We start from the raw sequence: 1,153,433 nt of genomic DNA on the forward strand, positions 1-1,153,433 counted from the left end.
GAGAAATAATTTAAAAAATGAATTTGATACACTCTGTTAGGATTCATCGACCAAGACTGACAATGCCACACAAGTAGTCTCAGCCTTGTGTCTTGCAAAGATAATATGCTCCAAAGTGTTAATTTTTTCCAGCATCTCCTCCTATCAGGGGCACATGGGCAAAGGATTCATGACACTTTGTAAATGAGAATGCCAGGTATTAAAAATATTCATAATCAGAAGGGATCACCCCTCTCAACTAAGGTGTTACTGAGAAATATTGGCAAGGCCTCTTTTTTGCCCATTCGCAGTGTCAAGTTGACAGCCTACGATAAGCTTGTTTTATTTGGTTTCATTATAGCACTTTATATTGTCAGGTAAAAGTTTATTTTAAAACTTTTGATTGCAATACAGAAGATTAGGCTTTTTTGAGAATGGCTGCTCTAGAAGCAGTTTATATCAGGAAAACACGCTGTGATAACTTTGGAACGTCTTTTAGTAAAGCTGGGGAAACAAAGAGCGTCGCAAATAAAGACTTTGTAAGTTCAACCCGTGCGTAGGAAGCCATAAATGGGGTCCCCTCTTTTCAGTGAACTGGGTAAGAAATTAAACTTAGTAGCTGAAGGTTAGTATCTTCTCTCTGATAAAACACAGTGAAACAAAGACTACTCTGTGTTGGAAGTGGCAGAAACTAACTAGAGGTTACACATTTACTATATAACTACATTTTTGTACATTTCTGGGTTTTCATTCTATTTTTTTCTATTGATATTTGTATATTCCTGTACCAAATCACACTGTTAAATTCCTTTATATTATGTTCTGCCTTTAGTAGGTCGAATCCATCATTATTCTCTTAAAAAAAAAAGAAGAAATTGATTTGCTGAGCACTGCTGTTCTTTGTTTCATAGGTATTTGAGAACCTTCTGGTCAACATCTTTACAATGTTGAATCTTCCCACTGAGAAATATGAAAGAGCACTTATGTAGATTTTTAAATACACTTTCAAAAAAATCTTGCACATTTCCTATGTATTCCTAAGCATAAAAAAGTTGAATTAACTGACAAAATGTACACAGCAGGGGGAAAATTTAAGAAAAAACAAAAGAAAAAGAGCTGGCAATGCAAGGCCCATATTCCTGCATGACACCAACCAGCTGAGCAGTTATTTTGCTTTTGGATAGGGCATGCACACTCCGTAATGCCGCAGTCTCCGCCACTCCCTGATGCTTTACCAACTCTGTGGCGATAGGTTATTTATCATTTCACATTGTTTGCATTTTTTCTATATACAAGTCTATTATAATTATTCAAATAACTTGTTTCACCCCGTAAACATTTTAATTTTCCAAGCCCTGCTTGTACCCACGTGGCCTTCTTGATCTGCCTGTTTGATAACTACAACATGGCATTCCAGGTATCTAATCAATCACTGCCAGCGTTGCATGGTGCTGCTTGAGAACCCTTAAGGCGATGAGATCACAAAAGAGTTTATTTTGAAAGAAATATCAGAAAAGGGTTTGAAAACAATAAATATCTGGAAAGCCCCTTACTAATAAAACAAAGGCAGACTCCATTTGAAGCAGTAACACTGTTGACAAGCTCCGAAAGCAAGTGTCTTCCCACACTGCTGTAATTGAGCTAAGATGTGACCTCCAGATTCTCATTAGAACCCATGCAGAAAGAGGCACCTGCCTGTTTGTCTGGATGACAAACGATGCTAAGCTCTACTTAAGTCCTTGCTTATTTAAGTAGTTGAAATTCTGTATTTCTTTTCAAATCCCAGCTGTCAGGAGGACCATTTATCTTCATAAGGACTTAACGAACGCTAATCCCTCACTCCCAGGTCCCTGAAAATTACCTCGAGATCAGCTGCTTATTCTGCTACTTCTAACTTTTCGTGAGGAAGTGTAGACATGCCTTCAGAAGTTTCTTGGCCGAGTTTAGATTTTAGAGGCGAAGGCTTGGTTTTGTTCTTTGCTGGCCTTTTCTACCCCTAGTGCCTGCTAGCTCGGTAATGTACAGCCGTCTATTCAGTTGTTCTGTGGGTTGCACCCTCTCCAATCAAGTCCTGCTGACTCTCTGTTTTCAATACTCTTGACTCATCTGCTTTTTTTTTTCCCCCCTTAAAAATTGCCACTTTCCTGGTGCAAGCTACCACCCTTTCTAGAAAAACGCATTTCCCTGCTACGTCTCTTTGCCTTCTCCAGACCAGTCTACACAGCGACTCCCCATTACCTTCAGGGCAAAGTCCACGGAAATGGACACATCTCTAAAACGCCCCACCTTTCATACTCCATAATGCTGCAGTCCCCACTACTCCCTGATGCTTTACCAACTCTGTGGCAATATGTTATTTATCATTTGACATTGTTTGCAGTTGTTGCATTGTTTGCACCAGCTGGGATCTCCACTGTCTTTCCAGAACCCTTTTTTCTTCCCCCTTCCCTCTCCTGAGGACATCGTGCATGCTCTTTGCTCATCCTGGAATACTCTTACCCCTCACTTTTCTTCATGCCTACTTTTCATCTTAAACCTCCTTCCTTAGCCGGTCCTTTGTATTTGTGGGTACTCTCACAGCATCCCGTAATTTCCCTTTGGAAACAGCGATCACGTTTTAATTTATTTGTCCAATATCTTGTTCTCCACTGAGCTGTAAGGTTCATGGTTCTATTTGTCTTGTTCACAGTTGTAACTCCAACGCTTAGCACAGGGTCCGATACCTGTTTAGTGCTCAAATACATTAAAGAAGCTAAACGTGAAGCTGTGAGGCTCTGTCTAAATAAGAAATATGTATGAGAGGTGACAACGCTGAGCAAATTGGTTATTTGGCACTAGAAAATTGTGCAGTTTTATTATAGAAGTCAAGCAGAAAAATCATAAAGTGCATAAAAATAAAGATAATAAAAATCACTCCAAATCCTCCCTTCAAGATAAATAAAAACTGTAAATGAGTATTTTTCGTATAAACCTTTCTCGTATTTATTTTACACACATATAGATGTAGATATAGGTTGATGATCTGATTTTTTTCACTTAGCATATTATGAAACTATTCCTATACCATTAAATATTCTTTCAAACATCATTTTAATGCCAATGGTTTGTATATTTTATAACTGATGCCTACATTCTGGCCTATTATAGAAATTGTAGATTTCTCCCAGTTTTAATCTTCCTTTTATTTATACCGTCAGCATTTGTTTATTAAATGCCATATCATGGCCATGCCCTTAGCGTTGGAATGGGGAAGTTCAACAGCAGGGTGTTCAAGAGCATGGACTCAGCAACTAGGTTCCAAACTTGGCTCATGACTCTGCCGCGAATCAATTGTGTGACTTTAAACCCGTTAGCTTCCGGGTGCTGTAGTTTCCTCATCTATAAAATGTAACGTAATTTACTCAAACCATTTCAGGCACTCTGTGAATCTCGCTCAAACAGTGTCAACAGACTTTTTTTCCTACTCTCCTTCAACCCTCCCCCCCAATATAATTTATAGTCTGTATTCTGTTGACCCTTAAAGCACAGCACTAATATTTTTACTCTGTTGTTTAAGATTCCCCAGTGTGGAAAAATCTGTAGGTCCCTTAGCTGAGTCCTCAAGGCTCTGCAGCGTGAGCCTTCGTTCCTGCCTGGCTCCTTGCCTGGGCTCTCGCCGGTGCCCTGGCCTGGCGTGCCCTTCCCTCGCTCCACTCACCCGTCCCTGCCGGGAAGGACTCAGCTCGGCCTCCAGGAGTGGGAACGCAGGTTGGTGCGGCCACTGTGGAAGGCAGTGGGGAGTTACCTCGAAAAGTTAAAAATGGAGATGCCTTATGACCCGTGATTCCACTTCTGGGAATATACCCACAGAAACGGAAACACTGATTCAAAAGAATCTATGCTCCCCTATGTTCACTGCAGCGTTATTTACAGTAGCCAGGATCTGGAAGCAGCCCAAGTGCCCATCAGTGGATGAGCGGATAAAAAAGCTGTGGGACATTCACACCATGGAGCACCTGTCCATGAAAAAGAAAGAAATCTTACTGTTTGCAACAGAGTGGATGGGCCTGGAGAGCATTATGCTGAGTGAAATAAGTCAGCCAGCGAAAGATAAGCACCATAGGATTTCACTCACATGGAAAACTAATGAATAAAATAAACTAACAAACAAAACAGAAACAGACTCGTAAACACAGGACAGACTGACAGCTGTCAGAGGGGAGGGGGTAGAAGGCTCTGAGTGAAAAAGGTGAAGGGGGTCAGGGGGAGGCAGAGAGGGTGAGGGGAGTAAGTGGTGATGGAAGGAGACTCGACTTGAGTGGTGCACGCGCACACACACACACACACACACACACACACACACACACACACATACCCCCTTTCTAGGAAGCTCAGTGTCCTTAATTCCTTTCCCTTAAGTTTCTTCCTCCTTTCCCTGCGTGCTTGAAACAATTTCCTTTTCCTTCCCCTTGGTCACTTAGGTTTTTATTTTCAGTTATGGCTTAGTCATTGGTGATTTCCAGGAGTGGGCGTGGAGGGACAGGCACGCCATCTGTCTCCGGTCGCGCTCGGTACCTGCTGCAGAGCCCGGTCTGGTAGCATGCAATGAACACGTGCTACACGCAGCAATGGGTTCCAAAGGGTTTGGGGACTAGGTCCCACTGTAGTTTAGAAGACAATTGACTTTTCCTGCCCACACTGTTTAACTCGTGACTGTGATGAGTATAATGAAAATATATGCAAAGCGCTTTTATTGAATTTAGTTTTGCTTTATACGGAGTTATCTTTTTCGACACTCACTAGTTTTTTCTCAAGTACTCTTGCCCAGTGGATTAAAAAATGGGATTTTGCAAAAGGATTGCCAGCAGCGTTCTTCCTTCCTCCATCTCCATTAGAGCACTTCTCTTGTAAATAGGTGCCGTGGCTATTTCCATGGCTCCCCTCATTTCTCTTCTGCTGTCACATTGGCTGCTGTCTGGCTGCACTCTGCAATATCTACCTGTCAGCACATGGTAAAAGATGAGCGTGGGGACAGATTCATGCTCATGGCGCTTCATTTGTATTGAAGAACGTTAAGCTCACGCAGTTGAAGGGTGGCTGCCCAGGGTTGTCACCCACTATAGAACTGCAAGGTCAGGGAGCAGACAGCAAAGGAAATTGACATGTCTTTTTACCTTAATTCATGCTGCCTTCGTTTCACGAGGCAAAGCCTGGATCGATTTTCCTCAGTCCAGCATCATCATCAGTATCTCAGTCCCGCTGCCTCAGAGTTAAGGAGGAGACCGCCCAGGCTCCGGCGCTGGGCCACCCAACAGTCCTCACTGTGCTACCTGGGAACACGGGGTTCAAGGGGAAAGTGGGAAGAGCCTACCTCAGGCCTTGCTAGGCAGATATCTTTGTCAACTGGATGTTATGGAAAGCAATTTGAAAGTTTTAATTTTTTTATCATGGGAAGTCTGTGGGTTAGCTGTGGCTTTGATCAGGATGACAATGAGCCTTGTTAGCTGCATTCAGGCCGGGGAGCTCCCCTTCAGTTTGGCATCAGACAGCAAAAGCGGGAGGGAGAACGGCTCAGGCTCAGAAGTTGGAAGCTCAGGTCAAGTTCACCAGGCTTTCAGTGGCTCTGCTGCTGAAGTCAAAGGATTAATGCAGAAATCAGGATTTTTCTGAGAACTCAAACATAGAACTCCAGGGAGCTCTGCCTCTTTTTTTTCTTTTAAAGAAAAATCAAAACCTCATTTTTCTGCACAAAGAGAATGAAGAGAGAACACACATATTTTAGAATTCAGGAGTCTGGATTTATTTTCTCTTAATCGTCATAAGCCCTAAAACTTGCTTCTTGCTGCACTTGTTAGTGTCATAAAACATACATAAATTTCTCAGGGCATAAATATTTCTCAAATATTAGCGTATGGACTAACTAATGGTACTGAGTTAAAAATTTTAAAATCAAGCAATCAAGAGAAACAAGGGTTTTGACATTATTGCTTTATAATGAGGGTTTGAAACTAGTAATTTAATCATTAACTGGTTCACGATTGCAAAGCAATCAGAAAGCATAAAGTGCTATGAAAAGACTTTAGAAGTAACACGTGGAGTCAGGCAGTGCTTTTTAAGTACATCATAAAGAAAGCTAATGTACGAAAATGTGGCTTGGAATTTTCCTTTGAATAAAGGAAGAACTTTGGAAACTCTTGAAGTACAGCTTCAATTTAGAGCTTTGTTCTCTGCCTCCTGTCAGCTCCCCACCCAGCCTTGTTATTGAAATTAGTGAGCAGCGGAGGGTGGGGTGGCCTCTGGCAGGTGTGAGAGGCATCTACATTGTGCTACGTCCTGAGCATCTGGAGGCCTTTCCTGCCACACATCCAGGCGATGGCACACAGCTCCTCCCACTGCTGGGCTCGTTCTTTGGATGTGGTTTGCTGATCCTGTTTGGGCATAATTTAGGATTCTTTGCTGGTACCTCTGGTTTGCTTCTGGGTTACCCTGAATATGGTCAACATTCACCCAAGTTTGCTGTGTGCCATCTGCCCCATCACCCTTTGCAGAGCTAATAAAAATGAAGATTCCAGGTCTCCCCACAAGACCCACAAAATCAGGACCTCAGGCAGTGAGACCCAGGAGTCAGCATTAGCAATTTCTTTGGAAAGATTTAAAAAACCCAGGGAAGTAAAAGAATTTATCGAACACCTGTATGTATTCTCCACTACAGCTAACAGACTAAATTTTATCATTTTTGTTGTGAAGTTTTCATAAAGAGCACATTGCAGACACAATGTAAGCTCCTTTTCTTTCTCTCTTCCTTCCCTGCTCCTGCTTAGCTGTAATCACAGTTGGGAATGTGGTGACTATGACTGGAGCCCATGTGTTATAGTGTGTATCACAGTTTCCACGGTGGGAGTTCCTTCTTACCATTTCATGGAAAATTTAAATATTTTTAAAAATCCTGACAAAAAAAATCACTTGAGAAATTAGGAAAATGGGAAAAGAAAATTCTCTTGCAGGAATTAAAGCTTAGTGATCAATAAGGTGATATTACTGGTTGGAAGGATTCAATGCAGGTCAAGTTGAAGGCAGAAAATTCTGACAATTGAGCTGAAGGTTATGTTTGCTGATCCCTCAGGAACCAGGACAGGAGTGTGCAGAAGAAACTTGGTCAGTGTTTCACCAGATAGTCTTTCTTGGGACTCTAGCCATATTTATGAGTGTGTGCTCACGGATCTGTCTGCTGCTAAGGGTGAGTCATTCTTGCAAATGAAAGAAATATTTATGTTTATACACATAGTATACTTTAGACAAATCTTAAGAGTGGTATTCCAAGAAATAACAAGTTTTGGAAGCAGAATCAGTCTTTTAATTGGCAATTTTGGCACTCGATTCTGTGCTTTAACTTTGCCAGGAGATTCAAACATTACATTATTTGAATCCTGCCCAATAATGTTCGTTGACATTTTCCAGTGTTTGAATATTTGTCATAAATTACCGTTCGCTGTAAAGCAGATGAAATATTTTTCTTGGAAACAAAGGAAATTCATTTATGTTTAGCACTGTGTACCCTAACATCTGGGTGGCTGGAGCCAGCTGGAGTTGGATATTTCCCTTCCCCCGGGTCAGTGGGGCTCTACTAATTAATGCTCTAGGAGAGTTAGGCTTTGGTTAACTGGTTTCTCGGGAGGACAGGCTTTATTAAAATAAGAAGACCCCAGTGTTCTGCTGGACTTCAAGTTGGCTTCTAGTCCCTGTCTCTTACTGGAAACCTGAGGGTTTTTTTTCTCCCATATTTACTGGATATTCACTGTTAAAATCAGCTCAAACTTATTGAGGCAAGTCCCACAATGTTGTGGGAGCCCCCTCTATGATTGGGTTCCCCTATGACTCGTCTGCCCTGAGCCTCCAGCAATTCATCAATTACAGTTCAAGGTCTTCTCCTGGAAGGCTGTTCCCCCAGCCACTGCCCTCTGTGAACCTCTCTGCTCTGACAGGCCTTCACCCATTTGTCCCTCCTACCTGGGGGCTGCGGTTTGCTGTGTCCTCCCCTTCCTTACAGATCCAAGAAGAGTTGTTGATTTTTCAGTGTTGTTCAGCTTTTTACTTATTTGTATAAAGTAGTGACTTCTAAGCTCCTTAGGTGGTCAACTGGAAACCCACCCTTCCTAGTCCTCTGCTGGTGGACATTGGTTTTCCATTTTCCACTTTCAGAAATAATGTTGCAAGAGCATCCTCATGTAGGTCTCCTATATTAGACTTAAGTACATATAACTAGAAGTAGTGTCTCTGGCTTATAAAATACTATGTTGTCAACTCTATTAGATTTTACCAAACTGTTTTCACAGGTTGAGCCAAATTCCACTCTTATGAGCAGTGCTTGAGTGCTAGCTTCCATTTTTTCAACAACACCTCATATCATTTGATGTTTATGTGAAATGGTATCTTATTGAGTATAATGGTATCACATTATACTCATTTAACATTATTACATTATACTCATTTAAAAAATTGAAGACATTGAGGTAAAAGAAAGTTTAATAACTTAAAAGTCATAGACCTAGTAGAGATTCTTGCATCATAAAGAAGGAAAAGGTCACAGAAATAAATCCTTCCCTTTTGATAATTTCTCCAAGTTTGACTTTATAGTGGTTTTGTAACAGTGGGGAATTGTAACCCACCTCACCATTCTTTTGACATTGTTTCTGTAAATGCTGACTCTGACTAATATGTAGCTTGTAGATAAACAGCATATTTGTTTAAGAATCCTTGGAACTAACCAGAAGATACAGACTCCGATCTTCAGTCATCTGAGCTCTAGGATAATTGTTGACCTTCAACAGTAAAACCAGGATGACACACATCAGACCATCACTTGACCAGTTTTGAGGTCCTTATCAGAATGGGCTGTGCTGTTCTGCATGTAGAGAACTTTTCAACCTCTTCTCCTTGATCTCTTTGTTCTACTTTCTCTCTCCCTCCTTATAAAAACCTCTGTCTGCACTGAGATGTTGAAATGGGCGTTGAGACAAGAGTCCCTCATCTTCTCAGGTAGCTGACACTTGAATAAACCTCTTTCCTTTTTCACCAGTCCCTGCTTATGATATGGCTTTTATGATGGCAGGCAGCCAAACCTTGGTTTTGGTTACAGTATTCAGCTAATTAAGAAAAGGCAGTTGACCAAAAATAATCCGACTTCTGGAAAATTTCAATTCACAGTAGACTTTTGAGAATATGAAAGTAGTACCATAAGAAAAAAAAGCTGCTGGACTACATAAAAGGGTTGGATAGTACATCTGATTTACTCAAGTTTTGGTACTCAAGTTTTCTCACCTGTAAGGTGAGGGAATGAACCAAATAATTTTATTTCTCATTTTTAAAATGAATTTTTAGGTTTTTCATCCAGTTTGTAAAACAGAAGAACAACTTTGATTAAAGGGCGGGGAGAAGCCCTGCTTAGCCTCCCCCTCTTTCTTCATGCCATTGATTCAATCTCTGTGCAAGCTTCCCAGGGCTCAAGGAAATACAATTTAAAAATTACTGGACAAAATGGTCTCCTAGACCTATTCCCAGTACTAACAGTCAGCAAAAATGCATATAAGTATTCTCAAAGATCATCCCATGTTGTTAAATACAAATATCTCCTCACCTTGTGACTGCTTTTATCTGTCCTCTTGTTATGAAACGAGTCAATTTTGCAGACTTTAAACACTTGACACATTTAACAAAACTGGCAGTGCTGGTATTTGTCCCATTGTTGGTTTTGTATTCACACTGGTAAAGCCTTGGGGCAGATGTTCTAGATTAAGTGACCCATGACAGATGCATTTTCATGCACAAGAAGTCACCCTCAGTATTTAAATATTGGATACCCCTTCTTTACCAAAATGGTTATAGCTAAAATGACTAACCCTGAAATGTAATGCATGGAATTACAGAAGCATGTTTTGTACCATATACTATGGCTGATTTTTAGTCTTTTAGTGCAAACTACAAGTCTTCTCCTCCAAGTCTTTATTAAGAAGGAAAATCAAAATGGATTCAAGGAAACCAATTAGAATACATTTTGCTTTATAGGGCCCAATTTTCCTTCAGCTTATACCATCTTTCCTCGTGAGAATGAATCAGTTTATACTTTACATTGAGAGAGATCTTTTGCATTTTTAATATTTAATTCCCAGCAAAATGCTCCTCAATGCAGTAGAAAGCTTAAAATAATTAGTCCCTTGGATTTGATAAGTATTCATGTGATTAAGCCCACTGATCAAGACGCAAGCACACGTATTTATTAACTGGTATCTGAGGTATTATGGAACAGGAAAGAGTATATGTGGAAGTGATAGAAAAAAAATTAACCTGGGATTTCAGACTAAGCAACATGATGAATAATTTACTGCCTTTGGATTGTTTTATTTATTTATTTTTAAATTCACAAAAGCATAAAAAATTAAGCCACTGAAATATTTCCCTTGGCTAAGGGAAAGAACACAACCAAAGACATTAACATTATATCACTTTTAAGAGAATTGGACCTCAGCTAGAAGAGTTTGAATTTTCTAAAGCAAAGCTCAAGTGTTTATTTAGTGATGATGGTGACTCTCAGACTGGGCAACTATATATAGATTGGTGTTGTATGCATCTTCCTGTGTTTATTGGAAAACAAGAGACAATAAAATGAGAAAGAATAAGAGTTGCTTTCCCCAGAAATTTAGATATTCTCTAATTGGGTCTTTTCAGTGTCAATAGTGACCCTCACACAGGAAAAATAACCAAGGAAAAAGTAAAGAAATGGAGAAAACAATACATTGAACAGAGACGAGACTTACGAAGGAATTAAGGCTGTCACTTCATACAAGGGAAAAAGTAGAGAGAAGACTATTTAGAGGTGAATTTGGGATTCTCAGTTTTAGAGAATCTCTTGAATAAATTTCACCCTCTTGTCTTTGAACAGCTGAAAAAGTTGAATCATTTTATTTCTGCTCTAGGACCTTCCTAGGGTTTATTAAATATATCGTTTTATAATAGAGAAAAAGTTAACAGCATAAACATTAAACAATTGGGGAGTAATTAAAATATTTTATAGCTCAACCATATGCTAAAATGTGCCCATTAAAATTACATTCAAAGAGCTAGCAAGAATTATTTTTTTCAATAATAGTTAATGATATGGGAAATGCTCAGGAGACTACAGAATGGAGTAGGAAATATATTCTCAGTTTTACAAGAAAATGCATATTTATATATAGAAAAAGGACAGGCAAGAAATAAACTACAATTCATTTCTCAATCAGTAAATATAAACATTATGTAAAGAGACAAGCTGTGTCCTATGGCCATTGCTTTGTTCTTTTGTGATAAAATCCCTTACACAATCATTTCTTTCCTTTTTCTTTCCTCCCCTTAATTCTATGCCCCACCACAGTACCTGATATCTAGAAGATTCTTAATTATTTACTGAACATGGCAGTGTATCATGATGAGTTTAAGACACTATAAATTGAGATGAGGAAAATATTATTAATTTCTTGGTTATGTACTGAGTTATCTTAATCAGGGGCTTATGAATTTTGTGTGGACTAGTGCTTACAAGTGCAGGCTCTGGAGTCCAAAGCTTGGGTTTATATGCAGTTCAATACTTAGCTGTTCGGCCTGGGACACATGGCTGAACCTCTGTATTTGGACTCAATTTTTTATGGGCATTATGGAAGCATTGAATGAAATGAGATGATCCTTGTCAAAGTACTTAACATAGTGTGTGGCATATTGTAAATGCTTAACATATGTTGGCAGTGTTTTTATTACTATGAAAACTAAAAATTATAAACTTAGACTAATTTTGGCATGTTAAAATTAAACTAGGCTAGGATAAAGGCTGGGTCACAAAGCACAATGATTTTTAATAAGCAGCTTTAAGGGGCTAGAAGATTATTGTCACAAATATTTTAAGAATTTTGACATATACTCATTAATTTGTTGTTAAGATGAAATTCTATAAAGTAGTATGTACATGTAATCCCACTTATACAAATTTTTCTGTTATCTTTATTTCCCTCTACCCCGCATCCACTCAACCACCACTGATCTGTACAGAGAATTATCTAGAGTGATGTTAACTTTGTTTTTTTTTTTTTGAGTGATGTGATCAAATGATTAATTGCCTTATTCTTGATACTTTCCTGTAATTGTTCAATTTTTATGAATATAACTTTTTGTAAAAACTATAAAGGCATTTTAAAAATCATAGAACAAAAATGAATCTCAACCTATCTTCTGTTACAATATCTATAAATCTAATTTAGTGAAAACAGAATTAACAAGATTTTATTGTATTTGTAACCTACAGGTGAAGGAGTGATACAATTGAATATGTACTCCTATTTTTTCATGATACAGAGTAGTAGAATAAATTTGACAGGGAATTTGTAATTAGGAGAGATGAGACTTTCACACATTTTTAATGCTTCATTTTGCATAAGAAGAGGAATATGCCTTATGTTCTGGAGGGTTTGAGCAAATATGTCCTAATTGCATACAGTTTTACAGGGAGTCTATTACAAAAAGATACATGTGTTGGAAAGAATTATTTGGAATCATTTTTATGCTGTTTCTAACACAATATTTTTTCTAAGAATGAGAAAGAACCACTCATAATTACTGAGTAACATAGGAAATCTCTATATAATAAAATGTCAATTGTTGAGTCCCCTTTACATGAACTCAGAGGTATTAACAGCTCCAGCTACTTGCTGTAGCAGATGCTATTGCTCAGCATCCAGATTCCCCTGCGGGACTGAAACTCTCAGACCCCAGCTTGCCTTCTGCTTCAAAAAGCCATGCCCCTTCCTGGGGGGCAATAAGATGTGTCTTGGGTTCCCTTCCCACTCCTACATGCTCAAAAAGTTGGTGACTTCAATAATACTACGTGACATACTCGTAAACTTATTTCTTGATTTAATGACTTTAAGTAGCATCTGTATACTAATCACTAGAATAACTGAGGAATTTAGTGTAAATATGCTACCTGCCATTCACTTCTGGATTTTTTTTAAGTTATGCTTTCTCTTTAGAACTTCTAATATTACTCTAGAATTATAAATTACATATCTAAACCTCTGGTTTTTTGAACCATTAATTTTAAGCTGTATCTATTTATGGAAAATTAGAAAATTAGCATACCTACACTCTCCGCCACTCCTTTTCACCCCTTCTAGTCAAATATTCCATTGATTTTATACAGTAGATGTATATAAGGATATACACATACACACATACAGGTACATGCACCACATGTATATGCACATATACATATGCATGCATATATATATTTAAGATATATATGTGTGATAGGACTTTGGATCTGTCCATAGGTGAATTATGAAATTAAAACATTGAACATTATGTAATATTTAATGATTATGTAAATTTTATTCACTGCAGCACTACACCAAGACGTCCATAATTAGATCCAGAGAGAAGGAAATATAATGCCATGTCACTAACCTGTGCTATTTGAAGGAGAATGTTCTCAGTGTTAAGATAAATCGATTCTTCCTCACTTACTAAATAACTATTGGGGCCATGATTTTCTTGTAGAGCCCTTTTTAAATCTCCACAATTTTAAAATGCATTTGTTTGAATTTTTATGGAGCCCTTGTGAATATTTTTCACATTTTTGAAGAAATGTGGTTGAATCATGTTTCCTCGGGACTTATAACTTGTTATTATGATCTGACCTGCTTTACTGATATACTGGGCTATCATCTCATTGCACTCCTGGGTTGGTTTCACTATTAGATCCCATTTCTTTTTCTTGGATTTCTTTCCTCACTTTGCTGGAGTATAACTTTAAGTACTATTTCAGAAAGGGTCTTGGAAAATAAGCTTGCTGAGTCCTCACGTGTCTGAAAATGGAATTATTTTGTCCACACATTTGCTTGAGAGGTAGGCCAGTCATAAAATTATAAGTTCAGATCATTTTTCCCCCTCAGACATTTGAGATATGAATTATTCTCTTCTGGAATTCAGTTAATGTTAACTTGATGTCAATCTGATGACTCTTCTTTTTACAATCAGATTCTACCAGCTGCCCCAACTTTTAGAGCTTTCTTTTTAATCTTAAACTTCAAAAATTTCACCCCCAAACACCTAGGTGTGAACTTTCTGTCATTCACCCTACTTAACTTTGGGTGACTTTTCCATCTAAAAATGCATTTCTTTTCTTTCTTTCTTTTTTTTGTAAGGCAGTTTCTCCCTTTTATGGATCATCTCTTTCCTTTAATTTTCTCTGTATTATCTTTATGGAGTGCCTGGCAGACAGATGTTGTGCCTTCTGGATCAAGTTTCTGTGTGCTTTAATTTTTCTCTGTTACATCATTTTGTCTTTTAGCTTTAAATTCCGGCTGATTTATTTTTTGTTATCTTTGGATGTCTAACTTGGTCTTCAGCCATATCCATTCTAAGATTCAATTTCTCTGGTGAATTTTATATTTTGGTAAATACATATAACGTCCAGGAATGCATTCTTGTTTTCAGATTCCTTTTTTTTTTTTTTAATTGCAACTTATGCTTATTTTATGGATGTAATAATCTCTTCTTTATCTTTGGAGATAATTACAAATTGGAATTGAATTAAAATTGGAATAGAAACAAATTATTTCCAATCGTACGTATCAGTTCTGATTCTCCACCATCCTCCTGTTTGCTCATCATGGTCATTCACTTTCCCACATTGGTTTTTATCAAATGTCTGACAAGAAGACTAGGTAAATCTGTGTTGATGCCCAGTGTAGGTTTCCTTTGCTGTTGAATAAGTCTCTTCTTTAAAAGGCCTCTCGCTTGAATAGGAAGGTGTGCTAGATTAAATATGGCTGCAGATTTTGGTACTTCTTCCTTCAAGAGGTGAGGGTCCATGTCTTTGCCCCTGGATTCTGGATAAATCCTGTTACTGCTTTGGTAATAGAATACGGAAGAAGTGATGTGCCAGGTTCTGAGACCAGGCCTTCAAAGATCAGCATCTTCTACTTCCACATCCTGTCTCTTGAAAAAAACTAGTTCTTGGAGTCTAACCACCATGCTGAGAGGAAGCCCAAGCACCTCATGGAGACGAACTGGGGCCCTTGACTGAAAGCTTGGGAAAAACTCTCAGCCAGAGCCAGGCTAAGTGGCCTGCCATGTGAGTGCTTGGGAGTACTCCAGCCCCAGTGGCACTTCCCCACTGATGCCATGTGGGGCACAGGTGAGCTGCTTTCTCATGTCCTGCCCAACTGGCTAATGCAAAAGGAAAACCAATGCTTATTGCTGTTATAATTTGCTAAACTTGGGGGGGTGGGCGTGTTATACAGCATTAGATAATTGAAACAGAGGCTGAGCATGGAATCTATGAAAGGGGGCAGTTCTGTTGATGGAGGAATGTCCTTTTGAGGTATGTGGATAGGGAGCCGCAAAACAAGGTGAAGCTTGAGACATTATACAGAGTGAGTGGAGCCAGACACAGAAGAGTAAATGCTATATAATTCCATTTATGTAAATTTGCAGAACAGACAAAATTAATAGTGAGAGAAATCAGGTCAGCAGTTGCCTGGGTAGAGAATGGAGGGACTGACTGTGAAAACTCATGGGGAAGTCTTGGGGTGATGCAAATGTTCTATATCTTGATTAGGATGGTGGTTACACAAGTATATACCTTTGTCAAAACTCATGAAAATGTTCCCTTAGAACAGATGCATTTTATTGGATGTAAGTCATACCTTTATTAGATTGATTTTTAAAACATGATTAATTTTCCCCCTCACCACATGTGTTTGATGGCTCCATGCTGCTTAAGCTTTTAAATATGTCCAAGTTCTTTTCTCTGGGATTCCAGCCTCTCCCTGATCTGGCAAATTCATTCCTCCATGCCAACTCCTGGTTTATCCCATGTTTGTGTTTACCAGTCTGATCTTTCTGGATCCACAGTCTGAATGATCTTTCTCTTTCTGAGTGATTACAAGTTGCTTGCAGCAGCATCATAGAAGGCATGTTGGTATGCCTTATGCTATAATTTGATGTGCAAATGTTTGTTTCCCTCACTAGACCTAACTTCCTGGAGGCTAGGACATTTCCTTGATCAACATGTAACTCCAACAGTTCTTTGTCTATAGTAAATGCTCAATAGATGTGTGTTGGATTGTCCCAACAATTCAAAAGTATGTGGATATAGGATAAGGCCGATTGCTAATTATTATATTCTGCTTTTGTACAGCAATTGTTTTTCCTAGCCTTTCAAATTAGCTTTGTTTTCATCTTGTCATATGACTTCCTTGTCATATATATCCCCATTCACTCTTCTCAAAAGCTTTATTTTATTGACATTCACCTTTTATTTCTGGAAACTTCTTTTGTAAAACTATGTGTCTCTCTACTATATGCCGGGCTGTTTTATCTCTGAGTCTGCTGGATGTTGGCTATGTTGGGACTTTCTGTGGTTCTTGCCATCTGCCACACATGTTAACACTGAGAAGGCTGGCTCCCTCTGCCTTGTTCCATTAATTATCCCTTCTCCATACACCTGCATGTTCTAGAAATCTGTGAAATCTCTCATCTACAGGCTCCCTCTTTTCTCATTGTCTTTGCTTTTATGGGTTTATATTTAAAAACATTTATATACTAATATTTTAGTGGTATAAAGAGAAGAGATAAACATGATTTAAATCCATTATTTTAAATGGAAAGTTCCAGTATAATATATTAGGTATCCCAATTCTGTACAGTTATATAGTATGTTCCATTACTGTGTTATTTTTGCAAACCACTTATCTCCTTCGGGTTTTTTTTGCTCATCTATAAAATGATTGGGGTGACTGGCCGGGCATGGCTCAGCGGTTGAGCATCGACCTAGGATCCAGGCGATTGGGGTTTGATTCCTGGTCAGGGCACATGCCCAGGCTGTGGGCTCGATCCCCAGTCAGGGGTGTGCAGGAGGCAGCTGATCAATGATGACTCTCTCATCATTGATGTTGCTATCTCTTTCTCTCCCTCTCCCTTCCTCTCTGAAATCAATAAAGATATATTTAAAAAAAAAAAAAAAAAAAAGGTAAAATGATTGGGGTGGACAACATGAACTTTAAAATATTATTTCAGGTTTAACATTCTGGCACACTAAGGTTCTAAGCAGATAAAGACTTCTTTTTCCAACAGTGAGAATTGTTTGTGAACACCTACCATAAGACGCAATTACTGGGGAGAAAAAAGAATGATGATTTTTAAAAAATTTTATTTTTCAATTACAGTTTGCATTCAAAATTACTTTGTATTAGTTGCAGGTGTATAGCATAGAGATTAGACAATCCTGCGCTTTACAAAATGACCCCCTCTCCAATATTTCAAGTGCTCACCTGGCACCATATATAATTATTACAATGTTATTGACTATTTCTTATGCTGTAGTTTATAGCCTCCTGACTATTTTGTAACTACCAATTAGTACATCTTAACTCATTCACCTTTTTCACCCAGCCCCCAACCCTCCTCTCCTCTGACATCCATTAGCCTGTTCTCTGTGTCTACAAGTCTGTAAGAATGTCGTAGATTGAAGTATGCTTACATAGATTCTAGCAATGATCCCTATTAGTTTTTGAATGTAATAAGACATCTTGTCTTTTTACATATAAAATTCTTGTGTTTATTTTGCATAGAGATCTGACCTTCCAAGAAGTTAAAACAGGCTAAGAAACTGAATGTCTCTCATAATCCCATAATGACCCCAGTATGTGCCGTGGCAGCTCTACTGTGCCTGAGTAGCTTTTTTAGAATGATTCATTTACAGGGTACAAAACAGGGTAATTTTAACTGTTGTTCGTTAAAATGTTTTATAAATAAACACAAGTAGAAACACATAAAAACCTATCATCTCGAACAATGCATCCCACGTTATTTATCAGTAATTACATTTACTCACATTTTTGCTCTAAATTACCAAAGACACGTACCACTAAAAATGAAATGGGGAAAATCACGCTCATAAGAGAGGAGCCTTGATCTTGGCAGAGCGAAAGGCAGCTTCTCTTCTGGTGGGTTGTGTTTTTCTGGGAACTTTATATGTGTACTTAAAAATATTAGTTTTTTCAGTTATATTTAATTCAACCTAAGCTCCCATAATTCAGGGATCCAGTGCTGTTACTATTAGAAATGCTATAATTCAGCATAATTAGAGGATGGGGGAAATGGAGGGAAAAGAGCCCTTCATAAAGGAGGGTGGAGGGAGGGCAGTCCCTGTGTAACTACAGAACGAAGTATGTATTACATTTGAAGGGTGAGTTGGGACTCTTTCTGACCTTAAGAAAAGGGAGAAATCAGCAAGAATGCTAACATCCTGGGACCTGGACTTCAAAGTCAGGAAACAGAATGAGAACCAGGGGCACTGTCATTGCTGTGAGAACACCCTGGGGAGAAGAGCTGCTTGCTAAGCAAGTACACCTAACTCACTATTAATATTAATGCTTTGGTTGTACAGAAAGCGGGATCACATTTCGACGCCTTCTAATCCCCACGGGGTGTGCTTTAGTTGCCTTTCATTTTCCATAGAGACTCCCGTTATCAATTTAGTATGTAAACTACCGTGTTGTTGTTCAGGATCCCCCCCCCCTCCCCCCGCAAGAGGTAAAAAGGGAATGTTAGCCAGTTGTCCTTCTGTAAAAAGAGAACCTTAGAAGACAAGGTCTGTTTTCCATTTCCTTCTTCAAAATGACACAACAAAAAACAAATACCACCAAAGTAAAAAGGAACCCATCAAGCACACTCACATATATAATTTACTGATTGTACAGTAGCGATGAAACATTCATTCTGAAAACTCATTTTTGCAACCGGAGTTGCCATGAGAATAAAAATGCTGTAGCAGGCATCTGCGGTTCTTATGAGATGTGGTTTTGAGCCTGGCTAAGTAAACCCAACAACTGTCATCCTCAGTATCGCTTCAACCAGAATCCCTTATTTTTCTCAGATTCCACCCAAGCATAACATGACACATACAGCAAATTAACAGGGTATTCCCTAAATATATCAAATCCTTCATTCTCCTCTTCTCGGGGAGGTCTCACGGGACCCGTGCAGCAATGGTTACCTCCTTTGTTCTCCAAACGCTATAAATGGGAATCTTTCAAACACAATATTGTTTAGTTTTTAGATTCAAAACCCGCAGTTAAATGTTTCTGCTTCAAACCTCAGCAGTCAGGTTCATTATGTGGGTGACTAAGACATGTTCCTGAGGACACATGGGTTTTATTTGTGGAAGTCTTCACGAGATTCACACTCTCAGAAGGAGAGGTGCTTCCTAATGATTATTGAAGAAATCAAGGCAACCCTGCTTTTCCATGATGATACTCTTGATACAGCTGCTTATCAAAGCTTTCCCAAGCATATGGCCACCTTCAGTTGCCCCTACATAAAACAAGAGAATTCAAGACCCATTTATACACAGTTGAACTGAGAGGAGGGGAATGGTGAGGATACCTTAATTGCAAAGGGCAAGCTGAGAGCTCTCCCAATGCTTAGAGATCAATAGCCTTTCCACATAAAATGAAGTGGTCATAATTCTAAGCATCTCCTCAACAGCTTCACTGCATCCTTTATTTCCGCCTTGACTGCACATGCCCTATTGGGTTTCATGGGAGATGATGGCATCATTTCCAAAGGAGCCTTACAAGTCAAGATGGAGGTGACTCAAGGTTTTATAGGAAATCTGCCTTCAAGAGAGATGAAACGATTATGTGGGCCTGTTTCTTCTCCAAATTTATCACTGCCTGGAGAGCTTACTGTATTAATTTTATGCATGAGTGTCTTATTTGTTTCCTATGAGATATAGTGCTAAGCTACTGAAGCAAAATATCATTAGGTCTGGAAACGGATTGGGTCACTAATGCTTTATCCTCAAGGATCATTGGACACAGATTTTGTACAATCTTTCATGTGTTTATTAAGTGATAAATATTAAAGCATATTGATATGAATGTGCAAAGGAGTGACATTTGAAACGTTAGTAAAGTGACATTCCACTTAAAAGCGAGGCACACGTGCACCGGTGTTTGTCACCAGTCCACTCCAGGGTGCCCGTGCGTGTTGGTCTTCTTCTAGGGTTGATTCTGGCATTGGTGGAAAAGATCATCTTGGCCCGATTTCACTTCTTGGGATATTTTCTCATGGGCCTAGGCCTAACACCCCCCTTGCTGCTCCAAGGAAAAGGAAGGAGCAAGGTAGGGTATGAGGGACAGGTGCAGGTGCTTATGGGTGTCTTTGCCTATCTTAACAGTAATTTAAGAAATGGAAGTCATAGGTATATTATATATAATGTATACTATTATCCCTTCATGCAGCAGCTTAATAGCAGATTCAGATTGCAAACCCTGCTGCTTCCAGCTTTAAGACCTTGAGCAGATTAATCAGTGTCTCTGGTTCTCAGTCACTAATCATCACACAAATTTACACTTATCTCCATTTCATTGATGGGCAAGCTCAGGTACAGATAATTTAATAGTTTTCCTGAGTTCACACATTTAATAAATAGTAAAGCTGAGGTTTGAACCCAAGCTGTCAGTTTTCAAATCCATGTGTTTTACATCACATTCTGCTGCTTTCATTTCAAGTTAGCACTTAGAACATTATCTAAGCAAATGCTTAATATATGTGAGAAAGTTAGCTGTTATTAAAAGTTTTGTAGAGCACCATGATAATCCAGTTACTCTGCTAGATGTTGGGAATATAAAAGTGAGCCAAAGCCAACACTGTCACCATGGAGATGATGATTGATTAGCAAAGACTTATACTCAAAAGGAGACAAATACGTGTCTAATTATAAACTATAATGAAGGCGGTAAAGTGAACAGAACTCTATTAGTATATAATAGGGAAATCTGACCTAAACCAAGGAGAAGGGAAAGGTTTCCCCAGAGAATTACTGTTTGAACTGAGGTTGAAAAGTAAGTAGATCATTAACTAGATGAAGTGAATGGGTGGGGGAACGAGTGGTGGTTGAAAGTATGACGTTCCAATCAGAACTGATGACTGTACTGTGTAGTGTCGTGGCTGCAAGAGCTGGAGGCACAAAATGAGTGGGAGAGGTTGGCAGGGAATGGATTTTGTAGGGCTATGTAGGCCGTGGTAGGGAGTTTGGATTTTTCCTCAGTGTAATGGAAAGCCACTCAAAGATTTTAAATGGAGGAGTAAAACACTTGATATGAGAAGATCATTCTGACATTAAAATGTTCACATATCCTAACCCGTTCTCCCTACGGATCCCCCAGAAAGTGTGATCACTCCGAATGGGGTACCATGAGAGACTCAACCCTCTCATCTCTTTCTAACCATCACTTTATCCTAGCTACAAATTCTTTCCTATCTTCCGGTGAACTTTAAGCATATGAATTATAACCTGCTTAATCTAACCTGCATATTGTTATATCTCAACAGTGTCTAGTACAGGTGCTGGTCTTAGATGGTTTCCTTCCTCTTGCCATGTGTGTTTTGTAGGTGTTATTTAAGGTTCTGTGTTTGCTCCATCTCCTTAATTTCTACACTTATTATACTTTGCTACCCCGATCTTTTCCATTGATTCAATGACAATAATCTTAATTCTTTTATCTAGCAAATATTTCTTAACTATTCCTAGTAGATACTAGATTATATGCTGAGTATTTAATGGTGAAGAAAGACTCAGTTTCTGTCTTCATGGAGCTTGGGCTAGGTCTGGAGGTGTTTTCCAAAGGTCCAGACAGACCTGTTTATACTGTGGTCTTCTGGGCCTGAGTTCAGGATCAATACTTGGGAATTACGCAGTGTAATCCTGGCAGATTTACTACGATGATTCCAATTTTAAACTTCAGAGCTTTCTTGGATGTCTCCTTCTCCACGCCCTACTTTCCCATCTCTCTGTACTTACATCATGTCCCGCTCGACACATTTGGCAGAAGCTTGCCCTGCCTGCTCTTCACATTCATCTTCTTTTCATTTCCAGAGCTACCATCCTAGTTAAGATCTGCTCCTTTGTACTTAGATTGTTGCTTTAATACCCTAGCTGAGCTCGTGGCTCTCCAGCCATTATCTTCTCTAGTCCTCATGGCATCTTTGGTGGCAGATGCATCTTCCCAAAGTGCAGTTCTGATATGTCACTCTCCTCATCAGATCTTTCTGTGGCACCCACATTTCCACTAACAGCAGTCCCAACTCTTTAGATTGACACTCCAGACCCAGACTTGCAATCCAGTGTTCTCCCCTTCAGACATCCTATATTTCAGCTACACTGTGTTACTGTTCTCCAAACATGCTTTCTTACTTTTAGGTCTTTTGCTAATTAGGTCTCCATCTGGAATATCTTCCTGAAATATGTCATCTGTCAAATTCCATCTTTCAAGACCCATTCAAAATGCCACCTACTTCATTAAGCCATTCTTGAATTCCTCAACAAATATGTTCTGTCTTTTTAAAATTTTATTTTAGCCAGTCAGCAGACAAATACTGATAAAAGACAGATTGTAAAGAGGTGTTCATTTAGGCTGCTATTCTATTAAACTCTCAAATTCAAAGAATACACTGTACCAGAAGCAATTTTTTATTTTTCATGCATGTACTCATCACATTCTATCTTGTGATCCTATAAATGTTAAGCTCATCCATTCATTCATCTTATGTATATTTTTGGGGCACCTGCTATGATCCAGGCATTCTGCAGGTGAGTGGACAAAAATAGAAAGCTCCCGAGGCCATTAAGCAGGTGCATGTAAGGAGAGACTGTCTCAGTGTTGGCCTGGTGGGAATTTTGAGAGCTGGCAGAATTATTGTTTTGTATGTTAAGCAAGGTGTGTCTGGGTGCTGAAGTGGCTGGAGTTATCAGCACTCAGTTCAAGCTCTTCTCAGGTGGTGCCTCAGTGGAACCCCTAGAAGGTGAGAAGGGAGACCATATTGTTCCTTTGCAGCAGTGTTTTTATCTTTTTCCTTTGTATATGCTGTTCTATTTATTTGTCGATTTGAGAGTAAACCAAAATAAAAATCCATTTTGAATGTTTTCCAAATGATAATTCTTTTCCAGAATGTATCTGATGAGGGTCTTTGGCAGTGTTCTATTTTTGAACAGTCAACTCTCACAAAGATGGGGAGCAGGCTTTGGTACTAAACACCACAGTATATACTCGGCAGTTTTTTTTTGTTACCTACAAAATTACACTAGACCCCTCTGGGACTTTCTAATTTTAGAAGGTGAAGCATCACAATTCTTAGAGCAGTAGAAGGAAGGGGGTCTGGTTGGGTGACCTTAGTGGACTTCACACATATCTTCATGTGGAGATAACCCCCAAAACTACCTTTCTTTTTCAGGGAAAAAAGGACTCTTTTCATTTAGTCGCCATCAAGAGGGATTTTTCCTAAACACTTCTAGCTTTGTGTACCATTTCCTTCTCTTCCCTACAGATCTAGAATGAGTTACCTAGGTGGTGGGTTGATTGGGGTAATTAATTTAATAAAAATCTGTACAAGGCATATTTAGGATGAAGGGAATAAAGCATTAGGCTTCTCATTTGCAAAGACCATTTCCAAGGCCCTTGTTAGACACTTCAATCCAGAGAGTGTTTAAGGTTAGTTGCTACAATAAAATACCTAAAATGCGCTAAAATCCTACAGCTCATATATGGATGGAACACAATAGAGGTTTTCCCACATTCAATAACCTCAAAGACTCCTTTTCTTAACTTTCAATAAAACAAAAATCATGCTAGAAGAAAGAATGAATTATCATTTTTATTTCTGCAGAAGATATTACAAAATTTTAATCCTATGAAATAACAAAGAGTATTCAATGTAAAAATAAAATAAGAAATGAACATTAGAGAGGAATTCCAAGAAATAAATTAATAGAAATATTGTTATCTTGTAGTTTGTGATACCTGTTAGCATGAAATTTTTTAAAAAAGTAATTTCTCTGATTCTAAATAAATATTTACTTTGAACTGAATTTTGTATTTTTTTTTCTTAAAAAAGGTTTTGAAATTGTAGTAATGTCAGTTTCCTCAGAGCCTGGACCCACCCCTAGCTCTCTGCGCTTTCACTTATAGACCAGTGAGAGGTGAAGATCCGAGGTAAGTGTGCCTGCTCTGCAGATCCAGGCTTGCTCTGGATGGGCCACTCCAAGTTTTAGATCAGTGGTTCTCACACTCCAGCATCCATCGGAATCCCTAGACCACCTGCTCCACTGCCCACCTTCCCCAGGGTTTCTGACACAGTAGGTTGGGGTTGGAGCCTGATTTGCATTTCCAACAAGATCCCAGGCGATGCTGAGGCTGCTGCTCTAGGATCCCACTTTGAGAACTACTCTAAATCACTGGTTCTCAACTTAGCACCCAGGAAGTTTTGTTTTTATAAATATTGATGGCTGGGGCAAATCTTTAGTGAGCCTTCTGATTTAACTGGCCTGGGCATGGGGTATTTTATAAGTTCTCCATGTAACTTCAGTATGGAGCCAAGATTGAGAACCAGTGGTCTGGACTGTGGCAGATTCTTAGCCCATTAGGTAGTAGGTCTAAGCTATGCCCTTCAATACAGTCATGTGCTACTTAACGACAGGGATACCTTCCAAAGATGTGCCATTAGGCAGTTTTGTTGTGTGTTGTGCCAACATCACAGAGTGTACTTATACAAACCTAGATGGTATAGCCTACTTCTGTAACTGTATGTGCTACACTTTTACACAACTGGCAGCATCACCACAAACACGTGAGTAATGTGTTGCGCTACTACGTTTTGACAGCTATGATGTCACTAGGCAATAGAGATTTTTCAGCTTCATTAGAATCTTATGGGACCACCATGGTGTGTATTGTCTGTCTGTCTTTGACATACCATTACACCACCTATATAGCTTTTTATATTTTCAAAATATAATGTCAGTGTGCATTTGGAAAATCAACAATGTATATTTTGAAATGAATTTTTTTGAAAAGGTCACGATAGACTTCATTAAGTGGAACACATTCTATAAGAACTCAGCAAATTAACAATCTATCCCAGGCTAGAGTTTGGATTTTGCAGATTTGGGGTTGGTGTGCATATCACATGCAAAATTCACCATGCTCTGGAAATCTGAAAGAGCTTGAAGTTTCTTAATAACATTTTTTTGCATTATAATTTTATCTTCTTAACTAATTTAATGCCCTTTTCTATTTGATCTGGCTTAGTAGCTCTAATAAAATGTATTATGATACCTTATTTAATGCTCAATTTATATTTCTTCTCACCAGAAACAAAATCCCTGATGATGGTTTCCTATAACATAGCTGTTAGCTTCATTCACTAAAAACCAAAAGCATTGTGGCATCTCCAGGTTTCTCTTTGGCAGGGTACTGAAAGAGCTGGCCCTTGATCTTCTAGTGAGCAGTGGCTAGATAATGAAAGTAATATCTTCCTTTGACTCTCTGAGTGCCTCATGTAGGTAATCTTTAACTACATATTACATCTCTAGACTTATTATCATTCCATTTGGAAAAACATGTCACATAGGGCCAAAGAGATCCAGTTATGCTGTGGATTCTGCTTAAATGAATACCTGATGAAGCGATGAACCCATTCTAAAATGAATTTGCTGCTCCCATCAATTCTTTTCGACTCTGTTGCCAGCCTGAAAAATGTATCAAATAATGAAACTTGATAATCTGACCCTGCTAAATGCTGCAAGCAATGTCCCAGGCTGCACATATGGTGAGTCCTTTATTTATTTAATTCCTGATTTTAAAAAACAAGTCAAAAACCCTTGGTAGAGGAATCCCTTTTCCCTCTCCCAGATAATGCATTCGAAAATCTGGCTACGCATGAAACTTAAACAAATTATGTTGGGTTATTTGGACAAACACAGAATTAATTTACATTAAGTGCAGTGTGACACTGTCATTAATTATGACAGTATTACAAGAGAGGCAAAAAATGCCTGATTCTTACAGCTGACTCTACTGCTGGACAGATCATCCAAGGGGTCAAGTGTCAAACAGGGACATTGCCATAATTGACAGTTGAAAGAACACACCTAGTGAGGCTATCTTCTCTTTCATAGCCTTTTGAACTCAATATGAATAGTCTGTGGAGTGGGGGAACCTATTTTGATCCAAAAGTCATTATCAGGGCGGGACATTCATGCCTTTCAGAAGCACAAGTTTTATCCAAGTGCCTCATTTTACCCTGGTGAGTAATTAGCAGGCCTCACAGGAGCATTGAAACTAATTGTTCCAAAAAATGAATTAATGGCTTGTACAGAAGGTCCTAGTCCCTTGCATGGAGAGAGCTAGAAATGCAGCATATATCAATTTTCTTATTAACTTAATTATAATGGAATGATGATGATAGTACCTTGTTTTTGTGGGTCTTCAAAAATTGAAGGCTTAGTTGTGATTTTATTGGTGGCTGGAGATGAGTTAAACAGCCTTTCCGTGTCACTCTTCATTTGCTGCTTTCTCATTCCCACAGGGCAGCTTTCAAATGATAACTACAACTTATAATTAGTTGCCCATGTGACAATGCAATGTTGGCCCTCTAGCAGTAGCAAATGGATTTTTAATTTATTTTTTCTAGATATGATGATGAGTGTTTTCTGACTCCACCCTGTTCTGACAAATAGTGTTTTTTTTCTCTGTGCTAACAGTTTAGGCTTTTGATAATGAATATCTATTGCTTTTGCCTGCCATTTCCCCTTCTGATAACATCACCCTAGTTTTCCTTTGGGGAACCAGCCCTCACCTATTTCAATTCATCTGATTGAGGTGGTGTTCGATCCCTCTCCTAGCCTCTGTGGGCAGATAGATGGACCAAGCAGAGTAGATGAGAGCCCAACATCTGCTTAGATATACTGCTTGGTTCAGTAATGGGCATGTGATCATGAAATCTGGGATTCTTGCTGGAAATTTCAGAAAAGAGAAGTTTGTACGTTTTTTTCTCCTGTTATTGTTAAACAAGTAGGATGTGATTTGAGAGCTCCTTTGGATGACTGTCATTATCTGAGATGATCTTATATGACAAAAGTAGACCTGAGAGATGAAAACGTACAGATGCCTGAAGTTTGAGCACCTGGATCCAGTTGTCCCTGAAGTAGATTCCTGGATTTTTGAATTATGAGTGTCAAAAATTTCTCTTTTTGTTGGATTGAATTGAGTTTCTGTTGCTTGTAACCAAGAATTCTCTTAGACATGTTCTCTGGTCATCGTTGCTAGGATATTAGCAGAGAGGAAAGTGCAGATCGAGTCCCCCCCCCCCCCAATTATATCTGTGTATTGAAGGGTCCAGTGAATTATGTTCCTAGCTGACTTCTCTGCATTATAATCCACATCAATTCTAAGGCTCAGAGTTTCTGAGACAGGAAGGAGCTAAGAGTTCTGCACTTTAAAGAGGAAAAACTTGGGAAGTTGAATGCACTTATGAGAAATTGGGAATGTGGTTACTGCCTTCTGCATCTAAATATGAAAACCCCTGCTTTTATAACAAAGATTTGACCAAAATAAACAAAAGAGAAGCACAGAGTCATTTTTTTGGCAAAGTTTTTAAAAAGCTTATTCTGTAGAATGCTCAGGCTTTTACAGAGGAAAAAGCTGGGCTAGTTGATAAATGCAGGTAAAATATTTGTAAGTAATGATTATTCAGTTTAAACTTGTATTTATTTCAATGTGAAATTAGGTAGAAAGAAATAGCCAGAGGAAAGAGTGTTGTTAACTCCAGGCTATGGTGCCTTCAGGTCATTCTATCTGAGTTTGCTGCTCCCTTTCATTGGTTTGTGTAGACTGTTCCATTCTGTGAAGATTTTTTTGCACAGTTTTAATCACCTGGTTATAGAGGTTTGAAATAACATAAGAGTGGTGGTTTGAACTGAGATAAAGGTAACCTCCTATTGCCTCTTTCCTGCTCTTTGGTGATACATTCTGGGACTCAAAACAGAAGTCAGGGCTTTTAAAAATATATATATCTTTATCAATTTCAGAGAGAGGAAGGGAGAGGGAGAGATAGAAACATCAGTGATGGGAGAGTGATTGATTGGCTGCCTCCTGCATGCCCCCCACTGGGGATCGAGCCCGCAACCTGGGCATGTGCCCTGACCGGGAATCGAACCACAATCTCCTGGATCATAGGTCGATGCTCAACTGCTGAGCCATGCCCGGCCGGGTGAAGTCAGGGCTTTTTGAACAGCCAGTGCCCTGATGTTTTTTTTTTTACCTCAGTTGTTCCCTGGGTCAGCAGGCAACAGCTAAGTGGTCAAATACAAGTAAGGATGAGTGAAGCTAATTAGCTCTGATAGGAATGAAACATACGGTCTTGGCATTGCTAGTATCAGCCCCCACCCCCCAGCACACTGGGTGTAGAGTGACAAGGGAGAAGCTGGCATGTCCAGTCTTTTTTGGCCACAGGTCTCACCAACATAGGTGTCATAATGCATCTGAAAAGGAAGGAGCTGAAACCAAAAACCTCATTCTGCCACTCTTCAGTCGTGCCTCTTAACATATAAGCAATGAATAAATATCATTAAATTAAATTCACTTTTAGTTGGGAGGAATTTAATATTTTTGAAGAAAACTTTTTTCTATATATTTTAAGTATCAGCTCTAGGAGGTAGGTGTTATGCTTTGAACCGTGTCCTCCCCAAAATTCATATGTCGAAGTCATAATACCCAGTATTTCAGAATGTGACGTTATTTGGAGATAGTCTTCAGAGAGATAAATGCGTTACAGTGAGGTAATTAGGAGGCACCTAATCCAGTATGACTGGTGTGCTTTCAAGAAGGGGGAGTTAGGACACAGACACACATAGTGGGAAGATGATCTGAAGAGATATAGTGAGATCACCAACAAGCCAAGAAGCGAGGTCTAGAGTAGATCTTTCCTCCATAGAACTTGGAAGGAACCAATCCTGCTGACACCTTAAGTTTGGACTTTTGTCCTCAGAACCGAGACAATAAATTTCTGTTGTTGAAGCTATGTAGTTTGTGGTACGTCATTCTGGCATATATAGTTGGCTAATACCTGAAGCCCCATGACTCAAGGTACCTCATTTAATCACCTCTTCAAGGTAGTTATTACATTTCCATTTAAAACTCAGAAGCCTTGTCTGTGGACATACAGGTATCTAGTAGAAAAGCCTGGATTATAATCCAGGTGTTTGATTCCAAGTTTAAGTGGGAAGCTAAGGGAAATTTAGAACTTCTTTTAAAAAAAGAAATAAATAAAAATTTTAAAAGGGCATAAACAATAATAATGTTTATAAACACCCATGTAGCCCCTATGCAAATTTAACAAATGTTAACATATTATTATATGTGCTTCAGAGTTTTTCTTAAATAAATCATTACAGATATTTCTCTTATATTTCAGTCATTCTTTCAAGTAAAAATGGCATTTCATGAAAAAAGTGGTAATTCATGTCACAATTCAAACAATTACACAATAGCTCTTCCTCAGGATAACCTGTGCATGTCAATATGCAACACAGTGCGTTATTACACTTACTTATCATTTTCATGATGTTGACTTCTGTTGTCGTAGCAGCCTGAGCTGTCTAAGACATGTATTGAGAGTAATTCTGGAATCTGTTTGATCTGGATATAGCTCCTACTTACCTCTGTTTCTGTTTTATTTCCAGCTCTTATGCATATTTATGTATTTTAAAATGTTCATGGTATTTAATCTATCGGCACTATGTGTGTGAGTAGTCATAGAGAAGGCCGAAGCATTAATTCAAGGCACTATCTTGACTGGGAGACTTTAGGCTATTTCTTTAGGGAGTTATATTAAAAATGTAAGCTCAAATAATAATAGAACAGAGATAGAGGCACTGGATTAATCAGTAGACTGTTTAAGACAGGGACAATTATACATATTGAATTTTTTGCCGCGCTCGCCACAATGTCTTGCGTGTAATAGGTGCTCATTATATATTAAACCCCTGGCATTTGAAGATTTAACATTTGAGGTTTTGAATTTTCCCAAATGACCTCCAGTAGGCCCTGGAATTGTGATGGACCCAGCATGTGCTTCTCAACACAACTTTGTGGTTCTCTGCTCTTGTTAAGTGACCTTTATTGACACCATCATCAATTGCTCACAATTATCATAGAATCTGTTATTTCACAAGGAGAGATTCATTACTTTGTGCTAAGTATTGCCCTCTCCCTGAGGACATCTCTTAACATTTATTTCCATCTGCTATTGTCAGGGAGCAAGCATCTTGTCACTGGCAGTTTAGGCTAGAAGTTTTCAGATCCATGAACCCAAAACTTCTTGAATATCTCTTAAGTGCCAGAGATTCTGCTAAGTACTGTGGTTCTTGCCTTTTAGGAATTCACAGTCCAGTGAAAAAAATGGATAATATGGAATATTAAGATATAATGTAATGAACAATATTAAAATGTATGAACAAAGCTATTCTCTGGTAGCTTAGAGGAGGGGACAATAAACGATTCCAGGAGAAATAAGAAAAATCTTCAAAGAGGAGGCCACATTTGTGTCTAGTGAAAATGGGGGAATTGCTTGTTAGGAAGAGATGGGAATGACTATCCTCAGGATGCTGAAGACCCTACATTCAGATCTGGTGGTTAAAAGATGGGGAAGGAATGGGAATCTGGGAAAAGGGGTAGGAATGTCAAAGACAAAGTTTATTTCTCATTTGTGCTGTCATCCGCACCAACCAGTTAAGAAACATAAGAAAAACCCTGTATTCCATGACACTAGGCACTATTCCTAGCCTGATCAAGACCTTAGGGATTTTATTTATTTTTATAGGATGCCCTTGGTACGGTGAAGTTACTTGCCTAGATGTCTGAAGACTTAGCTTCTAGATCAGTTTCACCATTTATTAATCATATAATTCGTGCAAGCCATTTCACCTCTTGGAGCTTCAGTTTCTCCAATAAAAAACTGAATATAATGCAATAATAATGTCAGCTGCTCTGTCACTACAGTGAGTTCTCAGGTTATAAAGTAGAATATTTGAAAATACATTGAAAATTGCAAAATACGGCTCAAATATAAATTTAAGTATGAAATATTATTCATCAAGTTATTGGGTCAGATTGATGCAGGGACCACCAGGAATTATGTGTCAGTAAAGGGTGAGTGTAAGGCACATAGCTAGTAGAAAGGCATGAGAAATTTCGTGCCCTGAAGATATGTTTTGCCTTGTGTTTGAGCTGCTGCCAGGGAGTGTGCTCATATATTATACTTATATTATCCCAACCCCAGTCCTACTTCTAATCTACTATTTTGCAAATGAGAGCTTGAATATAGCTAGGGATATACACACTCATCTCTAATAATAAAGAAACAATGTAAGGGAATGCCACTTGGCCAGAGGGACATCTCCTTTGTCTACAGACAACTCCTACGGTAGTCATGAGGAAAAGCTATGTGAACCGTTCTTTCTTTAGCATGCACTTGCTAATTCAGCAGAAACTGGGACCCACGGTTATCTTATATTTTGAGGAAAACAGCATTCGTATTTTTGCTTTTTTTTTTTGTACATGGTATAAAATTAGCTAAAGTCTAATAAGCTAAAGCAGTAACCTTGAATTTATTGAAAGTTAAGGAAAATTTAATGCCAAGAGTTCTACATCTGCAACTAAAATGAGTCCCAGTGCACCCCTTCTGCTCATGGATTCTGGGAATGCCAATAAAATACCAGAAGACATGCAATCCTGTGAAAATTGGTTCTTTGGGTATTGTAGCATCTTGACTTAGAAGGGCTTTAACCTTGGCCTCATGCTTCCTGAGGGGCCTGTTGCTGATGCTGCGTAAGTGCGAGAACTATCAAACAGCACTCAGAATTTTTCATCTGAGTAAAATTAAAAATGAAACCTTCAAAGCCCTATTGATTCTAGACATGTTCTGTATGCATTAAATTGAACCTAATGTTCTGAAAAATGAGCATTTCAGCACGTATAGGTAAGAATTATTTGCATGAGAATAAATTACTCACTTTCCTTTTTCCAGCGATATATGTGTTTATCTACATGGGGTAGGTAACATCAACACGTTCTGCTGAATTTCTCTGATATCACTAGAATCAGTTTTCATCAGGACACTTAAGTTTTGCTCAACATCACTCCAGCATGAGCTCTTGGCTTTGCTTCTCTAAAATAACGGTGAACAGATTTAGTGAATATTTTGACCATTGGAAACACTGAGAAAGAACCTTAGCATGAATAGAATACAGAAAAATCGGTGGCCATACAGATGTGTGATCTGCTCACAGTCACATGTATCTTTGTTTGTCTCGTTTCTATGTTATAATTGATATTTTCTCAGCCCAATAGTCCTTACTTATGCAAGCTTAACTGCTTTATGATTTTAACTGTCTTCTACATTCTTAGAGCTATGGAACTTGTATCCCTATTTTGACCTTGGTCTTGAACATCCAACTCATGTATCCGATAAGCTGCTGAGGAGAGCTCCTTAGAAATCTCACCGTCACCTCTAACTCAAAATGCCTACAGTTTGATGTCATATTCTCATAAACCCAATCTATTTCTCTTTTATACTCCAGCTCTCAGTCAGGCTATACTGCTTCCGTCTCTCAACTCTCATTCTCAAGTCCTCATTATTTTATTGCCAAAATTAACTCAAATTGACTTCCTTCTTTTTATCCCTATAAACAGTGCTCTAGGATAGACTCTTGCCATCTCTTATTTGGAACGCAGCTGTCATCTAATCCTGCTTTCCAGCAGAGTGTCACTTTCCCCAGATGCATTTTCACGGTGTATCCAGAACCAGAATCCTCTCTGCAATGTGCACATTTGACTACGTAGCTCCCCCTTTACATTTTCTCAGTGGTTTCCAAGCACCCACAGACTGAAGTTTCACGTATTAACAGGGCTCACAAAATCCTTCCTGACTAGGCTGACACCTGCCTTGGTGTGTGCACCATGGATTTGCTTATAACTCTCCACACCGGCCATGCTGCTTTGCATTGCATGCCGTTATCAGTGGTGTTCCCTGGGCTGCAACCACCCGCTCGTCTCTCTATTTCCAGCTAGTCCTTACTCATCTTTCAAGAATCAGCTGCAGCATTTTTTCCTCTCCAGAAAGACTTTCCTGAAATTCGGTTTGAAATAATTAATCTTCTTTTATGCTCCATCACATCCTTTGCAAACCTCTATATATTGAAATTTTATTAACAGTTTGTTTGTGTCTCTACTTCACTAGGTTATAAAGTTTTTGAGAAAAAGATTATTTTGTATTCATTGTAGTACCCTCAACATGAAGCCCAATGTCTTCCATTCGGTAAATGATTAAAAATGCTCATTAAATCATCTTTGAGTTAAATTGATACATTTAATAGTTTTACATAAGATTTCCTTTCCTTTGCTGAGAGTCTTGAATAATTGGGTAGATTACTGTAGAAACCTTGGAAGAATTCTTAATTTAGATACTCTCTGTGTCACTTACAGGTTGAAAACAGGTTTTAATATTAAGAATTGTGTTTAAAAATGTCCCAAAGGCCCCAGAAATAGACCCACGCCATTATGTCAGTTAATATTTGACAGAGGAGGCAAGAGTATCCAATGGAGTAAAGACAGTCTCTTCAATAAGTGGTGCTGGGAAAACTGGACAGATACATGCAAAAAAATGAAACTAGACCACCAACTTTCACCATACACAAAAATATACTCAAAATGGATAAAAGACTTAAATGTAAGTCACAAAACCCTAAAAGTCCTGGAAGAAAACATAGGCAGTAAAGTCACAGACGTCCCATGTAGTGGAATTTTCACTGATACAACTCCTAGGGCAAGAGAAACAAAGGAAAAAAATAAACATATGGGACTGCATCAAACTAAAAAGCTTCTGCACAGCAAAAGAAAACAGCCTCAAAATACAAAGGAACCCTATGGTCTGGGAAAACATATTTGCCAAGGATGAATCTGATAAGGGGCTAATTTCCAAACTGTACAAAGAACTCATATTACTCAGCAAGAGGAAGACAAACAACCCAATTAAGAAATGGGCAAACGACCTGAATAGACACTTCTCCGAAGAGGACATACGGATGGCCAAGAGACACATGAGAAAATGCTCAATGTTGCTAATCATCAGAGAGATGCAAATTAAAACCACAATGAGGTATCACTTCACACCTGTAAGAATGGCTCCATCAACAAATCAACAAATGACTTGTGCTGGCGAGGGTGTGGAGAAAGGGGAACCCTGGTACACTGCTGGTGGGAATGCAGACTGGTACAACTAATATGGAAAACAGTATGGAGGTTCCTCAAAAAATTAGAAATGGAGCTGCTTTTGACCCAGTGATCCCACTTTTAGGAATATATCCTAAGAATCCTGAAACACTAATCAGAAAGAATACATGCACCCCTATGTTCATAGCAGCACAGTTTACAATAGCTAAGATCTGGAAACAGCCCAAGTGCCCATCAGTAGATGAGTGGACAAAAAAGCTGTGGGACATTTACACCGTGGAATACTACGCAGCTGTAAAGAAGAAGAATCTTGTACCCTTTGGGACAGTATGGATGGACCTGGAGAATATTATGCTAAGCGAAATAACTCAGGCAGAGAAAGACAAACATCACATGATCTCACTTTTATGTGGAATCTAAAGAACTTAATAAACTGATGAACAGAATAGATTCAATGACATGGAAGCATGGATCAGACTGACGAATGTCAGAGGGATGGAGGAGGGTGGGTGGGTGGGGAAGGAGAGATTGACCAAAGAATTTATGTGCATATATGCACAACCCAAGGACATGGACAGTGGTGGGGAGAGGGACTGGGGAGGGGGATGGGACGGGGTGGAATGGGGCTTTGGGGAGAAAAAGGACATCTGTAATATTTTAAACAAAAATAAAAAAACAAAAAAAAAATTAAAACAAACAAAAAATAAATAAAAATGTCCTAAAGGATTTTAACCAAGTTTCAGTTTAAATTTTTAAGAGACTGGCTAAAACTTTCTGGGAACTGGTTTACATGGGTAGGATTATAGGATTGTTGCTATCACATGGAATAATGTGCTATAAATTCATTTTAATTATTAGAAATATACGTACCTTTATGTGTAAATTGTTAATAATTAGTGCCTATCAGATTAAGCAATTCACAATCTCTGACGCCTTTTCAGTTTTGGAATTTTAAGAATTCCTTGCCCCCAAAGAAACCTCAAAATCATGATTATTGCATCTTTATTGTAACTGCCAGGTCAGAACATCATTTGGTCACGTTGGTCCTCTATAGCTGGGAAGACTGGACCCATCATGTGACCATCCACATCACTTTTGAAGAAAGCCCAAACACTTTTTATTAACATGCTCTATTGGTCGTTTTAGTAAATTTCCTTCTAAGTCTAAGAATCTTGAAAGTAAAGAACAGCCGAAGAGCCTAATTTCTTTGAAGAAACAAGAGGTTAACATAAAAACACACAACGTCTTAACTGTCTCTCCTCTCGGCCAAATGTGTCATCCTAAGTGACCCATTAGATATGAGGAGGGGCACACATGGTACAAGTCATTTTAAAGATGTCATTTTGGTAGTCTACAACGATCCATTTGTCTGAGATGGTGTAATATATTTCTTTTAATGCAAATGTTTTTGCTCTACTAACCTTCCACTCATTTGGTGGGTTTTGGCACCAAAATGCTAAGCAGCTGGACCTCTGATTTAAGGAAACTATTATGTACATATTTCTGGAAATAAAGAAACATTTTCTTTTTAGAAAGAAGTGGATTCATGTGACATTAAGGACTTTTTGTTTGTTTGTTTGTCTAGAGAGATTTATCCTCCTACCCCCGATATAAGGACACAAATAAAAATGTTCAGGGGTAAAATTGATTTTGTACCTTGAAGATGACTACAGTACTTATTTAATTTTATTCCTTTATTAATTCACTCATTCAAGAAATATTAGATGAACATCTGCTATGTGTCAGACACACTTATAAGTGCCTCATCAACTTATGGTCTGGTGGAAGAAACAACCAAAGAATAGTTTACTTACGGAGTCTTAAGTTTTCCAAAAAGAGAACTCCAGAGGGCTAGGGGAGAGCATCTTGAGGGACCGGACCCAGTCGGGGTGTAAGGCTGGTGTTACCTAAGAAGCGGCATTTAGGCTGAGAACTGACGAGGGGAAGGAGTGGGGTGGGGAGGTCCAGGTGCTCCAGGCTAAGATCACAGGGCACACAGTCCCTGCCCGGATAGCTGTCTTCCTTGGGAAATACTTCGACAGCCTCTCTCGTCTCCAGTGATCCCGCCCTGGATGTCATGCTTCTTTTTACCTTCTCTATTTCAGATCTGACCTTTCTGAGCTCACTTGCCAGAGAGTTTTGCTTCTCTTTCTAGGCCAGTGTAAGACTTTACTAGAGTGTAAAGGGCGAAGTGATAAATGACAAATTCAGCTAGAACTGATGAAATACTTCAAAAATAGAAACTTTGCTTCACAGCTGGTACCCTACCATTAACCTCTTTTTAGAAACAGTTCCAATGTAGGAGTCCAGTAAATCCTAGATTAATATCTACTATTAAATTCCTAGAAGAGAAAAAATTGTAAGTTTACAGAGATTTTAAACGCCCCCCCCATTTCTTCATAATCCCTGAATTTTAGGTGGGATTTTAGGTTTTTGATATTAATAGTTACGTTATTAATATTAATTATAATTAATTACATCTTTAGGAAATAAAGGGATGTAACTTTTCCAATGAAATCAAATCTCCTTTTTCATAAAGAAAATAAAGAGATGCACAACATAGATGAATTCCACACCAAAAAAAATGTTGAGTGAAAGATGGCAGTTCAAAAGATACATACTGCATGATTCTATTTACATAGAATTTTAAAACACACAAAAAGTGAGTTTTGGTTTTTGGAAGTTTAGCCATTGCCGGTAGGGGGAGATCCTTAGTGGTGGTGAAGGTATTGACTGAAAGGAAGCATATGGGGACTTTTGGGTTACTAGTGGTACATCCTATGTACCCCATGTTCTAAGTATTCTTATAATATGTGTACTCTTATGTATATATAATGTAGGTAAATAAAAAGTTAAAAAAATATGTGCGCTTAAGATGAATTCTTTATGTAAAGGAAGAAAGCAATTGGCCTTGCAAACAGGATTCTGGCAATATCTACAGAGCCATTAAGAAGTGGGCCTTTATGATGATCCAGTTTCTCTGATTCAGCTCAATAGATATAAATCAGGCCTCAAAGTAAATTACGCTGAACCAGATTATTTTGTTCAACCCCAGGCCTGATGACGCCAAGTATACAATTGCTCAAACTAACCAAACAGTTTTGAAACTCTGCACCTCACTGTGTATCAGAGCAGAGGGTTAGAGAACGTCTAGGTTGTATTTCATTGCATGCATGATGCATTGCCAATATACCCTTTTATTTCTCCAGAAGATAAAGAAAACTGTACGATGCTGTAAGCCCACTCTACATACTGTAAATTTATATGTACCAAATAGATTTTATGGTAAACAAAGAATATTTTTCTGAGTTGACATCATTTCAATAGACATATGAGTTTGATGACTAGCCTTCCACTTTCTGTGAGAACAAATCAATGGGATGGAGTATGTGATTACAGATGTATATTCTGGTTTCACTTATGCAAGTGCAAGGAAGGGAAATGTTTCATTCCACACTGCATTGGTGCTATGAAATATCTAAATTCTGGGCACCTCCCCTATTTTTTAAGTCACTTTATGCTTTTCAGGTATATTATTTTACAGCTTTGCTGCTGTAACATTGGCCTCCCTACTCATTGAAGGATAACTGCATTTTTTTTTTTAAAGAGTCAGTCCTAATGTACTAATGATGCTACTCTAAGCTGCTGACTCTGGGGACTTGGTGGCCAGTGGCCTGGCTTCTGATGACAAGCACAGTGTTGGAAGAAAGGGAGGGATCATGGCCTTCTCTGCTCTCATTCATGAGTGGTGCTGGGCCTCTGTACTGCTATTGATGTCCAAAGGGTGCCTTGCCATGTAGAGCTGCTCAATAACTGATGAACGGGAAGGTACATGTGGGTCTCTTAAAGCAAACCAAGCAATTAACTTCAACATTCCTGAGAGCAGAATACTTGCCAGGCTGAGAAACAGGCAACTCTGATGAGAACCTCCTGGAACATTGCTGGGTTCTCTGGAGAACTGAAGGTGACACCCAGCCCAACCAGCAGGACAGGAGCTCACCTTGTGTAAGCACGTGGAGTGGCTTGGAGAACATTCTCCTCTGACTGTGTGCAAGTATCCTCATGCATGTCCGGATACCCAGGGAGGTCACTCTCTGTTCATCTTATAGGAGTAGTGCCCTGAAGGGCCACATCAGATAGGAAACAGGGCAGGTAAATGGCAGATAAGCCTTCTCAGGCAGAAATGATTCTTCAGTTGCAAAAAAAGAAAAAAAAACAAATAAAAATAAAGAAACTCCCAACAGTATGTTTATATTAATATTTTGCACATTTAATAAGAAATGTTTTCTTTTTTTATACAGAAATCTGATTGTCACTGTAATAACTTCAGGTGCCACAGCAGCTTGATTTTAATTCCCCTCTGGGACTCTCCTTTGCTTATCACATTCAGCCTCCCTCGGAAATCAATGGACCACATGAGTCACAAATGACTAGAGATGGGAAATCACATCTATGAACAAGCAGAACTAATGAAATGCCTTACAACAAGGCAAAGGTGGGATAAGAATTACTGTAGACTAAACAAGCCTGCAATTGTCAGGTACAAAAGTGAGAGAAGACGGTACCCATTCCATGGGGATGTAGAAAGTAAGTGATCTTAAGGACACAGCCATCAGCCCACCAGGATGTCTATACTTTTTACATTTCTATAAACATATAGACTGTACTGTTTCCATGTAGATACAAATATATACACATGTGCACCTTAGACACTTTATATTTGTAATTTACAAATCATAAGCCTTATATTTCTTATATTTATACATTCAATATTCTCAAATCTTACCTATAAGATGTTGCTTAGCATTTTTTTTTATTTGGTTGTAAATTGTAACACAAGAAACTTCTTGACAATTGGTTTTGAGTCCAGTCTTGTGAATTTACAGAGCATTTGGCCATCCTCATAATATCATTTTCAAAATTTTGAAAAGAGATTTTTGCTCAAAAATAAATCTCTTGCTTGTTTTTTGATGCTTTAGCAGGGTCTTCACCCTTCCATTCCACACCTGAGCTCAGTTCCAAGTAGGAAGAGTCAATATAATGCAAATATCACTGAAGGATGGCACTACCCAAATTTCTACTGAGATATCCAAATTCCAGGGAGAGATATCACATTTTTTACAAATTGAATGTTTGTGGAAACCATGCATAAAGCAAGTCTATCAGTGACATGTTTCCAACAGCATTTGCTCACTTTGTGTCTCTGTGTCACCTTTTGGTAATTTTTGCAATATTTCAAACTTTAAAAATTATTTGTTATGGTGATCTGTGATAAGTGAGTTTTGATGTTACTATTATAATTGTTTTGGGGTGCCATGAACCTTGTCCATATAAGATGGCAAATTTAATCAATAAATGTTGTATGTGTAGAGACTGCTCCATCGACTGGCCATTCCCCTGTCTATCTTCCTCTCCTCAGGCCTCTGCACTCCTTTAAGCACAATATTGAATTAGGTCAATTAATAATCCTACAGTGACCTCTGAGTGTTCAGATGAAAGGAGCACTCATCTCTTACTTTATACCAAAAGCTAGAAATGATTAAGCTTATTGAGGAAAGCATGTCAAAAATCAAGAAAGATGTTAAGCTAGGTCTCTTACACCAAACTGTTAGCCATGTTGTAAATTGCAATGAAAAAGTGCTTAAAGGAAAATAAAAGTGCTATTCCAGTGAACACATGAATGATAAGAAAGCAAAAAAGCCTTATTGCTGATATGGAGAATGTTTTATTGGTCTGGAGAGAATATCAAACCAGCCACAACATTCCCTTAAACCAAAGCCTAATACAGAGCAAGCCCATAACTCTCTTCTATTCTATAAAGGCTGAGATTGGTGAAGAAGCTGTAGAAGAAAAGTTTGAAGCTAGTAGAGACTGGTTCATGATGTTTAAGGAAAGAAACAATCTATCATGTAAAAGTGCAAGCTGAAGCAGCCAGTGTTGATGTAAAAGCTACTATAATTGTCCAGAAGATCTAGCTAAGATAATTAAGAAAGGTTGCTACATTAAACAACAGATTTTCAATGTAGACAAAACAGCGTTATATTGGAAAAAGATGCCCTCTAGGATTTTCATAGCTGGAGAGGAGAAGCCAATGTCTGGTGTCAAAGCTTCAAAGGACAGGCTGACTCTCTTGTTAGGGGATAATGCAACTTTTGACTTTAAGTTGAAGCCAATGCTCATTTACCATTCTGAAAACCCTAGGACCCTTAAGAGTTTATGCTAAATCTACTCTGCCCGTGCTCTATAAATGCAGCAACAAAACGTGGATGATAACACCTTTGTTTACAACATGGTTTATTAAATATTTGAAACCCACTGTTGAGACTTACTCCCTTCAAACAAGATTTCCTTCAAAATATTACTGCTCATTGACAACGCGCCTTCACCAACAAAAAGATTATGATTCATTGAAAGCTGAAATGATGGTTAGCATTTTTCAGAAGTAAAGTATTTTTAAGAAAGGCACATGTACATTATATTTTTAGACAGTGCTATTGCACACTGAATAGACTACAGTATAGTGTAAACGTAACTTCTGTATGCACCGGGAGACCAAAAAATTAGTGTGACTTGCTTTATTGTGGTACTTCTCTTTATTGTGGTGGTCTAAAGTTGAACCCATACTATCTCCAAGGTCTGCCTATATAGAGAAGAGCTGATGGCACCAAGACAAATAAATGATCCCTTCATTCCTTCACAATATGAAGGTGACTCATCTTTTTTATTTTTTTATTTTATTTATTTTCATTTTTTATTTTTATTTTCTCAAAGCCCTTGGTTTGATTCCAGGAACATGTTTACTGATTTGGATGGATTTCATTAGTAGCAAAATGGGCCAGTTACATGGTCTGACCCATATCAGTAGAAACTTCACCTTATAAACTGAGGGCATTGGCTACTTCCCTCATTCTTTATTACTCTTTTAAAACTCATATTACAAGGTCCATCTCCCAGGAAGCCTTCCCATAGGCTCAGGGTGATGCACTGCCTTTTGCAAAAATTCCTGGTGTACCTGTTTATGCCTAGAGCACAGCATTTCCCTTTGTTACTGTGGAGTTGCCTTGCTTTTGCCTTATCAGAATGTAAGCTCCTTGAGAGCAGGGAAAAAAATGCCCCATTGAGATTTAACCACAGTACTTAGTTTCCTAGCTGGAAAGTTATTTATTAATTGAATAAATTCTTTTTTGGTATACTTTAGTTTACTCTTTTGTATGCTATCTTTAAAAATTCTTTTTAATTAAATTTATTGGGGTGACATTGGTTAATAAAATCATGTAGGTTTCAAGTGTACAATGTCATCTGTATATTGCATTGTGAGTTTACCATCTAAAGTCAAATCTCCTTCTGTCACCATTTATTCTGGATATGAATAAACTCTTTAATTAATGTGGCAGATAAAAGGAAAAGACTGGATTTCTGTGATTGGGTTAGCCACAAGACAACGTGGAGAAGTCCCAAGAAAATTGAGCATTTACTTAATTAACAAAATGCATTTTAAAAAGTCAAGTCTATTTTTCTGAATTAAAAAAGTACTTTATAGTATTATTCTCAGAGTTCCTGGCCCAAAACATTGCTATGATCAACTTGCAGTGGAGGAACCTCATACCAGAGAGCAGATGAACTTTTTTGTAAAAATTGAAAATTCCCTAGAGAATAGTGACTTCTGAAATGGCTACTAAGTCATGAGAAAAGTAGATGGTTGAGGGAAACATTTGCCTAGAAGCTAAATAACCTGTGTGTGTGTGTGAATGGATACCTTTCCTTTGAGATAGTGGCTACTGGAAGCCAAAGAGAGGCCTTTCAACAAGATTAAAGAGATGCTATTAATTGCTATCGATCATAGGTCAACAAATTAAATTGCATCTGCAGCTGCATCTCTGAAAGGTCTAAATGAGAAATACAGTTAATGGGTCTGGCTGACCCAATGTTGTGATTAATTAAAGAGGGAATGAAACCAAAAAAACAAACAAAGGCAAAGAAAAGTGTAATGGGAGCAGGGTGGGCATCTTTGGAGATCTCAAATCAAAAGACTCTCCCAGGACCTAGTTATTCCTTTATGTTCTGGGAGCAAAAATAAGAGAGGTCATAGTGGATGGCTAAATAATCCCTTTTTTTGAATTTCCGGAATCCAGATCAACAACAATATAAAAATAAAATCAAAATTTTATATTCTGAAGGGGCATGAGCTGGAAGATGTGTTGGAAATTTGTAAGCAGTATATATTGCAATATGCCAATAAATTTTATTTTACTATGGTGTGAAATTAATACTTGCACCAATTAGTGAGAAATTCTGTATTCCTGTTATTCCAACCTTCGACTTTCATTTCAAGAATACGATGAACAAAAGTATGACCAGTAAAGAGCTTTGGCTATTCAAATGCCAATTATTCAAACCGAGATGAAAATAGAATTGGCAAATACAAACAGACTGAGCCACCCTGGACACAAGAATAGTTGAGGTTGATCCTAAATACCTGATATTACTAGCATCTCTGGCATAGTCTAAAATGAGATTATGTGCCCCCCCCCCAAAAAAAAAACTATGGGTTCCACTTAACATCAATATTCTTCTAATCATCTGAACTTGAAATGTTAGTTATTTTAATTTTCGAATTCCCATTTGACCTTCCATGAAGTACTGTTGCCCAACAGTCTTTTTGGGTCTCACCACTACAGGATCAGATCCTTATCATTCTTTCCAGAACTCTTCTATTGGCCTCTCACTAGTGTCCTCACCTCTGTATCCCCAGACCCCAACCCACCATTCACTCTGGTATCAGAATTGTTATTTCAAGACACAAATATGGCCATATCACCCTCTTTTTTGGTGTTAATTAATTCACAGGATCAATAAAATCACACTCAATTTTCTCCGTATGATCTTCCAGGGCCTAACAATTGAGTTTTCTTCCTGGACTCATCTCTCACTGCGTCTACACCCCATCTCCAACCTCACACTCACATCATACCTGACTGCTTGTCACACTGCAAATACACTATTTATCTTCTGTAATATAATATTATTCCCTAATTATCTTCCCAACTTGCACCCAATCTATAAAGTCTAAATTCCAGGTTGCCTTAGCCAGGAGATCTCTCTTATGACACCACCAGACCTGATGACAGATAACATAAAATAAGTTCTTTTTATGTTCCAGGGTCTATTCTAAGCTATTTTTAGGGGGTAGTATTGTTTAAGACTTAAAATTCCTTGATAAAAAGCTGGCTTTGCCTCTTTCTACTTGTGTGAGCCTGAGAAAATCATAAAATATCTCTGAATCTCAGTGTACTAGTCTGAAAAATGGAAATGCCAGTTCATAATTTTGTGGTGGTTATTAAGATGGTTGAGCTAATAAATATATATTACTGTCCCATGCAAAGTAGCCAATACAGTGTATGACACACAGAAGGGGCTTAAGAAATGGTAGCCGGACTTTATGTCCAAATTTTTCCCAATCCCTCCCACCTCATATAACTATTTATATGGAAAGTTCTAAAACTCAAACTTAATTCTAAAGGTATACCTTTTAGAAAGAGCCCTTACTCAAAGCCAGATGGTAATGCAGGTACTGGGATTAACTAAATTGAAATTTGGGCTTCAAAGAGCTGAGTTCAAGATTTTTGTAAATTAAAAAGAAAGCGATTGTTTGCTATCCATTCACTCACTTCTCCCACCCATTATCCTTAAAAAAATACCTGGGGAGGCAAGAGGTAATACATGAAACAAGATTAGCCATGAGTTAATTGTTAAAGCTGAGTTATATTAAATTCGGTTCATTATGCTATTCTTAAAAATAAAAGTACAGGATGTACATTGTAGCATATAGAATGTGGTTTACACCAGGAGTTGCTTATGTAGCTTGGTTTGGGGCTTCTTGATAAGAGCTAATAAACAATATTTGACAGAAAAAAATGTTCAACACTAACCTAGAAATTAAGGAAAATTGTGCAACCACATTTATTTATTTATTTATCTGTATCTTACAAAATAGATAGATAACTTGAGTAGGAAGTTAGACCTGGAGACACCCTCAGGTGATTTTCTGGGAGATTGTTTCCTCTAAAAAGTAGACTTTTACTCTCTGGAAGTTTTAAAATCAAAAATATAAATTAGTTTCTATTATCTCTAACTTCCCTTCTACTGTAATGCTTTAATAATCAGAAAATAAAAAAAACATTTCTAAATTGTCCATCTTCCTCCATCACTGTCTAGGTTCTTTAATACATAATATATTTATTTGTTTTCCTGCCTAAACATGTCATCAAATCATAACCACAACTGAACATATTTGGAATATAAAACATAATTTAAGTCTTTAAAATTAAATGAAAGAAATTCTTTTATGTCAATTCATTTAAGTCTTACTCTGTGAAAGGCACGGTGGCACCAAGTGATGTCTTGTTCATCAAAAGAACCATGTGCCTCCTTGATGTATCCGGCTGATCAGGGAGAACCAAGCTCGCACATCAGACAGCACAGTTTGAGGCTCACTGATAAGACTGTCACCCCAATTCAAGGCATAAACCTCTTACAAATGTGGGAGAAATTATGGGTGAGGTTGCTGGCTCAGAGATAGCATTTGTCTTTCAAAATCATGAAGGTTCCTTTTTCAAAAAAAAAGAGTAATAGTCCCAATGTAAACCCTCAAATAACCACAGACCCAGGACTGTCACAGTTTGCAGCTTTCTCTCCTATGTTTTGAAACTTGAATTAGGAATGAACTGTAAACAATCCTTTGCAAGGGACACAGGGAGCAGAGAATTGGACACATGGGAAATTGAAAAGGGAGAGCATGTAATCTTGTTTTCAGAGGATGGTGGTGGAGTGGTGTGAGGATGCATATGTGTGGGGACTCCATGCTGATGTTTTCTTAGTGGCTGGCTTTTTTCTTTCTTCCTCTAAGTGCAGAAGATGATGGCAATTTATAGACTATTGTTCAGTTTTACTCTGTATTTAGGTAGTATATGTTTGTCTCAAAGAGAAGAAAAATAATAGTTTGCTCAGTCCCCAAGGAAAGCTTAGGTGCGTATAAAAAGCAGCACCCTCTGGGTGCTGGTTGTCTGCAAGGGCTCCCGCTCTGGGCTCTTTGTTGCCCCCTGAAGGCCCCCTTCTTGACTGCTGCTTGCCTTGCTCAATGTCTAGGAGGGAGTTTAACATGGAGCTTTAAAAAGAGTCATTTTCCCATCACAAACCCTCCAAAAACAACAAACCCAGGAGTCCGTCAGAATTCACCGCTGTCAGTTGACAGAACTGGATCCTTATTTTGGACTTAGGGGGACTTACACCAAGTGCTGTGTTAGGGGTGCTTTGGATCATGCAAATACCGCTTCCTTTCGTATTTCAGAAAGTTGAAGGAATTTTAGGTTTTGGTAATATAACATGGTTTTGTAAGAAACTATCCCTTCTTTTTAAAGACATGATGACTGCAAGATGTAGGGACGAACTTATATAATGCTTGCTTGGTCTTTGCTTTAAAATTATCAAGGGTAAAAAAGAAAAGAGGAAGCATTATGCAAAATCTTCATAACTGTTAAATCTTGGCAATGGGTAGATGGAGGTTTCTTATACTGTGTTCTTGATTTTTGCGTGTGTTTGAAAGCTTTTGTAACACAGAATTCCTGCTTTGCCGCTTCCTACCCTATGACCTTGGACAAGTTAACTTATTTTTTTTTTAACCCTCACTCGAGGAGTGAGGATATTTTTCCACTGACTTTTTAGCAAGAGTGGGGGAGGGGAGAGAGAGAGAGAAATATCCACATGAGAGAGACACACAGACTGGTTGCCTCCCACACGCACCCAGGCCGGGGACGGGGATCGAACCTGCAACCCAGGGACATGGCCTTGACTGGAGAATCGAACCTGCGACCCTCTGCTGCGCGGGCCGATGCTCTAACCACCGAGCAGGCCCACGCCGGCCAGGGCCAAGGTAGCTTCCTTGGGCTTTGCTTTCCTCAACAGCAAAGCGGAGATCACAAGTGTCCCCCCCCCGGCAGGCGCGCCCTGAGGACTGAGTAAGATGCTCGGGGCTGGTGCACAGCACAGGGCCTGCCACAGGGCGAGTGCTCGATACTCACAGATGATCGTCAGCATCGCGTGTGGACACGGGGCGGGGAATATCTCCCTGTCACTGGCTCTGGCTGCAGGTTAATTCAAGCTTCCTCTCGGGCCCCCAAGTCGGCCTCGCCTCGTAGCATAAAGGATGCAACTGCACGCAGGCAAACGCTCAGGCGAACGCTTGACTCGCCCGGCGTGTGGCTCTGATGGCACGTGCACTCTCAGGCGGCAGGGGTCCCTGAGAGTCGGTCAGCAAACGAGGGCGGCAGCAGGAAGGGAGAGGCTTAGGAAGGGAAATACACCACACACAGTGCTTGCTGGTTAACACACTTTATATTTAACAAAATAATTTTTTAATAATATATTCTTTACACATCAAATATTGTTGCTAGAATCCCCTTTGTACAGTTTAGTGTTTAGGTTTTATTTTTCTCACTAGTTTTTCAGGCACACCATTTTTCAAAGATTTTAGAAACTGAATCTTTTTTTTTTTTTTTTTTTTTTTTTAAACAGGCATCAGCTGACAAACAGGCTGTTGTTGATCCCTTATTTAAGCAGAGCTGTAGTTAAAGCCGAGAACCACCGGTGGAGTGGAGGGGGAATGTAAGGACAGAGGCGACAGTGGGGTGGCGAACAGAGCCTTCAAAGGAAAAACAACAACAGGTGAGGCCACGGCTCTGTTGGTCAGAGTTTGGGAAGAATTTCTCGATGACCTGGGTGGAAGGAAGTTGTCGGTGTTGACGGTGCGTGAGAAATTCTGTCACAGTATAGGTTCAGCTCTCCCTAAGAGGGCAAAAATGTCAGTGCTACAAAGTCTTAAATGAAACAGCTTGTATTGAAACTTTGAGTGGAAAAAAAAAAAATCCAACAACAACACTAAAAAAAAAATCCCTTTTTCTGGCTGGTCACAGCGGCCACTGAGCAGCCTTCATTCTGCAGACACTCTAAGGAGAGTTTCCTGATGGATATTATGCTTCATTCTAGTTAATTCTTACTGCGACTATCACAGTGCCATGACTCTGATGCAAAATTTCTGTACCCTGGCTTCCCAGTGGCACTCTCTGTTTTCTAAAAGAGACCATAGTAACTCCTTAATAATGCATAGGGTACTATGCTACATGGCTCCATTAATGATGTTTTCTGGGTTTTAAACCTTATTCCTGTCATTTATTATTTTTATTATTTCTTTCCAAGAGTGTGGATTTTTGAAGCTGGAAGCAGACAACCTGGGGGCAAAGAAAGCTCTATAATACATCTCTGTCTAGACACAAGCTGAAGTCTGAAATGCCTTTGCTTTGGAGTGCAGGGATAAATCATGCAGAATTGTTCATGAATGATTCATGACCGTCTAGATGACGTATCCGTGGTGGCAACTGAAAGGCACCAGCCTTGCTGCAAACTGGTGCTAAGGGGAGGCGGCTTGCTGTTCTCCCTCGGATGGCGCCGCATGGCTATTTGTATCATAACACGAGCACAGTGTGCGCGAGGAGTGTCAGGTCCAACTCATCACCGCATTAATTTTGGAAATGACAACTCTTTCATGATGGCAGAAGGTGCTTCCAGGGAGGAGAGATGGACAATTTTAAATGAAAATCCAGTTGATGAGACTCAAGAAATATGTGTCTTAAGGGTGGATCTATGGCATAGAAGCACCACTCCCTTTGGAGGATCCTGACCCCTCTCCCTTGGAGCTGCTGATTATGCTTGTCCCAAAGGGCTCAGAGGCTCACCCAAGCTGCAGGCTCAGCCTGAGCTTGCCTGGTATGTCCCCTGGCAGAAGCCACTCTACACTGATTCATCTAGACCAGTGCTTCTCAACCAGGTGATGTTTTGCCCACTCCCTCACCTCCCAGGGACATTTGGAATGCCTGGAGACAATCTGTGGTTACAACTAGGGTGTTGCTCTTGGCATTTAGTGAATAGAGGTCAAGGATGCTGCTAAGCATCCTAAAAATGCACAGGACAGCCCCCCCAGTGATGAATTGTCCGGCCCCAAGTGTCAACAGCACTGAGGCTGAGGAATCCTGTCCTAGGACGCGGCCCTCCTCAGGAGTTGGGGCAAAGCCCGGGTGGGTGGGGGCAGACAAGGAAAGAACCATGATCATGGAGACGACCTTAACGTTTCCTCAAGGACCCTGCCAGATCTGCGCCAGGGTTTTCAAGACAGGAAGGTGGAATAAGCAGCTAACTATGCCACGTGGTTTCAGAACTGCTGGATTTGCACTTGCCTCGAGGTGGCACGGGATACCCTGTGTATCTGAGTTTTTCTGTTACTATACTCGCAGCATTACCAGGGCAACCTTGAGACTCTTCAAAGGTTCACTTTAATTTGTTCAGTATCTAATATATACATTTTAAAAAATGTTCAACGACTGGAATAATATTGTGCAAGACTCACTCTACCCTAAGCTTTAATTGAAATCAGCACTTGAGGTGGAAAGAGTGTCCTGAATCTGTGTCTTAGACATAGGGCTGAGCGGTCGTTACTCTAACATGGCAAACACGGTCCTGAACCATAAGAACTGCCTGTGTGTACCACTGGCTCTTAGCCGAATCTGCCCTCAAAAGCCAGTAGTGTTCAGAAGGATTCAGATTCACAGTGGGGCTGCTCACCCTGGTTCTGGTATGTGTAGTGCCAGCTGACAGTGGGTTTAGAGTGGGTTTAGTTACGGGCTGAACTCAACTTCAGCGCCATGAGAGAGTTTGGTGATTGATGCTACAGCTTTGAATACCTGTCTCTTTTGGATTCTTTCGTCTTGTTCGTGGTGTACTTCCCATATTAGTTTTTGATTGGCAGTTTCAAGGTTTTGCGGATGAAATGTGTGGTTTGTAAGAATGAAACTCGGAGCCCCCGAGCGACGCACCGCGCACCAGGTCCCTGCCTGGCCCAGCAGCGGGTCCTTCTGTGCGCGCTTCTCGTTTCTCAGCCTGCGGGGCATGAGCCACGCGAGGGGAGGGCCTGGCTGCGAGCTTTTGGTCTTCCTGGTGGGCAGGGTCCACACCCCTGACTTTTCTTTACCAAAGCTTGTTTGACACAACTCAAAACTTTCCTGCGTGGCCAGCTCTGGCCCCTTAGACTCTAAGTGGGAAAAAGAAAGACTACAAGAGAAAAATGCCATGGTTGATGGACAGGAGTGTAAACATGAATTAACTCGGCAGACGGCGAGCCGGCAGGCTAGAGGTGACACCAAGGGAAGGAGCCTGTGCGAGGCTCTTTCTTTGTTTTTGTCCCAGAAATCCAGTCATCAAGTCACCATCAAGCGTGGATAATTACAAAAGCGGTTTCGGTAGCCGTATGTTAGATATAATTTTATATAGCAAGGGAGGAAGAGAGAAATTTCCTCTTAGCAAAATAGTCACTTTTGTCAACCCTAAGAGGTTTTGCTGGTGACCCTGTTGTAGCTGGCAGGAGTCTGTGTGTCTGTTTTGTTCTGTTTGAAACGTGTGCAGAGGGGAAGCCATCGCATCCTCTCCTAAGGGCTCGTCATCGGCTGGCAATTTGTTCTACACGATCTGCTTGCCTTGGCACTCGCGTTTTGAACACTGAGCCGGCTTCCACCAGTCCCCGTTGTGACAGTGACAGATGTTACATTCATCCACTTTCACCTCGATGCCAGCCGGAATGATTGTAGTTCCTGCAAAGCAGTTAGGACCTGGAACACACAGATATGTGGGTTAGCTGACTGAATCTGAGAGGCTCCCTTTCTCTCTTCCCTACCCCACCCCAATTAAACAGTCCAACCTCCAAAGCCATGAATGAGTAGGTCAGACTATACTTAACAGTTTATCATTAATGAATTTTCTCAATTAAACAGTCCAGTCTCCAAAGCCATGAACGAGTAGGTCAGACTACACTTAACAGTTTATCATTAAAGAATTATCTAGTCACCTCCTTTAAATAAAAACTTTCCACCCTTGCTATCTTTTGCACACAGCTAGTATTCCCTATGCAATTTGTGATTATAAAAAAAGATCCAGTGCTCAAAAAATATTGTCTGTTACTGAGTACGTGCAGTTTTCTAAAGTAAGGTCCTATGAATTAAACTCTATCTGCTTTATGCTTTCAGGAGCAAAGGCTGCTGAGGTGTCCCCTGAAACTCGAGTAGGGGTTAAGCAAGGTCAACATCAGATGATGGTACCCGCGGCCTGCTCTCTGGCTTCCCGTGGTGGGTATGAGGTGATGAGCTCACTCAGTCTCCAGTCAGCACCTCCCCAAGCCCAGTTCCTGGAATCCCCGGCTTGTTTCTTGATAATAATGAATAATTCATGACCAGATGATTTATTCATGTCCCAAACAAGCTTTGTTAGAAGTTCATTTGATTTTTATAAATGGAGTTCCTTTAATCTGTTGGCTATCTTATTTTCTGCTGTTGTTTTAAAGAATGACCCCAATGGTTGACTTTTGAAAGTCAACTGGAATTTTATTTTACTTTTTCAGATCCAGAACTCTTTACTGAAAATGTCACTCGCTCATCATAGATGGTTGTTTTTAAAATTCACCAATAATCTCAGTTTTTCACTCCTTGTCTTTTGCTCCTTTCTCCGACTTTCCCTTTATTTGTCTTTCTCTCTCTCTCTTTTTTTTTTTCCTAACCCTCCCAATGTACAAATGCCAGTGTTCAGTGTTGGTTATATTATTTCTCAAATTCAAATGGAATAAAAATTGCATCCCAGGGTGCAGTGGATTAGAGTGGGGTGGTGCAAATTGCTGTTTCTTTGAAATCATTTGCTATAAGTTCCTGAAGTGCATATTAGGATAAAGCGAGGGAACACGGAGTTGTGTCTAGTAGTGATTTATTAATCCAGCGCTCCTGGCCACCTGCCATAACCACTACAAAGTAACACAGCCACATACATCAATATCAGTGCCCTACTCTCACTCTCTTACCACTTGATAAGAATTTATGAGACTCTATTTACTATCAAATAAATAAAACAGAGGGGATTTGTAGTTCCACTTCATAACTGTAATCTTGCTCTTATAAAAATGATAACTATTAAGGAACGATGCCTATTTATCAACATAAAACTATCTAATATGTTATCCCTTTAATCACCCATTGTTTTAGACTCCCAGACCTCAGTTGTGCATGCACTTACCAGTGGCGTTTGTGTGCCTGTGCCTTTCCTTCACTCTGGGGGACAAACATCTCGGGCATGTGCCTGGGCTTGGACAACCAGTAAAGGCAGGAGGGATCTACTTGGCCAAGGGCAAGAATTAAACAGCTAGTGCACTGTCTACTTTTACCCTGTAGGGCACTTCTTATGATGCTGTGGTTATAAGTCCCTGGCTATCCTAATCGCTGAGTATTTAAGGATCACTCTATCAATTTCGTTAAGTCCTAGGATTTAGACATCATTTGATACATTCAACTATCTTTGGGACTAGACCTCCCTGGGAAGCTCCTACACCAAATCACGAGTTTGTTCAGTGACTAGCAGCCGAGGGAGTCTTCAGGGAACTTGGCAAGGAAGCATTTCCAGACCTCACCTCTGTCTCCTGTGGCTGTGTTGACAGACCCCTCTCAGCCCAGCCTGTCCCAGATCAGACCTGGCTGGAGCCAAACTAGCTTTAGAAATAGAACTGGTGGTGACCACCACCTGCTTTCCTGGAATCACCTGGAGAAGGCGGTGTCTCTCTCTCCACCCCTCTACGTCTAACCAGTTCTTTTCTCCCCAATTGTATACTTTTAACTTTTCCAGGTGGAGAATAAAAAAAAAATTCTAAACAGTGGTTTCAAAACAAAGAAGTCCCTGAAGTAGGTAGAATATTATTCAGTAAGTGTTCTCCCAGCTTCTGGAGAGAATTCAGAAATTTGTCTGAGGGATGTTGCTGGCTCACAGGGGCAGGTTCATCTCAATCGCACTATAAGAGAAAAAGGCAGGGGTGGGGCTCTTGGTAAAAGCAGATCTCTGACAAGGCATTGTACAGGTCTTGAGGAGTTATTTTACTAGGGTTCTGGTTTTCATATCTTCTCTTTTCTGCCTATGTCGGTGTCATACTATGATCTGTATGTATTCGATCAGCCTCAATACATCATTTTTTCCCGTTTTTGTTTTTTTTTAAATTTATTGTTATTGTTGAAAGTATTACAGATGTCCCCTTTCCCCACTGACTTCCTCCCCCATCTCTCGCCCCCCTCCCCAGGCATCATTTTTAAGAGTCATTTAGAATTTGCTGCGCCCTCAGCCCAGGAAATATTAATTTATGTTGATTGACGGAATGCAAAGAAACATTCTTTGCACTTTGCTAGGACTGACCAGTAAAAGGCACTGCCCGTGAAAAACACGACTTCTCTGCGGTCCACTCAGCAGTCAGAGGTATTTTACAGAATCCAAAAGCCCTGTTTGCACCCATTACAGTGCAAATTTCAGGTGTAACTAAAGCAAGCCTGGAGTTTGCTGTTAATAGTCTGACCTGCTTAAAGGTAATCTAGATCATTGTCAAACAGGACGGTTGGCACGATTTAGAAGCTGTTTTGGCTTTGGTCTGTCCTTCTTGACAGTGGTGGCAGTAAATGCTAATTTTCTTTGAGCACGTGTGTGTCCCACACGGGCTCGTCGCACAGGAAACCTGTCCTCTGGCTCCCTTCCTCCCCCTTTTACTTGGGAGCTGCTTTCCTTCTGTCTTGGTTGAGGTGAAAGAATAAGATGCTTAGAAGAGACAACTTACTAGCAAAAGCGACGTATTTTAATGCAGGAGACCTGGAGCAACTCTGGAGGGGAGCAGGGAAAATGATTAAACTGAAGGCCGGCAAGTAGGACCTCGGAGAAGAGGTTAGAGGGATCAGAATTATTTAATCTAGAAAGAGAAGGCAGGGGAGGGACTCAGTAACTCCCAGGGAATGAAGGCTTATTAGGTGAGACGCGGGGACCAACTGTTCTTTCTTCCTCCTGACGCCTAGCAGAAGAGAAAATGGAGACACATTGGTCGTCAAGGAATTGTAAACTCACACAAACTGCTCGGAGAACTGAGAATGGCGTGTGGCAGTTGCCAGCTGTGTGGGGACCTTCTCTCTTAGAGGCCCTTAAGAACGTAGGACGTCTCATCTGTCAGGTAGGATTTAAATCATTAACTCCTTGAAAACAGGAACTGAATAGCTATCATTTCCTGTGGTCCAGGCCTAATACTACATCGAGCAAACATGAAAAACTTGGGATATGTTTGTTTAACTGGATAATGTAGGATGAACAAACTAGCTATATATTGGAAGCAAAATTATTTTATGAACTTACAGATCAGGCTTTACACATACACATCTATCATCTATCTTTCTATCTATCATCATCTATCTATCATCATCTATCTATCAATCATCTATCTATTATCTATCTATCTATCTATCTATCTATCTATCTATCTATCTATCTATCTATCTATCTATCATCTATCATCTACCTAATTTAATATATCAGGCCTTACCTTAGTAATATAGGTATAGAAATATTTATTAATTAATGGAAACATAGACTGACAATTTCTTGAGCACTTCATTCCAGGAGATTGTCTTATCTAATCTTTCCAATAAACCATATCAGGGCCATATTCTCATCCTCAGGACTCTGAGCCTCATAGATGGAAAATGACTTGTGTGAAATCACATGCCTAGTAAGTGACATCAGTGGAATATATACTCAGATCCCCCTGACTTACAGGATGCCATGGAGAGCATCGCTGGATCCTTTGCCCAGATCCTCAGTTTCTATTCAGAATTGGAAGTCCAGTTGGCTTTAGTATTGAGGATGCATCCTGAGGTAAGAAATTTGATGGCTAGGAAGATGTGGAACTGCTTTTCTATGGATCTTTATCAGATTTACTGGTTTTAGATTGTGTCTCCAGAAAACATAATCTATCTAACAATGGAAAGGCAGTTCCCATGAAGAAGATGCTTGCAGTGTGGGACTTTGGTTTTCCTTTGGGCAGCATTTTCCACTGGTGCTGACAGTAGACCAACCCAGAAGCAGAACGAAAGGAAACTGACTCAGAAGACCTGGTTCAAGTTGTGGTTCTACAATCAATTCTATGATTTAGGCAAACGCTCTGTAACCTGAATACAAATGGGGGCCATATGGTCTAGTCTCAAAAAGGATTCATATTTTTTGAAAATGCAACTCAGTGGGAAATGCAGCTTAAATCTTTCCTGGGAATTGTAGAAAGGGGGGAAGGAAAAGCAGGCTGGGAAGTCTCATACATAAAAAATTTTCCATGAAACATCAATACTTTCCCTGGTATCCTGTATTTCTCGGAGTACTTATTTCACACTCCTATAAAACAAAACCCAGTTTTGAAACATTTTTTCAACAATAGAAATCATTCAAAATAATCTTATAAGGAAGACCAATTTATTAAATACATAGAAGCAGAACTCCTCTGGCAAGGTGGCTGTGGGAGCCTGGAGCACTGTCTTATCAGCATTGCTTTTTCCTATCTTCCCACCTCAACTTCACAAATGTAGCCCATGAGGCATCTACACAGAGTATCTAGTGATCAGAGGAAAGGCATGTGGAATTATTTCCTCCAGCTTCAATAATCTAAGAGACCAGGAGAAAATAGAAGGGAAACGGTCATATTTATGGTTGTAAGAACTGAGCAGATTTACTCATCCGCTAAAATTGTCTATTTTGGTAACCCTTAACATTTTAGAAACTCTACGGAAAAGGGAGTCTATAGCTACTCTAATCACACATCTTATAGGTCCATGCTTGCTCATGATGTTAAACATCACATCAGTTGCATGAAGGAACAAATATGTAACAGGTAATCAGTGCACTGAAGGACAGGATCAGAGAGCTGTAGGAGGTTGTAACAGATGACTTGATCTGAGCTATGAGTAAATGGAAAGATTTGGGGTGTGTGTGTGTGTGTGTGTGTGTGTGCGTGCGTGTGTGTGTGTAGGGCGGGGGGAAATAAGATCCTTTGAGGAAGTTGAAAAGCCAGTGGGGTAAGAATGGTGAGTGCAGTAAGAAGTGGTCAGGAAAACAAGTTTTAGTGGCTTGGAAAATAGTGGTGTGCTGGAGCTGGTAGCTCAAATATTCGGGGGTTCTCTATCCTTTTTGACATTATTTTAGTAGCTTGAAATTGGCCATGGTGGAAGTATTTATGCCACCCAAATCAGCAAGTGCTACAAATTGAGGTTTTAACCACCCTTCCCCTGATCCAAGAGCCAGTTGTTATACATTTATATCACTAAGTTAGGGCTCAAGATCTGGGCCTTGTTGGCTATGTTAAAGTTTCAATCTTTACTCTAAAAACCATGGGAAGCTATTGAAGTATTTTAGGTAGGTTCGTGTGTGTGTGTGTGTGTGTGTGTGTACAATCATAAAGTAAGGGCTTTGGTTCCATGAAATGCACAGTGTCACTATATGATTAGTCCACAGAACACCCAAGGTCAGACTAAACATGACTTGTCTTGATGGGTGCAGGTCCTCTGATATTGCCGATATAGACAAGAGCCCTCACAGGCCCTGGCACTGCGTAGTACTAAAAACACTTTTTTTTTAATCCTTTGCTTGGAGGTATTAAAAGTATCTGCTAAGATGCTGGGGTAATATTAAATTAGTGTCAGCAATTAACACATTGGCTTCAATTAATTGACCAGATTATACCTTATAGAAAGTAAGGTCCTAGGGGAAACAAGGACCAGGAAATGTACAATCTGATCTGAGTGAAAGAGAAGGGCTAGAGGGTGAGGGGTGTAATTTGTAGAACAAAACCTTCCTTGGAGTCCCTAGGGAACAAGGATCATGAGCTATTTGATGGAGATTCTATTGGGCACTTTGGGGAAGAGGAGGGTTCTGCCAGTCAAGCAACAAAACCAATCCTGGATAAAAGGCACAATTTAGAATAAGTTGTATCTAGAGATGATCCAGAATAGCCAAAAGAACCAAGCTTGGATCATAATACAGTTGAGGGTAAGGGCCAAAATAATGCCACAGATTTGACCCAGTGAAAACATATGTTGGGTTCAGATGTAGCAGCTTGCCCCAGCAATATCACCAAGCTCAGGACCTAGGATGCTGCTGCTAGAACCATGGGCACAGCTGCCTCTCTTACCAGCCTTGCTAGAATGAAGACTGTGTGGTCCTATGCTTCTTGGAATTACTAGCTTTCAATTTGAAGTCTGCAGCAAATAGGCCTGGGGACAGAGCCTAGTAAAATACCTGCACCTTAGCTGCAAGGGAGGCTAGAACATGAGCATTTGTCATTTGCACTTCTCTAGAAAGAGATGGACTTTCTTTATATGTAGCTAATTCCCCAATTATAGGAAGGGGGCAATTCATTTCCGATGCTAAGACTGATGGAGAGAGGGGTCAATGTGTCAAACTTTATCTGCTTCAAATTTTTTTTTTTCTGGGGCTGAGCTTCAGTCTTGAATATTTATTCATTCAGAACAAGACTGCTCTAAGCATAAGTGATACAGCTATTAATAAGACAGAGTCTCTGCCTTTAGGGAGTTGACATTCTAGTGGGGTGAATCAGACAAAAATCAATTAAACAGGGCCATTTCAAGTCATTTTGTGCTATGAAGAAAATAAACAAGACAATGTAGTTGAATGCCTAGGTTCAGAGTGGAAAAATTCTTTATAGTTTACAGACCATGTTCACATATGTTTTTTTAATTTTTATTTCTTATTCACCATCATGCTGTAATGTGTTTGCCATGAATCCTATTCCACAAGTGAGGAAAGTAATGCTCAGAGAGATTAAGGGACTTGATAAAGGGCAGAAAACTAAATAGCAGGAGAGCTTACATTTCAGCCCTCCTATTCTGACCCCTGGCTGACTACTTTCCTTGAGGAGACTCTTCCTTTATACGTGCTGTCATTTACTCCAGATGTCGGTCATAATCAAACATCCTCCTGTTCCTGCCTCTCCAGCTTCCTTTTGCCGGAAGCTCACATAAAACCCAGATCCAGTTGACGACACTGAATTCAACGAATACTTTTAAAGAATATCCATGCATGGTCTTTTCCCTCCTCACATGAGCTACTGTTTTCTGTGTTTTACAGGTGAGTCAATGAGACATAGAAATGTCAAGTGACTTTCTCAAAGTCACACAGCTAGTACGTGATTAAGCTGGGGACACACAGCCACTGTTCTATGTTTCATTCCAGAAATCAGTCTTTCCGTGAGTAGGAGCTACTTTTCATTTCATCCAAATTTTAATAGCACTGGGATGGTGTGGGGTGGGTTAGAGGGAAAAGGCTAAGGTATTTCAGTTTCTGGAGAGAGAGAGAGAGAGAGAGAGAGAGAGAGTAGGCAGGCAAAGGGGTGAAGAGGCAAATAGTGAATGGAAAGGGGTAGGCCTGGCTACAAAATTCCCATGCGAGGCAGAGAAGTGGGCCCCTCCAGCAGCTTTATTCAACCTCTTCTCCATAACCACAAAGCAGAATTGCTCCCTAGAAGCACATGTGTCTGAGAAAACAGTGTGAGTCTAGTGATCATCTCGGAAGGCAGGCAGACTGGCACTGAGATCTCTCAGCAGGAGATGCCCTGTCCTTGTTGCTTGTTGACCCAGATCCTCTCTCCCGCCAAGCCTCCTCTTTCTGAGATGAGGAAAGCTGGGCCTGTCACGACCACTTGACACATGCTTCCGAATTATAAATCGGTATGGCATCCCTGAAAATCCTCCTTCTGACAACAGCGTCATATTGCTTAATAGCCCCTGTTTGAGTATCCCAATTTCTGGCCTTGATCTGAAAATTTATTATTGACGCTTGGTGTCTTTTAGAAATTGGTTGTAAATGATCTTTCTGCTGCATAAATGAGGCAGATTCCTATTGTGCAAGACCATAAATGTCCCATATTTATTTGGCAGAATGTCTAAATCATTGCCTCAGCAAACAGTAGGCTTGAAGACCTCAGTCTGGGGTTGAACTGGATTGGATTATCTTCCTCCTTTTATCCGATTTTATTCTCTGCTTCATGAAGTCTGATAGATGTCATTATGCTATGCAAAAGCAAATAAGCTTTCTGATCAGGTGTGCCTACTTCTGACTATTAAAATCTTGGAGAAAATGTTTCTTAAAAAAACAGTAATTAGAGCTGATTACAGTTAAAATGGAACTAAGTGGCTGAAACCTTCCCAGGAACATGTTTCACTGGCCTTGTTAGGCCTGGTCAGAGAGCAGTGACAAGGCTCTGATTGCTGAAGGGAGCTTCTGAGTGGAGAAGGGAGAGCCCCTCTCTTCCTGCTCTCAGGTGCTCACCACAGTGCCACTTTCCAACCATTTTATTAAACCCGAGAACAAAAAGCTTCCTCAGATGAAGGTGGCAAGACTCGGGAAGGATTGTTTTCTCTGAGGCTGCCCTAAAGGTTCCTGTTAATCATTTTATCTGAAAATTCAATATTGCTGAACTCCCACACAAATTTCAGTGTGAGGGCTCCAGAGAGTTTCCTGGCCCTTAAGTATGTAAGATTTATAGCTTAGTGCTCCAATTAAGTAATGCAAGGGCTGGAGCAGAGAGGAAGGACGCGCTCGGGCTGCGCAATAGAGGTAAAGGTTGGCTGCTCTTTTTCTAATTTCAGGCAAATCAGCAGGCTGTGAGAATCTGGCGCCGTTCCCGCTCTGTGCTGGCCGGCCGTCTGTGTCCAGCCTCACCTTCAGAAGGGTGTGTGTGGCCGGCATATGTCTTGGCTTATCGTTGCATCAAACACTTTGTCTGCTTAGTTTTTGCTGCGAATGGCGAAAGTCTCAGCCAAATTTCCAAGCTGAAACAAGACAACCTCCCTTGTTAGAGCTTTTGGTAGTTTTAAAATCACTTTCATATTTCATCTCAGCAATCTTAAAGGTTGGAGGAACTGGCGTTACTATACCCATTTTATAGCTGAGGGCACTGAGTTGCAACGAGAGAGGAGCTGAGGTGATTTATTAGTTACTTATTGAGTAGTTGATTTACTTCTAGGTGAGGAGATTAGGACTCTGACATCCACATTTCAATCCTGATTCTGCCATTTATCGGACATATCTCAATGTTCTCAGACACAAAGCGGGGATAATATTAAAATGATAAGAGTACCTACCTTATGGGAATTTTGAAGGAGCAAATGAATTAACATGTGTAAAACAGTGCCTGTCACATACTTAACACCCAATAATTGTTAGTTGTTGCTATTTATCATTCTGATTATAGTTATTACCTGAGTTACAATCTGTGCTACTTTGGGTAGGTTATCAAGTCCAGGTCCTTGGATTTCTAGTCTAATATTTATTTTGTTAATTTTAAAACATCAGTGAATAAATTAATCTTTGATGTCAACTAATATTTTTTTTTGCAAGGTGAGTGAGCATATAACAGTAAAATTATTTCAATGTGGATTTCTCCTGTGAATAGATACAGTCTCATGGGGAAAGGGTTAAAGGGAGATGCATTGGTCTGAACCAGTTGTTGACTGTAGAAGGATTCATTAGGAAAATGATTTAAAATGGTTTGCTTGGACTACTAATGATAACTGTTTGTGTTTGTTAGACAGAAAGGGCCCAGATATGTTGGGAGAAAGTCTAAGTTAGAGGCTAAAGAGACTGCAAGCTAAATCAAAGAGAAGGTAAGCAAGATATATATCTATATATCAAAATATCTATCTATCTAGAAGGTTTTTGGGGTTTTTTGCAGCATTTTTCTCAGTGCTTAAAAATCTAGGATAAAGTGTGAATGCCTGCCAATAACAGAAACATTGCAAAAATTATGGTGCCCCACCACATGGACTCTACTGTAGCCACTAAAAAAAATGAATTACAACCTCCAGCTGACTTGCAGGGATTTTTGTGAGTTATTGTTGAATAAGAAAGGAATTATGCAGAGAGGTGTAGGTATAATATGATCCTATTTTTATAAAACAAATGTAGACAAGCTCCTGTGTGTATGTTTGTATAGGATTATGTGAGGATGAGGGAGAAATAAAGAAGCACAAATACTGTGTTGTTAATGTGGATTATCTCGCTGGAAGAAAAGGTTTTTGATGGGGAAGGATTTGAGTAGAACAAAACAGCAAGAGAAAAACAGGTGCATTGTGACATTTCATACTTGGTTCTACACATAAAAATAGAGAAAATTCTTATACTGGCATGCATTTCAAAATCAATGTGTGCATTTAATGATGTAATGGTTTTGTTTTTGACCTTAAAATGTGTTATTAAATTGATAATGCATCTGACAATCAGGCATATTTTAAACAGAAAAAATGTAGTGAAAGTCAGAAAGAGGCAGACCAAGCAGAGCCATCAGTTCTCTGGCGTCCTTGACTGTAAAGGTCTAGGGCGGTGCTGTCCTTTGCAGTAGACTCTAACCATGTGTGGCTATGGAGCACCTGAAACGTGGCTAGTCCAAAATGAGGGTGCTGCAAATGTGAAAAATACACATCAGATCTCAAAGGGTTAGTATGCCTTGACCATAAACAAAGCATGTAAAATTGCCCATTGGTACTTTTCATATCAATTACATGTTGGACAAAAATATTTTGGATATATTGGGTAAAATAAAATATGTTCTTAAAATATGTTCTTAATTTCATCTCTTGCTCTGTCCAGGTGGCTCAGTTGGTTGGAGCACTGTCTCGTACACTGAAAGGTCGTGAGTTTGATTCCCAGTCAGGGCACGTACCTAGGTTGTGAGGGTTCGGTCCCCAGATGGGGCACGTAGGAGAGGCAACCGATGGATGTTTCTCTCTCACATTGATGTTTCTCTCTCTCTCTCCCTTCCTTTCTCTAAAAAACATAAATAAATAAACATATCCTTGGGTGAGAATTAAAAAAAATTAATTCCACCTCTTTTTTTTTTTTACTTTTTTAATGGGCTAATTTAGAAAATTTAGAAAATGTCATGGCTCACATGATACTTCTATCAGACAGTACTGGCCTAGAGGAATTAGGAAAGAACAAAGAAGCATTCGGAGTAACCAAGAGGAAACTAAGTTTGACATAATTTGGTAGGAAGAAATACTAAATGCTGTTGAAAAGGGCATATCTTCAGGATAAGGTTTCTCAGAGTGGAGGCCTTTGATCAACATTATCAGCACCACTGGAAACATTTCTGATATGCAAATTTGTCATCCCCATCTGACACCTACTGAATCAGGAATTCTGGGTGTGGGCCCAGCAATCAGTGTTTTAGCAAACCTTCCAGGTGATTATGATGCGGGCTAAGACCTGAGGACCCCTGCTTTCAGATAAGGCAACTTGGATAAAAACTATATCATTAGGAACTAGGAAGAGAGCATAGTAAAGCAATGACTTTAGCATTCTACAAGAGCATAGGCTTTTAGCAGCAGGTCATTCCCGAGGAGGAATTTTGAGCTAGTAAATGGTGGTTAAATGGTTCAATTACTTTCAAGTTTCAGTATCGACCTCTGAGCTGTCATTACAGCGTTTCTTTGATAAGTGTGATTTTTACCCATGAGACAGCTTTGAGAATCAACGGGTCATGTGTGCAACTTGGCATTTGGAACCATTCTGGATGCTTTACTGACCTCACTTTCCAAAAACAAGTTACTTGTCACTGGAATGAAAATAGCACACATTTATATTTTGGATAGAATCGGGTTAGAAAAGATTGCATGGCTCAGTTTTACCCACTTTTCATATAAAAAAATAAACATTTTTTAAGCAACAAATTTTCTACTTCTGACAAATAATTTAGTATCATCTTTGAGAACTGTTTACCTCACTGATGAAAAAAATTACCAACCTATTTTCTTTTCTTAAAATAATATGCTTGATTGAACATAGTACAATAAAATTGACGGCCGCACTCAGGGAGAGGGCCATGGGCCATGAGGTGTGCTGCTCAACAAAGTGGGCATCGCTCCAACCCCCCCATAACACATTCCATCATAGAGATGAAACAGAAAACTTTCCATGTTTATTCTCTATATTCAAAGACACAAATGCTTTGCAACTGGAAAAGAAGATACTGGGCAGATCGTTTTATTATTGGAACATATGACCAAAGCTGCCTTCCTGATATTTCTAGGATTTTCATAATAATATACAAGGTGGGGCAAAAGTACACTTATAGTTGTTCATATGGTAAGTAATTGATAAATAATAAAACAAGAATAGACCCTGTGTTTCGTGTCCTCACAACTGTAAGCTTATTTTTGCCCCACCCTAGATGCTTAGACATGCCACAGTGAATTAAGCAACAAAGTGACATTTTCTTTAATGGTCATCTCACAATGCCTGTAGATCGCTAATAACTATGACATGGAAATGATGACAAAATTAGTAAAAACAGTTCACAAACTATATAATAAGTCTAGACTAGTCAGGAAATGTAATGTTGACTAGATAGTCATATTTCCTTCCTGTGTGGATATGGGAAAAGTAGCTATTGAATATATAAATAACAGTGGGGTAATATGGAAAATAAGGTAAAGCACATATATTAAGGAGATTTAATCTAGATTAGAAATCAGAGAAGAGTGACTTCAGGAAGTGATGGGTGATAATGGGAGGGAGGGGCCAAGAAGCCACACCTGACCAGCTCCTAAGGACAGTAGAAGCTTGGGGCATCGGAGAGCATTTACGATACCGCAGAGCAGAGAGCCAGTGGAAGGGGGACCAAACTAAAAGCAGACATAAGTAGAAGCTGGTGCTTGGTGCTTTTAAAAACCATATTTGGGATTTGGGATTCCATCTAAAGAGCAGTTGAAACCATGACATCACCAGATTTACTTTTTAAACAGATGACACTGGCTTTACTGTAGATGAGGAGATGAGGCAGAGCTGAGGGCTGTGTTGCAGAGGGTTGACCAGTTTAATCAGTTCTTGCATTAGTCCAGGCAAAGAGAATGGCGGGCTGGTCTAGGGCGGTGGCCACGGGAATAGAGGGAAGCGAATGGGTGTGAGCACTATTTAGGAGGTAGAATCAATGTGATTTGGTGGTGGACGGACCGTGTGGAATAAGACCAGGCCCATCACGTTTCTTCTGGTTTCAGCAAGTATATAGGACACTGATAATGCAGCAGGACTTGGGGGAAAGAGAGTGAGGCTAATGCTGAAAATTTTGGATTTATGCACACAGGATCCTCCAGGTAGAGCTGAGTAGGGGAAGAGAATGGACTGAGCCACACAGAGGAATTGGCAGTCCCTGGCAAATGAATGGTGATTGAAGCCGGGGGAGAGCGCAAGGTGTCCCTGGGGCACTGGGTGTAATGCAGGAAGAAAGAAGGCCCAGGGTAGCAGATAGCAGATTTGGAGCCGACTAAGGCAATGCAAAGGAAGTCTCCAAAGAGGAAGGAGAAAAACAGCAGTCCATGGCACGGGAGAAGCAAAGAAAAGGAAGCATTTTTGGCAGGAGTAGTCGCAGTAGTGTCCCATGCAGCTGAGATGGCTTAGAAGATATGGGCTGAGACATTTATTGGTGACCCACAAGAGCAATTTCTGTGGATTAGTGAAGGCAAAAACCAGGCTGGGTGGGGACGAAAAATGGAGAGAATCGAGTCCCTGAGAAAGCGAAAGGGCATCATGGAAATCTGTGTTCTAAGGTGGGAGATGGGAAGCTTCCTATTGTAATAGACAATAGGAAGCTAAAGGAGTTTCTGTCTGACAATTTGTACTGTCTCTGGGAAGGGGGAAGGACGCCGGTCTGCTGAGAGTGAAGGGAGAAATGAAGAAAAGAGAGGGTTGAGGCAGTCATTCAAGAATGAAAACAGCTGGCTGGGGAAGCACAATAAAATTGTTGACTAGGGCGAAGGTCTAGGTGAGGACAGTGACTGCAGGTTGCGGTGGTAACCAATTTGATTGCACGTGTGACCTTTCCCATTGGAGCTCAGCAATAGTATGAGTGTCCAGGCAGATTTTCACCATTTGATAGCAGTGTGACCTTGGGCAAGCCACTTACCCTCTCAATCTCCACTTCCTCCCGTGTAAACTGGAAATGATGAGTGCCCACCTGCTAGGATTGTTGGGATCATTAACAGAGTTAATACACAGGACAGTTATGAAAATAGTCTGCATATAGTATACACTCTGCATGTATCAGCTTTGGGGCTGTGGCAGGCATGGGAGATAGAAGCGAAGGAAGGGAGATATTAACAAGAGTGGTTGACATTGAAGGCAGAGGAGTTAAGCTGGAGAACAAGGGAGGTGAAGCATTGATTTTGGAAATCACTAGATTGTTTTGTATTTACTGAAAGTCCTCCTGGTACGGATTCCTGGCCTAAGATTAGAGTATGCTAGTTTTTTTTTGACAGAATTAGAGTGTTGATAGAAAATGAATAACATTATCTGGTCTCTCTCATTTCAGTTCCTGTTCTATCCTTAGGCTGTGGTACCCAATACATAAGGAATTTACAGTAAAAATATACTGTAGTGTGTGTTGTTTTCTTAACGTTAGCTTGAAGCAGATTCTATGTGTGACACTTCATGTTCTGAATGCCTATGAAATGGAAGAGTTCTTAAAATGAAAAAAAATTATAACAAGCAATATTAAGGGGATCCCCTCCAGTTAAGGCAATTTTATTTAAAGGCTGTAAATTTGCCAACAGTTTATGTTCTTTTCCTTGAGGTCTGCAATGCAATTTAAGCCAGAAAAACAATCATTTTGGCCCAAACTTGAATTGCTGCAGAATAAACAACCTCCAAGACTGAACTTTAAGAGGAACTTTCTGCATCGCTGATGTGCTGAGACACTCAGAGGTGCTATTTTGTTTCTGGGAATACATTTTGTATAGTCATTCAGACTGAAATTTTATATGGTAAAAATATTACATTGAGATCTCTGAAAATAGGAAAATAGTTTCATGCACTAACAAGCAAGTAAATAAAGTACAATTATAGACTAGAGCCTGCCCCCCCCCCCCCCCCCCGGGACTCTAGAAACCTTGAGTTTATTCTTGTCTGTGCAGGTGATTTTTTTCGTGAAACTAGAGGAAACATCTAGAGGTCAGCAGGGTGGAGAGAAAGAGATCAGGGTAATTCATTTGAGGTGCAAATACTGCCACTCTTATCTCGAAGATATTCCCTAATCTGCTGCCTTCCCAGGAATTGTCAGTAGACAAATGTCAATTATTAAGAATAACTTATTTATTCATTTATTCAAAAGCATGTATTGAAGGCTTCCTATGTACCAGAGACTGCGCAAATCACTAGAAATACCGTGATAACAAGACATATTCCCAGCTCTCAATGGGCTCATACTCTAACAGAAATGAGGCAAGTACAAAGTTAGAAACAGGATGTTATAGGGGAATGTAGGAGGTGATCTAATCAAAACTGAGAAAGAAGAAAGCTTGCTGAAACACATGAAGACTGAGTCGATCTTGTGGGGTGAACAGGAACTATTTTGGTGATAGTGGCGGGTGGGAAGTTAGTGGCATGAGCAAAGAAGGGGTCATGGCCCACTGGGAAAAAATGTAAGGAGTTTTATGTAGCTGGAACGTAGGGCCCCAGGAGGAGTATAAGGAGCTGAAGATGGAAGAGCAGGAAGGGCGGCAGCCAGGTTCTGGAAGACCTTGTAAGTTGTACTGAATAGAATAGACTTTACTGTTTGGCACTGGAGGGACACTGAAGGACTTTCAAGTGGCGGAGTGTTGTAATCATAGCTGTGCTTTAGCCAGGTCACTACCGCTGCTGTGTGGGGTGGGAAGGCCCCCAGCCTGGAGGAAGCAACAATAGTAATTGCTCCAGAAAAGAAATGAGAAAGACCCACAAAGAAATAGTGGCAATAGAAATGTGGAAGAGGGGACAAGCTGGGTAATATGAAAGGGAGTAGAGTTGATGTAAGTGGTATGGAAAGAGGAAGGAATCAAAATGATGTCCATATTTCCTGCTTTTGTACTGGGTATCAGGTGGTTTCCTCCATGGGGAGGAGAAATCTAGAATAGTGAGGTTTAGGTGGGAGGTCCACACTGAGTTTTAAATGTCTTTGGCTTGTAACCAGTGGAAAGCTTAAAGTAAGTAGTTAGAACAGTTGAGATCTCAAGGGAGATATCTGAATTGGAGGCATCAGTTTAGAAGTCTTCAGGATATAGATGGTGATTGAATCCACGAGAGTGGCTTCCTAGGAAAAGAAAAAATAAGTAATGCAAAGGTTACGCAGAGGTTACTGTTGATGGAACCCCAAGGGACTAAGGTTTCAATCGTGAGTGGAGGAGTGGACCCCTGGGAAGGGAGTTGTGAATAAGTGGATGCTGAGATGGAGTAGGATGCTGTGATAGACGTCAACGGAGAAGGAGGTTTTGGAAAGGAGTCAAATGCTGGGGGGTGTTGAAGAAAAGAAGAGTTGAACAAGTCCATTGAATTTGGTATCCAGCAGGCAAAAAGCAAAAGCAACTTCCAGGTCATGGTGGGGATGAAGCTTGACTTTAGTGGGTTTAAAGTGATGTGTGGAAAAAAATACGTAAGCTACACATTCAAGAAACCTTATATTCGACTCATAGATACAGAGGACAGACTGATGGTGGCCAGAGGGGAGGGGGTTCGGGGACTGGGTGAAAAAGGCGAAGGGATTGAGAAGTACAGATTGGTAGCTACAAAATAGTCACAGGGATGTAAATTATAGCATATAGTCAATAATATAGTAATAGCTATGTATGGTGCCAGGTGGTTACTGGAAATACCTGGGGGAGCACTTTGTAAAGCACATGATTACCTAACCACTGTGTGATGCACCTGAAACTATTACAAAATAATACTGAATGTAAACTGTGATAGAAAAATAAAAAGAAACCTTGTTGTGAAGAGAAAGTGAGATGTAGGACTAAATGACAAGAGAAGTTACTGGGCTGGAATGTATTCCTTGAACTTCTGAGGCCCTTATTTTAAATTTTAAAATCAGAGAGATGTATGTATCTGCTGAGAGAAAAGAACCCACGATGAAGGGAAAATTGCAGGTTTGGAGAAGAGGAAGTTCTGGATGTTTGCCCAGGGAGAAAGCTCTAGGACTTGCTAACCAAAGTGCCATGACCTCAGGGCCTTGGCATCACCAGGGAGCTTGTTAGAAATAAGCAATGTCGGCCCCACCCAGATTTACTACACCAGAATCTGTCTTGTCAAAAGAAAGAAAGTTCTCCTGTAACAGGATGATCAGGAAGATACAGAGAAAAGGACACATGAGTTTCTTGATGTCAGCAAGGGAGGGGGTTAAAATGACGCTGTCCCATTTTTCTGTGAAGGAATAAAGTGATCTACTGAGAATGAGAGGAGCGTAAGTGCACGTGAGAAAAGAGAGCCAGCTCTTGCACTTGGAGTGGGTGGGCTGAGAGCTTGAGGGAGAGAGACCTGGACTTTACTGTGGTATACAGCGGAGTGGCTGTGTAGACGTCTCCAACAACCTGGGGCTGGCACTGGAGGAGGCACAGTTAGGCTGATGTAGGTTTGGGGCTTTCCTATGCAAGTGGGAGTTGGAAAGAAAGAGGGTGAATTAATGAACCACAGGGTCTAGGTTGAAAAGGGAAATCAATAAAAATCAATAAGCCCTGCTGGGCGTGGCTCAGGGGTTGTGTATCGACCTAGGATCCAGGCGATTGGGGTTCGATTCCTGGTCAGGGCACATGCCCGGGTTGCAAGTTCGAACCCCAGTCAGGGGCGGACAGGAGGCAGCTGATCAGTGACGACTCTCTCATCATTGATGTTTCTTTCTCTCTCTCCCCCTCTGTCTGAAATCAGTAAAGATACATATTTTTAAAAAAATCAATGAGAACTGATAGCTTGGAAGGAGATGGGGGTCAATCATAGTCATTAATAGAAATGAGAAATATTACACTGCCAGCAACAGTGGCTGCTTGTTCAAAAGAAAGCTATTCCTTCTCACTGAAGGCCTCTGTTTTACAAATAACCCATCTAAAACATTCTTTACTCTTCTCCCTTCCCTGTTCAACTATCCAACGCGAGTCTGGGCTGCTCCGGGCAATGAAACTACCCACTCAGATAGCTTCCTCATTATGAAATCTACAGCTTCTCAGTTCTTTAAATGGGAGTAAGAAGACACGCAAAATCTGAGTGATATCACAACGATGTTCTTTGTTACCTTGAATGCCCTTTATTTTTTTTTATAACCATTTGTAAAATGTATACTTGAAGTATGTTATGAATGCTACACTGATCTCCCCCAAAATGTTCTATGTTCTTTCTTTAACTTTCAAACCTCAAGGCATTTTGTTCCTTCCTCTGACATCATTTAAATATATATATCAGCAGTTTTATCCCTTCTAAGAGATTGTAAAATCTTAAATAGCAGGAGCTGTCGTGCTAACTTTTGTTGCAGTGCTGGACAAAAAAAGGAGGTTTTGTAGCTGAATCACAGGTTTCAGGAATGGGGGAGATTGTGTTAGAGAGAGGCTTAACAGAAGAGTATGAAAGGCCTTTTGTACCAAAATTAGATGTTTGGATTTTAACCTAAAATGAGGAGCTGCTGAAAAGTTTCAAGGAGGGAAGTGACATGGTATTAATGTTTCTGAAAGCTCACTCTGTATAGAGTGTGGAAGACTAACCAGAGGTGTGCAAGATGAGAGGCAAGGGTATGAGTTACAAGGCCATTATGATGGTTCATGTGAGAGACAAGAGTCTGAAAGAAGGCCCAACTTTGGTCTGGACAGGAAAATTCTCATTTCGTACATGGTAAGATTTGATGACCTTGGATGCAGGGGATGAGTCAGGGGATGATGCCTATGGCTCGTCCCTGGTTTCTGGATTAGGTGATACAGGTGGTACCATTCACTGAGATGGACAGAGAGAAACAGGTTCAGGGTGGAGGGAAGGAATGGTGATGACATGTAGAAGGTGGGGGGTGATGAGTTCAATTTTAGACATTTAAAAATATTTTACTTATGGTAATAAATGTTGGCTGAATACATTAGCATAAAATGAATGTGAGATTGTGTTTTGAACTTTAAAGAGCCAAGGTTGAAATGGAAAATGTTATTAAAAATATTTACACTTATTTCCCCAAGGTGGAATTTATAAACCACTCCTACTGCCAACACCGTGGTAGGGAAGCAAAGCATCTGGTTGAAACTCCACTGACCTTTAGATACACCCAACTTTTCATACGATGCTCATTTTCATTCCAAATGGCACCACACATCGTTAGGGATTGTCCTTTCTGGAGCATCTGAGCAATAAAGAGGATTTGTGCCACATTTGCATTTCGTATGCAGATTTCCAAGCCAAAATCTTTCAAGCCAAAGAGTTGGTTCCAAACACTGACCTAGGCACTTTTTAAATGTATTGGAGTGGTCCCTTCTCTGCATTAGAAAGTTCTCTGCTTTAGAAATACGTTAGGAAGTCAAGTTCTTGATCCAACTCAGTGTCTGTCTCTGAGCCTCAGCAGGGGCATCGAGGTAGGGCAATAGTAAGGGCATCAAGGATGGTATGCTTGGGCATCAAGAAGGGAGATCCAAGAAATACGCCCTTCAATTCTACTCAGTTCGCAATTTTTATAACATATGGTTAGGCCAACTTCTTCTGTTTGCAGTGACATAACAGTGTTCTCCTCATAGATTCTTTTCATCCATGATTCTTCACTGCTTTTAGAGAGGAAATAATGCCCTAAATAAATGGAGTTGCTATGTGGTGTCACCTTTGCATATCTACCTGAGGTATGGTGCTTAATGGCTTCCCTAAAATGTCCACGTCCTAATCCCTGGAGCCTGTGGATATGTTAACTTTACATGGTCAAAGGGAGTTTGCAGATATGAATGAGTTAAAGAGTTTGAGATGGGGAGATTATCATGGATTATCAGGGGGCCCAATATAATCACAAGAGTCCTAAGAAGGAGGCAGGTGGATAAGAGCCAGTAGGAGGAAATGTGAGGAAGGGCCAAGAGGCTGGCGTGATGAAAGGGGTCGTGAACCAAGCAATGCCAGTGGCCTTTAGAAGCAAGGAAATGCAAGGACATGGATTTTCTCCTGAAACTCCCAGAAGGAATGGAAGGAAGGAAGGAAGGAAGGAAGGAAGGAAGGAAGGAAGGAAGGAAGGAAGGAAGGAAGAAAGGAAAAGAATTCTCTAATGTTCTCAGAATGGTACCATCATCCATTCAATTTGGTTGAATTCCCTGCTCATATTTGAATTTGTAGGCAGCGTTTTTGAGTATTTATATCCTGCAGGGAAAACATGAAAATTTATTTATAAATTGTAAGTCCCGGCTTGTACTGTTCATTTTTCAGAAATCAAAAGTACATCATCTCTGCCAACACGCAGTTCTAAAAGAAATGCCCATGCAGGTCCTAGAGAATATTGACATAACTTTTAAAAAAATTGTGCAACGTTTTAAGCTTGTATATTGCACACCTTGTGCTGTCAGGCAGTGACGGAACACCCATAACACAAGGAGAGACAGTGAGACACTCACGTGGCTCACGGGACTAACGAGAGTCCTGAGTAGTAAGAGTGAATCATTGTTCTGCTAGTTGTACTACTGGCAAAGAGCCCAAGGCAAGAAAACATCCATGAGTCATATGATTTTTGTAGGTTTAATGACAACCCTAGAATTAGGTTGGCATTGCCTCCAAATTGAGAAGACAGTTGAAGAAAGCAAAATTTACATTAACTGGTGCAACTCAGTGTGAAACTGAAATCAATGCAAGAAGCTGGAAGAAGAAATAAAAAATCGCATGCATACAGAAGAGAAAAATCTTGTATTTATGGATTTACCCAACAAGCTCTGCTCAGTGCCTACTGTGTACTACACAGTGTACTTTTTGAGAAGAATGGTTGGCTTCCAACTATTACTACAGGAGAATGGTCATACTAAGCTGAGAACTACAAGGTCTTGGCAAGACTGTTTTCCACTGAAACCCAGGTACTCAGAGAATGAGCATTTACTTACTTGCTTCCCATGAAACCTCTGTACTTTCTGGCACCTGTGACACAAAGCACCGAGAACACGTGAAGGAGTGAGTCCTGTTACTAGAGGAGAGAGCTAGGTAGAATTTTGCTGCGTTTTGCTCTGCGATGTTCTTCAGTGAGAGCTGCTCAGTTAATCTCCTACGCCCCAGTAACTCTCATGTTGAGGCCAGTATTTATCACTGAAAAATTAACTGTGGCATTTATTTTTAAGGAGCACTAGAAACACAGATGTTAACAATCACAGGCCACTTGATGAAAGGGGGTTGGGTATCTCTTATGCTTTCAGCCCTGGTAAAGTTTACCTGGCCCCAGATTGTGATGTAAAAAGGTTTTCCAGCCTACGGCAGGCTATATACATCTATACCTCTGCTTTGTTTTACTCTGGCTTCTAAATACCCTTGCTTTAGTTTATTTATTTATTTATTTAAAAATATGTCTTTACTGATTTCAGAGAGAGGAAGGGAGAGGGAGAGAGAGATAGAAACATCAATGATGAAAGAGAGTCATTGACTGGCTGCCTCCTGCACGCCCCTGACTGGGGATTGAGCGGGCAACCCGGTCATGTACCCAGACTGGGAATCAAGCAGAGATCTACTGGATCCTAGGTCCATGCTCAACCACTGAGCCATGCTGGCAGGGCTAAATACCTTTGCTTTAGTTCTAGGGTTGATTCAAGGATTTGAGGAGGGTGTAAACTCCAAAGTTTGGAATATAACCCAAATGTTCTGTTTGTTTCCCTCGTATTTACTCAAGTCCTTTGCTCATTCAAGGGGAGCTTCAGGTCCTGATTAACAAAATGCCACCAGCTGGAGCTGACCCTCTTCTCCTTAGGGCCCACACAGTGCTCCGTGTCTCTGTTATGGAATCTGGGGTAGAAGAGAGTTTACGTTCAAGTCCATTTTCATGCTGGGCTTTGACAACCACAAAGGCACTCAGCACAGTGTGTAGGAGGAGTTCAGTAGGTGATCGTAGCATTTATTCAGCAGGATTGCTGAAAGTAGGCTTGCCTCTGGGGTTAAAATGAAGGCATCACCTCTTTGGGCATTCCCCCTGTGACACTTGGTTTGGGCAGAGAATTACGTGACCATGACAACACCACCGACACTTATATGGTAGTGACATTCAGTGTTCTCAATGTTTGCTAAAAATGATGTTTATTAAAAGTGGAACTTCGAGGATGGAAGAATGACATTGATTTCAGATATGTGGACATTATAATATAAACCATATGACAAGGTTCCCGAACGATGCATGCAATTTTCTGTTGTTAAAAATCTGATATTTGCAATAATTACTTGGCCTGCCTGTGAACATTACACTTCATTTTTATGAAACTAACAGTCACTGGCAATGAGAACAACTGTCGCATAGAAGTGCAATATTACTCCTACTGTGGCCATTTCTAGAACAAAACAGAGCTTTTTCAGTGCTCCCCACCAGAGCATTATTGAGTGAGGAAGAAAAACAGAATTCAGGAGAATATCGCAGAAGCGAAAAGAGACAGCAAACAAGATCTAGGGAGCATTTGGCTGAAAGAAAATTAACACAATGAACATATGGTAATCAAACTGAAGTTTCGTACATCTTGGCAGCCTTGTGCCAAACGCCACAGCAATTCTTTCTCACTGCTTAGTAAATGGGCTCAGGCGTAAGAGGAAAGGAAAGATTCAACACGAGGAGGAAGCAGAAATCATTCAGGCTCAGCTCACTGGGCTGTATTAGGGGCAGTTAATTTCCTAGATCTATACTGGGGTTGTTACCCCCCTTGTTTATACAAATTACCACCCCCACTGCAAGCATGTTAATATCCACGCAGTGGCACTGGGGTTGCAAATCAAATCCAGAAGTTAACGAGCAGGGAATGGAGGTGGTAGGAGGGTGGGTACAATAGTGTCCTTCAGGAAGGGAATACATTATTTTTTGTGAACGTCCCTCAGTTATTTTTGTTAGATCCAGCATAAAACATTTTAGTCCACTGATGCTGAGTACTTAAATGATTTCATTGATTTCTTTCCTTTTGGGGGTGAGAGGAAGGAAAATCAAGCATTTCTTCAGGTCACATAGTGAGGACCTGTGGGATGTCACGGTTGTCTTTGTGGTTAGGTTCTTAGAACATGCTCACCAAGAATGTTTATGGAATTTCTCAGTTCCCTCGATAGTCTCGCCAAGAGAGTGTCTTTAAATCGTGTTTTAAATTTGATTGAAATCAATAAAACACTTTATAAAATTAACACAGAGATCAACTTATTTTCAGGAGAGACATCAATGCCTTTCCTTAGGTTTCTGCCAGCTCTGAGATTTCAGAAACATCGTCTTAAAAGCACACACACCCATTTGGTTTCATGTAAGATGCTATATATTTTTCAGACTTAGTATTACTGTTGCATATATCTTTTGTGTCTTGAACAAAATGATGACTTGCTTAAAACACACCCCTTACAATGACAATGTGCTACTGTGATACTCGGTTAAGAATAATTTATGACATTAACCCAACAGCAGCAGCAGCCATGGGTCATTCTATGTTTTCTACAACAGCTTGGATAGAAGTGCTGGTCAGTGTGTTGGCAGAGGTATTACTTAAAGGAGAGTGGTTAATAATAACAGTGTTCAAAGTGAGAGTGTACACAGGTCTAGCACATGCCAACGCTCCTGAAGTACCTGGCGGATTGTTTTTCTATTTGACTAATCTTTACAAATACCTTTCAAAAAATAACTCAACTTTCCAGAATGACTTTGAGGAATCATAAAAGCAAAGCAGTAAAATAGTCAAAGTTCTATAGGCATCATTTACTCCTCATGCAGTTACTCTATAATTATTGGAAGACAGATTTAGCAATAAATTCATAGAGATTGGGCATCTTAGGCCCTGCTCTCCAAATTAACCAACATAAAAGACTTTGCAGTTTAAGGAGTATGGAGTATGTGAAAATTCAGGATAACTGGGAAGCAGCGTAGTATAATGAACCCGGGAGGCTGGGTTGAAATCTCATTTTTGCTACTTGCTAGCTGCATGTGCTTGGCCAAGTTACTTAAATCCTATATGCTGTAGCTTTCTTATTTGAAAACAACAATAATACTTACCTCATAGGGTTTGTATAGGGCATAGAATAGTGGCTGATCCATAGCATAATATAAGAGATGGATCCATTTACCTTTTGTAATCTTCTCAGCAAATTAGCAAAAATAGTAATCTCCCCCATTGTATATTAAAAAATTGGAACTCAGAGAGGTTAGGAGACATGCCAGAGGGTCAATTCTAAACCCCATATTCCATTCACCATTATTCAAGCACCTGTTTGTTACCAAATCTTGGCTCGAGATGCTTCCTCCTACCGTGAGGATGGAGTGCAGAACCAGAAAGTATCAAGGGCACCAGTCTTAGGCTGGGATGTCCTGGGAAAGACAGCCCACTGTATGGGGAATTTTCTGGAAGACGACCAGGCCTAAGGAAACTCCAAGTCACAAAGGGGCTGAAGAGAGGGGCTGTGTTGACCAAGTTGGCTACTTGCTAGTGGCCAACTACTATCTTCCTGAAGACTTTACACACCAGATCATCTCATGACATTGGGTTCCAGCTACAGAATGGGTCAGCAACTCTGAGGCTACACCTCTATGTCTGTACAGATGCATGTCCCAGATTATTTGGAATTCTCGGCTTTGGTTGTTCAGGCCTGGAATCCCTTCCTTGTCCCCCTTGACAAGCACAAAGAAAGGGACTTGGAATCAGAAGCTAGGAGTTCAAGCTTCTGTTCCGAGTCTTTTCAGCCTTGTGACCGTTATATATCTTAAGTCCTTACCCTTGGACAGGGATAGCAATATCATGCCTGTATTTTTATACTTATAGGGTTGCAGGATTGCCAACTAAAATAAAAAATGAGAAATTATTCCTGTAATTTGCAGAGCACTATGGTATACTTCTCATTTCCATAGTTGTGATATTGACAAATAACCACACTTCTGGGCGCACCGTAAAGACTTTAGGTTTTCCCCTTACCCAGCAACCCAGTGAAAGTGAAGCCATTTGGCAGATCTGGCCAAAAGCCAGGACTTCTTAATGCCCAGGAGGAACCACTTAGCACTTTAGCATCAGCCAAACTGGTTTGGCTTGGAGAGGGCCCCCGGACACTGTTCAGAATTCCCTTGTTGGTTCAATTAAACTGAGAGACCTTGCCAACCATTTTCATTTCTCTCTCTGCTTTTTTTTTTTTTTTTTTTTAATTTCTCTTGCTTTCTTTGGTCAGCATATTCAGCTAGAGGGTAACCAAGCTTATTTAAAGGTGAACACTCCCTAGAAAACTGAGAGGCCTCGAAAATGAATGGAAGCCTGGGTAGGTTGCAAGTGATGTTTGAACACACCTGAATGAAATCTTTCCTAGTCAAGCTTTTTAAGAATTCTGGAGGAAAGGTAGGGGAGCATATTTGAACAGGAGGGGTCTTTAGTATTCTAATTTGGAAGTCAACTTTTTCTATTAACCTAAAAGAGCTGCTGTCACCAGGTTGCTGTTGCTACTGAATCTCTGCCAGAAAAGACCAATGCAAAGTGAGTACTACATTCTTTCAGGAGCAGGTCATTTTATGAACACGGTTTAGAAGTGTCAATGAGAACTAATCAGAAAGTTGCAAAGAAAAGACTGCGATGTGTGTGCTGCAGTGACAACCTAACACTGGGTCCGTGTGTAATAAACGTTTGCTGAGTGAATGAACCTGAAGTTGGCACATCGTTTCTAAATCGTGCACACATTTCAGTAATGGGAAGGTTTATATAAATATGTCTTGGATGAAAGTGCATGAAAATTGTACAGCCATTAGCTGTAATCACCCCTGGGATAAATCCATTCCTGGACTGGGAAAGGCAGAGAGAGGGTGAAGGCTGAAAGATTGGAAAGGGCATAGGAGAGGCACCCTAGGGGGGTAATAAGATGCAGGGAGCTTGTTTTGACTGGTGCCTGCAGAGATTTCTGCTTGCCTAGGGCACCCCTGTCACCTGCGTGGTGGACACTAGCTAAAACTGGGACTCTGTCAGCCCTGGCAGCTCTAACACTAGCCATCTGCATCTTGCATTAAGTGCATGTTCCTGAGCCATGTCAGGGTCAATCGGAGCCAGGCAGCAGCAGGAGAGGTTTTCAGTCACTTCAACTTTGCTCCCACCTCCGTTAGGACCATCAAAGTCTTGTCAGTGGCAGCGACTGCTCAGCGATGCAGCAAGCGTGGAAGATGGAAAAGCAATTGGCAAGGCTGGTCCCCAGACAGGCGTGCCAGCTGCTGGTGTTGGGCACCTGGGAGGGCCTGCAATCCTGGTCGGTTTTGGAGGTGTTTATGTGATTTTCCAACCTGCCTGGAAGCTTGGTGAGATGTGTATAAATGATCAGGTGGAAATTGTCCCCGGTGGTCACAGCTTGTTTTCCCCAAATTTTGCCACACTGTACACAAGAGCAAGAGAAAGGGACTCTGTTAATGATCTACCCGTGAGAGCCACCTGAAACGAGGGGAGGCCGCGGACACCAGGCAGACTGTGATCAGCACTGCATTCACCCTGGGAGCCAACCCTGTCCCGTAATGAATGACCTCTCCCACCTGAGCAGGGAAAACCACCACGCAAACCTTCAGCGGCTGAATCCCCCTTCTGGTAGCTGTTCATTATTATTCTGAATCAGATTTAACACTTTTAACTCAGGAGGAAAAAAAGGAATAAACTGTTTACTGCTCCCCAGAATCTAATGCTATTCTAAAACTCCCCTAGAACATACCGGATTCAACGACGTATTAAAATCTCCACATTATAATCAAATGCATTTACAAAATGCAAAAACAAAAACAAAAACGTGCCACCATAGTGCACTTGCTTGGCGTCAGGCACAGAGCTGCGCACGATACATGCTGATTGTCCCAGTTTTAGAGCTGGGGAACCCAGGGTTTGGCGGGTTGGGGGACTCGCTCGGCGCCCTTGCTCATCTATGACAGAGCAAGGGTGCAAAAGGGGGCCCGCCCTGCCCCAAGCCTCAAGTTCCTCGCCACGTGCACACTGCCACTTTTACCCAGGCATCGCCCAGAAAGTTCTTCCCCAGCTCATCTTTCCTTAAAAATGGCAAGTTTACTCAAACGTTTCTTGGACAAGTGTTGTTCGAGTTGGCTTCTGTGCCAGGGAGCCGCTAAATCAATGCGTCGAGGCCGCGGGTGGCTCTGATGGGGCCGGGGTAAGCAGCGCTCGGCCCGCCGGGGACATTCGTGCGGGTGGCTCGGCCCGCTGTGGAAGCGGCTGAATTACGCCACTCAGAGCAATGCACAGGGAGAAGTCAAAGAAGGGACAGGTTTGGTTTTATTTTCCTGTCGGGGTGGTAGCAAGACTGGAAACAAAAGGCAGGAGATGAAAGGAGTGAAGAAATTATATAAGGAGCCAGCTGGCCTTGCCTGGCGATGACAGAATAGGGGACATGTTGCTCTCTACCCCAGCCCAGGTTCCATCTTATATAACGGCCTACCACTTGGACCCAAGTATTTTCGGAGTTTATACGAAAAACACGCCCTGAATGTTAGTGGCTGAACTCTCAGTCTTTTGTGATTTTATCTCTTCCCAGTATTATCATCTAACTAGTGTGTTCTGAGAAAAACAAAACAAAGCGCGGTGCCACCTGTGATGGGAAAGGAAAAGCTAAATTTAGGGACATTAGGGGTAAAAGAAAGTGAAATACATGGGGGGGTCTTTATTAATTTTTTTTTGTATGTTGTCTAAAGAAAAGCTTTGGTCCCACTCTAGTCGCTGTCTGGTGAAGGAGAGAACAGTTGACACTATTGCTGGTATTTACATCATCATGAAGTCCATCAGAAAGGTGTCCACGTATTAACTGGAAGTGCTTTAAGCATCAGTAAAAAAAGTTAGTTTGCAAGAATAAAAAAACCCACCCCTACTCTCTGGTCTTGTTCTTTAATGTGTTGTTTACAGATGCAAAGCATTTTAGAAGAATAGCTGCCTGTTATCTACCACCCCGTTCTCAGGAAGCAAATTACCGTCCCCGGGATTCCTCTAACTCACTCGAGGTCTGCATTCTCTCATGTAAATCTTGGTGAGAATTTCACGTTCATTAGCACTGAAAACCAAACTCTGGAAATAAATGCCTCCCACTCAAGTACAGATGTTGGTTACACATGAGTGAAAGACACCGACGTTCCGTATATGTCTGCTACACCCAAGGAGAAACATCTTTTCTGGGAAAAGAGCACTTTGTCGTTAGACACTGTAGTTCCCTGGAGGGGCCCTGGAGCCACTCGCCTGTGTCTGGACCTTGATCCAGAATTTGATACCCGAGGACCTTGCCTGAGTGACCTCACTTCTTAGAGCATCAGTGGCCTCAGTTGTGAAATGGGCTGTTCCGCTCATAGATAATTGTGAAGGTTCAGGAGATAATGCACATAAACACTGGAGTAAATGCCTAGCAAAAGTTAAGTATTGTTTTTGGTGGTATAATCTATTCTCTTCTTTCTAACTTTATTTTTTCAACCAAATTTTCCAATACAAAGGGCTTATGTGGTATCATTAGCAAATATAGGCTCTATTCAATGTGAACATTCAATAAACATTAGATCACCCACTATTTCTTATTGGTTTCTCATCAAACAGGTATCAACACTTCCAGGTGTACTCAAGTCCAAGCAGCTTTCTTGAGAAGGATGAATAAATGTGGTCATTTCTAAATTATATACCTCATTCCTTCAGCTAATTTTTCTGATGTTTTAAAGTTTTCTGTGAATTTTACCAATGCAAAACACAAAAACAAACCCCATGCAGCATTACAAAAACACCTAAGATCAAAATTAACCTTTTTACTTTTAAAAACCATTTTAGTGGCGAAATCTAAACTGTTTAATGAAATTGTGTAATACTTTTTTTTTTTCCAATATCACTGATGCTTAAAAGTTGTAATTTATTTTATTTTTAAAAAATATTTTCATTGATTTTTCTTTCTTTTAGAAAGAAAGAAAGAGGGAGAGGGTGAACGAGAGAGAGAGAGAGAGAGAAACATGGATGTGAGAGCAGAACATCGACTGGCTGCCTCCTGCCCTCCCCCACCAGGGACGGAGCCACAACCCGGGCATGTGCCATGACCAGGAATCAAACCAGCAACCTTTTGGTACAAGGGACGATGTCCAACCAAAGGAGCAACACTGGCCAGGGCAAACTTTGTAATTTATTTTAAAGGGAAATAAAACAGTCTTCTTTAGGAAAGATAGCATCTTTGGTAAAATGCTAACTGTGAAAAGTTTATGCAATCTAAGTACAAGTTGCGTATCAAAAAGGAGCAGCACGTCAAGAGCACACAGAACACACGGCCGAGCCCTCAGCCTGGGTTCGCTGCTAAGCAAGGTCAGGTAACTTTGTTATTCCCTCACCAAGTTTGTGGATAGATATTGAAATTTTATGCCCTCAGCTTAATGATTCAGAAGAATAAGTAGTCAGACAGCAGTGGGACTCAAAGGCCCCTTTCGTTCTCACCGATCCTTTTTTCTAATAAGTGCACGGAACACACAGAGGTTTCTGCTACCAGTGACCACTCTACTAACAGGGAACTAGTCACAGCACTCATTCTGCATTTGCATTTTAATTGCGGCGGCATTTTGGAAACAGGAATGAAATTTGGTTGAGGGCTACCAAAATAATTTTATAAACTTTTCTGCGATGGAACGGAGCACGCTTAGGGAACACATAGCTTCTCCTGACGCCAAGGGGGGAATGCCTTGTTGCCCCTCTGAGTTCATTCACATCTCTGCAATGTCAACCAGTGTTTGCTATCATTCTTCGTCAAGCACAGTAGTCTCCGAACAAATCAGATGCAGTGTGGCATCCAAGGAGAGCACCACCACGCTGCCTTTGAAAACATTTAATTGATTGTACAGTTGCTTAATTTTATGAGGAGGCATTGCACCAAGCATCGCTAGATATGAAGCCAGATGTCCATTCACGCAAAGAAGATCTATGGATGCAATTTAAGTGCTCAGTTTAGAAATTAGGAGGGTTTTTCCCCAATGGAAATTTTAATGTGAGTTTTGCAAATAGGTGAGACAGCTAATTCCTCTCTCAGATAACTGCGAACTGAGGCTTTAGATAGAAGTGACCCTGCATTTACTCACTTAACCACATCTAGCACTTTAGTAACTTAAAGTGGACAGAGCAGAATATCAAAATTAAGGTAGCAGGAAGTAAAATATTTTATAAATGTACTTGGGAGAAGGTAGAGAAAACATTCTACTAGGACACCTTTCTTTAAGTATGCTATTACACTAAATTGTATATGCTAATTAGCATATACTTAATTATACTAAAATTATACCAACAATGAATTCTAAGGATCTGTTTGTGTTTTTATATGGAGTATGTCCCCACCCACAGCACTTGAAGCCACAAAGTTATTTCCTTGACACATTTTTGTTGGACTGAGTGAATCAGAGACGTGTAATATGACAGTGTTCATTTAACTTGCCTAAAATAGGCTGAGCATCTCCCTGTCTCTCTACTCATGCAAGAAGCCAACTGTCCTCACCTACAGAGTGTAGGAGGCTGTCTATGGGCGTATCTACCCAAAGTGATCATTTTCCTGAGTGATAACAGCTCCCCAGTATGAGAGCAAATTAATAGTTCATGAAGAGCCATTCAGCAGTTGTCAATGAATAGTGCTCGGTCTGCCTCTCGGTCTCTTGTTTTGTCTCTCACAGCCATGCAGACATTGGGATATATGCTTGGCACATCATTTGTTGCCTGTTTTCACAATCCAGTCTGAGCAAAACCATCCCGTCTCCTACAGCACTCTCGTGAAAAAATGGCCATAAGAATTCACATGCCCCAAAGAGGAGGCTGGAGGAGAAAACTGCCTGGGACATGGTGGTGAGGGGATGAGCTTGGGAGATGACATATATATTGACCCATTGTCCAGTTCAAAATTTTACCCACAGCAAGTCCACCAAAACCAGACCAGTCCCAACCCATTTGGAAGCAATCTGCTTGTCCCTGGTTGCTTTGTTTGGTTTTATGCATGGACTTAATAAGTTCAATAAGAAATCCTTGCAGACTCTTTTGGGAGGAAGTATAAACAAATTTTAAAAAGGCGTGGATCTGTTTTGTATATTTGTTTCATTAATTTTTATTGAGGAGTCTTGACTATAATAAGAAGCATGATTCTGGGTGCCAGGGATCCAAAGACATTATGTCTCAGGCCCTGCCTTCTGATACAGACTGTTGGGGAGGGGTGAGCAGAGAAAAGAGTTAAGGTAGGGCAGGTTTGATCTGAGGGCGGCTACCCAGATTGTGGGATGGAGAGATGGGTGAGGACTTGTCTTTTTAGAAGAATGAAGAATGATTCCTAGATAATGAAAAAGGTGAATAGAAGTTAGGAGTTAGCCTGGTGGAGGGGTGTGTGTGTGTGTGTAGGGTATGAGTTTGTGGAGTGGGGAGAGAGAGGCACTATCATACAGGGAGCTGTCGACAAGGGGAAAAAAGAAATGTATATTTGGAAACTTCCAGTAGTACAGATTTATTTGGGCGGTGGTGGCTCCTGTTGAGAAGGGAGCTAGGGCAGGAGCTCTCAGAATAAGCAGAGGCCAGATCATCAAGCTTTTGGTAAGTCACACTGTGCATCTGGACTTCATGCTGAAAGCATTTGGGGATATTTGAAGCCTTGGGTGAAGAGATCAGATACATCTTTTTGAAAATCCTGTAGAGGCACAGAGGGTAAATGCCTCTGTAGAATAATCAGAACAATGGTAACCATTTTTGTTCTAGAATGTAAAGGAAGCTATACATGTATTTTTTTTTTTTCTATGAAAGGGCTAAAGGACAAATCTTAATTTCTATTTTTTTTTCTTATTTTTACCCACCAATGTTACATGTTTAGCTTCAACTGGATGTCACTAAAGTATCAAATTTTCCAAAGTGGATGAAGCAGGTACCGGCCAGGGAAGCAGCCTCTTAGCTGGCTGAAAAGTTCTTGAACACTAGGAAATAGCCAAGGCCATGAAGTTCAATCCTCATGGTGACCACGGGGAACACAGAAGGAACTGGCCGCTGAAGAACTGAGTTCAAGTCCGACTAAGCTTTTTCTCATCTTAGAATCTGACCTTGAATTGAAACTGCACTATAATTTACATTACACATTAATTGAGTACTGCTATATGCCAGGAAGGACTTATGACTGGTACTTAATAAATGTGTGTTTCACATTTATTATGAAAACGAAATAAAAGAACTCTTTCAGCTTTTATTTGGTAATCCAACAAATATTTACTGATCATTGTGTGTCTATGTGTCTTGCAGCATGATAGCCATTAGGACTCCAAAGTGAACAAGGATAGGTCCTCCTGGGACTCACAGTGCAGTGTGATAATGGATAGATATGCCCAGGAGAACTGCCTAGGGTGAAGCTCAGCCTCAGGTGGAAAGCCCAAGAGACAGAGACAAGGTATGAGCATTCTCTTTTAGAAAAAAAGTATTTGTTACTCACTTTGTAAATCAGAGTCCTGTGTCTTCTCTTTTATCTCAGATGTCCCCAGGTTTAGAATATTGTATGTATGTGCATATGTTTTCATTTTTGCAACTTGTGTTTAAATTTATATCATAATTTCTTTAACTTCTGTTGTAAAATTCCATTTAACTAATTGAGCCCCATGTATCCAGCCTGAGTCAGGCTGCCAGGCAAAGCCCTAATGTTTGAAATCAGGATGACTTACACAAGTTCAAGAATCACCCTTCTGTTTATGTTTCTGAAGCAAAAGCTCACGATTTGTAAGTAATCATAGTGCCACTTGGATTACAGTCTTTGAAGTGTTCGCTAAGTCTGTGTATTATAAACCTGGTGCTTCCTATCAGGAAGCCAAGCTTGGTTCACATTTCAATAGGCCAATGTGGATATGGGAGATTCACCATGCAGTGTGAGAGTCTTGGACCAGCGGAGTAGAGAGGGACATGGAAAATGTAAAAATAAAAAAAAGGTATCTTCAGTATATTTACTGTTTACAAATCAAATGGCAGAATGTAAAGCTCAGTAAAGAATTTGGTTGCTGAAAGGCCAATGATAATTTGAGAAAACATTGTAGGGAACATATTTTATATCTATATCTATATCTATATCTATATCTATATCTATATCTATATCTATATCTATATCTATATCTATATCTATATCTATATCTATATCTATATCATCTATATCTATATCTATCATCTATATCTATCTATATATCATCTATATATATATCTATATCATCTATATCTATATATACATATATATATATATATATATATATATATATCTCACATCCCCAAATCAAGTGTATTGCTTTGTCTTTGATTTATTTATTTTATTTATTGCATTATTTTTATGAATTGAATTTACTGGGATGACTTTGGTTCACAAAAAATACAGGTTTCAAGTGTGCAACTCAATAAAACATCATCTGCACACTGCATCATGCTCCCATCACCCCAAGCAAAGTCTCTTTCTGTCCCCATTTCCCCCAATTTGCCCACCCCCACCCAGCCCCCACCCCCCTTTCCATCTGGCTATCACCACACCATTTTCTGTGTCTATGTGTTTTATATATACATGTTTTTTGGCTAACCCCTTCACCTTTTTTCATCCAGAAAGAAGGTGTTTGTCTTTGATTTAAAAGAAACTTTATTATTTAGCTCAAAGAATATGTTTTCAGCTTGGGAAAAACAAATCTCCCAAACTCATTTTTGAAATACTGCCTCTATTGATTCAATGGAACTTTCCTTTCCTTTATGATTCTATTTGGTCTCTCATTTTAAAGCAGTATTTTCATTAGTTGTGAAATAAACTAAACTAGTCAGGCAGTCCAGGGATTTAGCTTCTTGCCAAGGGCCTCCTTCAAAACAACTAGTGATTATGTGGAATTTCTTCCTGTTTTCACTAATAGGACAGTAGTTACAAGTTACTGCTTGAAAGAAGAAACCATTTGCATTAGTCCTATCACTCAATGAGTATTAATTGGACTTGACTCAGAATTACAGAGTTTAAGTGCTGACGTTGATGATACTAGAGATGGTTTCATGTAACCTTGTTTACAAAGAGAAAAGTCAGACCCCAAGATCAGAGGAACTGGAACCCACGTGTTCTAGATGGACAGTTCTAATTTATTGGAGTGACTTTAGGTCCATCTGGGATCTTGCAGGAATTCTCCATTGCACAACTCCAGGGGGCGCTGTTCACACTGGTATCTGAGTAAATAATGCCCCTTGAGAGTACCCCACCGTTGCTTTCTCATTGGTGGTAATGTATTTCTTTCTGTTCAAGTGGAAAGCGCTTCACAACAGATTCCATGACTCCATCTACATTACAACTTTGGTTTTTAAATGCAGAGATGCTAGGCAATGACCTGGAAACACAATAAATGCAGTCATTTCCTTTGAATCCTAAACTTTGATGGCAGCATATGCAATTAAAATGCATGGCGCCCAGGAGAGCGATGGCCTGAGCCGTCTGCTCCGCAGCAGGACAAGGGCGCATCCGGCCGCTCCACGCAGCCTGCGGCGCGTCCACGGCTCTGCTGGACCATCTGGGCTGCAGCGCTGTCAGTACCGCTGACACTTGCCACACGTCTCAGAGATACACGCTGGGGATCGGGTCGGAGGGTCCAATTTGGCCCTGCGTATGTCCCCTCTGCGAACCTTTTCTGGGGCCTGGCCCTTGATTCCAGCCACCAGGATCTGCAGCTGAAGGGAACCAGGGTGGCGCTAGGGTTCTGGAGCCACCACCCAGAGAGAAAGAGAATTGAACGCGCTCCATCCATTCTCTTGGCGACGAGTCAAGGAAAACAGTTTAGAAATATTTGTTAGAAGAGGGGCTTGGGAAGTCACTTTTACTTGGAAGGTTTATGGCTCAACTCTGCCTGCCGTTATCCATAGATAACCCCAACAATTTAATTTATAGAAGCCAGCGCGAATTGTTCAGCACAAAGTTATAGGCATGCCCGAAAGCCTTCGGCTCTCCACTCGCTGGCGAAAACCAGAAAAACGTCTGTGACTATCAGTAGGCAAATGCCTTAAGTCAGAGAATGTCCTGTGATTTTGTTGGGCTGAACTGACATTTATGTGAATAGAATTAGTAAGTGTGCATTTGAGGGATGGATCCTGTTTGTTATTTGTTTTTTCAATTACACTTATTAAATCCCTTGGCTTTCACTCCCCCCCCCCCCCCCCCCCGCCCTTAGACCTGCAAGGGAATGCGTCACTTTAAATTGTTTTAAGGATGAATGTGGAGGCAGAGAGAATCCAGCATCAGTGGCAGAGCTGGAGGGTAGAGACCTGGGAAGACAGCTCTGAGTCGTGTTGTTTAATATTTGCAGCCTGGTGTAGATAGCAGACCCACTACAGCTGCAGGCTTATTCAGTGATTCATATTTTATCTTAAATATTGCTAGAGCACCTTATAAAGCTAAAGTGCTTTAATACACACGTGTGTATGTGATTACTGCTCAAAACACTCCCATGAGGAAGACTTGTACATTACGGTGTTTCTGGGTTACTAAAGAAACTGGAGCACAGCAAGGTTAAGTGGTTTGTCAGGTAATTGTGAGCAGAGCTGGGGATCAGATTCATGGATGGAGGCAGAATTGGATTCTGCTCATCTGTAGAGGTTGTAGATTTCCTGGATCTCATCTATGAAAAAGAGCCATGTCTTTGGAAACTGGGAGACGGATCAAAAAGTGTTTGGGTTGAGAAGGGAGGGTCATGACAATGAGTGCAAAAGTCAGCCAGCCTACCAGGGCCCACCCCCCAGCACAAGGCCACCAGCACTGGCATCTGTGCCTCCAGCCCAGCCTGGTGGGTTAATGGGGTGGCCTCTGGCTTTTCCTATCCAGCCTCAGGTGGCAAAGATTCAGATGGGAGAAAGTTTTAAGTCTGTGTGCTGCCAGGTGAAATGAGCTCTGTCCATTGCTTCCTACCCCGTCTCCTATTCCCAGTTCACCGAAACCACCAAATAGGTAAAGTTGCCATTGTCAGTTTTTTATGTTCATAAATATACGGCTTAAAAACAAAATATATAACAACACTCAAAAACTTGATTGTTTTGTAAAAGCCTGCAAAATTACTATAGAATTAAAAATGAAGAGATATTAGCCTTTCCCCTTATGTCTTAATCTTGGTACAAACAGAGTGGAAATGAACTTAGAAAATATTTCAACACAGTCATAAAAATGATATTAAACTATTGAAGGGAAAGGAGGGAATTTGCTCTTTCATGTCAGTGAAAAGGCTACTCTAGGAGCTCATGTGCTATCTGTTCCCAGTGTGGCTCCAAGACAGTGAGTTATTTTTTTCATGGCACATTTATCAAAAAAAGCACATCCTTACCTCAGTAATATCCATAGGAGCAAAGCAAGAAATCAGGTTTTATTACCACGTTTTCTATCTAGAACCCGAAATAAAGACGAGGATGCCCCTAATATTGTTACTACCTGTGCTGTGACTTCCAGCTCCTTGTCTCTTCCCTGCTATGTGCCAGGCGGACGTAGGCATCTCACTGTGACCAGAAGTGGATTCTGGGGAATCGCAGAGGAGGGCTTGGTCAGCCTGGCCCATGGTTCCTGTTTCTAAGGCTACCTTTGCATTTTTGATCTCAAGGTCTATAACCCTGCTTTCTGGAATTCCCAGGGAAGTATACTTCTTTTTCTCCCACTCGTCTTACTGAGTCTACAGAGAAATCGCAAGTATTATGGGGTAGCTCTGTTTGGACGAAAGTTGAGACTGTGGATTGCAGAAACGTAAAATGAATGTGAGTGGAAATATTTTAGCACTGCATTTGGAAATGTTACTATAGTTTCCATTTCTACTCATCCTTTAAAATATGATAGCTAAGATAACTTTGGGAACCCAAGCCCCTGGCATTCAGGCCTGTTCTGTTTCAATAAGGAAGCAAGACGCTGGTAGCTCCCATTGACAGTCATGTTCTCGGGTGAGCTCTCCCCCAGACAGTTAGTTACATGAGAAATGGCTTCAGTTGTTGTGTCCTATGAGTCACTTGCAGCTCTGACTCTGCCTTAATGTGAAGCCAACCGCTCTGCAAAGAGCCTACGTTAGAAATGGCTTCCCTCGACACCTGCCTACTGAAAGGTTCACCTTCTCTGAAAAACAGAACCCTTTACTCTCAGGAGAGTCAAGTTTCTGCAGAATAGACCTCATATTCCAATACAGAGAAAATGCAAAATTGCTCCTTTTATTTTCACAGTTTCCCAGTGTGCCAGAACAAACTGCCTGTTCTACTCTACATTTGGAAGAAGGAATGGCATACGAAAGGAAAAGTAACTTGATCTAAAAGGCATCAGTTACTTCCAAGTAATAATTATTTGGCAGCTTTTCTTCACATCCTCAGCAGAAAACTGTCCTGACGAACACGGTCTACACGCAATGGGAATGTACTTGCCTACAGAAAGGCCTCTGCGTAGATGCTGGCAGGGAGGCCTGCTAGCTGCTCTGCCTACTCTCCTTATTGCTTGCACTTTTCATGTTTTCTGTGATCCTAACACAATTCAAGATTTGTGGAGCTGCTGGTTGGAAAGTCTCTGAGGAGGAGCCAGTTTCCTTTTCAATCTTATTGACTCTATGGGAAAGTAGCAGGATCAACGTCACAACACAGCCAAGTTCACTTAAGAATGAAAATGGAAGTGCCCTAGATTTGGAAAACATTAAAATTACTGAGTGGGTGGCATTATTAAATCACCCCTATTGTAGATGTAACTGTATTTTTCATTTCCACTTACTCATCCTAACATGATTACCAATACCACTAAATAAAACACACACAGTTCATATGCAGTTTAAGCAATGGCTTGACTTAGAGGTTTCAAGATCTCCTTTTAATGTGTTTGCCATGCAACTGTTGTTTACATAAAGAGTTTTACTCATGTGTGTGCATAAATCTTAATGTATATCTACCTCATTAACTTGCTGTGGGATGGAAACAGATAGAACCAGGTACTTGTGACACCGATTTATTTTCAGAACTTGTACAATTACGTGTAATTGGCTGAAATTGGTTTCGATCACTAATCTCTCTCTCTCTCCTCTCACTCCCTAAAAGCTCCATCTCCTGATTTCCCCAGTGGCTCCTCTCTTTACTCCCACAGGTAGTTGTGAGTCCAGGAGTCAGGAGTGGGTGGCCAGCTGGGCCTATCTTTCCAGCTTTAGCAGGACTAAGGATGTGTTTATACGAAAGGCCCAGCTGCTGTGGCTCTGGAGCACAGACAAATATTATCTCAGGTGTACTGTAAACAAATGACTAGGTGGGGATCAACAGTTCATATTAGAAAATGAGGACTCTGCCGTCACTCACAGCTGGACTTGACCCCTTCTGCTCCTCCTGTAAACTTTCGCTCCTCTCGGAGTAATTGCTGGTTGTCTTTGTTACCCACTCACGAGGATGCCATGGGCTCAGTGGTGCTGTCACAAAGGCTACATTTTAACTAAGGCAAGGTGAGCTGTGAAGGAGAGAAGGTTTGGCTTGAGCCCCACTTGGCAGAAATTCATTTAAAAAGTACTTTGCAAAGAGAATGGAGACCTAAGAACAGAGTAATTTTATTTTTTTCTCTGCGTGGTAAGTTATTCTCTCAACTACTATAATTCTGATGACTTTGACGTGGTTATTGCTCTTTCAGCTCCTGCTGCTGTGAGATCCAAAGAACCACCGGTTTGGAGGAAGCCTGTGTTTTTACACTTAGGATGCTATTGAATCTACTGAATTATATGACTTTATGATGGAGGCATCTGGAACGGCCAGTCGCTCACCTGATAGAAGATGAAAGATGAAGCCGTCAAATATAAAAGCTTAAGCATGAATCACTTTAACAGATGCACATATATGCTTTGATAATTTCATCAATCTGAGATATAAATTTTAAAAAAACAGAGTAATTGTTCGACTTCCTCGAACATTATGGTGCTGCCCCTGTGTCCAATCAATGCAATAATGAAAATGACTCAGCGCTTTTTCTATGAGCCCAATTTGTAGAAAACCTTTATGATTTAGATATAAAACTGTAATGGAACAAAACCTGGACCTGGCATTGGCTTTTGTACAAGTGCCTTTTTCCTCTCAAGCTTTTTCAAATCACCTTCGTGGTTTCCACTGCCTAAAGATGTAAAAACAAATATGCGGTCTTGTGTATTTGTGAGAAGAAATGGCTTATAAAAATACATTAAATGAGAAAACAGATTTTGGCCATTTAGTTTCTATTGACTTTTTCAAGTTAAAAAAAAATCAGAAAATCCCACAAAACCTGGAACTATTAATAGTAAAGGCAAAGAGCAGCAGTGAAATAATGACACTGTCATGGTGGCTAAGAGTGCCTTTCCCTGCCTGGAGTCAGGGCCCAGTGTGCAAATATCCAGCTCCCTGATCTGCAATTTTGGCCAAGTTAATAAACTTCTCTAAAATTCCATTTCTACATTTTTAACATGGAGAAGATGATATAACCTGCCTAGTGATAAAACACATTTGCTTCCTCTCTAAGAATCTGAAAAGCTGCCTTAGGGCACATAATATGTAACAAGAGCCTTAGGTCAAGAGTGTGGCTTCTGATCCAATCCTAGTTTTCTCATTACTGTATCCAACTTATGATCTTAGGCAAGTTATTGATGCTGTTAACTAATTCTTTCATCTGAGCAATGTTGATAGTGTGTTTTGTTTATATATACCTGATATATTGGGTCAAGCCCTAAGAAATTGCTATTTTTTCCAACTTTATTGAGATACAATTGACATATAACTTCATTTAAGTTTTAAAGTGTACATTTAGTACACTTATATATTGCAAAATTATTACACTGTAGTGTTAGCTAACACTTCCATCACCTCACATAATGACCATATCTTTCTTATATTGAGAATATTGAAGATATTCATTCTTAGCAACTTTCAAGACTATATTACAGAATTATTGACTATATTACCATCCTGTACATTAACTTCCCCAAACTTATTTATCTTATAACTAAAAGTTTGTACCCTCTGAACAACATCTCCCCATTTCTCCCCTTGCCCCTAGCCTCTGGTAACTACCATCTGGTCTCTTCCTGAGTTTGACTTTTTTAGAGACCACATATAAATCATATCATACAGTATTTGTCCTTCCTTGTCTGAATTATTTCACTTAGCATAATGCCCTCAAAGTCAGTCTATGTTGTCACAAATGTCAAGATTTCCTTCTTTCTCATGGCTAAATAATGTTCCATTGTGTATATATACACAACATCTTTATCCATTCATCTGTCGACAGACACTTAGATTGTTTCTAATCTTGGCTCTTTTGAATAATGCTGCAATAAACATGAGAGTGCAGGTATCTGTTAGAGATTCACTTTTCATTTTCTTCGGCTATATACCTATAAGTGGAATTACTGGATCATATGGTAGCTTTGTTTTCAGTTTTTTGAAGAACCTCCATGTTGTTTTTCATAGTGGCTGCACCAGTTCACATTCCCATCAACTGTACATAAGGGTTCCCTTTTTTTTCTACATCTTCACCAGCACTGTCTCTTGTTTATTTTTAATGACAGCCGTTCTAACAGGTATAAGGTGATATCTCATTGTGATTTTGATTTAGACATTGATGTTTTTGTAGGTTAAAATAATCACATATTGGCAATTTCATGGAGTTCAGGCTAAGTGGGATTTTTCAACTCTACAAATTTAAGGAGAGAGACTATCATAGTGATCCTAAACTTAGTTGCAAAAAAATAGAGACTGGAAATGACTCAAAGATGGTGAGGGTTTTAGAGGGTGAAACAAGGGCCAGTGTTCTTTAAGTTCTCTCCTTTTGTTTTTGTCCCCTATTGGTGCATTAAATTCCTAGGTAGTTTTATATGCTTTGTTGTTACTGTTTCTGATTTTTGACGTCACAATCATAGGTTTTCACAGACTGCTTTATTCTGCAGTGATCTAGTTAGCTCTGGCTAAGGATTAATTTCTGGGTTCCACCGGCTAAGATGTCTATAGAGAGAATAGTGTAAATTAAGAATATTGCTCTGTGGTGAAAATTTAAAACAATGGCACACTGAGAAGAGTTGAAAGTACTAAAGACATCACTCTAGAGAAGAAGAAAGCTAAGGAGATACTGCAATTGTCATCAGAAACCCAAATGACTATCGTGTATAAGAGAGATTAGGACTATTCCACTGGGATTTAAGATATTGAAATAGGGCCAATAGATAGACGTTACTGTGAGGCCTGTCTCATATCATCTTTTAAGGATTTCTAAAAGTCAGGAGTCTTCAAAAAAGAAAGAGCTACCTCAAGAGGCTGTGAATTCCTTGTTCATGGAGGATAGCCACTTGGTAGGAACATCATGGAAGGGATTCAAATATTAGATGAATGGCTTTTTCTAAGACTTTTGTGTTTTTTCCAGTAATGAAATTGTATGACTTCATGAATTCTTGACCCTTCTAGAGTTGTTACAGGATCAACCAACAGAGCCAAAAGTCCCATTCTTTGAAAACTGTAAAACATTTTGCCAATGAACTATGAGCTTCAGTTTCCTCTGTGTCACCCAAGGAATTGCTTTAAAATTAATGTTGAGAGTTATAGACCTTGCAATTTATTGTGAATGATAAAAATGAGCTAATGTTTATCATAGTGACTGGGACTTAAGGGTCAACAACAATAAGTAAGTCGGGGTGACTTCTCCCTAAAGTAGAGCAGATACGGAAGACTTCATTTGTGCCATGAAGATAACCAACTAAAACAATGAGGGTGCTCATATTAATTTATTAGTTAATACATATTGGTACTCTAAGAAAAATAAGCCGGCAATATGGTAGACTTAAGCAGAGAGAGGATGGTTAGGAAGGCTACCTTAGATAGACTGATCAGGGAACGCTGTTAAAAGTGACACCACTCACCATCTCTTACCAGCTCGGATGGCAAGATGGAATCAGGCCATATAAGATCTGAGGGATAAACATATCAGGCAGAGGCAATGGCAAGTGCAAAGGCTCTGAGGCAAGACGAAGGAGCTTGACTCATCACAGAAGGACAAGGTGGGGAAGAGTGACCTGAGATGAGGAGTCAGAGGCAATGGCAGGCCACATCAGTGGGGCCTCGTACACTTACGAGTTAAGGACTTTACACTGAACACAGTTAGACGTCACTGGGGAGCTCTAATCAGGGGAGCAAACCGTGATCATGTGGGAGGTGGGTCTTAGTGAGGAAAGAAGGCGATGAGAAAAGGAAGACCAGTAGGAGGAAGCAGAGACCTTCCCCAACCCCTTCTAGCTGCATTTATTATGATGAGTCGAGTCAAGGTAGAATTAAGCTAGGTTTGAGTTCCCATCAGTCTTATGTTTTTTATCTTTATATCAGTACTGATGATTTTTTTTTCTTTTTTCACAGTGGGCTGTGGCTTTGTCATTAATTGCCTCAGATCTCAATTGTGTCATTTATTTTATTCTACCCTAAAGGAACTAAACAATGCCAAATAAATATTGCATGAAGATGGGGAGATGTTGGCAGGAGGATTGATCTCTCTTCATTTTCCTCTTTAACCAAGGCTCTCAATGTTGATGTAACTCTATATATCTGCATAAGACAAAATAGAAATGTAGCCAACTCTCTGAATAAGAAATAGCTATTTCCCAAATTTCTGACTTGCCACCCCCCCAAGATTTCAATTTACATTCAGATATTCTGAGAAAGAGTAGCACTGTCTGCTTTTGAAAATATCAATACTTATCATCTCTCTGTGGCTATATATAAAATATTTGAAGGAAATCAAGTAATACTGAAGCAACAAAATATATTGATATAACTATAGAAAATAAAAATTGTAGCTAATATGTATTACACATTTATATGCTGTACACTAATCAAAGCTCTTTACACATAACTCATTTAGTTCCCATAATAATGGTATGTGGTAGGTAGGTTAGGAATCCCAAACAGGGATTTTCCCTGCAGAAAAACTGACCTAATAGGATGAAATCTTTTTTTTTTTTTTTTTTTAGCTAGTGTAAAAAGAATTTACCAGAAACGAATGAGCTCATTATTAATTTAAAATTTCAAAAATAAAAGCGAGAATGCCTACTCCCCTCCCTGCCCTGCCTTTGTAAATGCAAACCACTCAATAAGGGTGTGGACCACTCTTGTGCTTGGCATTTCTAAAAACCATAAAGTCAGCCAAAGTGCCCTTGGCTCTCCAGCCATCAGCAAAGAAATGAAAAGAAATCTTTTTTGTGTTCTTCTAACTTTTGTTTGAGCCAAGATTGTATCATAACTGTCTATGATATAGTTAGTGTGTTGGTCAAGTGATGTGATTCTTTTAAATAAACACCCTCACTACAGGGTAAGTTAGGGGCGGGCAGGGACCCTGTGCTGCCCCTCATCTTCCTGTCCTTGGTCCTTGACACAGTGCCTGGCACACAGCAGTGTTTACCCAACATTCATGAAATGAATACAAAGTCGGTTCAAATCGGAATGGAGCTAATTTTCATTTTATTTTATTTCTAAAAAAGGTCAGAGAGTCCTTTTGACTTAATCCTTTCATATTTGTATATGAGAAAACTGAGGCTCCGCCTCAGACTAATGGAGGGGAATTCTCAGAACTGGGTTGAGATTTCAGAATTTTACAGAAGGTAGAAACTCTTGGAAAAAGAATTATGAGAACCGGCCCTGGTCAAGTTTAGAAAAAGAAGATCCTGTTCTTCTTAGTAGTAAGGTGACACTATGTGATTGAACTTCAGCATTTAACGACTGAGAGTAACTTGGATGGATAGACCCCGAAAAGCCGAGAGGCTGACAAGAGACAAACCAGGCAAAGGGGGACAAATGTAGCATGAGTTTTATCGCTGTTAGATGACAAAGTATATAGTATGATAATTTGCTTTTTAAAAATTGCTCTATAGGACTGGAAATGACATGGTTCTATGTATTTGAAATTTTGTGTTTTATTTTTGTTCTCCTGCAAGGAATAATCAATGATTTCTTTAAAATAAGCTTATGGCTATATGAAACATGAATTTCTTAATTTTCCTACCCAAATTAACCTTAAATCACTCCATCCACCATGCTTCCCTTTGTAGTTCTAGCTAGCCCCAGGAAGTAACTATTACCAGCAAAAACAGGCAATTTGGCAAAACTTAAATCTTTTTAAGACTTAATAATTTTATATTAATTCCTCTTTGGCATCTCAGATCATTCTCTTTGCATCTTTGAAAAAATGCTCAGTTTCTCAATTTTAAAAAAAAGTGAAATTAGAATTTCTAGAATACTTCTCTTTTCTAATGAGAAATCCTCATTTAAAATGCAAAGAAACAGCAAAATAGAAGCTTGCGAAACCACTGAAAATGTTTGGAACAACTTAGGTGAAATGCAGAACTTTATCAAATCCCCAGACTTTTATTGGCTCTTGGAAAACAAGAAATGGGTAACTCAGCTGAACTTCCCTCAAGAATGTACATGCCCAAAGGCCTCTGTGCATTGATTCCTGTTGTCACAGAGGTCAAACAATTATCAGAAAACGAGTGAAAATGAAATGAGCCGATGGCCTGGGCCAGGGGAATAGAGCCTGGATGTTGACACTGTAGCCTTAGAAGCTGAAGTCACTACTAAATGATAGAATCATTATGAAAATTATTTCTTTTCTGATAAAAGTCAACAGAATATGTTGGCCTGGTTCCCTTCACCTGCAAGTTTATTAACACAGCTTGGTTCGTTAATGCTTATTTCTATATCGATACATTGTCTAACGATTAATCTGAATTATATTACATATACAAACACTTAATGTGGTCTTTGAGTATTAAAAAAGTTAGCTTTGGGATTTTTTTACTCATGTACAAACATTCCTTCTTCCTTCCTTATTGTTCTGTGTATTGTGTTTTCAATATAAATATTTAACATATCAAGATTTAATAAAACCTAAAACAAATATAGCAGTTTGAAAAGTAGCTTCTTCTTTGCTTTTCCTTTTTTTAGAATAGTTTATTGATTTTGAGCGAGAGAGAAAAGGAGAGAAACATGGATGTGAGAGTGCAACACGGAGCTGCTGCTCCTGCACGCCCCCCCGGGGAGGGGCCCTCCGCCTGGGCGCGGGCCATGCCTGCGAATCAAGCCGCCCAAGCAACTGAGCCACCCCGGCCAGGGCGGGAAGTATCTTCTTATTGTATAAAATAGCTATTGTATTCATCTGTGTGCAAACACGTATTTTCATAACTCATACTAATCATTAATAAGCAAGTGGTATGTTTTTAGAAATTTACTCAAATGTATCTTTAAAAGATAAGTTAGAATGACTTATCTGTGGCTTTGGGGGTGCCAGGAAGTGATGCTTTAAGCAAAGGGGCTGATGGTTCCTTGCATTTGGTCAACCCAGGGTCACTGTGGGACACCCACTGCGTCTCGCATTCACACCTTGAGCTGGAGAATGCGCTTTTCTGGGGAAGTGGTTCAACTTTTATTGACACCAGTTGTAGCAAGGAGCCTTTTTATTTGGGAATAACTGTAAAAATAACTTTTATTGCTTTTCATCATTTTAAAAAAACAAATACTCATTGACAAAAAACAAACTCTTAAAAATATGAAAAAGTAAGAGAAAGAAGAAGAAAAGGCAGGAACTGTGGAATTTGTGAAGGTTGGGTTTAAATCCTGGCCTGGCCTCTAACTACTTTTCTTGGTAGAGTCATGCTTTTTGGTAAATGGTATAATAAAACGTCGTAGAGTTTCACAGATTAAATGAGACACTGCGTGTAAATTATCTAGCATGTCTCCCCAAACATGGTAGCTTTAGAATAAATAGGACATATATTGTTATTAATGTTGTTATGTAAAAATAGCCGTGACCTGTTACTCTACCACCAAGTGCTAAACATTTCAACATTTTCATGTATTTCCTCGTGTTCATGTTTTTCTAAGCTTACTTCTCCAGTGTTGTGATCATATTACATGTACAGCTTTTGTATACCTTGTTTTATTAAACATAATATAGCATCATAAAGGGAAAGTGTTTTTTCACATATCAAATTGGCAGTGGTGATAAAAAATCACACTGGAGACTTGGAGCTCTGAGGGCCATCATACATCACCGGCGAGAGCATCAGCTGGGATAACCTTTCTTGAAAGCAATTTAGGAAAAATATTTCAAAAGCATTAAAAATCATCTACGTTTTGACCTGGTAATTTTACTTCTATATAGCCAGTCCCAGGAAATAAGTGAACACATGAACAATGACTATGGTCAAGGTAGTTCACTGAGGACTCATTTATAGCAACAAGAGAATAAAAATTATTACTGTTCACTAAGAAAACTACTAAATAAATTAAACTACATTCAAAAGATGGAATATTATTCAGAGGTTAAAATTTACAAAGAATAATTGATACAAAAAAGGGATTTTGATATGATGCTACATGGAATGAGCATAATGCATGGTGTAGAACCCCAGTATTGCAGTTTAGTATTTGAAAAACAGGTATGTATGGAGAATAGCCTGGAAAAATATATCTAAATGTTAGTAATGATTATCTCTACCTGTTTGGGATTATATGTGATATTCACTTAAGCATTTAGTTGTTTATTAACTTATTTATATTTCTCAAAGTTTTTACTTTGTGCATGGGCTTATGTAAACATAAAAGGTGAACAGTTGTGTAGGAATATACACATACACACATACATATATACATACACATATATACATATATATCCATCCATATGTACATACACATGCATGTTCTCCTTTTATGTTTACATAAGCCAATGCTTAAAGCAGAAAATTTGAGAAATACAAATCCATTCATTCATCCATCCATCGATGCATGCATACATGCCTACATATGCACACACACACACATGAAGCAGATGCAAACATTACATCTTGAGAATTTTCCCGTGCCATTTAATAGTCTTAACATCTTAGAACTCGGTATTTTTAATAGCTTTGGAGTGTAAAAGTGTTTTATTTTATAGATATACTATAATGTCATTAACCCTTTTTGGTATTTTTGGTATGTAGATAATTGCAATGCACGTCTTTGCACATAAATATCTTGGTTTGCACTTCTATACACTGTCCTTTGTAGTGCAAAGGCAACTTTGGGTCATGCAAGCAAACCTGGGCGCAATAGGTTTGGGTGCAGGCATACACACACCTGGACATGCACACACCTGGACATGCAAACCTGGGGGCTATAGGTTTGGGTGCAGGCATTACACACACCTGGACATGCGCCTTCAGGAGCAGGAGGGAGAAAATGAGACCATTTCTTCAGACAGTGGAAAGAAATGATGTGGCATCCTTGGGAAGGAAGAGAAAGTGTTTTCTAACCGGAGGCCAGGGTATTCTAAGGATGACCTGCTGTTTGAGAGAGATTTAGCCAGATTGCTGCTCTGGCCACTTCATGCTTTTGCTTTGTTTCTTCTGTTATCTTGAACATTCTTTGGAGATTTCTTTCCCCGACTGGGCTATTATCTACCAAGACACACTTGTGTATAATGGTTTCCATTGTGAGCTAAGAGCTGTGTGCTCACAGCACCACATGTCTGCTTCCACATTTGTGTATTATGTTAAGACTCAACTACTTACTTAAGTGGTCTGCATGCCCTACTCTCTTGCACTCTTCTCAGGGGCAGAGACTATGTCTTACCCATCGTTTTAACTCCAGTACCATGGAGGGGGCTTGGCACATAGAGGGTGCTTCATAAATGTTCTTATTTTGGGACCAGCCATGCACTGGTGAAAAGTGGGGATCCCAAATGCAAGGACAGGATCTGACAGGGGACAGGATTTTGATTCTAGGGACTCACGTGTCCTCGTGTTTCCTCTCTTCCCTTCCCTCCCTAATCATAATGATTATGAAAAAATCAGCATGATTTTTACGTTAAGGCTTTTCTAAAGAACAGAAATTTTGCCAGCAACCTGCAAACCTGCTTTCTGCCACAATCCTCCCTGTAGCTTGTTGCAGTCAAATGTTTTTCCTATAAGCCTGGATTAATGTGCTGCCAGTGAGGAATACTGGCCTTCTAGTAAGATCTAAGACCCTTTTTGCTGAGTGTGTGGCAAATAAAGTGGGAGACTCCTCAGAGCAACTCAAGGGCCTTGTAGAGAAGTAAGTGATCCAATGTGAAGCTAATATTTGTGTTGCAATTTATAAATTAAAAGTGATTTCATCTACATGATTTTAATTTACTGATTGCTAACATTCCTTTGAGTATAAACCTATTCATTCAAGAGCAAAATCCTTGGGTAGGCAAAAGGGGATAGGGCATAGTGCCCTTTGTCTCATTTAATCATTGCAATAACCCTAAGAAGCAGAAATTGTTTTTATTTCTATTGTATATATCAGGAAAGTGGGGCTTAGAGAGGTTGCTAACTTACCCAAGATCCCAGAGCTCACTGTTGTCAGAGTTGGGATCCAGCATAAGTCTACCTGCCTACGATGCTCTGAGCAACTACATTCCTCTGCCTCCTGTTGGTAAGAAATATTATTTTGGTTGCAGCTGAGTTGATTTTATGTACATCATAATTTCTTATGATTCTACATTAAGAAATTATTTCATAATTTCTTTCTCAGCTTCTTTTCTTAATTTCAAGAACCTGTTTCTCCGGCAGCAAAATTCTGCTTAATGATAAGTTATACATAATCTACATAAACTAAAGGTACTAATGCACTCTTAAGATGAAAAGAAATAAATCTTAGGAACCTGAAGTTCTGATGAAACTCTTCAGCATATTAGCTTTCCATAAATCAGTGATGAAACTTCCTGTTTTGGCATCTCCTGACTTCAGGTGTCCTGGTAGAGCCCGAACCCCCAGAAACAGGTAATTCTCAAGGAGCCTCACGGCGGCTCCTCTCAAGCTGTGCTGTGAATGACTGAGAGCTGATAGTGCAGATGGTGAGGCAGGGGATGTGTTGGTAGGCAGAGCAGCATTACACCTAATCTTTCATGAGCTAACTCCTGGGGTGGTGCAATGAGAGGAGTAACATGCTGCTAACTGTTTTAACAGCCAGCTCCACTGGAAAGGAGAACCCTGGTTTGTAGTATTTGCCCGTGTCTATGGTATAAATGGCCCCACCGTGACTAATTTCAGGCTATCAATGTGAGGTCACCAAATGTGGGTTAGGAAGAGATGAGAGCGTTTGACTCTCAAGAGGGACTCCGTTGCTTCTTTCTGACTTTAACAGCAGGGAATCCCTTTTGTTACTGCTCAGAGGAGTTGTTTTTTGGTTCATAACTTGGTCGTTTTCTCTACGGGTTATTTGATTTCACTAGAATGTAAGTTCCATTCTCTGTGGGGGCAGAGATTTTTGTCAGTTTTGTATTCTGCTTTAGCGCCAATGTCTAGATCAGTGTCTGGTGTATAGCAGGTGCTCAATAAAAGTGTGTTCATTGGGGAAAAAAATAATGTGCGAACCAGCTCTAACACACCATCATATAAAAAATGTTTTTTTTAAAATTTTTTCTATATCTCTAAGTAGACATTCTCACTCATTCCTTTGGGTGCCAAGTACTCTCTGAAGCAGCCTAAAGTGCAGTCGTCTAAAAAGGTAGGAAGAACACTGTATAAAAAATTCCAGAGAATATTGGTCTGCTTCTGATTCAGCCCAGGATTAGCCATGTGACTTATTTTCTTTGGATCCGAAGCTGGGAAATGAAGCAGCGGGCCCTTAAGGCTCTGGAGAGTGTGCAGAAGCAGGGATGCGGCGGCCCGCGGGATGCCAGTCAGCCCTCGCCTCCGTAGGGGTGGAGAAAATCTCCTTGTAAGACTGTGTGCTACATTGTGCTTTTGGGTTTCGGATAAAAATGTGGTCTTTCCTCAGCAGCTTGCCCATGCTGTTCTCTATCACTCTGGCCTTTGAGGTTTCTCAAAGAAACCAGCAGGAATATTGGAGGCTGTTCACATAGAATGTTCCCTAGGAGGCTGTCTCTAATGAAAAGGAGCGTGCGATCACACCAAGATCACTTCTCCTTCTGAGGGGAGGCAGAGCTGAAGTCTTAACCTTTAATTGTATGGCTTTTCCATCTGTTGCCAACCCTTTAACATTATATTAACAAAAGATAGACTGGGGGGGGGGCAGGGAGGGACTTAATGCTCTTTATGATCCATTTTAATGTTTTTTATCTCTCTTTAAAAAAGTAAATTTGCCATTAGAATTAAAACTGCATTTTGTCCCTTTAAATACAGCCCTAGATGATGTATGTAACTGCCCTGGCAGCAAGTCAAGTCTACGCAAAGTCCAAATTGAATCTTCCTTCTGACTACAGCTGTGTGTGATATTTTATGCAATTTTTTTATGCTGGTCATAAACGAGGTGGAAACTGTGATTATGCCAATTTTGGAATAACACATCTCCACCGAAAAAGCCACTGCTGGTTTTCAGACATGTGCACGTATTGACAGGATCCAGTCCTTCTTTTCCCATCACTAGATCTTGTGCTGTTGACCTAATAAAAGGTTCCTGGGGAAAAGTGCTAGAGGCATTTAATAACCAATTGCTGCAGAACAGCGGACTGCAAAAAATTATCATGAGTTCTTCTTACAACACTGGCAAAACGTAGCCCCATAGCTACTGGATATTCTGAAGTGGGGGTGGGGGTGGGATTTAGCTGTAAAAATGATACCATTCCATTATGTTTGTAGACTGATTGGTCATCTATCTATCTGTCTTTCATCTGTCTATCTAGACAAAGACCAAAATGAACAGAAAGGAAGGCTTAAAAATACAGAATTTGCCCTGATATTCTGATATCATATTTCACTGGGTTACATTAAATGGTGCCAAGGAAGATGAAGAAAAGTAGTGCCTAAAGGTCAGAAATTGAGGCTTTTCTGTTTCTCTTGTCTGCACTGGGCACAATACAGATGCTTTCTGTATATATCCGGTATCAATACAGAGATCATCTTTAAACTATTTAATATGGAAGGCTTGAGAGGGAAAAGTGAAAATGTTAAGTAAATTACTACAGAAAAAATTAAACCTTTGATATGAACCTTAACAACTGTTTATCCAAATTAACATGGCACTGCATTTAGAGCTGTGAAGATGAAGCCATTAGCATGAGTGTGTGTGTATGGGCTGAACCATCAATCAGTTCTCACTGATAAATAGAACCCAGAGCCAGAGATATTTGCTTGGCCAACCCCCTGCTCTCATCCTGCAGACCACTTCTGGCAGAGTGGCAGCCTGTCAAATTGCTGACTGAACTGAGTATGCCATGTGACAGGCAGACAGCACTGTGGCTGCCAGTAATCATATTAGGGGCAGATTTCATACATCTGAGAATTTGTCTTTAATGTTTTCTGGAAGGTTTTAACCAGAGACTGGATGACTTCTTGCTCTAGGGGTGCTGAAGATGATACTATTTTATTGGATAAAGGGTTCTTTCATTGTAAATGTTCTCCCAAACTTGGTCCTTTATTCCATGGAAAAAAGAGACCTGGCTCAGTAGGACCATCATTAGCAACATTTATTTGGTAGTGAGTAGCTCTTCTATATGTTGACTGTTTGAATGAATGAGTGAATGAATGAATGAATGACAGATCTTTCCAGATATCATATTGAACTCTATTCCACTTGTATCCTACTTCTGAGGAGCATCAATAGTGAGAATCTTCTCTGCTACATTGTGAGTGTTCATGTGTAATTCTCACACTGAAGATGAAATATCAGGTAATGAGGACCTTCTTTCCTCTGATATTGACCTACTGGAAAGATGAATCATATTTTGTAATTTTCAGAAACATTACTCAAGACTGCTATTTTGGCATCTCAGACATCATTTAATAATCAGTTCTCAAACACATTAGCCTGGCTTGCATATTGTTGGGTGTTCCTGATTGGGAAGGCTGATTGAATTTCAAGATGAAGGAAGCAAAGCTTGAAGGGCAGGTTAAAGGTCTAGTGTGAGTAATGATTGGGGAACCACTGCTGGTTCTCCTTGACCTTAAAGGAATCGCTAGTCTGACTGAAATGACATTCATTTCTAAAATGTTACCGTCAGTGCTAGGGCAGTTCTAAGGCTTCCCTTGTTGTAGCTGTGCAATGATATTTTTTATCTAACTGATCTTAATGACCAAGAAGCAAGCTTCCTTTTCCAATAGTTTTGCTTCCTTTGTCCACTCATTATAGTTGAATTACTACTACAGTGGCTAACACTCAACCTTGAAAATCACTAGAGTTTCAGTGGATTCTGTAGGGAGTCAGTCTTGAAAACCACTGATGTTTCAGGAGGAACTTCCTAGCATATATTTCACTTAGACACTGTAGTTTATGTGATCATTTTATTTCTATCTATAATTCGTCACGCCAACCTTAATACATAAAGTCATAAATGATTTGGTTTCCAGTTACATTCACATTACACATGCTTCTTTTGGTCTATCACTGTTGTATGGGTGAACTACTCCCTTTGACAGCAGCCCTTTTGGTGTATGGGAAGACACTCCAACCAACTGAGCCACCTGGCCAAGGCACAGTCTCCGTTTAAATAGAGGAGGAAATTGAAGGACAGGATGTGGAGGTAAAGCTAGAAATAAGGTAGTATTCTTGGGAGACTTTCTAGAACTAACAGAAAGTAGCTCCAAAAAGAGGAATCAGATAACATGTGAATGAATTAAATAGTTAATTCATAATACCTAAGGTGTAAGGGGAATGAATTATAATTTCTAAGTATTTCACCAGAGCAACAGAAGGCCCAGAAGTACAAACATAATTGATCAGCACAATCTCTGATAGTCAATTCAGCTTATATCTGGTTCCCATTAATGAGTTAATAGGATTCAGAAGTTTCCAGAATAAGTATTGCATGGCTTTTCGATTTTGAAAAGAGACAAAATAAAATTATAATGAAGCTTGAAATGTAATAGAGATTCAATTAAAAAGTAAGGCCCGTTAAAATTGAGCCAGGTGCCTTCTGCACCAAAACTGTGTATATTTTATAATCCTCAAGTTACATATGGGATCTCATTTTAATAGTTCACAGTTACATAAGGTATAAAGTACATTTTGCTGACAGCTTTATTTTAAAAAGATAACAGTTGGCTTCCCTTTTAATATGGCCATCTGATCACATGCATTAGTTTACTTTCTTTCAAGAGGCCATCCTTAAGTTGATCATAAAGTGATTGATTTAAAAATGTATAAATCTACAATCATGAAGAGAATCGGAGGGGAGCCATCATCAGTAGAAGTTTCGAGATTTGGAAAAGCGAGCTATCAAGTGGAGAGGAGAAAGCCGTTGCTGAAATTATGCAATAAGGTGTTATGACCAAGCAGAGGGTCACTATACCTTCCAGGACCCCAAAGCAATTCAGTGCTCTGGTCCACCAGGTAAAGTAGAGGAGACAGTGAGGAAAGGGATCACAATGATGACAAGGTTGTGATTGCAGCAACAACTTCAAATCAGTTTTATTCCCCTTACCACCCCTCCAGCACCCCCATCCAAATCAGCAACATCCAGAGGTTAAGACATTTACCTCCCAGGCAACTTCAATATCAACAGCAAGCATTTTGTTTTTTTTTAAGTAGTAAAATTTCTCTTTAAAGAAATAGAAAAAAAAACATACCCCACTGTCTTGGAGGTAAATGGGCAGCGTTTTAAGAACCAGTGGCTGGCAGATAGTAGTGCTATTAGTACGGAAGAGCACAATATTCAAATTTGGTTAAGTAGGAATCTTTCAACAAAATGAATGCCCTGTCACCATTGAGTCAGTGCTTCGCATTTCGTATGAACGGGCAACGACTGAACACACCTTGGAAAATTCACTGTCTTCATTCAGGGCAAGTCGTTTATTGGTAAGGTAATCTCTAGAAACGCTAGAGGGGAAGTGGGGACGAGAGAATAGGGAGAGAAGGCGGCCAACAGAAGCCTGTGCGCAACTGGGGCTCGATCTCACCGGGGGACTCGGGGGCACTGAGTCCACAAACTGATTCTAACAGGAGGTGGAGATCCTGCGAGGTGCTGTTCACGGGAAATGAAAGAGGCAGACCAGGAGGGAGGGAAGAAGGGAGGGAGGAAAGAAAGAAAAATCACAGAGAAAACAGTACTTTTTCAGGGAACGGTTAGAACTTCCCAAATAAGACCATATTAAATTCTCAAGTAATGTTGAGAAAAAAAAAAAATTCCTCAGTAAAAAAACACCCAGTATATTATATAAAAAGTAAAATCAAAAAACTTGAAAGATATCCTTAAAGTTAAAAATGATCATAAGTTTAAAAAAAAGAATCCATGGAAGTATTAGAAGAAAAGTCAAAGAATTTTATGACAAAAGGGGAATGGGAAATTTCACATTAAAACAAACATATACTAGTTATATATGAAGGGGAATGTGATATTGTAAACTACTTGGTTTAGTGAAAAAAATTATGTTGTTAGTTATAACTTTACTCTATAGTTTCCTCGTTTGGAATCATTCTATGAACAGAGTTTGATTGACAGACTAAATATTACCCACTTTGACCATGTAAAAGTACCGATGGCGGTTATGGGAAATAGAAAGGAAAAGGTGGGGGTGAAAGAAAGGAGAAATGTTACATCTTTATTTTCCAAATTGGGGGATTCAGAGGCCATTTCTATTCTTTTGAAATAAGATGTAAGTAACTATATTATTCAAAAAGGAAGTAACTGAAGCTCTTACATTAATTAGCGTTTTAAGCCAATAACAGCATTTTAAAAAATATCTTAAGATTTTGCTTACATTACGTTAAAAATGTGACAAACAGCTGCCGAATCTCTGCGTCTCATTCCCCAGAAGCAGGCTACGTGCCCTCTAGTGGAAGCTTGAGCCACGTCAGGCTCGTGACTGTCTTCAGGGCAATGCACTGAGAAGTGTGTTATCAGACTCACCCGTTACAGATGATGTTATGCTTAACTTTCAGAGCAAATATTTTTTGGCAGAATCACATCCATGGATAAGAGAGAGAGCGATGATTTTAGGGTGCCAGCATGGAACATTGGCACAAACCCTGAACTGTGGCCCAGGATTAGAAATCAGAGGTACAAGGGCAAAGACCCGGTTCCGTCTCTGATGTGCCAAGAGACACGGGCAACTCCATGAATTTTGCTCTGGTAAATTCCTCCATATCTCTGATTAGAAAGCATTATTCCTGTTTATAAATATGAAGGTCAAATATAGCAGCACATATGATAATGATTACTAATGATTATTAATCTTTATTTCTATGATCACTATTCTCATTCAATAATTTGTGGATTTCCACATTGTTTAGCACAGAATTAAGGACTTCAAATAAAGTACAAATGGAAATTAGACTCTGTTTGATTATGTTGGGTACCTGATGGCATTTGTCTTTTTATATCTATGAGAGACTCTCCCAACAATGTTAAAATATCTATGGAATGACTACAGAGTCATTAAGGCCTTCAGATACACAGATTCAGTTTATCAATATTTTCATTTACATTTAATTATGGCAGAAGCCTAAATTTAAAAATATGCTTCTGCTTGAGTACTTGTTCTTTCGAAGAAACATATTGATCTTGACCTCGTTTTATAGAATCAATTTTAGATTTTGTGATCACAAAATAGCACATTTTTCTTGTAGAGCTTTTTATAAAAATTAGAAGAGAAAATTCCTAGTAATTTCAACTACTCAGTTTTAACTTGTTAATATGTTAAAAGTATTTCTACTCTTCTCTCTCGCACTTAGATATGCATTAAAAAAACATTTGGATAATATAGTTTTATATTTTGTTTCCACAAAATATTGTATCATAAGTCTTAAGTCTTCTTCATGTCATTATATATGCTCCAAAAATATTCTTATTAGCATAATATTCAACTAAATGGAAAATCAATACATTTTAAACTTTACTGTTGTGGCATTTAGGTTATTTGTAAAGAAATTAAATTTGTTATACTTAATTTTTATTTTTTTCCCAAACAAAAATCATTTTATATTATTTAAAGTGCAAGGGTAACGTTTGGTATGTCCATGGAAAAATAGCCTTCTGAAAGACTAAAGATTTTAAAGATTTCCATGAGGTAATATTTTCTAAATTCTTTATTAAACGGTCTTTTATGAGACCTTGCTATTGTTGTTAGAATTAATCATATGTGTAATATTTCCATATATGTTATTGAGCAACAGAGTCAGATAGTTAGGTATGAAAATAAGTTCATCTCCTTCCTGGCACTCCTGCCCCCACATCCACTATCTGTAAGAGGTTTGGAGATTTTAAAAGTCTCCTAAGTCTAATGTCATATCTTGGAGATTTGATCACTTAATATAATCTTACTGGAATATGGGTCCTTAGGAACATTCTTTGTTCCTTTCTCTGCTCGCCCTCTCCCAATTCTTATGCTTTGCCCTCCTCTGTTTTTTTTTTCTTTCTTTCTTTTAGTGATTGGAAATGACACTGAATTCAGTTCAGTGACAGAACATGATCTACAAAAGAGGGTAATTTTATAAAACAGTTAAAATTTTCTCACTGACATTTCCTATTGTAACTCACAATGCCAATTAATTTCTTAATTCATCAGCAATGTAACAGAAGAAAAGGCTTTGAAAACACTGTGCTTTGTGTAGATGTCTTTTAATTATGGCTAATTAAATACTGCGGAAGGACCTGATTATACCTTTGAGTATGTCTTAGTCTGAAAAAAAGGAAAGGGGGGTGGGGGGGAGAAAAACAACAAGCTGTAGTCATGAATACATTGAATAAAAGCTGAATTAAACAACTCTTTATAAAAAAACAAAACACAAAAACTGACAAAAAAGGAACAAATGATAGAGCAGCACTGGGGGGCATTGTTACATATGTGCCCAGATTCTCCGCGGAGGCTCACGTAGCCCTGCTTGTTTTGGTTATTAGGCAGGATCTCAAGTAAACCCAAGCAGAAGTCACACTGCTTCTGAAAACCGAAGAGCGGAGCCAGCGGGTAAACAGTTTTAGGGCAAACTGATGTAATGCTCCCCGAAGTCAGGAAGGGATTTTTCCAGATGGCCACCGTGCTTATGGCCGGGGGAACTGCGGCGGCCAGAACAGGAAACGGGAACATGACTCTCTCCAATTAAATCCACACTGTCCTTGAGAGAAGAAATTTCACTGAGCGTGTCCAAGGGGATGGGGGCAGACAAGAAATAGCATTCAAGTTCATCAAGACATCTTTAATTTAACTCATGATGATATCTTTTTCACTGTTCAGGCCAGTCACATTTATTTTGGGATTTTAAGCAAGCAAGGCGATGAGCTAACTGATGTTCTGGAAATTCACAGCTCAAAATTGGGCTCGTCTCTCCTCTTTCATTCTGGACCGTTGGGTGAATTACTTAATCTCTCTCTGATTGTTTCCTCCCGTGTAAAATGGGAATCGCATCCCCAGGCTGCCCAATACGCTTGTTGGGAAGATAAAATAATGAATGTTATGAGGCACTTTGCAGTCATGAAACACTGAATTGTATTTCCCAGGACTTGGGGGACTAACCAATGACTCCAGTTCATGCTGGGAACACATCACGGTTCTCTCCTAGGGAAGATGACACTATTTATAATGGGGTAAGGTTTCTAGTTTTGTTCAGGCCCTGCCCCCTGAACAATTTCTTTGGGAGCAATTCAATTCATCTTAATTAAAGAATAACTTACTGGCCTGTGTACAATTAGCTTGGCCGGAAGCTGACTTTTGCTGGGCAATCTGGCTGAACTTAATAAGTTTTAGCTCCCCCAAACATCTGATAATTAATGCTGCTGTTACCCACCTTATCACAAACAAGCAATCAGAGGAGATCCCAAATACTTATATATGGAGAACATCCCACCCTTGCAGCTCTTTTGGTTCATTCAATGGGTCACAGGTACCTAGTTTGAACATGAGTCTCCAACCCAACTATCTCTTATTTTTCTCTTTGCCTTGAACGTCTTGATTTCTCTCTTCTCTTAAGGAAACAAAAGCAAAAGCACCTAAAGCGATTCAAAACGAACATGGAATAACCTTTGTAACTTCTCATTTTGAAATGTGAATTTTTGATTGTTTGTTTAGTATTTCAATCATCTACTCAACTGGTCCTTTCTGTACACAGACCCAGCTACAATTTGGATAATGTGGGAAATCTCAGCTGTTTTTAAGATTAACCTGATCTATTTTGTTTACCACTGTACAATGTGAGTGGTTTCTTGTAGTCCGATCCTGCTCCTCCCTGCAGGATCATCTACACACAGGTAGGAGAGTTTCCAGGGAGTACAGGTGTGCTGCTGATCATGGAGCCAACAGTTTAGTACTTGCCACATGCAAGTAGAGAGAACAAATCACGAGGACAGGAAAGTTATAACAAAAAGCAATATACTCATTCCTTATTTGTCCCATCCCTCAACTCTGCTCCTTAGAGGCAAAAGCTTTCATTATTTCTGGTTTCACTTTAGTTTTTCTCTAATTCAGTCTGCAGTAGAATTACCTAAATTGCTCATTAAGAATGCAGATTCCTGAGATTTATTGTAGCCTTGCTTAACAGAATCACTGCTATTGTGGCTGAGAATCCATTAAAAAAAAAAAAAAAAGTGCAGGAAAGTCTAATGCCTTCCAAAGTTTGAGGACAATTAGCCTAATAAATCTTGGGCCACATTATGACTTTCACAGGCTCCAGGCACTCTTTCCTTTGTGGGTCTCCATCTCCATAAAAAATATTTAAAATTATATTTGACTACTGCATTGGCATATAGATGAATATATTAATATTATATATTAAATGTTTTCCTTCAACCTCACTTCTTCTGAATGGGAGGAAAAAATAAATAAAACATTTTCATGGGCCCATAGAATTACTGTGGGCTTTAGGCACAGGGCCTCCTGTTTCTCTTACAACCCAGAAAGAACTGAGGACTAATCAGCTCAGAAATTTGGTAATCTAGCCTTTTAACAATTTAGGCCCTAAACACTTCATATCTTCAACATACCATCATATTAAAACATACTGGAGTTCAGAGGTTACAATTTGTATGAAGATAATCTACAGGTTGTCCTTGTGCTTGAAGCTGGATGCCTACATATGAAGACAGGCAGGCAGCTTTCAATTGACTTCTGAATACTGGCAAATGCAAAAGTGGGGAGATACTGGGTCTTGCTTTGCTCAAGTATTACCATGCGGTTTAGGTGACACACTAACACGTCTCTGACAACTGCCTACGAATACACATCTATGAAATATTAGGCTATAGGAACAGCAGCTCGTAGGGCTCACTGGTAGAGCCTGGCAATTGGGAACAGGAGAATGGGAGGGAAAAAATGGGAATATGAAAAACAGTGTAGATGACAAGGATGATCATTATATGAAGCAGGAAGAGCCCTCACAAGAACTATGAGGGGGCACATAAGAAAGACCAGCTTAGTGTTATACAAAAATAGAGGGAGCCATAGCTGATAAAAAACCACAATGATAATTTTAGATCACTAAGAAACCAGGTATCATTTTAGAGTCTCAAAAAAGCAACTACCAGCAAACAATGCTCGAAAATGGTTATTACTCTGAATATTTACACTTACACTTGCCATTTACAAAGGGCTTACATAATAGTGGCTAATATTTATTGAGAACTTGCCAATATTTCAAGTTCAGTAATGCATACTGAAGTTGAGGCTAGATAAGAAGGAAACAGCATGAAAAATACTGCAGAAGAAGTGTCAGTATGGAATCGCTTTGGTTATTGATTGTTTTGTAATAAATCACCCCAAAACTTAGCCATTTGAAACAATCATGGTTTTACTGGCTCCAATCTCGCCGTCTCAGTGGACTCGCCCGCGCAGTTCCTCTCATCGGGCTGGTGGCCGCTCATGTGGCTGCAGCTGAGTGGGGAGCTGGGCTTAGCTGGAACCTGGAATAGGGGGACTTCTCTTTCTCTTTCTGTAACCTCAGGGCCCCTCCCTCTCTAAGTGGCCTTTCCATGCAGCCTTTCTGGCAGGGTCTCAAGAGAGCAATGGAAGCAACAAGTGACCTTTTTAAGGCTTAGGCTTAGGGCTGATGCATCCTTTTAGTTCAAGAAGATTCTAGGGGGAGGGTACAGAGAGTCTGTGAATTGTGAGACCTGTTTTTCCCTGGGGCCACCAGTATACCAGAGGCCATGAGGGTTGGGAGAACACCTTTCCCACACCTCGGGTTTCTTTCCCGATGGAGACGACAGTGAGTGAATTACTATGGTACTGGGCCGATGGGGTGGCTTATCTGATTGTTAAATTTGTGAAAAATAACCAAAGAGTTTTGACTCTTGGGATTGAGTTTTTTTGTTTTGTTTTGTTTTAAAAATATATCCTTATTGATTTCAGAGAGAGGAAAGGAGAGGGAGAGAGAGAGAGAGACATCAATGATGAGTCATTGATCGAGCCCGCAACCCGGGCATGTGCCCTGACCGGGAATCGAACCCCAATCGCCTGGATCCTAGGTCGATGCTGAACCACTGAGCCACGCCCGGCCGGGCTGAGTTTTTTTTCTATAGGAGGAGTCCAGCATTGTTGGTAGAAAAGTGTGTATTATTTTGGGGTCCAGTGTTAGCTACTGGCTAATAAACCTGAAACAATGCCCTCCAACTTGGTCTCTTTGAGTTACCAAAATGATATTTGGCTTCCATCTGCTACTGTGTTATTTTATTTCTCAGTTCAGGGAAGAGAGATGCTATTTATAGGTTCCCTCAGGGATTACAACAACCTGAGTAGGTTACAAATAAAGAGATTCGCGCAGGGACTAAAAGAAAAGAGATAAAGAGTAAGCGATGAATACATATACCCAACTGATCCAACTGACCTATATCACCCAACTGACGAGTAATAGGTAAATAGAAGCTGTTAGGTGAGACTTGTGGGGAAGTTCTTCAGAAGATGGTAATAAGGGTAGGGACCTGAAAGCAGATTCAGACACAAGGTACTCATTTTCCCTTCTTTCCTACCTGGAATGCAGATATAATGCTTGGAGCTGCAGTGGTCATATTGTGACCATGAGGTAAACTTGAAGGTGAAACCCAAGCACTAAGAAAGGAAAAGCAATAAAGACAGGAGGCTGGGACCTTGATGATACGATCGAGTCCCTGTACTAGCCCTCGATTATCTGCTTCCTGACTTCGTTGTCATGAAAAAATAAAATACCCTATTTCGTTTAAGCCCCTGTTTTTTGTTTTGTTTTTTATATCTCTCTTACTTTGCAGTTGAACATGGGTCCTGACTGGCCAGTTTATTAGGACAGACAAATACAAATTTGCAGTTGATCTCTTTTCCAAGAAAAGTGATGCCCCTTGGTGAAATAGTTATTCAAAATCACATGGGGAAATTTTAAAAATATGTGCCTATGTTAGAGATTTCTTGTGTAAGATACACTCTTCCTTCAGAGCATCAGCACTTGTGCTTACCTCTGCCTGATGAGCTCTTCTCATGAATATTCATGTGGCACACACCTTCCCTTCCCTGGGGTTTCTGCTCAAATGTCTGAAGTCAGGTCTTTTGCACTCATCCTCTGTATAATAATAGCCCCCATTGCTCTTCATAACCTTACTCTGTTTACTCCCTACTCTTGACATTTTTTACTTTGCTATTGTTCATTGCTGTCCTCAGTGCTTACAGCAGTCTTTCACTTGGTAGTTGCTCAATGAATATTTGTTAAACAATTGAATTAATCACTAATGAACACTGGACTGTGAAAGATTTCTGAGAAAACTCCCAACAAAGCAATGCATGTATGAAAAATTATGACTCATCGCTCAGTTCAGGTTGAGAACTTCAAACATATTCTTGGGCTTCAGAGTAGCCCTGTGCCTGTTAAAATAATATGTCTGTGACAATTGTTTACTGTAACAGGTAGTATTCAAGCTAGAAGCCAATTTTTCAAACTTTGCGGATTTCCTCCTTTCAGTTTTATCTGAAAGAAATAGAATGGTGAGCTCTAAGCCTCAAAAGGCACATGAAAGAATTCATAAATCACCCTTATGTTGACTTGGCCACACAGTCCTTAGTTTTTTTTGAGTTGATATACCCTATACCTCATAGTAATAAAATAAACACAAAGCAATGTTTTACATTCATGAAAAATATATCTGCAGATATATATATAATGTACATATATGAATATGTGCACTTATGTACATACAATATATGACTGGTGTATATATATAAGGGGTGAGCAAAAGTAGGTTTACAGTTGTAATATAATAATTAATAAATGACACAAGAATAATCTCTGTTTAGTGTACTCAGAACTGTAAACCTACTTTTGCTTACCCTTGTATATACACAAACATATGCATATACTATATATACATATATATAAATACACATACACATATACACACACAAATATATATATGCACACACACATATATATATACACACACACACAGACAATTTTTTTCATTTTTCAATATCAGGAACATATTGAAAGTTTCACTCACTAATTTTTATATATTCTCATATTCATATAGCTCATCTCCAAAATTTAATAAAATCAGCTTGTGTTATAAGGTAGCCAGGTATAAATATTAAGACAAAGAAGTACTGAGGATTCAAATAGTTCTGGAGATAAACCTTGAGGGGGTCCTGGCTCTCCTTGGGTAGGAAGTGCTGGAAATGAGGGCCTTCAGATAACAGGCCTCTGATGCTCCACCGTATGTGGGGACCATGCAGTTTGTTTCTTTGCTCTGGTGGAACTTAGGGACAGAGATGCCCGGGGTCCACGGTGGTTGCTGGGAAGCAGCTGCCCAGAGTTTGCTTTTCCCAGCATTTCCCAGGCATCGAGGTATAGCCTCAAGTTCTTTTCATAGGGATATGGGCAGAGGTGATGGAAGCCCCCTCCAGGCCAGGCCCATGAGCATAGCCTAGGTGATCCTCTACGCTCTTTTTCCTGGTTGACTGGCTGGGTTTTCATGTGCAGTGTGACCGTGGGGCACATGCATTGAAGAAGGCGGAACCTCTCTCCCCACCTATCCATTGGGCGAAGCCACACAGATGTCAGCTTGTCGGTGTGCTAGCACCCAGCGCGGCCTCAGGTGGTGCACCTATGCTACAGCTTTAACAGAGGCTGTGAAGTTACAGCCATTAGAGAAAGCTGGCTGAGCAGAGCGCCGTTCTCAAACTTCAGGCTCTTTATAGAGAAAAGTTGTTTAAGAACACAAATCTCTAGGCCTCACTCCCAGATTCTGATTCATTAGGTCTGGGATGGGGCCCAGAAACAGGCATTTTCATCACCATTCTAGGTGATTTAGATGCACATTTAGAGGAATACTGATAAAGTGAGTGGATTTGCAGAAATGGCAGCTCAGAGTCTGGGGTTGGAAATGGACAGCAGGTTATGTCCTGAGCCAAAGTGTGGGCTGCATGAACTAAACGTCAGTAAGTGGGAAACTGTTAGAGAAAAGTTCCCTGTGCAGCAATGAGCACTAAAACTCTCACACCCATGGCCCTGCCATATTTCAAAGAAGATAAAGGCTCAAATACAGGGTTGCAAAAATGAGGTGAAGGAAAAAAGAAGCAGTTGACACGAAGAGAGCCAGGAGGGGATAGTTTCCGTGTCAACACTTGCAAACAAGCCCCTGTAAGTTGGCATAATTCAATTAAAATAGACCACTTAAGGGAAGTGATGGTTTTGAGATAACACTACTATCAACACCCATTTGCCTATCACAGAAGAACAACGTGTGAAAAGGCGAGAGCTTAAAATCAATGTTTTTTTTTTACCTTTCCAATACACTATCAAATAAAAATGTTACAGGCTTAAATCCAAAGACTATTCTTGGATTGGATCGTTTCCAGGGCTCTAAATTTAACCAGCTGGGATTCTGTAAGTACCAGCCAATTCAACTTTCTGAAAGGTAGAATTTGCTTTTTAATGGGAAATCTACATTTCACTTTAACATGGAACAGACCATCATTTCCCCTCAAAGAAATATGGTCTTTTGGTTCTGTATAAGTCTCACAATTAAAAGAAAGATTGTAGCAAGAAGTGAAAGGACCAAAATATACACATCAACGCATGTAATGCTAGGGACCATGAAAAATATACCTCTATTCCTGGTGAGTTACAGGCCATATCATAAATACTGTAGGCATTATCACCACCCAGTTTTTATGGAGACCCAGGTATCTGGTGAGAAGAGTATCAGAAAGAAGTGAACTTTTAGAATAAGTAGTAGATAAAATTAAACTTTGTTTAAATTAAAACATCCCTTAAAATCATTGACAATTTGATGGGTCAGCCACAGCTTTAAGCAATCATGTACAACTACAGAGGATTTCCCTCTAACTGTCCTTCCTCTGGAAAATCAGGTACGCTAACTAACAACATCTTTGCTCTGTACTAGTGAAATCAAACCCCAAGTGGGCAACGCATGGTGGTGAACATGTTCTTAGAAATAGCAAATCAATTAGGGGTCCATCAATGCTCTGAAAGCTGGTGCTCCTGTAGATTGATGGTCTGGAGACCTAAGCATAACTGGTATTTCTAAATATACAGTCCAGCACACAGGCGTCATGGTCTGCGAGAGGATGCCTGATATTCTGAGTAAATTTAGAGCCAAGTCATGGAGAGGAAGAGGTGACATAAGCTTGCTTGCAACTCTTCTATTGTATTTTTCTTTTAAAAAATGTGGGATAACCAGTTCACAGACTACCTGATCTGACTTGTTGGCCTTTTTGAAATATTATATCCTGTGATTTACATGTTTTGAAGCTGGTCATGAGGATTTCAGAAGGAGATCATGCTGCTTTTCAAGCTTCTATCCCTTCTGTGTAAAATGATATAATTTGAGTGTGAATGTTTTAGGTGCTCTTGTGTTCCTTTAGGAAAAATGGTCATGGTGTTTTCAAGGTTACCAAATCCTCTGACCAAGGTGATTTGTTTGACATTTACAATAGCCCCATGCTGGAGATGGTGGAAACATATTGGTTGGACTGTACTGGTTCTCACTGACAGATGAGGAAACTGAAATAACAGGAGATTAAGCCATCCTTGCTGAAACATCGCACCACCAAACTAGCGGGACACTGGTCAGTCATCCGAGGAAAACTGAAGTTGGAAAGGGACCTCTGATTTATTATTACCTTAGCAAGTTACAGGGAAATGAAATCATTCAAATTAAGACATGTCTGTTGAGAAGTTACCCCGGCATTTCAGGTGAAACAAATACAGGAAAGCATCATCCCTGCTGCCAAGAAGCTCGCAGTTCTCTAAGGGGAACCCTACGGGGCTGGCTCAGCGCAGAGAGTGGCGGGCAGGGAGGCAGCAGTGAGGGGGCAGCAAAGGATGGGGAGCGGGGACTGGCTCAGCAGCCTTAGGAATTTAATTTCTGCAACTCTTGGTGACTTGACCGTGGGAGGAGATCGCTGACAGACTCTCCCCTCACCCACTTTAGTCAGGCTCCTATGGACTCTCTTGCCAGCTAGGCCTGGATGTTTGGACTTTTGTGTCTGTCTTTGCAGAGCCCAAATTTAGCACAGATTTGCTAAGCCAGGTCAGTGAGAATCCCCCACCCTCTACATCTGATTAAATTCCTCATTCCCCAACACCCCCTAGGTGATATTTGATCACTAGGGTCCGCCTTCAGCAAAAATCCTATTAAGCCTGTTTAGCCAGAAACACCTCATTTATAGTAATTTTCCATTCCCTGACACCCCCACCCCCTTGGTGGAAACCCCCACTTGTCCATGTTGTTTTCAGATTTGATGGCAGTTCTATACTGAGGTTTTCCCCCCTTATTGCAATAATTTCTGAATAAAATCTGTTCTTATCACTGTAATTACTATCAGGCTCTGGTTTTTCTTTAAAAAAGCATAATTAGAATATTTTCCAATACAGATAAACATAATGTCAGATTAATGTAAAATAGAGTAAAACACAACAAACACCATTAAATTTGTCATACACATTAAGGTGCGAAATCCTTAGTGGTTTTATGACAATTCTAGATAAATCAGAGCATTTAAAAGTACCAGCTAAAGACTATGATATGTTAGAAGATAGTTCAGAACAGTCAAAGGCATTAGAAGTCTAAGAATTGTTCTAGGTGGAAACTTGAATGGGTAAATGAGAGCAGCGGTGGATTTGTAACTTTTCCAGAAAGTTTGTCTACTTGAAGGGTGCCCTTGAAAGGGAAAGCAAGAAGAAAACACCCAAGACACCAAATTAGAAACTTAAAAAAAAAAGTACCCAGTGCTATAAAAAACACACATAGTTGTATAACATTTCAAGGATGAATTTTAAGCACATTCAAGTCTTGAGGCAGCAACACCTGCCTAATTCGGATAAACTTTAATTTCTGATTTGACTTGAAGAACCTCTGAGAGCCAGGGGTAAACAGAGCTGATCGGAAGAGACTTTGAGGCTCAAAGAGGAGCTGAGAGATTTTCCTCGAAAATGGAGGAGATTGTCACAAATGGGAGGGGCTCTGAACAGGTTGAAGGTCAAATTCATTCTTGATCCTCAACTGAGAAACTCTTCAGCACCATGCGGAGTGGGGTTTTGTTGCTTGGTTTGCTGCTAGAAAGCTTTTGGCAAAATGCATCTGTCTTAAGTCATTCTGCTCACTCTACAGGGGAAAGCAGTTTGCTTTGGTAAAAAAAAAAAAAAAAATCTAAATTAGAATAATTGAGAAGTACTTTACTTCATGTCTATGAGAATGAATTATAATATTTTATTACACCTAGGGCTGGATAAGCAATTTACAGTATTCCCTGTTCATATGGGAATGAGGCTATGCTAAATAAGACTACTACCGTTTCATCATGTACTGATGAGGAAATGGAAGCTGCATTTAGCATAAAATATAATAACTGTAGCAAAGCAGAGTCTACTTCTCTGCTGATTTCCTTTTGAACTTTAGAAAATTAGGAAGAAAATGATAGAATTTGGCTGTATGTTAGTTCCTTGGCTTATTAGGAGACGGTGGTATTAGACTGATTCATTGTGGAGACTGAATGAAAGAAACAAGAAATAACTTCACCCCAGAAACATTTCCGGGTAGAGTATGAGATGTACCTCGCTCGCTTGTTTTTCTGCCCAACCTCTCCTTGGTCAGCAGCCTCTTTGTCATCTCTACAACCATCCTATCCAGTCTATGAGGTCCAGGTGACGCTCCCACATCCGCCTCTAGTAGTTTAGATGGGCAGGTGACTAAGGTCTGACCTCAGAATACTGATTTCTGGTTTCAGAGGTGGATGCATAGCTAACGCTGAACCAAACAGATCCTCCTTGAAAATTTTGTCAAAGCTTTTAGAGAGATATTCCCTGTTTTCACTGTAGTTGCTAGGTTGGTAGCGTATAAAACTGTCAGTGCTGCCTTTACCACAACAATTGATGAGGGTGGGAAGCAAGCCTAAGAATGAAGGGAATGGATCATTCAGTAAGTGCCAAAGTACTGAAAGGCAAAGAGACAGGAAACCTTAAGATACTTCCGGGCCTGTGAGCTTAGTCTCGCATAAAACTATACCTGTTCTTAGATTTTTTTCAGTTATATGTGTAATAGTTTTCCTTCAGATTTTGTTAACACAAGGCTAGGTTTTCTTGTTTGCACAAAGACGGCTGCCTAACCAAATACTAATATATGGGTTAATATGAATAATTCTTATTGAACTAGCCATTTAACCCTGCCTCTCAGAAGCCATAAAGTTATTCCTCGAGATATTCTTCTGAGATGGCAAGGTATTGTTACGAGTTTTCTTAGAGAGGGATAGTATAATCTCACCTAAGCCCCTGTAATTTCAGAAAGTTTAACAGATACCTATATGCAGGTGTATTCTACATAGGAATATAAGTTATGATAAATTTTAATATTGTTCTGAATTATTTGTCTCTCTCTCCTTGTAAAACAATTCTATTTCCCTACCCAGCGGACACAGGTTGGGCCAGGTGACTTGCTTTGGCCAATGAACCTTGAATGGGAGTGATGAGCCCCATGTGTCAACAGAACCTGTAGGAGCCACCACACTGTCAGCTCGGGTTGTTCTGTGTGTTTCACACACACAGTACTCTATGGGATGACACTGTCGACTCAGTGGGTCTTTGGATGCATTGCTGTTCTAAGTCAGCTGCTCTGTCACCATCGCATTTTCCTTCCTCTGCCGGGAAAAGTAAAGGTACCAGACAGGGGCTGCTCCTTCAGCCCAGAGTCCAGAATGAAGAAATTATGAGGAGCAGAGTCACAGCCAGCTCACCTCCAACAGGTAATGTAAACAAGGAATAACAGCTCATTGTAAGCTCCTGAGATTGGGGGTGTGTTTGTTACATCAGCAAAGCCTAATAAACACTGACTGATACATCAGGCATAGCAAAACCAAACATTAAGAAAACATGATTATTAACAGTTAATGATTCATAGTAGCAATGGATTCATAAAACCTTCTTTAAATTACAGGTTTCTTTGCTGCATTTATAATATTCAATTTACCAAAAAAAAATAATTTACACGAGATAAAGAAACACATTCATTGCAAAGCCCTCCCCAGGCCTGGATGTAATATAACTCCATTATCTTCCCTGGTTATCTCTCCTGGGCTCTGGTTGTTTTGTGTGTCTCACACATACAGTACTCTGTGGGGTCACATTGTGGATTTGGTAGATCTTTTGATGCATTGTTGTCCCAAGCTGACAGCTCCTCAGCTGCTCTGCCAACAAATGTCACAGAGAAGGCACTTGTCACAGCAGCACCTCCTTTGTAATAGCCTTTTGTGGTCATGCTGATGGGCTGTGGAGTTCTTTGAACAGCTGTTCCCTATTGTCACAAATCGCACTGAGTGCTGTGCGTCCCTGATAGCAGCCCCTACCTCTGGGGAGAGTTCTCACATGCCCTCTTGCTTCCAAGAGGCTTTGTGCTGCTTAGTGGGTCGCCACATGTCACATCGCACATCCCAGAACCATACACAGAAAATCACTCTTTGACTTCTCCCCTCTTTGATTTGTTCACCATGTGCAGTTCTCTGAGATCAGCTGTCACCATGCTCACTTTTATCTCTCTGATATTATATTCCAGAGGCCCTACGGTATTGTAAGCTGTGCTTTTTTACCCTTTATTTATATCTTTGTCCAAACAGAGATGTGTCAAATAAAAACACAATAATGCCCTCCTTATCAGTTGCCATGTTTCTAGAAATTTCAGCTATTTTAAGGTTGAAATGCAGGAGGAAAGGGGAAGAAGAAAGCTTATTATGTGCCTATTCTTGGGCTAGAAACTGTAGTGACTCAAAAGCAGATATTTCCCCTATTTTGTATATGTGAGAATAAAACTAAGAAGGTTAAATAACGTGACCAAGGTACTATAAGTCATGGAGCTGGGATTCAATTATTTTCAACTGGCACAAAATTTTCTTTTCTTTTCTTCTGTTTCTTAGAAGTAAGTGAAAAACTTCTCAAAGCATGAAGGGAAACCATGATTTGGAGAAAGGTATTTAAGCTTCCTAGTTAATGACAGAGTTGAGAAAAATTTCCTCTAAGGTATCAACATTCTATGGATCTAAAATGGTTGCCCCAAAGCCCATTACTTTATTGGAGAAAAGCAGAGTGGTTTCTTCCATTCATTGTCCTCCCTTACCAACTTTTTGGCTCTGACATTCATTCTTTCCTTGGTGTTTCCCTGATGGAAAAGGTGTATTTTCTTCAATTCAAGTTTAACCTGTTATTTATGCTGTGCATCCTAAATCTCTCTACCCAGGCAGGACAAAATCCCAACATCATCCCTTTTGTGTTCTAAATATTTAACTTCTCTCTCCTTATTGTGTCTTTACTGTTACATATAGCACACATAAGACCCTCCCAATAAAAAAGATGCCCGCCCCAATCCACAGCCACTTCACTTGCCCTGCTTTTGTAGCTTAGCTTTTATATTTTTTTAAATTGAGGGAAAATTCAAATAACATAAAATTCATCATTTTAACCATTTCATTGTATTTGTAAGCTTGTGCAACTATCACCATAATCTAATTACAGAACATTTTCATGACCCCCGCCCCGCAAAAAAACCTCCATACCTATTAAACAGTCCCTCTCCCTTTCCCCTCCCATCCTTCCCCAGCATCTGGAATCTCTAATCAGCCTTTTGACCCTATGGATTTACTTATTCTGGAAATTTCATAGAAATGGAATGATACAGCATGTGGCCTGTTGTGTTTGACTCCTTTCACTTAGCATAACGTTTCCAAGACCCATTTTTGTTGTAGCTATAAAGTAGCTTTTTAAAGCTTGTTGTCTCTTGCCCTGGCCAGGTAGCTCATCTGGCCAGAGCATTGTTCCCATATACCAGGGTTCCAGGCTCGATCCCTGGTCAGGGCACATAAGAAGCAACCAATGAACGCATAAATAAGTGGAACAACAAATTGATATCTGTCTGCCTATCTCTCTCTCTCTTGCCTTCCCTTCCTCTCTCTCTCTCTCTCAAATCAATTTAAAAATTTTTTTAAAAAGAGTCATTTCTGAAGTTCATTGTTTAAAATAATAATAATAATACAATTTGCCTCTGAAAACTTCACTCAGCTATTTGTGGCAGAGATTGGCTGGATAATGGCTATGTCTTCTCCTCAGATACACAGCTAAACTCTTTCCAGTCCCCTCTCATAATCCCAATCCCCTTGCATTCAATGGCTAGTTTTTTTCAAAAGAATGTGACTGAAGGTGATATTTTACTTCTGGGTTTAAGTGCTTAAGAGTAGGTATGCTTTCTTCAGTCTTTCCCTTCCTCCATATAGTGCTGGGCATGGCCAAGGTGACCTTGAAGGCACATGCTGAATATGTAAATCCCCAAATGACTGTACAGAGCAAGTCACCATCCATCCACATCTTCCCCAACTGGCTAAGAAATAAACTTTATGGTGTTAAGCCCCTGAGATTTGGGAAGTTGAACTATAAGTTATAACTAGATTACTTACCCTGATTGATGGATGTGTTGTCTCACAGAAAGATCAAATTCAACATGCCCCAAACCACATTTGTAAACGTCCCTTTCTCTCCAGTACCCCTTATCTTAGTGACTGGTTCTGAGTTGGGAAAACACAATCTTTTCTCCTGTGTTTCTCCTTTACTCCCACACTACTACCATATTCACACTCTTGACACCAGATTTGTGGAGGTTTCCCCCCCACCAAACAATTCTCTGGGACACCAGCTGGTGTCCTACAATGGAACTCAATTCTGACACTGTCTACCTGGAGATGGTGTCAGATCGCAGCCTGTGGTGGCAGTAGGGCTCTCAGCCCTACCTTCCTCATCAATAGCTAATTTCCACTCCATGACATAGAACTATATAAATACCAGAGTTGCAAAGGTGCTGTTCTGATCAGCTTTATGAAGCTTCTAGATGAACAAGATAGTCCCCGTGGGGCACAGAAAGAATTAAGGGAAGGTGGCAACCTGTCGCAGATCAATTTTCAATCCCCGGGCTCCTAAGATTTCTTGTAGGAACGTACTATAACAAATAGTGATAACTCATGTGCAGTGATGCTAAGCACTAAGCGGTAAATGGGCAATTGCAGGGCTGCAGGCTCTAACTCCTGCTTTGCCATTGATTCCTGCACGTACCTCACTAAGCCACTCCACTTAACCTTGCTGAGGCTCAGGGTCTTATCTGTGAAAAATGATGATGTCTGTGACATTCCTCATCAGATTGTTGTGACAAATAAGCAATTAAAATAGGCTCTGAGTATATAATTACAGCTTAATATAGCCATGGTTATTTTCTGTTCACACACAAAAAGCGTCTACACACATATATTACACTGCCTGGGAAGAAAAAAGACTTCTTAGAATTATTCTCAGATGAAACGATCAGATATAGAGGTCAGGGTCTATGCGAACTATACCCTTCGTAATTTATTTCTATGAACAAGCTCCCTAGTATTTCTTTCTTTGTAATTTACTTAGTCATTCATTCGACAGTGTTGACCCTGCTGGGTAGAAAAAGATGAAAGAGACATGGTTCTGTCCTTCAGGGGAAGAAACACGGGGACAGTTACAATCCTAACCTCTGTGTGGGTGAGATACACATGAGGTAGTGCTGGCGCACAGGAAGACGAAGCACCTTTCCTCTGTGAAAGAGGCAAATGCGTGAGTTTCAGCCCAACACCAAGTTTTTCAGTAAGATTCTTTCTTTTTTTTTCTTGTACTTTTAATCCTCACACAAGGATATGTTTATTGATTTTTAGAGAAAGGAAAGGAGAGAGAAAGAAAGAGAGAGAGAGAGAAACATTGATGTGAGAAATATTAATTGGTTACCTCTTGTACACACCACCCCTGGGGATCGAACCCACAGCCTAGGTATGCGCCCTGACCAGGGATCAAACCTGTAACCTTTTGGTGTATGGGATGGTGCTCCAACCAACTGAGTCACCTGGCCAGGGCAAGATTCTCCTTCTTTCCCCCTCTCTAACAGGCACTGAGCTCTGTGACTTTCATACATCATTTTTCATGTCGTATGGCTTACCCAATGAAGAAAATACTTTTATTAGCCTCATTTTCACGAGAAAAAATAGACTCAAAGAAGTTATACAACTTGCCTAATGTCACACAGCTAATGAGTGGCAGAGCTAGATGTCAAATCGAGGCTTCTTCCTTTATAGCTGTACACTATTTCTTCCCCAACAAGCTGGGTTTGACATACAGAGTTTTAAAGGTAGGAAATGTTTGTTCTTAATGTCTCATCTTCAAGCAGCCCCTTAATAATGTTCATGATGATATATCTTTCTGTTTATAAACATATAGATAATCCAGGAAAAGTGCTGCATAAAAGTATGAAATGTTTGGCAATGATATTACCCTGATGCCAAGAATTTGTGAGAACATGTAACTTGCAAAGACCAAACTTACTTGTGAAGGAACAGAACACCAATGTTATCATGTTGTATCATTCTTTATACCATGTCTTAGAAAGGTTTTTCAAAGGACCTTAAGCATGTTAGAAATAAATCATACTTTTGGGCTGTAAAAACATCACTGATTTCTACCTGATGCTATATCTTATGAAAGATTCCATGTAAAGGCCTAATTGAAGTTTTTGCTCCCACTGACTAAGCTGACAGGACACAATTTACCATTGTTCTGTAGCAGGAGCACAGCTCAGTGAGGTGCTGAGGCCTGGGATGGTAAACTGAGCTGCCCAGTGTCACACAGTCAGCTAGCGGTCAATCTCAGGGAAGAGTTCAGACCACCTGAATCCCTCACTAGCATCCTGTGCTGGGTTGAGTAGTGTCTCTCCAGAATTCACATCCACCCAGAACCTTGGAATGTGACCTTATTTGGAAATAAGGTCTTTGCAGATGTAATTTAAGATGAGGTCATACCGGATTAGAGTGGGCCCTAATCCAATGATCAGTATCTTCATAAGAACTGAAAACAGACACAGGGGAGAAGGCTATGGAGGCGGAAATTGAAGGGATGTGTCTGTGGAGCCAAGGAACACCAACAATTGCCTGTAACTACCAGAAGCTAGAAAAGACAAGGGGGAATTCTTCCTGGAGTCTCTGGAGGTAGCATGGCCTTGCCAAACACCTTGAGTTCAGACTTCCAGTCCCCGGAACTATGAAAGAATAAATTTCTGTTGTTTTAAGCCACCCAGTATGTGGCTGCTTGTCATGGCAGGACAAAGAAACAAACACAATCTCTTCCGCTTACTCAAGGCTCATCTTGGGCATCCTTCTTCTAGATAAAGACCCCAAAGTGCACTGCCGCAGCCAGTGAGTCACAAGTCCCACCCTCAGAAACGAAGGACAGCATTTTAATCTGTAAACTGAGCAGCTCTTTCACTCACACCTGACAAACACACTTAGTGCTGTTTTTGTTCCAATTAGCTGTAAGTCACCTTAAATCTCATCATGGGAAGCAGTGATCTATTTAAAGTGAATGTAAATGTTTTGCCGCTTGCTTTTTTATCAAACAGGAATAATATGTGGAGAAATTACTTCCTAGGTATCCTGGGTCTTGAAATCTATCTAGAATTGCTTGAACAGCATGGAGTATTGGGGGTCATATAAGAGAAATATTGACATCTGAGCACTATCTTCCCACAGATTTGACTAGCACATCGCAATTTTAATAATCCCCACCCCATTTTTTTGTTATTGTCAGATAGATCATTCCAATTTTTACCATGCTCATTGAAGTTGAAAGTCTAACAGGAAAAAAAAAAAAAGGTTGATTCATTAACTCAGGTTACTGTGTAATGGTTTCTCAGAGTGTAAACTCATCTCCAGCTCCCCATCGATTTGCCTTCTTGGACATTGTAGCTATTATAGCCCGTTACTCTGCATTCAATCTCCAGCCACACAGGAGTAAGGCAGGGTTGAAAGCTCGGGCTCTGAGACCAGAAATGCCATTTTAGACTGGAGCACTTAGGTTCTGTTTACAGGACACATAAACAACCAGTCAATTAGAACATCACATTTCAACCCCCCTGGCTCTTATAATGGGTGACGAAGAGAGAAGTATATTGATTTCAAGAGCACTGCTGTGCACTGCTGCCTGTGAACAAAGGAGAGAGAAGGAAGGGGTAGATGCTTTGCTCTCAGGGGTGGGCTGAGAGGCTGAACACAAGTACTTTTAGTGCAAGTGGTCCTTTGAGACTTCTACTCGCCCCTGGAATGGGCAAGTACTCAGAATCCAGGGAGATGGGTTTTAGGGAGAAATAGGGGGCGGGGGGGGGAATCAAACTGGCCATCAGGTAGACTAAAATCAATGTTGAATGAATATTTTTATGTTATCTGATTTTCCTACCAGTTTGGAACAACAGGCAGACATAGTTAATGCTCCTGTGTTAGAGATTACGGAGAGAGAGAAAGAGAAAATTGTCCTTAAGCTGGTGCAGGGCTCAGTGAGAGGGATGGCCCCCATCCTCAGTAAGGAGTGGTGAGGAAAGAGAATTGAGCTCTATGTTTTAGGAGGAAGTTTATCTGCTTTACTTCTCCTTTGCAGTCCTTTATTTACCTTTATTAGAACTTTAAAAGATCTACTACATATGGGGTGTTGAATGGTGTTGATGAGTGTGAAGAGTGTGAAGGCCTAAGGCCAACCTGCACTTAGTTCCTTAACGTTATGAGCTCCATGGACTGCCCTTCAGGTCTTCTCCCTCCCTTGACTATTCACGTTAGCTACTCTGCCATGTTTTGCATGTCATTGTAACTTTTCTTATATTTTCCCCAAGGTTTCCATTGTCAGTATCCCAGACTGTGCTATTATTTGCCCCTTTGGAATATGTGCTATAAACTAAGTTTATAGCGCATGGTTTGCTCTTAGCCATGTCCTGCTCCCCCATTTGGTGGGTTGCCTTTCTTGTATTGACCATTTCTTTACTAAGCACTCATTTTAAAAGTTATACTAGGCATTGGTATCTGGGAAGAATTTTATCTTGCACAAACATGGTAATGAGGATTTGTATTCCTTTTAGTTTCAAGAATTCAATAAGATCTTCTTGATGCCTTTCAAAGAAGGTAAACTTGATAGCAGCGGTGCCATTGGATTTCAGGATCAGAATTCAAGTCAATCTTTTTGATATTCGCAATAGAGTTTGTTTAATATCAGGACTATATAGTTTGTTAAGATTTAAAAGCCAGCATCTCAAGGTATGTCAGCTATCAAACTATTATTTGTGATGATATTCAAATATGCCATTGTATCAGGCATCTGCTGCTGCATAACAAACCACCCCAAGGCTTAGTGGCTTCAAAGAGCAATGATTTATTATTTCTTGTGCTCTGTGGGTTGACTGGGCAATGGGCCTCTCCTGAGCTCGAGCGCAAGGCTTCAGGCAGCTGTCAGCTCAGATGGTGCTGGAGGCTCTAAAAATAGCCTCATTCACAAGTCTGGGATCCTGGTGCTGGCTGTCAGCTGGACTCTCTCTACATAGCCTCTCAGTAGACTAGCTGGCTTCCTCACAGGACGTCAGGAGTGTTTCGAGGAGATCAAAACAGAAGCGGCAAGGTCTCAGACGGTGTAGCCTTAGAAGTGTCACGGCATCATTTCTGCTGCGTCCTCTGGGCCAAAGCAATTCCTAAGGTCAACTCAGATGGAAGGGGTAGAGAGAGAGACTCCACCTGTGTCTAGTGGCAGGATGGGAGTCACAGTGGAATGGGATGTGCACGGAGGGAAGGCACTGGGGTTGTTGCTGTGCGCCCGTTGTCATTTTCTAAGCTGGTTCTTTCTTCGGGAGCTTGCACCTCTCTCTGCCCTGTAGTCTTTTTCCCTTGTGGCCAAGTTCCCTGTGTGTGGTTGTCAGAGTGAGTAAGTCACTTCATCCTTCTGTGGCAAAGACTGATAGTTGTCCTTCAAAATCCATTCTTTTCTTCCTCATCAGAAATAAATTCCCTGTTTCTTTGTTTTTTCAGCTGGGCACATAAACCTCTGGATCTCCAACCCCAAGAAATGCCACACCAGCCCCGAACTGATTTCTTCTAGGTTCCCTGAATGTCAAAGAGAAATGCATTTCTCTAGGTTGCCTGAGTACTGTTCCTGGGGTTTCTCTAATAGCCACAGACGCACCTTAACGCTGACATCTCTCCCTGTGTTTTATAACTAGAGAGCCATCAAAATGTACTGAACTTATCAGCAAGTTGTTTATTCCCCTTATGATCTCACACAGGGATGGAAACTTAATTATGCTCTTCCTTGCCTTTAGTCAACTGTAACTTTAAACCATCACCAAAATCAGTGACTTTTGAATTTTTCTAGTTTTTTTTTTTTTTTAACTCAAGTTATCTGTCTCTTTTATTAACATAGAAAATAGAGTGCTAGTCGTTATTTTTAAAAATACCAAAATGTGGAAACTAATAAAATTTAATTGGATCTAATGTTCCTACTGTTGGCTCTACTTTAATGTAATAAAAATTTAAGGACAGCCAATTTCTTGAGAAAGTAAACCCTTTAATAGGTTTTATACTTTTGATTACTTCTTTTTGGTGGTTGCAAAAAGAAATGATATGATAAACACAGCGACTGTAACAAAAAATAAAACTTTTATAGATAACATAAAGTAAAATATAATATTGTCGGTACACTGTGAATATACCAGTAAAAGGTGGTAGAAAGGAAAGTTTGCTCCATCAGTTTTAAATGACATGATATGATAAGAACAAGGTGAAGTTGAGATGAACTCACCCATGTGCACAATTTACAAAGGGAGTAACCTGCTCCATGACTAAGGGCTCCTCTAGAAGATCAAGGATATTAGAGAGCGTCCCATAGTGGGTCCCAGTGGGGACGCAACGTTGCAGAAGAGGCTTTTGTGGAAATAGCTATTTTGCCTGAGCCCTCACACCTCAGTTTGGAAGATCAATATGGGGTGGGTACTAGTTCCTGACTTTGAGCCTAATGACGGGGCCTAACTGAGAGCTCTGGAATGTTTCCTGCATTTGTTGGGGGTGGGGGAGGGGACTATAGATCACTGATGCCTGACTTCCAGCAGGGAAAACTAAGGTGGCTTAGAGATTAGAAACTGAGAAATAATGACGGCAAGTGAATGGCTGGCCTACTCCTTTTGTGACAGAACAGGGAAAGAGCCATTACCTGGAGATATCTGTCAAAGGAAGAGGGCCTTGAGCACTTTCTACTGTACAGCTGTGGATGACATAAGAAGTGAGCCCATGTGGAGTTGTCTAGGCAAAGAGACCTCAGTGGAAACAAAAGTTTTGGAATGGGGGGAAAGCACACAGGGGTAGGACCACACCTTCTTACCCATTCCTGACTTCCAGGCTGAAGGTAGACAAGTGGAGATTTGACATTAAATCAGGTTTAGAATTTTGATTAATATCTCAGACTAGATATTGTAATCAATGAGCTGAGACTGTTTGTCTCTTTAAGTGCTCAACACCCTGCCTTGAGTTTTCACCTAAGAGTGGAGAAAGGTAACGTCCGCCAAAGAAGTTTAAAAAAAAAGTGAGAGTCAAAAATAAAGTTGCATTTGTTCATAATCTCTGTTAGCCTTGATCAATAAACTAAATACATGGAGAACATTTTCTGAACAAAAGTGACATTTTAAAATAGCTGTTTCCTAAACCTCCCAACAAAGAAAAACCCAGGACCAGATGGTGACACTGAATAATTCTACCAAACATACAAAAAAGAACTAACACAGTCCTTCTCAAACTCGTCCAAAATACTGAAGAGGTGGGAACAATGCCAAACTCATTTTGTGAGGCCAGCACTACCCTGATACCAAAGCTAGACAGAGGCACCACAGTGAGAAAACTACAGACCAGTGTTCCCAATAAATAGACATTCGAACTACAGGAAAAAATTCTTAACAGAACACTAGCACAATAAAGAGGTCATAGGTCATGGTCAAGTGTGGTTTATCCCTGGGATGCAAGAATGGTTCGACATATAAAAATCAATTAATGTGATACAGCATATTAACAGAATAGAAGATAAAAATCACATGATTATCTCAATAGATGCAGAAAAAGTGTTGGACAAAATTCAATATCCTTTCCTGATCAAATAAAACTCTCAACAAACTAGGAATAGAAGGTAATTACCTCAATGTATTAAAGACCATGTATAAAAAGCCCACAGCTAGCATCATACTTAACAGTAAAGGCTAAAGCTTTTCCTCTAAGATCAGGGACAAGGCAAGGATGCCCACTCTCTCACTGTATGTTCTGTGCAACATAGAATTGGAAATCCTCCCCAGAGCAATTCATCAAGAAGAGCAAAAGGCATCCAAAGCAAAAAGTAACAAGTAAAACTGTCTCTGTTTGCAGACAACATGAGCATGTATACATATATATATAAAACTCTAAAGATCTCATTAAAAAATTATTAGAACTAATAAATTCAATAAAGTGGAAGGATACAACATCAACATAAAAATTCATTCATGCACTAACATCAAACTACCTTAAAAGGAAATTTAGGAAAACAGTCTCATTTACAATAGTACCAAAAAGAATAAACTTAACTATGGAGATGAAAGATTTGTATACTAAAAACTATGCAACATTGATGAAAGAAATTAAACAAGACACAAACAAATGTGAAGACTGCCCGCCCCCCCAACCATGCTCATGGGTTAGAAGATGTAACGTTGTTAAACTGTTTGTACTACTGAAAGCAATCTTTATATATATATATAGAGAGAGAGAGAGATAGATTCAGTGCAATCCTTATCAAAACCCAAAGGACATTTTTAAGAGAATTTTTTATTGACTTTCATAGAAAGAGGAAGGGAGAGGGAGAGAGAGAAACATGGATGTGAGAACAAAACATCAATCAACTGCCCCCTACACACCCCCTACCAGGGGTTGCACCCACAACCCAGGCATCTGCCCTGACCAGGAATCCAACAGGCAATCTTTTGGTGTATGGGATGATGCCCAACCAACTGAGCTACACCAGCCAGGGCCAAAGGACATTTTTTATAGAAATAGGAAAAAAAATTCTAAAATTCATCTGTAACTACAAAAGAGCATAAATAGCCAAATCAATCTTGAGGAAAAAAGAGCAAAGCTGGAGCATAACACTTCCTGATTTCAAACTATATTACAAAGGTACAGTAATCCAAACAGTATGAATTGGTATAAAGACAGAAATACAGAGCAGTGAAACAGCACAGAGATCCCAGGAATAAATCCATGCATGAACAGTCAATCTTAAGGGTGCCAAGAATACACAAAGGGAATAGGATAGTCTCTTCAACAAATGGTGTTGAGAACATTTAATATCCACATGCAATGAATTTGGACCATCATCTTACACTATTCACAAAAATCAACTCAAATTGGATTAAAGACTTACATATAGGACCCCAAAATGTAAACCTCCTATATAAAAACAGGAGAAGAGTTTCATGACATTTATCTTGGCAACATGACACCAAAAGAATAGGCAATGAAAAACAAATAAATAAGAGAGACTACATCAAACTAAAAAGCTTCTGCACAGAAAGAAAAAAAATCAACAGAGTGAAAAGCCAATTTGTGGAATGGAAGAAAATATTTGTAAATCATATATCTAATAAGAGGTTAACATCCAAACTATATAAAGAACTTCAACAACTCAATAGTAAAAAATTAATAATCTGATTTAAAAATGCCCTAAGGACTTGAATAGATATTTTTCCAAAGAAGATGTACAAATATCCAGTGAGTTACGTAAAAAGTTCAGTGTCACTAATCATAAGGGAAAGCAAGTCAAAACTGCAATGAGATATCACCTCACACCTGTCAGAATGGCTATAATAAAATAAAAGACAAGAGTTGGCAAGGATATGGAAAAAATGGAACCTTTGCACACTGTTGGTGGAGATGCAAAACGGTATAACGTCTATGGGAAACAATATAAAGTTTCCTCAAAAATTAAAAATAGAACTACCATTTAATCCAGCAATCCTACCTCTGCATGTTCATCCAGACAAATAAAATCAGGATCTCAGAGAACTATTAACATTCCTATGTTCATTGCAGCACTATTTACAATAGTCAAGATGTGGAAACAGCTTGGCTATTATTATATATTCCATATATAATATTATATATTATATAATATATATTATATAAAATATATATTATAATATATTATAATTATATATATTATGATATATATCTTATAATATCATAATATATATATAAAATGGAATACTGTTCAGCCTTTAAAAAGAAGGAAATTCTTCAATATTCAATAACATAGATTAACCTTGAGGACATAAGATAAATGAAATAAACTAGCCATGGGGAGATAAATACTGTATGATGTACCTGAAATAGTCAAATTCATAGAGTCAAAGCTGAGTTGGTGGTTGCTAGGGGCTGGAGGCATGGGGAAATGAGAAGTTACTGATCAAGGGTCAAAGTTTCAGTCAGGCAAGATGAAAAGACCCTAGCAATCCGTTGTGTAACATGGTCTCTATAGTCAACAATAATGTAGTCACATTAAAAAATTTGTGGAGAGTTGATTGCATATTATGTGTTCTAATCACAATAAAATAAAATAATAAAATAAAATATAAAACATGTATAAGAAAAGTGAAAAAGCCAGCCAATAAAAACCCTAAAATAAATCACTGCTGGGAAATAGCCTAAATAGTTTCTTTAATATCACAAAGGTATTATCTAAGAATGAATGAAACTCAAGGAAAGATGAGGCCTTGCATTGTATACTCAGCATAACCCAGGGATTAAAAGCCAACCTGCCCAGGTACAAAGCCTGCCACACCATTTATTAGTTGTGTGATTTTAGGTAAGACACTTAATTTTGAGATCCAAGATGGTGGTGGACTGGGTGAAAACTACACTGACACTCTCCCAGGACTAATCTGATTTACAATTAAAACATAGAAAAACAATCCTGAAAACCAACTGCAGACGAGCTGGAGAGCAACCTCATAACCAAGGAGGAGAAGGGGAGACCTCACAGAGACTGGGAGGAAGTACGGACGCAAGAGGGCTGGTTGGGCTCCCACAGGCAGCAGCTGAAGGGCCAGAGGGATATCTCAGCTGTGGGGATTCCCACCGAGGACTCTGGGGCCTAAACCCCAGGCTGGGCTCCTCAGCCAAGAGCACCAGAACTGAAAAGGGTGCCCACATAACATCTGGCTGTGAAAAGCAGCTGGGTTTCTGTCTGCCAGGGAGAGGCAGCTGGAACTGCAGGCCCCTCTTACAGAGCCAATGCACAAAGTTTCGTGTGCAGCCACTCACCTTGGGCTCCAGCGGAGGGGGAGTGGAGTGGACTGGAGCTGTGTGGGGAGAATCTGGGGAGAGTGATTCCCCCAGGCTGTGGAGGACATCTTTCTTGGGAGGCAAATTTTTGGCTTTTGCCTGAAGGGGAAAGCAATTGCCCCACCCTGCTGGAGAGCCTCTCACCCTGCCCAGAGGAGTTTCTACAGCCTGAGGCTTGTTAAGAGACTGATAACAACCAGCTGCCCCACCCTGTGGAGCTTCTACAGCCAGAGGCTCATTAAGAGAATCAGATTAATCAGTCTGCAGACTGAGGCAGACCTCAGGGTGCTTTGAGTCTTTGCCTGAGCTGTTTTGGGACCCGGGCCTTAGAAAAGCAGACTTTGGTGTGCATCTTGGTCCTGTCCAAATGTACCCAGCCCCAGCAGTGGAGACCTCAAGCCTGGGGCTGTTGATAGCCCCAAATAGGGTATTCAGGGCCAGTCACAAACGGCATCTGACAGCCTGTACCAGAGACCCTACCAAAAGACTGAGGGTTCTAGCAGATCTACCTAACACTTAAAAACAAATCCAAAAAAGCCAAAATGGGAGACCAAAAAACAAGCCTCAAATGAAAGAACAAGAGAAGTCTCCAGAAAAAGAGCTAAATGAAATGGAGATAAGCAATCTTTCAGATATAGAGTTCAGAATACTGATTGTAAGGATGCTCAACAGCATGAAAAAAGTTACAGAAACTATGAAAAATGACCAGTCAGAAATGAGTAATGACATAGCAGAAATAAATAATACATTAGAAGGAATAAGCAGCAGATTAGAGGAAGCTGAGGATTGGATCAGTGAATTAGAAGACAGGGTAGAAAAAATCACTCAATCAGAGACCCAAAAACAAAAATCAATTAAAAAACAGGAGGATACTCTAAGGGAGCTGTGGGATAGTATAAAATGTAACAATGTTGGTATTATACGAGTGCCAGAGGAGGTTGAAAGTAAGCAGGGGTTAGAGAACCTTTTCGATAAAATAATGGCAGAAAACTTCCCTAACCTGGTCAAGGAAAAAGACACACAAGTTCAGGAGGCACAGAGAGTCCCAAGCAAAAAGAATCCAAAGAGGCCCAGGCCCAGACACATCATAATTAAAATGTCAAGAATCCAAGACAAAGAGAGAATCTTAAAGGAAGCTAGAAAAAAGCAATCTGTTACCTACAAAGAAGCCCCCATAAGGCTGTCATCTGACTTCTCATCGAAAACTCTACAAGCCAGAAGGGAATGTCATGAAGTATTCAAGGTAATGCAAAACAAGGATCTGAAACCAAGACTACTCTATCCAGCAAGATTATCAATCAAGATAGATGGTGAAATAAAGAGCTTCCCAGGCAAAAAAAGGTTAAAAGACTTTATCACTACAAAACCAGCATTACAGGAAATGTTAAAGGGACTGCTATAATTAGAAGTAGAAATAAAGAGAATGAGAAGCATAGCTATAAAGAAACAAAATGGCAGTAGATAAGTATCTTTCAATAATAACCTTAAATGTAAAATGGATTAAATGCCCCAATAAAAATATATAGGGTGGCCGAATGGATAAGAAAACATGACCCAAATATATGCTGTCTACAAGAGACCCATCTCAGAACAAAAGACTCACACAGGATGAGAGTGAAGGGATGGAAAAAAATTTTCTATGCAAATGGAAATTAAAAAAAGCTGGGGTAGCAATACTCATATCGGACAAAATAGACTTCAAAACGAAGACCATAATGGGAGACAAGAAAGGTCATTACATAATACTAAAGGGATCAATCCAACAAGAGGATATAACCTAGATAAACATATATGCACCCAATATAGGAGCACTTAAATTTATAAAAAAGCTTCTAGAGGACTTTAAGGGAGAGATAGACAGCAATACGGTCATACTAGGAGACTTTATCACCCCACTGACTTCACTGGATAGGTCTTCCAGACAAAAAATCAACAAGGAAACAGTGACCCTAAATGACACACTAGATCAGATGGATTAATTGACATTTACAGAATATTCTACCCCAAAACTGCAGAATATACATTCTTCTCAAGTGCACACAGGACATTCTCAAAGATAGACCACGTTAGGACACAAAACAAGTCTCTACAAGTTCAAGAAGATTGAAATCATATCAAGCATCTTCTTGGACCACAGTGGCATGAAATTAGAAATCAACTATAATAAAAATACTAAAAGACATTTAAACAGATGGAGGCTGAAAAGCATGTTTTTAAACAATGGATGGGTTACCAAAGAGATCAAGAAAGAAATAAAAACCTTCCTGGAAAGAAGTGAAAATGAACACACAACAACCCCAAATTTATGGGACACAATGAAAGCTGTTCTGAGAGGGAAGTTCATAGTACTACAAGCCTACCTCAAAAAAACAAAAAAAAAAACTTCTAATAGAATCTCTAACCCTACAACAGAAACTTAGAAAGAGAACAAGAAAATCCTAGAGTAAGTACAAGGAAAGAAATAATAAAAATCAGAGCAGAAATAAATGACATAGAGACTAAAAAACAATACAAAAGATCAATGAAACCAAGAGCTGGCTCTTTGAAAAGATAAACAAGATTGATTAACCTATAGCCAGACTCATCAAGAAACAAAGAGAGGACCCAAGTAAACAAAATCGGAGACGAATGAGGTGAAATAACAACTGACCCAACAGAAATACAAAGGATTGTAAGAATACTATGAACAACTATATGCCACCAAGCTGGACAACCTGGATGAAATGGATGAATTCCTAAAATAATACAGCCTTTCAAAACTCAAAAAGGAATAGTCAGAAAGTCTAAATAGGCTGATAACCGGTGATGAAGTTGAAGCAGTAATCGAAGGGCTCCAAGCACACAAAAGCCCTGGCCCAGATGGCTTCACAGGGGAGTTTTACCAAACATTCAAAGAAGAATTAACACCTATCCTGCTCAAACTATTTAAAAAAATCCAAGAGGAAGGAACACTTCCAAATTCTTTTTATGAGGCCAGCATTAGCCTGATTCCAAAACCAGATAAAGACACTACAAAGAAAGAGAATTACAGGCTGATATCCCTGATGAACATAGATGCTAAAATCCTCAACAAAATATTAGCAAGCTGGATCCATCAATATATTAAGAAGATCATACACCATGACTAAGTGGGATTTATTCCAGGAATGCAAGGCTGGTACAATATTCACAAATCAATAAACATGATACATCACATAAACAAATTGAAAGACAAAAATCACATGATCATATCAATAGATGCAGAAAAAGCATTTGATAAAATCCAACACCCATTTTTGATAAAAACTCTCAGCAATGTGAGGATAGAGGGATCATACCAGAACATAATAACGGCCATATATGACCAACCTACAGCCAACATCATACTCAATGGGCAAAAACTAAAACCATTTCCCCTAAGAACAAGAACAAGACAGGGGTGTCCACTTTCACCACTCTTATTCAACACAGTACTGGAAGTCCTAGCCACAGTGATCAGACAAGAAGAAAACATAAAAGGCATCCAAACTGGAAATGAGGAAACAAAACTGTCATTATTTGCAGATGACATGATATTGCACATAGAAAATCCTAAAGACTCCACCAAAAAACTAGATTTAATAAATGAATTCAGCAAGGTAGCAGGATACAAAATTAACACCCAGAAATCGATGGCATTTTTATACACCAAGAATGAATTCTCAGAAACAGAAATTAAAAAAAACAATCTCATTTACCATTGCAACTAAAAAAATAAGATACCTAGGAATAAACTTAACCAAAGATGTAAAAAACCTTTACTCGGAAAACTACGTGACACTGAAAAAAGACGTAGAGGAAGATATAAACAAATGGAAAAATATACCATGTTCATGGATTGGAAGAATTAACATCATTAAAATGTCCATACTACCCAAAACAATCTATACAGCCCAAGTGCCCCTCAGTAGATGATGGATGAAAAAGCTGTGGCCCATTTTCACCACGGAGTACTACGCAGCTGTAAAGAGGAAGGTTCTTTTATCCTTTGGCACAGCATGGAGGGAACTACAAAGTATTATACTAAGTGAAACAAGCCAGTCAGAGAAAGACAAGTACCATAAGACCTCACTCATATGTGGAATATAATAAATAAAGTAAACTGATGAACAAAGTGGATCCAGAGACATAGAAGCATAGAACAAACTGAGGGATCTCAGAGAGAAGGTGGGGAGGGGGGTGTGGGTGGGGAAAGATTAATCAAAGAATTTATATGTTTATAAGCATAACCCATGGACATAGACATTGGTATGGGGAAACCCTGGGGGTGGAATGGATGTGGGGTGGAGGGGATCAGTGGGGATAAAAAGGGGACATATGTAATATTCTCAACAATGAGATAAAGAAACTTTAAAAAAAAAAACCACTTAATATTTTTAAGCCCTTGTGTCCTCAGCTGTAAAATGGGGAAAAATAACCATAGTTGCCTCATTAGCATCTTGTGAGGATTAAATGAGCTCATTCATAAAGAATTAAGTGCTCTGCACAAGTTAGCTGTTGTTTATGTTACAGTCCCAGGGGCAGTCGTGAAACAAAGCAGAACTGACCCCTTTCCTGAGGTTGTGGCCAAAGGAGCAAAGGATATATATCTTATATCAAGGGGGGCATTGCTAATCTCCTCCCAGAGATCTGTGCCAGAGAAACACATCTCTACTAGAGTTGAAACAGAAGTGACCTCTGCACAGCTCTCAAAGCTTGCCTGCTATGTGGATGCATGGCTATGGATTCCAGGAACTCACTGGGTTGAAGGAGAAAATGGCACGGCCCCTTCTATTCCTTGGGTATTTTCCAACATTGCTACAGGGTGATAAGAGCTCGGTTCACAGCCTCATTAGGGAGTGGAGTGTTTGCACAAGTGCATTTTCTGATAATTGAGATTTATCTCTTTTCTCCTTGCATATATATATATGTATTTCTGATGCTTCAGTTCTTTTGAAGGGCTGGTATTAGTTGGAGGTGTCATACAGCTTTAGCAGATGGAAGAGAAATTAACATTGGCAACCTTTCTCTTTTTTCTTTTTGTCTTTTTAGAACTTCTTATTTTATCATAAAATAAAACCACAGTCTGTCTGGGTATTGAGGTCTCAAAGGGGCTTAGACACTTAAGGAACATTAATCAATGCCCTTGGACATGGACAGAACACCTTGGTTCCAGCTATATAACCAATTGACAAAATAAATGTTTGAAGTTCAGCTTTCCTCACTGAGTTTCCACACTGTTAATAAGTAGATAAATATAAAAGTACTTCAGCAGCTCAAAAGGAAACAGAAAAAGAGAGCATGAGAATGGCAGGGGGAAATGTGATTTTCCTTTCCAAGTCTGCTGAATAAATATAATTATGGAGGTAAGGAAGCCAGCTTAGGTTTTAATCACTGTGTCCCACCACCTAACAATTTCCCATTCAGCACCTGCTTTCATAAGGCTCTCGAGTTGGGTGGCACTAGCTTACCAGGTAACCACAAGTCATTTCTTTAGTTTTAAGCCTGTGGTGCAGCAGAGCATGAGAGGTGGGACAAATTAGATGCACTATGTCTAAAAAATACCAATCAAAAACCTTTTTTCATTAGTATTTAGCATTAGACACCATGATCGGTAACCTAATGAGTATTTTTACAATCACTATGCTGTAGGGAAACCATGATTTTGACCAGAATGTCAATATGTGGTAATTTTCACACTGGATGTTAAAAACTGTAAGCCAGCCGCTGGAATGTGCATGATTTTGTCCTGAATATATGTCATTGAAAATATTGATTTAAATGATACAGTATGTGCTTTTTGTACCAAACTTCTCTGCATACTGGCTGCAGTATATTTCCTTAAATTTACAAAGATATTAACTATCAAGCAGAAGATTGCTTTCTGTGAGTGTGAGAATTATTATCACACTATGAAAAAATAAAGCATGGGAAAAAAAGAGATCTCTCTTGAGAAAAAAAAAAAAAGAGAAAGAAATAAGAACATGCACATTTAACTGCTCTGTTTTATTTTCATGCATTCTGTTTTCAACAATATTCTGGCTGGTTTAGATGCGAGATGACAGACTGATTTTCCTGGGCTGGGGGTTTCAGCAGGTCAGGTTCAACTTCTTGCTTTGCCAATATCCATGTGACCTTGAGCAAGTCATTTAGCTTCTTTTGCAATCAGTTACTGCTCAGCAACAGGGACTCTTCTAATGGTCAGCAATCACAGTCACTTTTTGTTTACCTGCGTTCTGTTTTTAAGTTTTTCTGAACTAACAGTAAAAAAAAATTAGGAAATTTCACTTAAAAAACAGATTTCTGGCTTCCATTAAAAAATTGTTAAGCTTAATACCAGTCTCACATTCCTACATGACAACTGAACAAAGCAGAATGGTGATTCATTCAACATTGCTTTCTTCCATTTGTCTCAGTCTCCACCACTCCCTATTCTCTTCCCAAAACTGGGACTAAATGTTCATTCCACTCAACTATGCTTATTGTCAATTTTCTCACAGTATGGCTATATTTTTCAGTATCTGTATCTCTATCTGAGTTTCAAAAAATATATATTTCTTTTTAAAATAAAGATCTTTTTGATTTGAATATGCTAATACAGAAGAGTCCATGTTGAAAGAATACAACCCCTACTTCACTTATTTAGGTTCTTACCTGCCTCTCTAGGCATTCAAATTTTTCATACCTGATCCATTTGGGCATAAAATGCTACAATTCTACAACTTCATGTAGATACTTCTCAACAGATGTCTTCTTTTTAATATTCCATTGATGTACACCAAAGGGAGAATTCTTTGGGGTCTAAGAGCCAGAAGAGAGCTTTTACACATGCAATGGAAAGCTTTCAATAGAAGGGTTCTGGGGGCCTGGTAGTTAACTTGCCGAACAGTTGTAAGCAATTTGCATGAATTCGGGGGCTTTGGTGAGGCAACTGTGTGCTAAAGAGCATGGTTTTCCCAAACCAGATTTTCATTTATCCCTGTATCCTTTCATTTCCACAATAAACAAAATGAATTTCTGTCCTGTTTGGCACTGCATTGAAGTATTTTGTTTGTTTGTTTGTTTGTTTTTTGCAATAATAGAGACCCAAGAAGGGTGGGAAGCAGCAGAGGCAAGCCTGAGATAAGTGACACCTCTTACCCTTTCTATATAATAGACACAATAAATTGCCAGCATTTAGGTGCCAGGTGCTATGCAAAGCATTTTGCATATGTTATCTCATTTTACCCTCATAATTACTTTATGAGGAATGTATTTATTTACCAATTCACACGAGGAGTCTAAGATGCTGGGCAGTTAAATGGCTGGTTCAAGGTCACACAAGTAGCATTGGAAAATTAGTCTCTCTATTGCCACAGGCTTTGCTCAAAATCATTTCACTGTCTTGTACAATGGCTTTGACAAAGAACGAGGAGGAAACAAAATAAGTGCTTACTTATGCAATAATAGATATTACTTTTCCCCCTCAAATGTTGTAATATTTTTCTACAAACATGCATTTTTTCTTCCTAGAACTCATATTTGACAACACATTTAATTCTCACAACAGACTCAGGACGTAGGAAGGGCAGGTCTTATTAACTTTCCTTTGCAGGTGAGAAAATCAAGTCCTGTGGAGATGAAGGGACTCGCTCAAGGTCATTCTTCTAATGGGGTTGAATTACAGTCTTCATTTGCCACATTCTCATCACTTCTCAGCCTGCCATGCTGCCTCCCTTCTTTTAGGCTAGGTGGTTGATAACGCTCTCAGTATGTATGCAAGAGGCTCTTCTCTTACAAAGTGAGGAAACATGATCTGCCTTCCATGTACACAGCAAGAAATTTTCTTCTTTCTCTTTTTTAATTTTAGTGTTGCAGTATGGATAATAACAAAACAAAAACATTAGTGGAATTTGGGTTATACTGATAACAGCAATCCGTTCATTTTAAACCCACAGTAATCCATTCTTTCTAAATCCATCTCTCATGGATAAAATTTTTAGACTGGCATGACATCTTTGAGAGGTGTCTGTAATGATTAGGTTCTTTCTTCACAATTTCAGTGAACCTGTTTGTAATTGATCAGCTCACTCAGACATGTGCTAATGAGATCAAGATAACCATTTAGCTTTGCTCACGTCCATACATACAAATTGCTCCTGGTCTTGACCACATTTCCCAAAGGTCATAGAAAGCTAAGAAAAGGGGTCTAATTTATTGATACCACCAAAATTGTAAAATTTATTGCTTTCCTTCCCAAACTCAAGACAGCAGAAACCTATGCGTAAGCTAGGGAGATATATAGATGTATAGATATATAGATATATAGACATATAGATATATAGATATATATGAATATTCACTGAGGAGGTAGCACAAAAGTGCAATGTTTTCTCAAATTGTTCCATGAAATGCTAATAGATGTTCTGAACAAATAAGGAGATTGACATCACCACGGTGATATGGAACATCAGACTGTTACAGATAGGACTGGTGTTCTAGGTCTCTTCAATCTATTGCCTGGTTTGAGGTCATGTACTGCATCAGGATCCCTTGTATGGGAAGGTGGTTTTCACTCATCAAGTCTGAGTTGAACATGCATGACCATAATATGTTTTGTATCAACATTTTCTTGGTCTTAGATTATCTATGATGTATTTGTTACTTTTACTGGCAAACACCTATAGCTGTGCTGCATGTACACACAGACATTTTATAGCAACTATTTCTAACTTCTTCCTGATTCTGTACTATAGTGGAAATGACATGTTTTTGACATTTAGGAAATATTACTTTTTTCCCCTGAGAATAGCACTCCTATTTTCCTTGGGAAAATACTGCCTGTCCCCTCACTACCATGTGATTCTAGTGGTATTGTCTCCATTTCCACCTTCAGAAGTAGGAATGTGGCTCCAGCATGGCCAACTAGCAATCACACTCTTCTGAACAGGGGTATTTGTTCAGGGACCTGTTTATTTTCAACTCAGGCCAATCTGAGTCACACCAAATATGGCAGATACAAGATCTATCCATCCCCCTATCTTCCACTAGATATAGGCGTATGAGGAATAAAGCCTGAACATTCTGAAAGCATCTTGTCACCATGAAGATCAATTTAGTCCCCACTGAGTTTCTATGAATAACCTTAGTCTTCTATTTAAATTACACATAATCAAATACCCATAAGATGCAAAGTAAGGAGTCTGCAAGCTCTGTGGGGAGTCATGATTTAGGCTTCAAAACTCTTCTTCTTCCAACAAGTTTCCAGAAATATAATACAACTGATACCATTGTAGTTAGCTAGTTATTAATAACAAGAAAGGAGCAAAGGGAAGGCCTTACATTATAATGGAAGGCTTGTCATTTGGGCAGCTTCACCAGGAAGCTGCAACTTTGCACTCCCCAGGGAACCACCAGCCTATTACTTGAAAAACACTGGGAGAGAGATACAACAAACGGAAGATAGACACATGCCCAGTAAAGTTGGGGTGACATAGGAAAGGTACTTGTCTGTCAGTCACATCCGGGAACAGAAATCATTGGCCAGAATGGGCGTGGCCACTGTAAGCACATGGAAATTTGGGAATACATAATCCCCCAAACAAAGGATTTTGCTTTCTTGTTGCGCTTGACTCTTGGCTTGTGGGGTTCTCTCATTCCTGTTTCCTTGCATTTGCCCCTATGGACCACAGCTATGCAGACCCCACATGCAATGGACTAATGGACTGTAGCAGGGAAACACAAGCTAAGCTAGCTTGATGCTGGACTGGGCCCAGTTCCAATGTGGAAAGGAAACTCTGATTTTAGCTCTGCTGAAGCCCCAGCTACACTTCTATGACAGGACTAAGGGAAATGGGACTTTGGAAACCCAGGGTGTAAGTTCACAAAAATAAAGCTTTCTACTATATCTCATTCTCCTGTGTGAGTCTCAGAAAATTCCTTTTCTCAGGATATTGCAAAAACTTCACCCCCACTAGCAAGGGTGGGGGGGACAAACCCCTCTTCTCTCCTGTAACAGTTAGAACATGACCAACCTGGATATTGCCATCCTCCTCATGTTGGAAAGATTACTGAGATATTTTTGCAAACAACAAAAATTACTGCCAAGTTAAGATAGCTTTTAAAAATCCTTGTGTGGAAAAATAAGAGGATACATTTAACTAAAATATGACCTTAAGCCTGATTTTTAGCATAATCTTCCCATGACATGATCACCTTTCTCAACTGGGGGCTATAAACTGAAGTTCTGTTACTTCAGCTTACTCTTTGAGAAGCAAATATTTTCCTTTTCCCACAGGGAGTCTTTGAAAAATACTTTAGGCATTTGCTATTGAAGTCCCTGAAACAACATTGGAAGTCAATGTTTTCAACTTCTGAGAACTAAAAGAACAAGTCACAGATGCTATGGTTTGGAATTAGATTATTCTTTACCTGCTGGTGTTTTAAGTGACATTATAGATGATTGAAGTAGCTAGGACTGTCAGAGGAATAGAGAGAGAAGATGACTGAGAAATATCAAGTGGCGTGAGAGGGAAAGAAGAAAACAAAGAAACACAGAGGTTCTCAAATAAACTTTTCTACCTGCACCTTCTTAATTTCCTTGGCTCTAATCTTTAGCGTATTTCTATTATTTTCCTAAATACTCTCCTATCAGATTTTTGTTTCTAACTGTGGCAGAAGAGAGCAGGAAGTAGTACAAAAATCTCTTTGACCTGCCAATTCCTAACACTCCATCAATCCTCTATGTAACCAGATACTAATAAAAAACTATTAAATATTTATCAAATTATAAGTACATGAAATATTTTCAGCTGTGTTCAAACTAGTGGACATAACAGTTCGAAGATTCTGTAGGGGAAAAAGCATGAGAACCAATAGACTGCCCCGCATTGCAATTAATTCTTACAATTGAGTCTCTCTAATGTGGCCAAAGTGACTTACAATTCTGTTTACTTTTTTCCCCTAGGCACTCTTTAGCAGATTTTTCTTTGAGCATATTATAACGGCAATTAATTGCTTCTTTACTTGATTTCTTGCCAAGATTTCCCTTAAGGCTGGGAGTTGCTTGAAGACAGGGACTAATCTTAGTCACCATTGTATTTCTAGAAGTTAGCACAATGTCTGGCAAATGGTGGGTACTCAATAAATATGTGTTGACTAAGTGATGAAGGGCAATAAATACTTGCTAAACTGAATTGAGCACAACTGTGTTGATATTTTAATTTTATTGTGCTGTTGAATGTATTAATCATGACAATTACAAAACATGCCACTAGAAAGACATAGATGCTAAAAAGGGACTCTCAGCAGCTATTTTTCAACACTCTACTAAAAAATTTTGGGGATTTTTGTATCCCAAGAAGTAATTTGAAATAGATTTTCATTTTTTTGTTTGTTTGTTTTTCAAAGTTGACCCAGGACATGGAGTTTTCCAAACATTTTAACATGCTAGACATCCTAGTCTTCTTGGGTAAATGTTGCCATTAACATTCTAACTACACATGTTTACTTGTAGGTTCACAAGGGCTTGCAAAATCAAAAATAAACTTAAGAATCATTTGATTGGCACTCAACATCAAGCGGCATATAAAAACAAATTAAATTATATAAAATACTTGTCATAAAAATGTACGAGCATTTCTGTTAAATAAAAACAAACCAACAAACACCTTTGGGATAACACAGAGTATGTATTTATTTAAAGACATTAGTCCCCTGAGGGTGAGCAGAGCTGGTTTCTAGTCCTAGCTCTTTCTGTTGTAGTCTTCTGAATAATTCACCTTCACCTTCCAACCTTAGGATTTCTTCAAGTACAAAATAAGAGACTTATATCAAATCACTTCCAAGGTCTCCTTCAGTTTAAATTCTATTCTCCTATGATTTCCAATTTTATCTAGAAAGTAATTTGGGGGGGAAATTCATTTATAGAGTCTGAGGTATAGCCCTCTTCTTTGAACTATATCTATTCTGTAACGAGTCCATGCCTGTATCCATATTATCATGATGATGTTTTGCATATATTAATAGTTCATTTGGAGACTCACATGTAACATCATTTTCCCTTTGCCTTTTTTTAAAGTCAAACCCTGTTTAAAGGTTGGCTGTAATTTCCTAGATGCTTGAAGAATGCTGAGACATAGGGAAAATCAGTTCCATTTCTATTCTTTACAACCATGCTATAAAGAAAAATAATCATATCATGAGTATTCATTTGTGCAGCCAATATTCTTTCTTAGGCTTTTCTTCAACGGGAATGAAATAAAGTTTACATTTTGCTTAAGTGTAGGAAATTTTAAATAGCTGAAATGAGTGCAGAGCAGTTCTGGAAAATTTATGATTTTGTCCTAATGCCTTTCAAGGTGATGTTTTACTTCTAGCTATCCCTAAGGGAACATAGAGACCTCCAATGCTATACAGATTTTCTTTTCATCTTCTCAAGTCCAATACACCCACGATCCTTGAAAGAGCTCTTACTGAGGAAGTATAAATCTGAAGCAGACCCGCTTCTCATGTCAGGATTGAGTTGACTGCATGGACTACATTGGAGCTAACTGGTTGTTTCTGACTGTTTGACAGAGTTATTAGCACAATATGTATGGAATGTTCTCTTAGATTTATTATACTTTGTGTATCTTTCATCATTGGTTGAATTCAGTAGTAAAATGCAATTATTTGATGCTCTCTAATAGTCATAATAACAGAAGTTTAAAAAATGATTATTTTTGTTCTGAAAATATTTATTAAAGTTTTATTTATTTAAAATATTTAAACCAAGATCTGAGTGTCTTTCGATCAAAAGAATATAAAATTTTGGTAATATTTTTTAAATAAAAAATATTGATTACCTTTAATGAAGATTCAATGGATAATGTTAATTTTTAAAAAGTTTGTATCTTCTGCCCTGGCTGGCGTGGCTTAGTTGGTTGGAGCATTCTCCCATACACCGAAAGGTGGCAGGTCTGATTCCTGGTTAGGGCATATAACTGGGTTGTGGGTTCTACCCCTGGCTGGGGTGTATGTGGGAGGCAACCAAGTGATGTTTCTCTCTCTCAAATCAATAAAAAATATAAAATAAAATAAAGGTCATATCTTCAACATTTGAGAAGGGGTTTGTAAGTCACCCAAAAGTCCAAAAGTTTTGTTCTTAAGTCAGCAATCATGTGCTATGTTTGGCATTTTGTCAAATGAACCAATTTCCTTCTGAGTCTTGCCTCCCCTTCTACTGCAAATTCTTGTTCTCAGTATTTGTCATTAAACCGAGTGATAAAATTAACCACTTTAAAGTCTTTATATTTTATTACTTTTGTCCTTGCAATATAAATTTCTTTCCCTGCTGATCTACAGAAAATCTCTTTTAAAATTCTAGTAGTCAGCTAAATCTTTTAAGGTGGCAAATTAGAAATGTTTTAATGTACTGAGCTGAAAAGCACAATTAGAAAATCCATTATTAAATGTCTTATTTCTATTTTATGGTAAATAATAACCATAGCACTATGGAAAGGACAAAGTCTTTGGAATCAGAAAAAAAACAATACCCAACTTTATGCTGCCTATAGGTAAAAAACTTCAAATATACAAACACAAATAGATAAAAGTAGGGTGGTGGAACAAGATAGAGCATGCTAACACTAAAGGAAGCTAGATTAGCTATATTGATTACTGAGCAAAGAATACAAAGGCATAAAGAATATCATTTAATAATCATAAAGCAGTCAATTTATGAAGAAGTCACAATAAATCCTAAATATCGACACACATAAGTTTCAATGTGTATAAAACAAAGGTGATAGAAGTGCTAGAAGAAGTGAACAAATCCATGTATAGTCTGAGGTTTCAATACCCCTCTCTCAATGATTGTAGGCAGATTATCAGTAAGAATATGAAAGATTTGAACAACCCTATCAATCAACTTGGCTTAATTAACAATTATATGATGCCATACTCAGAAACAGCAATATTGATACACATCATATAGTTACATATAGAATATTTACCAAGATATAAGATATTCTTGGCCATAAAACAAGTCTCAGTAAATATAAAATAATTTGAGTAATAAAAGTACGTTCTTCCATTCCTGTGGAATTAAATCAGAAATTAACAATAAGTAGATAGATACCTGGGAAATATATGATATTTTCAAATTGAAATTAACACATTCTAAATAACTCATGGTTCAAGGAAAAAGTCAAAAAGGTAATTGGAAATTATTTTATGTTTAATGAATATGTAAACACAATATATCAAAATTGGAAGGTGATGCTTCTGTTGAACTTAGGGTATTTATAGAAACACCTGTATTAAAAAAGGAGGTAGGTCTCAAATTGAGTCTGCTAAATCTTACCTCTAGAAACTAAAAAAAGATCAAGTTAAACCTAAAGTAGGCAGAAGAAAGAAAACAATAAGGATTGGAGGGATATCAATAAAACAGAAAACAGTAATTGCTAAAGAAAATCAATAATTCCAGAAGTTGTTTGAATAAATAAATTGATAAATCTTTAGCCAGACTAATGAGGAGAAATATGGAAGGAAAATTGACCAGCATCAGGAAAGAGAAAGATGAAATAGCTACAGAATTTGAAGATATTAAATGGATACTAAGGAAATATTAACAATGCTAACTCGGAGTACAATAACACATATACCACAGTTATTAAATAAATTTGTTTTAAAAAAAGTTTCCATAGAGAAACCTGCAGCTCAGATAACTTCATAGGTTATTGGTGAATCCTGCCAAACACATAAGGTAAAATTAATACTAATTCTATACATTATTCCAGAAAACTAGAAAAAAAATAAAGAATATATTTTTTTAACTCATTCTAATTGGTTAGCAATATCTTGATACCCAAACCCAACAAAGATATTGCAAAGAAAGAAAGCTAGTGACCAATATGCCTCGCAAACTTAAATTGGAAGACTCAATATTGTTAAAAAAATTAAACACAATTTTAGCAAATGAAATTCAGCAGTATATAAAAAAGGACAGCACTTCATGTCCAAATGTAGTTTACTCTAGGAATGGCTTAATATTTGAAAATCAATCAATATGAATCATATATTTTAAAACTATGAAAGAAAAATCACATGATACCAAAAAGCCTTTAACAAAAACCAGTATCCATTACTGATAAAATCTCCTTGCAAAGTAATAATAGAAGGGAACTTTCTCAGCCTGATATGGGCATCTATGAAAAACTTGCAGGTAAAATTCTATTTAATTGGGAAAGACTAAATTATTTTCCTTTTATATCTGAACAACACAAGGATCTGTGGTTTTAGCACTTGTATTCAACATTGTATGAAATGTTCTAGCAAACGCAATAAGATAAGAAAAACTAAAAAGCATCCAAATTGGTAAGAAAGAAATGGACTGCCTTTATTTACAGGTAACATGATCATCTCTTTAGAAAGTCAAACGGAATCTACCAAAAAGCAACTATATCTAATAACTGAGTTTTGCAATGTTCCAGGATCCAAGATCAGTATAAAAATACCAATTTTATTTCTATATGCTGGCAGCAAATAGAGTTTTTAAAATGTATGCTAATTAAGTAGCATTTAAAAGAAAATACTCTGGAATAAAACTGACCATAGATGTGAAAGTTTTGAGTTTTGTACACTGAAAACTACGAGACAGTGCTGAGAGAAATTAATGAAGGGGCACTGTCTAGTATACTTCAGATGATATTGCATAGGTGGCTGATTACTTCACTCAGCTCAGGGACTGGACCATTGCCTTTGCTGGGAGTTAAAACAGAATCCAATTAAGGTGTGTTTTTTAGTCATCAACCTGCAGGAATTCTGGCTTGAAAGGCCCCCATGCTCTCCTCTGTCCTGCAGCTTTTCTATGTTGCTTTTCTTTGTCATCTATCTCCATTCTTTTTAAAAAATTTATTTTTATTTAGGTATAACTGGTATATAATCTTACATTGATTAGTTTCCTGTGTGCAATATAGTGATTCAACATTTTAATATCTCACAGTGTGATCACCCCACTAATTCTAGCAATCACCTGTCACCCTGTAAACATCGCAATACTGTTGACAATCCTCCCTCCCCTTTTACCCATCCTCTCCACCCCCTCACTTCTGGTAACCATCCCTTTGGTCTCTGTTGTTTTTTTCAGTCTGTTTTTGTTTTGTTTGTTCATTTTTAGGTTCCACATATAAGTGAAACCATATGGTATTTGTCTTTCTCTGCTTGACTCATTTCACTAAAGAAATAATCAAATCAGTCCCTGGTGCTGTATGTGTTCCCCCTATTAGAAGTCACAACACAGAAAAAGATGTGGATACAACACTGCCGACTATTTTGTTATTTAACGACACCGGAAATTAACTGAGCTTAGCCTTCCAGGAGGCAGGTGTGTTGCTTTATGGACATTTCTGCGGAACACATAAAAGTGAGGGTGAGAGGGAGGGAGGACTCAGGGGTGGCTATGTACGTTGACAAACAGCAGCATTTAAGGCCGATGAGTCATCACCTTGTACAAATGAAGCTCATGGAAGCAACATAAGTGCGCATGCAGGAGCTTCCCATTTCCCTTTTCTCAATTGAGGGGTATCCAACCATAAATATGTTTCAAAAGAGGTTTAACATTTCTGACAGATTGATCTAAAGCAGTTCAGAGCTGCATTAAATATCCAAGGTGTTACTGCCAAGCACTTCATTCCTCAGCCACAGCCATCCCTGGAGAGTTCCCCAATCACTGTGTGCCAGAGAAGACATCGGTTAGCAAGGTCCCTTTGTCCCTGTTTTATGCCATATTTTTTACTTCATTTACAGCTGCACAATTTGGTTTCTAGAATTTAATATTATCCCTTGCAATCAATTGTTCTCCTTCTTCCCATGATCAAGTCACATTTTCTGAATTTGTCTCATGTCTTCATATTAAGTTCAGTTGATTTCACCAAACCCTGACAAATCACATATTCAATGTTTATGGCTTCCTTAAATCTTAAAAGTGCAATCCCTGTTTTTAGATAAAACCTATCATTAAGGATAACACTGGCTAAAGCATGACATTAATCTTGCACCACAGTGACCTATACGTTACATTAAGTGGTTAAGTCAGTTTTTAAGAAACAGAAGCTTTCTGGGTCCATGACAAGATCATGAAGCAATAAAAGATCAAGCTGGACTTGGTTACCCCTGGCAATCAGCCTGTCTTTTCTAAATCACCCCAATACACTTTCCATCAGCATATGCACCACTAATCTTATTGGTAAACTAAAATTAGGAAATAAATCTAATTAGCACTCCTCTTCCCATTGCACAATGTCTCTCCGTTTGATAGCTCCTTTCTATCAAATACAAGACTGGTACTTTTCAAGAGAGAATTTACAGTAAGTCAAAGAATCAAATTCCTGATTTAATTTTAGCTCTTCCAAAATAACAGTATGGGTGTTTGTTCATTTATTCATTCAAATCATATATTTACACCTACAATGTATTGTAGATTGTGAGGATACAACAGTGAACAAAACAGACAGAAGTCCTTTCCCACATAGAGTTTATACTTGTGGACAGAGGGGAGACAAGCAACTAAATGTGTAAAAATCTATATTATTCAGGTAGCAGTAGGTGTGATGGAGAATGAAAAAGCAGGGAACGGGAATGGAAAGTGGTAGTTTTGGGGGTTACCTCATAGTTCGCAGAACCATGTGTGGATCAGAGCCCAGTGGCTGAGGTCTTAGGCTTCTGGTGCAGTCTGAGATAAGTAGGAAAAAATTAGTCCTAAGTGTCTCAAGTCCAACAGTGAGGGTGAGGCCATGAATGTTGGCTGAGGAGGTGCTAAGATCTCTTTAGGAACACCCCGAGTTCTCAGTCCTTTCTTTACCAATGGCATGGGAAGTAGAGGACCAAGAGGTTCCATCTTATCTGTAAGAAAAGGAGTCTGGGAATTTGTGTCTCGGGATGAGTCTCTTAGGGATTCTTGCTCTGGACCTCTGAAACTTCTGAGGAAGATGAACTAGTACCTTGCTTGAGGCCCTCCAAGCTCATCTTGCTCAAATTATTTTGTAGACACTTAAATTCAAAAAAGGTCAAGGCACATTATTTACAGTACAACTCTGCTTGGCTTTTGTCTGACTGTACAAGGTTTACATTATTTGGTGGGGGTGAAAGGTGGTGGATGGTGGGGTACGGTTTGCTCTGGACCTCTATCTCTGGAAAGCCTGTGCTGCTCCATGGTGATGCTGACGTGAGGTGCATTGAGGACAACTTCCTCATGTGTCTACATCAGCAAGGAGGTTTGGATGCAGCGAAACTCTGATACTTGATCAGATACTTCATCGTCAGCAGTGACCCCTTAGTCTCTGGGTCCTCTGAGAGTTATGTGGATGTCCTCTGAGAGCAACTGAAGAAGAGCTTGGGGGTTATTATAGATGGATGGCTCCACACTTCTGAGACCAAGCAGTCGGTCTCTCCTAGGGCCAATGACTTAAGCCTACCTTAGAGAGATGAGATGATTTCTCGGAGGTCACGAATCTTGGGGCAACTGAATGCCTTGGCTTCCCAGTCAGACCTCACCCCACTTAATTACTACTAGAATCCAATCCAGCTCCCAAGAAACCTGTTCATGATACCAGTTGCCCTGTTACTGCCATCTTTGGTTCACAGAGGTGTTTTATTAGAGATAGCTATACAGTCCTAAAAGTCAGCAACATTATACAAAAACATAATTGAAGATAGGCTCAAGAGTAAGAGAGTAGGTGAGGTTAAGATTAGAAACACATGGTCACTTCTAGGAGATACAGTCAACACTTTGCCGAGCTACTAGTTTTGAGCCAGATTATCTTGAAGTTATATGAATATTTAGGAAAAAGATAGTATTACTCTTCCCCTGGTCTCTCAGGTGCCCTGTGGGCTGAGACACTGAACATTAAAATACTACATGGCACTTGAAGGAGTGAGAGCAAGGAGTGGGAGTAAGTGGGTGCTTTGAGGGAGGACTGGACTCGACATTCCAAAGATTTCTGTAGAGAAAATATAGTTCCTAAGCTTTTCCTATATGTGAGGGGGAACAGCGAAAAAGTGCACATTTTTGCATGTGTTGGCCTTCCTTTATTTTCTGAAGGACTGGGTAGTCCTGATAAATTAAAATGAGACTCGATTAGCAGGAAATGAATATGGCATTAATTTTCATTGTGTCAACATTGTACAACAATGTTTTGGAAACCTAATTTGCTGATGAATTAAGAAGGAATCCTGTTGGTTTAAGACAGCATAAATATCAATATTTCCTTTCATATTTTGGAGGAATATCTATGAAAGCAATAGGAAATTATTGTTTGTGGCTCATTAAAATAGCTATTTATAATTACTCTGCTTTGACATCTACTCTGTATGAATATGATAATTCTGACCTTCAGTTGTGGAGTCAGTGAAATGCAGACTTTGAAACTGCCTTTCATAGGATGTGCTTTCATCACAAACTGTTTTCAGGGGCAAATGTATATGTTGCCAGAAAATTTTTCATCTTCAGTGTGTTTGTTTTCAATGTCTTTGTTTCACATGTTACTAATTATCTACCTCAGAGGAAGTGAGAAAATATCAACTTAAGGTGAGATACTTGCATCCAATATTCAAATTTAAAAGGCTGATTCTGCAAAATAGCTTCATGAAAATATAGATGGAGATACTTAGGTGAATATTTTAGCAATTGTCCTCATAGGTGCATAAAATGGGCAATGAGGTTTGTCCAAATGCTTTATAAGAAATTTGAAGTTAAGGTGTTGAAAGTCAAATGGTAGGATTATTAGTTGGTTAATTAATTTAGAGAGTACAAATTACAACCAGGAATTATAATACAATTTCTAATAAGTGACACGTCATTGATTATTTAATGGAATTATAAAAATAGTGAGAAAATTTACATAATCTTTTAAAGGTATTTTCTATTTTCTCTTTTAAATCATAATTTTAAATCACATGGATAATGCGTGTCTGTTGTAGGAAATGTAGACAATATGGGCTAGTAAAGAGTAGAAAGTAAAAATCACCCATTAGCCTACTGTTCAGAGTTAAGTACCATTAACATTTTGAAGTATTTTCTTCCAGTCTTTTTCTATGCATATGATATATATTCTTTTTATATTTATTTATTAATTAAATGTTTTTATTGATTTCAGAGAGAGGAAGGGAGAGAAACATCAATGATGAGTCATTGATCGGCTACCTCCTGCACGCCCCCTACTGGGGATGGAGCCTGCAGCCCTGGCATGTGCCCTGACTGGGAATTGAACTGTGACCTGCTGGTTCATAGTTCAATGCTCAACCACTGAGCTATGCCGGCCTGGATGATATATATATTTCTTTTTAAACAAAAAATGCCTTCTGGCCTACTAGCTTATTTTAATAATATACTCTGAATAGGCATTTTTTTGTGGAGGTTGTTTTTAACTTTTTTCTATAATACTATTTGTAGTATTCTCTTAGTGGTCAGTTTATGTAGATATTATATAGTTTTTCTAAAATAGCACCTTATTGTTGACTGTTCAGGTATTAGGTTTTCTAAATTTTTGTTATTATACACAACTTTGTAATAAATATCTCTATAATACACATCTTTATATACTTACTGATTATTTCTTTTTGATCTATTTCTAGTAGTGACATTGCTGGATCAAAGGTCTGCACACTTTTTTTGCCCTTCAGAGAGGATACATCAGTTTATATTCTCACCCACCGTACATGAGATTGCCTGCTGTGTTTTACCTTTCCGAATTAGACACTGTCTTCTTTTACTTTATGAAGAAATTTATGGATAAAATAATGTTACCTAGTCTGAATTTTAGTTTTTCTTTTTAATTCTTTATTTATTTTATGTTTAGGAAGACCATTCCCATCCTGAGAATAAGTTAATGTTCACATTATTTAAAAACATTTTTTTATAATTTTATTTTTTAGATTTAGATTTTTAATCCAACTGAAATTTATTTTTGTATAATGGGTTAGACAAATGTAATTTCACTTTACAAAATGATTAACATTTTTAAATTTTATTGGATTTATTGGGGTGACATTGGTTAATAAATTTATATAGGTTTCAGGTGTACAATTTTACAATCCATTGTCTGTATATTGTATTGTGTGTTCACCACCCCAAGTCAAGTCTCCCTCCATCACCGTCTTTACTCTCATCTACCTCCCCCACTCCTCTTCCTCTCTGACAATCGACTGCTGTCTGTGTCTGTAAGTTTGGTTTTTTAATCCCTTCACCTTTTCACCCAACCCTTCAATCCCCCCACCCCTCTTACAGCTGTTAGTCTATTCTCTATATATGAGTCTGTTTCTATTTTGTTTGTTAGTTTATTTTGGTCTTTAGATTCCACATATAAGTGAAATCATATGGAACTTGTTTTTCTCTGACTGGCTTATTTCACTGAGCATAATGCTCTCCAGGTCCATCCATGCTATCGCAAAGGGTAAGATTTTCTCTTTTTTTACATCCAAGTAGTACTCTGTGGTGTAAATGTACCTCAGCTTTTTTATCCACTCATCTCCTGATGGGCACTTGGATTGCTTTCAAATCTTGGCTATTGTAAATAACGCTGCAATTAACATAGGGGAGCATATATTCTTTTGAATTAGTGTCTTAGGGTTTCTTCATCTATATTCCCAGAGCTGGAATCACTGGTAAACCTTTATAATGTATTTTTAGAATAATACTTCCTGTCATCAGATACTTGGATGTCACTTTAATTGTGTACAAAACTGTAATACAAATATTGATATTTTCTAATTTTCTATTCTATAAATGGAATTATTTTTGTTCTACTATCACATTAAATTATTTTACCTTTATATATTATTTTAACATATCTGGTAGATTGAATTTTCCAGTCTTTTCAAGTGCATTTCTTTTAATGTACTTAAATTTTCCAATTTTTGTCAACTAACAAAAAAAATTACATCACTTTAAAAAATGTGATAGGATTTCCATTTATCACGAGGAAGATAACAACCTATCAAATTTGAGTTTTCACATTTAGAAATCTTATATGTCCTCTTTGTTATTATTTTAAAATAGATTTTTGTAAGGGTTTGTAATTTTTAAATGGTATATATATGTCCACCAAACATTAATATTTATTTTATTTATTTTTCTTTCAAAAGTAGCCAGCTGCCTGTTGATGATAAGTAGATTTCTATAATACAGTGTTGAACAAAGTTCATAAATATATTATGAGATGAAAAAGTAAAATGAAGGTAAATGGAAGCCAAAATATTATGTGCAATAAACTATTTGATGAAGTATTTAAAGAAATTAGTTCTTTTTGACTATCAATCTACAGCTCATTTAAACATTTAAATCTATAGTAATTCCTAAAAATTTTCTGATCATTTTTCATTAATCAGAAAACTGGAAGTACAACATAGAAAATGAGTAGCATGGGTCATCTGTCGTTTCACACATCTGTAAATAGAAGTGTTATTTCTGAGATAAAAGATACATGCACTTCTATTTTGACATATATTGTCACATTTCCTTCCGTGGGGGAATGCACCAGCAACATGAAAGATTGCTTGCCTGTTTTATTAAATTTTGCCAATCTGTAAGTAAAAACAATTGTATCAAATTTTTATTTTTATTTTTTTGAAGTGGTTTGAGTATTTTTTTAAACATATTTTAGGAATTTTTTTGTTTCATTTTTTGTGTAATGACTTTTAAAGTTCTTTGCCCATTTTAAAAATAGAGTTTCCTTATCAATTTCTAAGAGCTCTTTATAGATGAGAGAGATTAATCCTTTGGGATATAGATTAATTTTTTTCACCCAGTTTTTAATTTGTTTACAGTGGTATTCTGTTTTGTTTTGCTATGTGGAGATTTTTGTCTGTTTGTTTTTAAAATCTAGCCACTTCAAGATTATAAAACTAATGACCCAGGTTTTCTTCTTGGTCTGTTTTGGAAAATAGTTTATATTTAATTCTGGGTTGAATTGATTTTGTTATAAATTATGAGATAAGGTAGGAATTTTAAATTATTTTTCAGACAACTATCCCATGTGTCTGTTACAAATTATCCTTCTGCTCTTGATTTAAAATACTACTTTATCTGTTATATGCCACATTTTCCCATTGTTAGGTCTGTGTGTGAACTATTATATTCTATTGATATCTCTGTACCATGTATCAGCACTACAATTTTATTTTAATTACATATACATATGCATGTACATATACAAAAAGATCTGTACGTTCATTTTGTGTCCTATCTTACCAAATTCTCTTTATAGTAGTTTTAATGTATTTTCTTGCTTTTTTCAAGTATACAATCATATCATTTGCCAATATAACAGGTTTTTCTTCAATTTTTTTCCTCTGATTCTTTTTTATCCTAATTACATTAGCTAGTTCATATCTACTATGTGTCTGAAATTTTAAATAGTGGGCATCATTGTCTTATTCCTGATTTTATTGAGAACGCATTCAGTGTTTACCTTAAACCTTGTTCTATCTTTTGGGCCTAAGGTAGATATAATTTGCCATGTAAAAATTATCTACTTACTCTTATCTGATGAAGAGTTTTTGTCAATAGTTTTTGCTGATTTATGTCTAATGTCTTTATGTATCTATAGCAATAATATTATGATATTTCTCTTCGATTTACTAGTAGAATAAAATCTATCAAGACAGTTCCTAATTTTGAACTATTTTTATAAACTCCACTTGGTCAGGATAAATAATTATTTCAACCCACTGTTAGATTCTGTTTGTTAACACAAATATACACTCCCTTTATCACAATCTCTGAGACTCAATATTTTTTCACAACTTTGATACCAAATCTCAGTTGGGATGGAAACCTTAACCAAGATGATGGGAGACTCCGTATTTATTCAGTCCTTATAGTATGATTGTCATACATTTTGCTATAGAACTGTCCATGTGATTGACTGAAGAATGCTGTACTGAAACATTGGTGGCATATTATACAATATATGAACTTCATTTCCTCTGTAAAATCCACACCCCAAGGGCTTTAGATCAGGGATTTAGTACTTTAATAATTTTTTAATACTAATAAAAAATAAGGTTACCCTCTATTCTCTTTTCCTTAGTGTGTAATCTTTGGTTGGTATCAATATTATACTCCAGAAAAAAAAAAGAAAAAAAAAAGACATGGAAAATTTTGTTCTGTCTCCTCTGGAAGAGTTTAAATGTCATTATATTTATCTTTTCTTTAAAGGATTGATGTAACCATTTAAATTATAAAATAAAATAGTTTATTGAAAATTCATTCAATATAAAGGCCCATGAAATAAAAAGCCAAAGTTCTCTGCTTCTACCTTCTCACTTGTGATCTTTAATTAATCTTCTGATCACTGTAAAAATTTGGCATGTATTCTTCCAGAGCTTTCTCAATGCCACACATAAAAATAACAAAAAGGGGCTTAAAAAATAAAAATCAGCCCTGCCCGGTGTGGGTTGGCTGGTTGGAGCATCATCACGTACACACAGAGGTGGCTGGTTTGATTCTGGTCGGGGCACACACCCAGGTTGCGGGTCCAATTCCCTGTGGGGGCGCTTGTAGGGACAACCGATCAATGTTTCTCTCACATCATGTTTCTCTCTCTCCCTTCCTCTCTCTAAAATCAATTTAAAAATTAAAAAATTAAAAAATATATAAATTAATCTATTAGTGAGGTGTTTCATGCATTTGAAATATTTGTATTTTGTTTGTGAGCTCTGTTTGTATACATTTCTGTAGTTTTTATTAACATCAATTTGTAAGGATTCAAAGTTTTAAAGAAATTATCTCGTCTCCCCTCCTTTTACCTTCTCATTTCTACTCCTTGCAAGTATCGTTAATGTTCTATTGTGTATCCATTTAGCTCTTTTCCTATGTACATACAAATTTAATATTTCTTTGAAGTTATATATTAGTTTACAATAAAATATTTTAAAATATGTATTCCTTAAATTATTATATTATGCATAAAATAATGCATAGTCCACTATATACTGCTTGCTTATTTTACACAGCAGTAAAAAATGTCAGTAAGGCCTTTTTAAAGGTTGAAATGTATTTCACTACCCATTGAAAGGCTATTACATTCTCTCTCACCTTTCACTCCTAAAATGCAGTGAAAACTGAGCATGTGAATGTGGGACAAAGTACAAGACACGGAACTGCTGCTTTGCCCCCAAATTACATGAAAATGGTGATGGAAAGAACCGTCTTAAAAGTTGTTCTAACATTCTCAGGCCTTAATACTTTTGCCAACTTGAGGTATCACCCATCTCAAATATTATCATTACAATAGTGGTATCTTTTTAATTTCTATCTTCTTGATCCCTTGTGAGTTTAAGCAAATTGTCATATATTTACTAGACATTTGGTTTTCTTCTGTGAATTTCCTTTGTATGCCTTTTGCTCATTTCCTTCCTCCCTGTGGAACTGTTTTTCTCTTATTTCAAGGGGTTCCTCGTGTATTAGGGATACTAGCAATTACCTGTGTCGAGCCTTTTCTCCCAAGTACCTCTAGGGGCTTTGGATGCTTCTGAAGTCCCCTCTCCCCTATCGGTGCTCTGCCCATCCCGCTATTGTCTTCTTTCCATTTGCCCTTTTGGCTGGTCTGTTTCCTGCCTTATTTGTTTCACTCATAAACTAGAAGAGCATAAGGGATATGGAATTAAATATTTGAACAGGGCTTATGACAACTTTAGTTTAGTTAGAAAGGATATGAAAATGCCTCACTTAGTGTGTATGGAGGATTTTGTGGGTGTTTCCTGTCTATCCCAATTTTTCATAAAGTGACTTTTCCTTCAGAACCATGAATAATGACTGAATATATATTCCAGTGAAAATGTAGAACTCACTGACATACTGGCTGATGAAATGTAAAAACATGCAGCTTGTAGTTTGGGTGCTCTCATGATCATATATTTCAGTAGTCAAAGGCATGATCAGTTACCAAATATCTGAAATGTTTATAGGATACTCCAGTGTAGAACATTTTCTTCAAGCAGATGCTATGCTAACCTATTTTTCTTTTTATGCTATAAAAACAAACAAAAAACACATGAAGAGTATTCATTAATTCACATGGAAAGGATTGGGGTGGAAAGATAGGTCAAAGTAATACCATCTTGGGGAAAGAAAACCAGTCTGGAAATGTCTTATGTTTCAGGAGGCGTTTGGATTACTAGCTCTTGCAGATGTACAAAGGAGGGAGATGCAAGTGCTTGATAATACTCTTAAAAACAATACATTCTCATGTTCCTATGTTAATCCCCCGAATACTCCCCAGATAAATAATCCCTCTCCTCTTGTCCCTCTTGGTTTGTGTGTGCCCAGCCATTCAAATCTTTCCTTAATGTTTCTATTTTATTCAGAGTAAATGAAGAATCTTTATTTGGTGCTAAAGTAACTTTAATGGACTATGTTTTATGGCTTGGATATGTTCATTGATAACCATTGAAAACTTTGCTTGAGGTAATTATTGAAACAAGGAAATTAAAGTTTTTCCTTTCTTTTTTTTTTTAAACACCCTATGAGAAAAACTTTACAAGTATATGTATTTAAATTTATTCATAAGAATTACATTATGTAGAGTAAAGATGAGCTATCATTGTTTATCTAGGGAACATATTACCTTGTACTTTATAATATTGTAAAAATCCTTGTATCTAAAGATAATTGTTACATTTTCATTGGTGACTACTTTTTCCTGAAAAACTACACATCATTAAACTTCTTTGCTTTGTTTGTTCTTAAATAATCTGAGAAGAAAGACTTTGATATTTGCTGAATACTGTGTTTTAATATTACGTGTGGTAGGTTCTATCGCTCTAAACTTTCATTTTGTATCTTTAATGCCTCTTGCTCTTTGCAAATTGTAATTCAGGAAGGCAGAAAAATGTAGTATGCAAAAGGAAAGTATTTGCCAGCCAAGATAATCAGCATTTATGCAAACTGAAATTTTTTAATATTTATGAAGATTTAAAAATGTATAAAATGTTACAGGACTGTTTACTAATTAAGATCTAGTGCATCTAGCTTGATTCTACAGGGTAGATTTTTAATCTTGTTTTTTTTTTAATATAAGAAAATAGTAGCATACTTTTAAAACAGTTTACATTATAATGGCCAAATTTATCTTGTCATATAGAATAAGACAGGGTTATCGTGTGTTGGAAATTTAGGAAAGTGTCCTAGTTATATTTTGTATAGTACACATCTATTTCCCTTCACTTTTTCTTTACATGGGCGATCTGTTGTTGTTTTCTGGGCTAGACTTCCAATGAGGGCTGAGGGCAAGCAAGACTTGGGCTCAGTCTGTTGTCTCACTAAAATGCTGGCAACCCTGGTGACCATAAGGATTCTCTAGTGGGCCTTAATATGCTCTTCTTGGTAATGATTATACCATACTTTGGGGCACAAGTGACTAATTACTAGAATTTAATAATAAAAAAAAGATATCATAATGTTATAGTACAATAAGACTGTTTCTACTAACTCTAATTAAGGTCCATTTCCCTAATTTAAAAAGGAAAAACGTTTGCTTGGAAATGGCAAAAGAGAACAGAAGTGGTCATTTTGTTGTGCTTCATGAACAAAAATTTGGAAAACTTTACTAATATACCTTGTTCTATCAACAGGATTACTAATGAATTAATTAATTGAACAAAGAGGGTTTCATTTGAAAACAAATTCCTACTCTGGCACATGTTAGAGCAAAATAGGATAATCTTGGTGACATCAGTTATTAAGTGACTAGCTTGTAGTGGCTGCATTAACATCTGACATTGAGATTCACTCTGGGCATATCATAGGCTTTGGTGTGGGGTGGCTGGGCTGATGTGGCAGATTCACACATAAAACCTCTATTTTGAATACATGATCTCATATGCTTTAATTCTGTGAATATCCTGAGGATGTCCAGACAAGAGATTTTAACTGTGAGCATAATTTCGCATACCCTACATGTAAAAACAAAGCCGACCAAGGCCACTTAAGGAGGAGAGGATCCTTAAGGACCTATTTAGACAGTTGCTTCTAGAAAAAAACACACCAGTGTTCAGTCAAAGACGTGTCAATCCTAATTTTAAAGATTGATTAGGTAGCTGATTTTTTCTTCCTTCTGTCCTTGGAGAAAATGAAAAATAACAGGTCCTCTTCCACTTTAGACTAACCATTCATATGCTTTATGACAGTTAGGTTTCCCTTGAGCTTTCTCTTTTCCAGGACAAATTATGCTAACTCCTTCAGCCTGTCCTCATAGGTCCTATTTTTCAACCATTAAATCATCTCATGGTTCTTCCTGTACCTTTTCCAGTTTCTTCAAAATCCTTTTTAAATATATAAAGTCTTAAATTTTACATCTTTGCCTATATTATATAGATTAGAACTTCAGGATAATATTGATTTCCACATTCTAAGTCAGAGAGATGGCCACTGTGACAGGCCAGTTGGGCGATAGGGAAAAGAAAAAGAGAAGCCAGGTGAGCAGTTTAATAGTCAACTTATTAGATTTATATGATCAGGAAGAGTAAAAACTGTGTCTGGAAAAATGTCATAGGATTCTTCATAAGTCCTTTGGGAAGATACTAAAACATAAAATTATGATTAAAAATAATCAGAGCTGCTTTTGAATTTTCTTTAACTAAATAACCTGATACCCCTCTTTACCAATTATACTTCTTCAAAGTAAAAGACAAGTATGTGAGCTAACATTATGCCCAATTCAGGCCCCCCCCCAAAAAAGACCAAACAACGTGTAATAGAGGAAGATGAGTGCTGCTAGCTCAAGAGAGGGCACAGGGATTCGGCACTACAGTGACCTCAGCCTAATTAAGAGCTAGAATTACTTTTTCAAGCAGATGTTAATGCCAAGAGGGGGCATCCGGGGAGTGTTACCAAGCAGAGCTTTATGTTTTGATAGTACATGACCAGTAGGAAGAGCACGATACTGGCTCTGCTGACATGCTCTTCTGGGGTTATGGCCTTGCATCGTCTACTCTGCAGCGTTGCCTTGATTTGGGGTGATTAGCATACTGCTTTCATTTCTGCCTCTCCATTGATGAGGGCTACCCCGAAATCCGTGATCTTATAAACCAAAACCCCCTCTATAACAATTACTATGAGAGCAAGACTCCATTGTGATAAAGACCTAGAATAAAAGCCTTAAACTTTCTAGTCTTTTCTTACGTCAACTTAAGTGCATTAATAATTGAATCCTGTATTTCTTTAACTTTAAACCTAAAGTCTTATCTATGCCCCAAGCAAAATACCTGGCGTTTTTCCTCTCTCGTCTGGGTTATGCACTATGAAACAAGGCAAACTGCTTCATAGCACCCACGAGAGAGAAGAAATTCAGTCACTACGAGAAGATGGTACTTCTTCTTTCCGACCTCCTCCTTGTAAATCAACAATAAGTTACAGGCGTCACAACAAAGTCAGCGCATAGGAGCTGCAGTTCCCCAGACTGAAAGCTTCACGATTCACCCATTGCTGGCTTATTTTCACCCTAGGGTGGGATAAAGCTATAAACTGGCCATGCCCACATTGAAAAACCAGAGGTGGGTCTCAGAGGGCTCTTGCGGCGAATGGTGTGCAGTGGTGAAACGCCTGTGTTTGGCACTAACCCCTCTTGGAAAGCTAAGGCAGCGTGGTCTTACCATTTTTGCAGACAGGACAACATTGTTCTGGTTCATAGACTGGGTTGACACACTCAGGAACTGCGCAGTCTGCTACAACACAGTGAACTTCATTGCTGGGCTCACAGCGACACCATTCACATGGAGAGGGCTAGGAACAAATCTAAAATTAGCCCCTTTTCTCCTATAACTTAAGGCTTGCACATTCATATGCTGTCAGAAGACAAAACATTCGTGTTTATATTGGCTTTACTGCATTAACTCCGTTACCACGTGCGTGATCATTCTTTCCCAATGGACGGCAACCTGGCCGTCCAAGCCACCGCAGGTTGCCATGTGCCGCTCAGGTTGCCATGAGCAAGAGGGCACTCGTGTGCGACTCTCCCTGTCTATGTTCCTGCTTTCCAAAGAAATTTTTGGACAACGAAAATGTCACCTCCCGGTTTGGTTTTCAGATGTGCTGATTGCTCTGCCTGCCTCTGGTCAAGAGGAATGACTGGAACATGTGAAATACGTTTTTGCCATTTGTCATTTTTTTCCCTAAGAAAATTACTGAGAAGCCAGAAAGTGGTAAATGGACATTCTTACCCTCTTTATGAACTCTTTTCTTTCCAGCTAACCTAGACTTTAAATGGCATTTTTTTCCCCCAATGTGAATTTTAGAGGAGATTGCATTTGGGATCCAAACATCCAGGTTCTGCCTCTTGAAAATTTAGTGAATACCTTGCATCTTGCTTACTTGCTTTTATGAATGAACTAAACTCCACCAACTTAAAAAGCCACTCTAGACTTAAAAAGCTTCTCTTTATGAGTCAAAGACTCTAAAAATAGAACCAAAGTGATTAGAGGAAAAAAGAAATTGAATGTAAATTGTAATTAAAAAAGGAAAAAAAAATCAGCAATTTTTGTCTTCAAAGTACTTACCGACCAAGAGGGAGTTTGGGATTTTGTTTCCTTTTAGGAACTGCCTATATGTCAAACAATCTCAAGCAGTGGCCCCCTCTGGGATTTTTTTCATTAAACAGAGGTTTAGGATTCTGGATGACATCTCGATGGTGTTAGAAGTCATGCAGGTCTGTACTTCTCAAATCAAACCATTTGTTTCCAGAAAATTCTGCCTCCAACCCTAGGCCACAGTGCCACAGGCCCTCCTTTCCAGACTGTGTTAGTTAAAGCCCTCTGCCTTTGTCTCGTTGGCTACTGTCCATAGTCAGTCAGCTCTTATTTCTTCTTGAACCTGACAATTTGGGTAGTATCATTGCTCCTGGACTCAGGTAGTCTGTGGGGGTGGAAATCTTTCAACTAATTATTTTGTGCTTTCTGCTTGAAGAATGGTAACCTAGCTTTCAATGAATTATTTTACTTTCAAATTTAGTAGGAACAAGGAAAGTAGCCACAGAATCTGTGGGAAAGTATTGCTGTTTCTTAGCATGGTTAATAAGTTTGTTGAAGGTATTGCTAGACACTTTACCATGTGGTGAGTTGTGTTAAGTATTTCAGGAGAACTTATTGGATTGTCCCAAGAGCTGGGATTTCCTGAAACTCCTCTACTGAATGATCTCAGTCCATGGAGGAAAAGCTTTGATATCACAGCACACTCTTTGATGGAGGAAATGTTTAATGAGGAAACAGTGTGAGAGATGGAAATTCTTGCTGCTATACTGCTCCATTATGATATCTTACATTCCCAAGCAAAATTGTCAGATGTCCCCTTTCCTCGACTGACTGCAAAGCAGTGGTTTTGCAGTTTTGCACGGCCTTCTGAAAGTACAGCAAGGACTTGGCCTGCATTTCCTGCTAATATGAGAGAAAAAGGAGCCGCTATGATCATTGCTTCCATACCCTGCCCTTCCACAGCTGTGATCGTTTCTTCTTGCTGAAGAAGGGGCTGATCTGTGCAACAGCAATGGACTGATTCTGGCATTAAAAATCCCAAAGACCCTCTAAATGTTCCCATGCAAAATGTTTACCTCAAAGTAACCGCGGTCTTTGAGAAAGATTTGTTGGACTCTTGGATTCCCAGCACAGACTGATGATGAACACCACTCCAATTCAAATGATAGCCAGAATCCCTGTTCTGTGCACTCCCCTCTGAGTAGTTTATTTTTCAGTGATTTGTACACTTCTTCATGCTGACCAGAGCCTCGGTAATAACCATTAGTGACTAAATAATTGATTTATAGAGGATAGATAGTTCCTGCTAAGAAGGAGATTTCACTCACTAGGGTAGTAAGTGCATGAAGAGATGATTACGGAGCCACAGAGCTTTTTGACTTTCTGCAAATGTGAGTTAGTAGACAACTGTAGTAGGCTGGTGCGGGGTTGTCACGAGGCTCACGTCCTTGGAGCTCGGCATCTTCAAGCCTTGGAGCCTGGTAGCTACACTTGTGTGTACCTGGGAAAAGCACTGGCAGATACTGGACTGGCAAAGCCTCTGGGGCATCTGCCTGAAGTCAGTGGAGGCTGGATGTGTGTGGACTAGAACCCTGAGAAACACTCTGAGTAAGAGCTAAGGCTGCAAGGCTTCCTGGTAGGAGTATGCCTGGTTTTTAATTCTTAAAATATTTTTTATGCCTGGTTTTTGAAGGGATTTTGAATAATCAGAAACATTAATTAGAAAAATTAAAATGCTACCTTAGCCATTGGCAGTTACTAAATTTTTTCCTGACATGGTTTTATTCATATGCCACATTCATAAGTCCCTTCCTGGGCCAGAACCTCTTGTGTGAAACATGCCATTTCCTCTTTTCTTTTCATTCAACTTTTTTTTCAAATGATGTCTCTGTTTCAGTCCATTTCTTCTCGTTTTCAGCCTCCTTGAGCCCCTCTCCTCCCCCTCTTACAGTCCATCAAGTCTAACCCATTGGCCTCCCTCTACAGCCCCTGACTCTCGCCACCCTCCTTCATGAACTCAGCCATTCAGACTCCACTGTTTCCTTGCCCAGCTTAGCTATCTTCGCTGCTCTGATCTCCTCCGCTCTTCTGGAAACACGATGCTCAAACATCGAGAAGTTTTCTAGGAGTGAGCCGTGAGCTACTTCGACTTTGAGTTCAGACTTTAACAATCCTTCCACCAAACAGCGTAAAACTCTGAAAAGTCTGCTGCTTTGAATAAATCTTTACATCTCGAGCACTGAGCTGGTTACAGATTTCCCTTTATCAGACTCTTCAACATGAACACTATAGATTAAATCTGAAAATGTCCCTGTAAAACCAAAGATTAAACAATAAAGTTACCCTTAGCGGAACAGAGGACATGGAAATAAGTACTAGGGAGAAAATTACTCTCACTAGCTTTTTGCAAAGGAACGTGTGAGTTATGTCTAGTGCCTGGCTTCCACAGCGAGAGATTTGGTGAGATGATTAAATAACACCATCCTAAAATTTCATACCAGGAAAATCTTTTTCTAAGAAATGTCAAAGAATATTTTACTTCTATGAAAGGTTGGGAACATAAAGTAATATTCACTATATATCTGTATACATACACACATACACCTTTATATAAATCTTAATTGAAATTAGGTTTGGAGGTCAAATTAATCTGTTACTGAATGTATTCGATGACCTCAGTACGTCCGTTATGAATCCCTATACCTCCAGCTTAGTGTTTTGAATCTCCAATGCGGGACCCTGTTTTAGTAGAAGCCTTGCATTTTATCTGTAGTTCCTGCTATCACTGAATACATTTGCATGGCAAATCCAAACATTGTCCCAGCTGCCCCCAAATTTCAAAGGGCTCTTCTGAGATTAGATAAATAGGTAGATAGATAGCCCAAGATTTTTTCTTAAATATTGGTTTAGGTGACTAGAATAGGAATCTTCCTCCCTTGTATGAGAATGGAAACATGGCAATGTATATTGTTTTCAAAATGGTTAACTTGTAAAAACCCTTTAGCTGAGCCCTGGCCCAGTGGCTTAGTTAGTAGGAGCATCGGCCCCTACATCAAAGGCTACTGGTTCGATCCCTGGTTGGGGAACAATGTTTCTCTCTTGCATTTTATGTTCCCCTCTCTCTCTCTCACTCTCCCTTCTTCTCTCTCTAAAAATTAATAAAAACTTATCATTGAGTGAGGATTAAAAAATAATTTATAAAAATAAAAACCTTGAAGTTGAATTCCCAATGTCCCTGTCTGTGATTTTTGAAGATTCTTGGAGAATTGAAGGAGAGGTATCAGAATCCTGGAAAAAATAGAAGGTTCCATTATGTTTTAAGAGGGAAAACATAGAATGAGAACCAGTAACTTAATTACTGGAATAACTAACTCCTGAAAAATTATCAAATATGTTCTTTGTGAGAATTTGGAAGCTAACACAGGATTATTGGAACATGTTATTCTAGACTGGTTACACAGACTTCTCCTAGAGTTTATAGAAAATGCCCTTTTATTTTGTATTTTGTATCCATACGTGAGGAAAGCCTGGATGTTTGGTCCAAATACCTCGTGGCATCATTGTTTATGTGGTAACTGTTACTGGCATTGTTCATCCAGTGCCCAGAGGGTATAGTAATAGTCTATAAGATTTGTTATACGAATTCAAGCCTCAAAGTGACAAGGATCATAGTAGTATTCATTTTACTATTTTAATTTGGTGAAGTTCAAAATAATGAGATTCATACAAGTTGAAGAACTCTAAATTAGAAAATAATGTTTCAATTGGTTGGCTTTGTTTGTCTGGTTTTGGTATCATGGTTAAAAGTAAGTTCCCTGTAACCATGGTGCTTGAGTTCTAGTCTAGATGCTTTACTTACTAGGTGGGAATCTTGGGAAAATTACATAACCTTTATGTGCCTTAGTTTCTTCATCTATAAAATGGGAATAACAGTATTACCAACTTCACAGAGTTATTGTGAAATACATAAAATATGTAAAATATTATAATCACCACCATCATCATCATTATTGCATTTTTAGTGATGGCTTTCTGAAAAAATTCAAAAAGTATATATACAATTGGAAGCATAAGACTGTTTAAAAGAATATTTAGGTTACATCTCTTGTTCAAAGTGTAATCTGATTGCAGAGATGTGATAAGTTTCATAGAACTTGCTTGGTCAGGGGTGTGTGTGAATTAATAGAATTAATATCAGAAACACATTAAAAATTAGTAGAAGCCTCTAGATAAAGAGTGATTGTGACCATTAAAAGTCACTCAGCAAGCCCCGCAGGTGTGGCTCAGCGGTTGAGCATAGACCTATGATCCAGGAGATCAGGATTTGCTTCCCAGTCAGGGCACATGGCCAGGTTGTGGGCTCGATCCCCAGTAGGGGGTGTCCAGGAGGCAGCTGATCAATGACTCTCATCATTGATGTTTCTATCTCTCTCGCCTTCTCCCTTCCTCTCTCTGAAATCAATAAAGACTTAAAAAAAAAAGTCACTCAGCAAAAGAAAAGCAACAAATTCATTTTATTTTCCTGAAGTCTCATCATTTAGACATCAACCCAAATGCCCTCCTCTTTCCAGGGAGGTCTGCCCTGACTCTCCCTCCATTGTCTCCTTTCATCAAGTTGTCCATTCAGAGCTCTAAGCGGTTCATGAAGACATCTTATGAATTTATTTATACTTTATGTATTCTTATCTGCTTTCCCTATAGACTATACGCTCCTTATACAGTATATTATTGTTCATTGCTATATTCTCAGCACTAAGAAGACATCCTAGCACATGATAGATACTCAATAAATGGTTGTTAACATATGCATAGTCATTTATGCATTATTTATACTTTCTTACTTGTTAAGCCATACCTCAGGGCAGCTCCATCTGTGTTCAAGGGCACTTTAGGGGGGAAGGTTTTTGACTATGAGTCAGAAAATAACTATTGGAGTTTCAATATTATGGCAATAAACATAAACTCACTCTCTAAGGGAATTTGAAATTCATGATATCTATTGTGTGGATCACAAGGTAAGTCAATCTTCAAGCACTCCATTCACTAGACTAGCAGATGATTGCAGACTTTTATTGCACTAGAAAATACCATGATGACTGAATTTAGGACAAGAATACATGCGGAGGAATTGCTAGAGGGTCTGAAAAACAGCTAGTCCCATGTTATAATGTGTGTCAAGTTTAATGGCTGCTTATTGAACAAAATTATTTTAGTATATTATAATATATATATATATATTTAGGAGAAAGCTCTGATTTTAGACAAGTCCACCTTCCCAAAGGACAGGTTAGTGTACAAAGCCTATCAAAACATATTCTGAATATTCTGAGAACCAACTTGATTTCTAGGAAGACCTCTGTGAATATTGTTGAAGGGAAGAATAGCTAAATGGACAGGATATATTCTAAGTGCCAAGTTGTAGCACACTAATGGCATCAACGACTTTCCTTCTGACCATGTGATTCTAGATTTTGGATACCATATGCTCTATGTCTTTGATAATTGTCAAAAATCATCAAAAAGAAGATAGCTCTGATTGCTTTGGCAAAAACCTCCCATTAAACAACTATTTAAAATCTGATCTCTACCAAGGAAAAGATACCGCTTTAAGAAGCACTCTTCTTTTAGAGATAATTTATGGCATAAATTTCATCACTTTCTGAAACAAATCTCATTACTTTCAAACTGTATGAGAAATTTGGAAGACACTATTTCAAAGTTGCTGATGCCTGTCAGGAATCTCACTGTTCACTTCATTAAAACATATATCAAATTATTGAGTACAAGGATATTTAGCATCCACCACCATTGTCGTAGACAGAATTTGCATGCGGCTGGTATCATCTAATAATCAATGGATCCAATGGGTTTTACCCCAAATTCACTATCCTGTGAAACAAGAGCCATCCCGTTACTGAAGAAAATGCTCCTCAGTGTCCTATGCTAATGGGATCGTAGTGACCTATTCAGTGATCTGCCCTATTGATTGGAGTATATTTGAAATACTGAGGTCTCAAGTCTTATCAAATTATAAACACAGAGCTGGAACTTCCCTAAGCATTTTAATCCTGTTGAAGCAAATAAAAAAATCAGATGCATGCTTTTTTTTATAACCACCACAGCTGGTCAGCAAATGTGTATGCTGGTTATCGTATGAGTAACAAGTTAAACAGTAGCTGTTCTGGCTTTTTTCTGAGAAGCTGGGTCTTTTGATAATACAATCTGGAATATTATTTCTAGGTGTTTGTCAAAAACTACTTCATCTTTGTTAAAAATACAAACATTTCAGCCAAGTGATTGTAAAAGGTGCACATAGCTTAGCCTATGTAGATGTGATAAACCAGGTAGGTAATAAACCAAAATTCAGGAATAAATTATAAATTTTTAAAATCATTTATTCCACATATTTATTAGTTGTATATTATATATATGAGAATGTATATAAGGTAAACCAAGTGGAACTTCATATCTAGCTTGCCCTCAGTAAATGACAATCTAAAAGACAATAGTGACAATCTAGATATCTATAAAAATAAGTTTTAAAACAAATAGTTTTTTAATAAAAATAACTGATGCTGCTATTATAATGGAAGACTGGATTATTGGAACTAATCTTTATATATTTATTTTCAGTTACTCTAAGCTAATGTAAAACTCAAGAATACTGCAGAACAGTTGATAAAATGCCCAACATAAAATTATTAATTATGAAGTACAAAAAAGTCCCCTCATTCTTGAAAATTCTTCATTATAGTTGCAACACAACACTGACATTATATTAATGGCTTATATTTTCCCCCTAAAAGTATTTTTTCCTGAAAAAAAATAATTAAATAGACTTTGGCTTCTGTTTTATGGGCAGGCAACTCTACAATTCTATTCTGATAAGCTGGTGGTCTATGGAACCATTTTTTCCCCCCTGAATGTTTTCAAAGAGTCTCATGACAATAAAATGCAGCTTTTTCTGAAATATGAAGAATAGCGTACAGAAAAAACACACAAAACATAGATAAGGAGAACGTAAACAAAACTATCTTTCTTTAGTTACAATCGCAGATGTATTTTTTTTTAGGTAGGAAAGTACACTTACCAAGAAAATATCAGTTTGTATTGAAATGTGCTTTCAGCCTCTAAGATCTTAGGAAAACCCAATGGAATAGACAAAGGCTGAAGGATTCGAGATAAAGATTTGCAGAAAGCATCCCACCTATGCTTGCGAAATAGCCAAGAAAAGCCCTTCCCTGATAAGCTGGATTGGCAGGTGACTTTGGTACCGAAAGGCCCTTGGCAGTGGACTGCGTATTTCAGTAGAGCCTGTGTGTCTCCGTGCCGGGGACGCTCTGCCTATCACCCATCGATGCAGAAGAGAAACAGTGAGCAACAGCACAACTGCAAAGCGTTACTTTAGACACTGAAAAGGCCAGATTATTGGTATCGCTGAAAAAGCTGATAATCTATAATAGCACTAGGCAAGGCCGCGCGTGGGCGGGGAGGTACATCACCACTAGGCTTCCACCCCCTGGAGGAATCTAGGAGACCAGGCAGGCCTGTGCCACGGGGGACGTTAAAAGGAGGTGATGACGGAAAAGGGAGAGGGCCAAAGCTCAGCCTGTGCCCGACACGGTGACGCTGGATTGAGGGCTTTTCACTGTCCAGGAGGGACAGCGGCTATAGGCCTGGCCCCAGCAAGTCCGTTTGTACTGGGAGCGCCAATCAGAGTATTACCTAAGGAGCCTCTCTTTGCCACTGTCTCAGTGTTTCTCTGGGCAAAAAATTTCTAAAAGTTGAAATCTCTTCTTCATTTTTCTACTTGCTGCTAATGTTCTCTTATATATTAAAAGAAGGAGTAATTAAAAATTAATAAAATAAAGGGCTTTATAACTGCTAACATTACAATATATTAATTTTCAACTTTAAGTCCCAGCAGCAATTTTCTACTAAATTTTAGACTCCATTATTCGATGCTTACTTAACTCACAGATTATCTCATTCCACAAAAACATATTGAGATGGCTTATGGGCAATAAGATGAAAGTATATTTTAATTTAAAAAATCTCCACTGAGTAATTTCTTGATAAACCTTTGGATTTTTTTTTTTTTTTTTTATGTGAAAGGTACAGCAGACTCAGTCACAGTTTTGAAACTGTGTATAAAGCCTATTGGTGCTATTGCCCAGTAGAATTTGGCTGTATGGAATAAATGCATTTGGAGCTCAAGTCCTGCCATTGAGCATTGGTTTTGCCTTGGACAGATTCCTTAAAACACTTGAACAAGGGTTTTTCATTTGTAAGATGGAGGTAATAACAGCCTAATATTAACAGGGCTCTAATTTTCTCACTTGATTCTCCTAAGACAAAAAGGAACCTTGAAACCATGTGAACTTGTAAACTATGTAGCATTTGTTAAATGACTATTATCTTCATCATAGCTTTCAGCTTGACCAGTGTTTCTTTCCTTTATTTCCCTTCGTATGTTATCAGTAGCCACGTATTTCTCAAGGGAGTTGTATATTTATCATGAATTATTTTTATTAAATGATGGCGTAATCATTTTCATTTTGAATTATGTGAAGTATTGAATTGGTAAACAATATATTGCTTAGAGTTTTGAAAACAATCTGGGTTTCATCTCTGAAATATAGCAGTGTTTGCCCTCAGATCATGGTGAGATTGAGAATGACATTGGGCAAAATTTTAGATAGTTAATTAGATTCTTATTTACAAAGATAAAGCTTCAATCTTTAATCAGATTTGTACAAAAAACAGATTTTTTAAAAAGGGTAACTTGAACTCACATTTTTTTGGAGTCTTGATTTAAGTACCTCCTAGTTTCAATGTGAATGTCCTAGAGTCTCATTAGCAAAAAGAAAATTCTCTGTGATTCTTTATTCTCCCTAATGAAGCTTTCTAAATCTCAGCAGCCAAAGGTTTGCTACTTTACCAGGATTTTATTTTTCATCTTGAGAAAAAAAACTAAAGTTAGACTGAACAATTTAATTTTTTCCCTCTCATATTTAGGAAAGGGAAATAAAACTAATATACAGTAAAAATAAGTGCAGTTTCAGAGAGCTGTGGCTCTTCTCTCACTATAAAGAAAAATGACAATTTGGTAAGGGCAGTTTTTACAGTTTTTACAGCTGACTGTGGAATTTCTAAGTCTGCAAAAACTGATCATCAAGGTCCGTGTTTGTTGTTTACATTTGTATTTCACTGATGTAGAAATTGATTTTAAAAAACAAGCTAAATTTGCAAAAATATTCCTAGTCAATTCTCACTGCATTCAGAATGTGGGTTTTGTTTGTTTTAATGGATGGGAATGTGCTTGTTTAGATGCATATTTCTTTATGGCCATGGAAGTTTTTAAAATGAGACAAATTGAGCCCTGCAAAATGTGGGGCAGGGAAAGAATTTTCCTCATGTTAGCAATGTACTACATTTCACCAGAAAGATAAGGGACTTGATGTGAAATATTTGAGTTAGAACTGAGCACACGTTTCAGAATATAGGGCATGAATATGCTGAACTGGAAAGCAGGCCATTTCTACCTCGTCTTGCAGGGTCCACGGTGAACGTGTGAAGGCGAGTCGGGTGCAATGGAGAAAGCACAAGAGTTAGAGTAAGAAGCCCTTCCTTCTCATTTATAAAATGAGAATAAAAATGTCTAAGCACTAACTCATTCCATGAGGGAACACTGGTGCAAAATGCTTCATAGAGTTGTCAAGAATTACTTGTTTTCATCTGGTTGTGTCCCTTCCCTTATACAAGCCCTTAGGTGACTCTCCGCTCAGTCCAGGCTTCGGCCCCAGCTCCACTGACATTATGAGCTGGCCCCAAGCTCCCTTCCCACTCTTATCTCACACTTTTTGTCTCCTCTATAGCCTCTGTGTTCTGGCCACTGGTGTTAATTCACTTTTCTCTGTACGTGCTTTGGATTTACTTTCGCAAAATGTCCTATTTTGCACTGAAATTCCCACTCTTAAGATACCTTCCTTCAGAATGAATTACTCCTTTCTTCATAGGAGTTCCTAGAGCAGTCATTACAGGACACCTGTTATGAGTGGCATCTGTATTACTCCTCTGATAGACTAGGAGCACCTGGAGGGTCAGATTTATGTCATATATTTTGGTACACGCCCACAATACCACAACACCTACCACTTCTCCACATGTAAGAGATATTTAATAAAATGAGATACAATAAAATTGAACTATGGATTATACAAGATGACTTGAAAAGATGTAATAATGGACTGAATAAGTAAGCAGACAGTATATATATTTTCACTTACTGATAAAAAATAAAATCTACAGCATTAAATTAAAAATACCTACTTGACCTGTCACACAATCAGAAGAGAGCCCATGGGATACTAAAATTATGAAAATTTTATTACCTTTGTTTATTTCATCAGAGGATTCTCAGTAAGGGGAAGTTATTAAATTATTCTACATAATAATTTATATATTTAGGAAATTATAAATATAATAATATATATGTATATTATATGTAAATTATTATATATCCATGCAAAGTATTACACATCCAAGAGCAAAGCTGTACTCCTTGGAGACAAGCATGTGAAGAGATATGACTAAGCATGTCTACTGTTAAGTATGTATATAACAAATTTAAGTAAATCTCGATGCCTTTTAAATTTACATGTTTGAAAAGAGATCCTTGAGACCACCCACAAGTGAAGCAGGTCCTACATTTATCAACACCCAAAGATTTTATAACCTTCAAGAATGGAGGTTAGAAAGATTTGATGAGAGAACAATTTGAAGGAAGTGGAAAGGGAAGAAAAATAATTTGATTATAGATCAGAAGTTGGCAAACTTTTTCTATAGAGGGCCAGGTAGTGTTTTGATCCATGGGGGTCCTATGGTCTATGGAGCAAATACCAAATACCACATGCTAGCCTAAAGACACCATAGACATAAATGAATCAGCATCATTGTTTTCCAATAAAACTCTATTTATCAAAACAGATGGTGAGCTGGATTTGGCTAATGGATTATACTGTGCTGAGCCCTGTCTTAGCTTTTTAATTATATGTGACTGGCATCATTGTTACATCATTTTAAATAAGTAATTTTCCAATTAAATTGTTTTATGCAACAAAAATTAATAAATTACCACAAATAATTATTAAGTGCAATTTTGGGAACTTAAAAAAACCCCAGACAATAGAAGATGAGCTGAGACATAAAGACTTTTTATCATTAGCTGCCCATCTTGAATCAATATGCAAAATATTTCTTAAACTGTGTTTCATTGAACTGTTATTAACTTTAAGATGTTAATAGAAGTTCTGAGAAAAAAGTGTTTTACTGTTACATAAATTTGTGAAATACTGGATTAAATTCAGTTTAATAGTAATAATAGTAAAAATGTCCCATAGCCTTTATGAATCTCTTCTTGTGTGCCAAGTGTTTACTATTATCTCTGTTTTAAAGATGTGTACCCTATGACACACTGAAGTAAAGTAGCGTGCGCCTTGGTCAGTTGGCTGGTAAGTGGTAGAGCCCACTCTAAATGCCAGTTTTTCATCACACTGTTGAGATTTAGCTGTTGAACTGCACATACTCACTCTCAGAGAAACCTTTTGAAAATGTTCAAGCACTGTCAGTACACAAATGTGCTCTGCACATTTCCAGTGGATGGTAAATGAATCACCATTTCTCAAATTTACTTGACCGTGACAAAAAAATCAAAAACCTTACTAAGAATCTCACGGGTGCTAGTGTTCCCTAGAAGACAGTCTGAAAAAGATTACATGATGGCTGCAATTTCCAAATCCAGCTGATCATTAGAAAAATCTGGGAAACTTTAGAAAAATACAAATAGACATCATTTAAATTGTAATTAAAAAGGGAGAGATCAAAGCATGTGAGATTTGCAGTTTTCCTGCCTTAGATGACAGTGAGGGATGTGCCTTTGTTCTACTGCCAGGTAACTGAGACTTGCATACCCCCCGATCCTGCACTCTCCATTCTTGCCACGAAGTGAGGTCAGAGGCTGCAGAGTGAAAAAAATCAAGAATGCAGTCCTCAGTTCCTAAGATCACCAAATGTGAGGCAATGCAGCTCCTTCCAAATGTATAGCTAATTTAGTTCCTTTGTTACTTCCCCGCATAGTCTCTGTGAAAATAAATAGGTAGTGTTTAATCTAAGATACTTGTTTTATTTTGGCCTGTGTTGCCTGTTTAATTACAGAATTTGTCATTTTTAGACAAACGACCCCCTTTTTATCAGAGCCTTTGCTAACTTAGAGTACGTTTTGCAAAAGGAGACTGCGTCCGACTGATTTTAGATATGCCAACATTGTATTGTTCTCGTGTACTTTAACTCTGGGTTGTCATGGTGATGGGCCTGCTATCACATTTCTATAGACAATTGGCTGAAATAAATCTTTGCATCCAACATATTTATTAGAAAGGAAGATGCAAATAAGCAGCATTTTCCTGCTTCACCTACGGATAGTAAAATGTAGAAAAAAGACCACAGGAAAGCAAGGTATTAGTGTCACCTTTGCCAGAAATGAGCTATGTCACCGTGGTGTTTCACTAAGTTCCTGTTGGCCTTGTTTTATCACCTGTAAAATAAGGGAGTTACACAAAATAATTTCAAAGTTCTTTGCCAGATCTCTAATTCTAGAGTCAGCTCTTAAAAGTAGGAAGGACTTAGACTATGAAAAACAGACCATAATACTTGCCTTTTATAAATAGAATTTATATAAGCTCAGACACTAGAAATCCAATCCTATGCCAAGAAGTAACAATGGTAGTCAAAGGTCAGTATTAAAACAAAATGATTTCAAAGTCCCATCCAAGTAAGAATTAATTTTAAAAAGCAAACCTTTAAGCAGTTAGAATTTAGTTAGAAATCAATATGTAATACTATACTTTTCAAATTCCCAATACTACTTATGCTTTATAAGACATATATGATGGCATTATAGTATCATATCCATCCCATAGCTAGAAAGATTAAAATTATTTAAGTTTTGTTTATGGTCACATGATATCATAGTAAGGAAAAAAATGAGTTGTATTCAGTCGGCTTTCATCCACCTTAGAAAACTTTATACAGCCATAAAATATCATCTGAAATCTTTTTCAGGAGATAAATGATTTTTCTTGTCACTTTAGTACTTCATTCACGCTTTTCATGGTGTCATTTAGTCCTGGCAAAGGTGGTTTTATTGTGATGTGCTCTGTGGCAGGCTAGCAGCAAGGAATCGACAATGGAGGTGTGTGTGTTAGACTGAAATTACTGATGTTAATCAGTAGCGATGATAGAAGCACAAAGTACAGGCTCTAAAATAAGTCAGTTCCCAATTAACAATGGCTATTGTTTGAGATCACCTGGATAAGCAACATCACTGGTCACTGGAAATCACCTCTTAATTATGTTTCAAGCTCTTCCTCGAAAGCTTGGCAAGTACAACTAAAAAATAAACCAGTAAATTTTCCTGTGCTGTCCTTTATAGAACACTGCCTGATGTATAAATTAAGCTGCAAGAAAATAAGATAAAACAAAAAACACAGGGTGAATGAGGAGAAGTAGAAACACAGGGTTCTCATAATCTTAAAGTAAGATTTTCATGGAGTAAGAACATTCCAGCTCCCTCAAATTTACACACACACACACACACACGCTTCAATGCATGTATATGGCAATCTCAATTTAGATTATATAGATTAATCTACAAAATTTGTATAAAATACGTAGACCTAATTTATGAAATAATATATAAAAAATTAGGAAAAAATGATGCTTGTCCATATCATACCATTGACCAATTACGTATTTTGGAGACGAAAGCCACAATTAAAATTAGGTAAATTTCTAAAATATCCGAAACCTTGTGCAATTGGAGCTAAGGTTTGGAAGGGGGACTACCCGGTCACTCCCTTTTCGGTTTCATCTCCTCTCTCCCACCTTTGGAGAGTCGGTGAGGGATGGGCAGCCCTGTCTGTAACCGGCTGATGGCTGACCTCAAGTCTGAGCGAGTCACTGACGGCGACAAGCCCCGCAAATCTCAGATGTGGCTGCAAATCAAGCACCAGTTGCCCATGTGCACAGGGCGCAGGAAGCCCGCTCACAAATCTTCCCAGTCAGTCTTATCACACGGTCACCATCCTGAGCGGCAGCACCTTGCAAACGGCGGACGGCAACGCACACGGGCGGGCGATGGTGAAAGGCTGTCCCTGCACACAGCTAACCAACGGGCTGGCTGGCCATCGGTTCTCCTAAGACGTGAAGCAAGACACCATTTCTAACTCGCAACAGACTATTTCACGCCTGCAGGATTATCTTGGAAGCCACTTATATTTACTCCCTCAGTTTAAAAAGTCTTAACTGAAGAAAATCATTCCCGATGATTACGAGAGTTTTTGAAAAAATAAGTTGTTGTAAAAAATCCGATCTACTTCCTAGACTTAGTGTAGTTTTATAGAACTAAAAAATGCCAAGTGAGCAGAATATAAAATTAATGAAGGAGACAAGTAGCTTTCTAGATTTAAGTTTTAATAAAATGGACTTCTAATCTTTGATATTGGTCAGGGATTACACATATTAAGTAGAAGTTCCCTAGCTATTTACAAAGAATATTCCCATTGAGAATATTCACCCTGGGGCTGAGCTCCAGGTGAGCAACAGTCATCACGGACTAAAATTACTTAATCTGTGCTATTCTGTAGAAATGTGAAAGAAGCCATCCCTGAATTTAACCAAAGGCCGTTTTAATATTAAAAATCACAACATGGTCTGCAGAACGCAGGCTATTTTGCAGAGTCAGCAACTGTAGAACGTCTTCTCTGTCTCCCAACATAGATCCTAAACAACTGTTATTGTATAAAATTATGATAATTTTGAGGACTTTCTTTAGATGGAATCTTAAAACTGTCCCTGGTAACTCCGTTAGCCACTTGTCCAGAACTTCTAACCCCCTCTTGAAAAAAGATATTTAAAAATCTCACCCATATACTCAAGATCCACCCATTTCTTTATTAGAATGAAGACAACCTTCTGTGCCCTTTTCCTAGTGCAAGCATAGTAGCTTCTGGGCCTTTCACGGAAACTGGTGCAACGTCGGGGGTGGGGGTGGGATGGGGGTGCAGTGAACTGTGCTGCTGCGAGGTGTTAACTATTAATCCCCCCAAGTGAGGTTTCCTTACAGCCCCACGTCCCCCGGTTCTTTCACATATCTGGTTCTTAGCTCCCAGAACGTATTGCCTTCCATTCTTCCATCCCATTAAAACTTAAAAAGACTTCAAACAAATTTCTCAAACCTCAATTCAAAAATCCTTTCTGCTCAAATACTTTTACGGATTTAATGTTACCAGAGTGGACACAAGTGGCGGGGCACAGAGTAATGAGGAAGCTGGAGAAGGTCTTCCCACGGGGCACCCGCTGCAGGCAGGCCCCTCTAAACCTTAGCTGGCATCTGCAGCTTCTGTGGGCCTGATGATTTGGCAAAATGCTTCGAGTGATTAACTGTCTGCCCTCTCTGCCTCTTTCCTCAAGATTTAAACAGTAAATGCAAAATTCAAGGCAAATAGATACAGAGGTATAGGACCATGGAGCAGTCGGAGGAATTTCAGAGGGAAGGAGGGGGTGGGGAGTGGGGTGTGGATATGAATCAGATAACTTAGATGCATATACGCTTGACCTGTGGACACAGACAATAGTGTGGAGAAGGCCTGGGGGTGGGGATGGATGTGGGTGGAGGGATCAATGGGGGGGGGGGCATCTGTAATACTTTCAACAATAAAGATAAATTTAAAAAACACACAAAAAACTAGGTAGCCTATCAGCATGAAAATATGTTTACTTTTTTTTTTTTTAAAGTGACAACATACACAAAAAATGTGTGGAATGAGAAAACAATCACACTGAAAAAAAATAAAAATAAAAACTCAAAACCTGATCTGTGTCTTTGGCCCACAGTGCGTCGAGGACAAAGGTCAGTGCCTGGGGAGAGAGGGAGATTGTGGGCAAACCCCACTTCCAAGCTGGGGAAGGTGGGTGTCAACTTGAGAAAATCACTTTACAGTGAGACAGGCTCTATAAAAGCTGAACTATCTCTTCCAGCTGCATGTGGTATAACCTTCAGTGTCTGACCTAAAACTAAATCAGTACAAGTTTTAAAGTATAAAAAAAATCCAAAAAGGCTAATTCTAGCTGAGTGAGAGTTATAAAAATACTGAGCAAAATAAGAAACTATTTCTCCCTTTGGGAAACTCAGCATAAGATAGTTAAGACAAAGCTGACAAAGCCTACATTTCCAATCAACACTTTGGTAGAAAATGCTATTGTAATTTATTATTTATGCTCCTTATTTCTTCAAAAGTAGAACCAGTGCCTTTCGCCTGGGTACACATAAAAGAAAGATGAGAGAACCTACTATACAGTGACCTTTATCTTAATACAATATTACTAGGACACTGGAAAATTTAGAGTTTTCAGAAAGAGTAGAGATGAATCCATTTTCAAAGCTTGCATTAGTCATGTTGAAAAAAAAAATTCAACCTTTATACATAACGTTATTCTTCCTATCAGGTGACACTTGTGGCTCAATTTACATTTCAGTTTGGTGATCAGAGAAGACTGAAGGAGGGACATATGTTTTGCAACTGGATGGAGTGAGGCAGCGGGACCGAAACACCGGTGGTCATTATGTCACTGGGAGGGAGACAGAACCCAAGATGAGCCCTGGTTAGAAAGACACAGGGAGACAAGTAGAAAGTCACAGGATGGGAGCAGGTGCTCTGCCAACAAGGTGCGTCATCCTTAGGGGCACAAAAAGTAGTGTTTATCTGAACTTTGAGTGCTCCTTTTAACTAATTAAAACAAAGAGATCAACATATAAACAGAAAGAAACTAAGGCATCTTAAGGAAACTCTAATTAAATTCTTATCCGATGGGCTCAATTACACTCCGACTCACTTTATTCACCAAAAATGTATTGAATGCCTATTAGGCGGTGCACATAGTGCTGGGGTTGGGAGCAGAGGAGAGAAAAGAAAATACTGTCCCCTAGCTTACAGGGGTCACCGCCTAGTGGGAGAGAGGTGGTGTGAAATTATGTCGTTGCAGTGCGATAGAGGCAGCAGAGGTGGTGAAGAGCTGAGGTTCTGCAGCCAGGCTGCTTGGGTGTGAACCCCAGTTCATCAGCTCTAGAGCTATTTGAGGTTGGGCAAGCTACTTACACTTTGATGCTAAACTTTTATCTGTGAAGCAATGCTCAAAAAGGGTATAATCCTCATGCTGATGTTATGAAATGAAATGCATTTTAATACCCATAAAGGTCTTTCCAGTGCCTGGCTCTGATTACTGTTCTTGTTTCAGTGGTGTGCACAGCATGTTGTGAGATGATAGAGGAGAAGAGTTAGATCCAGCCCAGGATACTGCAGTGGGGCGATCAGAGGGGGCTTTCCAGTAGAGATGAGATTTGAAAGGAGTTTTGAAGTAGTCTAGTAGGATTTATACAAGTGTGTGATGGGAAGTCACTGAGAATGAGAGGTACTTGGAGAGGTCGATGAGTAGAATCTAGACTGTACTACGAAATTTAGATTTTTATCTTAAACACTGTCCTGAATGCTTGTGCCCTGCGGCATGCTGGTCATCTCCTTTGTTTTCTGCAACAGCCTCACCCCCATTAATTTATCTTCACCTCTATTCAATTCTATATTTGGCTACAAGGTAATCTTGTTTAAAAAAACACATTTAACTAGGCCATCTCCATGCACAACAACCTGTATTTTCTTCCTGGAATTCTTTAGACTGAATCTAAATATTTTGGCCCAGTATTCAAGTTCCTCTCTCCACTGTCCAAAACACATATACAGATCTACTTGTCTCATTATAATAGGATTTTCATAGGATCCAGCTTCTTGTTATCCCACCCCCTCCTCTCTCTGCAGATTGCATTCTTCCCAGTCTCTGATTGTGCCCAAGCAGTTTCCTCTTTGGAACTTTAATCTCCCCAGATCAATTTTAACTGCTTCTTTAATAACAGGCTCAATTTGGACCATCCTGAAGAAAAAGAAAGTTTGTTGACCAAACTTCACAGCATACTGATAAGCTTCTGACACCACATTTTTGGTGCTGAGCTTCACAGTACCATATTTTAGTCTGCTTCCCCCTGTCCCCACCCCATCTCTCTCTGCATTGTCTATGCTTTTCTAGTGAGTGGGGATTCTGTCTTCTAGATATCTTATGTTCCAATGTAAGTACATCTACAGTATCCTATATACTAAACAGTCCAATAAATGCTTGTTAGATGGATATATTATATGTAAACATATCTCATAAAATAACTTCCTTAATAACATGCCAAGATTATTATGCGAAAGTTCCATACGTGTTTAAAAATTAGTTACTTGTTTCTTGGAAGCTGAATGAAAGAAAATCAAGATGCCAGGTTATGGCTGACATTTGCTTGGGTGTATATACTTCATTCACATAGATAAGTAGAACATTTTAAAAAAGGTATTGGAATTTTTTTCAATTGAATCACTTTTAACGTTGGTCTTCCATTATAAAATGTAGGTGAAGACACAGAGGATTTACAACTTAGAGAAAATCCTTGGACATTAGAGTTTAGAGGAATGGGAACACTATTTATTAAATATCTATGGTGTACCAGTCATCACAAGGCTGCTAACTTTGCATAAATTATCTCATTAAATCTTTCCCATATCTCCTCCCAAGAGACGTAATTATTATGATGGTCATTTTTCAGCCTTCATGCTCAAAAACAGTTTAAGGACTCTTTCCAAAGTCTTGCATCTAAGTAATAAATTTGGGATTTGAATCCAGGCCTAGCTGGCTTTTCAGCCAAAGCGCTTTGAGAGGTTATGCAACTTTATTGTCAGAATGGCAGTATTTAGAAAAGGTAAAATAACTTGACAATTTTGGATAAGTAACAAACTTTCTTGGTCTCAGCTCCTCATTCTTAACAATTTGCCCTAGATAATATCTAAATTGTTGTGGAAAAGTGGCATCTTTTTTTTTTTAAAAAAAATCATATTTAAAGATCTCATGGCATAGAGAGTCAGGTAGAAAAGTTGTGCATATCAGTGAGTTATAGAATGACTATAGCAGGACCATACAGGGGTGGGAAAGAGTAGGTTAATAATAATAAATAATAAATAAATAATATTACAAGAATAAACTATTTTGTATACTCACAACTAGAAACCAACTTTTGCCAATGTATCTAATATTTTAGAGACCATAAAGTAATTAATAAATGTACTATAAACTATTATATGATGTCAATAATGGTAACTTGATGAGACTCTCGGGCTTCTTCTCAATATTGTACCACAAAGCATTATAATACATGAAAGAGAAAAGTCTAGAATAACATTATGTGTAAGATAGTTGAATGTGATAATTATCTTTAAAATTCCCCTCAGGAATCTAGGTAGAATGATTGGGTATATTGGAACTGATTTGTACCCATAACCTGGATTGGACTGAATGGAATGAAATGCTAATATACAGAACGCTCTGATTGCTATCAGTTAAAACTTTTTCCCCCACAAACGGACTTCTACCATTTGACTCTTGTGGAGGAGTTTGGTCAGTGCTAAAGACTGAACATTCTTCTCAACAATCACAGTCACTCTGAAAACTAGCTGTATCTTCTTCTTTGCCTATAAGGTTCTGAGCACTTTCTCACTGAACTTGGTTAGATGAAATTAAAATCTTTTATATCAAGCCATCAGTATGACAGACACTCCAAGGCACAAAGTGCCATTACATTTAAGGAGGGTAATTTGACATATTAATTTATACCCTCAGGGCTCCGATATGACTTGTAAGAACCCTTAATTAAAACTAGCCATTGGAGAAAAGAGACTCTAAAAAGAGATAAAAATGAGCTCCAAGTTACTTGAAAATATGATATAAGCATAAAGGAAAGGCCAAGAAATATCATGAAGGCTGAGATATTAGTCTTTTTTTTTTTCTTTTTTTTACTACTTTTTACAATGGACTATGATAAAATTTCAGTCCACTCTGGGGTCCTATAAGTAAAAAAAAAAAAAAAAAATGAAAAAAAATCTAATGATCAGAGAACAGAATGGGGACCATGCTCTACAAGAAGTAGGTCCAATGCACATTCTTAATATGCAGACCACAGCTCAGAATTGTGTCTATAGCACTTGCATTTCCACACACTGAACAGATAGTTCTAGGCTATGGTTAAATGGCTCCAAATACAGGCTAATAAGCCACACACACACACAAATCTCCTAAAATTTAAACATTAACTTAATAGACACATAGCTTCCAATTAAAAGTGTTTCCATCAGAAAATATATTTTGTAATAATGCAGAAGAGACCTTAAGGGCAACAACAACAAAAAGATGTCAGCATGCCATAAATAATTCTGAAAGAGAAGATTAGTGTGAAACTCTTTAGGTGTTGCTCAACAAGCCAATTAGCTATTTGTTGACTACAGTGGTACATATTGGATTATTGTTGTAAATTAAAGGGAGATTTTAAAATGTTTTTCCAGCTTTAATTTTAATGTAATAATTTACTATGTATGTGATGTGAAAAGTTAGTATTTGATAAGTATGGATGGTAGCTCATACCTTAAATTCCTCCAAGATTTTGTAATTTTTCCCATGATATTCACAAAAGTTTTTCACTTCTTTGCATTCAGGACAGCATCCATTGTGTTCCACTTTAGTACACTTCGGGTGAATTTTAGGGCATTCTGGCTGGTCGCAAACAGGTCCATCCAGAGCACAGACACATGGGCAGTTGGAATGCCCTGGGAAAAACCGTTCGCCCAACTTGTATACAAAGCCGCTGTCATCCACACAGCCTTTCCCGCGATAGTCATCAAAGATCAGATTGTCATTACTGGAGGTCTGGTCACCTTCATCAGCAGGATAGTCTTCATGACTGATGGCAGCAGAGGTGACCAATCCAGGGATGACCAACAGAAGTATGCAAGCTTCATGAATATGAAGAGCCATCCCCCTCCTCAAAGGCTTCTGGATGTGCTCCTAATACTGAGTATACTCAGCTCCTTCCATGGGGAGGGGTAGGCTGAAAATAAATATTTTTAAGAAACAATTTGACATATGTAAAGAAAATATGGATTTATTTAAGCCTATGCTCTTAACCTGTTTATTTGGGATCTGTTTGGAAGATAGACCTCATATAGACCAAGTTCATGCAACCTTCTACACTTTACTATGAAGTCTGGAGAGTTGATCCTTGACAATTTTTATGGAGCTATTTCACATAGGAACCTCCAGCTTGAATTTACCTTCTGATTTTCAAAGGTCTGTCTGGATTTGCCTACACTATAAGAAATGACTTTACTGAACCCCAAAGGGTGATTTTTACCAGTGGTTACTTACAAATAACTCAGAATAATTGAATTCACATTTTCTATTATTCTTTAAACTGTTCCAGTTGGTGATAGAATGTATATGTGTTATAATCATCTGTACAAACACTCAAGAGATTAGTGAGAAAATTTCTGCTTCCAAGAGAAAGGGAAAGAATCAACAACTGAATGTAAATTATAACTGGAATGGAGCTAGGATAAAGGCCTCTCTGCTTCTTTATGTCCCAAATTGGAGAAAAACTGGTCTCAATATAGGTTCCTTGTTTCAGTCATCGTAAATCTGGATTTTGAAACATAGCTAAGAAGGAAAACAGCATGACTAGTCTACAGTGAACAAAATTTAAAACAATAAATGATACAAGAGAACTCCCTGTATGTGAAAGAACCTGTTAAAAATAAATGAATTTATATTATTGTCCACACCTTTATTTTACTCAGAGAGTAAGCTCCTAGTGGACAGGAAAAATATATCAGAGCATTTCTTACAGCAACTTGAATCTAGATTCATGTAATACTATTTAAATGAATTACTTCAGTATATAATAAAATATGTAATAAATATCATTCAACAGTCTTAAAAACATAACCCTCTTTTGACATGCCCGAGATGCTTTGCACAAAAATGCCACAGTAAAACTATTTATTGGTTTCATAGAATAGTAATGAGGTGTTGCCATTCAAAGAAAACATGCCTTATTAGTTTGGTGACATTGACTCTTGGAAATTTCACTTAGTATTAGAGCTTGTGTGGAGTGTTGCCCACTAGCAACACTCATTTAAATGTTTAGAGTGAGTAATTCATATGTAGACTCTGGGGAAACTGACTTTTAGGAGTAATAGATAAAGTGAAGTGTTGTCAAATAGTCCATTTGTCTATTTAAATGCTTTTGGCTTTATGCCAAATATCACTAAAATTGTACACAGGACACTTTTAGATCATTAATAAATACTATCTATTGGTTTATTTTCAGATTATAATAAGAGCAATGATAAACCATCTCTTTTCAGTCTAACATACAGATGATACTTTTAAATAAGGTAAAGATGGCATTAGGAAACTTCATGAACTATAATATTTGCATTTGAAGTTAGATATGCAAATTCTAGTAATAGTGAAATAGACGGTAGTATGTTCATACCCTCCCTTGAAGGGAAAACTGCTTTGATGTTAGAATTCCTTTTGGGGAGCTAATGATAAATGAGGTGAATTTCTTTTGAAATATGTCAAAAATAATGAGTCATGACAGAACAAAAAATATGCAAACCTGTAATTCTACTTGAGAATCTGGAAGCTCCCTTTGACAAAGCATTTTTTTCCCTCTTAAATTACTACAAAGGCTACAAACATTACAGAAGCTTCTGAAAAAGGATATATATATTTCACTAATTAAGGCATGCATTTTATACAGCTCTCACATATTTAGAAAGTTTATTTTGGAAGAAGAAAAATCTATTGTGCTCTCTTAAGGTATTCCAGCAATACCTGTCAATACATGCAAAATAAGCCACATAAAATACCCATATCATTCTGCTTCAAAAAGACATAGACAGAAATGATCTCTATGCAAGCTACAGGTAGGCATTAAAGTCACATTATGGTAAATGTAAACTTAAAGGTAAAAGGGGTGTAATATCCACTTTATATAAACATTACATATGCTTGTATTATATGAAATACCTTTTAAAATCTGCATGAAGAAAACATGGTTTTCTTTTTAATATAACAAAGTTCTTAAGCTATTTAAAAAAAAAATCCCCTTCATAACTGAGCTGCTCTAGTGCAGCTTAAGACACTAATTAAGAGGAAAAAAAAACATTAGAGAAAGCCAATAAAATGTTTATCTGAGGATTTTTAATAAGTAAGCAAACACCGCTGAATGGAAGATCACTTTCCAGCTAAACTTTCCCCCCCACTCCCCACATTGCTACGTGTCATTTAAAACGACTGCATCTATTTCTTTGAGAAAACCAGGATAACTCATGTCATAAGATGCACTTACCTAATCCCTCTGGAGGTTAATGGTGGTGATGGGGGTCATAGACCGATATGAACTAAAAGATCAGGTATGTTTTAGGAAAGCAGTTCCTCTTTAATTATCCAAAGAATGCATTTTCAGGCTTGAATTAAAGGCAATCCATTCTCTCTACCTCTCATTTCAAACCACAGTCAAGAAGCAGTCTCCCGCCCTTCCAGAGAGAAATACAGCAGACACACATAAGAAATACGCTTTGGACCTGTCTTCAGAATTCAAAGCAAGAAGCAAGGCTGGTCTTGTAGAAATCCAGACCCCAGGAGCAGAATCATGTTGAACTTATTTTTAGCATTTCCTCAGATCCTTCTATGAAATTTCCCGGCTGATTACGCCTGCTCCACACATGAGTTCACTTACACAGTGTTTGCCACGGCCGCGGAGGTGATTTGGCTAGGCTCTGTGGATCACCAACAGCAACAGCATGCTGTAGCTCAAAGCCCGCTCCGCCAGCAGCACCGTCAGCATCATCCACCATGTGTTGCTCGGATCCCCTCTCACACACCAGAAAAGGCTAACTGTGGACGCGAAGGAAAGGAGCAACTTTAGCTGGGCTTCTGCATCACTGAGAGCAGTTTGCAGACTGCTGATTCGGAGCCCGTTCCGCCGGCGGCCGGGGATTCCTCAGCACCGCGGACAGCGCCGACTGGCTCCCGCGCCCGCCGGGTCCGAGCCGCGAGCTGCCGCTGTGGCCGGGCTGGGGCTCTCCAAGCAGCCGCGCTTTATACGGCTGGTGCGGGCGCGGGGCGCGGGCGCGGGGCGCGGGGCGCGGGGCGCGGGGCGGGGGCGGGGAGGGCGCTTGACGTGCCAGATACTTATTTGCATTGAAATTACAATAAAAAATAAACGCACTGCAATGACACTTAATGCATTCTTGGATGGGCTGCAGAGATGAAAGTTGGTGGAGAGCCTTGCGTTTAGATGTAAGCCAGCTGCAGTCTCTGATTATTAGTAATAGATAAGGCGTAGTCGTTGTCAAAGAATCTGTAATAAGGAGTGCTCCCAATTCTCACTGACTCTTTGGGTGAAGAAACGCTTTCCTCGCACTACGTGGTTAAACTCCAGGTCTTCCTGCAGCTTGAATCTGATTTTTTAAAAAGTAGCCTGGTGCTCCTGCAATTTGCTCTCTAACATTCAAAATCAATCTCCTGTAATTCATCTAGTCTGTCATTAGGCGTCATTGTAAAGCTGCTTCTTCCAAACCCCTAGCAAAAATGCTCTGTCTCTAAAATCTTAGCAAAATAAGAAGAAGAAGAAGAAGAAAAAAGACCCAGGCACAAATAAATGAACAGAAAGTTTTGTTTTTGCTTTTTATTGATAACAGTATGAGCATTAAAAAATATGTTCAAAGCATGTTTTAAAGAAAATTGTAAATGTTACCTGCTGGCATACTTAACCAAGCATTTACTGGTTTGGGACTATATGAGGCATTTTCAAACCTTAAAGGGAATGCCCTCTGCAGTGGGATATGCTGACCGTCAGGACCATATGCGGACAGTGCCGTCAGAGCCTCCGGAAAACAGATTCTCTCCATCATGAGAAAACACGACTGTGTGAGCTTCATTCTCATGCCCCACTAATTTGTGAATCTGCCCTGATTGAAGATCCAGCAAATGAATAACCCCACTGCCACTCGCCTGAGCTAATACTCGACCTAGAGAGAGAAAGGGAGAGAGGGAGAGAGGGAGAGAGAAAGAGGGGGATATCAAAGTTTGATTTCAAGCAGTTTATGACCAATGGAATATATAGGTTTTTTTATTAAAATTTTTTAATGTTGCCGTAACAGCAAGGTGTCCCCCTTCCCCTGCCCCTTTGCTTACCTCCACCCACCCTCTCCTCCCCCTCCCTTGGCCTTCACCACACTACTGTCTGTGTCCACGGAGTATGCACATACGCTCTTTAGGTGATCCCTTCACCTTCTTTATCCAGACACCCCCAACCCCCTCCCCGTGGGCACCGGCCAGTCTGTCCCATGTGTCCATGCTTCTGGTTCCATTTTGTTTGTTTATTTTATTCATTAGATTCCACATATTAGTGAGATCAACATATAATTTTGTTTTCATTTTAATTCAACAGACTCATTTTATGCTAGATATCAGTCATTGAATATTAACTAACTCCTGTGTGTATAGAAAATAATTCTGGTCAAAATTAAGACATATGGATGATTAAACTATAAAAATTTAAAATGAGAAAGTAAAACCTAATGTTTTACCTACTTTATATGCAGAGGTCATCAAATGCTCTGATAGTTTCCTTAAATTTGGGATTAATAAATAATTTTGAGGACATGAGTCTGAAAGCACTAAGCAACACAGCTTTCCTTTTTAAGTGAGTTATTTGTGAAAAATTGTTAAAAAAACATAGGCTTCAAATGTACCCATGGGAAAGATAAGCACAAATATAGTGTATAATTTATTTATGTTTAAAAATTTGTATTATACTTAAACTTTTTTATTATAGTTATACTAAATTGTTACTTAAGACTATAATAATACATTTATTCTTTAAAAACTGTGACACTGAACAAATTTCTTTGGAAGTGAAGTGAAAATACCTCCATTTCAAAATGACTCTGGTTATTTTACTCTAATTTAAAATTCAAAATTCTGTTAAAGTTTTTGTTACATAAGAGAACTAAATGCAACACAAAGTATACTCATTATTTTCATACCATATATTTTTGAGTGAATATTTCTGTTACAGGGCAAAACATATCAGCATTCCAATTCTAAGTAATACTTTTATCTTTAAAAGTTCAGTAGCAAACTATCAGAAAATTTGGAGGTAAGTAAAAGCAATAGATTATGCTTACGTAAGTTCAGTATGTGGGGTAAATAAATATAATATTAATACTATTGATGGTAATATCTAATAAAACTTAAAAGGCATATAGTATCATTTTAGCCACAATATTTAAAATTCATGAAACTCAATATGCTAGATACTAGATTTAATTACATGACATGGATAATTTCATATAATCCCTATAATAATCTAATAATAAAAATCCAATAGTAACTCCATTATACAGGTGAAAAAAGAGAGTTTTGGAAAAACTAAGAAACTTGCTTAGGATGAAACCCTATGTATGGAGGGAGCTAGCATTTAATAACGAGCACTTGGAATTATGTTTTCCACATCCAGGTAGCATTGTTATCAATGATGCTTTCTTGACACATTTTAAGCAGGTGATATAGTGTGAAAATAGAAGTTGTCTATTCCATCATGAAAATTCTATAAGATATCACCATAAGAGTAACAGTGAAATATTTAATCACAAATTATACTGAAAATTGTCATGGATATCTCTAAAACAGAGAAAAGTTATAAAAAGGAAGCTAACCATGATAAATATAGCTTATTTGCAAACCTTTATAACTACTGGGCTTCTTCATCTAGAACAAAGCCTGACACAGCAAAGATCCTTAGGATGGATTAAAGTGTCCAAAGCAGCAGATGTGAATATTTATTATAAACCCTCTTCTACAAAGTCTTTGCTGACAGAGGCATTGCATATGGATTTCACTTCCTCCCTCTACAGGCAACTGCTGCTTGTGACTTTTCTAAGAATAAAACAAATAACTTTTTTCTTTGTAGTCTTCATATAACAGCCAGGAAGGGGGTAAATATTATTTACTCTTTTTGAAACTAAACAGAATCAAAGCCCATAAAGAGAAATGAAAGAATTAGTATTAAATCATTATCTTTTGTTCAAGTCAAATCTGTAAAAATTATAATTAGAAATAATTATAAAGGTTCTTGGTGATTTCCAAAAGTTTGTTTAATAAAATGAAGGAAATGATAAATTTGAAATTTAATGATAGGACTATATAATTCAGCAGCACAGTGCCTCAGGTGTTTTTAAAAAACATTGTCTTTGCTAGGACAGACTTGAGTCAGCAAGTTTATGGTAATGTTTTTCAGGTTTACTTGAACTAGGGGTATAAATTTACAATCATGTTTAATTTTATTAAAAGTATAATGGATTAAGGTGAAGATGGCTCCGAACTTAAGGTGTAAGAAGAACCAAAACTAACCTCCTCCCACGAACACAACAGATAACCTACATATAAAACTATTTCTTCTGAGGAACTGAGGACTGACTGAACAGCTTCTGCATAATAAATGAGAGAGAAACCGCATAGAGAAGGGTAGGAGAGATGGAAGTATGGTAATCATTGAAAGTTCACTCATGATTGTAGTAGGGAGAAATATTACTGAGGGGCCCTTGCAGACAGACTCCCCTGTGGTCGAAGCACTTTAGCTACCCTGCAAGTCCTCCACAGCATGCCCTGGCTATCTTGGCCAATGCTCGTTGAAGCCCTAGCCTGCTGGTCCACCATAGTTCCCCAGGAGCCACATACACCCACTTATGCTCCAGCTGGCCTGACAAATACCACCCAACACACACAGTCTGCTAAAAGGTTGTTCCTACTCAAGTCCATGTTTTCAAGATTGAAAGAGATAGTTGTTTCATCTAATACATAGAAACAAACATAGAGAGTAAAAACAAAACAAAAAGACAAAGCAATATATTCCAAATAAAAGAACAGGGAAAAAACAACCCAGAATAAAAATCCCTAATGAAATGGAGAAAACTAATTTGTCTGATAAAGAATTCAAAGTAATAGTATTAAGGCTGCTCACCAAATTTGGGACAAGAAAAGAGCAACTCAGTGAGAACACCAGCAAAGAGAATGTGTAATACAAAACCAATGAGAGCTAAAGAATACAAAGACTGAAATTTAAAAATATGTATCACTAGAGGGAATCAACAGCAGGTAAATAATACAGAAGAATGGATTAGTGACCTGGAAGACAGAATAGCGGAAATCACCCAATCAGAAAAATGAAAAGAAAAAAATAATATAAAAGAATGAGGGTAGTTTAAGGGACCTTAATGGCTGAAAACTTTCCTAAACTGGGGAAGGAAGCACACACAGAGGAAGCACAGAGACCAAACAAGATGAACCCAAAGAGACACACACCAAGACATATTGTAATTAAAGTGGCAAAATTAAAGAGAGAATCGTGAAGGCAGCAAAGCTATAGTAATTAAAATAGTACGGAGTCAGCACAAATAAACAGACACATAGATCGATGGAACAGAATAGAAAACCTAAAAATAAACCCTCACTTATAAGGTCAATTAATCTATGACAAGAGGTAAGAACATACAATAAAAAAATGACTGTTTTCAATAAATGGTATTGAAAGGACAGAACATACAAATTCAAATAAATCTGGACCTCTTTCTTACACCACATACAAAAATAAACTAAAAGTGGATTAAAGGCTTAAATGCAACACCTGAAACCATGACTCTCCTAGAAGAATATATAGGCAGTAAGCTTTGATATCCATCTCAGCAATATTTTATTGAATATGTCTCCTTGTGCATGAGCAACTAAAGCAAAAATAAACAAATGGGCTACATGAAAATGAAAAGCTTTTGTGCAGTAAAAGAAACCATCAATGAAATGAAAAGTCACCCTACTGATTGGAAGAATATATTTGCAAATGACATATCTGATAAGGAATTAATACCCGAAATACAGGTTGGGGCAAAATAGGTTTACAGTTGTGAGTACACAAAACACAACATTTATTCTTGTATTATTATTTATCAATTATTGTATTATTTTCCATAGGAACAACTGTAAACCTACGTTTGCCCCACCCTATATATAAAGAACTCAAGCAACTCAACATCAAAAAAATATCCAATTAAAAAATGGGCAGAGGCCCTGGTTGGTGTGGCTCAGTTGGTTGGAGTGTCATCCCATACACTGAAAGGTCACAGGTTCAATTCCTCAATTCTAGATCAGGGCACATACCCAGGTTGTGGGTTCAATCCCTTGTCTGGGTGCATAGGGGAGGCAACCAACCGATGTTTCTCTCTCACATTGATTTCTCTCTCTTTTTTCTTATTTCTCTAAAATTAATTAAAAATAACAGCAACATATTCTCAGGTGGAGATTCCTTGACAGCCATTTCTTCAAAGGAGATATACTGATAGAGACACATGAAAAGATGTTCAACATTACTAATCATCAAGGAAATCAAATCAAAATCACAATGAAATATCACCTCACACCTCTTAGAACGGCTGTTATCAAAAAGTCAACAAACACATGTTGGAGAGGATACATAGGAAGGGGAACCCTCATGCACTGCTGATGGGATTGCGAACTGGTGCAGCCACTATAGAAAACAGTACGGAGGCACCTCAAGGAATAAAATATTATACAATGCAACAATTCCACTTCTGGGTATTTATTGAAAAAAAGAGAAAGAAAACATTAATTTGAAGATATATGCACCTCTATGTTAACTGCAGCATTATTTACAGTAGCCAAGATATGGAAGCAACCCAGGTGTCTATCAATATATGAATAAAGAAGATGTGGTATATATAATGGAATATTATTCAGCAATAAAAAAGAATATAATCTTGCCATTTGCGATAACATAAATGGACCGAGAGGATATTGTGCTAAATGAAAGAAGTCAAACAGAGAAAGACAAATACCATGTGACTTTACTTATATGTGAAAACCAAAAAACAAAATAAACTAAACAAAAGCAAAAGGAAACAAGAAACAAACAAACAAAAAATACTTTTTTTCACCATTTCCCTCTGACACTGAATAGTGGACCTAGTGTCTTAGCATTTACTCACCCAAACACACACTTACGTGAACCCCATGTTCATCAAATGATTTGCCATTATTTGTTGAATATATTTTTCATTTCCCCGACTTTGGATTGTTACTCCTATTATTCATTTTGGAATATTTTCCTTAGTTGTCTCCATGGTTCCTGACCAGATCATCCTAATAAAAGTCCGCCTATTTACTAAATTCCAGTTCAAAATGACTTTTTTCACTAAGTCAGCATAAGGCATCCCACATGGTCTTCTTTCGAATTTTTTATTTTTGCATTTTATTCATACCATTCACATGATTATAAGATGCCATAAGTAATAGTTAGCTACATGTTTGTCTCACACCTTCTTAAATTTGTAATTACTCAGGAATAGGGGCTATGTCATACCTTTGCCTTCCCCCCAGCTTAGCACACTGGCTGTTGTAGTCAATGCTCAATGGAAATAGTAACAGTTTTCACAACTATCTTTTTTACTGCTTATAATTTGCCAAGTACTGTCCCAAGCCCTTTATACATGTTGTCTCATTTTTTCCCCTACAACATCCTTATGGGGTAGTTATATACCTGCACTATCCATTATAGCAGCCATGACTCACATGTGGCTATTGAGAACTTAAAATGCAGCTAGTGCAAACTGAAATGTGCTATAATTGTAAAATGCCTGCCAGATTTCAAAGACTTGATAGGAAAAAATTCACTAATAATTTTTATATTGATTACATATGTGATACCATTTTGGATATGTTATATTAAATACTACATTTAAAAAATTAATTTCCCTGTGTGTTTTTTTAAAGTAGCTAGTAGAAATTTAAAATTATATACACTGTTCACATTACATTTTAGTTGGGCAATGCTAGCACATATCTGGCTTCACGAGGAGCAACGAGAGGCTTCTAGAGATAAAAGCAACTTCTCCAAGGCCACACGGCTCGTAGGTAGTGGAGTCTGAATTTGAGGCCTGTATGATTCCAAAAAGTCATGCTCTTATCCTCCACGACATACTTTAATACCTCCAGATGAATTGTTATTGATTGGCTCAGTTTTCTCCCTCCCACTGTGATTAAGCTGCCCTTACTAAAATACAGTATGAGTCAGAGTAAACATCTCCTGGGTGTGTGGCTCCAGGTCCCAGCTGAACCTCTGCTTCTCTTAGGAATACTTTAAAATTAATTTCTACTTAAGTACAAGAAATATTTCAAAAATTTCACTTCTGTGGTTACCCTAATAGCACTCACTGACTCTTAGAGTCTTACTGTGCAATTAGCTTTCTGGGAATACACAAATTATTCATGAAAAAAAAGTAGTTCTTGTTTGGTTAAAAGATTTCAACTTAATTTGTTTTGTGTTAAAGATTCCTTCAGAATTAAAAAGGGACAAAATTAAATTGTTAGGTTCATAAAGTAAAATTTAATTATCTAAGACAGAGATATTGGGACCCCAGTTGTCAATATGACAGTTCATAGTCCCTGATATTCAAAATAAAAATTATGAGATGAATGAAACCTTTTAATGAAGTAAACTGGTGGTCAAGTTTTTAGAAGAGAATGGTTGAGCAGCACATCCCATGATAGTGTATTCATTGGACAAAATAATGTCATTTTTCAATGGAACATTTAGAGAAGGAAAACAGTGACTGCAGATTATGAAATTTGCTAAATCATGTTCACAGGAATCTTTGAGGGTTTTGTTGTTGTTGTTGTTATTGGAGGAATAATCCATAATGCTGGTTAATGTATCAAGAGTTAGAAGTTGAGCTTCCTTGGAAAACTTCTTAATTGACCTAGTAACATTTACCCAATGAACCATCGGTTGCCATCACTGCCAACCAAGGCAACTATGGATACATACATTGTTTATGCCAAAGATGAACAGAGTCCTGTTTAATCAGACTCATTAAATGCTGTACCCAATGAAATGATAAACTTATTGTTTAGAAAATTAATTTAGAAGACATACTTTTCTTATTTCTCTATGTCTATACACTTATATATTAACATATATATTAACAAAAAGGTCACAAAATTCACTGACACATTAGCTCATGTTACAAAAATAGAATTTTCCAGCAATATTATGAATCAATACTTGACTAAAACTTATGCTGCTTTCTACTATTTATACCATCAGGAATAGCATCATTTTGGTTTAAATGGAATTATTATAAGAAATAGGAGCAGACTCAAAACTTTAAGCTTATTCTAAATAGTGAAAATGTGAATGAAATAGATCTAATGTTCCTCATAAAAATAACTTTAGTGATTTCTTATGATTATGAATTCTTTGATTAAATTTTAAGCAACACATTCCCTACAAAACAAAAACACCAATTTTACATTTCATTCAAATTAGTCTCAGAGGACAGGCCATAGGAAAATTTTTATCACAAATATACAAGAATGAAGTCTAGAACACTGTGTGCCATATATGAAATAACATATCAAAGAGCAAAAGAGAATCTTTGATCAATAAGGAAATGATTTTTATAAACATCAGAAGCAATTCTCTCAATCAATATAGATAGGCAGAAATGCTTCTCAGCATTTATTACCTGTGGAGAGCACTATTGATCAATTGTATTGATTTTTAGAATGCGTGTGGAGAAGGCTCTGTTGTTTCTTTAAAAGATGCCCCAAAATGAAAAGTATCAAGAAACTATTTAAGTTTTGAGGATTTGCATTAATGGCTCAACCTAAGTCATTACTTAGAATTTCAAAAACACCATTGAAACAAATGTGAAATTTGATTTAGTTTATTTTGCATCCTATTGCTGATCAATACATTTCAGAAAAAGAAATACATTACTTGGGAATTTAACTTGCTTAATTGTTTAAGTGCTATAACAATTTATAAATTTTTTCAGTATTTTTACTATGTATAGACTTGCCAAAGGGTCTTAACTTTTCTATTTTAGGTAGTACAGCCTGAACAAAGATTAATTGGCGTCAAAATATAAAGATAGGTTAAAAAATAAATGCATTTCAAATTTCTCTGGGTAGAAACTCACGTCATAAACATGACAGTAGAGAGAGCGTCAATATCTTAATTTAAGATGAGACAAGCAGATATGTTTACTTTACTTAGAAATTAGATACTATGTTCAATGGATACAACAAACAGGTTGAAGACAAAACCTACTATTACTTAAACTTGATATAGAATGTTATTTACTGAGTTATCCACAGAGTATGTTTTATTGTTTGCCCTAAACAAACAGTCTTAAACAAATACAATAATTATTTTTGTCTTTCACATGAAATCCACTCTTGTTTATTTTTAGGAAGGCAGTTCTTTGATAATGCAGAAATTCCTAAAATTTAGCAGGTAAATAAATCCAGAAAGTGTCTTTCCTTGCTAGGAACATAACTCTCGGTCTTACCATATGTAGTTTTAAAAACATTTTCCTCCTATTAGGAGAACATGCATGAATATTTTCTTAAGCAGGTGCTTTCCTACACAAGCAGACTTCTGAATATTACAGAAATTCCTTGTGAGGTGCACAGAAAGTCCTAAAAATGTTCTAATTATTGAGTCTATTTAGAATATCAAAAACCACCTGCTTTCATTAAGAAATCCTTGTAGACAAGTTTCCTAACTTGGTCCTCACCTATGCAGCTGAGCAGTGTTGAAATCATGTTTACTCGGGGGCCCCATGCACCTGCAGCTTGGCAGGCATTTCAGAAAAGCTTTGGCTGATGTCAGGGAACATAGTTTCACCTCAGCTATGGGGATCGGACGAGCTATGGGAAAGTGCGCTTCGTGGGCTGTGATAGCTGCTTCCACATTATTCATGAGCAGAGAAAGCCCTAAAGGCCTGTATTTTATACCATAATTTTTATTAAAACTTTAATTTTTTAGCCCTATTATAAAGTAATAAAACCACCTGTAGCATTTCTCATTTTTCACTATTTAAACCATAACATTTACTACATTTTAAGACTCGAAGCCTTAGAATGCTAATATTTTCGGAGGTTTTCTCTTCATGAACAGCCGTGTCGACGCTGACTTCATTGCAGGGTCAGCCCCTTCCTGAGTGTGGAGTTTCGTCAGTGGGGAGGAAAATGGTGCCAGCTTTTGTGAGTTAATGCTGAGGTGGTGAGTTATTATAATTGTACCCTTGTTTTTAGAACTTCATTCTTTCCCACTGCAGGGCAACATAGTCCACTGGATAAAGGTGGTTAAATAATAAATCAGCACCACCACACCATTAATAGCTATAGTATTTTATACCATAATTATAGTAAAAAAGATGTAAATATGCGAGGAAAGAATTAGAGCCAAGGTAATACCAACCACCCACCCAAAGAGGGAAAGAATGGCTGGAATGTCAAGTGTGAGAGTCATGTATGAGTCTGGAGTAGCTAAATAAGTTAGTTCAAAGATATTATTATCTGCTGATGTTTAGAATATCATCAAATTCTCTGAAATTATAGAGAGATTAGCCTAAATTACAGATCTTTTGTAATTCATTACCTGAGGAAATACAAAGACCTAACAATTGATATTTTACCTTCAAAATTATTTCAAGTGGTTGATAAAAGATAAAACTATTCATTTCCATTTATTGAGTATCTACTTTTTCCTGAATATTTTCTATTATATTATATCATCCTTTCAACCACATGTGAAGAAAACATTATTTTCATTTTATAAATGCGATATTGAATCAGAGAAGTTAAGTAACTTCTTCAAGATAACAAGAATGCCAACCCAAGATTGTTTCTAAACCCTTTCTACTCTATAGCTTGGGGAGAAAGGAAAGTAGTTATTCCAGAAGGCTAAGCTAATATGGCTGTTACATGAGGTGCTGAATACATTTATATTAATTCATAATTCTGTGAAGTCATCTTTATGGAAATCTAAGGTAATATTCTAGTATATTGTATTCTGATAACCTGGCTTTGAACCTCACAGAAAATGTAATTAGTTTGTTCTTTACTCAGTTTCCCTCCATCACACTTTCTTGCTCTTACCCTCTAATCTGACATTCCACTCGTATCAAATGTACATTTTCTAAAAGCTAAGAGACAATTTGAGTTTAAGGGCACTGATGATTGCTTGGGGTTAAAATGAGACACAAATGGTTTAGATATGCACGAGACATAAAAATGGCAAAGTTGACATTTCAATTGATTTTTTTAAAAAACAAGAGTTTTAATTGACCTGAGTAAATGAAATATTAGGACATTTTTCAGTTAGTTGTAAGAGAAAGAAAATCAACTCAAAATGGCAAAGAGAAAAAATAGTTTAAGAATATATATTTAGAACCCAGAAATACACATAGACTGAAATCAGAACTAGCTGGACCAAGAAGTAGGAAGGATGTTATAAGACCACCATATCTCTTTCCCTCAGTTCTGCTTTCCACAGTGTGAATTCACCCTCAGACAGTGTCTCTCTACATGGTGGTCATCACAGGTTCGGGTTCGTAGCTGCCCAAATTCAGCGTCTATGGAGAGATGACCTCTATTGCCCAGCAGTTTTATATTGGGTAAAAATTGTCCCTCATTCGCTAGCTTGGATCATGTGCTTATCCCTGAACCAATTACTAGGGTTGGCATGTGGGAGGGTGTGATGGACCAGGCCAGGGCTGAGTGCCCACTGCAACCACTGAGAGTACACAGCGACCCAAAGGGAGATCAAGACGCATTCATCTCGGTGGGTGCCAATTCCAGTATCATTAGGGAGCTTCGCGGTATAAGCCAACCCATTCACATTGGCTTTCCTTAAAAGACAGGAAATAAGACGTGCGGACAGAGATGCGGAGAAAAGGTAATTCTTGTCCACCGCTAGTGGGAATGTAAATTGGTTTGCTCACTACGGAAAACAGTAGTGAGGTTCCTCAAAAAATTTCAAATAGAACTACCGTGTGATCCAGCAATTCCACTTCTGGGTAGCTGATCAAAGGAAATGAAAACACTAACTCAAAAAAACATCTGTACCCCCATGTTTTTGTGGCATTATTTACAATAGCCAAGACCTGGGAGCAACCGAAGTGTCCATAGACAGATGAACGGGTAAACATGTGGCACAGGGTATACAACGGGGTTATCCAGCCATAAAAAGAATGAAACCCTGCCATTCACAGTAACATGGATGGGCCTTGAGGATTTTATGCTAAGTAAGATAAGTCAGAGAAAAACAAACAGAGTTTGATCTCACTTATATGTAAAATCTTAAAACAACAACGACAGAATATAGATAGGAGAACAGATAGGGGATTGCCACACGCAGGGCTTGGGGAAGATGACTAAAGGTGTTCAGATGTAAATCTCTATTATAAATGTAATAAACTCCGGGGATGTAATGCACAACACGGCGACTATAGTTAATGATACTATACTGTATATTGAAACGTTGCTAAGAGAATAATCCTTTTTTTTTTTAATTCTCACCCGAGGATATGCTTTTCATTGATTTTAGAGAGGGAGCGAGAGAGGGAGAAACATCGATGTGAGAGAGAAACACTGATGTAAGAAAGAAAGATCAATCTGTTGCCTCCCTGTCCAGGGACTGAACAGCAGCTTGGGCACGTGCTCTGACTGGGAATCACACTGGCAACCTTTCGGTATACGGGAACACACTCCAAAGAACTGAGCCACACTGGCCAGGGCGAGAACAAATCTTAAATCACTACACGCACAAAACCTGTAACCACATGAGGTGATAAATGCTTACTAAGATGTTATGGTAATCATTTTGCAATATATACACATATCAAATCAATATGCTGTACAGCTTAAACTAATACAATGTTAAATGTCAATTAAATCTCAATAAAGCAGGGGAGAAAGTAAATTTACCTAGATAAATAAAATAGAAATTCCTCTATCAGAGAAAATGTTTTGGTCTGAAATCTCCGCACTTCACTGTATGCTTACAGCCTGTGTAAGCGCAGGTCATGGTTCTGTGATCTTTAATGTGACCAAGCGTCTTCTATAGATCTTAAGAGCTCCCACGAGCCACGATGTCCGAAGCCACAGACACCTAATCAAGTACCTTCCTTGGCTGCCTGGCCGCCCCCTGGGGAATGTCTGGGCTTTGCTCTGCCCTTGCTGCATGCCTGCTTTCTCCTGGAGCACCCTCATCTGTGCCACCGGTGTCGTATGCGGGCTGTCCCTTTTGACATGAGGTCGGCGCCTCAGGTTTGGACCCTGGTTTTGACCCTGACGGGCTCCCACTGGAACTGTGCTTCTCGTCACGTTCCCTTTAGCTCCACACTTTCCATCCATTAGACACTAGCCGTGACCACGGCTCTCCTCTCGGACCCATGTGTGTGTTCCCCGGCCACCACCTGCCTCTCCATCTCATCGAGAGGGGATGGAGGTGCTCTCCTGTCACTAACTGGCTGGTGTTGGATTTTAACTGCCCCTTCAAGTTATATTTTTAGTGGTATTTAACTCAGCATTCAGAACATGACTGTTTTTAACCAATTCATGCTCAGCGTGAGGCTGGGATAAACTGGGAGCTGGGTGGTGCAGAAGAACAGTCCGCTGTTTGGCTATCCAGGAAGCCAAGTCTAATTTTAGCCAGGAGAGAAATTGAAATCATTATAATTAGATGAGCACTAGAGCCCACGAGCGGGAAGGACTCCTTTTTTAAAGCGTACCCATTCATTTAGCATCAATTCACAACTGGCAGCTCATCCCGCATGCTCTGCCACTGGGCCTGCTGCGGAGCTAGAGTAAAACGCTTCGGGAGGAGCGCAGGCAACGTGGAAGAAGGCGATGCCGGGGTGTGATACGGACACTGCCGCGACTTGAATATCCAGGGAAATGCACGAAATATAAACTGTGTATGAGTTCGTGGGGAGGAAGACACATTGCTTCATCTATCTCATTTGTGGCACAGAATGAGATGGTGGATTTGGAGTGACTGCGAGGTGCCCCGCACACGGTGGGCTCCGGCACGAACGCTGGGTGACGGCCATTCCCGAGCTTAGCCCCAAGGTTAATATGAAGTGCACTCCCCCAAAATAGGCTGTCGTTTCGCAGTGGCTTCAAGATTCTGCGTAAGTTCTGCTTCCACCCCGACGAATGCCCTGACCGAAAAATGTCAGCGATCGGATGGCCCGAGGTCTCTTGAAAAACAGATGAGAAAATATGACTGGCAGCTGAGTCCCCTGCCTGTGCAAAGGACTAAGAGGTAGTTTTGTAAGATTTAGGAAAAAAAAAAAAAAGATTCTGAAATGAGCTTGGGAATTTCCAGGGGAGAATGAAAGCAAGGATGCTTCTTCGAACGGGAGCCTGTTACTGTCGACGGCGGCATCTCGGTTCAGCTTGTTCTTTTACCTAAACGCTCGCGTTGCTGTCATCTCTCGGGTTTGTCACGCCCGCGGCCCTGACAGGACAGACATTCCCCTGGAGAACCTGTCGGGGAGGCCGGCGGATTTCCTCCATCGCCTGCCGTTTGCTGCTCTTTAGTGTCAGCCCGTCGGGACGCCTAAGAGGAAGGCCCTGCTTCGGCGCCTGTCGCTGAGGCCGGGGCGCCGCGCACGCGGAACTGGCCTTTGGAACCACACTCGCCTGCTGGAAACGCCATTGGCACCGGATACCATGCGGCTGGATTGTATGTATATTGGTGGAACTGGCTCTTTTGAAAAACTTTTTTTTTTTCCTGGTGTGAATCTCCTTTGCATTGTTTTGCAATGTGTATTGGATGTCCCTCTACCACGATCATGTGACACCTGGATTGAAGTGAAGATAAATATTTTTGGCTTGACTTGTCCTGATTATAGTCTCTTCCTGTGGGGTCTATACGCATCTGCATTCATCTTAAGCTTGTCTTCTCTAAGGAGGAACGGCCCTCTTGGTTTCAAAAGGTGACTGATGTAAGTGATTTCATGTGGATATGCTGGAAGGTCTTTATTACAGATGGTTTTCCTGACGCCCTATTTGTAGGGCACTGAGCTTTTGCGTTCTCTCTCCTTATCTGGTTCTTCTGTGGCATGTGTTTAGGGGAGGCCTGGGGAGCAGTCTATTAACATAAGGGCTGTTCTCATACAAGAATGTGGCGAACTGTGTAACAAATACAGTCTGACTTCTAAAACCAGTCTATGTCGTACTTTCCTGTGGTCACATTGGGAGGACGCAGATCCCCAAGGCAACTGCAGAATTCCCTCCTTGGAATGCCTCCAGAGCACAGCAACCCCATGCTTTTCTCTTCAACTCACTGAAGTGTATTTTAGTTTTTAAAATTAAAAAGTTGCCCATCATCACTGTAATAATGCAAATAAACAAAAGTGTCAAAAATAAAAATGATCACCCCCCCCACACACACCACACACTATACACACCACAAACGTTTCCTTAGCTCTTCCTTAACTTCCCCTTGATGAGCCTAATTTCAATCATTTGTTTTACATAACTGCATAGTTTTCATCTCCTCATAAATATATATATATATGCAAAAAATATCGTGGCTTTAAGTTTTTAGAGGAATGTGAATCTCATATATATTCTTTAACTGGTTCTTTTCCCTTGAACAATATGCCATGGACATGGACAAGGCTTACCATGAAATAAATAAACCATGACCTATACGGCTCCTCACTTGTATGGGCCCCTTCTAGGGCCCTGGCAGAGGACTTGGAAATTTTTTTATTCATAATTCTCTTGTGTGTGTGTGTTTTCCTTAAAGAGGGCTCCTGACTTTTTATGTGGCAGGCTCCACAAAGTCTGTATCTATTCCTGAGCTTGGACATATTTCTAGGCCAGTAGATCTGGAATATGTACCTCATTTTTGTTTTGGCATTCTCACAAATGTGAATCTCCAACAGGAAAGAACTGCCAAATACACAAAGAAATATATATACAAGGATCACTGTAGCAATTTTAAGATATTAAATATATGGAAACAACCTGACTTTTCATTGCTTGGGAGAAGTCACAATTACGGTCCAAGCACACTTTGGAAGATAGTATGTGCTTTTGCATTTTCTAACTGATGGTAAATTGTTGGTTACTAAGGATAAATTTGATTTTTTGAAGACATCAAAAGATATGCAGAGTCTGGTGGAAAGGAGAGAAGCCACTGGAACAGCATTACCTTCAGTTAAAAATTAGAATGTGACTACAAAGCCATGGAATTATTTTATTTGGCCCAGTTCTTCCTTCAACAGGCATGCACATTAAGAACCTGGTTTGGCCTGGTTCCAAGAGGTCACAGGTTCGATTGCCAGACAGGCCACATGCCTGGGTTGTGAACTTGATCTCCAGTAGGGGGCGTGCAGGAGGCAGCCAATAGATGTTTCTCTCTCACTGATGTTTCTATTTCTCTCTCCCTCTCCCTTCCTCTCACTCTAAAATAAATACAATCATATTTTTTTTTAAAAAAGAACCTGCTTTGTTTCAGATATATTGATGGATAAAACAGGTCCCTATTTTTAAAAGTGGAAATAACATTTGCATGATAATCCCAGCTTAATGCAGAGTGTCAGACAGCAGGCACTCAATGAATATTTGTTGAAAGAGTAAGCAGTGAATCAATAAAATGCCATAATAGTATGATGTATCTGGCATCATAAGAGCTCAGAGAGGGAAAGGTATTAATTGCTTAAAGGTGTCAGACAATGTTTGCTTCACAGAGAAATGTGAGATTTGAGCTTAATCTTTAATGATAAAAAATCAGGTTGAAGAGATACTAGAGTGAACAGAGAACATTTGGGGTAGAAGGAAGCAGTATATAAAAAGAAATGGACATGTGAAGGAATTTGACTTGTTTGGGGAAGTTAAGTTAATTGGGAAGTTAGGCGGCTGCCCAAGGCAGGTCAACCTCCCAATTTTATACTCTTATACTGTGTTCTTATGTCCATTCCTCAGTGGTCCCTGTTAGAACAAAATTTCCCTATTGGATGAACTTCATTATTCCTTTTTAGCTGACTTTTCTCTCTATAGACTGCAATGTTCTTTAAAAAAACAACAACAATACTCATGCCTTTTCCCTTTATGGAGTATTTTATGAGGTGGTTAGTACCGAATGGGTATACAGCCTAAGAGTCAAATTGAAACATTAATAGAAAATCAGGATCATGAAAGAGGGAACCCACAAATGGCGACCAGCCAATTCAACACAGTGTCTTCATTACTGAACTTCAAGTTTGATCTGCGCTTGCTGGTAGCTGAGTCAAAAATAAGTTCATAATTTTAATAAAAAGATATCACTCAAAATAAAAATATTCTTTCTTGAGTCTTTTCATAAAGAATAAGGTGTTAAGCTCATGGATTCTAGAGTTGGGATGCTCTGGGAGTAGTTACTTAAGCTCTCTGTGCCTCAGTTTCCTCGTAGATCAAAGGGAGACTATGCATGGCTTAAATGAGATACTAGTAAGTAAGATTTGCATAGTGTTGAGTATGTGGTGGGAACTGATCTAAGTGCTTTATGCACATTAAGTCATTTAGTCATCATAATAACCCCAAGGTGGGGGCCGTTATCTTCTGCCCCATTTTACAAATGAGGCACCGAGAAGTTGCATTGAGTCCCTCAAGAGCATATCATAGCAAGTGATCGAGCCAGAATCTAACGAGGTGGCCTGGCCCTAGAGCCAGGCTCCGAGCTCCTGGCTATGCTGCCGTCTGAAGCAATAAAAGCCAGTGTCTGGCACACTGTGAGTGCTTTATATCTAACGAATATTAGTGTTGAGATAGAGGAAAAAGAGCATTTTCAATACTATTTAAAGGCAAACCCAGTCACGGATTTTCTGCGGCTGTCTCCTGTTGTCTATGTTTAAAGTATAGTATTGAAATGGAACTTGGTGGCAGAGTTCCGCAAAAGGCAAATCTAACGTGTTCCCAGTATGAGGACTTCAGGAATTCCCGCTTGACCCAGGAATGGCATGTACAACACACAGGAGAGCGACTCAACTGTGGGTGCTTTCGTCGCACACTCCTAACTAGGACTTCTTTCAGCTCGTCTCCTGCGTGGCTCACCGGAGAAGCAGCCATATGTTTTGGAAACCAGGTCAGCAGATGGCACGTCTGGGGACCTATTGCGTAAATGGAAGGAATCTGAAAAAAGTTTTCCTGCCTGGAAAACATGTTCTGCCATTGGCGTGTAAGTATCTCCCTTCCACCTGGAGAGGGGTGCAAGATGCCTAAGACATTTATACATGAGCGGGGCAGGGAGGCGGGATGCAGAGAGAGCGGTCGTGAGGAGAAAAGTGAGCTAAATCTTCCTCCTTTGCATGACATATGGCACCACTCCGAAACCCAGCGCAGTCTCCTGAGTGGCAGTCACACCGGAGTCACAGAGGCATAATTAGAAGCTCATTCATTCACATTAACTGTCCCATTCAACTTCCATAGCTTGGGGTGTTACAGGATCATCTCTAGAGAAAAAAAAATGAGTGCTAACAAGTGTCGGTATTATTTAAGTAGAAAGGACAATTCCATACATAAAATGACAATTATTGTGTGTGTGGGGGGGGATAGTAACAAATAATAGTTGTGTCCAACATCAAGGGGAGGCAAAATCTATTCTATTCTAATAATGCTTTAAATTTTGTTCCATCCTAAAAGCGATAATGTTATTGAGAAGTTCTGGACCGTGCATCCTAAATATGTATTAATTACCTGGATGATAGGAAAAATACGTCAGTGACAACAGGCTGATGCGCAAGGTTGTTTTATCAACCGAGACTTATAGAGGGTCTCCGTGTACATGAACTGTTACAACAGCGTCCCCTCTCATCTCCCAGCATCTTCTCTATCTGAACAAGCAGCCACACAATCGAGTGAGTTTTAAGGAATCTAAATCTCGCTTGATGGGTCACAGAATCTCCCTGGCATTGACTTCTCCATCACCTCCCCACCCCCTTCCGCCTCGGGGCCTTGGCAAGTTACTTTCTCTCTGGCTGGAAGGTCCTTCCTTCCAAGCACTTCCTTTTCCTCATGAAATGAGTTTCCTTCAGGCACTATTCTGAATGTCCCTCCTTTTTGTGAGCCACCCCTGATCTCTCAGACTAAATTAGGACCCCTTATTAAATGCCCCCAGAGTACCTCTACCTCTTTCCAGACCATGCAACATACAGTTACTTAAATAATTCTTTGTGAGAATCTTACCTAACGCAGGTCTTCCCCTCTAGATTATAAGTTCAGAGAAGGTTGGGAGCATGTCTGTTTGGCTCACCTCCCTATTGCCTGGGACAGGCACTGTGCATTGGGCTCGGTTGGTTCTCACTGGACAGGAGCGTGGGGAAAGGGCGCTGAGGCCGGGTGGGGTTCCAGCATGGGCAAAGGCACAGAGGTGGATCCACGGCAAGACTCCAGGTTGGTAGCATTCGGTGCCTCTCATGAAAGGCCTTAGCAACAATCATGCTCGGAGGGGCAAAGGGCCAGACAAGAGGATCTCCTGGGATACTTCCTACTGTATGATTTTCTGTATCGGGCCCATCTTTTCACAACTCTCAGAGGGAAAAAAGCCTAGTCTCTTGCTGCACATTGAACAATTATTTGGAGACACAAAGGGACATGAAGGCAATGAATGCTCTTCATTTTGCAAAAGAGGCTCAGATTCAATGTGGAAACTTTCGGTGAGCACAGACCAATGTCATTTGCTTGATGGATACTCAGTAACTGAGCTATTGTTGCTGGGAGAGGATGGTGCCATCTCTAAGAATCTCTCCACCGCTATTATCTTTTCAAGCACACCCTCCTCCATGAGAGTGTTTAAGTCTGAAGGCTATTACCTGCAATCACAAAATCTGCCGCACAGAGCAGCACCTGTCACGAGTTATAAAGGTATTTGTTACACTAATGTTGAGTCACTGGATAGGGAGCCACAAAAATCTAAGGGTAGCCCTGAAAAAATGCAGGTTCTATTTTGCAACAAATATGTTATGGTTTAGAGATGCTGAGCATTTCTTCACAGTGAAGGTAATGTTAACTCATGGATTATGCATCTTCGTGCAATTGCAACGCAATTCAGTTCTTAGTCAATTGTGCAGCAGGTTAGAGCGGTTCCTGATTAATCAGATTTCTTTGAGGATCTAATCTTTCTGTTTATTAGCATCATTCATGTGAATGAGCCATACATTTTTATACATTTTATTTATACGTTTTATTTTCTGTTCACCACATGGCATTGATTCTGGTGACGAGGGACACTCGATGATTCTGTTGTTGCAAAGAAGCTGGCTAACAAATCACTGTGATATTTACTTTTCTTTTCTCAAATCTACAGGGAAATACATTTCTAGATCACTTAACCTTTTGCCCAAGGAAGGAAATCCAAGTCAGTTCTGATTTAATATTACTCTGAGGATGCAAAGCGAGGTCTGGTTTTCAAAGCAAAGCTGAGGGTTAAGGCAACAATCCAGGTAATAGAGGCAGACCTGCTTGTCCTCACCTGAATTAAATAATTGTTCCAGCCCTTAGAATATTTGTGTAGACATCTAATAAAGCTTATTTTGTTTGTTTGCTTTGTTTAGCTTGGATAAAGTAGCAAATTGTCTACTGCTTTGCATCGGGGTTCTCCAAGGCCAGAAAATCTATAATCAACCATGTCCCACCGGGGACAGCACAGATGCGAACGCTCTCCCTCACCTGAAGACCCCTAACGTAGCTTCGCCCATAGACCGGCCGCTCTCAACATCCCAACGTGTGCAGAATGCATGCATGATTTTGTAGATGGTTCTGATTTCTACATCGCATTATGATGTTCACCAAATACACTGTAAATGTGATGTGCCAGCTCTCTATTCAAATAATGAAATCTCTCGGGCATTCAGAAAATATTTTACCTAAAATGAAAAATGCTGGCAGAAGAGAGGCAACCGTCTTGGGAACTGAGCCTCCCGGTCCCTCACAGTCTCTGCAGGAAGGACTTGCCCACATGAAAAAGCAGCGTTGCTCTTTCAAACTTGGAACAATTTTCCCCAAAGTAAAGTTCCTTTGGATTTCGCTAAGTTACCAGAGATTTGTTTTCAGGCAGGAACTGTTGGAAATTTAGCTTTGGCATGCATTTTCTTAATAGTAACTGGAAATTGAGAACTGTTTAGAAATGGCATATGTCTTGTACGCATACTCATTTGAACTACCCTCTGAATACATTTGGCATGGTCTTTAAAACATACTACGATCATCAATTCTTTGAAAGGTATTGCTTCTTAGGACTGTTGTCACTAAGCATACCAAGAGTCTTGAAAAACAACAACAGTGACCTCCGCTTTATCTTGCACAGAGAAAGAGGCTTTTACAGACTCCAGAATCCCCCTAGGATCTGGGGGAAGATCGGGTGGTTATCCACACGCAGCGGATTCAGTAGCAAAGGGCCCCCCCCCCGCCCTTCTTCACTGAAACTGCCTCGATCAACCCTCCGGAGAGTAGGGCCACTTACACTAATGCAGGCGTGGCCACAGTGCCTGACTTCCCATAGCAGAAAACATCCCCTGGAAATGGGGACGAACAGTGGTGGCCGTGTCCAACCCAGGGCCGTGGCCTGATATACTCGGTGGTGCTCATTTCCATGCTGGGGTTTCAAGTCACAGCTGTCGGGAAAAAAGGTGCTGTGCATCCCGAGAGCCTCGGAGCCACCTTATTTTGAAGGCATGCTCTGTTCTAACTTCTTAATACACTGATTTATCTCTAAATTAGAAATAAATTAAATAATTATGCTCCAGTAAACTATCTCTGGAAACTGACTCTAACAGGGTCTTTACTTTTTTTATTAAAAAATATATAATAAAGGAACCGAGGGTCCCATTCTGAGGCTCGATTTCTGCGTATTAAAACTCCCACTCGTTATTAACAGTTCTTGAACAATAAAGCCGAAGCAATCACACAGGACTATATAAAATATAATTTCACTAGAGTTCAATAGAAGCGCTTCTGAAAATGGTGTTTGGCATTTTCTTGAAGATTGCCAGTAACTAGGAAAGCTTTTCAAACACACTAACATTTTGCAAAGTCTGAAAATTCATGTGATGCTCCCTGGGTAAAAAGATCTCTCATTTCTATCCCACGAATGCCAGTGGTGGAATCCGCACTATTTTAAAGGTCATCACTATAGGATTAGGACTCATGGATCTGCCTTAAGGCAAAATGTCCCCTGATTTTTGTTGGATAATGACATAGATCTAGCCCCGGTTGCCACCGCCTCCCTATCTTGCTCTATCCTTGCTTTCCTCTTTGCTGACAAAATGTTTACTAAGTTGGCCATTTTTTCCTTCATTCAGTCCTCCATATAACATCATGGTTTGTGGTGGGCCAGGTACTGTGGAGATGCAGTGTCCATAACGCACTCTCTGCCCTCCTGGAACTGAGTCTGGCCCATTCGTACCCTGGCTCCTGGATGTCTGGGTTCACCTCAGCTGTATATATGGTTCAGGGCAATTTATGTGTTGTTTCTGAAAAGACCCCCAGAAACAGAAGGATTTTGAAGGGTAATTCTTCTCTATCTCTGACGTTAAACCTTTGCAAATACTTAGGACTGTGATAGAGGAAGGACATGCCCACCTGGCAAGTGAAATTACATATTCAGTCCTGAGGGTCAATGTTATTACACTCAGATTTCACATTAAAGCTAATTGGGAAAGAGCAGACCTAACAGGGCCCTAAGCCACTATGGTATCCTAGCTTTCTTCTGGAGCTAGTCCAGGGGGACCTTTCCTCACCTGTATCTCTAATTCTAACACACTTGAGGAAAGTTCGGTGCCCTCAGATTTCTCAGTCTTCCTATAGAACATCGGGACCAGCTCTGGGATGAACCTTAAATCACAGGGATGGGGCAACTCTCGCAGGTCAAGTTTATTCAGATACCCAACTCTGTGAGTGGCCTTTTCAAGTACAGAAGGAAGAAACTGGGCTTGGGAACCATACCACCCAAAGGTTAATAACAGCTCTGACATTTATAAGCTTTGCAACTTAGTTCTCAAACTTCCCCTTCTATAAAATTGGAGAAAATAATGCATTGAAAGTTAGAGATTAAATAAAATATTTTATAAGTAAAGTGTATAGCATGTCTTATAACTAATCACTTAGTATCCCCCCATCTCCTTTTCTCTCCCTGTATTACTTTGCCTGGCTGCAGAGCTGGGTGGATAGGAAAGTCATGAGAACTAGCTTGGCAGGTACTTGTAAAACACACACAAAGAAGCCGATTTTGGTGCAATAATATATGTAATAGGATGCATCAGTCTTCAAAGGGAATGCACCATTTGGGGGCTGATTCACAAGAGGCTATCTGGTGTCAATCTAACCCAGAGTTCAGCAACCTGCAGCAGGTATGCCAGACGGTGGTGTGATGAGCCAAGGTGCTGGGCACGTTGCCATTCCCCAGGTGGAAAAAGTCCAGACTAACTGCCAGTCTGAGCCTGGCAGAATGGGTCGTGCGTTTTTACTAACTGTCGCTGCTTTTTCTATCATACAACTGTCCTCATAGAGCAAGGGAAAACCTTGCCAAGTAGAAGCTGGAACTTGCTTGCTAGACCTGGGACCGAGGGCACAATTTCCCTGGAACTCATTCAGCCATTTCATCCCTACACTCTCCTAGTCACAGGATTTTGTGATGTGTTCGGTGGGGCATTGCTAGTGTTCTATCTGGATACGTTCTCCTCTTTCCTTCCTAACAGAGCTCTTATTTTGTTCAAGTGTCTGCCCTGAGGGTAGTCCTTAAGGAAAGCTCCAGGGATGGCCCCTGATTTGTCCAACTGAATCGAGGTAGTTAATTATGAGAAGCCTGGCTCTTTCCTGCTAAAAATGAACAAGAAAGCATTTAACAAGGCTGCATGTTACTGGCAGCCTTTCCAAATTTATGAGGGAACTGGGCTTAGGATGAAGCCAATAGAGCAGAAACACAGAAAGAAATTAAATAGCATGGCTGATGCTATCATGGAGACAAAGGAGAGACCCACTCTGACTCATATCAGACTTCAGAATATGTAAACCTATGCACTCTTTTACTGTTTAAACCAGGTTGGGTGGCTGCTACTACTAGTTGAAGACAAATTATCCCTGACTGATTGACCTGTTGTATCAGTTTCTTATTGTACATTACCACAAGCTTGGTGGCTTAAAACACATAAATTGACTATTTTACAGTTCTAGAGACCAGAAGTCTGAAATGGGTCAGTACAGCTACATTCTTTCTGGAGGCACGTGGGAAGAAATAATGTTCTTGCTTTCCCAGTTCCTAGTGGCTGCTCGCATTCCCTGGCTTATGGCTCCTCTTCACTCCTACCTCAACTTCTCTCATCACATTTCCTTATCTGATTCTCTTTCTCCAGAACCTTTATGATTATATTGGGCCCACTGGATAAATCTATGATAATCCCCCATCTTATGATCCCTGATTTAATCACATCTGCATAAAATCTCTTTTGTCCCATAAGGTAATATGTCCTCAGATTCTGGGGATTAAGATGGGATATCTTTAGGGGGCCATTATTCTGCTTGCCAAATGTGCTTAACATATCCACATGGCTATATCCCTAACGTGGTTCTTCGTGGTCTCCCACCCCTAAGCATCACTAATATCAAGTTTTATACTTTTTAAAATTTGTGATTTAGTCATGTCATTTAATCTACATTTATAGAACACCACATGCTACACACTGTGCTAAGCATCTCATTTACAAAGGTGAACGTGTCCTTGCCCCTCTCTAAAAGGGAAAGGTAGACCAGCAGTCAAGTGATCTTAGAGTGTTCTGTGCTGTAGTGGAAGCCATGTGAACAGAGAAGAGCCCTCACTCCAATTTCCACGTTAGGCTATTTGGTTATAATAAGGTCTTTTAAATCACAGATATAGATTATAATGTCACTACAGCACAAGATTATCATCAGGAAAACTATAGTCTTAAGCTAATCAATTTCCAATCTGGTCCTATTATTTTGAATTATGTTTCTTAGATTTCTACTGGTCAGGTTTCTATCGGTCAAGCAGATAATGCCTGAGAAGTCTGAGAGATGTGGTCTGGATGATTTTGGACAACATATTTAAAAGCTAATTCACTTCATAATCTATTTATCCAAACAATGTTTGCTGAGTTACTAAGTTACGAGAAATATATTGCATCCCAGAGGCAATTCAAAGGTGCTTAAGATGTGCATGGTCTGCCATACTCTAATTAGAGACAGGACAGGTACACAAATAACTAAAATACATTCGATATGTCTTAGAATATTTAATTAGCCATGAATCACGCCATTATCAGCTTCTATTCTGTTTTTTCAGCATTTCCTTTTTTTAAAAAATTTTTTTATTCCTTCCTCTTTGTTATTTAAAAATTTGAAAACACTGAAGGTCAAAGGAAAGCAAAAATCACCCATAATGCAGCTGCTTGACAACAGCAGATCTCACCGGATCTGAGGCACACAGATTGTAACACGCATTGCTATTTTATGTGCCACTAGAAAGAAAGAAACACTTCCAGTTAAGTTGACACACTATCAATTTTTAAATGATTCCCAATTGTAGAGATGCTAACTTGTGAAATTAGGAAAATCTTCCCCCTCCATATCTCTCGTTTCAGAGGTAACCACTGTGCATAGTTCAATACCAACTGCAGACGTGTGAAAGAAGCCCACAGGGTGTATGATGTTGTATAATTCCCAGTTTTCCATGGTTCAGAGTCTACATGCCTAAAATTAATAAATATATTGATAGGCAACAAAGCACACTAGAGTTACTTTTTCCTTTTTTTTACTGTTTCCACAACTTAACCATGCACATCTGCAACATTTCAGGAAGGGTGCTGTAGAGCGGTGTTTTTGCTTGTGTGCATTGTGTGTGCAGTGTACACAGCATGTGCAGTGTGTGCATCATGTGTGCACTGTTGCAGTGTGTGGTGAGCAGCGAATGCAGTGTTATATGTAGTGTGCAGTGTGTGGTGTGCAGTGTGTGCAGTGTACACAGCACGTGCAGTGTGGGCAATATGTGCGCGTTGCTGCAGTGTGTGCATGCAGTATGGGTAGTGTGTGCGGTGTGCAATGTGCAGTGCGCAGGGTGTGCAGTGAGTGCAGTGTATGTGTGGTGTGTGCAGTGGGCGGCGTGTATAGTTTATGTGATGTGTGCGGTGTGTGGAGTGCAGTGTGCATGTGTATGTGTGTTAGTGGGGGACTATCTATGTGCCCGTGTGCATTCATGTGTTGGTGGGGAGCCTACACAGTGTTAGAGGTGACATGTCATGGAAGGCTGTCTTCTGCTCTCCAGCACTAGAGGGAGAATATGAAACACAAGGTAAATAAATAAATAAATACAATAGAAAAACCTCTGCCTTATGTTGTAAACTGTTTTTTGACAACTCTTCCCTAACAAGTTTCTGGAAAACCTAAAATAACTTTGAGATACTTCAACTTTTACATTTTCTAATAATCCCACATATTTTCTCGGAAACCCCAACCCTTTATATTTCCTGGAAAACCACTGAAATTAAAGTTCAGTTTCAAAGTTAGTTGAGGCCTAGAAAAGTGAGTGCTAGAGAAAGGGGGTAAACGAGGCTGCTGTCCTGACCTTCGGCACGCACCGGCTGAAGGGGCCAGCTCTCTGGAGAGAAGCCCTGTTCTGTCCAGGACACCATGCTTATCTCAGGGCCTTTTGATATTAAATATCTTCAGCACAGTGCGCCCTTCCACAATATCCTAAGGACTTGGCATCCGGCGGTCCCTAACAGGGCCCTATCATGCAGACCTCACTCCAGGTGCCAGGAAGCGCACACACCCCAAGTGAGACACAGTGTCCTCTCCGAGGAGGGAACTTAGGTTTATTGAGGGCTCACTAAGAACCACACGTTGAGCTAAATGGTTTTGTTTGTGGTGCTTTATTTAATCGAATGAGGTATGCATCTACTTGGATTTAACTTGGGTGCGGAAATCAAATGTTCTATTTCATATAATGATTAGCTGAGTAAATTACTCCAGCGCAGCTCTGTTTGGGATCCCTGATTATTCAACACATTTGCTTTTGGGGCTGCAGGTGCAGGCTGCCTCTCCAGCTTTTTTGTATATTTTGAGAAATTGAGAGATTTTGATGTTCTGCTTGGTTCCATTGATACAAGCGTTTGTGATACCAAATATTTTAGAGAAAGTTTTTCAGGCAACAGGAGCTAGAAAAATAAGCCATAAGGGGTTTAAATGTGGGCAGACACTTATTTTATATCTGCTAAGTAGCTAGAGGTTAGTGTTCCACGCTGGTAGCCCCTCACATTTCCTGTCCTGTTTAATGTATACTCAGATATATTTCATTGTACGGATTAATTTTAACATCTGCCAAATAGGTTTTGGACAAATTTGCTTGCTTGGGAATTAGATCTGAAGAAAATCATTCCAGATATTTTTAGAGTCATTTGCAGATTCCCTTCCTGGCTTATGACTCTCTCCGCCAAACAGACACTTTTGGATGGTCATTTAAAATAATTAGCATAAAGGCAGTGTTTAGAAGTTGCCCATAAGACAAAATCCAAATGGATTACAGTTCCAGGTAGGTCCTTTGCAAGCTGGCCTCAAACTATCTGTAGCCCCATTTCCAGCCACTGCTTCTTACTGACTTTGCAGTGTTTGTGTTAGCATTTTATCCTACTATATTTGAAGTTTACTTATTTTGGGCTCTCCCTAGACTGAGAAATTCAAGGGTAAAAGCCATATCTACCTTATTTGCATCCATAACCCTGGAACATGGCCAGTTTGGGGCACATGGTGGGTGTTCAAAGCATTATTTGCTAAATGAAGTAACAAGTTCCCATTATTTCAATTATAACTATGATTTATGAAACTATTCCTATGATAAAGTGAAATCTGAACTACTTCTAGTTCCTACATTATTGCCATGAGATTTTGAAAAAAGCTGTGCATCAAAAGTAAATTACTCACTTTCATGACCTCTGCCTCTTTATGAAAGAAGTGAAAGAAGCCCCCTCCCTTAAAGTTTGCACTCCCATAAGCAAAGTTCTCTCTCTCTCTGTCTCTCTCTGTCTCTGTCTCTCTCTGCCTCTCTGTCTCTGTCTCTTCCTGTCGCTCTCTGTCTATCTCTCCCTTTCTCCATCTGTCTCTCTGTCTCTGTCTGTCTCTCTTTGGATGAACTTCCCAAACTTCTAAATTAGAAAGTACGGGCCACTGTTCTGGGGAAGTGGAGGCTATGCTCTGACATTTCTGTACTCTACGCATTGGTCATGAACAAGGTGAACATTTCATATCACAGACTGCCTGTATAATAATTTACTTCTATTTTAAAAATGAATAATTTCTTAACTTTTATCCCACACAAATATATTATATTTGATATTGATCTGAGAAGATGAGCCACATCACAAGCTTTAAACATACAATGTGTGGCTCTTTTAATCAGTTTCATCACTTTATAGCCACGTTTCATGTAATCAATAGTATCAGGGGAGGAAAATGTAATCCTACACTTTGGCTTTGGCATGTAGCACCTCCCTATCATCTTCATAATATCTGTTGGTGGTGAGAAAGTGACATTTTATAAAAGGTGTTATCAAATCACCCACAAAGATTCCTCAGCATTATTAGTTTATTCTAAAAGCAATTTTTTGAAGCAATTATTTGTCTTTATTAAGAAAATGTCAATCTGGAGGAGTATTTAAACTCACCAGGATTTCATAAATACAAAAAACAGAATTTTACTACGTTCTTTGATATACTCTGATTGTCTCACAGACTTGGAGTTCCTTAAGACATCCATCCTGATTTTCTTCCTCTTGCATATAGCTTAGTGATTCCAGAGCATTAGTAAATGTAGGTAGCACCATTTGCTGGTATGAATATCTGAATATTTCAACTTAAATATAAAATTTATTTCTAATCTTAAAAAACAGTAAGATGAGTAATAGAACCTCATAACACTTATTTTTGGGGTCAGTACAGTAATAACAGGAAGGGATGTGGTTTTCTACTATAGGTTGGCCAAAAAAATATTTCCCTTACTCCTTTTGTCTAGGACTTATGTCATTATAAGACACTACAAATAGAATGACATGTTCTTATGCCCTAAATTGGGACCAAGTCTGAAATCCATGTAATCCTCTCTGGACAAATGAATGAACAACACAGAGAAAGGACTGTCAGAAGCCTTCACACCCACCTTTCACCTTCAACAAAAACCTGCTTTTTTTTTTTCCTGTTTGAAACAATTCCCAAGATATGTTTCAAATGACATTAAATAGAAAAGTTACTTGTTTTTAACTTTTTTCCTTCAAGCATTCATGGTACCCTTGATTACATGCAGTTTGATTTTTTGTTTTTGTTTTAGGAAAGGAAGTCTGATTTTTGTTTAATTTTGAAACTTAAATGATAGAGACAAATTAATTATACTGTTAGGATGCTTCAAGGAAAGCTGAGATCACTACTTGTCCCATTTGGCCATGAAAATGAAAATATAACATGAAAAGAAAATATAACACACTACAGGCTATTTATACAATCTCTATTATAGAGACGAAGCATAACACAGCATGGAATTTAGGTCCTCAATGAATTTTGTATATGATTCTCTAAACTTCAAACCCAGTATGTGAAGAATCACTAATTCCTGCACTGACTGCTGATGAAAACTGCTACATGGTATTTCAATTTCATTCAAAATAGGAGAGACCTAATAGAAGAGACCTATGAGACCATGGCAGATTTTAGTTAGGAGATGACAAGGGAAGGTCTAATAATAAACTAAACACAAGATACCCACAAGATACACACATATATCAGAATCTTCTAATATTTACAGGAAAATAAGTTCACATAAGCCAATGACATGAATTACAATGTTTTCAGGTTTGACTGCCTTTACAGACAACCTCTAGCACAGAGCCTGGCATGGAAGCCCGAGGGCTAATGTCAACACACACTTGTTAAATAATTGAGTAGGCTGTTGTTATGTAGGAAGAACAAATTTTCCCCACAGAGTACAGCTATCAGTACAATCTCGTTAAAGAATACTCTCAGGGGTATCTCACATTTTGGAGCCCTCAATCAGGTATAGTGAATTACCCCAGTAGCAGTCCGCCTTCATCTGTGAACCTGAGATGACTCAACTAGAGTCCCTTCGGAGCTCTTTAATGACCTGGAACAACTGTGGTGGATGGGCACCAAAATCCTGGAAGTTAAACATTCAGCTGCAAATAGGCCTGAGAGTATCAAGGGGTTTGGGACTTGAATGGAAGCCTCCATTGAAATGTGACTTTATTTATTCATCCCCACACCATAGCCCTATTATTACAGTGTGTTCTAACGCATGTTCTTGAGAAATGCAGAGGGTTAGAGTTTCTAGTAAAACTGAACCCTTAAATAGAGATCAATGCACGTTAGGGGAGCAATGCAACTGTGTAACATGAAGCACAGCAATCGAGGTGAGGGGCATGTTGCAGACTGGGGTTCAGGCCTGGATGGGAGTAGTCAAATAGAAATAGCCTAAAAGTCCTGTCATGACTTCTTTTTCTAAAAACCACTCTACTTACTGAAAAATGGAAAGTACCCTACCATTTTTTCCCATAATTTCAGTCAATTTGGAGAGGTTTTATGAAAGAATTTTTAAAAGAGCCACTGGTAAAGATACACACAATTAATCTGAAAACTAGGAAGAAAAAACTAGAGGGGAGGCATTGTAGACATTACAGAAAGGTACTGTATTATCAAGAAGTAGGTTCTAGGCATTAATGTCAAGAGGTGCAGATATAAAGACCAAGGGAAGTGTTATGACTTGCCAACCACCAGGTCATTTTTGGCCTTTGACAAAGAATTTCAATACGCAGGTGAGGGTGTCAATGCATTTAAAAAATTTTCTAAAGAGTAAAATGGATTGGGAGAGTGGGAAAAACATCCAGAGGTGAGAGATTAATGAGACCAGAGGAGAAATAATTGAGAGAGTATCATCTCAGAGGCGGCAAAAATAGTAGTAACATCAATGTTACCGATAGAGAGGTTGAACTTGGAATGGAGTTGTTTCTTCACCTAAAATAGCATAAGTGAACATTTAGATGTTTGGAAGAAAAATTGAGGGAGTTCACAACCTCACGATTTATATTTTACTGATTTTTTAAAAAAGATTATATCATCTGTTAAGAAGCAGGAGCCAACAGGGAGCATATGTCTTAGAAAAAAAATAAAATAAGTTCTTATAGATAATGAGAAGAAGACTTAACTAAGGGTCAGTCTTGTTGAACAGTAAATAGGTCATCATCTCTCTCAGTGGAAAGGGGGGCAGAATTATTCTGTATCATCTACTCTGCACCAGTGTTTCTTCTCATGTAGCTTTCATAAAAATCTCATGACATGATTATCTTCTTTTTATGGATGAGAAAACTGAAGTTTTAGACATCCCTCATCTAGTAAATGGTGGAACAGGATTCTGGTCTATGTTAGACCAACAAAACTGTTCTTTTCTTTCCATACAGTTGTTAAGTTCAGACATTTGTTGGGATGACACAGGGTTGGAGGTTGACAAGAGGTGTGGCCGAAGGTAAAGAAAAACATCAAGATTCACGATCATGGAGTTCTGTTGTAGAAGACAAAGTAAATCCAAAACCAGAGAAGATGAGGGCTTCTGGTAAAATTTCTGACAAGGAACAGACTAAGAAGAGCAGGGGTGATGGAGAATTGGAAAGCTAAGGTATTATAGACAGAGATGGAAATTTCAGAATCTCTAAGAGGTATAAGGGTTTTTAGCTAACAACAGAAGTTCATTGTAAGGTCATATAAATTGGTTTCAAAAGTGACTTGAGTTTTGTCACAGGAATACAGGAAATCAAAGCAAATCTTGAGATTTACTCATATAATGATCTATACATGCACTAATAGATATTCATATATACACATATATATATACTAGATACATATGTGCTAGGTATATACATGAAACACACACTGACATTCTGTATTAGGTTGGATAAGTTTTCTCTGAGGAAATATTTAAATATATCTGGTCTTGGTAATACTTTGAAAAAGTACAGTATACCAATCTCTCACTCAGTAGTGGGAAAGTGTTTTAGTGGAAGAGCTAAATACTTGCTATCCAACCATAGTCACAAGTTCAGTAATTCACAGGAAACACAAAGTAGAAATCTTTTAAAGACATCTGACAAATATAGTTGTTCTGGTGACCAGCCTGTAGCATTTTTCCTAGATGTCCATTTATAGAATTCTTTTTTATTTTCAGTTGTAAGGATAAAAGTTATGGGTGTTTTATCAAGGCTACTTAGAATTTGATAATAGAATATATCAGACTGTCACTTTTAGAAAGAAACAGACCTTGAAGAGAGTGAAGTACTAGTTTTATATGACAGAGCAAAGATGTCATCTTTCCCTACAATCCATTATTTTTGAATTTCATTTTTCAGAGAAGGGAAAATTAATATATTTCAAAACATAAAATATAAGAAATGGTCATCAGTCAACTGCATGCTTTTAATGGAAATACCATGAAAAATTATAATTTTAATCTATTTTTGAGAATGAAATGTTGTTTTTTTAATTTACTCACTTCTTAACACTACTGCATATTATATAAGGAATACTCCTGAAGCATGGATTTTCCTCTATTTAAAATTCTTAAGGCTACATTTCTTATATCTTGCTTTACACTTGCTGTTCACATCATTGATAAAGTGGTGCTTTATGCTTCAGCTGTGAGATTACATTTGGACTGTGACTTCCAGCCAGCCAAGGTGGCAGTCATTCATTGAAGGCCGTGGTTAGCAGGAGGATCTGGTCCTGCGTATCTTACCATGTGACAGTTCCCTGAGTCACTTAACAGGAAAAGGAAAGCAATCCTGATATGAAGAGTTAAAGTAAGTGCTGATATTCAAGTTCAAATTCATATTTGCTCTTTAAACTCACTATGTCCAAATTGAACTCATGATCTTCTGCTACAAAATCCTGCTTCCTCTTGTATTTCCTATCTCTTGTTAAGAGCAGAGGCATCCTTTCTGTCACTCAGGCTTGAAACCTCCGTTATCATCTCTCTCCCTTACCCTCTAGCAGCCACTTTCCTCAGTCCTTTGGAAGGAAACTTTCGAATGTGTCTTCTCCCCTTCGCTCTCTTCTTGATTGCTCATTTACACATTTCTTCCTTCTGGACTGTTGAATATCTTTCTAATCGCTTTTGCAGTCTACATTCCATTTCATAAGATATACTGACATCAGAATAATGTTCTTAAAATTATAAATTTGAATAACCTACTCCTCTTCTCATAAACCATATATAGCTCATGTCTGCCCAGAGAGAAAAAATAGAATAAATATACTTGTCTGACATTCAAGGTTTCCTATAATTGTCTCTGATCTACCTTCCAAAATACTTGCCATGAATCCTTCCTCCAAAATGTTCCCATATTTTAGCTGATTTGCCCTACTGGTTAATCTTAGAAAATACTCTGTACCTTAAGTTTAATCAGAATGCCATTCTCATCATACCCAATAGAATGTATTCCTAAATCTCTGTTCAAATGATGTTTTCTATGTGAAGCTTTTGATAAATTCACACTTTCAAACATCCAACCATATTTTTGTAAGTATGGTTAAGATACCAAAAATAAATAACACTTATGCCTATCCTCAAGAAATGAAATGCCTACAGGAGAAAAAAATATTAAAACCAAGAAAAATACAAAATAACATAAATCGTTATTAATTCTTACCTATAATAAAAGTATTAACAAAGTACAATGGGAACACAGAGAAGCATCTATCTATTCAGAGGGTTAAGGAACATTTTATAGAGTCAGTGTGATTTGAGCTATTTCTACAAGTAGAACAAAGAAAAAACATTCCACACGAAGGAAACAGTATCCCAAAGCAGTAAACAGTTGATCTATTCAACAAATATTTATGTAGAGTCTACTATATGTCAGACCTTACTAATTGCTGGGGATATTATAGAGGGAGGAACTGAGAAGAGCAGGAAGAACTATGTAACGTGTTTTAGTTAAACAAAAAGATAATGGTTGCTCTCTAGTCATATGAGGGTATGACAGTAGAAAAATCTACTAAGATTTTTGGGTTTCTTGATTGGAAAGAATGGTAAGCCCATTGATCAAATCAGGAAATACCAGGGAAGGAATATATTTGGATCATTTTTCAACCTATTAAGATTTAATTATATGCAAGATGTCCGTGTGATGAATGGAAACATGGGTCTATAAGACTCATCAACATTTAAATAATATTTAAAGGCATGGGAATGGTTTATTTTTTTAAGAGAAGATGTACATTGAAACTAGAGGAGGTGTCTGAGAAACTAAGAGAAAAGACTGCCTAAAGATACAGGGAGTGGTCGGCAGCTTTAGCTCATGAAGAGCTGTCATGGGAATGCTCAGATTCAGCTATTGAGAGGCCCCTTGGTTTGGTCTTTGGGGGCACAGGCACAGAGGGTGATGGGGGAGGCAGACTGAGTGGGTTGAGAGGTGAAAGGGAAATGAGAAGGTGGAGGGAGTAAGTAGAGGTTTCCAGCTCGAGATGCTTTAGAACTAAAAGTAAAGTAAAGTATCTTCAGGGAAAGAGATTAAAGCTAAGGGAGTGAAGAAAAACATGGGTCTGAGTGCAAAGAGGAAGCAAGGAATGGAATTAAGAGTCTTGGCAGGAAGCGTGGCCTAGGGCGCAGGAGAACAAACTAGGAGGGACGGCACTTCAGGTGAATTTAGAGGTAGAAATGAAGAAGGTTGGTGGAGTCCAATGGTTCCAACTTCATGCGTGTACATAAATGATTCCCACTGGTTATGGCATTTTGTATTTCGTTTAAAGCAAGCATCCCATTCTACTCTGAATCACGGCTATTTGTGTTGTAGCTTCCTTGTAAAAGCACAAGCTGCTAAAGATCAGGTCTTGTGTCTAGTTTTCTCATGGTTCCTTCATGCACTTAGGACAGTGCTTGGTAAATTGCAATTTAGGGGGAACTGATATAGTATATTTTTGTAGCTATCTCATTAAATAATAATGGTTAGACATGTATTCATTATGTAGTCTTTTATTGACTATCCACAGTGAAGAGGCAACCATGGGCATAGCACTAGACTATGAGGCTGGAAAAGGGGAAAGATTGTTAGGGCTCTGCATTCAGGGGAAAAATGGTGAAAATGGGATATCAAGTAGATCCACCCGTGCAGTACAACCAGTGAGACAAAGTTATGTTGATATATTTGATTACCCTTGTGTATGCTCCATCTTGATAGATTGTATTACTGTTCAAAGGAGTTGCTACCTCTCCCTGAGGAAGGATTACACCTCCCTACTCACTGAATTCAAGCTGCCGTGACACTGCCCTTTTGGCTCTTCCATGTGGGGAAAGCAAACCCCCAGATTCTGATGAACTCAGGAATGGCTGTATAACTGGCTTTGATCAATGAAGTGTGGAGGTGATGTGTTTTGACAATTTCGTTTTTCCTCCTCTGCCATGAGATGGACAATATCACAGGTTAGTGGCTACTCATCACCCTGTGCCTAGTGCTGGAGATGACATGGAGCAGAACCTCTGCCCCTGCCATGGACCTTACATGACTGAGTAATAAAACCCTGTTCCAGGAGGTTGCTGAAATTTTGGGATTGTTTGTTACCATGGCAAATGATCCAGACTGATGCATTCTCCTCCCCAGACCCTCTCCCTGAGAAGTCGTCGGAGATGCCTGGAATCACGAAGATAAGGGGCCTAGTGCCTGGCACCCATTCAGTCTAGCTGCAGAGAAGATGTGCACAAATGGAACGATTTAAAAACAATAGAATGTAATTATCTTTAAGTAGAATATAATAGAATGGATTTGTGAGAGCTGTGTGTGGAGATTGGAAGCAGGTGGGCACATCTGGAGTTGAATTTTAGAAGACAAAGGGCAGGAGCAAAAGGGAAGAATGCAGATGGTTTCTCAGATATGTAGAAATTCATGTTCAGAATATTCAGAGCCTCCCAAATTCTCTAATTTTGGAAGTTCAATCATCTCTACTAAAATAATCTTTCAAATTATTTCTCTGCTTAAACTGAACAAAAATACTAAGATTAGATTAAGGGGCAATGTTATAGTTGGACCAGAAATTCGCACTGAGTGTGACTCCATAATAATGAACTTAATAACAGAGGCAAAAACATAAATGAGCGTGTGTATGTGTGTGCATGTACATGCATATGTGGGTGTAGAGCCTGAGAATCCTACTTTACTTGATACCTATATTTCTAAATGATGTTATTATTGGTGTCTCAAACACTTGAGCAATAATTGCAAGGTTTCAGCAAACCAAGAAAGCACACATCACAGATGAAGGGTTTTAATTTACTGATCAATATGGCATGGTTGGCAGCTTCTGACTAGGACAAGGCAAAAGACAATTTTAAATTGTAAGGACTGCATTGTACTAAAGTGGTGTCATTCAGTTTGAAAAACTTTGGCCCTAGGAGCCTAGTTTAAGCATGTAACACCATAGTGGTGAACTTTTAGGATAATAGATTTGCATCTACCTCAGAATATCCTGTAAATGGTGATATAAATTTTGTTTAACAATATAATAAAGCAGCTACAGAACCTTGCTTCTGTGAAAATGTTAAGCTTCCAAAACTTGTTGTAAATTATTTTAGAATTTGTTTATAAAGAGGATGTTGGTGGAAAACTATAGAACACCCAACTTTTCAATTTGTCTGCTATGGTTAAAATGACATGAAAAAACCCTGGAGTGAGTTTATTTTTAGAGAGTTTTTCTGTCTGTAGCAGTTTAAGAGTTACACAAACATGCTCGAATGTCTAAAATATTTGTTTCTCTTTTCCAAAAAATTATTCCATTATTAAATCTATTAAAGTATCAAGCCATATTGTTTTTTAACAATTTATAATCCATTTGATAAGGACCACCATTAAGGGGAAATAAGGGGTGCCCTCAACATCACACATCATCTCATCTCAAGATAAATATTCTTTGTGCCCCGTCCTGAGGAATGACACTACCGCTATGATTTTTGGCTGGAAGAAGGTAACAGGGTCAAACTGCATAGCAAGTTCTGTTTGAGAAATTGCCTTGAGAGGAGAACTTTGTGCTTGTTTCAGAGCACAGCACCTGAGACCTATCTACATTTCCACAGTGCTCATTAGAAGCCAATTGTAGACTAAGTACTCTCTCTCAAAGGGACTTTAAACAAGTCAGAGCTTATTAGCAAGGAGTCCTCGGTGGCCAGACGAGCCTCCTGCAGATTATGCAGACCAAGCCTTCTTCCTTTAAGTCTGGTTTTAATAATTTCTCTCAAAAAATTTTCTTAATTGCAGCAAATTGATGCTACATTTTGCTTAATACATTTAATTAACTCTTTAATGATATATAGGGCATTGGGATACATTCTGTGGCTCTGATCACTTATTCTCTAGAAAATTCTCTTGAATTTAACTTAGGCCTTATGAGCCTCTGATATTTTCTCTATTAAAAATGTAAATAGAACCCTGGAGCAACTAATTTGAGAGTTAATAGTTCATCCGCAATTGATGTAGAAATACAGGATAGGCACGGCCATGAGAATTAAATGCTCTCTGAAAGGCCAAAGCATTAAATTTTTTTCCCAGTTGTTAAAAAACATTCTCTCTTGTGCTCGAAAATTGTATTAACTCTTCAGCGTCACTGAAATGTCTTTTTTGTTGTTGTTTTGTCAAAAAAGTAATGATTCCCCAAATGCCCAACATGATTTTAGGAAAGTAGCTTATTTGCCTCACATAGAAAGGATATAAAGTCTGGAGTTGGGAAGACCTGAGTTTTATCCATGACCTGTCACTCACCAGCTGTGTGAACTTGGAAAATTAACTTCTCTCAGATTATTTTTTCTATATAAAATAGGGATAGAAATGGTATTTCATAGAGTTGTTGTGAGGATTATAAAATTTGATAAATATGAAACAGAGCTATTCCTGACCCACAGTAAACTCTCAGCACATGTAAGCTTGTATTACTGTGACAATTGTTGCTATTATTATTATTTTAGTTTAAGTATTTTTAAAATTTTATTTTAGTGTTGAAAGTATTACAGATGTCCCCTTTTTCCCCACAATGATCCCCTCCACCCCACCCCCACCCCACCCCCAGGCTTTCCCCATACCAATGTCTGTGTCCATGGGTTATGCTTATAAACCTATAAGTTCTCTGATAAATCTCTCCCCCCCACCCCCCCTTCCCTCTGAGATCCCTCAGTCTGTTCCATGCTTCTGTGTTTCTAGATCTATTTTGTTCATCAGTTTATTTTGTTTATTACATTCCACATATGAGTGAGATCATGTGGTACTTGTCTTTCTCTGATTGGTTGCTATTATTTATAAAACAGGAAAAATAAAAGTATCTCATAAGTAGTACCTAGCAGGTGCCTTTAGTAAGCATTTAATAATTGATCCTTCCTTTCCCCTATACCTCTGTGAAGCTGTGAAAAGAATCAGGCATCCCACACAAGGGAAAGCAGCAGCAAATAGTTATCCACAGGCTCCTTTGTTGTAAGATCATAGATTCCAAAGTAGTGGGCAAAAATTATTGTAGTCATACAAAATGACAATATGCCTGGCAAGGGGAAACTGAAAATACCCAGCACAGAGTCAAATGATCAGCCTGACAAGTTAGAAATACATCCTTCCTCCTGTTACATCTTTCCCAAGTCCAATCATTATTAGAGTCTGTGGACTCTTCATGATGAAATAAAGTCGCCAGAGCTCAGAAAGCCACAACCACCAGAGCTCCTACCCTGGAGCCATAGTGAGTAGATTCCCTGCTCACAGGGGTCGTTTGAACAACAGCGATGACAGTGACTAGGTCTGTGATCTCAGGGTAGGTCCTACAGGTTCTGTTTTTGGCAGTGTGATAGACCAAATGTCCAGATAACCCCTTCCGGTACAAAACATATAACAATATTGTATAGACTATTTAAAAATATATATTTTAAAAAGCACTGCTTGGCTTGCAAAGGAGAGTGGGATATAGTTTTAAAAAAACCCTCAAGAACAAAAGTTCTGAAATACAGAAGATCATTAAAACTACACAGCAATAAAAAGAAGGAACTACAGATACCACAGCAATGGTAGATTCGAAAACATTATTCTGAACAAAAGAAGACATACACAAAAGAACACACAGTGTCTGACTCCATTTACATGAAGTTCAAGAGCAAGCAAACTAGTGCAAGACAGGTAAGTGAGAACAGTGCTTCCCTTAGCAGGAGTGGAGGGGTATGGGCTGGAAATGGGCACCAGGGAATTCTCTGGTGGGGTGGAATTGTTTTATATCTTGAACTGGTTATGGTTACCTGGATGTGAGCATATATAAAAAATTATCAAGATGTATATTTAAATTTTTATTTTACTGTATGTAATTATACCTCAATAAAAATAATGAGAGGAAAAAACTAAAGCTAGAGTTTGCGGTAGAGATCTATCTGCTCATTCCTGGTGACTTAGTAGCACTTGTTCTTTAATAGACAAAGTGCCTGGGGGAAAAACAAAAACAAACAAACAAGAAAAACAAGCTTGGCTCAAGCAAGGTGAGCTGTCAAGTCAGAGACTCATTTAAAACTGAGATTCCCAAATGGTGACACCAAGGCCAGCACATATGACTGCAAACACCGCGAACCGCACAACCCAGGCTGTGCTCTTCGCATGGGCTCGGAGTGACGTGGCCCACAGGCACCATGCAGGGCAGTTCTGGGAAATACCAGCACCAAGTGACTGAGAAGAAGCCTGCACTTCACAAGGATACAGCAAGGGCTGTGCATGTCCCAGGAATGGCTCTTGGTAAAGAAGAAAATATTTTTCTTTTAAATCCCCTGAAAATTGCTAATGATAAACTCACACTCCTATGACTCTAGGCCCCAAATTCACATTAAGCGTGTGACCAGAAAACTCCTGAACTCAAGTATTTGAAGCAGTTTTCCTGGGAAAGTAGCATCTACAGACACCTGGGAAAGTAGCTAGACCCTCCTCAGTGGAATCTTTTAAATCCAATCCTCAAAGACTTTCTGTGAAACAGCAGTCACCCTAAAGAAAATCACGGAGTAAGTCCGGTAACAAGCCACATGAGGGAGAGTTAGCTAAACAACAGACCCACAAAGATTGCAGATAAAGATAATATCAAAAAGAATACAAAATAAGCATGTTGAATATATTTAAGAAAATAAAAGACAGCATCTAAATATGATAAAGAAACAAGAGACAGTGCAAATGGCTAGGCCTATTTTAAAAAGAACCAAAAAGAATTTTCATAAATAAAAAGGTGAACAATTGAAATTAGAAACTCAGTAGGTGGGAAAAGGAACAGATTAGACACAGCTGAAAGGAGACTGAATAAATTAGTAGACAGATCAAAAGAATTTAAGCAGAGTGCAGGGCAGAGAGACAAACAGGTGGGAATGTACAAGTGAGGTAGTAAGAAAAGAACAGAGTGGACAAGGGTAACATATTTCTCCCTGGCATTTCAGTAAGAGAACAGAGAGGATGGGGAGACGGCAATCCAAAAGGAAAGCACAATTTTCTAGAATTGATGAAAAGCATGAATCCTAAGAATAATAAATTCATACTAGGTACTGTATGAACTTAGTAGTTCCAAAAGTAGAGAAAAAGAAAACTTAAAGATGAATTTTAAAACATTGCATTTTTAAAAATAACTGTTCTGGCCCTGGCCGGGGGTCAGTTGGTTGGAGTGCAGTCCCCCGCACCACGAAGCTGGGGTTTGATGCCGGTCAGGGCGCCTATCTCGGGTGCAGTTTTGACTCCCAGTCAGGGTGCATAGGGGAGGAAACAAATGGATGTTTGTCACATCGATGTTTCTCTCTCTCTCTCTCCGTCCTCTCTCACTAAATATCAATAAAATTATATCCTTGGGGGAGGATTTTAAAGTAAATGAATAATAAAATAAAATAATTGTTCTGCTCTCTGATAAACACTAAGTGCCTTTTACAGAAAGGTTAATAGATTACGGGAGTCCTAGATATTTACATACTTTCTTCCACTTTATGTGTTTTGGGAGCCTGTGTGTGCAGTCCTACTTTTTGACTCTGCTCAAAATGGACAGGGGATGTGTGTATTGGATATGTTTACTCCAGGGGGAAATGTATATCTTTTTCTATTAACGTGAACAGCAAGAGACTGACATCAATGGAATGATTGTTTTCTCCATTTCCAGATGTAAATTTTGCACTAATATAATTCAATCACAGCTAAGAGACATGTTGCCATGCTTAAAACATAAATATAATAGAAGCAGATTAGAAATTACTGGCTTTTCTATATTTTATATGATAATAACTACAATCACAGGTTATCACTAATCATATAAATAATATCTTGATTTTCATGTGGCTAAAGGGGAATTGAGATTCAGGGAGAGTTTAAATACCTTAGAATTCTAAGGGAGGTGTTGTGTCTTTATCTAATTGCATCTTTCATTCCCAGGCGATTCAACTCTGCCTATTAGCATTTGATCCTTGACTGACTGGGTGTTTTGTTATCTAAGAAAAGCAGGGCTTAATTTGTAAAAAGAGTATCTGATCTCTGGACCTCTGTTTGAAGAAAAGAATGAATTTACTAAGACCTCCATCTAGGTTGGACTGCCCACATCTCTTGCAGATAGATTTTGGAACTGGAACATTCTATAATTTAAATCCTAAATTGTAGGTTTGAAAATGTGATTTTAAAAAAAGTCCTTATTCTTCGAGCACGGTAGTTAGGCTTAGGAAATTTATTATACTGATCTCTATTCACAGTGTTATCATAGGATTTAGAAAATGAAATCAAGAGTTTATTTCCCACCCCCCCCTCAGTTTCATGTGTAATTACTAGTAAATTTAAGAAATGTCGAATTAATCAGCTTGATTTTTAGCCTTTTGGTAAAGACACCTCCCTTCTCTTTTGTTGCAGTTTTCTAGGGTTTAGTGTGAATTTTATGCAACAAGGAAACATCGATGGTTGGATCAAATCAATATTTAGCTTAAGCCCCATTTGTAACAGGAAATGTAAAAGAATTCTACAGGACTCCTCAAATAAAGAACCTAGGACGTCTTACATTTGCCACAACCTGAACGAACCCACAGGACACTATGCTAAGTGAAATAAACCAGACCAAAAAAGACAAGTACTACACGATGCCACTCATATGAGGAAAGTAAAAGTGAGAGCCGTGGGGCAGAGAGCAGCGTGGTGGCCCCAGGTGCGGGGGAGGGAAGGGGGCCCCGGTCAGTTTCCCTGCGCAAGGCGAGTGCGGGGAGAGACCCACTGCACGCTCAGAGCCTCTAGCTAACGATACTGCACTGGATTCTTAGCAATGCGCTAAGGTGGTGAATCTGACGATAAGCGTTCTAACAGTAATAATAATAATGAGGCGGGAAAGGAAAAGCAGCAGCAGTAAGAGTAGCACGAAGGGGGACAGGAAGCATTTGCAGGTAACGGGTATATTCACAGCACAGGTTCCGGCGATGGTTTCACTGGTGGACACTTATCTTCAAACGCATCAAGTTGTGTTAGTTAAATATTTACAGCTTCCTGTATGCCAATCATAAAAAATGAAAATAAAAAAGAGGAAAGATATGAGTAGAAAAGGGCAGTGACTCACATATTAAATGTATTAAAGGATTTGTAAGGAAAGAAAAGAGGAGTGGAGGGTCTTCACTCCTCCGTTCAGTTCTAAAATCATCCAAAAGCTATTTATCACAAGGGTGGTGGAACAGTAACCATTTGCATCTTTAAAGGTTTTCTCTAAAAGTTATGAGGAAATAATTGAAAGAAAATTCAATGACAAGATAAAATATATATTAGAGTTAATTATCTCGAAGGCAGCATAAAATCTAAGGGAACAAACAGTTCACAGAGCCAGCGGTAAAAGGGCAAATTATAAATAAAAAGGCAGAAACAAAGCACATGGATTTACCGGGATTTGAAAAGTATACCTTAAAATGCCAATCTCAAAAAATAAAATGAAATGAATACTTAAGAGCAATATCTAAAGAAGAGGAGAGGAGAAAAAAGTATTAGATAACACTAAGTGACAAGAATATGAACTCAGAGGGAATCAGATAAAAAAGCAGCATTAATTTTCTTGTGTGACAATTGTTACAACTCAGGTCTGAGCATCAGGATGGATCTAAAGATTGAAGAGTCACAAGAATGACAAAGGCTCTTTAAGGATGAGGCTATGAAAGCATTTGTCATTCTCACGTACATTACTTAATCAAGTGAACCAAAACGTGACTTGTCTTTCAAATACCGGATGATAAAATATTGGGTCTCTAAGTCACAAATCACTAAAATTAAAACTTTGAAAATGGTGACATCTCTGAGGACCCAATTAGAATATCTAGGACACTTGATTAACAGAAAAACACTAACCAATATACCACTTAAAAACTTTGTATTGCTTTTTGTAAACAAAATACATGTTAATTTTAGAAAATTAGAAAACAAAAAACACACAAATAAAATTATCTTATGTCCCTGCCGATATTTCAGCTCTATATATGTATATAAATCATACTATGTATGTAGAAATATAACATGAAGGTATATAATTGATAGGTAACTGAACTATGGATATAATTTGATAGGAGTGATAGAAGCGATCCTGCAACGCTATTGGAACTCATGCATGTATGTGTACACATGTGTATATAGGCAAACACCAACCTTTTTCTTTCTTTTTTGTAATTTCACATATGCTTTGTGCCATTCATTTTCCCTCTCGGCTCTTAAATGAAATATTATGTGAATCTCAGAGCTTTTCTGGTCAATGTTAGATGACAATACAGCCTATTCCTGTCTATTAATCACATATCTCCATTCCTAGACAGTATGAAAAATCCCAGTCTGATTCAATTAATGCTCTTCCCCTCATCCAGCTCTGACTTACAAGAGGCTGGATGCTTATAGAGGAGGAGGAGTGTCTGGCTCAATCTATTTCTTTTCTTACTCCAGTTCTTGTATTAGCAGATGTTTTGGGGTAACTCCAGATTGACCTCAGAGGTAGATATCTTTCTTTCTTGGGTTCCCTTTGGAGAATTCTTAGAAATCCCCTGCTAATGTCAGAAGGTCTGTCTATTACAGATCCACTGACCTGACGTTTACTCCTGCTGGCTGTCAACAACTTCTTCCGTTAGGCTCTGGGCTCCCAACAGTTCGTGACTTAATTGGGGTTACATGGCTTCCACGAGAGCCTCTTAGCTAGAATCTTTCTTAAGATGAATCTGAGCCTTGCAGGGAGACAACACCTACACCAAGGGAAATATGCACCACTGCATCTCTGTTTAGGGGAGTGGGGCTCACTCCCAACCCAGCCAACTGCATATAGTTTCTCAGTGTCAGATTTCCCCAGGGGAGAGTCAGACAGTTCTCATCTCTCTCACATGGCAAAATAAATATCTACTCAGGGTGGTTCTCTTGTAACCTGCTTAATAGGCTTTAGTAGAGAGGAAAATTCTAGAACTAAAAAAATGTAATACCTGGACTATAAATTAACTTGATGGGCTTAACAGCAGAATGGGGATAACAGCGGAAAGATAGAGGAGATGTGAAGAGAAAACAACACAAACTATTCAATCTGAAGAACAAAGATAAAGAAAAGGTGCCCCAAAAAATAATATCAGAGTTTCAGGGACCCGTGGGACAATACCAGAGGGTCAGAGTCTAAGAAGAGAGGAAAAAGAGAAAGGAGAAGGAAAAAGTATTTGAGAAAATAATGTTTAAAATTTTCCCAAATTTATTGGAAGATACAAGTTACAGAATCCAGAAAACTAGTAAGCGCCAAGTGGGATAAAGAGGAAGAAAACTTCACTTAGGCAGAGTACAGTCAAACTATTGACACCCAAAGGTAGAGAGAGAAACCCTGAAAGTTGCCAAGGAAAAAAAATGATAAATTCCATGTAGGGAAATAATGATTACCACAAAGTTTTTAGAGGAAAACAAGGAGACCGTCATGTTTTGGGGATAGGCAAAGTTCTCTTAGACAATAATCATAAGTGAAAACACTGACAAGCTAGACCTGCTAAGAAATGAAGAAACAAACCAAAGACTCTCTGACAAGGGCCTGGTTTTCAGACTATAAAACACCCCCGTGACCTAACAATGAGACGGAAGCCAATGAGAAACAGACGTTTCACAAAGAAATACATTCATGTGCTCACTGAGCATGTGAAAAGACATAGAAAGTGCTTATCATTATTAATCATAAAGTAAATGCAAGTTAAAGTCCCAATGAGCTGCCACACACGCCCATCAGAATCGCCAAAACTAAAAAGACCAACATTAAATATCGACATCTCCTGAAACTTTCACACATTGCTTGTGAGGGTATCAAATGATATAAACAAACTGGAAGAAGATATGGCTTATAAACTAAACACGTACATACCTTATGGCCCAGAAATTCTACTTTTATGCCACTTACTTCAATATAATAAAATATATGCTCACAGAAAGTGTTTTGTGAGAATGTCCACAACTTTATTCATAATGGCCAAGAGTTAGCAGTAGCCTAGGTGTCCATCAATAGCAGAATGATAAACAGACTGCGATATATTCATAAAACAGACTCAGAAACAAAAAGAAATAAACTACTGATACATGAAATAGCACGAAGTAAGCTCAAAAACATTATGCTGAGTAAAAAAGCTTACACAAAAGGGTGCACACTGTATGATGCCATTTCTATGAAATTCTGTGTTAGGCACAATGAATCTACGGATTTTCCACACACCTACTCATGTTTACTGCAAATGACAACAATTTTACCTCTTCCTTTCCAATTCTTTCACACGCTGTTTATTTTTCATGTCAGGAAACAGTAGGAGAACCCAGAAATTCTGGGCATTTGCCAGTGTGTCCTCAGGTTTGACCTACAGGAAGCCTGTTCCCATGTAGACGGCAGACACAATACGAAGTTCTAAGGGGCCTGGAGGCAGGTGAAAAAGCGTCTGACGGGATGTAGAAGACCTGTCCGATACTGTCAGCTTTCCCCTAAATGATGTCTGTACAGTTGTAAGGGAAACAGTTTACTCTTGAATGAGTGTCATTAATTACATAAACCTACTTTGCCCACCCTGTATGTTGCCATTGCAAGTTCCTTGCTTAGGGCCCAGAACTTCCCCCTGGAATGATTCTCCACAGCTCTTGGCTCTGCCCTCTGGGGTCCTGATTCTTCCTTCTGAGACATCCTTTTTCCAGAGAGAGTCGTGTATGTTTGCAGCTGAGTAGTTCTCAGCCTGCTCCACAGAAATAAAAGTTTGGGGTTCAAATTCCTCTTTTCATTGTGTACTGTGTCAGTCCCCTCCAGTTCAAGATATTAACTTTCCTTCGAGTTGCTAATATATCAATTTATAAACTCACCTACTAGACAAAATCTTCACTCACAAAGGTTTGAGATGAAACCCTTCCACCCAGGGCTCGCTGTGACAATACTTCTAGAACAGTACCTGTAGAAGCACTGTGGTCCAGCCGAGAGGTCTTAAAGCACATCCTTAACATTCTTAGAGGCTTTTTTTGTTTAAATGAGAAGGTATGTGAGGCTCTAGCTTAAATCTTGCTGAGGTTTTAACAAAGAATCTTACAGTACCACTTGGATTCCCCCGAGGCAATGTTTCACTGGCAATGCCCAGGATTTGTTCTTTGCTTTGAAGCTATCTTTTATTTGAGGGTTATTTTGCTGAATGTAAAGACTATTCTGGGCTTTTACATTTCCTTCAAATTCTACTAAAAAGTAGAACAGTTCATTCTTTTAGTTTGTTCATCTATATCTGTCTCATCACTCATTTTATTACAGGAGGTGAGAAGCCAGGTAGTGTGTTCAACACTGTGCCCAGAAGGCTCCTCAGCTTGATCATTTAGTTTATTAGGTACATTTCCTATTTTTCATGTCATTAAGGCCAACAGTATTGCTACACTTTCCACAGCTACATAACCAGGGTCCCTTTTCTTTCAGCTCCAATAACAGTTTCCTTGTTTTGTTTTGAGCCTTCACCAACAGCCTCCACAGGCTGCTGGCCACCTCCAAATCCAATGCCACATGTTTGGTTTTATTATGACAGCAACCCTCTCTCAAGTAACAAATTCTGTTTCAGTTACTTATTGCCACATGAAAAATAAACATAAAATGTTGTATGTAATTCATCTGCAAGAACAGCATCATGCATATAGAAATGGCTTGTATTTAATTCCCATGTTACAAGCCATACATGAACGGTAATTTGCATGACACTTTAGATAAGATCATGTGAAAAAAAAGATTTAACTTTTTTCTTGACCTCCATTATCTTTTAAAAATAAGGGAAACATTAAACTTGAAAAATATTGACCTTACTTCTGGATAATATTAAAGAAAGGCATAGAATCAAGTGGATTAAAGTAGATTTTCAAAAGAACCAAAGTTCTTATTATAGTAGTAAAAATAATAACTTCTTCAAGTAATTTATATATATGAAAAAACAAGAAATGCTACATCCAAACTAAGTCTTTTGATTTTTTTTTTAAAGCTTTAAAAGCAGAATAAAGTTGAAGCTCCCATAATACTAGGAAAGCCAGTTTTTATTTCAAATACTTCAAAGTGATGACATTCTGATTTTTAAAAGTTAAACAATTGAGAAGGCTTTGACTTTATTAAGTGTTATCTCCTCTACACAGGAAAGTCAGGTTTCGAGAGGTCATTCAAATGAACAGCATCTACACATATCTCCTTTTTTTCAATACATACTGATACTCTCTTGAATATAGAAGAGTATTTTCAATAAATGATACTTGATAAATGTGCTTTTACTGAAAATATATGGGTAAGGGAAAAGAAAAGTTCTATGGTGGAAATGGAGATCCACAATTGTTAAGGTAAGGAGATAAAAAGCCCATTTGTTCTTCACAAGTCATTTGCATAGGATGGAGCTTGAGACTCAGGACAGCATTCTGAATACTCTCACCTCATATCATCGCTGGGTTCTATCTCATTGTTTGTTCTACCTTATTTAAGCTCTGTAAGCCAGAGAGTCAATTTTATTAATTATGCTCAGTAAAATTATTTACTATATTGGGAGTTAGTTATGTCAGTTATGGCTCATTTGAAATTTGGAAGTTAATTTAGAGGGCATTCTGGAGTAGAAACTAAATTAACTTAATAGCAAGAACTTTTAATTATGTTTTAAATTTAATATCCCATTATATCTAAGTTTATCTGGTTGGTTTAAATGTGTGTCAGTTCCATAACCTACAAAGAACAATAGTATAATTACTGACATATAACACTTATATTAAACATTATCTACAAAATCAATATAAAAAATCAGTTGTTTTTCTATACCCTTACAAATCTATCTGAAAAAGAAAGTTATCACATGTTTATAAATTAGAAGTAATAATATTGTTAAAATGTCCATACTACCCAAAGCCATCAATAGATTCAATACAATCCCTATCAAAATTCCAGTGGCATTTTTTCACAGAAATAGAAAAAAAAATCTTAAAGTTCATACGAAACCACAAAATCCTGAAGAACCAAAGCAATCCTGATAAAGAAGAACAAAGCTGGGGACATCACATATCCTGATTTCAAAGCTTATTACAAAGCTATAGTTTTCAAAAGTGTGGTACTGGCATAAAAACTGACACATAGACCAATGGAATAGAAATAAACCCATACACATATGATCAACTGACATTTGACAAGAGATTGAAGAATACTTAATAGGCAAAGGATAGTCTCTTCAAACAATTGTGTTGGGAAAACTGGATATTCACATGAAAAGAATGAAATGAACTCCTATCTTATACTGCTCACAAAAATTAACTCAAAATAGATTAAAGACTTAAAGAGCAAAACTGTAAAATTAATAAAAGAAAAGGGTAAAAGCACCTTGACATGAGTATTGGCAATATTTTTTTTGGACATGACACCTAAATGTAAGCAACAAAAGCAAAAAATCAGTGAGTGGGACTAGATCAAACAAAAAAGCATCTGCACAGCAAAGAATCAGCAAAATAAAAAGGCAACCTACAGACTGGAGTGGGAGAATATCTGAAAATAATCTACTTGATAAGGAGTTAATATAACTTAATAGCAAAAAATAACCCCCAAAAGACATCCAAATGGCCAACATATACACAAAGAGATGTTCAGCATCATCAGTTATCACAGAAATGAAAATCAAAACCACAGCGGGCTACCACCTCACACCTCTTAGAATGGTTGTTAAAGATCAAGAGACACTGAAGCATGCAACTGACTGACCTATTTCAGAGGGAAGGTAGGGGAAGAGATTAACCAATGAACTTACATACACATACATGCATAGCCCATGGACAGACATTAGTGTGGGGAGGGCCTGGGGTGGGGGCAGGAGCAGGGAGGAGGGGGCGAATGTGGAAGAAAAAAGGGGACATCTGTAATACTTTCAACAATAAAGATAAATTTGAAAAAACATTGTAGAATGCAAAAAAATAAAATAAAAGACAATGAGTCTTTGGGAGGCTGTGGAGATAAGGGAAGCCTTGGGCACTGTCAGTGGGAATGTAAATTGATACATATGGAAAACAGTAGTTTGCTCAAAAAATTAAAAACAGAACTACCATATGATCCAGTAATCTTACTTCTAAGTATATATCCAAAGGAAATAAAATCTCTATCTGAAAAAGAAAACTGCATCTCCATGTTCATTGCAATATTATTTGTAATTGCCAAGACATGGAAACAACTTAAGTGTCCATTGATGGATAAAAAAAGATATCAGTCACACACACACACACACACACACACACACACACACACACACACAGAGGAATATTATTCAGTCATGCAAAGAAGGAAATCCTTCTTTCGGTGACAATATAAATGGAACTTAAGGGCATTATAGTAAGTAAAATAAGTAAGGCTTAGAAAAATGTTGTATATTCTCATTTACATGTGAAACCTAAAAACAGCCAAAATGTAGTTTGTACTAGAGAGTTAAATATTGGTTTCCAAGGTGTGATGTGGGGAAGTGGGGGAAGTGGGGGATCATAGTCAGAGGATACAAACTTGCAGCTGTAAGATGAATACATTCTGGGGATCTAATGTATAGCATGGTGACTATAATTAACAGAACTGTATTACATGCTTGAAAATTGTTAAGAGAGTAGGTCTTAAATTTCATCACCAGCAAAAACATGGTAATTATGTGAGTGGATGGAGGTGTGAATTAATCCTATTGTGGTAATCACTTCATAATGTATACATATATCATATCTTCATATTGTACACATTAACCTTATATATGTTATATCAATAATATCTCAATAAAGCTGAAAACAAGGTATATTTGATGAAGTTTTTATTTACAAAAACATGTACAATCAAGTCATGATTTGTAGTTTTGTTATGCATTTTATACTTTGGCTTTTAAATTTAAATTTTTTTATTAGTCCCAAATGGCCCAATACAATCAACCTTAAAATAATATGCTTTACCAAAGTCACTCATGCTTATGAAATAGTGCCTAGAGTTCACAACACTGTATGTGGTACTTAAAATTGTGCCAACAAGGTAGATCTCATATTAACTGTTTTTAACACAAAAAAAAATAATAAATGAAGAGGGTGGGGGGAAACTTTTGGAGGTAATGGATATGTTTATGGCATATGTTGTGGTGATGTTTTCCTAGATGTATACTTATCTCCAAACTTATCAAGTTATATACATTAAATATATACATTTTTTGTATGACAATCATACCTCAAAGTTGTTAAAAAAAAAAAAGACAAGGTGGTGACACAGTTAGTGTCAGTTCCTAAAATAAAAAACTATATTGAGAAATTTATTTTGCAGGAATGATAGATAAGTTAGATGCAGGCAAGAACCAACAAGCATGTTTCACTGTTATCCTACAGCTGATAAGTGTACTTTGTTTGGCTCAAATAGAGATGTTAAAGTCCTGAGGTCTCTTGCAACAAATTTCCTATCAGACATTTCTTAGAATAGCTTGACTGTCTTGAAGAGATATTAAATAGTGAGGTAAACTTAAATTACAATGTCAGTTTGATTTAATCAATAGAAGATCCATCTAGTCTGTCTTATTTTACAACACATTTAAAATTATTCTTGGTAATTTTTTTACTGTCATATTTTTATTACAGACCAACAGATATTTGAGTAAATAAATGAATTAATATATTCCTTTATAATACAAATAACTGGGATTTGACTGTTTGTTTTTTTGTGGTACAGAAGTAGCAGTCTTTCTTTGTTATATTGCCAAAAAAGACAACTCAGTCCCCTCTTAGCTGCCAACTGAATCTTCAGGCAATTGCTTAATAAAGAATGTAATCAACCTCTGAATAGTACCTTACTAAATTCAACCTGCTTTGAGCAGAAGCAATCATCATAGCATCTTTTGATTGGATATTTATTGATTTCTTAGCTTTTACTTATAACTTCTGGTTGCTATGGACACATACCCATAAAATGGCAAAAATGTTCTTTGTTGGCAAAAACATAATTTATGCACATCAGAAAAATAAAACCAATACCAAGCAGTACTAATAAAGCACTGGATTGGATATTATAATGTGTCAAAATATATGGTCCAGACAAGTAGTGTATTTAATAGTTGTCCAAGGAAATTATTAACAACTTTTCTTTTATGGCAGTATTACATACTGGGACTGGGGGCATAGGAGGATTGTAAGTATTGGGGTTTCTAACAATTATAGACACAGTTCAAAAATTCACTTTATTTCTACCAAACCATTTTAGAAGCCCTTTAAAAAGAGAAAAAGCTGATAGAATTGAGGTATTCCTTTCATTCTTTCCCTGTTCATTGTCCTTGAGAAGTTAAGTTTGTAATAAAGATGGAAAACAACGGAAGGAAAGAGAACCAAAAGATGGAAGGACCCATCTAATCTCTTAACCATGGAAATCTTAGTGGAGGATTTTTCTTCTCCTTGGAGGTTGCAGGAAATAGATGTATTATGGGTCCAAGTGGTTTCAAGTAATTTTAGAGATATTTCTCAACTCTGTTGCCTCCCTTTTCAGAGTGCACAAGCTGAAATAAACTGCTTACAAACAGAATAATGTAACTTTGGGTTTCACCTAGATATATTTTTTTAAGTGGATGGTATCTTTATAATATCAAATAAATATCTGGGTACCCTATTTGCACCAATTTAGATAAAAATCTCACTATCTCTAGTCCTAGTTTTGTTCTTTAAAAAAAAAATAGCTTTTTAATTTCAAGAAGAAATCCAAGTTCTTAGCTTGAAATAAAAGTATGTTAAGGTCTCAAATAATTCTTTAATCACCTAGTTTTACTCCCTTGTTTTCAAGTAGAAATGTTTAGAATTCAACTTAAAAGAATAAAAGAAAAGAAAAAACCCTGGATTATAGTATTTATTGATTTTCATAGTGTAAAACACTTCCACCATGGCCAAAAGTCAAGCTACCAGTGTAACATCAATGAATGCAGTATTCAGAAGAGATGCACATAGTTGACTCATGAGACTGTCAGGACCAGTACTGGATTATTCTCTATAGCTATGCATTTCTTTGTTAAAATACCCATAGGAGATTTGTTTTGTCTTGTTTTCCCTGGAATATCAGAATGGTAGAGCTACTTTTAGAGGAGCCAGACAACACTGTCTCCTAAAGGTTCTCCTAAGTTAATTTGAAATGTAATAAGACTTGACCATCCCTATGGTGTGGCTGTTCTCCTGCAATGTGAATCAGAAATGGCAAGCCATGTGCCTGTTATCTGCACAGAAAATAATAATACATAGTTTGGGAGCTCCTCAAAGTCATATATATATTTTTTACTTCCTTATCGAAAGATTAAAAAATCGTGTCCAAGGTGGGTCACTAGCTTACTCAGGGTTAAGATTTTAGAAATGGATATCTTAATAAGTTGATGAGTTCAGTATCTTCGTAATAAGTTTCCTAAACATTCCTTTTGCTTTGCTTTAAGTGATATATATTTGTTTACCCATTTGAAGTAAGAAAGCTTTACTATAAAAGAAAAAACATTGGTTTAGACACAAGAATAACCCTAGCAACCCTCAAGGATCTGCATAGATTAGATCAATATCATGATTTCTTAGGTGTACCAATGGGGCCCAATGCTATGACTTTCTTTCAGAAGTGAGAACTAGGGTCATGAACTCCAGGCAGGCGTCTGCAGTGCCTCAATTTCTGTCTCTTTAAACTTGTCTGTATTCAGTTATATTGAAAGAAATTAGGTAGCCTAGGAGATTCACTCAGAGGTAGAGAAGAAATACTATGTCCCATAGTACTTGCTGTTGGCAAATTGATATCCAACATTGGTCCTTTCAGGTTATTTATAAACATTTCCTTTTACCTTTAGTCTTACTGGTAACTATTACAGTATATTTCTTTAAGTGAAGTATTACAGTAAAAGGTTAAAGAGTGAGAAGACCAGAATGGCAGCCAGGGAGGTCTGACATGCAGAGCACAATGGGGATAATTTCTAGAACATGAGATCCTAGGTACAAGATAAATAGACAGGCAACAAGAGTATTGATCAGTCTACGTAATCTAAAGAAATCATGTATGCATGATCAAGAGGCTGAACTTGGCTGTATCAATAAAAAAATCAAACCACTTGGTCTGAGTTATGAAACCTGAGTCACTTCTCAGATCTAGGGCCTACTGACTGAAGGAAAGGAATGATCCCACTGAAGAAAGAGATTGAGGTCATGAAGCAGGTATTTAGTGATCATCATCTGTCCTTCTCTCAAAGGACCCATGGCCACTTCCTCAGGTGGCATTAGGAAAGGAAAACATCTAGACAATTTGAGGACCATTGACATTGATACTCAGACTATGACATCACATCATGACTCTCTTATTAGAGTTGTTGGAGCACATGAGCAGATAGAGGTAGGTAACTAAGGGAATCCTACTCCAGTTCTAGGTCACAGTTTGTCCACAAGCCCATTGGGTGGTCATTTCCCTGATTATTGAATGTATAATTAGAATGGACTCACGTGGTAGTTGACAGAATCCCACATTGGTTCCTTGGCCTCTGGTGTAACAGCCATCATCATGGGGAGGATTTGCAGAGATTAGTGCCACTCTTAAAGATTTAGAGGGATGAAATGAGGTAGTTCTCATAATACTCCAATTTAATTAACCAGTCTGGTCCCTATAGAAACCAGACAGATCTTGATGAATTACAGTAGACTACTGCAACTGCAAACAAATATTTGTCCTAATGCATCATGAATTCAGATGTAGTATCCCTGATGGAGAAGAGCAACACCGCTTCATGTACCTGGCATGCAACCATTGTATTTTCTTCCATCCCCATCAGGAAGGAGTATCAGAAGCTGACTAGATGGGCAATATTACTACTCATGGTCTTGGCCCAAGGCTATATTAATTAATTCTTCTGCCCTTGTCATAATATAGTCTGAAGAGATCTGAACTACTTGGACACACTTGGTCTACTTATGACTCATTTAGTTTGTCTAATTGAGAAAACAAGTGGCGAGAATGTTAGAGGCCTTGGTAAAACACAAACATTCCAGAGAATGGGAGATAAATCCTGTGAATATTTAGGAGTCTGCCACATTAATGAAGTTTTTAGAGATCCATTGGTCTGGGGTATGGCAGGGCATCCATCCAAAAATAAAGGAGAAATTATTGCATCTCATAATTTCCACCACAAAGAGGAAAACATAATGCCTGGTAAGCCACTTGGAGCTCGAGACACAGCATATTTTATGCTTCTAAAAACTACTTCAACCGACTTGCTGAGTGACATGAAAAGCTGACAGCTTGTTGTGGGTTGTAGAGCAAGAAAGGGCTTTGTAGAAGGTCCATAAAATTGGACTTAGGGCAAGCCCGTATAGGAGAATCATGCCATAGAAAGCTAGGTTTCTGAAGCAACATGATGCCATCTACCTCAAAGAACTATATACAACTCAAGAAACAACTGCTGACATACTTGTGTCCCTGTTAGAAACAGCCACAGACTATGGGACATCAAATCACCAGGTGGCTCGAACTGCCCATCACAATCTGGTTTCTGTCATAACCACTAAATCATAAGACTGGATGTGCCCAGCAGCAGTATGTAATAAGATGGAAATGACACATCTGGGATTAGTGATCAGTGGGATCAGAAGACACAAGTAAACACAAGTAAGTTGCATGTGTGGCCCAGACCACCAGCTGCTGAGAGTGTTGGCTCCTTATGACCCACAGCTGGGTCCAGTGCCAGGCATAGCCCTCGGCTAAAAGAAACTGTCTTGCCCAAGAGTTTGCCCCCACCCTATGGCTAGTCAGCACAGAATGACTGATTGAGGCAGGGGTCAAAGGCCCCTTGCTTTGATTCAGGACAACTCAGAAGGGCCATGTCAGCTCCAGAGCTTCTTGCAGGTTTGACTGACACATCTTTGCCAGTGCACTACAGCTTCTCCCTCTGTTCCTCATTCTCTGTGTTCCCAAGGGCCCTTTCCAATAAACCTTCATCTCAGAGTATTTCTTGGGGAACCTGACATAAGACAGTGCCCTTTCATTTTCTCATTTATCTTCCATTCTATTCCCACGGAGCTAAAAGATCTAGTTGCATTTGTCCCATAAACTTTTCATTTTAAATTGTCTCCTTTCTGCCCTCTTTAATGTATCTTCTCTTCCTTTGCTCTCTAATGGCCCCAACATACCTGGGCTTTCAAGTTGACATCTCGCTGATGTCGTAGGTGTAAAGTTGAGACCTTGCTAAAAGCAGTCTTTTATAGTCTTGTGATATCTCACCAGGTTAGGATACCATTGCAGGGCAGTGTTGCATTGATTTCTATACTCCAGGGATAGTACTTAGAAGAAAATCCTATCCAAAGAGGGGACTTGAGCATGAACTAACAAGACAAAAGTGGCACAATCTGAAACTTCCTTTTCGATCTTTTTCCTTCCATGTACAGCAGGTAAACTGTTTGTCTATTCTAGAAACCTTTTTATTTCTCCCCTCACCATCCAGATCTAAGATTTTAGAAACTGTACAAAGTAATATGTACAGGGTGGGGCAAAAGTAGATTTGCAGTTATGAGTATGCAAAACACAGAGTTTATTCTTGTTTTGTCATTTACTATTATTTTCCATATGAACGACTGTAAACCCACTTTTGCCCTCCACTGTACAAGCATCCACTAGCCTCAATTTGTGTTTTTTTTTTACCCTTTTGTGTCGCTGCCTTTTTAGCACAGAAAATACTGCTATTTGTTTTTATCTCATCTATTCAGTTGTTTGACTTAAGTAGAATAAATGAATATTGAAGGTTAAACTGATTTGCTAAAAATAAAGAGAAGCTAATGAAGACCAGTTAGAAATATACATTAACTATAATAATGATTCTCTTAAGGATTGACACCAGAGGGCTGGAAATGATTTCAGAGTTTTTTGAACTTTGTTTCCTGCTCTGTTGGCCCCATCATGTCTCACTCTGCACCCCCATGGGGTCGATTTGAGGGGAAGCGGTCCTCTGCTTCAAAGGCAGCTTTGTTCTTGGAGCAGCCCTGCCTCTCAGTGTGGAGTGAGAAACCTCTATTTCTGCACCAGAAAACTGCTATTGTTCTTTTTGTCATAGAGATGTGACGCTACAATGATACACCTCTAACCATCTTGGTGTTATGCAGATAAGAACGCTGAGGCACAAAGAAGCTAAATCACTGGGCTAGGAAAGTAATTTAGCTTCTCTGTGCCCCAGCGTTATCTACACAATGGAGATTTACGGCTACTTTCCTGAATAGTCGCTTCAAGTTTAATGCACACACAGTACATAGGAAAAGATATATAAGATGCTTTTGCCTAGTAGGTGCTTGGAACTCAGTAAGTAGTCAATGAACGTTAACATTTACTATTGTTACGATTGTATGAACTGAAGCTTTCATAAAGTAAAAAGCTATAGAAGAAAAAAACAAATCAAAGTAGAACTGAACAATTATGACACCATCAAAAAAAGAGATTGAAAATTCCAATGAATTTTCAGACACTTAGTGCATGAATTTTGAACTTCTGAATTTTATGAAATAGATTTAAATATGTAACTTGTGGTATCAGATTTAAATACATGTGCCCAACTGAACTGCCCAAATGTGTAATTTTCAGTTGTCAGTAAGTTCATGCAAGAGAATTGTGGTAGCTTGGGTTTCCAAACTACACTGGGGTCTAACATAATGTCCTTCTACCAAGATTTCCTCAGGGATCCTATATATATTATCAATTACCTCGTGCTCATTGACTATGATACAACATGAATTTAGAATGAAACCTAATTTAATCTAGACAAATAGCTTCCCTTTATCTTTTATTTATAAGCCTTCTCCTACCATAGAGTCTCCAGGAACATACAAACAGATGACACTGAATTAACTGGCTGTCAGATCCTTCCTTCCATGATCTATAACCCATCCTGCTGATGCTCTAGTATCAATCAGATAAGTGACTGATTAACCAGATGGGCCTTTTGCAAAGTTCCCTGCAGGCCAAAAAATTCCAGACTTTTCAATCAGGAAGGTAAAATCAATTTCAGAGAAATGAACATTTGGGGGAAAAAAGAGTCTATCCCATATCTTATGATCTTACTCTCAAGGAAATGCAAGCTTACCTAATAGCAAATCTTTGAAGGCCCCATGACTCATGAGAATAAAGAAAAAATAATTTCTTTGATATCTAGAATCTGTACTCTATATGTCCATATAGATAAGTTCATAGTTTGAACTGCATTTTAAAAAGTATATGATGACTATGGAGCTATTCAAACAATTAAGACAGTTAAAATATCATATTATTTTAGTCCAAATGTAGCCTTGAGTGAGTATATTCAACAAATACTCATTGAATTCCCACTTTGTGCCAGACACCAGATAGTAATGAGCACAGTGTGCCAAGGTCTGTGCTCTGGACCTTAGAGTATTATCTCACTTAACCTTCACATTTCTTAAAGAAAATCAATTTTTTATCCCTGAAAAACTAAGGCACAGAGAGATTAAGTAAATTGGCCAAAGTCTCTCTCCCTAGATGATAGAACCTCAACTCAAACCTTTTCCATCTTTCAACAAAAACTGTCTACTTAATTTTATTCTTAACTGTGTCCTCTTTTGACATGTAACTGGAATAACTAGTTGTTTAGTTAAATTGACTCAGAGCACTGATATCCACCAAATATTGCATTTTGTTGTTCGGAAATAGGAGTGTATGTTCGAATTTCACCCTTTGCTTCTGAGGTGGCTCCATTTCAGTTATCCTGCACTAATATCAAACCATTAAAAACTTTAAAACAAAAACTATCCAAATGAGTATCATTTCCTCAAACATATACTTTGAAAGAAATATTAAGCGGAGGTGAAAGGTGAGAAGGTCCTTAAAGATGAATATCATCGCTTTTGTGCATTCTTTGAACAAACTAGTGACATTTAAGATTGCTAAATTAACATTTTAATTTTCTGAAGCAACTCAATGATTCTAAAGGTAAAGTCCTACTATTTTCTTTTTTGCACAAACCTCACTGTTTCTGATGTAAATGTATACTGTGCATTCATTAATTAAAGGTTACTCTCTAACAGATTCTTCTCTAATTTACCAAAGATCAGGCATTTTAATCATTAGGACAAGAATGTTATTTAGTAAATTTAAAAAATACTTATGGATCAAAGACCCCCAAAAATTCAGGCTTGGGAAATTATTCCTACACAGTTTCCTTACAGATATTTAATGTCCCTTACCTTTCTTATAAAATCGGGGGTAAAACACAAACACATGGGTAAGTAAATATTTGATCTTTCCTAGCACTTGCATCTTATAATTGTGATGGGTTTTTAAATGTTAAGGAAATAATAATTTGCCATCAGTGGGGATGGGAGAATTTTGTTTATTAGTTTAGTGTGATTCAATTTGTGAAAATGTGCTTCATTGATCTCTGCAAAAGAACTTTAATTGGATATGAATATCACAATCTATTTGCCACACAAATAAGCCCCAGTTGCTGCACTTCATTAAGTACCACACCTGCTATTTAACTTTCCATGGGGAGAAAAATCCTTGATTTAACATATTTAAGGGTGGCCACGTGGGAGCTCAAAAAAAGCAGCAGCTTGAACTCCTTATTTCTCTCCTCATCGAAGTCGTTAAAGTGTGCCCCAGTTCCCTGCTTGAGATAAATATGACCCAATATTTGATCTGGAAGTCCCCTTATCATTTTACATAGATATAGGTTCTTTTTTGAGATACAAGTGTAACCATTTAAATAATACTATTTTTAAAACATCTCACAGATAAATGAGGAGAGTGCGTTGTTTAATAACAGTGCCCACCGAGGTTGCGAGATCACCCTTCAAAAGCAATCTGAAACTCAGCGGGGTGGGCGGCGGCGGAGGGCACAGGAGAAAGAACAGGTTTTTTACATTGGGATAAAAACCATGGGACGGACACTAAATAAACAACGTCAACAGCTGCCCTCAACGGGACAGAGACACTTCAACAAATAATCAAGACACGGCGGGTGAGGGAAGGCAACAAAGCACACAGTAAATTCCTTTGGATGAAAGAGCTAAAGATAATGGAATGCGTGCCCAAGAAAGGCTCCCCAGCTTTTAGTTATTTGAAAAATAAATTCTTCCATCAGTCAGCGACTGGGTTTGCAGGGGCCTCTGTGCGTAAGTTTGAAACAGCCTGGAGCCATGGCCTTGGCCCCCGCTTGGATCAGGCAGTGTTGCCATGAGGTCGTCTGGGTCCGGGCTGTGGCTTCACACTGTGGTTGTGAGCACAGTCAGGTTGCTCTCGGGCATGGCTGATTACCAAGCCATCCTTTTCCCTGGAGAAGTCACTATCACTGTGTAATTTTAAGTTTTACAAATATCGGCTGACACTTTTCTGATGGTAGATGAAGTGTAAGGGTCACTGCTTTTACTAGAATTTAATTACATTTGAAATGTTAACTAAAATTTAGAATTTAAACTTTCTAGAGCCAGCTATTCCTCTCTCTAAAATAGATTCCAACTTTTTATAAAACTATAGAAAATGTAATTTATTTTTGGAAATATACTTTGGTATCAAATTTTCTGTGATTTTTTTTCTTTTCCATAAGGTGAGGCATTTCTGCATACAAATTAGAAACATGAGATTTAGCTTTCCTCCATTCCAGCTCATCGAGACAATTTTGTCTCTAAAAACAAATTGATTTATTTCAACAACCATGGGTACCATTTTCTTATGAGACTTCAAGATCTGGAAGAAGAAGGGATGGGAGTTACATGAGTAAATTAGATGTCATTAACCCTTGGGATGGCCTCTAAAAAGTCACACCTGGTTTTCACCTCAGTGAGTCCGACAAATAAGATCAGATTTTGGGGAGGGAATGTCAATATATTTGAATTTCTTAAAAAAAATACCCTAAGCAATTCTAATGTGCAGCATGGGTTGAGAATCATTGGAAGAGTTGCAAGAGGCAAACCAAAACCAAAAAATTATAAATCAATGTGGTAACAGAATTGACAGAGATATATATGAGACAGAAAAGTGGGGAAGAAAACATACAAAATTCTTTCTCTAACTCAGGACAGCTGGGTTTGGAAGACAGCAGCAGAAGGTTGCTAGATCTTTGCTTATATAACTCTATATAGGCTCATTTGCTTCAAAAGAACAGGTGTTAGTTTTCAAACTTAAAAGCCAGCAGTATATTAGGGAGGTTAAAATAACAATAATGTATGCACAAAGTATTATAGAAGCACGGAAGAAATAAAAAGCTAATTCAGGTTGGAACCAAAGAGGGTTTTCTCAAGGAAGCACACGTTTAACCTTAAGGACAAGTGGAGTTATTTAGGCCCCTTACCTATTAATCAATTTGAAAACTCTTTTGAATTTTCTTACCAATAAAATATTATGTACATCAACATAGGGAGATCTTTTGTAGCATTTATTTAATATCTAATAATATTCCAGTTTAATAAACAAACAACTATATTCTAACAAAGGAAATTGTGTTTCAGATGTATTATTGGAATCTATGTTTGTATTTCTGTAAATCAAAAAAAAACAACTAAAATAATTAGGATGTTATAATTTATGACATTTACATTTCTAATATGCAGTGGTTTTAGGTAAATTAAAACAATTTGAGCAATATGTCAGTTTAACCTACTGAAGAGGGTGGAACCAAGGTCACCACCTTTGACTGCGTAGGTTTGAGCAGCCATACTTGGTATCCCTTGGTAGAATTGTACCAAGAATAATTATATGCAAATATAAACATTAACATCAACAAAGTATGCTTACATATCCTCTACCCAAAAGTCAACTAATGTCACTAGTGATCAAAATGGCTGAATCCATGCACACTTTTTGGTAGAATGAATGATCCTGTGCACAGGGCCTTGCCTGACTACTTCAGCCTGCATTGACCTAGAGTTCTCCTGCGTGCATATTGTGTCTACTATAAACCAGCACTAATTAGGCTAATCTAAAGCATTCATGATTGTTTCTACCGGTATTAGTTTTATCTCCCTGTCTGATTTCCTTGAGATAAGGGACTGTATATCCTATGTGTTAGTTTTTTAGGAAGTATTTGACTGGCTTGACTATAAAACTTGTGTAAAGCCGGAGATTTCAAGTTTATTTTTATAGGGTGTTCACCATTGTATGTGACCTGGCAGCACTAGGAAAAGAGAAAGGAACATGACCTTCTGAGAAGTATAAGCCTACTTATAACAATGAGTATGTCTATTCACAACTTTGGGGAATTTCTCCTCCTTGGCTACATGAAGACAGTTATCTTTCCTTTGCTTTATTAAACCCCATATGTGAAAATTTGTCAGTCACACTCTTGTCACACAAACGATTTTTGATGAAAATATTCTAATTATTCTTTCTCTAACAGCCATTACCTCACTCTTTACTCCTGGTAGAAATACTGAAATACAAGCTAGATGAAATACTATTTGCTGTAGTACTTTCATTGTATTCTAACCTATTCACGACATATTTATTTACTAACATACTAACAGGCTTATGTGATTCTATGAGAGGATTATGGCCTTTTAAACAAATATTTATGTTTGCCAACCCAGATACTTAAAATTTTCTTTCTTCATTAATTAATGCCTAAATTAATTTAACAATGTTTATTGAGCAACAGCTAAGTACCAGGCTATGTCCTATGGGCTTGTAAGAGTATGGTAGATATGAAAGGAATGTAGACAGACAAAAAGGCAACTAAATTGTATGATGTGAGCTCTGTGAAGAAAGGCTAGTCTGTCATGGGAGCAGACAAAAGCCTTTAATCCAGGTTGAGAGCACACGGAGTTCTGGCAGGAAGTAACTACTCTTTAAAATGAGCAGGACTGGCCTGGCCTGTGTGGTTCAGTGGTAGAGCACTAACCGATGAACCAGAGGTCACTGATTGATTCCCGGCCAACACACTTGCCCGGGTTGCGGGCTCCATCCCCAGTGGGAGGGGTGCAGGAGGCAGCTGACTGATGATTCTCTCTCATCATTGATATTTCTATCTCTCTCCCTTCCTTTCTCTGAAATACATAAAAACATATTTTTAAAAAATAAATAAAATGAGCAGGACTGGGCCAGGTAAAGGTAGAAGTAGAATAAAAATTTTCAGGTCAAAGGACCCAAAGAAAAGATCATGGTGATGAGAAATGAGGAAAATAGTCACCATGGCTGGACAGAGAGGGGATGTGGGGTTTGGAGTTGGATGAAACAGCAGAGATGAGGCTGGAGGGTCTGGCAGGGGCTGGATCACAGAGGGTCTTTAAAGCAGTGTTAACTCTGGAAGATCAAAATACACAGACCAACCTCCCCTGGGCTTGGCTTCCTGTGTGTAATTTCAAGGCACTAGACAAATATTTTAAGGAGTATGGCAATAGGGAATATTCTATGTTACAGGTAAAGATATCTTTTTAAAAAGTTTATTTTGAAAAATGGTTTACAAAACTAAGTTTCACTGTCTATTTACCTTTACCGTATTCTAGTTTCAGAGGTATATTAACAGCAGTGTATTGAAGGTGAAACCTTCCATCTATTCCATAATACTAACGAGCATCTACTCGATTGTGGGCACTGTGTTAGATATTCTAGTGTTAACAAAGATGGGAAGAAAGAAGAAAGCTGACTTTTCCTTCAAGGGCATATTGAGATTACAAGAAACAAAAACATAGATCCTCATAAAAATCTCCATTTCCCTCACTGTTTCTGTCACTCAGCCTTGGCCACTAAATCAACTTGTACTATTTCCTATTTCCACCTACTTTTCCACGTACAGTCCTCCATTAATTCCTATTACTATTCTTCTGTAATGGCTCCCTCTGCCTCAGTCATTTCCTTGGTTTGGGATTTTATCACTTCCCTTTGAACGGTGCAATGTTTCATTCACTTCGCCTGCTCCACTCTCCTAGGCTCCACAGTCCAAAACACATTATAGTCTCTCTAAAACCCTGATTTCACGCTTTCACTACTCTCTTTAAACACTTGCCCTGATTTTCTTAGTTCATAGGTATAAAATCCAAATAGTCTAGCCTAACATTAAGGAAACCTTCAGAATCTAAAAACCCAACCTTTGCGATCTTTTCTCTACTTTGAAGCATAACTGGGAGAAAGTGGAAAAGGGATTGCTCGTGAACAAATGATCAAGGCTGGCATTGTTTCCAAAGTGTGTTTAAGGCCACGTGTCCACTTACAGGTTCCTAGCAACATAATGAGAGTGCTTTAGAAGAAGCAATGCAAAAAGCCAGATTTTGATACAAAGAGAGCTGAAAAGCGGTGCATTTTTTGGTTGCACATAATGGACCTAGCTCTTCCCCCCAGGCTTGCTCCCCTGCAGGTTAGGTTCTGACCTATGTCAGGAGCCCTCTGCTAGAGCCAAATGGGTATTCTGAGGGCTTTGAAGGCAAGACGCCTGTTCTTACCACTGCCCACCCCACCTGCAGACTTTAAAAGAACATCCTGTTACAGTAGGTCTGGTTTATATTCTGGGCTGCTATGGAGCCTGTTAAAGAGTCTACATCCCTCATCAAGTGCAATTTCTGGGAGAGTCAGTGAGATTATTTCGGGACAGGGTGGGAAAGTGAATGAAACTTCCATTACTGCCTAAGTTAAAAGTCTTGATCTCTAACATTTGCTGAGTTTCCTGTTCCTGTGAGTAGAATAATGATTCTTCCAAGGATGGCATATCAGTCATAACTGGCACAGGAGTACCCATTCCCAGGTGCCATGTTCTTGCATGCAACAGATGTTTCCAGACTTGTGGCAAGTGGTAGTGACCTGTCAGATGCTGATGAATCCTGGGTTCTGATAATGTCTTACATTCTAAATACCTTCTACAAGAAACACATGCTTAGCAATTAAGAAATATACCAAATTATGTGAATCAATCCTCCTCCTTTACAAATTCTTTTTCTCCAACGGAACTCTGATTTTGTCCAGATACCTGAGGCTGTTTGCTTCAGGGGAAATAAAGGTTGGTTACTCTAAGCCAATTGTGGTAATTCCATTTTCTTGACAGTGATTGGTTTGGACAAGGACATGTGATGTAATTCTGACTATGAGCCGTAAGAGGAAATCTGCTGGGGAGAGTGACTGGAAAAGTCCTCTCCTTTGAAAAGGGGACACAGACAGACATTAGTCACTTTTCCCCCCTGCCTATGGCTGCATGTAATGCCGGGAAACAGAGCGGTACCAGAAAAACAAAGCCAACAGAATTACAGAGAATGAGAATCTTGACATTGTAAAACTGATTAATTTATTCTGGAACTTCTCTTCCTCTGGTCTACTTGTTTTTTGAATTATTTAGCTCCTTGTTGTTTACATCACTTTTAGAAGTAACTGTTGGGATATTTGCAGTCCAAAGAATCTCACGCGTTCTAGAAACTTCCTAATGTAGGTTTGGGAAGCTTAAGTGACGGACAGGCATCCCTCAACAGGCAGGACGAGCTCAGAGCTCTGCTCACTTCGTTTGGGAGACCCACCACGCAGTTCACGCCATAATGCTTCCGTTCCTGGACTCGGATCCTCTTTGATACCATAACACAGACTGTTTCCAGTGGAGCATGTGCCCCAAGTACATCCTATGCTGATGTTGATGAGTTGTGCTCTGTGGCAGTAAAGTGCACTGGAAAGAACACTGGGCTGGAAGTCAGGAAACTTGGACTCTCGTCGTTACGTGAACATGAAGCTTCACTGTGACCTTGGTTAGAAAATGGAGCATTTTCTCTAGGATGTGGTTTTCTCAACCACTAAGTCAGGACTCTACACCCTATTATCTCTAATGGGGTCCTGGATCCAATTTTCTAGTGCAAACTTACCTACAGTTTGCAGCCAGGAACCAGGAGCAGGCACTACAACCTGGGGGGTTCCTGACAAAGGAAGGCACATTATACACTTTCTGTGTCTCATTATGTATCCATGCCTATGGCATAATGCTTTGTTATTAATCCAATAATGAGAGCTTTTTTATAAACTGATTTGGATCACAGTGCTCTTTGCACAGGGTCTGGTAATATCAGACCTACTGACCATTTGGCAAAGTGCTGAATACAGCAGGTTGAAGCATGAAGGTAGGAATGTGGGAATAGCCAAGATGTGGGCAATAAATATATCAGCTGCTTTTGAAGCTACTGGACAAGGGTCAGCATATAAGGATTTATATCCTGTGACCCTAATAGAATCTTGAGACAAAATATCCGAGTTAAAAATTAAAGAAAACCATGTCTATCTATTTAAGATTGAGGAATCTATAAATCTGGCTTAGAGTTACAGAAGTTAATGGAGGAAGCATTTTCCCAAAAAACCCAAAACTCACCAAATACATTTCATTCATATCTCAGGGCCTATAGAGGTCGGGGAGGGAGGGGACATTTCTTCAGTTACTAACTGCAACTTTCATTACCGGTCCCTGTTAGAAGAGCCCCAAGTAAGGTTCTAGCATCAAAGCAGGCAAGAGTAACTGCCCGTGACTGAGCAGTAGCATGGTAAGGAAATGAAAATTTGAATCCACAGTCAGCTGCCTGCTGATGAGGTTAAGAGCGTCCCTTGTTCAGGAGCCCACGCATGAGCCAGGATGTTCTCCCATCCCACTGAAAGTGTGTTTTATGTTATCTCTCACATAGGCTGCCTTCTTTGATAGGATTACTGCTGTGTTGCTTTTCTGGAGTTCTGCTTTATCACAACATTGTACGATAGGCTGCTTACAAAGGCACTCATTAAGGCACTTGGGATTCATAAGCTGGAAAGAAAACCTTCTTTAAAAAGAAAGGTCAGAAGGGAACATGGTCACCAAGGTGACCAAGGCTAGTATAATAAAGAAGCTGGTTATACAGGGGACTAAAAAATCAGTACAATCTTCTCTTCCATTATTAATGCTCCACGGACAAAACAGGCTGGTGCCGATAAATGACAAGATACTTCCAACCTCATTTCATTTCCCACTGTCACTGGATTAGAAGCCAGAGGTCTGGACTGCCTTGAAATGTACATTTCCATTTTAAACTACATCTGAATGGCCCAAGCCAATAAGAGAGATATTTATGCATGATTTGGTACAAAGAAAAAATAATGTATTCACCTCAAGGTAGCCACGTCGTCTCCCTAGATGACCTCATATTTGCGATGAAATCACTCATGGTTTTAGTTCTATTTAAAGGGAAACAGAACACTTTTATTTTTTCTTTCAAACTGAAGTTATGGCAACTGGACCAACGATAGGAAGTAACAGTCTCTAAATCAGTTTAATGTGTTTAATAATAAATAGCACCTATACAGATATTCAACAGCAGGTAGTGTTCTTCAGATATGTTGGTAACAGATGTAAAAAAATAGTCGGTGTAGGACTGTATTCTTTTGTGCCTGTATAAAAAAAGGCCACTCAAGACAGTGCAGCTAATATCCTACCTCCTGACTGCTCCGCTCTTAACATCTCCTGCCCATTTACTGATGCTTCCCTCTCCGAGCTGTTAATTCCTTTCCTGCTACTGAAAATCAGTGGGGGAAAAAATAGATAAAACTGGGAATGGTGACTGGGAGGTGACAGGCTTAGGGAGCCTCCACCCAGGCAATTCTTCCATTAAAACCCTCTCACAATGTTCCAGTCCCTTCTTTTTATTCTTTCTACATAAATGAATTACCTCTGAAAACAGTTCTCATCATGACACTCTTCTGCTTAAAGGTTACTTTTTTCTAGGTGTTCAAGATTTTTTGTCCTGTGAACCCATCCAATCTAACTACTGTTTCCTGACTTTTCCTAACCCATCACGCATGCGCACTGTCTGGCTCAGTCAATGCGTCTCTGGGTCTCCTGACCACTTCTTGCTCATGCCTGAATTACACTGTTTTGCTTTACTGGAATCTCCTCCCTTCCTACCCTCCACTTATCCTAAAGGCAGACATCCTTCCAAATTCAACAATATATTCAAGAAGATATTATGTAATTTGCTCATGGTTTCTCTAGTAAGTGGTGGAGCTAGGATTCAAAACCCAGAGAGAGAGACAGAGAGAGAGAGAGGGACAGACTGTTTAAGTGCTATGCTCCTGTTAAAAGTATTAAAACTAAAATTCAAAGTGGAACTTTAGGACTTTATGTTTTAGAATTTGGAGACAATAAAGTGAGCACTTAGTGTAAATTTTAGGGTTCCTGAAACTTTAAAAGTTGTACATAAATAAGCATAACATTAGTGCTAACTGTCCTCCATAAGTTTTAACATTATGCAACTATAATCATAATTACATAAATGGAACTAGCTTAAGAAGAAAAAATATTTTAAATGTGTGAAAATGTTACTAATGGGATAGTAATAATTCAATCCCTAAGAAAGCATAATCCAAGGCAAAATAGAATTATGCATTCATTTTCAAAAGAAGTAAGATAAATTGACCAATGTTTGCTAGTTTTTGAATTAGCCATAGAGTACACAGTAACAATAGAATGTTAGGCTCTAAACTACAAAAAAAGTCATAATAAATAAAAAGCTATCAGGCCTACATACACAAATAATGCCTCAAGTACACAAGTCAATAATGCCACTATGGAGTAGATTTAACTGTAATAATTATGAGTGCATAGCAGTATTTGAATTAACAATAATCTCTTTAAATTACTTAAAAATTACTATAGGAAGCTTAATAACGATACGGGCCATTGTCTAATAATACAGAAAAGCAAAAAAAACACACACAAAAAACACAAAGAAACAAAATAAAAGAAACAAATCTTGATAATATATAAAGAAGTATTTTAAAAGTTTAAAAAAGAAAACCAAAACCATTAAATGTCATGTTGCCCTTCTTGCCCGTGGTCATCAGCCTGAATGAAAAACTCATATTTGATTGCTCATTTCAAAAATTTTATTCTGCAAATAAACAAAAAAGTACCTGGAAAAGAATCATGGGTGGAGAAATTGAAAAGGATCATGTGAAATGAGAGAAAAAGTTAAATTTAATTTTGAAAGATCTTTAGTGAATCGTTGGGAATTATTTGGCAGGTGATAAAAGAAAGATTTAGCAAAAGTTGCCTTAAAACTAAATAACAAGTGATTTTAAATTTGCAACGGCCCTTTCAAGAATGTACACATTACTATTAGTTGGACTAACAAGTGTAGATTGCAACTTTTACAAATATTAGTGGTGATTTAAATTTCCTTAAAGGTGGCACTTAGGTAGACAGATCATAAATTAAGTTTCATTAAAGTAAATGCTCGGTTTGACTTACCTGGTTTTAAAAAATACATATTTTGTTTACTTGAAACAATTTTAACTAGAGTTTGTTCATTTAAAATGATGTAGTAAGATATGTGCAGGTAGTTTTACTTATTTTTTTATTCTGTAGTCATTTTTTTAACATATGTGATTGTTTTGGGAGGTTATACTTTGTTAAAAGAAGGAGTTGCTTCCATTTTCCACCTCCCTTCCACAGTAAGAACCTGACTTGAATGCCTGGTCAGCAGGATCTCTCCCACAGAAATGAACTTAGGTCACCTGCCTCAAAGAGAGGAATGGAAAGTCCATACAGAAAAAGGAACTAATTATAGTCCACTGTATTACAGTTTTTGGTTAGAATAACTGAATGACACTTCTAAAATAATATGTCTAAATCACTCATATTCCAAGGATAGATTGCTATTCAAGTAAAAGAATAAACCAATACCTTCAGCTCCATATACATAAAGTGATACAACATCATTAGTGTAGGAAATCAAACTTCTAGAAAGCAGTGCAGCTCAGCAGGCTGGAACACACGGAGAGAGGCCACTATCTAGGGTCCATTCATGAGCACCTGCAGAAGGATTCGTCTGATCTGGAGTGTCCTAAGCCTATGCTAAACACAGATGATACCAAGAGCCCTATGCAAAGGGCTAAACGTCAGGCCCAGGTACACCTTAGAGATATGACCAAATTTACCCAGGATGAAAATTATTCTCTCTATAGCCATTTGGATTAAAATTATTAAAAGGATATAATGAGATACCTTTCCCTCTGCATGAAACCAAAGCACACATTATTGCAGCAGGTGAACTTACCAAGTGGTGTTCAAGTGCATAAAAGAAGAGATAATACATTTCTCAAAATTACTAACTCACCCTGGGAGGGTATTTCTTTTGTTTTTAATTTGAGAGCCTCTGACACATAATTTTCAGTTTGGGTTTAAGAGATTTATCATAACTGGTAAAAAAATATGATTCACATCATTAAACATGATCATTTTCATCATAAAGGAAATGATTCACACACTAAAACCCATACAAAATATATTTTTTTCTTTGAATAATTCAACTTATTAGTATGGAAATACTTTTATCCTGGAAGGTTTACAATTCTTCATTTTTAAATGCACACAGTATTAATCTCTTCTATGTAATAACATTTTTTTTTCCATTTTTTCTAATTAAAAGGAAAAGTGTGGTGGACAAGAGAGTAGGATTCACATTGTTTTAAAACATGCTATGTAGAGTGAGAAAGTTAGTTGTGCATTTTGACCACAAAAGAGTGAGGATATTATTTCTTGGATGACATCACATTTTAAAGTTACCTAATTAAAGGGAAGCTTTAAAAAGATAAATTACTGAATATGGCCAAGAAAATGGTTTGAGAATATGTAACAGATTGGTCACCCTGGTCTGATCTCATGCACCTTCTTTCCCAATTAAGGAGAGATTGGGATGGGAGAGCACTCAGAATTTCTTAAGGATTGTTTAGTATGGGTAAGATGCAAAAAATATACTTAAGAAATGCTAGTTAGGAAAAAAAAGGTGTTTCATTAGAGTAAGGAATAAGTTTAGAATTAAAATATATTCCTCATTGCAAGGGTCTGAGCAGAAAATTTGTTGTACAGTCAAGCATGCATTGATTAGTTATCACTCAGATTCATCAGCCATAAAATGCCCTGCCCGCTTTCTTTCCCTGGGGGTCAACTGCATGACTTGTCAGAAAGCAATGATGAAAGCAGGGCTCTGATCCCAAAATGGAGTGAAGTGGTGGACTTGGGCACGGTCTCCCATGCACATATCTAACTCTTCTACTGGGCCAGGGGGCTGCCTCTTCTACCCTCCACCTCGCCGTAGTCGATGGGCCTGATTTCACCAAACCCTGTGCCGACAGCACTGTGACCATGACTAGGCCCACCGCCCACACAGGAATATGGGCACGACCATTACTCTGAAATAAACCAAGCATTCTCCGTTACATGTTAATGCTGGTTGTGTGCTCAGGAGTTTTGTTGAGTTAGATATTGGTTAGTGCTGGTTGCGTGCTCAGGGGTTTTGTAGAGTTAGATGTGTAGTTTGGCACCCGACAAGCACCTTGGGAAATGCAGTAAGATCCGACACAAGCATTACCATGTCTTGTTTGGTAAACTCTCTTTCTTTGGGGCAGGGGGAAGGACATGTACAGGTATAAAGTAGGCTGTTTATAGCCTGGTAAGGATGGAATACATATAGCCCCAAATCAGGTCTTCAGTGGAGTCTCTGTGACTAAACCCATGACTTGCTGTTGACTCCGGCTGAGTATTAACCATAGTCAAGATTGAGAGATGGCAAATCATGGACTCAAGTGGACAGGTGCTCACTGCTATGACTAGAACTAAGTCCTCTCAGAACTTTAGTTGGCATGTCAGTTGAAACACTTTAAGCTAATATTCATGAGATTGTTACTTTTTAATTTTCTCACACACTGATTTTTCAAGCGCATGAACCAAATCTACTTCCAAAATACAATTTTCTATTGGTCCTGATACATTCATTGATATGCACTAATGAGAACGCGTTTGATTGTAATGATTAGACAGGAAATCAATATTTTAAGATACTAAGACAAAAAATTCTACTTAAAGTAGACGATTAGATAAAAAGTACTGCAGTCTCAGAAAGCCCACATCCAATTGTGCTCTGATCAAACAGTGCCGGCAAGAAGACACCAGTCTCAGAGGATTGATTCCTTTTAAGGAGATTTAACCTCTTTGGATTAATTTAACTGTGGAACATCACCCTTTTAAAATGTGAATATATCAGATACAATAATAAACCTGAGAACTGTCAGCATATGGTTTGTTTCAGGCTACCATTCCTATAATGGGACATAGAGAGAAGTCACTAATAAGTCTTATAGAGAGAAAAGATAAAAGAAACAAATGGTGGAGAGTTGAGTTATTTTTAGTTTTAGATGCTCTAAGTGTATCTATGGATAGAGCTCAGCAACTGTTCAAAGTCAATATTTTGACGAGTACAATCAATAGAAAGAGGTTTGGGAGGTAACAGCAGACCATGGCAGGTGCTGGCGTTGCTAAATATGTAAGGAGAAAAGACAAGTAAGACAACTAAACTTCGGTTTTTGTGGCTATAATCATATTTAGGTCATTATATACCAAAATGAATACGTGATTTAAAACATCCTTTCCAAAGGACTTTATTAATCAGTAAGTTTGGCTTTCTAGCCTTAATTCTAGGTAATTCAGTAATTCTAAAATAATTAGAACACACAATTGTTCAAAAAAGTTATATTTCAATTTAAGAAGCAAGGAAGATGCGGTTCGAGGTGACCCACCAGTCACCTACTACAGGGAGCATTAACACTTCCATGGGCCTATTAACCCTTCTAATAATTCTAAGGAATCATGTCAAGGAACATTAGAACACATTACCATCATTATTTCTAAAAATTGCCTATTAGTCCTTTTATGGTATTATTTGAGGCTTTACATAGATTTTATTTCATTTTTTAAATACACCTTTATTGATTTCAGAGAGAGGAAGGGAGAGGGAGAGAGAGAGAAACATCAATGATGAGAGTCACTGATCGGCTGCCTCCTGCACGCCCCCGACTGGGGATCGAGCCCGCAACCCAGGCCTGTGCCCAGATTGGGAATCGAACCACAATCTCCTGGATCCTAGGTCGATGCTCAACCTCTGAGCCACACCTGGCAGGGCAAGGCTTTACATGGGTTTTAAAGAAATAAATTTATAAGCATTGACATAAACATTTGAAATCACTGGAGATTCTTCGACACAGGCTAACTTGGTGATGAGGTTGGACTAGTTGTTGCAAGAGCCAACAGGCTTTCTTATCCAATTATGTTTAACCTAATAAGTGTTTGACTGGATTTTTAACTTTCCGCGTCTGTTCTTTTCAACACAGCACTAACCAAATCCCTTCAAAGAGGAAAGCCCTTTAGCTGCTGCTCCCTTACATGAATTAGTACCATGCGCACCTCCAAATAAACATGCACTTAAAAATTCAGCTTTCTTGAGGCATAGCTGACGAAATTGTGCACTGTGAAAGTGCATTGTGGTTGATTTGATCTGTATACATTGAAGGGATTTCCCCCTCTAGTGAATTAGCACGTTCATCCCTCATATCTTTCTCCCACGTGTGTGTGTATGTGTGTGTGCATGTGTGTGCATGTGTGTATGCATGTGTGCATGCGTGTGTGCATGTGTGTGTGCATGTATGTGTGCGCGCATGAATGTGGTCATCTCCTTACTGAAAGTCTCCTCACTGGAGAGCTCTCAAATCAGTAGGCTGCATTCTGATTACTCATTGTTTTTATAACAACATTATAATAAATGCTTCCATTGTGCTTTATTTAATAAATGACTAATTTCATTGCTCCCCTTTATGCATTAGTAATTTTTTAGTTTACGATGTTAATTTCTTAAGTGTTACATTTTTTCAGGTTAAATTCAGAATGCTGTTGTACAAATAGGCAGCACTGGAATGGTCACAGGTGAGAAAGAAATTGGCTAAACATCTTTATCCTCACTGCCACAGTGGAGTCTGTGTACTTAAAGCAATTTGTCCATTAAGTGGAAACTATGAGAGCAGCAAAAATCCTGCCAACATCAGCAGAATGTATCAGTTTGGAAGGCAACCTTTCTCTCAGTTTTGGCTAACGTGTCAAGCCTCTTTATAAGAAGCTAATTGTACACATTTTAAAAGTGGCTGAGAATGTTATCTCTAGAGTTTATTCTGCTCTGCAAGTTAGTATATCTTCCTTGGTTTTCTCATCTGTAAAATGGAAATAATGAAAGCACCAAACTTATAAGTTTTGGGGGCAATTAAAGGAGTTCAAATATGTAATGCATTAAGCATTTAAAGGAGTGAAAATATGTAACGTGTTACGTAGTGCTAATTTGTAGCAGGCATATATATACTTAGCACCCTAATAAGTATTTGTTATTTGTGTTGTTGTTGCTATTGTTATTAAACCATAAATTAGCAAGAAGTAACCAAAGTCCTTACACTTTCAAGAAAACTGCTTCACACATATAATTATGATAATAACTCAACAAAAAAACTGATACAGGCAAGACTAACAAATTATCTAGTCAGGAAAGCAGAATAAAAATCAATGTACTGACAGACGACCGGTGTGCACTGGAATTCTTAATAATTCTCATAATTCTCCTTTCTATAGGGTTATGCTTGTGCTAGGCTGCAGCTTTTCCCCCATATACAAATATCTTAGAGTGCTGGTAGCTGTCATCCGTACATCTCCTACTGAGTCAGCATCAGATTTCGATGGTGGCTCCTGTCAATTTTTCACCTGAACCTGCTGTGATCCTTTTGTCTTCGCTCAATGAATCTGTCAGTCCAAAGTAAAGGCTTGTTCAACCTAGTTAGAGAATCCATGATGTTACCATACATAATATACCAAGTCGAAGTGGCTCATAATGTCTCACAGAGCGTTTGGGTGTGGATGTGATGAGACTCGAATTTTGGTTTCAGCTCTGCCACTAATTATCCTTCAGATCTTAGGCTAGTCATTAAATTAGCCTCAGATGTCGCCTTCATTCAAGGAGGGGATAGACTACCAGATTTCTGGGATCCTTTTCAGCTCTAAAATTTGGATTCTAAGTTTTTATTAAGCAAAAGAAAGCTAATGCTATTCCTTACCCTGCCTGTACCATGTTTTAAAAAGCAAATTGATAAATATGAATTATGATTTAAAAATGCACACAGACAGAAATGGTTCAGTACGACATAAAATTTTCAAAGGAAAGCAAGAATATTCAGTATGTTTATGAAATATTGTCAACATTATAGCACTGTGTGTTAAGATCACAAATTTCCTTATTTTATCTGAATTCATTTTCACTGGTTTCCTTTGAAGTGAGGTAGATACTATTAGAATCTTGTTTTTAGTAAAAACTCTTCAAAGTTCAACAGTTAGACTTGTTAAGCTCAAATACTGCTGTTTATGGTTTGTTTTTGTTTTGTTTTGTCTCCTAATATTTATTTTAATAAGGTTTTGATATACTGTTTGAATTATTGTTTTCTTTCTACTCATTACAAGTGACAACTTCCCAACAACCTTCCAAATTTATGAACTTCTGCCCATGCTAATTATTAAAATAAATATAAATAAGAAATTTAAAACACTTGACATCATAAGGCACCTATTTATATTCAAAAGTTTTAAAAACATATTTAGTTATTTTTTTCTCTTAATAAAAACAAAGCGCAAAAATCTCTCTCTCTCTCTCTTTTTTTTTAATCTCTATTATTAGCTTTGGAAAAATCTCCTAACTTCATACTTCTCAGAGTCTCAGTTGTTGATAATAATACAGTTTGGCTGGCTCCCAACACGGAAGACAATCTAGTGATTGGTTCTAGACAGACAAAAAAGTTAAAGAGCCTTGGAATTACTTCTCCTCTTCAAGTTCATAAGTTAAGATGTTCAGTGTTACATTTTTGCACTTCACTTGTTTACTCATTCAGGTTCTTACTGTGTATTGGGCGCTATTAAATCAGAGGAAACAGTAGAGCAAGGTTTCTGCACCCATGGAATTTACACTTTGCTGGAGGGGATAGCCAATAAACATGATTATTATCATGGCAAGTCCTACAAAAGAAATAAAATGGTGACGTGACGGCAAACAGCTCTGGCGAGGAGCTGCTTTAGGTAAGATGGAGACGTTTGACCCAAGACCTATGGGGTAAGTCACAGGACTAATCAACGGGTAAGCATTCCAGGCAGATAGGAAAGCAAAGGACAAGTTCTAGGATGTCCCAGATCAGAAAGACAGCTAATGTTGTTGAAAGAGGGAGGCTGATTGGAGATAAAGGTAGAACATGGGGTCAGGTGCCACAGCACAAAGGCTCGTGTGTGTCATTTTGGGACCTTGGTTTTATAACAAGTGTAATATGTTGTAAGCAGAGAGTGAAAGAATCCTCAGATTGGGATCCGGAAAGATAGCTCATATCCCAAGACACTGCTTCCATTCTATCAACCAGCAAGCTTAATACCTCAGTTCTTACAAAAGTAAAAAACACCCATGAAGGACTTCATTTTTTATTTTTTAAATATGTCTGTATTGTGGTTGAAAAGAAGGCCATGAACTGTAAACTACCTGAACAAAGGCTCTGCAAGTGGACTAACGGAGCAGTTGTTAAGGTGCAGCCAATGTTCAGTAACACTATCATTTCAAGTCTAATTTGCCAATTGAATATTTATGCAGGTAAGTACGCTCCATGGGAACGTTACTCAGGTCAACACATTTCTGGATGCATGATATTATACCTGGTACTCTGAGGTCCCTCAAGTAAATATGACAGAGTTCTCATCTTGAAGAAGTTTCAAGTCCAGTATGAGGAGAAAGCTATGACAATAAACATCGACAGTACTGGCCCTGAACATCAAAAGACATTTTGTTTCTCTTTTCTAAGTTCTATCTCTGGCACTAATTTATCATAGGATCTCAATCAGGAAATGACATTTGCCCCTAAACAAACATATCAGGATAAGCTTCTTCACCAAATGTGAATGTTGAAGAGTGGATAAGAGATCCCCTCACGATTCAGAGGGCAGTATCTGGACTTCTGGCTTCAGCTGAAGTGCCTGAGGTAGATTCTTCTCACTAACTCTCTTTATTGCAATTACTTTCTCCTGAATGAAAACCTTTTGAAGTATCTGGGGAAAATCTCCTCTGATAACTACGTGACATATGTTTTAGCACCCCTCTCCCTCTGACAAATAGATCAAAGTCATAAAGTGTATGCAATGTAATTCTTATGTCACTGCAATTTGCAGTTTGGTGTACAGTGAGTTGAAAAAGTTCTGCAAACTCAAATGTATATTGAATTTACTGCAGTAAATAAAAATGCATGATTAAGAAAATATAGACATTTAACGAATTGATAGTAATGTAATTTATTTAAGCAACACACATACACACATGGTAGTGCAAAAACACATAATTCTACGTTCACTAATCCCAGCCAGTTATAACCATGCAAAGAACAGACACATATCTAAAGATCAGAAGGAAATACCTAAAACATAAACCAATTACCCATATCTGGGTGGTGGAATTTGACTGCATGATTTCTTTTCTTCTTTATAAAAATGAGATTAATGCTATGATATTTTATAATAAAAATGTTTTTAAATGTCATTTCTCTTCAGGAAGACAAGCCCTTCTATAATGACATGCTAGTTTACTTAGGATTTTCATGTATAGCTAGAAACCTATGTATTTTACTCTCTGTATATTGCATGGATACCCTAGACACATAAATGTCCACCCTTAGAATTTAAGTTTAAAGTGGAGCTTTAAAAATTTCCAATTTATTCTCAGAAGAAATCTTAATCTGACATATCACCATTAAATGCAATTTTAGGGAATGGTTCTATCATTTCAATGACAGGACACCAAATTTTAGGCACTATGGCAATCAGAGTAGTTGATTTGTTGAATCACAAATTTCATTTAAAGCAATTGGTAACATTTACACATAGCACTCTCTTGCTTTTTCCTTCTAATTCCTAAGGAACCGAGTCTGATTTCTCCTAAAAGACAATAACTTCTCGAATCAGAAACTGTGTCACGTATTTGTAGGTCACCAAGACAGTGCTTTCAGCCATTTTAGTCATATAGTAGCTTTGTTCACCTAATGTACTTTATCCAACAATAGAAAGATATTTCTCCCTCACTTCCTTCATAAACATGTACAGAAAGATGGGTAATTAGACTCGGTAGGAGAGATCAAAATAAATTAAATTTTTTTATGGCTTGTGCACTATAAAAAATGACCAGAAAGATTCAAGTGATTGATGAGTAACTGGTCCCAATAGGTACATTAATACCTTGATGATAATGACTGTAGTATAAACCAGGCAGTCATCCCTGGTCTATGACAGGCAAACCTGACTATAAATACTTTCAAAACTCAAGAAGTCTTTTCAGAATGGCCCATCAGCAGGCAAGGAAACAATTATAATACCTCTTTGGCTTTTGGTTTGATCTAAGATTCAGTAGAGGCTATAAGAAGATTGGGTCACATAATTATTTCCCTATAGAGAAGGAAGATGTAATTTATCATTTAATCTATCCCAGATTACAAATACATTCTTTTCCATTATTTGCTTAATAGATATTCAACTAAAATTAGTCAGAGCTAATTTGCATCTTGTGCAAAGGAGAAGCAATCTATCTGAGTCTTCTATTGACTGTTCAGTGATTAAATAGATTTTCTCTAAAAATAAAATCTATTGGACCAGGGACTCTAAACACTTCCATGCAAATCACTGAATTTCCCTAAGAGTCGCATTCTTCTGCAGGCACCATATTCGAGATTCAGCTGGGTTAACATGCGTTACAGGCAGAGCACACAAAATAGCTGTGCTTTTGTCTAATCGTGATTTCTTTTCTGCACTTCCCTGCTTTCGTTCCTAGAGATTATCTGTTCTTGTTCATTACAAAGGCACAGTCAAGGCCTTTCACATATTTCATGATGTAATTAAGAGTTTGGTTAAGAGTATTTCCTGATCATTCACTTATTCACCAAATATTTGCCAAGTCCTTAATATGCACCAAGCACAGGACAAGATGGACTGAGTCTTGGCATCCAAGCAACTTAGATTCTAGGTGAAGGGAAAGCAAACATGCAAATAAATGAGGGACAACATGATTTTAGATGGTCGCAATGTTAGGGAAAGAGCAGGACAATGGTTGGTCAGGGATGGGTCCTGAGGAAGGGCTTAGCTGGGACAATCAGAAAAGGCCTCTCTGAGAGGTGACACTACAATGAGAATACAAAAGAGAAGAAGGAGCTATAAAAAGCCGCTAGGACTTGCACAAAAGTTAACTCAAAATAGATCACAGACCTAACTGTAAAATGAGAAAGTGTAAAATTTCTATAATATAAGGTAGGAGACAATCGAGATGACTTTGAGTTTGGTGATGACATTTTAGATACAACATCAAAAGCACTTATACCTGAAAGAAAAAAACTGATAGGCTGGACTTTATTAAAACGAAAACCTTCTGCTCTGTGAATGGCATTTTAAGGGAATGAACAGAGAGAAAATATTTGTAAAACAGATATCAGAAAAAGAACTTTTATCTAAAATATACAAAGAACTCGGAAAAGTCAACAGCAAGAGCATAAGAACCAGATTTTTAAAATGGACAAAAGATCTACACAGACATTCAAAGAAGATATACAGATGGCAAATAAACATATGAAAAAACACTCACTGTCATATGTCATCGGGGTGTTGTAAACAAACAAAAATGAGGCACTACTACACCCCTATTCAAATTTCTAAAATTCATAACACTGACAACAGCTAATGCTGGTGAGGATGGGAGCAATGCTGGTGGAGCTGCAGAAGGGTACAGACACTTTCGGGAATATTTTGGCAGTTTCTTACTAAACTAACCCTACTCTTACCATACGAACCAGCAACCATTTTCATTGGTATATCCAAATGAGTTGAAAATTAATGTTTACATGAAATCCTGCACACAGGTGTTTATAGCACCTTTATTCATAATTTCCAAAACAAGCAGACAGATGTCCTTCAGTGGGTGTATGGATATACAAACTGCTGTACAATCAGACAATGAAATGTTATTCAGCAATAAAAAGTGAACTATCAAACCATGAAAACATATGGAGAAACCTTAAATGCATATTACTAAGTGAAAGAAGCTAATTTGAAAAGCCATATACTGTATGATTCCACTTATGTGACATTCTAGAAGAGTTAAAACTATGGCGATAGTAAAAAGATCAGTGGTTACTAAGGATTCAGGAGGAGGGAAGGAGAGATGTAGGTGGATCACAGGGGAATTTTAGAGCAATGAAGGGATTCTATATAATATTGTAATGACAAATACATGACATCATCCATCTGTCAAAAAAAAGCATGGAACTGTACAACAGTAGAATGAATCCTAATGCAAACTATAGACTTTAGTTAATAATAAGGAATCAATAGCTGTTCATTAATTATAACATATATACTATGGTGATGCACTAGGTTAATAACAGGAGGAATTGTGTAAGGGAGTATGGGGTGTGGGGGAAGAGTGGAGGGAGAGAGAGTATATGAGAACTCTCTGCACTTTCTTCTCTCTTTCTCTTTTATTTTTGCAGCAAAGGAACTACTAAAGGTTTATTTAAGGAAGTGGTGCCAACCTGGTAGCAAAGGCTCCCTGATGGCTTCTGGGAGGCAGACTATATAGGGGAAAATCATTTTTATGGTTACTACTAGAGATGGAGTTGTCGACTCTACTGATTGGTTGAGTCTGCTCAATATTTTGTAAACCCAATACTGCTCTAAAAATAAAGGAAAGGGAAAGTCATTAGAAGATCCGTGGGCAGGGGCAGGGCAGGGGCAGGGCAGGGGCAGGGCATCGTAGGCAAAAGGATTAGCAAGCACAGAAGGAATTCACACGGCATGTGCAAGCCAGTACTGCTGGAAGGCAGAGGAGAGAGGGGGCGATGGGTCCATGAGGTAGACCCTGTCATGAAAGCTCGCAGAAGCAATGAAGACATTTTTAATTCGTTCAAGATGCAATGGAAAACCATTCTGGGGTTTATATGAGATATTTGATCCGATTTCCCCCCAATCCATCTGGCTATTAGGGGAAACAGATTTCAGGGATATGGGTAGGACTACAGTCAGGGAGAGGGTTCAAGCAGAGAGAACCATTAGGAGGGAGTTTTATTATCATCATAATTAGCTAGTTTATTAATATTAATATTAGGAAAGGAGCAAAGGGGAAGTCACACATCATAAGCATGGTCATCTGGGCAGCTTCACCAGGAAACTACAGCTTCACACCCCAAGCAATTGCAGCATTGTCTCTCCAAGGGGATTAACACCCCTCCCTCCCACCCCAAACCAGCCCCTGGATGGTGCTGGGGGAGCAGGGGGGATGGGTGCATAGGCAATGAAGTCCAGGTGACATGGAGAAGGTGTTTGCCTGTCCGTCTGGCCCGGGGAACAAAGATCACTGGCTAGGAGGGTGGAGCCAATGCAAGCATGGGAAATCTTGAAGGGTTAATTGGTTAAACTCCTGGTTATAATCTCCAAAGACTTCTCTCTCTCTTGCCTCACTCCTGCTCCCTTACTCTCTCTTGCTCTCTGCCTGTGTACTAGCCTGTGTACTAGCCTGTGTACGAGCCTGCCATGTGGCATTAAGCAGCCCGATGGCTCATGCGCTGGACTGCGGCTGGGAACACAAGCTAACCTGGCCAAATGTTGGAATGAACTGTATTTTACTACAGAGCAGAGACTCTGGGCAGTGGCCTTAAATCTAGCTCTGCTAAAGATATGGCTGGATTTTTTCCATGGCAGGACAGAGGAAAATGTGACACTGGAAACCCAGGGGTTTAATTCCACGAAAATAAAAATCACTCATCGTTCTGTGAACGTCTCAGAATATTCCTTTCCTTGCTGTTGCAAGGAAAGAATTCTACTTTCACTGGCAACAGGTGGGGACACAGAGAGGACCCCACCAATAACAGTTTCAAGAGTCTGGACAGCCACACATTTTTGCAGTTCAAATGTCATGCAACTCAGTTTCCTGTTTCTAATTCTGATAGGTACTACTTCCTGCTTAATTTTTAGTATAAACTCAATAATGCTGATAAATTGTATATAGAAATATTACTGTTACTACTTTAATTATATCCAAGGTGTCAGTGAACTAAATATTCCCCAAGTATGCACAAGTAGAAATCAAATATGTTAAAACACAATTGGTTATAAAATGACCAATTTTGGAAGCTGTAGGCACAACCATTTGTTCTCTTTTTAATTGAACACTGCTTATTTTCACATGCCTTTCTATTTGCATTATACAAGTTAAAAATCATCTGGAGAAGTCATCCTGAGGGAATGTAGCTCAAAATTTCCAAATTAACTCTTTTTCCAGGCAAGTGCTGAGCAGTTGTCCATATGCTGATGTTAAGCCTGAAAGATCTTGGATTACCCTTGGTTTGTGGCTGTGCAGTTGTAATGCAATTCTGATATATTCCTTAGCTGCTAATGTCTCAACACCTGAGTCCTTGAAGTATAACGGCCAAGGTTATTTTGTAATGTGATGCAATAAAGTAAAAACAGGATCTTCCATGTATGCAAAACTGCCCTGAAATTGTGAGACTGATACAAAAACAAATGCTTCTAACAAGCGCTTGGAACATAAGTGATTTCATTACTATATACCCACACATTTACACAAATTTAAGGATATGCAGAATTTATTGCAAACCTTGCAAACAATACAAAGCAGGTAAAGACATAAATAATCAGTAATTAAGAATTCACTGGAGAGGACACACAGGGGGACTGTGCTGAGTCAAGGAGCTGAAACGCAAATGTGAACTTTATGCATGTGCGGAGCCACTGCACCTGCGCCCTCGATGAAACATTCAACAAACAAGCAGGATTTAGCATCAAACCCTGCTGACTCACAGCAGCAACTCAGACAGGATTACTGCAAAGGAAGATTATTTATACAGGGCAGTCCTACACCCTGTCATCTGATACTTATTAACTGCACTTAATGCCGTTATTTGTTAGAATCAAATGCTTTTGGAGCTATAGGGGATCCTGGGATCACAGAGTTAACCTTGACTCCATTTTGCAGATAAGGAGACTGAGAGTAAAGGGGGAAAAAGAGCTATTTTGACATGATGTAGGGTTAAAATTTTGGTTAATTCAACAAAGCTCTTTCAAAATGTCATCATTCTAAGAAAAGTTTTAATGACTAGATGGTATATAGCACAGAGCCATGGAAAGTTAATTTCAGTCTGTTTGGGCTGCTGTTTGCTCATCACTGAAACGGGAATGTCACGGGAGGTCATCAAAAGATGTGACTGCTGTTGATCTGCAAGCTGGACCCTGACAACTGAGGCTCCCCACTCCCTCCTCGTACTTAGAATGTGTGCTCAGCTTGTGTTTCCTGCTCCCAGAAACTGCTCCAAGGATTCAGTCTTGAGATAGAAATGTCGGGTGGAGACCACCTGGACTGGGTGTGTAACAGAACCCAGGTGAGGCCTCCTGTGTGCGTGGCTGACCCAGTTAGGATCTCTACAAAAACTTTTAGGATTCTGCAAGTGGGCACAGAAAACTAGTCACTTGAGGTCATTCAAGACAAGCCTCATAAGTAACTTTCATGTCATAAAATACTACCTCATGTTAAAGCAACAATAACAGTAATAAGTGGTAATGGAAGGATATACTAGTTTATTACACACATTACAATCTATTTTTGTCCTATTTAATAGCAGCAGAAGATTAAGTGATTATTCCCCCAGGCTAACAAGTGTCAAAACCTGCGTTTAACTTAGGTTTTCTACTGCAGATCCAGTGTTCTTGGCACTATCATTCCACACTGCTTTTTAGAAATAGATGTGGTCCTGAAATTTACAAAGAATTTAATTTTTTAATAGACTTTGACTACAAAATGGGAAACACATTCCTCTTGAGAATATTTTTTATGAGCTAGGCATAATAGAATTTTACTTACAGAGTAGAAATTTTTACAATCATCCAAGTAAATGAAAAATGATAATATTTAAAACATTGAATCATTTAAGATTATTGTTATTTAGATGTAATTCCTCAGAATTTAAAGGGAAACAATAAGCAAACTAAAAGCACTATGCTACTTTTTCAGTGTTTTACTCCTAAAAATTTAGCAGGCAGTCATAAATATCCCTTTGGCTACTTAGTCCTTACTTTTTATCAATTTGTTCTGTCTTTCAGGAATGACTAGTTTAACCTTGAGCTGAAAACCATATACAGACAGAAATACTGGAATACGTCAGAGGCAGTGAGTCAAACAAACCAAGCGAGAACATTAGAGGAATACATTTGTTGGATACAGAACAGCCCATGAGATGACACTGTTCTTGAAATATCTGATGGAGAAACCACAAAATTCAGTAATACGCATCCTTAGGCACAATTTGCAAAATGAATTTGTTGATTAATAATTTTGTACATTAATTTTTACATATATAGGGTTTTGTTTCGTTTTGTTTTTTGTTTTTTTCATATATAGGGTTTTGACGCAATAAATAAACCACAATTTTTGTCAATGGTATTTATCAGTAGTGTGTGTGTGTTTCGTGCCACTGGGCCGGCTGAACTCCTGGGGACCCGGAGAAGAGCGACATCCACAACTCCCTGTCCTCAGCAGCCCCGCTCGGCTCCTCTAGGTTTGTGGTCGTCTTCTCCTTCTATTTTTCTCAGCATTAAGGTCTTTCTCAAAGAATCCTGCCTTCTCACAAGGTGCCGGAAGCGGGACAGTTTTGTCACTTCTGCCTTCGGCAGTGTCCAAGCTTAACTGCGAACATGAGCATGTGCATGACCTCGGCCTTGATGTCTAGTGACATGCCTCTGCTCTTGGTGCTCTTCCCGAATTCTTCCATCACCTCTCTTCTGAGCCTCAGCCTTCTCTTGACTTCTTGGCTACAGTCCCCATTTGAACTGACGATTGAACCAAGATAAGCAAATTGTTTAACAATTTCGATATCTTCATTATCTCTGCTCAGGTTGCGTATTTCTTCTTGTCGTGGTTAGTACTTAGTCCTTATGGTCCCTAAGGTTTTCAGGATAAATTCATTTTTTAAGCCATGGAAAGAAAAGTTAAAGTTAAAAGAATTCTAAGTTCTTCTAGTGTTTGGTATCTTTTACTTATTATTTTTTTAACTTCTGAAACTGACCCAGTTTTACAGATGTAAGCCTTACGTCAAGTTCTCCAGGGTCTCCATAAATCTCACTATATGAGGGCCCTTCCCTGACCATCTTATCTCAAGTATCACTGTCTTCTCCACCACTTCTATCCTCTGACCCTTCTTTAATTTTCTTCATAGTATTAATTACTTCTACACCTTAGATAAGTAGTTGTTCATCTGTATATCATCTTATCCTTCCAAAACTTAAATCCAATGAGGATTCTTTAAGTTTGCCTGTTCATTGCAATGTCAAGTGTTTAAAATAGTGCCTGACACATAGTAGGTACTCAATATTTTCGGAGCCAATGACATTTTCTCTAACTTCCTAGTTCTGGCCCGATTGTTAGACTCATATTGTACCTTTTCATATCTTTTTATCTCGGTATCTTTTTTGCTATGATCTGAATAAATTCCTCAGTGCTTACTTAAATCTGGTCTAGCACCTATTCTGTTTATTTTTTTATTATGACTACAAATTTTATTTCTATAATTTTTTATAGAGCTTTTTTTATCAGCCTGTTCTTGTTTAATATCTTATGTTTTTGTTGGCCACCTTCTTTAATAATAAATTTTTAACATGGATGAGACTGACGAATCTCAGAGGGGAGGAGGGGGGTGGGGGGGAGAGATTAAGTAAAGAATTTGCATGCATATATGCATAACCCAAGGATACAGTGGTGTGGTGAGGGGGTGGAAGGGGTAGAAGGGGTTAATGGGGAGAAAAAGGGGCATCTGTAATATTGTGAACAATAAATAAATAAATAAATAAATAAATAAATTTTAAAAAATATTTTGGAATTTTGGTTTTTAGATTCATTTTGAATATGACTCCCTCACCCACCCTTTCTCGTTGTCTCTCTGCTTCTTTCTGGTTCAAGTTGTTTTGCAGTTGCCCGGTCCTCTGAGTCCTCTGTAAGCTAGGTCTTTAAATGTGATTGTGGAACAACTGACCTGAGGTAATATTGCCTTTTACTGATGCTGCATTACTTCAGTTCTGGTTTGCAGAATGATCCTTAGTCCAGTGCTTGGCATAAAGCTATAGTTGCAGTCAGTGTGTTGATATTGGTTGGAGTAGGGGTGTCGCAAATCATAAACATACTGCATTCTCTTGACCAAAGTGTAATAACTATATATGTTGTGGGACTGATATTTAAAGTTATACTCTAATAAAACATAGTTTCTTATTGGTTTTCATTCAGTAATCAAACATTTACTGAGCATCTACTATCGGGCAGATATTTGGTAAACCCGAAGAATCCATTTATACATATGACAGTTATATCCCTCAAGAGACCATGTATGAGAGAGCCACACAAGCTCCATGTATAAAAACAGAAAATAAAACCCAAACTACTGGGCCTCAGAAGACTCTAATCCAAATCTTAATTTTTTTGGGGGGGCGGGGAACATGAAGAAATATATTATTTCAGTTATACTTAACACATGGCTCTTCTGAAATACATGACAATATTCTTAACAGAGAGTTTACTTGTGAAGATGTAGGGAGGCCAGGACTGAAAGCAACAAAGTAGGAAGCAAGTTGTACATATCAGTGTGTAGCCTTTAGAAATGACCTAGGAACACGTGGTTGACGTGACTTCCTTGGGAATTTCTAAAGCACATAAAATGACTACTGAACATTAAAAGAACTAAAATGCAATGGGAACATATACTGGAAACCTGTCTATACATGTAATGTCTTAAATGACCATACGAATTCTACGCTGCAAACACATCCACTTGATTATGAATCATTCAAAACTTTGAAGTATTCTGGGGGTATTTTAACACGTCAGGTAAATTAAAGAAATTTCTTCTGCTTAGGGGTCTAATCCAATAAAAAATTACAAACGTCAAATATTATATAATACTGATATGAATTTCTCATTTAAAAACTAAAAAATGTTTGCTTGAAGTTGACCTGAAATATCCTTATATTTTATCAGTAGATGTTCAGATGCTGCCTTACTTACACATAGAGCTTGTGTTCAGTATAATCTATAAAACAAAAAGGACAAGCTCTTTATGTGTGAGAAATATGTTTTTCTTAAATCCCAAACAGTTAAAAAAAAAAAAAAGAATGCTCAGACGATGGCTCAAGTTTCTCTCTAAAGACTTCAGCCAATATATTATTATGTATTTTTGACTATATAAAGGAAAAATGCTCAATGGCTTCTATTTTCTTTAATTCCTCTTTTAAACATAAAAACCTTAAAAATATAAAAATGTATCATTAAGCTACATTAGGCCATGGAAAAGGCGGTGCCCAAGGCATTTTAGTGGAAGATAACTGAATTATCTTTGGAAGAGATATTGGTGGAGAAAGGCAAGGTAATCAGGAAACTGTAGGGTATACGTAGAACAAGTGTGTTGAGGATATGGTAGGTATTAAAAGCATCTACAAAAATCTACACTGATCTTAAATCGATCATTTTGGAAAGTTGCTGTAGAGTCAAAATAATATCCTTGTGCAGTAATTTCACAATTATGGAACAGCATGCAGGAGTAGAGGTTTATAGGTGGAATGTGAGGAACATGAATAATTTATACTTAGAATGCAGATTTAGACAACAGTAGTTTAAGGACATTGAAACACAAAAATTAACCAGGGGTGCCATGACACTGAAAGATGTCTAGGCATAGTTTAAGGTTTGCAAAGAGAGTTAAGAAAGTTTAGTTAGAAAGATATATTTGTAATAGAGTCTTTTTTTTATTTTTTAGAAGAGGCAGAGAAAATAAGGCTACAGAAATTTCTAAGCATAGCTTCTTGTTTAGAGTACAAAGAATAAGAAACATATGCTGAATATGGAAATTGATTAAAGTGTAATAATAGAAATTAGCTAGATTAGTCAGCAGGAAAGCTCATTATGATAAAAATAGAATTTCAATGTTATTATTTATTGGAAACCAATAGAGTACTGGTAGTCATAATGAACTTCAAAATAGCAATTTTTCTAAAAATTAATTTTTAATTGCATTCTGAAAAGTTTTAGTAGTATAAAAGTTCACTTGTAGCAATTGGTTATTCTACCAATATTTTAACCTATAATCAGGTACTACATGTTGTCTCCTATTTTGTCAAAGAAGGTGAAGAGTAATTTAAAAATCATATGCATAGTCACTTTGTCTTTATTTTCAAAATTTCAGCTTATCATTGAAGAAGTCACATGCTGAGTGAGCTGAAAATTCTATTAATTTGTTACACACTAGTAAGTAAGCCTTAAATCCCAATGTCAATTAAATCTGTTTATAATTGCATTGGCAGCTGATGACTATAGGACATGTCTCCAATTTTTATATGGATTCTGACCCATGGAATTATATATAAAATTTCAATTATTTTAAAGATATTCAATTTAAATGTTTATTTCAATATTTATTTTTTTTTAGAATATGAAGGCTTGTTAAAAATTTCTTATTACATATAAAATGATTGAGTAGATTCCCAAGAAAGCTATTATACTAGGAGTTCATGGGATGCACAATGCATTGTGATTAAAATTATACTTATGAATTTATAAATGAATGTAAAAGTTCTAAATTTGAACTTCAGAAACTCAACTGGTAATTACATTACAATTTTAGTTATTTCTATCTGATATGTGACTTGGGAGCAAAACCTAACCCAGGCCCTATGGTGACTGTGAAGATTTGAGAATTTCTTCATTCTTATTTACACACTGCCTAGAGGCAGTCAGTATGCTGGAAATCTGAATGCAATTGTGAGTCTGATGAGAAAACCTTCAGGAAAAGGCTAAGGGAGCGGGAACATACTCTGCGCTATTTACTGGTGTCAATCCAAACTCCACATGGCTCAATACTTTATGACACAATTTAAAATATCTTTTTAATTTAAATTATCAAAAAATTATTTATATGGACTTAATTTAAATTATCAGGAAAGACTGATTGTATGTGATTGGCAATCACTTGAAGCTAAATATAAACAATTAAATATAAAGTCTCAAAAAGGAAGTGATAGGTATGCATATATTTATATGTAGTTAAATTAGACACCTGTGACATATAAACTACAGACGGAAATTAATGGTTTAGAATATATTATCACCTTTTATGTGGTTATCTGCATACCAAGGATATCATAGAAAGATGATTTGTTATAGTCATCAATATAAGAAACTAATTAATTAGTAATTCACATTAACATAATGGACATATGCTTCATAAAACATTAGGCCAGTTACTGTAGATGAATTTTAGGAACCCTTACTCCAAGGAGACAAGTTTATTAAAAAATAAACTATATAGCCTGGCAAGGCGTGGCTCAGTGGTTGAGCATCGACCTAGGATCCAGGCGATAGGGGTTCGATTCCCAGTCAGGGCCCATGCCTGGGTTGCGGGCTCGATCCCCAGTCGGGGCGTGCAGGAGGCAGCCGATCAATGACTCTCATCATTGTTTCTCTCTCTCTCTCCCTCTCCCTTCCTCTCTCTGAAATCAATAACGACATGTTTTAAAAAATAAACAAGTAAACTATACTTTGAGGTTATTTTGTAAATAAATATGGAAAATTTGTCATAATCAAGTTCTTTTTGTTAATATCTTAAGTTCATCTCAAGGGACTACTGAAAAAGATGGTGAGCACCTAATAGCAGGATTTCTGCCTTGATACCACTTAGAATAATGCTGCTTCTGGTTCTGTTTCTACAGTCAAATTGATTAAAACTCATTAATCACTATAAAGAGAGAAATCTTTCCAGGTGTTGAACCAGGTCTCAGGCTCTCTCCAGCCTCCTCAGTCTTTGAACACTTGGTTATCACTCCTATAAACCTGGACGATGCCTCAGGAGCTTCGAGAAGATTTTATTATGCTTGCTTTTCATTATGTCCCTAAACATTTATCTTTCCAATTATTGATTTCCCAAGCTCTAAGCTTAAGAGAATTCAGCTTTTCAAATCAGCAAGTCATTCCTGAGGTGAGATTTCTTTTATAAAAAGGCTGAAACAATCCGTGTGCTGCCACATCTACCCAAATGATAGTTAATAGGTTACATTTAGCATCCAAGCAGAAGACACCAAATATGTGCAGACAGAAGTCACCACACGTTTTGCAAGCTTTCTTTTACTGCAAAAAATTTAAGTATATGAATTATGGTGACTTTGTGAAATGTGGATTTTGCATTATTTTGCACAGTAGGGCTTTAATATATTTTTTATAATGTTAACCAGTTCATGAGGTTTTTTTTTTCATTTTCTTATAGCCCATGAACAAGGAGATTCTATTACTCAAAAACATAGGAAAAGGCATTCTTTCTTTCTTGACTATTTTTCAAAACAAAATATTTTGGTAGATTCAGTGAACATAGTTAAGAGGTTTCCTACTCACCAGGAATAAAGAATTAGAGAAGCAAAATTCAAAATCATTAGATGTAAATCTCTGAAGGAGAAAATAGAACCACCCTCTAAAGCTCTCTTTTCTTGACACAGGGGAGTTGCAATTTGCTAGGCTAATCTTAGCCTTTATATGTTTTTGACAAGCAGAATTTTAATGAGCCCACCCCTGCTTTTGCATGAATTTTCCTTTGGTGTTGAGAGTCCAGCCTGTGACATGGCATCTTCTAGAGACTTGGGGGATAATCGAGTGCCTGGCCACTCCCAGTATATTGTCTTTAGAATGGAAGAAAGTTACAAGATAATCTGTGAAGGTTGGGAGTAGGGTCTATGACCTTAGAAGAAGGGGAAGCTAACACGTTGAAATAAGAATTATACCTCTGACCTTCAATTCATAAAGCCCACATTTTTTAATAGGCCGAGCAATCTAGTCCAGGAAACAGGGGATCATAGCCACGGGAGGTCGGTTTGGTTTTCCTAATTTTGAGTAATTCGTTTCCTTGCTCTAGGCAAGAGAAAGTTAAGCCATACCAGAAAATTGATTACCTGTATCTTCAATTTTTTTAGGACATGAAATTCTGGAAATTTCAGTCAGAAATCTGTTTCAATGCTACTCACCAATTCTAATCATTAGCATGTTTCTTTTATACACCTTATATCTCTCTTAGGACAGTTTAAGTACGTGTCCTGGCCCCATGCTTCTGGAAGATGAAAGGCAGTTAGCATGCCCTGTAAAATAATCAACCTTAAGATTATCAAACTCTTCTCCTCCCCCTTCTCTTCCAGTTTAAGTAATATTTAAAAAAAAAAAAAAAAAGTTTTATTATTGAAAAATAAGTAATACTTTTACAAACCTGTCCTATATCAATTTATTTTTTAAATTACTTGATTTTACTTCTTAGGGCCGTCTTAAATTTATAGAACAGCTTTAGAACTCTCTGCACTTCTAAGAAAGTATAGAGAGTTCCCATCATCAATTTGTTTTTATTCAACTACATAGTAAAAACTTACTCTTGAAAATGTTGTCACTAAAGAATTTATGTTAAGTCACACAATAAAGCCATATATACTGATACTGTGTATAAATGTTACGACAGCATAAAAGAAGCTAGAAAAATGGGATGGTCACCTTCAAATAATAGTGCATAACTAAATTGGACTAGCTGACAATATTAAAGTCATAAAGACACAGTAAAACATCAGAAGAACTCTAATGGCTTCACTAAGTTTTCAGAAAGATGTAATTATCCATCTCTATGTACAGCTGAAGGAAAATAAATTATCTATACCTCCTCTTATACATATTTCATAGGAAGAGTTGGGATGTAGATAAAATTTCTGATCTACCTTTGAATATTAAAACAGATATTGGGAGGAAAAGGTTGCCAAATAAAAGCAGTCCATCAGGATATGGATTTTTCATGATTAGGGGCTCTTTCAGCATACATTTACATCTAATTATGTACGTGCTGTAGGATGTATGCCTCTCTCATATAAAATAAATGCTTAATAGAATTTGTATAAATTCTAGATCTGTATTATACATTTTTGATGATGACTGATTTGCATTATAATCTCAGATGATTTTTATCTGGCATACCTGGCCAATGGCATCTAGAAGTCATTACCTAAGACAGATTGTACAGGTAAATGTTTTAAATCCTTAGAGAATTTGCAGGCGAAATAAAAAGGGAAACTTCGCATCTCTCACTTTAAGGCCTCTAGTTCGTCTTTCCTTTCGGAGACACCTTACCCTTCCTAAGCATTGCTTTGGTGGTGGTGTGTATGAGACATGGAATCTGTGCAGTTGGAACAGAAATCAGGTAGTTTTTCAGGTATTCAACCTGGAAGCCAAATATTCACTCATCAGGCTTTCTTATCTATCGCAGTAAGCCAGATACTGAAAAGCCTGAGGGATATAATGATAAATAGGTCAGGGATGTGACTAAATACAAATGAAATGACAAAGCCAAATACAACTGAGCATTTGAATTATTTGGCTTTGGAAGTTTTCCATGGAATTAATTTGTGGGAAATCAGAAACAATACCTCTGTCTTCTGAGGGCAGTTCTGTGCTGCTTTCAGACCCTGGACTGGGTGATAAGGTAAAGGCCCTCCAAATGTCAGGGCCGAAGGAGCATTGAGGGGTGAGAGAAAGGAGCTGAATATTAGTCCCTCAGTGATCATGTGAGTTTGGGAAGACACTAACTGATTTCTGTGGTTCAGTTTTCTCACCTTTCTTTAATTACTCCTACCTAATGAACAAAATGAACTAACAAGCAAAAGAGAGAGACAGACTTATAGGTAGAGAACAAGTCGACATCTGTTGGAGGTGTGGGGGTTGAGGGGCTGGGTTCAGGGTGTGGAGGGACTGAGAAGAAAAAGAAAAAAACCCATTGACACAGGAAAAAATAAAGAGCTATAGGAATGGTCTTTTTCTAAAATAAATAAATAATTAAAATGTTTATGAGCCTCATGAGTTAAGTTTTTGTAAGTCAAGCACATAAGGTTATGAATTTGTGGAAAGAGGAAACTGAACACATGAAATCCTAAACGACTCAAGTAGTCTAATATTTAATTTAATTCATACAATATTCAGTTAATAGTGCCTTATTAGTAACAGTGATAGTGTTAATTTAACAAAATATCTTCAGTATGTATTAAATTAACTTTTCTAATTAAAATGCAATTACAGTTTTACCATCTGAACTTGGCACTGTAACTGATAGAACACATTAACACCGGCAAATCAAAATTTTATACCATTTAAAAGGTAACACTAGGGTAGTTTATAATAATAAAAAATAATTCACAAGATGATCCTGGGTATGAAAATAATTTCTGAATAAAAGACAGTTCAATTTCAAGGGATTGACAAGATGAGAGGGGAGAATTCCATAGAAATTAGACAGCATGAAGTGAAACCAGTAAAAGAGTGGTAACTTAAGAAGATGGACTTTTAGACATAAAGTATCTTATATCATATCTGACCAGATTATATTGCCCTACCATTGACAACTTGAACTTCAGGTAACATTTAAAAAGCTAGAAGTAGTATATTTCAGTTGCTAACCTATATGGAAATATTGCATTTTTATAAAATAAAAACAAATTATGCAATTGACTAAATTGAAAGTTGTTAATGCAATAAGAAATCTTGATGTTAGTGACAATCTAAATTAGAAGAGATTTCTGCAGTATAAGATCTTTTTCACCATTTTAATGTTTGTTTTAGAATTAGATATAATGCTCTAATCTCTAAGTCTATAGCAACAAGCTTGTAGATTTAGGAAAATGATACTACTATAGTTTCTAACTGGGAAAAACAGCAATTAAAACTACTATAACTATTAATTTTAATCTTTTTATATACAAAATCTACCATATTAAATTTATTTTCTTCTCCATGTTCTTTCAAAAACATACTTTTACATTATTTTTTTTTTTTATCCTGGGTTACTTTTTATAAGGAAAATTAGATAAAGTAAAGAAAAAATTACTCCCAGGAAGGAAAGTATAAAGTCATAGAAACAGAATTATATTATGCAAACTATTATTTGATTAGGTAAGTAACAAAAGATGAATCAACAAAATGTTAGTCCCCAGGTTATTACTGCATTTTACAATGATGTAAGAGATAAGTGCAATTTGCAATTTAATTTTTCCCCATTTTCCAGGAAGACTCTATGTGTTAAATATTTTAGTAAATTTACTATTAACATTTTAAATGAAATTCAGAGTTGTTTTCAGAAATCTAGTAATGCAGTATGAAAACATCTCAGAAATACCATTTTACAAAGACATTCTCCATGGGAGTAGATCATTAATGATTACATGATGCTATTTACCTTATAAATAAAATATTAACAGCAATTAATGGGTTAAAACCCATGGTTTTCAAATGTTTGATAGCCAGTTCATCAAACACTATTAACTAAAAAAATGCTCTTGAGAAGTACATCCTTCCTGACATCAGAACAGAGCCTAAATCCAGAGCATAAAGAGAAGACTGAAAATCTGTTTGCAAAGTGATGAAATTGTGTTTCGCAGTTGCTACATTAATGCTGGTCACATGAGGACTCACAATATTCTAACTCTTGATTCTCATGAAAACATATTCTGGTTCTTAAAATAAAGTTCTCCCTGTCCTTTCATGATGAGGTCCAAGGATCAAGGGTGTACATTATGAATGTGGAAAGAAGGAGTCTCTGTGAGCAGAGTGAAGTCCAGTAATAAAATGGGAAATGCATGTAAAGGAGCTAAAATGGAAATCATGCCATTTTTCTAAAAAAGGTGGCATGAATTCTGTCACTCTCAGCTTTGCCATAAGCCTTCTGGTTAATTCTCATTCCACAGTCACTTTTAGGATGCAGAATATGTTCAGGGGACTCATTTGAATCCAGAGGACGCCTAAGGCCTCAGGATCTGAAAATCCCTATTCCATGATCATCACCTTATTTGGTAAGTCATGATGATAAATGCTTAGGCAATCAAAATATAGGAGGTGAATTAAAAAATTACATCTTTGAAGACTTTATTAATATTTAGCTTCCTTTTCACTAGTAATTCTTTATAATCACCTACAATATTAATATAATTTTCATTGTATTAAACTTGAACAGCTTAAATTGAATCTATCACCATGATTGGCACACAGGAAATAAGTGCTCACTAGATGTAGCTGTAATTATTACTGAGCTTCGATTACAAGTACTAATTGATCTGAGTTTGCTAGTAGGGCACCTGATGGGAATTACTTACTCAATAATATGGTCTAGAAGACGGCTGGGCTCTATTTATCAAAGTCATGATGAAATAAGTATATTTACACTCCTACCATATTCCTTTGAGATGTGCATTTTTTTCTTCAGAATAACAAACGACTGTATCCCACTTCACTCTACACACTGCACTGCTAAGTCCTTAAAATTAGTTCAAAATAAAAGTGCTGAAAAGTAGACAAATAACAATTCCAATTACACTAGTGGTTGTAAAATACGGTGATAGATTTGGGTATATACTGTGCCGCTGTGATAGCTACAATATACAGACAACAAATAAACAGTTTAATTGAACTGCTAGAAATGAGAGTTGGTGCTATGATCAAAAGAAAACTAAGCAAAACTGAAATGGTTTAAACATTGCAATTTGTTTTACTTTGCCAATGGGCATGAATATGAAGGACAAGTACATTCTTAGTACTGGTTAAAAACCTGGTGACCACAGACCACTCCTCTGTCCCACCAGCGGTAAGACATTCGGTGGCGTAAGAAGGGAGGTAGACACACCTTTTTCAATTCCATTCATATTTCAACATATATGTATTGAATCCTTTCTATACAGGGCACGAGGGAGGGCTCTTTAGAGTTTCAGGTATTTGATGCAAGACATTTGAATCCTCAAAGGACAGCTACAGTTCAGAATTTATTTGAGAAAGCTAGGGTGCAATATCTATTTGAAGAATATTTGTTTGAAAAAGGTATAGTTATTTGGAAACAATATTTTTAAATCAGAGAAATGTTAAGTTTGGGCTTTCATTTAATAAAATCAATGTCCATTTTATTGTAGTTGTAGAATATTTTTTGTGTCAAATGTGCTGTTGAACGCCTGCTATGTGTAAAAGTACTTCACACATTTTGGCAATTATAACTCTGCCACTGTGTTCACATCCTTATGTATAGGACTGAGGATTTGTGGCAAGAAGCTAGAGATGAGGAGCTAATTATCTAGATGACTTTCATAATCTCGTTGAAATTATCACCCACTTTTCTGTACTCCCAGTCTGCAGATAAGAGCTCTAAGGCTCAGAGAGCTGAAGGGAATTTCCGTGATAAACAGAATGCAATTGTGTAAGCGTGGATGTGGGCTGTGAAGCCAAGTCCTCGGTCTCTCTCCGACCCTCTGATATGCTTTCTGTGGCAGTCCAACCGGACACCTTGGATGAAACAGGCACCCCCGCCTCAAACGCCCAGGTTTTCTTAATTTTTTTTTTTTACATCTATCAATCAATTACCTGATCTATTTATTTTTACAGAGTTAGGGCACATATACAGATTAATAAATTAATGCAGATTGAGAAACTACTGTAAAGCAAACACCTGAGCATTGCCAGACCCCCCCCCCCCCCCCGTGCTCCCTCCTTGTGCCGTTTCCTGTCCCCGACCCTGGCTCTCCCTCCTGGGAGCAGCCCCTGGATGACACTTATGGTCATCGCTTTCTTGTCTTGCTGTGGAGTTCTGTCAAGTATGTATCTTTAAATAATATAGAATAGTTTTGCCTGATGTTGAACTTTTTGCATAATGAATCATAGATTATGTATTCTTCTTGCTTGATTGATTTCCCTCGACATTAGGGTTTGCTGTGCGCTCACTTTCATCATTACATGCATTCCACTGCACGAATATATTACATTTTAGTTTTCCATTCTGCTGTTGACTGATGCTTGGGTTGTTTTCTTAGTTCTCTCCTTAACTAATGACCTTGGCCTCTTATAACATCTATTCAGAAGAGAAAAATGAAGCCCTTCAGAATTTAGTGATGCCATTTGTATCTGAGATGACCTTCTAAAATTACCAGAGAAGAAAAAGCAGGATTTAGTCCCAAAATGTCATTGAATGCACATTAAATTTTATTTATTTCATATAGGACAATAATTATATTTACAGAAGTTTAAGAGGAACTACTGTTCACATCTTCATTTAGCACTTTGAGAATAGATCAATCAAATGTAATATAATAAGAAATAACCCCTTCCCCCAATTCAGAGGTCACTGATGATGAATGCATCTCTCTAATTTAGGCTTCTTAATATAGTTTAAGATCTGAAATATTCTCAAAAATTCTGTAATTATCAGTTCCATGACTAACTGGACTTTCCACAGCCACTGAAAACTCTAAATTAAATTCACCACCAATACTGCAGCTATCAAAAGAGAATATTAAGCAGAAAAAAATGAAAATAATAAAAGTGAACTTAATTTAAATTCTGATGAAATAGTGAAATATTCCATAGCAGTTTAGAATACAGTTAAGGTAAAGATATTACAATCTGAGACAACTCTAGATTAAAATTCTAAATTTGACTTTCCTTATTTCCAAAAAAGAGAATAAATAGCATCTACCATATGTTTACTTTTCCCCTACAGCTTCTTTCTTAGCTATGACTGCGAGAACAAGAAAGTATATTTAAAAATTCATGTAACAGAAAATAGATGTTACTGCAGGCAACTATACTCTAAGGCTGGTCTTATGTGATATTATATGCTCTTTCTATTCATATAAAACTGTGTCAGTTTAATTTTCAAAATATACTACTAATGCAGAAAAACTAATCACATGATATGTCTAAGTTATATAATAATAAACAGATATTAAAACTATTTGAATAAAGCTATATATACTGTCTTCTTTTTTTCCCCCACAAAATAAATTATTTAAAATTTTATTCTCAGTCATTGAAAAAACAAAAAGCATGTTGAGCTAACTTTTAGTTTAGCAAGCAAAGTACATGAGCACATTCTTATACGCTCTGATAAAAGAAAAGAAACAGGTAATAGTCCCTGGTGAAAGCTGACGATGGGTTTAGAAATAAGCAATGCCTCTGCAAGTGCAGAATGTGCTTTACTTTGTCAAGTTTCTCTTTGCCCCTTTCTCCCTCCTCACTAGCTCTCTCCTTCCCTTTGGGGCTCAGTATTTCAGTAATATGTCCTGTCTACATGTTGTCCCCATGTACTTTTTCTTTATTTTAATGGAAGAAATCATAATTAAATAAGAGCAATAGTCTTATTTTAATAGACATTTCAAAACTGTAAATGAAAGAATACTATGACTTTTGGTATTCATGGGTACATGTTATATAATATTTATAAAGTTAAAATCATGAATATTGTTTATTTGCCCACACTCTTTTCTAAGCTGATACTATTTTTGTCTTATTTCTAAATCATGGGTTTCCACAATTCATTCTGAAGTTTAATAAAGAATGACTTTATATCTTAGATACGAAGAAATCATGTTCTAACAAAGTGTTAGATTTAAACATAGCCACTTGTAAAGCTAAATTTTACATTTTTAAAATTGATTTCAGAGAGAGGACAGGAGAGGGAGAGATAGAAACATCAATGATAAGAGTCACTGATTGGCTGCCTTCTGCATGCCCCCTACTGGGGATCCAGCTGGCAACCGGGCATGTGCCCTGACCTGGAATTGAACTGTGACCTCCTGGTTCATAGGTCGATGTTCAACCAGTGAACCATGCCAGCGCAACAATTTTTACATTTTTAGTATCTATTCCAGGTTGATTTGTACACTTTTTATTCTAGGTTAGATTATATGTGAAATACATTTATCAATATATAACGCAAACTATATTAAGTCCTGGCCTAATACTGTCCTCATTTCCATTGTTTCCATTGACCACAGCTCTAGGACATTGTTGGCTGTTCCAACTCAGACTAGAACCAATGAGGTAGGACATTAAAAATTATTACAGCCTGGCCGGGTGTGGCTCAGCGGTTGAGCGTTGACCTAGGATCCAGGAGATTGGGGTTTGATTCCCAGTCAGGGCACATGCCAGGGTTGTGAGCTCACAGCCGATCAATGACGCTCTCATCATTGATGTTTCTATCCCTCTCTATCCCTCTCCCTTCCTCTCTCTGAAATCAATAAAGATATATTTTTTAAAAAAAGAATTATTACAGACAACACTGAAGACTGAGATAGGCTAAGGTCAGCTGGACCTAGTCAGTCAAGAAGACACTAGAACCCTGTGATTATACTTCCCACTAAGGCCTTTTGGATGAGCAGTCTCTCTCAATCACTATTTCTCCTCGAAGGGCACTGATACCCAAGACGACGGAGAGATGGTTGAGTCTGCTTGACCCATCTTACTTTCAAAATATTCTTTGTAAAACTTGACCCAAACAATTGCTAAATCTGCTACTTCTGAAATATGCCCCTGTTGAATGCCTTCCCATTCAACATCTCCACAATGGTGGCCTCTGCCTTGGATATCAGACACCAAGTTAGAACTGGACTGTATTTTCCAGCCTCTATATGGATCCAGTCTCAGAATTTTTGTTCCTAATCTACATTTCATGCCTTCTGTACCAGCATGTGCATAGAGGTGTATTTTAATTCCCTGCTGGGTGCAAAGTGGTGAATTTATAGATGTACAATTATTTATGAACTAATTTTTAAGCTATCATAATATCTCTCCCTGAGATAAATTGTTGTTTTCAACACTTAAACATTTAATGTAATAAATATTTAACACCACTGACATATTTATTTACACCTCGTGCTGCAAAGAGAATTTGAGGCATAGTCAGCCAGAACTGCACACTGATGTTACTTGACTAATGGTGAAAATTACTATATTCTTCAGATATTCTAGAGCTCAGTATGTTTGTGGGCTAACACAGGGTTAGGGACACCTCTTTTCTCTTGTCACATTTTTTTTGGTCTATTAGTTTCTCATTTTGGTTAATTTAGAAATTATCCAGCTGATATAAATATTATCCAGAATCAGGTAGTAATAGTGTCAAACAATATAATTTAATACATGAAATACTCTAATCACTGTGGATTCATTGTTGTAGAATAATTGCAATGGAAAGGCGATTGCATATTAAATCTTCATTGTCATTGTCTCACATGCTGAAAATGTAGAGAATTATTTTGATTTAGCTATCTATATTTTGCTGCATCTTCTCCAGTATACTAGGTGTTCACTTGGTTTTCTACATTCATCATGTATAACATTGGAAGATAGGAGTAAATTCAATATAAGGTTAAATGAGGAAAAAGTGGAATAGTCCATCACTGTGCTGAAATTAGCTGATCCTGTTATGAGAAGGAAATGCATTGATTAACACCATAATAACTCTGTAGCAGAGCAGAAGGTTATACAGATTACAGCTCTTTCATTCTTCTACATGTTCAATGTTGACTCCCACTTTCACTATGTAAATACTTTCTAGTGGCATTGTCACCTCTTGTATCTGATTCCACCAAACTATGAACTAAGCAATAAACCATTCTTTTTGTTTTTAAGATTCTAAATTATCAAGGGTTTCTAACAGAATATTTGCTTAATTTTTATGCTGTAATTTTCTTAAATTGTTGTATTCTAATAAAGAGACTCAATTCAAAACTTGTCTCTGGATTTATATCTGTGGACAAAGGTGCTTCAGAATAAAGACACTTGAAAATGTTTGTACCCTTCTTTAGATAAAAATTGACAAGACAATAAGAACTCATACTCATTTATTCTTTATCATATTGTTTGCTTTTTTATGGGTTATGATCATTTCTTCTCTTCTCTACCATAAGATTCTACAATATTCCAGGAAGCGGCCTTTCAATCACTTGCCAACCCTTCTCTCAAACTCAGAGCGAGAAGTGATTTTCCTATGTGCTCATCGTGACATCCTTTATAGACGGTAGCATCTTTAGTTCTATGCTGAAATTACCCACTTTCTGGTGTTTCTCCCAGTAGAATGCAAGATCCTTGAGGGCAAACACTATGTCTTGCTTCTGGTTGTATCCTCCATGCCTAAAATAGTTACTGATAAATGATTTGTTTTAAAAATGGGGGGAAAAATGTTCCATGGCAGGAACAATATAACATAGTTCTTTGTAGCCTTCATTCTACCAGGAAATTCCCCCCTGTAGTTTATATAATACTTAATAAATATGAGTGTACTGATTGTTCTTCCCCTAATTCAACATCATGCGAAAGTCAATGTCTGGCCTGAATGACTTAGACTTTCCTTTTCCTTTATTTCTTTTGTCTAATTAAGCTGAAAATTGTGAGCTTGTTCATGGAGGCAAGTGTTAGTGAAAGTCACATCAGGTGCTGGTGAATTTATCAGTTTAGTTGTGGGACTCTGAAGTTAATCTTAACCTTGATGAGTTTTAACTTGCTCAGCTGTTAAAGGTGGATAGTAATTCTTTGACTTTCTGAATGCAAATTAAATAATATGATTGTAAGGGTGTTTGAAAAGAATAAACAATTCTAGGGAACAGTGGCTGTCCAACTTCGGTGATCATCAGAATTACTTTGATATTATTGTAAAACTCTGATGGCTGAGCCCTGCACCTAGACTTTCTAATTCAGAGATTTTGAGATTTGAGATTTGCATTTCTCACAAGTTGCCGGGTACTGCTGATGCCGCCAATGCAAGGGCCACACTTTGAGAACCACCGATATAGGGAATAGTTATTATATAATGATTTAAAAGTTTGTTTGCTCCTATATTGATATTATAATCCTTTAATATTCAAAAATTCTAGTTATTCTACTGTCCTAGATGAATATAATCTTTACTATCTTAATACTTAGTAGTTTGAAAACTTACTTATAAAAAATGAGGTAATATATTTCCTACCGATACATTTTAACATATCAAAATGACAAATTATTTGATCAGCTGTGATATAATACTATCAAAATGAAAAAAAATGCTTTCAAGAAAATTTTTCAATGGTATGCACATAGAATTATCATTTAAATCCATGGGTCATAAACTATGTTCAACTTGCAGAAAGGATAACAAACTTGAATAACAATTAACTCACAGTTGTACTAAGTGCTTAAGAAATGCAGGTTGGGATAATGAATTTAAACAATTTGATACATTAATCTACTTGGCCCACTCTACTAATTGTAATGCATGCTTGCAGCATACCAAGTGACAGAATCGGTGAAGGATTATTTCTTTTCCAGGGCATATTCAATATTCAATTATTTTCTTGTTAATAATTTATCCAGCATAATAGAGAAAACACTGTAAATAATCATCTGTCTCCAGAAGCAGCTTTTATATTTACAAACAGACACAGTGCAGAATCTCAGCAAAAGGCATGTAGAGAGAGAAAAGACTTTCCAGGTTAACTGCTTAAATAAAGGAATCTGCCAGACTTTCATCTCTAGACCAGTTGCCATTCTTAGTTCCTGATCTGGACAAGACCATGGCCGTCCAAGACTGACCTGTAAGGGGGGACACAGTAAGGTGGAGAAAGAAGAGGTTTTGGGGTGTGTAAATACATGCATGCACACAGCCATACATGGTTTCCACGAGAAAACAATTTCATTAGTAACACAGACTGTTAGCTACTCTTGGCAAAGTGGGAATTCTCAAAACGGCTGCCACACATGGCAGAAAGGAGAGAGCCTTAGAGAGAAGCCACGGCGCCTGTCAGCATCAGCCAGCACAAGAAGAGGAAGACACACCATGTCACTGAGAAAAATGGGACTGTGCAGAGTCACCACGTTTGTCTCTGGGAGGTGGGTGAGTGCATACTGCAGTCCTGGCTGGGAAAGGAGCTTAAGCAAGAATGGCAGGAGATAAAATATATGTAGTGTTTGGGAATAATAAAATACAATATTAATGTCATTGGCTTTTATTTATTCATTTCTATTGTGTTTTGAAAAGTATTCTAGGGCTATTTGGCAGCAAATGTTGAAACAGTTCCTTATACTGACTTCAGCTTATTAATTTTGACACTATTGAGGCAGCAAATTACTCAGATCATGGTTTATAGTAAATAAGTTAAACAGAAGACGCAGAATCTCTAAAACTTCCCTAATTACTATTTGACCACAAATTAATTAAAATAATTATCAGGAGGAAGGCAGAATTTAACAGGTTTTACGCATGAAGTTTATATGATTTTAATTGCTCAATTGAAAATAATTAATAATTTATGTTCAAACCTCTTTCTAAAATGACTTTATTGGATTTATTTACATTTCTTGGGTTAATTGTCTAGACTGGTGCATTGTTGTACCTGTGAAGTGTCCTTAGGATTTTAACCATCTTTGCATTATTTTTATTCATGCTTTAATGCCAGTCTAGCTATTGCCTGATATCAATAAAAGATAAGTGTAAAGCCTAAGATACACAAAAGCATGAAGTAAAATTCTCAATGACCTGACCATTGAAACTTTAAGAAACCAAGCACACTTTAAAACTCTCAATGACCTGACCATTGAAATTTTAAGGAACCAATCACACTTTAAAATACAGGGAATCAGACTTGGCCAGCAAGCACCTTATCTTTTCTCAAAGATGAAACTGCCATCTGAATAATTCTTGAATTTCATGTTTTTGCTCTCTTGTTTTTCAACTAAGTGCTGAAAATATGACCTTGCGTGATTGTACTAATGTGTTTACCAGGGTAAGATTTGGAGAGAACTGTGCAAGTCCTTTAAATGGCCTGTGTATCACCTTGCTGCTCTGGGCGCAGCAGTCAAGTCTCAGAGAGCAGCGAAGGGTCACTATTGGAAATAAGGCCTTAATGAAAGTTGCTTGTCTTCTAGGCTTGACACTTGAAAAAGAAACGGTTGCATAATACTTTTTGTGTTTGAGGTTAATGCCATTTGTTTTGCTTGTCGTCTTCCTGTGACTTTAAGTTGTTCTTACTAGTTCTTACTAACCGGTCAGAGCCTTTTCCCTACTCCTTCCATCCGGGCTTCGCCATGTGACCTGCTTGGCCAAGGCCAACAGAATGCCCTCAGACTTGACACAGCAGAGGCTTCAAAAAGTGCTTGTGCAGTTTTTACTTTTCTCTTGAACTTACACCATTGTCATAAGAAAAATCCTAGGCAAACCCTTCATAAGATGAGAGGCCACAAGGGCAGAGCTGAGCATCCCAGCTGAGACCAGCCGGCTCCTGTCAACACACCAGCAAATTGTGCACAAGTGAACGACAGCTGAGAGCCACTGAGTCTTGCGAGAAATAATAAACAGTTCACGTTTGAGCCAATAAATTTAGATTGGTTTGCTATGCAGTGATTTGCAAATCAAATCCTTTTCAGATTCTGTCTCCAGCCCATATTATCTAAGGACTGAAGTCGCCCTGTTGTTGGCTTTCTTCCACAAGTAGTCAGTCAGACTCCTTGATTCAAGATGACTACCTCGCTAGGGAAAAAAAGCATATAATTTCTAGATTGTCAAGGGTCAAAATGTAAGGCCAGATATTATCAACTTAACTGTAATTGCTTCTGAGTATCTACATAAGCTCTTAGTTGGTAAATTTGATTTCAATAATGTAGTCAGTTTAAATTATTAGAACAAAACTAACATCTCACACTTACCCTCACTGTTTTTTCTGAATCAGATATTCTATTATAAGCATGCATTAGTCAATTATTGTTTGATGGTCTCTCCACCCTTATTATGACAGCTGCCATTAGAACGCAAGCCCCATGAGGCCAGGGTTCACTCCACTGTTTCACTGCTGCATGTTCTGTGACATGTGACATTGTGCTTTATAAATATTTGTTAAATGAATGAATGTTTGTAATATTCATTTATTTATTTCCAACAAGTAAATACTTAAAAACAAAATTTCCTAGTATTAGAGAATAAACCTTAAGACTAAAGCTGTTCTTTCTAGCCAACAAATGAAAGCAAACGGAGCTCTGTTCTCAGGGTAATTACTTGTACAGCCTCTCCTCTCCAAATCCCTAGTTTTGTAATCACTTCCTCTGACTTAGCTGTCAAGCTTTTCATATGATGTATTATTTATTGGTTAGGAAATTGCAGCTTTGTTATAAAATCAAATTGCATTTGATAAATGATAACATTTTAGACATACCAAAATTAAAGTACTTATACATATCGAAGTCATAGACCCCAATGACAATGACTTATCTTTCGTGTGAATAACTAATATGTGCTAATAAAGTATATCTTTATGGGGCATTCACTGTTTTGTTTTAACTTTCCAGAAATTGATTCATTTTTAAAAAATACTTTAGTAATTTAGCAAGTTGACTAGTGAAAAAAAAAGCTAAAATATGGCTGTGGGGAGACAGCCTGATGTCAGGCCAAGGAACGCTGCTAAGAAATCAGAAGCCTTTAGATAACTCAAAATTATGTTGTATGGATGGCGTTTCACTGCTCCTGGGGAGAAGATCGGAATCCTTAGCATGACATTCAAGTTTCTCCATGATCTGGGGGCGAAGCAACTGCAGCCCCACTGTACCGATAAGTTCTGGACACAATGAAATTCTATTGATTTCAATTCACTCCATCTTCTCCGCAGGCAAAACTGCTCCCCAGCCTTTGAAACCCTTTGCAGATGCCTCCTCCTTTGGGCAGCCTTGCTCCGTGCCCCAGCGCTGGCCACAGGCAATTGTTATGCATACAGCTATGTCACCCACCAAATACTTACTTATCTAGGGGCAGGAGTCATCTCTTACACATATTTATATCTCCTGTACAGTATGAAAATAACCTTGGCATTAATAAATATTTCAAGAATTATAATTTGGAATACATAATTTATTATAATAGAAATATCTGTTCAATAGGGAGATTCTACAGAATATTGTATATTCTACACAGGATACTTAAACTTGTTATTTTTAAATATTACCAAAATTACTTTTATAGCTTTGAATTTTGCTATTGAAAAACTGCCTCTTAAATTAAATTAATAAAACATTCCATTGCACTCGTTTGCATTTTATTGTTCTGAAGCAAAGCCTGGGCCTAACTTTTTTTGTCTTTTAAAAAAATCCTTTTTTGATCTATGCCCATTTTTCCCTATTGGGTTTCATTTACATATTATGCGTATTCAGTCATAAGTTTAAAAAGTGAACCTACTATAATAAAATATTGCAGAGTGCCCACGTGAGAGAACTGCTATTGTAGGAAAATAAATCTCATAATAATGTAGTATTCATTATTCGAATGGGTACTTCAGTGAATACTTCCATTTCAGCTTTTTGCTAATGACCTGTATGCCACAAGCCTTTCTGAGTTTTCATCTTTTTAGTTAAGGCTAAACATAGATTACCTCCCAATAAGATGACGTCCCCCCCAGGAAGATCTGAATGAGCAAAAATAGTTCACAACAATGAGGATCTTTTAAAATGCAAATGTTTGTGATTATCAAGAGATTCTGTAACATATTCTGTTTAAAAAGAAAAAACATTTGTCATTATCCATCAACACTAAGTGAATGTCTTTTTGTGAAGAAAATAGTTCTCAGCAAATGACTAAAAGTTTAATAATAAGATTCTGAACATCCATTTGGCCCAAATAAAGGGCATTTCACCTTGGTTGTACCCTGGAAGTACCTGGGGAGTTTTCAGAAACATAACCCAAGGCCCCATCTCCAAAGACTGTCATTTAACTGATTATGGAAGGTGTCTAGTGTGTGCTTTACAGAAGCTCCAGGCAGCTCCAAAGTGCAGTGAGTTAATCCCAGGGCAGGTGCCTCCTGAGGTGAATCTCTTGGAAATATAGCTTTTAGCCGGGTTAGTCACAGGACTTCACTGAAAATGGATGCTGCTGACACTTTCTATAATTATATTAATAGTAGTTGAGGATTCCACATGGTAAGTAAGCAACTATGTCATGATGTGTACAACAGAAGAAAATGTGTTTATTTCAAACAAAAGTCATCTACTTGGTTCTGTGATTTTTCATAGACTGAATGATAAAATTTTTCTTCTGGGATAAAAATGTCAGATTATAATTTGACTGAAAAGGGTTAACAAGTTTGTGTGGAAGGCAAGGTTCTTTTGGGCTCAAAATAGGTCATCTTTCCACATCATGCTAATAAATACCAAGTGTCTTAGTTAATGCTTCTGTGGCATAATATGATAAACCCAGTGGCTTATAAACAACAGAAATTTACTTCGTGTGGTCCTGGAGGCTGGGAGCTGCAAGACCGATGCACGGGGAGATTCAGTGTCTGATGAAGACCTGCTTCCTGCTTCCTAGACCTGTCTTCTCACTGCAACCTCACACGACACGAGAAGGGAGAGAGCTCTCAGGGTCTCTTTATAAGGACACTAACGGAGCGTCTGTAAAGTGACCACTACAACTTCCATAATCAGTTAAATGACAGTCTTTGGAGATGGGCCTTGGGTTATATTTCTGAAAACTCCCCAGCTACTTCCTGAGGGCTCCGCTCTCATGACCTAATCATCTCTAAAAGGCTAATCAACTTTAATACCATCACATTAGGGACTAGAATTTTATCATATGAATTTGGGGGGGGGACATAAACATTCAGTTTATTGCATCAAGAAAACAATTCTAAATACATATTAATTTTTTAGATATTTGACAATCAAAGCTATTAGCTATGAGAGATGGATTTCACATTCAGTATCTCTGAATATCACACTGGATAGCAAAAGACACAAACATATATTTTGATTTAAAATGAATATTCACATATTTTCCAATTCTTTTAGCATATATCTTACATATATTGCAACTGGCACTTTACTAATTCTAAAAGAATTCTTAAATAGTGGTGGCTGAATGTTTAATCAAACTAACATTCTAAAAAATATAATCATGGTACTATACTCATCAAAAACAAGGCTATGGCATTTTAGATAAAACACTAAAGGCACAACCCATGAAAAAAATAATTGATAAGTTGGACATCATTAAAATGAAAAACTTCTGCTTTATAAAAGACAATGTCAAGAGAATGAGAAGACAGCCACAGATTGCGAGAAACTACGTGCAAAACACAGATGGGACAAAGGACTGTTATCCAAAATATACAAAGAATTCAAACTCAGCTATAAGAAAACAAACAATCTGAATTTTAAAAAAGGGTCAAAGACTTTAACAGACTCCTTACCAAAGAAGATACACAGATGGCAGGAAGTCATATGAAAAATTCTCCATTGCTGGTGTTATCAAGGAAATGCAAATTAAAGGAAGATACCACTACACACCTATTAGAATGGCCCAAATAAGGAAGACTGACAACGCCACGTGCTGGTGAGTAGGGGGAGCAGCAGGAACTCTCAAGTCTATGCCTGTGGAAATACTAAACGATACAGCTACTTTGGAAGATATGTCAGTGGCTTCTTAAAAACCAACAAACTCTTACCATACAATCCAGCAATCACGCTCTCTGGTATTCGCCCAAAGGAGGAAAACATACATCTACACAAAAATCTGCACACAGTTGTTAAGAGCAGCTTTATTTAAAATTGCCTAACTTGGAAGCAACCACGATGTCCTTTGGTAGGTGCACGGATTAATAAATGGGTACACCCATTTATTAGTAAATAGAATATTATTTATCACTAAAATGAAATGAGCTATCAAGCCATGAAAAGAAATGCAGGAAACTTAAAAGCATATTGCTAAGTGAAAGAAGCCAATCTGAAAAGGCTTCATGTTTTATGATTCCAAACTATATGACATTCTGGGAAAGGGAAAACTATAGAAACAATAAAAATAAATTAATAAAATAAAATAAAACAGCTGGTGTTGCCTAGTGTTGTGGTTGGGAAAGAGTAACGAACAGGCAGAGCACATAGTGCCAAGAGTGAACCCCCAGGTGAACTATGGACTTTGGGTGAGTATGATGTGTTAATGTAGGTTCATCACCCACATCAAACGTAGCCCTTGGTGGGCGATGATGGCAAGGAGGAGAGCTAGGCATGTGTGGGAGAAGTGGGCATGTGGAGATACCTGCACCTTCTTTGCAATTTTTCCATGAACCTAAAACAGCCCTAAAAACAAACCCCCGAAACATAAGATAAATGTACACTAATAAGCATGTAACTGAAATGCTAAAGTGAAAATTATAAAGATAGGATAAATATTTTTCTTACTTTCTTTATCACTCCTCAGCTATCTAAAGAGTTCTAAAGCCAGTCTGGGATGTACATAGGCTCTGGAATGCAAAAATATTTTTTTATGCCTTTCTTGAGGGATAAATGGCGAGGAATTAGGAGCTAAAGAAATATATTCAAAAGGAACAGATATCTATTCTTTAGCAGTTTCTCTCTTTAATAAAGAAAGTTAATAGATAAGCCATTATCAATATCCATGACATACAGTGAGGCATCTTACTTTAACCACTGTGTGAGCTACATTTAAAAATGAATATTGCTAAAGTCTGATACAGATGTACCTTTGTCTTTATCTTGAGTAAGAAAAATAGGCTCAAAGGTAAAATCGCCGGGGAAAAGATAGACAAATGCCAAGTGTGAGAAAGAGAATGGAGAGGGAAAATCCTCATAGATTAGACACTCAAGGAAGAAATGAGACAAGCTACAAAGAAAACACCATTCTGTAAATCTGTGTTTAAAAATAGTTTGGCTCTGCTCAAAATATTTGAAACATTATGAAAAGAAAAATAAATGAAAACTCGTTGTGGGAGTTGAAAACTTTTTGTAGGATGAGGCAATAAAACATAGAATTGCATCTGCCTATAAACTGTAGTTAATAAAGCACTAAACAGCTAAAGAATGTGAACTTGATGGGTATTTCCGATGGGGGAATTCTAAAATGCAGACAGTGTTTTAGCCGGGATGCGGTTGAATGTGTTTGATATCCAACTGGAATTATCTAAAGCAAAATAAAAGAATACGTTGGCTCCTATAATTAAACCACTGGGATTGGGCAGAAGCTCCAAAAGTCCTGATCACATGACCACCCTGTGGTATGGAAATGGTGTCATTCTGTTTCAACCATATGGAAAAAGAATGTGGTAAGTGTATTCCCCCAGAAGACTAATAAAATAAACAAATAGCTAAAAAATAAAATATGTCTGCCACATGACACACATCTTTGTACCATGTTCATTTTATTTTGCTTTTAAGTTAAAAAAAAAAACTTAATTAATTGATTAATTAATTAGTCCCTATAAACACTTGTTGAAGGATTATTACTTCCCTGGCACTATCCTAAGCATTTGAGAAACCTAACAGAAGCCTTTGTTTCCTTGGAATTTACAATCTACCATATTTAATTGTAATACATAGTTGAATATTCTAAGTTCCATAATCGTAGTATCAGAGAGGAGTGTTTAAATCTGCTTGGATGTGAGCGGTGTAAATGGGAGTCTGAGAGGGCTTTGAGTGTCATAACATTCAGGTTATATGATGTCTTTCCAGATTGAGAATGCGGATAATTTTATTGCTTAAAAATTTACAAGCTCAAATGCAATTGAAATCAGTCAGACATTAAATGCTTGTATGCATCAAGCAGACAGAACTTAGAAAATCTCCAATATCTGAAACAACTTTTAACCAGTCAAAAAAATCAAGCAAGTTTTAGAAGGCAGTTGGCAGGATGAGAAGCAAAGCTGATTTTTTGGTGAAGGCTCTAAACTATTAGATAAAAGACCATCTGGATCAAGGATTCAAGGCTTTAAAAAAAAAGTGTAAACTTTCTTATTATGAAGTTTAAATAGTTACTGGTAATAAAGCTTAAACTAAACTTCATATGAAATCATATTATAGTTTTCTATTTTTAAATACCTTATTCTTAATCTTATATTCTTTTAAAGTTAATATGTTAATGTACTGAGTGTTTTTATCTACATGTAAAATTTTCTTATAAAATAAGTGATCAGAAATGGATTATCAATACATATAATGATTAAAATATGTTTCTTTGGAGGACGAATCTATCAATACATTTTTCTAAATTATCTTTGTTCATGCCTATTAAGTTTATTAATAAAGTTTATACTCTTTAAGCTTGTATCATCAGTTAGTGGCAACTAAAGGAACAGTTGGCCTAGTATTTCAGATGGGAATAATCATCTGTCATCTTGCCACACAGAATAATTACTTTTAGTGACAGTAAATTCATATAAATTACACTAAACACACAGATAGAGCAAATCTAGCAAAATTTTTTTCTAAGAATTTGGAAAATTTTATGTATGAAATAAAATTCTGTGCTCTGTAACATATACCATTCAGTTCTATTCCAGGCCCTCTATTTCCAATGCCTAAAATAGTAACTGGCACAAGAACAGGCACTCAATACATTATATTGTTTTTTCTAGTCATCATTTTTTATTGGTATTTGTATGAAAGTATAAAAATAGCAAATCTTATATAGCACTTTTTATATACCAAGCAATTGTTCCAAGCCTTTTAAATTTAGTCCTATTAATAGATTATCTTAAATTAGAGATAGTACAGAAAATTTAACATAAGCAAAAAATTATATATATAAGCTGGCAATACCTCCACTTCATAAGTTGTTTCTGTCTTACTTTATAAACGTTTTTATAGTAATGTCCAATATAACTGATCATTAATATTTTTCAGCTTTTCCTAAAGATTAGATTTTAACTAAGGATTTAAAAACCACACCAAATTGAGAATTAAGTATAATGCTGATTATTCTAACATTCCAAATTTAAATACTGATGTAATATAGTAGACTCTTGATATTTTCAAATACCCAAATTTGTGAATACCAAAATTACATAAAATTATCATCATAGAATACGATAAAGCTTAAATTTAAGTTATATCTTTGGATACTTAATTATTTCATAAATAGTTGACCTAAGTAAAATGTGGAGTTATTTTTTTAACAAGCACCATACATTAGATAGTGTTACTTCCCTCCTTTTTTTTCATTACCAAGACTGGTAGTTGGCTTTTTAATTTCCCAAGGCCATTCCTCACAAAACAACAATATTCCTCCAAATCTCAAGACTTCCAACAATGACATTAATTATTCTAGGAGCAGTTCCCCAAAGGAGAGTGTCCATCAGTAAATTCAGTCCACTAAGCCCACTGTCACATGACTCACTCACTCTTGCATACTAGTCTTGAGGACTGTTCCAAACTCATGCCTCAACCAAGTTACAAATGATTGCATGCCAGGCATCTTCCTGACCACCTGTGAAACAGCAAATGTTAAATCTGCATTTATCAAGAATATACAGTATTGCCCGGCGGGGCGGGGCTCAGCTGTTGAGCATCGACCTAGGATCCAGGAGATGGCACGATTCCCGGTCAGGGCACATGCCCGGGTTGAGGGCTCGATCCCCAGTCAGGGGCGTGCAGGAGGCAGCTGATCAATGACTCTCTCATCATTGATGTTTCTATATCTCTCTCCCTCTCCCTTCCTCTCTCTGAAATCAATAAAGGTATATTTTTTAAAAGTATACAGTATTTAATAATAAATCAAACCACATTTAACTAAAAATGTAGTACTGAAAACTTCCTCGGCATCAATGTGTTATTGCGCAAGTAGCTCTTGCTCTCGCCCAGGCTCTTTGTCAAATGAGTGCAGACTAAAGTTCTGACCATCTTGAGGGAAGCTTAGACAAGGTGGGCAGTAGACAGAAAACCAGGTTAAAGGCATCTTGAAGGCAAAACTTAGGTCCCCAGGTCTCCAGTATTTTCCTGTCCAGTTTCCCCAGATTTGGCATGAAGCTAATGTTGAAAACAGTCTTCTCTCCTCGCCTTAGTTTCTATTCCCTAGGACAGTGAGTGATTCTCAAAGTGTGGTTTCAAGAGTTCTGGGGGCCCCAAGAAGGTCCCTTTTCCAACCACAGATCTGGGTGAGACCTGATTTTCTTACTATGCTTCAACCAAAACAATGTATCACAAAAGACTGATTGCAGAAGCAAATATTAGAAGCTGAGTCTCTTAGGCTAGACATCATGAAGGTGAAAATGTAAAACAATGCCAATCTTCTCCTTTTTGTTTGTTTGTTTGTTTATTTTGGGAAATATAGATTTTTGTAAATTTTTTAATGTTAGGGTGGAGTTTATTATAGTTGTTTTAAATAAGTTAATAAATAGCTATTTAAAAATATTCATACATTTAAATTTTTATTTAAAATATAGTATTAAAATATATGATCTAAATAAGCAAAAGGTCTTTAAGATTCTCAATAATTTTTAAGAGTGGTTTTAAGATCAGGAAGTTTGAGAACCGCTGCCCCAGAAGCAGCTTCAAAACCACGTCAGAAGTCAAACAAAACCCCATGAATCAACTCACAGGGAGCCCAGGGCGCTCTTCAGGTGCGCCCAGACATTAACCTCTCTTCTCATGACTCCCTTGTAAAGTAGCTCTGGCCATTCCCATTTGCTGATGAGAAAACCGGGGTACACAGACACTAAATAATTGTAAAACATAACCCAACAAATCAATGGCCTATTCATTTACCATGTGGAAATGTATATAGCCTAGTGGGAGTTAATTCAAGTCTAATAGGTTCCTATATGTATTAAGCACCCTTAAGAATGGTGACATAACCTTTCATAAAATGTGTTTAGGTTTGGAAGAGGTCATTTAAAAACTGACTGATAGGGAACACAATAGTATTGAAAACATTGGCACAATATAGTCAGAGGGGGTCACAGATGCTTTCTAATATGTAGAGCCTTTTCTTTATTTTTACAACTTCTTTTTCTTTTTTCCTTTTTCCTTTGCTTTTCCCCAAGTCAATTAAAATGCAAACAGGTTGGATAAGAGGCAGCGAGACAAGTGGGGCATGCGATGCCACGAAAATATGACGGCCTAATGTATGCAGGGGAAGTAATAGGAATAATTGGAGTTTTGAAGCCTGAGCATTGTGTGCTTTACCTTCTATCTCCCATTAAATCCATGGGTGCCTTGCTCTTTTTTGTACCTAAAATATCAACCTTTCTGAATTTTTAATAACTAAAACTTTGTAACACTTTTATTGAAATATGAGGTTGTATTAAATCTACCACTTGACTCTAACAAATCATTGTTCTTCATCTGAAATAATGGACTTTCACGTCTGATGAAGTTGATATTTGTTAATCCATACCTCTTTATCACAATAACTTCAATCAATGAAATAATAATTTCAAAACTGTATTTAATGTTCTTAAGTTTTCTCAAATGTTAACTGTATTGAAATGTTCAAAACATGTAGTGGTACATAAGCCTGTCTAAATCTTACAATTAACATAAAGTTGCAAAATCAGTTAAGAATTCAATTAATATATTTTTTGAAAGAGAGAAAATACTAAAATTTTTACCGCAAATTTGGGAAGTACATTTGTACTGCAAAGATGTATTGTGTTTTAGAATTTTTTTTTTAATAATCATAGGACTCTTTCAAAACATTTAAATGACAGAACTCAGGTGTCTCCCAAATTATAGTTCCAGCACTTTTTCATTCGCTATAGAATTGTACTGTTTGTGTATTTTGCCATTATCTGAAGTTTTGCACATAAAAAACAGAGCTCTTTATTCCAATCAATATTTATTCCTAACATGCTTCTTTTTTACAGCAGCCCTGTAAATCAGAATCCTGATCATCTCCCACTTGCATTATTTCCTCAGTCTTTTATGTGTTGGTTGATTTTTCCTGCTTTCCAGTTTCCTCCTACCTCCACTGAACCTCCTAAGGCTGTTTAGGAACAGTTTTATCATGTCCCCGTCACAGTCAAGCTTTTCACTCCTTTGTCCTTTGGATCAAGTTCAATCACCTCTGCTAACAATTAAAGATATCACCTGAATATCACCAACCTGTTCTCCTTATTCTACCAAGTTAAACTAAAATTAAGCTGATTTTATCATCCTTAGGCGTCAATTTGCAATTCCAACCTACAAGACTTTACATACAATTGTTTGCATCTGGAATGGCCTTTGTCTAACTTTTTGTAATTGGTACCTATTAGGCCCTTCAAAATTAGCTCATGGACTCAAAATTGCATGAAAGGGGTCAGGTCGTCTTGAGAACTAAACCAGGAAAAGGTCTGAATGGATTAGGATCTAGGCTGATTCATATTGAAGGTGAGATTTAAGACAAAATAAAGTTAGCGGTCAGAACCCTTTGAAACTATTGACAAATTAAATTTATAGTTATGGTTGATAGAGAAGTGGATTGTAGCAGATAGAACAGTGTCACATGGCTCAGGAGGCAAGTGACAATGTTATTGCAGCCACAGAATAGTTAAAAAGGAAGCTGGTTGCTTCGATAGAATTTCACCTTTATTCATTTTTTCTGTGTTGTGTAGTGTGTGTTTTTTTCTTTCAGTAACTCCACTGTCAAATAAAAAACACACAAATCCAGACTCAGTAGGAAGAGACTGTTCCAAAGTCTGGGGAAAGAGATTTCCTCCAAGGCCGGGGAAAGGGACTTGTGCAATAGGGGGACCTTTGTGATCTTAAGAACTGCAAGCTTCTCCAACCCACATGCCCATTAATAAATGAGTAGATTAAAAAGTGGTGGTACATATATACAATGGAATATTACTCAGCCATAGAAAATAATGAAATCTTACCATTGGGGACAGCATGGATGGACCTAGAGGGTGTTATGCTAAGTGAAGTAAGTCAGACAGAGGAAGACATTAGGCTTACTACAGGGGGAAGAGCTAATGTTTCTTCCAAGACATCATTGCTATGGGCATTAATGCCAGTAATGAACCAACTGGGAGCATTGATCATATTGATAACAATATCTGGAATCAAGGGTCAAGGTTCTTTACTATTGTGGTAAAACTAGGTCAGCTAGCTGCAAAGACAGATCTCTTTCTATGGCCCATAATACTCTTTCAAGATGTTGAAGAGAAAGAGAGAAGAGCAGAGAACATCTCCCTGTCACTTATTTCACCAGTGGGTTTGTTGTTGATACAGTACTCCCAGATGATTCAAACAGCTCTTAGGTAATGCACATTTTCAAAATTTCAAATAAATCAGAGCCTTGTGTACGGTTATTTTATAGCTCAGGAGGCAGGGGCGGTGGGGTGTAAAGCAGAAGTGAAATCCCTGTTTCCGATAGGTTGCTGGTAAGTTTCTCTACAGTTAGGCTGGTGAGTTTCTGCTCTTTGGTCTTATTCAGAGTTCCAGGTGTGTCCCCAGGAAAACTGGCATGAACAGGTAAAAGAGCAACAGCCTAAGTTACAGAATGGTCACACAGGACTATATCCAGCATGTAGATCTATTTTGAGTCTGGACACTAGGTAGGAAAGGATCCTCTCAACTAATAAGATTTAAAATTTTACCATAGCTTTTGGAAAAATAAAGATGTGTAAGTATTGTAGCAGCCAGAAAACAGAACAAAAAACAAATGATAATAAAAAAACAAAGCAGCTGGGTTCAAGAAATAGATAACATCATCCTATAACCATAAAAACATTTAAAAAAGTGCTGACTTACAGACCATTTACTATGTGCCAGGCAAGGTTGTGATCACTTGTCTTACTTCTTCCTATCTACAGACTTACAAAGTAGGCATTATTATAATCTCCAATTTATAAAATAAGAAACTGAGGCACAGGAAGATTACCTTGTCTATGGTCACATTACTATTAATCCAGCTAATAAGTGAAAGAGCTGGAATTCAGATTTAGGCTTTTGGGCTCTCTAACCAATATTTTGAAAGGTCCGTTATATAAAATAAAGCCTTGAACAGACTCAGCCCTGAAAGCCCTGAGCATGTTTATAAAGAAAAGCTGGGATCTTCAATAAAAATAAAGCCACCCTTTGGAAGCTGGTATTTGATAAGAGCAACTAGGAACATATAAACTGATCAGCCCCACTAATAAAGGGCTAGAACCCATTCCTTAATGAGAAAATGTGGAAACTTGGAATCAGAAATCACTGTACATCTTCAGTGAAAACATAATCAACTAGAATAAATGAATAACTTTATTCGTAAAGGAGGTACTGGGATGGGAAGAGAAATCAGATAGGTGGGAAGGGGACAAGCAATTCCATGCACCCTTTGCTGCTTTGGTAAGTCCACAGAACAATGTGGTCAGGAAAGGTTTCAGAGCAAGCGTCTGAACTAGGTGGACCCTCTCTGATGTTTACAATCAGAATTCCAGCACTCACTGTGGGCAGAAACAGACAAAATAATGCCCCTTACAAAATTCTTATTTGAAGGTAACATCCTGGCCTGTGGCTACCTCACGCTACAGAATAGATTGAAGAAGCAGAACGACTCTTCCACCCAGACAGGCTGAAGTTCAAACGTCACAGGAGTTAATAAGAACCATCTCAAGGCAAATCAACTTTTTCTGGTAAGACTCTGAAGCAATTAAGGCTTTTTTTTATCAGCAGGCTTAGAAACAAATATATCTCAATTTTGAAGAACAAGGCTAATAAAACTGGTCTAATCCTCAAATGTCACAGGTTAAGAGCCAGCTGCTCGGAATGCTTGGGCACTCGGGGTAACGACACAAGTCCTTCAGGCGGGGCTGAGTTCTCAGGAGGGCTAAGTTTCCCTCTTTAGGACTCTGACATTCTGTTGCTGGAATCAACTTCCATGAGGCTGAGAGCAAACCTTTGGCAACGGTTTCCCTGACTTGACCTTTACAGATTTTCTAAGATTCAGTTTTTTAGGTCAATTTCTCAATGTTCCTTCAAAAGTTATAACATATTTGGCATACTGTGCATACTTTGATGTATTATTTTTATTTGCAGGGATAACATGTTATTAGATGACTGCAGGCTTTGTATCCTCAATTAAAGTAAAAGTGTCTTTTAGGTATGATGTGCTTCCAAAAGTGTTTTTAATATAGCCATCTGATGTGCAACAGATGCTCCTGCATTAACTGTGTAGTTTAAAGAGATATTTTACACTTAAAATATGAAATTTATAAATATCAAGAATAAAAATTACACTTAAAATAAGAGATTTATAAAAACCAAGATAAGAAGATGAGATCATTATGTTTGTCAGAATCTTATGTTTTCTATCCTTCATGTTAATTAAAAAACGAGGCACCCAAAGTAACATGTTATCAATGTACACTGTTCAAAGACCTTTTAGAAATATACCAGAACCAGCAAATTAAATAAAGCACATCATTAAAAATTACCTTCATCATGATATAGTTACCTTCATCATCAATAATAAATCACATATATACAGAAAAATAATGGGTTTTTCATTTACTCTGAGTAAATCTTTTTATTTTGACAACATAAAGGACAATAATTTAAAATTGATACAGCTAAAAATATCAATTTTGAATTTCTGCACAGAATTTACCTGGTAGGGAATTTCAAAAAATAGAACTTTAGGAAGATTTGTTTTTTTAGTACCAAAAGAGAAGGGAGTTCTCTTAGGTCTGTTTGTCAAGATCATATCCTTTAATATTCTTTAAAAGCTTAGCAGGGTAGCAGGAAACCAAACCAAAACAAAACAAAAAACCATCTGTGATGGTTTCTGTGGTGATACAAAGAGACAAATCAAAAAAGCTTTTGTTTCCTTTGCTTTTCTGTTTGAATACGTCTGGGTACTGGTGCTTTGAACACACTTGTGTATCCCAGATGCCGTTCTGTCTCTTGGCCCTTAATGATGGAGACGAGATTAGCTCAGACCTAACTTCTACGCTTTGAGGAAATTACAACGTCCTTTTTAAAACTAGTTCAGGTTTCCACTGGTGCATCCGGCTCCCACTCTCTGCCTCGACAGAATCCTTGTGCTTCGGTCTTTCCCTTTCTGAGTTTCTTCACCTCTGCTCTGATGTTGACCATCGTGAGAATTCATGCCATTGCCATGATTTTTGTTAAACGCTTATCCAAGCCCTTTTGTTAGCTATGAACAGATCTTACCTTACCAAAGGTTTTAATAATATCCTAAGACTGAAGACAAATTGAAATGAACTGTTAGTCATAATTCCCTAGCTTCGTGGCCCTGCTCCTTAACCACCTCCCTTTCCCATCTCTATCTCCCCAGAGAATTGCGCCCTCTCTATGTGTAGGCATATCCTAAAGCAACTGTCAAGTTAACATGGTTTGGTCCTAAGAAAAATTTAAACTTCTTTCTAAATGATGGCTTTTGTTGGTATAAATCAGCCCCCTCCCCCGCTCCCCCCAAAAAGCAAAGGACTTGAATAGACATTTCTCCAAAGAAGACAGTCTAATGACTGACAAAACCTGAATGAAATGTACTTTATCCGTTAGGATGACTAGTATTAAAAATAGAAATAAAATAGCATATGTGGTTAAGGCTAATGAGATATTGAAAATCCGTGCATTTCTGATAGGAATATAAAATTAAAATGGGGCAGTCATTCTGGAAGATGGTACGGCTGCTCCTCAAAAACAATTAAAAATAAAATTATCATATGATCCAGCAATCCCACTTTTGAGTACCTACCCCAAATAATTGAAAGCAGGGTCTTAAAGAGATATTTGTGTACCCACAATCATAGTAGCGTTATTTACAATGGATAAATGTTCAAGAACCCAGCCGTCCCTGGACAGATGAGTGGATAAGCAAAATATGATATGCACACAAAATGGAATATTATTCAGCTTTAAAAGTGAAGGAAATTCTGTTATATGTTATAACATGGATGAAATTTAAGGACATTATGCTAAGTGAAATAAACCAATCACAAAAAGATAAATACTGTATGATTCCACTTACATGAAATACCTAGAGTAGTCAAACTCAGAGAGATAAAAGTAGAATGGTGGTTTCCAGGGGTGAGGGGAGAGAGGAAAGGAGAGTTATTGTTTTGAATATAAGGTTTCAATTTTTCATGATGAAAAAAGCTTTTGAGATGGATGGTGGTGATTGTTGCACAATGTGAGTGTACTTAATATCAATGAATTGTACACTTAAAAAATGATTAAGACAGTAATTTTTATATTATGTGCATTTTATCATAATAAATGATATAAAAAATACTAACAGTTGATGGTGAAATCCAGTTCTATATTTGTTTTAGAAACCTTAGAATTTATTCTGCTTTCACAAAAAACTTGAAAAACTTTGTTTTTGTAAGATTATAATTTTTATAAATTTATATTCTTATGAGATCTTTAAAAAATTTATATCCATGCACCGCATAATGATATTTTGGTAACAACTGACTGCATATCTGATGGTGGCACCGTAAGATATGTACATAGCCTGGGTGTGTGCTAGCCACACCACCTCAGTTTGTGTAACTACTTTATGACACTGGCATGAGGATGAAACCGCCCAAATGATGCATTTCTCAGAACAAGCTGCTCATGACTGTATAAAGAAATACCTAATCAATTCTTTTTCCATCAATTAAATTTTTGTTTCACTTACGATTTAAACTAAAACAATACAAATATTTCATACTTAGAAAACAAAATATTTCAGTGATATAGAAATTTATTTTTATTGAAAAAATTTTAGCTATCATATTGGTCTAGATTTTCACTTATGGAGTTGCTTTGTCATCTACATTTTAAGTAAGTAAGTAAGTCAATTTGCTATCAAATTAGAAATAAAATGGAAGCGAGTTATGCGTTATATTACACATGATTTACACATGAAATCATAGAATATTAAAACCTTGGCTATTTTCAACCAATGACCAGGTAATACTCAATAGCAAATGTGGCCCAAATAGTTTACTAACAAAATAAGTGAAAATAAATGTGATAGTGTTTATTTCATAATATTAATATAATTTTTTAAAATTGTGGTCTTCAATATTTTCATAAACACTTTGTAAACTAATGGGTTGAATCAATAGAAGAACACACACAAAAACAGAGGATTGTCCCATAAACTGGTACGGCCTCATGTAGCTGTTGTATGAATGTAAATAAAAAGTACTAAAGAAGAAACAACAGAAGTAGGGCTCTGATGACACTGAACTCTGAAAAAAAGTTTTGTGAACTATGTTATATGGAGTACCTGGAACGGTTTTATCAATAATGCCAATTATGTTTTATTTGCAATGACAATAGTATTTTAACTTTTTCATTAAAAAATTTAGGAGATTGGGGATTATTCACTATGGGGATTTACTACTTAGTCCATTCATACTGTAGGATGTGTCCAAGAGAATGATGTTTTATTTACATTGAAATTTACTGTAATTTCTAAATAGGGTTAACAGCCTTTTACAGTAATATTAATGTCAAAACATGAATACAAATTCAGTAAGAATTGCTCCCATTTATTTTGTCCGTATACATTGATGTTCGGGTCTATCCATTGATTTCTAAGTTATGATTGAATAGTGATTAATTTAAATATGTGTCAGAATTCTAATACTGTAAAGTCAATTTCTGACCTACGTTATTTTGATAACCCTTATTTGTGCTAGGAGATTCAGTGGGATGCTGTCAGGTTGATTGCCTTAACTTCATCTGAGTAATGTTCCAAAGCTTCATATTGGCAGGTGTACCTGTCTCCTGTTAACTATATATCCCGGGGCCATTTAAGCCTTTAGCGATTATTAATTGCGGCTCTTAGAGTTACACATTACCATATAAAGCTAGTATCAGGTCGTTTTCCCCCAACTTAGGTTTCTCATCACTTATCCTTGGAAGCATATACTCTGAAGTCATTTTTCAATGTAATATGAAGGAAGAAAATTGTAGGCTCTGTGGTTTTGATGGATTATGTTGTGCTTTATGATTCACTGCATTATACTATCCTTCAGCTCTCTCCTACATTATGTTTAGCTGAAACCTAAATTAGTGTCTGGTTTTTAGACTTAAATATTAAATTCAATTAAACTAAGGACTTTACCTACTTCGAATATGATGTGTTTTGTTTTTATTCAACCCCTAATAATGTAATAGGCATTATAAATTGGTTTGGCTTTCCATCTTTCTTCTCCAAAGACTTGCTCTACAATTTCCGAGCATCTTCTGCGTCTGGCTTGCTTTGCAGGGGCCCGTCGGTGGAGACTGGAGCGTTGTGGGGCGGGTGACACTTTAGCACTCTGCCCTTCTGAATCTGGCAATGGTATTTGTCTCTGTTCTGCATTTCCTTAACCATTACACAGTCACCTAGGAACAGAACCTGTGTCCACGACCTTAGGACAGTTTTCCTTTTGATCCTACCTAAGTGGTCTCCAAACCGTCACGAAGCTTGTCTAAGTGTGGTAGAAAAATGGCATCAAGATGTCACATCCTTTCATGCTCAAGTCCTGATGCTGAAGATGATGCGACGTCAAGGTCTCACCAGGAGAAAAGGGTGGAGGGGTGTGAAAGACAAAGGGGAAGGGAGAGTGCCGGGCATGGCATTTTTGGTCCCTTCTGACACAGTCCCTTCCCTCTCTCCTATTGATGTACCTTCCCTGCGTGTACACTGCTGGATTACGATATTCAATGTGGAGTTAAAACTGGGGAAGCAGTGAAAATCTTTCTTTCAGAGCCCAGAAGTATCGCTATTACTAGACATGGGTGATTCGGGCCCTGGTAACCTTTTAGGCTTATTTTGAAAATTTTAATGGTAAAGCAGTTGACATAGCAGAAAGACCCCAAGACACGGATGCTCTTCAGCCTCCGTCCTGGGCAGTTTTGTTAATTTTTCTCTCTCTCTCTCTCTCTGCTATCCTAGAAGTTACTATTAATTTATTTGACTTTCAATAAAATCTTAATGTTGGTGACTTCAAACTCTTAACTGCAGCTTGGAACTCCCCTTCAGAATTCAGACATACACAGCTCCTTTTCTCCTCGGATCTTCATTTGCGCTCCTAAGAACCCCCAGCTCATCAGGTGTGAACGGGAACTGCTGCTTTCTCTCCTGAGTCTGTTTCCAGGCTTCCCCAACCTCCTTCGCCTCGGCGACGGCCCGCACACCGCTGAGTGACCGGGACAAGGCCAGGGCCCGTCCTCACTCATTCCATCCCCTATTTCCACCTAAGTCCATGCCTGTATGCTATCACTTCTACCTCCAATGTTTTTCTACTATAAATTATTCACTTCTCTCTTCCTCCATTGCACGTGTGTCTCTCGTGGCCCCATCAGGGGTCTCTCCTCTTCCCTCCCACCCCCCTCCAGTTCTTTTCTTACACAGTTGGTAGAATAATCTTTCTTTTAAAATGTAAATTTGATTATAATACTTTCCCCTGCTGGAGATCGACCAGGCCTTCATTTGAATGTGGAATACAATTTAACTCTTTAGTGTGGCACTTGTCTATACTTTTATCTTCATCTCTCCATGTTAGCATCCATCACTGGCCACTCTGCTCCTCTTACTCTTCATTTCTGACTCTTCTTAAAACTTGCAGAGTATTTTCTGCCCTCAGGGCCTTCCTACAAGTCACCCATTGGGCCAGGAAGGCTACCAGTTCAGCGGGCCTACTCCTAAGTTATTTCTTTAAGAGGCCATCCCTGTAGGTTCTGCCAGGTTTTCTCTTCTATCCTCTGTCCTTTAACTTCATAGCAATCAAAATATGCTACAGTTAGTTTTGCATCCAGTTGCCTAGTGTCTGCCCGCCACGTTAGACCGTAAGTTTTACGAGGGGCAGGGCACGATCGTTTTATTCATCACTCAGTCCCCAGGGTCTAGCGCAGTGGCTACCACATGGAGGGGCTGTGTAGATAAATAGGCATTGACTAACATATATGGTCATGTATTTCAGTCCTCATAGTAAGTGTGTAGATTTTTCCCCCTGTATCAAATGGATTCCGAAGCAGGGTTAAAGGAGCCTTCTTTGTTAAAATCTAGCAATATGATAAGCATGCAGCCTTGTGGATCTAATATATGGATCTGAAATGATTGTCATTGACTAACTTTGTGACTTTGCAAAAGTAAAAAACATGCCAGGTCATTCTCCACATGTGAAATGAGAATATTTACCTGACCAGCAAACCCTATAGTATATTATAAGGATCACAGATGTATCTTATGCTGGTAAAATACACACAAATTTGAAGAACTATGGCTCTAAGGCTGTTAGATGTGAATTTGAAAATAGTGTGTAGTTTTATTGTGGTCCCTTTCTTCTATCTCATTTCCCCATAGTTTTAGATACCAGATACCTGAAGCTTACTATGACAGTTTGTAAAATAAGAGTGCAGGGTCTCTGAAAGAGAGCGAGGGAGGGGATTTAATGAGTACTCTAGTAATATATATGTGAATATATGTGTATTAGTGCATGTGCTTTGTGACTACTTGTGATCCAGGTACTGGAGATAGATCTGCCTGTAGCTGATTTTCGAGACCTAAGGCATGACTTTTATCTTTAATCAAGTCTGAAGCGGACATTTCATATATCACCACCTAGTGGTGGCCAGCAGAAAAAAGAAAAGCCCCTTCATACTTACAGGTTATATAATAACACACTGCTTTGGAATGTGTCAGCGACAGTCTTAAATATCTTGCCTGCCCAAATTGTGTTTCCCATTTGCTGACTATCGTATCTGAGTATTATATAAAGAGTAACTTTCTTTAGAAACCTCTACAGAATGCCTACCACAATTTTGCTGACACAGCGATACATTTGAATGGTGCATCACTTTATGCACCTCAGTAGTGTCTGAGAAATTTATTATTGAAAATAAAATTACTAAACTAAATGTTCTGATTTTTTACATAGAAATGATACTGAGTATTGAGCATTTCCCCCCAGTAAGATACCACTTGTACTGATACAGCAACACTTGCTCCCTTTGTATATATTTGGTTTTCAGTAAAGCGTCTGAGGTCATGAAACTGAGCACAGTAAAATAACCTTACTATGTATATAAAAGGAGCCACTATTGAGTATCTCCCTCTGGTCAGCAACCCTGCGCACATGTTCTCACGATAGGCCACAGATAGGTATTACGACTGCAACTGCGGAGATTATGGACAGGATCAGAAAAGCTCGGTAACTACTCAAGGTCACAGAGGAAATAAATCACAACAAATCTATTACTGACAGAGAACTTCATTTTCTAACTGAACTGCTCCGCCTGAAACCTTGGCAGTAGTAGTCCTGAGCTTTCCCAAACCAACCCATTGATACCTCCCCCACCCCACACCCCTGCCAGACACGCAGAAGAAAGATTACTTTGGATTGAATGTTAATGAGTTTTAATGAAAGCTCATAGCATTTTAATTACACAAGAATATGTGACTGGCCTAGCAGACTGTTGGGACTTCAGCCAGGTCCCCTTTCTGAAGCCAGTGAAGCATCCATCCCCCAGTTGCTGGGAGTGTTGGCTGCTAAATGTTCATAGGTGATATTTTCTTTTTTTTAAAAATCATCTTTTGCTCAATGTCATATTGCCTGGAAGTGTTTGTGAAATTATAGCTCACTCTCTACCCCCAGGTGGCCCTCTGCAGCCACTCACTGAATGATACAGGGGCACAAAGCCTGGTGATTTTGCCTCTGGGTGGGACAACTCCACAGAGCTCCCCATGTGTCAGGCTGATGCTAGACTTGAACAGAGACGTCATCCAGTACCAGCTGCCTATCTTCATCTCACTACACTTTAAATTGCTCCTAAAGGCAGCCCTTGCATGAGAATTCCTGTCTCAAGGGGTCAAGCTTTTCTAGAGGAATCAGATATATGACAGAAACTTATTGCAGTTTCACTATTTTCTTTTTTTAATGCATTTTGGCAATGGAAGAACAATTTCATGTAGGTACAACCTGGAAAATGGAGTATTTTTACTTACTCATGGGTCCTTGTTAACCAGAGAAATATTACATGAAAAAAATACTTAAGGAAAACAAAACCATCCAAAATGGCATAAAATATTAGAACTGCCTCTTTGGAAAAGTAAAAGAGAAAAGATATAAGGGATTGTACAATGCCACTAAACTATAGCTAAATATACTGTGCAAACAAAATACTATTTTCTCCTTGCTTTTTGCCCCTGCAGATGGCAAAAGCATCTTTAATAGAAGATACAAGTCTCCATTTCTCCTTGTGGAATAACAAGTAGAGTGCTTTCCCAGATGGTAAAGCTATTCAGGAGCAAATTGGTATGAGGTACCCTTAGGAGTCACGAGGAATGCCCAGCGGGTACATGACCACAGAGCTATATGATAACCATTTGCAATTATCTCAGTTGACACAGGAACTCCTTCCTAAAATTGGTTCCCATCATTCTGGTTCAGGCGCCCTGCGTACAACCAAGTCAGCCCCGTAAACCAAGGGGCGGTTGGAAAGTGCTTGTCTCCTAACAGGAGTCTTACGGGGAAGCCAGCAGGGCGTTGCCAAGAGACGTCAGAGGTGGCTGTGCCTGTTTCCCATCAAATCAGGGCAAGTCCCAGGATTCTGTTAGACCACCTCTTTTTCATATGTACCTATCTGTCTGTCTGTCTGTCTATCATTCTACTATTTTATCTCCCTATCTAGAACTACAAAAGATGACCATTTTGAGGATTTATGCTAATATTTTTATTTGAATTGATAATGGAGTCAGCCTGATTTGGCTGATTGGTTTGAGAATAAGAACTGGCCTTTGACTATTTATCATAAATTGATTCACTTAAATCTGCAGCTATAAACTTTTGAAAAAAATGTATTTAAAGCACTTATATAATACACAAAAGGCTGGAGGATAACATCCTTTGTGATCATTTAAATTTATAGGATAATAGTAGGCATCAACTTTGTGTGAACATATATATATTTTTTAATTTTCAGGCATACATGAGGGAACAGAAGCACTCAGCTCTAAAATTTTCAAGCCATTTCTTAGAAAAATTCCAAAGCAAACAGTGCAATATGGTGAGTGAGGAACAGAGGGAATCTGCTCCTCACTCATATTCTCTTTTTTTCTTTAAATCCTCACCTGAGGGTGTGCTTATTGATTTTAGAGGAAGGGGAGGGGGGAGACATAAGAGAGAACACTGATTGTTTGCCTTCCTTAATGCCCCTAGCAGGGATCAAACCTGCAACCTAGGCATGTGTGCTAACAGGAGTTGAACCCCAACCTTCTGGTGTGTGGGACGAAGCCCAACCAGCTGAGCCTCACAGGCCAGGAACCACTTGTGTTCCCTTTTAATTTTTCTTACCTACTCTTTAATCCAAGAAGTGTGCCAGAGAGTGTCTGTACTGAGACAAACACAGAGGAAAGACCTGGAGAAAATCCAGTGACACTAGTTACAGTGCCAATGTTTTGAGAACGACTGGTATCTGACAACATACCTCTATATGCATGAGACAGGGAACGGGAAGGTAACTTTAGGCTATGACAGTCATTTTGAAGATCGAGTAACTCAACTAAAATTCTTAATCATTTTATCATTTCCAACTATATAATCAAAATTTTATAAAAATTGTAAGTGGCATTAACTAGCTTTTAAAGAAGATTGTTGGTAATGCTTATAATTCAAAAGATAAACCATGTTCGCTCAGTTTTTTATAAAAAGAGAAGGGTGCAAGTCTACTTTTAATAGCACATAAGTGGATTTACATGTAAAGGAGTTAACTATGTAATTAAGTTCATTTTTTTTTTTTTTAAAGACCTTCTTTAAAACCTCTCTCTTCCCTGGAGCATTTTCAATCACTCTATCAAAATATCATGGAGGAAAATGTTTTTTTAAAAAAGGTGTTTATGCATTCAACACAGAAAAATTATATTTTGCATTTGCTAGTCTTGTGATAGTCTCCTAGGAACACATTTTACTTTAGTTTTTAAAAATTCGTCAATTTAAGCCCCATGTTTTAAAATGTGCAAAACGCACAGTCTAGTGTAGGATTTTATCCAAAGACAAGGAAGGCTGTTTACATGACTGGCATTTAAAACAGTTAAAAATTCTCAACAACATGACTTGTAGCATGAAAATCATGAGTGTCCTCGAAGAGACGACGACAACCTTAGCTGACATGAAAAATAAGATGCACTCAGTGTTTAATGGCTTTTGTGGGTTTTTTTTTTTAATGTGAACTGCATGTTTTATAAAAATCCTTTTTAGTCTTCTGTTCTCAAAAAACAGCTCTCCCATTATTATTCCACATTAGCTCCATTTGCTGATTTGATGAGTAAAGGCCTGGTGGCCAGATGCAAATTCTGTTTTCTCATGTTAATCTAACAAGCAGAAGAGCTGTGAATCTGTCATTCCCCAGCCAAAAGCTCAGAGGAGTCAGAAAAATCTGTGTGAGAAGTACCATACAAATTTAAGCAAGAGAAGGCAATTATATGAATTGACTTCTGAAAGTAAAAACTTATAGGACTAAAAGAGAAAAAGCCATAATTTTTGTGTAAAAATTTGAGCTCTATCCTGGTCAAGCAATTTTGCTGAGTATAAAATACTACTCATTTTCTCCTAAATTGCACCCAGACTTGCATAACCAGCTAGAACTGAAACACAGAGAGAGCTGAGGACTCCCACATTTGAATCAATGACTATCATGAAATTATTTTACAATTCTGAGATGAATAAAAGACAGGTTACAAAGATAGATGTGGTATTTAAGAAGTATGGAATTAATTGCATTAACAGATTTTCACATTTGGACAGTGGTAACTAACAGGAGTTCACTATTCCTAAAGTTAGTGTTCAGGTCCATAGCAGGTGAACATCAGGCTAAGGAGAGGCTTGGACGCAGAGCTTTCTCACCTCTGAGGACTGAGCAATTACATCCACAAAGAGTTTGCATGTTTATGAACATGAAGAAATAGTCTATGTGGATTAGATAGCAAAGAATGTCTAGTTTTTGAAATATGAAGAAAATAAAATCCAGATGTCTAGTTTAAGGAGCCCCCTTTCATTCTAAAATATGGAATTTCAATTGTTTTCATTGATGACTTGAAGAATCACAGATAATTTAAACAACTGCATCTAGACTTAATTTCCGACACTGCATTATGGCTGTACCCTAACAAAGACCGAGTACAGGGGACACATACTTTGTCATGCAGTGCTTGACAAACAGTACCTGCCTTATAAGTATGTGTTGAATGACTGAATACATAATGTTTCTGAAAGATTGTATGGGACAAAAATAAGTCTCCTTATAGATCCTCATGATACTTTCAAATATAATTAATTAATGTTATATTGGCAGTGTCTCTCAAATTTCAATTGCAAACTTTAATTCTCTGTCTGTAGTGGGCCAGTTGCACATGGTCAGGTTGGAGACTGAGCCATGTGAGAGGCAGATATTCAGGGACAAGTGGAGACACATAAGAAAGGTGTGATCTGTGCAGAGGTCGCAGAGCACACACTGACCTGGTCAGCTCCTCATCACTTGGGCTTCTCATAGTTGTAGGTGCAGTTGCTGGAGTAGACCCTCTGCTTTTAAAGTCATATATATTCTAAAGGTCTCTCCAACCTGAAAATCTCTTAAAGAGAGAAAAATGCACTTGGATAATAAATTAGAGAAGCTCAGGATAGAGGAAATAGCTCACAGTATGACTCTGTACAAAAGTTTGGAAACCAAATCATTCTCATTTTATTTTCTCTCTACATTTTTTCCCTCTGTCCAGGAGACTGGGGAGGCTAAGAAATATGAAGTCACAAGAGTAATCACAAAGAACTAGACAGCTAGCATTTGGCTAGGCAGATTTATCTTAACCTGAGGCTATTTATTATGGCAGACACTGTTTACATGACAGTCCCCACCTCCCTATGCCATGCTGCCTTCTATAGAGGATGGGACACCCTCTTTCCCAGTCCCCTTGCTGGTAGGAAAGACACAGTCATCATATCTGGACAATGAGAAGGAAACTTAAGTTGCTGATATTTTCTGGAAAAGCTCTTGCTTTCTGGTAAAAGTGACAAATATTTGTTGAACAAATGATGGGTGGATGGAGGAGTGCTTGTTTTTCATAACCAGAAGAGGTGATAAAATCAGGTTGCCAGGATTCTATTTTGCCAATTTGCAGCGATTTAAACACTAACACTCGAGTATAAAGCGCTGATGGGCAACTTACACCGTGATGCCTCTCGTCTGCTAAGCAGCTTGATCAAGGTCAAGGAATAACTGAGAGGTATTTAAAACAAGAGAAGATTTTTATGGAATAAAACATAAATATAATGAAACATTTTATGTGTGGGAAGGGGATTGTATATTGCTGAATGCACACGTATTTAAAATATAACTATTTATGGCTATATAGAGTTCTTCCTGAAAGAGTAACTTTGAAATACTTCCATTGGCTCCTCCTTTGAAACTATTGACATTTTGCTCTTCCCACCCCATAAGAAGAACCTCGTTTCGACAACCCGAAGTACCCTAGTCAGCTTAGTGCTCCATCCCTCCGTCTTCCATCTCTTCCACGTGGCCCACATGTTCCAGAGCGCTTGCCTAAGGCTGTGGCAGTGGGAGGAACGGAAACGGCGTGGTTCTAGGTCACTGTCACTCCTCCACGGAACATCTACTGATGCATCTGAAAATCCCTTCATTCCCTGCCATGGACTGAGGACCAGAGTCAACGAAATCACTTAATCGTCGCCACTCCCTGCTGGTCTCGCCCCATAACCTGTTTCCTCTTAACTCTCTCGCCTCCACCCCAGCCCACGGATTATTTATTTAGCTTAGAAGAGGGAAATATCCAAAATAATTAGACTCTCACAAGTTTGTTGTTCTTACTCTCAGAACATGAATTTAAGCTTGAAAGGCGAGAATCTACTGCTCTATCCTCTGGCTTCCCCACGAGCTGCGAGAACCCCTGTGGCGGTGAGAGCTCACCGAGACTGTTCCAGAGTGAAGGCCCCTGTGGCGGGGAGGAGGCCGGGGTTCTGTGATTAATCCCCGACAGTGTCACCCACAGTTTACCCCACGAACGCCATTAAAGGAATGAATCCTTTAATTTTCAGCTCTTATTCATGACTTCGTTAATTTTTATTTTGAAGATAGTGACTATTTTATTTTATGCCTGGTACAACGCTAGGTGGATCAGGATGAGTGCTGAAGAAGGCAAAGGCTGACTTAACAGAATTTACATGTAGTGGGGTGAGAGAGATTGCAAATTAAATAAAGAGGGAAAATATAATTACAGGTTGTGAAAGTGGACGTGAAGGAAGAAACAGAATGAAGAGACAAAGGGGTGATGGTGTGTGTGTTGTGGGCCACCCTGCATGCAATGGTCAGGTCCTCCGTTCCCCGATCCCACGTAGCTCTGCCCCTGCCCCCTCCAGCCCCGCGTCTCTTAGTGCTGGGGTGCCGAGGCACACAGTCAGATCTCCACTAACTTGCTCTCCCTTCATTCTGTGAGTTTCCCTGCTCTGTGAAAACTTCTCAAACCAATCCAGTTCATGGACAGCTCTCCATTCTTTGGAATAAAATAATACATGTGCTTTTTATATATCCGTTTAATATTTAAGGAAATACCTCTTAGCAATTTCTCTAGTTCTGGTCTCCATATGCAGTTAATATTATCATCATTCTGTAAACTCCTCTTATTAGACAGGGATTAGTTCGAGGACCTTTAATACAGGTATATCTGTTTATGCTAGGATGCTTGGTTCTTTTTGTTCTTTTCCTCAAAATTAGTATTCTCATTTCTAAACACAAAGTGCTTCCACTGAGTAACTAAGAAATAAGCTTCTCTACAATAACCAGAAGTTATTAGGTGCATATTATGTGGCAGGAATTGTACTCGCTAATTTACATAAATCATCTCATTTTATGCATATAATAACCTTATAAGAGAGGCAGACCCAAGCTCAGAGGTTACTTCCTTGACCTGCTTGTACATGCTGGATTACAGTGGAATGTGCTCAGAAAGCAGCGTTGCCTCTAAAATGAGCACTTTCTGAAGCATTTTCAACCTCTGCATGTCAATTTTTTTATGTGTAAATCTACCTTAATTGTCAATCAGTATGCCTGTTAATTTTTTGATATTAATAAGCACAACTAATTATTGATGTTAATAAGCAATGTGATCCTAAAAGGTCCAGCGGCCTTTCATTTTATATATATAGTATTATTCTAAATGCTAAAGCAAAAACTAGATTTCTTTTAAAGACTGGAAATCATTAGATCTATTTTGTCATTAAGTTACTTAAATTTTAATGAAGGCTTTCTAATGGAATTAAAATACATTTTGTAGTAGCCTATCTCCCTTAAGAACTCAATGACTAAAATGCAAAAAACTGAAAGCTTTAGGATTTCGGTGATAAAAGTGATTTGTTGAATTATATGGTAATAATCACACATATAAATCCTACTATGAGATCAGTCAGCCATGTGCTGGCCTTTAAAAGAAACCAAAACTGCTGACAGATATCTGCGAGCTATCAGGCAATAAGATTTTTATCAAATTATGCCCTTTTGTTTTTGGCTCTAAAGCTGGTTGCAAATTCACCCTTAAGAAATGTACAGGTAATATTCAACCAATAGCTGGCCTTGTGATACACTGCAGTTCTGGAGAACACTGCAGGGTGGAAAGAGATGCTTACATTTCCTGTGTTATGGAAGGCAAGGAAGCAAGTCCAAACGCTAATCTGTTATCCCAACTCTGTTCACAGAAAACTAGTAAAGATTAGCAATTACAGAGAAAATATTTTGAGGCGAGTGGCTGTTAGCGTCATGCATAAAGCTTGAAAAGGTTTCAAACAACTTTATGTGACATAAATAAGCCTTGGTGGCTTTTATATCAGATAACTCTGATCAGATTATATTTAAATGGTATACCAGGAAGCATGCATTTTGTCATCTAGGGGAAAGAAACAGAGAGAGATAGTTAAAATATGTGAAAGTAAAGTGAGGAGCAAAATATCAGAAAAGCATCCTTCCTTATCTGCGGTCTCAGCTACTTGTAGTCAACTGCAGTCTGAAAATATCAAATGAAAAATTCCAGAAATAAACAATTCAGAAATTTGCAGTTGCGCACAGTCTGGAGCACCATGATGAACTCTCTCACCATGCAGCTTTGCCCAGTCCGGGGCCTGGACCCTCCCTCTGTCCAGTGTATCCATGATGTGTACACTACTCGCCCAGGAGTCACTTAGCAGCTCGCTTGCCTACTATATCGGCTGTCACAGTACCTCATGCGGTGGCATTGCTTGAGTTCAAGTAATCTTTATTTTACTTGCTAATGACACCTTCATAGAACTTTAATTACAGTATATTATAATTGTACTGTTTTATTATTGTTAATCTCTTACTGTGCCTAATTTATGATTAAACTTTATCAGAGGTGAGTATGTATAGGAAATAACAGTTTATATAGGACTCAGTACTATTTGAGGTCTCAGGAATCCCCTGGGGGCCTTGAAACATATCCCCCATAGATAAGGGGGGGTCTACCATACAAACACATTTATTTTAGGTGACATGTGGTTGGAGAACTGGTACTGATATGTCAATTTTTGTTATTGGTCCATATGACATAAGAAATGAAAGTAAGCATTTAAGACTTTGTTCTGCAAATAAATGTATAGTAAATACCACACTAGAATAGGAACGGACCTGGACTATATTGAATTAACGTGACAGTCTTTTTGTTGAAACCCTCAAGTGTTTGAAGAGAGGTACTTCTCCTGTGGTTTAAACATACCTCAGCCACTTGCGATTGCTTCTTTACAATCTCAGATGGCATAATCTATCCATGGAGGGTCAATGAAACTGTTGGGCTTCATGAAAGTACATTTGGGGAAATGACCAGAGGCTCTATCCCTTAGAATAAAAACAAAGTTACACATTGAGAGCTGACACTATTACCTCTGACTGCATGGAGGGAGCAGAAGTGCAGGCAGACTGGAGGGCTGGCCTGTCCCCTCCACCCTGTCTCTGCCTTGCTGAGTGACAAGGCTCAAGTCAATGAAGAATGAACAGAAGTCTGTTAGGGCTTCTGCTTTCTTTATTGAAGGAAAGAAGCTGCTCAAGCCTCCTCTTTGCCCTCTCCTTTGTGACTTGAATAAGCCTAGAGCTGCAGCAGGCACCTTTCAGCTGACTGGGAGCAAACTATGCCACTTTGGCATATTATATTAAATTAAAGTTACATAAGAAAAACCGCGGGCCAGAAGGACACTCTGACCTCCTTTGTCCCTCTGAAAGCAGGAAATAAATCCCCCAGGCGAAAGGTACCGTCCCTGCACCAGAAGGGTGGAGGCCGCCTTAACACCAGAGATGGGAAATTTAGGGCTGGGAAGGCTGCATCGAGAAATCTTTTTATTTCCTCACTTATTTGCTACCCCGAGCCAAAACTCCTTTGTCTTGTCAGTTCTTCACAAATGTATTGTTTCCTTGTCTAAAAGGTATAAAAGCTGCCTGCCCTGGTCACCTCATTGAGTTTCATATTTCTATGGGCTCCTACATGTATGAAGTTAAATTGTTTTCCCGTTGTTAATCTGTTTTATGCCAGTTTAATTATTGGAACAGCCAGAGAACCTAGAAGGGAAGAGGGGGAAAGCCTTCCTCCCCTACACAGCGAGAGAGAAAGGCTGAGAGGCTGGGAGAGGAGCACACCTTCCAACACCGAGCTCTACACCAACACTAGTAACCACTTGTCTCCCAAATGCCAGCTACTGCAGAGAAAGGGCTGCTATTCGTTCACAAGTCTCTCCGTCAGATAGTCTGCTATTTGTCCCGAAGTGGATTTCTTTTTGATAACAGGGCACAGTAATCCCAAGAAGAAAATTTAGGCAACAAATGGAGACAGAAATGGATCTGCATATATGACTAAACCTGAGCTCAGAGAACAGCAATTGGGAAATAATGTAGTAGACGTTTCCATTTTCAAATTGAGAGAAACAGGCAGCAATTCAAACAGGAATGGTCCATCTAGAAACCCCAAACAGTGCTTTGTTTTTGTTTTTCTAAATATGTCTTTATTGATTTCACAGAGAGGGAGGGAGAGGGGGAGAGAGAGAGAGAAACATCAATGATGAGAGAGTCATGGATCGGCTGCCTCCTGCACGCCCCCGACTGGGGATCGAGCCCGCAACCCGGGCATGTGCCCTGACCCAGAATCGGGCCCCGATCACCTGGATCCTAGGTCCACGCTCAACCACTGAGCCACCCCAGCTGGGCCCAAACAGTGTTTTTGAAAGAGAAAGCATAATGAAACTGAAGATTTCCACCAAACAGCACCATTAGAAAAATACCCAAAGGTTAGAGTCATTTACTTCTCCGACAAGTATTTGAAAGTTTACTATATGCAAGCACTTCATTGCTATGATTTTTTATAGAGTTGCTGATAATTTGAGATAGGAGAAGTATACAACCAATGGCCATAGTGCTAAAATAACTTAAATTTTAAAGTATATATTTTATTCATTTTTCAAAATTTTTGTAAGGAAGTTTGGAAAGGATCTGGTCGATGGACTATATCAGTTTATTGTTTACATACAATAAATTGATATAATCCTGGCACCTTAGAAAGAGAAATGTCCCTTAAAATGGCTAAAATGCAAAGAAAATGGGAAAATTCCAGAATCGAATGAAGCACTTGATTCAGTCTTGGTGCCACTATATCAAATTAATACTTAAATATCTTGTAAATCTGCACCCTTATAGCTTACACAATTATGCAGTAGCTGTAAAAAGACTGAAAGTAAAAAAAACCAGCCTTTTTCACCCTTCTCATGAAATACATATGCCTAATGCACTTGCTTGCCATCCTGTGATGCCGGCACTGAGCGGAAGAAAGAACTGCAAGACAGGCTATTATCTGTTCATCTCAGTTGCATAATGCACACATTACTCTACCTGTTAAATAGTCTACCTGTTAATTATCACATCTCTTTTAGATTACACTCTCTGAAAAGGTATAGGCCATATTTGTGAATGTCCAGTATCCTACTAGAATCACCGGTATGTTTACTTTTAAAATGAAGAAACAGATCACCCATATGCTCAAAAATGAGAATAATAAAATAAGTAAACTCCTGATAACTATAGAGCTTATTATCTAGTGTAAAATATGTCTACATTCTTAAGTTTAATTTCCCTCTTCTTTTGTTAGAGTTTTTTTTTTTTATTCCAGCAAAAGGTACAAAAGAGAAAGAGATAAACTGTCAGTTCATTTTACTCCATGATCAATCTAGTGAAAAATATATAGAAGATTAAAGACCACGAAACTTTTCGATAACTTAGGGTTTTAAATCACTGCTACATTTCCTGTACTCAATGGCTTTTTGTGTGTATGAGGAGTGTGTGCTGGTGGCAGGTAGAATTTAAGAGCATGCAGTTGAGATTTTAGGGGCCGTCTAAATGTGCTTCAAGCCCTAGCCGGTTTAGCTCAGTGGTTACAGCATCAGCCTGTGAACTGAAGGATCCCCTGGTTTGATTCCAGCCAAGAGCACGTACCTCAATTGCAGGCTCGATCCCCAGCCCAGGTCGGCGCTCCAGAGGGAGGCAACCAATCAATGTGTCTCTCTCACATCGATGTTCCTCTCTCTCTCCCCACTTTCCACTCCATCAGAAAAACAAAAAAATATATATATCCTCTGGTGAAGATTGAAAATAAATAAGCAAACAAACAAATAAATAAAATAAAATGTACTTCAAGTCCCTGTGCTGCAAGAGGCACAGTGGTGGGAGGAGCTGTTCATCACAGCCTTGACTAGATCGGAACCGTCTTCTAGACATTTCCTATGGTTTATATGCCAACTCAAAAATTAAACCCATCGGCTTGACTCCTGGGGAGTCAAGCCCAGACTAAAATATACAATTCTACATCTTATGAAAGTGACAGTGGCAGAAAATGATAAGACTTTGTTTGGTAAAATTTGAACCTAGGCATGTAAAGAGAGGAAGTGAAAGTGACGGGAGGGAAGCTGAAAAGGCAGGCGGAGCTGGAGCCCTGCTCAGGCCGGGTGCGGCCCTCACCGGGGACGCCCAGAGCGGCGCAGTGTCCCACGCTCCCCGCTGTGTTCACGCCGAGGGCGGGCTCGGGAGCCGGCAGAGCAGGAGAAGAGAAGAAAGGCTGCTTATAAAGCAGGGACCTCCATCAGCCACCCCGGCCTGGGCTCGCCCTGCTGGAGAGAAGCACCCGGCACTTCCTGGCCTGTCGATCAGGGGCCTGCCTGTTGTACCATTTCGTTTAGCCGAGAAGAATGGCTTCCCTCCTGTCTCTGCTCCTTCTGTCATGTTGGGCTGACATGCTTCTGTCAGCTTCGCGTTAAGGAGAGGGATGTGTTATAAGCACATAAATGTAAAATGCAAAACCACATTTCTCATTTTCCATAGGCCCGTGTTACATCCGCTCTCCTTTATTGCTTTTCCTCCTTCCCAGATGTCCGCCGTTAATCTAGATTCTGACTATTGCTAATTTAATGCCTTACAAAGAGTATTTCCGTCATGTTTCATAAGTTATTTCTAAATTTAGTTGGAAAACATAAACTAAGTAAATAAAATTAGCTAGAAGTCTTCTTTACTTGCGGATAGCACAGAATACTTGTATCTTTAATAAAACTGATAACAAAACCAATCAGGGATGACGGAGAACATGGGTTTTTAAATGCAAAATCCATTCAAGGCCAAAAGTGGCCCCAGGTAGTTTTAGCTTGACTTATAGGCAGGCAAAGGTCAAAGGTCATTTTGTATGAGTCTAATATTAGAACTTTCACATTCAGCCTGAGTTATTAATTATTCCAGGAAATTTCTTTAGGTAAAAGAAAAATCTAATTGTAGAACCACCATCAGAGCCTACACTACAAAGCCATCATTCACGATTTGTACCTTATTACAACAATACGTGGCTGGCTGGCTGGCTCCCAAGTATCAGACATCTTTTCTTAGTTTTGTGATTAATTTATAACGTTACCGCGCACGCTGGTTGCCTGAATGCCATGTTGTTCTTACTGAACTAACTGGTCCTCCAGAGGAAGGATGAATGCTCACATCTTAGACAAAATTGGTTGGTAATCAAATTGGACGGACATTACCATCTATTTAAGTTAGTTAACATTTAATTTGGAAATACCTTAACTCTGAGTGCTAGTCCAGGGAGTATAACAGGGCTATATACTAATTGCAAATTCTAGGTAATTTTTATGGTCAGCTGTCCTTTATACTGAGATGCCACAGCCATTACTTCTTCACTCACTGCAGACTGCTCTGTTATCATATGAGAAAAGAGGATTGGAACAAACATTTCCACTCTGCTCTGGACAAATTTCCTGAATAATATGAAATATGCAGAAATGTCAAACCTGTTTTATTCTTCCCTCAATATGTGTACAAAACATTACCTCGGGCGCAGACCGCTGGGTAAATTCCCAATGTCCCCCTAAATTACTCTCCAACTGTAAGCAATGTAGGTACAGTAGGCTCTGGTGCATTTATAATATGCACGCTCACATTAAATAAAGCTGACATTACTTAAATATTTAAAAACCTATGTGCTATAAACAAAGTTAGTTGTATGTACACGTGAATATCTATGAGATACTTGTTAGCAATTTATCTTCAGGCATGGCTCATGAGACTCAGCCTCATTACCTTATAGGCATTCAAAAGAAATGCAGACTTAAAGATCACCTTAAAAGTCACTTTTTCAGTCAACTCTATTCACTCAAGAAATTTCCTGATTTTATTTCTTGTTAGCTAGTTCTAGCTTAGGGATAAAACACATATCCAGATGTTCCTTCTGCACAAGACTGCTGAACCAGGGCTGTATTATTTTTTGTTCAACCACCTGTGTATTAGCATCTGTTTCCAATTTTATATATGCAGTCTTCTACAGTGATTACCATCACTTTCATTATTTTACAAACTACATAATGTAGCAACCTCAAGACTCCTACATTCCAATTTTCTAGATTAGTTTATTATAAAAATATACCACAATGTTTTCAGAAATCTAACATCTCCTGTCTAAAGAAAAATAAATCAGTTAAGCAAGAACTTTTTATTCCAAAAATATCCAAATTACGTCTAACTATATTAGATTTAATAGCATTTTTAAATAAGACTTTTTGGGTAACATAAATTAAATGCGATCATTATAGGAAATTTAGAAAAGGTAGTCAGCTACATTCCCTCTCTGTTTCTTCTTCTATATGTGTGCATATGCAAATATATAAGCTTAAGTATATGTGATATATATTATGATATATATAAGTATATATAATTTATAAAACTGGGATATACACACATATATAGCCTTTTTTTCACTTTTTTTGTTGTTTTTTTAAAATATATCTTTATTGATTTCAGAGAGAGGAAAGGAGAGGGAGAGAGAGGGATAGAAACATCAATGATGAGAGAGTCATTGATTGAGCCCGCAACCCGGGCATGTGCCCTGACCGGGAATCGAACCCCGATCGCCTGGATCCCAGGTCAATGCTCAACCGCTGAGCCACGTTTGGCCGGGCTCCTTTTTTTCACTTAAAATATATTTCAAACACTCTCTACAATTAGGAAATTATTAAGCCATTAAATTTCTGACTATTGTGAAACTTCATTATAATGTTAATTTGACATTAGCAGAAGTATTATCAATACTCAATAAAGCACAATATTAATATTTAGTCATATTATAAACACATCAACTCAAACTGGGAAGCAAATGCAATGACTGTTATAAACAGGGTTTTCTTGTTTGTTGTTGCTGTTCTTATAAAAGGCCTTTGGTATAATTTTTGTTGTGTTCTCAATAATCTGGCTTTCTTAGATCCAAAAACTCTTATTTCTCTTTAAGGAGAGGCTAAGTGAGAAGTTCTGAAATTGAAGAATCAGTGTCCTCATGTTTTAGGTTTTGCAATTCTGATTATAAACTTTATAATATAATTATTATATGTAAACTAAATTATTATATGCAAATACCTCAGGCCAAAGATTGCTCCAAAATCCTTTCTGCTTTAACATAATCTATTTCAGCCTAAAATTAACTTCAACGTAATTCCATAGACATTTATTAGGCAGCCAGAATAAGCCAGGCACAATGACAAAGATGTGGACCAGAAGGGTGAATAAGTATGCCTTTCTCCAGGAATTCAACCCTGCAAGGGAGATGGCAGGTGAAACACAAATTAATGCTACTACAATTTGGTGAGTAATAGAGATCTGTTCGAAGTGCAATAAGAGCATAGATGAGAAAGGAATTTATTCTGCTCCAGGGAATGGAGTTGGGTAGAAGTGAGAGAGTGATATTAGAAAAAGTGCTATTTCAATATAGCATTAAAGAACGAATAAAGATTTTTCCACTCATAAAAAGAGATAAGAATCCACAGAGCAAAGATGAAGACTCCTGACTGTGCTAAAGAAATGGCTGGTAGAACAGTAGCTCCCACGAAGGGTTTTCAAGACAGGATCTGCATGAGCGGGTCAGTCTTTTCAGACAGTTCTAGGGGGAACATTCGGCAGCTCTTTCTCGAGCAAAATAGCGCTAGGTGACAGTCTGCATGCTAAGAAAAAGAAGTAAAAAAAAAAAAATTCAGGGTTTTTGAGCTTAAGCAAAAATAGGGTATAACCTGACCAACAGAAGAACCATAACTTCACATCCCTTGGCAAGAAAGGTGGTTTTAGTATATATATATATATATATATATATATATATATATATATATATATATATATATATATATATAAATAAATATAATACTTACATCCCGAGAGTTGTAACTAGCAGGGTGGTATTGCCAACACTATCCTTAAAATTAGATCTCAATTAATTTTCTAATAAGTGTCCCATATTTATGAGCATTCCTGGAGTTAGGGTTTGGCACTAATTATAAATAAATAAGAAATATTCCAAAAACATAAATTAAAAAAAATAATCTAGCATAGAATTCTAGCCCCAGATATCTGCTAATAAAGTCTAGAACAAAACACTAACTTCAAAGATAGACATATATTTTTTAAAGAACTATTTTTTTAAAACATATGTATAAACACATACACACACACACAGTAAATCCACAAGAGCCTCTCTTGGGAGAGCAAGCCAGCCCTGGAAGCTTTTTTAAAAAAAAAATGACCATTACTGTACTTCCATTGTTACATGAGACACTTGAAAGATTCAGGGGAAGACTGTCTTATTGTGCTCCCAAAGAAACAAGGGAAAAGAAGAATCTTCTTGTTAGCTTACTTTTTAAAAAATCCACAAAATTATAGGGTTATTTCACTTTCTTTGTGCATAGATGGAATAGCCAGTCACTACAATAAACCTTTGAGAGACAACTTAGTAGCCTACTCAGAAAACTACAACTAAGGGGTAGAGTGATCTGACAAGAGGGGCACATCAAGATCTGTTAGGAGAACTCTGTCATTGTCATTTTTACAATTTTCCACAGGTCTATCCTGTAATTTTTCAACCTTGTATTTGTGTTGAAGGACTATCTATAGCAACTGGCCCTGGTAGCAGAAAATACTTATTTGTACATCTGTGCAAAGGTTGATAAAGAGCAGGCTTTTCGTTTTTCCCTTCCTTCTCTTGTCTGCTGGCTAGACGTTGACACCCAGGGTGACCTTTGAGACTGGGTGCTGAAAACGAAAGAGCCCTGGTCACCCTGGGCCACGGCTGCCTGGAGGAGAGCTCTCCTCACCCTGGACTGATGGGAGTGAGAAGTTAGCATTTTTGGACTGATTTTATTTAATCACTTATCATTATACGAATTAATATGTGCAGGTAACAAAAACTGAATTTTTTTCAACATTAATAATTTTTCACTTAGAATATGCAATATTTATTTAAGAACTTAAGTTAACACTTGAGAACCTCAGTTAACACTTGATACACTGGTATCAGTTACAAATCAATATTTTCAAAACTGATTCTTCCACTAGCAATTTATGGACCCACTAAATCTCTGAAATAAGATAAAATCTTTTCACAACATCGGAGTAGAGCTATTGTACTGGTGCATGTTATTAGTGCGGGGAGCCAAAGTTCTCTTTGAAAAGCCAGGCAAAACTGCAGAAACATATGCTCAAATTTAAACATTAAAAGCGTTTAATGGGTGCTTTTCAAAAATCATCTGAAAAGCTCAGGAAAAAGCCCTAGTCACTGATAACGACTAGGATTAATGGCCCTCAATGAACATTTTCACTGTCGTCATCAATCAAAAAATATTTATTGAAATAATTATGATTTCTATTATTTACAAGGGGAATGCAAGTAACTCAGCAAAGTGCAACGAAAGAACAAAGCATATTCTGTAAGGTGGAGAAAAGCGCACTGGCAAAGGAGCCCTTGAACGTTCATTCTAAGCACCTGTCCACAACCTAGCTCAATGCAAAGGAGCCAAGGCTGCTCTTCCAAGGTTTGGCCATTACCATTAAGGTCCAACATAACTAAGGCAGTGGCCCTAAGCAAAAGTGACGAGGCTTAGAGATAAGAATTTTCTTACATTATCTTATTACCTTGAAAGTTGTATTGATCTTGGAAAAATCTCATTGACTCTAGTGTCAAGGGCCAAGGAGCCGCGGAATATTGGGATCCTTGCAGTGCTCTTGGAGATAAAGGCAGAATAGCAATTTTCTCACCCTAGACATCTTTCAGGAAATCCCACACCCGTCCCTACTACTCTGCCCCAGTGCCACACTGTGCGTGCCCGGGATCTCTGATTTCATGATACTGGGACTGGAATTATGATGTTGTCGGGATGGAGGTGGCAGGAGTTTTTCATTTCTAACACCGTGAAGAGGCACATAAAATTACATCACAGGTCCTTTCCTAGTAAGCTGGCTCTTAGAGTTGGCACAGGTAGATTTTCTCAAATGCGTTGGCAGTAAGACCAAAGAGGGTACAGCCACATGGCATGCCATCAAATCCACTGTTTCAAACCATGGGATATAATCACGGGCTTATAGCATGTCACTTCTATTTCACACATCCGGCTGACCTGAAATGAATCAATACTTGTGATATCCTGAAGATGGTCTGAATAGCAAAAATAAAAGGCCTATTAGATGATAACCTTGTTTCCTAAATCAAAGATTTTTATGACCTTCTCTGAATAAAAGTAACATCCCTTTTTATGCATGTATATAACAGAGCAAGGAAAACAAAAGCAACAGAAACATGCTACGCTGTTAAACTTCAAGGGATGCTTTCAGAGAGGGAAGAGCACAGTGACCTTCAAAAGGTTTCAGTGTCTAACTGATTGCTTGAAGGGACAAGCTAATCAGTAGATGAAGCTCTTGTATTTAAGCCAGACACTGGATAGAACTGCAGCACTGGAATTTAAAAATATATATTTAATAACATATCTAGTTATTTATAATATATGAATATATATTTCTCATACACACATATATATGTATATGTTTATATCCCTCTCCCACAGAAGACTTCTTTTTAGTGACAGAAAGCCATTTGAATCGAGATATTTGCTGATTGAACCTCTGAAACAACAATTACATAATGCATGTGAAATCATCTGGCATAAAACATATTATTTATATGGCTTTATCTGAATTCTAGCAAAGTGTAACATTTGTAAATCAAAAGGACACATCTTTGAACTCAGGCAGGAGAGAGAGGTCACTGTCCAGTGAGGACCTACTGCGTGGGCAGACCTCCAAACAGTTCATTTGCATCTTTTTTCATTGCACTGCTGGCAGAAATCATGCCAATTTTTTACCTTTTTATCCCCAAGATGATTAACTTGTTCATCACCAAATTGGTTGGGCTAATAACAATACAATCCAGTCTCTAACCCCTTTAAGGGTATATTCCAGGCAAATGATAACCAATTTAACTCCGCAGGTTCAGACAGAATTAACAAGTCAGTGTAATGAGGCTCCCGGTCATCTTAGAGAACTCTCTAATGTTGCATATATGTCTTTGAGAAGAGAATGTTTAATGCCATACTGTCTGTTAGACAAAAGCAGTTTCTACTCAATAGCTGTCCATCTTCTTATACCCTGGGGAAGGCAGCATTTCTCTCTAAAAAATGAAGAGAATATCAATGGAGCTAATCTCTTCAAAGTGCTCAGAGCTCAAAGCGATTGCCTGCAGTTGTAAAGAGTCCCCACCCTCATTATCTCAACAAAAGAAAAATGACCAAAATGCAAAATACTGCCTGCCTTTGAGACAGAAATTCTCAAAAGTTAAAATAAACATTCACCAACTCACTTCTAAGCTCAACACTTTAAAATTTGATTTACTTCCTTAGAATAAAATTGTGTATATTTATATGTAATATAAATATAATTTGTAGTATATATAATATATATAAATATATATGCACACACATGGCCACACTCATAATATATAAGATTGTGTTTTAGGGTTGTGATATAAAATGAATTTCCTACCATGGGTTGTCCTTGTAATAAATTTCTAAAGTCACTGCTTTAGTTCAAATTTTTTCTGATGTTTTGGTTTTCTCTTTCCTATACAAAGCAATGTTACTCTAGCCTCCCTCAAAATAATTTCCGGGGTAGATTCCCTCTGATTCCCGAGTTCCTTTCTTGTTGCCCTGGGTAGTTAGACCTTCCCCGACTGCCTGGTTCCTTTCTTTTCTCCTGGCCTTCCTTCTCACTTATATTCCCTCCCTCCCTCCCTCCCCCTACCCCCCACACATACATGTACCCAAGGGGAAGCTGACACACCACAGGATATAAAAGTAATCAATCCCCTCTCTAGGGCCTCATTCTGAATTGTGCACATGACCCAGTTCTGGCCCAAAAAACTTGAGGGACGTCTACTCGGGGACTTGAAGAAAAAGCCTGAGAGCCACAGGAAGAGACAGTCTCCCCACTTCCCGGGTTGTCTCGTTGCATTACGATCTGCGGGGATGCCAGGCCACCTCATTGCCAGCACTGATGATGGCAAAACAGGGAGAAAGAGCCTGAGTCCTTGAAAACATCTTAGATTTGCCGAATCAACCAAATCTGAAGTTGGCTTTGTCTGTGGACTTTCTCTTAAGTGAGATAAAAAAGGTTCCCCATTGTCAGTTCCAGTTGGGGTTCCTGATACTTGTCGTCAAAAGCACCTTAACTAATACCATAATCAATAAATATATTAATCCATAAGTAATAATCAAGAACTCTTGGAAAAATACTAATAATTAAATGGAACTTAATTTACCTAGTATTAAAACATATGACAAAGAAACACAATTAATACAGTGCAGAACTGGCAAACTAACTGAAAGAAAAATCAGTGGAGTGAGGTACATAACCTCCCACCAAATCCTAGACCACATGTCAAGTGACTACATGCATATTACATGGCATAGAGTAAAGAGTTACCACAACAGCGCTGTATTTCACCTAAACGCTGCAGGAAATATGTTTGAGATTGCATTTTCTCACATACTAGGTCCCAATCATCAGCAAATTCTGCTGACTGCCTTCAAATACATGATGGCGTTTTTAACAGCTTCTCAGTTGTCAACCATGTCCACTGGCATAAACAGGGTGGGGGATGCAATTGAAGCATTTGCCCCTTTGGGGACAAGTATTTGATCGCTGATATTTAGAATTGCTGAAAGTATAGTGATTATAAAAAGCAGAACTTCTTTACGATGGTATTATTATTGTTTTAAATTCTCTGCAGACAGTGCACCCCAAAAATGAGTCTCTGAAAGCCCACTCTTGGTATGTCACTGCCCTGGTCCAAACTATTTATTTATTTATTTATTTATTTATTTATTTATTTATTTTTAACATGTTTTTATGAATTTCACAGAGAGTAAGGGAGAGGGAGTGAGAGAAACATCAACGATGAAAGAGTCATTGATCGGCTGCCTCTTGCACGCCCCCTACTGGGGATCGAGCCCGAAACCCGGGCATGTGCCATGGCTGGGAATCGAACCCTGACCTCCTGGTTCATGGATAGACACTCAACCACTGAGCAACGCTGGCCGGGTGGTCCAAGCTCTGTAATTCCGGGTCATCATATGAACATCCTCAATGTTCTCTCTGCTTCCACTCTTGCCCTGGATGGAGCGGTGGTCTATATAGTGGTCAACATGCTTTTTAACTTGTTGACTTGGTCTAATGTAAATTACGCTCTGATAATATAGAGAGCACATTACATGCGGAACAGTTCAATTTACAGTGTTCCCAGTTATTACCTTCAGATTCACGTCTACTGCTTCAATTCAGTTTGTAAATAAAATTTTATCTATCTTCATATCACTAAACCCCAGAATTTAGAAAAGTACCTGGAAGAGAGTCTGACACTAAATACTTGTCAACTGAATTAACATAATTTCCACCATTAGACCAGCAAAAGTACAAAAGAGAGAATGATAAAATTCTTGGGTAGAAGGCATGGCCTGAAATGCATATCCATCATTCAGAGATGTGTATCAAACTCATTATTTAAAACTTATACAGAGTATTGATTTTCAGAATACCGATACCACACTATTTCTCCTTTCAAATGTTTTATTTTTTTTTTCTTTTGTAGTGGAGTACAGGGTAAGGGATGTTGTATAAAGAGGATTTTAAACTATTTTTATTTATACTCTTCTTATATTACAAGTGTGAAAAGATACTTCTGAGCTCAATCATATTTGAGTAAATCATATTTGAATATTGCTTGAAATTTAATTTTAGATAAGTATAACTGCAAGTTATCACAAGAGCCAACTGTGCAGGCTCCATCTTCGGCAGTGGCGTGCTACTTGTTCTGGGTTGATTTGCACATCTGTTGAACTGCAATCTCCCTTAAAGGATTATCCTATTTAAAAGTATCAGCTTGGCAGATTAAGGATGATTATCTCTTTAATTTTGTATATACAGTCTTTTAAAAAGAAGACAAATGCTTGGGCTATTTGACTTCAGGCTATGAAGTGTGTGTGTGGACTGCAGATTTTAACCATATTAATTTAAAATCTAATAAATTATTATATGCTATTAGGTTAAAATAACACCTTCCTCTTAATACCATAACTGTACATACCTTAGAAAAACTCAAAGGTTTGATTATGTCTTATTTCTTTATACAAATGCATTTTTCTTGATTAATATATGCATAAAAATGTCATTGTGATATTTCAAAATGATTTAGGCTAAACATGTACATGCAATTTTTATTATATCTGCAAACATACAGGCATAGCAAATTATAAGCATTGAAACATTTTATTGCCTAGCTGCTAGTCATGCAACTTATTTCTCATACTTGGTATATAGGTAAAAATATTTTTGAAATTTTTAATGTGTTGAAAAAATAATTAGGCATTAGCATATTGTTATATGCACATAACTATTGTAAATACATTAGAAAATGTTTATATTGCATTAACACTATATAAAATAAATCTTCATTAAATATGATGGCATTAATTTAGAATTTGCTATTATTTGGACATTTTCTAGATTTAAATTGTTTGTATATAATGATGAATATAAACTTTGTAATGGACTTCCAAGGAGATATTTCATTTATATACTGAAAATATTTCCAAGCACCTTTTGCTCAACTATGTCTATAATGTTAAAAATATGATTCTGTGTAGCACAGCTACATTAGAGAGCTAAACAACAATTAAAACTGCACTTGATTAAAAAATGCTACATAAAATTGAGAAAATAACAACACGAGTGCAACTTTTTTCCTAGGTATCATCCAGGTAATTGCACTTGCAGTATTTGATTGCACCTGCATAATGCTATAATTTGGAAAATTAGCAGTTATTTTCTGCTCTGATTTAACCAGAATGGGTCAGATTCCTACTATCTCATATGGTACTATAAGAAGAGTTTGATCGAGTCATTAACTTATTCATATGTTGGAACTCCTGCTATTTTTGATCAAAACTCCTATTGAAACAGAGACTGAATGTGTTGCTAGGCGTGCAAGAATAAAAGTTTGGTGTTGCTGAACAATACAGCTGTCATTTGTATTTGAGGCTCAATTTTTAAATAATCTTGATTTTTATATCAAATTGTATTTCCTTTCTGAATCAAGAAAAAGTAGACTGTTTTACTTACATTTGACATTTTATTTTCAAGTTTTATATACTATAAAAAGCATTTAAACTTTATTTTACTTTTAATTGAATTTATTGGGGTGACATTGGTTAATAAAATGATATAGGTTTCAGGTTTGCAATTCTATAATACATCATCTGTATATTGTACTGTGTGGTCAACACCCAAGTCAAGTCTTCTTCAATCACCATTTTCCCCCCATACCTTCTTCTACCTTCCTCCCCCCCCGCCCCCCGCCCTCCTTCCCTTCTGGCAATTGCCATGCTTCTATCTCAATTCCTTCACCCTTTTAACCAGTCCCTAAATACCCCTCCCCTCTGACAGCTGTCAGTCTATTCTCTATCTATGAGTCTTTTCTATTTTTTTTGTAGTTTATTTGGTTCATTAGATTCCACACATGAGTGAGATCTTACGGTATTTGTGTCTCTCTGACTGGCCTTTTCACTTAGCATAATGCTCTCTAGGGAGAGACATAATCTGATCTCCTTTAGTTTCCCAGTTCCTTTCTCCACTATCAGAGAGACCCATATTCTACCCCAGAACAAATCAGCTTTGCTTACATAATAGAGCCACTCAAAGTGGGGGTAAATGATGGGATTATAAATGATCGGGCAGGGTCGCCTGGTCATCTTTTTTCCCTTATATTTTGTGGCTTTCTTTCTCAGGAGACTGATGCAGTAGAAAGGACTTGCTTTTAGGAGAAGCAGCTTAGATTGTCTCTGTCATACGCCTTAGATGATAAGAGACGGATTAGCTTGGTCCTTCTATTCTTATTTCAGTTTCTAATCAGGATGGGCCTTAAAATAAATGGCAGAAAGAGAGGCCCTGCAGGTGCCCACATAATCCAGCCCTGATCGCTCTGATAAATTTATACTGAGGTGTAAGGTTGGAGTTCCAGATCCCATCAGAACATACAGGCACTTAGGATAACCCCTTGGGCAAAGGACACATCAGAAACCTGAGAGATGACAGCAGGGATAGCGTCTTCTCCTTCCTTCTTCCAGAGACAACTAACTGACCCCTAGTGATGGGATTCTGTGTCTTAGCTTTAAGTCAAACACTGCCAAGGGGTCATCAATGGGATTATTTCAATAGTCAAAGAAAATAGATCATTTCTCCTAACAGGTCATATGTCATTACAAAACTGAATACTGTTAGTAAAATGAGAGTCAGAATGTCATAAAGTTTACATTCTAGTCTTTGGACTTAGCCTGGCTTTGAGTTCTGACATCGCATTTGATCATAGAGGTGTCACTGTGCTTGGTGTAAACTTTTTGTCCCAGTTTCCTCATCTGTGGAAAGGAGACAAGCTAACAATCTCACTGAACTGAAGATTAAGTAGGTTTTTACATGAGCCAACTTAGATAGTTCAATAGACATTAGTGAAGGGACCAGATCCAGGGTGTGGGCTTAGGTTGCCTGAGAACTGAGGTCATTCCCTTCTGAGCACCCTACTTTGGCAATGTTTTCTCTGTAAAGAGTCAGATGTTAAATATTTTAGGCTTCACAGGCCATATGGTCTCTGTTGCAAATACCCAATTCTGCTGCTGTTGTGTGAAACAGGCTCAGACACTATGCAAATGGTGGGTGTGGCTGTGGGTTGTGTTCCCTTAAAGCTGTATCTGAGCACAGGCCAAGCTGGCCCTTGGGCAGTAGTTGGCAATCCTTGCTCTACCTACTGTCCTTTTGAATTGCAAGGTGTGTTTTTTTTCCACTCTGGTTGGTGGGAACACAAACTATTCCTAGGCTTGGGTAAGCTCTGGGGAATTTTCCTTTTGACTCCTCAAACACTGATTCCTATTCAGATAAAGATGGGATGGGATCTTCTGCAAATTTCCAGAGCGCTCTCTGAGTTGCTCTCTCCCGTCTTGTAGTCTAAGCTACAGATTCTAGCTGCCTCAGTCTCCCTGGGCTGCCCACTCTGTCTCCTCAGCTCTGGGACCTGCTGGGTTTCCCTGTTGTTTCCATCCATCCTGAGCTGAAACCTAGAAACTTCCTCTAAGCAGTATGCTGGGGCTGTCACAGGGCTTGTCTCACTGACTTCCCCTCTCCCAGGTACCACTGTCTCATTGACCAATATTTGATGTCTGAAAAACCACCATTTCATATATTTTGTCTGTGTTTTCTTTGCTTTGTTTTGTTTTTTTATCTAGTAGGGTAATCCAGTCCCTTTTACGTTATCTTGGAAATAGAAACCCTAATAGGTTTTTATTATTTAACATACAAGGAACTGAGGCTTGGAAATGTTTAGAAATGTCACCAAGCCCATTCAGCTAGTAAGCAGTGGGGGAAAAATTCAAAACCAGGGCTTCTCTAATTTCTAAATGAGTATTTTCCCCATTAAGCTATACTGCCTCCATCGGAAAGAATTTACAGTCTGCCTTTTAAACACACAACAATAAATTATAGCCTTTTCTAACCAGAAAACAACAAACCCATACCAATAAATTCAATTTGAACCAATGATTTTGGGATTATCTTACTATATTTTGAAAAATTATGGAGGGATCTTATACTTTTCATATTTTCCAATGGGATCACTCCCCTCCCCCATTTTAGCATTTTTATTGCAGTTTTGCTCGTGGAGAATATTTAGGTTTTTCTCCGAATAGTGGGAAACCTTGACCCTTTTGATGATCTGATACTGATACGCTTTCTACTGAAAGTCCTCATCTGGCTCACACGTCAGCTCCTGCATCGTCTAGGTATGTAACTTTGCAAACGTACTGAAATTGTCTTTGACAGAGGAGGCAAATGCAGGCATCGCTAAACTACATAAACATGAGGAGGTGAGAAATGCATAAGTGTAAGTATAAATTCTCTCAGTTCATTTTTATTACTTTGCGCAATTCCATTTAACATTTTCTGAAATTGTAATAAATTGTTGAATGATAAACCATATGGCATTTGAGTATGCCAAGAGAGATACTGTTTAGATAGCGAATATTTGCAAAAATGTGTATCATTATATTACCAGGAGGCTCTCTATTTAATGAGAAAGGAACACTTATCCTTTTACAAATACATGAGTTATAAATACATACTAATATATGTATATATCTGTAAACACTGATAATCTGTTTGTCACAAGCAATGTATTTGCAAATAAAACATTATGTAAATAATGCTATGCAATATGCAACTCCTCTTTTAAATGTTCAAGAAACAGATTTCTTATAGCAACATAAAAGCTAAACTCTGGATGGTAATTCATACAAGTTTAAATCTTCTGATTTTAGTATATTGTATATGTAATGATATAGACGACCTTACTTCTTAGTTAACCATTTAAATTATTTTTACTATTCCATGAAGGTGAGGTTTGAGCCTTGTTTCTTGAATATTTATCCATCGGTGTTTATGCTTTCACTAGAAAGCTCCTACACCAGCTCCTGACCTTAGGTATCTTATTTGCACATCAATATTTACATGTTTTTCTCATTCCCAAAGTGAATGGAATGACTTTCTAAGATCCCCTCTATCTAGGTTATCACATGGTAGGTGATTATACTAGGGTTTCCACATTCTAGGATATACATTATCCCTTCCAAACACATTAGAATGCTATAAAAAATTATCTCCTTCATGGGAAACCTTAGTTTGGGGAGATTAAATAATTTGCTTAAAGTCTAAAAGATGCCGAAGACCTAAGGCCCTGAATTATAATATATATTCTTTTATTACACCATTCATTTTCAAATATCTTTATCAGAGACACATTTTTCAAATGAGACACTACAAGAAATCACAATTTAAAAAGCCGATAAAGTAGTATTTTTATTGGTACATATTTACTTTTATAAATTCAAAATGAAAATATTTACTTATGAGGTTAAAAATTAATGAGGCAATTTTGGTATACATAAAAATGTGAAGTCAAATGTCATGGACAACAGTTTCAGCCTTTTAGCTATCTTTACCCCAATTTATTTCTATACTGTGTTGAATTTGCAATGACAAGAAATCCCTTATTTATAAAGATAAGTCATTGTATATGGAAGCAGTTCTTTTAAACAGAATACCTCATAATCTCAAGATGCTCTTCAATTACATTGATCCAGAAACATAAAATATAATTCGAATTTTTGTTTATATGATGTTAATTTAGAACATTAAACAACTCACATTCCTGATATTAAATATCTCAGAATGCTATCAGTATTTCCATATGTATTTTATGATATTATGATGACATTACATGCATGTGTTCAATGACTTTTGCTCAGGTCCAAGGACACAGCTGAGGCAACAGACCGGAGTCTGTCTTACAGTAGTTAAGTTGTGACATATAATGTCCTAGGTATATTTAACTGCACAATTTAATTCTGTCCCAGCACTCCAGCCTGGAAACCTGAGCTAGCACAACTTAACTAATGCGAGCCTTCAATAAATGGTTATTATTGTCAATAGTGTCAATATACTTCTGCATTTTTGAAAAATGATTGTATCACATATGCTTGTATTGGCTTGCCGCTGGGAATAAATAAAAGTACGTCAAATAAATGTGCATTTTGAGCTCATAAAGTTCCACCTGATTTTATCCCCAAAGACCAAATATTTTCATGTAACTTTGTTGTACTTTCCTTTCAAATGATCTTTTCCTGAATAAATGCAGGTTAGAAGAGGTCTAGTCATTCCTATCCTTATTTTGATTTTGTTTTGCTCCTGAGTTGCACTCCTTTACTTCATTAAGATGAACATAATTTCTTCGTGATTGCGCTTCGGTTTTTGTTTGCGATTTTCACGTCTCTGTCCCTGCCCTGTCAGGCCTGCGCTTGGTCTCCCTCGTTCCTTCAACTTCTGGTATATTTCAACCTTTTAAAATGACACTTCTACGGAAGCACACATTTCTCATTTTTAAATAAGAAAAAGGCTTATGACATTAATTTGTCAAACAGAATTAAAATGAAATATAGTATGTCTCTTAAAGAGATAATCAAAGGGATGGGAAGGTCAGGTGGAAGCTGGATGCCCTCAGCTTTTCAATGTTTCGAATACGCACCCCTGTGCTCACTGCCGCTCTGCTCACAGCGGCCACGGCATGGAAACAACCGGAGTGCCCTGCGGCAGAGCACTGGGCGAAGAACACCGGTACATCTGTGCTACGGATACCAGTCAGACCAAGAAAAGACGCAACGCTGCCGTGTGCAACAACATGGGTGGGCCTTGAGAAGATGGTGCTAAGCGAAATAAGTCAGAAAAAGCTAAGAACCACATGACTTCACTCACATATGGGATATAAAGCTGAAACTCATCAACACGGACAAGAGTCGGGTGGCGACCAGAGGGCGGGGGCGGGGGGAGAGTCGGGGGAAAGGGGCCAAATACATGGCGAGGAAAGGTGATTGGACTTCGGATACAGACCAGGTGTCAGAACTGTACAGCTGAAGCCTATATAATCTTATTAACCAGTGTCACCCCAGTGAATTTAATTAAAGAAAAGAAAGTATATGCCCTCAAAGTGATGCAGTGGTTTTATTAACAGGGTCCCTGATGTCTACTCTTTTGTCTTTTATGTTTCCTATTGTTCTGCCCTTGATTCTCATGCTTTAATGTTAGTTAATTACCAAGAATGTAACAGTCATGGAGAGAAAAGATAGGTTTGTTGCACCAAGGACTTTAAGATGATATTGACTGGTATGAGAGGTGCTGCATTTATTTATTTGCCCGACTAAACAGAGAGAAGACATTTTGGGCTGTATGACAAAGACAGTAAAATGCCAGTGGCAACATGTTTAATAATGACAGTGAAATATATATCTATTATTCGTCGTACAGAATTTTAAAACACCTTTCACTTATATTATTAGGAAGTAAAGCTAAAAATTTTGAAATTTCAGGGTTCAAAATACAAGGACATAAATACTTAGACTAAATACTTAGACACCAGCTCAAGATAACAAAAAGAGACTTAAGGATGTGGAGAGGTTTATGAGAACCAAATTAAAACTCCTTTAGCACTATGATGTCATGGTGCATTTTGTATATCAAAGGTATACAAACTGAAATTAATAGGCTGTCACATTATACAATGAAATTCTCATAGTTGGGATCTTTTATTCTGTATAGAACTTTAAAAAATTATTTTCGAATCCTAGTGGGCCATAAATGTCTTAATGTCTAAAAAATTTTTAAAGAAGCCACTGCTGTTAATATGATTCATATACTAATCTGTAACAGGATCACAACCTGAAGTTTATTTCAAGAAGGCAAACTCACTGCATTCTAAATTTCAGTTATTTGATGGCAATATCATAAAACCAGCCTCACAAAACACACAATTGTCTCATGTCTCTATAATTACTACAAACTTTCTGGACTACAAGATTAATACGGACTATTTTTAAACGACACATTATATACACTAATTCATCTAAAACAGCTCTCTTGACAGCTTGGTCTATCTACCACAAATTACTATCAAAGATTTTAAAAATATTCAAAACTTAAAAAAGTTTAAAATGTGTCACATTAGCAAAGAAAAGTTATATTGTCCAGTAACAGATACACATTTTTTACTTAGAAAAGGCTATCATTAAAGATAAAGATATAACTGCAATTTCAACCTTCTAAATAGACAACTGGAATCACTGTGTGGTTGTTAATATCAGTTGTTAATCTATTCATCATCAGCAAGGACAAACTTCAGAATGATAATGTTTATATTATTGTATAAAATGCTAAACACAATCAAATAATTGCACAGAGCACATAATTGCAACAATAAGATGAATTATATTTCAAAGAATTTGTAAAATCTAGAGAATCTGGGGTAATTTATCAAATTTTTACACGACCAAGTTATTCCATTAAAAATGTATCAATTTTATGTTGCCAAACTTTTGTCTTTTTTACTCTCAGCCATTTTGCCTTCAGAAAAAACAACTTACTTACCTCGGATGGTGATTCTAAGGGCTATAGGCTCCAAGGTTTTGCATGGCGCTGCTGGGAACTTGTGTTGTATACATTAACACACACTTACCTTCTATTTTTCTTTCTTCACATACAGAATAAATATAATGCTTTCATAATATGACACATGATATAAAATATAATGAAATATAATGTAATATATTCTAATATAATAGTAAGAACAGAGATTTACATAGGAGAAAGCACCAGAGAACTAAAATGGAAACAGAAAATTGTTTCAGAACAATTATTAAAGTTGTCAGACTGGTCACAGATATTAAACAAAATCCTACCTGTTGAATCAAAGTTCACTTCATTGCCAGGACTTGGACCTACATCAATGGACACAATCGGTAAGAGTTTCCGAAAGTCCCACAGTTTTGTGACTCCACAGGAATCGCAGGATGCTATTATGTGGCCCTTTAAAGAATATTAAAAAAAAGAAATGTATATACATATATATAAAAATAGGTAGTAACCCACACACAAAAAAAGATATGTTACGATTTTATTAAAGCCACAAGAATGCACTCCTCTAAACTAAAAGGTATTCATTATACCTTTGTCTTAAACATAAAGTTGTTATAAAATGGTAATTTTAATATATGAAATTCTACAGATTTGGGAATATTATTTTTCAGGAAATCATTCATTTTGATTAATTTTATTGTATTAGAAGATGTACTAAAACAAAAATACACACACCCATGCAATTATCTATGTACATATACACAGCGTATACACAGGGGCAAAAGTAGGTTTACAGTTGTTCGTAGGGAAATAATACAATAATTAATAGATAATAATACAAAAAGTACTTTATTTCTAGTACTCACAACTGTAAACCTGCTTTTGCCGCACCCTGTGTGATATATGTGATCTACACATAAAAACTCTATACGTGAAAACATTGCACTAAGTGGGCATCTTACTTTATATGCCATAATTAGTTACTATTGATAAGTTATGCTCGGGTAAAATAAAAATAAAAACAGAGGTAGGACAACAAATGAACACGAGGAAAGACGAGTTTTTGACCACAGAAGGCAGGATCAGCAGGGCCAGGGGAAACGGGGACAGGGAAGCAGCGCCTATTGCGTTAGACGAAGTTACTAGAACTCTTCGGGGCTCTGGGGTTACATGGGGCAGGACACAGACAGGGTAGCTGGAGGCAGGGGTGAGGCCCAAGGAGGGGCGCAGGGGGTCCAGGGCGAGGGCCCGGGGCGCTGTTCCCCGGCTCGGGCTCCAGGCCTGGCCACGCCCGCGCTGGCCCCTCAGCGGCTTCCTGAGCCCGCTTCAGGCCAGGGGCCAGGGTGCGGCATGAGCGGGGGTCCCTGCTCCAGCGGCCCGTCTGCCCTCACCCGCATCATCCCTTCACTTCCTCTCTGTGCCCACTGCCCAGGGTGAGCCACATCAGGCCTACCAGTGATGCTTAGAAGTCATTGCGCTGTTTTCCATTCAATATACAGCATCTCTTTCAGCTCTGGCTTAATGTTTTAATGTCAAATCAAAAATCATACTCTAGTTTTCTTCCTAAATATCCTAAAATGTTAAAGATAATAATTATTGTATACTTTTCCTTCTTGTCGTTTTTAGCTAGCTCACGTCATTTTTCTCACGTACTCCTTGATTTCTATGCTTTCTGTCAAAAATGTGCTCCTTGTGTTACACTCCAAGTGGACTTTGTTTTTCTCCAAACACACTAGTAACGCAACAAATGTCATTAGTTTTAAAATTCTGTAGCTGTAGTCGCAGGTGAAACAATATAAAACCTTGTCCCCAATTTCATAAATGGGATGTTTAATCTTTTTTATGACTTAAAAGGAACATGGAGGACTTGGACTGTTTTCAAATATGTAAACATGTAAGAATTGTGAAGAATCAGTGAATTTAATTTTCAGAAAAGGGAAGTTCTCAGGATTATCAGGGAATATTAATGTTAGAAATTAGAAAGAAGTCTTTCCAGATATAAGGGCTTTTAAACATCTTTCAGAAGTAAAAACAACAACAACAAAACAATAGGATCTTTCTTCAATTCTGAGAACAGAATACATTTTAATCAGAATTTAATTTAGATGGTTTACTTTAAGGTAGGTTATGGACTTGATAGACTTTACTTGTTTGGATGCTATGAACCAAAGATAATCTTAACATGTACTTTATATCACTGAGTATCAAAATTTGAGGAAATACACTTACAAATATTTCAATCACTTTTGGGATGAAAAGAAGTATTTAAATACTTTTAATATTTTTACATTTAACTTTTACTGCTATCAAATGGCCTATGTGTAACTAATTGTTTTATAATATTAAAATAATAGTCAATCCTTAAGTGTTTTCAAAGAATCAAGTACTGTGCTAAGTGCTTTATTAATAAAATAGTAGATGTTGTTTTAGACAATTTCGAATAATACCATTTAGCCAGATTTTTCCATTTCCCAAGATAGTCAGAAGCCATGGCAAAGTATGCATTAAGTAAAATAAATACAATAAGTTATCAAGTGATAGAAAGAAGTTTGTGTTCAGATTTGATAACCAAGAGATACTTAGTAGTGAAAGAGCTTGGCTGCCCTTCCAGCTGGCGGATGAGCAGATGCGGCACCTATGGCAGTGCCTGGGGCACAGAGGCCTCAGAAAGTACTGGTTAAACCAGCGGAGGGCGGATGCCTCAGTGGCGTTTACCTAGAAGGTCTGCTTCAGCCCAAGTCCTTCCATAGCAGCCTTGAGGTAGATATTCTCACCCTGATGGTTCTGAATCACTTACAAAAAAATGAAGAGATCAGTGATGCAGAGAATATAGAACTAAAAACTGGAGTTTCCTCCAGACCCGATGTCCCTTCTCTTCTCTGTCATGCAAAATGGAAGCCCATCTGCCAGTCAGTCTCCTTCCACGGGCCATTCGCAGACACTAGAACACTGCTAACCCGAACAGCACAGTGCGAGTTTTGAGGGATCTGGAGATGGGAGATGTGGGGAAGGGATTAGCTGATCACAGGAAAAACATATTATTTATCTAAAACTGAGTAGGTAAGAAAAACAGTGGTTAGCTATAGTTAGGTGCTACCCTAAATGAAGAAAGATAGATTTCAAAGAAAATGTTTTTTAGAGATATTTCATTATGTGCAATCATCCCATTTTACAGATGGAGAAAATGAGGTTTAAAGAGGTCAAATGGCTTTTCTAAAATTACCTAGAGAGAATGATTTGGAGGAGCATTCAAGCAGAGGTCTGGCTGACCTCAGAGTCTGAGATTTTAACCAATATATTCCATTCTATTCCTTGAACATATACCATAATATATCACAAATGTTTATACATGTTGATTATATTCCCTGTTAGGATACATTTAAATAGGTCAATAAGTCAGATCAATATTTATCACAAAGATGATTCTTACAATATTATTTATAAGACAAAGCAGTGCAAATGTAAGAAAATAATTCTCGATGGATGCATAAACAGATAAATATATGTGCATATATATACATACATATTTAAAACTGTAATATATAATCACATAACTAAATTATTATTTTAATTATTATAATGGCCTTTTCAAAAATCGTTAATACCAGGGAAAACATACATATGCAGTTCAGTGAAACGAGCAGCGAATAATTGTTTACACTGTCTGAGATACCAAGCACATGCTGAAAAACGTAGCAATAGGAACTAAATCAGAAATGACTATCTTTAGGTAGTAGGATAAATCATTTTTATTTTATTTGCTCCTTTTAGCATTTTAAAAATTCAAATTTAATGGAATTAGCATGTGCTCATTGTTATCAGAAATCATTTTTAATAAATAAATAATGAAATCCAAACATCACACACAATACCTGTCAAGTGATCTAACGTTCATAACTTAAAATTCTACTGTGTAAAATGGGCAAGAAAGAGGGTCCATCAAGCAAATGGCAGAAACATTAAGCCCTAAAACATCAGCTGCTTTCAATATGTGAAGGTAATGACCTGCAACTTGGTATTAAGGTATAACTCTAATAAAACGTTTAGGCTCATTAGGAGAAAAATTAGTATTTCAAACATTTTTAGTATACTGATACATTAGTGTGTCTCTTAGGACAGGCTTGTGCAGTGTTAAGCATGAGCTCATCACACCATTTCCTCGGTACCCTAATGGCACAAATAAGGCAAAGGAATTATGGAATTAGAACGGAAATAGGAGGTAAAAACTTGGGAATGCTCAAGGTCAAGGCTAAAGGAGAAGGGAATATAAAGCCCTGGAAAGGTGTAGAGGAGACTGCTGATGCCAGTACATACTTCTTCCCTATGCCATTGTCAGTATGTTAGGCATGAATAATTTGTATCACCAATCACGCCCCAGGTACATGGAAGCTGAACATCTCAAAAATAATTACTCATCTGCAGCACACAGCACTTCACTACACAGTCACAATAACTTGTTCAAAGTGATTCATATTTGTTATCTTGTTCAATCGTTCCCCTTTATGGTTAGATTATACGGTCCTATTATTCAGATGGGAAAAACAAGACTTGCAATGTTATAAAGCTTGCCCAAAGCCATTTCGTTAGCAAAGCAGAGCCCTGGGATTCAAACCCAGTCAACCTAAATTAAGAGTCCAAGCTCTTCAGCTTAACAAGGAACCCACGAGGCAGGCCTTGAGTCAGATGCTTTGGGGAACGGAAGCCATGAAGCAGCACTTAGGTGCTTCAGGAGAATATTCTGTTATTAAAGCAGAGCCACCGAAAGAGCTAATAGAACTTTAACGAAACATCAACACATATGTATTAGCAAAGGACAAACTGAAAAAGCGGTCATTGTATTCATAAGGCAGAAGAATAATTAGAAACAGATGAAGACGATGTATATCAAGGAAACGGTGTTTACTGAGCTATACTTTGTCCCTGGCTTGGGACTAAGAGCCAGAGATATAATGGATGTAAATCCAAAAGGGGCTTATAGATAATTGTCAACACACAGGGACAGTCAAGCAATTACTACAAAGTTAAATGCTGGAAGTAGGTACAGGGTGGTTCGTATTAAAAACTGAGCACCTGGCTTAAGCCTGTGGGATCAGAGGCTTCTTCTAGGAGCACCGCCCTAGGATACGTCCATCAAGCGAATGCAGCTTTCTGGAAATGATGACGTTTTACATACAGTCAGATTACAAACAGGTATCAGTGAAGAAAGGAAGGAAGGAATCGTTAGCGATAAAATAGCACCATGATGGAGACAGAAGCAGAACTGAACATATTTCACTGTGGGGAATATTGTAAATTTATGATGAAGTTAATGTGTTAAAATTCTAAAGAGTTTTGGAGCTCACACTGAGAAATGTGAATTTTATATGTAATGTAAAACATTCTTATGTGTTTGGAACATAGATATTGATATGTTAAAAAGAATGTTGGAAGGCCAGTCGTCTCGGTGAGTTAAGCAGGTACTGTTGAGTGCAAAACTGTGTCTGTGAGGCCCTGAAAAGCAAGTGAACATTACTTTCCTGAGGTTTTCTAGTTTGCGCCTTAAGTCTAAGCAAGAGTTAGGAACCAGGCAAATTTGTCTGGGCCACTGGAAAACCTATTCCTTCATTCATCAAACAAATACTGACTGGGCCTACTACCTAGTAGTAGGCACTGATTTATGTGGTGAATATATGGGAGGAAACGAAACAGAAGTCACGGCCTCACGGAACTTGTATACTTCTGGGGACTCATACAATAAATTAAGTAAATCAGTGAAATATGTGATATATTAGATGTTAGGAGCCACAGAGCATAAGAAATTGTAGACAAGGACTCCCTGGCAGGAAGAGTGTTGAAATGCAAATAGCTTGACCAGGTAGGGGCTCACTAGGTATAGACCTTTGAGTTAAGAGCAAAAAGATTTGTGGGGAAAAGCTGTGCTAAAGAAGACCGAGCCAGGGAGAGGGAAGGGTTAGATCAAAGGCCCCTGAAACTCAATCTGACTTCAAATCCATAAACAAGAGGAAAGTCAGGGATAAATTCACATGTCAATTAGATGGAAGGTTTTTATTCAAAGCTTTTACATTTAATTTTGGTGCACATTATTACTTGATTTTGGCATAGTGACCTTGGAACTAGCAGAAGTCAAAGGTGAATATCGGAGATGTTAGGAGACAGCAAGGGTGGGGATGTAGCTCATTAGTGAACATGGCCACACAATTAAAAGTCTGAGGAGAGCTTGGAGTTTTATAATTTTTCTTGACACTTTCCATGTTAAACTGGGAAATATCAGATTTAACTAAAACACAACAATAGACTTCCCACCCAGTCTTTAAGCAATTATAATATGACACATGTACACAATTAATGCAGTCACCCAACTGAGTAATTCATACACACATACACGCACACAGGGCACGGATTTTCCTAAAATGATTATAACTGGAAAGGTCTTTGCCTCTGCATATCAACTGATTATCAACTGATTTTCTTCTAAACAACCATCTTTAAATAAAGCATGGATGTTGTAAATATTTATATTTGAAAGAAGTCTGGACTGATGATCTTACATCCTAAAAAACTCTTCAATAATGGGTGATCCAACTTGAGAACTGAAGGACATTCAAGTGATTTTAAGAACCAATGTTTCTAATGATAAACTTCCACTCTTTGATCTGTTTAATCAAGCTGCTATAACCCATCCCTTTTCTAGAATAGCACCTCTCTATCCCTCCACTTAATTTCTTTTTGTTATGGTGAGCTGAACAAAGAAATTTGTACATGATTTTAAAAGATGATGAAATTTCCTTTTTTAAGGACTCTGACAGAATTATTTGTCGTTCATTAGATATTGACCAGGCAAGCATTCCCTGTTAGAGTGGCCTAGTGCCAGGTGATGGAGGGTGGGGAGGGGAGGGAGGAAAGGAAAGATGCAATACAGAGGTGGCTAAGATATGATCTTAGGCCTAAATGAGCTATAGAGTCATCTTGTTCAAAGTAAGAAATGGGTAAGATATGATCCTAGACCTAAATGAGCTATAGAGTCATCTTGTTCAAAGTAATTTGTGAACCTCCTAAGTGAAACGAAATGTACTGTCATGTTACTTTACATTTTAGAAATATTTATATATAAGAATAAGGTAGATGTAAGTGAATCTCCTCTTCAACACACTTGCAAATACACAGAACTCTTCCCAACACCCTTCTTCCCGGGTTGGACCATCATTCTTGTTTGTTAACTTGTAGCCCAGCACACGCCACTCTGCTCTTTCCATTTACTAAATCAAGGAATAGAACATTCTTTCTGGAGTTTGAAGTGAACAGCATGTGATATTGTTGGAGAAGCTTTTGCATTAATTTACATAAAAAAGCTGGAGATCACAGGACCCCCTGAAGAGTAAAAGCTAGCCACAATTGCTACTGCACTTTAAACAGTATACCGGGGATGACAATTTTAATGATACAGGCACTTAAATCCATTCATCTGTTGTCTTTTATCAGGGGAGAAAATTAGTCCTTTCATATCCCTAGAGCGGTGAAGGGGGCAGGACAGGGGATGAAAATTAGAGAAGCACTAACTTAACTAGTCTTCTGGGCATGTCCACATGAGCAGCTGACATGGATACACACAAAATACCCAGTCAAATCTGTTTCTTTCCTGGCTGGAAAAAGTTCTGATTTTTTTTCTATTTACTTACGTCAGTCCCACAAATATTTATAGAGTGCTTACTATGAACAGGGTACAAATGCATATTGCCAGTAATTTCAAAATAATCATTTCTAAAGTGCTTAGCTAAAGCTCTAAATATATATATACCCACATATACATATGTATTTTTACCTCTTCATGGTGAAATAAAATCATCTAGAAAAGATAGCAGCACCACCTTAATGACCGTTCTTAATTGCAGTTCCTTTTCTCTCTGCCCTCCTGCTCTTTACTCATTGCAGAAGATGCTATATGTGGATCCACACAAATTCTGTTAAATCTGTTTTATTTATTGTGATAGCAACCTAAGGTGTTACTCTATTTGGCAGAAGTCTCTTTTAAAGTGGCCAATTATTATTGATTAATACAGTGTTCACTGTTAATAACATTGCTGGGATAACCTGCAATAAATTTATTTTCTTTTAATATGTACATAAGTGCAGTTGCATAAAATCAGAGCAGTCCTATATGCATAAAAATGATAATTTATGCATTGGTTTGTGTCATCATAATGTTTATATTACTAAGGTTTGAGTTTATGATGATAGGCTATATTCGGCTGTAGCCATATTGAAATGATTAGGTAAAATGTTCTCAAATCCATAGTTTGATTTATAAAAATAGATTAGAGGGTTAAGATATATATATATATTTAACTAAAATTCATAGCTTTTTTAAGAACTATTATTTCAGGCTGTGCTTCTGTTTGCACAGAATGTTTCAGAAGCTAGATTTTTTTTCCACTAAAGAAACAATATTTTCTGGAAGATATGAAATTATATCTACAGAATGCCTTTTGGAGAAAGAAAAGTTACAAACTCAAAAAGGCACAGTCTATTTTTAGATATGCAAAACCTAACATAATAGGGATAATTTAACGATTTGGTTTCTTTTGTAATTTTGTATTTGGTTATCAAACCGAAAAACAACTATTTCTAAGAAAAACCTCTACCTGTCCACCTAAGAGAAATTTTGGACACCTTTGTTCAGTTCGAATATCAAGCCCCATCTTTGCGGTCTCAACTTTCTCTAGCTCAGGTGGAGTAACAGATGTCCAAGCAACCAGCATGTAAGTTAGAAACAAAAGGATCTTTTGCTTCCCAACCACCCAAGTACAAGTCAAGGCATATTCCCAATTCTTAAAATAAATGATTATGAAAACAAGAATACTTTAGGAAACATAGAATACGTTTAGGTCTAAACATAGAATACATTTAGGTCTCTGAATGCAATCTGAATATAGCAGCTTACATTTCTTTAGTTAGAAAACTTGAGTTTTTTGGTAACAGCTGTTGAATGAGGGTGGGGTGAGAGGCGGAGCCATGGTTCTGATTGACATGCTGGGCCCTGAGACCACTGTTACACCTACTGCAGGAAATTCCACACCATCTGTGGGGAGATGTAACTCTGAAAACATTTTCCCTGCAGGGCCACTCTGAGTATACAAATTAAACTTCTGAAGGGGAAGGACAGATCCTTCTGCCCTGCCTGCAGTTTTCATGTTAACGAGCAGTCACTCCTTGAAGTACGGATTCGCAGGGTCACATTCACCCAGGAACGTGCAATTAAGTGGGGAAAATTACATTAAAGGGGATAATCAAGTTATCTTGTAATTACGCTTTTGAGTAAATTGGTGTGACAATTCTTTGTGCTCTAATTATGTGACTCAGAGTTAATGGATGGTACATTAGACGTTATATCTACATGTAAAACAACCTCTTATTAAAAAACTTCTTAAATCACATGAAAGTTTAGACTGACTACAGTTAATTATGACTAGAGAAAAATGTGAAATTTTATATTGGTATTATGATCTTATTTAGAACATTTTTTGTCCTCTGAAAACTGTTTAAATGAGACAGTTGTATTGCAAGACCACTTGCTTAAATGGCCAAATGTTCTGAGCAGTGACATTGTTTCTTATAAAAGTAACAAATATATATGTTGAACTATTTTTGGCAGCTCTATGCTCAGAATAAACATAGGAAGTCCGCAAAGTGTATTAAACTTTAAAATAATATTTTAAGATCAATAGTATAAAATAAATTTAATCCTGTCACAGCAAACGTTGTCTTCACTATGTCTTCTTTTAATACCCCTTGAGTCTGACCCGCAGTGACTTTCTGATAGTTCCTAATCAATAACTACTTATTGATTACCTTCTGTGCCAAGAATTGTGCCAATAGCTACGGGGTAAAAAAAAGTTAAGGTATTACTCAGCCAAAAACATCTATTATATTGGCCATAGTGGGGCATTTATTTTTTTAGGAATAAACATTTTTGAAGCCACAGATAATGCTATGGGGTTACTTTAACATGGCCTCAACCATGCCGCATTTTAATCAGTAACAACCTAGGGTAAGAGTTATCTCTTACATGTAAAGTATCTACGTGCTTCCTCTGACCCTAGCGGGCTCCATGTGTCCCGTTGCTCCATCAGGCCACTCTTGTACCACCTCAGGAACTTGGTCTTTGCTGATGCCTCTGTTTGAATTTTTCTTAAGATCATTGCAGGGTTTTCTTAAACATTCTTCTCTCAGGGTCCCTCCCTGACCATTCTATTATAAGCCCCAATTCTCACCTCATTACTCTTTTCTACCCTAGTTTATTCTGGTTAGATAACATTTGTTATTCTTGAGGTTATTCATTTGTTTGTGTGCTTATTGTCTCTGGTTCTTACTAAAATATAAAGTCCATAAGGACAGGACTTCGATTGTTCATCGCTGCACCTTCAATATATAGAGCAGTGCCTGAGACATAGTAGGTGCTCAGTAAAGAGTTGCTTAGTTAAAGCCATACTGAATTTTTCATATATGCCAAAAATAGTCACTCAAAGGCTGTACATATAGAAAAACAAATGATTAGTTTTATAGTTAAAGAGGAATTATCAAGAAATATGACATAATCATTTCACTTCTAATTTTCATGGAACCATCGAGAAAACTACAAATGCTTGAACGCATCTTTATCCACTTGTAGAGTTACCAAAGGTTAAACTTAGGGGCAGGGCGATATAATCTGAAATATACTGTTCTTTGTCATTTACATTGTTACATTTCTAAGAACAAAACAAAGTAGAAATAAAGGGAAAAGATCTCTATCAATTTATTACATTTAAAAGTAATTACGAATTAATTTTTATTTTCTGTTTGTACACATTCTTTTTTTATTTTACTTTTCTTTAATTTTTCTATCAGAAATGATTTTCTTAAGTTCAGGCAAGGTTGTGTCATAAAATATTAGTTTAAGGGTATCGTAGTATAAGATTAATTTAAAAGACATAAAATTGATTTTTACGTACGTAGGAACACTGAAATAATTCAAATACTATATAAAATAAAATAATCATGTTACATGCCTCCTAATATTTTATTCTGTTGTTGTTTCCAGTTTCCTCAAAGAGACAGAACCTGCTTTGGTGTTTTTTACCACATACCTAAAATTTATGACTTATGCATTATCCAGGTGCAATAATGAATAAGAACTGACAGGAAATATCAATATTGGTCCAGCTAAATGGTAGTTGACATCAAGTTGGATTGCTGAAGAAGTAAACAAAATTGAAATTATTTTGGTGTATAAGTACTGCCTGACATCATTTGTCCTTCAGAGGATCAATAGCTGTATGACCTAAATGTTGTTGTTTGTATTGCTTTATATAAAGTGGCCAGAGAGAGATGCTAAGTACTTTCTGTTTGAGATTGAAGAACAAACACAATTCCAAAAAAAATCAGAACTTGAGTTTCCTTTGCTAAAATGGAGTGAGGATAACTTTTCTAGGTAGGTAATTAATTGCAAGTAATAGCTTATCTGTGATTTAAAGAAAAGATAATATGAAATAATTCATTTATGTCCACATACAACCAAATTAGAAAAAGCAATTAACCTATCTCTGATCAAATTTAAAGCTCTTAACTGCCTAATTATTAATGGCATATTCTAAAGGTAAAAATGAAAAAATATTCCTATGGAGGCTGATATCCATTTTTTAGTAGAATTTAGCTCAAGTGTAATGCAATTGCCTCATTTCTTATTTAATATAGTTTTAGAATTCCATTTTCTTATCTCTGTTAAAGAACAAAATAAGCTCTGCAACTTTATGTTTATAAAATTGATATTACATTAAATGAAATAAAATTATGGAAATAAGATATTCATCTTATATATTTGTGTGTTCTTTTGTTTCTACTTATTTGAACACAAATCATTGAAAAACATTAGCTTGACTATAATCATAATAAAAATAACAATAATAATAGGAATGGAAGAAGTAGAAGTGGTAGTAATAGCATTTTCTAATTGCCAGGCACTATGCTAAACACATTACATGTATTATCTAATACTCACTGTCTTTTTATCATTCATTTTTATAGACAACCAGAATGATTTCCTCAAGATTATATATCTTATGAATGGTAAAGCCAGAATCCAAAGGTACTAGGAGGAGACAAGTATAACTGAAGTTGGGCAATTTTCCAGTGCTCCAAAGTCATGGGACACTATGATGCTATACAAGCTTTCTAAGGAGCAACTAATGTATCCTGAGAATTAAATAATTTTAGCTTGAAATTCAGTATCCACAGAATTTAGAAGGTCGGTAAAGGTGAAATAAGATGCGGTCATACAATGCTGTAATGAAATGGTTGTTCTTTCATTTGTTCAGAACTCTGCATTCATTCATCACATTTTTTGAATAGTGAATATATAATTTAAACTACATTATATGCTAAAGATACTGAGTCAAACATTTAAAATACCCTTTCCCTCATTTCTTTTCACTGCATTCCAGTGTAAAGAGATTTTTTAAATAAAATGAACAAACAAAAATCCAAAGACAGTTGTGAATTGTGATCCTCTTGCTTCTGTAGTGCAATAAACAGGGTAACACTGACTAAGATGACAAGATGGAGACAATAACCAGTTAGAATGAAAAAACAAAAAACAAAAAAGAGTTCCATATTTAGCATATTAAAATGATATCTCTTACAGAAATTTTGGCTGAGATGCTAAATAGCAGATCAGAGTGGGATTAATTTTAAAATCATCACATGTAGATTGAATTAAAAGTGACAGATTGAATGAGATGACAGATTGAATAAGAAGAGTCCGCTAGAGAACACGATTTAACTTTGAGTCTCGATACAAGTTAATACTTAGCAGTAAGGTAGTAAAAGAGGATCCAGCACAGTAGTTTGAGAAACAGTGACCAGGACTACTTCTCAGGATTCAAGAAGAATGTTTTAAGTGATTAGGAGAGGAAAGGCTAATAATAATGGAGGAATGATCAATGGAAGCAACGATATGAAAATCCAGAGCAATTTCAGTGGTGGTGTTCACTTGGAGGTCATATATGAATGGCTAAGAAAGTGCTTTTGGAAATTTCTGGAGGAAAAAGATAATACAGAAATAACACTACCACTTGAAATTGAGATTATGGATTAAAAGGTTAAAAATTAATATGTATCTGAACTCAAACAATACATAATAAACAAGGGCAGGTAACATTTAAAGAATCAAAAAGAAATTCTATAAATGATAAATGTAGTAATAGAAATATAAAAACTCAATAGAAAGATTAAGCAGTAAACTAGATTTAACCAATAAAATTTAGTAAATCATAAGACAAACCTGAAGAACTCCATTGAAATGCAACATAAAGAACTAGAGCATAGGAAATACAAAGGAAAGTTAAACTCAGAGCACTGAAAAGTTTCAATGTAAGTTTCAATGTAAAAGGAGAGTCAAAAGGAGAGAGAGACTTGAGGGAACAACAGGCAAGAAACAATAAAGAAATCATGACTGGAGATTCTCCAGCACTGCAGAAAGACAAGGGTGCACACATTGAGGAAGTGTATCACTAAGTTTTAAGAAAGACAAAAATAAGATCAATTCACATGTAGATATTAAGAATAAAATATTAAATATATTAAAATGTATCAGAGAAATATCAGACAGATTACCTACATAGGATCAACTACTAGACTGAGAGCAGACTTTGATTGGTAAAAATAGTTCCAGAAACAATAGAAGAATGAAAATAAAAAGCACAAAGACCAACGTTTCCTGTCTATTCATTCTCAAAAAATAAAAATGAAAACAGTAAAGAAGAAAATGAAGCCTTGAAAGAAGAAGGGAAAATAAATGTCAATCATAGGCAAAAAAATAAAACAAAACATTGGTAGCACTAATAAATACAGTGGTACCTCAGTTTTCAAATGTGATCTGTTCCGGAGACCATTTGAGGTCTGCAACGTTCTAAAACCGAGGGATCCACAGCCCACAGCTGGGCCTCAGGGTCTTGCCCTCAGTGGGGGCCGTGTAGAATGTTCGACTTCCGAGGTGTGTTCGAAAACTGAAGCATTGAATTCCTGGTTTAGGGTGTTCGTAAACAGAAATGTTCATCAACGGAGACGTTCGAAAACCAAGGTACCACTGTATTAACTGTTTGCATGACTAATTTCAAGGTGGGACCAAAGTGCAAAATGAAAATAACATGGAATATGGAAAAGAAAAGTCTAGAAAAGAGTTTTAGTGTTTTAAGTTGTTTGTGCTGTTCTGGGGAGAATAGAAATATGGTTTAACTATACCTATCTTGAATTTATGATGAGATAATTATTAAAAATAGACATGCACAAGAAGGAAAAATCAAGGAAATCTCATAATCAATAGAATACAAAATAAGACTGTAAAAGTGAGTTTAAATATATTAGTAATCACAAGAAATGTAAATGAGTTAAAATCAGCTATTATATGACTTAGATTTTATTGAAAACATGAACTAATACAGTATGTACTGCTTACAAGAGAAATAACTCCAATGAACCTATGAAAAGAAAGGAAATTGAGTGATGATAAAAGATATACCGTATAAATACAATCAAAGTAAATAATTTAAGGCAAAATGTTTTAATTGTGTCAAAGAGGGCAATTACATACATCTAAAAGGAAGCATTCGAAAGGAAGATATGAGTCATAAGCTTATATGCTCTAACAATTTAGTCTCAACGTATATAAAATGGCACCTGAAAATAGAAAATGTGAAAATCTAAAATAATGTGTTTTTTTTAATTGAAAATTGAAAATCCATAATACTGCTGGAAGATTTTAACATCCCCCTCTCATAATGTGAAAGATTAAACAAAACATCAGGTTTCATATGATTTTTCACAATAATAAGTTATAGCAATCTTTATCTTAGTAAAAAACTAGATGCCCCCAAAAAGAACATACATTCTTTCTAAGCCTATACAGGACATTTAAAAAATGCTTATGTACAAAGCAGCAAACAAGTCCTACTAACTCTCTAAAGCTGACATCATAAAGATAATTTTACTGACAAGTACGTAATCTAATATTAAACCAGCAACTTGAAGAGAGCCTCAACGTTCTCATATATATTTCACAGATTGGGAACCAAAAGCAATTTTAAATAAGTCCAAATTGACAGAAAAAATCAAGAGTATATGAAATGAAGAAAAGTGAGATAGCAAGTGACTGAGAGATGGAATGTCAAACTTTTTAAATACAGAAAATTTTGGAGCATTTTATCTGTTTAAATACAGATAAAAATAATCCCATAGAAGGGAAAGAACAAGAAATAACTGAAAATGTAATGAAGAGAGTGAAAGAACAAGCGGTTTAGAGGACAGCCTGGGATATCAAAGTGCCTTAGGAGCCGACACGCTCCTCCCATGGCGACTGGAGCGTCGCACAGAAGCTGCTGGAGGTGGCTGTGTGTTTAGGTGTAGAGTAGAAAGATGTGAGACTTCTTCCCTGATTACTTCTGTTTTCTCATTAAAGAATAAGTTGAGGATGTAAGAGGAGAGTTTGTGGATGAAAGAGAAGCTAGAATATGAGAATATTTAAGAAGAAGGTATAAAAGTAATCTAAATGAACGGAAAAGTAAACACACTAGAGAAATATAGTTTAAATGGTGGGCAACAGTGACTGGCCATTTGTACTTCAGAGTCACAAATTTAAAGTTAATTAAATTAAAAACAGTTTGATTGTATAGTTTCCGCTAGCATTTTTTAATCTGTTCTGGCACAGGCCACAGAATATAGATTTGTGATCCATTTTGGAATCAGAATATCCATATTTTATATAACTAGTTGCAATAAGTGTACATACATCTACATTTAAAAAATCAATAAAACGCTATTTGAATACAACAGGTCAATCGGAAGTGAGAACAGGACTTGAGGTAGGTCTGAAACACCCTTTTTCACAAGTTGGTCAGAACCTTAGAGCTTCTAGAATATCATCAATCTTACACAGTCTTCTAATTTTGTTCAACAATCAATGCGTTGAGACTAAATTTCTAGCTTAAATGTGTAAGATGGAGGCAAATACTCTCAAAAGATGAAATGGTATTTTAATAGAGTTGATTTAAAGTTTGTACCTGACTTCACCAGGCAGGCAGAGTGTAGCCATTCTGACTATGTGACACTTAGGACAGTTGTGAATGTCCCCGGAGAGGTAAGGACACCCGCCTCACCACGCAAGCCCTCTAGGAGAGGACCAGCAAGAGCTACTACAAGGTCTGATGGAATCTCCACCCTGGTCAGACTATCAGTCAGCTTCTTGGAAAACTGAAGACATGGAGACTCTCTCTGATAGGTATCTGCTCATTTGCTTGCTATGTATTTTTACACAGTTTTGTTTCTCTTTTAATTCATTGAATTGTCCATATCTATTAATATTTTTCCAGCATTTAATGTCAACTCTCTTTTTATTCTTCAATTTAGTTTACAAAAAAGCTTTTTAGTAAAAAGCTTTCATAGTTCCTTAAAATGTTTCATTAACATATTACTACAAAAAGAGGTTTTAAATAAATATCTACTTCCATTAGAAATATCAGTAAGAAATAAAGACATCAGAGCCCTAATACTATATAACATAAAAATTAAACTTACATAGCTTTTAGGACCATACATAAATATTGTATATTGTATATTTGTTTCTGTGATTCTTGGTTGCTAGCTAGATAACACTGAATTTTACATTTGTGATTTCTGCTTACAAATCTAAAATTGTAGAATTTTCCTAAAGTTATGTCTACATAAATAGCTGAATGCATTTTTAACTGATATAATTGCACATCCTAAAGGCATCAAACAATTAGTAAGTCTAATACTAAGTAATTCAGATTGCTGCCTGATATATATGTACCTTATAAGCTATGTATTATCACAACTTTGTCTGATAGTTTGCTTGAATGTGAAATGTGTCACAATGCCACATCCTCAAGAAATCCCTAGAAGTCTTTTTGCTCTTTCAGTCACTGCTGCCTCCTAATCTCTTGACAATTCCTCAGCAGATATGTGAAATAAAACAGTTTTCAAATCAATTGACATAGTAAGTGTAAATTTCACTTAGGAGTATCAGTTATCATAATGAAATATTATTTCCTGAATAGTTATTAAATATTTACAGCAAAGAAGAGAGAAATTGATGGCGAAGTTCAGTGAGGCCCTGGTATGTTGACTTGGAACTGCGCTGTAGAAGTCATTTTGGTCTGAACAAGTTGTAACAAAACCAGGTTAGGCGCCTTGATGCTGGAGAGTGAACCTCAGACTGCTCCTTTTGCCTTTGAAATATGTATAATTAATGTATGTCTCCCTTGATTGCTGATTCAATAAATCTCACTTGGCTATTTCCATATTTATTACATTTTACTATTTAAGATGGTAAATGGTGTGTCTTTTTCAGCTATGATAGTGCTTACCAAACTAAAATGCCTAACTTACAAAATATTAGTTTACTTCATTTTAGCTTCCATTTAATTTTCCTAGGGTACATAAAGTTGTAAGCCACTTAATAGATTTTTGGCATAAATATCCAAATTATATGGGTCCATAGTGCTTAAATGGCTTTATAATATGCCAGACATAAAATTTTGCTTGGTATCTAGAACTAATCCATAATATATTGGCTCAATAGAGTCAATCAAATAGGAATTCCTCACTAAGATGCCTTTGTTAGAATGTAATTGTAGTTGAGCTGCTCATTAACATTCCAGGGTTGATAGTGACACTGGCATAATTGCAGGTGGAGCAAACAACCTTCCTTTAGTAGAAACAACTTTTAGTTTGCAGTTTGCCTCTTTCTAAAAGACTAACAGCACAATAGTGACTGAATTTTACTGTGTGTCATTTTGAAATTAGATGTAGAGAATCTATCAGATGTCTTTTTTTAGCTAATTGGAAGAGGGATATGGAATTAAGATTCACACTCTGGCCCAGCTGGCATGGCAAAGCAGTTGAGCATCGACCTAGCATCCAGGAGATCGCAGCTCGATGCCAGGTCGGGGCACATGCCCGGGCTGTGGGCTCCATCCCCAGCAGGGGCCATAAGGGAGGCAGCTCATTAATGACTCTCTCTCATCACTGATGTTTCTATCTCTCTCTCTCCCTCTCCCTTCCTCTGTCTGAAATCAATAAAAATATATTTAAAAAAAAAAAAGATTCACACTTCACTGTGAACTTAGAGACAAATTAAAATGTTAGATATAATTAAATCATAGAGTTTGAAAGGACTTGAGAGGTCATCTATCTTGTCAAATCGCTTTCATCTGAGAAGGAGCAAACTTAAATCACTCTTCCATGATTACTATCTGAACCCTTTTAAGGATAACTCCAATTAGCTCAGCAACACAAAGCAATGTGCTAACAATTTTCATCGTTGGAGAAATTATCCTGATATCTAAAAATCTCAAGCTGCAGAAAAACACTGTTGGTGTGTCCTCAGTTCATATGAAGAAATATGTAAAATCGTTCCATGAGGAATTGGAAAGCTGTCCATTAAAGGCTGCTGTGTTCTAACCGAAAAAGTCCCTGTTTCTTTAACGGTGTTTATTCTTGTGTTTCCTTTCAATCATTTTTGTTATTTTTTTGATTCTGCATTAATATTTACAAGTCTATATCACACTTACTTTCTTGAAGTCCAGATTGGGCAAGAAGCTTTCAAAAATGTGCTTCCGTGGCCTTAAGTTCAATAGGCGAGTTCCTCATCGTTTCTACCACTGTGTACTCTATGTGTCTGTGTTTGACACTTCTGCAACCCTATTCTATCTCTATGTCTTTTCCATTGTCATAATTTAGTCCCAAATTTGTTCTCCTACTCACCCTTTTAACCTCCATTTCCCTCTGGGATTTTCTTTTATTAAAATGAATTTGTATATATAAAGAGTTAAAAAAATTGGGAGAACTCAACTCACCCTAGGAGTAAAGGTGGCATCATTGATAGAATGCATGTGACCATAAAGCGACTGCTCACATTTTCCCTAGGAAGACAAAGCAGAAATAAAGTCAAATAAATCCCATTCAACATTTGTAAAGAAATTGAAGGGTAATTAATTTTATTTGTTTTCAAGCAATGTTTTAGTCCAATAATAAAATTAATACACTGTCATGATGGAAAATATTAGCTTTTGCTATCAGCTCCATTCAGAATCAAACAGGGCCGTGCTAATGAGTGTGCCACCAGGGTTGGTATCCACACTGACATTCTAGTGTCCTTGCTTTTACACCATTGAACTGGTGGTGAACTCTCACCAAATGACTCCATTTTACAATTAGTAGTTTTGACACCGTGGGGTCAAGTAGTGAAGCCCATGGTTTCTACCACTGCTGGAGGTGTGGGGTTCTTGGGGTCCTTTCTTCTTTTTTGTTTTTAGCTATAAGATCATTTTTTAATTTCTGAATTTTCAAATTTTGTCATTAAAATCATTACAAGTATAAAAATGTTATAAAACTTGTACAGTAGTATTTTTAACACAAGATACACATTTGCTTTGTGAAAACCATACTTCACATCTACCCAGTCAGATCATCATTTCTAAACAAAGCTAAAATTAACTACAAACATTTCCATGTTTTAGTTTAAATAATTCCAGGAAAAATGGCCCATATCACATTACAAAGAAGATTTTGATGGGGGAGGGGGACTTTCATTTTTCCACCGATGTTCAAAGGGCACTCTTAACTAGCTGAGGGAAATAATACAAGTTCTGTAGAAGAACCAGAGAAAGATATATCTGGAATATTGTTGGTAGATTCTTGCTATGGTCTGAAATTCAGATTTAATTCAACAATATATTCATTCAACAAGTTTTGTTGTTGAGCAATTAACACACGTCAGGCACAATTCTAGGTGCTTAGGATATGTCAAGAATAAAACAAAGACCCTTGTCCCCGTTGACCTTTCATTCTAGGGGATAAATAGGTACACAGTACGTTAGAAGATACTAGGTATTGTGAAAATAAGGCAAGTCAGGCAGGGTAAGGGGTATCATGAGTTTGGGGATTGAGGGGCAAAGGGCAGAGCTCTCACTCACTGCCTTGTGCTTCCTTAGTCTTCCTCAGTCTAAGGCTGGAAGACCGGCTACAGAAAAGACTACAGAAGAGAGACACTAGACACAGAGGGTCACCAGCACGCCCTTTGCTGTCATCCGACATCCATGCGCTATTTTGGAGTTAGGCAAAGTTAGAAAGGCTTTACTGCTAGGCTCTAATCAGCCCTCACCATTGCATCCAGCAAATTAACTTTCAAATATTTATTTACAGAATTGAGGCATGCTATTAATCCGTTTTCACAGACCGCAAAATTTACCCACATGAATCTAAATTTCATAAAAATATGTTGAAACACCTTGGCACTCTCACAGGATCCCCCTGCCTGTGCCACCCTGGTTCAGTATCTTGATACTGTTATAACATCAATTATGCTGAGAACTTCAATTCATCTAAATTCCTAAAGTGGAAATAAGTACTTACAAAGCCAAAAAGGTGAAGTATAAAATGTTATAATTAGCTTTCATATATTATCATCTTAGGGACTTTTATCGTTCATTTTGTTTGAGAACTAGTATCATACAGTCATAAAACATTATGCTTGTAGAGTGAGTGTTAATATTTTTTAAATATTTAAAGTAGCAAATTTGCTTAAAATAGTTTTTGCATTAATAAAAGTTTTACATCTGGTGCTCTTCTAAATCGCGAGCCCCTAAACTATTTGATTAATTAGTAAGGAAAATGGAGTTTTCTGACGCAAATCCTGAATGCCAAGTTTTAATTCAAAGTAGAATCTCTAAGGCGCTCTTGAAAAGCCCTGGAAATATGGGGAAATAATGGAAACGCTGACGGGCCACATTTGTGCTGCTGTAACAAAACCTGACTGGAAGATAAATGTTTCATGAATTAAGAAAAGTTAAAAAAGCTTTTTCTCTCCAGCTTTGTTCCCAAGATAAAAGTGAATCTGCTCTTTCAGTGGTATGGGGAATATGTGGGTTACTAATATGCTAGTCTGCAAACAGCCTTAATCAAAAGCAATACCCAGACCGGGACACTAAAACTTGGAATAACTTCTTTGATGAAATCTTGTCAGAATTGTTTTCTTTCAAAGGAGTGAAAAAAAATGAAAAAGAGGGAAGAGTCATATAAAAAGAAGTCATGTGACCTAACATGTCATTGCTCCAGCACTTGATTCTGCGAGGGAACCCCTGTGCAATAATGGTATAAGGGTTCCTATCCCTGGCCCTGGAGATAGAAACGTCTGGGACTTAATTCTTAGAACTGCTTCCTAATAGGCACGTAATCTTAAACAAATGTGCTTCACTCCACTGTACTTCAGTTATCTTGTTTAATTCTCAAAACCAACTCAAAGATACCATTACCCGTGCGCAATGGGGTGAGATTTAATCCATGGTTTTGTTTTGAAAGTTAAATGAGATAATGCACGTGAGATGTTGGCAGAGTGCTTAGACAAAATAGGAGCTTGACAAATATTAGCTTCCAACTTGAGACATAAACCATCGGAAATGCGGATGACTTCCAAATCAACATCTCTGCCCTTAGCATCTACCTGCGGCCTTGAAGGAAGGAGCCTTAGAGGCATCAGTGCAGTTCCTCCTGTTTGTCCCTCAGTCATTCCCCAGGTGGCCCTGCCCTGCTTCGTGCCCTGCTCTCCGCTAACCACGTCGCCTTGGGCGCTCGGGCCTCTGTCCTCCGACTGGACTCAGCCAGAGGAAAGCACCAGCAGGGTGTGGAGAGCAGAAAGAGAGAGGGGGCAGGTAAACCCCCCCTTTGTGGGCTGTGATTTTGCCAGTGGCCCTGTCATCTCCCTGATTCCACAGCCAGAGCTCACGCGTGCCCAGCAATGCTCTCCTTCCCCTGGCCCACCAGGCCGAGGGTAGAACTGGCTTCCCACGGTGGCCAGCCCTTGAGTGCTGTGTCCGGGCCCTGAACCCTGTTCACATTTCTATAGACATCCAACTGGAGTGTTCCTCAGGTGTCATCTGTTTCCTGCTGGTGACGTGTCCGATACAGCATGTCACACATAATATGCTAAAGCAGACTCGGACTCACTGCCTCCCAACTGCCGACCTTCATCCTTACTCCGAGTAAATGGCATCACAGGCGTTCAGACAAAAGTCCTAGGCCATCAAACACCTGAGAATCAGAATCCCTCGCCCCTGCCCACCCGGGTCCCGGCTGGGCCGCCTCTGTCGCCCTCCATCATGACCACTCTGGCGCAGGACGCGGTCATATGGAGCACAGTGACAGCTCGAGCACCCTTATCGATCTACGTGCCCTCCTCTCCCCCGCTCCCCATCCATGTCTCTCATGGCCACAAGACTGATCAATGAAACTTAAATTAGATCATGCCAAGCCCCAGCTTACAGACATCCAAACAATTACCGCTGTACTCCAAATAAATTCTGAATTCTTTAAAATTAGGTCCAAAGGCTCTGCACTGTTTGTCTCCTGTCTGGCTACCTGACCTCACCCTTTGCCATTCTCCCTTCTCAGGCACTGTGTGTTCACGAATATGTTCCTGTATCTACACGGTCAGGGCTTTCTGCGCAAACAGTGCTACACCCGAGTGAAGGGGTGATTAATAGCACCCCTAAAGATACAGATATTTGGGGAGATTTAAGGGCATCTCTCCCTGAGGCATTTGTGGGTTTTGTTTACATTCCAGGAGTTTACAAGCCTAGAAGCCTTCCCCTCCTCTTCCCAGAGAGGATTTATTTATATTTCAAAACAAATGATACCTCTCTCTTTCTCTCTGTCTGTCTCTCACCCCCTCTTCTTTCCCTCCCTTCCACTCTCTCTAAAAAAAATCAATGGAAAAAATATCCTCAGGTGGGGATTAACAAAACAAAACAACAAAAATAGTGTACTATGAAAAGCTGACAGATATTGAAATAGTGCATATCAGGAGCCTAATACTCAAGACAAATGTTTAAAAACTCTTAAAAATTAAGCCTACTACAAAATTGTAAAATAATCATAAAATATAAAATCATAAAAAATCATAAAACAAGTAACCAAACATACCACCCTCAAAATCATTAAAGAACTAATGTTCACAAATTTCATTTTAATTTTAATGACTTATTTATTTAACCAATGGATTCAATATTCTTTCGAAAAAATTTAACAGACTTCAATATATAACTTATAGTACAATGCACAAATCCTGGGGACTTAGCTTAATGAATTTTTATCTGTGTAACTGCCACTCACATTAAGATACAGAACATTTCCGTCACTCCAGAATGTTTCTTCATGCCCTTCTCAGGAAAAAGATCCCCACATTTTTTTTTTTTTTTATTAACTATACTTTATTGGAGAAAAGAAATATAGGGACATGGTTGAAAAAAACAAATATCACAGAAGACTATCCAATGAAAAGTTAGCCTCCCGTTGCAAGTCATGCCTAAATGCAACTAATGTAAATAGTGTCTTTTGTTTATTTCTTGGTACAGTCTGTGCACATACATTCACTTTTCTTTACTGACATGTTATCTACCTCAGTTCCCGCATAAATGAAATCATATTACTTGTGAATTTTAGAATGAGAGTCAGTATATCATGCTGGTGGAAAAATGTGATACTGTAGGGACATTATAGTATTTGGAACTCAGCTCATTGGAAAGTTATTGGTAATATTTCTCATTTGTATAAATACTATGCTAAGTACTTTAAATATAGTATGTAACTTTTAATTTCTATCATCTGAAATTGGTAATATATTAAATTCTTATTTAGACTTGGAGAACTTTTTGAAAAGTAATTAGCATAGTGCCTACCCAAGTAAAAGGTATTACTGTTTATAGATTAGTTGGTAGTCTTCTTTTCTATTCCTTGTTCCACTTTTCAATTTTTGTTGGCTACTGGGAATAAAAAATAACCACACTCCCAGGAAAAGCCCCACTGCCCTCTAGCCATGGTAGCAAACACTAGAACTAGTTATAACTTGTCCAATCAATTAGTAACAGTTCCATAGCCCTGCTTACAAGTAAACAACCAGAACTTATTTTAAACCTATATAATTAATCAATGACAAATCACTTAACACTTCTCGAAAAACCAAATAGCATCAGACTCAGAATTTGAAAGTCAGCCAATTGGCCAAAGATTCAATACAGTGAACATGTTTGTAAGCCTGATATTAACCTTCTTCCACTTCTGTAAGAGACGGAAAGCCGGCCTCAACAGCCAGCACAGCTACTCTTCCAACCCGACCCAACCCACGCCTGCCTCTACAACCAACACCATCCAAAGCAAACGCTTCCAAAAACTGAAGAGAAGTCAGCAATCGGCTTTGCTCAATGAGTGCAACTCTGACTAGTGTAACTTCCCCACTTAAGTATGTGATAAATTCAGGGCTTTTTGTCTGTTCCAGATAGCGAGTGGTGGTCTCATCCTTTGACACCACAGAGAGGCTTAAAGACATGCTGGTTTGGGGCTGCTGTGACGGAGTACCACAGCCAGTGTGGCTCAAACAACAAACATTTATCTTCTCACTGTTCTGGAGGCTGAAAGTACAAGATGGAGATGCTGGCAGGGCTGGTTTCACTGGAAGCCTCTCCTCGGCCTGTAAGCCATCTTCTTCCCTCTTCGCAGGGTCCCGGCCGTCCCTCTGGGTATCTGTTCTAATCACTTCTTCTTACAAGGGAACCGGGCAGATTGGGCCAGGGCCCGTCTCGAGGACCTCTGTTAACCTTAACTACCTTTTTATAGACCCTATCTCCAAATACAGTCAGATTCTGAGGGACTGGGGGGTAGGTCTTCAACATATGAATTCGGAGGACACAATTCAGCCCATAATAAAGGGCTGGACAGATCTATATTCCACTACTCACAAAATATCTTAGAGTGCAATAGCCATTAGGGCACTAGTTAGTTGCAAGAGTTAAACTGTGATATTACCTTACAGTGTTTATTGTATTATATAGAGAATTTACATACATTACGTTAATACACCTTGAGCTAAGTGCAATCTCAAAATGAAAAATTTATTTTTATGACATATTTGGGCATGTATTTAAATAGACAGACTAAGAGCGCAGGGTCCGGAGTAATACTGCTTGAATTTGAATTTGGGCTTTGTCTTGTCCTTGGGAACACCATGAGCCTCCATTTTATCACCTGTAAAATAGGAATAATAAGAGTATCTACCTGGTGGCCCTGCGAGATTGGCTCAGTGGATAGGGCACTGCCCCGAGGACTGAAGGGTATGGTTCGATTCTGGCCAAAGGCATGGACCTTGGTTGCAGGCTCATTGTGTTTGGGAGGCAACCAATTGACCTGTCTCTCTCACATCTACGTTCCTCTCTCCCCCGCCCCTCCACTCTCTCTGAAAAGCAATGGAAAAAATATCCTCAGGTGAGGATTTAAAAAAGAGTATCTACATGATGGCATCATTGTGAGGATTCAAGTAATTCGTGGAAAGTACTTAAATTGCTGCCTGGGACATAGCAAGTGCTCAGTAAATATTAATTTTGAGTAATGATATGCAGATCAGATTGCAAGCTCTGCCACAGCAGGGATGACTTCTGTTATCTTTATCACTTCATAACTATAACTGCAGAGATGAGCTGGCTCAAGCGAGGTATTTTACAAATATTTTTGAAGTAGTAAAACACACACACTCCCAGGGTCATTCCTAGGAAAGCTATTAAGCAAGGTTTGTAAGTTTGTCCTTCATCAACTTTCTTTTCTTTACCATGTAAACTCTGCTTTTTCAAGTTAATTCAAGCAAATGTGCTAACCTCTCAGGATTTTTGGTTTTATAAAAGAATCCTCAGGGAGAGAAACTCTAGGAAATGGAGCCCTAATAATTGAATTTCACACCTGCTTGATAGTTTCACAGAATGCAGTTGTGCACGTGCACTGTTTTTCCCTGTGCTCAGCACCCTGGTACTTCCCACCTCAGTAGTCCTGCCAGCACCCACATTGCACTACAGAGGCATGTCCCCCCAAAGTAGTATTCCTGTGCATATTTTTAGAAAGTAATTGTTTATAGTACAGACTTAAAATAACTGCTTATTTTAAAAACTTCTTAAAAATTTTTTAAATAAAACTTATTAAAGAGAATTATACTGTGCAATTGTGTCCTAGGCATTTTTACTTCAAATTTTATAATCAATTAAAAGTACTGGTACAGAAAAGAAAGCAAACCATGCCCAAGGGTGAGCAGAATTAAAGCTTTATACCAGCTGCGAGAAAAACATTCTCCTACTCATTACCTGTAGCTTATTTCTATTATAGATATTACCTTAGTTAGCAATTTTAAATATTAATGTCAAAGAATTTTATGAAGATTCTTTTTTAATTGAACAGGGTCAAATATTTCATATAATAATTTATGTAACACTTATAGTTTACGTAAGTCTTTTAAAAAAAATAACTTTGTAAAACCACAGAAGTTTAACCTAACGGGTTTATATATTGTTAAAGAAAAATATACTCTATTACTGTTGCTGAAATATTCTCACTGGCATGTAAATTGAAAGCATAATCATTAACAAGGCTCCTGTTTTTTATTTTATTTCATATAAATAACTAACCATGTCTGTGAAAGACTGATTGCAGCTTTTAAAATATTTGCTGAATCCACGTGTAATTAAGATGAGTTAAATATGCAAATCAAGCCTAATGAGCTTCATTTATTAATGTTAGTTTGCCTTGCCTCTACAAAATCTCTGCTGTGATTTTTTTCAGCGCATGGCATTTCTGATTTCTTTGTTCTAGGTTGAATCGCTGAAGAAACGAGCTTTTTCCAGGAGAAGGGAAACCTTTCACCTGGGATCTGGGTGCCATTTAGAAAAAAGGTTTTTTAAAAACGATCCCAGTAGCATAAAAACCGACCAAATCGTTATATATATTTTTCCAACCACTTTCATTTAGGTTATATTTAATTAACTCAATTTCATCAAAGCTGTAACCCCACTGGGAATTTCTTTCAGTGAAGACAAGCATTTTGTCACAACATGTCCAACATAGTAATTAAGTAGAATGCAGAGGCTGGGTGGAGTGGGCACCATCTAATGAACCAAAAAGTCCTCTCGAGAGGTGCCTTTCCTTGACAAAACATCTCAGTTCCCCCGCATTAACAAAACAAAACAAACCTCTCTGTGCAAAGCCACCAGCCTCATGTAATTCATGTGGAAGACATTAAGTGAGGCATTTACAAGAAGCATAGTTATTGGAAACAATGCCACGGAAATACAGTGGATAGGTCAGAGGGAAACACAACTATTACAGTTCACAGTCAGTTTCACTAGCTCTTTCCTGATAAGAACAAGAGAGAAACACAAATCACATCTCAGGGGAAACAGATTTTAAATTTCCACAAATCTCTTTGTGTTATCTATTTCACTGTCTCACCAGTGTACCCCATAATTCAAGTTTCCAAAATTCCCAAATTTTTTTACATTATTATTTATTTGATTGCTTGCTTAAGGATTTACTGGTTGCTGTTTTTTTTTTAATTAGAACTTTGTTGCTGAAATTTTTAATTTTTTAAAAATTTATTTTTTTTATTGACCCTTTACAGGTGTACCCCATTCTCCCCCCCCCTTTGCTCACCTCCTCCCAGTCCCCCCCCCCCCCCCGCCTTCACCACACTGCTGTCTGTGACCGTGAGCTCTGCACATATGCTCTTTGGCTAATCTCTTCACCCTCTTTCATCCAGTCCCTCCTACCCCTCCCTTCTGACATCCGTAGGTCTGTTTCTATGCTCCATGACTCTGGTTCTATTTTGCTCATCAGTTTATTTTGCTCATTAGATTTCACGTATAAGTGAGATAATATGGTATTTGTCTTTCTCTGACTGGTTTATATTACTTAGCATAATAATCTCCAGGTCCGTTCATGCTATCGCAAAGGGTAAGAGCTCCTTCTTTTTCATAGCCGTGTAGTATTCCATTGTGCAAGTATACCACAGCTTTTTTACCCACTCAACTACTGATGGGCACTTGGAGAATTTACTGTTATTTTTAATAAAGAATGTTTTTTTCTAGTGGAAAAGAGTTCTTTTTTCAAGGTTTTTTGAAGGAGATATTGAAATCTACAAAATAAATAAATGTACTTCAACTGTGGTACAAATATGAAGAAAACATAACATGGGATTTACCCTTATTTTATCAAGATAAAGTCAGGACTTAGAAAGCATAGCATTTATTCAAAAAGAGAATTTAAGAGGAAAAATGTTATAAGTATAAATTTGCTAACCAGGTAGCTGAAATGGTTCAAAGACAGCCCTAAAGTATCCTAAAGGTAATAACTATAGGAAACAGCTTAATAATTGGCCTAAGTATGAAATGTGAATCGGCTAATAACCAAAACTGAAAAAGAAAATCTTTTCAGTGGCAAAAGAAAGCACGAACAAGGCAAATGATAAAAATGTTTGTATATAATATTGACTATTTCTTGAGAATAAATTCTAAGAATAGAAGTTATCAGAGCAAAAATTATAGATTCCTAATGCTTTTAATACATAATATAAAAATAACCTATTGATCAAATGTATCTATTTTAATTCCACAGTAAGTTTAGTTGAAGACCAGTCTTCTACCTTTGTCCCCAATTAATATCATTTTAAAATTAATGCTGTCACACCCGGATTAAATTTATTTATAAGTTCTTCTATCGTCAAATATACAATCAAAGTTTAAATACTTCAAACAGTACTTTGAAGTCATTTAAGCATTGAAGATTTTATTTATAATACCAAAGAATGACTATAATACTAAAAACAGTAGCCACCTGACCATTCCTCAGGGATTTCACTCCCTAGAGACAACTAAATTGGAACTTCTTTAGTGGTTTTATTTTACATAATCTTAGTATTCACCTCCATGTCTCTGAATGAAATTATAAACTGCTATTAACTGATGCATACATATTAGATGCTATCTCTTGATTTTCTATTTGTTATGGATAATTATTAAACTATCTTAAAACAGCATCCCATCTCCCCTCACCCCATGCTTCTAATATAACATATATAGTCAAATGAACACTCTGTGTTTACATTATTAGGACTATGTTCATAATGATCACTGCATAACTAAAGTAATATATCAAAATTAGGTTTGTTTTCGTATTTTTCCCTCCTTCAAGTTAATAATGGACTCATTTTTTTTAGTTGTCAGATTTCGTTTGGACCTATTGCTAATGTCTCTTGTCATTCTCCAACAACCTCTCCATTCAATTTTCTACAGATTAGATAGATGGATCACTCTGGCAAGGTACTGAGATAGACGCAGGATTAGAGGTGGCCCAGTTGAAGGGTTTGAGAAGATAGGAATACTAATGTATTTCCTACTAAGAAGCAATCATTGCTATTCTGTAACGTGCTTGATTCTGATATTTTAATATACTGCTGGATTTCAGTTTGCAAATATTTTATTATTTTCATATCTATATTCTAAAGTAAAATTGGTCTGCGTTTTTCTTGTATTTTTTTGCCATATTTCAATATAATTGTTATTCCAGTTTCACAAGATGGCCAGAGTATCTTTCTATTTTTTTCATGTCCTGGACTACTTTGAAGAGCATTGGTCTCACCTGTCCCTGGAAGGACGGTGAGAGGACTGACTTATTCATCAACTCATCTGCTCCTAGCACCTGTTTGAGATGTTAGATCAATGTAGCTATTATCAAGTTCTTTCCAGGAACTATTATCAAGCTCTATTCAGGTAATCGACTTCTTTTGTCTTTTGTTTGTTTTAATTTTTAAATTTATAATTGTCTAGAACATTAATTATTGCAACAAATATTAAATGAGTGTTATTCTGCTAGGCACTGGTCTAGTTGCTGTGGTTATGTTGTCAATTTTAGTTCTCATTTGAAATATTTTAAACTATTAATATTAAACATATCAAAGATCTAGTCCTACGCTGGTATTTTCTGTCCTTTATTTTGTGTTTGTGTGTACTATGGGCGTGCATCTTCCAGTGCTACTGGATTTACAGGCCTGCCAATGTGTTCCTCTATCCGTGCAAGACAACTGAAGCTAGGGGGAGAGAACAAATAAAGGCCCAGAGCTCGAGAAACCTCACGTGGAGCCAGAGGGAAGTGGTGAGAAGAGCCTTTCCACGTGGTACAGGTTCCTTGAGGTCTAGTGATTTCAGGCTGAGAGGGTCAGACTTGCCCCCCCTTCTCAATCCTTTCTTTCTTTAACTCGGGCCTCATAAAGATAAGAAAACAAAATTAGTGGCGGAGAACATACACTAAAAAGGTTGAGAGGTGAAGTAAATTTGAGGGTAGGCTGAGAATCCTGTAGGTACTGGGGTGAGGAAGGTGAATTATTTAAGGTTGCCATGAACCACCCGGTGGCCTAAAGCAGCAGCAAGTGATTAGCTCGCAGCCCTGGAGACCAGGAGTCTGAAATCGGGGGGTCCACGGTGGTGGTGCGCTCTGAGGGCTTTGAGGAAGAACCTGTTCCTTGTCACCCTCTTAGCTTATGGTGATGGCTGGCAGCCTTTAACAGTCATTGGTCTGCCACGGACTCTCCCTCTGAGTCTCTGTCTCCTCCTCTTATGAGGACACCAGTCACGTTGAACAAGGACCCCCCCTGCTCCTAGATGACCTCACCTCCCCTAATCGCAGCCGCAAAGAATATTACTATCCAGGACCATTCGCATGTACTGGGGGTCAGGCCTTGAACATATCCTTTTGAGGGACGCAATTCAATAAGCAGAGGGTTTGGTGTTAGTTAAAATTTAGTTAATAAAAAGATTTAAAACACTATGTATCTTGGAGTCTTGGTATGGTTCTACTTCTGGAAGGATCCTAATTTTAATGATGTCTCAGTTTGTGTTTTTTAGTGAGGAGCTGGAGAAGGAGACTGTTGGTTACTCTAAATATATATATATTTATGCCTTTATATTATTTAATTTTATGTACATAAATATGTTCCCCTTTCCCCTTTATGTTATGTTACTTTATAGCTTTGTATTTGAAAGCATCTAAAAGATGATTTCCTAATACAGTAGTTCCCACAGCGTGATCAACAGTCCAGGTGCATCAACATGACCTGGAAACTTGTGTGAAATCTTCTCCAGACCCAGTGAATCAGAACTCTGGGGGCTTGTCCAGTCATCTGTGTTTTCCTGAGCCCTCCCTGGTGAGTCTGGTTTTAGAAATGGGGTGATTCTGCTTAGAGAAACTTGCCGCTGTTAGGGAAAGTAGCTGTTTGGTGAGGGTTGCATTGGTTTTGGCTCCAGTATTTTGGCCGGAAGAACTTGTGTCTTGCAGAGTTTGATTAATAAAGAGCATTAGCATAACAATGTTACTCTGTTATTCATAAATATTTTAAATCTTGTATGTGGTTAGCATTCTTTTAAAGGTTCTGTAGAACTTATTTGAGAAACTTCTGGGGCTAAGATCTCTTACTAAAGTCTGTTGGTGGTTTTAATGCTCCAAAACTCCAGATAAGCCTGTTCCAATAACTGCTTGGCCTCACTTTTGTTTAACATGTATTTTATGTACAAAAATACATAAATGTGCCAGGTGTACTTTACGTCTCAAATATTACGTGATGTCTTTGATTTCTTACACGAGTCTTGTCATAGATATTACCAGCCTTTTAAGAATGAAAAAAACAGAGACACCAAGAGGTTAAGTAAATTGCCACATATACACAGCGAGGTGTGACAAAAAAATAGATTACAAATCCAATTTGACTGCCTGCAAACCCCATCTTTCTTCAACTGCACTACTTTGCTTCAATTTAGAGACCTAAATAACTGCTTGAACTAAGAATTAGTTTGCTTTTCTAAACTCTCTTTTCTCATCTAAAACAGGAACAAAGATCAGGGTCTTGGTTGGGGCTGAAAGAATCAGCACCCTCTCTCCGGTTTCCAGCTCCTAGATTCTAATGAGCCTGAAACCTAACTCCTAAAAGAAGGCAATTAATAAAATAGGCAACAAAAACCTATGATTTACATGAGACCCCATATTATTTTTCATCTAGCTAACAGGAAACTTCTTAGCTACTTTTCCAATTTGCCCCAAGCATTCCTTTTCAACAGGAATTGCCGGATCCTAGGTATTGCCTGAATTTTATTGAGAATTTAAACAGGATGATTAAGTTTTTGCAGTAGTGCTTTCTCTGGAATTCTAGCTTTTTAACTTGTTCATTTAAGAATTGCTCTGAGGAAGAGAACATTATAAGTGTAGTAAAACTTAGCATCTTAAATACCATGAATCCAGAATTAAGGAATTATTTATTTTTTAAAGGTTTTTATTTATTTATTTTAAATATATCTTTATTGATCTCAGAGAGGAAAGGAGAGGGGGAGAGAGAGATAGAATCATCAGTGATGAGAGTCATTGATCTGCCGCCTCCTGCACGCCCCTGACGGGGGATGGAGCCCGCAACCCGGGCATGTGCCCTGATGGGGAATCGAACCGGGTTCTCCGAGATCCCAGGTCAATGCTCAGCCACTGAGCCACGCCCGGCCGGCAAGAACATAAGGAATTATTCAAATAGAAAGATTTCCCTACCAGATTGCAAGCTGATCGTTGCCAAGGGCAGCGATATATAATTTGGTTAATATTTATAGTCCCTCTATGGTGCTCTGCACATCATATGCTGCGTACAGTTCGCTGAGGACCTTAAAGGGGAAGGAAGGCAGTTAACAGAGCCTTCTGATGGCGAGGTGACATGGAGAAAAGTTACACAGTGATTTATTTACTTTTTTCTCAGTGGTTGAAAGATCTAATTTTGAAGTATATTCATGAGGTTTTTTTAACTATTGATTTCTGTCTTGTTATGACTACCTTTACTCTGGACTATGGTTAGATCTGCGTAAGGCCTGTAAGAAACAATGGAAGGGCAAATGTCAGGGGCCCGAAAGATCTGAACACCGATGTCACCCGGGTGAGTGACCGCGCGGGTGCTGCTCCGAGGGTGCGAGCCCCAGGCTGCGGCTGGACGGGAGGCGGGGGAGGGCCCAAGGGCCGAGGGGGCGCGCCTGGCACCTCCCCACCCCCCCCCCCCCACCACCCCGCGCACGCCGACCGCAGGCTGCTCGGCAGCTGTGCCCTGGCACGCAGGGCTCCCGAGCCCCGGAGCCAGGGGAAACCGTGACCGAGTGTCCACGAGGCAGGAGGGCGTGGGCCCGGCTACAGTTTGCCCCTTGGAAGCCACGTCCCGGCGCTTCGGAGGGCGCAGCGGGAGCGCGGGCGCCTGCGGCAGGCGGACTGCGGCCCAGCGCGTGCTCCCTGCGGGCTCAGAGCGCGGGTGCCCGTGTCCCGGGTGGGGCGGCCCAGGCGGGGCAAGGGCAGGAGAGGCGGGGCGGGGGCAGGAGAGGCGGGGCGGGGCCGGGGCAGGAGAGGCGGGGCAGGGACAAGAGAGGCGGGGCAGGGACAGGAGAGGCGGGGTGGGGCCGGGGCAGGAGAGGCGGGGCGGGGGCAGGAGAGGCGGGGTGGGGCCGGGGCAGGAGAGGCGGGGCGGGGGCAGGAGAGGCGGGGTGGGGCCGGGGCAGGAGAGGCGGGGCGGGGCGGGGGCAGGAGAGGCGGGGCAGGGACAGGAGAGGCGGGGCGGGGCAGGGGCAGGAGAGGCGGGGCGGGGCAGGGGCAGGAGAGGCGGGGCGGGGCAGGGGCAGGAGAGGCGGGGCAGGGGCAGCAGAAACCTGCGGTTCTCGCGCACCGGGGTGAGCGGCCGTGGCTGGGCGCGGGCGGTGGGACGGGGCCACCCGGGAAGCTGCGGGGGGGGTTGGGGGGGTGTCTCACATAAAGCCCGTTTCCCAAACTCGGCTCCCCAACCTGGATTCTACTTTTACGCCGGACTGGCCCCCCGGCTGGGGAGAGGTGGAGCCCGGAGTCTGCGGGGCAGACTCGGTCCCACGCACGGGGCAGAGCTAAGCGCGCGCAGAGCAGGGCGGGCGCGGGCGCGGTGGGGAGCCGGCCGAGCGCCCGGGAGGCGGCGGGCGAGCGCGGGGCGCGCAGGTGCCGGGGCCGGGGCCGGGGCCGGGGGCGCTCTAAGCGCGGGGGGCCGGCGCTGTGCCCGACCTGAAACCACGCGGAGCGGCGCTGCGTAGACGCTGAAACCGACACAGAGGCGGCAGGGGCGAGGCCGAGAGCGCCCCCGAAGGCTTCTCGTCCTTGGTCTCAGTCCCTTACGAAGGACAATGCGATCCTGCCTCTGGGCACCCAGACTTTCCGTACCAGAGACTGTGTGACTCATTCTTTTTATTAAACAATTTTTCCCTCGTTGCTCAAATTTTGTTCCTGTTTATTTGTACATGGAAGCAAATGGTATGGATGGGACATACCATCAGATTATAAGACCCCAAACAAATTTCTTCTCGGACTCCCTTAAACGTTACCAGGTCTCTACACTCTAGGGTCTCCTCTTTTCTCACAACACACCCTCATTCGAGGGCCCTCGGATCATGCCCATGCCTTTGTCATGGAGGCAGGACAACCCTTTAGCTTACATTTCCAGCCCAGATCTCTCTAGGTTCAACTTGCTATTGATCATAGAACGAGTTCACGCTCCCATTACACGACTGTATCGTACACTGAATTCATCATCTTCCAGCACACACATCCCCACCTCTAGATATGACCCCTGCTTACTTGGTAAGTTTGCCCCACCAAAAGCAAACTAAGACCTAATTTGCCATTGTGGTAAAATTCCCACAATTGTAGTCCAAGGCACATGCTATTACAAGAACTGGAGAGGCCTAGTAACTCGCTAACACCTTAAAGTAACAGATACAGAGTTTGAACACTTGTTTGCCAGAATCTGAAGCCGTGATCTTTTTTTATAGCACACTCTCTCAACACACACACACGCACACAGGAATAAACTAAGAAGGATTAAAATTAATTGAGCTATCCTAATTTGCACTTTGGGCTAATTTTGTAATTGCATTTAACTTCAGGCATGTCCTTATTTTAGTGATTGATTTTAATTTACAGCAAATTCTCATTTACCAGTACGTTGCTGATATTTTTGGATGAATATTAGTATAAAATCCTTAATCCCCAGATAGTTTCTTTCTGTTATCCAATATAGTGCAGATATAATTCTGCAAGATCAAGAGCTGTGTCTTCAAGTAGTGCAGACTAATTTTAATATTGGGCTAAACAAACTCTAATCAAGATGATAAATATGCCTTAAGAATCATGTAAGATATTCTAAATTCAAATAGAAATGAATATGATTCTTAGATTATCCATACCAGCCTTTTCCATTCATTTAAGGCTGAATATATGTTTTTGTGTGACTGTTTTTAATTTATACTTTCCTATGTAAAATACATATTTAAATACATAAAAATACATCCAAATGTAGATATGTGCTTAACTTATTTTCATAAGCTTTTTATTCCATATAAGGAAATACAACTGAAAGAAATTTTCTTTGACTAATCAGTTGTAATCAAGGCACAGATCTCTACTTAAGAAAATTAACAATTACTTTTGAAAAGTCTAAACTCAAGCACAGTTCTTGAATTTACAATCTGTTTTTCCCTCCGCAGACATCAGAAAGCAGTTTTCCTTAAGCACAATACATAAAGATATACAGAGTTATGATAATGTACATTGAGATAAAAATAAATCATTTTCACTTAGTTATCATCATGTTTGTATTTCCTTGTTTTGGACTTAACGAGAGGGGCTGCATTTGAATTTTTACTCTTGTCGTAAGGATGTGTGCTTTATTTCTCTGCTGAGGATGTGCAGTATCTTTCTGCACACAAAGTACTTCTATTTTATTTTGTAAGAAAGTACTTTTATTGACGTATATAATATGCACACATCAAGTGCTGAGTCATAAATGTTTAAACTGATGAGTTTATGCCACGTGAAAACACATAGATGAACTAATAGGTCCTTTCTGGCACTCAGAAGCCTTCCTCATGCCCCTCCTGATCACGATCTCCCCACAATGTAATTACTATTTTGATTTTTATCTGTACACATGAGGTGTTTTTTTTGGTTCTAAATTTTAAATAAATGGACTTACTACTTATGTACTCTTCTATGTTTAAATTTACGCTTATAAGATTCATCCATGTTTTGTATTCCATTACTTTTCAGTGTTTGATGGTATTCCAATATATGACACTACCCTATTTATTTATAGATTCTACTGTTGATGAACATTATAAGTTATTTTAGGTAATGGCTATTACAAATAATGCTATATGAATATTTTTTTCCCACTTTGCCTACATTCTTGCCAACAGTTGGTATTTTCCATTTTCTTAGTTTTAGGCTTTGTAGTGGTTGTACAGTGGTATGTATCTCATGTTTTTAGTTTGCATTTCATGATGACTAAAGATGTTAAATACTTTTAAACATATTTATTAGCCTCCTGAATATCTTCTATAAATGTCCTCTTCAAATCTCTTAATTTTCTTTTCAATTGGAAATTGTCTTCTTATGATTTATAGGAGTACTTTATTTTTCTGTATGCTAGGTGTTATTTTTTCTTTTCAGATATTCTCTCACACTCTGGTTGTCTTTTCTTTCTAGTGGTGTTCTTAATGAATAGAATTTCTTGATGTTTATAATATCCAATTTATCAATTTATTCTTTTAGTAGTAATATGTTTTGTGGTCTGTTTAATAAATCTTCACCTAGCTAAAAGTCACAGATAATTAGAATATCCTTTTTTATCTTCTAGAAAATGTATTGCCTTACATTTCATTTTAGGTCTATAATTTATCTGAAATTAATTTCTGTGTATTGTATAAGTTTGGAGTAATAATTCATTATTTTCTACACAGATATAAATTTGGTCCTGCACCACTTATGAAAACATCCTTTCTCCCACTGTACCTCAGTGTCACTTATTTTCCCAATTTATTGGGATGTAATCAAACAAACAAAATTGTATATATTTAAGGTATACAATGTTATGGTTTGATATACATATACACTGTAAAACAATTATCAAAAACAAGCTAATTAACACATCCATCAGCTCACAGTTACTTTTTTTGGTGATAATGCTGATATACTCTCTTAGAAAATTTCAAGTATAAATACAGTGTTACTAACCAAAGTCACCATGCTGTACATAGATCCCTAGAAATTATTCATCATATAACTGAAAATGTGTGCCCTTTGACCCTTTGAATTTCCATATGAATTTTAGAATCAGCTTCTCTTTCCATAAAATAAACTGATGGTTTTATTTTATTGCTATTGCACTGAATTTATAAATTGGGAAGGATTCACATCTTTATGATACTGAGTTCTCCCAATGCATGTACATGGCATATTCCTACCTACATTCAGTTATTTTAAAATTTCTTATGATATATTGTAGTTTTTAGTGTATAGGGTAAGCATATCCTTCATTAAGTTCATTGCTAGGTACTTGGGTTTATTTTAATGCTACTTTAAGTGATAGCTGACTTTAAATTTAATTTTATAATTTGTTGCTAGTTTATAGATGAACATTTATTTTTGCATATTGACCTCATATTCAGCAACTTTTGTAAAATGTATAAAGGGCCAATGATTATCATTATAATTTGTAACTTTGCCAAAGAAAAAATCTCACTAACTTTTAAAATCTAATCTAAAGAATTTTAATATTAGTTATAATTTATCTTTGAGACAACTGGTTGAATTTTTAACTAAGTGACTGTGTTTTTGCCTTAAAATATAAGGTATAAATACAAGGATATGATGAGCAAAGGCAGCAACTAGGTTCTTCATCTTACATGTAAAAAGGGAAAACTGAAAATGAGGGAAAGATACCATTCACTTACAAAAAAATCTTAGAGAAGTTTTACAGTCCATTATGGCAATAAAGGGAAGTGACTGACTGACTGGCAGTGTAGTAAGCGCAGTAAACATGGAGACATCTGTCAACTTCTCCCAGCTTCCTGCAGGGGCTCACAGTGGGTCACCGTGGGAAAATCAGAGCCTTAGCTTCCCACGACACTTACGGGGCAGGCGACCTTTGTCGGCCGTCTCCATTACATTTCCTCTCTGCCCTGCGTCCCCGCGATCGTCTCCAGTTCACCTTCCACATCCCTCATATAATTTACGGTATTTTTAATTCTTTGTAGCTTTTCATCCCACGCGGGGGCAAGTTCAGCTGTCCGAGGCTTTGGTCTAACCTGGCTGCATTCCGATTTAACGTGCTGGGCAGAGCCACACTCTTGCAGCGGTGGTAAAAGTTTGCAGGGCCACCTGCCCACAGCCCTGTTCTTTCACGCCTCAGCCGTTCAAGTGAGGGGTTTCATTCGCGCCCTGCCTGCATATTCTTTACTCTCTCCCTGAGATATCACTCTGTTCTCTTGGGCATAGAGTTGAGAGTTATTGGTCATGAAGTTCTTTCCTTCGTTGCCATATGCACCACGTAGGGCAGAGATTACTCCAGGCCTCCTGGATGCGGACCGGTCCTCTCCTGGTTCCCAGCCTTTACTTTCCCTGCCGCTCTCACTCTTGGGCTATTTCTGCAGATTCTGAGTAGGCAGATGAAAGGGAAGCACCAAATGTCTACATTGACTCAGCTACTTTTCCAATTCATTTCATGAATCAAGAAGAAAGAACTTATAAAACCCTGGGCAATGACAGATCAAAAAGAAAACTATAGGACATTCTCAGTTATACTACATGCACAGAAATCCAAAGAATATTAGTAATATGTTAATGTAATAGAACCATAACCAGGTAGGATTTATTTTAGAAAAGCAAGAACAGTTAAATATTAGAAATTCTATTTTAAAAATCACACGATTAGCCCAGCTGGCGTGGCTCAGCGGTTGAGCTTCAACCTAGGATCTAGGCCATCGCGGTTCGATGCCCGGTCAGGGCACATGCCCAGGTTGTGGGCTCCATCCCCAGTCTGGGTGTTCAGGAGGCAGCTGACCAATGAAGACTCTCTCATCATTGATGTTACTAGCTCTCTCTCCCTCTCCCTTCCTCTCTCTGAAATCAATAAAGATATATTTTTTAAAAAATCACATGATTATATTGATATGTTAAAAGATAGAAACTATATTATCAGCTCAATTGATGCTAAAAAGACAGTTGAAAAAACTGAATACTTATTGTCTGATAATTCTGTAGTATTCTCAGAATATAACATTTCCTGATATTGGAATAAAAACAAATGACTTGAACAGACTAAGAATCCTAATAATAGATTCATATATAGTGTATTGTAGTTATTTACTAGGTTATAAATAATATATATTTATTTATAATATATAAATATATTATATATAACTGTCAAAGCAGAAGAGAAATACTTTTAGTTGATAAATGGTCTTTGAACAATTGCTTAAGTACTTGGCAAATAATAAATACAGATCTACCCTATACGATACATCAAATAAATTTCATTTGCTATAAAAACAACAAACCAGAACTTCAGAAAAATATAAGTAAATATTTCTCTGATATCAGAGTAGGGATAGTTTTACTAAATATAAAAATATGGAAGAAAACATTAAGGAAAATATGGATATATTAGTCATACAGAAGAACAAACCATCTATGCACTAAGAACATAAAAATTGAAAGGCAAGTGATAAGCTGGAAAATATTTGCAGAGGGGAAAGAAGTAATAGTCCTAATATATGAAGAATTCTTTTAGATCAATCTGAGAAATAAACCCAATAGGAAAGTATGCAAAGGAAACAAAACAAAACAGGCAATTAAAAAAAACTGCGGACATATATGAAAACTTAACTATATTCACAATCCAATGTTAGAAAGCAATGCTACTGGTACAGTTTAGGGAATTCAACAGAGACGCCCAGTGAGAACACCCTGGGTTTGCTCTGGTTGATATGAAGAATCCAGGACAGCCTGGGCATTTGCCTGCTGGCTGATGTCGAACATCAAAGAGGGACCCACAATCCTGAGAATAAAAACTGACATTTATGTAAGAATGTATACAGAAGTTATAAAATGCTGAAGGGCTTAAAAAAAAAGAAAATAGAAGGACGAATGAGGGCCTGTTTATCACATTCCCTCTGACAGTGCTTCCTCTACCCCTGTCCCTTGGCCTTAAGATTTTAGGTCCATGCTGGGATGAAGGTGAAGGGATGGAATTGCTAGGGGACTGGAGAATTTCTGTTTAAAGTTGCTCTGAGTAAACCACTCTTCTGGCTCATCTTTGGACTTGGCTTTTGCCTGACTCATAGTTTTGGTGGGAGGTCACACAGCCAATAACATCTCCAGGGACACTGTCTGCCAAACATTTCTTGCTTAGTCACAGCTCTGTGGGAAAGGGCTGTGGAAGCAAGATCAGAGGTAGCTCTGATTAAAATTCTAGGACCAGAAAGTGGTAATCTAAATTTATGAGCACGGAATAATTCTGTGATGCTTATAATACAGGCTGCCAATAATAAAACAGTGTGTCAGCCCCGTCCAGGTAGCTCGGTTGGTTAAAGCGTTGTCCTGATACATCAAGGTTGCTCTCAGGGCAGGGATATACAAGAATCAACCAATGAATGCACAGCTAAGCGGGACAGCAAATCAATGTTTCTCTCTCTTGCAAATAAAAAATAATAATTTAAAAAAGGCATGTCAAAGGAAAAATGCAACACTTTCAATGGTCTTAAAGAATTCAACAGCTAAATAATATTAGTATCAAGGAATTTTAATTGCCAGTCATCTTATGTAGGAAATAACCTCATCACACAGAAAATTTGTGGAAGAATAGCAATTTATGTAGCATCAAGAGCAACACTACATGGAATGCAATTAATTAATGTGGAATATATATAAAAGAAGCACATACTACTTAGATATTTAGAAACAGGCTTTATAATTTCTTTTCTCCTAAGTGGCACATCTTCAGAGTACATATAGTGTGACTAAATTCCGATGTAATTTTGACCTTTACTTCCTAGAGCATAAGTATTATTCTTCTGGAAAGAAGTTCATAGTTTAATGGATAAGGTGTCAGGGAGTAAAAAAAATGAGACTGAGCAAGAATACCCTGATTCTTGGGCCTCTGTTATAAATAATGCTCTCATTAAAATTCTGCCTCAGAAGAAAGGCAAGTCCATTAGTCTGGGAGCTAATTTTTACTGGCTCCTTAGATGTATGCATATTAAAAATGCAGCTTTTATAATTGCCAGTCATCAACCACCTAGTCCATGCTGTTCTTGGAGTTTTTAATTATTTACTTCATTTGCATAGACACTCCAATTTATGATCAACCATTTAGTTATCAAGGAACAGTTTAGTGATTTTCCTTTTACATTTTTATTTATCCTCTTTGTATACCTAGGAAAAGCTCTGAGTCAGACCCTGTGCCACAGTGAGTCTTATTTTGAAATAAAAACTACGGCCACCTCCATGAGTTCTGTGTGGAAACCATGGTTACTGATAGAACTTAGGCAAATTAGGGTTTTATTAGAACAAATAAAGGCCCTGCGCCCATTTAAATATGCTCTTTCCGAGAGTTCAGCATAATGATTTGTGTGAAAATATCTAATAGCACAGTGCACAGCAATGGTGCTCATTTTCTGTAATTTCCTTTTGGGCGTGGATCTTTCCAGGAAAATAACAAAGCTGGAATACTGAACAACTAAAATATAGTCACATGTGGTTTACCATTCCAATATTTTCATGGTCTCCTGGCAAAAATCTGTGTCATTGTTTCTGCTTTTGATAATATGATCAGAAGACTCCAGAAATCAAGCGACTAGCTCTAATGTCACAGAAGCCAAGGGAGGCTGTGGGAATAAATTCCAGCCTTGTGCCATGGGGCGCTCTCCCTTACACCGCGGGGGTTCTACACAGACAGAATATTCTCTCATCACTTTTCAAAAAAAAATTGAGAATTAATCTGTAATTTGAATTCTACTTAAAAAAATTACATTATTTTGTAGCTTTGCATCCCCTTCTCCAGGTAAATACTGTCTGGCCCCTGAAGGCTGTTTTATACTATTCCTTTTTCCTACTTACCACTAATATGAGTTTACTTGGGTGGTAATGGTGTAAGAGAATGAGGGGGATGCAGGGCCCCATAAAACAAACAAAAACACCAAAATGGTCTTTATTTAGAAACATTTGCTAGTATAAAAAGGTATTTCAACAAAGTCCTAGCAAGGTCCACCTTGAAGAGACTCTTCTGTATTCAAATCCAAATAGCTTTTTGACTTTTACATCATTCTGATAGCACTGTCATAACTGCTGTGCTTTTCAGAAAGAAATATACACACAGATCTATGTGCACAAAATTTCTCTCTTATCTCTGCTCAAGTTTTAAGTGCATTTTCTAAATTTACCCAATAATAGTGCCTTACATGAATTACCCCTAATTTAGGAAATGTGCACCTTTCTTTTTCCTGTGTACAGGTTTCACAGATGTTTTTGGCTCTGTACCTGCAGCAGAGCTGATCCTCTCTCAAACCTAATCAAATCTGCCTTATAGAATTCAATAAAATCCTCTATTAAACTTATAATTCTATTTGGTGCCACTTAATGTTTGAAACAATGTACATATTTTCTAAAAGAGTGGAATATTGAAAAGACTTCCTTTTCTCCCCTAAGAAACAACTCAATTATTGAACAAAACCATCGCTTTGTCTATCATCTGTGTTCTGCTACCGGCTCTGGCAGCAATAAAAGTGATTGATGTGTAATCACTGGTCTTATTGCTCTTCCTCCCTCTGCACTGTCTGGAGGCTTTCTTCACACAGAGCACTGAAAAGCTAATGCGAAAGGAGCCAAACTGCACCGCCTGGAAGCGGGGGATTGATTACCAGGCCTTCCTCTGCTGCAAGACCTCCCTGCCATTGTGTCCACAGCTCCTGGTGTGCGATCCATGAAACCCCCCGGAGATCACAGTAGGTGAAGGACAATGTTGTAACAAAGGATGACAGTTCTGGAAATAACAAAATCACTCCTTTCCAATGCAGACAAGCTGAGTACCTGAAAATAATTTTTCTGTGAAAACCTGAGATCAAAAAATAATTTTGATTTATTTGCCTTTCAGCTTTTCTATTTCTTATTTCCAATATGAAATCCACCTAAATTTACCCAGTTATCAATACAAGTTTTATCACGTTCCATTTCTATAATATAGAGATTATGTTTCTCCCTTGTGCTATCTTTATTCTGCAGGTTTAAAAATACTTTATTCTGGTTTTTTTTAGGGTATGTGATATTTCAGCAAACAACATATATTTATTGTATTGGAGATTTTTTCTGTAAATATTGCCCTATCATAGGTGGTGAAGGAGAAAAACATAAATAATCCATTGTATTTGTCCACAAAGGATTCAGGCTCAATAAGGAAACCCATGATGCCACCTAAAAAATGATGGGGGGTGGGTATGCAGCAAATAGAGGTGTGAATAAAGATGGATGGGAATGGTTCACTGTAAGTGGGGAGACCAGGGAAAGCATCGTGAAGAAGACAGCATTTTTCTGAGTCTTGGTGCTTGAGGATTTTGATGATGAAGGAGATAACAACATTTTAAAAACAGGGTTAGTGTGAGATGGTGCTTGGCATTTGGGGGCAGTCATAAAACGTTCCTTATGATTATAGTTCAGGTGTATTCTAGGGTTGTGGGGAAGGTGAGCCAGGAAAGGTTGCTGCGGCAAGATTCTGGGATTCTTTAATTTTATGAGGAAGCTTTGAACGTAAGTGACGTGGAATTAGCAAGACTTATGAACAGATCCTAGTTCTAGGAAGACAGAGCTGATGACGCCAGGAAGGGGGATCAGTCAAGTGGACTTCAAGCAGAAGGAGAGTATTTGAAGGGGATTTCATCAGTTCAGCAGATGACGATCTGCACTAGTGAACTAACTGGTAGAAAGAATGAAAAGATGAGGTGAACCAGAGGACATTATATACACAGAGTCCAACGTGACATGATACTTTGAAAGTGGGTGGCAAGGTTTGGAGAGGGAGTGGCTTCAAAGAGAAAGTGAAGTATTATTTGTTTGCTTGACTCGGGCCAGAGTGATATTTCAAAGGCAAAGCAAAGTCCCCTAATTTAACGGAGAAGGATCAGTAACTTGTTATGTCTGGCCTTAAGAAAGTGTTTCATATTTTAACTAGACCCTCAAATATTTCAAGATGCACAAAATTACCTGAGAAAATATTTTCTATTAGTTATATAAACTTAGGTGATCTAACTTGTTAACAAACAGAGCTGTATTATTATCTATGCATTCAAAATATATCACTATGTAGTGACACCTCAAATAGGCATATCATGGAATATTCTGGCACTTTCCAGCCTTTTCTTTATCAATTGTCCCTACCTGATTACAGTCTAGTAAATTTTAATTCCTTTTATTCTTAAATGCTAACAGTTCTCCATGTCATTTGCTTCTGTCCTTTCCTCCTTATAAGTTATTTTTCTTCATTATAAATATTTAGAATGACAAAATTCCCCCCAATTTCATTAGTTCAAAATTATTGATTGTGTACCTACTGTGTTCTAGTTGTTGTTCTAAGTGTTGTGATACAATAATTATAGGTCAGTTTCATGTAACTGACTTATAATAAATTTTAATCAAAATTCCTTTGTAATTTTAGAACTGTTTATTTTTACAGATAATCAGAAGTTGTTGGTTTCACTGTGGTAAATATATTACTGACATAGGCACTCCTCTTGGGGCTCCCCTAATTCGTTCCCATCACTCAGTTATCAAAGTTGTCCATTGCCTGACGTCCAGTGTCTTGAAAACCATTGTTTCTGTCATGTATTCCTTTACGTATCTCACATTTTAATTGTCATAGTTTTACAGTATATTTTATATTTGGAAAGAATTTTCTGACTCTTCTCATATGGACTGTATTTGATATGAGAGATTCATTTCACATTATACCATTCCAACTCTCTGCCCCATCCCCACGCCTCAAAAAAGGAATCCTGTTGCAATTTTGAACAGTTTTTCTGATTTCATAGAAGTATTTGGGGAGATCTGACCTGTTTACAATGTTAAATATTTCAATCTAGGAAAATGATAACCTCTCTTTTAAAAAGTCCTTTTTTGTTCCTCAAGAAAATTTTATAGTTTTATTATTATAAACACTGCTTAATGATTCCACTCCAAGAGTTTTATTGTTTCATTGTAATTGTTAATGGTCCTTTTTGTTTTGTTATGTTTTTCTGTTTGATTTTTGGACATGTAGTAACCTGTCATCTAATTGAATTCCCTTATTATTTACAAAAAAAGCATTTCAATTTATTTTCTTGGGTTTTAGAGGTATACAACCACATTTAACAATATTTTGCATCCTACTTTTCAAAACAAAGAATGGAAACTTAAGCTCTCATCCCTGGCTCTTTACCCCACCCAGTTCTGCCTAGAGTAACTGAGAAGCCAGGGCATATGAACAGGCGAGACCTGGAGGATGCATCACATGTTCTGGGAATGGGGGGGGATCCCCCTTAAGAAGAATCAGTTAAAAGAAGCCTGCAAACTCCCTTGCTGCGGGCATACAGCGGCTATGTGTGGTCTTTGGAAGGCCGCCTGACCCAGTCACTCTCTCAGACTTGGAGGAAGCCCAATGTCACAAGTTCCTGTGACCGACAGAGGGCCCTTACTTATACCCAGATAAAATGAGAATTAGGAAGCTACACTTTCATGCTTTAAGAGAGAACAACCCGCTTGGCAGATAAAGCAGCCTAACTCCAAGAGCAAAAAGATGGTGCCTTCCTTTTTCCCCACCCCTCGCCACGCCGAAAGTATGCCGTGACTCAGAGCCCACGGTGCCCCCACGCGCAGGGAGGCCAAGAGCGAGGAAGCTCGGGCAAAGAAAAATATATACCTAAAGGGTATTAGCCACCTGAGGGATGGCGAGTGAGCCAAAATCCCATAAACATTTCCCCAAAGTAAAGCTGATAAGGATTTGAAGGAAGTCAAAGGCCAGGTATAGCTCAAGATGTTATTTGTAATGATAAGATCAAGGGTAAGAAATAACTTAGAACAGAGAGAAAAAAATACAAGAAAATGAGAATCGTATGGGAAAGAAAAAAAGTGGAGGAGAGATCCAGAGATAAGAGAAGTTAGAGGAAATCTCTGATCTGTGACGTCCCCCATCTACTCCCCACAGGATTTCCATAAATATAGTCATGAGTTTGCCTGTTCTTCCTTTACTTCAATGGGATCTGGAAACAAAAGAAAGATCAGGGCTTGCACACCCCCCCCCCCCCCCCCCCCCCCCGGTGTGTATGTGTGTGCCCCAAGGTGTTTTAATCATCTATATCCTGTGCAAAACCATTCAAGACATTTCGGTTAGCTGGGCATGCATAAAGAATGTAGGATGGTGCTTATTTTGTATATATGGAGTTTATTGTCACATTCTTTTAGTTATTAGAAGACAAATTACACACAAATAGTGAGGAGGTATTCAGAGTCGAAGCTTCCTGTCTTTACTTGCCACTCTGTAATCCATTTAATAGATGAAAATTACTGGACATAAGTATAGTAATTATCTGAACACCAACCAGGAATCATATCATTGAACTGATTATTTTAAATTACTGTAGACAGAATGCACTCCAACTCAACAATAGTGATTCACTTTATAGTTAAACTTTTCAGCTTATTGATTTTTCTCTATGAAAACATGCATCTCATAAATGATTGCATAGTTGTTTTTTCTGCAATATCGCCTCCAAAAGATTTTTTACAATTTTCTGTAGGATAAACCAAGAAATAGTCCCCAGAATAAGTATGGTATGGTTAGAAGGCATTTATTAAGTTGCTTTGTTTATAAGCAAAATATTTAAAAAATTGAAGGCAATATCTTTCATTCACAGCTACAACTGGCACTCAGCCACCCATCTCCTAATTTTGTAATTTTTATGCCTCTGTGTTAGGCAGATGTTTATCCAAATCATTTAAATCTCTGTCTCCTATATTTTAGACACATTTAGTATTAAGAGATATTCCCTGTGTAACAGCATAGATTAAAAGTTAATTAAAAATAAGTTAAAGAAGAAGAAAAGTAATTACCTTTCCATAGGCATTTGTTTCATTTTTGGCAGGTTAAAACTGAGAAAGTGAAATAAAGGCTTGAAAATCAGAAATATTTTTAAAAATCATTGTTTGTTTCTTTATATACTGAGAAGCGCCAAGTTAATTAAGAAGAGTAATCCATTTAGTAACACAGGGTGGCTAATGGATAAAGTATCTCCACTCATTCAGTAGAATTATTTTCAGGAGTGATGTTTTTAAAGTTCTGTACCTAAATTGTCCATCAAAATGGAAATTGCCAATATGTAATTGGAAGTTCTCATAGGATTTCCAGTATAGCAGAAAACAAGAAGAGAGATTTGGGGAGTTTTTCCTGGCACTTTGAAAATATATAAACTCTAGTTGAAAAATAAATGCAATGAGGTGATTTTATATATCTAATTTTATGCTACTGTGATTTAATGGGGGAAAACTGCTAAATGGCTGCAGAATTTAGGTTTCCTCTATATGCTTTGTCACTCTCCTGCTGTGACTACCTCTTTAACCTTTGTAAATCCCTAGAGCTACTTCACACAGGGCTATTGTTAGGGCAAAAGGGATTAGTGTATGCATATTATGGATCTCAGAAAAGTTCCAGATTAGGACAAATAATTTTCTGTCTTCCCCAATAGAACACTGCTAATTGTCATGTATTTATATTCAATTCCTCGTGATAATAAACACTGTAAATAGAATTGCAAAATTACTGCCAATAAAAACCATTTTAATCACCTTAAATTAGCAACAACAAAAAGATCTCTTCGGACTGAAATGATATGTACATAGCTATATGTAAGCAGAGAGGAACACAAATGCATTCTGACTTAGACATAAGCATTCTTTGTAAGGAGTCCAAGGCTACTGTTCATCAAAGCAGGTCATGTCCAGCTAAAAGTTACAGAAATATACTAGATTCTTCAGCTCCCATACCATGGCTTTAGTTAATAGTTAGTTAGTTAATTAATTAATTGATTAATTAATAATAGGGTCCCTTAAACCTCAAAAATATGTTAAGTTTTGCAAAGGAAATATGTTATTTTCATATTTTCTTTTACTCTCTTTAATGATCCATGAAACACTTCAAAATTTTCTGACAGGGATAATTTTATAAATAAACCCTTGAACTAAGACTTCCCTATGGATTTTCTAATTACTAGTCTGTATTGAGCAACAAAGAGATACAGGGTTTGAGAATTAAAAAAAGGGGGAAGGAAAGATAAGCCATTCCATTGTTTTCTTATTAACCTTTGAGTTCCATTTAGCACTTTCAACACAATAAAACATTCAGCTTTATCTCTTGTGGCATGTATTAACACAACCCAAAGTTTGAAAAGGATTTCTGAACTTCACCTAGGTATACAGTGTGGAATGATGGAAAAAAACAAGCTTTGTATTGATAGCCTGAGATTCTCATCTAAGTTTCCTACCCATGTGAGTTGGGTAGAGTTCTATCCCTGGGTTTCTGCTTCATCACTTGTATTGTGATCATTACATGAGCAAACCTGTGGCAGCTTGGGCCTTGACTCCTGATAACTTGTGAGCAATACTGCAATCAGCCCTGGGGTTCGAGGCTGGTGCCCTGGGGCAGTTTTCCAGGAATGAATGATCTAGAAGTAAGCCGGTTATGTTCCAGAGATAAGGTTCCTCCTTTGTGCTTTTCTGCCATGCCCTGGCTCATATAAAGAGAAAGTCAAAGGCGGTGGGACTGCAGAGGTTGAAACACTTCCAGAAGGGTCTGACGTGCAGTATGCACTGAACACAGTCATGCCCGTTCTCATCTGCAACCCATCTTTGCTTTCAAGCAGCATTAATCAGAGATAATTTTGGTCAGTTCTTAATTATAACTAAAGAATATCTAATTTTCACTTTGCTTTGTTGTGGCCTAGTTAAAAAGATTTAACACGAATTGTTGTAAATTCCTCCTGGCATAAATTAAAACTAAATTTAATTTTTGTTCGGATGGAACTAAATTTGAATCCCTGGTTCAAATGGAATAGCTGTCTTCCAGACTTCCTGCAGGATCCCTACCCATGCTTGAATGCTAGGAAATCAGCTAAGTTATGACATTTCCCCTTTTTCTTCCTTTTGTATTTTATTTTATTTTTAATGTGTACAGTACTTTTATTACATACTGCTAGATGGTGGTCTTATATGTGACTGTTTAATTGAAAAAAATAATGCTCCTTAAAGCCTATAGATTTGCTTCCTGTGAACTTGGATTACAGCCCAGATGGTACCTCATCACAGTTGGGAATGAGGGACTTTTTTAGTTCATTCATACTTGTGTGGGGGGGGTGGTTTTGGGGTTTTGTTTTTTGATGGAACTCTGCTGTAAGGAGAGAGGAGGTACAAGAAAACACACACACAAAAAAGCCTTGCATGGAGATTCGGTATCAGCACACACAGGTGAAAACAAAGTATAATTAAAATTGTCAGAGAAGATATTTTAGTTTACTATTCAAAAAATAACACCTCTTCTGAATTGAATTCATGCTCTTGTTACTATAATATATGATGCAAAGACGAAAAACTCCTCAAAACTAAATCTGGAAGGAAGGCACTAGACCTTGACTCCAGATAATTTGTAAGCAGCAGAGCAATCAGCACTGGAGTCTGTGGCTGAAGCGGACAAGTCAGAGTTTACGATTTGAATTACTATATATGGAAATGAATTAGTTGTGCCCCAGGGGCAAGGTGTTTCCTTGACTTGGTAATTCTCTACCACACTCTGAGCTAAATCAGAAAACTACCACAAAGGTCATGAGACTTCTAGAGGGTCCTCTTCTGCTTTGAAGAAGGTCACCTGGTGGTTGACACTGGTCACCAAGCTCCTTGTCCAGTCTAGCAAGTTGGACCAGTTAATTGAATGTAATTAATCAAGCACTTGTGAAGGATTATAGGAGGAACTCGGTAGAGAATGATGCTAATGTTTATATTTTAAGGAGCTTTTTAAGTTGGATTTCTACTCCATGTAAAAATGGTTCCACCAATAAAATGACTCCACAATAATAAAATGATTGAAAAGTATTGTTTCAATTGACATGACTAGAGCTCATGTAGCACATTCGCATGTTGAAAACAGTGTACACGTATGTTTCATCCACTATCAACATGCCATATTATAAATCATGTAGAAAAAAAGGGAAATCTGTTATGCATTAAATACATATGAATATGTTAAAACTAAGTCTGCCTCTTGGGCAAAATGTATCAATTACAGCTAATGATACAGGATAAAAACCCTATGATATGCAGCTGCTTGCAGCTTGAGAACAGACTACCAAGAAAAGGGACAGTAAAGTGCATTAGCCCTTAGGGCTCATCGGCTGAGGAGTGTCATCTGTCAGGCTCTGGAAGGCAGATCCCTCACGGCTATGTGAGAATTCTTGCTGATTCCGCTCAACTGCATCTCTCTGAACTTCCCCATCACGGGTCATCTACTCTCTAGGTGCAAGAGAAGTGCTCTCTTGAGATTTTACACTATTCAACGTACAACTGGAAAGGGCCTAATTGGAATGTTACAGCAGCTATAGTACACATCATTTAGAGAAGCGAAATGAAAGTCAGCGCCCATAAGGGAGGGGAAAACAAGCTTTGAAGAGAATGGGATGAGAGAGAGAACAGCAAATAAAAAGCAAAGGAAGGGGCCACAACGTTAGCCTCTGCGGGGTGCTGGAGCCTCCGCATCTGGCCATTCCATCATCCTCAGATGTGCCTCTGCGACTGACCCTTCCAAGGAGCATTAGCAAAGCTTTTCTTGGCAATTCTTCTCAGTCTTCTTTTTTCTGCCTTAGTTTGATAAATGTCTTTTCTTTTTCAGATATTATTCCTTTGCCATAAAATATTTTCAGAGAGGAAAACACACACACACAATGAGGTGACTAAGAGGCTGGCATATAAAACACTGGCATTAGCAAAATAGTACTGCACAGAGTCCTTGCGAGGGGACCTTCTGGGCGGAGGCCACAGGAGAAGGAATACTAAATGCCAGAGATATTCTCAGAGCTAAATTAAAACACAACAAGCCGTTGTGTCATCAATATTAAAGGGTAAGACACCATGTGATTTTATGTTTCAAAGAGTACAGTCATAACTAGTCCTCGGAGAAGCAAGCAACCCCACTTCTCTGGCATGGCTCACCCTCTGTGCTCTGAGTACTCACAATAGTGCTTTAGAGTAAAAATGAGTAACAGTGTTCTACCAGTGAATGTCACGGTTTGGCTCACACCCTATAATCTCTTTTGTAGGTTAAATTTTTTTTTTTCAAAGCCCATAATAATTTTTTTGGAGAAAGAATTTAGTTGAATAATTTAGAAGAAATGATCTGGTGACAGAGAGGGAGGAAAAAGGGGGGAGGGAGATGTTTAGCAGCACAGACTATCAAACTTGAAGTGAGCAGCAAGAGTTGACAGTGCCTCTTAACATGTTCAGGAAATGACTTTTACAGTAATTGCCTTATTCTAGATAAATAAGTGGGGGCTTTTTACAGATTTATTGTGATTATGAAAATAAAAATTAACCAATTCACTCATAACAGTGTTTGCATGGGGTTTTAACAATTATTATTAAACAAAGCTAGATAGAATGAAAGCAGACAGAAATGAGCAATCCGAAGCAAGATTCTCTTTGAGGTTTAAAATTCACTCATTCATTCACGCATTCATGCGTACATTTACTCAGATACTTATTATGTTTCCACTCGATTAAGTGCCCATCATAAAGGTACAAATGTGAACACAAACACACTCGTTCCCTCTCTCTGAGTAGCTTACAGTATTACGTGAAGAAGACTTTGCAGCTCTATGAATGACCACAACTGTGGAATTTCACATAGTCAGACTTCTGTAAGGAAATGATTTTAGTGCTGAGATCTAAAGGATTGGTAGGTGTTAACTAGGCTAAGAAAGGTAGGAAGATCATTGTAAGAAGAGAGAACTTATGCGAAGGCCCTGCAGAGTATATACCTGTGAGTATGAGGCCTATGGGAAAACGAGTTGGGCTGGGCCGGAGGGATGGAGGGAGAGGGTGATATGAGGTTGGGGAAGGAGGTAGAAGCGAGGTCATCTGAGGTGGTATAGATCATCTTAAAAGGTTTCCATTTTTCCTAACAGCTAAATAAAGCAGTTTATGGTTCTTAGAGCAGAGGGATGGGATTGAGGGAGGTATGACTACACAGATCAGAGCACAGTTTAGAAAAACACTATGGCCACAATATAAAGAAAAGGTGGGCATCAATTAGATGGTGTATGAACAGATTAACCAAGACACTGTCGCTGTAATAACTAAGGAGGTGGCCACACTCTCTGGAACTGAGGAGGAAACAGGCCTGCCTTCAGAGTCATTCTTCATTTTTATTAGAAGATAACACATGTTTTTTGTCTGTAGCCTCATCAGAATCACCTTCAACATCCATATTCCTGCCAAAATCTCTTTAAGGCAACCTAGGTTTTTATCTAACAGGCATCTCAAAATTCTTTAGGTCTCCACCCATTACCTGGTTCCAAAGTCACGTCCACATTTTTAGGTATTTACTACAGCAGCATCCCCTTCTTGCTACTGAAATCTATATTAATTTGCTAGGCTGCCATAACAAAATATCACAGACTAGATGTCTTAAACAAGAGAACTGTATTTTTCTCACAGTTTTGAAAGCTGAAAGTTCAAGACAAGGTGCCATCAGGATCGGTTTCTTTTGAGGCCTCTCTCCCTGGCTGATAAACGGCTTCCCGCCCTCTGTGCCCTCAGCTGGTCTTTCCTGTGTGCTCAGAGAATCACCTTCATCAGAACTACTTGTGACACTTGTTAAAATATGCATTCCTGGGATCTTCAAGACAAGGTCATCAGACGAAAATGAAGAACATGTGTTAGTTGGAATTTCTCAAGCTGAGCCCAGGACTCTTCATTTAAACAAAACTGCATCAGATCTTCTTAAGCACACTGGTGCTAAAAATCAGTTAAACTAGAATTTCTTTCACCTCTGGGTCTTGGTGACTCACACTGCCATTTTGTCCCTGGGGAAGGCAGTCCTTTTGCTCTTACCAAAAGGAACAAAATGCTATAAAGTAATTAGTTATAAGTTCTGAGGATATAGAATGTGAAAAATATGAGCATGGTCACTGTGCTGGTTCCCTTTAGAATAAAGAATTCTACCTGAAATGTATACAAGTAAAATCTAGCTCTTATATATTCTTTTTTTCATCAAATATGTCTCGTGATACAGAACATATAGCTCTTTTATACATTTTTCAAATGATGTTTCTATAAAATGTGTAAGTTAAAGTATGATTTTTTTCATTGCCTTGTAACTTGAGGCATGTTAAACGACTTCTCCTCAGATTTTACCAACAGGGAATAATGGATGAGTTGTTTGTTCCTTTCTTGAAAGCCCTCTACCAAGTTATCCAGGGGTGGTAGTAATTTCAGAGAGCTACAGCAAGCACCTGGTATTGATTGAGAGAAATTGTAGCTTGGTAGCAGAGAGAAATCAGAGTAAATAATGTTTTATAAACTGAAATGACTAATGATGTTTGCAGCATTTCTCAAAATTATTTTATTACTCGAAATTGTAGAGTATTTAGAGCAATTTCTAGAGTTTTGTAGTGATTTATAAATTAAAAATGTATACATATACAAGGATTGTTATTTTCTTGATACTACTTTTCACATGTGAAAGAAATTAGAAAACATCACAAAATCATTGACATGAAATAGAAGACACAGAGAAGACAAGGCAAAACCCTGAGAGTAATGCAACACACCCTCTGCTCAGAAGACAGGACAGCACTGTATCATAATCCTTATTCTACATGGAATTAGGAACAAAACCCAGAGGAGATTGATAGGTGTGTATGTGCAGATGAGCAGTATATACATCTGGGACATTGATTTACTGTAATGACAATAAAGGAATCTAAATGAACATATGTATACGTATGTCTGTGTCACATGGACATACAGTTTTAGTTTTATACATATATAAACTACCTATACTGTATTCTAATTTTCAAGGAGACTTAATAAAAATCTAAATTCTGCCTCTTGTACCATGGGCTACATCAATTACTTAAGTAGCTAGGCTACTGCATTGCTTCTTAGATGACGGAGCCTTCAGGTATGAAGTCAGTCTGCTGTTTAAATGAACACAGACAGAGCTGCAACCAGGTAAGTTAATAGTTCTAACTCCATGGTTTGAACGACCAGGCTCTCCACCCCCCCCCCCCTTCCATTACACTATTTTTCCCTCTGGTTGTCCTTTCAATATCTAATAAGAAAAATAAGTTAGAAAGATACAAAAAAGTAAAGGCACATCAAACTGCTAAAGGAAGCAGCTCATCTATAATCTGCTCCTTAGTCCATTCGGCTGCTATAATAAAATACTACAGACGACAGCTTATAAACTCCAGGAATCTATTTCTCACAGTCTGGAGACTGGAAGTCCAATGTCAGATGGTCAGCGTGGTGAGGTACAGGCCCTCTTCCAGCTTTCGGGCTTCTGTATCCTTGTGCGATGGAAGTGACTGGGGAGCACTGTGGGGTCTCTTTTATAAGAACACTAATCCCATGCATGAGGGTTCCACCCTCAAGACCTAAGCACCTCCCCAAGGCTCCATCTAAATCACACCATCACTTTCGGAAGTTAAGACGTCAACATGAACTGAAGGGGGACACAAACATTCTTTTATGGGGTTAAGGACCCCTATGGAAAAGGATATTGGAAGGTGACCTAGTCCTATCTTCTTGTTAACTGGACATTTGGGTATATAAACTATTGATATTTTCTAGGAAAAAGAGAACTTACCTATAAAATGCACCTCACAGGATGTTCTAGCTAAAGGGAAATTATAGAATCCAGAATCTATGAGGCTCAGCTCCCTGAAAAGTGCAATGTCAGCTATACAAGTGTGGGAGGTATTAAATAGAGGTGTTTCGTAATTTAAATGTTCCACTGCGCGAGGTTACCCCAAGATCCTCACGCAGAGACCTCATCTGCAGTTCTTGGCCAGAAGTATGTGTCTGATATGGAAAGACAGGCTCTGGGGAGCTGTCTTTGGTGCGCCAGACCCCTCTCTCTCCACTTTGAGCTTTTTGACATATCTAGTAGAGCTTCACGCTAGGTAAGATCTCCGATTCTCATAAGCCTAATTAAGAAATTCGCTCTTTTATGTTAACTTACTACCCTCAGGAGATTTTTTTCTATTAACAAGTATAGAATTTAAGACTTTTTTCACCCACTATATTAACAAAGTAAAAATGGGCTACATTTTATCATAACTCTCCTCTAAAAAGGTGACTATGGAAGGTCCTTTTAATACTGAGCGTCTTTATGAACTTGGGTAGATAAATTAGAAAAAGAAACTCAGGAAAGTTATATTGTTTTCCACATCAGAACGAGAAGATCTGGGGATGCTGCAACACAAATCGACAAGTACAAAAATAGGAAGACAGTGTGAAGCTAGTGCTGTATTGCTCTAGTCTGCTAAAATCTTAACAAAGTCTACTAATCATCAGAAAATTATTATTGTTGTAATTATATTATTATATAATTATCAGTATAAATTATTAAGTGTATTTCTTATAAGAACTCAACCAAGGGATAATATTCTTTCCTATGATGAGATATGGAGAAAAAATAGAGAAACTGGGCTTGGCTACAGGAAGAACTATAAAGACTGAAAAATATACAAATAAGAGAAAAGAGGTTTTGGATCTGTTTCTTTTTTACTTCTTTGGGTAATTAAATTATACATTTGAGGCAAGCTTCATTAGGTCTCCGAGGTTTAGAGGACTTCCAGCTGATACGTTTTGACATACTTATATATGTCTGTTTATATTATTTGAATAGAATGGGATTGAATGACACCTCCTATAATTTAGTCTACTTTTTTCATCTAAAACTACTTCAGAAAATATCTTCCTATATGTGAAAATTCTGAAAACATGTAGATCAGAGCAATGATTATAGAAAAGAGAAAACATATACAGGATACAAGCAGTCAGTTTTCAAGAAAAAAATCAAAAAGAAGAAATAACCAGCCTTTGGATATTGAGTGGTGAAGGGGGGGAATAAAAACGCAAGAGGGAGAAATTTAGGACTTTGTAAAATAAACAAAAATAAATAAAACCCATCTTCTCACAGCATTCTCACCCCCCACTCCCACCCCCTGCAAAAGAAATCACCCAATGAAAAACTGTGTTTTTATTCACACTGACAATAAATCACCAGCCTGAGCAAACAAAATTGCAGAAGTACCATCTTTATTTATTAAAAACTGCTATGAAATAAATTAGAAAATAAGAATACAACCCTCCTGTTTTCCGGCTAACCAAAACCCGCTGAAAAAGAAGAAAATTATAACAGGAAACTAAATTACTTTTATCAAGCAAGACTGATGATGAGCTTTTGAGATGCGTAGAAAAAACAAAAAGCTTGAGCCAGAAATGAAAAAACTAAGAGAAAGATAACAGAAAGTTTTTTAAAAGACAAAGATACATGAAAGTGAATTACACAACACTCAAGGAAGAATGGACTCAAATGAGCACATAATAAAGTTCATTGAAAAATAATAGAAAAGCAACAAAGAAAATGAAAATAAACAAGGAAAGATATCAAAACGGTCTGAAGCAAAGTGGTTAAAATGAAAGCTGGGCAAGTGAGATTCAATTTAGTATAATTGGAGTCCCTAGAAAAGGTCATTAAACAATTAAAAAGAACTGCTTTTTAAAGGATAATCCAAGATAACCTTACAGAAATATAAGAAGTTCTGAATCTATATACTGAAAGGCTTACTGCATAACAGAAAATTGATCAGGAATGATCAATTAAAGTGACATCATGGCAAAAACACTAAATTTTACAAATAAAGAAGAATATGTAGACTCCATTATATAGATTGATAATGATGTAAAATAATTAATTGGTATTTGACTTCTAACAAACTACACACAAAATAACGTACCGGTGAAAGAGCATTTTAAAGTAATTCCAGGACAGAAAATTTAAGCAAGGATTTCGCAGCTCCTTCTTCGCTGTCATTCTAGGATCAATGCTATTGTAAAACAGTTGTAAGTGCTCACAGAACCCAACCAAGAGATGAACTGAGAAATTTCAGCAGTAAGGCTGATGGTGAGCTTTGAATGTATTTAATTGCAGATTTAAGACACGAACAAAGAAGAGGTGAAGGGTGGAATCTGCTACATAGTGTGTGCTATATGTTCTACAAAGCAGAAATAACGCAACTGAAAATGAGAGAAGGCAGAAGAAAAAGGGAAGTTATTGTTTTGTAGGCATTAGGTTAGAACTAAAGGCACATCATTCAAAACCACAAACAACAAAGTAACATGTTAAAAAAAGTAATCAGGAAAATAAAGAAATTTTAAAAATAAGTAAAAAATTAGCACATAGAACAAAACAAGTCTTTCCAAAACACCAAAATAAATTTTTTAAAAAGAGTCAAAACCCACTTCATATAGAAAAATAAAGCCAATATAAAATAAAAGGTGGTAATTATTACATAAAATGACAGTCGCAATCAAACCTTTCACACTTATCAATAAATGTGAATGAATGGCTTAACTCATCTGTTAAATGGAAATGATTTTCAATTTGACTGATACAACAAAACCCAAATATATTTAAGACACACACAAATGATTCAGAAAATATAAAGAGATGGGCAAAGTCCTACCGGGCCACACTGATATCAAGCAAAATAAACCTCAGTTCTTTCCAGCTGGTGCCGAGCCATGGGCCCCTCTCAGCACCACAAGGCAGCTGGGGGTGAGGGGGTAGGGAGGGGGGCAAGGCCCACAAGAAGCAAAAATACCAGCTGGACGCCTTGCTGCCAACACTAAGACTGGCCCTGTCGCATACACACAGTCCCCGTGTGTGGGGAGACGGAAAGTTAGACCGTCCTTGAGGCATGGGATGGGGGGCTCTGAGTGTAGGACACACAAAACAACGATTACTGATGCTACCTACAATGCACCCAACAACAAACTGGTCCTCAGCGAGTCCCTGGTAAAGAACCGCATCCTCAGTCTGTGGGCTGATGCTCTAACCAACTGCAAAAACTTCTGCACCCCTATGTTCGTGGCAGCGCCGTTTACAATAGCTGAGACCTGGAAACAGCCCACGTGCCCATCAGTAGCTGAGTGGATAAAAAGCTGTGGCCCGTTTACACCATGGAGCACTATGCGGCTGTGAAGAAGAAGGACCCTTTGGCCTTTGGCACAGCATGGAGGGAACTAGAGATTATTATGCTAAGTGAAACGAGCCAGTCGGAGAAGGTCAAGTACCAAATGGTCTCGCTTATATGTGGAATATAATAAACAATAAACTGATGAACAAAGTGGATCCAGAGACACAGAAGCATGGAACAGACTGAGGGATCTCAGAGGGAAGGCGGGGAGAGGTGGGTGGGGAGAGATTAATCAGGGAACTTGTATGTTTACGGGCATGGCCCATGGACAGGGACACTGGTGTGGGGAGGGCCTGGGGGTGGGATGGATGTGGGGTGGAGGGGATCAGTAGGGTTAAAAGGGGGACATCTGTAATGGTCTCAACAATAAAGAAAAAGAACAACAAAAAAAAGAACCGCATTCTGCCACTGACATCACACCATATGAACAGCAGTATAAGTCCCACTAGACATTGCCCCTGGGCCCCAAGAAGGGATCCAAGCTGGTTCCTAAGGAATAGGAGCTTTTAAACAAAAATGATCAAAGAAAATTCAGAAGAAAGGAAAAAGAATGCCAAAACCTGCAGTCTTCTAGAAGAGCAGTTCCAGGGGGCGAGCTTCTTGCATGTCTCACTCCAAGGCTAGGCCAGTGTTGCCAAGCAGAAAGGTGGCTATGTGCCCGAGGGCAAGGAGCTGGAGTTCCAGCTGAGAGAATCCAGGCTCACAGAGGCAAATAAATCCCCCTTCCTATCTTAGCTCATGTCTGGAGGTGTCTATTCTAAAAAAATAAATGGACAAAAAGAAATAAACTTCAAATTAAGATGCATTAAGTATGGCAAAAATTACTGTTTTAATGTTAGAAAACTCAATTCCCAATAAAGATATAACAATTATGAAAAGCCATGCACCAGAATAATACAGAAAACCTTTTTGTAAGCAAAAACTACAAGAGATGCAAAGACACAGAGAGAGACATTGACCATAGGACATTTTAATACATTAGAATTAGTACAAGATAAATCAACTGGACACAAGGACAGGATATGGAAGTCCTAAAAACCTAATGAATAAGGTAGATATAATATACATATACATATCCTATATATAATATACCCTGATAATAGTGAATGTATCTTCTCAAGCACTCATGGGACAATCATAAAACTTAATCATATAATAAGTCACAAAGATTTTTCATAATTATAAATATTACAATTAAAGTTCTAATAACATAAACACTTAGAAATTATTTAAAAAATTAAAAGGTAATTTTGACTGGAAATAACAAATAAAAAATATTTTGTTAAATAAATCTTGAGTGAATGTGGAAACAGAAAACACAATTCAAGAACATTTAAAAAGAATAAAAATGAATACATGTATATGTGTATCAGAATTTATATATACATATCAGAATCTGTATATATCTGACACAAAGCAGCGATTGAAGGAAATTCTACAACCTTAAATATTACCAATCAAAATAAAAGAAAATATACGTGAAGTAATTAAATTATCTGCTTAAAAACCTAGAAATATAAAAAAGAAACTAAACCTAAAGAAAACACAAGGATGGAAATAATATCACTGTAAGTAGAATTTAATATAGTTCTGACTTTTAGAATGTTAATGTTTTACAGGCTCAAAAAAAAAAAAAGGGGGGGGAATTAAGTAAAACGGAAAAGGAAGGGTGACAAATCCTAAAATTGAACACAAACAGAAACCAATGACCCAACATTTTTCAAATAAATAACGTTAACTAACGGGGAGACAGGAGACATTGTACCCAAATAACTGATGAGCACAGTTGTAGTTGGACTATATGCCTTCAGGCTAAAGACAAAAAGAATTCTAAACAAATGTTAGATGCTCATTAGTAGACTTCCTTTCTTAGAGACCTGGGTGAGCAATACTAAAACTAGGTTCTGTACATATAAGATTGAACATATAAGTAAATATATTGCAGGTAATGGGGGATATTGTCATTGGCAGAAGAGAGTTTTAAGTATGAAAAAGAAAATAGAATGGATTCTGTTATTGATTAGAATTAGAGATATAGCATAAATCCATAGTTTTTAACACAGCTAGTTAGCTGTATAGGTAGATATAGAAGTGTGAGAATATATTCATCTTTATGTGTGTTTCTTTTTTTTTTTTAATCTTTTTTTTTAAACGTATCTTTATTGACTTCAGAGAGAGGAAAGGTGAGGGAGAGAGAGAGATAGAAACATCAATGATGAGAGAGTCATTGATCGGCTGCAGCCCGCAACCAGGGCATGTGCCCTGACCGGGAATCGAACCCTGATCACCTGGATCCTAGGTCAACGCTCAACCGCTGAGCCACGCCCGGCCGGGCTATGTGTGTTTCTAGCTGTGTCTACTGAGAAGATCTAGAAGCAGAGACTCCCCTGCGGCAATGCGAACATGTAGAATCCAGACCTTGACCTCCAATAGCATTCTCCACTACAAGGACCCAGGGCTTCTTAGAGAAATGGCTGATTTCAGTGTTAGGGCAAGGAAAATACAAGAGGGGTCAGAAACATCTTGTGCTAGAAGTGAGAAAAGTACTCAGAGAATTCAAAAGGACACTGTGGCCAAGAATGGAACAGTTTGAGTATTAAAATAATAGCATAAAGGATTACAACAGAATAAAATAGAAATACATTAAGTCATTTTGATATAAATAAAAAATGAGGGAGAAGGGAAAGCTCTTCCTTTCAGTAGGAAAAAAAGACTAATAAATGGAGAAATGATGGAATTAGAATTAGAAATTCACCATGGACAACAGCAATGACAGTAAAGGTGACAATGATCAGTGGATGCTAAAATGAGAAGGTGAAATTCTGAGAAGACACAGGATATTTAATAGTCTCGAAGTAACAAGATATTTATTAAGGTGAAATATTCAGCTCTACAGCAGAAAGACTTAGCAGTCTACCAAAACCAGGTGATCACCAGTAATGAGATAGATCAACATGTGTCTCCTGATACAATTTCCAGAAAAGATTGTCACTTCTGTTAAAGTTGCCTGAGCTGAATCTAATCAAGAGCAAACATTAGACAAACCCAAACTGAGGGACATTCTATACGTCGCTGGCCAAATGTCAACATAAGGAAACACAAAGAAAGACTGAAGACCTATTCCAGATTAAAGAGAGCTAAAGAAACAACCAATGGATTAAGAAGTACTAAACTGGTAGTTAAAAAACAGTCATGGGGTGTAAAGTACAGCATCGGAAATGCAGCCGACAATATTGTCATAACTGTGTACGGTGCCAGGTGGGAACCAGCAGGGGGGTCCCTTTATAAAGTATATGATTGTCTATTTGCTATGCTTGTCCATCGGAAACCGATACAAAATAATGGTCACTGAAACCTTAATTGAAAATATAATTTAAAAAAGAAACAACTGAATGCAACGCATAATCCTCGATTTCCCATTATTGGGGCAGCTGGACAAATTTGAGTAAGGTCTGTAGATCAGATAATTGTATCAGTGCCAATTTACTGACTTGGGTGCTTTTTCTGTGGTTGTTCAAGAGCGTGTCCTTGTTTTCAGATATTACAAAATAAACAATTTATGGGTTAAGAGATCTGACTCTCAAACGTTTTGGAAAAGCATACATGCATGTGTATATTCGGAAAGAGGGAAGGGTAAAGCAAATACGGTAAAACGCAGCACTTCGAGAACCTGGGTAACGTGCATAGTGTATTATTCTCATAATTTCCCAGTAAGACCGCACCTGTGTCTAAACGAATGAATGACTGAGTACATGAACAAATGAATGAACAAATGAAGCTTTTTACATAAACCTTTTGTCACCTCCACTGCTACCACCTTGCTCCAAGCCCACCAAGGTCTTCTGACCAGATTGTTGTCTCTCTTTCTCCCTCGGTCTGTTCTTAACTAGAGAGCCAGGGTAATTCTTGGAAAATATAAATCAGATGATGCCAGTCCTTTACATGTCACTCTGTGGAGGGCCCACGCCCTTTCACACTGTGCTGAAATAACTTCCTTGTATATATATTTAGCCACCAACGTGTAAATGCCTCGAGGGAAAGCTGCAGTGTTTATGCTCGCCTCATTTCCTCTCGCCCACACCTACGCGCCAGCAGAGTGCTGGCACTCTGTAAATGCTTATTTTGTGAAATTAACCTATTTAGCATCAATCGTGGGGAAAGACATGATCGTGCATTTGCTGTGTTTCCACCTATTAAACAAGTTCATTAGTTGTTACATAATAACACCTTAATTTGGTTCATGCTGTTTTGATTAAAAACATTTCACTTTTCCTATCATTGCAGGAAAATGATACAGAGCCTCTGACTTGAATTTCCACTTCCCATCTCCCTCTGCTGCCTGATTTACCTGAAAATGGTTTTGTGGCACAAGAATGTGTTCTTTGTTAACAGGTTCTCAGATCTCTAAACAAGTGGTATCTTTCTGATTCTTCATAGAACGGAAAAGAATGTGTCCTGCATCACGGATATTTCTGTTATGGAAACTTGGATTATGCCAGGAGAGGTAAAGAAAAGAACCATTGACTATTTACCCATCCACAGTCCTTATATCTCAACTTTCTTAAACCAGAAACCATTGTTATCCCCCTAAACGACATTAACATAAAAAGTAAATATAGAATTAGGGGTTTTATTTTATTTTGCTTTTCTAAATTCTTCATTTTCTTATACTCTCAGGACCTGATCTCTACCAAGGGCTTACAACATGTGATTTCCCCCAAATCCAGTGGACCTGTGAATCTAATTGTGCCTTCAGATGACTGTGGCACAATCCCCAGCTTGACTCTAGATGGTAGAAACACAAAGTCCTCTGGCAAACTCCCTGTTTCCCCTAAACTGGCCCAGGCTCCAGCAGCTGTATTGCTGCTTCTCTGCTACAGATACAAGTGGTCATTATATCCCCCCAGTACACTCGTAAGTCTCCAGCTCCCTATTACTCATCCTGCATTTCATGGCCTTGTTTGTGACTATTGACAAGAGATGATTAATCACGAAAGTGGCACCAGATTCACCATTTGTAAAATACGTGCTTACACCAAGAGTGCATTTGGTAGGGGGCCATAAAGAGCTCTATCGCTTCTGAAGATCCTTTGTTTCTGTAAAGCTGAACAAAGTGGGAGCCACAAGGGCAAAGAAGGCTACCCCAGGGTATGGGGCGAGGAAGCATCAATGGCATCAGCTACAGTCCTCTGGCTTTATTTTGGTGGCAGACCCAGTTTATATGTGTCATCTCTGAACACAGAGCTAATCGGTGAACACTTACAGGATTGAATTTACTTGAAAGGTTTAAGTCATTGATAGAAATCTGTGCATTATTTGTATTGATTTCAGATAGACTCAAATGCATAACTATGGCACTAAAACACAGGCACTTCTTTATATAATACATATGAAAGAATACACCAATTAACAATGGTCATTTGGAGGGTCAATACAGAATGGCAAAATAATAAATAAAAATAGATGTGTTCAAATTAGGTCTGTGTTCCTTCAACTTTTCCTTCGGGGTGACTGAGCCATCTGGTTCCTTCTGAAGGCTGGGTTAGGGTGAGAGGCCCACACTTCAATTTGAGGGAGTCTTGTCTGGGGGGCAGTTCCACACTTCCCACGCCCCTGCCCATCTTCTTTCCTCCACACTCCTTTCCTGTGTGTGTGTGTGTGTGTGTGTGTGTGTGTGGTTTCTCTCCTGTAACCACACCTCCTCTCTGTTTTCTCCATGGTCCGAGCTACTGTCGTCTTTCTCGTAGGTGCATTACGATCGCCACACACGGTTTTTCTTCTTCCACCATCGTCCCCCTAACTCTACACTTTAGACTGACAAAGGTGAAGCCATTCCTGCGCTCAAACTCTCCATTATGTTGCAGGACCACCCGGGAAAGCCCACGGTCGTGGAAACAGCTGCGGGGCCACGGAGCCCGCCCCGCCCTTGCAGCCCCCGGGCCCGCCGAGGCCTGCTCCCGGGCGCTCCCCGCGACTCCCCTTTAGGCCTCTGTGCACATCTGTCTTAACTGCAACCGCAGCACCCTCCTTCCCCACCACTCAAAGGCCTTTATTCTTATTTCCCTAATTTCTTTTGCTGTAACATGTATTGTCATTTAAAATACAATTTTCCTTATTTTTTTTATCTGCCTCTACCCACAAAGCTCTCCCCAAAGAAAGGGATTCTTGTTTTTGTTATTTTTCTTTCTTCCTTTTTTTAATTATTGTATCTACAGAACTTAGAATTGTGCCTGCTGCATATTAGGCATTCAATATTTACATGTTGATTAAATTATGTCAAGTAGTAAAGATTTGGAGCTTCTCTCTTTATATATATTTATATATACACACACATATACATATATACACGTATATACATATATACACATATACATATATACACATATGTATACACAGACATATATATACATACATGTATATATACATTTTTTAAAAATAACAAAAGTCATTTCACAGATAATATAGAAACAATTAAATTATTTAGGATCGCAGATCAAATGATTCTAATATCACTGTATAGATATATAGAGGATTCTTATTTAAGAATATTAAATAACATTAACATATTGAAATTTTATAAAATGCACATTAAATTTAAAATCTTGGTTTGATTCACTTAATATAAAATTGCAACAGGACTATCAGGACACATGCAGTATCCACGAAGATGCAGGAGGAGACTAAAGCAGCAAACATATTAAAAATACTAACGGACAACCTACTGCTTAATTCTCCTGAACTGAGAATCCTTTTCAGGCTTTATAGCACATGCCAGGCTATCGCTTTACTTCATGGAACTGATTGATTGTGAAGAGGCAAAGAAGATATTTCCTACACGTCCCACCATCTGCCCACTGACCCTGAGTCCTGTGGCCTCTATGAACTGAGACATTGACAACACTGTGGTTCAAGTTCCATGAGCTGAGGCAAAATAGAAAATACACTGCCTCTGCTCTCTGGTGCTCTAGACTATTCTATTCTATTCTATTCTATTCTATTCTATTCTATTCTATTCTATTCTATTCTATTCTATTCTATTCTATTCTATTCATTCTTTTCATGTTATTCTGTGTTCCTCACAAACTCACCACAATTTTCCTTCAATGAAAATGGCAAAGCCCAGAGAATAACTATAGAAAATATGGCAGAGACATGACTGGTTTGATGTAACCTGAGAACTGAAGTAGAGCAGTTTAGGTACAATAGTGGGCTTGCCTCCCCTGATCTCACACCATCATCCAACCACCAACAGATGCTGCAAATCACAGCAAACAACTGGGAAGAAAGCAGGAAAACTGGAGGGTGATAGCACAACAAATACATATACATTATAATTAGTGAACTAAAAAAAGACAGTCATGAATTGTGCCATTAAGAGAATCACAATAAGTTTCAAGAAGTACAGATTTCTCAAGACAGAAAAAAATAAAATAATATTCAACCTGTTTGAATTTAAAATCAAAAACCATTAGACAAACTAAGTTTAAAACAAATGTCCAAAACTCTGTGTCAAATAACTTAAATGTCAATTTCAAATTACATAAGAATAGTTAATTGTAGCTTGCATATCAAACATATGCTTAATGAATATATAAAACATCTCAAAAGCCTTAATGATTACATATTAAAACATTAAGATGAAGAGTAGGCACACTTCTGGATTGCTCAAGGTAGTACCTAAGTAGCTATGGTCAACATTTGATAAAGTCCTTGTCAATATGATTTAAGTGCTTTTTTAAAATGTAGATTACACCACCTATAAATGTATCTCAAAGAAATTAGTTGACAGGTGTGAAAAAGCACCTGCAAGGACGTTTTTGCAATCTGTTTAGAGCACCAAATATATGAGAAACATCCAAATATCCATTTGTAAGAGACTGTGCAAGCAAACAATGATTCACCTATATAATTAAATATAATGTGTCCACTGATAATGAAAACCGGAATATCTACATAGTAATATATTTGCTAACTACTACTCCCCACCTCCCCCCAAAAAACAGAGACACATTTTAGAAGGTTTGGGGAAAAACCCAAGAACCAAAGGAAACTAACTAGACAATGTCAAACTCCTGCTAGGAAGAGTCTGGTCAGTACCATGCTTTTGGTAAATTTTGGCTCCACAAATACTGCAAATAATTTCCTACCTGATCCTCTGTCTTTGTATTACTCCACCCAAATTCATAGTTCTACATGAACATGTCTATGTGCTATCTTCCTGGAAACCACAAAAACAGACAAACAAACTTAACAAAAACAAGCAAACAAAAAGCCTCAGACCTTTTTAGTCTCACTGCCCACCAAGTTTCATGTGTACATTGTAGGGTTTTCCACCAATGAGGATATTTCTTAGGTGCTTGGTAGTCAGATAAACAACAGATGACCATTTCTTTATATCTTTTACTACAGTTTATAATTTCATTTTGTTATATGACTAAATTTGAAATTTTTGCCTTTAAAAATGTAGAATGCAAAAGTGCCACAGACTGATGTGTCTGATTTTACTTCAGTTTACCTAAAATCCAGGGATCTGTTATATCATGGGGAAAGGAGTGTACACTTGCTAGTTAAAACAAACAAACAAAAGAAACAAGTACATGGAGCATTCATGATTACCCATTAGAAATGCACTTTAATTAATTGTTAATAATTTTCTGCTGTTGGGATCTACAAAACAAGAGGTGGCCTCTCATCTTATGCTGATGAAAACCACCGTAGGATACCAGAGACTCTTGCCAAAAAATGCTGCAGTTAATTTCTAGTTTCATTAATGCTACCTAAAAATTATAATTAACACGTAGTGCTAAAATGGATTCAAAGTGAAGACTATCTTGAAGTATAGCCAAGTAATCACTACTGAAGCATTAATGGGTTGAATGTATAAAAGAATAAATAACAAGTGACAAGATTATTTCACAGTAATTTCTATATGTTGAACTGAAATTAGAGGACTATAAGCAAAATAGATCAAATAAACACTTATAGGGACAGTGGAATTGCAAGTTGATGCAATGAATTAAAGTCACTGGGTTCTCGAAAGTGACAGCAACAGTCAAAACACTGGGTGAAGCAATCTGCAACGGAATTGTTCAATTTCATTATATACCATTTAACCCATCAACCGAAGCAAAGAACTACAAATCAACAGACTTGCCACTAGCATTCTCAGCTACCAATAAACGGAATTTGACTTCCAAATACATACTCCCAGTGTTAACACTGTGATTTAATTATTATTTCTATTTAAAAAGAGAATGCTGAACTTCACAGGTATTAAATATCATGCCTTATTACATACAATCAGGAAGTCACAAAACCTGTATTCAAACTCCATTCTTTCTGATTTCAAAATCTATGCTCTCTACCCCGTACTCAAGGCAGAAAGGGCTGGAGGCAACACACGGGTTTCCTTTAAGTCAATATTCTTACATGATTATCCTCTATCATTTTCATTCAAATAGGCTCAAAAATTTATTTTTGCCAAGAGGCCAGACCTAGGCCCTATCGCATCAAAAAAAGTGATCTCCACGGTTATAAAACTAACTAGTTATGTTTACCCTACATCAGTCTTGACCCTTCCCTGAGAACATACATTATGATAAAGGCGAGGTGGTGAAGCCGAACTAGACTTAGTGGGCTTTATTTTATTTGAGACAGTATCAAATCCAGTATCGTAGACAGATGCTTACAAATGTCTTTTGAGGATCAGTTAGTTAATGAAATGTTAAAATAGAGATGGCACGTAGCAGTAAAGGGAAGCGGACTTTGAGGCGGGAAGGAACAGGGTTGCAATCTCAAGACTGCCACTTACAGCTTTAGATCTTTAAAATAAAAAAGTTATTCAAACATCTCTGAACTTCAGAGATGTGACGGTGAAAATATACAATGTTTTCTATAATATGGTGAACATATTCTCTAACTTGAAATGTTACTTGTGATAATTAAATATAATCATGTGTCTAAAGTGCCTGACAGAATAAATCCGAGCTATTTTTATTACAGCTAGTGTTCAAGAACATTAGAGGAACTACAGTATCTACAGTATCTACATTTAATGCTTTCTAGATGATCATTTATTTTCTAATAATATAAATGTTCTCAAACTGATACAAAGAACCCATTTCATTGGGTAAGCACAGGCGGAAAGTTTTTTAGAAGATTTAGCCCATGTTATTTTTATTTAAATGATAAATTTTTAATCACAGTATTTCCTTTTGGATTGTTCCCTCCAATCCTAAAATCTACTCAATCCATACAATTCAGTATAAAAGACAGGGGTTAGGAATTTTACTTATTTTCATGCCCTCTTCCAACCACAACTTTACATCTTTATTGGATTAAATTGAAATAAACTTCATGAAGTATGAAGTAATTATTTCTAACTCTTATAAACTGAAATAATCTCATAAAATTAACCTATCTGCATGTTTCAGTTAGAAGCACACGGGAAGCAGTAATAAGAGGGACGTTTATATCATTACAGGCCTGTCTCAAGAGGTAAGAAAAGTCTCAAGTGAACAACACAGCATTACGTCTTAAAGAGCTAGAAAAAGAAAACAAAAGCAGCCTGAAGTCAGCAGAAGAAAGGAAATAATAACAATTAGAGCAGAGCTGAATGAACTAGAGAATACTTTATATGATTAGTCATTTAATCCCATCGCATCCTTATGTAATAAGTACTACTATCCTCACTTTACAAGTGAGGAAGTTGAAACACAAAGATTTTAGACAATGAGTGCCAAGGCCACACTGCTCATAAGCGTCAGAATTTGGGTTTGAATTCAGACAGAATGGCTGTGTACTATTACTGTGCTGTAATCTCTGACATAAATACAAGATAACAGGATATAAGCCCAGGATTCTATAGAAACAATTATGTTTGTTTATTTTTCAAACATATTTACTTGTACTACATTATTGAAGCTATTAGTTATTACATAAAGAGACAGAAAATTGGTAAGGCTTGTCTTTTTGTAAAATAAAATAAAATAATAAAATAAAATAAAATATATATATATAATAAAATAAAATATAAAATAAAATAGAGCCTCACTTGTCAAGTTCAATATTTTAAGTATTTTATTTGGAAAAATAGCGAACTCCACGCTGTACAGAGTTTTCTCTGCTGCCTCTTGGGCCATCTGATTCCAAGTGGCAAATATGGAGAGCTTTTTGGAAAAGGTGAAGTAAGACTAAGAATAGAAGTAAACTCAGCAGCTGAAGGGGGAAAAGGTATGTTAGGTGGATAAATAGCAAAGGAAAAGCCTTTTCAAAAAAAAAGTTCTTTGCTTATATTGGTTAATTTCACATAGTTGGGGCAGAAGGTGTTTAATAACTGATGGCAGCTGACACCTATTTAGTGAGGGAGCAGGGAGCTTCCTAGGAGGATTTTTGGAATATGGAGGTCATTGAAACAATATCTCCAAAGCAAGCTGCATCTCAATATGTGGAAAACAGTGTAGTGAGGCTTTCTTCAAATATTGCAATGTACTGTTGCAATTTGGAGCACTTTAAATATTTTTAAGCTGGTTAATTTTATGCAAACTAGTCCTTTGATGGTTATAACATTCAGAATCTTTTGTAATGAATCAGGGGATGACCAAGAAAATGTTTCACAGAATTTCACATTGCATTTCAGCAAAATATTTTGTTTTTAAATGTTGACCTTAAAGATGAGTTATGTTTTTCCCCCACAAAACATGTTATTCCAGTTTGTTGACATTTTTGTGATGACAAACATTTGTCAGCCATGTGCTATAAGCAGATATTTTTGAAAATAATAATACAATTAATCATCCCATCAAAGTAAAGTTAACATTTTAACCAAACAAAAAAAAGGAACCATTTTCAAAAAAAACTTGCTCTACAGAACATTTGTTGGGAAGTGTTTCCTCTGCCAAATCTATGCAAGGGCAATCACCTTTAAAAGCTTCTGAATCAAATTCTTTTAAAAATGTAGGAACAGGATTTTCTACTTTGTTTTAAAATATTTGAAAACAACTTCTGATTGGTTTATAAGACCAACTGATTGACTTCTGAATAAGAGAAATGCCTAGCAACATTTTAACAAAAATGCCTTTGCATAATTGGTGAATAAATTCAACAATCCGGTATCTGATTGATAGCTATAGACCATGATGTTCTTTTTTCCCTTTAGAGTTTTGTATCTTTGCAAAGGACCATTTGTAGCTCTGATAGTTGCTAAATACAGGCAGAGATCTGATTCGTAAAGCATTTATTTATAATGTTAAAACACTATTTTTGAAAATATAATCACATTGAATCATCTTTTTTCCACTGAAATGTCATTTCAACACTTTTAATTCTTCAGTGAGAGCCAACAAAGAACTGGAGGCCATAAAATAACAATACAGGATTGAGGTTGGAGAGTCAGCCTGCTTCCTGACTTTGCTACCTGCCAGTTGGCCAGTCCTAGACAACTCATTTTACTCTTCTAAGCCTTTGTTTTTCCAATTTCTAGTATAGACAATAACGGTAATTCCGGTAAGGGTTAAATAGATGTTATAGGTAGAGGGATGCCACATAGTAGGTGTTAAATAAGTGTTAGTCATAAAATCACTTCTTGGAATAGTGAGCTTTGGCTCAGAAAGCCAAAGCTATAGTTACACTAAGTATATAGCAATTACTACATTATCTTAAAATAATTGATCTTTATGTCTGCTCACTAATAGACTACATGTTCATCGGGGGCAGGGACTCTGTCACAGCCAACAATACAGAAGCCATTATGTGGCCTGCCACAGAGATCTTCAATGGTACCAAACTGAACGTGCCTGAGGAATAAACCTACAGAGAAAGGCACAAGCTCTGCCTCTGCTTCCACACTCTGGCTCACGAATAACGCCGGGCTCCTCCGAGAGTTCCCCAGCCTCCCATCCCGGGAAACCAGCAGGCCTGCGCAGGGTGCTGGCACAGCTATGAAGTGGGCAGTGGGTTCGGCGCCAGGCAGGACTCAAGAGTTTAACATCTTTGGTGAGTTCTTAGTTCCGCTTTATGGAAGCTCACAGTGATCAGTTACTGGATCTATTGGCTAAAGTTAAGTCAGGACAACATCATAAGTTGGACAAGAGCCTGCACTTAGTCTAGGGAGCAAGGCATGACCGCCAGGGCCAGTCCAGGCCATGAACTGCGTCTGACGCATCGCAAGAGACCACGTGTCAGCAACTCTGACAGTTGCCAACCCAGCTCTGAATAGCTCAAAGGTGTATTGGTCATTCTATTCTGTGTTCTACTGTACTGTGAAGCACACCTTTTAAAAATATATATATCAAAAGCCTTAATATTTTCATTGGACTTGTGAATGACTAATAATCTCATTGCATTTATTCTAAAATTGGCTTCCAAATCACTGACATATACTGGGGTTTTCATTTTGCTTTTTGAGAGGGCATTATAACTTTTCATTAGATGTGCTATATTATACACCATATTCTGGCAATATTAAATCTTACATTTCAATTTTAATAAAATAATCTTACTGTTGCATAACTTTGAGGGAAAATACTCTGCATGTAGTCCTGTAAAGCTGAGTAATTTCACGAGTTTCCAAACTGCAAGCTACTTAATAGCCTCTCTTTGGTAATTATAGAGATTTATACCCCTCTCCTCATCTCCCACAATATTCAGAGCTGATCTGTCCGGCTGAGTCAGAGACTGACTTAGAGGTCGGCGCATTCATCATCTTTGACAATAAGCTGTTAGATTAGGTAATGATTTAAGACTAGTATATGTTTGGGAATGGGAGACAGAGGTTTAAAACTAATTTATAGGAATATAAGCCACTGGTCATTTTCATGTTTTATCAGAAATATTTTAGAGGATATCTCAATACTAATTGATCACATTAAGGTAACAAAATGTACTGTTTCTTGCTTTACTAAGAAGAGAAGAAAGTCATTCAACTCCTTTTAGGTTCAGATTTTTACCATAACCTGAAAGTTTATCACTTATCGAAGAATTAACATAATTTTAAAGTTATAAAAAATATTAGCATACTATGGGTTCAGTTAATCTTACAAGTCAGATAACATCATCCACATCAATATATTGTACAGTTTTTATTATTACATAGAAGGAGCGATAGCCATCCTGGTTGCCCTTTTCAATCTCGTAATATTCAACTATGAAAATTAATTTACACTCACTCTTTCATGAACCATTGGGATATTAAACAACTAATAATTCCATATTATATAAACGACATATAACATATATCTTTTTAAAACTATGTATATAAAATGAATTTTTAAAAATCTGGTTACATCAAAGGTTTTCTGTTTTGTATTTTAAACAAATAAGGTACTTCTAAAAGTACCTAATGCAACTTTAGTCAAATGAGTCTGTTTAATTCTAGAGTTGTTTTCATATATTATTTGTAAATTTTTGTATCAATATTTTAATTAACACTTTGCAGTGTCTAATTATTAATAACCTAAAACCCTCTATTATACATGCTAAATCTATATTATGCACACTAAAAATACAATTGCAAAAATAATATTAACCATATAAATTTTAATTTGCAATTAACCCAATTAAAATATATATTTATATTGATTAAAGTAATGTCCCTGGGATTCACAATCTTTCTGTGCACATACATCAATATGCATATGCTTCTGTATGCTAAGGGCCCGTGCGGGGCGAATCCCTCTTTTCTCCTGCTCTGAGAGCTACTGCAGGGGATAAAAGCAGCACAAGAGAGCTCGCAGAATCAGGTAGAAGGTCACCGCCAATAAACAAAGCCGTGCACTTAAGGCAGACTTATGAGAAGCAAATTCTCGTAATAAGGACAGTTGCACTTCCGAGCATTAGTTTTTCACATGAGAGAAAATACATGAGACATGCTTCCTGAGAACATTCAGTTAAAGCACTTTGAGAGACAGGAAAGAAAAACCGGAAATCAGGAGAAAATGAAAATAAAATCTAGGCCAGTGCTAAATGAATATTTTCTCTACCGGTTTTCCTTTACTGATTGCTTTCATGCGCACTTCACATCTAAGTGTTTGGACTAAATGCATCGAAAGCCTTGCCTTTCCATTGATGCTCCATTAGCAGAAGTGAACTCCACTGCATAAGGTCCAAGCTGTTCTGAAACAGGCATCAGGCTGTGGGACTCTGTACCCCCAACAAATCCCCGTGATTTTACTCCTTGACTCCCGCCTCCTCGGAAGTCTAAGGCTCTGCGACATGCGAGGGTGCTGTCCAAGGCACTTGCATCTCTGCCTAAGGGCCCGTTCTCTGCTCGTCCTAAATAAATCTGCCTTAGTGGACTAAACAGAGCCCCTCCCACTGAACGTGGGTCCCTGCTCCCACCCTCTGTATGTCATCACCATGTTCCCTTGTTGACGTCAATCGTATGTTGTACAAGGGAAGACGAATGGGAGAAGTCAAAGTTGCAAATCTTTACTGACCCAGGGGCCAGATACTATGGATATTTCTTTCCTTTTGTACAGTCTCCTGGATTCTTAGCTTTCTTCGTTATCTTCATGAAATGTTGCTAAGGTGAATATGGAGATCCTGTTTTGCATATCTTGGCATTCCTTAAATTACTAAAATCTGTGTTCGGTGAGGTTTTCTATTATCTCCTCCCTTTTGTGCACTTTCAACCCCTTCCTCTCCCGCTACTCTTACCCCAGTCAAACCAACACGCTGCCTTCTGTATGAGCACAGGAGGGGCCTTTATCTGACCCGAGAGCTACGGCCTCTTCTCTTCATCTTCACACACAGACTGTTTGGAAACGCAGTCCCCACATTTCACCTCCATTTCTTCACATCTAAATCTCTCTCAAAGCCACAGTAATCCAAACCGTCGCGTTTTAGCTCTGAAAATCCCACCGCCCAGGAAAACCGCCAGGCCTAGAAAAGCTGGGGGAGTTGTTCCTCCTGCCCTAAATCCCTCCTCTTCCTGTAACCTCCATCCACAGCCACTTTAAATTCTGAGAGTTAAACCTGTTATCTTCAATGCAGTCAAATCCTTTTTATTTTCACAGTCTCCCGGTTCAATTCCCATCCGCCCCAGCCTACTGTACCAGCCTCCTCAGAGCCGATGCCCTCATCCCACTATCAGTCTTTCCGAAAGGCCAGCCCGATGACGCTGGCCTCCAAGGCAGTGTGAAACTGTAGGGGCTCACGGTGCTGCGTGGCTGTCTGCACGCCCTTGCCTCTCATTTCTTTCTCCTTAAGCTCTCTACAAACATTTTATTACCCCCACATATGCCACTGTAGCCTTATCTTCTTGGCTTCCTGGCAGCCACCCTTCTGGAAACTAGCTGCTGTGTTCTACTCACAGGCCAACTCTCAGCCGGAGGAAGCAGCGCCTCCTCTGGAAGCCAGGCACCCCTTCCAAGCAGACGAGGGCTCTTCTTGCTTTCCTGCTGCACCTGGCATGTTCTTCCACTCCAGCACTCACTCGCCATCTCTTCTTTCCCCCTTTCTTGTCTAGTTAAGGAGAGGCACTATGCGTTCCCCAGTCATAGCCGCTGCACCAGCAGAGTTTCTATTTATAAATAACTGAAGTAATGTTTAATGAAGTAATGACATTATTTTTACAGTCCTTACATTTAGGAGGCAGGGTAGATAAGAGCCCCTTGACAGGACCTTGTACATTAAAACTTCATACCATTCTTTTGCCCTACCTGCCCTTGCACAATTACTTTATCAGTCGTACCCATGACCTGAAGGGCGATTAAGATTATTAAAGGGATTATTAAAACTTGGAAAAACTGAAGGGTTTCCTTACCGTCCTTGCATCCCATATAGACAGGGACTTATCTGCAGAAGCTGTGAGAAGGGTGTTGGAGCAAAGAAAGAACTCGATGCTGTTCACGGAATCTGTATGTCCATACAAAGTACATCGGCATCTTTCACTGCAGAGGGAGGAACTAAGAGTTAAAGCTGTAGGAGTCGGCACCTAAGTGTTTCTTTTGCTGCCTAATTGTATAGAACAACGCTAATAAAAGTAAATATCTGAGGTATAAAGTAGTTTTATAAATGGCGAAAGGTACAAGAACAATACTTTTTTAAAAATTCTAAAACTACCTTATATTCTAAGCACTTTATAAATTAGTAGCATGAAATTGACTACATTTAAATTACCTTTCGTTTGTAAAGTCACGTGGTAAAGCCACCTTTACACTGCCTCCCTCATTCCTTATGAAAGGACGGCGTGTCATGAAAGACGACCTAGAAATCGTTCCCATCTGACAAAGGAATATGCTGAGAAAAGAAAACTTCCCACCGATGCGTTAAGACCAGATAAACTTCTCTAAGTCATCCTGTGTGTTTTTTCCGTCTCAGCTTGGGCCGCATGTTAGAATCACCTGAGATACTTTTAGCCCATAAAAGCCTCAAGCCCCAGACATTCTGCTTCAATGGCCTGAGATGGAGCCTGAGTATTAGTGTGAATTAACGTCTCCTGTTGGTGATTATAATTTGCCTGTGGGGATGAGAATCTCAACCAATGGTTTGCAAAGGGTTTTTCCGAGACCAGCAGCAGCAGCAGCATCACCTGGGAACGTATCAAAATGCAAATTCTCGAGACTCGTTGTCTGGGGTTGAGGCCCAGCGACCTGTGTTTTAACAAGCTCGCCAGATAATTCTGACTCAGGCTACAGTTTAAGAACCACTGATCTAAACTATCAGAAATAACTGAAAAGAAAAGATAACTGCAGTTTTGCCTTTTTCCCATTTTATGTAAGGGCTGTTTCTTAATGAAAAGGTGTAGATAGAGCAGTATCACTCTTCGTTGGTAACGTTTGATTGCTTTTAATTAACTTTATCTATAAACCTATTTTAAAAATTGACAAAGAGTGGAAGTAAGGTAACTAATAATACTGTGAACAGATGAGTCGGTATAAGTACATTTAAAATGTGGTAACCAGTTAGTTAAGCTCTGATCAGTAAAATACTTTTTGTCTAAGTTATTGATAACTTTAATTAGATAATTTCTTATGCACTGTATGTCCTTCAGGGGAATTTGTTTTATATTATTATTCTTCAATTTTTGAAATTCTTCCTAAGTTCAGGTTCCTTTTTATCATGACTTATCTTTACACAAAGATAGCCCTTCCCTGCTATCTTTGTATAAGGACAGCTATCTGCTAAAGATTAAAAACAAAAGAAGGGAAGTTGAACTTAAGTTATAACTAGATTCTAACCATATTTATTGTCTCCCACAAAGACATATCACCAAGTATGTTACTGACTTGTTCCCTGAAGTTCATCTCTCTTCCACTTTTTGTATCTTAAAGTATAAACACAGCTGCTGTAAAACCCCTGAATCACAGGCTCTATATTAATTGTAAATGCTCCTGATCCCTGTCTCTTACCACCCTCCACTTGCCTCACCTATGGAAACTGTATCTCCTTTGTCTAACAATAAAAATGTCTTGTTAGGATTTATATTTCTAATCATAATAGGGTAATCAGTACTATACTTCTCCTCTCACCATAGCCAACCATAAAATTATACAAACTGTGTAAGGCAACTACTGCTGGCATCGAACTAAACACAGTGCAGCTTGGTAATCCCTGTTGAAGGAAGAAACTCAAAAGAGCCCCATAGTCTCAGTGTCTGCTTGGAAGCCCTTCCCTGCTATCATGAGCTACAGCAGCAGAACCCGAGTAGAACTAAAGTCGTGCTGAGCCAAAGGGCAGTGAGAACAGTCTGGGTTGCTGACATGCCTGAACCTGCAGTGCAGGGTGCCTGAGACAAGGGAGCTGCGCCGGAAATGGCAGTAGTTTGTGTGGGCATTTACTGTGAATTGTTGGCCAAGGTCTAGAGGGCATTTCTACAGAGTATGATTCCTAAAGGCCTACATGATGTTTCCTGCTCTGTGGGGGAGAACTGAACAGCGATGCCAGAGGCCAGTCACTGATGGAAGACACTGGACTTGAAGGCCAACCAGAGTGGAGAGAGCTTACTGAGCACCTCAGACTGTCAGTTGGGACTGCAGAAAGTTCCATCCTAGAAGTAAGCGTCAAATTCATGAATTAAGTTCAAAACCAAAGTAGTCTTGTCTTACCAAAGAATGAAACCAAGCCTAATGGACAAAAATAATTATCCTAAAATTTACCTGATTGCTAAAACAGAATTCACTACCTTTTATAGAAAGACCACCTAATACAGACTCCCTACAATTTGCCATTAACCACATTCAGCATATAATTTTTAAACAATTACTACTGTAACTGCTCAGAAACTTCATTTCCTTAATCTAACCTTTGCTCCTTTCTTTCCTTTTGATCCAAACTGGCCTCATCTAGCACCCTGACTCACCTGTCTCCTCCCTTACACAACCACTCCCTTAATCATTGAGCTCTCAGGGTAATGAGGTCCTGGTCAGCATCAAATAATCTTAGGAACAAAGCCTTGGGTCCGTGGACCATAGAGACAGAGTTTTAATAAAACTAGAGATAACATCTAGGCCTCAGTTGTGTTTCAGCTCCAGAATGACCCCACTGACCACATCCTTGCAAAACTTGGTGAAGCAACACCATGGCCAACATCAGGACCAGATGCACTGACCAACCCCTACCCTAATGTTGACCAAACAGTAGAGACCATGACCTTGACCATGACCCCTAACTCCCTTAGGCACCATGATTAATGATTTTTCCCCCTATATAACCCATCCCCTAGAAGCCACTGGGGAGCCAGATCTTTAAGCAATAGCTCACCTTTGACTCTGGGTGTGGTGCCATTGCCTCAGCTAATAAACTTCTACTTCCTTTGCTGAAATCTCCTATTGCCGTCTTATTGGGCTTTGATGCACTCAGGTAAATGGACCCCTTTAGTCGGTGCCACTATACATGTGAAGAGGTTGGAAATGTGACCCACATATATTTTTGTGAATAACTGAGTATTTATAGTGATCCTGTTCTTGTGAGGTATGTTTTCCGTACATGCATGGGCCAAGTTACATACATCTTCACAGGTAGATGGAGAATCTTTAATATTTGGAAAAGCTATTCCATTAAGATATATATCTTCTGCTTTCTAAAGGTATGAAATACATAGCTGATGGAGGTGTTTTATGTTTAATTAAAAGGAAATGAAAAGAAAACGTAAAGACAGACAAAATTTCACAAAAATTGAACAAAAAAATGCAAGAGAATGTAAAAGCAACACAGATCATTGCAATAAAAAAGAAAGCCATGTGAACAGCATCAGGAAAATATTAAAGTATGGCTCATATTTCTCACCTCCTATGAGCCATTACTGAAATAAAAGCTCCACCTGTGACAAAATGAAGCAATATACTTTGGAAGTAGTTGATTAGTGGTAACTTATTAAAAGGCTATGTTTATTAAATAGAATAAAACTAAATAGGATTTGTATTATTTTTAATTGAAGCATTTCAACATAGAAAGAATTATACTCTTACCTTAATTTTTTTACATAAAGAATTAGCCATTAAATTAAGTATTCTCCTATTTGCAAAATTTGGTAATATTTTTAAGGCAAATGCAACAGTATTATGAGTATATTTGTCTCATCACAATAAAGAGCTAAGAAATACAAATATACAGAAAATGCATCATCTAAGTAATGTGCGTCCTTACATATTATATACACTATTGGGATAAAAAATGGTGCATATTCACAATTTATATTCCGGCTGTGTCTGTTGTCATTAAAAGCCAATCCAATTATTTGGGAGTGTCCAGTTATGGTGGTGGAGTAGAGGGAGCAATTTCTCAATTATACACTAAAGCTCACGTAGCTTCCCAAATGAAAAGGGAAAGATGGGTCTCCGTATAGCTTAAGGGAAGAAAGGACTGCTCAGGGGGGAAGAAATCGGCTCAGGAGTCGCCGGCTTCAGGTGAGGGGCATTCCAGGCAGACAAGTTACAAGAGCGGGCTTGTGAGAGATTAATTAGCTGCCAGGGGAGGAAGTCCCACTCAGGATTCCTTTGCAAGGTGCAAATGGACTAAAGTGATGGAGCATGACAGCACCGTAAGGAATGGACGTGATTTGTACATTTCCATCAAAAACATAAACACTGAAGCTTGATGCAATTTTCTCTCTGTTGCCCTGTCTGCTGCTTTCCTATCATTTTTGGAGGCAGCAGTTAGTTCACGAGCAATAGCTCATTCCTAACTCACCTTCTGCTTTTCCTTTATTTCCTTTTGTCTCCCCTATTTTCTTTCCCTGCCTCCTTGATTTAATTTATTATTCTAGTAACTGAGTGATGGATATTTTTCTGAACTTTCCACTCAGCCGTAAAACAAAGCTATCTGTTCTTCGAGAGCAGTTACATTTTCATTTAAAATGTGTTTCCCATGCATACATTAACTCGTAAGAGGACACCATTTTAACACAGTTCTCCTCTGTGAGACACTCAACTTTAGAGGTTTTATTTTATTTTATTGGTGTGCTTGTTTCAACGCTATAATATTGAATATGAAATTGTACCTTTAAACTTCAGCCTTGTATGGACTTAGAGATTAACCAAATGTGGTTGATGGAGTTATGGAGCATTTAGAAAAAGGCAGCAGCAACATGTTTTTAAGCAAATATGAAGAAAAGGGCCCAAAATGCCTATCCTGGTTTTGAAAAAGCAAATTGGAATTCACTATCTTATTAACCCTTAGGAAGACCTAGATTTTAAATAGTATTTATATAATTGAACCAACATACGATGATAAAATTTATCATGGGGTTTAACTGAAATAAAAATTCTTTATGAAATACCTAAGTCTACCTAAGTTAAAATAAACATAAGTGAACACTATTTAAATCCTCTTACTGCAATTCATAACATTCGAGTTCAGTGAGGGATCCCTCCCATCCCCGGGTTTGTTTTTAAAGTTTATATATACACGAGTTTTAAATCCAACCAGAATTTTCATCTCAGCAAGGCAAAGTCCTCAGGGGACCCACATTTTGACTTCAAGTAGTTAACAACATGTTAATAACGAGAGCCCTTGGTTTGTTTTATATTACCATGATTAACATAAAATCCTTCACCACGCAACAGTTCTTTTGTTTGTGACCATGGAATTCAGTTGACCATTTAGTGGAGGAAGTGATATTTAAATATAATTCACCGTGGAGTGTGCCACAAGCTCTACCTTGAAGGTCACCATAATCCACGGTGAAACAATAACCTCTGATGTGTTCTGAGTGTCTCTCCCAGGAAGGATCTCGAATAGATCACAGCTCCTGGACAAGGAAAGTTCCTGTCCAAAACCCTAGACAATAAACATACAGTTTGAGCATTACTTCGAAATGGTAATAAAACTCCACAAATGTGAAAGGGCAGATTCCTGGTAAACTCAAATACCTGGGATGCAGCCAGGTTGTTGGGAATAAAAGCAAAAGGTGAATAAATAAAGTAACTGTATTAGGGCTGCCGACTCAGAGCGCCCAGTGGTCACTCAGGCTCGTTAGGCAACTGAATGGTTTTTGCAAAGAGCGTGGGTGCAGAGAGGAGGTAAGAGGCTGCAGCCCTGCACACTGAGGACAGTGAGCGCGTGCCGAAGCTTAGCAGCCGGTGGCCGTAAACTGGGAAATGGAAAAAATAAAATAAAAAGGCCAAACATTGGGGCAACCTGGGGAAAATTAGTTAAGGCAAAAGAAAATACTATTTCTACCACAACAGCTCCCACATTTAACACTGTAGGGTAAGCTGGCACCTGCTGAGTGCTTACTGTTCTAAGTTACAAACGTTAACACCCTGAAGGGCACTTGGCCCTCATTCCTCGCAGACCCCGTACCTGTGAATTGCCTACTGGCTAACAGTCATTGGTCACCCCCGGATCAATACTTTCGCAGACATTGCCAGATGCACGCATGCACAGAATGGCAAAAATTAGTCACTTGATGCACACATTCCCTGCTGAGGTCAAACCAGGTGACGCTCCGCCTTCTTGTTTAAGTCTCATACTATAACAGGTCCTTTGTGCAAGTCTACGTAGTGCCACTGTTTTCACATTTTTATGCTTTTCATGGTGTGTTTGGTGATTTTTCTGTTAAAAAGAGCCTTTAAGTGTAGTGTCATCTAGTGTTCCTAAGAGCAAGGGAGGCCATGATGTGACTTACAGAGAAAATAAGTGTGTTAGATAAGCTTTGCTCACGTGTGAGCTACAGTGCCCTTGGCTGTGAGTTCAAGGTTAATGAATCAACAATATATACGAAACAAGGTGTCTTTAATCAGAAACACAAACAGAACAAGTTTATATATTGATTGATTCATTAATGAACCAGCTTGCAGGAAACTAACACTATGCTTCTCTTAGGAACAATGGTTTACTATTCACAAATTCAGTGTTTGCAGTGACTTCATAGAACTTAACTACCTTCAGTAGTAAGAACCAACTGCACTGATAAATTTTCCAGTTTACAGATAAGAAAACCTAAATATACAGAATCTAAGTAAACTGGCTCAGTATTACACAGGTAGTTAGTGATGGAGGCACCTTTCCCCTCCCAAGCAGCATAATATAATGTCAATTGAGGGCCCTGGGTCATCAGTCATTGATGAAATTACACTCTGCAGGCAGAACAAGGTAACATACATTTCATAGACATTTTCTTTAAGAAATAGTTACTATTTGAAATATTTCAGTGCTTGAGGTGAAACATTATCTAGAAAAGTAATTTCTGTTAGCCTATCCTCCCACAGTGCCAGACATATCAACTTTTATGAATTAGAAACATTTTTAAATTTAGGTAAAATGAATGTTATCTGGTCTGACATAGTGGTACATTGCAGTCAATTTGTACCGGTTCACAAGACAATGGTACCCGTCTCTCCCCAATTCCAAATTTAGTGACTTCACTGGGGCAATCTGAAAATTGTCATGGTGGGAGATTTAGACTGTGGAAACTGACAAGCGCTACACATTAGGGTTTTCTTTTTCCGAGAGTGGGTGTACAAGCACACCACTGCCTGATCCTAAAATCCTTAGTTTATCCAGAATTTATTTACGTTTCCAATTTATTTTAATTACGGGTTTCTTTAAAAATCTCATTTATCATCTGATCACACCTTGCCTGTATTGACAAGCATTTCCTTTGCATCACTTGTTCTACTTAATTTGTGTGTGTGTTTTCTTTATTTTATAATCGACCACATTTGAAATGGAACTGGATTATATCCAGTTCTTAAAAACACAAAATCAAACTATTTCCTTAGTAATTCCCTAACTCTTCCTGTACTTTCAGAGCATAGGTTTGTGCCCGGCCATTCATATCTTCTGGGTAGTTTTGTACCTACCAAACAAATTTAAAATATTATTTTTCCTGAATATTATTATAAATGACAGAAAAGGCTAGAAGTGAGACTGTCACATTGCTGGGCTGACTCACGGTCTGGGTGTCTGAAGTTAATAGACTAAACAAAATGGTTACTTATGCTTTAGATAGAACCTGTGTCTTGTGATGTGGAACCATGAAAGGCAATCCTTCATGGGCCCAGACCTCAGACCCGACTGAGAAAGCTCATCTGCTTCAATCACATGCTGCTGCTGTTTTATGTTCTGCAGTTAGATGAGTTTTTGAAGAACTTTTGATTCTCAAAATTCTGCGATTTGAAACTATCAACCAAACATTTAATGTCTTGTTTTTTACATACAAAACAGATCAACAGGGTTGTTTTGAAATATCTCTCTCGAAAACAAAGCTTTAAACAAAACAGGAAATAAATTAGCTTTAAAGATAATTGCAATCGACTTATTGTTAACTGTAAATTGACCAAGAGATGTAACATTTAATACTTTAAATCCAAGAAAACCACTTCTGAAATCTTCTATTCAATCTTCTTTCTGCAAAATATTTTAATGTAATATGCTCAGAAGTGGCCACATAGGTATGTTTGAATCTTATACCTTTTTTCCTTTCCGTGGCAAGCCCTTGAAAGAGAGTCTAGTCAGAAAACAGATATCAGGATTAGGAAAAAGGGTGATTACAAGAGGCAAGATCTCTAGCCACAGCAGCTGGGCGCGAGGAGAGGAGGGAGCCCAGCAAGCACAGCAGAAAGGAGAGAAAGCAGGGCTGAAGGGAGGGGGAAAACATCCTTGGCTATCCAGGGACTGGACTGTAGGGGGGATTTCAATCTAGGTTTCCCTCGTGCTCAGAGTCCCCGTTCAGAGCTCCGTATCCTGCCCTGCCTGGCGTGGCTCAGCTGCTTGAGCACCCTCACGTGCACCACGAGGTCGCCGGTTTGATTCCCAGGTTGCAGGTTCGGACCCCAGTTGGGGTGCGTATGGGAGGCAACCAATCGATGTTTTTTGCTCACATCAGTGCTTCTCTCCCTCTCCCTTCCTCTCTCAATAAAGATATATTTAAAACAAACAAACAAAAAAAAAACCGCAGCATCTTCTGACCATAAAGAGATGGGAAGCAAAATGGGCCCAGCGCCCATCAGTCACATCACCCGTCTGTTTCCTTCGCAGCGCCCATCACGGGTGACGGCAGCTGGGCTCTGCCCTTGATGCCTCGCCCACCCGCCAGCTCCGCGAGGGCGCCACTACTTCCCAGCACTTAGCCCCCGGTCCAGTCTCCTTCCCTTTGGATTGCATCTTGAAATACTGAATATATTGTTTAAAAATAAACTGACTGAGCCTTATGTGGGTTTCAATTGGCTTAAAAGAGAAAGAACTGTATAATTAACACCAATGATGCAAGAACTAGTTTCCCCCTGAAGAAACTGTAGCAACTGCCAGCATTTTAGGTCTTTTTCTCATCTAAAAGTAGAATCTCCTTAGCTTGAACTTCTGATCTTCATTCACAAGCTTATTCTTAGGAATAAAACCTTCTTAGAGCATTAAATTGATAAACCCTAAGTCCCATCCTTGATGGAATCAATCGTGGTTCCACTTTCCCACTGTATTACTTTAAACTGTGAGTAAAAATGAGCATTTTTAAATGTGTGAATGGGAACAAAAACATGGGTGACGAAAATGTTGGAAAATAAGCCTGTCAGGGGCCCTCAGTTTTGCCACAGCATGCCAGGTGTACGATGTTCCTCGCAACCTGATTATCCCCTGGTCACTGCCATCATCTGCCCAGAGCGACTTGATGATGCAAAACAGTGAAGTGAAAAGCCTTAGCTCCCCGTTGCCTCTCTCTCTCTGCTGTAAACTTCTAACGCCCGTCCGAGTTGGAAAAAGCAAAGTCTATAGTAATACTTCAGATGGAGTAATTTTCAGCATCTAAAGACAAATTGCGCGGAACCGTCCGAGCACCGCACCCGCCTGTCCCTGGAGTGTGGCCGTCGCCCTCTCCTCTTGCTCCTTAATAAATCCTGGAACATCTGAGAGCCCGAGCGAGGGAGCAGGGCCGCTGCGGAGGTGACGCGAAGCCCCCGAGGAAACGGTTCAACGCAGCTTGGCCGCCCTGAGTCAGGACACGTTCCCCTGTGAACGCGGGCCCTGGAAATGGACAGGCTGGGAACGGCAAACGCAACTTAAACACCCATCACGTCTCTCAATCGGCCCAAAGGATGTCCTTCTTCCCAGACCCCAGAGCTTCCTACCCACCAAACAAGAATATAAAATATAGAAAAACATTTTTCAAAAGGACAAAAACGGAAAGAGCAAATAGCTTGGTAATAGCGCTGGGAGAAGAGCTTCCTCATTACTTTCCTCTCTGTCATTTCAGTTAGAGACCCAGTGGCTTTACATCTGCCTTTATTCAGTACCTCTCTATACTGAGTCCAGTAACTGTACATTCCAGATTTTCCTGACCGTCTTGATTTTGTATAATTTTATTATTTCTCAATAAGCATGATACATCAGATATAAATATTTAAATATTTAATTTCTGTGTCTTCGAAATAGTTACATGAATGATACACAAATCAGACTAAACTTGTCAGAATTCAGCCAGTAGGTATTTGTTTTAAAATGTATTTTGGAATGAATTTCTTTATCACCAGTGAGCCTGGTGATGTTACTGTGTGAGGCTGGTCCTCTCTGACAGTATATTCTGTTGAAATATTAATCTGCATTATTTTCTTCATATTTTTCCCCAACCCCTGAGCTGAAGCAGGGAGAGAGTCTTTGTAATTCCTTGCCTCTGGAATGCTGGATGGACAGACAGCAGAAACTGAGTGGAGGCAAAGGGATTTCTCATCTTTTGTAAAACTCTAAACTCAAGCAAGTTACCTCTGAAGGAGAGAAAGCTGCTGGGAAGCTCTTAAAGATGCGGAGAAAGAGTGAGAGGGATTTCCTTGAAGAGGCGAGGGTGTATGGGTGCTGGTCAGGCTCTGTGAGAAGGAATTTTGTGTCACTCGCTGCAGTGCCTGGAGAAGGGGTCGGATCTCAGAGGGACAGGCCACCTGGTTCATGTGAGGGGTTGAGTCCCAGTCCCAAGGCCCACCCTTTGTCCAAGAATACTCTCATATATGACGCCAAAGTAACAGACATCACCGTGAAGCTGGGTCACTGAGTAGTAAGCTGATAACAAATGACTGGTGGTGAGTAAGGGCCTGGGTCATTGGCACGGTTCTGGGGAACCGAGGCACTAAGGATGCCTAAGTTAGAACTCTGTGCTAGACTGATGAGAAAGAGACACAAACCCAAGTTATCTTGGCTTCTAGAAAACAAGGAAATGAAATATTTCTTCCACACCTGATTTGTAAGCAGAGTCTCATGCTCAGCGGTTATAAATATATTCATCACATAATTAAAGTAATTCATAGATGTTATTCATGGCAGGGGGAGAGAGAAGTGAGGAGGGGTGAAATCAGTCTTTTCTATGCTACAACATGAGCACCGCCACGGTCCTCTCGAACCCCAGATCTGCTTTCCCTGACTCCTTCATGCTTCCTGGGGCCTCTCTGGGCTCTTCCTCCAGGCAAACCCACCAACAGTATAGTCCGGTCTGCTCGCCAATTCCCGAAGGGTTTTTGCTGCTGTTTCTAACACATATTTACACTTAGTAGCTTTTCTGCCTCAGGCACTGGTGAGCATCTAGCTAATTTAATAAATTAATCCTAATGCTAATGAAATGAGAAGCATGCATAAGAAGGCTTCCTTTGATCTAACATTCACCCTCCCTTTTCTCTTGGGCCCATTCCACCAGAGAATATTTTTACTAGTTACCTTCTGAATATCATCATAAATATTACATAAAAACCATAATAAAGCTATTTATCGATTCTTCTTCCAAGAGAAGTCACTCTAATTCTAGGAATCTTACTCCATACAAGAAAAAAGAAATAAATAAGACAGAGAGCTGGTAGGGAGATAGATATTTGGTCACAAAGGATCTTGTAATAGCCCTTAAATTGCATGACTAAGTCAGTTGTCTGTGTTTGCATCTCTTCTTGATTATGAAAATAATTGTGCTCCACTGATATCTTTAAATAGAGTATATCCATTTTATCTCCTTTATATTGTGACTGTAATGTGGAGAGCAAAATTTAAAATAGAGGTCGCTTAACAAAGCAGCCATGAATGTGTAGGCAAATCAGTCAGATCTGTCTCAGACTCAGTGAATGAAGCAGACACTTAATAGTAATAATAGTAATTATTTTCTTCCTGCACCTTAGTTTTCTAAACAACTTTCAGGAAATTATTTTCTCTCTTTGAAATGGCTAAGTAATAGCTGGACTGTAAGAGACGACTTCTAAAAGGATCTCATTTTTGATATGTGACAGCGAATAAAACTTTGACCATTCTGTTGATCAGAAAGAATTAACTATCATAGGAATAATTTGGATATTGCAAATTTTAAAGAATATTTTAAGCATCTGTTTTTCTGCCTCCACTTTATTTACTCAGTGACCTCTACCTTTTATATTGAAACTGCCGTTCTCTCTTTTCTTGGTCATTCATTTACCAGTCCATTAAAATATGTCACCTAATGTGTGTTCCTCACCATTATTACAGTGAATTATATATTAGGGCTCACTGCATTTTACTGCTACCATGATGGCTACTCATCCCTCATCCTCATAAAATCACACAAACACTGAGCTAATTAATGTTTAAATAAAACTACCATCTGTAAAAAATACATTAAACCAAGTTTGAAAAAAGACACACATACTTTTCTTTATATTTATAATATCATATTGAACTCGCTTTTCTTAACTTCCACCTGCTGTTTTTGCCTCACAAATTGATTTGTGAGGATCTGAATATATTGTTAGAAAAGTTCTGCAGGATCTTACAGATTATTACAAAGGTATATTATTACCTTGGTCATGTTGATAGTTACCAACCCAAAGATAAGGATCATAAAGAGAATGGCATTTGCATTCCCCACCTACCATGTGCTTTTTATCTCTCACATGTGATGTGTTCAAATCAGGGGCAGAACTTTGTAGTGAGGGCCCGTATACAAAAACAGTAAAATGACCAGATTAAGATATTAAAATGCCAGTTTATTTTATGAGGTTATAAATATTTTCTACCATGTCTTTACATTTTATGACCTCTATTTTATTCCTTGGTAGATGCACATATGACATACCCAATTATTCATGTCAAGAATTTAAAACTAACAGCATTTCAATAAAGAAAGACATATTTTTTTTGGTTCACTATATTTTATCTTTGGATTCAATTTTTTTTTTTTTTTTTTTTTAAACAAAGCCTAGATTTCATGTGAGAAAAAGTTGTTTTCCTATTAGGCATAGATATTTATGGAGTATTTATTCCACTTAAAGTTGGATTTCCCCTGCTTTCTGGTCTGGGATTGGACCTAGACTCAATAAGGATACAATTTCCAGAACAGAAATTGAATATAGCATATGGCTCTAGGGCAGTGCCATTAAAACTATGCTTTAGGGTGCTTAGTTTTGAATGCCTATTTTTCTTAAGAAACCATACTCAGTACATTATTTATATTTATGCAAGTAACCTATTCTCAATATTCCACTGAGACTTCAGCTATTCCACTGAGTCATATAAATATGGCAATATCTTCTGCGCTGTGTGACTGGGCTATTGACCTTGAGGTTTCCTGTTCATAAGAGTGGGTTTAAAAGGACAGGTTGCTGTCAGGCAATTGCTTCCTCACAAAATGCAAAAATAAATAAATATGCTGCCTATATAGTCTGTCCTTTGGGGTCAGGAGCAGCTGTCGCCTGCAGGGTGTCACTCTCTGTAAGCTGTCTCTTCGCTTCATGCTGAGCATACTCTTCTGTTTAAATGAGGCAGTGAAGCAGCTCAGACTCTGCTTGCTCCAGGCCCACACGATCTGCTTGGGCTCGTGCCTGTCACTTCTTAGCTCATTATGTCGCTGTTAGTTTTGCTTGAAGTATTTCATCTATCCTTTGGGTATGGCCACCCTCCTTCGGATAGTCACATAATTGTTTTCTTGTTCAGGTGTCATCCATTTTCATTACATGACTGGTCAGCACGGCTGAAAGTTGATAAGGATGACTCATGTGCCCATTAGACATCTGTATTATAAGGCCAACTTTTATATGACCTTGTTCTATCATCTGTATATGGCATCACTTATGCACAATGGAAATATCAATCAATGTATGTAAGTGTGTCCATAATTCCCAGTGAATCTTTTTTTCAGGCTATATAATTAGCAGTTCATATGTTCAGCTAAATAACTTACACCATTTTTGCATTGGTACTAGTCTGCTTAATTACTGTACACAATAATTCTATGAGCTCCAATGGTCCCTCTGAAAAACAAATATATAAAGCTCTATCTACTATATCAAAATGAAACTAATAGAAAATAATAACTTAGAAAAATCAATATATTGGCCTAATTGCAGTATAAAGAGAAATACAAATTAAGTAATTTGTAACAAAATAATGTGTTTTTCAAAATATAAATGCTCAGGCCCAGGACTAGGAGACAGAGTGCTAGAGCCTGAGGCTCACACCTATGAGATAGAATCATCGTGTTTATGTTGCTATAAATGCAAACTATTAAGGGGTACTGTATTGGAGACTCAAATTCAAGTGGTCTTACTGCCACTGAGGTAGTTTTCTGCAATGGTAAACAACTCTTGGTAAATCTGGTAAAAATTCACAAAGTATTTACATTCCTAAAGGACAGTATATAACTAAAGCTTAGCAATGCTTTGTGTTTATTTGTATCATGAAATTGAGTTCTTGCTAATAAAAAATTTTAAAAAGAATTACCAACAGGATTTCTCTTTCAACTTCGTGAATATACATAGGGGCATTTGGAAGTCATGTAGTGCACAAAAAGTGCTTTAATCGTACAGGACTGCCCTGCTCAGCTAGATGTATGACATGCCTAGCCCCAGCCACATCATGCCAGCAGTGCCCACGAATCACTGAAACAATAAAAACACTTGCTCAATTATCAAAACATCCCTTTGGGCATGGTGCTGCCCACCACCCTGGTGCACCACTGACTTACTGATTACACTGACTTTGCTATTTATTCTTACCAAGCAATGCACTGCCCCAAAACGAAGATGTTGAAACTCACCCAGTGAAGGCTCCAGGAAAGCCAGTTTTGTATTTATTATTGCTCTCCTTTAAGTCCATCTAAACTATAAACTGGATGCAGTTGGGTTTGTGACTCATGCCTGTCCCAGTCCCCTCCAGTAGTTGGAGTGCCAGGAGAGGTTGGCCAAGTAGCATAAGACAGGTGAGCAGGCTGGGAGGCCCAGGAGGCCCAGGATATGAGGAATATATGGAGTCAGATGAAATGGAATGTGAAGATGCCAAACCATAGAAATTGGGGAGAAAGAGGGTTCTGAAAAGAAAGAAGCTAGGAGAACTCTCCACCTGCTGCCAACCCTGTGAGGCACTGCTTTAGCTGTTTCATCATTCAAACTCATCATGAAGAAAATGGGTCATCTGACAAAATTCCACAGCTGTTTTTAAAATTCCATACAGATATCTTTTTTACTGTCTTATCAAACAGATTATCAATGGGTAGATTGTAGGACATGGTCTTTCCCCACACTGTAATTCTAGTATTTTGACTAAAGACATCACCCATATTCAGATACAATAATATTCAAATGTAAATATAAATCGCATTACTAAGTATATTTTTTTAATATAATCTTTAATTTGGGACCATATATATTTTTAATTACCCTTATGACAAAGCAAGAGATAAAGACATAGAAATGTAAATAGGAAAGTGCTCAGTTTAGATCTGACAGTTTTCTAGGAAATGTAAAGATCCACTACAGTTTGGTCGGTGTGGTTCAGTGGTTGAGTATTGACCTATAAACCAAGAGGTCACGGTTTCATTCCCAGTCAGGCACATGCCCAGGTTGCGGGCTCGCTCCCCAGTGGGGGCGTGCAGGAGGCAGCTGATCAATGACTCTCATCATTGATGCTTCTATCTCTCTCACCCTCTCCCTTCCTCTCTCTGAACTCAATAAAAACATTAAAAAAAAAAAAAATCAAACTACATTGAATCATTTTTTAAATAAGGCAAAAAGTCACTTATTAGCCTTTGGAATCAAAGAAAAACTATATGAAATAAACAGCTCTTCTAAAATCCAAGGTGTTTGTTCTTAATTTGCTGACACAATATAAGGCCTAGACAGAGTATTTACTAGACTTGAGGTTTGGGATTATGAACCAATTCTGCCATACATGACTACAGGTCAATCACATATACACTCTACATTTATGTATAATCAGTATAAAGTAAAAAAAAAAAAAAAAATCAGAGCAATTTGAAATTTGTAAAAGTCTGGCTAAATATTAATCAATAACATTAACACCCCTTATCTGCCTATTAATGTGATATGAGTGTGATTATTCCCATCAGGAATGATGTCTGCCAGAAGTCATATCTTACTTGGTCATAGTGGTCCAAGTATGGCTCTTCTTGGCTGTGGTCAGTTAAAAGCACAGGAAAATTAGTTGGGTCATGTGGAATAGCTATTTCTACTAAAAGCATGCTCAAATAAATGTATTAAATAGGAGCTTTAAAAAATAGAGTTAATTTTTTAAAATGAAAAAAAACACATAACTTATCATGTGATAATGCAAATGTGGATATAATGCAATTGGCATTTGCTCTTGCTCCTTGAAAAGTGGGTTGGATAAAGCTCTTATCTTTGGTAGGGTGGCCTAAGAGGATATAGAGAAAAGGGTGAAGAGAGCCAACTCGATATTAGAAAACTCTCTCTGGGGAAATGAGAAGATAAGCAGAGGGTTACTATTTCCTCATTTTCCCCAGGCCCAGTCTACAGAGAATTGGGCCCACAAAACAAGCAGTAACTGGAGAATCATTCTCACTGTTCGAGTAGTTTCGCCCCATTATGGAATCCAGAATCATCCTTGCACTCAGCTCAGATTTGGATCCAGCATTAAACTCCTACAATTGATAGCATTTAAGTTGCAAACACTTTCCCTGGCTATTTCAATAACTGAAATAATAGGACTGCATATTTTACACAATTGAATAATTTGTCTACATTCACAAAAAAACCATATCTGTGTTTCTATAGGAATTATATTATATTTGTATATCAAGTATTGACAATTGAAATCTTTGCTATATTGAGTCTCCTAAACCATAAACAATATGTTTCTCACTTATCAAGTTCTTCTTGGATTTCTTTCTTTAGTATTTTGTAGTTTTAGCATAAATATTTTGTATTTTAAAAATCCGTTCCTAAGTATTTCCATTTTTGGAACTATCATGAATAGGTTTTTAAAAAATATTTTGATAAAATTGTGCATTTTAGTGTATAGAAGAAATAAGATTGTTTTTGTTCATTGACCTTATATTCTTCAACCTTGTTAGACTTTATCCCACCAATTTTAGTATGTGGTGCTTTTATCCAATAAGATTGTTTATAATTTCCATGTGATTTCTTCTTTGACCTTTGAGTTACTTACAATGTGTTTTTAAAATTTCAAAATATTTGGAGATATGCCAGATATCTTTCCATTATTGATTTCTAATTTAATTCAGCTTCGTACAGGAAACACTCTGTGTGATTTAAATCATTTAAAATGTATTGATCTTGTTTTAGGGCCCAACATACAGTCTACCTTGGTGATGTTCCATGTATATTTAAAAAGAATGTATATTCTGCTGTAGTTGGGTGGAGTACCCTATAAACCTCAATTAGGTAAATATGGTTGATAATGTTCACGTTTTCTATATTTTTACTGATTTTCTATCTATTTGTTCAATCAAGTACTTTAACATGATTCTGTGTGGATAACCTTGGTTTATATAAATGGGTTAGAGTACACTTCTGGAAAAGTTTAGGCACTTACCCAATGAATTATCTAGTTGTATCTTATACAATCATCTCAGCTCCCTAGGTTTACAATCCCTTCCTTCTCCCATTTCAGTTGGCTACTTCTTGACAGTGTAAAATGTATGTACGTAAAAGCATCCCCTTCATCCTAGAAAACTTTTTATGATCTGCTCAAAAGAGATCTAGTTCCTCTCTTAAAGCATTAGCAGTCTTCCTTGTTTGTGTATTGTTGTTAACATAATTTATTAGAATTTAAAGACTTTGTGGTTAAAAAATGTGCTAATTTAAAAAAAATATGTGCAGAATTCAATATTTTTCCTTCTCTACAGTGTCAAATATATGCTTAATTGAGAAATTAAGTATCAGTCACGTGTGTGAAACTAGAATTGTCCAGAATTATGATTCTAACCTCAGACAGAAGCCAGAGAACCCAAAGATAGGGATACAAAGAGAGATATATTGGTCTATGAATGAGTATTTAGAGAACTCAATTCAGAAGTAGAAGTCACAACCTAACTTGACTTATCAAATATGTATTTTTTAAAGTCAATTTAATTTATCAGAAAATCGGGGTAAAACTGAAAACATAGCATGAGCCATTAAATACAATACTAGATCCAAAATTTAGCCTCTCCCTCTCCTGTAGGTTGGCGAGCCCCTGAGGTCCAAGTACAGATCCAGTTCAGTTAAAGATGAAGTAGGTAGGCAGTGGCTGTGGCAGGGAAGTTTGAAAGTATCAGTGCATGAGCAGAAATAAGGTCGGGTGAAAGTAGTGAATATCAAGCTGTAATTCTAGCATATGTCAATTACCAAGAATATCATGACCTTGAACAGATGAACTTTAGATGTTCTATTTCCTCCCCCTGGGATTTCCAGAGAGGGTAAGTATGATCAGATCTCAGGATTGATTTTTAAAAATGCATCGTGACATTTTGTTTTGTTACCCTTTCATCTTAAAATAAAGTTTTAAATATTTTTGAGACTTTCTTAGATTTTTTTTGGTAAAAGCTTGGGGCAGAAAAATTGACTAAAAACTATTTTCATTTAACTGGCATTATTAAAAAAGACAAAAGCTTATATTATGTTTTATTAAACTGCTATAGTTATATACACAGTCCAATTTCTTTTTCCCCAATTTCACAAGTTGTAATAAGGCATGGTTTAAAACCCGTTCTATGTCCTAAAGAAATATAAAAACCTGAGCATTTTTAAATTTAAGAATAATATGAAAATAGCTGTTTGAATGCAAGGTTTCTCTCCAACTGTGTGAACTATTTCTCTGAAGCATTCTAACAAATTATTTTGTTTCTTTTGTAGCCACTCTAGTGTTTTATAGGTTTTAAAATAAGGCACTTCATAAAATTTTAATTTCATTCTTTCCCTAAAAAATATTATAGCTTTTTCCATGGATTTCAGTATGCTTCCAAGCTAAGGTTTAAAGATAAACAAATTGTAAAACATGGTCTTTTAAAAGCATCATATTTAAATGTACGTTAAATAAGTATTTCTCTTGGCAATATTCAAGATAGAATCGACTCGCTTATTGTTAAAATAAGTTAATATAAAACATGTCAGAAAAAGCTAAAATAAATAGTGAGAACAATATAATCCAGCTAACTTTATATACTTAACAGTTCTTTGCATATTTCTGTTCCAGAGCTCATAATACTTGCTCATCTTAGGATGCCTCGCCAGCCCCTGGGCTATCCAAATTCTACCCAACCTTCGATGCCCCCCTCTAGTCCTACCTTCTCTAATCACCCCAGAAAAGGTGAGGTCCTTTTCTCTATATTCCCACAAGACTATAGAGCCTATTTTCTTTTCGTGCTTGCTCCCTTGTATTGTTATAGTTTAACACTTTGTGCCCCAGTTGTTTCAGTGAAGAAAGGCAACTCCTTTCCCTCACTCCTCTATGTAGAAAGAGAAGCTGCCGATGAGATTTACCAGCACGCATGACCTGAGGTACAGCAAGTTCACCGTTGTGTAGGTCACTGCTTGTTGGAGGGTCATAACCGTATGTGACTTCATTCTTCCCTTAAGTCTAAGCTCCTGCAGATATGACAGTCTGTCCCGGCCTCGGCAGTCTCTGCCACTTCCCCGCCTGGCTCTCCATTCTCCTGCACAGGTTAGAACTGATGAGTGGAATGATTTCTCCTAATGAGCGTCTCGTTTGGGCGCTCTGACCCTTCATACTCACTCCCTGTTTGCTCACACGCCCTGCAGGGCTGGTGGCATCTGGCCAGAGCCCTGCGCCAGCCCAACTTGCCGATTCTGTCCAACTCACCGGGGCCTTTGCGCACAGGTCCCTGGGGAGTTCTCCTTGGAGAAAGCGATTCACCTCGCAGATTCAGGTTTACGTGAGCCTCTTGCTAAGTAATATAAACTGTCGTCAAAACTGTACAGATCCTATAAAAACTAGGTTTATCTTTGCCAAATAGGTGGCATAGTTTTACAGCCATGTTGGGTAGGGGTGACCTGCACCCCTCTGCCAGAGTGATGGGGAGGGAGAAAGGCCGGGAGGAGAAATTCCTTTCACTGGTCGCAGGAGCGGTAGCAGCCAAGAGAGCATAAAGAGGGAGGGGACTAGCCTGGGGAGTGATCCAGTGGGATAAGCACACAAGTACAGCCCCGGGAGGAGCCAGGAAAGAGATTGGACAGTTTGAAAGAAAACCTGCTCTTTTCTGAACCCAAGAAAATATATGGAGGCTTAGCAAGGACCTCGAAGCAGCCGCTTCTGTCGCCTGCCCGCTCTGTGCCTCTCCGAGGGTGTGCTCTCTCTCTTCACTCTAATAAATCGTGCCACTGCTGCTCAAAACCCCCCTATGCATGTGTCCCGGAAAGTCCTTTCCTGCAGCACCACAGAAGAATACTATTTCCAGGCCACGCTGATGCAGAGCCGCTCTGTCCAGGTCCTCCTCTGGTGACATTTTAAGTGCACTTAAAAGCCCTTTGTGCTCAACGGCAAAACACAAAACAAAAACTGGCTGACATGCATGTGAGGGATTCACTTCTTCACTGGTTCAGTCAACAAATATTTTTCGAGGCTGTCCTCCTATTTCCTGTACTCTCTTCTGAGCAGTAGGACATATCAGTATAATTCTGATAAACCCCTTCTCTCAAAAGCTTTAATTCCTGTGTAGGTGAGATAATAAGCATGTAAATATTTAATATATCCCACTGTGGTGAGTTCAACAAGGAAAAGGAAAAGTAGTGTAAGGCTCTATTTGGGTAGGTAGTCAGGGAAGTCCTCACTAACGAGGTGACCCAAGAGCAGCGATTTAAATGAAATGAGAAGAGCCGTGTGGACATCTGAGGAGGTGATTTCCAGGTGGAGTAAGGTCACTGAGGTTCAGGCTTATTTGAAGGAGCAGCAGAAAGGCCAGTGGCTTCTGGATGGAGGTTAGGGATGCGGATAGTGGTGGCAGATGAGGTCAGGGATGGAGCGGGAGCCATCTCACCTAAGGCCTGAAACCACGTTAATAATCTGAGCACCTTTCTCACCCAATCTGCTTCACCAAAGCTGTGCCTAAGGAATCTCCTCCAAACACCAGGGGCCTGATGGAGCAGAGCCCCCAGTGTCTGACGGTGATAATCACAGTGGAAGATGCTCCCACCAGGGTGATGCCCTGACTGCTTCCCGTGAGCCGAGTGATGGGCTGGATCTGGAGACACAGCTTTGTACAGGAGAGGCAGGGGCTACGGTGGGGCTGTTCTGCTGGACGTGTGGCAACCAGTGGAGCCGGAGAGTTACGGTGAACTCTGCTCTCCAGTCATCCAAGTTTCAAGGACACAAAGAAGGCTTTGATATATTGCACACAATTTTATATACTGGACATATTTGTGTATGTATATACATGTACATATCCGTGCATGTATGTACGTATAAATACTGTCAAACATTTAGTTCCCATAAATCACAGCTGAGACATAGTCCTGTATACAATATTGGTTTGAAACATATGAGAACTCCCGTAATAGTTCTGTAATAAGCAATTAGATTTATTAGTCAGTTGATAATATTCATATAATTGGATTTGACAGAATAGCATCTCAGTTATTTCAATCATGCTCATTCATGTGAACAATGATTAAGTCTCACTCACTCTCCACTGGGAATTGCAGCTGGAACGTGAGGAGAGAGCCATGCCAGTTCCCCAACCCTCCCAGTCCTGAGGGTAATCTCACTCAGGGTAGTTATTCCTTTCACTTCAAACCCTCTTCTATTTTGACGTAATCTGGGCAGGAGCCTACAGTGAGATTTATATCTGTCCCAATGTCACTACAATGATATTACTCTGATTCCTATTCTTAGGAAGCTAAGGTGGCATCTTTATACATTTTTATTCTACATTATGATCTATACACCAGAGGATGAAAACAATACAGCAGCCCCCTTACCTGAGGGGGATGCTCCAAGACCCCCAGTGGATGCCTGAAAGCTGCAGACAGTACTGAACCATATGTACACTATATTTCTCCTATACATACATATATACATACATCTATATGCTTTCACTTAAAAGAAGCACTTCATGGCTTCCCGTTGGCATTTCCAAATTGCCAGCATCACTACTCTGGTGCTTTGGGGCCATTATTAAGTAAAATAAGGATTACTTGAATGCAAGCACTTCTATATCACAACAGGCACCCTAATAACCGGGGGGGCTACTACGTGACTACTGGGCAGGGAGTACACACAGGGTGGATGCCCTGGACAAAGGGGTGATTCACATCTGCCCGCGACGGACCACGATGGGGAGCCGTTTCATCACGCCACTCAGAATGTATGCAAACTAATGACTTGTTTACGTCTGGAATTCTCCATTTAATATTCTTGGGCTGCAGCTGACCACAGGTAACTGAAGCCCTGGAAGGCCAAACCACAAATAAGAGGTACCTACTGTTTGTCAAGTACTTCCTCAACTCCCCTTACTGTCCTGGCACACAATAAATACTGTTTACTAATGACAAATGAGCTAAGTGAATGACAGAATAAAGCTTTGTTGGTGCTCAAGAGAAATACATTTCATTTAAGGAAAGTTGGAAAATACTGATTCAAAACTCATTCTGTTTCTGAGGGTGGAATAAATGGCACCCACAGATTCTTCTGCCACGGAATGTCACAGGCCTTTCAAAGTGTCTTTACAACTATGTTAAATGCAGTTCTAAGGCATAGACCATAAGAGGCGTTATTAGATTTTCAGGATGTTAAGCAGGTCTTTTAATACAGGCACCTAAGTCATAGGTAAAGCGTTACCTAGAGACCAAGGAGAACTGGAACAGTTTGGCATAAAGTGGCATCTGAGACTGTAATGGGTTATTCTTACTATTATTATTATTATTGTTGGAAATCAAACTACCTCAGACCTTGTCTCAATGAAGCATGAACTGGTTCATTCTAAATGTGTTACTTGATCTTCAAAGTAAAATATCAAACCTTCAAGTAACCTTTAAATGATTGATATATTTAGCATTTCCAACTAATTTTACCAATCTTAAGTCTACTAAACAGGATACCATAGTTCTTTCTTTAAAATCGTAAGCAAAAAGTTACAAGCTTAAGCCTTTATTTAAAAAATTATTATCATATGTGCAAAATTTTCAATCGCAGCAACTACCATTTATTATACAGGCTACAGCACTGCTCACAAAATCTTGGAATTATAGAAAACAGTGTAATTTAAAGTAAATGTAAGACAGCAACAAATAAGTTTAAGTTAGGAATTGCATTTTAAACTGTTAGAGTTCCAGATGACTATGTAAAAGTATAGTAAGTAATAACAAAATTGTTAAAATGATACTATTAAAATTTATTTTTACAATTTTTTTATGTTTTACTCTTTCATAGAAAAAAAATTATTTTTATAAATTCCTTTCAGAGCTAAAAAGTGCTTCAAAACTTTGTTGTAAATAAGTCTAAAATACAAAAGCATCTTCCAACTTGTTTTCAATTGTTAACGCATTAGTGAACATGACAAAATTGAAAATGTAATTAAGATACTTGGACAATTGACTTCTAAGAGATGTTCTTTTGTTTTTTTAATATGGTTTTATTGATTTTTAGAGAGGAAGGGATAGGGAAAGAGAGAAACGTGCATGAGAAAGCAACATCCATTGCCTGCCTCCTGCACGCCCCCTACTGGGGATCTAGCAACAATTGAGAAATTATAAATTATACCTTTCTTTAACTAATGGTAAAGAATAAAATAGTATATATTGATTTCTCTTTGTGGAATGGGATAACTTTATGTCTGACATCTAAATCTCTAAGCCCCTCCAACTCTCCCAGGTTTCATAGCAATAATCTTGGACATTTGATCTATATTATTATTTTAATCTCTTTTTATTTCCTTATGAGTACTTAACATTTCCTTGAAATTTAATACCCACACTAATAATTAATATGAATTTACTCCTATTTTATTTTGTTTCTATCACTCACTGTTTCATCCACATTTTTCTTGAATTCTTAATTTTAATTAAATACTGAGTTGGTTGGAACAGTTTCAAATGGCGAAGATGAACCTTGCTGACTCTCTATACTTCTTGGAAATTATCTTTTCTTTCAGTCTGTTCTGGGACAGATTATTCTATTTTAGTGTTCATTAGGTACTACAACAAACTAATGCAGGTGAGAGGCAGCCACACAATACAAGCAGAAAGAAAAAACAAACCCTGGTCATGGAAAAAATACTTGGTATTTCTGTCACTGTAGTTGCACCCTGGTGCATGAAGGATTGGGGCAGGGATGGTTTGGAGAGTACTTTGTATTCATTAATATTAAAGATTCAAAGTACAGAAAATTACTTTCACTACAACCATGGGGAATTTTTTGTAACAAAGTTGCTTAATATTTTATTGTCAGAAAACAACATTTATTAAGTATCCAATGTAAGTTAAAACATGGCAGGGCATTAAAAGGAAATTAAAAGTCATGTGATAGATAAAGTATGTTATTAACTGAGAAAGGCCTATGTAATAGAATTAATTAATATTTTGGAATATTCTTAAATAGAAAATACCAGCTATGTCTAAATAGGGAGTCAACGTATTAAAATCTGAAGGCACTGAAATTCTATCTACACTTCAGTGTTTGCCTTAAAGTCAGTGTAATAGACACTAATTAGATGAAAGATTGTTTCACAATAGAAAACAAAACAAAACACTTGCTCTGAAGAACAATCTTTATTCATTAACAGAGAATCTAAGTTTTTATTGCAAAATATAGTCTTTATATATTGTAGCATTCTAGCTGTAAATGAAAAATTTGTAATAGATGGATAATAAACTCTAAAGAATAGCTTTCATTTGTTTTATAAAATGTGGTGGATTTTTAAGCCATTAATTTATTTAAATTTTTCAAATTAGATGTAATTTGAAATTACTCATACATAAAACAAAAGAATTCAGCTACTGAGAAAAATATATCCATCTCAAATCAGCACATACTTTTGTGTTCTCAATTCATTCCACACATCACAGCCAAACTAAACTTCTGAAGCAATAGCTTTAATCACAGCATTTCTTTGCTTAAATCTTGTTGTTTTTATTTTCATTGCCTTCTGAATATAGAAATAATTATCATTTGTCTCCATCTTCCAGTACAACTCTACAAATAATCCGGCCGGTGTTGCTCAGTGGTTGAGCGCTGACCCGTGAACCTAGAGGGCGGGGTTCAACGTGGTCAGGGCTCACGCCCTGGTTGCGGGCTCCATCCCCAGTAGGGGACGCGCAGGAGGCAGCCGATCAATGACTCTCTCTCATCACTGATGTTTCTCTCTCTCTCCCTCTCCCTTCTTCTCTCTGAAATCAATAAAAACATATTAAAAAACACACACAACTCTACAAATAGGCCATGTACCTATACAACGGGCTCTTCTGTTTCATTTCTCATTCCTTATATTACACTTACGCTGGCACAGCTGAACCTTTCTCCCCATTTTCACTAACTATAAAAATTGTACATAACCCCCAAAGTCCACCCTAAAAGTTATCATTATTAACCCTTTCCCAGCTCCTTTGGTTTATAGCGGGGCATAAAGTACCCTGTTTAACAGAAATTGATATGCACGTCCTGAGTCTCTACATTCCTCGAGGGCCAGTCCGTCACCCGGATACCTCCCACAGTGCTTAGTGCCGGGCCTGTCTCACAATTCTCAGGTTACTTATTAATTCCACCGGCTCGTTAGAATATAAAACTATGCTACAGGAGTGTGATATCAGCAAAATGGAAGAACAGGCAGCTCAAAGGCCTCTCGCTTCACAAAACCCTGAAAAGCAAGCAGGAACTGTCAGAACCAACTTTTCAGAACCCTGTAACAGTCAAAGGGATACAGCAACTGAGCAAACGCTGAATCAAGAAAAAGGCGCCTTAAAAATGACAGGGCGAGGCTGTAGCGTTCCTACGTGCCCCTGTCCAGACCCACCCGGGCTCCCGGGCGGAGGGAGGCGAGCAGGGCAGGCCTTGTAAACACATTACTGTGTTTGTCTGTTCTAACCTGCCTGGGGCTACCCGAAGAACTGGATAGATTAAGCACTTTGACAAAAGGACAAATAATCCAATTTAAAAATGGGGAAAGGTCTTAAATAGGTATTTCTCCAAAAGCTATACCAATGGCCAATAAGCACATGAAAAAGTGATTAATATCATTAGGAAAAATGAAAATCAAAACCCCCCGGAGATACACCTACTAGATGGGCTGTAATAAAAAAGCAAGGACATTGCACGTGACACTGAGCATGTGAAAAGATGGAACCCTCGCCTGTCGTTGGCAGAGACGCACAATAGTGTGGGCGTTGTGGAGACCAGTGTGGCGGTTCCTTAAAACGTTTAACATATGAATGGGGACAGGTATCTGTCTGAGTCCTGCTTTCAATTCCTTTGGATATATATCGAGAAGTGGAATTGCTGGATCACATGGTAATTCTATGTTCTAACATTTTGAGGCACCACCTTGTTTGGGATGTTGAAAAGTTTTGAAATAGATTCTGGTGATGGTTGCACACCTTCTGTACCACTGCAAGTCATGCACTTAAAAACGATTAACACGGCAATGTCATTATATATATTTGTATACCTATATATATATATAACAAAAAAATTACTGTGCATTAATTTCATATTCAACTAATATATGTAATCATTATATAAGCAGATGATGGCAGATATAATTTCTAAGGACTTGCATAATTCAGTTTCACATATATAAATATTCCATAAATCATCAGTATTTTTAAAAAGGGTGTTAAAATATTCATTCGATGTGAAGGCAAAAAAAGTACTTAATTCAATTAGAAATAAGGAGCTTTGCATTAATGATGCAATGGTTATGATGGAAAGGTGTTCTTAATATACTTAGATTTAGAATATCAGCAATCTATTTTCTTCTTAAATGTGTCTAATCTTTGAAAATTTATTAAAACAATGCTTTCAAATAACAAACTAAATGAGCTTTGGGAAAAGATGCTTATTTTAATTGTTAGCTAGATGACTAAGATTATTGTCTGTTGATTACATTTAATTGAAATGAAAAATGAAATGAAACATATATCAATTTGTTAATATAAGTATTATATTCACTGTCATCAAAACAACCTAATTACTTTCTTGGGTATCAAAACAAGTATGGCATTAATATGATTAGTGCAGATAAACTACAGTCACGCTTAATGAAAATTAGGCCAGTTCTGTCAGTGTTACGAGCAAAAGGGGTAATTATATAAACTTAATGGATAAATGTATCATTCGGCACATACATTTCTAAGCATCAAATATGTATGAAAAACGTGCCTGCACATATTATATAAACTGTGTAGATTCATGTATATACTTGGAGGAAGGACATCTATCGAATATTTTCAAGGCCACGATGCACTTTTTTCCGAGGCACTAGGCCTGCAGATCCTGTTAACTGAGAGGTTCCGCGGCCACTTTCATCAGCAGTGCACTGTCAGAAACGCTGAGCATGACCTGACTGTCAACATTTTACAACTGTGCCATTTTTTGTATTGTTCAATAATTATAAGCAGACTGCTTAAATTGTGTAATTTTCTTCTAAATTTTACCCACACTCAGTTCATTAAACTGTGCCCCTTGAGTTCAAAGTTTCAGGCCTTAGGAATTTACTACCTGGCATCTTCTACTGACATCAGATTTTAAGTAAAAAATGTACAAGGCATAGGAATCACTTAGCCATAATCTGCATAAAGAATCATTAAACGCCCTGCCGGTGTGGCTCAGTTGGTGAAACATTGTCCAGCGCACTGAAAGGTCGCTGGTTTGATTCCCAGTCAGGGCACATACCCAGGTTGAGGGTTCAATCCCCCATCGGGTGCGTAGCAGAGGCAACTGATTGATGTTCCTCTCTCTTCCTCTCTCTCTCTCCTCCTTTCTCCCTTCCCCTCCCTCTAAAAATCAATGAAAAACAACTTAAGAATAAAAAAGATTTGTTTAAAAAAAAAAGAATAACTAAAGAGCTCCTATGGCTCCACTCTGGACTAGCGAGGAGGCCCACACTCCTAACTTGCCTCCATGACTGCCCTCCTGCGTCAAAGTGCTTTGCCAGCCTCAGTTCCCACCCCATTTCTCTATATCCTCTATCCTGCTCTCTAACCCACACTCACACCACTCACCACATGGGTAGTTCTTGGTCCTGTTCAAAGACCATGATTTTCCCTCTTTCTGGAGCTTTCTTCCTTCTTTTTTTAAACCGCACCTCAGATGCCACCACTTCCGTGAAGTCTCCCACGCTTACTCAGGGAGCTGTACCGCTGCAGGCCTCCTGTGCCTCATGTCTGTGAGTCATCTGACTCTTCGAGTGAACGGGACTTGTATTTGTTCCCTTCCAGGGAAAGGTAGCTCAACCTAAAAATAGGCCCTAAATATATATGTGCTACATACAAAAGTTAGAATGAAGTTCTGCAATTTGCAAAATACTTTTATATTTATTATTTCATTTGCTTCTCTTAAGGCGATAGATATTACGATTCCCATTTCACAAAACAGATCTAACGTTCATAGGAATCAAGAAATATGTCTAGCCCAGCTGGGCGTGGCTCAGTGGTTGAGCATCGATCTAGGATCCAGGTGATCGGGTTTGATTCCCGGTCAGGGCACATGCCTGGGTTGCGGGCCTGATCCCCAGCCAGGGGCGTGCAGGAGGCAGCCGATCAATGACTCTCTCATCAATGATATTTATATCTCTCTCTCTCCCCCTCTCTCCCTTCCTCTCTCTGAAATCAATAAAGATATATTTAAAAAAAAGGAAAGAAATATGTCCAATGTCAAACATCTAGTAACACTGGATGGGGGCAGGATTTAAATCAAAGACCATCAATTTAAAATTGATAGTTTTATATAAATTAGAGAAGAGAAATGAAATAAAAAGTTTAATTAAATCATTTCCCAAGGACTTAAGATTTGAATTCAGTTCTGAATCTAAGCCTATAAATTTTCTATTCTATCAGCAGAAACCTAATACTACAGGCTTAAAAGAAAGTAGTTGATATTTTGAAATTGTAGATAAATCAGTGGGTTGAGGCCACTGTGTGGACAGCTTCATATAATGTTGGACATCGTAGAAGTAGACTACCTTTAGACATTGAAATCTATTAATAATTGGCTATTAAATAAATCAATCAGATATGCCATAGAAGGAAGTACAACCAGTGTAAACCCCTATTATCATTTAGAGTAATGTTATCTTTCAAGTCCCATAAAATTGGCCTAAATGTAGTATACACAGTGATTACGCACTCTCAGCGTATAATAAAATGTGCAAAAGGCGATAAAACACTATACTTCTATAATATATATTTAACTTAAAACTAAGATGCTAGCTATAATCAACAGAAAGTATGACAATTTACTTTATAATTACTTTACTTTTTAGTAATCATATCAGAGGTTAGAGTAAAATTTACATTTTTGTTCTTTTCACAAAAGCTTAGTTTAAGTATTTTATTGTGTCTTTATATTTTTATGTATTAAAATATACTTTTAAAATTGACTTTAGGATTACAAATAAAGACAATCCCCCCCCCAAATAACTGTGGTGTACCTGAATGTCTAAAAATCTTATAAATCATTCCATCTGTGACTTTAACATGTCTCTCTTTGGTTCTCTCTTTCCTTTAATCTTTTTATTTACCTTTGAGATTGGCTTTGCTGAACTAAAGGAGTTTTATTGGGTAAAACGCAAAGTGAGAGGAAAATCAATTCCCTAGTGAATACTGAAGGGGAGACAAACAGATCTGATGACTGTCATATTTGAGTTCCACATAAAGAAGGTGCTGAGGGGAGACTGTGGCAGACAGAATACTGTCTGAAATAACAACACCAACAACAAAAGGTGTTAGGATCTAGTACATTTTTATGTTCTTGCAGTGGAGAGCAAGAGAGAACAGCTACCTTAGGCATGTGGGATGACGTAACAGGTTCTAATGTAAAGAATCACAAGCATGATGGGGACGACTTGGATTTACAGGCAGAGAAGCTGGACCTGGACCGAGCTAAGCTGCTCAAAGCTGAAGCGGCTAAGAGCCCCCGCTGGTGAACCTGCAGCTCCCGAGCTCCGGGGCCCGCAGGCGGTGAGCAGCTTGGAGCCCCGGGAGCAAAGGATGTCACTGCTCGCGTGTGACGTCCCCTCCCTTCCCTCCTCTCCCCTTAGTGAGCGCGGGGCAGGGGTGGCCACAGCGGGTCACGCACCGCATCAGTCAAGACAAGGTGCCAAGACGGAGAAGCAAAGGTGCTCAGAGACCGCAAAACCGATCCAGCGAGCAGCCAAGAAGCACTTAGCGAAATTCATTCAAACATGGCCCAGGGTCTACGAAAGGCATTATTATTTTTTAATAGCTTTTTTTCTAATTATTAACTAAATAAATGTATATTGTAGAAGACTTGGAAATATGTAAAGATGTGTCAAAGAAAAGAAAGTCACCTGTAATCACATAGCTTAGAAAAAATGATTTGTAACATTTTGGTATAAAGAAAAGTATTACTTTCAGCTATGTTTATATTACTACTTTTTGAAAGGATCATACAGTATATAATGTTGTGTTTCTGCTTTTATACCTAGTCTAATATTGGGGCACTTTCCTTGCTGTAAAATAAAGTTTGGTTATACAGGGGTTGGCAAAAGTAAGTTTCCAGTTAATCATATGGAAAATAACACAATAATAAATAAATAATAATACAGGAAAATTCTGTGTTTTGTGTACTCACAACTGGAAACCTACTTTTGCTCACCTCTGTATCTATCACAAAGTGATACATATTTTATTTTAAAATTTTAACTCTTTAATTCATTGACATTTTTGGTTTACACAGGAAAATTAGGATTTAAACTTAAGGGTTTTTCCCAAACATTCACTCACCGTCTAAGGTCCTATTTTAATAACAGCTTTAGATACATTTTTATGTGCTCAACACATTGTATATTTAATATGTAATAGGTCAAGTTCCACTCTATTGCTTTCCATTATGGAATTCTTTTTTTCATTTTTCTTTCTTTAAAAAAGAATTAAAATTTTTTAATGTATTGATTTGAGAGAGAAAAGAAGGGAGGGAGCGAAGCCCCCGCCTGCTGCTCCACTGCCCTGTGCACTCAGACTGACACTCGCACGGGCCCTGAGGCAGGATCAAGCCCACAACCGTGGCTCTCCCACCAGCCGGGCACCTGGCCAGGCCGGTGTCATTTTCCTCATGGCCCATTTTGTCGGACAATTTTAAAATAATTTTTTTTTATTTTACCCAATTACAAAAAGAGTTCACGGGGTCCAAGCTTCAAGGAAGAGGGGTGAGGGTAGATTCACCTTATTTTATGGGATGTACACGTAAAGTTTCAGCCTTCCTGCAGCATGTGCCAGATACTGCCGAGATCATCATTTCATGGTCCTGCCCACATTCTCTGATGAAAGGTCTCCTTTACTCCTACTAATACGATCATGCATGTTTTCTTTAGTACTTGGTTTGATTGCATCTCAAACATTTTCAGTTTATACGAATGAAGTGTCCTTTGCACGGCTATTTGAAAGCTTAAAGTTGAAGTGTTGCTCAGAATTATGAAGTGAGTTATCGCTGCATGAATTTTGGTATATCCATGGTTCCATTTTTACTCCTCAATGTTTACTGTCTCTTATTTCTTTCAACTTTAATTTATATTCTTCTGTCTTAATTTTCTTTACCCGTGTACACTGGGGTTTAAATATTTTCTGCAAAAAAGTAAGACTATAAATAAACCAAGTTAAGAGTAGATATTCAGCCTGGGTCAAGCACACCGTGGCTTCTTGTTCCTATTTTCTGTGTTTTGTGTACTTACATCTTTTGCTTGTTTATAATTACTTACATTTGAAACTGGAGAAATAGTGGCTATGTTGCTACCTTGATTCTGAGCATTTCTCCACCTTAAAGGAACACGTTACTATTGTGACCATCAATTCATGCACACTCTATGTTTCCACTAATTAGAACAGTTTCTAAATTCAATTTATTATAATTGACATTTCCATTTGAATGTCTATTTTGTGTCATCATAGTGGCCAGATTTTAAATACTACAGGTTTTTGTAAATATAAAGGACAGTAGATTTTATATTTTCTGAAATGTTCAACTTTCTTACTTATTGAGAGTTTACAGGTCATCCCCAAATTATGAATTCTTGAATTTTGAACAGCAGAATTTGAGCTCTATTACCTTGTATGTTTGAATATGGGCACTGTAATTTAAAAATATTAGTTATCAAACTAAAAGTGTTTCTGAGATTAATTAAATCTTAACCAACTTATGCCAAAGGTATTATAAAGAAACTATGTCAAAGGGGACATGAGAAACACCTTATTTCTAAAGCAAAAGAGAGGCATCTTAAAGATATTTTTTAAATGCCTTAAGAAGACACAAAGGCGATTTAGAAGCCACTGACATTATTGGAATGCTCTGAAGACCTTTTGAACAGGAAAGGCCATTTTTAAAGGGCTATGTGACCTGAGTTTATATTAAACTAAAATGATGAAGGGGGAAGGCTTAAAAACGAGTGTGTTCGTGCACATGGAGCCACCCTCTTTTGTCCACGTACATATTAGGACAAAACAACAAGAAACTGTGACCATAAGAGAAAAAGTCACCGACAGTGTGAGTTCTTTTCAAAATCTCATTTTTTACCTTAATTCTTAGAAGAGGAAAGGGAAATAAAGATCATTTGCTAAGATTGTCACAGGCCAAGGGAACTGGAATCCAAATGAGAAGCACCGATGCATGAAGCAGCCATTGCAGGAACCTTTGCTCTGATATAATATGATCAGCTTATTTAATTCTGGGCTAGAATATATTAGGGGTTGATAACAGTGTTAAGATTCAGGCGAATCTTCCTCCCGAGGTAGGAACTCATGAATAAGGAATACGTGTCAGTTCATGTCACCTAACTACAGACATACGCACTGAAAGAAGCTTCAGTTACTTCTGATCCAACATTATATATTTTGTGCCACCTGAATAAAGGCTACATTTTGTTCACACATGTAAGGCTTGTACTCCATGAAGTAGAGTTATACAGCAAAGATTTTCTAAAGAGGCGGAAAGAAAGAAAGAAATCATCACAGTTAACATGAATATTAATCTTAGAAAATAACCTGTACACAGTTTTTGTGTGTCTTTAATTTTGTCAGGCTCACACCTGCTTTTATACACCTGATTATGTAATCAAAGTAATGGGCATGCCCGGCCGGCGTGTTTTAGTGGTTGAGCGTCGACCTATGAACCAGGAGGTCAGGGTTCGATTCCTGGTCGGGGCACATGCCTGGGTTGTGGGGTCGATCCCCAGTCGGGGGCGTGCAGGAGGCAGCCGATCACTGACTCTCTCTCATCATTGATGTTTCTCACTCTCCCTCTCCCTTCCTTTCTCTGAAATCAATAGAAACATCAAAAAAAATAATAATAATGGGCACATGCAGACATGGTAAACAATATTTAGAGTTAAATACTCAGTGAGAATATTCTTTCAATTCTAAAGTTAAAACTTATTTGCTTTAAGAAGAAAGACTGAGTACCAAAGACTTCATAGTGCAAACAAATATATATTTAAAACTAAGAAATGCTGATCATTTTGGCAAAATGCTTTTAATTCATTAGGGAATTCAGTCATCTAGTGTTGGATGAGTAAAAATTAAAAAGAAGTGTTATAGTTGAGTGGTGATCCAGCTCCCAGGAAATAATATATAGATATGAAAAAAAAAGAAGTATATATATGTACTATTTTCATCTATTTTGTTTCCTCTCATCACCTTATTTTGTAATGTTAGTAAACCACCTGAGGAAAATTTCAATCGCTTCTCAGATTTCTTTAGTTCACATGTAGTGTGGCTATGTGAAGATAAAGCCAAACATACCCTGTTGCAGAAGGCAATGGATGAAAAGTTCTATGGAATCATTTATTCAAGCTCAGACACTGCAGGAATCTATCTTTCTAAAGAGAGAGGAGTTGTGGGGGAGCAATTTAACTATTTGCCACCTATGCAACAACTTGAACAGAAATACATATGAGAGAATATAAAAATAAGTTTACTTTGAAAAAGGGTAAAGATTTAAGAACAAATCCTAACTGAAAGTGTGAGATGCAACCTGAGATAACACGACATTAGTGAACTATTAGGGCTGCATAGGGTATTTTAAAAGGTAAACAAAAACAGGAGCTTGCCGTGTGGCAGAAGGACAAGAAGACAAAGAGAACTAGAGCAGAAACATGAATGCTTTATGACACAGAACAAATTATTCACAAATCCTGGGCTGGGTTACCCGGCAAAAGATGAAAGCCTGTGCCTAAGGCCCCAGCAAAGCAGCTGCACCAAACTGGGAGGGGGAAAATGGGAAAGAGAGAAAAAGAGAGAATTTTAAAAACAACTAAATATCCCAAAGTATCAGTAAACAGAATAGCATCTAAGGTAGGACTCAAGGGAAAAACCAAATTTTGATGGGCTTTCATACACTCAATATTTTATTGTTTGTTTTAACTTTTTAGGTTTTAATTATATGTGTGGGGGGTGTTTTTTTGTGTGTGCTTAAGGCCTTAAAAACTCACAAGCTGACCCTAACCAGGAAAAGGAAATAGGAAAGACAGAAACTGAGGTTAGGCCAGTAGGCTTCTTAGAACAGCATAGCCTTCAACTCAAATTTGGGGGGAAATAGGTGGATTATTGGAGAACAGCCCAGAGAGAATTTAATTCTGAGCAGTAGCATGAAAAAAAAAACACAGGGGAAAGTAGAGGTAAGTAAGATACCAGTGAGGGTCAGAATGAAAAATATAATTAGATAAGAATTATGACAATTTACTGGCCAAGAAAAAACAGGCAGAAGTTATTTTAGATAACAATAAAGGGAGGGGGTTTGGCAAGACAAAGGAATTGGAACAGCCACTGTATGCATTAGACTTCAATGCTTGTCATCAGCCAAACATTCCATGTCCCCAGTCTCTTCAATATACTCTGTTTTCTTGCTTAAACTAGCTATCCCATGCGGAAATTCAGTCCCTTTTCCCATGGAGCCTGCAACTTCCTCCACTTAATTTTTCCCCGAATATTTACAACTCACAGTGAATACTAAGCATGTAGGCCCTGTCCTTGAGGTGCATATATAAAATTTATTTTCAAGTTTTGTGCACATCTATGATATATTAATTCATACAAGTACAATGGAAAAGTTAAATTTGTATGGGGTTACTGACACAAATTCTACAGTGGAAAGGCCAGGAGAGGTGAGTGAGAGAACAATTCAGGTTGGTGGATATGTGGACAATATCTAGAATATGGTGACTGGTTTCACTGTGGTGATCCAAATAAACACAGCCGCTGTTAGTCTTATGGTATTAATACCAATGGCCTCTTAAGCGATGATAAACAATCAGACCTGATTTGGGGATAGGGTTCCTAGGTAGAATACGAACATAGATAATAAGAGCCATGATATTTATATAACTAAGAGTTAATTTATTGTTGGATCTATCACTGAAAGCTTCAAGTCTAAGACGTCACAGCCTGCTTAGAAATGAGTAGGAGGGAATGAGAGCAGGGAGCAGAGATGACCACATAGATAATTAACACATATTTATTAGTTAATGTTATTTGTGTAAGAGATTTATAGTTCATAATGAATATTAAGCATGTAGCCAGTACCTTTGGGTACAGAGATATAATTTATTATTACAGTTTTGCATATAGCTATAATATATTAATTCATGTATGTAAAATAGTAAAGTTATATTTATTCTGGAGATGCTGACATTAATATTTTCGAAAAAGTGCTTTTATAAATTTGTCAAAAATCTGGGCAAAGATATTCAAGAAAAAATGTCAAGTACTCACTTTTTTTTGCAGTAGTTATGGCTTTCATATATAAAGATATGTTTTGTGTTTCTAGGCTAAAACACTTCACCTTTTAAAACGTACACTTACATAATCACCATGAATTTCTAACAGCAACTTTAAATTTTAAATTTATGGTTAAGGAATTTTAGTTGGACATGTATTCAGACAATAATACATAAAATAACTATAATTAACTCATTCTACATCTCAAGAATAATTTTTAAATGTCTGCATTACTTAGTTTAAGTAAGAAAAAAACAGTTTTTTAGATCCCTCTGAATCTGCCTGTACACTTAGGAAGCACATAATTTAGGTATGCATTTTACTAGTCAGTAGTAGAAAATTTAAATATAAGCACAGTGGGATACAACACATCTTAGTATAATTACTTCTAATTGTAACTATTGAATAAACATTTCAGATTGCTTCTTGCCAATTCTAAATTTCATCGAATTCTTCCTTACTCAAACAACAACAAAACCCTGACACAATAACCCCAAACCAAACTGAAACAGAAGCATCACAGGCAAGTTCACTCTTCATGTGAAAACTGCACTGAAATACCTTAACTAGGTGGTCTGGGTACCTAATAAAATTTTTATTTCATTTAATTGAAAAGGGGTAGATTACCAGCAGTTGACTAGGTATGCAGTTGGTAAATACTGAGGTCATGAATAATCAATTTCTAAGTAAAAGGGAATTTTTAGTAAATCTGCGGTCAAATCTAGTAAATATTTCAAGAAATTACAGGCCAAATAAAAAGGTGAAATCCTTCTAGAGGTATCGCTTCCTGCAGGACATTCTACGTTGTAAGGACTGACCCATGGATCAATCACTCCATATTCCTTGACTGAAGTCAGTCTCTCATTTTCTACCCAGGGCATGTTAACAGGTTCTGCCCTTATTGATACATGTTAGGATTTTGCACAAACTCATATCAGAGAGTATGAAGTAATATTTAAAATTTCTATGAAAATTTTATTCCCTAGTGGTTTATTGAACAGAACAAATTTACCTTTATTATCTAAGTAGGAAGTACTTTGTATCTAACAACATGATTTCATATGAAAGTAGTTTAATTCCACCTAAAACTTTATTGCTTGCTATTTTTATATCAACTAGTTTATATCTTTTATTTTGATTTGATGCACTTGGACATTCAATTTATTTAAATAACGAATCCAATCTCAGAGTTGTCTTTATATGAAAACATTTCAGTAATTCCAGAACAATGTTTCAGGGCCATGATAACACTTAGTTTTTACTGTTTCAAATAAATGATTTAAAACAAGTTGGGTTTTGGAGTCATAGATAAAGCATAATTAATAAATAAAATACCATTTGATTAGATGATATTTATCATACTGAGATAGTCAAATATTTATGTCACTCTAAAATTAGAGGTGAATATTTAATCTCACTGCATTAATACTAATACATATATACTTCACCATTTTAATATGTACACACATGTACACAAATATATGATTAAACCTTAAATATAAAAATATATTATACATTTTAGTTTTTTACCTCATCTGTACTATACCTATATTTCATTTTAACATATATTAATGAAGAAACAGGATAAACCTTTTTAGTTATTAGCAGTAAGGTAGACTAAGACATTGACCAGATTCTTATGGTGGGGTGGAAAAGGGTGTTGCAACTTTTATATGTTAAAGTGCTTGTTTAATTGGTGGTAATAGAGTAATAATATAACATGTCATAAAATGCCTATATTAAGTCTTATTGGAATATCTATAGCTCCATCAATACCCATCAAAATTATTTCTAATATACAGTTTAGCTGTTTTGTGACATAACTGTACTTTATTTAATGCAAGTTAGATACAAATTATATAACTCATTTATATGAAATAGAATGTGCAGGACTGAATTTTAAAATCTTAATGATATGTAATTCTTTTATTGATCAATCCATGCATACTGAGAATGTTCAGGGCAAATTATCACAGTGGACACTGTTGTTCAAAGCACTTTTCATCCATATGCACAAAGCCATATTGGTTTATAGCTTCCCAATTTTTTAAATTGATTTCCTTAGATTTGCTAGATTGATATTCATATCATCAGGTAATGTTGAGAATTTTCTTTACTCTTTTAAAAAATATTTTAATTGATTTTTATAGAGAGAGGAAGGGGGAGAGAGAGAGAGAAAGATCCATGTGAGAGCAAAACATCGATCGGCTGCCTCCTGCATGCCCCCTCCCAGGGATGGAGCCCGCGGCCCGGGCCTGTGCCCGACGGAGTGAAACTGGCACCTTTTGGGGCATGAGACGACGCCCAACCGACTGAGTCACACCAGCCGGGGCAGGAGCTTCCCGATTTTGTGATCCCAGTAAGACTTGTTAGATGAAATCTAAACTTTGATTTAACACACAGCTTTCTCCCTAATGTAGGTATTTCTCGGATAGTGCTTATGAATTATGCACCGCTTGGGAGGAAAGATGGCAGGAAACAAGTATATGCCGTTTTCTTTGTGCTCATTTTTGTGCTTATCCATAGAGCTACTTTCAATAATACGCAGACATAACTTACAGTCTATACTTCAAGGGGGAGCTATTAACTTCGATAGAAATGAAGACCCAAGGAGATGGAAGAATTGATTTACTCTTCTTAGAACAGGATAAATTGATCATAAGAGGTCAATCTCGGTATTACCATTTCTTTTAATGTAACATAATTATGTTTCAAGAACTGCTTCAGCGGGCATTACAGATACCTCAGGTGTCTTTGCAAGTGTAAGAGGGCAAACTGGGGGGGTCTTTACCAGACAGGTATTAATGTACCAATAATCTATGCCCTTGGGTCTTCGTGCTTCTTACATTATGTTTTAAAACCATTAATATTGTGCAATATGTTCTTCATCTCTAAAGTATCCAACTTTGCAAATGAATCATAAAGGACATGAAATGAATTATTAATGAAATGCTTCCTATTATAAATACTAAACTCCATTTTTATAACTTATCTGGTGCTTTCTTATTATTACTAATTTTATAATAAAAAAAGAAATCTCTTCCATTTTTAGAGTCCAGCTTGGTGCATTATTTACCCAGAAGAAATTTATACTACATATTATTAGGAGACGATAACTCAGCGTTAGGGAATCTTAATATTTCACATTTCTTTTTTCTAAATTTTAGCTGTTCCCATTATCTATAGCTTTCTGTTTGCTTCATCTCAGCTCAGGGCTTATGACTGGGAAATAAATTTTAAATTACAAAGAAAGCAACGCTGATGGGCAGGAAGGGACATTCAAGTAATTTTCAATGGAAAATTACATGTTAGATGAACAATGTGAAGGCATTCCCCCTTCTACAGCTGTTTCTGGAATTCCTGCTGATGAGCCCGGTGGGAAAAGCCTTCTGTAAAGTTTACATTAGTGTCCTAGTATAAAGAGAATAAACCTTTTGCTTTTCAGGTGTCTCAAAACGTAACCGGTGATTTGTTTTCTCATTTTCTCATAACTCACAATATGTCACCAATTCCTATGGGCTTTATCTTCCAAATCTATCCAGAATAAAACAAATTCTTATTACCTTTACTGTTCCCATTGTGCCTCAAGCTTTCGCTGACTTTTTGCCTGGACTGTTGAGATAGCTCCCGGCTTGTCTTCCTGCCTTTACCCTTGGCCCCTTCCCTTTCCCGCCACAGTCTAACCTCGACAGTAACCAGAGTCTGTCTGCTAAGATGTAAAACACTGCGTTGCTTTGCTGTTCAAAGCTCTCCAGTGGCTTCCCACCTCACTGAGAGTTAGGGTCAAAGTCGTTCGCGTGTGGTGTGAGGCGTGTCGCACGGGTGCACCCACGTAACCAGCGGCCTGGCCTCTACCGTTAACTCACCCGGCCGTTCTACTCAGTCGCGCCGGCCTCCTCGCTGTTTCTAGGCCGCGTGAACCCTGCTGCCACCATAGGAAGCTGCCCACCCAGGGGGCTGGGAACGTTCCCCTTGTGGATGCCACCTTGGCTTGTTGCCCCCCCTGCTTCAGGTTAGGCCCATGTCAGCTTTACACTGAGAATTTCCCTGACCATCCTGTTTAAAATCGTACTTCCTTCCAGTGCTCACCATTCCTTTCCGCCTTCCACATTTTTTTCTCTACGTTACCCATCATTCCTAAATACTGTACATATAATTATTATTTTTTTTATGTGGCTTGTTTTCTGATTCCCAACAGAATGCTGTCTACATGAGGGCAGGAGTTGTTGTGGGTTTTTGTTGTTGTTGTTGTTTAATGCTATAGCTTAGTGACTAAAACAATGCACATAACAGAGTAAGTGCTAAATGTGTATATATTGGGTCTATAAATAAAATTAAATTTAAAAAACTTGTTAGGGCAACCACATGGAAGGCACTATTTGTATTCCAACAGCTTGACTGCAATCAGAAAAACTGATTCTCATCAGTAAATATAGTCAATGCTACTATAAAATTGAGATCCTCGGTGCTTTTTATTGTTTAAATGACATAATTATTATTGAATCAGATTTCCACTAATGGAGAAGTAATACATTATAGTTGCATATGTTCTTATAATTTACAGCTACTCTAATAGGCATCCACTTGAACATAAGCCAGTTATTCAACTTACAGGCATTATTACTGGCAAGTACGAATCCACAGCTCCAACAGGACTGTGAGCAAACATCAAGGAAAATGAGAAGGGGAAGGGAAAAAATTACAGGGGTTGTATAGCCATCTATTATCAGCACAGAATGTTTGTTACTGCCCTATCCAAATAACTTTGAGAATATCGCGGGGCTTGTCTTTCTTGCCTTATTAATATGTTTTGAGGGGAAAACATCACCTAAAAACTATTTACCAGGTGCCTATAATGGACTTGGCAGGCTCAAGTGCTATAACAAGGAGACTAGAGCTACAATGTCTTAAATAAAATAAGATTTACTTTCTTAGTGCTAAAGAATCTGGAGAATGTTGAAGGATAGCTGGAGGTGAGGGGTGGGGAGCAGGAGTGGCTTTACTTCAAGCAGGTTGACGACCGCCCTGTCATTTTCCATAAGGGGCTGCTAAGATTACCCTGGTCATTGCCATTGATATTCCATCAGACCACGAGGGGAAAGAATGTAGAAATGGTGAAGGAAGGAGACTTGGCTTGGGGTGGTGAACACACAATACAGTGTACAGGTGCTATATTATAGAACTGTACGCCTGAAACCTATATAATTTTATTAATCAATGACCCCAATAAATTCCATTAAAAATAAAACTTAAAAAAAGAATGTAGAAATGGCATCTATCACCTCAACTAATATTCTATTGTAGAGAACGTAGTGACATAACCACACACCGAAGGGAAGATGAAAACATAGCATTTAGATGGACAGTGAGGTGCCCAACTACCATGAAGGAGAGTGGATTCTGGCGAACAGCTAACAAAATCTGCCACAGTTCGGCCTTTTGCCCACCAAATCTCTGTGCCATCCCTCCTTTCACTTTCAGAGTAGTCACTGATCTACCCATCCCCAACGAGGAGACCACACAAAGTCCCATCGTTTGCTGCGTGGATTTCACAGCCCGTGGTCTCTGCATGGGGCACAATCCGCTCCACCAGGCTCAGAGGTGTCACTCGTGTTCTGGTGACCAACAAAGTGAAAGCCAAGCTTTCTGCTCCTCCACCACCACAAGCACAATGGGAAACAGTGCAGCAAAGACAGAGCGACTGTAGCACAAACTCCCAAAACGGAAAGTAGAAAGATGGGAAACACACGAGAGTCACCAGTCCAAACAGCGACAGAATCCTGGGCCGGCATCATGAGGAACTTGGCCGTTGCACTGAAAAAGCCCTTTGATTGGATCACGCCTCTCCCTAAGGGGAGACCCTCTGTCCATTGTTCTCCGTGGCCTCTAGATTTATTCCACGGCCAAGGCTTTTCTTGTCCATTACCTCTCTGGCCACATCTGATGTGGGTGCTGTGGCCTGTGCCTTCACTGCGGATTGTAAAACACTCCAAGGCCACCCCCTTTGGATGCAAGTTAAGGACCCTGAGGACAGTTTTACAGTTTGAAGAGTCATGAGGATATTAAGGATAGGTTCATGGTTTCATTGTCAATATAATTCTCTCAAAAACTTGGAAGATTTCTGATATATTTGCTTACAGTCAATGCAGAGCAGCAGTGATCACAAATTACCATTCTAAACAAAGTTTTTAAAACTGCTTCCGTTTTCTCTCTCAACTTAATCTTGAGTTCATCTGAAACCATACATTTGGATATGAGGGCAACAGATTTATCTCCCACTGTTGGAGGTGCAGAAGCTGTTGGATTTTACAAAACTCTCTTTTTCCTTCCATCCTTGCTACAACCAACTCAGTTCTTCCCTGTGTAGTATCTCGTTAAAGGCAGTGGGGGCAGCTACACTCAGTAACTTTGGCTCCAATGCCTTCCTCTCAAGCTACAAAGCAGGCACATGGTCTGCCTTCCAAATATCAGAGTGACGGTGTATATAGCTACTCAGCTAAATATCCAGCTACCTTGGAAGAAAAGCTGCCACAAGTCAACCAGAACACCCTACCTGATATTATAAATTTCAGATGCAATGCATATTCTCTGACTGCTTCAAAACTGCTACATTTTAAAACTACCTGTAATCTGACTGAAGGAAGTAATGGAGTCTGAGAATTTTCTAATGTCTGTAATATATCCAGATACTGGTAATTCATTTCATGAATACTTATTGATAATCTTATGATTTAAAGAAATACAAATTATTTTTATAGCCAACTGACATATCTTCTGATTCTCCTATCTTATTTTCATCACGTCATAGATTCATGTAGAATAAGACAATAATTAAATTATAGTTTGAGTACAGGATAACATTTTCTTCTATGTGTGTTGATTTTTTGGTTGTTTATCATTCATGCAAACAAACTGTCATTTGCCAAGCACTCTCTGCTTAGGATACAATAGTGTGGGTGTAAGTGTGGGTGTGTTTTAAGACTGATTTTTAAGGAATATATTTGAAAATTAAGCTAGAAATCAATTATTACAAATTGAAACATGTATATATTTCCACTTTATATAAATGATCATTCAGAAGATTATTGAAGTACTACTGTTAATTATTCATGGAAGTCTTACAGCGTGTGATGCATCCAGACTAAAAGTGCCACAGATATTGCTCTTATTAGCATTTAGCAAAAGTGGATCTTGAACTGGATTTTTTACATTAATTATAATTAATAGCTATCTAATTTTCTGGTGTGGAGCTAATTGGATGGTCCTGGTAGATGATGTCCTATTCAGGAACAGTTGAAGAGCTAGAGCCAGGGGCTCTAGGGAAGGGCAGAGCGTAAAAGAGAAAAATATGTTCTAATTCTTCTTACTTTGGTGAACAGAACAGTCTATCAATATCATTTTTCTTATTAAGAACTATGTGGCATCAAGATAAGAGTATATGACCCAGCACAGAACAGCTTCTACTACTAAAGTCTTACCAAAGCAAATAACCTCTCCCTTTAAGTCACTAAGCTGGTTCCAATAATCCAGGAAATTTTTGAATCAGACACTAGTTTTAGACATATCTACACAGCATTGACTCATGAGTAACAATAAATTACAGTTCAGTGCTTTGATTTAAACTCTGAAAGATGTATCAATAATCAATTTCTCCATTATCTGTCAAAATTTGTCTACTTCAAAATTAGTATAAGTTTTTGGTCTTTAATGATGAAAGTGAGCTCTTGACAGTCATGGGAATTTTGAAATGTAAAGCATTTTGGGCATCAATCAGTAGAAATTTTCATCTGTTATATCTATATCTACTGGGGATCAGCTGGAGGACAGCATTTGGATCAGGGTCATAAAGACAATGTGTCAAGTCAAAGTGTTTGATATCATTCTAAGAAGGGCAGAGTCTTTTGGGAATTCATTTCAAACCATAGCTTGGTTTAAACACTATGATTGAATAAGGCATTCGAAGATATGTTATATTTGAGAATGAGCCACAATCTTCTATTAGGCTCCTCATTTAAGCCAAAGGTGATAAAAATTAAAATTAGATACTAGTATTAAATTTTCAGTTATGTAAGATGATTAAGTCCTAGAGATATATGCTGTACAACATAGCACCTATAGTTAACAATACTGTATTTTATATTTAAAAATTTGCTAAGAGGTTAGATAAAGAGGGCAGGGAAAATTTTCGGAGGTGATAGATATATTTATGGCATAGACTGGTGATGATTTCATGAGTGCAGACTTTCCTCCAAACTCATCAAGTTGTCTACATTAAATATTTACAGCTTTTTGTATGTCAATCATATCTCAGTAAAGTATTTTTTTTTAATTCCATTAATCTATTATAAGAAATATTTATGAAATCTGGTCACATAATTAGAAACATAAAGTTAAGAATTATGTGTGATTGGTTATCCCAGATAACCAAATGGTACCCATTTGAAAATTAAAACATCTCAAATTGTCACTGTTTTAAGTCTAAAATGAATTATTCACAGCCATGTTTCCTCACACAGCATATTCCAACATTATTTACCTGAGTCTTTGTGGTGGATGATGCTCTTCACCCATTAATTACTGCCCTGTATCTGTCATAGTCTAGTTAGGACACAGAATTTGCACCCGTCGTTTTAACAGTAAGGATTTAATACATGCTTTTAAACTATATAAAGTTGTTAACTAGGTAACTAAAAAGAGAAAAAGAAAACATTAAGGTATTATGGGGAAAGCAACTGCAGAAAGGAGCTACTATCTGTAGGAACGAGTGAACAAAGGGAATAGGGTAAATTATTGAAACTTAGAGCGTTGGGAAGGGGGGCCTACAGAGCTGAAACTCAGCCCTCTGGGGGCGGGGGGAGGCACTTTTCTGCTGATATTGGTGTCCTGCAACTCAGAGGAGGGGTCATGCAGAGCTGGAAACTTGGGCCACTGAAAAGAGGGCACCTACTTGCCAAGGCTAATGTCTTTGATGATGCGCCTGTTTGTGCAAGTGTTGGAGAAACTGCCAGCTGGATTCGGCTGCTGTGATGAGAACGGCCTGCTGCTGCTGGGGTGAAGTATTGCTAGACCGATGCTCACTGGAACTGGAAGTCCAGGAGAAGTCCACAGAAAGGAGACAGGAAGGAGCAAGCCCCCTCTTCCTCCGCCAGCCCTGCAGTCTTCTACAAGTGACCCCTATTGCTAAAGCCTAACAGCACGTCAGCTGGCAAAGCAAAAACATGGTTTGCAAATTTCCAATTCCCAGCATCACCAGAACAGATATACAAGGGTGATTTTGGTCTTGAGAAAAAATAGCATAATACCTGGCACACGGCATTCGGAGACAATCAAATTACTCAAAGGACAGAGCACACACTTTCAATGAATCCTCCCAGAAAATCTGCTGACGTTTTGCAAGCACCTTACTTACCCCACTTCTAAATATATCACCCATGAGTCAAGGAAGAATGGAGAAAGTCTTTTCAAGGTTTACACATGACCTCAAAGCAACAGTGTCCACCTTTAAAATGAGTCCATTTTCCTCGTACAAAATAAATTAAATGGCTCAGTGACAACTGTTTACCTAAATTTTTAGGAATCCTTATGACTTATATATTTAGAATCTGGGCACTGTTCAATAATTAAGGTGATCGGAAGTCTGACGGATGATTTATAATACCTTAGCCAGCTGGAGCAATCATGATACTTGAGAGTAGCGCTTTATATCTTATTTGTATACGTAACAGAAAGTAGTAATCATCCAAACATATGAATCACATGTATTTTGACACTAAACGTAACAAGTTTGTTTTTCTCGAGTTAAAAGCAAAATGAAAAAACTTCTACATTCATATGATATTATATAGAACTTTACATATGATAAATTGCATTAATTCTTATAATTTTGAATTGCCAAGAAGCATTTAATTTGGAAACATATTTTATTAAAATTAAGCATAAAGCAAGTAATTATTTCTGCCATAGTTATGTCTATTAAATTGTTAGTTTGATAATACAGAGATAATAACCCTGTGAAAGAAAGAATTAACAACCTAACTCTTTAAAACAAGTATTTGTTTCTGTGTTGCTTAAAACAAACAGCCTTCCAATGAAGCAATTCTAATCTTATTACATAGGCTTGATCCCGACACCTACACTCCAAAAGGACTAATTATATCAACAAAGACTAATGGAGTTAGAAATGGATTTCACAGAGATTTTAAGTAGTTTTCTACAATTTTATCAGTTAACAGTTTTTTAGAAAATGCTTCTCAGTGGTAGCATTGAGGGGGAAAAAACATTACCAATGTATGTTTATCAACGTAGAGGATTAATAATGTTTAAAGTACTTCTTACCTGTTGATATCCCAGACTTTGCTGGTTGTATCCAATGAAGAAGACGCCACAAAATCACCACAGGAATGCCATGTGCAGGACCACACTGCATGTCTGTGTCCTTCAAAGGTCAAGATGCAGTCGCCTTTACACAGGTCCCATAATTTAACTGTAGTGTCACCACTTGATGTAGCCAACATGTTGCCTCTATGTGCAAAAACATAAAAAAGTAACTTGCTAAAAACTCAATTTACAATTAATTTTTTATAGATGTTTGTATTCTGTGAGTGCCTTGTGTGTGTATACATATTGTAATTTTACTTATAATGGCATATCTAAATGCCTAAATCTTATTATCTTAAGTCTACACAATTAGATGCTTCCTTATATTGTTTAGTAATTCAAGTTGATAAAATGGCACACTTTCTAGATTAATTCTATATTCTTCTAGATTCATTCATTAAATCAGTATTTTTTTAGTATGAGTTAGGTTCAGGGAGATGTGTTAGGCTCTGTGGATGATGTAGCCTCACAATGATGAAAGTTTAGACACAGGTGAAGACAATTTCAAAAACATAATACAAACCAGTAGATCAGCATTGCTCGTGTTTGTATTAATTATATTCTCCAGGAGTACAGTCTGGATGATGAAGAAAGAAGTGGCTCAGGAATGAGGGGGTGTTTGAGCTACATCTTGAGAGATGAAAGATTTGAAGTGTTGGGTGGTTGAGGATGAGTCATTGTATTTTCCATTTAGATCATTAGTAGATGTTAAAAAAAAAAAAAAAAAAAAAAGCTGTAACTTTCAAGTGGTGGGCGCACAAGCTAGTTTCAATAACATAAGCAGAAACATCCAGGGGTTGGTTTATTTGTTTTTGGTAAAATACCAACTGTAAGATTTCTGTTCCATCATCATCTTTGCAGTGTCCTGCATTGGATTATCTTGCTACGTGTTCTCTTAGTAACATCACTCACTGAATATAATAGAATGCTTATTGGGTCTCCTTCCTTGTGTTTTTGATGGAGAACTGTGTCTCCTCTCCCTGTTTCTACAGTATCAAGCGTTATGATAAATAAATGTTTGCAGAGTAAATATTTGAATGAATAAATGAATGAAGTTATGCTATAAAATGGCAATATCAAGACAAGTGTTTTGCTTGCTTGCTTTTTTGGGGGGGTAATGAGGAGGGTGCTTATTTTTGTGCTGAAAGATTTAAATGTTTATGTACAGAAGAAAAACAACAACTGTGGAGGGAGAGCTTAATAAAGCTGTTGCAGGAAGAGGTGAATTACAGAGCAAAGTCCTCATTAAAGTTATAAAAGGTTATCTATTTTATTTTTCAAATTAGCAGAGTTAAAAAAATTGCTGTATTACAGGTAGTCCTTTACTCATAGATAGAAATTAAAAACTGTCCTTTGCTTTGTAGCTGTTTTTTATTTTACATGCAGGGTAGAAAAAAAGTAGGTCTACAGTTGTTTGTATGGAAAATAATACAATAGTTAATAAGTAATAATACAAGAATAAACTGTTTAGCATACTGACAACTGTAAACCTACTTTTGCCATACACTGTCTACTTTTATGGTTTTTCATTTTTTATTTTTTTATTGAATTTATTGGGGTGACATTGGTTAATAAAATTACATAAGCCTCAATATTTTTCTGCTAAACATGGGTCTCTAAATTTAGAAAAAAATGTACTATAAAACAATACAATGGAAGATCAATAAAGACCAAAGTGGTTCGTTGAAGACTTATAAAATAAATAAATCTCTGTAAGGCTGGAAAAAAAGTCCCTCAAAATTACAATCTATTAAGCCAGATACTAAAGAGATTTTACAAAAGTATACTGTCATTATCTTTAATTGTTTTGTATCTTATGAACAATCTACAAATAAATCACATCAAATCTGTTTGGGTCAAGCAATTTATACTTTGCAACAGTAAACAATATGTATCAATTATATTTAGAAATACTTCATATATCCTGTAATTGCTTTATTTCATATTTTGCATGTTCTCTATGCAAATTATTGACATTTTCAGACTTTAGCACAGAAATGCAGAAGTATTAAGAGTTTGTTACTGCTGAAAATGACCAGTTTTCAGAATTAAATACAATATAGGTTCCAGATTTACTCTAATTGCCTGTTTTTAAAGAAATGTGCTAAAGTGTTTCAGGAGAGAGCAGTGGAGTAGAAAGACTCAGGCCTCTTGTGCCACAAAACAGGGAGTGGGTAGTGTAGAGGCGAGGAGGCCTCTCTGCCTCCTCGCCCTTCTGTCAGACAACCCAGGTGAGCTCGGCCAGACCACTCAGCACTTACATTTAACGTCTCTGAAATTCACTGTCTTGATTTGAGATAAAGGATAAGCTCTGCTCAATATAACTTAAAGCGCTGTGTTGAAGATCACGTAAGAACTTCTTACAACAGCACATGTAAGTTCTAGGTACTACTCAGATTTAAAATTATTTTTTTTTAAATTATCTTGTGATCTCTGGCTCAGTTTTAATATGGAGTTGATGATATCCATGTTTTCATGAAGAGTGGAACAGAATCATTACTCCCATTAGACTGTAGTCTCACCTACCCCTGCCTGACTACTCAACAGGACTGTCTGTCACAGTGTTCTCACTGAATTTTCTCAGTAGCCTCCTAACTGCTTCTGCCCTAATCCTTCTACAATCTTTTCTTCACTGCAGAAGCTTAAAGGGTTCATGCTGCTCCTCTGCTCAAAACCCGCCAATGGTTCATCTCCCTGAGTAAAAACTAAAGTCCTAATGACAATATAAGGTCCTACATGGCCTTCCTCCCACCTATCTCGCTAGCGCTCTGATCTTTTCTTCCACTCCTCCTGCCCCGCCCCGCCTCTACTCCGGCTACACAGAGCCTCTGTGTTGCTGTTCTTTCTTCCAGGAATGTTCTTTACCAGAAAAGTAATGAACTGGTTCTCTCCCCTTCTTCGGGACTTTACAGAAAGACACATCAGGTAGGCCTCCCGCAAATGCAATTTCTATTCTAGGCTTGTACTGAGTTATTGAACCTAATTATTTTGAGATCTATGCTTTGTTTAATCACAGTTATTCCCAGATTTTGGTAAATGATTCTCAAGTGGAAGTCTCAGTATAACACTTGTCTTTTTCACTTAGCTAAAGAATATTTCCAAGTCTAAATTGCCAAGTGTGGGACGTGCGTTCCTTCCAGAAGAAAGCTGCCCCCCAGCTGTGATGCTGCTGCTTCTCTACCTTCTTCCAACCTCTGATCCGACTCGGTGAAAACCTGGAATTTAGAATTTTCCAATGTACACTACTCTGACTTTCAGGAGTACGTGGTAACCAAAATACACAGGCGTGATGCAAAGTTCAAGTCTTAGGAGGATTGATATGACAAAATATTCAAGGTCAATAAAGGCAGGATACATATTTCATCTCCTGTAGCCAATGATTAAACATAGAATGAATTACTTTCTTAGCGGCTGCTTCTCTGACACTAAGAGTTGTTGCACAAAGCTGCAGTAAGACAGAAGTGCAGCGAAGGGGGCTGCTTTTCACAGGCTTGAGAAAGTTCCAAGTGATCCTGGAACAATATTTTCCAAATAACTATTCTACACTCTGCCTGGAAAGTGCAATTAGAAAAATTTTCCCTGTATGTTTAGGAAGGAGCATTCAATCTTAGGCTCAGATTTTTTTTTTTTTTTTCTATATTCCACATTTGCTAAAGCAACACTGTCTGAAAGCCTTATAATGGACTTAGCAGAATATTTATGTGGTTCCAGAACAAGCAGTGTTTCTGTTCCTGGTATTTTATAAGAAGTTTTTATAATTGGCAGCATTATAATGACAACTGGGATACATTTGAAACTAGCTTGGTAAAAGTAAATTGATGTATCACAGAATTCTAGAATCTCTAGGCTGGAAGAGCACTTGAATTCATCTAATCTAATCATACATCCCTCATTTTGATTCTTTATACTGATACACTGTCATTTCATTGCCCATTTCTCTACTCAGAACTTCTAATAACAAAACCCAGTTCATTTGGTTCTGAGTCGCTCTGTTAGAAAGTCTTCCTTTTGTTGAGGTTATTTTCTTCTTTATAAAACTTCCCCTAATCCTTGGCATCATTCAGAGTTCAAATTATCCCTCTTTTGTTCAGAAGCCTTTAGAGTAGAGGAGGAAAGCCATCATGTCTTAGAAATGACAATCTATTCATGTCCTTTATCACTCCTTTATGCTGCTTCCACTTTAGAGGTTCACAGGACCTAAGCATCTGCACATCCGCTCTACTGTGACTCATAGCTGGTCCATTTCTGTTGAACAGGGCACGTATTTCCATTACTATATTCCAATCTTGTAGCCTGTCTCTTTAAACCTTGGTAATAAACATAAGATCATATGTACTCCCACATATTAAAATATGAGACTCACTTTGCTTAGTTTCCACTCCCTGAGGCATTACCCTCTCTTATTCTTTCACTAATCGCCTCTTGTGTTTCATTTTCAAATTGTTATTTTCCTTCCCACAGCAGACCTGTTATTTCTAATGACCAGCTTGACAGTTAGGTTGAAGTTCTCTTGATAAGATCAGTTTGTTTCAGGACAAACAAAGCTGTTTCTAATATTCTGACCTAAGCTGTATTTCTACCCAGGAACCCAGATGAGCACTTCAGTCTATGAAGCCACTTTTCAGAAATCCAGACTCCATTTGCTTAAATCATGTGTAAAGCAAGCTGCTTACCTTTCCTGTCCCTCCATCCCTGCAAGTGCAGATAAGAGAAAGAGGTAATGGCAACGGCCCATGTATCCCCGAGTCTTCTAATTTCCTGCCATAGATCTCATAATCACTAAAATGCTTTGCTGGTCTTTCTAAGACTGTCATCTGTTCTACCATAAAATCAGTGGAGTGGAGAGAGGAACAATAATCTCAGCAGATTCTCATCACATTTCTAATAAACTCTAGAAAAACAACACAGATTTCACCTGAATTTGCCAAGTCTTCATAGATTAGATATCCATTACCAGGCTGTGCCATTCACCAAGGAATTCACAGAAGTCAGGGTAGGTATTAGTTTATGTTCCAACAATGTGAATTCTACACCTCAAGCTTTACAAGTATAACTAAATCGGATCCCTTATGTGTACTAAAATTAGTACTCAATAGTTTGTTTTTAATATGTTTTTACTGATTTCAGAGAGAGGAAGGGAGAGGGAAAGACAGAAACATCAGTGATGAGAGAGAATCATTGATCCACTGCCTCCTGCAAGCACCCTACTGGGGATCGAGACCACAGGCCAGGCATGTGCCCTGACCAGGAACCAAACTGTGACCTCCAGGTCCATGGGTTGACACTCAACCACCTAGCCACACTGGCCAGGCATCAATATCTCTTAACTGTTCTCGAAATAAGGTAAACTAGAGTATTAGCAGAAGTTAGAGCTCATGTTCTAGCAACATCATTGCCAGTTAAAGGCTCTGTGGCTTGCAGAGCAGTCTTTTTGGAGGTCAGTGTTCTGTCATAAAAGGAAGAAACGACACACTTTTCTACTGCGACTCTTCAGTGCGGATCAAACTAAGGGTGTTTGCTGAAGCATAACGCACAAAGCAGCTGTGGACACTAAGCAGTGAAATTTGTGTGCACTTATAATAATGGCCTTTAAAGCATTGCCACTGCATAGAGCATGCTGCTTTAAATAAATAAATATTTAAAAAATAAGTCAGTCTCTTCAAGGAATATTGCTAGATCAACTGGACATCCACATACCAAAATGAATCCAGACACAGATCTCACAGCCTTCACAAATATTAACTCAAGATGAACTTTCTGAGCTATATGTTCACGGAAAAAAATCCCTCCATCCTGTCCAAAAATGTTGACAAACACTACAACCTTCTAAGTTCAACATACTAAAATTTAACCAAAGGAAAAAATAGACAAGTAAAACAAAATGCTACTAAAACTTCATAAAAAGAGAAACATATTTGAATTATAAATGGTTGATTCAAATTGAAAATAATTCCACATGAAAAATGAGTAAACAGGTAATTAACAAAAGAGAAAATGTAACTTGTCTACACACAAAATAATGGTCAAGGAAATAATGAGAGAAATATAAATAAAAATAAAACAATCTTTTCTGTCTGCCAAAATAACAAATGAGAGTCATTTTAAATTATTATTCTTGATTAAATTGTTTCATTTTTTGTGAAGATATTGAGTTGGAAGGAAAACAATGGAAATGATTTTGAATACACTGCCTACTTTTGAGATTTCTGTTTTACAACAGACTGTTTTCTAATAACTAATTATGCTTTTTTTAGCTTCAACACATTTACTCACTTCCTTGGTGCAAATAAATAATTGGGAAACACAGGAAGATCACTGAAAGAAGAATGCCATTTACTAACACAATGATTCCTCTTTAACATGGTAGTTTTTCCATTTGAATTCACATTTCTGGCCCTGGCCCAGATGGCTGTTGGTCGGAGCCCTGTCCTGTGCATCCAAAGCTTGCGGGTCTGATTCCCGGGCAGGGCACAAACCTAGGCTGTGTGTTTGCTCCCCAGTCTGGGCACCTACGGGAGGCAACCAATGGATGTTTCTCTTTCTCTCTCTCTCCCCCCCCTTTCTCGCTCTAAAATCAATAAAAAACATACCCTCTGTTAAGGATTAAAAAAAAATACATTTCTATATTCAGGGTCTCCCTCAAACAACCTGTGAATATTTAACAATGCCACTGAAGTCATTCATTTAGAAATTTTCTTAAAAGTGTCCCTCTCACTAAACTTGCCAATATTTATAAGGCTTGAAACTGCTCAAGTGGCTTGAAGGATGCCAATTTATGGCTGATGTTGGTCTGCTGAACTTAAACTCAATTATGCTACTTTCAGGAAGACAATTACAAAGAAAATTAATGATCTCAATGCTTTCATATTACAATAATCTCATCGGCATATACCACCTATCACATATAACAGGACTCCAGGACAACTTCTTTTTTCAAATAATAGCGTAGGGATTTTTAATGTTTTTATATTCAGAGGACCTGAAATGCTTTACAGCCATGAAGTTTTACTTCTGGGTACAAAGTCTAAATACTTCACAGACTAGAAGCCTGCCATGAAAAGGTTTCTATGTTATCATTTTTCTCAAACTTTCAGGTTTGGTGGAGTACTTCCCATAAGTAGATGTCAAATGTTCCAAAAACCATTATGTTTTATGAGGCAACATTTTGTTCTCAGCACTACTGTCTGCCCTACCCGGAAAGATATTTAGTGGGGAAAAATATCTATTTCACTGCTCAAGGAAATAACATAACCATAAATATAAGTTTTCCTTGGTAGTTTAACATAATAACTACACGTCTGAATAATTCTTCTGAGGTTTTCTCAGAGTGATAAAATGTGCAGAGTAAATAGTTTACATGGGCGCTTAAGTATCTTTTCTATGGTACATCCTACACAGAGGTGATTTAAGTTGTTGTTTTATATGTAAAGTTAAAATGTTTTATTTATTTTTAGAGGTAATTTTAATTTATATTTTGGATGCAAGTGGTTTCTCTTTGAACAGTGCAATGCCCTGACATGGTAATTAAACTGCAAAATTGTTCAGTAATTGGAAATATTGCTTGGAGATTTTACAGTGAAAATACAGTTAAGGTATGGTCTTCTTTAAACCCCTTACAGTTCTTTATAAATATTTCATGGAACTTTAATTTTAATTAAGAACAAATGTTAAAAGCAGAAATATAGTATATATCATCGAAGGTCATTCATATAAATAGTATTTCAAAGTGGATTTAATTTTGTTCTGTACATGCAGAAATATGTTTTCCTCTTGTAAGAATGAAGAAAGAAAGTATTTCCCTCCAAATCTGCTTTCATAATCTCATCTAGTGAGCATCTCACTAGAATCATTAGGAATAAATAGCCCTACTCTCAGCAATTCTCTCTCTTGCCTGACTCTCAATCGTTGCCTTCCTTTAAACATAAGTTATTTAATTTTTAGATTTTATGGTTTATAGACTATTTGAATACATCTTAAAATGTTTGCCTGAAATGAACTATTTCCCTAATATAGAATTCAGAGCAAACCTTCTCTTTACATAATTTAGATAAATGCCAAAAATAATTTACATATACATATATGCATTCATATATTCATTATTCAATTTATATTTATTGTGTATATGTTAACTAAGAACTGTGAGTAAAAAATTATAAAATGCATACTATACATAATATAAAATAGGCATTAAATACTTATTTATTTGTCTAAATAACTAAGATTAAGATAATTCTCTTGTATAGCCAGTCATCAAAGAATAGCCTCAACTGAGTACAACTTTGAGCTAGTTTTTAATCTAATTTAACTTTTCTTATTATGACAATCACATAACAGCTCTTAAAAGCATGGAGAAATGGCCAAGTTGTGGATACTCCTAACTAAATATCTGAAAGCTCTAACATGTAACTGAGGGACAAATCAATAATATACTAGCAAATGTAATCCCTAAGACAAAATAATAAAATACTTCCATTAATATCTCACAAATAAATATATAATTACAGTACTAAAATTTAAATAATTGCCTTGAAGACATCTAAGTACATGGAAAAGACTTTGTTTAAAAACAGCACTCTCAGCAGGAGCTTTGGCAGAAAATAAAAGCACTGTTAAGTAACTCCCATGGAAAAATATAAAAATCATGGATTATCCTGAGTTTACCTAGTGGAAGAAATAGACAGACACACAAAATGGTAGGGCTCCAAGAAGCACATGACCATTTTCGCAAAGAAGTTTGCATTTCATGGAGCTTAAAATGACTGGAGAATCCCCATACTGTGTTGTTGCTTCAGAGAGACATAGCTCAAGACAAGTCATAGAACCTTGCTTTCAGCTTTGGTATCGATTAACCAGAAAATTTTATATAAGACAGAAAAATGGATGCTTGAAAAGTTCAACATTAAAAGGTAATAGTTGAGTGAAAGGTTTAAAGATTTTAGCTCAGGCACATGCTAATGCTGACAAGCACAGACTTGTGGTGTCTGCCGAGAGGAAACTATGTACAGTGAGAGAGAGCGTGATAGGCTGCTCAGAGCTTCTCGATGCAGCATCCTTTGGGGTTAGAGATGGGACAGGGAAGATGCTATGGTGGACCAAGGGTAGAACAGGCAGAAAAGGCTTATATGTTCTAAGCTTAAAGCATAATGGCAATTCCTAATAAGAAACAGAGCTGGTAGTTCTGCATTTTCTAAACATAGCTGGTAGCTCAAATCCTTATATTTTCTTAGCCGCCCTTAAGAGTCAGAAATGGAAACTGATTTATGTTAAAATACCATTTGGTGATCATGAAATTAGACAAACAGTGATGGGTTGTTTTAATATCTGATACACAGGTTCCTGACAAATTCTCACTTTTGGTTCCACTATTTCCACGAACAAGGTTTTTTTTTCTACTAACATATACGTTCTCCAGACAAGTTACAGTGAACTTGATACGGTTGCTTTATTTATACTGGCTTTTTTTTTTTACATTAATCACTTTCCAGGCAAACCTTTCCCAAATCTCCATCAGCAGATTCAAACTAATTGATTTATTTAAGTTAAAAGCCCTGAGTTTGGTTCCAAAAGGATTTGCTTTAGTCCAGTTGGTGGTGATTGTACTTTAACAAGATAATTCTGTTTATCTAGCAAGAGATTTCACGGAAATTCTCAAATGTGGGATGTACTGTGGTGATATTCTTAAGCCTTAAATAACATCTGAATATTAAAATTTCCCAAAGGAAAAAGAAATTATTTATATGTGCCTTTAAATAAATTCATGCTGCGTTCTTCAAAGTACAGAGTTTAGCAGAGGCTATCTATTCAATTCCATAAATATCAACTAACACCTTTACTGCACTAGCCATCAGAAGTTCAATATAATAGGCCACAACTTTCCCTTCTCTCAAGATCATCCCAATATAGAGAAAAAGCTAGTGATGTACTAAGTAAATGAAGCCTGTCACTTGAGAATATTGGCTCCCTTCTGGGGATTTCAGAGGCTTGGTCCATGATAATAGTAATATGCCTAATTGATCTCTCCAAAAACCGATCAGAAAATTATGGTGGGTTTTGAACATTACTCTAAGGAGCATCATTTTTTCTTTTCTCCATAAATAACATGGTGATAGAGTGGTTGCACTGGAGTGTAACATGATAAAGAGTGTTTGAAAAGAACAGATCAGTCAGGGCTGGACAGCATGGACTTGAGAGGCAGCGAAAAAGTGAGGCAGTTTGCATCATAATCCATCAATGAGATCATGATGTCTTAAAATAGCAAGCAGACCGTTAGCGTGATGACAAATATTTTTCAGTGCCACAGATGTTGGGAAAACAGAAGTAAACATTATTGTTCCTAGTCCTGCTATCCCAGAGTTCTCATTCCAATTAAGAAAACAGGTATTCTTTTTTAAAAAATCTCTTCCTTGATGAATGCTAATAAGAAGGCGATAGGTATAAAAGTGCATCTGGGAAATGTTCCTAATCTTGGAGGATCAGGGAAAGACGCCTTTAAAAGTGACTTTGAAAGCTCAGTGCTATAGACTGCAAGTTTGTATCTCCCCCCCGACCCTCCACCACAAATTCATATGTCAAAACTATAACCTCTAATGCGAATGTATTTGAGATGAGGCCTTTGGGAGTAACTAGATCATGAAGGTGGAGCCCTCTTGATGACATTAGTGCCTTTATCTGAAGAGACACTGGGCACCTTTCTTCTTCTCTGCTTTCCACCTTGAGGATGCAATGAAAAGATGACCACCTGCAAGCCAGGGCAAGAGCCCTCACCACACGCACTCCCCTCTGGCTCCGTAATCTGGGACTCCTCAGCCTCCCGAACGGTAAGAAATAAGTGTTTGTTGTTTGACCCAAACAATCTATGAAAATTAGTTATAGCAGAACCAAACTGACGACACTAGCCCTGAAGACAGATGGAGAGTTAATTGCATAAAGGGCAAAGGAAGGGGAGAATTTGAAGTGTATCCTCAGAATAGAATATGTAAAGGCCCTGAGGTGCTAGGTAAATATCATAACCAGTGTTCTGGAATTTTCTATAATGTCCAAGAGCCTCTAATATGCCGAATAATTGAAAAGACAGCTTCAGCTGAGCCAAGCAAATGTGGGCAGAATTCTCTTGCTAAGCATGTTTTCTCTTCTGTACAAATTATGAAGTTGTTAGAATTAAAATAATTTGTTAAATAAGTTTCTGATGTTTCTTTGAAGTCTGTTAAGTTCAGAGACACACAGTGTAACATCAGAGCATGGACTCCAATACTGAAATTCTGGAGAGGCAGAAAAGTATATGATTCAGACATGAGTTCTAAGGCATATGGCATTATGACAAGAAACAAGGCCAGCCGATAACCATGACGAAGATCAGCTTAGTAAGGGAAAGGGCTATTTAGCTCGGGAAGGGGAAGGGTGGAGGGGAAAAGTAAACATTTTAATCAAATCCAATACTTTGCTATTGATTTCTCTTTGCCAGACATACCTTACAGAATACTTATAATGCTTTTGACATTGAGATATTTGGCTAAAGCTATTGGATGAGTCAAGGTAAGAGCTGGGCCCCTGGTGTAATCTCTTATATTTCACTTATAACTGATTTATTCCTTTCTCCACAAAAATGCTCTCTTATTGATAAAATAAATGAAATTGAGAATCCCAGAGGGAATTTGATGTCCACTCACACAAAATAGGTTTATAAAGTGTGAGAAGCCAAGAAAAAGATTCAACTGTATGACAGCTTGGGTTTCTCCTTTTCAATTTTCTTTTTTTTCCCCCTTGTTTGTTGCAAAGTCAATATTAGTCAGGTTTTTTGTCCTTTTGTGCGTTAGCCAATTAGTTATCCTTGAAGCTTCAAATTACCAAAGCTATGTTCCTAATTTCAAACGAGGGTTTTGTTAGTTAAAATTTTTAATGTCATTTACTACCATTAAAGCTGTATCTGCTTGTAGTTGGAAACTTCCACACAACATCAAATCCATAAAGCTTTTTAAGGCAAACTCTGTACTAGAGTAGTTGGCATTTTCTTATTTGCTTCATTAACTTAGGAAAACTGTCAAAAATATCTTGACAAGCCTTAAAACTGTCTGTTGAATATGTTCAGTAAGGTTTCAGTTCAGGCTGAGATATCACAGCTTCCCAAATGTCTCAAATAATGTCCTGGTTAATACTGAATGTAACTACAGTAGGTCTCATTGAGTTTTGGGTCAATCAAAGACAGAACGTACACAGAGAAAAAGGAATTTATAGTCATAATAAAATAAAACTAGGCCCAGCTGGCCGTGACTCAGCAGTTGAGAGTCAGCCTATGACCCAGGAGATCGAGGTTCAATTCCCGGTCAGGGCACATGCCTGGGTTGTGGGCTTGATTCCCAGTCAGGGGCCTGCAGGAGGCCGCCGATCAATGACTCTCTCATCACTGATGTTTCTATTTCTCTCTCCCTCTCCCTTCCTCTCTCTGAAATCAATAAAGATATAAATAAATAAATAAATAAATAAATAAATAAATAAATAAATAAATAAATAAATAAAATTAGAATAATTCCTGATGAACACACATCAGAACATTTTCTTTAGTGCTAAATATGATGAGAAGGAAAGAAATGTAAGCTATAGGCCTTGGTTCTTGTACATTTGGTTTTAGTCTGGAGTCTGTATTTAGTATTCAGATCCCAAGAATGTTGTTAGCACTTGAAGGACCTCATTGCTCAGAGCCCAGTCCTTTTTGTTTTATTTTTAAGACCCAGAATAAAAAAATAAAAAGTTTCAGAGTTAAATCAGTGTGAGAGCAAGAACTAGGGTCATTCCTTAATTCACTGCAGCCACTCTTCTGAAACCTCTCATTGTGTTCATTAAATACTTCTAGTTGTCAAATGCAATAGACATATTCATTCCATGTTTCATTCACACTTTAGTGGCGTTAACCTTGACATTTAGCCCTCCTTTATGCATCGCTTCTCTCCTAGCTTCCTCCTTTCCAGTCTGTCCTGGCTCATCTCCTACTCTTAAACTCTTTTACTCACTTCTCATATTCTGTTTCAATGAGTTCATCAATTCCTAGTCAGACCCTCCTAAATGTAGGGCTCCTGTATAATTTGTCACTCAAATTGAAACAATTTTTACAGTAAGAAGGGGATGCTATTTATTAATAGTTCTATAAGGGTAATAGGAATAACCTGAGACTTTTCTGGGCAAACCTAGATGCATGGTCATCCCATCCGTATGAAATGATAGAATGCAAAAATATTTTTCATTCTCTACCTCCTCCTGTATCCAAGCCCTTGACCCTGCCACTTTGTAGTCTCAACCCTCTCTCACTCTGGGCTTTGGCCAATAGAATGAGAAGGAAATAAGGTCGTTCCAGTTCAAGTCTAGTCGTCAAGAGAATGTGCACCCTTCTGCTGGTTCTCTTGCACAGATGTTCTTGCTTGTCTTTGCACCTGAGCTCCTCTGAGAACACAGAGCCTAACCTGTGGGAGGGATGTGAGAAGCATGCAGAGCATGTGGGAGATTTTGAAAGCATGCCAGTTGACACCACCAGAAGCTGAGTTCTCCAGCTGACTAGGCCTGAAAACAGATATATGAAAGCCCAGCTGAGATCAGATCTTCCCAGATAAGCCCGATTTTTACTACTAACCCAGAAAATCATGAGTTGAGTAAACAATTCTGATATTAAGCTAAAAATATTTGAGGTGGTTTATTATGCAATGTTATTGTGGCAGTAGATAACTCATACACTAGCTCCGAGCTCTCTCTTGAGACCCATATTCACATACTAAATATCTTTACCTGAATCACCTACAGGCATTCAGAATTCCACAATAAAGTTATAGAATTTCCCACAAATGTTTCCTTTATCTATATATTCCTTAATCTCAGAAATCCAATTTTTCCAAGTTAAAAATCTAGGACCATATTAAATTCTCTCTCCCAATTTCAATAGGAGAGCTATTCCTATGGAGTCTATTTCTTATATATCTTTATAAATCATTGTTTCCTTCTGTCACCAATCACTGGGCCCTGACTGGACCTTCTCAATCAGGGCTCTTGCAAGAGAACTCCTAATGTTCTAATGTACCCACTGAATGTGATACATTAAATATCTCCTATACATCCAAAATTGGAGAATTATAAAAGTGTTCACCCAAATAATTTTATATAGGGTTTAATTCCCTTGAAGAACCCAGGTATAAGGCAGCCTTGCTCATTTTTGAGGGCACCTTGTGATGTTCTACATGGCTTTTCCACCTTGATAAGCCTTGCCATCCTCTAATCAATCCTCCCTAAGTTATGATGTGCTCTAGCCTTTGTCACTGTTTTTCATCTGTGAGTGAATTGTATACAAGAAAAGTGAGATCCTCTCTGACAAGGATATTAACAAAATTTAAAAAATGGTATGTTTATTATATTACTAATACCTTTATATTGCTTACCTCATTATGTATCAGTAATAATACTTAAGTATGAAAACTTGCTGTCTTTATCTCTCTCTCACTGACTGTGCTGAGCATTTGATATTGTCTTTGAAGAGAGTTGAAAATAAATGGAATGGCCATGCCATAAGCTAGTTTGCCCAATGGATGTGGCCCTCAAGTACATTTACATCAAAGCACATGGTGGGCCCAGAATGACAACTCTTGACCTGAGGGCTTGGTGTTGTCTGTCAAGGTGTTGCATCCTCTCAATCAGGATGCTTTTGCATATATTACGATGCCTTTCCAAGATAAGAATTGTGAGCTCTACTGATATTTGTGCCGCAATAAAATTTTCTAAAAACTGTAGTAACTTGCCAAGTAACTGTGGGATTTAATCAGGCCATCAATCAGCAAGGTTAGGTCATACAAGCTAATATTTCTTTGGAGCTTAGATACAGTTGAATGATCTTTGGTTCAACTAGAGGCAAAATATTAGTTCCTCATGACATTTAACAGTTCCTGGAGTCATTATTTTGACAGCATCTGTTTGACCTGGGAAACTTCTTGCCTACAGAAATAGGCTTAGGGCAAAATTTGCTTACATAAAAACTCAAGAATAAAAATGACCTTAAAGGTCAATTTTAATCATCTATTAAAAATAAGTATGGGCCTCTGAGTAAGATGATGACACGGACCCAGGCTTCTAACTTCCCCCACCCAGGGTTTATAAGAATGACCAGGAAAAGATGAAAACAACGAACAGCATGCTCTAAGCCTGAAAACTACAAAACTTGTCATTAAGTGCCAAAGATTTCAAGGAACGTCTGCTAAATATACTGTACACCAAATTGGTTGCAAGAATCACAAAGGCCTTACTTGCAGTTTCCCTTCTATGAAAGAACAGTAGCACTAAGCAGTATTCAGAAAAAGAGCCTGGAAACCCCACTATTACCTCCTTAGAGAAGAGAGGGAAATTCATGAGATGAGTTGTCCCAGTACACAGAGGGTCATAGCAGCAAGGGGTGTTTTTCTGGAACAAGTGTCCAAAATGTAAGCAGAATACCCAGGGGGAGATCCTTCTAGATTTGAATGGGTCACAAAACCTCAGAAGCAGGCCTTACAGTTGGGTAAAGGGTTGAAAGAATTGGAAGGCTCACTAAGCCTTCAGGTTCCTTTCTGAAGGGGTCTATGAAATAAGTGGAAATCAGCACACTTAGACCGGTTTCCAATCACACTATTTCTTCTTCATCTCAGTTTTTCCTAGAACCATAAGATCTTTGAAATGGTGCTAAAAGTCAGGAGAAGGGGACAGTTTCAAAGAATCAGAGGAAATAGCTCCCTTTGAAATCTATTCACCAACAGAGGAAGGAGAGAAAAATTAGAAAACTACTGAGTCATATTTCCAAAAGGGTCAACATGACTCAGCATCAAACAACTTAGCTTGAATGAAGTTACAGTAAGCAGGAAAACATGAGATGGGGAGAGGGGTTATAAAGATGGGATGCAGGATGACCAACCCCACCCACAGAAGGCACTTTAAACTATAAATAATTTTGTTATATGTTGAATATGTACTTTGTTAAGTTGAAAGTACCAGCTATATGTGTGTTCAAATGTTTTCAGCTAATTCAACAAGTACCACTGTGGCTCGCCCATACTGCCTTAGGCAGTTGCAATTTTAAACACTTGTTCTTAATTGTTTGCTACAAATGTTCTAGCAAATAGTCCATTTAGGCAGAACAAGCCCTGACTCAGGTCAAATAGAAACGAGCCCTGCAAGTGGGAATTTCCAAGGGGCTTCCAGAAAGTTCAAATAGTCACATCTCTCTGAGAATGGGCTTTGCAGGGATCTGGAAACCTGTGCTGACTCTACTCCTGATACTGATCTGCACAGCTACCATGACTTCGAGGCAGCTGGTTTACAAGGCTGCTGCAGAGTTGAGGAAGGGGGCTGGGAAAGAGACAAGTTAAAACATGAAAAACTTCACTTCTTACTCATATTCAGCAATTTTTCTGAAATAAATGCTCTTTGGATTGATGCAGGCTGTTGGCTAAGATCTAGAGCTCTGAAAAAGTTGATTTTGGCAATTTTTGAAGGCCTTATTCTGTCAGCCTGGAAGTGCTTCTCCTTATGACTAAAATTTAATCTCTTTAAAATATTATTCAGGGAAGATTTTAAACTTTAGGGGGCTTTTTTGCCAAATGAAAGGCTTCCAGTAGGTTTGGGTTCCTTTGGTAAAGTGAACTCTGCAGTAACAAGTGGTGTGGATGAGTATGTATATATGTGAGTGTATGTGAGCACTACACCCTTATGATGACATGATACCTACCAGGAGTATGAGAGGAAGTGGCCACATTCCTGGTCTAGCATCTTCAATTCTGTTCATTTGAATTAAAGAAGTATTTATTGATTCCCTATAATGTTTCAATTGCTCTGCTGTGTCACGAGAACACAAAGATGAGTAAGACACAGACCCTGCCCTTAACACATTTATAGTATTTCTCAGATATGTTTTTTCTTACTAGGCTAATAGATGTGGAGACAGTATTGGTTTCAGAGCAAACCACATCTGGGCTAGAATCCGCCCAAAAATATCAACAATGCTACTCTTAGCAAGTGGTTGCTCTGAGCTCATGACTGCTAATGATTTACATAGATTTTTCCCATGCAGGCATCATGAAAACCTTACGAGATAGGTTATTCCCATTTTACAATGAGCAACTGAGATGCTCAGAGGTTCCATAAAATGACAGAGCTGCTGCTTTGTCATATCCACACTTGAAAAGAATTCTGACTTTAGAAGTTGCTTCTCATGTATAACCAGAGCCTGTCACTTGCCTAAGGAGGACCCTTGGGCAGTCTCTCCGAGTTTCACTGAGCTATGAGACTATGGAAAATATTTTCCTAACACTTTTCTCTGTAGTGATCATGTATTACTTTTAGAATTAGACAGGAAATATATTTAAAGAAGTACGCTGTTACTTTCCATGCTCAGCCCCTTCCCTTGAAAGTGATAAACTATACTAAGAACAGAAGCACAACATACACCTCTTCAAGAAATATAAAGTAGAATGTTATTATTTAGCAAGTGTATCTAAAAGCTATCTTGGTAAAGATCTACTGAGGGTTTCAGATTATGAAAACATCTACCTCTGAAACTCAGGAAGAAACAGGACATCACAAGCTTTGGGAAATGGTACATCAACCTCTTCATTATGTGTTGAAATCTGAACTCTTGACTTTATGTTTGTAGCAAATAGAAGGGTTATCCATGCTTCTGGTTTGTTTTTTTCTTAAATAATTAAATGATATACTTGCCAAGGAGCTTTCATACTGTGGTTCTGGGCATTATATAAATACATAAATAGGTAGCTTGTACAGGGAAGGGAGAGTATGAGGGACTTGGGAGAGGCCTATTTATTCACAATTCATAAATCCATTTATAAGGGTGATTTATGTTTAACAGGATGCTGTTAGCTCTACTTCTGCCTCAGGTAGTGAACTCAGAGGAAAAATGAATGCACTGTAAAATTGTTTAAACCACTAATCCCAACTTCTTTCATTTCGTAGAGATATCTGGGAAGATACATACTGTTTCACATAATAAGCTGTGGTCACACAGAAAAAAATGCAACTCTAAGTGTCATAAAAATTGACATTATATTTACATTCAAAACCATGCTATTGTCATTGAGCATTTACTTGGTTTGGGTAAAGACCAAATAATACATGATTAAGTTAGTGTAGTATGTTTTTATTGATCTATTAATATTAACCTGGAGACTAATATGTAACTAGTCTAAATGGACCAACAATAATAAAACATGCCTTGGACAATGGAGGTCAATTGCTATATGCCTTAGATTCTTCAAAACCCAGAATCAAATGAAAAAGCTATTTTAAAAAGTATTTTTGGTGTTTCTGGACAAAATGTTTTCCTTCTAAAACATAATCTAAATTATATACATATATATATATAATTGGTATAATTTTTAAAGAAATATCTATGTTTTTATGGGCTATGAACACATAGGTAACATAGTTCTTTTCACAGTAATTATACCTCTTTTTCCATGTTTAACTTGGTAAGAACTGGAGACATGATGTTACCAATGAATGTTTCATGGATAGTATTCTTCTAATGGAGCTTGGAATAATCAAGGCATCACAATGGGCTCTTTCCCTTTTTAGCCCATTGCACTTAAGGCTACCAGTTTTATAGCAATTTTTGAGCTATCTCTAAGTTCTCAAAGTTCCTATGGATGAACAAAAAGAAAATAGTGGGTGACATTTATTGCCCGGAAAAATTACTTGTGCTTTTCATATATCATAGCATTTAGCCTTCACAATCGACCTTCAGAGTAGGTGTCCTTATTACACTCATTTCACAGATGAGAAAACTGACAGGTCTAGCAGAAGTAAAGCCAGGATTCTAACAAGGGAACCTGAAGCTCTGACTACACGTGTTAACTGTTTAGATATCTCCCCCTTGCACTGGAGTGTGCTTCAGGTTCCTTCTTTTTAGCATTGTGCATTTCGCTCTTTTAACGGTGCAAAGCTAGTGCCAATGCATGTCCTCTGCATTGTTCCACTCATTCATCACATTCAGTGGCTAATGGATAACTTTCAACAGCTAGTTCAGTCTACTGAGTAAATGCACAGGGTGCCCCACCCTACCATTGTATGAACACCCTCTACTGGTAAGTATTCAGTAGTAGCCAGTTCCACAGTGATTGAGTTACCCACGTTATTCCTAAAAAGTGTCTCGATTCATAAATCCTACTAAGGTACAGACAAACTTAGATACAAACCTGTAAGCACGCGTTTCTCTTTTGACCCATCTAACTCCACCCAGAGTCTACTTTCACCTACCAGGTCTGCTTAGTTCCCAATTCTACCAAAATTCATGCTTCTTGTCAATTTCAAAACATGCGGCTTAACAACCCCATTTTAAAGTAACTTTCAATATCTATCTGTTAATATAATTTATATTATGGTATCTTCATAATTAGGTCACTTATATATCCCATGCTTTTCAAGTGCAAATTTACTTGATCATTGTAAATTGCCTTTAAACATACAACTGTAATATTTTCTAAATCCCTTTAAAGACTTTTGCATCTATTATTGTGAAATGAGACTACAGCTGTGGTGGGGGTATTACATTTGTTTCATTTACATTTTCTACATTCTTTTAAAAAGTTTTGCACTATATTGTGAAATGCGACTACAGCTGTGGTAGGGGTATTACATTTGTTTAGTTTAGAATTATGTTTATGCTATATTTGTAAAACAAGAACTAAAAATTCCTTTTTATTTTTCTTTTCCCCTGAAAATTCAATAAACCTAAAAATTGAACGATTTTTTTAAAATAAAATTTTTAAAACTCAGCCATATATCTGCTCAAGATGGGAATGCGAGGTAGAAATTCCAAAACTCAGTTTTTCCCAATGTTAATAATTTATTCTGGATTTGTGTTTCATCTTGATTCAATATCAGAATATTTATTTTTACAGAAATCTATTATTTTATGAAAAATTCCAATATATATATTTTTTAGTCTTTGTGTATGTGGCTTTAACTCATTTCAAATTGCTAATGTTTATATTTATGTTTCTCACTTTTATTTTTTGAGAAGTTTTTTGAGGTATCTACTTATTTTATTGTAATTTCTTGTTTTATTATTTTTCCTCTCAAATAAATTTTGGATTAATATATATTTAATATATTTATTCTAATTTATTCATTTATAGCTTTTATTTATTCATTCTTTTGTTTTTTGTACTTCATTGACCATTTGTACTTTTCAATTTGAATTCACAATTCACTTATTTTTATTTTTTGTTTAATAATACAGCATTTAAATCTATGAATTTTACTCTGAATACAGCTTTGGTTACATCTTAAGTTTGATAAATATTGTGGTTGTTATTGTTTACCAACTAGGTAACAACAGTTTATAGTTCCTCTTTGACCAATATTCATTTATTCGCTTTTTAATAATTCATATTTTATTATATTTTATTAATTGATACGTCATTTTCTTTTATTATGACTCTTGTTCACAAATATTAGTTTATGTAATTGCTGTTATGAAGAATTCATTTATGCTAAATTTTTGGTGTGAGATTTATACATTTTTTTAAAAATCTAACAATGAGTGATTTAAAAGAATTTGTATTCTCTCTTTATAAAGTACAAAATCCAACACATATACTATTAAGGACACTTACTAGTTTATTAATCCCTCTAACTCCATTGTAATTTTGTTGATTTGACAGATTAAAAACTGAGAAAGACAATTTGAAATCTTTGATGACCATGGCTTTGTCAGAATCTTCTTGTACATATTTTTAAGATCTCTTATTCTATATAATTTAACATTATATTGTCTAAATCCTTGGTGGATAGTTATCCTATCAGTTTAGTTTTTACCTGCCAGTCTTCTTTTTCCAAAATTAATATTATGATGAGTGTTGTATTTGTTGTTCATGTCCTAAGGATGTCTCGTAGGCCAAGGGAAACAGGACAAGGAAGACTGATTCAGGTCAGTCAAGGTGTACCATAGTCATATCAAGTAGGATTGACCCCCCCAAAGAGAAGTCTGGGTTATGTCATTGTGGCAGAAGAGAAAATGGCTCTAATGTCATAGTAATCAAGAATGCATACAATTGAAAGTTATAGAAAACACTCAACTAGGAGCAATTACAATTCAAAATAAAATAAAGAAAATGTATAATTTTATTTTTCATTGTGAAGAGCAGATGTCAGTATGCAGTGTGTCTACTCTGGGCCTCTTCCAAGAGGGCAGAACCAAGCAGATCGCAAAGATGGGCTCAAGGGAAAGCTGTCATTGCATTCATTAGCTAAAGAAATAACTACAAATTAAAGTATCATATTTGAATCAAATTCATTTTGTTTGATTTTTAAATTATAGAAAAAACATGTAGAGAAATAGAAAAAAATTATATCTTCACAAATAAATTATTTTTTTACTGACTAAATTACTTAAGCCAAAAAAAAGTCAAATGACACAAATATAACTTTTAGAAAGCATGAATTTCGGCAACTTTTAAGACATAAGCATTGTATAAATATATATTATATGCATATATTACATATATTATGTTACATGTATATGGTCTTCAGTGTTGATTTCACACACTAAGCATTATAAAATGAGGTCTGATTTATAAACTCTTTCACAATTGATTTCAGACTGATGGTTGCCAGATGGGAGGGGGGTTAAGGGGGTGGGTGAAAAAGGTGAAGGGATTAAGAAGTACAAATTAGTAGTTAAAAAATAGTCACAGGGATATAAAATACAGCATAGGGAATATAATCAATAATAATGTAATAACTGTATGTTGTCAGGTGGGTACGGGAAATATCAGGGGGATCACTTTGTAAAGTATATAATTGTCTAACCACTATGCTGTACATCTGAAACTAAAACAAAATAATGATGAATGTAAACTGTAATTGAAAAATAAAATAAAATAAAAACAAATTAATCTCCACCCCAAATAAAAAAGAATTTTTACTGTTGTTTTGATAATCATTTATTCCTTTTCATTAATTCTACAAAAGAGGATTTACTATTTAATATCACTCACTTAAAAACACTATGGTTAAATGTATTTTCTCCCAGTATTTATATCTCCTGCACTAGAAAAAAGCAAACAGTATAGCTGCATTTTACGACAATTCTGCCAAAGAAAGTACTGAATGTAAATTCACAATGAGTGAATAATGATGTATTTCACCTCATTTTAATTTCACTAACTGAGTGGGAAAACAGGAAGATCTATTAAAAGAACCCTGTGCTGGTCAAGCACTAATGAGACAATGTCCGAGTCACCGGCTGCCATGGTAACAGGGCATTATGGAAATCTGATGAGTATGCCCAGCAGCTCCGTAAGTGATGGGCTACACTTCTAACTGTGTTGTCTCTGCTGGCAAGATGAGCTTTACGTCCCTAACAGATGAGGGGTGGTGTGGCTCTGTTTCTCTACATACCAGATATGGAATGCACTACATGTTCAAAAGTTAAATTCAAACATCTAGCACTACAGATAAATTAGGCTTTGAAAAATTTTTCAAAAACTAAAAAATTAGTCCACTCTTGTCATTAACTCACTTAGTTTCTTCATTCCTATCTAATTTCATTGACAATCATAAGAAGATAAGAATTTTTTTTATAAAAAGTTTTGTGAAAACATGGAAATAAATCAGTCCGAGTCCTCCTAAGAACACAATTTCCCAATGGAATGGTTTAGAAATTGCACCAGCACTGTGAGTCACCAAGAGTAATAAGACCAGAGAGTGTTAGAAAGAGGCAGGTGCAAGTGTCTACAAATGTTGAGTACAGTGACCAGCAAGAGAAGAGAGTCCGGACAGCGGCAGGAGTTGACTACAAACAACGCTGGACAGAGCTTTAATGTATCTGTGTGTTTAACAATATGTTTCCTTCTGTGCCCTTGGCCTTTGAAGTACAAAAATTCAATGAATTCTGAGAATTACAGAACTCAAAGATCTTGGTTCCACTTTAATATCTGGAGTGTCATTGAATTTTTAACAAAATTGATCACTCCCTTCTGATCCTTTTTGGTAGATAGCTTAATTCTAAAAGAGAAACCTGCATGATAAACTGAGGCAAAGCAAACTATAGCATGCATTACTGAGTAGGAATCATGTGTCTTGTCAGAGCTCGTGAATACAAGAAGCATTAACAACGCTTCTTCTGGGAAGCCCTTTATTCTGTTAAATGCATCAGCATGAGAGTAACTTTTACAAGTACTAAATATCAAAGGCAATCAATCTAAAATCAATATAATGAAAGCCAAAGGAGCATTTATCTACATTTTTCTAAATGCAGTGGGGGTGTGAGGCTGCAGAGAAAAAAAAGTGTCATCAAAACCAGCAAAGCACAAAGTTTCATTTATACAAGGTAAGTCCTAGGGATCTGTTGTACTTTATGCTTAAAAATTTGCTAAGTGGGTAGATCTTATGTTAAGTGTTTTATTGATGATGATGATAATAATAAATGAAGTGGGTGGCAGGAAACCTTTGGAGATGATAGAATATTTATAGCATAGATGTGTTATGATGGTTTCAAGGATGTATACCTGTCTCCAAACTCATCAAGCTGTATACAATAAACATGTACAGTTTTTGTCCACTACTCAGATTTTGTTTTTAAAAAGCCAGGAGAGTGAAGAAACAATAGACAAGTGCAGTCCCTGGAGAGATTAGGCTGGTTGGGGGACTATGTGCACCGACCTGGGATGGAAGCAGCAGTTGGAAAGCCAGTCCGTGTGGCCGGTTCCTGTGAGGAGCACGTTGCCTTTGGGGAGCTCCACTGCCTTCCAGAGGTGGTCCTCACCGCAGGAGACTAGGATGTCTTTGCTGGGGTGCATGACGATGCTGTGCAGGGGGGGAAGAGAGAATTAGGGGGCGATAACAGTGAATGCTTTCACATGGAATAAGTCAGATGGCAGTGGCTGCCCCACATCAGAAAGGCAGGGCGGTTCATAGGGTGCTGGTCTGGAGCTCAGAGGAATCAGACTTTACCTCCTGGATACAGCTCAAAGACTAATCGCTTTCTGACTGCCATCAGTCTAATTAACTTTACTGGATCTCAGATTCCTTGTGTGTCAAATGTGATGGTTGGTTTAGGTAATTGCTCATGTCTAATTTGTTGTGTGTTTTTTTTTTTGAATTTATCTTTATCGTTGAAAGTATTACAGATGTCCCTCTTTTTCCCCCATTGATCCCCTCCACCCTGCATTGACCTCACCCCCAGGCCTTCATCATACCAATGTCTGTGTCCATAGGTTGAAAACAATAATTCTGTTGTTGCTGTTTTAGGAAGAAAAATTTGATGACAATAAAAATTTGGTGTTAGGATAGTTGGAACAGTAGCCATGGTTATTATTAAAAAAATAAAAATTCTTTTCATATTATAGTAATCTTTAATCAGGCATTAATCCAGGAAAAGATCATGAATCATAACCACTATCACAGTCTTTAATAAATACTATAAATGAGACATTAACTCCATGGCCTACTATCTACACAAAGCAAAGGAGCTCAAATTCTGTGCTAATATGCCACTTAAACTGGCTTCAGTCAATGCACAGTACACAAATTACAGTAATGAATTCAGGATGCATAAGGCAATTCCCACTCTATAAAGGCATGGGGGGAAATGAGAAAGAAGTATGTAAAATTAACCATTAATGCATTAAGCAGTATTATTTGAACCGGACTATGGTCGTCGTGGCTATTCAAATACCGGAGCTAAACCATTCCAAAATCAAGAGTCTACAAGGTTAATGCCTGATATTTTATCTATGGCCATGCTCTAATCTTATTTATATAGAGTTTCATCTATGCCTTACAATGTACTGGGAACAAATGTGCCCAATGTTAAGCACCTATTAAAATACCAGCCTAAAGATTAGCAACAAATTGTTCAATTTCAACACTGCCATCTCAAATCTAAGGCATAATGCTTTTGCTTGCCCACATAGTGAAGTGAAGCAATGACTTAAAACACAAATCATACATTCATTTCTCCCATAGTACATTCTCTGAAAGGCCTTGTTCCTTTCTTCTTCAATATAGACTTTAGGAAATTAATTTCCCAAAGAAATAATGGTCTTGGTTTATACCCACATGGGTAGCTCAAGGGCTAACATCAGATTAAAACTTTTCTCATTATGGATCCCTTCCATTAGTACCATTTAACCTCAAAATTTTGAACTGAAAATTCACTTTCTTGCATTAGACCTATACAGTTTTGGAAATCTGCTAGGGTCAACCAGCGCTGCAAACATTCAACTCACAGGCTTGTGGCCACTATGAGCAGGGCCGTTCTCCAGTGAAGCACTGTTTCACTTTTCTCCAGCGCTTCCCTGCTCAAAATAAACACAGTGGAAGGGAAATTTTTCATTTTGCAATTCATCATAATGTTGGTTTGTGATTTTCAGAAGGCCAATTCAGGAAAGGAATTTATTACAGCTCAAACTGGGTAGAGGATACATTTATAGAACTTAATTAGAAGAAAAATATGATGAGAGGTAAAAAATGTCAGGCAGAAATGAATTCTGTATTCAAACACACATAAGAAGGCCGACCAAATCCTTGAAGCTACTGAGTATGATGTATGTTGGCTCGCAGCTTTCCTGGCAGACACATGCACATTCGACTAGATGATAAATTACCCTCTTTAAGTGAAGATAACTAAATCATTGATGTCTTGACGAACTTTGAAAGATAAGTTTCCCAAATGACTTTTGTGAGGGGAGCTATTTGTAGAGTTAAGGAAAAAATATAAATAAACACAAACCCATTGGTGGCTAATCAGCTTGGAAGCGATTTTTCCAGACTCCTCTTTTCTCTTCTGACTTGGGGCCTCCTCCATCCCACCTGCAACTCCTACTTCTACACAGGGACTGATCCACTCTCTCTTGTCTTTGTCCATATATCCTTTCCTAACATGGACCCTTTTTAAAAAATATCTCTTGTTATAAATGTTTTTTTCTAATCGCCTAATCATTCTGCACAAATTTCAGTCTAATGCTGATATTCTGTTCTTCTAAGAATGGATTTTACTTCATTCATGAAATGGCCTTTAAGAGAGCAGAAATATTTCCAGCATATATCAGAAGGAACTTAATGCTTCACAACCATCAGCCAATGAACACTTGCTCTTGATTAGGTCACTTCACGTGGGAGACGATCATGATGGAAACAAACACATGGACCGGAAATATTTCCCAGATACAGATGTTCAGTGTTATTATCAGCTCCACAATGAGGTACCAGTGTCTGAAGCCTTCCTCCTACATCATCAATTAATGGTAATGATATCTAATATTGTCTGAAAACTTAATGTGCACCTGACCTTGTACTAAATGCTTTTAATTTTCACAAGTGGAATGAAAGCTCATGGGGTCAGGGTTGTTTTGTTTGCTATATGGTTGCTGTACACTCCACCCCACTATGCTGGCACATAATAATTCAACAAATGCTTGTCAAATATCTGACTGAGTGATTGACTTTGGTACTATTAGTTTTGTGATTTTATGAGGTTAAGATATGTAAAGTGCTCAAGTTCACATTTTGTAGTGGATAGAGGCTGACTATGAATTCAAGACAGTTTCATTTCCAGGCTCATGGTTTCAGTAACTTCTACTTAGTATCAATTTTTCATAGTTTATCATTTATATTATGATAATTAATAATTATTATTGTAGAGATTGAAGATAGTTATTACCATTCCCAGTAAATACTTAAGTCATTTAGTCATTAATAAACGCCAAGTTAAAGAAGCCACCTAGGAACCATGAGGGTATGTACTGGAACTGGGTGCCACCCCACATAAAGGGATCTTAAAGGAGTCACGGGGCCCTGCCCTTTATAGCTGACATGCTCTGGGGTAGAAGAAGCCAGGGGACAGCCCCCTGGCAGTCCTGTCTACATGAGGCTCTGTGCTGACATACTGTGTTTGGCCCTTGAGAAGGTATTTAATTTGTCATTTTCTGCTAAAATTATGAGCTTTGTATTATACTTCACATTGTCAGAGAGCACTGCCATTTTATTCACCTATTTACAGAGCATGCTACAAATAATAAATGTAGGGGAATATCTAATAAGCATTGATAATTCTCCTAGTATACTGAGGCCCCTCAACTCTTATTATTCTATTTATCTCTGAATCCGTGTTTCAAAGAACCTGAAGAGAAAGAAAAATAACTACCACTCCATGGGAGTTAGTTCTTTATCTTAAAATTGAATACACTAACTCACTTAATGGTCATGACACCCCTGTGAGTTAAGTGTACTGTTATCCTCACTTTGTAGATGGTGGACCTGGGACTAATAGAGGTTAAGTGATCAGTGCAAGGTCATGAAGCCAGCAAGTGGCAGAGCGAGGACTCGAATTTGAGTGGACTGTGCCCAGAGTCCATGTCTCTCTGTAGAGTGAGCTCAGAACCTCAGCTGCCTTTTCCTTTTTAAGATGACACAAGGAGCAAAAGCCAAGCTAAATGTTGTCCTAGTTATGCCCGGGGGATTTAGTGAGATGCATCTTGAAGTTTCTAAAAAAAATGATCTTTTTTTTCTGTTATTTTCTAATGATGTATGAAAGGTTATAACTATTGTCGCTTGTTATTTTCTATTAGTTACGCACTGGCTGGGTTCAGAGTGGTGGAGTGATGGATGAAAGGTGATTGAGAAAGAAGTACTTATGTTCTAAAGCAGAGGCTGGCAAACATTTTCTGTAAAGGGCCAGATAGTGTGGATTATAGAAGTCGACTGTTTATGGGACCCACATTTATGGGTCTCATGGTCTCTGTTGTAACAACTCAAATCTGTCATTGTCACATGAAAGCAGTAATAGCCAAATATAAATGGATGAACAAGGTTGTGTTCCAATACAACCTTATTTACAAAACCAGGTGGTGGGCCAGATTTGGCCTTTGGGCCCTACTTTTCCTACAACCTGTTCCAAAGCACTTGCATGGCATGGAGTAGACTAGTGTTTAAGGGTGTGGGCTCCAGAGTAAGATGTGTTTGAACTCTTACTCCAGTGTTGACTTGTGAGGCATCCTTGGATAAGTGATTTCACCAGCCTTTGCCTCGGGCCCCTCATCTGGAAAATGGGAAGAATATATTATTGATCTCATAGGTTTGTTCTGGTAATTAAATAAGTTTATACATATAAGCGACTTAGAACAGGGTTGGCCACATAGTGAAAGCTCAGCGGACATTATCACAGTACGAGAGACAAGGTCTCCGAGGCCAGCCTGCCTAGACTTGAATATTAGCTTCCCTCTTACGCTCATTAGCTGATTACATCGCACCACTTCTCCATCCGTCTCCTCATTTGTGAAAGGAGGAAATGATAAAACTGATGCACAGGGATGCTGTGAGGGTAAAATAAGTTAATCTACATAGAGTGGTTGGAACACTATCAGAACAAGGTCAGCTCTCCATACAAGTTAGCTGTTATTATTAATCAACACCACTGTACTTAACGGTAACTGGCCCTTCAAATAGTCGACTTCTATAATCCACATGTGCCTCTTTTAGAGATTATGGGCAGTATGTTTAGCACTTAAAATTGGAGATATTTAGAGAGAGATGATGTTCCCATGGGGTTTAGTTAAACCCTGGACATTGCTAGGCTTGATGTGGTGTTAAATCCTCTGACTGAATTGCAGCCCTCATATGTAATACTGCCACACAAGAACATGACGAGGTTTGGTGGGGTTTCCATGACATGGTTTTCAGGAATGCATCCAGAGAAACAGTGGGCAGTGTGTCCGCACTCACTCCACCCCTGCCTTCATGTCTGCAGCTGGCGGGAAGCAGCTGCTGGCACAGAGAGGCCTCTGCCAGGGAGGGCCTGAGCATGCTGAAACGAAGACAGCACGGGCCTCTCCCAGGCTCTGGCCACAAAGAGGTGTCCCTCTTGTCACCACAGAATGACTTACCTTCTCAGAGATGTCTTCCCGAAGTTCTAATTAATAAGAATTTGCTCTTTTTTAATGTCTCCCTGGCACCTGCCCTAAGTGCCACAGAGTCATTTCACTTTAAACTTTGAATATAAGCTTTCTGCTTCCCCTTAACTTACTATTAATTATAATTACAAGATAGAAGACAAAGGCCCTGTCACCTCATTCCCGAGTTAATAAGCTAGTGACTAGGGTGGAAATAGTACAGGAACCATCTTACGGATTCAAAAAAAGAAAATGTGGGTGAGTGCTAGTCCTGCTCTTTAATCAAGTCATGTCCTGATGAAGTATCCATGAAGTGTTTTGTTAAACAATATACCCGGCCTGTTACATAAAATATTATGTTCTAGCGAAGCTTTGCTCTCTTTTGGAATAGGTCACATTCCCTATAATAGACCATCTGATATATACTTCAAAAGCTCTCCTCTCTAATGGAAATTGTTCTTTCCAGTAGTGGCATTACACAAGGATATTTTGCAGAGAATATGTGTAGGTGTATGGAGAACACTATTAATTATCAGTAAAGTCGGTGACATAAGCTCCACTGTTAGGCTTTTCAAAGAGATGAATATTAATCCAAAAAAAAAAAGATTGTCACAAGAAAGACTAATTAGATACCCCCATCTTCACTTTCATTGTGAATGCTTCCTTCACTTCCGTTCACAGGCTCCAATTATTTTCGGCACAGAAGATGCACGGTGGGCTGAAAATATATCAATACCAAAATATGTGCCCCATGAACATTTGGTGACCATTTATCTATTCTGAATGACAGCACACGCTCACGTATTACGCATGCCTATATGCAGCTTACCAGGACAGATACTAGTCTGACTGTTGCTCAGCTAATAATTACACCTTATATTTGGATATGCATCAGGATTTACAGAGCATTCGTCAACATGTAACTTTTTTCCTTCAACAAAAAGAGCCTGCAAAACAGACAGAGGCATCCCTCTCGGGAGGCTTACATATGAATGGAGGATAGCTAACAACAGCATTAAAATAAACAAAATAACCCAGCTATACGAAAAACATAAAGTGACATGACAACGCTGTGGGGAGGAATGTCATATTCAATGAGGTGGTTAGGGGAGTCTTCACTGAAGATGTGACATTCTAGTTGAGATCATAATGGCAAGAAGGAAGGAGCATCTTTAGGACGATTTAAGGACAGGGGGTCAAGCACAGGTGACTGCAGGTACAAAAGTGCTAGTGCTGAAGAGTTGGTGCACTTAGGGGACAGGAGGAAGGCCAAGGTGGCGGCAGAGAGCAGGCGAGGAGAGTTGTTTAAGGATGAGTGAGGAGGAGGAGGGATCTGAAGGCCAGATCTGTGGGGCCTCGGTGGCTGAGCAAAGAAGACAAATTTATCCTAAGATCATTGACTGGTTTTATGTAGGAGACTGTTATGTGATTGATAATCGCTTAAAAGATCTTCCTAGCTGCTGCGTGGAAAGTGAGAAAATGGGAAGAGAGAGAAGAAATTGGGACATTAGCTAGGAGTAAACAGTAGTGAGCTAAGAATAAAGGCATTAGGTCCACTTAACATACAGCTCCTCACTGGGTATGACCGGTGTCGCTTTAGTATATTAACAATCTCACCATTGCCTTTGGGAAGAGTCAACTCACAATTGTTCTCACCAAAAAAGAATATTAAATAACTAAGTGTGCCTTAAAAAGTGGCAAAGCAAAAACGGAATAAAGGTCATGAAACAAATGTGTGCACAAAACTAAATAATTAGAAATCTGTCAAAATAAGGTATCAGGTCTCATTCATTTTTAGAAGCCAGCTAAGAAAACAGGAAAAGATGAAATTTTAATACTTCCCTGGTACTTTAAGTTTAAAACTGTGATATTGTAGATTTTGTTCCAAGTTAAGCAGAGTTTATATTGTCCAGATCTGGAAAACAGCACCTTCCTTTCATTTTCACTGAGTAGGTGAGATATTTTCATCCGTTAGTGGCAGATTTATTAATAATGCCCAGGAGTATAGTCGTGAAGGCTAATGTTCCCTTTTTACTTTTCTGGTCCAATCTGATGTTCTTACAGCCTCACATGTGTAATAAATTTGGAGTGGGCTACCAAATATTTGCTCCTGCCTTCCTACCTGGCTGGCAGTGCTAATCTCAGTTATCCACATGGTAGGAGGCATCCAATACTGGATCCTGTTCTGGTTCTTCTGTGGGGAGAGGCCTCAGGCAGTGTCTTAGATAATAGATATTGTGAATCAAAAGGCCATTTATCAAAAGAGCAAAATCACAGACACACACTATGTAACATCGTCAAAATCATCCATATTACTAATTTACAGACTCAACCCAGATCCTTTTTTTTTTTTAAAAAAAAAAAAAGTCTTTATTGCTTTCAGAGAGAGGAAGGGAGACAGAGAGAGAAAGAAACATCAATGATGAGAGAGTCATTGATCGGGTGCCTCCTGCAGGCCCCCCGACTGGGGACTGAGTCCCCAACCCGGGCACATGCCCTGACTGGGAATCGAACCTCAATCTCCTGGACCATAGGTTGACTCTCAACAGCTGAGCCACGCCGGCCTGGCCAAATCCTTTTTAACAAGGTGTAAATTGGTCTTTCTTGCCCCATGCAAAGGAGCAGTTCCACGCAACTTTCCAAAAATCTATGATCTATTCCCAAATTAGGCAGCACAAATTTGTACTTTTAAACTAAAGTTTTAGTTTAATTCCAAAGATAATCAGTTCTCCAGGAAAAGTCCTCAGGTTGAATAAAGTCAAATTTTTGCTAATAATTAAGTCAACTATTTGTAAATAAGGGTAATACCATTTTTTGTTACCTCTCTATATACTAGTGTAAATGCGTCACTGAAATTTATATTTTCATAGGGAAAAAATTCCTCGAATACACATATAAATGTAGAGGTTTTCTACCAACAACTCAACTGCAAAGTTATTGATGAAAAGCTAACATATATGCAAATATGCAGCCTAATAATCTTTCTAATTGCACCATGGCCTCATCTATACAGCTGGATATCTTCGCTTCACAGGGTAGGGGAAACTTCCAGTACAGTGAGCACATGAGCCAGGCCGTTATCAGTGGGGGACCACTGGCCTTGAGCAAAAGTCATTTAACTTTATTATGTTTCTGTTTCCTCACATTAAAAAAAATGTGATATCATTTATCCTGTATCCTTTACTGCATTCTTATTTTATTTACTAAATTTAAAAAATCTTAGAATAGGATATTCTTAGTTTCAACAATATCACCTTTCAGAAGTTGTTGAACTTTCTAGTATGTGAAAGACCTCCCAAGATACACACATTCAATTAAATGAAACTATAAACTCCAAAGACTGGGCGAGGCAGCCCCACAATTTTGGTAAATGGAATGAGGAAGACCCACCAAGCAGGTTAACTACTTCCAGATTTATGAAAATATCTCCTGGAACCTTCCTGCTACCCTAGCAGCTGAACATTTTATGCTACATCCTTTCATCCAGATTGAACTTCACGTTATGAAATCGCTGCAGTTCTTTAGGGTTTATCGAGTTTGGAAAGTTACATTACACATTTATGTTCTTAAGAAACCCATTTCAATAATAAAGTTTATTTGGTTATTTCATGTTTCAGCAATTTACAAGAATTCTGTTTAGTTACAAATATAGAAATTTTCCATTTCGCATCTCCTTAGTATATCAGTGACACAGAGTAGATGCTATTTTAAGTTGAAGTCAAGCTTCCCCAAGGTAAGAGCTCTATTACGACAATCTCCTTCCAGGAGGATATTTAGAGATATAACCAATATATAATCTAGGAATAACTGGAAGTGTTACTACTCAAGGTACGGAATTAAGGTCAGTTTATATCTTGAAGTATAGTACAGAATTCTGTTCTAAACTCGGCCCAATTTAAGAGACACCAACAAGCCAATGTGATGATTGTGATGATGTTTAACTTCTGACAACTATTTTTGGTACCTATTTGATAAATCAATTAGAAAGCCAAAATTAATTATTAATTCAGCACTTTCTGAAAAGTAAGTTTTGGAATTTAAGAGATGTATATTGAAATTATCACGTTACATAAATCATTTTGAGTCTCTGCTTCTATATTAAAATGTGCTAAGACCGAATGAGTTTACATCATCCTGCCTCATTTGTATCAAAAGCCATATGGTGGGACCGATGGGGCCTAGAAAAGCAAACTAATCCCTGAGTTTGGCATTCACGGCAGGTAGCTGGTGATTTCAGAGAGAAGAAGCTGGAGGGCTACGAGTGAGACCCAGCAAGCTTCCAGGGAACTGGGGAGCTGAAACAGTGGGATGAAGGGGGCAGGAGTAAGAACCGAAGCTGCAAAAACACTCCGGAAAGCTATTTAGAAAAACACGTAGAAGTCAGAGCTGGCAACCAGATGCACTCAGCCAGAATAAATACAACGAGAAGAGTAAGTTTAAGGGGCAGAATATGGTGGCCAAGTGGGCCAAGGTGAAAACCGATAAACACCTAAGACAATGGGACGTAAGGAAACGGGAGAAAGAAATGGATTCCAGCAGTGACCATGAGGAAAGCAAGGAGCAGGGCTGACTGGGCCCTGGTCACTGGCCGGCACCAGGATGCGTCTCCTGCCTTTCATCCCCTGCCCCGGCCTCGCATGGTGAATGCCGCCCAACCTTCCTCCTCCTGCTCCGTGTGGAAAAAGCAGAAATCACGAGGCATGTGCTGCCTCGCTGTCTAATCCCAGCCCTCCACTCCGGGCAAGCAAAGGGCAGGGGCGCGGCCGAGCGCAGCCGGCTCCAGCCTCGGGCCTGCACCCGCTGGCTCGGGCCTGCACCCCGCTGGCTCGGGCCTGCACCCCGCTGGCTCTCCCCGCGCGTCCCAGGCAGAGCGGGAGCTCACGCGTGCACCTGCCCACGCTCACGTCCACCTGGGCTCTGCGGAGCGCAGGCGGAATGAGAGGCACAGGCCACCCCGGCCCTCCCAGGCACACGGCTCAGTCAAGCCCCTCTTATAATAACCCAGGTTACTTTCCCTGTCGCAGCACCTCCCGTCTGCAGCACAGCCCTCCGGAAGTTTCTCAAGGCTTCCCCGACGCCACCGCATGGCTCTGCCTCATCACTCTGCGTTGTGTGTGTGTGTGTGTGTGTGTGTGTGTGTGCTTTAACATGTTGTCCCCAGCAAGCAGAGGGAATGCCCCCGCTGGCTGCAGCGGGTATTGGCCCCTTAACCCCGCTGTTTAAACTGCCCGAGCCTCCCTGCCCGCCTCTGGCTTCAGGTCGCAGGGGCGAGAACCACAGGGGCCTGTGGGTCTGGGCCGCTGGGCCCTGGGCCACCGGGCCCCGGGCCACCGCTTCTCAGTGCGAGGTCATTTCAGCCAGTTCAACACTGTGTTTATTTTATTTTCACTCTGCTTGGGATCTTCCCACCCTCTTATAGGACAGATCAGCTGCTCCCCGCCCTCACCCAGGCCTCTGTCAATGTGCACCGGAGCAACGTTCAGACCATCTGGGGAAAGAAGGGTGTGTGCAGACAGTCACGGGGAATAGTCCTTTGGCTCATCTGCGGGAAACTGAAGCGCTGACAACGCTGAACTCAAAGTCGCAAATGTGTTAATAAAAACCATTCTTATTCTGGAACATTTTTTCCCACAGGAAATTATTTTGTTATAAATAGGTTATTAGTTTGACAAAAATAGATAGGATTTCAGATGTCATGATAAAATATATATACATTTGCTATATATATATATATATATATATATATATATATGCGCTAAAACAATCACGGCAAAAATTTAAGCAATGGAGCTCGAGATAGCAGTTACTCTGCAGGTTCTGTGGTTTATGGACTCTGGACCTGTTACTTGGAAAACATACTTAAGCTTCAGTTGTATAAAGTTTCTATTGTGTAAAATCCAGGTAATATGTGTCTTTAGCTCACATAGGAGATTGAATGAGATAGTTCATAAACAGTGCTTCGTGTAACATCTGATATGCAGTAAAGTTTAACTATTCCAATTATTATTTTAAATAATTTTTGACAGTTCTTTCTCACACAGTTGATACTTAGAGGTAGGCCAAATTACCTTCCAAAGATGTCCAAGCCCAAACCCCTGGAGTCAGAATATGCATCAAGGAGGAAAGGCGTCCTGGAGGGTGAGTCTAATCTAATCACAGGAGCCATTAAAAGCAGGAAAAATAGGTGGAAGTATCCACCTGAGAGACTCAAAGCATGAAAAGCTCCAGTCCACCTTGCCGGCTTTGAAGGTGAAGTGGGGCATGAGTTGTGGAATACAGAGGACCTCTGGAAGATAAGAACTCTCTCCACCCTGAGAGCCAGCAAGGAAATAGGAACCTCAGTCCTACAACCAGCCAGAACTGAACTCTGTCCACCATCTGAATGAGCCTGGAAGCATATTCTGCCTCAGGCACCAGACAAAGAGCCCAGGCCTACTGAGGCTCTGATTTTAGCCCAGGGAGATCCTAAGCAGAGGACTGAACTGAGCCTGCCCAGCTTTCTGACCTACAGAACTGTGAGATGAGAAATGTATGTTGGTTTAAGTCACTAAATTCATGATATTTTGTTATAGCAGCAATGGAAAACTAATAGTCTCACAGTGAGCACTAAAGGAGAATAAATTTAATTCAAAATATGTAGTCTTTTTTGTGGAATACGAGACTATAGTTTCTAATATTTTAAATCTAATATAAAGGAATCTCATGGTATTAGATCAATTGTTTCCAATAAAAAATCCATTAATATCTTATGTATAGTTATGTTATTTTGTGTCAATTCTAGATGAAACGTGTTTTATGCCATGGGCTAATTTTCTTAGTGATATTTTTATCAGTCTTAAACCATACAAAATTATTAAAATTAAGTCCAAAAAATTGTGGATAAAGAAAGGTATATAAAACAAATTACTTGAAATTCCTCCCCAGCGAAATGTTAAAGTTTGGCAGGTAATTTTAGCATGGATAAATACATATACATGTATATAATATTGTTATATAATTTACATATTATTTTAGCCTATACCATAATATATATGTTCTAAATTTTCTTTCCAAACAGCATTCAATTGGTATTATCAGATTATTAGAAAAATAATATGTGACAAGTTCTCTTTTCCTAAAAAATACATCTGAAACTAATTTTTAAAATAACTTTCAACCTTTATAAGAATCACAGCCATGTTTTATTAATATTATGATAGTTGTTATATTTTAACTTGAGAAAAATAATTAAGACACATGAATTTACCTCCCTTAAATCATCTGATTAATCACTATGTTATTCCAAGTGTAGCTTTCTTACTGTGAATATTATATAAAATGATATACTTTCAAATATTATTTTCTTTGACCTAATCATCTTTTACCTGTTAGAAATTTCAAAACATTTTGCTGTAAGTCCTGGCAGGCTTGTTGGAAATCAAAGATGACTAAAATCACTGCTTGTATTCCTTCTGTCAAGCATAGTTTTTCTTTATCAATTAGGATAATTTCCCTGTAATTTTTGTTCTTTCTTTTCGAATTCATCCTTTCCATCAGTTCTTTGAAAATTAATTAAGCTGATACAGAACTCTTACGTTAGAGTCTCCTCTCACCTAACTTTTCCCATCCCTTAATTCAGGTTCATTTGGCCATGCTATTGACTTGTTGGAAATGTCAAGAGAAGTAGGAAATCTTTATGTAAAATGACTGCTCCCTGTTCTGACCCTCTGTTTTCTGACAGTCTGAGGACAGGAGGACAGCAATTAGAAGGCAACTAGCTCCTTGACCTTTAGGTCTTAGCTTTCTTATTTCTAATATCACTGCCACACAACCTGCTGCTCTGAACTATGAACAATCTACAACTTTTACAAATGGCACTAGATAATTAAAATTATTATAATTTTCATATATTATAATGATTATCATTATAAAAGATTATTAAAAGAAAGCCTTTGATAAGTCCTTGCTTTGTGTTTTTTTTTCTTTATAATCCTCACTCGAGGATATGTTTTTATTGATTTTACAGAGAGGGGAAGGGAGGAGGGAGGAGAGAGAGAGAGAAACACCAGTCAGTTGCCTCCTGCATGCACCCCGACTGGGGATTGAACTGGCAACTTGTGCAAGTGCCCTGACTGAGAATTGAATCTGAGACCCTTCAGTGCACCAGAGAATACTCCAACCAACTGAGCCACACCAGCTAGGGCATGGCCTTGTGTCTTTTTAATGTGGAATTTCCTTTAAAGGTTAAAATGTTGGCCTCTTTCCACCCCATCATTCACTCCTGAGAATGCTGGGAAACTTATCTGCATGGCTGTATGTCAACTTTGGAGTCAATACACAGATTTGCAATGCTCAGCTACTTCTAGTTTCTGACTCCTCTGTAGATCAGCCTTGCTGCAGTGAACACATTTTCACCTCTTCTGTGTTGTGCATTGCAAAGACAGGCTCCTTTGTGACAGGCCAACTATTACTCAGCAGACCTGTGCTCCAATATTTGCAAGAGTGGAGTAGTAGAAAGTCCATTGTGGCAACATGTGGAAATATCCCCCTAATTTAGCTTTTTAAAAAAATATATATCTTCATTGATTTCAGAGAGAGGAAGGGAGAAGGAGAGAGAGAAACATAAATGATGATGGAGTCATTGATCGGCTGCCTCCTGGAGGTCCCCAACTGGGGATCAAGCCCACAACCCGGGCATGTGCCCTGCCCGGGAATCAAGACTCAATCTCCTGGATCCCAGGTCCATGCTCAACCACTGAGCCATGCCTGGCTGGGCCTAATCTAGCTTTTATCAGTAAAAATAATAACCAACTTTTATCTCCATCTTTCAGAGTCCAATGTTTGGCTCACAATGAATTCTTGACTTGATCAAGGAGAGAGAGTGCTTATTTATCGACTCTCTGAATTCCAAATCTTGAGAAAAAGACAAGCACTAGCATTTGAAAGACTAAAATAACATGGTTTATAGAATCCTCAGGCATTTTGAATTTGATCCCAGTGGTTTTGGGTGGCTCCTAATATTCCTAATACTTTTAGATTTGCTGTTGGTTATGCAGACTTGTAGATGGCCTGACTAATGTGGGCCAAGAGCATGGATTAGTAACCATGGATTAGTAACCATGGATTAGTAACCATGGATTGTGATTCTCAATGACTAGCTTCATGAAACAATCTCTCAAAAAATACACAACATTAAACTCTAAAATTCAGATTTTTCCTAGAAATTGCTTATAAAAAATAAGCTTTCTTGATATACATAAGAAGCAAGGCTTTTCCTTTCATAATTTTCTTAAGACTTCAAAATAATGTCTCCATACTTTGAACAAATCACCTGGGTTACCTATCTGTACATTGCTTCCTCATTTGTAGAAAATGAATGTTGGGAAATTAAGTATAATTTAAATTAAATTACATAGCAAGCACTTAAGAAAGCACCTGTCACATATTAGGTGCTCAATTAAATGTTGGTTATTATTTTTTCATTATTTCCACACTTATAAACCAATTTGGAAATTTCAAGTTTCTCAGAAAAAAATATATTCCTAATGTTAAACCACATAATTGGGTTTAAAACATCTCTTCAATTTCTTTAATATCCAAATCCTTCAAACTTATGCAACAGTGTTATTCTATATACAGTGTTTAATGTGGAAAGGAAGAAAATTCAGATGGTTACCTCCTCATGTTTTCAGTCTTTAATGCTCACTGAAAATATAGACTCTAATGTAAAGAAGTGACTGATGGACCTTTTCTTCATACTAAACTACTCAAAGGACTAGCTCTATGGATTTCCTTCTAAGTTAGGTTAGAGGCAAAGGCTATATTCAAACCATTGATCAGTATTTTTCCACCTGCATGTAGCACAGGATTGTTGGTTTTCTACCCCTTCCTCTCACAGCAGTGATATATACTACATTTCTCTATCTTTGTCATAGCTAATCATGAGAATTACTGGTTTTATTTATTTATTTTTAATATATCTTTATTGATTTCAGAGAGAGGAAAGGAGAGAGAGAGAGAGAAACATCAATGATGAGAATCATGGATCGGCTGCCTCCTGCACCCCCCCCCACTGGGGATCGAGCCCACAACCCGGGCATGTGCCCTGACCGGGAATCGAACCCCGATCCCCTGGATCCTAGGTCGAAGCTCAACCACTGAGCCACGCCTGGCAGGGCAAGAATTACTGGTCTTAACAGGACAGTGGTCAAGAGTGGTGATGCTATTCTACATAATCATTTCTAATGACCTCCAAGTCACTTAAGAATTTTTTTTTCTAGAAAATCAGTTTTGCCTTTCAGTTTTCTCTGGAAACACACACAAAAAAACTTACATGTTAACATGAAATGTCTACCTATTCAGTGGCAATTCATATGCAGAAGGAGATTAACATACTACACTAACAACTCATTTTTCTTTTCTTTTTTTTAAATATATCTTTATTGATTTCAGAGAGAGGAAGGGAGAAGGAGAGAGAGAGAGACATCAATGATGAGAGAGTCATTGATCGGCTGCAGCCCACAACCCGGGCATGTGCCCTGACCCAGAATCGAACCCTGATCGCCTGGATCCTAGGTTGATGCTTAACCACTGACACGCCTGGCCGGGCCAACTCATTTTTCAATGCACTGATGTTCCACAATATCTAGCTTTACATGATGATAAAATAAATCTTTGGCAACCAATGAAATATACCTAATACACTCATCTCCTATTTTTAACAATTCACTTCTTCATAAACTTATCTAAGTTGCAAGATATATGAAATGAAATAAAATGCTTACATACAGTGTCTATAATTTATTTTGGTAAAAAATATAGATATTTAACTTATTATTATTAAATTGATCATGAGAAAAAGTAAAACATAAAACAAGAAAACAAAAGACAAATAAACACCAAAAACTTCTGAGGCTATTGCCAAGAAAATACATCTACTTTCAAATTATACAAAATATACGTATTATATATATATATATATGTGTGTGTGTGTGTGTGTGTGTGTGTGTGTGTGTATATATATATATATATATATATATATATACCACAATAATAATGTTATTAAGTTCTTAGTCCCTTGCTTGCATTACTAATCTAGTAGATGATTCTCCATATGAAAGAATTGCGTGTCATAAGATTCTAAAACTTTGTAAATTCAGTAAAGAAATAAATTTATAATCTTTAGAATAAAATCATTCAAAATCCAGAATTCTTAATTCAGGTATTATGTGGAATATTATGATGTTTTCATATTTCATTAGCCTTAACAAAAGGGTTACATGATATAGACCTATTTTGCAAAACTATAAACATGAACATAAGCGCTTCATTATAAATTTTAAAATCACTTACTCATAATGTTCCATCCCATTTTTGCCTTTAAAATATTCTCTCTCTCTTCTATTATGAAAAAGTATATCTTAAAAAATGTAGAGATTGAGGGAAGTTTTTTTCTTTTAACTATAACTTAGATTTTGGTTACATAAATTATTGTGCCATTAAGTAAAAGCTCCCAAACAGTAATGTACAGAATTTATTATGGGGTTTGAAGGTCTAATAATGAATGTTTAATTGGACACAATGAACATAGCTATAATTGCAATCTACAAGAAAGAGTATTCTCTGTACTTAAAAAAAGAAGTCTTCAGTTACCAAATAAGCTGCATTATATTTCATTAACTTAAAAATGCAACTCTACTTTAAATCCAAAGAGTAATAAATCCTTAAAAACACATCAACAATTAAGTCAAAACCGCAAGCATGAAAAGAGTAATGCTAAACCATGTAAATTATTATTACAGTTAGGTGATTTTCAGATTTTAAGACTATTTTCATTAAAAAGTGATTATTTCACTCATTACATTAAAGAAGAGATTTCTTCAGAAAAAAAAATGACATTAATCTATCCATCAAGCAAACAGGCAAGCAATTCAGTGGACCAAAGGTCTAAAATGCTCTCGTGCCCCATCAGCTTCCCAACAAGAGTGAGAGCAATCTTGCCAACCTAAGTCTGTCTTCACCTGTCCATTGCTCTTATCCTCTTATTTGCAATTGTCACACTCAAGCAATTTTTATGTGTTTAGTGTGGGGTGGGACAAGACAAAAATCTCTCTCTATCTCTCAGAAATCAATCAGGAAAAAAAAAAAATGGTAGTGGCACAAAAGTGAGAAAGCTCTCTCTCATTGCAGGAATTAATAACAGTGTTACGCCTCGGCAAGTCAGTTGGCAGCAAATGAACGTCACCAGAGCCATAAAGTCTATTTGAGACCTTAGCAAGGGCATGTTTTCCGACTGAGAGACATTTCAGGACCTACTATGTGCTTGGGTCTCAGCACATCTGTATTCATTTGTAATGACTTTATTACAGCTTCTGATCTTAGTTTCCAGTATTCTTCTACTGAACCACTTTACTCTTCCATCTACAAACATGGCCCAGTAATATATACAATGCGCTTTTCAATCTTACTGTTTTGCTTCTGCTGTCACTAAGGCTACTTAGTGACAGAGTGTGCTCCTCCATAAGACGCACACTACTGTACCCCCTTCCCACAGACCACTCCTAGTTCTATCTGAGACAGAGATCCCATCACGAAGATGACCTCTTCCAAGAAGCCTTTCTGCTTTCCTCTAACTGGATTTCCTCTTTCACATTTGCACCTCCAAGGTGCTTATTATAGACATGTATGGGATTTATCTTATTCTGCCTTAAATTGATTAGCTTACGTTCCCAAATTAGTGAACACTGACCAAACCTCTTTATAAAATTATAGGTAAAACTCCAAAGTTGAACAGTCACTGTTTTATTTCTCATTCATTTTTTTAAATGACCTTCCCAAAAGGAAAACCAATGCAAGAGTTTTCATAGACTGAAAAAAAAAAAGTTTCTATTTCAGTTTGATAGCCAGTGTTTCCTGAATAAGCGCCAGCAATTTCGGGCCTCTTGTCTAGTATTCAGCTAACCAACCTGGATAATATCCTCTGGATGGTTTTTGTCTCAGTTGTCAAGGTAATTGCTTCCATTTTTTTCTTCACTGAGTAATAGATATCTACCTAAATATAGTTATTATTCAAGTTTTAGTGATTAAAAAATATAAATTCCTTTTCTATTAAGTTTTCTATCAACAATTTAATCTGCATTTCTAATTTCTAAGTGTAAAGATTATCCAAATTTAAAACAACAAAAATATGCGCTCCTTCCTAAATGGCTGGTTTAGAAACTCTCAGGAACCCCAAGAGTCATTACAACACTGGAATATGGAAAGCTTGCTGAGCATGTGGCTTTCTCTTTATGGATATTGGCAATTTCAATGCTTTTTTCCCTACTTTTTCTGTTTCTCTCTTCCTTTTCATTATAAAAAGAGCCTTCCCCTCCATACCTCCCCTCCTCACCACCTTTCTATAGCTGTTAGCAGGAAGTCACAAATTTCATTTCCAAAAAGATGTCTTAAATGGTAGCTCTTGAGAAAGTGGGTGATTTTCCACTATAGGCCTGTGCTGTAGTATAATCACCCCCTGAATTCTGTGGATGGATGATGCGGTTGGATGCAGGCCACATACTGTACACATCAACTTTACTGCTGTGCAACAATAATGTTACATTCCAGGTTGTGAAATATGTTCCCTTTTAAGGAAACTTGCAGTACATCATAAAAAAAGATCTCATTTTAGAATTGTTGGTTTTGGCTAGATACTATATGTGAGAGAGCTGGCAAACGGTTTTAGAACTTTGCGACTTGATCAGCCTGCTGAGTGCAAGGATCATTTATTCTAAACCATTTTTATGTCTAGATGTTGGTAAGGAAACTCTATGGAGATATTAGACATTTCCTTAGGAATTATTTCTGAATCTAATACTTTTTTTTCTGAGTGGGAAAAAGATCATGAAAAATGTTTCATTATGTATATGTATGAAAAGAATACATTAATAACCATTAAAATTCTACAAGGCAAGTATTTTCTTTTTGAATTAAAGGAGAATAAGAGCAAAAGACCCAACTAATAATTAATAAACTGGTGACCGTTCTCCACGTGGTCTCCGGAAGCTCCGCGGAGCTCAGTATTTGACGTGGGCTGGCAGCTGAAGAACTGTGGCATCCAGAGCAGATTTAACAAGCACCTTACAGCTATCGCTTCTTAAAATGTGTACTTTGCAGGGTCTGGGGATTGGCTCCCCAGTCATTCACATGGCATTTCCCTTTCTTTTCTTCTTCTTACTGTGGATCTTAGAAGCTAAAACACTGTCCTATTCCACCCTGACAGCAACAGTAACCATGCGAGGGCCCTGCTGCTCAGGGAGAAGCAGCTGAAGTTCTGGGGAAGGACAACCCTCCCGCGTGGAAAGGCAGCAACAGGCACGAGGCCTGTGCCCTTTGGCTTTCGCCCTTTGTCTTTCTATTTTCCCACCTGCCATGGATTCGATGCCTGAAAACGTGTTTTATAGCCACGAGGACAAGAGCCACGCACTAAGGATAACAGGCCGGGGAAAGGAAACGGCGTGGGATCGCACAGTGGTTGCTGAGGCGGCCGCCAGCCCCGCACCGCGCGGGATCAGAACGCAAACTCTATGTTCCTGAATGAGCGCGGGTCATCTGGCCTCCTGCCGGCTGGGCGCAGCCTGGCACTCAGCTCGGCGCGTGAAGGCTGCGTGGCTGTGCTGTCAAAGCCTAAAATGTGGAGCTGCTCTAGCAAAGAGGCCAAATGCTGAAGACCCAGGAATTTTAGGCTAAAAAGTTATAAACTTCGGTAATGTGTTGGTGAAACACTTGTTCAAGTTCAAAAATGTGCTATATGCAGACCACGCACTGGCCAACAGGACCCATCAGGGGGTATACACTAGGGGCCCGTTCCATTTTTTAAATGACTAACTTCCACCTGGAGTGGCGGGATCTTCAGGACCCACATTCCCACCGCCTCCCTGCAGGCAGCTCAGCCGCACCGGCAGGTAAGGAAGACGAGGCTGCCCCGGGCCAGGCCGCAGAACAGCCTCGAACCAGCAGCAGCCGATGAAACAGGCTCAGCCTCCAGGCCGCCGTGTCCCTTCTGCAGGGAGCCGCTGCTTCTTCAGGGCCCGGGGACAGAGCTCTTTTCAGAGAAGCACAGACCGCTCACCACCTATCACTGATGGAGGCTGAGCCTACAGAAATTCTTCCAGGGTTGCCGATGGAGGTGTTATTTCCTAGCGCTGTTGTAACCCACTGCCACAAACTCAGTGACTTAAAACCACACAGATATCATCTTATGGTTCTATAGATCAGAAATTTGAATGGGTTTCACTGGGCTAATATCGAGATGTTCCCAGAACTGGCTCTTTCTGGAGCGTCCAGGAGAGATTCCCTTTCCTTGCCTTTTCTAGCTTTCGAGGCCACCTATACGCCTCGGCTCCTGATCCCTCCCTCCACCTTCCAGGCCAGCACTGTAGCACCTTCAGATTTCCCTCTCACACTCACTTTTCATCATTGTGTCTCCTCAGACTTTCCTGCCACCGTCTTTCTTTTAGATGGACCCTTGCAAATTACACTGGACTCACTCAGATGATCCAGAATAATCTCCCCATCTCAAGATCTTAAATCATATCTGCAAAATTCCTTTTGCCACATAAAGTAAAATTCCCCAGTTCTGGTGATTAGGACCTGGATATTATTCTGCCTGTCACTAGTCTTTATTACTTTGAGCAAAAATAAAGATTAGAATACTGGTGATTTAAACATTGTCATGATAACAACCCAATGCCGTTAGCTGCAAATAGCAACATTATACCAGCACTATATGAAAAAGTAGATTTTAAAAATCTATAAAACATGCTGAGAGGTAGAAGTGACTTTTGCATGTTTAAAAGTGACTCTTGCATAAAACATACAATTTGGCATAATTGGTACTCATTTGTGATTCTCATTTAGGAAGAGCATAGAAGCTGTCAGGCTATAAATGATACTTATTTTTACCTGTATTAGAACATAACAAAAATAACTCTTTTTATTCTTCATTTAAGTCCTATGGAGTAAATAGATTCAAATTTTCTCTAGCTTAGCTCCCTAGCACAACACTAAACTATCATTTACAACGGTGCTCCTCCAGATAAATAGGAAAGAACTTTGCATGAGCACACAAATATGTTTCATGGTTCATTCCTATAAGATGGTATTCACAGAGGATGGGAGCCACTAAGAAGGCACAAGGTGACAGAAGAAAGGAATTGATGGTGGCAAGAGCAAGACAAGCTAAAATGAGGAGTCGCTGATAAAAGTATCAGGGAGATCCAGAGGCTGATTCAGAGAAAATAAATACATATTTAGTGGAGTTAATGTCAACCTCTTCATTTCACAGAGAGAAGGCACTGATGGGGAAATAAAAATATTAATATTTAGACAAAGTCTCATAATAAAAACCAGAGTTGCTGGAAGGCATAGAGAAATTCCAGAAAGAGCAGTTGGATAGCTGTTTGCCATCATAAAGGACTAATAAAAAAGTCATTGTGAAGCAATATAGTACCTAATATAAATGCAAAATAATAACAGCAATGTTTTATATTCTCTATTATAATTGTCGAGTTAGATAAAAAAATAAAAATTTAGTAATACTTTTCTAATTTAAACAGACCAAGAATTTCCACTAATCCATATTTCTCATGTTTAGTTAAGAAAATTTTGGAAAATTAATTTTGCCTTTGGCTAATATATTCCTTGGGTGTGCTTCTAAAAAGAAAGAAATTCAAGGAGTAATTATCACACTTCATAGCTTCATTCTCTCAGACATGGAAAAAGGCAAAACACCTTCAGTGTTTAGTTTGCATTTGTTCCTAGACCTAAAACGAGTGCTACTAATTCACTGTATCCACTTAAGTATTTAGATGTTGTTTGTCTCAGATAACTAACAGATAATGTTATCATTTTAGTGACCCAATTTCCACTGGATTTGGTCTCCATAAAAATATCTATTTCTCAAAATACACAAACAGTTATTTTCAAAGCATGTAGTAAAAACTGCCACAGGTTCAATGTTGCACTATTGAAACCACAGAATAAATAATGGAATCTGCCCAATGCCAGCAACACTCCCATCCACCCATTTTCATTCTGCTTCAAATGAGAAATCATAACCTTCTGATAGTAAAAGAAAATGCAAATGGAAAAATTCACCTGGTCGGAGTTGGTATAATCCAAATCGGTCAGTGTTTTTCCGATTAGAATACAAAATACTGACCTGCCAAATTAGTGTATTTCATAAGATATAGAGGTTAAAATTTTAGGGGATCGATCTCCCATTTTAATATGTTTCATTATGCAATCGCAATTCTTAAAAAAAAAGGAAAATACTGCATTGTGCAATAAAATCTTTGGAAAAGTAAGATAAAAAAATGGGATACCTAACTTGAAGAGACCATAATACGTTAACATAGATTCTAAAAAACATGTTTGAGAAGTAAATTTTATAATGCTATTTAGAATGAAAAACAACGGTCTGAGTAGTTCCTGGGGTTCTCTAAGATCCATCCCACTCAAAACAAACAGTTATGAGACAAGCTGGCTGGGTGCGGCTGTGGTGTAACATTATTGGATTATAAAATAGAATGCTATGTCATTTACTTGGATCTTTGTTTTCCATACAGAAAAAAAGCAATTTTCAGACTCTAAATGGAAAAATAAATATGGACACAGGGTGGACACAACATGGCACTAGAATCAGGTAGTTCTGGGTTCAACCCTGGTTCAACACTATGACTTATAAGTTATTTAATATCTCTAAGCCTTTTTTTTGGTATCCAGATAAAATTTCTTTGAGCTTGATTTCCTAAAGCTCTCACTAAATTTTAGTCTATAAAATGAGAGAAATAGAAACTGCCCAAATTACTCTATTGTAAATCTAACAACAACCTATAACCAGGGACCAGGAAAGTCTGGGTTGGAGGTGAGGGCAGGTGTTAGAATGTGCTTTGCAGTGTGAAACAGTACCAGTGAGAAAGCCTAGGACCCAAGGAACCTGGGAAGATAGTGCAGCCTACCCAGCCCTCTGCCCCCTAAATCAGACAGAAAATCTAAACAAACTGTAAAGCCTATCAGTGTTCTTTCCCTGGAAAAACAGTTTCTGAATGCAAACAGAATAGGATGACTTCTTTATATACAAGAATTTTCTACACTAGTTCAGATTCAGTAACTCGTAAGTCTGAATTATTACAAGGGGGAGAAAGTGAAAGTACCTGTGGTAGGTTTATCACCGGCGATGTATACAGAAGTGAGGACCTTTAAGTTGAGAGACCAAAAAAAAAAAAAATCTGTAGTTTTTCTTGTGGCCTATTGGTTTAAATTTCTGAGAAGCAAGCCATGCGGTTAGAAGATCCCACATGGTTAAAGGACATCTGAACAAATCAGGCCCAGGAGCTGCTTACACACTCACACACACACACACCCCTGCCCTCCAATAGTAGGTGTGAAAATCAGGTTATACCAGGGCACAGAGAGCTAGAGAATTTACTTAATACAATTCACATACTCTGCATGTTAGTCTGGTGGATCTCTCACCTTTAGAAAATAAAAACACCAATTGCAATAATAGCAACAACAGAAATGCTAAAACAGAAAGGAAACAGTATTTGAGGTGAGAAAGGACATCTCTGGGGGACAGAGGGGAAGATGATATTATAGGCATTAAAGTGATATTTAGGACACAAGAAGGTACTAAAGATGTAATCTCTAAGAAAAAGAATTAAAATGTCATGAGGAGAAAATACATCAAGATGGAAAAATAAAAATAAGGCAACTCAATAATTCAAAGAGTGAAATTCAGAGAGAACTTGGACCAAAAAGGGTTATTTAAAACGTACATACATCTTTAATGTCAGAATTAAAATCTGTCTCACAGAGAGTTAAAAGCCAAATCTGCAAGTCAGAGCACGGACGGCGGAGCAAAATGATTTCACCCCTTGCTAGTTATATGGTGTGGGGCAAATTTCAAAACCTGTTTATGTCTCTGTTTTCTCATCTATACAACGGGGAAATAATAACAGTATCTTCAATATAAAATTATTAGGAGGATGAAATAAATTAAAAGCCGTGAAGTTTTAAAACGATGAATGTTAGCTATTATTAATAGCAGCTTGATGTGGCATGAGGATGCGAACGCTCCCGGGAGCCAGGGGAGTTCAAGAAAAGGCGGGGGCGCGGTTATCAGGCTCAAGGCGTACAAGTTCTGCAGGAGAAATGTGGAGTTGAAGTAAAATAAAAATCAAAGACACAAATTAAGAAAATTTTCTTGAGCTGCAAATAAGCAAAAAAACAAATATGAAACAACCAAAATTACCACCACAGCAAAGACAACTACAAAAAACTACAAGAACTGCACATGTTGGCTAACAGCACGTATCTAACTCAACAGGAATGTAACAAAGGAATTCTCTCAAAATACTTTTTAAACAAAACAAAGCTAAGCTAAACCAAAAATCTAAAAAATAAAAATAAAAATTGGCAGTTGGCAGGGGAAAATACCAGTTGTAATCAAAGACGAGAAGTCATGCTTCACTTTTCAGCAATAAATTGGAATAAAATGAAGTAACAACTAAGAATTTTGAGCGGAAGGAATTACAAATCAGACACTTATTCTGCCCAATATCACGCACATATAAAGGTCAGAAGAAGACAGTCTAAGCTACTCAGTGTCTCAGAAAACATAACATTTATAATAAACATCTTAGAAAGAAATATTGAAAAATATTTGGCAGCCAACAAAATATGAATCAAAATTAAGAAGGCAGGTTTGGGGAATTTCAAGACAATGAGCCTTGAGAGAAGTAAAAGAGATTACAGTGAGTACTGAATAAAATCAATATAAGATAAAGTCAAGTAATTGCTGTTAATGTGAATCTGAAGTGAAACACAAAAATTAAATTATAATTTTTGAAAATGAGTGTGTACATTTTACAATAAATAAGAATTTACTGATAAAAGAGCAATTCACTAATAACAATCTAAGTCCAATACCTTTTTATAATGAAAAGATGAAATTTAAAACTCGATCATTTTATTTGCTAAAAATACATAGGTCAAATAATGTTCTACAACTGCAAAGGTAACTCCCAGTAGAATTAGAAAGAAGCTATAAGCTTCCCAATTTACTGGAGAAGAAAAAGGTAAGAAAACACTTCAAAAAGCAGAAGTTAGAAGCTAAAGTCAATACTTTGTATGAATGCATAAAAGCAGAAGCCAGTATGAACTTGAGGGATTTAAACAGCTTATTAAGAAAATAAGAATTTACAGACTGGGTTAAAGAAAGCAGACCCAACAAAACTTACATGTATTCTATTTATAAGAAACTCAGTAGGGAAATGTTAAGAAAAAAGAGGTGGTTAAATATTTATCAGAATTCAGAAAGGAATTCCTGTATTTGTTTACTGCTTTATGCCCAAATCCTCACACAGTAGACCAACTTAGGACACATTTAATAATTATTTATATATGAAATAGAAACAAAAACATTATACATATGAAAAGCAAGCAAAATAAAATAAGATTGATAGTACTAATTTTACGAAATTAGCAATTACTTAAGATAAAATTGGTAACGTGAGTCATTTAATATTGATAGAAGATAAAATCCATAATGATGACATAGTCTTAAACATCTATTTATCTGAAGGGCCAGCATCAAACTTATATATATAATTTAAAACTATTTAGGGGACTTTATTATACCTCTCTTAGTCATTAACAGATTAGACAAAAAAAATACGTAAATAATATCTTCAGAAAGTTTCTCACACTTTATACCCTGAAAACAAGGTTACACTTTTTCTCAAGTGACTATGGAAACTAAAATGAGGATTTTTCAAGCCTCCATTCTTAAGAAGGCTGCCAAAAAATCATCCAGGTGCTAATTCATATCTCTGGGGTCCATCACCAAAGGAATTTGTAAACTTTGACGAAATAAAAATGTTTCCTGAAAAAAATATATCACCAAAAATGGAATAAGTAGAAACATAAAAAGGTCAGTTTCTCTTTTCAAAATTAGTTTTTAAAAGTGGCATGTTCATTCGTCCTTTTATTTGTAGATATTAGAAATATGAATTGAACACCTGTGCCAGGAACTGAGAACACAAAGGCAAACAGGAAATAGTCTCCACCTCCCTCCTGAGAAGGCAAACAGACAATAAACAAACAAATGGATATATGATAAAACATTGACTAGTAATTAGCTCCATGTTAGGGCTTAGTGCCAGTGAGTTTTATCAGGGAAGTCTTTCAGACTTCGAAACAAACATTTTTCATGTTATACACTAAATAGACTTTTCCAGAAAACAGAAAGAAATTCAAAACTACCTTATAGATAGTTCAGATACAATTGCACTGTAGGGTCTGATTTAATAAAAACCATGAGCATAAAAAAGCAATTGTATTCAATGTCTCCGTACATCGTAAAACTCAATTTTACAAAGAACTTCACCAGTTATTTTATTCATTAAAAATAACGTTACTAAGACATAAAGCATAACCAGTATTATTTGAAAGCATAAATACACAGAAGAATAAATATACGTATTCACTCATTCATTCATTCATTCATACATGCTCATTTATGCATGAAGGCACTTGTATAAGGAAGAAAAAGTCAGGTTTCTCAAAAAGGGAGCCTAAAGGGATGCTTTTTGGTCCTTGGTACCAGCTAGGTACTAAATAATCCATTCTTGTTTCACTTTTTAAAAAGTCTCATGGGAGTCTACCTGTATAAAATTTCCAAAATTGAAAATTTTTGCCTCAAGGGAATATTTTTAAAAAATCAGATTTATTTAGGTATAACTTATCTATGTACAGTTCAGTGAGTTTTGACAAAATCACACCATCCCACTACAACTGCAATTTTTAAGGTGAGCCAGAACTTCTCAAAATAAATTTTAAATCATTAAATGGAGTCAATTTTTAAAACCTCTGATATTTTTATTCTTTCGCTTACCAAATTTGAAACTATAAATTGCAGGAAGTGTTTCAATCTTTTAAAAATCCAAATTTTGTTTTTTAAACAAATAAATCTCATGACCTTCATTTATATAATTTGAAATTCACAAAAATTAATAACATAAGAAATAATGTGCCAAAGCAAAGAGACAATATATGGTTTATTTTTAAATACTCATCACAGTTTCCTAAAGATCAGATAGTACTTGCCTGGTTACATATAATTAAAGGGCAAAACAATAAATATCTGTTGTGTGAATGAATGAGTGAATGAATGAATGAACGAACGAACCAAATGTTCTCTACTAGGTTAAGCAGCATTAGAACCATTTGGATACCTAATATTACAGATGTCAAGAGACAAAAAACAAAAAACAAATAAAAAACCCTCCTAGTATGTTCTGAGATAAAAATGATAGCCTCTTCTTCCCAGAGCCAATTCTCAGTATGCCCTGCACCCACTCCCTGAAAACAAACACCCTTCTGCTGCTGGGTAATTTTTTGACAGCTGAAAGAATCACTTTTCTCTCAAACTCAGTTCTTCCTTGGAGATTCTCTGGTCGTAACAGCCTACTAGATTTCCTGTCCTCATTTTTGCCCGTCACCCAGAGCTGAGCCTCTTAGCCCCCAGCTGCAGTCAGTCTGTGTCAGCTCAGAGGAAAAGGGCCCCTGGGGCAAGCCCTGGTTTCGGGTGCACAGGCAATTCCGTGCAGCGCTGGCCCTGCGGCCTCGCAGCTCTACCGAAGGGGCACCCCCTCGTTATTGCACACTTGTTCCAGTCACTCGGCCCCTCTTCTCTCCTTCCCCGAGCTTTGCCTTGCGAAAGTGCCAAGGACCCTAGTTCCTTTCGCCCTGTGACCCTTAATGGCCCCCATCCCTGTTCCCATCTCCCCTGAGCTGTGCCGCTGGCTCCTGCTGTTACACCCACGGCACAGCTCTCGTTGACCTTGCCCTAAGCCCGCAGCCTGCCTGCCTCAACTTCTTCCAGAAGCCTATAGTCGAGTCAACCCATGTCACCCAGCCACCCTCGTTTCCAGGGTTGGCCCCTCGCCGCTCAGCTCTCCCCGGGGCCCACCCTCAGCAGTCACATGACAGTCGCAGCTGGTTTTATGTTAGGCTAGTAAAGAAAATGCACAAATTATCAGTGCAGAGTCATCTGGGTTCCCACCACCTGCCTGACTAAACGCCTTCGCTGGGAGGCTGTCCTTCCTCCTAGCAGGCAGTTGGGACATCTGCAGCTTGTGGCTTTTCTGGCTGTCCCCTTTCGCGCTCCACCTCGTGCCCTGACTGCTGGCGGTGACCACAGGAGGGAGGAAAGCTCCCTGCGGGCCCTCCGCGCTGCCCCGCAAGCCCGCCTCTCCCCGGCTGCCATGACCACCTTAGTGCAAAAGGCGCACACGCACACACATGCAGACACACCTGGCACGGAGGGTTTTGTGAGAGTCTAAACCGGAGGCGAAGAAAAAGGAAGGAAGCAAACCCTCGTCAAAGCTAATGGTTACCATGGCATGTTTATTATGGAACCTAATTACTGGTCTTTTAGAAGACATGTACCTTAATTATAGTCATTAGTAGATAAAAGAGATTTTGCATTTCCAAGAGGTATATTGAGTGATAATCTTTAACGTTTACACTATTAAACCAGGAAAGAAATCTTTGTTTAAAAATAAGCAGAACTGTAAACATTGAATATCAGTGCATGTTTTCTTTATTCTTAAAAGTGTGTACATTAACTACTGCCTGCTTTTCATAGCTCATAAAATAAGTAGGAAAACAAGATTTCCAGAATGGTCTAGCTTCAGCCCTACCTCTCCCTTGCCGTCCACATTAGACATAAGCCAGAGAGCTAAATGGTTGCTCCACAATCTTCAAACTAGCCCTTGCTCCACCAGGGCCTAGGCACTGCTGCACCCCACAGGGAGGGGGAAAGGGAAAGGAAGGGGAACAGGGAGGGGTGTGTTCTCAGGGGTCAAGGCAAGATCCTGCTTTAGGAAGGAAAGCACAGTCAGCTCTGTCATGTGCTGCTGAGGGATTATCACCAAAACAGCCTGTTGGTTTGGCAAAGAAGAGCTTGTTCATTGAAACATAAACCAGACAAATTGACCAGATATGAGTCGTCCCTCTGTCAAAAATCAGGCACAAGGTTGAACAGTCAATGGGATACAAGGAGGGAGTATTTTGAAAGACTGAACAAAAACATGAATTGATATGAAAAACAGCTTAATACATCCTTGATCTTTAAAAACATTTCTTCATTAGCATTAGCACTTATGTAAAGAAACATACGTATTCATTTGGAATGACTTTTAAAAAATACCTACAACCTATATGAATGAATTTTATTATTTTTTTAACTTTTTAAAGCCAGACAGGTTGTGTTATATTAATGGACATGTGATTGTTCATGTTCTATTTGTAACACTTCTAGTTATTTTTAAAATTATCTGTCTTAATAACTATATTCTACATTTCTTCTTTGGTTTGTATTTTATATCTATTGATGTGTTCCTGACCACCTTTAGGATGATACAGCAATTATTATTATTATATAAAGAAATAATTGAGCCTGGCAGGTGTGAGGTCACTGGTTCAATTCCCGGTCAGGGCACATGCCCGGGTTGTGGGCTCCATCCCCAGTAAGGGGCATGCAGGAGGCAGCCGATCGATGCTTCTTACTCACCCATGTTTCTGTCTCTTTTTCCCTCCCTCTCTGTCTAAAGTCAATAAAAAATATATATTTAAAAAATAATAATAAATAAATGAATAGTGTTTTAAAATAATAATAATTGAAATATTTACCTCATACATTAAAACATGTCAGTGGGGGCTCCTTGTAAGATTTCTTTCAATAAAGAAAAATACTATTCTAAGGGAATTCTTAAGAAATTGTAGTGAATTTAAATCTAAAATTTTACTGTAGCTAATATTTTCCATCTTTACCATGACTGAACTTGTTATAAGAACTATTAAAAATAGTCAAATAGTCCACTTTGATTTACTCTATGTAAAAAATATTAAATCACTTTAACTGCAAACTCTTATTTAAGTAATGCCTTCTTCTGCCATCTGGTGGCAAAAGCAAAAGGTATATTCATTATTGGTAGCGAGGCTATAAAATGGGTCTCATTGAGCAATCATAAATTTATCTTCCAGACTGCAGGATCATCCTTTACTTCAGAAACTACAACATTTACAGCTTTGTTTTTGTTTTTGTTTTTAATAGGACAGTGCTCTCTGAGGTTGTTTGGAACATTGCTAGCTGCAAGCTGAGCACATTAATAATGCCTCATGCTTACACAGGAACCATCAATTTTATATCAACAACCCAGTTAGACATAAAACCTGATAATAATTCTCCAATTATTTTATATATACAGCAATGTCTAGCATGTCCAATTTTTTTTATTAATGATCAATATATATCAAGAAAGCTTTCAAAGGGATTGATGTTTTATTATATAACCTGGCATTTCTAACTTGTCACACTACCTAGAACCTGGCCTCTACCTGTGCCTTCGGCATTATAACTGTTGTTATAAAAGGGTATTTTAAAATTAAAAGAAATCATTTGAACTATAAGTATGTTTATTTGTATTATAGGTATTTTACTGCATTTTGATACTTGGGTTCTTTCATCATTTAAAAAAATTAGAAGCATTACATGTAACTTTATATCAGAGAATCACAGAATTACAGAGTAGGAAGAGAACTCTCAGACATCGCAAGGTTCATTTATCTACCCAAAAGATGTTTTCTTTAATGTCATTAATAGGTAGTTATCCAACTCTGCTTAGATACTTTCCAAAACAGGAAAACTCCACGGCAGTTACAACAACCCCATAACCAGAGAATCCTAAGAACCTCAAATGTATTTCTTTGTATATTATGCTCATTGGCCTTGGTTAGCTCTGGAGTCCTGCAAAATAAATTCATACTCTGCAATATTTGATGACAGTTGACATGCTCCAACTACCAACACTTTCTCTAGCATAAACATAGCTAGTTCCTTCAACTATTCTTCACAGGTCATAACATCAATTTCTCCACCAACTTGGTCTTTCTTTTTCCTTCCAATTTGAAAATATAGGCAATCAAAATGAATGCAAAGTGACAGAACTCAGATGAATTTTATGGTATGTGAATTATAGTTCAATAAAGTTTAATGAAAATTATTTTGACTAGACTCCAGTTAAGAGACAGAGATTATAACCAAAAGGAAGCTGGTGTGACTGTATTATTAGACAAAGTAGACTTTAAGATAAAAAGCTCAGCACTGCTAGTGATAAAGAATATCACCACATATTCCAAAGAGGTTCAATTGACCTAGAAGATGGAACAGTTCTAGTACGTACTCCAATAACACAGCTTCAGAAACTGACACAACTACAGGGAGAAATCAACAATTCACAACAAAAGTAGGAGACATTTGATATCTCTTAGGAATTGGTACACCAGGCAGACAGTCTGATGGATATGGAAGGACTGAATGATAGAGTTCACAAGTTTGATGTAATGGACACAAAAAACAATACACACTCTTCCAGCACATACGGAACAGTGGTAAAAACTGGCCACCTGCTGGTCTGTAAAGCCAGGCTTAGGATATTTCAAAGAATCTGCATTATATAAAGTATATTATCCAGCCATAGCACAATTTAGTCTAAAAAAATTTAAGAGGTAATTTTATGTTCAAAAGTTTAAAAACACATTTCTAAATTACCTATGGGTTAAAATATAATTCCTAATGGATTTTAGAAAATATTTAGGACTAAAAGGTAATAAAAACACTGTGCATTGAAATTTGTAGGACCCAGCTAAAGCAATGGGAAAAAAATGCCCCAGATTGATCTCTCCTCTCCAGGAGACAACCAAACCAAACCATGGGTGTTCACCTTTAAGGTCTTTCTACGTGTGCTCACATAAGGAACTTGGATTAAAGGGAGGAGCACCGGGCCAGGAAATAGAATTCTGCGTTTCAGTCCCAACTCCATCACTTATTAGCTCTAAGGCCATGAATATGTCTGATAATCTCTTTGAATTTTAGTCTCCTCTACAGTACAATTAGCATTATATTTAATGAAGTACAGGCCATTAGCTACAATGCAGCCAGCTAGTATTTCCAATAAGCACCTCCCACTGTGCTATTCCCTTGCTTCCAAATCTTTCAATGGCCTCTTATTGCTCTAAGAATAAAGATAAAGCTTCTTAGCTTTTCTTAAAAGACTACATGAATTGGCCTCCAGCATCATATATGGTCTTTACACAAGTCATAGTTCCCAAAGCTCTCATTCAGGCAAATCAGTCTCTTCATCTCTTACTCCCACTGAGCCGCACAGGACCTTCACCTCTGTGCTCCACCTTCCAGGAATGCTCTGCAACCTCCACCTCCCCTAACCGCCCTTAGCTTTCCTTAATCAGAGGTGAAGCATCATCTCCTGACCTCCTCCGTAAATTCACCTCATACGTGGTTTTGTAGCACCTTGTGCTTCCTTCCGCTCAACCCAATTTCAACTTTACCTGCGTTTATGTAATTATTTGATTACGTTGAGTCATACAATAGATTTTAAATTGTATGAGGGCAAAGACCACATCTGTTTTGCACTCAAAATCTCTCCCTCGTTCCTAGCTCCGTCCTTGGTCTACAATAGGTAATCAATAAATATTTATAGAGAATAAATTGGAGTTCAGGGCTGCAAAAGAAACCAAAATTGAGAGGTGAAAAAAATTGGAAAAAAGAAAGGCACAGGGATGTGAGCTCAATATTTGACAATGGTTTTCCCCTCAAGGAATTTTCTGATTCGAGGATGCTGAGGGTTAGGCGTTAAGAAGTTAGGGAGAGCCAATGAAAAACAGAACAGGCTTTTAGTAAGTCCTGTGGCGCTAGGAGAAAGGATTAGAGATAGCAACCTAGTGAGCACCTCAGGCTCTCAGTTGGAACCTCTGGAATTATTCAGGGTTTTTCCTCTCTCTCGAGGCTACTTGCAGTCTCTTGGAGGAGACTAAAGCAGTGAACAGTGCCTTATAAAAAAATTCAAAGGAAAATCTGCCTCTCTGCTCCTCTCTCACCTCTGTACCTTCCTTCCCCCTTAGCACACAAGACCATCAAATCTTTGTCATAAGGTATCATCACAATTGTCCATTTATTATTATCTCATTACATTATAGTAGGATCATCTTAAGTTATCAACTCTCTGGAGATGGGGAAGCTACTCTGCCTGGGATCTGTAATAATTCTTTTCCAATATATCATCTTGTCATGCTCCAAGAGACCTATGTAGTTATTATTATAGGTGATTATTTATTGTCATCTGTCTGTTTTTCTTACTTGTAGGGTACCTACTTTTTCTGGAATTATTGGCTTACTCAAATTTTCTGTTATTTACTTGTTTCTACTTATTCAGATATTACACAGCTATATCTACTTTATAGACATATATTTAATACAGAAAAAAGATACCTATGTATTTGTACATGGGAGTAAAATCCATCTGAGATAAAAGACTACCAATTCTTTTGAAATAGCTGCCCAGAATTCTTTCAACTTCTTGTATAGTAATTTCAGTTTCTGTTGTACTAGCTTTTACAAATTTGCAATTCTAAAAACAATTATTCTGAATAGTGGAGAGAAAATGGAAATAGCTATGATTTAAGGGTTTCCTTCTGTTCCTGCATTTTTAGCCCACTTTTTTCTGGAAGTGATAAGTGGTGAAAGAAACGTGTTAAGATGAGAAAGAGAGAAAGAAAGAGATTGAGAGAGAGAGAGAGGCTGAATAATTCACCGAATAACAAGCATACAAATTAAACTCTGAATAATCATAGTTTATATATTTTATTCCTCTTCATACCTTTGCTACTTTTATAAAATCATTAATATTCTTGAGCTTATTCCTCCTAGAGAATCAGATGCTGGTTCTTTTACCCATTATTAAAAGTATTCATCACTGTCCTTGTCTCCAAAATCAAGGTAGGTTCTTGTTTTAACTTTTCTCAAAAGAAACTGTTCTTTTTCACATTATGCCTGAAAAAAAATAATAGTTGGCTATCTCAGAAAATTCCTGAGTTATACAATCAAATCATGATAGGAGATTGAAGTCCAAGCTCATACATATAGAAAGACACAAGTCATTTAGGAGTATTTTTTAGTAGAAATTTTGGTTTCTTAGAAATTTTGTAGTTCAGATGAGGGCTGGTCATAGGCAAATGGCTATGGGGGTTGATGAGTGTCTAAAACCTTTGCCCCTCCCCTTTGGTCTGACTGACCTCTTACTCTCCTGACCTGTGTTTACTCACTACTGGGGAGCCAATCAGGGGTGTGCCAAGACCCAAGTCATTCCTCCCTTATCACCTCTCATCAACAAGTCCATTCCTCAAAACCATTGCAGTATAAAAGCAACTGTATCGGAAGAGGGTAGATATCTCAAACTTTTCCTTACAACATGAGACCAATGCAAACCAAAAAATATGGCCTTTTCTCATGTTCTCTTCGATCGTTATTTGTGTATTGATAACTTGAAAAGCTTAGGTAATTTGCTACACATGACACAATGTTTAAGTAAACGCCTACGTTTTACATGGAATTTACAACAATGTGACTTGGAATTTATAAAATATTTCATTCTGATAAATGAAATAGAGTAAATAAATGAATAAGCAAAATAAAAACTTTCAAGTAAGCTAATTACTGTTCACATTAAACATTTTGTTCCTACAATTACTGTCAGCTCCTCAGTTATTCCCAAGATGAGAATACTTTCATCTCCTCCTAAATTCAGGGACTATGGCTACAAGTAAATGAGTCTGAGATTGGCCATTCGGTGTTCTCAAGGTTCCATTTCAGATTTTGCTCTGTCTCTCAATTCCTATTTTCTCCTTGTATCTCACACCTGGCCTCATTTTCTATACTCTCAGAGATATATCCTTAGTTTTTCTGTCTTATTGGCAAGTAAGAAGGTTGTTTGGATAGTGTGACAAGATTTGCATCTTAATTTGTAGCTTTGAAAAAGACTGTATATCTTGCGTTCTGCAAAACATATATTTGACTATGGAGCTGATATGGCATATGGCTGGACAATCTGTCATTCTTCTAAAATATGGCTTTATACTTTTATCTTTTAGCGCATGATGAAAACAATGGGAATAAATGACAGAATTTATTGACAGTGTTCAGATCTGTATTGCCAAGAAATGCATTATCATCTTGAAGACAGCTGATTCCTAGAATCATAAATTAGAAACTATAAAGTCATTACTTAACAGAAAGAAAAAAAAAAGAAAGAAAAGAAAGGAAAACCAAGCACAGATTCTTTCTTACTCCTCTGTTTTATAGTTCAATATTCTTTTATGGTTGCCTTGACAATAACTGTTTCAAAGTATGCCAGACCAGATCTGAAGACACATATATAAAGACTTATAACTACTGCTTATTTCTTTTAATCCATACACATTCAATTTACCAGAGGGGAAGCTTTGACCCTTTAGACCCTCAATGGGGTATTCTATATTTAGGAAGTTTTGCTCACAAGTCACAGCATCTTAAGTGCCTAATTTAGTATTCACAACAGTTGGCTTTATTGTTTTTATACGACAGATGATAATGGTAGGATATGAAAATTCAAAAAATATACAGTCAGTGGGAAATTAGAATTAGAGATATAATGGTAAAATTCTTGAGGTTCATTGCTTTCTGAATTGACTAAAATGCCTTCTTGTGTTGCAGAACTTGTGGTATTTGGTTGAAATCATAGACAAACATTGGCAGAGCTGACTCTACTGTGCTCTGTGGTAGTGTAGGGCCAGTTCAAGCAAGATTAGCACCATTGCAAATTTGGTATGAGATTTGGAATTGTAGGGATGGAGTACACCTGGAAGGCTAGCTTAGTTCCCCCCTGCAAAAAAAAAAAAAAAAAATCTTTGTAATTTAATTCCAGTTCTAGATAAAGTCTGGAGATGTTATTTAAAACTGCAATACTGCAGGATAAAGTCAATGTGATGACATATAGAAAGAATAAATGGGAAGTACATAAGATATATGAGAGAAGCACAATTCAACAAAATGTAATGATCAAAAAGAACTGGGAGATTAGGTGACCATATAATTGGTATAAGCCAGAACTGCAAAGTCACTGCATAAAAACTAAGGTTGCATTAATAAGAATAATGGCTTTCCAGAAGAAAGAGGTCAATAGTCTCACTATACTTTAGACACATCAAAGCATTCTGTCCACATCATAATTTAAGAGAGCCATAGATGAACAAAAGAGCTTCTAAAAGAGGGTATAACAGAAATAATGTGGGATATGAAGGATATTTTTTCTTTAATTCCATAAAAGTTTAAGTACCCATGGTTGCCTAGAAGATTGAGTCTAGAAAAGGGGTCAGAAAACCATGAGTCATGGGCCATCTTCCTGTTTTAGTAATAAGGTTGTATTGAATCAGCTGTACTCATTTTTTTATACATTGCCAGTGAATGCTTTTGCGCTACAGTATCAGAGTTGAGTAGTTGCATCAGAGACTGTATGGCCACAAGTTTAAAATATTTTCTATTTGGTCCTTTAAGGAAAGGTTTTCTGACTTCTGGTCTAGAAGAAATACAAGCTATATAGATGGTCACCACTAAAGTGTAGAGAAGAGTGGATGCATGTGAAGAAGCTACCATGGGCTGATGATCTGTCTAAAGGCACTATAATTGAGAACCCAGAAATAAAACCTTACATTTATGGTCGTATTTGGTTTTAACAAAGATGTCTTGAAATTTACAAGGGAAAGAATAGTCTTTTCAACAAATGGTATAGACATCCATGTGTAAAAAATATGAATTTTGATCCCTGTGTCATACATAAAAATTAACTAGTAATGGATCACATACCTAATTGCAAGAGTTAAAACTATGAAACTCTTAGAAGAAGACATGGGAGTAAATCTTCAGAATCATGGGTTAATTAGTGATTTCTTAGATTGTAGCAAAAATATAAGTGATTAAAAATGATAAATAGATCTTCATCAAAATTAAAAACTTTTATGCTTCAAAAGACACCACATAATGGGTGAAAGTATTTGCAAGTCATATATCTGATGAGGGGTTTGTATACAAGATGGATGGATGGATATATATGGCACAATTATATATATATATGGCACAATAATAGTTAATTTTAAAAATGGGCAAAGAAATTGAGTAGACATTTTTCCATAGAAGATATAAAAATGGCTAATAAGTACAAAACATTTTTTCTCAAGAGTATTAGTCATTAGGAAAATGCAAATAAAGACTATGATAATATGTGATTTCACATTCATCAGAATATAATCAAAAGACAGGGAGTAACAAGTTATGGTGATGATGGGAGAAATTGGACCACTCGAACATTGCTGGTAGAAATGCAAAATGGTGTAGGCATGTTAGATACAGCTTTCCAGTTTCTCAAAATGCTGAACATAAAAATTACCATATATACCCAGCACCTCTGCTCCTAGGTATCTACCCAAGAGAAATGAAAACAGATGTCCACACAAAGTCCTATACAGGAATGTTCACAGAAGCTTTATTCTCAATAGCCAAAAAGCCAAAGAAGCCCAATTATCCATCAACTAGTAAACAGATATTTTAAAATGTGCCATATGAATATGAATATTACTCCACCATAAAAAGGAATGAAGTACTTATAAATATTACCCATAAATGAACATCAAAACATGCTTCACGAAATAAACCAGACATAAAAGAACTTACATGACTGTGCAAGGGGTTAGCAAAAGTGGGTTTACAGTTGTGAGTACATGAAACACAGTTTATTCTTGTATTATTATTTAGTAATTGTTGTTTTACTTACTTGTATTACAACTGTAAACCTACTTTGCCTACCTGTGTATTTTACATAAAATGTCTAGAATGGGCAAATACACAGAGATAGAGAGCAGTTTTGTTGTTTCCTAGAAGTGGAGGTGAGAACTGAGGTTGACTAATAATAATTATAGGCCTTCTTTGGGGGATGATGGCAATATTCTACAGTTGGATTGTACTGATTGATGGCCGTACAACTGTGAATTTACTAAAATTATTAAATTGTAAAATTAAAGTGAGCAAATTTAATAAAAAAGGAAATTACCACAAAATTTCAGTGAAGTGGTTAAAATGTTGAAAATCCAAAGAAAAATTTCTAATAAACATTCTACCCATGTTTCAGAGGATGTGAATAATGCACTAAGTGTTCTCTTGACATATATCAGGTCCTAGAAAATAGTTATAATTATGTGACAGCTTTTTCTTAAAAATCAGTGTTCACTGCAGAATTTCAAGCATTAGGAATGTGAACAAGAATGAACGAATAGAAATCAGCCCATAATTTTTAATTAAAAAAGTAGTTTATTTTCTGAAGGCAGACATTGCATGAGGCAGGAGTTAATACTAAATGTAAAAAGTTTGAAAGCATAAGGATTTAATGTTCTCTTCTGATGTAAAACAAATGTGTAGAAATGACTAGTACTGTTAATATCCATTTTATGTATTGATTAATTATAATAGAATGTTACAAACTGAGTACTGTGTTATGTCTAACATTAATCTAAGAGTACAAATATATCATGGAGGTCATTTCTTTTCAAAAATTTGCCAATATAAATCTTTAATCATAGCTAAATATAAAATCTTATTACTTGCAATATTTACAAAGTTTATCTCACAAGCATCACATTGGACAGAACCTTCTTCAACTTTTAGAATTAACTTTTAATTATTTAAGATAATATTCTTAAATAAAGCTCACCCCATTTTTTATAATGCATTGGTTTTTATTCTTATTGGTTCAAATTATAACAACAGCACCATTACTTGCTGCTGTTTGGATATTATAGATGAATTTAACAGTGGCCAAATAAAAAGGAAATTAATATTCTAAAGCCAAAATAAATTAATTTTGGATTATCTAAAGATTTAGATGCATGTCATTGAGTAATGTCAGGAAATCAAAGACAGGTTTCTGTTCCAATTCTATGACTACATAGGTGTTATTTGGCTTACACGCATCTAAATCTGTTTCTTCATTTGAAAATTAACAGCATAATTTTATTGTATGTTTCAAAGGGATGCTGTCAGGATTAAATGAGAAAATACTTTAAAAAGTACTAAATAAAATCTACCCATTTAACTTGTGAGATATCAGGTATATTCTCCAAATCATAGTTTGTTCTTTATGCTACTGGCCCAAGTTTATTGCCCCTATCTCAAAAACTGTTCTTGGAGATAAGTATTTTGGAAAGAAAAGTTTAAAAGAAAATGCTATAATCAACATAAGGGAATGGAAAAAGACAAAGCAAATAGCAAAAAGACTAGGAAAAAGAATATTCGGAAAACGAATACTCTATTTTTAGTAACCCTTTCTATTTATAGAGAACCTAGATACATTATTTTAAAATACTGCTTATAAAATTGGGCTGCCATTATGATCTGAGCTACCATTTACATACCCAAACTCCTAATGTGTAATTAGTTAAATCCAATACCTTTTCACTTCTTGAATGAACTCATGGAACAAACTTCCAGAAAGGAAGTTATATTAACTTTTCTGTCACTGTAATTAAAATAATTTTCATTTTGAATTCAGTGAGTTGTTTTAGAATATAAAAAGGAAATTATCAAAGTAATTCCCTGATTTTAAGAGTGTTCTGAATAGGAATAAAATGAACAGTTGAGGATAAAGTTTGAACTTTAATTCAAAACACTCTGGCCTTTTAAATACACCTCAATGGTACACTGAGAAGTCTTTATTATACTTTGTCAAAAGTTGAAAAATTTCTTAAATCTGGATATGACCATAAGGGTTAAGAATTTAATGGATGATGTTTATAAACAAAAGATAGTTAAATTCAAAGTTATTAGTTATTTTTTTAAAAAGTCAACCTAAGCCATTTGAAAAGTAATGCATATTCATAATCCATTGAGAAATGTCTAATTTATTTATGGTCCATCAATAAATAATCTAGGTAGATAAGAGAAACATGAAGGTGTTCAGGTGAGATACTTTATGACTTCTGGGATATTCAAATGGGACCAGAGGGAGAAGAAACTAGCATTTTTAAGAGGCAACATGAACATTACCTTGTCTCTTTATTTCTGATCTTGGAAATAAAATCTTGCTTAATCTATTTAACATGTTTTAGAGAATTCCTTTTTGAATTATCAGTGAGTATAGCGATCATATGTGTAGGTAAACTATAAGTCATATAAATCACAGAAACTTAGAAATTTGAAATCAGTTCTCTGGAAGTATTTTCTAAAGAATATTAAAGCTATTAGACAGAAACAACTAGTGGCTAGCTATTTGAAAGTAAATTGTATGCTCAGGAGACAGATTGATGACTTATTTATTCAGAGTGACTAGAAGGTAGCAAGTATAGACAATTCTTTCAAAAACTTGGACTCCAGATGGGAGGAAGGAATGCTGATGATAGCTGAAGGGTATATATAGAATAAAGATTTGCCTGTTTTGCTGTTGTTTTGTTTTGTTTTGTAAGTTTTGGATGCTGTTCTTCTTGCTTTGATAGAAACAAAAACCTGTTTTTAAATATTGATGGGAAAAATCTAAAGGAGATAAACTCAATAAAAATCTGAGCTAAAGAAGGAAAATTCGCTTGGAGCTCTGGGGGTGTTGGAGGGGCTGGATTCAGACCTCCTGTGAGTGAGGGAAGGAGGTGACTACTTCAGCAGGAGGGAAAGCACCGGCAAGAAGCAGGCCAGGGACGGTGCAGAGCTGGGCAGCCGGACACTGAGGGCCTCCCCTGAGATCTGCGTTTTCACAGAGAAGTGAAGGCATTTAATGAGCAGAGCGGCTGGAGGGGTGTCCTCAGAGACTGGAGGGAGCACAACATTTTTAAAATGGTCGTTTCAGTTGGAAGTGAAACCTAACTGACTTGAACAACTGAGGTTGCCGGAGAGTCTGGAACAAAATTAAGTTGGAAAGCACGGGGATTTTTGGAGCGCTTTCGGGCTGATAAGATAAATTTCTGTATACAGTGCTCACAGTCACACACCGAGGCCGCTCACTGTCGCTCTTCGGCAGACGGCAAAGGGAAGGTTCCCTGAGGTCAAGTGCACCGCACCAAGGTGGGCGCAGGGAACGCGCCCCACAGCAGCCACCGCCCCGCAGTTCCATTGCATGTGCTCTGGGCTATTTCGAAACAATCCCTGCTTCATTTTTTTAAATTGATAACATTTTTAAATGGTATGCCAGAGCATTTGTCTTGGCAAATACCAATATGGTGGTTTGAGAGGGGGAAAATGTGTTTGGCTGGGGAAGGAAGGGATCTTGCCCTGAAATAATTTTGAGGAAAGTTAGCTTCCAGTGTGTTGCAAAATGCTCACAGCCTTTATATGCTAATGAGTGACTTGACTTCAATCTAGGATGACAGAATATGCACAATATTTTTAAAACATGTATTCACAAACACTTATTTTTTTCATTAAATATCTTGTAGGGCTTCTTTTCCATACAAAAAAACTTTGGGAAATGTGACTATAAATATTTTTACACTTTCGCCTAATCCCTTCCATTAAATGATAAGGACTTGTCTTACCATGCTTGACTTACATTGTGAAATAATAGAGTTTAGAAAATCCATATGGATATTACAAAAACATGTGTATTGTTTAAAATATTGAATGCATACTTAAGGATGAACGTGTTTTTCATGTTTAGGATTAAGATGCACACAGTTCTTTTCCCATTCAAGTTCCAGATTTATGCAACTCAGCCCATCACTGAGAGAACACCAGCCTAATCCTTTTATATGGTTTAATGCTCTTATTTTGTGTATCCCTTAAGCTGTTGTCAAATAGTCTTCCATAAAAATTATGATTATCTACTCAGTGGCTGAACCCAATGTACCAGTTTATTCTTCAAATCTGCTTTCTGTGTGTAAACAAACAGATGTATTAAAGATCACTGATAGTGCCTGCTTGCCACTTTTACTGAAAGTGTCTCATGATTCAGGAATGAAGGGTATATAGAAAGGATTTAAGCTGTTTGCAAACTTTGGTTTTTCCCAAAGAGACTTATTTTTCCATTGTAAGCTTAAACACAAACAAACGCACACACATTCAATAAAAGTTTGGATTTGTAAAGAAGCCATGACTCTAAGGACTGCTGTATGAGTTTTGCTGTAAAGGAAACTTGGCAATCAAAGCCACCCTAAGCTTGAGAAGGCTTGTTTAATATTTTAACACTTATTGTCACATCCACCCCACTGAAAACTTATTGCTAAATTAACCACAATTGTAGACCATTTCAAATTGCTTCTAAAAAAATCAGTGATAATTAAACCACCAGGGATTCCTTATATGCTCTTTTCATCTAAAATAGTATTTCTAAATTAGCTGAGTAGCAAAAGATTAAAGCAAAATGCTCAGGCAGCTGCTGGGTGATGAGCTGAAGTGAGACAATAAAGGTCAGAACCGCAGAAGAAAGTTATTTAAGATCCTTGATGTGCAACTGCGACTGATGTGGACCATGACCAAATGTGAAATAGGCAACGGTTACCTCCTCTAACATAGGGAATCTTCATTCTTCTACCTCAGTGCACACACACACAAATACACACCTACACAAATACACACACATGCTAATGCATGCACGATCACATATCCACACACTACTCGTTATGTGTATATTGCATACAGTGAGGTGTTTTTCACCCATAATATAAAACAGAATTATACAAATACCATATATTAAAGAACATTAATATTTGAATAAATTAATAAAAGTACAAGTATAGGCGAGAGAGAAATTAACTAACATTTTAGAAATAACCCACAAAACCTTCAGGGAAAAGATAGTATTAAAATTAGAAAACCAAAAAATACATACAGTTGATTATAATGATCTGAGTTATGGACAACATTTAAGCTGGTGAGAACAGTGCTTTAAAAAATAAATGTTCAGAGAATAGTAAATGATTACCTGGGGTTGAAACCAATATAAAAATATTGAGAGCTGAGAGTTGGCAAGTTGGAAAATATAAGTGAATTATAGAGCTCAAAATATAGCTTGGGGAATTACAGTTGAGTCTTGAATACCAAAAGAAAAAAATGCATCTAGCTTTATAGGCAATGAAAGTCATCAATGGTGTTTAAAAATTAAATTAAAATAACTAAATACATAATTTTTAAGAGTCATTTTGGCCATAAGAGAAGAGTACTGTCTTGAGAAAGAACAAGGGAGTGAGTGGTGCCAGGGATTATATAGTAAGTGCAACAGCAATAATCAAGTTCACAAGTGGACGGAAAGGACAGAACAGATGAGAGAGGCAAGGCTAACAGTCATTTTGGGGAGGGCAGATTTTAATATGAATGGTTAAGAGAGACCTAGAAAAGTAAAGAGTAAAAATAATATCAAGGTTTTCATACAAAATGGATTGGATGATTAAAATGTCACTTTCAAAAACTGGGAACATAAAAGATTCACATTATTTTTAACTTCAAGGCAAAATAGATTAGTATATTTAAGGGTTAAAAGTGGATAGGTAGATAGGATAGGTCCGGTTTTGTAGAAAAAACAACCTATTGGAATTTCAAGCGTCATAAAGTCTACAGATATAGCGGTAACATGAGAAGATCAGGGAAAGTCCTTTTGAAACAACAGGAATCCTTTCACCGTATGAATAAATAAGACTATCACCTAGCGGAACTGGCAAATGCTGAATGCAGTTTACTAAAATGATGCGTGTTTTCAGATGCTAGTGACACAACACATAGAAAGACCAACAAATTTCAGTTCTGCAAAGAGTGTCTCAAACAAAATACCAAGAGTCCCTCCGTGTATTCCTCAGGAGAGACGCCAGAGAATGTCTCGGGTAGACCTCAACATGAGGACGATGCTGATTCCTCGCACTGCGGTTTCACTTATCAAACAAGCAGAGCTACTGCTTAGTAATTCGTACTAATGGATATGCCTATGGGAAAATCCCAATGGGAAACAATATAACTCACTGAAGTCAAATTTATTAAAATGCTTGATAAAACATCAATCTTCACACTGAATGTAAAAAACTAAATTCATCTTATTCGGCAATTAGCCCAAAATGAAATACCATAGCCTACAGAAAGAATGGTTTTATTTCCATCTACAAAGTAATCAAATGAATGAGTGCATTTATTGAAGTAATTTTTAATCTATTTTTAAATTCCATTACATGCACTTTTAAGTGCTCCACTACAATCATAATGATTAAAACGGCCCTTCCAAAGTATCAGCATTCAATTGCTTATCTTTAAGTACACCAATATTTTTCTTTCAGTGACAGAACAAACAAGAAAAATATTCAGACTTCTGTTTTTCAACTATCTTTATAAAGCAAACATGATACTAAAAGAGGAGAGGGAAGGAATTCTATTACTTAGAATTAATACAAAAGAAAAGATTCTACCTATGGAAACTGAGAAATTATTTGAGAGCTATTATGCAAATACTGTATTAATAACAGTGTATTCATCTATAAAAATCAATAAAGCGATACCTGGCATGGTGATCAAGGATTTGATGCAATTTGTAATATAAAGGCAACTTTTTTATACTTTCTTTAGACAGCTTATAGATACAGGTTACATACATGAAAATCCAGAACAAACTGAAAATCAATTAAGTAGCATGGGGCTAATAAATGTAAACCTGTCACACTTCAAATTATTTTTTTTTTTGATAAACTTTAATGTTGCATGCAAGTTTTTTAAAATATTAAAGCAAAGTAAGTTTTGACAGTTACGTCATCCTGGACTGAGTTATGCCACATGCTAAAATCAAATGCAACACCCTCCCGTGAAGAAGCCACACAAGTATACTGTCAATCTGTCACATCTATAAAGCAAGCACACAAGCCTGTCACAATAGCTGAGAGACTGGCTTAGACGTTTCTCTAATTCTTTCAGCATTTATGGATAATCTAATATGTTCTAGGTAATGTATGAAGCAATTTCTGAACAGAGATAAGTCAAATTTATGCAAATAATGATGCCAAGGGCCCCAGCTTTCCAGTCTATTCGGAGGTCCTTCTGTGGAATATAATATACCAGGTAAATCCTCCAGGTGAAAAATTTATGAGAGTCCTGAAGGGACATAGGCTTTATGGATGTCGATGATGAGAATTCACGAGACAATTTTTTTAGTGTTCCATTGTCATCTATCAAGAATTTGGGCCCGGCCAGCATGACTCAGAGATTGAGCATCAGCCTAGGATCCAGGAGACTGGGGTTCGATTCCCAGTCAGGGCACATGCCCGGGTTGTGGGCTCGATCCCCAGCAGGGGGCGTGCAGGAGACAGCTGATCAGTGACTCTCTCATCGATGTTTCTGTCTCTCCCTCTCCCTTCCTCTCTCTCTAAAAATCAATAAAAACATTTTTAAAAAAACAAACAATAAAAGAATTTGGCATAGGTTTTCATATATATATTTTTTCAATATATATTTCTATATATAATATATATATGTTTTCAATATACACATATATATGTATTTCACATGAGATTTGTATAGACATGGTTTTGTGACTTTTCCCCCTTATTTTACAAAGTATTATCACTTTCCTTTCATTTATATAAATATTTATTATTAATGACTACATAAAATTCAATGGTGTAATCTATCATAATTCATTTAACTGTCTTATTTTTGCTTTTAGTTTCTAACTATTATACTTGATATTATAATGGCACATTTGTACTTAAATCTTTGAATATTGAACCAATATATTTCTTACGATAGGTAACTAACAGTTAAACTTCTAGGTCTGTCTTAAGTCTTTCTTAAAGGTGAAATTACCCTGCAGGAATGTAATGATGATTTAATCCAGCAGTGCATACAAGTCCAATTTTCCTATCAACAACACTAGGTTATGATTCTTTCTCATTATTGGTTCATACGATAGTTCAGTCTTTCTCAAGTACTGACATATCTCCTAGGTTATATGAGTATTCTCAAATTTATATGAATTTATATAAGGAGAATCTACAGTCTAAATTCTAATTGCTGTGTTCTTGAGGCAAAGGGTAGGTGATTAAATAAATTTCATTGCAAAACGCAGTATTTCCACACTAAAATGGTTGCATCAACTTGTACTGCTAAAAACAGTATCTGTTTCTTTACAACCTTACTAACATGAGGTTATGCTAAAACTTTAAGATGTTTTCCAATATAAACACGAAATAAATCTATATTTTATTTTGGTAGATGATGGAAAATGACATGTAATCATATTTTTATCCTATGATATAATTTGACTGCTTATAACTCTCAACACTTTCCCAGTGCCCATAGAATAAAGGGCACATGACATACATGGCTGTCCAAAATTCATAGCCTTCCTATCTCCAAGGTCACCTCATCATGTTTCCCTTGAATCCCATGTTATAGTTATGTTATATTTCATTCAGCTCCTCACATAGTCTTCAACCCAAGGCCTAAAAGAAAATAACATACTTAAATAACCTTGAATGAGATGAAAATTCAGTAAATAATAGCTCTTGATTTATTTCTATTTCATATTTCCCATAGCATACAGGAATCATCAATGCTATTATCACTCATCATCATCATCATCATCAATCATCTTTTTCCTGGAAAGAGTGTTGAAACTTCTAATAGTTTTTTTTTAACTTTCTAATTTAGCGATTAGTACTCAATTTGCATATAATAAATATGACATTTCATATTGGTTATATAACTTTCCTTAGATTGTTCACCCAAAAAAGGTAGCAATCAATTTTACTTGTAAATAAGCCTCATCTGTTTCAATACCAATTTACACATTCCCTTTCCATCTGAAATGAATCAGAATTATTTTAACTATCTTAACTATTTCAAATCTCAAATCCCTCACTAAATTTAAATTTATATTATTCCAAATTTTTATACACCATTAGATTAATGCACATTGAGATAATTAAGACCTAAATGAAATCAATTTTAAGGATAAAATTTATTCTGTTGTTGTATATTTCTCATTAATCTACTTTGAACCATGTTATTGGACATATATTAAGCTTTTAGTCCATTATGATTCACAGAGCTTGTCTGTCATATTTTATTTTTGATATACAGTTGGCATAGTAAACTTTCCTCTATCTGAGGCTACATAATGTTTGTGCCATACCAAGCAAAATTCAACATAGTAATCTGTTATAATTTACTTATTTATATTCCAAAATTTAAAAAAATCAACTAATTAACTATAACTTGTTCTAGGATACATAAAATTCTGATTTTTTAAATCATCCAGTTTTTATATGTCCAGCTAAAAATCCATTTAGTTCAGTCATAAATCATTTATTCTTTACAATGTATTACTTTTTATTTCTTTTCATTCTCACTGAAACATTTTATAATTTCCACACACAACCTTTAGATCAAGGCCACTATTCCAACTCTAAAATGAAAATCCCCTTTAGAAAAAAATCACTATCTAAAAGAATTTAATTCTTACTGCAAGAGCATCTACTGGCAAAAAAAAAAAAAAAAAAGTATGGTGTAGTAAGAATTTCACTAAATTTATATTAGCCTTGAATTACCACCAAGCTTCAGTTTCCTCATCTGTAAAATAGACTAATCTACTCTACCTATTTCTTAGTGTTGTGAGGCTTTCAAAAGTTCTATATTACAACCAATATAGAACTTATATTTATAATATTAACCTTTAATTCTACCTAATTTCATTATCTTTTTATTGATGAAATATACGAATATTCTTTGGTATATTTACAATTTCTTTTTGACAAGGATTACAGATTAGCATAATACAAAGAGTTCTTCTAGTGTTAGTGATGTAATCATTTTTGAGTTGTTGCATTTAGAACTACCAAATTCCTCTTAGATGCTTTGTCACCAGGCATCATATCTCACTGTATAAAATGTTTGGTTGCCTTGAGAGCATTTCTCTATGTTCTTAGATGACAGCCTCGCTTTTGAATAAGGCCTCTCCCCATCTCTGCTTTGCCATTCCCAGTATATTTTATTTATTACTCAAATTTGTTTTACATTATCAAAATTAAATCGAAGTACACAGCAGATCCTCTTCCATAAATGAGATTATATGGTAGGTAAGATAAGAGAAAATCTCTTTAGGGCCCCTGTATTAGTGTTCGGCATTCATGTTTTTTGTCAAGATAACCACCATGACATCACAGACAAAGAGAAACTAAACGAAGAGGGATAATTCAGACCAAATTAAGGGAAAGTCAGAAAACATCCTATTTTATTGTCATGTAACAGGAGCGGAGGAAGAACGCCATTATTCACAGTTGCTTTCCTTGTTTCTTTCATTTCTCTCTCTCCACCTCCCTCCCTCCCTCCCTCCTTCCCTCCCAACTTACCATCCTCCCATCCTCTCTCTGTCACTTCCTTACTTCTTTTGTTTGTTAAAAAACAAAAGAAAAACAAAACAACAACCTATAAAGAACTATTATAGCTGAGAGTACTAGGAAAATCAGCTACAAGTAAGAAAATAAATACACAGACTTTGAAATGAGATAGTATTTCATTTTTGGCACATATTACACTAATGTAAATTGAGGTGCTATAATTTAGTAAAGCAGGAAGCTTTCCATCAATTTGACAGTCTTATTAGCCTCTGAGGAGGTGAAACACAGAGGAGGTAGTTATTGTTATGGAAAACATACCTCTGTTAGCTCTTTTTTTCTCTAATTATAAAATTCACCTTGGAATTATTTACCAAAAGGATTTGGGATATTTTAAACTATAATCTAAGTTTTTCTAAATTTTATTATTCTTTGGTATATTTTGACCTTGATACTACAAAAGACAATCACGGGAGGAAAAGCTCTTCAATAAACAAATTCAAGAATGATTTTCCTCATGAGCAAACTGTAAACAGAAAATTGAACACATGATATGATTTCAGAAGTTCTGGAAATTTTACCCAGCTCAGAGCAACCCTCCCCAAATGCCTGAAACTCCAAAATTAAAGAGTTTTCCCCTGAATATAAAAGATCGCTTCCGTAAGGATTTTAATACCTCTGTGGACAGAAGTCATGTTGAGATGTTTCACCATTTGTAAGGTATGAAGGTATGTATTTGTTTCTTCCACTGGAAGGCAGGGACAGGGGAAGAGTTAGAAGGGTGAAAACTCTAGATTCTAGAAATGGGAAGAAGAGAGTTGAAGGCTGTGAGGCACCAAGTTTTTGCTTCTATTTATTTTTTATTTTTATTAAAGTAAGGCAATGTCTTATACTGATTAATGCTATTTATCAAAAGCAAATTGTTTTCTCAATGAGTGACAGGACAAAACATATAAGTCCTCAACAGTTCTCCCCAGGAGGGAGAAGTCTTAAACAAAGACCACCAGATTGCCTTGCCTAAGAAAGAGGCAGTCACCAAAGAAGGAAAGTGTGGACTCCGAGGGTAGAGGGCTTGGGGAATGGAAGAATCAAAGGAAAGACACGGCCAAGAAGGGTCTTTAAGTTTTGCTGAGTATTATAACTTATATACAATATCACTCTCGCTGCTGCTCCCTCAAGAGGGAATTCAGTAGAAGCCTACATTATTTTTCTGGGCTTTTTAGAATGATGATGTCCTAAGATTGTCTTTCAGACAAGAGTAAAAAGGCCTAGTTTAATGTGGATTACAATTAGTTACTTAATGTACATGAGGTATGTACACTAGCAATGTGCACTAGGAGGCAAGGGTTGTAAACAAACTACCCTTTATCATCAAGTGTGTGATTGTTATCTTATGTTTTAGGTTCCACAATTTCCTAACTATAAATGGTTAGGTATTTGTAAGACAATTTCTCTGTGAGAAAAGAACATGTTCATCTTTAGGGAAACTAAATAGAGTTCTCAGCCTTGAGAATATGAGTTAGAAAGGAAAAGAAGTAATAATACATTATCCTGCTTTGCAAAAGTACCAAGAGGTAAATGATTTCTTCCATTTCTGAAATCTAAAGTCAATAGTTATTTTCCAAGATAGTTGAGATTTTCCAAAGAATAAGAAAATAATTTGGGCTAGTTTTGGCAAAGGAGCAGATTTAGGAAGGCCCGATTTGAACCCAACATCAGGTTTCATCTGGCTGAATAAGTATTAGGTTTAGAAATTAGTCAAGGATGGTAGAAGGAAAAGATATAATTGCTTGAGAGGACACTAAATACCAAAGAAGTATATATATGTTATAAAATCAGAGTTTGGAATCAGAAGGATTAAACACAGTTGAAAAGATATTCCTAAGGGTAAGATAATTTGGATGTGGTAGGGTATCATGGGACAAATGTAAAAGAGCCTCAGATCAAAAGTTTGGGTTAGGTGGGAGCTGCCTGGGGAAAGGCCCAGGGCTCGCTGAAGAGCAGCCAAAGCAAGTCCAGATCTAGACACTCTCTCAAAGGGCAGGGGGCTCCTTATTAGCTCCCAGGGTCAGTAACCCAGAGTCACCCCAGGCAAAGTTCCTCAGAGAGGGTGAGTGAAAGAACGAGAGCCAGAATTTCTAGAATGCTGTTTCAGGCATTAAATTAGAATTTGATTTGAATATTCATGGATCTTGGATCTGCACCTTTCTATACAATCACTTTTATGCATTTGGGTTCACTGTATTCTCTGTTTCTTTGAGCAATAGATACTGTTGGTGGCTTATCCAGCACCACCCTTTCCTTCTTGCTGGGGAGAAAAAAACCAAAAAGCCCTCCCCACCCTTTTTTAAAGTATCTATACTTCTATTACATAATCCTTAAGACCCGAGATGTTAACTTTATTTTGCGCTCCAGACAAGGAAACTGACTCAACTAAGCCAATCATGGCAAACCCATTCCTCTTGACAATGAATGATTGATTCAGTTATCCAGGCATAAGGCAGATAATCCAGCCAGGGAATAATTTTTATTTCATTGTTGAAGGAGACATTTCTTCTTCTCTCTCTGCATATTAACAAGTTTACAGTCTGTTGCCTTAATTGTGGATGGCTACCATCTTTTGACCATGAAGAACAAAGCTAGCTGAACAAATCACAGAAGAATGGAAATGAAATCCTGATTGACTAGAAATTTTCTTATGTAAACTAAAATTTTCTTATCGCTTAATCTATTTTAAATCAGGGTTACTATAATTTGTAAACCACGCTAAATGATACAGACCTAAATGTGAAATACGGAGTTGAGGAAAGATTTGTTTTACTTGTATATTATTGCCTTTAACTAGGGAAGAAATGCAAACATATTTAAGAAGTCAATAAAAGACCTCATGGAGAAAGAGAAGGCAGAGATATAACTTTTAAAAAAAGTGATGGACCAAGGTCCTTAAGAAACACTGAATAAGAAAAATGGCACCTCGTCTATTGTGGAAAAATAAGGGACACTGGAAGAGTTGAAGTAGATGGAGACATCTGTGCAGATCTGGTAGTAAGTTGATTACATTTACTCAAGATGATTTTTGTTATTTGGAAAGAAGTAGATGAATTGATGGGGTGAGAGTAAAACAACATATGGTGACTGTGTAATTAGTTATGAAGAGCAGGCAAGTCTTAACATTACTGGAGAGAGAAAAGGGAGATGACTAGGGGGACAAAAAAGGCTTGCTGAGAAACACTGCAGATGTGACACTGGAAACCATTAATTAATATTAATTCTCACCTTTCAGTTTCATAAAACAAAGTTACTCGATAGGTAGAGAGCTAGATTGATGCTCTTGGATCAGTGGGGTCAGAGACCAAGGATAGAGGCAGAGGCTGGTTGAAGTGATGAGCCATGGATTCAGGTAGGGACCAAACAGAAGGCAGGGAAAGGTAAATGTGTTGAGGGAAAAAAGAAAGTGCTTACTAATCAGAATAAGAAAGCTCTTGGCCTAGGATCAGAGGGTTGGGTATTAAAGAATATGACAAAACCTAGGGCACAGCCATTGGATAAAAATATAATTCAGATGTAAGTACTAGGGACTAAGGCGGAGACAATGGGTAACAAAGCATACCGCACACTGCCCTTGGGAAGTGCAGGGTATAAAGATTTTTGCTTCTAATGTAAAAAAATCAAAGATCATTTGACTGTATTGAGTCTATTTTTAAAGTTATTTCTCCGTTAGTCTATTCTCACTGTCAGGATTCCATGCATCACTTCTCAAAATAGTAAATGTCAAAAAAAAAGTCTAGCACTGACGTTCTTATTTTAGCTGTAGCTGATTATATATACTATAAGCTAAAAAATCAGACTCTGATTCAAACGTTAAGAATCCTTGGAAATGACAGCAATCATGCAGGTTGATAATACACATATTTATATAATTCTCATCCAATACCAGGATATTAAAGAGTACGAAACTTCAATATCAAGCAGGGCAACAATCCTCCTATTTATGTAGATTTTCTCACACTCATTTATAACTGGACTGTACGGTTCATATACGGAGTGTTTTGGTATAGCCAGAAAGACCGCAGCCAGCCCCTTCGCCAGGAAATGTATAATCATCCCAGGAGCACAACCAAAATGCCAGATTTCAAGGAGCCTTATGCTTCGCTCTTTGGGAAGATGGCATTTTAGAGTGCAGTGGGACTGGTTGTAGAAAACTTGAAGTGCAATTGAATTAGGTACAGTTGGAGTGCAATTAAATTATGCTTAAAACCTGGCCACTTGCTAGAGAACCATGGGAGTAGTTGCAGGGTAGCACAGTGTTAGGAAAATCGTATTTTAGTAAGAAAAGTAGCACTGACTTCAGGAAATATTTTTCGAATGATATAAATAAAAAAGAAAAACATGGTATAATGCTCTCAGCTCTGAAGCAACAAACTAATCTATGAAGTTCTATTAATTACTTTTGATGTCTTTTTATAATTAAATCAGTTGCTTTTGTTTTGCTCTTTTTCTGAATCTTCCACTACTCCAAACTTACTTGGTTTCCACTATTTTAGATCCATTAAAAGACTTCATTCTGAAATACTTCTGTTTCACTAAGTTTATGTTAATGATGTTATTTGAAACATTGAAAATCATATATGAAAAAATGCTCAGATCCTGAGGGCTATTGAATATTGGAAAGAGAATGAATTTGTTATGAGTTCTCTTTTCCTTGTGGGGTCTTTAGACTTATATACATATATACATATATATAATCTTTAAATTTTATGTATATATAATCTTTAAATTTTATGTTTACAAAAATATTCATAATTCTTCCAGTGTTCTAATTTTTTTTTTTCTTATCTTACTTTTCTGGCAAACTAAGAATTGAGGAAAATGAGAAAAAAAATTTTTTTGTCATTATGCCTCCACAGTTTTCAAATTGTCTCTGTCACGGGGACTGAGAAGGGGTGCCACAGCTTCCACTCTTCATTCTGGTACACCCCAATCTGGTACACTGTTACCAATACCCCGACAGCACTGCCAGAAAAGATACTCTCTTGGTCCCCTTCTTTTTATCAGTGGCTAGCAATTAAAAGTCTACTTGCGCCTGTGTCCTGTTCACATCCTATTTCAAATCAACTAGGAATGTGAGACTTTCGGCTTCTATGGGCATCTTCACTCTAGTGGGAAAACACTGCACCGTCGCTGAAATGTTAAGGTGGTGAAACTCCTGTAGACAGAATTGGCCGTGCAAAATTGACAAATGCATCCCCAAACCTTTCACTAGGTAACTTCTTACGGGCTGACTTTATTCATTCTACCTCCTCCTCAGGTCACTGACGTTTGGATTAGCCCTATGGCTTTCCTGAAAGTGTTCTTGCCGAGGCTACCAACGGCCTTGATGCTGAGCAAACTGGTTCCTTCCCAACCCTTTTCCTCTGACTTGTTTACGATGTCGTTGCCTACTTTCTTCTTGTAACTCTCCCTTTCCTTGGATTTCATGACATCAGCTTCTGGCTTCCCTCTTACCCCTCTGGCATGTTCTTGGTCTCTGTTTCATGGCCTCTTCTTCGCTTGCCTTCTGCCAATGTTTCTGTTCGTCTGGTTGCTGTTCCAGGCATTCCTGCCTCATGCTTCCTTGTCCTGCACAGCTGAGAGGTCGCTGCAGGTCTCTTACCATGAACAGATTAAAGGTATCTAAATCTACCTCCACAATTCAGATCTCTTTTATGAGCCACACCCAGCACATATAGGATTGGTTGCTAGATATTTCTACTTGGATTGGTCATAAACATTACAAATTCAACATATCTAAATGTTATTGTCATCTTCTCAGACATATTCCTTTCTTTGTGCCTTTTGAGTAAATTGTGCCTCTGTCCACCTAGTTGTCCAAACTAGAAATTAGGTTCTTCCCCATACCTTTCATATCCAATCGCTCACACCTATGCATTTTAAATCCTAACGATTTTTCTGTGCTGTATACCATTCTCTATTATGATGGCTACTATCCTAAATTAGAATGTCATTATATTTCCTGGATTAATTCCAGAGCTTTCAAAATAACTTTTCTGTCTTTGCTTTGCTCGTTTCTAATCCATTCTTGGCATTGACATCAGGAAGACTCCGTAAATCTGATTATGTCATCACCCTGCTTAATGACATTCGATCGTCCCCTCTAATCTGTTTTAGAAAGTCTTCCTATTCAGTCCTCACCTCTTTTTCCGGCTTCTGTTCTCGCTGATGTCTTACCTAATGCTCCATGCTCAAGCCATATTGCACTCCACTCAGGTCCCAGGCGACAACTTAATTTGTGGGTGTTGGCACACGTTCTTTCCTTTTTACTAAATACCTTTTCCTTTTTATTGCTTTCTTTTCTATTTTCATTATTCAAGTGGGGGATAAGATCATACTTTTTCAGGTAGCTATCCCTTAGAAGTCAGCCCAAATCCCCCACCCTTGCAAAACTGAGTTAAGGTCTATTTTAATGCAGCCCTTTAAAAACTGCATTTCCCTCATCAGAGCATTTACTACACTATATAGTAATTGCTTATGTGCATATAGCCCCTACTAGTCTATAACTTCATGGAAGGTAGAGATTTGATCTCTTAGCCGTCTTCCTGCCATGCTCATAGTAAATTGCTCAATATATATTGCATTAATCTGATTTCCATTAATTTTAGCTATTCCAATGGAAAAAGTAGGCAAATGTCTATAATATCATATTTAAAAGTTCTCCCTTAAGCTATATGAAAGATTCATAAATCTTTATCTTTCATCTGAATTTTGTACAGTGTCTTTTATTAAATTTCTTTTTAACACACCTATCTGAATCACCAATTTTTGTTTCTCACTCTAAAGAGGAGACCATTCATTATATAACTCTCCAGTGCAGTCATTGTTTGGGTTTGTATTAAATATAGGTTGTTCATGATATGATTACAGAACATATAATGCATGTTCAGACAACTTAAATTATTGGTAAAGCTAAGCCCAACAACATATGAATTAATGGAATGCCTAGAAAATAGTGAAGAGTTGTTTTGTTTCCTGTTTCCCTTCTTAAGTCGAATGGGACAATGACCTACACTTGGCACTCTAACGCAAAGACTGTAAGGGGCGGTAAAAATAGGCCTGGCTGTGTCCACAAAACAACTGGGGATACAGAGATTAAGAAGTCTGGCTCCAGGTGAAAAACCTCTGTGTGACGTTGCAGGGAATTACTAAGGCTCTACCTGGGAGCCCTTGGAGAGGAAAGCTGCTCTCCCCACACCAGACTTGGTATAGTCAGTGGGTTGTGGTCTCTGAATTCAGCTGCAGCCTGGGATTCAGGAACCCCTGTTCGGCCATGTTTCTTACCTATTGGCATCCTTAGCCAGGTATCTGCATTCCTAGTCTCTTTATCTGAACCTCAGCCTGAGGTCTTCTTCAAGCAACTCTGATGAGGCCTCCTTATTGGGTGGAAGGGGAGGGGGCACCGGAGGAGGCGAAGCCTTGAAGACACTTTGCCCCAACTGACTGGGTACACTGTACTTTAACTTTTCCACTCCTAGCCCTTCCCCCTTGCCCTCCAAATTTCTGAATTCTTTAGTTCGGGGCTCCTTCAACAGTGAGATGACACCCCAAGTCTACACTGATCCACCTGACCTTCAACCGTGGGGCAAATGAAACAAAGGGGTTCGCACTTTCTCTGGTTTAGCCTCTTGCTTGTGCCATCACAGTGACGGTTCAAGGCGTCACTCTTCCGTTTGGGTGTATTGCTTTAACCACCTGAACCTGACAGCCCAGCTCTGATCCAGCTCAGCTGAGCTGCTGGCGGAGCTCACTGCACAGGGTTCCCAGCCAATGACTCGGTTTCTTTTTATCGATATATAACTTACATAAATGTACCACTTAAAATGTGTGCAGTTGTTTTTAGTACATTCACAAGGCTGTGAATGTCACCACCAAATACATCAAATTGCAGAAAATCTGCACCACCCGAAAAAGAAACCCACTGTGATGTTAGCAGTCACTCCGGTTCTCCTGTACTGTCCCCCAACCCCGAACACATCCCACGCACTACCACTGCCACCAGCAGCCTGTTTTCGGTACCTGCGAGTTTGCCTGTTCTGGACATTTCACGTAAATGGATCACACAATAGGCGGCCAAGCGTAAAGCCCGCGTGGAAGTGTTTTTCGGAGCCCGGAATACAGAATTCCACACCCAAGGTCCCTGAGGCAGCTGAGACCTAGCGCGGAGGCCACTGGGCTGAGTCCCCAGCACCCTCCAGGCCGAGGTCAGTTCCAGGCACAAGCTACATCCACTCCTGTTTGCCTTGGGCTTGTTCACATTCACTGGACACTGCCCGGCTCCTGCCACCCTCTCCCTCTGACCCTCTGTCCTGACGCTGCCTGGGGAGCACCTTCTTTAAGTTTCTCCCATCTGCGCCACAGCGCCAACTGCAAAAGCCTGAACTCGGGCACCCAGACCTCCAGCGCCTCCACCGGCGGAGCCCCCGGCCTCGGCTGGGTCAGTGGGGCCCCCGGGACCCTCGGGGCTCGGCGTCAGGAGGCCTGTGCTTCTGAGATAAGCCTCTGCGGGAGCGGAGAAAACGCGAGCGTGCCGGCGCCCTCGGGCACAGCGCAGGCCCCCTAGGAAGCTACTCGATAAAGCGACCTGCAGTCTCTGCTGGAGGAGGGGCCCGCCTGCGTGCACGGAGAGGCCGCAGCACCTGCGAAGCGCGCTCGGGGGCGCGGGGCCTGGGCGCTGGAGGCCTGGGCGCTGGGGGCCTGGGCGCTGGGGGCCTGGGCGCTGGAGGCCGGGGCCCTGGAGGCCGGGGCGCTGGAGGCCGGGGCCCTGGAGGCCGGGGCGCTGGAGGCCGGGGCGCTGGAGGCCGGGGCCCTGGAGGCCGGGGCGCTGGAGGCCGGGGCCCTGGAGGCCGGGGCGCGGGAGGCCGGGGCGCTGGAGGCCTGGGCCCTGGAGGCCGGGGCGCTGGAGGCCGGGGCCCTGGAGGCCGGGGCGCTGGAGGCCGGGGCGCTGGAGGCCGGGGCCCTGGAGGCCGGGGCGCTGGAGGCCGGGGCGCTGGAGGCCGGGGCCCTGGAGGCCGGGGCGCGGGAGGCCGGGGCGCTGGAGGCCGGGGCGCTGGAGGCCGGGGCCCTGGAGGCCGGGGCGCGGGAGGCCGGGGCGCTGGAGGCCTGGGCCCTGGAGGCCGGGGCGCTGGAGGCCGGGGCGCTGGAGGCCTGGGCCCTGGAGGCCGGGGCCCTGGAGGCCGGGGCGCTGGAGGCCGGGGCGCTGGAGGCCGGGGCCCTGGAGGCCGGGGCCCTGGAGGCCTGGGCGCGGGGCCTGGGCCCTGGAGGCCGGGGCGCTGGAGGCCGGGGCGCTGGAGGCCGGGGCGCGGGGCCGGGGCGCTGGAGGCCGGGGCGCAGCCCGCAGAGCAAGGCCCGCACCTGAAGCCCCCGCGCGCTCGCGGCTCCCCTGAAATCTGCTTCCTTTCCTCCCTCCAGCCCCTCTACCTGAGCAGAGAGCCCCTGGCGCTGCTGCTCTGCCTTGTTGTTTGTGTGTTTGGTTGGCGCGCTGTTGGCTGGCTGCTTCCCATCTGATCCAAGGGCCGTGGAAGGGGCGCCTGGGAGAGGCAGGGCAGGGGCCCCTCCGGCCACGAGGGCGCAGCCGAGCGTTTCTGACCGTCCCCGGGCTCTCCCAGGCTTCCGCTCTTAAAATATTTGCCCTCCTCATAATGAGTAATCTTTTAGCACTGACATATTAAGATGTGAAAGTTATGAAGAAATGTTTTAGATGGTAATGAGTTTATTAAAATATTGACTATATTAGGTAATGTTTATAATTATTAAATGTTATTTATAATTCTATATTTCATAATTTTACAATTGCCTCTATATTCTTTTGGTAGATGCTGGCTTTTGGGGGAGTAATACAATTTCCTCTCAGCAGTTTCAAATATTTTGCTTATATTCAAGGTAATAACAGCAGAACTGAATTCAGAGAGAGGTCAATCCTAAAAATGAAACAATTTAGTTACATAAATTAAAAAGTTCCTGGAAGTTATTTCATCCCTAGTTCTTCTATTTTGCAGAGAACTTGAAAGCAATATTTGGAATATAGTATATCACCTACTGGGCTGCAAAATGTAAATCTAAGGCTACGTGGTCGCTCACTGTCAATTTACTGCCTGCAGATTATTCTCGTATCCAGTAACTGGCAACTTGAATTTATTCTTTTTTCCTTTCCCTGAATGTGCCCAATGTTACACATACTGATGTAAACACTGCCAAGTGTGAGGCAACAAAGCAAAGTAAAAAGGGGACCATTCCAAGCAGTGATTTGTGCGGTCTCAAAAACTCTGAAAGAAAATACCCCTAACTGGCAAATGGGTGGAGAAATGAGGTAAAGGGGGGAAAGACACCATCGCCAGTATCTTACAATCTGTTACTACCTCCTTGTTAATAAGTCAGCATTTTTCTAAGTCATCATCGTACTGATTGACTTCATGAACTCACAAGATACCTGATAATTATGGAACCCTTAGGAGCAACAGCTCTGCGCCTTTCGAGATCCACTTGAGACCGTGGAGAGAGAATGAATTCACAGCCCTAAGGTTTAGGTTCCGTTGTTACAGATTCCTCTCTATTAGGTGCGTACCACGTGCGATAACAGTGAACATATCTTTACAACATCTTTGAAAGCCCAGCGGCAGTGTTGCCATTGGAACAACTGTCATCTGAATCACCATCAGATCAGCCTGGAATTGTTGACTTGATTACTTTCCAACTCCCCGGCAGAAAATAGAGCCTACAAGAGCAAACCCTTCGCTTCTGCACAGCTCTACCCTATGTCTAGGAAGGTTCCTGAGGCACATTAAGATGAAAAGATAAGAAAAAAGAAAGGCTCCATACTCTTTCACCAAAAAATGGCACTATGTATAATATATTTTCATGTGCAAAATTAAACTTTATATTTGGAGTGTTGACTTACATGTTTAGTGCATCACTTATATTATGTATATATTTCAGAGTAGAAATGATGACGCTATCAGGATTTTTTTCAAAATTAACAAACAAAAATATATTCTTGACATTCCATTATATAAATACTTATGGCTTCCACATTTTTATGCAAAGTGCTATTAATAGAAAACTAGTTTAAAATATTTTCCTTGAATAACTAGATATAAACATTTGTTATAATTTAAAATTTTCACTTTCACTTCTTAATCAAGCTATAATCTATACATTCATAATAACGGAATAAAATATTTTTCTTTTTGAAAGACTAACAGATTTAGTAACTATAAAAACGATAATAAGAAAAACATCAAAAAACAAAACAAACTGCCAATCATACTAAATGTTCTTATGTCATGATATCATTAGAAACATCAAAATTTACTACTTCTCAAACAAAAATCATTTTTAGCATTTCATTGCTATGGCTGTTTTGTGTATTACTTCTCAATACCTTTTAGACGTATCCAGGTTCAGTAATACAAACCTAGAATTAGTTTGGAAATTGTAATTACAGGTTTGCCAAGACTGGATTACAACCTCCAGCAGAAAGCTCAAGTGCCGCCAGCATGACATCACTATCTACTGTTGCTTATAGTGAGTTGCCTTCAAAAAGTCTGCAGGTGAAATCAAAATCTTAACATTACCTAAAGCCTCAACAGTTTAATGCAGCTGAGCATACTCCAGATGATTTCAATCCAACTGGCAGGCTTTCCTTCAATCATCAGGTGAATGGAAAGAAACTAGTCAGTGAGCTGTGAAACCTTGCTTTATTTTATTTCAACAATCCATTTAAGATTTATTTTTGACTGATTGAAGACTAGTCTAGCTCTCATAGTTATTAACAAAAAAATAGATTTTCATGCCCATATAGTTTACAAAGGGAAGTTACACATTATAAACTGTAATTTGTTTAATATGTTCATACATACATTGTTTTACAATGATTATGAAGCTACACCCATTGATATAATTTTAAGAACTTGTTGTGGAAAACAGTGGAATACGAGGGAGCAAATATTCCCTGCTACCATAGGGCTGGCAGTGGATTAGGAAACCTGGCCTCAATCTCTGGGTCAAGGGGAATGAGCAAAGTAAAATGACGAGAATGTATTTTCCTGTCCTAAGCTCAGGGTCTTGCTTGCTTAGAGATGTGCTCCTAAATTTTAAGATTCATAAGGATCTCCCAGGGAGTTTAATACAGACTACGGAATTCTATCTCTGTCTTAACAACTGGGAGAGAACGAAGGATCTGAACTGTTAGCTAGAACTCCGGGGAATCATGATAGGTCACATCCTGATAAACACTAGGTTAGATAAACTCCCAAGGTCCCTCTGTGCTCAGTGAGCCGCAGTCTTTTCTTACCTACGCCTTGGTTTCTTGAATGTACAACTAGAATGATACTTTTGTTTCTTGATTGAAGTCTATCTCCCTTTAAAAGGTAAATCATGGTCCTGGTTCCCTTTCTCCCTAAGACCACACACATCTTTACGCCTCTAGTCAGGTGCAAATAATTCACACCATCTGCAATGGCAATGATGGCATCTATAAGTATCCTGACTTGCCCTAGAGACACCTGCTACCACATTACATCCACACGGAACATTGTCATCTGAATTACTGTCACTTCCTGCAGGACTAAATCCAGAGCAGTGGGAAGTACCTGACTCTGGATCCATCTGTTCCCAGTTTTCTGTCCCTTCCTTACCTAAACTACTGGGACTTCAGCATGCTTAAAACCTAATACTACAAGACACTAATATCCTTTATCTGAATTTACACTCTAATATTTGTTATACTAATATGTATATAACTCATGGACATATATATTAATCCTGCCTGAGAAATATCATGTACGATCATAAACAATCTGGAGGAATGATGAAAAAGTCCAGTGAAATATCAACAGTGTCAAATTGCCTTAATTAAGCATTTATGAGAAAGCAGATACTAACCTAAATGATGCATGTTGGAAAAAATATAACTTTGTGAGTTAGCATAGAATTGGCCAATGAGCTTCAATATAAACAAGTATACAGTGAAATACTTTGAAAAATAATTTGTGAACATAAAATAATGGCTTGTAAACTTTCAATTACTGGCCAAGAAAAGGAACAAGGAATCTCTGTGTATTTTTTCCTGAAATTATTCTGCAGCAAACTAAAGTTAACAAAGCGGTGACCTCCTAGGATTTGCAAACCAAAATAAAGCATTTGCCTCCTTTTTTTGGCCAAGTATAATTAGTTAGGCTTTAGGGTACTGTGTAGTTCCAGGTGCTTCACAAAATACAAAGCAGAGGAAAAGATTAAGAGAACAGCAAATAACGAACCCAAGCAACAGAGGAATTTCAATATAAGAACAGACTAAAACAGAACTTCTGATTTGAAAGATCAGGCATTAAATGACCATGAGAAGAGCTAACGGAATCATGAACAATCTGACAGGAGGGAAAACACCTTCACTATCAAATAGCTATATGCTTAAAGAAAGCTTAAAACACTTAGAAGTTCAATAGAAATTTTTAAGAGAAATAAAATGTGCTATTTACTATAGTTGTTATTACTACAGAAAAAACAAAAACCCACAGAAGGGAGGTAGCAGTGATGAAGAAGAAAAAAGGGAAGAACTGGGGTGAGAAGTGGTAAGTAGAGGTGATATCCTTATGTTACAAACAGGGGAGTCAAAATATTATTCCTAGAGTATATGGACAGGGGATACAAGTATAGGCATATTATTCAAGTTTCAAACATAATAAGGGAATAAAGACAACGATATAATTATATTGGCAGGTTATGGGGAGAAGATATAGGAAGGAGTATAAATATAACCTAGCAAGGAAATCAGTAGAACATGTATGGCACGAGCAAATTAAGAGTGTTGCAATTCTCACGTTTTTCAGAGAATCAAGTAACCAACAAAAGAGCAAAACCTTGAAATATTTGAAAGTGATTGTCTCTAGCTATAGGATTAGAGGTAGGAATGGTGGAGCCAGGGAATTTCTACTTTTTATTATAGGATCATCTCTACTGTTTTGGTTTATATTACCATATGAATATGTTTCTCATAAAATATTTAACAACTGAAATAAGTAAATAAAATTTAAAATGCATTATTGTTAAAAATATCTACTGGTTCTGTAACAGTGGGGAATTGTAACCCACCCCACCACTGTTTTGACACGGTGTCTGTAAATGCTGGCTAAGATGTAGCTTGTAGACAAACAGCATGTTTGTATGAGAATCCTAGGAACTAACTTCAGTAGATACGGACTCTGACCTTCAGTCATCCCAGTTCCAGGAGATGTGCTGACTTTCACCTGTAGAACCAGGATGACTCAGAAACAGGGTGAAGACCAGGGTGATGCACACCAGACCATCACTTGGCCAGTTCAAGATCCTTATCTGTATCCTCAGAGGACAAGGTGACCCAGAAATAAGTGCACGCCACATCACTGCAGGCCCGGACGCTGAGAAAGGGTGCCTCGGCCTAGAGTAGAGCCGGTGAGTAAGAGATCCCTGAATTATCACTAACATAGATGTGCGATCGCATTGCACATCAACTTAGCAGACAAAAAAAGACATCGGGCTGCATCTTTAGCACAAGCTTCTCTCAGAGAGGTAGCAAAAGCAATTCTCTGAAGGAATACATATTCATTCTTAGCCTCAAAAATCCCCACAAATAGTTTTTCAAGGAGGAAGAGCAGCTCATAGTAAAACATAACGAAGCTTGCAAGAAGCCAGGCGCTGTCAAGGAGAGCCAGCAGGAGTAAGAGTTAGCGGAAGCAGAGAAAATAAACATGAAAGCCAGAGGGAAGGCAAACATGTCTAATTAAAGCTTAAAAGCAGCACGGAAGGAAAAATGTAGACAGAAACAGTTTTTGAAGAGACAATGGCAGAGAATTTGCCAGAAGTGATGAAAGACAATCCATGGGTTCAAGAAATCTAATGAACCCCAAAGAAAGCTAAATCAAAAGAAATCCATACTAAAGACAACATTGTGAGAATTCCAAGTATCAAATGTGAAAAGAAGTTTTTAGAGTAGTCAGAGAAAAGATACAGATGATCACAAAGGAGGGCCAGGCAGGCTGAGAGCTGACTGCTCAACAGCAGAGGAGGAAACCAGATGTCATTCTGATATACAATAACAAATTCCATACTCCGCTAAACACATTTTCAGAATAAAAGTAAAAAAAATCAGAGAGCCTACCAACAAACCTTTAGAAAGGGAACTTCTACAGGTAGACTTTAGAAAGAAGGGTACTGATGTCAGGATGGAGCATAAGAGATGTAAGAATAAATTAATTCTTTTACTCAAACATGGGATTTGTGCTTTTTATATGGGGCAGGAACCGTTCCCGGGGCTTGAAGCAAACTCATGAGCACATGGGACAAAATCACTGCATTCAGAACTTACAATTTAGTTGGGAGAAGAGATAGAATGAACAATAAAATAATTTTCTAAAAAGACAATTATGTGGCATGTTAGAAATTGCTAGCTATGTCAAAATTAACAACTAGACGAAAATAAGAGGAAAGGGAGTAAGCATGTGGCGGTATCTGCAATTTGTAGGAGGTTATCAGTGGACGTGGCAAACACACGAGCGAATCTAAGCGTGCTAATTGGATAAAGCAATAGTAATGTGTTGGTGGAATACGATGAAATTGAAATGTACGGCAATGATAATGTCAGAAGGGGTGCAGAGGAAGCTAAAATAGTTTAACATCAAACTTTGAGTACTTTAAGTGCATAATCCATAATCTCTAGAGTAATCCCCCCAAAAAAGCAGTAAATAATCTATAAGTTCCAAACTTCTTAGGAAGAAAATGTAATTGAAAATATTTTTATAATAAAAACGAAGCCAAGAAAGGAAAGTAAAACAAATGTCAAACATGTAAAATAAACAGCGAGTACAAAAGGAGATGGCAGATTTAAACCCAAACACATTAGTAGTACATGAAATGTAAACTGATTTAATGCTCCAATTGAAGAAAAGTATGTTACGGACTAAATTTTAAAACTACAAGTCTAAGATACTTACAAAAGACTTCCAAGACATAATTATACAGGGATATTGTAAAACAGAATGAGAAATGACGTACCATGTAAATATCAAGCCAAAGAGAGCTACTCTAACTATATTAATATCAGACAAAAGAGATATTTTAGGAAAAAGAGCCTTAAAGAGAATAACGTCAACACAGTAGAGGTTAACTCACCTTTACAAAGGGAGCTACAAACCCAAACATGACTGCAATTAATGACATAACTTCTAAATACATGAAGCAGAATTTTAAAATACCTACTGAAGTATTTGGCACATTCCTATAGTAACTATAATTGCATATTTAGGGATTTTATACTGCAATAAACATAACCTTACTGGAAATATTTAATTTTATTTTCTTTCAGTTCTTTTTAATCTGAAATCAGCGTTATGTAAGGTACGCTTGAACGTACTTCTATGTTTAAAGGCAGTGGAGTATGCTCGGGCTCCTGAAGGGAAACCAAACCAGAACGAACAGGATCACTGGACTGAATTCAAGTTCCAGTCATAGGAGTCGGCCTAATGCTCAATCTCTCTGCATCTAAATTCCTTGATTTTTAAAATGATGACTTTTTAGAGCAGTTTTAGGTTTACAACAAAATTGAAAGGACGACACAGATTTCTTATACACCCACTGCCCCACACATGCATAGTCTCTCTGATTGTCAACGTCACTCACCAGAATCTATTTCTTTTTCTTTCTTTCTTTCTTTCTTTTTCTTTCTTTCTTTCTTTCTTTCTTTCTTTCTTTCTTTCTTTCTTTCTTTCTTTCTTTCTTTCTTTCTTTCTTTCTTTCTTCTTTCTTTCTTTCTTTCTTTCTCTTTCTTTCTTTCTTTCTTTCTTTCTTTCTTTCTTTCTTTCTTTCTTTCTTTCTTTCTTTTTCTTTCTTTCTCTCTCTCTCCTTCCTTCCTTCCTTCCTTCCTTCCTTCCTTCCTTCCTTCCTTCCTTCCTTCCTTCCTTTTCTTTCTTTCTTTCTTCTTTCTCTTTCTTTCTTTCTCTTTCTTTCCTCCTTCCTTCCTTCCTTCCTTCCTTCCTTCCTTCCTTCCTTCCTTCCTTCCTTTCTTTCTTTCTTTCCTTCTTTCTTTTTCTTTCTTCTTTCTTTTTTACCAAGAGTAACCTATGTTAGCCAGTCATAAGCACCTAAATCCCAAGGATGACTTAGGGTTGGCTTGGTGGTGCACGTTGTATGGCTTTGCCATGTACCCACCACGGTATCTTGTGTGTTTTCACAGCCCTACACATCCCGTGTTCTGCCTATTCATCTCTCTCCATCCCCAATCCTGGCAACGATTGATTGTTGTTGCTTTTGGCCTCCATAGTTTTGCCCGTTTTGGAATATTATATTGTATGGAATATTATATTATATTATCATACAGTATGTAGTCTTTTCACACTAGCTTCTCTAACTTAGCAATATATATTTAATGTCACAATATTTGATAAGTTGTACTTTCATTTTCATTTAGTTCAAAATATTTTTTAATTTCTCAAGATTTCTTCTTTGACCCATGTGTTTAGAAGTGTATTGCTTAATATCCATGTTTTTTGGGATTTTCAAACTGTCTTTCTGTTATTGATATCCAGTGTAATTCCATTGTGGTCTAAGAGCAGACATCATTCAATTTCTATTCTTTTAAATTTAAGGTGTGTTTTATAACCCAGGATGTGGTCTGTCGTGGTGAATGTTCCATGTGAGCTTGAGAAAAATATGAACTCTGCTGTTGTTGAATAAAATAGTCTATAATGTCAATTATATCCAGTTGATGGTGGTGTTGAGTTCAACATATCCTTACTGATTTTCTGCCTGTTTAATCTGTCAATTTTTTTCTTTTTTATTGACTTTATTGGGTGACATTGGTTAATAAAATTATATAGGTTTCAGGTGTACAATTCTATAACAAAACATCTCTATGTTGTATTGTGAGAGTCTGTCCCTTTTTGATAGAGGGGTATTAACATCTCCAGTTATTATAATGGATTCATATAATTATCCTTGAAGTTCTATTAATTTCTATTCATGTAGTTTGATGCCTTATTTTTAGGTACATACATGTTAAGAATTGAATGTCTTCTTAGAGAACTGACCTCGTTATCATTATGCAATGATAACTTTTTATTCCTTATAACTTTCTTTACTTTGAAGTCTGCTCTGCCTGAAATTAATTTAGCTACTCCTGCTTTCTTTTTATCAGTGTTAGCATGGTATATTTTTCTCCATCCATTTACTTTTCAATATATACGTATCTTTACATTTAAAGTGGGTTTTTTGTAGACATTTTTTTATTTTTAAAATGGAAATAATAATAGAAATATAATGATTAAAAATTAAGCATATACATGTGTAATGTTTAAAATAGTACCCTGTGGATAAGCACTTATATTGATTTTGTTCAGATTTTTACTGTATTCTTATGACTTCCTTATCTTTAATAAACATTACTAAGTTTTCTCCTTAATTTATTGTATTTTCACTACTTTTAATTTTACTATGTTAATTAACGTTATGGGGTATTAAGTCAATGTTTAAATGGCTTCACACTCAGAACCTCTGTTATACACCTAAACTTTTCAACCTTTTTAACCTCACATTATGGTATGGTACACTTTTGAGAAACTTTTAGAATATTTAAAGAGTAGGTACTTCTGTCTCAATTTTTTTTTAATGTTTTCTATTGCCTTAGCAAATGGTGGTTATGATTAAAATGTTGTAAATACATGATAGTAAAATGGGTCCCAAGTGATCGGTCCTTGTTTACACCACAGCCCATTCTTACCTTTAGGTCCTGCCTCTTATTCCGCACTCTTAAGTGTTCAGCCAACAGTTACTCTTTGTTTTGGTTTATTAACTTGCCAACAGCTTTCTCATTCAGGAGGTTAGTAAGCTACTCTTATTACTTTACTTTAAAGAGTCAATGTGTTCTGTGTACAGTCAAAGTCTGTGGCATATTACTCCTGGCTGATATGGGTTTTTCCCCTTGTGCTCATTAATTTCCCTTTTATCATTTCAGTCAGTATGATGAGAGGGACACAAATATTGAAGGCGAGTTCTCAAACCAAAATCTTTTCCAAAGGACTTAAAATTGATTTCTTGAAAAGAAACTTGCCCCTCTCCAAAGGCACTGCCTTAACTAGCCTCTTTTTGGCAGTGGGCTGTTCTTTCAGTTTTTGTTTTTTTGTTGTTTTTTCCCCCCAGGACAGAGCCTTCAGACTTCATAAGACATCAATCTTATTTAATAGCTTTTCTGTTACAGAACCTTCACTCAACTAATATAGCCTCTACCTTAGATTTTATATCCCCGGGATCAAATGCTTAAACCTCAAAACAAAGATTATATTAGTTTACCACTCTTAGCTCTTTTTTTGGGATAAATTAATGGAAATATTTTATAATTATAAATTATCTCATAGCTACAACTCTGATTCAACAATATATTACATTTAATGCTGATTATAAGTTTAATTCTGAGGTAAATACGATGCTGACTTTTCACTCTAAGTAAAGTCATTTTATTAAATCTTAATTATGAATAAGCATAAAATAAATATTGGCTCTCCAAAAGAATTCATAGAAATGTTGCCCTAAAAAGCAACACCTTCCAAATACATTTGAAATTCAAATATATTAATATAAATTCCAATTACATTTAATGTTTTCAGGAATATGCAGATATATCAAATGAGTACACACTGTAACATGGTGTCAAAACAAACTTTTCTATGACTGTTTCAAAATATACTCCCTTAGATAATACATGCCTGGGGTATTCCCCATGTGAATCAATAAGAGATCTGTTTATAGAGAATTCCTGATAAACTTGTGGATAGCTATACCATTAGACTAAAAAACAAATGGCACTTAGCAAATAAAGAATAGAAAAATAAAGCAACAGGCATGCAGTTATTAATTTATCCAACTAACATTTATTCTGCAAATGAAATATTGCTATGCAGAAGACACATTTTAATTCTGAAATGAATGAAAGCAATGTAATCTACATTACAAAATAAGAAGCTATCAAATTACCTTGTCAGAGAATCAGTTGGAGAATCAGTCATAGGGGATAAATTAACCAAACCACCTTTCCCCATTGAGATTACAGCTAAAACAATCAATAATTTGAAATTGGAATTCTTCATTTATCATTTGGCATAAACTAACTAGATCAGTAAATGGTAAATATTCAAGTCAACCAAGAACTGACTTTCCTGTAATGAACAGAATATAACTGGTTATGTTGCAGTAACAAACAATCCCAAAATCACAGTGTTGATCTAAATCAACAAAGGTTTATTTCTTGATGTCCTATGTGTGCATCGAGGCCAATGCTGTCAGAGCAGTCACCTTCTGTTAACAAGGCTAGTTGTCGTGTCAGAGGGAAAATAAACTCCAGAGAATCTTTCACTGCCAGTAAAATCTGAATAGAAGTGCCATATGCTACTTCTGTTCAAAATTCACTGGCTAACCCTATCCTATAGCCCTAACCCCCCAATAAGGGGGCCAAAAGTATACTATCATGTACCCAGAAAATGAAGACTTGGAAATAATTGGTGCATGGCTTTGTAACTGTCATATTTTTCATAGAATAAATGTTTAACTGTGTGAAACTAATAATAATAACAACAGTAAATAATAGTAAACCAATACCAGGATGCAATGATAAAACTTTAAAAGCTTTAAGATCAATGTTTCATGGGACCTTTATGTTGAGATAAGAACCAAGGTTCTGATGTATGTTCCATGCCTTTAATATTTAAAACTCTATTGTGGAGATTCCCAACATCAGACTTTTCTCATCCCAAGAATATTAATTTAAACACTATTTTAAATTTAATTAAACTTAAATTAATTGTATCTCTTTATATGCATTATATTTGAAGGAATGTGAAAAATATTTTACAGTTATATCAGTCATCATCTTTACACGTTTTATTTATCTTCTGGACAACTTTTATCAGTAATCCAGCATGTTATATTAACTCTAATAGCTCTACAAAATATTGAATTATGAAATTCTGAAAAGTAATCTATTTATAGGCGAAGAAATAATAAATAGTGCAATCCAGATGATCTTGTAGTATAAGGCAAAAACAAAACAAAATGCCAGGATATTACTTGAATGCTAAAGTTGATGGGTGATGTTTAGAAAGAGAACAGACTTTCTTAAAACTACAATGGAGAGGATCCCTCAAGAAAGTCCATGAATGATAACCGTAGCTAGGAAGAGACAGAAGCAAAAACTAAATTGTTTTTAAAAGACAGGAAGCAATCCCTAGGAGGAATAGAGATGGAATTAAGCCAAAATGTTATGCTGACACAAACTGAAAATAACTTGTCAGCCTATGTTTACTGGTCATAAGAAGGAAGTCTACACATGAGAATAAGAAATGAGAAGTAAAAAAGTCAGCATCGGTTAAATGTGACCAATGATACAACAGCATGAAAGAATGTTCTAATCATTAAAAAAGTTACTATTAAATAAAATGATCACTTAAAGACTCCACAGAAATAGATAATTATATTAGGAAACAAAGATTATAAACAGCTAAGTATGATATGTAACCACTGACGTGAAAAACGTGTACATGAAGAAAACTGGTAGAGAAAAGAGCAAACGTGAACACATCAGTGCTAAGGTGTAGTATTTTTCTCATACTCTCATGTGTTACTTAACAGTTTGGTTACATCATAATCCCTGTAAAAAGTTACCAGCTATAAAGTTGTTGTTACACTTCACAGAATCTCTATAGAAAAATATTGAATAAGAAAATGGACACCAAGACGTCATCTTGATGACACAGCGAATAAATTGGCAAGAGGTAAAATGCTGGCTATGTTTATAGGGTCTTATATAGTCCCAACTATTAAAAAGATCAACAGAACTTTCAAAGGTCTGTTTACTTCACTTAGATTAACTTACATATCCTCAGAGAAATGTGTTTCTCATTATGGTACTAGATCTCCATTTCTAAAAGTGACCCATTTTTATTCATTGCCTCTCTGAAACATGCTAAAACTGTTGTCTTATTAAAAACTCTGCCTACAGAAATTACAAACTCAAGAATTAGACTTATCATCATTATATTTATTATAATAATCCAAGACACTTCATAAAATGGTCTAAATATTTATGTCACTTTATCAAGGAATCCTTGATTTACCAGCAGAACAAAAAGAGAGTTACTTTTATAAAATAAAAGTGACTAATTAAACTCACTGAAGAAAGCACAACAGAATGGGGGGCAAAAACAACAGGTTTTACATTTTGATTGACCGTGGTTCAAATTCTACCTTAGTAACACTGAGCAAGTTACTTAATTTCTATAAATCTCAATTCCTTCACTGGCATAAGATGGTATTTAAACTTATTTTCTATATTCCACCCTCAAAACATTCCTATAAAGAACCTAGTTCCAGTGCTAGGCTCTTCTAAGCACTGCGTATCTTCCAAATAGCTTAATTCTCACCATGCTATAAAATAGCTACTGTAGCAAAGAGTTAATCAAATTCATCTCCTCTTTTCCTTGAACACAGAGATGGATCATATCGCCCAGTGTCCCCTGAAGTTAAGTGTGGTTATAAGACAGCTCTGGTCCACAGAATGTGGGCAGAAGTAACGTGTACCACTTCCACGTTGGCCCATAAAGACTTTTCATGGGCAATTCTCAAGTATCTTGTCTTAATTGATGGCTGGAAATCAACTTCCAAGGTAACCTTGGAAGCCATGTCTGGGCTTAAAGTTAGTGGTGCCCATGATGGAAGGAGCCAATACCTGCCATAAAGCTGACTTGACACTCAGGAAAGACTTTTGGGGATTCACCTTAGTGAGAAATACACTCGATCATATTTGAAACATCATACGTCTGGGTTTTGTTACAGCCATCAGTATTACTTTAACAAATTTGGGTGCTATTAGTTTTCTTTTAAATTCAGAAAACTGAAGAGCATTGAGTTACTCTTGCCTAATTACACATCTGTTAAATAGTTGAGCTAGGATATTAACCCAAAGAGCCTGACTCTGGATTCTGCATTCATACATTTTGTTAGGTGCTTGATAAATGAACTATTATTATTAATCAAAGAAGACATGCACTCTCAACTTGGTCAACAGTATGTTCTAGCGAATAAACATAGGTTTATGGGGAGGGAGCAAAATCTTAGAAATTACAATGGTTTTTTGATCTCCCAAGGGCTGCAGTACATAAACAGATACAGGTTATATCTGTAAGAGTAATACAATTTTGTGGGATATGTAGAGATTAGGAAAAAATATCTTGAGAGGTAACATGGGAGACTAATGAGGAAAAAAAGGTTGAGACGTCCTGAGACAGAGGATGGAGATTCACAATCTTTATGTTACATGTAACACAAAACAATCACTTTATCTGATTTGATTTAGTTACTACAGAATTTATTGGATTAAGTGCTACTTTTCCAGAGATTTAAAAATCACTTGAACAAATCAATAGCACATTGTCTGACTTATAATGATACTGAACACTGAAGGAAGGCATATTCACACCAAAAAGGCATGTCTAAACCCACATAAAATGAAAGAATGAGAAAGAAGAATCAGTAACATACTGATTTAAAAATATAACCCCTTCATTGCAACTTGGATAAAACCGATGATTTAAATTCAGAAAAGAAACTGACCTTTAAGATCCCTTATAACCCTGAAAATTTGTGATTCCATAAAATCTGTAAAGTTAAAGTTTTATGCTGCAAGAGTATGATTACGATTTTTTAAAAAAACATGTACATATTTAGTAGCATATTTTATACTATTTTATATTAGTTTAAATTTATTTTTTGAAGGAAAAATATTTAACCTACATAGGTAGAATTCATGTTTATTCTACCTATGTTTTAGTTAGTGGCTCAATTAAAAGAAAGCCCCAAGCATCAAGTTTGGGGAAGGGGATGAGTGTTCATTTCATATAGCATCTATTAAGACTGCCTCCCCTCTGCCAAAAAAAAAGAAAAGAAAAGAAAAAAGAAGAGCTGGGGAAATCCTTCAGTTCACCGTCCTCGCTACATCCAGTGCTGCCCCTGTGGTCCAGGCTGCCAACATCTCTCTACCAGACAAAAGCAACGACCTCCGAACACGTCCGTTTCTCCTGTGCTCCCTGTAGCAGGCACTATAATCTGTCCTCCAAAACCCACCCCCTTTCCCTCCCACACAGATTCAGACAGCATTTCCCGGCCTCCCTGCTTTAGGTACAGCCGTGGGACGGCCTCCCTGCTTTAGGTACAGCCGTGGGACGGAGTTCTGGCCGCTGAAAATGACACTGTCTGTGCCGCTTCTCAGGGTCCCTCCGCTCTTTCCCTGGCCACCCTCAGGCAGAAGGAGGTGGCGGACACTCTGGGCTGGGACGCAAAGAGAGCCCCAGAGACACAGCTGAGCACCTCGCTGACTCCTTGGAGCAGGGCCCTTCTCTGCTGAACATTCAGATTCACTTAATTACACGAAAAAGAAAAAAAATGCACACCCGTTATTAGGTTCAGCCACTGTGACTTGAAGGTGTTATTTTTTTTAAAGCCATTTGCCTATCTGACTAATGCATTCCACTTCTATTCTTAACATGTTAGTCAGATTGACAATACTAAAATATAAACCAATTCTTATCATTCCTTTGCTCAGAATCCTCCAACAAAGCTTCCCATACAGCTCACATTACAAAACAAAGACACTAGACAGGTGAAGACCTAGGAGGGAGGGAGATGGGAGGAGGGGGGCAAAAGGGAGCAAGTCTGTAATACTCTCAACAATAAAAAATAAAATTAAAAAAACAAAGGCTTTGGAATGGATCTCAGGACCCTATACGATCAGGCCCATTGCTACTTCTATTTTTGTGCTTTGTTTTTGTTGTTTGCTTGGTTTTGTTTTGATTTTTTATTAGTTCAAGAGTATAGCTTATAGAAAAAAGTTCAAATTCGCTGAAATACAAGAAACACCAGAGTGTCATTAACTGAAGGAAAATGCTAATATTTGTGTACTTTTTTCAACTTATTTTTTCTTCTTTTCTATGATGATAGAAATAAAATGGACATGCTAGATTCAAAATATAATTATTATTTTTGTGATTACAATGATGGCATGTGTTCACCATAGAAAATTTGGAAAATGCAGAAATAAGAAATTTAAGCCTAGAATCTGACTATTCAGATATAATCATTTTAAAATATAGAATTAATATTTCTTTAAGGCCTCAGTTTTTATTTATAATCACAAAAGTAGTAAGTGCTTATTTAAAAATATACATTACAGAGTTATAGAGCATAAACAATTAGGATTCACATTTCAGCCCTATTTTTCCCTAAAACTTGTCAGGGTTTAGCTCCGTAGAGTGTGTTATATATTTCCCCAGAACTCTGCCTATGCATATATACTATTTGAAACATTAATATAAAGCACACATTTCCCAAGATCCAAAGATATAACGTATATTATACACAATTACATAAATAGGCATATACACCGACCTCTAAGTTTCTTACTTAAATAAAATTATAACATACTATTTCACAGCTTGCTTTTTAAATTTGGTCATTTACAATGAGCACATCTTCTCAGTGGCTATAAATCTATCTCATGCTTTCTTTTTCCCCCCCCATTTTAAAAATTAAATGTATTGGGATGGCCCTGGTTAATAAGATTACATAGGGTTCAAGCACACGATTCTATGACACATCATCTGCATATTGCATTGTGTGCTCACTACCCAAAGTCAAATCTTCTTCCATCACCGTAAGTTGACCCTCTTGCCCCTTTATTCCCCCCACCCCCCTTCCCTCTGGTAACCATCATTCTGTTGTCTGTGTCTGTGAGTGTTTGTCTGGGAACCATATGAGCTCACTCATACGTGGGATATAAAACTGAAAGCAACAAATGAACAAACGAGAAAAACCAACCAACCATTGCTACCTGTCTCACCATATCTTCCGCTTCTCCTGCTCTCATTCATTCCTATCCATGCGGCACAGACTTAACTGCCGTGGAGAGAACGTTCTATGTTAGACCCTTCGCATCAGCTCTGCTTGGTAGGGCCCTGCAGCTGACGCTGGCCTGACACTCTCTCACCCCTCCTGCTTTTGCCCAGTTATCTCCTCAGCGAGTGCTTCCCTGATCACCTTATTTAAAATGCTATTCAAGTCCCCAGACTCACCTTACCGAGTCCTGTCACACTCCCTTGATTTACATATTTTTCACCATAGCACTGACCTCTATGTATATTATTTGTTTAACTTTGTTTTAACTTCCAGTTTCTCCTCCAGAATTAATCTCCATGAAGGCAGGTGATTTGTACTGTGTATTTCAGTCACTGCTCAATTTCTAGTGCCCGGAATAAGTGACTGATTGAATGAACCAGTGAATGAAATTGGCTAGAAAACTGACATTTCTACATAATATAAAATCTAATAACTTATTTCCTCTAGGCATGTCTGGCAAACAAATTTTATTTTAAATTTTAGTGTATGTTCATTATGTCCTGAAAAGTTTAGGATAGTGATTTGATAATGCTAAAGTCATATCAAAACAACCATAAAGACCATGATTGATATCAAGACTGAATGCATAAAAATGTCCATAAACTTTTCCAAAGATAAAATTCTATCTTGATTATATGCTCAAAATTAAACTTGCAGAGCAAGGTGTCTAGAGCACGCATACATCGCTAACTACTTTTTGAGAACCCTTAAATTGAAAGGCGTGAATTAGAACATAACAATCTGACCTTTACCTCTGACATTCATGCGCCTTATTTCCCTGTAAAAAGCTCTACCTCTGTCGGATTCATCAGCTCCTCCAGCAGCACTGGATGTCTTAACACGGCCCATATGAGTGCGATCACACTAGAGAAACCAAGTAGCTTCACTACTCATCTGGGCCTGAGCGGTGTCGTGTCGTGTCTGCTTGTCCTCCTTGACATTGGTGCTGCTGCTATTCTAGCTCCTGAAACTTTCAAAGTCAAAGCCAAATGCCAATTAGCAACCAGGGTAGTGTGATGCCCATAAGGGTATTTTTCTAATAGAAACTGACAAGATCTCAACCTATTTTCACGTCACCCGATAGTTGATGGCAATGGCTTTTCAGCAGCTTAAAGTCTTAGCTTTTTCTTTTTAAAGCAAAAATGGGAAGCTCTAACTGTATCCCCACAGCTAAACACATTCAGTAAATGATATTTTGGATAGGAGAGGGTGTATATAGTTATCCTTGCCTACAGTAATTCTAAGACAAGAAAGAAAAGGCAGATCCCACTGTGGGGACTGGATCTTAAACCCTGCTGGAGAACCTCTTCAGTACAGGAGACGTTCCTCAGAGATATCCAGCCCCGGGGGTAAGGGCACTATTTATACCCTGACTGCTGCCAGTACTGATTTAGGGTTGCTCCCAGCAGGCCTTAATGCCCATCATTTCTTGACTGCCACAGGGGTGGGCAAAGTGGACTTCACCAGTGCAAGGAAGCCCCTGGGGATTTTTTTGCCCATGATGTTGGCAGCTGGAGATCAGACTGCTACGCACTGGATGGGTGGGAGAGGGAATGTGGGCAGAGCACTGACCCATTCATTGCAGAGGGTAAAAGTGTTCAAGAAGAGATATCACCTGCCATGATCTCTCTTGGTGAGGGATGAGGGTGGAGGTTCATTTTAGGATAATCAAATTCAGAATTTGGTTGAATCACTGAGGTCAGAGTCTGGGAATGGTAAGAGATTAAATTGGAGACACACAGGAATTGAATAATGAAGGGCAGGGATTTGTGTTTCTTTGTTTTTGTTTGCTTTGTAACTGTTTGTTGACATCTATATCCCCCATGTCTACATACAACACAGTATTATGTTCAATGCATATTTGCTAACTGAATCAATCGACTATTAGATTTTTCTTACTAATTCCCCAACTTTCACATAGTCTCTAATCCTGCTTTTTTCTAATACATCTGACTTACTTCCTTTTGGATGACTGTCATATCTTCTCACTCATCAATTAAATTCAGATTATCTTTTTTTCTCTTGTCTTTGAACTACTCTGCAAATATGCCCTTTATTTTCATTTTACCACTTTCAGTTTTACCTCCTTCACTAGAAGTTGTAGGTAAACCTTTTGCTCTTACATTTAGTCTATTCTTAATGTCAACGTTACCAGTTTCTGTCATCTTTTTTTCTTTAAAATACCTTTGGGTTTCACTCTTTCCTCCCCATTGTTATTGCTATTACTGTAATGCTCGGACTCACCATAGCATGCCTCCTGACCGGTCAATCTGCCTCCATTTACTCTTCTATAAGGTATGGCTATGCTTCCCTTCCTGGGATAATAGTTTTCTTATTAATACTTATGCTAATAACAAACAACAATGGTTACTGGCTTAACACCAGAAATGCACTATATCTATCCCCACTCTGATAGTCCCTACCTCAGTCTCGGGAATTTAGTGTTTTAGAAAAGAAGGTATTAAAGCATTAGCATGTGTGTATGTGTGTGTGTGTGTGTGTGTGTGTGTGTCCCTCTTTCTTTCTCATTATTAAGAAAAATGCCCAGGGGTAAGGCCTGCGTTGTTCTTCTTGTAAACATGTTGATAAAGCGCTTCCTGGTAAATAAACTAATGACTTTAATAGAGTTCTTATCTATAGAATGCTTTTAGCAGGATGTCCCTGGTTTGGTTTATTTATAGTCCATAAAGCTAGAATCTGTGGATTTTTGAAGCAAAGCTCCCTTTAAAATGTCACATAAGCCCTATAACAATCTGGCTATAAAATACAGGTGATTCATAACCTAAAAATCCCTACTGGGTGAGGTGATATGCAAATCTTTCTAGAAACTTCATCTATTACTCTGGTTGGAATGCATATCTGATACCTCAAAGACAGACCTAAGGAGCCTCATAGAATGCCCTAGATTTCTTCCTTTCTGCCCGTTTCTTGTTGCTTGCATCCATAAACAACTGGTAAAATTTGATACTAGGTAAGCTGTCTGATGTCATGCATCTAATTTGACAATCTGATTCTTTGTGCTAATTTAGGCACAATAACATCCATTTTTGCCTCAGATTTTTTAAGAAAATGAGATACAGACAGAAGAGTATGATAGAAAGAGAGCCTGGGTTATAGAACATGGCCTTGATATGCAGACACAGGGCTTCCAAATACCTTACCTTGGAGTTTGGATCTAAATCCCCCTGCAAGACTAAACTGGACAACCACAAGCCATCCACCTGCAGGGGTGGGCTCCTTGCTGGATGAGCGAGAGGAGTCCAGAAAGCTTCTCTGATTATAAAATTAAAAGCTAGAAAGGAGCTTAATTTACCAATTAGATAAGTCACTCTTTGTCCATAAAAGAAGAGAAAGTGAAAAGACCAGGAGCTCTTTTCAAAATCTGATCCAATGGGTGATCTCTTCCCCAAAAAGTCAGCTGTGCTGATTAATTTGAAAATTCCCCACTCCCAGTACAAGACCTGAGAAAAAGCTTGCAGAAGGCATCCTAATGCAGAAAGAATTTAGTTCAAAATGGAGGTTACTTTTATAGCTGATTCTGTCACCAGTTTTTTAGTAGATTAATACTGGATCAGTACCTCGGCCATTGGTTCCATGCCTGGATCCCTACATTTCTCAACCCCTGGCTTTTACTGGAGTCCTTGGTTTATGCTCCCTTCCCTCATTAGTACTGACATGTGTTGAGTTTCCTGGACTGAACTCTATAGACACCTCATGTTTCCTGTTCTGACACTTCTACACGGAGCCCAGTTCATCTGCTTGAATGTTCATGACACATGATTTTGTCCTGACAATCTGAGTCAGTCTGCATGTTACTCACATAGCTCTTTCAGTATTGTCATGTGTTTGAATTCTCTGTCTGTTGATATCCACGGGCTCCATTGTCAGAAACTCCATCTTAATCGTGATCTCTTTTGAACTGACTCCCCTCACTGCCATACTCAGCAGCTGGTAATGATTCTGTCTCAAGTACTAGGTGCCAAAGGCTGCCATAGTTTGGCCCATGCTCTGTGCAAAATCTTATCTACTACTAGCTCCTAACATATGTGGCCTGCACAGGCCCTTGTTTCCTGTCCTGGATGGCCAGGTATAGAATTTTAGAATTGAAGAAATATATAGTACTTAGGGAAATATCTTTAGTAAATCCCTCATTTTGCAAATGAGAAAATGTGGTTCAAAAAATGTACAGTCGCTTGCTCAAACTTGTGCCGATTTAAACTCAGGTTGTCTCATCCTTAGTCCCATGCTTTTCCCAAAAAGAGAGATGCTGTCTCCTAAATAGCAGTTTTTCATTTCTATCCATCATCCACTTGTATATTATTCAAATCTGAGCTCACTCACCACTTCTATAATTACTCCCATTTATCCTGGGTATGTTTTAAATTCTCACCTAGTATGTAGCTATTTTCATAGAATTTAGACTATATTAGTTACTAATTATTTTTGTGTGACTTTTTTTTCTCCTTAGGGCAGAGGGCATTTCCTATACTTATATGGTTATTCCCATTTTGGTTACTAAAATGTCAGTTGTATTTAGAAAGAAAACAGTTTTCTTTTCTAAATAATGTATTTTTTCATTTTATTATATCATTTCCTTTTAAATAAAAGATTGCAGTATGATTATAAGTTAACCACGCATTTAAATGCATAAACACTTTATTAAAAACTTCCAGTTGGTTCTTTAAGTCTTTTTGCTTCTAGGGGAAATGTGTGATTCTTGTAAAATAAATAGTCATTAACATAAATGAATGCATTATGCCCTGATAATCTTACCACTTCAACATGATGCTAATTAGCAATCTTGAAATTACTCAATGATTGGCATACTAGGGTTCACTACTTAACTTGTACTTTTTCATGCTGAGAAAAAAAATACACACTCAGTGTGCCTCAGTGCTGACTAATGAAAACTACAAGAAGTTCAGTACATTCATAATTTGCAATGAATGGTTATTACCAAGATTCATTATTTAAATCATACTTATATGATTAAGTACCTTAACCAAGTACATATTTGTCAATTACATCGATAATTCAAATTATATCTTCTCTTAATGGCCAACACTAAATATAAAATATAAGCACTTCAATTTTCTTCTTAGTTGATTGGCAAAATATACTGCTAAAATTAGAGTTATAATAATAACAACAGGCAACTTGTTATGGGATTACTTGGGTCAGGCCTTATGTACATCTCAAACCCTTCTAACATCCCCATGAGGTAGATCTTTTATCTTTTACAAAATGGAAACTCAGCCCTTCAGAAGTTAGGTAATTTCACAATGCACATCTTGCTTACTGGGCAGAGAGATCAGTTTGTTACTCTGATTTGCTATGTCTGTGTCTGTCTGACTATTTTTCCACATTATAGGAAAAATATCACTTGCTTCCTGGGGCTATTTTGGGGGTTAATAGTAGATAATGGATGTTAAGATATCCAACATGGTGGAAGTATTTAAGTAAAATATTTAGGATATCCTGACCTTCCTTCCCTTTGTCCTATTTATCCTTACAGATCAAAGTGTGGCCCCCAGAGTACTACCTGGAATCAGGTTAGAAAAACAGAATTTAAGGTCTCCAGACATACTGTGTCAGAATCTGCATTTTGTGAAGATTATCAGATGGTTGCTTTGCACGTGGAAGTTCAAAAAGTGCTACTCTATCCAATAGGAGTATGTGGAGAGTGGGAAGAACAGACAGAGCTCTCCATGACCCTTCTATCCAGCCTTACAGAAATAATTAAATAATATTTATCTTTATTAATCTATATTTATTAAATAACACCCCTGTCCTTTCAACTCTAAGCATCTCAGTCACCTCTACCATTAAAAAATAAAGCACAAACTATGAACCAAAGGATGTACAGCCATGGAAAGAAAAACTTCAAAGGCCTAGAATGTGAGAGTGGTGGAATTCAGGGCCGTGTGACTACGTTTCTCTTTGTCCTACTAAAATCAAAGAACATATTTTCACCTGTCAGTACATTTTGATTCTGGCTGTGTTTACCACTCCAGGTTCTACAGATTGCAAACAGAATTTTAGAATTATACTAACGACAAAGTAGTGACAAGACAGCCCCAGGACCTATAAAGTGTGGCGAAATGTGACTTAACTTGTGTAGAGTTAACGTGGAAGATAATTAGAAATAATAGATTAAAGAAAAGAAGTTAAATTGCCCTCAAAAGAAGAACAAACAGAAGGTAAACTAATTTACCCTCAAAACCCAGTTGGTAAGTGATTGTAAACAATGCCAAAACAATAGCAATTTAAGGCCTCAACTTCCCGAGTGGTAACAATTCTTACTCTCCATCCTGATTAAAGAAAACAGCTTTGTCACTCTCTTTCTCCCTCATAACTTTCCTTCGAATTCAACTTTTGCATTTGCTTCTAGATGTAAGCGCATTTCAACTTAGAACTGTTTGATTTGTTTACAGCCTACACTTCTGTATATTGCTCACTGACACCCCAAATTACCTTGTACATCAGCTAATTGACGTGTCAATTCATGATTTGGTGGAGCTACGTATAAACCTACGAACCACGTTCTCTTTGACATACACAGCAGTGTCTTGCCACAGAGCGAATATTTTATTGCATATGAAGTCTTTATATAATTAGAAAAATAAAAGTTTTGTTAACAATAAGTATGTCTCAAAAAATGTAATGCATTTGACATAAAAATGAAATAGAACTAAAAGAGTTGACTTGACTTCAGCAAGTGAAGTGAAATAGAAAGGAGAGAGGATCACATTAGAGAACATGTGGGATATAGAAAATTAAATGTCAAAAAACACAAAACAATGTCCCTGAATGTGACAGCTTTGTCAGAGGCCTTAGGTAGACAGACGGGGAAGTTTTAACCCTTGGCACGTCCTTACTGCCTCCTGCTGGACACAGTCTGCACTTAGCAGTTGGCCTGCGGTCGCCTTCCCTCTGACCCAACCATCTCGTCCACTGCGTGCGTGGAGGGGACGGGTCCCAGTGCCCTCTGTGCTTGGGTCACGCCAAAGCAGAGTACGTTTGTCGGGAGATAACAAGGTCAAAAGCATCTTCCCTGTTTACATAAGAGCAGTGAACTATCTTCATGAAATATCAGCTTCTTCTGCGAGCAACCATGTGTCTTTAGTGATGTGTAGAAATTATTTCAAGTCGATGAAAAGGAAATGAACTCATGAAAGACAGGTAGCGCTGGGAACTTCTGGGTGCCAGGAGAGAGCTAATCTCTTGTGCCTCACAGTCAGGCAGCAGGGGGACAGGGGTTTACATCACTTTCTCCAGGACACACCCAGGGTGCCAGAACCCACCTGTCCCCACGTCAGCAGACATGCTCACGCATTTATAGTACATGGTGTCCAGTGTTTGTCATGAGTTATCTAATTTAATCTGAACTCTAACTTTACAGTGCATTCTCTCTGTTCCACACAAAAAAATAAATACCACACAGTTTTTCCTTACCTCCACTTCCTATCAATCTTTAGGTTGTATCTGTTCTCTCTCACACACATACCTTGAATCTCTCCTCTTCCAGCCATCTCCATTGCCCAGTCTAGGCAACCATCAGCTCACAACAGTCCTGCCCCTCTATGCCCCTCCAAACCAATCTACAAAGGAATCGTAGTGATCGTACCAAAAGGCATACCCCACCACAGGAAAACATCTTTGGAAAGTCTCCTGTACCTTTAAGTAGCTGAAGGACATGTAAGCCATCAGTTCATTGAATAAGGGGTTAAAGTTGCACAGTAGCCCCTCCCCTTACCCCTGGGGGGTATTTTCCAAGACTCCCGGAGGATGCCTGAAACTGCGAGCAGTACTGAACCCTATATAGACTGTGTTTTTTTCCTGCATACTTATGATAAAGCTCAATTCATACACTAGGCACTGCAAGAGATTAACAATACCTGAGAATGAAATGGAATAATTGTAACACTATAGTGTAATAAAAGTTATGTGAATGTGACTTCTCTGTCTCCCTCAAGAGATCGTGGTGAGCTGCACTCACCCTTCTCGTGATGATGTGAGATAATGAAATGCCTATTTGATGAGGTGAAGTGCGGGGAAGGAGACATTATTGGGTAAAATGAGGGTTACTTGAACACAGCCCTGTCTACTGCGACAGTTGATCTGATAACAGAGACGGCCACTAAGTGACCAACAGGCAGATAGCTTGTACGCATGGACACGCTGAAAGAACGGATGATTCACATCCTGGGCAGGCAAAGCGGGAGGGCCCGAGATTTCATCACACTACTCAGAACGGTGCGCAAGTCAAAGCTATGAATGGTTTATTTCTGGAATTTTCCATTTAACATTTTCTGACCACGGTTGACCATGGGTAATTAAAACTGCAATGAGTGAAGCTGTGGATAAGGGGAGGGGGGACTACTGTAGAAGCAACTTTGTTAATTGTTTCCCACTCTGTTCAAACTTGCTTAATGGAGGGTGGGTTCCCTATACCTGGTACTTGGCGAAAAACAGAGCAGATTATCATTACTTTAAGCATGTAAAGTAGTGGTTAGGATCATGTACTCCAGAACCAGACTGCCTACACTGTGTCACTTACAAATTGTCACCTTGGGAATCATTTAAGTGTGCCTCAGTCTTATCCTCTATAAAATGTATAATATTATCAATTCCTACATCCTGGGGTTGTTCTGAAAAGTAAGAGTTAATAGAGGTAAAAGCTCTTAGAACCATGCTTGGCACATAATAGGGACCATATGTCTTAGTCTTGTTACTAGGGAATAGGGCACTCTGTGTAACTTTAAAGTCAATAACACAATTTGATTTAGTACTTATGAATGCCCTGTCCCATGTGATTAATCTAGGCTTCAAATTTTGTTCAACTGTGCAATCTTTTCCTGCCCTTCCCTATCATTGCCAGCTTCTGCTTCTCTCTCCCCTCTCGGATCAAAGGATGAAGGAAACATAAGAAAAGCATGAAAGTTCTTACTTGACTGGACTTACTGGAAGATGGCCCAGCACTCTCTGAACCTGACAGGTTTTTAAAGCCTTCTTCCCCCTTATGGGAGGCTTCTGAGTTCTTGACACCATGAAGGAAAGTTGAGCGCATTGAAACTATTCCACTGCATACTCTGAAGCAAAGAAACAGATTTTCTTCCAGTTTTTTGACCCCACTCAACCCCTGCTTTCTGTATTTCCACCCACCGCTTGGAGAACCTGGCCTCTGCAGTCAGTATCTTCAGTAGGATTCGCCATGTATCCAAGGTCACTCTCTCTTCACATCTACAGCCCTGGGCCTCTTGCTAGCCCAGGAGTTCAGGGAGCACAGCTCTTTCTGTCCCCTATAAAATCCTCTATTTCCTGCATTATAGAACTTGTGATACTTTGCTGTCATTGCTTTTTGCGACCAGTTACTAAAACGAACGATGTTGGATAGAGTACAAGGATAATGTGACTGCTTTTTTACAATTTCCACTTTAAACAAATGTTTCCCTGAAATGGATGAAATTTCAATTAATTTCTATTGCTTTTTCAAGTTACTACATGGTATTAAAATATTAGAAATACCATATCAAGTCTAGCTTCGTCTGGTATTAAAACCAAGATATGTCATCCACTCTAAATCTTTTCTCGTTCAGCTTGGATTGAAATGGCTATTGCAGGAAGTTGTGGTTTATTTCTATCTTGATTTTTGACCCCCTACTGCCTCTTACTCCTCAGTGAGATGGAGAAGTGACGAGGGGTAGACTAAAGCTTCAACAACTGGGACAGTCGAATTACGTCATTGGCATCCTCTGTAGGGGCGGGTCCAAAATCTAGGGTTTATTTTTCCTTCTTTGGGGTACCTGTACCTTCTTCAGCGAGCCCCCACCATTTGTTATTCCTAAGACTGCGATCCCTCCCCATGGAGGTGACTTATAATGTCCCTCAGTACTCTGCTTTCAGCCTCTGTTTGCTGTGGTCCCTATATGCCTTCAGAAGGTCATCTGGGACAAAGCCCTGCTCAGGGCTCCTCCCGGTGTAGCATCCACACCCAGTTGACAGGAACCACCCTGCCTCTGCCCTCAGAAGTGCCCTGCATGACTCGGGCAGTATTTCCTTGCCTTACCATCAGGTAAACAAGGCAGCTAGCTATTCTCTTGCTTTAAGACACTTTTATTTTACTTTTAATTTTTTTACTAAATCATGAACCAGGTTTGATATACCTCCTTTTCCAGGAGACTCGAGTTATTTTCAGAATGGTTTTCTTGGCATTTTATATTGATGTCTCTGTGTGTATTTATGTGTAAATAATACATAAATACACATACATGGGCACAGTGTTGCATTTCTCTAGGAGACACCACTCATACTGCGCTCCACAAAAGTAGTTACACTCTTGAGAATGTTATTTAGATAAACGATGCTGAGAACAGTGTGTCCTGAAATTGTGAAAGTCCTTGCACCTATTATATGAATGTATAAATATGCATTCTTCTGGCATCTGGATATATTTCATATATTCAACTTATCATATTTATTAAAAATCTACGATGTACTAGGCACAATGTTAGATGTAAAAAAATGGTTATATTATGAAAGGTTTTGTAGGCAATGTCTTAGAGTTTGCATTTTATTCCAAAATAAACAAATGAAAACCAACTATGATAGTTGGTCTCCAATATGGTACCCAATGATCTTTGACTACTATTATTTATATCTTGTGTAGACTCCTCCCTCCCACAATGAATCAATGCCGGCTGGCCTACATGACCAATAGAACACAGCAGAGGTGAGCAGGTAAATTCTGAGATTAGGTCATAAAATTCATTGAAGAGTTCTCCCTTGCTTTCTTGAATCGCACACTTTCTTGAATCGCACAATCTGGATAAACTAGCCACCAAGTTGAGAGGACAAGTCTTCATATAACCAACCAGCTTCAGTGAACAAGTCATCACAAACTCAGAGACCTCAGGCCAGAACCATCCATCCAGACCACTCCTGAATTGCGGACTCACAGAAATTGAGGGAAAGAAAATAATTTTGTTTTAAGCAACTAAATTTAGGTATGATTTCCTACCTAACATTAGTTAGTGAATGAACCTGCTAAAGTTGTTTAAATAGGCGGTGAGACAATGCGATATTTAAACAGGAATGCCATAATCAGATTTTCATTTAAGAAAAATCTCTTTGGCTACATTGTGTAGAGACTTCAGAAAGACAATACTGAAGACTATTTCAGGATTTCAGGCAGAATGTGACAGTGCTCCAAATGGGGTAAATATTTAGTATTGTATTAATCTTCATTGCTCCATTTACATCTACTGATATTTTAAAACAAAATATGGATTCTTTCTGGAAAATTTTCAGAATTATAATAAGTGAAAGTTTAAAGTCAATTATTTTAGCCCTCTCAATGAATTCAACATTCCAAGAAACATTATGGGGTTCCTGAATACAAGTAAGTTAGTAAAAGTTTCATTCACTCAACCGTTAACCGTCAAAGCTTTGCCAGGTGAAAGTAGCGTGGGGCACTCTCCTGTCTCCTGACACCGACGTCAGCTCTTCAGCAGCCTGACAGAGAGCCGCGCGAGCGCCCACGCCCGCGACCCTGCCACCGCAGCCCCGCAGCCGCTGTGGAAATCTCGGCTGTGGCCCTGCGCAGTAACCACATCAGCAGCAGTTTCCCAAATGACGCCTCTCCTCCGCCAGGTCTATGGCAGATGCGACGCGATTTGCCAAAGCACAAGAGAGCAAAGTGGAGCTGGTTTCTTTACTTCCCTACAGTCGTCTGTGTTGCGTGCGATGTGGATTCAAGTCACTGTTCTTTATGGCGCATATCTATTTTCCCTGACCACCAGGGCTTATGGCACATATCCTAGGATTTATTTTGCATAAATCCTAGAATTTTTTAAAAAAGAAAACTGGTTTTATTGGTAGCTTGCTCAATGTTTTCCGCAAACGTACAAAACACTCTATGTTTGTTGCCCTCTATTCATGTTTAAGGAACAGTTCTAAGAAGTTACAAATTCTCTTTCAAGGGGCTAGATAAATATTTATTGTGTTAAGGGAGTTAAATGAGACTGGTGGGTGTGAGGGGGAGCGGGTGGGGGTGTCAGGATAAAGAAGGGGGAGGGATAAGCTAAAGAACGTACGGGCCTGCCCCAGGGACACAGGCAGTTACGTGGTGAAGGCCAGGGGAGGGGGCAGGGGGCGAAAAGGGAGAAAAGGAGGCACCTCTACAATAGTGTCAACAATAAAAAAAAATTAATCAAAAAAAAAGTACATTGAGAGGCTAGAGGAACATAAAGCAGAATGTTAAAAGCAGTTTATTTAGATTTTTGCGTGAAAATAAAAAGAACTTTCTTACTAATGTTATAAATGCACAAAGTCCCTAATAATTTTAATGAACTCATACCGGTCAAGCCAGTCTAGGCTGTGCTTCGGCAAATGACTCCAAATATCAGTGGCTTATAACAAACACGAAGGCTTACTTCTCACCCATCATACATGTCCACTTCTGGTCGGCTGCAGCACTGTCATGTCAAATATATCTGTTACCGCGAGAGGGGAAAACAGGCCTGCAGAGTGTGCCGGCTCGTAGAGCTCCTGCCAGGAAGGAACAGCCTCCACTTCTGTTCAGTGACATGTCAGCGACTACAGCACATGGCCCGTGGCCCTGGGCGTCACCCTGCGGGCAGCTCTAATCCTTCCTGAGAAGGGCGAGCGCAGGGGGAGCAAGACCGCAAGACAAAACCTCGGGGTCTGGGTGCCAGCCCTACTGTCGGGCTTCACTTCCCATGAGGAGGTGGTTTATTTAGAGCCGAACTTAAATCACCTTGATGTGTATAAACGAAGGCAACAGCCCCTTACAAGGAAAAGCCAAAAGAAAATTCATTTTGAGGTTTTAATTTTGCCAAATTGCTTTCCCTTATAATTCATTAAAGGACAACATGTTGAGATCTCAGCTTCTGTGTGCTGTAGATTATGATATTTATACATTAGAAACATCCTTATATGATAATGTCAATTTGAAAAGTTAAAAGGACTATACAAAGGTGGGCTATTATTTTTATTACACTGAAACTGATATTGACGCCACTTCTCTTGAACCCAGATGGAGTTTTAGGTTTTCCTAAGTCTCTATTGACTGTAATCCTCTCTACACAGAGAACATCTCTGAAGAGAGGCAAAAAGAAGAGTGATGTGAAGAAATGTCCAAGGAGCCTTTAATAAAAGGAAATAAGGATTTTAAAAATCTATAAAAGAAGGGGAGGAAAGAGGCTTCAGGTAGATATTTGAATTCTTATCAACAGGCAACACTCAGTCACATTCTCTAAGAATGTCTTCATTTTCCATTTGGTGCATGATGCACTAAAAATGCAAAAGAATGAAAATTGTCTCTACCAAGTGAAAGAATCACTGAGAAGTAAATATAAGGTCCAAAATATAAAGCTTTGTGCCATGATTATTCTTTCATTAAGATGTAAGCAACATTCTAGGAAATGTTATGGCCCTAATTACAATAAGATGGAATACACATTTATCTGGAAACTAGCATACTCGAGAAATATGTAATGTTCATTGTAGCAGCGAAAACCAAAAAAGACACAAATATGGCATGTATACTTCTACTTCTTATAAATAATACCTAAATAGTTTAGGCTACACATTTCAAAAGAAGATGGGATGTTTTAAAAGTGAGCTAACATTATTTCCCATTTGTAAACTTGGTTCATATGTAAATTCAGTGAAGAAATACATATATATATACACATATATATATTTCTATAATTTTCAAATAAATGATAAATGAATGAATTACATTTTTAGTAGTCAAAAATTCGAGAAGGTCTATAATAGCAAATCAGATGTTTGCTCTTTATGTCATTACGAGACCCAGAGATGTAGATATTGATGATGTACTGCATTTTATGCATATATACATGTTTCTTCACTGATTTACATATAATAATGCGTTGCCCCAAAGGAAACTGTAATTATTACAGATCATTGTGTTGGGGTCATAGCCTAGTATTGACTCAGATATCTAGAGAGATTTCTAGCAACTTCAATCATCTAGAGTGCCACCATATCTATTGATAAAACACAAAGACTTGCTGTCAAATAAGACTCACAAATAAGACTTACCCAGTGTCAAGCTTTACTAATGATTTTAAGGATGCATATAATCAAATGGTATATACAAAGCAGGGAAATATGCAGAATTACTAACACTAATTCCCAGGCCTTTTTAATCATTCAGGACACGCTGGCCCAGGTTAACAAGTGAAGCCTCAAGGCGTGTGTGTATGGTTATCGGGCTTAACCAAAGGGAGCTAGTTGGGCCTGAAACATTTCCGTTTTATACTAGGAGTGTGCCATAGTGTACATGATGTTTCCAGAGGGCCATGCCACATAAATCCACACAGTCTAGGTTATTTTTCCGTAAGCACCCTAGACACCCTGCTACAGCAGCCCGTAGATAATGACCCTCCCACCAGCACATATCATCAGTGTTTGCCAGGTGGTCTGTCACTAACATATTTCAAGGACACTTCCTTTCCAGGCCTGCTACTAATCATTCCTTTCCCATCTTTACTGTAAATAATACTGATAAAATAAATAACAAATATGAAAGCTGAGAAGCAGAACCTGGCAGTGAGGACGATGCCTTCAATGACTGTGGGGACTCCCAAATTCGTTGGTGAAGAAAAAAGAGGAGCGGGGGGGAGGATGACAGAGGAAACCGGAAAAGAGGGGTGTGGGAGTGCCCAAAAGTCCAACCAAGGGGAAGGACAATGCAGGAGTGGCAGGAAAAGCGATGAAGAAAAATGCAGCGGAGAGGGGGTGCCGACGGTGGCCTGGGGACATCATAAGCTGAGGAGGAGGCGAGAAGCTATGACAGCGCAGTGATGGGAGCCAGGAGCGCCACGGCAGCGAGGCCCAGCAGGCCCAGTGCTGAGGGGACAGGAGGAGGCTGGCAGGAGCGGTAACCGCCAGCATGCACCGACCGCCTACCGCGGGACGGGCACATTACCCTACCCGTCACGGCCACCGAGAGTGTTATTTCACAGATGAAGGTACAGAATCACCTGCCCAAGCTCCTAGGGTAAGAAGGGAGCAAAGTGAGGCTCCAGCTCAGCGGCTTTGGAGCCACTGAACTTGACCGCTGCAGCCTCGTGGGCGTGTGCTGCGGGGCAGGACAGCGGGGGCTGTCCTTCCAGCTGGGACATCTTGGTGTGACAGTAAAGTGTAGAGGAACAGAGTGCATTTGACCAGGCGAGGACTCTGAGTCTCAGACAGAAAACGTGGAGTGATCAGTCCATAGATGGCAACTGAAGCCCTGCAGACAGACAGGATTACTCAAGGACTGCGCCGAGCGGGGAGGCACAGAGCTGCGTCAGGACACGGGCGAAGGAGGCCGGGAGGGCACAGGGACCGGGACAGCGCTGTCACAGAGCTCGAGAGGGAGGAGGCATCACCGGGATGGAGAGGAGCTGTCTGCCAAGAGGCTGAGGAAGGGAGGGAGCCCGCTGCCGGCCGAGGGCAGCTCACTGGTGAAGCCGAGGCGGGCAGGGAAAGGGGAGCGGAGGAGGCCCGGAGAGCAGGAGAACACCGGTCAGTTTTATAAATTTAAAGGGACTCTAGTAATACAAAGACTATATTAAGGGAATGGTAGCTAGAGCTGAACATGCGAAGGGAAGTAATTTTGCTTGTTTTATTTTGTTCATGTTTAATGTTCTTGTTTTTTAAAGGAGACTCTTAATCATGTGAACACTGCTGACAGGAAATAGCCTGAAAGAAGGAGAGGTCAGAGATACAAAGGGAGAGGGGTTAATTAATTTATTAGTGGAGTACGTAAGTTTCCTTTTGCTGATATAGCAAATTACCACAAACCTTGTGGCTTAAAACAAGAGAAATTTATTCTCTTCATATTACCTTCCCGTCTTCTCTAATCAAATCTCTTTCTCCCTCCCTCTTACAAGGACGCTTGTGCAAACATTTAGAAAAGATCCAGCTAATCCAAGATAATCTCTCTATCTCAAAGACCTATTCACAAATCCCTCTTGTCACAAGGGAACATTCACAGGGTCCAGGGATTAGAACCTGGGTGTCTTTGGGGACCATTGTTTAGCCTACCACATGGCGCCAGCTGCATGATGCGCGATAACGCTGGCTTGTCTCGCTCTAAATACGTGACCACAGATGACAAATGGCATTCTCCAACGCTCTGCAACCCCACTACACTACACATTTACTCTGACTCTATCCAAAATGAGTTTCATACCTTCTCCTGTGTCAAGCTCTCACCTCCAGCCCCACTTCCTTTCCACTCACTCTTCACTCTCAAATGATGATCTTGATAAAACAGTTTCAGTCTAAAACTTCCTCACTTTCACCACAAAATTTACCTACCTACATAAAACTGAACTTCTATTAACCCACCCCCTATTTTGTTCTTAAAATGAATGATATACTCCTGTTCTTATCAAACATATCTCCATTTGTGTACTAGCTCCCACCACTGCTCACCTTCTAATGAACTTGGCTCCTGCATCACTAGTTTCTCTCCTATGTTAATCCTAGCACCATAAATATTCTAGAATCTTCCGACTTTATAAAACCCTAATTTAGTCCACATTTCCCTGGAGCTATCATTCTTGTCTCAATTTCCTTTCATAATAAACTTATCGGAAAACTTGTCTGCTGTCTCCATCTCTTCTCTTTTAGCCCCATTATCTCATCACATGACTCTACCATTCAACTAAAATAGCTCTTATAACAAATCCCACCCCCCCAATCAGGCTAACTTTAACAGCTATTTCACTTTTGAATTTTAATAGAGCTCTCAGCTAAACAGTTGGTCATTAGCTTCTTCTTGAACTACTTTGTATTCTTTGCTTCTGTGGCATCCCCTCTTCCTTGGCTTTTCCCTACCTTGCTAGCTATTTCTCAGCCTCCTTTGCCAGTTCTTCTATTATCTAAATACTGAAGTGAGTCAGGCCTATGCCTACAGGTCCCTTCCTATAATTTCTCCCTGGATTATCTTACCTGGCCCATGGCTTTACCACCCATATGCCACAGGATCTCAAATATTAATGACCAGTGGTGACTTCTTTTCTGAACTCCAAATTCACATATCCACTGCTAATTAGGCATCCCCAATTCCAAATCTAATAAGCATCTCAAGTTTAGCATACTCCAAACTTAACTCAGGATTGCAACTTTATCTTAGTTTTCAGATTTGCTATTTATTTTATCATTATTATTTAAAATGGGAAGGGGATAATTAGTAGCAGTCCTGTAGGCCTTCCTTAACTAAGGACATTCCTGGAAAGGACGTTTCCTTGAAATATGTTAGTGACAGACCACCTGGCAAACACTGATGATATGTACTGGTGGGAGGGTCATTATCTACGGGCTGCTGTAGCAGGGTGTCTAGGGTGCTTATGGAAAAATAACCTAGACTGTATGGATTTATGTGGCATGGCCCTCTGGAAACATCATGTACACTATGGCACACTCCTAGTATAAAATGGAAATGTTTCAGGCCCAACTGGCTCCCTTTGGTTAGGTCCGGTAACCATACACACACGCCTTGAGGCTTCACTTATTAATCTGGGTCACTGTGTCCTCACTGATAAAAAATAAAAGCCTGGGAAATTGTACAAATTTATTTTGTACTATATAACTAGAATTTTTGATATTGTTGTAAAGAGAATCATCAATGTTTACTTCTAATTCACATGTCAACATGCATTTTAAGTAAACTATAATAAAATAAAATGCCCATCGTGTGTGTAAGCTTAGAATGTATGCAAATTTTATATTAACCCTTTTTCATTCCTTCTGACCTTGAATATCTTACAGGTCTGATTGGATTATTTACCTATTCTCATGCTCGATGAATTCAGTCATCAGGCACATGCAAACTAAAGCAATCTTTTGTAGGTGCTTAGGGACATCAGTACAGATGGACAGTACGGAACCAGCATACAAATCGATATTTCATAACACGAGCAAAGAGCAGTCTAAAATTTAGCCTGAATTTAGAGTAAAACCAAAATTAAGACATATTGATTAAAGCAATCCAGAACTTACTGTTTAAATATATTTCAAAGACAACTGAGTAAAATAATACGCATAATAACAGAAGTCAGTTAAAGAGAAGTTGAAGTATATTCTAATAAGTTACATATACTGTATGTGAAGTGCTATATCACTTACTGTTAGGAGAAACAATCACTGAAATAACCAAAGAACAATAGCTAATAAGCCAACAATACACATAAAATGGAATAATAAAAATATTCAATCCAAAAGAAGGCAGAGAAAGAGAAAAAGAAATACAAAGACCAAATGAGACAAATAGAAAGCAAGTAGCAAATGGTTAATTAATACTTAATCATGCCAGTAGTCACATTAAATATAGATGAACTCAACGCTCTAATTAAAAGGCAAATATTATCTGATTTGTTAAGAAAGCAAGACCAAATTATTTGCTACCTGCAAGGAACCCACTGGCTTTAAGATGCCATCTTTTCCATGTCTTAGCACAGTGTCCTCCCTTTTTATAAGGACATTAGCCACATTGGTCTAGATCCTACCATGTTAATCTGTGAAATCTGCAAAGATTTAATTTCATTTCCACATGAAGACAGATTCTTAGGTACTGGGGCTTTGGACTTCAGCATATCTTTTTGGAGTGACACAATTTAACCCACAATAGTCCCCGTATTTGTTGAACTCCATCTTGCCAGTGGCCTTTATGCAGCCGTTCTCCCTGGGCAGATCCTTCTCTTTCCACTGATAATTCCTATCAATCTTTCAGATACAAACTCAAGTGACACCTCTTCAACACTTCCCTCACCTTCTTCATTATGTCAAATCCACCTATCACAGGCTCTCGTAGTCATGGAAACATCTCCTTCATAGTACTTGTTAGAGCTGTAATTTTGCATAGTAGAACTATTTAATATATGTATTTTCCCCCCAATAAACTGTTAGCTCCATGAGTATAAGCAATGTGTCTGTTTTGCTTACCATTTTATACCCTTTACTTCACAAAGTACAGAGAACATAGTACATTATCAATAAATATATGTTACATAATGAATGAGCTCATTTTTTATTAAATAAGTTGCTTATTACTGACTTCAAGTAACTCAGGTATTTTTATATTTAATATATATAAAGGATATTTTTATTAGTGCTATATGAGAGAGAAGGCCAGGAGGGCCAGTTAATTAATTAGTATGCAAAACGTTAACAAGGTTTTCACTGTCTTATATTGTACTAAGTTGGATGTGCAAAGTGATCCATTTCCACTTTGCAAATGAAATTAATTTTTTTCTAATGTGTGAATAAATATGAAAGTTATGTATAAAATCAATTCTGGAATGGTCTTCAAAGAAAAGATATATTGTCCCTTATTTTTCTGATTACAGAAAATATTAAAATTAGTCTTGGCTGTGTGTAGGCTCTGATCCAATTTTAATTAAAAACCTTCCACATTCCTTTGCATGCCAAGAAGATAAACCAGAAAAAAGACACAATATCTCATTTCTTTACCATGAGTATGCACATATACAACACACAAGTCCCACATTTTAGTGATAGAACTGATTGATATTTTGAGATTTATTAATAAGCAAATTTGACTTAATTAATATTTAGTGAAATGCCAGCACTGACAGGGTAACCTGAAGCTCTCACAAGCCTCCTTGCCCTCCTGAGCGTCAGTAAGGCAGCCACTGCTGACAACTTTCATCACTGTCCATCCGCTGCTGTCAGTCCGAAGTCGGGATGAATTTGTTTTATGCACTTACACATCCATAAAACTGAAGAAAGAATATATGGTGAGAACAACACAGAAACCTTTTCTAGACATGAAATTCGGATATTTTGAAATTTTATAAGCTAAATGTCAATCCTTATCTAAGTAGAAGATAAGTGAAGTATTTAAGGATCTTTTGTTCAAATTTTAAGAAAAATTTTAAATAAAAACTTTTCCAAAGCTGATCACAACGCACTGCCCTAGTTTCTCAAAACATATCATTTCTGAATATCTACCAAATCATGTATATATGCAAGTAAGATCAGTATATTGGCATAAATAACTAAAATACACTAGATTCTATGGCTGAGAAGATTCGATGTCCACATGTATGGCCTTTCTCCTTGAATTGAAAATAAGATGATACAAGAATAAATTACATTTCAAAGTTAAAAAAAGTAAACAATAATAATTAATTGATTTCAATAAATTACATAGTTAATGGTTTAATTATGTAACTTTTAATGCATACTTTGCATTTAAAATAGTAATTATTATTTAACTCAAATTCGTATTTATATCAGCTCTCGTCTCATTATTAGGTGATTTTCTGCCCATGAAATACTTCATTGTTTTAATTCTATGAGTTTAACCTATTTTCTTATAAAGATAAAAAGCTATATTTCCACCATAATAAAAAATTTATCCATCCTTTAATCAACCAGGTAGTATTTTGTAATATCAATTAAAAGATCACGAATTCAATGAGATATTTAAGCCAGTCTTTTTTTCCACTCTGTGGTCAAATAAACAATACAAATAATTCACTATGAATGTTTTCAAAGCATGATGAAATCAACAATATCACCACCATCAAAATTGTATATTATTAAATGGGTACTGAGGTGAAAAAAAAAAAAAAAGCCATGAAACTTAATTCTTATCCTCTAGGGGGTTAAAATTAAAATATGGTTTGGTAAACAGACAAATTAACAAAGCATAAAAATACTGAGGGTTATCACTTTTTTAAAAATCTTGATCTCCTACCCAGTAATTCCAGTCTTTTATATAGATGTAAATTACCCGACAGACACAATCCCATTTTGTCACAAAGTAGGGCAGACACCTAAAAATACAGAAATGAATTCAAGGCACTGCTTTAAGGACAATTCTGGAAGGACAGAGAGAGATATAAAGTAACTTATTGAAACTGGTTTTTCATTAGAGCTAGTTGGTCTGGGTGCAGGAGGGCTGGCAGGGCGAGAGTCTGGAGGTGTCAGAGGACAGCTCTAACAGACCTCAAGGTGAAGGAAAAGTGGCCTGGATAAGGTAATGACTGTATATTTCACAGTAAGAGAGAGACAAGTACGAAAGAAAACAACATATTTAGTGCATCAAAACTAGAGACAGTGGGGAGGTGGGCAGGAGAAAGAGCAAAAAGACAGGCGAATTCAGTAATTTGACTCGGCAGCTGAGAAATTATGGTTTTACTTTCTGAAAGAGAAAACTGCGAGGGGAACTGATTTGATCCCTGCGGTATTTTGCTGTGTACGTTCAGAAGGTCTTGCTTCCTATACCTTTCCTCAGTATCTGCTCCATAATTTAGCCATGTTTTGTCATATATCCCCACGCCCACATCAGCTAAAGTTAAGTATGGTAAGAGTGAGTGGACGTCTTTCTCAGAAGTAGCTCATCCGAAAGCTTGCCATGAGCATGTAATTTGGCTGGTGTGAAGGCCTCTGCGAAAATGCAGAAGTCTAAGATAATCAGGTTTTTGTCTTGAGAATTTGAACCTATAAGCATAGAAACAGGTTGCCAATTGTTAGCAGGCATCAAAGACAGAAAATCAAGTACCTAAGGCTGAGCAAAGTGGCTCTCATGAGAAGCGTCCAAGATTACTGGTAGCAGAAGAGTTTAATATATAAAACAAGGGTCAGAAACACATAGTTGAGTAGATCACCCATGAAAGGGGGAAAGAACACACAGAAAACAGGCTTGGTTCCTGATGTCCTCTCATAATTCTGGGTTTGGGATTTCCATAAGAGTCTTTGTTTTGCCTCAATAATTGAGCATATTTTTTTTATTGCCAGAAATGATGTTTTATCCTCATAAACAAAGGACAACATGGAAGTCATTTTGTGTTGAAAGGCCTGAGTCTCAGGCCTGATCCTATGTACTGCAGGGAGGTATTGAACGGCCGACGGCAAGCTCCCCTCCCAAGCTGCTCCGTGAATGAGCTCCCCTAGCCAAACAGGTCTCCTTCCCAAAGGAACTAGGGGGTGTCTGCTTACCCCTGAGTGCAGGTTTAACTCCCTGCTAGCATGAAGTCAATCACACAACTCTGTGGGAGTCAAGGGGCACCTGACCCTCAGTACTACAAAGCCTTCCTTCCCCGGCCCCTGCTTGTTGACTCTGTTCTTGAATTCAACCCCGGTGCGGCCCAGAGTGTGAACTGTGCCCCCCCCCCCCTTGGCAGGAGTGTATGTGGTAATCTGCGGAGCTCACCTGTCTCGTGTCTGGTGGGTGTCCTGTATTTGGTCATCCCCATAAGCCTGTTGAAAATCCCTTTCTCACCAACAGGGTGAAAAGGAGGCGACTAAGACATTTGATGTGAGTATGTAACAACCACAGGTGCTTCCTGTGACAGCCCTAACATCCAGGCTCCCATCTCAGGCATCTCATCCTTAGCATCTCGCCTACTTGTAGCAAAACAAGGAAAAAAATTAAAAACAGTCTGTATGTCTCTAAAAAATATCCTTATCACATGTATTTAAAAATTTTAGTCCTAAGTATCATGCAACCATAAAATCAATGGATACTAACTACTACCAGGGTAACTTTAACAATATTTTTATCATAACTAAAATGACAAACACGTAAGTCAGAGGAAATGGGTTCTTCAGCAGTGTCCCAGGAAAAGAATTTCAGGGACACTCACATAGGAGGAGTTTTAAGAGACAGTGGCATGATTTATTAGAGCATAAAGAGCCAGTACACTGGGGGGGGGGGGGGGGGGGCAGAGAGCAGGCAGGCTCTAGGGTAGCCGTGGTGGACTCAGGAGGGGAAGTTACAGAGGCAAAAGGAGAGTCCTCTGCCTCTACTCGCTGCTCCCCTGGTTGCGAGTCTTGTGGGGACCCTGAGAGCTTAGGAGAAAAGAAGGCAAAAAAGTACAAGCCTGAGAGAAGGGAGGGCATGGGAGTGCCCCAAGCAGGGAGCGTGCTGGGTTCTTTGGCAGCTTTCTTTACATTTTCTTGGGTTTGGGACAGAGCAGACTTTCTTTCAAACTGTCCAATTTCTTTCCTGGATTTTCTGGGGGGCCTGTGCCTGTGCCCTCCTGCTATCCAGTCTCTTTCCTGGATTTTCTGGGGGCCTGTGCCCTTCCCCATCAGATCTTTTTTCCAGACTTTCCCAGCTAGCCTCCTGCCCCTTCCATGGTTGCCATTTGGGCTCCTACTGCACATGTTTCATAGTTTTGGTTTGTCATTTGGCTTCTATTGGGCTGCCTTAGTACACGGAATTCCCCTCACAGTTGTCTCCCTCTCCTGTTAATCCGGCAAAAACAATGTCGGTTACTTCCTGGGGGTGGCTGTTCCCTTTGCCCCCTCCTCTTTTGTTAATTATCTGTTTACTCGAATAACTGCAACAACAGTGAATTGTGAAATACAGTTGTGAAAAAGATTTAGAAAGTGAAAGAAAAAAAAAAAGGTTATCCACAGATGCTTTTTAAACGTATTCACAGTTTCCATGCTGTCTGGCAAGTGTGAAAAAAGAAGTTACGGCAAAATTACAATTGTTTTCGTATCGGGACTAGCAGTGCAATTCTATATCAAATTGTAGTCCTTATTTGGCTGGATCTACTTTCTGGAGTACCGTATTTGCAAGACTGAAAAGAATATAAATTTTCAATTATCTTGGATACAGCAATTCAAATTCTGAGAAAAAAAACAAACAAACAAAATTATAAGTAAAAAATGTTTCATCTAAAGGTGAATAGTGTATAGATAATGTGAGGCAACATTGTAAATCTGTTTCCTGTCCCAGAACTCCAGGCTGAGCTTCACTTGCTATTTAGATCTGTGTGAGAAATGGAGGTACCCCCAGCTATCCATTTTCAAGAGCTGCTTTGCACTTGGTGAAGGTGTCCAAGGGGGGTGTCTGATGTGTGCCTGTGAGCAGGGGCCCAGGAGGAAAGGAAGAAAGGGGTACATTCCTCAGCGCAGCCCCTGCCCGGCCTCTCCCAAGCCTGCTGGAGGGGGCCGAGGGAAAGGGCCCGTGCCTGCGATGGGTCGGGCTGCAGGCTTGAGGCGGCTGTTCCCCCCATTCCTCTGTTAGGAACAGCAGGGCTCTGGTGAGATAAAACCAGGAGGAAATATTGCCCATTTACTATCTTTTTGGTTTGCAGCTTTGGGAACCCAAAAGACAGCAACTTATGCAAAAACAGCAACCCCCAGAGTGGCTCTGGGAGCAGTGGATGGACAGCTGGTGGCAGGAGGGAAAAGCAAGAGAGGATTGATAATGGGCGGTGAGACAACAAAGGGACCTGCAGCCTTAACAAGGGAGAGTTTCCACCAGGAAACGAGAGAGACTGTCATTCTGAAGGTATACAGATAAAGGCGATGAGCAGCAAGGTGTGTGAGGCCTGGGCAACTTTAGATTACTGTGTCTTAAAAGAATAATTATAACATTTCATTTGCTCCAAAATCTAATCACAAAAGAATCAAGTATGTTGTCTTACAGAACTGGATAAATTTTCGAATTATAAAATATTACAACTACAAAGTAATAAAAGTTTGTCATTTTGACTGGTAGAGTTATTATTATTGTAATTATTATTAAGTTCTCTATTCAACTGAAATACATATAGTAAATTAAATTTGTTTAAAATTTATAACAATTCCCAGGTAAATATAAATAATATATATTTCTCAATTAATTAATATGACAAACTTTAGAAACATTAAAAAACAGAGCCAGGATAATAAAATAATTAGAAATACATATCTATTTACAAGTGAGGCTTGAAACTATTAAGTAAAAGCTGTTAACATTTTATATAGGATGCACTATAACATATGAGACATTTTTTCATTTTCACAATAATTCAAAACTAGGGGTGGAATGAGTATTTCCTTTAAAGTTATAGGTATTTTTCGACTTCTCTCTTCTTTCCTTATTTTATTCTTTTGTAATAAATTAATTTTATTAGAATATTAATTCAGGCTTATTGCAACATTTCAAAATCTAAGGAAATGTATAAAGTAACTATGGTACTCCCTGGTAGGAACCACATTGACAATTTTCTGCATAATTGTTAAGACCTTTTCTTTATATATATATAAAGTAAATGTGTGTGCTAATCTGTGTATGAACACAGTTTTGTTAAATTATATTACCCTCTTCTGCAGTGTGCTCCCCCCCACACTGAACAATATTGCAAAACATGTCAACATGGGTGCATCTTTTTTCTTCAAAACGCTGTAATATTTCACTACATGGAAGCTGCATAATTTATTTTTTTAGTCACTTTTTAATGAACACATGGATTTCCATTCTATTAGAATATCTAAATCAAGTAACTACATGTTGACATGAACCAGAAAAGTAAAATTAAAATTAGCAGTACCAGCCTCCCTGCTACAGTAACAATATAACCAAAATAAACATGGTGCTAGAGATTTTAAGGGAAAAAAGTCTCAGTCTAAGAAGAGTGAACTGTCAAATGGTAATGTTAAAAAAATGTTTTGGGGGAAAAAAGGGTGAGAGAGATGAGAGAAGTATTTATTCTATTAGGAACAGGTATATTTAACTTTTGATGAGAACTGAGCAGGAAAAAAAGGGAATTCCAGACCAAGGCATAGCATAGTACTAACGGGCTCCCAGAAGGGAAAGGAAAACCACAGAGAAAAATAAAAAGAGACAAAATGACTTAGCAGATTTAGAAATCAATCTTGAACACTTCACCACCTTCTAATAAGCCACTCCTCCCTACAGTCCTTTGACGCTCCACATTACCAGGGTCTATATTTTATATATTAGTTTTCTAACGGAAAAACCCTTATATGTCTAAATCTTTTTAGTCACTTAATAATACCTTATGTGCTACCGATCTATAATAAATATTTTTGGATAAATGGTGATAACATCTGATTAGCAGTTAGTCTAATCAAAACTGGGCTCTAGTCTTGAATCTGTCCTCATTTGCTGCATGATTACTCTTAGGCCTCAGTTTCCCCACCAGTGACATCAATGATGTCCTGGAGATGACAAATGCTCATCTTCAGCTCATGGCTTGTCTAAATGAATGTGCCCTGCTCACAGCTCTATGGAGATGCGACATTCCTGCAGCACCCAGGCCATATCTGAGTTAAATAAGAGTGGAGGGCCTAACTCAAGGCCACCCAAACTTAGAGGTTGTGATGGTTAATTGTTATGTGTCCATTTGATTGGGTCACTGGGTATCTAGATAGTTGGTCTAAACATTATTTTTGGGTGTGTCTGAAAGGGTGTTCCTAGACAAGATTAGCATTTCAATCAGTAGACTCTGAAAAACAGACTGTTGTCCCCAATGTGGGTGGACATCATCTAAATCCACTGAGGGCTGAATAGAAAAAAAAGACAAGAAGAGAGAATCTGCTTATTTCACTGGAGTGCTTGAGCTGGGACATGGCTCTCCCACCCTCAGACTGAGACTTGAGCCATCAGCTCCCCTGGTTCTCAGGCCTCCAAACTCGGACTGAACTGCACCACCGGCTTTCCTGAGTGCCCAGCTTACAGACAGCAGGTGATGGGACTCCTCAGCTCCAGAATCACATGAGCCAACCCCTCATTACATGCATGGAAGCGTGACTAAAGAAAGGAGCCTTCTGGAGGAGACAACAAGCAAGGGGAGGCAGCAGATACACCAGGGGAGAGGGACCACCAGGTCACGAGGAGGGAGGTGGCGAAAGCTACAGCTCCCAAGTGCTGTCTTTGTTACTCTTAAAATCTACAGCCCAGTAATGTGTTTCTTCCCCAGAACAAGGCCGCTTGCTCCGAGACCTGGGAGAAATCTTGCCTCCTTGCAAACCATTAATACCTACGAATATGAAAGGGTTGCGTTGGACCCTGAACCGCTGAGGGGCAGGCTCCACCTTCACAATGGCCACCATAGCCCAGCTCCACTATCCTATATTTTCCTTAGTGTTTTCTTTAAAGTGATTCACTTTTTCACTTATAAATATTCTTTAGCTGTATATTAAACAATATTAGTCAAAGTTTTGTTTTAATATAGCAGTCATATTTTTAGTGAATTAAGGACACAACTATCAAAATGAAGACTGTTCCATATTTCATGTGCCCCCTTAAAATTACTTTATATAATTCTGGGCCTCTTTCCATTTGAAAGTAATCTAAGAATTGATCATGAATGACAGCAGTGGATCATTTTCATGGTTGTTTCCACAATTAAAGACATGTTGTAATAAACGTGGTGGTTCCTAATTTGTTGAGGAGGCTTTAAAAATAATTGGAGAAACAATTCTGACCTCCTTAGGGTTATCATGTGAGAATTACTTATCTTTCTGTCTTGAAATTTTAATTATTTTAATGTCCTGATGGACTTTACTTTGCTGATTTCAGACCCTCTGACATTAACCCCAACATTCCAAAATATTACAAACACATTTTAAAACTAGATGTAACACACAAGAGAGAAGGTTTATATTTGCATGCATAGGGTGAACAAATTAGTGGTCCGCAGTAGTTAGAGAGTTAGCTTGGGAATATTAATGGGTGTATTATCAGCACGTGAAAAAGTCTCTCATTTCCTAGAAAACATATAAGGCATACTAAATATTTTAACTCAAGGAGAAAAACTTTGATTTTGAAAGGGCTAAATATCATTGCAAAATTATCCTTTGAGGAAAAAAAAAAATCACAAATTAAGTTACTTAAAACAAAATAAAATCATCCTCTCCTCAAACTCTACATTAAGAGTAATACAAGAGTTTATGAGAAGCATTAATTTTGTGACATGAAACTAATTACTAGTATTAGTTTTTAAAAAGGGCTTAACAATAATAAAACTACTCTATGCAACACATGATTACCTATTCAACAATCATTTTTCAGATGTATTTTAAGAATTAGGATATGTTTGCCAAATGAAAATTAAGAGTGCCACTTTCAGTTTCTAAATCTAATCGTCCTGGAGGAAGCAGTACACATTCGGGTGCTGCTAAGCAAAGGCTGGCTTTGTCCGGTCACACTCGGAGCAGAGTCACTGCGAGGGCCCGTCAACTGCAGGGAGTGAGAATGACTGCGGGGCACGTGGCCCACGGGAGCCACGGTGAGTGCGGGAGCAGCCCCGAGCTAGCAGGCTGCCGCCCAGAGCCAGGAACCTCCTTTCTCTCCGTCACACCAGGACTGGTGGCGGTTCCCGCTGTCCTATTTTACCATTAAAGAATAGAGAGTTGGGGGAGTTTTTATTTTCTCCATTATTTTTGTTAATAAAAAAGATTCAGCAGATCTATTTGGTGTAACCAAACGTTACAGTTTTTTGTGCTTAATGACAGTGCTCTACATGTGAATATTTTTGAAAGCTTACTTTTAAAAATGAAGAAAGGATTTCTGTGGACGTCTCGTAGCTAAACTAAGATAAATGGTGTTTTTCTTAGAGGCTGCCTTAGAGGAAATACCACAGCCAAAATAACAACGTCCTCTGACAAGAGCAATAATACGAGTTTGCAATTTTTACTCTTCTATCCTGAGGCTCAAACTTTAATGGCCATGTCGCTTCGGTAATGTGCTACTAATACAAATCACAGTTTTTCTAAAGAAAACAAGAACAAGATTAAAGCAAACACAATATTCACATCATGTCTACAAGTTAAGAATGCCACTGGGAAAGATTCCCAACTCCAGTTTAAAAATGTGAAAACAGATCCCCATGCCAAAAATCAGATTTTATTTTAACTTTTTTTCTCTCAGCTAATACCTCTAAACAAGTGAAAATGCAACTCATAAGTATTTTAAATTGTTAAGCTAGAGGCAAAATTTGCATTTTAATATAATAACAAAATTTATGGGCTATCTTCCAAAGAGACTTTTTTTTACATACTATTATATTTCTCACAAAATGTACATTAATAATGCAGTGTGCTACCCAAAGAGCTATACTAAATATTAATTACATGAGAGTGAAATAAAAATATACCACTCTGAAGATTTAATAGAATTCAATCTGCAAATAAAATTGTATTGCCCAACTTTAATTAAGACATTACACACTAATTTTCCTTGGATGCCCACAATCATAATTATTTCATGCATGGATGAGTCCCTGAATTATTTTAATAGAAGTTACTATGTGTTCTTATATCTCAAAGGCCAATAGTATATGGATTTTTTTTTAAAAGCACCCATATCAATACTAAAACATAAAAAATTATATAAATATGGATAAGATATACTCTTTAAAAATAGAATTATTAAGTATTCTCAATTATAAGGAAATGGGAGAAAATATTAAATTTTCCCAAAATAAAAAAAAACAGGTCCCTCTGAAAAACGGAAACCTGATTGAACTCAGGCAGCTTGTCATTTGTTATCAATCTAGTTGACCACTTATGTAGGTTTTTCAATAACAGCTCCTGTTTACCTCTGCTGCCCTGAAGTAATTATTAATAGTGTCCTCTTACACTATCCAGAGCTTGGGGTGAGTCAGGGGCTGGGTGGAGGGAGGCAAAGGTTGAGAACATGGGGGCATCTGTAATATTGTCAACAATACATAAATAAAAACCTTTTGGAATTTAAAGAGGAAAACATCCGTTTCAGTGATAAAGAAGGCCATCCAATGTGTGCTGGGCAGAATCAAATCCCTCTCAAAGATGCCCACATTCTAATTCCAAGGACCTATAAATATGTTACCCTACATGGGAAAAGCAACTTGCAAATATGATTAAATTCAGGGTCTTGAGATGAGGAGATATCCTGAATTATCTGGGTGAGCCTAATGCGGCCACAAGTCTTATAAACACAGGGCTGAAGAGTCAGTGACAGGATGTGATCATGGATCTAGAGGAGGAAACCGCTACGCGATGAGGGGCGATGAGTGAAGGAGTGAAGACAGGTTCTAAAAACAAGGGGAGGAAACAGATTCCCCTTTAGAGCCTCCAGAAGAAACTGACCCTTCCAACACCTTGATTTTAGCAGCCCCCTGAGATTGACTTTAGACTTCTGACTTCCAGAACCAACACAATCTGTGTTGTTTTAAGCTACTAAATTTGAGGTAATTTCTCAACATGGCAATAGAAAACTGATACACTCTGTATACCACAGAGTTTAATTTCCTACTTTCTTCAATTAACGTTAACATCATGGACCTCTTTTAATGCCATTAGAGTCTTTGTACACATTACTTTTATGGCTTGAATAATGGTCCATCAGCTATATTGACAATTATTCTCTTATCCAACTCTGCAATTTTAGACATTTAGGTTGTTGTTAGATTTTATGTAAGAAATGAAACTAATTCATAAAACATTTTCATTAATAAATCCTTATGGGAATGTTTTACTGTTTCTTGTGAAATACTGTCAGAATGTAATTACTGGGTAAAATGGGATGGATGTTGTTATAATCCCTGGTACATACATTATCAAATTGCTTTCCAGAAAAGCTTCAGCAATCTCAATATACCTAAGTGTGTTTGAGAGCGGCTATTTCACTAGGTTTAAAATGATAAAAAGCCTTGATCTCATTTTTAAAATATGTTAGCTAATTTTATATATGAAATGCATCAATTTGAGTTTATTTGCTTACTATCTTTAAAGATGACTTAATGTTTAAATTATTTGAAAAGTATAGATTGTCGAGTGCTATCACATTAACAAAAATTTTATATATTCTTACACAGCTAACTTGAGGCAATGCATAAGAATTTAAGACGATAGTTGATTTAAAAAAAATTATAAGAGCCGGAGTCACAGTACTCAGGAGGGATTAAGAGCTCAGTATAAAATATCTTTTCCTTTTTTTTAATCCATTATAAAAATAATTTATGCACCACTGTCTGCCATGGGCCTGGGAGTCAGGGATGGATAGCCTCTACTATGCTAAGAGCTGAGATTGACCAAAATTAACCACAATTTATCTTCCAAGCCCTCCCCTGAAAGTTGCAAGACTTCAATAGACTTTAGAGTTCCAAATAGTGACATCAGACAGTTTCTGCCAGAGCAATCGCTGTCTAAATGGGGAGACAGATTCCTGGTGTTTCTTGTTCTACCACCTTCCCAGAATCATCCTGGTTCACTCATTATTGAATTCATCCATAATGGAGGTTATGCAACCTCTTGAATTAGTCAATTATATTATTTTATTCTTCATTTCCAAACCCTTTTTAGATAACTAAGCAATTTATATTGTCACAATTATTTCATATTAATTTTTAATATTTAAAATATTAAAAAATTAAATATTTATTTGTATATAGTTTACCCAACTACACATAAGATCCTTAAGAAAAGGAGTCTTATTAAATGCCATGAAAAGAACATACACATGATTAATTAATTTGCCCTATGTATTGTCTTCATACTTCAAATGAAGTCTCCTTATTTAGTATTTGATATGTAGGTAAGCATACCTGCAATTATCAAATTCCTGTTAGACACTGCAAAGATTTTAATTGTCCTGCTAACATTACTGGCTTTCTTTTGCTCTTGAGATGGAAACCCAAATCCTTAATATTGTGTATTTGAAACTACATAGTGTGGCCTCTGCCAGCCACTCTAGCTTCATCTCTCACCCCTTGCCCTCTTGGCTTTATTTCAGTTCCCAGAATAGTCCGTGCTCACTTCACTCTCCACGTGGTCTTTCCGGTCTTTGACAGGGGAATGCATGTGTTTGGGAAATATTAACCCCACCCCCAAACTGTTAACTGCTATTCATGCTTCAGAGCTCAGTTCTATATTTAATCTTGCAATGATTGGTGTCTATCTCCCCACCCAACCCCACCAATTCTGGAAGGTCAGTGAGTAAAGAGACTATTTGGTTTGTTCACCATTAAACCTTAGCACCTACACTAGTGTCTCTGCTACAGGTTTTTAATAAGGTTTATTGTCACTGCAACTTGCAGACTGCAGCAACTGCTAGGGAAAAATAATTTTATATACACACACATTATATATTAATTATAAATCCTGAAAAAGTAACCCAGAGTAATACATATTAACCATAACCATTACGTTGGTGTAATAGTAACACCCTCTTTGAGGAGGAGGGGGAAAGCTGGCACATGTCCTCCAAGAAAACCAAGTTTTCCTGGGCAATTGTGATGTGGATTAATTCAGAGATTATTGTCTATATTTTATTCACCAACAAGTAAACATGAATAACACAAACTAAAATATTTTAAAGATTTCAATTAATTAGCATTATCCTTCAAGTAAAAGTAATTACATTGTCATTGAACTGTCACTGCTTTTTAAAATGACCTTTCAAACAAAAGATGAAATTCAGTGATGAAGGATACGTTTGGATTGAAGTGGCAGTATAACCTCAAGCCTACATTAGGCATTAGGTCTTCAAAATTCATTTTTTTAATCATAAGAAATAAATTAAAATATCTTATTTCCACATATCAAGGCACACAAAATATTGATCCATCTATTTAAAACAGAGAATAAATTGAGATATGATAGAGAAGCCCAATGAGTTTATTTTCATAATCATATTTATTCTAAAGAACGACAAATACTTGAATACAATGATTATCAAATTAAATATTGATCTTAATTAAACTGTATACTTTACAATAATTATCAGAGTGTGTGTGTGTGTGTGTGTGTGTGTGTGTGTGTGTGTATATATATATTTCTTTTCAGTTTTTACCCAACCTGAAGAAAAATTATATTCAGCAAGAAAGCAATCTATAATGTCATTGACAATCAAAGGAAATGCTTATTAACAGCTATGAAGACTCATTTAAAGTCTATGGAGTCATATTCTACAAAAATTATCCAACTTTTTCATAATTAGGTAACCTTTATGCACAACAAATATATATTTAAAATAGAAAGTGGTGTATAATATTACACCAACACAATGATGAATCATCAACCAGAGACCTAGAACCATCATGGACGAAGACCACTTAAATACATACACACATCTATAAGCGCATACATGCTGACCTACATACATGCACACATACCTATGCACATGCATGAATGCATACACAAACAAACAGCAAGGAACAAGTAGTTTTGTTCAATGTTGCTTATACACTGAGTTAAATGCAATTAACAGTACTTCAGTAAAATAAGTGCAATATACACATAATGGATAAAAAATCAACTGTAACATATTATTAAAATAGGAAAAAATCCATCTGCCTCATTCTGAGACAGCATTGTTTACTGTGCTTAACTGTGTATAAAAAGCCCAGCAGGTTGTTTTGTGAATAAAAAATCGCTTCCTAGGAGCCTTGATTAGTCTACTTTGGTTTTTAACACTCACAGTATCATTTGTAGTTACCTCATCCAGAGAGAATCTAAAAATAAAAATAACAACTCCAGACTCCAGACACTGGGATGTTTTAAAAGACAGTTCTATATTTTAAAATTTTGATCATGTGAATATCTTAACTTTGTAGTTACAGAATTTTTAACACAAAATCTGTTTTACCTTTTTCATATTCGTTAAGGCAATACTTCTTTCTAAATGTTTATCAGTGAACCCATTCTATCAGTGAGTCAGTTGGGATATATATTTTTTAAGATTTCTGGGCCCCTACCTTCATACAGCTAAATCAGAATATCTGAGAGAAGGCCTGAGAATATGTACTTTCTAAAGGTTTCTGTAATATTTCATATACTTTAATACTTGAGAACTCCTTTCAAACGTAGCAAAGAGATGTAGCAAAAGAAATATGTAAAATCAATATATATTTAGACATGAGTTATACTGAATAGGGTACAAAACATTTAAAATGTGCTCTTATTGCACAATAGGATGGCTGTTAGCATTGCTTTTCAGACAAAGTAGGCCAACTCTCTCACCCTTTAGCACATTTCTAGAGAGGTGGCAGATCATTATGGGTAAGCACAGAGGCTCTGGAACAAGCTACTTGCATTAGATCTGGTTCTGCCACTCTCCCAACTACTTAACTTTTTACTACCTCAGTTGCTCCAACAGTAAAATAGGATATTTACAATGAACATAGCGTAAGTCAGTAAATGTACAGTGGTTAGAATGGTGCCTGTCCCATGAAGGCTGGCTCATTAAATGCAGGCTCTTCCTGGCATAGAGATAAATAAGACAGATGTGCCTGCTGCTCGTGGCTTGAAGCCAGATAATTTCATCACATACGTAAGAGTGTGATGAGGGCTGTGCAGAAATACATGAAGAAAAGAGCCCAACCCAGGCTGCTGCTTCATTGGAAAGAAAGAGTCAAGTGATGCTAACAGGTGGGGTGACTGAGAAGGGTGCTCTGGGCCCGGGGCGGATCCTGAGCAAATGGAAGTAGTAGCATGTGGGCCAGAGAGGGAGGGGCTCTCGATGAGACTGAAGACATAAGATTTTATACCAGCGGAGTAGAAAAGGCAAACGAACTTCTCCTGGTGAACTGGGGCCTTGTTAACCAGGAAGGAAACCCCCCTCATGACAGAATCACGTTGCATGGGTAACCCTGAGTGTAAGCAACCCTGGGAAATCAATAATTTAAGCTTTCCTCTCTGTAAAGCAGTGAAAGACAAAGGATGAAAGAATTGTGGGTGGATTTTGAGTAGCTAATTCACACAGCATACCACATTTTCATTCTTTAAAAAAAATAAAAGGAGAAATTCCAAGTGAAAGACTCATTCTCCATCTTCATTAATACAATACTAAAACCTCTACTAACTCTTCCCGTCCCTTCCTCCTTCCAAAACAATCAAAGAGGAGCGAGTGAGATTACAGAGATTCTTTCTTTACAAAGATTAGATTATGACAGTAAACTGGTAGCAAGGGGAAATTTGATTTTAAGAGGAGAGTTAGGATTATGAATTTTCTATGGTCATTGTCTTCCTCTGTGCAAAGATTTTTCCAAGAAAGAGACGTCAAGACCCTGATGCTAATGACTGAAAGTACTTTGAAAGTTGCTAAAAGTACCCAACACTTGCATAAATTCATAAAAATTGAAGAGGTAAACTTTTTAGTTTACTTCGAATAATTGTGATTATTGTGATTTTTCTATTTATTGAAAAAATACTTTTAAAAGTTACCCTATACAGAGTCAAATGCACAATAGACTTGTAAAATAACAATATAGTTAATGCTCAGTGAGCACTTACAGTACCTCATTTAACCCCCTGTAAAGTAGGTATTATTACATCCCCCATTTAATAGACAAGGGAACTGGGTGAGAGAGAAATTAAGTAACTTCATCAAGGCCACCTCTCATAAGTGGCTAAACTGATATGTGAATCTTTGATGTATGGCAATGGACCTTGCATCTTTTAAAGAAAGCTTAACATTGTTAGGCTTTTACAATGTTGTTTTAAAAAATGTCTTGTGTATATTTACAAATCCAACCAGTTACATAACATGCTCCATAGTGTACTTGTACTTATTTTATAGAATTAATTTAGTAACATGAATAAAAGATAATATAGAAGTGGACAACATAAACCTCACAAACTCTGTTTAGCCTTGGTAGAAATAAAAAGACACCGTTTAGGCCACCAGAATATTTTAAAGACTTGAAAAGAAAGAGCTCTGTTGTGTCAAGTACGAGGGAATTTCGGTGAAAGGATGAAGGACTTGAGAATAATTACATGTCGGTGATCCGAGGTCTGAAGACAAAGAAAGTCAAGGTTGTCACAGATAAGGTCTGATGCAAATTTAATTTTAAACATCATCTGCCACCTCCTTTGTTTGACATGAACGGTTAAGCAGGCTCAGCCACGTCCTGGAACCCCTTCCTGACCCGACCCAGGGGGAGGCGGATCTGGAGGCGCACTTTCGCAGCTCACAGGGTGTCACCCATCCGCTGCCGCGGCCACTGGCCTGGAGCAGAGCTGGCCCTGCCTCCCCTGCCTCCCCTGGATCTTCCTTCTCAGGCTTTGTGCTTATCTCCAAGAAGGATGCACTGCTTCCCCTGTGGGACACCCAGGCCATCAAGGCCGGGAGTGAGGGCTGCCACGTGCCCCGTCTGCTTCACGTGGATTGCGGCCTCTCCTCGTTTTCTCTGCCTTTTCATTCCTCTTTTTTCCTTCCTGACTGCCTGCCCTGCAGACCTCAAGCTCCAGCAGCAGATGCAAAATCAACACGCTCACAGAGGCTGTTGTAACCAACTTCCATAACTGCGTATGGTCAAATCCTTGCAACAAATTGTGTGCGTGTATGCATGCACTCGCACACGTATGCAACCTTCAGGACCAACTGCAGAAATTATAACTGCAAGGCTATAACTGTTGAGCTTTTCTTTGTTATGTTGATATGAATGAATTTTGTGCATGTGCATGTGTGTGTGTGTATAAAACAAATAATGGTTCTTCCCATTCCCCTATTATCTCACATACAATGTGTGTCAGTTAAATACATACATGTACATATATGACATAATCCCTATTTAAGTTATAAAATACCAAAGGGAGAGTGTGAATCAGCTAAAAGATGATTTTTAAAAAATGGAACTTCATATACCATTTGAGGGGGAAAGAATGAGCATATGTTCAGTTAAAAGACAGGATATTGTGTCATATTTTCACATTAGACAGAAGCATGACTTTACTTGTAGATTAACTATGGCTTAAAAATATGTGTAGAGCTTGTAGGTTGAAAACCATAAACTCTAGTGGCTATAAAATATGTCAACTGGGCCAGGTTGAACGCTTTGCCAGAATTCCCTTCTTTGTATATTTTCACCGAGGGTGGGCCAAAAAAGGTATATTTTCCCACCAAATTTTGAAGACAGAAGTAAAGCAGTAGTCATGCTAGTTGTTAATTCCGGAATGTCAGGGCAGGGCCAACAGGTGCTTTTGTAGGTCATATGCATGGTCATCGACCTGCCTGCTCGTCTCTTTGGCACAAGCAGCAGCCAGGCAAACACCTCTGCCCCCTCCCCTGGCTCCTCCGGTATCTGGGCCAGGCGTGTGTTCAGCTCCGACCCAGGGTGCCAGCTTCTCCTGAAGGACACCCACATCCTTAGGGCTGGGAGCAATGAGAACTGCCACATGGCCAGTCCACCCTTATGGCTTCCAGCTCCTGTCTACATGTTGCATCTTGTCTTTGCTCTCCCTCAGTTTACATCCATCTTCCTTTCCCAGATGCCTTCCCTGAAAACTTCAAGTTCCAGTATCAGATACTTAGAAACAGACTTATAGAGATTACTTAATCAGCCCCACAAATTACATATGGTCACATCTCTGCTACAAATCCTTTAATTCATTACATTTCAGGGACTGTTTATTAGGCTCTTACATTTACTCCCACACTGTTTCAGAAAAAGTATAGAACTTTTAAATTATGCTTTAGTAGACATGAAATATATTAAACTAAAAACTGCCTTTCTCCCTCTTAAGAGTAGAATATAATGAAATTCAGGAACTTCGTTTTCTTTCTTTTTATAGAAAGATCAGTATGAAATGATAGCACTTAAGGTCATAACAGTCTCTGGGCCCTTTTATTAAGAATGCACTCTGATGGTGAGTCCTGAATAACTGGACCAATGTCTCCTTGTAGTCCTGAATAAGTGACTTTGCAGTGAGCTTCTTAATAAGATGAGCTGTGCAAAATCAAATCTATTTTTACTCTAGTTTATTTTGCTGTTCTTGCATTTCCTATCTTCCAGCAGCATTCTGCTTTACTTTTTACTCATAATGGGGCATGATTTCTCATGATCAGTTGAGAAAAAAAGTCACCCACAACTAGTATAATCACTGAGGCAGAATGAATAAATTTAGTCATTACCCCACTACCCTCTCGTTGTGGACCTCCTCTGGAAACACAGACCTGTCCTTCAACTTTGACTCTCCTCCCTTTATATTATCATTACATCTGGATGATCATAATAGCCTCTGATTTTTCCAGCTCTCTCACTTCCAACAAATCGTGCAAGTTGCCACTAGGCAAGGTGCCATGACAGTCACTAATCAAAATGTGATTTTTCTGCTGAAAAATACTTACCTAATATCCTAGTTTTCTGTGATGGACAATCAATGGTTTTCCCCAGTATAAAAATAAAATCTACTTCACAATTTATAAGTGAGCAATGAAGATTTTATAAAAAAAATAAGATAATTCACATTGTGTGCTCAACAATACACACACACATACATCAGTTGTCCTACAGGGTTCATTTGTTCATGTAGGTTCTTTTTACAACCAAAAATATTTTGGCCACTTACTTCTCCCCAATGGCTCCTGTTGTTGTGGCAAGAGGATTGGATCGCTAACCTAAAGCGGGAAAACCAGGGTCCCCAATCCTGTTCATAGCAGCATGTGACCTGAGCTAGGCAAAGCAAACTACTTGCCTGGGGTTTTTCAAATCTGACTTGAGGGAAGAGAATAATGTTCTTTTCTACTTGCGGTCTGTTGTTTTATGAGCCTGGAAGATCTTCAAATAAGTATCTCATGTCTGAGAGAATGAAGAAACAGAGAGAAGCAGAGATGAGACAAGTAACACACATGCCTTAGTGTGTGTGTGTGTGTGTGTGTGTGTGTGTGTGTGTGTGTGTGTGAACACGCTAAGACTGATGTGTGAATTCTTTTCCCATTTTAGCTATGCTGTTTTAATCTAGGTATTACAATGACTTTTTATATAAAAATTAGTGAACTCATTACATTGCTGAAGTTGCAGGTGGTGTATAGCTTAATCAAGGTGTTAATTGGCGGTTCTAAGTGTGGTTTGAGGTTAGTGTGGCAGATGGAGCCCAATGAATATAGAGTTTTGGTATACAAACTATAGATATCTACATCTGTGCTGCATTTTTTCAAATAGACATAGGTGATAAAACACCTGCTACTTAATTAACACCCTTTGTACTCATTCACAAACTTAGATTCTCCTTAAATCTGCTCTGCCAACTGTAAATGTGAAAACTTGGCTTGCTATTCCTGGAGCTTTTTCTTTCCTTTATTTTGCAGAGTTTGAATTGAGAAATGTTCATGACTAGCGAAAGAAGGAGAATGCGCACTATAGCAAATGAGTGAATGGACAGGCAGATGAGCAGACGGGGGAAAGGGCAAAGTTCTGTAATCTTGAGCTGGTAATCCTATGAAAATGAAAACTAGTTAAACTAAAGGAATCTTTTCAGATCGTATACATTCCTGGGAAAGTAATTTTTAATCTCCTGACTCCCCTTTGCTCTCAAGTCCAACATGTCTACCTCTCTTGAGCCAAGCTGCTGTGGCCAGAAGGGAGGAATACATTAGAGGAGGCTACTGAGTCTTCATCCCTGATACTTGGGGCATGGCTGACCTTCAGAGCTTGAAGAGGATCTACAAGGTTCTCTACATGACTGAGGCTGGGAGACTACAAGGAGACTGGTGAGCCGAGATGCTTTCCCTTTGCAGCCTCAACAAGGGACACCCAATTTGCCTGTTGCTAAACCAAAGATCCAAAGGAACAGAGCAGATGAACCATTCACCACCCTAGGGATCGCCACCATATCAGGTACACCCGCACCTCTACCTGAGTCCTAAATAAATGGACAGAGTAATGGCATACTCCTAACAAGGGCTCAAAACAAAGGAGAAGGAATTGATCTCTAGAAAAATAATAGTGGAGTAAACAATAGCAAAGTTTTGTTCTACACCATGGAATATAAAACTTGATCAATCACAGGTCTTGGAGTGCGACATTTCAAAACCGGTACATGCATGGGCCTCTTTCATTTATTTGTTCATCCTTTTTGAGTAGTGTTATAAGCAACTGAGAGTTCACCACACACAATGCAAAAAGTAGGATGTCACCAGTCATTCCTATCTACTTATGTGGTCTCCCCTCATCCAAGTCCTTCTCAGCCCTCTCCCGAGAGAATAACCCTTTTCAGGCCCATATTTGTTACTCCTTTTCATTCTTTTCCATATGGTTTTGCCTCATCTACATTTCTTAATAAAGGCTTATTTTCATTTCAATTGTATTATGTTTAAATTGCTCAGTTTACAGTGTTGGGATTCATGCAAACTGCTGCATACCATTTCTATCAGTCAGGGTCCTCCAGAGAACAGAACCAATAAACATAAGGAGAGATTTTTTTTTTATAGGAATTGGCTCACACAATTATGGAGGCCACGGGGTCCCACGTTCTGTCACCCATAAGCTCGAGTACCAGGAAAGCTGGCGGTGTAACGCAGCCTGAGTACGAAGGCCTGAGAAACAAGGGGTCTGAGGGTGTCAGTCCCATCCAAGTCCAAGGCTGACAAGGTAAGGGGAGGTGTTGGTGTAAGTCCCTGTCTGATTCTGAAGGCCAGAGAACTAGGGGCGCTGACTTCTGAGGGCAGGATACTGATGCTCCAGCTCAAGCAGAGAGACAGATTTGCCCTCTCCCACCTCTTGTTCGATTCAGGCCCCCAATAGATTGGCTGATGTCCACCTCCTTTACCCAGCCCTCTGATTCAATGCTAGTCTCTCACAAGAAGTCCAGAGATAATGTTTTACTAGCTACCTGGGCATCCTTTAGCCCAGTCAAATTGACACATGAAATTAACCACTGTAGTTTCTAACAGTCTATTCCACTATATCCAACCACCCTCATGCTTTGGAAGCATTTGATTTGCTTCCACATTTGCTATTGTGAAGACAGCTGCTCTGAACATCCTTGCGCATGTCGCCAGAGTACACAGGAAAGATTTTCTCCTGGATTTATGGCCCAAATTACTTCATCATTAGGTAACAAAAACTACACTTGGTAAGAAAAACTGCTTTCCAATCATTTGTACCCATTTATATTTAGAGAAGCAATGTGCAAGACCCTGAGGACTCACATCTTGTTAATCGCTTGGTATAATTGAGCTTTTTATTTTTCCCCCAATCAAATGGGTGTAAAATAGGCTCATTATGGTATAGTATGTAATTCTCTGATCACTATGGAGCCCAAAAATTTCTTCATATGTTTACTGGTAAGTTAGATTTCCTCTTCTGTAAAGTGCCATTCATTGACGATTCATGCCCATGTTTAAACTGGATTATTTGTGCTTTTTTATTGAGTTGTAGGATTTATTTATATATACTTGATATTTAATACTTTGTTCACTGTGTGTAACAAAATGCCATCTCTCAGTCTATAATTTATCTTTCAACTTCTTTAAAGTGTCGTTTATAGATCAAGTTACTAATCTCAACATAATCAATTTACCAGTCTTTAATTTTATAGTTGTTTTTGTCTTATTTAAGAAATTCTTACAGTCCTCCTAAGTTTTAAAAGATAATTCACCTTTAAAAGTCTATGAAAGTTTTAAAATTGTAATTGATGTCTATCCCTCGGACTACCGAGAGCTGGTCTTAGTGTATGGAGCAAGCAGAGGTCCATTTTCACCTTCTGCTGTGGATGACCTTTCTGAGTCTCAGTGAGAGAGTGAGTCCCATACAAAAGTGAACTGTTTTTGGAACTAAAATAAAAAAGAGAACAAAAATGTTCAAAAAGATGAACTGAATAATGATCATGATCAAGAACCATATTAATTATCTGGAGTATTGAACAGAAGGAATATCTGAAAGCAAAGAGTCAAGGCACCAATAGATGGATAACATGAGGGGGGAAAATGTGAGGCTCAAGGGTTAAACCTAGAAAAACTAAACTGCAAATAGCTGAATTTCCAGAAAAAAGGAAGAATTGTTGCAGGAAAAGCGATAATTAAACAAGAAAGAAAATTTCACGTTTAAAAAGAATGACGTTTCTAGATTCAGCACCGTCACCTACTCACGTTGTCCCTGCAGCCTCGCAGGGGTAGCCAGTCTGTCACTATTTTCACACTAGCCTCATTGCCTCATTTGTCTTCGCGGTGTTTCCATCACCCACATAACCACTGCCCTGCGTTAATATTCCTTCCCTTCTGCTTTAACTACTTAAAGTTGTTTCTGTTTTCATAAACCACCTATACTGGGGACGCAAGTCAAATCCTCAAGTACCCAGCTTCTGAAATAATAACAGTACAGTTTACAAGTGTGCTTTTTATACCTTCCTCAGTACGGGCTAGGACACACTGTGAAAACAGATCATTAAAAGTAATTCTACAATTGTATGAGTAGCAAAATGATGCCAGATACCCAGGTTGATGACAGCTGGTTAAAATTTTGGAATAAAACAAAGAATATCTACAAGAATAGAGAGAACTACAAGTGATTCAGAGACCTCCAAAAATGTATTTTCCCCATAACCAAGTTTTGGGTAAGTAGTAAAGAAGAGCAGAGCACATGTTTCTAACTTGACCCTAGAAGGCCACGTAAAGCACCATCATCTCTTCAAGAGTCAGCTGAACTGGAGGCAAGATCAGCAATAAACGGCCTATACAGGGTGCAGTCTCTGCCCTCGAGTAGCTCACATTCAAGCAGAGATGTTAGACAATAAACAATAGGCATTCACTTATGAATGAGAATGAGGCACTTCAGGTAAATGATCGAAGAAAATAATACTCAGTGATGGGATAGGAGTGACGAGGGGGGTTGCCATGGTGGTGGTAAAATATTAGGTTGGACGGTCAGGAAAGGCTGCTCGGAGGAGGTGCCATGAGGATGAAACTGAATGATGGCACTGACTCTATGAAAATCCAGGCAGGATATTACTGGCAAAGCAACATCAAGTGCCAAGGCTCAAAGTGGAATAAATCTGGCCTCTGTTGAGAACTACGAAGACATACTTGTTTCTGAATCGGAAACTTATACTTACTAGTTTCTCAAACGTCAAAAAGTACAAAAAAAGTACCAAAAGAAACCCACCCCACTTGAACTTGTACCCAAGTAGCAATAAATTCATTTAAAAAAGGAATATGTAACCATGAACAATATAAATTTCTAGAAAACACTCTTATGATTGATGACAAACATACCCCTGGGTGACTACTTTAGTCTCCTTGCTAAATTACTTGGGCACTTATTATGTCCCATCAGTCATTCCAAGAGCTTTAAATGTACTAACTAATTTAATCCTCACAAGGACCTTATGAGGGAAGTACTATTATTACCATCACCTCCACTTTGAGCTGAAAAACTGAGACACAGGGTTTAACTAACTTGTCCATGATCATGCAGTATAAGTACAGAGTGGGGGGTTGAACTCTGGTTATCTGGATCAACAAAATATCTTCTTGAGCACTACATCAAGATACTGTGGTCAAAGGTGTGGGGACTTGGTTCAGACAGAGCTGGGTTCAGATCCCAGCTCTGCACTCAGCAGTCAGTGTTCCAACACAATGTACAGAAGGAAGTCATGATTTTTATCACAGTAACTGACTACTCCCCCACTGATATTTTTCAGTCTTTCTCTTCAAGGCTCCAAGAAGGAAGCTTCCTCCCAACTTTCCTATTCTGTCACTCCCTAAAGCGTGAGCATCCAGCATTGCCTTAGCCTAAATGTCTTAACTTTTTAAAAGAATGTCAGAGACAGATTCTTAGAGAACAGAGGAGGTATGTTTCAAATAATTTCTGAAGATGCTTTTTAAAATTCAGCTTGCTTCTGGAGTCACACAGGAGATTAATGTGCCTCCTAAATGGGCTTTATTGTTATTCTTCTTTTTCAAATATGATGATAAATAGCCTGCATTGCTCTTCCACCACTGATATTCTCCCTTTAAAGGAAAAAATTACCATAATATAATTTGTTCAAGTACAAGCATCTGTAATTTAGAATACTGATAACCAAAACCCAGAATGCAGATATTTTCCTCTATTTTAACTTCTACAAGGGTTTTCAAATAGTAAAAGAAAATCAAAGATACAGAAAAAGCATTTTCCTTAAATTGGTATAAATATGTTATATCATAGTTTATTTAATTACTAGTTAAGCTTCATGTAATTAATGTAATGAAGCGCCTTTTAATTTTATTAGTTTATTATGTTGTTCAATATGTGCCAAGAAGGAAGGATGCTCATCCACTGGTAATAGACAGACAAATGTCTGAGAGTCATACTTGAGAACATATTTATTGTTACAGAATCTGAATATTGAGACAGTTAAGGTAGAAAAGGGGGTAGATTCACTGATGTTTGCTCTGGAGTGTCTTGGATTATGATTAACACATCTTTTATGATTTTTATGTCAGTTTTTAAATATTAACCAATATGGCTTATATACATTACTATAGCTTTTCCAAGTACCTAACCTACTCCTGGTTAAAAATTTATTACTAGAACAATCTGCTTTTTCATCCACTTAAATTATTTATCAAAGTAGATCAAATAAATGCACATTATCCGTTTAAAAAAAAGAGACTAGTTTAATCACTAGGTAGAAAGCTACCATTTCTTTAGATTTATACAATGGAACAAAAGCACGATATAAAATAGGCACAGCATATAAAAGTAGAATACTAATAAGAAATCCACATAAGCCTAAAGGTGGATGCTTCATGAATATTTCCAAGAGTCCTTGAATATGTTACTTGTCTATCTTTATTTTATCTATTACAACAGAAGCTAGAAGTCATAGTTGAGGCAAAATCATAAAATTTTACCTTCCATTTAGTGACAGCTTAGTGAAAACATTTTATACACATGATAAACCAGTGACTGTTTCATTTTTTAAAGAAAAGTAAGTGGTGGGCTGTGATACAATAGGAAATATATATTTGGTCTTTGGCCCAGTTTGCTGGCACACTGCTCCTAAATCTCCTGGAAATCTCTAGAATGCTGAGTGTCTTTTGCATACTGATGAAGTGACCGGTATCCAGGGCCCCAAGATAGGTGCTGGTCACCAGAAAGACCAAGGAATGATCAGAGGATTGGAACTTTTAGCTCCACACCTGATCTCTGCAGAGGGGAGGGGAGCTGGAGATTGAATTAATCACCAATGACTAATGATTTAATCAATTATGCCTACGTAATGAAGTCTCCATAAAAACCTTGAAATGTAGTTTGGAGAGCTTCTAGGTTTATGAACACATCAGGGCTGTGGGAGGGTGGCAAGCCTGCAAGGGTTTGGACACTCATACCCCTCCCCCCACACCATACCCTGTGCAGCTCTTCCATTTATCCTCCAAAATAAACCACAGTAGCAAGTAAGTAAATCACTTTCCATGAGTTCTGGGAGTTGCTCTAGCAAATTATGAAACCTGAAGAGGGGGTTATAAGAACCCCCTGAGTTTTTAGCCTGTTGGTCAGAACTACAAGTGGCAACATGAGACTTGTGACTGGTATCTGAAGGGTGGGCAGTCTTGTGAGACTGAGCCCTTAACCTTTGGGGCCTGTGCTAACTCTGGGTAGTGTCAGAACTGAATTGAATTGTAGGCCAACCAGCGGTGACCAGAGAGTTTAAAAACTGGTTCCTGTGGAAAAAACAACTTGCATGTTTGGTGTCAGAAGTATTGTGAGTAAAAAGAGTTCAGGTAGGTTTGTAAACATCAGCAGCGTTAGAGACTGAGTTTACATGAGCAATCAATTCACAGAGAAAACAAATTCAGTATTTAACTTTGTGCGGCATCTTTCATGACAGTCTTACACCAGTCAGATACAGACTCTTTAAATAATAAATATTAACACTGAGCTAATGGGAGACATTAAATGGTTTGGTTTGTTTCTTAAGACTATTTTTTCTAGAGCAGCTTTAGGCTCACGCTAAAATTAAGAGGAGTACAGAGATTTCCCATATCTCATCTGCCCCCTCACACGCACAGCCTTCCCATTATCAGCACCACCCCACTAGAGTGGAACATTTGTTGCTGTTGATAAACCTATAATGACACAGCATAATCACCATCATGGCTCACTCTTGGTGTTGTATATTCTATGTATTTAGAGAAATGCATAACGGCATGTATCCATCACTATGGTATCATACAGAGTGTTTTCATTGCCTTAAACATCCTCTGTGGTTATCTGTCCCTCACTCAACTCCCAGCAACCACAATCTTTCAACTGCCCACAGAGTTGCCTTTTCTAGAATGTCATAGAATTGAAGTCATATGGTATGTAGCCCTTTCAGATTGGCTTCTTGCACTGCGCAGTATACATTTAAGGTTCTTCCATGTCTTTCCTTGGCTTGATAGCTCTTTTTCTAGTGCTGAATCATATCCCATCATCTGGATGTTCCACAGTTTATTAACCCACTCACCCTCTGAAGAACATGGCTTCTTCCATGTTTCGACAATTATGACTAAACATCCACGTGTATGTTTCTGTGTGGATATACCAAGATGACGAAGGCAGACACTTTCCAGTTTATCTGGCTATGTGTAGAGGGGGTGGGGATAAATATGCTAACACATATTAGACAAGGAAACCTATGCACCAATAAATGATCTCAAATAATGAAAAATGCCAAGAAGGAAATGTGGTAATAAGCTAGGGAGGGATCAGGCAGTGAGGGCAGGGGGGAGGTAGGGGTCAGGGTAAGGAAGATTATGGAGATTTGATCACTAGAAGAGGGCTCTTTGATAAAATTTCATTTGAGCTCAAATATTAATGATAATAAGGAGCCGAAAGTGTGATGATCTGGAGGAGTGTTCAAGGTAGAGGGAGTGTTAAGGCAGAGGGCAGACAATGGAAACCTAATGGTAGACAGGCTATAGATATATGAATCATTAAACTTCAATCAATAACTAAAGTGGGCACTGCTCTCCATAGGCAAAGTGATTTATCTCTGCTATCTTTTTACAACAAAACATTATTGAATTAATCAAACTAGGGGGTTATAACTTAAAACTTGACAGGTTCTCATGTGGTGAGGGCAGGGAAGTAATTAGGTGTGCACAGGGGAAAGCTGTGTGGCACAAAGTACCCCCAAAAGGGCTGAGGTAGGCTGGCCTTTTAAACCTTTGGCACTCATTGTCACTTGATGGCATTAGAATATTTGTTGTTCCTATAAGTGGAGGCCTCTTCCAGGCTAGATCTAATTAGGGGTGCCTGCAGAATGCAATATTAGGCTTCCATCAAGCACAGTTGTGTTTGAACTGCTTGGCCTTAATTCCCTTCTCTAATGGAGTCCAGATTCCATTCTAAAATTATCTTTTCCCTTTTGGACCCAGCCTGTTCCACAGAGGCTCAGCTACCCGTCAGACTGGGGGCCAGTCCTGACCTGTGCAACACCTGGGAGGCAAAGACACTAAACATGATTTATGTCTACCCAGTTTGAGCTACAATGTCCTAGACAAATTGTTTATGTTGTAGTTTGTGCTTGCTAGACACCCAAGGATCAACTGGGTCCCTTCCTGTTCCCAATGCTTCTGCCTCAGTTAAATTGTAAGAGGTCTCGGTAAATTCCAGGTTGTTTAAATTAGCAAGAGTCTGCTAGTGCAGACAAAGTGCCCTAGCAAAAGCAGATTGACTCAGAATGAACTAGATTCTCAGAGTCTTAATACTTAATGTGCCTGAGTAAAAAATAAAAAATAAATCACCTAGGGAGCTTTTTCAAATGGCACATCTGAAACCCTGATGTGGATTCAGATTCAGTAGCTTGGGCTGAAAGCCAGGAATCTACATGTTTAATAGTTCCAAATCAGATCACATTTTGAGAAAAAGCAAGCAAGATTGTCTTCTAGGTTTCCCCTTCTGCCACACTTTTTGTATGATTACTGCTCTCTCATGTCTGAGGTGACATCCTTTCTGGGTGCCTATAGGCTATACTCACTGCTATGTTTGTTTCTTCCCACTTCTGTGTTAGGGGAGTTAATGGGATGTTTCCATTTAAAAAGCCTCCTGCAGAGTAGCAGATTCCATAGGGAAAGAAAAGTAAATAAGAAATAGTGAACTGTGCCAACACATTAATTTATACTATAATCTGCTTCATTATGCAATTAAATTAGACAGAACAATTTTCTGGAGGATATTTCTTTCCACACAGAGAGAAGCAAGATACTCTCTGGGTGTCTTGAAAAGAGCTCTGAAAATGACAGTCGAGGATATGGGTTTGAATCCTCACTCTGACACTTACTACTTATGTGTCTGAGCACCCACTAACCGGGTTGATCTCAGGTTTCCTCACAGGCAAACTGATTATAGTAGCCCCCCCTTATCTGTTAGGGATACATTCCAAGACCCCCAGGAGTTGCCTGAAACCACGGATAGTACCAAACACTATATTTATTTACTATGTTTTTTCCCCCTATACATACATATATTTTCATGTAAAGGAAGCATTTTACAACTTCTCTTTGGCAAAACTAAATTACCAGCATCACTACTCTTGTGCTTTGGGGTCATTATTAAGTAAAAGAAAGTTTAGTTGAACACAGCACTGTGATATTGTGACAGTGGATCTGATAACCAAGACAGTGACTAATTGATGGACAGAGAGTGTCTATAGCATGGATACTCTGGACAAAGGGATGATTCCCATCCCGGGCAGAACAGAGCAGGGTGGTGTGAGATTTCATCACACTACTTAGAATACCACACAATTTAACTTAGGCATTATTTATTTCTGGAATTTCCCATTTAATATTTTTGGACTGAGGTTGACCATGGGCAACCAAAACTATAAACAGTGAAACCATGGACAAGGGGGAATACTGTAAGTTCATTATTACTGTGATAACTGCACACAGTAACAATCATTTTGTAAACCATATAACACAATATAGTTTATTACCTACAGCTCTATTCTAATTCCATACTCTTTAATGCATAACTGCAGTTATTTACAAAATTTGAACTAATAATTTGTAATGTTAGATAAGAATACAATAAGTCACTTAGCTAAAATTGTAAGATTATTTTATTTGTTAGTAGAGTATCATGTCTACACTTGCAAAAGAAAGTGTTTTTTAAAAACATAGTTTCAATGAGCAAAATCTCCAGAATCCAAATACACTACTTACTCTTAATAACAATTTTGGTTTTTTCATTGGTGGGCTTTTCTTACCTGGCAAATCCCGAGGATTGCAGCTATGTTTATTTTCTGTATTATCTCACTAGAATAACTCCCGTAGAGGTGTTCAATTCATATTTGTAGATTAAGTCTATCAACTTGATCTTGAGGAAATCATTTTATCATTCTGAGACTCTGAGGTGATTCATCAGTAAAATGGTTCTAATAATACCAATGTTGAAGGATGTTTTAAGAATTAATGTAAATTTATAAAAGTACTGAGCATAGTCCTTAGCAATGAGAAGTTCAAAGGAAAGATTGATTCCCTCCCTCACCCTCTACTCTACTGTTGGGTAAAATGTTATAGAATACGCTGCCAATAAGTCCTGTATCGCTGTTTTCAAACATAATTTCAATCATAAACTCCCTTTGTTATAAGTATAAATTACACACTCAGAGTGCAATATTAACAAATCTTCATATATTAATGCCCCAAAATGCCTTATGAAAGCACAATGAAGGAGTTTCATGGGCAAACTAAATGAACAATAAAGCTTTTCAAAACATAAATGTCAGATTTATGTAATGATCTACCTGGGACTATTCCCAGCCTTTGTGATCAAGCAGACAAACAGTCTGCTTACCCTGATTTTGAGAAATGGGCATCCAGTTTCCAAGAATAGTAACAGGGCTGTTGTGAAGGGTACTCACCCTCTGATGCCTCCAGAGGACCGATGACAGAAAGGTCATGATATCTGCAACAGGCCACGCGTCAAAGGGTGACTTGAGAAGAATGTAAAGTAAATCATGTCCATTCTTTCTGCTTCAGATTGACTGGGGCCTATTGATTCCCATCAGTGATTGCCTTCTAGTGCTACACTACTAGATGCAGAGTAAGATGGGAAAAGAAAGGGAGATGCCATGTATCTTAATGAATTTTGCATTGCTCTAAATGAAATTTGTTATAAAAATGCAGATACATGAGAGTCTAATTTAATCAACCCCTTGCAAGGCATTAAAAATTCTAATGAGCCCGGTCGGGAGTGGCTCAGCGGTTGAGGGTCGACCTAGGATCCAAGAGATCGGGATTCGATTCCTGGTCAGGGCACAGGCCCAGGTTGCGGGCTCGATCCCCTGTCGGGGGCATGCAGGAGGCAGCCGATCAATGACTCATCATTGATGTTTTTATCTCTCTCTCCCTCTCCTTTCCTCTCTCTGAAATCAATAAATATATATTTAAAAAAAAAAAAATTCTAACAAATGCTGAGAACTGCATTTTATGTTAGCAAAACATACCTAGCTTTGTATATTCCATAACCCTCACTCTCCCACACCATAGAAATATCTCAGCCAACAAGGTTTCAGTAACTAAGTTGTTTTGGAAACACTATTGACCACACCTTCTATTCAGAATATTCTTTCTTTCTTTATTTATTTATTTATTTATTTAAATATTTTTATTGATTCTTAAGAGAGGAAGGGAGAGGAGGAGAGAAAGAGAAACATCGATGTGAGAGTGCTGCCTCCTGCATGCCCCCCACAGGGGATCAAGCCAGCAACCCTTCGGTGCACAGGACAACCAACTCAGTGAGGGCTAGAAATCTGGATATATATAGTTCATCCTAGTGTTGAACATTTAAAGATGTATCTAGCTTTTAAATCTATAATGAACATACACACAGACACAGAGAGAGACAGACAGACAGACAGACAGACAAAGAGGGTATGTCTTTGCACTTGTGCAAAACTTTGGGGTGAAAATTCAACAGTTAAGAGTCCAAGGTATGTGCATGATTAACTTCACTAAGTACGGTCACGATGTTCTTCAAACAATATGTACTTCCACCGACACTACACTATCAGTCCTATTTACCATATTATCATCAACAATTAAATTATAGCAACAAGTGGGTGCATAAAGTTGGTAACTGAAAGATACTTAGTTTTGAAAGGACAACTTATCCATACTTCCAGTTAGGCAGGTGAGGCAGAGCCGGGGCAGCCACAGGGCCTGGAGATCGAAGCACTCACTAAATATCTGTTAAGAAAATAGACAAGGGATGCCTCCTCAGAGCTTACCAGGGGACCAAAGCTTCACAGCAACAAGGCAAAATTAACTCTAACCTTGATGGCTCTAAGACACTTAGGGAAAAGGAAGAGTTAAAAGAAGGTACAGAGAATCCATAACTGAAAACTTGGATAATCCTCAAGATTCTATAGTCCTCAGGGAAGCGCAATAAACTAGAGTATTGCAAACCCAAACAGCAATGTGTGTGTGTGTGTGTGTGTGTGTGTGTGTGTGTGTGTGTGTGTGTACACACTTGTGATGGTTAATTCTGTGTGTCAACTTGACTCGGTCACAGGGTGCCCAGGTATTTGGTTAAACATCGTATGTGTGAGGATGCTTCTGGAAGAGACTAACATTGAATTGGCAGACTGAGTAAAGCAGATTTCCCACCTCAACATGGGTGGGCCTCATCCAATGTGTTCGCGCCTGAGCAGAATAAAATGCTGCGTAAGGAGGGATTCACTCTCTGCCTGACTGCCTGGGCTGGGACGGAGTATTATCACCATCCTGCCTTGGGTTTTAGACGCGCACTGGAATTTACGCTGCGGGCCCTCCTGCTTCTCAGCCCTCAGGCTTAGGCTGGAAGTACACTATTGCTTTCCATCTCCAGCTTGCAGATCTATGTATCTATCCTATACATATATGTATAGATCTATGTATCTATCCTATCTGGATGGAGAGATGGGGGAAAGAGGGTTAGCTGAGAAACTCTAATAGTTCAGTTTTCCTAATGTTTTATACAAAATCAAATTAAATTGAAAGAAAAAATATAAAGAGAAACAAAACTTAAGGGTGAACTTCTACCCAATAATTTATTTCAATAAGCCTGGTGATAATTTGGAATTATGGTACCTATAGTTGATATTTAGGACAGGAGGTAAAAGAAAAGTATACAATTCTCACTCAGCCCTCCAGAAATATTTGCTTGATAATTGTCCCTCCTTTACTCAGTAAACATCAGGCTATTATTTATATTTTCATATTATTACAAGTAAACTGAGTTTTTAAAATATATATGTTTATCATGTCTTTAAATCCTGAAAAAAATATTTTGTGACTCTTCTTAAAGAACAAATAAACAGATCATAAGTACTCGATAATATAACAAAATGACACTGAAGAGACATAACCTTTCCTAATACACATTTGCTCAATTTTGATGACATAAAGCTAATACTTTCTAAAGGTCAAATTTTCTGAGTCAAAGATTTCATACGCAAAGGCAAAAAGTAGCTAGGTTGTCCACAGAGTTTGTTTTCTCACCAAAGTTTATGTAACATGATGACTCATACCAAAATGTAGCTATATTTCTTCTTTAGAACCCATTACCAAAACATGATTGTGGCCCCCCTGAAAAAAGAGTATGTGCAATTTGAATTTTACTTCATTTGAGATCTTAATTGACTTCAGTCTGAAAATTTTCCTTTGAACAAAAATTACAATATAGAACATAGAAGAAGCAATTCATGAGAGCAGTTCAGATTATTCTTATAACACTTCAATTAAGTCTCAAAAGTCAATTGAGTTCACAGTCTTCAATCATCTGGAATTCTTCCAGGGATCATCAGTGCTGAGTGTTCTGAATTTTACATTCCTGTGAAGCTGGCACCTGGCAGACTTGTCTCTGTGACCAATACCACATTGCTTGATACATTATTAATAAAGATTAATTTGATTACCTCAAAGGCATTTAAAATCACTCAATATATACATAAAATATTGTTATTAATTCTAGTATCTGGACACTATTTGATGAAACTAATTTGCATAATTTGTAGCAATATCTTTTTGTTTATTAAATATAATAGTGGCATTTGTCAAGATTTCAGAGAAACAAAGCTCATGGACTTTAGTTACTACATATAATTAGCCAAAAATGATACTAACGTAAATTAACCTTAGGGGAAAAAAGAGATTCCATCAACTATCAAGATCAAAATAAAAAACTAATTAAAATGCTAACTTCTAGTAAATTTCTAAAATTTAGAAATTACTGCTTGTGTGTTTTTAGTACACATGATTCAGTATACCTTTAATAACTGTATGAAAAAGTTCTTAAACAAGTCTGATATTTGTAGAACTGCAGCTACCACATAAATTAAGAATGGAAAGAAAGTCATTAAAATATATACTCATATATATTACATATGAGGTAGGTAGACTCTAAACTCCATGAGGGCAGACACGTGAAATAACTAACACTGTATCTTCAGTGACTAGCAAAGTGCCTTGATCAAAAATGTAGACAGTAATTATGCACTGAATTAACAAATAAAGATACAAATGAATGAATAAATAAATGAATATCTTTTACAATAAATCAGAGCTGAAGCACCAAACTCTTCTACAGCAAATAAGTCTCTGCTGAATTGCTATCTTCAATTTGGAAAACCTTGGGCAATATCACTTACTAAAGCAGATTCTCATACTGGTGTTATTTCAGTTTGTGCCTGTTTTAAAAAGTCAGGTTTTAATATCTTGAAATGTAATATCTTATATTTGCATTCTGGTCATTTTGTTTTCACAAGTCTCAGCAAAATGTTTTTATAACCTCCAGCCCTTTTATAAACAGGGAAGTGATTGGTTAGCCACTGTTTAGCTGAAGAGATATTGTCTCTACAAGGAAAGAAACTAAGGGGGGTGGGGTGTCAAATAATCAGAGGTTTGCTTATTGACTATGGAATCAGGCTTACGAAAGAGTATCTCATTACAAAGGTCTAAAAGCATTAACTACAAAAGCCAGCTGCATTGTCTTCATAATCGGTGTACGCAATCTGAGTTTACCGCCCCCACCTCCACCCCCACCTCAACCCGGGCCTTTGACTTTCACGAATCTCTCTTTCTTTAGCTTTCAATGCCACGTAATCCACTAGGATTACTGGGTAGATCTTAGAATCCTAAACCATAATTTACCACAATATCCCCAGTGTCAAAATAAATGAGCATCCAAACTAAAAATTTTGTACTCTGTTTGTTTTCCTTTGAAAATGTGTTTAATCCTATTCCTGTGTCAGTATCATCTGAAATTTAAATGAGAGGGAGGGCTCAGATGTAGAGGAGTTCAGTTATATACTCAAAAGTGTGTATGTTCTGCAGTGATGCTAATGTGATCTGAAGAGAAGGGTACAACCAAGCTCTGAATGCACACCTAAAATGCTATTTTAATAAAAGTTAAGTGTCATGTGTCCTAAAAAACACAAAATTTTAAACTAAGTCATATTTTAAGAGACATAAGGATACTACCCAATTATTCAGGGTTTGAATCAGAATATGAAAGCTCTGTGCCATTACCCAAAGCTTACAATATCCTTCTGCTTTCAATCAAGGAGTTATTTCCCGTAGAGAAATGTGCCTGGCCTTTTGCTTGTTAAATTAAAATGCATTATTCTATTTATCTGATATGTTATCAGTTTGATCTTTGAATTTGCTAAAATAAGAAGTAAGACAAAGATGCTGCTGGCAATTCAGCTTTTGTGACTTGGCATCAAATAGCAAAATGATCTGTCTTGAGGAGACACATGGTGAACATTCACTTTCAGTTAGTAATTAACAAAGCACAAAAGCACATTGATGTAGCACACAATGTCGATCGGAGTACATTTTAATATATTATTGATAATAAATGTAATAACTTACAGAATACATTCAACTTTAATAAAAATTGCCATCTAATTTGCACAATAGTGATTTCTGCCATTTACATGCAAGGATTAGCTGATTAATATTTTCTGGGGATATAGTAAAACAAGCCTCAGAATGTTTAAGTTCTAATATTTGCTGTCCTAGTTGGAACTGAAAGTTCAGTGTGTTATTTAAAGTATCAATATAATTAACTCAATGTCTAGAAATACATATTCCTGCTCTAGTATCCTATGCTTTTATAGGTGGTGCAAAGATCTTATGTGGTATAACAAGAAAATTCCAAAACTATTAGCTGCATAGCCGTCTTAAACTTAAATTACCTAAACTTCTGACATTTACCCCCATAAAACATTTTAAAGTAATCCTAGAAAGTGCAAAATGTGCCAAGTTTGATATATGCTAAGAGAAAGGCTGCATTTTTTCCTAAACTAATTGACGATAAAGAGTTACTGTACCTGTCTATCTGTCTTTGTCTAACTTTTTCCAGCTGGATAAATCCAATTATTATTAAGCTTGACAAAAAAAAAAAAAACAATGATATTAATGAAAGTAACCACATCATGTTAAATTTTTCACCACAAACTCCCAATGAGTTGTAACTAATTGCATGACCGTTATGTTGGAGGTAAGAGGAATTCATAGGTGAGAATGTGAATTCTTTTGAGTTTGTTATTCTTATTTTTGATGGGTTATCAGCCTATAATTTGCACACTTCAAAAGTTGAGTTATCCCATATTCTAGATTATGATCTAAAATTTAAGTATGATTTTCCTCCCCTCAGGAAACTAACTCATCTATTATACTTATTTAACAGCACGGTTACATTCATAATCAGCCAAATATTGACTGTTGAAGGTCAAAGAAACCCTCTAAAATCATGGGCTAATTTAGATTAGATAGACAAATAGATAGGTAGATGATAGATAGATAGATAGATAGATAGATAGATAGATAGATAGATAGATAGATAGATAGATAGATAATAGATAGACAGACATACATACATGGATTTGTATTATGATACTAAGTGAATTCCAAGATCATTATAAATCCTCATGTTATTCAGTCATTAAAAAGTACTTTAAAAACATTGAAGAATATATTTCAAAATAGCAGATATATATATATATATATATATATATATATATATATATATATCCAATTAAGGTTTTAAATAGAATGAAAAGTTCAGTTTTGTTCAGTTCAACAAACATCTGTTGATTGTCTCCTGAGTGTTTGGCCCTATACTAGGTCCCAGACATACACCTTCCAAAGCCCTGCTTCAAGGACTGAAGTAATTAGAAATAAATGTAAAATAGTTAATTGCAATAATATTATCGGGAGCCCGAAGTAAACATATGTCAAATTTTCCAAGTAGAAACATCTTTAAAAGTATATTGTGATTTCATAGCAGCACAGTTTACAATAGCTAAGATCTGGAAACAGCCCGAGTGCCCATCAGTAGATGAGTGGATGAAAAAGCTGTGGGACAGTCACACCATGGAGTACTACGCAGCTGTAAAGAGGAAGGATCTCCTACCCTTTGGGACAGTATGGATGGACCTGGAGAATATTATGCTGAGTGAAATAAGCCAGGCAGCGAAAGACAAACATCACATGATCTCGCTTATACGGGGAATCTAAAGAACTTAATAAACTGATGAACAGAATAGATTCAATGACATGGAAGCATAGATGAGACTGACGAATGTCAGAGGGATGGGGGGGGGTAGTAACCAAAGAATTTATATGCATATATGCACAACCCAAGGGCATGGACAACGGTGGGGAGAGGGACTGGGGAGGGGGAAGGAAATGGGGGGGGGAGCGGGTCATTGGGGAGGAAAAGGGACATCTGTAATATTTTAAACAAAAATAAAATTAAATTAAATTTAAAAAAGTATATTGTGATCGTAAGAGCTCGTGAGCACGCACGAGACACACACGACGGAATGGGAATACAGGGAAAGGAAAGAGCATTTCCGATGGTGAAAGCTGCGACTGTCGCTCATAAACCAGCGAGGCCAAGGGCGTCTAGCAGGCCCGCGGTCGGCCGCCGGAGCGGGGCAGAGGGGACAGGGCGACGCTGTCGCAATAAGGACCGTTTCTCTGAGAGCCGACGCGGGTGGGCCCGGGGACAGGGCGACGCTGTCGCAATAAGGACCGTTTCTCTGAGAGCAGACGCGGGTGGGCCCGGGGACAGGGCGATGCTGTCGCAATAAGGACCGTTTCTCTGAGAGCAGACGCGCGTGGGGCCCGGGGACAGGGCGATGCTGTCGCAATAAGGACCGTTTCTCTGAGAGCAGACGCGGGTGGGCCCGGGGACAGGGCGATGCTGTCGCAATAAGGACCGTTTCTCTGAGAGCCGACGCGGGTGGGCCCGGGGACAGGGCGATGCTGTCGCAATAAGGACCGTTTCTCTGAGAGCCGACGCGGGTGGGCCCGGGGACAGGGCGATGCTGTCGCAATAAGGACCGTTTCTCTGAGAGCCGACGCGGGTGGGCCCGGGGACAGGGCGACGCTGTCGCAATAAGGACCGTTTCTCTGAGAGCAGACGCGCGTGGGTCCCAGGGGACTCAGGGCCGGGCCTGAGGGACTGAGTCGCGGGGACGGCGAGGGGCAGGTGCGTGGGCGCGGAGCCGCGGGGGTGCTGCGCCCGGCGTCCACTTAGTGATTGACCGATTGATTGATTGGTTACCTCCTAGGCGGCTGCCAGGAAAGGACACTGGCTAATCTTTAAACGAGAAATGGGTCAATTCGGTACTTTCTCCAAGTAGGGGGAAACGGATTTACGCTGTTTTCCCTAATCAGATAAAAACAGGAAAAATAAACTCGGACAAACCCGGGCCGCGCAGGGCGGAGGGTGTGTCCGCTGCAGTGGGGACGGCGCAGTTTGAAACATTATTAAAATCACGCACACATCCCACGCTTGTCCGTCAGGGGAAGGGCGGGGGCGTCCGCGCCGCTGCTTCAGGGGCAGCGCCAGGCCGGCCGCGTGGTGCCGCCGACGCCCGGACCCCCCGCGCCCCCCGCGCGCTTCGTGGGCGCCACGCGGCCCGACCCCCTCAGAGCGCAGCGTGGGCGCGGCTCCCACCCGCGACCCGGGGCTCAGCGGGGCGGCCCCACGGCGCGGGGGGCGGGGCGCGGGGGGCGGGGCGCGGAGGGCGGGGCGCGGAGGGCGGGCTGCGCGGCATCGTCGGACGCCTCTGCCTTTTCCAAACACGACTTTCATCTCTTGACTGCAGCTTTTACAGAGTTTTAACTTTTTAAGCAAATACTTCGGAATAAATATTAGAATATATAATTACAAATCTTTTATTTAATTTTTTCTAATAGAACGCTAAAATATCAGGCTGAATAAGACATAAAATACAGATGGATGCAATCAGAGGCCCCTTGTAAAGACGTTCATTTCAACATGAGTAAAGCGGCAGGCCTGTGTGTGAATGCCACTCTATAGATTTTATACAGTTACGCTGCACAGTCCAGGGTAAATCCTAGTTTTATTTTTCTATGTCTGGAGTTAGAGGTCCTTTTAAAATTGTTTCATATGTATAAGTCCTAACTTTGTAATGGTAAGAGCTTTTAATTTGCATTACTTTTTAACATAAATCAAATCTCAAACATGAATGAGAGATATGGGTCAAAGAATTTTAACTGGTGATCATTTAAAATGTCAAAGTAGATGTAAAACTACTATAATTGAAAATTCAATTTTATGATATATTGGACTGTCTTCCCTAAATTTGAGCCTCATGACCTTCCTATATTAGAGGCACGGTCTTCCCCTGAAGCACACTGCTAAAAGTTACAACTGATTAACGTTGGCAAAGAACAGAAATTAGAGTTTTGCAGAAGTGTTGCTAGAAGTATGAATAACTAAAAATTTTCAAAACAGGGTATTATTTTTAAAGGCCAGAATTAAACAATCTTTCCTTAACATAAGCAGACAATGAACTAATTTTAAAATGTAATACAGCTTATGTGACAGATCTTAGTGCTTCCTATAGCCTGTAAGGTAAAGATGACCAGACTGTGCTATCTGATTAGGGAAACAGCAAAAAATGTCCTATAGTTATATGTAAAAACTGTTGAAATTTGCATGTTATACCGTCTTTGTAGGAAACCAGCCATTTTCTAGCATGTTTTTCATAGCAAATGCTGTGACCTTTTACATGTTAATGTGTCTTTTTTGACTATCAAGTTGGTTAAAGAACATCAAGTAGGACAGGAATATTATTTCTTTTTAAGTTTCATAATTATGCAGCTCTGAAAAAGAATGGCAGGGAATACTATTCATCCTGAGGCACAGATGACAAAATTTTAAGCCCAAAAAAAACCCACAGCTTCTAATATTCAAGAGAAATTATTCCCAAGGAAAGAGAGGCTGTGGTGGTTTGGGGAAGCAGAGCCTACCCTGGCATAGGAAATGGCCAAAGAAACTTGATTTGCTACAGTTACAGCTACAGTCCCATCTGCTCCAATTTGTGTTATGAAATCTGGAGCGATTTACAAGGTGCAATATTGAGAAGAATTAAGAGTCAACTTTGATAGTTAAAATTTAAATTTAGAAATCTTTTAACTAACTTGAAAAATTAGCCCATTCATTTATCAATAAAATACCGAGAGATTCAGCAAAGTAAATTGTAGACAAAATATTTCAAATATGAGGATATATTTATGAGGGTATATAAAAGTTACATAAAGTCATCATAATACAGAGATATAGCTCTTTGCTCATCTACATTGTAATCTAATTTTCTGCTATATTGAAGAATTTGGGCAATCTACATTAACCAAACAGAACTGAGGGAACTTTAACATGACCATAATCAAGTATTCTAATTCTTTCTTTTTTGTTCACAAAATAGTATTGTTAAATCTAGTAAACAATTTACTATATTTTTCTACAAAACCTAATAAAGAATATTTGAAAAAAATAACTATTGGCAATAAGGTTTTCCATTTCACAGAGGTTGATAGATTATCATTTACATTTGAAATCATTTTTCTAAACCAGTAATTTTCTACTATGTGAGAAATGTGATGTGAGAATTGATTATACTTTCCATTACTTTGAGATTAAATTGTATTTTCTCAAAATGAATCAGAAGTCTTAGTACAATGTCATTATGTTGTGCTTTTGGGTTTTCATGCCAAAAAAAAAAGTCACAAATATATGAGGTGGCTACTGTTTTGCTTAAAAATAATTTGAAAGTTTTCCAACAGTCTAAGTCATTGTTATATTAAATTACTATAGGCCTTCATGGTAATGGTGTATATTCAATTTCCTGTTAATATAAGCATATGAGGATGTGTCTTCTTGACTGATAATAGAAAACATATAAATGTTCTATTAATAAAGGTAAAAAGGAGGAAGTGAACTAAATGAAAGTATTTTAAATTATTCATGCGCCTTTAATATTTAATATATTGCTTGAATAAAAAATAATTTTACAATGAGTAGGTGACAATTTTAAAATCCCACAGGAGCGTAATTTTCCCTACCTATCTAATAATAGGAATACACTAGAAGAACATTAGGTGACTCCCAATTTATATCATTAAAGTACAGTTTTCTTGAGCTTCAGATATATATCCAATTTTCTACTAGTAATCTTCGCTTTCTTGCATTAAACTCATTATCTGTCTTCTCTACCCCTACCATCCAGCCTTCCTTCTGTGCTCCTAATTTTAAGGAATGATACTACCATCCACTCAATGAACCAAGGTGGAAACCAAGACTTCCCCCTCTTCTTCACTGTAAGCATTCACCTACCCACCAAATCCTTCTATATTGGTCTAGGCTCTTCCATCCACAAAGAAGTTACCTTAGTGCAGAATATCTTTCCTCCTCAGTAGAATGTCTGTTACATCTTGTCTCTCTGCCTCCAATATTAATAATTTCTAGCCCTCTTCTTTAAAATATATGTCATCATGTCATTCTTTCGCTAAAAATCCACCAATGATTCTAAGTTACCTATAAAATAAAGTTCAAACCTCTTTTCTATGTGTAGCATACAACATTAACTGTGATTTGGCCTCTCCCTAACACTCTCAGCTCTAACCTTTACCTCTTGTTCGAAACTATTTGATTTCTTGCAGATCTTTTTTACAACTATGTGTTGTTTCAACATAGTCAGTCTCTTGCAGTTCTCTCTACAACCGTACGGTTTTCTACATTTCTAGGTCTTCCTGAAACAGGACCCTTTTCTTTGCTTCTTTCATTACCATCCACTTTCTATCTAACACCCAACTCACCTCCAAGTCCTGGAATAAATTATAAAATAATCAATTCAGAAATCATCCCCTCAGGATGCTTTCTCTGATTAACTCCACCCTCAGCCTCACTTAGGAATTCCTCCCTTGTTCTTTGCATTGATAGTACTTAATATTTAGAATTTTAATTATATTAAGTTGTTAATTTCTTCTCTTATTATGAACTCCTGGAGGTCAAGAACAAAGCCTTTAATGTTTGACTATTTAGAAGCTAGCATGAAATTTAGCAAATAGTGGGCTTTAATAAATGCAGAATCTTAAAGAAGTTTAAACCTCTTAAAAAATATTGAATTTGTTAAAAGTTAGGCAACATAAAATTATTCCTAATATCAGTAATATTCAATCTTCTATAAGATTTTGTCTTTCATATCTTAGGCATCTTCTCTATTAAATGGTAGTACTATAAACAGAATAGATATAAAGATCCTAATTAAAATAAGATAAATACTATTTAAATTATTTAGATAAAAGAACAGAATATTTAGTTTGTTGCTTAAAGAGATGTTTACAGAATAGTTATAGGATATTCTGGTTAGCTAAGTGTTCATGAGAGACAACTTTTGCTAAACATGTCATTTAAAGTGTTCTAAAAGATATTAGGGCCATTTATATAATCACATTATAAATTGATTTAGCACCAATAGTTTAAGTATTTGACAAATCTCATAACTAGGCCACATATTTTTTATCTTCAAAGCAGATTTTTGCTACTTCCCCAGAGTGAAAGTAATGAAAGACCAGCTGGAATGAATCTGAGAGGGTGAAGTGCCCCAAACAATGGGAGGCCATTGGAAGGGTTTAAATTATACTTACCAATTTTTTTCACATAACCATTGCAACATGAACAATTTACTCAGCCACGTATTAGTTATAAGTGTACATACTGAACAAAGCTGAAGGACCGCCTATACTAATAGATTTTAGAATTTACCTGTTACCAATCTACTTCCTTTTTTAAAACTCCACATTTTATAGGTAAAAAATAAAAATACTTGCTATTTGTATATTTCTATTAAGATTTATCATATGTTAGAGTTGTAGGACACCATCAATGTAAAATTCCAGAAGGCAAGGCAATAATCAAACAAAAACCTGAATGTGGGATCAAAGGAATTGTAATTCAAGAAGTACAGATTAAGGCAGGAGCCCAAATAGTGTTACCCCACCCCCACCTAGCAGGAGAGGATCTCAGGGATATTATTTAAAAAAACAAACAAACAAACAAAAAAAAAAACCACAGAGGGAATGAGGTAAATTGTATTAAAAAAGAGTTCATTGCTGCTACATGAGGTAATGTTAGATTTGTACTTCATAGATTGGCTTGAGGTTCAGTCATTAAGCAAAAGGCTAGACTTGTACCTCATTGATTAGTTTGCAATTTGATAATTGGCAAAGTCCAGTTTCATCTGTCCTTACAATCAGGATATTCTAGTTCTTACTGACTTCTTGGAATGTTAGTGGTTTGATCCAGGATAGAAGATAAAGAAAACAAGACGTGCAGGGCAGTTCTTCTGAAACGGCTACTCTGGCTCTATTTTAATATGGTTCCACTTTTGTCATCTTTCACTGCACAATCATATGTCAAGGTATATTTTATTTATTTACTTTTTAAACATATCTTTATTGATTTCAGAGAGAGGGATGGAGAGGGAGAGAGACAGAAACATCAATGATGAGAGAGTCATCATCGATCAGCTGCGTCCTGCACGCCCCCAACTGGGGATCGAGCCCACAACCCGGGCATGTGCCCTGACCCTGAGAATTGAACCCCGATCGCCTGGATCCTAGGTCAATGCTCAACTGCTGAGCCACGCCCCGCCAGGCAAGGTATATTTTAATTTGGAGAAATATAATGTCATTTTCAGTTGACAGCATTAAGGCCACACTAACTTTTTGTAATTCTAATTTTGAAAATAGACTCATCCATGCTCTAGTTGTTCTGCAAAAACAGAATTTAACTATGAAGGTTACCAATTCAAGCACATTTTGTGAACTAGGGTGACCTATAGTCATTCTTACATAGGCAAATTATGTGCAAGACTCACCTTCTTGAACTATAAAATTATTCAGATTTTATACCCTGGAGTGGGTAAAGAATTTTTAATCTTAAAAAATACCTCTCAGATAACCATTAATCTTAGGTTACCCAACACTCAAACTGAATGTTACATTTCATTTTACATACTGACTTTATTAAAAAGATAATTTGGAGATTGAGCAATAGGCCATCTATAAAATTAAATAAATTTTACAATATAGTTAGTGAAATAATATGAGTTTGTATTATAATCTAGGATCCTATGGATTCTAACTTTTTCATCCCTGCATACCCTTAAAGATTTTTAAGGAGCATATATTCAATAGAGAATTTTAGATTTACAGTCATATGACAGGGATACATTCTCAGAAACGTGTAATTAGGTGATTTTGTCACTGTGCAAATGCCATAGAGTGTACTTACACAAACCTAGATGGTATGGAGTACTTCTGCAATTTTATGTGCTATACTTTTATACAACTGGCAGCCTAGTAGGTTAGTTTATAGGAGTATTGCCACAAACAAGTGAGTGTGACTATGTATGCAAGACTGAAATCATATGTTGACTGTTTAAAATGTAAACTTTTATTTCTATTTTATTAGCTAATTGTCTACTAAAAAATTATCTTGAAAGATTTCAAATAACGGAAATTGCTATAGCTAAGAAGCATTTGAGTTGTATGTACTATTTCTTTCTATGTAAACACTAAAAATAGGAATTTGAATATATGATATACTTAAATGCATTCATCACTATATATATCATAATATTAGTTATAGAGATGATTGCTTTAAATACTTTCATAAAAAAACAACAACGGAGTGGGACAGGTAATAAGTGTTTCAAAAGCAGCCCCTTTTAATCTTGCTTGTACTACTTCCTTGTCATGAACAAGACTATAACTCAAACCAGATCTGACAATTTTGTCACCTCTAAAAATTATATAAGGTGAAACTTATGCAAATATAAATGTTTACAAATTAATTTTTTTATTTGACACAGCCTGTATTTTACCTCTCCACGAAGGGAAAACATTGCTTGCTATATTTTAGAAAGAGTGAAATTAAAGGTGAAAAAAACTCACTATAAGCTGCATGGATAAAATTAATATATTTAGCAAGAAATATATGATGAGCCCTGGCCAGTTCTGCTCAGTGGTTAGACCCTCAGGCCACAGACTGAAGGGTCCCGGGTTCGATTCCAGACAAGGGCACGTACCTCAGTTGCAGGCTCGATCTCTGGCTCTGGTTGGGAGTGTACAGGAGGCAACCAATTGATGTCTCTCTCTCCCTTCTACTTTCTTTGGAAAAAATATCCTCGGGGGAGGATAAAAGAAAGAAAGAAAGATATAGTGATATTTGGTTGTCTTCAAACAAGTCTTTATTCTTCTGAAAATCTTCCATCATTCACAAATAAAGTCGTAATGTTTTTATTTTAAGAGTCCTTTAATGGCTATTGTTGTAGAGATCACAGACGGCAGTGGACAGAGTGGGAGCTACACTGACACTCCCCAAGACCAATCTGGATTTACAACTAAAACATAGAAAAACCACCCTGAAAACCAACTGCAGACGAGCTGGAGAGCACCCTCATAACCAAGGAGGAGAAGGGGAGGCCACAGAGAGACTGGTAGGAAGTACGAGAGGGTTGGCTGGGCTCCCACAGGCAGCAGCTGAAGGACCAGAGGGGTATCTCAGCTGTGGGGGTTCCCACCAAGGACTCTGGGGCCTAAACCCCAGGCTGGGCTCCCCAGCCAGGAGCACCAGGACTGAGAAAGGTGCCCACATAACATCTGGCTGTGAAAAGCAGCAGGGTTTCTGTCTGCCAGGGAGAGGTGGCTGGAACTGCAGGCACCCACTTAAAGAGTCAACGCACAATGTTTCATGTGTAGCCACTCACCTTAGGCTCCAGCGGAGGGGGAGTGGAGTGGAGCTGTGTGGGAAGAGTCTGGGGAGAATCATTTCCCCAGATTCTGGAGGACATCTTTCTCGGGAGGCGAATTTTCGGCTTTTGCCTGAGGAGGGAACAATTGCCCCCACCCTGCTGGAGAGCCTCTCGCCCTGCCCAGAGGAGTTTCTACAGCCTGAGGCTTGTTAAGAGACTGATAACCAGCAGCCCCACCACATGGAGCTTCTGAAGCCTGAGGCTCCATTAAGAGAATCAGATTAATCAGTCTGCAGACTGGGGCTGACCTCAGGGTGCTTTGAGTCTTTGCCTGATCTTTGGGACCCCAGGCCTCAGAAAAGCAACTTTGGTCTGCATCGTGTCCAAACGCACCCAGCCCCAGCACTGGAGACCTCAAGCCGAGGGTTGTTGATAGCTCCAAACAGAGTACTCAGGGCCAGTCACAAACTGCCTCTGACACTGGCTTATACCAGAGACCCTCCAAAAAGTCTGAGTGTCCTAGCAGATCTGCCTAACACTTGAAAACAAACCCAAAAAAGTAGCCAAAATGAGGAGACCAAAAAACAAGCCCCAAATGAAAGAACAACAGAAGTCTCCAGAAAAAGAGCTAAATGAAATGGAGATAAGCAATCTCTCAGATACAGAGTTCAGAATATTGATTGTAAGGATGCTCAACAGCATGAAAAAAGATATAGAAACTATGAAAAATGACCAGTCAGAAATGAAGAATGATATGGCACAAATAAAGAATACATTGGAAGGAATAAACAGCAGATTAGAGAAAGCTGAGAATCGGATCAGTGAATTAGAAGTCGGGGTAGAAAAAAATGACTCAATCAGAGACCCAAAAACAAAAAAAAAATTAAAAAACAAGAGGACAGTCCAAGGGAGCTGTGGGACAGCATGAAACATAACAATATTCGTATTATAGGAGTGCCAGAGGAAGTCAAAAGTAAGCAGGGGTTAGAAAACCTGTTTGATGAAATAATGGTAGAAAACTTCCCTAACTAGGTCAAGGGAAAAGTCACACAAATTCAGGAGGCACAGAGAGTCCTAAGCAAGAAGAATCCAAAGAGGAACACGCCCAGACACATCATAATCAAAATGCCAAGAATTCAAGACAAAGAGAGAATCTCAAAGGAAGCTAGAGTAAAGCAATCTGTTACCTACAAAGGAGCCCCCACCCTCATAAGTCTGTCAGCTGACTTCTCATCAGAAATTCTACAGTCCAGAAGGGAATGTCATGAAGTATTCAAGGTACTGCAAAACAAGGATCTGAAACCAAGACTACTCTATCCAGCAAGATTATCAATCAAGATAGATGGTCAAATAAGGAGCTTCCCAGGCAAAAAAAAAAAAAAAAGGCTAAAACACTTTATCACTACAAAACCAGCATTACAGGAAATGTTAAAGGGACTGCTATAATTAGAAGTAGAAATAAAGAGAATGAGAAATATAGGAATAAAGAAACAAAATGGCAGTAGGTAAGTATCTTTCAATAATAACCTTAAATGTAAATGGTTAAACACCCCAATAAAAAGATATAGGGTGGCCGAATGGATAAGAAAACATGACCCAAATACAGGCTGTCTACTAGAGACCCACCTCAGAACAAAAGACTCACACAGGATTAGAGTGAAGGGATGGAAAAAAATGTTCCATGCAAATGGAAATGGAAAGAAAGCTGGGGTGGCAATACTCACATCGGACAAAATAGACATCAAAACGAAGACCATACCAAGAGCAAGAAAGGTCATTACATAGTACTAAAGGGATCAATCCAACAAGAGGATATAACCCTGATAAACATATATGCACCCAATATAGGAGCATCGAAATTTAAAAAAAGACTTCTGAAGGACTTGATGGGAGAGATCGACAGCAATACGGTCATTCTAGGGGACTCTGACACCCCACTCACTGGATAGGTCTTCCAGTCAAAAAATCAACAAGGAAACAGTGACCCTAAATGACACACTAGATCAGATGGATTAACTGACATTTACAGAACATTCTACCCCAAAGCTGAAGAATATACATTCTTCTCAAGTGCACATGGGACATTCTCAAAAACAGACCACATATTAGTACGCAAAACAAGTCTCTACAAGTTCAAGAAGACTAAATTCATATTAAGCATCTTCTTGGACCATAGTGGCATGAAATTAGAAATCAACTAAAATAAAAACACTAAAAGACATTTAAACACATGGAGGCTGAAAAGCATGTTTTTAAACAATGAATGGGTTACCAAAGAGATCAAGAAAGAAATAAAAAACTTCCTGGAAACAAATGAAAATGAACATACAACAACCCCAAATCTATGGGACACAATGAAAGCAGTCCTGAGAGGGAAGTTCATAGCACTACAAGCATACCTCAAAAAACAAGAAAAACTTCTAATAGACTCTCTAACCCTACAACATAAAAACTTAGAAAGAGAAGCCCCGAGTAAGCAGAAGGAAGGAAATAATAAAGATCAGAGCCAAAATAAATGACATAGAGACTGAAAAAAAATACAAAAGATCAATGAAACCAAGAGTAGGTTCTTTGAAAAGATAAACAAGATTGATGAACCCTTAACCAGACTCATCAAGAAACAAAGAGAGGACCCAAATAAACAAAATCAGAAAGGAAAGAGGTGAAATAACAACTGACCCAACAGAAACACAAAGGATTGTAAGAAAATACTATGAACAACTATATGCAACCAAGCTGGACAACCTGGATGAAATGGATGAATTCCTAGAAAAATACAGCCTTCCAAAACTCAATCAGGAAGAGTCAGAAAGTCTAAATAGGCCGATAACTGCTGATGAAGTTGAAGCAGTAATCAAAGGGCCCCCAGCGCACAAAAGCCTTGGCCCAGATGGTTTCACGGGAGTTTTACCAAACATTCAAAGAAGAATTAATACCTATCCTCCTCAAACTATTTTAAAAAATCCAAGGGGAGGAACACTTCCAAACTCTTTTTATGAGGCCAGCATTAGCCTAATTCCAGAACCAGATAAAGACACTACAAAGAAAGAGAATTACAGGCCAATATCCCTGATGAACATAGATGCTAAAATCCTCAACAAAATATTAGCAAATTGGATCCATCAATATATTAAGAAGATCAAACACCACGACCAAGTGGGATTTATTCCAGGGATGCAAGGCTGGTACAATATTCGCAAATCAATAAACGTGATACATCACATAAACAAATTGAAAGACAAAAATCACATGATCATATCAATAAATGCAGAAAAAACATTCGATAAAATCCAACACCCATTTTTGATACAAACTCTCAGCAAAGTGGGAACAGAGGGAATATACCATGCTCATGGACTAGAAGAATTAACGTCATTAAAATGTGCATATTACCCAAAGCAATCTATACATTCAATGCAATCCCTATTAAAATACCAACAGCATATTTCACAGATCTAGAACAAACACTTCGAAAATTTACATGGAACCAAAAATGACGCTGAATAGGCACGGCAATCTTGAAAAAGAAGAACAAAGTTGGAGGGATCACAGTACCACATATCAAGTTATACTACAAAGCCACTGTAATCAAAACAGCCTGGTACTGGCACAAGAACAGACATGTAGATCAGTCGAATAGAACAGAGAACCCAGAAATTGACCCATGCCATCATGGTCAATTAATATTTGACAAAGGAGGCAAGAACATACAATGGAGTAAAGACAATCTCTTCAATAAAAGGTGTTGGGAAAATTAGAGAGGTACATGCAAAAAAATGAAACTAGACCACCAACTTACACCATACACAAAAGTAAACTCAAAATGGATAAAAGACTTAAATGTAAGACATGAAACCATAAAAATCCTAGAGGAAAACATAGGCAGCAAAATCTCAGACATCTCTCATAGCAATATGTTTGCTGATACATCTCCTAGGGCAAGGGAAACTAAAGAGAAAGTAAACAAATGGGACTGCATCAAAATAAGAAGCTTCTGCGCAGCAAAGGAAACCATCAACAAAACGAAAAGGGAGCCCACTGTATGGGAGAACATATTTGCCAATGACACATAGGATAAAGGGTTGATATCCAAAATATATAAGGAACTCATACAACTTAACAAAAGCAAGGCAAACAATCCAATTAAAAAATGGGCAAAGGACCTGAATAGACACTTCTCCAAAGAGGACATACAATTGGCTAAGAGACATATGAAAAAATGCTCATCCTCGCTAATCATCAGAGAGAAGCAAATTAAAACCACAATGAGGTATCACCTCACACCTGTCAGAATGGCTCCATCAACATGTCAAAGAACCACAAGCGCTGGTGAGGGTGTGGAGAAAAGGGCACCCAGTACACTGCTGGTGGGAATGCAGACTGGGGCAGCCACTATGGAAAGCAGTATGGAGGGTCCCCAAAAGATTAAAAATTGACCTGCCATTTGACCCAGTGATCTCACTTCTAGGAATATATCCTAAGGAACCCGAGACACCAATCGCAAAGAACTTATGCACCCCTATGTTCATAGCAGCACAATTCACAATAGCTAAGATCTGGAGACAGCCCAAGTGCCCATCAGTAGCTGAGTGGATAAAAAGCTGTGGGACATTCACACCACGGAGCACTATGCAGCTGTAAAGAGGAAGGGTCTTTTAGCCTTTGGCACAGCATGGAGGGAACTAGAAAGTATTATGCTAAGTGAAATGAGCCAGTCAGAGAAAGACAAATACCACATGATCTCACTTGTATGTGGAATATAATAAACAAAATAAACTGATATAGATCCAGAGACACAGAAACATGGAACAGACTGAGGGATCTCAGAGGGAAGGTGGGGAGGGGGGTGTGGGTTGGGAGAGGTTAATGAAAGAATTTATATGTTTATAAGCATAACCCATGGACACGGACATTGGTATGGGGGATGCCTGGGGGTGGGATGGATGTGGGGAGGAGGGGATCAGTAGGGCTAAAAAGGGGACATCTGTAATATTTTCAACAATAAAGATAAAGAAATAACAACAAAAGGCTATTGTTAATTTAAAAAAAAAACACACACACAGAGTTCCTTTTAGCCACACTGCCTCCAACACACCAAAACACATGCTAGTTCGACTCACTACTACTAAAATATATTTCTTAGCTGCCAATAAATTCTTAAAGCGAAGACATCAGTGAACAATGCTGATGAATGAGTTGCTGAAATAGCTAAGACCCTTCTTCCAAGAATGTATCACCTAGATTTATAATATCTTTTCCCAATCCTCCCTCCAAGGCCTGCCCCACACGTCTGCTATTTTTTTCCTTTGCTCTCTTTGTGATTCTCTTTCTTTCTTGTTTTGAATTCACTGTAACTAATTATTTTCAAAGCTAGATATAGACTGTTTGGGCACTGACAAGTTGGTATGTGTTTAACTCCATCTGGAAAAGAGACTGTTTTTCCCCCTCTCATTCTCCACCCTCAGGAAAATGTATTACTGGCAAAAAAAAAAAATCTGAAATACAGCAGTCAATTTAATATACGTGTCATTATAGCATATTAGTTTTTTTCTTTTAAGCACGCTCTATGTTGCATTTACAGTATTCATACTTGAAACAACAGAAATAAGATATAGAAACAATGGCCTGATTTGCTAAAATGACCGTAGATATCAATTTGCCATTAAATAAAAAATGAAATAACATTCAATAAATGTTAATGTGCCTTTTCTAGTTTTTCATTCAAGTTAGAGTTTCATATAATCTTTTAAAAAATATATAAGTGTTATAATATTTATGGTGTTGCTTCCAGAAACTTACCTTCCAGCTACTTATGTGATTAGTCACTGGTGCCTCAACAGAGAACTTTTCAATAAAAAGGAACATTGTACTTATTGCAGAACAGTGTTCTCTTATACCAAAATGTGAACAGATTGAACCAAAAGAGTAAGTAAGCTAAATTCCTTCTCTTCCACACACACACACACACAAATAATATTTTTAGTGATCATCAGAAATCACCAGTGACCTCCTTCAGCTGGGTTTGCTTCAGTACATTGAGCGACATGCCCACCCATGCACACACAGTGCCCTTTCTAAACCACATTTCTCTAGCACAGAAACAACTTAAAACTGAATATAAAAAACTCCTGTTTTTATAGAACCCTGTTTTCCACTTCTTAGTTTTACCCTAATGTCTAATCCTTGTAACTTCTGACACAGCACAGTTTCAACTGTTTCCCTGCCCCTTTCAGTCCATGACCTCAGGGCCTCATGTTTCAAGACTAAAGTTGTACACTCTGGCATCTTCCAATTAGAGAATGCTTTTGTATACAAAAAGTTTGGGACCAGTTGTTGAAAATAACTATTTTTTTCTCCCTACCACATTTGACTGTTAAAAACTAAATCCTATATGCATTAAAGTAAGATCTACAACCTGTGGTAATGTTAAAAATAATTTAAGTAGGATTCAATATAGGGTGAAAAGTCATCTAACTATAAAGTTGAAACACTTAGAGAAGGTTCTGAATAGTATTAAAGGTACCATGGTCTACAGAGCAGCTGTTCTCTCTTTAAAAGTATTTCAAGAGTGAAGGGTAAGCTTTTATATCGTATATTAAATATAATATATTTAGATTAAAGAAGCCCAAAAGGCAAATTCTGTTAGATCACTTAAATACGAGATTCTCCCCCTTACCCCATAGTGCATATTTCCTAATTAGGGAATGTCTTTGATGACTCATTATGATGTACATGGGAGGGGAGAGGACCCATCTGAATATGGCTTAAGGTAAAAAGAAATTTTTTTGGCTCTTTTAATGAAAGTTCCATTGATAGAGCTAGCCTCAGGTGGAGCTTGATTCACACCTCACATATCACATCTATATCTGAGCCATGCTTCCTTTAGGTATTAGTTCCATCTTTAGCTGGCTTTCATTATTGTAGTAAGGTGGCTCCAAATAATTCTAAGTGTTATGTCTTAGCACCATCAAATCATGAGGAAAAGTGAAAGGCTTCTCTTTTGTGAGCCCCCTCCCCCAACTCTCACCCCGAAGTCCCATAGAGATCCACTAGCTCTAATTGGGCTAGAATAAGATATGATGATTAACTTATCCAATCAAGATCAACTTGGACTTGGGAGTGAGATCAAACAGTACATGGTTGAAAAATGTGATTTGTTAAAGAAGTATTCAGGATCTTTAAATAGCAAGAGGAGAGGAAAGGTTGCCAGGCTTCTGATAACAGATGTTCAATAGAGCAGATGCTATACATTATTACAATAGTTACCATAAATGTAGCAAAGTTGTTTAGGAATTGCAAAGAGCTATAGTTACTCAAAACAGTGGTTGAACTTTTTGAGTCTTTGTCTTTATTTGTAAAACTAGATGATATCCTTGTATTTAAATGTAAAAGCAAACAAAAAAAGTTAACATGAATTAGAAGAAATCTTTTTAAGTAGAACAGGAAGAAATCCATATAGAAAAAATACTTACTTTATTACATAAAGCTTATTGTTCAAATGGCAAAAACAGACAATGATAAGCTGGGAGATATAGTTGCAAAACCTCTACATATAAATAAATGAGTGGCAAGCACTACCTATAAATTTATATGAAAACAGCAAACTAATAAAAAAAAAAGCAAAAATACAAATAGGACTTTCACAGAAGTGTACATCATTGATACACTTGTCAAAAGATGTCGTCTATCTCACTGTGAGCAAAGGAAAAGCAAGTTAAAACAGCAATGAACAACTTTTTCATTCTAAGTGTCAAAAGTTATAAAGAACAGGAACATGAATGTTGGCAAGGAGTTTTAAAAATGCACTCTGTCCTTTGTTGATGGGTTTGTGAATCCCTCTAGGCTTTTGGGAAATAATCTAGCAACATGAACTGCAATTAAATCTTAGATACACTTTCCCGTGGAATTGTATAATGAGATATATAATGATATTCGGATACACAACATCAATCTTCTGATATTTATGTAAAATCATCAGAAGCACAACTGTTCTTTTAATCTTGATATCATATAGGACCACAATGTCAATTAATATTAGGTCACAGATATAAAGTTGTTGATAAGGAGAGCCAGAAAAATAAAAATCAATTACTTTATCTCTAATCTAACAACTTTGACTAACAATATAAACATGGTATTAAAAAGTTGCATGTAAAATTATAGATTTTATCAATTCAAATGCATTCAACTTAATATAGTGAAATCACAAATGCACATGGAAATTGAGCATAAGAAAGAACAGTAAAGAGAAATCATTTCTAAAGGAAAACACAATAAAATTAATCCTTTATCTAGATATCTATATGAAAAGAATATTTTAATAGAGTTCACCTATAAGTTATTTTGCTTTTTCAGCATAAAATATCAAGAAGAGTCCATTTATTCATGATTAAATGCAAATTAATGAGAATTACCACTATTTAGGTAGGTTTTCTTTTTAAAATATTAATGAATTCAAAAGCAAACTATGGATTAGGAATCACTACTGTTATATGACAGATTAGAAAAGATCTTGTTACCAAGAAGTTGAGACCAGAGAGATGCAAGTACTAGCCTCTGGGACCCAGTTTAACCTGTAGGAAGCAGCCAACTGGCTGTCATCACACCTGGAACAGAACCCTGGACTCTGCACTGGCCCTGCTCAGATTTGTAAGAGTTTCCCAAAGAGCCAAAGAATGTTTTCTTAGGGGACAATAGTAATAAAAAATGAATTGGTACTAAAAATTAAACTCAAAATTTGCTCAGACAAAAATGACCTAGAGAAGGTATTGTAGAAGAAAGAAGTACCATGGAAAGCAGCCACCTCAGGAGATACAGTAAGAACAGCCTGCAGACAGCACTCTAAAACTAGCACAACAGAACATTCATTCAGTTGTTTTTTCTTTAATCTTAAAGCAACACTGGTTCTTAAAATTGTATTTACACTGAGTAATATTTAAATTGATTTTGATAATAAAACACACAAGTTACCTAGGCAACTACTGTTAATTTCTCCTGAACTATATTAATAGTACACAATAGTTGTGTATCCTTCAATATTTAAGCTACTTTGAGTGGATTTCTGTTTCTTGGAACCGAAGACCCTTGAATGAAATGAAGATGATTAAAATATGTTTGGTTAAGATTTTAAGCTTATAACGATGCTCTAGTCAGGCAGAGTTTTTAGGCCAACTACATACTTCTAGCCATCCGGGCTTATGTTGTCAGGGAAGATTTCTTTTTTTAATTTGAAAATTCCCTTTCTTTTCCATGAGGAACATATGATGCTGATCTCTTATTGAAATGTACTCTTTATGACATGTATTAATTATGTGTTTGTGATTTTATATAGCTACAGGGAAGAAAGAGAAAAACTGTATCTTGCATTTTTTTTAACTTTGAAAAAATGAGTTTCTAAATAAAACGTAAAAGGAAATTAAAGTGTAATATGAAAAACAGAGGAATCAACTGTGTTGTTTTATGGGCCTCTGATATATGCTCATTATCAGAAGTTCCATTTTATAATGTAAAGAGGATTTGGAAGGGGAAAACCCAAGATTAATAAATGATTAACAACGACAGGCAGCTACTATTTGTGAAAAATGAGTATGGTGCTTGATGACTTTAAACCTCATAAAATGTAGAGGAGCACCCAAAGTAACTGCGCTATATCCATTAACATGTACTAATGAAAATAAACCATAATGTTGATAAGATTTCTGAACAACTCATTTGTTGAACACCTGAATGAGTAAAAATATACAATTATTTTGAAATCCAGCAACTGGAAATTGGCATGACAATTCATAGCCCAATAATGTGTCAACATTTTGTTAAACAGCCTGTGCTTACAGTGAAAGTTACTGGAAAAAATTCATACATAAAACCATTACAAAGAAGCTTCCTTTGGAAGTTGTAATTGATCATTTTCAATGTCAGACCTATGAAAATTTAATCATCAATTGAAATAAGGATGTTATGCATCTTTAATGGATAAGTAGGTAAAAAAAATACAAAAATTTAATAAATGCCCATTAATTTATAAAAATATTAGATTATCATTTTAATGCTTTTAAGCTTATTTTCAAAGTATCAACATAATTAAATTCCCCCCAAAATCCTGTAAACTGTAAGAATTACTGTGGTCTATATGAGAGAATACAAACTCACAGGTAATATCTTGATATTTAAGTTAATGCACCCAATCTGGAATATGGGTGTTACTTGGCTTCCAGCCAGTCTCTTGTCCTCACTCATTTCACAGATAAGCAGGTATAACTCAAGGATTTTAGAGAAACGAGTAGCACAGGGTTGACAGATGACAGTTCATGGGGTATTAGTTTATGGGAAAAGCAAGAAAAGGGCTACAAGGGCTAGGTCCTTTTTCAATGGGAAAGGATGTTAGGACTAATAAGGAGGCGTCCTATGGGAAAAATACGTAATAACCATGGAGATTAACCATACATTGACCTCAGTGTTCAGATGGGAAGGCGAATGCAGAAACCAGTGTGGGCCACTATTTATGCATGTGCATGTCTGTATGATTCTATGAAGACCTGTTGATTACATGTTGAGCTGTGCTACACACCATAAGTTGTCCTCTGGTTCATAACTGACCAAGGGGAAAATAAGCTTGACCTGATACAGTTTATAATGCCTTGAAAAGTATGTGTGGTATACACGTATTAAACATGCACAGGGGAATCCTCGCAAGTAAGAGTGAGGTATTAGTACGAATCCAACCAGTGCGGTTTAACACTGCCTAGCAGCACAAGAACATACTCATGTGTGAGCACAGGTGTTCAGCCCATGATCTCCACCTTGGTGCATGGGATTCCTCCTTCCCGAACACCGTGTTCCGCTCTTACACACCAATGTCTGGTTCTCTTGTCACAGTTACTCGGATGGAGACATGCTCTTGGTGTCCTTGAAATCCTGGCTTTGCCGTCTACCGCCTAACTTGCTATAAGCAATGAGCATAAACAACACCGGTTTGGAAATGGGTGGGCGGACACAGAACATTACGAGAGCAGTCACGGAAAGCACAGCGGGCAGAAGTTTGATTGTAAGTGATCCCAGGAGGGTTGATGGGGAAAAACCCGGGTAAACAAGATTAGGCCGTTTTTCTAAGCAGTTTTACGGTGGAAGGATAGAATAATAGTGTGCTATTTAAACTAGAGAAAATTAATATACTCGCTTAATACTCAAAGTTTCAATTGTTGAAAAAACAATCAAACGTATCCAAACAGGAAGTTGTTTATACCCTTATTTCTCGAACTAAAGTCCAAGAACCAGCAGCACGGCCAGCACCTGAGAGCTGACCAGAAAGGCAGTCTCAGAGCTCAGTTCATTCCTACTGAGCCCAAATCTGACTTTCTAACACAATGCCCAGCTGACAAGCATGCATAGTAAAGTCTGATACACAGTGGTTAAGATTACCCTAAACTTTAAAGTGTTCATAAATTTCACGAATATGTTCAGCTACTTATTCAAAGTCTCTAAAAATGCTTTGGAAATCATCAAAGTTTTTTGTACCACCTAAACAAATGTGCATACAAGTTTGACAAAATTAAGAAAATTAATAATTCTAAAAATAAAAAGAAGAAATCACAGACCACAGACATGAGACTTACAATATATACTTGAAAAGGAGATGGCCAAAACAATTAAAACAACAAGGAAGAGATAGTTTACTATTTCAAGGCAGTTTTATACAAGTACAAAGTAATGGCTGGGCTTTCAGCATTGAGAAATGGTTCCAATTTACCAAATCAGTTATATTTAGAATACAAGCAATAGAGGTCAATTGCATGTACCAAGCATCTACAGAGTATTTATGGCCAGTTTTGGTGAGAGAGTTTTATTTACATTTTCTTTTTAAATAATAGCATCCTATTGAAGAACAGGAATGTTAAAAATTATCACAGAGCAGTAAAAATGATTGTCATAGATTATTATAATTAATCAAGCATTAAAACCTGGCATCTGAGTTGATTAGAATCTGTGTTGATCAGAAAACAGCATCCAACTTTGTCTCCAGAGATTTTGGTCACTCCATTATATTTCTATTTGCATCTAACTTTCCTAATCAGATTTAAGCAGCACTGGCAATGGCTCAAGACAAGCCAGAAGGATGAAAATCGTATCATCAGCAATTAATTAAACGGGGATTGTTTTAAACTGTTTGCCAACTCTGAAAAACAGTTTGATAAGAAAATCAAGTGCTACAGTTGAAAGAATTATTTAGAAAATTAAACAATAAATTCTGATATTGGTTCTCACAACCTATTAAGATAGGACAGCTATACTATTAATTACATGAATTAAATCTGATAACCAAATCAAGAAAGACAAGCCAAATATTTTAAAACTCTAGGAAAGGGCAGTTTCTTAAGCCACAAATGTATCTTTCTACACCAACAGAAAGACCATTTAATTTGGCTTTGAATCAAATTGTTATGCAGATGTTACACAAAAATAATTTAAAATTCTAATTGATTTTTAGTCTACAGAAAGTATACCAGATGTTACACAGCGAGCTTAGGTCATTATTCCATTGTCAAAATTACTGTGAAGAATAGCATTTTACTTATAATAAAATAATAGTTATGAAATTTAAGGTTTTCTGCTCTCAATACTTTTCCTAATTTTTAAAGTAATAGAAAAATCCCCTTCCTCAAATTATGTTTCTTTTTCTTAAATTAAGGACTGAAGAATAAAAGCACTGAAAATAAGAGGGGAAAAAATTATTCTTATCAAAGGATAAAGGTTTTGTTTTATCCTTCTGAATGTTTCTCCTGTTAAAGTTGAAATATCCTTAGAAAAATGAAAATTGCATAACTTTTCAAATACTTCTGATTCAGAGAGGCGTTGACTTCCTCCCCTTGGGTTAATTCCCGCCAGCATTTCCATACAACTGCACCCTTCAATTTGGATAATGCCTCCAACTACCTAGTTGTGTGCAGTTTCTTGGTTTCTTCTTGGTCAATTATCTTCTCCACTTCAGCCACCACTTTGCCATATCTAAGTTTGTCACCACTCAGTCCTTACACTGTTCAATTGGGAAAATTAGCTTTCTGATCACAACTTTCTATGTCCAGTCACCATGAGCTCCTGATTTAAAGCCACTCCTACTCTTCCAGCTGAATCCTTTCTTGATTTCACTTTCTTCCCAGTTCAGTATGAATCCCATAATCATCTAACTCAATTCACCCTCACTGGGACTAGCATTTTCCTCCCCTACTCTATTCTACCAAAACATCTCCATCGTTGCTTAGAACCATCAATATCTGACTGATAAAACATAAGCAAAACCTAAATTCTTAAGTGATAGGAAGTACAAGGAGCAAAGCAAACTATACAACCTACATCAAAGAACTTCAAATAGAGATGGTCAAAGGAGCTACATTTAATAAAGGAACTGAGAATGTGGATTAAGAGGGAGTCTTTTTTTTTTTTTAATTTATCTTTATTGTTGAAAGAATTACAGATGTCCCCTTTTCTTCCCCCTTCTACCCCACCCCCACCCCCCACCCCAGGCCTTCCCCACACCATTGTCTGTGTCCATGGGTTATGCCTTTATGCATATAAGTTCTTTGGTTAACCTGTCCCCGCACCACCCACCTGAGTCTTTTACAATTATTTCTCTTCCTCAGTGCTATTTCAGTTATTTCCATGTCATGCACTAAAATCATAAAAGACTATTTCTGAGGTTTGCTGAAACTTATTCCACTAATACTACTTCGATACCTAAGTAGATTCTCTTCTTCATGCTAAAATTGCTTGAAATGTGTGTGGATTTTTTTTCTTATAAAAGATAGTCTGTATACACATTATTGCTTTTGTTAGTTGAAGTAGTTAGAAACTTTCTAACAGTGGTTTCTAGCTTTATTTTTCTCCAAATAATAAACATTTCACTACTGTTTATAACCTTTCATATCCTAATACTTCATTATGTTCTAAACTCTTTCTGGGATCTACAAACCTAATAAACATTCTTTATTCTATAGAGGTTTCATAACAAAAGGTAAATAAGAGGGTAATTAGAATACACATGATAATGTAATTTCTCACATTTGTGTTTCCTATGTGAACATTGTGTACACAATTCAACATGTACAATATACAAGTAATATATGACCTATATGTGTCTACATTCAGGCTGCAGGGGGCAAGTAATAACAGTTTGCATTTTTACTTTTGAATCTCGCTGGACTTGCATAGTTGATGTTTATGTATGTAGGATTTATGGCCTAATAAAAGAAAAAAATGCAAGAAAATACCTATGTAAATTATAAGCATCTAGCAGAATAGTGTCTTTAAAATACTAATTATCACTCATAAAGTAATATAAGATTAATTCTAAATGTTCCCTTGTTGGTCATTAGCTAGTTTTTAGTGTTCAAATTAACTAAATATATATTTACATATTTATAATGATAAAGTGATTCTCTATGAATCTTTACTCTTATCCCCCACTAGGAAATTATATTTTTAGGTAAAGAAAGCCAATCAAAATTTTACAAGCTTTTGGATATTTTTCAGCATGTTCCACATCTCTCACTCTAAGACTAATAAAAATTAAAATGTGTGCTCTAATTTTACAAATATACTTAGAAAATTTTAAAAAATATAACCAACATTCAAATTGTAACAATTTATTTAGATTAAATATGTACAGTCAGACAAGCAAACATTTTTTTAAATTGGAATATGTTTTTAGTAGGTGATGTAATTTGCATTTATGTCCTGATCTTTCTACTGTAATTTGGTCGCTGAGTAACAAGGACCAACATAAGCCATTATTTTTTTGATCTGTGAGACTTCCATGTCCTCTTGTTTTTCCTTAAAAATTATTGCAGTTACCTGCAGTGATTTAATGCTCCTGGCACTAATTACACTCTTTCTCTGAACCTGCATGACATCACATTGCCATCGCAAAGCAAGACATTTATGTACTTGTTGGCCTTCTAAGTTGAAATGAGAATAAACGCGGCCATTCCATTTGGAAGCTGTGCAGACCATTTAGAGGTGATCTTAGGATGACAGTTATTTTGCTTCAGAAAATAAAGACATAGAAAACTAGCACTGTAATTTTCTTCTTAGTTTTATGAAAGGTTAAAATTGAAAGTCTTGTCTCTTGAATACTCCATTCACTGCTTGTATGGCTAACATGAGTTTCACACACCTGAAGGGAATTGAATAAGGACTATCTCTTAGATAATATTTAGGAATTAATGTCAATATTGTTTATATAATAACGCTACTATAATTATGTTTTTAAAGTTTTTGTTTATTAGAGATACATACTGAAGTATTTATGAGTGAAATTACACAAAGTCAAGGTTTTCTTTAAAAGATTTCAGGAAAGGAGACAAAGGACAAAAATTTTAAATGATGTAAAGCTGATGGTTTTTGAAGCTGAGTAATGGTACATGGAGGTTCACTGCACCATTCTACTTTTATAAGTGTCTGAAATTTTCCGTAATGAAAAAACAAAACTAAAAGAGAAATTCTGAACATTTCCAAATAGCTCAATGAACTAAAAGTATTCCACCTGTCTATGATTTATAACAGAAGCATATTGTCTTACTGATATTCTTAAATAGATATTTAACCTCTTGATGATAAAAATTTAGCTTTTACATTTTTATTAAAATAAGTTACTATACAGCATTATATTAGTTTTAGGTGTACAGCATAGTTATTCAACATTTATATATCTAATGACATGATCACCACAATAAGTCTAGGAACCATGGGCACCACATAAAGGTTACGAAGATAGGGACTGCATTCATCTCTAGATTGCTTTGGATACAACAGACACAGTAAATCTTTATTTCTAAATGGGGCGTGGAGACTGGGTGGAGGGCAGGACCATGGTAGGAACGCTTAGTAAAAAGAATTTAATTTAACAAATATTTTATAAAGTGTGCTAGGCAACAGGGAATGGTATTCTTGTGGGTAAGAAATAATAAAAAGAACTGTGTGACAGTTGAATTTAAGGGTAAGTGCTATGAAGGAAAACAGAGGATAAGAACATAGTAACAGATTAGAAAGATATTTTAAATAGGTTCAAGGAAGTCTCTTCCTGTCCCTTAACATTTCCTTTTTTGAAAAAACAACTGTAATCACATAAATCGTTTAAAAAGTTCACTTAAACATAAAGATACTTGTCATGGTTAGTAGAGGTTATAATTACTTTACAAGAAGTATCTCTCTCCTCTGTTTTCCCTGCCTTTGGAGAATTGGAAAAATAAAGCTATTTAATGAATGTGTGGTTTTAATACCCTTTGGAAATCTAAGTTGCTATTGAAAAAGATATATAATACAGTTATATTCCTTTGTTTATGGAGCTTGAGGAGAGAAAGAAAGAAACCTGAGGCTAATAGAAATAGATTACATCTCACTTATGGAGCATAGATTAAAATAATGAATTTTATTGTGGATCTCTCTTCAGAATTCAAACTAAATATCATTTACTTTTTTCTATTTAAGCAATAGCCTCAGGGCTTTTAAAAAATCATTATCAGAAGATAACCTAATATATCATTGACATAGTTTCTTCCTATCACAGTATCATTGACAAGACATCATGTTAGCAATATCACCTGTTATAGTGTTGAAATGATAAAATAGAAAAGAGCTCCCCAAATGCATTTTTCCCCAATAAAATAGTCCTGGAATGGTCTCTATTTTCTTGCTTTGTTTTATTGAAAGAGAAACAATTTCAAATACTTTCCTGTGATCCAGGAGATTGCGGTTCGATTCCTGGTTAGGGCACATGCCTGGGTTTCGGGCTCGATCCCCAGCAGGGGGCGTGCAGGAGGCGGCCAATCAATGACCTTCTCTCATCATTGATGTTTCTCTCTCTCTCCCTCTCCTTTCCTCTCTCTGAAATCAGTAAAGATATATTTTAAAAAAACACACACAAAAAAACAATGAGCCGAAGAAAATCTGCTGCCATGTACGTGAACTACGCAATGGAGCAGCTGTCCTGAGATACTCACACAAATATAACCAAACAAAACATCAGGGTAGTAGACAATTAGTTATTATGATATTGGCAGTCCCTTCCTTGATGGAAAAAATTATAACACCAAGAAGCAGAACAAGTACAAGTACAATGAGTGTATAGATATTAAACTAAGCCAAAAGGAAATCAAGATACAAGACACCGTCTTGAATAAAGGTGGCTTTGCCAACTAGAGATATAAGAAAAAAAACCTCACACTAATACACACTTGTATGGATAAATGTTCTGAATATTATTTAATCATATAGAAAATAAATCATATCCTACTTCACACCATACAAGATACATTTCAAGTGGTATTTCAATATGGAGTTGAAAGAAGAAATTACAAGAAAGTTGGGTGAATATTCTATCTCAGAATGGGACATAAACTTAGCAAAAATGTAAAAAAAGAATAGACATAATTGACATTTTTCATTTCAGACATTATGATTGTCACCTCCAGAAACTGCATTTGTGTATTTTATATTTTTTCTGTCTCCATTTAAACTTTTAAGTTCTTGACCATATGGAATGCAGTTATAATAAAGGTGTTTTGCTTCCTTTAATGAGCATGGTTTTAGGACTAGTCTATGTTTAGGTGTGAATCTGTAGTTCATTTATTTTAATATTGAGCATTTTGTAAATACACCACATTTTTTATCCATTATTTTTTTGTTGTAAATTTAAATAGCTTCCAATAGATTGTTATTATGCTGTTATAATGACATTTTTGTACAAGTCTTTTGTGGGCATATGTTTTAAATTACTTTGAATACATTCCTAGGAGAAAAGTAGACTCTTCTAAAATAGAAAAAAAAAAAAAAATGACTCTTCTAAATCAGTCCAAAAAAACCCTCCACACATATTGAGATATGAAAAGTGTGTTAAAGCCATGATTAGATTACACACAAAAAAAATAAAAGCCCGAACCACTGCATATGTATATGAAAACATATAAATTGGTTTGATAATGGTGTACTTTATAATAGAAAAAATGAAAAGAACATAAATATCCAACAATAGGGGTAATTACATGTTAGAATGTATTGAAGGAATATCATGCATCCATTAAAAACCAAGCTATCATGCTGTTTAGTATATTTTAATGACATGTAAAATGTCACACATAATTAAGCAAAAGAGGCCACAAATATAAACTACAGGATTCCAAATATACCCACTAAATACATGTAATGCATATTTAGGCATAACTATGATAAAGGACATATGCAAAATATCAATAACAATTATCTTAGATTCTAGATATTTCTTTTTGGTATTTTGGTATTTCTTTTTGGTATTTTCTCATATTTTTATAGTTTCTAATAGAAACGCAGATTACATTTATATTCAGAATAAACCCAATAATGTCCCTTCCTTAAAAATGTATGCAAAATAATCCCCACTTTATTTTTTAAATTTCAAAAAAGGTTTTTTGCATGAACTTTTTAATATATATTACAATCAACCTGTAGTGCTTTTTGGTTCATCAAATGCAAATTCAGTAAGAAGATGCCAAATGTTGCTGGTGCTTACTAATAGAATAGAATGAGAACTGTGTTAGAGCAAGTGTCTTGAAACCCAAAGAAAGTATTCCCAAATTGTTTGTCAGTGAAGATAAATGCTTCTGCCTTTCAGTTTGAAAAGTGTCAGCCTAACCCTAACCACTCAATAAAAGCAAAAATGTATGCTGCAGAAGAATAGGCTGGGAGGAGGGGGAGGTCTAGAGGGAGGTCTTGGAGCACTCTGCTTCATCTGGCCTTCAAAACACACACAACTACATATATACACAGTGTGTATACAGGTTACCCACACCCATATATGAGTTATGTTTTGTGTACATATGAAACATAGGTGATAATCTGACTTATATTCATGCATACATGTTAATTTTCATATTTACTATTATGTACACATACATTAAAGCTATATTCATACACATGGGTATTTATTATATGACACAGAAAAACAAATTTCTAAGAATAATTACTTAAATTCATAGCAGTATACACAGAAATAAATGAGGCAAATAATATTTCTATTCTTGTCCAGTTGCATTAGTTGTATAATTTATGGGAAAATATGAACATATATGCCTTATATGAACTATTAAATATTATTAAAATACAGGGTTAATCTTTGAATAGCTTACCAATTAAATAATTATGAATGATTAGAAGATAGTAGAGTAAGAGTTGTATTATCTGGTTTAAAATACTTAGAAAATAAAATATCGCTTAGTATGAAATATTATTCAAGTTTTAGAAATTCAATTGAGCCAATTAATGTGAAACAGTCAATAAATTGAATTCATTTTCATAATGTAAATTTTCTTGGGTCCTTAAGCCTCTCCCCAAATCAAATTATTTTTTGGAATAAGAATATATAATAATTAAAGTAGAGAATTAAAGAAATAATTCTTATATTTCAGGCTAAAATAATATGACTATAAATGCTTTCTAAGATTATTTGACCCAAGGAAGTATTAAGGAATACTAATTTATATTTTAATTATGATCAAAACAGAAATGAGATGGAGAAACACAACACTGTAACAATTTATAAGATGTTGTTTTGTTCTTCCAATTAAAGGGATCTTCTAAACGTACTCCAAAACTCAAACATAATGCTTATCATTTTAAAGAGCAGAATTTGGAAAATTTATTTTACAAATTGGTATACTTTTAGAGGAAAATAATTTCCTGATATTGATGTTTTCCTAAACAACAACAACATCAAACACAAAACCTGTAGGTATCACTCAGTATTTAGCTATAGCTCATATAAAAATTAAAAAAAATAACTATATACAGATACCAGATACAATGTGAATAGCACACCAGGAGGGAGTTAAGACGGTTCAATTGATGTTAAGATTCCAAATGGGTTCAATGTTCAATAGGCTCCACGATGATGAAGTTTTCATTCTAAGTTTCAATTCATATTGTTTGCGGGGGGAAAAGAAATAAACCCATAAAAATTGAGAACAAAAGAATGAGCCTTGGTGAATAGAGATTTCAAACATTTTTGGGTTAAAAAAGCAGAATTTTTTCTGTATCGAGAAAGAAATTAAGTGGAAAAAACTATGGACTCAATTATAGTTATGTATACAAAATTAAACCTATACACTGTAACATAAATTATATACTTATGGGCAAAAGTAGGTTTACAATTGTGAGTACACAAAACACAGTTCATTCTTGTATTATTTATTAATTAATTATTGTATTATTTGTTATTATTATTAACCTACTTTTGCCCACCTCTGTACACATATATAAATTAAAAAGTTAATACTGGTTATTCTTGTAAAATAAAACAGGTTTCCCACTCCAAAAAGAAATACTTTAAAATACTTTATAGTTTTATTTGAAACATCAAATATGACTCAAATCTCACCTTCCCCTTCAAATGATGAGTTTTCTAAGTATTAATATTTTTTAAAAAATAAATCTTATTTTTCTGTAAATATCCTACATAATATTGGAGTTTCATTCCCACTGAAAATTACCTACTGACAATCTAGAATACCCTTTGACTATGAAGGAGATTAAGACAATGGTTAGCCCATTAAAACTGTGGGTTTGTTAAGAATTAAAATGTCATATAGGTTGCATATATTTTGTTATTTTTTGAAAGTTTACAATCTATAATACCAACCTTGTTTGATATCTATATCATGACTTTTCTTTCATTTGCCTAATCAGACTTATTTTTACATTTTTAAAAAATTTTTTCAAGCCTCTCACCCATATAACTGAATTTATTTCAGCAGTTTTTAAGATAACATTTTGCTGCTTCTAGTTTGACTTTTATTTCTATACCAAGTTTACTTTTGAAAAAGTCTGTATACTGCAGTAAATTTTAAAATGTATATGCTCTTAGCACCCTTATTTTCACAATCTGTTGCATTTTTCCTATATTATTTCCTATATTTCCTGAAGTATTCTTTATGGTATTCTTTTGGGAGTTGTGGCTGATTTCAATTTCATTCAAATAGGTGTCTTATTTTCTGTGTGTATGGTTTTGGGCCGGCTCATTTCTAGTTTTTAAGACTGCTTTTAAAACAGAAAATGAAATAAAAACATTCACTCTACCTTATGTAATCAGAATTTTTTGTACTATTATTGATATTCACAATTTCAGGAAGAGAAATATTTCAGTAGAGAGACAAAAAGGCAGAAGTGTCACTGAAGTTGTTGATCAGAAGTTGCAATATACATGACACATTGACTGTACATGTTTAACTTCTTTCCTTAAAACTCAACTAAAATGACAATAGGAAATAAATAGATTTTTGAAATCCCACGAAGTCATAGAAAACATAAAAGAGCAACAGCCGTGGAGAGAAGATGAAATTTTGGAAACTGCAAAGCATGTGAATGTTGATCACTCTAACAGTCCAGAGAAGGCGGGAAGCAAACAGGTCGCGGAGCAACAGGCACGAGACGCAAGCCAGTTCTCCCTCCCAGGCCCTGAACACACAGGGAAAGCGAGGCACGGAGTAGGGCTGGAAACTGGCCGAGTGCCTGAAACTTTACACCAGCAACAGGCTCCCCATGTCCCTCCCGGCCTATGCAACCTCCCTGGCAGAAAGCAACATGTTTGTGCCCTGAAGACACTGAACCGTGGTGGGTCTGGCCTCCAGGATACCAGTCACAGCTGAAGAAGGGAGACGCTGGCAACAGAGGGATGAACTGAAATTAAATTTTGAATAATGAGACAATTTAGTCAGCTCCCTGTGGACGGTTGTAGGGCCCTGGATGCTGCTTTTCTAGAAAACACAAATCAGCCTGGAGAAAATGTAGATTCCGAACTGTGGAGGGTCCCACCCTTACGACGAGGTCTTTTTTGACAAGCCCCGTACGCATTCTTAAGCTTCAAGACGCTGTAGTGCTAATACTTCAACATTGCGAGGAAAAGTTATTTTTGATCTTGGTATGAAGAATAAAGACATTTTCAGAATGTCAAGTTCTCAAAACTTCCTTCTTTGCTGTCATTCTCATAAACGCAATGTTGGAGGCGGTAAGATTTGCCGACTTAAAATAGACCTCTTCGTCATGGGATTATTTTGAGCCGAAGGCACTGGAAAACAGCAAGGAGAGGCTTTCTCTGAACTCCATTACCCGCCTGAAGACACTCCCAAAGGAACTCCACTGTCATGAACGCCCTCCCTCGAGCTTTATCACAGATCAACTCACCGCAGCAGAGACTAGAAGTCAACACCATGTGCAGACTAACTTTGTCTCAAACTACCAGGCCCCCATCTATCCTTCTAAGGGCCCGTGCGCCTTTCTAAAAATCACCGACTCTCCTCTCCACAGGGGCCGATGCCCCCTCCCCACCCCCACTGAGGCAGTGTGTAAGCTCTCAGACCTCACTGCTTTGGGGGGTTCTTTTTCTTTTTCCCAGTGATGTCCTTGTTCACACAATATTAGAAATGAATAAATCTGCATTCATTTTCTCATGTAAATCTGCCTGTTTTCAGTTTATTTCATAGAGCCAGCTATCAACCCTTGGGGTTTAGAGGGAAAATCTCTTCTCTTCTACAGTGGACAGCTCCAAAAGGAGGGGATAAATCAAGGGAGACAAAACATGGTGTCCAGAAACAGGGAGTTAGGAGAGAGCAGCCAAGGGATTTCCTGGAATGCTGCCTGAAGGAGGCTCTGAGGTGACAGCTGTGCAGCCAGCAGAGGAAGCATGGGGTCCAGCCTGGGGGGAGAGCAGAGGTGCAGGGATGACGTCTGTCTCCAAGAGGAAAGAGACTGCACAGAGAGTATTACTGCTGCTTGGTTTAGCTGAAAACGAAACTTCCACAGCCGTATGATGTAAATACTGAACACTGAATTAATGAAAAATTATATAATTATAAATTGGTAGGCTGAAGAGAAAGTATGTGAGTGAGCGAAGGAAAAAGAAGTGTGTGATGATTTAAGTAAGGTAGGTCTTCCATATTAAAAAATGAATAGCCCTGGCCTGTGTGGCTCAGTTCATTGGGCACTGTCCTGAGCACCAAGAGGTTGCTGGTTCGATTACCGGTCAGGGCACACCAGGGTCCTGCAGGAGGCAGCCAGTTGATGTTCTACTTTCACATCGGCGTTTCTCTTTCTCTCTCCCTCTCAATTCTTCTCTCTCTAAAAATGAATAAAAATATTTTTTTTAAATGAGTAAACAAAGTTTAAAATTTTTAAAATCAATTTTAAATGTAAGTTATATAGAAATGTGGAGGTAAATAACAGGTAAATAGGAAAAAGTGCTTGACTTCAGAGAATGAGAATTTGAAGTAGGGAGATTAGAGCACAGAAATGTTATTTTATTATTTTTATAACTGGAATATTCTTTGTTTATTTCTTTTAAAACAAATACATGTATGGCCTGGCTATTCATAAAATTTATCACAAGTTAAAAAATTAATAATATCTTAAATATTTAAGAAAACACTTTAAAGCCCAGGGGCGACAAAGAAGTGATGTAGAAAATTAGACACTTGAAAATTAGAACATTAATTTCAAATTAATTGGCAATTTGGAAATCAATTTTTTGACAAAGTATTTTTAATTTAATGATGAGCTATTAATAGGCACTAAATTATTAATCATTCTTTGCTTCTCTGCCTCTCCATAATGTTGAAACCATAAAAAATTATATATGTTTTTGGTTTGTTTGTTAGTTTTGAGCATTTCAGAACATATTAAAACTCCATTCACAAACCTCTCTAAAACTTGAACCTTCCATTATAATTGTGGTAGACACAAAAGTGTGCCACCAGATCCCCATTTCAAAAAATGCCCTGCACTGAGGATTGTGAACAGCACAGTGTCCCCAGCTATCGGCTTCTTCGGGGTCCGCCTCCACTGCAGAGGGCCATCTTGCCCAAGGTCACATCCTTCAGGGGCCAGGGAGTGAGAGACACAGGGGGTTAAAGGCAAGATCATCTCAGTCAGATGAGGGGCATGACCCTGCTGGGCTGGCTGAGGTTTTAACTTTTCCCTGGGCCCGATCCTGTTCCCCTTATCCCTCCCTTCTATAGCTACTGACAGGACTACCCCTAGGGGATATCCAACCCAGGGCAAATCATTTTTTGAGGTTCCTGTCTATATGAACAATGTTATTTAAAATATCTTGTCTCAGGTGAAGTACAATGATTTATGGACCAAGATTTAGCATAAAGAATACAGAAGTATTTCTGTTTGTTCACTACCCTTCTTCACAGTGTCCAGGCTTCATCTTTTTCTGTTCAGATTCTGGAACCATCTCTTTGTTCTCTCCTCTCAAATGTGCCGTTTGTGGCTGAATTCCTTCTTCCGGTCACAGGAAAAAGATAGCTATGCTATTATTACTCACGATGCCATCGCCCTTTAGAACTTGTTTATATTGAACATCATAGATACTCTTGGCTCTGCAGCTCTGTGATTCCATTTACTATTTGATGCTCACATTATTGCTCCTGACACGGCATCATCCATCACGGATACTGGCTGCCAGGGACGCTCTAAGGGATGCTGCTCTGCCTCACTGATGTTGACCACAGATGCAGGTCTTACCCAGAGCACATAGGAAAGCATGAACAACAATGTATTTTGTGGTCATGTTAACCTTACCATTTGGAATGGTAACAAATGTAAAGTAACACATTACACATGGAAATAATAAATGCAAAACATATTTTTAAACATGACTCTGTTGAAATCTTTAGGCTATAATCAGTGCAGTTCTACAATATTATATCTTTCTATGTTGACCCTGGCCTTCTGCACACCACCACGAGCAAGGAAGATAGGCAAGGGGCCCATGAGAAGGTCACTCGCGCAAGGACTGTCTGTTCCTGATTAGGCGCAGCTTAGGTCTGATATTACCGTATAAACTGGACAAAAGAAAGGCCAAGTGCCATCGGCTTTATACAGCACCAGTCCCCAAAGCCCCCAAAGGAGATAGGCCCTGCCATTCTGAAGGACTGCCTGAAACATGCTGTCCCTGGAAGCTACGGCCTGGAATACGCACTGCAAGTCAGTAGGTGGACAGGGGAGAGCAGACACACAGATGGACAAGAGTCGACACCCAGATCCCTGAATTGTTCTATGATCAATATGAGTGAGAAGTCATCAAAATCAACATGTCAGAACCACTCTGGCAGCCCAATTCTGGGTGATCCTGTGGAAGAATAGCCAGACCAGTAAGCAGGAGCAATTCACTGACCAGGCCACCTTACTGGAACCTGGATCCTGACTTTGGGGTCCTGAAAACATCCACAGGCACAAGTTCCGGATCTCCTCAAGGCATCTGGTTAAATCCACATACAGGACAGAGGATCAGAGAAGACCACAAAAAAGAAATGAGGACGGGGCACTAGGCCACACATGTTGTCCACCAGATGGCACTGCCCACCCCAGACATTCTCAGATACTAAACAGGGACTTAAAAATATCAAGGAATTCACTCCAAATGGTAGGGCCCTCTGAGTCTCAGGGGAAAAGCAGGGGGCCCGTTTGCCCAAAACTAAGGGTTATACTGGCTACTGATCCTCAATAAATACACCCAAAACTCTATCTAAGTGACTGCTTTCAGACAACCCTGCTGTGACAATCATTTGCTTGGGAAGTTATACAGAATAATCACAAGTTATTAAATGAGTAATAAAAGCAAAACTTGTGGATTTTTTTTTCTTTTTGGTTTTTGGTGGGAAGACTTTGTTTCCAGTAAGTCTATGAGAAAGTTAATGGGAATTAACACAGTATTAGTCTCATAGGGCTGTTAAAACAAAGTGCCACAAAGTGGGTGACTTAAAGGAACAGAAATGTATTCTCTCACAGTTCTGGAGGCTAGACGTCTGAGCGCAAGCTGTAGACAAGGCCAGTTTCTTTTGGGGGCTGTGAAGGACAAACTGCCTTGTGGCTCTGTCCTAGCTTCTGCCGTTTCCCACGGTCCTTGGCCTACCTTGGCTTGTGGCAACGTAACGCCAACTTCTGCCCCCATTTTCACATGCTGTTCTCCGTGTGTGTGTGTGTGTGTGTGTGTGTGTGTGTCTTCTCTTATTATAAGGACACCAGCCATATTGGATCAGGACCACCCTAATCCAGTATGACTTCAATTTGATTACATCTATAAAAACCTTATTTCCAAATATCACATTCACAGGTACCAGAAATTGGGACTTCAACATAGCATTTTGGGGGACACAATTCAACCCCCAACAAATACTATGCTAAAAAAATTCTTGTTTCCATTTTATCTTCTTGCATGGACTCTACAGGAGAATTAAATACAAAGACATTCTGCAATAGTGGAAAGATATTATTCCTAGGAGTAAATGATAAAATTCTTAAACATAGCTCAAGGACAAAATGTTAAGTCAGTAAGGAAATGTAAGGGGGTGAGTTGGCATAAAATTACCACCTTTATAGTCAATATTTCAGAAATGTTTCTAATGAAAAAAAGTGATAGCATATCACAATGCATTAAAAAAATTCATTAATATGAATATCCATTGCACTGAAACTTTTTCCATTTAATGAAAACGCTTCCAAATTATGATCTTGAGAAAACTTTCCCACCTAATATATATGTTTCTCAATGCTTATACTCAAAGGTCAACTCAAAACGGAGCCTTTCTAGCATTCCACTCTACCCCACCGTTTGCTGTAGGTGGTCCCTTACTACGATTATTCTGTTGTTTTATAACTAGGTCACTCCATCTTGAAGACAGGAGCTATCTTTATTTCTGTAATTCCATCATTTGTAATAATGTCTGACACATACTAACAGCTAAATAGATATTCTAGAATCAATGAATTAACAAGTATATAAATTCATGATTGAAAGACATATGAATAATTATAAAGCAATATTTAACCTAGAGTCATTCCTGTCAGAGAAAGTGATAAAGAGGGCCATTTTCTTTAAAAGTAAAAGACAAACAAACAAACAAAAAACATTAACTTCAGTTCATTTGCCAAGAAAAAAAAAAAAAGAAATGTTACAAAGGATCTTAGGCTTCATTTTGTTATCAAACATTAGTAAAATGTATGGGCGCCTAATAAAGGGAAGCAATTATTGGACCTCAGCGGTGAATTGATTATTTTTATTATAACCATTACTTAAATACACACAACGAACTAGGCATAAATTTCTGGAGCTGATGTGAATTTCAGAGTATAATTTCATATGCACAAGAAATGTGGCTTCTTTATCTTTTTCAGGCTTAACTGAATTTCTCCTTTGAGCCTAATTTCTTAGGGCTTCCCATTTTGTATCAATACCGGCAATGAGACGTTAAGAACCTAAATACCTCTGGCTTTATTGGCATCACTAAAACAATTCATTAATAGTTCACAAAAAGTCTCAACGAAAACGTTTGGTTCCTGTCCTGCGGCCTGGTCTGCTTCGGTCGCTCGCTTTCTGCTACCTCTGTTCCGTTCCTGGTAACACGGGAATCGCTTGGCAATCCCTACTCCACGGCAGACGCCGAAACTCGGCGGGGCTGTCTGTCTAGACACACCATGGAGCAATTTCTTTTCTGGGGTCTTGACATATCCCTGGGGCTAAGCTTAGGAAATGGGGGCCAGATATCTTGTATTCTTGGACCCCACAAAATTATCTGGATGTAAAGGGAAAGGGTAGGGCCCTGCTCTTAACTCATTATGTTTCTAACATATTTTAACTATGCCATGAGACTCTCCTACACCCCTAAGAGTCCAAGCTCTCCTAAGTAAGAAAGATTCTCCTGTTTTTTTTCTTTCTACTTTTTCTGTTATATTTTCTCCCCTAGGCAGAAGTACAGAACCAAGCTACTTCAACTTGGATAAAGGCAACAGGAAAAAGGAATTGCTATGGTAAAAAGAGTCAGTTAAAATTTCAGGAATATTTTTTACTCACATTACAGTTGTGTCAGGGGACATAGCAGATGCCCAAGCAAGGCTCAGGAATCATTCCATTTCAGAGCAATGGGACATGAAGCTAGGGGTTAAAGTATAGAGAAATTTTATTTTCACCCCTTGGTAAAAGGAAGTCATCAATGTGATGTTAAAAATAGAGATGTTACATCGTAGGTTTTCCTGTTTTAAAAGAAGAATCTAGTGACTTTGGAAGATAAACTGGAGTTAGAAGAAATTAGTAGGAGGCTATTGAATCCAAGTAATAAATCAGAAATACCTAACCTAATAAAGATAGCATGGTTTTTATAAACTACTTAATAGTTTGAATATTTATGTAGTTCATTTCATGATTACATACAAGTTATCTGTTTTGTAGAAGATAAATCATCTTAGATATGTTATTTTGAATAAAAAGTAAATGTACTCTCAGTGATAAAATTTGAATATGATTATTAAGGGCATTTAAAGACCCTTGATGCTGATAATAAGTGAACTAATATAATTCATCACCTTAAAACAGCTTTAGATCAGCATCTGTGATTAATCTAAAAAAATGTGTAGATTACTTATAATATCAAAATGATTACATTCATCATAGTAAAATAACTTAATGGCATTCTATTCTAGGAATGCATAATAATTAATTATCTGGGTTATTAGAGCAATTAGCATAGGCTTGTATCTACAGTATCATAAATAATTTCAATTTTATAAATTATATTTCACTTTAGACCTATGGAAATTTAAAAAGATAAAAATTGCAAATGATATACTGACATTATGCTAAATATGAACAAACTGATGCTTTAATGAGTAAACTATAAGTATCATAATATTTTTATATTACCTTTACAGTTCCGTGTTTATTGTACTGAGCCTAAACTAAACGTTCACTAAATATTCACTCAGGAAAGAAAGTCAAGCGCACAAAAGGCACCCTGATAACTGAATGCTGTGGGCACTTTTCCTCAGAAACCATGAACCACTCAGTAAACCATAATCTGAGGAAGAGCCCCATGAATTTTGAGGGTCTACTTAGAATGAATTTACTAAGGACCATATAATTTCCAAAATTAGCCCCTTTAAAATCCTACTCTTATAGAGCTCTGCAAAGAAAGTGGCCAGGCCATCCTTCGAACCTTGGGTTTTGTGATACTGCTCAGCCCTGGCTCTCTATGACACTCCCAGGGACGTGCCTGTCATCTCCTCACTGCCTCTTCCTTGCCTTACAGAATCCTGCCTTGTCTAGGCATCGAGCTCTCCATGCAGCAATATGCAGGAATGATTTACAGTCCACGGTTGGAAGAAAGGTTCTCCTTCTCATTCCTCCTGGACATACATTTGCTGCTGCCGTCATAAACATGAAGGGGACCGGGCAGAGTAAAACAGACAGGTGGCGTGACAGAGATCCAGCTACGCGCTTGCTGACCTCAGCACACATTCTGGTGGAGTATAACACTCCCAGGACTGACCCTGAAGCCCCCAGAGGAATATTCCATTCTCCTTTTGCCCTTCTCAGAACCTTAAAGGTCATGTGTTGAAGATGCCAGTGTCACAAAAATAGAAAGATCCTAAATCCCTGAGATTCCCTGAGTCACCACTTGGAGAACAGATGCTCAGGAAAGCTATCCAAATAGGAAAATCTCCACTGAGCAGGTCTGAGTGAGAAATGAACTTTTATTATATAAGTCCCTGAAACTCAAATTGCCTAAGGACATATACAAGAATAGAATATTGGAAGCAGAGATATAAAAGAGGCTTCTGGAGAGCTCATAGGTCCCGGTCCTCAAAGTGAGACATTCGCTGAGCGTAGACAATGAGTTGGGCACAGTGCATGACCTTCTTAGCTTTGTAGCGATGCATAAAGAAGCATGGAGAGTGTATATGCTAAATTCTTTACAAAACAGCAAGGACAAAAAGTCGGGAATTTAGGGAATAAAACTTACCCCTCCACATACACACACACGCACACACTCAATAGAGAGATGTGAGTACACAAGAGAATCAAAGAATAGATACCATTAAACCTGGCATCGCTTTAAAAATAGTTAACTGAAGGCATCACAACCGGCCTCCATTAACCAACCTCAGCAGGTTCTGGAAGAATCTGAGACACCCAGAAAACCCATGCTGATACAACTAGTATAGATGGAAGAGAAGAAAACTGGGGAAAATGGGAATTATCAGTAGCAGGATGGGGCTATTTCGAGTCTCGGTGGGCAACGCAGAGGTAGTCATGCAGACTAGGTATATGCATCGGTAGTCCTTTCAAAGGCAGCGGAGATGAAAAAAACTTCCAGGTCCCACCAAACACAGGACATCCTGGAGAAGACCTCCTATGTTTTGTTCTTCAGGAAGGAATGATATATGATGGGGGTTACTTACTTTTGGAAGATCCTGCAGTGTTTGGTAAAACAGCTCGGGATACCAGGTTGGAGTCAGCCTGGCCTGCACAGCACTGCACTGTTCCCCCTTGGCTTATGCATCCAAGCCCCATCCTTCCTGTACTCACATCCTAGGGCAGCTTCTCCTTTCACCAGAATTGCCAGGACTGCCGATTAAAATGTCCATTTATACAGATAAACTTTATGCCAATGCTCTATCGTTTTCACTGCAGTAATTATATATAAGGAAATTCTCTCAGAGACCAGATAGGTTTAGAGCTCTGAAGCTTGAGTGCAGAGTTCACCTTGTTTTAAGTATCTCCTCTCTCCCATCCACCCCCAATTTTATTTGTTATACTACATACTAAATATTTGGAGTAGAATCAGTAAATTTATATACCACATTGTCTAAAAATGTAGTCTGCTTGTTGCTTATCTTCCTCTTTATGTACATTTCTACATACCATTGACTTTCCAGTGCCATTGAAAATTGTTTCATCATTGCAATAACAGAGTTTAAGTATGATGTTCATAAATTAATAATATGATTCTTGCTGTTTTACCTAATCAAGCTAATATAATCTGCATTTATCTGTAACAAGAATGTGATACTTTATTTCATTTTTCTTCCAAAGAGGAACTATTATACATCTGTGTTTTTCTGGGATTCATAAAGAAAACACAGCTTAGAATCAAAGTATTGTGACTACAAATACTTAAACAAAAACTAAGAGTTTAGAAAACAACAATTTTATATTTCATTATTTATAGATTAATCCCTGTGTTTTACATAACCCTAACCTACTACTTTATATCTATTAATGATGAGACTGGAATGAATATGAGACCCTAAAGGAAATACAATACTGTACTTTTGAAAGGTAAGAAGTATCACCAGAATAACTTAAGCTCAATAGTAGGAAATTTTAAATTCAAAATATAATTTTAGAAAGGCTTTGTTATATCAAGGATAAAATATCCAGAGAAAAACTAATCAGGATACAAGGGCCCTTTCTAAGCAGCAACAATCCTTTCCAATGTGCTTCAGGGTTAAAGAAAAAAATAATAAAATAAAATAAAATAAAATAAAATAAAATAAAATAAAATAAAATAAAATAAAATAATAAAATAAAATAAAATAAAATAAAATAAAATAAATAAAATAAAATAAAATAAAATAAAATAAAATAAAATAAAATAAAATAAAATAAAATAAAATAAAATAAAATAAAAAATAAGTATGCAGTAGGAGAATCTAACATTTATTTTCCTAAATCAAATTTTGCTTTTATAACCAATTTACTTCAAAACACTACTGCCAGAAATGCAGAATTGCAGATCAAGAAGACACTACATGATTTAATTAACTATATATATTTTCCAAATCTGAAAACAATGGTATTTTCTCTCAAACTGGCCTTCAAACCACGTTATCTTTTTCATTGATATTTCAAAAGTGGTGGCATTTGAAATTCATTCCTGCTCAAGAAACCCAGTCCATACCTGAGCTGTCTACCTTTGTTTAGTTGATATAAAAAGTTAATAACATCATCTAAAGAATGTTCTCTCCGGTCATTCTGAATGTAAGTCAACATGTGAATGTGTAAATATCTGAATACCTAATAGGACTGCTTTGTGTGAAAGAGGCAAACTGTTAAAAATAACTTGAGCTTTGAGGTTTCAGCTATGAAGAAAAGAAACAGTGCTATAAGGGAAATAATGTGGATTATTCCCTTGTGGATCTGCAAGCCTCTCTCTGAGGTAGTGACACTTAACATTAACCTTGAGCAATGGGCAGGTATTGGAAAAAAGTTGAGCTTTTTATATTAGTCCTTATACTCACACGTACCTAAACCCAATACACCACTTAGTATTTCTTATATTTTAATAACACAAAGTAATTTTTTCAAGACTTTCATAATTAAAATTAAAACTCTATTATCATCACTGAGTAATTCTTATATGCCAGAATTATTTGAATAGTAATTTAACATCACTAAATGATAAAGCAAATATTTTAATCTTTTGTTTCAATAAAATGAGCAACACATGAGCTTTATATATTAGAAATATATTCAATTATTAGGAATATAAATAACATTACATATTAATTATAGCTAGACAGACATAAGCATATTATATTAAACACCTTCTATATGTTTCTCACTGAATCCACATATGGTTCTGCAAAGTCTATGCACCAGAAATCAAAGACAAGTGTCAGCAGGTACAACCTAGTGGGCAACATGTCTTAAAGATATATTCATAGGTAATGGAGGCCCCATCGCACGCAGGTAACTACTTTGAGGAGGGGAAGACCAAGAGGAGGAGCAGGTGACCAGGTCAGAGGAAGAAGATGGAGGTCACAAAGGGGCAGAAACAAAAGACCAGCATCTGCCTCACACATACCATGCTCCAGGATCATGTCGTCATGTACTATTACGTAGATAATTTCAATTAACCATTACAGCCATCCTGAAAAGCATTTGCTTTGCTTGATCTATCCAGGACATAGCATGCTGTCCAGAGTGCATTGGATAAATAAACGGCTGACAGCTTGAATATCTGTGGCAATTTTCTTTTTATCACACAATGATACATATTACATAAACAGGACCTTCAAAACAAATAACAGAGCAAACACCCAGAAACACCAGTGAGAACACATAGGAATATCCTCCAACTTGGGGATGGGCTGGTTGGCATCGGTTGATTATCAGGTAGGCCTGGCAGAGAGAAGCCTGCGTGGTCAGGTTGGTACCTGTTTAGCATCCATTTCTCTTCTCTCTGGAAACAACACCCAGGCCTTTTTCTTTGGAGCTACCCCTTTCTATCATCAGCCCTGAGAACTGGTATCATCCCCACCTCAAAGGTAAGTCTTGATTGTTTTATGTCAAGACAGCAGTCATTTTCCAAGGTCACAGTTTTCAACTCGGATGGCACTTAATGCAATCAGTCAGTGGAACACAGGCAGGCATCAGCCTAAACCTGCAGGAAAGAGAACTCCCTTTCTCTTCCTCTGAAGGCTATGGAAGGAGTTCCTCTCTACATCCTTGGACAGCCCTATGAAAGAACATGAAGTCTAGAACTATTTCAATCACTTTGCTACCATGAAAGGAGAGCTTGGAGCCTTAGGACAATGCTTATACAAATGACATAACAGTGAAATCAAGTACCTGGTGATATTTTTAAATATATTTTTAAAACAAGCTGGATCTGAAGCTACTCCTACTTCTGATTTTTTCATTTAATTGATCCAATAATTCTGTTTCACTTTTTAACCAACTTACTTTGCATTTTCAGCCATACTCAAAATAAAGTGTCACAACTTGCACTAGTAGCAGATGGGATCTCAGCATGGTCCAGGTGATAAACAGTCTCTAAAATGACCATCAGGAAAGTTACAAAATGAGCCCAAGTGCAGGGAGAGCTGAGATAAGAGCAGGAGGTAAGATGGGGAGAGTTTCAGTCACCATGAGTTTGAGTAACATTGCAGGGAGACCAACCAGGCCATATGTGAAAAAAGCATAGGAGGAATTTAGGTAAGAAGTAATGTATATTCACTTTGAGATCATGAAAATGTAATCTTCATACATTTGGGATACAAGTATCTATTACTGCATCAATGAATAATTTCTTGTCTAGCATTCTTATTGGTTTCAATTAAGCATGAGTACGTAGTAAAGAAAATTCATAGAAGTAGGTTGTAGTTAATTTTGATAAGATAATTTAACCGCACAAATATACTACATTCATAAATACCTAATACAGATATGAAAAAATGCAAGATGTCAATAATGAAGAAATTCAAATTAAACAAATAAGATCTATGTAAAATATAATCGCAACTGTGATATTTATAAAATGATTAAGTTATTATACATTAATGTGTTGATACTAATTGACTCTCTAAACAAGGATGGGACAGTTAACATACAAGGATATTCCAATGTGTTAGCTGCATAAAGCAACTTTATGGGAGGGTGGGCTTTCAATGGCTTTCTGTAAGAAAAACAGTTTCCTAGAGTGGTAATAGTGTTTATCGTCTTTGGTATTTGAGGGATGAATCAAGGGGGAGCAAGTATTATTCTTATAATAAGGAAACAAAAGAATAAAGGTATTTCCATTTTTGAAAAAACAGTCTACTTAATTAAAAGTCATCTCTAAACTTACTAAGTTGCCAAAAGTTGTACATAATTATGTAATATTTAGTGGTTTTTCCTACAATTCAAAACTATCTTTATTGTCATTAACTCCTTCACCCTATCCGAACAAGCACTACTTTATGTTTTAGATAACATATAATATTGTTGACAAATCTATATTGTCAATACCAGTACTCTAGCTATACAACCTTTCAAAATACAAGAGAGGCCAATAAAATACATTTGCATGGTACAGTAAGTCTTGCAGAGTGATATGATCAGAATATAGTATAGCAGAATTGTACTCAATATCTCCAAATAATTGCAAAAGTATAAAAAAAACACCTGTATGTGTGTATAACTATAAAAAGAAATATGTGACATATGTGAAATATGTGTCATAACATTTATGACACATAAATGTTACACATAGTAGTTAGGACATTGTACATTTGACATTGATACCTCCTTTCCATTTCTGTAATGTCACTCTTTAAATCTAAATCTGTATTATATATAATCTAGGTGGATACAGTCCAGGCAAAATTAAAGGTCACAGTTGTCAAGTAGAAAGATCTACTTATGTTTATGCAAAACATTTGCTGCTATAAATAGTAAGATTTCTAAAATGTCGATGATACAAATGATACTTTGAATGCCTGCCAGTGCTTGGATGCTCTTTCTTGAATGAAAATAAGTATCTGTTTGGGCTGTGGAGCAAGCCTGAGAGCAAAAGACTGTGGGAATATGAGCACATTCCTGTCGATGGAAACGTCCAGAGGGCCAGCAAGGGCAAGTCTGAGTCTCAATGAGAGGTGGGCACAGGTCAGAAGGAAAGGCAGGTGTGGTTTGCTCAGAGGCTCTTACACAGACATGCATCTTGAACATCCCCACAGGGGCCATGGGAACATTTAGACAGGATTCAACCTCCCTTGTACCTTGGGGTCTTTATGTACTTTCCATTTCACCCATTTTTCTATGTATTTTCTTACATCTTTACAGAATGTATAATTTTATTACCCCAACAGCACACTTCCTTTTTGTTTTGTTTTTTTGTATTTCCAGTTGCTTTGATTTGGGCTAGCTGTCTTAAATTACTACTTTTTCCAATTTCAACTGGTTCACTATATCTTTTCTTCTTAGTTTCCTTATTTCCGCCTGGTCTTCTTTATCTTTTCTAGAAAATATTTTGTTTATAACGTAGTGAAAGAAAACACCTCTGTCTTCATTTTTACACTAAAAACCATTCTTATTTTTAGTCTTGTTTAACTTTTCTATTTTCTGACTTCTTTTAAGTATTTAATCTACTAATTTCTTTTTTTAAATACCATTCAACTTTGTTTATTAACAATTTTCCTTGACTGGAATTTAAAGATGTTTTGTTTTCATTACCACCTTTTATTTTTTAAACTCTTAAACTTCTAGAATTTACTAATTCACTTGCATTTAAAAATGTCCCTTTATTTCTTGTATTCTTATTTTATGATTTATTTCAAGAGTAGCACTAAAAATCTCAGGAGGCTAGAAGTCTGAACTCAAGCTGGGCGGGAAACTCAGCCTTTGTCTTTGACTGTTGAGGATACAGACAAGCAAGAGTCAGAAACCTAGAAAGTCAGGCAAATAAGTGGCCTCTTTTATACTTGTTGCCAAATGTGAGAGAACTGGGCCTTGAGTGTAGGCCAGAGGTAGCACTAGATGCTCTGAGAGTAGGGTTTATAGCTATCCTATTTGCACAGAGTGTGCTACTTATGGCTATGGCTGTGAGCAGAAAAATTAGATCATAGATATTCACAGAAGTCATTGGACATTCAAGCCAAATTAAATTTAAAAAACAGGGTGATATCAGGTGATGCTTGAATTATAAGTGGATAATACAATTTTAAAAGATAGCTATAAACTATAACTATACACAACATTTTCACTCAATCCATGCACTCATTCCTTCAGCACATACTAGGCACCCTCCTATATGTCAGCAGTTATTCATAATGAGACATGATATATGCCCTCAAGAGTCCTTGTTGAAGGGTTGGAAGACACTGACACATAAATAAATCATTGGAATTCAATAGAACCTGTTTTATGTGCCCCTATATTATGTATATCTTGGTACTTATACATAATACCAGAAAACAGAAAGGAAGTTTGGTTTATAGATGGGATTTCTATAGGTTGCTTGAGTTTTCCAAATAGAAAATGGAGGTAAATGCATTCAAGCCAAAAAAAATATGAGCCAAGATGTGAACAGGTGAAGATATTTCACTGAGTCTAGAACATAGTAGTATAGAGGCAAGGCTGTACAACAGAGCTAGAAAAATAGGTTCAAGATAGATTGGGAAGAGCCAAGTGTGTCTTGAGGGCTCGACATATAATTAAATATTTTAAAGCAAAAATAAGATAAATCATTCTAGAAAGATTACTGTAATGGAAGTAAAAAGGATACCTTTGAGTTGGAGAAACTAGAGGCAGAGAGAGAGCAGTAGGAACTTGTTGGGGAAGCCTAAGTGACAGATGATGGACACTGTCAAAAATGAATGGCTGTACAACTCATTTTGGATGTGGGATACACAGAGTTAAGTGATTGCTAAATGCAATAGTAAGTGATAAGGAGGATTTCAGATGCACAGATCATCTTAGGTGACAATATGCATGATAATTACACCAACAAAATGGGAGGAAGAAGGTGAAGGTGGAGGGGCAAAGATGATGGAAAGAGAGAATTAACTGGCTTTGAGATCTGCTAAGTTTGAGGTGCTCACAGGACATGCACGTTAAAATGTCCCATTTTATGAGGTACTCTGAGTTAATAGTGATCGCTTTGTGATAATGTCAGTAGTTTTAAATTAAAGTTCAGAGCATAAATATCGTTATGTATGTTGGGTGCATAACTCTAATAAAATTTTTATTACTTACTCTTAGATTATAAAACACTATTGATATAAAAATGTAATAATATAAAATGAACATGACAATGTCATCCTAGTCATGGCCATATTAAAAAAAATGCCACAATTGGTTTAAGATCTGAACCTATCAGCACAAGCACTGATGTTTACAACCCATTTACCATATAATTGTGAACAGCAGGGAAAAAATAAATTATGAGATACCATTCCATATGCATCAACTTTGCCATGGATTAAAGATGAGGTCTTGGAGGCACCCCACCAAGTAATGGCAGAAATTGCTAGAACCACTAATTACTAGTACTTCATCAAGTCTTTCTACTTCTAAGTATTTAAAATGAGTTACAAGTACATGTGTGAATATAATGTAGTGTGAAATACTAAATAAACTGTTAATGAGGAAAAGAGGTATATTGGTACTTGTCTTCAACCATCCTCACCTACATTCTGCACGACAAAGGTTAACCTGTGCCGTTAGCATCCACCTCCCCTTCGATTACACAGCAGGTAACACCAGTAAGTAGCTAAGCAACAAGGCGGAGTGCAAGATGGCTTCAATATTTACTGGAATAGTATCACTGCATTGTCATTCCATGGAAATTTGACTTGCCTTAGCATACTAATATACTCCATAAAAAGTTTTATGCAAAAACTGAATGAATTGTTTTTTCAAAAATTAAAGTTATATCCTAAGAGAGACAAACATCACTTCATTTTTACCAACCTTGTTTAATAGGTGGGATTATTATGGTTTGTTGGCACTACAAATAATTGCTATATATAATTTAATATGTCCAACATCTTGTAGGTCACTGTGGTTATTACTATGGATCTAGATAATTAAAATAGAATGAAAAACCATTATAACCCGGAAGGGCAACTATAGGTTTCCCTCTAAATCTATGAAATACTGGAATTGAAAATGCTTTGTGCATCATCTGTGACCAATGAAAAGACCTTTCCATAATTTTAGCTGTAAGTTGACCCAAAAAACAAATCATAACACCTAGAAGATGATAGCTGCTTAACAAACCCAAAAAGTCTGAACAAATTTAAATTAAATCTGAAGACATGCATGCAAGGGCACTGAAGACAATCTGAAATATATTAAAGATCTACTCTCCTAATTAGATGATCTACTTATTCATGGAATACACCCAAAAAGATAAATAGGTTATTAAAATGCATGTTTCCCTTTACTGTAAATTCAAGTACCTCTTCCTTTTGGAGAGTTAATGGCATAAATATTATCATTATTTAAGAAAGCTAACTGAATACATTAGTGCTTTGATAGAAAACTACCAAACCAGCAGACAGTAAATTACAAACAAAACTAACATCTTATATTTCAGAAAATGTTTTAAATTATTCCATCTACTATTGATAAGTAATTATTACAAATATTTTTATCTACACGTAATTATTATCCTCCTCAGGAGAATGTCCTCAAAGATTCAAGAAACTGTAACTTCTTCACCTTCGATAATTCAAAAAAATTAGTAAGACATTAGAAATTTTAAAATTACATAAAATTTAATATTCATTTATTTTATTATTATGTTTTTAAAAAAACATAGCAAAAATACATTTTAATAAATCTGTTTTTCCAGGGAAAGGACATATAATTTATAAGTCCTACACTTAAACAAATATAATTAATTATTTTAACATTTAAGTTTAAAGAAATTATCCTAGGCCATGCTTGTCAGGGGAATAAAAAAGTGATTTGGCCAAATGCATAGACCATAAAGTTGTACATTACTGGCAAAACTGTGTGCCCAACTGTAAAAGCAGAGACTCTTTCCTTAGTATTTTTCTTTAAATAACATATGGCTTATTAATTATTTGATAGTTTCCTTTTGAGTTAACCAGACTTGATACAAATTCTTTCTTTGTAATTTTCAAAACTTCTGAGCCTCATGTGTGTGTGAATGGCTGTGTATGTGTGTGACAGAGAGAGAGAGAGAGAGAGGGAGAGGGAGAGGGAGGGAGGGAATCCAAAAATAATAACTGCTTAACAGAAATACAAAGGTCAAAGACAGTGTCACAGTAGCCAAATCCTGGCATTTGTAGACACTTAGTAGAACATAGTTTATTGTTATTACTGATATTCTTTCATTATCACTGTCATTATTCTTACTGTTACATTAATGAAGTTAAGGAACCTACATACCATAGGAGAAGAGCTTTATTTCTACTGATGGTAAGAGAAACAAAAATAAATATATAAATTCACAGTCATTAAGAAACAAAAACCTTTTTTTAAAATTCCTTAAAGAAACATAATTGAGTCAATAAGCATTATATTAAAGACCTATAAAGTACCAAGCTTCTGTGTGGGTATATGGGATGGGGAAGTGGGTGATTTGGTTTTTAAATTAAGACTTAGAGAATATGAAATTATTTGAGAAACATTAAAACTTTAGGATTGAATTTTATATAATTGCTAGTTAAGGCTTGGTAGTGTAGACCAAGAGTATAAGAAAGAAGTAGGATAAAATCGGCTGGAGAGAAACAAACAAATGCCCCGCAAAATAGCAGTATAAGGAAGCAGAAACTTAGAACAACTGGAAATGAAGACAGGTGTTAAAAAAAAAAAAAAAAGGCCTAGATAAATGAGTTGCCCCAAAATCACAGCTTAATCTTCCTTTGAGGTACATTACTCTAGAAGATTAGTGTTTACACTTTCTGCTAGTGATTTAGCGATTCTTCGGTTTTCTTTTTTTACTGCCCAACTCATAATACCAGAGTCTTCTCTCCTAATGGGCTAACTAGTGAAGGTTATGGCCAGAGAAATTACTTCCTGGGTTGCAGTAACAGTTATCAGGGCAGCTGTCTTTCCAAAGGCTAAAAATAAATTAATCTAAAATCCAGATTTTGTCTCTAAGAGTTACATGTTTCCTTCTTTCTCTTCACATTTTTATTTAATACAAGCTTTTCCTTCACTTAATTGTTGGACTGACCACCAACCTTTCCCATTCTGTCTGTGAAACACACTAGCTGTGCTCACTGCACCGTAACTGCTCAGAGCTCTCAGAGGAAAACCAAGTAGACCAGCACAGGCTACTCTCTCCAGCCAAGGTCCAGGACTACAGAGTCACCAGTAGTCCTGGACCTAAATCTTCTTATAAGCCAGATGTGTTTGCTATTGTAATGTAATTTAAGATTAATCAAGGTGATGAAATATGACTGTGACAAGGAAAATTGCTGTCCATAAAAATTAAATTCATGCCATGGAAAGGTAGGAAGATCATCTGCTGAGTGACTGAAGTTCTTGTTTGGGATGAAAGAATACACAAAATTGAAAATGTAGATGATGCATTACCGGTATAGCTGTGCAAGAAAAATGGTGTGGATTCCAATCAACAGTTATATAAAGAAAAGGCATGGCCTTATATAAAAAGAAGAGCATGGGAATGCAAATGCACTGATAAGTCAAAATAGAATACTAAAGATAAGCCAGTCAGAGAAAAAAAGTATCACATGATCTCACTTAAATGTGGAATCTAATGAACAAAATAAACAAACAAAATAGATCCAGAGACATTGAAGCATAGAACAGATTGATGAATTTCAGAGGGAAGGGGGGAGGGGAAATTAACCAAAGAACTTATATGCGTATATGCACAGCCCATGGATGGACAATAGTGTGGTGAAGGCCTGGGGAGGGGGCGGGAGGGGGAGTGGGAGTGGGGTGGAGGGAGTCAATGGGGGAAAAAAGGGGCACATCTGGAATACTTTCAACAATAAGGATAAATTTTTTAAAAAGAATACTAAAGGTGTGAATGTATCCGTCTTCATGGTTCCCTTTACTAACAGAACTTTTCAATTCATTAACCTACTGGTTTTGATCATAGCAGATAAGATCGTATCTGTCATGCTCTGAAGTAAGGTAATGTAGACAATATTCTTGCTACATGGAAATAATCAAACAGTCAGGGTTTAGGAAGTAGATTACATGTCGTCACCAAGAGCAGAAAAAACTTTGCAAATGAAAAAAGAAATACTCACCACAGGTAAATACCCTATTCTGAGACATCTGTTCTCATTAAGCATAACAGAAGTAATCACATAATGTTTGCCATACGTTTTTGTACAAATCTTACATTTCTTAAAGATTGATGACATAAACTTGGGATTATATGAACAAAGCAAGAAAATAATACTTACCTAAACCATAGACAAAATAATATATCCATGATAATCTACAAACTGACCACTTACTGATATTTTAATGTACCACAGAGCTATATGATAGAATGAATATTTATAGATTCTCCACAGAAACATTTTTTCTCAAAGACTCTGAATAATAGTAAGAATTTTTCAAATTTTAAAATACCTCCTATGAATATAAATACACAGATTCATAAAATAATGTTTTTAAATAAATACCAATAAGTTTTGTCTTTAAACCAATGTGATTATGGTTCACAAAACTACGCTCCTTAAATAAAACTGATGATTTGTTAATGATAATGATATATAGGCAAAATTGTAAATAAAATAAACAAATGAATTGCATAGGTGCTGAGACCCTATCTTTAAAATAAATCCTGCAAACGTCTCTAAAAACGACTTGTGCTTTATTTTAAGCCAGAACTGCAACCTCTACGATAAATTCACACAGTCGAGCATTTAAGTCGGTACTGCCACCAAGAGCCTAACCCAGTTAGTCTTAAGATTCCTGCAGCAGCTATGAGCATATTTCTTCACTGTTATTATAAGCATTCTGGAAACAGGCTAAGGGCAAACTGCTTCAACCATAAATGGCTATAAGAGGACCACAATTTAGACATGACAATAAAGTCTCAAAGGCATTAATAAAACATCAAGAATCCTACCAGCTCACTGGAAGTTCATGAAGTCTAAATATGGTACTCAGCTTGTAGTCAAATTTTGCTGGAGAATCGTTTTTTTTATGTAAATACAGGTTTGGATTTGGTTGCATATCTGCAGGAAATTCTGAATCCTAGAGGAAAAATAAAGCAAGAGCTCCATGTAAAGTAGCCATATCACATTAATATTGTCTCATTTAATATTAAATTACATAAATATTACTACTATATTCCCTCAGGACTTAAACCTTAAGTCCTTCATTTCCTCTTTTAGTTTTGAGAAAATACACAAAAAAGATAAATTTTTAAATAAGGAACATATCTATTAGCATAAGTCTAAACTGAATGCTACATGATAAAAGTTATTTGAAAACATTCCCATACTGAATTACAATACAGTGTTCTCACATCATTCAATCATCGTTTTTCAACAAGTTTCCATTCCCAACAGTAATGTTAGCAAAATCTGGGCTTATTCTTACACTCCATTTGTACTCTACAAATGGTAAACTAAAAATACTTTCATTGAGTAGCAAAATAATACTCTGCTAATTGACAAATTATAATTTTCTTCTTTTAAATCTGAGGACACGGGGCTGACTTAAGAGGTTTCTGTCACAATTATTTTAATCTCACACTCATGAGAATCCATGTGTGCTCTGCATTAGTCAGCTCCCTCCCCACCAAGCAAACTCTAACTAGGGATCAAAGGTCATTTTCAGTCTATGGGAAGGTAGTCTCCCCTCAGTGCTAAGAAGACATGCTATAAATTAATTGGTCATCTCTACAAGATAAGGAAGTACTTGATCCTCTAACATTTAATGCTTTAAAATGGCTTTTAGAGAGGGAGGCATATCATTCATTTGTGCACTCACTCATTTATTCAAAAAATATTTACAAGTGTACTTTATGCAAACATTAGCCTAGGCATAGGGAATGGACCACTGAATCAAGCAGATAAAAAGACTTGTCCTCATGGAGACTGCATTGCAACGGGTTCTTTAATATATCCTCAGAGCTGGAAAAACTTACAAATAAAGCATTTTACTGATTAACAAAGTAATCCATGTGCATACAGAAATTTCATGAATTTCCTAACACTACAAAGAGAAAAATCAAAAGCAAGCTTATTCTCACCATCCAGATGAAACTACTAATAAGACTTTGGTTTAATAATTTATCAGACTCTTTTTCTCAGTTTTTACAAAATTGAGATCCTGCTCTATTATGCCCCCTCCAGTTTTCATTTAGCATCATATCACATTATTACTCTGCTTTGAAAGAATGGTAAATGCCGTATTTTATATAACACGTATTTTTTCCCTTATAATTATCAATGCTATGAACATAGTTTTCTGCCTACAAATCTGCACTTCACTGACTATATCCTTAAAGTACAGTTCTAGAAGTGTAAATAAATAATAATTTGAATAAAATAAATATTTAACAAAAAATATGATACTTCACAGACTGTTCTTCAGAAATGTTATGCAAATTCATGCTCCAGGCAGTCATACAGTACTGTGTGCGATTCACCACATCTGTGCTAACTGTGCACGTGGGCATGTGTGCACACACACACTCCTATTTAAAGTAATCCATTCAATAATTATTTGACTAATACTTATTGTTGAGTGCCTATTTCATGACAGGCACTGGTTTCAGTTCTTACAAAATATCACTGAACGAAACAGACAGAATACCCTCCCTTGTGGAGCTTACATACTGAACAGTGCTCACCAATGGACACAGTAAACGACCTGACCAAAGGGAAGAGAATTACTTTTTATATTATACCTTCTCTTACTGCTTGAAAATTTACCATATCTATGCATTATTTTTACTTAAGTTTTCAAATAAAGTAATGTATGTAAGGAAGTTAGCCCTGCACATATTAAATGCTGTCAATTTGTACCTAGTATTTTCAAAGCATGGTTTAACTAGATATGATGCAGGCAAAAGCCTAGATGTAAATGACAATTCAAAACAAAGCAAGTTTTGTAGGTTTAATGGAGACTACTAAGATATCTTTCTTCTACATTTCCCAGCCTGCCTTGCAGTTAAACTGAGTTAAACTGATGGGATGTGAGTAGAAATGAAATAAGCCACTTCTGGTCCTAACCTTTAAACATCCCAATGTTGTTCACCGTTTCTCTTCTGCCACCACTATGACTTTAAAGAGCTACCAAGTGGCTGCCCATGTCCCTGAGTCACTGAATAGAGGAGAGCCACACAGAGGAGTCACACCACCAAGAAGGAAGCTTAGCTGCAAGAGCACTTGGGATTCGGGGCTTAACTCTTGTAGCAGCTAATACTGTTTGTCCTGACCAGTAGAGTTGGGAAGTGATGATGATTAGTCACTGGGCATTTAAATGAATTTTTAAAGACACAAGGTTAAAAGATGAATGTTTTAAGAGAGACACTGAATTAAGTAACTATGTTAAAACAAATTTGAATCTGGTTTTTCTCTCCTTGTCTTAAATCCCCCAGGGAAGAGGAAATTACCAGAAATAGGAAAGTTTTGTTCAGGCCCCTGTGCCCTCATTATTTCATTCATCGCTCCAGTGGTCCGTTGCCTGCTGACAAACTCCATGCATCACTGCCTAGGAACGACTGACAGCTGACATTATCAGCAAGACCTGATTGAGCTAACTGACATTCACAGTCTGAGTATGAAAATGGAGTAAGGGAAAGCCTTCCTTACTTACTTATGTATTTGTTCAATTTCTTGACCTTTATGTTTGTCTGCATTATTGTGGCCTTAGATTGCCATAAGAATTATGCTTGCAAAATGCTGTTTTCACATGTATTTAAGAATTTTTTATATAATACTCCCAAAGTATCTAGTTACTCTTTAAATTTCTACTCTATATGATTTTATCAAGCAGAGTAGTTTTAATATATTTTAAAGCTATCACTGAGTCATCCTTTGACCTATATCAAACTAGACTAAAGCAAAAAGACTAACAAAATAAAATTTACACTCAGTAAACTATCACTTGGAAATCCTAGTTCATTATATTTTACAGTATATTTCTAGACTAACATGCTTATTTGTTCTATAAACTAATAGAGCAGACACTGAAAATCTGCGTGACTTAAAAACATAGGGAATGACAAGTAGATTTATAACTTCTCTTAGCAGATTTTTAATGCATGTCTTTGTCTCTGGTGCGATTCCATGTTATTGGCTTCCTTAGAGGTATAAATCTACATTTTTGATGACCGAAGTCATCAGAAGACTCAATATTGATTATTCAATAAACATTGTAAAAACTGGTTTATCTATTTGGGAAGAGAAGATAGACTATTTCATTTTATTCTGCTCCCAAATTAATTCCAGATGGATTAGAGTTCCATGGTTTTTAAAAAAGAATATTATGAAAGAACCAGAAAGCACATGAGTAAATATTTATATGATCTTGAAATATGGAAGCCCTTTCTAAGTGTAATATTAGGTAAGAAATTGTGAAGTAAAAAAGTAATATTTGATTAAATATTTTTTAAACTTATAAAATGAAATAAAAGAAAAAATTGCCAGGAAAATGTTGATATGTTAAAGTAATAATATAATTACATATAAAGAGATTTTAAAATAAATAATAAAAAATTAACTCTTCAGAAGAAAAGGTACAGAGATTATAGATGTATAAGTCACCCATTAAGTGGATAGTAAGCACACTATAAAGATACAATCTCGCTCTTAATTAATGAATACAAATAAAAATAACGAGACATGTTATTCATTTGAAAATTGGTAAGCTATATTTTTAAATGAGGAAACTGGTGAGGGGCACTGACACAGGTACCCTCATATACTGCCAGTGGTAATATAAACTGATCTAAACTTTCTATAAATAAATTTGGTCATATGTACCAGTTTAAAGATGATTAAATACCTCTTATCCATAAGTCTATTCCTAAAAATGTGTCCTAAGAAAATATTCAGACCAATTTGCTAGGGTGTGTATATAAGTATTTATATGGACCATTATTTATTATATAGTAAAGTACTTAAAACAGCTAAATTCCAATAAAAACGGCTTAATTGAATTATAGCGCCCCATGCTTCCAGGTAATGAGACACTATTTATCTATTAATTATTATATTCACAAAGAACATTTATGGACGTAGAAATGTATCCACATCCCACAAAGGACACTGTGTGGTGAGCATATATGTAAATGTGCAGCCGGAAGGAAGTGTGTCAGGATACTAATCGTAACTGCCTCTGCATGCTTTTTATTTTAGTTTCTACTCATTTCTGCATCTTCGAGCACAGCTGGGTTGTGTAGCTTTCCACTTCTCTGGAAGCCGTCCTCTGGTGGCTCCCATAGTACCCAGAAGCCCAAACAGATGCTAATCCAACCCCAAGCAGATAAAAGGAGGTCCGGGGGCACTCATACAGTATCTGGTTACTGTTTTTGCACAGCTATTAAAATATAGCTGTTTATTTCCCCAATGGTTTTAAAACAGGTCAGTTCACTATTTGAAGAAACAGTTATAAGATCTTTCTAAATTCTATTTGACACAAAAAATGTAAGCAATTAATTGAAACATGACAGAAGTCAGTGAATTGGACATTTGCCAGTAAAAAACAATCTAGGTTTGCAAAGTAAGGCAATTCTCCACTAGTGGTTTTATTTGAAAATGAGTGTTTTCTAAGCCTTCATTCATTATCCTCACTTAGCAGCATGTAAACTAAAATTAATAGGAGCAGAAATTTCAATGACTTTTGGATTATATCTCTCTCACGATGATTTTCACTTAAACACCTGTGTGAACTCTATGGCGTAGAGACTAACAGTAAGTCTTGCAAAGGTTAAATTTGCCTGAAGATATAGCTGACCAGCTAGAAATTGCTGGATTGATGACTTGTCTAGTTGCACTCCCTAAGTAATATATTCCATAGCTGGTGGGCTTCCAAAATTAAGAAGCATGCGTTTTTGTAATTGAAATTGCAACATTTAGCTCAGCTATCTTGTCCTGAGTTTAATAGTGTTAAATTAATAAGTATAATTTAGTAAAAATTAAGTCATCCAATTTTACATTTATATAAAGCTTGTTATGGAATAATGCAGATATCTAAAAAGTGTCAATTATATACCACATGTAAAATAAGGCTATACAATAAATCCTAACTTTTGTTTAACACTACTGTAACCACATAAATGTGTTGCAAACTCCAAAATATTCAAGTAGAGGGTGAATGAAATGAAGGGACCGTTAAGCACAAAAGCACATGAAAGGTGGGAAAATTGCACCATAATGGCGACACCAGAGACCCTTTCTGCCAGCGTCAGGTGCTGAAGCAGTGCCAGACTGCTTTAGGCGAGAGTCCGTAACGCAGCAGCTTTTGTAGCTGGCGGCCCTGTTTTCAACGGGCTTACTCAATCAGGAATTCCTGCTTTCATCCATTTGAGTTATGGCATTACTCGGGAAAGGTCAGGATTTTCCGATTAGTTTTGTGGAGAAAAAGGATGGATAATCATTGATCTCTCTCCTCAGTGGTTTTACCTGCTTCCATTCCTCAGTGACAATACAAAACCATGTTGTTGCAAGGATAAGTTATTCGCATTAGTAGCTAAGAGAATAGGCCTAATACTAGTACCCTGGCATCTGTTTGCTTGACATGTCCAGAAAGAGTAAAAGCTGTGAACCGTATTTTTTAAATTCCTTTTTCCCTGTGCACTTATGAGTTCTTTTCTTAGCATAGGTTTCCATCATTTTCCACAAAAGGTTGCTGTAGCCTCTAGCATGTCTCCTCGCTTAAGGAATCCCCACCCAATATGACATCACTAAAAGACATATATAATCATGTATCATTCCTCTATGTGCTACCATCAAATGACTCCCTACTGTCCACAGGGTAAAGTTTAAATCCCTGTGAAACAGGGCGCCTATGGGGATGACCCCAGCCTCTCTCTCCAGCTTCATCTTCCACTGCTTCTCTAAACATAAAGCATGTCACATTATCTCCTGTTCAGCCACTCGTTATTAATGAGAACTGTACTTATTACAGAATGTCACAACTGTGTCATTGTATAGTCCTTCTATCCCGCTATGAGCTAGTAGAAGAAAGTATAGCATATATTCACTTTTGTCTCTCCAGCATAGCATCTTGTGCGCGATAGGCACTCTATAAGTGCCTAGTTGCTAAACAAATGGTATTCCCAGAACAGAGTCAATATATTCCTCAGAGGCAGAACTGGTATAAAAATAACTATAATTTATATTGTTGTGCATGGACTTACCTAGGGATTTTATTTCCCTAATTCAATCATGAGGAGGTAAATCCTACATAAGACTGGCAGGAAGCACTATTCAGTTTTGCTCTATAGAATGATAATGAGCGTAAAAGATTTAGTGACTCTAAAAATGCACCTACTGATTTATAAGGACTAAAAGTAACACTATGTAAATATGATTTTTAAGCCATTACACATTTATATTTTACTAAAGCCTTTTGGAAATTCTGATTCAAATTCTACCTTTTGTCTTCTAGTTACGTACACATATACCAAACTTACTACATGTTCATAACAAAATCAAAGATGATGTAGCAATAATTCAAGATAATCTGTGCTTCAATGATTTCAAACATTGGTCTTCTGGTCAAAATTAACTTACTTTGCCAAAGTTTCCTTCATGCCTGTTTGAGTGTCCCTGCAACTTTAGCAGGCACACACAAGGAGTAAAGCACACTATCTTCAGCCAGACAATTTTCAGGAGAGTGAGGAAATGAGGAAGGAGAGTCCCTGATATGGACCCATCACGGCACAATAATTAGGCCTGTTCCAGGAATATAGGCCAATTAACCTCAAGCTCTAGGGAATCCCAGTCCTGCAGACAGAAAATGGCACTTGAATGAGATGGTAGCAAACAACATACACTAATCTACAAAGAGAATTTGGACTCTGGGAAAAGCAAAACCTGGTATAATGCAGACAGAGTATGTGAATGTGAAACCTGAATGCAAGAGAAAACAAATAACAGAGGGTTTAGCAGGTGAGGCCTGAGGGGCTGGAAGGTGAGTGGTAGACGACCAGGAAGGCCAGACAAAACAATTGGACTTTTAGAACAATGGAGGCACTGAAGTTTCTGGGCAAAAAAATTGTGATTTAAAATAATATATCACATTTCAACAAAAATATACTATTTTAAATTACTCAATAGGTGGTACATCCTACATAGACAAAAAAACTGAAGCTTATAAATATTTCTCCTCAAAGCAGAAGAGAGTTTCAGAAATGATGAAGGAGATTATATGAAACAACCCTCCAGCTGAAAACAACCGGAAAATATGGTCAAAACACTTACATTTTTAAACACGTTTGAAAGCATCAGAGAAGTTAACAATGTAGTGGATAGCAATGGGGTCAAGGTCCAAGAGAAGAGAGCACAGGTGGAAGGAGGGAAGCCTGATTCAGATTCATTTTCTCCTGAAGCTTTGGCAGCTGAGAGAGGGGGCTAAGGAATTGAAACAAGGGCTGGAATTAGAGCTCAGGGCCCAGCCAAAGGGTGAGCTCTGGTAAACACGCCAGGCTTGGGCTGAGAATCTGAGAAATATGGGTGAGTAGAAATAGACTTGGCCTTCCAAAGACCAAGCTAAAGTTGGCATCGTCTAAGTCACTATGGGAATAAAGGATCCGCAGTTGATGGTCCTTCCAGCACAGCTGCCTGCAGAACAGCAGCATAAAGCCCCTTTGGAAGAAGAGATCCCTCTTGGGCCTCCACTTAGATTTCTAATTTTTAAAAGAAAATTAGTGCTCAAAAAACAAAAACAAAACAAATAAACAAAAATACATAAAAAATTCAAGACAATGTCACCAAAACCCAAGAGAAATGACGAACATTAGAAACTTGCTCACAGGGAACGGAGAAAATGGAAAAATCAGTCACAGATGCTAACGTGTGAACTGGAAGATGGATCCGAAGGAAACCACCTGGCTGACATAGGAACAGGATATATATAACATAAGGTTATGATAAAAGGGGGAAATATCTCCAAGTTGTAAATTGGAGTCCTAGATAGGAACAGAGAGAAAGTGATGAAGGAACAATATTCTCCCAAACTGATAATAACATCAAGCCACGAATTCAAAAAGCATGACAAATCACACGCAATATAAATAAAAAGGAAGTCATAATCATATCATAACATAATGAATGAAAATTAAAGATAAAGAGACAATCTTCAAAGAAGCCAGAGGGAAATACAGACATATTATATTCAAAGAAGGAACAGCAAGAATTACACCCAACTTCAGAAGGAACAGGGAAGGCAGGTGATGAAACAGCACATCAGACGTGCTGAGAAATATCTGCCATCCTGGAACTGTGTGCTCGGTGAAATTATCTTTCAAAATTGGAAGTAAAATAAAGGCATTTTCAGGTTAAATCAACTGAGAGAATGTTTTCATGTGTAGGCCTACATTTAAAGGATTTTTTAAAAACCTTCTTTAGTTAGAAGGCAATTGATCTCAGGTGGAAACTCCACAATATATGAAGTAATGATTAGAAATGAAGTGGGTAAATATTTGAGCATATCTAAAGCAAATTGACCATATTAACAATAATAATGAAGTCTTATATACAAATGAAGATACGTGACAATAGCAGAATACTAAATATGTAAAGGGGATAAATAAAATTCTAACATCATGGGAGAAGGTGAAAGTGCTAATGTGTATTACCAAACTAATAGAAAGGAAAACTTTGAACAATAATTATAAATTAGTAAAAAAAAAAAAAAAAAAAAAAAAAGAAGAAGTGGGGGAACATAAAGAAGAAAAAAGGAATATAAAACAGTAAGAACAAATAAAAATAAAATCAGATAGTAAAATTTATCCCAATCGATTATCTAATCACACTGAATATAAATAGACTAAATGTTCTATACAAAATAAATAGGCTGTCAAACAGAAAACAAAAGCAAAATTCAAGCATATGCTGTTCAAGATATACAACTAAAATATATGGAAACAAAAATAGTGAAAGAAAAATAAAAAATATTTACCAAGCAAACACCTAAAAGAAATCTGATCTGGCTAGAATAATATAAGAAGCCTTTAATATAAAAGTCTAAAACAAGTAAAAGAAATAAACTACAAGACAAGTGTAGAGAGAACATAATCTTAATATTATTCTATAGACTAAAATACATTTATAGTAAAAACTGAAGGAAATAAATATTTAAGATGTTTAAGTGTTAGACTTTTAGAATGAAATATACACTGCTTTCTTAAAATAATAGATCTAAATTTTATTAACATAAAAAATGAAGCATTTGAATTAATACGACAAAACTGTATTTTCTATTATGGAAAACTATTATCTACATGGTGAATAGAGAAAAAGCAGCAGATGGTATGGCCATGACCTCAGCTGCACCGGAGAGCTGTGGTTACACATCCCCACGCGCCCCTATGAAAAGGTGGAGTGGGGGCTCCTGGCCGTGCAGATCAGGAATCACCCTAAAGTGCTAGGAGCCACGGCAGGGACAGGGAGAGCAAGGGACAAGGGATGCAGCGATAGAAAGAGGAGGAAAGAGGAATCGGTGGAGAAAAAACAGAAACAAACTTTAAGTCCTGTCAGCAATCAACTCACTTAATACAGACTCGCCTCTGCTTCCCTCTGAGATGGTTTTTGGATACAACTTCAAACAGCATACAATCCACGTTTGTGTTTTCCCTGATGGGCTCTCCACTCTCCACGGAGCCAGTCTATGGTCACTGACTCACCGCGCCCACTCCACTGCGAGGCTTAACCAGGACACGAGCGAGGTGAGCTGTCAGTGCCACGCTCGTTGCCTGCTGCCCGAGTCCCGCAAGTACCAGAGTCGGGGGTTTCTGCCCTCTGGCTCCCACAGCAGCCCTGACAGGCAGGTGTCCGCTGGGTGTGCCCCTAAGGATCTCATCCTCCAGAATTCTCCGGATGCCCCACCATCTCTCTCACAGCAACTCCCCATTTCATTAATATTACAAATCATGTAAATAGTCTAATTAAACTAGAAAAGCTAAGGATTCAGATATTGCTTTTGAGTATATCCAGGGCAAGCGCTGAACATTCAGTATGGTAACTGATTATTATAATTTGCTAAATATATACTGTCATCCCAGAAGAGTGGCTTTAGAGGCAGATCTGATTTTTAAATCCCAGCTCTCTCGCTTAATAGCTCTTTATAGTCATACACTCAAAAATCATGTATTATGATGACCCAGTCACTATGATAGTTTGGAGATATAGCAATGAGCAAAAAGTCTCCCTGCTCTCTCAAAGCGTGCAACAAGAGAGACATTAATCAAGAATGGTACTAATAAATGTAGAAATATAAACTGAGAGAATGATCAAAGAAGAAACAAGGGTGTCTAAGTTCTATAAGGTACAGAATCACAAAGAACTGGAAAAACCTTCCTGAGGAAATGATGCCATGCTTATGTCCAAAGGAAACAAGTAAATGGAGTCTTAAAAGTTGTTGATTTGAAAAGATCTCTCCAAAAGAAAATGCAAACTCTAATATTTTATATGGTGTATTTTTTCTTTCCTTTCTTCTTTCCTTTCTATCTTTTTATCTTTTTTTTTTTTTTTTTACTAACTAGACTACCAGTTTATTACAAAGGATATTAAAGGATATGAACAAACTGCCAGATGAAGCGACGTATAGGGCCAGCTCCTGAGCGCAGGAGTTCTGTCCCCACGGAGTTAGAGGCCTGGAACCTGGATGCATTCCAGCTCACCAACCTGAAACATTCTGCGGTGTATTTTTTTTTTTTCCATTACAGTTGACATACAATATTATACTGGTTTTTGGTACACAGAGAATGATTAGACATTTACATACCTTATGAAGTTATCCCCAGAATAAGTCTAGTATCCATATTATCAACTTCTGTTGATAATAACAGAAAAAAAACATTAACTGGAAAATAACTTCTATTAGTCTAGTTAATACCATACCCCATCTTTCAAAGGCAGGTGATTTTAAGTAGGGGTAGGTCACAGGCCCAATCATAACATGTAATGATGCATCAGAGCCCCTGAGAGACGGCCCCAGAAAGCCAACAGCAATGTGAGGCATGATTTAGTGAGCGATGGCGGGGCCAGAACTTCTGACTAGCATGAACCTGAAAATTCAGACTGAACTGAGTCAAAGAACTGAGGCAGACAGAAAGGCAAAGAGAGACAAGGAGACACAAAGAGAGAAACATAACGAGTTGGAGAAAAACAGCAAAACCATGGTAGCCTTGCTTGAACCTTTCAGATCCAGGCATCCCTAAATTCAGCACTGGCATGGGGGAGTCTCAGTTACATCAACCAATGATTTCCCATCTTTTAGGTAAAGCTCTGCCACTTTGAGATGAGTTTTGACTTGAAGTAGTTGGAGGTGAGTTTCTGTCACTAGCAACCGAACGAATCTTAACTGACAAGTGACAGAGGGGCCCAAGCTTTATCCTATGTTAACTAATGAAAGCTACTTGACATACTGCTTCCCCCAAGTGACCAGAGGGACAGCATGAGGAACAGATAAAGTAATAGGCAGGGACGGCATTCTGATATCAGTTCAAAGTAAATCAAGATCCACCAAGCATTTTCCTAACTCAAGCACTCAAATTTCTCTGAACATGTAAAATAAAATACTGGGTATGATTGTGAGATTGGCTTATAGAAGGAAGCTCACTGAAGCAGGAAAGTCAACACCTGTACATGTGAGACATTTATGGGGACACTGAAGTCACCCTTATTTTGCCAGAATTTGTGGTGGAGTGAATTGGGTTTAAGCAAGAACACAAAGCTTAAAAAATATTTTTAAGAAACAATTTAAAAATATAGATTCTTATTAAAAGTAACAATATGAAGGCTTGCTGAGTGGTGTGCCCCTGACTAAATGCTATGCAGACATTTTATTACTTAACTCTAATAAAAGTTATTTAAAGGGGGGGGTATTGTAATCCTAATTTTATAGATGATAAAATTGAAGGTCAGAGAAATTAATTTGCACAAGGTCCCAAAGCTAGTAAGAGACAGGCATGGCGCCATGACTCCAAACTTCATACTTTTCATCAGAATGTTTAAACTATGAGAGCTTTCATTTCTGCATAGTATTAGGTGCTATACTGAGAACGAAGACTGCAAACTAAGAAATGTAAAAGATTTAGCCCAGGGGTGCCACCAGTGATGGGTAATGCAAAGGTTCCCATAGAAGAAAAGGAGCTGAATAGTATTTAAATTGGAATTAAATGGTGTTAGGAAAGAAATAGCATTTCAGATAAAGATTTGCTAGTTGTGGGTAACATGAAGAAATATAATACATAATGCAATACATCAGTTTTTCTGAGCCTCAAATAACATAAGCTGTTTGACTGGATAAGACGTTAAGTCAAGTTGAATGGCATGATAAGAGTAAAATAACTCAATAATACAATTATAATAAAAGCAATTTTGTGTTAAATTATATAGATGGATTATACAGCATCAGAAGTCTACAGCACTACACATTTTTCTCCATGTCCAATGTCTATATTGCTTGACATGTAGGCCTGAAATAAATGTGATTGCTTTCAGAAGAAAGTAATGTTGATCTTTCTGTCATCTCCCTCCCCACCCAAGGCTTCCACTAGCTGCACACATTTCTCCGCACGCCCTCAGGTTTGAAAAACCATAAAAATTGTTTTCGATAGTCCAATTTAGTGCTATTCACATCACACACATCACTGATAAAAAAGCTGCGGCGAATGTGACTGATTTACTGGGCACTGAGTGGCTGATAAATAACAGAGGTTGGATTAAAACTCAGGACTTAGGGCTCTATGTACTTTCAGCTACACCGGACTGTAACGTTGAGAACGACTAAACTAGTCCTCAGACACCTAAGTTTATCAGCACATAGGAACGATCAGATATAAAGGATACCGGGAATAAAAGGCACACCTGCCTTTTCTAAACAGGAGAGAGAGTAATTAAGTGAAAAGTGAGCTGGTTAAAAAACACAAGGTTAAATTACTTGCCCAAGACTACAGAGCTAGCCAATGGTACTAGGATTATAAAGAGAGCATGCGTACACATCTCAAAGACTGCCGTCTCCGTCCTAAATACATTGTATGACCTTGTTATTTGATGGAACATATTAAAATAGATCATTTGATGCAGTCAAGTGAGTTTAGATTTGTTTTCTGTCCTGGACAATTGGTGCAACGTGATATAATTGAGCTCCATGTGAATGAAAAATGCCCAAATAACTAAATGAAATAATCGCTATTCTTCAATACATTTTATCCCATTTGTTTTTCTATGTCAGCATTTGGTTATTTGTTTGATTTAACTACATAGTAAGAGACAAGGCATTTTATTCTCCATTCAGTACTATTTCCCTCAAAATCACTATGTAGAAAATAAGATGCACTATTTCTTAGGTGAATTTTATATTCAGCAAAGGAAATTAAATTTGCACTGTATATTTTAATGATAGCCATTTGCCAGAGCAATCTTTCCTAAACAATCATTATAAAGCAGACAAGATGTTCAGTTTTAACATCTAGAGTTGAGATACCATGAAATATATTCCCATAATTTAATACAGCAATTATCTCTAGAGAGTACCAACATTGTCCTTGCTTTCATTGCTTTGGAGACACAAATCGATAAAGAATCATTTGAAATCCAATCTTTAACTCCATTTATATTAGGGGGGAAAAAGGCTATTCATTGAAGGAGCATAATCTCAAAAGACCCCAATGACTGTGGCCTTTTAAAGTAGGATGTATATATGCCAGTTCTAACCTTTTACTTTATTTTTTAATTAATTTTATTGGGTTGATATTGTTAATAAGATCATATAGGTTTCAAGTGTTCATTTCTATGATACATGATCTGTATGTTCCATTGTGTGCCCTCCACCCAAAGTCAAATCATCTTCTGTCACCATATATTTGCCCCCTTTACCCTTTGCTACTCCCCCACCCCCTTCCCTCTGGTAGCCACCCTACTGTTCTAACCTTTTAAAAAACAGTTCATAGAGAAAATTTATAGAGATGATGGTAGTACAAGTTATAATTTGCGTCCCAGCCAGAGAAGCAAAAAGAGGGATAAAAATAAAACCATTATAGAAACTAGTCAGTAGTGCTAATGTATAATACATATTTTGAGAAGAATTTTGGTCAGTGCAGATGGAAAAAAAATGAACCACTTGCTAGCTATGGGAAAAGAGAGAGGTAGGTTATAACCTCACACCAGACATGCCAAAGTAAATTCCAGATAAATTACAGGTATAAATGAAAAATATAAAGATTAAAAAATTTAGAAGAAAATTTTGGTGGCCTTTATAATATCTTGCTGAAGAATAATTTTTATGGAAATATCAAGAAAATAATCCAATAATGATCCTAGAGGGTACATATACACAATGGAATATTACGTGGCCATGAATAAGAATGAAATCTTACCATGCGTAACAGTATGGATAGACCTAGAGAGTATTACCCTAAGTAAAATAAGTCAGAAAAAGACAAATATCATATGATTTAACTTACATGTAAAATCTAAAGAACAAAATAAACAAACAAAAGTGAAACACACTCATAGCTACAGAGAACAGACTAATGGTTTCCAGAGGGGAGGAAGGTTGGGGGACTGGGCAAAAAGGTGAAGGGATTAAAAAGTATAAATTGGTAGTTACAAATAGTCATAGAGATGTAAGTTACAAAATAGAGAATATAGTCAATAACATTATAATAACTATGTATGGTGCTGGGTGGGCACTAGACTTACCAAGGGGATTTCTTCCTAAATTACAGAAATGTCTAACTACTATGTGGCATACCTGAAACTAATATTGAGTGTCAACTGTAACTGAAATCAAATACAATAAAAAAAAGTGGCCAATTTAAAAGAATAATAGAAAACTCCCAAAATTATTTGCCATGTATATAGAAGCTGGGGTTAGGATCCTTATTTAAACATTTATAAATCACAAAGGTGGAAAATAAATAAAGGATATGTTTATATGTTTCATTATATGAGAACTACAATTGTCCAATAAACATAATAAAATGTTTAATTCACTAATAACCAAAAAATGCTAATTAATAATAATTAGCATTTATATAAATTTTTATTTTTATTTTATAATTTAGAATACAAATTTATATTTTATAATGAAATATTTTTCTTTTGTCCTATTCGCAAATATCCTAAACACATATTGGTGAAAATGTGAGAAAAAAGCACTTCTTCAAATTTTTTTTTAATTAAATCTTTGGGGTGACATTGGTTAATAAGATTACATAGGTTTCAAGAGTACAATTCTATGACATACCCTCTGTATATTGCATTGTGTGCCCACCATCCAAAGTCAAATCTCCTTATGTCACCTTATATTTGACCCATTTACCCTTTACCACCACCCCACCCCACTTCCCTCCAGTAACCACCATACTTTTGTCTGTTTCTATGAGTTTTTGTCTTTCTTGTTTATTTGTTGCTTGTTGCTTTATATCCCACATGAGTGAAACTATATGGTTAGAAGTATAACTGGTATACCTTTTCCTGAGGGAAAATTTGCAACGCATATAAAAATTGTACATATGCTATGATAATGAAGCCAAGGCCTTCATTCTTGCAATTCAAGTCCATTTGCCCCCGTTTTGATTTCAGTAGTGGCACGGCTTGGAGGAACTGTTCCTACATTAGCAGGCAGTCTTGGTTGCTGTCATCCATGGCACCTTGACTTCCAAGGGATAACCCAAGATAGCCCACCAGCAATGTTAACACTGAGCCAACTGGCCTAAAGACGGAAACAACACAACTTATTGATCCCAAGAGTCAAATCCTGAGGTTTCTCTCCTTTCCAAGACTGAGAGCTTAAAGCGTCTCTTTATTTGTGTGAATTTTCTTATTGCCTTCCAATAAATTGTTACAGTTTTACTAAGTTGCCAAAGTTTCTGCTGCTACAACCACAAAACCCTGTTACACAAATAGGTTACTGACTAAAGATATATATGCAGGGATTTGAGTGGCTATTATTTACTATATTAAGGAAAAGGAGATGAAAGCATAAATACCAAAATATGTGTTCTAAATAAATCATGCTACACCCAAATAATGGCGTGCTAGATAATTACTAAAAATGATATTGTGGAACAACACTGAATGGCATGGAAACGGTTCTTACTTCAGAATCCTTCTATGATGAAGATCTGTCCCTTCTCCTTTATCCATTTAATCATGTTTACACTTATTTATATCAGTTTTGACTCATGTCCATATGTTTTATACTTGGAGTTAAAATACAATACCCGGTTATCTTGTTCAAATCGTTACAGCTTTGGTCACTTGTAGCTTCTCCAGGTTAACGCCCGCGTCCTAGGTCTCTGTCACGCTCACATGTTTTTGTCCTTTGCTTCCTGACACTACCACTCATTCCAGTCTCATCATCCAGCCTGAGCATCACCTGCTCCCCAGGGAACCCCGTTTCCTTTCATTGGAGAATGAATGCCAGCACATTTAACACAGTAAAACACCGTATCTGCATATGAAATAAGATTTGGGATTTTTAAAATTCACTAGTTAATTAAGGTCCTGAGAGTCTGTCTAGAATATTAATAGAATAAAGAATGGAATGCTAACAGAATAGTACATATCATGCTTGTGTTACAGAAGTGGAGATCCAGAACTTTTGCTGCAATGAGGTCACATATCAACCACACATTCCCCTTCTGGCTTGAGTATATCCCTTAATCCTGGCAAAAAACACTAGACACATGACTGATATTGAAGGCCACGCATCTTTCTTGTTTTCTAAAACTCTCCAAACTATAAAGGCTCCTCAAGACCCATGACAAAAAAAATAAATGAAACTTAGGAGACAGAATTTTCAGGCTGCCAGAGGTTTCCCTCCTAAGCCCAGAGCCTGGGAGGAAAATAAACCCCTGGACAAGATGTTTAAAATCCCAGATTCTACAAGGACACGCTTGAGAAAAGTGTGAGGTACGGCATCCCTGGAACGGCTCCCACCTGTATGAAACAGAACATCATCCAGCTCACACTGATGCATAAATGTACCAGGTGCTTGTCACATCCTTAGTGTCATTTAGGCTTCAGGAAATCAACACTGTCACAGTTAAAGATGGGTTATTAAATAAAGAATAAAAGAGTACACTTTAAAATGGTATCTAAAAATGCTAACTCCTTCAGTAACTTAGCTATGGAGAAAAGGCCACTCACTCACCTTACTGAGGGTGCTTCAGTGGCGTATTTTAGTACGCCCGCTAACGCAAAGCACTATGGTGTGCATCTTCTCATGCTAGGTCACAGTCAGGCTTTAAAAGTGAGTATGATTAAATGTAGATTGAAATTGTTGTGTCCATAACGGGCAAAATGGCATATTCTTGCACAGAAATTATTTCATTTTCAAAAGCTATTTCATCTACTCCTGTCCCTGCGGATAACAATGATGGGGCCTAAACCCGCTATGAATCAGAGAAGTGTGACAACTGCCCTTGTCACATTCCTTCCCACCCTTTGTTTCCTTCTTCCAAACTCCTTTCTCATGGCTCCTTTAAGGCTCAAAGCATCCACTGCAGAATCCTGACTGGATTTACTTTCCTCTAAAAGAATCCCTTGCTCGATGCCCTGTTCTCTGTATCTCTAAACTAGGTACAAAGGGAAGTTAAGTTTTCCACGGACAGTGCCCTTTGGGTTCCACATCATCTCTGAAAGTCCCATGGTGTTTAAGGCCAGCTCGGAATACGGGGTATGGGCACTGCTGAAATGCTCTCTAAAAATAAAAGGTCTTCGATAATACCTGTTTTCACTAAGGATCCTCCTTATAACAAAGCCAATGAAGCATGACTGTGGAATGAAGGAGAGAGAAAAGTCTTTGGAGGCAGAGTTTTGGAATTTGAGCTTATTTTTACCCCAAATAAATAAAATTTCCTGGCCTTTAGTATCTTTACCTACAAAATGGGAATAACATTTCCTCTTTCAGGATTGTTAAAAGAATCAAAATGAAATAACATATTTAAAGTGTCTGTATTTAATAGTGCTATATCATCATAAAAATACTAGTGGTAACAGCTAACAAGGGAGACAGGAACTGTTATAAACACTTCAAGCTTCACAACCACCAAATGTGGCAGAGACCATTGTTCGCCCCATTTTAAAGGTGGAGACACTAAGGCAGAGAGCCTGCTTACTGGTGTCAAGGCCAGACAGCTGCTAAGTGACCAACCCAGCATCTGAGTGCAGGGACGAACCCTCTCTCCTGAGTCTCTCTTCTTGATCCTGCCAAACTATTCACTAATTTTAAGGTAACCTAACCCTGCATTGAAGTATTTCTTAAATATTCTCTTGTTTATGTCTAATGGTGGGAGTTGAATACGAAAGCAAAGCAAGCTTGGGCCTTTGAATGGGTATTTTCTTCAGCATATCTGATTCTACCCTTGGAGAAAGAAACAGATGCTAACGCCAGACAAACATTCAGATTTTATGTAGCCAGAGTTTTTTTGGCTCAAATGTAGCAGAAAATAAAAGATAATTTTGTTCTGGTCAATGCAATCCAGAGAGAGGAATTATCTATCCCCTCCTCCCCATGAGATAAAGACATTAAACCAACAATAGCCAAAACGTTACTTTTTTGCCTCATGAAATAAGTTAATAAATACAAGCCTCTAGTGTTTGAAGTAACATCATGGTGAAAAAGCACTGGTTAGAAGATAGCCTTCCTCTAATAGATAAGAGCAAGGTCAGGGAGGGGAGGTACACAGAAGTTGGGGCTGTCATCACAGACAGGCTGTTCTTGCTGAAATTATATCTACCTCTGGAGGCCAGGGCTCTGAGGTCATGTACTACCCTTCAGGCCGGTACCAGGATGGAAAAGATGGTACTTAGGCTAAGCTTTGGTCTGGAAGGACAATTAACTCCATGTCAGCCAAAAAGTAAAATGCACAGCCTATAGGAACCTTCTGTCATGGGAACGGAAATTAAAAATGACATAATTGGGAAGTGGCTCCATGACATCTGGTACCATTTCTGATTTTCCTACCAATGTACCAAATAAATAGCACAGTGGTTCTCTGGATGTGTGTGTAAACATAAATGCTTAGAGGTATTGTTTCGTTTTTTAATTGCCTATGGAGAAGCATGATTCCTTTTTCAAAAAAAAAATTCAAGCTAACAAAAAGTTTTGAAAATTAACCCAGATGCCATTCTATACCAAATATTTAATGTTTCTAGAAACTCTATAATAGTATTAGGTTATTAAAAGAATGAGAACCTTATGTAACACAGAATATAATCCAATATGTGATTATACAGAATTACCTTTGGAAACATTTAATTTCTTCAAGAGTAAACTGAGAATACTCACGTGATTCCTATATTCACATCTACATTGCTGTGTAAATTGTAAAATCCCTTCTTGGCCTTTGTCTTTTAAAATAAAAATGTGTGTATGTGCCTTCCAGTTCACAGTAACACATTTTGTGAGCAATAATGCACTTATTTTTGCTTCATATGGCAACCTATTTTCTTCTCTCTTTTTGTCATCTGGAAAACTGGTAATGTCAGTCTCTGAAGAAAAATACGGCATATAAAGTACGAGCACACACTCTAAGGATTATCTGACAGTGCCTTTTGATGGATTATTCCAAACAGTACATATCACTGCTCTTATCCTTCATCATTAGATCAAATGCATCGTTTATCCAGGTTTACTCTCCATGAACACTAAGTTCCAAAAGGAAGCAATGAACATCACTGCCACCTTGACATGCATTATAAACATCAGGGGTGCATATGTCACATGCTAGGCAACAATGCAACTGAGGTACAGTACGAATGAACACTGTAAACCAACGTATATTGCTTTTGCTGTTGTTTAACGTTTGATAAAATAAACGCATCATTTAATTTCATCTTGTATTAACTGAGAAAGCAGTACTGTTCACAGTGCTGACAATAAATGCGACCTGTCATCTGTTCACCTGCTGTAAGAGCAGGAAGAAGACTACATAGAACTAGTTCCACATTGCCCGCTGCGCATGTAAAAGTCCGGCACAGAGTCCAAGTTACTGCAGTGGCTGAAAGAGAATGGGCCCTGACGACGACTCACAGTGACTGCTTATTTTTATTTGACCTCAGTTAATGCTACTAAAATAACCATTTCTATGAGCATATTTAGGAGAAAATGGTAATGGCTAAAACATTTAATAGAGAGGAAAAGAAAAAGATATAATTTCACAACGACTAAAAAAACAAAGTGGGTAATTAAGAAAGGAGACAAAATGATTGGAAGATACTGAATGAGGAAGCCGGAAAGAGGAATTACAACCAAGAATTTTTATGGAGGGGATACCACTCAGAGGGAATAAATGTAATGTGCATATTCACAGAGAGAAGGGACTAGTAAAATAGAGATGAGCGGTATAAGAAATCAAGAAAATCAAATTTTAAGTAAAAGATTTATCAACACCTCTGATTTATCAACACCTCTTTCCAAAACAGGCAGATGAAGCATTGAGAATCAGAATTAAAATAATACTTACCACTTTCTTTAATAAATAAGAATTCCTCTGCATTTACATCATCTTTACTAATTCCTAACCACTTAAAAGTTGAAAAACAGTAAGTTGCAATGTTTTGCCTTGTTAAAAAGAAAAATAAATAGGAAGTAAAAGTCCCTGATTGAAATGATGAAGCAAGTCAATATCTTTTCATATGAAAGCATAAGTAAAAAAAAAAAAAAAAAAAAAAAAGCTTCCAGCATGGCTCAGTGGTTGAGCATCAACCTATGAACCAGGAGGTCACAGTTCAATTCCCAGTCAGGGCACATGCCCAGGTTGCAGGCTCAATGCCCAGTAGGGGGTATGCAGGACGCAGACAGTCAATGACTCTCTCATCATTGATGTTTCTCTCTCTCTCTCCCTTTTCCTTCCTATCTCTGAAATCAATAAAAACATATAAAAATTTTTTTAAGAGTTTCCAAATAATGCATAATATGGTCCCATTACAAAGACAATACCATGGAGCAAAAACAGTCTTTTCAAAACTGGTTTCAGAACAACTGTACATCCACATGCAAAAAAAAAAAGAATGTAGACACAGACGACATTACATCCTTCACAAAAGTTAACACAGCATGGATCACAGACTTAAATGTAAAATGCAAAACTATAAAATTCCTCAACAGTAACATGAAACCCTAGATGACCCTAGGTATGGCAACACCCTTTTAAATATAACACCAAAGACAGGATTCATGGGGGGAAATACTGATAAGCTATATTTCATTGAAATTTAAAAACTTCTGCTTTGCAAAAGACAAGTGAATGAGAGTCACTGACTGGGGAATATTTGCAAACCAAACATCTGATAAACACTTTTCTCCAAAAAGCTCTTAAAACTGAGAAATAAGAAACCAAAAAAAAACTAATTTTTTAATAGACCACACACATTCACAGACCCCTCACAAATGACAAATAAGCAAATGAAAAGATGTTACATTTCATATGTCATCAGGGAAATCCAAATTAAAACATCAGTGAAATATTAAAATAATACCAATTAGAATAGAAAAAATTTAGTACACTGACAACACTAAATGATGGTGAGAGGTGGAGCAACAGGAACTCTTATTCCTTGCTGGAGGAAATGCAATATGGCACAGCAGCTTCCCAAGATATTATGGTAGTTCCTTACAAAACTAAATATAGTCTTACCATGCAATCCAGCAATCATGTTCTTTAGTATCTACTCAAAGGAGCTGAAAACTTATGATAACATAAAAACCAGCACATGAATTTCTATAGCAACTTTATTGATAATTGCCAAAACTTGGAAGCAACCAAGATGTTCTTCAAGAGGTGAATGACTAAACAATCTGTGGTACATCCAGACAATGGAATATTATTCAGCACTAAAAAGAAATGAGCTATCAAGCCATGAAAACACATGGAGGAACCTTAAATGTACATTATTAAGTAAAAAATCCAATCTGGAAAAGTTACACATGATATAACTGCAACTATATGACATTCTGAAAAAGACAAAACTATAGAGACAGTAAAAAAAATCAGTGGTTGCCAGGGGTTGGTGGGGGAAAGGGATGGATGGGTAGAACACAAGGGTATTTTTAGGGCAGTGAAAATACTTGGTATAATACCATAATGATGAATACATAGCATTATACATTTGTCCAACCTATATAATGCACACCACCAGGAATGATCCATAATGTAAACTACGGACTCTGGTGATTGCGATGTCAACATTGATTCACTGACGGTAACAAATGTACCACTCTGCTACGGGATGATGATAATGGCAAAGCTATGAATGTTTTGGTTCCAGGGGTTTGTGGGAAATCTATGCATTTTCCTTTCAATTTCTCTGTAAATCTAAAATAGCTGTAAAAAAGTCTTAGCCCTGGCCAGGAGGCTCAGCTGATTGGACCATCATCCCGTACACCTATAGGTGAGGGTTCCATTCCCAGTTGAGGCACATACCTAGCAAATGTGGAAGTATAGGGAACTTTCTTAACTTAATAAAAAATATTTACCACAGACAACAAATATCATTTCCCATGTTGAAACATCAGAAGCGTTTCCTTTAAAATCAAAAACAATATAAGAATGCTTACTCCAACCACTTCCTTTTAACCACTTTTTAGAGATTTTAGACAATGCATGAAGATAAGAAATATACATAAAATTTTCCAGAATTACAAAAGGAAAATCACAACTATCATTGTTCATAGATGATATCATTCACACAAAAAACAAACAAAAAACTACAAACTATTGAAACTGGGAGTTGAGCAAGGTCACTGAATTTAAGATCAACTTAGAGTGATCAATTTCATACCTACATAAGAACTAACAGAACACGTTTTTTTCATTTGTACGTTCATTCAAATACAAATATTTACGGCATAATTATTATTTGCCAGTCATGTTTTAGGCACTGAGAATGTATCAGTGAATAAAACAGATAGATATCCTGCTCTCATGGAGCTTACATTCTAGTGGGGAAGAGATACAATAAACAAGTTATTAAATACAACACATGTGTAAGAGAAACATATGTAGACATGCAAAGAGAAAAAGCAAAACAGCAAAGAGGCCTAGGAAGGATGTGGGAATGAGAGGCAGCACTAAAATTAAGTGGTGGCTATGCAAGGTATACCTAACAGAAAAAATATGAGTAAATCTTTGAGGGAAGTAAGAGGATGAGCCATTAGGATTATGTGAGGGAAGATAACTCAGGCAGAGGAAGCCTCAAGTACAAATGATTGTAGGCAAGAACATGCTTGGATTGTTCTACAAACAGGTAGGAAGCTACTGTAGCTGCAAATGAGTAAAAGATGTGAGAGTAACCAGGGGAAACGCCAGAGAGGTAAAAATGGGCCTTATCATGTAGGATCTCAAAGGCTAAAATGACTTTGCTTGTAACTCTGAGAAAGATAAGAAGCCACTACAAAGTTTTCAACAGAGAATTGTTATGGACACACTTATGTTTTAAGAGGGTCACTCTTGCCATGTTCAAAGTATCCAGAAGGAAAACAAATACAAGTCAAAGAGACTATTTAGGAGGCTAACGCAATAATGCAAGCTACAGATGACGGGAAAAACAAAAAGGGCACAGCAGTGCTGGTGGTAACAAAAGATGGAAGTGTGGATTTTTTCAAAGATAGAGCCAAAATAATTTATTTATCATATTTGACATGAAATGTTAAGTGAGAAATGACTCAGGAACAACTGCAGTTTTCTTGCTAAGTAACTAGTAGTATGGAGTTTCCATTAATTAAGATGGAGAAAATTGCAGGAGACAGAGTTTTAGTGAGGAATCCATGTCTAAGGAGTAGAGATGGATTGAAATCACCCACTTAGCAAGACAACAAAAAGAGGTCCCAAAACTGAGTTCTACAACATCTCAACATGCACAGTTTGGGGTGATGAGGAGCAAACAGTAAAGAAAATGGAAAATTATGGCATTTATTGGCAATAACAAGGCCTGAAAAATGACCAGAAAGGGAGTGGCTGAGAATGGATGGAGAACAGGATCACAAAAAAGGAAGCTGTCAAGGCACTGAAAGCCCAGCTGTTAGAAGGATCATCCCTGTTGATATTTGAATAAAAAGAATTGTGGAAGAACTAGTTTTCAAGAAAATCACAACGTCATAGGTCTTGATTTTTTTAATTAACCAAAAAAATGACCTGAGAAGAAGTGCCTACAATAAAAAGTTATAATAAGTGGGATAATCCAATGATATGAAATTCAAGGCACGTGTGTTCATCAAAGAGGGCAGAAGAAACTGAAATCAGCAATGAGATGCAAAGGGCACAATTTTTTCACTTTCAGGTCCAAAGCTATGATTGAGTAGAGAGTAGAGAAAACAGCCTGAACAATACTGTACAACATGGTGTGCAAGAGCTGTCTCAGGAGAGCTGACTGTGGCCATCCTTCCCAATGCCACTTTTAGTGAAGTAAGATGGCAGCTCAAATCACTGATGTATTCATAGCACAGAAACGAAAACACAACAAATTAAGGCTTCCCTCCCTCCCAAAGAACTGACTGTTAAGCATTTACTGGAACTCACTGGCTGCAGGAGAAACTATAAGTAGGGAAAAGCTGGATTTCTATTAGCATAGAAGCTGAAGGGAACATTCACTTAAGTTGAAAATATAGAGGATTTTGCTAATCAATACTCTTGAATTCCAGAGAATACAGAGATAAAAGTTTTGGGAGTCAGGAAATGAAATTAGAAGCTAAGTCAGAAAAGGTGATATAAGGAGACTTAGGGAGAATTAGAGTTCTAGAATAAATGATGAACTGGGAGGCCTAGGCTCCTTCTGAAGAGTAAAAAGAACATGGATAAAGTGTCTGGGTATTGAAAAGAGAATTGGGGGAAGACAGACCAGGAACACATGCTGCTCAGAGTCTCCCATTTGGCTCCTGCTGACAAAGGTGTGATGTTTCATACATGGGCAGCTTTACTCTGAGTGTTCGGGCACTCTGCTGTCTACTGCCAATAGTGTCCTGCAAAGGTGTGGTCTTATTCCAAGTTTGAGAGTTCCCTCTCAACTCCTGCTGATGGAGGCATTCAGTTGGACAGAGGGTTGATCTTGCACTGAGTGCTTCCTCTTGATTTCTGTTAAAGGAGGCCTCAAAGTCAACAAAGGACAAGTTATTTATTTTAACTACCTATAAAAATTATTTATAATAGAAAAACTTCTAAGGTACTCAGAATTACATTTAACAAAATCATGGAGATCTATATGGAGAAAAGCATAAAATGTTATTGAAATATACATGTAAAAACTCTAAATATATGGGGAGAGAAACTATGTTATTTCATGCATTGAAACACTCACCAGTTATCTCTAGATTGATCCATAAAACCAAAGTTATTCCAATAAAAGTCATAAGAAATAAGTTCTCTAGAATTTTGGCAAGCCTGTTTTAAAATTTATAGAGAATTCTAGAATAGCTAAAACACTTCTGAAGAACAAGAGTAAGGCTGAGGAAATTTCCTAATATACGTCCAAACTTTATTTAAAACTATAATAATTACAAGTATGATACTGCCTCAGGAATAAACAAACTCAGTGATGGAACATAAAACAAAGTCCAGAAACAAGACCATGTAGACAGAGAAACTAGGTAAATAACAGAGCTGTTACTATAGACCACTGGGGAGAAAAAAGAGCCATATAATAAATTGCCTGAGACAAGTAATTATCTGAAGAAAACCAAGTGAAGTCAGATTCCTACTACATTGCACATTAAAAAATATTCCAATGTGATTAAATATTTAAAATTGGAAAGCAAATTTTATGAAGATATGTCCAGTCCAGATAAGACGGTACAGACTATATCTCCTCCTGCTTTTGCTTTATAAATACCACTCTAAACCCTGGAAATAATGTAAGACACAACCAAAGCAGAACTCTGAAAAGTAGAAATAGGAAGGTAAACTAGATAGTGATGTCAGGATTAAAGAATAGCATACTGGCATAATATTATACCACCCCTACTCGATGGAAGAAAGTGACGCAGGTCTGGTCCCTAACCTGGTAATCAAAGGTAACGTTTCCTAACAATAATCAAATCAAACTAGAAAAAAATTAGACAACAGGAAAATCTCTTAAATACATGAAAATTAAACACCACACTTCTAAATAATCCATGGATCAAAGAGCAATTCTCAAAGAAAATAAAAAATATAGAAATGAATGGAAAATAAAAATACAACATATTAAAAGATGTGGGATGCAGCTAAAGCAGTGCTGAAAGGAAAATTTATAGCACTACATGCTTACATTACCAAAGAGAAAATGTCTTGAATCACTGATCTAAGTTTCTACATCAAGAAAGTGGAAAGAGAACATAAGAAACCCAAAGCTAGAAGAAGAATAAAGGGAATAATAAAGATAAAAGCAGAAATCAATAAAATCATAAACAGAAAATAAATTCAGAAAATCATGAAACAAAAAATAGTTTTTGTTTAAAAGTCTGTAAAACTGATAAAACTCTATACGGCAATACTGACAAAAAGAAAAAGAGAGAAGACACAAATAAATATCAAGAATGGAACAGAGAATATCACTACAGATGCTTTAGTCATTAAAAGTATAATAAAGAATTATTATAAACAATTTCATGCTCATAAATTTAACAATTTAGAAAGGACCAATTTCTCAAAAACCAAAAACTACTGAAACTTAATTAAAATGAAATAATCGGAATAGTTCTATACCCATTAAAAAAATTAAATTGTTAATTAAAAAGCTCCGAAAAAAGAAATCTTCAAGCCCAGATGCTTTCATTGGAGAATTCTACCAAATATTTAAAAACAAATTACCAACTACTCAGCAATAAGAATGAAATATTGATCCATGCAATAGCTTAGATGAATCTCAAGAAATTATGGTGAGTGTGAAAGTCAACCCTCAAAAGTTAAATATCATGATTTCCATTTAAATAGCAATATTGAAATGACAAAATTATGAAGATGTAGAACAGATTAGTGGTTGTCTAAGGTTAGAAAATGGCAGCACAGCGGGGGGAGGCAAGTGGGTATGAGTATAAAAGAGCAACAGCTGGGGTCCTGATGGTGATGGAACTATTCCATACCTTGACTGTATCAACATCAATATCTGGACTGGGATATTATATTTCAGTTTTTCAAGATGCTACCATTGGAGGAAAGCAGATAAAGTGTACAAAAAACCTCTCTTGTTTATCTCGTACAACTGCATGTGAATCAGCAACTACCTCAAGATAAAAAGGTTAGTTTTTAAAAAATTACAGACATTCATGGAACACAGTAAAATTTAAATAAATTCTATAGATTAAATAAGAGTATTGTAAAAATGTTAATCTCTTAATTTAAATAATTATACATTTTGTGTTTATGTAAGAGAATGTCTATGTTTTTAAGAATTACACACTGAAACATTTGACAAAGGGAAAAATAAATAATAAACAAAAATACTAAAAGAAAATACACGAGCAAAGCATTCTGGCCATGGGATAGGATAGGATCTCAAGCAAGTATCAATAAATTTTACCATATAAGAAAATATTGACAAATTTGACTACATTAAAATGAAAAACATTTTTCTGGGTTACTTTTTAAAAAATAAAAATTGTATATATTTTAGTCGTAAAACATGACAAAATGAAGAACTTCTATTCACTAAAAGACACTATAAAAATAGAAAATATAAGTTACCATCTGGGACAAGATATCTACCATTCATATAACTGATAAAAAAGTATCTAAGATGCATTGCAGATAAAAGATCAATAACCTAATGAAAAAATGGGCAACATTTATGAGCTAACATTTCATAGAAGCTAACATATGAGTGGCTTCTAAACAAAGAACATATTTAATTATTAATCAGAAAAATGAAAATTAAGACCCAGTGGGTAACATTTTACTCCTTCGATGGGCAAAAATCAAGAACTCTGGTAATACCAAGTGCTGGAAAGGTGTTAGAGTAATAGAAACTGTGTGGATTTGTAAATATGTTCATTCAACTAACTTGGAAAAGCAACGGACACTATCTGGTAAAATCCTAATGCCCAGTGATCCCGCAGCTCCACTCCTAGATTAGTATACTACAGGACATCTTCCATATGAGCAGCACCTAAAGACGTAGAGGAATATTCACCACATCACTGTTTATTAAACCAAGACTTTGCAAACAACCTGAGTTCACATTAAGAAAGAATAGAAAAGTAAATATTTTGAAATAAACTATAAAGCCACAACAGCAATATGGAACAATCTTAGAAACAAAACACAAAATGAAAAAAGCAAGCAGAAGATTACATATATTATACCTTACTTTCATTTATTTATAGATAATATATATTTAATGTAACATATATTATATTCAAATATATGCATAATATACTTAAATATTACTTGAAAATATTTACTTTTTAAATCATTGTATGTTTAATGCACAAACCCTTAATGTTCCATAAAGCACTATTCTGAAATATAGATAATATAGATATTAATATTGACTGAAGTTCTCAAAATTCTGAGCTTTTATTGTAATCTCATTTTTGTATTTTCTAAATAATCTATGCTTATGCATAATTCAAAATAAATAGAGTTAAAAACCTGAGAATAATTAGCATTTCTCAATTGCTTTTATTCTGATTCACATTTACTTGTTCTCATGTAAGCAGAATATATTTAGTATAATAATATATTTCCATTTATTTGATTTTCTACTCAGAACAGATTTATAAACAAGTTGGCTAATCCTTATGTATTTAACATGGCAGGATTTTATGAATAAACATTTTGATTAATATATCTCCCCAGGGATTTTTAATGAATTATTTCCACTGTTGAAGACATTCAACATTATTATCAAATTATAGGCATTAAAATTCCCATTTGCACATGGTTACAGACTTTTTAATACCTTCCAGATTTCTAAACTCTAAAAAACTACAAAGCTAATTTCCATTTTAGCAAGTTTATGTCTGAGAAATAGAATGATTTAACATCCTAATGTAATATTCACAATTACTGGCAAAATCAACCAGATCTTGGGTTGATACCAGACTCACAGTGATACTTTAGGCAAAATAATAATAATAATAATAACTACATAGCAATACTAGAGAATACTACACAAATTGCAACTAAACTCCTTCTAATAAATGTAAAGTATGACCATGTAAGAGCACTGAACTGCTCAAGTATACCATTATCATAACCAGTGTGGCATGACACATTATGATGTTATACACTTTCTTTCCTCTTCGTATTTTCCTTATATTTAAACTGTAATCTATTTTATATCACCACTGGCAGATGTCATGACAAAGATATTAAATAAGATTTGAATTTTTTCATTAGGTGAATCAAAATATAGAATAGCCCCTAAAGAAGTTGAGAGGTGTGTAAAATTTTTATGAACCTAACAGCACTTTCTAACATAACAGGAAAGCATGCAAACATTAGAACATCAAATTAGTCACCATAATGCTCTAATTTCCATATCTCTGTTTGTATATAATCTGAATTAGGAAAACCACACCTACCGTCACAGAAAGCCATTGCTTAATTATTCAAGCCAAATATTGTATAATAAAATGACCAAAAAAAAGATTAAAAGGAATGAATCTAGAAATCTAATAAACTATTCAGTGTCACCTATATCATATTTCACACAAAAGAATGAAATAGTATTAACAATTAAGTATTATTTATCTTCAGGTAAATAATCTCTTCTATAGAAACACTACCATTTCATAAGTATCAATTCCAAATAGGCAGGATGCTAGATATATTACATATATTATTTCTTTAAGTCATGACAAAAACCCTTTGATGTATACAATACTTTTTCTAGTCTACAGAGTTGGAAGCACAGAAGTTAAGTATTTGTCCAGGTTTGTACAAGTATTAAGTGGTAGACTTGCATTTCAAATACAGTTTTAGGCTTCAAAGTAATTCATACTCTAAAACAGCTTCCACCAAAGTGCACACTACAGTATGTTAGTAGGTGCCATGCCAAAGGAAAAGATTATGATAGTTAACTAATCAGGGGTAAGGTATGGAAGTTCTACATAATACTATGTAGAACAAATAATATTTTTTTGCTCACTGAACAAAAGATATATATATTTGCATATACATGTAATTTCTAAAGCTCTAAAAGAAGATAATTGGAAAAATATATGAAAATGCATTCATAGTTTACGAGAAAGCAGTTATTTTAATAGCTACATTGGTAGTATAAGCTACAAGTTTGAAAAGCCATTCTTAGCACGTATTATTAATAAACACAAAATTAATTGATTAAAATAAATTAACAAATTATTAGCTATTTTAAGGGAGACATCTAAACTTTAGCTAAATTTTTTTTTTAATAAATTCTGAATAACTGTTGCTAAACCAGCCATTGCCTGGGGAAGTAATTTAAAAATTTTCGTATGTATAAGATTTTAAATTGTTCCTTTAATAAGAGTTTTAAATTTTACTTAAACATGAAAATAATATATTTCCCAAAATATAGCAGGTAATGTTTCTTTCATCCTTTAACAACATTTGAATATCTGCAGAGAGGTGGAGGTGGGAGGAAGGAGTGAAGGGGAAAGATGGAGGACATCTGTAATACTCTCAACAGTAAAATAAATTGTAAAAAACTATATTGTATATATTGTGATGTTTATATATCCTTCCCAACATGTCCTCTGTTACTATACATTTGAAGAAGAAATATCTATGTTTCCTTGATAATATCTTTACAATACTTTAAAACATGTTTTCCTGCAGAAATACATAAGGGGTAATAAGAACATAAATCTGTTTTCATGTGGGAGCATAATAATCTAGATAGGATCTTTTCACTTAAAAGAGCATGTTTGCACTCCAACCAAAAAGATATTAAGAATTAAATCAGGCAGTAAAAGGATAGAAGGAACAAATTAGCAGTTCCTTATCTTTCTTAATGCTCTCCCAGTTTCTTGAACTACTTTCAATGGTGGTGCTTTTTCTTTTCCTGCAAAATCACTGAGTACATAGGTCTGGACACCAGGTGAGTGGTAGATATTTAATACATAAAAATTGGAATGTAGAAGAATTGTGATTGTAAGCTTCAAATTTAAATCTTCAAGGAGTCATTAAAACAACAGATTTGAACTGCCGTGGATGCTATATGATTCTTTTTTCCCTTCTACAAAGGAAAATAAATTCTATACATAAATATTACCTTTTAAAACTACTCAAATCTATATGGAATTCTTCCATTCAGCTTCTTTTTAATATATTGACATGTTGAAAGTTTCATATGTATTATCACCATTCAAAGTCCAACTTAAATAGTAATTATTTTCTCCTAACTGTAACTAATGCCACTATAAAAAGTATCCAGTTAATTGTGTAATGGCTCATAGTTCCCTTAGAGTAAAATATATTTCACAGGTAGAAGGAAATTGTTATAATATATAGTTATCTTTACAAAACCTAACCCATTGACTGTTTCAGTAACCTACTGATTAGCTTAGATACAGAAGTAAACTGTTTTACCAGTGTTCACACATATTGTTTACCTTAATTCAAAATAAAATAGTTTAAAACATAAGAATTAACTTTAAAGTATAGTCTCATATTAACTCAACCTTAAAGAAGAGATTTTATAATGTTATAGAAATATATAGAGGAATTAATATAACATATCAGGAATCAGATGGCTAACAGAGTTGAGAATTAAAGATATACAGATATCTAAAGACCAGTTTACAGAGGCATATTTCAGGAAGAAATGTTCAATGCCACACAGAGTAGGCTATTAAAGACAGTCTAGAGGGCTGCTAAAGTAGTCCATGGAGACTAGTTTTAGAAAGCCCCCATAATCTCCACCAGATTCCCTAAACACAACCAAAGTAAACATTTAACTTAAGCAAATTTGTTCTGCAAATGAAACTTCAAGATGAGTTATTTATAGCCTTAGAAACACAGGAAAGCAATAGAAAAGATCAAAACTAAGCATTGTCTTTTTAAAGATAAATAAAAATCAACAAACCTTTAATGACACTAAGAAAAAAAGACTCAAATTTAATCAGAAATGAATGAGAAGATACTACAATTTATAGCACAGAAATACACAAGATCATAAGAGTCTACTATGAACAATTATATGCCAACAAATTAGTAATTTAGAAGAAATGGATAAATTCCAAGAAACATATAACCTCCCAAGACTGAATCAAGAAGAAACAGAAAATCTGAACAGGCTATATAAGGAGAATAAATCAGTACTCAAAAACTTCCCAACACAAAAAGGCCAAGACCAGAAGGTTTCACTAGTGAATTCTACCATACATTTATAGAAGATTAACACCCATCTTTCTAAAAAACTGAAGAGGATGGAACACCCCCAAACTCATTTTACAAGCCCAGTATTACCCTAACACAACAATCAAAATAAAGCACTACAAGAAAACTATGTACCAATACCTCTGATAAATATAAATTCAAAAATTCTCAACAAAATATTAGCAAACTAAATTCAGCAATATACTAAAACGATCATACACCATGATCAAGTGGAATTTATCCCTGGGATGTAAGGATGGTTCAACCTAAGCAAATCAGTAAATGTGATATCACAGTAATAAAAGTCATGTAATCATCTCAATAGATGCAAGAAAAGGATTTGACAGTTTGACATTCTTTCCTGATAAAAACCCTCAACAAACTGGATATTTAAGAAACATACCTCAATATAATAAAGGCCATATTCAAGAAACCCACAGATAACAACATAATAAACAGTGAAATGCTGATAGCTTGTCCTCTAAGATCAGGAACAAGACAAGGGTGCCCATTCATTCCACTCTTATGCAACATGGTACTGGAAGTCCTAGCTAGAGTGATTAGACAAGATAAAGAAATAAAATGCATCTAAATCAGAAAGGAAAAAGTAAAATTGTCCTTATTTTCCAATGTTATGATCTTATATATAGAAAATCCCAAAGATTCAACCAAAAACCTGTTGCAACTTTCAACTAATTCAGTAAAGTTGCAGGATATAAAATCAACATACAAAAATCAGGTGTTTCTATGTACTAACAATAAAATATCTGAAAAAGAAATAAAGAAGGCAATTCCATTCACAGTTGCATCAAAAACAACAAACTACTTAAAATTAAATTTAACCAAGAAGTGAAAAACCTGCACAATGAAAACGAAAAGACGATGAAAGAAAGTGAAGACACAAATAGAAAGATATCCCATGTTCATGGATCAGAAGAATTAATATTGTTAAAATGTCCAAACTGCCAAAAGCTACCTGTGGAGACTGTTTCATGCTGACTACTGCCTGATCTCTGCAGGACCTGCCAGCTGTATCGTGGCCAGAACAGAGATTGCTTCCCTAAAATCCCCTTAGAGACTGTCTAATCCACCCCTCGCTTGTGCCCCTCAGCAAGGTTTGTGCTGGTTCCTGGAACAGGCTGTAGCCCTGCCCTGTAAAGCATGTAAGGCATCTTCCCCTTTCCTGAGTTAGGACATACCCTAGTACCCTTATCTATCCCACCCTCTCCTATATAAACCCTTAATGCCTACCATAAAGCATGGAGGAATATACCTATGTCATCTGGCTATCACCTGAGAAGCAAGTTCCCTTAATTCACACTAAATGTAATGATGGAGTTGTCAACCCTTCTTACTGTCTCTGGGCCCGGTAATACTTTATATAACACCATATATAGATTCAATGCAATCCCTAACAAATTCCAATGACATTTTCACCTGAAAAAAATCCTAAAATCTGTATAGAATCACAAAAGATCCTAAATAGCCTAAGTAATCCCAAGAAAAAAGAACAAAGCTGGAGGCATCACAACCTTGGTTTCAAACTGTACTATAAACCTATAGTAATCAAAAGAGTATAGTAATGACATAAAAATAGAAACAAAGACAAATGGATCAAAATAGAGAGCCCAGAAATAAACTCCCAAATATGCAGTCAACAGGTATTTTACAAGAGAGCCAAGAATACTCTATGATTCAATAAATAGTTTTGGGAAAACTGGATAGCCACATGCAGGAAAATGAAATTGGATCCCTATCTCATGCCATCTATAAAAAATAAACTACAAATGGATTAAAGCCTTAAACAAAGACCTGAAACTATAAAACCCCTGGAGAAAACAGGAAAAAAGCTCCATGACATTGGTCTTATCAATGATATTTTTGGATATGATACCAAAAGCACAAACAACAAAAGGAAAAAATCAACAAGTGGGACACATTAAACAAAACCTTCTGCACAGCAAAAGAATCAACAAAATGAAAGGTGAACTATGAAATGGGAGAAAATATTTGCAAACCATGTATCTGATAAGAGGTAAATATCTGAATACATAAAAAAAAAAACTCATACAGCTCAATAACAACAACAAAAAAAGAACCAATCTAAGTAAAATACTGGCAGAAAAAATGAATAGACATTTTTCAAAAAAAAAAAATGAAGACATACAAATGGCCAACAGATACATGAAAAAATGCTCTGCATGAATATGCAGATCACAACTACGATGAGATATTCACACCTGTTAGAATGGCTATCATCAAGAAAACAAGAGATAAGTATTTGTGAGGATGTAGAGAAAAAGGAACCCTTGTGCACTGTTAGTGGAAATGTAAATTTGTGAAGCCGCTATGGAAACAGTATGGAGGTCTCTCAAAAAATTAAAAATAGGGCTACTATGTGATCCAGTAATCCCACTTCCAGATATATTTCGAAAGGAAATGAAAATCTTGAAGAGATATCTGCACTCTTAAGTTCACTGGAGGATTATTCACAATATCCAAGATATGTAAAGTTTCTTCCAATGGATGAACACATAAACAAGATGTGGTACACACACACACACACACACACACACACACACAGGAATGGAATATTATTCAGCCATGAGAAAGGACAGACTGCTGTTTAAGACAGCACAGATGGGCCTTTAGGGCATTATGCTAAGTAAAGTCAAGTGAGAGAAAGAAGAATACTGTGATATCACTTATATGTGGAATCTAAAAAAAAAAAAAAAGCCAAATTTATAGAAATGGAGAGGAGAGTGGTGGTTATCAAGGGCAGAGGTGTGGGGGAATTGGAGAGATGTTGGTCAAAGTGTATAAATTTGCAGAAAAAGAAAAAAAATTATTAATAAAAATGGTAACTTAGCGAAGGGAGGAAGAATTCACTATATCCTTCACGTTAGTTCTTTTGTAAGGCCTGAATTTTCCTATCATGTTTATTTTAATGCAATATAATATTTTAATGCAATATAATATTTTAATGCAACACCAAAAAGAATATACTATGCAGGAATAGGTAAGGTACTTGTTCTATATTTCAGCAGCTTTTTGTCACATAAAAGGCCAACATTGTATTACTAATGTACAGTCTTATAAGCCATAGCACTTAGGGAGTGAATCAAGAAATCATTTGATTTAGCACCTGAAAGTGAATGTTGATGCCATTAGGTGAAAATGCTCCTGATGAAAATCACCTCATCACACCTAAAATCCTTAAATGCTATTATTTTTTATTGTTCTGAGTGCTCTATTTGCTCCCCAAACTACTAACCTCTATGGAAATAAATAAAAATTACCCAAATAAGAGCAAGCACTACTTACTGACAGCAACAGTCATCCGCCACCACTGCTTGCATTTGGCTGAGACTTAGAGGAAGGCAGGTGGAGGAGTGGGAAAGGGTTATGGTGGCAAAAAGGGAAGGTCCACCTTGATGGGAGGTTGTTGGCATGGGCGGAAGCTGAAAGCAGGCTGACTACAGGAGTGGATCTACCAAAAATACCGTAAGTCCATAAAGTAATAGTGATAATAAAGGAACAGTAAAATACTAATCTGAATATCACACAAAAAGAGTTTACCTTTTTGTAAACTTATCTTTTTGCCTTAGTCTAACCCCAAAGCATTTAGTCTGTATTTTATTCAGATATTATATACAATACTATGTTCTAATGCATGCCATTGAGGGGAAAATGTTACTGATGTTAGCTAAATAAATGATATATTATTTGAATTCATAAAAATTTGTTGTTCTTATAGAATTACTGCTAAAAGATGTTACACTTGTAAATGCATTCATTTTTAAATGAATGCCAGATATTTTAGAACTCAAAGAAAACAACTACTTTAGGGAAAACATTCATTACCTCAGCTAGACTTTCATGCAATTTTCATAACAAGAAACTAAAACCCCTCAGGGGTTTTACCTAACTTTCTTTCTTCCTCATTTTTTACTTCTTTGTCTGACCAGACATTTTTAATACCAATTTTTCTGTAATCATTATAGAAGATTTTAACTATCAACCTTATTGCAAAGTGAAGGCACTCATATATAAGGGGATTCTTAAATGGGACATAATTCTTTCCATCCTACTCGTAAAGAAAAGTTTGAAGTTATACTATAAAAAACTAAAATAAGGAATGATCTGGGAGTTATTTCTTTTGGACAGAGGTAATTTTAAGCAGAAGAGTGAGCAGGTGAGCAGACATGGCCATACTTAAGTTGGGATACATGGCAGAGTGATTCACGGAGCTGTCTCTGCCACTAAGCAGTGTGTGTCCCTCAATTAACTAGTTACCTACCATTTGAGGACATCAATTTTCTACCTCTACACCAAGGGGCTCTAAGTGCATAAGCTGTACACTCCTTTTCCAGTAAAATAATGATAGCCTATGAGTCTGTGGATCTGAAGATCTGAGAGTGAAGTATAAATTAATGGAATCAAAAATAAACAGCATACCTTTGTATTATCTTTCATCCCTGTTTTACATTTGTTTTTTTCCCTGGCTTCACGAAGACGTCTCTGAGTAGGACCTTCTGGTGCATCTTCCTTTTCACAGCCAGAAACAACTACAAGATAACACATTCATTCTTAATATTTATACAGTTTGTCTGTAAGAAATACAACCAAAAATATGAAAGCCAAAGCCCTGACACATTTCTTTTTAAACTAGAAATATTAAAGCCATGCCAAAACGTCATAAGTAAAGTCTCAAATTCATTTCCCAAAAATGCAGGGTGGCATTGTTGCAAAGCTAAAGAAATGGCAGCACTTAAGAGCTGTTCTCCAATTACATTATATCCAAATTCCTGTTATCGTGAGGTTTCATATCCTTATAAACCAAGTCGAAGAGGGTCAAAGGAGAGAATGGTAAGCAATAACAAAATTTCACAAATGGAACTAAATAATAAATAAGAGATTTTTAAAAGAATATTGTATTAATTATTATTCTCTATGCTTCTAGATGTTGAGAAAAACCAAAAGAAAAACATAGGGTAATATTCCAATATAGCTGTAAAATTAGTCTCCAAACTCTTGGACATAAAGAACAGTCCTAATGGAGTCACCTGAGGGAAAAATAAAAGTGATGGGAAATATCTCTTTCCTTTTCATATCTTTCCATATACATATACATATTTAAATATATGTAATTTTGCCCTATATTGCTAAACAGCAAGTTGATGTCAAATACTCATAAATAAAGAACTCAATGTTCTAAACTATAACTCTAGATTTATAATAGAGAAAAGATAATGAACAGAAAAATATCGGGATGGTTTCAATGTCAAGGCTCTCAAAGAATCTAGGCAACGGGACACATGGCTGGCATTTAGTTTCTTCCCTGACCTAATTAATTTTTCCTATTCACTACCTATTCCAGACAAAAGAGAAAATTCTCAAAATAATGCCCACAATAATATAAAAACAGTATGTTGCATAATTTAGTTTTATAGTAAGGTGTTTGAAACACTTCAGACATGTAAGTCAACACATACATAGCAATCAAACCCAGCATATTCATAAACTTTTTGAAATTAAGTAATCTGCACAAAAATGTTTGATCGTATAATATGTAATACTTAGGTGCTTTCTGTGTAGTTTCTTTCAAATATTTGAAAAATATTACTTTTTATAACAAAGAAAAACATAATACAAAACTATCACTTCAAATATCTAGTCGATACTAATTCACTATGTCTCCTAGGAATCTTCCTATTATTCTACATGTCATATAAGGATAAGTATAGAATTAAAAACTTTTTCAGGTAAGAAAGTTGGGTGCTAAAGTATTAATAATATTTTCTCTGGTGGTAGCAATTAAATGGATAACTTTTTAAAAATATTTTATCATTTTAAAATTAGCATCCCACTTGGATTAGTTCAAAACCATGGCCTATTTAAAACTCTGATAACTCTCCTCCAGTGTAGTCTAATATCTGTCTTAATTCCTAAATCTGAATTAAGTAATTAAACTATTTAATTAATTAGTCTTTTCCCCAAGTTCACCTTAAATGACAATGAGTTCACTGTCCCCCAGCTACAGAGTGGATACAATTTTAATCTGAAGAATTCCCACCACCCAAAATAAATGAAGAGCCAGATGACAGAGAGAAAACAGACTGGTAAAGTATTTTAAAAATTAAAGTAATCCCTGGCGGGTGTGGCACACTCAGCTGGTTGGAGCGTCATCCTGTACACCAAAAGGTCATGGATTCCATTCCCGGGAGTCAGGGCGCATACCCAGGTCTTGGGTTTGACCTCTGGTCGGATGCTTATGGGAGGCAACCAATCAGTGCTTCTCATACTGATGTTTTTCTCTCTCTACCTCCCCCTTCCTCTCTGACTAAAATCAATAAAAACATATCCTCAGGTGAGGGTTAAAAATAATTAAACTAAAATGAGCAAAGGAAGAAGAGGGTGTTAAATATAAGAAAATTATTGTGAGGACAGCAGGCTTTATGAGGAACAACCACTTAACCAATAAATCCAACATCTTTTCAAATAACAGTCCCTGGCTAGGTAAGGCCCCAAGTTGATCAGGCCATCAAAGTGATGACAGATACAGAGATCACACAGTAAAATGCTGACACCAGAAGCTTAGGAAAAGGTACTGCAAGTCCCATATCTAAAACCAGAGTGCATGTTTATAAGGAGCACAAAAATTACTCAGTATAGGATTTAAGAAATTAATTTTATTCAGGTAATCAGAATTATTCAACTAAAAGAACCGATTTCTTCATGCTGGATAGGAATGTATTCCCTTTTATCAAAAGCCACTTTAAAACATCACAGATCAAAATATAATTAGAAACTTATCAGCTTAGAAAAACATGTAATGTGTTTATTTTTTAATTATATGGAATACCAGGAGATAACTTCATAAAGAAGTTATCTGTAAACCATTAGTTTATTTTACTAGAGATGTCAAGGGTAAACATAAAATCATAAACTATTTGAGTAGAAGGAGGCATTAGAGATTAACTGATGCAGCCTCAACCAAGTACCCCAAGGTCCTCAACCTTTATGCCTTTTTTATATTGTTTTTCACAATCTTTAGTCATTTAGGGAGCTAAAGTTTCTAAGATTATAATAGTTTCATATTATCCTTTCACATTTATATCTGATTATATAATTTAAAACTATCTACATATAAAACAATTTCTTTATTTAAACACATACATATTCAAATGCAGGAAGCACAAAAATGTGGAAAGTAATCACACCACACAAAGAAAATTATGTAAACAATTTTTGTGCACCCTCCAATCATTTTTCTATACATTATTTAACAGACATGTCCTCATATTATATAAGTATTTTTATTTCTTAACATTATATTAACATAATAACATGAGCATTTTCTTATGCATAATTTTTAAAGACTTTCTAGTATTGTATGATGAACTATATTTAGACATTCACTTGTGATTAAAGGCTAAGTTTGCGTGTATTATTTTATTACTATAGATATTACTGCAATAAACATCCCTTTGCATAGCAGTCTCTTTAGGCATCACTGAACATAACATAAAAGGTTAGGAAAGGAACTACTGAACCAAGTCTAAGAAAAACGTTTCAAATATAACAATGCTACATATTTCTTTTAAGCCTTAATTAGAGAACACAAGGAATAGTCATCTGGAAATAACAGGATGTTATGTTTATTAAGAAAATTCACCATTTCAAAGTCCTTCTAATATTTAGAGTTTCCTATCATTCTTTTTTAAATCAACTTCATTGAGGTATAATTTACATACAACAAAATACATACTTTTAAAGTGCAGAGTTGGAAAAGTTTTATCAGAGATAAGTAGGCATACAACCACCACCAAACTTAAGACATAGAACATTTGCTCCACCCTAAAATTATTTTATCTTTAACATGCCTAATAAACATTACTTATTTTTTATCAGGCATTTTCTTTTATGAAAATTAAGAAGAGGAAAAACTCAATCTTTATATTAACCAGAATTTAGCATTTCTAAATCTCTGTATTCAGTTCTCTGGGTCTGAGTTTCCTACTGGCAGTCTTGTCTTTCAGCCCAAAGAACATCCTTTAGGATTTGCTGTACTTCAAAATGGCTTGCAACAAAATCTCTCAGCTTTCATTTATATTAAAATGTCTGCTTTAGCTCTAATATTTGAAGAAGTTTTATTGTATATAAAATTCTGCATTGAAGTTTTGCCCCATTTTAAAGATGCCATTTCACTGTTCCTAGCTGCCACTGTTTCTCCTGTGCAATCGGCCTTTATTTGTACTATTGTTCTCCTTGATGTAATGTCTTTTCTCTCTAGCTGCTTCCAAGATTCTCTCACTTAAATTTAATTTAAAAGTTTGAATATGATGCACCCAGGCATGATTTTCGTTGTGTTTATAGATTTTTTTTTTATATGTAAGTTGATGTTTTACATCAAGCTTAGAAAATTTTAGGTCATCTTTTATTTAAATATTTTTATGCCCCACTCTCATTCTTTTCTCCTTTGGGGATCTAATTACATATATGTTAAGTAGACACATTCCTTCCATTTTTTTAAATTTCTTCTTTAAAACAGATTTTTTTTTGATCTCTTAAAATTCACTGACATTCCTGTAATCCACAATTTGTTGAAAAGTGTAAATTTTTCATTGTAGTTATTGTATTTTTCAGTACTAGAATTTCTATTTCCTTTTCTGTTTCCATTTATTTGCCAAGATTCCCTATCTCTCCACTACTGATGTCATATTTTCCTATAAATCCTTGATCATATTCAAAATAGCCTCTCTAACATTTTTATTTACTAAATCTAACACCTATGCTGTATCAGTGTAGGTTTCCATTTATTGCTTTTTGTCTTTATCGTTGCTCATATTTTCATGTTTCTTTAACATATCTAGAAAATTTAATTATATGCTGAGAAAGATAGATGAGAGATCATAAAGAATCTGGACAACTGTCTTCCTCTGAAGGGTACTGATTTTTGTTCTAGCACACAGATGAATTTTTTGATCACCTTGAATTTTGAGGCTTAATTTTATGCTTTGTATGGTAGGTAGATCCATGGAAAGCATTAAATATCTCCCAAGGTTCTCTAACTTGGCAAGATTCAAACTCTAAACTCTATTTCTTCTAGGAATTTGGTATAAGCTTTGTTTTCGGTTTTATAGGATGGATACAGGATGCTGAATGTTAATTTGATGTTAACCAGGGTGTTAAACAGGTCTCTCCATCCAGGCGTGATCAGAATTCAAAGTCTCCCATCAATGCTTGACCTCTAGAATCTCTGGTCTCCTCTTACTCCTCCTATAGAATCTTCTCTCTGAAGAAGTCTGAGGTAGTCTTGCATGAGTAGTCCTGCCATCAATTAAGGATTTGTAGTAAACTCCTTCACAAACTGGGCCACTGCGCATTGCAGCTCCCTCTTACCTGGTGCTGTTTCTTACATATTCTAGTTGCTTCCACAGCTTGCCTTTTCAGTTCATGCAGGACTGCCATGCTCTTCTTGACTTCCATCTCCATGAAGCTTATTTGGAAAATTCCCTAGGCACAAAATCATGGTGATGATGGAGCTCAACTTATAAATTTTCCTTCTGTCACTTGCCTTCTGTGACTTGTGCTGTTTTCCAATATCTAAAAGTCGTTGCCTCACATATACAGTCTATTTTTAGAGTCATTTTTGGGGAGAAGACAAGTCTGGTAGCAAACACTCCATCACACCCAAAAATCCTCCCATTATGATTTACTCATATTTTTCTCTAAAATTAACCTATATAGTATCACATCTACAGTTCTTCTCAATTTTTCCTTAACATTTTAATTTGTAGTTACCACACCATTTATTCACTTTCAAGTATCTCTAGAATTTTGAGCTCTGATAAGGTTGTGAATCACCACCCAATATTAAATTATAGTTTTATCACATTTTACTTTCACCTTTAATTTTAGGTCCTTGGTTACTATGCCGTGGCTCCACATTCTTTAATGTTGCTCGAAGTCCAGAAATCTAAAAAATAAAATCCAAAGATATGGGGTTATAAATTAAGTACTCAAAAACAGTTTAAAAATGCAACGTTTAAGTACTGATGGCAAAATATAAAAAATATTAATCTCTCTTGAATTAAGTCCTATGAATTTAAAATTTTTAAACATAAATGACAACAACAAAAGAAACATGTAATATTAAGTTTAAATTAATTCCACAGGCAATTACTAAGTACCTATTATGGGTAAGCATTTGAAACATTTATTTATTTATTTACTAGTTATTTATTTATGTATTTATTTACTTATTTATTTAATCATCCCCCAAGGATATGTTTTCATTGATTTTTTAAGAGAGAAACATCAATGCGAGAGAGAAACATTGATCAGCTGCCTCCTGTACGTGTCCCCACCAGGGACTGAACCACAGCCTAGATATGTGTCCTGACCTGGAATCAACCCGCAACCTTTTGGCGTACAGGACAACGTTCCAACCAACTGAGCCACCCAGTCAGGGCTGAAATGTTTCTTTTACAGAATAGTCTCCTTAATCGAGAATACTCATTGCACACTTTGAATAATAATCATTCAGATCTCTACTTTGAGAGAGGTTTCTCCCCTGTTGAAATTGCTTCACAAGAACTTAATTTATCTTTATGTCAATAAAAGATGAGGTAGGTATTAGATGGGAAGTAAAATATGAAGATACTATTGTTATTCCTAAAACTCTTAGCGAATTTTACACCCACAGAGACTCCTTGTTTTATTAAACATATATTGTAATTAAGAACATTGGTTAGTTCGGTGGCATTCCATTTCCCTGTATTTCCTGAACAATAGGCTTAAATTAAAAAACCAACCTTAAAAGGGTATCTCATCCCTCATTGTCTATGATTATGCCAACACAAAATACTAGCTGTTGAATTATATACAGACATACACATTTTTCTACTTCCACTGAGTAGCAACATTTATTAACAGTAAATAGCAGATAATAAATTGTAATGTTAGATTAGTGCTCATGAAATGCTTGGGGGAAAAGGAGTGAACATTTACATCTATTTTTGGATACCAAATGCATTATAAAAATTTTAAATGCACCTTTTAATTAAAAGTGTAAAATTTACATAAAAGTTGCAAGTACAGTACAGAGAGTTCCTGTATACCTGCACCGTTTCCCTCGTTTATATCATCATTACTGTGGTACATTTGTCACAAGCAATAAACTAATACTGGTACATTATTATTAACAAGAGTCCATATTTTATTCTAATTTCATTAATGTTCCCCTAACATCCTTTTTCCTTTCCAGGACCCCATCCACAATGCTACCTTGCATTCAGTCAGCATGTTTTGAGGACTGGCCAGCTACTATTTTGTAGAATGTCCATAAATTTGGACTTGTCTGATGTTTTCCCAGGTTAGACTGCAGTGATGAGTTTGGGGAGGAAGGCCACTGAGGAGAAGTGCCATTATCAGCACATCACATCAAGGGCACATGCTATCGTGATTAAACACTGATGACGCTAACTTTGATCACCTTTCTGAAGTAGTATTTGCCAGGTTTCTCCGTTGCAGAGATAGTTTTTTTTCCCGTTTTCACTGTACTTTTGGAAGCAAGTCGGTAAGTGTAGCAAACACTTAACAGCTTAGGGGTTAAGCCCCACCACCTCCTTGAGAGAAAAATTATCTGCATATGTTATCTGGAATTCTTCTTTGAGAAGATTTTTTCTTCTCTCTTCTATTCTTTCATCTCCCATTTATTTAAGCATTATGAACATTTGTTTTATATTTTGAGTTATAATCCAAAACTATGTTATTTATTTTCTTGCTCAAAGTGTTCCAAATTTGAACATTGTGAGCTTTCAGGCTGATTTCTATAATAAATCTGATTCCATTCTTGGATGTTTGATGGCGAAGAGCTTTTAAAGCTTACGCCACCCACTTCCCTTTGTGCCCACATCTGGGGAAGCTGATAAGAAAGCCTGGGTGCCCCCTCCTTCAGTGCTGGTGGAAGACTCAAACCATACAAGCCCTCATTGCACATGAGAACTCTCACCTGGCCCAAAATCCTAGCCACAGTAAAAAACCCAAGTCAGTCTCCTTTCCTTGCCCTCTTAGCTATTGCAAACCTGCATGGCAGACATACGCTGTTTTCACCCAAAAATCCAAATATGTAAGTAATAAATGTATTCATGCCCTCTTGGTATGTGTATGGCATCATTAGGCTCAACATCCCAAACAAATATGGTAAGTGGTCCATCTACCTCTGTAGTTGCCCACAACAAATCCCCTGACAAACCCCATTTTCTGTTGGGTATTTCCTTTCTTTCCTTCCTTTCCCCTCCCTTCCCCGCCCTCCCCTTCCTTTCCCCTTTCCTTTCCTTTGTCACCTCACAGTATACTTTCACCCTTTTATATACAAACTAAATCACATTTAAAAAGTTTAAATTCTAATTCTTCTTTATGCATGGTACTTGAGAGTTCTGTATGTTTAAAGAGAAAAATAATGAGCTCCATGTTCATTAAAATAAGGTTTTTAAGGAAGGAATGATTAGGAAGCCAGATAGAAGACACAATATACTTCATACTGTTCTAAGTTCACATCATAAAAGTTTGGTTAGAAGTGAATTCTCAGAGCATAACTACATCAAAACACTGAGACATAATAAAGAAATAAGCATAAAAATGGGTATCTTCCAGGTTGGATCATGGATGAACTTTTCAAATATTTTAATATATTTGCACTTATATTTCAATATATTTTCACAATAAAATCATTCCACAGCTCCATGACATACTGACAGATTCAAGTTAAAAGGCTAGTCCATGGCTGCATGTCCAGGGTGTACCTGATAAGAATGCCTCAGCAGAAAGAAAGAAAAACAAAACAAAAGGACCAGATTGGTAGCAAATCATCCTTTGTATGAAGGGTCCCCAAAAAGGTTCAGCTCATTAAATGGTAACCTCGGCTTGTTCTCCACAGAAGACCTGATAGGTCTGAGACTACATTCTCTGTCCTAATTTGGAGAATATGCTAATTGATCCTAGGGTTAGACTGGTGTAAGGAATATCTAACAGTCATTCTGGCCACTCAGAGCCCTAGATGCAGTGAACTGTGAGTCTCTCATCTTTCACTATATATATATATAATACGTGTATGTATATGTATCAGATGTTACAATCCTTTCTCATAACTAGGATTCTAGCAATGTTTCATAGGCTCCATCAAGCATGTATACCCATTTGGATACTGAACAAAATCTGATGCTGTGAGGAACTATGCACAATACGGAATTCATCCTGAGAATGGCAGCTGCTCTGTCCAGTTTTCATTGAGAGACACAAAACAGATTTAGGAGAGCACCCAAGTGCCTAGTTTTAATTAGTAATGTCCATAGTGTAAACTATGGTGGCAGAAATGGCATCTCCTACTCAAATCTGACTTTCTCAAATCATAGTGACTCTACCATCTTGAACAGAATTGACAGAGGAAAGCTATTTCTAAATCCTAACTGCCCCTTTTTAGATAACAAAAAATAAACTCTTTAAAAATTTTCTTGTATTTTCCAAATTAGATTTTTAAGATAAAAGTAAAAGATATTTATAATTACCCTGTGATAACTGGTGTAAATTAAAACTAACTGGGAAAAGTGGGGATGTAGAGTGACTGATGATATGCGAGAGGACAGGAAGATATCCAATCCAAGGGAACAAAGAAGTATGAAGGGTTCTGTGCCTGAGAAAGAAAAAAAGCATGAGGTCAGATATGAGTGACCTGATTCACCTGTCAAGCTAAAAATCTAAATGGGGCAAGTTGGAAGCAAAGGGCACATAAATCCAGATAGTTCAGGGATACTCCAAGTATAGATTACACTTTCTCCTAGCTTTTCATGGAATCGTCTAGGAAAATTGATATCCCCTTAAAGAGACCTTCATATTTTGCACTGTGCTGGAAAATCATACTACCCGCCATGTGGTATTTGAAAATTGACTACAGGAGGTGTGTCTATGTAGGTAGATGTTAAGCAGTTTCTAAACTGCCCATGGCTTGTATTTGCAGTATAGGGAAATCAGAAGTCTCAACAAGTCTCAAAATCATACATAAAAATGTTAACATTTGAAGCGCTGAACCAGAGAAAGAATGAGAATCGGGACAATGAGGCCTCAGATGTTAGGGGTCTCACAGATGCTGTGGCAGGGAGGCTTTGCATTTAGGAAGGTAAGTTAGTGTCAGAGTCAAGAGAATCACCCAGAACCATGTACCTGAATACCAGGAATATGGCCAAACCAGTGACATCTCACTCGAAAGAAAGTGAAGGCCAAGAGGACAGCATGTAGGCTTTGGGACATGTGGATAGGTAGGAACCCCTTGTACTAGGAATCAGCTGGGAAAAAATGGGGAGAAAAGATGCCATCTGAAGATAGAAAATTGGCACTGAAAGTTACATTTTAGCTAAACAGTCAGTTAATATTACATCCTGTGTCAAACTTGGAGAATGTTGTAACCCAGAAAGATCTGAATAGTCTTTATTAGCAGGCTTTCTTTTGCCTTCAGCAGGAGTAGGGATTCAAGGACAAAATAAGTTGCAGAAAATAAAGATAAAACTCTCTGCATCTGAATGGTAGACTATAAAATCCAACCATGCCCCATACAGAGAGCAATGTTACTTTTTTAAACATGTTTTTATTTTAGATAAATATAAACTATCTGTTTAATAGGTGAGGAAACAGAATTACTTGAATGTTCACATGGCTATTTTGCAGCACAACTTGAACTCACACCTTCCACTCCCGACCCTTAGCTCTTTTAACTAAACCAGTGAAGAGCAATGTGAAATGCCAAGACTGTATGTGGCCTAAATGTGTTCTCAATATGGCCTTTGATCTAACTACAGAAATTCCCCTCATATTAGATACTGGGGGACTGGTGGCCTTTCTGGGAAGATGACTTAGCTCTAGTGACACAGAATATGAGCGGCAGATCCAGTGCTGGACAGGTTGCAGATGCAGAAGTCAATAATCTGGAGGGAGTGTAGGCACTTGCCAGCGTGGATGTCTGGAAGGCCCTGATATCCTTGAATAGTGAAACTCAGTCTGAGAGGTCTGTCAGATGCCAAAGTATATGTGGTCACTTGGGAATTAGGCCAGGTCACTGATAGATTCCTTGTTGGAGAAGGCTAAGACCAAGGGGAAAGGGTAGCAAAGTCTAAGCTGGCCCCATGGCAGGATAAGTAGGAACTACCTGAATCTAGCTCAGAGTAAACCAAGATGTAGAGCTATGGCTCTTACTGGAAGCGGGGGGGGGGGGGGGGGGGGCGGGGGGGGCGCGGGGGGGGAGTGGGTTAGATAAAAAGGAGAAAGGAGATGAATTTCTGAAGGTGTGACATAAAATGCCATAAAAATGTAAATTGTTATTTAAAACATTTTATGCAATATTACTAATAATAAAATTCAAGAATACAAAATTAAAATTCAAGCATAAAGAATCACAAGTGATGTTTTGCATTTTAGTAGCTAAAACATACACTCAAGAAAAGACAAAATGCACTTGATTAAAGCACACCTTAATAAAATAATTCAAGGAAGAATATAACCATTGTGCATGTTTCTGCAGATACTGCAAGTTTGGCTAAAAATGGGAATCACCAGAAAGCAATGAAAAAATGTTAAGCATAGTTTCTGTTCTGTAATTTTAAACAAACGGCTACATATTTTTTATGTAGCCTATAACACTTCTGCTTTATTTTTCTTGAATTCTATACCAGAAGCTCCTCAAAACTGCCCTAAGCCTACGAACATGGAATGAGTAGAAAAGGGTGTCAACAGCAAAGATGACTAAAAATTGAGTCAATAACTAGTTGTGCCAAATATTTATTTGGGGGTAAATTGCACGCAAATTTTGTTCAGTATCTCATATAAGTTTCAAAGCAATATTAAAAGGTAGGTCATTGTGGCTACACCTTATATAGGAATAATCTGAGCTCATAGTGTTTAACTAAGGTACATGTTTACAGCTGTCAAAACAGGGACTTAAACTCAAGTTTGTCTGACCACAATTTTTCCCTAACTGTACTTCAATAATTTCCTTTAAAATTTTGCTTTAATCCAATAATATTTAATGTAATAGAAATTTTTACAGGTTTAAAATGGATAAAATACTTTTTCTGAATGTTTCCAAATGAATCTTTTACAACATGACAATTGGTCAAAACTTTTCAAATTTATTTCTAATTTTGTTATAAAAAATAAATGGATAAAAATCAGTTTGAGGTACCTTTGACAGTCTTTTTACCTGCTCGACAGCTCTGTCCCTTTCCATGGAAGCAAGCATTTTCTGCTTCAGTAAAGTATGGTGCTTCTCAAGTAACACCCTTATAGTTGGTTCATAAGATGCATAATGTAACTTCAACCTATGAAAAGTAAAGGGCATCTTAAAGGGTAATTCAGTTAAATCAGTGACCTCCATTTAACATATAAACATTTTTTTGCATTGGAATTAAAAAAATGAATAACCATTTAAAGGTCAACACATCAGAGCCCAGAAGTTGAAGAAGTATTATATGACCTACAACTTCCCTGCACCTGGGTGGAAGTGGGACAGTCACATTTCTCTGTACGTAAATGCGCACTCAAAAGATCACTGCTATTCACTGAGAGAGAACAAAATTGTGTTCCTTTCATTAATCCAGAAACAATTTTCAAAAAGACAAGGGTTTCAAACAATAGATAATTAAACAGAAAGCATGTCATTCACATCAAAATAAACTAAAGGATGGTCTTGAAGACAAGTTTGATTAACCTCATATTAAGGAAATTAAATATAAAAATATTTTGATATCTCATAGAAAAAATAATTGGCTCAACTTATGATATAAACACCTCTAAGAATTGGTTTTATTTGAAAATTCTTTTAAAATACTTTACTTTTTTTATTGAAGTGTAATTTACATGGAGTAAAATATACAGACCTTAAATGTTATAGCTTAGAGTTTTCATAAATATGCATGCCAGGTAGTCCACATCATTACTAAAATATAAAGCATTTTTAACATCTCAAGAGATTCTAGAACTTCATATATTTGGAGTCATAGAACATGTCCTCTTTTGAAAGTGGCTTCTTTCACTCAGCATGTTTTTCAGATTCTTCCATGTTACTGTGTATATCAGTAATTCATTCCTTTTTATCGTGAGCAGTACTAGTTCATCATATGTATAATCCAAAATGTGTTGCTGCAATATTCTGCTGATGAAGAACTGAGTTGTTTTCAGTTTGAGGCTATTATGAAGTTGCTCTGAACATTCTTATACCAGTCACATATGTTTTTGTTATAGAGCTTCATTTCTCCTAGACAAAATACTTAGGTGTAATTTACACTCCAACTTACCAACATTTGGTAATGATTAATCACTTCAGAGTTTCTCAATTCTGTTATCAATTTTGTCAGTTTTATTATATTTTAAAACAACCCACTTATGAGTTTGATTTTTCTTATGTTTGTCCCTTTGCTAATTTATTGGTAAGAGATCTTATTTTTATTATTTCATTCTTTGTATTTAACTTGTTGTGGGGGTTTTTTGAGCTTCTGAGGTGCAAGTTCAGATCACTGGTTTAAATTTTCCACAGAGCTTTGTGTCATCAATTTTTTAATTTAATTTTTTTAATCAGAGAACATATTTTGCATGACATTAATTATTTGAAATTAATAAACAAACTTATTTTATGGCTCAGCATATGACTTAGTTTGGTTAACATTTCATGTGCACTTAAAAAGTCCAAGGTAAAATTCAAGAAAGGTCAATTATGCTCAATTAATTTGTCTTGTCCTATAGACTTAGAGAATTTTTGCCTATTTTTTCTACTAATTGCTAAAAGAGTAGTGTTAAAATCTCCAATTATAACTGTGGAAATATTTATATTTCCTTTCTGTTTTATCAGGTTTTACTCCATATATTTTGGAATTCACATTAGAATCATGCATGCTATGTTTTCCTGATGAACTGACTCCTCCATCAATTAGAAATTACCTCTTTTGCTCTGATTTTCAGGATGCCCCTGAGGACACTAGCTCTGTCATCCCTCTCTTCAGGCCCTATGGGTTTGCACAGGGGGCCCTCCTTCCCTAGAAAATGCTGCTTCAGGGATCTCTTCACCACAAGGTAAAAGATGTCCTCCTGGACTTACTCCTACCTCCTCTTCTCCTGACTGCCAAGCTAATGGTCTGACAAGGGAAGAAAGACACTATACATCCAAACTGCTCCAAGAATTAATAAGCACATTCTGACAGGAACCAGAAGAGAACCCCAAAGACTGAACTCTGAGGTACTTGACAAAAAGGGCTGTAAACGAGGAATGGATAAACAATAACTCATTGACCTGAACCACTTTCTTAAGACAATGAATTTTACAAGTACTTCAACAAATGAGGTGAACTCACTCCAGGAGTGACTCTTAGAAACTTAGAAAAAGTGATAGCCAACCCTTAGCAAAGTGGAAATGCCGGAGCTGCCCTGGCCGACAGCAGAGGGTAACAGCAGGAGCCTAAACTTACTCGTCTGTGTATGTCAGACACATAGGGTATTGTAGGCACACAATATATGCTTAATAAATGCTGAATAAAGAACTTTACCTGGAACTTTCTGCCATAACCAAGTTGCTTAGCATGAATTAAATAGCTCTTTAATAAATATGCCAACAAATATTAGCAGCTTACCCTTTAAGGTCATTAATTAACTTGTTTTTTTCTTGGACTACTCGCTTGTGATGCATTCGATGAAAGTCACGTTCTTTCTGAGTTTTCAGCAGATCTTCTCTAGCCTTGCTGAAAAATAATAATAACTTTAAACATATTTGCTAATTCCTTTCTAAAAATTTATTTAGTATCAGTTAAAATCTACTATTGAGCTTCAAAAGAAAATTGAAAAACAAAGATTCCATTATGACACTCACTGAAGGATCCCAACCAACATAATTGAGATGGGGGGGAGGGGTGCATAGGCCAAAGCCTGCACTTTCAAAAGTAACATTCATTCACATTTTATTTAAGTAAAGGAAAATGAAAGATATGCTGCCAAATAACTTGTAATCCATCTACTTCAAAAAAGAGTTTGTTTACAAAATTGAAATAGATATAAAACTGAATAATTCCAAATAATTACAAGGAAAAGACTTTACAACATGTAATTCTGAACTTGTTTGAATACATAGTTAAAAGAGAATGTATTGAGTTACTTGGCTCTGATAATTGTGGGGGGAAAGCATATAAGTTCTGAAAAACCAAGATTTTATTCTGGTAATGCATATGAGCAGATCATAGTAGTAAAATAATTGGTAATTTGATGAGAAAGGTCTTCAAATTCAATGTTGTAATACAGAAGCATTCTTCGATTAGATATATCTTCTGGTGTAAATAAAATATATTAATTTTATGCCCAGGCTGTATGTGAAAAATTAATGAAAATATTTCACCCACCCCCATGTTAGTTTCAATGTAAAAATGTAAAATATAATTTTTAATAAAAATGTAGTTATCTAACAGTCTTAGTCAAGTGACAAAGTGCTACTGCACTGAAACTCTTACGTTCTGAAAATAGATAAACTGAATTAGAGTGCTGACATCTCACAAGATGACCGGAATGGAATAAATCTGCTTCTATGTATCACAGTATTTCAAAACTCAGATTCACATCAAATAAATGCATGCAAATGTATTTCTGCTTTAGGAGCTATGTCAGAGTAGTCACTGAGGAGCAGCGACTGAGATGCTGCCAAAGAATGGGAAGAGGTTAGGTTTCCAGGCCCCTGATGGAGCATACCATGATCAGTGAGACTTCTTGCTGCTAGATCAAGTCACATGTGGCCTGTCTATTCTTCAAAGTTTCCTTCTTATTTTCTCCCCTCCCCCTCCTCTTTTTAAGGAGGATGACCTGTACAATTCTTTATTCTACTACCACTGTTGTGGTATTTATCACATGTAAATAAATAATGTGTCACAATGCTCATGGGTTACTCCCACCATCTAACCCTCAGCTTCATTTCCATGCTAACATCTTGAAGGTGCAACAAAATATGCATTAAAATATTTGGCCTTGAAAAATCATCTGAGGAATATGCCAATTAGTAGATGAACAAATAATTTTTTTCCCCAGACTTTAACCTTGTTTGTGTGTGAATGAAGATGGACCAAAAGAGAGAGAACCCCTCTGCCACCACCATGTGGCTAATGAGTAGTGAGTGAAAGAAGAGGAGGAGAGAGTTTAAGTAGAGTGATTGGAAAAACAAAGTGGCTGAGCTGGCATTTAGTTGTGCAAACACAAGAACAACACCTGCATTCTCATTCATTTAGAAAGAAGCACATAAAGTGGCCTATATACTGTCACATAGAAAATACTCAGTAAATGTTGCTGTGATCGTCATCATCATCATATTACTATTACTATTTAGCATAGTAGAAAAGATATATTCAAGACCTCTAACAACTAGGTTTATCTACCTAAAATATGTGGCATGCCAGTAGGTAAATATTCTCTCCTGGGCTAAAAATATCCAAATTCATGATCATTAGTAAAACTATCTTTATAAAGAATTTAAATTTCTATGAACATATATTTTACAACTACTACGACTGCCTTACTTTCAACAGCTTGATAAATTACATAAACGAACTTATGTTTTATTTATCTTATCTGAAATGTAAAGCCATAATAGGTAAAAAAAATACAGGATGGGGCAAAAGTAGGTTTATAGTTATTCGTATGGAAAACAATACAATAATTAGTAAATAATAATAGAAGCATAAACTCTGTTTCACATATTCACAACTGTAAACCTATTTTTGCCCCACCCTGTGTGTAGAAAAATAATGCTGCGAAGTTTCTTTAAGCAGAACCACAAATGCAAAGCACTGCATCAACTCCCTTTTTAAATACACATTAAAGGCCTATTTGTACTCATCCAAGAAAAGAAAGCATGGGAATTGATTGAAGTATTAGACCTTAAAGTTTTTCTGACCATTAAATTGGTTTTCTGGGCCTTGCTTTCTGTTTGCACAAATGAAGTCTACTCAGTAAAACAATTTAAATTCATTTCATGGTGATGCTTTTCCTATTATGACCTTCCTGCTGCCCATCTGCTTAATAAAAGGTAAGAAAAAGTAGTTCTAAAAAATAAAGTTTGAAATATTTATAAGCAATTAATATTTTCAACTATGTAGTATTTTCTCATTATACTAGAAAAGCATGTTTGTGTTAAAAATAAACTTTTATTAAGACAGCAAGCAGACATAGGGATTCTATTTCAAGTATAATGAAGTAAGATTTATTCAGTGAAACATTTCGTTTAGATTTGTATATCATAAAGAACATATTTCTACATGCTTCTTCTCTGAAGGAGATGGCAGAGTGACTATCTAACTTCCCTGTTTCAGGAAACCAGCAGATCAAAATCTATAAAGTATAAAATACTTATACTTTATCAAAGTATAAGATACTCATATTTTTATTATACTATAAAAACATTGTCCCCTAAACTCCACATTTCCACATATGAATGTGATTTAATAGAGTACTCTAAAAAATTATTTTAAGTGAATGCCCCAGTAAAATAATTTTATTAGCCAAATAGTTTTAACTAAGTATTTTGCAGTAACCATTTTATAATAGGTTTATTGGGATATTTTGTTATAATAATTTGGCAAAAGGAAGCATACAAACATTTTCTTGTTTACCTGCACTAATCAAAGTAAGTCTTCATTGTCAAGTACTTTTCACATGTGCAAACTTGAAGCAATGCATTTTCTGATAACACTATATGATTACTAATTATTTCATTGTCTTGACTTGGTTATAAATGAATTAGTTTAACCCACTAAAATTAATACTGGAATCATTTTTGAATAGGCAAAAAGGAATTCAAGCAGATTAGAGGAAAACTTTCATTATATACTTAACCAAAAAAGAAAGGGATATACCAAGGTCCAGAAAAAATACTTCCTTAACTTAACAAGCAATCACCTAAACAATAAAGCATAAAATTTTATGGGCCTTATTATTATCTTCATTTCCACGGTGTTTTTTTCTGAAAGTCATTACATTAAATGGGTATTCGGAAAAGCTGGGTACTCTCTGACTTTTTATAGAAGTGAATTTTCTAAGTAAAATCAGAGGCCCTTAGTAAAACACTTAATTTTTCCTCAAAATTAACTGCAATTTAATTATAATTTAAAATGTATTGGGTATTTGCCATGTGCCAGACATTGTGCCAAACACTAAAATTATTCACTCAACATCACCCCACTTACACACGAGGAAAGTGAGTGAAAATTATATTCTCATATCTAATAAGTGACAGAGCACCACCTATTTGTGTTGTTCTATCCATAACACCTGATCTGATATCAATATCTGTTCTGAACCAAAGTTTGAGCGGGATGAGTAGTGCAGTTTGATAACAGCAGATGTTGGGACCTAACTGCGCCATAAGGAGCTTGTTTGACTTCATTCTAGTGGACTGTACCCAGCTAAGTCAATCTGTAAGCAGGTTACGCAGGACATAATAATGTTCTCCCTGTTGCCACCATGTCCTTCCATCCAGTCTATTTCCCACACAAGAGCCAGCTCCTCAGAACTACCCATTGGCCTCACACTACACTCAGAAGAAAAAAGAAAATTCTTAAAAAGGCCTTTTGAACTTACCCCGTCTCCAGTCACAGCGGTCTCCGTGCTAGTCCCCTAACAAGCCAAGCTGTCCTCACCACAAACTCTCTGTCTTCCTTTTGCCTCTGCCTGGAATGCGCTGCCCACGTTCACACGTGGCCTTCTTTCTCCGTATCTCCAAATGTCTGAGAGGACTTCTCTCCCAGCCTATCTAAAACAGCGCCCCACGGCCCTGGCCCGTGTGCCTCAGTTGGTTGGGCGACGTCCTGGGCACAGATTGAAAGGTGTGATTCGATTCCCAGTCACAGCACATGCCACAGTTCTGGGTTCGCTCTCCAGTGGGGGGCATGTGGGAGGCAGCCTGTCAAGGTTTCGCTCTTGCATTGATGTTTCTCTCCCTCCCTCTCTATTTCTAAAAATCAATAAAAACATATTTTAGCCCAGCAGGGCGTGGCTCAGCGGGTAAGCATCGACCTAGGATCCAGGAGATCACGGTTCAATTCCCGGTCAGGGCACATACCCAGGTTGCGGGCTCGATCCCCAGTCGGGGGGTACAGGAGGAAGCCAATCAGTGACTCTCTCATCATTGATGTTTCTATCTCTCTCTCTCCTTTACTCTCTCTCAAATCAATAAAGATATATTTCAAATATATATATATTTTTTAATAAAAAAATAAAACAGTGCCCCACTTACCTCTGTCCCTTCACTCATGCTATTTTTCTCACAACACCACTACCTGACACACCACCTGGTGTACCTGCCAACACCCATGTGTAGCTAAGGGCTGTCTTATTAGATAGTACAGCCTCCAAGGGTAAACAGGGTGGGGGTAAGAAGAGAAAAAGCAGCCCACCGATGGGGTGGGGGAGGCAGAACAGTTCGCTGTTACAGAAGCTGAAGGAGGACAGGAATGAAAAATAGACTCGGAGAGGTGAAAGCCAGGCTACAGGATGTTAAAGTACAAGTACAATGATATTTTTAGGAGAAAACCACCAAATTGAGAATTTACAATATCTACCTTATGAGAATAAGAAAATGCTAGTGAAGATAGGAAACATCAAACAAACAGGTTCCTAATTAATAAAACTCGAAATAGTTTTTCTGAACCTCAAACTGAGGTAAATATTGTGGAACGTCAACTACGAAATAAAACAAGGTTTATAAAATAGTGTCTTAGCTGTGAAAGATTTTATAACTCTACTGATGCTTTCTAGTCTTTAACCAACAATTTTCTACAAATGTGCGGCAGGTCACTACATTCTAGACATCTGCATTCAAAATAACAACCAATCTACATTTCCATATAAAAGTAGCGTTGTATTCTCCATTTGCAAAAAAAGAATGTCAAACTACTACATATGTCATTCCTCTCCGGGGTTTAGTACATAATATACTTTCACCTTTAATGTAACTATAAATCTTTTTTAATAATACATTTTCCCCGTAAGAACACCTATAAGAAAAATTTCCAGAAGTTATTTCCCAAACTTTTTAAATCAAGGTATAATTGACATAGCAATGTATTAGTTTCAGGTATACAACATAATGATTTGAGATATATACATATATTGCAAAATTATCACAAGTCTAATTAACATCTGTCACCATATATACATACACACTATACACCAAGTTTTAAATTTTGGAATATAAGCTACATTTGTAGCAAGTATAGGGAAGACCTCTGTTCTAAAATTGGCATTGCTTACAATTTCATTTTTAATTATAGCAATTCAAATGATATTTTAGATTGAAATATTTATCCTTTTCATTTCTTCCTTCATGCTTCATCACTGCTGAATTTTTAAAAACGTTAATGTGATGACTAAAAAAAAATCTACTAGGGATCACAGCCTTTAGAGATATTGATAATAATAGCTGACATTTTCAAAGCACTTTGTGATTTACACAGCTCTTTAATATAGATTGTCTCTTTTAATTATCACATCACTCCCTAGGAGTTAATAATATTATGTATAATTACTCCCAGTTTAACAATAAGAAAGCTGAGTTAATAAGTAGCAGAATATTGGAAGCGAGGTATTTGAACTTTAAGTTCAGTATTCTTTCCAAGGCAACTCTCCCCTAGGTAAATGTTAAGCTTATAGCTTTATGATTGCTCTGATTTTTCCAGATATATCATTAAATACTACCAGTATAATCAAGACAATAGATAACATATATGTAACCTTACACTTCTGCATATTAAACATTATTTATTATTAGAAAAGTAACATCTACTCTTATCTTGCTTTAAGAAATAGCCTTAATTCTAAAATGAAAAACTTTAGGGTAAATTCCACAAAGGGAATCCCATGTTTATCACTAGTTCCTATTGGGAATCTAAAACTATATTTTAGTAAACAGTCTATATTTTATAAACATTTGGCAATCTGATATTTTAGTAAACATACACAAGAAACATTTAATTTGAGGGATATCTGTTTTAACCATGTCTTTTTAAAATATTAAGATAATTTCACTGCTATTAGTTTATACGGTGTTGATTATAATAAATATAATACTCAATAAACAACCAATAATCAACAATGATTATTTAATGTCACTGGGGTGAAATTCATTGCACAAAGAGGCTCTATTCAAAAGAAAATCAACAAACTCAAGCACTAATTCAAAGGATTCAGGAACTAAAACAGTATGCCAGGCAGCACTCTGGAAGAAATTGCTGTGTCAAATTCCCAGTGCTTCCATTAGGTGTCTTTACAAAATCACAGTTTCAGGGCCAACAGCACAAATCACTTCTGAGAAATGGAACCGAGGACAGACAGAACGCTGGTTCTAGTAACATATTATTCTGTGGGTCATTATACACTTCTATCTAAAATGTACAGTGCCAAATAGCACATCCATAGATAATATGAAATTTGCATAACTTGCAAAAACATTGCTATAAGTGTATATAATAACCGAATAAACGAAAGTACAAATTATCTTTTATTTACCACCACCTTTTAAAAGGTGCTTTCTTTAAATGTTTCCTTCAGTATGAAATATAAAGTCTTATTTCTTTACAGTAAACTTTTTACAAAGATTATAAAAATATTATGTTCCTACATGGTACGTTTGTTTATCTAATTTTTTTGTTTTAATATGATTATTTAACAAAGAAAGTCCTTCTTTAAAATATGTTTAATAAAAATTAATGAACAACACTTGAACTGTCTCTACTCCATATCTAAGCATTGATTTTCCATCTCACACTGTCTTAGATGAGGAGATGCACACAGGTCAACACATTCACATATTTCTTTGTCAGACTAACACTGTCTATTTAATGAAATTTGTTCACCCAAAATTGTATGTCTTGCATTAATTTTAGAACAAAAGAAAGATGCAGAGAGATTTGGCTTTTGTTAAGTTTCTCCTCTATGTATAAATTCATGCTAGAAAATTACTAAATAACAGTGTCCTTTGGGGACTTTTCAAATACTGAAATTCCTCTATCAGGAATACACTAGCTTCTTCCTTCCTCTCTGCTTTCTATAATTTTATTATTATTTCAGAAATTAGCTTATCCTCACAGGGGAAGATCTGACAAACCATGAAAAGATTATCAAAATACATAAGGAAGCGAGTATTATATAACAAATTAACCATCTCCTACACAAGCCCCTGCATTCCACTCTTGTTGATGAGCTGCAGTTATGAGCATTCTGGTCATATGTTGAATTAATTTGCTAGTGAAGCCTTTCACATTCATTCCAACCAGAACTTAAATATAATTCAGTTCTCCAGAATGAAAACTCTGGTACATTAACCACCATCCACATATTAGCCTCGTTCAACTCTTTTATTTAGTCCAAAATAAACAGAAAGAAAAAAAATCATTTAAAAATTAACATACTCAGCTGCCTGTTTGTACTGCTTCAAGTCTTTCTTCAAATTTTTGTTTTCATTTTCTAAAAGCATATTCTGGGTATAGACATCTGGAACAGAACCAACATCTCTAAGTTCAGTTACTCCCTTCTGTATTAATTCATACCTAGAATAAAATGAAACAAAAGGCTTTACGTTGTTTCTTTCTACTAAATTCACTTAAATAATGTACAATTCAAAAAGTTAAGTCTTAGGAAAGGTTTATAGAAATTAGTTGCAATATTACTTGTATAAATTAAAATGTCAATGTTCATAATACATTTTTAAATAATAATGAATTGATAGGTACTAATATCTTTATAGTATATAAAATATAACTGGACATCTATGTTTCATGCACTAATCTAGACACTGGTGAAACTAACAAAATGGTTCAAGTCTCTGTCTAATGAAGTGTCCATACTAGTGTGGATGGTGGTATGTTCTATATGAAGTAAAATGAAGCAGGACAGAAGGACAGAGGGACCGGAGTGGAGAGGGATGGGGGTGTTGGCGGTACTTTACAAAGGGTGGACAGAAGAAAAAGTAAGACTGACAAAGTGGCATCTGAGCAGAGAACTGAAGGAAATGAGGGACTGAACCATGTGGATATGTGGGAGAGGAGCATTCCTGGTTGATAGAAAAGCACATGAAAAGGCCCTGGGCAATCAAGTGCTTGGCATGTACAATAAAGAGAGGGGGGGAAAAAGAACAGTATATGTCGAGTATCTGAGCTGGAGCCAACTAACTGAACAAGGGAGAGAGTGGTGAGAGATGGGTCGAGGAGACAGCAGGGAGCCAGGGAGAGGAATGGGATTCCACTGACTCATACTGAAGCCACAGGAGAGGTAAGTGCCACGGATCAGATTTATGTTTAAAAGATTCTTCTGGCATCTGTTTAAAGAAACGAACTCTAGAGGAGCAAGAGCAGGGTCAGAGACTACTTCAGAGGCTGCTGAAATAGTCCAGGAGAGAGAATGGATTCTCTACAGGATTCTCTTACAGATCGGCTATCAGGTTGGTTAAAAAGAGAAGTCGAGGATGATTCCAAGGTTTCTGGGTGAGCACAGACAGCGGCTTACTGAGACGGGGACAGTGCAACAGGAACTGTGTGGTTCAAGAAATCAAGGGCTTGTTCCTATTCATGGTAAATGCTGTATGTCTACTGGACAATCAAGTGAGGATGAATATTGGGTACACATGTCCAAAGTTCAGGAAAACTGTCAGGACATGCAATTTAAGTTTGGGAATCATCAGTAAATAGATACTATGTATAGACTCAAGACTGGAGGAGGCCAGCTAGGGAGGGAATTTAAAGGGAGAAGTGAAGAAGTCCTAGGACTGCTTTAAAACTGGGACAAAAAGGAAATGCTACTGAGTAGAGACTGAAAAGCAGAGGAAGCAGGGAAGTAAGAGGAGAATATGAGAGCTGTGGTCAGGAACCAAGTGCGTCAAGTGTTGCAGGAAGAAATGAACGACAGTGACAAACGCTGAGGAGGGTGACTAAGGGGAGTACTGAGCATCGATCGCTGAATTTGGCAAGGTGAAGTCACTGAAAAAAGGTGAGTCATGAAGATGAAAGTGGAACTTGAGCACGTATGAGAGCTGGAAAGGAGGTACCAACAACAAACTCTTCCAAGGACATACGCTATAAAGCAGAGCCAAGAAGTCAAGATGAATCTAGAAACGGATATGGAGTTCAGGGTACTTTTTAATTTCTTCTTTTAATATATGACACATTATTGCACATCTGTCTGCTTATGGGAATGATCTAGCAGAGAGGGGAAAAGTTAACAATGCAGGAAAGAGAGGGGACAACTGCAGGAGCAATGCCCTTGAGCAGGCCAGAGGAGCTAGGATCTAGTAGGGAAGAGGAGGGGTGACCTCAGACAACAGTGTGTATGGTGCGGCCTCTGTGACAGATGAAACAGAATACCCGAGGACAGAGGCAGCATGTGAGCAGAGAGGGAGGCAGGAGCCGTGGCACTTCTGTTTTCTCAGTGACATAAGAAGGAACATCAGAGAAACATTTACAGATTTGTAAATAATTACAATTTTAATCATTATATGTGGAAATTAATAAACCTAAATAAAAACAATCAGCATAAAAAACATTTCAAGTAATAAAGTTATTGGTAAACAAATCTCTATAAAGCTTGCTACAGATGGGCTAAACATTAGTTTTAAAATGCTTATCAGCATTTTCATATTATAAATTTTTACTATTATTATATATTAATAATCATATGTTTTTATGTTACATATGTTATCTGAAATTTAAAAAAACAGCAAGAGAAAGGGTAAGATAATTGAATCAATACTTAGTAATATTTGCCACAATTTCTAAAACAGCAAATAGATAACCATTTAATCATAAATTCACTATTTTATCCACATTTCAGATGTGATTTATACTTATCTCAGAAGAAAAGACATAAGGATTGATTGAAGTATTGGACCATAAAGTTTTTCTGAGCATAAAATTGGTTTTCAGAAACTTGCTTTATTTAATGCAGAAAAAAATCACTAAAAAATTATTTCAATAAGAAAAAAAGTGCTAGAGAGTCCTCTAAATAAATGCTATGTAAATAAATTAGTATGTAGTAAAATAAGTAAAAATCAAACATAACACATATTAAAACATCTATATCTTAGGACATTCGAAAGTTACTTATCAACCAAAATTAATACCATCCATGTAAAAATACCAAAGATGACTTTAAACTCACTAAAACTATTATAATAGTATAAGATAATTAGTCATTTTAAACTACTAACTCTGCAAATTTCTCAGTAAAATCTGCATATTCTTACATAAGAATTTTTGGTTTTGTTTCAGGTGCATCTGTGTGTGTATTTTAAAGAAATATCCTGCTCTTCTTTGTTCCTCCTCCTCAGTCATTTATCCTTAGAATGACTGAAAACTGTCCATATGTATTAGGAACTGGAAATAAAATTTACTACCAATAGAATTTCAAATGAATTACTGCCAATAAATTTACATTAATGGTCTTCATATTCACTATAAAGTCCATAAACTAATTACAATTATGTGGAAATAGAGTAAATACACATATTTCATGGAGAAAGTGCATAGGCTTTCATAACATCTGTGTGTATACCAATAGAGTTTAAGACCCACTGCCCCAAGTGGTGACTACTATGATAGAATTTCAGTGGACGTAGAAATGCTCCAATAAGAGTAAGCATTACTTTCCCTTTGTGATGGCACTCGAGGCACAGAATATAAGACAGAAAAACAGTCATACAGATAATAAGCATCAAGTGAGAATCTTTCCTCTGTGTTCACAGAGAGAGGGGGGAAATATTTTACCAAGAAGACAAATGTGAACTCTAAATCAAAATATTCCTTAAGTTTTCTTGGTCTACAATCAAGCTAAAAAAGCACTTTTATTGACTTTTTATTTCAAGATTCCCTTGTATAATTCCACAATTCAGCATGGTGGTTAGGAGAGGAATTGACTGCCCCTTACTGGCTATGCCTGGCTGCCACTTAACTAAGGCAGATTTCCTAACCTCTCTAAGCCCATTTCCTCATCCACATAAGAGAGATACATATGACAGTGGCTTCCTGCTGTATACAGTTGTTGGGAGAAGTAAACGAGATAAAGCATGGAAACATACTGAAATAACAAATATGACACAAAGTGCAATCCTGAGTGATAAACCTTAGGTTTCATCTTCTTAAATACTTTTAAATCTTTCATATTTAATGAACACTGTATTAATTTTGGTTTAAAAATTTAAGTTATGTTAAATATTCACTTACAACCCTGCCTTCTTAAAAACATAGTACATAAATAATCTCTGTATACATATTTACAATTTTAATATATTGTAGCACAGTAAAAGTTAGCCTGACAGAACAGTCACAACATTCCTGTGTTTAACTTAATCCTGGTTGGGGGAAAAATTCTTACCACATAACACATAACCAGAAGCCAAATCCTAATCTTCTGAAAAATCAGCAATAGGTTTAAATGCTAAAGGAATAAGAACTAGTTGTGTAGGATTCATTGAGAGACAGTAATGTATACACAGCACCACACACACTTCCCACACATACTGGGCAGCATAAGGGATTTTTCAAGTGTAATTTTAGTTCTAGACTCTGGCTTTAAACCTAACCATTCCCAGAAAGTTCTAACTACACTGCTCAATTTGAGTAATTATATATTATGCCAAATTTTATTGGCCAAAAGCATCAATATTTATCTTTTTTGAAAATTACAAGGCCCAGCCGGGCAAGGCTCAGTGGTTGAGCGTCAACCTAGGATCCAGGCGATCGGGGTTCAATTCCCAGTCAGGGCACATGCCCGGGTTGTGGGCTGGATCCCCAGTCAAGGGTGTGCAGGAGGCCGCCAATCAATGACTCATCATTGATGTTTCTATCTCTCTCTCTCCCTCTCCTTTCCTCTCTCTGAAATCAACAGATATATTTAAAAAGAAAAAAGAAAATTACAGGAATATACTACTACATAATTTATAATTTCACCTACAATTAACAAAAATTAAATTAGCAATAAAAAAATCATAAATAATTGCACTATTACCTGTGATGGCATTTTTATCACCACCCAACCTTCAGCAGAGGCCAAATTGGAGATAACCAAGGATTACGTAGGAAATGAAAGAGAAAGAGAGGAAGGGAGAGGTATAGAAAGAGAAACATCAATGTGAGAAACATCAATCATGCCTCCTACACGCCCCCTCCTGGGGATCAAGCCCACAACTCGGACATGTGCTCTGACTGGGAATGGAACCCTGACCTTCTGGTTCAGGGGTCGATGCTCAACCACTGAGATACATTGGCGGGTGACCCCTATATTTAAAATTAGGATTATCCAAAAAACATTATAAACATCTTTATACATCATTATCATTCCCTCTTTCTATAATATGCAATGGCTTTTAAAGATCAAACATTTTCATATCTGATTATTTAATAATATTTTATTAAAGAACAGGACACTGAAAACATGTCTGGTGCCATTACTAACTGCAGCAAAGGAATAAAGACAGCATGCCTGCTGAAGCTTATAACCAGTAAGTTATTACAATGTTCAACTATAACAAGAAAATCTTGTCTTTAGGCATCATTTGAAAATATTCCCACTTACTTCTAAATGAAGGCAAATTTATAGAAAAAGAATCAATCATTTGTGTGAGTAGAGAAAGGCAGGACATTATACTATAAGTAAAACAAACAAAGTAGTACTGTTAGTAGGATTTTTTAATGCAGAAAATAATACCCTAATTATGCAGAAGATATTAGGAAAAGTCTTTCCTAAAATAGCTTTGTATTATATTATATAACTCCAGGAGATATTCCATTATCTTGATTTTTTAAAATCACTTATTTTTTTAATTTCAGAAAGATATTTAATATAAATTTATTTGAAACTGATATCCTGATTATGTGCATTTATGTGTTTGAGTGAGGGTGTTTGTGTGTGTGTGTGTGTGTGTGTGTGTGTGTGTGTGTGTGTGTTGTGGTGTGAGTAGTGGGGATGGAAAAGGTTTCCATCTATTTTATCCATTTTTCATAAATTGAGTGACTTCAGTCTTATAAGTGGGTTAAAAGGGTGCATGTTAAACATTGTCAGCATTTCTAGAGAACTATTTATCTACATCATTGCTTACCATTCAGATTGGAAGCAATCAAAAGTTCTGGTCATTCCCATTTTGATCAGGAAATTGCAGAGAAAGTCTTCTATTACTTCAGGTACTGCGTGCTTTGGAGGAAGAACTGTTTTCTGCTCCTGAAATTTAAATGTACAATTAATTATTTTGAAAACATCAAATCTTTGATTAATGCCACTGAGTCATTCGCTCACTTGTTCATTTTTTTCAACTACTTTTGGTGAGATGGATGCTATGGCCCTCAAAACCTAAAATATTGACTATATGACCCTTCGAGAACAAGTGTGCAAGCACCTAGACTAGGAAAATGGTGGTATTTCAGCAAGTAAGATATGAAACTAAGCCATAAAACTACAATGTCATATGATTCAGGGTATAAAATAAATCAAAGAACGAGGAGATTCTTTAAAAAAATCAACAGTATCATTGTTTTCAGACTGCATTCATTTTCTTCTCTTTGACAAGAACTTCACCTAACTGCTGATCATTGGGTAGACAGACCTAGTTTCACACACAGAAACTCAGCGGTAGACTTTTCCTTCCCACTTCTCCTCGCTACACTGGTGATGGTTACATACCAGGTTACACAGAATGCACAGAATGGTTCCACAGAAATACAGTGAGGAAAAAGAATCTTTGTTGCCCTAAAAATTTCTTTTCAAAAGTACTATATATAAGTTGGCCCTGATGTTAATGACTTGTAGGTGCTGTAACATTCAAAATACTGGTAAGTTGAAGCAAATTTTGGAGTTACAGAAAATTCCTGAAATGACAGGGTTTTAAAATAATTTTCAAAACACTTGAGCAGAATAATTTAGAACCCCTTTTCTAATATTACTTTTAAAAGATATTATATAACAATGTTGATTATATTCAGGATCCTATATAAGACATCATGAGAGATGCTAAAGTAGTATGCTTGCTTTCAAGTCTTTGCACTGCAGTGGAAAATTATATAGAATTGCTAGGTGAGAGCATAATACAGCTGGAGCAAACATTCATGAAACGATAATAAATACTTCCTTAGAATTTTGGGTCAGTAAATTGGAATATGATGTTTTATAGCATCAGAGGGATGATGGTTGAAGGAATCAGGAACACAGGAGGAAAAAACAGAGAGAATATACCTACTTTAGTTCCTTTTTTTTAAAATATATCTTTACTGATTTCAGAGAGAGGAAGGGAGAGGGAGAGAGGGAAACATCAATGATGAGAGAGTCATTGATTGGCTGCCTCCTGCATGCCCCCTACTGGGGATCGAGCCCACAACCCGGGCATATGCCCTGACGGGGAATCGAACCTCAATCTCCTGGATCCTAGGTTGATGCTCAACCACTGAGCCACGCCCAGCCAGGCCCTACTTTAGTTTCTTAAGATGCTTGTGGGCTGTTGTTTATATGTATGTATATTGGTATGTATGGTTACAATACACCTGGTAGATTCATGCTCTCTTTGTTTGTTTTTTAATTTATCTTTATTTTTGAAAGTATTATAGACATCCCCTTTTTCCCCCCTGCATTGATCCCCTCCACTCGGCATCCACCCTGGCACCGCCCCAGGTCTTCTCCACACAATTGTCTGTGTCCACAGGTCACACATATATGCACCCAAGTTCCTTGATTAATCTCTCCCTCCTCGACTCCTCCTCCCTGCCTTGCCTCTGAGATTCCTCCAACTGCTCCATGGTTCTATATCTCTGTACCTATTTTGTTCATCAGTTTATTTTGTTCATTAGATTCATGCCCTCTTAAATGTCTTCTTCCTCTCTTCCTAAATACATCTGATACACATACTAACAATTCTACATAATCTTCCACTGCACTTTGTTTTTTAATCCTCACCTGAGGATATTTTTTCATTGCTTTTCAGAGTGAGGGTGGGGCGGGGGAGACAGAGAGAGAGGGAGACATCGATTGGTTGCCATCATTGTATGTACTTTTAACTGGTCAATTATAATCAGAAAGCATCCCCCACCATACTCTTTAGTGAAATTAGTTCATAAGCCTCACAAGGAAAAACTATCATAACATATTAAGCATTCCCTGTGAGCTAAGTATTTCCATGGGGGAAAAAACAGAGAATGCTTACAAAGCAGATGGTAGAATCTATATACAATATCAAATTCTGTACATGAGTGTTACAAATCCTTGGTTTAATCTCCAGTGATATTAAATAGGCAGAGTTCTGAGGGATAGTGTCATTTATTGCAAAGTCATGCAAGAGTGACCACGATGTGGAAAATGACAAACCATAGAAGAGTAAATATGACTATTTACCTAAAGTGAAGGTTTGATGATAGAGAAATAGAAGTGAAAAGTACATAACAGGTAACAGGGCTGCATTTAGTAAGTGAAGTACTTGAAATGTAAACAGCTTTCAAAACGTCACATAAAAAGTTATCACTGCTATGGTTGTGCTCAAAATTCTCACCAAAATTTGAGTATCTGTAACCTGTTCTTGAACCATCTGAATTGCTTTTGCCAGATCCTCTTCACCTTCTGGGATGCTAAAATTGTCATCTGGTATCTAAATCACAGAGAAAGAGAATTGGAAGGGTTAGCAAGAAAATAAAAACACAGTATTTCATTTCAGGACTGATTTTTCCTCACAAAACAAAGGATCAAAGAAATATATTTTATGTAAGACACCATGTAATTTTGAAGATCTATGAAAAATGAATAAATAACAAGCAGGAAGCTCTGATTTTCTTTTAAACATCACTCACTGTCACTTCTACTAAACTCGGTATTAGCTTATGGGCAACTGCTTTTATCTATAAAGACAAATGTAGACTAACAACTGTGCTGAAAGAAATGTTAGGCCATCTAAATGCCACTATTGTCTCCTCATCCCAGATTTTTCTCCCCCATTACTTTTTCTTAACTACTACCAGCAACTGCAAATCTCTATTAAATAAATAAATAAAACTCACTGGCTAAATGTTAAATCTTGGAAGAATGTAACCAAATCTAATTATGATATTAATGATAGCTAACACTTATTACATGCTTCTTATGTGCTTATCACAGTTTTAAGCCCTTTACAATTATTTAACTCATTCAGTAATTTCATGTGGTAAGTATCAACATTGTCTCCATTATACCAGCAGCAATAAAAAGCTGATATTCTGTGTTTGTCCTGTTTCTTGCTTGCCCAGACCAAAAATTATCAGGCTTGCATCCACACAGTTTCATTCACAGCTTCTGCCTTCTAGGAGAGCCTCTATCCTCCAAGTCTCAGCAGTAAGGATGGGTCCCACTGGAACCGTGAATGAAAGGAAAGGTTTGAGACAATAAGCACATTAGACAGAAGTATAGTTAAGCTGGAAGGAAGTATAGGATCTGCACTCCAGCTAGGTAGTAGAATTTTCACAGCTCAAACTAGTAACTGTTAAGGAATAAATAAATAAATATTTCTCAAGAACAGCCATAATGAATTTACAGAGTACCCAAAATAAACAAATTACCTCTTCATATTCATAATCATCTTCAGATGCTTCAGTTATGGTGACCTCTGAACATCTTGTCAAGTTTAAATCTCAAAATATATGGAATAAAATTATGATATTTAAAATTGATTTGACCTTGAAATACAGTGTTAGATCTAATTATCTCACCAATATGGTGAGATAACACATTTTGAAGTTTACATCAATGAAAGTTATTTAAATCTCCACTTTTTTCTTATATGTATTTCACAATTTTAAAATTAAATTCTCTTCTCAGGAAAGGAAGCCCAATTTTCAAGCAAATATAAACTATACAGTAATCATAATTCAGTAGTTCATAAATTATCAAGAAATAAGCATTAAAATATCAGAAATGATTCTAATAAAAATGCTAACAGCATTGAGACTTTAAAAATTATAAGTTACTCTAATTATAAATGAAAACTTCAACAGTTATTTTGTTGATTGGTAGATTTACTTTTTTCTTCAAATGTACAGGCTTTCTTATGCCAAGTTTAAAAGGTATGAAATTAAACACTTTAATGAACAGTAATTGTTATGAAAATCAAACATGAGATTAGCCTAGTTTTCGTTTTGCTGCTGGTTATAAGAAATTGTCTCTGCTATTCTGTCTTCCAAGAGTTAGCTGAAGGTGTACATAACAACTTATGTTGTTTGTAGCAAGAACTGATAACACAGAGTATTTAATAGAAGTCGGATGCTGTCCTAAGGGTTTTCCATGTATGTATTAACTCATTTCACCCTCAGTCTATCTAGGAGGCTGGGACCATCATTATCTCCACTTTACAGATCAGGACTCAAAGGTATAAGACTGCACAGCTAGGACCTAACAAAGCTGGGGATAAGCCCCAGAAGGTCTGCTTTCACTATGCTATACTACCTCTCCTGTTATTCTGTATGGGTTTTCTGTGCATATAAATACTTGAGGTGTTTGCCAGTTACTTTCCACATAGTTCTACACCTCTAAGGTCAGGTAATACATTCTTGTTACTCAGCCCCATCATAAGAAATAACTCTTTCGTGTTTGCCTTATTATTTGAGGAGATGCTTAAACCTAGTTCAGTTATAACCAACCCTCAGGAACCAGGTACCTGTCAAAGGGCCAGTATTTTATTGTCAAAAGTGAGTGTCTCTCCCAATAATATGATGAAAAGTATTTTAGGCTAAAAAATAACTAAAAGTAGACTAAGCAACTGCAAAAAAAAAGTTGCATATCTGCAGTCCATCCCCTAACCTTCAACTCACCTTATTGAGTACCAGCAGTGAAGTACCTACCTTACTAACATCCTACTTAAAATACTTCCAAATTTGTCCAATGAATGCTCTTTTGTAAAGCCACTCTGATACTTTAGGGTATTTATGATAGAACCTCATTTCTAGGTTCCAGAGTCAGTATTCTTTTTTTTTTTTTTTACTTATTGCTGAATAGCAAACTCCCAAAAATGTTGGGTTTAAAAAACAATAAGCATCCATTATCTCAGTTTCTGTGATCAAGAATTCAGTAGTGGCTTAGCTAGAGAATTCTGATTTAGGGTCACACGTGAGGTCTCAGCAGAGATGGCAGCCAGGGTTGTAGTCACCTGAAGGCTTAACTGAGGCAACAGGTTTGCTTCATGAAGGTTCACTGACACTGTGGGCTGGAGGACTCATCCTCTGCATGTGGGTCTCTCCACAGGCTTCTTAAGCCTCCTCAAGCTGGCTAACTCCAGAAAACGCAAGCTAAGAAACTGGGAGCCACAGGATCTTTCATGAACAGCCTTGGAAGTCACAGATCATCGTTTATTCAACACCCTATCAGCTACACAGGTCACCCTACTCAGTATGAAGGCACCATACAAGAGCATTCACACCAGGAGGTGGGGACAACTGGGCATCATTTTGTAGGCTGGCTAATATACTGCCGTACCGGGCTTCAAGAGTATTAAAGGAGTTGACATATATAAGTCACTTAGAGCAGTGCGCGGCTTACGGTAAAGGCCGTACACAGTGTGTGTTGTTATCTTCCCAGTTCTGGAGGAGTCGAGTACCTGCGGAGAAATCCTCATAGTCTCCACGGCCCAGTTCCCCCTCGTGCTAAGGTAAATGGATGGAGACATTGTAAACCCTCCTCCTTCTACATTTACAGTCATTGACACACTTTCACTTAATGAGAAAACTCCCCGAGTATCAGATACGGAAAGTCAGCCTTCTTTTTCTACTTTTATTGTTTACACCATTACAAATGTCTCCATTTTCTGCCTTTGCCCCCCTCCACCCAGCCCTCAAACTCCTTTCCCTCTGGCCATCACCACACCCTTATGCACACATGCTCTTTGGCTAATCCCTTCACCTTCTTTCATCCAGTCCCCCCTCCTCCCCTCTGACAACTGTCGGTCTGTACCATGTACCCACGCCTCTGTTTCTATTTTGTTGACCAGTTTATTTTGTTCATTATATTCCACATATTACTGAGATCATATGGTGCTTGTCTTTCTCTGGCTGGCTTATTTCACTTAGCATAATAATCTCTAGGTCCATCCATGCTGTCGCAAAAGCTAAGAGTCAGCCTCTTTTTTTATGAAAAAGTATGCTCCCTTCTAAGAGACAATTACTAGAAATCAATTTTGTAAGCAATCACCTGTCATTAAGTCTCCAGAAAAGCAATGCCGTCCTTCATTACTGTTCATACCATAAAAAAATTTCACAGAAAAAGTAAATATTCTATAATGATCTAGATAGACTTGATAACTGTAAATAAACCAACTGCTGACAAGATTATTGGCGGGAAGAAAGGTGAAAGCAAAGGTTGTCAAATACAGCAATAGTAGAGGAAAAAAGCGATTTGTTCTAATAGCTTTGGAAATACTAACACCTGTACATTCTACCCAGAAAATAGTCTACACAATGGATTTTAATCACTAGTCAAGTATTGTTTCCACACAATCAAAGGAGACTAAGAAAAAATAACTACCATTTTGTAAAGCTTGAAAAAGTATTGTCACATGGAACATAACCATATTTATTCTCATAACAATCTTGTGAGATTGAATGGCACAGATATAGCTATCTCCAAATTGAAAAAAGAAGAAACTGAATCAAAGAGATTAATAAATTTGTCCAAAATCACATAGCTATGAGTGACAAAGACAAGTTTCTTGAATATAAATGTCAAGAATTGTTTGCTACACCACACTATTTCTACAGTGACGCAATAGGAATATGCACTTTTTGCCAATATCCCAGGTAATAAACTCTCACCTATTTGTTTTCCAAACTCTTCAGAATTATAGTACCAACAGCTAAATCAAATCATTTAAATAGCTCAAGATGAAGACCTTAGAGGAGGGAGAAGCATGAAAGGTCTGCAGACCCAAAGATTAAATTAACCAAGGGCAAGAGATTGAGACAAAGGTCAGGAAAAGGGCAAATGCTTGAAACAGGAGCTGGTACCCTCCTTGACTGACTTTCATCATCCACAGCATGACTTGAACAGAAAACCTCAGCTGCAACTCAGGAGCAACTCAGTTGAAATGTGATGCTGCCGTGTTGCTGAAGAAATAAATGTACTTTGGCATGTATGTTGGTATGCATCTATCTGGATAGCTGGCTAGCAACACATGGACAGATGCACGGACAAATCCCAAAATGATTTTGTGACAGTTTACAAATATGCATACATTACAAAATATAAAAATAAATGAATATGGAAATTTGAAGAGAAAGGGAAATAGCAGAAATAAGATCAAGGTAAAGATGCAGTACATGCCATAGGTGTCATAATTTTGTTAAACATAAGCCACAGGTTTGACTCTAAGCTTCCCAGTAATCAGGGTAAAAAGGGAAATATAACCAGATACCAATTCAATATCCATTCAGTGAAAACAGGAGTTTCTCAGCAGATATACAGCAATTTCTAGTTTCAAAGCATGAATAAATTATACTCCCAGTTTCTCATGAAGCAGACACTGTGGGTTGAACAGATACCAATCCCCTTGGCCCTCAGGACAGCCAGAAAGACAGTGCGAAGCAGAATCTGACAGAATAATATGTGTGGAAAGCACTACTTTAGAAGCAGAATGGCCAGAGTGGAAGTAGACTATTCATCAGAATTGCCCAAAGGATATAAAACCTTTACTGTGGTTCTACTTTTCCTGGGAAACTTTAGCATCTGTAATCTAATCTCTTAGGTGAGCCTATTCTCCAGGAAATGTCCATAAAATGAAGCTGGTCACAATTATCATGCAGTTATCCTTCCACTGCAGAATAATAAGCTGGCATCTGGCTTAAAATTAGTTTCTTAATGCCAAGCTGACTCCGAGCCCTTACAAAACTCCCTTCCCTTTATCTACCTAGCATTCCTTCAAAGAACATCACCGAACTCCTGTTCTGAAATTCATTGTTTTCCACCATGTTCCTCTCAGACCTGGCACTTATCTTTCTGGCTGTTTGAATTTGACTTGACACTACTGTGCCTGGTTTCCTAGTCTGCTCTTGCAGAGGGGTCTGCGGCTCCCCTTTCCTCCCTGTTCTGCAACCGCAGCTCATAATACCGCCTACTCCCAAGCCAGGCTCTGTGTCCTAGAGTCACAGCCTAGACCCATACCAGGGTCCCACTCCTCCACATCTCCGCTGGCCTGGAAGGAATTTAATAGTACTTGTGAGTTCGCGGAGTATGAATCAGTTCTCTGGTACTAAGTCACCATGGATGAACTAATTGGTACTTTTTGTACTAGCAGAATCTTCACCAGATCCTGACTGTCTAGATCCTATCAGAAAGTAGGCCAATATCCACCCACACTGTATGACCAGGGAGCCCTAAACCCATCACAGTGCTACGGAAGACACAACTGCAAGAAGCCTCAGAGAAGTATTTCAGCTGGTCTAACGGAGAAGAGCTGGAGGTGTCAGGTGGTATGATGCTGTCATAAACAAGGTTCTGCAGCTGGACCACAGCCAGAAAGAAACAATTTTCAGACACAGCAGCACACAAAGTTCCTCACACGCTAGTCTCCTCCACTACTACATTTATAGGTAGTGATCACTGCCAGCAGCAGCATCTTTATAAAGAACTGGAGTGAAGCATACAGCTAATTGTATTTTACATGATTTCCCAAAGCTGCTATAGCCAGAAATTGCTTTGTAATCTTTGCCATCACCACAGAGCCAATGTACACAGAGGCAATCTAAATTCTAGGCTGGATCCTCCATAATCAACATTTTACTTACTAAATTGAAATAAAAGTACTGTAAATAGTAAACATCATGTGAAGTCATGTTCCCTTTCTTAGGAATTCCAGCTTAAATTAAGTTAACTGAATAATGTAAACCAAAGATGGGAAATAAGTAGCAGGTTTGCTGCCACTTCCCCCATTGTTGTTTGCTTCCTGCAGTCTTTCCCACTGAGTCTTCATTAGGCCTCAGAATTCTTATTAACACCACCTACCAGGAAGCCACCACCATTTCAATTGCATTGCCGAGAATGGAAACATGCTGGCCACCCTTGCCCTAGACAGCTACTGCACATCTTCCACCTCAGACAACGGAAAATACGTTTCTTTGGACATATAAGACTCATAGTTCTCAGAGTGGGTAGCAGTGTAAGTTTTCCAATTTGTAAGCCAGTAGACACAAAGATATCGACTCTACATATTGTACCTCTGAAAATATAAAGGTGAAAGGCTAAGATACTTGTAAACAGCCCTGCTATTCCTATTACAGCTCTTACTAGCAGCACCTGTGAGCTTGCTAGCACTAAAGAATCTCAGCCCTGACCTGAACTTACTGAATTAGAAGCTTCATTTAAATACCCTTAGCTTTAATTCATACATTAAAGTCTGCCTGAACTACAGGACACAGAAAAAAACACAATTTCTCTCTCTAAATAGCCTATGACTTTCCTGCATGTAAAATTCAGCACTCTGGGCTTAGCAACATGCCTCTAGGTCTAGATTCTACATTCAGATTGTCTATCGTTTTTGACTACATGTAGTGTGCAACTAAGTACCCATGGGCAAATTCGGTTCTCCAGGGGTACTAAGAAATACACAACTTGAGCACATAATAATTATTAAGGATTTCGCAATATCTCCTTACTTAATACTATAAACATTCCAGAGAAGTAACAAAACAGAGGGAGGGAAATTAAAAACGTTAAAAGAAGAAAATATTTTTTAAATGACAGAAGTCAATATTTATTAAACAAAGTTATCGATGAACATTACACTATTGCAATGAAGGATTGGCTAGGGGTGTCACTTAAAAAGACAAGCATCCATCTCAGATGGATATCAGTTTAACCTGATCACCGTATTTCAGGGTCTGGAATCCTTAATTTCACATTTTCAGAAACAGTTTGCAGCTGCCTCAAAGGACTGGCTTAACTCACTCAATCCTCAGAACCTGCTGTTCAGACATTGCTGTTGGGCCAGACGCCACCTTTCAGTGGCCAGCATATTTATGTCCACTGTCTAAGGAGCCAAAATCTTAGTGTTAGAATACCTAGAAAGATGACAGAATAATCAAAAGCTAGGTAGGGGAGCAGAGAATCGGTGCAAAGGGAAGTGATTATAACACCACTTTGTGGGCCTCACCTTCCTAGTCATGTATTCCATGACTCTTCCTTGAACAAGGTATTTCTCTTGACAGATAGCAAAATATCAGTTAAACATTAGCTTTCTTAGCACAACTCATCCCTGCCTGCATCTCCCAACTGGAATTGGGCATTCCCAAATGTCTACAGCTACACATTAATAGGCAGCCCATCATCACTACAGCAACTGAAAACCTCACCCAAGTTGTATTGATTTCTAATAGAGGATTCATTAACAAAAAACAACCAACCTTCTTTACAAATTCTACAGACACCTACTTGACCCTTTACAGGTCACTTAAAATCTAGCCTTATATTCTACAATGCTGCAAATTCCTTTTTCATGAAGTCTCCAGAGGATTGATGCACTCCATGACCAGATCTCTTAAAGCTCTGGCAATAGCTTTAGAACTACGTCATGTATGTATGTACCTCATCTTTTGGAAGTTTAAAACATAAAAACAATGATATTGTGAAGTGGTTCAGAAGAGAAACAGGTGGCACTACTACAGCTAGGAGTTATAAGGGAGGGGTATCGCAGGGATTAGAAATCTTTTTCCTGAACACATTCTCTAAACTGTTGTAAATCATGCAGGGACTTTATTAATGAAGCCACTCCCTACCCCATGACGGATCCTGGCTATGTTTCTGGTTTGGGGCACATTAATGTGTACATGTTCTTTATGTCTAAACGTTTAAAAGCAAAGAAAAGGCTGATTTCCTGGAGAATTTGAGTAAATATCTTTCAAAGCCTTGCTCAATATTGATATCTTGTTGTCTAGTGTTCTAGGAGCATCTGTTCAGTCATAAATAAAGGAAGTCCAACACTAAATGCAGATTAGAAGTGATATGGTGTACGTGCAAAGTAGAGAACATCAGATTTCTGATTCATTTGTGCATATCATAACTTTTATTTATCCACTGCAAGAGCTCAATTAAATGACCTGAGAGCTAAAGACTTTAAACCCAAGAAAGTCTCACTCCAACAACTATCATAATTGCCTTAAGAAACAATGTCAAATAACATTATACAGTCAACTCTTAATTATGCGTGTTACACGAGCCCAGGGATACAAGGATAATTCGCATTCAGGAGTAATCCCCAAACCTAAGAGTTAAAGTCTCTCCCATGACTAACCCTTACCTGAATGTTGCATTGAATATAGAAAAACTGAGTGGTTAAATGTTTAGCTTTGTTATCCCCTGACTACTCTGGTTGAAACCCAAAATAGTACTCAGTCAAGCAGAGAGAGAAGAAAAGCAAAGGGCCTAAATAATTCACAAACTAGATAATAAAATTCTGAAAAGTTGGAGTTGCTTATATTTGCAAATGTGACTATTAAGAGAAGTCTTTACGACAGGCTTTGGGTCAAGTGCTATGTACTGGCAGTTGTGACTCGGGATTGCCCCTGCCAATTGAGAAAACATGACTTTCATTGCTGAAAGTTGTGCTATCCTGGAGTCCCACCATTTATGGGACTCCAATGTTAGCAAGAAGTTACCTCATTGTGTGTCTCATGTTAACAATTAAACTATGTGTTACAGAAATCATTTTAACGCAGACAAAAATGTTGATGCCTGGTTATCACTCAGTAGCAAGGACAGTGGGTAACTTTATACGTGATGTAGACAGCTCTGAAAGAAATGTTGACTTATTTTTTAATTTAAAAAGAACTATTACTAAAAAAGCTTGACAGTGCTATAAAAACAGAAATATAAAGCTTCACTTAAGATGCTAAAGCACCCACAAATCAGTTTCCAACTCTTCAAACTTATATACTTGGAAAAATCATGCTTGCCTCAAGTAAAATACCATTTATTTTCTTTGATCTCTTTAACGAAGTTGCTGAAAGCTCCCCGGAGCTGGGACAGGTACCGAGCCGGGTCAGGCAGGCGGACCAGCCGCCGGAGCTCACAGCCGGGCCGCGGCCGGGTCAGGCAGGCGGACCAGCCGCCGGAGCTCACAGACGGGCCGTGGCCAGGTCAGGCAGGCGGACCAGCCGCCGGAGCTCACAGACGGGGCGCCGCCGGGTCAGGCAGGTGGACCAGCCGCCGGAGCTCACAGACGGGCCGCCGCCGGGTCAGGCAGGTGGACCAGCCGCCGGAGCTCACAGCCGGGCCGTGGCCGGGTCAGGCAGGTGGACCAGCCGCCGGAGCTCACAGCCGGGCCGCGGCCGGGTCAGGCAGGTGGACCAGCCGCCGGAGCTCACAGCCGGGCCGTGGCCGGGTCAGGCAGGTGGACCAGCCGCCGGAGCTCACAGACGGGGCGCCGCCGGGTCAGGCAGGTGGACCAGCCGCCGGAGCTCACAGCCGGGCCGTGGCCGGGTCAGGCAGGTGGACCAGCCGCCGGAGCTCACAGACGGGGCGCCGCCGGGTCAGGCAGGCGGACCAGCCGCCGGAGCTCACAGACGGCCCGTGGCCGGGTCAGGCAGGTGGACCAGCCGCCGGAGCTCACAGACGGGGCGCCGCCGGGTCAGGCAGGTGGACCAGCCGCCGGAGCTCACAGACGGGCCGTGGCCGGGTCAGGCAGGTGGACCAGCCGCCGGAGCTCACAGACGGGCCGTGGCCGGGTCAGGCAGGTGGACCAGCCGCCGGAGCTCACAGACGGGGCGCCGCCGGGTCAGGCAGGTGGACCAGCCGCCGGAGCTCACAGCCGGGCCGTGGCCGGGTCAGGCAGGTGGACCAGCCGCCGGAGCTCACAGACGGGGCGCCGCCGGGTCAGGCAGGTGGACCAGCCGCCGGAGCTCACAGCCGGGCCGCGGCCGGGTCAGGCAGGCGGACCAGCCGCCGGAGCTCACAGCCGGGCCGTGGCCGGGTCAGGCAGGTGGACCAGCCGCCGGAGCTCACAGCCGGGCCGTGGCCGGGTCAGGCAGGTGGACCAGCCGCCGGAGCTCACAGCCGGGCCGCGGCCGGGTCCCTGAGTCCGGGAACCAGAGCTGGAGTGACTCTAGCGGGACAAACCTAACAAGGCAGATTTTGGAGTTTCCTTGATGCCTTTGAGAATAAAACAGATAACTCATCTCCGTCCTACCTGCCTGAATAGGGATCTTCTTCTCACGAACCCTCCCCCTCTCGGCAGGACAAATCATCTACATGCCTAGAGGAGTGGAGCTGAGAAGGTTTTGGGGTTTGGGTTTTTTTACTATTCACCAGAGAGTGTTTTACTGGTTTTAGAGAGAGGAAGGGAGAGAAAGAGAGAGAGAGATCAATGGAAGAGAGGAACATGGACGGCGGCCTCCCCTACGTGCCCCACCGGGGATGGGAGTTCTAAAGTTTTTCACAAGAAATAAAAGCGAGTGTTCCGAAAGCTCGGGGCTGCTTCAGGAAGACCGCCGCGCCAGAAGGCCGGCTGGGCCGGCGCGCTGGCCACCTTCACACCCCGCTTTGTCCAGAGTTGACTCAGTGGTAGCTACGCCCGGGGTTTGGGGGCAGAGACGCCGCCTTGAGGTCCAACAAGCGCCTCGGCCGGCTCGGCGGCCCCGAGCCTCAAGGGCGCCCCCCAGTGGGGAGCCGGGCTCTCGCCCCTGACACCGTTACAGCGGCCGGCACCGGGGCCGCGCCTACACGGGAAGGATACGCTCCAGGTAGTAGGTGCCCTCGGCGGCCACCGCGTCCGCGGCGTCCCCGGCTGCCGGCACGCCCCCGCCCAGGGCTTCTTCCAGAACCCACAGGGGCGAGATGCGCGTCCCTTCCGGAGCGGCCATCGAGGAGCTTCGGGCCGCGGCCCCGCCGGCCCACCGCGTCCGTAGGAACGACGTCGAAGACGCTCGCCAACGACCCCACGCAGCTCTCGCGAGAGCCCGACACTCCCTCACTCCTCCCACCAGGCCAGCTCCGGGGCGGAAGGGCTGCCCCTGTGATACCAGCGGGAACTCGCTGAGCTTCCCGGGTTACCACGGCAACGTCGTTGCCTAGTTACCCTGAGAGTTCCGACGCCGCTCCTGGAGTGCGCAAGATACGATGCCAAAAACAGCCGGCTTGGATTACACACATTTTCTCATCGAGGCAGCTTGGTTTTCTTTAGGTTTGACGCTAGCATTTGTTTCTCTCTTTACTTTCTTCCCTAAATTGCCTTTCTCTTGGTTCTTACATGCCATCCTCAGTGCCCGGATTTTAGATATGTGGAGAACCCCAATTATCCCCAGGGAAAACTCCAGGAAAAGAAGATTCTCAGTACCTGGGGGGGGGGTAGATACCATCCTCAGACGCTTAGCAATTAAGAAACAGAGTGCTTCGCTTAGTCAAATCCATTCTTGTGTTCCTTTAAAACATCTATCTGGACATCTGTCTTGACTTTGATTTCATACACTAGGTCTTGGAATAGTATTTGGAGTGCTGTTTCTTGCCAAGGTAAAGCCACTTTCATAAGAATTATGAGGCACAAATGGCCCTAATATAATGTATAATAAGTGATATTTGCCCAATCTTAGGCACTCCTTTTGCTATGAGGGAATCTTCCTCAGATTTATATTGCATATATATCAGAAGCAAGCATCTGCTGGGCTCTTTTCCTTGAAGATTCTTTTTTATTCTACATTTCTTGATGAAAAATGATTACCTACCTTAAAGCGTTGTTGCAAGTGGTAAAACAACATAATTAAGAACTCACCACACACATAGTAAACACTAAGAAATGAATGTCATAGTTCTATTGAAGTTCATTGTTTTCTTTTTGTAAATAAGGCTCACAGACATATTTGGAGAATTCATTCCTGGTATATTTTTTAAAAAAAAAAACCTACTCTTTGTCCTTTATGCCTCACATAAAACAAATCCTGAGTGCTCACTAAATGCAAGGAACAATTATAAGAGGCTGCAAATACAAGAAAGGGACTCTGAAATTGGGGGATCCACAGCTTTTACTGAAAGCCTACTCTTTGTTCAAAAGGGAGGCATTACCCCATCCTTCAAGGTTGTTTCCTGTAAACACAAGACTGAGAAATGGCCAGGGTAAGGAGTGGCCCAGCCTTGCACACCCAGCAAGGCATGTAGGAGCATGAGAAACCATGGAGGAGAGTCTCTCTGAATAATGTTTACTTTGATTTTTTTTCTTTTGTTTGTTACAGTGTCTCTTAATTTTTAGATGTAGTATGTCCTGTTCTTCTGATAGGTTTAAATCCTGGCTCTTCTGTGTGACCTTAATTATCTTAAGCTCTGAACCTTATTGTCCTTTTCTCTAAAACTGAGATTTTAATACTCACCTTACTGAAATATAAAGAGTAAATGAAATATGTAAAAAGTACTAATTATTATCATGTCCAGTACATAAAATATTTTCAATAAATAACTTAATAAAATTGACTTAAACCATTAAGTGATATGCTTATTCAAAATTGGCTGTTATATTTATAAGGAATTTACATATATAAGAACATTTGTAAGACAAAATTCAATTTTAGAAATATCCAGTACTACTCAAAAATATATATATTTTAATAAAGTCATAAGAAAGTAAACAAATTATGGCAAGTATCCACTGCTTAAGGTAGAGAAAAGGTGAGAAAGATTGTTGTCAAAAGAGCTAAAAAATAAAATAAAAAGTCTTGTAACTCAAAAATGTATCATTACTGCACTCCTCAAAAAATATTATTTTAACTCTGGAAGTTCGATTCTCTAAGGGTTTCAAATAACCAAAGTTTAAATTCAGAGTTCCCAATTTAATGTCCATTTCATGGAATTTAAATTTAGAAGTCACCCAAGATATTTGTGGCCCAACTACAATTTGAACATGTCACAGGAACCTAAGTAGCAGTGCATTTAAAAATTCAAATTAGGAGTATCTTTAATATTTTATTTTTTAAGCCTTTAAATCTCTACAATGAATGAGTAATATTATTAAAACAATAAAATAAAAGCAATAATCTTAAATATAACTGGAAGCAATAACTGTCTTCAGGTAAACAAAACAAAACCAAAAAAAAACACAAATAACAAGATGTGACTTTTTCTAGTGATTGCTAGCATCTTTAAACTAGTATATCTTTGCAAGAGATTAATTTAAAAATAATCCTTTTCCATTGGAATTTTTGTTTCATTAATTGCTGATTTAATTTTAAAAGTGGTATGAAAGCCTAAGAAAAAATAGAAACTCCAAATCATAATACAGGTTTGAGTTTTAATGCCAACCTCTAGTCCTGCCAGCCTATAACTTTTTCTTTTTAAAAATATTTGACAAACTTCCTCCCTCAAAGTTGAAAAAATGAAAGTGCTTTAACATTTTGATGAATGAACAGCAATATATCTAGTTTACCTTTGAATATATTCCTGAACAAGGTAAATAAAGAAAACCAATGGAGAGAGACAAAATGAAGCAACAGTCACAAGGGACAAAGATTTTATTTCCTCCAAACCTAAATGTTCCATTTTTGTAAAAGTGAAATTATTTTTAAAGCAAAACCAGAAAGTAATCTGACAATGGATTTATTCTTTACATTTGTAGTTTCAAAGCAGAGAGTACTCATATGTAAAAATATAGTAAAGTACTATTCAATTTTCAGAAGTTATGAATGTTCATTTGCTTTCAATAGAGCTCAAGCTATTTCCTGATGCATTTTTTTAAACTAACTACCTTATTTTCTTTTACAACCTCACAGTAAGTGGAAGCCAGTTTTAAAATTTCAGAATTCATGTAAATAGTGGTATTTACTATGGTGGAAATTATCATTTTTCAAACATCTGTATTTTCCTTTCTTTTTTAAGTAACAACTACTTGAAAATCCATGTCTCTGATGCTTTTAACCCATGTATAGTTCAAACACTGTCATTATTCTGACCAAAAGGATCACATGTCCTAACATAAATATTTGCTTCGCTACAGTAATCAGTTCCTAAATTGGCATGTGACCTAAAAGGAGCCAATGACTCTCAGGAGGAATTTGTTGGGAACTCTGGAAAAGGGCCTCTTAGACTCTGTTTCTTGGAACTTAACTTCTGGAGTTGCCATAGCTACCTTGCAAGTATGAAGAAAATGTTTTTCCAAGAATTGAATGAACACAGAGGACCTGAGTAAAAGAAAAAAAAAAACCTCAGTCCAGATAATATCACTTGAACTTCTAGTGCATACCTGTGTGAGTATGTGTGTGTGTGTGTGTGTGTTTCCTTGCTCTGTCATCTGACAGGGCCTAGAAGCAACAATACTCCCATAGCAATGAGCACACCTAATACCCATATCTTGGTTTCTAATACCATTTGCCAATAAAAGGTATGGCCATTGAGAAAAGTACCAAATCTAGGGCTGAGCTAAGAATGTACAAGATGAGCATGGAGAATCTTATAGTTCCAGACAGTGAAAAAAAAAAAAAAAAAGCCCCCCCCAAAAACTCACAAATATGGGGAAATATAAAACAGACACAAGAGCCAACTGAAAGAGCTCCCCAAAATGTACAAAGCTAAAATATGTCCGAGCAAAATTAATAAAGTAGCACTAGAGGGTAACCAAAAACCATAAAACCATAAAATAAGTATCTATGAGTCCATAGTGATATAAATAAATGGTGAGATAAGCACATAAACAGAGGAGAACTGACATACCTTCTGTGAAGAAGAATTCAAATAATACATGCAGATGCACCACATTCCAGGAAAGAGCATAATACCCCGCTCCTTAAGTGTGCGCTGCACGTGGTGAATTCCTTCCAAAGAGTACAATACGGAAAGGGGAGAAAAAGAATAACTTTACAGAGGAGAAACCTGGTGAACACTAATGTCAAAAACCCATAAACCCAGAGTAATCATGAGAAACACATGAGAAAAACCTTAAGGGAGGGACATTCCACAACATACTTGCTGGTACTCCTAGAAACAGTCAACATCATCAAAATCAAGTCAAGTGTGAGAAACCACTGCAGCCAAGAGACACCCTGAGGAGACATGATGACAAAATGTACTGTGGGGTCCTGGAACAAAAAATGGACATTAGGTAAAAACTAAGGACATCCTAATAAAGTATAAACTTATAAAAGACTAGAACAGAAGAAAGGGGACTTGGGACAAGGATGGCACAGCTAAGCTGACAATGATGAAGGCTCCAGTTTTCCCCACTTTAGCAGAGACCTATGAAAACACACATCTTACCAATATTCCTAACATTATTCTTGCATTTATCACAAAATGTTTTTAAATTCTTTAATAACTCCAACATCTAGACAGTTAACTTATGTAAAGGTACTCTTTCATAGCCATGTTTTATATTTATATATTTTAAACAGTCAATGCCTTGAAATAACTTATTGTTTTACGTAGAAACATTTGAAATATTTTAAAAGACTGGCTAATTTATATAAAGTTCACTTTTTTAGTGTCTGCATTTTATTCTTTAATGTATATATAATGCGATTTATTTACCCTTCTACCATAAGCAATATTAGAATAAAATCCATGTACATATAAATGTAATTAATGGTACTTTGATGTCTATAGATTCTGTAGCATGACAGAAGATCGGGATCAAACAGTATATTTATTAATTTCAATAGTTGTTGCCAGATTACATTACCCAAGAAACTGGAAAATCTCCCATTAATATTTGCAATGTAAACATTTATAGTTTTATCTTTCATTTTGGACTCTGCTGGGGGTAACATGACATCTCAATATCACATTAAATTTTTATTCCCTGACAACTAGTGAACTATAGTGTCTTTTTATGTGTTGCCATTTTGATTTGCCATATTCTAAAATGTCTATTATATTTTTCCTCTCTTCTACATTTTTTGCCAATTTGGGAGGGTTGTTTGTAAGTGACTGCTGTTAGGCCTTAGCATCTTTGTCTACATTTATCATCTTATTATTGACATCTTTTATACTATAGTTTGAAATTTAAAAATTCAATTTTCCTAGCATAAATTATGGCTACATTTTCTATGTGTTCTCTGGGTTTACAGTTTGATTAAGAATATTTTGCCAAAATGTACATATTTTAAATGCACTTCTAAATTTTAAAAACTTTCAGCATTCTTCTATTTTATTTTTTCCTATTTAACTATTTTATTCATCTGAAGTGTATTCTTACAGAGAAGATAAAATAGATTCCAATTTTTTTTAGATGAATAACCAACCACAGAACTTTAAAAAAATTCTCCTTTCCCATTAAATATGTCACTTTATATATCAAATTCTCACTTGAATAACATTTACAAAATACTGAATTCCTGTAACTTGTTTGTCTACTTCTATACCAATACCATACTGATTTGTGCTTAGCGGATTTTCCGTTTCAGTGTCCTGACATCTGGAATATCAGGTCCCTTTTACTTTCCCTCCTTTATTTCTAGCTCATTTTGGGCAATAAACATTAATATTATTTTAAACAAGTCCCCTTCTCCTAAAGAAACACATTGGGATTCTAAAGAACACTGCCTTAAATATGTATGTGTGTATATGTGTGTATGTATATACATGTATATATGAAGAATTGACGTCCTAATAAGTGTTCCTGTCCAAGAGCACAGTAGACCTTTCTTTCCATTTGTTAAATTTTATTTTATGTCTTTCAATTACATTTTATGCTTTTATATCATGAACTATTTCAAACATATATAAAAGTATGACAAATCGTTTACTATGTACCTTTTACAGAAATGAGATTCTTGCACTTGAGAAAACGTTTTACATGTAACAACTCCCCGTTATGATGAGTTCCTTGATTTAAATCCCTTAATTTTGCCTGGTGAAGTGCTCTCTCCGATTTCATTTCATTTGACGTATTTAATAGTTACTGAATTTAATCAGTGTCCTCTAGTAACTGTTTTCAGGTAAAATACTATTCCGTTTCTGTCCTGTTCTAACTCATTTCTGATCAATAGACCTGCATTGATTGCTTCCCCTTGGTATATTGCACTATAAAACACCAAGTAAGTAATAAAGAAACATGGCACATTCAAATAAAGGATTAAATCCGTTAAGATCCGAATTGACTCCGGTGTAATTACTGCATACTGCCTTTTCTTCCTACAGACTTCCATTGTCGCTGGTGAAAACTGGTTCTCTTGCTGTTGCAAGGCAGGCATTTCAAAGGGTACCGGCGCCCGAGAAGTTTAAGCTCAGAGGCGGATTTACTGCCGCGAAGGGAAGTGAGCCCGCCTCGGGGTGGAGGGCGGCCGGCTCCAGCAGCCACCGCTCGGGAGGTTTCTGACATAATCCTCCATATATTTTCCTAGTTTTCTGAACCTGGAGGCTTTCTTTTGAAAAGCCCAACCTGTTTCCTGTTGGGGGGGGGGGGTGCTGGGCCCTCCCCCTACACAGTCCCTTTCCCGCAACGCAAGGCTGTCCATCCTGACCCAAGTTGAGCCTCTTCCCAGGCTAGACTTCACCCCTTTATGTCGCCATTCTGGCTCCTACTGCGCATGACCCAAAGCTCGCTCCGCGCACCATCCGGTTCCTACTGCACCGGCTGGTTTCCACTGCGCATGTGCTCGCCTCTCCCTCCTCCATCTCGGTTTCCACTGCGCATGTGCTCGCCTCTCCCTCCTTCATCTCGGTTTCCACTGCGCATGTGCTCGCCGCTCCCTCCTCCATCTCGGTTTCCACTGCGCATGTGCTCGCCTCTCCCTCCTTCATCTCGGTTTCCACTGCGCATGTGCTCGCCTCTCCCTCCTTCATCTCGGTTTCCACTGCGCATGTGCTCGCCCCTCCCTCCTCCATCTCGGTTTCCACTGTGCATGTGCTCGCCTCTCCCTCCTCCATCTTGGTTTCCACTGCACGTGTGCTCGCCTCTCCCTCCTCCATCTTGGTTTCCACTGCACACGTGCTTACTGCTCCCTCCTCCATCTTGGTTTCCGCTGCGCACGTGCTTCCTGCTCCCTCCTCCATCTTGGTTTCCACTGCGCACGTGCTCGCCCCTCCCTCCTCCATCTCGGTTTCCACTGCGCATGTGCTCGCCTCTCCCTCCTCCATCTCGGTTTCCACTGCGCACGTGCTCGCCTCTCCCTCCTCCATCTCGGTTTCCACTGCACACGTGCTTACTGCTCCCTCCTCCATCTTGGTTTCCACTGCACACGTGCTCGCCTCTCCCTCCTCCATCTTGGTTTCCACTGCGCACGTGCTCGCCTCTCCCTCCTCCATCTTGGTTTCCGCTGCGCACGTGCTTACTGCTCCCTCCTCCATCTTGGTTTCCACTGCACACGTGCTTACTGCTCCCTCCTCCATCTTGGTTTCCGCTGCGCACGTGCTCGCCTCTCCCGCCTCCATTGGTTCCTCCTGCATGTGCCTCGCCCTAGAGCTTGCCCCTCCTCCCTGGGCAGGCCTGCTACCAGCTGGTTGCGAGAGGCCGGTGTACCCTGGGGTGGTTCTTCCTGCCCCGACTCGCTCCGGGGTCAGGCCCCTTCCGCAGAGGACGCAGCGGTGCCCTGGGGGGCGTGGGCGCGGCAGCTTCAAGTCACTGCGGCTTCAGTGCGATTGGTTCAGCTCCCCAGGTCCTGGGCTGACGGCCGAGCCGCTCGCTCCCCTTCTCTGTTACCGCCCAGCTGCCGCGCTGAGCCTGGGCGCGTCCAGTCCCCCGTCTCCTGTTTCCTGCCGTCAGGCCGAACCGTCCGACGGCCGCGCATCGGCGGCTGGCGCGGAGCCGGCCTTCGGGCGCCGCCCCGGGATTTCTCCGCCGAGCTCCTCGGGTGTTGAGCTTCAAGAACGGCCCGTAAGAGCGCTAGCTCCAGAGTACGGCTTCAGCCACCGGTAAAGTAAATTCCACTAAAGTGATTTCTTTTTGTTTATATCAATTTTAACATAGAACGTGATTCTCCGCGATAGAGCTGAGGCCTCAGTGAGGAACTGTTCCAACAGGTCACCCAGGGGCGCGAGAGCCCCAACTTCTCAAATAAACGTCGCCAAATTCAGTAAACTTGACAGTGAAATAGCAAATAAGCCAAGTTTTCATTACACTCAAAACATATGAAAACATCACTAAATTAGAAATGTGAATTACAATGTTGCGGTTCGTCAACTCATAGTCTCGATTTTCTGAGGCCAGAGGAAGTACCCATTTCTCTCTCCGGTCGTCAAGTTCCAAACCCAGGATTACTCCAACTTCGCGTCAGTTGGGCACTGAAATGCCCGTGCGCGCGGGCGGGGCTGGGTAGGCGCGCAGCGCGGACCAGCCTGAGGGCAGGGGCCCGCCGCCCTGCGCGCCGGAGCGCCCCCTGCGGGGGGCCGGCTGCGCCCCGACTCAGCACGCGTTGCTCTCACACAGCCGTGTACCTTCGGAGCTGCAGAACGGGGCTCCTGAGGCTATCGCTCACCCTGGCAACACTGAACTGCGGAGAACTCAGAAAACAAATCAATGGCCCAACCATTGCTAATTGAAATAAGTCAAAAAAAATAAATCAGCATTAGGTCAGGACTATTTCAATACTTTTTTTTTTTCTTCTGTCCTTTAGACATAGCTCTCGTTACTGTGCTAGGAAATTTTCATTTGTAAATCCTAAAATGGAACTTTTTTCTCATTTATCTCAACTATCACCTGTTTGAGAGAACGAATCTTTCCTTCCCTTTCATCCATTTCTCTATCCATCTTCTTGGAGACAAGTTACACAGTAAAAAATTTGGATGCTCACTCTTTAAAAGCTCCTGATAAGTTTTACTAACACCCTAATTATTTTACATATTAAAGATACTGCAGCTAAGCTGATAAAAATGTTGAAAGCGGGCAAAACCTGACTTGAAAGTTGTCTCCTAATGTGACCTCCCTCCAAAGGGACTAGACTGTTTGCTGCTCGGTTTATGAAATCATTACAACTGAAGCACAAAGCGTAGTCAATCTATATCTTGCTCATAAGAAATGACCGTTTTTGATTTAGAAGAAAAAATCTTTCTCAATTGAATTTACTTCCACAGCCAAAGCAGATTAAATCAAAAGTGTAACATTTTCCTATTTAGAGGTGACCTTTGCTCAGTGAATCACATGTAAGGTCCTCCTGTTATATTTGAAATAATGAGTTTTGAAAGGAAGAGCGTAGAAATAAAACTGGTGGTGGAAATAAAAGAAAAAGGCAGAGTTTAATTCCTGCCAATGTGAAAACATTAATTGTTTATAAAATATCAAAGGAATATATATTATAAATTAAATCTTGCATCAATAAAATTTGGTGTAAGACTTAGAGGTGGCAACATTAGATAACATTTCAAAAAGCTAGGTATTGTAAGACCCAGCGATGTAGAACTCTGAATAAGTTGTCATTTTGGATGGTCAGATTTTACAGACATATAACATTTTATCTTTAAAGGTTAAAAAGCAAAATTTTATTATGTGTATGTTTCTAAAAGATATTGTATGTTTCTCTGAATCCTTAAATAACTTTGCTGAAACTCTAAGTTGGCTTCCAGATGATGGAGCACCATTGTTATGAACATCTCTTCTACTATCCATAAATCAAAAGTATGTAAAACTGTTTGACCCATTTTAGATATCTCTAGATTTTGTACTTTGCAGTCATATAGCTGCTTTGAATAATTATGTGGTTTCCTCCTTTGTAAGTAAACTCCTCTCTCTTGCATGTTATTAATATGCCTAGATATAGCATCACTTTAGACTTTGGGTTTTTTCCCCCTAAAATGTAGATCAGCGAGTTTCAATCTTTTTCATCTCATGGCACACATAAACTAATTACTAAAATTCTGTGGCACACCAAAAAATGTACTATGTTTTTTGCCGATCTAACAAAAAGAAAGTATAATTTTGATTCATTCACACTGGACAGCTACTGTTGTGTTGGCTGTTGTCATTTTTTTATTTGACCACCTAAGGGAAAAGAGGTCAGCGCCTCTGACTAAATAGCCAGGTGTTGCATGTTTTAAAAATTCTTATGGTAGAGTTTATGTAACAGTCTATGGGATTAAGCAGCTTCAGTGCCCCTCGGTTATTCGAGAAGCCCCCAAAGAGCTATTTCTGTCCAAGTTATGTCCTTCCTTCTTTCTTCCCAAGCTCTCAGTTGTTATTTCTAAATCTGCAATATCCTTTTGCTCCCAAGCATACACTATGTTTTGGATATAACTATAAGAAAGCTAATGAGTACATGGTGACTTATAAGCTACAAAATAATTATTTAAAATTCACATTAAGGTAATTAATAATTCACGTCAAAACTACCAATGCACAGTTGTAGTTTGTTATGGTTAAAGAAGAAAATTCTGAAGTGGCTTTGTCCATAAGACAAAATGTTGGCCCAAGAAAGATGAGGGTATAAAATTATTGTACCCACAGTCTACTTGTAGCCAAGGTAAATTACAAATATGATTAATGACCTAATGATAAAGTACTTTTTTGACTTTCATGACAATGGCAGTGTTTATTAACCCTACTTAATGAATACATGACAAGAATAGACAGAACAAGCAATACTGCTGAGACACAATCTCATATTAAGAAAATAAATATTCTGAAGCTAAATTTTAATTCTAAATAGTTCAACAGAAGCCATTAGCCCTACAAAACAATAACATCAATATTCCCACACTGTAGCTGAATCGCCTACGATACACTTCTAAAAATTACTTATATTAAATGTGAAATCACGGAAGTATGGTACATCACTACCACTTTTCACCTTCTCCCTATTAACTATTATTTGTTTAAAAACTTATATAATATTTCTGTTAAACTATAATAACATAATACTGGTAACTGTCTCATTTATTTAAAATTATCCTGAGCTCCTCCTGTATCCCTGGTAAGCATCAGAGATAAAAAGTTGCAGAAAATTCAGTTTAGATGTAATAGGAGTTTTACTAGAAAAGTGAACTGGTATATTTCTTTTGTTCAGCCACAATGTGAGCACACCCAATAAAGCCAACACTCTCTGCTAGGTTGCAAACTATCCATGAAGGGTAGGGCATGACTTCTGCCCTCTAGCAATCATTAGGAGGACAACAACTGTAAAATGCACAGCAGAAACCGGTGCATAAAGAATGGCACATGGGAAAAGTTATGGGGAATTCAGAGGGTGAACCAATCAGGCTTCATGAAGGATCCACTGTTGAACTTCCCTTAAAAAATATAAAGTTTAGGGAAAACATGGGGAAGGGAAAAAACCACTGCTGATGCAGAAAAGCATATAAGCAAAAGTGCAAAAACAGAGAAGAAAGGAATATTGTCAAAGAAAAGTAAGTCATTTTGTTGAAATACTGGATTAATAGAGAGTGTTTTAGTCCATTTGGGCTGCTACAACAAAATCACACAGAGTGGGTGGTTGATAAACGACAGAAATGTACTTCTGGCAGTTTTGGAGCCTGGGCAGTCCATGATGAAGGAGCCAGCACGGTGGTGCTCTGGTGAGGGCCCTCCCGGCTCCTGGGCAGGCCCCCCCTGCATCTCACATGGTGGGAGGGGCCCCGGGGTCTCTGGTCTTACAGGGCACTAATCCCATTCACTAGAATTCCACCCTCATGATGAAAGCACTCCCCCAGAGTCCCACCTACTAATATGGTAATCTCTGGAGGTTAGGATTTCAACATATGAACTTTGGGGGACATACACGTTCAGATCATAGCAGAGAGGAAGAATTAAAAAGTAGTTACAGTGACTGTATTAATTATACAAGGTAGTCTCGTTATATTCTTGGCGCTTCCACAACCTAACCCTTTTGAGCTCACCCCTCACCTCTCTCCATACACTCCAAGTGAGAGGGTTGTTTCTTTGCAGTTTGGGGTTGTGTTGGGAAAGGTGCACACGCCCCATCATTCACTTGACCCAGCCATAGTGACCTCCCTGTCCCATGGACAAAGCCATTTCATTACGGCTTAAAGTCTGTGCTGCTGTGCCCTCCTCCTGGAAATCCATTGCCCCAGACAAACAACATACATGGTATTTTCTTTATATCTTCTATTTCTACTTGCAGTTTGCATATGTTTGTTTTCTTATCAGGTTAGTGCCTATTTTCACCAACAAGAAGTGAGTTTATTTTTTCAGCTTTGTTGTCCCAGTGCCCAGAATAGTGCCTACCAATTGGTAGACCTTCAGTAAGTATTCTGAATGAATGAATCAATGAATGAATCAATGACCTTTATTCTCCAATCTCTAAGAATCCCTAAGCCAGAGAATAAATTTCTCAAAAACATTCACTGAAGACAGTTTTCTCTTGAATCTTTAAAACCTAGGCACCAATCAAAATGAGATTTTTTTTTATAATTTGACAGGTAAAATGAAGACACTAGTTTTATTATTGCATGTTCATAGTTAAGAAATTACAAAGTTATTACTAAGCATTATTTTTCACTAAAATCAGTTGGAAATATTTTAATTTTATCTCATTTACAGAATAGAAAAGTGAAATTTGTAACATCCAGGCACATAATGAAGATAGAGACACATGACTTGCAAAAGTGAAGGATATTTTACGGACCTTATGATCCCCAACAGCGTCCTGGGATCAGTTTACATAATGTCTCTCTTCTTACTGACAAAAAGAATTTTCCATTTAAGTTTATCTAAGCAAGTCCCCCTTTTCCACATCACAGTAGCTCCTTAGTTTCTCTGTCAATCCAGCCCCTTCAATACCATAGCAACCTATATTCAGGCAGCGCCATTACCAGCTAAGGCAGAATTCAAGCTTTTGGTATTTTATGTGCTACAGAAATTCTACTATAAAAACTCTAGATGCATCACAGCTCCAGACTGTTTCATATCTGAGAGTGCCATTATAATTTCATGTCTTCCCCCATCTGTCAGGAACCTCACAACAAAATCCTAAATTACATAAATCTCACAGAGCAGCTAAGGGGAAAAAAAGATCTCTATCAACTTATTCCCATAAACACCAACCAGGTTGTAAAAATAGAAAAATCTCCTTGAGGGAGTGCTTTGATTGAGTGATACCGTGAAAGCTGTAGGTTATAGGCGAACGTATTCTCTGGTATCAGGGCATCTACAGGGAAAAGCAAAGAGAGACAGACACTTGCAGTTAAAAAAACCTTTCCCATGCAAGTCAATTACCAAATGCAGTTTACCCTCTTTTGCTTAAATATCAAGCTACACACAATCTGTTTGAACAATATGCCTTCCCAGTATAAGGAATTTCCTTTAAAATCTGAATATAATATGGAAAAAATAATAGTATTATCAATGCTACTACTAATACATAGTTTTGTCTAATTTTACAAATGAGGGAACTGCACAGAGAGATTAAGAGCTCTCCTAGGGATACCAAGCAACCAAGTGATGGTGCAGGGATTAGAACCCCAACAGTGGGCTCTAGACAACTTGATTTTCCTTTCCATCTGGCGAGCAGCCTTACAACACAAATGACTGGAGCCTCAACTTGAATCTGTCCTAGAGAACATCCTTAACTAATAATAACTTTCATCATTTCATGTACTAAATGCTTGCTGTGTACCAGACATGGTGCTAAACATCTGTATGGATTAGACTGATCACAGAGACATTAGACAGTAAAATCTCCGTTTGCTGAGGTAGAGAGAAATTAAGAACTTGCCCATGATATTTCCTTAAACATATGCGTGCCATATGATCCAATTTAAGGACTTATCCCAGTCAACTGGGACACACAGCCACATAAGGATTATATATAAATGTTCATAGCAGTTCTACTCATAATGTCCAGGAACTGGGAATGACCCAAATGTCCATCAACACAGATGAATGGGTAAACAACTCATGGTCCAGCATTCAGTGAAATACAACTCAGCTATGAAAGAAATAAATAATTGATAGACCTACAACAACATGGATGAATTTCAAAAACATTAAGCTGAGCTAAAAAAGCATATATACTGTCCGATTCCATTTGTAAGAAATCCTAGAACAGATAAAATCAAGAGCGATCTTAACCCAGTGGGAATGCACCATGTATCCTAAGTGTTACCAAACACATTTTTCTCTGTATTGTGTTGGAGGGAGGAAGCATTGTTAGGAAAATCTGCACTCTTCATTCTGTTTCCTGTGAGCCAGTATAAATCCCCTGCCTCTGTCTTCTCCCCTCTGCCCATCGTTCCTACAGCAGCAGCTGTGATTAAAATGTGTTCGCCCGCTTTAAACTAAAGAAGTTAAAGTGTCAGGGCCCCTCATTTGCCTGTCACCTCCAAGGCTCTGGGAGAGGCCATAGGAATGTGTTTTCACTGAGGTAACTTTTTATAAAATTCACCAAAGAGATAAGATGTTTTAGCTGCCACCGATGAAGACGCCTGTCTCTTCCCACTGTACAGCCCGCCCTGTGACAGCCCCACTCTGCTGAAGGGGGTACTGAGGCAGGCGCTGGCGCCTCGGGGATCCTGCTGAGGGCAAGGCGAGCTGAGTGTACATTTAGTTTGGGGGAGGTGGGCCGTGCATATGTGGTTCAGTCCGTTTCTGCGAGCCCCCTGGGGTACCCCACCCAATGTCCCTTGGCTTACAGGGGATCCTGACAGCAGAGTGAAAAGAGAGGGGCCTGCGCCTGCACCCACGGGCCCTGTGGAGCCGGGCGCTGAAAGGGTTGGAGCAGAACTATTGAAATGAGTGGGTCCACAGTCTAGTCTGTGATGGTTCTTTCAGTAATCAAACCTGTGAAATTCTCATGAATGTCTTCCTATTCTGAGCAAACTCAGTAATGCCACGTTTATTATTATTAGTTTATTAGTAGTCGTAGATGAGATATAATGAATAGGGGAATCACAGGTGCCCTCATTTTACCCGGATTACTTAGAATAAAATGTCTTTGTAGCAGATGAAAGACATCCCAAGTATGTAGAAGAAAATTATACACATAGACACAGGCCCAAATATAATAGTCATGCATCAATTTTCTGAGAAGGAAGCTCAACGGCAAATAAAACAAACAAAAAAAAGCAGATAATCTTGGTGGAGTTGTCTCCAAATTATTCTCTTATCGATACATTTCTTCACACCATCAATCAACCATGAGAATCCTAGGAAGGCAAACTAGATATCCATGGTGAAAGTGAAATGAAAATCCTGGGATGGCAAACCTATCTTTTTGATTGCAGCAAAGCCAAAACTTTGCCAGAAGAGACTGACATGCTTAACTGCTCCTGTGAAAGGAACGTTAGTGAGGGCTTTTAGAGAAATGCTTAAAAATTCATTTGTGTCTGTCAGTCGTGTCCACTCTTCCACCTACGAATCCATTCATTTGTGACTAATGGCTGACTGGGTGTTAAGGTGGACAATAGAAACCGCATAACCACTGTAGGGAAAAGTAGCGAATTAAGTTTTGTGGTGGCGGTTGTTGCTATTACTGTTTTATTTGTTTTGGATAAAAAGCAGCCTGAATGGATTTTGGATTGACAAAAGAGATGATAGGAGGTAATTTCAGCAATTTGTAAGAAAATGTAAAAAACAGATCATCTTCCTAATGAGAACTGAATTTACTCTAACCTTTACATATGTGATTGCCATGCTTGTTGAATGCTGTTGAAATGCTGATGAGCTACAATGGAGAGGAATAGTAAATATCAAAGATGAATAAAGACTATTATTATCCTTAATCGTGAAGAAAGGGGGTTTTCCTTCGCATCATTTCTGTGAGACTTTGTTCTGTGAGGCCAGCAAAAGTACTGAAATCATTTAAAAGAAAATCATTACACACAAAAGAGTGTTGGGCTACCCGCAGGCAGCAGTTAGTTAATAGCAAAGGTGCGAGGAAATTCTGTGCGTTTAAAACAGAGAATGGCAAAGGAATGGCACTTTGATGTCAGTTCAAGTTAATGATGACTTTCAGGATTGATTCTTGGATGGCCATTCCTCCCTTAAATGAAAGAGCACGTGCACCTGCGGGCTTCTGCCAGCTGACGCAGCCCATGGTCAGAAAATGACAATAGTGCCACCTACTGTCAAAGTACAGCATTATTTAAAATGACACGTAGATCTGAAAACCAAATATTATGATAAAAACCTTTAAATTATGTGATAATAAGTATAAATTCTCTAAAATATGCAGGAATATGAGGACACTCTTTGCACATACATAAGAAGTCCATCCTATGTTTTTTCCACCAGTTATTTATATATGCACGTGTATATTAAAGTTCTGTTTCTACAAACATGATAGGAAAACAAATTGAAAATATAACTTATATGGTTGCAGTGAAGATTTATTTCATGGATACTTTGAAACAAATTGCCCCCTCTTCTTAAATTTGTTTTTTTCTTTCATTAGTTTCCAGACTATTTTCTAAATCTAATTAGCAATGAAATTTTTCTTGTTTAATTCGGAGAATTTGTTTTTGGAGAAAGCTGCACAAAGCAGGATAGCAAAGGAAACATTGATGTGTTTATAACTTTACTGTATTGCTGCTACACATTGCCAATAATGAGCTGTAAATGGTAATTGTGAATCCTTAATGTACTTTATATATTAACTATCCTGTAGAAGAGATACATTTTGAAGTCCCTGAATAAATAAACCACAAACATGGAATTTTAATTTAAAGGCATATGGACTAATTGCATTTCTTAATGATAGTCACTAAGGGTGGCTTAGACAATGGCAAAATTAACCAGGCCTGGAAGAAAACCATAGGCTTTAGTCAACAAATAGGTTTTTTATACATAAAATGTGATTCGAAATTATGTACTATACTTGTGAAGCCTATTGATATCATAAGTGCTACAACTGGCCATGTAGTAAGAAAATTAGTTGGTTATCTTTAAGCTTGTTCTAAAGTTTTGAAATCAAGAATACTCTGCCATATTTTTTTAAATGCAGGATATTTCCCAGGTATATGCTGGGCTGTGTTAAGGGATGGAAGTCTCTTTCCATCACATGTACCTTGCTGGCATGTGTTGGACCAATGCTACATTCTTACCTGCCAATTAAACAACACGGCGATGCTCCTTAGTAGCTCAGGTCCTCAGTCAGTAATGAGCCATATAAACACCTAGGAGGTCCTCATTGTCAAAGCTCAGAAAGTCCCTTACTGTGGTGAACGGGAGGGGCGGCTGTGACTGCCGAGGACTTGCTGGCATACAGCAGAGGGCCCTGCTTCTGCTACCTGCAGATCTGTTTCCCTTGGGTGTTCCAGGAGTTATAAAACCTCTCCACCCCTTTCCACAAATTCAGACCAGCTCTTACTTTGCGCATAGGTCCCTGAAGTCCATTTTCTTTCTTGATTTCATTCTGACTCTCTAACCCCAAGCCAAAGCATTGCTCAGGAACGCTGGAGTACTGACGACTAAAATCCATCTCTCTGGGGGCCTCAATATGCCCCTGGCCCACCGGCCACAGAGCTGAACTCGGATTAGTGCGCTGGGCTAACAGCTTCATTTCTTTTGCATCTCATTTTTCCGTTTACCTTTTCTCTCCTTCGTATTATCTTATTTGGCTGCATGTATCGGTCCTGAAGCATAAAAGAAACTAGATGCCCTACTATTCCTTCTTTCTTGTCCAGTCTGTTTTTATCCACTTTTAAGAGTAACTTAATGTGGGTGCATTCACTGATTGTGAGCTATCAAGTTGTTTTAAACAAATCCAATGTCAATAAAAGCAAAAGCAGGTGGCAGGCGTATCTCAAATAATGAATCCTACCTGACTCCTGTTAAGTTAATAATTTGCCCCAGGATTGATGCTAAGGTAAGCCCATCAGCTCCAGAAAGCAATGAGGGAAACATCTGCCTAAAAACTGGGGAACAAAAGAATAGCTAGAATATGAGGGGAAGGAGAGAACCTCTGTAACAAGACAGAAGAAAATTCTGTTTGCATGAGAAAGATCTAGTGAGACCAAAGGTTTTGGAGGTGGAAACAAACCGTGTATTTAGAGTTAGGTTTTCAATAGATGATGAAATAACAAAGGAAATGTCCTTGTAGGAAGTAGGAACACAGGAGAATGACCCCGTTGCATTTGCAACTTAAGGGAGCCTGGCCTGAGAAAGGTGGAGCAGCCAAATTGCGAGACAAGAAACAGCCAGTTGGCTACATAAGTGTCAGTGTTGTGTGGACAATGGGGAGGTCGCATCAGTTCAAGATTGAGTCGTAGGTCCGGTATGGAAATGGTCTGGGAATTATCTACATCCAGGTGACTGATTCAAGTCAAAACACTTAGGCAAATATCAGAATCCACAGGACCCATCGACATGGCCGACAGTGAAGTCACATCAACCTGAGGTCTCAGCAGTCAGGAGAAAGGCATCTAGGCAAGTCATCATATAACATCCACCGCTCAGGATGCTGGCGGCCAGACCAGGCGACATGAGTCCTGAGCCCAAGCTAACAGTCCAGACAGCAGTGACCTAATTTTATGCAGCTATATCTGCAATAGGCATAGAATCTCAGCAGCAGGAAAATCCCGATTTCAATGACAACAATGATAACTACATCCAGCCTCATCACTGAAGACTTTGTGCTATTTTTGACTTTCTCAAGCACAGACCAGCCTCTGAGTCAATCCAGCCTCGCTCCTCACGAACAGAAACGCTCTTAGGTTTGCACATGATGGAAAATGGAAAAGTACGAGTGGAGGTAAAGGTTACGGTGGAGGAAGTGAGCGTGAGGCCTCTGAGAGGCCTTTGCAGGGCTTCGGCACGAAGCAGTTCAACATGCGTGTGAGCAGCTCAGCCTGATGCCAGCCCGCGGGACCTCTGGAGGACAGGGCTGGGAAGTCGCTGCAGGGTAAGCAAGCTGTTTGGGGAAGACTAGAAGGCATGTTTTTGTGGTTTGGTTCAAATCTCTTCTCTGCGTCACTCACAGCAACATGTTGCAAAGGAATCAAAGAGCTCATTTGGAAGAGAGAGCGCATGTTGTCTTACAAGCCCACATGCTACCTGGAAATTCTACTATATGGCAACATGTGTAATCCTGAGGCCCAACAAGAGGATGCTGGGGAGGAGAGCCAGGAATGACAAACCTCTTAACTTCCACGATAGTAATACTTTTAAATTCACTAAACTGCGCATTTCTTTCTTCATGAAAGCCCAGCACTTTCTCCCTCAAAATTAGGCATTCAATTGAAGTAAATTCCATATATAACTTATCTGTTTATATTTGGAAATGTTCTTGTATTACAAAGTTAAGCTTTGGAAAGTTATTAACTGCTTAAAGTTAAACCAAGTAAAACGTTTATCTCCTCAAATTCATAAAATGACCAAAAAAACTATTTGTGAGCACATTTCAACTCTAAGTTTTATAGATTAGGAAAACAAATGAATTAAATCTGCTCAGAGTCATTCATAGTCATAAGAAAAATAAACATTACTTTTTATTCTGATAAAACCACAATATTTTCGTGGACAATAAATTAGGTGTTAGAAATATATTTAAAATTAGATGCTGGAAACATGATCTATCCCTTTAATATATATTTTAAAATTCTGTAGTATAACAATAGCTAAGCATTTTATTGAGAAAACTTAAGTAACATGTCTACCAGAAATTATATTCCAAAGAAAGAAAACCTCCTACTACATTGTGGGCAGCCAAAAATTATATATACAGCCCAGAAATCAGTTTATGTTGCTGTTGCTATAAATTATACATTTATTTCCAAGAAAAGGAAAATTTGCTGATAGCAAGTTATGTCAACCTGTGTATATAAACACCAATTGAATTCTGAATTACACCTTTTACATTCACAGATCATTGGCACCCCCTTGTGGTCATGGATAAACATTTCTCATCAAGGTGCTTCCATGCCTGAGAAAATAATTTTAGGATTTGAAGTGCCTTACTTTGCACAGATAATTTTAAACTGAATTCAAATAAAATATGAATTTCTATGAAAATATGAGATATAACATGCATCCAATGATATATATCAGCATATATATATATATATATATATATACACACACATACTGTATATAGTACAATATACATAGGCAAATAAATCTCAAAAGACTGTGTGGTTCATATAAGTGTCCATAAAATTTCTTGTAGCCTTAAGAAAATATTCCAAGAATACCTCTTGACTCTTCTGCTACTTGCAAAATTATAGGGGTTTTCAGCTCCCAACAGCCATGACCTAAGAGTGGTTCTCAATCTTTCTTCCGTATTAGAATTACTAGGGAATTATGATAATGGTAACAACCGCCACCAAATAATAATACCCTCTCTGGGCAGCCCACAGGACATTAAATCAAAATACCTGTGTACAGGCCCAGGAATCTATAGTCTTACAAGTGACTCAAATATGGCCAGTGTTTTAAACCTCTGGTCTAAAAGGTATGCAGAAAGGACTCTTATTTGGAAGAAAATGTATAAAGTGGAGAGAAAGGTGAGTCCACATTACCTGGCGGTGTGCGTACGGTAAAATGTTGAGTCTTCTCGGTCAGCACTACCTGCTTTGCACAGGGGCTATTAATCTGGAATTACAAAAACGAAGACAGGTGTTTCCCCTTCTGGAGACTTTGAGATCACTTTATAAATGCACCAGATCCATTCATAAAAATGTATTATTGTGTAAAATAAATAGAGGTCATATAGAAATGGATGTGGGCGAACCACATTTTCTTGGGAAAATCACTACCTGATTTGTACAAGTTCTGCTTTCCTATTTTAATCGGGACTTAGGTGTATGGACAGGTGTTTATTTTTAAAGTTCTTAGGTATTTGGTCTGTAGTTTGAAACATTTAAAAATGATTAGCATTTATCCTTTGGATGTTTAAAGGTATTTGGTGAACTTTTGGGCCATGAGTGAATGCCAAGCTTTTTTAATGAAAAGGCAGGTTTTACTGCCAGTAGACAGCTAAAAACACTCTGCAGTTCATATTAATAAGACTGAATGTAATTGAATGTCAGCAGATATGGTGATTTATAAAGTACTTTGTACCCTGTGTATAATGAAAACCCTTGGCACAGAATCCTAATATTTGATGAAACACGATAGTGGCTTTATTTCCAATAGCCAACTTGACCTAGAACCTTCTATCATTTTTATAGTGAATTGCTTTACCCTGCTTCTACCTGTGACTCGAGTTTTCATCTATAAATAAGAAAAAGGGTACAATTTGAATTTTACCTTTTTTCCTTTCTCTAGCTACTTGACATATTTAAGACAACGAAATGAATATTTTAGCAAATGTATCAGAATTGTATATATGTCTGAATGCGAACTTGAAAGCAGACACCTGGTGAAACTGACATTTACTCCACTTGATCCTGGCTTTGCTAAAAATATATTTTTTGGAAACTGTCTTTGGGAACTGCTCTTTATGCTGGCGGCACATTTTTTTAAACATCAGTTTCTATGTCAAAACTTTACTTTGGGTGGTGGATTTGAATTTTTTGAGCAGCACCGAAAGGCATTTGAAGTCAAGACTAATAAGTAATTAGGTTAGGCTGGAAAACGGGCAACTTCAAATAAAACAAAACAAAATAAGGTGTGTGGCGCTATAATCTAGTAAACGACGGAGGCCAGGTGGCAGTTGTAAAGCAATTTCAATGCTTTATAATCACATATTTATTAAAAATAACACTATAAAAGAAAAATTCACCATCCAAAAACAAAAACAACAACAAAAACTGGGAAAGAATGCAATTGTAATATAAAAGCAAGCTTATAGTTCATTTTAATCCATTGAAAATAAAGTACTTTAATATTACAATAGAAACGTCATGGGATCCTTTGACCAAGCTCACTTTGTAAATACCTTGATAATTACATACTACACGAGAAGGAAACAGAGAACAAGATATGAGAGACAAATTTTGGTAAGGTCGCTGACACTTCCCCATAGTTTTAAAATGTAAAATTCAAACTTTAAAGAAAACGTTTGTAAGCAATTTTGATAATGTTCGAATGTATATTTTTATTCACTTTAAAGTAAAAAAAAAACAACACAAAAACAACAAGGCTGCTCTAACTTTAATCTCAAACAGTAAGGTGCACCTACCTACCTGGAGCCTGCATTTCTAAGATGCTGTGTTCAGGCCGCTGTTTCTTGAATCATGTTTCCAGTAGCCTGTAGACTTCAACTTGTTACAAATATCCTCACATAACATTTTCTCCCCCCTTTCCAGTTCTTTCACATACTTTTCCCAACCTCCGGACATGCCATTTATTTGTTACTTTTTAATATATTTCTGGTTGGTGAAAATGAACACATAAAAATCTCCTGTACCGTGGGTTGCCTGAATTTCTATTCCCAGCCTCAGAGACTTTGTCAGAAGCCTCCCGCCTCGGCCCATTCTCCTCTCGTCCCCCACCCGCAGCTCCCGCAGGCGCCTTGGTGGCAGAGCGTGGTCTCTAGCTCAGTGTAAGGCCCACGCTCATTCTTCAGTGTGATTCTGGGGAGTAAAGTGAAGCTGCACTATCACTGTCCTGGGCCCATGGAGGTCAGAAAGCTCAAGGATTCTGCTGTTTAAAAAAGTCAATTCTGTTTAAAAAGAAACAAAGCTCTGAGATAGCTAAGGCCGCTGTGCTGTGATATAGAAATTCATCTCCAAAGTACCATCACCTGATACATTTTGAAATAATACTTGCTTTTATGCTTTGATTAATATAAAAAATATATTTGTTCCTTTTAATATCAATTCTGTAAGATTGAGGGGGAGTGATGATTTCATGTATGAAAAGGGGTCTGTGCTAACTTTAAAAGCTGTTAAAGCAAAAAATGAACACAAACTTAAATATAATTATTACTGGATAGAATATGAATGGCTCTGAATTAATGGTTGAATTTTCAAATCATACGGAAATCTATTCTGTATAAACTTTTCATTCAAAGCATTGTAATTAGGGCAATCATAGCACAGGAAAGTTCAAACGATGATAAAATAAAATCCCAAGAAATTTCTTTAATGCCAAGATTGGAGAATGAAAGTAAAGGAAAAATTGTCAGCGAGATGGATATATTATGTATCATACAGTAATTTGCTTATATGAAATTTTCCAGTCTGAAAATCAAATGACTGTTAACGATGTATAATTCATCTATAAATCAACTCAGAGAGATATATAAATAATAATCTGAAAAGCAAGTCAATTCTGAGGCCTCCTGAAAATCCAAGACAAGTTTGCATATGTTTTTACTAGATGTGCCTGTGAATTGCTTCATTTTATGTCTCCAGTAATCTGACGCTAATTACTAACAATCTTTATCATAACGAAACAACAGTGACGAATGAACAGGTCAGAAGCAAGTATTTCCATGTGCATTTCTGGCCTGGCAGAAGGAGCCTCGGTTGGAGAATTGCACTCCTGGGACCTCATTTTGGCCCCAGCGCTATTTAGCTTATGTTCTTGAACAGGCCACCTAAATTCTGACTTTCGGTGTCTGATTTTGGAACAAATCTTTGATGCTAGAGGGGAAGGTTTTAAGGAGCCAAAGAGCCGGCTCTGAATCAAATCTCCATCTGATCTGAAACCCAGCTCCTAACAGTAGTTTCCTGGCTTACGACGGCAAGAACCTTGGAGCCACGTCTAGACACCTCTGTGCCCCTCCTGGGAGCAGTTTTGCCTCCGTGGCCCTGCTTCTGCAGTGCTGCTTCCTCAGGACTGCCCTGCCCTAGGGCTGAAATGCAGTTTCCCCCAACACTTTCCCGATGCTTGGGGCTTCCTTCCAAGTCCCCGCGCCCCTCGCCGCCTTCCTTGCTTTCGCTCCCAGGTGGCCCAGACTTGGGGTGAAGGGTTCCCGCCCAAAGCCTCCTGACTGTGGGGCTGCCTCCGCCCCTGGGCCCACCTGCTGGTGTTCCCGGGGCGGGCAGGGGCCCATTCCGGGACCCACCTGTGATGGCACAGCGGCCTGAGGGTGACAAACCCAAGACAGGCCTGCGGCAAGGCCAGGAGGCCAGGTGGGGAAGAGTGAAGGCGACTCCACTGCGTCCTGAACAGCAGGACCTTTTATTTACCGCATGTAACTGTCATGAAAAGCAGCAGGTTACGGAAACAAATGTTTAGACAACTGCTTGCTGGCATCAGTCCCGACATCATGGCACAGTGAGGTTTCCGTCCCCTGAGCTAAGTCAATTCCTGCTTCTTGGTTAAGTGTCGGTATTTATGACGTGCATCTCTTCCAGGAAGCTTCATTTCGATAAGTGGGATGCACCGGAAGGAAGAACAGAAAGGAATTTCAGCACCGGCCATTGACAATTCACTTTTAAGCGCACATTGATTTTCGACTAACAGAAATTTCTCTAATTATAATTATTTTATGCTGTCTCGAAGCATATCTTCACATTCTATGCAGTATATATGACCAGGAGATTTACAAAAATAACTATGTTTTAAAGTAGAAATGTCCAGGAAAATAGGCAGTGAATTAAACAGTGCTCTCTCAAAGGAGAGGTAGTTTTAGTTTCGAACATTTACTTATTTTGCAGACCCAGTGTTTTTAAAAAGTTAGGTATTGCCCTGGCCAGTGTGGTTCGGTTGGCTGAATGTCATCCTGGGCACCGATGGTCACAGGTTCAGTCCCCAGTCAGGGCACAAACCTAGGTTGCAGGTTTGATCCCTGGTCGGGGTGCATATGGGAAGCAACAGATTGATGTTTCTCTCTCACGTCAATGTTTCTGTCTCCCTCTCTTTCTCAAATCAATAAAACATATTAAAAGTTAGTTATTAACATTAAGTTGAATAAAAAATGGAACTAACAACTAAACAATAATCTTTGTCTTTTTTATTCCACTTTTTATATATACTTATTTTAAAATCAAAACCAAAGACTGCAGCCGCTATCATTGTTATGATCTGAAAATAAGTCTTCAACATGTGCCTGGTTTCAAAATACACAGTATGGGAAATTCACCTTATTTTTATACCCTCATGAAGACTTGGTATTTACAACTGTTTCTTTCCTTTATTAACCGGTGTACATGAAAACAAACTGCCCCTCTTTTTTTGTTATCTGAATAGTTCATTATAATTTGGGGATAAAAGTGACCCATTACATTTTGTCTCATTCCAGAATATCCTGGAATGGTTGCTATTTTTATCATGAGTTATTGCTAATTGTTCTCATGTCAGCAGGGCCCACGACATCTTGGCTTTAGAAACATTGAACTTTCCAGTTTGGTAACCATAGAAAAGTTTAAAATTAAGTTACCTCAGGAGAAGTACTTATTTGTATATTTTGCAGCTCACGGACACTGAGTGTGAGTCACTCTTACATGCAGACCCTTCTATACTGTGGCACTGACTCTTGAACTCTGGAGATGGCCTTGGCACCACCCCAGGCCTCGGTGCAAAGGGTGTCAGACATTTTTCTGTTCAGATTCTAGGCTGAGCAACAAAACTGCTTTTGTTCCAAGAATAACAAACGGATGAGTAATGTGGTCACTTACCCAAAGCCAGATCCCACTGTCAACAAGAGGAGATGTGGATTGTAGAGTTTCATCCAACAACCGTGCTGGAATTTAGATTTTTCAATGAAAGTCGGAGAGCAACTGTTCTTTCCACTCTACTATCCTTTCTTGAGAAAACACCAACAATTCATAAAGTATTTTCATCTACTTGCTTTGTTTAGAACTGGCTCTTGAACTTGTGTTACATTGTAAACTTAACCTGTGAAACAACTTGGTGTTTTCCCTGTTTATTGTCAACAGAATTTTTTTTAGTAGTTTTTGAAGGCTGTTGGGGATCCTAGACTTTTTGCTTTCTTTTTGAGTAGCTTTTAAATGCTCCTTTAGCAAAGAAGTCAAAGTGGAACTAGGAAAGCAAGCCTTCAACAATGTTTTCCACACTAAAATTCCTGTGACTATAACTCTGTTGTATAAATAATTTTGCCCTTAAGGTAGGATACAAATCTTCTACTAAGAGCTAAGATACATATTCTATCAAAGTGCAGAAATTAAGCTAAGTCCATTGAGGTTTGGTGCTGGGGCACTAAATACGTACATATAAGTTGGCCCTAAAAATGTACAAACGCTTTGAATGATTATGAAGTTAGTGTTATTAACATGCAGTTCACTTTCAAAATTTAAAAGAATCTACAGAAACGAATATTTTTTTTGTCAATGACTGTTTTCAAACCAATGACTGTTCTGGTCCAGGCCCTGCTGATAGCGTGAAGCAGTGGGATGGGTGACATCAAGAAGCATGTAGTTTGGTATCTGTGTGTCTCAGCTCATCAACTGTTACCGGTTTTGTACTGTAAACTTTATATTTTATGAATCCCCATAAAAAAAGTCTAGTGGTACTTAAGGATACATTTTCTTTGTTCAAAGCTTTGTCTGGCTTCAGTTTAAATCAGTTAAACGTGAAAAGGAATGAAAATTAAGTGAGTTATCAGCTATTAAAGTGTGTGTACGCTTTTGGGGGACACCCTATATAGTCAACATTGCATCTTTACTTATGAAATACACAGAGTTTAGAGAGGGGTAAGTTGACACCAACTTCTGTGTAGCACTCTTGGCGGGTTCCTCCCAGTTCAGCCAATCTGGCGCTTTAAAAATAGAAATAAACTTTAAAATTAAAATTTTAATAGATTTCTTCACCTAATTTTACACACCCTTTCTACTGCCTTTCCCATCACATTTTTTCCTTTGCCCAGCAACTATTATTTCTAATGAATTTTTATTTTCACATGACTATGTTACTTTTGGTTTCATATTTCTACAAGCTACCTTTCTTGTGAACTCCAGCATCCATGCTAGCGCTCTGTCTTCTCTCCAGGGTATAATTACCAGCTATCAGCCTTGGTCACTGATAAATGAACCTGAGGCTTAAACTGTCTTTTACTTTAGCCTATTTCTTTAGAGTTCTATTATTATTATTATTACTATTATTTCTCAATTTTGAAGCTTTTCTCATATCCCTGAGTCAGTCATAGGATTATTTCTACTTTCTAACTATAAAATAACTCTGTTTATTTCCATGATACCAAGCAACCAGGCATTGTTTAGAACGTGGCGTCTTACCACATACAATAAAAATGAGAAAAAAAACCTTGTCTTGAATCTATAAAGTTTTTAACATCAGCACAACAAAATAGTCACTAAAACAATTTATGTTTAGGGTCATAAGTGATGGATCAATGTATGAGTAAGAACACACGCATTTTCTTTCCTTTTTTTCCTATAACCACGGCACAGTTAATCTCATAGTTTTTTACTGTCCTTTGGACCCTCAGGTAATGACTATAGCTAAAGACAGGATATTAGGTCATCCAATTATCTGATTTATTGTTTTATGTTCTACATATTTATATGTTCAGATTTTTCACTATGATAGCAGAAAATCTAGACAGGGAAGAGGCTGTTACATTAAGTGTCTCTAACGTTCATTGGATTTGTCTAAGGACTCTAGCATATTTTTGGTGTAGTCTCTCCTAAATGCACCAAAATTTGAAGTAATTAATTGAGGTAAAGCCCTGTATTGTGCGTGTGTTCTGAGTAATTAACTGAAGTGAAACACATGTATTGCTAATCTTGCATGCCGTGATTAAGCTAGAAATAAAGACATCCATCAAACTCAATTACTTTTTCATCAAGGAGGTGCAGAAATATCTCCACAGCTGTTTGGCTCATTTCAGGGCCTCTCCTAGCACAGGCTTAAGTGAGGTACTATCCCCCCTATTAAAAAAGGGAATATTAAAATATTACAGCACACTAATCAGCATGTGAAAAGAATTACAATGCATGTAAAGGTCTCTTCACTAGTAAAGTCAGGTTGATTAAAGAAACAAAAGGCATTTGTGCGTTTATTGATCTGTTTTCATACCTAGATGCATAAACACAGAGAGGGGAGGACCATCTGGACCCAGGAGTCTGTTATCAAATGTGTCCAAATGATTCCCTCTGGCCTCTCTCACTCATTCATTTAAAAAAAAGACAGAGAACGGTGCTACCTTCCCCATGTGAAAAAGAATTCTAACTGACCCACAAAACAATGACACTTGCTCCATTTTCCTCAAATCAGCATTCCTCCCTCTAATGTGCATATAGGTTCTGAAAGCCTTTGCTTATTCCAAAAAGAAAAGACCCACTTGCTCTACCGATTCTGCGGTTAGTTACTCAGAATCCCCCCTGGTAATATAAACTGGGAGTTCGGTCACTCCGTAGGACTGGAGATTAGCAAAATAAAGCCAGAAGCTGTCTCAGAGTAATGAATGATTTGACACAAAGTGATTTCCTGAAAGCCAAAGTTACCATTTCAGGAAATTCATTCTCTTGTGGTTCCCTGAGCCATGAGGGAGCTGAACTGCACAGAATGGAAATAAATCAAGATGGGACATTTCATGGATACAGAGCCCTTTCGTTGGGTATCTGCAATTGCTGCAAGAAGCCCTGTTTTCATATCTCTCACTGTGTGATAAATCTACTTGGTTTCATCTTAAAGCCTCGGTAAAAAACTGTAAACTTAAGAGATTTAAGACAGAAATACATATTAATATTCATAACAGCATGAACCAGCAAAAAGCCATCCTAATTACTTATAAATACATTAGCAATTATCTGTGCAAAGAATTAATTTTAATAAACTTCATGTTTTCTCTTCATTCTGTTGTATACTTAAGGATTCATATGTCATCTTTCATTTTGGTCTCTCTTCCAGTTGAACACAAAACAGACATGACTTGAGGCTCTCAGACGAGGAATCGTAAGTCCGAGCGGGTCAGCTGCAGATGTAAAGAGAGAAACATGCAGAGCCCTGGTGACAGAATGGGTGGACCCTACGCTGTACTTAAATTGAACAGGCAAACATTTATGCCACTAAAAAAAGACACTGGGCAAAGTATTAATAGTGATACTGAAACTGAAATGCATTTATTGGATAGAATTTAGATATTAAAAATATCTCTATGCTTTAAAACTTTGATTATAATTGCTGAATCAGATGGCAGCATCGATAATAAATACATTGAAAAATATATGGTATGGTAAGAAAACAAAAACAATGAGAAATTAGAATATCACATAACAACTAAAAATATTATTGTAAAAATGCACTTATTGACATAGAAAGTTTTATCTATAATGTTAAAAAGCAAGTTATAAAATACTTTTTATATTTGATATTCTATGATATAATGAATGTATAATAAATAGTATTCTATGTAATAGTGACAGATAATATTAATATAGATATATTGTCTATTGGCCTATAAACCACATATTCTAAAAGAGTAAACAATCACATTTTAACAATAGCCATACAAAGTAGTGAGAATGTATTCATGACTTTTAATCATCTCATCTTCTAATATTTCTACAGTAAGCATGTGGTACTTTCGTAGAAACTATTTTTAATCCAATTCAAGAGACTGTGGGTTCATTCTGGCAGTTAATTAACCATATGTGATTCAGTTTCCCCAGCCTTTTCAATGAAATATTTCCCAATGCAATATCCATGGAAACATAACAAACAAGATAATTTCCCAACACGCAGAAAATTAAGAAGCTCCAGCAGCTAACTGAACACGTCCTGAAAGGATTCCTCCTGAGTGCAGCCTGCATGGAACCAGCCCTGGGCTGGCGTGGAGCAGCCGGCTCGCGTGGAGCTCTCTGTATCCCCACCCGCTGCTCCCTGCCCCTAGGCGCCCCCCACAGAAATGTGGGGCCTCAGCGATCTGGTTTACAAACTGCCTCCTGAGGCTGTCGGAGTGGGGTGCTCCTGTCTCAGGCCTTCCCTTTTCATAACTATCTGGAAGCCTGAGCTCACAGGCACCCAAAGGGCCAGGGTACGAGAGTCACAGCCTTCGAGGAAGGGAAGGAAAAGAGCACTTGGAGCATAAGAACCAAGACTATCAAGAATGAATTTATTCTGTTCATCAGCTTATTAAGTTCTTTAGATTCCATGTATAAGCGAGATCATGTGATATTTGTCTTTCGCTGGAAGGAACGGGGTGGAACGGGTCATTGGGGAGAAAAAGGGACATCTATAATATTTTAAACAATAATAAAATTAAAAAAAAAACAAGAATGAATTTAAAGAAGAGCCCAGGCCAATCAGAGCACTGTCCCTCCTCCTTGGGGACAGAGGCAAGTGCAGAGACAGACTGTTTCCCCGTAGGAAGGGACAGGAGCACAGAGCTTCCTCTCCTGCCCAGAAGCCTCCCTTGTTCCTAGAGCAAAGCAAGGAGATAGAAGCGACTGTATCCATCTCAGAGGGAGGCCAGCAAAGCTCAGAGAGCGAAATACTGGGCCCCAAATCCCATAAAGTGACAATGAAATTCTAAACCCCCATAGTCAGCCTCAGCGCTGCAAATCATGAAGTCAGTGCTTCTCAGTACAAATGGCAAGCATAAAATTAAACGGCAGTATCAATGGCCAATACATTGAAAAAATTATGTTTTTACATATATTTTTTCAAACTAATGGTTTTTTCACTCCGCTAGTGGTCTGGTTCTCTTGAGTCGGTAAAAGTGGCAAAATTATCTCTACTACTACATTTTTACGTCAACAGTTTTATTAGTAAGACAAGAAATATATAAACAACCTCCGGAAGTACCTCATCACCATGATACACTATTGTTTCAGTAGTCGATTGACGGTGGAATTTAATTTGTCTCCCCCAGTTTTTGAGGAGTGGAATGAGAACTGTTATGATGCAGATATAATACCTTGCTTTGCATATAATGACAATTTTAAACATTTTTAGTTGAAGATTAAAACTCCTGGGTAGGTTTGGAGATAATGGTTGCAGGAGCCATTTGATGGATATGACTTCTGAATTTCTCCTGAAATTCCTACTATAAATGATAATTCCACCTAAGTTCCCATTTGGTAGAAAAATCAATGCTCTCAACCAAGGACAACATCATTTCATTTCATGCCAAATAGGAATTTAAGTGCTGCTAAGTTCGCTGCCAGCTAAGGACAAAGGTAGATAAGGGGATGTAGATTTGAGTAACTTTCCGCTAACTACTGAGAGCGTTTTTATTTTAAAAGGGATAATCTTTTGCTGATAATCTAATATGCAAACTTCACAGTGTGCAATTTATGCAATTATGTCATTATTAAGTATAGCGCCCTGGATCTTCTACAGGTTATTAAGTACACTCCTTTTATAGCAATCAGCAACCTGTAAAGAAGATGAAATACATTTTCCATAAGACAGGTAGAAAAGCCAATTAGTCTAGGTCTTGCATCAACGAGACTTTGATTCGATGCTCGATATTAATTGTTTTTAAGTGTGTGAATGTTATGTTATTTAGTGTGTGTAAACCGCAAATGGCTCTTGGCAAGACCTCATACCATTAGCAATGAGATTAGCAGAGGAAAATTCAAAAAACACTCATGGGGATTGTTTGTACTGTTTTTTGTTGGGTATGTTTTTGCTCTGTGGGATAGGAGACAGTTTAAAACAGCACGGCATGAAAAAAAGAAGCGACCAACCGCAGGCTGCAAGTGTGCTTCAGAGAAGCAGAGGTTTCTACAGCTCCCCTCAGCAAAGGGGAGGTTTCTAACGGTCCCCTGCTGACTTCAAATGTGTTCGCAGCCTGCACCAGCAGCCACAGTGGAAACTTACCGGTGTGATAATAATCACCTCGAGTGAGGCTGTGGTGCAGACCCTCTGCCCCCGCCCAGAAATCCCCCAGTAAACGCTCCAGCCCCTGGGGAGACACAGAGACTTGAAGAGGTGAAAACAGGTGTGCATTTCCCTGCCACTTACAGAAACTGACTCTTGTTATCCTCAGAGTCAAAAAATTAGCACCAGCACCTTGTATACTTGAGGCTACCGGCACCTAATTTAGACATGCCTTGGAGCGTTTGCTGAGAACGTTTTTCATACGTAAAAAGGAATCGTTCTGGCTCAAAGAAAAACAAATTTCTGGTTGGGGTGGGGACAGATATTGATTGTATGTGTAAAGAAAATCCCAGAAGAGTGAACATCGACACATTAACTGTTATTGCCTCTGGAACATGGGGTGCAGGGCGGAGTAGGAACAATTCTTTGTACTTTTTCAATTACTGTGTTGCTTGCCTTTGCTAAAATAACCATATAGTACTTTGGTAGTTATTTGTAAACTTTTTTTTTTTTTTACAGTTATTACTTTGAACAATTTCTTCTAACTTTTTCTAAAAGGTGGGGTTTAACTGATACACTTAATAAAATGTGCTCAAGGTTAGCATCCTCTGGATCACTACATTCGGGAAGGTGATATTTAGATTCAACATTTGTATGTCACTTTCCAGATTACAAAGTGCTCTGCTCATTCATGTCTGTATTGCACACAGCCCTCTGCAGGGGACACTGCGCTCATTTTAAGGAGGAGTATAATCGTAGCAAATCAGAGAAGGTCAAAGTCCAAGAAAACACTACACACAATAAGCATATTTGTCAGCACTGCCCTGAGCTACGGGGGCGCCTGTCGGGGTCTAACAGAACCTGGGGCTGGGCCTTGGGCGGCCTCAGTGCTCCACTCCCCGGGAAGACCTGTAGGCACCAAGGTGAGAGAGGGGCACAGAAGCCGGGGACTCAGCGCTGGGCTCCTCCACATCCTTATTTTTGGCTCTAGACAAACACACAGAAGACTGGAAAACAAAATTTCCAGGAAATCAACAGAATGTTCTCTACAGATAAGGCTGGGGCAGAGCTAACCTCCCCTCAGATGCAAAGGCCTGTAAAAGCCCCGTTCCAGTCGCGTGAAGGACGCATTGCAGGCTCACTTGTGATCATTTTAAACGTTTAGTTCCCCAGGCAGCCCAAACTGCATCCGAATTTCTGGAGGTGGAGTCCTAGCACGCATAGGCATATTCAATGTGTGTTTGTACTTGTGCCCATAGGTGACTATCATGCCCTGATTATAAAATATTTGTAGAGAAATCTAGGATTGTAAAAGGAAAGCAAAAGTGCCTGGTGGAGAAATAATTTTAAAAGTATATACTCCAGGTGCAGGGTGGAAGGGGTCAATGGGGAAAAAAGGGGGACATCTGTAATATTTTCAACAATAAAGATAAATTTTTTAAAAAAGTATATACTCCCTTTTTCCAATTCCAAAATTGAGAATTAAGATTGGTTACATACAACTGAATTCGTGCCCTTAGATACTGTTACTTGAAATCGTGTCTGCCCGGGCATCAGGTCACTGTGGCAAAAGGAGTATTGGCTAAGTTTCTTTTTGTTAGTGCAACCATTTTTAATTTTGTAAACATTAAATATCAGAAGCTGTTCATAGGAAAACTCAACATGCTCGCAAAAAAGTATATTCCAATTAAATAAACAGTTTTCTGTTTATAGGCATATAGATGAAACCCCTTTTCTGCCACTTTTTTAACTGAAGCATATTCAACCTAAGAGTACCAGCCTTGTATGGGCATATTGCTTTCTTGAAGAGACTCAGGGTTTATGGACACTCCATCCATCACTCCAAAATTCCTGTGTGTGGGGGAGGAGTTAAATCTCCTTATATATGTCTAAGAAATTGAGGCATACACATATTAATAAGTTACCAGGAGTCTGTCCTAGGCCAGGAATAGAATCCAGGTTACGTATTTTTAGACTAGCGCCTCTTTGTCTTTCGCACACAATATGACACTTACCTACACACTTTAAAAGGACACAGCTTGGAGCAAGATGAGTAGCAGGAAGGAGCATTTGTGTAGCCCTAGAACTGAGTAAAAATCTGTGTGTCGTAGGCATACGTGTGTTGGAAGCCTCTTTAAGCAGGTAGCATGAATTTTTCTATTTAATGGTCACAGTACCCCTACAAAACAGCTATTATGCCCCATTTCTAAGTAAAGAAACTGAAGCTCCCTAATTTGCCAAACGAAAAAAGTTATCTAGACACATTCCTGGGGCAATGAAAAGTTCTTCTCATGGCGCATAACTAGTGCCCAGTAAATATCAGCCCTGCTCTCCCAGAAAGGCTGACTCTGAAACCTTGTGGAAGACCTCACACTGCTGGGGCTGACTATCTTCTCTGTTATCAATAACGGCAGGAAATCTGACTAAGTAATTTGAAACACATTTTTATACTATGGCTGGGTGTCAGTGGGAAAATAAAACGTTTTTTTCTTACTTAAAAAAAATTAAAAAAAATTAACAGCAGGCAGCCAATCACAGAACAGCCCTTGGTCAATCACATTCCCTCAAACATATCAATACTTAACGTGATAGAAGAAAGATTTTCTGCATGTTTGCTTTAGGCCTGCACTGGTTTGAGGTTGTTCAAAATCACCAAACACGGAGCACTGATGATTTTCCAGGCTCTAAGTGCATAATTTACTTAATTCTCAGAACGATGATGTGAAGAAAAATGCCATCGTTACAGATAATGTCACCATCTAATGAACAACTGATAAGATGCAGTGAAGGCGGGACTCAGGCCCAGACCTTCTGGCCACGGAGCGCTCGCGGGTTTCCTCTGCCGCCTCTCACTAGGCTGTGCGATTCCACACCCATCACCCTGCCTCTCGGGGGCACCTGCAAAAGTGCTTTATCACCCCCACTCCCAGGCTTTAAAGCCTTGGCTCCTTTGGCCACGTGGGTGGGCATCATCTAGACTGGGGCATGGAAGGGAAAAGGAAGATCTTGATTTCTTACCACCTGGCAGGACCTTTGCTTTGGGAAGAGAGCATTCCAGAGGGCCATCCCTGATGCACCATTTGCTGCTAGGTGCTCTTTATGTCAAATCAGCACATTACCGATGTCCTTCGAGTCTTAAAAATTGAAAAACAGTGACCATAAAATTTGATACCGCTCATTAAATTAAACGTAAAATAAAAACCTTGCATAAATGAAATTTAGTGTTAACTTTTTATTGTGCAGAGTAATATATTAAGCATAGTATATTTTAATACAATAAAAGAATTTCAACATTAAAAACCGGGCTCCTGGATGGGCTGTACGTGGCAAACTAGGGTTATCTTACTACAGGTTCTTCATGGAAGAGTGTTGTATATTAATCCAAGTTTCTAGCCACTTACATAAACTGAGATTTGTTTCAAGGCTTCCAATGTTATGTGCAATTAGTTGGCCACAGAGAGTGAGGCTATTTGTGAATAAGGATTGCAGCTAAGTGCTCTTTCTCACGACATGCATGCACACGCGGGAAGAGCAGGGGAAGCCTTCTTTCAGTATGTTCTATAGGTGACCACACGAGCTTAGCTTCATTTTCCCCCCAGGCTTAGAGGTGCGTCTCAGTCCTGGGATGGCCAGGAGGAGCCTACAATGGCCTAAATAATCTCATGTAATTACTGCACAGCACTGCACATGTATTGGCATTTTCAATATGTACCATATGTGCCAAGGATGGGAAGTACTGGCTAAGATATTAAGCGTGCAAGTATATTAATCACCTGTGCACACTTGCACAATGAACAAGCTACACAATCTATAGTTATTTTCCCAATGCTATATGTGTTATATTTATTGAATTCTAATCGTGTTGGTCGGATCTAATAGTAAAAAATAGCACTTTATATTACGTCTTTTTTAAAATTTCATTTTCAAGTAAGCCATTCTTATTATTTTACAGAGGTATCTGTGCAAATGGAGTTGGGGTGCAAATGGTCCTTCAATGTAGTTTGAGAAGACCTGCTCCAGGCTACCTCTACCCGGTTAATAGAAAGTTGAGCCTATGTTCTCCGCTTCTGATAGAATGTCCCCATGCTTATTTATATTCAAAGTGTCAGCTTGATTTTATTCTCTCAACACTCAAGCCAGAGATCATACCTGCTTCCTTGAAGCTGGAGGAATTATAGTCTCCTCTTGATGGTAGCGGCTCTAGAACACGGAGCCATGATACCAGTAGAGTGATCAGGCCCAAGGCCTGGTGTTGTGTGTGCAATCTGGCTAGTAGAGGCCATGCTCGCATTTGCTTCCACATGGCTAGCATGAGAGCATTTTCCCCTTGCCCGCTGAAACTTGTCAGGGCTGACAACGTTAAATGCTATTTTTGCCCGGTATCATTTCTGAAACCTCAACTGTCAAAACCCTTTCTCATCCTTACCTTCAGTCAGGGTGGCCAGTGTTCAGGCTGGTTGGATGGCCTTACACAGCCTTCTCCAGGATGACAGGGACAGCATGTGGTCACTGTTCCTTATGGATTCAGAACCATCTTTCTAATTCACCCATCTGACCTGGCATAGGGGTCAGCCCAGCAGCCACATTTCTTCCTACCCCGTATGCTGACTTTATCTTAGGGAGCAATTGCCCTTACATGCTACAAAACCTAGGTCAAGGCAACCTCCGCTCATCCCAACAAATTTCAACAACTTTGACTCTCAAGTGGAAGGGGTTCATAGTCTTGATCTCTTTCTTACCAAATAGCAACTGGGCCTGATCAGCTCCTTCAGAGCAGGTGTCAAGCCTTTTAATAGCCTTTTACCAGAGAACTTACAGAGTTGGGCAAAAGCAGGTTTGCAGTTGTTCATATGGAAAATAATACAATAATTAAAATAATAATACAAGAATAAACTTCATGTTTTACATACTCACAACTGTAAACCTATGTTTGCCCCACCCTGTATATCTCACATACTAATTCTGCTTACCCAGAAACTCCCTTACATATTTTAAATTTTTTGTTAACCTTAACATTTTTTTATACATCGCAGTTCATTTTAGACTTTAGCACCTCTGACACTATCCTGACAGTCAGTATCACCATAATGTTTAAGCCTGTGGCCTTTCTTCTTGTGTTTTGCCTATTTAAAATCTGATTCTGTCAGTAATTTCCTGGGAAATTACCCTGGTTCTCTCTCTCTCTCTTTTTTTTTTTTATGCCTCCAATATGCAAATACAGAGGTCAGGTCACTAGTACCAATTTCCCTAATAACTTGCTTCACCTTTTACTGGATGAAATTATCATGGAAATAAGAGAAAAATTTATCAAATGCTCTGCTTTCAAGAAATGAAATTTTCAATTGAATGTGTATTTGAAGTCTAGCTGTGTTGTTTGCACAAGGCGAGTTTAATCTATTCACTTTCTTGGGTCAGATCCTCTCTAGTCTACAGTGATAATAATAGGTAATGTTTATTGAGCACCCCCTTTATGCCATGAAATACATGTTTAATCTCATTCCATCCTCAAAACAACCCTATGAGGTAGATATTATCATCAGCATTCTATAGGTGAGGAACTTGAAGCACAGAGAAATTAAGTAAATTGCCCTTGGTCCCCCGCTATAAGTGGCATATTCAGAAAAGGAGCCCAGGCAATGAAACTTTTAAGTTCAGCCTGGTAACCGCTATGATACACTGCCTAATTTTGTTTCTAACCTTTTAGCTTCACACAAATACTCTCCATATTCTATAGATTTTAATGAAGGAATATATATTTTTAGCATACAGCTCTTCTCCACCTTTCCTAATAACGGTTATTTCTTTTGAACCAAAGATTATCATATCCCTTCGTAGTGTAATCCAATACTGAATTCTTCCTTCCTAACCTCTCAGGCCATATTCACTTCTTTATATTACAACCTCTGCTTCATTTTGTTTATTAATCATGTTTTTCAACTACTCTTTCACTACCTATATTATGCACAGTAAAACAAACAAATGAACAACAACAAAAAACAGAGTTAGCCGGAACAGGTTAATAGAATGTACTCCCTTCAAAAGTACATTAGGTTTGGGCAAATACAGAGAAGAGCATATCCCTATATTCCTATTACTTATCTTAAATAGTTTAAAAGTGACAATGTTGAAGAAGATGTCATTTGTAAGGTTAAAGTTGAAAGAGATTTTGGAATTTGTCTAGTTCAATACCTCATATTACCTTTGGAAAAAAATAACACTTGAAAATGTCAAATGACCTGCTATGGTTAAACAGCTAGTTCCTTATATTTTTCCCCCCAAAGCAATGCTTTCAGAAAGTGATCAATAATTGAAATTATATTTAACTCTAAATTTATTTATACTATCATTCTCTAACATTTCCCCCTATTTAACAGGTAGTAAATTTAAAATATACCCTTTTATCATTTTGTATTTTGAGTTTCTAAAGGTATAATTATTCAATTATGTCCATAGATATAGCCATAGATAAATTCTGAATGGATATGACATAAAAACTTCTATTTTAATTAGGCAACACATATTCTGAAAAATGCATGTGAAAAAAATATACACAAAAAATTCTATTGCATACCTGGTGAAGAAAACTTTCTAAAAATGTCAAACACAGGCAAAAAGAGAGTAATAAAAATAGGACACTGGCTCTAAAAACAATCTCAGCACCAGGGAAATAGCTATTGAATGGAAAATCATGCGGACACATTTTGCTCTCTTTCCCCCTTTAAAAATGGAATAGATTTCTTCTCTCGTTCAAGTAGCACCATGGTTGATAAGAGTATACACCAGTTACCTGTGGTTGTTTCATTCATTTTTTTGATGTGTTATTTACTGACATACTTTTTAAAAACATTATGGTTTTAAATATAAGCACTGACTTTATAAAGAAACAGAGCATTATGAAGAAACATTTTCGAAATCTATAATTTAATGATAAAAATCTGCATGAGTAGGTCAAACTGGATATCCAGGAAGTCTGAGAAAATTAAAAATTGTGAAAAAACTCTGAAGTTTCCAATATGATGTAGTTTTAATTATAACCGAACTCATATCCTTTCATACATCTGATCTTCATATTAAGAATAAAACTCACATGTAATGTGGAGACTAAATTTCATTGCCTATTATATGCTTCATTTATGAGAGTAAAAGTTTGCAAACAGGGGCTTGAGGGATGGCTTGACAATGATATAATGGAAAAGTAATTATATTGACATAAAGAAATTTGTTTTCAGCATTTTCCCACTGGGATTTAAAAAACAAAAACAAAAAAACGGTACTCAACTGCTCTAACACATGTCTCCTCCTTTTAGCCACCTCATATGGTGGGATTCACATTTATTCTACTGTTCCATGAGGTGCTTAGCTTCAGTACTGAAGGGACTGGTAGCTGACTAAAAGTACATCACCTACTTTTAAGACCTGTGGTTTCAAACTTGGAAAGGAAGATGTTTCAGAAGGCAAATAGTTTCTTTTTAATAAAAATTGTTTTTAAAATACAAAATTAAGGTACTTGGTGTTATGATCATTACAAACAACCCAGCTTCACAGAGTTCCTCAGAAAAGCTAGGGTCCTACTGAAAGAAATATTGGGTCAAGAATCTGAAGTGCTAGAGTTTTAGGCCAAATTTGCAGCTAAAAAAAAAAAAAATTGCTAATAAATTGAGGCAAGTGACTTACCTCTCTGTTCTAAAAACTTTCTCATCTCTGAAAATGAAATTATATTAATTGCTGTACAGTCTTAATTCATCATTTAGTTTTATTTATGTAGTCACACCTCAATTTCATGTCAAAATAAATTTGAGGACGTTTCCAAAGTAAATAGAAAAAGTTAGAGAAAAGAGGAAAAATATGAAGACTAAAAATGACATGAAGTCAGGGAGAGGGTTGGTAAACAGTTTGCATGGCATTATTTTGGAGCGTAAGCTCTTCTATAGCAAAGACTACCAGTTTAGAGACAAGCTTTTATAGTGGGAAAGAGAGAGTAGAGAAAACATAAAAATCGCTAAATCCTAAGGGACATAGGTTAGGAAAACATTCTTTAATTGTTTTCCAGTTTTGCCTTCATTGGTGAACACCTGAAAAGAAAGAAGAAAATTTATAAAATTTAATGTAGGCCAGTATTATAAGGCTCTGCCTATGTATCTAAATTATGATATAATTTTTAAAATAAAAAAAATCTCATGATTCCAGAAGTTTAAATATTATTGGCACAGACATAGAAAATAATACTATAAAGTACTTACTTTTTAGACACTACCACTATTAAAACATTATAAAAATGTTTTTTTAGAAAAACGTAGATTCCAAGACGGCAGATTGAGAGGAAGCTACACTGACACTCTCCCAGGACCAAACTGGAATTACAACTAAAATATAGAAAAATCACCCAGAATAGTCAACTGAAGACAACTGGAGAGCACGCTCATAACCAGGGAGGAAAAGTGGAGACTGCATAGGACTGGTAGGAAGTGTGGAGGTGTGAAAGGGCTGGCTGGGCTCCCACAGGCAGCAGCTGAAGGTCTGGAGGGATAGCTCAGCTGTGGGGGGGTCCCACTGAGAACTCTGAGTTCTAAACCCCAAGCTGGGCTTCCCAGTTCAGAGCACCAGAACTGAGAGAGGTGCCTACATACTATCTGGCTGTGAAAAGCAGCAGGGTTTCTGTCAGCCAGGGAGAGATGGCTGGAAATGCAAGCACCCTCTTAAAGGGCCAAAACACAAAGTTCTGTGGTCAGCCACTCACCTTGGGCTCCAGCAGAGGAATGGCAGAGTGGACTGGAGCTATGTGAGGAGAATCTAGGGTTGTGGGCTCTGAAGATAGAGCTCAGAGGGCACCCCACTGGATTCCTGTGCAGAGTCATTCCCCCATACTGCAGAGGACATCTTTCGCTGGCAGACTTTTACCATCCAAGCAGCTCTTGCCTGGGAAGGGGGGGGGGGCGTAATGGCCCCACCCATTGAAAACCTCTCACCTCACCCTGTGGAGTTTCTACAGCCTGAGGCTTATTAAGAGACTGAATAACAATCAGCCACCCTACCCTGTGGAGTTTCTACAGCCTGAAGCTCATTAAGAGATGGAATATCAATCAGCATCTGGGTGCTTTGAGTCTTTGCCTGATTTGCTTCTGGACCCAGGGCTTAGAAAAGCAGACTTTGGTGCATATCTTGGTCTTTTCCAAATGCACCCAGTCCCAACAGAGGAAACCACAAGCTGTGGAGTGTGGAAAGTTTCAAACGGTATTCAAGGCCAGTCACAAAAAGCATCTGACATTGACTTGCACCAGGGACCATCCAAAAGACTGGGAGTCCTAGCAGATCTACCTAATACATAGAAACAAGTCCAAACAGGCAGCCAAAATGGGGAGACAAAAAGCAAGCCCCAAGTGAAAGGACAAAAGAATTCTCCAGAAGAAGAGCAAAATGAAATGGAGATAAGCAATCTATCAGTTATAGAGTTCAGAATACTGATTGTAAGGATGCTCAACAGCATGAGAAAAGCTATGGAAACTATGAAGGAAATTAAGAATGACATAGTAGAAATAAAAAATACATTGGAAAGAATAAACAGCAGATTAGAGGAAGCAGATTGGATCAGCAAATTAAAAGACAGGGTAGAAAAAAATCACTCAGAGACCCAAAAAGAAAAAACAATTAAGAAACAGGAGGACAGTTTAAGGGAGCTGTGGGACAACATGAAACATAACAATATTTGCATCAAAGGAGTGCCAGAAGATATAGAAAGTAAGCAAGGGTTAGGGAAACTGTTTGAAGAATTAATGGCAGAAAACTTCCTGAACCTGGTGAAGGGAAAAGTCATACAAGTTCAGAAGGCAGAGAGAGTCCCAAGCAAGAAGAACCCAAAGAGGCCCACACCCAGACACATCATAATTAAAATGCTAAAAATTCAAGACAAAGAGAGAATCATAAAGGCAGCAAGAGAAAAGCAATCTGTTACCTACAAAGGAGCTCCCATAAGGCTGTCATCTGACTTCTCATCAGAAACTCTACAGGCCAGAAGGGAATGGCATGAAGCATTCGGTAATGAAAAGTAAGGATCTGAAACCAAGAATACTCTATCCAGCAAGGCTGATTCAAAATAGATGGCGAAATAAAGAGCTTCCCAGATTAAAAAAAAAAAGGCTAACGGAATTTATCACCACCAAACCAGCATTGCAAGAAATGTTAAAGGGACTGCTGTAATAAGAAGTCAAAATAGACAGAAAGGGTAACATAGGCATAAAGAAATAAAATGGCAATAGATAAGTACCTATCAACAATAACATTAAATATAAATGGATTAAATGCTCCAAACAAGAGACAATGGATAACAAAATATGACCCAAATATATGCTGACTGCAAGAGACCCACCTCAGAACAAAAGACACACACAGGCTGAAAAAAAACACCTTCTGGAGGACTTTAAAGGAGAGATCAACAGCAATACAGTCATAGTAGAGGACTTCAGCACATTGACTTTACTGGATAAGTCTTCCAGACAAAAAATCAATAAGGAAACAATGACACACTAGATCAGAAGGATTTAAATGACATTTACAGAACATTTCACCCTAAAGCTGAAGAATATATATTCTCAAGTGCACATGGGACATTCTCAAAGACAGACTACATGTAAGGACACAAAACAAGTCTCTACAAGTTCAAGAAGATTGAAGTCACATCAAGTATCTTCTTGGATATTTACACCATGGAATACTATGCAGCTGTAAAAAAGGAGGATCCCTTACCCTTTGAGACAGCATGGTGAGACCTGAAAGTCATCATGCTAAGCAAAATAAGCCAGTCAGGGAAAGACAAGTATCACATGATATCACTCATATGTGGAATCTAATGAACAAAATAAACTGATGAACAAAATAAGCTGATGAACAAAATAGATCCAGAGAAAGAGAAGCCATGAAACAGACTGACAAATCTCAGAGAGAAGGCGGGGGTGAGGAGAGATTAACCTAAGAATTTACATGCATATCCCATGGACACAGACAACAGTGTGGTGAAGGCCTGAAGGGGTGCATGGTGGGAGGGATCAATGGGGGGAAAAGGGGGTCATCTGTAATACTTTCAACAATAAAGATAAATTAAAACGCTAAAAAAAAGAAGAAAAAGAAATACATATAGAATCTTCAAGTGTAACCAATACTGTCAAATACTTTCTCCTAGTTTTTGCCACACCGCAATTTCCTCAGTCCTCAACCCCAGGTTACAGAAGCCGTTTTCAGTGTCTTCCAGATGCATTTCCCTCCACTCCAAAACGAGCCTTAGGAGTGGTAGTGTCAGCAACTAGTTCCATAGCAACTGTTAGAGGAGCTTTTATTTACATGGACACACATTTCTAAAAAAATTATGTTTGTATCTCACAATAGTGCAAAGAAACTTACACTGAAATTATCTTTTGCATCTGGTAGTAGTGTAGGAGTACTTCAAATATTTCGAGGATGTTTCTTAAGAGCTCTCCCTGGGTCAATTAAGTCGTATTGTTTTGCTACCAAGCTCATGCCACTTGAAAGCAAGACTCAGAGACTGAAAGGGATACCAACCTCTTCCAAGTGATTTAAATGTTCATCGTTTTCAAAAGATTAAAAAAAACACACACAATAATTTTGTCACTATATTTGGTAATTTTCTTTCTGGCATGTAAAAAAAAAAAAAGTATTCCTCTAAGAAAACCTGCTGAGTTAATATGGAAGACATTTCCACTACAAGTACTGTACTAAAAAATCACAGTCCTCCTTACAGTTCATAGAAAGAAAATCAAATTCTATTTTAGTGACGTTTTTATAACAGTCTTTTTTGGCTAATAATGTTGAAGAATCATGATATATTTAAGAGATATTAATTCTAGTAATAGTCATTTATCTTTGATGTCAGAGAGAGACAAAGGCTTGGGAAATAGAAGATTTACGGTGACATATTATAGACTCACTTGGTAGATTTTTTTTACTCTTCCTCTGAAGGGACAGACAGTGAAGCTTTATCAACTTCCTTTTATTAAGGCTAAAAATATATCCTATAATAGGATCATAAACATTTAATGAAACTCACAGCTGTACTGAATTTTAAAATTAAGAGACGATGGACAAGGAGTTCATAGAAAAGTAAATCAGCCTTACTCATACAGTATGAGTTGACAACCCAGCTGTTTTAATTTAATATATCTCTGGGCCTGACCTCTCTCCTGAAGTCAAGACACATATTTCCAACTTCCTAAATGAATCTTGATATACAAAATGAGTTGATTTTCTTCCCAAGCACATCTAGATATCTGAGACACGCCACTGGAGAAAGCTCAAATTCAAGAAGATAGAACAAGATGACTGATCTTCCCTTTATTATTTCACTGCTTTCTGAAAGAAGATTAAAATTCTTATTATCTCTGTCTTAAGTTGGGTTCCCTATAAACAGACTCTGAAGTGAGGATTCTTGTGAAGATGATTAATACTAAGTTTTCCAAGGGGAGAAAAAAAACTGATACAGGAGTAAGGAAATGGGACTAGTAAGGTAAAGGGAGTAAGCAGGGATGTGTTATCAAGCAATCTCATGGAGGGTAACTCTGGCTTTGTCCCACAAGGGTAGGTCATGCTTTCACTTCATCCTGACCAAGACAAGGTAGGTAGAATATTCATACCCTTCACTGGCTAAGAACAGGGCCTGGGAGATGAAAAATTGAATATTAAATTGTCCATTTTGTGATGCTATGAGAAGCCACATGGGACACTAAAGAAATGCGGGTTCTGTTGATACACAGACCTGATTTTATTTTATTTATTTTTTAAATGAATCGTTTATTGATTTTTAGAGAGAGAGAAAGGGAGAGGGAGAGAGAGAGAGAAATATGGATGTGAGAGCACAACATCAATTGGCTACAACTGGCAACCTCCTGGTGCACAGGACGATGCCCCACCAACTGAGCCACACTGAGCCAGATCTTCCACTTAGACTTTGTAAAAGTTTGTTCATATCCTTGATAACTGTATTCAAATATGTAACTAAAGAACTAATTAAGTAAAGCAAGGAACATAATATTTGGTACATAATTGTACACATGTATGCAAAAATCCCTTACATGAAGGAGCAACATTAAAAAGGCATACTAGATACGGTTGCCTAGCAACCTTCCATAAGAAAAGGCACTCCTGCCTGCGTATTCATGGAGTCAAGTAATGTTAGTGTAAAGAGCCGTTAGTAGTTTACTCTTCAGTTCAAGAGATTTCTCACAGAAAATAAAGCCACTAAACTCTCCTGTCTCCTCCTGCCCATAACATTTCTACTAGTCCACACTTCGTGCAATGTGTAGTCCCCCTTTGCCAACCCACCTGTCTGACCTTCCTGTATCCTTCTTATACGAAGACCCTTATTATATTGGGTCTACCTGAATAGTCCAGGATAACTTCCCCATCAGACTATCTTTAATTTATTCATATCTGCAAAGTCCTGATTGCCATATAAACTGTCAGCAGGTTCCAGGGGTTCGGATGTGGATAACGTTGTAGGGACTGTGATTCAGTTTATCACAATCTGCCATCTGGCCTAACCACAATCTGCCATCTGACACCCAAAGATTCATGTACATTCCATATGCAAAATACATTCACCCAATTCCAAAATCCCCGAAAGGCTCAACCCCTTACAACAAAATGTCATCTAAATATCACCTTCTCAAAAGTCCCAAATGTCATCATATAAATCAGGTATGATTAAGATTATGTGTATGGTCCATTTGGGTGCAAAATTCTTCTCTGTCTGTGGACTTATGAATCTAAAAAACAGTTATCTGCTCCCATAATACATGGTGAAGCACGTATAGGATAACAGTTATTGACATTTCCACTCAAAAATAGAGAAAATGGAAAAAAGAAAGGAGTAATCAACGAAGGAAGAGTCTCCAGTCCCAAGCAATTGAGATTGATTATTCCTGAGTATGTGCAACTTAGATTTTGCGCACAACCTTTCTGACTCCCACTGTTCACTGGGATCCCAGGAGGGCTTTTCTTAGCTGTCTCTTTCCCTGTTCTATTAAACTTCTGACTACTTTGCAGATTTGCTTATATTAGAGCTCCAACCCCTCTTGATTGCTCTGTGGTTCATGGCAACAGCCTTAGGTATGGGGTTCTCCACTCTCTGTTCCAGATAAGATCAATCCTCACAGGTATAGGGGCAGAGCTCTTCCTCCTTGTGGCCTGTTGTATGTCCTGGGGGGAACCCCTGTGCCACTGCACCAGAGCTGGAGGGTGGGGGTCTGCTTTTCCAGAAGTGATACTTCGTTCTACAAGTGGTCATGGGGACAAGGGGTGGCTTCTCCCAGTCTCCTTGGCTTGACCTTCTCAACATGGAAGTTCAACCCTGTGAGTGAGATGGAAGAAGAAAGTGGAGGGTTCCAATCAGCGTCTCAATATTCGTGGTCTGTTGTGATGGAGGCAGAGCTTCTACCTTACCAATGGTGGCTGAGTGGGTGAGGAAGTCCTCTCAGCCATGCATACTTCTACACCATGGATTTGGGAGGAAGAAGACCTCCCAGTAGGCTACACCTCACAGGAAGATACTGGAGCCCCAGACAGGAAGCTGGAAAGCGAAGGCTCCCCCCTCCCCCCCCCTTAGGTGCACACACGGGCTGAGCTTACACAGCACAGAGTGAACAGAGTCAGTCATAGTTCAAACACTACAAACTGTCACTGTTTCTGAGACATAGTAGATATTCTTGAATGAAAGCTTCCCCATTTGCTGTATGCCCTTAGGAGAATTTCCCAGATCTTACACAGTGCTTTTTATAATTTTTACCATTTTATTTTAATTTTTTTAAATTTTTGCCAGAAAGAGAGTTCTTGTCATTCTGGAGGTAGGGATGTATTATAGATTAGGAAAAACAGGGGATCTGATCCTCAAGCCACAGAGTATTTCATAGTGTAGATTCTCAGGTTCTAATTTCAGTTTTGTCATGGATTCCTAATGAAATTTTTGATAGTTTACCACACAGAAATTGCTTCATATATAGTCTTGTTCTTTACCTTCAGAGTTTGCAAAATGGTCAGATATGGAACCTGCCCCAATGAAGAAACAGCTTTCTCAAGGGACAGTACTCTTTTCTCATGTAAATAGAGAAGATCATCTTGAAACATTCTTGCCAGGAAATAGCAGTTGGTTGAATATATGCATCAATATTTGTGACAGGAAGACAAAATGTTCTACAAAGAGGTAGTTCCATCTTTCTTCTTGGAATGCTGAAACTCTATTTGACCCTGGAGGAAACCAGAATGAAAAACAATCAGGTATTTCACATAAAGATTAGCATTGTAGCTTCTGGTGACTCACTTAGCAGGTGGACTTGCTCAAACTGGTCTGCCTGTTCCTTTTTCAGCATTAGCCAAAAGGTTATCCAAAGTTAGCTGGTTTTGATTTCTAACATGAACTAAACCTGTTACTTTTTTCAGTTATGTAGATAAAATTGAACTCATTCATTTATAGTTTCTTCCAAGGACAAATTCTGTATATTTGTAAGTCATAAACCTGGACTGAGGTGAGTTAGAAACACTACCTTATAACTTCAGGACGTCTGTTTCACAAGACCAGCCTCAAGTGAAAACAGCATTCATGATGTTCCTGAGTACCTAAAACCCTTATACATTTAAAAATACTTCGCCCATTTCACTATGTCTGATGCCTATAATTCCATTAAAGTATAATTTATCTGAGTTATTAAAAACTTAGTTTATTGTTCTCTTTCCTGTTATGCAATTCTTCAAGAAAACTCTTTGTAAATGGAGGAAAAGACTGAGGAAAAAAAAAAACTTCTCTGAGAATGACTGCCAATGGACTAGTCGTTCAATACTAGAAAAATGGAATCATGAAAGATTATATAGACCCCAAAAGAATAAGTAGGATCTCCTGCACACACACAGAAAAATCAATCCTCTCACAGTGTCCTTAGGCCATTGCAGAATCCCACCCAGCTAGACCACATTAAAGTTGTGTTTGAGGGTCTACCAGAAAACAGCACTAACGTGTGTGTCCAAAGCACCTCTGGGATCATTTGTGAGAGGCACTGATGCAGGGCTATTTAAAGAGAATTTAACAATTTTTTGTAGCTTCAAAACAAGCACGAATCAAATGAACAGCATAGAAGAACGTTGTGTAAGGTACAGGATTATTTTTCAACTGCACCTTTATATAGGTCAACAAATATGCATCATCAATTTACTGCAGTTATGTCCCCCTTTTCCTTCCTGATATGGGTTACTTGTACCTTCTCTTTTTGTTCTTAATAAATTTTGCCAGTCCTAACTAGTTTTTTATTTTATTGGTCTTCTGTTTCTATTTTATTTAATTAATCTCTGCATTTGCTTATTTTCAACTTTCTTGCTTTTATTCTGTTGTTCTTATTCTAACTCCCTAAGTTCAGTGCTTACCTCATTATTTTTTTAATCTTTCTTGTTTTCCCTTAGATCTATATAAAAAGTTTAAAATGTCTCTCTAAGGACTTCAATAACTGTGTCCCACAAATTTATATTATTATGCATTTACTGATATTCGGTTCTAAATTCATAATTTACGCTATTATTTAGTTTTTGACCTACAATTATTTACAATTTAGTTTCCTAGCTTGCCAGGATAGGGCTAGGAGCTTTCTTATCTGTTTTATAAATTTATGTAATTTATAGAGGCTTCCTCTGAGCCTAATAGATGACTTATTTTTATAAATAATCCATGTTATTGAAAAGAATATATATTCTGTTTGTTTTGAAGGTCTATATTCACCAATAGATTGAGTTTTAAATGTGTTATTAAAATTTTCTTTACCATTACCACTTTTTGCTTAGCTTGAATTTCTTAACTTTTGAGCAAGGTGTTAAATTATTCAAGTATGATGGGTTTGAAAATTTCTTCTTATAATTCTGTCCATTTTGCTTTATATATTTGAGACAGTGTTGTTATATGCCACTATCTCAGAAATGTTTTTTATCTTTCTGGTGAATTGAAGCTTTATGATTAAATACATACCCTTTTAGCACTAACAATTATTTTCTTAAGGTCTTTTTTTCCTTATAGTAATACTTATGCCAGATTACCTTTGGTAATTATTTTGTGATATTTCTTTTTTTATCTCTATACATTCAATCATGTTTTAAGTAAATGTTTTGTGCAATGGGTAAAATTTGTTTGGAAATCTTTGTTTTTTAACTAGTTTTACTAATAATATACATTATAATGATGCTACTGAAAGTATTTGGATTTGTTTCTACCATATTGTTTAAACTTTGCATTTACCGTGCATTTTCTTTGATATTTTTGCCACTCTTCCTGACATCTAATGGGCAGATGATTTTTCTGTCTTCTTTTTCTTCCTTAACTAATTTAGAAGTTTATATATTCTATTTTTATACTTTTAGTGATTATTCTTATTATATAACACACTTACTTGATTAACAAAGTTTAAAGGTAATCACTATACAGAGGGGACTGATTAAATAATTATGTACTTCAAACAATAGGTTATAAGTGTTTTCTTTTTAAATTAGGCATCCCTATGTGTACTGATACAGAACAATCTCCCATTGTGTAGTTTAATAAGAAAATACAAGGAATAGTTACGTGTGTTTATGATTTGTTACTACTTTTGCATACACGCTTAGGTAAATGAATGAATATGTACAAAATCTCTCTAGAAGTGTTCCTAAGAAACTGTTAACAGACTCTGGAGAGAGGAAATAAGTGTGGGAAGGAAAATACTTTTCACTGACACCCTTTGTACATTTTTAATCCTGTATATCCAAATATTACATTTTTTTAAAAAAGCAATAATAATTTAAAATGTTAGCCAATGCCTCGTCTCCCAAGCAATGCAAGGAACTAAGAATATATATATCCAAATTCCCTGCTTTTACATCTAATATATCAGTATCTAATGTATCAGGTATTGATACTTAATTGACATCTACAAAACCCAGGAACACTCAACAATAAGAAGTCATTTTCCACTCAGGAGTGTGGGTCACCTGGGTATGGCTGAGACAGGCTGGACTGAACACGGGGTCCACACTGTGCTTTGGATCCATATCTGCTCCAGGCGCCCCTCGTTTTCCTCGAACCTCTGGCTACCTGAAAACGTACTCTTCTCATTACAAAAAGCAGGAGAGCAAGAGCAACAGGAATGCACATTTCAAGCCTTTTTTCTCATTACGACTATTAGCATTTCATGGGCGGAATAAAGTTCCAAGTCCAAGCCCAACGTCATTTTACAGAGAAGTATGTTCCTCCCGCGCCCGTGAAGGGTGGAGCGCAGTAAGTGAATACTGGTTGAATAATCATCAAACCTGGCGCATCTGGTATTTTAGCTCTTCTTTACTTTGAAAGTCTCCCACATTAGTCTCTTTTTAATGCTCAGTATTTAATTTGACTTGCTTAAATCTTCACCAGTGTCTTTGCCCGACATTGCTCCTTACATTTTGTTCTTTTACACTCAGTTCAATGACTGTCTTAGTACATAGACCTCCCAGCAAGTCCCTTGAATATCAAACTTTCATTGTCTTTGTTTAGAAATGTGCTTTGAATGATAACTTAGCTAGGATAACTTAGAGCAGAAATGGCTGGAATTTAGACTAAAAAACTGAATACTATATTAAAATATATTTTAACTTGGATTCACAGCCCTGCCAAATCTTTTGTATGAAAGTTAGAATTTGATTGGGAATGGGCCTTAAAGCAAGGAATGAGCACATCTGAGTGTATTCAGACTAATATAAGAATGTGGAGTTGTCACATTCCCCCGAACCTCCCTTGTCAGCAGAAGTGGCCATTGTTCTACTATCTGAGAAGACAACCACATCCTCACATGAATGCCCTGTAACCACCAACCTCACTAACACAGTAAAGCTTATCCTTTTCAACATTCTCCAAAACTCTTCATTGATTCCAGACCTAAAACCAGAGTCAAATCCTAGCATACCCCCCAGGGGAAAGTACAAAGTCTGACCATACCTAATGAGGTTTGAGATTTTGCTAATTTATATTGACAAATTTTTGAAGAATATGAATTCTATCAATGTTAGGTCAAGTGGATGGAACAGACTTTGGGTCAGACCAAAGTTATCAATATGATGTGCTCATCAAAAAATTTGAGTTCAATATATAAGCTCCAATAGCGGAATCTAAGTTTGTTTGCTTAACTGAAACATGGATTCAATGATGGCTGATGGCTAATAAAGGTAAGATTCCAGAATTTCCCTTGCATAATGTAGAGAAAATAATCCAAAAGCTTAGGAAGATGGAAATGTCAAATTGCATATATGTCCTTTTTATCATATCTCACAGGAAGTCTTGGCATATGCTCCCTTCTTTAAAATATTGAGAAATGCATGAGTAAAGGTTGCTAGCATCTTTGAACAGCACTGTAAAATCTGACCCACCTAGGCCAGGGAAGTTGGTAAGTGCCATCACTGAAATGCACTTCCTGATTTCTAAGAATGTGATGGGATCTGGAAGTGCCAAAGCCAACTAGGCACAATTACCTAGAAGACAGCTATTATCTCAGCTGTACCCTGCCTTACTGACTATATAAACAGAATACACAGGAGAAGTGAAGGAAGTGCTATGTTTTTTTTTATTTACCACACCTCCCATCCCCTGGTCCACCATAGACGGAAGAAGATAGTGGGATGAGAGGGGTGCTTCCCTTACCAAAGAGCAACGAGAGGAACTTCAAGAAAATCACTCATAAAAAAATCTGAAAGTGCCTCCCAGAAGTGGAGAGTGACATTATCCAGTTCAGCCAATGGATTTTTGTTTTAACCTAAGCCTACTAGAGCCAAGAAAAATACATAGTTGGAAAATGATAACCAGACAAAGACAGGAAGGTACTGTATCAGCCAGGTACTCTACCATTTATTGTTCCAGGACTGCCTATGTTTCCTGTGAGCCAAGAAACACAAATGAAAGTTTTATTCCATCTTGCTGGTACCTCTAAGGAGAAAGCCTGCCAGGTGAGAGTGGCAGAAAGGATAACCACAGGTGATGAAGAGTTCTGGAAGAGGGGAAACCTGACCAATGATGGTACAAGGAGCTCCAGGAGACTGGAGTCTTCTCCAAATGTCTTTAAGAGAGAGCAAAGTTTTGACTGTTGACTAAAAGCAGTGATTCAAGAAAAATAAAACCTTTCTTTGGGGCTGCATCCTTTTGAGTTCAAAAGGTGCAATAAATAGGTTATAAATCTGCAGGATACTAAGGGCAGGGTAAGACAAGAAAAAAAAAAAGACTGTGAGGTTTCAACTTTGGTCTGCTTGGAAAAATGATGCTTCTCCTCACTAAAGGAAAAAGAGGGAGACATTCAGTTGGGAAGGGGCTGAAAAAAATGATGGGTTGGATTTTAGACATTTCGGTTGAATTTAGACATTGGGGTGCTGGGATTTCTGAATGGAAATATTGAGAAATTAGCTGTAAATGCATGAGAGAAGGTAAAAAGGAGGTCAAGAAGTACATATATGGTAGTTGTTCAGAAAGAGATGATCACCGTCTACTTGAAAGGGAATGAATTTTCCATGGTAGAGTGCTCATTAGGGACATCTCTCTGAGTCATAATGAAGAGCTTCTTTTGTCTACTTCAGGACACAAGCAGAAAAACTTAAATGTTTGAACAGTGCATTAAAGTAATGATGTAAAAATCAAAACTGAGTGGCCTGTGCCTTTTAACTATTCTTATTACTTTATTGATGAAACATTAAGCTCTTACATTTGATAATATTGTATTTCTAATAAAGTCTCTTCTATTTTTTATGAAAAAGGCATGCCTTTCTTTTAGAAAAAGCCAAATTTTGTTGAAAGATCCTGTCACTTAACAACTCCAACTTTGCTATTTAAACAGCCTGGATCTGTCCTTAATGACCAGACAAGTGTCTGCCACTGTAAAATTAGGCAAGTCAAACTTTTCACTTCTGGAAAGTTAAAGTTAACTTTCTGAGAACCATTCTTCATAGGAATCATGAGACAAAGGTATAAGGCTCTAATTTTCTAGATGGGTAATTATTCTTAACAAAAAATAAATGCTATATTTATTTTCTTCTGCAAGTTTGGCTTATATCACTTGAACTTCATTCATAAAAACTGAAAAAGATTAGACTGTTCATTTCAAACAGGAGAAGTGTATGTATCTGGATGTTCATGCTGTTTAATAAAGCCTACTCTAAAATGAATAAAGTAAAAAATCTTTAGTCTGAAAGTAAGGGTGCTTCCCCCCTCCCATGGCACTTTATGACACTTGGCAGCTCATTATCACACTTCACAGAGTCTCGTGTCAGCATGTCAGATTTCTCTAAATTTTGACAGAATTAAAGTAGTGCCATTTGATATAATTGATATTGTACAGTTAATCAGGCAGTGGCTCCATAACAGAGTAACATTCTCAAAAGGCTTAATTACTGAACTGTGAAGATTTACTGCCATCTGGAAGTTCCTTCCCGAAGTTCTGTTCCTGAATTTTATGTAGGGTTCACAAAAATAACTTGGTCCATTTAGAAATCATGCCCTCGATTTGAAAATTAAAATTGTTATTTTTGGAATCTCATTTGGCCTAGAGATCATAGAAACCTTATGAAAAATAAAGGAGCAATGGTAAATGAGATGGAAGGAAATAAAAGTGGAAGCTCTGGAAATTATTTTCTTTATGTAACATTCAAGAGGACAGACTTGGGAGCCAGATGGCTAGATTTCAAATCCCAGTTCTACCACTTACTAACCATATGACCTTGGACAAATAATTTAAACTTTATGTGCCTCAGTTTCTTCATCTGTAAGATGAGGGTACTGAAGCATTATAAGGGTTAGAGGGAGCATTAACTGTGTTAATGTTTGAAAAGTGCTTGAACTATGAATTGCAATAACAATATAAGTGCTCAAAATTATTTTTAGTATTAAGATTTTAAAATTAGTTTGTCCTCAGGATTGGTCTCATCCTAGGAGACAAACATACCATTTGAAAAGAATCTTTCTAGGCTATTAAACTTTCTATGCCTAAGAACTAATAAGTTAAAATCATTATCATGATTGTCATTATTATTTAAATTCTCTATTAGTAGGAAGTTAGAAATAATTTCTAGAGAGCAAGTAAGGTCTTCTGTAGCCTGAGTAGATCCCCAGGGGCATATAGCAAGATATATAGAAAAAAAGAAATGACAGAAGTACATAAATTTTAGTCATTCCCAACAATGAGGAAATTAGACAAAACAATTGATTTTATTAAAACAGATCATACATTGCTAATATAACCAGATTTTCCTATCTAAGTTTTATTGTGAATATATTTATCTCATCACATATAGTTCTGTTGTCGTGTGTGTGTTTTTGTTGGGGACTCATAGTGTTTCATTAAATGGACATACCACCAGTCATTTAACAAATCTTGAAATGATAGGGATTTACATTGCTTTCACTTCTTTAACGATACGATGAATGCTCTTCTGACTATGGTATAGGACACCTCTGAAGCACTCCTGGAGATCTTTTCATTCAGACCTGTCTTTATTTCAGACACTTCCTGGGGCAGCCCATACTGCACAGGCTCTGGCCAGCTTCACACAGATGTAACCAGACAGCATTTGCCTCAGGTCCCTGTGAGGAGTCTCACCTCCCATTCCAGGAATTCTTCAGTGGCTCTAAGGCATGAGATTCCCGGGAACCCCTTGGGGCCCCCGCTTCTTGGGATGAATTTTTGACCAATAGAAATGAAACTTGGGGAATATATGCTTATCACCTTTCCCACAATGAACAGACCTGATAAACATTTTATTGGGTTTCTCAGATGGCCCTACCGATTTAGGAACCAGCTGTCCAGAGGGATCTTCCCCCTTTTTTCCTTTGCTTCCCTTGACCAAGCTTCTCCAAATAAAGCACATATACATCAGCCTTTGTTTTAGGTTATGTTTTAGCTTTTGTTCCCTCTGGGAAACAAGTCAAGAAAGATGGTATCAAGACTAACCTTAGAAATCATATCCTCAAATAGGATCTTGGAGCTGGATTACTCAGACATTAATGAGGACCCCTCCACACACACACAAAGATGGTAAAAACCCCTGTTACACAATGGCATACAATACTAAGGCTTGCTCCTTTGGTTGATTCACATGAAGTAAAAGAAGAAGGTAAGATATCTGAATGGGGTAAGGGCAATTATAATTATTATAATTATAAGGATTGTGGTATAAGCTACCTTTTGTTAACTGTGTTGGAAACCTTGAAAGAATAAAATGAAGCCTCATTAACGGTCAGTGGTGAATGCTCGCAAACTGTTAAGCTCAGCCTCTATGGCTGCTCTGATGGAGAGACTCTCATCTCCTCCAGCTATCAGCCCACTTGGCTGAATATCAGGCTCAAGATACAGTCATAAGGATGGCAGAGCTTAAATCAGATTATGACTCAGTGTTTGGACATATCTTCCATATCAGAGCCAGGGCCCATTTCAGTGAAGAATTGCATCCGAGAACTGAAATGAGAACATCTGGATGGAAAAGCTTGAGAATCACAAACCCTCACCTGAACCCACCATTTTTCTGAAGCAATCCCTTTGCCAAAACACAGGACACTTCCCTTACGTGGAGAAATGGCCAGGACCTCACCTGAGGCTGGTATCTTTCAAGGTGATGTAAGACCTGCCCTTGAAATGTGTCATTTCCCCCAGGCCAATACCCAGAGTCAAATATCTGATTGGCTGCCATGTACAGTCCCTGCTCTTGGGAGAATTAGCTTAAACACCAAGGAATTGCAGGGCGTGGAATTAATACGTATGCGGGATTCAGGAAAACATGTAGGAATGGCTCATAGGCAAGGATAACCAAGATGTTGGAATAAAAGTCTGAATTAGGGAGAATTTTTTGACCTGGGGTACACATCCATAACTCAGAATCCAATATCTTGTCAGGAATGTGTAGAGTTGCTTCTCATGCTCTCCTGGGACTGCTCCTTGAAACTTGTCCTAAAGCAAATGAGATGACTATATGAATGTGGCCATTTCTCCACATACTCATTAAGGATTGAGATCATTTTTTACTATTCGGTAATTCAATATGTAAAAACGGTATATCCTTGTTATAATTTTTAACAGAATCAATTTGGACTTTATTCTTAACATGAGAATAAATTTGGACTTTATTCAATAAGCATGTGCTTATTGCCAACTTATTTATATTTGGAAAAGTTTTTGGCTTTTGTCAGTGTTATATTCATTTTGTATGTAATTACAAGAGATCTTTATTCATTAAAGTTATGAATAAATTTATTTTCTTATATGATGAATGTATTTTTCTAGTTTGTTTACTGTTTAATTTTGCTTATGATGCTTTCGGATGTCCAAACATTTATTGTTATTGTTTTGGAGGTCTGTCCCATTGATCCAGTTCTTTCTGTGTCAGAATCACCAATCATATTGCATAAGCACCCCACTCTCATGTCCTCAACTTAAATATCTTTTTAAAGATCTTGTCTCCAAATCTGGTCACATTGGGAGTTAGGAATTCAACATATGAGTGTTGAGGACACAGTGAAAAGGGGGCCATCTGCTAGCCAAGAAGCCTCAGAAGAAACACCTTGATCTTGGATTTCCAACCTCCAGGACTATGAGAAATAGATTTCTGTGGTTTAAGCCACACAGTCTGTGGTATTGTGTTACAGAGGCTCCAACTGACCAATACACTTCCTCACCTTAATATTATAATATTATTTATTTGAATTTTCTTCTCATAATTTATAATATTTTTTTTCCAATTTAAATCTCTAATTTTACATCTCAAAATAAAGTTAGGATTTAAGTTGGTATAAATGGGAGGTGGAATCCCAACTTCATGTTTTTGCAAATGCTAAGCCATTAATTCCAAAATATTTTTGGAAAATCCATTCAATACACTGATTTGAAATGTCACCTATAGTGCTTGCTAAATTCCCACTTGTGTCTGCTCCCGGACTCTTTAATCTCTTCCATTGATTGATCTGCCTGTTTATGTCCGTGCTGGTATCACACCATATTATACTGTTTTAGTTGTCACACCTTAACAATATGGTTTCATATATCTTTTTGGTAAATTACTACTCATTACTCTTCTTTCTCAAATGTTCCTAAACATCCCTACATATGTAGTTTTCCAAACAAATGAGGATTATATTGTCATGTCACACACACAAAAAAGAGGGGATATCTGTTATTCTTACAAACACATTTGTAGAAAATTCACACCTTTATACCTGTCCTCCCAGCATGAACACACAATGTCTCTCCTTTCATTCTGACATCCTTTCATGGCCTCTGGTTGATTGGCTTGTGTTTTTTCTTCATACGGGTTGTATATATTTCTTGTTAAGCTTATTCTAGGCATTCTTTGTCCTGGGCCTGCACATTGCATGGGAAGGTAGGATGCCGCGCCGTGTTGATTTGAGTCTGAAATTTATCCCTCCTCCTGGGGACTGGCTTATTTCTAAAAACATTAAGAAAAACTCTGATAGGCTATCAATCCAACAAAATACAGAGCCAGAAATATTAAAACAAGAGGCTTCTCCCTGCGTGGCTACATCACCTTGTCACTGATTCTCAATAGCTGCAAACATGACCTGAGAAGGCGGCCTGCAAAGCTTTGGTTGCTTGGCAACAAATGGAACCAGCTCCTCCTCTCCCCATTCTTCCAGAAATAAAGGCTTAAGCCTCAGGGCCCTGAAGGGAAACACCGAAGTCACAGGCAGGGGCCTTTCTTCCTTAATCTGCCTTTGCTTCCTTCCAAAAGCGCCCCCGCCCCTGCATTCCAAGCTTTGGTCCCAGGAGGGACTTAGAGGAGGAAGCCTCACACCTGGGAGGGGACCGGCCCTGGCAAGTACCTTGGGGAGGCCCGGGTGCCCCAAATTCCCAGCTCCCCTCGCTGTCCAGCATAACATTTATTTCCTGTCTGGAGCCCACCTTAGCCAAAGACACAGTGCGACCGAGGGCTCTCCCGCTGTCCCTTAGAGGAGAAGAAGCGACTTCCTGCAGCAGGGACCCACTGGCCTGCAGTTCCCTGCCTGGTCCCCGGACAAGCATCCTTCCATGTCCGGTTTTCCACCGCACCTCGTTGGAGGCCAAGGAGGAGATGTGCCCATGGACCCCAGCTGAACCCTTTCGTGCAGCTCATTTCATTCCCCTGGTTTAGGAAATGGATCTGATGGTCTCCTGGGCCTGTTTCAGGGGGAACCCAAAGCTCAGGCCACTAGCAGGCCCCCCGTGATTCTTCTCGGTTAGGTGTCCACCCTTCAGCCAAAAAGCTACAGTGGGAAGGAGGGGGTTAGGAGATGCAGAGCGTGGCCTTTGTCCTGTGGCTGGGATAACTTGCCACAGGGGAAGGAAGGAGTCGGGCAGCAGCGATGAATGCCTCTGCCCTGTGGTCCTTGTTGTCTTCATATCGGGCCACTTGGTTTAGTTGTCTCTCTTTTAAACACCCCAGAGACTGTTTTCAACCTGATTTGAGGACACACTTTTAAATAAATGAGTTGTGTTTGAGCCCATTTTCATTCAGATTTAATAACAGCAGTGTTTAACGTAAGAATTTAAGTTAAATGTATTCAATTATTTCATTGAATACAAGCAATCAGCATTCATGGAACATTTCGTAAGTGCTCGATGCTGCCATAGAGCCTTTTAATGTAAGTGATGTATTATCATTTAATCCTTACATGTAAGGTGTCTATTATCCTCATATGATAGATGAGGAAACTGAGGCACAAACAGGTTAAGAAACTTGCTGAGCAGCACACACCCAGTATTTGGTGATTCAGGAATGGAACTGGCGGCAACTGACTGCAGAGCAAGTTTGTTTTCTGTCATCTTAGTTTCAGTTTTCTGTGGCTTACCCTGCTTCCTCTCTGCCTTTTTTTTTTTTTTAATTTTTTGCCCTGGGATCAATACTTTCTTCTCCACTTCCTCTGGTCCCCTTACTCGTACCCCTCTCCGACTGAGACCTACCCTGTCCTTCATCTGAGGGAACTCAGGGAATTATCAAGAAGCCAGAGCAGAGAAACAAAGCAAGGAGGGGCCGGAGGCTCCCTTCAAATTCCAGGGATGCCAGCCTGGCCTGGGAATGTGGCTGAGCCGCAGTGGGAAAGAGGCTCCAAGTCCCCATCCTCTTGGGGTCGGCCTGCAGCTCCCATCTGGGTCCCTCAGGTGTCAGCAGGGCCTGACAGAATTTCCCCCACCGCCCCTGAGACTGTTGCGCTCTCTAAAGAAATGGCATCTTCTGTTCATTGGCTTCTAAACTCTACTCTGTTTGGAAGGAATTTAACGTCTGTGGTCTGTGATTGCTATTTCCAAAATAAGTATCCCCCCCCCCCGCCCCACACACACACACACATCCCCCTCCGCCTTGGCCCTGCGGTTGCTGTATGTTGATCACAGAGGTGTTTTTTCAATGGGGTGGAAAATGTGCTCTCATGCGGCCATCCTTCTGGAATCGTTACCTCCCTTTTGATTCCTCCTACTTGAGGTCATCTTTAATTCATCTCCATCTGCATGAGGGACATGTTTCAGCTACTCAATATCACCATTAAAATTATGCCTAAATATTTTAGGAATGAACAAATCAGCAAGGATTTATGGTTTCTGTATCCAGACTCCACCTAGCGAGGGTGCCTAGAAACGAATGCTAAAAAATAACAATAATGATAATAATAAATGGTAATGTTAATATTTTATATAATACAGTCATTAAGTATATGTATATATTATAAATTAATACTTATCTACCAGGAATCTGAATGTCATTATAAATACTATGTATTTATCAAAAAATCCCTTTGAGACCAGGAAAAGCATTAAAAGGACATTAACCTGCTGTATGGCATAAAGTTCACCAGTTTCTCGTTTGTAGTTTGTATTCTGGGATGTGGCAAAGAATTAGATGTTGGATGTCTGACAAAATTTCACTGACTCCAGTAAAAGTCAATGGAAGTTTTGTATGAATCGGATCATGTTCCTTAAGTTATTTAAAAATTAAGTATGAATTTGGACTAATAGATGGAAGAGAAATTGATTAAGGTCAAGCAGTTTATAATTAACGTGTAGACCAATAAGCACTGCAGAAAGTCTAATTCCAAAGGTTATTCTCAAGTGGGACAAAAATAACTTAAAAATTAACTGGGAGAGCCCTCGTTGAATCTTACATTTTATTGAAAAATGTAAACAGAATGGTGTAATGATGTCTTCTTTTAAAGGTATTATAAAGTATTAGCTAAAAAATTCTTTACTCCATGTGGACTCATCTGCCACAAAAATACACTCCTGGCGTTCTACTAATAAAAGAAGAAATACATGCACACATAGACACATGAACACACGTATGTTCCATTAGTGTTTCACAAACTAGTATAAGAAAATAAACTTTGTAAGTTGTTCTGCTATAGAAATATAGCAGTAAAAATGTCTAAATATAATAAATATAATACTGCTAAAACTCATAAAACACACAATTCTTTCTTACCACCAAAGTCCTAAAAGGGGGATGCAACATGGTCAGAATTATTTCTGGCTTTGAAAACATCGATTATGAAAACCATTAGGATTGTGCTTTTACCAGCAACTGCTTACCACATATCTGGGAATTGCATAATCTTCACAAATGAGGTAGCTAATGCAGTTTTATGCTATAACTTACCTCAAAATAGTACCATACCTCTCAAGGAGCATCCTAGGTCTTGGAGATATTGAGTGCCACACAGGGAATTATATCTGTGCTGTGCAGGAGAAAGCAAAATATCACAATACACGTCAACCCATGAAAGGAAAGGTAGGTAGGGGAGAGAGGGCAATGAGACAGAGGGATAAAAATGTAAAAGGAGAAAATTATGGTCTCTATTTGATATAGAGTAATGATTCTGGTTTTAATGTGAAATATTTTCCGTTGCTTTTGAGTTATACTTCACACATCTTCCAGACAAGAAAAAATCACTTAAAAAAATTATGGCATGTGGCTGAAAGCTAACCTTATGCCCTCAGTAAGAGAGCAATTAATTCGGGCAGTGCTTAGCATCCAGTTGCAACCCTGTGATCCTTTCATTCACCAATTGACACATCTGGCTCATGATGATTTGGAATATAATTTTTTTACACTGAATCATTTCCATAATAAATTACCTTTGTGGCTTTTTTTATTATATCTGAAATTATTGCTTTACTTAAAATAATTTAAGGTAAAATGAGTCTTCTTTACCATATTTTGAAAAGGATTTTTAGATATCTCTTTTAACGTGTTGGTTTCATCTTTGAGAACTTATCGGTACTAATGTATTGATACTCCTTATATGTCAATATTGTCCTCCCCAAGAAAATAACCCAAAACATGTATATTATTTATATACATGGGTAATTTCTCTTGAAAACACAACTCCTGACCCACCCACACCCCAGCAGCTACATACCAACTTCAAGTTCAACATGAAGAAATTAAAGAATTTCAAGGCTCTGAAAAATAATCTTTGCATGCATTGAGAAACATATTTAGAAAGTGGAATATTTCTAGCTTGTCCTTTGTGCTGCCACAGCTGACACTGGTCTGGATCTAAGGAAGCTGGGACTAAGGACATGATTTCACCAGCAATGTGACGTTTGAGACAAACAGCATGGAAAGCACAGAGTAAATAAACAAAATAAAAAAGACACAGAAGAAAGGATTACTCCTGTTTAACAAACTCCAATGTAAAACGGTCCAGACAGATATGTACATGTACATATTTCTCTGCCTAGAATAGAATTGAGAATCCAAGAACTCGTCCATTTATTTACTCCCCATTCAACTGTCTTTTACTTGAATTAGAGGGATCTATTCAATACTATTAACAGTAAACCAGTGACTTTGCCATCTGACTTAACCAACCCAAACTCTTTTGTCACTTTGTATACACAGCATTATATCCACGTTTATCAGACTTGCATGACACTAAAGTCCATTTATGAAAAATATTAAAATACAAATTCACACTATATTTTATTTGTATCTTAAATAGAAAAAGATTTTTTATGCATTTTTCACATAAATATTAAAAATAAAAATTATAACTACATGACCATTACCCTTAAAGAGTAAAATTGTAATCAGAAATACCTATAGGCCAATAGATACATTGATCAGGTGTGAGAAATTATAGGACCCCTGAAATATGGCAGCAAGTGGGATACACAGGAAGATGAACTCAGACGGTGTGCTGTGAACCCGGTAAATGATGGCAGTGCAGAGACTTGGCATTCACGACCACTGGCCTCGCTGTGTTTCCTTCCCTGTCATCGGCTCTGTCAGCTGAGGCAATCTCTCAAGGTTTTTTCACCAGGAAATGGAAATAAGCCCGTTATTTGTAAGAGATTATTGATCATGATTTTACATTTATTTCATATTAAAATCTATATGTAAGTGCTTCATGATTGAGTTCAGTTCAAAAAGCAACACAAAATAATCTGCTTCTACTGCCATCATAAAAAATATTAATACTGCATCATAAAACGGCAGAGATCACATTCTGTGTCATTTTGTGAGGGACAGAGTATAAGACTCAGCTCTCATCAGAAAATAGCTGTTGATAAGTGGATGGTTGAGACGATGAAATACTGGAGGCAAAATAACAGAAGGAAGGGAGCGTGGGTGCCAGTCAGGCCCCAAGAGCTCCTGGCTCTGCCATGGAGCAAGCAAAACAGTCCAATTCTCGGTGCCTCAGCTTCTTCATTTCTAAAATGGCAATAAAATAATAATAATAATAGAGTCTACTTTACAGAATTTTGTTCAGGTTCAATTAGTTGATACATGTATAGCACTTAAAAGACTCCCAAGTACATATTAATTGTTCAATAAATGAGCTGTGACTAAACAAGACATCTTTGTAAAAATCATCTCAGCTTTTATTCTGAGTTTCTTAATTATGTAAAACAATACTAAAAAATGGCATTTATAATTGTTAAGAGAGCAATCTCAGAGATCTTGCAATAATACTCCGCAACAATCATTGAGAATTAGCTGATTTTGCTATTAGAATTGCCACTTTACTGTTGGAATTAACAATGAGCAACATGACTGTCTGTATACAATAGAATTACACTGAAACCCAAATAAAAGTTTGCTAACTCTCCTCCATATGTTGCTAAGGAGCAATCTCCAGAGATTGCAGGGTATTGCAAAATTTCACAAGTAAACAATGAGTGTAGTAGGAACACTGTGGTAGAATGGGTATATAGGCTGTTAGCCTTGGTGTGATATTTCATTTCTTTCTTTTATTTCCTCTGTCGTTTCTCTACTAGACATTTCCCAGCACCTTGCTAAACGTTATTGCTTATTTATCATATACCATATTTAATACCAAGTATGGCATTGTATTGATCAGCCCATTATGTCTTTCCAGCTTGTCCATCTACTCTGTTCTGATGGTTTTACACATTAGCTTTTTTGAATGATGGTGTAATTTGATTCAGAGTCTCCTGGTACCATACTACTTCTTGAAAATATATTCGGCTTCAGTAAGCTGCTTTGCCCAGTAAGTTCTCTCTGGACAAACAGTAGGTTTTGCTTTTCCCTGCCGATCCCTCCTTATTTGCCAACTTTTCCTCCTCTGCCTGCCTTTTACATGTTTTTCTTTAGATTTTTATTCTATATGCTTTTCAGATGCTAATATTCATGGTCTGCTTGGATGATCTCTTCTTCAGTCACTCCAGTGATAATCTATATGTTAAACGACTCCAAAATCAAAACCACTAGGCTAGTCCTATTACTGGCCTTATGATACTTCCATATGGATGTCCTATAGAAATTTAAACTTCACATGACCACTCTGAACTAATTACCCCCCAAGCCTACCTATTGCAGAGAAGGACATAAGCCTGTAAATTATCCTTAGCTCCTCACTTTACTGACCTCCCACAGCCAGCCAGTCAGTAGGCCCTGATGAACCCATTTTATAAAACTGCCTAATTAGTCCTTTCCTCTTCATCTCTACTGTCACTACCCTATTCAAGGCCACTAGCATCCCTTGCTTAGATTACTGCAAATCTTCCCAAGTGGTTTTCCTCCTCCCAAAATATTCTCCAGAGATGTTGTCAAAAGAAATCTGTCTGAAGTGCAAATCTAAATGTGTCGCTCTTCCATTTTAAACCCTTCCATAATGTCTTGCTCTCTTAATCGAATTGAAAATATTTTCTTTGCCTTAATGACCTGGCCCATCCAGGAGTCAGATGTCTAATGGTAAAAGCATCAGCTTTGAGATTACATGCCTGGATTTGGATCTTAACTATTCATCCGTCCATCCATCCATCCATCCATCCATCCATCCATCCATCCATCCATCCATCCATCCAACCACTGTGTGCCTAGCGCAGTTCTTTGCATCTACAAACACAGCAGTGAAGATAACAAAGTCTGCTCTTCTAGAGCTTTAATTCTAGAGGCACAAGATAAACAATTAACGAAAGAATGAGTGTAGTATGTCAGATTAATGCCGGAGTGCTCGAGAGTAGTGGTCGTGAATGCCAAGTCTCTCTGCACAGCCACCATTTACAGGGTTCACAGCATACCATCTGAGTTCATCTTCCTGTGTTTCCCACTTGCTACCATAAATTTCAAGACCACTATAATTTCTCACACTTGATCAATGTATCTATTATCCTAAAGGTATTTCTAATTATTTCACTCTTTAAGGATAATGATCATCTAGTTATAATTTTTATTTTTAATACTTATGTGAAAAATGCATGAAATATCTTTTTCTATTTAAGACACAAATAAAATACAGTATGAATTTATATTTTAATATATTTCATAAATGGACTTTAGTGTCATGCAAGTCTGATAAACCTGGATATAATGCTGTGTATACAAAGTGACATACGAGTTTGGGTTGGTTAAACCAGATGGCAAAGTCACTGGTTTACTGTTAATAGTATTGAATAGATCCCTGTAGTTCAAATAAAAAACAGTTAAGTGCAGAGTAAATAAATGAATGAGTTCTTATGTTCTCAATTCCATTCTAGACAGAGAAATAAAAATGTGGAGATGCTAAAGAAATTTACGTATATTTACAAAAATACAGAGTCAAGTGTGTTTGTTAATGAGTTACTCAGGGACATTCCCATCAGAAGCACATGACCATTTGCAAATAAATCTGGTCCCTTGTAATCTAGTGGTGGTATTGTTGGGGTACTTGATTCACAAGGTTAGTTTCCTTATTAATTCATTTTTTAAAATTATTATTAACTTATTTTTAGTTCAAAAAGTAAGTACAGGAAGGACTGCAAGGAGCTGTGGTGTTGAAACTGTTCAGTGTCTTGACCTTGGTGGTGAATACAAGGAGGAAGACAGATGAGAAAATTGTAAAGAACTCTACACGTGCACTCCCAAGTACACACTCACAAATGAGGACAAGCAACGCTGGGAATTCCAGTAAAATTGCTGGGTCGAATCAATGCCAAGATCCTGGATGTGATATTATATAATAGTTTTATAAAACTTTACCACTGGGAGAAACTGAACAAAGTTTATAAGGGATCTCTCTGTATTATTTCTTACAACTGCATGTGTGTATATAATTATCTCAGTGAAAATTTCAATAAAAGGGAATTACTGTACATAATTTCGATTTAACTTTATTAAATAGGGAAGTCAAATAAAAATCAAATTAATTTTTAAAAAATATACTTTTCATGAATTAAAAACATTTTATTGTTCAATTTCTTTTAAAGGCCACTACATGTTACCTTATTGAAAAATTACCTTATATTTAGAAAATGATTTGATTTTTTTTTATATAACTTTGCTCTTCTCTTCTAGGGCATGTCTCATTTGTTATTTTTTTCATATGTAGATTTGTTTGTTGTATTAGCATGTGACTGAAAAAGAGTCCAGCCAGGTTTAATTTATTTACAGAGTACATGGAAAGGTTATTTTTTTTATAGAGAAGCAGCAAGTACGTTTTCTAACACCTGAAAGTAGAAATACTGTTAGTTTGTTTGTTCATTAAAAAACTACATTGTTTCTCAACTTGGATGGTAATAACAATATCAGAATAATATTTTAGAATAATAAGGAGGGAGAGGGGTGGATGGAGAAGAAAAACAGTACTTATTATTTATTATAACTAAAATTAATCTACGTGCTTTGTTTTGATTCACTCATTTGATCTTTGTCACAATCTTAAAAGATTGATAGTATAATGACCTCCCCGTTACAGATGAGAAAACTGAAACCAAGAGTAACAAAATCTGTCAAGGTCAGATATCAAGGAAGAGTCAAGGTTGACTTGAAAGCAAGCAGATCTCTCTTGGCCTTGGGCTACCTTCACTGTGCCCACATCCTAACTTAAATCTCCTCTTTACCCAAGATAAGACTGCATCAGCCAAGGAACAGGTCAGGGTGCTCAGCTCTTGGCTAGAATTACATCAATAGTACTGATAGCAATGATTATTTCCTGCTAATCTTTATACTTTTAAGTGAACTGTCATGACATTTTAGGAATATCTGTGGCCCATGGGGAAGAAAGTAAAAAATGAATCACTATTGCAGCATTTACAGCAAGGAAGAGAAACCATCAAATAAACAAAATATCAAACCATAAACAATGATAGTTTCATAGCTTATTCAACAGTTTTAGAATGATTAATATGTGTTAAGTACAGTAGGCTACTAATGAGAGCAAATGCACAAGTGTGATTTATTTATTTTGCAAATATTTATTAAGCACCACTGTAGGCAAAGCTGTATTCTGGAAGCTAGGAGAAACAGAGAGATATGTAAATTACGGTTCTTGCCCTTAAGGGGCTCAATATGTGTACAGTAAATTCAGTGCCAGACAGCATGTGCTGAGATTCAAATAAATGGGAAAAATAAAATATTTTAGTAGATGAGTATAAATGTAATTCAGAAAGGTATCTCAGTTATGATACTTAAGTAGCCCTGACAGTAATTTATTGACTCACAAAGTCAAAATTTCACTAGTAGTGGAAGTTGCAGGTAAAACTCGATCCAGCGGCTATATGGCATTTCCAAGCAGCAGTTTTGTTTTTCTCTTCAGTTTTCTTTGTGTGGCAAATGTATTCCAAAGCTTGTTAACCTTATGGTTACAAAATGGTCATCAAGGACCATAATGAGAGGGCGTGAGTGAGAGAAAGAGGGAGTGAGAGAATGATGCATTGACTAGTTATTTTTTTATCCCAAACACCAACTTAAGTCTTGGACTTCCTTCTATCTGAGTCACCTAAGTCCTCTACTGATCCTTGGGCGGTCTCTCTGACCAGGAGAATTTCATGTATTAGGTAGGCTTAGGCCTGGATTCACATGACCCATCATTCATGAACTCATCTCTACTCTAAGGGGACCCATGGCCACATCATTCAGATTGGCATTTCGTAAGAAGAGTCCAATTTTAGAACAGCTGGAATGGCTTATTTTAGCTCAAAGTGTGTTTTCTAGATAAATGAGGGTAGTGTGGAAATAATACAAGGCAGCAACCAAGTATGACCACCACAGTCCACTCCATGCAGCCATACACACACACACCCTCCTTTCAATACAAGAAGTGGCCTTTGAGGTGATTCCTGAACAACAAGAAATAAGCACACAACAATTCTTTCTTTTCTTGATGATTTCGGGGGCCCTTTAAGATCTTTAGTAAGTTAAGGTCACCATTATATTCAATTCACTAGAGTGAAGACACAATGAAATGTCAGTTTTTCAAATCCCCCAGATAGTCATTCAGTTTCAGGCACAGAAAGCTGTTACTAGAGGTAGAGTTGTTTTGACTCCTACATCTTGTCAAGAATCCTCCTTTCCTGTCCTCACTTCCCCAAATAAGCTCCCAAAGTCAAGGCTTTCAAAACTGAAGCCTCATCAGTAAAAGTGGGTGCTTAATGAGCTATGAGACATTCTATTCTAGATATTGAGACTGACCCATGTGCACCCCTGTTTGTAAAAAGGCTTTCCTTTCCTGATAGCCTGTGCCTGGAAATGTCTTTGATGTTCTTTAGAGGCCTCTGAACCAATTTCTTCCCCTAATTCCTAATTCTTGCTACTCATACTAGCTATCTGAGGTCCATCCTACCACCACCACCACCACTTCCCAACTCTCAAATTTGGTTCTATCTTCTCTGTTTCCATTTCCCACAGTGAGTCCATTTTCTTCTGACTCTGTACTATAAAGCTGTCCTTCACTGATATAAACATGCATAGTTCTGTATTTATAATTGTCTTTTTTTTTTTTTTCTTTCAGAAATTACCACAGCATGTATTGAGTCTCTAGTGAAGATTATGCCTTTGCTGGTCCTTTTCATATCACTCAATGGGACAATGAGCTATTGTAGAAAGCTTTATTTTTATGAAATTAAATCCCTGAGTTTTCAGAGTTCCATTTCCCTCAGTCACTCCAAGGAAGAAGTCCCATTTTGCCTTCAGCAGGGCTAAAATCAAGAGCCAGTGTCCAGAGTGTTTTTTCCATGTTGGAGCAGAGTTCAATTCAGCATGAGGCTAGCATAGTTGAGTTCCCCTCTGCAGTCTATTAGTCCATTGCATGTGGGGTCCACAGGGCCACATGGCTACGGAGGAAACACCAGCAAATGCAAGAAAGCAGGAATGAGAGAACCCCACAAGGGTCTAGAGCCAAGAGAGAGTATTCCTTTGTTTAGGGGATTATATATTTCCAAATTTTCCCGGGTTTTCAGTAGCCACATCCATTCTGGCCAATCCATAGTTCCAGGCTAGATTGACAGGCAAGTATCTTCCCTATGTCACCACAACTTCACTGGGCATGCATCTATCTCCCCTTTGTTGGGTCCCCTCCCCAGTGATCTGTGGGGAATGGGCCAGTGGTTCCCTGGGGTGTGTGAAATTGCAGCTTCCTGGTGAAGCTCCCCAAATGACCATGCTTATAATGTCTGGCCATCCTCTGCTCCTTTTCTACTATTAATAATTAGCTAATTATAACAGTATCAGTTTGAGTGGCAAAGAGGCAGTCACACTCCCTCAATTTGAGTTCATTCATTCTCTTCTTTGGGTTATTGGGCAGCAAGCCTTTTTTTTTTTTTTTTTTTTATATATCTTTATTGATTTCAGAGAGAGGAAAGGAGAGAGACAGACAGACAGACAGAAATGTCAATGATGAGAGTGTCACTGGGGATTGAGCCCGCAACTCGGGCATGTGCCCTGACTGGGAATCAAACCCCGATCGCCTGGATCCTAGGTCGATGCTCAACCGCTGAGCCACGCCCGGCTGGGCTGGGGAGCAAGCTTTTAAGCTACTTCAAACTTATCCAAAAACTGGTGACTTTCCTAGGCTTTCTTCTGGGGCTGACAAGGAACTCCAGTAGACTCCAGGTTCACTCACATTAAGCAATAAATAGAAATGGTCTGTCTCTGGGTTATATTGATGACAAGCTGTACCTTAAATGAAGCTGAATGTTCACCAGCTCCTAAAATATCTGCCCAGAGGTGGAGTTTTAAACTCCTAAATCTAAGTAAGAAGGTCAGAGGCCATAGCTCTGACTTCTTATTCTAATTAAGCAGAATTCTTAACTAAATTCCTGGAATATGGCAGTGGTATCTTTTTCACAAATCTTGGCATTATTGTCCTGAGCTGTTAAAGTAACATTAATTACACATAAATTTTAAAAAAAGAAAAGAAAACTAATCCAACCAAAGAAACAAACAAAATATTTAAAAAATGGATTTGGAGGGTGGGGCAGGAACCAAGTGGAGGGGGGAAATGGGAGGAAATCTGTAATACTCTCAACAATAAAGGCAAATAAAATTAATTAATTAATTAATTAAAAGTAGGTTTGGAACCGAGTGCAAGTTCTACATTCCACTCATACTTCTCTACAATGATTTTTCCATAAATCTAAAACTATTCTAAAATTGAAAAGTTTGTTTTAAAAATGTCTTCTAGAGAAAAAAGTAGTAGAAGGGTGTATAAATGCCATTTGGGTTCTCATTTTAGTTTCTTTTGCTTCAGATCCTCTCCTAAGAATCCATCGGATACAAACATAAAATCCCATTCATCGTATAAACCACATTATAAAAGGTTTTTATCTGTTTTTAAACTCTCTTGTTTGATTTGCTGAGAGGTAAGCAGATAAAAAAAATGAGCCATTCTAACCTTCATTCCACATAAAGAAAAGCCCTAAGTAAATTGACAGAATGTGTTGGCCTTCATGTGTAGTATAAGGCAGACATACTATCGGTACCGCTCCGCTTAGAGCTGAGCACTGGTGGCAGGTGGATGTTGAGCTGTCCACAAAGACCCAGAAAACAGGTTCAGTGGAAGACTGGCTGGGAGGGGACTGGGCTAAGCTGATTCTAATACACCTTGATGACAGTCAACATTGTCTGGAGGAAAAGTAAGCACAAGGTATGAAATTCTTCCTGCCTTTGGCCAGGATATTTACCAGGAACCAAACTAGGACTAATCTTTCTAGCTAGGTCCAGCAGTTTAATAGTGTTCCAATCGTATATTTCTTAGCCCAATCGTGTCAGAAGTGGCATAGTTTATGTGCCCTAAGGGGTCTAGAGAAAAATCTCTTGGGCTTAAAGTAAGAAAACATTAGAACTTGTACTTATGTGTATTTTTATCTAAAAAGAAATATATTAAAATTTATTGATATTTAATATATGTGTTAACCCCGGCAGCATCCTCACCAGATCTACTTGTAAGTATCTTTTCAGTAGAAAGGAACATTGTTTGCTTCTATAAGAAGGGACTTTCCCAATCAAACCTTCAGTCTCTCCACCCCTCTAACCCAGTGCTGTCAGTATTATCCATCCAGCAATGCCTAGACTGGCTCAGCCTGCTAATTCTCTGCCCCATTAGCAGGTCCATTTGCTCGCACATTAAGCTAAATTCTCTAAACTAGATTTTTGTAATAAAAATAATTTGTCCTCATATGTCACATGTGATTTCATTATCTTTGTTTAGAGAAGAGGCCCTATTAGAGATTTCAACAGTCTTATATCACATAATAATATGAAGTTTTTTAAGGGAAGTATGAGTTCCACAACTAGAAGGCTTAATAATGGTACTCTCATTCATTCACTCACTTTCTTTTTTTAATTTACTGATTGATTTGAGAGAAAGAGGAAGGGGGAGAGAGAGAGAGAGAGAGAGAGAGAGGGAGAGAGAGATGGGGGTAGATTGAGATTTGTTGCTCCACTATTTATGCATTCATTGGTTGCTTCTTGTATGTGCACTGACTGAGGATCAACCTGCAAACTTGGCTAGTGTATTGGACCAATGCTCTAACCAACTGAGCTACCCAGTCAGGGCAGTAACTGTTATCTTTAAAAGCACCTCTCTTATGCTGATACTTAGAAAATTTAAAAAAATAATTTTTCTGCCATGCTTAAAAATATATCATTGGGTCTGGCGTGCATTTGTCAAAAATGAAATAGTTAATCTTTTGATTACTTTGAAAAAACCTGCTAACTGACATCAGGGAAAATGGAAATTTAAATTTACAAATAAAATTTTAACTCTATTTTTGTGTAAATCTGTAAGAAGGATTGAAAATTGAGTATCATTATTATTCTTTTTAAAGATTTTTAAATTGTAGAGAGAGAGGCAGGGAGAGGAAGAGGGAAACATCTATGTGAGAGTGAAACATGGGCACATCCCCTACTGAGGGTCGAGCCCACAACCTGGACATGTGCCCTGACTGGGAATTGAACCAGTCACCTTTTGGTGCATGGGAGAATGCCCAACTAACAGCCAAGCCAGCCGGGGCTGATTATTTTTTTAGTGCAGGCAAATAAATATTTCTTCCATTTAGTTCTACCTGGTTGTGAGAGCTCTTTTTCAACTGTGACAGCTACTAAATGCAAGTATTAAAATAAATCAAACTTCTAAACAGACTTGGTAATTGCTTTAACAAAAAATTTAAACCAAGATTTCAAAAATATAAGTTTTGTAGTACAAAATAAAATAATTTAAGATGGAAGGAACCTGGTTCCACTGAGTAGTATGTCACTTATCATAAATCCACAGTAATATATGTTATGTAAATAAAAGTAAGCCTTAGTAAATTAAGGCACTGAGGCTTTAGTGTTTAGTTAGAGCAGCTATCCTACCTTGATAAGTACAGAAGTTGGTACTTTGACATGTGCTGCTGTTGTAACGAAACCCAGAAATAAGTGGCATTGGTTTAGTGACTGGCCAGCAGAAGATGAAAATACAATATAGCAGGCCGGGCATCTGGAAAGTTCTGCTCTACCTCAGCGAATGTTCAGGAAAGCTGTTGTGGGAGAGCCTGGAAGGCAGACCATGTATCTACTGAGTCTGCAGGTCTAGGGGAAGTAGTTGGAACTGTCAGTGCAATAGTGTGTTGGCCACTACCTAAGCAAGAAAGATACACGATCAGGGTAAGTTTGGGAGAGTTTTCAAGCAGAAATTGGCAGCAGTAGAAAGTTCAGGGATCAAGGGCCTCTCAGAGTTGAAAAGTTGATAGCTTTGGGAACTGAAACAAAAAATAGCCCTGAATGACAAAAGGGCCAGTGAGATTTCTCAAACAGCTCAGCCCTTCAGTAAACAGCAGACTAAGGGAGGTACTTTTCCACCTTCCCGTATTATTTCTCATTGCCTCAAGGTACCTGCCCTTAAGTTGAAGGAAAAACCTGGGGACCAGGAAACAAAGAATAAGGCAAGTTTAGTAACTATTAAAAAACCTTGGCACATGAAACTAACTGAAAGCAAATAAAGCAGGAACTTACTAAATAAAAAAAAAGAAATAATAGTGCCAAAGAAACCATAAGCCTGGGCTAACAAAGGGGAGGGGACAGGGCACAAGGAGAGAATATTCCTCAACAATGATTCCATATTTCTGGGGACGATAATGGTAGAAATTCAGAGAGAGGAGCCAAGAACCACAGAAAGAAGAATCGGAGACAGAACAAGAAACTGTCTACATCTTGGGTAGTCACCCTTCACGGTGTATACCCAGAAGGGTTTAGTAATTTATATGGGTGATTGGCTGCTGCGTGTATCTTAGTCTTCCCTCTTCTAACTGGAAGTTTTGTTGCAGTAAGACTGGGGAAAGAACCCAGGGAAGGCTACATAATTTGTGGGGACCAGTGCAAAATGAAAATGTGGGGCACCTTGTTCAATAAGTAGGGAAAACTTGCCATTAAAGACACTAAAATATAAGGCATTAGACTTTCTTTTACAATATGTTTGACTTTTCATGGCATTTTATATTTGCTACTTAATGTCATTCTAAATAAATATTTAACTATTCATGTTTTCATTGTGTGCTGCCAGTTTTAAGTGGAAACACAACTGCATTTAAACCAGTTGTGGAACTGCTGAAATTGCACAATTCTTACTTTGTCACTTGAACATGTGTTTGTTCTTACCAGAACAGTGGAAATGTGGCATATAACTAATTTGACTGTTTTTATTTTGTTTCTCGATGTGTGCACATTTTCAATACTCTCTACCTTTGACTTAAAGATGAGTAAGGAAGGAATGAAAGAAGGAACTATGGTGGCTTTATCTTTCCCTTTCCATCTATGGCATCATTTCAGTGTAAGTGGTTGGCTAATCCAGGGAAAGACAGCACAAGAATAAATGATATAATAGAGTTTCTTGGTCTTTTGTGCTTCTTAAAATGCCATTACCTTCTTTCTGTGTTCGAAGCAAGTTTTTGGTTCAAATGGAAAGCATGACCTCTCAGGGATGTTGGTGCCCTGCTTACTCAATCACAGAGATAACATGCTTACCTGTACTCACATTGAGTCTAGCTAAACTCCCAAGCATCATAAATCCACCAAATTCTGTGCTCATGGTTCAGCACAAACACTGTATGAGAATGGGGCAGTAGGAATGGACGACACACATATTGCACACATCTGTTCTGTTCATGTGCATGCTTCATTGTCCCATTGGACTTCACTTACAAAACACAAGTTCAACGATAAAATTATTAGAACTCCATGACGGTGAAAGCAGAGCATTAAATCACCTGCAGGGGCCCACCTGAGTGTGGGAAATGGTGAAAACACATAGGTTACACACCTGTAAGGCCAGTTCTGAGAGGGCCGCAACAGACCTGAGCCTGGAGGTTCTAGACTTCGAGCTCGATTCTGTGTTGGGGATGGGGCCTTGGGTGATCTCACTTGGAGAAAGAATAAGTTGGTTCTTTTTGGGGAAAAAGAGTGAAATGAAGTTTTGGGTGATTAAAAAGATACATCATTGTACTCACCAAAGCCTATTATTTTTCCTTCATGGAAAGAATGTTAGACTATCCTCTTAGTTTGGTCTGCCATATGACTGAGTTCTGTCCAGGGGTATGTGAGCAGAAGGGGGTATACAGCAGCTCTGTGCCTGCTGTAAAAAGTTCCCCCATGATCCTCTCTCTTCCTTCCCTGCTCTGCCAGGCAGATGCAGAAAAGCCAGCAGAGGACTCATCTCCCAAGGGGATGACTGAGCAAGTTCAGAGAGGTCCTGACTCTCACCAAATGTCTTGAACAACACACGATCTTCGGATGTGATATTTGGGCTTGTTTATCGCAAATGTTAGCCTCTTCCGAATAGAAGAAACTTTGACCCTCAGAATAAGCTACTTTTAACTCAGAGACTTATCATCATGGGGGCTGTCAAGTTAAGGATGTCAGCTGATCTTGGAGACTGGACAGACATATGGGATAATTCAGGGATGTGAAGGATATTTTGTTGGTGGCAAACACTGGGTGCAGGGAGCTCACTGGTTGATTACAAAACCTGGATGCTCATATTAAACAGCTGTAGTTTTAAAGTTGGTAGGCTATGATGGCTGGGGGTAAGGAATGGAGTCAAGAAGTTTTAAAAAAAATCCATGTTGTATTCTTGGAGAGGCCTTCAGTGATACCTAAGGAGAACCCCTCTGCCCACTCCTTTATTCCTCATCATGACATCTTATTTCTTCTCTGACACAAAATGCACATTTGAATTATACAGTGATTTGCTGAATTAATTTTTCATTGGTTTACCCATGGTTAAATTTGTTAGTTTTATTAACTCTGTGTCTAATACAGTGTTTAGCACTGAACAAGTGAATGCACTAGTACACATGAATATGTACATGAACTACACTTAATCATGGAGCATTTAACACTTTAGACTCTATTGTTCCTGCCTTGTGCCACGATACTGCATGCATGGCTATCCTATATCTGAGTTCAGTCTTGCTTGACTAAGCCCAGGGGTCCTGATTCATGCAGTTGGACCTCTACAATATTGACCATCCCTCTGCTTAGGTCTCTTACCATTTGCCTGCTATTTTGACCTTTGCCCGACAACTTCCCTGCCTCTGCACAGACAGACCTCCTAGGTCTTCCTCCCTTACTTTAGATGCTCTATCCATAGTACTCTGTCCATCTTTTCATTCCTGATCTATCTCCAGACTCACAATCCTCTGTGTTTGCTACCAGTATAGCTGATACTTGCTTCACAGCTAGGTCCAAGATCATGCATCCTATCACTGATTGTGAATCCAAGTGTGCCCAGGCAGCAGCTGCCTCCGAGCCCTCTCTCTCCAGGTTTCCTTAGCATTTAACATAAAGCAGCTTATTCAGGCTCAGCTCACCAATTATCCTGAACTAACATGGTTCATATCAAACATGTACACTTTTTATTTTAATCATCACCCAAGCACATGCTTAGAGAGAGGAAGGGGAGAGAGAGAGAAGGAAAGAGAGAGATGTGAGAAACATTGCTTTCTGTGTGTGTACTGACCGGAAATCAAACCAGCAGCCTTTCGGTGCACAGGACAACGCTCAACCAACTGAGCCACTCCGGCGGGGCAAACACGCACACTTTTTAAAATAAAATAAAACTGTTTAAACATAAGGGAAAATGATTTGAATAAAAAATATTTTAGTGGTGATACCAATAATTAGGCATTAATGTCAAAGAAGGGCTTAGGGGGTCAGGGGTTGTGTGCGTTTTACCTTATATCACACACAATCCCCAATACCATGCAGTGCGTGGCCAGTACTTGATAAATACTTCTTTATGGGTTGTTCGGTTATTGCAACTAAAACTTCATAACTTTGACAAATACCGATGTAGTATAACATGCCACAAAGTCTTTTCGAAGCTCTAGTTCTCTTTACTAGCCTTGGCTCACCATCCAAATGATTATGTGCTGAGGTCTCTCATTGCCACCTTCATCATAGTTGTGACAGCACTGACGTGGCTGAGTAGGTGCAGTGCCTGTTTATAAAATCATTTCAAGTGAAGGGCTTCAAGATCCTTTCAGCTGTTATTCAAATCTACGCCGAGGACAAACAAGATGGTGGCGGGGTAACAGCTGCCCCCCCGCCTCCCCTAACCTCATCAAAATGACAACTAAAACACAGAACCACCGTCACTCAGAGCCTCCTGAAATCTGGCTGCACAGAAGCCCCACAACCAGGGAACTGGAGAAGCACTGAGACCAGGAGGAGGGGCGGAGACGCGGGAGGATCGCGGCTGGATCAGGAGACTTAGCCTCGGGCCCACACCCGGTGTCGCGGGTTAAACCTGGGAGGGAATCTCGGCAGTGGGGGTTTCCCGAAAGAGGGAGGGGTCCCAGCCCCACAGCAGGCCCCCAGCCCAGGGCTCCAGGGCCGGGAAGAGACGTCCCCACACCTTCGGGCTGTGAACCCAGCAGGGACTGTCCCTGACGGTCGTGGAGGCTGCGGGAGCCCCAGCAGCTCCTCCTAAAGGGCCCGGCACGGACTCACTCGGACGCTCCCTCTGAGCCCAGCACCGGGCAGCAGCCTGAAAGGACCCGGGACACTCGGGAGGAACTAACCTGCCTGAGGTCCGGGCGAGAGCTGGAGGGGCAGCTTCCTCCCGGGCAGAAGGGCTGGCGGAGGCCATGGCTCCTTTGGCGAGTCCTCCCGGCACACAGCCCAAAGGCAGGCGCCATGTTTGAATCGCCAGCACCTGACTCACACCTTTGGCCCCGCCCCGTGATTCCCGGAGGCCCCGCCCCTCCCCACCTGCAGCTCATCCAGCCATTTCCAGGGGCTTTTCTGTGCAAGTGGCCTCTTGAGCCTCATGCTTAGGACTTACCCAAAATCTCTCAAACCAGCAGCAGCGGGCCCCATACGGCCTGATAAGCGGCCCTAGGCCTGGCACTAGCAGCAGCCTGCACTGGCTCATAGCTGGGCCTCTCCTGGGCTCCTCCAAGCCCAGCACAAGTAGCAGCCACCTACGGTTTGCTGTGTAGCTCATGCTGGGTGGCCCTGGGCAGGGCACTGGCAGAGGCTGACTTTGCACCTCCTGGGAGGCCCCAGAGACAGTGCACCTGGTGGTCAGACTCAACCACGCTGGATTACAACCCTACCACATCCACGAGTGACACTCAAGGGGCACACTTGGTTATAAGGATGCTCAACCATATTAGTACGAGTATGACGAAAATAACTGAGAAAATTGATGACATAATAAAGTGCCAATTTGAAATGAAGGCTACAGGAACTGAAATGAAGAATAATTTAATCAACAGTAGAGTAGAGGACGCTGAGAATCAAATCAGCAATTTGGAACATGAGGAAACAAAAAACAACCAACCAGAAGAGAAAAAAAAAAAAAATCCAGAAATATGAAGATAGTATAAGGAGTCTCTGGGACAACTTTAAGTGGCCAAACACTTGTATTATGGGATGCCAGAAGGGGAAGAAAGAGACCAAGAAATTGAAAACCTATTTGAAAAAATAATTACAGAAAACTTCCCCTATCTGGGGAAAGAAATAGACTTACAAGTCCAGGAAGCACAGAGGGTCCCAAACAAGAGGAACCCAAAGAGGCCCACAGCAAAACACATCATAATTAAAATGCCAAAGCTTAAAGACAAAGAGCAGCAAGAGAAAAAGCAGTTAGTTACCTACAAGGGAGCACCCATACGACTGTCAGCTGATTTCTCAATAGAAACCTTGCAGGCCAGAAGGGAGTGGCAAGAAATATTCAAAGTGATGAAAAACATGGAACTACAATCAAGATTGCTCTACCCAGCAAAGCTATCATTTAGAATTGAAGGTCAGATAAAGAGCTTCACAGACAACGAAAAGCTAAAGAAGTTCATCACCACCAGACCAGTACTACAGGAAAAGTTGAAGGGTCTTCTTTAAGAAGAAGCTAATGAACAAAAGAATCTGATGAACTAAATAGATCAAGGGACATTGATGCTGCAACAGACGATCATATTTCAGAGGAAAGAGGGAAGGGGGTGGAGGGTGGGAAGAGATTAACCAAAGAAGTTATATGCATGTATGCATAACCCATGGACACAGACAATGACTGGGTGAAGGCCTGGGGAGGGGGTGGGAGCGAGGTGGAGGGGATCAATTGGGGGGGAAAATGGGATACCTGTGATACTCTCAACAATAAAGATAAATTTAAAAATAAAATAAAATAAACAAATCTATGTCACTATTTACTGAAAAACATAAAACACCAAGGTCTCATATCTCTCTTCGCTCATTGAACTTATACTGGGCAAGCTATGTGACTGCACTGAGGTACCATAAGATTGCTCACTCAGAATTTGTTTCCTCAACAATTCTATCCCTTCTCTAAATTGCAGATGATTGGAATTGATGATCTCATGATTTTTAAGGGAATTGGCTGTATTAGGCTAAAGATTTGGTGCTTTGAAATGAAGAGGCCACATGCAGTGGTACAGAAAACTGGGGAGTTATTATGCATCTGTTTTGAGATAAACACTTTGCCGCTGCTGACATTCTGTAACTTTTTATTACAGTTTCAGAAAGAGTAAGCCAAACTGGTTGCCATGGAAATGATTATGATGTCACAGAGGATGATGACTTCCCATCATCTACAAGAAGCAAGAGCAGATGTGCTTATAAGAAACAAAGATGTTGTTTTCATACAAATGTTCTCGAAATAAAACACAAAAGAAAAATACCCAGAGCACATAATGTAAAGAATTGCTTCTAAATAGAATGTTTTACAAAGTTTTCCATAAAGATTCAGCTGCTCCTCAAAGCACAACCAGCTTGAACATGGATAGCAGACGTGAAATTACAGTACTCACAGAATTAGTATTCAGGTTGCACAATCTCTCCTTTCAAAGGCTCCAAGCATACTTTATGCTTGCACAATTATAGATGCAGGTAATGAGAGAGATTCCGATTTTCCCTCTATTGTTGTTATTGTACTTAGCTAGATAAAGCTTGATAAAATTGCTTCGTTAAAAATAAATCTAAGCAATAATTTATTAATTCTATTGAAAAGATCTTTTGGCTTTTATGATAAGATGAATTGGATAATTTTTCTAAAACACATTATTCTGTCCATGGAGATGGATAGCAACATATCAACTTCTGGTAAAGAATCAAAGCTCAGTAACAATAATCTGCAAGTTATAGTATTTTTTTTTTTTACAATTTTATTATTTCACATCACAATTACTTTTACTTCAATTATTAGAGATTTTTAAAGAGGATATTCCAAGTTTATGACTGTGACCTTCTGAAATGCACAGATAAACAATATGTTAAACAAATGGGTTGTGTCAAAATATATTACAATGCTTCCATTGCATCACTGTAACTTAATCCTATACTTTAATGCTCATTTGATGATACCCTCCTAAGTTAATTCTTCATATTCTCAAATATCACCCACCCATCCTCAGATATTTCTTAGAATTTATCAAGGTTTAAATAATAAAATAAAATTAATTTTAATAAAGTTCTCACTCCCTGCAGGAAAAAGAAGCAAAACTCTCCATCTCACTTGCAACACAAATTTGTCAATAAAAATTTGGAAATCTTACATAGCTAAGTGAACTGAGTGGAAAGGAGATAAACTAACAATTCTGACAATTCCTAAATACTTCTAAAGAAATCTACTACTGAACAATCTTTTAAATTGTCCATAATTTAACATAAGACATAGGACTAAGATACACTGGGCTATAATTCTGCATTACTATTAAGTGGTAGCATATACGTTTAATTTTACTTTCAATTTAATGTCCAAACTAATTATTCATTTTCATTCTAATGAAAATTTAACGTGTCAATTTCATTGAGAAATGCAAAACACTAGAATTACATAGGAAAACAAATAAAGAGTAAAAATTAAAAGTTCACAAGGTTCTCTAGTCTAAAAATCACTGAGAATAAGTAACAGATATTTCTGAAAGCTAGTCTTAAGCCTCATTTTAGTTCTGCAATCATATTGAAGTTATATGCTTTTTATTCTATTTTCTATTTTATTTTTTTGGAGGGTGGAAGAATTCCGTTTATCTGATGAAAAGCCCTTGGGGCAAAAGATTACATAAATTAGAACACTCCAGTCCTTGAAAATGAGTGATGAAGGGGACTGAGATTTATGGGAGTGTTTGGACAACCCTCTGTCTCATTCTGCTCCTTTGCTACGTTCTATTTAAACTTTTCTTTTTTAAATTCCAGGCTGGAGCCCAGATGGGTTGTTTCTAATGACAAATCCTTTTTTCTCCTCTCTAATGAATGTATTGGGGTGGCTGGTTAACAAAATTGTACTGGTTTCAGGTGCACAATTTCACAACACATCATCTGTTCACCACCCCAAGTCAGGTCTCCATCCATCACCATTTATCGCCCCTGTACCCGCCTCCACTCCCCTCTACTGCTCCCTCAAATCACTTTTTTAAAGTACATAATATGAAGACAGTACTCTGAAGAGACGCCAGTGTTTGAGGTGTACAGTGAGAACTGAAATACTATGACGATATAACTTCTAAAAAGTAGGGCTAAAAACACTTAAGAGACAGGCTTTTTATAAACACTACAAAGATTTAGGAGAAACCAAAGAAATGCTTCTTTAATAAGTGCAAAAGACAATACTAGTTTAGTTGATTTAGACAAAGGATGAAGGCCTAAATAAAGAAAATAGCATAGTTATTTGAAAATAAAAAAAGCGACAGAAAATGCATTAAAGGGCTTTTTAATGAATGAATGACTACACAGCATTGGATTATTTTATACTACTTTATTGATGAAGGATTCCATTTCTATGATATATATATTTTTAACAAAGATAGTATTAAATCTGTGTAAATCACTGTGTTAAGAAATAAGAACCTTATAAAAAATAATGACCCAGTCTTTCTCTAAAATTCCTCTAAGATTGTAAGGCAGATAAGATATACATAAATGAAAAAATATATTTTATTGTGAGCTAAATGAAAACACTATTGATGTAGATAGCAGATACTAAGTTAAGCTAAATGGAATTCCAAAGCCTGTATTTACAATGTATGGTAGCAATGATAGTTCAGGGGTGCAAATATCATAAAATGTGATTTAATGAGTCAACAGAACTAAAGCTGCTTATAATGGTGATAGAATATGTTGTCTTTTCATATACAAAGGTTTTGTTTATAATTAGGGTGGGGGTTTTTTTCTGGTATCTTTGATTTCATTAAAAAATGCTTTAAGTCAAAATTTTTTATTTTAAGGACTCCTAATGAGGGTGAACCAACCAACCCTGGGAGAGACATCTTAGTTTGCAAATCACTGTACACCTTGCACCCCTCATGAGAGTGGGTTAATTTAGCTGTTTGCTCCTATGTAAGGTTTTCTCGGTAGTGACACAGATGCTCTAACTTACAAGTTGGCTGAGATCTGTATAAAAAAAATCTGAATCTGGCCTATTGTATTAGGAGGATTACATTTTGAAGAGCAACCATAAGAAAGGGGTATTCCAATCCATGTGGGAGAGAATATGTTTATTTTTCTTTTTTAAAAAACAGAAAAATGTTTTAAAAAGTAGGAAAGAAGTCAGTAGAAAAATAAGGTATGAAGCAATGGTCGGCTTTTACGACACTACAATAATTAACTGTACAACTGCAGTCACACTAATCAATGAATGTTCCTTGCATAACTGCTTTTCAGAATATTTGGTTGCTTAATTTATTAAAGAAACACAATATAACCCTAACCAGGGTTTAGGGCTGTTCTCAGCCTTGATTTGATCAGTTACAAATATTAACTCACTTAATCCTTACTTAATTTAAAAAAACCTCAGGAGGTAAATTCTATCATTACTATACACTTTTAACAGATGAGGAAACAGAGAGAGTAAGAAATTCGCCCAACTGTGAAATGAGAATGAAGTGATGCAGCTGGGAGTTGAACCCCTAGGCCTTCTGGGCTGAGGGCTCTGAGCCACTGGGGAGCCAAGGACACTTCTGTCAGTAGCACCTGGGTCCAAGGCCTCTCGGGGCACCGAGCTGGGAAATTCTGTGTCTGAGTTTGGGCTGATGGCTCGTTTCACAGGCTTCCTAGACAGTTAGATCAGTTGGTCTTTCGCCTGGTTGGTGTGAGTTCAGAACCGAGCGTTGTGCTCAAGTGCGACTCTTTCATAACCAGAACTTCGTGATGCCTTTTCTTTCCCCTTTGCTTCTTGGCTTCTGTTACGTTGACATAGTTTTATTGTTCTCTGAATTTGCTGCGACTACAAATTCTTTTAGGAAGTATCGGGGGGATCAATCAACAATCAACTTCTAATAGTGACGACAAATCAGCTCTGAACAGAACACCAGCCTGCTGTCCAATTTATATGTAAAAGGACTACAGGAGACCAGGCATGGCTCCCATTAACCGGTTAAGATAAGGCATGGCTTCACCCAACTGGAAGGTCACGAAACCAGTGGTCTTAACTTCTTTTAATATTTAACAATAAAAGCATACACAGGTTTATTTAAATGTGGCCTTTGCAAAGCATCAGTTCTTTCCTTCAGTGCACTAAAACCGTTGTCCACTAGGCCCACTCCCCATGGTGAGTGCGATGATAATGGTGACCTCTTAACTTCACCCGAGAGAAACGATGCCATGCCCTCCACCGGTCATCAGAGGCAGGTAATGGTAGCGAACGAAAGACTGTGATTCTGGGTGACTCGCTGCTATCTAGCCCAACTTCTACCACTAACTAGCTGCTTAACATTGAGAAATTATTTAAGTTTTCTGGGTTGAGTGTCGTATGATTAGAACACACCTTCGTTACACAGTTCCACCTCTCCTTCTAGCTGGACACTTTGATCACTCTCTGATATTACCTTTCATTCCAGATATGAAGAAATAGGGACCAGAGAAATGAAACAAATCAATCAGAGTAAAGCAGAACCGCAGTTCCTGACTTGCAGAATTTTGATAAGAAACCAAACGTTGCAGGTACATCCTAGCCTTCTTCCTCTCCACCCGGGGTTATGGCTATTCTGGAAGCGGTATCTTTCCTTTTCATTGTACTTGTACTACATATGCATATGTAAGGAAATAATACATAATATTGTTGTCAATGTTTTTAACAATTAATGTAAGAATCCTTTTACAGTTGGCTTATTTCACCCAACATAAATATTTTAGATTTTATCCATGTGGATATATGTAGTAATTTATAGCTGCTGTACAGTATTTCAGTGAAGTGATTCATCTCAATTAATTTACCTATTTTCTTAAACGGTGGCTTTCAACCTTTTTTTTTTTTTGACTATGCTATCCATAGGGGATAAAAATACATGTTATATGATGACCTGGTAGATGTGTATCTGTGAAATCAAGGTTTACCTTTTTATTTATCCCTTTTATATGTGATATACTCTATCCCATTCTATTTCATTTTTTAAAAATATTGGTTATGACACACTAAATATATAGTCTACTGATGGGTTACAACCTGACATTTGAAAAACACTGTTCTAGAGAATTATTTTCAAGTAGCTACAACACTTCCAATGCTCTGATAGTCCCTAGGATGGAGTGGGAATCTAGGGGTGGGGGAGTGAGTCCAGCTTAGAATGTTTTTAGGCAGTGAAATATGTAACTAAATGGGACTATATTAAACATGTGGAAAGCTTAGGCACAGAAAAAGAAAAACAAGTTTGTGAACCATGGTTTTAGGTAGAGAGGATTTCTTATCATGAGGTACTTCTGAAGAATTGTGTATAGATTTTTAAATAAGTGATTCATATATTTAATTGATGCTGCAAGCTTACTACTTTCAGGGTCCCTGTGAACAATCTATTTGTAAATAGGATTGAGTATTTTTAGAACATGAATGAAAATCACTCATTTTAACTTATATTTGTCATGGTGACTGATGAATGTCCATAGCTCAGGAAAATGGCTTTATCTACATTTTTGTAAGCTACATCAATAAACTTTATGCCTCAGTTGTATTGCAGCATATATTTTCAGACTTAAATACAAATGACTTCATTGGCATAAAGGTCTCCTCTGAAGATGCTGTAATGGGAATGTCTCTGTTCAGTGGAGGTCGGGCTATTTCTTTTTTTAAAAAAAGAATCTTCAATTCCAATGTGGCTACAAGTTACATTGGTCTTTGAAGGTGGGTTTTAGCTTATGGCTGTGACTAGAGACATAAGAATATTTTTCTTTTAGTGAGGCTGTCAATTCCCATTTGCTTTTGGCATTGTCGCCATCTGACTTAGCCATTCCTTCTGTCATCAGCTCTCAGTGTACAATGCTTGGCAATATCTAGTGACTTCCATGAATAAACCAGTTCTCATATGATCCAGAGGCTTAAGCTGCTTTGTTTTCTTACCCCAATTTTGAAGGAAGTAATGGAGTTGAGCTGGCAGAGAAAAAGCTTGGAAGGAAGAGCACTGAAAACCTAAGCGCAAGGGGAAGCAAAGGTTAGGAGGCTATCATCCTACTTAGGAGCCATTTTATAGCCACGGATCTGCAGGAACGGGACTCGTACTTGAATCTTTTACCTTGTAATACAGTAACTGCTGCGATCTCTGGCTGCGGTGTAAAGATATAAATAATAATAGGCATATCTGACCTCTGAAGGCACGACTATCAATCTGCTTCCAGATTAAAGGAGGGAGCAAGTTGGTAGGAAGGTGGAAAGGGCAGACTGGAGCTCTGGGTGAAGTCAGCTCATCTCTCCCACACGCTCAGTTCACACACTGCTTGCTATCTCCTTTCCTCGGGTTCAGCATCCCACTGCTCCAGCCCCTCCCAAACCTTTCTTACTATAGTCCTTGAAACTCCTCTCTCAAGCAAAACAATTGAGCGAGCAAATCCATCCTACACCCTCTCATTTATTAAAACACACACACATGTATTTCCTAAATAAAAGAGCTCTTCCTTGAGGCCACTACTCCCCTTTAGAGTGGGATGAACATAGAGCTTAAAGAAACCAGGACACTTTTAAGAGTAAATGGGGGTACCATTAACAATTATGTCAGGATCGTTATTGGAAAACCAGATGGTATGGTCACCCTGCTTATAGTAAGTGAAGGCCACTGATTTTTCTATGATTCAAGGTTAGAAAATGAGGTCAGCATACCCCATACAATCCCAAACCGTTTTTCACAGTATTTACTCCTCTGTATGAAATCAGTTCCTCTGATGCTCCTTTTTTTTCCTGCTACCTGTTACTACCCTTCCTTTTTGCTGTTATTTATATTAGGAACTCTTTCTTCAAAGGTTTCATCAACTAGTTCAGTCTCTTCCTGTTCTTCAAGACCCAAGATAATCTTCTGATTAACTTATCGCTTTTCTGATAATCCAACTTCTAGAGGCCATGATTTCCCACCCTCTAGTCAGGATCCTAGACTCTTGTACTCCATCAGAAATACCAAGTTTTTATTCACTGTCCTTTATATGTTCCTCTCTCTCACTGACTATTCCTCCTTAGACAAGTTCTTCAACCTCACTGGGATCCAAAGTCTCTATATCCCTCTGCTTTCCTCCATCCATCAGTAACCCATCTGCTAGTATCCTTCTCTCCAGAGCTTACTCCTTGGTCCATTACTGAAATTTAATTCATTCAATTAAACTAAACTTCTTTGATTCCACATCTTCCTGCTCCCCACCTGGAAAAATTTCTATCCTGGATGGATCCTGTCATGTTTTCCAAAACTAAAGCTGGACTCTGAGTTGTTATAGTATCGAGAATATCAAAGGATTATTGTTGGTCACCAGCCTTAGCTGGTACCTCTATTCTGCCCATCAATTTTTCCATATTTTTTAGTTCCTTCAAAGCAACTGCATCAAGCTCATCCGCTCTTCTTACAGGTTCAATCCAGTGATTTCCCCCTTTACTCTAAGAAATAATGACACCTTATGCACACCCTCCTCAACTTCCCATGATGTCAACTTTACTTGCACTTGTACCCATCCTTTCTTGCTTCTCTTTAGTATTTAGTACAAGAGGTATCCCCTCTCCTATCTGAGGCTAGTCATTTCACATGTGCTCTAGATCCGTTTTTCCCTGTCCCCCCAGGGATCTCATTTCACCAATTTTCTTCTACACTCAGTATCTTAATTGCTCTTGACACCTTCTCATCAGCATTAAGACATGTGGAAATGTTAGAAACAAAATTCCCTCAACCTCATGTCGTCCTCCAGCTACTAGCTTCTGCCTCTCCTTTTACAGCTTAATAAAATTGAAATTAGTGTCTGCACATACCACAGCCTTCACTCCCTCACGTCCTATTTCCCTCCTCAACAACTCGGCTCCGTTTTCTGCTGTTCTCTCTCCGGGCAGCATGTGTTGCTAACTCTTCCTTCCTGCTCCTCTGGTCTGCTTTTCCTCAGACCTCTGAATGGTTCCATTTAGACAGACTTTCTGGAAAACGCTGCTGTCCCTCAGGAGTCTCCTTAAGTAGGCCGGCTTGGTTGAGGTCGGTGATTCACTGAAGTTCTCAAGCAGGCAAAAGAATGAGTCATGATACCCCCCAGGGTCTGGAGAAATCTGGCCAGATGCCAAGGGTCACGCACAGAATGGCATGACCTCAGTGAGCTTCACCGTGCAGGGCCTGGCCTTTAGCCTCGAGGGGTTAAAGAAGCTCAAGTTCATAGGTCTGCTATTGTTCTCAAAGTGGACAACTGAAAATGTCTAAACTCCTAAGAAATGGCTGTACAACACCCCCCAAACATCTTTTCCTCATAAAGAAAAAAGCCACACAATTGTCAAGTGTATCCTCTCTTCATAAGAAAATAACTTGGAAAGTGAAAATATCACAAAGTTGCTCGTGTTGGATCTGAGTCGATCAGGGACTTCTATGTATGACAGGCTGTGTCATGGTGCCAGGCCTCACAGACTGCAGAGCCCACCCCCACGTCAGGAAGGACCTCTGAAGGCAGTATTCCTAAAGACTTGGGAGAGGGGCACCCTCTCTCCTCTATGTCAGATTAGGAAGAAAGAGGACTACTGCTTAAGTATTTGACCAGTCTTCTGTTGAGTATTCATTCTCTAACATAATATCAGGAAATGTTAAATTACTTTTAAGACTATATTATAAACACACCAGTTCCTATGTTCATTTTATCTGTTGACTATTTCCTGATCTTTGGGGAAGCTCATCTATTAGGGAAGGCTATTCAAATGCCCTAAAGCAAAGTTCCCCCAAAGCCATCGATCAACTTCATAAATAGTATTTCTGGTATCCAACATAAGTATTACTGCTTTTTGTTTTTAGAAAAAAAAATCCGCTATGAGAGAAGAAATACGTAACTTCCATATCTATGCAAACTGGGAAAGAAGACAACTAACTAAAACAGTACGGTTTTCTCTACTCCAGTATTCCCTGCATTTGTAAATCAACACTGAGAGGAAAGTTCTAATTTCCCAGGCTTCACTTAGTGGATCCTAGGAAAACGGACATATTGACCTTCACTACAAACTGAGAGCGGCTCTCCACTAGAAATAAAATCTGTTTCTTGAAATCCAAAATGTCACTTAAGAATCCCATATCCATTTAAATCACAATCGTCATCACAGAAAATCAGCAATTCATTCTTTGCACAACATACAGGTGAAGTTTACAAAACAGGGAAGTATGATGCCTGTGTTTCTGAGAGCAAGGAATCAGACATGAGGCCCTTCGAACAAGAGTGCAAATATGTTTGGGTGTCCAGAATTTTAATTTTAAGTTCTTGTCTATATTTCTTTGTCTTATTACTCAATGCTTTATAGGGTGGTTATCATTTAATTCTCTCTCAGCGGTTCTCTGATGTCACTCACTTGACGTAAGAGGTCAAGGTGGGCACAGGTGACCATCTAATGTTAAAGCATTAGACATCAACTAGGTCACGTTCCACACACAGACAGGCACTGGATTTGGCAGAGTTCTGTGTGATAAAACATTTGATTAACCTTCTAGAAGAAACTGGACATTCAGTTTTCCTTTCAAGTGGTTAAATATTGGTATGTTACCCAACAGTTTGTTACACAAAGTGCTGGATTTAATTACAGCAACAGGTTTGTATGATTAATACTTGGCTATTTAGGACACAGTATAACATGGTGGCTATTATATGGGCTTTCTAGAACTTAACACACACTTTTGAGTCCAACTCTGACATTGTGAGACCCTGGACAAGATAATAATATCTCCAAGCTTCAATTTCTTCATGTGAAAATGGTGCTTATATTACCTCTCTTAAAAATGACTAGGAGGGTTCAATGAGGTAATGCATGTAACGTGCTGATCATAATGCCTGGCATAAAATAAGTGGCTATAATGATGATGATATATATGGCTTTTTCAGTCCCACTGATGCTCCAACTTCACTGAAATCAGTTCTGTCATCAAAGTGCTATAGATACTGCATAGGATTTACTTCTCAATAATGGTATATTTCAAAAATCGTCTTCCATGAGGCAGTTTCTATAATATAGTTTATAGGACTTTTGATGCTATCCTTAGTCTACCAAGTGGGACTTTCCCAGGTGTCTAGTACCTCACCATGACCTCAAGTTTTAAGTAGCTTTTTGAACATAACTGCTAGGGGGAGAGACACTGATGGTGTTATATCATTTCACATATCTTGTCTTAAGACAGTTCAGAATGCCACACTAGTCTCTATATTAAGCTAACCTTTTTCTAAACCACAAGTCATGAGAATTGGAGGTGACATTTGACTTTACTACCTGTAAATGACCTTTCTTTGATTCATTGCCCTCTGCCACACCGCAGGCCCCCTTTCAGGGCTATCAAGCAGGAAACGGCTCTCCATTTCTATCCCTGTGCGGCTTTTAATTCCCTAGGTTGCCACTTTCTGTCTGTAATGCCTTCTTCTCTTTTCTTCAGTCCATACGGGTTGTTTAAACACATGATTAGACTTTGCTGGACTGTGAAATGATTTCGGTTTACAAAGAGCTGAGGCTTCTCACAAACACCGGACATGTAATTCCACGAGTTTTTCACAGGATTGGAAAAACGGAATCATATTCCTACTGGCACTGGCTTATATACCAAATATTCCCCTTGAGATGCAACCTGTCATCACCCTGCTTTAGACTATGGTTATCTCCAGCAGAATCCAACCATCGGTGTTACAGATCTTTAGGCGTGTCTGCCCTGTTTTCACCTCCAAAGTCAAATAACCAATTTTGGTTTTCCTCCTCATGGGTTATTATCCTGTGTTTACTGTTGACCTTTCTCTTCATGAGTTGTGTCTTCAAAAAGCTTCATCATCTTTTTCTTTCCTTGCACTAACACTTTTTTGGAGGTTCCAATAACCTCATTATACTTTTTTTCGTATTCGATAATTTTAGGGTTTCTAAGGACAACGGTCATCCCAATGCCTTTTAGAGTTGTGTTTTGAGCATCAACTATCTACACTTGACGTAGTTCAAAGTTCCTTCACTTTTGCATTAATAGAACTCGTTTCCTCAAATGCTGAACACATCTACATCTTAAAGCAACTATGATGGCTTTTAGTGACATCTTTAAAAATGTGTGCTTTCATTTTTTTAATCAGAATCCCCTCTAGTCTTTACCCCCTTGGTCTAACTTTAATGCCCACAATTTATAATCCTCATTTGTGATAGAGATAGCTTATCATCTGCTCCACATCCAAACATGCTCTCTAGAAGAAATCTGATATTATTCTATCCAAGTGTGAATTTAAGTCACAATGTTACCTTTTCTAGGTATGAGAGCCTTATCTCTAATTGCAAAGTGACACTCTTAAGAATTGTTAAAAGAAACTATTGTTCAAGGTGGAGGGAGAGAGAAGCCCCTTACCATGTACGACTCACATGTCGCCCGGACAGACCCCAGACCAAGGATGCCGTCAGGGACGCAAAGTTGAGAGGTATTAATATGCCTTATTTAGGAACTGGACTTGGTGTCTTAGGCTGTTTTCTTTGAAACTGTGGATCCAATTCTGGCTTCCTTACTTCTTCATGGTGCCAATCTCGGTCGGCAGGAGACAGTGAGAGCAGTGTTCCACATCTCGCTTGCACACAGAACAGCGCTTCAAAGAGAACACCACCACCTGACCAAAGTAAAACAAGTAATCAGTTTAAAACATTGTGCTATGTGTGCATGTTAATCTCAAGTGCTCCAGGGATTCAAGTTATTCTAGGGCACCTACTCTGGATGATCACGTTTAGCTAGACCAATAGAACCATCTAAATAAAAATTAATATATAATTAACCTCCAACATTTCCCCCTTAATATTAGGAAAATACTGCAATGTTTTGAATCATCCCCTCCTACCCTCTGCTCGAAACAAAACTCAAACTTAAAATCATAGAGTTAATTCCTTAAAAAAAAAAGTACTCTTACTCAAATTCCTTTTAAAGGCTACTAGAGCTTATAAATCTAAAACTGATAAACCATCTGAAGAAAACAAAATTAAAACTTCATAATGTACACCTTTTAGCTACATTGCCTTTAAAATTTTTTCTTTTGCAAATTGCACTTAGTGGTTATAGAATGAGATCTGTTGCATTCCTTGATGGTCAACCTGGTTCATGAATTATCAGATATTAACATTAAATGATTTGTTTATGAAACAGAGGGGGCACATAAATGTATTTCATTCAAAATTATATTTGATATACAATTTAAATCACTTTTACTATTTATTCTTGTAAAATTTATATTTTATCTACCAATTTATATATCATATTCTTCACATAGACGATAAACCAGAGCTAAGTATACTGTATTTGTAACTTGACTTACGATTCAAGATTTGACCAATTTCTTTTTCTTTTTAAAGATTTTTTTAATTGAGTTTTAGAGAGAGGGGAAGGGAGAGGGAGAGAGAGAGAGAAACACTGATATGAGAGCGAAACATCGATCAGCTGCCTCCTGCACACCCATACCGGGGATCGAGCCCGAAACCTGGGCATGTGCCCTGACCAGGAATCAAACCTGCAAACTTTTGGTGCACAGAGTGATGCCCAAATGAGCTGGATGGACCTGGGCTGACCAAATTCTTTATGGAATGAGAATACGTCTTAGATATTCTACCCATTGTGTCCCTTGAAAACAGTTTAATACATGGAAACTACGTATGTGATGAGTTGCACATTCATCCATTCGGCAAATGTTTATTGAGTAACAACTCATGCTAAACATTTTGCTAGTTCTAAGAAAACAGCTGTTAGCAGGACATACATAATCCCTGCCCTTAAAAAGATGACATTCTTATGGGGGAGAGAGTTTGTCTTTAAACTCAACAAATGAATAAAATATTTATCAATTGTATAGTGAAGGAAATGTGCAAGGTGCTAACATATGAGTTGGTGCTGGGAAACAGAATGGGACAGAAAGGACCAGAAAAAAACAGCTATAAGAAAAAAGGTGGGTGTCAGGTGTGTTTTCTCCCCACCTCCTCACCCCCATCCCCAAAGTGAAAATTTAACTACCCAGCTGGGTACAATGGGCAAAGAGGATGGCACTGTACTTCCCTGGCAGCACATTTTCATGCACAGTCTATTTGTGTACTTTTAAAATGTGTGCAGTGTAGTTATGGTAAAAGATGGAAATATGTTCTCTAACCACTATAAACATACTGTTGAGAAAAACTGTGAACAAAGTGAATTACTGCAGTTTATATAAAGGTTCCTTTCCACACGTGGAACTGTGAGTCTCAGAGCCAGGGCTACAACTGCGGAGCATGAAACAGAATCCTAGTTGCAGTTTGTCAACATAATCTTGACTTCTCTGCCGTAAACTGGATACTCCATGATCTGCAAATGAGAAAGAGGCACGGGATGTTAAAAAGAGGGACCAGTTTCCCCAAATGGTCTAACCCTCACAAGTGGTCATTTGCCATTCTAGAATCTAGGAGCCAATGTCCCCTGCCCAAATCCCCCATTGTTGGGGACATAGTCACCGAAGGCAAAGTGCCTGAAAGCTTAGCCACTAGAGGGAGAGAGTGTGCCTCTGGTGATTAGGAAGCCAATGAAAGCAAACCTTGTCAAGGATAGTCTTTCAAGGGAGCTAAATTAAGCTCTCATCAGCCAGGGGGCAAGGACTTTATCAACTGTGATAGATTTGAGGAACTTTAGGATGATTCCTTAAGACTTCACATTGATTCCTCCTCTACTAAAGAATTAAAATGCTTAAGTTATCCAGATAGTTCATCTTAATTTTCAGTTTTAAGTCACCTTGTTCTAAGGGTCTCCATAACTCTGTAGATACTCAAACACTTAGGCTTAGTTTTTAGGAGAGATTTACGGCAGTTTAGAGAAGTTAAGCTACCCTTTATATCCTGGGAATCAGCATTCCACTTTTCTAAGCTAATTTAAGATTAAAGTGTTTGGTATCTTTTGGGATGATTAAAATGACTTGTGGAATTCTATGCTGTGTTTCCCAAATATGACTTCAAGAAAATTACTTTTATTTAGATAATTGACAGATACGTTAAAAACAAAAACAACCAAAAAAATGGCTTTGCCAAAATATAACTCACCAGAACTTCAATTTTTCTTAAAACTGTTGTAAAGTCATTGCTGGCCTGAGCCCAAATGATCTGCTTTTCATTGAATATTGGTTAATCTTGTTTTCAGTATGGCACCAACTATCATTTTTCATAATTTAACAACCAGCCTATTCGTTACAAATGTCTAATAAACTTTAAAAAAGTAATTCATTACAAAAGGTGAATACAGTACTATACAAGTTCTATGGTATCCATTACTTAGTGTGTATCAATGTGAATGAATTCCTTCCCCATCGCAAAATCTAAAGGAAAGTCATTATCCAAAGTTCCGCAGACATACAGAGTGGTGCTTAAGATATAGTTAATGATTTTATTTTCAATTTGTCATTTTCTATCCTCAGCAGAAATAAAAAAAAAAAGCAACTCAGCAACTATTTCTGGGATTCTTGAAAGGAGGAGTTCCGCGCCTGCTCCTACTCTTTCAGCATTGATTTTCTCCACAATCTGTGATATGGTTTCTCAGAAACGCTGTTTGGCAGTCCTAATAATCTCATGTGTTTTCAAACTTAAGCCACCCGGACTCCACAGTTCAGTATTTTCAGCTCCTTTCATTTTCCTTTTCCCTTTAATTACAGAAGTCTCTATTCCTTCTTTTTGTAAATGTGGTCAAGAAAAATGCTTAAATGCTACCATTTGTAGCAAGAACACTCAATTAACATTGAGGATCTATTTAAGTTCTTCCCACATTAAAAAAAAAAAAAAAGCTGCGCGATAACTAGTTGTTGATATTGATGGGCAATGGGCTCCTAACAAGTCTTCGGACCCTCGCGCGTCCCTCCGCCTCGGGTGGATGTGGCAGTCGCCCGGGGAGAAGCGCCGGCACACACTCTGGTTTTCAACTTGCCCTGGAAAGCGCTTCCCAAAGACTAAGAGTTGAGCTTCCTCTCAGACCCGAATCCCTCCCCAGTCCATTCCCGAGGACCCCGCGTCCCGACCCGGGTCCCGCTCCCTGGGATTGCACCGCACAGTTTATTGCGAAGCCCGAGTGGGTGGGTCCACGCGCACGGCCGGGCTCGGGCCAGGACGCCCAGCGCCGAGCTCCGCGCCGGGCGCCCGCGTCGCCGTCCGCTCCCGTCGCCCGGCCTCGCCACGAATCCCAGCCGGAGAGAAAACTTCGAGCGGCCGCGATGAGCCTCCCCGCGCCGCCGCAACCCTTCCTTCCCGGCCGCCAGAAAACGTGAGCTTCCCTGGGGCTCGAGGGCTGGGAGGCGGGCGAGTGCGCGGGCTGCGGGCGCGGGGCACTCTCGCCCGCGGGGTACCTGGTGTCTTCCCCCCGCTTCCTCCTCCCCCCCCCCCGCACCCCCGCCGCCGTGGGGGGCGGGGTCGGCCGGGCAGGGGGCGACGCGGCGGGGCGCGCGGGTGGGCGCGCGTCGCCGAGCCGCCGGGGCCGCACTTGTCCTGTAATCGATTGCCGAGCGCGCCGAGCGGCCCTGCGCGCAGACACGCGCACACGCGGCCTCGCCGGCCCGCGCGCGCTCACTCCCCCACTCCCCACTTCCCCACTCCCCCTCTCCCCCACGCGCGGCGCCCGGGCCCGCACACACGCACGCCGCGCGCGCGCGCGCACGCACGGCCGCCCGCCCGCGCCCCGCCGCCCGCCCGCCCGCCGCCGCCCGCCGCCAGCCCGCCCTCCGCCCGCGGGCGTCTGCGCGAGCCCGGCCGGCGGGGGAGATGTGCTCCGGCGGCGGCGGATCGGTTTCTCGGGGTTTGACCAGCTGTCCCGGGCTAACCCTGCTCCGCGCTGAAGATGGAGGAAGTAAAAACAGGATTACCCTCAGCTCCAGAGGCGCTGCCTTAGTTTGCACCACCAGCCGCAGTGCACAAACACACGCTAGGCACAGGGAAGCGAGACAGAGAGAGGACACACTAACAGTAAACACAAACAAAAGGGTGATGGGATGATTTTCCTGCACGCACTGCTGAGGTAAATCTCCGTTGGGCTTCTGCGTGGCGAGGAACAGCTCTTGCGTTATTTGTCTTTATTCCGAGGTGGTGTATGAATATGTGTGTCTGGTTTGCGAAGGGGGGGAGTGTTTTCAAAGTTAAGGGTAATTATAGAGCATCTCGGTGTGCGCTGTGATGTGATCAGATGACTTGTTGCTGTTCAGCAGTAATAACAATCATAATGTAGGTGTTTTTCTCCGGGAGGGGGGGGCTCGTGGCGACGGCGAGGGTCGTCGTTTCTGTAAAGGACGCTCGGGGGGGCGGGCTGGCGAGGATGTCCTCCGCCCTGATTTATCGCCCCTTCCTTGTAAATCTGTTTCTGGGGTGTTCATCGATGAATCAGTTCTCATCTCTCTAGCTGTCATGGATTTGGGCTTGTTTCGCTTTGTTTTAACTTGAATTCCCAGGAAGATTGGGGTAGCTTGGCACACACTGCAGCTGTCCAGCGAGGAGGGACTATCCAGGTCCTGCTGGAATTTGATTTTAAACAAACAAACAAACAAAACCCAGGTATGACACATGCAAACAGGCAGCAGTGAATTCACTCTGACAGGTTCCAGCACGGGCGAAAGCGATGGAATCGAGGTGTATGTGTGAATTTCTCTGCCGGCCAAGGGCGAGCAGCCGCCTGGCGAAGTTGGCCCGGGCCGCTCGCCGGGTCCCGCCTGGCCGGCCCTCCCCTCCCGCCCCCCTCCTTCCAGTTTTCTCGTCTTCGCTTTGGGTCGATTCTTAAAGAACCGGTGGATCAAGTTTTTTCTCTTCTCGTTAATCGCATGGCTGTGGCACTGACTGACCTCTCTCCCTCTCCCTCTCTTTCCTCTTTCCTGAAAGTACGCGGTGCCATTCCTGAGTGACTTTTCCTACTCGCCCATCCCGCGGGGCCGGGGGAGGGGAGGCGGGGAGCGATCCTCGGCTCGCGGCCGGTTTTGTTGATCCGCCCGCCGAGCTGCTGGCCGGGTCTGCGCTCGGATGACCCACCTGCGCCGCGCTCGCCCGGCCTCCGCGCCCTGAGCTCTGCGGGGGGCTCGGCTCGGAGGGGGCGGGGGGGCGAGCAGGGGGGGCGCGGAAACTTCTCTCTCTCTCTCCCTCCGTTCATCTTCAGCCCGACATTGTCACCTCCTCTTTGAGGGGCTAGAAGAAGCTGAGATCTCCCGGCAGAGCTGGAAATGGTGATGAATCTTTTTTAATCCAAGGACAATTTCTTTTGTATGTACGTTTCGTTTCTTCCCCCTCTTGCCTCTTTCTTTCCTTCCCTGAGGGTTAATGACCGTTTCAGGGATGGGGCAGACTTCTTTCGCTTCTTCCTGACGTTTCTTTCTTTCTTTTCTTTTTTTTTTTTTTTTTTTTTTTTAATATGTGTGTGTCTTATAAATGTGTACGTTTTTAAAGAGAGAAACTCATTCGTAAGATATCCGAGGAGACTGCGCCCCTGGTAAACTTTACGGATGCCTTTCTTTAAAGCCTTTATGTAATCATAATTTGAAAGAATTTGATAACAGTACAGCAGGTTGAAATCTAAGTGCTATGTAGTGGCTGAGTTGGGAATTTGATCTGACTATTCCATAAAGAAAGAAAGAAAAGTTTTTTTTTTGGGGGGGGGTAGGGAGGGTGCTGGTGAAGAAGGGGAGGGGAGGGAGAAGGGAAGTGGTTTTGGAGACAAGAAGTGAAGCTGCCTGTTTTCCAGTAAGTAATGGAGAAATTCCAGGAGCCAGGGCTAAATATACTTGGCGATCAATACAGAAATGGCTCATTGTGAATAATTTAGCTGCTGGTGCAGTGAGAGTTTTGAAACTAAAGGCAAAAAGGACCAGGGCCAAAGGGAAAAAAAAAAATAAGTAAAAACCTCCTCAGGACATGTCAATTCTTTAAACTTTTTCCTTCAAAGAATACAGTTAGCTTATCGACCTTTTCATTATGTGGAATCAAAGCTAGGGGGTGTCATCTCATGCAATTTACTTTTGTTTCTGAGAATTAAGTTTTTGTTTTGCGTCACTGGTGTACGAGAACAATTCCCCAAACTTTAACAAAAGTGATTCCCTCCCCAACAGCAAAAAAGTTTATGAAATTTTCAAAATCAGAATGTATTAAGTAAGCTTGGCATTCGCCTCCTACCATGGTCTGGCAGGAAATTAAGGTTACATTGAACAGGTGCTTACACAGAACTTGGGGTAGGCTAAAATGTCAATACGGGTTCGGGAGTTGGGTGAGTGCTGCAGAAACCTTAGAGACACACTTGGGCACTAAGTTTTATGTTTTGTTTTGTTTTCTTACGTATGTTTGCCCTCTCCCCTCCCTCTTAGAACATGATGAACCAACTTGCAACAATTGTGAATAGAGCTATCTGTATACTAGGGAAGTCCTCACACTGCAGTGCGACTGTGGGAAGGAGTGAGTGGTAAAATACTTAAATCTCATTTAAAGCTGGCACGTTTGAGATGTGAGCCCCCCCCCCAATTTTTTTTTTTTCTTTGAACCAAGTAAATTCTGATGAGGAGAGCCATTCCTCTCTCACTACAGCCCATCTCACAGCGCACTTATCTTTCCTATCCTATCTCCAGCAGGAATCAGATCATTTGCAGAAAGAGTTCAGTGACTTGCAAATGAGCACATACAGTACACTGTAGTATGTTTCTTGGTCACAGGTTGCAGCCGCAGCAACATGGGCTAACTGCTTGGAGCTTCAAAATAAGTTAAGCATTTAATGGCAGGATTGAAAGGAATCATTGTGTTAAGGGTATAATCTTTTGTATTGCAGCACTGCACTTTGACTATGGAAACAGAGGCTATTGATGGCTATATAACATGTAAGTATTCATTTTCATTACTTTTTTTTTATTGGTAATAAAATGATGCTCTTGCATTGCCTGTGTTTTAACTTCTCAACTGTAAGTCTTTATCACGGATTCTGTCTTATTTTCTATCTGTTCACAGTTTCACCTTTAAGTGAGTTGGATAAAGTAACAGCATACAGTGAAATAGAAGGAGGTATAGGAATATACTTACTATATTAAGGATAACATGTAAATCAGCAGTAGCTTAGCAGATCCACGCTTTCCTACTCGGTTACTTTACCTAAGTTTGCAGTAGGTCAGGTTACATATATGTCTACTAATACGGCATGTACTAAATATTTACTACTCTGCAGCCTAATTTTTCAGACACATGTTGTTAAATAGAGTTAGTAGCTTCCTTAAGTAGACATGTTTTTAGCCAACTCTCCTTTCACACATCCAACTTCTCAGCATTTTGGAAAATGCTCATTACAAATACTGTATGCTCAATGATTAAATTAGATTTTAAAAGAAACTTCGTTTTTTTTCAACTAAAGAATACTTTAGAAATCAACTGCTCCCAATTCCTCTTATTTTACAGTTAAGATTATTGTGATAATGAAATTTTGTAATTTTCTTACTGTGGGCAGGTTGTGGCTTTTCGTCATTTCATTCATTTACTCTATATTTCTAAATGATATTTCCTTATAGTTTCTTTTAAGGAAAAACGTATTACATTAAAAATTCAAGGCTATTCGTGCCACTGCATGAAACAAAGTTGGTAATTAGATTTTATGTGACAATGAACAGAAACCAAAAGATTTTATTTTGTGAAAGCAGGTGACAATGAGCTTTCACCTGAAAGGGAGCACTCCAATATGGCAATTGACCTCACCTCAAACACACCCAATGGACAGCATGCCTCACCAAGTCACATGACAAGCAGTAAGTCTTCTTTTTATGTTTTTTTCCCCTATTTCTCTAGCGACAGCCTTGAATTTGTTAGGTCTGTGGGGTCCTCTCACATTGTGGTGTAGCTGCTGCTATAGATTTTGCTAAGGAAAGAACAACAGAGATTTATTCCTGTTCATTCTAGTATCATAAAACATGAGTCTGCTTACTAGTCTGAACTATCCCAAGGTGGCATTTGGGAGCTGGTGCTTACCTGTATCAGGTAAGAAATGTTAGGCTTTTCTGGTTATTGTTTTGACTTGTCAGGTTTATGGCTAGATTTGTTGTTGTTGCTGGATTGAAAAAAAAGATGGAAACACGTCACTTCCAAAGGACTCTTCACAATAAAAAAGTGAAATAATTTTATATTGCCTTGGTGCAAAGCTAATCCATCAGTGGTAGAATTGCAGTGTTGCCTTTTTTTTTTTTTTTTTTTTTTTAATGTGAAAGTTTCTCCTCCAAAGTGTTGGATGTGAAGTGTAATTGAAAATTTGTGGGACTCATTTACATCAATTTCTCTAACAAAGTGAAAGCGTTTTGTTTCGGATTGTCCAGAGAAGAACTGAGAAAATTTGGAAGGATGTTTTGAACTTATTGGAATATACGGTTTTCGTTACTATTTTTGATGAAGAGTCATTCATTGATGTCGTAAATGCTTTCATGTAATAAAAGAGCAACTTGCATGCTATCAGTGACAGGAGACAAAATACTTTAAGAATATGGTTTTTTTCCTGTTATAATATTTTATCAGTTTACTGATCAAGAGCAAATGCTCTATTATTCCTACTCAAACATAATTTGAAATCTTGTGTTTCCCTTATAGTTTTGGTATATGTTATATTCTTGTATAGAAAGCATGTCTGCCTTATATTTAACTTCATTTAACTTAGAAGTTTTCTGTTTGGGTGGTATGTGAAGGAAAGGCATTCTTTCCTGTTTTTTAAAAAAGTGAAGATTTAATAACTAAAGAAAATTGAATCATTTACTGAATTATGAGCACATCCTTAGGTTAATTCTCGTTATCTGGAGAGTAAAAATTTTCCTTCCAAATTTCCTCTTACAGTTCTCAAAACTTAGAAGTTACTATAAAGCTACCAGCTTTGGAAGTAGTAAAGACTCCTGAATTATAAGCAAAAGTATATAGAGTACTGTTGAATACATTTTACAATCCATTAACTTTAAGTGATTCTAGCTATTGACTTGAATTTTTGATTAAACTATGTGAATTTACTTATTTAATAGTTTTCTTTCTTTTTATTAATGGAAACACTTCCTAGGAAGATTTCATTCTAGAAGCAGTCATTGAAATTCCTTTATCACATAGAAAGAAAAATTAATAGTTAGTGAGTGAATGTGTATTAAATTATAGTGCTAATGTCTTATAATGGATCTTGTAGCATTAACTTATTTTTGCTAGTTGGCTATTGATTTCATAAAAGTTATACTATTACTGTAAAGTAGGCAGCACAATTTTTACATTTTAACAATGTTACTAGTTCTTTGGTAGAATTGATTTTTATTTCTCAGATAATTGTTGTATAGTTCCCTAAAGAGTAAAGACAGATGAATGTGCGATTTCTGTTAGCCAACTATTTACCTACTGGCTTTAGAAACATTGAATATAGGGCGTGGATATTAATGCTGATCGTAGACTTTTGACTGTTGTCCCCTAGACAGCACTAGAATATCAGCAGGAAAATGTTCTTTAATTGGTTAATTGCCTCCTTTGTTTGTTAATTTGATTCTGGTTTAGCGAGTACTGGCTTCAGAAAGGCAGTTCACCCATTTATTTTAAATATTTAGTGCAGAGTGCAGACATGGTCAGTTTGAACAAATAAGAGCTGCACTTTTGACGTTTGGGATTTTCACATCCAATAGCAGTAAAACTGTGTTTGGTAAAGAGGACTTTTTGTTGTTTTGTTTTAAACTTACTAGCCCGTGGCAATTTTGTGTTAGTACGGTTTTTGGCTAAGCTGCACGTGTTTTCGCGTTCCTTTCCAAAGCGTTGCAGGTTAAATATTTTGGCTCTCACTTCAGAGCTGTCTTGCATCCTTTATGTGGCCTCTATTTACAGTATCTAGGTTACCCACTTAGGTGTTAGATGGAGAAGATACCCATTTTTCCTTTCTGTTAGATCTAGGAGAATATCAGCATTTGAGATTGCCAGAGCAAAAAGTGGTAGAGAGAGACTCTTGTCTATTAATTTGAACAAGAGACCTAGAATCTGTCACTCATATTTTCTTGTAACTTGAAATATTTGTGTGTGTGTGTATGTGTGTGTGTGTGACCTGTCAAATCACTTGTGTCTGAGATCACTGGTTTTCGTAAATGCCTTTACATTCTTGATTTCATTAAATGAAAAGAACTTAATTTACTTTCTGCATTTTTTAATATCTTCATAGATACTTCCTGAAGGGCCGTTGCTTCCAAAAACAGAATTGCAATTTTGATTGAAAGTATTAAAGCCAAAAGAAAATGTGAAAATCTTTCCGGTAGATAGCCTCTAGTAGCAGACAGGAGTGTATGTGTAGGAGGAAAAGTTATTTTAAAACAAGTCTAGAAAAAACATAAAAGAATTAAAACCTTTGACTTTTACAAAATAACGACTATTCTGACAGTAAAGTAGTGGTAAGATGTGAGAGCCGCCTTATGTGGGGGCTAGGAAAGTGGTCAGTTTTACTGTAAGGTCCCAGTCATTTGTCTAGGTTACTCGATGACTATTCTAAGATGAAGAATATACGTACAACTTGCTGCCAGCTACGGTATAATAAATAATGACTGCAGCTATCATTATTTGACAGGGCTAGAAGAGAGCATCGGCAACGTGGGACAGAACTAAAAAGGCTATCATGCCTGACAGTTTGGGGTTTTAGAATTCAGCATGTAGGATCATCTTAAAAAGAAGTAAGAAGTGTTAGTGATCTTAACCTTTTGTAATGACTACGTCCTGTGTTTTAGAATGGTTTTTCTTAGAGAATGTTAGACTTTTTCTTCTGGAATAAGGATCCCTTTGATTAGAAGATGAGCATCGTTGCCTGAGATCATTAGTGTACATGTTGAGTCTGCTGACAATCTTCGGTGTCAGGGATGACAGCATGTGCCTTGATGGCTACTGGAAATACACAGTGTTAAGTTATTTTAAAAATAGCTTCTGGAAGTTAAGAATCTGAGACAGACAACTCAGACAGAACAATATAAAAATAATCCATATTGTATTTCGGCCCATCAGATGAGACTTGCTGTGTGATGCCTTCTGTTTCTGGGTTAGCTCGTTTCCAATTGTTGCAAAGTTGCTTCAGTATTGGTTTCAAACTGGTCTATACCTGCTGCTGACTATTTTGGAAAAAAGACAAATTTTAAGGTTCAGAAAATTGTAATTAATTTAATTTTTCTTATCCTTTACTTTTGTAATGCCAGTGAGTAAATTGTATTTGAAGGTAGTTAAATGGTATGAAAATACATCCTGACACAAACTTCGCTTCTATGACTTTAAAATCTTTGCATGGATCAAGTTCGCAGTCAATACTATTTATCAGTCAGTTTGATGGCCAGATGGCATGTATGGAATTGGAAGAAGTAGTAATTCTAGTTTTACAGGACTCTGACCAATAATCAGGTCAGGGAATCTAGTTTATTCTTTTCAGAGCACTTCGGCTTTATATATATATTTTTTCTTAGCTCGTTTCCATTTTTAGAACCTAGTGAAGCAGAAGTGTATTGTGATTTCCATTTTTTATATGTGGAAATGGAAGCTTAAAGAAATCAGTCGGCCTGTTAGGTCCCTTAGAAAAGGAAGTTTTCAGGATTGGGACATAAAACTGTGATATTACCTTGTAAGTTAGTTGGATTGCTTAACTGATATTTCTCTGTAATGTCATTATCTCAGGATGCCCACCATGTCCAATACTGACCCATGTTTTAGTGACAAGAGCAGTATTACAGAAGTAGAAGAGGATTATTATGAGGGTGGAGTAATATCAGATACTCTTGCTCTAGTGCACTTTAGAAAAATAACATATTATGGGATTCACCAGCTTTCTGAGTTGTGTTCTGTAGCTTAGTTTGGCAGTCACCCTTGGTTGGGTTTCTGGAGCATACACCCTAATACACATCGGGTGGGCTTGATGGAAAAACTCACTGTTTTCTTGTAGTACTGAGGTTTGTGTTAAGATACTCAACATATCTTAGTTTTAACTTGTTAGAAAATTTTTCTTAAAAAGTTAAATTTGAATTTTTTACACCTCGTCAGAGGTAAGTGTCATGGCTAGATACCCAAAGGAAAAAAAAAAAAAAAAAGGAACCAAAGAAAGTTCATATGTTCAGGGAATTAACAGAAAAAAATGCTGTATTTTTTTACTTTGTACCTCATTTCTCCCTTCCCCCTATTTTTAGGCTGCTTCAGAGTAAGAATAAAGGTCTGTCTTCGAAAAACAAAACAACTTGTTATAGAAGTGTTATCCTTACTGCCTTTTTTCCCAAATCAGTCTTCTCCATGGAAAGTACATTTAAAAAAAAAATGTAACCAGATTAATTAATTTCTATTGGGAGTCTTCCTTCAAGCCCTAGTGAACTGAGACCTCTGGGTCTCATGCTTATCTCCCCTAACTTTGAATATTGATACATGTTGATCTTATTCTGAAAGATCAATAGCAGAGTCAGTCCTAAAATGAGTAAAATATGTTGTTTTTTGCTCTTTCCCTTTATATCTGTTTATATCAAATATACTTATTGATCTGGTAGTCTTTCCCCCTTGTGAATTAATCAATACTGAGAATATTTCTGCTTTGAAATAGGTAAGGAGTATTTAGGAACTATTCCCTTATTTTTAATGTTTAATCACTACTGGAACTAGAGAAGGGAAGGGGGGGCATAATATCTGAGTGTACTTAGGATGCTCCCAGCACTACACTCTATGCATCCATAGTATTTTACTCCCTTTTATAATACAGAAAACTGAGGTTCAGTAGCAGTAGATTGTAAATGGTTAAAAATAAAGGCTTTGGAGCTATATGGACCTGTGTTAGAATTCTTACTTGGCCACTAACTTACTGTGTGAACTTAGACATACTGCTTCGCATCCCTGAGCTCCAGTTTCCTTATCTGTAGTATGGGGATAAGCAATGCCTATTCAGTGAACTTTTGTGAGGTTTGGAATGAGTCAGTCTATTCAAAATGCTTAGCACAGTTTCTGGCTTATCCAATAAATAATCACTGCAGCTATCAGAGCAGTCGAGTTACTTTTTCATTGTCCGATGACTCATAAGGAAAAGAGTTTGCTGTCAAATCCAGATCTGTTTGAAATCCAGGTCTTTTCTTCTTTCCTTTTTACTACGTAGGCCTATGGAACAGAGGCAGGCATTGCTAATAATTTAGGGTAAGAACTGAAGGAAAGACCCCTGTATTATTTAAAGCATCTATGAAGATTTTGGTTAAGAAAGAAGTAGAGTTTGTCTATATATTAGAAACTCTTTATATTGGGTTCTAATGTTCCTGTATTTTATGTTTTTGGTGATATGTAAAGAAAAAGCATTACTTACTATTGGTGCTGCAAAGACACAGTATTAAGAATGGAAAAGAAAAAGTCCTCTTAATAGAGTAACCTGTCCATATCTAGAATCAATTCTTTCTTAGAAAGTTGGCATCTAAAAGTTCACTGTATTGATGCCACTGGCAGTACTGTAAATTCTCATTTTGATAATATTAATCAAGTGGTATGCCTGATTGTTGCTAATTGTGCATTTGGCGGGTAGTAGTTCAGGGGTTTTAAATGTGAAGTAAGTGTAACATATAATGATCACTTATATGCATTCATCATATTGCTGTATGGTCCTAGTTGATTAATTCAACAAATACTGATAGGCTACCTTTTTATGTGCCAGGCCCTGTAAGGCGAATCCAAAGGTGAATAGTACACCGTCCTTGTCGGCCAGGAGCCCACCCCCTAGTTTGAGACAGACACCTAAATAGGGCATTATACTATGGTAAGCGCAGTGCTCTAGTTATTATGGGGAATGGGCTGGGGAGGGTACTAGTTCCGAAGGCTTCCTACAGGGAGAGGCTGCTTGAGCTGAGACTTATTAAATGAATAGGACTTAGGAGAGAAGTAGAAGGCTTTTTCAGTAAACTCACCCACAGTGGTAGCTGAGAAATAACAGATGTGTTCTGGGAAATACAAGCGGGCTGGTATTTTTGGATTTGTAAAGTTGGAATCTAGGAATCTGAGGCCAGAGATGACTCTGGAGAATTAATCAGGGTAAGATAATGGCATATCTTGTATACGAGGAGACTCGGATTTCATTCATTTTCAAGGCAGTCAAAGCAGATGACTTGTCTTTTGATTGACGTGGATACGCTGGCTGCGGTGTGGGGAAAAAGATTTGGGTGGGGAACAGACGAGAGGCAGGGGCTTCTCTAGCAGGCTGTTGGAATGATTGAGAGAAGCCATGAGAGCCAGTGGTAACGGGGACAGTAAGGAAGAGAGGGATTTGGGAAGTACAGTAGCTCCCAGTGGACAGGACTCCCATAGCAGGATAAAGGAGAGGAGGAAGTCCATGATGACCCCTAAATTATTGGAGAGATGGTGATACAGTCCCTCAGGCGAGATAGGAAATACTGGAACAGGTTTCCAGGAAAATATTTAGTTTAATTCTAGATTTAACTAAAACAGAGCGCTTGAAGTACCTGTAGAATTTGGGAGAGGATAGCAATCAGGCAGGTGGATAGATAAGACTCAAGTGTGAATTTTCCTAATTAGAGAAATCTAATATGTATCTTGTGGTTTGGTTTCATTCCCTCCTGTATTACTTTAACAATAGTTTAGTATTTCTTAAAAATTCTTTCCGAAGTAATTTTCAGTATTTGATCAGTGACTGTACTCCCCTCACTGCTCCATTAAATCAAAATTCTATATTGAAATGTATGAGCACAGGTTTTAATGAACTCTCTTTGCTTAATGGAGTCCTTTTATGCTAGTCTCAGATGTTGGATTAGTTGATGTGATTGACTCACTAATTTTTAAACAAAATATGCCAGCCCTTCTCCTTAAAAATTTTATGATATATTTAATATCATAACTTTTATGGTTATACATTTTAAAAAATCATAAGGCTAACCTATGCCGTATACCCCAGTGCCTCTAACTGCAATGATTTTTCTTTATTCTGTAACCTAGTTCCTTATAAGTAAGTATATAACTTCAAATATATAAGGAATGATTTTTTAACTACATATTGACCAGTTCTGCCACATTAATTAATAGTGGAGGAATTTAATAATTTTGTCCAGAGCCTTTTTGAAACTTTGAGGTAAATATACATACATGATATATATTATTTGAAAATGGTTTGGTGTATACTTAATTTTGTAAAAACCTTATGGTATTGTGCCCCCTGGGGTAAAATTACTTAGAAGGAAAAGTGTAATATAAAAAAGAAAATCTTAACTAACACATTTATTGCCTCAAAAATACCTGTTATGGAACTTCGTCTTAAAAACGTGAGCTCTGATTATCCTAGACACCATGGAATTCCAAATGAATGTTAATGATGGAAATACTTCATCTGAGAGTTCCTGTATGTGGAGATTCAGAACTCTCTAGAGAGATGTTTTTCATCTTTCAGACATTGATCCAGCCAACATTTATTAAGCACTTGCTTTGTGTGATGCACCGCTGGTGCTGGGGCACAAGAAATACGTTAGTGTTCTTGGTAGGGGAAGACGTTGTCTTTCAGGGTTCAAGAGAATTCATGTTTTATTTGAGACCCTTTAAAAGACTTTTTTGGGATATTTACTTGAGATAATCCTATTGCATGTATAAGCAAAAAAGTGTGATGTGCTCATCGTGATTCACATCCATTATAGATGAATGAATTGCTTCTCATCTTTTACCATCAAGAGTTCTTAAAAAATGTATAAATTTGAAAATGCACCATGAAACTGACAAAAATACAACCAGCTTTTAAGATAGGTTCCCTCAGGATAACATTTCCACAAGAAATTTTTTGTAATGCAAGATTTGGCTCTCAGCCCTGCAAGTTCCTAAACTTGATGGGCGGCACATTTACAGTAGACCCATATCTCAGGGTTGGCTCACATTAAACAATGCTATAAAATTGGTCTTTAAAATCAGAATGCCAATTTGTGTCTACACTTTGGCTACAAATAAAACAACTCCCCCCTCCCCCCCCACCTCAACCAATTAACACAGGGTCTGAATCACTCCAGTTGTCTTGACCAAATCATTTTGTTATTGCGAACCCATCTATATGGGTAATCAGAGAAGATCATTTGTATCACGGAATCAGTATGAAGGGAGTTAGTTATGTAATTCAAATATTTAATGGCATCTAACTAAGAGAGCCTCATATGTTCAGCATCACATTAGAGATGCATTGCCGTTGGATCCACATGGTTAAAGTCCTTCGTCCAATTCATTCTTCCTTGGATGGACATGGTTTTAGATTCTCTAGATATAGGCTCAGCCAAAATACTTCATTTCTTTTTTTTCTCAGCTTCCTTGGCTAAATCCCCCAGTTTCGGTCTTTAACTTATATTACTATATATAATCAGGTTACAACCAATTCTTGCAGGCGTAGGATCCATTCATTTTCTTGAATGTAATTTTACATTTATTAAATGCTGATTTTATAGCTTAACTCTGTGAAAGCAATCTGATGACACCTATAAAGAATACTCCAACTATTACCATCACTTCAGACTTCCATTCACAGGAATGTTGATGGGTGATGTGGTTTAAGAGGTATTAATATCTATTATAGATGAAGGTGGAAAATAGCACTGCCATCTGAGAAAGACACCTTAAGTTAGCTGGGGATTCTGAAGAGCTAGTTTATAGGTCAGCAGGAGCAAGCAGCATACCAGTCTCATGAAAGCATTGAAGTAGTAGCCTGACTACAGCAAAGAGATTTTATAGAAAAATGATAGTATTTTAGGTTAGTAAATAGGGAAGGCTATCTTAAAGACTGAGTGTGAATGTAAGAATATTTTTCAGAGCATACGTACAGCTTTATTTTAGGGGGCCATACATTGATTACAAAGACATTCATTGGAAATTTCGCAGATGCAAGTCTTTGAGGAAGATAGCCATACCTCATTTCTCTCTTCATCCCCAATATAGAGTGTCATACTGGTGCATTGTAGAAACCCAGTCATGATTCATTGAATTAAGGGACTGTTTATGATTAACGTGTTGCACATGTTTATTTAAATGATGTACTTCTGGCCTATTTGAGGAAATTTGGAAACTTGATTCCTTAGATGTTGAAATAACTCTGAAATCCTGATTTCTTGTTATTTTCTCTGTTTGGATATGCATTTATTTTCTCCGTTTGGATATGCACGTCTTACTCCAAAAAAGACTTTGTAATCTTTAGATCAGCACCAAAAAGGTGATCTCTAAGATTCTAAACAGCTCTTAAGTTTTCTGATTCTATAGAATCAAAGTTCAGTAGAATCAAAGTTAATATAAATGTTTCCATAAATGTTTTATAGTTATTATCATCATTGTCATTACTAATAACTTTATATAGCAAATTTAGAGTTTATAGTCCACATGCTTATAATTTTAAAATCAGTTCTTTATCACTTTTTTAAAATTTCTTTTAGTAGCATGTACAAAATGAAATGCTTCCATTAACTTTTCTCAAACACTGCAGATATTTTGAGAAGCACATAATCAGTGTAAAGTCACGTTCTAATAAATTAACATTCCGGTGTCTGCACCTTTGACGTTTTTGTCATTGCTCTCATATTATCATGGTAGTGTACGCCTGACCATGTCAGCTCTACTTACTTCTTACTAAGACATCAGTATGCAGGGCCTGGTCATATTTTGAAGTGCTAGGGTACTGCATTGCTGTTTCTCTTGAATTAACTTTAAGAATTTGTGGTTTAGTTCTAAAGAGGCATCACTTCTTCTACAACTATATAAAACATTTTCTGTTATGGTAGTTTTCATGAAGATCCTAACTGTTTTGTGTGTGTTGTTTAAAACAAACATTAGCAAGTAATATTTACATACAGAAATCTATTTCTTTTATAAGACATGTCGTACAAGTCTTTTAATCAGACATGTTAATATCTTTATCATATAGATAGTCAGACATAGATTGCCTTATTTTCAATATATGTTACCTTTTTGACTGAAAAAGGACCATTTTTATCTATACCTTTTAGGCTTGAAGATATATGTTTAATTACTGATTAAAATAGGTCCATTTGTTTGTATTGGAAATGATTACTTAGATCATTAGAAATTAGATTAAGTATTCTTAGGTATTAAAAGTAGGAAATAGTACTTAATCATTTTAGGTACTGCTTTAAAATTACAAACACTTTAAAAACATTGATTCTAATATAATATTTAGAAATATAAAATAAATTCTGTTTGCAGAATATTGAGAGGAGTAATAGATTTTGTTTGGATATAACTGAGAACTAGAAAACGAAATATGAGATATTTTTGTGAGTCTGCTGTTTTTAAACTCGCAAAATATGAATTACACATCGCCATCTGTCTGAACTGTGACAGATGAATGACCTAATGACAGTTTTTGGATTCAGTTTCTTGAAAACAAAAATAAACAAAGAGGAAACACCCTCCTGCCCCCCAACAAAACACAATTTAAAATGAATTATTATATGTAAATTGTTATTGTAGTAAGGCTGTTTGCATAACACATTTTTTATGAATTTGAATAGTTTTAGTTGGTCTCACAGTTTGAGTCCAATAGCTGGTAACAGATTGGTAGAGATACTATATTTTCAGCAAATCAGAGAAACTGTAGTTGACTAAACAATTGCTTTCATACAACTGGATGTATAGAGAAAGTGCCATTTATATTTCAAAAGCGTGTGTGTGTATTGTGTATGCACATGTGTATGCTTATAAATGCAAAGAGTAAGTAGGTACAAGAAGGAAATGTTGAACTATTGATAGGGTTTACTTTGCTGTATGTGAGGGTAAACTGGGTACTTTTTTATTCTAAATCGATCTTCATTAGTTGGATCTTATTTTCCCCAGAAGATCTTTTACTTGTACAATTAAAAAAACTAAGCCCGGCTGTGCGTGGCTCAGTGGTTGAGCGTCGACCGAGGATCCAGGCGATCAGGGTTTGATTCCCGGTCAGGGCACATGCCCGGATTGTGGGCTCGGTCAGTGACTCTCTCATCATTGATGTTTCTATCTCTCTCTCTCCCTCTCCTTTCCTTTCTCTGAAATCAGTAAAGATATATTTAAAAAAAAACAAAACCCCAAACTAAAACTAAAACAGTCAACCATCTTCTCAAAGAAATAAAGTATGGAGTTATTCTGGAAGAGAGCTGATGGTATCTCTGACAATATAAGACTAACCTTGAAATTTCAGTGATATTATTGACTCATCGAAATGGACTACTGCCATTGGTGATAAATATTGGTCAAGGGTATTGTCATTACCAATGCTGTCTACAGGCTTACTCATTATTATTTTAGATTTAGTCTGAATATAAGGTATTTTCTTAATGGCTATAATACAGTGGAATGTATTTTTTTTAAATGATATTCATTCCTAGCAGGAGATGTAAACAATGTACATACAAGTGTACTTCTGGTGATGATAAGGAGACACTGTAACATTATGATTCCAGAAAAAATCTGAGTAGAGTAAGTTAAAACTTACACTTAGGTTCTCTGTCCTATGTTGTATATAATAATAATGTTTACTTTTTTCTTGTATTGAATTTATTGGGGTGACTTTGGTTAATAAAATTTATACGTTTCAGGTTACAATTCTGTAAAACATCATCTGTACAGTATATTATGTGGTCATCACCCCAAGTCACAACTTCTTTCATCATCATTTATCCCCCTATAACCTCTTCTACCTCCCCCCTCCCCCTTTTCCTCTGCTAATCACCTTACTGTTATCTCTGCCTAGGTTTTGTTTGTTGTTGTTTTGCTTAATTCCTCCACCTTTTCACCCAGCCCCACAACCCCCCCTCCCTTCTGATAGCTGTCTGTTTTCTATCTGTGAGTATGTTTCTATTTTGTGTGTTAGTTTATTTTGTTTATTAGATTCCACATGTAAATGAAATCATACAGTACATGTCTTTCTCTTATTGGCTTATTTCACTTAGTATAATGCTCTCCAGGTCCATCCAGTGTCCATCCGTGGATGAGTAGATTAAAAAGCTGTAGTACATTTGCAGAGTGGAATATTACTTGGTCGTTAAAAAAAAAGAAGGAAATCATGTTTGCTTTTTAAAAAGAGATTTAGTCTCTTTTTCATGGTCATTTGAGACTCCACTGAGTATATCTTATAAAGATACATTGTTTTTAGCAAGACAGCTGTGGTATGTTGCTAGTGGGAGTAGGACCTGTGAAAATCATTTTATCTGAAAGGAAAGAGCAGAGGTGTGAAGTAGAAAACATAAAAGAAACCTAGCTTGAAAAGAAAGAAAGAATAGCCTGGCTGGGTGTGGCTCAGCGGTTGAGCATCGACCCAAGATCCAGGAGATTGCAGTCTGATTCCTGGTCAGGGCACATGCCCGGGTTGCGGGCCTGATCCCCAGTCAGGGGCGTGCAGGAGGCAGCCGATCAATGACTTATCATTGATGTTTCTCTCTCTCCCTCTCCCTTCCTCTCTCTGAAATCAATAAAGACATATTTTAAAAATAATAAAAAAAGGGTTCCAGACTTGAAAGACTGAAGCCGTATAAAAGCCAGTATAGATTGCTGGCTGTTGGAGACTAGTGGTATTACTGATGACTGCCTTGACTAATCAATTGCTCCTATACTTTGTGAAAGTGACTGTGGAATATACAGTGTGTGAGAAATATCCTAACTGGCTGTGCTCCTAAATTATCACTAATGCAGTAAACTTGGGTTTTGCTCTTCAACTGCCTTTTTACTTCACTTCAGTGGGAGAGAGCGTTGGGGAGTGAGGGAGCCATCAGCCTGCCGTAAGCCTGAGTCAGGGAGACCCGGTAAGGCCTTTCTCTGCTGTCTTTTCTTTTTTTCCCTCTTGGAAGGTGGCAGTGAAGAAGGAACTTGATATTGAGCAGATGAGATGGGGTTTTGCATCCAGGTTTTGTTCTCTGATCTGCTGTTTTTCCATTTTCCTTCTGAAGTACGTAAGATAGGAGCCCCGAGTGTTTCAAAAAGACTTTCTTGAGGTCTTACTGTGTCAGAGGCCTAGAATTCCCGGGTGGGCTTTTCCCTGCTAGAACTCTTTAGAATTAACCTTGTGGTAATACTGCAGTAAAAATTTATCAGACATGAGATGAAGTTCACACATGTGTCATTGTTACAGGAAAGGTTTACTAAGTGCATGAATAATAAAAACAAGATCAGAGTATATGTTTAACTTGCTTAAGGAAAGAAACTTTTTATAAGCCTGTTAAAAGTGGCATTTTGTTTGCAAGATACTTGATATTATTCGAAATGCTCTCAAATCTGACATAGAATGTGCTCATTAAAACTTAACCTCAATACAGTCTCAGAGGAATCTCCTCTTCCATGGCATTACGAATGCTTTTTATTTGTTACTAGAAAATAATAAACTTGTATATATATATATTTTAAATTAAAGAATTGAGTTTTCCTCTTCCCTTCCCTCTGTAGTATAAAAAAGTGAGCCCTGAGATATATCAAATGTGTGATGCTTAGACAGATACTTCATCTCTTGGAGTCTCAGTTAGTAAAACAGCGATATTAATATCGGCCTTGTCAGAAGAGTGGCAAGCATGGAAATAATATATGTAAAGTCTCCGGAATGGTGACTGGCATGTGGCGAGTTAACCAGAATGGTAGCTATTATTTTTTGTTGTTGTTAGATAAAAAGAGTATGAGAAAAAACTTGAATCAAACAACTAAGAAACAGATCCCACCAACACGTTGTATTAAATAGTCTTCCTTCTCGGAAGGACATGCTTTTAGTCTGCTTTTTATCAACAAGGATAAAAAACATCCAAAGCGTTGCCGATAACACATGAGATATCTACATCACTGACGGGCTGTTTTGCTCTTCCTCTGAGTGCTGTCCGGTAGTCCTTGTTTGAAAAGAAATGTGTGTGCCGATAGGCGGCGATTATTAATTCTGTTGTATTGAAATCAATTACTAAAGGAATGAAACAGAAAGTACCTAATTAAATAGAATCACAAATAAACCTGCTCTGTTTGTGAGGGATATAATTGGAATGGTGATTATCCGGTGGTAGTGCATTTCATTTGAAGATGGGCCTTCGGAAGGTGTGTTTGGCGGCAGGATTTGACTGCAAGGGGTGCCTGCCTCCTGACCTGGCCCAGAGTGGTCTTTTAGCAGGGTCTTGTTTACTTCTTTACTAGATGTGTTGGTGAGTGAATTCCCAGTATGGTTCTGAAATTTCACAGACTCCCATACTCACAATGTTGTGTGTCCTACATCGTAATGCATTTCTGTTTAATATCCGGAATTCTGAGAATTGGGTATCAAACTACACTGATGTTCAGTTTTCCCCTTCTACCTCGTGAACAATCGAGTAGAAAATTGGATATTTGTTTAAAAAGAATTCATAGCAAACTAGATGTAAACAGGCTGCCCATAGGTCATTTGGTTCAAAGGGGCAGAAATCTTTGTGACTCTCAATGAGATCACTGAAAGATACACATTTTGCTCTACACCTCCAAAATTTAACGCCTCTTGGGGCAGGGTTCCTGTCAGCGTAGTGACGGTGCAGTGGGTCTTTAAAACCAAATGATCTTTTTATCATGGAGTGGCCTCTTCTCTAAAAATCTAGGAAACCTGTATCACTTCCTATCCTATTTTGTCAGGACATCTTATCTGCCCTGTGTGACTGGAATCTCCCGAGGGCAGGGAAAGTGACTGTGGTCTCTGCAGCCTGAGGTTAGCAGCCTGAGCTCCACTGGAGAGCTGAACAGACTTGGATTCACACCGTGGCTGCGCTGAGTGTTAGTCTTCCTTTCCTCATTTGTAAAGCAGGGGAAGTCTGCGCTTGTCTCTTAGCGTTGTTGTGAGGATTAATAAAATAGCTTTAGTGAAGCTTCTGTCACAGTGCCTAACATATTTCAAGAAAAAATTCAAGAAATATTGGTTTCTCTCTTCCACAGAAGCTAGCTAGCACGCTGCCTTAAACATACCAGTCTCTTCGTTAAGAAGGTTGCCTATTGATTTTTAAATATGAGTTACAATATGCTGGTTATCTGACTGGACACATTAGAGCCATATCTCCGTATTCCAGCATGTTATTACTCAGATTAACCCCACAGATGTGATCACTTCAGCGCTATGTGTTTTGAGGTTACCCGAGTCCAGATCACCCAGCTAGTCTTTTTATCCACTAAGTAAATACCCTAAAGTTAGTTCTAGCTTAGACCCTTAACTGTAAACAGAATTCTTTGTTGCACTCAAAGCTTCAAGTACTTAGAAACAGCACATGGCTTCATAAAAATAGATCTTTTCAGGCTAGTGTCACTCATATAGAGATAGATTTTACAGAAAACTTTAAAAGACTGTAGAGAATCTTGATTATATGTATATATATAATTGAAATTCACTTTGATTATTTTGGTTACTTGTTGGTAAGAAGTATGAGGTAAGAGGTACTGCTCAGAAAGTTTATAGTTTTAAATTTATTATATTATTATTATTTTGACTAATGAAGATTTCTGATCTCCATGACTCAAGATCTCTCAAATCATAACCTGGCCATTTAGTAGACACATGGGAATGGGATGTAATACTGCTGTTGCATTTAGTCAACTCTTATCCAGTAGTTAAATCCCAAAGATCACCAACCAAATGGCTCATCCTGGAAACTGTACGCAGTTCTGCTTATCCTGGATTGTGAGATCAGACCTCAGTTTTCTTAGAGGGATTGTGATAATTATCACATTTGTCCATGGTATAACTATTAGAACAGTACCTAGGATCAGATACACAGCCTTTACCAAGGTCTTTTCCCCCATTTTTTTAATCTGAATCCTTTCTTGAAATATTGTTTGAATGTGTCCAGGCAGTTTTAGATCAGCAATCATTATCCAGTTTTACAAACATTTTTTTTGTAGTCATTCCTATAGCTACAAGAAATAAGGCAGTGTAGTTAATAGCTTGGAGAATACCAAAGCTCCTCACTGTTCACACAGTAACAGATCATCTTCTTAAGAAGTAATGTTTTTGTTGCTTCTTTCTTGGTTTCTCTTTATTTAAAGAAAAAAAAAAATGTTACAACAGAATTGTGTGTTATTTGGAAATGTATGAAATGTAGTTCGCTTAGCATAAGGTTCTATAAATTAAGCTCATGATATTTAACTGGCATATGTAGGAAAGCAGTGTACTTAAATCTTAACTGAGCTGAAAGTGTTTGTATCTGTAAGTAGCAATTTAATGATAACGGGTCATCTGCATTTTTATGTGGAAAAGAACGCTTTGCAGTAATCTGTAATTTTCTGTTTGCCATTTTCTTCTTTATTGTGTAAGTGGTTGTAGTTGAATTACTGTAAAACACTTTTAGCTACTAATAAGATGTTTTTAATCAATTAAAGTGCATTGTTACCTACCCTGGTGGTTCTTCAAGATGGTAGGGGACTTCCGCACTCCCACTAATGCTCGCTTTTCAAGTGTAGAGTTCATGGATATTTCTGATATGAATACATCTTCAGGATCCTGTATCTGGATGGGCACAACTCTGGTGATTGATGCCTATTAATCATACTTATCACTTTATAATAAAGCATTTTATTGCTTTAAAATGCTCTCATGCTTTGAATTGGGTGTTTTTATTTCTTTGTTGCCTATGAGAGACCCTGGGCTTGGTAATTAGTATTTATTTCCAAGTGTCTCTTTTAACCACCTGTTTTGATTCTCGATTGCTGGCTATTGACATAAAGGAAATCACCTGAATCCATTAGCAGCCCTTATATCTCCATCTGCAGGTCCTTTCCTCTCTCAATTTACTTCTTTAGATACCACTGATGTTTTTGACTTTTAAATCTGTTTAAAAGTTTTGTTTAGTACTGTTTCTTTCCACAAACTCCACATTCAATCTATAAGATACCTTTGGCTCCGCTTCTAAAATTCATCCTGAATTTACATAGTTCTCACCAGGTTCACTCCTACAACGTTAGCCTGAGCTACCATCATTTTCTTGCCCCCTAAGCCTAAAGTATTTTAAAAACTTAGACCTGGTCTTGCTGCCTTCATTGTTGCCCCTCCATTCCCCATAATCCAGGCAGATATACTTTCTAAAATCTAAATCACATTTTAGCAGTCCATAACTTTAAATACAAAAGTTTTCTATTAAAACTAGAATCAAATTAAAATTCCTTTCTAAAGTCTGTAAGATTCTAAAGGATGTGGCTGCTCCATCTCTGACCGCTTCCAACATCCATCTCATTCACTAAACTCTCAAAACACCTTCCATCTCTCTTCTCCTTGGACATGGCACGTTCATTTCCCTTTGAGAGTCTTTGTACTTTCCAGTTCCTTCTGGTTGGAACACTGTTCCTTCATGAAATTGTGGGAAAGCATCCTTCTTTTATCTCAACTCAACTGTAACCCTTGGGTAGGCTTTTCCTAAACACCCTACCTAAATAAGCCCCTCTTAGGCATTCTACTAAATTACCCTATTTTCTTTTCTTTGTTATACTGAATAGTATCTGAAATTATCTCATTTATTTATCTCTTCTTCCGGTACACTCTTGCAGAACATCTGTCTTGGTCATTGATACAGCCCCAACACCCAGAACTGGGCCTGGAACATAGTAAATAATGAATGTGGGCCCAAGGACCAACTAAATTCCTATCCTTTCTCTTCTATCTGTAGAATTATGTGTGTGTTCATATCTGTACAGTAAACACAGTAGTTTATGCTGTAATATCCATTTCAAAGCCTGTATTTTAGAAATCTGTATATTGCGGGTCAAGGTCACATGGGGAGAGTGTAGTAGAACAAACCTTGCCTTCTGGCTCTTGGCCTAGTGTTACTTACCTTATGTAATATACTTATTCCTTCTTTACATTCATTTATTTACTTGTTAAAAATACAGGGTATCTGTCTGCTCTGGAACATACCTGTGAGTGCCACTGTTCTCATATTTTGGGGTGAGGTCCAGTGGAAGTGGTTAAAAGTACTGACTTTCAATTTATGTAGACGTGGGGTCAAGTCCTGGCTCTGCTCCTTTATATTAAGGTTGAATTTTAGGGAATTGTTTTTTCAACTCTGTGACCTTGGGAATGTTCCTTGGATTTTTTGCATTCAGTTCCCTCAACTATAAATAATAATGCAAGGTTTTAAGAAATAAATGCAGTAGCTAACATAAAACACTTAGCTCATTTTCTTGGACAATTAATTGCTGTTGTTTGTAGATTTGTAAATATTTGCATGTAGTTTTTGTACTTATTAGACATGCTTCCTACTTGAAATATAAGTAGTATCAACTCAGTCTAAAGTTATCCCTTGCCTTCTAGAGAATGTTTATTTTTCTGATTTGATTGTTATATATTTAGAATATTCTTTTCTATTAAACAAACAAATTAAAAACAAGTTCACCATCTGCAAATTTCACTTTTACAAATCGGTTAGGGTGTTTCACAAATCTGTTTTATTTTATCATGGTAACTTTTTTTTAGCGTTTCTATTTAATTTTATATTACAGTTAATAGTACTTTAATTATTATGGCTGATTACCTTTGTAATTTAATATTCTCTTAGTACTTAGGAAAGGGAACACTGTATAAAACCAATCAAATCTCATTTCTTTAGTTCCTAGGATGTTTTGGAAATACATATTTTTTAAGTTAGTTAATTGTGTGGGAAAATGGCAAGTTATAACTTTTTAGGAAAGAATATTGATATATCTAACCCAAAAGTCTGGTGATAGATTAGGATCTACAGAAAAACAAAGAAAACAAGTATACTATTGATTCCAAATCACCTTTGTTTTGGTGGATTAACTGTCTTCATTCTGTGACTCTATGGACATAGTAAAGATCAATAAGGTGTTTAGAATGGGGTTAACTATCTGGAAGGAAATGGTGCCGTCTAAAGCCTGCAGCTGGAAAACTCGAGGATTCGAAACCAAATTGATTAATGCTGGATCAGGCTATTATCCAGTGAGTAAAGACTACGAGCTGGAACTGATGTAGCGTGGCTTTCTTTTTGGAAAATAATTATCTTAATTTTAATGGTGCTCCACTTGATATTTAGTAAAAATGCAGTTCACTGAGAACGTCCATGGGGTTTAGAAAGAGACCTGACCTCTGTAGCTTAGTGGTTTGGCACTTTTGGGAGCGGTTTGAAATTAGAATGTAAAGTCAGAACAGGATGACTTCAGCTAATGTACTGTTTGCCCTTGAACCCTGCCCCACAACCTGCCAGTAATGATAGGTCTTTGACAAGTATAACTGCCTCATGCCCATTTTATTTACAGTTTTCACAGCTAATGAATAATGAGAACAATGTCCCCCCAGACCCAGCTGTTTACCGCGCTAATAGCAGTTTACAGATGGTGCATGCTGTGGCTGTGACAAACCATGTCCTATAATAGCATTTGATGTAAGTAGCCGCTCGCCATTCCGTATTGTGGTTGGAGCTGAAGAAATAGAAAATTGGTCATTTCCCGGCAGATAGCAGTAAGTTTCAATTCAGTCAGAATGCCGTATGTGCTGGGATAGGTTTATAATTATTACCCAAAGATGGATGGTTTCTTGGTGAGTGTAAATTTGTGCAGCAGTAATCCATTAAGAAATCAATAATCATTCCATTCTGATGTGTAGTTCCTATTCACTGTTATAAATGTGTACCCAGAGCTGAAACCAATGCTTTTTTAAAAAATTGTAGTTGACACTATTGGAAATGATGGGATTTATAACATTTTTTTCTTCAATCAGATTCTTTTTTCTTTGCCTGTGTGCTCTTGCCCTATAAGGCACACCTAATAAATGGCTGCATATTTGCTTAACGTTTAAAAAAATTAGATCTCTTTTAATGTTTTTGTCTCCTTTTCTCCATCTTTTAATTAGTTGTTTAGTGGCAAATTACTTATGAATTTAAAGTACCTTAGTCTTTTCCCCTGTAACATGGAGGTGATTTTTCACTGAATCTGCATGATCAGGAGAGTGGTAGGTTCTTTTTAAAATACAGTCTTAACTGTAAAGCTATCGTCTCATTAAAAAACAAGTCTAACATTTATTTATTCCTGGCACCTACTACGCACTGTGCTAGATGCTATTGGGGGAAGCAAAGATTATGACAACATTGATCATGCTCTCAGATTAGCTTGCATGTTAGAGAAGGACGGAAAAGACAAATCAGCACAAATAACGTAAGGATGTGAAGAAAGAAGAAACGTGGTGGAGGAAACTTCGGCTCCGAAACCATCCATTACGTAAGTTCCGAACTGGAACTTCGGTGTCGGGGCCTGACAGCTCTGGGGGCGATGGGCTGTGGGCAGCCCCCTTCAGCCCCGGGGCATGTGGCCGGTGTCACGAAACGCTGACATGGCTGGGGGCCGAAGAGTAGTCTAAGCAAAGGTTAGAAATAAGAATGGAGTAGGAACCGAGTATAAAGTTAAAACAGTGGAGAAAGACGGAAAAGGAAAGGAAAACCACCACCGCCCAGGTGATCCCAGGCCTCCCTCCCCCCTGACCAGTTTCTTAATTGTCCTTCCGTACTTGCTCCATTTTACACTGGTGGGGTTGGTACAGTGCCAGTTCAGCTCATATGCAGACTACCGCATCTCAATACATATGTTTTTTCTTTTCTTTTGATGCAAATTGGATTACGCTGTGCATACTGACTTACAGCTTGATTTTTAAATTGGGTGTTTGTTTTTTTAAATATATCTTTATTGATTTCAGAGAGAGGAAGGGAGAGGGAGAGAGAGAGAGAAACATCAATGATGAGTCATTGATCGGCTGCCTCCTGCACGCCCCCGATTGGGGATCAAGTCTGCAACCCGGGCCTGTGCCCTGACCAGGAATCAAACCTCGATCTCCTGGATCCTAGGTCGATGCTCAACCACTGAGCCACGCCCGGCCGGGGTTAAATTAGGTGTTTTTAAAAATATGAACACTTATAATAATATGAACACTTATAATATTGAGGATGCACACGCTTTGCTTAGCTGGTCCTTCACTGAGAAACGCTTGGTTTCTAGGTTTTCGCTGTAACAGTGTTTAGCGGGAATGTCCTTGTCGATCCATTCACCTCAGCACATGTCTTTAGGATAACCTGGCTGTAGAGTGGCTATGCCAGGAAACCTGTGCAGTGACCATTTTGGTGGATCAAGTGCGGTCACATTGCCCTTTGTAAAGCTTGCCGATTTCCACTACAAGTAGTGTGTGGGCCCCTGTTCCGGCACCTTTGAAAACACTGAATTTCATCAATTTTGGCTAATGTGAGGGGTGGGGATAGTATCTACGGATATTTGACATTTCTTAATCATGGCTAGTTAAACATTATTTCATATGTTTATACACAGAGATGTCTGTGTTTAATTTCTGTCCCTGAAGAACATTTTGCTCTGGCATTCAGGATAAACTATAATTAAAATCTTTACTAAGAACTACGAAAAGGAAGAACAAGTTTTATTTGGGGGCCTGTCTATTGAGGGAAATTAAATGGGAGGATACTGATCATTTGATGTTAAGTAAAAACTTCCGGATGTTAAATATTCTATAGCAGAAGATGTATCTGCTTGTATTTTCTGGTTCATTTTGATAAATCCTGTAGCAAGACCTTCGAGCACTTCAGTCAAGTTCAAAGGGTAATGAAATCTTAATTGTTATATTATGACACCTGGCTACTTACGTGGCAGCAGTTCTTTTAAGGAGAAAAGTGTATTTAAAGAGTAGAAGTAGCAAGCAAAGAATACAGAAAGAAAAATAGGACTTTACTTAAAAAAAATATTTGATTGGTTCCGTTTAAGTGCTAGGTGACAGACGTAGAAGGAGACACCTTACAGAAGGTGTGTGGGGATAAGGGGTTGCCTGGGTCGGACCCCATATCTCTCTCTTTACTATTTCAACACTGGTAGATTGATAAGCCTGTCAGTAGATAAGCAAGTTGAATTGTCTGGAAACTTCCAGGCTAAGCCTACTCCTGAGAGAAGCTGACGTCCACTCCTCTTTTCGTTTGTTTTCTTGTATACTTTTTCAGGAAAGCGCTAGGTTCGGACTTGCCCTGTGTTTTACTCACACGGGAAACTGAAATAGGCCAGAGAGCAGAGAAGGTTCTTTGCACGACAAACATGTTTTTCATGAGAAATTATGCATCTGGGTATGTTCTGTGGTTCTGTAGCTCCCAGTCTCTCCAAGATCTAGATTGTTGGGGCCTGTTAAACAATATGCTTGAGGTCACCAGGACCTGGGCTCGTTCTTTGACTCAAAGAAAATTCTGAGAAAGAACAAAATTGTATCTCTTTCCCTTTCTTGCTGCCCTGAAATGTCAGTTTGAGGATGTAGCTGATTCGCCGTTTGGTTTTTGCCTATAAAATCACATTTTAAAATATTAAGCGCCCAGGTTCTCTTCTGGGGCTACTTGTGTGTGTGTGTGTGTGTGTGTGTGTGTGTGTGTGTATGTGTGTGTGTGTGTGTACTCATGTCATTCTTCTCATCACTGAGAATAACCCTGATGAATCAAAACACTGACTTTGAAGTGACCCCAGAGGTTGTTTAGAACTACTTCCTAAACAAAGCCAGCCTGTCCCTGACAGCATGAGTGACAGGTGGTCCCTGGGATTGTGCTTGACCGCTGCAGTGTGGGAGGAAGGAAGCTCACTGGTGCATTGCTGATGGGCTCTAATTCTTAGCAGGTTCTTCCTTATATTGAGTCCTCATCGGCCTCTCTGAAATGTTACTGCTTTTACTATGACACAAACTAAGTATCTTAAGGGGAGTTTTAGATGCTTTGTTCTATGTTAGTGCATGTGGATTCGGATTTCATGTAGGTGTTTAGAGTTTTATATTGGTCCTTGTCTTGAAAAGATTATCATGAAGTCTTTTCCAGAATAATGCCACAGGTGTTGTGCTTAACATATATATCCCGTCTCTTTACATCTTCGCCCAAATAGATCAAGTAAACCATCTAAGTGTGGTTATATAACAAAACAGAACAAAAACTCTGACTTTATTTTCAGTAATTTACATCTTTTTGTTACTTTTAGTTATTTTACCCTCAAATAACTTTACGTCTTTAACAGTTCAGATTAAATTATAGTTAAAATGCTGATTTGTGTGGAAACTTTGCGTGTTTAAAAGACAGATATCCATTGATTAAGTTTCCGTCTTAGGCCCTGGCCAGATAGCTCAGTTGGTTAGAGCATTGTTTCGATATACCAAGGTTGTGGGTTCGATCCCCAGTCAGGGCAAATATAAGAATCAACCAATGCATGCATAAATAAACGGAACTACATCTCTCTCTCTCTCAAATCAATAAATAAAAATTTAAAAACTGTTTCCATTTCAAATGCAATGTAAACTTTTGTCTTTGTGCTTTGAGGCTTTGAGACAAAAGTGGGATTTAAAAGTGAAGAGGTGTTGAAACTTATGAGAAAGGAATGGAATCATCTTTCAGGGATTAATTTAGTTCAGGATGTGGAAACTTACAAAAATTTCCAGCTGAAATTTCTTAAGAAAAATTCACAGGTGAAAAAGAGAATGTGGAGCCCCCTCATGAGGGTTCTAGGCATCCACATTTGTTCCCCTGGGAACATTTGAGTTGGCTTATGACTTTGTGTTTGTCCCTTGCCTGAGTGGCAGTTTAACTGTGCTTTTATTGGATTTGCTATTATAATTGGATATGGAATTGTGCCGGGAAGCATTTATTTCCATATGTGCACCTAAGCAATCTAAATCATTAGGATGGCGACTCACTTTTATCAGGGAAATTAGCTGGCTTTGTCCTCGTGTGAATATTTGCAGAGGAGCCGACACTTGCTAGCTGCGGAGATATCCAGTGTTCCAGATCACCTGTGGCAGGATGGGAGTTTCTCTGACTTAGCCAGTCCAGGTTTCATCAGACATGTCTTTGCTTTATATTGGAGACTTATCTAACCAGGGAACCCACTGGCTAGTAAATGATTGGATATATGTGTAGGAAATGTGTTATTAGTCCATTCATTTATGTCACTGCAGATTGGTTAAGGGTATATCAGCAAGTCCACAAAGTACCATCACCGCAAGGGACATTATGAAATTCTCAGAAAAGAATAATCTTTACAACCAAACTATTTTAAAATTAGTTAGGTCATAAAATTAGAGCCTTGTTTCCCCAACTTGCTTCATCATAAGAATTATTCTGGGATGCCTGTAAAAATAGTCCCACACCTCACCCCAGGTGTACAGAGTCCAAATCTTCAAGGAAGGAACCTGTGATTTTGATGATCAGGCAAGTTTAGGAAACAGTGAAGTACTACAGGCATACCTCATTTTATTGGGCTTTGTTTTAGTGCGCTTCATAGATGTGGCGTTTTTTTTACACATCGAAGGGAAGGCACTCTGCCAGCAAAAAGATTATGACTCGCTATTCTGAGACTCGCTTTATTGCTGTGGTCTGGAACCGAACCTGCTGCATCTCCGACGTATGGCTGTGGTGTATATGCAGGGAATTGGAAAGGACTGCATTGGGGTAGAAGATAGTGGTTGCTTCAAGGAGCCAGGGAATTACACAGGTGCGATCAAACAGTAAAATATGCCCTTGCTTTTAAGTGATGGTGTCAGCATGTGACAGAACTGTACCTTGAGGGTTTGCAGGGGTTGGAGGGAAGGTGGAGGTTGCTCTTTTCCAAACAAACAAACAACTAATACATAAACACATATTACCTTTTGTTATTGCAGTAGGCAAAAGGTCTTGACTCATTTCCTCTCTTAACTACTTTTCCTCTACCCACATTGGTCATTTTCCTTTTTCTTGGCCTTCCAGGTTATTTTGTTTGGGACATTTTATAAAACCATGTGCAGCATTTTCACACTGCATTTTATGGGACTGAATATTTCCTCTCTCCACGTCTCTCTCAGTCGTGTTCCTTCACCCTGTTTACAAAAAATAGATGCCTGTTGCTATTTCAGCCAGGGAGCCGGTGCATCTGTTGACACTTCAGAAATAATCAGTTTAGATTTCAACAGCTGATTAGTGCTCAGTTCTAACCAAACTGAGAAGAAACTCTTAAGAATGGTAACATATTACTCCACTTAACTGTCTGTGCAGAAATGCAATAATGATCATATTAAAGCAATGCCGTGGTTATAAAAAGATTTTGCTATAGTTATGTTTTTCTTTATTGTACTTCAAAGAAGCTATCGAAACATTTAGTGACCAGTCTGCCAACAGCAGTTATTCCAAGAGTAATCACAAAAATGTCATTGGGTTCCTTTCACGTACAGCAATCCTGAATGTTAGAGAAAACATTGGTGGAATTCCAGGACTGTCCTATGTGATCTGCTAAACAATTTTACAGGGACTTCAACTTCCACATTGAATTACTACTGAATGTAAGAAATATAGCTAATGGTGTCGGTGTAGCACCCAAGTACTGATTTGCCTGTAAGATAGGAAGCTGTATCCCCATGAGCTGGAGCCAAAAGGAAAGAAGAGATGCACGTTTTAAATGCGCTGTGCAAACACTTACCTGGTTGACCTTATATTTCTAGTCTGTGGAACTAGACTAGAAATAGGATCAGAGGACACAATGGAATCGATAGATACAGAATAGGTAGAAATAGAATTGGAAAGCATAAAACTGATTTCTAGAATAGACCCTGTAGGATAGTTATCTAAATGAATTAGTGAGTGCTTATTGAATACGTCATGAAAAATATTGTATATAGTATAAAGAAGAATGTATTCTTCCTTTGTCAAGAATGAAATTTATTACTGAGAAATCAAATAAATGAAAAATCAGGTATCAGTTGGGTGTTTTTAGATGTAGGCTTAATACATTCAGGCAAACCTAACAGAGTTCTCCCAGTTATATCCACATGATTAAGGCAGAGGGTACACTGGCTTCTTAGGAAGGATTGGAGGTCATCTGCCTTCTAGTTATATTCCTAGAATTAATAATTTCCTTTCTCTGTCTTGTCACTTGTTTCTGTAAATCTGCCATTCCCTTTTCTAGAAACCTTCATGACTCCCATTACCTATGGGGAGCTACAGAGAGTTATATCACCTATAAAGAACTGAGTAAGCTCTTTAGCATTTGATGCTACAGCCTTTATTAAACAATACAATCTGCCTTTCTAGTCCTGTCCCCTGAAATTCCCTTCCACATATACCTAATGTCTTAACCACCGCCGCTTGCCGTGTCTTGAACAGACGTTCTTTGACGTTGCTTTATCTTTGCATAAGCCTTTCCTTGAACTCCTGTCCCTTTTTGTCCACCAGGCAAGCTCCCAGTCCTTCTTACAGACCAAATGCTGCCGCCTCTTTAAGCTTCGGGTACTCTAGCAGCAGTTACGCACACGTTTCTGCCCGGACCATGTTCTGTCATCAGTGTCTTAGGCCCGTCTCCCCTGTGGGAGGTGCCCCCGGGCAGAGCCCGTCTTGCTCGCCTCTGCACCTGTAGTCCTGCTGCACCTGCCGGAGCAGGCACACCCCTCTGCGCCCCAGTGTTTTAGGACCCTGTGAGTAGGGGAGGGTAAGCGACCTCCGTTGAAGTAGATGGCAATGGGGGTGCCTTTGAAGAAAGAGAGGTGGGGTGCCTCCTTTGGCTGGGGGGGCGGGGAAGAGAGCGAGGTCAAGCATGGCAGACCGAATGGGGCCTGACTTCACCCGCCTGTGCGAGCGGGGTGCAGAGGAGCCCCCGCACCCAGAGCTGCGGAGACCGCCACTGCCCCCCTCAAGCCCGCTCCGCTCTTGCTTGGCGGCCGCTCCCTAACCTGGGGCCAGCGCAGAGCAGGCCAGGGCCTCAGTGGGCAGCTCCCGCGGCCTTCCTCGTGCGTCCCCTGTAGCGGAACGGCAGTGGCACCCCCTTCTTTGACCTCCCGCTCCTCCTCTCCCACACCTCCCTCGGCCCTGCTTGTGCCGGCTCAGGGTTCCAGTGTTCTCCTGCAGCTCCTCCGGCTCAGCCTCGGGAGGCTTGCTTCAGCTCAGCCAGTTGCCCTTTACCGAGCTGACCTATTTCGTTAGAGGAAGAGCCGAGGCTGCGGTGGGAGGCGTGCTGAGAGCGCAGGAAGGGGCATGCCGCCCTGCGGCAGGCTGCAGATAAGGCCGTCGCGAGGTGCACGCTGTCCTGCTTCTGTCTTCACACTCCCCTTTCGAAACCCACTTCCCTTGTGGTGCTTGTCTCGCTGCCTCGCTGTCTGTCCGTCCTGGCTTCCTTTCGGGGCTGCGTGATTCTGATAGGTGTCCCTGCAGTCCCCCTTCACCCAAATCAGTACCTGCCTGTGGCACTAGGAACTTTTGCTTTCTGTGCCATCATAAAACAAATAAACTCATTTAAAGTTGAGATTTTTTTTAAAAAATTTATCTTTATTGAAAGTATTACAGATGTCCTCTTTTTTCCCCATTGACCCCCCCCCCCCCCCCTTCACCACACTATTGTCTATTGTCTGTGTCCATGGGTTACGTATATATGCATAGAAGTTCTTCGGTTAATCTCTTACCACCCACACCCCCACACCCACCTTCCCTCTGAAATTTGTCAGTCTGTTCCATTAAAGCTGAGATTTTTAAAGAGTTGACATCGTTTAATAGGTTACTGTTGTCTTATAGTAGCATGCATATGCTTCAGTAGAGGTTTTTTCTAGAAATAGAAAAGTCTCGAGGCATTGTCATAAATTCCTAATCATAGGAATTTCAGGTATCAGATCACACTGGAGGGTATGGAGAAGTTTGGGACTGTGGATATATTTATTTGCTTTCTATCAAATTAATAACATTGAAGTAACTTCTCTCAGCACACAGGTTGTACCAGACCTGAGTTGAGACTATTTTTTCATGAATACAGAATTTCAGCACTAACTTTGTGGTTAGAATGGTGGTAGAGAATATTAGGATCTGGTGTGACTCGGCCATTCTTCGACACCAGGCCAAAGAAATGTTTTTGTGGGGGGGAAAGCCTCAGGTGGCATGTATAACCCATGCAAAGCTTGACACTACGTTTTTATAGTTGGTTGGAGTTTGAATTGTTTACTTTTGTTTTAATATGAGGAACTTCTGATTATAGTTTATAAATAAAGATCACATTCCCCAATGTCTTTGAACACTGTATAATACACACTTGATAATCTCAGTCTAGAGACCTCCACCCAGCCTTTGTCTGTGGATCAGCAGTGTCCAGGCATGCGTAGTGTCAGAAAGGTGTGCTCATTTCATAATTTCTACTCTTGTCGAAACTCTGCCATGGAAAGAATTGCAACTGTCTTGATAAAACCTCAACTTCTAAGTATCTGTAAAGAATAAAATGCTTCAGCTGTAAAAGTATGTTTTGTAAAAATATACCAAGCCTTTCTATTTTGGTATTCAGTGCATTATTCCTAGGAAAGAGGGAAAACCTGATTAGTTGGAAGACACAGAGCAAGAACTACGTATAACATAACAGCACCTGCCTTTAAGTTCATTTATAAGCCTCCATTTTATTAAGACTGTATTTTTGTTCTGTATCCTGATTATGGTGGTGGTTACATGAATCTATACATGTTGTAGAACTGGATGCTAAAGGGGGGGGGGAGCTCAATTTTTTTGTATGATAATATTAAAAATAAAATGAAATAAAGGAATGCACTTTTTATTTAAAACCATGGTAAAATGTTGGTTGAATTTCCAGAATAACCAATGAAAAGGCTCAGTTGGTGTAACATTTATCTGATGGATAGTATTAATAGCATTATGCACACTAACCTTTTATGAAATCCATTTTAAGTCACAAGTCACAGTTGAGGAACACGTTTTTCCGTGTAGAGCCAGGAGTGGGAACAGAGCTTCTGCAATTCCAGTTCTGATAGTCACCGTGATCAGAGCAGTTACGGTGGCTGTGGTTCTTGAGGTCAGGGCTGCGACTGAAAGCTGGAAGAGGGCTGACAGAGTCATTGTTAAGAGACCCTGGCCTTAGCAGACCAGGTGTCTTGACTGTTGGGCAGTCATCGGTTCCCTTATGTGCCTAGCATTTTGCACATGGAAGATGCTCAGTAACTAGTGCCTGGAAGCTGGGGCCTAGGATCTGCTTAGGTTCAGATCCTGGCTGCACTAATCAGCTGTGTGACCTTGGATAAGTTACTTAACTTCTCTGTGCTTCCTCTCCTTCTGCCTTAAAGATTGGGAAGAACACCTCTCTTATAAGGTGGTTGGGAAGATTAAATGAGATGAAGCATGAAGCTCTTAGCAGAGTTTGGGGCAATCCTGTAAATCTGAAATACTGTTATTAAATAACTGTTGGATGAATGGCAGTGGCTCCTGCTGCCCTCTGAGTTAGGGAGACAGTGTTGAATAACGATGGCTCATTTACACATTGGTTTCTTTGATGGGGTTGGCAGATTTTGTGAAATTATTATTTTTCATAGTAAAGCACAGAAAACTCAGATGTCTAAACTTTTAATTTTTTTTTTCTTTCCTATATACCTTTTATTCTGAGCTTTTTTCATAATGAATTTTACCTTAAATTCCATTGAGTAAAAATTACTGGGTATTGCAGTAATTTGAAGGATTTATAATGTGGGTTAATTTTCCTGGATTGTGATTAGTGGATGTGAAAATGATAATTTTAATAAAATGTATTTTAATTATATGTATTTTATGGTAAATGTTTTTAATAGAATGAATGCAGGTTAATTAATGGGGAAAAGAAAATATGCATAAGTTACAAAAATGGAAAAGCACTTGAAATCTCACAATCAGAGCTAATTACTCTGCAAAATATAATAGCAGAGATTCTTATACAGCATTTACTGTGTATCAGGCATTGTTCTAAGTACTCTGCATATAATTTATTTAACAACTCAAAGGATTTCTGTCCAGATCATTTTCTATCCCCATCAAACACAGGAATGGCTGGGATCTTGGAATAAAAATTGTTTATTATATGATTATTTTTTCCCCAATAGTATACACCCTTTAGTTTACCCTGTTTTATGTCATTAAGCACATGTATACATTTTGATTTTTAACAACTACAAGAGTATTATATTCCGTGGTAATGAACCTACTGGTTCATCTTTTTGTGCTTCTGTAACCAAGGGAGAGTTTGTCACTTAAGATGTTGATAATACGACTTTGTTTTTCCTACAAATAGTGTTATTAACCAGGAAGTCAACAAAGTATCATCTGGTATTCTTTCTTATTAAAAGAGTTCCAGGCAGAGCTCTGGTATATCTAAGAGTTTTATCCTGCTTTTGTGTACCTGCTCTACAAAGTAAAAAAGCTCTGATGTCACACAGCTGTTTTCTTTTCTACTATACACCCAAACTACGTGATTCTGGGATAGTTCTTTCTGTTCTAAAATGTTTTAAAGTAAAATAAGATCTAAGTTGTTGTTTTTTTATGCTGCGTAAATGATTAGACTTTCTTGGTTTACTGACAGTTGGCATGTAGTATAGAAATTATCTTTTAGTTTTGATGAGGAAAAACTTGGTCTGATGCCAATTATGACTATTCCCTGAGAGTAAATAGGACATATTTGTTGAGATCCTGGTGGTTTGAGTCATGCAGTGCCCTCACCTAGCCCTTTAATTTATTTTTAAGGCAGGAGATGAGAGTGATGGATTGGTTTCAGGGTGTGAACACAGTCTCTGATTGTAATTCGGGAGATATGTGGATCTGAAGTTGATGGGCAGGCTGCCTGGTTAGCCAGGTGAGCTTCCATTATCTCAAGAACCTGTACCGATTAGTCTGCTATCATAGAGAGAGACCTCACTATGAACACAGACATTTTCCCAGGGCGGCTGAATTATAAAAGGAAGCATTCCAAATCTGAGGTTTAATCTTAATCCTCCATTGTTTCAAGCCTATAGAATTTTATTTAACTAATAGGGTAGCATGTTTATTCAGGAGGGGACTAGAAGTCTTATTTTCCTCTCCAGTTACCTTTTCCCTTCCTCCGACCTCAAATTAAGGTCAGTTTATATCTAAGGCATACAAATATATGATTTTATTTTCCTAGGCTAGTGTCTTGCAAAAATTAGAAGCTCACTACATTTATTGAATAACAAATGAGTAAAATTAGGTTTAGACCTATATAACAACAGGAAATATGATTTATCATAAAGTATGTGATTGTATATATTTATTATACAGCTTTTTCACAGCTACTGAGCGCAGTGCTATCTAACTTGGCTGTGAATTTGCTTTCTTAGAGTTTGATCAAAACTGCTCTTTTATAGTTTTTAAGAATTAATATGCATATGCTTTAATTCTAGAAAGCTTTCCTTGAATAGGTTTATATTTCTGTGTTTTAAGAGGCTTATTCTTTGATCAGTGTCATTCAATTAGATGCCTTAGGGGATCAGATCTTCACACTTTGGGGGGACTTTGTGAGGAATTTCTTACCTGATTTTCACATACTCTTTCATATACTTTATATTATGGGTGCATTCAGTTTGTATAGGAATGCACATCACGTAGTCAAGTAATCTGATCATTAATAATTACATTTCTCAATTTCACCCAAGAGTGAATCAGTGGGTAAACATGAAAGTAATAAAATAAAATAAAAAAGAGGGGGGAAAAAGAAAAACACTAAACCTAGCCTTTCTCACTTAATATTTTATTTTATCAAAATACTCTTTTATATTTTTCTGTAGGAATTATATATAGGATCTGTCAAGGTAAAACTATCAGAGTGCTTATCAGAGTAGAAAAACACCTTTGTCTCTACAACACACGTGGACACACACACACACACACACCCCTTTTTATTTTAGAGGAAGATTAGATTTCTCTGAAGAAACTAAAGATACCATATTTTTTCAAGAAACCTTATTGTCATCATTAGCAAAGATGAGCACTGAAAATACATTAAAAAATTTCAATCAGCTGTTATTTGAACCTAAACTCTGGAGTTGTTTTCAGTATTGAAGGAATTCAGGAAGTCATTTAAGGACAGAGCACAAGGCAAGGCGGCATTAAGCAGGACCGATTGCTATAGGTGTATTAGGAGGAGGGTGGGGGTGTAGTTTCAGTGGGAGATAGGTGCTCTGTTAGCCTGCTGGCACTTGCCATCCATGTGATAAGCATAAAATTATCCATTTAGCTTTATTTCTATCAAACTCCTGTACCCTGCTCCTCCTTGCTGAGTGGATGCCAGACGTAAGAATATAATCCTAGTAAGGCTTAGGAACATGCTAAAACTAAGTAAAACACACACCTTTCTCTATCCCATCACTACAATTAAGAAAGAAAAAAAAGGTACCAAATGTCAACAGGTAAATTGGAGCAAGGGGAGGGGGAGAAGCAATCTTTTTTGCTTCAGCAGTCAACCAACTTTCAAACACGACTCTCTCTTTGTGTTTTGGAGAAATAGACACTTGCATAATTAGGGGGTTTCTTGAGATTCTACTCGAAGTGAATGTAGCATATTTACCAGAGGGAGCCTAAGTATTAATATCATTTGATATGTATAGTAGATAGATTCCAAAAGGTGATGAAATGGTGAAATTAGGTCTAATAAATAGCTGTTTTCCATTAGCTCCAAAGTTCACTTTGGAGAGGCCGTGGAATACTGGGAGTTAAGGAGGGAATGGATTACTCTTTCCTCCAGGCTGGATTTAAGATGTTTATGCACCTAATTACCGTAAAGATTAGGGTTCTCTCCGCCTATCATTTCAGGCAGACTTACAGTTGTACTTTCATATATTTCCTGGATTGTCCCTTGCTGCAGCTGTCCCAAGAGCCAGCATGGGTGTAGATTAGTCTTGGTAGATAAAATAGACTCATTTTTAAAAATTTTTATTGTTGTGGGAATGATCACTGGATACCTATATCCTTTCATACAGATTGCTATCGCATGCCTGTCTCCACTTCATTTGAATCCCCTAAGAAATTGCATATAAAATAAATGAGAAAATAGAAATAGACTGATAGATACAGAGAACAGACAGACGGTTGCCAGAGGGGATTAAGAACTGCAAATTGGTAGTCACAACATAGTCCCGGGATGTAGAGTACAGCCTAGGGAATATAATCAATAGTATTGTAATAATTGTATACAGTGCCAGGCGGGTCCTGGAAATATCAGGACCACTATGTAAAGTATATGATTATCTAACCACTATGCTGTGCACCTGAAATTAATATAAAATAATATTGAATGTCAACTGTAATTGAAGAATAAACTTTTAAAAAGAATTTGCACGTAAATCTGAAGGAAAGCTCTCTGTTCCTTGGGAGGATGTCTGCTCACACCAGCTTTCTCAGTGCCATCAGCTTCTTGGGGAGGAGCTCTGGGTAAAAGGCATTGAACCCATGGATTCCAGGCTTGGTCCTTATGACATACCTGTAGTTATGCTGAGTGCAGTTACCTCTTTCACTGCTCAATCAGAAGCAGTAAGGAGTAAGTGATAGGCAATAAGCCAGAAAGTTTTCATAATTATCTTTAAGAGATGTGACATAAAAATGTTTCTTATCCAGGTTACAGATATGAAAATCTGGAGTATAAGACATCTACCAGAGATATTTATGTGTTACTGTGGAATAGTTAAAAAGTATATAATTGAGAGTCATACATATGGTGACTTCTTTATAATGCACTGGTAAATTATAATTTTTTAGCATGCTTATTGGTTTCATAAGGCCTCTAAGAGGACTTCTAGGGGCTTTACTTATGTGCAGCTGTGTATAAAAGGACAATAAAACGAAGACCTTAATGATTTATTGATTATCTCCAAGGCCCCGGAAGGGAAGACATGGTCCAAATCAGACTGTAGATCATACTGGAATATTCATAATTATCTTTAATAGATGATAGAAAGTCTATATCTTTAATGATTTTTTTCTCTCTTTATGTAATTTAGGGATGCTGTTTTTCTTTTGGCAAGTGCAGGGTCAAGGGAAATATTTTATTAAACCAGTCAAGTTTATTATTGAAACATGCATTTACAAGTATTGACTCATTTAATCTTCATAAAATCCTATGAGGTAGATGCTGTTGCTCTCATCTAGTAGATGAGACACAGTGTACAATTAAAAGCCCTTAAGAGGTAGAACTGGTATTCAAAACTAGGTTTTGTGACTCCAGAATCCTTGTTCTTAGCTAGTATGACAATATTTCTCAAAGTATAGATTGTAATTTATTATGGGCTGGAAATCAATATAGTGTGTTTCAACTAGCATTTTAATAAAAATGACATGGAATAAAAATAGATCACCGTGTGTATATAAATGTGTAACAGTTAAGTATTGTTTTATGAAGCCATTTTTTATAAACATGCATCTTTTTATAGACACACATAGATGTACATATATATTGAGTTGCAATAAAAATGTATTTCTGATTGTGTATCTAGGTCAAAAAACATTTGCAAGCCACTGAACTTCATTGTAGAGCCATTCAGTGTCTTGAAAATAAGAGTTCAGTAAATATTAAGTTGAATGAGTGTATTATTAAATTAAAAAATTCCTCACACAGTATTAGGCTAAAAGGTTTCTGCTAAACGTATAATTTCCCTGTGGTATAGGACTGAAAATATTAGTCCCACAGTCCTTAATCGGTGGAACTGTAGCTGTCTGATAATCAATTAGTTTATATCCAATTCCCAATCTAAATTCTGGTCACCACCCCCCCCCCCAAATTTTCTGGTTGGCAATGTTTTATTGCTTTAAGACTTGTTCTCTTGTAGTTTAATACTATCAAATAATAATCATAGTCCAAAATAAGTGGCAGTTGTTGAAAAATAAGCTCCCTGGATTCCATTGAAGTAATGATATATTATCAGCAAGTGGTGTTCATGTCAGCAATGCAAAGATGGTTCAATAATAGGAAATTTGCTAATATTTATTGTATTAAACTAAGTATAAAAATCATAGGATTATTTCTAAGGACACTGAAAAGACATATGATAAAAATTAACAACCATTTTCACACTCAATAAAATAGTATTTAAAGGAGACTTCTTCAGTGGGATAAATATATATATATCATCCCCAAAGCTATTGTGATTGGTGGGAAAACACATGAGACATACTCACGAGCATTAGAAATAAGAACAAGTTTGGCTCACTTCCTTCACTGTTATTTGCTATGGTACTGGAGTAAATTGCCAATGCCATTAGATAAAAGCAAGAAAATAGGGTATAAAAATTAGAAACAAAGTGGTGAAACAATCGTTATTTACAGATGGTAAGATTTTCTATCCACACCCCTCAGAGAATGAGTTGAAAAATGATCACACACAACATATTAATTCAGTAATAGGGGAGCTCAAAATTAATGCATGTTTACTTAATTGCATACTATTCATATTAAAGAATATGCAGAATACTTAAAATGAGAAGAGATACTCTAATCTTTGGCAGGTGGACTCATCATCCATATCTCATACTGGTCATCAGGAATTGGAACAAAGATTTAAATGTGAAAGATAAAACCATGAAAGCAGTAGAAGAAAATAAGAATTTCTTATGGTCTGAGAATGGAGAAGGCCTTTTTAATAAAATTCAAAATCCAAAAGTCCATTTAAAAAGATTAATGTATTTAAATGTATAAAACTTTAAAACTTTCACATGGCAAACAAATATGAGCAAAAGCAAAAGATAAATAAGCTGGAGGTAAAAATTGCAACTCATTATGATCTAATCTCCCTAATACATAGCAACTCCTAGTAATGGACAAAAAAGACATAATGCAAATCTGGTTATATTAGCACATAGTTCATCAAGAATTTCTCAACTTCTTTGAAAAAAGAAGAAATCTAAGAGTACACAGACATAATTTTTAAAAACTACAATACATTAACCCTGGCCAGTGTGGCTTGGGTGGTTGGAGCGCCATCCCGTACACCAAAAGGTGGCGGGTTCCATTCCCGGTCAGGGCACATACCCAGTTTGCTGTTCTGTCCCCAATCTGGGCATGTGCGAGAGGCAGCCAATTGATGTTCCTCTCACTCTCTCCCCCTCCCTTCCTCTCTCTAAAAATCAATTAAAAAAATTTTTTTAAATGCAGTGTATTAGCAAAAGTCCAAATGTGTAATGGCATACTGTATTGGCAAGGCTACAAGGAAGCTAGGATTTTCATTCATTGCTGGGGGGAGTATGAGTTGGTATAAATGTAAATTGGAACAAATGCATGTGAGCTTTGGTTTACTCTTCCTGTTTCTACAGATTTATCTTACAGTATATTTGTAAAATGTCAAGCATACTAATTTATTCATGACCACATTGTTTTTTTAAAATTTATTGTTGAAAGTATTACAGATGTCTCCTTTTCTTCTCCCATTGCCCCCTTTCACCCTGCTCCCACCCCCTCCCCAGGCCTTCACTGCACTATTATCTGTCCATGGGTTATGCATATATGCATATAAGTTCTCTTCCCACCCCCACCCCTTCCCTCTGAAATTGTTTTTAATAGTAAAAGATGGGAAACATTTTGCAGATAATGTCCATTAGTAGAGGACTGATTAAATAAATTAGGCACATCAATAATGGAATGTATGTACGCATACAAAAAAATTGAGGAATATTATGAATATGGAAAGATTTCTAAAATATATTGCTAAGTTAAAAAAAACACACACAGCAGGGGCAGGATAAAATAAGTTACATTTGTGTAAAAAAAGAGAAATTACTGATAGTTATATTAAAAATATGAGAAAACATACAAGAAAACAGTAGCTGGTTATTTATTTTGGGGGTACGTAGGTAGAGGGTTTATAGCTGAGCAGATAGGAGACTGGAATACAGGCAAGACTTTTCATTATATAATTCTTTAAAACAAGACTTTTCACTATTTCCCTTAAATTTTTTTTTTAACCATGCAAATATATATTCAACAACAACCAAAAAAAGAAAAGATAAACACTAAAAATAACAAATGAACCACACCACTCAGTGTTAATAATGAATTGAACAAAAATTAGGACTGGAATTTGTTTTAAAAATTACTGGACATTTTTATACAACATGCAGCTGTGAAAATTATATTATTAAAGATCTCTGCATTATATTTTACTTAGCTTATGCTTCTCTCCTTGAAGTATATAACATTGTCAAATTGCCATGCTATAACATAATGCTAATAGCAGCAGTGTTAGGAGCTTTTTTTCATTAGTGTTAAAATTCAGTTAATAAATATAAATATGTAGTACATAAACACAAATGAGAACATCGAACATTTGTTCAATATGGGATTCAAGAGCTACATCTTAAGCTTTGGTAGGATTTATTTATTAGTTCTGTGAATTATTTAACATTTCAGAAAGTTGGTTTCTTAATTTGTTAAAAAGATGCCAATACTTACCTCATAGAGTTGTGGTCAAGATCATAGAGAATGTCTTTATAAAACAATTAGCATAATAAATACTGAATACAAGCATCTGTTATGCCTGTGATTATATTAATTATTATATGCAGGCTTAAAATTCTAAGGTGAATGTTAACAAGGCAAAATGCACAGTTTGACCCTACTTACAATATTTATTTATTTGAATAAAATAAAGGGGGAGTTGACTGCGAAATGTTCAGTGGTATAACTTTGGGTCTACTTGTATTTTTTGTTTACGAAGAGTCTGATAGGATCAATTGTTAAAAATCACTTTTACAGTAATCTCCTCAAGTTGAATATTTGATATGGAAAATTAACTGCTACATTTAAATTCTTTGAAATACTGCTACATTTAAATTCTTTGAAATTCTTTGGCTGATTGTTTAAAAAACATAGCATATCCACTGGAAGAAATAAGATGCAGTTATTAAAAATTGGGTGCATAAAGATTACAGTGGCCTAAGAAATTTTCAAAATAAAGGAATTTAAAAGGCTGCACAAGTTTATTTAGTAGGATCTCAAAGTGGTAAATAAAAACCCACTGATGTATGTGTATTTCATAGAGAAAAGAGAGGAAGAACATACATCAAATGTAGTGGTCATATTTGAGGGTTGGAATTGTGATATTTGTTTGTGCTATCTTCTTTGCTAAATTTCCAAATTTTCTACACTGAACATGTATTGTTTTACATGTATATAGGGATATATATACACACATACATATATCTCTGTGTATGATATATGCAGTGTGTTTATACTTTGAAAATGGATTTTAGGATGAGTAGAATCTAAATATATGTACCCACTAAGAAAAGGCAGTTCGAAGCTGTATTAACTTTGTTAGTGGAGTCTTATTCCAGAAGAGACGAAGTTGGCACCTGGAAGGACTCTTGGCACTTTTGCGCTTTGAGGAGGGGTTTATTTTGGTAAAGTAACACTACCACTATAGCCTGATGGCTACTGCAGCGGGATCAGATCTCAGGTCACATCAGTTCATTAGCTCAGCCTGTAGCTCAGCTCTCTGAAATTGTGGGCCAGACTAAGGTGTTTTTCTTTTTAGTTTTTATTGAATGTATTGGGGTGACATTGGTTAATAAAATTATGTAGGTTTCTGGTGTACAATTCTATAATACATCATCTGTATATTGTATTGTATGTTCACCACCCAAGTCAACACACTAAGGGTTTTTAGAAGGGGATCCCTCTTTCTTTCATGGGTGTAATTGTGCTTATGGAGACCAAATATAGATCACAGGGCATCGGGGATGGTAAAAGTAGCACATTAGGTTAATGTAAGGAAATTGTTTTGTGCTCTGTAATGGAAGAGAAATTTAAAAGAAATGTGGCAAGTGCTTCTATACTTCTCTTTACTTTTTAAAAAATCCCCTAGTGGAATCTTCCCCTTTCCAGTGAAATAATTGTACATCTCATAGTCTTCATTATTCCGTCTCTTAGCAGCTGGTGTTATATTCTGATGTCTAGTTGACATCAGACATAATACCCATTTTGAATACTTTGGGGAATAGTCAGTGAACTAAATACTGAAAATTATGTCTTCTAGGTTTCTATTTAGTAATTTCAGTCATTTTTCCTTGATTTATAGTCACTCCTGAAAATGCAATGTAGTGTCCCTGTTGTTTTTATGTTACCATTTGTCTAATTTAGGATCATGCCCCTGATTTTTTTCATTTCATTTAATCAGAGCTTTTGAGAGATATTTAAGGCCCTTTTATTTTAGAGGTGTGAAACAGACACAGAAAAGTTAGGGACTTGTCCAAGGCTACACAGGTAGTAAATAGATAAACTTGAAGTCTTTTCACTTCCAATTCAGCATATATTATGCTGTACCACATTCCGGTTCTTTTTTAAAATTCTCTAAAATACTGTTGAGAAAGGTCTAGATACATCTGTTCTTTACCATACAGTGACTTGATAGGTACAATGATAAATACTTTGAATGAAAATTACATTCAAAAATTTTAAAATCTTTTGGCTCTGAAGTATTTAAAAATTGGAGAGACTCTTTTTAGTACTGTTGTCCAAGTATTACATATTAATTACATCTTAAATACATGCATTATTTAATGTTCATCATAGTACTAAATATGAACAAGATACATGAAAGTGAGACTTGAGGTGCTTTACTTTTAGATTTTTTCTTAGTGGCAAAGGGCTGTTAGATATTTGCTATCAGAATGGAAAACCTACAAAGAACAATTTTTTTTTTCTTCTTAAAGGTAGTTAGACCGTCTTTGCATTTAGAAAAACAAGGCTGTCCTAAGTTACACAGGAAAAGAGTTTGGTTCTCTCTTTTTTATCTTATTTGTTTAGAAACCACAGAAAAAAAAATTTAAAGTAGAATCGATGTGAAAAATATTTAAATGCTAATTGTTTGATTCATTATTTTCAGTCATTATAATAATGCCTTTTTCCTCCCATAGAAGTAGCGAATTGTGAAGTTTAACAATTAAAATAAGTTTAGGAACTTTATATTTTAAAAAGAAAAAAATGGAATAATTCTTATTATTATATTTCTGGTTATAAAAATATATAGATTGAAGAAAATGTTATGAAAAAGATTATACATTTATCTTTTGCTCCAGATGTTTTATTATCTGAAGAAGACAGAAATTGAATAGTGTAAAAGAAGTAGTTTCAGAACTCTTAAATCTTAGTGCAAACATTACAGTGAAATAGAGTTTTCTGAAATAGAATTTGGTTAAATTGTGAGCGTAGCATTCTCACAACAGAGGTTTTGAACATGGTGCCAATCTGTCAGTAGTTTGGCTAAACTCTCCCTTCTCCCGAATTATGATTTCCAGTGTTTGGTTGGAGGTAAACAAGGATCTTTGCACGTGAGTCTTCTGACTTGTTTAAATTTTTAAGTTGGTAAGCTTTCTATAAATTGTGTTGTTTTGTTTTAGATAAAAATTATTTCGTCAAGGCATTTGGGAAAATTTGAGTCTATCAGAGGTGATATGATGTAATGTGTATAAACAAAACTTTCAGATAAGAGAAAGACCAGCTCAGGAATTAAATACCATTCCTTCACCATGTGAGTGTGTGTGTGTGTGTGTGTGTTTGTACACATGCGTGCCTGTGCTACAGTGGCATTCTCCCCTTCCCAGACCTCTTCTGTATTTTCACTAATAGTGATGTCAGGTTCTTTAGGGAACAGCAGGAAAGAAAACAGCAGAGGAGAAGAGGATTGGATCTTTGGGGAATTTCGGGAGGGAAGGCAGTGGGGGAATTGGTTTCTATGGGTAGCTCATGGTAGAGAGCTCTGCCATAGGAGAGGAGTCAAATCTTTTGGGAGGTTCAGGGGAATAAAGGTTCAGGAATTGGGCATATCAGGGAGTCATTGGAAATGAAAGAAAAACAGCAATGAGGAATTCATTTGGACACTCCTCAGAGGAGACCAGAGACAGAAAGCAGTGAGATCCTCTGAGAAAATTCTGGGTTTGAATCAGGGATGCGGGAGGGATGGACTCTCTCCGCTATTTTTGTTGTTGGATCCACTTAGGTCCCCAGTGTAAGGAAGGATCTAGATAGCTGTAGTTACAAATGGGTTCCCTGTGTATGTGTGTTTGTGTAGGTAAGTGCTGTTCTGATTTCCTCTCCTTTTTACCGTCAGATTTATCTGAGTATGGGAATGGCTGAAGGCCTTATTGCTATCTGTGTGCTGCATGCTGTGTGGATCTTTTAAGGCGTGACTTTATCAAAGTTGGCATCTAAATGCAAAGGAAAATGCAAGGCAAGCTTGTTCTAGTTGGGGTTCCTGTCACCAGACCATGGCAATGTGGAACAATGGAGACTTTACCTGAATTCATTGGGTGCAAGCAGAGTCCCTGCTTCCAAGCTTGCCCTTATCGGTGTTCAAAACAGTGCCCGGTACTACGAGTACTATCTATAAAGGGAACATCTCCTTCCCATTCTCGTCTTTTCCCTGTCATTTATGAATATTTTAGGGGAAAGGCTTTTGTTTGAGCAGTTAGAAATGTGGAAAAACAAGATTACAAGGTCGGGGTGAAAGTAGTACAAGATTGGAAGAAAGAGACTTTTTCTTCACTCCCAGTAAAATGATACTTCTGGCTGGAGGCCAGAGAAACAGAGGAGTTGGGATGGTGCAGACAGGACTGGCAACAAGTTTGTTAAGGAAGGGGCTAAGGCGGCCTTGTCTCGGCCCTGTGGTTTGCTGCTGCATTTGAGTTTTAACTCTTTGTTTTTTCGTCCGTTGGAAGCAGTGGTAGAGAGATTACACTAGGCTTTAAAACCACAGCAAAACAAAACTTTTAAAACACTTGTGTGGCAGCCTAAGAGACAAACAGGTTCTGTTTTAACTGTACCAGTAATATTTTTTCTGGCAGTTTGCAGTACCTGTGGAAGAGTTAACTCGATTTCTTTCCATTTTATCTATGTTACAAATAGAATCTGAAGTGTGTGAGCATTAAAATAAGCATGATTTTTATGCAGAAAATATATACATCTTCTGAATGTACCATTTATGTGACATAATTAGCATTCCTTTTATTCAGTACATTTCAAAATACTGTAGAGCATTCCTAGAAAATTCAAAATAATTTTAACTTTTTTCCTTTTAACTCTGATAACTGTATTCGTGATCAGTGAAGAATTTTACAGTATTTCTGAATTTTAAAGTATTTCTTTAATAATTGTTATAATTTGTAACAATTAACATCTTTAGCAAATCTGTATATGCCTTAAAACAGCTTGTTCTTAAGCTCTCTTCAGATACTGTATTACATTTTTATTTTTCCTAATTATCCAAGGTTTACAAAACAAATATTAATTGAAGATCAAGATGTCATTTTACTGTAAAAAGACATTTCTTTTCACAGGCTGGAGGCAGCAATAAGAAAAGTTAAAGATGTTTCCTATTCTTTCTTTAAAAAAAAAAGGCTGTTTATCCTTTGTTATATTATATTCATTCATTCTTTAACTAATATAGTACGTATATTAAGTGCCCATTAAATTTATATTATTTCCTTTTTAGTCTGTTGATTTGCTGAATCATAAGATTATCTTTTGTAATCATTAATAATATATTTTTTGATTGGCTTTTTATAACAAATTATCAGTCCAGGCTTTGGAGGCAGTTGTAGGTTAAAACCCAAGTGTTTGGTCAGCTGTGATAAACATGTATACATGTCTGGCCATCATCATTTATTACAATCTATTTATATCTACGCAAAAGAATAATTAGATACTGAGTGACCTTGTGTGAACAAATTAATGTTTCTGAGCCTCAGTTGTCATACCTATATAAAGGAAAGTGACCATACTTATATTTGTTAAGAGTGTTATAATTACATGTATGTTTAAGCCCCCTATATATTTGAATATATAGGTGCTTAGCTTTTTAAACATAATAAGTGCTCAGTTACTTGTTATTTGTATTATCATTATTGTGACTACTATATGGACTCAAGCCTCCAATTATTCCTTGCCTCTATGCCATTTTCCCTCTATGTTTCCATTACGGCCTACCCTGCAGTATTCTAGAATTAAAAAAATGTTCAGCTTCCCCATTTGTCACCTTGCTTCCATGTCGACGCCTTCAGCCCTGCTCTGTACAGCAGCAGAGCAATGCTAAGAAAGCACTGTTTGCTTTCCTTCCCTTCCTCTTGGATAGCTGGAAACGTGACAGAAAGACTGAACTATTTCACTATTTTGTGAGTTTCTGATAGTGAGTTATTGAAATCTTAAGACATCAACATCTTCTTTATTTAAAATTCTATATTGTTTGTATGTTGGAAGTGCAAAAACGACTTCCCAACGTGTCTTGGCGAATTGTGAACTGCTCTGGCTTATTTTTCATTTTTTGTACTACGCTTAATGGTCAAACATTTTAATTCACTATTGAAAAGTCAGTCTTAAATTTCTGGCCTTTTCCACTTTCTCTTTATGCTTCAAGAGCTTAATACCTTTGCTCCAGCTGGATAAAAGTTGGGCAAACAGACACCTTGACAACTGCTAACAGTACCACACCTTGGCTTTCCTGGGTACAGAAAGTAGTCACTTTTTCTGGGGTTAACACCTGTCCCATCTGAAAGATGCCACTCACAAATGCCAATAAAATATACTATAGTTGAAAAAATGAAGTTGCCACAACATTAAAAATATATATGTATTGTATATGCTTCTTTTTCAGTTGTATCCAAAAAACAAAACAAACAAACAAAAACAACTAGGTAACAGATTCCGGACTAAGCCTGGAAATAACTTCCTGTTGGCTTGCACGGTGACACTGTTCCCCTAAGTGCCAGTTTGAATACTAGTGACTGGTCATGGATCAGTTATTGGAAATGGCGGGTTTATTTGTTGAAGGAGGAATGGTATTATTTCCTGTCCTTTACACAGAGCTGAATTGAGAATAGAGTGGTAAGAATGCTCCTCTGCACTTCAGGTGTGAATGTACTATCATTTGTGCTACTGATTTGATTGCAGCAGCTTCTATCATTAGCATCTTGCAGCAAACACAGAACACACTGTGCTGCACTCCATGTATGTAGGAATGCAGAGAACGATTGAAAGCCCTGTGAAAGGACCGGATTATTCATTTGATAACTGATTGTGGCCTTATACGTGGGGGGGGGGTTCTTAAGTCATTGTCATTTGTGGCCATTAAACATGTTTGATCATTGCTTTTTGAAATGAAATATAAATTTAATTTGGGCCTAGGAAAGGCTTTTCTCCATTTGAAATTAATTTGTTTTTGTAATCTCAGAATCATTTCCATAGTAGGCAGTGTCAGTCACCAGAAAAACCTCAATGTGAAGAGGGCGTCTATATCCTAAGGTCTTTTCCTAGTGCATTCTGAAGGCAGATTCTGTGTGCACTCCATTTCATCTCTCATGCCTTCCCTGGACTACCTTGGGTAAGGACACTTTTAATTTGACATCTGAAAGCAGAAAAACTCTTTTAGGTTGGAGGAATAATGAGGAATGCTGCTTTGGAGACTGCCTCTTCTCTTTCTCCCAATGCAGTCAACTCTGTGGTGTTATAAATAACCAGTGAAAACATTTCATGGTTTCTGAGATTTCTTTTAAGGCAGGCTTGAAAGGTATGAGTGATTTACTGATAAACCAAACTTTATCATTATAGACACAAGGATGTTTTCATTCCATCTCACTTTGTTTTATTATATTACTCTCTTCTTAGGGATACGGATATAAGAGAGTTTGTTTCATATATATATGTATATATATATATATATATATATATATATATATATATCCCTAATAAAGTTCAGTTCTGTAGGTACGGTCTATATTGTTAATGCCAAAACTGATAAAAGGTTGTGTTGAAACCATAAAAGAAAATAAAATACATAATAAGCATTTTTATTCTATAATAAAATCAAGCTTTTAAATATATTATCCACTTTGTTGGCTTCACACTGTTGGGATTTCTCGTTAATTGCTCCATATCGGTACACAGAAGTTATTTTTATTACTACCTGAAGTAGCGAAAGGTTCTGTTAAAGTTGCCAAGTGTTCTAAAATAGTTCTGTTGGTGTGAGGAACTTCATTAATAATTTAAATGTAGTCCTGTGAGGTTCCTCTTATTGTTTGGTTTTCATAGTTTATTTAGTGACTGTTCTACAATATAGAAGTTATTCAGTACTGTTCTGTACTAAATCAGTCTGAAGTTAAAATCCAGCTGCTTTATTCAATAACTTTTTACAATATAGTGTATCAATTAAGTGGTTTTTAGGATGGGTTAATATGGTATACTGGCTGTTTTCCTGTGTATTTTTTTTTTTTTATCTTCATTAGAGGATATGCTTTTATTGATTTGAGAGAGAGAGAGAAAGGGAGAGAAAACCATTGATGTGAGAGAGAAACATCAAATGGTTGCCTTCTATAAGCACGCCAACCTGGGACCTAACCAACAACCTAGGTATGTGCCCTGACCAGGAATCAAACCGGTAACCTTTTGGTGTATAAGACCAGCTGAGCCGCCCAGCCAGGACTCCTGTGTACTTTTTAATTAATATCTAATTTGAGTTGATATTAATGTAAGTGGAACATCATTAGTAAGAGGATTTTTAGTTTTAAATTTTAGTTTGTTTTAGTACAAAACAGCCACTCTCCATTCATTCCTAAAATCAAGTATTCTTTGTAGCAGGGTTAAAAATGTCTGTGAACTGGGCAGTGTTTTATTACCTTTCTGCCTTGAGATAAATATAGAAATTGAGTCAAGTATTTAAAACTTTTATAAAAATATGACAGTCATAAAAATTGGGAGCTTGTATTTTATATTTTTCAAGTTTCGCTTTTATTGTATTACACAAAGATATTTGTAACAAGTTGGAAATTAGATAAAAATGTGGTTTTTTTCACAGATTGTTTGACAAGCACTGCTTTAGAGGATCTGAGGAGAGTAGTAATTGTTCTTAGTGTCTACTACCCTAAATGGTATACATTATAATATAAACATACCCCAAGCCAACTTATAGTACTAAGCTATTTTCATAGATAACCATATAATTTTTATAAAGGAAACCTAAGTGAAAATAAAGCCAACTCTTCATTGTCTCTAAAGCAGCAGAGCTTTCACTCATATGCCTAATAACGTATCATTTATTAAGTGCTTCCCATGTCCAGGTACAACGGGTCGGCTTTATCTCACTGCTGTAAAAGCACAATACCATTGGTTCCACATTAGCCTCATTTTAAAGATGAAGATGGGGAAAGGGGCTGTTATACTTGTAAATTTTTTATGTTAGGATGGGAGATGGTATTTTCCAATTTCCGTTCTAGATTTTTAGGACTTTGTTTCTTAGTAATAGAAGGAAGAAAAAGATGATGTTATTATATTTTAGTAGATTTTAATAGTTTTATATGTATTATGCCCTGAAATCAGGAGCTGGTTAAAGCAAGGAGAGAAAGACTCAAGTATTTGCAGGTCTTCAGTGGTAGTTGGCACAGAAGATGAAGGTGAGGCTTCATCACACTTGTGGGTTTTGACCTCAGAGTCTGTCACCACCAGTTATGGATAAATGCAGACTTGTGGGATCGTGTGTTCATGTTATGGTTGATGCTGTTTGTAAGGTGGAGTACTTCTTTCTGAAAAGGAGATGAGGTATGATTTCTGAGTGCATTCCTGCTCTTTATGTGGCCGTGGTTCCTTGCCTCTCAGGAAACAGGTATATAATATTTGCATTTAATAAAGTAAAACTTGGATATTTTTCTCCTCAGACATCTTCAATAATGAATTTTCTCTTTATCTTTGCAAGAGATAAAAAGGAGGGAAGGAAGGAAAAAGGAGGGATGGATGGGGAAGGGAGGAAGGGTGACTTCCCTCATGTAGAGTCCCCAACAAAATAAGCCTTTGGATCTGCATTAGTTGTTGGGTAAACTCAGTTGGTTTATTAGATAATTTTCTTCTCTAAAGTACTGTAATTCAATGAGCTAATATTTAGTTGGATTTATATTTTGTTTGTCTTTTTTGGTCAGTTCTACCACTGTTCATTGATGTGTCCGTCTGCCTGATAGCCTTTGGACAGTGTTTAAAGATTAAGGATAAAAACTATCAAGGGCAAGACTAGAAGAGGTGACTGACTCTGATTCTCTGCTGCCCTTGGAGGCACTGGATAATGGAGAAACAAGTGCCTGCATGTGTTGGATTTTGTTAATTGGATCCAGCTCCAGCAAAGAGACAACTGAGGTCATGTCAACACCTTGGAAGGCTGGGAAGCTGGAACTGGAGCAGCTGAGCCAATCCCCAGACAAACAGGTTTTAACCAGGACACAGAGAAAGCGCTTTGCTTTGGAGACTCTTTGCACAGCACCTGAGGCAGTGATTCTGTTCACATCTTTTTCTGCTGCTATTCATTTATGAAGACTTATTTCTCTTTATGTAGCAAAAGAAATTGCTCATTTTTATGTTAGACTTTGGTCTTTTTATTTTCTTCAGGTAAGAAGCAAAGGAAACACTAGTTCTGTAGTTAGGTATTATGATGGAAAGACCATTTGTGGCAAATAGGAAAGGAGACCTTTTGTTGGCTATCAGCATTTGGCATTGCTGCACTCTAGAACCAAAGACAGAGAGTGATATAGCTGACCGAACTTTGGGGATTGTCTGAGGTTAATGAATGCATATTGACTGTACCCTTGCCGAAAGTACTCTAATACATAGTGTCTTCTGTTTTTCAATAGTGAATTGGGAAAGGGTCCTTTGATATGGTCCTGTACTTGGGCAGATTACATTTAACCCTAAATAGGGTATACAGATGATTGGTGATGGCTATCATAAATATATATCTTTTTCTTCCCTTTTTTTTTTTTTTTTTAATCCTCACCTGAGAACATTTTCATTGATTTTCAGAGAGAAGGGGAGGGAAGGAGAAGGGGGGAAGGGGGGGGAGAGAGAGAGAGAGATGAATGTCATTGTGAAAGAAAAACATTGATCAGCTGCCTCCCACACACGCCCTGGCTGGGGCTGAGGATTCTGTTCACATCTAGGTGTGTGCCCTGACCAGGAATCCAGCCTGCAACCTTTCGGTGTATGGGATGATGCTCCTGCCACCTGAACCACACTACTCATGGCTCTTTTTTTTATTTTTATTAACTTTTTATTGAATTTATTGGGCTGACACTGGTTAACAAAATTACACAGGTTTCAGGTGCACAGTTCCACAACACATCATCTGTACACCGTATTGTGTGGTCACCACCCCAAGTCAAGTCTCCTTCCATCACCATTTATCCTCTCTGTACCCTCCTCAACCTCCCCCATCCGGGCCTGCGGCCCCTCTTCACAGTCTGTCTCTATTCTACTTGTTAGTTCATTTTGTTAAATAAATAAATAACTATATCATATTTTAGCACATGCTTAATTACAAATAAATAATTGATTTGCCAGCAACTATATACTGATAGAGGGAAGGGTGGGAAAGCAGGGAGTGAAGGGAATAGCATGTATTGGGCATCTCTGTGTGCCCTGTGCCGGGTCTGCGTACAACCACCTCCACTACAGGAATCACTATCCCCCTTGTACATAAAGGAGTCCAGACTTAAAGAGTTCAATTTAATTATATTTCATTAAGTCTAGACTCTCATGGATATGATTGGTCCTAAAAGTCAGCTAAGTCATCTACTGCACATAAAGGCTAAATATGGGGGTTTCTGGGTACTTAAATATATTAAGTCAGGAGTGGACCTCGGGATTTAAAACACTGTCGGCAAAAGTGAACATAGTAAAAAAAAAAAAAAGTCCCGAGAAAGACATTGGTACTATATAGGTTATTTGGTGCAACTGTTAGCTTAACTGTAGAGTTATATTTAAAAATCTATTTAGTAATTATAGCAGAGAAGGAATTGTACTTTAATTCTTTAGGTATGATTATTCACTAATAAGATGTTTTAAAATATTGTGTATCAATTTATAAACCTGATTATTTTGAACTGCATATTTTTAGAATTATCATAGTTAACTCGAATACCCAAAATGATTCCACAGGTGCCCTGGCTGGTGTGGCTCAGTTGGTTAGAGCTTCATCCCATGCAGGGAAGGGCCTCAGGCTCGATTCCCTGTCAGTGCACACACCCAGGTTTCCGGTTTGAAACCCAGTCAGTGCACGTACAGGAGGCAACTCATCAATGTTTCTCTCTCTCTCCTCCTCCCTTCTCTCTCTCAAATCAGTCAAATCATATCCTAGGGTGAGGATTTTAAAAAACGATTCCACAGTTGAATACCGATTTTATTTAATAAAGACTTATTTCTGTGATAATCAGAGGAAAAATATTAAAGTTTACATATAATTTTCAGCTGTTTTATTGGGGGGGGGTAAAGCTTGATTTGCTAGTCTTAGACATTTTTAGAGTCAATCTTTTAGCTATTGTTTGTGAAATTTGTGTCAAGTTTAGTGTATGATGCTTTCTTGATCAAGCAGCTTACCCTCAGAAAATGGGTTGTGTGTTTTGAGATTTCAGCCACACAGCCTTTTGCAGTACTTCTTCTAGGCTCTTTTGGGCCTATTTTCCAGGTTATCTTTTCATAGATTATCTAATATTTAGTAGTCATTGTAACCCAGAGATGTGTTGCTTGCCAATACCAATTAATATTAAGAAAACTGCAGATGGGATTCTTTTCATCTAAGTCATACTCTTTACAATTTATTTTAATTCTATCCTTAGTAAATGGAAACAATATTCTTAGATGAGCTAGACATACTAAATTAGGATTTTTTCATGAGTTTTGCTTCTGCTGAAATACATGCAATGACTTGTTTTTCTTTAGATTTGGTGGAAAAGCAAAATATTCTTCTTAGCATAAATTGAAATGTTAGTTTGTTCTTCACCCTTTCATAAACAGATATTTTCATCATAATTAAACTTCAGTAAAACTAGATAAAAAGCAATTTTGATATTGTATTAATTTTTATAAAAATACTTTTAAAGATTTGATGTTTGAAATGTTTACTATATACCATTTACCAGTTAAAGAGTTCATTGTATAATTGAAATAAGTAATATATGCATGGTTTAACATTTTTGACAATGTTTAAAGTATATTTGTTGTCTGTATAAATCTTCATTGGAGAATCTTTAAATTCTTGTATTTTCTCAGCTTGTTACATTTGACTGTATATGTTCTTTGACAAGATCTTAGTCAGGCATGCATGCGTTTCTTGCTCATTCATATGTTTGTTCATGCAGCAAACACTTACAGGGTGTTTACTGTGTGAGGGATACTTTTTTCCTAGGTTAAAAATCTTCCTAGTAGAATATTTCAGTTAAATTAGCTGGGTGACTAAATTGGATATAGTTATTTTTGCAGTTGTAGAATATGTTTTAGTCCAGTGGTTCTCATTTAATTGGTCACACATCAATGTATTAGTCTGTTCAGGCTGCCATAACAAAATACCTTAGCCTGGTTGGCTTTAACAACAGCAATTTATTTTCTCAAAATTCTGGAGGTTGACAGTCTAAGATCACAGTACCAGCATGGCTGGGTCTAGTGAGGGCTCTTCAAGCTGCACACAGCCACCTTTTCACTGTTTCCTCACAATCGAGGGAGGGAGAGCTAGTGAGCAGGATGCATGCACAACTTTGCTGTGCATGCAAGCTCTCTGGTGTCTCTTTTTAAAAGGGCACTTAACCTCAATATGAGGGCCGTACCCTCATGACTTTATCTAATCCTAATGATCTTCCATAGCCCCATCTCCAAACACCATCACATTGGGGGGGTTAGGGCTTCAGCAAAAGAATGTGGGGAGGATCCAATTCAGTCCATAGCAATCACTATATTTTTAAAAATTACCCAAATGATTCTACTATGCATCCTGGATTGACCCAAGTGAATCTTGGGTTTATTGAATGATTTGTGTATTGCAGTATATAACATTCTAATTTTTAACTTAATGGTATATTTTGGTCAATTTTAGTTTACTTTACCCAAAAGCTAACTCTATCAATCATTGATTATAATGTTTACTTAAAGAGCTTATTTACAGTAATCATATTTATACTGATTTTTTCCCAAAATCTGCAACTTTTTCAATTCTAAATTTAAGATTTGTGCTTGTAGCTGCCTTTAGAATGTTTAGAAATAACTATAACTGCATATTTTAAGCTCAACAGATTAAAAACTCAGAATTCTCACATGCCACTTTGCTCAAACTTACTCTCTTTCCAAAATATCTTTGTTGTTAATATCACTTTCTACTCCTCTGGCTCTTCAGGCTTGAAATCTTGACATCATTGATTACTTAACATACTTTGTTTCTCAACGTAGTCAGTTCTCTGGTTTCTTATATTTTCCCTTTAAGATTTCTTTTTGTTGGATCCTGCTCTCTTATCCTACTCCCCCTTGTCTCGTCTAGGTTTCCTTTACCTTGGGCTGATATTCACCAGCACTCAGGTATAGTTGTACTGGTTGCTGAAGTATTTAGAATACTTTTTTTGGTAAAGGTTCTAGAAATAGCCTTTTCCCCAAGTCCCTTGAGTAACCCTATCCCCCAGCAAATGCCGAGTCCCCATCTAGATTCCTGAAGCTATGGGCTTCCCTTGCCCCCTCTCTCCTGCTGTTGCTTGTGGAAACTGTAACCTCTCCGCAGTGTACCTATTTATGTAATTGTTAAATATGTAGAATATAAAAATAAATAAATAAATAAATAAATAAATAAATAAATAAATAAATAAATAAATAGAATATGTTCCTTGTCTCTGCTTCAGGCTTCATAATTATTATGGTAGGTTAATAAAGTAGTCTCTTCCTGACCCTTTAACTAAACTACTTTTTCCTCTAACACAATCGTCAGATCTGGATGACGCTTCTCTGTGTCCTTTCTCCTCTGACCAAGAGATAGAACTCAGTTCAGACCCTTTACAACTGACCTGACCACTGCTGCTTGGCCTATTGTTCCATGCCCCTCACCAGTGAAATCAGATTAATCTTCTCACACAAGATGTTCTCCTTTCCCTTTTTAAGTTTACCTTTGCCCATTGTCACACCTTTGGAATTCTCTATCATGTGCCATTCCAAGTTAAACATTTCCTTTCAGCCCTGTCGGTGCTGTCTCAGATAATTCCTCATGAACCATTTGCCAACTTTCCAGATTATAATGACTTTTTCTTCTTGGAATCCATATAGCAGCCTCTCTCTTGTAAAGTATTAGTTCTGGAAAGAGAAAGTTCAAGTTTATGTAGTTGATGTTACTTCCTAACTCAGGAATCCTTTCTGCAAAACCTTGCATGTACAGTGAAGACTTTTTCCAAGCCTGTAGAGCTGGTGGTTCTGTTGTTGGGCGCTTCTGTGATTACCCAGTTATTTAATGACATATTTCTTGATGTTTACTGTGTGCCAGACACTGAACTTGCTTTATAGGAATGAGCAAAGCAGACGTGATTGTCCTTATGGAGCTTATGGTCCAGTGTGAGGAAGACATTAAAAATGTGTAGCAATGATTTGTGGTAGGCTCTGTGAAGAAAAGACACGGGGAGCAATGAAAAAGACCATTAGGGCCTGAGTTTATACTGAATACTTAGAAGAGGTAATACTTGAGCTCAAGAGTAAGGAAGCAAGGGAAGCTCACAGAGCTGTGGAGTGGGAGACTCATGTGCGTATGTATGCAAGGCCCTAAGGAGAAAGTCGTCTTCTTTCAACAAAGTCAAAGAAGGCAAGGTGGGCCCAATATTTGAGAAAAAGATGAAGGTTGAGACTTGTGACTGGAGAGATAGGAAGGAGCCATATGATACACACTTTCTTGTAGATCATGGAAAAGAAGTTTGAATTTTTATCCTAATGCATTGAGCAGCTATTGGAAAATTTTGAACCATTGACTTGGCTGAATTTATTTTTTTTGGGGGGGGGTAGTTTTTACATTTAGAAAGGCTGATTTTCTATATTTCCCAAGTGACTACCTTAGTTATGGAAATGTAGAGCAAGTACACAGCCATTGTCCTGCAGTAGAAAGTTGTCTGACTTCATTAATAAAAGGCTGCCACTCCCTGAGAATGCAGGTGTGTTCTGTTCGGTGAAGCTCGTTCCTGGGGAGGAGGCCACTTTACATAAGATGCTTAGGGCCTTCTGGGAGAGAAGGAACTAATAATACCTGGTCTTCGTTGGGATGGAGCTGTGTGGCCCTAACAAAAAAACAAAAAAACAAAAACACACACCCAGGCAATGGGAGTGCTGAAATAAAATTACTTTAAGGAAAGATTTACTTGAGGACAGAAAGGTGAACTCAGGGCAGGAACCAACACTCAGAACTTCTGAGTTCGTGGAGCTGATCCTGGGAAGTTGTGTAGATGTCATCAGGGTAGTTTGTATGCTGAGGAAGAACAGCTGGTAATAGTGAGTGCAGACTGTAGAGTTAGAGAGCCCCTGCCTGAGCTAGGCACCAAGGGAAACCGGATCATCAAGCCTGTGTGGCTTGAACAGGAAGCCAGACAGGACAGCATTGATGGGTGGTAAAAGACCAGTAGCCTGGGGAGTAGCGAGCTAATTAGTGCTTCCCTCTCCTTCTTGAAGTATGATATGTAAAATGCACTTCTAGAGCAAATGAGGGCTCTAACCAGTTATATTTAAAGTAAAAATTTAAATATGACCATAATTGCACCTTGAAATGATGGAGTATGTTATTAGGGTTATAGTTTATAAAAGGTAGCTCAACTTGTTTTTTTAAGAAAATAGATTGGAAGTGCAAGGGGAAAAATGGGGAAACTAGTAGACATGAGGAAGCCAGTAAGAGTAAAGTAGATATCATATTGATTAGAACTAGAGTGATAGTGGTAGATATAAGTGAAATATTTTTTCTTTTGTTAAGATCTCAGGTCTTTCCTGCAAGAACTTTGTTGATCCTGCATCGTCCTACATCGAGCATTCATATCTACCTTTCCTGTTCTTTTTTCCGGTTAAACATCTGTAATTTCTCCATTGATTCCTCAGATGATTTCTGGAATCCAGACTCAGCTATTTAGAGGATCAGGTTTCCTTGTCAGCTGTGTGTCATCCACAGGTTTGATAAACGTGCCTTGCATGTTTTTTCCCAATCTTGTTAAAGCCGCCCTGTGGCATACAGCCTGAGACCTCTCTTTTAAGTTAACATCTTTTCATGAATCAACACTCTTTGGGAGTGGTTGTTCAACCTGTTATGAATGTACCTAACTCATATTATTTCCTGCATATTTCGCCATTTTGACCCCAGGAATAATCATGAGAGTTTCCTTCAAATGTGTAATTAAGTTCAGGATGAACAAAGTCCACATTTTCTTCATCTCCCAATCTAATAGTTGAATAAACAATAAAAATATTCTTAGTGAACCCTTATCGGAACCTTTTTTAAAGTTGTTACACAAACATTTGCCTACTAATTTTGATGATTTCATTGTAAGCTTACTTATCTGAGATTTGCAGAACTCACATGATTTGCCTTTAAAAATTATAACAGCCCACCTCTCATGCTCTGGCACCTTTTCTCTTCTCTGACGTATTTCATAAGGTTCTTGCAGTAGTTTCTTGATCACTTCTACATACCCTTTGAAGTCCATGGGATATATGTCATCTGAGCTAGAGTACCACAGCCTGGGCTGCTTAAACCCTAAAAGTTTATTGTTTCACAGGTCTGGAGGCTAGAAGTCTCAGATGAAGGTGTCAGCAGTGTTGGTTCCTTCTGAGGGCTGTGCAGGAGAACTTTCGATGCCTCTTCACTTGCTGGGGTGGTGTGCTGGTCATCTTTGCCATTCCTTGGCTTGTAGATGCATCACCCTGATCTTTGTCTTCATGTTCCTTTCTCTCTGTGCTCATATCTGCATCCAAATTTCTCCTCTTTATAATGATATCAGTTATAACTTAACTGATTACATCTTCAATTTTAAAAAAATTTTTAGTTTTTAAATTGGTTTATTTCTTGGTGAAATGAAGTATGATGTAAAACTATTTCATTGTATATTTCTCTCTGTGTATGGCCAGAGCATCCAATAAAAGCATGAATGCCAAAGTAAATGAACCTAAAGCTGGAGACACAAAAGATCATGTTTGTTTAGTCTCCATTAGAAAGCTTAGAATAAAAGAAAAAGATGGACTTCACCTCTAGGCAGAATCTAAATGACTATAAGTGAACTCATGTGCTTTGACCTCATAAGCCTGTGACTTCCACATAAAGACACATATATTCTAGTGAGATTAAGGTAGTTCTTACTCCCTAATAGCAGCCCCACTGGCCTGGTACATGGAAATGATCCCTCTTCCCAGTGCTCCGAGTTCCTAGTTGCCTCTGGAGGTCTACTATCACTTCACATATGTCTGGAACTCATTCTCTCAGCTGTCACTACCATAAACTGCCTGCCATTCTTCCTCTGGCTCCCAAATTCCCACATCTACAGCTCAAGAAGTTCATTGACAAAGACCCTTTGTTGTCATTACCTGTAAGGAGAAAGGTAATGCTCCTGTCAAGGATGCCATATATGGCTTCTAAGATTTTTTGTAGAGACCTCCCCCAACTCTGTGCCATGCCATGCCTTCTGGGTCTTAATCACACTCTGATAGTGCCAGAATATCAGGAAGTGCCTCCCTCTTGATCAGTTTCCAGCCATAATCTCTTTTCAAGAATTTCATTTCTCATGAGACATAGTTCCATCATATTTTGGCCCTCATTCCTCTACTATCAGCATTTAATCTCAGGTAAGGAGTCCCACAAGGAACAGATACTAGGTTGTCCTTTCACCTCTATACTTATCTGTACCTTTAGTTCAGTTTCCTACCTCTTCTGCCCTTTAGGCAATAAAGGTTCTCATGTACAAGAATAGTTACAAACAGATTTGGAGCTAGAAAGTGGAGATTACTTTTGGGGCCCCATATCTGTTAGCCAAACACGTTCTATTACATAAAGCATTAGATTTACTAAATGAAGATGAATTAGGATCATTGTTGAAAATTGTAAAACTTTGCATATTTGGTGTATTTGAGGAACAGCCAGACTAGTGTGGTTATAGTGACGTGAATGAGAAAAATAGTAAGGGATGAGACATACTGCAAAGGCCACCCAGGATACTCTGGAGGGTAGACGAAGGGAGCTGTAGTGTAAACAAAGTGATGTTAAGGAGGCCTGTGTAGAAGTGATCATGTGAAATGTGGTGGTAGATCCAACCAGAGTGGGAGCAGTGGAGATGATGGGAAGTGGTCAGATGTATTGTCTAAGTAGAACCTACTGGATTTGCTGGTGGATTGGAAGTGACATATGAGGGAGAAAGAGGTGTCAGGAATGATTGCTGGTTCTGGGCTCAAGCAACACAGTAAATAGGAATGTCATTTACTGACATTGGAAGGCTTGGGGGAAGAGTGGATTTGGGGATTAAAGTGAAGAGCTGTCTTTGGAGCAGGTGAAGTTTGAGATTCTTTTCTATGACATGCAGATAGAGATCTTGACTCTTAACCAAAAGGATTGGAGAGCCAGAATGCTCTTGCAGGGTAGTGCAGTTATGAAACTCCTCACAGTGTAATCGAGGTCCGAGCTGCCAGGTATTTGAGCACCATATCTGACCTTTCCTCCTGACATGTATGGCAGGTCTTTTATGTGTGATAAACCTTTTTTTCCCCTATCTTGATGTTTTTCTTCTTTCCAAATTTTTACTTTCCAAGATTTTGCTACTTACCAATTATAAGATTTGGCTAAGTTACTTAATTTTTTAAGATTTGGTGTCTTTATCTGTAAATGGAGGTAATGTTACTTATTTCACTGGGTTGTTTGTTGATTACATTAGATAACGTGTGAAACTCTTAGAACAGTGCCTGGCATATAATTAGAACCTATTAAATATCTTCAGTTATTGTTATTTTTTGCAAAATGAATATTATTTTTAAAGCTGATTTTAAATATTTTGGAATGAGATAGCATATAAATGAACAAATAATAATGGATCATCATTTTACACACACACAGTGATTTTTTCTTATCTTAATGCGTTGTATTTTTATATCTCAAAGAACTACAAAATATTAAAATCAGTATCTTGAATTTTATAAGCACATGTGGAGGATTTTTCTGAATTCTAAGTATGATTAGTGACATAAGTTAGTATTTAGTGCCTCAAAAGATCTTCCATAATTTTATGCAAATCAAAATTCACACAGAAGTAGTGAGTCAAAGTGCAGCAATGGGTAGTGTTTAGATCACATTCTCTCTCTACTCTATTAAAGTTAATCTTACCATACGTTGTGTACCAAGACCTTTTATTTGCTCAGGTTTTCAGTTGATTTCACTTCTCCTACCCTTTGTTTTAAAACCTAAGATTACTACTTTAAGTGCACTGGTATTGTGAAAATATTTTTTTGAAAAAAGAGTAAATGTATACTAGAGAATATTATGATGAGATTTTTCCTGTTGCCTTAATGGAGACACCTTTAAGGAGCAAAGGCTAGATCACTTAATAAAACTAGCCTCTTTGGCTATCTTGTTGAACCTGGAAGAAAGCCAGGCATGGCCAGTATAAGGTTAGATTCCATTCCATCAGCATAATAGTTAATAATAGTTGACTGACAGGGATGTGAAGGGTGCCCTCTTTCCCTCCCCCTCCATCCCCATTCCAGCCTAACCTCTCTAGGGAATATGCCATTCCTTTCCCCATTCCTAAAATTCCTCGCTCGAGCACAGCCAGGGGCTGCTGGACTGGTGCCTTATTGTATAAGGGGTGGGGGTGTCTCTCCGAAAGAACTGTTAGTCTCTGTTGCTTTCTACTGAGGAAGTCCAGACATCTCTAAACATCTGTAGGGATATGGAAGAAAGGAGAGCTGCCCCCGCTGTGGCTGGTGTTTATGTGTGAAAAATAAGTGGACTCCTGTCAGTCACCTGGACTGACTTAATACCACATCAAGATCGTTTCTGCTTCCCCACAGTCACAGGTGACATGCTTGTCTATGGAAATTTAGAGTTATTCTCATCTGTTTTTGTGTGAATCATAACTCATGTCATATATTATTTTGCATTGTTAAAACTATATGTTTAGCAGCCTACTACTTGTAAGTTGGTAACATTTGCAGCTTTCTTCCAGCCTTTATTTTTTTCTGGATGCAGGTATTTGCAGGATAGGAGCTATTCAAACAGTTACAGCATTCCAGAGATTCTTTCCCTGGATTCAACATGCTTACGTTTCAGAGTTATATTTAAGCACTGAGAAGTATTGCTGAATACTGAAGCACATAAGATTCATTAGAATAGTGTTTAAGTAAAAATACGAAGTTTTCCTAAGTCCAAGTAATTCCTGTTCTTAGTGGGGCGATGATTCCTCTACCAAGCAGTCTTGCATTCTATAATTCAGTGAAGTTAATATTTGGTGTTGCCTGCAGTTTGGTTAGCAATGATTCTTTACCTCACATCTCACCACTACAGAGCCACTTGCTAACTTTTAATCACCACCTTCTCAAGTTTAAGAACTTGGCCAGCGCCATCCCGGAAAGTCTCAACATTTTCCAGTGAGTAAAGTCCATCTCTTTTGGAGATCTTGACACCTATCGTTAACAAGACTGCAGCCTCCTTAAGGATATCAAGAACAGAGACCTGCACTTCTGTATATTTAACAAAACATAAAGTTATACTTCAGGATAATTCTTAAATAGAGTGCATTGTATTGACGGGCAGGCTGACCCAACACCATGTCACCTCCTTCATTCTACAGATTATGTTGTGGGTTTCAAGTGTTTTTCTCAGGTCAGTTTCCCTGTCATTAATGCTGCAACACCTTTGCCGAGTAGATATCCACTCTCTCATTCTTTTATTACAGCACAGTGAAACCAGCACGCTGACTCCCATGGGTTGGTGAATAAACTCCAGTTTTACTGGCTTTTGTAAATAAGCTTTAAAAAGAGTTTCTGGAATCAGAATATGATGAAAACATTCCTAAACCAGATGGAAAAAACACACATTTAAATGAAATCACATTGAAATACGTACATAGTTAATGTTAATATGCTCATATGTGTGCCATTCATCCTCTAAGATGTCAAAGGTGTCACTAACCTTACTGGCAATTTTGGCTGCTAACATGAGCATATGTCCAAAAGCCTTCCTATTTGATAACATATAATCTGGAAAATATTTAGTTGTTGTTTAGCACCTTTTTAATAAAGGAAGGAGCTCGGCTTTTTATCTTTTAAATGCTTACTAAAAATTGCTTTTAACATCACCTGTTTTTAGATGTTTTTATAACAAATCAGGAAGGTAATGTTGGAAAGGATTCTATTTGATTCAGTGAACATTTTCTGAATATTGCTATAAGCCTGCGACTGCGCTAAGTGCTTGGAACGCAGAAATGAATGAGATTTGTTCTGAGGTCACAGTGCACAGTTTAATAGAAGAGGCAGTGTGTAAATTCATGACTCTGATAGCAGCCATGTGTTTTGTCAAAGTTGGTCCAGAAAGGGGCATTCTTTCAGGAAATAACATTGGAGTTGGACCTAGAATGATGAAAGCAGGAAAATAGGACAAATAAGGACTTTTGATGAAAAGCAGTATGTACCCCATGAGCATAGAGTGTTATACCAGTGTGTGGTGGGCAAACTGGGGAGAGCCGCAAAGACTGCAAAATAGGACTAAAGTTTAACGTTGCTACTTTTCAAAGTAGGGATGTCACATAAAATTTTTCTCGCATGAAATGCCTTCTAATAATGCTCATCTGAGCAAGATCTTGGGAGTTTGTAGCACCTTAGAAAATACTTAAAGACGTGGTTGAGGGAACTTGTTTTACTTTAAAAGATATAAATGACAGAGGTTTCAAGTGAGTAACAAAGAGGATTTCCTGAGACTGAAGCCCCTTAAATTTTGATGGGAAAGTGGTTTAAAATGTCATTTTCACATTCGTTTAGTCATTTCTTTATACATGTAATAGTAATGGACCACCTACTACGAGCCTAGTACTGTCCAGGGTGTTAGGAAGACATCAGGTGACTGAGATAGATATGTCACCTGCCACCCCAGAGCTCTAAGGTTAGGGAAGCATCATAATTTTTCTTTACTCAAGGATATTCCTGTTTTAGAGTGACCTAGATGATTATTTTATTCACATATTTTATCATTTTATGATTATTTCAGAAAATATTTTTTGTATTCTTTGTTACTTTTGTAAGATCTCATATATGTTCATTTCCTTGTCCCAAGCTATAATGAAATGAATTACTAAGCACTTTTCTAACTCTGACCAAAGAAACTAAACTAATATTGTGTGAGCAAACTGTAGTTTAGGAGAAAGCTTTGGAGAAAGTGAGGAATGGAATTAACATTTATTGAATACCACTGTGTGCTAGACCCTTCGTGGGAAAATCTCATACAGTTTATACCATTTAATGCTTAAAGTACTTCTGGGAAGCAGCTGCTATTATGTCAATTTTTTAAACCAGGAAAACATTCTAGAAGAGGGAAACCAAGGCCAACTAATTTGTCCTATGATACATAGTTGATAGTGGCATTTTGATTTGAAACCCAGATGGCTGGGTTCCACAGCTTGTTCTCTCTTTATTATGGCTTAGACAGACTTGTACAATTGGTAAATGATAAGTATCAGTTTGGGTATTTAAACCAAGGCCTGACTTACTCCAGAATTTAATCTTTCCACCGGAGTTGATGCAAGCTATTTAAACTTCACACATTGCAAAAGCAGAATGTTTTCATTACTTAATTTTACTATTTTTGCCTTCTGTGCTATACTTTTTCACCTACATGGCTCATTTTAACTGAAGTAGAAAATTCCTTATTTTGTGTCAAAGGTGTGAAATTACTATCCTATAAGCAGACACATGAAGGGAAATATAAAATGTTTTTCTGGGACTTAAATGAATTGCTAAAAACCTTGCAAAACAAAACAGTCTTTCCTTTCAAATTGTGTTTTGCAAATATAATTCAGAATGAAGATGGAAAACTTGAATAATCAAAGGTAGCGAAAATGTCCCCAACTTTTATGGCTATATTAACTTAATTTGCTGAAAATCCCATCCAAAACAATTGTCACTAAAATGTATGAGTCCTTTTAGTGTTTGTGCAGAGTTTACAGGAGATATTTCTTATTCACATACTCACCCAACATTGAAGGAGGACATTTTTAACTCTTGCTTCATAATAGGTAAATTCAGGTGGTTGAAATACTCCTTTGCATCTCTTATACTGAGGGCTTTGAGTAATTTGAATGACTTTGGGATATTGATTGAATGTGTATAAGATCCAACCTTACTGACAGAGTTTTAGAACTGACTGGTCAGAGGATTTGCTTCATTGCCATCATTAGCAGGATTCTAATCCTTTTTTCAGTATTACTATTGTTATAAATCTTACCACTTGTGGCATGAATATAACATGACAGGATAAGCTATTGAAAAAGTACACTGGTAAATAAAAGAAAGCACTTACTTGTCTTACCTTGTATATGTGTTCATATATTTAGGCAGCTGTTTTATTTCTTTAATTTGGCTGTAAAATTCTTGAGTGTAAGGATCATTCATTATCATTTATTTTATTCTGTGACCTTAGCACAATAATTTTTATATAGCAATCCTTTAGTCTATAGTTATTGTTGCTGGAGTTCATGGTGAATTGTTTCAGCATATAGTGCACGAAAATGTGTAGAATAAAACTAGAAGAAATAATTCCTGTTTGACATGTTGCCAAAAACCCTAGATTTCTCATCATTATTGGGTAACTTGTAGTCAGCTTCATTTACTTTTAACCTGATCATGTGTTCCACTGGTTCTTTATAGACCTTTATTATGTCTATAGTTTAGTTTTACTTTAGTTCTTTTAAAAATATCTTTAATAATCTGCCTGACTTAGCTGCCTGACCTCTGACTTCAACAGCTGAATATCCTTAATGGCTGCAGATTCTGGACCCTCAACAGAGAAAATTAGGAGCCGTGTGGTCAGGACCTGAGTTTGTGGTTTGCTCCTAAGGTTTTGAGTTTGTTGCCCTTAAACCCCACTTTCCCTATGACAAGTTTCTGACCACACTGTTTGCACTCCTTTTTTTTCATATTCACTGCATTTGTAGATATTATTTCTCCTGCCTGGAAGTCCTTCCACCCAGTTTGGCCAGCTTCTTATGTTTCAGGCTGGAGTTTAGGCTCTGGCAGGGTGAGAATATAAACTGATAGAAACTTTTTGGAGGGCTTTCTTAAATAGCTATTAAAAGGAAAAATGCTCCCTGGCCAGGTAGCTCAGTTGGTTAGAGCGTTGTCCCAATATACCATGGTTGTGGGTTCAATTTCTGGTCAGTGCACACAAAAATCAACCATTGAATGCATAAATAAGTTGAACAACAAGTCAATCTCTCCCTCCCTTTCTCTCTGTCTCTCTCTCTCTCCCCCCACGCCCCTTCTCTCTTTCTCTAAAATCAGTTTTAAAAAAGATAGAGTTTAGTCATCTTCTTTGAGAAGCCTTCCTTTACCCACCCAAACTTCTTTGGCTGGCCATCCCCTCCTTTGTACCTCTTCTGTACCTAAGTCCATGCCTCTATTAATGCACTAATCACACCATAGTCTCATTATTTGTTGACTTTTTGTCTCTACTGGACTTTGTAGTTCAAAATATGTTTTTATTGATTTTAGAGAAGAAGGGAGAGGGAGAGAGATAGAAACATCAATGATGAGAGAGTCATTGATCGGCTGCCTCCTGCATGCCCCCTTCTGGGGACCAAGCTCACAATCTGGGCATGTGCCTGACCCTGAATCCAACTGCGATCTCCTGGATCCTAGGTCGATGCTCAACTGCTGAGCCACGCCAGCCAGGCTCTTCTGAGCATTTTTACATCCTTTTGTTCCGTTGAACTTTTTATTTATAAGTTATATGATGTGGAATTGGAGTACACATGCTTTCTAAGTGTTAATTAAATTTTATGCTAGAAATAGCTCACCAGTTTATCAAATTAGGTAATTGGTTTCTTAAGAGCTTTTGGAAGGGTTCCAAAGAGTGGGGAAAATGATAGGTAAATTTTGAATTTTACAGGTCATAGGAAAGCATATACAGAGTGTTCCTTCAGGATATGTTATGGAAAGGACAGGCTATAGAGTGAGAAAACATATGGGCACTAATTAGATGCCCTAAGGGTGTTAGCACTTTGGGGAAAATGGAAGTGGCTGCAAAAATAAAAATGGAGGAAATGACATAACTTTGCCAATTTTATTCACACTTTACAGTTTTACATGTTTTGGCAAACATATCCTGCCCAACTCTGGTGAGGCAATATGAGCTTCCTCCATGCAGAGTATGCACAAAATTTATGATGGTGGTTTATGGATGGAGCCCATTGCTGATAGACACTTTCATCCCTCAAAATAAATAAAGTATTTGCAGTTTTCCAATAGAGTTAATCTCATGGTACCAGGCTAGTCCTTTCATGTCAGCCTGAGACTTCAGAAGCTCGTAGCCATCACACAGCCGTTGTTCTTCATAGGTCTGGAAACAGAAAACTCCTAGAGAAGCCTGTTTGGCTGTGAAGTTGACATAAGAGAGAAGGAACTTGGTGTCTTAGGAAATGACAACTGAGTTCCCTCTGTTTGGTGGTGGCTCATCTATCCCATGCTTATGAGGCAGGTAATTGAGAACTGAATGGTCAAAATTAGGTAGCCACTCACTTTATTTCATCAAAATGTAAAATTCCTTTTCTGGCCTCACATTTCAAAGGGAAGAAAAAGTACAGCATTTGGATTAAAAATAAAAACACCAAACCAGCAAAATCAAAGCCCTGGCTCTTTGACTTACGAGTTATGTGATTTTACACAAGCCAGTTGAGTGTTTTAGGATTCAGTTTCCTCATAAGTAGAGGAAATGCATATACTTCATCTTGTAGTGTGAAGAGCTAACGAGGTGACAGATTTGATAATGCTTAAGAACTATGTGGAACTACCTAAGTATGAGTTACATTATAATATAGACTCAGATGTAATAGTCTCATAGTCTCTATATCTACAGGATTTGTTTTTGAAAAGAACGTAGTAATTGTTCCTGTGGATCAGAGAACTAATGTAACATAAAGGGGGGAACATCCCCTGTTTTTTGAAAAAGTGTATTTTTCTTTTAACATTTTAACAGAGTGTAAAATATTGCTATCCATATATTCAAATTTTCTTAATTTCTGAAATTCACATAACTAAGCATAATTCTTTGTATTCATGAATTTTGTTTTATTTTTTCCATTGCTTTCCAGAGAGAGTGGAAAGGAGAGAGAGAGAAACATCGATGTGAGAGAGACACATCGATTGGTTGCCTCCCTCACACACCCAGACCAGGGCCAGGGATCAAGCCTGCAGCTGAGGTTCATGCCCTTGACCAGAATCGAACCCGAGACCCTTCAGTCCGCGGGCTGACGCTCTAACCACTGAGCCAAACCGGATAGGGCATAAGTTTTTTGTTGTAATGGACACATGGGTAATCTGTTTACAGTTAAAGATTTGAGGATACAAGACTACGTAGATATACCAGTGGGATTCCTCATGGGATCGTAAACCTTTAAAGCTAAAAAGGAATGTAAGATCTCGTCTGCCAGCACGCATCCGTTATAGGTAAAAACAAAAGCAAACCAGGTTTCAGAGAGAAATAAAGAATTCTATCAGAGTAGCTGTGAACATGATCTTTTTTCTTTCTTTCTATAAGTACAAAGAAGGAAATCACAAGTAGAAGCCCACAGGTCAGTTAAAAAACCCAGAAACTCTGACAAACAAAAGATACTAGACAGTTACTTATCGTTTTCATATATTTTGTGCTTGCTACATTCACTTTAGAAAAAACTTAATCAATAGTAGTGGTTTAATATAAATTCTTACAAAAATTTAAAATTGGGAAGTTCTAGAAATTGACTTTCTATGATGGGAAAAGACCAGTATTATTTTACTTTACGTGTAGAATACTTTGACTTAGCATGTGGTGGAAACCTTGTGCTCTTCAGTAATCATCAGAGGCACTAATATAAACAAATGACAAATTAGTATACATATTGGTTCTCCTTTATGATATTCATTTGATGTTAGAATTCTGAAATTAGAAAATTAAGTCACTAGGAAATCATTAAAATAAGCCATTTCTGCACCAGATTTGGTTAATTTTACATATGCAAGATGGAAATTTCTATCATTCTTAAGCAGCCCACATAAAGATGTTCCACAGACCTTTTGGTGAATTCCTGCCAGTGTGTCACAGTATTTTATTTTAAGGTAACCAGATTTTCTTTGAAATGATTTTTTATATTAGTTATATACTATCTGATTTTCTAAATTCATATGCTTTGATTTTTATAGTGAATTGTAGAATTTGGGTGTAAAGGTTGGAACAACTCTCAGACTTCTACTTTAACATATGGAAATTTTCCTGAACAATTAAAAATGAATTACTAATTGTGTTTAACACATGCATTTGACTTTATAGTTACAAAGCACTGCACATACATTATTTCATTTAATTTAAATAAAGGACAGAATACAAATGCTAGATGCATACGTGGACGCTATGACATTATCATTACATTGCAAACCATCATATTTAATTTTCATATTGGCATTATGTGCCTGATACACATTATTTGCCTCCAAATAGTTCTCTCTCTTATTCATATCTTATTTATATCTTGTATTTAGGATTATTATTATTATTAGAAATAACATTATACAGTAGGAGCCCTATACTATTTCAGTGTTTTGGAAAAACAGGAATATCTACAAGTAGGTTTTTTCTATATAACTGATAAGCTATGTAGTAATCCATATGATTGCTTCATTCTTAGAAATATTTTAAGTTTAGTAATGGAACTTTGTAAGGCTTAATTCATTTTTTTCTGACTGTTTACAGAAGTCTAGTTTTAGTTTAAGTGATTTCATGTGTAGAAAAGTCTTAGGGGAAAAAACCCACCTCTCTTGATTTTTACAAATAGTGTTTTAAAAATAATTATGAGTGTGTCTATGTGTTTTAAAATCTGTATGTGAATTGAATGTCTATGTCATGTTTATAACAAGGTATCCATATGGTAAATGACTGAGAAATAATTAATTTGTACGCCATTTTAGAATTGCTCCCTAGAAAAGTATACACAAGTCAAATCTGAAATCACTGAAAGTTAGTTTTAAGGAAAAAAACTGCTGTTTTATGATCAGGACTCATGCCTTTCTCTCTGGACTGAGTAAATTAGGCTTAAATTTAGTGAGCCTTTAAATAAAATTGTAATAATAATTTTCTGTATCACTGTATTAATAAGCTAAAACTTTTGATGAATGAAATTTTTACGAACTACATAAGGGATTTTTTTTTTTTTCTAATTGGAATAGTTTCACAAAATTTGTTCCACTATTTCTCTAGCAAAGCTTAGTAGATATTGAAGTATAGCACAGAATCCAGATTCCAAGTGAAATTTAACGTTAGCGTCTGTGCGGTGATTAGTGCTTTGTTAGTCTTTTTTAAAAAAAACCACAAGTTTTGTTTTGCTTTTGTCGATTCTAACTAATGTTCAGTCTGAATTTTAATATTTTACATAAATATTTGCTTATAATACTTACAAACATGTCAGAATAAATTTATTGTTTTTATTTAGTTTTATGTTTGGTTACTATTGAGGAAAGCATGAGAAACAAATACTGTTGTGTTCCTGTTTTTAGTTAGAGATGGATCTCTCTTGTTAAAGTTTTTTTTTCTTACTTTGTGCTATTTTATTATATCATAATTGGTTGTCTGATATTTAGATCAATGCTCTGGACATTTGCAACCAAATAATAAAAGATATTGTTACTTTATTAAGTTTGAGAGGATGTTAAAATACATTCAAGTGACTGGAGAAATATGGTTATAGGAATTGAGTTAAATAGGTACCAGTTTCAGAAACCCTGGGATTAATAAGTTAAATTGAAATTCACTTTTTCTCAGGCTCTAGGCTTTGATTGTTTTAGAGATGATTCATATCATTCTGAATTTCTTTAATTTATGTTATTTATAAGTTTGTACCGACTTCTGGATTTTAGAAGCTAATGTGGTTTTCACTTCAGTGATTTGAATTTTATATATTTAATTTGACCTTTGTGTTTTGGAAAGATAAAAGTGTAAGCTGATTTTCTGCTGCTTTTTTTGTGTGTAAGAGGTACATCTTTCAAGGGCGTAACATGCTATCAGTTGCCCATTAAGCACTGAATAATTCTATGTCATAACTGAAAACATTCGTATGATTATGAGAAAACATTCATATAATACTTCCCTGGAAGTGTTTTCTTCCTGACTTTTGTAAAGTTCTTCTATGGTAAATATAGAGTTAGTTTATTTCCATTTACTCATTGGGAAACTAAGAGACATACTGTTTACCTTCATTTTTACTCATTGAAGTCCATTACTAACCAGCAGTAAAATCTAAGCATCTTACTTCTATTTCTGTGGTTGGTTTTATTATATCATTTCCTAGTATCACATAACTGCATGCATTTCCTTTATTAACCTTTACTTGTGATGTTTCTCAAGGAATAGAAAAAACAGTTTTCATTTTCCTCTTCCCTGAAATTATGAAGAGCATGGACTTATGACATATTATTTTTAAGTAGGTTTTAAGGCTGTTAAGGCAATTATTTATATCCAACTCCTTAAACCTTCTTCCTTCTTGCACCCAGGGCAATACTCTACTTGTACTGGATGATATGTGTTCTAATATTTGATAAGTTTATGCATTATTAAATAATTAATTAGCAAAACATTGGGCATCATTTGAGAGGATAGAACACCATTAAGTAGAATAAAATGGGTAGAATACAACATAAATTCAGGGTCCAGCTGGATGGGTTTTAGTACGTTAGACTATCAGATTCATGTTGAATTTTCTTACCTTCTAGACCATATGTAATTTTTATTGGGTTGCTGTGTTTAACGCATTTCAGAAAAAGCTTAAAATAAGAACGCTAGAAAATGTAAAGTATGATGTGCCTAATATACTGGGTTTGAAAAGGTACCCTATAAATGGGGATAAAAAATAAACAAATATGATGTCGTCTCTCATTGGCTTACTTTCTAGAGTGCTGAGATTCACTGAGGCTTATAGAAGTTCATGATTGAAGTCAAGATATAGAAACAGGCATGTTTGCCTTCTCTATTTCAGAGTGAGATGCTTGGTGACATATTCCACAGTAGGTGAGGTTCAATAACCCATGAATTATAATGAAATAAAACCTGCATCCAGGGTAGAAATAAATTTTAGACTGCCTACTGCATTACCATTGTATAGTACTACATATTTTGGCCAATTTTACTCAATATATTTGCTGGGGACAGATGAGTTTTTTAAAAAAACAACAAAAAAAACAAACAAAAGCAGCAGCTGACTGGTAATATTTGAAGAGGTCACTGTGGTAACAGAAAAGAAAAAAAAGAATCTAAAACTATTTTTGTTTTTTTTACCAATCAGTGACAGAAGTTTCTGAGTTGTCCCTTCTTTTTTATTTTTCATCATTGGTTGATTTGATTAGGAAAAGAAAAGAGATTTTTAATTGTACCCTTGTCACGCAGAGCAAAAATTCACTGTTTCAAAATGGAACTGACAAGTGAATTTCATTAAGACTAATAACATGGCAGCAGAGTGAAAGCTTGCAACTATTATCAGCACGCAGAAGTTTTAAACAAGCTATTACTTTTTGACCAAATGTTCTGTTACTTGTCAGAGTGATCTTGTGTGTAATGATGGTGAGTCGAATGGGTTGAAGAGATTTCATTTTAGGTTGTCTTTCAAATTCTCTGTGTTTTATTTTCGTTTGGGGGTGTTTGCTCACATTTTGGGGCTACCTTTATGGTGAAAAAAAGGCAATTAGATAATCTGTACCTGTGGTGGAGACAATGTAGGAATTATTTGTGAAAAATACTGATATTTACATAAGTATTTTAAACAATAAATGCTGATGTGTGAGTTTTTTTACATACTAAAACAAAAATTTACATCAGTGAAACAGTAATGAAACAAAGCTATTTCTGATAAAGAGATCTATGGTCCGGCTCTGAGTCCTTAGTTCCAGGAATTTTAGTGAATTTCTCTGAGCCTTTCTTGTCCCAGATTCTTTGCCTTTACACTACCTACCTCCTCTCTCCACAAAAACAGACTCTTTGAGGATTGCCGTCTCCCCTTGTCTTCACCTGATATGAACAGAGCAGGAAAGCAAAGACTATGTCTGATTTGATCCTCACTGTATCTTTAGTGTTTAGCAGAATATCTGGTGCAAAAGAGTACCCCAGATATATTTGCAGTGTGAACGAACACTCACCCTTTTGCCACCTTAAAAGCAGGCGTCAAAGCTCAGTTCTTGGACCCATTCATTTCATTCAGTTCCTCTTCTCTGCAAATTCTTTGCACTTTTATCTTTATTTTGTTGCATTTCATTTATTTGCATATTATTCAGTAAATGAGTTTGTGTTTTACTTAATGTAGTGTGTCTTCTGTATTATTCTGAGGTCAGTTACTAATAAATATTTGTTTGGTACCTAGTACAATATGAATGTCTTAAGGCGGCACCATCCGTAGGAAATGAACATTGAATTCCCTTACTTGTGGAAGTTGGGTCCCGGCCCCCATTTGGTTCTCTTTGTAACCAGTGATATATATTATGAGGATATTTGGCTGGTTCAGAGGCACAGTATTATTCAGTGTTACGATGAAGAAAAAGGTTTGTTTGGAAATTAAGTGGCTAATGTTGAAGGACACCCAACACACTGAGCCTTCGCTAGATGCCAGTGCTTCTCCCTGGCTTTCCATCTGCTCCGTCCATTGCTGGCCATTTCACACTGGCCCACAAAATGAAGGAATCCTTTTAGCACTGGGTTTTACCTTTACGATCCTTAAAATCCTTCTTTTTCAGTGTTACTATTTTGAGAGCCATAGGCACCATCGTTGGTTCTCCTGTCTTTTTCTTCCTCTCGGACTCGGCGAGGAAGTCACCGAGACCCGCGCCCCCTGCCACTCTAGTCCTGCCAGAGCACTACTTCCATTCCTGGGGTCATCTCCATCTCCAGCCAGCCGATAAGCCACGCTTGTCTTGTTCACCCCTGTATCACCAGTGCTCAGCAGTGTCTAGCCTATAGATTGTACGCCATAAATGCATATTGAGCAAACAAACAGATTTGCTTATTTATCTGTCAGTTTTTATGGGAAAGGGAGGCTGTGAAGGCGCCATGAAAGCCAGTGAATTTCCTCGTCTCGAGTACATCCCAGTGCAATCCCAAGCACCCGCTATGTATTAGAAAGCAGTAACAAGAATTTTAATATCTGAAGAAAGAAAGCTGAGTTTTCAGTTTGTAAAGTCTACCCATCAGGATCCTATTCCTTAATTTGTTTTTGCTTTGTATGGTTGAAGACATGCAGTTCAAACCTCACTTCATCTATACACATCTCTTTTTCTAATACTGTGTCTCTCTTTGCCAGAATTGGGCGAGTTAAAATTATGTCATATGTTCTCTGTATTATGCGTAGAACTCTATCAAGATTTTATTGTATTCTTATTAGCCTGTAAGTCTGTAATTCTGGGGTCAGCTAGGAGTTCACAGCTTTATGAGCTTAAGGTAGTTCAGACTTTGGAGAGGTATTTTGTTTTTCTCTAAGAATAAAAAAGTTGAACCAGACATTTGAAAGTAAATTTAATCGTGAAATGCATGAAAATAATAGAATGTACTGGGCATATAATTTTTTAAATATTATTGCACAATTAAAGGAAGGCTTCCTGGCCATGCAGCAGGTTTAAACTACTTACAAATAGCACTATGGGGTAGAAAATAAAATTAATTCAAATGACAGTTTCAGATGAAAAAATATGTGGCTAACTCTTGCCAAGAACGTATCGCTAACTTTTTTTCAGGTGGCAGCTTTTGTGGTTTGTTGTAGTTTCAGCTGTGCCAGAAGGTGTTGCTACACTGTGAAGGTGTTAGGCAGTGTAGCCTTGGAGCAGAGCTAAAACGGAAGGCTCATAAAAAGTCTTATCATTTGGGCCTTCCTGGAGAAACCTCGTCTGAATTTCTGAGTGGTCAGCTTGACATTTTAAAACAGGGAGAAGTTGTGTCATTATTTCTAGAATACCACAGTAGTTAGAGAAGAAAGATTTGAAGTTCATTGCAGTAATTGCTGACAGCTCCACAGAATGAGGTGCCTTTAGTAACCATGTGCTGCCTTGAAAAAAGGCAGCCTCCTAGGAACATGAACAAGGACAGTGAGCTTTGTGAGATGAATGTGACAAAAGTGTAGATTTGGGCATTCTTGTGCCCCTGAAATAATTAGATTAATTTTGAAAGTGGGAAAGAAGTAAAATGGCTTTTATTGGATTATGTGTTTATTGTCTTTAAGCAAAGGAAGATTCCAGGCTTCTGGAACTTACAACTTGCACATTTTCAGGAACTTAAAGTACAAAACCTGGTGGCTGGTTGTCACAGCAGCACAGTAGCTGGTGTCCCTAGGCTTGGAATAACCCATGTGAGGAGAGAGCTGAGGCAATCCCTGCTATAAAGCATTAGTCCCAGATGGGGAGGAAACTTGCAAGGATCCTCAAACCATACATAATGGCAGGTTCACATCCTCACAGCTGCTCTGTACCAGGCACCACGGTGCTGCAGTGAATGAGACAGGTACGGTGCCAGCCCTCATGGAACCGATGAAATGTCTGCATATATGTCAATATATGTGTGTATGTATGCATATGTACATCTATATTTGCTTTTATAAATGAGCAACTAAGCACAGTAAAATACTGTGGTGAGAAATACAATGGCTCGTAAGCCCTCATCCCAGAATATGTTACTACTATAAAATCTCAGGGCAAAATGTACAGCATAACTAGTCAAGAAATACTCTCAAAAGATCACTATTTCAAAAAGTTAGCTTCTTCTGAATTGCAGGTGGTTACTTTAAGCATGTCATCTATCTGTGAACTACAGTTTTAATTACTCAAAATCTGTTCCTAGGTTTGGGGTTCCAATGAAGATCTGTTTTTATATCACATATTTAAAACCTCTGGCTTAAAACAACATTCCTAAACCTGTCTTAATGTATTTCTGAAGGGCATAGGTAATTGCATGTTCAAATGTGAATTTACACACAGTACACTTACACACAGTACACACACTGGTGACCTAGTTAGTATATGTGCAGGATAAAGATAGTGCCATGTGACTAGCATGCCACCCCCATGCGCTTCATTCAGTTGAATGTTGGCCGGCATCCAGGAGGGGGGAGACGGCAAAACAGACACATTATCCTCAGAACTTAAAACAACAAAACACAAGTGCTACAACAGCCTTCACAAAAAGCATAAGGTCCTTAACTCATGTTATGGAGACTTGACTTTTACCTTTTTTCTACTTTGAATAATTAAAACTTCAGTTCACAGATAGATGACAGGCTTAAAGTAACCACCCGCAATTCAGAAGAAGCTAACTTTTGAAATAGTGATCTTGGGAGAGTATTTCTTGACTATTTATGCTGTACATTTTGCACTGAGATTTTATAGTAGTAACATATTCTGTGACGAGGGCTTATGAGCCATTGTATTTCTCACCACAGTATTTTACTGTGCATAAAAGCAAAATATAGATGCACATATACATATATACATACATATATAGACATATATGCATACATCTCACAGGTGCCATGAGAGTTGGCACCGTATTTGTCTTATTGCTGCATTGTGGTGCCTGGTGCAGAGCAGCTGCTGAGTGAATAATTTTGAATGGATGAATGAAAAATTCTAAGGAGTTCCCTCCTTTATACTGTCTCTTAAAGCACAAGTCTGTTAATAAGCAGACAACACGCACCTTTGAAATTACTGCCCTGAAAGCATTAATTCTCTTATGTCTTATTCCCTTTTAAACTCTCTTTGATTTTAGAGTACTTTCTATTTATGTTACCTGTTGAATGTATGCCTTACAGAAAAAAACGGTGTTATTCAAAACCAACACCAACTCGCGCCTTTTCCTGTCCTTACGCTTGCCCCCAATCTTGAGTGCCATCTGTCTTCTTTATTACATAAAGCATATCCAACCTGTATGTACTATCTTAACTGCCACTTCCTTTAGGAAGCTCTCTGTATCATCCCGGTACTTCCCCGTAGCAAACATACCCCTACAGTTACATTTGTTGGATAGTCTGCATTTTCTGATATGCTTTCATATGGTAGATCTCTTACTAAGAAGTCAAATAGCTCTAAGAAGGTTGTATAAACAGTTGCATTTAATGCTTAGTACAGCCCTAGGAGGGAGGTGTTATCATTATCTTGATTTTATAGATGAGAAAAGGGAGACTTAGAGAGGTTCTGTAAGGTCAGGTGGCTAATGAATGAACCTGGCCTTAAACGTCAGGGCACTGAATCCAGATCCCTTACTCTTACCGTGAGCTCCACTGCCAGCTCTAAGGGACTGCGTGCTTTCCCAATCATACGATTTTTATGTAAAGAATATTATGCTCATTTTGCATAGTAAGAAAGAGGGGGATATTAAGTGACTTCTTAGTATTTGCACATGTAAAGAACTTAAACACAGGTATTCTAATTCACCATTTCTGTTACCTAGTTGCTTTGTAATTATTTTTTACCTTTTAACATGTATTTTATGTGACTGTCTAAAGCACCTATTCAGTAGGGGTAGAAAACTAAGTATGAGCATTGAAAAAAACACACACACACACAAAAACAGCTGCTACATTGTGGAAAAGGAATATCTGGCACTGATCTGTGAAAATTTGCTGGGTGGTTGTCCAGATTTATTTTCCTTAATCATCACTACAAGTTTTTGTTCTTCTTTGTTTCTACGTCAGACATTTTATTGGTTGTACATTTTTAACTGACCAGTCCTGCATTCTGGAGCCAGATGTTGACTGTTTACTTCAGACTGTTAGTGAAGTGTTTGTGGGAGAGCCCCAGGGGAAGAAAGGCTGTAGCCTTGGTTGTCAGTAACTGCGTTCCGGATTTTGGCAGCCGACACTGCCACATTTAAACCCAGGGTATGGGAAGCTGTTGAGTTGCTCGTCCCTGGAGCTCAGGGACTCAGGAAAGCTGCTGAAGTGCTTCTCGGAGCTTCGGTTCCCCGGCGCTGTTGCCCAGTAATAGAAACCCTGCTCAATTTCTTATCTCTCTCTCCGGCGGCCAGCAGCGCTGCCTTCTGACCTGGTTTAAGCGTCCTTAGTGACCTCTGGCAGTGCGACGTGTGGGTCCCTCTGGGAATACGCCCACTCAGCTGGACTGTATAATAATGATTTTGCTTCTTAGAAAAGTTTGGTTAAAGATTTTATACTCCCTTATTAAGGAGATAATTTCACAATGTAATTTGCTTCATATACCTCCCACGGTTATATTAAGGAGACGGTTGCCAAACACCAGTTCAGAGTGGATTGCTCTTATATGAAATAAAATCCATGCTCAGAAAACCTGGCAGTGTACGCTGGTCTTCTTCCAAGACAGGCTCTTAGACAAATTTCTCTTTACTCAAAGCTGGCAAACTAGTACACCTGTATCAGACATGCAGTAAAAAATATGTCAGATGACACACATTGACTCAGAGTTATTTCTCCTTAGCATACTGACATTTTTTTTCTTTACTAGTAACTAGTAACTGCTTTGCTTTTGGCGACAAAGGCAGAGTAGCAAGAATTTGTTCATCGGTTAGTTTTGGGTTCCAGTCTCAGATCTGGCTCTGAATAGATGTGTGACTTGGACATGTAACTGGTGTCACCCATTCTGAGCTTTAGTTTTCTCATCCGTAAAACAAGGGTAATACTTACCTCACAGAGTGGCTGTCATGATTATGTCAGGCAACATGTAGAAAATCAGCGACAGCAATTCAACAAACACATATTAAGCACCCAGGGTATGTCAAGATGAGATGATTTTAAAACTGTGAATAAAAACATTTCCTTTCAACGATCTTACAATGTAGGGAGTAAGGACCTTTTACTGTAGGGAGCCTAGAGTTAAGGCAAGTACACCAGTAAAATCACTGTAATGTGTCTGTGCTCAGGAAATACTTCATGAAAAAAGGTAGCAAAGAAATGAGCCTTGAATAGTATGCTAATGGTAGTAGGAATAGAGGAAGGAGTCCAGTAAACAATAACAGGAGCCAGGGGAGAAAAGTAAGTAGAGTTGCACTGGATGAGTTCCAGGAAGGATGACTAGAAGGTGACCGGAAAAGGTATGAATACTGGAGGGGACCGATGGGACATATGGCCAGGGGATATGATGGAGCTGTGCTCTGGATGACCTTAAATTCCACACCAAGACCTCTGTATTTAATTTGTTCACAGCAGGCAGTCATTCAAGATGTTTAAAACAAGTAGTAGGAGCTTTGCTTTAGGAAGATTAATCTAACAACTGAGACATTGGATGAATTGGGGGAGTGGAATATGGAAAAAAAAACAAAGGAAAGGACTAGTTAGAAAGCTCTTTAAATTGTTCCAGATAAGAGGTCATGAGGAATCTTAAAGAAGGCCCATGTTGCCCACGAAGGTGCAAAAAAGGAGTTGGATGTGCAAGATGTGGCAGATACTGAATCTTTAGGACTTAACAGATAAAGTCATTCATTTGAAGGATGGAAGAAGGGATAGACTGTTTTTTGCCTGTGGCATTTCTATTTAAATGAGGCTTCTTTTCTCCACGTTGTACATTTCTCATGGAGTAGTTGTCAGCCAAAAAAATAGGAACTTCATTCTTGGTCGGCATTGTGCTGGCCAGTAAATTTGCATCTGCGGATGAACATGCTATGTAAGGCTTCATATATTGTGGGAGACCATCAGGGAGTTAGATATCTTCCCTCCTTTGTTTTAGTTTAATTTAAGGAGGTAGAAAGGACAATTTTTGGGGATTTATTTTGTTGTGAAGATCTCTTTAAATGCAAATGAAATGCTACATGAGCTGCTCATAGGTATGATTTATCTTTATAACAATAATTGACACAAGACTATCAAACTTGACCACAAAGGAAGTCTTAAAATGCCATCCTTCATAGAATGTTGGTTTAGAGATTAAAATTGGTAATACTGACTTATTCCCTAAATAGCTGTCTCTACCTAGCACAGAAAAGTCACAATATGACAAAGGAATATTGATTAAGTGGAGGGTGGGGCAGAGTACTGACTGTTGACGCATTCTTTAGGAACTAGTTGTGCTACATGGACCTATCCCTTCCTTAAGACCAAAGCAAAATTTCAAATTAAGAGGTAGTTGTTTTGCATGGGTATATGCATCCCAGACTTAATAGAAAGAATTAATTCAGTAGGTTAGTTTATGGAAACTTAAAGTATCTTTATTCTATCTGACCATTGTGGACTTGAATTCCTGGTATCCTCTTCAATGGTGGATATAGTTTTATAGCATCTGAGAGATCTATTTGCCCATGACTGATATCTGTCCTGACTATAATACTAATATTAGTTACTTTTTTGATTGGGGAGCCAGTATCATGACACAGAAAGATGGCTAGGCTAAGATGCAGGTCTTGAGTTGCTATCAGTCTCATATTTACTGACTTTGTCCCCTTGGGAACGTCACTTATCACTCATGCCTCTAATTGTTTGTGCCTGCTCCACCTACAATTCAATGTTGTTTGAGTATCAAATGGGACAGAATATGCATTTTTAAGTTATAAAAAAATATAGAAGTTGGTATTTTTCTGTTATTACTACTTATTACCATTACTATTATTATTAGGATCCTAAATCCTTAGTGTAAAGAGATTGTTTTATCTAATCTAATATTTTTAGGAACATCACATGTTATTTTTCGAACTTCAGATGATGCAGTTGACTAAGTCAGAATAAATTTCCCGAGGTTCCTCAGTGAGTTAAGTGGCAGAACAAGAGGTAAAGACCCCGGCTTCCTGCCCCCAGGTACAGGGTAGCTATCTACCACACTATTCTTAGAATAATAATAGCATTTCAGAAACCAGCACTGTCTTAATCTAGCTCTTCTAATGGCTTTTAAAAATACATAATCAAACTATGTTGGAGAGAGAAGAGAGTGGAAAGGGAAAAAATGAGGTGATGTGATGTGATGTACAGACGTAGACTGCTGCCCACAAATGGCCCAGCTGCCGTTCAGTGACAGCCAGTGTCTGGACTTGTCCTGCCATTTATAAAACAAATACTTCAAGGATGTTGTGAGGGAGCCGTCTTGCAAGACTTACCTATTTACTTATTCACAGGTAAATAAAGGTTTTCTATCGTGTGCAGTTTCGTTGAGGAGATTTTTAAAAACTGCACATACCTTAAAAAACAGTTTTTGTTGTGATGATTTTACGTTAATTGTTTAGACTGTTGTTAAGTTCCTAGTAAATCATTGCGCTTTCTGTAAGACTTTTGAAGGCAGTTTGTTTTTCTAACACATTATTTAAACAGCTGCTGGCTGTTAACATGGATTTAATCATGTTTAGTGTTGCTGCTTCGAAAGTTTAAATGAAAGAAAGATATACAAGCTCAGAAGCAACTTCAGATTATTATATAGACAGATTGATTCAATTAGTGTGTATAACACCATTTCGAGTATCTGGCATAGATGGGCAGAAATTGATGCTTGTAAGTAATAACTACCCTGAAGTGTCCTCTTGAATTTTCACACAACAGAACCCAAGCATATAGAAGTTCACTTAAACATCAGGCCTGAAAGATCCCCCCCCCCAATTTGGTACTAAAGAATGGTATTTTAGTTATCTTTTATTCAGCACTATGAAAAAATACTTTATTAACTCCCTTAGTTTTCTCTTCCTTTAAAAGTTAAAAAATTAAGAGATATATTTTGGAAACTAAACAGAAATAAATTACTAACTTGATAGTAATTAACCTAGAAAGCCTTTTTTACATTCCATAAGCTCAGTCGATATTGCAGCCTTTCAAACAGAGCAAATAAATCATAATACTTTGCACTATTTTCCTGGCTAGGAAATTTGAATAGTCTGTTTATGGGTTAATAGAATCAAGTCATATTAAAAAGAAAATTTTAAGTTGTAGAAAGATTAACTTAGATATTAAAAGATATTTTAATCATGATATTTAAGGATCTGGTTAATACGATATTTCTAAAATTTGACATTTAAAAATGATAGGGTTATCTGTGAAAACCAAATGCTAAGGATGGGGCTAGAATTTATTCCTTCAATTTAATCACTCAGAGTTAATTGACTATATTTCATCATTCATATAAAATTATCTTTTCCTCCCAAATCTTAAAAATTAAGAATTTCATTATTTGAAGGCATCATTTGCCAGGCATTGCAAAAATCTTTGCTGTATCAGATAGGTGGATAACGTGGTGAAGGTGTGGAGTGAAAGGAATAAATGCCCAATTTCTAAGGAAAAGCCTCTTTATGTTTAGGTACCGTTCAGGTCAATAGATTTATTATGTAACCAAATTATGTACATTATTAAAATCTTTCCTGTACTCTTCTTACTCATGAACTGTGTTATGACCTTTATCTGAGTATATACTATCCTGTTAATATGAATTTCTTATTTAAGTTAATATTCTTCAGCGTTTTGTCTTAAACCTTGATAATCACTTACAGCACAGTATTAGACAAGCAGCAGGCACTTTGAAAATCACTGAGCCAGCCAATATTTATTAAGCGAATTCAGTTTTGGTCTTTGTTTCTTACTGGTTGAGGTGGATGACTTCTGTGAGGGCGAAGTCTACGAATGTATGCAACAACATTGTACAAGTCATTTTTTATTTTATCTTAGATGGTATACATTTGAGTTTTAAATTATAATTTTCAAAGTATAATAGTAGTAAAGAAAAATTTCATTAAGATATAGACTGAATTAAAATGACTTGTTTTTAATAACTCTACAAAATAACAATTTTTCACCATTTGGTTTTCTACACCACCACCACCCCTTTTTTACAGTGATCTATGTCTGTTTGTCCATGTAAATACCCTTATTTTGTTACCCCTTTATTTAATATCATATTAGTGAATTAAAGGCAAGTCCAGTTTAACTTTATCCATTCAGTATTATGTATCTTGAAACTATGATTAATTACGAAGCCTTTGAGTGTGAGAACCAAGTATGATTATCGAAGAAACTTTGAAATTGAAAATAGTTTGGCATGAAAGTCACTCATAACAAAAGGTCCTAAGTCTCCTTCTCAGCATTGGTATGATGATTTGTAAATGGAAGTAATTAAACTACATGTTTTTATAGCATCCATAAGCTGTGTTCTGATGTTCAAGAACAGTGTTTTGGAAGCATAAAAAGAGGGGAGGAAACTTTAATTTGTAAACATGTTTTCATTAAGAAGCAATTTTTGCATAAATACATGTCAAACTTTTTATCCTGAGATATATTCAAAGCTTTTTTCTATGTAAAATGGTCATAAACATTTTTCTATTAACTATTATTATCCTTTCCTTTTGTTCACAGATCTTTGAGTCTGCTAAAAAAAATCAATATAACAATTAGTTAACATTTTCTTGATCATTAATGCTGCAGAAGTAGTGATCTTTTGTTTTAAAAGATCTTTTGATCTTTTGTTTTTAATTGTAAACTCTATCTCTTTTAAGTTAATAAAAAAGATACCTATACTAAGTATCTTTATTTTATTCACTGAAAATATTCAAATATCTATATACTATAGATGACAAATTGATCAATTAATTAGAATCTAATTTCGTATTCCCTTTTTACTCTAATAATTTGTTCTGACAAAATATTGTTTTTATTAAGCTGTATTGCTTGACAGTACTTAATAATTGTAAATTCCCACAGATATGCCTGAATTTTATATTTTTCATTTCATATCAAGGAAACAAGCTTAAAAACAATTCTTAGGATAGAGATTTGTAATAATGTTTCATTTCATTCACACTAACAAGTTCTCATCTTTATAGACATCAGCCCACTTATGAAAATGTCTTCCTGTTACAAAATTGCAAAAGAAATACCATATATGAAGAGTGAGAATTTAATTTCAAAAGTTTGATACCTAATGTACTTATTATATAATGATTAATAATTATAACAGTTTTATATATTATAGCTACAAGTAATCATAATAGAACTCTTGTATTAATATATAAATTATAATTTAGAGTATACTTAAGTTTACCAAGCACTTGAATTTAATCATTAATGAGTTAAAATATAGGTGCTCTCATTAATTAGAAACATCTTAAACATTGAACATAAATTGTGCCAGAATTTCTTTTATATTCTTTGAGTAGGGAAAATTCTTTTCTATTTCACTGTTAAAGTTTAAAGACTACTTTGCTAATTAATTGTTCTTTATCCTAGAATTTCAACCTAATTTCAGTGAGATGGGTTAAAAAATTAGGATGGGATTTTGTTTGTACATAGGCCACCCTATACATGGAAAATTTAATGTATGAGATGTATATATAAAAATGTGTTGCAGCCCTGGCTGGGTTGCTCAGTTGGTTGGAGTGTCTTCCCTACACCAGCGGTGGTGGGTTTGATTCCCAGTCAGGGCACATTCCTAGATTGCAGGTTTGGGTGCTTATGGAAGGCAACTGGTTGAGATGTTTTTCTTTCTCTCCCTCCTTCCCTCTCCCTTCCTCTTTCTAAAATCAATTAAAAAACATCCCCTTAGGTGAGGATTAAAAAAATGTATTGCAGTTTATTGACTTACTATATCAATATAGCTTAGTATGTACATTCATACTGGATAAATGTGTAGTTCCTTAGTGTATAATATTGATAAAGATTACTATAGCTTACCATTTCCAATTTCAGGTCTAGAAAATATATACTTTTTTGAATTTTCATTTCAAGTTTTTTATTCTGTTGATAGAAAGTCTTAACTCTAATTGTAATATACAATAATTTTTTAAATCACATTCTTACTTATATTTGATATTATATTTTGATGTCCAAATTATGGTACTCTCATTAGGGAAAATATGATAATTTAATGTAACATCAATTCTTTTATATTTATTTATATGAGAGAGACAGACAAAGACAGAGACATCGATTTGTTGTTCCACTTATTTATTCATTCATTAGTTGATTCTTGTATGCGCCCTGACTGGAGATCAAACCCGCAACATTTACGTATCTGGACAGTGCTCTCACCAGCTGAGCTACCCAGCCAGGGCCTCAAGTCATATTCTTAATTATTATATGCTGTTTTGAAACTTAAGAGGCCTGTAGTTTCAGGCTCTAAGACTACTCTTTAAGATACACATTTCTTCAGTTCCTGAACTGGAATACTGATAGACTTTATACTCATTAAATACATCTTATCAGATGTTGACTATTTCAGAAATATAAATGATGAGAATTCTGTGAAGTTTGTAATCTTGACTATATCACTTAAAATAAATGTATGGGACAATTCGCTCATAGGTTAGTATGTGAAGTAATGCTATATAAAGTCATATTTTTCATTTGTTTTCTCAGTTTTTTTCTTTAAATGACAATTATGAGTGAAATATTGGATTACATATGATAACCAAGTCATGTTTTACACTGATCAGAAAAATCTTCCTTCCCAGAAAAATATATCGTAGAAGAATTTCTTGGAGTCTGGAAAAATCTATTAAAGCAATATACAGAATCCAAAAGCCATATTGAAACCTTAAAAAAATTCAAAATTTACAATTAGAATGCATGCTAAAATATACCCTTTAGCAAAAAGATACATCAATACATACCAAACAGAGCTAAGTTCCTTAGTATATGAAGCATTTCAATACAGTGAGATAAGACTGACAACCTAGAAAAATGGACAAAGAACTTTGGTAGTTCTCCAAAAAAGCCACCAAATTTAAACATAGAAAAAGATGCACAACTTCACTCATAAAAAATGCAGATTAAATACTAGAGTAAAATACCAATTATTATAGATCAGATTGCTAGTTCTTTGTGGTATTATACAATAATACCTATAATAGCAATTAATAAGAAATAATCTTAAATTTCTATTGATAGGACCTAGATGAATAAATTACAATAAATTTTTATCTGGAATATATGCAGGTTTTAAAAAGGAACAATATAATTTTTGAGTACTAATGTGTAAAACATTAAACAGATACTGTTAAATGAAGAAAGCAAACTTAAAGTGAGGTGAGTTATACAGTCCAATTTTTGTAAAAAAGAGACTGTATATCCACACACACATGTACACACACAATACTGAATTAGGAAATGAGGATATGGTTGCATTTGTGACTGGAACTTAGGGATGGTAAACTATGGGTAGGAAAGGACTTCACTTTTCATCTTTTATGTTGATTAATTTTTCTCAAGAAAGTTCATGGATTCTTTAAACATATAAAACAAGTATAGAGAAATAAATTTAAAAAATCAATCAGCAGGAGTTGGGGGAAACTTTTTTTCTGTCAAGGGCCATTTGGATATTGATAAAATCATTCGCAGGCCATACAAAATTATCAACTTAAAAATTAGCTTCCTATATTTGGTCAAACATTTAATTAACATACCAAATGGGCCAGACCAAATGATTTCTAGGGCCTTATATAGCCTGCAGGCCGGGCGTTCCCCACCTCTGAATTACGTAGACACCTAACTAAATACTATCTGAAATACCTCCTATATGCCACCAATTTCTTGACTTTGTTGGGGATATTAAGATGGATAAGATATTGTTTCTACTCTTCTGAAAAATCAGTAAAGCAGTACTAATTTGTAAATAGGGTAAAACTCAGTGTAGTAGATATTCTGTTAGAGATGAGGCCAGGTAGGCTATATATCCCTTTTAGATCTCAGAGTATTTACATCCTATAAGTTAATTTATCTGCACAAAAGCCTTATGGACCAGAGCACTGTCTGTCCAGAGAAAAATAACAGCCAAGCCCATTTTTTACACTTCCTCACCGAATGCTCACATCAGCTCTAGGACCTGCATGCCATTATCACCTCCCTCTTCACAGAGGACGCAGAAGGCGATGCTGCTTGTACTAAGTGCCATTGCCAGTATTCAGGTCCAAGTTACAGGACCCTCAGTATGAACAGCTAAACTATTCTGTTTAAACTTTATTCTGTAGTCTGAATTCATCTCCTCTCTGCAAACAAAAGACATGAGATTCAGAGGTTAAATAGTTAGTCCAAGATTATACTGCTCGTAAATGTCAGGGCCAGAGCTAGAGCCATGTTCTCCTGGCTCAATCCAGTGATCTCCTCGGTGTACCACACTGCCTCTAGTTGGTAGGGGAGTTCCAGGGAGGGAGCAGGGGGAGAGCCATTTTGGTAGCACTACCCATCATAAGTACTAATGACAAATCACAGAATGTGTGGTTTCTCTAAGAAAACAAGTGCAGTGAAAAGAGCTTCCTTTTATGAAAATATTTCCTCTATTCAAGTAATACCAAATAATTTGTTTCTCTCAGTAACTTTGATATGATTTCTTAAGAAATTTTCAAGATTACTGGATAAATAACTGGTATTTACTTAAAACTTGCTTCTGCTCTGTGAAAAGACTCTGTCAGCAATCCAGAATGAGGGCCGTGCTAACAAAATTCCAACTTTTCTCTCTGGGATGATCCAAGAACAGCAAACAGAAGGCATTACATTTCTCAACAGGCACAAGTGTGTGCACGCAGGCTATGCCATTCCTGTCATTCATTGCTTTTCAGTGTGCACATTTTCAAGTTGAAATACTTTGATTTGCAGACTATGTTCCATGGAGAACTTTTTTCATATAGGAAAAAAAGCAGAGTAGCTTAAGAGCATGTGAGGTCTGTGTACTCTGCAGCACATTTATACAGCTCTTAACTGAATGTATGTGTTTAGTCTGATTTTAGGGTATTTGCCTTGACAGTGTGCCGTCATATAGCTAAGACATTTGCTGGATTAATATCCTGAGTTGTTTCTCTTACTCAGTTCAGAAGGAGGTTTACCTAAGTGCTCTGATGTGAAACACAGACTATGAAGAGTGTGTGTGTGTGTGTGTGTGTGTGTGTGTGTGTGTGTGTAAAATGATTGTTAAATTAAGAAGAGGTCTGTCTCAGTGGATTGAGCAATATCTAATCTTGTCTCTTCCATGATCCTAACTCAGTCTCAGTAGCCTTAATGACAAATTCAAAAGCCAGTATCAGAATTATTTAGAGACTTGCTTTAAAAAGTATATAACTGATTTTACTCATATTTGGGATATAAAACTGAAAGCAACAAATGAACAAACAAGAAAAACAAACAAAGGAAAACTTATAGACACAGACAACAGGATGGTGGTTACCAGAGGGAAGAGGAGTGGCGGGATAGTTGGGGTAAAGGGGGTTAAATATATGGTGACAGAAGAAGATCTGACTGTGGGCGGTGGGCACATAATGCAATATACAGATCCTGTGTCATGGAAATGTACACTTGAAACCTATATAATCTTATTAACCAATATCACCTCAATAAATTAATTTTAAAAAAAGAAAGAAATGTGTGCAGAAATAAAGCATCATTCTGGTCTCTCAGAGCTTTCCTGAGCCATCTTCACTTTCATGACAAAGCTTTACTAAAATGTCGTAGAGTAAGCACAGTACGTGTTAACATTGCATTGACGATGGACTGCATTCTACTTAAAACAGCATTTACAACCTTGTTAACAGAAGGGCAGCAGGTGGAAGAAGGATGCGGGTGACAACACAAGACATGCATTTAACGTCTCTTCTTTCTTCTTTTTAAATTACAGCAAATTCAGTAAAGCTAGAAATGCAGAGTGATGAAGAGTGTGACAGGAAACCCCTGAGCCGCGAAGACGAGATCAGGGGCCATGATGAGGGTAGCAGCCTAGAAGAACCCCTAATTGAGAGCAGCGAGGTGGCTGACAACAGGAAAGTCCAGGAGCTTCAAGGCGAGGGAGGAATCCGGCTTCCGAATGGTAAACTGAAATGTGACGTCTGTGGCATGGTTTGCATTGGGCCCAATGTGCTTATGGTACATAAAAGGAGTCACACTGGTAAGCAGCTGAGAATAACCTGATGACTGCCTGTGGCGTCTGATGTTGATATGACCTGGCATCTGTTCTCTTTCCTCTTTATTCAGGGGTGGCAGTGGTGAAACTACCTTCTCAGGATTCTGCTAGGGTTGGGTTGCTGAAGAGCAGGGAGTAGCCTGGGTCTTGACTTCCAGCCTTCAAATCTGAGTAGTGAATCAGAAAAGAAGTTTGGGATTCAGTTTCCGCAGTTCTTAATATAACAATAATATGATAAGGTTGAAAAGGTAGAGGAGAATTTCATTGTGTAACTTAATCTTTTTGTATTTCTATACATATTTTACTGTACCCATGGGCAGGCAATGCAGTTTGCTAGCTAAGAGCTTATACTCTACAACGGTACTCATGCATTTATATAGGGGTGGATCATTTTCACCTTATTGAGTTAATTTCTTGGAACACAATTTCCAGTCAATCTTGGCCTGCCATGGGTCTCTGTAGTAGGCAGATATTTATTTTCCTCAGTTTGAGGATTTTACCAACTTTGTATAATTTTTTTATCATAAGTCCTGCAAGGAGATATGTAGGGTGGGGTATAGCAAAGAGTGCAGGCAGAACTCTGTAATCATGAAGTAAGGTGAGGAAAAAGACATCAGGTTAATTTAATACATACTTTTAGACATTTGAGTAATGTGAAAAACCAGCCAAATGAAAAGGCCGTGTTTAAATCTGTTCACATCCTTTGGCAAAAATTAAAAAAAAAACAGAAATGTGATTTTGGCAGATAGTTGACCCTTAAAAAAAAGTTTCAAGTTCATATGAAAATTGATTTAAAGATAATGCTAACTTTAACTGTATTGCAGAGTAGTATTTTTTAGCAAAACACCAATAACTAATACACTCAGAACTTCAAAATATGACACTCTTCTGGAAGAGAGATAAATTATAGTAAAGAAAATGACTTAAAATGTTGATTTATAGATGATTAGTAGGTGCTTAAAACGTGAGAGGACAAGATACATTGAAGTTTTGGTCCAGCCCTCCCATTTACAAAGGAAGAAACTGAAGCCCAAATCAGCCATAATTCATCTATTATCCCTTTTGTAGTTAAGGGCATTGTGAGACCAGAGCCAAGGTTTCATGATGCCCATAGTGGTTTTGCTCAAATATACAATGCTTGGCGTATCAGAATACGTACATTTTATGATGAGATGTTACTATAATATGGCTGATATTTTAAAAAGTATAGTAAGAAGTTACATGTTAAAATCTGTTACTTTAATCAAAATCATCAACTTTGTAAGGATTTAAGATTATTCCAACCATACAGGCATTAACATTTTTACTTGTTTCAAATTTTCTTTTAAATGACATTATATTTTAAATTATTTATATTTAAAATTTTATAGTTATATTTATATTACTACTAAAAATGGTTTTTTCCCTTTAATTTTTAAAAATGTCTCGTGGGAATGTTAAAAGGTCAAGCTTAGACACCATATTTGATAAGATAAAAAAGGAAAAGACTGTAAAATAATGAGTCTACTTTTCTTCTATGTTCATGAAATAATTCTAACTGCAGTTCTAAAAGGAGAGTTGCACAAAGTTATCTCAGGTTGATTATGTTGAGGAAGACACTCATTCAAATTTTTAACTTCTTCCATCTAGCAACATACAAACAAAACAAAACCAGTCTAATGACTTTTCAGTTGCATTGCCTGTAGTGTTCATTTTAAGGCTGAAAAGTATACTAAAACAATTTTTGTAAACTTTTAATAAACCTGTTATGATCCGAGTTAAGAAAATTCAGAGGGTAGCCTCTCTTGAAAATTTAGGCTATCAATGTTTCACTGTCTGCAGTGATTTTTATGAGGATTATTGGTTTGTAAACAGTAATAATTATATACCTACTCTACTATCATTTGATATTTACTACTGTAGTAGAGTTGAATTATTTTCATTATGAAACTTCTGACATGGAAAATGTTTCTAAATAGTTATACAGATTTCCACAAGTCCTAGAAATACGAGATTCACTCAGCTCGTATAGGCAAGGAGAGTAGACTAAATAAACCATTTAAAGCACTCTAGCAACTCTCTGAACTTATACTGTTAATGAATGTTTATTGGAGTATTGTAAAAATTCTTACACTTTCCTCAGGTATGGAAGGTCTTGTTAAAGTAGTAGTCATTCATAGAGAGGCTTGGGATACCTGCCACATTGTTGACCTTGAAATTGTGGTATTTTTTAAAATTAGCTATTTTTGTATGTATTTCTGCTGACCTAGTTTATGCATCTGAGTGGCTCATGACATTTTATACTCCATTTTAGTACTAGAATAGAATGTCTACTTGAATTTCTTTAATTTAAACTAGATTAGGGGGAAAATGCAGTCAAAATCCAGCCATTCACCAAGTGTTTTCTTCTTACTACCATGTTCATTTTAGAACTTCCACCTCTCACCAGTTATCTAGGGCTAGTATAAAATGCACTGTCTTAAATGTTTATAAAGCCTTTGGGAAACATGTTTCTGTGTTTTAAAAATATCTAATATAAAACTGATAGTGTAAAAAGATACACAACGTCCCAATTCAGTAAATGCCATGGAGTATCAGATCAATTTCACTTCCTCCTCTTTTGTACTCCACTAAAGTGCCAATCCAGTGTCTTATTAATGGGTTGGTGTCATTTCTTTGGCATTGGTACTTTAGTAGGTAATCAGGCAATATTGTCATCAGATACACCAGGCACTCTTCATTGGGAACACCAGGAGAAGAAAAGAAGTAGGGGCAGTAATTCAATTCATGCATAAACACAAATTCATGTAAATGTTATAAGCACAGAACAGCCTTTAATCTTGCCCCCCTTTGGGAGAGAGTACCCTCAACTTTTGTAACTTCGAGTTTTCAGCACAGTATTTTGCACAGTGCAGCTTTGTGGAGCCATCCTCCAGCTCCAAGGCCCTGTCTCCAGGGGTTGATTTTTCATATTCATGGGTTATTGTTCCATAGGACACAGGAACACCCTCTGTCTTTGATTCACCAAAGCAAAGTGATGCATGTACACTTGCATTTCAATTGAATATTTAAACACAAATCTAGAAATGTGTTTATGAAAGTACATAAAATATTGAAATACAATTTATTTATTCCATAGAATAATAAGATAACTTCAGCCAGTAAATATCTAAAAGTGGCCCTTGAGTAGGTTAGTAGATTGATTTAAAAACACAAAACAGAATGAGAATGGATCCAGAGTTGTTAATCCAGACTTGCATTCCCACTTACAGGTGGGTTAGTTATCACAGATACAATAGCCTACTCTGATTTTTTAAAATTGAATCCCACTGTAATGTCATTAATTAGTGTTTAGTAAATTTATGGGGTTTTCTTGAAATTTGCTTTTATTTACATCTGAAGAAGAACATTGTCATGTTTTTCAGACAAGGTCTAAACTGACTTTAAAAGGACCAATGGACTCAGTCTATTTATCAAAGAAAAATTAGTAAAAAATAAATAATTGAGATGTGTTATTTCAAGTTACACAGACAAAATAGGTAGTTAACTGAACCTTTTACTTAATTATCAGATCATTTTACACATATTTCTGTATGCCAGGAAAATCCCAAAACATTTAATAAAAGGATTGCTCCCATTTTACAGGGATTGCTTTTTAGAAAAAATTAGTCAATCTCATTATTTTTGATTTTTTATTAAACAGATTTGGATTTGACTCTTCCATTTGGATTATCCCTAGAATATAACAAGGTATACTAGAGAAAATGTCTCGTAAGTTACACTATTTTCATCCTTGACTTCAGCAGTAGTGTTATTGAGGATTTCCCCTGTAATTCCAACTAGATTTAGTGTGGAACACATGCAAGAAAGTAGGGGATTGTGGAAATAATTGTCATTTCCATAATCACATAATCAAGACATTAAGAGGAATTAAGCATATTTCAGCCCCAAACGAGTAAAGCCGTAGAATTAGTATCCAAGAATTAAAAAGAAAATCAGGACAGCCCTTGTAAAGCAGATCTGTCTTCCTCAGAGGTTCATCTGATTGAAATCAGAGTGCACTGTTAACATTGGCTCTTCCCTCTTCCCCCAAATGGGAGCATGACTGCTCACCTCCACGCTGCCTCTTCACGGCCCGCGGCCACGGGGACGTAGCAGATGCCTCCACGCCAAGACTCGCCGCATTCAGCAGTGTGGCAAGATTTCCCCGCATACCTACGCCCCTTTCTGTTTCTCCTGCCCCTTTAAGGGTGATTATATAAATTCAGAGTAATCCTTATTAAAAAATATTTGAAGATCTCTGGAATATTTTGTAACTGTTAAAACTAAATTATGGCCCTGGCCGGTGTGGCTCAGTTGGTTGTGCACTGAAAGGTTGCTGTTTCGATTCCCGTCAGGGCACATGCCCGGGTTGTGGGCTCGATCCCTGGTAGGGGACATGGGGGAGGCTGCTGATTGATGTTTCCCTCCCACATCCCTGTTTCTCTCTCACCCTCTCCTTTCCTCTTTCTCTCAAAATAAATTTTTTAAAAATCTTTAAAACTAAAGAAAACACTGAATTACCCTGCCATTAATCCCATAAATGCAATTAGATGAATCTAAAAATTACTTTGAGCCCAGCCAGGCGTGGCCCAGTGGTTGAGCGTCAACCTGGGATCCAGGCGATCGGGGTTCGATTCCCCGTCAGGGCACATGCCCAGGTTGTGGGCTCGATCAATGACTCTCTCATCATTGATGTTTCTCTCTCTCCCCCTCTCCTTTCCTCTCTCTGAAATCAATAAAGATATATTTAAAAATTAAAAATAAATAAAAATTACTTTGAAAAGAGTTATGTTTATTATTTTTTAGCGTTTAGATTTGCATTATATTAAATGATAAATTCAGTTCTCTAAAATCAGGGTTTTAAAATACTTCAATTGTAGGAGGCTTGTAGGAGGCTTCAAAAAAATCTAATTAACATGTTAGTGGAGTATTTTCCAAAGGCAAACATGATTTCAAATGTTTTTGTTCACCACCCTAATTTAATTTATTTTAGAGTTACTGCATACTGATCTGTCACTTGCTTGGGAAACTCTACATAGACAGATTTCAAACGTAAAATAAAATATTTGTAGTGAAAATTATGATTTAAATTTGCTGTTTTCCTACTGTCTAAAAAGTTAATTTCATGAAGAAAGTGCCTCCTTCTTTCTTTTTGTTACTATTTCCATGGCAGCGGTGGGCAGTAGAAAGCCCTGATTTTAAAAAGTTGTAGAGTGCTATTCCATTGAAACAGAAGTCAAAAAATTAAGTGAAATTTATATGTGTGTGCATGTGTTTGCATGTGTATGTGCATATGTATGTGTAAAATAAACAAGTATTACCAAATTAGATTTATTTTAAATTGTTTACTGTTTTGTAAGACTGCGTACAAGAGGTTTTAGGTCCGGTATTTCTCTTTTAAACTATATTTAGTGTTGATTTAATTTGTCAGTTTTAACGAATGAATCACAAAAGTTAACTAAGATTAAATATAAGGCAACTTTAACATGATAAGAGATAACTTTTTCAACTAAATACATCAGTATAGGGCATTTTATAAACTTAGCTTATAAGCTCTCCACACTTCTTAAGAAAATACCTTAACCCAAATTACACTTTTTAAAATATGAATCTTATTAAATTTACAAAATGAGCAAGTACTACAGAATTCAAGATACACCTGATCTATCAATTTTTCAATTTCTTTAGCATTTATATCACTCTAAAGTGTCCAGTGGCAGCTGCTAGAAAAGTACCCATTTATTTTCTTTATGCTCCCTACATATTTTTAATTAAAAGAATCACTGAGTTTGCATTATATTAAAGGTACCCCCCAAATGTTGAGGTTTTATTACTCACTATTATTACAAATGTTTCCGTTAAAGATATTAAACATGACAATTCAGTTCAAAAAATTATCTATTAAAATTTTAATCATTATCTAATTTCAAGTACAGAAATGGTCCAGTTTTAACCAAAAGGGAATTTTTTTTTAATTTTATTTTTATTCTAAACTTTGAGCTTTACTATGACATATTTATACTGTTTATCTATTAATGTATTATATGTTTCATGTCTGTCTTTAGAAGTAGACAAACTCAAAATGCTAGTATTTTCTTCATGGTTTGATTAATGGTACCTGTTTGATCCACTTGCCCATTTTACTGCTTTATCAACTACACGTGTTTATGTTTGATGATGCTGGTGACAGCCAGTTGATGACAACAGACAGCACTGATAATTATGGCTTAAACAGTTTATAACAATATCAGTAATAGGAGGAAAGATGCCTGTCAAACAAATGATTTTCACAACAAAAAGGATATATAAGAAATATCTAAAGGAATAATTTTCTTGGATTTTCTCTCATTCCGTGAGGAAGTTTTGCCAAAGCTTTTCCTGTTAGTGAGTAGAATTGAGAGACCTCAGCGATATTTGGAGATTTTGTGGTAATGAGCTTTGTAACCTGGGTTCATTCACTGAACCTCTCTTGTCCCCTGTTAAGAAAATGACCAGCTAAATGAGAGAGTTAGACTAAAGGTCCCTTTCAACTCAAAACCGATGTGATTTTTTAAAGACAGCATGGTACAGTAGAGAGCAAGAGAGAGTCAAACTGAGCAAGGTTCAGTTATCAGACTGAGTGCTTATTAGCTCTGTGACTCTCTAGTCAGATACTTTGATACTCGCACTCCAATTTCTTCATTTGTAAATTGAAATTATAGATGCCTGATTAGATATGTCATTATGGGGACTGAATTATTATATGTAAAGTGACCAGTGACGTCAGCAAAGTGATGGCACCTAGTTAGTTATTCCACCAATTGTCAATCCTATTACTCTTACTCTTTTGAGTCCGTGACAGGAATCCTATAAAATTTGTATGGAGGGGAAGCAACATTTGACCTGAAATTTGAGAAGTTGTATTTACAAAGCAAATTCTAGGGAGGCGAGGGTTTAGAAGACTTAGAAGGGAGGTGAATATTCTCAGCATGGAGGACTGGCTCTAGTTAACAGTATGTGATGAAATAGTCACTTGCATGTAACCTACCTGACCTTTCTCATCTCTTTTCCTTCCCACAGGTGAACGTCCCTTCCACTGTAACCAGTGTGGAGCTTCTTTTACTCAGAAGGGCAACCTTCTGAGACACATAAAGCTACACTCTGGAGAGAAGCCGTTCAAATGCCCTTTCTGTAGCTATGCGTGTAGAAGAAGGGACGCCCTCACAGGACACCTCAGGACCCATTCTGGTAAGTGTCAGCAAGTCTTTGAGAAGAAAGCTAAAATTTGAGAATTCAGGAGAGTGCCATAGATAATACAAAGTAACTTACAGCTTTGATACTAGCTAGGGATGACCTAGACAGTATTTTTATTTGTGTACATTGAATAGCTGATAAATTTTGTACGATGCATGTGGCCCTTCTTATAGACTTGGCCAAAAGGAGCACTGTCAACTGAAGTCTCTTATTTTCTTTAAGTCACTGAAATAAGAAAACAGCTGTTATATAAGTTTTCTATGATTTTTCAATTTTATAATGATCAGCCCAATAATTATGGTTAATCCAGGATAATGTAAAATAACATTGTTACATGCTGATGTTACCATAGACAAGATGAAAGCTGTGACTTTTATTTTATTTTTTTGACTGATTACGACACCCAGGCTGGGACCTCAGTGGGACCACATATTGCTATTTTTAAACTTGAAAATATGCTCTTTAGAAAGTTGGCTAATTCTTGTTTCATCTCTCAAGCCATAGTCATTAGATGCTCTCTGGAACTTTTCTCTGCTTTATAAATTATCATTAAAAATCTGGAATAAATCTGATATTTTTTTAAATGCTAGAATATAGTACATGAAAGAGAAGGAATGATTAGAAATCTGAATGAATCTCATTTGACTTTTATCTTGAATTGCCATAACCAAGAAGTTAAAGGTGGAAAATTAACATAGAATTACTCTCAAGCTGGTTTCATATGCTCCTTCTATTCCTAATGATATATTAAAATTTAATTTAAGGATATGATGGAAGTGATGTTTTCATCTATTTTGACAAATTGTATTAGAGAGTGCTGTGGATTATGAGGTAGTACTTGTATTATCTTTCTTTACATTTTTCCTGTTAAGTCTTAAGGCTTTACCTACTTTTTTAACCTGAGTGTGAAATATGTAAAACTGTTAGATATTAACTCAAATTTGGGGCAGTTACAGAAAAATGAAATTAACGCAAGCATTAAAACAAAATACTTTATGTATTTTACCTTCCTCCCTGACTCAAAGTAATTCACTTATTTCCAACTATGACATTTTTTTTTAATTATGCTATTAAAGCTGTATCTTAAAGTGGTAATTTTTATTATAAAATTATTCTTTATTGAAAGATGTTTAAGACAGACATGGCAGTTATTTTCTTTAGCTAGCCATGTACTTATTAAAGTGTTGTCAAGTAGACCAAGGATTATATAAAACAAAGCTTTTTATGAACGCATCTGTTGCATGAAGTTGAGGCAGAATAAGTTTAAATATGTTTTATTCTTTGTAAAATTGGGTTGCTTTTAATATTATGGCTTAGTGTACATGTTTCTTTACCTGGCAATTGCTGCATTCTTGGAAGGTTCAGTGCCTGGTGACACGTCTGGAAGGCATTCAATGTTCATCTAAGTCTGTTTCCTTGATTTCCTTTTTGTTCTTTTAGCAGCTCTATCCCTGTGGGTGGTGTCTCACAAGTCAGGGCACCTTGGTTTTTGTGTTAGACTGAGCTGAGCAGCTGCAATTAGCTTCTTTTTGCAAAGTAGGCATGGCCCATCTCAGGCACCTGGTTGGTGGGTGATAAAGTGAGATGTCATCCAGTAGGCCAATCCAGCTTAGCTTTGGCGAGGCCAGACCCTTTATATTATTTACATGGTTCTGTGTAATTGTAAAGTTTGTGTGTATAAATTGAAGCTGTTTCTGTAAAACTGTATTTTTACAAATTAGTATACTGCTACTTTGAGGTCCCAAAAAATCAACAAAAAACCCCCCACCATGGTCCCTATAACTATAATCATGCTGATTTTGCAGTTTGGTATATCGAGGCATGACTCTGCAGCTATATAAACAGCGTACTCAAACTGGCTAATTAAAGAGAGTTTAACGGAGTGATGAGAGGGAGAGAGGGGTGTCATTCAGCTACCGCATCATCAAGGGGTGATGATATCAACTCAGTCACTCCTACAACTGACATCTAAAATATTAGCTACCGCTAATGTTTTTCACAATAGAGATAACATGAAACAAAGCTGCTAAACTCGGTGCTTCACTAACTGGTCAGAAAGCTCAAATAGGTCATCATAGAGTTCTTCTTCCAATGCTAGTTCTGTCTCCCACTCACCTTTTTTTAGCACCGAGGCTGGACAGGTTTCATTATCTGATCAATGAATAAACTAAACCTTATTTCTACAGGTTCACAAAGGTGGTCCTTCCTTTCTTGGATTCCTGCAGTTTTACAATAACCAGTATTACTGCAGTTTTACAGTAAGATTTTTGGGCAGGTTTTTTTAAGGGGTACCCCAGTGAATCTCCTGAATTCTGAACATAGTCGTCTTTGCCCCTATCACACAGCAGTGACCCCAAATCATCTTAGTAATCTGGAAAAATTACCAACCAATAGCCCACTTCTCTCCCTATAGTTCAGCAGCTTGATATGCCCCAAATAGCCACAGAGTCATCTCAGTGTCCCAAACAACAGTACCAGAACTCTGATCCGTGGTGGAAACATTCTTCCCTTGGGCACCGAGATTGCCAAAAACACCAATCCCAAGATTTCAACACAGGAAGTAAAAATTCTTTAAATGAGTTACTGGGTGTATTTGTATTGTAGCCACTCCTAGCTTAACCTCTGTTCTCAGACTCATGCATTGCTGTTGTGGAGGAGATGGCATTAGGTATATATCATATCCTATAGAATACACCCAAACTTCTCCCTGCTGGCAGCCATACATGGACCACTCCACCAGTAGACTGTTGTACCCCTCAGTTTACCCAGGTGATTCTGGAAGATGGGACATGAAGTATGACCAGTGAAATATATAGGTTTGAGCCCATTGCTATATTTCCTTTGCCATAAAATGAGTTTTCTGGTTGAAGGCAATATTTTAAGAAATACCATGGTACTTGGTAAAACATTCTGTTAAATCCATGTGGAGAAGAGCTTGCAGACGTACTGAAGGAAGGGAATATAAATCTATATCCTGAGTGTCTATTACATCCTATAAGGATAAATTTCTCCCTCCTTTATATTAAAAGTTGTCCAATGTAAAATGCCTGCTACCAATTGACTGGTTAATCCCCTTGGGGTATGGTGCCCTATCAGGGTCTCAGCATTAGAAAGCTGTGAACTCAGTAGTGGTGGCAGTAAATCATAGAGAGGGAAAAGCCTGTGTTGCTGGACCCACACACAGTTTTCATCCCTGTCACCCCTTGTCACTTTATACATGGGCCACTTCCTTAAGCAGGCACAAGAGTAGCTAGGTAAAGAATCTGATTCATAAAATAGATTGTCTGATTGGTTTGGGCCACCCATCAGCCACTTTTGTCCAGATAACTAAGAGCCTTCTCCACAGTGGACACCTTCTAGAGGGAATTCACATTGGACATGTCATCACACTTTGTACCAATTCTGAGAGGTTCGTTCACACAGCTCTCTCCCAGACCTCCTATCACCAGTTTTCCAGTCTTGTTCTTCCAAGTCCTTGACCATATGGCCAAACCATGGGTCATTACCTCAGATATCTCTCCTTACCTGCCAAGTGTACAGTCTGAAATTCTGCTGGGGGGATATTTCAGTACTATATTTTACGGCTAGCCCCCTTCAGTGGGCCTGTAACACAGTGGTCACAGCTCATACTAAATACCATGCAATCTGTTTATGAACTAGGACTAGTTCCACACAGTCTCATCCTCCATGTATTGGCCACTGAGAACACCCCATGAGGCCCCACATGTGGCTTGAGGAGAGATTGTGAAGCAGTAGTAGCAGCAGGTGTCAGGGACACCTGAGCTACTGTTCATGAAGTATACCCGGGCTTCCCAAACCTGCATGATCCTGGTTTCACTTAACAGTGAGATGCTCCTGTGCACATCTTACTGAGTATTATATTGAGTCAGGTAACACCGAGGTCATTTGGTGTAGTTTGGGCCACACGGTCACTTGGAGTCCCATGGTCCAGTACTCTCAGTCTGAAACAGAGTCCAATACCAAGTTAGGAGGAACTTTGAAAATGGAGAATAGTTATTGGTACAAGATTACATGTCTTTGCTTAAAAAAAAAAAAAAAAAAAGATCTACACTCTGATGCTTCTATTGACAGAGATGTTTTATAGCCACAGACATTTCCAAAAGCCATTGCATTGCTGGATCTTAGAGCCAAAGATATAGGGCAGCTTTCATCACAGCAGAGGTGTGTTGCAGATCCTTTTCTTGCCCAGTCCCCTCTCAACTCTGACAGCCCCATGAATACCTGGCACATGCATCAGAGCAGCAGATTTTGGAATTTCTTTTCCCAAAATCCAAAGAGGGCACCACATTTGTGCCTTCTTCATGATGCAACTTGCAAGGTGCAGCGATTTGTTATTTGCTAGAGAGGATCAGTTTCAACGTGCCCAGACCACTAGGCCCATAACATTTCACCAACACTGCAAGTCTCTGAACTTTTCACGGAGATTATCTCCTATCCTCTAGCATATATCTCACGGAGGCATCTCAGGTATTTACTACTTCCTGCTCATCAAGTCCAATCAGTATAATACCATGAATGTAATGTTCCGGCTTGATGTTCTGTGGGATGTCAAGATGGACAAGATTTCTTTGGACTATATTGTGACAGAGAGGAGAGTTGACCTAACCTTAAGGTAAGATAGTGAAAGTATGCTGTTCCTGTAGTGTGAAGGCCAACTGGTTCTGATTATCTTTGTTGATAAGGAATTATTTTTAAAAGAAATTGTTAATACCTTCATACCTGGTGTCATGGGCTATTTTAACGTGATCCAGTGAAGAGACCAGAGCTAGAAATGCCTCTGCAGTTGGCATTTATGAGGCGATTAAGTCTGCATTCACCCCCAGAACCATCTAGGTCTCACATCAGCCTAAAAACACTGTTTAAATGGGTATGTAGGAGGAATCACTCCCCCCCCCCCCATCTTTCAGTTTTAGTGACTATCTTGGGAGAAGTGAAAGTTCCAGGGCTGTACTCTCCAATGTGTTAGGCACTAGCCACATATGGCTATTAAACACCTATTGCCACACGTTGAAATATTTCTGATTAAATAAAATACAAGGGTGGGCACAAGTAGGTTTAAAGTTGTGAGTATGGACCACAGTTAATAAAGTTATTGTAATAATCAGAACCTGCATGTCTTTTTTCATACAAACAACTGTAAACCTACTTTTGCCCACTCCTGAACATGTAAATCCAGGAGCCCACGCCTGTTTGCACTTCTCTCCAGCCCAGAGAAGACAGTTACTGTACCATACAGCTTTTCAAGCATGTTGATTCTTTCCTCACCCATGTAATTATTTGGTGCAGGGAGTGTCCCACAGGCCCTTCCAGGGGTATAGTAAGGGACAGGCTGAACGGGATGATTCATAATAGGTCCTTTTCAGTATTCTTACTTACTCGGGCTTTTGGACTTCTTCCACTTTGGTCTGCCAGGAAAATGTTGGCATTTCGACTTTTTCCTGTGTAAGCCATCAGTGAATCAAGGATTCAGTCAGTCAGTCACTCCCACCTGCTCAAGGCAACATGCTAAATCCCAAATCCCAGATGAATGCACATATACTGATAAACTTGGCTTGGTATAAAACCCTTAGAATCAACCCATTCCATTCCTTTACGTGCTAGCTAGGCTCCTGCTGATACAAATTGGCAAAGTTTGGTAAATCTTTACTGTATGAGTTGTCACCTCCTAGATCAGGCCTTGGTTTTGGGCTACATTAGAATCTAAGTTGTTATGAACCTGGGGTCAACAAGAGGTAATAGGAGTAAGTCCTGAAAAGAACTGCCATTCTCCGATTGGGTTCCTGCCCAACGGAAGCAGTTGAAAGTCTTATCACAGTGTGTGGAGATACTGATGTATGGGAATGTTGGTTTCCTTAGATGGAAGGGTAGTCAGTGAAGGGGGTTGTGTCCTCTGGTTAGGAGGGTCAGGTGTGTTTGGGGATTCAGCATTCTGAACTTCCTCAGTATATTTGGTCAGATAGTGCCATCCCCTGCTTCACCCTTTCCCCACCAGTGCTCCATCACCAAGACCAGAGGTGTTGTACTGCCCATTTTACTTAGTGTGACAATTCCATAAGCCTTCAATTCAGGTTCTGGAGTTGATCTGCAGCTTTGTTCGCCCTGAGGCTTAAATAAATAAGGACTGATTTAGAGCTGACTGGGAAGCTTTCTGATATTTTACCTCTGCTCTGATTTGAGCATTCAGGGCCTTCGATTTGTCTTTTCTCCTTTGCATTTTCCTTGGGGCCATTGTTGCTATGCCACACTACAGTCTTCACACCTTAGCAGGCAAAGGCCACAGACCTGAAGCCGTGCCTTGCCTCTGCGCTCCATTCCATGCCCCCACCAGTGATCATTTGAGTGATCATGCTGCCAGCACATCTAGACTTACCTATTATCTCCCTGGTAAGAGGCCATCCTGTTCTTTTCAAACATGAGCAACCCAATGGCAGAATGTCATTTTGATGGACTTTGGCCTCTGGCCACTCCTGCTACCCACAGCTATCAATCAGGGTTCTGACAGGAAAGCAGTGAGACACTCAGATGGGAAAAATTTAGAGACATCCATGAAAGGACTAATATTTCCGAGAGAATGGATAGGCACCAAGGAAACCAACAAGGGATGGGTTGAAGCGCTCTGAGTCCAGCAACAGCAGGGAGTAATTAGCAATCCCAAGGGAACGGAGAGGTCACTGGAATTAGGAGAGGGAGGAGAAGTCTCGAACACTGGCCTTCAGGAGAGGAGTGCACGCCTGTTTACCTCTTCACCTGTGGCTGAGCAATAAACACCTTGACCTTCCTGGTTCCACCCTCCAGTCTCTTACTGATGCCTCACATTAACTGACCCTAAACAGAAGCCAGAGGACAAAGGAACCTATTGATGAATCCAGTAGAAATTAGCTTTCTGCAGGAGCAGAGCAGAGCAAAGAAGGGTGGACATGGCTATGGAGGCAAAACACAGAATATGCCACAGATCGACTAAAACTTACGAACTAGTGCTTGAAATAGCCAGTATAGGGTAGTAAGTTTAATGTCATTTTTATGAATATTACTATTTGTACAAAGTATTTTGCTCCACCCCCCTCTCTTTGGATAATGATTGTTCATTGCTTTGTTTTATTTAGTTACTGTGTTCTATAGCATTATTACTGCATCCCTGGTTCCTGTATTTTAGATTTGAAAATTTTCCATGTAGTAGGTTGGTAACAATGAGTTCAGAGTTGATGCACCTTTATGTTTCTGTGAGATTTTATTTATCACTTTAAAAATGAAAAAGACACTTAGAAAAATATATGGCATATAGTATACATTCTTTATCTTTGCCCACCTCCAAGTCTTTAGTGTTTGATTTTATCAGCTCACCTTTATTGAATCTTTCTAAAGTGATAAAATTAGTTTTTATAATTTCTATAGTTTTTATAACTTTCTTTTTGTATTTATTTTATTGGAAAATGGGTATTTTAATAATTTGCATAATAACAATAATGGATACAGCTGGTATGCATAGGTGTGGCTAGAATCACGACTGACTGTTAGTGAGTATCCAGGTCGGCTGCCGGAAGTGTTTATGTGGATACACCAAGGAGGGGCTCCAGGTGCCAGGAAGTCAGTGTTTCAGGTCACCCATCAGGAAGTGTCTCAAAGGGAATGAAGGGTCAGTCAGTCAAGAGAGGTTCTCGCCGTCACTTTTCCTATTTTGCAGGTGAGGAGACAGAGGCACAGAGAGGTCATGCAGGCAGAGCCTGGATTCAGACTCCAAGTTCTGTACTTTATGCTCTGGGATAAATGATAACAGCTCCCTATGCTTATTCTATAAAACCTTATCTCGATTAAATCAATTCAAATGATAGAAAAAAAGAATACTATCTGGAAGTCAAGATGCTGACTTCTAGGTTTTAGAATGGACTCACTGCAAATGAGCTATGTGACTTTGACAAGTCACTTAATTTAATCTTCAAATCTCCCTGTGCTACTAATATTGTATGATGCAAAATACAATGTGTTATCTTTTCTCCCTTGACTTTGCTGATCAGTCTCAATGACCAAACCTTAAAGAGAGTAGTCCCCACTCCCCACATTTTTTTTTTTTTGCTGTATTTTGTTTTAACTTTTAAAATAGATTTGCATTACATGGAACAGGTTTTAGGTTGAGGTTTTCAGATGACCTTCACAGTGCCAGTATTACTTCTCTGCTACTATCTGCTAACCTAAACCTAAGAGATATCCTCTTATTTTCTACTTATAGTTCCAGACGTAATTTGTTCACTCAAAATACATTCCCTTTTAATAAATATTTTTGAAAAAGCTCCCTTTGCCTTCTGAAAACCAGCAGAAGTGTAAAACAATGTTGAATTTTCCCTCCCTCATACTGGAATAGAAAATGGATTTAAGTGTACAAATCCTGTTTACTTGATTTGCTTGTATGTTTTAAATATTCATTACAGTCATTGATAACATTTTTAAATCTTGAAAGGATGCCAGTTTTACAAATAAATCAGAGCCCTTTAAAGAGCAAAAATTCTTTGGTAGTATTTACTAGTATTTGCCATGGAAAAGTTTGTTTTCTAGCAATAATTTTAAGAGTATAATTTTATTATTCCTGGAAACATATCAAACCAATAGCAGATAATTTTTTATAGCAGATAATTCCTGTCAGCAACTCCTATACTTTATTCCCCACTTCTTAAGATAATGACAGAAGAAATCATAACCTTTCCTACTTTGGTTATGATAATGCTGTGTCCTAATTCTGCAATATTTTCCATTCAGGAAATAAAAAATAAAATGATACGGTCTAAGTTATATTTGTACAATGATCATCAGTGTTTTGTTTTTTAAATATTTTCATTTGTTATGGGTTATTTAGAGCTATTCTATTTGTCTTGATGCTGGGCATTTTATTAGAATTCCTTTATTGCAATTGTGTTGGTTAAATTTAAGCATATCTAGAAATTGCAATCCTCTGTCTGCTTTTGCCTCCTTGCAACACTCAGAACAAAATGGCTGAGAAGGGGGGAAAAAAGATGTTTTACATATGAAATTTAAATGACATTTTAAGAGGGAGTGGGAGGAGAGGGAAAGGAAAGAGAAATAAAGAATTGGAATGTATCATCAACAGTATATCAGTGGAAGATTTTTAGCCCAGTGAGAAAATAAACTACACTTCTATAAACATCTCCCAACCTTGTACATTATATAAGGCTGTGAGAAAGGAAAAGGAACTGGTATCTATTTTAACCTCTCTGTTCCTTAATCTGAAGATTTACCACACAAATCATCTAATTTATATAAATTTATAACATAGCACAGTATTTTAAGATTTTACTGATGAATCATTAAATCAGTGTGCCTGCTAAAAATGATTTTTTAATTAATTTTTTCTCTTAGATTTTTAGTGTAACAAGTGATCATAGTTCTTCCATTCCTAGAAATTGGATTAGTTTGCTTCATACATTACACACACACACACACACACACACACACATATATATTTCTCCTTTTGTTTTTATTATACCCAGTACAGTGGGGAAATCATGTTTCATTGAAGTCCTGGACCCTTATTAATCAAAGTAATACTTAACATACTTGTTATCTTTTAAATATAGGAGGAACTAGAATTGCATATTTCTTTCTAATTAGCATTTCAGGTTATTCTCACATACACTAACGCTGTGCCCAAATTAAATATTTAGAACAGAATAGAAGAGTATGTATTTTTAATATATGGAAACTTACGTAATATATATGTGTCATAATTTCCTTTGTATAAATTATAAAAAGAAACAGTAAGTAAGTATGCTTCTCACACAGTCTGAAATGTTTTTATGCCACATTTTAAAATTCAGTTTTGGCCATTGGATTATACTGGATTCAGATTATTATAAAAAAGTATGTATTGTATAAAAATAGAATATTTTAGAAACATTTGAAAATGAAAACTAACGTTTCAAAGAAATGTGTTCATTGTCTCTTATATTCTACAAAATACAAATATTCCTTAACACTAGCATATTTTTAAGATGCTTGTTTGTTTTGACACTAATGTATTGGACCAAGATATATAAATAAAATATCCTTGAACAAGCAGATCAGGGCAGGAATTTTTTCAGGTTTTTTTTGTTCATCTCATTTTAAGAAAAGAATAACTATGTTTTTAATAAGACCTGCGATAAAATTCTGAGTAAAACCTTTGCTTTCTATTAAACCAGTATTCAGTATATGATGTAATTTTTTATTTGGATATATCACCCAAAAATAAATACTTTGTAAAAATAGTTTCTTATACAGCCTTGTGCCGCTTAACAACGGGGGATACATCCTGAGAAACGTGTAGGTAGGCAATTCCGTTGTCGTGCGAACATCGTGGGGTGCCCTTTCCAAACCTGGAAGGTGTAGCCCCCCCTGTAATTGTATGTGCCACCCCTTTATGCCACTGGCAGCACAGGCTCGCTTACACCAGCATCAGACGTGGGAGGAATGCACTGCGCTGCACCTCACTGGGTGATAGGAGTTTGTCAGCTCCATTGTAATCTCATGGACCACTGTCATGCATGCGGTCCACCCTTCACTGAAGTGTCATGATGCTGTGCGGGATTCTGTATCTATATCAGATAACCCTGGAGTAATAATAGCTATTGGAGGAACTTTCCAGTGTCAAAGTCTTTTGACTCAAGGTCACTACGTCTGCACTTCCGAACAAATATCTAGTTTATTTCCAAAGCCCTCAGGAATGTTGAATTTTACAACACTGCTTTATAACTTGTTCAATGTTTGACCATTTTCAGCTTAAGAAGTTTGTTCTTTATGTCTGATTGTTGCTTTAAAGCTATTTTGACCTATAAAAAGGAACTGGACCAGATGCACCACGTAAATATCCATCTGTTAAAACAACAACAACGCTGTCCTCGTTGTGTATTTTCAGTTCTTTTTATGAGGACTGTCTTTTTATTTTTCAAGACCCTGTAATTCCAAGGACTTTATTTTATCCATAAAAAAAGCCCAGAAATATTGAATGCTTGTATTTGTTCCTAATAATTGATTTTTTTTTAAGTTTCTGTTAAATTAGTGCACTGATGCAAACTCACTTAAAAGTTTGTCTTTTATTTGAAACTCTAGTTTGTCTTGTTCAGTTATGCCCTTAACTATAAAATAAAATATTAGAACTCACCTCCTCTTAAATATATTTGGATACTCACCTATAGTATATTGTTCAGCCAACCAACAGGAATTTTTTTAAAGTATAGCCTGCATGCTCTCAAGGAAGCTGGTAATATCATATTGATATTATTTAATATCTGAAGAGAGCTTTCTCTTCAGATTCAAATTTCTTGAAAATAAAGTTCAAAAGTAGCTCCTGGCTTGGACTGAGATAGGACTGACCTTTGACCGTATTGTTAAAGAAACAACTTAATACCAAGTGTTTTAGTTTGAGGTCTCATATGGGACAGTCTGTTGACTCATCACGAGACTGATACGCCCTCAGATGTGCTCTGCTTCTTCCTGAAGGACCCACTCCCACAGCCCCCCCACTTCCTCAGCTGCGGGCTGACGCTGGCCGGGACTCCATCACACTAAAGGTGCTCTGCCGCGCAGGCAGCCTCTTACTCACTCACTCTTTCCTAATGCACCCGCTTTCCTTCTTGTTTTATTTAAATTATCTTCCTCTCATCTCTGCTTTGCCTTCTGCTCTTTCTTTCGTCTTTCTCATAGATTTTTCCCCCCAGTCCTTCGAGGTTCACTTCCATATTACTTCACTTTATTTTTTTCAGGAGGCTGCCAGAAAACAAGGACATCAATAGGGCCTTTAGTTGATATCACATGCAAGATGATTTGTATAACGTGGAATTACTACAGGTTGTAGACGTTTGGCTACTAATAGTACTGATTATTTTGTGAAATTGAGTGGAGAGTAAAAAGTGTTTGAAAATTAGGTACTTGGCCAAAAGATTATCATCATCGGTTATATTCATATTGATATTATTTAAAAACCTGATCACGTTGGCTTTTCTACCAGATTTGCCAGAGGGGTCTATTTTAAAAAATACTCATTCATGGGCCAGTATATAATGATAGACATGCTGGATTAAATGATGCTGGTTCAGAAATCGAATCTAGTGCAACTCATTCATAATAGTGATGGTGCACTCAGTGTAGTAAAATTAGTCCTGCGGGCTGCCCAGGAGAAGGAACTGTTCTCACCTGATTGTAGACCTGGCGCCTGGCCCACATTCTGGGTGATCTCCCAAGTGTGAACTTTCTCCACCCTCCACCCCCTCCTTTGCTTCCTGGAGGTGGTTCATCGAGGTGGATTACACTGATAATTACACAAGCTGTGTCAGTTGTACTCATGATTTATATAACCGTGCTGTGCTGATTTCACCCGTCAGGTCCCAATACTGATGCCCGTGGCACCTTCTCTGTATGCTTTGCAATACACACTGAAGAGACGAAATGGAATTAGTATCTTCACCGCTGACTCTTAAAACACACACACGTAAGGCCCTGCCCATTGGAATCTGATTAGGAGGGAAGAGCCACGTTCAGTCAGGTCAGCAGGTGAAACAACCCATGTGATTTGCACCCAGCAGAGCACTTTTGCCTTGTTCTCCCCAATCATTTTATAGTCTACCCTGTGTTCCATATTTAAAAAATTAAAAATTTTAAATAACATATGAGAGCATATTTTAAAATGGATTTTTTTTTTTTTTTTTTTAAATAGCAGTAGTCCAGCTCCTTTAAATTTCAGACACTTATTTCTAGAAAGAGTTATTGCAGAGAGAAGCCTTTCTTCTGTAACACATATTCATCCCATGGAGCTCTTCACTTTGGAGCAAATTAATTAGATCAGGTTACTACTGGCAACTTTCCTGCTTACCTTTCCCTGTTCTCAGAAGTTCTAAGGACAAGTATCACGGCCCTGTTTCTCACTCTTCTCAATCTGCTGCAGACACGGTCTCGTTCCCAAGTTTGCTGTCACTGTTTTACTCCCTACGTGGATGCTGGTGTAGATGGTCCGAACTTGAGGCCAGTTAACGTTTTCCCTTTCATATCCCGGAGCCTGCAGGCCTGGCTTCTTTGAAACTCCAGGTCATACCTGGAAGGGCAGCATGCCAGCTTCATCACTCACTCCGTGTGCAGAAGGGCTCATCACACGTGTTTGTTTTGTTTTGTTCGGAGGGGGATTGGAGGTAAGCTAACCTCCACCCTCTTTTGTTTCCCTACTTATTCCATGAGTCAAGGAAACCTGTTCATCCACAGCCTGTACTATCTTGCCAAATCTTCTAAGTAAATTCCCAAATGTTAGAAAAATCATACAAATGAGATACATAAAAACCAATATCATTTGTTATAAGAATATAAAATATAGAGAGAAAAATTTAAATTTTTATTTAAGGATCATATCCTTAAATATGTCATCTATCAGAGTGGTATCCCTTTGCATTATGCAGAAATATAATGATAATAAGCGAATAGATAAGAATGAAAGATCCCAAATTCAGCATCTTGAACGAGAGATCTTAACTATATTCTGTTGTGCATCTGCATCCCTTGTACTGTATCGATTGAATGAATGGTGAATCTATGGATGCTTTCAGTTGAACATTCTTTCATTAACTGGAAAGTTAGTTTTTTAATATTAGCGAAGGCCAGTGGTGGTTACAGTAGATGATAAATCTCAATTCATTATAAAAATAAAAGTTAATGGCTAACATTTAATAGTCACTTATTCTGTGACAAGCACTGTTTTAAAGTCCTTAATTTACAGATAAGGAAAGTCATATTTAAAGAGAGAGATGCTACCTAATATCCCCACAGTCTGTTGTTTTAAATACTATATGTATGTTCCCATATGTAAAGCTTTATCTTGTTCAAGTTATTATACTCGTACCTTATTTCTTTGTTCATATTGTACCAACAATGTATTATTTGGCTTAGATTTTAACACACACACACACACACACACACACACACACACACACACACACAGGTGCTCAGCAAAATAAACCTAAAGATCATATCAGGCTCAAATAAACAAAAAAAAATGTTCTATAATGCTTGACGACATATAGAAATTTAGAATAAAATAAAAAACTAAGAATAGTGTAAATTACCCTTGTGAGAGTACTTTTTTAAAAGTATGCTCTGATATAGTAAAAATCTTTCTATGATAACTATGCATATTGTATACAACTTCCAGTATACTCTGGAAAAGCTGGGATATAAACTGCTTTGCTTGACTCCAGACCCTGTGCTCTCGGTCACTATACTCCTACTTTCCAGTCATATTCTCCATATAGCAGCCAGAATGTTACTTTAACACCTATTTTAAATCATGTCATTCCTCTGCTTAAAGTATCTTAATGGCTTTCCATTTCCCTCATGATAAAATCAAACTGCTTATCATGGTCCATAGAAGTTCTGCCCACCTGTCCAATTATATACCACTCTACCCTCCCTCAGCTTTTTTTGCCACTCTAGGTTCCTGTATTCTTTGCTCCCCTTGGGATCTTGCACTGATGATCCTAGAAGTCTTTGCCTTCAGCTTTTTCCCCAGTTCTTGGCATGATGCCTGCATTATCCTTCAGATATGTGCTTTAAATGCCATCTCCTTGGAGATAGTGGCCTTCTGTAAGCATCCTACCTAAAGCATCCTCCTAGTTACCATCTTTCTGGCTCTATCTCAAAGCCTTATAAAGCTTCCATCAGAATCTGTGGTTATCTTGGTTTTTTGTTCATGCATCTGTTGCTTGTCTCTACCCTGCAACCCCTAACCCCCACCGTTCTAATGTAAGCTCTGTGAGATGTGGACCTCCTCTGTCTTATTAATATATTCCCCAACTTCCTGAATGGTGCTTGACACGTAATATGTAATAAAAAAATTGTTGATTAATTGAATGAGGAAGGCCTTATGGTATAATATACTTGTTCTAGAAAAAATTCCATAGTAAGAAAGGGAAGAAAAACACTGAGATGTTCTAATTTCCACAAGGTCAGTTTATGCATATTTTTCAAGTTTGTGCATCACAAAAATAAATGATACATTTAGATTTTTTTTTCTTGAGAAATTACATATAGTTCAAGAGTCCTTTTTTCACTCACTCCAGGAAAATAAACATAGCACACATGGGTGATGGCCTCTTCCAGTTGAAAATTCTTGGTACCAGGTGCAGAAGTCTAAAAAAAAAGTTCCAGTACTGAAATGACATTTATTCATTCAACACATAGTTCTTGAGTATCTTCATGCCAGGCATTTTTCTAGGCACTTGAGATATAACAGTGAAGAAAAAAAGATCTTATTCTATGGAACTTACATTCTAATGAAGGGAGATAGGCAATCAACAATAAACATAATAAATAAGTAAATTATGTAGTAAGTGAGAAGGTGATGAATGCCAATGTGGGGGGGAGATGCCATTTATTGAGCACTTACTGTGTGTCAAGGGCCTTGTTAAGTTTTCCATATGCATATTTTTGTATGTTTCACAAAACTGTTATGAGTTACGTACAGCTATTTACTCATTTAATTTAACCTAAGGTTCACACACAGCTGGTAAGTGTTAGGGCTATAAATTGAAAATCAAGTATAAAACCATATTATGGATACAAAGACACACACATTATTTACTCTGTATGAATACTCCATAAATTAGAACAAATTGTCTGCTTCCAAATTGATTGGACCTATTTAATATACAAATTTCTTGCTTACTTGGGTCAGTATAGTATTTGAACCCCTTGCTTATTTACCTGACTTATCTTGGAAAGTCAGATAAGAAACACAGCTTGAAGAAAGAACAGCAATCATATCTAAAAGGGAAATTCATGTGCTTGTGTGATTAATGTATTCTATATGCCTCAAAAGTTGTTACTTGACTTTCTGTTTACTTTCTATGCCCCGTGATAAATGTTTTGTGCCTTGGTAATAATGAAGCAGTTTCAAATATACTATATCTATCTTGTGTCTTAGATTTTTATTTCACCATCTTCTTGCTGCATTATAATTCTTAGCACCTTTATAATTTCTGCGGCTCCTTTTCTTATATTCATTAATCAATCAGGTTAATTTGAAAATGTTATTACATTATAAAACAAATGGAACATATTTGAGTGGTTAAGTAATGTTGGCTCTTTGAACACAGGGGTAATGCCTGTCTTGTTCAGGGGTATCCATAGCACCTGAAGGTGCTGAATAAATATATGTTAAATGAATTTATGAAGGAATTATATGTCCTTGCTCAACACTTGGCAAATCTCATAAAAGAACAGTGAAGTGCAGTTAATTCCGGCAGTACGTGCCTACTTTATTTCCGTAGTGCAGTGTTTCTCAAAGTAAAGTCTACAGAAAAAAATATTTACTTGGGAAAGTAATAGTTGTTTAAATATGTTACATTTAAAATAATCTGGGGAAAACAGTGGGTTAAACAAGTTTGTTTGCTTGTTTTGTTGTTGAATCTAAACATAAAAAAAAAACCCTTTGAAATACTCATGTATGTTGTGATCTCTATGAAATCCATCTAAAAGTACTGGCTCACAGATCTGTTTGAACATTTAACATTTAATTTCCTTCTCCCCAACTGCCATTGTAAAAGTCTGCCTCGAGAGATAAAAGTTATTTTACGGTAATAATTTTTGACAGACGCCTAATTATACTGTAATGGTTTAGTATAGCAGAGGTTTCTCTTTGCAAAATAGCTCACTTTCCAGGTAGGGATTTATTTCCTTTCTAAAATATTCTCTTCTCACTTAAACATTTTATGAAAAAGAAAATCCTGGAGTTATTAAAGCTTCTAACAATTTAGAAAAAAATAGATGTGGGTTTTTCTTAGAACATCTGTATCAGTTAGAATTTTAAAACTTAGAACAATAAAACAAATCACAAAGGGAAAAATTACCAGTATTTTTAACTACATGGAAAGTAAAAACATGCACACTTCAAAAAAGCATAAATTAAATATAAAAAAAAAAAATCAAAGGGTTATTGGCATTAACAGATACAGAGATTAAACAAATTGATGAGAGAGAGATTAGCAATAAGAATATAACTGGTAAATCGGTAAAAGTATTGAGTAGAATCCATCAATGTAATTCCCCATTTTAACAGACTAAAACATGAAAGCCATATAATTATTTTCCTCACAGATGCAGAAAAAGTGTTTTATGTAACTCTGTATTTATTCACGATAAAAATCCATAACCATAGAAAGGAACTTGTTTGACATGAGAATGGCCCTCCGAAGAAAATCAGCGCTAATGATGAGTGAATGATAATACCCTTGAGAGTGGGAACAGGGCAAGAGCGTCATCACACCGGGCATCCTGCCCGTGAGCGTGGAAACGGGAGGAAGGACAACTTGGAAAAGAATAAGGGAAACTGTATTTAGTTTTAGCTGATATGATTATCTGTATTGAAAGCACCAAGGAATCGGCCAAAAAAATAAAAGGAATGATTGATTTTGTTAAGGTTGCAAGTTGGAGGTCAGCATGAGGAAAGCAAGTGCATTTCTGTCAGCCGGCAACGGACACCCGGAAACTGGAATTTAGAAAGCAATGTTGTTTGGTACAGCACACAAAATATATAAAATACATAGTGATGCACTTAATACTATATAACATTTACAGACATATTTGTCATTATGTGCAAGAAAAATGGTAAAACATTGCTGAGAGGAATGAAAGACCTAAATAAACTGTACGATGATAATAGCATGGCCATGGTTTAAACAATTCAGCCCGTGAAGATGTTAATTCTCCTTAATTTTGGCCTGTTGGTTCAGTGCAATCCCAATAAATATCCTCACAGCCATTTATGTAGAAATTGACAAACTGATTCCAAAGTTTGTTTGGAAGTACAGAAGACCTAAAATAGCCAAAATAATTTTGAAAACAAGCAAAGTTGGATGACTTACGCTCCTTCGGGGCTAAGGATACACATAGAGATTAATGGAATGGGATACAGAGTCCAGGAATATATGCAAAAATATATGATCAATTGATTTCCAAGTACTGAGATAATTTAAGGAAAAATATTTCTATAAAAGGAGCTAGAACAATCGGCTTCATCTTACGCATGTGCAAAAATTAAGTTGAAATGAGTCAGAGACCTAAATGTAAGAGCCTAAAACATACACCTTCTAGAAGAAAACAAAGGAGAAAATTATTCTGACCCTCGGTTCGTCCAAGATCTCTTGCATAGAACACAAGAAAGAACACCAGAAAACACGAATGAAATATTGATGAATTGGGCTTATTCTAAATTAAAAACTTAGTTCTTCAGCAGAAACTCAAAAATTAAAAGCAAGACACATTTACAGAAGATACCTGCAAAGCATACACCTAACGAAAGACTGATGTGTGGAGTAAGTAAAGAACGCTTGCAACTCAATAATAAAATTAGAGATAAAAAGCAGGCAAATAGTTTGAACGGATATTTCACCAGAGAAAATGTGTGAAGTGTGAATGGCAAAAGATTAGTCTCGTGAGACATGAGGAAAACCCAAACGCACCACGAGATACCACGCAGACCTACTAGGAGGAGTCAAGTACCGTGACGATGGGCGGCGCCGAGCGGGAAACGCGCGGCCACACAGCCCTTTTGGAAAGCAGGCGGTTTCCTAGAACGTTAATCAGGTACCTACCGTGTGGCCCAGCGATCCCACTTCCAGGGAGCTACCCGAAAGAAAGGAGATCGAAGGCCTGCCTGCAAGTGTTTGCCAAAGCTCGATTCCCAAGAGCCACAAACCAGAAGCAACCCTGGCTGATGAACGGCTGAAGGAACCGTGAAGTCCGGCTCGGCGGTGGAAAGCGGTCAGCTGCCAGCGCGTGCGGCCGCCGGGTGCATCTCAGAACCGTGATGTGAGCCAGAGAAGCCGGACACACACCCTGCGCGCTGCTCCACTCGGCGTATGTGAGATCCTCACGAAGGCCGACGGGGTGGCAGCAGAGGCTGGCGGCGGCCGTGGACCACGCGCGGGGAGGGGAGTCGGTGCGCAGGAGCGAGAGAGGCTTTTTGGGGTGATGGGGATGCTCTGCATGTTAGCTGTGGGGGTGGTGGCTCAACTATGCACTCTAAACTCCTTGAGAATATACTTAAAGTGGGTGGGTTCTATTTCATGTAAATTACACGTCAATAACGCCAATTTTAAAATGAATTCCGGATTTCAGAGGGATGTGCATGCGGCAGTGCTTAGGAGGAGTTTGGAAGCAGGAGTTTCGAGGGCGGCCGTTCAGCAAGTACATATTGAGCACCTCGTGTGTTTAATAACTGCCGTGAGCGCTGTCCATTCAGAATCGGGTGAAACATGCCGTCTGTCCGAATGACACAGCTCGTTGTGTGGATTAGGGAGATAAATAGTTATCAGCTGGGTAATTACAAGGCAGCCGGCAGAGTGTGCACAGAGCGCTGTGAGAGCGCGGAGCACTGTCTTTGGCTTCTCCAAGATCATTTTCAAAAAGGTTTCAATGACAAGTAGGAGCTGACAACTGTGGGAAATTATTCCAGACATAATTTGGGCATTTCCTAGAAATGAGGGCCTAACCTAGAGGGAAAGGGGAGAGATTACTGTACAGGGAACAGAATCTCGAGCTCCATATATTTGCCAGGAGGGAAGGGGTTGGGAAGCCAGTGAGGGCCACGCAGCGTCTGAGCCCAGACGCGAAATACAACAGGAGGTTCAAGACACGGGACAGTCTGATACGGACCGAGAAATGAGGCGCATCCAGGACTCATTCAAGTCCACTGTACTTAGCGGGTCAGAGGCCCCTGATGACTTTTTAAGATGCTTTAGTAATACCAGGAAGAAGGCGTTTCAGGTGGTGAGAAGGTATAATAATATTTATAAAAATGAAAGTAGCAAAAGACTGGTCTTCGTCAATGAACGTCCGTGTTATGCATATGAACTTGTAAGTTTATAAGTATTACACAGAGAAACTCATCACATAGAGAGAGCAAATACAAAGAATGTTTTCATGTACGTGATTTTTAAGAAACATCAAAGAAATGATAGGAAGTGGCCTCTTGTGGAGGTGGTGGTGCCATTAGATTTGGCGGGGGTTGTTAATGATGTTTGATAATAATTTTCCAAAGGCTTGTAAGGGCACGATCTAGACTTTGAAGTCACCAAGTACAAGTACGTGAGAGCAGATAGAAAGAGACGATGGCAGTTCCAGGAAATTCTGAAGCACTGCCTCTCCTCCACTCCTCCACTCGCCACCCCCATTATCTGACTCCTGCTTTTCCTTCCATTGTCAGCCTAGATGTTGCTACCTCAGGAAGACCTCCCTGTTCGGCCTTCCCAGACTGAGGTTCCCCGTGTCACACTGGCACAGCATTCTGTCTCTGCAGAACCTGCCAGCCTGTGACACGCTGTGTGTTTGTTAAATGCCTGTCTTCTACAGCCGACTGTCAGTTGCACCAGGGTAGACACCATGAGATTTGTTGTCCAGTTTACAGTCCAGTGTTGACGCAGAGTAAGCTCTTAATCAGTGTGTGTTAAATGAGAGGGAAAGAGGGGAGCATTTCCAGAGCAAATGTCTTGGAGGTGGAATAGTTACGAGCTGTCAAAGCCCAACATGTCACGCAGCATGTGGGCTGCTGGTGTGGACTGAAGAGGAAGACTTAGGAAACTTGGGTGACTACTTTTAGAAGATGTACTCAAATTCCTTGGGCTCACCGAGATCAAGGGTGGGATGTAGAGGAAAGAGTGGTGTTTTTAAGTGGATGACAGAATGGGAGAAGCTGAGGTACAGCAAACAGGTAGACTTCAAAACTGAGGAGAGTAAAAAAAAAAAATGAGTTTTGAAAGCAGTGAAAAGTGTGTCGTCTTTGTCTCCTTGGCAGGTGAATGGGAGTTTATAGAGGATTGTGAGCCAGGGGAGTAGAAGGGAACAATGCTTTGAGTAAGGTGAGAAGGTATCAAGCTTGCTTATAAATAAGAGGAAGAAAGTATAGGAGGTTATGTTCACAATAAGACAGGTATCACAGGACGCAATGTGACAACTACCAGAGGAAGGTGAAGATGATGGAACCAGTTTATAGGGGACAATTCCTTTCCATGCATGTGCTTAATAAGTATTAATTGGTTAATAGACCCGTTCAGTGAAAATTTCTCACTTCTAGAGAAACAGCACTAAAGAACACAAAAGTGAACAGTGGTTATAGCAAACAAGGGCTATTTGTTATGGGTAGCCCCTTGTCTTGGAATGTAATTGCACGTAAATATATTTATATTATTTGCATGAAATGTTTTTGACTTGAAAGCATTTTCTTGTATTTTTTAATGCTCTCACACACAGTGATACAGATTCTTCACAAAATACACAGCTGCCTGGTTTCGACTTCTCAGAAATCCTTGATTCTGAATAATAGAACTTACTTTGCCTCATATTTTTAGAAATGAGTAATCATGCCTTAGAAGCTTTGTTTATTTAAGATGGTTTACAAAAAAGTATAATAGTGAAACAACTTATTTTAGTTTTTGTAACAAAAAGCAGTATAGTGAAACTTACGTAGCTGGGAATACCTTTCCCTGTTGCAGTGTTTCAGCCCCACTTGCAACCAGCATCACATAGCGTGGGTTTGTAAGGTGGCTGGAGTCAGGAATGCTGTGTTTGGCCATGAAAAAGAGGTGTCTGCTTGTCCTGTGGACAAAACAGAGTGATTCCTATGGGAGTCAGAGAGCCCCCGACCCGATTCACACTGTCTTTGCTACCCAGGGCTTTGGCACAGGCCACCTGCTGGCATGTTGTTCTTGCTCCTGTTGAAGACCGAGAGTCCAAGTGCCCTGTGACATCCTTGTGAACAGTGATACATTAAAACATGCCACTTCCCATAAATGTGGTTTTTTTCTTCTTAATCAATTTCATAAAGTTTCTTTTAAATGTGATCCTCACAGTATTTTTCCTGGTACACTGAGATACGGCTCTCTGACTATTAGGAAACTAATTTCTGTCCTGAATGTGAAACATGTTAGAAAACATTGCTACCGTTGTATAACTAGATATGCGAGGGCTTCATTGGTTATTGTTAATAATCCTGACTCAAAGCACGTAGTAGGTTAATTCTTGGTAATACAAGGACAGTGCTGATGTGGGAGAGTACACCTCATCGGCTGCAAAGTTTTGCATGTGTGAATAGTTATTACCAAGGTGGAAAGAGAAACTCTGCTTTTATCTGTACTTTTTCTCATCACTTGAATTCCTTTCAGTCTTCTTGGTACCCATGAATAATTTTTTCATTGAACAATGACATTTCGAGTTGTCGCATTTTAGTTTTCTTCGGTAAGATTCCCTGTCCTTACCACCACCGCCGCCCAGAAAATTAAATAAAAAGTAATTCTCAGCATGTACGCGGGGCACTCCTGATTTGTCTTTTGAATGAGTCAAAGCTGAGAGAACTGTGTGAGAGTAGCTGTTAGTGTTAAGAGTCGGATAATTTGAAGGTTGATCGTCTAGGGTACAGTCAGAGCAGGAATTTGATTCAGTATCTCCCCTGTCACCGAAGGTACGATCTGCCTCATCTCCTCTCTGTCTTTTACTTTGGTGGAGATTTATTATCTAAATCGGAGTGTGCAGGAGGAAGAGATTTGAGCCTGAAAAGCATATCAGTGCTTCCTCCACGCCATCAAAAGCTAGCTGTTAATTTTGCTTTGGGTGAGACTGACAGCACACTCATCTTGAATTCTCTTTGCAGTGGGTAAACCTCACAAGTGCAACTACTGTGGACGAAGCTACAAGCAGCGCAGTTCGCTGGAGGAGCACAAGGAACGCTGCCACAACTATCTCCAGAATGTCAGCATGGAGGCCGCGGGGCAGGTCCTGAGTCACCATGGTGGGTAGGAACGGCCTTCAGCTTTCACAGCCCTCTCCGCCGCTTCTGTCGGCTTTCTATGGGTTAAACACTTCTGTCTGCCCTTCGGCATGAAGATGAAATCTGACTTTGTTTAAAACAATTGTAGATCACATTAACAGTCTGGGTTATCTTCTGAAGCATTTGAAATGAGTTGAGCTTTGGGACACTTGGCAAACAAGCTGTACTGAGTTTTTGTGATGCTCCCCAGTTATTTCTCATAACATGTGTTTGAATTAACATCATAATGGCAGGTGAATACACCAAAGGAAGGTGCTGTTTGTTCTTCCAAATAGTTAGAGACGGTTCCACCTAAGTCTGCAGGTTTCCTAGAAGATTTAATTGGTTATTTGTGCATTTCCGTTTCTCTTAGGTAAGTGATCAGGGATATAATTGGAATTTTCCGCAATCCGTCTTGTGAATTATCTGGGAAACTACTGATTTTGCTTTCTATAAGTGTGGGGCACAAACTAGATCAAAATTAGGCACTATTTCTCTCCACAAAAATTAAAACCCAAGCAAAGCATCCTGACCTCCACAATACACAGCAGCAGATGGGAAGGCAGTCTCTAAGACTTTATCAGTTAATAATTCTCTCTTACAGAAAAATTCATGTTAGTAAATCAGCCTTACACAAGGAAGTTATTAATTTCTGTTCTTTAGATTTGGAGCCATCTTATTATCCTAATTATATTTATTTTATTATTCATACAAGTACATACAAAAATCTAAACTAATTGATATTTTTATATCTGTTATATAAAGATTGGCCAGTATTAAATAGTATATGATTAAGAATGCTATAGTCACTTTTAAAGTATAAATATCTATTGAGTGATTTGTAGAGAGCTAAAAGATTATCTGTGGGGTTTTTGTTTGTTTTATACAGTGCATATTGTGGAGCGGTGTTTATTGGATAGTTAATGATTGTACGTTGTTGGGAATTCTTTTTAATGAAAATATTTTGTTATTGTGAATAATTGAGGCATTTCTTTGTATTGAGGGTAGTTTATATAATATAAAGGGTCAGAGTTAATTCTGTTCATCATCGTGAGTACATTTTTTATTATATTGTTATTAACTAAAAAATTTTAAAACCTCTCTGTTTTAAGTCTTAGTAAATTTGATATTGTAAGCTTGCATTACCTGGGCTTGTGAGGGTGGCACAGGTTCCAGAGCAGACAGGTGAAGGTGCTGTGAGTCCAGCCAACCTGGTCTGGCTATGTGGTGTCTGAGTGTGTTGCTCATAGGCTTGGCATGAGAATTAAATGTTATTGGGTGTGCAATAAACACCCAATAAATAGTTCTTTTTACTGTTACATTTCTGGGCATTAAATATTAAGAAGTAGTAAATGTCCAATCCCCTTTAAAGTTATGTTATTTACTGGTATTAATTTAGGCATTGGAGGTTTCATCTGCTGACTAAGTACACTGTTTCTGTTTAAAGTGCTGGTTGTAGAGGTGTCTTGAGGCAGGGTAGCTGATGGAGGCTTGGGGACATGCCAAAGATTGCCAAAAATTTCCAAAGACACCTTCTGGCACTGCCACTTTTTCCGTATAATGGTCTCTTATTGCAGTTTTGATTGGATTATTGATTCTATTACTTCATTTTTCTGATCATAGTTATTTATGAAACTCTGTGTTGCAGGCACATCTGAATGAGAGAGAATCTCTCCAGGAGACTTTATATTGTTATAGGGAGATAGGTATACATAAATAATTATAGTCAACATTTTAACTATCTTTTGGCAGATTAACTAGTTATAGAATAAGTGCCAACAAGCAGTTTAAGCAGGTATATTTTAGGAAGGGGGAAAGACATTTTTCTAAACAACTGCAGCCTCAGCATGAACCCCATTTTCCAGCTTGCTTAGCTCTTCACAGCAAAGGCCCGTCACAGGTGGCTCTGAAACTGGACTTGAGGACAGAGGGTGGAAAAGTGGGAGAGGCCCTCAGGTACTGAGGAGTGCAGGGGCAAAGCCAAGGAAGAGTGGTGGGGGAGAGGTTTCGGTATCATTTATAGGCCCAAATATTTGTTCTTCAGTGTTGGATATAGATTTAACCACCTAAGGTAATGGTAATGACATTTAATGTGTACTTCTTCTAGGTGTATTGTAATAATAATCTGAGATTACCCTTAATCTCCTTTCCCCTTGGTTAACATACTTAGTGGGAAATTGAATGTATGGGGTAGAAATTGATAAATGCCACAAGAGAGGAAAATATGGATAAATGCTGCTAGAGTTCATCATTAACCTCAAAAACATTGCTTGGCACATGTCTCCTTTCAAACAGAGCCACAATGAAATCAGTCGTATTCCCTTCCCTCTCTTACTATCTTGTTACATCTCGTCTATGTTTTTGGTCTTTTCTTCTTGTGGTATGTGTGGGTGCTGCTCTACTTGTGGTTGCCGTTAGCTCCTTGGAATTAATTACTATTCTCTTATTTTCATGTCTGCATAACATAGTTTTATTTCCTAGCCTCTCTTTCCCAAAACACGCCCTTCCCCACGCTGGCTCTCCCAGTGAGAGAGTCTCTGAAGCCAGAATGGCATTCTGTCACGTCATTCAGGATGCGCTCATCGGGGCTTGTGTGCCAAGGGCTATGGGACATTCTGGGGCTATAAAGATCAACGGAACGGACACAGTTTCTTTCTTGCCTTTAGAGTCCGGTAGGAAATACATACTTAAAACTAAAATAAAATGAAGTCAATGCTCTAATGGAGGCGTATTTATGCTTCTCCAGGGGCCCAGCTGCAGAGCTGGCTTGACTGTGTGCGGAGAAGTCAAGGAGGGCTTCTTAAGAGCAGTGGTTCATCCCTGCGTGAGAATGAGAAAGTGGGCATAGACTGGACAGGCCCGCAGAGGCACTGTCCAGGCACAGTTCCCATCAGCTAAGGCGCGGAGGTTTGAGAGAACATTGACAGGTTCCTGGAAGGTGAGCATACAGTTGGAGCTAGAGGAGGGGCAGGAAATGTGATTGAAATAATAGGTCGTAAAGTACAGATAGAGCCTTTTATGCTAACCCAATGTTTGAATTTCATGGGGGTAATCAAATTTGGGTCTTCTTAAGACAAATGTCACCGGTGTAGGATGCCCGCTCGCTGGGAGGGGCAGGAAGTGAGAACGCCGAGGGGACGAACAAGCAGCAGCAGGCGAGGAGGGACAGGGTGAAACGCTGAGGACACGGTCAGCAGGTGGGAGGAAAAGTTCTTCAGTTTGATGGAAAGAGAAAAATAACGACTCGTAGTTTTGAAAACAAAGATAATAACGAATTTGGTTTTATGGCAGATTATCTTATCTGAAAGTTATTTTATGCTCATTTTTCAAGTCTGTTCAGCTTGAAGAAAAAGCTTTAAAAACCAAAGCGTATAATTAACTCTTTCCCCTTGCCCAAAGACAAAAGTGAAAGTGCGGACTGGAAAGACAGCCAACTTTAAAGAAAAAAATTATTTTTTTTAATTTATGGTTTGAATTATTTGGTAAAGAGAATTCCTTTTTTGCAAGTATGGAGACATAATGGGAACCTGTGAACTCTGTTGTAAGCTTTTTCAACGTTTTCATTGGGCAACATTTCCTTCAGTAAGTCATTTAGGAAACACCCATTGACTAGTATATTTGTCTCACATCATAAAAGGTACTACAGATACAAAGTCAGGTAAAACGCAGTCTCTACCCTATGGTCATTTACAAACAATTGGAAGGAATCGACAGTAAGCCCACAGTTAGACCACTGTGATAAGCACTCTGAGGGCACAAGGACAGACATCTAATTCACACTGGCTATCCGAGAGGAAATTCTAGGGAAAGTTTTTGAGTGGACTTTTGAAAGGCAAGATGGCCAACTGAATAAATGGAGGAGGGGCTTCATGCAGAGAGAACAGCACGTGTGAAGAAATAGAAATCTAAAAGGGCGTGGTGGGCTAAGGACCAGAAGCAGCTGTGTGTAATTAATTAGAGCCCAGTTTGTAAGGGCAAGAAAAGTTGGAAGGTGATAAGGCTAAAGATACAGGCTATGAACAGGGCATCGAGGGCCTGTTGCGCTAAGTGAAGAATTTGTAATTTATCCTAAAAAAAAATTATCATATTAACATTTTATTGCTGGAAGTGTGGGAGATAGATCAGAGTCCAGATAGAGGTAAGTAGGCCACTGCAACTATCTGTTGATTGATTGAGTTGGGCTTAGTGGCCTTCAATATGCAGAAAATTTAGGTACTTGGGAGCGACCATAGATGCAGATTCTAAAACACTTGGTCCTTCCATGTGTGTGGAGAGGTGGCAGGGAAGAGGAGGGGTGGGAGACTGGGTGAAAGGAAGAAATCTAGGATCTGCCACAGTTGTCTGGCACGGATCACCAGGTAGGTAGTAGTGCCATTTGCTGAGATGGAAATTAGGGAGACAGCACGTTTGGGGAGGGAAACGGAGATTTCCATTTTTGAACATATTATTCTTTAAGTACCTGCGAGAGGTAGTCAAGTGAAACTAAGAAGTCATCGAATATTTATATGTGTGTGTGTATATACATTTATATTTATGTACATATACACACTCATACATATATATTCAACTTGAGAGAGGGATGGGTAGGAAATAAAATTGTGGGAGCCATCATTATATAGATAGTAGCCTGAAGTAGCAGGTTTTATAAAGTTAAATGGGTAAGTATAGAGTGAGACACCTAGAAGGCCAAGAACACACCAGGAAGGAAAAAAAAAGCACCGTGAAGATGGGTAAGAGCCGAAGGCTTGAAAATGGAAAGAGTGATTTCATAGAGGCCAAAGCAAGGACCAGCACTATCTAATGTTCTCAAGAAGATAACTAAGATAACTGAAAAGTTTCTTTTAGATTCAGCAGCATGGAGAAAATGCATGACAATGTAGAAGACACCTGTTGTTTCTGCCTGCCCCGCCTACCTTCCTTCTTTTGATAACAAGACTTTCATTTCCCTTTAGAGAAATGAAGCCATGGTGGACTGTTGGTCTAGGTGCCCTCTTCTAGCCATGGGATGGACATATGACCTAATGTGGGTCTCTTAGATTGTGTGTTCTTGGAATTTGAAATTTAAGTGGATGGATTGTTCAGTACAATAGCTGTATGTTGGGAACACTGTGGTTCTGTCTTTATGATTTAATCAACGAGATAATGAAATTATGCCAATATAAATCTATTTTTATCCTGGTTATAACTTCAAAAATAACTCCAAGGCAGATATTTGGTTATGAAATTTGCTCCAACAAGTGAAATTAGCATATTGGTATTTTCTTAGCCTAGCTGAATGTCTCACTATGGGAGTAATGCATTATTGAGTTAACTAGGGAGCTTGTTTTATGTGTCAAGAAATACATAGCAGTGGGCAAGAGTAGGTTTACAGTTTGTATGGAAAATAATACAATAATTAATAAATAACAATACAAGAATAAACTGTTTCATGTACTCACAATCATAAACCCACTTTTGCCCCTGTATATCCAGAAACATTTTGATGAGTTGCACCCAGATTCATGAAAGCAAAAAAATTGAGGTTAGTTACATAATTGAGAAAATATATCAGCTATATCCCCAATGGCAGACCATAAAAATATGTGAAACTTGTTTATATAAAGTCAAAATTCAAATTATGTCTACAAAGAATACTATAGTAGAGTGGCTAAGGAGCTAGATCACGTAGGTGCAGTTCATATATTCCTTACTAACAAGATGTAAACCTGAGGAAATAACATCTCTGGGTCTTTGTTTTCCTATCTGTAAAATGGAGACGGTAAATGTGCCTATCTCAGGGGGTTGTTGAAAGCATTAAGTGAATTATTAAATGCACATCCTTAAAACAGTACTTACACATGTCAGTTCTTGTTGTTGTTGTTGTTGTTTTTATTATTGTCAGTATGGTAGAAAGAAGATCAGTATTTGATATGCAAAGGACCTTTGCAAAGTAGAATTTAGACCAGAGCTCTGCCAAAGTCATTGTTTTCAGTTCACATGAGCTTCATTGAACTTGGGACAAATCATCTGACTTGAGGTGGATGTGGTGTGGAACTGTTCCCACACCCAGGTTTCGTTTTGAATGTTAAATGTGTGCAAATATGAAAATTCAAGGTAAGACTTAGAGAAAAACTGCTAAGTTTTAGAATAGTCATTTCAAAACTAATTAGTATATTCAATTTGGGGGCAAACCCTGTTAGCCAGTTTTGCTGTTTTTTAGCAAAATTTACAACAACAAACTTTTTTTTTTCTTTTCTTCTTTCATTTTGGGTCATGGTCTAAAAAACTATAAACCATTGTTGGTTTACAGTTATTTGGTCTATAGGTATTTTTTAAATAATGTAATAAGTGTTTGTGAACCCACCACCCAAAACAAAAGTCAAGATTTTGACAATAATCTGCACCCAATTACATGGTCCCCTGCCACCTCACCACTGCCATTCCATCCGCCTGTCCCCCCTTATTTGAATTCTATGGTCTTCCTTTCTTTGCTTTACTTTTATAAGTTTTTTTTTCTTTTTTACTTTTAGTTGTTTCTAAGATAGGGCATAATGTTTTGCGTAATGGAGGGGGGCACACTTTTTTCACTTGATAATATTATCAATAGGTCAGTATAGAAATGAGCTGTTTCCTTGTTTCCGAATCTCATTCTTGGAATTTATTCCCAAAATAATATCCAATAATTGCAGAATCCCTTGTCCTTCATAACCAGAGGACCTGTTATAAAACAGAGATTTAAGATTAAATTTTTCTGGCCCATCTACCAGACTACATTAGGTTAACCCCAAACTCAGATTGAATGTCGATCTCTTTAAACATGTCAATTTAGGAAAACAATTTTCCGATGCTTTTTTCCCCCCAAATCTGCAACCTGTATTGCTTATTAACTAGGTCACCTGAATTGTGCACTGGATTTTCGTAACTTTCATCTCTTCCTTCCTCACTTCATTTTAGCGTCCACCCTTATAAATGAGAATGCATTGTGTTTCCCCCAGTGGAACTATCCTTTGCAAATGCAAGGAGCAGAATAAACCATTTTACAGCACATGGGAACAAGTAAAGATATCCTAAGTATTAAACCCTTCAGTTTCCGAACAGCATTGGCACAGGTACAATTGGAGAAAGGAGCAATAATCAAGAAGCAATAAGTTATGGTCTTGCCTGCGAACACAGGTTTTAATCCATGGATCTGTCCGTCTCAGATGTTACTTAGTTAAACCTGCCCTTAGTTAAATGTTCTTTGACAGTATTTTTATTCAAAAACAACCTTGATGAGTTCTTTGCCTACCCTGTGTATGTCAGTATCTAACCTGTGAGCTAGTATATTAGCCCATGAGCAACTGGGATGAAGAGGGGGCAGCACTGGAACGTTTGTGTTGAACGAATTAGAGCAGTTTAGTGAGCAAATATGCCAGTTTGGAAATGGATTCTTTTATCCTGCTGAAGAGCTCTTTTTAAAATAAAGCACAACCCTGAAGCTGCTGCAGTTTACTCCCCATGTTCAGAATTGGATCTCCGTGAAGGCTGCTCTGTGCAGGTAGTCAGCTACTGCCATGGGGCGACCAGCTCACTGAGCGCATCAGATAGAAAATCTGTTACAAGAAAATACTTGGGAAAAAAAAAAGAAAATACTTGGGTGGAAAAAACAACTGGTTAAATATTGTGCCGTTATTCTGTGTGTCTGTTGAAGCTTTCCTCCAAAACTAGTTGACTTACTTAAATTGTTTTACAAAAACAAACTCCAGAAGCCTTGAGCATAGTGCAGTCTTAAAGTAGTATTGATTTTAATCAATGTTAAAAAACACTTGCAGAGGCATAAGATGAGAAACAAGATGAACATGTTTGCCACCAATAATAGTGGCAGCGGTTCACGCCATGGATCTGAGAGAGACTCAGATAAAAAGAAACCCTCTGTGTGAGGGAGTATAACTACTGGGGACTTGAACACTGGAGGTTATCTTTCTACTGGCTTTTACGCAAGCATACTGGCTTATGTTCGTATAACACATAATGAGAGGGCAAATTCAGCGTTGTATCTTTAAAGTGTTGAAGAAATTATCAGATTGCATTTTTTGTATGGTTTTATATAGTCCCTCCTATAGAAGACTGTAAGGAACAAGAGCCTATTATGGACAACAATATTTCTCTGGTGCCTTTTGAGAGACCTGCTGTCATAGAGAAGCTCACGGGGAATATGGGAAAACGTAAAAGCTCCACTCCCCAAAAGTTTGTGGGTAAGCATTACAAATGCTTTTGTTTCTTTAAAGAGGTGGTTTTAATGGGCAAAGACAAGTTCCCATGTATTAGAAATATATATGGTGTACTTCAGTTCATGAAATAAACATCAGTCTTTTTTTTGCATCATTCGTTTCTACTTTATGCCACTCCATGTGTAACACACACAGACATACACACACAGACATACACAGAGACATACACACACATACACACAAACATACACACACATACACACACACAAACGTACACACAGACGTGCACACAGACACATGCACACAGAGACATACACACACAAACCCACAGACATATACAAACACACATACACACACAGACATACACACACAAACACACACACAGACAATACACACACAGACATGCACACACACACTCACACTCAAGTATATGAGCTTAAGAAAGAGAAATAAAGGAAAGACCGATAGTACTAAGTTGCTGTCTCAAAAAGGAATGACATGTAAAATGAAATAGCATGTAAAAATAAAATGTTCCTTTATTTAAAGAATAACAACACTTAAGGGAAATAGTGAAGCCAGTTTTGGATTGTGTTTTAAAATTTGCTGTAGCACCAGGTTTTTAAACTGCTTTCTTTACATGGTGTTAATGTTTTTAGCAGTTGATCCAGGATAAAGAGAATTTTTTTTTTAATTCTGCATTAGAAAAATAATGCGGCAGCCTACGTTCAAGATGCTTCACATTTGGACTCCCATTTCCTATTTTGATCTTTGCTTTCATCCAGTCTGTGATCTTGAGCTGAAAAGATTAAATATGATGTAGTAGACTCCCCTTTTTCATTTCCAAGCCCTTAGCTGTTTCGATGCACTCCGAGTTGGCATCATTCTGCATACTGTACGTCATAAAGCATCTCTGAGGCTACAGAAAGCACCTAATTTTTAAAAAGACTGTGTGAATGATAGAGATTCAATATAAAGAATTGTCATTGATAGTATATGTAGTATCTATTTTTATAGACCTTATCTAGGATAGACATTGGAAGAAATAAAATATATTCAAATGGATTCTCACCTTCTATTGTAAAAGGCATTGTGGAGTATTTTATGGGAGTTGGATGGTGATTGGGAGAAAACATTTTCTTTGGTTATTTCAGGGAGGAAAGGGTAATAAAACTCTATGACGCCAATAAACACTAAGAGAAGGTTTTCTTTCACTCGAAAATTGAAGAACTAACAAATCACCAAAATATCACTTGAGGGAAGCTGGAGAGATTAATCGACAGAGCTGATTGCGAGGGCTGAGGGTAGCCCTCCAGACCCCAGCTGACAGCAAGTCAGTGTGAAGCCCCTGAGAGTGTATTCAAGGGCCTTGTGAGCCCTCAGTAACTTCTCCTTCTGTCTCTCTTTCTTTTTATAAGTAACTTTTTTTAAATGGCAGTTCATCTATTCTTAAAATTGATTCATTTGATGGATATCCATTAAATGCCGGTATCTCAACTAGACACCAGCGTAGTTGGGAGAATATGAAATTTATAACTATTTTTTCTGTCTTCTGAATTTATTTTGTTCTGCTTTTTGAAACATTTTCATGTTTTTTTATGACTTAGACATGCCAACTCTCAATTTGATTTTATTACATTCCTTAGAAAAGAGGGACAGATTTTTTTAATTTACATTTTGATTCTAAAGTAATGACATTAGATTTTTATTAGGGATTTGATGGGTTTTTTTCTTTATTTGGATTCCGCCCCAGTAGTAATATAGAACAATTGCATAGTAACTGTGAAGTGAAGATTTCATCATTCCCCACTCACTGTAAACCCCTTTTGACTGTGTCCCTTAGTTAAACACTGTTCTTTGACCTGCTCAAGGCCTCCTGGCCAGTGATCCCTGAGCGTTCTCTGTATGTCTGTCTCCTCTCTTACCCAGCTTCGATTCCATGGCTTATCACTTTTCCCACTCTCCTGCCAATATTCTTGACTGTCCTGGTTTGTTGTCCTTCTGTCTTCTCCTGGTGGAACCCCACTCTCTAGTGAAGCCATGTCCAGGTCCACGTAGCTGCTAGTGCTTTGGCGAAAATCTCACAGTCACCGCAAATAAATGAATAGCTGATCTCAAGGATCAGTTGTGCCCCCCATGCTCTGCAGCAGCCATCCTTTGACTTAGCCCAGAATAGTCTTCTCTCCTACTCACTGCTGCCACCATTTCAACCTTTCTCTACTCTGCAAAACATGGCATCTCACTCCTTGCTGAAACTATGTCTAGACTCACAGGGAATAAAATCAGTTGGAGTGATTTCAGTGTAGCGACCCTACTGTAAGATTCTGTGCATGCCCCTGAATGCTTCCTTCTTTCCTCTTTGTCTCAAAGAAAGAGTGCCCCTCTTTCTGATTAAGGTTAATTCCTCTACTTGTGCTCTGGAGTTCTCCTACCCCAGCCCCCCAAATACCTCACATTATTACTTTTCTTCTTCTCTCTTGGGCATTTTTATTTCAGTATTTAATATTATAAACTCTCATCATGAAAAACAGAATCTTCCCTCAGACCCAAGTCTCCTTCAGGTACTACCTGCAGTCTCCTTCTCTTCAAAGACGGAGTTCTTGAGAGTGTTCTCTGCGCTTGTTTTCTATGATTTCTTTCTTTCAACTCACACCCCAGTCTGTGCAGCCTGGCGTTCCTCCCTGTGCTCCACAGAAATTATTCTCATTAACATCACCCCTGGCTTCCATAGTGCCACAGCCAGTGGACCTCTTTTAGACGCTTATGCAACCCTAGAGAGCATTTGCCCCTGTTGATTAGTTCCTTTTAAATACTCTCTCTCCTTGGTTTCTGTGACACTGAGCTCTCGTGCATTTCTTCCAGCTTCTCTGGCTGCTCTCGTGCATTTCTTCCAGCTTCTCTGGCTGCTCCTTTCTGGATCAGCTATGCAAATGGGAGCAAAAGTACTAATGGAGGACTCCATGCATAGGCCTACATATTTTAATATAAATCAAGGTGAAAAACTGTTATGTTTCACAAGAAGGCCGAGTTCAAATAGGGAATTCTCAGATTCCTTGGAGTTCAACACCCAGACCTCAGCAGCAAGAGCGGAACCGCCCTGGCCTGGAGCCAGGCCCCTCTCTTAGACACATTCTTGGTTCTCCCCAGTTTCAAAAGGACCCTCATGCCCACGTGGGCAGACACCTCAGCCTGCACATCCCAGCTCTTGTCACACTGTACCCACACATTGTGCATGAAGAGTAGTGCGTTGGCCATTCCTCAAGCCTGAGTGTACATCCCAGCAGCACAGTCGGTGTTCTGGGGGATGGGCCCTGTGAAGAAGACTGTGAACCCTGCTTGCAAGTTCAGAGCCATAAGGGCAAGGAATTTTGGGGTGCAGAGTATGGTCTAGGGAGTAAGCTCCAGACAGGCACATTCCCTTGGCCCTGCACATTCCTCATTCCATGAGGAGCAAGGCCCAGGGCTGTCTAAATGTGGGGCTCAGTGCAGGAATCCCACTTGCCCCGGTCTGCGGGCGACATCAAAATCTTGGTGTTCTTTTGGGTTCTGTTGTTGAATTTCTCTTCTTCACTCTTTGCCTGTTCATGGGTGATGTCATGTATTCCAGTGGCTTTTGAAGTTACTTTCTATCAACTGATGGCTTTCATCTCTACATCTCAAGGCCAGATCTCTCTCTCCTGAGTTGGAGACTATACCTCAGTGCCTACTGGACATAACTATCAGCTCTTCTTTTCTATCTCATTGACATCCACTAAGTTTCCTAGGCGAGAAACCTGGGCTCCACGATTAACTTCATTTTTTCACTCTCTGTGTTGATAATCAGCAAGCCCTAGCAGCTGTATTTCCCAAGTTTCTCCCTAGTCCATCAAATTTTCTCCATTTCCGCTGCCACTATGCCAGTTCAGGCCACCACGGTCTCTAGCAACAACTTCCTAAACAACCCTCTAGTCAAGTCATTTACCTGCTTAATCTTTTCAGTGCTGTTGCTCTCAGGATCAAATTCAAATTCCTTCGCTGTTGAGTGAGCCCTAAATTACATGACACCATCCTTCTCACCCATTTTCACACCTGTTGCCTCTGAGCCGTACCACCTTCTGCCCCACCTCCACATTGCTTTACCGGGCTAATATCTGCCACCGTATTTGTATCTCAGGTGTCACTTCTTTCAAGAACTCGTCTTTGGCTCCCCTAGTATGAGATATGAATTCCTCTTAGTTGATCCCATAGCACATGCCACACTATTATAAAGGCTTCCTAAATTGCTGTTACCCCCCTCTAACCAGTAAACTCTTTGAGACTATAGATGAGGTTGGCGTAGCTTAACTTTTAAAGTTCTGACATTGGATACCACAAGATGATTTCTTTTTTTTTTCTTTTTTTCTTCCATTTTCATTACTCTGGTCATTACTCTGCTCTCCCTTTGGGGACCTTCCTTCAAACCTGAGATAATACCAGCTCCTTGAAAGTGCTTTTCCAGCCTGTGGTTCTGTGGACCAGCATTTCCTATCAACATTACAAGTTAGGTGTCCATCTGCAACAACACACTAAACGTTCATAATAAGTCCACAGGTATTTTCGAGAAGCATTACCCTGTGAAGATTTACCTATCAGAGTAACTAGGTAATTAGTAGGAGACCATATTTGTTTTAGTGGCAGAAGTTTAAAAAGATAAAATATTCTGTCCAGAGCTGGTAATATTTGAAGGAGAAAAATTAAAACTACTTCTTGTATTCTATGCACTAAACTCTTTAATCATTAACATTTAGACGTGGCAGAAGTTTAAAAAGATAAAATATTCTGTCCAGAGCTGGTAATATTTGAAGGAGAAAAATTAAAACTACTTCTTGTATTCTATGCACTAAACTCTTTAATCATTAACATTTAGACGTTATATTGAAGTAAAATGAAGTTAATTGACGTAAATATTAAAGGGAAAGGTACAAACATACTTCAATCAGGGAAAAGTATAGAAAACTGACAGTGTGTCACACCAGCACCATCTCATACGTGTCTGAATAAGAAAGGGGGAGGGGTGTAAACATGAATAATTATCCCTGTTGAGATGCAAAACAACAAAACATAATATTTTCCAAGTTTATAAATACTTTTGTTGGGAGTAACTCCTATTTTTAAATAGCCCCAAATTTCATTCCATTTACCAGCCAGTACAACTTTTAACAGTATTTTCATTGGGACTCTTTTGAACTCTCCAGAATGAAATATGTTAGCTCTGTAATTGTTTTTCAGTATAGCAGCTAAATCAACCAAATTCACCCCACACAAATGTGAGGGAACAGGTTTTATAACCAAAGATCGCTCTAGCTTTTAACAATCTTTGTGGCTTGGTCACCGATGTTCACAATATGCAGAAAACAAGCGTAGCCTGAGTTCTGTTCACCTGGTATTTTTTCTTTCTCCTGTAGTTGCTGAGCTCTAGACAAGTAGAAATTTTAATAGTGAATGAAAACAAGATAACACACTCAATTATACTTCTCAGGCTGGATGCATTTTCACGATGGCATTAGAAGAAGTACAAATGGCTTGTGAAATTTTTATTACTAGTCCCCTTTGCAGGGTTAGAGGGTCTGTGAGCCTCAGCAGAATTAAACAGCCTAAACACTTAAAGAGTAAAATATACCATGTTACAGAAAATGGATTTGATTCGTTAGCTTTGTACTTTTACGTTTTTAATCCAACCACTCATTTTGTTGTGTCTTTTTTTTTTTCTTTTCTTTCCTTTTTGCCTCCCTTCCCCTCTCTCTCTTCAGGGGAAAAGCTCATGCGATACAGCTACCCAGACATTCACTTTGACATGAACTTAACGTACGAGAAGGAGGCTGAGCTGATGCAGTCTCACATGATGGACCAAGCCATCAACAATGCAATCACCTACCTTGGAGCTGAGGCCCTTCACCCTCTCATGAAGCACCCGCCAAGCACAATCGCTGAGGTGGCCCCAGTGATAAGCTCAGCTTATTCTCAGGTCTATCATCCAAATAGGATAGAAAGACCCATTAGCAGGGAAACCTCCGATAGTCACGAGAACAACATGGATGGCCCCATCTCTCTCATCAGACCAAAGAGTCTACCCCAGGAAAGAGAGGCCTCTCCCAGCAATAGCTGCCTGGATTCCACTGACTCGGAAAGCAGCCACGATGACCACCAGTCCTACCAAGGAAACCCTGCCTTAAATCCCAAGAGGAAACAAAGCCCAGCCTACATGAAGGAGGAGGGCAAGGCTTTGGATGCCACCAAGGCCCCGAAGGGCTCCCTGAAGGACATCTACAAAGTCTTCAACGGAGAAGGAGAACAGATCAGGGCCTTTAGGTGTGAGCACTGCCGGGTCCTTTTCCTGGACCACGTCATGTACACCATCCACATGGGCTGCCACGGCTACCGGGACCCACTGGAATGCAACATCTGTGGCTACAGGAGCCAGGACCGTTACGAGTTTTCATCACACATTGTTCGAGGGGAGCACACATTCCACTAGGCCTTTCATTCCAAAGGGGACCCCTATGAAGTAACAAACTGCACATGAAGAAGTACTGCACTTACAATCCCACCTTCCCTAAGATGTTGACATACCTTTTTTTTTTTTTAAACATTACTGTCATTAATTCTTATTTTGTGGACGCAGTGTCTTTCTGCCTAATTGCAATTAGGAAGCAACAGAAGGGACAGGGACGGGGGAATCTTGTTTCTTGATTACTTGGCTTATTTTGTGGGAATTTTAAGAGCAGTTCATTTCTGCCACGCATAGATAGAAGGCATATCGTGCTTTGGAAAAAAATTGATTGATTCGCATAGATTCACCTAAGAGATTCTGATTTGCCACAGATGTTCAGGATTATGATCTAAAGCAGGAAAGTCCCCGTGTGGGACTTTCGCAGTTTAAAATGGTATAAGTAATTTAACGCTTCAAAGAAGAATTTCTTTCAAAATGTAAACTGTTTTGTTTTTCCTCTAGAGATCATGGAACAGAAACACATTGTTACTTTCAGTGATAGCTCCTTGGAAGGGTTGTTGTCATGGGTTCTATGTTTACTTCCCCTATGGAATTTATAACACAGTATGTTATACACTGTACCATATAGCAAACCTTTTAAACTACAGGTAGTTAGGGCACCTCCAATACATCCGAGGTCCTGGGATCTTATTTTTCTAAACTTAAGCACTGTTTTTCCATAGTTTTGATGACTGGCATTTTATAGACACCCTGGCAGCCTTACTTTTAACACCTTTAATGAATAGTATTTTTTATCTAGTTTTTGGAATAACATATGGTCTAAGAGTGGCTAAGAGGCAGTCAGTAGTTTCCAGAAGGGACCTCTACTTTTCATAAATTTGTTTGGGAAGTTTTTTCTTTTAACGTTGAAATGTGATGGCCGCGTAGTATACGTATTTGTTTCTCAAAGTATGCTTACGATTGTCACTTTATCAGCATTTAATCAGTGTTAACCAGTCAGCAGAAAAATATAATTAGGCTAACAGTAGGGGGAAAAAAACACTCAGAAATCCCTTTTCTGGTATATTCCTCTTTTCACTTGTGTTTTTCAAGCTGTGACCACCCAGTGTTCTGTCCATAGTCCTTTCATCTTTTACTCTTCCAGTGGAAGGTCTCACGTCCCATGCTACAGGCTGTTTCTTTCAAACTCTCCTGGGAGCGATTGCTAATTTGGCCTGAATGTGCAACTTGAACCCCGTAAGGCTATGGAACTAGGGCTATCTATTCTAGTATTTCTTCAATAATAACATCTACCACTTTGGGTGTGAGGAAAGGGGACTTGTTACCTATACATTGGACTATAGCTATAAAACAAACAACAACAAAAACAACAAAGCTTATTTTTACCCTTCTTGGAGTGTAGGATGCGACCTAACCTCCAAGTGACAGCGACTGTATCCTGCACACTTCCAGTCTCAGAAACATTCAGCTATTGATAAGTCCTTGTCAGAAATGGATCTCAGCTCCTCAGTGCAGAATTTCTCTTCTCGTAATCAGTACACGTTACCACAGCTCACGTGCAGGCTGTAAGTTCGCGTATACAGGTGCTCTGTGCTTCGCAGTCCTGCAGCTTTAGAGGGAAGCCACCCAGTGAGAGTGATTCAAGGCATTTGGGGGGCGGGGGGCGGGGGGTACTTGGAGGCAGAACTCGCTGCCCGCGTTGGGAGAGGGCAAGCCTAACCGTGCCTGGAGGATCTGATAACCATTTGTGAAATCTGTTAGCAGTAACTGATAGCTGCTCTAAAAAAGTATCATTAAGTTGGGTGCAGAAATTATGTTTCTTAATACAGAATGTGTGAGAATTAGCAAGACTAGGGGACTACGGACAGATAAGCCACTCTGGCCTCAACGCTGCTCTCTGCTCGTTTTCTAGCAACTTCCAGGCCCCAGCAAGCCGGAGCTCAGCAGCTAAGCAGAAATGGTTGCAACGCAGCTCCTTCTACTAGCCCCTGTTGTAATTGTATTTGGAGAAATGTCCAAACTGTTTCTTTAAATCTAAGAGAAGCACCAAAGCAGAGCTGTGAAATGTTTTAAATAGAGTGCCCACTGTCTTTTTTTTCTCTCGCATGCTTTGGTACCTCGGTACAGTATCAACGTACAATTTATTCGAAGGTAAAGCGTGTCTTTGAGACTCCCTCATGCCTCCCACCCTAACCACACATAAGTAATTGATTTTGTTTTTCCTTTTGGTGGTAGGAAAATCATTTAAATCAGTGATTTTGTGTTTAACTGCAATTTAAAGAAACAGTTGGATGGCATTCAGTATGTTTATAACTTTGGCTCTGTGTGAACTGCTGGTGTCTTCTATAAATTTTCTTCCTGCTTTTGGTTGTTTTTTTTTTTTTAATGTGAACAATTATGTACCTGCCCTGAGATAACACTGAATTCAGGTGGATCTAAAGAGTTGTGTAGTATACCCCAAGAAGACAGGGCTCCTGCACCCTCCTTTTCTGGTTTCATCTTTTTAGGAATCCGTTTTATTGAAGGGACTTAGAAGTCATGAGAGCGCATTTGCTACAAGCGTATGCTTGTGCTTTCTTAGCCTCGTGACATGAGGCACAGAGAGAGGTAAAGATGGCTCAGGGTGTGACCGGGACAAATGAGGACAAGGCCCATTCAGGTGTGCAGGCTAGGAAGAACTCCTGTGGACACCGTGCTTTCCGGGACACCTGGGTGCTGTATCTGCAGATTCCTCCTCACAAAGGAGGTAAGCAAGGAGGTAGCACCTCAAAATCAGTGTGAGGGTCAGACACCAGATAAATCAAGTTTTATATGACAGGTGTATGCCAGTTAATTCAGGTGAGAGTTTACAATAGAGTAGTTGAGGGGCATGAAAATGGGTGAGTCTCTGTGTTTTCTGTTTTAGCAAAAATTCAGAAACTCATCACATTGCTTTGCCCTAATTTTGCCCAGAGTGTTCTCCCCAGCCCTTGGCGAAGCCTGCGACCTCTCTCTAACAGCCCTCAGCCGCTGATCGGGCCCTTTTCCAGCAGAGAGAGTGAGCGGGAAGCGGACGGCAGGCGAGCCCGAGGTGACGCATTCCTTTGAGAATTTTCTGGAGGGACAAAGTGGGAGAATGGGAGACCAGGATTTAGATTTGGCTGCAAAGTAGGGAATATCTCTTCTGCACACGTACAAGCGTGTGTCCACACACGTCCTTTTAAAGAAAAATCATGAAAAGAAGCCATTGGAGTGGTGAGGTGTGTTGCAAGAACATAGGGAGGGTTGACTGCTCTTGGTACCTGAGCGCTCAGCACCTTCCTCCCTGCCCGACGGTGCTGAGAAAGAGCAGAGGTTGCTCCTGTGTCCTTGGGACTCCTTGGAGCTATTGAAAGCCGGGTCTTTACTATCTACTTCAGAAACCATCAAAGTAATCAGTCAAAAAAGTAGATTTTAAGCTGATCTGAGACAGCCTCCCAAGTGAAAGAAACGGGTTACTTTTGGACAGGAAGATGCAGAAAAGAAATGTGGGACTGTTACCCGTTGGCAAGTGGAGAAAGACAAGAATATTTTGGTGAACTTGATACTGTCCTGTGTCTCAGTCGCACACCTCACAGAGCCACCGGGAAGTCATTATGATAGTTTATGTACACGTCTGACAAAAGTTACATCAGCGAAGGGATTTTGGTGAAAATTGGTCTGTTTACTTTCCCATGTTAATTCATTTTATCTCCAAAATGATTCCTTAAGGTAGAAAAAGAAAAGTCTGCAAAAATACAAACAAAAAACTGTCTGCCCCGTAGCTTCAAGACAGAACCTAGATTATGAGGTACTGGCCGTGTTATTTTTAAACTTTAAATTGTTCATTTTACAAAAAAGGATGTTACATCTCTGATCATCTTTAGTTGTAGTTTATGTATTATTTTAGTAAGTACTATTTCATGACTCCTGTTCTGAAACAGAAATTCCACAAATGCACAGGAAAAAAAAGAGTGGCAGCGAAATTGTAGTTTGTATATATGAAAGTTATCTTAGAAATGTTTTTAAACCTCCAGTTTCTGCAAAATAATTAAAATATACAGTAACTGGTCTCTTTAAGATCCTGAATCTAATGTATTAAATACTTAGGAAATGTTTTTATATTGGTGCCTTTTAAAAACGCATTGAGAGTGTTGATTAGCTGTTGTACCTCTGCAACACTTTTATTATGTATTTTTAAAAATCACTTAAAATTGAGCACTATATAATTTATCCTCGTGTTTTTAGGGCAACGCTGTTCGAAGAATTTCCAATACAAAGCCGTTTCAGCCCATCTGTGCAAAGTCAAAGGAAATTTTGAAACCAGACTTTAATATCTTTTTAGTTAGATAGTATTTCTGAATCCCGTTATAAGATTATGCAGGTGACACAGGAGGTAGATGGAAAGTTCAGCTGTGAATTGCATTATGGTATGTGTTTTGTTTTGTGTTTAAGGAAAAATAAGTTCTGATATCATGCAAGACTTTGTTAGTGGAATTTTTGCTCAATAAAACAAAGCATTGTTTTGGAATTTCATCTAATGACTAGCATTGCACTAGTCTTAGAAACTCTGTCTTCTAATCTGTTAATGTTTAATGGAATAATGTAACGAAGCAGGTAACTCATTCTCCTTGAACAAAACAAAACTGAGCAGTCGTATCACACTGCTGTTCTCCACAGCACAATCTCAGATGGTTCCCCACCATGGCTGCGTATTACTTGCAAGGAATGTGTTAGGATATGACAGCTTTTTAAAACTAATAATAATAATAATAATAAGCTGCTTGTTATACAAAGCAAATGTCATGTGACCAAGAAGCTGTGATATGCTCGTGTTTCCTTTTTCATAGTGGATTGCTAGGCCAAATAATGACACCTTAAATATTTTTACATTTTTTGCAGAAACCTAAAATTTTGAGATTTCCCTGCGGTTTTTATGTAACATTCTGGTTCTGGCTTTTTAGTTTTCTCTTGCTGTACTGTAAGTTTGTGGGTACTTTTCACATGCACTCTTAAGAGTAAGATCTTAATTCTGTTGATGAGGCTTTTTCCCCCCATGACATTGCATTTGTATATTTTCTGTATAAATTTGTTGTGAATTAACCTTTATCCCATACAGAGAAGGGTATGTGAATGACTCGTTTTCTGCGATGTCCTTTTTATTGTGAATACAACATAAAATTTAGAGGCCCTCTGCTAAACCACATTAAGTATAGCATAGAGCTTCATGCAGGCACAGGTCAGCCAGTTTGCATTGATTGGGCCTCCCGATTACCTCAAGTGACACACAGTAAGAAGAGCCTCTCCGATGGGTGGAGGTCCCTGAATCCCCTGCTATGCACTTATCAGGATTCTACTTAATTTAATTTACTGGAGATGAATTTTAGAAATTGAATATACACTGTAATAAGGGAAGGACCCTGGGTTTTGTTTTTGTTGTTGTTGTAAGTCTTTTGTTTATTTTTTTTAAGTAGTTCAGTTTCTGAAACTGTGATTTTTAAAAAATTGACTGTCAAGCACTCTCAGATGTTGAACATAAATCATTTCCCCTTCTGCGTAACAAAATCCTCCGCGTTGTCTCTTCTTAAATGTTGTCTCCCCTCCTCCACCCCTCTCCTCCCTCTGTCCCTGTCTCTTCCATCGTTGACTTTGGACTTCCCCACCTGTCTTTTCCCCCTGCTAGTTTGAAGATTAGGTCAATTCTTACTTCAGAGTCATGGGTCTCTTAAGTCTTAATTTTTTGTGTGTGATTTTTTTTGTTGGCTGTATAATCTGCTGACATATTTTTATACTCAAGTGTAGTTTTATATTAAAAAGAAAAGTAGTTGGATTAAAAATGGTAAGGTATATAACCTCGGTGTTACTTTCACTTTCAAATATTGGGTCCCTAAAATAGGACTTCAGAGATTATGTAATCATCATATGGTATGTTTGCCTTCCTTTTTTGTTGAATTTTGTGTTCTGATTTGGTTTTCCTCCTAAAGTGTATATTATGAGAGATTAAACAATTTTTGCAAGTATTTAGGAAGATGTTAAAGTTTTAAAGTCTTAACTCTTTCCCAGTTGGGAAAAAATGCTTTAACATTACTATTATATTATTCCAGGTTTAGAGGGGGCTCTCCAGGCTCCATATTTGCCCTTAATAGTTGGACCTTTTAGACCATGTGTTATTTGCAATTCTAGGATGATTGCTTCTGCTACTTAGTTTAAAAGATATTTTTCTTTTCTTTCTGTACAAGTGCAATACTTTCCTTGAAGTCTTAAAAACTATGGTTATTTTGTTTGTTTGTTTGCTTTCTGACCTATTCTTTTGTTAGTTAATGAAAAAAGAAACCCTTGAAAATCATGGTGTGTTAGTTAAAGGACACAAAAAGCAAAGAGAAAAACACTTCACAGTCAAAAAAAATCAGAGAATATGTAAACCATTGATCTTATCTCACGGCACCTTGATTTAGGCTAAATTCCCATTGCAAGCAGTAATCTTTTGCCTGAGAAGTGTGTCCTAAAGCTGAAAGAGACTGAATTTTCTTCTTAGACCCTTGCTCAGTGTTTTAAATTAAGAACCTAATATTTTTTATTTCAATTTTCTCCTTTTGACAATGAACTTTAAAATGAAAACAAAGCACTTAGCTCAATTTTAAACACTTGCCTATCACTTATTGGAGAAAATTTTTAAGAAATATTTGGAGCACTCCTGTTTTCATACAAATTTAAGTAAGAAGTATTTTTCGTATCATACATATTTATATGCCGTTTGTTGGTTTTCTTTTTTTATACCTGTGTCCCTGTAGTAAAACTGCTGTAATGTAAATACATATTTTGTTAAAAGATGACATTTCTTTGGCATTTCTCTTAAAGGCAGTTACTGCATTTGTACAGTATGTGTCTTGGCCATTTTAGATTTTTTTTCTTTAACAATACCAAAGGTAATTAGACTACTTTAAAAACTAATTGCTTGACAGTTTTTAGGATATTCTGAGTTGTAGAAGCAAAAAATAAAAATAGGTCAAACCAGTAAACCTCATTTTTTTTCAAACTAATAATTTGGGAAAATAAAGCTATTGTTTAAAAAAGAAATATATATAAATATATATGTAAAATTGAAATTCCAGACCTTGTATGTCAGGTTTGCTCAGTGTAATGTAGTTTTTTTAAGGCTCAATTACCATACCTCAGAAAATGAGGTTTACTATGGAAATACTGAAAGTCTTTGCAGCTGTGTGACAAGTCACTCTGCTATACACCAGTTTGGAGACCTCCGACATCACTGCAGACTAAACGATGGGACTTGTATTTTCTTTGTTTTTAATGCACACACATACATGTTCGGTGCATGTGTGTGGGTACTGTGTATACGTGTATGAGTGTTGTATATGCATGTGTGAGTGTGTGTCTGTATGTGTGTACCACTAAAAAGCTGCAGAAACTTTGTAATACTTTGTGAAAAGGATTATATTATAAAGGTTTGTACTGTCTGAGTGCACAGCTACTGGAATAAATTTAGGGAATCTCAGGAACAAGCATATAATTTGTCCAAGATTTATTTCTTCTCAGAAGTGTAAGTGCAGTTTTTAATTCTGTATATTATTTAATATTTTACCAATAAAATAAACTTCTGACATAAAAGTTTGCTATAAAAACTTTCTGGTGAAAATTCTGTACACAAACATCTTGCAAATGCAGAAGATTAAACTGTTGACTAGCATCTGGCTTGTGGAAGTCGTTGTCATGGCCACTGTGTGTGTGCGTTACACTGCCCGACCAGAGGTTGGGATGCGTGTGGTGTCCGTAATCCCCTCCATTGCCCTGTAGCCCACCAGGCAGAGCACCAGGTGTCCCACGATCTGTTAAGGATGACATCTCTTGTCTCTCCAGAAAGTTTATATTATTTTGCCCTTGAAACAAATCTAAGAGGTCTACATTTCAGAGCCTGTTCCCCTATTTATAGAAGGAAAAAAGTGAGACCTGAGGGAAAATAGTTGTGACTTGCTCCAAAGTACACAGCAAATTACACAAACAGTCCAAGTAATGTCCACCATCTGTTTAGGAACCAGCATTTCGTAGGAGTCAAACCAAGATTAAAGTGTAAGTCATAGTGATGGTTCAGTCACATGGGCAGATAGGTGGTGGTCTGTTCAGCTTTGTGTGAGACCACAATATGAGAGTCATAATGCTCTCCTCAGATTTTACAAATGAAGTTTGTCTTAACACGGGAAGTCTGTCCTGTACCTGAATAACCCGAGCCGAAGGGCACTTGCGAATTTGCAGTCTCGCCTTTCTTCAGCGTCAGCTCTTTGCTCACCCCCAGGCCCGCTGCAAGTCCACCAGCCATTTGAGAGAGTCCTGAGAGCTCTTCTTCGCCCATAAGTATTCACAGAATTTCATGGGTCCTTGCCACGTTTCCCAGGAATTTCACTTCCACAGCCACACAAAATGAAAGATACTATAAATTCAAATGAAATTTTACTTCCTTGACCATCTTTAATTCAAAATACTAACATGGGGAGGGGAAGTGCAAGCATTTAATAAATTACTTTCTAGTATTAAGTTTATAAGGGATCCCTTCAACATCAGCAATAAATATTTATAAAATTGTCTTGGTTATAGTATTGACAAGAGCAAAATAAAAAGTTTTTTTTAAAAAAGCATGCCATATGTTCTTGATTTTTCTATCTCAGTAGGGTCAGAGAAATGGTAAATTATTTAAATCTTCTTATCAAGGTGCTCAAGTCAAAGGGCTCTCCTTGGGGTGTGAGCCACATGGTTAAGGTTCATTTAGCATTTTAGCAACTCTACCTCTTACTATGGGGGTTTCTAAGATGGACCCATTAAACTTCCAAAAAACCTTCATGTTTTATTAATAGCTCCACTAACAGTCCCCAGTGTGATTATTTTAACTTCTCACTAAGGTACAAATTAGGATACAATTGGTGAAAATAAATTTTGCTGCTTTTCTGGGATTAGACACAAAAACTGAAAGGGGAGGTGTTCTTCCATAAACAAGCCTAATGGAGATGGGAGGAATTAACAAAGAAGATAAAGTGCCCATAATCCATACGAAAACGGGCAAAAGTAGGGGGAGGTCCTGGAAAAGAAAAACAGGCCCAGTCTGAGAAAAAGAAACGTTAGTTTTTGCCTTTTTGCCCTCACTACTGCTCTATCACCCTAGAATATTCCTGGATCACACCGACTGCCTCTAACTGGAAATTTTGTCAGGCAGGGGACAGATCCCTCAAAACAGTGAAGCAGGTACTGCCCATATTGGTGCTGAGTTGTTTGTTCTGGAATCCCTTAAAAGAGCTGTATGGCCCTGGTTATCTCACCAAATGGAACATACGCAAAGGAGCAAGATTTTAAAGTGCTCCAGGAAGAACCGAAGGTAAAAAAGGAAGGTAAGCGGGGGTGGGGGCTCTCCTGGGCCTTAAGTAAGCTAATGACTGAAGAGTCACTCGGTGCTGTCATTTTACCTCAACTGATGGAGACTGGGACAGAGCAGCCGTCCCCACTGGGAGGGCTCCATGAAACCCCTTGATGGGGAAGCCGGAGAATTTAAGACGGTAAGGGAGTGAAGCCCATAGTGGGTCAAGGTCCCGCGTGCACATATTGCTTCTGGTTGGTGCGCTTAAAAGCTGTAAGAGGCTATGGCCAGCACAGCTCTTGTAAGTGATGGAGAAGTTTCCATCTTTAACATTCCCTGTTCCAAAGTAGGGACCGGCACCTAGGGCGGTTGGCTCTCGGAGCAGAAGTGGGTGCGGACGGTGGAAGCGAAATGTCCCAGGCTAAGGGGGGGCGGCCTTCGCTTCCCTGTGTTTCTTCCCTCCCTTCTCTGTTTTTCCTCCTTATGTCCTGTAAGTCGTCCACATTTCCTTCCAGCTTTTCTCGCCCTCCCCTCATCCGTGGCCTCATCAGCCGTGTTTCTATCCCACCCTCTCTTTTCTACACAGCGTGTTGTGTCATTCACTCACTGCCTGTCCTTCCTCCCCCGTCACAATTCTGATGAACTAATTTAAATGACAGTCTCTTTCAGTATAAGTAATTGAATGCAACCAGAACCTATATGTGAGTTTTAACTATGCCCTTTTGTTTTTCTTCACAAGTGATTTACAAATCAGCACAATTGTGACTGGCTTTATCTAATTCACTCTCCAAGTTCTCATGGATCGTGTAGGGTATCTGATGCTTTATTTTATTGATAAGGAAACCAGTTCAGGCTGGTTGTGATTTGGTTGATAACACCACAAATGAGTGAAAAAGCTAGAACTAGAATCTAATTCCAAATATATGTCGTCCAGTGTTTTATTTTCTAAAGATGTTTATTCAGCATTTGATAGATAAGCCCCATTAATACAGGGAAATAGCAAATCAATAGGTTTTTCTGAATGTTTGTACCCCGTACCCACCAAAATTCCATGTGTTGAAATCTTAATGTCAGTTTGATGATTTTAGGAGGTGGGGCCTTTGGGGTGATTAGGTCATGAGAGTGGAGCCCTCATCAATAGCTTTAATGCTTTTATAAACAGACCCCACAGAGCTCCCTAGTTCCTTCCACCCTGTGACAGCGAGAAGACGCCAGCTGCGAACCGGGAAGAGGACCTGCGCCAGAACATGACCATGCTGGCGTCTTGGTCTTGGACTTCCAGCCTTCAGACCTGTGAGAAATACATTTCTCTTGTTTCTTAGCTACCTAGCCTGTGGTGGTTTGTTGTAGTAGCCCAGTAGCCTGAACAGACAAAGGCAGCCCTTTTTTTTTTTTTTTAAATAGTGGATAACAAAAAATAATGTTCCAGAGATATCCCTTATAAGTAATGATTTGCTTGTTATAATTTTTAAACAGAATGATCCCAAACGAAGTAACTCACTTAGACCATCAGGGGGGAAGAGAAATACAACATTAAGTAACGGTGAAAATAACCTGGAATCAAAGTTTTTCTACAGAAATTTTAAGAAATGGATAAATTCTAATGAGATCTTCTAAAGAGCCCTGTTATATTATACTTGATTTAAATAAGTGTGGACTTTAGATAAAAATTCCCTTCCTAATTGATGCAATGCTTTGCCCATTTCTAAAGCACTTTATCTCCACACTCATTTCTTATTGCAGAATGTAATTTCCAGTGTTTATACTTTGTTTTCTGATTCCTTTCTATTTAAAAACCCTGAGCTGACTCATTATGAGTAATATGAAGTTATCAGTACTGGAAGCTCTGGACATGATATCCAAATGTTTGCAACGATAAGTTGTCATTTTATTATATCTTCCAAATTCAGTGAGCGTCCTGGAGATTATGCTGCTTCTCTTAGGTGCTTAACCCAGGACTAACTTATCCCTTTACTGATAATTCTATAGCATGAGGCATCAAGCTTCCCCCACAGTCCCAACTCTATCCATTGTGAAGTGATATATTTACAATAACATCCGAACTCCTGTTGTCTACCCTTAGGAATGAGACATGCATAACTATTTGCAATTTCTTGGCCTTGGCCATCAAGTTTCCCGAGTCTTCAGGGACGTTTGCTGCAGTTCCACCTGCCACCATATTCTCCTTGCCTTACTGCAACAATGTAAGTAACCTGAGATTTTGGCTTTCAAAAGGTCTATTCTTTGTCTCCCTGCTCCACCTTATTTATTTACTTGCATTTGATTGTAACATGCATATATATTACTACCATTTGATAACACTCAAGGGGAAAAAAAAAACTGGGACAGCAAATGACTCATGTTTTTCCAAACTCTTAGCCAGATAAATCACTTTGTAGTCATCCTAACAAATGGTGGTTTGGCTATCCTGTATCGCTCATACATTTTCCAGGCTACCAGAGGCTTCTGCCTTCTTCTTCAGTGTTTTGACATGTCTGGTGATAGCTAAGAACCGTGATCACTTGATCACCTAATGAGCATGAGGACAGCTCTGTTTCAGGCATGAGTGAAGGGACCACATCACTTTCCCCCCCAGGAAGAACACTAGTAGCTTTCCTGGGCCTTTGAGATGTGAAGTGGGTCATGGCCTAATTCTTTTGAAATAAAGATGAGCTGTATGGTATAATATCTCTTAATAGGAACTCTAAAATGGACACATAATATTATCTATTTAGATTATAGTACGCTTAAAAACATTTTCTGCCTTAATTATTAAAATGTATTTAGCTTTTTAAAAAATTGTTATTAATCATCATCTGGAGAGACCAGCCACCATATTCAAGATAATATCTCTCAGCTTTAAGAACATGCTCATTTTGAATCCTTAGAGCAGTGATTTTCAACCAGTGTGCCACAAATCAGGGGCACTGACTTCTTTCCTCTTAGACTGTCAAATTAAAAAATGACAACAACCAACACAACGATTGCTGTCTGGTATGAATGAATCAGAGTTACACCCTTTTTTTTGTTAGATTGGCAAAAAATATATATTTTTTTGGTGAGCCGCAGAATTTTAGTAATTAGCTTATGTGCGCCATGAGATGGAAAGGGTTGCAAATCGCTGTCTTAGAGTAATTTATCATGGTTCACAGTTTCCAACCTACAGAAAATTTAACACTGAAGAGCTTGAGATGGCATGGTGACTTTTGGGCTATATAAAAACTTACTAGCATATCATTCCATCCAGTGTAAACTGTCTTAATGATGTGGTTTCTTTTTTTAAGATGAAGTATTTTACAATATGCTTGGGTTTGCTATGTTGTGCTCCTGTATCAGGCTCAGAAAACATGGCACAATTAGCCCAGTTCAAAAAATATAACCAGCAAAAGTGAGCAAGATAATGAAGGGTATGTGTTTTCCTTGCCGTGGTCATGTGGCTCATTAATATCAGTCGGCCCTGCCAGCCACGTTTCCAATGTGTGCATAATCCAGCTACAATTATGAGTCACCATGTAGAAGTTTATAATAAGTAGCTTCGGTTGATGCTAGTGTCCTGTGGAAACGCAGCGCATCGAAGACATCACATATCAGTAACGGCGGTGTGTCAGCCAGCTATTGGGCAGTGAGTGCCACCTACACCAGCACAGGGTGAAAGGACCACTAATAAAACGTATTCACTTACTGCATTTTAAGTCTGTAGGCTCCGGTTTCTGTTCCTCTGCTGTTTGCTCTTTAGTTCTCTGGAGGCTGAGTTGTAAATAACCCTTGTATCTTTCAGAAGCAAAGACTTTTGCTACTTTTCTTATTTTTAAGTCAGACTTATTTTCACTATTTGAGACCATGTAAATTACAAATGCAATCGTCTGGGAAGAGAAAAGAGCATTAGCTTCTAAATTTGTTTTGGTCTATGAGATCTGAGTTCATCCCATTTGTCCAGCTATTATGGCAGAACTCCATAATAAAACTAATTTGGAGAAACAAGGCCAGCTACATCCCTGGCCGTCTGAATGACAGTAAGAGTGAATGGCTTATCCCACCCCATTTATCACCATGTACAAAGCAGGCCTGATTTATATGTAGTAACACCTAATTTATGACACAGCAAGGCCTTCTGATACTTTGCTATAACTAAAGCAAGCCGACATACGAGTCTCAGCTTGAAAAATATATAGTTATGAAAGAACATACACATTTTAAAATCTAAATGTAAACCTTATTCTGTCAAAGTAAATGCAGTAAATTGTTATCATTTGAAGATGGGTGGTATTTGTTTGTTTGTTTTTCTTTTAAGCGCCCTGGAGAAATTACTGGGTAAACAGTACTAGGAGAACAAAAAAACAATTATGGAGCACTATATTCACATTTTCATTCTAGGATTCTGGCCCAGTGAACATAACTTACTCTTGGATTCTTGGCAATGTCACTTTGTATCCTGGGAGAAGCTTAAGCAAATGTCTACAGAATTAGTCTATAGAATGAGACTTTAAGAGAATAGAATGTACAGATTATTTAGTTTGCAAAATTAAAATTGGGTCCGCTTTCTGTACTATCTCTTTCTGTGTGATGGGTTCCTGTTACAGTATTCACTGGTAAAGCAATCTAAAATTTAAGGGAAGCCAGTGCCTAGTGCATGCAGCCCCTTCGCTTCACGAAGTGCTCTGAGATTAGTTTGGAGGGATGCCAGACCGGGAGCGGAAGCTGCTTCAGTAAACCCTGGAGAAGGTAACGGTGAGTTGTGCTATGGCATTGGGTCTGGAAATGGAGAGAAGTGGTTAGATTCCAAAGATATTTAAAAGGGAGAATGTGCTGGACTGTTGATTGATTAAAGGTAGGTAATGAGGAAGAGGAACATATGAGGATAACACCGTAGTTTCTGAGTAGGAAAAGTAGGTGGACGCTGTTGCCATTTACTGACCTCGGGGAGAAATAGGTTTGAGGGGTACAGAGATGAGGAACATATTGAACAGGCTGAGTGTGTAACAGTTTGGCATTCAAGTGTGGAGATGTCTGGTAGGACAGTGGATACACTGGGTTAATATCAGGAAAGCGATCTGAGCTTAAATTTTTATTATGCACATGTGCACACATGCACATACATATTCTAACACGAGGTTAAAGTGTAAAGTATAAAAGGAGTTCATCAAGGGAAGCACAAAACAGTGGGAGGAATAAGACTGTGTAAAAATGACTATAAAGAAAAGCTGGCACCAAGGTCAAAACAAAGGTCCAAATAACCTGGGGGTCATAGTGGGAGAAGGTTTGGGCACCAAGAATGGCATCATAGTAAATGTGGTATTTACAAGAGTTGTTGGAAATTTTCTTGGGAAGTTTTCAAAAGGCAACTAAAAAGTTAGGTTGAAATTGTGTGACAGGGATTTTAAGGGAAATGTACTTCAGTGTTTAGTTCCTCTGAATTTGAACGTGTCTAAGAAAGGGAACCAGAGAGAAGCAGAGAGCCCAGACCTGCATAGACAGAGCCCTGCTTGGCCCGAGAGGGCGGCCCATGTACCTCCGCTGGGCTGGGGCGGGGCGGGGGGCTAGTCTTCTCTCTCTTCTCTCATGAGCATTTGAGCAGTTTCTTGCTTCTCTTGGTGATCTGCATGGTAGACTAATATTTAAAATTATTCTTTAAAATTTGTGGCATACATAAATGCAAGAAGTAGGTGTCTGTTTACTCTCCTTTGACTATGCCATGTAGTATCATCCCCTTTTGAGCTAGAGGTTGTTGGAGATCATCTCAATTTACAGAAACAGAAACTAAGGCCTTCATTACGAGTCTTATTATGAATTTATTTATACAGTATTTTTTCTTCACAACTAGTTAATCACATGACTGGGGACTGGAGCTTTATCATAGTCAGATGAAGCTCAAGGTCACATTAAGAGGCAGGATATGCAGGCATAGAACAGCCCTATATCTCAACACAGCTTTTAGACAATCTCTTTTACTTACACAGGCTTCTCTGGGACCACATTTCAACCACAAGTTATTACTGATCTTCTGGTAGCCTGCATGCCTTGTCATAAAATTAACTAAGTTTTCCCATTTATTATCATGCAGATCTTCAGTTACCCACAATTTATTGGGTACATAAATATATGATGACCAAGTAAATCTTAAATATGGTTTTCGTAGATTATGTTAGGAGTGCATTTGGTAAATCTGATAGCAGAAGAATTTCAAGTTATAGTTCATTGATCAATTACTTATATCTATAATCCTAAGATATAGCCTTCTATATATCTTATAATGCAAGGTTTCAAAATATTTTAAATGTGTATATATTATAAGAATAACAAAAGTTCATTATGAGTGACGTATTGCCTGAGATAGAAAGGTTATGACAGGGCTTCTAAGTAAAACTGAACCCACTCATGACTTTGTGATTGTCATCATCTGTGGCAGTGCTGTGCAATAGAAATGTCATATGTGCCACAAATGCAAGCTACATATGGAATTAATGTTTTCCTAACAACATTAAAAAATTAAGTAAAATTAATTTTAAGATATTTTATTTAATCCAGTATATCTAAAATATGTAAGCACATAAAAGTTATGAAATATTTTACCTTGTTTTTTTATAAAGTCTTTGAAATCCAGTTTGTATTTCATATTTACAGTGCATCTCAGTTTTGACCAGTTACATTCCAAGGGCTCAATAGCAGATTTGTGATCTACCCTACTAATTGAAGTCAACTATGTAAATGCTGCTGTGTCATAATGACCACTGCTACCGGTTAAGTCCTTATCATATAACAGTCACAGTGCTGATTTCCATGGTTTTCTTATTTCATCCTCAAGGCAGTCACATGATGCAGATGCCATTGTCAGCCCATTTACTAAAATGAGTAACAAGAGACCTGAAAGGATTTAGGGCTTTGCCTAAATCTACAAAGTTAACAAGTGACAGAGCAGGGATTCAAACACAGAGATTAAAAAAGTACATTGCAATAATATTTCTGTTTTATGTTTGTAGATAATTTTGTATTTTCTCTTTTTCTTTTTCTCCCTGTATTTTTATTTTTAAGTGAAGATAGCTGCTTTGATTTTAGGAGAAATAAGTTTGTGGTAAAGTGATTTAAGTGAATTGGGAATTGGTCAAGTCAGAGACCACTGACCTGTCTTCCTTGTGGGTTAAGGGAATTTGTGAATAGTAAAGAAAAATAAGAGATGATATTACAAAGATGATATTGAATAAAGTGACCACAGGGACATATATCTTTTTCATATAATCTAAAAATGAGTAGAGGCAGGAAGGACAGGAGTATATCCTGTATGTGAATTAATCAGATGATACGGAAGAGAATTAATTTGTGGTGAAACCCAAAAAGTTGAACCTCTACATTAAGCATACGGAAAGAAAATCAGTTATAGAAGCATTAAGAAAATTGGAAAATTTATTTTAGGTCTGAATTTTCTAAAATAGGAAGTTACTAGTTTGGAATCAAGTAGATTTGCATGAGATAATGGTGTTTGAAGAACTAATATGAGTATTAAGTAAGTCTAATTTGGACAAAATCAAAGATGAATGCAAGGGCCGGTGGTACGGAGTTGGAGGTCAAGGAAAATCATGAATAAAAAGATGGTCTGTTTTTCTTCTCTTGACTTTTTTTTTTTTTTTTTAAACATATCTTTATTGATTTCAGAGAGAGGAAAGGAGAGGGAGAGAGAGAGAGAAACATCAATGATGAGAGAGCCATTGATCGGCTGCCTCCTGCAGGCCCCGACTGGGGATCGAGCCCACAGCCCGGGCATGTGCCCTGACCGGGAATCGAACCCCGATCGCCTGGATCCTAGGCCGACGCTGAACCGCTGAGCCACACCGGCCCGGCACTTCTTCTGACTCTGGAGATTCTCCACTGCTCACTACGGTATTCCAGTGGCTCTTCCTTCGCTCTGCCCATCCTCGCGATTTACCTAGTTTGTATCTGTGTCAGCCGCTTCAATGCCACTGGCCTTTCAGTCTGCAGCTTAAATCTCCTTTTCCAGACACTGAGCTGTACTTTTCCCTGCCGTCCAAGATGCCGCTTGAAATCAGTCTACACCAGGAAGCCTTCCCAGACCACAGGCGGGAAATACTGGATCCTCCGCGGAGGGGCAGCGGAGGGGGTAATTTATAAAAGGCTCTCCTCCTGCAAGATGAGTGTTGCCGTGGGGTAAATCTATACGCTTGGACCCGGTATGCTTTAAATAACCTCTGTCCCACCTCCACCTCCTCATTCCTCTAATTCAAACCACATACGCTTCCTACTGCTCAGGTTTGTGCCCTTTCTCCCAATCATTCTTCGTCCACCCTTCCTCCTTGCTGTTTACCTCTGAGTCTATAAAACATCGAGCAAAGAAAGTATTAATATTCACAAACGGCTGGCAAGTAAGAATTGATTGGGGCCAGGAAATGCTTTAGTTCCATTACTAAAAGAGGTTTTATCTTACCAGGTGACTGAAGGAAACATAATAGAGTTGAAAGACAGCCGGAGCTTTGGGGTCCACAGACCAAGGAGACCCCAAGACTTATTGCTGTGTAATATTATTTAAGATATTTATACTTTCTGGCCCCAGTTTCCTCATCTACAGTTGTGACAAGAATACTTACATGGCAGAGCTATTTTATTTATGCATTAATTTATGAATTCATTTCCTTGGACAAATAGCATGTGCCATTCAAGTATTAAACACAAGATATAAAAATAAAAACCATTTCCTGCCTTCGTTAGTTCATATGCAATGGATTGAGGAGAAACAGAAAGGAATGTTAGTAGGAGTACTGTAGAGGAGTGTGCTGGGAGCGGGTGTAGCGTGCAGTGGGGCAGAAAAAGGGAAGCGAAGCATTTTACTTGGGGAGATGGAGAGATCCATCAAGAAAGCCAGGCTGTTTAAAGCACTTGACACTTGAGCTGCTGTGCAGGAAGAACAGAGTAGGAGGGGTAGGTAGTCTACATATTTAATAATATGTCCAGTCCATCAGCAAATATTTATTGTGAGCCCAGCATGAGGTGGAGAAGACAGTGGTGACTAGAAAGACAGCCCTTTCTAAGACATGCATGTTTCCCCTGTCCTCACGTTCTTACAGTCAGTGTGGAAGAGGGAGAACAGTGTTAACAGAATAGCCTTAACAGACCTCCACTTACCTGACTTGGCAAATTAACCAATACTACCAATTGCCTCTGCAAAACAAACTGATTTCTATTCAGAGCTCAGCGAAACCTCACAGCCAGGAGGCTACCCTTCAGTAAGCCTACACACTTCTCCTCTCATTGGGTGAGTTGCATGCTTGCCAAGAATTAGTTGTGTTTATGCCCAAACTGTTTATGACAGTTGACTTCTTACTGTAACCATGTAATCATTAAACATTGCTTACGTAATTCAATAAAACAGAGTGTAAAATAAAAGAGTTGTTCCTTTGAAAATGAAGTTGAGTATTTTGGAAAGAGTAAGTAAAGGAGAATCTTTTAAAAAATGTTTCTATCAAAATTATATATAGGATATACAATGAGAAAAGACTCAAAAAATCTTAATAATCCAGAAAATTCTACATTCAGATTGTTTGGCAAATGTTTTTAAGTTGTCACACCACTTTAAATAAAGTGGCACCCAGCCAGGCGTGGCTCAGCGGTTGAGCATCGAGCTAGGATCCAGGTGATCGGGGTTCGATTCCTGGTCAGGGCACATGCCTGGGTTGCAGGCCCGATTCCCAGTCCAGGGCGTGCAGGAGGCAGCTGATCAATGGCTCTCTCATCATTGATGTTTCTGTCTCTCTCCCTCTTCTTTCCTCTCTCTGAAATCAATAAAGATATATTTGAAATAAATAAATTAATTAATTAATTAATTAATTAATTAAATAAAGTGACACTAGAACTTACACACAGTGCGCGAAGGTAAAGAAAGAATGAATGGATCTTTAATGGGCTCATCTCCAAACTTAAGGCCATAGCCCCACATGAAAGAAAACAACAGTGGTGAATGATTGTGCATTTAAATGTATTCGGTTAAAATTAATGTTTAAGGAATTTAGATAACATTTTTATAGTTCTTTGATTTGAATGTACTTTATTATTAGTGATCATATGAGTAAGAGCTTCTAATAAAGAACTGTGATGTAATGATATGGCAAGTACTGGGATCTTAGAAATCTATAGTAGGGAGATATAATCAGTCCTAAAGAATAAGAACTCTGAAGTAGGAGTAACCTGGGAAAGGCAGGGAGTAAGGAGAGGAGAGCATGCCATGCAGGCAAAGCAGGGACAAAGAGACACGAGGACCTGGATAAAGTTCATTGCAGCTGGACCATACAGTGGTGAGAGTGGACGTGGCAAGTAGCCTGGACTGGGAGGTGGGACCAGACCCAGGTATGGGAGAGCCTCACAAATCATGTTAAATCTGAATTGTACCTTGAAATGTTTTAAATTGTACCTTGAAATGTTTTATATTAACAGATTTGGATTGAGGTGAAATAACTAGCTGAGTGTGGAGAATGGGTTGGTGAGGAGCATGTTAGAGGAAGGAGACCAATTATTCTAAGTAAAATAATGGCCACTTGGATTAGTGGTAGCAGTGGATTTGGAGGTAGTGGCAGATTTTAGACATTTGTGAGGTGTAATCAACAAGGTATGCTAACTGGTTGAAATTTAGGCATCAAAAAAAGAGTGGAAGAGGTAAAATACAGATTTTCCTAGATTTCTGGCTTAAGATATTGGGTGGGTGATGCCATTTTAGAAATGTGCAACTTGAATAAGAAAAAGGTTGGGGAGGGTGGGGGAATGATGAAGTCCCTTTTGTAAACACTGTGCTGATGTCATAAGACCATCAGGTGAGAAAGTCCTGTGAGCAATTGGATATATCGGGTTCAGGAAAGAGGTAAGGCTTAGAAATAGAAAACTTGTTGGGATCTGCATGCAGTGGTAATTGGAGCCATAAAGCATAGAGGTAATCTCCCAAAGACGGCAGAATATAAAGAAAGAACAGAGAAGAAAAGAAAACTGCATAGGAAGAATATTGAAGTAATGATAGGAAACAAGAAGCGAAATGTGATTAATAAGGATGCAGCCTGGGAATTAGGAGGAAGGGGTGTGTGCAGAGTGTCCACTGCCGCTGAGTGAATAACTCAGTGGATTTAGCAGCAGGCAGGTCAGGAGGGTCTGGGATGAAGGGCACATTCAAGGGAGCATCTGGAGCCAAAGGACACACTACCATGGGATAAAGAATGAGAGGGAGACGCAAAAGGGAAATGAAAAGGCCATTGTCATGCTGTGTTAAGTGTCATATGCTGTTTTAAGGTGAAGTACAGAAAGAGAAAAGCCTAAAAAGGCCAGGTCTGGAAGGCCTTGGATGCCAAACTGAAGGTCGAACTTCGTCCCATAAAAAATGCTGGGCAAGTGGTAAAGTCTACATAATAGAAACTAGCTCTCTGCCAGTAGTGCGGAGGATGGGATTAGTGTGGGGCGAGGGAACTGGCAAAGGAAGCCGGTTAGCACAGAGCTTTCGACCACGATGCAGTGGCACGCACGTGTGCTCCAAGCAGTTTGCTACGAAAAATATGGTACCCAAGTTTGCACAAGACTTGAAAACATAAACTGGAGCAGATTCGAGTTAACCTCTTCAGTAATGTGGCTCTTACTTTTACTCCAGTGTGTTTTCTAGCAGCATGGGAAAGAAAGGGGTGGCGTTATTAAACTTCTAGAATTGTACTTAACATTGACTATGCCTGCGGGAGTGACTCACATGTGAACATCACTCATCCTGTGTGTTGATGTCAGGGAAGAAAAGTTGAGGATCATTAAGTTAGAGAAAATTGCAACCATGAAAGCAGAGATGACTAGATCCTAACTAGGCATCATCAGTAGGGACGGTAAAGAGGGAAAGGATTGTTGGGTGACGTTGCAGAGTTAGAAGCAACAGGATTCAGAAACTGAGTGGATGTGAGAGGTGAGACAGTGTCCCCCAAGCAGCATTTATTAAATGCTTTGAGTGTATCAGGAACCCCAATAAGAGTAATACATTATCTCATTTCATCTTAACAACCTCACAAAGCTGGTATTTTTACCCTCATTTTACAAATAATAAAACTGGAGAGTTTGAACAGCTTTGCCAAGGTCACCCAGATTTTAAGGAGCACAGGTGAGGTTCAAAGCCAGGCTCACCTGGTTCCAAATCATTACTATTCATCACCACCCTACACTGCATCCCACGTCTAGAATGTATCTCACGTTAGTTGTTTGATTGTATCTGAGGGTAGCATCAAATTATGATAATAAATTCAAGATGATCAAGTTTCGGGGGAAATGATGAGTTCGGTTTTAAATGTATTCTGTCTTTAAAAACCTGGAGATCATCCCTGGTGAAATTATCTAATAGATAGTTACATATGTAAGCCTAGAATTTAGGGGAGATGCCTGGGAGGAGATCATTTTTGAGGCATTAGCATTTAAATTGTTAAAGTCATGGGAATAGAGGAGACAGTAACATGAGAGGGGAATCAAGTGGAGAGGTAAGAAACACTAAAATTAAAAAGGAGGTCAGAGAGGAGTCTCAGTGCAATACAAGTTAGAAGGGAGCAGCGAAGGGCGGATCACACTGAAGCAGGAGAGAGAAGCGTGAGAAGGAAGTGATCACACAGCAGCAAGCGCTGTGGGGTACCCAGGGAACATGACCGAAAGAGTCCTCCAGATTAAGAGCACTGTGAATGAGAAACACAAGTTAAAACAGCGTGAGATTTCATTTTAAATTTTAACACCTAGTATTGTCTATGCTCTGGAGATGTACAGCTTGTGGGAAAGAAAAGTATCAACCCTTTGATGGTCAATTGCCAAGGCATTTGAAAAGCCAGCATTCTCATTGTAGGGATTTTTCTGAGGAAAAATAAGAAATGGGGACATTCATGGCAGCATTGCCTGTGATAGCAACCATATCACAGTAGCTAAGAGCACTCACTCCAGAGCCAGACAACCTGAGTTGCAATCTGCCGTTTACCAGCTCTGTGACCTTGGACAAGTTACTTAACCTTTCTGTGCCTCATTTTCTTTATGTGTAAAGTAGTAAAAAGGTTACTACTATCAATAAGGTTATTACAGCCTAATTATATTTTATAAGAATTAAGTAAGCAAATACTATAAAGTATTTGTATTAAGTATTTGTTAAATACAGACAAAAATAACCAATATTCAATGGTAAGGTTGATTTAAAAAACTTATATATCCATGCCTGTGATAGCATGCAACCAACTAAGTAGTTAACTATTTAATGTTATGGAAAGGTATTAACAGATTATCATTAAAAAAAATTTATAAACCAATTGAATGGAATGACTCTCTCTCTCTGTCTTTCTCTCCATATGTAAGAAAAAAATTAAAAGCATCCTGGGGGTCAGGATATAGAATAGCAAGTGATAATTATTCTTTGACAAAACTTGTCTGTGAAAAGAAGTAGAGTAAAGGCTTAGAATCTAGAACATATTTATAACCAATGTAGAAACAGCGTGTATAAAATGCTTAACAGAGTCCTGCCACCTGGGTGGCTTCCTATAAATGAAGGCTGTTATTATTACTACCACTATTATTATTATCATCATAAAAAAATTTTCAGGCCTCAGACTTTCACTATCAGCTCAACTCTCAACTCTACTAAGTCTCCAAGGGCAAGAACTAAAAGAAGAAAAATTTTAAGTAGAGAGCATTTTAGACAAAGAATCTTTAGTGGAGCATTCTGGACACTGTTCCTGGTGGTCAGGGCAATGTCCAGAACTAATTATCTATAGGAACTGCCTCAGGCCCAGAGAAGATAAGACTCAAGTTGCCAATCTGTAAAGTAGCTAAGACAAAATAAATTGCTTTAAGATCTTTCTTCCCACCTGCCATTTATACAGACTTATTTTTGTATCTAACCATTTAGGCTACAAATGATCTGCTTTATCTCTCTGATAGCACAGATTATCATAAATCCAACAGGTTTATGAATTATATCCATCCTATAATGTGTCCTCCTGTGCTAATCATCTTACATACTCAGAAAACTCATCTTAAGCAATTAATGGCGTGACCAGAATATACCTAACCACAATTAAAATCATTTCAATTAACCACTAAAATAATTTTAAAGGCCTATTTAAAAAAATTAGTTATGTGATTTTGAATTTCTGATTTCTTGGTTCTATGATGGACTGAGATACTAAAGGTAATAACAAAATCCCAGAGAAACCTGCAGCCATGGCTCTCATCCAAGAACACCAAGAACAAAACTTGGTGACCTTAGAGCTGTGCCAATTTTAATGATTATACTTAATGTTTTGGGTTTTTTATTGATTGATTTTAGAGGGATAGAGAGGAAAGGAGCAAGAGAGAGAGAGAGAGACAGACAGACAGACAGAGATCTATTTCTTGTTCCATTTATTTATGCATTCATTGGTTGATTCTTGTATGTACCCTGGCTGGAGATCAAACCCCCAACCTTGGTATATCGGGACAACGTTCTAACCAACTGAGCTACCTGGCCAGGGCCTTCATAATTATAGATTTTTTTAAAACCACGTCCGAACCAGTTATATCATCAAATTAGAGCAGTATGAAGGTAGAAGCTCCTGTAATTGTAATCAGTTAAAAAAAAAAAAAGGCCGTGAAGTGAATTGAAAACAACTTTAAAAAGAAACTCAGCATATACTGTGCTCCAGATTAAAGATCAAGGTACCATTTAAAGAGGAGTTGAGTTCGGCTGTCATTTCCTTCAAGTTTTGAGTCAGTGGCCCAACCAGTGAGTCACGGTCTTAAAATTTTAGCCCAGGATAATAAGCCTTCCCAGGTCACCTGAACTGTCTAGATATTTAAGTCCCCATATTTGAAAGAAACACAGCCATGTTATCTAAACAGTCAAGTCTAACAATTTCCAAGTTCAGGTGAGGTATAACAAAAACGAGGGCCTTATCGCTACGTTAGTGGTTTGCCACAGCTCCATAGCTGAGCCCCCTGACTTCCCTGTCCCCTTTCTTCAGCTCGGCCACCCCATCCTAGCCTACAGACAAACAAGCTCTCCAATCTAATGCTTATCAAGATGGAAACAAGGCCAGACCTGCTCTTCTAGATAAAATGCTTTGGCTTCTAACTGCCTGGCTGCTTATCTCTCATCTTGCAGTGTTAACCATAACCCCTTTCCTGACCTGCTCTACTTCTTGTTTTCAGACGAGCAGTAAGGAACCGGGGAAAAACATGCTTGAATGGACAAGTTCTCTCTCTTCTGTCCCCTCCATTCCTTTTAAAGTCTGTTCAAACCTCTTCATGGTCAAATTCTCTTTCTGAAATGATCAGACACCGCATTGCATGCACGCCACATAATTTGATTTATTGCTAAGTCTCTCTTTTTTCTACTTTTACTCTCCCTACCCTACACCATCCTGTATGTATCTTAGTTAAAATTTCCTGTTGATTTTTTGGCAAAGGGGGGGATTGGGTTGTCAGAGGAATAGCAGAGTGTGGGGGGTTTTTCTTTCTTCTTTCCTTTCCCCCCACTTGCCTGCCCGAGTCCTGGGAAGCTGAATCATCTTGGCTAAGCTGTTTGGTTTGGCTCCCCTGGATTCCTGTGTTTTCATCCAAACAAAGCATTGCGCTTTCCTGGTCTCTCCTGAGCAGGTGAAATTAGTGCAATATCGATCTTGCGCAGCCCGCGAGGTTCTGGCTGGCCGGCCAGGTGAGGTTACCTGTGGCTGTATCTGCTCTCCTCTGACCCTTGTTTCCTATATGGGGGGGGGGGGTTAATCTCCTTCTAGTCCCGGGAATTCTAGGTAACTGGATTCCTCTATAATTTGAAACAGCCACGAAGTTGCGCTGTGTGAGGCTGTACAGGCCCCGGTGCTGGAAACACCGTGTTCTGGTCATGACATCTTTACCCCACACAAACCCATGGACCTGAACCTGCCCGTCCTTGAAAGCACGGGAGTCTTTCCAAACGAACTTGCGCTCCTTGGAAGGAAGTCCTTCTACTACTCCAGCATGCTCATGGGGTTTTCTTTGTCTTGATTTTTACTATTTAGCCTTTATAAATAAGTCTACATTACACATCAGAAAATTATCTCATAGGTGCCCTGCTCTGATTTAGGTCTTTTGTTTTATTAGCTTAGAAAAGATTGAATCTGGAAAGATACTGCCCTCTTTTTTCATTTGCTTCAAGCAAATTAGGAATGTAATTGATCCTTTGAAGCCAGTTTTTTAACTGTGTCAATATTATTAATATTGGGGGAAAAGTGTCATTGAATTCAATTTTTAAAATATATATTATGTGCTTAACATGTATAAAGTGTTTTGGTAGGTGTTGATGGGGAAAATATAAATGCCTGCCTTTAGAGAATTAATGCTTTTATGCCAGAATAACCAGCTGAGATGTTTTCCCCCAGCATGGCATTGTGGTGACATTAATTATTTCATGGTCAGGATGCCACATTCTTGGAAACCAAGAGAAGGTACATTTCCTAGTTGGTGTCCCTCTGTATCCATAAACAAGGTTCTAATGTTTCTCATTTATTCTCAAAAGAATTGATATTCAAATATTACTTTTCTTAAAGGAGACTCTTAGTTATTAGAAAATATTTTATTTCTCACCTGCAAAACACCATGAGAAAGAAAACGTTTCAACTTTGTTTTAACTATGATAGGTGTTACTTTTCCATGACTTTCAGTTAGGACTGGGAAGTCTAGAGAGTAACTGGGCATTTTCCTAAGTGAGCTTACCTACGCTTGTTGAACTTTTAATTGAAGAAAGGGAATCTTTGTAACCTGTCACTTCTGAAAAGTCTCCTTTAGTTGACTCTAGTCACAGGGATTTGTCCTTTACTACAGAACGCTAGTCACTACTGGTCTACTTCTTGCCTTAGAGACATGAGATAATTTTTACTAGATTTTTTTAAATGTTTTTAACCAATAGGAGGTTCTCATATGGCATAGGGCAAGGGGCAAGTTTAAAAAAATAAAATTCTCCATTGTCAAGTGGTCAGGCGTCTTTCAGTCTAATGAAAACTCTAAAAGTACAGTTTAAATAGAGTAGTAGGACTAGGCAACAAATTCTGTGATAGTTCCTGGATCTCACAGCATTTCTACAAAGTCTTTAAAGGAATGGAACTTCAAGTCCTCTTCTACTTAGAAAATACTTTCTAAACAACTAACCGGTTCTATATGTAAATGAGAGTGAAAATACCCCGGCTAGACAGGAGCCGGTTAGAAGAAGAAAATTCAAGGGAAAGAAAGCCAGAAAGGGAAACTTCTGGGCAGGGTTTGACTTGAGAACAAATTTGCTTTAGAAAGATAAGCCTGAGAAAATGGCTCGGGGCTGGAAGAGTCTGGAGGCTGGATGGTCAGCTGGGCTTTTGGTTAGTCACTCAGCAGGAGACAGTGGGACTCTGAATTAAACGTGAGAATGGAGAAGAGAAACCATGCATGAAATATATATATATATATATATATATATATATATATACACACACACACACACACAAACACACACACACACATACATGTTTGAGGTTTTTTTAGATATTCTATTTTTAAAATTTTATTTTTCAATTACAGCTTACATTCAGTATTATTTTTATTAGTTTCAGGTGTACAGCAGAGTGGTTAAATAATCATATACTTTACAATGTGGTCCCCTCAGTATTTCAGGTACCCACTTGGCACCATCCCTAGTCATTACAATATTATTGACTATATTCCCTGTGCTTACATCGCTGTGACTGTTCTGTGACTACCAATCTGCATGTCTCAATCCCTTCACCTTTTCACCCAGTCCCCGAACCCCCTCCCGTGCGGCCACCATCAGTCTGATCTCTGTAGCTGTGAGTCCATCTCTATTTTGTTTGGTCACTTATGTTGCCCTTTAGACTCTACATATATGTGAAATCTCATGGTATTTATCTTTCTCTGACTTATTTCACTTAGCATAATGTCCTCTAGGTCCATCCGTGCAGCCACAAATGGTAAGATTTTGTGCTTTTTTATGGCTGGGTAATATTCCATTGTGTATATATAGCGTTACTTTTTTGTCCACTTGTCTATTGATGGTCATTGGGTTGCTTCTGTAGCTTGGCTGTTGTAAATAATGTGGCAATGAACAGAAGAGTGCTATATTCTTTTGATTTAGTGTTTTGGGTTTCTTAGCATATATTCCCAGAAGTGGAATCGCTGGGACATAAGGCAGTTCCATTTTTAATTTTTTGAGGAACCTCCATACTGTTTTCCACAGTGGCTGCACCGATCTGCATTCCCATGAACAGGGGGCAGAGGGTTCCCTTCCCTCCACATTCTTGCCAGTACTTGTCATTTGTGGATGTATTGATCATATAGGCATGGGTTTATTTCTGGGCTCTATTCTGTTCCACTGATCTATGTGACTGTTTTTTGCCAGTACCATGCTCTTTTGATTACCATGGTCTTATAGTATAGTTTGATATCAGGTAGCATTGTTCCTCCGACTTTGTTCTACTTTCTCAAGATTGCTGTGGCTATTCAGGGTCTTTTGTGGTTCCATATAAATTTTTGGAATATTTGTTCTGTGTCTGTGAAACACACCATTGGTATTTTGATAGGAATTGCACTGAATCTATAGATTGCTTTGGGTGGTATGGACATTTTAATGATGTTGATTCTTCCAATCCATGAACATGATATGTGCTTCCATTTATTTATATCTTCCTCAGTTTCTTCCTCAGTGTCATAATTTTCTGAGTACAGGTATTTACCTTCTTGGTTAAATTTATTCCTGGTTTCTTTTTTATGCAAATGTACATGGGATTGTTTTCTTACTTTTCCTTTCTGAGTGTTCATTATTGGTGAATAAAAATGCAACTGATTTTTGGATATTTATTTTGTATACTGCTACTACCGAATTTATCAGTTCTAAAAGTTTTTTGGTAGAATCTTTAGTGTTCTGTTTATACAGTATCATGTCATTTGCAAATAATGAGAATTTTACTTCCTCCTTTCCAATTTGGATGCGTTTTATTTTTTTATTCTCACCTATCACTGTGGGTAAGGCTTCAATTTTATGTTGACTAAGAGTGGTGAAAGTGGATACCCCTGTCTTATTTCTGACCTTAAGGGAAATGATTTTGTTTTCCAGTGTTAAGTATGATGTTAGCTGTGCACTTGTCATATGTGGCCTTTATTATGTTGAGGTATGTTCCCTCTATTCCCACTTCGCTAGATATTGTCAAATGCTTTATTGCATTTATTGATATAATCACATTGGTTTATCTTTCGTTTTGTTTATGTGGTACATCACGTTAATTGGTTTGTGGATATTGTACCAAACTTGCAGCCCAGGAATAAATCCCATTTGATCAAGTGTCTGATCTCTTTAATGTATTGCTATATTTGGTTTGCTAATATTTTCTTAAGGATTTTTGCATCTATGTTCATCAGGAATATTGGCCTATAATTTTCTTTCTTTGTAGTGTCTTTATCTGGTTTTGGAATTAGGATAATTCTGGCTTCGTAAAATAAACATGTGAGTCTTTCCTCCTCTTGAATTTTTTGGAATAGTTTGAGAAAGATTGGTGTTAGTTCTTCTTTGAATGTTTGGTAAAATTCACCTGTGAAGCTACTGGTTCAGGACTTTTGTTTATTGGGAGTTTTTTTATTCCTGATTCAATTTCATCAGTTGTAATTTGATCTGCTTGGATTTTATGTTTCTTCTTGAAAAATTGTATGTTTCTAGGAATTTATCTATTTCTTCCAGATTATCCATTTTGATGGCATGTAGTTGTTCATATTTTCTTCTGTGGTGTCAGTTGTTACTTCTCTTTCATTTCTGACTTTATTTATTTGGTACCTCTTTTTTTTCTTGATAAGTCTGGTTAAATATTTATCAATCTTGTTTATGTTTTCTAAGAACTGGGTCTCGGTTTCACTGATTTTTGTATTGATTTTTTTAGACTCTATTTCTTGAGACTCTGATCAGTATTATTTCCTTCCTTCTACTTATTCTGTGCTTAGTTTGTTGTTCTTTTTCTAGTTCTTATAGGTAAAAGGTTAGATCGTTAGGTATTTTTCAATTTTTTTTTTAAATATATCTTTATTGATTTCAGAGAGAGGAAAGGAGAGGGAGAGAGAAAGATAGAAACATCAATGATGAGAGAGTCATTAATCGAGTCCATAACCCAGGCATGTGCCCTGACTGGGAATCCAACCACAATCTCCTGGATCCTAGGTCGATGCTCAACCGCTGAGCCATGCTGGTCAGGCTACAGCCATTATTTTAAATATGTTACATAATACAGATATTTTTATTTTATTTTTTATTTTTTTATTTTTTTAAATATATCTTTATTGATTTCAGAGAGAGGAAAGGAGAGGAAGAACGATAGAAACATCAATGATGAGAGAGTCATTGATCGAGCCCATAACCCGGGCATGTGCCCTGACTGGGAATCGAACCCCAATCTCCTGGATCCTAGGTTGATGCTCCACCGCTGAGCCACGCCCAGCCGGGCAGGAATTTTTCATATTTCTTGAGGTAGGCTGTGAATTTCTCTCTTAGGACTGCTTTCACTGTATCTCATAAATTTTGTGTTGTTGTGTTTTCATGTCCATTTGTCTCAAGGTATCTTTTAATTTTTTCCTTGATCTCATTGTTAACCCAAGTATTATTTTGTCACATGTTCTTTCGCCTCCATGTGTTTGTGTGTTTTTCATTTTTTTTCTTGTAATGGATTTCCAGTTTCTTACAATCATGCTCTGAGAAGATGCTTGATATGATTCATGAAATATATTTTGAACAATAAAGAAATGGCCAGTGTATAGTGATTTATTAGATTAGGGGAATTAAGACAAAGCTATGTCAAAGATAAAGTTTCAAGTCTGAGTGTTTGAGTGTCAGAGAGAAGAATAGTGGAGGGGATAACATGAAACTGGGAGGGAGAACTCATGGGGAATGTCAGATGAGAAGTTCAGAAACGTTCAGAGCTTGAAGAAATCAGATTTCCACTATAGTTGTCTATAAATTGGAGGAGCTACAGGCCTAGAACACAAAGGAGAAGCTAGGCCTAGTAGTTCTGCTTTTTTTTAAAGAGGCTTTAGCAAAAAAATGTTTATGGAAATTGTGAGAAAGTTCCCAGAATCCGCTAAGGCCAGTCACATTTAGAGAGTAAAGTTCAAACCAACAATAGTATCAACTGGAATAGCCACAGTTGGGGAATTTCAAAAGGAAGGGGAAGAACAACAAAGCTGGAGGCTAACACTACCTGATTTTGAGATTGATTATAAAGCTACAGTAGTAAAGATGTTGTGATATTAGTGTAATAATAGATAAATAAGCCAAAGAAATTAAATAGAAAGAAATCCATACACATACAGGCAACTGACTCTTGACATAGTTGCTAGGGCAAGTCAATGATGGAGGGATCGTCTTTTTGACAAATGATGCTAGAACAGTTGGACAATCTATATGCCATAAAATGACCTCTGATTCATACCTCACATATTATATATAAATTTTAACTAAAAATTGGACCACAGACCTAAATGTAACACTTAAAATTAAGATTTCTAAGGCAAAAGATAATTTTTTTTTATTTGAGGTTAGGCAAAGATTTCTCAGATACAAACCAAAACATAACCCAGAAAAGATTAATAAACTCATTAAGTCACCACTACATAGAAGCTCTAAAATAGAAGAAAATAAATAAAAAAAAAAAAAAAAAAAAAAAAAAGACACAAGGAAAATAAGACAGATAGCTACCGAAAGTTGTAGGAAGAGACAAAAAGGAAAACCAGAATAAAGCCGGTGTTTCAAAGAGAAGTGAGCAGTTAGAAGAACATGACACAGCTATAACAGGAATGAAGACTGTCCAATGAACTTGGCAAAGAGAAAACCACTGAACCACAGAGGGTGGTGCGGTGGGAGCCAGCATGTCAGAGGCCGAAGGGAGGCCGCATGAAGCACATTGAAGCCACTTGCTTTAAAAGCTGGCCCATGAAAATGAGAGAAATGAGGCGGTCGCTGGAGGGGACAGCGAAACAAACGCAGAGCCTTTTTGGGTGAAGTTTGAAGGCAGAAAAAAAAATGAAAGGGGAATGAAGAAGAAAACTAGAGATGAAGGTAAAACATGTGGAAACAAGTTCCTAGAGGAATTTGGAAGTGACGGATCTAAGGCACAGGTGCCAGAGTGAGCCTTGGAAAGAAACCTGTAATTGTTAACTCCTGACAGTCTTCCCCAGATGATGGCTCACAGAGCACTGAAGTGGATTATTTTAAGCTTTGAGAGAAAAAAAATTCTTTTGCTGGCAGATTTCTTAGAAAACATGAATGACTGGACGTTCTTACATTTCTTCAAACTGATCTCGATAAAAGAAGACGTTCTATTAATCATGACCTCTGACCCCCCCGAATGTGACCTTTTCAGGCTCTAATCTATTGACCACAGCCCTCAGGTCACTGTCCCGTGTGACGTAATAGTACTTCTACTTCATCAATCTCAGTGTCTTGCTCCTTCAGGAATAATACTCTGAGTCAGATGTTTTAGAGGAGCAGAGGGCAGGAAAACAGTCCAGGATAGACGGTGGGTGTATGTGTGCAAGGCCATGGGGAAATCTCCATGGAGGAGAAACACAACCATTGCTGGATGCCCGAAAGGCTTTGCTAAGGCTTTCGGCACAGTGGGAAGGATATGAGCTTTAGAACTATACAGGCTCTGTCTCGAAGTCAGGGCTCTTCCCCCTGGAAATGCTGTCACCATGGGCACATTTTTTTGCTTCCATTAATCTTGTTGCCCCATCTATGTGGCAGGTATACTGTTTACCTTACACGTTGTTTCAAGAATGAAATAACCTGTTGGATTTAAGTATTTAGTAGAAACAGGCAAGCAATATAGGGTAGCTATATTCTTATGCTATTATATAGTAAGTGTCCTTAACCCATAAAAAATATACCCCGGGCTGTCTTTTTCCCATCATTTGTCTTCCATTGATGGCCAATGAATGCCTGTTGACGTTTAAGTGGTTAATTTAGCAGTCCTCTCTGCTAAACTTGTCCTCAGTGGCAAACTTCTAAAGGTCAGCTAGCACATAGGCATGCAAGGATGCAGGGTAAACGCACACAATCGGCCTTTCTCCACGTCACCAGGTTGCTCTCTCTCTTGATGGCGATACCATTCTCCTTTCTTACTGCAGGTGAAGACCTGGAGTGAGGAGACGGTACCTGTGAGGAGTTCTGTGATGCTAGAAGTTGAGTCCCCGAGGAGGAGTGGAATCCCTCAAGCTCTCGATTTTTTGTGAGTGTATGAAATATGGCTCATGTTCCAGCATAGCCTCACACTTTTAAATTTGTGAGTATAGAGTTTATCCAAAAGTGAGGGATAGGAACTCAGCTATTTGCTGGGATCAAAGGGAACCTCTCTTTAAAGTAAATTAATCCTTTAAATGCACACCACATAGTACCTTGAAATACTTTAATTATACCATTAGGCCCTCTGCTGAATTATGGCTCTTTGATATAATTGAACTGTGCCTTTTTAGAACAACTTGAAGTATATTTCAGGCATTTGCTGTCTGGATATTTAAAGGATCTAGAATTTGTGGACTATATCTACTCTCAGTTTATCAAGGTAAGAGAAAAAAAAATTATGATAAATCCTTAGCGTGAATGCACAGACTCAGTAATGAGATCTCTGAGTCATTACTGGAAATGCAAATATGTATTCATAACACACCATGATAACCTTAATCCTAGGTGTTTGAGGGTGGATCAGCTCGTCTCCAGTCTTGCGTTACCATCAAGAATTAGTCCAAGTGCAAAAGGGAATGTGGTCTTGGTGATCAGGATACATCTGCTAAAGATAGCACACCCCTTGCCCATCTGATCCTCCTGGTGGCAGTTAGCTGCATACTGAGTCCTATGACTTAAGAGCTATAAAGGGTCTGGCATGAACCTTTCCTCGCGCTATATCATGGCTAGAATTAGTTGATAACCCAATCCTGGGGTTTGGTCTGGCTCGAGGCACTACTAAATTAAGTCGTATTACTGCTAGAGGATCTGCCACAAAAAATTTTGTATTCATTTTCTAGGACCCTAGAGACTTATGTGATTGGGCAGAATATCTCTGAAGCAAATACTTTCTTTGACTTAAAAGGGAGGGAAATCTCCTACATGGGTCCAAACCTATAAAAACTATCCAAACTTGTACTGGACTAATTGTGTAAAGTTGACATTGCAGAGTTGGTATTGTAAAGTTAACTTGACACATGCTTAATGATACAGATTACTGTGCTCCATGGTAATTAGGCATAAATGGTAAGCAATTAATACATACGGCTGAAATGAGAAGTTCTACACGGCCGAACCAAGTTCGATTTGATCTTTTCCTTCTTGGTTCATTAATTTTCCATTTCCTATAAATAGCATTGACATTGACAGCTTCCCTGGCACCTTGCCTTAGGAATCTCAGTAGAATATGATTGTGGTTACTCTAAATCACTTGTTCAAGATTTGCACTGCTCACCAACCCATACTGACTGCAGAGATACTTATGATAAAGCATTTTTAATATAAATTTTATTTTTCAGTTACAGTTTTCATTCAATATTATTTTGTATTGGCTTCAGGTAGCATAGTGGTTCGACAATTCATATACTTTACAAAGTGATACCCCCAATATTTCCAGCATCTACCTGGCAACATACATAGTTATTACAATATTATTGACTATATTCCCAATGCTGTGCTTTACATCCGTGTGACTGTTCTGTAACTATCAGCTTGTACTTCTTCATCCTTTCACCTTTATATAAGGTATTAAAAGAGTGCTGAATAATGTCGCCTCTGGATCTGTGCTCCATTCTCTGCAATGCCTGCTGCCCGGGAGGCTGAAGCGTGTGGCCCCCCATCAGCGAGCCCTGTCTCTGAGTCCAGGACAGGCAGATGAGGGAATGCTGAGAGTGGGGGGATATGGACCCCTCAGGCCCCAGCCTCATGGGGTTTTCAGGATTTCAGCTCTGTCCTGCTGCCTCCTCACAAACACCCTTTTTTTCTCCAGGTTCTAGAACTCCCCTCCCCCCACTGCTCCTGCAGGCTAAGGGTGTAGAGAGCCCTGCTCCAGAACTAGTGTACCTCGCTGGCCCTGTATCTGCCTTCTTCCCAGCCCATAGAAGGGACATGATACTCCTCAAACTTGCCCAGTTGGAATGCTTCGTGCGTGGGCCCTACTAATTCCAAAGCACTTAGTTGGTCATGGCTAACAAAAAGCAAGGCTCTCACAAACATCCCAGTATTTGTTTAGCTCCTGTTGCATTTTTTCAGTCTTGGTGTGTGGAATGTAGTAGGTACTGAGCATCTACTTGTTGACTGAGTGAATATGTAATACGTAGTATTTCCCAAATTACAGTTTCTAATATCAGTATAATTCCAGTTAGACAATTAATCATCAAATTGTATGTTGGATGTAGAGCAGTGGAGATAGATAAATGATTATTTTGCCATGGTTGTTGAGAGAGATGAATGAAAAACATGCTCTACTTTGCAAGTCATACTGATGAATTTAGCAACAACTGGCATACTTCATACTAAAATCTTGTTTTCCAAGTTGAGGTTCTTATTCTTTAAATTGTCACAGCTTTACCTTCTTACTTACAGCATAACATTGATATAATCATCCGAATCACCAAGGTATCTGCCTTTCTTTGCACAGAATATATGCTTAATAAATTCAGTAAAACAACTGGCCATTGAGTGCCTAACATAAGTAAGATTATTTGAACAGTCGTGTGGGGCATGAATTGGACAGGAGAGACTGGAGGTAAAAAAAAATTAGTTAGGAATCTATCGCAGTATCCCAAGGCGAGCTTAATATTTACTGAGCTTTGTTATGGCCGTGCTTCGGCCCTTTCCTTCCTGCTTAGTTTTGGGGTGGGGCTTGGGGAGCCCAGCTGGTATTTGAGTTGTCCTGGCAAATTCTTCTGAGTTACAGTGTTTACTTTCTTTTTCTGCCTTACCTTTTCTCTTCTTTCTTTTGTCAACCAATTAAACAAGAAAAACTTGAAGCTACTTACAATCTAGCCAGGAAACAAAATATTAACTCAGGAAAAGTAACAGCAAAATACTGAAGCAGCAGAGAAGTTCTCAGAATGTGGCTTGGGATTACTATCCAAACGAATGGAAGGACAGTAAATGCCAGGGTTTTATGAGACTGAGGGGCGGCTGTGGGCTGGGGACCTTGGGAAATTTTCATGAAGAGCTTGGCCCTGAATGATAGGCAGGGAGCTAGAAAGAGAAAGGAAGACATTCATGGAAAGATGAATTCTAAGAAAGGCAGGGCTGCAAAAAAAAAAAGTCATATTTTTCTTATCTTTCCTCTTATCCCTTGTCTTCTTCAAAGTGCAGAGCTGCCAGAGCTACAAGCAGGGTGGGGAGGTGTTATCTCTGAGTGGGGGAGGTTTTCACTTCCTTTTTTCCCATTCCTCCAGGCTTAGCCAGATCTGAAATGCTTGTCCAACGAGCTGAGTTACTGCGTGCTTCCAAGTCTGGCCTAAGTTCATGCTGAAGACCCACTTAAATTCCAAACAAGAACTAAAATTAAATTTGTTTTACTTTTTAATCCTAAAATGTATAGGAATGCTGTTTCTTTCAGGAATGTTGTGTCAATGGAAGATATCTCTATCTTCTTTAAATGATTCTAAAAGTCATGAGGGAAAACTAAAATGCCTCCCAACAGAGGAGAGATGCAGAAAGAAGTTTATCATTTATGAAATGCAGATCAGTTTTAAGTACTGATTTGAGTGGTTTATATGAGCAAATTCATTTATTTCATGCAACGAATCATCCTGATTCTGTAGACAGAAAACTGTGACAAAGAGAGGTAAACATGCTTAATGCCCAACTGGTGGAAAATGCTGGAGCCAGTAATCACACTGAGGTAGTGTGACTCCCAGGCTTTAGCCACGAAATGCCCTGAGAAGTTATGTAACCGATCTGGTTTCTTGTCTGTAAAATCTGGGAGGTTGAATGAGATAATCTTGACATCTACCCTCATGTCAGAAATTAAATGTTGGGTTCACATCGTCAACTTCTACTTTTCTCAGATGACTCAAGTTTGAAGCTCGCTGTCCTCACTTCCAAAGGAATTAGTTTTCCCTCCCTGGGAGATACTGACATCGATTGTTCTGGGCTTTTGAATGACTTCAAGAGGATCAGGTTGCAGGTCAATGGTGAGCACCTCCCAACTCAGGTTTGCAAACTTCCTGACTTTTCCGTGCTATCGAGGGCCTATTTTCAGTATGCGATTAGAAAAATCGTCCTGTGTAATGACAAACACTAACATGTTAGTAACTAAAAGTGCCTCCAGTTTTTGTTACTGGCATTAAATAAGTCATCTAAATTGAGTGGATATACCTACTCTCACAAAAGACCAAATGAAGCGATTCTCATCTTGAAATTTTTTAAGTGGCCTGGACACAGTTTTTCCTGAATTGGACCAAAGGAAGAAGACAGTTTCTGTCCCTTGGACTAGCTCATGACCTATGCATCCCCAGCCTTGTAGGACCTACACATATTCCACATCTTTCCCAGCTGCTTCAGGATCTGAGTGGCCACAGGCACCAGAACAGGAAGCAAAGAATGTAAGGCCTGGGGGGGAAGAGGTAGAAGAGAGTAAAGGGGGGATAAATGGTGACAGGCGACTTGATTTTGGGTGGTGAGCACACAGTACAATATACAGATGATGTATTATAGAATTGTACACTTGAAACCTATCTCATTTTATTAACCAATATTACCCCCCAATAAATTCAACAAAAAAACTCTTAAAAAGAGAGAGGGGTAAGGCCTGGTTTAGAAGCAGAATAAAACCGTGCTTGTGCATCAGGAGTTCCATGGCTCAGCTCTGACCAGAAGAACTTCAGCCCCAGTTCCACGGTTGTCTGTCCCTCCCGCAGATGGCTGTGCGGCCGCCCTGGGAGCAGCCTCTTGCCCAGCCTCCAGCACTGGCGATGAGAGCAGAAATCACCCTCCGCTGCCACTTCCTCTATCTTAATCTCAGTGAAGGAAGTTTACTTTCAGAGCCTGACTCTTAAGTCAACATGATGCAATAACTGCAGTGTCTTGGGGACACAGCTTTACAGTGCAGAACTGGATGCGAGGGTTCCCATGCAACCCCCCTGGGGAAGGCTGCACGCTGCTAGGCACTCCCAGGGAGGCATAAACCGGGGGGGGGGGGGGGGGGGGAGCGTTTTCCAGCTGAGATCCCACAAGGAGAAAAGAGGACAATTGGGGTTGAGATCTAAAGACGAGTTTTGTGTACTTAATTCTCTGTATTTACTAAGCTAAAAAAATCCCATGCATTTAGTATTTTCTGTCTTAAATTTAACAATGAAGAGGAAGCCAAAGGAGCCCTGGATTGAATCCGGAACGAGCCTAGAGATTATTCAACCCATGTCCAAGTTCCCGCAATAAATATGAAGCATCTCAATTTAGGAAAAACACACACATCGTGCTCTCCTTTTTATGACACACAATAAATGGTAGGAAAACAGTCTACAGGAAAGAACACTTGAGATGGGAGAGAGGAATTTGGGGACAGGAGGGTCTGTTTCCAGGATTTGGCCCCTCGTTTTGTTTAAGCAACAGCGCTGACAACGCAGAGTAAGACAGGAGTGTGGTCAGAACCGCGGCCTTGAGATTCAGGGATGTGCTACTGAGAGTGGCGGGATGACAGGAGCAGCGTGGTCCCCCTATAGTGCGGTTAAGTGGTGTTGATGACGTCCTGAGCTAGAAGCTTCTCGGTCTGTGGCATCTCCTCTATTAGCCCTGGTCTTTCTTTCTTCCTGTTTTCCTTTCATTTCTTTTCCCCAAGCAACCTACAGTCTAATTCATTTGCATCACTATGACACTTTTGTTTCTGTTTTGTGTGTAAGTTAGCCTTCAGTACTTAAAGGTATTTAAAGGTGGTTCCTCTCTTCCACTGTAACAGCTCTGGAAAACAAATTTTTGTCATAGTGCCCTCCCCCCCAGTTAAATATCATTCTGGACTTAAGCCCTTTACCGGTGGATGGTGGCTGTGGGCCTGCTGAGGGGAGAGATGCTGCTTGCAGCTGGGGGTGGTGGTTGTTGTTTTTGAAAATGGCAGGGTATTTCTACTAGTTTGAAAAATTGATGGTTTTAAATTAAAAAGAGAGAGTTTGTCTGGGAAGACGTCTATGCCATGGATGAACCTACTACATTTTATAGCAGTTTTTGACTTCTTTAAAAGACTAAGAAACAAAGCGGAAAATATTGGCAAAATGTAAATTAGTGCTAAATACTACATATAGGGATAGGATAATGGTTATGTGTGTCTTTGATAATTAAATAAAGGGAAAAGGAGCAAAGACATATTTATTAATTTTTAATTTATCTTGATTGTTGAAAGTATTACAGATGCCCCCCCCACACACTGATCGCATCTGCCCCACCCTCAGGCCTTCCCCATACTATTGTCTGAGTCCCTGGGTTATGCATTTCTGCGTATAAGTTCAAAGACATATTTAAATTGATTTTTTGAAAGGTAACAGCTGGAGGAGAATTCACATTCCAGCGTGATTCATTAGCAATGACTGGGTTTAGTTTGCCCTACCTACATACATCATTCTAAATATTTTAATTGCAGCTAAACTACCAAAGAACTTTGAGGAGTTAAATCCAAAATAAAAATACATTTGAGCCCACCTACACATTTGGTCTTTTAGCTAACGTTACACTATGAGTCTCTTCCTGTTCACGAAGATTCCACTTGGGTCTTTCCTTCACAAGCTTACCTTATAAAGATAAAAGATAAAGAGATATCATATATTTGCTTTATTTAGCTTTTTGTTGTCTTTTCAAATAGAGGACACATATTTCTAATTTTCTAAATTTCTAATAGTTTCATTTTAGCAAAAAGTCTGCATTTTAGTTCCTAAAGGACCCAAACAGATAATTGAATATGAATTTCTACTTCAGAGATAACAATTCGTTTAGAGTAAATAGCTCACTGAAGTCTATCTTGTCTCCTCTGCTAAGACTGGAAAAAATTAGGTTTTCAATATACCACTTTCCAAGCAAAAAAAAAACACACCACATTCTCAGTGGTAACGTAAAGCACAGAGAAATTCAGCTGTTCATTTAAGTGTGACACAGATTAGGACAAACATATGGAGTCTGAGAGCAATTCCAGGTTCTTCTATAGAGATGTCTACCCTGTCTTCCTGAAGCCAGTTTTAGTCAATACGTGGTGCGGTGCTGACATGAATCAACCTTTTCTAAACCCTGAGTAATGACGAAAATGAGCAAGTTGGGTGGAGCTCAGAAATAAACAGAAAACGCTTAGCATGTACAGGCGTGATTTAGACTGGTATCAGGTTTGAGGGAGGAGGGGACATATTTATAAACAATTTGCAAACTGACTTCTGCAAACAATTTGCAAGCAAAGCAGAATGAAAGGTGTACTACAAGTATACAGGTAAGCTGTGTGGAATTAACTTTTTTTTTTTAAAGAAATAGAAAGCCGAATTGCTTGGTCTCTCGTGCTTTTGAAGCTCTTTCTTGTCTCTAGAGTCGTTCAGGTTACCTGTGCACCCCAGAGTTCTGTACACGAAGGGTGGAGCGTAGACTCTGCTTTGCATTCTACTGGGCTGTCTCCTTGACATGGTATTTTGACTCACTGTGAATTCTCACTAATTGCTCAGTACCTCCAGGCCACTGGTTTCCCCCAGCAGCACAGAAAGTGCTTACTTGCAAAAATGTCCATGTATGAAAATTTGTGTGAAAGACACACTTAAAGATAATTCATAAACATGTTTTAGAATCACAAGTATTCTTTATATTAAGAAGTACATTTAGAAATTTTAGTTTTCACATGGACTGTTGTGTTTTTTTATGAGAATAGACATAAAATAGCCTTTATTGGATTAAACACATTTTGCCAGCGTTTAGTTTTTCCAGTGGCCATTCACATTATGCTGTTGAAGTACAGCTGTGGTTTTCTTCTATAGACAGCATAAAGTTCATATGCAAAAACGAAAACACTACTTCAAAATTTTTGGCATTTGGACACAGAAAACTGGGGGAAGGAAATACCTTCTATTTCGGTTAAAGCAACTATCAATATATAAACTATAGCAGATAGAACATGTTAAGGCTTTTTTTTTGAGAAAGAAAAGGGAACGGAGAAGAGAAAAATTATAAAGACAAATATATTTGTAAATATCTATTTAAATAGTTTATTTTTTATTGAAGTTTTTTGGGTGACATTGGTTCACAAAACCATACAGGTTTCAAGTGTACGACTCAATAAAACATCATCTGCACACTGCGTCACGCACCCATCGCCCCCAAGCCAAGTCTCTTTCTGTCACAATTTTCCAACTTCCACCCTGCACCCGCCCACTACCCCCCTCCCTCTGGCTATCACCACACTGGTGTCTGTGTCTGTGTTATAATATACATGTGTTTTTGCTGAATATGTTATAGATATGTGGAGGGGTTTTTGCTTAATCCCCTCACCTTCTTTCATCCAGCCCCCCAGAGAGTCTTCATAGCCCCAGCCTTTGCTTCCTCGCCTCCTTCCGAGGGGTTAAATTGATGGTAGTCACCTGTCGGGTTGCATTCTGAATTTGAATAGACTTCTGCAGACTCTCCAACGCTTCCTGCAGGGTAGGATAAACTTACTCTCACAAACAGCACAATGTTTGCACTGATCTGTTTGGTGATTCCAGGTTTATTAGCCTAATTATGAGCTAATGAGCACACAGCTTTGCAAGGGAATTTGCATGACTTGCTTAAGTAGGACAAATTATCAGCTTAACCAAGATAAAACATCTCTTTATTGTTTGAGACCCTTTAACTCACCAAAAGAGATGCCTATCATGCAGTCAAGTTAAATCGGCTTTCAGAGAAGGATGCTGACTGCTACCTGGAAAACAACAGCTCTAGTGCAACTTAGTTTTCCGGGCAAGGTCCAGGGTCTTTAGCATCCCTTCCCATTCCTGTTTTCTTTTAGCCATCTCTCGGAGCCAGAAAAAAATAGAGCCGAACGTTTTATTTTCATCTCTCTTTCCTTCATATCTTCATACACAGAGAAGCAACTTTGGGATTTGTTTGGGGTTAGCTAATCATCACTTCAATAAATAAGTCAAAGGCCTTAATGTTAACATTCGTTCCCTCTTTTCATGTACCCTTCTTACATTCAGTATTATTTTGAGAATTTTCTGAGAAACGATACGGAGTCTAATATAAGGGGACCACGCAGATGTCCCTAAGAGATTAAGTAGAAAAGGTGAGTAGGCAAATCAGTGAGCTAAATTAACTAGTTGTTCTAGAAGACGTGAGCTCTTTAGTGCCATCACATTATGCCTCGTTAGCTCCATTAGTTGCTTGACATTGTCATTATTCTACCTACTTCTTTCTGTGCAGTTTCACCGTGTCAGCTTTGATTTCCCCTGTACTTATTTTTTTCCCGACTTAAAGCTATTATATCACCTTCCAGGAGCATTGATTTTTAGTCAGGTGTCACGAATTTCCCACTCATCATTTCCTTGCAAGCGTAAAACTGACGACTGCTGCGAATGCTGCACCCTTTCATTAGTTCGGAATTAATCGCTTATTCCTATCAGCCAGGGCTGGCCTCCTCCTTCCCTATTAAGCTCAGTGTTTAATTTTTAAATGTGTTCATTGACAAACACTGAAATAACTTCCCATCAGTGTGCTTTGGCAAAAAATAAATCATTAAGAGGGCAAGAAAGAGGTAGATGATATAAGCAGTTGTTTGAAACAGTCGGGCATTAGTAGAGCATCTATTATTTGTCCAGGACGGTACTAGATGATGTTGGAGGGGTGACAGAAATATAAGGTGTCATCACTCCTAACCCTGGTAGTACTTAAAATCTTGCTGTGGGAAGCAATTTTGAAAGGTTTGGAACCTCGACTCTAAAGTTCACCGTCTTTAGGCTTAGCTTAGTTTTAACTTGGCTGATCACTTTAATCATTTAGAAAACATCAGTAACCAGTGAAGGAGTTTTATTTTTGTTTTTTGTTGTTTTTTTTTAACAATGTAAGTAGCAATGATTTTTACAACTTCAAACAATAAATTGACATTTTAAATGCAGAAATAACAAGTGTTGCAAGTTGAAATTTTAGTACAATCCTCAAGATCTGGTATACACACCACTGCCTCACCATTTTTTTTTTTTTTAGATTGAAACATTTTTTTAATGAACAAAATTTTTTATTTCTCTAGAGAAATAAAAACTGAAATGACCTTTAGCAGAAATTCCTAGAAAAGAACTATTTCACAATAGTATCTGTCGTAACTCGCACAGAGACTGTCACTTTTTAAGAAGACAGTGTAAATTCACAGGGCACAGCCACATGGAAGGCGTGGCATATAGAAAATATTTCTAAGAAGGACACCGATATAACAAATATAGTCACTTCATTTCGTCAAACATACACCTTCAGGTTGGAAACGATAACAATGGTGAGTTTATTGTAAAAGAGTAAGGATAGTGGTCAGGAGGAATTTGTATCATGATCTGTTGAAATTCAGATATTTTAAGATTCTTTTTGAGATATGTAGTAAATAATACTTTTCAAAGCATGTTAACATGTATAAAAAAACTGTAAGAGAAAATGTTATTTATCCAAGGCTAAGGGAATGTCAGCCAAACCAACCTGAAGGGTTATAAAGCTGCGTGATCTTCACCCAGCAAGCCACCTGTCTCTCTTTTTGAAATAAAGACATTTATTTCAAATAAAATTACCTTTTCAGGGTAATTTCCAACTTTTTCTCGAAGTCCATTCTGCTTCTACTTTTAAAAGGCAGGCAGCAAGTTTCATTGAAAGAACTTCAAGGTGGTAGGGTTGTTGTCTGAATACACATTCCATATTTCTCTTCTTGGGCAGGTAGCAAGCTCATTTTCTACAGTGAAATGTGAATAATTCTAAAGGCCAGCTTTACCCTTTATCATAGGAATGTTGTGAAAATAAAGCAAAGTTATGGGTTTGAGAGTCCACTGAGGGAAAGCACATTTATCCAAATGCCAAGTGATACTCTGTTCTCTCTACAATTTGTGAACTTCTGCTTCTCTACATTTCCAAGTCATGAATTCTGTGCTTACATATGGTATATTTAAGCTCAATTAAACTTGAAAGCACTATGGGAAATATCATTGAAATGGTAACGGAATGCATTGCAGTAAAGATAACTTGAAGAAAGGACTTTTCATCTGACTGCTAAGCATTCGTTAGTAATGCTTGATCAGATTTTCAGAAGTTTTCTAGGTGGTCATAGATGCCATTTATAGTGTTGAGTATCCTGAGTTCAGGGTTTGACTGAATTTATATTGGTTTTTATATTTTTATTTTTAACTGAATTATATTGATTGTTATAAATATGCCTGTAATTCTCAACACAATATATCATTTGATGTTACCAGAAACAAATATAGTTTCCTTGTGTTTTTGTTCCATTGATTCTAATATACCATGTAAGTACTTTGGTAAACACCTATCCCTCTGTAGTCCTCCCTTAGGGGAATTTCCTGCTTACACAACTATTACCATATTATATGTTCTATTAAATGGTCAGCCTATAAAACCAGAATATACAATACCAGAATATCACATACCTAGAATAGGTGATTTTCTTTCTTTCCTTTTTTTTTTGCAATTACACTTAGTGATTTTAGAAATTCCAGTTTAGTTTGCTCTATTACTTAAGATAGACTAAAACATAATATTGGGCAGAAATGGATATATTTAGTATATATTTTTTCACCAGCATATCTGACATTGCTTGCCAACTGTGCTTCTTACTGTTTAATTTGAAAGACAGCAAACATTTCTTGCTTAATGTGTCTTGGAATCATTGTCTTTTTCTAATGCTATGTACTGCATCTAGAGACCCCTCAAAAAGTGCTAGAGAATGTAGAGTAATTGACACATTAGAATGTCTTTTCTGGTGTAGCTAGTATTTTCAATCGTAATGTGAAGCATCTTAGAAAAAAATGCATCTTTAGCCCTGGCCGCTGTGGCTCAGTTGGTTGGGGGCATCCTGTGCACCAAAAAGTTGCCAGTTTGAGTCCCTGTAAGGGCACATGCCCAGGTTGTGGGTTCGATCCCTGTAGGGGGTGTGTAGGAGGAAGCCAGTCTATGTTTTGCTCTCACATCTCTCACATCAATGTGTTTCTCTCGCTCCCTGTCTCCCTTTGAATCTCTCGAAAAATCAATTTAAAAAAATTTTTAATGCATCTTCAGGGCTTTCAACTTGACGCTTCTTTGGGAATGTGCACTGTGACCCACACACCTATGTACTCAATATGTGTTTGTGGACTCAAATATAATTCTTCTTATAACTAATGAGTCTTCCAATCAAGATATATAAATACAAAGGCCTGACTTTCCCAGTCATACACAGAAATATGAGTCTTGCTTAATATTATCTTGCATCTATGCTAATATTGCTCAAGATTCCTAATCATACAAAAATTAGTCATCACCCCCATGGAAACAGAAGTAGATTACAATTATTGCAGTAATGCCTAAGAACTGCAGCAAATGGTTCAAAATATTAGCTTCCCTGCCTTATATTTCCAAAATCCAACCATGCATGTCTACAGAAGTTTCTAGTTCCAACATTAAAAGGATCTTTTTCTTTCTTTTTCTTTTAAATAAAATTGCTATCTAGATAGCTACCTATATAGTTTAATTTTAATCTTGTTCAACGAGTCCCTAAATTCCTTATTTTTTTCTTAAAATCTCCATTCTCATGTGGCTGCCATTTCATATTAGTTTTTGCCTCAAATTATTCCTTCTTTCAAAAAATTAAGTTGATGAACAATATTTTATGTAATGTGCAGTCAAGTTTTTTATTTAAAACAGAAAGAGATGAACTGGAAGGTTTAGAGAGAATAATAATTCAATATATAGAAAAACATGGAAAGCCCCTTGCATAGTACTCAACTTCAAACATGCCCAATAATTATTAAACATTTTTATGTCACTCTCCCTACTCATCCCTGTCAACATGTTTAATAATAAACTTAAGGCATTGTAAGAAACTGAAGTTTCTTTTGAATCAGAAAAAAATTAAGACTACATATAATTCAATTTTGTACATCATACTTTACTTATTTAAAATTAGAATGAAATCTGTTAGCAAAGGTGCAGGGGAGAAGAGGAGAACCAGGACTAATACTTCATGTCGTTCAGTGTGGACAGAGCCAGCCTTTGACCTCTAGCAGCAGAGGTCACAGGTTTTCTGTTCTCAGAAAACTCAGAGAGATCAGGCCCTAGGGAATTCCAATTCCTATTAATGTCAGAGTTGATCACATATATCATATTTTGTATTCTATATTGTTTTAGTCACACTTCTCATCTGAGCTTTGATTATCTTGGATATAAGCTACTGTTTCTTGGTTCACCATTCATAGGCAAGGCCCTTTTTGCTACAGAAATCTAAATGCTACTAGCAGGTTTCCATTGCTGGGATCGCATAAGTCCTTACTGAAAGTCCCGTGAGTACCTGAATTGGGTTTGAGGTCGCCTATCAGCCTGCCCATTGTTATTCCTGGCTCCTGCTCTGCTTTCCTACCTGCTTCTCCGTGACCTGGCCTTTAGCCATATTCTTTTATCTACATTCATTTCTAAACTTTTTTTTTTCAATACTCAGCTCAAAATCCACTTTATTGACAAAGCCTTTCTCATTTTTGCAAAGGCAAATGGAGCCCTTGGGCCATCTTCAGAGTTACCAGTGCACACTTGTTTGCAGCTTGACCAATGCACTCTTTCCCCTGCTCAAAATGAGTTTAGAGATATGTTACGTACAATCTTGTGAACACAATCACGTGTATTTAATTTAATTTAATTTTATCAGATGATCTCAAGTGTAGAGACTGGCTTGTAACACACACCTTAGGCTTCTCAGCACAGCTCAAACGCATGGACATAAGCATCACTCTCTCACTTCAACATATTTACATGGTTCATAGATAAAACCTATGTTGACCTATGACCAGGTGCATTGATCCATAGTTGAGACGGCAAATGCTAACTTCTGTTATTTGGCTACAGCTCCTAATCCCCACTGCAACTCCCATTAATTCTGTCTCCTGTCTTTCTAAAGAATTGATAGGATTCCCAGTTGTGTAGGAACATGATACTTTGCATTGGCAAGTGGGGCAGTGGAAGTACACTGTTTGGGAGAACTATTTTTCTATGTTCCTTTGTGTTCTTTTAGTTATTTCTGTACTCGGTAGTAATGTGACAGTTTCTGTAGTGTTCAGTTTACTTTTTTCCATGGTCTTCCTAATCTTTGGTAACACAGTCACATCTGCTTGATCACCAGTTTATTAGATCAGCCAAAGTTGTCTTGGCCCTGAAGTCCAACTTAGGATAAAACCACAAGTCTGCAGTCTTATTAGAAGATATCACTTGGTCCACAGAGAGGCACATTTGTCACAAGCTACTAACAGAGATGACATCTTGCTACCAGTTTGTCTTTGCACACGGGGCAGTCTGTCTATCCTTTGCACACCATAAAACGAGTGCTTTGAATCCCTCTTTAATTTTTCTAGATGGGAAAGAATGTCAAATGAGTCTCCTCAAGTGTTCAAATAAACAGCCAACCAAGATGACTGTGGAGTTGGGAAAGAGGGTGCCGAAGTGGAGTAATTTCAAAGGGCATGAAGTCCCTGGATAAGATCAAAGAAGGTTCCCTTTTCGGTTGATATCACTTCTGGGATGGGCAATGGCACCTTGCTGTGGTCAGTGCTGCTTGTGTGCGCAAGCCTGAGACAAGTCTTATCTCCAGGCGCACAGTGCGAAAGCCTCTGAGATAGACTTGGGTTGCCCAAGAGAGTGCTGGAGCCGAGGGGATGGCAGGGGACGGGGCAGCCCTGCCGCTGGTGGCCCCGGCGAGGGGTCTTTCAGGATTCTCTGCAGATGGCGTCATACGCAGTAGAAAAACTGTTTCTGACTCATGCTTTGGAATTGGAAAATTATTTCTAACATTTTATTCCTAATTATATGTCCAGAGAATGGTTTATTTTTAAAAAATAAAATGGGTGCACAATTGCTTGAAGCAGTTAAAAGTCCCCTTTGCAGACATGGTTTAGAATTTCACTTGTGCAAACTCTCCACCCTGCCTTTGGTCAGTTGTGGTTGTTAAAAATCCGGTTCCCTTACTTTGGAGGCTTCACATGCAGCGTCCTAACTCAAACACCTCCCTCCTCCTTTCTCACCCTAGGTCCATTTTGTGCTTTGCAGACTCGCCCCAAAACTCACTCCATGACTTTCTTTCCTATTCTTATGTATTTATTCCTTAGAAATAGACACTGAGCAAACAAATCGACACCGAGGACATCAAAGCTCCTCTCATCTGTACAGATAAAGGGCTACAGGCAAGAAACAGGAGACCTGGGGCTTTAATACTCATAAAAGGGGAAGGCGATGCCCTCCTACAAGAAAGACTTTCAGTATTTTCATCCAAAATCCATAGGAAAACATCAGCAACAAATACAGGTGACATCTGCGTCGCGGGTTTAGGTTTTATAGAAACCCAGCTCCTCTTGGACTTTAGAACGAGAGGGAAGAAACACCAAGTAGCCCAACCGTTCCACCCTACAGATGCAAGAACTGAGCTCAGAAGCGCCCAGGGCCCCCTGCAGGCCACCAGCCAGTGAGCTCTGCCTGCTCCTTGGTCTCTCATTTCATTTCTCTTCTTGAACAACCCCAGCGTCTCCCACAGAACAGGGAAAGCACAAAAAGAGATGGTGGAGCTGTAAAGGGGTGTCTACATGTAAACTCTCATTCAGGAATGAAAGAGGTGGGTCAAAAGCAGTAAAACTAAAGTCGGAGGCCGAAGAGCTATTTAATAATTAAACCGAGATTCTAGTTATCCCAGCCATATACCTATTTAGAAGTGTATGTTTTTAAATAAGACAAGCCCATGCTGCGATTCATCACAGTCATATACAATCAGTTAAAACCTCCTACGAAGGCAAGAGAGGTGACAAACTACTTAACTAGTTTTCCAGTGTATCCTTTCTCTCACGTAAGATTGCCCTCAAATGATTATTTTTCAGTGCCCAACGCCTGCTTTAGTTTTAGACAATTGGAAACTTAGGGCTTCATTGTTTTCTTTGAAAATCGAATTGCAATGTAATCTGCCTTGAGGATCAAGATATGACACTTAGGAAACCGATGCACCCCCACAGAAAAATTTTGCATGGCATCTGATAGGGAGGCCACCAATTGCTATCTTAAGATGTGAAATCGCCTGGGAATCTCCCAACATCACTTGGCAAGTGACACATAACCAGGGCAAGGAACATTATTGCATCCCTCTTGCAGGGCCATTTTGTAATTGGAATATCATCTGGAAGGGATAGACAGCCAGGATGCCTGAAATGTAAAGTGTATTCAGGCTTGCTTGCCTGGACAAATCCCCAGTAGGAGAAAACCTATAGTGCGGTTACTTGGATGCCATGTAAGGATTTACTAGCCAGCTGAGCAGAGAAGTGACATTTGGTTGGGGTGGGGTGTGGGCACAGTGCTCCAGGCAATCTGGTTCCCTTTTCTCTAGAATTTATTTGGAAATTCAGCCATCTTTCCTCACTACTCCCCCTCCTATCTGAAGTAGTCACCCTGGGGTGAGATGATTTATTATGAATTTCACATAGTATTATTCAAAGAGCTTTCCCAGGGAGACAGGTCCTCCTGTGAAACAGGGCCAGGCCGAAGAGGAATGGGTCACAGCACCAACTCTGCCCTGGCCTGATTGACCCCCAGTTCTGGCTTCCTTGTGTTCCTGAGACCTTCCTTTGTACTTTTTGATGAGCCCTAATCAAGTTGCAACCTCTTGAGATAGGGGAGAGAGAGCACACCGAGACACAGAAGCTTCATTTTCCCCAAGAAGCTGAGAAGCTTTGAGGCTTTGAAGGAAGAAAGGCATCAGTCATCTTCTTTGTCCCCTGCTTCTATTTAGGGGACGGTCAGGGTTTCCTCACCCTGATACAGCCTGGGGAGGAGAGCATGTATTCCCAGATGACTCCTTGGTTTTCAGGCTGCTTTGTTCCTCCCGTGCCTGACCTGCTTTATTCAGGTCCAAGTCGGGGAATTAGCTGTAAGGAATTCTCTAGTGCAAGAGAGGTCAAAGGAGGGAAGCACATGCGTGCAAGCGCACACGTGCACACAAGTAAGCGGGGGCTGTTGGGTTCCCCGGTGGCACCGTCAGCCTTTCGATTTCCTTTGTGCCTGGACCATAAGTAGGGCATGTGACTGGGACACGGAGGTTACCGTTTGAAGGTGGTAATGGAATGGGTCACATTTGTTCCATTTCCTATGCTCTTTACATTCATGAGATCACTATCATGAAAACGGATTTGTGCTGTGCCATTTCCTGTTCTTGTTACAATCTTTATCATGACAAGAAGGTACCAGGTTTTAACGCCTGGTGTAATCTTTAACTGTTTTCAGTAACTGCTGTGGAGTGGGACTTGTCTTCCCACATCGTGTTGTGTGCCCAAGGCGGTGCCGTCTGGGTGTTTGAATGACGGAGCGCCCCGTTGTCTTCAGGCTCTAAAATATCAGGGTGGGAAAGCACAGCTTCCTTCTCTTGCCCAACCTAACCAACGGGAGAACCTCTGCAACAGGCTCTGACTTGCTCCCGTGGCCTCCACGTTGACTGTTGTGGCCTCCACACTGACTTCAGATGCCCCCTTTCCTCATTCCTGGCTCTTTATAGCCCAGGTGACACTCCCAGTGACAGTCAGATTGTATAACTTCAGGGGCACGGCAGTGAACTTTCCAATTATCATCAAAGAATTTCCCCAGCATTACCATGCTGAGACTTCAGGCTGTTGATATGGATTGGATCAAAAATAGAACATGGTATAATAGGAACCTTTGCTCCCTGGCACGGACTAGAATCAGAATAGCTAATGGTACACCGCTTTCAAGCTCGCTCTCGCTCTCTCTTTTTAAAGTAGGTTTCGTTCTTGTGAAAGCTGCTGAACTGACAGCTCAGGATGCCATGGATAGAAAAATGAGAAGCTCTCCCTCTTCGCTCTTCCCAGTCTACCTTCGGCCTGCCCCGGAGGAGATGTCTCAAGAAGAGAGAGGTTAGTTCTTTCTCCAGATACTTTTAATCTTTGAATTCAGGAAGAGTATTAGCCAAGCTGCTTATTATGAAGAATGTATCAAGACGTGCTGTGTGTTTTCTAAGATCAAAGCTAAAATTGACAGATCCTTTCATATAGGTAGGCAACTGCAAAACCAGCCGGTTTCGAAAGCGTGCGCGTCTTTCTCCCCAGTGAACTCCTGAGTGCTCCAAGTGAGTTACGCGGTGTGCTGTTTGTGGTTGAAGTTTGAAGAACTCAACTTTTAGAGGGAGGGAGCGTAGAGCATTTGCTTCATAACCAGCCCTTATGAAGAACACGGTCGTTGCTACTGAAGGCCGACCTTTATGTCTCGATAGCTGAGCTCAGAGCAGTGGGGCTGACCGGGAAGGGAGAGTGGGGCATACAAAGTCTTCCAAAACTGGGTACAAATTTACACCCCTTCATTATATAGGACTTATCTAATATTCATAAACTTTTGGGTGAGGGACCATTGTGCATGTCAGGGGGGTTCTGAAATTCCTGAGATCCTATATAATATTTTTTGTGAGCATATAATTTTTTTTCTCTTCAATGTACCTTCCTAGTTTTTATCAAATTTTCAAGGAAATCTGTGACATCCCACAACCTTTGGCCCTCCCTCCCCTTTCGTGCCCAAAAGATTTAGAGAAACCTGCTTCAGGAAGGAGAATCAAATGTGTCACCTTCGCCTAATTTGAATTAAGTATTGTAATAAGCGGGCTTCAGGCAGGTGCCCCTTACTTACTAGGTACCCTGTGTCCCATTGTCTCTGAGTCACCAGCAAGGATTTCCCTGCCCAGTGAGTTCCCCTCTTCCTCAGCTACCTGTAAATGGCCCCTCTCCCTTCCGAAATGTAATACTCCGTCCCCTCCCCCTCTCTCCTTTGTCCAAAATGTCTCGTATACCCAATGTGACCTCACTGTCTTTGGAATTGTCATGGAATTATCATGCCTATGTGCGGTCTCCATGCACATGTGTTAAGCTTTAATTTTCTCCTGTTAAAAACAAATCCCACATTTTAAGAGCCACTGCTTTAGATACTGAAGTCTCATTTCTCACTTTTCTCGTTTTCTGGGACCAGTTGTTACCAGTCCCATGCAGAAAACACTTAGAGAAAAAGGACTGTAGATCATGAAGGACACAATGAGGGCTTCTTAAAAGTCAACCATTAGAGTGTGTCTATAATAATGTAAATGCCCATCTACCAGCACCCCCACTGTAGGGGAAGAAAGGTTTCCCTTAGTGAACACTGTCATACCATTTTAATAAAGGGAAACTAAAAAAAATTATCTACAAAGGATGAAAGCCCATAATAAAGTACAACAATTCCCTCAGAGAATCTGTGAGTGCCAGTACCGACGTAACCACACTGCTCTAATTTGAGATAGAGGGAGGGAGGGAGGGGGAGGGGAGGAGGGGAGGGGAAGGAGGAGGAGGAAGAGGGAGAGGGAGGGAGAGGGGAGTTAAGGAGAGCAGCTCCTTCTTTCCATCTAATATTGTTCTGGGGAGTTCAGAAGGTCAGGAACCTGACACTGGTTTCGAGTGGAAGCCAGTCAAGCAGGATTTCTTTGCCCTCTGGACAAATGGTTGGCCTACTTCAGGAATTTTGAATAATTATTGCTGTTCTCTTCAGCCAGGAGAAGTTTACCTTTCACAAAGAGCAGAGTTTGGGGCATTAATTTAACCCCATTGCCTGAGTGCACAAAATCAGTTTTGCTCTCAAAGTTACTGTTCCCAATCTGAGCCTGAGGCCTGTTTTGTCTTACTTTTGGGGGTCCTCAGGAAAACGAGCACTCACAGTGTTGCTGAGTAATGCCCGGCAGCCTGTGCTCCCGGGGGAGGAAATTCCTCCACAGGTGCAAGGTAGTAAGAGGGGCGTGCTCCTGCCCCTGCCCCTGCCCCTGCCCCTGCCCCTGCCCCTGCCCCTGTTCCTGCCCCTGCCCCTGCCCCTGCCCCTGTTCCTGCCCCTGCCCCTGCCCCTGCCCCTGCCCCTGTTCCTGCCCCTGCCCCTGTTCCTGCCCCTGCCCCTGCCCCTGCCCCTGCCCCTGCCCCTGTTCCTGCCCCTGCCCCTGCCCCTGCCCCTGCCCCTGCCCCTGCCCCTGCCCCTGCCCCTGTTCCTGCCCCTGCCCCTGTTCCTGCCCCTGCCCCTGCCCCTGCCCCTGTTCCTGCCCCTGCCCCTGCCCCTGCCCCTGTTCCTGCCCCTGCCCCTGTTCCTGCCCCTGCCCCTGCCCCTGTTCCTGCCCCTGCCCCTGCCCCTGCCCCTGTTCCTGCCCCTGCCCCTGTTCCTGCCCCTGCCCCTGCCCCTGTTCCTGCCCCTGCCCCTGCCCCTGCCCCTGTTCCTGCCCCTGCCCCTGCCCCTCCCCCTGCCCCTGCCCCTGCCCCTGTTCCTGCCCCTGCCCCTGCCCCTGTTCCTGCCCCTGCCCCTGCCCCTGCCCCTGTTCCTGCCCCTCCCCCTGCCCCTGCCCCTGCCCCTGTTCCTGCCCCTGCCCCTGCCCCTGCCCCTGCCCCTGTTCCTGCCCCTGCCCCTGCCCCTGCCCCTGCCCCTGCCCCTGCCCCTGTTCCTGCCCCTGCCCCTGCCCCTGCCCCTGCCCCTGCCCCTGCCCCTGTTCCTGCCCCTGCCCCTGCCCCTGCCCCTGTTCCTGCCCCTGCCCCTGCCCCTGCCCCTGCCCCTGCCCCTGCCCCTGCCCCTGCCCCTGCCCCTGTTCCTGCCCCTGCCCCTGCCCCTGCCCCTGTTCCTGCCCCTGCCCCTGCCCCTGCCCCTGTTCCTGCCCCTGCCCCTGCCCCTGCCCCTGCCCCTGCCCCTGCCCCTGCCCCTGCCCCTGCCCCTGCCCCTGCCCCGTGCAATGCCATTTCCCTCGAAGGGGCGTGGAGGCAGCAGCGTGTACCTGCAACCAGGCCCCTCAGGTGATTTTCATCCTTGCTCTTTTCCCACTCCAGCTACTCCCAGCAATCCCCACGCGGATAATCTTGGAGCAGCGGGGTAACCTGCAGCCAGTCGTCTGCGCTGAGATCGTTACTGTGATGAAACACGTAGTGAATACACTAAAGTCTCCCATAGTCAGGTTCTTGCACAAGATCAGCACCCGCGATGGTGTGAGGAGCACATGGTACTGGCAGCCGCCGGCCGAAACTGCGGGCAGCTGTCTTTTCATCAGAAAAGCAAGGCTCCCTTCATTTTTAAGTCCCTCTTACTGTGTATTCCTTGGCGATTTCTGTTGTTTTGGAATCACTCTCTGCCATGCATAACAAGTACTTTTAACCATATGGGATTACCCATCTAAATTCCCAGGGAACAGAGAGGAGCTGTGACTATTTGTGTTTGCTTGCTGTATTATTGCCTTAATGCCGCCTCAGATTACTAGAATACTCTTCACCAAGAATCCCCAAACAGTTGATTATCTGAGGAATTATTCTACTTCTAATGAGAAGCCCATTACCCCTGAGAAAGATGATATTAAAGTATTGTTTCACAAGTGCTGTGTTGACTTAAAAATGTGTATGTACTTTGATCTAGTATAGAAAGATCCTGTCTTGGTAATCCGTGAGGATTTTTAAATTTGTGTGTGTGTGTGTGTGTGTGTTTCATAACATCAGTCCAAGGCATTTATTTAGTCTTTCAGCCCAGTGAAAACATACACAGCGCAAAACTCCAACCTCTGCAACAGACCCTGCACCCAACTGAGCAGTCAGTGACTAGTGTTTTGCACAGAGTTCATTTCTCACTACTTTTGACTCATGTTTGATGATTGCTTTATCATCATTTCTGTACCATAAAGGGTTTCTAGATTTATTAAGACAGAGTTTAGTTCAGTGAACTCTCACTCAGTTTGCTTTGGTATCTTGCAACTCGATTTTCATTTGTATCTGCATCACCATTTCATGGACACAGTAAGCAGCAAGTGTTAATGACATTTACTTATTTACCAATTGTTCTGAACTCCTTAGATAAAATTAAATATTCACAAGGAAAGTCAAGTTAGTTTTGATTATGTAAGTTGTCCTAACTTTTGAGATGGGACAGAGTTAAGTTTGTGGGCATGCCCTGCTTCAGAGTCTGTTTTTGTAGCATATATGCTAGGCCACGTAAATTCAGGTGACCTCTAACTGAGGAACCCTGATTCAGAAACCTTCACTTTTTTTGTCCAAGAGAATCAGATTTATTTCTACACTTTTTTAAAACCTGTGGTAAGAACACTGAATATGAGATCTACTCTCTTAACAAAGTTTGAACTGTGCAATACAGTATAGATGACTAAAGTTATCAGGCGGTACTGATCTCCAAGACATTTGTTGTGCATAACTGACACTTTATACACTTTGAACAGCAACTCGCTATTTCTCCCTTTCTCCATCCCCTGGCATCCACCGTTCTCCTCTCCTCTACAGACTTGACTACTTTATAATCTTCATATAAGTGGAATCATGAACTGTTTGTCCTTCTGTGACTGGCTTATTTCACTCACCATAATGTCCTCAAAGCTTATCTGTGTTGCCCCCACATGGCAGGATTACCTTCTTTAAGACTGAATAGTATTCCATTTAATGTGTATGTCGCATTTCCTTTCTCCACTCATTTGTAGGTTGTTACCACATCTGGAATACTGTGCATATGCTGCAATAAACATAAGAGTGTAAATATCTCATAAAAATGCTTATTTCAGTTATTTTAGATAACTACCCAGAAGTGGGGTTACTGGATCACGTGGTAATTCTATGTTTTAATTTTAAGGAACCTCCATGCTGTTTTCCAGAGTAGCTGAACCATTTTTATATTCCCACCAACAGTACATAAGCATTCCAATTTCTCCTCAGCAGGTGTGAGGTGATATCTTATTGTGTTTTGATTTGCATTTCCCTGATGTTGAACATATTTTCACATACCTATTGGCCATTTATGCCTTTTTTAGAGAAATGTCTATTCAAGTCATTCGCCTATTTCTTAATTGAGTTTTTGTTTGATTGTGTTTGTCTTATTTTGAGTTCTAGGAGTTGAGTGTCCAGATTTGATATTCAATGAAATAGATAGCTCTTATGCTAATGATTTTTATATACTTAAAAATACTTGTGTTGGGACCACTTAAATGGACACTGGAAAAAAATTATTTTGCCCAGAATATTGGTGTTAGAGGCATTAATAAGACAAAGTTAATTCCTGTGTGAATTTTTAAATAGTTGTGTTATCTCTGTTATATCTTGTTTCCCATCAGCATACAAACTTTATAAAGCCCAGACCCAAAACAAGTAACCCTCCTGCGATGGCCATGGAGGTTTGCCATTCATGTCTGCCTTCAAGAAGGATCTTGCCGATCAGCTGCAAGGAGTTCAGTTAACCAAGAGAACTAGTTGCATCGCCTTTGGGATCCACCACAGCATTTAAGCCAAGGCAGGCCTTTTCCCAGATAACTCAAGCCAATAACTGAGCACGACAAGGACTCCTAAATCCTGGTGACTCTGCCTCACGGAGGACTCTTCTGTGAGCAATCTCTATAACAGAGTTCCCAGGCCGGGCTGCCTGAGACTCTCAGAGCTGCACCCTGGTCTCTTCCCACCTAATCTCCTTCCTGGGCCCTCTCCTTCCACAGTGTCGGACCTGTGTCATTTTCTAAAGGCTTTCCCTGCCTACCCCTGCTCCCTCTCCATTATATTTCAAAGACATCATCCGATAAATCTCTTGTATTTCTATCTTCATTCTAAAATCTGTTTCCCAGACGACCTATCCAGCACACCTCTTTCGAGTTCCAAATTCCCCCCTGGCTGCAGCCCCCTTGTCCTGCCTGTGAAAGGACTGTGCGCGGAGCCGGCGAAGGCTGTGGTTTCCACCTCCCGCTTCCTGCTTCCTGCTAACCCCCAGCTGCCTGTCTTCTGTTACCAATGTTACCCTGAAAGAGCTATGTCCCCTGAAACCACCTATCTCCATGCTACAAATACAATGAACACTTACCTGTCATCTTATTTTAGCTCTCAGTAAAATAGGATTCATCTTTTTTTTTTTTTTTTGAAGGAGATGGAAAAGCTACTTTTCCTTTGCAAATCAGAGAGCAATCCTGGGTTCTAGTTAAGAATATGGCCTTTGGAATTGCATAGCTTTGATTTGAGTGCAAGATCTGCCACTTGTGAGCTATGTGAACTTGGGCAATATAGTTAATTCATTGTGCCTCAGTTTCCCTGTCTGTAAAATGGTATAATAATAGCAACTAGCTCTTGAAACTGTAAGAATTAAATTAGTCTAAGGCACTTAAAGCAGCTTTGGCACAGGAATTGCTAGCAATCATGTGTTTATCACTGCGCTCCCAGCCCTACTGGTTTAGTCCCTGGTCCTTGAACATGCTAAACTCTTATCTGTCTCAGGTGACATAAGTTTGCTCTCCCCTCTCAACACAAGGTTTTTCTTGGCTTTTTTACCTGGCTAGTTACTTCAGCTCAAATTTCAGGCTTTCGCTCAGATGGCACTGCCTCTGGAGGCCACTCCTAACCAGCAGTGTAAAGGAGCATACACTACCCTTGTTCGTTAGGTTTCAGCATTTCCTAGCACCTTCGAAAATCTGAAACTGTTTTGGTTCTTTGCTTGTTTATTTTCTGTCCTTCTGCACTGGAATGTAATCATCTTCAGGGAAGAGACCTTAACTGTCTTATTCACTTTTATATGCCCACCACCTGGAATAGCGCCCGGTACACAGAGGACACTTAATAAATATTGGCTCAATTAATAAATAACTGAATCTTGGCACACAGTGAACTTTACAGCAAAAGAGTGACATAGCAATGACTAAGAGCTCAACGGGACCACTCTGGATAACAGAACATAGGTGCTCGCCTCGCACTGTCTGCACTGGAAATTGTACAAGTCAGGCAGATGAACAAAGTGATAGTATTAAAAACATAAACTAATATCTAAAAATGGGAATGTTATCATTTTTGTCATGAACTTTTATATAACAGTTATGTTAAAGTTGACATAGATATTGGGGTGAGGGGATGTTAAAATTTCTTAAACATATTTTATATGTCTAGAACCAAGCTAGGCTTTTCATATAAATAAAATAAAAATAAATTACATATAAAATATATTATATATAAAATGTATACTAGTCAGCAAATGTTCACTTTTTACTTTCATATTAGATTAAAAAGAAGTTATAGCATTTATGTGTAAGTATATAATAGAATTTTTGCAATCTAATACTTTCTTTCCTTTTATATTTGTAAGATAATGTTTGATAAAATTCCTATATAATATGAAACTTGGCACCTTAAAATAAGAGCTTAGCAACCTATAAAGCCATTTTCCATTTGAGGGACAATACATTTTACATTTTAATACACTGTAAATCAGAAATAAAAATCGTGCCATGTTTTATTATAAGTAGAAAACCCTCCTGAATATTTTTAGTGATTACATAAGGCAAAAGGAGGCATTGAAAAGAAAACGGACAGCTACCATCTAAAATTTGCTCTGTGCAAATGATTGGCTAAAGTACTTTACCAACAGGACTTCGGTGAGGTAGCTGACTGTCCATTTTACAGGTTTTAAAAACTGAGGTTTAGAAAGTTGAGTAACTTGCCTAAATACACTCAGTAATTATCTCAACCAAGATTTAAATCCACATCACTCTGACTGCAAAGCTCTTAACCACTGTTAAGGTCTGAATGTTTGTGTGCCCCTCCCCAACATCACATATTGAAGCCCTAACCTTTAATGTGATGGTATTTGGAAGTAGGGCTTTGGGGAGATAAAGGTTAGGTTTAGATTTGGTCCTGAGTGTGGGTCCCTCATGAGGAGATTGGTGGCCTTCTGAGAAGAGGAAGACAGCTCTCTTGCTCTCCCCATGGCACGCACCGGGGAAGGCCCTGTGAGCCACAGCAGGCAGCCAGGAAGCAGTCTCACCAGGAACCAAACCTGTGAGCTCCTTGATCTGGGACTCCCCAGCCTCCGGAACTGTGAGAATTAAATTTCTCATATTTACACCGCCCAGTCTATGGTATCGTGTCACAGCAGCCCAGCAGCCCAATGCCGCCACTTTGCTAAAAGTCATTATATTGGTTCTACTGTATGAAAGAAATGTCACCTTAAAGAGAAAAAGCTGATTTCTTCACTGCTCCAGCTCTAACGGTAAAACCCACAGGGGATTTTTCTCTTGGTTCAAATAACGTTTTATTAGAAATTAAGTTATAAAAGTATATCATGAGCTTCGTCACCAGAGAGACCTAGATCTCTCTGCAGAGCTGCGGTTGAAACTCGGTGGGGATCCTTTAGCGCGTGAGACTGCAGCGAACTCTCTGGGGTACCTCGCTTTCATGAGCACTAAAAATCGGCACAGTTCTGAAGGGAAGACTTGAAAAGCCCTCTGAGCCGGCCCGGCGTCGGAACGCTCCCTGTCTCTGCTCCCCGGTCGGAGATTTTCTCAGATTTCCACGCATAGCCAGCAGCAACTGCACACGCTGCACGCGGTGCTTCCAGCTCCCGGAGGGATGAGATGCCTCCTCCTCGCGCGCAGACTAACGGGGACGTTGATCGGCTCTGAACAAGCCAGTCAGAGAAGCAGTAGCCAGATCTCAGCAGGAAAGTATGCTAGGGAAAAAGCAAGCCCCTTTAACCCGATGCTAAAATGTCTCAGGCCTAAAACAAATGCAAATCCACTTGCGGTGGGAAATCCAGGCACTGAAATGAGGATCCCAACAAGGTCATCCTTAGAAAGTGACACGTTCGTTATTTTATTCATTTATTCACTGCTTACCGAGCCCCCACTGTGGGCCAGGTACTGTTCTAGGCCCTAGGGATGCAGCCTGAACAAAATGTCCCTTATCTCGAGGAGAAAGATAAATAAATAGATAGCTTCTCAGGTGGTGATAAGTGTGCGGGAGGAAAGTGAAATAAGCAACAGAGTGTACTGTTAGGAGGGAGATGGGGGCGGTGGCCAGGGAAGGGAGCCAGGCTGGTAAGCGACCTGAGGAAGGGAAGGGGAGCCTTCCTGGTATTTGTGGGAAGACAAGCTGGCAAGAGCAGGCTGGCACATGAGCCTTAGGGAGACATCAAAGAGGCCGGAGCAGAGAGAAGAAGAGAGATGTAGGGGGCAGGGCGGGGCCAGACGAGGCCCCCCGGTGGGCTGTGCTAGGCCTTAAGCTTTACTCTGAAAGGGATGTAGGAGGACTGCAGGGTCGTGAGCAAAGGGGTCCTGCGACAATGGGCACGATCGAAAGGCACCACACTGGATAAAATAATTTAGAAAGCAAGGTGGAAGGAAGCTGAGAAATCAGGAAGGCGCTACTCCAGCTGTTCAAGAAAGAGCTGGTAGATTGAACCAGAAGAAGGGGGGGAGGTGATGAGAAATGGTCAAATCTGGAGACTTATTGAAAGTAGCATGGACAGGCTTTGCCCACAGCGTGGAGACCGGGAGTGACAGACCAACAGGGTGACTTAAGGATGATCTAGGGCCTCCGATGGAGATCAGGAAAACTGGAGGAGAAAAATTGGATGGCCAAGGAAATGAGAGTTGTTCTGTAGACCTGATAATTTTGAGATCTCATTAGATATTCTAGTGGAGTAAAGAGCTGCGTATAGACATCTAGGGTGCAGGGGAAAGGCATGCTGAAGATACGGTTCTGGGAGTTGTCCCAAATAAGCGACATGGTTCAATAGGTGGGCCTAGAGAGGTCACTAAGGCAGTGAGGCACGGAGGTGACAGACAGGTCACAGTTGAGAGTATGTAGTGTGCAGGCATTACTGTGAGTGCTTTGCCTATATTAAATTCACTTAACCCTCAAAATGCCACGAGGTAGATACCATTATTCAACACTTGAGGAAACTGAGGCACAGAGGGAGGGGTGTAAGTGACATGTCCCAGGTCACACAGCTGGCAAGATGCAAACACAGGCAGGCATGTTCCAGTCTTCCACAGAGAAGGCTCGGGCTACGCATCCCCATTCTCAGACATGGTTCTGCTTCGGTGCCCACGCTCCTCAGTGATGGTCCCAACAAGGAGTGACAAGAAAGGTCAGAGTTTCTCACCATTTAAATTCTAGGCTCATAGGATCATTAATACCAGAAAATGGAAGACCCAAAAACAAGTTCTTAAAAACAAAGTGCTCTCACACACGCACACACACACACAAAATTAAAAAAAACACAACCCCAACTCATACAACCTTCTCTTAAAAGAAAGGCAAACAACCCCTAGGAAGAAACACTGGTACGAGATTCTATTTACCAGATTTCAGCTGTAGGTTGTAAGATGCCTTTCAGCTTTAAAGATCTAAAAGGAGCAAAAAAGTGTGTGTCTCAGAATTGGTGAAATGCCATATTTTAACTTTTTTTTGCAGTCTGGCTTATTTTGTTGATGGGGTTCTAAGCATTATTTCACCAGAAATACATTGTTCTTAATATACTTTCCATCATATTAAACCACAACGTTTTCTCTTTAATAGGCATGACTTTCTTTCCTTGGAATAATATTCGTTGAAGACACCAGTAAGACCTTTATTTTAAATCCTTCAGTTATCTTATAAGTATTTCAGAGTGGTGTTCATGATAATGGCTGATGATGGGCCTACGAAACACAATTGTCACATGTCTTACTGAAGATAGGTTATTTATCTCATTCTCTTGATATCTCTAATATAGCAGGGGCTTGATAAATCTTTGCTAGAATAGAAATTTACATTTAATGCTCATTCCTAGTTTTTAAATATTACCATGTACATAACCAAAATGCATACACAAAGCTCCCCTTTTGTGGTTCCCTGGGACTGAAAGGGGGAGAAATGGCGAGTTATTGTTGAATGGGTATGGAGTCTTAGTGTGGGCTAATGAAAGAGTCCTGGCTAGCCAGTGGCAATGGCTGTACAGCAGTGTGAATATACTTAATGCTACTGAATTGCACATTTCAAATGTACCTTTTTAACCATTTTCATGTTATACATATTTTACCACACACCAAACAAAAGTACACACGCACAGTAGGCCGGCCACATGCTACACTTCTCCATCCTTGCTTAACTGGTTTTCTAAAGGCAGGGCAGCAAAAGTGGGATGTCTGTGTCCACTTACAGACAGATGCACGTGTGCCCACATTTACCCAGATATGCCTCTTGTCTCCAATCAAATGATCCTCTTGCCTCCTCCAAACCAGAAACCAGTCATCAATCCAAAAATTCAGTTTTCCATGTATTTCAAGCATGCAGTTTACCAGTCCACTTTAGGATCTCTCTTAACTCAGTTGCTGGTCCACAGGCCAGTCTGTATGGAGAGGGCTTTACCTGTGATCCTGGGGCGGAAAAACTGAAATCTGCAATACTGAGGCCCCACCTGTTATAATGGAAAAAGCAAATAGTTATTTAAAACCCACTTATGGCTAACTTGGCTCAGATGAGGAGTGACAAAACCCGTCAGTAGAAATCAATCAATAGTGTTCCCTTCCCTAAATAATCTAACTGCAGGCAGGATGGGGGTGGGGGTGGCCAGAATAAAGGCAAGTCTAGAATTCCTGTGCCTCTCTGGGCACTGCTTCAAGGAATGAGCAGGAGTACACAGCCCATGGTTTCGGCTGGCACGCTGATGTGCCTTTTGTTATAGGAGGGTGGAGAGCATAACTGTTCTGCATGGAGTGAGGGGCACAGGAAAATTTGAGGAAAGCTTTAAAGAAGAGGCACTGCGAGGCTAACTACATACCTTTTCTTATAATCTCTAAAGCTTTAATTAAGAAGTTCCACACATTCACAAGACTCGTGTGAATGACATTTTAGGGGGAATCAAGAAGGCAGTCCTATATTCCATGTCAGGGGTGATACGGTACAGTATGGACATAGCTCTTGGGGAGGGCATCATAATCCACAGCAAACTGGAAAGCAGCAGTTCAGAGCCAGAGTTGACCAGCAAAAGCACCCACCATCCTTACCCTCTCCTCTTTCCCCTTCCAAAGTTCTGGAAAAATTATGAGGCATGCTAGACTCCCGCCAGATATGGGGTAAGTTTCAAGTCTATTCTATTTGAATGGAAAAAGACAGAGCGCCTCACTGGATGCCTGGGGTACTCCGGCGGCCACGGGCTGGGGTGTGGGTAGGAAGGGTGCCCGGTGGGCATCCTGTCCCCCTGAGCAAAACTCAGGGGTGGCGAAGCAGGGATGTCATGCTCCAGGCCTCTTTCCACAAAGGAAAGATCAAGTCATCTTTGGAGAAGAGATCTGTGTATTTTTTCCTATCGAGTTTTTGTTCTAGACTTTCACATAAAACATAATTCTAGTTTCTTAAAGAGAACTGGCGTTAAAAGAGAAAATTCATCAAAATTTCCTTTCGAAGTATTTGTCAGCTGCCACGATGTGTATTTCAGGCCGGAGCTCCCGGTGTGGATAGGAATGGAGATGCATACCTTTATTAAAAACCCCATCTCATCTCATGGAGACAGAGAAGAGGTGTGCGAGGGGACAGGCTTGCTTTTAGATGTAGTTTCGATGGAAAAATAGATAAATTACCCTTATTCCTTGTGTTCTCTTTCACAGTTTGATTTTTTCTGTTTTACTGCCTAGAAGTTTGTTTGTATGGTCCAGTCGAATCATTAACTGTTCATTTAAGAGGAATAGACCCCTAGGTGGATATCTAATTTTGATAATATTTTTGTTCCAGCACTCAGGGTTTTTTTCCCTTTTATTTATTTATTTTTACAAGTTATCACTTTGATATTAGTAAAATAAACTCAGGTATGTCTGAGTTATTTCCTCTGTAGACTTACAGCAACTCATCTTCCAGCCTGACAGCTTTTTGAAAGAATAGCTGTGTTAAGGGCAATGCTTGGAATATGGTAGGTTCACATCAAATGCTTTGAAGGAAATAAACATTGAATAAATCAGCGAATGAACTAATAAACGTATTGGGAGTTGGCGGTATTTCAGAGGAACTGGTCAAATGCTTTCCGTGCATACATGCACAGGTAACATTTCCACTCTGTGCCTACCCTTTGTATCACTTGTCCATCAACAACATCCCCAACAACAACTGCATGGGAACACAGAAACAACACAGGCAGCACTGTGTTTACGTAAATGTTTGCATAGGTCAGGGGGTACCTCAATAATTTAGAGGCCTAGTCTTAGATTGGAAGGTTGAAGTCCAAGAAAGGGAAAGAAAAGTCTTCCCCTTCAAGGGCTTTCCTCTTTGTTTAGTGAGTACTGAGTGATCGATTGATTGATTGATTGATTGAATGAATGAATGAGTGAATTAGTGAGTGAGTGAATGAGTGAATGGTTAGCTCAGGCTACTGCTCTCTTCCGTCTGAGCTCCCTTGACTATCCCAAAGGATTTTTATAAATGTGTACAAAATTGAGATTGATTTTTAATGGCACATCCTTCTATCATTACTGTTTTTACATTACTGTTTCCTCACAAAAATGATATTCAAGATTATATTTATGCAGCTTTACTGGAGATCAAATGGGAGTTCTCTTTCCTCTCTCTCTCTCATTCCTTCCTTTATTTCAACAAAGTCTTTTCCTTATGGGTCTGTGTGTTTGTGATTAAATAATTACAGCACTCTGTCCAAATCTTGAATTCACATTGAATTGTAAATGTGTAATATTTCTTCATTTTGTAATTAGAAAAAGATAGTATACATAGCACTAAGGGAATTATAATGGGTATTATTCATTGTATTACCTGAATAAAATGTTAAGGTTATTAATACCTGGAGATTACTGAGATTTCTAATAAAATTTATACTTTAAGCCCTAAGTGGGTTTGCCCTTTTTTAGGTGCCATGGAGGTAAATGTAATTAAACCATTTGCTGTCAAGAAGAACAAGTATATAAGAGCAGAAGGGTACGACCTGCAGCTGGTGTGGGCACATGAGCAGACGCCTATAATGTATAGGACTCTAATATATAGGTTAGAATTTCATTAACCAAATTAAACAAAAATCCTAAATGCTTGTGTTAATGTAAAGAAAATCTGTGTTTGAAGGATTAGTGCAGATTAATTTTATTTTTTTTTCAAAAGGATGACCAAAGAGAAATTCTTGGCATTTGTAGGTTGGCTTGAGTAAGTTCCAGGGACCAGCAACCGAAGGGGAACTCTGCTTCTTTTCTGGCTTCTTGGCATTTTTTGGAATTGGAATGGACTAAATACCATGAGTAATATGGAAGCTCTCTGGAGGGTAAGTCAGTGCTCTGATTAGCACTTATTTTCTGATCATTCGACTGGAAACATAATTGAGACACTTGGCCGGGGCAGTTTCTCAGGGATGGGAGTGATATGCAGAGTCACTGTGCTTGGAACTCCATCAGTTTATTCCTAAATCCTGGCAGGACAAATTCAACACTTGCTTGGTCATTGCTGTTGCCTTTTCATGCTTAAGAAACAAGGCCTAGTCCTTAAATAGCCACTCTCCTAGCCCTTAACTCCACAATGTACCTTTCTTTTTCTCTGTGCTTCCCATTTTAAACTCTATAGGATATTCTATTCACAATATTTCTAAAAAATAAATAAATAAGTGATACAGAATGCTATGCTGTTTTCTGAAAATACTCTTGAAGTTTTGAGGTTATAACTTATAAAGATTCCATTGATATTTCTTTATATCCCATCTCTTACAAAGACAGTGTTTTGATAAGGTTTTACCCTATGGGCTTTGGTGATTCACAGTAATACAAATTATACCGGCATAACACTTACCGTTTTTCACACTCCTCATCGGAGGGACTCAAAATCCTTTAGACATTTCTCTTTTTGTATCAAAATGCTTTTTGGGTACTAACACTGGCTTACTTTCAACTAGTTTATTTTTATTATTAAAATACCTAAATAGTTACTTAGAATTAAATTTCTCCTATAAAAAGAAATTTATGAAAATAAAAGGGACAGAGTTCACTTCTTTTGGAGTCACCTGATAGAATGCTATACTCTTGGGCTCCAGCAAACTCCATCATGGCCTTGCATCATCACATTGATGGTCAAATGAATATGTGTTTTCATCCAAGGCTATGAAAAACCACTAGTAGATAAACAACATTTGAAACTACAAATTAATGGAAAGAGCACCACATTTTAAATACTTTTTAGAACTAATTTTATGGTTCTTTAGCTTTTTCTTGAGTTAGGATCCATATTTTTTAAAAGTACATCATAATTACTCTTTCTGTAATTAGAGCACCAAAAACAAAAGTTATAGTGGTGAAGTTTTGCTATTACAAATTTCAAGAAAATGACATCTGAGATAATGATTTAAGGTAAATTTTGCATGTATGGAACAGAGACTTTGGCCAATTTTTCCTGATTCAATAATAAGATAATAATAAAAAATTCCAATTGATGAAGTTTTTAAATAAACCACAGAAAACTACCTACAAGGCTTTTTCCCCACTTTTGGAGATATGATTCTTAAAAGCTTTGGAAAAGGTTCTAGGAGAGTTTTTTAAAAAATATTAACAGTAAGGTCAAGGTGTCCTTTTTTTACTGCACGTTTATAGACTTTCAGCTCCTTAAAGTTCATGGCAATATTAGAATCTAATAATGCTGCCTAGCTTAAATTTACAGATAGAAGTAATTAGAAGTCTTCATTTTAAATTCTTCATGATATGGCCAAATTGTTGAATGACATTTCTAAGAACTTCCTATTTAAATAAGAGGAACAAACAGATCATGTCATTTTCTTGACATTTGTCGTGGTAAAACCCCTTCACTCTGATGCTTTTTTTTTTTTTTTAATTTTCTGTAGGCATAGTTACAGAAAGAGTGATTAGAATGTGTTTTTTCAAAAATAAAGTTCCTAACCCCCCCAAAAATGTTTAAAGAACCATGAACAAAAAGCACTAAAATTCATTCTAAATTATGCTAACACCTTGTTACAACTGACGTCTCACTGATTTGTAACTTCTTCCCTGTTAATCAACAGCTCCTTTCCATTATCCGACCTCTCACACCCATTTCTGCATTCCCAGGGTCCCTGACCCAGTCCTCAGGGACTTTGGAGCCTCTTAGGTTTCCCACTAACTCTAGGATCCTTAGATAAGTCCTGTCACCCCGTGGAAGCTCTGTGAAGCCCCTCAGAGGTAAACCGTGAGAGTCGGGGGGACTCAATTATATTTAAGGTGCCTCTGCCTCCAGATTTCACGATGCAATGTTCCGGTTCAAGTTCCTCTTACCTGACACCCGGGACCTGCCCTCGACGATCTGTCTACCTCCACTCTGAGCTCTGGCATTTAAGCTCATTTCTAGCAACTTAATCACTTTTGACTTTGGGCAAACATTTCTATTTTCTTTTGCCACTTATAGTCAAAACTGTTGCCTGACTTTCTCAGATATATCCACCTGTTTCCAAACTTGAGCAAAACCACTGCGAAAGCTGGAACTATTCTTATACTTCTTGGCAGAATTCTGTGCGGGCAACTGGTCCTGTTGGCCACAGGCCTGTGAGTCACAGCCACAGGTAATCCATTTCCTTCTTGGCTGTTAGGGAAGGGCCAGGTTGGCCAACCCAACACATTCCGCACCCCGCCCCCTGCTCCCCGAGTTAGTTCTCGGCTCCGGCCTCGCGCTGCTTGCCAGGCTGTCCTGAGAAGATCAAATTAAGCGATTAAATTACCTCTGCAGCCGAGCGAGCAGGGCACAATGCTGTTTATCTGCCGTCCACTCCATAAATTGTCTTTTCTACATCAAAAGTTCTGCTTCCTTTGACTCTTAGTAGCTCTTTTTTTCTTCCTCGGGGAACCTACCACTCCTCCCATTTGTTTATGATGACTTGATGCCTGTTGTAATTTCAATCAAATAATTTTGCCTCTTTGTTCCCAGTAACATAACACATCACTGCATTTCACATCGTTCGGTGAGATTTCAGCAGCAAATGAGAATTTTAAAAAACCTTTTCACCTGCTAAACATAATGGAACAACACAAAATGGGATGGTTCAGAAAAGGTAGATGTTGAGAGTTTTCACAATTATGGAAACAATTCATTTCACTTCAGTTATAGAGTTTCACTTAAAGTGGGTGCTTTCTTGTAACTGTCTTTGCTGAGGTTCGTATATGAAAAGATCTCAGGAAGAAGTAAAATCTATACTATGCCAAGGTGCGTTTGGCAAAGAGAGTGACTCATCTTCATGAATTCTGCGTGTATTAAGGAGTTCAGTTGGGCAGCCAGTGATCAGTAGGAGTGGGTTATTTACCTGGGAGGACCTGGAAAGCTTTTTACACAGTGTCAACAGGATTGTTGTTAAGCAGCGAGTTGGCAAACATGGGAAGGTTGTCATTAAACAATGTTGGGATTCAGAACTGTTGACGTGTATTTGCTTTTCACCTCTTCAACAGCTTGTGGAGAGATCCAAGCTATCTAAAAGGAAAAGACACACGCATCATTGCACGCCCCCTCTCTCTCTCAAGCTCTTGGCAACCCTGAAACAGGGTGAAACAATCCTTTAAGGCAAGGGCTTTTTTACATGGGCTTCCATTGATAGCCTTTGGGGGGTTCATGACCTCCTGCAAATATATGTGGCATTTACTGTATAATTATGTGAATACGTAACAGTTTTCTGTTTGGGTGGTGTGGGGCAGTGGAACATCTTTTTTTAGATTTTGAAACAGGCCCGTGAAACAATACAGTTTATAAATTGCTGCTTTGGGGTGTAAATTGATCAGCTTTAAGAGTGTGGGCGGGGAAGGGCAAAGAGGGCGCTGGCATGGTGTCCGCTGCTCCCTTACACAATTCTTAAAAGCAGAGCCAGCTAGGTCGACATGGAAAGCAGAGATGGAGAACCCTGGTCACTGCTGCAAAGTAAGAATAGCATGTTGGGAGCAATTGAATGGAGACAGAGAAAATCAGTGTAGCAGCCCCCCCAAGGATGGGCATCAGGAGGCCCTCATCTATTCACCTAAACTGGAGTTTCTAGCGTTTGGTGCTCACTGAAAACTGACAGTAATTCCTGCTTCTCTAAGGATCTCCGGCACCAGTTCCGCCTCAGGTGCAAGCGGGTTCAGGCCCTGTTTGCGATTTTGCTTGGCTCATCGCAGAGTTCTGAGGCTTGCCCCCAGAGACCCCTGCAGAGCCCCTTACTCACTGGACAAAGAGAAACTGATGGATCAGGATGGGTGCTGCTCCACCCCCAAATCTGGAGAGTTTCCCCAACTCCCATCACGGTAGCCGACGTCAGAAATGGCCACCCCACCTCTAAGACTTCGCCCTCTTTCTGCCTGTCTCACAGCACGTGAGCATCAGGGCGCCTTTTCCAAGCTGGGCTGCCACACCTGACTCCCCCTCGCTCCTCCAGGTGGTTCCACGTCCACCCGGCGGGTGAGAACAGCCACAAAGGCACCAAGCTTCGCTCCAGGAGGCTGCCTCCGCTCCTCTCTCTCCAAGGTAGGCCTCTTCCTTACATAGCTCTTTGTTGTTGTTGTTTTATGATTTCTTAGGTCAGGGGAGAGTTAGCTAAAACCGATATTCTAATTCGGGTTTCTGGCTCGTTTATGAGATTGTGCCTCATTTGCGTGGTTTCGTAGGGACATCGCCCTGCCAGTGTCTGATCAGCTTCACTCTTCACAGCTCACAAATTGGTGCCTGTTGGGCTGTCCCCTCCCCCTGCACCTTGGCACTGCGCCCCCTCTTTTTGGGGATGCAGATATTCAAACTGCGACTTACCTTGGAGTCTTTTTAAAAAATTGTTGACAGTATTACAGGTGGCCCCCATTTCCCCCCAAAGCCTTAATAACATTCTTAAAATGGGTTCTTTTGTTTCCCACAATCCTTCCAGTGAAAGTCACACACAAACGCACAGACACACACTTCCCCAGAATGTGAGCATTCACTCATCAAAAAGTCATTATCATAATTAGCTGGAGACTTAGCTGCTGCAGCAGTGCTGACTCTGTGTTTGCATTTTAAATGTATCTATGTCTACTGATACTATCAATGTATTTTTCCTTAATGATGAGAGTTATCCTTTAAATATTCAAATAAAAACAGTGTTGCTGGTACACAAGTACCCGGGGAATAAAATCTGGACAGTTATTTGCATATAATTGTGACAGCAATAGTGTGCGAGGAAACATAATCACATGGTCTCTGATTTGGGGAACTTCAGATGCAGTTGCCGCCATAAAAGTTGAACAGATTTTTAACTTATCAATATATTCGTTTCCTACTGTTGCTGTAACAAATGAGTGGTTGAAACGACACAAATTTCTTCTACAGTTCCGGAGATCTGAAGTCTGCGGCGGCTTCCGCTGGGATAATTCGGGGGGGCGAGCAGGCCGCGCTCTTCTCGAGGCTCTGCGGGCGGGGGGGGGGGGGGGCACGCCCTCGCCCTCGCCCTCGCCCTCGCCCTCGCCTCCCGCAGCTGGCAGGCGCTGCTCTGTCCCTTGGCACTTGGCCTTTGCCAAAACAGCAGCAGGATACTTAAATCTCTCTGGCCCGCCCCTCTCCTTAGAAGGACCCTTGCGATCGCACTGGGCCCACCTGGATAACTGGAACACTCTCCCTGTTTTAAGATCGTTAACTAAGTCACGCCTCTGAACTGCCTGGAGCCATGTAACATGACATATTCGCTGGGTCTGGACAGACTGAGGGGCCATCATTAAACTCTCCACAGTAATTGAATGGGCGTCTCCAATACAATGCTCCCTCTAAAGGAGACCTTTGCTCTTTAAAATTTCATTAGACATCAGAACATATACGTTTCATTAGCCAGGTGTTACCCCAGCCAGGTCCAAACCGTTGCAGGAACTTCAAATGAGAGACTTTTCGATTCAACCTCACCAATGTGCCTTTGGAGCAAGAATGGGCTAGAACATTGAGAAATTACAGCAGCGCCTTGGGTAGAAGTTGTCCAGATCATTCCTTTCCAGCCCCTGGTTTCCCCACAGGTGCTGCAGGGAAGTCAGAGCCAGGCTGGAGCCTGCGCACGTGTTTAGTCTTCTCCAAACTGCTGCTGGCTGGCAAACCCTAAAATCTGCTTTCTGCTCATTCCCAGTAAGGGGGCTATGTAGCAAGCTTGCCCTGCAGTTCTGACTTTTGCAAATTTTGGAACTTTATGCCTTCAGACATTTAAAACGACCTAGGCTGAGCCCAGCTATTCAGGCGCTGGCGACCCTCCCTCCAAGTTCCCTCTCAGCCCTTCCTCCCGCCGATGCCCAGTGACTGTGACCAAGGAGCAGCAGGTGTGCCGTGCCTGCCCTTGGCCTGTTGGCACATGACCCGAAGGAGGAAACTTGAATTTTCTTATATTTCTTACAGAAGAAGGGAACCGCGGGGATGGCAGATTCCCATAGGAAATGCACACACACCTACCTGCTTTTTGTGGATTGGGTGCTTTAGGCATTTTCAGAAAACCAACCCCAGAGTAAAACCATCAACTTGAGGATGCTTTGTGCTGTTCAAAAGCATTCTCAAAAGCTAAGTAGCACTTTCTGACCAGGTGCAGAAATGCAACTTTTTCCCCTTTTTCCTAAGCACAGGACTAATTCTTAAAACTTTTCTGGGCAATAAATCATTTAAAAAAAATCACATTTAGATAAAATAACCTGGGAGCAAACGCTGATAATTTTTAAATACTGATATTTCTCGCTCATCCTTTAGATTTTGTTTTCAAAGGTTATGAGCGAGAAATACCAGTATTTGAAAATTTAGATACAAGTATATAAATTAAGCTTGCATGTGTCATAAATATGTAGTCTATTCAGAAATCAGCATTGTTAAGTAAGAGAGCTACTTATGTGATATTTTTACCCACTTTTGGCCTTGGCACAGGTGTGTACCAGTAAAGTTATTTTAAAAAGGCTCTAGCAGGGAAGAAAAGCCCTGATTTGTAGTGTTTGCCAGTTTAAAAACACTCCCACCAAGGCCAATTTCAAGTCCTGAAGTCACTAAAGTCAGGGGTGAGAAAAGATGGCACAGTTGGCTCTCCTGAGCTGATATAAGTATCTAGAAATAATACAACCTACAATATTCAAATAGATAACAAGGGGATAAATTCAGAATGATTGAATCCTGACCCTGGAAGGAGAACTATATATGGTTTTGCTATTCAATGAACCATAAAGATATACCCCAGTGTCTTTAACTAAGAACATAATTTCTGACTTTGGATGGTCTGGATTTTTCTTTTTCTGAATTCTGGCCACCCTCTTCTCCTGTGCCCTATCCTGGCTACGCTCAGAGTCTGCATCTTGTTTCAGGGGCTCTAGGAAAAAATCACAGGAAGACCTGAATTCTTATTTATACAGCTGACACAAAGTACACTTTTTATATATGGAGTTTTTCCCAATTGCTCTGTCTGAGGGACTCGAGTTCCTTCCAATATCAGCTGAAAATACCAGATGCCTATTTGTTTGTGTGGAAATTTCCTGTGACTGCAGCTTTTAACTCTGACCTGAGGAGCATGTGTGTGAATTTTCCACTGTTTTGTATCGTCTGCATTGTCTCTGCTGTGCTGTGGCAAATTCTTTTACTAATACACCAGAGTCTCTGTCTGCCTCCTACCCCAGTCTCAGTGCTGCCCTTCGACCTGGGGAAGACAATTCCCTGCTCTGGGCTCCTGTGTCAGGCATTTGACTCCAGTTACCTGTTGGCTGTGCCCCTTTCTCCTGAGTCTATGCCCCCTCTCTGAGAGCACGGCCTGGATTCCAGAGACACTGAGCTATTGGGCCTGCATCAGCCTCTTTGTCTTGTTCATCTCCCAAAGAGGAGACTGTTCCATCTCCCAAGATTTTGATTAAGGGTAGCTGGGTTTTGTTTTTTGGAAGCTTGGGCCTATAAAGTTTTATTTTATTATTATGTTTTCTTTCAATTTTACTTTGTATTGGTTTCAGGTGTGCAGCTTAGTGGTTAGACAGCTGTTTTTGTTGTGGGTAGAAGTATACCCAAGGGCTAGGATGCCTGCTAAATTTGAACCTGGCTTTCTCCGCAAGGGCATAGATTGGAACATATTTCATTAAACATCTGTTGGCTTTAACTTTAAAGTACTTAGACATATAGTATATGGACCTTCATTTGTATTTTTGATCTAGACCCTGTGAAAATATTAGGGCAGGCTGCCCCAAACCACAGTGTCCTCTTTTCTCTTTAAAATGTGGACAATCTAGGTAAGTAGGGATGAAGTTTTTGACAGGGTAAAGTACCTGGGAAAGAGGCATGGGCATGGGAATTAACTTATCAAGAACAGAAAGCTAATACTCCAGGATCATTGTCAGAAAGACTGTGCCAACCTAGCCCTGGGAGCTGCTGTGAGGATGTACATCAGTGCCCAGACCAGCAGCCACGCTAGTCACTGGCAGCGGTCTGGTCTTCAGGACGGAGACCCGGCTTCTCCTCACTGCCTCCCGATTCCTCTTGCAGGTGCCCTCGTCTCCCCCTGGTGTGTTCAAGATGACAGTCCTGGGGGAGGCATTCCGGGCTCCTCAGTGCTGTGGACTCCCGTGTCTCCCTACTCTTGTCCCTCTGCCATGGGCAGCCTGTGATTTGCTGACATTTTAAACTCCTTTGGGGTGGGAAGACTGATTTTCTGCACGGACTCTGGGCTCAGTCTTTTTCATTCTGCAGTAACATGGTCCTTTCTGTCTCATGTCACCAACCTCCCCCTCCCAACTGCCCAGCTCCAGGACAGTACAGTGCAGTTGTTCTCTGTTCAGTATCATGTAGGCTACATACATGAACACACTATTTCCTGAGGCTTTTTCAGCAAAACCTATGTCAGGGTGGGAATCGAAGTTAAGACAAATTCTAAATTTTTATTCAGAAATGGTGCTATCAAAATTCCACACCCTGGCCATCTCCAAGAAGGTCTTAGTTGGTTGCAGATATGACAATAATGCTCATTTCAGTGGCAAGTGCTTCTTGTAGAAGGGATATTCTAGTATTTTCTAATTGTGAAAATAAATTGAAAACTCAGTTATCCAGGATTTGGGGAGCATCTGAGTACTATAAAATCTGAAAACATTCCTGCCTTTATGATGCTACCAATTAGGTGGAAGCAAGTCTAAGATACTAAAAACAAGAGTAGAAAATGAAAGATAGCAAACAGTCCTGGACTAGCAGTGATATTGGCTCTTTAAATGCTGTAGGCAGTTGAGACAAGGAGGAAATCCATGAAGGGGAGTTAGGGAAAGCTTCTTGGAAAACACAGGCCTTGTCTATGCCTCAAAAGATGTGTGGTGGAAGGGGGAGAATTCTAGGGAATAGGAACATGATCAACGTGATAGTTAATTTTGTGTGTCAATGTCACTGGGTCAAGGGATACCTAGATATTTGGCCAAACATCATTCCAGGTGTTTTCTAGGTAAGATTAACATTTAAATCGGTAGATTGAAGAAAGACGATTACCCTCCCTAATGCAGGTGGGCCTTATCTAATTAGTTGAAGGCCTAACTCAACAAAAAGGCTGACTTCCCTGAGGAAGAGAGATTTCTTCCTGCCTGTCTGCCTTCAAACTGCACCATAACTTTTTCCTGCCTTCAAACTCAAACTGCAATGTCAGCTCTTCCTGGGTCTTGAGCCTGCCAACCTTTGGACTGGAGCTATACCATCAGTTCTCCTGGTTTTTAGCCTCCAGACTCAGACTAGAGCTAAACTAAGGGGTCTCCAGTGTGCTGACTCAATCTGTAGGTCATGGGAGACTTGCCAGCTTCTATAATTACATGAGCCAATTCCCCCAAAAATGTATACACACTTTGAATAATTATTCATTCAAATGGATTAAATCTGAAAAGAAAGAAATATCAGTTGAACTATCAGCTGTTAAGTGTGTATACATTTTTTGGAACATCATATATATATATATATATATATATATATATATATATATATATATCTTCATTCTATAGGTTCTGTTTCCTTGGAGAACCCTGTGTAATACAATAAGTAAAGACATGTTACTTTTGCAGGACAATGCAGAGTTTTGCTTGACCACATTAGAAAATAGAGAGTATGTGTGTGGAACCATCCAAGATCAAGTTGATTTGATAGACTGGAAGATGAAGAGTTAAAAAGAAGGGTTTGATTGGCAATGCAGTGGGCATCCCCCATTCCCTAGGTAATCACACTTTCATTGGTCGTTTTGTCACTCCTCCCACTGAGCCCAAATTTGAATGAAGATTTCATCTCAATACTGTTCCCCCAAGTACTCACTACCAGTCATTTAGCATAGATACCATCTTTTTAAATTACCTGGGGATCTGGTTAAAATGCAGATTCTGATTCAGGGGCCACAGGGTGGAGGTGAATTCTGCATCCCCAGGCGGTGCAGATGCTACTGCGAGGACCACACTTTGAGCAGGGAACGTCGTTGTTTAGTTCATGTTGCTTGAACCAAGGAGCAAAGGAAGAAACCCTACCTAGCCTCTGAAGATACAAGGCCTGTCCTGGAAGGAAAGAGGACAGTACATTCCGGAATTGGTTTTGACTTGTTCCAAGTCTATTACCTCCTAATTATTGTTCTGGGAATGGGTTGTCAATAATTTTCAAAATCATAGAACAAAAATTAAGAGGAAATCAATATTCATCCAGAAAATGTCATTTGAGGTAAGCATCATGAGTTTGTCAGCCACTTTGCTAATATTAAAAGAGATGGCATTTTAAAATTTGAACTCTGAGAAGCATTTGACGTAATTATTTTTTAAATGCTAATGTTAGTTGTAATTAGCCTAGGTAAAAGCTTGACAGGAAGAGTTCAGGGGATTTAGGGAACTCAACCAGAACCTTTCAACTAGATTTTTTTCCTGGGACAGAGAGCATGGAGTTGGGAATTCCAAGGAAGCCAAGTGGCAGGCCTTTTGAAATCAAGAGCTGCGGTTTTCCGATCAAAACACTGGACAGAGGCCCTGGCTGGGTAGCTCAGTTGGTTAGAGCATCATCCCTATACGCCAAGGTTGCGGGTTCGATCCCCGGTCAGGGCACATGCAACAATCAACCAATGACTGCATAAGTAAGTGGAACAACAAATCGATGTTTTCTCTCTCGCCTCCCCTTCTCCCACTCTCTCCCTTCTCTCTCTCAAATCAATAAATAAAAATAAAAATGAAAAAGACCCTAAGTAGAAAAGAGTAAAGCACAAGTGAATGATACATCCAGTAGGGATTGTCTGTTTGGAAATAATCTTTTCCTTAATAAACAATCTGTCATCTGCCCATACCATTTGTAGAAAGGGAATATTATAAGATACAAAGTAAAAATTAAATATTAAATATGAGGAAATAAAAAATAAGTCTAAATTCCAACGTATGCTCACATTAAAATACTCAGTACATCATAATAAAAAATATATAGGTACTGTAATTTTAAAAATAAATGGAGGCCAAGAAGAATCTGGATGATTGATAGGAGTTTCCAGTAAACAGCAGACACACACACACACACACACACCCATGCATATATAGCAGGCAAGTGCTCATCTCAGTCCCTGTGTATTGATGTGTTTGGTTGTTGTGGTTCAGTGTCGAGCTGTGCTAAAGAAGGGATGAACAAATACAACTGTGCGTATGTTTGTGATGTGAATTGTCTCACGTGATGGGTTTAATGGAAAAAGTGAACAGGATGTCAGCTTGAATTTCAGTGTTACCAGCTTACTAGATTGGAGCCCTTCTGCCTTGATTTAGCTAAAATACCCTCTACTACAAACTTTTGAACATCTAAAATATGCCAAACTCTGCTGGCTGCTTCAGAAACAACATATCAGAGAGAAGGACTCAGTCCTAGTCCCCTGGAGGTTAATTATTTACAAGCTCTGACTTGGATTTCAGCCTGCCTTGGATTCACCTGCAGTATCTATCACCTACTTGCTGTATGACCTTCGGGGACTTATTTAATCTTCCTAAGTTTTGGTAAAATGGGATTAATAACAGATTCTACCTGCATTGTAATACAAGCAACAGAAACTGACTAACTTTAGGAAGAGTGAAATTTAGTGGAAGAACGTGGGGTAGCTCCCAATCCTTAAGAAATAGAAGTGAAAACGGAACTCCAGAGACAGAAGCAGGATAGTGGCAGAGACCTGGGTGAAGAAATAGGGACAGTCTTTTTGGGGAGTTGTCATCAACTCGGCTCCAACCACGTTCTGTCCTTGGGCCAAATTTCTAGAACTTCTATGTGATTGGTCTGGGCAAATGAGAGTAGGGCTGGGGGAGAGGTGCCCTTCCACCCCCTGCATCCGGATCCAGAGTTCGATGGTCCCGCCAGGGTGGTACAGGATGGGGATGGGCAGGTTCCCAGAAAACCAGAGGGGCGTCAGCAAGGGGAAGGGATGGGTGCTGGACTGGCAAGAACAGCAGCTTTGTTTCATTGCGGGGGAAAAAGGGGTTCTTTCTAAGTTAGTTTATCTGATTCAGCGCTACCAGCATCTTTCTGCACAGCTGCATCAGGGGTTCAAATACCATTTTAAATTAAAGGCAGGATGCATTTTATTATAAAAGCATTAGTGACAATTTTAGAAGCCTTAGCTATCACTGTAAGTCATTTTGCAGTTTCACGAGGGTTTAGAAAGGCAGCTAATTTTGTTTATTTATTTGTTTATTTATTCTCACCTGGGGATATGTGTATTAATTTTAGAGAGAGAGAGAGAAATAAACATCAAACAGTAAGATAAAGTACTTAATGTGTCCTTTTACCTTATAAAATGTAAGATTATTATTATTATTTTTTTTACTTCATGGGATGCTGAAGTTATTCAATTTTCACTTGAAATCACTAATAATCAATTACTATTTTAACCATAACCTGGGTTTGGCGTGTCTTATTTTCTCCCCAGTCTTCTGTGCTGCTGAGAAGGGGTAAAGGAGATGTCAGATGTTAAATATAATTAATGTTATAAACAGACCTGATGAATCAGGTTGTTATTTCTGAACAGAATGAGTCAACAGAGGCTTGCAGGTCACAATTACTAAAAATTAGTCATTCTCTGAGATCCTTTCGCTGATACTAATAGACGAAGCACCTCTGAGGGAAACCCTTTGGAAAGGGTGACTTCAGAGAAACACGCCTTTCCAGACACAAAGCTAGTTATCAATTTACCCAAGAGGATGTGAGCCACGTTTTCTTAGACATTTAGGATCATTGAAAAGTCCTTTTATGAACAGACTTCTTTCTCTAGCGAGGTTTTGAGTAAGTGGCTTTTTGCTCTGTACTTTGCATTCCATAAAATTGCTGAACACTAAGGACTTAACCTCTGTAAACCTCAGCTTCTCAATCTGTTCAATGGGGACAATAGTGGTTCCTACTTCTTAGGGGTGCACTATGAACTGAAGTAAAGCATGTGCAGTACTTGGCCTAGTACTGGATTCATACTAGATACTTAATAAATGCTAGTTAATGAAATTGTTATAAAACAATTTTGCAATAATCTAAAGATTCCCGTAATTTTCCCAGCGCACTTGGGAGGTCTCTTTAATTTATCGCACCAGTGAATCTTACCTTCCTTTTAATTCATGTTGCAACTCCTCTTTCCTAAGCCTGCAAGTTCCTTTTCCAAATCATCTTTTGTGAGCAATCAGCAGGATCCTTCCCTTTCAACTTTTCCTGAGGCAACGAACTGGCTCATCCCCCTCATCTTAAGGCCTTAGGGTGCTAAGATGATAGTTCAGTTTCCTTGACATTTGTCCCTGTTCCTCAGGGGCATCTGCTTTCCCTTTTGCCTTACCACCTTTAGAAAAATCTTTTGTTCTCACAATTGCCAACTAATACTGTCCTCACAGTTTGCCAGAAGATGTATAGGCATGCCCAGTGGTGATGGGTTCCTAAGAAAGCTAGGAGTTCTTGAAATGGAGTGTATACTGATCTGGACAGACTCATGATAAACAAGATGGTCTATTTTGGAAATATTAACTAAGTTGCAGAGAATCGTGGATACATCTCGTGAGAGAATGCTGGGAGATAGCCTTGTGGACATTTTCTTCCACATGACTTGGACTCTAACAATTTTTATAGTATTTGTTTTCTCAAGATCTTAAAAATATACCTACGTTTGCAGGGGAACACTCGTATCTGAAAGGAAATGTCCTAAATTAATATATTTTGCTACATGTGTCAGTTGTCACAACTTAACCCCACCTTATACTCCATAGAGCTGAAGAGGTCATGGGGGCACTTTGGTTGAATGATTGATTAATTTTTAAATATAAGGGATAGCTCCATACCCAGGAAGAAAGAAAAAAATTCCATTCTTTGAAATATTTGTAGCTAGTTATATGTTGAGTCCTTGTACAGTATTCAAAACAGTTAAAGCATACAACTTAGGTATTGTTTTTATTCCCATTTTACAGAATAGAAACAAAGATTTAAAGAGTATACATCACTTGCCCAATGTCATAGGCTACTTAGTTCCTGGGACAGGACTTTAATTAAACTCTTTTTAAATCCAAATTTATTGTCCTTAATTCCCATGCCCTGCCATAACATCTCTCCTCCATGAAAGCAAATTTCACTTTTCACAGGTGGTCCTACTAATTTTATTTGTGAGTTTGGGTTTTTCCCCATTTTGTGACTTGCCACAGATCAGCATTTTCGTAACATGAGCGACTTACCTTCAGATTACTCTTACCCAGATGGAGGGAGAGGACAGGCCTCAAGCTAAATGCAGGGTTGGAATGTCAACGCCTCAGCTCCTTAAGGGCCCAGAGCCACCTTCCTTCCAAGCATGCCCTGGCCTCTGGGCTTCTTTCCAGGCTCAGCCTGCCTGCGGTACTTGATTGCTCCATCTTGCCCAGTTCTCAGTGGAGAAATCTTTGTCTTTGACCCTGTTCTTGCATTCTGCTCAGTGGACTTGAAAATTGGGGATTTCCTTGCTTCCTGGTCCTTCCTGTGCCTGGGAACCAGACTTGGAATTCTCTTCTTCAATTCATTCCGCAGAAGGCCGGCCCCACCAGTTATCATCCCTTGTCTCAGCCCCTGGAGCCCAGCCTGGGCCAACTGTTAGGCCCCTTGAGACAAGTTTAACTTCCTTGGCCTATTTTCTTCCTCAATAGATTGAAGAACTGAATAGAGAAAAGCTTCTCAACGTACAGGGTGGGGCCAACGCAGGTTTAAAGTTGCTTGTATGGAAAATAATACAATAGTTAATAAATAATAGTATAAGAATAAACTGTTTCTCATACTCACAACTTTAAACCTACTTTTGCCACACCCTGTATACTATATAATTCTAAAATTTACTTAAAAAAACAAACCCTGCATTGCCATTATTTGAGACAATTTATATAAGTTAATATACGGGATCATTATAATAAAATATGTCATTTTTTTCTTTTTCCTCTCCCCTACTGAATTAATCATGAATGGTTGCTTGTGTAGAATGAATCCTTACTGTTCATGATGTGGATGCTTGTGACAAACCGAAAGGCCCACGGCTGTCACATAAGCAGCCATCTTTACCTTTCCTGAGGCGGGAATTGACAGAGCACGTGCGGCGCGGCCTGCAGGCTGTTCCCCGAGACCCCCCTCGTCTTCCTGAGTGCACAGCTGCGCTGTTTCCCAGCCTCCCTTGCAGCTGAGGTGTGGCCAGCGCTAGAGTTTCTGCACCCCTGTGCTTGACGGGCCTGCCCACATTCTGACTTCCTGAGTAGGAGCCAACCTCAGCTCCTTGCAAGGGCCATGGAGCCCTTGTCGCACTGGTCCTCTGAATGACTGCATAGAGCTCAGCACCACTGACCTGGAGCCTCCACCCTGGCTTGTTATGTGAAAGAGAGGAAATAAATGTCTTGTTTCCTGAAACACTGAATTTGGAGGCCCAGTTGTTATCACAGCATAGCCTGTCCTCACTGGCCTCTCACTGAAGCAAGGTGTGTGTGGTCTTGAGTGCAGGTTTCTTAGCTAGTGAGAGTGCTTAGTAGAAGCGAAGTGCCTGCCCTTCACCATGACTTGCTGTCTCCTACACATCTTAGTGTAAGCAATAATTCTTGCCCAGTGGTGGAATATTCAAAGAATTTGAATATTGGTGGAACATGACAACACAGAGTAAACCACTAAATGTTGGTAGAAAAAGTAAAATGAACCTGAGTGTATGTAAGAATGTAACAGTTCTTAGCTAAAATGTGAATATTTTCTATAATTTAATAGTAAAATACAAATTTCATATCAGTCCATGAATAATTCCATCGTATGCTCTATATACATGAAGAACAAAAGACCTGATTCTTAATTCTTGAATTGTTTCAGTAAATGCTTTAATTGGGATTTTAAAGATAAGCATTATAGGTAACTATGGTCCTGAGTTTATAATATCCATCATATATGTAAGGATCATTTACATTTTTAAAAATTTATACTTTATCACAGATCAGGTAAAAAGTTATATATGTATTTGAAAATTTGGGGAGTCATACATATGCACAGAAAAGGTGATCGCTTTATGATATATTTCTTCTCAATATCATTTGGTTAATTCAAGTCTAAGATGAATTTATCTTCTTGATTCTTTAAAACTGTAATATTAGACCACATTATTTTAGTATCTTACATTGTAGAATTCCAGAATATAGAGGAAGGAGCAAAAGAAATAAGTGTGGTAGGCTGAAAAATAGTTCTCAAAGATATTAGGTCTTCATCTTTAGAATCTGTAAATGTTACCTTAAATAGAAAAATGGTCCTTGTAGGTATGATTAAGTTAAGGATTTTGAGATGATCAGAATGGGCCCTAAATGCAGTCACATAGATCCTTTTAAGAGGGAGATTTGACACACAAAGAAGAGGGGGAGGCAGAAATGTTATCAGGTAGGCAAATTGGAGAGATGCAGCCACAAGCCAAGGAAAGCAGGCAGCCACTAGAAGCTAGAAGCAGCAAGGACCAGATTCTACCTGAGAGCCCCTAGAGGGAGAATGACCCTGCCCACCCCCTGTTGAGGCCCAGTGAAACTGATTTTGGATTTCTGTCCTCCAGAACTGTGGGAGAATAAATTTCTATTTTTCTAAGTCACTGAGTTTATGATGATTTTTTACAGCAGCCACAGGAAAAACATTTATGTCCATTTTCTAATGACTGAGTTTAACTCTGCTGGGTTTATATCTGATATTTTATCCCAAGCCTTTAGAGACCTAGGTTTATCTTTCTTTCCTTTGGCCTAGCAGAGCCAGGTCTACCTTCCATTGTATTTTGGGTCTTGGGGATCTTTAGGGGGCTCAAGGCAAAGGGCATCTCCCTTCCCCAGCTGAGTATGAACCATTGAAAAATAAAATAGTACAATAGATGAAGAATAAATTATCAGTTTCCTCACTGATAAAGCTGATTGTGCAGAATGGGTTTATTAATAATGAACTTCAGATTTAGAGAGACTTACCTGCTCTATTCCCAGCCTTGGACAATGTAGTCCTCCAAAACTTGGGGTCTGAGACAGAAGAGTGGAATGTGTGCTTTCTCTAGACACCTAGCTCCCAGTAGAATTGGGAGATAAAGGTGCTCAATGAAATTAAATGATTCCTTCTTCCTCTCAGGACAGAAATATCAGGACTGCTATGCTAGTGGAGAACCCTCTACATGGTAGGAAATACTAGGAGTGGGGAAGAGACATTTCTGATGGCCCAAGCCCAAGATAAACTAGCTCTCCATGGGCAGAAAACGTAGCATTCTGCATTTAGAAGCTGTTGGAAGACTGCTTAAGGTTATTTCAGCAACTTGTGTTATTTGTAATAGAAGTTGCTTTTGTTTCCACATTGGGCCAGAATGGATTAAGCAATAACATTAACAAATACCTTGAACTCACGGAGCACCTTTCACCCTAAATCCTTTTAAAAGGCTACCTTATTGTTTCCTCAACATTCCAATGGCTCTGTGACAAGAGGCATCATTCCCATTTTTCTGAGGGAAAAGGGAAAACACACAAAAATCAGAACACATCTGTATCTAGAAATCAGAGCCTTTGACATTACTCTCATACCTTTTTTTCTTTTTCTCCTAAGAGAGCATATTGTTTGTTAAGTATCTCTCCTGGCTCTTCTGAGGGGTATTGCTGAATGTAGCCCCAGACTGCAGTGAGGCCAGCATTAGCTGGATTCCTATGGTTAGCTTTTCAATTGTTAAAGTGTAACATAAACTCCAAAATGCCTACTGTGTGCAGGACACAGTACACTTCCACTCTGAATCTTTGCCAGTCCGTAAAACCTTGAAGTTTGAGTGAGGGTCAGAGTTGTGGTATTAACTTACTTTCTCTCCTATCCTTGCAAGTTTGCTCAGGTAAGCAAGCATTTTAAGACTCAGAAAAAATATGATTGTGTCATTTCAGGTTAATTCAGGACTCCAGGTACAGCACCAAGGAATGCTGATCATTTCCAAATGGTTATGGAGATAACTGATTGACCATTTTCAGATCTCCATGAAATGCTTTCTCTCCTCCCAGGGTGCTTCCTAAGACTGAAGTCTTCTCTTCATGGTAATACCAAAATATTAAGAGGCTTTTTATTCTTTTTAAGAGCAATTAGTGTGAACTAGAGGAATCATTAACCAGCAACACCAATCAGGAAAACACACCAATTTGATGATGCACAATAATACATGATTATGCAAGAAATCTTAATAAATTAAACTGAACCAGTGGTTAAAGTTCTAAAATCCATATTTGTAACACACTGGAGTGTCTTAAAAGGAAGAAACCATTGCTCGCTTTCCCTATTTAAACAATTCCTGTCATAATATTCAGCAGGAAATATGCTGTGACTCAAAGTTATTGATGTATTTCTTTAAAATTTTCTTTAGTAGACGGGAAAGAACCCATGGATGATCTGGTAACATAACATTGTTGTTTGATTTAATTTTTCCTTTGTCTTTACAAGCAACATACTTTACAGATATAAGTTTTCATAAAAATTTCCAAAGCTGGGTAATTTTTTTTTCGAAAAAAGGAAAGCTTTTGTAAATTAAAATTTTTCATTTATTGCACTTGATAAAAGAACAAACTTGAGTTCAAACCCCACAATGACCTAAAAAGTCAAGAACTGATGCTGATCACCTACATCCCGGGAATTGGCAGACATGCACTCTTACTTGCTAATGTGTTGTAGAAGGCATCTTATGCAATATTCATTAAATCAATCGTATTTTGGAAGATTCTTCTCTGTGGCCAATGCCATCCAAAAAGTCATGAAATCTGTGAAAAGCAAGCTTCTAACTTTAGAGAGCAAAAAATATACTTGGGAAATTAGGGAACAAAAGAGCCCCCTGAGAGAACAGGAAAGGAATAGAGAAAACAGACCTCCAATTAAGTGCTAAAGGACTTCACTGGAAGGGGAAGAAAGACCTTTTCCTTTGGATGAGTGTCTTATCTGGGAAGACTTTGTAAAGGAACTGAATTTTGAAGACAGTGAAATGTGGATTGTCTGAGAGCAGCTCTCTGCAGAGAGAGTAATGTAAAGCCTGGAGAGTCTAACATTTGGAGAAATAGTAACTTAAGCAAGTAACAGATAGAAAAGAGAAAAAAAAAAAAATCATTGGTTTCCCAGAATTCTCTTCTTGTACCTGGCACCTATAAAAACTTAGGTGTTTTTTTTAAAAGATTTTATCTTCATTAATTTTTTAAAAATTATGTCATTAATGCATGGACACTGTAGTGCATTTTTCTATACAGAAAAACACAAGAAAGAAAATAAAAAACACCTAGAGATGCCTAATTCTGATGTTTCTTATTTCTTTCCAGTACATTTCCTCTGCTTAAGTACATATACATATACTTATACAATTGGAAGTATACCCTACAGGGTGGAGCAAAAGTAGGTTTATAGTTGTTCATATGGAAACTAATACAATAATTAATAAATAATAGTACAAAAATGAACTCTGTGTTTCCCATACCCACAACTGTAAACCTACTTTTCCCAATCTTGCACGTATACTACATATTTTTAAGAATTAAATTTATAAAAATCACCTCTTTCTACTGATCAAGCCTGAATCTCCAAGATTGACCTCTTGGGAATGAGTATCTTAACCAGTTTTCTGCCAATCTGCAGAATTTCTCTTAACAATTAAACATTCTGTATAATCCACATGTTCCTTTCCCATTAGATCTGGGAGTGGTACACAGGAAACATATCTTTTTCATGGCTACCTGAAGTCATATAACTGGACACGTAGAGAAATGGAAATCAGAGACTACACATTTATTTGTTTGTCTACTAAGACTTGTTTAGCAATTGCATAGCATATGCCAGCTATGTTGTAGGCTATGGTGAGATAACAAGACAGACACAATCTAGCTCTCAATGAATTCACAGTGTAAGGGAGATAGACAACTGACTAGGAAATCCTAAAATAGTATGTTAAGTACTATGACAGAAGAAATTAAGGATGTTATAATAACTCATAATCTAGGCTGTTCAGGAACTCTGTTGAAGGCATTGAATGTCGCAGTGACTAAACGAAGCCAAGAGGTGACTAGGAGTTAGCTATAGGCCAAGGAGGAAATGCATGAGTTTCAGGGAAGAGCCTGCATGAATTTTCTCTGAGCATGATACCAAAACCACAACAGTGCCCTCAGTATGGTTGGAGCATGGAGTACAATGAAAGGTGTGGGGACCCATAACATGTCTGGAGAGATCAGAATCAGAGCAGGAAGGATATTGTAAGTTACGTAGAGAAGATTGGAAATCTTAGAAGAAGAACTCATTAAAATTTTAAAGTAGATTTTCTTTTTTATGGCCACATAAATCTTTCCTTTTGTGACAGCGTGGGTGGACCTGGAGATTATTATGCTAAGTGAAATAATCCAGTCATAGTCATATGATCTCACTTATATGTGGAATCTAATGAACAAAATAAAGTGTACACAGACTCATGGATACAGAGAACAGACTGACAGCTGTCAGCGGGGAGGGGGATTGGGGACTGGGTGGAAAAGGTGAAGGGATCAGCCAAAGAACATATATGCATAACTCATGGACACAGACCACAGTGTGGTGATGGACAGAGAGAAGGAGGGTGGGGATTGGGTGAAGCAGGGGTAATGGAAGGGGGGGGGGGGAGGGAACATCTGCAATAGTGTCAAAAATAAAAATAAAGAAAAAACATTTTAAAGTAGAAAACATGATCAGATTATATGTTGATGCAAAAATCCTACTGAAGATACTTTCTTAATTCCAGCTAGAATGAATGAATTTATTGAATGCCATTGTGCTGCTAAATACTTCACTTACTTTAAATTAATGATTCACAACAACTCTGCAAAGTAGATGCTATTATTCCAGTTATGTAGAGTGTGAGCTAGAGAAGGTAAATAATTGGTCCAAAGTCACCTAGCTATTAAATAATAGAAAACTCAAAGGAAGATCTATTTTACTACAAAGCTCAGGTTCCCAGTGGACCAGGCTGCCTTCCAGTTGTGCTCAGTACTAGCTGTTGGATGAAGGTGCCAAAATTTATTTGATACCTAACGAGAACTGGAGGAGCTTCAAAAAAAGATGAAAAGGTGTGGCAGGTGTAGGAGGTGAACTGGGCGGGGCGGAAGAGTTGAGTGAATCAATTCCTTTTAGCAATAGACTCCACTCTATTTAGATCTGCTTAAGTGGGTTTTTATGCTCAAGACCTTGTCAGCCAACTGATATAATACGTTTAGAATAGGCAAGTTTTCTTTTACAAAGGGGGGTTTGATTACATTGGCAGCTCCAAGTAGTCCCCATTTCTTAGATTGTTTGAGTTTCTGGTTTTATCTTAATAGAGGAAATAAAAGTGTTCTACTGGAAATAAATGATGATTGTGATCTTTTTATGGGTCGTCTATAATTTGTGAGAGCCTCTAAAGGATAAATAGCCATTAAGAAAGTTCTAGTAGGCCAGATAGCAATGTAGGAGAGCTTCCCCAGAAGCTTTGGTGTCTGTCTTATATTGCCCATATACTGCTGTGTTTGAAATCCCTGATTCCTGTATTCTGTCTACAAATCAATGATAGGTTGTCAAAGCAACATAAGTAAAATATAAATACTACTCAATTGTTTTTGTTCACAGTGATTAAGTATTGAGTATATGTTTATGAATTAAGGGAAACTCAGATACAGTCGGAGTTTTCAGTGCAAAAATTGTTCTTAGAGATAATTTATTTCAGTTTCTTACTTCCTAGATTAGGGAACTGAGACTCATCTTGGCTTAGAACCTATTCAGCATCATCGCCTGATTTCCCAAATAGGCATTTTCCACCAAATATGTGATAGTTGACTCTATACCACAATGGTTAAGCCAATCTGGTTTTAAGAAACCGAAAGCTCACCCATACTTTCTTTATTAGCCCAAGCTGCAGATCTAACTCACTCAAGTATAGATAATGTACTGTGAATTATCTCTTTTATAGACAATATAAAATATTATTCTGTTTCTTTGCCATTTTCTTTTTCGGGGGTGTTGACTACCTCCACCCTCCTACAACTGGCAGTGGCAAAGAGCACTCCAGCCAGGGAGTAAGAATGACTGAGCGAGTGTTTCATAAAACACGTTCTCTCCATGGAGAAGCACATCCAGTTATTTCAGCTCACCTGGTTTGACTGCAGAGTATTACTTCACAGTGAGGAAGTGGAGCATTTAATGTCTTGCTCACCTTCTCTGTGACCCCTTCCTACCACACCTCTGTTGGGAGACAAAAACAAACACCACAGAACTGAGAATTCCCAAGGGTTGAGGGCCAGGTAATCCTTTCAGAACTACTCTGACCTGATACTCTCTGACTCAGGTGGGGCTTTGTTAGTCTCTGAAAAAACTAACATATCCTTTTCTTTCTTTCTTTGCTTTCCCCATTCTCTTTGCTTAAAAATAACCATCACACAATTCAAAATATTTTATGATCACTCCCTCACCTAGTTTCTGTAGGAAATTACTCTCTTTGAAGAAAAACAAATGACAATCAAAGATTTTGTAATGGGACAGAGTTGCTGATCTGGGCAGAGTCAAATGACTAAAGTGAAATGACTGCCTTGCTTTCCAAGGCAGCATCCAAATGAGAATCTCAAAGCACCTAACATTCATGGCTAATTTTTTCTAATTGTCCCACAAAGGGGACATGGGAGATGAGACAAGGAGTATGATAGCTTAAGATCCAGTGTGAGCGTAAGGTTTCCTGGTAGAATCTGAAGCCACCCCAACCCTCCTACCAGGGGAAGTCTATACACACTTTGGTTCACTTTTGTGTATGTGTGCTGGGGACATGAACTACTCCAGTTCTCACAAGCACTCCCAACTCTCAGCACTTATGGCTCTAGATAGAATATAGATATCATGAACAGCCCAGGTATTTGTCCCTGATTTCCCAGAATGCTCAGTTGGATGTTAAGAAGGTTTAACATCCAGTTTTTCTGAATTTGTTCAGTGATGGCCATTTGAGCTCTCTGTTGAAGTCAGACAGCGCCATGGTCCTTGGTGACGTCTCTTTCTTTATTCTCTCCAAAATTCTAATAAAAAAGCTCATGCTCAGTCTACCCAGCCAGGAAATGTTGGCATCAATCACAATGGCCATGAGCACCATGGTGCCCTGGCATGCACTGGGGCCTAATGAATCAGGCAGCTTTGGAGAACCTCAAACTCTAGACCCTAACTGACCACATGTATTTGAACCCTTGCTCTACTACTTATTAGCTGTATAACCTTGGGTGGGCTACTTTTCTGGCTTCAGTTTTCTCATCTGTAAGATGGGCATAGGAGTACCTATCTCATGGGTTTTTGTAAAAATAAAAAAAATATATGTATAAACTTCTGAGACAGGTGTTGGGCACACAATAAATACTAACATATGTATATATTGGTTCTTGTTTGAAATGTGATCACCCCAGGTGAACACTGAGACACAGATGAATGAACTATTTGTGACCATAAAGCAAGTCACTTAAAACACCAAAGGTATTCTTCAAGGCCACCTTTTGGACAATTCCAGAGGGTATTTCCCATGTTTTGTGCAAATGGTGCTCATGGAATTGTGCAGCTGGACTCTAGTGGGCTTTTGACTTTCTCTCTGTGGTTCCCCAGCGTCATGTTCTTTTATTTTGTTGTTTGTTTTTTGTGTGCTTCTTTCTCCTTCCCAAATAATGAATTTTTTACTGCTATGGTTTGTATTGATTTTTTCTGGCACCAGTGAATAGAATACAATTTATCCTAGGACAGTTGAAAATGAGAACAAGTATATTCTTTTCTCACTGACCTAAGATTCCTGCGTGGTTAGAAGTGCAGCGTATTAACATACCAACCCAAGTGACTAAGGCCCTCAGAATTGGATGGAAAACTTACCTAAATGGCTGTTGTTGCTGCTGCTACTACACATGTGTGGAAGTAACCAGTCTTTTAAAACAGTTCTTTCAGTGTCTCTTTCTTTTAAAGGTGAAAATCAAACCAACTGGTAATTACTGAGCATGTACTATGTGCTAAAGGCACTACATGGATATGAAATTACAAGAGAGGCCTTCAGAGAGATAGCGAGCAAACCCTTTGTCAAGCATATGAATGGATGCCTTTAATTTTTCCCCTCAGAAATTTTTAAGTGCACTTTGTTCAGAAAAATGAAGGACTCTGACACAAGAACAATAGAAATCCATTTCAATTGAAATGGAGGCCAATTTCTATAAAAATATACAAATTCACTTATAAATTAAAGCTCTGTTTATTTAAAAAAAAAAAAAAAGCAGCCCAGATGTTAAATACTGGGGCTGGAGAGACCCCTAGCTTTTCTACGGGGATTTCAATCTACAAACACTTATGGCCAAAAAGCCTGCCAGAAGGATTAATTCCTGAGTGGAGTTTTCCAAGCTCTTACAATAGCAACATCAACCATCTCTTCTGCCTCCCTTGGGGAAAAGTTGTGCCAAACACTCTCTGTTGCTGTCTGTCTGAGCTCTGCCCAGCCCTTCCCTAGCCCTTTGTCATTTGGCCAAGTTAAAATAAAACCAGCTCATACTGATAGGAGCCAGGCATTTTTAAAATGCTCCACACATATTAAGGCATTTAGTCTGTAGGCCAGGTGGGTTCTTCTGTTTTACAGATGAGGAAACTGAGGCACCTAGTGATTAAGGAGTTGCCCCAAGTGACACACTAGGAAGAGCAGAGTCAGAATTCAGACTTGGACGGCGCAGCTGCAGAGCTTCTGGTCCCTTTGCGGCTCCCCCCTCACCCCCTCCAGGGCTGCACTGTTACAAGGTGTGAGCGGTCTCCCTGGGGATAATAGATGGCCTGTGGGGCAAGTGTTTTATCCTAATGTTTGTTCTCATTGAATTCAATACAGTTCCAAAATTTCAGGAAATTACAAAAAGGCTGTAATTGAGCTCCTGAATTTGATTAATAACTTGTCACCAAGTAGGTCTCTCGGTGGCATTGCCCCTTCACAAAAAGCAGCACTGAGTGGCCCTGGATGAAACTGTGAGATAAGTGAGAGTCTATCTGTAAAAAGGTGGCCCCAGAATCCCACTGTGTAGGGACAACCTATTACTGGCTGCTAGGGATAGAAAGTGAGACCCGGAGGGCAGGGCATCCATGAAAGGGCCCTACCCCTCAGCCTGAGAAAATGGAAAGGATTGTTACTGCTGATGAGAAGAGGGCAGGCGGTGGTCAAAAAGGGAAGCAGGAACATGGTAAGTGTCTGAGGACCGCATGTTGGGAACGACATGGCTGAAAGAGCAAGCAAAACACACCCAGGCCTTCTGGTGGGGCACAGGGGAGGGGGTTGTTTATGTAAAACAGGATATCGGAGTATTTAAGAGTGGGCTTCTTAACCTTTGATTTGAAGGGGTTTGCATTGCTTCAGTGTGAGCCCCAGTAACCCCTCCCCGGCCCTACTGTGTGCACTGGGTCCCATCCATGTATCTCTTATGCAGGGAGGAGGTGCTTGGTGGGAATCTGGGAGGAGAGAGTATGATCTCTGTGCTCATAGAGACCTTAGTGGAGATGCAGGAGCAGAGAAGCGGAGGAGCTCATGGGAGATCTTGCCCGGTCGAGATCTGCAGAAATCACAGGAGCAGCCCTGTATGTACACAGGCCTTGGAGTCGGGGGAGTTTGCACAAGTATCATCTGAATTTCAAGGGGCAGGGTGGCCCAGCTGTCGTGGGGATGGTGTCTCGTGATCTGGGCGTGCTTCTACTTCCTAAGCGCCCAGAGTTCTCAAGGAGCCTCTTACTCAACACACTCCAAATCCAGCGTCACCGATTCCTTGACTGTTTGGTGAACTGATTCATTGTCTATTTTTGATATTCTATATTCCCTGGACCCTTTGTCATAGTTGCTTTTTTCTTCATTGAGAGAGAGAGAGAGAGAGAGAGAGAGAGAGAGAACAGTCATTTTTACCAGTGAATCTCTCCTTAGAATCTTTAATTTTTTTCCTGGAAATGACCTGGGGCTCCTTGTACACAAACACCGAAACCAAATAGTCATATTACCACTGTGTTCCTAACCCTAGAGACTCTTAGCATGGGTGTGGGTTTACATAACAGGGAAAATAGCATTGACCTGGTACAAATGCTAATTAAATGCCTGAAAAAATTCAAGGATAATGCTGCAGGTGATGCAGAGGTGTGTGCGTGTGTGTGTGTGTGGTGTGTGTGCATACAAAGTTCAGTGCAGAAACGGGGGAAAAGAAGTTTAGATCAGTGGATAGGGAAGATGGCTCCCTCTTCCAGAGAAATTGGTGACTCACTCTGTGACGATGCATAAGTCACCTGCTCTCTCTCTGCTGTCCTGCACCTTTAAACTAGGGGCTGGAACAGTTGAGAATGTCACTAGTCAACTAACAACATCTCCAAGATACGTGAGAGTCATAGAATAAAGGGCATGTGTCCTTGGAAGGAAGGATTTGAGTCTGAGGTAGAAAAATCTATGTGAAAATAGGGTTTCAAAATTTTCTGTGACTCTTTGATTCTGCAACCCAATCTGAAAAAAGTGAAAGCAAAAATCATAACTAACAACCAAACTAAAAGAGAAATTCAAGTTATACTGAAAAGGGAAGCAAATAGATTAGGGGGAAGGGTGGAAAAAAGACCAAAACCACTAATATCCATCAAGGAAAGTATGTATGAACTTTATGTGCTTTTTGTTTTTTTTGTTTTTTTTTAAGAGAATTGCTAGGCCACTTTCCAGCTTCCACTGCCTAAATTCGCTGTTAAGTCACATCTCCAGGGACACCTGCACGGTTGGGACAGTTCAGGGTTCAACACACAGGGACTTGCAGATAAACAGATAAGAAGCCTCACTCTCTTTGCCCCACCCCACCCCCCTTTTTTTTAATCTTTGGCAGAAGCTCTTTAAACAGAACATATAAAAATGAAAGAAAAAATAATCTAACCCACTTTTTCTTTTTTCTCTTTGGGATAATCTTTGTTGTAGAAAATAGAAGTTTCTGGTGCTGGTATAGCTGATTCAATTAAACAAATACTTTCTGCTTGCTCACCATCAAAATGAGGAAGCTGCTTGCCCACAAATTCTCTAAAGGAAGATTCAGAAGAAAAGGGAATTGCAGCTAATCCTTTCCCAGGTCACACCTAAAATAGGCCTCTGCTAATAGGGAAATTACTTGTATTTAAAATATTATAAGTATACATTTTAGAATATATTGAAGGAATCAACAATGGAGTAGAGTCAGAAGTTCAATCCCACTTTAAAGGGACTGAAAAATTAAGTACAGAACAGAATTTTTCAAACTGTGTCAGAGGGTCCGAGAGCTCCTATTATTTACTCTCAGAGAAATAAAAAAAATATAGGTGTTCCTTGGTTAAGTAATTCTGGGCAAGGCTGAGTTCAAGTTACTGCCTTCTACATACTTTGGAGTATTTAGTAAGCTAATAAGTATTGGGCATTTCCAAGAAAGGGTTGTGTAGAGTAAGCAGCAATTTTCAAACATAAAATAATTTGGCAGTACAAATAATATCTCCTATATTTTAAGAAAAGCTAGTTGGAAAATACTGGCATGGAACAAAATTGCTCTTGAAACTTGGTCTAGGTCTTCTGAGCAGGATATATCATGTTGTCAATTTCTAAATACCTTGATAGCATGCCCAATACACACTGGCCATCCAATTTTTATTTACTTCTGGTCATATGTGGATTTAATATTTATACTCAAACGTCCATACTTCTTGACACATAAATGTGATCATTAATGACCCTGCTCTGATGTGTACTGAACAGTGAGGCCAAGAAAAAATCCAAGTTCAGTTTTAAGGAAGAGGCCAGTCACTGAGCCCTGAAGCAACGGCATTAAGTCACAGCTCAGTACAAAGTTTGAAAATGTTCCCTTGTGTTTACAACGAGCACATGGTGTTTGAGAAAAGTCGTGATATTTTTTTCCCTTTCAAGGTGTATACATTGGGGGGGAGGGGGGCGATCTTCTTTGTTTTCATAATGTAAAATCTGAATTATTTTCTAAATAGCCCCGTTGCTCTCTTTGGAGCTCTGTTTTTGTCTGGTTGTGTGCGACGATCCCAGTGGGGTTTTTTGTGTGGGTTTTTCTAATGTCAATTCCATACGTATTCTGGTAATGTTCTCTTTTTGTGGTAGTAACATTCTGTCCCTGTCTAGTGAAGGTATATTGGAATTTGGCACTTAAAGGTAAAGCTCCATATAAGCCATTTGCAGTGTCGCAGAGACTTGAAGGATCTGTGACTCTTGCCACCTGTGGGAATAATGGGAGAAGAGATCAGTATGTCAGGCAACAGATATTGAAAGATCCCGAGGTAACCATTGCAAATAACTCTTCTTTAAAAACAAAAAACAACAATAACAACAACCCCCACCAGACTTATTAGGAAGGGAAGAAGGTGATAAGCAGAGCCCGGGAGACCTTGCATGTGATGATCCTAGATTCTGGCATCCGGGGGGGGGGGGCAGCTGTACCTTGGGGCAGGAAGACTGCACGTGAAACTGGCCCGTTCCTCATTTTAGTCACCCTTCCCAGAACCAAACTTCCAGGAGGAGGGTGATTCCCACAGCCTGGGTCTCTTTCCTTCTGTTTAGTTTGTCTTCCTTGACAACCAGGCCGGAGTCACTGCGGCCAGGTGAGCGACAGCTTCGGGAGCGCCTCGTCAGTCCTGTGGACACGCTGGGTGCGGTCACCTTCTCCCGCAGGCAGGATAGAGAGTGCTGTGCGGGGGGGGGGGGGGGCGATCTGCAAGCCTTAAGCACCCGGCTCTGGCGGAAACTGCTTTGTGAATGTGTCAGTGATATCTCAAGCACATGAAAAACCAGCTTTGCTGTTCCTTGATACGAGCTTAAACTTTTTTTTATTATTTCTAGAGCATTTACCATTGTAAGGTGGACAAATATTATCCCTGTTTTGCAGCTGTAGAAACTGACATGCTAAAAGGTTAGGCAACGTTCACAGAATTGCACCATGAGTCACTTTCTGAATCAGGAACCAAATTGGTGGCTCTGATTCCCTTTTCCCTGATTCTACGAGCCGGCGGGAGTCATTTGACACTATTTACAGAAGTATTTTTCTTTATTGTCTTACAGGCTTTTTTTCAGGCTTAAAAATTACAAAATGCGACATATTTTAGGGAGCAGTAGAATTCAACCAACAGTAACAAGTTTTATTGAGCATTGATAGTATATAGGAGCCAAATGTTTTCAGTCCTAATTTAAACTCTGCTCATGGTTTGAAAATATGCACATGATATCTCCTTGGCTTTGGTAAAATGGGAATAAGTATTCCTACCACAGATTTTATGGAAAAATATATGATTATACCGTGCGATGTGTTTTGAGCTGAATGGATGGAATTACTGACTACAAATTTTAAACAATGACTACATCACTCTCCCCTTTTTTAGTAGGACTTTGGTAAGTTTTTTATGAAAATTAAAAAAAAATATTATCTAATTTTAGCATACGTGTGTATACTTGTAAAAATACTTCAGAAGGATGTGCCAAGGTACTGTACTAAACACTTTCACATATATTGTCATACTGCGAATATTGTTATTGTCAGATTGTCCTTGTGACAACCACTCATACTCTCCTCAGGAGGGAATTACTTCTAACCAAATAACTCAACTCTGTCCCCTAAAGTTTCTTGGATGGCACTTGTTAACATTGCTGTCCTCAATACTATGTTTATCTTCCGCCTCTAGCTATATACCTTTCCATGGTCAGAAATCCAAAATTGGGCTCATTAGCACAACTGGAACTTTTTTTCCCCCCTAGGCTGCTGCTTGACAGTTAGTGAAGATAGATTTCCACCTGCCTCAGTTGTCCTAAAAGGAAACAAGAGGCTGTAACCTCCTTGGGATCAGTTAAGAACAGCCAGCCTAGGAGGGCCCCTCAGCATGCTAGCAGTGGTGGTAAAAATGAGACAACCTCGTAGAGAGATAAACCAGGGGAAATGCCTTGAGCAGTGTGGCTCCCCACCCATCTCACCACCAAGCTGCTGCTTCCATGGCTGTGGATTTCTAGATTTGGTCCTAGTAAAGAAAAAGGTTTCCTTTGTAAGTTGATATTTCTTATCTTCCTTTTAACAAGTGAGGACAGAGAAACTCAGAAAGGTGAACAACTTGCACATAAGCATGAATGGATAAAGCTTGAATTCGGAGCCATTGATGTTGCGTGGAAGGGCCCTTTTCCCTCTTCAGGTAGCTGTGCTCTCATCAAATAAGTGGCCTGGCCACCCGGAGACCACGGAGCAGCCATCCGTGTGGTCAAGGGGACACACCACCAGCCAGCTTTCCAGGGAACTCTGAACAAGTCACTCTTAGGTGAGTTTTAGCTTAGAAAATACCTTCAAGGGAGAGCTGTCAATAGTAAGGAGAAGTTAATTAAGAGACAGCTTTTAAAAAATTAAAAATTATAATATAACAGGATATGATGAGCATGAGACATATGGTAAAACATAGCATCTCGTTTAAAAAAACTACATATTATCATCTTCCTCTAAATTCTCCACCTGACCTTTTCTGACCTATCTCGTCCATTCTCCTTATTTCCAGGAGTTCTGTTTTATGAAATTTCCTGGAACACTAAACCACTCTTCCTAGGGGAAACACAGGGTTAGGTTCCTACGAGCCACATCACACTTTTATCAACCAATTAATACATCACCTTGTTTTGTGTACGTTTCTGTATAAAGCCACCTTACTTAATATTATTGTTGATTGATGAGCACTGAGCTCAGAGCCAACGGCTCTATAACTCTTGTTTGAATAAAACTTACCTAACACGCCTTTCTCTCCGGAAAGCACATCAGAGCTGTCTTGCGCTTAGAAATGGTAGACGGCTCTTCATTGCTGTGCTTCAGGTTCATTTCAAACATTGATTCCCAACAGAGAGCACAAAATGCAAAAATGTCACACTAAACACACCACAGAAGAGACACTTATTTATAATGTGAGGGCTGATTCAAGGAGGCAGACCATCGCTTTGTTCTACCTCGGCTGGGGATATGCTTTTTCGGGGTGATTCAAATTTGTTGCTGCTCTGCATTCGTCCATGAATGACCACAAAGCACTGGGAGGATTGATTTTTTTGGTTACAAATAAATTTTAGTGAGTAGGGGAATTCACAAACAGAATCTGCCATCAATGAGAACCAACTACAAATGCAAACAAAGAACACAAAACCTCTTTTTAATCCCGTGGCTAGTTTCATTCCTATCCACTCTGAGACATCAATGGATTTAATCTTTATCCTAGGAAACTTCTTGGCCTGTGATTAGGGTAATGATTAACCTTGCTTCAATCTGTACCATTTCAAATTTGATGATGAGATTTTTACTGAAGTTCTAAATATAAACCAATTGAAATCTAATGAATTTAAAAATTATTGTATCACAAAATTAAATCACTCTGAGGAATAACAAAATGAGTGTTAGTAATGTATGATAGTAGAGCCAAGATTGGAAAGGGGAAATATTTGGAAGATGGTTTTGCATGTATGCCAGACTTTCATTTCAACATAACTGTTGCTGTCATGTCCTCCCACTAGCTTTTTCGTACCAAGTGCTATAATCCCACGCAGTCCACATGATGCTCAGTGCTATTAAGTGAAGTGACAGAAAAATAAGTGCAAGAACAGCAGGGTTCTATTTCCCATTGGCTTGGAATTCATACTTAGAAAACAAGTACTGCAAATCAGGTAACAGAAATGTTTGGAGCCCAGTAAGCACTGGTGACTTGATAAATGGTAGCCTTCACAATAAATTTTATTATCAACTGGGCTTTTTTTTTTTTTCATCAAAAGTCCATGTAAAATGAACATTGCCAAAAATTATACATTTTGGCCCTCTTTGATAGTCTGTATGGATTGTAGTGTGCTTGATTTATCTTGAAGAGTTTTGGTATCAGTTTAAAGGATAGTATGAGTGCATTAAGTGGTAGGTAGGGAAAGGACAGTGATAAGTTAGATAAATTATGTGATACAAACTGACTGCTTTGAAACCTAATAATACTTGAAACAGTTCGGATTAGCCCTGGGGTTGTAGTCCACTCTGAGTTGCTCAAGGTCTGACAGGAATCTCTCTGCCTTCAGGCTCATGAAATTTGAAGTTCAAGAAAATTGAATCCATGTATAGCAAAGCCATTCTTCTCACAATTTTTTAACCAATGAATATTGTGTGGGAAATTGATTCCATATGTTTTCAAGTCATTTATGCAAGTTGAATAATTAAAATGTTTATTGGTAAGAGCTGCCTGATGTCTTTAAAGTCAGGAAATTATCTTATGCCAAAAGCAGACAAACACCAAAAGGTCAAGCTAAGCTTGAAATTTTGCAACATCCCCAAATGTATTTATTCTAAAAACACTTAAATGATTGCTAGTCCCCCCCTGCCCCCACTACTGATTATCATATAGTAGAAAAATAAGAAATTCCTTTGTTCCATTTTATTTTTGAAAAATCTTTGCCTATGTATCTTTCTAAAGTCACCTCTGGGTTATGTTGGATAAGAGCCTAGCCTATTAGTGACATTTGCAATAAAACTTTGTCAGCTAGTAAAAAAATATTAAATTAATGCTTGTGATTCATTTCTAATGAAAAATAAAACATAATGATAAAGATACATGTTTGCTTCAATCATATCTAAATAATTCTAAGAGTTGTAATTATTGTTCCCATTTTATAGATTTAGAAATCGAGGCCCAGACACATTAAGTAGCCTATGAAAGCACAACCTAATTGAATGACTTAAACTTTGCCTGACACACTATAGAAATACTTGATGAAAAACAGGTATAGAGGAGATAGCTAAGAAAGTTAGCCCTAATGAAATACTAACCCAAGGCTAACCTGTTTACTTTTTCGTGTATGGTAACAAGAAGATGGGACTTGGGGGAAAATATGAAAATGAGGGATGTTAAAAAAATTACAGTATTTGTAGCATAAAGATGACTACATTTGGGGCTGAAAGTTCTACATTCAGATTCTAACTCTTCTGCTTGTTATTAGCTCTATGACCTTGGGTAAGTCACTCAGTCTTATTAAGTGGGGATGAGACCTTATAGGTTTGTGAGGATAAATATCATTATAAGAGTATTTTATTAGTTAAAAATTACTATATACATGCAAAATAATAATGATTACAAAAATATAGAAACAGCGGGGAGGTCCCGCCTGTAATGAAATTGAACAAATTTGAAGCTGTTATTTGGTTATTGTACTCACTTGAAATTTCAGTTTAATTTTCCCTCATCCTTACTGTGGAATATAAATTTACCAAAATATAAGATGTAAATTATTTCCATAAATTATTTTTTAAAAAAAGTATAAACCTCTTTACTTATGTCTCCGCCCTTGCGTCATTTTTACAAAAAGAGCCAGCTCTCGCCTTACTTTGTTTGCTCTAAATTTCAAACTTCTTTAATGCCTTAGAAAAGTAGTAATTAATTTAATAAGATGGACAATGGCCTTTCAAATAAAAAAAAAAGAATTCCTCCAGGAAGACAAAAAAGGAGAGAGAGAGAGAGAGAGAAGTGTTACTCGGTGGGAAGCAAGCTGGCACCTCCCGGCGGAGCCTGGACACCTCCCCGCCGCTGTGCGCGCTGCGCGCTCGCTGGCGCTGGAACCGGGCGCAGCGCTCTGCTCGCTGCTCGCGCTCCGCGGGGGACCCAGCGCCACCTCCTTTCCTTCCGCCGGGGCAGCCTGGCCTGTGGGCTAGGAGAGCTCTGACAGAAGGTGGGCATTTAGTTTCCTTCTCTGAGACAGTTCCAATAAACAGAGGGGGCAGTTCTTATTTATTTTTTTTAGAGCCAGCAATGCCATGTCACCAAGGAACTTGAGACATTGCCTCCTCCCTGCTTCCCTGAATGTGATGGCTTGAGCTTCAGGACTGGTAATTCCGAATATACTGGCTCTTTTTACCCGCCCCGTTGAGTCTTCAGAGATGACACTTTCACTCTCAAAGAAGACAGGACACTGTGCAGGGGGCAGGGGGAGGGGGCTGCACTTCAGGCCCCAGGAATGTAAAACCTTTCTCCCAGCTGGCAAAGTGCTTGCTGCCTCCCATTCTCCCTGAACAGGAAGGCCACTTCTCTCTGTCCCCTGCCCCCTCTCCTTTCAAAACGAGTCCCATTGTGCGTAGGCCAAGGCTCCAGGGTAGCAGGATTCCAGCTTTCCACGGGACACCCAGCTTCCCGCCTGCACCGCCTCCACGTCCACCCAGACAACTCTAATCCTGCCTGTGCGGTGACTCTGGAAAGGCATCCCGGTCGGCTATCGGAAAGAATCTGTCTTAAACAAACACTTACCAACGTCTGTTTTACTCTTTAGGGGAGCAACAAAGGGAGGGCTTGAGTCTCTTACGCCCCTTGGGTCCCCCATTGTGCAGATGATGCTAGAATATAGTCAAGGCTGCTGGGCCCAACCTGTGGGTGGACTGACACTACTGCCTTGATGATCTCAAACCTTCAGTGGCTTGACGGGCTACTACTCATCACATGGGTGACTATTTTTCTTTATTGTAACCGCTGCAAGTCTCTTTCTCTGCATGGCAGAGATCCAAGAACATTCCATGAGGGTTACAACATTTTCCTTTTACAATAATGGGCTTTACCTTTCTCTTGGTTCCATGAACTCTTTAAATGTCACAGTGATTCACATGGGAGGAACTGATCCTCCACTCGTCAGCGAATAGCCCAAAGATCTAGAAAATGTTTTCCCTCCTGAAATGGTGCGATGCTTATCTTTGGGGAATGATGTGCTCCTGCTTATCATACATTATCAGTCAGCAGGTGGCCAAGCAGTTGGTTGGATAAAAAGGCACAAGGAATGCACAATATTTGGAGCAATGACTTTCTATAGCTCTCGCTTTTCCTACCTGCCTCAGAATCCCTTGAACTACTGTGGAGCCTGTCCCAAGAAAGAGTCAATTCCCGTGTCCTTATGTCTCCATCTTCGCATCGGTTTTACAAAAACGATGTCGGCAGATATTTCATTAACCGTGTCTTAATTTGGGGATGGTTTGCAGCAGTATCAGACCAGAAGCAATTTTGCTTTCCCGTAGTCTGACTGTATTTCCCGTAAACGTTAACGTGTGAAAGTTCATTCCTTGGACATGTCTATCTATCCTACCTGAATTCTGAACTACATTTTAAATTACAATGGAACAAGTCAGAATACATACACATGTATGAAAGAGTAGGGAGACATTAACACCTTGAAGAAGAACATACTAAGCATTTTTAAATCTACTCAGAACTATTTACTGAGAGCTTTGTCTGCTAATGCTATCTGGGCCCCTTGCAGGAGCCAGCGCCCCCACTTAGGGCCTAGGGCCTATCCACGCTTGTCTACTTAGGGCCATCATCCCAGCAATTTCTCTCTCTCTTGCCTACATCGTCAATATTCCCATCTCTTCTGGACCTTTCTCATCTACATGCAAACATACCATTATTTCCCCCCCCCCATCTTAAAAAGCCCTCTTTGGGCCAGTGGCAGCCCAGCTAATGCTCCATTCCTCTTCCCTTTTTAGACAGTACTTTGAATTGTCGAGTACATTTGCGGCCTCTAAGGTCTCCCATTCTCTCTCTTGAATTAACTCCAACCAGTCATTTGCTGCAACCCTCACTCCAAAAATGACTACTCTTGTCAAAGTCACTCATGATCCTCAGGTTGCTAAATCCAAAGGTCAATTTTTAATTTTCATTTTGCTTAACTTATTAGTAGCATTTAACACTATTGGATCTGAAATTTATGGGTTGCAATTTGTGGTACACTGTTTCTAAAACCCACAAGCTGCTACTACCTCTTATTGGTTGATGACCCCCAAATCCACAGTCCAGACCTGATATTTGTTGGCAGTATGGGTGGATGAATGAATGAATTTCCTTTTCTACACAGCATCTTCTGTGTTTTACCAATAGTCTTATTAAATGTGAGAAACAAGTAGAGCATATCGTTATGTCTGTGCTCATTTAACTACCTTCAGAATTATGTCCTTGTCACAACTTTACTGATAAGGTTCTGAAAAGTGGGCTTTTTTCCCCAAGTGGAGTTAGCTTATTCGCAAAATAAAGCACTACACTTGTATCCTTACGCTTCAGAAACAGTGGAAATTGCACGGTACAGTCTGCTATCCCAATTCTGTATTTTTTAATCTATGAAAAGAATACACTTTGAGGCCACCAATCAGCAATACATTTCCAGCCCATGCCTAAAGATATTTAACAAATTTGAATTGGTGACCTAAGCTGTTTAATACACAGTGGTTGAAGTTAATCAGGCCTATGCCTTTTTTGTATCTGTGGCATCATGAGAGGATCATGAGTAAAATATTTTTCTCATGCGTTGGTTTTCCAGCTTGGCCCCTGCCTCTCCCTCCCAGCATCCTGCCCTGGGCCTGGCACCGAGCTCATGCGACTGACCTGTGTTCTCACAACCAGGAAGCACGATGCCCGGCAGGCTCCCAGCCTGTCTGATCCTGCCCCACGCTGGTAACCAAGCACTGCTTTACTGATTGCGGTCTACTTTGCTCCATGCTTCCTGGTTCCTGATCCTGGCTACAAACTGGTTTTTAAAATATTCCTAAACTTTTGCTCTAGGAAGTGAACTTTCTGTAATAAGAGAACTCTGAGAGTAAGGTTTTAATTTCCTTATTAATGCAAAAATGAAAGTATTGACCAGAGTTGTAGTATGGATTATTCCTATGGCTATAGATGTACGTGTCAGTGAAACAGGTAGTGTCCTATGTCTTTTATCATAGGAAACCCCTCCCTTTACCAACTAGAATCGACACTTTTCTAGAGTGACTTAGATTGGCATTGATAATCCCTGCATTATAAGAGATTAGTATCTGTGACTCAATGCGCTTGTTTCCTGGTTAAGGAGACGGCAGGAAGAGTTTGACTAAGGATGTGAGGACAGGAGTCTGTATTACTGTGTGCAGAGTAATGTAATAATGTGGTAGTTTGCTATGATGGCCTCTTTTTATAAAAGCCATGAGATTTCTTGTCTCAATAAGCAGTGAGACCAACAAGAAGAAGGGGGAGGAGAGGAAGGAAGGAAGGAAGGAAGGAAGGAAGGAAGGAAGGAAGGAAGGAGGGAGGGAGGGAGGGAGGGAGGGAGGGAGGGAGGGAGGGAGGGAGGGAGGGAGGGGGAGGAAGGGGGCACAGGTGGAAGAAAGAGAGGGAAATTATTTTCTTCCCATTAATAAAATATTTCATACAATTTGGAAATTTACTTAGAGAATTTAGTATTTGCCCCGTAGAGATTGTTCAACTACAGCGGGTCCTAATGAATTATCAACTAAAAATTATCTTGAATTTGTTGCATTGAGAGGCATAAACTGAGTGAGATTAATTAAGCTCCTAAGAACTCTAAATATGATTTTAAAAAATCATGACTGTTTTCAAGAGGGGGTGATTTATTGTGGTAGGAATAAAAGAATAGGGTAGGCATTGTTTTCTTACTGGTTCTGCCTGCTGGTAAACCCTATGACCTTAAGCTATCTATCTGTGCTCTTATTTCCACCTACAAAAAACAGAAATGTGTAATTTGTTTATACAAACCTGGAGTACTTTTGAAGCACCGCATTTATGATAACATCAATGGCAATAATACCAGGAAAGTTCCTCATTTAAAGAAAAAATATTTCAATATTTTTACTAGTGTCTACTGGCAAGACGTTCACATGACAGAATCTATGACCACATATAGCACTCGCTGGTGCGCATATATCAGAATTCTCAGAAGAGAAGCCAGCGTTTGTTTGACTCAGCAGAAAGACTGATCCCTACTGCTGGATCCTATGGAATAATGTTCCCTGCAGTTTGTGCGACCACTCCCTGTGCTGAATAAGGGCACGAATTCTGTTAATCTTGCCTTACTGTGAAATTCCCAGATAGATAGCCTAGAAAGTCTTTGAGAGTTATTTTAGGGGAGTCAAGGATTAGTCCCCATAGCTGAATTCTTGGAAAACCAACCCTGTGCCTAATTTTTCACATGGACAGCCCAACGTGGTCCCTATAGTGGACAGCTGATGGTGTAAAAAAAAAAGTTAGACCAAAGAAATACTTGCCCAAAATAGGCCTAAACTATACATTTGTTTGAGGCTTCAAGCATCTGCTTGCCAGGATTGAGTTACACCTGAGATGGGGAGGCAATGCTAGCACAGAAGTGGTTAAGGCAAGGTGTCATTCCCAGTTCTACAAAACGTCGAAAGATCAAGGATTAGTGAAAACATTTTGTCACTGAATGTCCATGCATGTGTGTGTGTGTGTGTATGTGTGCAAATCTTGATAAAATCTGAATCTGAATTAGCAGATTTTTCTGTCAATAAATATTTAAAGCCTTATATTCTGTGAGTTACTTTTATATGAGTTCTCCCTCCTCGATCTTGGAATAATTCCTCATATTTAAAGCCTGGTTAAGAAAAGTATATCTAGACTCCAAATAGTGATGTGATATGTAATTTCTTGAATGCTCTGGAATGTGGTGACCCTTGTTTTAACAGACTCAAATATGTGCTACATGGATTTTCATGTCTCTATTGTGTTCCACGGTGTTTTGGATCCCTTATTGAAAAGAAGCCGCTCTTCCAAAACAGAGCTGCAGCAATCATGTGCCCAGATTAATCTGTCATCACCACATCAACACCCTTTGCAGCGAGAGTTCAGAAATTCAGTTTTCCTGGCTTCTCAACAACTCTTTGGATAGAGAAAAGAAAGGCAGCCTAGGTTAGGCCTCTAGGTCACATATCGAGGGGAAGAAATACAAGTTTATCAGATAAACTCAAATCAGAGAAAGTTAAAATTATTTTGAACGAAATACATCTTGGAGAGTTTCTGTAAGAAGAACACAGAGCTCTGTCATCAACAAGGTGTAAGTCATTCATAATGAGGATTCTGTGAGAGATGACTCACGCCTCCTGGATAAATAAACATAAAAGCAATTAGCAGGGTGTGAGTTATTTGGTTTCTAAATGTCCTGACAGTTATGACAACCAAATTTAGATTTTTATCTGTCCAATCCTGGTTTAATGTTTTTTGCATTAAATTAACTTTTTTTTCTTAGAGTCAGTCAGAAACTTAAAAAAAACACCACCCTACTTTTAAATGCTTATGATTACACTTCCTGTTTAAGGAAAGAGAACATGACAAAATGATATGATTCCAATAAGAAGATGTGTCACCCCACTGAGCATGTCCATTATAATGTGAAATTTCACGACTTATGATGGGCAGCCAAGTACCTGCTCAGCATACACCACACATGATACACTGAGAGCTGGTGAATGTAATTGCTCTGAATTCTGCAAAGGACACTTCACATACTCAAGGCTGTCTAATTTCCTTGCTCAAGTGAAATTTATAACCGAGGATGCACACATTGACACAGGCAGAGAGAACTGAGGACCATGAAGAGATTAATACATTAATCATATCCCAGTGATTTATTCCTTGGGCTTATCTGAGTGTTTACACAACAGCATGGGAGGCAGATAGACTGCTGCTTAAAAGGAAAGTCTTGGGAATATAACTGAGCAGGGTCCAAATCCTGGCTCTGTAAACCTCTAGTTGGATAACCTCAAGCAATTTAATTTAACATGACCCCCATGCCTCAGTTTCTTACCTCATCGAGCTATTGTGGGGATTAAATGCAACAGTGCTTACTAGATCATACATTTCTGGAAAAGAGTGTCATGTTCAACAGTCTCGTTGACTAGTAAATCTCTGGTATCCAGCATAACGTCTAGCACATAGTAGATGCTCCGTAAATGTTAGGTGAATGATTATGTAAAATGTTTACCATAGTCCCTGGCACAAAGTAAGTAAATATGATAATAGTGATAATGGTCACATTTATTGGGAAGCTAATGTTTTCCCAATGCACTTAGAATAACTTGCAAGTTCCTATAAGGCCCTATGTGACTTGACTCATTTCTATCTTTGCAACTTCCTTTTTTTTTTTTTTTTTAAATATATTTTGATTGATTCCAAGACAGGAAGGGAGAGGGGGAGAGAGCGAGCGAGAAACATCAATGATGAGAGAGTCATTGATCCGCTGCCTCCTGCACGCCCCCAGCTGGGGACCAAGCCCACAACCCGGGCATGTGCCCTGACCAGGAATCGAACCATGATCTCCTAGATCATAAGTTGATGCTCAACCGCTTGAGCCACGCCCGGCTGGGCTGCAACTTCATTTTGAATTAACTACTACGCTTTGCTTCTACCTCTAGCCACACTTTTCTTCACTGTCTTAAATAAACCAAACTGTTTTCTGCATCGGGACCTTTGCATGTACTTCTCTCACTGTGCTCTTGCCTCTTCCATTCTGCATCCAGTTCTTCCCAACACTTGGCGCTTCTGATGAAGAGCTATGCAGGGCCCACCTCCGGATGCTTTGCTGTGAAATCACAGAAGCAATACCCAAGAAGGACCACCAACTTCGCATAGATTTCTACACCAGCCTACTTCATGGTCCACACCAACATGTGGCCATGCTTAACTTCCTGAAAACTCAACTGATTTACTCATGCCTGGTCAGGGGCTTCTTTCTGATCATTTTCAGACCTTTATTACCTCAGGTTCTTCCATAATTGTATAAGGTGTAATTCTACAACAAATTATTCTATAATACCATAGTTGTTCTGCATCCCTGATTAAACACTAATTGCTGAAGTCATTTGTAATGGAAGCTTTAAAGATCCAGGGCAAAAGAAAATTAAAGATGAGTATCTGAATTGGTTCTTCTGATCTTATTAAATTTGATGGCCAGTGATAAAAGAGACACCAGTCATCCATTGACAGTTATTTAGATGTTTACTTTTGATACCTATCAAAGGTAAGACTTTAGGAAGAAAGTTTCTGCTATGGAAAGTTCTAGTGAAAATAAGTGTATAATGGGATAGATTGCTTGCTTTTGAGGTACTTGACCACTTGGGAAAAAATGATGTGGTTGGAGTTTTAAATTTCCAGCTAAGCAAATTGGATTAGGTTGGAAGGAAATAATGTTGAATAAAGATGAATTTGTTAAAAAGTGTGCACTATGTAGAGATTTTGGGTTCATGGAGACACCTCAAGCAGTGAAGAAAAGTCTAACAATTTGGTCGACTGGTTGACTGGAACCTAGACCCAGAGTTAACTTACATTAGATAAAATTGTAATTCTAGAGCTTTCTTGGTATAGTATAAAGAAGGTATCATACCAAAGACTTAGGAAGATTGGAATGCTAGAGTGAATTTATTATATTAGACTGCTCACACACCCCTTAAACTTGGATGTTCCAGAGGACATTCCCTAACCCAGTGCTGTGGAGGGATGCAAGGAATATATTTGTGAGGAGAGTTCTAGCATCCTTGAAGAGTGTTAGGGTAGATGTTCTCTATAGGCCAGGAATGATAGGGGAATGCTTGCCATAAAACTAAACTCCTGGAATGCAGTGGAGACAATGGGAATTACTGGATGGCAACAGATAAGTGGCTGCTTATAATTACCAAAGACAATGTGGATATGATGAACACAGTGGACAGTAGAGACAAGGTAGTAATTAGGATGACTTAACCAACATCCATCTTTGATATGGGCTAGATGAATGATGACCCTAAAACCAAAATCAATGGGCAGCTACTAGAGTTTTATTTAATGAAATAGAAAAGCTATATAGATCTCATGAACAGAAGTCTAACATGAGTCACCTCAACAGAGAGTGATGATCAGTCCCTTAACCAATTCCATCTCTACAACTGTGGGCTTTGTTGGTCTAGAGATCTTTGTTCCTGGGGTGAAATGCTTCCACTAGGAAACAGAACAATGACTTCATGAAACTAGAAGTTGAAAATGCCATTTTCCCTTGGGCTCCTCATGCCAGTAAGCAAAAATCACACAATAGGGTTATGATATACTGGCTGGAGTGATTGATCGTAACTATCAAGGAAAATTGGGAGGCTCTCCACAAGGTGGGTAAGGATTGTGTCTGGAATTCAGGAGATTCCTTGTAAATCCCTTTAGCATTTCCATCTTATAATAAAAATTAATGAAAAAATACAACAACCTAATATGGACAAGACTGTCTATAACCCAGACCCCTCCTCTCATTTCCCTACCAAATAAGATGTGTTAATAGAAGTTAACCTTATCTATCAGTTTATCAGTTTAAATTACAAGATATCAACAGATGACTCAGAAGAGGAATGGACATCATCTAACTATGAACAAAGTCATTTTATATCCTGTTTTGGAAGGAGGCTTAGCATGTTTTCAGCGATAGTTGCATTATCTTAGATGGAAGTATTATCTAAGATGCAAAATATCTAAGATGATTTTGCTATTATCTTTACTTAGAAATTAAATGATTAAAAGAGAATTATATACATGTTTAATTGAAAAGGATAGATCACAGTGCTTTCATATTGTTAATTTAGTTACACTGAAAGTGCATTTCTTTATGTTTCAGATTAGGATTGACTACTAGAGACATTTTATGCAAAACCTGGGTGGCAGAAGTGAAACAGCCACTATGTTCTGCCGGTTATTGCTTAAAGGTGATAAAGAGCTTTGGGTTTGTCCCTATCTTGCCCCACTCTGAGTCTCTTCTTCCTAAATGTCCTCTGGGCATAATGAGATTTCACATGTGGAAGCATTTTACAAACTATGAAAATGAAAGTTGTTGCATCAGGGCCTGCTTTACATACTTTCTTCTCACTTAGTACTTTTCCTTCTTAGACCTTAAACCATTGAAGAAATAATAAACTTTGCAATATTTGTGCAATGTTTATTGTATGCCTCAATCTCTCTGTTATAGACTCTGTTATAGCAGAGTCCATATCTCCCCCCCTCCCTCCCTCCCTCCCTCCCTCCCTCCCTCCCTCCCTCCCTCCCTCCCTCCCTCCCTCCCTCCCTCCCTTCCTCCTCTCCCTTTCTTTTTTCATCAGATTTTCTATTACCTAGCAAAATAATACCTGGCACTTAGAATCTATTTAATAAATTGTTGAGTAAGGAAGTCAGTGAATGAATGAATGAATGAAATCAGGTTGCTTTTACCTCTGTGTCCCACCCCCCACCCCCCACTGCGATGCTTTTTCTAGTAGTAATGCACAAGTTAACTGAAACAGGTGAAGGGGTTTGTTTAGGAAAACAAAAGCCCTCACATTCCCCAGACTTAGAGCAGTGATTACTTGGTGGCTGAGAATCTCTCCCCTCTCCCCACTGGGGCCAGAGGAATTCCATTAGGGGAGCGAGACCATAATCCACCAAAGCCACTGTCCCTCAGCTGTGCAGGAAAACACTTCCAGGATTTGCTCAGCCCTGTAGCCTAATGGAGTTCTGGAGAGTCAGGAGAATCTCCCTTCAGATTTTTCTTTAGGTCCAGCTAGAAAATTTAGGAAAGCTATGGACTTTCAGGATGACAACCAAACAGCCTCTTTCGAAGCACAGACCACACTGTTCTTTTATTATAACAACAAACATTGAAGTACCAATAGGATAATGGGATCATTGCACTAACAAACCAAACCAAACCAAACCAAAACCCAGAAGATCTTCCTTGCCCTTGCTTCATGTTGATGGAACGGGTTTCGAGGTGAACTGATCTGTGCCCTACTCACCACTGCACTTGGCATCTTTGAAAACAAGTTTGACCCTTAGTTCATTATTTTCTGATGTCCTTTCTTTACATTCCCGTGACTGTAGAAGCATCTTTTTCTGTACTTCCCATTAAAGGAATATTGGCTATTCTAAAATTAAATAATAAAGAGCCTGTAAGCCAAATTCTAGCTCCAGGTGGTAAAATCTTTAAAATACTGGTTTTTCTTCTCATTTGTTTAACAAAGAGGAAGAAATCACTTTTTGAGACCTAAGAGACAGTGAAGACATCTTGAGAAATGCTCCAAGCTTAAAAACGTGCTCAGAATGCATCTGTTTCTCTCGCCAAAGGTAAACACACCTGATTTTCCTTCAGTTGGATTTTCCATAAAGCTGGCGGTAGGAAGAAAGTTAATTTGGGAGATGGCGGTTAGAACGAAATGGGAGGATGCCAGAGAAAGACACAGGGGGGAGCGCAGCCAGGCCACCTAGACTCCCTGCTTCCTCCCCGCTCTTCTTTGGCTGTAGAATCCATGTAGATTTAATCAGCCCTATTTGTGGTTTTTATCCATCCTGTCACCAGATGGTGCCACACTTACGGTGGCTGTGTGTGGAGCCCTCCTCTCCTGGCAGCCGCAGAGCTGTGGTCCTGCTAGAACTCACGGCTAAGGGATGGCAGAGCTACCGGGCAGAGGCTGGGCCTTCACCTCCCAGCAGCCCGTCCAAGCTCATGCCCCTCCTTGAGTGCGGTGCTGTTTTTTATTCTCAGCCCTCTAAGGCAGTTTCCTCTGATTTTGTCCCAATGCATTATTAAACATTACTTTGTGATTTAAAAAAAAGTTTAAGATTTTTTTTTTTTTTCAAATTGTAATATGTCTACTCTAATTTTTGCAGCCTGGTAAGAGGTGGTTTAATAGGCAATGCCAAGCTGAAACCTATGCCATATCGGGTGTGTCATGGGAATTTTCATAATCTCTGCCTCCGTAGTTACTGAGGACAAATGGGGGAAACTAAAATCTGCATAAGGTGAATGGCACATGGGAGTTTATTAGGACTGTCAAAACTTTTTTTAAGGAGTCATTATATCAGTAGTTTTTGTTGACATCATGGAATATAGGGTATGCTCACGAGGAGAAACATACCTATAAAATAAATAAAATTAAACGAAACAAGCCAAGCTGCAAAGAGAAAAATCCACACGAAATAAGTTATCTGATTTTGATGTAATGCCCGTAAGAAAAAACACAGCATCAAGGAATGCTTTGGTCTCGGAATTTTATAGTCTAATATTCTGATTTCTTTGTCGAAGCTATAAATCGTAAGCAGTAACCACAGGTCCCAAATGTTTTAGGTCAGCTCTTATTTCAGATATTATGCCCCATAGTCTCTTAAGCATATACACTTGTAATCTGAAAGCCTTCTATTCCTGTTTTATTTTTTATTCCAAAAGCCTGTTGACAAGACTTTTTCCTTTATCGCTTTACATGTTCTCTTGTTCCCTCTCTTTTCTCAGCGAGGATCGTATATACCTGCTAAAGCACAGCTCTTGCATTTCTATTTTACTGTATCTGATTTGTCTGGCTCTACAGTTTTCTTTTCCCTTTGCCTTTCAGGGTCGTAAAGAACTCTTAGGGAAAAGTGTATAGCAATAGCTTAGGCTGTGTCAGAGCTTCCCTTTCTTAGCATAGATTAATATACAACAATAGCTAGTGGAGGAATCCTCAGACCTTCGGAGAATTTGATGATCCATGGTCATTGCCTGTCTTTCTTCCTACATCCCAGCAGCTGAGCACTTAATCCTAAATCTTATCCCTCTGTGAACACCCCGTTCCCGTAGCAACATTTTTATTTTATTTTTATTTGTAGTAATCAAATTTCAATGGATTCTGAATTTGAAAAAGAGAGAAAATATCAGTTCAGTCACTTATTCTTGTGAAAACTTTCATCGCACTGGGTCCATGTAGAGAAAATGGGTACAATGCAAGAAATGGTAACTTCCTAATTTTCCTCTTTTGGGACAAGGGTGGTCCTGTGAGCAAGCATTTCTTTTTAGGTCACAAAGTATTCTAAGATAACCTGTATAACAATGGTTTATGTAGTAGGAGAACTTCCCCTCCATAATATAGATTAAGCTACATCAATGGCTGGTGAAGAAATCATCAAACCTTGAATGTACTTCAAATGCGTACTAGCTGATGGTTACATTACCAAGTTCTCATTTAAGGGTGAGGGAAAAAATGAAAAACATTTAAAAACCCCTTTCAGGATACATTATTTTTAATCTTTTTCAATTGAACAAAAGGGTAAGAGAAAGCTTGGTGTAGCTATGAATTAATTTAAAAGAAACAAGACCGAATGTGTGTTTGGTAGCATTAAATAATGTACAAAAATCACTCATGTGGGAAATAATTGTAACATATAATTGAACATGGCTTAAAGGATTAGACAGGTCTACAGGCATTAATGGAATACGTAACCTGCTGATAGAGGCCAAACAAAAATGTATAGAGCACAGAGTTCCTTTATGACTTTCTGTCATTTTGACATATTAGTCCAAGTGGTGTGTGTGTGTGTGTTTGTGTTTGTGTATGTATATGTGTATGTGTATTGTGTTCGGGGTCCTCCTGACAGAGGAAAACATGTTGAGAACCTAAGTATCATTCAATAGGAGCTTCCTTTATGCGCTCCTTAATGAAGGCCCACTTAGGCCAGTAAGGAGGTCACATGAGGTAACACCATGAGAGAGGCACAGAAAGATTAAATCCAAATAACCTATCTATTCCCAAACTATCACTTACAACTTGGATAAACAGTGAATAAGACCATCACCCTACAGGAAGTATAAATTAAATAATCACTTTAGACAAATTACAGATAATAACCTCAGTTCATTTTCGCCAAATTGGATTATTAGGGAAACAGGGGAGGGATGAGTTGACACTTGCTGCTAATAAAGTTTAAACCTAGTTTTTTTTGGTTTTTTTTTTAAGGGAGGTACTTGCTGATCTAACTTGATGTGAGCACTTTATTTTCAAGAATATGTTTCTCTTCCTGGGTTGAAGCTATATCATAAGATGTTTGTGATATGTTTGTATCCAAAGATCAAGTTTCTCTGACACATTTGCAGGTGTTGACCACTGCTTTCATAGATATATGAAAATTTTTTAATGGTAAAATATATATGCTAGAAGAGATCTTATATGTGTATATATGTTTTACAAGTCAAATAATACTACTGAATTTATAATTAAAAAAAATAACAGCAGAATCACAGAATACTGACACATCCAATTCCATTTCACTTCCTTGTAGCCTATGGCAACCATCTGCAACACTTTTAGCTATACATTCCAGTATTTAAGTCTATATTTCCAAGTAACATGCTTTATTATCATTTCTTGATTCTTTAATTTTAGGCATCATCTATGCACTCTCTGTTATTAAAGATGAGAATTTAGCTCTGTACACCTCTGCCCTGCCACTCCTGCCACATTCCCTCTGACATGCATTCATACACTCTTTCCTTCATCCTATTCTGCCAATAGAAATATTTTACCATTTGGAGTAAAATAAATATTTGTAACTTATAGTACTGATATTATTATTATAGAAATATTATTTAGAGATGATAGACATAGTGATAATTACATTTTGCTTCTTACACAGCTTTTTGTTTTTCCTGAAGTTCACATTTGCCTTTGTTTTTATTTGGTTTCATATATACCAATCATTGATTAATCTCCTAACTTTTCTAACAAAGTGAAAATTCTCCATTTGATCTATTTAAAAAATTAGGTATCATTTTATTATTTGAGTTATGCCTTTTGGAGCTTTGTTTTATCCAGTTGCAATCTGGGCTTTTCATCTCTAGGTGTTCAATGACACTATCACCCTGAGACTCCTTTCAGTTGACATCCTAAGACTTTTCTTCACCTTCACCTTTCTGGTTTTCTTCCTCATATTGGTAAAAAATATGACCAAATAACTTCCTGAGAAATATTTATAAGAGATAAATATCCTAAGTCTGTATCTGAAAAATGCTTTTGTTTTTCTCTCACACTTGATTAATAGTTGATTTCAGTATAGGCTTATAGATTGGAAATAATTTTTTATTCAAAACTTTGAATGAATTGTGCCACTGCCTTCTAGATTCCACTGTTGCTCTTAAGAAGTTTGTGTTTATTTGTTCTGATTGTTTCTTCTGCCTCCGAAAGCTTTTAGGATTTTTTCTTTCTACATGAAGTTTTTGACATTTTACAGGGATTCCCTTAGTCTAGATAGATCTTTTTCAAATCCTTGTATGAGATCTTGAGAATGATATCAATCTTGGAATTCACATTATTTAGTTCTTGGAAATTTTCTATAGTTTTAACATATTCTCTCTCTCAAAACTCTAATTTTTGAAAATTATATCTCCTAGACTCTTAATCCAATTTTCTTACATGTTCTCCCCTAACTTTATTTTCATGAACTTTTAATGTTAAGTTTTTCATTTTCTAAAATTTCTTTCATGATCTCTGAGTGTTGCCTTTAAAAATTACAGGATCTTGTTCTCATGTTGTGAATATAATGGCTAATAATTTTTATATGTTTCTTTTGTCCGATTTCATCTATTTTTTTGAGGAGGGGATTCTTCTTTTCATTTTTGAGACTTTTTTAGAATGTTTAATGAGCCTTTGATTTTTTTTTGTGTGAAGTTGATTAATATGAAATTGTGACTTTTATAGGTTAAACATGATTGAGTACTGAAATTTCATATGGCTTAATTAAGAGTAAGGTCTTAAAAAGCGGAAGCACTAGATGCAGAGTGAGGTTGCTGAAAGTTTGGTCCTTTAGTATGGACACTCTTATTTAGTGCTCTTGGCACCTTATATCCCTCCTCCGTTTTGCCTGATTCCTTAAGTACAGAGCCTGTCTGTGCAATTTCTGCAGAATGCAAATCTCCAGTCCACTGCTGGAATCAAAAGGGGTTAGTGGCCTAAGAAACCAATAAGAAAAGAGGATCCAATTATATAATTATTTATTTAAAAACTCAACCAATCCTATTTTCCACTGTGTCCTGCAGTTTTAGAAGTACCTGGAGTGAGCTTTTCCTAAGCCTTTAAAACATCATCTTGCTTAGTCACCTTGCCTCCCCGCTCCTTGTATTTTTATGTCAGTCATTATTTATCAATTCACTTTCCAAGATTTTTACTTCTAATGTTTTCTGCTATTTCTCCACATGTCTTTTCTGGTGGTCTTATGCCTGTTTTATTTTGTTTATTTTAGGGAAGGGGCAGAGATGAATGTATATGCTCCATCTCCAACGTTTGGTATTAAAAGTTGAGATCATTTAGTTTCACCACTCATTTTGTAGAAACAAAATCCCCAAAAACTGGTTTGGCCAAGTCATGCAGAGTTCAGTTACAGACCCAGGACCAGACTCCAGGACCCTGATTCTAACTAAAATTTCTGCAGCATCAGTATCTCATTAAAGACCATTACTTTTTCTCTTCATTATACAAAGGATTGGATTTTTTTATTTTTTATTTTTCAAAAAACTTACCTCTACTTCCTTAAATAATTCAATAGCCACAAGACCTTAGCAAATTTTCTCCTTGGCTCACTATTTGTATAAAGTGGTTTTTCATTGTTGTCCTAATATATACGTGTTCCCCATTAATGAATGATGAAGTATTTAAATTTTTGCAAATAGTGCAGCTAAAAGCTGTCAGTTACTTTTTTTATATTTGGAGGTAACATTTGTAACATAGAGATGAGGTTTGTTCTGGGTTGGAGATGACTAGTGATTTCCATTTTAAACATTTGTAAAAGCAGGACGAATGATCCGCTCAATGATGTGATCTTCTCATCTCCATCCCCAGTCCACCAGCTTTTTAATTATAATAATGAGTTTATAGTGTATTGAAAGGATACAAATTCCATAATTGAAAATCAATAAATACAGAAAAGTATAAAGAAAATTAGCAACAAATTTTTGGAAACACCAAAATACAAGTGTAACCACTGTTATCATTTTATAAACCTAATTCCAGGTAAAGGAGATATGTTGAGAGGAAAGGGGATTTGTTAAAATAACTTTATAACAACGGAATATTTAAATAAAATGTACTTGATGTAATTGTACTTGAAAGGAATCTGATAGAAAAAAATGAAAGCAGATTAAACGTGTAGTAGTTATTGAACTTCAGATAAACATGGTTTCGTTATATAAAGAAAGCATTAATTAAGATGGAGCCCTTTTAAACTCATGTTTCAGTTTCACTAAGATTCCCATCCTCTTTAGGGAATAGCCTTTTGAGAAATAGTTAAAAGTTGTGGACTCTGAAAACAAAAGGCTTCATTTAAATCCTATCTCTATCACTCAGTAGCTGTAGAAATTTGGGCATATTTCTTCAGCTCTCCATGCCTCGGTTTCCCCAATTGAGAATAATAGTAGGTACCCCAAAAGTGATTTGTGAGGATTGCCTATGTTAGAACACTTAAAAAGAACTTGGAGCCCTCTGAAAATGTTAGATATTATCACTCACTCTTGCCTTTCAAAGTCCTTTAGCCTGATTCTCGCTGGTTATAGTATTTTTCATATTGTATGCGTACGATAGTTATGTTATATTATGAAACATTCATTTTGCCATTTTTTAAGTTTGGAAACCTATGTGTAAATTAATTAAATATGCACATCCAATTCTTTTGTTGCAACTTCTTTATTTCTGAGTTTTTAAATTTGTTTTATAGAAGGCTAGTTGCTTCAAACCCCGGTATGGTTCATAATCCCTCTCCAACCTAACGGCTCAAACCCAATCTCAGTAATCTAGCTCTTGGCACTGTCTGTAGCCCCGTCGGTCCAGCTGTCCCAGCCTCGCTCTGTCATTTCCATGTCCTCCCTTTCTAATATGTTCTCCTTCCATGGGCATGCCAGCCTGTTTAAAACCTTCTTGCCTTGGCATGTGATGTTACCTTTGTTTAGAATACCATTTCTCTCCAGCCTGCTTGGAACGTATCTACTCAACTTGCAATGTAAACATTCCCCACTTGAATAAGTGACATCACCGTCCTCCCAGCCACTCAGCCCCAAACCTAGGAGTCATCCGCGATTTGTCTTTCTACCTCATACCCCCCAACTAATCCATCCATGAGTTCTATCACCTCCCTCCCATACTGTATCCTAAATTCAGCTACTTTTCCTACTGCTCACTGCTTATGATCCTGGTACTAGTCATCATGGCTTGCATTGATACCCCCAAAATTCCTAAATTGTCTCCCTTCTTCCAACCTTACCCCTCTGCAGATGCCTCTTTGCACAACCAGAGCAATTCTCACCTCTCCTCTGTTGCAAACTTGTGTTGGTTTAACGAGAATCCTGAGTTTTTTCTAGTGTTATTTTTGTTGGATGATGCTATAAAATGTTTTCAAAATTATAATATTAGTAAGTATGCGATGAAAGTTGAGATAATCTTAGAGATTGAGTTTGTTTTATTATCTAACCAAAAAAAATTGTTTCGTAATTCGGTAATATTATTGTCTTTTTGATACTAGAAGGTAACTTCTCTGCCTTTATTTATAAAATGTAAGGTATAGTTTAAAAACATTTTTATTTACTTATGAAATTTCAAAAAATTGCAACATATGAATCAATAAATGGGAGTTGGGAGATACACTTTAGATTTGCAGATGTGTGGGTGATTTTACATAATTACATTTCTGAAATGTTTGTTGACATTTAAAAATGGTCTTTTCTTTGTTCTTTGTGAAATAAAGGCCACCTTTTTCTATTAAACCTAAGATTTCTCCGAGAGCAGTTTCTTTTGATATTTCAAACTGATAAGAAAGAAAGGTAGAAAAATAAAGAAAAAAGAAGGAAGGAAAAAACCTAATGGATGTGAAAATTCCCATCACTGAAACTAAAGAAAAAGGTTACACTCTACTAGTAGTAATAATTTCCTAGCATTACTCCCAATAATAATTGCAGCAACAGCCATTTATTGATCACTGTCTATGTGCGAGGTTCAGAAAAAAACATTTTATAAGAACCTTCTCTCTTAGCATCCATGCTATAAGAGGTTAAGTAATTTGCACGAGGTCACCCAACTAGTACATGGCATTGCCAAAACGGGAGCCCAGTCCTCTAACCTGATGTTCTGACACTATCTGACACTCTTTTACAGTATCTCTCATCATTAAATAATGAATAAAAATGCAAAAATATCCTTCAAGGTTGAGTTAAGCAGCTGGAAATATTTGTGGTTATAGTTTTTGTTTCCTTCATTGAAAAATAGATTGTGTTTCACAGTTTTAAATCACAACAATTCCATTAGCATTCAGCTTCTGCTGTGAAAGGGTTTGGATCTTTGCCATAAAATGCCCTTCAAAGTGAAATTTGGCCAAATTGTAGCCTAGGAGCAATAGTGGGGCAGAATTGATCTACTAAAATGAAATTGCCAGACTTGAGTGGTCTAGCAACCGTAATGCATTATGCTGACTACATACATTCCAAAGTTCTTTTTAATGCCCATAAAGCACTAATTTTTCATGTTCGGAGATGTTCACAAATAGTTTACCTAATTTCTTTCACTTATTTTGGAAGCAGGCAATGATACCAGCTCATAAGCCAGAGCTGGCAGAAGATGCTTACTTCGCGCCCCCGATTCTCCGCCCAATCCCCATCTACAGGAAGGGCAGGTGGGGACCCATCGCCTGAGCTGCAGCTTACAGAATTACTGCTGCACTTGGCATTTAGGACTCTTGGTTGTAAGTGATCAAAGTTCAAAAGGGCTTAGGCACAAAATAAATTCTTTGGTTCCTACAAATGTAAATTTGGGGGATCTATATTTTGTGCTATATACCTGGATCTAGATAATCTAAAAGTGTTTTCAGACTCATTTTAGCTTTCAACTTTGTTTCCTGTCTTTTCTTAACTCCTAGGCAGGCAATATTCAAATGGTGGCAAAGATGACAGATATTCTGAATTTATCTTCTTAGTGACATCATAAGAATAAAAGTTCTTCAGTCCTTGTGACTTTGGCCAACATTCCTGGAATGGCTACCATTTGCTCTTTTTGTGACCTGTACCCATCCATCCCTGAGTAATTACAGGGCCAGAGAGGTGGGATTCTCTCAAGAGCCCCTTGCGTCTTGCATTCTCGTTTTAATAGATCGAACTGTGCTCCACCCTTGCCCGAAGCCCCAGCCTGGCCAGACTTCACTCTGAAGGGCATCCGTCCACTCCTGAGCCGGGGGACTTGAGTCAGCCCCACTCAAAGCCCATGGGGAGAAGCAGAAAGGGGTTCCTGTTCCTAGGAAGAGGGAATAGATGTTGGTCAGACACACCTGAAGAGTGTGGAGATCTAAATTTGAACGTGTGACTTTCAAGATCAAGGGAAGAAATGCCACAAAGCACGGAGTAAATAATATGATTAAAATCATGAGGAAAAAGTTGGGGGCAGGGTGGCAAATAAAAAGCAAAATAACTTATAGAATCGGTATTAGGTTCACTCCACTCCATGAAGAATGGGCGTTGTAGATGGGGAAAAGGTTAGAGAAGGAAGGGGAAGGCACAGGTGGAGGTGAGGAGAGGAGGGGAGTGGAGTGAAAGGTAGAATATAACTTCCTTGGAAACTAGCACAAGATAATCCTATTTACAGATAATTTCATGTGTGCGTGCCTGTGAAGGTATACAACTGTGTATTGATATATTATTTATTAAAAATGTTCATTCCTACAAATTTTGGGGGTGGCCATAATACAATGCTAACTTGAGAAGAGAACACCCAGGATAACATGTAGAATATGTGCTATTTTGATTGTAAAAAAGTAATCAACTCAAAGTGCGTGTATGTGTGTGCACATATGTTTGCCTGTAAATGTGTGTGTATGGGTGTGTGTGTTTGTATACAGGAGAGGAAATAAATGAGAGGAGAGAAATTACTTTTGTAGTCATCTTTCCATTGCTTCACTTGTTACCAGTATTGCTTTTGTAAGTTGGAAAACAGGAAAGCTTCGGATGAATAAATTAGAATAAAACATTCGTTGTACTAGTCCAACGTGCTGCTGCCTGGGAATCTGTCGGTGGCAATGAGGTTCAAGGTGTGACAGAGATTATACTCTGGGTGCGTTAACGCAATGCCTTCTCGTCCTCAGAAGCTGCTGACGGCGCCGGCGCTGGGCGGCTCTCACGGTAAGAGACGCGGACACCTGCTCGGCAGTGCCGGCTGCCCCCAGCCCTGAGGAGGGCAGGAGGGAATGACGCGGAGAAGCCGCTTCCGACGGGCTGCGCATCACCTGTAGGGAGCATTTTGGAAAACTGAGGGGCTCTTTTGTTACTGTTGTCATATGGTGCTCTGAGGTCACATTTTGTATTTAATGAGAGTAGAGCCCAGGGATTCCAGGCAGCTGGAATGAGTGGCTCAGTTCACTGAAATAAAGTAGTATCCTAAGCCATGGAACAGGTATAAAATTTGTTTAAAGTTATCGGAGCCTGGGACCTCGCTCCGTCGGACATAGAAACAGAAAGTATTCTTTGCCCCATTTTCTATGCACTAAATATTCCATAAGTGCACTCCAGTGTAAATTATAAAAAAATCATACTTTGTCTCACTTGTAAGTTTATTGAGGTTCGGTCACTATTTCAGAATGTCCTCAACAGAGCACTTGTGGAGTTTGAGTCTCCAGTACAGCATTTACGACAGTCACATTCGGGGGACTCTGTGTATAGAGTCACCAATCCAGTATATCTTCCCTTATAGTTATGACAAAGCATTTTGTTTTCATTTCAAAATACATAAAGAGTAAATTACTTTCGCTCATTTCTCTTTTTATTACAGTTAGAATGTAATATTGATTTTTTGAAGTTATGCGAGTAGAATTATATATCTATGATTTTCACTTGAGAATAACAAAAGCAGTGACAAAAATTATTTATTATGAAAAGGGGATATAGAGTCTGATAGGAGGAGAGTAACTCCAGCCCATGGATTATGGGAATGAGAGGGAGCAGAGAGTAAGGCAGGAAGCTGCCGGAGTCCTGGGTCTCCTCCCCTTCAGGGCTCGCATTTTCAATGCAGCGGGCCATGGAAACATCCAGACAGGCGGGTGAGCTGGGCATCACCAGGTCAGTGGCATGCACCCCCGGGTGTGTGGAGAGGAAGCTGCGGGTACCTAGGAGCATCCTCCCACCCAGCATGAGCCAGGAGCTGGGGAGCTGCAATGGTGATGGGAGATGGATAGACGAGTCCAACGCAGCACTTCTGCTTCTCTGTTTCCTACACAGGGAATCCAGGAGATCCTAATTCCAGATTGGGGAAAAGCCAAGCTGCTGAGGGGCCTGGTTAAGATGCAGAAGGCTAATCTGAGAGCAAGAGGAGCAGCGGGCCAGGAAGCTGAGACAGAGTCCAGCGGTGGGTACCACCTGTGAGCCCCAGCCAAAGACAGATGGGCCTACAAAACTCAACCTTCACCAACCTAAGACACAGAACAAATGAGTGACTCTGAAGCCAGAACCTGTGAAAATGCAAAGGACAACACTAGGATGAGGCACCCCTTCTGCCCCCCTGCCACGGGGTCACACACATCTAAATGCCAAGAGGAGGAAAGGAGGACACTAGGAGCTTTAGCTGGAGACATGAAGTATTTACGTGAGAACACTTTCTTTAAGATACCCACTAGCCTGAGCTTCCTCGACTGGATGAAATCTAATATTTTGCCATGCTATCTAGTGGAAGATCAGATCAGTTATTAGGAAAATTCAAAATCGGCCTTGTCTTTACTAGTTAAGTGAAGTAAAAGTGAAATAACAACCTGGCAATAAATATTCTAAGACATTCCTTTTGTTTTTTGATACAGGGAAGATTTTAGAAGCAGGAGGGTACTGGCACTGGAGGCGAGGGGGAGAATATCTCCAGGTTGGGAGGGAACAGAGAAAAGGGAATTTCCAGACATCAGCCAAGTTTTTCCACTTGACAGTTTTGCCTTGGGCCTATCCTGTTTACCTTTACCTGGGCTCAGATAACTAGAAACTGAGGCCAAAGGCTCGTCCTTTGTTCTGCATGACAGAGCACAGTCCAGCCTAAGCAAGGATCATGTTTGAGTCTACTACAGAGAAAGCAGGAGAGAGAGAACACACTTTTGTGGAGTTATTTTTCCCCCCAAATTCTTCTGCGTGATCTTTGTTTCCCAAATACTGTTCTAAGAAGTTTATGAGTTTCTTTAAATGTTTCTCCTTTTACATTTCTTTAATATTTTCTCTGTTTGTTATCTCTTTTCTTCTTTCCTGCTCTAAGCATTATTTTTATTGATTTTGGACTTCAACCACCCTGTATTTTGTGGGAAATGGAGAGTTTTAAGAGGGAGTCAATAAATTTAGTGCCAAGACGGAGGGCACACATTTAACAGAGGGTATGGCCAACCTATTTGCTAAAATTCTCAATTTACTGTGCAAGAGATGTGGTTTAAGTTGTGAATAAAGATGTTGAATGATTTCAGGAAAGCATATGTCTGCACAGGAATGTAGACATTCAAAAGAAAGGTTTTATTTAGTCATCCAACGATATTTATTGCACAATAAATACTGCTAGTTGCTGGTGACATAGGAGTGAGAAGAAAAAAAAAACAATACAGTTCCTGGTCTCATGAGGCTTTAATTTTATGTGGAGATGAGAAACAATAAACAAATGAATGATATGTTATATGTCAGGTGCTATTAAGCACTAGGAAGGAAAACAAAGCAGGTTAATGGATTAAAGAGTGACTGCCAAGCAGGGAGAGGGTGTAGAGATTTTTAAGATACCCTCTTCTGAATGGCGGCATTTGGAAAGAGACCTCATGCTACGGGGATCCAACCACTCTGATATTTAGAGGAGTGCCTTAGAGAGACCAGCAAGTACAAAGACCCTGAGGCAAAAAGAGTGTATCTGGAATATTCTAGGAGATCATGGAGTCCATGTAGCTGAAGCAGGGTGACCTAAGAGGAGAGTAGTGGCTAAGTTAGGTGCCAACAATCAAGTCAAGTTAGAACCTTAAAGAAGACTAGAAGGCCTTTGTTTTTTTTTGGTCTCAGTGATATAGGATGCCATGGACTTTTGTTGAGCAGAACAGTGAAATAATCTCAGGGTTTTGCCAAATCAATTTGATTGCTATGTTGAGAATACATTAACAGGAAAAGTCCAGAAATTAGGAGGACATTGAGATGGGAGAAGAATGGGAATAGATATTTTAGAAGCTGAGAATGTAAAATATTTCAAGTAGAAAGTGGTGGTCAACCATGCTAAAGGCCTCTGTGGGGCGAGTAAGCTCGTCCGTTGGATTTGGGGATGCAAAGGCAATGTTGACAGGATTGGTTTTCATGGAGTTGGAAACAAAGACTGATTGGAGTGCTCTCAGGAAAGGGAAGAAAGTGGAGACATTAGTATAGACAAAATTTGTATCAGTTTTTTGTAAAAGAGCAGAAATGGAAAAGTGAAAAGAGATATAAAGGACAGTAATGTGGAATCAAAGAAAGTTTGTTTTGATTTGCTTGTTTTAAGATGGGAGTTTATGGCATAACTGTAGATGGATTAGCCCAGTAGATAAGGGGTAAGTGATGATTCAGGGCAGGTTGGGGACATTTATAGAAGCAAAGCCCTTGGAAGGTGCGTGGGAATGGGGTACAGCGGACAGACCCTAAAATGGTTCTATGAAAGAGTTGATTTTCTTTTCTTTTTGGCTTTATTGGGGTATAATTGACAATTAGAAATTGTATATATTTAAGGTGTATAACTTGATGTTCTGATATATGTACACATTGTGAAATGATCACCACAATCAAGCTAGTTAACGTATCTACCACTTCATATAGTTACTCTTTTCTGTGTGTGATGAGAACACTTAAGACCTACCCTCTTAGCAAATTTCAAGTGTACAGTACAGTATGGGTAACTGTAGTCACCATACTGCGCATTAGATCTCCAGAACTTAACATCTTGCACAACTGAAACTTTGTACACTTTAACTAACATCTCCCCATTTCCCCCAACTCCTCCTGGCAGCCATCATTCTACTCAGTGGTTCTTTGAGTTTGACTATTTTAAATTCCACCTATAAATGAGATCATGCAACATTTGTCTTTCTGTGTCTGGCTTATTTCCCTCAGCATAGTGTCCTCGAGGTTCATCCATGTTGTCACAAATGGCAAAATTTCCTTTCTTTTTATGGCTGAATGATATTTCTTTGTATGTGTGTATATATATGTATATATATGATACTCATATATGTGATATTAATGTATATGATACTCATGTATATACGTATATCTCACATTTTCTCTATCCGCTCATGTATGGACAGACACAAGTGGTTTCTATAGCTTGGCTGTTGTAAATGATGCTACAAAAACATGAGAATGCAGGTATCTCTTCCAGATAACTGATTCCATTTCCTTTGTATATATACCCAGAAGTGGGATTGCTGGACCATATGGTAGTTCTACTTTTAATATTTTGAGGAAACTCCACACTGTTTCCCATAATGGCTGTACCACCAACAGTGTACAAGTGTTCTCTTTCTTCACCTCCTCTCCAACACTTACCTCTTATCTTTTATATAATAGCCATTCTAACAGATGTGAGGTGATGAGTTGACTTTAGATTTGAGTACAACCATCGCAACAGGAAGGGAAGCAAAGTACTCAGTAGAGAGACAGTGAGGTATACATTTGGGTGGTGGGAACATGTGGATATTCTTTTCTGATTGCTGCTACTTTAGCAGTAAAATATAAAATAAGAGCATCAGCTGAAATACAGAAGAGCAGAAAGTGTTTAAGAGATTTGAGGAGAAAGGATAAGTGATGAAATAGTCATTTTGGAAAGTGGGGCGATAAACTGAACTGGGGCAGGCAACAGGACAGCTGAGAGCACCCTGTTCCCACTGTAGGTAGTAGTCAGAATTTTAAGTGAGGCAGGTCAGCAGGGCCACATATCTTGTCAAATCACTCCCAGCTTCTCAGAGTCAAGCGCAGAATAAGCACAAGTTGGATTCATCAAGGGTGGAGTTTTATTTTCAGGCAACTACACGGTAAAGGAACAGAGGGAGCGATGTTTTAAAGGAATGGTGTGGGAGGCGATGGTAAGGATGGGCCATATCTTTTACACTAGGTCAGGAGGGAAGTGAGGACCTGGGAGGGCGAAAAGTCAACGTTGATAGGCCAGTCTGTCCATGAGATTGAAGAATCTTTGGATGCTACATGAAAGGGGTTAACTGGCAATAAATAAAAAGAGGTGATCACAAAGCGGGGTGTTTCAAATAGAAGTTGTTGATATCTGTGGTCGATGGCACAAGATCTAGAATATGACCTTGGAGCATGTGACTTTGGGAGGTGAGGGAAAGACCTCTGGACGCGAGGAGGTCGAGGCATTGAGCACCAGGGTATTGAGAGGATTCTGCACAATGTCAGGTCCATGGATATCAAAATCACTAAGGATGACTGAAGAGTAGTGATGGAGAGTCAGTGAGCTACTTGCTAGATGTTCCCTGAATGAGGAGGGGTGACCTTGGTGTCTGCACTTGCTGGAACAGGCCGGTGGGGGTTGCTATGATAGGGAGTTGCCCTATGGCATGAACTTCAAAGGAGCTGCGATTGTTTTCTTAAAGGAAGGAGGCAGTACTGGTTTGGAAGTACCGACAGAAACAAAGGAGAATATTTACCCCACACGCTAGATTGATAGGATAGAAGAGAAAAAATACCACCTTTGGGGAAGTTACAGGGGATGCAGTCACCACAAGGGCACCAGTTTTTAGTTAGAGCAGAAAAGTGCAGGGCACATTTACTGAATTTGAGAATTCCAGGAAGTAAGTTAATAAGTTACCAGGAATTCCAGAGGGCACAGGGGAAGGACTGGGGAGGGGGGGGGGGATAGCTCCAGGTTAGGGGATGTTCAAGTCCACGTGGCGATGAGAGTTCACGTAATGAGAGATGGCTTGTGGTTCTTGGGGTGACTGAAGCGAGCAGGAATGTAGGGCACGATGGGATTAGTCCAGAAACAAGATTGTGTTATCTGCAGAGAGGATTACTCAGCCTTCCCATCGTTTCTGGCAGTATCCGAGAAAGCAGAAAAGGTGAGAAGAGGGATTTAAGAGTCTGTGATAGAAGTGCCAAGAAAGAAAGGTTTAGATTTACCCCACATTTTTAGTTTTGCAATTTGCTAGTAGAGCCCTGGAGTCCAAAACAAAATAAAACAAGAAAGCGCACCAGACTTATGATGAGCACCACTCGATCAGCAATTACCGAGCATTTACCCTGCTCAGCTCTTCACATCCATCATTTCACTTAATTTTACAAACAACGCTGCATGTAGTAGGTTTAATAATCTTCATTTCACAGTTTTAAAAAAAATGGTCAGCAAAGATTTGAACTTTGAGCTCTTTTTCTAACTCCAACGCTCATGGTGAACGATATGTGAAAATAGGGAGTTTTGGGAGATTCGAAGGTAACGACGGAGTGAAAGTCTGATGTCAGGAGTAATTCAGTTCCACTAATATCAAGTGTCCATACTTCAGCCCTGGGATATGAAAGATTAATACAGCTTGATCTTTGCCCTAGAGGAGCTCGAAATCTGCTGGATAAAACTTATAAACCAAAGTTACAGTCCATTATGACAAGCGGGAAGACAAAAAGCCTGTGTCAGATAGAGGCAGGATGGAGGAAGAAGTCACTAAGCCTGTGTCAGTAGGATTTTAAGGGACCAGAGTTTTCCAGGTAGGCAAAGAATGTAGCATATTCTAGAAAGGGCCAGTGTGATGAAAGGCACAGGTGGATTAGTTAAGCTTGAATTGAAAGAGAGACCCAACATTTTCTAAGATTGTGGGGGGAAATATAAGGATTAATGAAGATATAGTCCCATGTAAGAGTGTAGGACCAATGAGAAAATTAGCTAAAGGCAGACTGTCCCTTGGGTTTACATGTATATAGGAGCAGATACTCTGACAACAAAAGGGATTAAAATTTCTGGCCAGAGCTTGTCTTATCTTTAATAATCACAAGTGTGTCTTACCCCCATTATACAAATGAAAAGAAAAGAGACAGAAATCCAAATGTGCTTGACCTAAAAGTTCATGTGCTCCTGTCTCCCACAAAGAGGACTCCAAAAACATACCATGAAAAGTATAAGTCATTTGGCCAAGTTGGAACCAGTGCCAAGAGAAAAGAACCTGGGAAATAAAACCCCCAAAATATAAATCACATAATTATACAGAGGATTTTATAGATAAATAAACACAGATTGCAGAGAGTTTTCATTCATCATTATGAACACTAGCCTAATTTGTGTATGTGCAAAGAATATATTTTAGGTTAGAAACAGACTATATACAAAAATAATTTTTTTATCCAGTCATTATTTCATAAATAAATAAATAAATATATATATATATTTAGAACTTATTATGTACTAGACAAAACAAATGTGTCAATGCCTCCCCCAAAGTTTTAACGTACATTCAAAAAAATATGTACTAGACAATTTGCTGGTTCATATAAAATTCATATAAAAATGAACTCTCAGTCAAATAAAGGACACAGAAACAAACAAGTACTGTAACTGATGTTTGAAAGGTGCTCTAAGAGCACATAGGAGAAAGCTCTTAGCTTGAGGGTTACCCCATAATAGAAAATAAATGTGTTATCTAGCACCTAGTAGATGCTCAAAAATGTTATGGCTATCAGTGCTCCCCAACAGATGTCAGTGGAAGGGAGAGTCCCTGGTGACTTTTTGGTTTCTGAATTTTGGCTTATTCAACTAGAATGTCAAGGAGGTGGGATCTGGATATATTTATATTTAACAACTGCACCAGGTGATTCCTCTGAAGAGACAAATTTGGGAAGCATGATTTAAGGCAGTAGTTTTTAACCACAGGTACACATTAGAATCATTTGGGAAGCTTGAAATAGAGTGCTGCCTGGGCTCCGTTCCAGTTCCATTGAACTAGAATCTCTGGAGGTGGGTTTTATGCATCTGTATTTTTAAAATACCACCCAGGTGATTCTAATGGTCCTCTAGGATTGAAAGCCACTGAGGTAGGTGATTTGTATAGATAGGATAGCCCCAAAAGGAGGCTAAGAAAGAATGTAAGTGAAAAAGCAATGCTAGAGATGGGAGGAGATGCGAGAAAACGTCCTGTTGGGGCATTGCAGCGGCCTCCCAAAAAGAAGCAAATTTGTGGTCAACTTAAATGTCACAGATACATCAACATGGTCACTGGATTTGATTATTAGAAGGTGGCTGGTGACCCTGAAGAGAGGGGATTCAAAGGATGGCAGGACATAAATCTGATTATAATGGATTGAGGCCTGCATGGGGTGAAAGTAAAGAGAGTACAGATTCTTTCAAAAAGCTTGCTTTAAAAGGGCAAGAGGGAGGGTGAAAGTTTGAAAAGGAACTAGAGTTGGTCAAGAAAGGACAGTTGTTAACACTTGGGAGAACCTGAGGCCAAACATAGAAGTTACCAGGAGAAAAGAAAGTTCTTCCTCTAGGAAAAACCTTAAAGATGGGTGTGGATATGGACAGGACGGGAAGTTGAAGGAATTCCCGCCAAAGGAACTCATTCCTGCTGACCGAGCCAAAAAGCTGAGGAAGGGGGCTGAGATGGAAGGGTGGTGTTGAAAAACAAGGGGATGATTTAAGGAAGTTGGGGAGTTAAGGGAGAGGTACAAAGGCCTACTAAAGGGCAGTAAGGGCACTGCCTTGGTAGGAGACATTAAAGGGAGCCAAATATGCCACTTTGTTCAGCAAAGTTCTGAAGGCTGGGCATAGAAGCCAAGGTTGGGTAAACGAATTGATTTGGGATAGGTGAATTATGGGGCAAGCAGAGCAGACAGGTGTCAGTGCTGTGAGCATAGTGCTATCGTAATATTAGGTACCACAGGAGTGATATCAGAAGGGGTCTTTCCAGAGCTGGTGCAGGAAGAAATGGGAAAACATTATACAGAGGAAGGGGCAGTTATTAAATATTAGGCTTAAGGAAAGAATGAAGTGTGTTAAAAGAAGTCGAATGGCAATGGCGCTGAGACCACAAACGTGTCAGTTAAGGAGCAGCAGTGACCGATTACATTGGCGTAGAAGATTTATGTGCAGCAGAGCAGAAATAAGCGAGGCCCGGCTGTGAGGGGCTTGGCTGCTGGGTTAGAGAGATACGGACTGAACCCTATGCGTGCTGAAGAGCCACTGTTTGCCTTTCATTGTGGAAAATGGTGTGCAAAGCTGCATTTTAAAAAGTCTCTTTTGGCAGCCACCTACACGGTATGTCTGGATTTTAGATGTCGATCTCCCAAGTTCCTTTTGGTTTTCGCCACTGAGCTTCTCTAGGAATTTACTCTCCCATTCCCCACAATCATTATTATTTAGCCCCTGGTGCGCCTGCTTTTACCACTATCATAGATTTTTCTCAAACCCCATTCTTGCCCCTCTCTGCCTCATCCTGTAGCTATGGAAATGTCCTAGTCCCTTGGCATCTCCCCTGCTTCCGTTCCTATTTATCAACATGTTTGTTTTCTTTGCTCTTTAAACTGTCCTTCTTCACCCATCTTTCTAGGGCAGGTATCAGTCTGGACCTTCTGCCCCTTGTCATCTTCTTGCGAGGACACTGCCCCTTTACGAGTCAACCATCGCCTCTGTGTAGATGACACAAGGCTATACCTGTGGCCATGACAGCTACCCTGAGTTCCAGACCCCACATTTCAATTTCCTATTATAAATCTTCACCCGGGGTCCCTCCTGCAACTCAAACTCAGTGTTTCTAAAACAGAATTATCACATTTCCCACAAAAGAAAAATCCTTCCCAAGCCCACAAAACTTGTGCAGTTTTCTTGTGCCCACTGATAACACCGTCTGACTTGTAATAGTTTCTTAATTGGCTTGTTAGATTCTGTTTTTGTTGTTGTTCCTCCTTGGACTTGAGTTATGCACCTCGACAGAGATAAATCTTGAAAAGGGGTTTTATTTATATTCTCCAATTGGAACCATTCCTTGGCCTTCCTGGCCCTGCAAGGAAGGTTCATGGGTCCTCCGTTGTTCATGGATTGAAGTCCTAAAGCTAGAGGAAGGGAGAGAGAGAGAGAGAAACATCAGTGATGAGGGAGTCATTGATCAGCTGCCTCCTGCCCGCTGCCTGCTGGGGATCAAGCCCGGGCATGTGCCCTGACCGGGAATCGAACCACGATCTCCTGGATCCTAGGTCAATGCTCAACTGCTGAGCCACACTGGCTGGGCAAGCTTAAACTTCTTAGCTTCTGCTATCTGTCCCCCTCTCTCAAATCATTTGATCTTCAGTGGCAATAATATATCTGTCGATCTTTATGGTTTTCAGTACTGTTTCTGTTTCTTAAATTGAGTTATGTTAAGCCCTCATCTTCATTTGGCTTGCTTGATAAATAAACAAGTAAGCATCTTCCAACATCTCCTATATTCTGGCAGGCGTTAAGTGCTTCTCACTTGATAATTACCTGCCCTACATTTTCCTCTCTACCCCAAACACAAGGTGTTTCACATTCAGCTTCAAAATGTGTTTCCTGAAGGTGACTGTGACCTTACTAATAAAAAGTACACTTCTTTCTACGTATAATATTTTTACAAGAAAATATGTTCTGCTAGTCCTTTTTGGTCTGCTTTCTCCCCACTTTCTTTTAAATAGTCTTTCTGGATAAGCAATCTGTGAGGCAGACATCCATCCTTGTATGCCTGGCAAATGGTGTACTCTGGGGTCTCTCCTGGTCCATTAGCCGTTCTGGTTGCGTAATCGTTCAGTCTCTACTTCCTTCAAAGACTTTTTTATGTGTACATCCACTTGATACCTAAGGTCCTATTCTTTAGCTGAAATTTCAAAGCTGGCTCTCGCTTCCGTGTTATACGAATGAATGAGTAAGGATGCACCTGTGAGGTCTTTGTGCCCTGCAGGGTCTGGAGAGAGCAGAGGCCTTCCAACTGGGCAGAGCCCTCCTGGTTCTGGGCAATTCTCTTTGTACCAAGGCTGCTATCCTCTAGGAGTACCACGTTGAAATTTCTTTTATTCAGCTTCCTCAGTTGCTTTTCTAATCATCTGAGTTTTAATACCTACAATTTCAATAGCTTGTAAATATATATTTCAAACAATTGCTTGAGTTTCACAGCTTAAATATTTATGTAGGCCTATTTTTCTGCCAGTTTTTAAATGCTTTCATTAGCACATGTTGCTTCTTGAGGATTTTAAGAAAGAGTTAAGAACATGAGAAATATGGACTACTGGTTGGTATTTTAACCTTTTGCATAATTTTTTTTTAACATGATTTTAAGTTTCATATAGATAATAATCAGTCATACTATATAGATCTTTGTATCCATCACCAACAGCTAATAGGACATATTTGTTGGTTTTTGCTTTAGGAATACAATCTACCCATTTGAAAGGGACTTTTCATAACCAGCAACTTTAAATTAATCATGCTAATTTATTGAATTAATACATAAACTTAGAATTTAACCAAACCTCAATTTTAAAAAATTGTTTCCTAGAACAGCACCCTGTTTGTTTTTCTTCACCTCTCCCAATAGTAAGGAATTCTGTTGCTTTGATCTGGACTGTTATCTAGATGGCAACATGTTAATAGGGACGAAGTGTTAACTTGTCCCACTTATTATTAACAATGATTTCATCTAGTACCACAGAGCAAGAAAATCAAGAATAGTCTTGTTCCTTGAATTTATAAGTAGATTAAGACAATTCTATTCTGAATATCTATAATTTTTAGAGACTAAAGCTGTAGGCATTTCAGGGTGGGGGGGTGTGTATAGGTTAAAGTTTTTAAATTAGAAAACTTACTCAAAACAACTTACCTTTTGCTAATAAATAAAAATATAATAATGGAGTCTAGAAAAAAGGAATTAGAAACTTCTTTAGAGTGCTGTATTTAAAATGCACTTAAACTTTTAAGTTAATAATTTAGGTAGTATTATGGAAAATCACTTGAAAAATCCACATGAAATCTATGTCAAATACTTTTTAGAAAGTAGAAATGTTTATCAATAGACATGATTCTGCAGAATCTGAAGACAATTTTTAAAAAGCAAAAGAAAAAAAAAGCTTCTAAATATGGATTTAGAAAATATTTTACACTAAATTTTTTCTTAATTTAAATGTGAATTCAATATGCGAAAATGTTAGTTGCAAGTAAATCATCAAATCACAAATATTTTAAAGCCTCTGCTCACCCTATGCTTGCTGCCATGACAAAAAAAAAAAAAAAAGAGAGAAAGAAAAAGAGAAATCCTTGTTCTCATCGTTTATTCCCATTAGAGAGAAAAGTTAAGAGGATACAAAGTTAAATAATAAAAGATAGATCACATTGATATTAAAAACAGAAGAGCTAGCACAGGGAAATATATATTCACAAACATATTCTTTGGTCTAGTCCTGTTGACACACGTGCCCTTTTCTCCTTCCCCTGGTCTCTTCCAAAGCCCGGCTGAGCACCTTCCACATGTCAGGCCCCATGCCGGGTGTAGGATGACAAAGAAGAATGAAGGCCAGTTTCTGACCTCGAGTGAGAGGCATCATTGGAATCTTCAGGAACCATCATTTGACAGCTCAAACATCAGAGATGGGGAAGTGGGCAGGAGTGTCTCTGTTACACCCTCAATCTTTGGGTTCTTATAGCTTTTTAGCCCCACGCATGGTGTCTCCCAGTAATAAGATCCATTGAGAAGTGCTGTAGGCTGCTCCGTACAACCCTCCTGGGACCATCTTCATGGAACCCAATTTTTCTGATTCAGTCTAAGCTTCAGAATGGGAACAAGGTCTAAATTAACTATTTTAGAGGCGATAGGGAACCTGTAATTTTTTTAAAATTACATTTATTGGGGTGACATTGGTTAATAGGATCATATAGGTTTCAAGTGTACATTTCTATGTCACAGGTTCTGTGGAACCTGTGATTATAAATAAATAAGACTAGAAGGCAAAATTAGAACTCAAACTGTAGGCTATGTCGTCTCTGTCATTTTCATCAGATTTGGACATATTCTGAACCCCACCCATCACCAGCTATTGTTACTCCTGAACATCCAAAGAACCATGTGGATGAGCAGAGGTTTAGAATTAGGTGAAGGAAAGTCTACTGTGGATAAACAATGTATATCTTAAAGAAAACAAGGGCGCTCCCTAAAGTTACTATCACCTGTATGTAAAGAAATCATATCATCCCTGGAACACAGTAAGTGATTGATAAAAAATATTTTTAAGGGAATATCTATGTCAAAATGATGTCTCGATGTTAGAGGACAGCTCTGGACACTATTTCCAAAGATAGTCCCATGCCAGTGTCTGTGACTCAGTCTGAGGAGGATGTCAGGTGTCCCCCACTGTCACAAACAGGTCAGAGTTTGTATGTGGGGAGAGTGACAATAGATTATTGTGTTTCCATTTGCTGAGTTTTATTTCAGGAATGATGATGTCTGTCTGCCTTGCTTCTCTTGGCTCTTCGGGTATTAATATCATGAAAAGGGTCTGAGGACTCTGCTTCTCCCCACTACCTTTATAGAAAGATTTACTAGGTTTCCTCACTAAGGGAGACATGATGTACTCTGTATGCTCTATTTAAAGTGTTTGTGACTCTCTCATCAGATCCAGGTTTTGAGACCAGATCCGTGGAAACTTGGGCATGGACGCCCGTCTCCAAAGTACTTCCATTCTTCTAATTCATGTTCCTCAAAACTTACAGGATAGATGACGTCACACAGTGCTTTCCGACCCTTGCCTGGGAGAAACTCCTAGGGCTTCAGCAAATCCTATGCTAAGATAATTAAGGACACAATGCAGATGATGTCAGCCTGGTTCAGTGCCTCAGCAAGAAGCTCACTTTAGCAACTCTTTGGGAAGGTGAGTAACCTTGGTGCTGGTGACTTTAAATTCTGAGGATGCCTGAGGAGTGTGGAAGTCTGGTTGAACCTGACAGTTTGTTAATCAATCCCTTATGAAAACATTAGGTGTCAGGGCGATGGCACAAAGGAAATGACTCTCACATGTTCTTTAAGCAGGGAGAAGAGAGGTATGCTGGTTCTTTCCCTACCATATCTGGGATATGCAAGGGTCCCTGGGAAGCAGACAGGGGTCATTCAGAACATGGGGGAGTTGCAGCTCAGCAAGGGTACTAATTTAAGGGAGAAAAACTTAAACCTTCTAGTTTAAAACAAACCTTCTTTCCCAATTGGGAAAGACTCTTGGGAAAAGGGCGGGGCGCTTGATCTGGGAACTGAGACTCAGCAGATGAGTGGGAAAGGGAACTGGCAGCAGAGCCAGGCTTTCAGGTTGGAGAAGTGGGTTACGAAGGAGTCTGTAAGGATCCAAATCTGGAGGTTGACCTTTTCCTCTCACTCTGGAGTGTTTGTTCCTGATGCACCTTTGGGCAGGTGCTGGCCTTCTTTAGCAAATTGTGCTACATCTGGATTTGTGAGGTGGCGCTTAAATAACTACCAAAGGTCAGGTGGAGCATCTAAGGAAACAGCTCTCCTGGGTTGAAGTTCTTTATTCAAATAATTTGGCTTGTTCTTTCAGAGACAGACAAAAAATCAGGACTATTTCCTAGGTTTTTATGTCTTCCAGTCCTATTTGTTCATGTTATTTCTATTCCAATGATTTTTTTTTAGGTGTTAATATTTTTTTCTTTGATACTTTATTTTTTGTTCAAAATATTACAGATGTCCCCTTTTCTCCCCATTGGCCTCTCCTATCCCACCCGCGCTCCCTCCCCAGTCCCTCACCACACTATTGTCTGTGTCCTTGGGTTATGCATATATGCATATAAATCGGTTTTAATATTTAAATGACTTCAACACATCTTAGGCAGTGGGAGGTAAATATAAGCATATAATTCAGTAAGACTTAGTTTTTTGGTGTGTGCTGATAAATTGTGTGGTGCCACAACTGCCCTGAAAGTTCAACAGATTACACTGAGGGAAGAAAACTAATGTTAGACTGTAATCACTTAGTTAATATTCTGGTTGCTTGGGGAAAATACTTGTTATTCTTTCCTCCTTCCTCTGTTCCTCACACCTTGTGTCCAATCCAGCAGCAAAACCTGAGGCTTTAACCCCCAAATAAGTACCAAATCAATCATTTCTCACCACCTCCACCAAAATCATCCTGGTCCAAACCCTAGGAAGAAGTTTGGATTTGCAATCATCTCCTAACTCATTGTACCCTGCTTCCTCCCTCTTCTTCACCCAGCAGCAGAACGGTCCTTTGAATGACGTAGAATTTTCCCATGTTTTTCATCTCACTTTCAATAAACACTGAAATCCTCACTATGACCGACGAGGGTAGGGCTGTAACTCCAGGCTCCACTGAGCTAACCAGTGGATCTACCAACTCCCCAGCTCAATCCTTTTACTTCTTACTGCTCACTGAATATGAAGTATGCATCTACCTGCAAACTGGAGTATTTCACTTTCCCCCAAATGCCTGTGTGGCTTGGTCCCTCAGCTCCTTCAGTCCTGTGATGCTTCTACAAGGCCTTTTCTGATCAGCTGTTACCCCCGCACTTCCTCACCCCACCCTAAACCCCTTGGCCTGCATTTCCCCATAGCGCTTGTCAGTGCTTCACTGTACTTATTTCTCTCACCAGATTGTAGAGATTTTTTCCATTAATTTTGAGCCTAGATCAGTGCCTGACACATTGCATGCTTCAACCAACATTTGTTGACTAAACACTGAGTAAGATACTCAGGGCTGGTCTTCTACCAGGTGAAGCAGATGGTACTGGCTATCGATGAGTAGATGGCTCACAAGTCATGTTCAAGCCTCTCCTCTTGTTTACGCACCTGTTTTCCCCAAATCTTCAGGAGTTTGCACTCCGCAATTAAAGGAAGAACTAAAATATACAGGTAGCCATGGTTGCTCTTCAGGATGGGACCTGGGTCTCTGCCAGGGCAGCCATGGACATCAGTGCAGGTTGTGAGCTGCACACAAGTGTTGGCTGAGAGGGCAAAGTGAAATCCTGCCAGGGTCAGCGAGCTAAATTCTGTCTCTGACCTGGGATTGCATTGCCCTGTCTTCCCAGAAGATTGTTTTGCTTTTTACAAAGGCACTAAATGTGATGGGAGGAGACGAGGTGTGGGAATGAGAAGGACAGCCTGGATATTAGGGCTGGGGTGTGGAAGGAATAGTTGCTTTCTACTAAGGAGGCTTTTATTTTCTTTGAAGTCGTTTGCTTCTTTTATTTATTTTTTATGCATATGCATTATTTATTTTTAAGAAAGGACTAAAGGTGCATGTGACATTTCCAACACATTGACATAATTTATCCAGAAATATAATAGATGGATCAATAGTAGAGCCTTCCTTAAGAATGAGTCTGCTGTAAATCTTCCATCGGCCTTTCTGATATATTTTCTACCCTCTGCCCCCCTTTTGTGTCCTTTGTGATTAAGCCATTTGAACCACAGCAACAAAATTTCTTTATTCCTGTGTCTAGTTGGGTTTCTCACATGCGGAGCCCCAGTGGGATATGAGAAGAAAGAAGTACGAGTTTGGGTTATCTATTTCCTTGCTTCCAAAGTCTCAGTTTTTCTCAAAGTGGCCCTCCCTGCACATCTCTCCCCATTTGGATCCCACCTGCTTCCTCATCCAAGGAATTGCACTGCATCTTCACTACACCTTCCCTACTCCTTTCTTAGTCCTTTGATGAAATCATCCGGGCTTTTCTTTGTCTGAATGTGCCACGTTTCATGTGGGAACCCTGACTGATGCATGTTTCACGAGAAGGAAGAGAGAAGGCGACTAAAAAAAGGAGCAGATGCATTGGGTCAGAGGTAGGTCAGAAATAGGATCCAGGGAATACAAAAATAGGATCCGGGAATACAGAAATAGGATCCAGGGAATACAGAAATAGGACCCACAGACTACAGAAATAGGATCTAGGAGGACACCGAGATAAACCACCCACCCAAGACACGGACTTGCAGAGTTTGAAGGAGACTTTGAGTTTGTTGAGCCCATGCCCTTCCTTTACCATCTGAGGGAAACTGAGACTTCAAGAGATGTACTGACCTTGCCCAAGGTCATGTGACCAGTTGGTAACAGAATTACAATTTGTATCAAAATCTGAAACATAAGCCCATTACTCCATTACAGTCAACAATTTTGCCTAGGGCCAGCCATGGGGAAAAATAGGCCCTTTTGTATATATAATTTCTGGCCGCTTTTTCTAATGCACCAAAATATATGAATATACACGTACCCTGTTCACTGGAATTGTATACTCACTGAGACAGATAACATCTTTCTCCAATTGCGGCTTGGTAATTGTTTCTTTTCCCGGCCACATCACTTTTGACTTCTGGTTTGCTGACTCATTTCCTGTGTTTCATATTGTTCTTTACTATGATGCTTCCTCACATCATGAAGTTTAACATCAACTGCAGAATATTTTTATTTGAATGATGATTGACCGTTAGAAGTTCAGATTTTAAATGCAGAGCTATGTATGACGACTACTGCTTTAGATTCAGTCATGTGTCTTCTGAATTACCCAGGCTTTGAGGTTCTTCAAAAACCCTGGTGCTTTTTTTCATCTAGAAAATGGTAATAACATAATGTCTACCTAAGAAGTCTGGAGTGAGATTTAAATTAGATATATCCATAGAGCTCTTAGAGTAAGAGCTGACACAGAGTACTCCGTTAGCTGTTAATTACTGTTGCCTACCTCAGTAGTAAGGTGAAGCTCCACGCTATGACATTCGGATTTGTGTTCCCTGTTTCTCTCTTCCGTATTTTGGAATATGTAAGTTGGAGGAGGGGTGAGACCTTACTCTGCTTTTTGGCTGGGGTAGCAGTTTCTGGATTCAATCCAATCAGCAAAATGATTCCTTCTTTGGACAATTATGATTTTCGTGTTGCTTCTCTTGTAACACTATTGAATAGAGGGCTTAGACTGAGTGATATCTCAAGTCTTGGGGGATTTTCCATTTTAGACAGTTGGTATGTCTGTCTGGTTGGCTACGTTTGCTTAAGGGATTCAGTTTAGCTCCACAAATGTTTACTGAGAAAATACTATTGACTAGATGCTGGGGATAAAACGGTGACTCAGATAACACCCTCACCCCAGAGAGCTTGCAGTCTCCCGGGAGTGTTTTGTCCTTGGTCACATCTTTGCTCGCGCCTATGAAACAGGAGACCGCCATCAGTCTAACGTGGATAACTAAGTGCCAGCTCATCACTGGGTTTGGCCCCAGACCAGAAACCTGTCCTCATCTGATCCCATATAGTTCCCAGTGACATTAGTGGGAATGTTGAGGGCGTATCTGAGAAGAATTTTACTCACTTGCTGCATTCTTTCTAAGTATAAGCACATGTCTCAGGAAGTTTGATGCTTATCAGCTCTTCCTCAGGCCTCAACACGCCAGTCACCTACTCTGTGGAACTGGTGAGCACACACACATGAGACACAGCAATGAGGGGTTAGAAGAAATGTTTAAATTATTAGATCTAAAAGGGGCTCATGGATATTATCCAGCAGCCAGAGTTTACCATCTAGCTCAAACCATGCATTTTACTGATGAGGTTATACCATAGATTACTCAAGGAGGCTCTGTGACATCGCAAGGGTCACCCAGCTGGTGTGGTGTAGGCACCAAGAGTTGAGTCTTCTTTAATGCTGTTTCCTGTAATTGTAGAATGTCTGATTATTTTAGCTCTCCATTTGTGTGATGCTAAGAGATAGTATTACATCTGTCTGGAAGGTCTCAGCATTGGCAATATGATTTTCTGAAAGGCCAGAAAGAGTTTATTAAGGACCTGAAGAAAGACTTAATTTGCCATGAAGATATGTGACTCTTACCACCTCTTAGGGAATCCCTTTCCCTTATTAGGCTTTCACAAGTGCAAAATGCATCCACTGCTCAGATGTGCCGTGTGAAGGAAATTAGTACTTGGATGTTAGTACTCTTAAGTTCTGTGCCATTGTCCTAGGTCTCTCCATGCAGTCCTACTCTTGAGGGGAGAGAGGGGTGGTGGGAGATAAGGAACAGTCAGTAAGTGAAGAACTATTTCTTTTCAAGTGAACATTCTAAAAGGTAAGATGGAATTTTTTCCTGTTTTATATTTTACCCAGTATGCCCAAGTGAAATTATTGTCCAATAGAACCTATAGAAGTTTTTAGAAAGAAGAGGACCTTAGAAATCATTAAATCAAAAGCTGAAAGAAAAGGGGCTAACTGAAAAGCATCCCCTGTAGGAAGATAAGATGCTAATTTTCAGAGGCACTCAGCAGTTAGAAAATCAATTTTTCTTAACATTGAGAATTATTAAGTGGCTGAAAAAGCATCTTACCCTATGAAATATAGTCACTGTTTAGTGCCTTTCCATTTTATTTACTATTTAAAGCACACAACAGCTAGTTAACCAACTACTTATAAAATATATTTAATGTTTAGAGGCACTCAGTGTGGTTATAAAATGATTTTAAGGGTATACAGATATGGTACATTAACCACACTTCATGAACTATGGTTCCCCCTGGAAAAACAAAAACGTTTTCCCTGGCATCCTGCGGCATTTCATCCTGAAGTTTGTAAATGACCCATACTGCTCAAACTGGCTGCCTCGCTGGCTTTTGTGCCAGCCACTTTAGAGCATACACCAGAAAGATCAATATAACCCCTATTACATAATCACTTATGTAAGTGATAGAGCACCGTGCACTCAAAGGCTGTTAGACTCTCTGATAAAGAACGGCTTGACAGACGCAGTGAAATCAGGCCGCATGCACAAAACCCCAGTAAAGGGGGTGTAGGGCTGTAGTTTTCTCTCTGTCCTTGGTGGATTGATGGGTGCACTGTGACACAAGCTGTACTGAGATGAGCTTTGGTCTCTGCATGGGTGTGCGTTACCAAGTTTATGGGCCTATGAAAACCTGGGGAGAGTCTAACAAAGGATGGGGAGAGAATGGAACCTTTTTCAAAGTGACCTGCTACAGAGAATTATGACAAGTGAGACATAAGGGGGCCCAGCATAAATGTAACAGTGAGGGAATGTTCAACCATATTTATTTTTATGCAATATCCTAATTCCCTGAAAACGCTCTACATCATAATGTGTTAATCTTCTTCTTTCATTATTGAAACTCCACAGCAATGATTATTGAGGAAATGTGATGGAAATGTTGCCTTTAATTTCCTGTTCATATAATAAAACTGGATGTGTGATGATGCTTACTTTGCCATTACTTTGCCATGTGGGCTTCTAGCCCAAGATAATAACCACACTTAAACTGGAGAAAGGATACAAAGACAGAGATTGAGGGCAGGCTGCTGTAAATCCATACTTCGTCACACCACATGGGGGTAGTATTTCTGGCGAGGGTAATCAGAAGTAAAATTCTAACCAAGAATAGTTGATGGGGAAGTATACTAATTTTTAAACCAGAAGTTTAAAAAATGCATAAACTATAAAAGAAATAGGTAGTGTTAAAGAATAAAAAATACACAAGAAAGCTGTGAGAAATTATTTAGTGAGTGTTCTAGCTTACACTGCAATATGCTTCAGTTCTCTGGGCCATGTCAAAATGTACTAGACCAGACTTCTGGTTTCTAGTCCAGCATGTAAGGGACTCGGAAGTCATTGCTCCGTTCTGACAAACAATACGCTGAACAAACTGAAACTCAACAAGTCTCTTTAAATCTGTCATAGAATAGAGGTCATAGGGCAACTTGCTGTCCCCAAAATTGGAGAGGCAGGCAGATACAGAGAATCACAATGTGCTGAAACACAAACCCTCAAGCAGATCCTTTGTGGGGACCAGTACCAGGGTAGGAAAACCTAAACTGTAACTGAAAATTTGCTGGAAGCTCAGTAGGAACAAATCTGAAAGCAAAAATCTCCAGGAGAACCCCGTTTTAGGGGCAGCCCAACACCTTTGTGAGTTTTACCTTCAGGAGCCCTACCAGGTTCTCACAGTGAAGATGAGAGAAAAATTTCATGATTCAGGCAGGGGAAAGGAAAAGTAGCAATATTGAAGTATGCCAGAGCTCTCTGTCCTTAACAAGGCCTGCCCTCAACAGAAACTTATTTTCTCAGAGCCTAATCTACTGGGATATTTCAGAGCCTAACCAACTTGACAGAAGGGAAATAGCCAACTCCAACCTTCTCTTGTTATCCTGTCCCATCTAAGGTTGGGGGGGGGTGTGTGTGTGAAAAGTATTTATGAAGGTCATAGTCCAGGGACTCAAGTTCACTAAAAGACTGAGACCTAATTATAGTACTATAGAATGCTTCCTCCCCGGAACCCCATCCTACCCAGATCATGGCTTATTTATCACAGTTCCTTTACCCAGTACATCATGTCTAGCTTTCAATAAAAATTAAAAAATTACAAGGCATACTAAAAGGCAAAAATCACAGTTTAAAGAGACAGAGCAAGCACCAGAACCAGACTCAGATATGGTAGGGATGTTGTAATGATCAGACTGGGAATTTGAAACAACAATAATTAATATGCTACAGGCTTTGAAAGAAAAAGCAGACAATATACAAGGACAAATGGGTAATGTAAGCAGAGAGACGGAAATTCTAAGGAAAAATAAGAAAGAACTGTAGAAATAAAAAATGCTGTAACAGAAATAAAGAATGCCTTCGATGAGCTCATTAGTAGCATGACACAGCTGAGGGAAGAATCAGTGAGCTTAAGGATATGTCGATAGACATTCCAGAGCTAAAAAGCAAAGCGAAGAGAGGCTGAAAAAAAAAAGTAACAGAATATCCAAGAACTGTGGGACAACTACGAAAGGTTTAACAGGCATAATGGGAATACCAGAGAAGAAAGAGCAAAAGAAACAAAGCAAAAAATTTGAAGCAATAAAGACTGAAAATTTCCCCAAATTAATGTCAGAAACTAACCACAGATATAGTAAATTCAGAGAACATCAGGCAGGATAAATGTAAAAAAAAAAAATCTACATGTAGGCATATCATATTTAAACCGCAGCTAATCAAAGATAAAAAGAAATCTTGAAAAAAGCCAGAGGGAACACCTTACCTATAGAAGAGCAAGGATAAGAATTATATTAAACTTTTCAGAAATTATACAAACAGGAAGAGATTGAAGTGAAATATAGTGTCGAGAGAAAAAACAAACACTAACCTAGAATTCTGTACCCTATGAAATTATCCTTCAAGATGGAGACATACGTTCTCAAACAAAAATTGAAAGAATTTTTGCCAGTAGATTTATTTTGCAAGAAATGTTAAAGTTTTTCAGAGAAGGAGAAAATGCTGTAACAGAAATAAAGAATGCCTTCGATGAGCTCATTAGTAGCCTGATACAGAAACTCAGTCTATGTAAGGAAAAGAGGAGCATTATAGAAGGAATAAGTTAAAGTAAATGAAAACTTTTATTTTTTAAATCATAATTGATTGAATAGATAATAGCTTGTTCATAATAATAAAAGCTAAAATGTGTTTGATGTATGTATAACCTTGGACTACCCATGAAGCAGTGTTATTTGATTGCAAGTATTGGGAAAGAAGGAATATCTAAAATCAATAACCTAAGCTTCCACCTTAGAGAACTAGAAAATGAAAGTTAAATCTAAAGTAAGCAGAAGAAAAAAATGGTTAAAACTAGAGCAGAAACCAAAGAAATTGAAAACAGAAAATCTATAGAGAAAAATCAAGGAAACAAAAAGTTTCTTGGCTATTACTGATTTTTTTAAAAAAATCAGTAATAGCCAGGAAAAAAAACACACCAAAAACCTAAGGAGAGAGAGGACACAAATTATTACTATCAAAAAGGAAAGCGGGGACATCACTGCAGATCTTGTGGACACTGAAAGAATAAGAATGATTAAAGAGTATTATGAACAACTCTATGGCCCACAAATTTATTTATGTAGATGAAATGAACCAATTCCTTAAAAGACACAATACTGATGAAACTCACACAAGAAGAAACAGACAATCTGAATAGGCATATAGTTATTAAAGAAATTCAATCAATAATTTTATAACTTTTCCAAAACAGAAAGCACCAGGCCCAGATGGGTTCACTGGTGAATTCTACAAAACATCTGTGGAAGAAATGATAACAAATTCTCTATAATTTCTTCTGGAAGACAGAAACCCAGGGAATACTTCCATACTCATTCTATGAGGCCAGCATAATTCTAATCTCCAAACCAGACAAAGACATTGTAAGAAAGTAGTATTAGAAGCCAGTATTTTTCAAGAATATACATACCATAGCCTTCAACAGAATATTAGTAAATCAAATCCAAACATGTATTAAAAATTATGCACTGTGACCAAGTGGGGATTATTTCAGATATGCAAAGCTGGTTCAACATCCAAAAATCAAAGTAATGTAATCCATCACATCAACAAGCTACAGAAGAAAATTCACATACTCATACCAACCCCCATTTATGATAAAAACTTAGCCAACCAGAAATTGGGGAACATCCTCAACTTGATTAAAAAACATATACAAAAACTTAACAGTTATCTTATTTAATGGTGAAACTATAAGCTTTCTCACTACAATCAGGAGGAAGGACAGGATGTCCCTTCTCACCACTCCTTTTCAACATTATACTGGAAGATATAGAGAATGAATAAGACAAGAAAAGGAAATAGAAGGTATACATATTGGGGAATAAGAATTAAAACTGTACTCGTTAACAGATGATATGACTGTCTATGAACAAAAATCTGAATCAGTAAAAATATTCCTGGAAGCAATAAGTGATTACATCAAGGATGCATGATACAAGGTAAATATACAAATAGTGCTCGCTTTTCTATATACCAGCAATGAACAACTTGAATTCAAAATAAACACACACACAAGCCATTTACATTAGTATCCCCCAAAATGAAACAGGAATAAATCTAACAAAATATGGACAACATCTAAATAAAGAAAACCATAAAGTCCTGGTGAAAGAAATCAAAGAACTAAATAAGTGGAGAAATACTTCATGTTCACAGGTAGACAGGAAGACCAGCCTGAAATGGTCAAGATGTCAATTCTTCTCTATTTGATCTACAGATTCAGTGCAATCCCAATGAAAATCCCAGCAAGCTATTTGTGGATATTCACAAACTCATTCTAAAATTTGTGCCAAGAGGCAAAAGATCCAGAATAGCCAACATAATATTGAAGAAAAACAAAACTGGAAGACTGACAGCATCCAACTTCAGGCAACAAATGGTACGAGATTAAATGGGCATACACACATGCAAACAAATGAATCCAGACAGACTTTACACCTTTCACAAATATTAACTCAAACTAGATCATGTGCCTAAATGTAAAATGCAAAATTAAAAAAACTCTAGAAGGTAATACAGGAGAAAATCTAGATGATCTTGGGTTTGGTGCTAACCTTTTAGATACAACACAAAAGGCACAATCCATGAATGTAACAACTAATAAGTGGGACTTCATTAAAATTAAAAACTACACAGCTGTAAAAAAGGAACTCTTACCTTTTGGGACAGCATGGATATACCTGGATATTATTATGCCAAGCAAAATAAGCCAGACAGAGAAAGGCAAGTACAATATGATCTCACTTATATGTGGAATCTAATGAACAAAATAAACTGATGAATAAAATAGAACCAGAGGTGTGGATACATGGAACAGACTGACAGAGGTCAGGGGGGTGGGGGTGGGGAGGGAACTGGATGAAAGAAGGTGAAGGGATTAGGCAAAGAGCATATATGCATGGCCCATGGATATAGACAACAGTGTGGTGATGGTGGGGGCTGGGTGGAGGTGGGTAAAGGGGAGGGGGAGAGGGATATCTTTAATAGCATCAACAATAAAAATAAATTTAACAAAACCCCAAACTTCTGCTCTGTAAAGAAAATGAAAAGACAAGCCACAGATTGGGAGAATATATTTCTAAAAGATATATCTGATAAAATACTGTTATCCAAAATAAAGAACCCTAAGACTCAAATAAAATGAACTAATTAAAAATGGCCAAAAGTACTGAACAGACACCTCATCAAGAAGATATACAGATGGCAAATATGAATATGAAAAGATGCTCAGTGTCCTATGTCATTAGGGAATTGCAGATTTAAACAATGATATACCACCACATACCTATCAGAATGGTGAAAACCCAACACATTGACACCACCAAATGCTACCAGAGATGTAGAGCAACAGAAACTCTCACACATTGCTGATGGGAATTAAAAATGATAGTCACTTTGGAAGACAGTTTGGCAGTTTCTTACAAAACTAAACATACACTCATCATACAATCCAACAATCATGTTCCTTGGTATTTACCCAAGGGAGTAAAAAACTTATATCCACACAAAAACCTGCACATGAATGTTTAAAACAGTTTTATTTATAATTGCCAAAACTCGGGAACAACTAAGATGTTTCTCAGTAGGTAAATGGATAAACATTGGTACATCCAGTTATGGAATAGTATTCACCAGTAAAGGAAATGAGCTATTATAACCCGTGAAAAGGCACGGGAGAACATTAAATGTATATTACTAAGTGAAACAAAAAGCCAATCTGAAAAAGCTACTTACTATATGATTCCAACTATATAACATTCTAGAAAACACAATATTATGGAGACAGTTATGGATAGGTAGGGTACCAGGGGTTGGGCAGGGGATGGATGAAGAGGAAGGGCAGAGAGAAATTTTATGGCAGTGAAACAATCTGTATGATACTATAATGTTGGATACATATCATACATATAACCCATAGAATGTACAACACCAGGAGTGAAACCTAAACCTAAAAAATGGACTTTCGGTAATAATGATGACAATGTAGTTTCACTGAAAATAACACATGTACAATCTTGGTGTGGGATGTTGACAGTGGGGGAGTCTGTATGGGAAGTACATGGAAACCCTCTATTTTCCATTTTGCTGTGAATCTAAAATTGCACTAAAAAAATAAAGATTTCTATTTCTAACAGAAAAAAAAATCATTAGTGAACGGAATCCTTTTTTTAAGGATAAATGTTATATTGAAGGCCAGATAACTTCAAAAAATCTGAAAGACGACTTACGGTGAAAACTTTGAGCATTAAGCTCTATAAGCGTATGTCAAAACCAATGGTGATACTGTCTTAAAAGAAATGTCTTGGTAATTTTTAAGGATTAAAACTGTTATTAATTTTTTTTAGGAAGAATATTTATGGAGAGAATACTTACTATTCAAAGACATAGCTAAGACAACCGTGTGGGCGCAGTTGTGTTCATTCAGAGTTCATTTCTGCACAAATGCTAAAATGAGAATGGTGCGGTGGTCTGGGTTGTCGCCCCCTCACCCGTAAGTGCTGCGGAGGCTCTGACAAAGGAGAATGTGTGAGGCTGTTCCCTGGTGAGAGTAAGAAGCCTCAGGAAACCTCACCACGGCAGGGTGGCTGCAGACCAGGCCTGACTGAAACAACTCTGGCAGCCTTTCAGCCCACTGACTGTGCCGGGAAGGAGCCCGGGTCTAGATATGGCCACTGGGGCCTTGCCGCTGGGTGTGCCTTCGCTGGTGTCTGCGGGGCCCGCTGGGGCGCTGGGGCGGGTACGGAGGGGACCCTCTGCGCTGATGCTGGAGAGAAACTCTGCGGATGGGGCCCAGACGGTGCTGCGGCCCAATCCTCGAGTTTGTGTCGCCATTATATCCCCCCTGGACCCTGGAATGGTTATTGTAGAATTGCTGGGGAGGTAAAGAATGGTAGGAAGGCACAAAGGCGCCTTGGCCATAGGGCGGGAACAGAGGGCGAGGCTGGGCAAGGGGTGAAGAAGGTCGCAGGGGGGCGCGCACAGACGAGGACCTGGGCGGGGGCCTGGACGACCTGGGCGGGGGCCTGGACGAGGCCCGTTGTCCCGAGTCACCTCTGCTCTCCCGGTGCTGCCTCCCCGCCGCCGGGCCCGCGCTTCGGCCGCCGGGCCCCTCCCGGACCCACCGGCCCACCGCGCGGCGCCGGGGGAGGTCCACGCCCCAGGCGTCGGCCACGTGCGCCAGCAGCAGCTGCGAGAGGTGGCGGTGCGCGCGCTGGTCCCAGTGCACGCCGTCCCGCTGCCGGTGCCGCGCCGCGTGGCGGAAGTGGAAGTGCAGGTCGAGCACGTCGAAGCCGTGCCGGCTGGCCTCCACGGAGCTGTAGAAGTTGGCCTCCATCACGTCCAGCCGCAGGTGCGCCCCCCGGTGCTGGTGCTCGGGCAGCAGGAAGCCGCCCGAGACGACCTCGGCCACCGGCATGGCGGTGTTCCACACCAGGAGGCAGGGCTCGGGCAGCGCGCGGCCCAGGAGCCCGAACAGGCTCCCCAGGTCCTCGCGGTAGCCTCTTCGGAAATCCGCGCCGTAGCGCGAGAGGTCCCAGAGGCAGGAGTTGATGACCACCAGGTCCGGGGCGTGCTGGCCCCGCCGCAGGTCTTCCAGGACCTCCACGACGTACGGGGAGAAGACGCGGGTGAGGAAGTAGAAGCGCAGCAGGTGGTGGGCCGAGCGGAACTGGCGGACCTCGCGGTAGTGGGTGCCATTGTGCATGCGGCCCCACCGGCCGCCCTCCAGCAAGATGTCCCCCTCGAAAGTCAGCTCACCCTTGGCCTTCAGCTGGCTGGTGGACAGCAGGCTGTCCTTCTGCAGCAGGACCACCAGGTCCTTGTACACGGCCCTCTGCACGGAGTCCCCCATGATGACCACGAACTTGTTGTGCAGCAGCTGCCGGACTTCGCAGGAGCGCAGGTGGGCCATGGGGCGCGGCTGGCGCGGGCGGTGGCCCAGCCTCGCCTTTGCTCGGGGCAAGTGGGAAGGGAGCGCAGGTGGGGCGGAAGCGCCCCGCACCGAGGGCAGCGGGGTGTGGGTTGGGTGGAGCTCCGCCTGGCGCGGGGGAAGGAGGCGCCGTCCCAAGTCCTCCTCAGCCGGAGAGGATTTGGACCCCGTATGTGCGTGACCTCTGAACCCCAGAGGCGCCGTGCGGGGCTGAGCTCCACCTGGCGGAGCGGAGGCGCAGAGCCCCCGGCACCTGCCCGCGCGGAGGGACGGCGAGCGCGCGCTCTGGGTGGCGCACGGCGGGCGCGTGGCCTGCTCTCCGGCAGCCCGGCGGGCACCGTGTGTGAGTACGCTAAAGAATTTCTTAATTTCTTCATTGCCGTCTTGGTGCTCCTGAGCCACCTTCCTGTACTTGCGGCATTTGGGGGATGGCCCCGCTGGGGGCGGGGGGCATGCAGATTCCAAAGGGAGGACCCCACTGGGGACTGATCTGTAGCCAGGATGCCCACGCTGTGGTTGGTAGAGTCTGTGCAAGTACCACATGGTTCAACTCTTTGTGTCTTTTTTCTTTTACTTATTTATTGTCGTCTCATCGTGGATTCTTATCCACTTGGAAGAAATAATACACAGAGACTCCCGTATACCGTTTACCCACTTCCCCCGTGGATAACATCGTGGAAAACTGTAGCACAGTGTCGCGCAGGATGCTAATCTCGGCAGAGGCAACATACACACCATTTCCTCCCTGCAAGGACCCTTTCCGTGCCCTTTCCTCGCTACGTCTCCTCCCTCCTGCCCCGCTACCGTAACGCCTGGCAACTGCTAAGCCGCTCCCCAGTCCAGAATTCTGCCATTTGGGGAATTCTATATAAATGGGAATTGTCCTGTACATACCCTTGGGGGATTCACTTCTCTCTCTCAGCATCATTCTTTGGAAATTCGTCCAGGGTCGCTGGGGATTCATCCAGCAGCGTGTCCACTTTATAAACCCAACCCACCTTTTTTCTGCATTAAGGGGTGAGTTTCTCAGGGGCACAAACGTGTCAAGGCTCTGTTCCCTTTTCATTTGCTGAGCCCGATTCTGTGGCATGATGCACCACAGTCCGGTTAGCCATTTGCCCTTTAACAGGCCATTGTTGGGGTTGTCCGCAGTTTTTGGCTATTACCCATCTCGCCTCTGTGAACATTTCAGTATAGGTTTTTGTGAGAACCTGCAGGTTTTCATTTCTCCGGGACAAGCCTGGAACTATGACTGCTGGGTTGTATAATGGTTGCAAATGTAGTGCTTTAAGAAATGCCCAGACTATTTTCCAGAGAGGCTCATTCTATATTCCCACCATCAATGGCCAGTTTACTTCTTTAGGATGTAGATAAGAGTAGCCTGGGCATGACCTTTCTGGTTGTATAGAGCCTTGTCTCCTTCCTTGGATATGGATATATGAAAAGGGCGTAACCTTGAATCTGAGTCTTGAATTAGACCATGCTAATGAATTCTCTCCAACCAAACCTCCAACCTTTACTTCCAGCCTCTCTCTAACTTCCTGTTGGTACTTTCCAGTGTGATTGTTTAATTACTCTGACATTTGTGTGCAGTCTAGTTTTTCTTTTTCTGATTGTTAATTCTGAGCATGGAGAACCTTTGAGAATCCCTTGGAAAAGCAGACCCCCTTCTACCTTCTACTCAGGGCATTTGAGGCCATAGTTTCCTGCTGTGATTCCTCCAGTGATCACACCCTGTCTACTTGATCTCTTCTAGTATTTTCTTAAACTGTTATCAGAATCTCTTTTTTGTGTGTGTTTCAATACTGCTAAATTTTCCTATAATTTCAGTGTTATCAGGAGCAAGAGGAAAGTTGAGAATTGCGTTTGTTCTGCTGTTCAAGTGCCGTCCTTTTAATTATGTTATTGTGGAAGTAAGTGTGTGGTCTTGCACAGTTGATTTCACCTCGCTAACGCTGCTTCTGTAAGATGGTGTTGGCAGCGTGGGTAGCAGGAAAAGTAAATGATCGCTAAAGTAATTTTCACCTCATTACAGTGTATGACTCTCTGAATCTATGATTAGAAAGTTAAAACAACTTGTTAGCGCATTATATTAACAGAAAATTGTTTCTTATCCTGGTCATCTTTTCAACCCTCTAATCCTCCAAATATTGCCCTGTGCTTCAGCTACATAAATATATTAGTTAAGCCCTGGCTGGGTTGCTCGGTTGGTTGGAGTGTCATCCCACACACCAAGGTTACAGTTCGATTCCCAGTCAGGGCGCATACCTTGGTTGTTGGTTGGATCCCTGGTCAGGGCATGTATGGGAGGCAGCTGATTGATGTTTCTCTCTTACATCAGTGTTTCTCTCTCTCTCTCTCTCTTTCCCCCCCTTCCTCTCTCTCTAAAATCAATAAAAACATATACTCGCGTGAGGGGAAAAAAATAGTTAAAAGAAGGAAGGGTGGAAGGAAGGGAAGAAGGAAGAAGAGAAGAAAGAAAAGTTATTTTGTTTGCGTGAATCTAATTTGGGTCTGTAGTCCAGTTCTGTCCTCTTAAGCTTTGAAATTTAGAATATAACACTGCTTTATTTTCTAAACTTCCTTCGTCTGTAGATTTGATTAGAGGTTGGCATCAAAGTATCGTGATTCTTCCTATGTCATAAAATTAAAATTTCCAATAAATATATCGAGAATTTTTATTTATTCATTAAATAAAGATAATGGCACAGATGAAGGGGAGATAAAAAAAAAAAACAATAAAAAACTTTCTTGAGATGAGCAAGAGGCAAAGGTCAATAAGTTTTGTGTTTTCTCCTGAAAGAAAGAATCTGAGATTTAGAAAGACAGCTCTGAGCCCAAATATTATAAGGTATTAGGTGGTGGGGAAAGAGAAGTGTCCTATATACAAGATATATGAAGATATCCATATAATGGTTCTAAATGAAATTAATAGTATTAGGCACATTCTCTTTTTAAATTCCACTATGGTAGATTCACTCCTAAGTCCTTCTGGTTTTAAAATTTAAGGTTATTCTGGGTTTAGGAGTTAAAGATTAAGCCAGATGGAGGGTAATTTATATAAGGAAGAAAAATGATAACAGCCTTAAAAAGAGACAAGTATCGAAGATTTAGAGAAGCTTAATATGATAAAGAGATGAGCACATTGGTTGGAGAGGCCTTTCCTGACCATCATATCCATACCTCCTTTCCTTTCCTACATCACCTGAGCTCCTTACCCTGCTTTTTCTTTACAACACTTACCACTACTCCCTGACTTTTTATTAATTACTTTTTTATTGTCTACCTATCTCATCAGGATTTAAGCTCCATGAGGAAATGGCATATTTCTATCTGTTGTTGTACCCTTAGTTCTTAGGGCCATATTGGGTATGTGGCTGATACTCAATAAATACTTATTGAATGAAAGAAAAAATGAACTATGGAAGCTCAGCTTTGGAAGTGATCTTAAAATACTACTTTAAATACCCATCTAATGCTGGAATTGCCTAAATCACGTCTGCTGGCAAGTCCTCTAGACTATGCCACTATGTCATTCATGTTTAGTTGTGGGGAACCTTGTGCTTCCCACGACAATCCATTTTTTCCTCTCAGAATTGGACCATTAAAAACAGCTGGCTGACTTTCTTTTAAATGATCCTGTTTTATTCTTTGAGCTAGTAAAAGACAACGATAATAATTCTTCCATATGGCAGTCTTTAGTATATTTGGATATAATTTGGATACTATTACTCTCCTTAATGGTCTCTTATTATAGGCTCACAATCTTTTCAGTTATTACTACTAAGAAATAATTTCTGTTCTATGTTAGTGCATAGCTCTGTCTTCAAATAGGCCTAGCAAGAATTTCTGTATGTGGTCATAGAGTGGATTCCTGTGGAAAAATGACCCCCTTCCCTTCCAAAAGGCAGTGAACTTTTGCTTCTAGGGTCCTCTGTCTGGGTGGATTCTTAACTCTGCAAGTTCAGGGGGAGGAACTAAGGAAGCAAGAGTTGCCCACATTCCCTCACATATATCTTTGATCTCATCTTTGTCCTTTGCTCTTCTTTTGTCTGCTGATTGAGCAGTAATCTCAAAACTACCACATTCAACTTGTCATTTACATCAGTTATTAAAGCCAGATTACCTCTTGTCTATGTCCTGCTTCATAAGTCTCTTTTCCTATTCTAGTTACTCTTTTCAGAATACATCACAAGTCATACATGACATTCAGAATAAAACCCAGTTCTAGGTGTGGTTTGATCAACACAATCCCAGGTTTGGATTATCACCTCCTTTGTTCAGTTAATGCTGCCTAAACCCTAATCTGCTTTTCTGGAGGATCTACCACACTCATGACTCACATTGACTTTACCTTCCACTAAACTGCCTGAGTCATTAGTATTGTGTTCCCTGTCCCAAACCTGCGCCACTGGCTTTTTGAACTAGAGAGCAAATCCCAGGATTTACTACTATTAGATGTATTTGATTGCTTCAGCTGGCCAAGATCTTTTTATCCCATTGCGACAGCCTGTCAAGACTTTTTTGGATTCTAATTCTTTCATCCTTGTTAGTCACTGTAAACCAGTGATCTGTAAACCATGCTTGGATAGGATTCCTTCAGATCTACAAGTCAGTAGTAAGAATGCTGACTGGCTAGGATGGCATGAAGGAACTGGGGTATACAAACAACTCCAGGTTTACGGTTATCTAGTTTTCAGTAGACTTTGGATATAGTTGTTTAATCTATTATTGATCCATATAGTTATTTTTGCTTCTAGGCCATATTTCTCCATATTGCCCAAAAGGAGTTCCTGAGAAATTGTTTGAAACACCTTCCTGAAGTCCTTATAGATTAGAGTTACTGTGTTTCACGATTGAGAAGCATAGTAACTTCGCAGAGGGATGCAGGATAGTCTCCCTGCCTCTCCCAGTCCACTCTCCACCGTGCTTTGTGCCCCTGGAAGGTGTCTTCCATGCTCTGTATTAACTGGATTCCATGTCCTGCATGGGCAGGAGGCTGTAGGAGGGCAGGAGAAGGATGAGATTAAAGTATGTATTTCCCCAGATCCCTCTCTTCACAACCACAGATAATAGGTGGCTTAGTATAAGTGGCTCTGCTCTCCTACCAAAGGCCTCGGTGTCTCTCCAGTGGAATTTTCTTAAGATAAAGACATATGCTCCCTCCAGGTCCTTGTACATGTTTTCCTCCTTGCCCTTGAAACCTAAGGGTCAGGGATGGCTGCAGTGGGCTTGCAGGTTGTGTGGTCATATAGGGCCTCACGCTTGATGTAACACCCTGCTGTCCCTGTCTTGAAATTCTTAATACTTTTTGAATAAAGGGCTTTTCATTTTCATTTTCCCCTTAGCCCCACAAAATACATAGATAGTCCTGCGTTGGGTGATACTAGATCTACATAGTTGCTCACTATCCCTACAAGGTTTCCTTTAACCTAGTTCTCATGGTTTTGTGATGAGGCCCTTCTGTAAACACTTTGCAGTTACCCTCTGGTTGTGTACCATCTCTTCCCTGCCAGGACCCTGATGGATACAGAAAAAGTGACAACAGTATGATTTCTTTGAGCTTTTATTGTCTCTGAGTGTTAATTGCTACTTGCTTCTTTAGGTTCTCCAAACCTATTCCTTTATATAAAAGATTCTAAGACCTTACCTGAAATCAATGTAACTCTTACTTGTCTCTAATTTGTCAAATATCCCTTCATCTCAGATTCCAAAATTGGTTTCCAGTTTTATTCTCTTTATTGTTTCTGTTAGCCCTTCAGAGGTCACTGTCAATATTTGGTTTAATGATCTTACTTGCAAGTTCCTTATAGGCCTTTAGAGATGATTCAAGATCCGAAGCTTATCTATCCTTCCCCAGCTAGAGTTCCTGTTAATTCTTTCTTACTGATATGTTTTGTCTTCTTTCAGTCCATGGAAAGGTTTGCTCTCTCTTTTGTCATCAAAGTATTAAATGACCTCAAACAGAGAACATTCCCTTTCTTTACCTTCTACTTGCTCTGATTAAGGCTTAAAAGACTTTTAATTTTTTAAATTTATTTTTTGGTAAACTGCAGTTTATTTGGTGCCATAGACCTCCTGAAGCCATCTATCAATTCTTTGTCCCCCTCTAATATGACTTCTTGCCTATGTTTTTTTCATGCCTTCCTTTGATCATGTTGAGAGGACACATAGATTAACATACAAATTCAGAGATGTAGTCAGCCCCCATTGGCCTCCAGCTCTATGAAGGAAGAATTCTGTATTATTCTTGCACCTTTAAGGTTTGGGCTTTTAACATTTATATTTGGGTCCTTTAAACAAAGAAAGACCAGATTGATTTTCAACAGAAAAAGACCTAGAAAAAAAGTGGCTGTAGGCAGATCTGTTTGCACTAAAACATGAAAGGGTTTTAGGGAAGAATAGTAGGGAAGAATCCAGGAAGATGTAGGTGTTAGGGAAATAACTGACATGAGACAGATGAGAAGAGAAGATATATGTCATTTTCATATATTATCTCTTGAAAGACTTCCATAAAGACCTGAATTACTTTGCATTGCTTTCTTGGAGCTTGCTGTGTTGCATGTAGCATCGTGCTCAGACCAGCTGTGAGAAGGGCCGGCGATGTTTGGGCTTATATATGTCCCTTAAAAATCTGATCTCTGTGACCACATTGATTTCTGTAGACTGTATGGCCGTTTCCTCCTCTGTGGCTTCATTTGCAATTGCACAGTTAGAAATACATTTATGTGAACTCCTGGAGCCATCTCAGTATCTCCTGGAATCGACTCAGTATTTCCTGGCATAAAAATCGAGCCTACACCCCCCCCCCCCAAGTAAATATTTAATTAATTTATTTTTTCACTTGGTACTTTTAAAATTTTTATTTACTCCCTCTACTGTTTCACCAAAAGTCCACATTTAGTTTTTTGTTTTAAGTAATAGATATGCTCATGTCATAAAATAGTGACTGACCTGCCTCACTATCAAATGAAGGAATGTCACCTTGCAGGGGCATTTACCAGTCCCAGACTAATTAGATAACCTGTTAGTTTTTGTTGTTAGCCAGTCCTATGGCCTAATAGAAAACACTCAAGTTCTGTTTGGTCACTTAAATTATGTGTGTATGAAGGTAAAATGCTATTTTAACTCTTGTTTACTTTTAGTAAGCAGGATTTCTTGCCTCACAGAAGAGTATCATCCAATAAGAGTATTGTTGCTGTGTAACAATTCAGTACTGATCCTGTAGGGTAAATTGAAGACATAAAAAAAGATCCATACTCATTTTATTAGCTAAGCAGCATATCTCCATTGAAAGGATTGCCCCCTTTTGTGTCATCGGCTTCACTGTCCACCCCAAGCCCTGGTTGCTGCGAACCTCATTCCAGTCCTAATGCATTGTGTGTGCACTGATTCCTCCTCTGGGCACCATTCTACTCTTGCTTAAGACTCCAGTGTCTTCTCTTGTTCAAATAAAATGGCTTACTTTGGGTTTTATATTTAAAACTTTTTTTTTTAATGAACATCCTAGAGCCTTGCTCACTGTTTCTGCAGCTGATATTCCATGGCATACTAGTCCTGGCAGGTTTCATTTTCAAAAGACTAAAAGAAGACTATTCTGTGGTAAATGTTTAGGAAATTCTATTTACTATATACACCTTTCTTGAAAATTACGTATACATTTACATAATAATCTGAAAAGTTCCACTGTAAAAACCTTTGCTTAACTTTGTTACTTCCCAAATTTATGTTGAGAATCCAAACTGTTTACATCTACAAATTTATTGGCTACACACTGCATTAACTTTACTAGGTGGCTGTCTTCATTACATGATTCCACCCTTCAGTCAAACTTGCCCAGGACATTAAAGTTGCAAGTAACTTTATTGTTCACTTTAGGAACTTCCAGAAAATCCACTTATCTAAATACGCCATGTGCCCTCATCAGAGTGAATACCGTTTCTCAGATAAAATGGTGTGAGAGGAAGGCCAACTCTCCGAGTCCCTCTGTAACCATGTCCATGCTGCATCCACAGCCCTGTTCTCTTGTGGGCTCCCGCAGTCCTAACGAAGGCCCCGCTTTAACCGGATCTCTCAAACTATAGATATCTCCCCCTTGTGCTGCCGACTTTGGATGCTTCAGAGTAGCTCTTCCTCGCCGTTGCGTGCAGTAAACTCAGCTTCGCTTTGTCAACAGAATGTCTCAGGGATCAACATTTGACAGTCTGACCTCAGGCTACTTTTCATGTAAACCCGTTACATCCAGAGGAACCAGTTTCCAGGGGTACACTTGAGGGCCCGTAGACTCACAGGATTGTGTAGGAAAATTCGGTGCCCAAGAAGGCCTGGATCCAAGTTACCAAAAATCACCCGGTCTTCAAATTACTTATTTTTTTTTCTGGAAATTTTATGTCACCATATTTGTATATACTAAAAAAGGCTAGTTCTTCCTTCATGTGTTTCCTGAATGGGTAATTTAATGGCTGATTACAGTTGTTTCTTTAATCTTCACTGATAGGAAATTCAATCCTTCTTTCTGTGTGCTCCCATATGTTGGATGGGTCTCAAAAGTTTATGTCCAGGTTTTATTGGGAAGAGAAGGATTGAGATACAGATTTCTGAAAGGTGCTACAATTGGAAATGTAAAATATCTGTTAACAAGTGTGATCTAATGAGCCTCATACCTGTGAGGGAACTCTTGGTACTCTGGCTGGCTGGGGGGGCCTCCAGGAAAGCTACAGCAATGCTAGTCATCTGTTCCACAGGCATTACACAGGGAGATGGGTCTGGTAGAGTGTGGCTGATACAGGACTTTTCCTCTGTCTCATGTCCCCATCTCCCCAGACAGGGTTACTTGTCATCTGCTGTCCTGACACCTGCTCAGATCCTTCCCTCTCTGCCATGCCCTCCTCCACCCCCACACCCCCGGCACAGGATGAGATGTGTGGAAAACAGGAGACTGATTCACATTGCTGTGCAATTTTACTGTATCTCATGACTAAAAATCTTAAAATAAAAATAAAAATTATACATCCACAACTATCTGAACCTCAGTTTTCTGATTTGAATAATCTAGATTTTTACACCTGCTCAGTGCTTCAAAGGTGGTTGCTGTGATCAGGATATAAAAGTGCTAAGAATATAAAGCTTTACATAAGTGCAAACCAGTATAAAGATGGTGATAGGTGTGGATGCTACTTCACATTAATGTGGAAGAGAGAAAAATGCTCTAGTATTATCCTTGCCACTCTAAATATTTGCACTATATTATTATGGCTTTCAGCAAAATTTTAGCTTTAGGTAAGTACTGTCATTTTTGTCTACCAGCTCAGCTTCAGTTTTGAATTTAATTCATTCTGAGTAGAAAACTACAGCAGTGATCAAAGGTATAATTATAACATATTTATAGCCTATTATTATTATAACATTCTGAAGTAAAGGGCAAAAATTTCACCTAGTGAACTTGTTCTTCCTGTTACTGACACAAGATTGAGACATTTAAATGCTAAGACATGGATCCCTGAGGCAGAACATAAAATATTTATAATGAAGGGAGTATGGACCAATAAATTTCTCTTATGAATGTTGTTAGCTGGAAGAAATAATAAATAACCTTCTACAGGCAATATCTCAGTTTGCATTTATTGTACCTCATCTCATCAGATTTTCAGGAAACAATAATGATTGCATAGTAGGACACTAAATTACTCTTATGTTTAATGAACAATTAAACTGTTAAGCTTTGATTAAGATATAAGAGCCTCAGTAATTTGACTGCAAGATGTGGTTTCTTTGGAACCATACTTGTGATAGTACCAATAAATATATTATAACTTATATAATTTCTATTAAAGAAAGAATAATTTCAGATATAGGTAAGCTTTGAAAAAAGGCATATCACACTCTTGGGTTTGGGGAGAGAGGAAAGGAATGGCATTTCAGTAGTAGGGAGATGAATTATGTACTTGGGATGTCTTATCTTTTTAGTCCATTTAAATCATTTTAAAAATTGGTACGGGAAATGGAAATTCAGTTTTATCAGATTATGCATATTGAAGTACTAGGAGATATTATGGTACCTGGGAAATAATGCAAGAGTGGGTGTGAAGATTTAAATCACAGTTCTGACTTTGTAGCTCACTTGCATGTGTGACTCTGGGCAAGTCATTTATCTTCTCTGGTTCTTTGGCTTCTTTAGTTGTGAGGTAGAAATAAAAAGACATTTTGCATGGCTGTTGTAAAGATGACCTGAGATAACTTATGCATTTTAGCCTGGACTCTCCAGGAAGCAGAGCTTGTGTGCAAGTTTTTTGTTGGCGTTTGTGATCCTGGGAACTGGAAGGAGCGGGGGACAGGGAAGCCAGGCCAAGAAGGAAAGTCAACATCAGCATGACTTGCCAGTGGTCCATGGCATAAGTGCCTACTTGCTTGATCACAAAGTATACTATCTGAAAGCCTTCACATCAAATGCGAATCAGGACCATCTGTCTAGGGGAAGAATGGAGGAAGGATTCCTTTATCAGTTTCCTTCCCCCATTGGTCACTCATGGGTTCCCCCAAAATCAGTGTGCTGAAGGGCTAACCCTAGTATCACTCAATATCACTGTATTTGGAGATAGGGCTTTAAAAGTGTGATTAAGTTAAAATGAGGCCTTTAGGGTGAGCCCTTATTCAATCTGACTGGTGTCCTTATAAGAAGAGGTAATTGGGACAGACAGAAGGCCATGGCAGGCCACAGCAAGTAGGCGGCTATTTGCAAACCAAGGAGAGTGGCCTCAGAAGAAACCAAATCTGCTGACATCTTGAGCTTGAATTTCTAGCCTCTAGACTGTGGGGAAGTAAATATATATTGTTTAAGTTACCCAGTCTATGGCATTTTGCTATGGCAGCCATAGGAAGCTAATACAGGGTGTTAACCCCCCACACTCCGGGTTGTACATGTGTGAGTGGAGAATAGGTTCCCTCCCTGTCTTCAGCTTGAAGTGTCAACACAGAAGCTCTGAGTGGGAGTGAGAGATGGGGCTCTGGAGCAGAGTAGTGTCCAGCGGCACCTGGGGATGCTGACCAGAGTCCTCACAGGTTAGGTGGCCGCTTCGGTGCCTGAAATGGGACAGCTGACCAAGAGAACCCAAGGAGCTACACAGGAGGGAGTAATACCGTATACAAAAGCATTTTAGAACTGCAAGGTTTTTATTAATAATAAGGATTAAACTACTTATTGCTACTTGTATTTATATATGGTTCATTAGGAATAGATATGGTTTATGACCTTATAATTACCTTACTAAATTTTGTTTTAAATCATATTTATATAGAGTTCTTCTGAGACCAAGGGGAGATAGCCACATGTTTCCTCCAGAAAGCAAGCAAAATTTAGTCTTTAAAAAGGAGTAAACAAGCTATATATACTTGAAAAGAGAAAGCTTTAAAAGCTGGCATTGCTTTTACTGATTTCGTGTATGTGCCTGGTTCCCCTGAAATCCACAGCAGCTGAATTTAGCCCTCAGGTTACATGTACCATGGTCTATTGCAAAGAATCCTGAATTGGACATACTAGAGGGATGAGTGATTTTCTTGGTTACACAAGGCGTGCATATGGTTATAAGTTGGGTTACATGAGACCACGAAAGCTTTCTGTTATATTTGTGGAGATGTCGGGAAATATCTCCATATTTCAGGGGCAGTTAAAGGGTTTGCGGATTGGTGAAGTGAGAAGGAGTGAGAGGAAATGTGGTTTCTGTGGGTGAAGAAATGGAGTCAGGAGTCCTGAGTGCTCTGACATAGACATGAGTGTGTGTGTGGGGGGAGAGGGGTTAGAAACATGCTTTTGCAGAAGCCAGCAATTGAAAACTTACCAGTTTTGAATTTTCCATGTCAACAAATCTGACACCAGACATGCTTCATGTATACATTCTGGTCTCAGAAGAAAACAGGTTGAAATCTATTCTCCAATATAGTATGTAGCAGAAGTCAAACTGGTTTTCATAGCAAAGATTGTCAAAATGTTGCTTGCTGAGGAGCCTGATAAATGTTGGTAAGATGAAATGTGAACACTGAAATTGTAGGCTTTGCGTAAGTCATCATTTAATAACTACCTTATTTACCTAATAACTACCTTATTTAGCTAATAGCCGAGAAGGGAAAAACACGAGGAGACAGATGCGTTTGCTCACCCACTGTTTCGCTTTGTGTTCCTCTCTGGGTGAATGCCATTTCCAGGTGTTTGGTGTCGAGCCAAATACTAAAGTTAGACATTTGGTACAGCCCTCGTTGAGACACAGGGGTGATGCAGAAAAGCTTGTTCGGTCCTTGGCCCTTGACACTGCTATTAGGGCCTCTCTTTCTAAAGCTGACAGATTTACCCACCAGTTTCAAGGGAAATGAAATAAATAAGATAGAAATGTGATCAGAAAAGAAAAAAAAAATCTATTAGACCCAGATGTTAAAGCAAGGTCTCCGACTGTACTTGATTACTGAAGAAATTTAAGTTCTTTTATATTTCTTTGGGAAACCATGGACTTTGAGTGATGCTTCTATCCTTTCTAGGGTTTGGTTGAAATCTAATTCTGAAAGTGCTTATAGATATAGGACATTGTAAAGATAAAATCTGAACAAGCAAAACCAGAATTTGAAACAGCAAAATTTTAAAAAACGGAGTATGCCTTTGCAAGCAACACTCTGTGGCAGATGATCCAAATGGTCTGACACCATCTGAGCTTGCTGTAGCAACAAAGTCTAACCTATCCTGGTGCTCTCTCCTCTATGAGGCAAGCCGTTATATAGACCTAGACAATGTAAAAAAAATAGGTGTATGCCTATATGTGAATTCATCAGACTATAGAATTTAATCCTCAATTTTGCAGATTCAGAAACTCTTTGGGGGGGGGGGTCATAGCCACAGAGGGTACTGCAGAGTGATACTACAAACTAATTCCTCAGTAGAATGATATCTAATATAAGTTATAATGACTTGTGATTAGTTTATCACTTACATTGATAATTCCTCATAGGATAAAATGATTTTAACAAGTGCTTGTCGTCTGGGTAGCTATACCTCATTGCTTTGATAATTTGTGCTATGTATTGGGGGGAAAATTAAGAAAGGTGGAGAGATTTGTTGGATAAATTGAAGTAGAGTAACAATAGTTCAGAAGTTAAGGGTCAGAGGATTCTAAACATGGTTGACGAGTCCTTCTGTTTTGTTATGAGGAAGTGGATAGTACAGACCCCTTTCAGTCAGACTAGTGGGCCCTCTGACTGGCATCTCTCTACCATTACAGAGATCCCACTTTCAGTCCTGACATGGGTTTTTTTTTTGCTCACTTTCTATCAGAAGACTTTAAGGGCTCAGCAAGAACCTTTGGGTGACTAGGAATGATCAGAGAAGAGTCTGATTTGATGTAGTTAACTTTCCTTAAATCTGAGTCTGGGCATGGCCCTCTCCTTCTCTCCCATCTCCGAAGTTTAAGAAATGCCCAAGCCTGTGGTTGAGGTGAAGACTGAAGGTAGCCAAGAATTGATGTGTTGCCCTGCTGGGTGTGGCTCAGCAGTTGAGCATTGACCTAGGATTCAGGAGATCATGGTTCAATTCCTGGTCAGGGTACATGCCCAGGTTGTGGGCTCCATCCCCAGTTGGGGGCTTGCAGGAGGCAGCCAATGAGAGAGATGTTTCTCTCTCTCTCCCTCTCCCTTCCTCTCTCTGAAATCAATAAAGATATATTAAAAAAAAAAAAAAAAAGAATGGATGTGTTTATTATTTTGATCTCTGCACCACAGTTGGTGGGGTTCTGCTTTAAGATCAGAAATAGCAATTGTGCTTGGTCTCACACTTAATAGAAAAGGAAAGCTGAAATCAGAATAGGGCTGAGAGATATGAATTACTTTTGTGCCTCAGGCCAAATTGGAGCCAAAGTAGCCCGTTTCCCAAGCTGGAGATACCTGGAAAGCAGGAATTTGCAATCCTGAAGGTTTCCCCAAAAGCAAGAACTTAAAGCAAAGGGAGGTGGTCAGCCCTGAGGGATGATTCATTTTAGCCACGGAGAGGTGTGATAAAATACCCCTGTCCCAATAAAGCCGTAAAATGAACACAGTCCTCTCCCCATATTTATTTCTCAAGCTTTGTATAGTAACCTTTAACTTCCTTGATTACCATCTTTCCTACAGTCATACCTTCCTTTCTCTCCACACACTCATCCTCCTCTCCAGCTTTGTTAAAATAATTGATTAACTGTGGTTAAACCCTTCTTTAGATTTTTAGCTTGAGCGATGTTGGATCTTTTATCATTGTACAGGGCATCCACAAATGTTTGCAATCATCATTACACAGTATGTTGGTCACATTGTCAAATAATGGGTTCAATATGTTTTTCTTCAACTGCCAGACACATTTTCAGCTGAAGTATTTTGAAATTTAAGGCAGTGGGTTCAAGTGTTAATCTGAATGTAAAAAACAAAAAGAAACAAAACTAATAAATACACTATTTTCTGTGTTTTCAGACTTTTTGGATACTCATGTGTATATTCAATGTACATTTTAGATTAAAAATCAAACCTGTTGCTTGAAATTTAGAGGTATTGCACCTCAAAATAATTTGAGCAAATTAAAACAAAAGTAGAATGCAATTTAAAAATGTTCACCTTTATTTCCCAACTTTTCAGATACCATGTGTTATTCTTTTAGACAGCCATTCAGGGTCACGCTGCTTGAAGCTCCCATACAGAACAGGGCCTAATGATACTTACTGTTGCTTAAGACAGGCTACTGACTGATTTCTACTAAGGTTTTGTCTTTTTTATTTTTTCCATGTCACTTAATCTGATTTTTTTCAAAAGGAATTTTGGTGTTCCATTCCCAGCATAAGTAATGAATGCTCACAAAGAACCCCAAAGGTGCTGCCCTTGTCTTTGTATAGTTTGTGCCAAAACAATTATTGCAACATCTAAGCAGCAGGAGCTGTTCATTCAAGATTTGAATTCTAGAAGCAAATCCACGGTGCCTCACTTAGCAGAGCTGTAAGTTTCTGTGCAGTTCATGTTTATAATAAATAAAGAATAGTAATGCCACAAATTAAATGTATGCCCCACAAAGTAAGAAGATAGCCAGTGTTAGTAAAAATATCTTCAGGGTACAGAGTAAGCCTTATGAGGACTGAAGAAATAGTAAGATAGTGTGGAGTTGAGACTCTCTCCATGAGTGTTTTCACACCTCAGCTGAATTCATGCTTGCAGCTGCACTCAGGTGTGATACTAACTTTTAACCAGTGCTTGGCTAGGTCTGCAAGCCTTGAGGGCAAGCCCTGGAGCTTTGGTGACTACAGCAGGTCCAACATGGGGTTGAAAGGAATGGAGATCCCTGTCTGGGAATCATTGTCTGATGGTCTCCAGAAACTGGGGTGCAGCTTCTGTTTGAAATCTCCTTTCTAAATATTGTTGGACCAGTGATGCTTAACTCCTGAAACCTGAACCCAGGGTCTGACAAGTCCCAACACACCATAGCTCCTGATACCTACAAAGTCTGTACTCAGTCTCACCTATTGATTCCTTGAACTTGTTGCCTGAGGCAGAGAGGGAGCTAATTAAAAGAAAATAGAGCTTTGAAAATCTCTGAGAATCTCTCTTGAGATGCTGCCACTAACCTCGGGAATTTGAATCACTGCCCAGCATAGGAGCTAACAACAAATCTCTCTCCATGCTGAGGAACTAGGAGTGAGATGCCTTTCAAATGGGAGAAGAAAAATCGTAAACTTCCCTGCTCCCATCTTAATTTTCCCCTAAGATTTTGAATGAAGAAAAAAATGTTGATGATGACAGTGTGGTGATTGCGTGGGGGAGGGGAAGGGGGGTAGAAAAGAACATATGAAAAAAAGTAAAAGGAAATAAGGAAAAAAAATAATAAAATTAAAAAAGAAAAAATACTGATGCTACAAATTTTTTGTATGCGCACATGTTTATATGCATGTGTGGTTGGGGTAATTATAGTTTGCACCTCCAGGGTGTTTATAGATATCAGTGAATTTTTAAAATTCTCTCTGTGCAGTAAGGGCAATTTCTTCCAATTTATAGATAGGAAAAATGAGACTGAGAGAAGTTAGGTAATTTTTCTTAAGTAACTCGAGTCAGCCAGAAAGACAGTTGGATGAGATTGCAGCCAGAGTTGCTGACACTCAAATAATGTGGAAACCACTAGACCGCACCGTTCGTTATCTTTGTTTTTTGAATCTACTTTAACAAAACAGCACTTACATGCTCACAAAGCCCTTGCCTGTTTTGTTTTGAAGCAGTTTCTAGGCAGATAGAACAAACAAATCACAGAATTGTCGCTAAATACTGGCCATGACAGCTCACCCCTTATTTTTTTTAACACACCATGACCACTGGGAGGTGAGGAAAAGATTTAAAGTAATATCAAGACCCTGCTATTTCATTGGTTGCATATATGGCCACGTTCAGATTGCATCACTTCCAAAAAGCTGCAAAGGCATTTTGCCAGGATGGCTCCTTCTTTCCAGGCAAGGGCAAAAACATGAGAATTAGACCACAAGGCTATCATTAGGTTAAAACAACAGACTGGGACTCACTGTCCTAAAATCCTAAACCTGCTTCCTGCTTCAGATGGTTTGCTAGTAACCCATGGGTATCCATCCTTCCACAGATTTGAATCAAATTACAGGTAAATAAAATTGGAAGATTTATTCCTAAATAACAAAGAAAATAAATTTTCTTTGACCTTTGGCCCTTTCTGATGACCAATAATGATTCACATACAAGAGTCAAAACTCTAAACCTAGGGTACACATTTTAGCAGTGTAAGTTTAACCAGTAAAAGTTGAAAAGCATTAATCCAGGTTCAGACTTTTACATTCTCACTTTCTCCAGAGTTGGAGATGTGAGATGCCTAAGCTGTTACTATTCCAGATACATCAGAAAACCTGAATGAACTGGAGAAAATGGGACTTTCACATATGATGTTCCAGTTATCTATGTCAGTATACAAAGCACTCCAAAATTTAGTGGCTTTGTTAAAACAAACAGATTTATTATTTCTTATGATTCTGTGGGTTGGCAAGGCGATTCCCTTGCTGCTCTGCCTGAGTCATTCAGGTGACTGCATTCTGCCAGAGGATTTGTGCAGATGTCCAAGGTGGCACTTGGTGCTGGCTGTCAGCTGGGTCACTTGAGGCCTCCCTGTGACTTCTGTTTCTTCAATAGGCGAGACTGGCTTTTTTACCTGAAAGTGTCAGGGCAGCATTCCAAGAGGTCAAAGGCACAAGCCTCAAGGCCTCTTAAGGTCTGGACACCTGAACTCTCACATCACTTCTGGCATATTCTACCGAAGAAAAATCAAGGCCAGCCCATATTCCAAGGAGTAGAAAAATAAACTCCACCTTCAGATGGGAGAAGCAGCCAAGTCACATTACAGAGATGCATGCCTACCAGGATGGGAGGAATTTCAGGCCATTAACCATCTACCACACAAAATGTGCAAGGGAAATGAGGGCATGAAAGGAAGAGTTCTTTATCCTGTAACATTTTCTGGGAAGACAGAGATTATAGAGAAAGGAATCACAATTTAGCCCAGTATAATAGAACTTCATAAATAGGGCAAGTTTTTGATCTTTGAGGTTTGTGGGGGAGCAGATAGAGCTAGTGTAAATACTGACCCCAAACTCCTGGGATTCTTCCAATTTGGACTCAGAGAACAAAATTTTTAGCAGACACCACATTCTCTGTTTACAAAACAAAAGATTGAACCGTGGATTGCCTTCTAAAGCATGCCAGTCCCACCCCACTTTCAGTGCCTGTTTCTCTGGAATATTTAATGGGGTGCAAGAGGTATTGCCCAGTTTGGACAGTGAGCTGACAAGAAGCTAACATACATGCCCCAAATGTTGTGGCTCACCAGGAGAAATATTCCCGGTACCAAGACTACAGTTTGAGAAAATTTGTGTGCTAGTGGCTTTAAAATGGAGTTCTCGCCCTGCCAGGCGTGGCTCAGTGGTTGATACAGGAGACTGCAGTTCAATTCCCGGTCAGGGCACATGCTCAGGTTGTAGGCCCTATCTCCAGTCGGGGGCATGCAGGAGGCAGCTGATCAATGACGACTCTGTCATCATTGATGTTTCTCCCACCCCCCCTTCCTCTCTCTGAAATCAATAAAGATATGTTTAAAAAAATAATAATAAAAAATAAAATAAAATGGAGTTCTCAGAACAGTCTACAAGCTCAGATTTCCATTGCCCCCATGCTATATAGCAGAGGTGGGCAACCTTTTATCTGCCAAGGGCCATTTGGATATTTATAACATCATTCACGGGCCTTACAAAATTATCAACTTAAAAATTAGCTATGGAAAAAGCTCCTGGATTTATTGAATTTTGAGACCCACCTGCGGTTGCCTTGGCAGGGCCAGACCAAATGATTCTGTGGGCTGTATATGGCCCATAGGCCGGATGTTCCCCACCCTTGTTCTGTAGGGTATAGGAAGTGAAGGATTTGAGGCTAAAAGATTTACTCAAGATTCTAAATAAGTTCCAAAGGTAGAACTAGAAAGAGAGATACTTTGAAGCCTCACTAAGCAAATGTTTATTAAAAGATTTTCTTTTTCTAGAATATTTCATAACACTATGGGGGGCATTTCTGTCCATCACAGTTATTCTACCTTTTGTTTACTTGGCTCCAGAGAGTTTTCTTTTTCTTATCCATAGGAAGGAAAGAGAAAAAGGCAATTGAAAAGTTTACGTGGCAAAGAGAATTTTGGAGTTTTCATATGTTTTTGTGCTGGCAGTTTAAATCAGTGGGTTTACCTTTTAGAAGACAAGTCCCTCATACTCATAGCCTCTAATATACACACAAATGACAAGAATGATACATTGTAGAGACTGTAAAAGCAAAAATAAGCTGTTGTGTGAATTTGACCATCTTGTAAATAATAGCACTTAAGAGTTCCAACTGGAAATTCCAAATAGTGTTTTCTCAGGAGGAAATTTTAATTAGTACATAAACAAAGAGAGTATAGTGACAATGAAAAACTGTACAATTAACTTAATAGAGTTGTTCTTTTAGAGCTACAGCTTGTCTCTCTGCTTTTGGGAGAGAACAGCTCTCTGCTAATTGAGGTTTTAGTGTTCTGTGCAGTTTGCATTTAAAGAATGGTCAAGAAAGATGCAATAAGAACTACGTATTTTAAGAGGTTTCATTGCTGAATCCCAGTTCTTAACACTAATGTCCTTAGAGAATGTCAAAGGGACCCTACTGCTTGAGAGATTCAATTCAATCTCTGTATCAATTTCTTTTTCTAAATCTTGGATTCATGCAACCCAAACACTACTGAAAGGAATAAAAGTGGTCGTGAAACAAAGAATGCAGTATAACATAGTGGCTCCATCAGGAAAAGTAGAGGTCTGTTTCTGCAGAGAGCTCCTGAGCGCACGGTTAGATACATTACCTGTGGAGGAGAGCAGCGGTGCTGGTGATCCTGGCGCTGATAATACGGACAATCGGAAAAGACGGTGCTTTTTCCAGGCCCAGCCTCGGGTGGGCCTTGGAGAATTGTTGTTTAACTTTTCTTTATGGGGCATGCAGGCTCTTGCAAAGTAAAATGAGAATTTAGAACTTCCTTATGCTGTCTCATGTTTTCCAAACTTGTCTTTTTCCAGCATCCCCCCACCTGTGCACATGGGAGACTAAATGGCAATACTATGACTCGCCAGTGTTTGTCATCTAGACCATGAATCCTAGGAAGGGTCTCAGCCAAGGAGACAGGTTGTACCACTATTAGGGGGCAAAGTTGGTGTTTGAACCCAGGCAGCTAGATCCCAGGCCCTTTGCTATTAACAAGTACAGATACACATCAGACTGTTAGCAACTGCCAACAGCAGTCTTTTGTAATTGATACAAGGAAGTACACACACGCATCAGCAGTTGGAATCAACAAGCGTTCTTTCTCTTTCAACATTTATAGCATCTAATTCTGCAAAGTCAAAAAGCAATTCGCTGTAATATGGGTGAAAAGCACCTTCGTTGTGATGCTTGCTTCTTTCTTGAGATGGCCCTTGCACGCTTGAGAACAGATGCCCTGCTTTCCTTATGACTTCTCCTTTCCAGGCTAAACATCCTCCGTTCTTTAATAATACCTTATATTCGTTTTTAGCCAGACAACTTGTCAAGCACGTACTTTTTCAAACTGGGACAATGTGGTATTCACTGTATAAAACCAGAACACTCAAAAACTAATTTCTTGACAGCTCACAGATTTTGGGGGGAGTTTAAAAATGATTATAGTATGTTAAAGAATTATTGTAGAATTATGCTCCAGGTTCTTTGGGAGCAGAGACCTCTAAGTATTGCAGGACATTATGGAAAGATTTCCAGAGATAGTTACACTTCATGAGACTGGAGCGATGGGTAGAAATAAGCTAGGTGGAGAGGAGGAGGTACTATAGTAGCAGAAGAGGCAAAGGGCAGGGGCTTGGCAGTGTAACAGCGTGATGTATGTAGGGAACTGCAAGAAGCTCAGTTCCCTGGAGTAGAGGGTGCATAAGGGAATAGCTGGAGGTTAGAATAGAGACTTTCCTACACTGAGGCCGAGGGAAGCCATTGTATTAAGTTTAGTTCATAAGTGACTTCATTCTACAAATATTTATTGACTGCCTACTGTATGCTGGCCCTGTGCTTGACATTTGGGATTTGTTGTGAACAAATACATCATATCTCTGTTTTCTTAATACTTAGAGTCAATTGGAAAATAAAGACAGATAACAGTACATCTGGTGCTGTGACAAGGGACCAGCACCAGATGTATTAGAAAGCTATGAGAGCATACATTTCCAGAATCTAATTTGTCCTGGGATTAGAGTCAGCTTCTTAAGAAATGATCATTATGCTAAGACTAAAAAGACAACTAGAACTTCACTTGGAGAACTGAGAGGTAGAGGCTGATGGGTGGGGAGAATGTACCAGAAGAGGAAACAAGAGGGAGGAATGTTTGAGCATCTGAAATAAAGTTCATATTGGTTGGATTCCTCAGAAGTAGATTCTGAGACAAGAACTTGAGTGAAAGTAGTTTATTTGGAATATGATCAGAGGAGAGTGGGGAAATAAGATTGGGAACATCATAAACTCAGTATAGAAAGCATTAAAGACCAGGCTACCCTTTCTGAAATATTGGGGTTCAGTCCTGCTGTGGACCTCTGGAAGGCTGTGAAGAACATGCCTTAGAATTGCGATGTCTGAGGGGTGTGGAAGCCAGGCTATGTATCCATCAGGTTCCATGTGTAATTTATCGAAGGCTGTTCTTAAGGATGTTAACTCCCCAGCACTTCCAGGTTGCCCAGCATGTAGATTGAACAAACTCCTGTAGCCAGAGAATGCGCTCATGCAGAGTCACAGGCACTGCAGTAAAATATGTTCAGATATGGTATCCCATACTGATTCCTCTCTCTTCCATCAATGGATTTTCAAGGTTGTTGGTCACACTAAAAAAAAAACAACTAAAAAAAAAACTTAGACTTACAGTAGAAGAGATAGTGGGACCCTGCTGCTGCAGTTGGTTCCGTGGCCAAATCATTTGTGTCCCACCATTTATTCTAGATTCCCCTCACCTTAGTCAACACATTTGCTCTTCTAAATTGCTTGTCTGGGGGGTTATCCAAAACTTCTCTTCATCTCTCAGTGGCCTTGGCTTTTGGTTCTCCCTCCACATGAGACTGATGATCAGGTGGACTGTTCAATCTGCCTTCACCACAGTCTTTCAGGGCCATCCCTCAGTTCTGTTGTAGTGAATCAGCAGTAAATTTCTGGCCCACCTCAATATATAGAGTTGACCCATCAACTCTATGTGATGATAAATCCCTTATGTGGCCATATGTGTGAATTGAAGGAGAAGGGTTGGTCTGAGCGACTTGTTTTTATGTTAACGTGTACCATCTGGGCCCTTTAGGACCCAGTTCCCATTTCCACTGCACTATGTATTTTTACTGTGTTTATGATATGGCGGGGGCGTGGGCAGCAGTCTGAAGGCGACCAGTTCATAATGGGCATTTTTAGTTGCAGTGCCACTGCATTCCCATGTACTTAGTCTGTTAGCAGTGTATAAGAAGCTACTTTTTAACTGCGTATAAGATGGCCTTGCTCAAAAATCTTAGAGTCAACATAACATTTTCATTTACCTCAGATATCTCTAGTAAAATGAAATCTGTTGGGTCAGTTGGCCAAGTGGAAAGTCTACTTGAACTGCAGCCTTAATCTGCTACAGAGCTTTCTCTTTCCCAAATCTTTAGTCAAATTTGGAAGCTCTCAGCCTGGCCAGTTTGGCTCAGTGGGTAGAGAGTCAGCCCGCGGACTGAAGGGTCCCAGGTTCGATCCCGGCCAAGGGCACATACCTCAGTTGCAGGCTCCATCCCCAGACCTGGTAGGGGCGCCTTTGGGAAGCAACCAATTGATGCGTCTCTCTCACATCGATGTTTCTCTTTCTCTCTCTCTTTCTCCTTCCCTCTCTCCCTCTCTTTCTCCCTCCCTCCCTCCTTCCCCCCCTCTGAAAAGCAATGGAAAAAATATCCTCAGGTGAGGATTAAAAATAAAAAAATAAAATTTGGAAGCTCTCTATATGACCCTGTAAATGTGTAGGAGCACATATGGTGTATGCTCTATCTAAAATGTAAGGAGACCTAGTAAGTTCTGTGCTGCTTTCTTAGTACTAGAAGGGACAAGGTATGTGAACTTGTCTTTTCACTTTGAGGAGATATGCAAGAATATCTCCAGACACTGGACCTCTACAAACGTCCCCAACATGACAAGATCTTCCAGCACTTCTGCCCTGCCCAAACGCTGACCCAGCACACTGCCGTGCGTGACAGACACATACTACTTTCTCACAAAAGTGAGGTTGTAATCAAGGAGTCGCAGGTGCCTGTAAACTGAGGCTGTCAGTACATGCAGAAATGGCGAGTGCTCAGAAGGGGGACTGATGGCTGCCACAAGCATCAGGTGTCCGTAGGAGCAGGGGGCGAGATGAGACAGAAAATGTAGATGTTAATCATTATACTAAGGGCAATTAATTATAAACTCTAAAAATATGTCTTCATTTAAAAAATTTTTCTCTCCTGTTTCTGGAGTCAAGCATATTTTGACTAGGACAAGGGAGAGACAGACGCTCTTTGAACGTAACAAGAGCTGATAAAACTGCACAGCAATGTGAAAATACTGACAATCTCGCAGATGCCACTCAAGGCGAGCCCACCGCTGAGGACAGCCTACTTTCCCTGTATCTCCTCTTCTTCCTCACCTAGCAGGAAAGCCAACAAAACTGATAGTTCACTTCACAAGAAGCATGACTCTGAGAATGAGCCAGAGGGGTCATAGAAAGTTCTTGTTAAGGGGAAAGAAGACAAGATTTCAGAAGAGCTCCTGAGGTTGGCCATGAGAGCGGTGGGAGGTTAGTAGGGGAGTGTGACAGTGTTGCTCCTGGATTTCTTCACCACCCCGATAGATCCTCTAATGCTTACGAGTAACTACAACTTTAGCCTAAAGTGAATGATAGTTTCATACAGGCATCCAGATGCCTTCTGTGTTCTTGACCCAGAAGAATAAGAACACATGGGAACATTAGCTGCCCCCCCCCCCAAACCTCATTTCATGTTGGGGAAGACGTGCTGAGTTCATCAAGGGGCTTTAACATGGGACGTGAAGAGATCTGCAATTGGGGAAATGTCTCCTGCTGCCATGCCATGTGAAATCATATTAAAACCAAGAAAGGCTAGAGAAAGGGGAACCCATCAGAAGGATGTTGCTCTGTCAGGCAGGGAAGTACAGTTGTTTGATTTAGGATGGTGGCATGAGGGTGGAAGGAAGGAAGAGGTTTGGGATATATTTAGGAGGTGGCAACGTGATGAGGAATATAATATAGAATGTACTTCAAGTCATGTTACAGGACAGGGTTGCTCAGAGGGAGAATATATAGAGTGAGAAGATTAGTGGAGTTAAGTAGGAGGTGACTAGGCATAGGTCATGAAATGAGCAGCCCAGGTTTAGATGTGTTGTCTATGTCAACATTGATGACACCCATAATGATGAAAGTGCTTATGATGTAAAAAACAATGGGCCAACCCTGGATGGTGTGGCTCAGTTAATTGGAGCATCATCCCATGCACCAAAAGGTCTTGAGTTTGATCACAAGTCAGGGCACATACCCAGGTTGCGGGTTCAGTCCCCGGTCTGGTGTGTATCAGAGGCAACGTATCGATGTTTCTCTCTCACACTGATGTTTCTTTCTCTTTCTTTACCTCTCCCTTCCTCTTTCTCTAAAATCAGTAGAAACGTTTCCTTGGGTGAGGATTACCAAAAAAAAGAAAAGACTGTCAGGTATTAAAATTTTCAGTGAATGGGGAGAGGATCAGAAAATCTACAGACAAAGCCACAGTGAGGAATACAGGTTCATACAGCAGAATGTCACAGGTCTCTAAAGAGCGGGGTATTTTAACTAAAGGTAGGGCAGTCACAGCCTGGAAGTGGTGGTGAGGAGCGGGGATGACAGGGACTTTCTGCAGGCTCATGTGTTGAGTAAGGAAAGTACCAGCATGATCTGAGATGGTGATATATCTTCAGATGAGAATCAGCTTTGAGCTCAGTTAAGGAGCTATAGAGAACATTTAGTAAATTTAGATTCATAGAGTTACTTAGTTATGGGGAGGGAGTTTCAGAGATCAGGGTTATAGTGGTAAGAAAAGGATCCATAAGTGGTAATTTGGATAAAGGGAGAAGGGGCTCAGGAGAAAATCCATATTGTGGTGGCAGCTTGGTGAGCCAGGAAGTGGCAGAGCAGCCCCTTTAATCCAGGGTGACAGCTCAGCAGAAGTTTCTGTGATGGCAGCTGCAGGAGGATTGATGACCGTCTCTGGGGGGAGTGGTGTACCTGGAAGTGTTTGCTGGAGCAGTGTGCAGATTCAGGGATATAGGAATTTTGTATATATGAGGATAGGGCTTTGCCTTCCTGCCTCATGATCTGATTTGCATATTATGCAGATCACTCTGACAGGCGCAGATGATGGCTCCAGGAAGACAATTTAAGAGGTTACTGCAAAAACCTAAGGAAAAAGTGATGGATCCTTGAACTAAGCGTTAGCAGAGGGAATGGTGAGGTGTCTCCACACACAAGAGACACTTAGATGAAAGAGTTCGTAGGACAGATGGGGTGATTGATTAGATGTAGAGAATGAAGGAAAGTGATGGCAAGGGAAGAGCGTAGGATGGCTTCCTAGTTCTAATTTGTTGACCAGATAGAGAGGGTGGTATCAATTTCTGAGTTTGGTAACAAAATAAGAGGAGCAGATTTTGGAAGGTGGAGGGATGGAAGGAAGGTTCTCATTTAAAAATTTTTATTTTGAGATGCCTTCATTGGATATCCCAAGAGCAGTGTCTGTAGACATTTGGCTCAAAGGACCTAGCATATGGACGGAGGCCTGAGCCTGATTTAATGGATGTGTGAGTCATTAGAATATGTGTGTCTATTTAAATGTGTATGGGGAGGACACTGGAAAAGACTAAATAGATTGAGAAGAGGAGAGGTTGATGATGGAGCCCTGTGTTACCCCACCTTTTGGGGTGCAAATGGAGAAAGCTATGAAGGCCCAAACAGATCAGATCAAGAGGTGGAAAGAAAGTAGGGAAAGAGTAATGTAACAGATAAAGTGAAAGACAGAGTGTCAAAAAGAAAAGTGTTCTGGAGATTCTTAAATGCTGCAAAACCAAAATAAAACAAAAAATCAGAGGCAGGAACTTGTGCATTGGATTTGATAACATGAAAGCCAGTCGTGACTTGAACCAGAGCAATTTTGGGGGAAGAGTGCAGGCAATTAGAAATGCATGGATTGAAAAGTTATGGGAGGACCACATCATGCTCAGAAATCAATTCCAGGGAGATTAAAGGCTTAAATGTGAACATTTAAATCTTTTAGAAAAAATAAAGAACATCTCATGCCTTCTTGGTAAGAAAGGAATTTTTAAATAAGAAACAAAAAGTGCCAACATAAGAGAAAAGACTGATAAATTTAACTACATTGGATTGAAGTTTCTGTTCATCAGCAGGTACTAAATAAAGTAAAAAGACAAGCAGTAAACTGTAGACAACGTTTGCAACACATTTAGCTCTTTAACAAAGGATTCGTTTCCAATATTATATATATATATATTTTTAAAAATCCTTATAAATCAGTAAGAAAAACAAGAAACCTAATAGAAAAATAGACAAATAGAATGAACAGACATGAAACAAAATGAAAGATAAATGGGAAGAAAAGGTGCTCAATCTCTTTAGTAGTCAGGAAAATGCAAGTTAAGAACATAATCAGAATATAATTCATACCTATTAGATTGACAGAAACCAAGAAATCTGACAATATCCAGTTTTGGAAGGATAGAGAACCATATGAAAATTTATGTACTGCTGGTGGGATAATGAATTGGTACAATAACTTTAGAAAACAGTTTGACATTTCCTTGAGTAGCTGGGTATTTGCATTTCATGAAACCAAATAATTGTAGTCCTTGATGTGTACTCTGTTTGTAACATCTCCAAACTGGTTATCTCCATTTTGTACTATAAAATAATGTATAACACTTCTTTATATTTTTTGTTAATGCTCATCCGAGGATATTTTTTCCATTGATCTTATTGGAGAGAGTGGAAGGGGGGTGGAGGGACAGACAGAAAGAGAAACATCGATGTGAGAGAGACACATCGATTGGTTGCCTTCCTCAAGTGCCCCAACCGGAGCCGAGGATCAAACCTGCAAGCCAGGTATGTGCCCTTGACTGTGAACTGAACCCAAGACCCTTCTCTCTGCAGGTCAGCGTGCGAACCACTGAGCAAAACTAGCCAGGGCTATAACACATTTTTTAATGAACAGGAGGATAGTCAGCCAATGCAGACTACCCTTTTAGATGGTTGGCTACGAAAGAAAAGAGAGAGATAACTTTTGGTTTCTATATGATTCACTCACTGGTCTTTTCTGGACATAGTTTTCCTCCAACATGACTCCCAGATTTGGTATGTGACTCTCTTGCTCCTGATTTGTTCTGGCTCTTGGATAGTGTCTGTCCATGCCGTCGATGATCACCTTCTCCTTCGGAGCTTCACCTTCCCATTTTGTATCACATTGAGTTTGCTGTCAATTTTTGGGCCAGTCTGTGAACCTAACCAGTATTTAAAGCATAGTTTCTATGGGGAAAAGGATTCCGGACGTTTATACAAACTGAAAATGGCAGTAATAGATTAGTAGGTAGTGGAGTCCAATTTACTAATTTCTAGAGCTTTCTGAACATTCCTGGAAAGATAGCTCATTTTATTCAAGGCCTTTTAGAATGAGAAAAATAATCACAGATAAGAATGTTGCTATTATTTATGTAATTTTTATAGGCAGTGCTCCAAGTGTTTTTCAAATGTCACAGCTGTCTGGAAGACACTCCACAAAGAGTATTGCCAATATTATTTTTTATTTTTAGTAAATATTCAGTAGAGGCTAAATCAATGCCCCATTAAAAACACTTTCAGAACTGGGTCTGAGTCATCTTGGTTTTTCTTCTCTAATCCATTTGTTTTCTAGACAGAGTGATTGAGTGGTTTCTTGATTGAGTGATTTCCAACCTTGACTCAAACCGACTATCACATGCTAAACCCGTAGCGTGATTCTATCAACCCTAGTGAGCAAAGTGAGAGCAGCTCTCTAGATGGGAAACCTTCAAAGATCATCATCATCAAAAGGCTCTGGTTGAATCTGCAGCGTCCAGGGTACTGTGCTGTGTTAGTACCTTGCGGTTTCAAAAAGGCTGCTGACACTTCAGAATAAGTAATAAGTAAATATCCTTAGGAAAAAAACACAAACTTAACATGCTACAGAATGCGGAGTCTGAAGTTTTCACTATTTGTATTTACTGCAATTTTTATTATTTTCCTTCCAAGTAGACTGTGCATTTGAATGTATAAAAGTCTTCTGCATATACTTCTGATTATTAGAATCATCCTGTGAGATAAGCAAAGGGCTACATCACCACCCCTGTTTCAAAGATGAAGAAGCTGAGATTAAGAGATGGTAAAGGACTTGCACAGAGTTACAGACCTAATAAATAATGGAGAAGGGGCTCGATCCCAGCTCCATCTTTTGATTCCAAGTTTGATTCCAGCGTCCTTTCAGCTGTGCAACACTACGGAGCTGTCACCAGGCGTGATAAAACGCAGCGAGGATTGCCATGTGCTGAAACCTCAACTGGGTGCGAGCTTCCGCCGCCTTGTCACTGGGCTGCAGTGTGTAGTTAACTGGTCATTAATTTCAAATGACTATCAGCATAACAGTGATGTCAGTTCATTGGATTTAGCTTTTTAAAAGTAACTCATAAGAAGGCCATTTAGATATTTTGCCCTGAGCTCGTTTTTTAATTAGGTAGAATTTACCTCATGATAGCAGGATATCAGAGTTTCACTTCACATTCCTAAAATTTTATTATGTAAGTTTAAACAGTTGTGTATTTTGCTGTAGCAATATTAATACAAATAAAGGTATACTTTTTACATATCTAAATTGCAGGTGTTACCTAATTCCATGATTTCTAACCTTTTTCATCTTGTGGCACACGAAAAGTAATTACTAAAATTCTGCAGCACACTAAAAAATACATTTTTTGCTAACCGGACAGAAAAATACGTATAGTATTCATTCACACTGGAGGGCTATTGTTGTGCTGGCTGTTGTCATTTTTTTTTAATTTGACAATCTAAGGGAAAAGAGGTCAGCACCCCTGACTAAATAGTGAGGTGTTGAATGTTTTAAAAATTTTTGCACCACACCTGTTGGAAATCGCTGATCCAATTTAATTTAATGCTTAAAACAATCTTTGGGATAAGAATTTTTGTTTTCTATACAGATAATAATACAGAATCTACTACCTAGTAATCTGCCTTAGTTTACGCAGTTAATAAACGCACTAGGGTTTGAACAGCCTTGCTTTATTTTCGGTCTGTGCTCATAGCCCCATTGCTGCCGTAGCACTGCTGTGTTTGTAAGAGGAAAGTGTGAAGTCCAGGGAACTGGGACCGAGGCAGGGACAACCACGCTTAGTGATGCATAATCACTAAGTGACTAGAATCTGGTGTCAGCTTTAGCGGCTTCCAACTTCAAGGGGACAATGCGGGCTTCTGAGCCCACCTGCCTTTAGATAGAGATCAAATGTGAACCTCACTGGGTTGTTATAAAAATTAAATCAGCCTGGCTGGCATAGCTCAGCGGTTGAGCATCGACCTAGGATCCAGGTGATCGGGGTTCGATTCCCGGTCAGGGCACATGCCCGGGTTGCGGGCCTGATCCCCAGCCGGGGGCGTGCAGGAGGCAGCCGATCAATGACTCTCTCATCATTGATGTTTCTCTCTCTCCCTCTCCTGTCCTCTCTCTCAGATCAATAAAGATACATATTTTTTAAAAAATTAAATCATATAACAGAGGTTTTCTGTGGTATGAATTTACTGAAGTTTAATAATAACTAACTGGTCCTCCAAGGCTTTTATAGGTAAATCATAAAGAATAATGGTTTCATACATACTCTTAATTGCCCTCTAGTATAAATATTCTGATACTCTATAAATAAGGTGTTGGTAAATGGTGAGAACAGTCCCTACATTATAGTGCTATTGTTAGAGTTAAATGAGTTTGTTCGTGTAGAAAACTTGGGAAACTTTGGCATATAGTCTGTGTTCAATAAACATTAGCTACTATTTCTAATATTTTAAAAAATAACTCTAGTAATACATATAAAATCTGATATGTAAGTATGACCTCAATAAATCAGTTTTTCTTAGCTTTTATTTCTGCACTGTGTCACTTAGAATACTTTTTGCTTAAAGGACCAAAACTCAATGAAGTGTATCCAAGTAAACAAATTATCTCATATAGCAAGAAGACTGAAGGTAGGCTGTTCTGAGGCTGAGCAATATTCCAGTGACCCAGGTTCTCTCCCTCTTTTTGTTTAGCAGTCCTGTCTTCTTCTTTCATGGTCATTAGATGTATCTACAGGTATTCTGTGTAGACACAGCCATGTTAAGTGGAAAAAGTTGGAATCTTTCTTCCAGGGCTTACTCTTTTCTAAAAGACCAGCAGAAGATGAGAATTTTTACACATCTCTTTTGAAAACTGTCCAGGGGAATAGAATTTACATAGCTAGCTGTGAAATTCCCCTTCCTGGAGTGGGAAGGGGCTCAGCCCCCCCTTAATACATATGGTCACTTGAGACTTGTGCAGAATTAGGGTTCTGTTAACTAGAAAGACGGGGCTAGGGAATGACTGAAATAGGCAGTAAAAAGCATATACACCACACCTGAGAAGAAAGTGGAGCGTGAGGTGGAAGTTCCATTTCAGGAGAGAAGATCAAGGATTCTTGGAAATTAATCAAGGTGGGAACTTGGGGTAGGGGAATGATTTGTATGAACTAGATCTCAGGTTAAGGGCTTGGACACATGGGATAAAGCCAGAATCCAGGAACTAGAAGCTATAACGCAGTCAGAAAGTAGCAGAAATCAACAAGGGCAACTTAACTCTCAGATGCCAGCCTAGAGCTTATGGCATTCTCTTTGGACAAAGAATTAGTCCCAGAATCCAGGTGATAGCTGAACATATAGGTAAGATTAAAAATGTACCCAGTATTCTGCTTTTTCAACTATGCCTTTAATCTGTTTTCTTCTACTGACTCCTGCCATCTAGGCAATGAGACAGTGAATATACTCCTTTCTCCAATGCTTAAAAAAAAGTATTTCTTGACCTTATTTCACTAGGATTTTTCTCTTTGACCGCCCCCTGTCATTTTCCTGACTGCTCTCACTCCCATTTCCATCTGAAGTCCAGATCCTCTCTACACATTCATCCACGCAACGCACCCTATCTGCCAAGGTAAAACTGGCTGTCCTGTCCTCGTATGTCAGTCCAGCATCAATCATTTTATATTGAGTGCCGACTTTAATCAATGGAAACTCATCAGACTCCTGTGGCGGTGTGGTGATGTAACACACAAGAGGAGTATGCCAGAAGGCTTCTCTTTATTTAAAAAAAATAAAATAAGCAATGATTGTTGGCTGTCAACCTGATACATTCTGGCTCCAAACCAAACCAAGCCTGGGGCCTTTCGAGGATTTCAAGGCTGTGGAAATTGTCTTAATTATAATATGCTGTGCTTTTAGAGATATGTTTTTCAGAGGATCTCGTGTAGTCTTACCTATAACTTCACAATTATTCCTGGTATGTGGTACATAGGACAGAGGAGGAAATAAGGTGATCTAGCAGACTTGGCAGCAGCAAGTCTGCTCTCTAACTGTGGTGCAGAACTGGGTCAACGATTTCTTTTCTCTTAATCCCCTTAGCTACCTATTCCTGACCCCCATAAGTTATAAAATATACATACCATTTGGCAGATGACAACATTTAACATTTTATTGTGTGACAAATTACTTGAAAAAAATTAGCTAGACAAATTTTTTGCTAAATTATAAGTGATTTCTGAATGAGCAAACATTATATACAAAGGTGTTCACATGTTTTTGGGGAGAAACAATCAATGTAAGGCAAATATATTATACATGGGGTTATGTAGTTATTATGAAAGTTAATAGTGAGTGTTAAAATATATAGCTCTATACCTGTCAAAATTATCAACAAAACGTACCATTATAATCCTGATTCAGAACAGTCAAGGTTACTTACACCAAGAAGGACATTTATCATCAGAATATGAGGTACCTTGTCCTTGCCCTAGGATCATTCATATCTTCTGTTTATTCCTGTTCGGGCTGCTTGTTTATACCACATCTAAATGATTTTTAGGTTTCTTGATTCAGACTCTGTCCAGTATCCCACTCTGTCCATCACTATTTTAATCTGGACCTCTGACCATCTTCAGCTTGTCTCACCTGCCTAACTTGCATCTACATTCCTAGTCAACCTCAGTTGGCTGACTCAAAACTCTGTATCTTATGAATCTCTTTGTTGGATCTAAGATCTTGGATGCCAACCCAGATTCTTCCTGAATGAATTCATGATACCCATGGTCTCCATCTATGTGGACTTTGCAAGACATGACCTCCTGTGTGCTACTCTTGCCCTCACATCCTGCTGGGCTAGTCTTCATGTTTTGACCTGGCCTTTCCCACCTCTCCGGTGATTCAGCAGTAAAGTTACAGGAGATGTGGGGATGGGATTGGTTTGGAGAATAGAGTGGTAGAAAGAGAATAAGGCCAGAGTTGTTCTGTAGCCTAAAGGACGACATAACTTGCCAAGAAATGGATAAACAAATCTGGGCAAGTGTCAGGACAAAGGTTAAGACAGTGTTTAAAAATAAGAGTAAAGTCAGGGCTAAAAATGTGTCTGAAGATTAATCTATAGGAAAAAGGCAAGCAAAATACGATGTTTAGTAGTCGTTGTAAGAGTTTTTCCTCATATAACTTTTTCAAACTCTTTTCAAAGTAATAAGGTCCAGCTTAATAATGTGAATTCACTAGTGATGGGAAAACATAGAGGAGAAAGCTCGTTTCAGGGAAAGTAGCATGCAAAGCTAAACAAAAACGGGAAAACAATCTAGTTTTTGAAATATGAAGGTAGAGGATTTGCCCTAGTGAACTATGGATCTAATGTTTGTTACATGCCTTCTAAATATGGACAGACTTATATTAGAGTTTGGGGAGGTTGAATGTAGAATTAAGGAATTTGGAGACAGAGGTGGTTGGTCATTACCTGTGAGTGGGAGCTTTTTCTAAGTTTACTATTCTCAATCCCTGATTTTCCCTCCCACTCCTGATTCCCCATTCCTTTCCCCCCAAAATTGATTATTTAAAAAAATTTAAACTCCACATGGTAGATGATTCTAATTCCTGTTACATATTCCTTGCAGACTAGATCCAACTACCTTCCTACTAGTTAGGCCTCTGTCATTTTTCACCCACTTAAAAAAAAAAGATTTCAGAACTTGAATGAGCGATATTATACGTATATCCTTTAATCTGCTTTAATTTACAAAGGAAAAGGAATTCACTCATTCCTCAACCTTGGTACTCCAATGATTATTAGAAACAGACTACATGGGGCCACATCTCAGGACAGTCCTGATGTATATTATGTAATAAGTATAATTTAGCACTTAAGAATTCAGTGTCTAAATGTCTGAAACTGAGGTTAGCACATGGTAGAGGCTCAGTAGACGTTCATTATATATGAATAAAAGATCTGAAGATTTCATCTTGATAAGCAGGTGGGGCAAATTCTGTAACTCCTTTGGTCTTCAGGTGAAGTAATTATTGTTTCGCTTTTAACTTTGACAAAGTGCTCATGCTACAGTCTTACAGAGCTGAGTTCAAATTGTGCCTTAATCTTGCTTAAGTTCTCTAACTTTTTCTCTGCAGCACCTTTTCTTACCTATCCATTCTTTCTCAACTCTTCTAGTTCAGGCCAAAATTGAGTTTGACATCTATGCTCTCCTTTAGCCTCTCTACTTCTTCTGTCCCTCTCTCGCCAATTCATTCTCTATCTTGTTGTCAGATTAATCTTTTGAGAGCCCAGTTCTGATCTTGTTACTCTTCTGCACATGAGCAGTCAGCTCCCTGACCTGCCAAGCACAGCCTTCAACACCTCTGCCGAATTGCATTTTCAACATTATCTCCCACTGGTCTTCTCTGTTACCATTGTGCTCAACCAAATGGGATTAACTGCTGGCCTGGGCACACAGACTCCCTACCTTATCTCATGTGATTCCTTCTGTTGCAATACCAGGAGTTTGGGTTCAAAAATTAACCCATTCCTCTGTCTTTGCAAACACATCTAGACCATGACCAAAAGATAGAACAATGTATTTTTTCAAAGATTCCAGAGAAATAAATTTCAAATACCTTTTAGTAATTAGTAAAATGTGAAATAACCTATATGTTTATAACTTGCATTTTCAAATATTAGACAAGCTAATGTATTCACATTATAAATATATTTCTACCTTAGTTAATGGAGAGAGTTGATGTAATCCTCAGAGTATTGTATCATTTCACTCAGTCACAGGACCTGGCCCTGTGTATAACATATGCCAAGAAGTTGTGGCTATTCATTTAATTTTATAATAACAATGGCATTCAAAGATGCCTTTGCACAATGTTTTTCACTCTTTGTGTCTGTTTTTTTCTTTACCATTTTCACACATTTTATTCATTTTTAAAATTTTTGTTGACTAGAGAACTGTTTTCTCAGGTGGCACAGTGTGCCAGCATAATAGGCAATCATAGGGCCCATTTTAATAGGAACTTAATAAATATTTGTTGAGTAAATAGCTCAAAATGATGAGCTTTATGAACAGAACTATATAAATTACATGATAAAATAATTAAGGAATTTTAATAATAAAGGTTCTGACGAAGGGACTATTAATTTGGTACACATAGTAGTGACTTATATAACACTTTATTTTTGCCATAGATACTTAGTAATAAACTGGTGACCATTTTTAATTCACACAAATTAATACTGGTTGCCAGCTTAGTGTAAGAGTAAATTATACAGGAGCCGAAGATACTGGACAGAATCTAGAAAACAAGTTAAAGTGTTTGACCTGATACCGTATGAAAATATGTTAACAGGATCCCATACAAAGAATAACTCATAGTCTAACTTTTATCTTCTTTGAAACTTAAATACATCTCCTCGGTAGTATTAACTGCCTATTGATTTTGAAAGGTGATATGGAGTAACAAAATACATGTGATGAGTTGGAATGAATTAGACTCCAGCTATATATCACTTGTTCTAGATGGAAGAGAAATTCATAAATCATAGAAGTGCCTTGAAATGCAGGTTTTACGAAAAGATGGCAACATTTTTTTCTTTGTTAAATAGGCTTAGGAGACTCATATGAAATTTAAATTCTATCACTCCCAAGGACAACGTTAGCCTTTGTTAACCCACCCCACCCTTTTTGGGGGGGAGGATACGCATTTATTAAGTATGTTTTAAGAGTTTTATGTTCAGAACTTACTGAAGTTTTGCAACGTTTAAGTTTCTAGTTTAGTAACATTAACTTGATTGTTAGAAGAGAGAAGTAGGACTTGGGTATGAATGATAAAAGGATCTAGAGAAAATATTTGAAATAGCAGAATATCAGACTGAGGAGTAGATAATTGAACTCCAAAGGAGAGCTATTACTATGATTCAGATACAAACCCTGGCCCTTATTGGCTGTGTGATTCTGGGAAAGATGCTTGACTATTTTTTTGTCTCAATTTCCCCTCACCTGCAAGTTAGGAATGATAATAATGAGACCCTGCCAGGGCTATATTGAGAATTATTTAGATAAAATCAGTGTCTGGTACTTTTCATTAATGGTTGGGACAGATATTTGTTACTGGACTGCTTTTCATATCACAGAAGTATTATCTTGACACATTTAATTACTTTTGGAAATATGCTTTGAATCTCAATTTTAAAAATACTTCAAGTCCAGCTGGTGTGACTCAACGGTTGAGCATCGACCTAGGATCCAGGAGATGGGGGTTCGATTCGGTCAGGGCACGTGCCCGGGTTGTGGGCTCGATCCCCAGCAGGGGGCATGCAGGAGGCGGCCCATCAATGACTCTCTCTCATTGATGTTTCTCTCCTTCTTCTCCTCTCCCTTCTCTCTGAGATCAATAAAAATATATTTTTTTAAAAAACTTCGGTCACTTTAATATTTGATCCTTTTTGTTAATTTTTAACATTTTTGTTTACTAGACCACTTTTTCTCAGGTGCCACAAGAGTGCCAGACATTATAATCAAAGTCGAATTAAGATCTAGGCCCTACCCTGTTTAAGGAGCTGGCAGATTAATGACAGCAGTAGAACATGGAAATGCATGATTTCCCTACAGCATGAAACTAGAATGTACAAAATGTAGTGGAAACACATTCAGCTACTTCAAAGAAATTCAATAAATAACTTTACAGCAAAGGGCCCCCATGAGAA

General features: G+C 38.2%; 3 protein-coding genes and 1 pseudogene across 8 annotated transcripts; 1 reads left to right on the top strand and 3 right to left on the bottom strand.

The window, feature by feature from the left end:
* Positions 1-46,491: 46,491 nt before the first annotated feature.
* On the bottom strand, positions 46,492-186,154 carry VWC2L (von Willebrand factor C domain containing 2 like). Its single transcript, XM_081143224.1, has 4 exons — positions 185,429-186,154; positions 182,659-183,121; positions 161,170-161,299; positions 46,492-49,828 (listed from the first exon to the last, which is right to left on the bottom strand). The coding sequence occupies exons 2-4, from the start codon at positions 183,046-183,048 to the stop codon at positions 49,680-49,682; spliced, it is 669 nt and encodes a 222-aa protein (XP_080999350.1). The 5' UTR covers positions 183,049-183,121; positions 185,429-186,154; the 3' UTR covers positions 46,492-49,679.
* Positions 186,155-186,740: 586 nt separating this feature from the next.
* SPAG16 (sperm associated antigen 16) lies at positions 186,741-744,045 on the bottom strand. Of its 2 annotated transcripts, none has more exons than XM_081143494.1 (16): positions 743,850-744,045; positions 733,702-733,748; positions 732,666-732,761; positions 730,236-730,354; positions 724,561-724,698; positions 716,755-716,862; positions 714,318-714,453; positions 707,993-708,062; positions 702,539-702,648; positions 665,735-665,862; positions 484,537-484,680; positions 460,816-461,001; positions 414,723-414,849; positions 358,760-358,825; positions 340,178-340,304; positions 186,741-187,112 (listed from the first exon to the last, which is right to left on the bottom strand). In XM_081143494.1, the coding sequence occupies exons 1-16, from the start codon at positions 743,974-743,976 to the stop codon at positions 186,937-186,939; spliced, it is 1,905 nt and encodes a 634-aa protein (XP_080999620.1). In that variant the 5' UTR covers positions 743,977-744,045; the 3' UTR covers positions 186,741-186,936. The 2 variants fall into 2 exon arrangements, with proteins under 2 accessions (XP_080999620.1, XP_080999621.1); XM_081143495.1 differs by having other exon boundaries at positions 186,745-187,112; positions 714,336-714,453.
* A 93,944-nt stretch (positions 744,046-837,989) lies between these two features.
* On the top strand, positions 837,990-979,120 carry IKZF2 (IKAROS family zinc finger 2). 4 transcript variants are annotated; one of them, XM_081143082.1, is made up of 8 exons: positions 838,624-838,701; positions 840,947-840,995; positions 841,803-841,907; positions 926,392-926,658; positions 933,754-933,921; positions 956,615-956,752; positions 964,840-964,983; positions 970,725-979,120. In XM_081143082.1, exons 2-8 carry the CDS (start codon positions 840,962-840,964, stop codon positions 971,447-971,449), a joined length of 1,581 nt encoding a protein of 526 aa, XP_080999208.1. In that variant the 5' UTR covers positions 838,624-838,701; positions 840,947-840,961; the 3' UTR covers positions 971,450-979,120. The 4 variants fall into 4 exon arrangements, with proteins under 4 accessions (XP_080999211.1, XP_080999208.1, XP_080999209.1 ...); XM_081143083.1 differs by lacking the exon at positions 838,624-838,701 and adding an exon at positions 839,294-839,360 and having other exon boundaries at positions 926,392-926,580; XM_081143085.1 differs by lacking the exons at positions 838,624-838,701; positions 964,840-964,983 and adding an exon at positions 837,990-838,171 and having other exon boundaries at positions 926,392-926,580.
* Positions 979,121-1,116,189: 137,069 nt separating this feature from the next.
* LOC308559780 (PC-esterase domain-containing protein 1B pseudogene) lies at positions 1,116,190-1,117,440 on the bottom strand (annotated as a pseudogene). The gene has a single exon. The product of its transcript is annotated as a PC-esterase domain-containing protein 1B pseudogene (transcript).
* Positions 1,117,441-1,153,433: the final 35,993 nt, after the last annotated feature.

The sequence above is a fragment of the Miniopterus schreibersii genome (genome assembly GCF_964146895.1).
Source record: "Miniopterus schreibersii genome assembly, chromosome: 7".
NCBI lineage: Eukaryota > Metazoa > Chordata > Mammalia > Chiroptera > Miniopteridae > Miniopterus > Miniopterus schreibersii.

Coding starts and splice junctions, on each gene's coding strand:
- VWC2L (XM_081143224.1), bottom strand. CDS start 183,048: ATGGCTCTTCATATTCATGAAGCTTGCATACTTCTGTTGGTCATCCCT. Junction 161,300..182,658: donor AAATCTTGGAGGAATTTAAG/GTATGAGCTACC, acceptor ATTTGTTCCTAG/CCCTCTCCATGTGAATGGTG. Junction 49,829..161,169: donor TTGTCCTGTCTGCAAAAATG/GTAAGACCACGC, acceptor TGTGTGTTCCAG/GTCCTAACTGCTTTGCAGGA.
- IKZF2 (XM_081143082.1), top strand. CDS start 840,962: ATGGAAACAGAGGCTATTGATGGCTATATAACAT. Junction 933,922..956,614: donor ACACCTCAGGACCCATTCTG/GTAAGTGTCAGC, acceptor TTCTCTTTGCAG/TGGGTAAACCTCACAAGTGC. Junction 956,753..964,839: donor GCAGGTCCTGAGTCACCATG/GTGGGTAGGAAC, acceptor GGTTTTATATAG/TCCCTCCTATAGAAGACTGT.
- SPAG16 (XM_081143494.1), bottom strand. CDS start 743,976: ATGGCCGCTCCGGAAGGGACGCGCATCTCGCCCCTGTGGGTTCTGGAA. Junction 730,355..732,665: donor TTACAGATACTCAAATTTTG/GTGAGAATTTTG, acceptor TTTAAATTTCAG/GAGCAGAAAACAGTTCTTCC. Junction 665,863..702,538: donor GGATGAAAGATAATACAAAG/GTATGCTGTTTA, acceptor TTTTTCCTCTAG/GATTCAGAATTTCCTGCAGA.